The sequence below is a fragment of the Crocodylus siamensis genome, chromosome 11 (assembly GCF_052110815.1).
Source record: "Crocodylus siamensis isolate JL-2025a chromosome 11, ASM5211081v1, whole genome shotgun sequence".
Lineage (NCBI taxonomy): Eukaryota > Metazoa > Chordata > Crocodylia > Crocodylidae > Crocodylus > Crocodylus siamensis.
The window spans coordinates 41,537,496-42,690,928 of record NC_143405.1 but is presented as its reverse complement, the minus strand read 5'-3'; the positions used below and the strand labels follow the sequence as shown (position 1 = coordinate 42,690,928).

The following is a 1,153,433-nucleotide window of genomic DNA, read 5'->3' as shown; positions in this document are numbered from 1 at the left end:
CAACAGACTCTTTCTCTGTGTCTGTAGTGTAGCTGTTCTCCACAAAAATGAGGGCAGGAAGCAAAGCAGAGCAGCAGATCAAGCAGGGGAAGAGGATAAGAATGGCACTCCGGTGGGGTAGGGGCTGATTAGTGGAATACCATTGGTCCAAACCATACCTTGGGTTAAACAAAGTTTAAATATTGTAAAATGACTTTCACAGTTAGGGTCTGCCAACCCATACAGAAAGCGCTTCACACAAATCTACCAGCTTTCAGATTACTAGTAACATTTGAAAGACAGCTGAGGTTAGGTGAATGACTTATGGACCTTGCAAGTACATGGACAAAATTTAATCTCCCCATGCATTTTGGGAAGAGATTTATAGCTTCACTTTCAAATAATTAGAAGCCAGCCAAAAGTTTTTGTTTGTTTCAGTTTGATCTCCCCATGCATTTGATTTCCTTAAAAATCAAGACACACTCATCGCTTCTATAGACTGAATACACCCTTTTTTCAAAGATCTTAAGAAACCAAAATGTACAGTTGGCTCTATTTTCTGCTTATAAATATTACCCAAATCTGAAAAGAACATATTAAAGAAAAATCTTTTTTGTGCTTAGTATGAAGAGAAACTTTAATTCACATCATTCTTATTCAAAAAATCTTGACATCTGATCATTTCTTGGTTCAGTTTATGTAATATGAATAATCATTTAATCCCCTGTCATAGTATTGCTCCCTTTCACATTTAAGTATCTGTTTCAGTGCTGTGTCACAAAACCTGATGTGTTAGAAGCACTGATATGGCACTCGAGCAGAAACCTTGCATCTCCAGAGCATTGGTTTTGGGGAGGAGAGGAATGAGAAAAATCTATGCACATTCCATAAAAAGAATACAGGTTTACCTCACTTCATGCCATACATGCATTCCTGGAAAACAACATATAACTTGAATTTGCATAAAGGGAACCCACTTTACAATCTAACAAATAGGGATATGTTTCAAGACCTCGATTGTACTGACCCCAGACCCATTTCTACCACTTTTAAAAAACAGTTTTGGTATTCACCAACAGCAAACAGTATGCATACCCCACAGGGTAAGGTTGAATGTTATCATAATGGGGATGGCAACTACAGAAACACATGGTCGCAGTGAGCAAGGAACACAGATCCACATAGGAGACTATATTTTGGTGCGCATCACTCCCACAATGCACCACACAAAGCAGCTGACTGTAGCTTTCACCACACTAATTGTACTAGAGTGAATTTACCTTGCATATAATGCATTTTTGGTATAAAAAGGGTCATCGCGTAAGAGCGAATTTGCACATACAGAAAGACGGAAACCTGTATACAAATTGTAGGAAAAGCGCAGGCTCAGGGGTGATCTGATGGCCACCTATAAGTTTATCAGGGGTGACCACCAGGATCCGGGGGAACGTTTGTTCACCAGAGCGCCCCAAGGGATGACGAGGTCGAACGGTCACAAACTCCTGCAAGACCGTTTCAGGCTGGACATAAGGAAGAATTTCTTTACTGTCCGAGCCCCCAAGGTCTGGAACAGTCTGCCAGTGGAGGTGGTTCAAGCACCTACATTGAACACCTTCAAGAGTAAATTGGATGCTTATCTTGCTGGGATCCTATGACCCCAGCTGACTTCCTGCCCTTTGGGCAGGGGGCTGGACTCGATCTCCCGAGGTCCCTTCCAGTCCTGATGTCTATGAAATCTATGAATCTATGAACATACGGAATTTGAATACATTCAGTAAGAGATCAAAAATGAAGTCATTAAATATATTTTTATGTTTAACATTTCCCTTGGTTGCTTCTCTGTTAGAAGCTGAATATCCTTGAACTTCTTGAAATAAAAACACAACTGTCAGGCTGTCTTACTGATAGCTACTCACCCCAAATGTGTGTTGTATTAGCACCTAAAACATGTTCCAGTGAAGGATACAATAATTCCTACTATTTTCCTCTCAAAGATAAGTCATGAAGTTGCTGATTTTATAACAGTAGGTTACAACCAACCCACATTGCTCATACTCAGTACAAAGCTAGAGATTTTGACCAGAGTGTACCAATGCTCTGACTGGGACTAAAACTGGGATGTTCCTGGTTAGAGAGTTTTTTCCCTTCACTCAGAGTCAGACCAACTGCCACATTTGGGATCAGGAGGGAATTTTACCTCATTGGTCAGCCTGGTACAAACTGTTGGAGTTTTTGCCTTCCTCTGTAGCAGGGGGCATGGTCCTCTTCCTTAGACCTCTCAATTGCATTTGCAACTTGCGCAGGAGTGAAACTTTAATAGTTATCATCCCCCTGCTTTACCTGTGGAAGGTAGAGGTGTTTGCTGTGTTTTTGTGGAAATATAAAATAACTTTATATACAATATGTGCAAAATGTGAGGGAACTGAGGCACCAAGAGATTATACCATTTGATGAAGGAATGCATGTTGGAACTGAGCCTGGAGACGTTCTAAGATATCGCCACAAGATTAGCCCTTTGTATATTAACATGGTGAACTGTAAAGTGTTTATTGGTCCAAAATACTGTGATAAAAAAAAAACATTTGGTAGGATGGCACTCAGGATATGAACTCAGGACAGGAAAAAGGAGAGGAGTAAATCGCTGAGGTGCAATATATTGTAGGAAGAAACGAAACATGATAGGAACTCCTGCACAAAAGACACGAGTAGACAGCAGGGCAAGGCTAAGCCACAGCAATCAAGGGCCAACAGGTGTTGTGAACCCAGATGTCCATTAGGAGAAGACATAGACACCAGGTATTTTTTCCCTGAATAGATCAAACACAAGTTGTATTATTTCAACCATCTGTACCTCAGGTGGCATGACAGCAACTAACAAAAAAGCAAGAGAGAGAAAAAAAGAAGAGCAATAAGGGAACATAGTGTGGTACTTATTAATGTTCTAACACAGGCTGTTGTGGCTAACTGACAGGCAAAAGATATGGGTTCAAGGATTTGCGGAGCTGAATGAACAGCTCAGCAATTAAGAAAGATCAATCAAAATGTCAGAATGATTGAAGTTTAGTAATTTAATATTGAGAGAAGCAAGAGATACCTTGGTTAAGCTACTGTGTTTTTAATCTTAATAGTGAAAAATATGTTGCTGGTTCCCTGAGCCACACTCTGTAGGTGTGACAGACAGAAGGGAAAATACAAAACAAAACATTTTCCTTTCCTACCACCACAAGCAGAGACTGCTTTTTGCAAAGGTCTACTGGTCTTGCAAAGATGCAGGAGTAGGAACAGCAGCATTGGGCTCAGTAATAGAGAGAGGGCCCATTTCTGTGCTGCCTTGTACCTTGTATCAGCATTTATAAATATGCAAAATAGCTAAAAAGCATCTCCCTGTTCAGACAGTTTAGGATGCTTTATATCTCTTTTGCACAACTGTTAAGAGAGTAGACCAACATGCCTACAAGGGCTGAATGGTACATACACATTAAACCAAATTTTCCAAACTTCAATACTACTTGTACTTCCCATAGTTGTAAATGGAATTACATGGGACACAAAAATCGGAGCAGATATTTGTCTACCCACTTGTTTTCCTAGTGAAACAGGTAGAATGACAGGTCTTACCTTCATCTCCTGTACAAGTGCAGATGGTGCTTACGAGGAGGGTGATTAAAGGACATTTCTTCATGTCTGTCCTCCTCCACACTCCGGTCACTTATGAATGCTGGGGGGAGATGGGGCAGAGAAGGGGGGGAGGGAGGGAGGGGGCCAAAACCCACTGCCATTAGGCCTGTACGAAGCGGCAAGTATTCAATTTGGTTTCAGATTCATCTGATTCAGAGGGACAGTGATTTGAATCACTGTCTTGATTCAATTCGGCCAATTCAGAGGCAAGAGATTTGGCCACCAAAATCAGGCTGAATCTCCTCTGAATCAAATAGGCAGTGGTGGCAGTGTCAGCAGCAGGGGTGTGGCAGTGGCAAGCAGGGCCCCATCCCCCACCCGCTCCCCAAGCCCCCCAACCCCATGGCTGCCCTGCCCACCCCCATCATCTCAGCACTTAAAAAGAAAAAAAGACCAAAAAAAATAAAGAGACCTGTAATCACCGGCTGCAGCAGTGGCAATTAGGGCCTCTGGAAGATCATGGCAGAGCCCCCCCACACAGCATGGGGCAGTGGGGATCAGCCTCCCCCCATCTGGCACCCACGTGGCAGCTGTTGTATTGCATGGGTGCAGCATGGCTCAGCAGGGCATCGCTGGGCTCCATGTGCTGTCCAGGAGCTGGGGCCATTTGGGCTAAGTGTGGCTAGGCTCCGGGTGACTGCTAGAGCTGCCCCAGCTCTGGGACAGTGCGTGGTGCCCTGCCAAGCTGTGCTGCACTCATACAGTGCAACAGCTGTAGTGCAGGTGCCAGGTGGGGGGGGGGGGGCAATCCCCACTGCCCCACGCTGCATGGGGGGGGGCGGGCTTTGCCACAAGCTGCCAGAGACCCCAATTACTGCTGCTGCAGCTGGTGAGTGCAGGGTTTTTTTGTTTTGTTTTTAAAGCCGTGCACTCACCAGCAGCAGGAGTGGCAATTGGGGCCTCTGGGGGCTCATGGCAGAGCCGCCCCCACCCCTGTGCAGCACAGGGTGGCAGGGATCACCCCCTAGCACCCTTGCAGCAACTTTCACATCATGCAGGTGCAGCACAGCTTGGCAGGGCGCCACATGCTGTCTCACAGCTTGGGCAGCTCCAGCAGTCACCTGGACCCTGGCAGCGCTCAGCCCAAGTGGCCCCAGCTCCTGGACAGTGCACAGAGTCCCACTGAACCATACGGCACCCACATAATGTGACAGTGGTTGCATGGGTGCCAGGCAGAGAAGCAATCCCCACTGCCCTGCACTGCATGGGAGGTGGGGGAGGGAGGGCTCTGCCACAAGCTGCCAGAAGCCCTGATCACCACTGCTGGAGCCGGTGAGTGCAGGGCTTTTATTTTTTTTTATTTTTTTAAATAAAAAGTGTCAGGACTGAAGCCAGACAGCCCTGATAACCTCCCCCACCCAGGGCAGCTCACTAGCCTTGACTGTGCTCAGCTGCTCTAAGCGGTCAGCTGCAGAAATGGCGAGGGAAGGGAATGTCTACAGCTCTGTAGCCATCTCTCTTAATAAAATGTCCATAGGCAGGGGTGATGATCTGCAGAAAGAAGGATTGGACCCCTTGGAGCTCCAGCCAATGCCAGGCACTTGGCAGAAGGGCAGGCAGAGTGAGCTAGCAGTGGCTGCCCTTGTGCCACTGCTGCTAGCATTCAGCAAGTTTCAGGGCTTGGGGGGAGGGGGAGGAGTGGTGCATAGTGGGGTTCCTGGGAAGGGGGTAATAGTCACTGCTCTATGGGGAGAGTGGGGCTCTGGGCTCCCTCCATAGCTGCTGGAATCAGGCTCTGCCAGGTGGAAAGGGAGAGCACTAATGGGTATGTGGCTGAGGGATTGGGGAGGCTCCTTGCTCCCCCTTCCCTCCTGCTCAGGTGATTCCCCAGGGAAATGTGATGCCTCTGTTTTGGGGCCAGTCAGGTGGGGAGCAGCAGTTTAGGAAGGGTGTAGCAGCAGCCTCACCCGTTCTGTCTTGGATCCCTGGGTGGAAGGGACAGCCCTGGATCCCATCTCCAGTTAAGGCTTAGTGCAGCCTTTGTGGAGCAGCAGCAGCAGGAGAAAGCATGTGGGGGAGGGTGAGTGAGTAAATGCATGTGTGAGTGAGAGAGAGAGAGAGAGATGTGGAGCAGGGCTCCCTTTGGGAGTGGAGGGCAGACAGGAGGCTGTAGTGTGTGTACGCGCATGAGAGAGAGACGGAGAGAAGAGTGTGCAAGGGAGAAAAAAAAATGTTTTCAAAACCCCTTAATTTTTTTTTTCCTTTTGCTTCTCTCTAAAGCTCTTTGGACTGTGAAAGACACTGGCCAATGGAGATAGCTGTTTAGCTCAGTTGGTTAGCATATGGTGCTAAAGGATTTGTGTAGATGAAAGGGGTTTACCTCACCCTAAATTAAAGTGGTGGGTTTTTAAAAACACCATTTCAATTTAGAGCGAAGTAAACCTCTATGTCATGTACACCCGTGTCTTACCTGCCTCTCTGGTGGTTGGGAGGGGAGGGTGAGCTGCCAGTGGGTGGAGAGGTCCCTGAGCTATGGGGAGAGGAGGGGGGAGGCTGGTGCTTCCCTCCATGGTAGCAGTGAGGCCTCACCAGGAGGCACCTGCCAGCAGGCATCTGGTTCAAGTGGTCCTGGAAGGCACCAAAGACACATGGGGAAGGATCAGGTCACCTCACAGCTCATGCAGGCAAACAGGCTCAGGAGGGGGAGGATCAGGCTCACCACTTTTTTTTTTTTTTTTGGTGGAGCCTTCCTTCCTGGGCTGCTGCCAGCACAGCCCCTGAGTCACACAGAGCACAGTGCTTTGCTTCACAGCTGTAGAACAGCAAACTAAAACTCCTCAGAGGTGTTTTAGTTTGCTGTGCCCCAAAGTCATTTAAGGTGCATTATGCCACCAAATATGCTACACCACATGAAATTAATGCACAATACGCCACCAACATGTGCAAACACCAACACCATTAAAGGGGTGCAAAAACATTTAACCAGCTTTAAAGTGTCATGCACACATGCCCCATAACACCAAGGTTGCAAATTCAAACCCAGGTCAAACTAGAAGGCCTTTTGAGGTCCCTTCCAGACTGACTTCTCTATGCAAAGTTTCTATGAGATGCTGCTGCTGTTCCCTCACTGGGCAGTCAGGCTATGCTAGGCTTCTCCTTTCTTGTTAATTTTTCTCCCCTCCAGCTGGGGTCTCTTTTCACCACACTCGGCCTCTGCTCTTCTCCCCACACTGCAGTGCAGTGCGAGGGGCTGGGATGGTAGGACTAGGGGAGGGATGGGTGGGTCAATGCAAATGCATGTGTAGATGTGTGCGAGTTCCTCCATGCCTCCCATGAGCAGGGCTCAGAAATCCCTGGTAGCTGGGGGAAGCCACAGCTCACACTGGGAGGCATGCTCCATGGCCCCCCACCCCTCCAGGATGGCCTTGGCCATGGCAGGCATCTGTCTGCCTTTCCCAAATGAAAACTGAATACGAGTTCAACTCATTATGGGTTCCATCTATGCAGCTTAGAAATAACCGAGAAGATTAAATCGACGACTCCTCAAACTTTTTGACGGTCTTTACTTAGCCCTGATGACCTTCCTGTCTGTAGCAGAAAGCATATCTGATGAAGTGATCTCAAGCCTACAAAAGCTTATGCTATATTATATATAGCATATCTGATTTAGTCTATAAAATGCAAAACTACCCTGTCTTTCCCTCTTTACACATCTACTAATAGATGCAGAAGCATCCAGTTAGATGGTCTCTCTGGATGGAGACAAAATTGCATGCAAAACCATCACATAAAACAAAAAACTGCAGGCAAATGTAGTCTCAGCATTAGCAGGTGTCATTTGTAGAACATATATAGTATGTTGTTTCTTAGTTGAAGCCTTAGGCTAGTTTAAAAAAAAAAAAAAGAGCTTGGTGACTTTGTGTTAATTAAATTGTAAAATGGCAAACAGTAATACTAATAATGATTATATGCCTGTAGGTGGTGAATCAAATGCATCCGTCTCTGAGGAACAGGCTAGTAAACCTTCAAGAAAAGAAAACTAGTACTTAAATTGGCGCCAAATACATAGTAGCTTCTAGACTTGATTATCAAGTTGATTCACATGGGAATTCTAAAACAAGACTAACCTAAGAAAATAACCAAAACTTTTCAGGTATTAAAAAGACTATCCAAGGTGGCAGGGAGGGTAGGGGACCAGATTTTCACAACAATAATGTTCACACTTAATTACCAAAACTGAAGTGACAGTAGAAAGAGAAAAATATTACTCCTAAAAACTGCACATTTCTTAAGTCTTCTGCTGAAGAAATATTAATTTCTGGCAAAACTTCCAAGTACCTGGTACCAGTGCAATCAGCAAAACAGGCTAGATATAAAGTTGTCAAGATCTTCCCCCACTACTTTGCCAGCAACTTGAAGCAGACTAAAAAGATGCAGAGTCAAGACTGTATTACAACTGCCTGAGCATTTTTCTTTCAATGTTTGGCACACCATACCTGAATTTATCTAGAAAATGACTTCAGCAAAACCTGTTTCTGCTTTAATACTTACAAGAAAGTAGTACTGACTAACATCAAGTAAAATAAATACAAAATTACCTGGCCTGTGGATGTTGTCTATCTACCTCTATATATAAATTTACCTTTATAAAAATAATTGAAATCATAAAAGTTAAGCACTAGAAGGGACCTGGAAAGATCACCAAGTACAACCCCCCTGCTCTGGGCAGGAATACTGCTGAGATCAAACGATCCCAGCAAGGTGTCTATCCAGTCTCCTCTTAAAGACTTACAAGGTTGGGGACTGCACCACCTTCTTGGGAAGTCTGTTCCAGATTCTGGTCACCTTTACCATAAAGAAGTTTTTCCTTTCATCTAACCTGAAACCATCCTCTAACAGTTTATGGCTATTGCTCCTTGTCCTCCCTTGGGGTGCCTTAGTGAACAGTTTTTCTCTCAAACCCTTGATACTCACCCCTTACATACTTATAGTCAGCCACTAAGTCTCCCCTCAGTCTTCTCTTCCCCAGGCTGAACAGTCCCAAATCCCTTAGTCTTTCCTCATAAGGTTTGTCCTCCAAGCCCTTAATCATTCTTGTGGCCCTTTTCTAGACCCTTTCAAGATTCTCCACATCTTTTTGGAAGTACGACTCCCAGAACTGGACACAGTACTCCAGCTGGGGTCTCACCAACACCAGGTAGAGAGGAAGTATCACTTTCTTAGCCCTGCTCATGACGTGTTGGCTAACGTAACCCAGTATGCTATTAGCTTTGTTCACTATAGCATTGCACTGGCAGCTCACATTCATCTTGTGATCAACCATAACACTCGGGTCCCTTTCAGCCATTGGGCTGGCAGGATATCTCCTCCTAACCTGTATTCATGTCACTGGTTACTTCTCCACAGATGAAGCACTCTGCATTTACCCTTATTGAACTGTATCCTGCTCATCTCCGCCCACTGTTGCAGCTTGTGCAAGTCCGCTTGGATCCACATCCTATCCCCTAGCATGACCAATTTCCCCCATAACTTAGTATTAGCCACAAATTTGGCCAGTATTCTTTCCACATCCTCATCTAAATAATTGATAAAGATGTTGAACAGCATGGGGCCAAGAACTGAACCCTGAAAGAGACCATTGGCCACCTCCCACCAAGACAATACCGACCCATCCACTAACACTCCCTAGGTTCAACTCCCTAGCCACAATCCCCCAGGTTTGTTTGTTTTGGGGTTTTTTGTTTTTGTTTGTTTTTTTTTTTTTTTGGGGGGGGGGTTATAAGATCTTCGTGGAAGACCATATTGAAACATATTTATGTTACTTTAAAAAAAAAATACTGTGTGTATTTTACCCTTTCCCCTCAACTGTGAAATGTCTTCTCAAACTACAGTCCCTTCGGGTTGGGACCCCATGGAGTACATTCACAACAGGACATAGGTGTTGTGCTACTACACCTAACTTCCTGGAGTCAAATCCAGAAGCCTAAAGAAAGGGAAATAAATCCCCTATAAAACACTTGTGACAAATGAGATGCCTCAAAATGGGTCACAATAGCCAGGACATTGAGCAGGAAGCCACATAAAAGTGAGCCATCAGGTAGTTGTGTGCTATCAGCTTTTTGTAGTAGCTCAGGGATTGGTGTACTCAGAGATGCAGAAGACTTAGGGTGCTTACACAAGTTAGACTTTTTTGCACTATCATGCCTCTGAAAGTGCTCTATAGTCATGACTTAACACACGTGCATGGCTGCAGAGTGCTTTTAAAATGGCCAGTTGTGCAAAAAATTAACCCTGGTCAAATGAGATATTAGATTAGCACCTTAGGGAACTTCCATTCCCTCCAGGGTTAATGTCACATGGGGGCAGGGTAAGTTGCTGCTTGCACTGGTAAGCACCAGCCTAGCCCCACCTACCAGGCTGTCAGCAGGGGAAGGATAGGGAGGGGGAATGGTGACATGAAGCTGCTGGCTTCTTCGAATAACCAAACTTGAGGCGGGGGGGAAGGTAGAACAGAGCCCCTTTACCTTGAGGGCCCACCTGACTTGCCCCCCAATGCCCCACGCATGTAACTGAGAAGCCTGCTCCCCACCTCAGCTCTGGTCATTCAAAGCAGCTGGAAGCTCCATGCTACCACTCCTCCCTGCCCTGCTGACAGCCTTGGAGCAGGGGGAGGGGAGGGTGCTGAGGAGAGGGGCAGTTTAGCAGCCTTCTTTGGAGTTCAGCAACAAGGGCAGATGCAGGCAGGATCCAGCTCCCCCCAACCCAACAGGAGAATGTTCTGTTGTGTTTGGGGGGAAAAAGGGGAGGCCTCTAACTCATGGCACTTTATGTAAAAGTAGGCACCCTTAAGTTTAATGCCAGAGGGTATCAAACTCACATCTCAGCTAAGAGATACCAGCAGTTTCCACTCTTCTTGCTGATGCTGTCTCTTTACAGGGAAAAATAAGGTGCAGGGGGAAGGAAGAGAAATACTGACTTCTCCACTCCAAGGGCTACTTAGGCATTTTATAAGATCACCATATAACATTAACACCTCTCCCCACGCCCCCCCCCCAAAAAAAATCTGTCCCAGATGCCCTTCCTCCACATGCTTGTAAGTGCCTTGATCATAGCTTTGAGTCATACTCATTTTAGCTCCCTCTCTGGACCAAAAAAATCTTGAACATTGTCCAGTGGTACAATTTTTGCATGAGGCAGAGTGCTTCCTACCCTCACCTCAGAATGGATCAGCACAGTGATTAGAGTACTCTCTTGGAGTTGAATCCCTTCAGGTTGAGGAAATGAACCCAGGTGTGTCTCATCCTCAGAAAACACTTTAATATGCAGCTCTGAGGTAAGACAGGACCCATAGTTTCCATCTCCAACTGTTTTTTTTTTAATAAAACAAAGTGGCTTTAGCCCAATGGGTAGGCAATTATTGTGGCTGGAGGACTACTTAGGGAGTTTTGGTGAGCTGTTGTGGGCTGAATCAGCACCCTCCCCTATGCCCCTTGCAACAGCTCATCAAAACTCCCTGGGTGGCCTTCCAGCCCAAATAACTGCCCACCCCTGATCTAATGGCAGAGAGGAGAGTGGACAAAGAGGAACCTAAATTTTGTTCCCCACTTCTCCTGGCACCCCTTTTGCCACCATGAGTCCCCAGAAGGTGGCTGGGCTAGGCTAGTGCCATGCTGTGTTCCTATGTGCTGCCTTGGGTTACGTGGATGCAGCTGCCATGGCTTCTGCCTGACATGGCTGCATGCTGTGGATGTGGTGTTGGACAAGAGCTGGGGTCAGGAAGAGGCCATTTCAGGGTCAGGCATGGGCCATGCCAGCTGCTTCAGCCACACCCATATGGTGCAGCCCAAAGCAGCGCACAGGAAGACAGCATGGCATGATGCAAGCATCACCTGTGCCCCTACCAAGCTCTGTCCTGCCAGAGCCCGGATAACTTACTGTTCCTGGTCCTCTTCCCCATGCACCCTCTCCCCTACCAGTAGGGAGAACCCTGAGTTTTGATTTGCTGGAGGCCAGTCTGTCTGGTCTGTGAACAGCCACAGGGTCACAGCTATGCACAGACAGCCTTGCTGGGTACAAGCCTGGCCAGGAGCTCAGTGCCCCTTGCCTTGGAGCATATACTGAGGGCTTGGAGGAGGAACAGGGCAGCCTGGGTTGGGAAGGGAGTGGTGGGTGTTGCTGCTGCTGCAGCAGCAGCCAGCTGGCATAGGAAAGAAAGACGGGTAAGAGGCACCAAAAGCCAGGGCAGCCATGTCCTGGATACAATTCTCCTTCAGAGAAGCAGCTGTGGGCTGAACAGAAAAAAATTGTCAGGCCAGATACGTCCTGCAGGCCTTATTTTGCCCACTCCTGCTATAACCAGTGTTCTTAAAGTGGAGCTCACCCCTGTCCATAAGCATCAGGTATGCTCAAGCATGTCAACTAGAATGATCTCCTCAGAAGTTGCAAACGAGCATGTAGTCTGGAGAATTTAACTGGGCTTAGGAATGAGATAAATAGTTAATTACTCAGCCTTTCCTTGATGGCTGCTGGACTCTGGGTATCAGTAGAACTTTAGTGACACAACTCAAACACTTAGGGGTATGGGGCTGGGATTTCAGCAGCCTACACTTGGACCCAAGCTCCTAATGTGGATCTAACCTATGTTTTATGGGCAGACATTATTGAACACTTGTCATTTTGCTTCTAGTTATGAGAAGAAACCGTTTTTTCACTTTTGTTTTTATTTTATTGAGATTCCTTTGTGCTCTTTTGCCATGACTTGTTGTTACACACAGTTTTACCAGGAGGATTTGTTCAGTGGTCTTCCTTGGATCCTGGGCAGCTCTGCTGGTGCATCTTCTGTGGGGCTCATCCACCACTACACCCCTTTCCACTTATGTGGAAAGGATCAGCCTCAGTGGTGTCTGGGTGTTAAGAGGGTGTTATTCACTCCTGTGATGATGCCCAGATTCAAGGTTATCCTCAGGGGTATGGCTGTGGCTTTGCTAATTAACCAAAATAGTAAACAAACGGTATTTCAACAAAAACAACAGCTCAAATGATACATTGGCAGGACAATGATCCCCACTGCACCCAGTGCTCCATCTCATCACTTGGGGCTTCTGGAGGTACGTTTCTCCCAGTTTCCACATGGTCCCACGTTGCGGGTACCCCCAGGTTGAACCTGTGCCTTGGGCAAGTTAGTGCCTGGCCACATATCGTAGTGTCCTGCAAGTGTTCCTTCATGGTCTACGTGACATTCATGCCTGGGATACCTTCCAACTGGGAAGCTGTGTCCTCAGCTGCCAGGTGGGGCAGATGGGTTACTGGGATCCCAAATGGGGTCTTCCCTTCTGTAGGTTCTGGAGATGCCCACCAGGCTGCCTTCTTCTGACCACAGCTTCCCTGAGCACTTCTGCAGGTGTTGCCACTGGTCAATGACTTTAGGGTCTGACCTTAGTTTCTGGGTTTATCAGTTGCTGCTCCTTCAGTGCTGCCTGGGCTATCTCCCCCCAGCTACCTGGGTGGTGATGCAGTCCTTAGGCTTTGCAGCTGCTGGGGTGAATTCTGCCCTGAGAAGAGTCTCCGGCTCCCAGGCAGTAGGAGAGCACATTCTCAGGCTCTCTATGGGTGCTCTGGTGGCAGGATGAACTGGTGCTGTTGTTTCACTGGACAAACCCCTTCAGCAGGGATGTCCTGGCTTCCTGTCAGCAGTGGGGACAGCCTCCAGTTTTGCTGCCAGTGCTTCCCACTGTGGCCCAGCTCTTGGGCTCCTTTTATGCCTGGAGCCTCTAGGTGCTGGACATATTGGCTGGGCTCCTTCTGGCCATGTGGCAATGGCCAACCCCCCCCCCCCACAGACTGGCTGCTGGGACACTGGTGCCACAGTTTGGGAGGTGGGGATTGTTTGTTTTCTTCCTGCTGAACTACAACTGTTTTCTTGCCAACCTCTTGCAATATATATGGGACTGAAGTAACATACAGCATTTCAAATAAAACCAACAATGATAGCAAAAATGTTGCAATGTAAATTAGACCTTTCATCACAGCGTTACAAGAAGCATAGGGGAAAAATACTGATACATTAGTCTTAATCTTGTTAAGTGAATTCTCAGGATGACCTCAGCATTTTGATCACTAGATTTTTTAAAACATTTTTCAAAACACACAACCACTGACATGACCACAACTGGGGAAAGTTCACCCTGGGAAACAAGATAAAAAACAAACAAAAAAAACCTTCACCCCAAATAGAAAAGGTGGAGGACTATGCATGACTAAGCAGTACTTAAAATTGGAGCTCCATCCATATGGAATTTCCTAAAAAATTACATCAGCTGAAAGCAAACAAGCCCGCCCAATTTTCAAGCCCATCTTCCTCAATTTTTCCATACTATTTGGCTGTTCATTCATTTTATTTATTAAGTGGAGTGTGTAAAGCAATAAATAAAGGGGGGGAAAAAAGGAAAAGAAATACAGAGTATACTATTCTTACCTTTTTGTTCTGATGATTCTTTCCGAGTGCCTGCATAGTCACCACTTGATTGCAGAACCAGGGTGGGGGGATTACCCTTTGATCCATTAATAGTCCTTTTAAGCTAAGATTCCTTTGTGCCTTTCCTGCATGCTTTTACGTTCTTTACCATGTAATCTGGCACCTAACTATTTCACTTTTACCCCAGTTCTTTATTCCTGATATACTGACTCCAGATTTGTCTCTCTTCTGCTAAACTAATCTAGTCTTTTCAGGGCTAATTCCCACAAATTTTGAAAAAAAAATTAAACTTTTTTTGCTAGGTGTTATATTTTGCAAACACTTTGCCACCAACATTTTGTTAGTTTTTTTATGGGCAGTTCCACTTTCTTAAAAACACTTTCCCTCTAGATCTTCAAATGAAAAGGCTTTTCATGGCGGTGATAGGGATTTCTTCCAAAAATACATCAGCAAAGGAATTTAAGAAATCACAAACTATGCATTCCCTATGAAAACTACCTCATAACAAGTTGAGCATCTTGCACTCAGTCATACACAGATATATCCATAGAATATTCACAAATCAAGACAATGCCATAGCTGTTTTCATTTATGACATTCTCCCTGGACATGAAAACCAAATTATAAACAAGCAAGCAATCTATCTGAATAGAGGGAGGCATTTTTTAAAGAAGTAATTAAATCTAGTCCACGTATTCTCCACATATGCTGTACCCGTTTCTAAAATGGCACTTCTCAGGACTCAAAAAAAAAAGAAAGATTTAACTTGCTTTTCTCATGGAGTAAGGAAGAGATATTCTATGGCTTCTGTTAAAAATAACAACTGCAAGATTAAAGTCTGCCTCCTTCAAAATATCTGGCACCAGTAGTCAAAAGACACCTGGTTAAAGGGACCAAAATTCACATCTTCTGCACAGCCTGTGCATAATAAGATTGCCCAGACATTCCTGTAGTCTTGCAAACCATCAGTTTTGTATGAATCTTTATGTAAGAAGGTGCAAATCCACTGATGTTACACTCACAGCAGTGCTACGCTAGCCTCTTTGCATTATAGAATGCTTTATTAATAAACACTACCTACAACTAACCACTCCACAAGACAATGTATGATACAAGATCAAAATCTAGAGGAAATTTAAAATAGATAAACAAGAACCTATGTTACTACTAAGAAAACAGCTTTTCAGAACACTGAGGTAAAGAGCATTCAAATCAATTCAGAAGTTTGGAGATCACCCCTGGGGGGGGGGGAGGGTTAAGACCTGGAAGCACAGAACTTTACACAATCTAACTATCAGAGTCCTCTTCTGCTGCCATTTTTAATAATATGAAGGGCAGCAGGTTAGCACTTGTCAACATCTCAACTTGGAAATTAGTATCATCCAGAGGATTAGCTTTATTTTCATCTACAATTGCAAATGTAAAATGGTCCACCTTTGCTCCTCAAAATGCACCACTGAGATAATTAACTATAAATAATTACAGTGCACTTGACAAATTATAGCTTTGCCCTGTGTGAAAAGAACATGCTTTATTTTTACTTACTCCCTAGCAGGTCTCTGACTGAGATCTAAGCTCTAAGACTAAATTTTAAAGGTGAGCTGATGACATGGACCTTCATCATGTGACCAAAAGCAACTTTTGCATGCACACAGGTCATCCTCAAAATTACCATCTGTGAGTTTAACATTTTATTTTTTAATAGGTTTGCAATATAAAAAATCAACTAACAAATTTCTTGGCCAACTGAACAAAATTTTACATTAGAGTATGAAAACATAGATCGCTTCTCTGGCCAACCACTGAAACCGTCCTACAATTTCTTCCTACCGCTTCTGTGCAATTTAAAGATCAGACCATTAGAAATCAAGTACCTTTTCCCTTTTTTTGTCCTCCTCCATGTTCCTCCTCCATGTAAGAAACACTCTGCTGCTGTTGAAAAATTTTACACTTGAGGGGGGAAAAAACCCTACAATCTACCAAGTGGAATAAGGCTGAAATGAACGTTTGTGATAGACAATACAATGAAGAAGTGGGGAAAAAGCCCAGTGTATGGGTACTTCATCACATCATAATTACATATTACTTCTTTTTTACTGACATAAATGTTATCTTGAGGGACTTTTTAAAGCCCCAGTATATAGAATTGTTATACTTTTCAGCTTTCAGAATTCTGCAAGACTTAAACATTCACTCTTTTAGTTCACCAGCTTCTTTTTGGAAGTCCAATATTTCATTATCATGGTATGAGGTGTTACTAATGGCACAATGCAACACTGCAATTAAGAAATACATTCTGAGGACAAATTAAGGGATATTTTCATTCTTGTATGACACATTTAACAAAAAAAAGCTATATGCATAATTTTTCAAATCCCTGCTGTCCTGTACAAATAATAAAATAAATATGAAAAAGTGTGATTTTTCTTGATAACAGCAATTCTACTTATAAAAGTAGATTAAATATTTTTGAAAGACTAATAGCACATTTTAAATCCCTCTAGGTCAGCTAATTTTTACCACTGTGATGGCAATTTTAAGATAGACTCAGGAAAAACTACCACAGCTTCGTTTCACTAGTAAACTGCTATTACTTCACATTCAGTAATTACCTTTAAGTATAAAATTTACATCACATGGACTTTATTCCTCATAAGTAAACTGCTTATTTTACTATGCAGGGAGACAAAAAATGGGTGAATGGCTACCAAATATGGTTGGAAAATATCCTTAGCAGCTAGCCATGTGTGGTACTAGTTCACAGTCCTACCGTCAGAGAGGGTAGTTGGGCAGCCCTGTGGGATCCAGGTTTTAGCTACATGGGTTAAATTTATACTCTACTTCTGTTTTGTAATTTCTGGAGGCTGTGTTCTCACCCATGACAGAGAAAGCAAAATCAATCACTATGTGGTATAAGAAACTTGGACAATCTCTAGCAATAGGTGAGATACCAGTGCAGAGAAGAGGAGAAGCCACTAGAAGCACATGAATAATCCCCCTTTCTAGGACTGCTAAGGGTTTCTGCAGTAGGGTATAGCATTTCCCTATGCTAGTAATTAATAACTGGGTCCATGACTTTATTGCACACAACTACTAAGAACATCAGCTTTGCAATATCTAGAAAACTGTTGTAGAACCATCACACAGAACTACACCACTAACTTTGCTGAAATCTTTAGTAGTTCTACAGGGCTTGAAGATGGGAGGAAGAAAGATTAGCATGGAGCCAAAGAAGTGCCATGGAGTACATTCTATGGTAAAAGAACTGTTCATTAGGAATTTTTCATACTTTGTATGGTATTAGTAAAATTATCCTAGATACCAATGGCGTTCATTTTAGGGTAAGAGGGAGCAGTGGCATAATGAGAGGCAGTTAAGAGTAGCACCAGCCCTAGGCACCAAGACAGGAAGAGCACTAAAAGCACCACACACCCTTGTGGAGCCTGTGCCTTGGCAGCAAGAGCAGCCCCAAAGCATTGCTCTTGAACAGCAGTCAGTTCATAGACACCATGCTGTTGCTTCTGCTTTAAAAGTGAGAGTCAGGGCAAGCAGACAGCATGGCAGCATCAGGGGACTGTTTTAAGTAAGACTCCAGCCTCACCTCCCAGCTCTCAGAACCTGCACATACTCCCCTCCCTCCCCACTCTCCTTGCTTGTTATACTGGGAGTTTCCATACGCGATGCCTATTAGAAATGTGCTTCGACAGGACATAGTTGCTATCCCTTTTAAATATTTCTTTCAGGGAATACTGGGCAAGTTGCTTCGCTCCCTATTCATATAAACATTTTTACTAAGAGATATTAAGTGTGCTTGGGAAGAACCACTCAGTTCTTTTTGAAGAGATGCATGCAAGTGATCTGGCACAAAGGAGTAAAGTGGACTAACAATAAAAGAGTTGGCAAATCAAAGTCACCTACTTTTTTCATGGTGAAACCTCAGCTGGGCTGCCAAAGGCTAAGGCAGGTAACATACAGGGAGATGCTGAGAGACCAAGGAAGAGTGATTGTTCCACGTATTCCCAACAGTAACATGTTTGAAATGACTCTAAACAATTGGCAATGGTGTGTGTGGGCAATTGTTAACAAGAGCATTTGCTAGTTTTTTTATGGTTAGAAAGTTGGATTTAGAAACTGGCTAGTAGGAAGAATAAATACTGTAGTAGAACAACAGTCCAAAGCAACTGTCATAGCAGGGAGTACCCTGACAAATGGCACCAGGGTGACAAGACCCTGAGAGGTACTGCCACTGGTCCTTGAGGGTGGGGTGCAGGCACTTGAGCCCTCTGGGGCCTGGGACTTACTGGCAGGGCAAATGGTGGTGCAGACCAGAGAGCTCAAGACGCAGCATCCACCCCACTTTACCAGCTTGTGCCAAATACAGGTTGGCCAGCACATAGGGTAAGATATCAAAAGAACACTCCTTGTGCCAGCAGAAGGCAGAGGAGAGACCTGGGACCACAGCTGCAGGAGCGTGGAGCCCAGGTGGAGCTTGCCCTGCCAGAGGTGAAGTGAGCTGAGAAGAGCCTGCTCACCAGATTAGAAGTTCAGAGGATCCTCTAGCCCAAGGAACCCAGACCCCTATGAAGAAGAATGAATGACATAGTGTGTGAAGCCCAGAGAGATGTTGCCTTCCTCAGTGAAACAATGAGAGCAGCAACTGTGAGTCTGTTGTGGGAGGGGATCCAGGGTCCTGTCCTGACTGTAGTTTCAATTATCTTAGACATTAGGAATTAAGGGCACACCGGGCTGGCCCATTCAGGTGTAGTGATAGAAGCCTAATGAACTGTGATTGAGGATCAGAGACTTTCAATACTGAGCTACCAAGTCCTCAGGGGCTGAGGTGAAAAGGTGCAGAGTTTATAAGCAGACTCAGAGGCTAGAGAATAGGCTCAATATCTCCTGGCTGTACAAAAGGGGAGAAGAACTGAGGCTCCCTGCGCAGAGACCAGACATGGACAACTTGGCCAGCCAGATCCATAGATTGCCAAGACAAGATGGAGAGAGATGCTCCTAAACCTATTTGAGACTATTAACTGTGCCTGAGCCCAACTAATTGTGTGGTTTGCTTATGGTGCCATCCTTCCACCAGATGGCCAGAAGCCTGGCTATAAGATCTGGCTGGTGTAAGGATGGGATGTATGGGGAGGCAGAGCCCTGAGGCTCAATGACCAGAGATACTTGTGAAGGCAAGTGTAATCAATCAAGGATCCTGCCCTCTTACTAGAAAAATCAAGATGTAGCAGGCAAGATGAAGGGCGTGCCCTACCAACACAAATGAATGAAAGCTAAGCTGTCCAGCCCTAATAACTGGCACTCAACAGATGGGAGTGCCAGATCTCAACAGCAGAGTCAAGTCGGGCACATCCATCCACAATAATGGCAAGGGTCAACTGGTTTCTAAAATCTGTTTGTGGGGAAGATCCATGTTCTCAACATTTAAGCATCCAAGAGTCCAAGGCTGGCATAAAGACAGGCACATACATCCTGGGAAAATGGAATCATGCAGCAAGAAAATAACCACAATGTTCCCTTAAAACCCATAGCAAGATAGGAACATACAGATTTAGCATCAGGTCACAATGACCAGCTGTAACCTAGCGAAGAGCCCCTGATCCTTGAGTTTTGGTAGAATGACCAAGGTACTGGCAAATGACCAAATTAAGATGTCTGCACAGGTTGTGTTTTAAGAAACAAAGGATTTGGCTGATAGTGCAAAAAATGAACAGCATGACCACCACAGGAAAAGCAATCAATGGTATGTGGAAACAAAGAGTCATCAGGAAGAAGAGTATACAAAAGGGATTCTCCAAGCAACAAATTAAGACATTGGCCCCCAACCACCTAGTTTGCTGATGTGCTCACTGAGAGATTGTTTCAACCAGGAACAATGAGGTGGCATTTGTGTACTGGCCAGACATACCGTCTCCTTGTGAAACCCTAGGACTGGTAAATAAGTAGGACTGTATAGTCATTTTGCTTGTTTTGCTTGCATTAGTTTTATTTGCTATAACTATCAATAAAATTCTCCTATTATTGAAATGGAGGAGTCGTGGCTGGTCATTCAGAAAGGTTGTGTCCTGTCCACATCAAGGTATCAGGACCAGTTTGTAAATCCAGTGCCAACAGTTTTTTATTAATTGAAATCCAGTCCCTGGCTAAATAACCAAATTAAACTTCTGATGAAACTGGCCATAAGAAATATAACAATGCTTTTTAATTATAAAAATTCTACAAATCCTATGTAATCCTCACTATAGCTCCAGAAATTAATTCCTTGATCCAAAACAGGTTATGCAATTTTGTCTATATTTATTCTACTAAATATGTTGGAATATTCCAGCCACCTAGCCTTCTTGGGCCAGATTTTCAAATCTTAGGCACTTAGGATAATTTTTAAGAGCCCCAAGATGGTTAAATACCCAATTCCTGAATGAGTCAGTTAATGACAAGTCAAATGAAGTTGATTCACTTGAAAGATACCAGCCACTATTTTCTACAAAATAGTGTATAGCACACCGATCCAATCCATCAAAACATGTTAAACTAACACGCTATTAAGTCAATTCCTACTTTAGAAGCTATACTAACTGCTTTCACTTCCACCAATGCGAATTTGAAGCACACTTAAAGGGCAATAATACACAAACAATTATATAGATAACACTATAATCACATCCCAAAGCTTTATGGCTTTGGGGTACATAAATATATATCCTTTGAATCCAATGAAGTGAATTATTTGCTGAATTATAAATAAAAACCCTTTTATTAATAAAGCACATAACGTGGACTGAATCCCAATGAGTAGCAAAGTTAGCTAGCTTCAGTTATAATAAATTGCATCTAAAATGTTAATATGATCTTCCTTTAAGGTACTATTAAGATTTTGCTCTTGAACTCATACATTAGTTTTCATTTGAATTTGACTCATTGTGGAATAGCCAACATGAAAAAGATGGCTTGCAGTGGGACAATAGAAAGCAGTTATAGAAAACTAGAGAAACAAATACATTATGAATTCCATTGTTCTGCTTCAGAACCACAGTCTCGTTCTTCAGCGAGAAGGCAATAAAGCTGGGAACCAGCATAATTCTGTGGCGACCTCTATGTTCTACTCAACTCTTACAGTACTTACCTTTGATCATTTCTTACTATACTTTCAAATGTGACCAGAAGATAGTCCTTGGATAAACAAGTTATTCTTCAAGTATCTACTACGGAATTCCCTTACCCTTACTCTAGGCCACTATCCCTTATTAGATAAGTACAAATCTGCTAATTAAAAACCTCAACTGTATATGTGAGGTATGTGTGCATGCGAATGTGCAACTGCATTTTGGCCCTCCTGTTTCAGCCATCTAGTTCCATAAAAATGCTCAGTTGTTTCATACACCTATCGGAGAAAAGACAGATGCAACACCTACCAATTTCAATGAAGTTTAACTCAACCCACAACACAAGAGAGTTACGTGGATAACCTACAGCAGCCATCTAGTTCAAATATTTGTATTTAACCATCTAGGATACTCTTTAGAGGCAGGATTTTCACTGAAGACATACACAAGTTTCTAACCAGGGATATATTTAATGCCTATAAACAAAGATATTTAAGTAGGTAAAATGTTCATGCAGCTAACTGTGGCATAATTGATAACGTCCTTGTTCTTCACGAAACAAAACTAAATATGTAACGACTATCCACCTAGTACAAGTGTTTGATAGAATCTTACTAACACATTAACACTTTACCACTGATTTCTTTATATGCATAAACTTACAGAGATGAGCAACACATGTATTGCGATATTTATTTATTCATGGAGCCAGCCCATTTTAATTATATGCACAGAAAACATAACATGACTCTACAAAGCCACATTTTCCCTACTTTATGTTGTTTCATTTGATAAAAGGATCAAAGCATTAAATCATTTTTTTACCCCAACTCAATCTGGAAAGCAGCTCTTTGAAGTAAGCTCTTTCTCTCTTCTTAATGAAGAGTCTGCCTAAATACAAGCTGACATTCTAAGGTTTCATAAAGGTAATCTTACAACAGGTGTGACATGCATCTCAAAAAGCAGACCTCTTAATGGCTTATTTATGGACTTTGCTTCCTCCCCCCTGCTTGACAAGAGAGGCATGAACTATGCTTTAAATGTGCCCAGTATATGTTTATAAACTCAAAAGGCAAAATCCATTCATCAAAAAAATGGGTAAGACAACAGTTCAACTGAAAAAAAAAATCAGGGAATTTTGAAAAGGCATTTGTGGTTACAGCTTAAGGCTGTCTTGGAAAGAAATATATCAACATAAGTCCATTAATGATAACCTTAGAAGCACTGCAAAGCTGAAAGCTTGTTACTATGGTTCTTTTCTCTAGTGGGAATTCACATTGTGTAAAAGGAGGTGAATAAAAATAAAGTAAAAGCTAAATATAAAATGGTTCAATTAAGATGTCAGGAAACAACACATAGTGGATTACTGGGCAAAACAAACAAACAAACAAAAAACCAAAACAAAATCACACCCACACAGATCTCTTCTCCTGACCCATAATATGGCAAAGAAAACTAAACACTAGCCAAAGCAGCAGGAGCAAGAAGATTATCTCACTGATAATCTGTACTATTAAGGAACACTGAATGAGGTTCTGTTGTACTGTTACTGTGTTTTTTCTCAGTGTAGATTTTCTGTATGTAATATCACAGCATCATCATGGCAAAGAACAACAGGAAAAAGGTCACTATATTCACTGTATAAGCACAAACTATAATGCACCTGTAGCAGGCTGCATGTTTCAGGAGTTGCAGCCTAGCTGCAGGCGGAAAGAAAGTGCTTGCAGGCCTGCCTAGGAGGAGTGGGCCAGCTGATAAGGATAAATTGGCTGAACCACAGGAAGTTAAAAGCTCTAAGGGAAGACAAGAGAGAGACACAGAGAGGATAGAGGATGTAGCACTGAGCCAGGGCACTCTTTCAGGGTCTGGAATAATGCCACAGAGTTTGATTTAAGTCTTTATTTTTTGTACTTGATGTTTGATGGTTTATAGTTACTGTAGCAGGAATGAGGGTTAGCACCCTCAGGTGGCCGTGGTATTAACTTCCAGTCCTGCTCTCCATTCCCATCACCCCTCAATTCACCTGCCATGCCTTGGTCTTAGTAGTGGAACAGGGCAAAGGGGAACATACCTGGCCTCAACAGTAGCTTGTCACAAGGGAATTCCCTTCTGCATCTTCCAGAAGGGAATTAAGTCTTCAGTGAGAGACATCAAAGGTAGAATTCTGTTTCACTCTCTACATGTGTACTTTATGCACAGTTTGTGATCCTATTTCACTCACAGTGTGGATATGTTGGTGTCCATACAGCTACAGAACATGTGTACTGGGCTGTGTTCTGGTGAGACAGGTAGGCAGCTCCAATCAGTTGCAAATCTTCCTCATATGTGTGGATGAGCTCTACCCGACTCAAGAAGTCTATGGGCTGATGAGAGGCAAAGCGTTGTTGGACCCAGTACTGGCCAAAGGGCATGATACAATCAGCGACCTAAGAATCAATGGAAAGTTGGGCGATAGTGACCACAATCAGATCATCTTTACTATCTACTGCAAAGTTGGCAAGTCGGTCAGCAAAGCAGAAGTCCTCAACTTCAGGAAAGCTGACTTTGACAAGCTCAGGAGGCTCATTGTTGAGGCCCTAAGAGACCATGACAGGGACAGGCAGAGGAGTCCAAGAAATGTGGTTGCTCCTCAAGGGAGCAATCCTGACAGTGCATGGGATGGACATCCCATTTTGGAGGAAGGGTAGCAAGACAGCACAGCAACTCCCTTGGCTCAGCAGGGAAATTGAGGACCTCCTGCATCTCAAAAGAGAGACTTAAAGGACAGAAGGTTGGAATTACCTCCTAGGAGGATTACTCAGCACTGGTCCGTACCTGCAGGGAACATATCAGGAAAGCCAAGGCTGCAACTGAGCTCCATCTGGCTTCACATATCAAGGATAACAAAGTCTTTTCAGATATGTAGGGCAAGAAGCAAAAGTAACATTGGACCCCTGCTGAACCAAACGGGACAGCTGATAACTGACACCCAGGAAAAGGCCTGCTTAATGTAGGCCTGTACTTCACGTTGGTTGGTCTTTCATCAGTCCAATAGGACCATGCTGCCTAGCAAGACATGGGACAGCCAGAGTGAGGGCATATTTATACCCAGCATCAGTGATGATCTAGTAAAAGTATCACTTTGAGAGGCTGGACACCTTCAAGTCAACTGGTCCTGACAGACTACACCCTAGGGTGCTCAAGAAGCCGACCATAGCTCAACCATTGGCAAAAATATTTGAAAAATCATGGCTCTAAGGTGGAATACCTGAAGACTGGAAGAAGGCCAACGTGGTACCCATCTTCAAGAAAGGGCAGAAAGTAGATCCCAGGAATTACAGGCCAATCAGCTTGACCTCAATCCCTGTTAAGATTCTTGAGAAAATTAGCAAGGAGATCCTTCTGGACAAGCTGGCTAAGGGCAACATCCTGAGGGATAGCCAGCACGGATTTGTCATGGGTAGGTCTTGCTTGACCAATCTCATCTCCTTCTGTGACCAGGTGACATATCACCTGGACAAGGGAGAAGAGATTGATGTCATATACCTGGACTTTAAAAGCCTTTGATCTGGTGTCCCATGACCTCTTCATGGAAAAATTGGCCAAGTGTGGCCTTGGCTACACCACAGTCCAGTGGCTGGGAAATTGGCTCTGAGGTCAGACCCAGAGAGCAGTGGTTGATGGCAGTGAGTCATTATGGTGCTCCATAACCAGTGGAGTCCCCCAAGACTCTGTCCATGGATAAGTTCTCTTGAACATCTTGATCAATGATGTGGACATTGGTGTCAGAAGTGCACTGGCTAAGTTTGCTGATGACACTAAACTTTGGGGCACAACTTCCACACCTGATGACAGGCTAGTGATCTAGGATGATCTGGATAATCTTAGTAAGTGGGCAGACACAAACTTGATGACACATTCAGTATTGATAAGTGCAAAGTACTCCACCTCAGAAAAAAAACCCTTGGCATACTTATGGGCTCGGCAATACTACACTCGCTAGCACCACTGCTGAAAGAGACTTGGGAATCATGATTGACCAAAAGATGAACATGAGCCACCAATGTGATGTTACAGCTGGTAAAGCAAACAAAACCCTGGCTTGCATCTATAGTTGCTTCTCAGGTAAATCTCAGGATGTCATCCTCTGCTGTACTTGGCCTTGGTGAGGCCACAGCTGGAGTACTGCATCCAGTTCTGGGCTTTGCAATTCAAGAAGGACGTTGAGAAGCTTGAGAGAGTCCATAGGAGAGCCACACATGTGATCAGAGGGCAAGAGGACAGGCCCTATGAAGAGAAGCTGAGTGCCATGGAACTCTTCAGTTTGGAAAAAGTGCAGGCTCAGAAGGGACCTGGTGGCTACCTCTAAGTACACAAGGGGTGTTCATCAGGATCTGGAAGAATGTCTGTTCACCAGAATGCCCCAAGGAAAAACAAGGACAAATGGCCATAAACTCCTACAGGAGCATTTTAAGCTGGATATAAAAAATGTCTTTACTGTCCAAGCCCCCAAGACCTGCAATAGACTCCCTCCAGACGTGGTGCAGGCCCCTACTCTAGACTTATTCAAGAAATGCTTGGATGCTTATCTTGCTGGGGTCCCTTGGGCCTAGCTGACTTCCTGCCCCTTGGGCAGGGGGCTGGACTTAATGATCTTCAAGGTCCCTTCCAGCCCTAGCATCTATGAATCTATGGGGGGAAAAAAAAAAGAGTTAAATAGAGTCCTGTTGGGTGTCTGCGTGAGGCTTCTCTTCCCCTACTCCCCCCCCGCCAAACACATCTCTTCCAAAGGCGTGTGCCATTGCAGATATTGATAGCTCCTCTTTCAAAGTGATCTCCTTGGTCCCTCTTCTTTTTTTCTGGTATGGCCCCTTTATGATGCCAGGCCCTACTCCACAGCATTGCCATCACCACCCAAATAATAAATACTATTTGGGCTTGCCTTATTCACTCAGTGAGTCTTTCCCCATGAGGGGATAGTGGCCTTGGACCCTCAGATTCTCTCTCAGCTCCTCTCAAGGGTCCTGGACCCTGGGGTGCCCCTCTCAGCCCCTCACCAGGTTCCTAAGTGCTAATTAAATCCCTCACTACTGGATCTGTAGCTGCTTTCCACCTGTCAGCCACTGTGTCTCCTGTGTGATGGGTGAAGCAAGGGTCCTGGTAAGGCTCTGCTCCGCCATAGCTTCCCCAGTTCTCCCCTCACCATGCGCAGCCTCTACCTACTTCACACACAGCCCATGCAGCAAAACTGGGCATTTCCACCTGTCTCCTCTGACTGCCTTGGGCTGTTGCATGCCGAGTTTTCCCTGCTGTTCCCAGACTAACCCAGCTATCTTCTGGGTCTGCACCCCTGGATAGGTAGCCTGGGAGGGCTCTTCCATATGCTGCATTGTCTAGCGAGTGTCCCATGCCCAAGTTGCTTGCTACAGTTATATTGGGTTCTGTGGGGTAAAGAGAAAGAAAGACTGGTGTGCTACCTGACAACCCTGACTGTTGGGACTGGCTCTCCGGTGGAGATGTCACAGCCCTAAGAGCTGTTGACCCCCAGCAGACCCCCGAACTCCAGCACAGAGCCAAGAAGTAAGCAGGGACTGCAGCAGGTAATGAGAAGCAGTGGTAGGAGGTAGCTGAGGGTCACACCTTCCCCAGCTCCTACTTAGCTCAGCCTCCCAGGGAGCTACGTGACTGGAGCCGTGTGAACAGAGCACACAAACAGGCATGTTGTAGGCCTGGAGAATGAGTTAGTGCAGGAGTTGGCATAGAAGGGCATGTGGGATGGATATTGACAGGCACTCAGTCCCGAGTTGCTCCCTGTTTGTTCCACGAATGGCATGGCAAGACACCCCAGGCAAGCGAAACCCCCTCCCCCCATGCTGAGGAAAGTCCCCAGTGCTGGACATCAGGTAAAGGGGATGAGGGGCCAACCCTCCCCACCTCCAGGGAGGGACACAGGGACCCTGGGAATCCCCCGGCTGTTAGGGAAGCCAGGAAACTAGGGGATTCCCCTACACACAGCTGCTTGAGCCTACCTGCTAAGCTGCAACAGCAGCTGCTGAGGACCATATTGGAGGCAATAAACACCACCTGATCTCCTATTTATACAAATACTCATAGCAGTCACATGACCAGGGTTGCCCTGCAATGTATGCCACACCCCTACACTTCCTGGTCTGGATGGACCACGCCCCTCAGTACCTCAGAGGCCTCCACTCAGACAAAGCCTATGGTCCCAACCTCCAACCAGATGGAGCCCTTGACTCTGGGCTGTGGGGGCTGCCTGACATGTCTGCTGGATGCTGGGATCAGAAGCACGAGTGCTCCCACTTGTAGGATGTGCTCACTGCTGAAGACTCTAGAGGGCCAGGTGAGGGAGCTAAAGGAGGAGGTAGACAGGCTGTGGATCATGACAGAACACAAGGCAGAGATTGATGCCTATTGCCAGGCCCTACACCTGGAAAAGGACACCACGGAGACTGGACAAAAGAACAGGCCTAAACAAGATGCCCCAACTATTAGTGGGTGGAAATTGGTCACATCAGAACCAAAGCCATGACATACATCATTTGTCCCACCAATAACCCTGCCAACAGCTATGCAGCCCTCAGACCATCAGCAGATGACCTATCCACAGGGGATCAGCCAACCCCAGCAACGAAACAACATATAGGGTGATAATTGTGGGAGATTCCCTGCTGCAGAACACAGGAGCCATTTGTCATCCAGACCCTTTCCATGAGAGCTCTGCTACCTTCTAGGAGCTACAATTAGAGATGTTACAGCAAGAAGCCGTAAACTGGTCCACCCTACTGGCCCCTACCCCATGCTCCTTGCCCATATAGGCACCAACAACACAGCGACAAGCAGCCCTGGGAAAATCATGAGAAACTATAATACCATGGTGTTAGAGGTGGATTCCTGGCCTGGACTCCCCTATGAAGGGTGTAAGCGTGTACTAGGACTAGAGGGTTTATGAGCAAATGAAAGGGGGGGCAGGCAGGAGATGAGATAACCCCTGGATTTAAGGCCCATACTTACCTGAAGACACTGTCTTCTCATCTCATCTCAACTCTTAATTGGTAAAGTATCACCCTCTGTATCCTTGATATGCTGAATACCCTGAAAAGGGAAAGGATATAGAGGTCTTAAGAGCTGTTGTCACCTCAGTGTCAGAGAGTCACAGGGTAGGCCTTAACTGCACTATACTGCCATCTAGCAGGGTCTGAAGACATATTATGCATCTTACCATAGATAAGGTATCAAAGTACTATATATAGTTACTCATAGTTCATTGTTGTGGTCCAATACAGTTTCTTTTAAACTTAATTGGTCTCCACCTGTTTTATAAGGTTGGATGGGGCAGGGCTATAGGTGAATGTCCAACTAGTTGAACCCTAAAAATCCATCAACTGCAGAAACATTAATGAAAGGCCCCAAACTCTGAAGGAGGATTAATGACCATCTGCCCCCTTTTGTTATCATCATAAAGAGGCTTGGTGTCCAGGCATTGTCCTACCGTTCAATGGAGGTGAAGCTCAAGGATCTAGGAGCACAAGTAGTCTTCTCCGCAATCCTCCTGTTCAGAGGCCATGGCCATTGGAAGGAGGAGTGCATCAAGGAGATCAACCAAAGGCTTGAGATGGTGTCACGATGTGGGCTTTGGAGACCTCAACCTTTGTACACAGTTTAACTACAGTGGTCTACATGCAAGGGACGGTATTCATCTCACAACAGAGGGAAAAAGCTCTTCAGTATGAGAGTCACCAAATTGTTGATGAATCCACAGGAGGGTGTTAAAGCAATGGATGCCCAGATAACAACTACTAACATCTTGAGACAAGTGGCATGGCAAAAAACCTGAGCTGAGTAGGGGAGAGCTCAGGTGTCTTTATGGGAATGCCAGAAGCATAGGAAATAAAACAAGAAGAACTGGCGCTCCTAGTTGATGAGGATTTCAAATCTGATTGGGTCAACAGAGACCTGCTGGGATGACACACATGACTGAGCAATGAATATTGAGGGCTACAGGCTTTACAGGAAGGATTGTGCTGGGAAGAAGGCCGGGGGGGGAGGTATAGCCCTCTATGTGAAAGAGCAGTACCCCTCCCTGCCAGTCACGTTTAACAGCAGGGAAGGGTCCCATGAGAGCCTCTGGGTCAGGATACAAGGGGGATCAGGAAAGGGAGACCTGATGGTGGGAGTCTACTACAGGCCTCTCTCCCAAGAAGAGGAGAGCGATCAAGAGAACTGACTGAGGCAGCTAGCACTAGAGATAGGATTGTCATGGATAACTTCAACTACCCTGATATCTGTTGGGAGGATCACTTGGCCACCTCCAGCCAACTTCTTGGCAACAATAGATGATCCATTTCTGACACAGGTTGTGGAAGGGGTAAGGCCACTCTGGTTTTAGTGCTGATCAAAGAGGAGGACATCATAGGCCACCTGAGGGTTGGTGGGCAAAAGCGATCATGACCTGATAAACATTCACCATCCACTGTAAGACTGGGAAATCAGTCAGCAGAACAGATGTCCTAGATTTCAGGAAGGCAGATTTTGGCAAGCTCAAGAAGCTAGTTGGAGAGGCCCCATGCAACCTGCAACTGGATGATTTGGGAGTTCAAGAACAGTCATGCTTCCTTAAGGAGGCAATTGTCATGGCTCAAGAACAGGCCATCCCCACATGGGCAAAAAGTGGTAAAAAAGCCAATAGATCCACTTAGCTTAACAGTGATACTCGGAACTATTGAAAAAGAAAAAAAAGAAGCAGCAGCATATAAAGCAATAGAAGAATGGCTTAGCAACCAGAGAGAACTACACCTGTATCACCAGGGCCTGTGGCTATGACACAGAAAGCTAAGGCAGGCATGGAGATCAAGCTAGCAACTAGAATAAAAAGACTACAAAAAGTCCTTCCACAGATACACAGGGACCAAGAAAAAAAAAAGCAGGCTCCACTGTGGGACCCATACTGAAAACTCAGGGACAGCCCACAGTTGATGCCCATGAAAAAGCAGAACTCCTAAATACATACTTCATGTCTGTATTCCTGAAATCAGACGGGGGCTGTTCACCCGACCAGCAGTCCAGGGAAAATGGGGAAGACAACAGACTACATGAAATCAGTCCTGAACAGGCGAGGCATTTCCTACAACATTTGGATGTTTTCAAGTCTGGTGGGCCAGATGACCTGCACCCAAGACTCCGGAAAGAACTGACTGAGGTTACAGCAGCACCACAGGCCAAGTTGTTTGAAGAGTCATGAAACTCAAGAGTGGTCTCAGATGACAGGAAGACGACCAATGCGGTACCCACACCTTTAAGAAAGGGAAAAGGGATGGCTCTGCAAACTACAGACCAGTTAGTCTGAGCTCAATCCCAGGTAAAATCTTGAAAAATTTGTTAAGGAGGCCATCAGTTACAAGCTGGTAACCAACAGAGTGTTAAGAAGAAACCAGCATGGCTTTGTCAAGGGTAGATCATGCCTGACAAATCTTGTATCCTTCTCTGACCAGGTAAGTAGCCATCTGAACAAGCTTGACATGATTTACTTAGACTTCAGTAAAGCCTTTGATCCTGTTTTCCATGGGATTCTCTCAAACAAACTGGAGGGTACTGGGCTGAACCAGTCTAATGAGGTGGGTAGACAAGTGGCTTAGAGGCTGCTCCCAAAGGTGGCAATCAATGGGATGGCCTCATCCTGGAGGGCCATCTTCAGTGGTGTCCCCCAAGGATCGGTGCTTGGATCTGTGCTCTTTAATATATCTATTAATGACATGGATGAGGGGGTGGGAAGCTCCTTGATTAAGTTTGCAGATAATACCAATCTGTGGGGAAACACGGATACATCAGAGGATATGGTAAAGATCCAGGACAACCTTGACAGACTGGATACATGGGCAGAACAGAATCAGATGAGGTTTAACAGAGAGAAGTGCAAAGTCCTTTATCTGGGTAGGAAGACCCTTCACCATAACTACACAGTGGGTGGTGGTCCACTGTCTGCGACAGCATCGGAATGAGACCTGTCGGTCACAATTGACCAGAAGAGGAATATGTGCCAACAGTGTGATGAAGTTGCCAGAAAGGCAAATAGAACTCTGGTGTGCATCAGATGATGTGGCCAATAGATCCAAGGAGGTCTTCTTCCCTCTCTATTCAGCACCGGTGAGGCCTCAGCTGAAGTACCATATCCAGCTTTTGGCACCACACTTTAGGGAGGCTATGAGAGGGTACAAAGAAGGGCCACCCATATAGTTAACAGCATGGAGGGTATGCTCTAAGAGGTGAGACTCCGAAAACTGGGCCTGTTCAGTCTAAGCAAGAGAAGGCTGAGAGGTGACTTGATAGCCTCCTACAAGTACATCAGGGTGAGCATCAAGATCTAGGGGAGCAACTCTTCAGAAATGCACCTCAAGGGAGGATGAGGACCAATAGGCATAAGCTAATAGAGGGTAAATTCAGGCTAGATATAAAAAATGTTCTCTCTGTGAAGGTCACCAGAATCTGGTACACACTCCCATCAGAGGTGGTGCAGTCACAATCCTCGGAGGTGTTCAAGATGAGGCTGGACAGGTACCTTGTTGAGCTCGTCTGAGCCCAATAACTTCCTGCCTATGGCAGGGGACTAGACTTGATGATCTTACAGGTCCTTTCCAGTTCTATGATTCTATTATTCTAACCAGCTATACCACCACTTACTTATGCGTCTAAAATGACCCCAAACTTGGCATAAAATTTTAATTTGTATTTTAATGGATACAATCTACGTATAAAATATAATTGGAAGAAGTTCATACAAGTATTTGCATATAACTTCATATAGCAGCTTCAGTGGTAAAACACCAAATCTGATGCTCCCTGACAATTTACCCTACCTGCTATGCCCTCTGGCTTCTTGGATACTTCTCCTTTTATTCTGCCTGCCACATCATTCATGTTGACTGTTATGATTTGGAACTCTGCCTTCAGTCACTGCAGGGGCACATTAGGTGTTTTCTTTGCCCTTCTCATCATAGTGCTTCTGGTCTGGCCCAATCAGCACTCATCCAAAGGAACCTCACCAACAGCCTTCCAGGATTGATTCTCTCTTTCACTGTTCTGAGAGGGCTTAATCAACTGTGGCCCTCTTGACTTGTAACTTAGTCTCACCAGCACTGTCCAGCTTGCCTCTCAGTTCCTGGGGTCTTGACAAGCCCAAATAATCAGGCTCAGTCTTGGAGCTTCTTGTCCTCAGTCAGCTCCCAGGGCCACTGCCCCTATCAGGCTCTCTCACTTTTCTGTCTTGAGCCAGTCTCTCTAGGCTTACATATTTTACCTATGCAGGACCCTCCTCTGACTGTAGCCCTTGAGCTCAAGTACTCACAATTAGCTACCTGAACTTAAATCACCCATAAGCCACTTGCTCTGGGAAGTTCTCTCCTTAAGCTCTCAACTACCTCTATTAGAAGCTCTGTCCACAGAGTGTTTGGCACAGATTCAGCCCCCGTATCTTACTCTATGCCCTGGATGTGCTTACTTATACTCCACCTGTCCTGAACAGGCTACACCAGAATTCTCAGGAGTACCCTCTGATCAAGCTCCCTTTGTAATGCGATTGCCTGATGTCCACTGTCCCAGACAGAGCACACATACCATCCTCTCTAGGCACCCCTTGGGTCCTCATAGGGCTAACACCCCTTGGGCACCCTAAAGTGGCCTCCATACTCCCCTACTAGTCATCCCATCCCTCAAGGCTAACAAACAGAAACCATCAACCTTCAACCACAAAAAACCCCTCCACTGCTAGCTGGTTCACACCAGTTCCTCGGGGGACCTTGCTATCTGTGGACCAGACAATTTGCAGCATTGTCTGAGGGAGTCTCTCTCCACTAGCATGCTCTGGGCCAGAATGAGTCTCCAACCCAAAAGCCAACCTTGCATAGTTCTGGTCTTCATTCCCTTCTGGCCTTCTACTCCACTCCCCTTTATACAATTGGGCACAGGGTTTTTCCATTAGTATCATCATCAGGCCTAATGCTCTGCTGCAGCCAGTAGGTTGCACCAGCTCCCTACAGCTTTGTAGCTCCTGCTCTCGACTTCCTATCACTTCCAAAAATCTCACAGCTTATTTTCAATCAGCTGCCTGCAGCTACATAATGCTTCCTGCTCTCCATTTAATTAATAGGAATTAGGGGCCTCTGCTCCATTCTAGTTACCAGAGGTATAAGATAGGGCTGTACAAAGCTTCAGTCCCCAATTAGATTTAGTGGAGATTCAACCCAATTTGGTGGCTGAATTGAATCAGGAGACCCTTTAATCTCTCTGAATCAGATCAGGAGCCCTCCAAATTGATTCAGAGAGATTAAGAAAGATTTGGCAATTCAGACATAGACAGCTTTACATGTTTTTTCTATGTACCTCAAGGTAGCAATTTGTGAATGCTGAGATCCTGGGGTGGATGGAGCATCCCACAGGAGCATGGGAGGGGGTCCCCAGCACACATGGCAGCAGACCCGGAAGTGGACCAGAAGCACTTCCAGTTCACTTCTGGGTCCACAAGAGAGCATGTGGGGAGGAGGCCCAAGCCCCCCCAGCTCAGCAACTGGTGCCTCCTGGGTCAAGGGGGGCACCCAGGGTCTCTCAACAGCTGATCTTCAAGCCAGGAGGTGTGGGGGGAGGCCCCTGGCACCATCCCTGGTGAACCCAAAAGCAGGCCAGAAGTACTTCCAGTCCACTTCCAGGTTCACCACCAAGCACGTGGGCTGCTTCTCCACACTCCTGTGAGATGTTCCATCCACCCCAGCGTTGGAGCGTTCATGAGCCATACCTGGTACCTTGAGGTACGTAGAAAAAAACAGTTAAAGTTATAGCTGAATTGCTGATTCTCCAAATCAGCATTGAATCTTCAGATTCAGCAGAATCAAATCCAAATCAAATCACTGTCCCCAATTCAGACCAAATTCAAATCTGGACCAAATACAGCCTGTTTCTCATACCCCTAGTATAAGACAATACATTATGTTTGGCTGAATGTAGAACCGGAATTGCCCCCATGTGTACAACCACTACTAGGAATTTTATGCCACATGTTCCAGGCATCTTTTTTAAAAGGTCAAAAAATATTCAGAAACTTTGATGTGTCAAGTGCTTAAATGTTTTACTGGAACAAGCGTTAAACACATGTGTAACTTTAAGCACAAGAATAACCCAAATAACTTTAATCAGGATTGTTTGTACTTCTACAGGAGGAATTATCAGAGGATCTCCAAGCGCTTTCTAACATTGAGGAATTAAGCTTTCAACTCCCCTCCTTGTTCGGAAAGTAATTATTATAAACAGCTGTGAGGATTGAAGCAAAGAAAAATTAAATGATTTAGCCGAGATCATACAGGACAACACAAAAAGAACAGTCTTTGCAGAGCAAGGAATATAAATGCAATGTCCTCTGTCAAAATTAAAATTATATTGTACTGTACCTCTCCAAGTCTCTCTTTTTTTTTTTTAAGAAAAAAAAATACAACCTGATTTTTTTAAAGAATCCTAAAATAATTGGGAAGCCACAGGAAATGTAGATTTTGGTAATTGCCCTTTTCCATCAGATTACAGTGCAGTCAATTTGGTGTGCAAACTGAGATGCCACTGACAGAAAATTCCACCTATATAAAACCCAACTAAATTCAGAATTCAGTTCTATTTCATCTTGGTGGGGCAGGGAAAAACATCTTTCCTACCCTACAGTTTATTTTCAGACAGATGAACAAAAAAGGAAATTGGAAACTGTTATTGCAAAACCAGGCAGACATCCAATTTCTCATGCTTCATTTTATGCATCTACAATGGACCAATTTTTTCCCCGTGTGGATTCCATATTTTAATACCTTGAGATACAGGCTGGCAGTGAAATTTTTACTCAACTAAAGTCAATGGAATTTTACAAGATTTCACTCCAGGTAGCTCAAAAGCAATACATGGGTTTAAAATTAAATCCTTCTAAGTTGAGGTGTTCCTTCTCCTCTCTTCTATTGGGGAAAACAAGTTCTGATATCCCACATGTACAGTCCAGATAAATATGAAACAGATTTAATGGCACAGTTGTCTCACCTTAGAAGTAAAGCCCACTAGTTAGCTCAGCAACTTTAGGGAAGCAACTGAGTACTGGCCCTCTCATTGTTCCTCTTAATATTTGTGCCTTCTTACAAACATAAAAAAAACAAAACAGAAACAGAAAACAGTGCTTTACTTTCAACTCCATGCACCCCCGTGCTGAGCCTAGCACATACCTACAAGAGGCATTGCATTAGTTGGACCTGGCTCACCCAGTATTTGTACAGATTGGCACTTCAGCAGGGCTTTTGGTGCTTTTGTCTAGTAACTGACTGAATCAGCTTTAGACAACAATGCCAAAAACCCTCACCAAAGCGCACAGTCTATACAGAGCCAGGTCCAACTAATACACTGCCTCTTCCAGCAAAATGCTTTCCCCCCTCCCCACATACAGCCTATGATGCTGACTGTAAAGCGCTTCAGAATCTTATTTTAACCCATTTTAATGCCCTTTTGCTGGATACCCATCATCTGTTGTTTCTACTTGAAACAGCAATTCATATCAAACAAAGTCACAGATACTTCCTGAGCTATCATTTTGATAGTTAATTTCATAGGCAATAGAAAGACTGATCCCAGGGGCAGTCTTACATATATCACTAGCATGACAAAGTTCATAAACCAACAAATGGTGTACAAAAAGTTGGGGGGAAGGTACTCACTCTCTCTTAATGTAATCAGTGCAGGGAAATAGAATATTCAATAGAGAGGCAACAGATTTTAAACTGATAAAAGGAATTGCTTCCCCCCCACCCCGATATGCATCAGACAGTTATCCCATAAAACTCATTGCCACCAAATACCATTGGTGCATAGAATACAATAGGACTGAAAAAAGCCACTATTGGCCCCAAAACAAATAAAGACAGCACATGGAGCTACAATAATAAGGCTACAGACAAAACTAAAAGCTGGAATCTTCATGCTTCAGTGCATAAAATTACTAATTAATGGAAATTAGGAATACGTTTCCTCTATAAACAGCTTATTATTTAAACACCTACTGTATGCACTGAGAGAGATTTTTTGGGCCAATACCAATGGCTGATTTTTAATGATCCATATCAGCCAAACAATCTGATTACCTAATTGCAGCCCAGCAGCTTGAAGAGCAGCATCTGGCAGGTAAGTCTGTTGTGAGGGAAGGGGCATAGCAGGAGCAGACTGAGGCCCCTGCAGCGAGGGAAAGTGTGGGGCTGGGGGTGTCCAGCCAGGGTGGGGCAGAGGATGGAGCCATGAGCAGCTTATCCAGGGGGTGTCACTCCCATTGCTGTATGCACCCCAGGAGGGCATGGAGGGCCATGCCCCCCCCCCAGATCTGCATGTGAGATGAGGATGGGCTGCTGATGTGGGCTGGGGCTGTGCTGAGTTCTTCCTAGTCAGGGCTGTACTTGGGGTGGGAGGCATTGGTGCTGGAAGGGGAGGTGGGGGGGGGCTACAGTGAATTTTGGGGTGGCTGCAACCCCCTCCATAGCCCCCACTTCCAGTGCTGCTGCCCACATCCCAGCCCAGTCCCCCACCAGAAAGAGCCCAGTGTCACTCTGGCCCCAGCGCACTCTCACCCCAGTCACAGATCCAGGGGCACATGCCCGCCCGGAGTGCACACCAAGATGGGAGCCACCCCACCCATGACCCCCAGATGAGCCACAAACAGTTCTGTTCTGTGCCCCATGCTGCCCTGGGAGGGCAGCGCCTGCCCCAGCCCCAGCTCCAGCCCCACTCCCTCCCTCAAAAGGGCCTCAATCTGCCCCCACTACAACCCTTCCCTCCCCCCACCCTTTCTACCACAGCAGACTTAACAGTCAAACCCAGCTGCTCCCCATGCTGCTGGGCTGCACTCCTAGCCACCCTTGTGTTACACTATGGCTGTGCGCATGCACAGGGCATTTAATCAGTCACATTAATCAGCCACATCATCCAAAAAAAGCTGATTGCCAATACCGTCAATTTTCCTTATATTGGTGCTGATTCAATATGGGACGGATGCATCAGTGCACCTCTAGTAAGTTTTCTTGAACATCCCTCTAAAACATCTAGTCCTGTTCACTTGCAGAGAAAGCATGCAATACCAGCTGAATGATCAGGACCAACATGGCAATATCTATATTAAATTTGCTCAGAGAAGTTGATGACTTTAATGGTTACTATCTGCATTTAGGAAGGGCAAATACCTAAACTGCTGGGTGCTAGAAAATTTACAGGGGTTGATTTACAGGAGGTGCCTTGTTCAGGAGAGAGAGGAAAAAAAAGTATATTCCAAAATAGCTGAGGCTACTGAAATTTTTTTACACATTTATACACTTTGGTTCATGTTCATTAACATTTATCCCACCTTCATTCCTTCTTCTGTTCCACCCATTTCTCCTCCCATTTCAAGCTCCGCCTCTATTTACTGTTTGCCTATGGATTTTACTCATTTGCCTGCCTTTTTGCTATGAGTGCATGCCTAAGGCCATGAACTTACTTCTTTGGTCACTGGACAAACTTAACTTTGACTAAAGTTTAAGAAGTTTATATGTTTATTTCAGATTCTGTTACCAATTATGTGTTGCTTTTCACATTCCAATCTGCTTTTCTGTCCCATGTTGTACCGTCTTTCACATTCCTAAGGCTTCATCTCAGTCACAACACATAGACTCATTTGCTGCTTTCTCAGAAAATGGTTGATACAATTAAGGTTACTGTTCAAATTCACAGACGACACTAAGATGTGGGGAGAAGTGGGCATGCTAGAAGGGAGGACAAGGCTGCAAATCGGACCTAGACAGGTTACAGAGGTGGGCAGATGAGAACAGGATGGGTTTCAGCACTGACAAGTGCAAGGTGATGCACCTGGGGAAGAAGAACCAGCAGCATACCTACAGGCTGGGGAACTCCCTTCTCATCAGTGCAGAGGCAGAAAAGGATCTTGGAGTCATCATTGATGCCAAAATGAACATGGGCTGACAGTGTGGGGACGCAGTCAGGAAGGCCAACTGTACCTTGTCATGCAACCACAGATGCATCTCAAGCAGGCCCAAGGAGGTGATCCCTCCCCCTCTATGCGACACTGGTCAGGCCACAGTTGGAGTACTGCATCCAGTTTTGGGCACTGCACTTCAGGAGGGATGTGGACAACATGGAGAGGGTCCAGAGGAGAGCCACTCACATGATCGGGGGCAGCAGGGCAGGCCCTACGAGCAGAGGCTACGGGACCTGAATCTGTTCAGCCTCCACAAGAGAAGGTTGAGGGGGACCTAGTGGCCGTTTACAAACTAGTCAAGGGGGACCAGCAGGTATTGAGGGAGTCCCTGTTCCACTGAGCACTACCAGGAGTGACAAAAAATAATGGTCACAAGCTGGCAGAGGGTAGATTCAGGCTAGACAACAGGAGGCGCTACTTCACGGTCAGGGCGGCTAGGATCTGGAAACAACTTCCAAGGGAAGTGGTGCTGGCTTCTAACCTGGGGGTCTTTAAGAGAAGGCTAGATGAACACCTTGCCAGGGTCATTTGACCCTAGTACTCTTTTGTGCCATGGCAGGGGGTCAGACTTGATGATCTGCTCGGGTCCCTTCTGACCCTACAAACTATGGAAAAGCTTTGGAGCCACTTTGGAGATGCGGCCATAGGGTATAATGGGGAATCAAATATCTATAACTGCACCGATCTTCTTAAAACTTGTCAGGCTTCATGCTCTCAGCAGAGGCTACCGCTCCTCCAAGTTTCATCCAAATCAGACAAAAAGCCAACAATTTTATAAATATTTCATTGATTCCCCATTATACCCTACGAGCCGGATCTCCAACATGGCTCTGAAGCTGCTTCGGCCAGATCAAAGTGGAAACCCAGTCCAGAGCTCAAGATTGGATCCCTGGCATCTGAAGCAGCCATATCCAAAGCTGGATTGAATAGCTATCTACTCACACAGGCCTACCGGACACCTCAATTTCAGAAGTGTAGGAGCAAATGAAAAGAAATTTAGACATCAATAAAAATTAAAGAGACTTGGGGACTGACTTATGAGAGCAGATTAAAATTAAACATTCATTATTGCCAAAATGATGAACAAGGGGGAATATGAACCACCAACACCTAACTGAAGGATATAAATAACAGAAGAGGAAATAAATAGCGTTTTCCAGTGGGTATTTCTCAGAATTTTGGGAAGAAAGCAAAAAATATTTTATTTATGTCCTGCTCCTTCCAAAACACCTCAGAGAAGCTTACAATGAACACACAACCATAGATAAGATGTCACAGGGATAATACAGCAAAACTTGATGGACTATTGGACAAACTGCTGTAAAGGGGAGATCAAAAAGTCTAGAATAAGACCAGAAAAGAATTAATAAAATCCCTAAAATCTGAATTCCTTAAAACCAAACTACACAGAATGCTTTGAGGACATTCTTACTATGGCAGGGAAAAGTTTAGATAGAACAAATCCATCCTTTCAATGCTGAAGTTAACCTTCTAGAATGCTGAAGATTCTATAAATATGGACTCTCTATGAGGGAAGTCATGGGCAGCCTGCTGCATGTTTTTACTCTTTTCAGCCATCGCCTAAAAACGACTCCTTAACACTTAAAGCAGGAGTTGGCAATCTACAGCCCAAGGACCCACTGGAACTGGCCCACAGAGCCAATGGATCCAGCTACAACGGTAAGCGTCTTTCTCCCCATGCCACCACTTCTCTCTGTGGAAGCTCTTCTCATCCTACCACAGAGAGCAGAGGCAGTGACTGCTGTGTTTTAATGCCCATACTCCTGCTTCAGACTGAGCTGGATCATTCAGCCCACAACCTGAAGAGGTTGCTTACCACTGACTTCAAGCATGAGCAAGCCTGCACATAAAATTCAAGTTCCCACAATGTTAGGAGAGTAGAAGAAATTTAGAGACCACTACAAAATGAAAAGTACAGCTAGGGATTCACTACATTTAATGGAGACAAGGACTGCTCCGTTTCATTGAAAAGCATTCTCAAGGCTATCCATGGTCTCCCAAGTAGAGATGCCCTTATATTAGATAGGGACATCAAGCTTTTTTTAAAAAGCTTTGAAGGCAAGTGTGGCAGGGCAACCTCTAGGGATGCTGTGAACTCCCCTAGCGCCCCTACCTACCGTGCCAAATCGGGTCTAAATGCATTCTCTTTATCTCGGCCGCCACGTCTTGCTGGTAAATATCGTTAAAGGGAGGCTGCCTTCTTGATCTCCTCGGCACGGTGCCTTGATGTACCGGGGCTCTGTCTAGTTGCCCGCCTGTGCCCTCACGGGCACCTCTTGGTGTCTCCCCACGGCTCTTGCAGCCTGCCCTGGGGCCTTGCTCTTTATACCGTCACCCCCACCGGGGCCTGTCTCGCGCTCCCCACGCTCTCGCCCCCCCTGGGGCCTGTCTTGCCTCGCAATTCTCCGCCCACACTGGGGCCTTGCTCAATAGGGCTCAGGCAGCCTTGGCCTTACCTGGCCCCCAGACCGCCTTTCTGGGTCCTATGCCCCACTGGGGCTTCACACAATTGGGGCTCAGGTGGCCTGAGCCTTACCTGGCCCCCAGACCCTCTTTCCAGGTCCTACACCCCACTGGGCCTTCCTTCCTGCACCTACACTGGGCTCCTCCTGATATTGCCCAGACTGGGGCCGGGACACCCCAAAATGCAGTGCCACTCTCCGGAGCCAGAACCCCCCCCCCCCCACACACACACACACACACTACTGGGGAGCTCCTATGAGGCCTCCTCCAACCCCTACAGCCTCACTCAGTCCTCTGGTGTTACACAACAACAAAACAGAACACACAAAGCCCCTTGGCTACAACATAAATCCCAAACCAACCTGGCTATGCTTTATATGTATCCCTGCTAGGGTTTCCTCCACTCAGTATCCTTATGCCAACGCTGCTCAGGCCATCAGCCTTCTCTACCATGCCTGCCCTGCTTGCTCCAGCAGAGCTCCCAAGCCTCCTTGGCTACCAGAAAGGAACTGCCTTCCAGCCTCAGCCTGGCTGCTTATAAAGGCCAGGCCCTGCCCCCTTCCAGTCAGCTGACCAGACTGGTTGCCCTGGCAACGTACACCTGTGCTGCCCTGGTGACTGGCAGCCGAGCTCATACTACTATTGCCAGTAGTAGGCACCTTAGTGCCCTGCTACAGCAAGATACTGTATATTAAACTGCTTGGAACAGACTTAAACATTTCCTCATTGAGGTGCATTTAATGAACCCTGAATTGTGCCTTTTACAGTGCTGGAAACAATTCTACTGTAGTTATAAAATGGACCTGTATATAAATAATACCAGTACATAGTTGGGCCTCACAAAAGATAAAATTCTCATGATCAGGTCATAAGCCAGTCACTAACAGCCTGGGGTAGTTTGATGGTTTTTCTAGGAAACTCTTATTACAGAAATTGTCCCTAAAAAGCACCTTCCTCTAAATGATCTGATTTTGGCTGCAGGGTTAGTTATTAAGTTAGTTGAACAAAAGTTTTGACCAGGTGTGGCAATTTTTCTGCAGGCTTGTCTCGGGAAAAGCATTATAAAAGAGCTACCTTAAACTAAAATGGCTAAGTTTTGCTGCTAATTTAGGTCAACTAAAAGAAGAATTTGGCTCAAATCACTGTATCATGACATTTCATTATAACAGGATGAAACACGAGTAGTGACATCATTAGGAAATGTTGTGACAATATTTAATTCCATTTATCTTTTAAGTTACTGTTACAGAGGTAGCAACCTTAAATGTTTCACCTTTAGGCTTGGGACAGAAGTTACACATAAACCAGGTAAAAGTGATCAGAAACCAGTTTAAACCTGTAACAGAACATAACTTCAGCACACATAAACCACTTCTAAAATGGCTGAAACTGTTTTAAGATAAATCTGGTTGTATTTGATATCAGAACCGACTGATTTAGGTCAAACCCATTTATGGAATTTCTGTCCTAGACTTCTTCCTGGTTCAAGTTAAATTACAGTCCCCCAGTATCACAGGAAGCTTTGAAGCTCTCTGCTCCTGCAGAGGAAGGTTAGCCCCAGCCCTCTGGTCCCGAGCCAGAGTATTATCACTGCTCCAGGCAGCTATGAAAGGGGTAGTGAAAGGGATGGGGGTGGGAAACCCAGACCTGGACCACAGCCAGGGTCTAGGCTGACCACAGGCTAGGCTAGAAAATGAGGCAGACAGGGGGAAGGGACTTTAAGACCCTTCCTTCACTGGCATGGGACCCCCACTGGGGTCTGCCTGGCAGGGGCAGAACAGCCCCTGCCTGGTTTTTCCCAACTCACTGCTCAAGTGGAAGTGGCAGAGGCATGCCCAGACACTGAATGGGGCCAGTAAGCTGAGGGAAAGGGGAAGGAAAGGGGTTTAAACCTTCTCTCTAACCTGCACATGACCCCAGCTGGGATGTGCCTGGCAGTGGCTTTTCCTCACTTGCCATTCCAATGGAGGGGGCAGGGGGCATGGGCCAGATACTGGCCCTGGGCCAGCATGTTGAGTCAGAGAGCGGGAGGCTCCAGACTCCAGCTAGAGTTTATCTGGGGGGAAGCCCCTGCCAGGCTTTTGCCCCAACCCTTTCTATACCACGGCCCGCTTGAGCCCAGGGCTGGTAGGCTGACAGGGGAGTAGGGTTTAACACCCTGCTTCCTGGCTGCATGAGATGCCAGTCTGTGTCTGGGAGTAAGCCCCTGCCAGGCCTCCACCTCCCTTCCACTGGAGCAGACAGGGTGGGGTATGACACTGCCCCAGCCCAGGGCTTGCATCCTGGAGACAGGGAGGGAGGGGAATTTAAACCCCCTCCCCTTGCCCTGGGCTGCAGCCAGAGTTTGCCTAGGGGGTGCATCCCCTGTCGGGCTTTTGCCCCTCCCCCCCAAGGCTAGAAGGCTGAAGTGGGGGGAGGTTTAAACCCCCTCTGTGGCTGCATGGGACCCCAGGTAGGATCTGCAGGGGAGAGCTACAATGCTTCTGTCCCCCACTCCCTCGAGTGTGGGAACAGGGCAGCCCCTGTCAAGGTTTTCTCCCTCTCTCCTCACTGAAGCAGAGAGCAGGTGGAATGGCCATGCCCCAGTCCAGGGCTTGCATACTGGAGGTAGGGAGGGAGGGGGTTTAAACTCATTCCCTGGCCCAGACAGGACCCCAGACAGGTTCTGATAGTAAGGGATGCCCCTGCCAGGCTTTTATGCCTCCCCTGCTCAAGTCAGGGGAGTGGGGTACAGAAACCAGGAAGGGGCTGTCCTCCTTCCCCCATCCAAGGTCCTATGCCAGCATGGTACAGGATTTAAACCCTCCTTTCCCCACTCCCCCAGCATGCCAGCCCAGGGCCAGACCATGGGCACAACCCCACTCTCCACTCAAGTGGAGAAGAGGCAAAAGCCTGGCAGGGGCTGCCCTCCAACCCCTTGAGTAGGGAAAGGGCAGAAGCCTTGCAGGATCTTCCCCCTCCATCAGACTTTGGCTGGGGTCCCATGTGGGCTAAGGTATTTAAGCCCCACTCTCTCCCCACTTCAGCATGGGAGGGCCAGAGCATAACCACACCCTCCACTCTCTTCTCCAACAAGGAGAGAGAGAGCAGACCCTGGCAGAGGCTGCCCTCTCCCCCAGCTCAAGTAGCAGCAGAAACGTGGCAGCCTCCCACACAGACCCCAGCTGAAGTCCCATGAAGACACAGAGGCAGTTTAAACCCCTCTTCCTCCACCTCAGCCATCTGGCCCTGGGCTGGGGCACAGCCACATGCCTGCTCCACTCAGGAGGGGGGAGGGGCAAAAGTCTGGCTGGGGCTGCACACCAAGGCAACCTCTCACTGGGGTCCAGGGCTGAGGAGGGGTTCAAAACACCTCTCCCTCCCTATCTCAACATGCAAGCCCCAGGCCAAGGCATGGCCACACCCTGTGCTCTGCTTGAGCAGCAGGGGGCAGTGGACTGATGGGCTCCACCCCTTCAGGCTTGGGCTGGGGTCCCATGCAGCCAGAGGAAGAGATTAAATCCCCCTTCTGCCTCCCCAGCCTGCTGGCCCCAGGTCAGGCATGACCACAGACCCTGCTCTCCACTATCAGGAATCAAGGGAAACAAAACCTTGACAAGAGCTGTCTCTCTCCCCCCAAGTGGAGGTGGGGGGGCAAAGCCTGGCAGAGACTGCTACCCCAGGCAAGTCTGGGCTGGGGTCCCACACAGCCATGGAAGGGGTTTAAATCCCCCTCCCCTCCAGTCTGCTGGCTCAAGGCTAGGGCACAGCCATGGCCCCTCCTTTCACATGAGGTGGGGCAAAAGGCTGTCAGAAACTGTTCCCCAAGCAGGAAGAAGTGGGATAAAAGCCTGGCTGGGGCTATCCCACCAGACAGTCCCCAGCAGGGGTCCCTTGCATGCCAGGGATGGGATTTAAACCCCCCTCTCCTCCCTTAGCATGGTGGCACAGGCTGGAAGCAGAGGAGCAGATGGGATGGAAATAAGCCTGGCAGGGTGCTTTCTATTGCCCATGGCCAGCCCCAGGCTGGTGTCCCATGCAAGCCATAGAGCAGGGTTTAAATGCTCCTCCCCTCCCTGGCCTCAGCATGCTGGACCCAGGCTAGGGCCTGGCCATGCCCACTCTTGCTCTATCAGGGAAGGGGTAAAAGCCTTGAAGCTCCCACCCTTCCCTTTGGCAGTGAATGGCAGGCTTAGCACCTCCCAGCTTCTGGCCTGAGTCACTACAGGCATGTGGCTACATTTCCAGAATTGAAAGTGAATGTCTGTTCACTTGCTTCTCAATTCAAGCTATGCAGTTTACACTAACCTGCAAAGCCTGAATTGATTCAGACCAGGCTTTTTGAATGTCTCTACTTGGCCTTAGTGTCAGCTGCAGAAATGTCTAATAAGATTACTTCAAGGGTGTTTTCAGGAAGTTTCTACTTTTAACCAACTTATTATTTTAAGGTGGGGGGGGAGGAAATCAGAACTTGTGTGGTACATCAGGAAGCTGAAAAATTTTGATGTGCAAGTTAACAGTTGTAACATATGCAAAATTCTTCCTAGTCTTCCCCTGCCAAAGTATTTTCTAATCAAAATATGACTTTTCTTGATTAAAACATTGGTTTTAAGCCTGAAGAGAATGTGAAATCTTCCACTACTGCAAAAAGTCCCACAGTTCTACTGCAAGAGTTCAAGCTTACTAGTGAAGGTTTATATCACCAAACCTCATCAATTAATTTGCAGTTATTGCATTAATTTAGGGATCCTATATTGTAATACCTACTAATTATGTAAATTATAGTTATAATGATTTGGTCATGCAAATAAGTTTCACATAAGAAATAGGGGGAAAAATATGGGTAAATTGTGATTATGCCCTAATACCACAGCCATTTTCAGCAGCTGCTATTGCATTTGTGCCAAATTAACAGTCCACTTCACACATGGTACTTATGAACTAAAAATCCTCTTGTGTCTGTCTGCATTGCTCACTATTTGTTGTTCCTTCCAATTGAGGAACATCTGCAAATTCAGATAGCTTATTTTCACTGCCATAATTCTAAAAAGAGGGAATATAGAATATAAAATATTGAATTATTTCGCTGGCCATTTAACATCTACATATTTAGGTCCAACTTGCTTATCTAACTCATCTTTGGTAATTTTTAATACGGTTTTCCATTCAGATGTGCCAAATCTCAATTTGTCCATGACTGCATGTTTTCAGATATTAACCAATGATATGGAAGTCTACAAAAATCAATGCAAGTCAACTCATTGTATTTCTGTGTTCTGTGAGGCAAATACAGAGGCCCATTGCTGATAACAACATTTTATAATAAGGGATAATATGGGAAGTGCACAAATAGGAATAGATGAATCTTATAAACTTCATGTCAATGACTCAGTTTTGCTGGGAAATTAGAATATTATAACTATATAGCAATCGCAGGCCCTTGGGATATGGTGGCAGTTGTAACACAAACTGTTAACCATTTCTTTCTCCTTTTTCATTATAAATGCTCTAAGGTAGGTAGCCTAACTAGGATTAAACAGAATAGTTAGCTACACTGTGATACATGTAGGTCCACCAGGAGAAAACTTTAGACAGCCCTCTTTTTCTTGTATTGTCATCCAAGACTATATGCATATTTGAAGGTAACTGCATCTTTTCCTGCAATCCATAATTCTGTGCAATTATCTTCTTAGGCATATTTCACCTCTTACTCTTGTCAAAAAACTGAGACTCATTTTTTCTGAAGTGGTTCTTAAAATACAAAACAAAGCACACATGTATACAGCACCCTTCTTCCATCCCAAGAATTCTCATGGGTGCCTCTGGATTGGGGGGGTGGGAGGTCAACAGTAGGGATTACACCAAATCCTTTCATAGTAATCATTGTGTTCCACAGGAATCATTGTGCTCCATAGTAATCATGGAGGCCTCTGCTTCATCAAACATTCAGGCCTTGTACACAAAATAAAAATAAAGGCATTTGTATCTTTGATGAGGAAGGGACATACACATAGTAGTGCTACTTTCCAGCAATGTGATCATGAGGGGATTTTTAAATCATTTAGTGCTTTTGAAAGGACCAGCTGTACAGATTTTGATAAACCACTGCTTCACTTGGTCCACGGCTGTTCAAGTGGCAGCCTACAAGGGGTTGACTTACAGCCCCAGGCTCTCACCTGGACACTGCTCCCCTGTTGCTTCAGCTGTAAATGATCTAGTTTCCAGCTGCTTCATGCCCCCACCCCAGGAGGAAGGGCAGTGCAGCGTGGTGCATTGTGGGCACTGAGGGCAAGTCTGTACTGTGCAGGGGTGGAATTGCACCTGCAAGATGCAGCAGTGGGGAGAGGGAAGAGGAGCATGGGGCAGTGGTGGTGGAGGCGGCACCCACAAGGGGGCATGTTACAGCAGGAAAGGGGGGAATTTCACCCACAAGATGCAGCAGTGGGGGAAGAGGGCATAGAGGGCAGCACTGGGAGTGTATGGTGCAGCAGTGGAGTGGGTGCCCATGCAAGCATACAAAGTAGTGAGGTGTGGGGTGGGGGAACATCCATGTGCTGCACAATCTGGTGGCTTGTTGCTTGCCTGGTGTGGCCTGCACAGTGTGCACTCCTTTGATGCAACCCCTGGGAGCTTGGAAGTTAGACAGCCCTAGTCTAGGCTCATCTGGCCTATGCTGGGGAGCAAGACTTGACAATTCCCAGGTTTTTTAAATACTTTAAGTCTATGCCATTTGGTAAATGGAACTCCTTTCTCTAGGGCACTAGGATGCAGGTCTCAGAGCAATATTTCCTATTACTTCAGCAAGTTAGAACTACTCTCTCACCATCACACAGTAAGTATTGTTCTCATCTTCTGTCCCAATAATTCCAATTATTTTGCTGTTCAATTCAACCCCCGCCCCAACAGACAGTGCATGGAGCCACAAGCCAGTAGGAGGGAAGGAGTGAGGGCGGGGGCAAGTAGGGTGTTTAGCCTAGAGTGTCTGTGTAGCATGAATCAGAGACAATCCTGCCCTGGAGTGGTGTAACTTTAAGCTGCCTGATAGGGCTGTGTAAAGCTTCAGTCACAGATTCAATTTGGCAGAGGTTCAGCCTGATTCAGTGGCTGAATCTCCAAATCAAGTCAGGAGATGCTTCAATCTCTCCAAATTGAATCAAAACCCTCCAAATCAATTCAGAGAGATTCAATGATTTGGACGTAGACACAGCTTTAAATATTTTTCTACATACCTCAAGGTACCAGGCAGCTCATCAATGCCGAGATGGTGGGGTGGATGGAGTGTCCCACAGAAGCTTGGGGGCCCCCCTCAGCATGCTCAGCGGCTGACCCAGAAGTGGATTAGAAGCACTTCTAGTCCAATTCCAGGTCTGTCATGTGGAGCACGTGGGGGACCCCTTGCTTGACTCAGTGACTGGTGCCTCCTGGCTCTGGGGGAAGACACCTGGGGTCCCCCCGTGGCCGATTGCCGAGCTGGGGAGGCATGGGGGGGTGCATCTTCTGAATGCTTCTGTGGGAAGCCCCGTCCTCTCCACCACTGCAGCATTCACAAGTCATGCCTGGTACCTTGAGGTATGTAGGAAAAAAAAACATTTAAAGCTGTGTCTTTGGCCAAATAGTTGATTCTCCAAGTCAGCATCAAATCTTCAGATTTGGCCAAATCAAATTGGGATAGTGATCTGAATCAAAGAATCAAATAGCTGCCCCCAATTCAGGCTGAATCCAAATTGAATACAGCCCATTTCATACACCCTTACTGCCTAACAAGTGCTTAAAACTAGTTTCAGGTGTTAAATGTGCAGACAATCCAGGTGTTAAGAACTCCAGCAGCAGGCCAAAATGACCATGTAATAAGGCCATAATGCCCTAAGGTTCAGACAACCAAGGGAAACACTTGGTTCCACAACACTCTCACCCTGTATCATTCCAGTAACTTGGGGCTTTTCAATTTAACAGGTTTTGCCGCAGCTGGCAAGTCAGCTATAACTCAAATCCTTCTCCTTATTCTCATCTTCATCCTGCCACTAAGGTCACACTTTTGACAGAACTTGAGCATACAAAGTGTTTTTTAAGAACATTTTGATCTCCCAGTTAAGGCAACTGCAGAAATATTTTGAGCTGCACCTTTATCTGTCCCTTTAGGCTTACATTGAATAAAACAAAATGGGCCCAGTGTGCCTTAAAATTCTTTAAAACATCCTTTTAAGACTTTCAAAGCAACCAGTTTTGTGAAGAGGCTTTCCTTATGTAGGCGTATGAATGCAAGGTAAAAAAAAAAAAAAAAAAAAAAAAGGATAATTAATTATATCCAAATTCTTCCAGACATTAATTATTATCTGGGGAGAAAAAACAAAACAGTTATGACTGTGATATCAAAATTATTTTAAAATGTTTGCCAAAGTCTTTAGGGGTGCATCTACACATACAATTAATGCAATGCAATAAACTCTGGCACATATCACACCAGTTCATTGCTTCTGGACACCACATCTTCACATGCACCCAGAACTGCAGCAGGTTGAGCCAGGTCAGAGCAAACCCAGATGGCAGAGGGCCGTTGGGGGGGGGGGGAACCGGGCGAAAATCAGGGCTGTTTCAACTCAGCTCAGTGTGGAGAGGCTGCGTGGGGCACAAGGGTACTCCAGTTCAGGGCTAGCCAGCAGGCAGCCCCCACACTGTGCAGCACTTTGGTGCCCCAGCCAGCCTGGTCCCCATCTACACGTGCACTGCAGTGGAGTACTTTACTCTACTCCAGAATAGTACTTGTAAGTGAGTTTATTCCAGCCTAATAGCATCACATGTGTAGGTGCTGAGACTATACTGCAGAGCTAATTAGTCAGTTCAACGTATACATCTCACGTAGATGTGCCCTAAGTGTGGTAACAACAAAATATTGTGAAGATCAGGAAGATTAAAATTGGTTACAGAGAACATTGTTGTCCAACATCCTTTCCCTAGCCTTTTTCTCCTGACAGTTTTGCAAAGAATTTTTTTCAGCTATGTTTAACATGCATCCAAAGACTTTCATTTAAAAGAAAGATTGAAAGGTGCTTTATAGGGAGCAGAAAATTGGAAGTGATGGAATAAAGCAAGAAGATGATTTCTGCACCTGAAAAAGAATTACACTTCTCAATACATTAAATTCTGTATGAAAAAGTCAGGGAAATGGCATTATTACTGTGGATTTTATTTTATTTTTTTAAATATAGGGTACAGCCTGACAAGTTATAATTCACTATTCAGATTTCCTTAATCCTTTTTATGAAAAAAAAAAAAAAAAAAAAAATCGGAAATTCTTTCTGCAAGAGCACAGCTCACCACGCTTCTGAAAACAAGCAGCTATTCAAACCCAAGAATAGAACAAAAGTATCTTACTGCTTTATAACTGTGATGTCAATAACACCTGGGGTTTACTAGCATTTGCAGAATCATAAAGACTGGCGTTCTCTTTAAAAAGGGAACCTGATAAATCTTCCACTGAGTTTATCAAAAAAAAAAACAAAAACAAAAAAAAACAACCATGAATTTCAGTATCTAATCCTAGAAATAAATGTTTATGCTCTGCAAAACATTGGTCCATCTCAGACATTTTCAGGTAGCCACATCAGTAAAATTGTAGTTGATTGTGAAGTCAAACATTATAATTTTTCTTGACCTTTACATTTTCTATTCAGAAGGAAAATTCATGAAATAGTGTCTTAATACTGCATTTGCAACCTATGGTCCTTTTTGTCTACTGACCACAAAGTAAATTTTTTTGTTTGTCTTATCTGAACAGTCTTTTCCATCTCTACGAGGCTATGAATTCTAATAAGTAAGATATATCTATTTCTCTCTTCTTTGTTAAAAATACTGCAATGTTGAAGAAGGGAAAAAAAGTCAAATAGGTAACACATATCTTGACTCTGCCTCTCGGTATAGTTGGTGTTCACTAATACAATGCTGAAAGGCTTCTTCAGGTCAACCCATCATTAAAAGGGATCTCTCTGTCTTTCTCCCCTCCCCCGCTCCATTTATCAAGGCTATGCAAAGCTTGGGTGGCAATTCAATTCAGAGGAAATTTGGCCCAATTCAGTGGCCAAATCTCTGACTCAGAATCAAATGAGGGGACCAATTAAAATGTCTGAATCAATTTGAAGCTCTCCAAATCTTGCGAAAAGATTCAGACAGTCCCCACCTGCTGTAGCAGGGAGCTGCAACTAGACTCAGAGCTGGTAAGTAGGGGGCAGGGGACCATGGGGACCCCTGCCAGCCCCATCCCCTGCCTGCTTCCCCAGCCCCCCTGACCCCCACCCATGGCTGCCCCACCCACCTCAGCTCCCAGTGCTTTAAAACAAAAAAAAGCTCTGACTCGCCAGGTGCTGCCAGGCAGGGGGGACAATCCCCACTGCCCCCCACTGCATTGGGGGCTCTGCACAAGCCCCTGAACCTCCCCTTACTAGCCCCAACCCCTGCATGGCTGCCATGCCTGACCCAGCTCCAGCCCTTTAAGAAAAGGGGGGAAAAAAGCAAAATTGAGAAAAATCCCAGGACTTCAGGGGGTTCATGCAGAGTCCCCCACATGGCATGGGGCAGTGGGCAGCAGCAAGGATTGCCCCCCTCCAGCAGGAATGAGAAGTCCAGGGAGGTTTCTTTGTTTTTTTTTCTTAAAGGGCCAGACCTGTGGTGGGCAGGGCAGCCATGGGAGGGGTCCTGGGATGGGGGGGCCTCAGGAGGCTTGTGCAGAGCCCCCCATGCAGTGTGGGGCAGTTGGAGGGAAGCGGGGGGGGAAGCCCCCCCACCCAGCAGCACCTGCTGAGTCAGGGCTTCCCCCCCCCCCCCCAAATGCTAGGAGCTGGGGAGGGAGGGAGGTCAGTCACTGCCGGGCTGGGAAAGCAGGCAGGGGATGGGCCTGGGCGATTCGGAGATTCAGCAGCATCTGAGCTTCTGAATCAGATTCAGCCAAATCTAACTGGGACAGTAATTCGAATCACCAGATTGAATCACTGTCCCCCGAATTGTCCAAATCTGAATCAAATACTATCCATTTTGCACAGGCCTACTATCTACCTTTGTAGAACTTAGTCCTTCTGTCTGTCTGTCTTTCTGTCTGTAATGCTCTTGGGGGCATAGCTTCTGGCAGAGTGTTGCTCTAGCCAGTGCTGCTTCAAGAAGGCTCATCAAGATCATGGGCAAGACAGGGCTCCAGCAGAGTGGGCCAGGCAGACATGAAGCTGGGGGGGGGGGGGGGGGGGGGGGGGGCACATGGCACAGGGCTGGACAGACAGCAGGGGGGGCATGGCTGGTTGCAGAGCAGCAGCAGCAGCAGCAGCAGCAGCATGGGATGGTGGGTGGCAGTGATCTCCTCCGGCGCCGCTGGCCTCCTTCCCCCTCCTCGGAGGCACTGGTAGCATGGGATGGTGGGTGGTGGCACTCCATCCTCACCCTCCCCCCATCATTCTTGATGAGAAATTCACTAGTGTAAATATATCAATGGTATAACAAAGTAACTTGTGAATCTGGAGAGTCATATTAATGTTTCAGGGTGTCCTTTTTTTCAAGTGATTTCTGCTGTTGATTGGATAGAAGGGGGTATAACAACTGCTACACAATCACAACTCCAGAGAACAGGAAAGAAAGTTTACCACCCACCCACCCACCCACCCACCCACATGCATCTACGAAAGGAAAACAAATTCTTAAGTGCTCCAAACATGCAAGTTAATTTGAACCCAAGCAAAACATACCTTATGATGATTCAAAACAAACTGTTCACTTTTGTTTCTGATTTTTTTCATTTAAGCCCCCACTGCAAAATATCATTTGGGAACAAAGGTTTAGCTTTGATGTTAATTTCAGATGAGATTAAATATATTCAGACAGAAGTGCATCTCCCCACTGTAACTGAGAATGCTTTATAGGAAGCATCCTAAATTACAACAATCCCTTGGAAAAAACAGAAGTTCACTGTTGGTTCCAGGGGGAAAGGGGAATTTAGTTGCTGGCTGTGCCAGGCTCCCCTAGCAATGGCCCCTCCTCTCTACCAGCCTGTCCGTTTCAGAATGGGAGGGGGCAAAGGGAGCAGATAGAGCTTGCTTTAGAGGTTCCCCAGCTGGCTCTGGAAGGTGGGGTATGTAAAAAGGCGCCCCCCACCTCAGTTGGGCTCCAATCAGTGGTGACATGTAGGGGGTGCACATGCACCCCATATGAGCACCAGTGCACCCCCTAACAGCCACTTAGGAGTTGGCGGGGGGGCGGCAGGTGAGAGTGCTGGTGCCCCCCATGACAGTGCCAGCCAGGGAGTGGGAGCACCAGAAGTGCTCCCTGCAGTCCCCCTGTAGTCAATCACACTGACTGGGGAAGGGGTCCCCCACATCCAAATCACACCAACCTAAAAGGTTGCACCCCCCCCCCAGTCACTGATTGCTGGCCAACTCAGAAGGCAGTCACCCATGGCTCCAATTCAGCCCCCACTGGAGGGGGGTTGGGTATAAAACCTACAGACCCAACTCCCTTCACTTCCTTTCCTCATTCCCATCCTGAAGAGAGCTCAAGGGTGGGAGGCAGCACAGACAAGCTACAGAAAATGCTACATTTTGAAATGTCTTCATCTGACTCTTCATTCAATGAGGGGTCAGGTTTTCACCCAAACAGCCATTTTTTAAGTTGTCTGCAGCTGTGTACTTGTGTTTGGTCATGGCTATAAATTGCTTTCTGTGGTCAGATTCAAAGAAAATTGTCACTTCTGTGAGAGCCCCTTGATTTTGTTCAGCTGACTATCTTGCAAGACTGACAAGAATCCACACCTGAGTGCCTATCAAAAATATTCATCTTTTGATTAACTTATGTTAGTTCTGACCCATTTTGTCCATTTTGAATGACCATATGATACAATTAGTTATATCTTTGTAGATTTTAACTGATTATTACTTAAATCAATATATATTTTTCATTATGAAAACCCACTGTTGTTCATCATGGCTTAGGGTCCCCACCCAGCAGGGTTGGGTACTCCTTTTTGGATTTTAAATTCAAGAAAACAAATATCTAAATATCACCTCTCTCTTCTCCTGCCCAGCCAAACATATTTTTAAATATTTAATTTAGGGTTTATATCCATTTTGCTGATAATGAAATACATTTCAGTTTCTTCAAACTATAATATATGAACACTGATCATTTGATATGAAGATTTAAAATGTTCTGTAATCATAGTATTTCCATGTTCCATGACCATCCCATGATGCATTCATACAATTAGTAAGGTTAAAATCATTTGATAAGAAATAAAATACTTAAGTCAATAGAAAAGAAGGAACAAACATGTACACACAGCCTGACTGTTTTACTACAGTAGGAAAAAAAACAAAACAAAAAAAAAAAACAGCAACTTGTACATAAGAGCCACAAATAGTGTTAATTTAATATTATTGTCTTACAGTATTGTTTTTATCAGTAGCTCTACAAATGGTTTACAAAAGAGGTCAACATCAGCAAACATTTGTCAACATTTGTGCAAACAACGTATCGTGCAAAGGAAAAACAGAAAAAGTATGATTTTTCCAACCAGTTATGAAAGTGAACTCAGAGTATAGCCACAGAACAAATGACTGTCTGGATATCACTAGGGAAGAAGAATGCTACAGGAAGATTTCAACCATACTTCAGACAAAAGAACTAAAACAAAGAGTAGTATAAACTCATTGTAGATCTTTTTTGTTTCTTTTATCACAAGAAACTTTCTTTTTCAAGTACAAGAGGAACAGAGCATCACTTGACTGGGAAGGAACTAGCTGCTGAGAGCAGCTCTACATTTATATGCAACAGGGTCATTTGAAGGACCTAAAGCTGATATATTTAGACTTTGGTAGTCATCAGTGTCACAAACACTGAAAGTAATAGTTGGTATACCAAAAAAGCCCTGGTCTGCATATTGATTTTTTCTAGACTGCATGACAAATGCAGAATGTAAGCATGGCTGTAGCATGACCTGCAGTTTGATTATACGCAATTCTGAGTTCTGCAGTTCTCAGCCGTAGCAGTGTGGCACAGACCAGCAGTGTCAGAACTGCAGCAAGCACGTTGTGACCAGGGGCATTTGTATATGACACGGGGGTTTAATTCTCCCTAAATTGAAGCAGTGTACATCCATGTCCACCCGATCCTTACTTGCCTCTCCAGTGGCAGGGAGGGGAGAGTGACTGAAGGAGAGCAGAGCAGTCCCCAAGCTGCAGGGGAAGCAACAGGGGTGGAAGGATGGTACTTCCCTCCATGGCAGTGACAGCCCACAGGCACCCAGCTTGGGCAGTCCCAGAGGGCACCACAGACATGGAGAGAAGCACCGGGCCCCTGCACAGCTCAGACAGGCAGGCTCTGGGGTGGGTGCAGATCAGGCTCACTGATTTTTTTATTTTATTTTCCTTCTGTTGAAGCCTGCCTTCCTGGGCTGCTGCTGGGCTGCCTGCACAGCCCCTGAGCCACATGGAGCCCAGTGCTTCCCTCCATGGCTGTAGGGTAGGAAACAAAAACTTCCTTCCGAGGTGTTTTACTTCACAGCACCCCAAACTCATTTGCTGTGTCCCAAAGTCATTTAAGGTATATTATGATACAGAATGTGCTACAGTGGCTGGAATTAACATGCAATATGCCGTCAAATATGCAAACGGAAATACCATTAAAGCAATGCAAAAGGCATTTAACCTGCTTTAAAGTGTCATCTACAAACACCCTTGGTGCCAAAAAGAGCTGGTGGAGGGGGATGCCAAAGCTAACTCATATTTGCTTAAGCACTTGAAAAGAAAGCCCAGTGTAAGCAGACCAGCCACCTCCCTTTATTTTACATGCATTTCTCTGACTGTTATGTACCATTAAGCAAACAAATGACCCTTTGTTTAGAAGAAGCTACTATTAATACTATTACTGTCCACAGACTCAAGAAAAAAAACACCTGCGAATGTCAGGCCCATTGGGTCTATCCGCAACTGTGGTGTTTGTACACGTCAAGGGTTTTTTTGCCCTTTCTTGCACTGCAATGGCATGACTATTTGCACAAGCAGGTTTTCCAGGAGACTAAATAAAGTGCTGTTGAGCTAGTTGGTCCATGGAGCCCCACCCCACAAAGGAGTGAAAGACTTCTTTTGCATGGTGAGGACTGGAAACAGAATCACAGCTGCTGCTGCTTACCTAAAGAACGTAAGCAGTAGCAGGGTGAGCTGAATATTGTTGACAGTGGTAATTTGCAACAAGCAGGCACAACAATGGTATAACTTATTGCCATAAACAAAGAAAGAAACACTTTTGTGTTCTTTTTTGGAAAGATAGAAAGATAGAGGAGATAGAGGGAAAGCAGAGTTACACAGAGAGGATGTAAATTCTTCAAAGCCAGTGCAAGGTACAATGGTGTCACGTCTATGCTGCTAGACTGAAAGACTGCCAGTTGGCATGCACACACCACTACTATATGGCAACTGTACCACTTTATATTCTGGAAGTAGTACATGTAGAACATCTTATTATGATGCTGTTGGGAGACCTACTGGTAACTGAGCAGTAAAGATGTACTCCCAGTAAACTTGTTTTGTTCTGAGAACTAGAAAAAAAGTGATATTCCAGAACCAGACTAAGCCTCAAGAACAACATCCTAATCTCTAGCAGAGAGAGCAGCAGACAGCACAGGCCAGAATGATTCAGCTCTAACAGATGACAGTAACTAGAAATGCTGGGAAAAATAACAAAACAAAAAGCAGCATCCAGGCCACATCCAAAACTGCCTTCATTAATTTACTGGAACCTGGAATGACTTACAAAGAACTAGCACTGAAAGAAAATCAGTGTGGTCACCACAGAAGAGATGACATGAATTGGAACTTGAGAGTCTAGGGAGCTGGGAATCCAGTGATCTATTACACAGGTTTTCGACCTTTTTTAGTAAATCTACCCCCAGTGGCCAGCTGCGGAGCAAGGTGGGCGGGGGTAGCTCACAGCCAGACAGGGGGGTGGCATGCAGCTGGACCTGGACACACGGGAGCTTCTGGCCCCCCACCCCCCAACTCCACTTGCAGCTGGCCAGGTGGTGCCTCTGCAGCCTGCAGAGGGCCGCCACTACCCTCACCCTTAGCCCTGCCCCAGGTAGCACAGGGTGGTGGGTGGTAGTACTCTGTCCCCGGCCACCCACGTGTTCCTCCTAGGCCTTTCCCAGGGGTATGTCTAACCATGGTTGACAACCTCTGATCTATTAAGCAGGAGAGTGATTATTTGGGTAACATACATACAGCTTACAAAATCCAGTTTGACAGAGAGGACTCCATCTCCACAGGCTCAATCCCTGGAAAGATCTTGAGGAAAATAAATAAATAAAATCAAAGAAACCATTAATGATAACAGAAGGCAACATTCTGAGGGATAGACAACACAGCTTTGTTGCAGGTCGGTCTTGCCTGACCAACCTTATTTCCTTCTATGACCAGGTAACACATCACCTGGAAAAAGGAGAAGACATTGATATTATATATTTGGACTTTAAAAGCCTTTGACCTGGTGTCCCATGATGCCCTCGGGGCAAAATTGGGGAACTGCGGCCTCAGCAAGTCTACTGTCTGATGGCTAGAGAACTGGCTCCAAGATCAGACCCAGAGAGTGGTGGTTGATGGAACCAAATGAACATGGCACATAGTGACCAGTGGTGTCCCCCAAGGCTCCGTTCTCAGACCTGTACTCTTTAATGTATTTATAAATGATCTGGACTCTGGTGTCAGAAAAAGAATGGCTAAGTTCACTGATGACACCAAACTATGGGGAAGAGAGTCCACACTTAAGGATAGGCAGGAATCCAGGACAACCTCAACAGACTAACAAGGTAGGAAGATGAAAGCCCGATGTCATCCAATCCAGAGAAATGCGAGGTGCTTCTCCTCAGGAGAAAAAACTTACACCACACTTATAGGCTCTGCAGTACTACACTTGCTAGCACCATGACTGAAAGAAACTTGGAGGTCATGACTGACCACAAAATGAACACATGCCACCAATGCAATACTGCAGCTGGCAAAGCAAACAAAATTCTGCCTTGTATCTACCAATGCATCTCAAGTAAGACCCAGGAAGTCATCCTCCCTCTGTACTCGGCCTTGGTGAGGCCACAGCTGAAGTACTGCATCCAATTCTGAGCTCTACAATTTAGAAAGGATATGGAGAAGCTGGAAAGAGTCTGGAGGAGAGCCATGTGCATGATCAGAGGACAAGAGGGCAGGCCTTATGAAGAGAGGCTGAGAGCCATGGGACTCTTCAGCCTGGAGAAGCATAGGCTCAGGGTTGACTTGGTGGCAGCCTGTAAGTACATAAGGGGTATGCATCAGTATCTGAGGGAATGCCTGTTCAACAAAGCACCCCAAGGGATGACAAGTTCCAATGGTCACAAACTCCTAGAAGACCATTTTAGGCTGGAGATAAGGAAAAACTTCTTTACTGTCCAAGTCCCCACAGTCTGGAATAGACTCCACCGAGAGGTGGTGCAAGCACCTACTCTGGACACTTTCAAGAAACCTTTGACCCAAGTTGACTTCCTGCTCCTTGGGCAAGGGGCTGGACCTAATTATCTTGTGAGATACCTTCAAGCCCTAATGTCTATGAAAGGTAGGAAACCCATGTATTTTAACCGTAACAGCCTGGTGGAAATGGAGTCCCCTCTGTGAAACAGGATTTTGTAAGCTGTATGTACGTTACCCAAATAATCACTCTCCCGTTTCATAGACAGGGGTTGTCAACCATGGCAAGCTCACAAAGAGACTCTCATGGACCCAAAGGGACAGTTTTCCAGGAATGAATGCTGGGTTTTCACAAGACCCCAGACAGGTGATCATTCAAACTCCTTTTGAATTTGCCCAAGGTAGAAGCAAGGACCACTTCCCTGGGAAGTTGGTTCCAGATTTTGGCCACCCTTACTGTAAAATATTGCCTTCTGATCTCTAACCTAAACCTATTCTCCATCAGCTTTTTATTGTCCTTGACTCGTGTGGCCAGTTGGAGTGTGGCTACAGCTTTGGCTTTCCTAGTTCACTCTCTACAGGTGCGAACTAGCAGTGCCTTTGGTTGCTGTGCATAATGAGTTTCTTCTGTATTTACCTTTTCCTTCCTTTCCTTTTCTCCTCTGGCCTGGTGCTGAGGAGAAAACATGCAGCCTAGCTACATGGGCAAGATGGCTCCTGTTGTTATGACCATATACTCTCCACATGGAAAGCTGGGGCCTTGTATGTGCATAAGAGATGTAAAATCTTCTGGCTTGATTGGCCAGGGGTGACAAATATTTCTTAAGGCAAATTGGGGGAGAGAGAGAGAGAGAGAGAGAGAGAGAGAGAGAGAGAGAGAGAGAGAGAGAGAAAGAGGAGGAAGGAGAGAAGTGTGGCACTCCCTGTCTGGACAAGGCTAAGATGATGTCATGCTAAGAGATACAAGGTGAGCTATGCTGGTTTGGGGAGGAGTAGCAGGTGCTAGGGACTGCTCAAAAGCAAAGTCTCCTCTAAGAAGGAATACGCAGCTAGACAAAGGGAAAACTGAGGTAGAGGAGAGAGGGAGGGAGAGCTGTCCTAGTGTATGGGAACTCCTCTCTCCTCCTTTTCTTCCCCCTTTTCTGAGGTTTTAAGGGATTAGTACTGAGGAAGAGGGTATTGATTCCTTGGGTTGGCTGGCCAGGAATTGGGCCTGGCAGTTTTAGACAGGATTGAAACCTGGGAGTTTCTAATTCTGCCAACTCTGGGCTGGGGTTCAGGTCTGCAACTTTCTGCTCCCAGTGAAGCTGTGGACCTAAACTGCCTGCAGCCCAGGTCTAGAGGGTAGGTCTGGCTTTTCCCCTTTGTTTCTTTTGATAGTCCTTTGTTCCAGCCAAGCTGTTCGGTTGATCACTAGCTGCAGCTGACCCAACCTGGCTCCCTTTGGAGCTTAGCCTGCTGGAACAAAAACTGCAGGACATCTAAACCAGCCCAGAAGTTTTGGTTTGGTTTGGTTTTTGTTTTTTGGGTTTTTTTTTTTGGGGGGGGGGGGAGGGGTGTATGATGGCTAGAGCTGCAGACCCCACCTCCCACACAGCCTCTCCATCCGAGCAAAAAAATCAGCACTCCACCACTTCTCCAGGAGTGATGAGGGGCCCCTTGCACCACAACCAAACTACTGACCACAAGCAACTTCCCAATGTGTGGTGAACCCCAATATTAAGGCCACTCCAGTGTGGACCCTGGGACTAACCATCTGGGAAGCCCAAGCCCCAGACTGGCCTGGGCTGGGGTGAAGTCTCTGTAAAGAGGTTCAACCTATGAATTATAGCTGTAGAGATAGCGTTTATGTTGTTTTAAGAGGGGAGGTTTTGGGGGGGGAGAGTATTTGTTTTATTTGTATTTTGATAATAAAATTTGTATTCGTGGGTTTGTACTGGCTGCAAGAATGGGGTATTCCATACTGATAAATCCCCTGTCAAATTTAAAGTTCCCAGATTTCTGGGTGGGGGCTTGAGCCACTGGTATAATTCAGTGGGTACCCCAAAACATGAACCTGGCCCTTCTTGCTGTTAAGTGCCCAGCAAAGCAGAATGAACTATAGAAACAATTCTTTCTCCATTACAGAAGGTACCAAGTAAAATCCACTACAGTTAAGGTTACAGGCTTCTATTGCATTAACCTCTCTTTTCACATGCTAATGACATTCCAAAACATCTATACTTTGGACTATGTTTCTCACTCCTTATTCGGTCCCCAATGTAAAGTTTTTCACAATAAAATCTTAATCATTACAAGGGGCCCTAGTGCACCGTGGCATAGGGCTCTAGAACTGCTACAGCACCCAGGGAACAAAAGCCCCCACTTGCTTTTTGCTTAGGTGAGAAACTATTGCACAAACAAGGAAATATATGTAGGTTATGTCCTCTCCTGAGACATGACTACTTGGGTACTAGTAACTTGGAAGATTATAATCCTCCCAACTGAAACCTTGCTGGCTGCATTTTGACTGAAATGCAGAGACACTGTACACAATTTTAAAGTGAACAATCAAAAATGCACAAAACCTGAACACTTATATTTTAAGAAAAAACAAACATGCTTTAATCATTTTTAAAAAGTTATAGCAATGGGGGGAGGGAGGGGGGAGTTGAGACTACCTAGAATAACTATGCATCGGTGTTCTAAACCTCTCTTGTAAACCACCACCGTTCAGTTAAAAAAATACAAATAGCCTGTTATACTAATGTGGATCACCATTGTGTACAAGGACTGTACAGGGTTGTGAGAGGAGTACTCTGACAAATGTAATGAATAGACCACAGGGACCTCAGGGATTTCTGCTATGTGTGATAATGACAAAGCCAGAATCCATCTCATATGACTTCTTGAAATATTTTTTTTTTTCTGGCACATGAAAGCATTTGGGTAGAGACAGGTTACTCTATGGAGAAAAAAAAAAATGCTCAAAAAATCTGTTGTTTACCAGGAAAACTATTTGTTTTAGTGGTAGATACTTTTTAATAAGCCCCAAGAATGGGAATGAATTCAAATATCCCTTACTACCCACATTTTAAAAAAGGCTAGTTAGAAAATAGTTGCATTTCTGCTTGTAACCCCAAAAGAACTGAATAATGATATCCACTAAGAAAGTGTCTCCTGCTACTGTTGATCATATAAAAAGAAAATAAACCAACTTCCTTTTCTTAACCCAGAGGGATTAAGGAATAGACCTCTGAAAATGGGTTATGTGCAGTCACTTACACTAGAGGCAGAAAGCATCTGGTCTTAAATCTATGCTGTAATATGGGCTTGTTGTGTCCAGGGTAGACTGATTTAAATACAGATATTTAACTCTGGAAGTTAAAAGCCTCCATTTAGATTAGTTTTTCCCTCTTGTATTTCAATAGTTTTGTAAAGAAGGGTACACTCTCCTCAGTTAGCCATTAAAATATGAAGATGAACCAATAAATAGAACCTTACATCTATATTTGGTGCATCTTTATGCATCACATCAGTGTACATTTATCCAAATATAAAACTTTATATTTTCAGATTCTTAATAGTTATACATTTTTAGAAAGCAGTGACTGATATACTGCTTATGTACTAGATAATAAATTTTGCTTGTATGAAGCAGCTGGAATTTAATCCTGGTGGTATCATGGGGCCTCCTGCAGTCAGAGGCCTCGTCCTAATGCCGGTGATAGTTTTGCCAGATTCCCTTGCACTCGGGCAGCACACCCCTTGAGACACCCAAAAGATTAATCCCTTAATACAGTATGTGGCCCACTGTCACATTTTGATACAGCTTGGCTTTAAAAAGTTAGACTCAAATGAATACAGACTAGTTCAAACTTTCTGCCAGCAGCTTCTGGATTCAGCATATTTATTTTGTATCTAAATATTTCAAAATATTAGAAATTAAGGCCTTATTTTTTATTCAATTTCCATTTCATTTTAGCCTGTTTTTTAGTAAGAAGTTCCAAATTAAAAAGAAAACAAATTAAGAATTCTAATTTAAACCGAAGAATTAATGGTTTTATCCTAGTCCCCCATCCCTCTTTTAAAAAAACCAACCCTGCTTGTATTGCATGGAGACTTTCCAGTGGGGAGAATTTAAGGGTAAAAGTCTATGGTTCTCAAAAAGGCACCTTTATTCTTTTTACAATAAAGTTGTTTTTCTATGATTTAAAAAACACACCCTTTTTTTCCCTAGTATTTCAAGAAACAAAGCCAAGTTATAGTTAATCTGATTAATATGTCTCACAACTCACAAAATGAAAACTTTTGGTATGAACTTTGTAAAGCTACTTGAAAAAAAATTAAGTAAACCAAAAGGAAACAAAGGGCAATAAAAGAAAGGAGATGCAGGGCTGAAACAAAAAAAGGAAGCAGGAATTTAGATATATCTATAGATATATATAACTACATGTGTGTTATTGCTTTTGAAAAAGTTCCTTTGCTTCTTTTTTATTTGGTATCTTTCCTGAACACCTTCCCCATCAAGGCCACTCTTTAAGAATGTTCTATTATCTTAAAAAACTATCTCTTTAGAACAAATTGTGTCCCACTTTGTTTTTTTCTTTGAAAAAAATCCTTATAGTATTTTACTGTAATTCCAGAGATGCTCTCTCTCTCTTTAGAAGCAGCAGTCATTTGGAAAACCCTGTCTTGGAGACGTACTTAATACACAAGGTCCCATTATCATGAAAGGTAGAACAGAAGTCTTTTGGAGTATACGCACACTTCAGGTTATGTCCAATCTATGGCATCCAGTTGTGGCCAGGTCCAGGAAACTATTTCTTTTGTTCATAAAGTAGTCCATGACTCTTTCTATTAGCATAGCTTATAGGCTAAAAGAAAATTTGAACTCTCACTCCAGTGCCAGAGAACATCTCACACACACCCGGCCTTGTTCTTCTTCCTTTCCAGCAGCTCAGTTCTTAGCACCTTTACCCTCCTGGCCATCATCCCCCTTCCTGCCCCACTTTCACAGAGGCCTAAGTCTAACCTCTGCTCAGGGTTCCCATTAGCCAACACTGTATTACATTGCAGAGGACCATACCTTCCTATCCCTTACACCTTGCCTGGACTGCTTCCTACCTTCTTTGCTTAGCAGCTTCACATTTCCATGTTGTTTCTTCAACAGCTTCACTGAAGCTCCCAACCCCTCCACCTGCTACCCCCATTCTGCCTGAGCTGCCCTCTTTCCTAGCAGCTGTTCCTAATTGGCTTACTTGGTCACAGCTGGGGAAAATAATTAGGCTGTTTCAGGCTACTACCATGTGAGATGAGTCTACCCCATCATGCCGCCTTCATCTGGCATGATGTAGAACTTGTATAACAAAGACAGACCTATTGTACTGCTTTTTGCAGAGAAATAAACAGTCTATTTTAATAATGTATATAAAAAAAAGAAACACCTGAAGTTAGACTAGATTTTAACATCTGTATGAAATATACATCAAAACAGAGACTGCAGTGGGTTTCAGAACAAAAGGTCTGAGAGGACTGAGACAAATTGTTTTTTAAAATGATTAATTAACTAAAAGCTGGATGAGGAAAGCAGTGCATTTGACAAGGCCACTGACAAAAATATATATATAGCTAAGTTTTTACCTAATAAGACTATAGAAATCTGCAAAATCCTCTGAGAAAGACTATATAATAGTGATGCTTTAAAAAAGAAGATGCATACAATAACTACAGATCTAGAAAACCTAATGTCAATCTAATGAAATAATGGCAACATTAAAGACATCTCTTACCAAAAGATTTATAACTTTGTAATAGTTAATCAAATATAATGGGGATGGTTTTATTTATAAATATCAGTGTTGTTTCAATTTTTCTTTTTAATTGCTTCTCAGACGTGCGGTTTGTCTGCCCTGAGAAATGGAGAACTCCGTTTATCCACAGATCAAGAACGTTCATTCCCTATGCCCCCCGAAACAGGTACTCAGCTGTGTTCCCAGTTTTCCCTGATATAAACACCTGTCCAGAGAGCACAATTAACTATACACAAGAGTAAGAATTGCAGACTAATGGGTTTCCAAAACCACTAGAACCACTCAGAACAAATTAGTAACTTTCAGCTAAAGTTTTCTACCAAAGCCAGTGAGTGCCAACTAAATGGTAACCCTATTGTTAACTTTAGGCTACTGACAGAACTCTGATTAAAGCTAGGCGAAATATACACCATGAGAAAAAACACATTTCCCTGGGGACAAACAGCAGCACAATACTTGTCCCTGGGAAATGCCCATGCATGCACACTCTGACACATGGCGCATTGCCATGAGTGGGGTAGGGAAGGGTGGGACCAGCACCTGGGCTGGCCCAGCAGCCTTACCTGCAGTCCTGAGGACCTCTAGGGGCTGTAGCCATGGCAACCTGGCAGCACAGAGCCTGGCCGGCAACCCGAGCATGGCTCCAGACAGCCAGCTTCCAGTGACACACTGCTGTCACGTGTGTTGCCCTGCTTTTAAAGCATAGGGTTTTTTGACACCAAGATTTCCCAGTGTCAGATCCCGCCCCCTCACTGCAAATTAGCATCACAGGGAAGTCTGCAGCACTGCATACCACATAACTGTGCTTGTCTGGACATGCCCCAAGAGGTTTTTCCATTTAATATTTTAGAGTTTAAAGTTGGATAGCGAAGAAATGTAGTGAAAGTTTGCAGATTTGCAAACTCTTTTGATGATTTTTTTCCCCCAATAAATTTTCAATCATCATGATATCTATGATGGGCAGCTAGGATCTGAAACCATCTTCCAAGGGAAGTGGTGCTGGCTTCTACCTGGGGGGTCTTTAGGAGGAGGCTTGATAATTACCTAGCTGGGGTCACATAAGCCCAGTATTCTCTCCTGCCCAGGGCAGGAGGTTCGACTTGATGATCTACTTAGGTCCTTTTCGAACCTACATCTATATCAAAGGGATTAAAAGGAAGCACATCTGTATTTTTTGCCACTACATAATATGTATTGTACTGGATTGAGCATAAGGCCAAACATGAACTGCTTTATTCTACCTCCCATCACTGACTTTCCTCTATATGACTTTACATTTACTGTACATAGAACTTCACAGATATTACTTGGTTAAGAGTCTCAACACTCCTACAAAAGTTGCCACTCATTGGCTTCCTGGGAAGAAAACTTCAACTGAAAAAACCACTTGTTCTGAGTGGTTCTACTGGTTTTGGAAACCAGCTAATCTGCAATTCTTACTCTTCTGTATAGTTAACCGAAGCTCTCTAGAGAGGTGTTTATATCAGACAAAATGGAAGGTTACTTGCCCAAGGTCATACACCATAAGTCAACAGTAGAAACAGGTTTCAAACTAACTGGACCCATATGCTTTCATAAATCCACAAGCCCACACCAGAGTCCTGCATGAAAGATACAATTGTTTCCCATTCATAAAATAGAGATAATTTGGATCTCAGTTCATTTGAATCTTCCACAAATTCAGACAAACAGAGTAGGACTGTACAAAGCTTCAGTCGCCAATTTGATTTGGAGGAGATTTGGCCCGATTTGGCAGCCAAATCTCCTAATTGAATCAGGAGACCTATTAAAAGGTCTGAATTGAATCTGAAGCCTCCAAATCGATTCAGAAAAGATTTAGAGATTTGGATTGGCCAGAGAGAGGCTCCAGGTTTTCCTGCGGCTCCTCCAGCTGTGCCTGCCTGTTTCCGGGCAGGGGGAGCCATGGGAGAAGCCTCCATGGCTGCTCTGCCCAGCTCTAGCTTCCCAGAACTTAAAAAAACCCAAACAAAAATAGCCCTGCAATCACCAGTTGCAGCAGCAGGGATCACAGCCTCTGAGGGCTCATGGCAGAGCCCACCCTGTACAGCACAGGGCAGTGGGGGGTAGCAGGGATTGCCTCTCCAACTGGCACCCAAGTGGCAGCTGCCCCATGGCATGGGTGCAGCACAGCTCGGCAGGGTGCCACGTGCTGTCTGGGAGCTGGGGCAGCTCCAGCAGTCACCCAGGGCCTGGCAGCACTCAGCACTAGAATCACCAAATTGAATCACTGTCCTCCAAATCAGCTGAATCAGCCAAATCCAAATTGAATACTTCCATATTTGCACAGGCCTAATACAGAGGCCCTTTTAGCTTCTTGCAAAGATGGTACTTAGTCCATTAAGTTAAAAAACAATTCCGAAATCAAAGCTGTGCAGACAGTGGTCTGTTTTCAGCATTTGGCCACTACAGGAGTGTTTCCCAGCCTTTTCCAGCCCCAGGCACACTTACATTTATTTTAAAAAATTTGTGCCACACCTTTTAAGGCAGGGGTGGGCAAAATATGGCCTGTGGGCTGGATTCAGCCCATGAGGCCATTCTATCCAGCCCACGGGGCCCCTAAAATTTTTTGAAAATTAAAATTTATCTGTTCTTGGTTCCTGTCAAAAAATGGCAGAAACCAAGGGCAGTAGGATCCAGAGGAATCCTTGGTGGGTTCCTGCAACAGCAGGGCCCACCTGGCCTTGCCCCACAGCTGGAAGTCCCAGCAGGTACTTCTGGCCTGGGACCATATGGCTACCATGTGGTAAGCTCAGGTAAGGGGGGGAGGGAGGACAGGGAAGGAGCTGGTGCAGAATGAGGAGAAAAGCGGCCTGTCCCCAACCCCTTGGCCCACACTCCCTGCTGCAGCTGCTCACAGCCCATGCAGGGCTGTCCTGAGCAGGCACAGGCAGACCCACACAAGCTGTGAGTGGCTGTAGCACAGGATGCTAGCCATGGGGCAGGTGAAGGTCTGCTTTTCCCCCACACTCTGCACAAGCTTGCCACCACCATCTCTATGCTGCCCAGCGTGCAAGCTCCATGTGGGCAGCAGCAGCAAACACTGCCCAGCGCAGCAAGCTGGGGGCACAGCTGCTGCCACCGTGGTGCAGCCCCAATAGGGAGCCCGAAGCTGGCACAGAGCCCAGGCTAGCAGTGGGGGCAGGTTACAAGCTGGTGCTGAGCATGGGGGGGTGGGAACTGGCCCTTCCCCTGGCCCATGCCCATCACCCTGCACTGCAGCTGCTTACAGCCCATGTGGGGCTGCCTGTGCCTGCTCAGGATAGCCCTGCGCAGGCTGCAAGTGGCTGCAGCAGGGAACATCAGCCAATGGGTGGGCGAGAGGCTGCTTTTCCCCGAGCTCTGCACCAGCTCCTTCCCTACCTGCAGTGAGAAGGGGATTGGGGCTGTGCACTGCCCTCCACCTGTACTGCGGGGCTCAGGGGGCACTGGGTGTGAGCAGGTGTGGGAGCACAGGGCCCACACCAGTGTCCCAGGGTCAGTGCCAACAGGGCACAGATCAGGGTGGCAGGGAAACAGGGTCCTGGCCAGCAAAAGCTCTATGGAGCCAGGTCAGCTCCCCCCTCTCCCAGCTGGTGCAGCCCAGCCTGGCTCCAAAGACCCCTGCCAGCCTGCGCCCCGCTCTGGGACACACTGACACTGGCCCTGGGACATTGGTCCCAAGACATTGGAACACTGGTCCCAAGATGGTGACCAGGGGGTGGGGCACCTGTCAAAGGGCAGGGCTACCCATGCAGCCCTTGACAGTTTGCCAAAACTGGGTAAGTGGCCCTCCGCCCAAAGTAATTTCCCACCCCTGCACTAAGGCATTACCTATTCTCATACCTATTGTAGCTCATTGCGATGGTAAACTTCCACAGCATACCTGTTCATTTCTGATGGCACAGTTTTGTGCCTCAGCACAGTGGTTGGGAAACACTGCACTATAGCATTAACCTGTAGTCCCTGATCTGTACTAGCTGTTGACTTAGAAATGGTATTTAAAGGTTTGTTTTTGGGGAATTGGCTTATAGATATAAGTATATGCATTAAAAAGGGTTCAATATGGGCTGCAAGAGTTAACTGATTTCTAAAGAGCTTGGGTCTTGTACACAAATTATCTCATGGCCCTGAACGCAGACAGGTTTTCTAACACAACAAGGATACTAGTCTGAGAACCAAGGGAGTGCATACCATACTGCCCATACCATGAGATAAGTGGCACCAGCTAACAAGGCCCCAGAGTGGCTGGGTCTGAGTTCCAGTTTGAGGGGAACAGACCAAATTAGGAGAAAGCCCAGAAGGCCAACTGGACATGTGACCACAGAGACAACCAACCAGAGATAGCCACAGATGAAGAGTCATCAGGAAGGAAGAAAGGAGAATACAAAAACAGAGACTTGAGAGTAACAAGGGTTCCTCCTTTTTTCTCATCCCTCCCCATTCTGCTCCCTGAGTGGAGTTCTCATCCCCTGGGAAGGGTCCTCAAGGCTGCCATGGACAGAGGACATACCAGCAGTCCATTTCACACACCCCACTGGAAGGGGGAGGGTGGGCTTCGGCATCCCACCTCCGGACTGCTGACACCTATGAAAGAGAGCCCCAGAGTGAAGACTGTGTTGGCCAGATTTACTTTAGCCCTAGGATTTGGTAGATGTATAGAACAGCTTGATTATTTTTATTGCTTTTTTTTGTTATCAATGTGTATCAATAAATTTGCCTATTATTGAATGGGAAGGTCATGATCAGTCTGAGGGTGGGCACTGCCTCCCCCCAAAACTAGATCTCTGGGTCCTAAATCCAGAGCCAACATTAGCTTGCTGCCTGTGGACTGCTGGTTTTGACTTTTAGAACTCTAAGGGAGCATCCAGACATGCCTGCACATGCCTCTTGCCACATCTCAAAGCAGTTTGAGACACAGCAAGATGCACACTGGGAACAACAACAACAAATATTCCCTGAGCTGCATATTTGCAGTGGGGGCTCAAAATTTGATACCTGGATATCCAGGTATCAAAAAAAGAAAAGAAAAAAACCACATAAAAATAGTGGGGCACGGCACGGTCCAGAACTGTGCCCCGAGGCAACGGGAGGCTCGGGTCCTACAAAGAGATGCTCTGGTAGCCAGCCAGAGTGTCTCTACAGCTATCCTTGCCCTGGTGCTGAAGCATGCTTCCTCCAAATGTGGGGCAACCTGGACCGGTTCAGGCTGCATGGACCCCAGCTCTGTCAGAAATAAGTAAGGGACCAGTGAGGGGGGGGGGTGACTGTAGGTGTGGCAGGAGCTGCTCAGGAGGGATGGATCCCCTGCTTTCCCCCCACATGGCCCACAGCCCCCTCACTGCAGTATCAGCACTTGGGGCCCTCCTGGCAAAGCCCCCCCACCCCATGGTGAAAGGCAGCGCAGGTTGGCCCCAGCCACCTGGCACCAAGAAGCACTGCTTGTGGCAAATCGTGCAGACCTGACATGGTGCCATGCACATTTAGGCAGCTCCAGGACATTTGGGTTATCACTCAGGGCCCCGTGCCATTCGTGGGGACCACCTACCATGCTGGGCTGGGTCCTATATGCATGGGCCCCACCTGGACCGGTTCCACACACACAGGACCTAGCTTGGTAGAACAGGCAGTCCCCATGAGAGTTATCTCCCTCCCCCAAGTGACAGACCAAGTGGCCCAAACGTGCACAACACCATGCTGGGCCCATGCAATGTGGCACAGGTATCACCGGGTGCCAGGCCAAGCCAAGCTGCCCCATGCCACATGAGGGGGGGACTGTGCTAAGAGGCCCTGAGTGCTCCAATGGCACTGCTGCTGCAAGTGAGCTATGGGCTATGCAAGGGGGGGTGGGGGGAGGCTGGGACTCTGCAGTGGGGTATGTGGACCCTGTGGGGGCTCTGGGCCCTGCAGAAGAGACTGGGCCCTGTTGGGGGGGGGGCTGTATCCTGCATGTGGCAGGGGACCCACCCTTCTTGAGCAGCTCCCCCCACACCCACAGTTCCCCCCCAATCCACCCACAAACCCCACACCCCCAAGCCATCCCCACAAACCCCTCACCCATGTGCTGGCCCTGTGGGTCAGGAGTAAAGGGACTGGGGAAGGGGGTAGGCTGTGGGTTGAGACTGAGAGGCAAAGGCAGAGGCAAGACACTGGCATACCAGTGCTGCTCAATGTTGTCCATCCTGGTGAGAGAAGTGGGTAGGGGCAGCTCTGATTTTTCTATGACAAAAATACCAAAGGGTATAGATATTTAGAACTTATTTTATTATGATGACAGAGGCACTGGTAGGCTTCCAAATGTATTGATATATGTACAAGTTTAAAGCAAACTTTGTCCAACTGATCTCTCTATAGTGGCATTTCATTTTAATAGTGAAAGAAGACTATTTTGGGGTATTTTAATGAGGGAATTTGGGTTTCTTATCAGAGAATTTGCAATTTTTAAACAGGGAACTCCAGGATCTCTGCAAGTGAGACAAGTGGTGAGACCCAGGCACAAGAGCCTGTCTGGTACCACCATTAGGGACGCAGCTGGAGGGCAGACAAGGTGGCTGACCTGTTGGCCATTTGGAGCCAAGAGGATATACTTGGACAGTTCAAAGTGGGCCACTGCAAGGAGTACATCTTCTGGATGATAGTTGCCCAGATGGCAGAGTGGAGGTACCCCATCCAGGTCTGGCAGGTGTGCAGCTATGGGGCCACAGGGCCAAGGGTCCAGATGCTGTCGCAGGTTGCCTCGGGTCACTGCTGCAGTGGATAGAAGAGGCAGAGGCCACTCCAGGTCAGGGCCTTGGATGGGCCTCAGCAGCTCCGGGGAGGTTTTTATGTTACTGGAGTCAGCACAGGTACTGGCCCCAGGCTCTAGCTCCCCCTGGATGCAGATCTAAGAGGTGCTGGGCAGGGTTATTTTGCCCCAAGTGGTACAACTTGCCCCACACCAAAGTGCATGTCCAGGCATGTGCGCCAAGGCAAAAATCTCCAGCTCAAATTTGTGATGATCCTATCTGAGCTGCTGCAAGCGCACGTGTCTACATGTGTGGATGTGCCCCTAAATGGCCAAATATAATCTATGGAGCTCAGATACTGCCCTTCTTCATTCAGCCACATTTAAGATCAGTGGAGGCACTCTGGCTGGACTTCTGTTGCCATAAGTAAGACAGCATCCCACAGTACTGGAATTTGTTTACCCTTTGGGAATAAGCCCAAATATTACGAGTTTCAGAGTACAAGTCATCTTTTTCTCTCAGGGTAGTTTGAGGAATGTGAGGGATTAGAAAATTTAAGTGGGGATGGCTTCTCTGGCATGGGGTGAGAAAAACAGGGCTCCAAGTCAAGGCTACTTCTCCTGACCAGCTACTTCTTCTAGACCACAGGTGCAAGGGGAAGGTTGAGCCCTCTGGGGACACAAGGACATATAGTAGGGGGAAGATACTGCATATGGGCTTGATGAAAGGAAGGAGCCAGCCAGAAACTTAAGCTAGCAGGGGCAGCTGATACAGCAATTTAACAAAAAAAGAACCTTGTAACAGAAATTATGTCAAAGCATTTTCTACAGCTGACTGGACAGTCTCTCCCCACTTCTTATTGGCTTTTTGTTCCAACCTCCACTTTACACTGCACTTTTTATCTTCCTATCCTGACATTCCTGTATACCTCACCATCAGATTCCTCCATTCTTTCTCTTTTTTATTTAGCTCCCCTCCCAAATAAACTAAACCCACAACAAATAGCTGTAGATTTGCCCTCATGTTAGTTGATAGCTAACCCCTTAGGTCAAGTACAGACATTACACTTATACTGGTAAGTGATCAGAAACTGGTCTATACCCATAACAGAACAGAAGAAGTTCAACACACGTAGACTGATTTAAAAAGAGCAGAATTGGGGCTAAGATTGGCCCAACCAAACTTTCCCCCACAGACTAAAAGGCAAATGTGTTCTGTTTGCTACTGAACTATAAAGTACGCTACTTACAGAAAACTACGTAACTTGGATCAATTCCACCTCAGGATTTTTAAATGTCTGTACCTAGCCGTATTGTTTACTTTGCTTGTATATTATGCCCCTTTTTTCCTCCTCCTGTGCCTGTCTTTGTATTTAGATTGCAAGTTCATTAGGGCAGGGACAGTCTACTTTTCCATGTTGCCATGTGATTTGGTTGGGCCCTAGGCAGTACTGTCATAAGCAAGATTAACCAACCACTAGCGAGTCAGTTTAATAACTTGGATTAGTTTAAAATTGTACTTTCAAAATTGTGTCACAAGTGCCGAAGTATATGGATTGCTGCCCTATAAATCGTTATACAAGCTAATCAAATATATTAGGGGGGATGATTTTATTAATATCAGTGTTGATTTGACTTGGGTTTTTTTCCTCCTCGGGCATGCAATTTGACTTTTCTGAAAAAAGGAGAGACCTCTATTTATCCACAGGACACAAGAGAATTAATTTATTTTAAGTTGTGTTGCAAGTGCCTGAAGCATATGCTTTAGTGCCTTGTAAATCCTATAAGGCACCTATGAAGGAACAGATTTTGAGTTGCAAGTGTTTAGACTGAATCTTACTAATTTAGGTTGCCTACACCTGAACATGGAAATCTATATTTAGGTACCCAGTAAAATTGTTATAAGATTCCCCGTCTTCTATTCACTCAAATAAAAACTTTGGGTGCTCAACATACAGCAAATCAAGCCCCTTTTATCAGGTCCCTAAAGTTGGACTGAAATGCCTAATGTTTGGCCTAAATTATTTGTGGTTCTATCCTTATTATTACTGCATCACGATAATCTTTCCTTGTTGCATTAAAATAATGTTTTCGTTACAGCGCAAGTACTTGGTGATGTTCTGTGGTTTCCCAATTTGAAAGAAAAGCAAAAGGTGACTCTAATCCTGCAGATCTGGCAACAGGCAAGCCTAGCATGAGTAAGATGCATTAAATAAACCTCTGCTCAAAGCCATTGCCTTTACCCTCACTATACAAAGGATCCAGTTTTCCAAATTTAACTGCTAGAATAATCGAAGCAAGGGTTAAAATATCATAAAATTACTTGCTATGTACTCATTACTATACAGTTGAATATCAGCTTTCCTCACCCAGAGTTATTTGGAACTTATTCAAGCCTAAGATTGTTCCCCCTCCGGCTCTTAAAAAAATTAAGACATCTTGACAGCATTTGCTCTGGCCAATATAAATTATACTAATTTTATAACAGTAGTACATACCTTAAAACAATAATGAAGATATATTTTGTTTTGTATGCATCTTTGGTGAGAAAATAAAAGAAAGAAATCTAAACAGACACTTTTACAAGTTAATGAAAACACTGGTTGTTTTTATATTTACATACCATATAAAGTATACCCCCCAAAATCCTAGTGGGTGGACTGAACAGCTAAAAGCATTATTAGTATAACATAAAGCATTTACCTCTAAGGTTCTGACACTAAAAGTTTATTCATAACAGGAAACTGCTCCACACTGAAAAAAGGTATACTGAAGTCATAAAGCAGTTTGAGAAGGGTCAGTGTTAGTGGTTTAAACCCAGCCATACACACACTGACTCACTGTTGTCTCTATGTGGTGGTTGTTCAGAGGCTTATACTGTATACCAGCAACATAAAAGGTGGTTCTCTCAGTCCAAGTTCTGGAGAGTATATGTCCATATCATAATGGCCACATACAACTGTTAATTTCTAGTGGTGGGAAATTTCCATGGCTAGCAATGATTCCAGCAGAGAGAGCTATATGGGCATTCATCCTGCAACCACCGTTCTCCTTGCACCTTCTTCCTAAGATCAGGATGAAGAAAGCATGGGCTGCTCCAATCCCCCTGTTCACAGGGCGACTGAAGCAGCACAGCAAAGGCCCCTGCCCAATTGTTACCATGGAGACTCCCAGTTCCCCAAAGTTGTGTAGACTGAGCAGCAAGGCAAAGCCTCCTGCCTGCTTCTCACACCAGGGACTCCAGTCTGAGTAGCCAGCAGGGAGCAATTGGAAGGTGGTCCTCCTCCTTCCCTCGCAGTCTGCATATGAGGTGGGAGTAGGATGACACTGGTCTCCAGAAGCATGGTTGGATTTAGAACTTCGAGAAGGGCGATGCACATGGTGAAGTCCATCACCACATATGAAACACAGCTTTCTCCACTTCAAGCTAAACTAGAAGCTTTACTAATATTCTGAGAGCCCAAGTCTGCATTGAAGCAAAAGCCAATATAACTTCAATGAAATGAGTTAAAAACAATCTACTGGGCTGTGAACTAACAGTTACATTACCAGAACCAGCTAACAAACAGCAGGGCAAAGACCCGTTTGATTAGTGGACCATCAAGACTATACCTATGAAATGAGGAGTTTAGAAGAGATCAGGTAGATTATAAAAAGCCATGAAGCCAACTGACTCCCTCCACTCTACATGACTAGAAATGTTGCTGCCACTGCCAGGCAGCCAGCTTGGGTGGACCAGGAATCAAAGGATTCCTGGTACAAAGGTACAAGTGTTCCCCACCCCCCTGAGACCCACCCCTGTCCAGAAGGCACAGGGACCTTTCCCTGAAACTCCACCCCTCCTGGTAAAGCTGTAGGAAAGTGTGGTGGAAAGTTTCCCAGGAAAAACTCTTCTCAAGAGCAATTAATTCTCCCAGGAGGGATTTCTACATGGTTTAAGTCAGATTACTTTTCCCCACCCCCAAATTTGCATCAGGAAAAATGCTGGAATATCTATATAGTCATTGTTTCTACCACAAGAGTGGTGATTCTTCCAGTAGAAACTGAACATCTGTGTGTGTCCAAAGACTACAGCTACATTTGATACTGTTTAGCAACTTTCTTGGCATTCTCAGCCGAGTCCATTGAACAAAATCATATTCTCTTATCCAATGAGAGGGTCCCATCAAGTTAAGGTATATACACAATAATCTATTGGAAGCCTATACCATAAGTGATTATGTTGTATCCATTCTTTGGACAATGGTAAGTCAGACACTCTTAACCAGTACCAAATTAACAAAATCTCTAAAGAAAAAGGAACTTATCTTCAAATAAGCAAGGAAACCTACACCAAATATTAAAATGGCTGGAGGAATCTTGATTAACCACATTGTAGATATACTTCTCAGAGCTTGATTTAAAATTTGATCCAGAAGTCATTTTGTGCTTCTCTCAATTCCAAAAGACTTTGCATTAGACCCCAAACAACATTTAGAGTTGTCTGTAACAACTGGAATAATTACAAGTGACAATGCAAAATGGCATCCTGTTTAACAGTTCTGAAAGGACCATTTGTTTTGAAGAAGGTTTTTTTGGTAACAGTTTTGGCTGAATAAATGGCCTGAAAGTCTGAAGAGATAAGGCTAAGTCCAATGTTCATCTGAAGACAGTTTTACTCGCCCCAGCTGCCATCTTGATACTATCCAACATCAGCTTGTGTTAAGTATTTTACATGTAGTTACATTAGAGCTTGGTAAAAATTAATCTTCACAACTAATCTTTAAGTGCATTTTATGGTTTCAGGTTTTTTCAGGTTGTTCTTTTTTCTGCAATAAGTTGCTCTCTAGGTGACTAATCCAAAATCCACTGAGGTCAACTGGAAAACTGCCAAATTTTTCAGCTGGCTTTGGACCAAGACCCAACAGATTCCTCAGTGATCTGAGCATTCAACTCTGCTTGGTCCAAGAAGTAAGTCATGTGAGCAGCAGCTCAGGGTGCCAGGGGCAAGAGCCACTTTTTTTGCATGTACCAAAGTTCTAATATTACAGATAAATACTATAGGTAGGATACCTAGAATCACTTCTCTACCCATTTATCACCTTTTCTTTAAAATAAACAAACGCCTAATGTGTTTTTTGTAAAATAATCACTTATATAATTCACTAATCAGTGGGAAAAAAACATTTTTTAGGCCTTCTCCATTCAGGGATTGTTGAATGTGTTGTGTTATTTCTCTCTCCCTTCTTTTTTTTAGTTTTATTATGAATGGAGTATTTTCATATTTGTACAAGCTTTGAATTTTATCTTAGTGTTTTCAGTTTTGGCTTCAGCTAGTGCTTGCATCACAGGGAGCCATGAAGCTAAATTAATTAATGTTTATGAAATGTACCAAAATCCTTATACTATATAAGTGCAAAGCACTATTACTGTTTATTATTATGTATCAGCTGAGCTCAGAAACTCTATCCATATGGTTGTAGCTAATAGCAAGATTTTAACAGCAAGAAAGATATATATCTATATCTATATCTATATGCTAGCTTAGTATCATACTGGTGATCTCAAATCAACTCCACTCAAAAGACAACTATTTGTGTTTTTTCCTAGACACCTCTACTATATGTTGGACCATGAAGTCAGAGAATTATTAGTGAACAGAATAGGAATCACTGTGGAATATTCAGCATTAGGTGTGCATGCACATACATAGGTTGTGTGGGTCTGTGTACGTGTTCATGTCTGCACATACTATGCTTTTTGCAAAATTCCTCAAGGCAACACAAAGATGCACAGATGGACAGCATCTCTGAGCTACCTAATAGGCTAGAAAGAAAAATCCAATTAAATTGCAGTTAGCTTTGTCCACTTCTTAAACACAGAAGTCCTAAAATATCAGCAATGGCAACTTAAATGCAGTCCTTGTAAATTTAAAAATGATGAACTTAAAATATTTGCCTGGGATCACTGATAAGTGATAAGGTCAGGGTCTCAGGAACAGAGAATCTAAGGTTTTTTACACAACTGATTTGTATCTCATTTGCCTTATACATGTGAGCAGTCAGATTGATTTAAACGAGATCACTTGACAAGGAAAAGTGAAGGAGGTCTGGCACCTGCTCTTCAACCTCAGGCTCCTTTGATCCTCAAAAGGTATTTAGATACTGTAATACCTAACTCCAGGGCACATAGCAACATAGTGGAGAATTAAATCTTAATTCTCAGTCTTGATTCAAGCATTCAAGCTCTAAATACAAGGCAGGAAAAGAACTACAAACACAAAGAGGGCATCCTCAGAACCTCCTGAGAACAGAGCTGCCTAAATTGGCCAGAAGCAAAATGCATTGAAAAGGGATACAGTTCTAGCATCTAGCTTATGACTCAGCAAGACGTGCACAGCAGATGCCTTCCTCCAGTTGAGATCCTAAGCCATGACTCTTCTCCTGGAGCTGGGCACCAGGAACAGAAAAGTGACCACATAAACCCAGTATACCGATTCCCTACACCATCTGGTTTGGTGAAGAACTTGAACTGAGAATGCCTGACCAGCAGGCCATCTAGGCTGGATTGCAGTCTCTGCTGTTGGAATGATTCTTCCATTAGGATAATTAGGGCAGGAGCCCTGGGTGCTAACTTGAGGGGGACGACAGAAAAATAACATCTGCCACTGCAGCTATGTGTCCGTGCCAGCCACATTGGTAGCCAGAAGTCGCCTGTGTTCATCACGGTCCAGGGTGCCCAGCTGCTCTGCTATACTTCTAGATTCCAGCTGGTATAAATAAGTATCTGTTGAAACAAGGATCCAAACATGAGCCTCCCAAACACCGACAAGTACCTTCCCTAGTGGCTAAACTGTCACATATATGCTCGCTCCCTCTTTGTCTTAATCCATGTTTAACCTATACAAAGCACAACAGCCTTTGCTGGAAAGACAGAGAGACCCATTTCAGATTACACAATGACCGAGTGGTTTGGACCCTGGGTTATGCTTTCTGTTCTGGAAGGCCAGAATCAAGATCCTACTCCAAATCATACAAAAAAAGATATTTAATGCCAGTTCCCCACATCTCAACTGAGTGCCTTCACTAGACTGTACTAAGGTCTCTCTCTCATCACCCCCCCCACCACTGGTCCCCAGCAGGCTGAGAGCACACCAATTGGATTTCCTTCAACAGACAGGCAAATAGGCATCTATTTTGGGAATCAAGTGTCTTCTACCCACAGCTTCAGAAGTTAGACAGTACCTAAGCAATAGCTTTAAGGCAGTTGATGGAACCTGAATGCTGGGCTTAAGTCTATCCCTAAGTTTATATCCCAGTAAAATGAGTATAATAAAACATACCCACTGTGTTGATTGTGAGGTCTGTCCTTGGAAGAAGTATTATTTAGGTCCAAATAATTTTTGTTATTTTTTATATCATATTAGAACACAAAGGCCCAGTTAGCATCTATACTGTGCAAACATAGAAGACCTAGCTTCTCACCTGAAGAGCAAACATAGATATCAGCCATTTGTCCAGCTTGTCTATTTAAATAAATTCTCACCTACCACTGAAGTCAGTAAGAACTGCATCGGCACGTTTTAGGGTTTCATTCAAACCTTTTGAAAGCAGCAAAGTGATAGCAGGTGGAGCTAATCACAGAAACCCAGCTTGTATATTGCAAACACTTATTGACAAGGCTGCTTTTTATCAAATCCTTCTCATAATTATTAGGTGGAGCAGCTTTAAAAAGTCATTATGAGGCTCTATCAATATCCTTTGTGAGGTGTTCTCCCACTGATTTATCTTCCTTCATTTCATTGCAAAACCTTCCCTCTAGGCTTGAAGTGATTTTAGTCTTGCACACTGCTCCAGTGAACAGGATTTTAGAAATGCTTCAAGTTAAGTACCATTAAAAGGAGACATTTGACCTTGAGAAATCATTGTATTATAGTTTTGTTTGATCCCTCAGAGAGATTGTCTAGTTTCCTTACTGCTAATTTCTCAATATAGTGCATGCTTCTAAATTTAGACTCATAGAGTTATTGAACTTCCTCTGAAAAAGGTATCTGAAGTCCTGCCAGCACTGAGAGCTACTTATTTTCTTCCCTTGTCCCTGAGCTTTTTGACTAGTAAGAGACTGATATTCTTCATTTAAACTGACCTTGTTCTATTTCACTGCAAATAGCTGAATTTTATCAGTGTCATTCATTGTTTGGTGTAAGCCAAAAAAAGTAAAACAAAAGAAACAGCAGAGCAAGCAGGCACTTTGTAGGTATGGGACTGAGAACAGCAAAAGAGTTTCAGTATCTATGCTCAGTCCTAGTTCCTTAGGCAATTGATCCCACTTAAAAAAAACCCTACAAAATAACCCCCCTTTATCTTCAAAAGCCTTTCTTTTGTTGGATTTGGAAAAAGTCCACTGTTTAAAGGATTTATACACAAGAGTTAACATAGTTGTTATGATCTATCAAATGAGAAAAAAATGTGAAGCAGCAATCAAAAGCTATACTTAAGCTACCAACAAGCTCTAATAACCTTACACACTGTGAAGTGGCAGTTAACCTATCCATGGTTACAGCTGGAATTAAATTTCCATTATGAGCCCTCTTGAAATAAATTTTAAAAATTATACCGACCTCAATGTTAAGAAATTACCTCTGGGCCCAAGGTAAAATGTCTACATAGTATAAAGTCAATCAGACAAGGCATTCCTGATTTCCAAAGAGAGATGTTCAAAGTATCTTCTATTTTTCCACTTTCCGGCAAAGAAACAAAAAAGAAGAAATAACAAATTACTTTAACAGACTCCCTTAGGAGACTAATGTAGCCCAGAAACACACCTCATTATAATCAGATTTGTAAAATAATTGACATTTGCTTTAGTAATAGCTCTATGGGTCCTAAGAACCCATTTAACACCTGACAAGAAAAATAGCTATGGATTTAGGGTTGTAGAGACAGTTACACTCATATATGGGTCTACTGACTTCAAGTTTGCAGGTGCAAAGTTAGGCCTTGTTCCTGCAACTGTATTTCATGTCTGCATTGCAAATTATTTAGCTTAGGGTTTGTAACACTTCCATTTTGACATTATTTAAGACATACGTTGACACTTATATGGACTCATACTTCCAGTAAAATCATGGTTTTAACTGTAATGTAACTATTTCTATGGTAATAATAAACAGTAAATAGGTATGCCTAATTACTATTTTTTTAAATCAGAGAGGTAAGTAGGATTTGGCTTGCTGTCCTATTTATAAATTACTCCAATAGTAAATATTACAGGGTCAGCTATTTTACAGGAAGCAACATTATTTTGAAATGAGGGTAAATGTGATCATCATCATGAAAGAAAACTTACTGGCAAGAGCTAATGTATGAACTGACATTATCTGTATTGTTAGCAGTTAAGTCCTGAATTCACAAACAGCTTTGTGCATCACCAGCTTTTCTTCTAAATCTCAATCAATGAGAGTTCTGAGAAACAAAATTACTACTCCCATGAACAAAAACAGATGCTAACATTTAAGGTTCATCATTTTCTGACTTTGAATCCTCTTTAACTAGGCATCTTAAACATTTTCTTAATTTGGTTTTTGTCTAGAATTGACATAATAACATGGTATTAATGAAAGTTGCTCCTTTGAGACAATGTGGTTGAAATATACTCTCAAGGGAATTGTATTGTGTGATTTATAGTATCATAGGAAACCCTCAGGGCTGCTCTGCCTTGTGAACAGGGGTCTTCCTAGTTCTAGCAACTGCTGAACAGATGAGGCACAAGCTGCCTTCTTCCTGCGCTACTGCCTTTATCTAGCAAAGACTGTGCAGATTTCTGCCAATTCTCCTCAAGCTTCACTTGTACTATCCTCAATGATTCAAGTCCTACCCATCACCCCTTACATAAGATACTGTCATTCTGATCAGTGACACTCTAGCTATGCTGTACGTGGTTGCTCATCCTGAATTGGATCTAAGTGGGAACTAGAAAATGAGCAAACTTATTTTCACCCTTGACCTATATTTCTATTGAACCCATTCATTTATTTATGTTGAAATTCAGGAGAAAAATATGGTTACTATAGCAACTTCTTATAATTCTGCACAGATAGAAAGCACCTACTTAAGAGTTCCATACAATAAATGAGGTTCATTCACTCTTTCTAAATCAAATATTCAAGCTAGGTATGCTGTGGTGACAACATGATTTGTAAAGGATAACTCCTTCTTGTTTCAGATATTTCGTATCACACAGTATTTATATCTCACTTTCAGACTAGAACATGTTCAGCTTTGAAAAAATTGATTGTGTTTTAATAGCATGGCATTTGGAAAGAAATCACTAAAAATGTATAGGCATAGGATAGCGTTGACTACTGCCAGTCATTCCTGTTCCTCATTTAGAGGTCCTTCAGGAAACATTAGCAGCACTTTGGGTACATGATTATGCACAAAGTGTAGCTGTACATTGTTTTTGACCTACGTTTATAAGTAATTAGTAGGAACAACTATCAACCAATAGTATTGCTTTTAAGTGTCTTCCTAAGTTTTCCTATGTAGTTTGTTTTTTGTTTTTCTTGGTATCCCCAATATAGTCAGTCAACTCATGATCAAAATCCCAGCCCCTTCCCAAAGACAGTTTTGCAGGGAGGGAAGTATCTAATCTTCTCTACAAGAATGCACATACATTTCACAGAACTTGTTTTCCCTAAGAAGATTATTAAATCATGATGTTGTAGTCAAATGTGAATATTCTTCTATTATAACTAATTTTACATCACCATACATTGTGGCTATTAAAAGATTTAGCTTAATAATGAATGTTCACAGCATAAGCTCAGCAGATTGGCCAAAAACATGACAGGGTGCATTTACAAGCTTAATTTCTGATTCTATTTAACACTGTCCACCTTCTTATGTTTATGAAACAGCCTGGAAAAATCAGTGGCTGCATTTTTGTCTTTTCACTGATCACATGCAAAACAATGTCTTTCAAACAATTTTGTCATAAAAATAAAGTCAGTCTGTTTTTCCCATCTATTTACTGTTATAATGTATAAATCCCCCCCAGTGTCTAATGGGCTTAAGGTATCAATTAGTATGTATTTTTCCATTGCCATTTTATTTTTAAACATGCATTTTGCTTCAGTCTGCTCTCCAGCACTTTCATTTTTATTATTATTCCCTGTTTTTTTATATTTCATCGTTTGCTCTGTAGAGATATTACCTGCAAGGGGGAGACAGAAAGTACATTATCACTAATGTCAGCTATCTTTCTAGTTTTTCAGTGTTATTATTCACCATAGCTATTTCCTATAATGCTTTTCCTTAATGGATGGGGGAGCATGGGGGCCAGTACTGAAAAAAAATCTGTCAGTACATTTAATTGTTCCAAACTTTGGCTCTTCTCATTATGGGTCTCTTCACTGGGATGCAGTAAAAGCATCTGTGCTTGATAGGAAATAGTCTCAAAGCAGCTTTTACTCCCTGAAAAGTATTACTGTAGATGGGATTGTAAATAGGAGGGCTTGAAAGGCTCCCTACCCAAGAGAACTGTTAAGAACTCCTTTTTTCTTTCCTTTTGCTTTCTTTCACAACTTGAGAGAATGCTGTTAGGACAACATGTAATAAGCCCTGTACCAGTGTTTGCCTTGCTTTTCCATGCTAGGAGATGGGTTTACATGAGGTGCGTACCGTTTTGGACACCCACCTATTTTTAAATCGAACCCTTCTAAGAGGAACATCATATGGAGTGTGTAAGTATATTGGTTATGCTATCAGTCTGAGTTAGGTCTGAAGGGAAGAATTGCTCCAGAAACAATACAAACACTTCCCTGGACCAGTCAAACACCATTTCATCACAAGAGCAATAGAGGGCAAACTGGCAGGAATGCCTATACTTATGGCTATCTTGACATTTCCTGTTATCAAGGCCCAGCTTTCTATTGCTAATAAATTCATGAAATTAACTGATCAGCCTGGATTTTTTGATGCTAGGTATCTGTCCCAAACTAAGCCAGCATTCTTGTCCGGTTAGATTAATCTCCCACCAGCTGGTTCTTCATCCTAGTCCCAGTCTCCCTTCATCTCCACATGCTTTATCCCACTCTGTTAGCCTCTGCTGTCACATGCAGGCCTGGTTCTTATCCTATCTGCATTCATATCAAGAATCTTTCTCCTCCTCACTGACTGGGTGCCAGGAGAGACACTGAACACATGAGAGAAAATTGCAGTGGGCATCTATACACATGCTCCTCCCAAAGAAACAGCAATAAAGAAAATTCCTGAAATGAAAGCAATCCCTTTATCGAGTTTCACATTCCTGTTCTGATGCATGGGAGCTCCTAGAACTCTCACTAAGACATTTCTAAAAGAATTCAAAATGGCTAACATGACCCTTAGCAGGGTTGGTAGGCATATCTAAGCAAAAAGGAAACTGCGAAAAATGTTGAAGATGGCAGCCCATATTTCAAAATGTTGCTAGGTGGAAAGACATAAGGCTCTGCTAAGAAATCCATGAAAAACTGCTAGAGTAGAAGCTGTAGGCACACCTGAAGCATACAAGAACAATGTAGCCACCTTTACTAGCATACAATGTAATTACTACATTCCACATGCAATAAATCATATTGTTCAGAAGTCATGTATGCCCAGGCAATAGTCCTTATACTTCCTTCCAATCATGTTGGGACCAATGGCAACATTTCTCTTCTAAGCAGCAGCACATTTACAGATAATGAGAACAAGTATTCTTTCTTTCTGTCATGACCAAAATAATTTTCCTGGATTAGGTCAGTGAAGGACATGGGCTACCTATATGTTGTCCAACTTGCATATCAGCTGTTCCCATGGAGAATAGGTACTTGAGGAAAAATGAAGATCTGATAAGATGAAGATATGATAAGGAAGCAAGGTAACTTCCTGCAACCAAAATATTCACAATCTGACCTGGGCAAATTTTGTAAGCAAAGGTTTTAACATTCCTGAATTGAACACAGACCAAAAATTAATGTTATGCCTTCAACTGAAGAGCAAACATTAACAGCTTTGAATCCCTATTGATAGGCTGAATTTGAAATGAAGACAGAAATGAAAGGCTTTGTAAATCTACCTTGAGCTATCTAGTCCCTCAGTTGTCCTGCCTTATTTCTATATAGCAATTTACACCTACTAAATACCTTTCACATGATACTCCTAATGGAAATACTCAAGATTTACCAAAGCCAGCATTGCTAAAATATTTAAATTATCTTTCCCAGAGAATTAAACTTATAAAACTTAACAAACTACTTTAATATTTTAGTCTCCCATGGAGGGTAAATCAAAAAAGCATTGAACTATAAATGTATTACTTTGCCGTTTCCACTAGGGATGAGTTTGAATCTTTGAGTATAATTAATGTTGATTAAACTGTACAACATGAAGGAATATTCACATTTATTTATTACTTCAACTTCTATCCTCAGTAGCAACTTCTATCTAGGAGCCTGAGCATCACTGGGTCCCATTGTGCTATGCACAGTACAGACATATAGAAAGCGATAGTCACCGCCCAAAGAGCTTTGTCTTCAAAAACAAAACATGCATGCAGCAGTAATTCTAACTAAGCACTTGAATAATCATTATCAGGCGATAATTTACTCCTGGTTTTACAAGAGAAGTCAGTTTTGGGGAAGTCCTAGAAACAAAGACAGGTTGGTAGTGTTAGGGATTTTGGCTGGGAAGTCGTCTCATGCAAAAGGGACAGCATGAAAGGAAGCTTGAAGAAGCAGAAAAATCAGAGAAGAATGACATAATTGGCAGAAGTAATTTGTGTCCCTTCTTTAACAGGATAACCGTTATCTATTGCATAGGTGGAAGTCAAGGTCAGAGGTCTTCCCAAGCCTAGCAGCTTATGGAACTAGCATCGTTAAGGCACTCCAGGTCCTATAACCAACAGCACAAGAAGTGATGTGGCTAGCATCATCATCCCACTGCCTTTGACTTTTGCCCAAATGACCAGATGACCTTTAACAGCTAGTAAATTGGAGGCAGTTTTGGGTACTTATTTCTCTGGACCCATAGCAAGTCACCTTAACCACTCTGCCACTGCAGACCCATATGGGAAGTAGATGATATGATTTATTTTGACTTTAGTATGGCTTTTAATGCCTTACATGATATTTTCACATGCAAATTAGGAATGTATGATCTGGATGATAACAACATAAGGAAGATGCACCATTGCTTGACAACCTATGATCAAAGAGTAGTTGTATCTAATTTGATATCAAACTAGGAGGACATATCAAGTGGGGCTCTACAAAGGTTTGACCTGGATCAGTTACTACCCAAAATTTTTTTTAACAAATTGGATAATGTAATAGAGAATAAACATTTTATTTTTATAACGTGGATAACACTTAGCTTGGAGGGTTTACAAGAGCTCTGAAGGACAGAACAAGAATTCAAGTGATCTTGATAAACTGGAACCTGGTCTGAAATCAAAAGCATGACATTTAATGAAGGCAAATGCCTTGCAAAAAGGAAAACATAATACACAAATATAAAATGGAGAATAAATGGCCAGGCAACAGTACTGGAGAGGATCTTGGGATTATAGTGGATCACAGGCTCAACATGAATCAACATGTTGCTATTGTAAAATAAAAGGCAGATGAGAGATGCAAAATGAAAACTTTTCTAACTGTAAGGATGATAAGGTACTGGAATGAGCTACGGAGGCTGGACAATCCAGCATTGAAGGTTTTTGATAACATGTTAGACAGATACCTGTCAGATATGGTTCACTTCAGGGCTGTCTGACTGATAGCTCCCGGCCCCCAAGGGATTAACATGTCACAACTGGGCTCCCAGTATGGCTGCTGCTCCAACTGCTGCAGTCACTGCCACCAGAGTCTCTGGGCTCCCTCTCCCTCCTCTGGCTTCTGCTTCGTGTCCCTACTGCTGAGGGCAGCATGAGGGGAACCCACTCTGCACAGCTTTGGCAGGGCTAGAGATGGGTGCCCCATGTAGCACAAGACAGTCATCATGGTACACCAGGATCAAGCCCACCACATGATGCAGTAGGGGGGAGTATGTGGAACAGCTAAGTACAGACTTTCAAGAAGCCCTGCATGTCCTGCAGGCTCCCTGAGCTGCTGAAGACTTCCAAGCAGAGCCAAAAGACCGAGCCACTCCTATTGGCTAGTGAGGACATCACAGGTTCTCACCTGGACCTGATGCAGCAGCAGCTCATCATGGTATGCACCCTCAAGGCCACAAGCCACCGGCTAGCTGTCCCATGCATGGCCACCCAGCGCACTCTGTGCCTGCTAAGTATGTGTGTGTGTCAGACTTCTGGGTTGTGTGTGTGCGTGTGTATCCTGGATGCCTGTATTGGATGTATGTGTCTACATGTGCGGGTGTCCCAGGTGCTTGTATTCCCCCCTCCCTCCCACCTATGTTGGTGGCTCTGGCCCCACACAGTGGCAGGCTGTCTGGATCTGCAAAGCCCTGGCCAAGTAGCTCCTCAACTGTGTGGACCAGGAGTCCTCCCCAGATGAGTGGGGCCCACATCCTGGCACCAGGCTGTGTTTAACCAGCATGACATGGGGTGCCAACTTCAAAGTGCTCAGAACCACCACACTTGCCCCCGTAGATTACCATGCTCCTGTATGGTCCAGAAATTGTTGCACTAAAAAGCTAGACACTGTAATTAGCAGTGCACAGAGACTCATAACTGCACAACTGCACAACTTATACACACACACATGCATTCCTTGCATTGTAGGGCATTAGATCAAGTGACATAAGAAGACAGACCCTAACTGCTCTGCTGCTACCAGGTTTCTGGGCCCATGGAGAACCTGACAAGCTGGGTACTGTGGGCTTGTGTGTTGTCCAAATTTAAATAAGGGGTGGGGTGAATGGAAATGAAGTGATTTGTCAGACTAATCTGATCTGAAATCTATTCCTACACTGTTTTATAGCAACACCAAGCAAGTCCCCCATTGGGTACAACCTTGACAGAATCATGGGTCAAACTGAATGGGCTGAGATCTGGATATGGATACTTCAAAACAACACTGCACAAGGTGAATATCTTGGACAGCCCTTTGTAAATGCTGAGTCCAGCAAAAGCACAGCACTTAATTGAAAGCTGCAGTCATTACAAATGCCCAAACAGGTTAGATCAGAGGCAGGTAAAGTCCTTCCTATGAACCATATTGGGCCCATGGTGGACTCCATTTGTTAGAAGCCTCAGCCCACATTGCTACAGCCAGTTTCCATGGAGACCCCAGTAGCAATGGTGCTGTGACAATGTGGGGCCAAGGTTTCCATGGAGGCTGGCCCCAGCAGCAATGGCAGGACACATGGGTGGGGGGGAGCTGCTCTGGGGCCAGCACTGGGATCTTGCAGCAGTAACAGCATGGCCTGGAGCCAGGGCAGAGGTGCAATCCATTGCCTGCATGCCCCAGATCAGGGAGGGGCATACAGCCAGCAGATTGCAGCTTGATCCCAGCTCTAGACCATGATGTCACCGCTGCAAGATCCCAGCTCCGGCCCTGGAGCAGCTCCTCGCCCAGTTGTGCACCCTGCTTGCTCTGCTGGAGCTGGTCTCCATGGAAACCCTGGCCCCACGCTGTCACGATGCCGCTGCTACTGGGGTCTCCATGCAAACCAGGCATTTCCTAAGGAGCTGATGGGAAATGAAGTCCAGTTGCCAGCTGGAGCCATTTTGCCCACCCCTGCGCAGTGACGTACCATGGGTATCTGGTGCTTGGGGGCCAATACCTGCATTTGCACCCCCAAGAACAATTCAACCAGGATGCAGTGCCCCTCTCCCACCCCATGGCACTTCTGTGGAGCAATTAACATCACAGCACACTGGACACCAGGGGAGGGGTGGTGGCTGGTATTTCTAGCCAGAACAGGTAAAAAAACGTAGAACCCACTGGGCAGGTGGATAGGCCACACATCAAACATGAGAAGCACCATGGCCTCTCTGGCTGGCCTCCCCACCAAGCCAAGACCCAGGGGCCACGGCCTCCTCCTGCCCCCTCCTGCCCCCCTGTCAGTACTCCACTGCCCCTGGGTTAGATGGAATCCATATGCTAAGCAATAATACCAGACAGTGGCACACAGCTGACCAGAGGGAATAAGGGGAGGGGGGATTGAAAACAGGGGCTTTGCTTGACTCGTATCAGTGACAGTCCAGGGGCAGGGCTGGCCTGGCACTTGGGTAAAGAAGATGAGCTCTGCCCTAGGCTAGACTGCTACCCCGCAAGGGGGCGGTAAGCAGAGTGACTAGGGGGGACTGTGTATTAAACACAGAAGCTGATATTGCTAAAGAATGTGGGAGATTGTGAGAAGAGGAATGGTTAAACTCCCATTGACTTCAATAGTGCAGAATTAAATTCTCACCCAATCAAGCTTTATACTGGATATGACATAATGGATTAACACTTTTCAACTAGCATTTCTAAGAATTTTACTTATGAATAACAAAAACTGACCATATGAATAATATCTATAATAATTATTCATCCTTTCTGGTAGTTTTGCTATAGTGACTATCAAAATAGTCTAGGACCTTATTCACTTACTACTTCCACATTATTTTTAAAACCATCTTTTTCTATTTGTGCACTATTTTCTGATTTGTGCATCTAATTAAATTGCCTAGCACTTTCATCTTGTTTGAAAATGATCATTGTCTGCCACAAGTATATGATTAGCTTAAAAAACAATAAAGCATAAAGCTTTCACTAACTCATTCTCTGCCCACCAGGCATTTTCTCCAAGCAGCCAGCCATATTTTCTTTAAACTTGCAAAATGCTGCATCTATGGTTTTGCATAAAATCATATCTGGCTGCATCACCACAAAATCAGCTTATATACCCAGAATTTTTAGGCAGTGTATCACAGGCAAGAGCAATTTTCCCTGATGAAAAACTTACTATGAAAATGAATGACGATGGCAATAATAAACTAACTACTGAAAAGGCAAAGAAACTTGTCTAATATATTGTAGATTTTCAGAGAAGTTGCTTCTCAAACCCCTAAAATGTATTATGCATTCATCTACATATGCTACTTACGTGAAGAACCTCCATTTTCTCACAAGCTCTTTATGCCACTTGGCAAGGTTGCACTGACTGTACTGTATAATGTAACTGGAAGTAGAAATATGCCACCTCAGATAGAAGTATAAGTAGATTACTAGAATATGCATTAAAGGACTTTAAAATGAGCAGCAAAAAAAAACTTCTTTTGAAAACATAAGACAATCTCCATGTATTGGGTACCCCTCATGTAATATTTGTTAATGTGCTCCTTCATTTAATAATAGTATCTTCATATACTCTCCAAAAACATGAAAACCATGAAGATGTGTCAGAAGATAAATTCTTTGTCAGAAAGGGTCTATTCTATTTCTAATAGTATCGCCTGCATAAACCAGGAAGATAGGTAAAAAAAATATATTTCTCTAGAGTCACATACTATGGTGAAGAAGAAATATCTACTAAGGGCCCATAGGAACCTCTTCCTCATACTGGTGTATAGTTACTCATAAATTACTAAGACACTGATGACAGCCACACCACACATGCAAAGAATATCAAATATCAGAGAAGAACTATTTAAAATCTGGCTCTCATCTGTAAATACCCAGTTACTAGAACTTTTCCAAACATGGCACTGACACTCACCAGTACAGCATCTAACTGGACTAAACAAAACTTCCCTGTAAATAGAATGTACATACTTTAAAGCAATTACACCCAGCTTTTCTGTTAGTAAAATACTGGGCCACAAAAATAAGCAAGATTTTAGACATCTGTAATAGGGCTGTGCGAAGCTTCGGCCCGATTCGATTCGGTGGAGATTTGGCCTGATTTGGTGGCCAAATCTCTGAATCTGAATCAAATCAAGACACCCTTTTAATCTCTCCAAATTGAATCAGAACCCTCCGAATTGTTTCAGAGAGATTTGGAAAGATTTGGCAATTAGGACATAGACACACCTTTAGATATTTTTTCTACATACCTCAAGGTACCAGGTGGCTCGCGAATGCTGTGATGCTGGGGCAGATGAAGCATCCCACAGGAGCATGGGGGTCTCTCCGGCACGCTCGGCAGCAGACCCGGAAGTGGACCAGAAGCACTTCCGGTCCACTTACGGGTCTGCCGGGAAGTGCATAGGGGGCTGCTTCGTGCCCCCCTGGCTTGGTGACTGGTGCCTCACTGGTTCCCCCATGGCCGATCACTGAGCCAGGGAGGATGCAGGGGTGGCCCCCACATGCTCCCCAGGAGACCTGGAAGTATACCGGAAGTACTTTCAGTCCAGTTCTGGGTCCACTGCTGAGCACACGGGCCACACCCCCTCTGCATTCCTGTGATATGCTCCATCCACCCCAGCATTGCAGCACTCATGAGCCGTGCCTGGTACCTTGAGGTATGTAGAAAAAACATTTAAAGCTGTGTCTATGGCCGAATTGCTGATTCTTCAATTCAGCACTGAATCTTCAGATTCAGATTTGGTCATATCAAACTGGAGACAGTGATCCAAATCAACAGATCAAATCACTGTCCCCAGTTTGGGCCAAATCTGAATCAAATTCAGTTCATTTTGCACACCCCTAATCTGTAGTAATAGAAACAATTGTAAAATAATGAAAGTCAATTTTTTAAACATTTAGGATCCCACAGTTTACTTTCCATAGGAGAATGAATATTTTAACAGTATAGGCTTGTATGCAGAGCTGACCAAAATTTTAATTTTCTAGATTTTCAAAAATTCCCCTCTTGGAGCCAAATGTTCTGGGAGTTCAGGTTCCAGAGCAGCCCACTAAATTGTGTTTAGTTAGGAAAGTCATGGCCAGTTTAGTATGTTCACTCAGGTTGATGTGTTTTTTTTTTATCTTACATATCTCAGTTTAACATTTAGAATGTCCCCTAAATATCCAAAAAAAGTGGCATTCAAAGGTTAAAAAGCTAGTGTTAAAAAGCTGGTCCTTTTGAATGTGCCATTCTCATCATAAAATTCTTTAGAATATAAAAATAGTTAAGGTCTGCAGTTCAATAGAAGATGCAGTGGTGGATGTACCCAGAAACAGAGCTGGGCACATATATGGAGAGAGAGCATATGTTCTAGGAGTTCAAGCCAAAGGCTGACATCTTTCAAATATGAGTGTCTCAAGTCAACTACTAACATACATATTTAGACACCTCATTCTCAGGTGTGCAGATGCCTGTACTTCCTTATGACTAAGGGGTGCTCAGCACTTCTGAAAAATTAAACTGCTTATTTTCAGGTAGCCCAATATGGATTCCAGAATCTGACTGTAGGCATCCCATTTTGAAACACTTGGCTCATGTGTATTACTAAAATCCAACAGATTAATAAAAATTAACTGAAGTTTATCAATTCTGTATATTTTTAAATATTCTAAGAACACAAATAAATATTTTCCCAAATAATAATGAATTAACTGTATAGAAGGTAGAGCTTCCCTTCTGGCATTAACCATATAGGCATTCTAACCATAGATATAATTCTTCTGTATCAATTTAGCCAATTTGTAAATTTTAAAAGTTAAGAGAACAAAGAACAGGATAACAGCTAACAATTGGCCTATCCTTGTATACTGCAGCAGCAGAAGGAAACAGTGTCAAACAATGAAAAATGTATGCTCTGTCTTTGCAGAGGCAGACAGCTCTGATTCTTTGATTAGCCAAATCATGTTCAGGTAAGTCACAATAGCAAGAATCTCATCTCAAAGAATACAAATGTGATCAAGTAATGTTAGCATAGCACAGCTTCCTCAAGGGCCTCTTATTAATCTAATAAATCCTGAAGTAAAATTTTACAGTAAGCAAACAGTTCTGTTTTCCAAAAACATGCTATTATCAACACAGAAGGGGCATGTCTACACAAGATGCTAACTACACATTAATTTAGTACATGGTTAACCAAATACTAAACTTAATGTGTAATAACTACGGCACATTAATGAATGTGTAGACATGCCCAAAAATATGGTACATAATATCAGGAAAATTGTGTATCATGCAAACATATTATATTGTGTATTGTGCAAACATGAGACAAACATTAGGATTTAGTTATCAAACTAGACCTGTAGACCTAGTAATGCTCTGGGGTTTTGGCAGCATTGTACAGTCCAGTTGGTTACCTATATGAGAACACTGTATGTCTGGAGTTAGTATAAAACACAAAATAAGTGGATACCAATAGTGCCAGTATCTTAGCCTCTGAATACCTTAAAAAGTTACAGAGTCCTAGCACAGATCCAGGGCACCAGGAAGGTGTCTCTTAGGTCTAGCCTCCAACCTATTCTATTTACTGGAGAGAAGGAATTGGCAAAATATAGGATTATAATCATTCAAGACACTGTTTACATATGAGTCTCAGTAACTTCTAATGCTACGTAACATGTGATATATAGTGATATACATATATCCCAAGTTAGATTGTGCTAACTTAATTGCAAAATTAAGAATTATATTTTTAGGAGCTCATCTCTCATTGGTGTATACCTCCACCTAATACAACCTGCCATGTTTTTGCTTATGGTGCCTTTGTCTGCGCTTGCTGCTATTTCGTGAATTGTCAGTATGCCCCTGACTTTCCCGCCTGCCAGGTCTTTGATGTTATTATTATTAATATTAATTCTAGATATTATTAGTCAGGAGGGTTATTTTCTTTTAGCTTCCTCTTATTATAACCTTTTAATGGGGCCCATGTGCAAGATGTATGTATTATCCGATCCACTTATTTGTATACATGACTAAGCTCAAAGTTAAATATCCAACAGTCTGTTTAAAAGCATTGATTTTTTTCTTTATTTTTCTTTTACATTTGTTTAAGTTCCACACACTGTCAGACTGAGGATGTTCATTGTATCCCCTACAATATTAACTTTGTAACTCTTCTGACACAAAACAACTCTACTTTTTAACAGTTAACACACAAATGACCTGAACTTAGCATTAATGAACTGACTAAACTGACTCACTAATCATCCCTCTCTTTAACTTGTAATCTCAAACCCTCTTGGTGACCAAACCAGACCAGTCTTTAACATATATGGAGAGTTTTCAGTAAAAATCCTTTTTTTCCCCCTTACTACTGCTGATGGAGGTCCTGAGTCTCTCGGAGTCCTCCCGGGGATCCGCCCCTCATTCCATTTCTTTTCGCTCCAACAGTGAGCACTCCAACAGTGGTTTCTCCACTGATCCTCCAATGGTTCCTTCTTCATTCTCTTCTATTTTTTTTCTCCTTCTTTTCCCAGACCTCGGGCCTGAACACTCCTCGCTTCTCTTGGAGCTTCGATCCTAATAAGACAGCAGCTCCGGAAGCAGCGCTCTCTGCTCTCTCCCATTGCATCCCCACTCACTTTCACTCCTTCACACAACCAAACAAGCCTATGAGAGTTCTGGACAGATATAGGCCAAATATATGGGTGTATATATATATAGGATGTGTACACACAAAATTGTAAATGCAAATCTGGTTTATGTGCACATTGGGCGCATCTATATGACATGCTTTCCTAAGCAGTAGGCCTGTGAGAATAGGGAAGTATTTAATTCAGATTCAGCCAATTCAGATCACAGTGATTTGAGTCAGTGATTCAAATCACTGTCCCCATTCAATTCTGCTGAATCAGAATCAGAGATTTGGCACTGACTTGGAAATTCAAATTGGCCAGGGAGAGGCAGGCACAGCCGGGCAGCTGCAGGTTCTCCCACAACTCTTCCAGCTGTGCCTGCCTCTCCCTAGGTGGGGGGAGCTGTGGGAGAGGCCTCCATAGCTGCCCTACCCAGCCCCAGCCCCTGCCTGGCCTCAGCCTCCTAGCACTTGGGGGAAAAAAAAGTCCTGTACTCACCGGCTGAAGCAGCAGGGATCAGGGCCTCTGAGGGCTCATGGCAGAGCCCCCCCCACACAGCATGGGGCAATGGGGGGCAGCAGGGACCGTGGCTTGGCAGGGTGCTGCGCATTGTCTGGGAGCTGGGGCCACTGGGGCTGAGTGGTGGCAGGCTCTAGCTGACAGGTGGAACCACCCCAGCTCCAACACAGTGCATGGCACATTGCCAAGCTGAGCTGCACTGGTGGAATGGGGCAGCTTTGCCACAAGCCCTCAGATCCCTGCTGCTGCATCCAGTGAGTGTAGGGCTTTTTTTTTTTTTTTAAGTGCCAGAAGGCTGGCGCTAAGTGAGCGATGGGGCCAGGCAGGGAAGCCATGGGGGCTTCTCCCATAGCTCCCCCTGTCTGGGGAGAGGCAGGCACAGCTGCAGGAACTGTGGGAGAACATGCGGCTACCCAGCTGTGCCTGACTCTCCACAGCTGATCTGAATCTCTGAATCTCTCCGAATCTTTTCCAAATCAATTTGGAGGCTTCATATTTGATTCAGACCTTTTAATGGGTCTCCAGATTCGAGCTGGATTTGGAGATTCAACTGCTGAATCAGGCTGAATCTCCTCCAAACCGAATCAGTGACCAAAGCTTTGCACAGCCCTACAGCGGAATAGACCTAATTACTGCACAGTAGGTGTCCATGTCTACATGTGCAGACGATTACCACTCAGTAATTGGTTCTAATCAGGAGTAAATATTCTAACTGAAAATGCAAGTACAAAATTTTCTCAAGATATTTACTCAAGGTACCCAAAGCCAGCCCCATGACCATGGAGATAGCACTGGGAGATAAGGATCTCCCAGCCCAGGCCCTCCGACCATGGGGCTCGGGTTGGGAGATAAGAATTTCCCAGCCTGCATCCCATGATTGCAGGGCTCAGGTTGGGAGATAAGGATCTCCCAGCACCAGCCCCACAACCACAGATCTGGTGCTGGAAGATAAGGATCTCTCAGCTCGGGTCCCACAACCGTGGGGTTCAGGCTCAGAGATAAGGTTCTCCCAGCCCAGGCCCTGAGACTGTGGGACTTGGGCTGGAAGATACGGATCTCCCAGCCCTGGCCTAACAATGGTGGAGTGGGGCTGGGAGGTCCCAGCTGCCAGTGCAGGGGAACATTGTCCTAGCTGCCAGTGCAGGGGAACATTGTCCAGGCTCCAGTGGTAGAGTGCGCATCAGCAGTAGGCAGCTCCCAGGGCAGGGAGCAATGTTCCAGGTCCCACCAGGAGACAGTATAGGCTAGCACCCATGTGGAGCCTAGACTTCTCCTGGCTGCTGCAGGGGCCAGTTGCAGGGCTGCAGGGAGTGGGAGCAGTCTGCTATTAGGAATAGCAAATCTGTTCCCACATCCCTGCGTGTATAGGCATGCGCCTGGGAGTGTTTACTCTTGAATAAACTACTTGAGAGTAAAATGATCCCTGATCTTTTGCATGTGTAGACACACTGATTTTCACACATATTTTGGATTCCAGTAGCCCTAGTTAACCCCATTATTGGAAGCCAAAATGTACTGCCTAACAGCAGATAATGTGATACACAGACCTGGAGAATCAATTTTCATTTTTACAGAATTCTGATAATGTTGTATTGATAAGCATTTCAAATACTTTTTAGTAAGTGTGTACTGACTTACATACTTTGTATTGCAGGAAATTAGAGAAAAAACTCAGATGCTAATCATTATTGGTTTTGAAATGTGATCATTACATAGCCAAAATTAAAATCATGATATAAATGACACATGATCACTCACAAAAATTTGCATACTAATCTCTAATACAATACATGAGTCTTCCCTCCCATAGGTCTAAATCAGGGGTAAACTCTATAGAATTGGTGCCATGGAGAAGAGGCTTAAGCTCTTCCTTCCTAACCAGCTTTAATAGAGTCATCGTCACCTATGTAAAATTTGTCAAATGTTTTAATTCTGAGGATAGTTTTAAAAAAATATTAAATTCTCTTAAAAACACAGTAAAATTGTCATTGCAGGAATGCAGGCAGCATGGTTAGTCATCTCATGAACAACCCAATTTAAGCATGATACTAACTGAAGTTTTAGTAAACATAATTATAGATATCACGTATGAAGATATTGTATACCTAATGGAGTACCTGGGTTTATTGGTCTCTTATTTCTTTACTATGTAACTGGCTAGCCTGAACTATCTATTTTACATAACAATCAAGATGAAGAACTTGTTTGAACCAAATAAAACTGTGGCGGTCAGCAGTCCGGACCTGAGCGCTGGTGCTAGAAGACAAGCTCGGACGAACAGGCCGGGGCTAGCAGAGCAGAGATGGTACTGACCTGCAGTGGTTGCAATGCAGTTTTATTACTTACGCTTGTAGGGAGCGTAGGTTTCAGTTGTCAACTTTTAGTGACTTAGAACGACTGAACCCTAAGTTGAAAATAACAAACTGAATTAACAAAGCAAAACAAAGGAGAACAGAACAGAACAGAACAGAGTAAAATGGAGCAAAATGGAGCAGAACGACAGCTGATGAAAACGAGTCGACTGGTCTCAAGCATGCAGGGATGGGGTATGCCAGGAAACAATGGTAGCAGAGAGACAGTGTTCACAGGTGGCCGGCCCAAGGTATCTCTGAGCTGGTCTCTGGGCGGAAACTGTGTTGACTTAAATACTTCTCAAGTAGCCAATCATACGATTCCTTTTGTGGAATATTCTAGGCTGATTATGTAATAGCTACTTGCTTAGTGCGTGACTGGGCATGCGTGCTCTGCCAAATTGAATACCTCACTCCATCACACACTGGCCATGTGTGTGCCGCATGTTTGCACATGCAAACTTGTTTTAGGTACTTTCCACCTGCATGTTCGTACTCGTCCCTTTTAGCTCTGTGTCATCAGCACCTTCTGATTTTGGGCTCAGACAAAAACCAGGACCAGTTATTGGTCATTTTTGTGCAAACAAAACCTAAAATTTTACAGGGAACAAATGATGAGAGTGGTATTAATAGAAGAGTTGAAACAACATCCAAGAGCAATTTTTCGAAGTGTTGAAGCAACATGCTGCCCTCAAGAGGAGGAGACCAATTCTGCCCATGTTCTGCATCACCATGGGTTGTCAAAGACTAATCTATGATTAACAGTCACTCACTGGTACTGGCAACGGGGAATGACATGGTAGGGGACCTGCAGATCAGTGGTCACCTGGGGGACAGTGACCACCAAATAATAGAATTAACCATAAGGCGTAGAGTGGGAAAGGTAAGTAGTAGTGTGGTAGTACTAGACTTTAGGATGGCTGACTTCAGCGAGCTCAGGCATTTAGTCAATGATGCACTGCAGGGTAAGAGATTTGGTGTGATGGGAGTCCAGGAAGGGTGGCTGTGCCTTAAGGAAGAGATCCTTCGGGCACAGAGGGAGACAATCCTGATGCAGGGGGAAAGGGGGAAAGGGGCCAAGAGGCTTCCTTGGCTAACCAGAGAAATCCAGAGCAGCCTAATGGCAAAAAGGGGAGCATAAAAGCAGTGGAAACAGGGAGAAATTACTAAGGAGGAGTATGCCTCCTCAGCTCACAATTGTAGGGAGGCAGTTAGAAAGGCCAAAGCTACCATGGAGCTGAGGATGGCATCCCAAGTTAAGGATAACAAAAAATTGTTTTTCAGATATATAGGGAGTAAAAGGAAAGCCCAGGGTGGTGGGACCACTACTGAACGGGCAAAAGCAATTGGTGACAGACAGGGGGGACAAGGCTGAACTCCTCAATGAGTTCTTTGCCTCAGTGTTCCTAAACAAGGGACAAGACAAGTCTTACAATGGGATCATAGAGAGACAACAGCAGGGTGCCAGACCACCAAGCACTGACGCTGAGATACTGCAGACTCACTTGGAAGGATTGGATGTGTTTAAGTCAACAGGCCCAAATGAGCTCCATCCAAGGGTACTGAAGGCACTGGCTGATGTCATTGCACAGTCACTAGCAAGAATATTTGAGCACTTGTGGCGCATGGGCCAGGTCCCGGAGGACTGGAAAAGGGCCAGTGTGGTCCCTATTTTCAAGAAGGGAAGGAAGGAGGAGCGAAGCAACTACAGGCCAGTCAGTCTCACCTCCATCCTTGGTAAATTCTTGAAAAGATTATTAAGGCTCATATATGTGAGAGCCCATCAGGAAAAATTATGCTGAGGGGAAACCAGCATGGGTTCATAGCGAGTAGATCATGCCTGACTAATCTAGTCTCTTTTTATGACAAGGTTACAAAGCACCTGGATGCAGGAGTAGGGGTAGGTATTGTTTACTTAGACTTCAGGAAGGCCTTTGATACGGTATCCCACGCCATACTGGTGAACAAATTAAGAGGCTCTGACTTGGATAATTACACAATCTGGTGGGTGGCAAATTGGCTAGAGGGTTGTACCCAGAGAGTGGTGTTGGATGGGTAAGTATCGACCTGGAAGGACATAGGCAGTGGGGTCCCACAGGGCTTGGTCCTTGGACCGATACCCTTCAATGTCTTCATCAGTGACTTGGATGAGGGAGTGAAGTGTACTCTGTCCAAGTTTTCAGATGATACAAAACTGTGGGGACAAGTGGACACACCAGAGGGCAGGGAACAACTACCGGCAAACCTGGACAGGTTGGACAAATGGGCAGAAAACAATAGAATGCAATTTAACAAGGAGAAATGCAAAGTGCTGCACCTAGAGAGGAAAAATGTCCAGCACACCTACTGCCTAGGAAATGACCTGCTCGGCAGCACGGAAGTGGAAAGGGATCTCGGAGTCATAGTGGACTCCAAGATGAACACGAGTTGTCAGTGTGACGAAGCCATCAGCAAAGCTAACTGCACTTTATCATGCATCAGCAGATGCACGACAAATAGAACCAAGGAGGTGATACTTCCCCTCTATCGGGTGCTGGTCAGACCACATTTGGAATACTGCACCTAGTTTTGGGCACCACACTTCAAGAGGGATGTGGATAACCTGAAGAGGATCCAGAGAAGGGCCACTCATACGGTTAAGGGCTTGCAGGCCAAGCCCTATGAGGAAAGACTAGGGTACCTGGACCTCTTCAGCCTCCACAAGAGAAGGTTGAGAGGTGACCTTGTGGCTGCCTATAAATTCATCATGGGGGCGCAGAAGGGAATTGGTGAGGCCCTACTTAGCAAGGCGCCCCTGGAGGTTACAAGAAATAATGGCCATAAGCTAGCAGAGAGCAGATTTAGACTGAACATTAGAAAGAACTTCACGGTTAGAGTGGCCAAAATCTGGAATGGGCTCCCAAGGGAAGTGGTGCTCTCCCCTACCCTGGGGGTCTTCAACAGGAGGTTAGATAGATCTGGCTGGGGTCATCTGAACCCAGCACTCTTTCCTCCCTATGCAGCGGGTTGGACTCGATGCTCTATTGAGGTCCCTTCCAACTCTAACATCTATGAATCTATAAATCAGAAAAGATTGCTTTACAGTTTTACGAGCGCTAGTGGTGCTCGGGCCAGGTGCCAGATGACTGGAAGACAGCTAACACGGTCCCCATCTTCAAAAAAGGGAAGAGAGAGGACCCAGGCAACTATAGGCCCAGTCTTACCTCAATCCTAAGGAAACTCTTTGAGAAGATCCTCAAGGAGCACATCTGTGATGGGCCAGCTTCAGGGATGATGCTCAAGGGCAACCAGCACAGTTTCATTAGGGGTAGGTCATGTCAGACCAACCTGATTGCCTTTTATGATCAGGTCACAAAGGTAATGGATGCAGGTGTCGCCGTGGACATAGTCTTTCTAGACTTCAGCAAGGCCTTTGACACCGTCTCCCACCCCATCCTCATCAAAAAACTAGGCAACTATGGCATTGATGCCTACACAGTCAGATGGATTGCAGATTGGCTAAAGGGTCATACTCGGAGGTGGTGGTGGACAGGTCATATTCAACCTGGGGGGAAGTGGGCAGCGGCGTCCCCCAGGGCTCAGTTCTTGAGCCTGTGCTGTTCAATTTCTACATCAGCGATTTGGATGACGGGGTGAAATGCAACCTGTTTAAATTCGCTGATGATACCAAAATTTGGGGTGAGGTGAGCACGCTAGTACGGAGGGAAAGACTGCAGCAAGATCTGGATAGGTTACAGGGGTGGGCTGACATAAACAAGATGTGTTTCAATACTGGCAAGTGCTGCACTTAGGCAGTAGAAACCAGCAGCACACTTATAGAATGGGAAACTCCCTTCTTGAGAGCACGGAGGCAGAAAGGGATCTTGGAGTCATCATTGACTCCAAGATGACACGGGCCGACAACGCGAGGTCTCGGTTGGCAGGGCTAACCACACCTTGTCGTGCATCCACAGGTGCATCTCAAGTAGAGCCAGGGAGGTGATCCTCCCCCTCTGTGCAACGCTGGTCAGGCCACAGCTGGAGTACTGCGTTCAATTCTGTGCGCCCCATTTCAGGAGGGATGTGGACAACATTGAAAGGGTCCAGCGGAGGGCCACACACATGATCCGGGGACAATAGGGCAGACCCTACAATGAAAGGCTGCAGGACCTAAACCTGTTCAGCCTTTAAACAGGCCAGAATGGTTTTGATATCATGGCGCCACAGAACATTAGCCATGTTACATGTGCAAACACATACACAAGATTCAGAAGATAAACCAAGAGGCTGCATCCAGACGAGCACAGCCACTCTGGTATGTAGGGCTGCAGACATGTCATACCTCATGTTCAGTTGTTGTCCACACTGCAAGGGAGCAGTGTAGAGGGACAGAGGTCAAAGAAACCTTCTGAAAAAAGTGGAATGGCTCATGCAGAGGCAGCATGTCCCAGCCAGTCAGAGCCTGGCTAGCCAAAGCCACATTCCACTGCCAGTCAGGTTCCACGTGGCAGAAGCAACATGACTGTAGCCCCAGAAGGACACCAGGACCCCAGGTAAGGCTTCTGGGGCCATCCCAGTGCTTGCCCTAGACTCTCCTACCGCACCAAGGGTAACCCACCACATGCCAGACCACATGTGGCATGGGCGTTCATCAGAGACAACTAGTAGCGGCACAAGGTGCACTGCTACTAATTGGCCCTGGGGAATCAAACATCCTTGCATATCTAGACATGGCCAGAGATTTCATATAGGAAACCATGATATCAAAACCATTCTGACCTGTTGTGGTAGTCCTGAGATCTTTGCAAGAGAAGAATTGCTTTTACTTTTCCATAGTCAAAAAACAAGAGCTGGTATTTTCCAAGGTGTGCTTTGCATCTAACTAGAGTGACTTGAGAACCACTGCACTACAGCAGGGGTGGCTAACCTGTGGCACGTGCAGCTTCTGTGTGGCATGGAACAGACTGGGGAGGGGACTGGCAGCACAGTGGCAGATAGGATGGGAAACAGAAAGCAGATCATCAGATCAGTCAGGGAGCATGGGGAAAGGAGGAGAAAACAGAAAGTGAAGCACTAAGAGAAAGGGATCTAAGTGGCATTCAAGGACAGTGTGGGGCTAATTTGTGGCTCACCTACCAGAAATGTTGGCCCCCACTGCTTCAGAGTATAACTGAGATTTGTTCCCCCTGTCCCCACATAGCTAGAACTGCATACCATTTCCAGGGGAAATGCAGCCTAAAGTCTTGACTGGATTGAAAGGTGGACTCAGAAGTTTTGGAGGTTCATTTACAGTTTGGAAAAGGAGTTATAACTTCTATAATTATGTCTTATCTAGAAATCTGTAATTTTAATTACTTTTATTCAATGTATTGTATGGTACCTGAACTTTCTGTACTATTTACCCATGATACTTTAAAGGTTCACTATTCAAATAGCTTATTACAGGGTGATAGAGCAGAACAGTGAAAAGAAAATAAATGCTAAAAGTTCTCTTTTATCAGACTCACTTCTAGTTTTTACACATAGCTGAAGACAGCTTACCAGTATACCAGGAAATTGATCTATTCTTCATCTATCATGTAGAACCCTGTACAATTGAAGAAATAAATTAAGAATATTGTAATTATAGCATCACCTTAGTAATGCAATAATTAAATTTCATGAGAACACTTCTAATATGTATTCAGAAGTGATGTTTTTGCATTAAAAATGTTCTTTGATCTGAAATCTGGAAGACAAGTCAACAAAGAAAAGTTTGGTAACTTCTTGCTAAATGACTTAGTAATTTTTTTAATCTCAGACAAATGATTACTGTGATTTATGTCAGTTTGGTATTGCAGTTATAGGAAGAAAATCTCATTTTAATATGCCACGTCAGAAAGGGAGTAAAAATAAAGACTCTTACAGAGTGACTTCCAGTGCAAAGGTGATAAGTTGTTACACATTCTTCATCCTCAGTTGCAATAAAGATACTTAAGTGGTTCAGAGTCTGCATGATACTGTACGGGCCACTCCTGGAACAGGAAAGAAGATATCATAGGCACTATCACTTGGCCTAGGGACAGAAATTATACATAAACTGGTATAAGTGATAGGAAACTGGTTCAAATCTGTAACACAACAGAAGTTCAGTGCACTTGACAGCCAAAAGTGGTTTAAGATAAACCTGGATGCATATAGTATCAGACTTAACTGAATTAGGTTAAATCAGTTTATTGAATTTCTGTCCCAGATCCCCTCCAGATTCAAGTTAACTCACTGTCCCCTAGCATCCCAGCATGCTTTGCACCTCCCCTACATATCTCCCCTCACAGGGTGGGTGAGCTAGCCTTGGTCCAAACTGTCTGCTCCAGGCAAGCAAGGAGGTGTGCTCTTGTGCTCCTGGCTTCTGACCTGGGCCACTGCAGGCATGTGGCTGCATTTCTGGAATTAAAAGTGAATGCCTGTTCACTTGCTTATCAGTTCACTTTACACAGCTTAGACTAACCTTCGAAGATGGAATCAATTCAGTCTCGGGCTTTTTTACTGTCTGTACTTAGTCCTGGTGGGTATGGGGCTACTTTGAACAGTCCATTTCCTCTTTAACTGTATGAAAAAGGAAAGGGTTTCCTCACAAGCTTTGGTAACCAACCAGATTTCTTGCATTAAATGGTTTTGAGTGGGAGGGAGGAGAAGTGTATGTAAGCAAAAATGCTATAAATTAGGTATTTATTAGTTTTATTACAAATATTTTACATTTCAGAAACCACCATATTATCCAGCTGATTTCACACTTTTGTTATTAGTTAAAACCAACATATCATGTAAAGATCACATGTATTTATGCCAGTATAATTCATCTTCTTTGAATTTCAAACTTGTTTTAAAGGCAACTTGTAACTCCAGCTATCCTACCATGAAATCCACATGAGGTCTTATTTATATTTGCAAGTCTAAGTTAATCTGGAAATACTTGCAATTACCTGGAATTCAGAGCTGTATAATGCTCATTCTTTTTGACGTCTCCAATTAGAAAGGGCTGTGCAATATAGTAAGGGAATCTGCAGTTGCTTAATGCTTTGGATGATATAATGATGCTTAGAATTTAAGCTCTGCATTGTCTTTTCCCTCTATTCAAATTCCAGTGAAGAACAAACTGATATACAGGAAAATGAACACAAATAACATTACCATACGTAGCAAAAAACATTTCAATAAATAAAAACAACACTGTAAGTGATGCAGTCTGAAAATAAAGCAGAGTGTATTATTCAGCACAGAAAATTTCTAAAATTATAATGAGATGGTTCATGAACATTCTCATTATGTTAATCCAGATTCCTTCAGGAACATCCAAGATAAAAGCTGAAAATGACAGAACCTATTTGTGGCTAAGCAACAGTTTCTACACTCACATATCTGAAGTGCATGTTAGTTCTACAAAAATGCTTTGTTCCTAATCTTTTGAGCTGGTCTTCATTAGACATGTAAAGCTCGCTCTTGTATAATTTGTCTGGGTTGAAAAGGAAAAATGTAGTTTTTTGTATAAATGTACTTGGGAATATAACTGAAATATACTTCAGATAGGCAGAGAAAACTAAAGAAACTATGCACCCTTTCCAAGAAAATGTTAAGTTTATTAAATCTGCTATACATAACACATCATATATTATCATGACTTATGTGAAACTCATTATATGTATGTTATGCATAGTGAAAACTACTTATGTAATGTTAACAACTGATTCCTAAACAAAATACGAGTTAGGCTGCCAGGTAAATATAATTGTATGTATATAATTGTAAATATAATTATATTTAATATAATACATGTAATAATTTGAACACTTGTCCTTTTTTGTTGTATTCAGAGAGGTAACGGGTAGGTATTCCCTTGTAATTAACGCTGTCCTATTTATTTGGATAACAACAACACATTAAGTGGAATGTTTGAAGGTGGTTTTAGTGCTACATTTTGTAATCCTTACTCTATGCCACAGTAGAAGGAGAACTAGAGACTTAAATAGCCTTAAAATGGAGGGCACTTCAAAAGATTATTCTCTCCCTCTGTGATGCAAGTTACATCCTTGGAATTTCATTTTCTGCTTGGAGGTCTCATAAGCCTCAGTAGCACCCTCTATTTTCAAACACATTTGTAAGGAGACTCCAGTTTTGAGGGAAGATGCATGTACATTCTAAATCAGGTGGTCAGAAATATAGCATTTTTATGCCTGAAAAGTCAACACCCCTTGTGACAAAAAACAAGCTACATACCCCAATTAAAGGTCCAACTTCTGCTGTCACTCAGAAGCATGAGATCCCATCTAAGCTAAAAGAATATGGGGCAAGTTCCTAAGGATAAATACTACAGAGATCTTTTCTTCAAAAAAACAGATAGGAAGATACTGTTGATGCCTAATCAAATAATATTTAAAATATAACTAGAGTACTTTATATCAAAGCATGTGATAAACCACTGGCATTCACAAGACTGCAACTGACCATGTTTACAAGGAATGAAACAGCTATCCTGACTATTTAATATTTTACATAATTCCATGAAGATCAGCCTTTTGTATACATTCATTATTGGCTATTTAATCAGATTTTTGGATTTGAGGTTACAAGAAACAGCATTCTAGCATTTCTGTTTTACAAAACCTATCAACTAGATGCAAGTGCAGTGCTCATTATGTATCATTGTCATCAACAGAATCATAGAATCAATGAGTTGGAAGGGACCTGGACAGATCATCTAGTCCGACCCCCTGCCATGGGCGAGAAGGAGCACTGGGGGTGGCAGGGGTCAGAAGACCCCAGCCAGGTGCCTATCCAGTCTCCTCTTGAAGATTTCCAGGGAAAGTGAGAGCACCACCTCTCTGGGAAGCCTATTCCAGGCTCTGGCCACCCTTACAGTGAAGTAGTTCTTCCTAATAGCTACCCTAAACGTGTCCTCCCTCAGCTTGTGGCCATTGTTCCTGGTGACTCCAAGGGGGGACCTGGTGAATAGACTTTCCCCGAGTCCCTGCTGGTGGCCCCTGATAAGGTTGTAGGCAGCCACAAGTTCCCCCCTCAGTCTCCTCTTGCAAAGACTGAAGAGATTCAGGTCCCTCAGCCTCTCCTCATAGGGCTGGCCACAGAGACCCCCAACCATATGAGTGGCCCTCCTCTGGACCCTCTCCAGGTTCTCCACATCCCTCTTAAAGTGCGGCGCCCAGAACTGGACATAGTACTCCAGCTGCAGCCTGACCAGCGCCGCATAGAGGGGGAGCAAGACCCCTCTGGACCTGTTAGCGATGCCCCTGTTGATGCAGGACAGGGTGCGGTTGGCTCTGCCTATTGCTTTGTCGCATTGACGACTCATGTTCATCTTGGAGTCAATCATGACTCCAAGATCCCTCTCTGCCTCTGTGCTGCTGAGAGGGTCAGCCCCTAACCTATAACCATAACACTGGTCTCCTCTCCCCAGGTGCAGCACCCTGCACTTGTCCTTGTTGAACCGCATCCTGTTCAGATCCGCCCACTTCTCTAACCTATCCAGGTCTGCCTGGATGCGGTCCCTGCCTGCCGGTGTATTCACTTTACCCCACAGCTTGGTGTCATCACCAAACTTGAATAGGGCGCTCTCCACACCCTCATCCAGGTCCCTAATGAAGATGTTGAACAGCATTGGCCCAAGGACCAAGCCCTGGGGGACTCCACTGCTGACATCCTCCCAGGTCGACATCAACCTGTCCACCACCACCCTCTGGGTGCATCCCTGAAGCCAGTTTGCCACCCATGTGACTGTGCATTCATCAATGCCGCAGTCCCTCAGCTTGCTCACCAGAATTGGGTGGGGCACTGTGTCGAAGGCCTTCTGGAAGTCCAAGAAGATGACATCGACTTCCTCCTTCCCATCTAAGCTCTTTGTTACCTGGTCACAGAAAGAGACCAGGTTAGTGAGGCAGGATCGGCCTTGCATGAACCCATGCTGGTTACCTCTCAACATCACTTCCCCTGCAGGGCTCTCACAAATGTGGCCCTTGATAATTTTTTCAAAGATCTTCCCCAGGATAGAAGTGAGGCTGACTGGCCTGTAGTTCCCAGGCTCTTCCTTCCTCCCCTTCTTGAAAATAGGGACCACACTGGCCCTTTTCCAGTCCTCAGGGACTTGGCCCGAGCACCAGGAGTCCTCAAACAGCCGTGCCAATGGCTCCGCAATGACACCAGCCAATTCTCTCAGCATCCGCAGATAAAGGTCACCCGGGCCCACCCACTTGGACACATCTAAGCTCTCCAGGTAATCCTTAACTAGGTCTGAACTAACAGTCAGGGGACTCTCATCCTTCCCAGGCCTCTCTACGCTGTCACCCGAGAGCACCCCATTGTCAGCAGACAGGAACACAGAGGCAAAGAACTTGTTGAAGAGTTCTGCCTTCTCTTGCGCATCCATCACCAACTGCCTTGCCCTGTCCCGTAGTGGTCCAATGTTACCCCAAGACTTCTTCTTGCCACCTATATACTTGAAGAAGGACTTTTTGTTATCCCTATTCCCAGAAGCTAATCTAAGCTCCAGTGCTGCTTTAGCCTTCCTTACCAAGTCCCTACAAGCTCAGGTCAGGGAGGTGTGCTCCTTCTTTGTCCCTGCCCCCTGCTTCCCTCACTAGTATGCTTTTTTCTTTGCCTTCAGGCCAGCCTTGATATCTGCACTCAGCCATGAAGGTTTCTTGGACCCCTTTTCTGCCTTCCTGCGCAGAGGAATTGCGTCCTGCTGCACCCCAAGGATAACCTCCTTGAGGAAGGACCACCTTTCCTGGACACCCCATACTAGTTATCCCCTGGGCTCCGAGTGCCTCCCTGACTACTGCCCTGAGCACATCAAAGTTGGCTTTCCTAAAGTCAAACATTTGTGCTGTGCTAGTTACCCTCCCCACCTTTCTCTGAATAGCAAACTGGATCATTTCATGATCACTGTCCCCTAGCCTTCCTTGTACTAGCACCTCCCCCAGAAAAGACATTTAACATCAGATTCAGGAGCTAATAAAGACAGTGGTAAAAGAGGCAGCCCTGTAAATACACATGTTAAAGCAGCTCAAAATATATAGTGATTTTATAACTGAAATAAATTGGATCATTCATAGTTTCATAGTTGGTAGGGTTGGAAGGGACCTGAGTAGATCATCAAGTTTGACCCCCCGCCATGGCAGGAAAGAGTACTGGGGTCAAACGACCCTGGCAAGGTGTTCATCCAGCCTCTTGTTAAAGACCCCCAGGGTAGGAGCCTGCACCACTTCCCTTGGAAGTCGCTTCCAGATCCTCGCCACCCTGACCGTGAAGTAGCACCTCCTGATACCTAGCCTAAATCTACCCTCTGCCAGCTTGTGGCCGTTATTTCTTGTCACTCTTGGTAGTGCTTGGGGGCCCAAAGCCTGCTGGTCCCCCGACTAGTTTGTACACCAGGTCCCCCCTCAGCCTTCTGTTGTGGAGGCTGAACAGGCTCAGGTCCCTTAGCCTCTCCTCATAGGGCCTGCCCTGCTGCCCCCTGATCATGCAGGTGTGGCCCTCCTCTGGACCCTCTCCATGTTGTCCACATCTCTCTTGAAGTGCAGCACCCAGAACTGGATACAGTACTCCAACTGTGGCCTGACCAGTGTCGCATAGAGGGGGAGGATCGCCTCCTTGGACCTGCTTGAGATGCATCTGTGGATGCATGACAAGGTATGGTTGGCCTTCCTGACCACTTCCCCACACTGTCGGCCCATGTTCATTTTGGCATCAATAATGATTCTCTGCACTGATGAGAAGGCAGTTCCCCAGCCTGTAAGTCTGCCGCTGGTTCTTCCTCCCCAGGTGCAATACCTTGTACTTGTCAGTGCTGAAACCCATCCTGTTCTCATCCGCCCACCCCTGTAACCTGTCTAGGTCCAATTGCAGCCTTATCCTCCCTTCTAGCGTGCCTTCTCCCCACGTCTTAGTGTCGTCTGTGAATTTGAACAGGGTGCTTTTTACCCCCTCGTCCAAGTAGCTGATGAAGATGTTGAACAGTGCAGGCCCGAGGACGTAGCCCTGGGGAACCCCACTGCCCACATCCCTCCAGGTCAAAAATGACCCATCTACCACCACTCTCTGGGTGCAGCCCTCCAGCCAACTAGTGACCCATTTGACTGTGTAGGTGTCAGTGCCACAGTCCCCTAGTTTTCTAATAAGAATAGGGTTAGAGACAGTGTTGAAGGCCTTCCTAAAGTCCAGAAAGACTACGTCCACTGCTACACCTGCATCTAAGGATTTTGTTGGTCTGACAGGACCTGCTTCTAATGGACCCATGTTGGTTGCCCCTAAGCATAATCTCCCCTGCTGGCCCCTCGTGGACATGTACCAGGATAACTCTCTCAAAAAGCTTACCCAAAACTGAAGTAAGACTGACTGGCCTCTAGTTTCCTGGGTCCTCCTTCCTCCCTTTTTTGAAGATGGGAACCACACTGGCCCTTTTCCAGTCCTCTGGCACCATGCCAGAATGCCATGAGTGCTCATAAAGCCATGCCAGGGGTCCTGCAATGACTTCTACTAATTCCCTCAGCACTCTGGGGTGGAGATTGCCAGGACCTGCTGATTTAAATATGTCCAGTCCCTCCAGAAGTTTCCTGACTGACCCTAGCTCTGGGTGTGCCTTCCCATGGACCTACGAGGGTCTCACTGGGGGGGTGGGGATGACCTGGTCCCTGCTCAAAAAAGGGAGGCAAAGAAATTGTTAAATAGGTTAGCTTTGCTGTCTGGTGCAACAACCAGATTTCCTAGTGTGTCCTGCAGAGGCCCCATGTTACCTGGTACCTTCTTTTTACCCCCTATGTATTTAAAAAAGGACTTCTTGTTGTCCTTGATCTGGGTAGCTAGTCCCAGTTCCATCGCTGCCTTGGACTTCCTGACTGCCCTCCCACAGGCCCAAGCAACCGAGGTATAGTCCTCCCTGGTGATGGCTCCTCCCTTCCATTGGGTGTACCCCTCCTTTTTAGGATCATATTTTTTATTTCCTACTGTCCTGGGGAACCAGGATGGGACTTACCCACGGCGGCAGTGGAGCCCGAGCAGAACATCTGCCGCTTGTTTACACCGACGCAACCGGAAGTCAGCGTCGGTGCAGGCAAATGGACACCGGTGATAAAAGCAGCCGCGGAGAAAGGATGGCTGGGGGAAGGAGCTGGGGGCCTCACACCAGCCGAGGCAGAAGACCTCAGAGGGGAATGGGCCATGGACCCCTCAGTAGGAGGGACGGGAAGCCCCTGAGCACGATGAGCCGCCAACCGCTCAGCTCGAGGAGCAGAGAACTCCAGAGACAAGCAAACAGCTAACTCCCCAGAGGGAAGGACAGGGAACCTCAGCGGGGAGCCACAGCTTACCCAGACGGAGGGGAGGATACCAGCTCCGGCCAGCTGCAGGATGACGAGTGAGGAGCGGCAGACGAGCTTTGAGGACGAGGAATCCAGCGGTGGGAAATTTTGGGACTGCGAACCCGAGATGCGCGGGACTTGCAGGTCCAGAGTTGGGGCGCCGGTGCAGGAACGCAATGCCTCCAGAGACGGTCAGGACCCAGAAGAGTGCTGAGGAGGCGCAGTCAGGCGGAGGTCGCCACCAGCCAGCTGCGGCCATAGACTAAGATAGGGGTTGCCCAGAGGGGACCTAGGAAGGTCCGGGTAAGAGGCCCAGCCATTAGGGTTGTGGAGGCCTAGCTTTCAGTTCTTTTCAGGTTTGTTTTCCCATTAAAGGGATACCCCAGCTGAGGGGTATAGCCGGGGAGTTCGGGTCGGGGACCCCGTAGTGAAACCTTGCCTTGGCCATGACCCAGTCCCGGGTCAACCAAGATACGAGGAACCCGAAGACAAGGGTCGGTCAGACCGGTGAGGCAGTCGGCCCATCCGTAGGAAGCTGGGTCCCACATTAGAGGGGAGCACCAGAGGAGGTGTAAGGCTGGGATGCAGGGGTGGTGGAGCCCCGCAATGTGACCAGAGGGATCCCGGGCTGCGGAGTGCCCAGGAACCATCCTAACTGAACCTAAACAACAAGTCATGGCGAGCGAGAACTAGGGCGGGGAATGGACGCCATAAGACCTACTCCAAACCGGTAGCATTCCAGGGTGATCAGCGACGGTCTGCCTTCCACAGGCGACTACCCACGGGGAGAACCCCCACCCCCAGTCCAGCGGTCACAAGTGGTGCATTGGCTGGGAAACCTCATCCCATCCAGGGTGATTTGCTGATTCTGCAGTCAGCAGAAATGACAATGACAGACCTGCTGGCCCAGACGCTGCAGGCCATGACCCAGCTATTAGGGGCCCAGCAAAGAATGATGGCACAGCAGGGTCCCCCGATGGTCCGGATGCAAAAAAGGACAACCGAGGATGACCCGGAGGCCTTCCTGGAGGCTTTTGAGCAGCAGGCCATCACACTTGGACTCGAAAGGGCCTACTGGGCGAGCCAGCTAGGGTCAGTGGTAGTGGGTAAGGCTCAGGAGGCCTATAGAGCCTTATCACGAGGGGAGGCTCATGACTATGATGCGGTTAAAGCTGCCATCTTATATCGCCTCGAGATTAATCCAGAATACTACTGACGGCTCTTTCGAGCCAAGAAGGGACCCAAAGAGAGACGGCCCTGGTTGTTATTACGATGCCTCAGGGACCTATTCGGAAAATGGGTTAACCTACCCACATGCACTATGGCCGCCCTAGTGGACAAGATTATAATGGAGCAATTTGTAAACGACCTGGAAGTGCGGACACAGAGATGGGTTCGCCAGCACTCCCCCGAGTCCTGCGAGGCAGCCGTAAAGTTGGCAGAATCCTTCATGGCCGCCCAATGGCATTATCCGCGCGAGAGGCGAGGGCCAGGGTCTGCGACAATGAAAGAGGGGGAACGACGTAAACCTGGTTCTAAAGCCCCAGTTAGGGACATGGTGTGCTTTCATTGCGGCAAAATGGGGCATTTCGCCCGAGAATGTCCAGGATGGAGCACGGATAGATGGTGACCCCAGGGATACCCGCGTGGGCTGGTGGAAGGCCCCAAAGACCAGATCCAGGGAGAACCTATGGATTGTAGCTTTGGTACGGGGGGGCGAACCCCGAAGGGAGCGGCCTATTGTAAAAGCCTGAGTGGAGGGTCGCCCAGTCTGGGCAGTATTAGATTCAGGGTGCACTCTCCCGGGCATGGGAGTTCCAGCCTGGACAAAGGGTGTTGGTCTTATTACCTACCTCGACTGGCAAACTGCTAACCCAGTGGCAGGGGCCGTTCGAAATTACACGACGCGTGGGACCCGTCAACTACGAGGTATATCGCCCAGGACATCAGAGAACGAAACAAATTTACCATGTTAACCTCCTCCAGGAGTGGCATCAGCCAGAAGGATGGGTTACCTTCGGGGAGGAAGAATACAAGGATTTGAGACCGCGAGAACCAATGGGGAAAGGTGAAGCCCCATACCTATAAAGAACATAAAAATAAACAACGAATTGACCAAATCCCAAGCGAGGGAGGTGAGAAGACTCCTGGAAGAGTTTAGAAAGATCTTCTCGGAGGAACCTGTGTGTACAAAGGACATGTACCACTCGATTCCGACCCCTCCCAATGTTATCGTGTGGGATCAATGGTGGCCCATACCACACCATCTGACCCAAGAAGTGCACAAGCAGGTAGAGAAAATGCCGGCCCTGGGGGTGATCAGGCCGCCAAGGAGCCCGTGGAGAAGCTCCCTAGTGCCCGTGTGCAAACCCGATGGGAGTCTGCGACTATGTGTCGATTACCGGCGGTTAAATGAAGTGGCGACTTTTGACGCCTTTCCTATGCCCACTGTGACCAAGCTAGTAGAACGCATTGGAGCAGCGAAATTTATAACCACCCTGGACCTCGTGAAAGGGTATTGGCAAATACCGGTGCGGCCAGAGGACCGCCAGAAGATGGCTTTTGGGACCCCCTGGGGCTTCTACGAGTTCGTAAGGATGCCATTTGGCCTACATGGGGCAGCGGCCACCTTTCAACGCCTCATGAACCAACTCCTGGCGCCGCATACAGAGTACACAGCCGCGTACATTGACAACATCGTCATATTCATGCACTCCTGGGGCCAGCATTTATGGGCCCTCAAGACGGTATTAAGCAAGCTACGACGAGCCGGCCTGACAGCAAATCCCCGCAAGTGTGCGGTGGCCCAGAAGTACATGAAGTACTTGGGGTTTTTAGTGGGCCAAGGGACTATACGGCCATTAGAAGACAAAGTGTAGGCCATTCAAACTTTCCGGCCACCTCAAATGCTTAAGCAACTATGCTCCTTTTTGGGGTTAGTAAATTATTATCGGAGGTTCATGCCTCAATTCTCCGAATTGGCAGCACCACTGTCTGAGGCTCTAAAGGGGACACCACAGAAAGGGCTCAAATGGACCGAGCTAATGCTGCATAGTTTCCAAGCCTTGAAGAAGGCCTTATGTGACGAGGTGTTGATACATACACCTAACTTTATGAACTGTTTTACGTTGCAGACGGATGCCTCCGAGATCGCCATTGGAGCAGTCTTGACACGACAAGATGCAGGTGTCGATCGGCATCTTGTCGATGCAGGTAGCCTACACGAGTCGGGAGTTGCTTCCAGCTGAAACCAGGTACGCCACAATAGAATGAGAATGTTTAGCAATCCGGTGGGTGGTGGAACACTTTAGATATTACCTGATGGGGAGGGAGTTTACACTCGTCACGGATCATGCCCCTCTTAAATGGCTTAGCTCCACTAGAACCGATAATGCTCGGATCACGCGGTGGGCACTAGCCTTACAACCATTTCAATTCTGAATTGAATACTGTCCTGGGAAGGATAACATAACAGCCGACTTCCTATCTAGATGCCCCGAGCCTGAGGCTTCCAACGGGGGACCCGGAAAAAAAGGTGAGCCTCAATGCACTACCAAGCTAAAGGCAGAAAGTCCCCTCAGACTGTCACAAGGCAACTGGCGGGGGGGGGGTTATGTCCCGGGGAACCAGAACGGGACTTACCCATGGCGGCAGCGAAGCCCGAGTGGAACATCTGCCGCTTGTTTACACCAAAGCAACCAGAAGTCGGCGTCGGTGCCAGCAAACGGACACCGGTGATAAAAGCAGCCGCAGAGAAAGGATGGCCGGGGGAAAGAGCTGGGGGCCTCGCACCAGCTGAGGCAGAAGACCTCAGAGGGGAACAGGCCACGGACCCCTCAGTAGGAGGGACGGGAAGCCCCTGAGGAGGATGAACCACCAACCGCTCAGCTCAAGGAGCAGAGAACTCCAGAGACAAGCAAACAGCTAACTCCCCAGAGGGAAGGGCAGGGAACCTCAGCGGGGAGCCACAGCTTACCCAGACGGAGGGGAGGATACCAGCTCCGGCCAGCTGCAGGATGACGAGTGAGGAGCGGCAGACGAGCTTCAAGGACGAGGAATCCAGCGGTGGGGAATTTTGGGACTGTGAACCCGAGATGCACGGGACTTGCAGGTCCAGGGTTGGGGCACCAGTGCGGGAACGCAATGCCTCCAGAGAGGGTCGAGACCCGGAAGAGTGCTGAGGAGGTGCAGTCGGGCGGAGGTCGCCACCAGCCAGCTGCGGCCATAGACTAAGATAGGGGTTGCCCAGAGGGGACCTAGGAAGGTCCAGGTAAGAGGCCCAGCCATTAGGGCTGTGGAGGCCTAGCTTTCAGTTCTTTTCAGGTTTGTTTTCCCATTAAAGGGATACCCCAGCTGAGGGGTATAGCCGGGGAGTTCGGGTCGGGGACCCCATAGTGAAACCTTGCCTTGGCCATGACCCAGTCCTGGGTCAACCAAGATATGAGGAACCCGAAGACAAGGGTCGGTCAGACCGGTGAGGCAGTTGGCCCGTCCGTAGGAAGCCGGGTCCCACATGAGAGGGGAGCACCAGAGGAGGCGTAAGGCCAGGGTGCAGGGGTGGTGGAGCCCCGCAACGTGACCACCGAGGGATCCCGGGCTGCAGAGTGCCCAGGAACCGTCCTAACTGAACCTAAACAACAAGTTGTGGCGGGCGAGAACTAGGGCGGGGAATGGACGTCATAAGACCTACTCCAAACCGGTAGCATTCCAGGGTGATCAGCGACGGTCCTCCTTCCACAGGCGACTACCCACGGGGAGGACCCCCTCCCCCCCGCAGTCTGGCGGTCACACCTACCATTTTAATTTTTATTTCCTACCATTTTAATTTCAGGCTATAGTACGTTCCATAAATAAGATACAGACTTTTTTTTCAGCTGGAAACTATCACTAAATTAGGATCAGATTCGAAGAAGTGCTGAGTATACACTACTTCCAGTTAAGGCTTCAGGTAGTGAAAGTAATTGTTTCTCAGTGGATGTACTGAAGACTATGACAAATATTGATACTCAGCACTTTTCTGGATCAGGCCCTTTACCAGAACCACATGAATTTATGCAGTTATACCAAAGTACTTAGTCTCCAGGTTTTTTAATAAAAAACAGCTCTTCAGTATGTCTGCTTATAATATATGTGTCAAAAAGAAAAAAAGGGAGTCGGGGAGGGAATGAATATAAACCTGTACTCTCTGGAATAATAGCTAAGTTAATATCCATAATTACCTCAAATCTTAAGTAAATTTTGAAGCACTAGTGATTCAGAAAGAATAGCCTTCTCAAAGTACATCATTTTTTTGACAGGTGAGTAAATAAAACTGAGGAAGAGTGATGGATAATCAAACACCTTAACTAAAAATCAAAATGCCACTTGGTGGTTTAGGTTCTCTATCAGTATACTAGCCTTTTGTTCAGAAGCAATATTATATATCTCCAAGGAAGTGTGTGTTTGCATGTGCATGTGCATACACATGTTAGAACTGCAAGTTCGTGTTTACTTAGCTGTCCCATACCACTTAGGTGTAGTTTCTTTGTTTGCTTGGTATAGAAAAAAACAACAGCTACCATTTGAGGATCTAATTGCACTCCACAAACATTTATGAATTTAGTTTCACAAAATCCATGTGAAGAAGGTCAGCATCATCAACCACATTTCTAAATGGAAAAAACCTGAGGAACAGAGATTAAGGATAAAATTTAACACCAATAATATAAATAGAAGCCTAGAAACACTGACTTTTAAATAACTTTTTAAAATGGCACCTTGGCGCTTTTTAAAAAGCAGAAATGTTAGGACATAGGGGTCTTAGGCTTTTGTTTAAAGGATTTCAGGACTCATGATATTCCCCACATTGATAACCCTAATTAAGTCTTCCCTTTAGCCATAGAACTGGTATGCAGAGGCCACAGCTAATTACATATGGTATCCTTCAGAATCACTTCCAAAGAAGTCTTTGAAGCACCATGTAAAGCCACAGCTTCTCAGTGAATGAAATTTGCTTTGTGACCATTAAGGAGGTAAGCAGTCTAGCATTCTTTCTGTATTCCCTACTACTCCTGGGCACTCAAGTAGCATTGAGAGTTAGAAATGTCTTCTTCCACATTTGGCTGGCCAGGAAACTGCACCCCTTTATTATGATTATATAATCATGTTATGGTATGTTGACATGTTGCTGGTACCCCCGTGTAATGGACACTGTACAGGCTCAGCCGTTCAGCTCTGCAGATGCAAATCTAACTATAGTAATGCAATGTTCATCACCTTCATGCTCAATTTAGTGTAATGTGTGCTTTCAAGGATTGAAAGTGGCTGCCTTGAAGAAATTCCAGATGGTACAACATGCAGCAGCTCATCATCTAGACAACATGAGGGCACACATAATACCTTACTCTGCCATTCCATGCAATGTACTAGCTACTAGTCCAATTCTGGACCTAATGTAAAGTCTGATACTGTTTCTTCAAAACCATAAAAAGTTTGAGTTCCATTTTGTTAGGATCACAAATTTAAGATCTCTCATCAGCCTTGCCACAAGAACGTCTTAAAGATTGTTTAAAATATCAACAAACAACAACAGAAACAGGACATTCACATTCTTAATGTGTCACCAGGCAAGGAGGACAGAGTCTAAAGCCCAACTGTATCACTGTATCGAAATAAAAACAGAACTTTACACTGATACATATACCCATAGCCCTTCCAAAAAGTCTTCTCTCTTATTCTGGCAGGAGCATTCTAGCAGTAGAAAGGGAGTAAATTTTGAAAATTTCCAGGCATGGAGTTTCCACAGCTTCTCTAGGTAGCCTGTTCCAACAATTGACCACCCTCCTGGTTAGAAAGTTCCTCCAAATCTTGAACCTAAATTTCCCCTGTTGCAGCTTGAGGCCTGGTCCTGCTCCTGGTCCTGTCCCCAGAGCCCCAGAGGAAATCCCATCCACATCCTTTCTATAATCACCCTGTCAGTATTTGAAGACAATTATCAAATCCCATCTCTCTTCTCTTCTCCAGACTAAATAACTCTAGTTCTTTCAGTCTTTCCTCATAAGTCTTACTTTCCCAGACTCTAATAATTTTTGTTGCTCTCTGCTTGGACTCTTTGCAATCTGCCCACATCCTTTGTGAAGTAGGAGGCCTCAAACTGTATACAATACTCCAGGCAAGGCCTCACACATGCTGAATAAAACAGAGAATTCACTTCCCTTGATTTGTACATGACACTTCTGTGAGTAGAACCGAGTATGCTGTTGAATTTTTTTGCCATGAGAGCACACTGTTGGCTCATATTCAGTTATGGTCTTCTGTAACTCCCAGGTCCTTCTCTGCAGGACAGCAGCCTGGCCAGTCAGTTCCCCATATGCCTCTCTATCTTGATGTATTGTATAACTGTTTCATTGCTTGTGGTCTTTCACTCATAATTTGGTTTGTGTCAGTGTTTTAATCCCACCAATTTGATAATATTTTTGGTAATTTTTTTAGTTTAAATATGAACATCTGAAATATGACTCCTTGCTGTGGTAGCTCCAAAATCTGTAGCTATCAGTTATTCAGAGTTATAAAGACTGACAGTGAAATTAGTAATTACAGTATAGCCTTGTAAAATTTACCTTACTAATTTAACTGAGAAGGTAATTTTTTCCCAAACAGTTGAATAATATACACTTTTTAATTATAATCATTATTAGGGTATCAGGCAAATGAGCACAGTGAATACAGGGGCTAGTAAATTTTGAAACAATTATGAAAAACTGCATTGGCATACCTTAGACAACCCACTTATGATTTTTAAACTCATCTTAATGCCAAATTATACAGTTAAATCCCTACTACACAATTCTTAAGGGTGTAGAAGACTAAGCATGACATGGGGGCTAGTGGTCTTTATTCTTAAATTAAAACCTAATAACAGTATGCCATCTTTCAGAAACTATAAATTTCCACAGCCACATATCCCTTACAGTTTAATGGGGTGTCTTCAAAAGTGGGCATGGTTTAACAGTAAATTAAGATTAAGGAAAGATTTAGCTATATGCTACCATCGAAAACTAGTGACATTTCAGAACATACTTGGTAGACATAAATTGAATTGACCTTGGAAAAAATCATCTACACTCCTGAACCTCCTCATGTGTATAAACCAGCAAGGAGCTATCTATATGCAGTTTCACACCTCATGAACTTTTACACATTATTCATTTAAATCAGAGATCCAAACACAAAATCTGGCACACACAACATCATGTAGATTTCTCACATTCCTTGGAAAATGTAGGGCCCTGAAATCAGTGGTTAGATTACAATGATTCATAAATGTAATGTTCTTTGTTTTCATTTTTTATTCAAAATGCATACATATAGTATGGATAATCATCATTTTGGCTGTTTCAAAACATCACATTTGAGAGAGCACAACAGCATGGAAATTGATTATACAAAACATAGGAGGGGACTACAGTATTTCCTGGCATCTGGCATACTCCTCAGTGAAGAGCAGAGTTTGTCACATGCTGGCTTTTCAGCTGTGGCATGTCACCAAGGCTCTGCCATGCTACATTCTGGGTGACATGGCACAGCTGATATACCAATATGTGACATGCCTTTCATTTCACATGCTATGCATAACTGCAACCCCTGCTGTGAAATAGTGCAGTGCACATTTTTCAGGTATTGTTAGACTCTGCTGCTGGCCTAGTTGCTGCAATTTAAAAAGTCACAATTAGCATTTGAGATTAGAGGACAAATATTAGCCAAGCTGTTTGGATGCTGCATTTTAACAGGGGAATTGTTTTTATCTTTGCATAATACTAATCATTGTTGCTACAGTTGCCTAGTTTATGTCCATTAAATATTGGTATGTAGTAGAAATGAATATGAAGCTTTCACTGGACTGCAAAGAGGGCGTGTGGCAGATAGACTCAGAATTATTTATAATGACCTCTACATAGCCAGAGTTATAACACTTTCTGTATTTGACAGACTGTTGAAACAAAAATAAAATTGTGGAATACACTATATATTTCACATCTACAAATAAGATTCTTTTGAATTATGCATGCTTTATCAGCATCCCCAGCCACAAATGTCATGCTTCCGTACACAAACAGCAAAACACAGAGCCAGATGGGATGCGCTTACACATGTGTGTGGGGAAAGGAGTGAGTGAACCCCCCCCCGCCCTTCCATTCATAAGTCGAGGGCTGTCAGAGACTGCTCCCTTGGTGCACTTTCCAAGCAGGCAGGTTTGACCCTTTAAGGGAAGCAGGCAGCCCTGAAGTAGCAGCTCAGTTGTTCATGATTAGCTGGCAGTTACACACCCAGTGGGAGAAAGAGCAAAGAGCTTGAGCTTGAAAGACAGAGCAGTTTGTGGGTAAGGAGTTGACTGAAACCCAGCAAACCCCACAGGAAGGGCCAGAGCTGAAGGGACCTCTCCTGATGCCTAGAGAAAGGCTAAATGTTTGGTTTATGCATTGATTTGCTCATACCAAGGAGTATCGTTTTGTGTTATGAAGACTGGCTGAGGAGCTCCCAAGGAAGCACAGCCAGAAAGGAAGGCTGCAGACTCCCAGTCCTGCTTATGGACTATTGTTTGGGTGGTCTGAGGGACTTCTAAGGGGGCAAAACCTGCCAGCACAGCAGCAAGCACATCAACCTGCTCACAGCATGTAAAGCCTAAAGGAGATGGGGAGGAAGGAGCAAAGGTTCTGGTTATATTAGGGCTGTGTAAAACAGCACCATTTCATTTCAACTTCCATTTTGAAGTGACAGTGTTTTGTTTCGCTGTTTCAAAGCACTGTTCTGTTTCACTTAGTCAAAACTGTTTCTCTGTCTTGACACGTTTCAACGTTTTGCCCATAGGCTATAATGGGGAATCATGAAAATGCCCATAACTTTGTCATTTCTTGCCTGATTCAGATGCTAATTGCAGGGATGGTAGCTCCTTCTGCAGGCATGAATCCTGTCAAGTTTCAAGGAGATAGGGTGCAAGGGTTTCTGGAAGACTGCACATCAATCTGTTCAAAGCAAAACTTGTATCACTTGCCGGCAGCAGCAGCTTGCTGTCTTCCCGCGCACAGATCTGGGCGCCTGCACCCCCTGGGAAGACTGCAGGGCTGTGCCAGACTCTTCCTGGGGGCACGGGCCCCTGGATCTGCGTGTGAGATGACAGCAGGCTGCCACTGCCAGCTGGGGCCAGTGCCAGAACTGGGTTCTTCCCAGCGCTCAGCACGGGCTGCACCACGCAGACTCAGGTGCTGGCACTGGCCCCAGCCAGCAGCAGCAGCAGCATGTTGTCATCCTGTGCACAGATCCAAGGACCTGTGCCCCCCCAGGAGGAGCCTGGCACAGCCCTGCAGTCCTCCCAGGAGGGACAGGCCCCAAAATCTGCACATGGGATGACAGCATGCTGCCACTGCAAGCTGAGGCCAGCACCAGCACTGGGTTCTTCCCAGTGCTCAGCACGGGCTGTGCCAGGTAAACTCAGATGCTGACACTGCCCCAGCCAGTAGTGGCAGCATGCTATCATCCCACGCACAGATCCAGGGGCCCATGCCCCCTGGGAAGAGTCCGGCACAGCCCCACAGCCCTCCTGGGAGGTGCAGGCCCCTGGATCTGCATGTGGGGTTTCAGCAGGCTGCTGCTGCCGGCTGGGGAAATAGCCCAGAGCCGCAACCATCACCAGCTGGAAGTGGCAGCCTGCTGTCATCTCACATCATCCATGGGCCCACACCCCCTGGGAAGAGTGGGGGGCAGTGATCAGAGAGCTGGGGGAAAGATCAGGGAGCTGGGAAATCCATCTGGGAGCTGGAGGAATGTTCAGGGACCTGAACATTCCCCAGCCCCCGGTTCAGTCCCCAGTTCTCTGATTGCTTCCCAGCTCTTCCCAGGGGGTGCAGGCTCCCGGAGCTGTGTGTGGCTGGGGGTAGTGATTAGAGAGCTGGGGAATCAAACGGGGAGCTATATGTCAATATCAAAGTAGTCCTTCCCCATCCCTCTCCTTAGTTTCTATTTAGCTACAAGCAAGCCCAATTTCAAAACTTGAAATGTTTTGAGTGCCCTCATTTTGTTTCGAGCTGTTTTGAAGCCTTTTGTTTCATTTCTGTTTCACTGTTTTGAGCTCAAAGCACATCGAAACAGCTTTGAGATGAAACACCTATCAAAATTTCACACAGCCCTAGATATTACACTTTACTAACAGCATCAATTTCATAACTACATATACCATAAGATGTCAATGAAACACATAAATGCAAATTGTGTTCCACGTAAACTTTTATAAAGATAAATAAATAGAGGCTATGAATGTTGTGAAGTCCTTCTGCCATAAATTTTTTGTCAAAGACCTGAAGGAGGCTTTATTAATAATTTCTTTTAAGTGCTCTAAGCACGCGCGCACACACACACACACACACAAACTTAATGAGATGAACTCCATTAGGGTTTCAGTTTTCCCAGGGCTAATTATTTCCTTTTAGCTACAAGCCACATAAGGAGCTTCAGTGCTGCCAGCTTCATCTTGCCATGTGATAGTGGGTCTGCGTTTTTTAAACCGCCAACTTCTGGAGTCACATGGCACTCTCATTTTCATTTAAAGAAAAAAGAAAAATTAAGTTTTCGTCTTCGTGATTTGAAATAAATTTGAAACCGAGGGCCCTAAAGGCTCAAAAACCCAAAGGCAAAATTAGCCAAAATTTGTATTTGCCTTTTTTTTTATTCACACAATTTTTAACCCATTCACTCTTTTGGCTTGGAGGACTTGATTATGAGGACACAGAGCTGGCAATGCTTGTGAAGGAAAATGAATAAAACCAGCTTTTGATTGTGGAAATGGGGATATTTCACTGTTCTCCAGGGAAATAATCCACAGCTGTCTTTGATGCCCCAGTACTTTGAACTGGACATGCACTTTAGGATGAGGGATTCAGTGAAGTCAACCAATGTAACTTTCATTTGTTTCAAAAGGACAGCAGAGTGAACTAGCAGCTATAGGAGCTGCTGGCATCCTTCCTGCCAGCTTCTGCAGAGAATGAAATCCATAAAAACTCACTCCTCCCTTATACAAATTCTGGACATTTTTTAATTTTAAATTTTGCTTTATTAGTGAAAACAGCTGAACAGCTATTACACAATAGACAGGAAATTCTACGCTGGACACAAAGAAAGAAGCTTTCCTGAAAGCCAGTACATGTAATGACATACCAGAGCTCTTTTCTTCCCTTCTTCTCTTTTTCACTTGTTTCCTTTATTAACCTTTATGTTCCCACAATTGCCCTCCAACAGAGAAATAAGGCAATCAGCCACTGTCTTATTTTCTTCCTCCTTGCTGCCAGGTGACTGAAGCAGTCACGTTCTTTCTCCCCCAAATTTTCTCTTGTCTTGCCCTTTCTCCACTCTCAAGAGAAACGTGAATGGGGAGGAAATGCCAACTGTCTACCTGTAAGCCTGACACCACACAGAACCCTTACAGCAAGGACTTGTAACTGAAGGATCAACTATCCTGAGTAATGGTCCTGTGAGGTGGAGAGAGACAACAAATTTAACTACTTTGAACCCAGTGCCAGCTCTGTACTGCCATGACTGTTCTCTTATTGAAGAGGATCGATCACTGCCTCCCTCTAATTGGAGGGACCATTGCTGGCAATAATTAAGGTCTAGAAGTTTTGGGGTGGAAAAGGCCAAACATATTGGGCAAAACTCAATGCTATTGTAATAGAGCACAACTCTGCTGATAACGATTTCATTGCTAACTGCCAGGGTTGAATGTGGACAGTTATATTAAGCAAGAAAGATAAAGTCTTTTCAGTTTTAGCAAAGGAAGGAAGAACTCATAGGGTGAAATCTTGAAGAAAGTTACATATGGCATGCCCAAATGCACTGGAATGTGTGTGCTCTAGTAGGACCATGAAGGGAACTGCACGCAGCTAGAATAAGTTATTCAAATAGTCAACAATCCTATGATTCATTCAAAATTGTCTTCAGAGAAAGAGTATTTCCTTTATCAAAAAGGGTGCCTTTTATATGTGTATTTGAATCATTACCAAATTAAACCAATTAAACTATCAAGTAAATTGCAGGATCAGAGATAATGGGGTCAAAGCAAGTCTTTTTCTAGTGATGGGGAGTAGCTATTTGCTGGGCTACATAAAATCATGTTACCCTAGTATTAGCAAGTAACATAGAAACTTAAATGTATCTAAGTAAAATACATAAAAGAGCAAAAATAGAAGAGTAAACAAACATCAGGTAGACCACAGACAACAGATAAACTGCATAACTAGTATCACGTCATTCAAGCAATAGCATTTTTTCACAATAAGCCAATCAGCATAAATTGTAAAGCAAGATTAAAAACGCAGCTCTAACTGCATAGATAGTTCACAAGGGCTGCAATGGTGGTAATGATGGTCCAGGTGCACAGTTCTTGATAGGTCTCTTAATGAAGGGACAAAAGCAAATGCCTATGAACTGTTTTATAACACTGGAAATAAATGTTTCCTAAATAAAATGTTTCATTCTATCTCCTTTCCTTGCTACCCCAACTCACTTAGCAACAGACTCTTTATCTTTCCATTCAGTCTAGTCACTGCTCTTGCAATAATAATCACCTCAAACTTGTTTCTTTAATTTAAAAAATGTTGATTTTATTTTAGGGTTAGCAAATATGCATCGCCTGGGCCAGGACTTTCTACACTTCCATTTGGTCTAGCACCTCTGCATGCAAAAAGCAATCAGCTCTGTTTTGTCTTTATGAGATTTACAACTGTTACCCATCACCGCTTTTTATATTATTTTGCATTTTAGCCAACACAGGCACATGCACACAGCTCCAATTTTAAAAGGAAAACTGAAAAAAAAGGCAACTCAAAGCAATGCAATTGTAACTCATGGTAATGAAGACAATTGCCAGGCATGCCAGTGAGGGCAATAAAAAATTGAAAATTTCTCCAAAAACCAAGCATGATCATAGAAAAGCAGTTTATATATTTATGTATATATTATCAATATAATCTTTCCTTCTCTCAGTAATAAATGCACTTAAAAAAAAATAAAAGTGATACAAATACTGTTACAAGGTGCCTTGTTGGAAGCTCTGAAAGCTGAAGTTCTTGTTTCCTTCACAGAGCTGGTATAATACAAGAGGTTACAGCACTATAAGTTTCCATATCACCCTGCCAATGCATCTCAGTCACCATCTGGATATACCTATCCTAGAGTAATTCAGTCTCCATGCCTAATTAGTTCTTGGTCTTTCTGCTAAGATGACCAGTAACTGTGTCTACTCTGGAGGTAGCTTGGTGTCACAGATGGTTTGGACATCTGCTTACTAAAAAGTGGACTTAAAAAACGAACTTGTTTCTTATACAGTAGTCCAGTGAATGGGCATCTAACCTGGGAAATCTCAAAGCAGGTGATGTAGTGACAAGCTCTATATCTAATTACCATTTCAACAACTCTATTTTCTATTATTTTGACACTTGAGTAGTAGAGGAGCTAGCAAGTCTTTATTTTCTGGTATTTCATCTACTGTTCAAATCCTAGAGCACACCCAACCCCACTTTCTCATGTAGTCTTCTTTCTTTTGTAAATCTGATCTCTTAAATGCTTCACAAAGTTTTGACAATAAACCTGTAGGTCTTTTGATACTATTTGAAATTTTGTTACAATAAGTTGTCTATCCATTTTTAATTCTTTTTTGCTGTATAAAACGTCTCTTCTGATACAAATGATAGAGGTGTTTCAGGAGAACAATGCATTTCTTTGTATTTTTTTCCTTCAAAGCAGAAAATAAGTTCTATTTTAAAAAATGCTCAGAAAATTCTCTTCCTGCTTCCTTATTCCAAGGGGCCAGTTTGAACACCAATGGTCATTTACTTGCATTGTTATTCCACACAACTTCCTCTGACATATTTAATCCCAGATTTTCACACTCATCCCACTGGGTGCATCTACACGAGATGCTTTACTCTACATTAGATTAGCATTAGATAATTTAATGCACAGTAAAGCGTCATCATCTACATGTGCACGGGACTTATTGCACAGTAAATTAGTCTAATGTATGGTTTGCTAGTACCTGTAGATGCGGGTACTAGAGAAACTGCACATTGACTTCTGCACAGTAGCTCACATGTAGATGCATTCCTGGGCAAAGCTTATTGCACCTTATTTTATGGCACCATAAGCTTAATGTACATTAGTAGCATATGTAGACACACCTACTGTGTCCTGCCTATATTCTCAAGATTACCACGTCATCCCATAGAAGATTAACATCCAAGTGGAAACTTGTAAATAGTCATACAATCATAGAGGGGGAAGAGATTTGTAGTTCATCTAAATCTAATCCCCAGCATAGATATAGGATATGCTATACTTAAAACATCCTATATGTTTGTTTTCAAACGTCTCCATATTCTTGTTTTCCAAATAGATAAAATATATCCACATAAAATTACTCCTCTACTAATGCCATAAATTAGCATGCAGTATTGCAACATACTTGTACACTACAATTCCCTTACGTTAATTCCCTTAGGTCAAACTTTGGTGAAAAGATCAGACAGTTATTATAAGAATCTGAAGAAAAGTTTTTAAAAAAAAGGAAGTGTTCTCTTCAGATGAAGAGGGTATCTATGACACTAGTAGTATGCAATTGTTAGTTCTTCTGGATCATGGTCTGTGAGTGAGAGGTCACCAGGACCTTTGACGTATTTGCCTAGGCAGGAGTATGGAGGAGTGGAGTGACACTAAATCATCAGTAAAACCAATGTTAGTAGTCTGTAAACTATTGGTACTTTTTTGAAAAATAAGAGAGATCTGAAGACAAGATAAAAAGAAGATAATAAAGCTACTATTTCTATTTTGCTATGTCTACCTCACTGACTACTACAGTGAGGTTTTTTTTGCGGGGGAGGGGATCTGTTATATTTTGTTTTGTTTTTTGCTTTGTTTGAATATCTGTTTCTTTCTTCTCCCCCTCACTAAAACAATGGATGAATAGGGCATATGAATTGGAAAGGGAAATTACTGATAATTGTGAAATCTATGATGTCTCAAGTAGTTCTTACAGTTGTGTTGAAAGATGTGAGGGAAAAAAATGAATAATTTATGAAAGGTTATGAAATTAAAATGCTTCCAGCTCCCCTAACAACTTTAAGCAAATATCTTTACTGTATATCTATTGCTCTTCATCTCCTCCTAGCCCTTTTTAGTGGAATGGGGAGCACTCCACTGAGGGATATAGCTCACTAGAAATGAGCAGAGCACCAAAGTTAAAATCACAAACTGGCAAATTTCTATAGATGTGATAAAAGTGTTCATATTCTGGTGTATGCTTTTTCACAAATCACAGCTGAGTAGTAAAGGAATATGAATACACCAACAAATAATGCTTCTTGAAGATGTTAACTGAAAATAGAGTTTTGAACATCATGTATCCGCAGAACTGTATAAACACATACAATAGTGATTGCAGACCCTGAATCAATTGTTAAATTGCATGTGTACAGGAAGTGGACATTCCTATGTATTGGACTGATCTGTTCCCTAACTGTGCACTGGCCTATGTAAATCAGAGTGGCCAGAGTGGTTATCTGATTTGTACTGGTTGTTAATGGCCCCCAAAGACTCTCGAAGTAGCCAGGTTCGTCTGTAAGGAAGCCATACTTCTGTACTGGCTACAAGGGATGCTCTGTGCTCTCAGAGAACCTCTCTATGGTAAGCAGATCTTCCCATGCCCAGTTAGACTGGCTTTAGAATCACTTTGCATTGCTGGCATGGAGCTGAGAGGCTACAATGCAACTGAGAATCAGGGCCAAGGAGTTGTCAGTGCTGATCCTGACTCTGTGGAATGACCTCCTGGAGGAAGCTAAAATATGCTCTAGTCTGACCATTTTCAGATCCTGATGCAAAGTCACTGCACACACACTTTTTTTTAAGAGGGGTAAACCTCCTCACTGTAAAAATGGCACCTCCTAAAGCATTCTGACACAAACCTGTACTAGCTGCTACTGCCAGAAAGTCAAGAGCTGAACTCATTTTGGCTATGGATATTGAATATAGATGTCCCTAAGGGCATTCTTAGTCGGGGGGAGGGGGTTAGGAAATACTAACTTATTTTAAGTGTGACACGTGAAAACATTTGCAGTAAATGCTTTATTATAGAAAATACTTCAAAGCACATGTTCACTATAAATGCTGTGCAATTATTAAATATGTATCATGGAACAGTGTAGCATTTTTCTGCCACGCAATGACGACCACATATAAAATGCTGACTAACCTGCAGCAGCTGTAAAGGAACTTGCTTGTGTTGCAAACCAACCTTTCCCAGCAGTTCAGACTACAAGCTGATGACGAGGCTGAAATACTAGGAAGGGAGTAAATGGAGAAAATGAATAAAAGCTGGCAGCTGAATTTACAGTGCTTTCAGAAATCAACGTATTTAAAATCTAACGCCACAGTCGCTTGTAACTATAAGGCCATTATAAGAACATTATAAAAATTTGGAAGTACATTAAATGCACCCAAGGGAGCAGCCACTCAAACAGTAATGCAGACATTTCACATGGATTTAAACTACAGTTGTTACAAGACCAGTATTATGCACAGTTCCTTCAAACAAAAATAGTTTTTTATAAACTTTCAAAGCTCCTTTTTTCAAGGTAGTGTTTTGAACTGAAGCCCAGCTACCAGCAAGAAAGACTGTAGTACCTTATGTTACATTTTTTTATTATATATGACAAAATTCTCATTCACTTTATAGGAATAAGCTTAGGCTCAATACCAGCTGGTAACTTCTATAAGGAAATTGTAAGCATGTCGGTTACTCAAGACATTACATTTCAGACATTTTCTTTGAATCCCACTTTTGATCCAGATCTGGATTGTTGTTCGTCATGCTTTTCGTGCTGGTCCAACAACCCAAGATCCACTCAGTAGGACTGTGACAGTTTATACTGTGTGAGGATCTTCCCTGCCCTTGTGTTAACCTGAATTCTTAGTCACATTAAAAATAATTTTCATCTGTTGTCAGAAATAGGATTAAAATAACTTTGCTTTAATATATTTGAAACTGCAGGCCTTTTTCCAGCTATGTCATATATTCACTTTTGTTTGGTGAAGGATCATAGGTATAAGCAAAGATCAAGGCAGAAAATAACATTAGTAAGTGTACCTGTTCAAGGCAGTGGAACTCAAATCCAGATTACGTATTTTCCCTGAGAAGAAAGCAAACAGCCCAATAACTGCCAAGTTCCATATTTACATTTGGATTGTGCCCCTTCTTGAGTAAGAATGGGCATGGTGGCTCCATAGGCTAGAGAGAAAGCACTTTGCCCTTAAACAGTAACCCAGACAAGGTTTAGAAGCGTCTGGCAGAATGAACTGTGATTACCATACATATTTTAGAGATACATGTTAATAAACTAGACTCTGCATATAGAATAAGCACAAGAGTGCTTCAGTGCAAGCCTAGCTGACAGGAACCCCCACACCATAGCATCACTGTGCCCCAACCAGCCCAGTCAGCATCTACACATGCATTGCAGTGGAGGAACTAACTCTGCTATGAGATAGTACCTGTGCCTGGCAGTACTATCCTACGGCCGAGTTAATTAGCTTACTCTGTCCTAATAGCCCCACATGTAGATGGCGATGTTTTACTGCGGAGCTAACTAGTCAGCTCTACAGTAAATGTCTCATGTAGACACGCCCAGTGTGAGCTATTATCTCTTCTTTGGTCTCCCAGTGATTTGTGGGCTGTTGAGGAGGTCATTTAATGAATTTGTACTTGAGTTACCTGTTTAAAATGGAAATAATACAAAAATGTTTCAAGATGTAGTTTTTTTTAAATGTTGACAATTCTTGAATGAGGTATTACGTAAAAATGTATGCATTTTGATGTTAACAAATACTAACAGTGTTATTTATGCATTGTACTAAAAACCCTATGGGGACCCACTTTCAAAATGTCAACTTTAATTTTAACAATGAATACATTCATTTATTTCTCCTCACTGGCTTGCAACTCTGCCTCAGAAGAAAACCAAATTTATTTAGGTAGAGAGAGACCTAGAACAATATTTAAATTGTAGAATACAATCGTATGTAAATATTGCCAGAAATGCTTAGAAAGAAACTACCTATAACAGGATTTTGCTTCCTTGTGAATTCACTCAGCTTTCCATTTGTTTCTACTCATGAACTGCTCTGAAGTGGCTCAGGATAGGGGAGGGGTACATAAAAAAAACCTTAAAAGTCCATCTGGAGCCAAAAGGAGGCATGCAAATGGGCTTCAATGCGTGAAGCCCATTTGCTCTGAAACATTGCAATGTAGGATCACTAGCTGTTCTAAAAGCTAGGCAAAATTTAAAAATATAAAGAACTAGAAATATAGGTAGTTTTTGTCATTGGTAGGTAGATTTGCACAATATGGTGCCCAACATTTTAATGATTAAACTGGAAGAGCACAGCAGCAGAACAGTATGGAAGCAGGTGTGCTGCCTGCACTAAATGTTTTGCCCAGTAGGCCATAGCTTAATATGGGTACATCTATATAGCAATTAGTCACTGCAGCCTGAACTTCAGTTGCACTCTCTCATAAAGGGCACAGGTGCAGATTGTACTAAAACTAGCAATTATGCTCACACATGCCAATTCATAGCATGTAGAGAAAAGAATATCTTGTGATCCAATCATTAAAGGCTTTCCAAGAAGTCTTAATGCCACCACCAATTTTGTCTGTCGGTGTACATTTAATTAATGTACTGTATGTCTTCTAGGGGCAGAACAAAAAGTGTGCCAAGAAGAAAACTGTATTTTCTTGTAAGAATATTAATGAAGCAATGAGAACATGACTTGACATGAATGTAACCCACACCCCTGGGCTGCAAGGATTTAGGTAAAGAGTAGTTGAGGTCACTCTAAGCCCAGGAAAACCAGACTCAGGGAGCTGGGTTGAAACCCAGGCTGATTTAAGGGTTAGCAGGAGAGAGCTGCAGTGTAGGGGGCATCTTGCTCGGTCCCTGGCAGTTACAGTGTGAAAGAGGCCTTGCTACCCGATATGGTCCCAGAGCCACTAAAGGAGGCCTCAGGGAGAGGGTGGAGGAGCCTGGTCTGAGTACAGGTGGGGGAAGGATCAGCTTCCCCGAAGAGGAGACCCCAGCAGGGAGATGAGCTGACTGCTGCTACCTAGTGAGTAGCACTGAAAAGGCTGCAGAAGTGAGTGCAGTCAGTGCACTGTGAAAATCCTTGTGCCATCTGGGCCAACTTGGCCTGTACGTAAGTGAAGATTCTCATCCCAAAGGGTCCTTGTGAGACTGTTTGGATTTGGGGTTTTAAGTTGCACTGTTGAAAGGGATAATTTTGTTATCAGGTTTCCATGCTGGGTTAGTGCTTGCAGTTCTGATGCCTGTGGATATAAATGAATCTGTAGATGTAAATAATCTACCAAGGTACTGTTGGAGACACTGAGTCACCACTACCACCTACCCACACTCCCTTGCAAGAGGGGTTATACAGACAAGCATCTTTTCCTCTGCACTTTTTCTCCATCAACAGAGAAGGGAAACTATATTACTTCAACATCTTCATCAGTGACTTGGACGAGGGGGTAAAAAGCACCCTGTTCAAATTTGCTGATGACACTAAGATGTGGGGGGATGTGGGCACACTAGAAGGAAGCATCAGGCTACAATCAGACCTAGACAGGTTACAAGGGTGGGCAGATGTGAATAGGCTGGGATTCAACACTGACAAATGCAAGGTGATGCACCTGGGAGGAACAACCGGCACCATACCTACAGGTTGGGGAACTCCCCTCTTGTCAGCACGGAGGCGGAAAAGGATCTTGGAGTCATAATTGACTCCAAGATGAACATGGGTCGGCAGTGTGGGGAGGCAGTCAGGAAGGCCAACCACACCTTGGCATGCATCCACAGATGCATCTCGAGCAGGTCCAAACAGGTGATCCTCCCCCTCTATGCGACACTGGTCAGGCCGCAACTGGAGTACTGCGTGCAGTTCTGGGCACCGCACTTCAAGAGGGATGTGGACAACATGGAGAGGGTCCAGAGGAGGGCCACTCGCATGATCAGGGGACAGCAGGGCAGGCCCTATGAGGAGAGGCTACGGGACCTGAACCTGTTCAGCCTCCAAAACAGAAGGTTGAGGGGGGATCTAATGGCCTGTTATAAATTAGTCAGGGGGGATCAACAGGCATTGGGGGAGTCACTGTTCCCCTGAGCACCGCCAGGAGTGACCAGGAATAACGGTCACAAGCTGGCAGAGGGCAGGTTTAGGCTAGATATCAGGAGGCGCTACTTCACGGTCAGGGCGGCTAGGATCTGGAACCAACTTCCAAGAGAAGTGGTGCAGGCTCCTACCCTGGGGGGTTTTAAGAGGAGGTTGGATGAACATCTTGCTGGGGTCATTTGACCCCAGTATTATTTCCTGCCATGGCAGGGGGTCGGACTAGATGATCTACTCAGGTCCCTTTCGACCCTAGAAACTACGAAATTATGAAACTTCCTGGTCTAAATCTAACTAACAGAAAGGCAACTAAAACAATAACCAAATAAGTGAGAGTTGAACAAATGACTTACAAATTCTCACTCAGCCTGTCCAAAAAAAAATTACATCCATTAATTCTGCAGTGGAAAAAAATATGAAACATGAAAACCCTAATTCCCTTGCTTTTTTTCCAGTGTGGAAATGGGTTAACATTAGGTGTTGAGGCTCATTAACAGAACTTGAGGGGGTTTTAAGGTAGTAGGGCATGCTGGTCATTGAATGCTACTAAGTATGCACAGGAGAGGGATAATGTGCCACTCAGATGCAGAAGAGACCTACTTAATGGTGTTCTTCCTGGGCGAATGCTCACATCAAAGACTTGAAGTATCATCAAATATCAATGCAGAGATTTTAAAAAACAGCAATTTTTAAGGAAAAACAGGAATCAAGGGATGAATTTCACAGATACTACACTTCTGAACTGGCATTACTTCTGGCATTGCAGGACAGTGAATTTAATGATTTGGATATGCATGCAGAAATTCACCAGTTAACAAGCATCTTTCAAAGACATAACAATTACATAACAAACTAGTACTACTCAGCTTTGCTTGATTCCTTTCCATTTCGTGTAACAGCAGGCTAATAAGTAGTCAAATACAAAAGACTAGGCTCATGGGAAACTACAGGGAGGCAAAGGACTTTTCTAAATATTGGCTTGATCTATTTGTGCCTTTAGTGTTTTCCTTTGCATTAAAGATATTCAATTGTGTGTTGTGATGAGTCAAAGAAACTGTCACACAAATATGCATGTCTTCCTTTTAATCTTAATGTGAGGTATAGAGAATGAATGTTGGTGATGTGGAAAAACAAACTGTACCCAACCTTTTCTTCCAATCCCTTTTTGACACAGCCAGTAGAGGGGAAGAGTTGATTAACTTCAGGAATTTTTTTATAGGGATTTTTTTATGAAATAGCTCACTGAAGGGGGAATGAAAAAAGCTGAGGATCTGTTGCAAACAGGAGTGAAGGTGCATTATTAGGTTACAGCCAAAAGTGGTCATCCAGTCTGGAGTTGTATATAATATATACCAATATATACCATAGAATTTTATCCAGCTACTAAATACTATACTGCAAGGTATGGCTAGATAAAGCATTGGCTCACAGAAAGGTATCCAGCATTGACTGAAGTCTGAACTGGAATGACTTCAATTACTGGTAATTCATTAAAAGTACCAGTTAATAATGATTCTACGATCTCTATGAGTTAAGAAACAGAAGCTATGACTCTTCAGTTCAGGTTCCTAAGATCTCAAATCTTCACTAATATTCACACATTCTTTCTGTACTCAGTAATATACTTTCACATTTTTTCTGGGAAAATAAAGGACTTATTTTCCTTGCTATGTAGTCTGGAGACATCTAGTGGAAAAATAGAATAGTACAATAGCTAAGTAATAAAGTCTAAACTGCTAGGAAAAAGAGTTGCTTATGTTTTACATTAGTGTTGTCAACACCTGTCTCAGTCAGTGAGGAACAAGATTTTGCTTTTTCTGCCTTGGTTTCAGATTGTGAAACTGAGAAGGTCTCAGTCAGTGCTTTAAAAGGAAGATACTCTCACAATTTAAACCTTGTCTTCCTCAGAACAAACTCAGGGTCACCAGGTCTCTACTTTGCTCTGATTTCTGAGAGAGACATAAACATGTTTACCTGAACCAAAATTAGGTTTTGCAAGTCTGCTGTTTTTGAATACCAATCTCTTAATAATGTTCATAAACTCTATATTTTGAGATAAAGGCTTAGTTTGTATCCTACTTTAAAATCTACTATATTACTGTGGGAAAAAAGTTTAACTGGAAATGTGTGTGCACTGCAACCAGAGGAGAGGATCATGTTCATGCTCTTTCTTTTAGGTTTGGTGTGGTAAGCCATAGGTTTGGTTTAAAAAGGAGTGACCTTAAAACAAACCTAGAAAAACCTCCTTCCAAATGACTTTTTTAGCAAAGTCTTAGAAATCCAGGTATAACCTGTAATTTGTAGCCTGTACAGATTCGCCCAAAAACCCCCAGCCATATTGACAACTGCATGTCTCTACAAGAGTTTTCAAAGTTAAAATATTTGCTTTTCCTGGGCAAATGCTACTCAGGAAAAATAGGTCAGATGAGTGATATAAATCAATTTTCCATGTGCCTTGGGAGAGAGAGATTATCAAGGAAGGTAGTTTTGACTCCAAGATTGTGCAGGCCAGTCTGCCCAAATCCCAGCTTCACATTGCAGGAACGCACAGGAATATTTGCCAGGTGGATCATTACAGCAAAGCTATCTCTGCATTTGTGTCAGAGTGGTAGAAGTGTTTGAAGCAGAAGGCCAGCTCTCACACAAACTGTGAACCCGCTCGCATCCCTCCCCTTCTCCCCGCTTCCGAGAAAGAGAATTCTCAACTGGCAGGTTGCAGCATTGCTCAGGTTACACAGAGGAGTTAGATCAGTGTAGAGTATCATAGGCAATAGATGGTTGTTACCTGCATTGTATCTAATTCATCAGTTAAAATCATGGGAATGGATAGCAAAATAAAACTAAAGAACTGAAAGAAGTAAAACTTCTAATGTTATGCAAATTATCCACGTATTTATTCAATGAGGCCATTGTGAGTCTTTTGGCATTCAGACTATATTTCTAAATCCTCTCAATTCTAATTGCATTCTTTTTCAACTTGGTTATAAAGAAAACTTTCCCATCCTTTTAAAGACATGTGGTAGCCTGAAAATATTACTGGGTCTCTACAGCCAGTTACACCAGTGGAAATTCTTAAAGTTTCCATCCAATATAGTGGAGCAGCATGCAGAAACAGCTATTGATTCTATGTTCCTGCCAAATACATTAAGCGTTATTTAATCAGTACATACGTGCACATAATTGTATTTTTCCTTGTGTAATGCACTTAGCTTGGGTAGCTCAGCAGTTAATACTCCTAGTTTTTCTCCCCTCCACATGAGCATAAAGAGAAGCATGGAACTACATTTTCTGGATTATGTTTTTTGAAATGCCAGCAATCTAGTAGACTATGCCTATGTTCAAGTCAGCGGGTCCAGATGCTCTCCACCCCAGGGTGTTGAGGGAGCTAGCTGGGGTTATTGCAGGGCCCTTGGTACGGCTCTATGAGCGCTTGTGGTGCTCGGGCCAGGTGCCAGATGACTGGAAGATAGCTAATGTGGTCCCCATCTTCAAAAAAGGGAAGAGAGAGGACCCGGGAAACTATAGGCCCATCAGTCTTACCTCTATCCTTGGGAAACTCTTTGAGAAGATCCTCAAGGAGCGCATCTGTGATGGGCCGGCTTCAGGGATGATGCTCAAGGGCAGCCAGCACGGTTTCATTAGGGGCAGGTCTTGTCAGAGCAACCTGATTGCCTTTTATGATCAGGTCACAAAGGCAATGGATGCAGGTGTTGCCATGGACGTAGTCTTTATGGACTTCAGCAAGGCTTTTGACACCGTCTCCCACCCCATCCTCATTAAAAAACTAGGCGACTGTGGCATCGATGCCTACACAGTCAGATGGATTGCAGATTGGCTGAAGGGTCGCACTCAGAGGGTGGTGGTGGATGGGTCATATTCAACCTGGGGGAAAGTGGGCAGCGGAGTCCCCCCACGGCTCGGTCCTGGGGCCTGCGCTGTTCAATTTCTTCATCAGCGATTTGGATGAGGGGGTGAAATGCAACCTGTTTAAATTCGCTGATGATACCAAAATTTGGGGAGAGGTGAGCACACTAGTAGGGAGGGAAGGACTGCAACAAGACCTGGATAGGTTACAGGAGTGGGCTGACATAAACAAGATGTGTTTCAATACTGGCAAGTGCAGGGTGCTGCACTTAGGCAGTAGAAACCAGCAGCACACTTATAGAATGGGAAACTCCCTTCTTGAGAGCACGGAGGCAGAAAGGGATCTTGGAGTCATCATTGACTCCAAGATGAACATGGGCCGACAATATGAGGTCTCGGTTGGCAGGGCTAACTGGACCTTGTCGCGCATCCACAGGTGCATCTCAAGTAGAGCCAGGGAGGTGATCCTCCCCCTCCTTGCGACGCTGGTCAGGCCACAGCTAGAGTACTGTGTCCAGTTCTGTGCGCCCCACTTCAGGAGGGATGTGGACAACATTGAAAGGGTCCAGAGGAGGGCCACCTACATGATCTGGGGACAACAGGGCAGACCCTACAATGAAAGACTGCAGGACCTAAACCTGTTCAGCCTTCACAAGAGAAGGCTGAGGGGGGACCTGGTGACTGTCTATAAACTCACTAGAAGGACCAGAAGGGTTTAAGGGAGACACTGTTTCCCCTAGCACCCCCTGGCATGACAAGGAATAATGGACACAAGTTATTAGACAGTAGATTTAGATTAGACATCCGCAAGAACTACTTCACAGTTAGAGCGGCTAGGAGCTGGAACCAACTTCCTAGGGAAGTGGTGCTGGCTCCTACCCTGGGGATCTTTAAGAAGATGCCTACTTGCCTGGACTCATTTGAGTCCAGTTTTTTTCTCCCACCCAGGCAGGGGGTCGGGCTTGAAGACCTACAAGGTCCCTTCCGACCCTACTTCTATGATTCTATGCCCTGTATTCTTATGTAAAAAGATCACCACAAGATACTTTGTAAGCTGTTGGGTATCTCTGACATACCAAAACCTTAAGACCGGTTCTGAACAAATATCATTTCAACAACAGATTTTGTGGAAGAAAAAACCAAGTCAGAAAGTTTAGCATCACCTGTATAACTCTATCCATACAAATAGTGAACAACTGAAAGACCAAAGCCATATGGCCAAACAGGTTCAGTTTTGGATAGTACTCTGCACAGCAGGGGGAAGATGGAGGAATCGGGGGAAACCAGCTACTTATTGCTGAGGACACTAGCAACCCAATTCTTAGCTTAAAGGATCCACACATACATGGCTCTCTGCCTGTTGCCTGAGCTACATTCAGCCTAGGAATTGAGGATGGATGTAAAACTTGAGGATGAGGCAAAGATGACTCTATGTGGTCCCTAAAGACACCTTTTTACTTTCTTTAGTCACTGACTTTAGGTATGTACAGACATTTGCTGCACCCACTCTACAATCACATGGCTTGCTTGAAGTTGCATGATGGTAGTTCAGAAGTGGAGTGTGCAGACATTTGCCAGTGCTGGGAGTCACATTGGGAACCTAGTGTTAGTAACTCCAGATGAGGAGATGGGTGGAGAGGATTAGAGGGGTGGCTAGCAGGTTTGCAAGACAGGTTGGAGGGCTAAAAATAATCTGGTCATGGGGGAGTAGGAAGAGTGCAGCCCATGGGCTGGGGTGAGCAGTTAGGCTTTCCCAGCCCTGGGGCTACACTCCGAATGTGTGCAGATATTCAGTAGATCAGACTAATCTATTCCCGAGCTAACCTAGTTCAGGTCTTCAGATGAACTGATTTAGATTGAACCACCCATTTTTTACCTAATTTAACCTCCCTGAATGTCTGCATAGATCGGAACTATGTCTAGGTACAGACAGTCAAAAAGCCTGAGGTGGACTCAATCTAAGTTACACCATTTACTCTAAATGCCCTAGGTTACATAGGGAGCAAACAGAACACACATTAACCCTTGGGGGTGGGGGGCACTCAGGCTGCCTGCATTGGCTGATGCCAGCAGGCTGGGGCACTCCTGCATGTCTCCCAGTGGTCTCCCCAGGCTGATGAGCACAGCCAAGTCGCTGGGCCACCCCTAGTTGGCTGCCCAGTGGGCACACCTCTCCCCATTGCTGTATCATCTGTCAGCCACAGGCATCTTGCAGCTGCAGGGAACCAGCAGATGGAGGCATGCTCAACCTGCAGCCCAATTAGGCTCCAGCTCTGTGGGGTTGCCCCTGCTTATGGCATCATGACAGTTCCTGGGATTTGTCTGGGCTGGGGGGTGCAGGGGTCTGGCCCAGACAGCACAGAGGCAGTGGGGTTTGCAAGCTGCCAGGAGAGGCAGTGCCAACCATGCACTCGGTACTCCCAGCCCAGGTGGGGGGACACAGAATGTCCCACTCCTGTCCTGTTTCCATCTAACCCCAGGACCCACACGCTGGAGCAGCTCTGGGGAGAGTTCAGGAGATTCCTGCGTCCCTACCCCCTGAGCCAGCATTAAGTTTTTGGCTGAAGTCCCTTCCTCTGCAGCTGCAGGGCTCCAGTCCCTGGGAAGGGTGGAGGGGGACAGCCAGGGAGCTGGGGATGCTACTGTAGTAGCATCTTCAGGAGCAGAGTGGAAGGGGGCGAACAGCTGCCTAGAACTCAAGGCTGATGGAGAGTGGTGCTTGCCTGGCCCCTGCTGGGGTTTTGTCCTGTGATCCATTGATTCGCTCCATTCCCAGATACCACCATCGCAGAGGTCAGGGGAGGGGAGCTGCTGAGGCCGCTAATGAGAACATGCTGAAAATGGACCCCACTGAACTGAGCCAGCCCAGCTGGCAGCAGTCAGTGCTTCAGCTGCAGATGGGATTGGCTGAAGGCTCACCTGGCTTCCTGGACTGTGGTCCCTGTTCCTGCATTGGAATTGTCCATGGCTGCCCCCCCACCCCCCTCCCACCCTTCCCAGGGACCAAAGCCATGCAGCTGCAGGGGAAAGGGCTTCAGCCAGACCCTCAGCACTGGCTGTGGGACAGAAAAATCCTTTGAGCTCTTCCTGGAGTCGCTCCATCACATGGGTCCTGGGACTCAGACAGAAACAGGACAGGGGAGGGACACTCTGTGCCCTGCCAACCCAGGCCAGGAATGCAGGGTGTACTGCTGGCACTGAGTCCCCATCCCCATTCAGCAGCTTATGACCCCCACTCCCACCCACCCCCACTTCTGTCCTGCCTGGGGCTGACAGCTGGCCACAGGCAGGAGGTGGGGCTGGGGACAGAGGCTTTGCTGACTCTGCCCTGTGGCAGTCCAAAGGTGGGCCTCACTGGGCACTTGTCCACAGCAGCCAAGTCCAGGCCAAGTTCCAGCTCACCTCCCTGTGACTGGGGTCTAACTATGGCCCTCAAAGGAGCCTGGGATGCTGCAGGTAGCAACCTAACTTGACTTGATAGGAGATCTGGTATAGAAGTTCTATGCACCAGACTAACCTAATTCAAAAAGGGGAGGAAGGAGGACCCAGGAAACTATAGGCCATTTAGTCTTACCTCAATCCTAGGCAAGCTGTTTGAGAAAATTATGCTGGCACACATCCATAAGGGGCCAGCTGGGGACTGCATGCTTAGGGGCAACCAACACGGGTTCATCAGTGGCAGGTCCTGTCAGACCAACCCGGCAGCCTTCTATGATCAGATCACCAGATCATTAGATGCAGGGGTAGCAGTGGACATAGTCTTCCTGGACTTCCGGAAGGCATTCGACACCCCGTTCTCATTAAGAAACTGGGGGACTGTGGTGTTGATGCCCACACAGTCAATTGGGTCGCCAACTGGCTGGAGGGCCACACCCAGAGGGTGGTAGTGGATGGGTCCTTCTCAACCTGGAAGGACGTGGGCAGTGGGGTTCCACAGGGCTCGGTCCTCGGGCCCGCACTGTTCAACATCTTCATTAGTGATTTGGATGAGGGGGTTAACAGCACCCTGTTCAAATTTGCTAATGACACTAAGATGTGGGGGGATGTGGGCACACTAGACGGAAGCATCAGGCTTCAATCAGACCTAGACAGGTTACAAGGGTGGGCAGATGTGAATAGGCTGGGATTCAACACTGACAAGTGCAAGGTGATGCACCTGGGGAGGAACAACCGGCACCATACCTACAGGTTGGGGAACTCCCCTCTTGTCAGCACGGAGGCGGAAAAGGATCTTGGAGTCATAATTGACTCCAAGATGAACATGGGCCGGCAGTGTGGGGAGGCAGTCAGGAAGGCCAACCACACCTTGGCATGCATCCACAGATGCATCTCGAGCAGGTCCAAACAGGTGATCCTCCCCCTCTATGCGACACTGGTCAGGCCGCAACTGGAGTACTGCGTGCAGTTCTGGGCACCGCACTTCAAGAGGGATGTGGACAACATGGAGAGGGTCCAGAGGAGGGCCACTCGCATAATCAGGGGACAGCAGGGCAGGCCCTATGAGGAGAGGCTACGGGACCTGAACCTGTTCAGCCTCCAAAACAGAAGGTTGAGGGGGGATCTAATGGCCTGTTATAAATTAGTCAGGGGGGATCAACAGGCATTGGGGGAGTCACTGTTCCCCTGAGCACCGCCAGGAGTGACCAGGAATAATGGTCACAAGCTGGCAGAGGGTAGATTTAGGCTGGATATCAGGAGGTGCTATTTTACAGTCAGGGCGGCCAGGATCTGGAACCAACTTCCAAGAGAAGTGGTGCTGGCTCCTACCCTGGGGGGTTTTAAGAGGAGGTTGGATGAACATCTTGCCGGGGTCATTTGACCCCAGTATTATTTCCCGCCATGGCACGGGGTCGGGCTAGATGATCTACTCAGATCCCTTCTGACCCTAGAAACTATTAAACTAATTTGCATAAGTTTGAGTTTACAGTGATCCAGGAATATCTTAGACTGGGTTCTGCCATTTTTAGTCTGGTGCCCTGAACTTCTGTATGGTTATGCTTCCATTTCTGATCACTTAGCTCTGTTGAAAAACATCAACAGAACTGGTGACATCAGTGGAGCTGTGCTAACTAACACCAGTTGAAGATCTGGCCCAGTATACCTAAATTACTTTTTAAGGCAATAATCCCTTAATTATTTTCCTGATCAGTACTCAACAGCAGCCAAAGGCATGATTTATATAAATTTTAATTTTTATACTGTATGCATCTGAGAAAGCCAGACAAATCTAAATGCTAATACTTATAGTTTTCTCTTTCTGACAATCTGAGATAGAGGCAAAAAATGATGTAAGAGGCGTACTTTACCATAATTTCATTTAAATGCAGGTCTTCTTTCATTAAATTGGTACAAGTAATCACACATCCAGTAAAATGTTAAAATAGCCATTCAGAGTAAAATAATTCTACAAAAAGTATGCAGTCTTATTGTGCATGACTAAAATTCAACAGATTACACTAGCACCACAGCTTTACAGATGCTTCTCCAGACGCCCATTATATTTTGTGAGCTGTTTGTACTGTAGCTTTTGACATTAAAGGATTGACGGCATCCATTTCCTTTCAAATAAGGCCGTTTTCAATTTAGCAGCATTCAGCAACCTGCAAATCTGAGTCTGTGAGGCACTCTTAAGAATATCACTTTCAGACAACGGATGTTTTGCAGGTGGTTTTGCAGAAAACCATGAAATGCAGCTGCCACAAAATCTTTGATGAGACATAAGTAGAACAACATCAAAAGTATGCTTCCTTTTGAGCATATACATGAAAGTGCAAAACTAGCTGACAGTGTCACATCATGGAATTCATTTTAACTAGCAGACAGAAACTAAGAGGAAACAAGATTTCTATGGTCATAGGCTGAAATTCAGGCTGTAGAGGATAAAAACATAGAAGTATTTAAAAAAAAAACTATTACTTCATATTCCATCAAAGAGCAAACAAAATGTGTGCCTTTCAAGTAAAAACATATGAAAACACTGAGGTCAGAAACCACAATACTCACTACAATGAAATGAAATTTTATAGAATAGATGAAAGTCAAGGTGCCAACATAAAAATATCTATTTTACTAAATATGTCCTAATGTTTCACTTAGTCTATCTTTGTTGGTAATACCAACTAGACAGATGCACTTCAAAGCCAATCACATCATATCCCTTGTAAAAGGGAATACAAGTCAGATGGGCTTAGTCCCTGAGGCAAGAACAGGCGGACATACAGTTGTTCACCTAGTTTTGTAAAAAAACGGGGCAGACCATGTATTTGATTAAATTTATGTTTAAAAGAAACCCTTAGATTGTAATACAGATGCACAGTTTGCCATTTCCAGAGTCACTTCTATTAGAGGGGAATAATTGATCCTGACTTCTGTGTTATAAGATTAAGTTATCAGCTTAAATCATTTTACACCATTTGCAATTTTCTTAGAGGGGGAAGAAAACAAGCCTTTTCTGCTTTGCACATTTGGACTCTGGATTTTCCTAGTGATGTGTAGAAATGAAGCTAGATTATAATGAAGCTAGTACAGGCTTTTTGTATCTGTATTTTTACAGACTGTTGTTCAAAAAAATTCATAAGGACAGAAATATCAGTGGAGGTATACTATTGGGAACATATTTATTTGAGTAGTATGATACAGCTTTTTGATGGAACACATGTTTAAAATGAATACCTTAATTTGGTATCCTTGCCAGCAATAATTCACAAAATTTGAATTAATCTGGCTTTATTCTGATCAGCATCTGGGACTATTTTAATTTCTTTAGAGAGGAATTTGAAATTCATTTATTTGAATTCACACAAGAGTTTATTCTTATGTACAGAAAAACAAGAAAAGCATTTACTTACATGGGGCACAATAAGAGGAACAAACTTTAAAATTGTTGAAAGTGTATTTGTGGCCACAATAAACTCATCATTCAAATCTATTGTCCATGCCAAACCAGGCTTGTGAGAAAATCATTCACTTTAATCATTGTTTAGGAAGTATATTTTTATTTCTACAGTTAGGATCTGTCAGGATTTTCATTAAACCCCAATATTTATAAGAATTTATAAGTCAGCTGCAAAAAATGTACCCTAGGCTGAAATCTAGCTGTTATCTATTTTAGAAAGACTTTCCTTCTTTACCAGTGCTTTTCAAATTATTTTATTTATGGACAGTCAGAAGTAGCAAGCCTGAATCTGTATCTAGTGAAATCATCAGAGCTCTGCCATTGACTTCATTGGGAAGAGGTTCAGATTACAGTATGAAGTAGGGTTGTGCGAAACATTTTGACATTTCGATGGAACAGTGTTTCGTTTCAAGTTTTGTTTCATTTTGAAACCACTGTTCCATTTTGTTTTGTCGAAACTGTTTTGCTGTTTCAGCACTATTTCAATATTTCACCGATAATGTGGAAGCACGAAACTGCCTATAACTTTGTCATTTCTTGCCTGATTCAGGGATGGTAGCCGCTTCTGAGGCCATGAATCCTGCCAAATTTCAAGGAGATAGGTGCAGAGGTTTCTGGGAAACTGCACCTCAAAGTGGAAAACAAAACTCATATCACATGTGTGAGTGTTAAGGCACAGTGGGGTGAAAACTGCAGGCATGCTAGGCCCTGCTGAAGCCATGGACCGTGCCAGCTTTCAAGGAGATAGGTGCAGGGGTTTCTGGGAAACTGTACCTCAGGCTGCTGACAAGCAAAACTTGTGACATGGGTGACACTGTGTGTGTGTTAAGGCGCACCCTCACTGGTGCTGGGGCCTCTACACAACATGGTAGTGTGCCCCAATGAGGCCTCCTCCTCCTTTACAGTCCCAGGCTGGTCCACCACTTTCAATGACAACATGTAAAATAATAACGTAGTGAGCAGCAGCACAGTAGCACCGGCAGCATCTCAGGCAGCCAAACTGTGACAGAGCCTTTCTTTCCTCTCCTGCAGGAGCTTCTTCTCCAGCAGCTGCCAGAGAACTCTCCCTGCCAAGCCAAGCCCTGGGACTTAGATGTGCCCAGGGCCCTGGGTCCTTCTGGTCAGCTGACCAGGGACAGGTGCTAGAGGCGTTGGTCTAGGGACATGGCACTGGCAGAAAAGGTCCTTTGAGTCAATCTAATCTGGTATCTTTTAACAGATCAACTGAATAGTTACAGAAATATATCTTAGCAAGGTTTCAGGTTGAAAAACCCTTTGTCAGGCTGAGAAAGCACCTGTAGTTGGCGGGGGGAGGGGGGAGGGAGGGAGGGAGGTGTGTGTGTGTGTGTGTGTGTGTGTGTGTGTGTGTGTGTGTGTGTGTTGTTCCTGGATGGAAGGAATAGTAAACAAGCCAGAGGCTGGCACGCAATGTAGGCAAGAAAACCAGCCAGTAAAAATGGAAATGGAGGCATCAGGCATCCCTGATAATGAGGTGGAACGTGTGTGCCACAGAAGATGCCAACAAAATTGGCATCACGGACCACCTTTACCATATTGGCCCCATTGTTGGTGACCATTAACCTGCAGGTGAGCTCACCCTGCCCAATGAGCCACCCCTGCACCAAGCAGTTCATGGCCCCCATAATCCATGTTGCTATGTGGGACTAATCCATCACCTCAGTTTGAAGGAAAGCCCACCAAAGACATTACTGGTCACACCAGTGCCCAGTGAGGGAGAGGTAGGAGTGATCTCCACCCTGGCTGCCTCAGATCTCCAAGGTGAAGTATAAGGCCACCTGCAGATCTGCCTTGCACAGCTCCTCACTCAAGTACTCCCTGCATGCCTCAGACAGGGAAGGCACTGCTGTCCTGTTGAAGGTGGTGTGTGCGGGCACTTGGTAGGATGGGGCCACGAGCACCATGAGCTGCCTGAACTCTTGCCGCTGAACTAAGGAGAAGGACTGGTTATCGACAGCAAGCATCTCCCCACTGCTCTGGGCGATCTCGCTTGCCCTTTGCTCCCCCCTTTCTGTCCACCTTTCCCCCACCACTCCAGGGTGGCCTGCTTCTGCTTTGGGGGATGGGGGCTTTGGAGCAAGAGGGGGACTTCTGTTTGAGCACACTCCCACTAGTGCCAGGCTGAGGAGGAGCAAAGGCAAGGGGGTGTTGCCTGCGGAAATGCATCAGCATCTCCAGGGTGCTCATGTGTTTAATTCTCTTGCCCCAGCTGGTTTTGACTTCTCAGTGCAGGCAGATAGTGTATGTGGGATCATTTGCCAGCTCAAAATGATCCCAGACCACATAACCCGCTTGCTTCTGGGGCATAGGTGCATGTGTGGATGCTGCAATTTCCCCCTCCTCAGCAGGCAGAGGCACAACAACAGGAGGAGCAGACTCAGCTGAGCTGCTTGCCTCTGCAACCTCTACCTCAGCCTCCTCTGAAGTGCCTTCTGAAGAAGGAGACCTGGCTCTAGAGGAAAATTGAGGGGTATGGAGCACAAATTCAGCTGATTCCCCCCGCTTTCCCAGAATTTCCCTCGTTAGGGCACTCAGATCCAGCTCTTCCTCTGGCATTGGAAGGCTCAGCATGGGAAGTGAAATTGGTGCTGCTGCTGCTGCTTGTTGTCATTGCTGGTGCTCTTGGAGGGGATGCAGTCTCAGGCACAGACAGCGGCACTGGCACTGCTCCTCTCTCCTTGCTGCTTCTGGAAGCCTCATCCCTGCTAATTGTAGGAAAGAGGCTGCATCTCAGTTTGTGGGGGGGGAGAGGGACTTACACCTCTCCCTCTACCCCTCTTGTGCTCCTCCCTGAAGGCTTGCCAGCTGCCTTTCCACCATGCTTCATGATGTGTTTTATAGTGTCTTGTTTTTATAAAAATATATAAATGTATCTGCATTCCTATTTAAATTCTGTAATGTATGTATATGCTGCAAGATATAAATGTATAGAAATAAAATATAAGTGCATCTCCCTTCCTATTTACATTCTATAGTGTAATATCCAATATAATTATAAAATTAAAAAAAATAAATCAATGAATATAATAATAAAATAAAAGGATCTAGAAGAAAGCAAAAGGTATTGTCAAATCCCACTTGATAGGCTAGCAAGTAGGAAATCATTCAAATCAATGGTAATAGTAGTCTTCATTGTCTAACGCTCCTGAGCTGCTAGAAGACGGCTCAGTAACTGTCAGACGCCAATGCAGAAAGGAAGCCAGTTCAAACAATGCTGCCTTTTATGCAGTTTTTCTATCCCTCCCCCAGAGCACTGGGATTGTAAGGGACCTCAGGGAAGGATCACAGTCACTGGCCAGCTACACAATCAATAATGAGAGCAATCCTTCCCCCCACTTCCCCCTCCCTCTCCTTACTTTCTGTCTCCCTGCAGGCAAGCCCAGCTTGAGCTTTGAAACTCGAAACTTTTTGACTGCCCTCATTTTGTTTCGAGGCTATTTTGAAGCCCTTCATTTCATTTCAATTTCACTGTTTTGCACTTGAAATGAGTCAAAACATCTGGCAAAATTTCATACAGCCCTAGGAGGAAGATACTGTAAGGACTTAGTTGCTTTGCAAACACTGAAATTATCCTTAATTGCAACAGCACATTCTGCCATTCCAGTTTGGGATTTCCTGAAAGCACAGGCTACTAATGATATCAAACTGCATAGGCTGCTTGTGATTTTTCACAAGCTGATAATTTTTCTGCTCACAATGTAAAGTTGTCGTTGAAACCAAGAGGCTGATTTTCAGCTGTAGTAGTCCCAGTGACTTCAATAGCTATGACATTTTACGGTAGTAGATGGACTGCCCCCAGTTATTCATAAATGCAAGTCCATGACCTTTTGGTCCTTTCAGGAGGGGAGCTAACTTTTCCTTCAGCTAAAGGAGGAACTTACAGAAATAGCTTACTGAGGACTTTGGTTTGCTTATTGTATTGCTTATAGCTGATCCCCACAGCAGGTGGTATGACAGTCACTCTAATACAGGCTATTTATGGTAAGAGAAGTGATTGTCCAAGGGGGAGGGGAACCAAACTGTGTGTTCAGTCACATCTATGACTTCATTTTCTTCTTTAAAATAAAACACTTGACTTCTATCTCTGCAGTATCAAAACAACTCAATGCAGCAGGACAGATCCAGAGAGGGACTGCAGTTGCACTCCTCTTGGATTCTGTTCTACCCAAACTTTAAAACTAATCCCCTGACAGTGGTGGCAGCATTTCTATTCAGGCAGCACTAAGACAGTCAATTGACTTCATGGCTCATTATAATCTACCTGATTCTTGCTAATCTCTCTTCACTCCACAGGCATTAACAACCCTCTCTCCTTTTTAATGATCTTGATGTTCCAGTAACCAAGGTATTTCTTCTTCTGCAATATAGCTGTCCCCAAGCCATTTCTAGTAATCTCCTTATTCTGTGTCACAGCCCTGCAGACACCTTTTAGCTCTAGATAAAAACCTTAACTCAGCTGTGTCAATGTCTGACAGTGAAGTACTGAAGGCACTGTCAGACTCTCAAGAAGCCCAGATTTTGTTTTAAAAATCTGAATAAGAGATGTACACTTCAGTATAATGACTTTAGGACCAATGAAACATCTTTTGCCAATTTTTTCCTAGTTTGTTGGGTTTGGGGTTTTTTTTACTTCATATATACTCTACCAAATCAGTACATAGTCCCATAAAGATATATTTGTTTTGCTTTGATCTTAAGATGAATGATACAGTGCTAGCCTTCAAGCACATCAGTAAAGCTTCTAGTTTCCTAGAATGTGTTAGAAGAATGTGTTGTGTTATACGTGAACATGCATTGGGCCATCTGCAACCCTTTTCAAAATCCTAGGTCTGCAGGGGTGGCCAACGTGTAGCACGTTGGCAGAGAGCAGGAACAGGTCAGGCAGGGGAAAGAGGATGAGTCACACTCAAAGGGTACATCCAGACAAGCGCACACATGCCTGTTGCAGCATCTCAAAGCAATTTGAGACACCACAAAAGGCATGCTGGGAATGGAAAAGAACCATTTTTCCTTTTAACTACTTAAAAGTAGTTAAGGCCCATTATAACTACTGCCTGAGCAGGACTGCACCCTGGAAATCCAGGTTTAAAGAAAAAAAAAAGTAGAAAAAAAGCATTGTAGGGCACAGTCCAGGAACATGCCCTGAAGCAACCAGAGGCTGGGTCCTCCAGAGAGACTCTGACACAGGTGCTGGCTCCAGCCTTCAGCTCCCCCTGGCTGCAGATCTAGGAGGAGTTGGGCAGGGTCAGTTTGCCCCAGGTGCCACAACTCGTCCCACACCAAAGTGCATGTTCAGGCGTATGTGCTGAGGCACAAATCTGTGCTGCTCCTATTTGAGCTGCTGTAAGTGCACGTGTCTGCATGTGTGGATGTGCCTAAAGAGGGGATGGTGCTTAACTTGTGGCATACCTAAGCTGGCTCTCACTGATATTAGGTATTCCAGCTATTTTAAATTCCAGTCGTTAAGATATGATATAAAGAGTGGCACTAAAAAAGCCACTTTCAGTGAAGAACAATAACTTTTATTGGTCTAAGAAAACCATGCTTGCATATCTTTCAGAACCATTTACTGGCACATTACATATTAATTACCCATTAAGTTATTAAATATACAGACAACTTCTGTAGGTCACTCTTGTAAAAAATGTTCTTCCTGTAAAATTGGGATTGAATATTTTCAGTTGATAGTATATTTTTTTTAATGAGGTGGCAGCTTTATTATTCCCTTGCTTGCCATATTTTTACCAAGTCCATTCCTTCTATTATTGCTGTATGGCTTTATGAGCTTTCTATGTTAATCTGTTTTTCTGGCATTGTTTTGCTGTTCATGATGGTCAGTAATAGTGAAACTCCTTTTGCACCCATTGCTAGTTTTTAGTGTATCTGAAGGGGTCCAGTGCCCATCATTTGGATTTTCCGTTTTGTATGGCTGTCCTTTGTTCTCACAAAGCTCCCCACCCAAAGCCCCTACCCCCCAGGCTTGCTGCCCCTTCCCCTCACCCAAAGCCCCTGCCCCCCAGCCCTTCTGCCCCTGCCCCCCCAGCCTGGGCTTTGTGGCTGGCAGCAGCTACCCAGAGCTGGGGCCAGCTGTAGCTGGGAGGCTGCAAACAGCTGTGCCGGGCTCCAGATCCCAGGCATCAGCTTTGTACTGGCATGTTCACATGCATCTTGGAGCAGGCAGTGTGGCTGGTGCCTGAGGCAGCGCTACCCGGGTCTCTCCCCCATTCCTGGCACAGCACTGCTGACTGGGCTCCAGAGCCCGGCGCAGCTGTTTGTAGTCAGCCTGGGCTCTGGGCAACTGCAACAAGCAGCAGGCAGGCTGCAAACAGCTGTTCTGGGTTCCACAGCTCCGGCATCAGCTCCATGCTGGCAGCAACTGCACAGGCACCTTGGGGCAGGCTGCACTGCCCTGCTGTCTGCCCCGAGGTGCACATGCAGTCATGGCCAGCATGGAGCTGATGCTGGAGCTGTGGAGCCCGGCACAGCTATTTGCCTGCTGCAGCTGCCCAGAGCCTGAGCTAGCTACAAACAGCTGCACCAGGCTCCAGAGCCCAGTCATCAGCTCTGTGCTGGGAGTTGGGGAGAGACGTTCACCCCCCCCCACTGCCCACTCCAAGGCACGTATGCATGCACTGGTACGGAGCTGATGCCTGGGCTCCAGAGCTTGGCACAGCTGTTTGCAGCCTCCCAGATGCAGCCAGCCCTGGCTGTGGGTAGCTGCTGCCAGCTGGGAGCCTGGGCTTCTCCCAGCAGGCAGACGGGATGCTGCAAGCCCTGCTGCAAGAATCCCAGGCTCCAGCAGTTATCCAGAGCCAGGGCTGGCTGTGGCATGCGGAGCAAAATGGCCTTGCATGCCAGGCTTGCCAACCCCTGATATATTCTTCCTTTTTGTCTCTGTCATTGGGTGCTTGCTTCCTAGATATATACAGGTTATCCTGTCAGGAATTCATGGAGTTCTTTAGCACCCCAACCATAAAAACCATCTGGCCAGTCATTTATTTTAACAATGTTGGCTTCAAAAATGTTTTTGCTGTTTGGAGTAGAGCCCTTGTGTGGCACCTATGAGGCATTATTGAGGACTGCCACCTATACCTTCTCTTGGTATATTTCTTCAGTCCAGTGTTGCTGTGCATAAATCTTGGTATGACTTTTAGCAGTTTCTTGACAATTTTGAAAACTGTTTCTGCCATTAGGCAGGCTGTGATGCAGAGAGGATATGACATTCAAATTCTGCTGATGCAAACTCTGTAAATTCCCAAAGGCAAACTGAGGTCCATTACCTGCAATAATGGCTGCAGGGAGAATTTGGTGCTGTGGAAGCTGAGGTTTGCAACATTCAGTGATGAAGGCTTCATGTTTTTCATGGAAGGGATCTAATTCTCAATCAGAGAAGTCAACCAACTGCCATATGGTATATTTCCCAGTATACTTATAGCACACTTAACTTGTTTCTTTGTTGAACACAAGTCATGTATGTCAGAAGTGGTACTATTTGTTCATTTGCTTGAAATTTGTTGAAGATATTGAACTAGTATTATTGGAACTGAGGCTTAAAACTATATGCTCTCTAATAAGTTCATATAAAGCATGCAAAATTTGCATTAAGATGTTAAGGGTGTTTTTACATGTGCTCCAGAGGTGGGGGGGAGGGAGCATTTTAAGTAGAGCAACTCTTAGAACCACTCTAATTAAAGTGCTCACAATATCTTGTGTATCAGCATCCCCATGCTTCAAAATGGCAGTGGGGGTGCTTTACCTAAAGCTAGTTGAATGAGCTTTAGTTAAAAGCACCCCCACTGCCATTTTGAAGTGTGAGAAAGCTGATACACGAGATGTGGTGGCTGGATGGAGCATACTAATTAGCACACTCCAACAGACTTGATTAATCGAGTCTGCTCTGATGCGCTGTAATTACAGCAAGGAAGAACCTCTGAAATACTGCTTTTACTTTTACTCTTTTATAGTGATTTTATAGTTTGTCCGTGATGCCCTGAAGCAGCTCCAGTTTTTTGGAAGTATCTCAATGCATTTGTATCACAGGAGGGAGTGGAATGTTACTCACAGCCCTAGCTACAATGATTTGGTCACAAAAGAGAACTAATACAGTAACAATTATTTATTCTCACACCATGAGAAAAGCTGTGGAAAGTAAAATATCATCTTTTTGGTCTGAGAAAACCAATTAAGAATGCTGAATATACTTGACAACCAGATATTGGCAAATTATTGATACACATTCACCTAATTTTACATTTTACTTCCTTATCTCCCAGCCTAAGTCCTGCAGTCATGGGACCCAGGCTGACAGATCCTTATCTCCCATCACCAGCCCCATGATTGTGTGGCTGAGAATGGGCAATCCTTTTCTCCAAACACTGGCCCCATGATTGTAGAGCTGGCACTGAAAGATAAGGATCACCCAGCCCTGCGATTGCAGAGCTAGAGCTGGGAACTCCTTGCTGCTGAGGCAGGGGACATTGTCCCCACCCAGGATCTAGTGGCAGAGCCCACCCTGGCAGCAGGCAGCTCTTGGGGGTAGGGAGCAATCTCCCACCCTATGCTGCCAAGCTGACTGGGAGAAACATTTGTTCCCAGTCAGGCCTCTACATATGCACTACTGTGCAATTACTAATCACAAATAAATTTGCTGCTTTAATTTGCATGTAGCTGTCATGATACGGCCTCCCTAGGGATGGCTGTGATGTCCCCAAGGCCCTGTGGCCACGCCAGCTCTGCCCTATGGGTGCCTACAAATCTCGCCTGCCATGTCTTGCTGGTTTAAATTTAAATAGTGAATCAGGAAGCTGCCCTCAGTTTGCTGCTAGGTCACAGTCCTGACAGACTCCTCTATACCCTGTGGGTTGTTGGACCAGTTACTGGGTCCAGCACTCAGAAGGTGCCTTATGATACCCACCCAAGCCTTAAGGGCTAGACACATGGCTTCAAAACCTGCCCTTTACCATGCCCCATGCCTTGCAGATAGCAATTAAACATTGTCCCTTTTTATGAGGCCTCCATCTAGTTCAGCCTCCTGTCACCACACCCTCACTGGCACTGGGCTCTCCACACTGTAGTATGCCCCAGTGAGGCCTCCTCCTCAGTAGCCTCAGCCTGGTCCACCAGTTTAGGTAACAACAGAAAACACAAGCCCCTAAGCTACAACACAATGATAACAGAGAGTCCACGCTCTATCCCTTTTAATAAGGCAAGCTTTTCTCTCTGCTGCCAGGGAACTAACCCCTGCTGGCCTCAGCTGACCTGGTGCAGGTGCCGGCTAATACCCTCTTAAGCCTGCTGCCACAGCAACCTGCACCTGTGGGTGTTCTGCCTGGCTCCTAAGGCCCTCTCTCTAGGCAGTTTCTGCCCTTAAGGAGCAGGAACACCTTAGTGCCCTGTGACAGTAGCAAGTTTACTCATGATTTAGAGTCAATTATTGCACAATAAGCATCTGCACGTGTAGAAGTAGATGTTTACTGTGTAGTAATTAGCTCCACTGTGCAGTAAAACATCTCATGTAGACGCATCCACTTAGAATCTGAAAGTTAAGATGCAATTTGCCATGCTGGCAACAACAAGATTTATATTTGTGAAGTGAACACATTCACTATAGAGAGACGTTTCAAAAGATAAACATGGAACTCCATTCAGTAATGGTGAGTTTTGTATGTTTTCATTCCATTTTATAATGCAACTGTTTTAAACATCTTCATGGTTTATAAATTACTTTCATTTAAAGTTAGCTGACAGAAAAGCTTTTTGTTTTAGTAACTAACAGTGATGATGTGTAGAAACAGGAACTGAAGCACTGAATTTTAAATTTTTAAAAAGATTTTTGCTTAGTATTATATTTTGGTATATGCAGCTGCAATTTTTTAACATTAAGAGAAATGAAGTGTTACAGTGGCTGAGTATTAATGGTGATTTGAAACATGCATTTTGAGCAGAGAACAGCTTTTGACCTACCATGGTGATCATGAATTTGCTAAGGTTTGTGCAGTCAGTGAAACGAATGCATCAGTAATAAATTTGCATCTGGGTATTAGCCAGTAGACTCCCACAAACCTTTTGTCATGCCACAATGACCTTAGTAATATTGAATAATAGTGGCTGTCTCCAAGCAAAATTGACTGGTGTCCCAAAATGGCAGTGTTTAACTACAGAGAACACTCCCTAAGAGTCTGTGTAATGAATATTGAATACAACACTAATAATAAGAATAATTTAAATGTTCAAGGCCAACGAGTTATAATTAATCAGATTTGTTTTTTCCCCTTACATATATCTTTATAATAATGTCTTGAAACCTGGGAGATGAAATCCTGCTACCTTACAGAAATGCTTTCCTTGCATTGCAAATTGCCAAGACAAAAAAGCAAACAAACCCTGGTAACAGGAGACAGATTTTCACAAAAATGTGCATCTCAGACTTCACATTTCTTATCCGCAACAGTCTTGTTCATATTCTAATATATAATTGGCCAGGGCCTTATTAGGTTTAGGGTTTGGCTAGTTATGCAGCATTATAATTGTCAAATTGAATATTTTGGCAGCCATCTCACAAAGTCCTATAATTCTCCCTTTCTACACAATGCCACAAACCACAAAAGAAACCCATTTTGCTCACAAGTGTCTCTGTGGGATGCAGGCAAAATGGTCTGCGGCCTTCTCAATTTGGGAAGGGGCACAATACCTCTGGTCTCTGATGGCATCCTTAGAGCTGGGCAGCAGGTCCATTCTTCTGTTGTTCAAGTCTCTGGGTCTCCTCTTCCAGCTGCAATGGAACTTTACAAATGGATTCTCCATCTGAGGAGCTGAGAGCAGTAGGTAATCTTCTCATTTCCCTCAGCTTCCCAAGGAACCCCATCACCTTACAGCAGTGATCAGGTGAACAGACTGAGTGCATACACGCTACCTTCCATCCATCTTTTGCACCATGAAAGTAATGGCAGTTGTCATACCAGCCTACGTTTCAGAGGCTGTGGAGAACCTTAAACTTGCAACATTGGGAGGTGTGCATGTAGTTACACAGAATTGAGCAGCTCTGTGGGTGCTAATATTAAGATACAGCATTTAATATTGCAGTGCTAGGAAGGCAGAGTTGAACAGAGTTCAATACGTACTGCCTCTGAAATATAGGATCTGACCTGTTTCCTCTCTCTCTGCTCTGGTTTCTCACGCTGAGAGCCCAGATTAGCAACTGAAGTAGACAGAGTGGTGAAGGAACCAACCTTTACTTGCTAAGCTCTGCAGCATCCTGATCTTGTGCCTAAAAGTAGTTAAAGCAACTACCTAGATACTATCCAGGATGCTCAATGGTCAAAAATAACTTTAAACATAATGATCTCCACCAAATAACATGATTTGCAAGAGCAGGTGCATGTTACTCATCTGTTATCATTGCACGTGCTTTGTTAAGTTAATGATCTCTTTAAAATCCACTTGTTGTCTATCCTGAGCTAGTACAGAGAAACCTGGGCAACTTGGACACACAGAATCAGCATCTCTCTGACGTTTCTTCCTAAAAAAAAATCTGAGTCTTCCCAAAACAGAAAGATCATTTTCATCTTGCACAAAAATTCAGCAAAGCCCTACAGAGAACAGAGAACTATGAAGCATTTACAATTCATCTCCATTACTTACTGAATAAAAAAGGAATAATATCCTCACTGGATTTAGGAATGTCTCTGAAGGAATAAACTACTACATGACTCCCTGACTACATTCTTGATAGTTATGGAAGAAGGAAGGGTTGAGAGAGAATGTGGTATTTCTATGTTTTGGTGGTGGGGAAGAGGGGAAGGCTGTCCACAAGGGGTCTGACTTTGTGGTAACTGGTAAGAAAAGGGGATAATTTATTAAAAGGGAATTTTTGTAACCACTGCACAATGCCACTTGTATTAGATGGTTTTCAGCTTAACTGAAACAAATAAATATTACGTTTTTAAATCTCAGATCTTATAGGTATCTGAAAATACCTAAGTATGTTTCACTCACAGCGTGCCATTTGAAGGGGAAACACTTACACTCAGATTTCCCCTTCATACACAGATCTATTTCTTGAAAAGTATGCATACCAGGTCATGCAAACAGCTGATATCAAGTGAAGGTCATGACAAGCTGAGAATTTCAGCTGTCACACAGTGCAACATAAAGAACACTAAGCATATAGATCAGACTGTACAATCCAAAATCCATGACATCCATCTGGTTGGCACACAAGACAAACTCCATCTTAGTTGGTGTCTACAGTATCAGATGGTTCTACTGAACTGTGAAAATTCTCTCCATTTAATTCAAGATACAAATTACTGTAGACATATGCTTTTCTAAGCTGTCCTTAGGAACACTCAACGATTTGGGAACAGAGGGCCCATTAAAGGTAATTAAGTTTATGGTACACACCCAGGCTTGGAAGTGGAAAAAGCTAAACTCTAGCCAAAAACTACATCCATTTCTCCAGAATATACCTTATGAAATGATGCAGCTATGGGAGGAAAGGTAATTAACACAAGCTTCTTGGCCTACTCAAGACAAGCTGAATCTATTATATTCTTCACAATTCCATAGGGATAGTTGAATACTTGCTCTATTCTGACCCCTGCAAGTCAAATTATGAGGCACAAGCAAAAATGTTAGAAAATAAAATGAGAGAATGTATTAAAATCAAGAAGTAAGACCTAAGTTAAGCATTATTATTAAACTGTATACATTGCTGGTATACAAATTATAAAAAGTGTTCAACACTGTCCTACTCAGGCAAAGGCAAAGGCAAAGGCAATGTACTGCTTTGTGTCTTTCATGGCAATCTGTACATTAAAAAAAAACACATGTGAAAATAAGTTTTCTATAGTCAAATGTGCAGTTACAAGTCAGGGCTTCTCTGCACAAGAACACTCAGGAAAGTTAAGGAGAATTAACTAAATGTCAGAACTCACCGTACAAAGTTAAAGCATGTTGAACAGCAGTGTGGAGGTGATCTAAAGCTGGTTTGCACTTGAATGAGAGCCTCCACACCAGGCTAAGCATGCTCTAATTTATATACCTTCATTTCAAACTTTTAATTAATTTTCCTGAATTTTCATGAGCATCTCTGCGTAAGCAAGCAGTTAGAAACTTCAGCTCTCTCTGTGCAAAAATGAAATGTATTTCCTACCTATAGGGACTTTTACCATCTTGTACCCATCTATACTTTTCCAGAACATGACGAAGGAACTTTGATCCCAAAAGCTTGCAGAAAAGGACAATTTTCTTGTGATTTTTCCAGTTGGTCTAACAAAAAGTATCATTTTGGAACCAAGAGTTCTAGTTTTTTGTATGTAAGCATGGGTGTGAATTCATGAAGTGCTAACTACTCTGTTATCACGTGGACAAGACAGTCTGAAAGCATATTAAGTGCAAAATAGCTTACTCCATTTTCTAGAACTGGCTACAGGGAGTTAGCTAATGTACTGTAAATGAATAGCTGAGGTTACTGCATACCATCTTCATTTTGTAAATAATCCAAAGTCCACCCCCTCTGGGTTCATTCGCCAATAGCACTTAGCCCCTTAAGTTGCTTATGCTTTTGAAATTTCCCAACTCGCACACTATTGCTTCTGTAGGCAAAACATCACATATCCCAGGGATTTTTTCCCATCCTCCATTCTCTCTGCAAGCTACCCCTAAACATCATTTCCCTATGCCCATGGCTTTGTGGTCCCCCCTGATCTCCACTAACAAATGTCTCTGTACATCGCCCATGGCCTGCACTGCAGCCTCATTCTTTTCTTTTTGTCTCAGAAAAATGCCATTAATTTGGATGGAAGACCTCACTTCTTTTGGCCAAAACTACTAGTCTTACTTCAGCAGAGTCGTAGGTTATGTGCCTACTAAATCTAACTGGAAAAAAATGTACTACTTAGCTTCTAGGGGGCATTTCTGACATATTTTGGGGAGAGTATCTCTGACTCTGCTTATATGAACCTTAACAGTAAAACATGAAATGTGCAGATCAGGATGCAAATGTGCTGCTAGCAGAACAAATCTGCAAATGGCCTACAAGAAGTTTTTCCAGGAATGTCTTCATGTACAAAGACAAACAGGGAAGGACCCCATTGTGTGGTAGTAAATTTAGTCAGGCTTCTGGCCTACTTGACTAGGAAAACAGACAAAGACCAGAAGAGCTGATACTGCTTATTTCAGTTACATGTTCTGAGATAAGGAATCCTGCATGTCTTATTACCCTGTGCACAGATGTCCAATTAAGTAAACTTGTTTTAGTTTCCCCCAAGGTCATAGTTTTTTTCCCTCTTTATCTGTCTTAAGTATAACTATGCTTGAAAACTTATTGAGTAGGAGGATTCCTTTGAAACAGACAAGTGGGTGATTCTCCTTGCTGTATGAAATCCTCCCTGTGATCACAGCATAGCCCTAAATAAAAATAAGCTGGCTCTGTCAGTTCTGATTCAACCACAACGCAAAGTTTAATTTCTTCCACAATTTGGTGCCATGACTCAGATAGAGATGCCCAGAGTGATCAGTTGGGACACAGACATCTCTTCACTGAAGTCCTGGCACCAAACCAAGGACCTTTTGAAATCTCTATTGGGGCTTTTCAGCGAGAGGCTGTCTCTGTGTCTTCCTGATTCACTATTTGAGGCTCACCCCATCTGAACTTTTTTTATGCCAAAACTGTCAGACCCACTGTGTAAGTAGTAACTGTGAGTAGAAAGAGTCAAGGTTAAAGACTCTGTGCTGCTGTTGTCAATGAAAGTATTTCCCCGTGTGAATTGAGTTAAGTTCTGTAAAGAACTATGAGGTCCCTCTGAGGCCAGGAGTGGAAACCTTGTGCAGCCGTCCTGAAGACAACAGATTCGTTCTGTGTGCTCTTCAAAAGCAAGTGTGCAAGGTGGAAACTCTTAGAGCGTGAGTGTTTTCCACGATAAGCGTTGACCAAGGCTGAGACTAAAGAAATGCTCTTGAACCTCAGGCCTCAAAGCAGAAATTCCCTTGTGTGAATTGAGAGTATGAATTGAAAAACATGAACCACTGACCAGATCTGAGACTAAGGTTGGGTTCAGCTGCCCCAAGGCTGTCCAGAAGGGCAGTTTTGAATGCAAGGGGGCCCAACTGGAACCTCGTGACCCAGTGGACAGGTTTACCCTTTCCCCACCCTCATAAATGAGCTGTGTTTAACCATAAGTAACTGCATTGTATGCTGTTATTGCAGTGAAGTCTTGTCTTTGGACATTAGCCACAGCATCTCTGTGCCACTAGCAAATCTCACAACCTGACCGGACACCCTGAATAAGCCATTTCTATATGAAAGACCTGTGTGAATTGAGTTTAAAGATATGGGGAGCAGAAAGTCTAAAGACATACTGGCTCCACCAAAAGGGACTCCAGCACTGTACATGTACACACACTATGGCTATAAAAGTTGTAAGTTTCTAGAAAAATGGAATTGGTATACCAGAGATGATTTTAGCCGGCAGTTTCCCCTGGAGGAAACCTTTGATTTAAGTAAAATTGTTCATTTCCACAGAGACCTTGAGTTAAGAGGTAGTAATATACCACAGATTCAGTGGGACACATTTTTTGATTGGTATGAAGAAGCTTTCAAAAGATGTCAAAAATCTCAAGTTCAGAATCTTAAGGACTCCCAAGAGAAACTGAAATCTCAGGTAAAGAAATTAAAATAGAGAAGTGCACCAAAAGGGGCCCCCCCATCAATAGTACCATCAGCACCAAAACAACCTTATCGACAAATAACTGAGAATGAATCTGCAGAAGATATCATTGATTTTCTTAATGTGCCACCCCCATATCAGTCCCAGGCACAATCTGAACCTGAAGAAGTCCAAAGTACCCAAACAGGCTCTTCCAGCAGGATTAGCGCACCTCACCAGGAAACTAATTACTCAACAACCGTCACCTGCCCCCGGGGCATGCCCATGTCCACCGGAGGCATGGTGTCTGTCTCCTGAAATCTCAACCCCCCCGCTCTTGTTTAAGGTCTGGTACCCAGTATAGTCCAGCCCCTTCTTTAAAATCTAAAAAGGCTCAGCTTATGCCTTTACGCCAACTTCAAAGGCAAGGTCCAAATGGGGAAACTACAATCACAGTCCCTGTCCCCTGGACCCCAGAAGATCTCCTAAACCTTGTTAAACAATTTCCCAACATCAGGGAGGAACCCCAGAAATTTAGAAATGAATTGGTAACTGTAATCCATTGTTAAAATCCAACATGGACAGATTTGAACCAATTAATGAGAAATGTTCTGCCCTTTGAGGTCCACAACTGCCTCATCGGACAGGCTATTTGGCCTACTCAAGACCCCAAAATAGGAAATCACTTAAAAGAGGCCCAAAGATGCCTCCTTGAGGCTGTGTTTAAAATTTGCCCCAGAAAAACTGACTGGGCCAAAATACATAACTGTAAACATAATAATGAAGAATCCCCAGCAGACTACATGGACAGCTTGAAACTAGTATTTGAAAGACATTCTGGTATTGAAAATGCAGCTGAAACTGTCCCAAAAGCAGTTGCTTCTGCCTTTGTCCACAGACTTCTTTCTAAAGTCCAGGAACAGTTGTGCACAATTGCTGTAGGCTGGCAGACTAAGCCACATGCAGACTAATCACCACTGCAAATCATTGTACAACCTGCCAGGAAAAGAAAAAGGAATCCATGAAAACTACAGACTTTAAGCAGGGGCAGAAGCCGAAGTTTCCATCAAGGACAGTTCAGAGGCAGGGGATGTGATCGTGGGATGGGACGAGGAGAATTTCAGTCCCAAAATAAGGACAGTTGTCATTATTGTGGCCAACCAGGACACTGGAAGGCTCAATGTCCTCACCGGCCTGGCCAGCTGGGGATGACGTTTAACCCGCCACCACCTCCTGTCACTCAATTCTCTGTCCCGAATCAGGGAGCCTCCTGTTAGGCCAGCCTGAAGAATAGTAACATCAACACAGCCCCGCTTCTCCCACTTAATCAAGATGATCCCTTCGTTTCTTGTGTGATAAATGGCATCTCTACAAAATGTTTAGTAGACACTGGTGCAAGCCGCTCTCCTCTTCAAGCTGAAGAATTTTCCACAGCTCCCCTCTCCTCTGCTGTTGTAAACGCTGTAGGAATTTCAAATCAAATAGTTCCTCATCCTGTTTCCCAACCATTACATGTTTCTCTTGGTCCTGTTTCTAATCAACATGTCTTTCTCCTTAGTCCTTGCTCTCTTGTTAATTTGTTAGGCATAGATTTGCTTTGTAAACTCGGCTGTACTATCTATCGCTCTCCTAATGGTGTTTATTTAAATGTCCCCTGTGATAATGAAATGGCCGTACTTACTGCTTTAGCTAGCTCACCTCCTTAGCCTAAGTTCCCTGATCTTTCTGTGTTACAAAAAGAAATAATAAAAAATGTCCCTCCGTTTCTCTGGTCCCAGAATGCTAATGAAGTAGAACAAATCCATACTGCCCAGCCTGTAAAAATTAGATTAAACCCAGTTAAGCCTTTACCCAAAGTTGCTCAATACCCTTTATGTCCAGAAGCCGAAAAAGGAATACGCCCTGTTATAACTGCCCTCTTAAAGCAAGGTTTCATTGTCCCAACTAAAAGCCCTTGTAATACACCTTTTGAGTTTCTTTGACATGATCTATTAACATAGAATACTAGATCTGGGTTTTGCAAGGGGTTGTCCTTTCGATCAGTGTGGGGCATTGTTAGGTGAGCGGTAACAAAAATGCAATCATGGGGTTCACCATCTGAAGGGGCAGGTAACAGAGAAGCAGGGTTTAAAACAGGGCATTTAGTTAGGGTGACATTTTCAGCAGAGAGAAGCAAGATTTTATACTTAGTTAATTTAGCATTTGAAAGGTGTTAGATTTTTGTTTTTAGTAAAAAAGGGCTGCTACAGCATGTGGGACAGCAACAGTAAGGGGAGAACCTAATACAAGGGTAGAGGAAAGTTCAACAGTGACAGCGGCTGCAGCTACAGCAGGGAGACATGAAGGAAATCCAGTAATCTAGTATTCTATGTTAATAGATCATGTCAAAGAAACTCAAAAGGTTCCCTTGTTGCGGGATATGCAGTATGTTCCCAGTATGATGTTATAGAAAGCCATCACTTACCTAATGTGTATTCAGCTCAAGTTGTCGAGCTTGTAGCCCTCACCAGGGCTTGCACCCTAGCCTCTGGTGCCTCTGTTAATATTTATACTGATTCTCGCTATGCTTTTGGTATTGTACATGATTATGGTTAACTTTGAAAACAAAGAGGCTTCCTCACTTCAAGAGATGCCAAGATTAGTAATGGTCTTGTTTGAATGCTTTACAATTACCTTCTGCTGCTGCTATTATTAAATTCCAAGCCTTATGATAATGTTACATGTGGAAATGCTCTGGCAGATTCCGCTGCCAAAGCTGCGGCTATTTCCACTCTTCAGGCTATGCCTGTGTTTTTGTCTATTCCAACTGACCAGTCTCCATTGGCAAGTCTTCACGACGTTGCCCTCCTCCAAGATCAGGCTCCTGAACCAAAGAAACATACATGGAGACTGGCTGGGTGTTCGTTACACCCTTACCATTTGTGGCACTCCCTGGATGGCCGCCTGGTTGCCTCAATGGTCCTTCTTCTTCATCTTGCTCGCATACACCATGGCATGGCACATTAGCAAAGTGGGGATGATAAAAGCTGTTAAGCTTGATTGGTTTGCTCCAACTTTTTCATCTGTAGCGCAACAGTACAGGGCTTTCCTATAATGTGGGAAAGCCTGTAAAAACAAAAAAGACAGCATGTCCCCCACCTCGGAGAAATTTACAATTGGATTTTATTCAAATGGAGAAATGTTGTTCTTATGAATATGTTCTTGTTATTGTATGTATGTTTTCTGGATGGGTAGAAGCCTACCCATGTGCAAAAGCTGGCACCATCCCTGTAAGCAAAAAGTTGCTCAGAGGCTTTATTCCAAGGTTTGATATTCCTTTATCCCTCAACTCTGATAAAGGAACACATTTTACTGGACAGATAATGAAAGAAGTCTGCCAAGTCCTGCAGATCCAACAGAATTTTCATTGCCCATACCATCCACAGGCCTCGGGCCAAGTGGAACGCCAAAATGGCATTCTGAAAAATAAACTGGCCAAAATTTGTGCTGAAACTCACCTAAAATGCCCAGATGCACTTCCCATAGCCCATCAACCAGAAACAAAGTATATAATTTGCATGTTAAAATAGCAAAAAGTAAAAAAAAAGAAAAACTAAAAGTTAAAAGGCTAATGGCTATAAATATCTAACTTGTTTAAAAAACAAAAAACAAAACAAGCACACAAAAACAAAAATGAGAGAATGTGGTAGTAAATTTAATCAGGCTTCTTTAATTTAGTCAGGCTTCTGGCCTACTTGACTCAGACAAAGACCAGAAGGGCTGATACTGCTTATTTCAGTTACACATTCTGAGATTCTGCATGTCTTATTACCCTGTGTACAGATGTCCAATTAAGTAAACTTGTTTTAGTTTCTCCAAGGTCGTATTTTTTTCTCTCTTTATCTCTCTTAAATATAAATATGCTTGAAAACTTATAGAGGAGGAGAATTTCTTTGAAACAGACAAGTGGGTGATCACAGTATAGCCCTAAATAAAAAAAAAAGCTGTCTCTGTCAGTTCTGATTCAACCACAACGGAAAGTTTAATTTCTTCCACAATTGTATAAGTCTACCAGGACTTCATCCTCAACTCAAAGAGATGACCTCTTCCTCTAAAGCCATTCTTCCTTTACTAGCTCCTACATATGTGAAAAACATCAAGAATGGGATACAAAGTAATGCAAATTATGTGCTTGATAAACTAGTGCTGATGGGCTGTGAAAAAATGCATCATCTGATATGGTATAAGAAAAGCAATTAGAATCCATCTGCACTATTTATTGGTGTTAATGTAGCTCCTCTGCACACCATTGCTTTAAGGCCCCAGGCACAAACAGTCTAGCTTAGTGGTTAGGCTACTTGTAGAGGGCAGAAATCAAAAGTTACCAATTCCAAGAAGAAATCCAGGTGCAGAATCCAAAACACTGGTAAGGAAGTGTTCAGAAGTCAGGAAACAGAACCGCAATACAATCCTTTTTTTTTTCCAGCAGACCCTGCCACCCCTCCCATGGCTGGGGGCCATTAATATGTGCCATTAATCTGTCAGCTCACTCCCGGCCATGGGAGAGGCAGGCAGGCTCTGCAGAAGAAAAAGAAGGATCACGCCCCTCAACATTTCTGCCTTCAGCAGGCTCCTGCAGCTGGCAAGACATTTAGGGCCACCTAGGAATGGGCTGGCTTGCCACTGGGGCAGCATAGGGAGGTGGCAGGAGGGTGGCTGGGTCTACTGGAAGCCAGAGAAGACAGTGGGATGGGTGCTTGGGGAAGCTAGCAGCCCACCCAGACAGCGCTGTACACCATCCCTGATGCCTTCTCTGGCTGCCAGCACATCCAACCACTCTCCTGCTGCCTCCCCGCACTGCCCCAGGCAAACCGACCTGTTCCTGGATGACCCCAGGTATCCTGCTGGCCACAGGAGCCTGCTGAAAGCAAAAGCAGCGATGGGCCTGATCCTTTTTTTCTGTGGAGCCTGCTCACCTCTCCCGCAGCTGGGGGGAGAGCTGACTAATGCCTGCAATGTTCCAAGTTGCAACACTGCAAACTAAACTACATCAGGATGTAGTTTAGTTTGCAATGATGCAAACTCATTTAAAACCTCCAAATTTCATGTATGTATAATATGTGAGCCATTAAGTTAAACAAAGGGAAATTTTCATCATGTGTACGTTGTGAGTAACAGTGTCACATGCGCAAGCACCCCAAGCGTCCAGGACCAAAGTCGAACAGGGTTAGAAACCAGAGAACACAAGCTCAGAGCAGACCTTCAGAAGAGCTATTAGCTAACCAGCAGCCTGCTATCACAGGTGAAACAAAATGTGGAAGCTGTTCTCCTAAGATAGATGGTGGCTAGATGGTTCATTAGTTGGGGTAGGGCTGCCAGGCAAAGCCCCAGGCAGGTGTGATCAACCAGGCAATAAGTCCAGGCTAAGCTGCTTTCTAGGGTGCCTAACGAGTGTTAGGGTAATGATATGGATTTTAGAGAGCACTGAGTCTGCAGCTGAATGAAGGCTTTTTTTCTGTGTCTCAGCACAGCTGCTGGTCACAAGGCAGAATGATATATTAAGACTAACTTTGCAAATGCTTAGGCAAGCAATTTTATTACAAAGTCATAGTGTTAGAGCCCATTGTGTAAGAAGAACAAGATCCAGCCCACCAGCTATCGTCAAGAGATAAAGCAGAAGCAAGACCTTGGAGATGAAGAAAGAGTCAGTGAAAAACCAGAAAAAACCAGCAAGTGACCAAAAAAAGCAGAGGTCAAAGTCTTATGTATGCTCCTAGCAGAGGCATGTAAATGAATTAAATGCATAGGCAATTATATGCTAATGAAGTAAACAGTAAACGGAGGCAGAGTTTGAGATGGGAGGAGAAATGGGTAGAACAGAAGGAGGGACAGAGGTGGAACAAATGTTAATATGTACGAACCAAAGTGTATAAAATGTGAAAAGAACTATTATTCGGTGCAGGTCCCTGGTTTGTTGGTTTTTGGGACCTTTCCCCGAAGCTGTCTCCATTCTTAATAAAGCTGTTGTGAGCAATGTGTGCTGGCGTTTGCTCCCTGCTTGCTCTAGCTAATGAGTAACAGGATCCATGGGCAATTGGTTCGTCATCTCCCTAATCATTAGGTGCCGCATGGAGTCAAGGTCTAACAACAATTGCAAACCTAAAGTAATTACTTCGACACAAAAGTTTTTTCTCTACATTTACAGCAGTGTAATGCAAGTCAGAATCAATGAAGGTAAATTGTTGGTCACAATGCGGTTTCGCAAAGCCAACTGGGTTCCGGTATTGTTTGTACATTCTCCGAGCCATAGAAAATGTTTGTTTATCACAAAAAGTTTTCTAGATCTGCTTCCTCTCTTCTCACCTGCACGGTGGCTCCCAGAAGGCATCTAGATTCCCCTAGAACCAGCTCTGATGATTCTCTAGAAAATTCAACACCTGCTTGACATTCACCTTCTGATTCCTATAAACTGGACTGTGTCTCAAAATATTGAGTATGCACTCATTTATTTGATTGCAAAGTAGTAAATACAAGGTGCCTATGCATTTGTTCCTGGCACCTTTGTTATGTAGCTTAAAAATGCATTTATCAGTAGAAAATGTAAAAGCAATCATAATTCTATACTGGTACTTATAATGGCTACAGACCCTTCAAAATTAACTTTTACTTTAGTGGAAGTTTCAAATGTGCAAAGGATACAGGAGTGAGTGTTCCTTTGTTCTTGTTAGGTCAGTCCAATATTCTTCCTATTTCATGAAAGGGTTGATCTATTTATTAAAAATGAGAGATGCATTAATAGATCCTTTGTGTCAAGTGCATCACTAAGTATTAGCTTCTTTAAGTAAGGTAAATGCGATACAGAGAACATGCTGACAATGTTAAAGTTAATGACCCAGTGCATTAGTATTTAAAACTGATTTGATGTTAACATAATTATATTAATTGTAGTATTGGACAAGTTGAAGAACAATGAATACATTGTCCCTTAAAGCCCTGAAACATCATCTTGCCTATTACCTTGAGGGTGAAATGACATCCATGATCTTCAAGTAGCTGAAACTTTGAAACTACTCTGCCCCTCTGTATCATCTCACAGTGGATTATTCACTTCAAATTTGGAGCTAAGAGCAAGGTTTTCTTGAACCATTGTGCCTATACTATCCTATATGATTGTTTGAAACACACACTTCTGTTTTTTCTTTAGGTGGCATAACAATAAATACATCAGTGCCATAAAGTGTTACTAGGCACTCCAGCAAAGTAACCATGCACACATGGCAGTTCTGTAATGATCTATCCAGCTTTATGCAACTTATGTCCCTATTTTTTTAAAGTCCCTCCACCAGCTGAAAGCTTAATAGAAGTTTTCAACTAGTGATGTCTATCTCGCTTTAGACCAGTTTGCACTTTATGGGGCCCAAATCTTAGAGGAGTCACTCTTTTTACTTTGGTGTTAGTCTGTTAAGCTATCACCACTGTAATAAATAAATAAATAGATCAGGTGGTACCTCAGGGGTGCAAACAGAAGTGCAGCTTCCAGTTATAACTCAGAATGATTTCTCCAAAGTGCTCTGAGTTACAATGTTACCCCAGACTAAACAGAAGTTTGCTGTTGGTTCCAGCTAGCTACCCACTGGGAGCCTGCAGCTAGGGTCCCAGAGCAACCACCAGGCTCTCTGTCAGTTCTCACTGTTTTCAGAATGGGATGGGGTGGGGGGAAGGCTGAGGGATCTTGTTTTGGGGGCTCCCCAACCAGTGCTGAAGGGTGGGGTGAAAGAATTGGAGCCACCCCCCAACCTCGGAGGGGCTCGCACCCCTTGGGGGGGGGCCTGAAAAAAACCCAGACTGAATGCCCTCCACTCCCTTTCCCCCCTCCCATTCTGAAAACAGTGACAGGCTGGGAACTCTGCAGACACAAGTTACAGAAGATGCTACATTTTGTAATGTCTTTATATATCTTGTGCAATGAGGGGTCAGATTTTCACCCAATCAGTGATTTTTCTAGCTTTTTGTAGTTCTTGCACTTGTGCTTGGTCACAGTTATAAACTGCTTTCTTTGGCCAGATCAAGCAAAAATTGTCACTTCTACCTGCAGAAGTCTCAGAATTCTTCTACTTGACAAGGAAGCAAAGGAAAGGATGACAAAAATTTCTTCCCTTCTTTCCCAAAATAAGGTGGTAGGAAAGACAATTTTGCATTGAACTGAGGCAGAATTTCAAGATAAAAACAGTGTTTTTATTGGTTTTGTTTCATCAACACAACACAAGCAGATATGCAGGTCAGGACTTCATGGGCATTTATAGACGTGCTCTGGGAGCCATATGTTAGGAATTTGTGAATCTATCTACCCAAAAACTAACTGTTATTGTATCTATCAAAATGTTTAAAACTAGATTATTGACCAAAAAAAATAGAAATGTAATAAGATTTCCCTTGGTGCAGTGAAACAAACTCATATAAAAAATCTTATATTCATTTAAGATAGTCTAAATTAAATGACATCCTTACTGATGAAACAGATTATCTCATTAACACCACAATGTGCTGCTGAGAATAGAGATAATATTGAAAACTTTTTAATCAAATTAAGTCTCCCAGAAAGATAAAATTGCGACTCTGACTCTCTTTTAAAATGTTTACTGGTATTTCTAGTAGTACATAAACCAGTGATTCTCAACCAGTGTGCCTCAGTACCAAGGGGTGCTGTGAGATTTCTTGAAGGGTGCTACAAGGTGTGAGGAGATAAGCAGAGAAGTGTAGTTTCAGGCTTGTCCCTGCCTGGCCACTCCCTTACTACCACTACTTAGTCCCTCTGCAAGGAGGTAAGCACCATAATAAGCACCATAGGCCAGTTAGTCTTACCTCAATCCCGGGTAAGCTCTTTGAAAAAATTATCCTGGCACACATCCAGGAGGGCCTTGCGGGGGAATGCATGCTCAGGGGCAACCAACATGGGTTCATCAGTGGCAGGTCTTGTCAGACCAACCTGGTGGCCTTTTACGATCAGGTCACCAAATCATTAGACGCAGGGGTTGCTGTGGATGTAGTCTTTCTGGACTTCCGGAAGGCTTTCGACACTGTCTCTCACCCTGTCCTCATCAAAAAGCTGGGAGACTGTGGTGTCGATGCCCACACGGTCAAATGGGTCGCCAACTGGTTGGAGGGCCGCACCCAGAGGGTGGTAGCGGATGGGTTCTTCTCGACCTGGAAGGACGTGGGCAGTGGGGTTCCGCAGGGCTCGGTCCTCGGGCCCGCACTGTTCAACATCTTCATCAGTGACTTGGATGAGGGGGTAGAAAGCACCCTGTTCAAGTTTGCTGATGACACTAAGATGTGGGGGGATGTGGGTGCACTAGAAGGGTGCAATAGGCTACAAGCTGACCTTGACAGGTTGCAGCGGTGGGCGGATGAGAATAGGATGGGGTTTACCACTGATAAGTGCAAGGTGTTGCACATGGGGAGGAAGAACCGGCACCACACTTACAGGTTGGGGAACTCCCCTCTTGCCAGCACGGAGACGGAAAAGGATCTTGGAGTCGTCATTGACTCCACAATGAACATGGGCCGGCAGTGTGGGGAGGCAGTCAAGAAGGCCAACCGTACCCTGTCATGCATCCACAGATGCATCTCGAGCAGGTCCAGGGAGGTGATCCTCCCCCTCTATGAGGCACTGGTCAGGCCGCAGCTGGAGTACTGCGTCCAGTTCTGGGCGCCACACTTCAAGAGGGACGTGGACGATATGGAAAGAGTTCAGAGGAGGGCCACTCGTATGATCAAGGGTCAGCAGGGCAGGCCTTATGAGGAGAGGCTACGGGACCTGAACCTGTTTAGCCTCCACAAGAGAAGGTTAAGGGGGGACCTTGTGGCCTGCTACAAACTGGTCAGGGGGGATCAGCAGGTATTGGGGGAGTCCCTGTTCCCCCGTGCGCTCCCAGGAGTGACCAGGAATAAAGGTCACAAGCTGGCGGAGGGTAAGTTTAGATTAGATATTAGGAGGCGCTACTTCACAGTCAGGGCGGCTAGGGCCTGGAGCCAGCTTCCAGGGGAAGTGGTGCAGGCTCCTAGCCTGGGGATTTTTAAAAGGAAGTTAGATGAGCACCTTGCTGGGGTCATCTGACCCCGGTGCTCTTTCCTGCCAAGGCAGGGGGTCGGACTAGATGATCTACCTAGGTCCCTTCCGACTCTAGCTACTATGAAACTATGAAACTATAAATACATTAGTTTTTCAAATGGTGTGCTGCTCAACTGCCAACATTAGGCATGGGTGTCTTAAGTGTAGTAAGAGGTGCCTTGAGTCTAAAAAAGGTTGAGAACCAGTAACATGGACTCATAGCATCATAGAAAAATGGGGGTGGAAGGGGTCTCAGGAGGCCCTTGAGTTCAACAGCCCACCCAAGGCAGGATCATCTCTATCTAAACCATTCTATACAAGTGTTTGTCTAACCTAGTTTTAAAGACTGAGCAAACAAAACTCTTGCACAACCAAGTACAATGCCCAAGAACTAAATTACCACAAGTAAAGCAAGGAGACAAGGGTACTGTCAATGTACATGGAACATTCAATACAAAAAGATAAATGGAACGATTCTATTCTGTGTTTTAGGCACATAAGTGGAGTTAGGCACCTATACATGAGCCAGCAGGCTGCTTTGATGTGCTGTAATTACAGCATGTAGGAGCAGACTCAATTAATCGAGTCTGCTGTGCTCCAGCCAACCTCCACATTTCATAGTTTCATAGTTTCTAGGGTCGGAAGGGACCTGAGTAGATCATCTAGTCCGACCCCCTGCCATGGCAGGAAAGAGTACTGGGGTCAAACGACCCCAGCAAGGTGTTCATCTAGCCTCCTCTTAAACACCCCCAGGGTAGGAGCCAGCACCGCTTCTCTTGGAAGCTGGTTCCAGATCCTAGCCACCCTGACCGTGAAGTAGCGCCTCCTGATATCCAGCCTAAATCTACCCTCCGCCAGCTTGTGACCCTTATTCCTGGTCACTCCTGGCAGTGCTCGGGGGAACAAGGACTCCCCCAATGCCTGCTGGTCCCCTCTGACTAGTTTATAACAGGCCACTAGATCCCCCCTCAGCCTTTTCTTTTGGAGACTGAACAGGTTCAGGTCCCTTAGCCTCTCCTCATAGGGCCTGCCCTGCTGTCCCCTGATTATGCGAGTGACCCTCCCCCAGACTCTCTCCATGCTGTCCACATCCCTCTTGAAGTGCGGCGCCCAGAACTGGACGCAGTACTCCAGCTGCGGCCTGACCAGTGCCGCATAGAGGGGAGTATCACCTCCTTGGACCTGCTTGAGATGCATCTGTGGATGCATGACAAGGTACGGTTGGCCTTCCTGACTGCCTCCCCACACTGCCAGCCCACGTTCATCTTGGACCCAATGACGACTCCAAGATCCTTTTCCGCCTCTGTGCTGACAAGAGGGGAGTTCCCCAACCTGTAGGTATTTCATCTATCCGCAGCCTCACACTTCAAAATGGCAGTGGGGCCAGCGTGCAGGAACCGTGCCCAAGAAACTGTGTACTGGTTGTTCCATGCCAAATGCATCCCTTGCCTGCCCAGCAGGTGGCAAGAGGCACACATGGTGTTGCACAGCTCCTGGGGCAAAGGCAGCAGGACATAGATCAGTGGGCAGCTTGTCTCTGCCCTGTCCACAAATCTGGGGGGAACATGATGACCCCCATGCCTCCCCTGGGATGCGCACAGCAGCAGGGAACCGCACTCCCCCCATCCCCTGCACCTCTAAATAAGTTGCCTGCAGCTCTGTCTCATGACTTACCCTGACGCTAGTGTCCCATTCACTCCAGCCCCTGCTCCACTCCCACCCTCACTTAAGGGACTTTGATCTGCCCCCCACCCCTGCCCCCTGCCCCTTACCTCCACAGATTACCAGCTGGACCCTTTCTGTTTCTGTCTCTGTGTCTGTGTGCCTACCCCTCACTCCCAAGCCACAGCCCCCAGTGCCCTGCTGCTGCCCCTCACTCCTGACCCGCAGTACCCCAAATGCTGCCAGCAGAGACAACAGCAGCAGGGTATGGGGCCTGGGGCAAATAAACCTGTGCGGTGCCCAGATGCAGTGGTGGCAGTGGTGGTGCAGGAGTGGCAAGTGGCCAGATGCAAAGTCAGCCCGGCTCTGTGGAGCCCCCAAAGCATGGGGCCCAGGGCACTTGCCCTGATTAACCCCTGCCCCAGGGATGGCCCTGCCTGCCAGGATATGCAGGGACTCCCCACTCCCCAGGCTCCAAACCCCCACACAGCCCCTCAAACCTTCACAAATAACCACCCCCAAATACAAAAATAGTGATGTACATACCAAATCTGATTTTTATAGAGTTTGTCTCTTGAATTTATTTAGATGATCTACTCAGGTCCCTTCCGACCCTAGAAACTATGAAACTAACTATGAAACTATGAATTTTGATACAGTGGGGTTGTCAATACTGCAGACTCTATCCGGCCTGCAAGGATACTCTATCTACCCTGCTGGGCTACTAGTAGGCCAGGACATTTTAGGGCATGGCTAGGGACCGCAGGCAAGGCCAGCTGTGGAATCTGGGGCCCTATTTGACAAGGTGCCTGGCAGCAAGGGGGCAAATGAGGACTGTATCAACATAGGCCTGCTTGCTTTGCAGCTGTTTGGCTCACTTGCCCCACTGCCCACACCACTTGTGTAATTTGTGCTGAAGCATGTGCTACTTGGTCTGTGGCCCTTGCCCTGCCCCCTCCACTACTGGTCACACCCCAGCCATCACTGCCACATCTGCCACTTGCCCCTTGGATCCTGCCTACAAGGAGCCCTGCAGTCTGCATCTGGCCTGAGGCATGGGTGAGTTTGATATCCCTGGTTTACAGAACTCTAGTTCACTTTCCTTCTACCCTTGTAAAGAGTCTTGAAAGAAGGATGCTTTATTGACTACTTGAGAGACAGAGAGGAAGCCTTAGGAGATTGTTCTTCACACTGAAGTTCATAGGACTGACATGAAATCCAGTTCAGGGAGTTTTTTGTTTTATTTTCTGCTTATGCTAATGTATGGTTTCTTTTTCTTTTTTTTTAAGTTTATAAGCAATTATTCTTCAAGGAAAAGAACTTATGTCAGCAACTGTACTGTCTGCTCTGTTGTTCCACTAGCTTACAAAGACATTTTAACATACATTGTTTACAGAAAAATTTTATTACAAAATAATGTATCAGTGTTACCCACCAGACTTTTGGCAGTCTATCAGTAGATGGAGAATGGGAGTGATACTGAAAAAAATACTACCAGGAAGCAGTATGAGTTCCACAAGGCCATGGCATGCCAGGGAGACAGAGACCCTGTGATGATACTAAATTCAATATGCTGCCTATTGCCTAACCCTGAAGAAGGACTGAACTTTAAAGAAGGCTTGACTCTGAAGCTTAGCAACTCTGCAGAGATCTTGATGAAATTGGTTTCACTTAGGAATGTTGTGTAGTGGAAGAGTTAAAACTGGGTTTACAAATATAAGCTATTTATAAATCTAAGCTATGAAAACTGTGCAAAAGCTATATGCCATATAGGTAACAGAAAAGTATGTTGTATTTCAGTGATCTTCTGAGTCCAAACAAGCATGTTTTTCATCTGTCTCTCTTCCCATTTCCATAGTGAATACTACTGAGAAAAAATACTGCATACTTTATAAGTACAGATCCACAGACTGAGGAAAACCCATGTACCTATAAAGATTTTGCTTCCAGAAGGTCTGTTGACCTCAAAGGGCTCAGAATGAATGATTTAGTATAGCATCAAAGCATAATTTGCAGAACCTAATTATTTACTAATAATGATACATTTTTATGTATTAAACTTAATTATTAAACTTAACTGCTTAACTATTAGACTACAGGGAGTACCAAGGCAGCAAACCCCTCCCCACAAAACCCCAAAACCACTGCTTTGTATTTCCTTGCAAATGGGAGACCTTTAATGTGGAACCATTGTGATACAATAACAATGGAGCCCTTCAATCTCATTTTTACAAACTCACTCCTAGTACAAAATCATCTAAAATGTTAAAGTCTCTGTTCCAACAGTAGATAACTGGTAAGACTATTCAGAGTCAGTTTCATCACTAGCGGTACCATCTGCAAAGAGAAAGAGTTTGTGGGATGAAAGGGTGAGATTTGTAATCCCTGTTCTGTCCCTTTTCATTTCAGCTTTTCAGATGACATGAGGAACTGAGGTGGAAAAATATGCTCTGCATGCCTGCATGTGTGGCAGAGAGGAAAACCTAATTGATTGTTCTTATTAAGGAAACTGCTTTTGTCAAAAGCATTTAGTTTACCCAGGTTCATTCTTAAAATGGATTTTGCATTGTGCAGCTTCAGGAAATATAAAAAATATTTGTGTTCAAGAGAGATATTTTATCTTCATTTGAAATGTAGCTATGAGAGCATAAAATATACAGCTGATAGTTCTGAAGAGAGAAATGTTCTTAATTAGAAAATGAATTAAAAGGGGGCATCACGATCAAAGAAATATGGATCTAAGGAATTGCCTTAAATATTATATAATCTCTATAGTATCACTGCTTGTGCTTCTGAAAATACTGTGAAAAAGAGATGCTTCAAAGCTACTAAAACAATGGCTAGGCAAAGATGGTCAGATGTAACATCAAGTAAAAGCTTTAAGAAACAGAAGTATGTTTTAGATTTTCTTTTCAGTTTCCTCTCATGACAGCAAATAGGTCCTCTGCATTCCCACAATCAACATTATTTCTGGGAACAGGAATGCTGGATTTGTCTTGATCCCCAGCATTGGTTATATACCATGCTGGCAATTATGATAGCAGTACTGCGCACCATATTGGTTATCCTGAACAGAATAGTTTTTGTGCCATTTCTCAAGAGAAAACAGCTTTGTCAACCTATTGAGTATTTTCTTGTGAATTGAGACCCACTTGATCTTGGAGTGACTCTGCTGGAAGGATATTAACCAGATAAGCTTCATCATTACAGCTTCTTCTGGTATTTTTGCAAGTGCCAAGTGAGATCCAAGTGAACGTATTGCACATAATAATTAAAACCAAAACTATTGTTTCTATCTCACACTCAGCTGTAACTTCAGCTTTGCATTTATATTGGTCATTTAATTTTTCTATATCACAGTAAGTTCATGTGTTTGCACTTTTCAGTATAGACCATCTACCAAGCTTGTCTAATACAAGTTGTCAGTACTATAACAAAATTCTAATATAATACAAGCCTTAGTCCATCCGTCTGTCTGTAATGCTCCAGGCCAACAGCGAATGCATCCCTGTCACGGCAGGCAGTGATTAGATGGCCCGGCCCAGGCACAACTTTGCACCAGGGCTCAGGGGACGAGGCAGTCGGGGGCAAAGGGGCCACAGCACCATGCCCCCCCCCCCCCAACAATAGCTGGCAGGGAGGGGAGCAAGGAGTGGAGAGGTGAATGGGACTCCAGCTGGACCAGGTCCTGGGGCAATCAGAACCCAGCAGCTCCCCCAGAGGCACGATGCCTGGGAGCCACGGGGTGGGGGGCGGGGGCACATGGCTTCCTGGTTTGTGCACAGGGCAAAGGCGGGCTGCAGCCCCTGCTCCCTGCCTCATTGCCACTGCTTTGACAGTGGCACAGTGTGGCACCATGTAAGTCCCACTGCTGGGCAGGCCGGGCAGTGAGGCCCATGGCACTGTGCCAGGCCACTGTCAAAGCAGCAGCAGCGAAGCAGGGAGCAGAGGCTGCAGCCCGCCCTTACCCCATGCACAAACTGGGGAACTACATGCCTTCCCTTTGGCTCGCCGGTGCCGTGTTTCTGGCTCTGATTGCCCCATGACCCAGTCCAGCTGGGGTCCCATTCACCATGAACGGGGCCCCGGCCTGGCCAGGTTGCGAGGCGATCCCCACAGTGCAGGAGAGAGTGGGGCAAGGCAGAGCAGCAGAGGTGGGGGGCAGGGCTGAGCCTGGAGCAGCAGAGGAGGGGGAGCGGTGGAGGTAGGGGAGTGGGCCCAGGCCCGGCACAGCAGGGGCAACGGGTGTAGGCTGGTGTGGCGGGGGCAGCGGGCCTAGAGCTGTGGGGAGAGTAGGGGCAGGAATTGTGCTGTGGAGGGAGCGGGGCTGGGCCCAGAGCAGTGGGGGGAAGCAGGGCCAGACCCGAAGAGGCGGGGAGGGTGTGGGGCTGGACACAGGGAACCATCCCCGCTTGACCCCCGCCCCATCATTCTTGAGGAGGGATTTACTAGTGTTTTTATGAAAAAGCAATAAATGTATATTAGCATGTTGATGTTTAATAGTTAGAGTAGTGAAACAGGATCTGTGTCTGCCTGATTCTTTGTGTAACTGGTAGACAAGTTTGAAAGATCCATAAAAGGTTTTAAGTGCCAATAGGCAGCCAAGGTTCTTTGGCTAAATCTGCTATCTTTTATTAGACCAACTCAAATAGTTGGAAAAATTCTTCTTAGTAAGCTTTCAAATATAAATACCCTTTATCAGGGCAGTTGGTGTGTGCTCTTCCTGGATGGAATGAATAGTAAAAAAGCCAGAGGCTGGTATGCGTGCAAAAAAGTCAGTCAGTGAAGATGTAAATTGAGGAGCCAGGGGATGAGAGACAGGGTGGGGGCACGGGGTGGTGGGGAGGGTAATCAGGGTAGCCGGTAAATAGTGGAGAGGTGCCTGGGGAGTCAGATGTTAGGCAGATTATAATGTGTCATAAATCCAATGTCTATATTGACTGCATGATTTTTTGTATCCAGGAGGCTGATGAAGTGAAGTTCATAGGCTCATTTGTGAAAGGTGTTTTGTAAATTCTCTTTGTAAATTCCCTTAAATGCCAATGGCTCTTTAATGAAAAATGCATAAATAGCCCTTGAAGCAGATACCCACCTTTCCCAGGTGAGTACTGTAACCATTAGGTTAGAGCATTGCTGAAACTCCAGGCCCCCTTTGTACACAGCCCTGAGCACTAGACCAGGCTACAGGGTGGCATACAGCCCAATCACAGTGCAAAGCTGGGCAGGGATAGTGTGGTGCCTGATCCTGGGACACAGGACTGGCCAAGGGCACTCCAGGGCCTAGTTCTGGTGTTTGGAGCCTCATATGGCCCATGGATCAGCATTGCATCAAACCTGTCCTGAGGGGCCACAAGGTTGAACACCAGCATTTCAGGGCATGTCTGTGTTGTTCCATTATAATAGAAAGGAGTGGGGTACTGACATAACATGTCTACTTCACATGTACTATTTCTGAACAAAAAGTAGTACAGCCAGGTTAGTGCAATGCCAGGTACATGCTGACAAGTTCTGCCCATTAGGAGAGCTTCTGGTAAGCATATTGTTTATAATGAACTGTTCTGAACTGGGACAGCAGTGTCTGTATGCCCAATAATGACACCTTGGTAAGATTAAAACCAAACCTTTGTGTTATAGACACACTAGATATCTAATCTGATAGATATCTGGATCTGGGTTTTGCTTTTGTAACAGACGTACTGGATCAAAGATAGATTTCTCTAAGATACTCATGCTCTGCAGCTTGCTTACTCTTCCTGAACCTGATCCAACTCCCGCTGAAGCCAGTGGCAGATTTGCAGATTTCAAAGGAAGCTGAATCAGGCCTTCCACCATACTGAGCACACTTTCACTGAACCAAAGTGGAAGTAGCAAGCCAGCCTGTCGCTGAAGAACATTCATCTTTGAATAATGCTACCTATCGTATGCATGATACAAGAATAAACCTGTTAAGAGGATCTGTATATGCTGCATTTTTTAGAAATATAGCAACTTTCATTGATATGTTCTTCAGTTAGGACAATCTGCCTATTCAGGCGAATTTTCCAGTATGATAAGCAGGAATCCTGGTGGGGGGGTTGTTAAAAAAATCCAAAATTCTCCGATTAAAAACCCCCGAATTCACATTTTTCTACAATTAAAATGAAACACCACTATATATAGTTATCAGTTAAACACAATGTTTTATTGATGTATTTACTATTTGAAAGCAATTTGGAAGCCTACCAGTGTCTCAATCATTATAATAAAATAAATTCTAAATACCCATATATTTTGGCATTTGATTTTGGTTTTTTTATCATGGAAAAATCAGAGGTCCCCCTGCCCCCCTCTGCTTACCAGGATGTGGGTCCAGCTGCAGCTGTCTCCCCTCCTGCTATGTGATACTCAGCAGCCATGATATACCGGTGCCCCTCACTCCCAAGCCACAGCCTCTTCAGCCCTGCCAGTGCCCCTCACTCCCAACCCACAGTCCCTGCCTACACCCCACTTGCTCCCTCCCCCCCCCCAACCTCCCCAGCACCAGGACAAAGGTCCAACTGTACCTGTCTCCCTGCACTGCTTTCTGGTGCTAAGCAGCTCTGACATGCCAGTGCCCTGCCCCTGCCAGTGGCATTGTCCATCACTCCTAAGCCACAGCACCCACATGTCTCATCCCATCCTGTGATATAGATTCAGGGGCCACATCCCCCAGGGCTGTTGAGGCTCCAGGCTGGGCAGGGTGGCATGCAGACTGGCTATGCCACTCCTCTTCCTTCCTCATGCCCTGCTGTGTAACGTGCCTCACACCTGCCACCATCTCCAGTGCTAGCCCTGGTGGAGCCACCAGCAGCTGCTGCAGCTGCAGGCTGGGTTTGGCCAGCACTAGAGGGATGTGGTGTGGCAAGGCAGGAGTTGCCAGCGTGAAGGATGGGCATCTCCTAGCACAAGGTGCTTTGGGGCCAATGGCACAGCAGGATGCGCACGGCAACAGGTACCACTAGAGGACAGGGAGCAGCTTGTACCTGGACCCAGACCCTTGGCCCCAAGGGTAGATGGCACTGGTTCCACGTGTCTGCCCCACCCTGGGTGCATGCTCACCTCCAGCACCCTGGGTGTTCCAGCCCTGAGCACTGCACACTGCCTCAGCTGGGCAGCACCCCCTGCCACAGCCCCAGCTGCCAACTCTACCCCAAGGGCACCTGGCTTAGCGAGCAGGGGCACAGTGTGCACTCCCTTCTTCCCTCATCGTGTGGGCTCAGCACGAGCTGTTGCTGCTGCCACAAGTCTCAACACTGCATAGCATGGGACACAGAGCTGCAGTCCAGCTGAACCCAGTGCCCTGCAGCAGCACAGAGATATGGGCCCCACTGTGCCCCACCATGCATGGCCTATGCCCCCAGCATCCCTCAAAGACTTACCTGCAGACAGCTGCAGGAACTACTCCCAGCACCCTGCTTGGCTGTATTAACAGCCATGTATGTGCGCACACACACAGGTACGTGGTGCCATTTACCTCTGATCACCCTCTCCTCACTCTCCCCAGCCCCAATCAACTCATTGCAGGCTGGAACTCTGCCAGCCTGAAAGGGAAAATTCACAGTTTCTCCCTTCAAAGGGGAAAAGCCATATTTTTCCATAGGAAACAGAAAACCCACTTCCCTGGTGATAAAAGCATATTGAACCTGAGAACCTTGGTGAATTTAGAGTCTATATTTTTCAGGTTATATTTAGGTTAACAAGAAACATATATCCAAACACTCTGTCATGGGGAGAGACAGAGGGGAGGACCCGAGGAGCAGGGGGGAACCCCGGGGCCAGGAACCCGCCAAGGAAAACAAAAGTAAAAGAAAAGAAACAAAAAACTTCTTACCTACAACAGGATTCGTGGTGAAGCCGAAAATGGAGGCGGGACTGAGCAGCTCGTTAGCCGCGTCTTTATACAGCTGCAGCCAGTGGCTAACGTTGCTGGCAGGAGCTGGCCAGCAGATATAAAAGAAGCCACTACTGTGGAAGCGGGGAGGCTTCTCCTGGAGCCCCTATGAGGCGGAAAAGGGTGGGAAGCTGCCTTTCCCAGCACGGGTGAACGCAGCGAAGCCCGCCACGGGAACAGCGCTGCCGCGGCAGCACAGGGAGCAAGGAAGCTGTAGCACCTCGCTCAGACCGAGGACCTGGCCCTGAAGACCAGGAAGAGCAGAAGGAGCATGATGCCAGGGGCTACTACGGAGGAGCAGGAGGGAGCAGACCAGGAAAGATGCCAGACCAGGTGGGACCATCGTGGGCTCCAGAGGGCTTAAGGAGGCACCCCAGGCAGGGGATGAAGGGCATAAGCAGCGCAAGGGGCTGCAGAAGATGCGCCCCAGTGGCATACAGCCGCCCCGATGAGGGATGTGGGGGAGGTGTATGGATAAGGGCCACTGGGGGTCCAGTGAGCCCACAGGCTGGGTGAAGAGTGAAGAGGATGGCGCAGTAGCCTGCAGTCTAGCCCAGATCCAGTTTATGGCCAACTAGGGACCTTGGGTATCTAGGGCTTGGCAGTGGTGGGCAGGCCATGAGTGTAAATGGCAAGAGGGCAGAGCCCCCCCCCCCCCCTTTGTATATCTTCATATTTCTTTGTTGGTGATAATTTTTCTTTTGTTTCCCACTTTTGGAGGGGTTGCAGTGCAAGGCATCTAGAGCCCAAGTGTTGCTTAGGCCTAAAAGGAGTTACTATCCCCTGGGAGGCAAGGCAGTGGTTAGGCGCTGTGGGCAGAGGTAGGGTTAGGCCTGGCAGGCTGATAAAACCATCCCAGTGAGCATACACAGAGCCCCAACAGTCAGGAGGAACCGGCTGAAGGACACTGTAAACCCGTCAAGGCAGGGTGTAAGGGTAAGGTAGAGGGGAGGTGGAGCCTCGCAGATCACCATACAGTCGTCCCATAGTCAAGAGACCCCCAGTAGTCAGACACAAGATCCAGAGTCGTGGCAGGAGAGATTGGGGAGAGACTACATGGGAGAGAGACGTCCACTCAGTGGGACAGCGGGGATGGACAGACTAACACCCCCAAACTTCCAGGTCCACGTGGCACGTGACCGGATGTTTGAGACCAGATAGGCACACGCTCTTTTAAAATAATTACAGAGCTAATATCTTGAAATTCAAGTAGAAAGTACTATATTTTTTATGATGCCTAGACAGAGACATTTTACAAACAGAATGATTGCTTACCATAAAACTCTTGTTTAAAGACAAGGATACAAGGATATAAAGATATAAACTTACATGGATATAAATGACAGTGGAATTGGTGTCACCTGAAACTTTTGATCAACACCCCTCCAGAGACTATGGTGGGTAAGAGAACCTCAGAAAAGACATCTGAAATTTTCCACCAGCTGAAGTCTGATTGGCTACAAGGCTTAATCACTGAGATTACTTCGCTGGGCATTTTGTTCTACTATTAAACATAGTTGCATATTTGCATTTCCTTATACAGGTGTAAATCCAAGTTCAGTAACTTTGCTGGAGCTATTCCCAACTTACAACGGCCAAAATTAGTCTCAGAAAATGATCCACGCCCAGATTTGTAAAAACATTTAGTTATCTAAAAACACAGAGAGGAACCTATTCGGATTTTTCGAAAGAACTAAACCCTGGCATGGGTCACAAAAACTATTAGAACAAGTAACATGACTCAACATTCTCAACAAGGGCAAGCAAAGAGAGGAAATGAAAGTGTACTACTATCTCAGTTTGGTGACAGGTTGGATGAAGACTTCCATTACTGATGAATCAAAGGACCTGTCATGGTGGATCAGACCTGTTGATCACTCCAATATCCTGTTTGCACAAGTGGCAAATAGGAACTGCAGAAACTACTCCCAGCACCCTGCTTGGCTGTATTGCCAACAGCGGCAAATACCCAGTGCTTCAAAGAAAACTGCAAGAAATCTGACAGTAGACTGATACAGGATAATCTTCCCCCATTGAAATTCTCAGCCCAGTAACTGATAGAGATTAAAACACTCATCTCTCTTCCAATGCTTTGTTAGTATTCATTACAACAGATTTGTTTACAATTATCTATGTAACAAAACATCCAGTCCTTAATTAAATCTTTTTAAATTCTTTGTGCCAAACTGTTACTTAGACTGCACCTTTAATTGCCTCATCTCTCAGCCACGACAGTTTATTTAATTTTTTAAATTTTCCTTCACCCCTTCCAAAGGCCCACAGTTCCAAGGTAAAAATTCATATTGATAGCCCTTTAGATGTACAGAATTTCTATTATGAAAATAGAAAACCTAAAAGAAGTTTCCTGAATCAGTATTCAGGGAAGCAAAGTATATTGCTTGAAGGAACATACTGCTATGGCTTCTATCACCCAGTGCAAAAGAGGCCTTTTTAAGGAGAGTATATAGGTACTTAAGGGGTTTTACTCATGTTGAGTTACTTCTCACTAATTTCCATTCATGTCCCATACTTTTCCTATTATAGGTTAAAAAAGATACTTGGATTGACTGTGCTTAATCAATTTAAATATATATAAACTTCTCGCTCTCTCAATTCTCATTTATCTACGCAATGTATATTGATATTATACACCTGACTTTCCCCTCTTAAAAAAATACATTAAAGAACTATGTAAAATGGCAATAAAGATTTTTTATGATGCAGTAATTAGAACTCAACACATTATTCCATGGAAGAGCTTAACAAGAACTTTTATAATCTCATCATTTATTTGCAGTTCTACTCCATTGTTCTACATATGGAACTGGGCTTCATGCTGACTGCCCTTAGAGAACCCTAATTTTTACAGCGTTTATTGCAGAACAAAAAATAGCAGTTGCCTGAGCTCTTTATAGTCTAATTCTTTCTCAAGCATTAAAAAAGATGACAGTTCAATTGTGATTAAGCATCTACATAAAGAAGTTACCCAGGACGCTTTACTACCTGCTATGTTTGTTCTTTCTGAGTTTAAAACTACTTATTTGAGCAAGGTAGCAAAGAAAGGATTTATAAAATCAGACAGGCCAGACACATGGAGAACTAGAAGTATATTATCTGAGCTAATCTAATGGAGGTAGCTAAAAATATTTAATGTCTTTTACATTGAACTGTTCCTCTGACTAGCACTAGTTCTGTTCTTTGTAACCTAGGCATAAAAACAATATAGCTAATTCTCTTGATGATTTGAAATTATACTGTAGGTCAGGAGTGTCAAACATATTGGACCCTAGAAGCTGGATCCAGACTGCAGGGCTTCTTGAAACCCACATCCAGACTGCAGGGATTCCTGTCTACTGGATGACCCATAAGCACCAGTGAAGAGTGGGGAAAAAGAGAGGGCAGGCTCACCACAATAAAGCAGAGAACCCCACGAACCACTTCAGGCACCCACCCATGTTCTCAAACACACACAGAGGGTTGTTAAGCCTATATACCCTACCAGCCTCCCTATTAGATTCAAGGGACATCAAAGAGTTAAATCCTTCTGGAAACTGGCCTACTGCTCAGGCCCAACCAGATGTCCAAAATACCAAGCAAAACCCCACACGAATGTAAAGTTTAACAAGCGTATTAAGACAAGTGTAACTATTTTTTTTTCTCTGTATAACTGCCGCGCGGCACTCTCACATTTATGTAACCTTGAAGTCTTGACTGTTTATCAAAATGAGCGCTTTGTACTTTTCTCCGCTGGCATTAAGCTACACATGCGCATTCTGTAAATTTCATTTATCTAAAAGTGTCATTTCTGCAGAAACAAAACTTATGTAGAAAGTCTGCCTAGCAATTACTGTGTAAAAGATACTATCCTATCCCTGTAGGCCTGATCACCCTGCAGACCAGTTCCAAGCCTCCCCGCCTGGGTGTATCCCAGCGAAAACCAAGGCCTTGAAAACCCGACAATCGACAACAACTCACTGTGTTACAGTTTTGTATTCAACATCCCATTTATGAGCTGTTGACCAGTTCTGGGACTTAAGGAGCAGGCAGCCGCACCTAGCATTGGACTGGTTCCAGTGTTGGAACGCAAGGGCTTGCTCTGAAACCCCGTGAACCAACAGACCCCCTTTGTATGCGGCATACTGTAACTGAAGAAACATCGGAGACTCCACTTCTTGACTGCCTCTCATCGTAGCTTAGACAGCATATCTACGCTCTATATACTTATATTTACTGCAACTTCGTTCCAGCCGGCCTCCCCTCTTATTCGTAAGAGGGTGAGGCCAGGTGAGTTAATAAAACCTTTTGTTTTACCTTATATCTGCTCTGTAATAACTTCTACTACTAACATCCCATCTCAATGAGCCGTTGACCAGTTCTGGGACTTAAGGAGCCGGCAGCCGCACCTAGCATTGGACTGGTTCCAGTGTTGGAACGCAAGGGCTAGCTCCGGAACCTCGTGAACCAACAGACACCCTATAGACTTATTACAAAGAAACTAACAACTTACTCTAAGTCGTCTACTTGTGCCAGCTCGGCGAACCTTGAGGGCAGTTATAAAGCTACCTCCAATCCCGCCCCACAAGCCACGCGCTCGCCCGCTCCGCAAAGCCTGCGGCTCCCCAAGCGGTGCTGGAATCACAAGCCCAGCATTCTGCCACAACAAGAACCAACAAAACCAAACACAACAGTATACAGACACAGTATACAGCACTATAAACATGTAAACTATAGAACAGCTAAAGAACCTGATGCCAGTCTGTCACCCTCGGTGGCCGACTATTACCCTAGATTGCTGACAGGCAGGGAAGACCTGCTCTGCAGCCTCACACCCCTGTGGATTTCTCTGCTGTTCCCTCACACGCAGGTGGGTACTGAGCACCTTGGAAAAGGGATAGGTGATGCTTTCTTTACCTGACCAATGCAACATGGAGAAGCAGTTGAGTGGCTGGCAAATGCTCAGGACCTTCCTGTCATTGCTCCCAAACACTGTCTCCCACACACACTGTTCTCCCTTGCTCCACAGTCAATAAAGGATGGGTTCCACAAACACAAGTACTCAAATACAGTCATACCTCGGAGATATTGCGGGTTCGGTTCCAGACCACCGCAATTAAGCGAATATCGCAATAAAGCGAGTCACACAAATTTTTTGGTTTCCCAGTGCATATAAAAGTTATGTTTACACTATACTGTAGTCTATTAAGTGTGCAATAGCATTATGTCTAAAAAACAATGTACATACCTTAATTAAAAAATGCTTTATTGCTAAAAAATGCTAACCATCATCTGAGCCGAATGGCTCCGATGGAAAAATGGCGCCGATAGACTTGCTCGATGCAGGGTTGCCACACACCTTCAACTTGTAAAAGCGCAATATCTGCGAAGCGCAATAAAGCAAGCGCAATAAAACAAGGTATGCCTGTACTAAATCAGTTGCACATGCGCACACACCAGGCAAAAGAGAGAGAGAGTGCAAGACAGAGCAGGTCTCAGCGAGCTCTAACTCTGATGATGACGACCCCCAAAAGCCACCCCAGCCCCTACACTGGACAGGCTTTGTAATGCCCAAACCATGGCACCTGTCAATCACGTGCAGATCCAATCATTACTTTCTCAATCAGTGCCAACCAAAGTCAATCACAGCTAGGACCATACAGATCAAACTATGCCAACAACCCATAATAACTCATTAAAATAATGGTCCTAACTACCACAGTTCCCCTGGTTACCAAACAAACAACTAGGTACTGGTCAAACAACTCACTGCATGTGCTCAGCTTTCAGAAGTGGGTCATGACATCATTAAGGTTAGGAGTTCAAATGTTCTCAAATACGCCACCCTCTAGTCATCCTACGCATGCACCCGGACTCCACTGTCTACACTGGTAGCGTGAATCCCTGTGGCTGCTGGAGCTGCTGTTTCAGCAAGGCTCCAGAACCCAGGGAGTTAAGGCTGCTGCTTCTGCCCACTCTTCCTTTTCCCTTGCTGAGGCGACTAAAAACCCAGTTTCAGCTGCAGGTAGGCTGGTGAGGGGGGCATCAAGTAGGGGGGGAGGCAAGGGGACTAACTCCCATGGTTCTGAAGCTGCACAGAGACAATGGGGATTGACACTGCCACTGCAGAAGCTGCAGCATTCATGCTGACGTGCTCCGTGTGCCAAATTTGGCCCACAGAGGTGAGTGGTCCAGCCCGTGAGAAGTCCTACAGACTGGACAACCCACCTCCACAGTTTAGGTTTGAATTGCAAGACTTATGTTTGACCCTTTCCTGCTATAGACTGAGGGAATAATAGGTGTTATATGAACTCACATTCAGGCCACAGATGGCAGTTCTAACAAGTAATCATGTAACTCCTCTGTTATTTATAAGGTGAACCCTACCTTATTACAGGTTGTGCCAACTTGTTGCAGGGCTTGGAATTTCCTGCTGAAACTATTATTTTTCCAAATCCTCCAGGGTGAAGGAGCTGCTTTATGCATGGGTTATTTATGTCTGATGAATGTTACGGACCGTGGTTTGCCATCAATCAGCAATGGGCAACAGCGTCCATCAAGGTGGCTAAAGTGCTGATTCTTCCACCAATTAACTGTTAATTTCAGTTGCTAGTTTAAAGTCATAGGAACCATTTTAGTGAACTGTGTAGATTGCTTGCTAAGTTTAGTAAGCTTTGCGCAGTGGCAGTATTGTAGTCAATGAGGTTAATCCAAGGCGCGATTATTGCTAGTTGAAAACTTTTCCCTGAAATCTTTTTGCCTGGCTATGGAATTTCCTTTAATTAGAATAGGGTGAGCAAATCAAAATAGAATAGGGTGAGCAGTGGCAAGTGATTCACTCAAAACACAAAAAATGTAATGTTAAAAAGCAACTGGCCAGGTCTCTCTAGCCATGCAAACAGAAGGTCACCTTGGCAGGGGAGTCTACAAGTTCCTGAGAAAATGCAGTGCCTGATTTCTATTGCCTGCGCTTTTATTTATTTTTTTTCCTTTCACATTTCTTAGGCATAATACAGATGTAGAGTGCAAAAAGTGCATGCTTGCACTGATGACTGGATTGTAAAAGTCTCCTAGACAATCATCAGATCCCAGGGGCAGATCCATGGACAGTGTGAGGCTGAGGTCACAACTGCCTTTTGGCTGCATAGTGCATGCAGGGCTTATCTGTGTGGCTGCCAGAACCACTGCAGCGATAAGGCTCGGGAACCCAAGGACTGAATGCTGTTGCCTGCTTCTCAATGCCCCTCACCTCCCTGCCCGTCTTTCCCCACCCCCTTTGCCCACCGTTAAATTCAGGGGCTTTGGTTGCTGTTGGCAACAAAAATTGGTGGCAGGGGAAAAGGGAGTACAAGAAGTAATGATCACCTCCTGGGTTTGAAGTCATGCCAGTGCAGTGGCTCCAGGAGCGATAGTGACAAGCCACCAGCCTGCTGCCAGAGGTGGGTCGTCTGCCCCATGATCTGGATCTTGTCCAGGGGGCCAAATGAGTTAGACACTGCACCATCTGTACCCCGCTTTTTAAAAACCTAGATCTGTTCCAGTCGGTTTCACACCCTGCACTCTCTGAAATTACTGGTAGCGTACAGGAACAGGAACTAGAAGTCCTAGTGCCTCAGTCAGAAACAAGAGGGGCATCTCCAAGTTTTTGCTGGGGAAATTACCAGCTAAAACACGTCCCCCAGATTGTTACAGTTATGTAGGAAACATTAAGTAGCTGTTAGTGACCTCATTGACATTCGGTTTAGCAATTCGATTTATTACTACTTGATTTGTTATGGATACCTATAATGGCCTCTCCATCAGGTAACAAAACTGCTCAAACTATTTTAAAGCTAAATCTTTTAAATCCAGAATATTCTTTCCAGAGGAAAATTGGGAGCTGGTATGATTTGGTAATTTATGTTAATTAATTTCAGCAGAGCTAAGCTGATTTTACACCTGCTGATAATTTGGCCCAGTGCTCTTAATTCACAAGATCTTTCTTAATATGGTAAACCTATCTGAATTAAGAACATGTAGCACCTTCACCCTGCTGCACGAATATGTGCACATACAGATCTGGTTATAGATGAGCTAAACCAGATAATATAGTTTTGTAAAATCTGCACCAGAAGATAAGACAAACCTCACACATACTGTACATCTTTCACATTTGGGGGGCCATGAAACATGACAACATGGGGAACAGATTACAAGATGCCTTAGCACAATGAAGCATTCCTTGTATGCAGACAGTGACAAGATTAAGCTTATTTAGTTAAAGTTTGTTAAACATCCTGCATACAATTAGTTTAAGAATACCGGTGCTGATTTTGGTTTAGTTTTGGATCTGTAAAATGTACCAAATAAAAGAAGTGTTCACACCAATTTTACAATATTTTAACTTACTATATACACATTAGATCAGTTAGGCAGATGAGTCCTCAGAGGGACCTTGTTCAGCACTATTCAGTCTTACACTCAGTCCTTACCAACTCCACATGCAAATAGCCAACTGATAAATCTTGAATGCTGCCATGCAGAATGTGCCAGATGTTCAAGGTACAGCAACAACAGACTCTATTAATTTTAAATCTCTTTATGTCAAGGCATACACCAAGAAATGAGCAGGTCAGGAAACACAAGGTTATTTGTCTTCATTTCTAGGTCTCTCATCAACTCCCATTAATACTTCATGGTTACATAGAACTTTGCATGCTAGTAAAAGCAGGTCTCTGAGTAAGTCTCTGGCAGGAACTGAGGTACATAGATTGGGATATTTAAATTGCTAATTCTGCTATTACTGAAGTTGATTGGTAAAATTCCCATTAGTTTCAACAGGAGCATATGGGGACCAAAGCTTTAGCAAATTCCACCTGGAGAAGTAATGTGATTTTCCTGGGTGGTTTTTCTTCGCTATGTACCTGTTACTAAACATTACAGCCAGACTTCTGGAATCAGACTTTTTGCAGCTGCATGCATGCAGTTCTTGTTTAAAGAGCATAAATATATTGCTTACACTGCACAACTATTTTCAGCACAACTGCAGTATTCCTAGCTGTACACACAGGTACCACAACTGCACACATACAGTGTGCACACTATTTTTTTTCTGCACAATTATAAAAATATACAGTAGAATCTCTCTAATTATGTTACAGGTGGTCATGAAATGCTGTATGATCCAATTACTCCAAAAGTTGAAGAGTTGATTAAAATCAGACTGATCCGTCTTTAAAAAAAATCTAAGTTGCATGCAGCAGTTTTAATGCCTCACAAATTAACATATTTGATTAAAATGACTTTTCAACAGACAAGTAGTGATGTTACAACATCAGCATGTTCATGAATATTTATTAGACTCTTTGGAACGGTGCGCTAAGTTGTCATACTGCTGATTTGTTCACTAAAAGTGAACAAACCCATGTATCTGTTGTAACAATTAATCTTATATGCTATTTTGAATTAGATTGCTAAACTAGAGGTAACCAACACAGGTTCAAGCTCAGGTGTCATACACACACACACACACACACACACCATTGCTCATCTACATTTTTGTGAACAGGAAGTTACAAAGTATCTACAAGTTATCAGAAATAGAGATTTAAATAGGATTTGTCATGGCTTCTTCACACTAAATTTGGGGTCATAAAGACTAAACTTATACATGAATTATATGCATGTATGTCTATATGATGGAGGAAACACATCTCACCTACTCATACAGGGGCTGTGACCCTCCTGAGCACCACAGCTGAAGGTGAAGGCACTGTGCTTACCTGGGATGAGACAGGAGATGACAAAATGTCTCTCACAAAATCGACTGCAATAAGCCAAATGTGGAAGTATGCAGAACTATGCTCAAAATATAGCCAGTTTAATTAAAAACAAAAATATATTAACAAAAATGAGAAACCAATAACACAGGAGAAAAATGTTGCAAGTTAAAGTAACCCTCAAACTTCACTCTTGTGGAACCTCAAAATATACATCCCCCGAGCTGTATACCACTGAAAACAATCACCTTTATGATTGCATAGGGCCAACATAATAGCTTCTGAACTTCAATCCCTCTTCTCAGAGCTGATTCCAGCTCCCTTTCCCTACAACCATATTTTTAATCATATAGGCCAACCCTTTTCTCATGGGTATGCTCACAAGATTTAAAGACGGGAAAAAAAATCTCCCATGTATTCTGTCATTCTTTTCCAGTGCTCCCTGTTGCTCAACCCCTTCAGATACATTATAAACCATCCATGCTGCAAATACTCAAAAAGCATAACTAGGAAAAGGACATTTACATCACACAAATATACAAAACAAACTGGTCCTGAGATATTTTTCTAATTTAGTCTCACCTACGCAAGAGAAACTAGTGGGGTCTGGTGAAACTTATGACAAGGGATCTGACCATTTGCTGTGGTAAAGCAAGGATTTTCTCTCTTAAAGAAGAAAAACACAGGAAACCATGGGCTTCTCCTTGAAGGCTAGCAGAGTTCCAGCCTGCAAGGGCCTGCTTGGGAAGGGGTGAGCATTGCACAGGGAGCGCCATGTGAATGTGCAGGAGCACACATGCACATGGCAGCCAGGCAGTGTTGTGGAGAACAGCCAGCCCCTGTAGCTCCCTCCAGGTAAGTCTATGGGGGTAGAGAGGGGGCCACAGGCAATGCGGTGGGGGGGCATAGGTGGAGGAGACAGGGGCACAGGTGATGCGGTAGGGGGCACAGGCGATGAATCAGGGGTGGAGGGCACATGTCCCCCCAGATTTCTGCACTCACAGTGGGGCACAGGGTGCAAGGATGCAGCTAAGCCAGACCAGCTCTGGGCAGGAGCTGCCTCCACAGCCCACCGGGCAGGAACCTGTGCAGGAGGGACCCGGTGTGGGGGGTGCCACACTGCCAAGGTGAGGCACCCTCTTCCCACCTGGCAGCAGCAGGGGACTGCTCTAAATACTATGCACTGCTGCACCTCACCTCAGCAGTCATGGTGGCGTGGCACTCCCTCCCACATTGGGTCCCACCCACTGGGCCACAGAGGCAGCTTGTGCCTGGAGCTTGCCTGGCCCAGCTGCAACCCTGTGCCCTACTGTGGGTGCAGAAATCTGGGGCGGGGGGCGTGTGCCATCCTCCAACACATCACCTGTGCCTACATCCCCCCCTCCCCACATCACCATCCATTTCCTCGCACTTTGGGGCCTGGGGCTGGGGGCAGCACGTTGGGAGTGAGAAGCACCAGCAGAGCCAGGTGTGTATACATTGGGAGTGAGGGGCATTGGCAGGGCTGGGGGAACTGTGGCTTGGGAGTGAGGGCAACAGCATGGGTAGGGACAAGATACTGGCATATCAGGGTTGCTTAGCACCACAAAGCAGTGGGGAGGATAACCTCAGCTGGACCTGTGGCCTGGCGAGTTAAGGGAGCAAGAGGAACTCTGAATTTCCATGATAAAAAAAATCAAATGCAAGATATATAGGTATTTAGAATTTATTTTATTACCATGAATGAGGCACTGGCAAAGTTCCAAACTGCTTTAAAATTGTAAATATATCAATACAACATTTCGTTCAACTGATATCTATATATATAGTGGTGTTTTATTTTAATTGCAGAAAGGCACAGGTTTTGGGGGGCTTTAATCAGAAAATTTAGGATTTTTAAAACAGAGAAAATCAGGATCCCTGGTTATGCCTTATGAGGAGAGGTTGAGGGAACTGGGTTTATTTAGTCTAGAGAAGAGATGACTGAGAGGGGATTTAATAGCAGCCATGGGCGACTGGTGCCTCCCAAGTCTGGGGGACACTAGCAGGGCACGGCTGGGGGGGGGGCGGTCCCCCAGAGGCAGATCGTGGCAATCGGGAGGAATGGGGGGTGTCCCTCAGCAGTCACCAAGCATGCCAACTGCACAGTGGCAGCAGAAGTGCTGGCACTTCCACCACCGACATCCCGCCACCAGTTCCCATTTTGGGGGGCCACAAGCGCTCTCCGTGCCCCCCTTCCAGCCATAGCGCTTGCTCTCAGGTGGGACACCAGCACACTCAGAAGGGGCACATTCCCCCGGTGCCCCTCCTACATGTCGTCTATGATAGCAGCCTTCAACTACCTGAAGGGTGATTACAAAGAGGATGGAGCTGGACTGTTTTCAGTGCAAGGGAAGTTTAGGTTAGATATTAGGAAAAACTCTCTCGCTAAGACAATAGTAAAACACTGGAACAGGTTACCCAGAGAGGTGGTGGAATCTCCATCCTTGGAGGTTTTTAAGGCCTGGCTAAACAAAGCCTTGGGTGGGATGATCTAGTTGGGGATGGTCCTGCTTTGAGCAGGTGTTGGACTAGATGACCTCATGAGGTCCCTTCCATCCCTAATAGTCTATGAGACTATGAAATGAATAATCTACTCTAATTAAGATTTTGTCACTTACCTGTTGTGTACCCTTGGGAAAAATCGCTTCACACTTTTTTGTATCATCTTCCCTATCTATAATTACCCTCTCAGCATGTTTCAAATGTCAGTGTTATAAGTTAATGTAAGTGTGTGCAGTGCTTAAAACATATCAATCGCTGCATCTATTAAGTATTATTAGAGCACACATTTTTCCCCCAAATGCTGTCACCACGTATATTGTTGCTGGACTTTTTGTTGGATTTCAAAATCACCAGCTATGCCACTGGAGCACAGAGTAAATTAAACTGCAAGTCTTCTATACTCTCATAGACACCCTAACTTGTTCCCAAAGTCAGGTAAACCACAACTCAAAAATTCCAGTGGATCAAATTTCAACTGAAAAAGCCTTTTTTCATGTCAGGAGCTATTCTCCATGCTGACTGCAGTCCCAGTTCACGTGCAATGTGAACCATTAGTTTCACAGTTCCTTTTCCATCATCCAGCAAGTCACCCATGCCAATGTGTCATTGAATATAGTTACAGCTATCTTAACTTTACCTAGGATCATAGGCACGTTATCCTTTTCAGGTGCATATTCACAAAACCATGTGCATATAACACTCACTTTAAGATTGCACAACAAAACAATAAAACATACAGATAATACAGACAATAATACTGAAACAGGTAAAACAATAAACTCTTATTTCCCTGTTGCAGTAAACTCTTATTTCCCTGTTGGTAGTAAACTTGCAGCCAATCAAGATGAAGCTGATAGTGGTGTTTCACACTTTGCTGCCACCTGGTGGTAATTCAATATGACAATTAATATTTTTGTAGCATAATACAGGCAAGCATGGATCTTTCTCTGCTTTCTGGAAATACTTATTTCTCTAATTAAAATTCTTATTCTTAGGGACTATGCTTCTGACTAAAGAGAATATTCAGTTTAAGTATTATAAAACCTTATTTACTCTGGATACAGGAATTTAAAATAATTTCAGTACAAGAAGTCCTTTTATTAGTTTACAATCTATTGTTTGAGAAGGAAGTATGAGTTGCAACTAGGAATTTCCTTTGTTAAAGGCAGAAGTCCTTGAAAACTGAAAAATAAGGTACAAGTCTTGACATTTACTTTCTCTGACAATATGTTCTCATATTGCCTCACAATACATTCTCATATTGCCTTTTTGCCTGCAGAAATAGAAAACATTGGGGGAAAAAAGCTGCATTGTCAACTAAAGATCATAGAAATTGAAAAGACTTCCTAGATTATGGAGACTGTCCCTTTTAAACACAATATATAGTCTTGTTCCCTCCATATAGCATGCATTACATATTAAACTGATATTAGATGGCTTAATACTTGAGTCTTTAAATGGTGTATCAGAACACTTAACCTATTTGTCATCCTACCTGTAGTCCAATGGTCTTAGCACTAAAAAAGGGTTCTGAAGGACATACAGGTCAGTAACAGATTCTGTTTATGCAGCACCTGGTCTCTGTTCCACTTGGAAAAAATAAGAAAATATATATGACCAAGATGCACTTATTTTCTAATCCCAAATTTATTCACTACCTGGAACTGCTGACTGTACAGAATAGTTCTTCAAACTGAAGATGTACACCTGCATCTCCTTCCAGTATTCTAGACTGTGAACTGTCTGCAAGCAACTCTCTGCAATGGGATTTCACTGAACAATTTAAAATTGAGGTTTACTTTAAAAATCGTAATTCATAAAACAGTCAGCTAACATGAGATCGGGTGACTCAGAACCAACACAATTTGAATATCTATGTGTACATTACTTAAGTTACCTTACATTACATTTAATTATGGTACATTACTTTAGTTATGCAGTCTCAGGCTTGATGTGGTAGAGACGTTTGTGCGCTACCGATGACCTCAAGACAATGTCATTTAGGGTTTTGTACTCCTGGCAGGGTCACCCATGATTGCAAGGTCAAAAGTGAAGTTTCCAGATTAACAGTGATGCAAAAATGAATACGAAAGTCCTCAATGGAATAGTAAGCAGATGAAGCAAGACTACTTCACAATGGCTGCAAAATTGGATGAAGGCTGCAATGGAACAGAAACCTCTAGTCATCTAGGTCTTCCTTCCCTTCGGATTAAAGTTTCCTTCCCACGAAGTATCATGTGGTTACTGATTTACAAAAGCACTTTATGTTAAAGAAGTCCCATGCAGGTGTCTTTCATTAATAGCAAGTACCAAGGTGATGGACAAGCAGCGATGGGGTCCAGGTGTTATTGAAGCCCTTAAAGCCCCTAGTCACAGACCTACATGGAAGCAATGATCGTATGATGGTCATTTTGCATTTGGAACTGAGACGGGTATGGAATTCAGCAATGGTAGCCATGACTGAGCAGGCCTAATTTAGATCCACTCTGCTCACACCATAATGAGGAGAAGGTTAGAAAAGGTTCCCTAAAAATAGCTTGTCTCATTTCACCTGACTGGAAAACCATGTCCAGTCAGATCATTCTATCTGTGGTCCAAATCAAGTAATGAAGTTTACAGCCTGGAGCATCTGCACCCTGTTGGACAACCCTAACAGTGACTGGCAGAAGCAAAGGACAGCACTTGTGATTTGATTTGGACATTGTCCCATTTAGTGAGACCAGAAGTGCAGGAGAGTGGCAGCTTATGGAGCATGGTGGTGGCTACAGCCTCTTTTGGAAAGAAAAAGACAAAAGACAGACACATCTGTCACAGGCCAGCTCGGCACTGTGAGTGTATCAATTCAGTTGCAGGCTGACTGGGTGCTGCAACTGTATCAGCCACTGGGCTGTTTGGTTCGGGATCAAGGAGGCAGAGCTGGGAGTAAAGCAATGGCAAATTTATTATAGTTTACACACACACACACACACACAACAGTTAACAGAAAGATAAATGCAATAAGCAGATAATGCAGTATTAAAGAGCTAATGATAAATAATAACAACAGATAATAACAACAGATAGATGGATAAATCTGTCGCAAGCCAACTGGGCACTGCGATGGTATCAGCCACTGGGCTGTTTAAAACAACAGATAGACAGACATGGGTTGGCAATTTATCGATAGTCCCTCAATGCCAGGTGCGTGTCAAGTGATTCCAGTGAAGTCGAGCGAGGCTGTTGGAGGGATTACCGGGGAAGCTCCCTTGATCAGGATCCGATCTTCACGTACACTGGGAGTCTGGGTCCGGGCTTGGAAAAGTAATTACCGTACTGTTCCCTCCTTCCTGCTGGTCACCTGATGCACGCGCTTTTTGTACCTAGTCTTTGTGCTAATCTGTTGGCTTTAGAGCTACTCACAATCTTGCCCTATAGCTGTTACCCAATGGGATTAAAAGGTGTTAAGAATTATCATAAAAGGTTACTACCCAAACTTGGGTTTATCCAATAAGCAAATTACAGTGCAGCATCTTCAGGTTTGAAATTAACCTTATTCCGCCTAAATCCAACCCCTTTAGATCTCTCTGACTATGCTTTTTTGAGACGTGCTTTCCTGGAATGTGCTGGGTATGCCAGGCGGGTGAGTCCAGTTTTTATCATCAAGGCTAAATTCTGAGCAAAAACCATTAGGTCAGCTAACCTTACAGCTATAGCTTTTTTTCTGAGGCCTAGTCAGTATCACGAACAGTTACAAGTTACATTTGCGGGTCACAAACTTACAAGCTTTATATTAGACAAAAATTCCAAATGCCTCCAAGAAGCACATATTTATTGCTTATTAAGCTCTCTGGTTCTGGCCATCACACACATCCCTGGTGTTGGTTTTGTTATCAAGACCAAGATTGTATCAGATGCTGGAATGTTCAGTTGTCATCAACAAGCATCTCATCACGCTTTGTCTTCAACTAACCAACAAGCCAGCAACAGTCATCAGTGCATATGCCTCAACCCTTGATGTAGATGACAAAAGAAAAGAATTCTATTTTAAACTCAACCAAGTCCTGTCATCTGTCCCCAAAGAAGATAATTCTTCTGATAATTTCAATGCTAGAGTGGGCAGGGACTCCAAGCTATGGAAAGGAACACTTGGAAAGGAAAGGGTGGGAAAATCAATTCAAATGGAATTCTCTTGATCAAGCGTTCAGATCGTAATGTCATCATACCAAATTCATTCCACCAAAACAACAAATGGAAATCATCATAGATGCACCCCACCTTAACACACTGGCATCTCATTGACTACATCATAGTACATGCCCAGAACTGTCACAATGTCCATATCACCACAGCTACAAACACTGCAGATAACTGCTGGATTTGATACATTCTGTCATGTCCATTCATACTGCCCTAGAACAATATAAACAAAAGAAGCAACCAAAGAATAGGTTCAATATTGAGTGCTTGAAAAACCCTGCTAAAAGTGATCCTCTCCAGCAGTAAGAAACTCTCCGACCTCCCAGACAGTTTTGATACCATTGATCACTTGAGGGAGAGCCTCAAGAAAAGCACTGATGAGGTTGCAAAGAATTTCTAGGCTTCTCCACAAAAAATGTCAGGAATGGATCAGTGATAAGGAAATATAATCTACAGGAAGGAGGAGCCAGCCCTATTAGGACAGCAAAAATACATAGAGGTCTGCAATGAAGTCCAGATCATTAGCAGGCCAGAGCAGACTAGATTCAGGGGAGGTAGAAAAGCAGAGTATAGCAGGAGAATAGTCCTGACCATTGTCTCACTGGGATCGAGCCAAACTATGTAGCAATAATCTCACTGGGCTTCGAAGTGAATCAGCACAGCAGAACTTCCTGGAGCCAGGGCTCTGGGAGGCCCTAGTGGCTGCTGACTAAAATTTACATGAAACTTGTCCAACTGACAAGCCTATAACCGAATAGCAGCTGGGAACATAACTAACAACAGTTTGGAGTGAAGCTGTAGCCATGATAGTCCATCATGTGAGGGGCAAGGATTTTTGTGGGTGATCTCTCTTATGGGATAAACAATATAGTTGGGAGGATTACAGGTAAGCTTTTGGATACCATAGTACCTTCCCTCGGGTCTCCGAGCAACAGTTTGGTTTGGTTAAGTGAAAGTCATTAGCTTAATCTGTGGTTGATGACTGATGACATTGTGTTTTGCAGACAATTGCCAATGAAGTGTGCCCTTCAGAACTGCAAGTCTAAGAACAGAAGATTCTGGTTAAACCAACAGCTGGACAAGCTAAGTTACCTCCCCCAAACAGAGCCCAACCATGGACAGACCCTGTTCAGCCCTATCCACCTAGCACAGCATGTCTACTCCATCACCTACAACCCATACCACAGCTGGCCACTCAATGAGTGGAGCTCCAAGAGCCACTCTAATTAAAATACCATTCCCCATGACCCAGAGCACATGTGAAAGTGCCCAAATTGTGGGTTCCCATCAATCCCCACCCACCCCCTATAAGTTATTACTCTCCTTCTCAAGCATGTGGTGCTACCCAGTGTCAACGACAGAGATCCTTGGGGGGATCCATAGAGAAAGTCCTGCTCCTGTGATTCTAACCTAGGCCAAATTGGCTCTCAGCCAAAGCAATGATCTGGCTGTACGAAGCTACCGAGGTTAAAAATATAGCCCATTTCCCAGGAGGAGTCTTGCCTTTGACATCAGTGGTCTCTGCTTGGGCCCTACATAACTGGGCGGGGGGGGACGACTAAAAAACAATGTATAAAATCAATTTTCAGCTCAACACAGACAGGAGCTTGTTAAGGCCTGATCCTCAAAGTCCCTGCTCTTGCCCTAAATTTGTGGCATTATTCATTAATCGCCTGGTTTCCTTTTATATTTCTTGGATCCCCACTGTTCATACCAAAGGTATAGGTAGCTATTCTTTTTAATGTCAGCAGAGCTCTACTGTTTTCTCTGACTTGTATTTATCTTCTCTCTCTTCACTCTACCCAATCTCCAAACCTCACCAGGCTCTTCTGATCAGAAATGCTTGCACATGACAGTTATACTCAATGTAGCAAGAGTATTGTCTGACTTGGCTTCTCAGCTGAGATGAGCACTAGTACAATTTCATAAATGATAAAATATTTACTTATTTAAAAAACATACATATCATGCTGCACTGCTTATCCTTATGTCACTGAGCACATTTGAGCTGGGTATGGAGGCTTCTCAGACATGTGCCTCAATGCTGCAGGGTATTTTTAAATGTTAGTAGTAAACATTCAATCTAATGTCTCAATTCTCTTTCAGGTGCATCTGCAAGATCACTTACTAAACAGATACCAGCTTGGGTCTGGGAAAATCATGAAAAACTGGGTCTTGGTTGAAGAGTGTTCAACCAATTTTACTGTTCAGCATTTTACTCCTTGCCTCTTGCTATGTATCCCAGTAAAAAGAAATGTAAATGTCCTCTGTAAACACTTGCAGTTCTGAGTGCTTAACTCTAGCATGTGCATTTGTGTTTGTCATGTTTTTCAAATAGATAATCACTGTCTTTAAGTGTTGGTAAATATTTTCATGTTTTATATAAATGTATCTACCTTTTAATAGCAGTCCACCATTCTTCCAATCCAAACTTAGTTCCCACTGACATAAAATATTTTGCAATATCTTGGCCCTAGTGTGAAAATAGTTTGCAACTTTTTTCTTTTTTTACAAACTTTACTTTTTAATAGCAAATTTTGATTAATGTCTGGCTGCTTTAAAGTTTGCATTTCTGAATTTAGATTTGCTATATTGAAAGAGGTCAGATAAGTTTTAAAAATGCCTTCATAATAAACAAATACATAGATGACGAGTGAGAGTCAAAGGCCAGGGAGAAGCTATACAACTGATTTTAATTTACAATGCTGTCATCCTTTGAAGCATCTTATAATTTCAAAGGACCTCTTTATATGATCAATTTTACAAATGGAGAAAATGATATATAGAAAAGTCAACGCTCAGATTCTTCAAATATGCGGAGCACATGAAGCAGGCTAGATGGACCATCATGGGGCTAGGGACTGTGTGTCATGGAGTGACTCGTCCCAGGGACTGGAAACTCTTTGGGAAGGGTTTGGGTGGTGTTGGAGGGATGCAAAACATCCAGACAAAATGCCCAGTAAGGGCTGGAACCAATACTTACCTGATGCAGGTGCTCAAACAGTGATCGCAGGGTGGTAAGCTGCACCACCCACATGGTTTTTAAGTACCTGCTCGCTGAAGCTGGAGAGACACAGGAATATAACATCAGATGCTTGTGCCAGGAGACAGCCACAAGAGCCCTCACAGAGCAGATCCCAGCGAGAGAACAGGGACCAGCACTACTGCAGCAAGCTCCAATCAGTGTGACCAGCAAAGCATTGAGCTGGCTCTGCAGTAGAGATACCTGGGAGGGTATCTCAACCTTCCCAGTGCCAGGATCGCCTGGAAGAAGAATAATCTGGGACTCTGCATGTCAACACAGATGTGAAGGGGGACTGGCTGTAAACCAAATCCTTCACACAGGGAAGCAGACCGAGTGGAGAGAATGACTTTTCTAGAGCTGCTGTGCCTTTAAGATCAAAAAACCCAATGAGAGACAGTGTGGCATGCAGAGAGAGAGAGAAGTGAAAAATGGCTTTGAGGAAGAGAAACTGGGGAAAACTATTAGGATGGAGAAATCCCAGGAGCCAGTCCCATGTGCTGGAGAAGGCATGACCAGAGGACAATAAGCCGAGAGTCACTGTCAAAATAAGTCGACTCTTAAGGTACTCCACAAGGGAGAGGAACATCAGCAGAAACAGCGAGAAAAAAGGAACCGCGAATGCTCGTCAGGTTCAACAAAAGCTGAGTTTATTTTTCTTTTCTTTTCTTTTCTTTTTGACATTGATTGGGGCCAGTTGTGCTCTAGGGGTATTTGAGGGGAGAAGGAGCCCGAGTCACGGCTACTCCCCCACCCTTAAGAAAAGAAGCAGGAATGTCCCAAAGGACATAGATAAGATCTCACCGGGGGAAAAAAAAAAAGAAGAAAAAGACTGAAAGGAAAATTTCCTGTCATGTTTAAATGGTTCAGTAATCTTTACCTAATTGTATATTACTTAAAATAAGATTCAACAAAGTATTTCCGAAGGGAAAATTAAAAGTATATCAAACAGTTTGAAATAACCACAGTCCACCTGACTGTGAACTGGTTGTGGATGTAAGAAAAAAAAAAACAACAAAAAATAATAAAAAATAAAGAAAATTGTTTTTAACCCATGTAAGACTTGGATTCAATTGATGATGTAAATCTTGGGTGTTGTCCGAGATTCATGGGAGAGACTGTAACACAGATAAAAATCTAGGTAGACTGCCAGTGTTCTACAGCAGCAGTAACACCTCCCAACTAGTAACATCAAAATTAATCAAGACATGGCAGACGAGAGTCAGACTATACTGCAGGAGTCCCTAGATAGAGCAAATGGGGAAATAAGGGTTAAAATCAGACCCTCAAATATCAGTAGAAGCTTCACAATAGACAAATGGATGCATGAATCAAGTGGTAGTGTTGCTGCCTCTCTTTCCTTGTTCTCTGTTTTGCCTTTGTTTTGGTTCCACTCTGTTTTGTTATCCTTTGATTAAGTTAGCCACTGAAGGCCCAGGATTGGACAGGAGAGCCATTCCCCTGAATAGGGGTGTGTAACAGGGCAGAGTCCTGTTACTAGGGGTGAAAATGAAATAAGGAAATCAAAGCTGATGTATTCCCAAAAGGGGATGCCTGCAATAGAGAGAAAGAGTTTGAGTTGTCAGTGTTCTCAATGTTTGAGAAAGAGTCCTAATGTATGAGAGAGGAAGTTCTGTATGTGAATTGTGTGGACTGCAAACCAGATTCAGTTGATTTGTAGGTTCATTTTAGTTGTGTGGTCCTTGCTACACCTTTTGGTATATAGTAAACTCTCTGTTGTCTGGCATAAGTAGGAAATGGGGGGTGCTGGTTATCTAAAAATTCCAGTTATCTGAGAGTGGCGTACACACTCAGATAACCTGCGTGGGTACCCTCAGAGCAGCACAGCAGACAGGAAAGCTGCACAGTGCAGCGCTGTGCGCATCCTGCTACTTTCAGCAGCACAGCAGGAAGCAGAGCGGTGCCAAAATTCCAGTTAATAAGGTTAATAAGGTATTCCAGTTGGTGAATTACCAGATAACAGAGATTTTACTGTATATGATGTATATGGATTAGCCACTATGCATGAGAGAGAGTAAGTGTTTTTTGTTTGGTGAATGAGTATCTGAATTGATTTGTGGATTCCATTCACAGATACACAGAAGTTTAGTGCTGGAAGGGACCTCATGAGATCATCAGGTCCACCCCCTGTAGACCCCAGATGCTGGTCTGTGCTGAGTAATGTTCATCATAACATCTTGCGCACATGCGGGCATGACTAGAGGGCCTGAAATTTCCAGAACGCCTGAACTCCTACCCCCAAGGATGTCATGACCCAGCTACATACATTAAAATGTTTGGAGCATGCTGAGTATACCCCTGTGATGTAATCAGTGGCAGGGAAAATCTCTCTATATAAAAGCCTTCATCTGTCTGTCCGTAATGCTTTATTCACACTCTGATTGGCTAACTGAAGCAGCCAATCAGAATGCTCCAAGAGTGTTTGGACAGGACATGGTGGTGCAGTACAGCGCTGCCATGATGGCTGGGACAGAGGGGATGAGGCGGGGGTGGAGGTGAGACCATCAACACTAGCATGGCCCACACCCCCACACCCCTGCTCCCTGCAGGCGGCAGCGATGGAGATGGAGTGGAGGGGAAAAGGTCAGTACCACTTGCAGACAGCAGCAACGGAGCACAGGGCTGGATGCAGGGGGTGGGAAAGGGCACACGGATCCGGAGGTAGATCCTGCCTTACCACTGCATCACGGGGGGGGAAATGGGGCTGGACAAGAAGCGGGCCAGGGCCAGATGTGGGGCTCCATCCCCACCCTCCCACCCCCCATGATGGCGGGCACTAAGGTCCCAGAGTGGGGGGGTAAGGCTAGCCCCTGTGTTTTGGTGCATGGGGCTGGACATGGGGGGTGAGGGAAGGCGCACAGGGCTGGAGGTGGATCCAGCCTCACCATGGCATCCAGATACAAAAGAAAAATATAAAAAACTACAAGCACAAAGAAACACAACACTGGCCCTGGCCCTGCTCCTTGGAGGCAGAGGGGGATGGCCAGCTACGAAAAAGCAGCAGCCCCTCCATGGTCCCTGCCACCTCCTCAAGCCTCCTCATGCCTACTCCAACATCCCCCAGTACAATGGCACCCTCCATACCACCTCCACACGTTAGAAATAAATAATTTGAACTAAAGCAATTAGGAATCCTTTTTAGTCCTTTTTCAAATACATTGGGAGCAAGAAGAGGGCACCAGGCAAGATAGGGCCCCTGCAAGACACAAATGGTAATCTTGCGGCTATGCCAGACAAGAAAGCTGATATTTTTAACAGTTTCTTTGCCTCTGTTTTCTTGAACAGGGACCAGGATATCCCACCTACAAGAGGTAGGGACAATCTTGGGGATAGCTCTGTCAGTGCAGAAGTAGTTAGGGATCTTCTGGAAGGACTAGACATTTTTAAATCTACAGGTCCAGATGCCCTTCACCCAAGGGTGTTGAGGGAGCTGGGAGGGGTCATCATGAAGCCCTTGGCCCGGCTGTATGAGCATTCGTGGTCATCTGGCCAGGTGCTGGGGGATTGGAAACTGGCTAATGTGGTCCCAATTTTCAAGAAAGAGAGGAAGGAGGACCCAAATAACTATAGGCCTGTAAGCCTCACCTCGGTCCTCAGGAAGATCTTGGAGAAAATCATCAAGGAGCACATCTGTGGGGGGCCTGCAGGGCAGATCACGCTCAGGAGCAATCAGCATGGGTTCATCAAAGGCAGGTCCTGCCTGACCAACCTGATTACCTTTTATGCCCAAGTAACTAAATCCTTGGATGATGGTGTCACTGTGGACATAGTCTTTCTAGACTTTAAGAAGGCCTTTGACACTGTCTCTCACCCCATCCCCATCAATAAATGAAGTGACTGTGACATTGATGCCTGCACAATTGGATAGGTAAAATATTGGCTGAGGGGGCGCATCCAGAGAGTAGTGGTGGATGAGTTGTACTCTACCTAGCGAGACGTGAGCAGTGGGGTACCCCAAGGCTCGGTTCTCAGGCCTGCACTGTTTAACATCTTCATCAGCAACTTGGATGAGGGGATGGAAAGCATGCTGTCCAAGTTTGCTGATGACACTAAGATGTGGGGCAAGGTGGACACACTTGAAGGTAGAGAGAGGCTGCAAATAGATTTAGACAGACTACAAAAATGAGCAGATGAGAATAGGATGGGGTTCAACGTAGATAAATGCAGGGTGCTGCACCTTGGAAGAAGGAATCCACAGCATACATACAGGCTGGGGAGTTCCCTCCTTGAAAGCACAGAGGCGCAAAGGGATCTTGGAGTCATTATTGACTCCAAGATGAACATGAGCCACCAATGCCAGACCACATCCAAAGATGCATCTCAAGCCAGTCAAGAGAGGTGATACTCCCCCCCCTCTATACGATGCTGGTCAGGCCGCAATTGGAGTACTGCCTCCAATACTGGACGCCACACTTCAAAAGGGATGTGGCCAGCCTGGAGAGGGTTCAGAGGAGGGCCACCCACTTGGTGAGAGGGCAGCAGGACAGGCCCTACGAGAAGAGACTGAGGGACCTGAACCTGTTCAGCCTCAGCAAGAGGAGGCTGAGGGGAGACCTGGTGGCTGCCTACAAACTCATCAAGGGAGATAAACAGCAAATAGGTAGAGCCCTTTTCTCCCCAGCACCACCTGGGGTGACGAGGAACAATGGTAATAAGCTGATGGAGAATAGGTTTAGGTTAGAGATCAGAAGGTAATATTTTAGTTAGGGTGGCTAAAATCTGGAACTAGCTTCCCAGAGAAGTGGTCCTCGCCCCTACCTTGGGCAAATTCAAGAGGAGGTTGGATGTTCACCTGTCTGGGGTCTTGTGAACCCAGCATTCATTCCTGCCTGTGGCAGGGGGTCAGGCTAGATGATCTGTTCAGGACCCTCCTGACCCTAGCTACTATGAAACTATGAATCACAACTTAACAGCCACAGAACCACCTGAGAACAAGCAGAAGCCCTTCCGCTGGTGCTGCCGCCTCCTCAATGCTGTAGTCCAGGGCTCCCTCCACCCTTTTCTCATGCATTTGACATACATCAGTTAGGCTTTGCAATTAATTAGTGGTGGGAACAGCTGGAGAAAAGCAGCAACCCCTCCGTGATTCCTGACACTTCCTCAAGCCATCAGTGAGGCGGCTCCCTCCACCCCTTTTCCACACCTGAGAAATAAATTAATTGGGAATAGCAATTTATTAGCAGCAGGGCCACCCAATGACAAGACTGAGCTAAGTTTCCCGCTACTATAAGGGTACTGTGCGAGGACAATTGGATGCCCAAAACCATCAAAGAAGTTGGCACAAACTGCAAATGCTTTACTATGGGACACAAATGTCTTGCTAAGAGAAAGCATCACAATAAAAAGCATCAACAACGGTAGAGATAGAGCCACACTCTAGAACAACGTGCTGAACAATGGCAATTACATGCAAGTAGAAAAAGAGGTACACAAGACAATGAATCTGAGGCAAAGCTACATGAAGAAGGCAATTGGACTTGCAATGACATTGAGAGAGCCGTTCAAATGACTCCCAAGCAGAGGCTACTGTGCAAAGACAATTAGATGCATGCCATCAAGAACACTGTGCTGATAAGTCTTATGAAAAAGGCACTATGCAAAGACATTTAGATGCCGCATGACATCAAGAAAGCCAGGCAACTGAGTCCCAAGAACATGTTGCAGTGAGAAAACAGCCGGACTCTGTTCACTCTGCAAGAACATGACAAAGGCAATTCCTAAAAACAGACAGTCATTTCTTAACAGAGTCAGAAGTAGAAAGGCATTACTGCAGTAAATGGATGTCATTTGCCAATTTTGTCACTCTTTAAACTTTGCAGCTGAGCAGCCATCAGATGGAAAGTTTAAAAATTGCTGTCACAAAGGAAAAGTGAGGTTGTCTTACTGCCATGAATGTCCTCCATTACTGAAAGACGTCATGAGCAACCAACAGCATATGTTTTATGGCAACTTCCAGACCAACATTCAGTCATTTAATACTTCTTTAAGCTTTGCATCTTTGGGAGCAAAAATGCACCTGTTCCTGGACAGGGCCCGTATTGCTTTCGTGTCCATGGACAATTCTATCACCCAACATCTCATTTACAGCCTAGAGAAGGAGATGCAAGATCTTATGGTCAGCTTTATATTTTCAATCCCAATGAAGCAGCTGAAGAACGGTTGAATCATCCCCAAAATTGCCAGTGCAATCCCGCTTTAATGAAAGACTGGACACTTTACTGAGAAATAGCAATCCATTTTCAACCTCTTACAAAATATGTGTTAGGTGAAGTTGTAAGAGAAGAAGAGCAGAGTGGTTGAGAAAAATCGTTCAGCTGCAAATGTTAGTATGGTGTTCCATCATGATCGAGAAGCTGACAAAAGATATAATTTGCCAAACGATGAAATTACCATGATTTTCTGGAATGGTGACGGAGAACCGCCTTTTCATAAAGATATAAGAATTTACTCAGGATCCCACGGCTTTGAAAATATAAGTATTTTTGAATGCTAACTTAGATCCCATGCTTTATGTTGTGTTTTATCCATATGGTGAACCAAGTTGGCATCCAGCTTTGCAACTTCCTGGATATGAGACTTTAACATCAAAAAAAGTTTCCAGGTTACAAATCAAAGTTGCTCATACAGCAGTTTTTCAAAATGAATTTAATCCAATTTTACATGGAGGAAAATTGACTCAACAGTGGATTGTAGATTCACATTTACAAGTTGAGGCAAACAATTTAAATGACATTAGGCAACAACAAGGAAAACTCAGAGTAGCACAATATAGTGGTCTTATGGATTTCTTAACAGAAACTGCTGAAACCTCCAGTATGCAAGTAGGAAAAACTGTCATTTTACTGTCATCATTCCAAGGAGGACCAAAAAATATGTGAGAATGATATCACGACACTGTGGCAATAGTAAGCAATATGGACACCCAGATCTGTTTATTACGTTCACTGAAAATCAAAAAGGCCTGCTTTTCAAGAAAACGTATTTCCTGGACAAAAACCTTCAGATAGACCAGACTTGGTAGCCAGAGGTTTCAAAATTAAGCTGGCATCTTTAGTGAATGATATCATAAAAAATGACCTGTTTGGTCCAGTTATGACACTGACGAAGAATTCACAAAGGCAGAACAATGAATTAGAAATCTCAGTGCACAACAGAAATATGCCTTTGATCAAATTGTTGCTGCTATAAATGGAGACCTAGAGGATCTGGGAAAACTTACTTGTATAATACTTTAATGTTTTACATTAAAGGAACTGGACAAATTGTTCACCCTTTTGCAACAACGGGAATAGCTGCTCTTCTTTTAAAAGGAGGAAGAACAATACACATTGGCTTCCAATTACCCATCTCAACATTTGAAACATCTACTTCACGTATGAACTTACAGTCACCTGAAGCTGCCATAATGAAAAAGGCCACACTAATTATAATTGTTGAAGCCACTTTGATGCACACTCATGCACTTAGATGCACTGATTTATTGCTCAGAGAGATTATGCAAAATTAAATGTCATTTGGAGGGAAACTCCTTTTGTTAGGTGGAGACTTCAGGCAAACATTACCAGTCATAGTGTGATCTACAAGAACAGAGACGACTGAGGCATGCATAAAAAGTAATCTGTGGTCAAATTTTACCAAAATCAAATTATCACAAAACATGCGCACTGAAGGACAACATCATTAAATGAATGGACTCTCACAGTTGGTGAAGGAACTATGTCAAATGATTATAGGTTGCCACCAGATCGAATTGAAATACCAGAAGCCTTTATTGAGTCCATTGTCACAACAGTTTATGGGAACCACGCTGAAGTAGAAGACTTGGAGACCCTTTCAAAGGAAATTATTATAACTCCCAAAGATAAACACACCATGGAACTGAATACTAAAATTATAGCTTTGCTGTCTGGTGAAATGAAAATGTACTGCAGAACAGATTCTATGATCATGGATGATTCTGAAAATTATTTATCCCATTGAATTTGTAAATGCACAAACACCATCAGGACTCCTATCCCATGAATTGCAATTGAAAACTAGTGCTATTGTTATGTTACTCAGAAATATGAATCCAATGGGAATGAAGCCCAGGCCAGCAGCAAGTCTGGGCACCAGAACAACCCAGGCATGCCTAGGGGGACTTTTGAGCCCAGGTCAACCCCAGGCAAGCGAATAGGGCCTTGCAGCCTCCAGGTCAAACCTCATGGGATACCAAGTTAAAGGCTTTCCTAAAGTCCAAGTAAATGACGTCAACCTCATCTCCCTTATCCAGGTGGTGTATAACCTGGTCATAGAAGGAGATGAGGTTAGTCAGACATGACCTACCTGCAGCAAAACCTTGATGGTTGTGGTTCAGAATTTTGCCTTCTACTAGCTTATTACATATGGACTCCTTAAGATATTTTTCAAGGATTTGGGGTTGAAGTCCAGCTGATCGGCCTGTAGTTCCCTGCATTCAGCAGGCTAATCGCTCTTAGACTGGTGGAATACAGATGCAAAGTACTCATTCAGGAGTTCAGTATTCTCCTGATGCTGGTGATCAGATGTCCAGATGCATTGTGCAGTGGTCCTACGTTTCCACTGGTTTTCCTCCTGTTACTTACATACTTATAAAAGGACTTCTTATTGTCCTTGATTTTGGTTGCTAACCTGAATTCGGTCACCGCCTTTGCTTTTCTAATCTGCAGGTGTGGGCAAATCTTATATAGCTGGGACCTATTCCTAGCTTCTATCATTGGTAAAAGCCTCCCTTTTCTTTCTCAGATCTGTGACTTCCGTTAAACCAAGATGGCCTCCCAGCCCCGGTGCCACTTTTTCACATACAGGCAGTGGCAATGCATAGGGGGTGCACATGCACCCCCCGAGAGCACCAGTGCACCCCGGAATGGTTGTGCTCACTGCTTAGACAATGGGCAGAGGGGGCAGGTGGGATCACTGGTTCCCACTGCTGCAAGCACCAGCCGATCACTGCAGTTGCTTCCAGAACCAGCCACAGCCACTCCTGGAAGTAGCTGCAGCAATTGGCCATGGGGGAACTCCCCTGGGCAGCATGATCGGCTGCAGGGAGACTCCCCCCACACCCCGGCAGTGAGATCTGCCACAGGGGACCTTCCCTGCGGTCAGCAGGACTGGTCACAGGGGGGTACATGCCCCACCTGACTAAGGTGGCACCGGCTGCCCATGCATACAGGTATAGACAACTTTTGTACACCAAGGATGGTGTTCTTTAGGAACGGCCACACTTCATCCATACTCTTTCCCTGCGGTCCATGATCCCATAGGGCATTCATTACTCACTAAAGTCCTTAGCTTATTGAAGTCAGCTTTTTGAAGTCAAGAATGTGTACCTTATTGATAGATTTCCCAGCCTTATGACAGACAGTAAAAGTGATAGTGTCATGGTCACTGTTGCCTAGGTTACCCTCTATCATCAGATCACTTATCAGGTTGTCCCTGTGGCAGCAGAGCTTGATCAGCCACGGAAAAGCAGAAAACAGAATATGACAAAAAAACCCCAAGAACATAGGTTTCAAATTGGGGAAAAGGTGCTGGTGTTACTTCCGACCTCTACTAGTAAGTTGCTTACAAAATAGCCCTTCGAGACTGAGGCAGGCAGGGCCTCTGGACTATGAAGTCCACCGACCAGGATACAAGAAAGAAAAATGCAATCATGTGACCCTATTAAGAAAATGGCAAGAACCAGAAGGGTGGATGTTGAGCCACGAGGAAAGGCAGGAAGATTTGGGGCCAGAAACAGGGGAAGGTCCAGAAGGGCAAGAAATAGGATACCCAGAGAAGTTGAGGATGATTTAATTTTAGAATTACAAACGCCCATAGAGCAGGTGGTAGGGAGGTACCAGGATGTTTAGCAAAAAACCAGGCAAGGCCAGACATATCAAGCATAGAATAGATACGGCAAAGCGGGTGGTGGTGAGAGAAAAGTGGAGGTCCATTCCATAATGTTGTAATTATTTTGCACTTGTTATGTGTTATAACTTTTTGTATGCTTAATAGGTGGCCATGTTTACATATGCCAACTGGAGGCTTGCATAGTGTCTATGTAACAGGTGCTAAGTAAATTAGAGACTCTAAGGTTGCAACTGCAGAAGAAACATGGGGTCGGGATTTTCCACACGGGGTTTCCCAAAGGAAAATCCAGCATCTGTCAGTAATGTGACAGTCACCGCCCCGGGCCAATGAAGAAGTGCCACACGCGATCAGACCATCCTGCATCACTGAGGGTATAAAAGGCATTACACTACAAACTTTAGGGTCTTTTGTGTGCCCGACAGAACGTAGTCACGGATCGGTTCGGACTCAGAGGGACCTTCGGCCCGGCCAGCCAGAGGGGAGGACGCCAGACCTGCCTGATCCTGGCAACCAACCCTGGAAACACCTTACCAGAACACGACAGCAGTCTCACACATCGCTAAGGCGCGAGACGTCGGTGAGTGCGTGCTCACTGGTGGACATAACACCATTGATTAAGTCTGTTTTGTTTAACGTTTCATTAATAAAGTTAAGCCTGACCACCCATAACATCGTCAAATCGTGGTCTGCCATAAGCCCGACTAGAAAAAGATCCTGTAACATGGCGTCACGAACAGGATGGTCGGCTGCAGATCATGACAGGGATGATCAGTCCCGCTGTCAGGCATGTCCTTGGGCGTCCGGCTGCAGGCAGCTTGTGGACGCCGATGAACTTTGGCGCCATCTGCAATTCCATCAGGCTCCCAGCCACACCGATAATGACGGGACCCAACTGTTTTGTGTGTGGCTTGGGGAAGACCCCAGGAGACCTTGGGAAGCTCGTCTTATGGGCCGTGCTCTTGGCTGCATATTGAGAGATCCCACAGTCGCTTTTTCTATCCCGTCGGCCCAAGGGGACCAGGTCGCCATAGCCAGCAAGTTCCCCCTCCTCGAATGGGATGCCACCCCCTCCCAAGAGTGGGACGGTTGCGTGGAGGTGATCGCGGCACTTGCAGGTGACAAGGGGTGCTTGCAAGGAATCGCCCCGCCTTCGTTCACGATCCCCACTGAAGACCTCGGGGTATTGAAAGAAAGGAAAAGGAAGGGAAAGAAAGTTGCATGCTTGTGTGCTTGTCTTGAAACCCTCGTATCCACCCTTAACCGCTTGAATGATTATGAAGTGGCGGTCGTTACCATGAGCCGCACTAGCAAAGATGGCGCCCTTCAACAACAGCTGAGCGGCGGGGACAAACTGAAGCCCCCGCCCCCTACTTCCCCTACTCTGCCTACCGTCCCGCCACCATATTTAGGAGATGAGGCACCGCCTCTACCAGTGACGCCGCTATATCCGCCACTTCCTGAAGGGCGGGGCAAGACTCGCCCTCCTCTTCCAGCGCCAACTTCGTGCCAACCCCGCCCACTTCAGGTTCACCCCATTGAGATTGTGAAGACCCGCCAAGACAACGACAGCAACGTTATTATCGAGCAAACCACCAGAGACCGTGATCATGGCGAAATGAATGAACTTATAAGCAGAACAGCCCGCCAAAGCAATGAGACGCCAACCCAGTGGCTAGGACGTCTGGTCTTGGAATGTGGTCACGAAACACTCAGCCACCGGGAGGCTGTCGTTCTGACCACGCATGGAAGCTACAGCTTAGGACTCCTGCCCGGATCCAATGTCCTGGAAATTGCGCGCACTCCGTGGCCCATTTCGCTCCCTGCCCTAGTGGCAGAAGCCATTCACGAGAAGCTGCATCAAGCGCATGAGAGGGCCCAACCGACCCACGAGCCGCATTCACAGCCGTTCACCAACGCATTAGCTGGCGCAGTGTACTTCTCTATCCCGAGGAGGCGCCCCACGATTGATGCCGGCGTATCCGTTTTCACCCGATCAGGAAACAAGGGCAATAGCGACGACGGGGACGAACATCACTCCAACGATGACATACCTACCCTCTCCAGGCCACCGGATTCCACACTTACCGGACCAGGGGTATCACCCAATCGACCGACACAACCTCGTCATAGTTACGACTCATGGCCTCAGTGACATTGCAAGGACCCTCTCCAACTTCAGATTTCCCCGGCGATTCTACAAGCCGTGATTGACATCTATGCCGACAATCCAGAGCTCGCAGAGCTTCAAGCTAGCTCTCTTCACCATCAGCCACTTGCGGCATTGTACCGGTTCCAATACCGGCGACGACAACGACAGTATGAACATGCAGCACCGACACACTCCGCACAAACTCTGCGTCGGTATCCTGAACACACCCCGGAGGAACGTGCCCGTTTCGGGTTCCTCCTAAATCACGCCGGCATGAAGAAGGAGATACTCTGTAACCTAGATGAGAAAACTCAGAGACAGCTAGCGGTTAAGTGTGGCTTTCAGTTTACTCCCAAGGCAAAAAACGAGTATGGGTGGACGCTGATTCTGTGGATCCAAGCGCCCGCCGGTGCAGTAATATTAGTGATCTTCTGCAGCCACAAGACATCTGCAACTTGGAAAAGCCTTCTTACCAAGTACTTAACACCACCACCTCGGAGTCCCGCCCCTATGCAGTTGTACCAGTTGTTCACCCCATCACGGGACAACAACTGCCAATTCATTTCTTGTTGGATACCGGGGCAGAGATTACTGTCATCGACCCTGCCACCACCCCCTATACTCCCACTCAATGCACCATTCATGTTGCCAGCGTTAATGCCACCTCTACAGTCCCGCTAGCCAAGGTGCATCTCGGCAATCCAATAATAACTGTAGTCGCTGCATTGGGACATCAAAATCTGCTCGGCGTGTCAGAGTTACAAGCACTGCACATGAAGGATCTCATGTGCAGCGCCCTCCCAGTCACCGGAGCCGTACCCCGTCTGCCACCTCTGTTCACGCTGCGATTGAAAGACCTGACAGCCCCTCCGTGGCAGTTCACCCCTATCTGTACCAAACCTCATCTGATCCCATCGCTGCTTACTCTCCTCGACAACCTTACGGCAGAGGGAAAAAAATCGAGCCAGTGCAGTACAGCCATTATGTATCCCCTGGCTGGGGAATACCTAAACCGAAAAATCCCTCTGAAGCTCACCTCGTTGTCGACTACCGCCAAGCCAATAAATGCTCAGACCTAGTCCAGCTTGTTCCGGTCGTAACATTACCGGACCTCCAAGCGGAACTCTTAAAGGTTGTGGCCCAAAGCTCCTGGACTGCTACCACCATTGACCTGTCAAATATGTTCTTCAGCCTCCCTCTTCTTGATCCTGAGGGAGTCCTGTATATGGGCATTCAAGGTCATATATTCCGCTGAAGGGTTTCCCCTCAGGGCTACTGTAACTCACCTGCGCTTGCTACGGCTGCCATGAATAAATCCCTTCAGCGTTTTCCCAACTCCGGCTACAATGTTAAACTCTTTAACTATGTAGACGACATCTTGGTCATGGGAACTCCATCAGAACTCATTAAACATGTCACCGCCGACCTCGTTGACCACTTACGACAGGAAGGATGGGACATCAACATTGCCAAGTCCCAGCTGGAACCCTCCTCCAGCTGCGTATTCTTGGGCACTCAATATACTGCTCAGGGTCGCGTCGCATTGCCAGCTGCAGTGCCCACCCCACCATGGGATACGGCCTCTGACACAGGCCCCACACCAAAGCAAGCCCAACAATTCTTAGGCAGTATCAATTGGCTCCGCCATCACGTTGCACCCAAACACCTTGGTACACTTGCGACATTACAGCGTTGATTGCGAAAGAGGACGACAAATCATCAACCATGGACGTGGCGAGATAACCGCTGAGTCCACAACCTCATCCAAGCCGCCACTTCCACACCACTAGTGCCATTTAGCCCAACGACACTGCTTCGCGTTACCGTTGGTTGGACCCCTACACATCTTTGGGCCACAGCGCACACCTATAAGGGCCCCACCACATTTCTTAACCGGACCCTGCATAAGCAGCAACATTGTTATGGACACCTGGGCAAATTATTGCTCTGCTTATGTTTGGAGTCTGAACATCATCTTCACCATAGCGTTCATGACCTTTACAGCCCAGGTGCCACTCTACTCACACACCTCGATCCTACGTGACTGCCAGGAGACTTCCATGGGGCTCCTTCCACCTGGCACACACTGCTGACACACGCCCAATATGATTGGGCTGCGTGGGCGTGTCACGACAGTGCCACCATCACCCCGACTATTCTCTCCCGTCCTATCTTGTACGGGACTTCGCTTCCGGGAAACGTAGCCAGCGATGGTACGTCACAATTTGTGGCGGGTTTGCTTGGAAGTGTTCGTTATGTGCTGCCGGCCACATAGAATGGGCAAACCCCGACTGGCGCGACACACCAGACGCACCCTTTACGCATCAAGCGCAGGAGTTCGAGCTGCGGGGAGCCATCGGCGCACTTAAACACATCCCCATTGCACATGACTAGCCATTTACAACGGTGGTTCTTGTCCTGGATTCCCGCTGGGTCTGTGATGTCCTTACGGGAGTAGCCAAACCAGAATGTTTTCGGTCCCAATGGGATGACATCTTTGAAGTACTCCACCACACGAGTTATCTCCCATTGATCCGACATACTAACTCTCATGTGCTGAACACTGACCCGTTACATCAGACCGTCGATGACTGGCTAGCTCTAGGTCCAAAGACAACGTCACACGATTGCATTGATGACGTTATGCATCCAGCCGCGGCGGTGCATAGGTCACTAAAGCCGGTCTGCGACCCGTACCTTAAATGGCTTCATGACCTATGGGGCCATCCCGGTTCAGACACTACCATGCAGCGTTATCATAACGTAGGCGGCTGGCAATACACCACCCATAACGGCTTGCCCACACAACGTGATTGGCGACGTGTGCTTCGAGCCTGCCACCAGTGCGCCCAGATTAAACCTTTTAGAAAGAAATGTTTCCAGGGAGCTTATAACGCTGAGCAACACCAACCTGGGGCATTTTGGCAGGTTGATCTAATGGGCCCGCTTCCCAATGCGCGCCAGCATTCCAAGGCACTTGTCGTTGTCGACCTCGGTTCCCGTATGGTCGGTGTGGTTCCCATGATTAGAACCAACGGGCCTCGTTGTGCTCAAGCTCTGTTGCACCAATTTTCTCAGTGGCAGACTCCACGGGAAATACAATCTGATGGTGGGCCACCTTTCAACAGTCACCACATTCGCAAGTTTCTCACAACGCATAATATCCGTCATCACATACATCTACCGTATCACCCCCAGTTCAATGGCGTCGCCATTGGAGAATTAAAGCGTAAACTCTTATTGGAACTGAAACAAACCGATTTCAAGGGATGGTCGAAAGTGCTTTCACAAACCCTGCTCAACCTCAACAGTAGAAAAAAATCTCTGGGCAGTAGGACCTCTTCAGGCTCGAGAAGGATGGGACCCAGACTTTAAACCCGGAGATCCCATATGGGTTGCCTTCCCCACCTCGACACCAACCAAGTATCCATGCACATTTCCTGGCGTGGTCGTTGAACCCAGGGCTTTAGCCCATACCTACAAGCTCTGTTTAATCAACTCAGCTGATGATCGCGAGCATTTAGTACATTTCAACTGGCTAAAGCCTCACAGTGTTTTGTTAAGCTAACAATCGTTTATTTTCCAGGTCAGGTAACCCTTCGCGATGTCCGCCCATCGACAGGACGAGGAGGCTGATACCAAACCTCTTATCCGCCCATCCATCACGCTGCCACCGCGAAACCCACAGGCACTGCCCCTGTCATTCGTGGGGTTATGGGTGAGACTTGTGGGGAGACCAAGGGGATCAGGAGCAACCGCACCCCTATCGGGACCAGGTGTACCCCCACCCCAGTGTCGGAAACTTTGGTTACTCTTTTTGATTTTTTTTTTGTTATTAGCTAATATCATTGTAATGCATTCCTTATTCAATAACATCACAAAACGCGCAAAGCGGAATTTAGATTTATCCCCATCACCCATCGCGGACAACTTATTCCTCCGTACCTCACAGAAGTGGATGTTACTCACTGGACACACGTCAGGCTCGGTTTGTGCCCATGCACCCACCTCAGCTGCAGATAGCCCCTTTAGTATAGCTGTTATCCCTATTAATTACACAGAGTTATTTCTGAGTTTTACACGTAATTCCCCTGGTAATGAAACTACCCGTTAAAAATCTCACTTATGCGTGGAAGTGGAATGATACCCACCCGATTAACTGCACTGTCCAAGATGTGCCACAGGGTTGCTTTAATCTTACCCATGGGCCATCTTGGGGAGCGCCGCACTCCATCGTGCCCGACCCCAATAATGTTACTTTCTCTATCCCGTCACTTTCTCAAGCCGTTTTACGAACGGGAAAAGTTAAACTCTCTACCCTTGACACCCAGTGTTTTTGGCCGGGGTGTCACTCTATTCCATGTACCTTCAAAACGTCCACGTCAAGGAGGGCTTTTGAAGATGCTACAGCATTCCGTCTATTCTCCACAAAAGTTTTTATGACGATAGGGAGTAATTTCGGTTTATCTGCTCACCGCAAAGCATTTAAAACCTTTACCAACCAAGTTAGCCCAGACCTCAAGTCATTATTAGCCCCCTACAATACGAAACACCCCCCCATTAGTGGAGCTAATTCCAGCTCCCCACGACACCATGTTTTACTGCCAACTGGACGAAAACTCAACCCAGGCCATTTTATATAGTCATTTTCCACATCATTCGAACGTCTGCTGTATTTTGGCGCAGGTTACCCTACGCCCTTATCAGTTTTCCAATGTCACTCATTGGACCGCCCCGCTCACGCTCCCAAATAACGCTGGGAAACGCCACAGCGTCATTTCCACTGACCAAATCACAGGTGTCATGGGGGAATCAAAATTCTGGTCCAATATGACCCACACTGAGCGCGGAAAGTTTGCTACCGGGTGGACTCTATACGGTATGTTTGCTACTGGGTGGTGGAGGGAGGGGGTGGCGAGCACTGACCACGAGCTGGCAACCACCAGCAGTGAGCACTGACCACCCACAGGTGTTGGCCTTTTTGTAGGGGGCTGCATCGCCATGCTCAGGGGGTGCACATGCACCTGTGCGCACCCTCTATGCGTTGCCTCTGCCAGAAGCTCAAAATCATCATATTTGCTGAAAAACTCTCTTAGGCTTTAAAATATGCAAATAAGCATGCAACTAAGTCTTATTTACTTTACATTGCTCAGTGTAACAGGCCAGTGACCGAGTGAGAACTGGGCCATCAAACTTGAAGCGTTTCTTTGTTCAGAGGCAAGCAGCCATTGGAAAGCACTGACAGCAGGCCCGACGGTCAGTTGAGACTCCCCAGAGTGACAAGGTTTTGCACGTGCTGCCTCAAAAAGTAGTCGTACATTTTGGCCGCTTTTGTTATTATTGAACATACATCGCACAACGGTTGAAACTGTCATACAAATAGGACGACAGTAGTTCCGACAGCTGCGCCGCGCGGCAGACGCACGCTGACGCTTACAAGCAATGCGCCCCGCAAGCGTGAGGCACCGCCCCCGTGCACCTCGGGGAGGGCCAATTATTAGCCCCCCCTTCCCACAGCAGCCACGTCAACAAAACAGAGTAGACTGACGCACACACTCGCCCCTCCCCATCCTCCTTGCCCCGGCGCTCCCCTCCATTCACCACCCTCTACGCTTGCCGCTGCGCGCGCACATTCCGCCCCGCCCCACCCCCCCGCAAGCGGATGCGCGACGGGAGGGCAGCCGCGTCAACAGACACTACTGCGCATGCTCGGATCCGTGGCGCAGGCTCTGTAGCGGCGGCCGCAATGGTTTACATTTCCAACGGTGAGAGTGGGGATCGGGCTGGGGGTGTGTAGCGCTGCCAGGAGTGCCCGGTGTGATGGCGGGGAGGGGGCGCTTGCGCGTGGAGCTGCCGGTGCAGGAGCACGAACGCCAGGCCTAGTCCCGGTATAGTGATCGCTGGACACGGGCGTGGCCCAGGCCAGCAGGAGGCTGTTCTCCCGCCGCCTTCAAGGCAGGTTTCGCGCTGCGCAGGTGGCTCCTAGCTTGGATGGCCCCCTGGGCAGGATCCCTCGGGTCCCGTAGCGGAGCTCTAGTCTCCAGAGACAGAGACTCACCGCCTCCGTATTTGTGTCGCCTTCCTCTTCCCCTGTCACTTGACGTCTTGTTGTTTTCTGGAGCCACGTCTCCCCGCTGCCACCCCTACGGCCTGCCTGGCTGCCCGAATAACTTCAGCCTGTCTGCAGCTCTAACAGCCCCCCTCCAGCAGCCAGTGCAGGCTGTGCCACACCAACAGGGAAAGCAGAAGGGATGTCGAGATGTCCTAGAAGGAAACCTGCTGTTCTGGTTGCATTAAGCTTGGAAGGAAAGTAAAGGAGGGATGGCAGGCTGAATTGGAAACATACCTAGAATACACCTTCCAAGTAGCTTTGCTGGCACAAGCACCATGCTCATTTTACTGGTCTGATTTTGAACAGATGAAATGCTGTTCTTTTCATAAGATGTGGGATACAGGTTTCAAATGCTGTAAAGTTAGCGCTGGCCACCCACAGATATTTTATTTAACAAGCAACACTTGAATGATTCAAATTGCTGATTGGTGCTTATTTACACATATTTACTGTGTCTTGCATGTTCTAGGACAAGTGTTGGGTAACCAGAATCGGGCTCCTTGGAGTTTATCATCTATAACAGATTTCTTCTGGGCAATAGCAGATTTTGTGATCTTGTTGTAAGTATGAGTCTCATTTTTCTTGTGGCATTAAATGTAGCAACCGTTCAGTAGCCATAGCGAAATACAGTGCAGAGACATACCAAGGAGCAGTCCAACAATCCCAGCTTGACAATACTGTCCCACAACCAGAGCTTTCCATGTTGTTGTTGCCCCCCCGCCATTTTAAGTGATGAATTAGGTTAACTGCCCTTGAGACAAAAAAAAAGAAGAAAAAAAATACAACTGTACCCAATACAAGACTCTGTAGAGAAAAAAAAAATTCTAATTTATGAGGATTCTTACATGAAGCTTAATACACAGTAGCTGATACAATTTGAATATTGACTAGTTACTCATTCATAAGGACATAAACTTGAAGTAAGGAGTGTGTACTTTGTTGAAATGTTTCTGGCCATCCATTAAATCAGATTATTGATTAAAGTGTTGGACTAATACTCAAGTGTTAGAAGTGCTCATCACATGGGTGGCCACAACTCCCTTTAGTAGCTGCTCAGCCCCTGCTCTGCTCCCTTGGGTAGTTCACCCCTCTTAGCTCCTCCTGGGTATGTTCCTGGGGCCCTGACCCTAATGTTGCCTTTCTTGTGATACTGGACCCCTGGCCCCAACTCTGCCTTCCTCCGAGCTGCTTATCCCTGGCCCTGTCTGTCTTCTGCTGTGGCCCCTCCTTGACCTTTGACTCTTTCTGGGCCCTGGCCCCTCCTAGGCTAGTCAAGGTATCTGGGTTCCCTGACCCTGCACACCCCTCCTAAGCTATGAATCACTGACTCTTCCTCTTGCCCTTTGTGAGCTATGGATCCCTAGTCCTCCTTGTTCTCTAAACCCTTCAGCTGCAGCCCTGCTCCTTAGCCTTGGGACCTAGCCCCAGTCCCAAGCCAATAGAGAGCTCCTCCACCCCTTATCTCAATCCCTAAACCAGCAGACTGCTTACCCCCATGTAAGTGTTTGCCAGGAGCTTGGTTGCAGCCCTGCCATTCAGGAGTTCTTTACATCTTGGCTGTCAGGATCAGATGTCTGCCCCAGCTCAGGCTCTGGGCTTATATCCTGCAAGCCCAGCCCCCTTTTGGGTCCTGTGACTCCCGATTGCCTCCTGCAGCACCTGTGACTACTTTACCTGCAGTCTGCCTTCTCTTAAAGTAGAAGAAGCACTAAGCCTCCTGCTACACTGAGGTAGTTCCTAGCTAGATTCTAGATTGGTATCTAGATGAGTTAGGTGGTTTTATCACTTCAATTCCAGGTTTGAATCTTATGTACATCCTAGTTTCACAGAGTGCATGGTAAAAACACTTTAGAGCATCAACCTGGGTGCCCATATTTGTCAGGGTTATTATCTTAAATTTAATCTGGAATGATTTTAGCACACAAAAAAAGAGTTGGAGAACTGCTGGTTTTACTCAGCAGTAACAAGCACCTGAAAGTTAATCTTGGAACACAAGTTGTACTTTTGTGTCTAGTGTCTCTGTAGTCCAGCATGCAGAAACTATTAATTTTTACTGGTTAATCCATCTATCCTTTCTCCCATTATTTCTAGTTTCCAGAGTATTATTCAACCAGACTTGAGAAGGAAAGGGTACACATCTTCCTCATATTCAAGATACGATGATGGAAGAGGGTATTGTCTGTCTTCAGTTTTGCATTAGTTTAAGTAATATAGTTTAATGTAAATGTTAAAGTTGTGGTGCCCTACCTTAACTAAGAACAGGTAGAAAAAATCATGCCAGGAAATTAAGATGCACCTGACTTTCTCTAACAAAAGATCGCTTACTCTTTAATTTGTAAGAAATGGTACACTGTGTATTGAAATATGGTAATGCAAGACCAAAGGTTCAGGGTAACAGAATTTCCAGAACTTATGTAATAGGAAGTATTTTTCTGGTTTTATATAGTGTAGCGCCTTTGTCTTGTAGACTTGTAATTGTGGATCAAACCTGTGATCTGCATGTGGATCATCTCTCACTTTGTTAAAGTGGAGGGCTTATTGGCTTCTGAATCCTTATATCTTTTCAGCAGACTTTCTGGGAGACTTGGAACCAGTTGCTGCTAGACAGCCAAAGGATGCAAAACAGGATTTCCTCATGGATGACTTTTGCCTACAATAGATCCCTGGGGTCTTGCCTTTTTGTGGCAACTACTCATGAGAGGGGGTGGAAAAAAAATCAGAAGCACTCTTCACAAGGGCATTATTACAGGGATTTTTGTGCCAAAACTTCCTCCTGCAACTTTTCACATGGAGGGGACAATTTGGCTGCTCTTCAGCAGTCAACTATTGATGTACAAAAACTAAGTTGTTATAAGGGCCCATGAACAGTAGACTTATGCAGGTACAAACCATAATAATGGTTTGATATTATTATTTACCTGCCTTCCCGTGATAGTGACATTTTCTTCTGCTGTCTAATCAGGCCTCCAGGAAATCCTCGCCGTAGAATGGGTCGAATAAATCACTTTGGTGGAGGTCCCAGTCCACCACCCATGGCTGGAGGTGGATGAGGAAGGTAAACTTACAGTTTGTTATGTCTTCTTTAGGACCCATTTCAAAAGTAATAGGATGAAAATTAAACTTTTCGTTGGAATTTATATCAGTACAGAACACTTTTTACAAAAGTTACAAGAAGAAATTGAGGCAAAACAAATGGAACTGAAAACTTAATGAGGATGTAAAAAGGGAAATTTCATAAATTTGAGTTCTGGTTGATTGATCAGTAGAGACCAACAGCTTCTGTTATTTAATACTTTCCTGTTACCTTTTGTTGCCAGTCCTGTGCTTATTCTGTGGAGCTATAGGGGCTTTCTTTTTTCTATTTATGTTATGAAGTCATGTTTTAACTTGGTTTAAACACGTTTTTAGGCTGTAATGTTTTCTAACGTGCTCCTTTTTTTATGGTGACTCTGGCCAGAGGACATGGGGGCGGGAAAAACGTGCTCTGACTGGTAGCTCACTTTTTCTTTTAACTGACACACATAAAAATCCTGCATGTGTAGGGTTTCTGTATTCTATTAATACTCATTATTATTAAATTGCAGTACAAGTTTTAAAAGATAATATAGCATGAAAGATTTTTACAATTGTGTCTCAATTTTTGTGCTGTTATATAATTAAAATGATATTTCATAGATTTGATAGGCATTAGAGCTGGAAGGGACTGTGGAAAATTATCAAGTCCAGCCCCCCCACCCAAAGGCCAGGAAGTCAGCTGGGGTCATAGGATCCCAGCAAGATAAGCATCCAATTTGCTCTTGAAGGTGTTCAGTGTAGGTGCTTGAACCACCTCCGATGGCAGGCCGTTCCAGACCTTGGGGGCTCAGACAGTAAAGAAATTCTTCCTTATGTCCAGCCTGAAATGGTCTCGCGTAGTTTATAACCATTCGACCTCATCATCCCTTGAGGCACTCTGGTGAACAAATGTTCCCCGAGATCCTGGTGGTCACCCCTGATAAACTTATAGGTGGCCATCAGATCACCTCTGAGCCTGCGCTTTCCCCATAGCTCTCAGCCGGTTGTCGTAAGGTCTGTTTTCCTGACCTCTGATCATGCGCGTGGCTCTCCTCTGGACTCTCTCAAGCTTCTCCACATCTTTTTTGAATTGTGGAGCCCATAACATATCTTAACTCATTAGGTTAATACAGTGCATAGGTCTGATCTAGTCCTGTACTTATGGATTTGCTTTGTTTTCTTTTATTTTAGGTAAATGCCTGCTGTAAAAAGCAGGCAACTGGACTTACACATTTACAAGTTGGAGAGGAAGAAGTGTTGATGGTGGACCAAACGGGTTTGAAAGATGTGAATGTGTACGTCTAATTGGAAACTGTTCTGTGATAAAGCAGATTTGTGAAGTTGTGCTGGGAATTCCCTTTTCTGGGATCCAGTGCGACTGAAGTGCAGTTTTATTAAATGCACATGTTACTGGCTGTCTGAATTGGGTTTTTTGTATAGTTTATGAATATTTTATTGTAGTTGCAAAGTAATAAGTAAATATATTTGGCTTTGCAAAACACAGACTCCTGTGATCCTTACTAGGAAAAGATAAAACCATTCCATTTGCAATACACTGTTCATAACATTGCTTGAAAAGGAAAATGCTCTTACAAGGATTGTTTTAGAAACTGATGGAGAAGATTTGATGAATACATGCAGGGAACCTACACATCCTACCCCTTACAGCAACTGTTTTTGACGATCTCTTTTAGTGGACCAGCTTAAGCTGGGAGAGGTGCCACTCTTAGACACTGCTTCGCTCACCTGTGACAAGGGTCCAATAAAAGATACTGCCCAAAACCCCCTGAAATCCACCTTGCTTCTTGTATCTTTTCAAGATTGTGGCAGCTCCCTCACCTCACTGAAGTGCTTTTAACTTGAGCATGCCTTTCATCTAGTATTGCAACCTATTTCTCACAGCAGTTGAATACAAAACAATAGACTTGTCCTCTTAATTTCTTACTAACCAATAGCCTGGAAACGTGACCTTTCCCCACCACTAAGTATTTTCAATCTGGAAGAGGAAGCTGCCTTGGGGGGGGGGTCTTTCCCCAGGTCCCTACCTGCATCCACCTTCGCCCCGCTGGAAGCCGGGCTGGCAGCGCGCTGTCCTGGGGAAGGAGGTTTCTACTGACAGCGGTGCAGCTCTGGGCCAGGGCTCGCGCTCGTGCGGTGCCGCGCCGCTCCGCGCTCTCCCCTTCGCCCCGCCCGGCTGGTGTGGGGCGGGAGGCTTGCGGGGGACCTTTAAAGCCGCCGGAGGCCGGCGCAGCCCCGCCCTTTGTCCGCGGTCACGTGGTGTTGGCGGAGTGCGAGCGGGCTCGCGGCGGCCATGACGCAGGCGGAGAAGGGCGAGGTGGAGAACGGGCGGGACCGGGAGCGCGACAAGGAGCGGGAGCAGCGCGGGGCGAAACGGCCCATCGTGCCCGCCGCAGTTCCCGAGTCCCTGCAGGAGGTGAGGCCGGGCCTGGGGCCGGCGGCCGCGGGGCGCCCGGGGCCCCGGCGCGGCCCGGCGCGGTTCTGCCCCCGGCTGGCGCTGCGCGGTCGCCTCCCTGCTCCCACTGTCCCTAGCCCCGGCCCCGAGCCCAGCCGGGCTGCGACCCCTTCCCCGCGCAGAGCTGCCAGGTCTTGAATGTGAAATTGTAAAATTACCGCATTGGCCGAAGACTGTCGGGCACTGACAGACCGCAGATAAGACGTGGTGTTTATTTTTTATTGGTCGCTGTACTCGGCAGTGAGCGAGACCTGGGTCAGAGTGGAAGCGTTTCTTTATTTCAAGGCAAGCGGCCGTGAGAGAGCGCTGACACCAAACCCAAAAGTCAGTTAAGACTCCCTGAAAGTGACTTGCGTTTTGCATATGCTCATACTGTGTAAAAAATTATCCTACGTTTTGCACCCTTTTACTCCTATTGTATGTGGTACAAGAATTGAAATTACTGTACAAATATCATAATTATTATACACCTGGCAACACTGACCCCTGCTGCTCCCTTTTTGTCAGCCCCTTCCCTGGCCTTCACAATCCCGCTTCCCCCAGGTGGTTACCCCCACCGCCCTGGTGGTACTTCTGCCCCCAGTGTCGGATTGAGACCCCAGCTGTATACCGGCTGCAGACACTGCCGGTGCAGCCTGCCAGGCAGAAAGGTTGAGCACCAGGGGCATTGGCAACACGTAGGGCGTGCATGTGCACCCCCTGTGAAAAGCGCCACCGGTGCTGCCAGCTGTGCCTGTGGGCAGTTGCCACTTGCCACCATCCCCACCACCAGCGGCATCTGCAGGCAGTCCCTGATTGCTGCTGGTTGCTAAAATGTCCCTGCCACCTGCGGACAGTTGCTGTGCCCCCTCGGCCTCTGGGGGTATGTGGTGAGGGGCCTGATACACTTGTGTGTCTGTTTGAATGTTTCCAGCAAATACAAAGCAACTTCATTGTCGTGATCCACCCTGGGTCCACCACGTTGAGGCTAGGAAGAGCCACCGACACACTGCCTGTGAGCGTTCCCCACCTCATTGCGAGAAGACACAAGCAGCAAGGACAAGCCTCGTACAGGGATAGCTGGCTCCTCAGAGATGGACTCCATGTAAGGGAGCAAATGTTCTAGCAACACATTATGTTTGGATGCATGTTGTCTGCCATCCTCATAGTCTGACATTGTTCCTGCAGTGATTTCATACATTGTTCCTGCAGTGATTTCATGTTTTATTACCAGCTTCAGTATTATCAATGTTCAGATGTGCATGATCTCTCTTACTTTGCAAGAAATTTTATTAAGTTGCATGGGTTTGTTTGGTTTTTTCCTTTAGAAACCTGAAAGCACTGAGCAAAGACAAAATGGCCTTAAAATGGTGGACCAAGCAATATGGTCTAAAAAGATGTCCAATGGGGCAAGGCGTATACCAGTGTCACCTGATCAGGTAACTCTTTCATCATACTTTATTAAATTGTCCTGTTACACAGTAGTTCAGTTTGATTCCTCTTTGGGGTGAGAGTAGAGTTTATGCAGCAGTAAGCAGTAGTGCACTCAGTGCCAAAGTGTGCCTTGGCCAAATAGAAGAGGAAGAGGGAAGTGCACTCTTACATATGAACTTTGTGATTATCTTTCTTTTTCGTACGTAAGATGAAAAAGAAAGATAATTGTGATTGGCAAGATGTTTCTTAATACTATGCAACTTAATATGCATTTCAGGCCCGATCATACAACAGACAGATGCGGCCAGCTATTTTAGATCACAGCTCTGGGACCAAATGGACAAATACATCTCATCATCCTGAGTGTTTGGTTGGAGAAGAGGTAGGAATTCACTTTTCCACCACTGAAACAAAATTCTAATATAGTTCTTTAGTGCAAATATTTAATCCGATCACAATCCGATATGGTTATATTTCAAAAGGTGAGGTAAACTGAATATATTCAAACAGTAGATTATATGTTTCTACTTGGGAGGTGAAAAAGTGTTCACAAAAAGCTAAAAGACTATTCACGTGTTATTCAGGAGGACATGAAAAATTCCCTAACCTGAACAAATACTTACTTGTTAAACATTACAGAGTCACCTTAATAGGAACAATAAGCAGGGTATCATGTTGGTATAAACCAGCATTACTCCATGGCCACAATGAAAAGCCAACCCACTCCATCTAGTGCAGTGGTTTTCATCCTTTTTAGACACAAGCCAAGCCTCCATAATTTTTGTGAATTGAGTGACTTCCATTTTTAAAAACTAATTTCTATATTATAACATGTACCTCCTTGCAGAGGGGCTAGGCAGTATGGATGGAGAATCAGCCAGTCTGAGCTTGCGTTTGTCTCAAGAGTAGGCAATTATTTCGGGCAGAGGACCTCTTATCCATTTTTGGCAGGCTGTCAAGGGCTGCGTGGGTAGCCCCACCCCTTGACAGGTGCCCCACCCCTAAAGAGGTGCCCTGACCCCTGGTCACCAACTTGGGACCAGTGGCCCAAAGTGGGTCACAGGCTGGCAGGGGTCTGTGGAACTGGGCTGACCTGCACCAGCAGGGAGAGGCGGGAGCTGGCCTGGCTCCATAGAGCCCCTGCACTCCTGCCACCCTGCTCTGGGCCCCACTGGCACAGACCCCAGGGAACCGGTGCAGGCCCCGTACTCCCACTGGCTCCCCACACACTTGCACCCAGTGCCCCCCAGCCCTGCGGTACAGGCGGGGGTCAGTACACAGCCCTGACCTCCTGCTTGCCAGCAGGGAAGAAGCTAGTGCTGAGCGCAGGGAAAAGCAGCCATTCGCCCACCCCATGGCCGGGGCTTGCAGCCCATGCAAGGCTGTCTGGAGCAGGCGCAGGCAGTCCCAGGCAGGCTGTGAGCGCAGGGCACAGGCCACACAGCGAGCAAGGGGGCCGCTTTTCCCTGTGCTCAACACAAGCTTGTAACCCGGCCCTGCTGCCAGCCTGGGTCCTACGGCCTTTGGTTCCTGTCATTTTTGACAGGTAGCCAGGGGCAGAGAAATATTAATTTCCTACATTTTTACGGGGCCCCGCAGGCCAGATGGAATGACCTGCAGGCCGTATTTTGCCCACCCCGATTTATCTCCTTGCACCTTGAGCATTTATACATGTACCTTTTTGTCCTGTGATGCACCAGAGATTAATCGAGTCTGCTCCACACATGAGCTGATCTGCACTGCGGTGCATCACATGCAGTTGTATAAGTGGTGATACGTATTTTAGTTCAGAAGCATGCTGCTGCCATATTCTCAGCACCAACATGCATTTTGCTGCTTGTACAACTGTACGTGCTGCAGCCCTGGGTGCTTTTAAAAGCACCTGGGGCTGCAGTGCAAGTGTGTGTACAAATGCCTCTTGTGGCATCCTTCAAAGGATCTGGTGGCACCACATGATGCTATGGCACCCAGTTTGGGCATCACTGGTCTAATGTGTGGAAAAGGCAAGACACTGGCAACAAGAGGAGTGTGAAGCATTAGTCATCAAGTAATATATATGTCAGTTTCCTTTGAACAAGAAAGTGTTTTTAAAGGTTTATCATTACATATTAATTTCTGTTTCTCTCTCTAATCTGATTCAATGTTCAGAATATGTTACCTGCTCCTTTGATGGATTGCTATGGTCATGAATATTCAAGTAACTTTGAAAATAAGTTCTTTAACTACCACATGTGCTTCCTCCTTTATGTATTATGGTCCAGTCTTTCTTCTGCTATTGATGGAAGCCATTTATCTTCATTTCCCATTGAAAAGAAGTTATGTTTTAAAAAAATATATTGTTTTTGCAATAATAGCTTAGGCCATTTGTGTACCCTGCCCGTGAATCAAAATAGTTTTGAAGTTGCTTGCTGAAAGAGACTGAGGAAGACTATATATAGAACTTTCTTTTTTCTTTTCAGGCACTGTATGTAAATCCATTAGACTGCTATAATATTCACTGGCCTATCCGACGAGGACAGTTGAACATCCACCCAGGGCCTGGAGGCTCCCTAACTGCAGTGCTAGCAGATCTTGAAGTTATATGGTCTCATGCAATACAAAAATATTTAGAAATACCACTGAAAGATTTAAAGGTGAGATACTGGCAACTTTCTGCCCTATACCCACTGCTGCATTGTCCAGAGGGCTTTGGAGGGTATCAGCTAGGGAGCAGCCAGGTATCTTAGCCCTACTGCTGACATTGTTGCCTCTAAACCCTTTGTTGATGATTTTTTATGGCTGAATGTTGCCTTCTGGCTCATGCAGGTCCTATGAGCTTCACTTAGAGTTAATCCTGCCTACTTACCTGAGAGTAGGATTTGATATCAGAGTTTTTTAGGATATTAGATTTTTGAAAATTCAGCTTAACATTTCAAATCATTGTTTTGTGTTCATATGTTTACTTGAATTTGAAAGGACTGAGGACCAAATTCATAAAGCTTGTGTAATTTCTTTGCTTAGTATCTGATTTGTCTATAGCCTGAAATGTTTGTAAACCTCCCATAACATTTTGTATATACAATTTGATACTATTTTGAACTGATTTTTAAATCATATATATTTTTTAATTAGCTGCTTCTCTTTTTCAGTTATACTGGTTCTTGGTAGGTCCTCTGTATAGCTTACTATGCATGTACTATCTAGCTTCTAGTGTACACAGAAGAACTGTTTTGAACTCTGTTGCTTTGAAAAGTGGTCTTAATTTGCTGTTCTTGTGTTCAGTATTACAGATGCATTTTACTGATTCCAGACATCTATAATAAGCAGCATGTGAAGGAGTTGGTAAATATGATCCTAATGAAGATGGGCTTTTCAGGTAAATCAGCAAGTATTTAATATTCATTATTGGTATGGTGCAAAAAAATTGTTTTGAAAGGCATTTGGCTTCTGAGCTGGACCCACCTTCTGTTTCCAAAGAAAGTCCCTAACATGTTCCCACTTACTGTCTAAATCTTGTCTATTGGGGCAGGGTGTACTTGTCAGCAAATGTTGGGTAAGTTACCCATGTTTTTCTGTTACTTGTCACAAGACCAAGTTTATTGTCTCAGTTAAGGCTGGCATATAACAGTACCTTGAGAAGAAAAATAGCACAGCTGGTCTTGGCATTCAGTTTCTTGTATGGCTACAGATTGACATTTTACACTGGAGCAGGCACTGATTGACATTTTGCCACAGATGTTGTTGTATTTAAGTGGTGGGTTAAGTCCCTATGCAGACAGCCTGCAGAGCATTTTGAGATTCTTAGGATATGAAAATGCAAGGATACACTGTTCTCTTTCTCATGCACTATAGTAGAAGCTGGCTTACGGAAATAGTTACACTAAAATCAGGAGGACAGTAACAAAAATACAAATTGTCTTTTGGATAGTTTCTCTTGTTTTTCTGTATTTTGGTTACTATAGAAGTCTGTCCTTTTTCTATTTTAAAATAAGGGGAAACCTGAGCTATACCTGTAATATTTTTTTCTGGTTCATACAACTAAATATTTTTCTAGAAAATCTGACTTCTTTTAAATGGGCAAGACTTCTATCTTCTCAGAGAATCGCCATAGTAGTGACAGTAATGTGCCATATGAACAGTTCTCAGTTTTAAGCTTCTCAAACAATCCTTGAAGGAACCAGTAAGTCTATGTCTGTGTGAGGTATTTAAAGCTCTTTGCACAACGTGAAGTATTGAGAGAGAAGCTAAGAAAAGTGGAAAGGAATGATAAGCTGTGCATTAGGGGATACTGTAAACGATTAAGTTACGTGCAAGCAATTAAAGAACATAATGACTCCGCTGAGTTTTAATAAGTAATAAAAGCACAGTTCCTGAATGCTGCCACAGCAGCAAGTATATTTCCTCATCTTTGCTGATTTCAGAACTTGCTTTCCTGTATCTACACTTGACACAGAAAAAAACATAGGCAGGTGACATTTTCATTTGAAAGATGTAACTGGGGGAGGGGGAGGGACAGCTCACTTACTACATCCAGAGAGGTGTGTGTACATGCGCCCATACATACAAATAAAATACCACAAACGAGATCAATTTGTTTCTCCAAGTTAAGATCAACTACCAGGTTATGTCCCTGTACTCCAGCAATTGTTTCTAACTCTTATCTAATGCTTTTGAGAAGCGTTCTATTTTCATGCTTTGTCAGATGGTCTTGTTAGGGGTGCTCACATTAAATGAGAAGAATAGTGCCTTTTAATTCTACTTGTATGCATCTGCTTGATTCAAAAACATATAATAGGGCAAAAATAAAGATAATTGTTCTCAGCATGTCCACTTGAGGGTGCTGTTTCCTAAATATCAACTCATTAAAGAGCTGAGCCAATTATGGAATGTAACTCAACTCTCAGCTTCTTCCTCTTAAGTAACTTATTTTACAATACTGTTTTTTTCTACTAAACATTTACTCAACTGAGTGATCCTCTTCCTTCAAAGTTTGGAAAAGGTTTTGAAGCGAGTTGTTCTCTCGTGCTGTTTAGGTAGAAGAGTACATATTTGATGTAACTAGGAGTAGTTTGTTTGTGAGGTTTCGAAGAGGAATGGAGGGAGAAAGATGGATTCAAACCTGTCTTTTTTCTGTTTAAAAAATTATAGTGCACATTCTAAAGAAAATTGTACATTAATCAAGAAAATTGTACATTATTAAAACAGTGTTGAGTAAAATTACTTGTCTGCTCCTGATGATTGAAGCCTTGTTACAAATGATGATTGAATACCAGTTGCAAATCTAAGATTATTGTAAGATCCAAATTTTTAATTTTATTCTTGAAAGAATATTTGAACACAGCTTTTCACTCCACTCTTAAGTTATTTTTCTTCAACATTTAAGGGTCTTTTCATTGATGGAAAGTGTGAGTATCCTAGCAAATGGTGGCACTTTCTGTAGAATGTAATTTTTTTGTGCACTTTCAGGCCCCTAGTAAGTTAAAAAAATAATGTTACTGTAATGACAGAGATACATTTCAGGAGCTTGGTTTAAAACCAGATGTATATCTTATTGTTATGTTTCTAGGTATTGTCATACATCAGGAGTCTGTCTGTGCTACTTTTGGAAGTGGCTTAGGTAGTGCATGTATAGTGGATGTGGGCGATCAGAAGACCAGTGTTTGTTGTGTGGAGGATGGAGTTTCACATCGCAATACCCGGTAACTTTTTAATGTGCAAGATCATAAGTGAAAAATGTGGTAACAAATGTGGGTGTGTGTGTATTTAATATTACTGTACTTGTTTCTAAAGTCAAAGGCTTATATACTAGTCTGAGTTAAGGCAACACTGTAAGCATGTAGCAGGCTTGTTAAATAATTTAATCAAAATAATAGAATCCCATTACATGTATTTGGTTTATATGCTACCCTCCCTGTAAGTAGCTCAGGACATCTTATAAGAAAAAACAGACAATTTATGAAGACAGATAAAAATGCTGCAATGGAATAATATATAATAGAACAAACTGTCCAGACAGTGCCCCTAAACTTAAGCCTGCTTGCTGAAGACTTTCCCAAATAAAAAGGTTTTATAGCACTTCCAGGAGACCTGGCTTACGCTCTGACAGACTACAAGTGGTAGGGAATTCCAGAGCTGAAGAGTGACTACTGAGAATGACCTCCTACATGTTTTTACCAAACAGATGTGGTGCACAGATTGTATTTCAGGGGGTTGCTCTTGGCTGACCTTATGGACCATGGTGGAATTTAAGAGAGAAGGCAGTCCCTTAGGTGTGTAGGGCCCATACCATAATATGGGCCATATAGCTGAGGAATATATAGAGTAAGCAGGAACTAGCCCCATCTGCTGTGTAAATTATGTGGAGGTTGTAAGCACCTTGACTCTAAAATGTTCATGTTCCTTCTTATGCTGACACACAGTATCTTAGCAACAGGGAAAATGAATGAGCCAACTGTTTTGGTTTCTTTCTCTGTGTTTTAGGTTGTGCCTTGCATATGGAGGGTCTGATGTATCAAGGTGTTTTTACTGGCTTATGCAGCGAGCTGGATTTCCTTACAGAGATTGTCAATTAACTAACAAATTGGACTGCCTTCTCCTGCAGCACCTCAAAGAGACATTTTGTCATTTAGACCAGGTGAGGAAGGAAGTAGAGGGTTTTCAGCGTAACAAATTGTTCCAAGATGATTAGATGTGGTTTTACAGTGTAGTGCTGTTTACTGGGAAAAAAAAAAACGCATGACAGTTATGCATAAAATATAACAGCTGATTTGTACATTGCAATATAAAGAAAATATTTTTCAAACTATTCTGTTTTAGGGTAGAGGGGTGTATATAGAAATGGGTTGTATGAATATAGAAAACATAATGCATTCTAAACTGAACCATTATTTTGAGTAAAAGAAATATTAATCTCTAGAAACACACACTTTTAGGCATATAGAGATCATGTATAGGTTTTAAGGTATGATTTTTCCTCTTGCTCTTGGGTGATGATTTCAGCTGGAGTCGTATAGTTCCTACTTTAAGGCCTTATCCTACAGCAAGATCTGTGCACATGGACTTTGGTATCCAGACAAAGCTTTAGTTGTCACATGGAAAAGAGGCTGTACTAACAGATTCTGTTGCAGAACAGAGGCTTTAGAAAATGGAGGAATTTGGGGGATAACTGAAAACAAAATTCTGACTTGTTATGGCAGTTTCATTACCTTTTATCTTAGTGCTTAAAGGGTAGTGGAGTGATCTTATTAAGTTGTTCCAAATTGGTAATGTATGTTGGTATGTTTTACTGATACCAGGATATTTCTGGACTGCAAGACCATGAGTTCCAAATTCGCCATCCGGACTCTCCAGCCTTATTATACCAGTTCCGTTTAGGGGATGAAAAACTACAGGTAATTTCAAAATGTGTACCTAAAAGTAACATATTCGGTGTTTGTCTTGGTGTCTTTCATCCTACAGTATTTACCCCGTTGCCTACTGCACGGAACACTGGGTGGCTTGGTTGTCTCTTACCTCATTATTTTGGTTATGGATGGATATTAGCATTGTTTTATAAAAAATATCATTAACATTAATTTAAGTATAAGTGTCTATTGCAGGGGTGGCCACTAGGGCTGTGCTAAACAGCGCCGTTTCTTTTAGAGTTCCATTTTGAAGAGACAGTGTTTCATTTACCTGTTTTGAAGCACTATTCCATTTCATTTCATCAAAACTTTTGCTGTTTTGACGTTTCGCCCATAGGCTATAATGTGGAATCATGAAAATGCCAATAACTTTGTCATTTCGTACCTGATTTGGATGAAAATTGCAGGGATGGTAGCCCCTTCTGAGGGCATGAAGCCTGTCAGGTTTTAAGGAGGAGTTTCTAGAAAACTGCACCTCAAACTGTTCAAAGCAAAACTCATGTCAGTTGTCGGCAGCAGCAGCCTGCTGTCATCCTGTGCACATATCTGGGGGTGTGCGCCCTGGGAGGGCTGCAGGGCTGTGCCAGACTCTTCCCGGGGGTTGGGGGCCTCGGATCTGTGTGCAGGATGACAGCATGCTGCCGCTGCCAGCTGGCACAGCCCCGCAGCCCTCCTAGGGGGCGTGGGTCCCCAGATCTGTGCATAGGATGAGAGCATGCTGGAGCCAGCACCAGCACTGGGTTCCTCCTTGCACTTGGCAAGGGCTGTGCTGGGCAGACTAGTGTACTGGTGCTGGCTTCAGCTGGCAGCAGCAGCATGTTGTCATCCTGTGTGCAGATCCCGGGGCCCATACCCCCCAGGAGGAGTCTGGCACAGCCCTCTTGGGGGGTGCGGGCCCCTGGATCTGTGTGTGGTTCTTCAGCAGGCTGCTGCTGCCAGCTGGGGAAATAGCCCAGAGCTGCTGCTATTACCAGCTGGCAGCAGCAGCCTGCCGTCATCCCGCATCATCCGGGGGCCTGTGGGAAGTGATGAGAAAGCTGGGGAATTGAACAGGGAGCTAGCTATATGTCAATATCAGAGGAGTCCTTCCCCGCTCTTCCCCCTCCTTTCCCTTAGTTTCTGTTTAGCTGCAAGCAAGCTTGGCTTCGAAACTCAAAACATTTCAAAACATTGAAACATTTTGCATGCCTTCATTTAGTTTCAAAGCTGTTTCGAAGCCTTTTGTTTTGTGAAACAAAACAAATTGAAAATTTCACTGTTTTGAGCTCAAAGCACATCAAACTAGCTTCAAAACGAAACACCTGTGGAAATTTTGCACGTCCCTAGTGGCCACCTGCTGGCATGCACGGACAACTAGCGTGGGCAATGTCTGTGCGCCTGTATAGTGGATTACGGAAGGAGCAAGGAACACAGTGGCAGATAGAGTAGAAAGCAGAGCAACAAATTAGGCAAGGAAGAGGATCACAGTGGCACTTGGGTCCATTGCAGAGCTTACTTTGTGGCATGTCTGCCAAGGAGGTTAGCCCCCATTGGTTTGTTACATCACAATGACTGCATAAAACTCTGCAATTTGTAGGAGCAGGGATGCTAATTAAAGAAGGTAGTTTCATTTCTCACTACTATGATTCCTTATTTTGCAATATGCTGTCTAACAGCACTGATTTATGAACTCTGGTTTACCATCAGATGTCATGTTTTTTAAGTTAAATTTATAGGTAGATATATGATGTCCCTAGATGTCTCTTGCAATGGCTTGCAACTGAACAAACTCAGATATTTATGTTTATTTAAAAGCCTTCTTGAAACAAAATGGTCTTCCTTCGATTCTGAAGTGAGAGATGCTTAAAATTGTAAGTCCAGTAAAAATAAATCAGGGTACTTGTTAGAATAAATTTAATGTGTATCCATTAAACTAAAATTGTAGTGAAACTACAGTTTTTCATCTCTGTCTTTGTAGGCTCCAATGGCTTTGTTTTATCCAGCAACTTTTGGAATTGTGGGGCAAAAAATGACAGCTTTGCAACACCGATCACAAGGTGACGCTGAGGATCCCCATGATGAACACTATCTATTAGCTACGCAAAGTAAACAGGAGCAGGTATGTAAATGTTTGCTTAACTATTACTTAATCAGGAAATTATTGATATCTGTGTATAGCTTAGCAAAACTCTTCACCCTCCATTGAAATACAGCCACTGTATAACTGCCATCTCTTAGCCTTTTTGGATTAACAGCTTTTTAGAACAGGAATAGGGAAGTAAAGCCTAATTTCTCTAGTATAGGCAATTTAAGAAGCTCAGAATTTAACTACCCCCTTTAGAAGTTAACCGTAACACAGTGATTTGGGGATGAAAAACACCTTGCACTTGAAAGCTTGTCTAACTTTATCCCAACCATGCAGTTGGTGCAAGAAAGATATCACCCATGAAAATTCTTCCCTCATCCATAATTCTGGGACCATCAAGGCTACGATAGCACTCCCAACGCTGTCATAATACTAATGACACCCATTTAAGATCTTTGCCTTTCCATCTTGTGTAACAGGTCGCAGTACCTTTTAACGTGCAATAATTCTAAAATATCTTATAATTTATGTGCCTAATATCCCTGTTGGCCTCATTACTGTGGGGCATTCTCTGCATTTTTCCAGTCAATAAACTCTTATTTTCATTGTAAATGCATTGTAAAAAGCACCTGCAGCACTTTAAGCGTTGTTCAAGGGACTAATCCTAAATGTGTTCAAATCTAACTACCATAAAATTCTGGGTAAATAATTTAAGTCAGTTTTAATATACAGATGTGTAGGATTTATGAATTGAGTGCTGAGCTACACCCACTTTTTGAAGAGCAGTGAGTATATTAGAAACAAAGGAGAATAAGCTAAACAAGTATAATTGTATTCATGCTAGGAATGTAGTTGGATGGACTTGAAAAGTGAAGTTACTATACTTTCTTAAAGAAGAGTTTAGGGAAACTTACCTGGGTTTGGAAAAGCAGCATTCAGCAGGTCTCAGTAAGATAGAGTGAAGTAAAAGAAACAAATACAGTGTTTAAATTATTGTGGTCAAGCAGTGCATGAAGGAACATCTATTTTTTGTGTAAATAAAACTAACTTACCAATTTATCATCTTATTTTTAAGTCTGCCAAAGCTACAGCTGATCGAAAGTCCATGTCTAAGCCTGGTGGATTTGAGGGAGATCTACGTGGTCAGTCCTCAGACATTTCTGAGAGGATCTATCCTCAAGAAGTGGAACTAGGATCCTCTCAGGGTGATTGTCTAATAACAGGAAATGAGTCTGAGGAACCTCTAGCAGCACACATGTCCAGGAAGACAGCTATATCACAGTTTGAAGGGAAAGCGTTAGGACTTGACAAAGCCATTCTTCATAGTATTGACTGCTGTGGTAAGAACTGTATTTACATGATGTCAGAATACTTTGTTCCCAGTCATTTGGTTTAGCTCAAAGCAATTCTTAACAACTTTCATTACATCACAGGAAGTTCAGTTCTTTCCATTATGTTTGTCTCTTAGAAAATAACTATACTGCCATCACGTCGTATATGTGATGAAAGCCCATTTTAGTTGAATGTCTTTTGTGCTGTTAGTAATTGAGACACATCTGCTTTTAATATAAATTTAACAAAGTCATTTGACTGATTTTTTTTTTCCTTCATTGTCCAAGTGTACACAATGTTAGCACTTGTTTATGTTTTTAAATCATTCCAGCATCTGATGATACCAAGAAGAAGATGTACAGTTCCATCCTAGTAGTGGGGGGAGGTCTGATGTTTCATAAAGCTCAAGAATTTCTTCAACACCGGATTCTCAACAAAATGCCTCCTTCGTTTAGAAGAGTTGTTGAAAATGTGGAAGTCATTACAAGACCTAAGGTATGTTGATTGATAACGGAATAGTTGATGATGAGTTTATTGGTTGCTGGTTGGAATGTTAAAGGTTTAAAAATCTATTATGCATCACTGTTCATTTACATGTCTATTGGGAGAAGACTTTCAGATTGCTATGTTATAAGCTATGAGAGGTAAGGATCTTTTATTGGATCAGCTCTGTAGTTGGGGAGATGTTGGATGAGATTTCAGGCACAAAAGTGCCCTTAAACTGTCATTGTCTATCTGTATCTAAAAGTAGAAGAGATAATTATTGTGACATTATGCTTTCTTGCTGCTTTCAGATCAAGGAACTCAACCTACGGCAACAAAATTAGATTTAAGAACAAAGTAAAGTTTAAGAAAAAGGTTCAGTTGTCAGTAGATTGTATTAGCTTTCTGCTTGCATTCATTCAAGAAAAATAAGAGGAAGTATGGTTTTAAGAATGCAAATAACATAACTCAGAATTTTTTAAATGCAAAATCCTAGCAAGGGTAGACTTTTCCTGGTATGACTACCCTAATTAAAACAGACAATAAAAACTGGTGATTCTCGAGTTGCTTAATAAAACGGACACAAGGAGAAATAGTTTGGTTTTTGCAAATGCTTTCTTCCTGAATACATTTTTAGACTGATTTTTTTTTTTCCAGAATCTTATGTTCCACTGAATTAAGTGGGAGCTGAAATTATTGAGGACCTCTCTTCACACAAGATCTGGAATTTTTATCTAATCTTTCTTTTTATATTTAGGATATGGATCCATGTTTGATTGCATGGAAAGGGGGTGCAGTTTTGGCCTGCCTTGATACAACTCAAGAACTCTGGATATATCAGCGAGAATGGCAGCGATTTGGTGTACGGATGTTACGTGAGAGAGCTGCCTTTGTGTGGTGATCTAACAAGATAACTGACTCGTACTTTTCCAAAATGTCGTATTGTTCAGTGTAAGGTATTTCCCTTACTTATAGCTTATTTGTTTTTTTCTTTTTGTAATGTGTTAAAGTTTGTGCATGAGACCTTTCAGAAGGGCCTGAGATAGGAGCCAGAATCTTCCTGAGCAAGTTGGAATTAGATCCCCATCATGCCTAGGTACTTTTTGAAAACCACAGCATTAGACTTTATATGCATTGAACTCTGTACAGACTGCTCATTTTATCTGAATAATATACATTCAAATAACATAGGTTGCCTTGTATATTACAAGTCAAAATTAAAGCCATACACTGTTGTAACCCTGTACATAAAATACTAGTGTCTTATGTACATACATGTATCTGTAAAGAGCATTGTATTTTGACTTGAATTTAGAAGCAGTAACACTGAGATTTTTAAAGGAGAAAGTAAGTTGTGCATTTTAATAGAACTATTTAACATGTAGTAGATAATTATCCACCTCTTTAAGGTTTATTAAAGATCAAAACTCTGAGTAATAGTAATCCAAGTACCATGGACTATTTAGTGTTTTAGGAAGAAAGTAAATGTCTTAACACCGATTTTATTTCTTTCTGTATGATCTTCCTCAGTTTTATTTAATGCAGAATTGTTCGTTTCATACTTTATTCTGTCAAGAAAATTCCAGGTCAGTGGTTTTTGTCCATACAAAGAACAACAAATGTGCATATTTTTTTTTTTATTATTACAAACCTCTATTTGGACATGTCTAATAGAGAAAAATGTAAAACTACATGTTTAATAAAATGCTTAAGATTTTCCCTATTAAATATTTCAACATGATACTGTGAACCTAGTGCTTTCTTTTGAAATGGTAACAGATATTTCTGTTGCTGTTCCATAATGAACTGCAGCTTAAATTGAGTCACCAGTTAGTTTCTATGGATGGACATTGTACAAGTAGCACATGGCTATACATTTACAAATCTGTTTATATGTGCTTTAATGAGGCAAAGCAGTAGCTAATACAGGGGCGGGCAGAATGCGGCCCACTAAGCCATTCTGTCCAGCCCACAAGGTCCCTAAAAAATGTAGAAAATTAATATTTATCTGCCCCTGGCTTCCTGTCATGTGGCCCTTGATGGCTTGCCAAACTCAGTAAGTGGCCCTCCACCAGAAATAATTGCATGCCCCTGAGGCAAGAGGATGCTGCTGCTCCCTCTAGTCCAGTAAAGGAGCATACAGATAAACAGGGGTATGTGACGCTTCAGTTGCTGATTCGATTCAGAGGAGATTCATCCTGATTTGGTGGCCAAATGTCTGACTCCAGATCGAATTGTGGGAGACTAGTAAAAAGGTCCAAATCGACTCGAAGCCTCTGAATTTACTTGGATTCGGAGATTCGGGAGTCCATGCTCACTGCCACAGGGAGCTGCACCCGGGCTCCATGCTAGTAAGTAGGGGGCAGGAGAGCTGGAGGAGTGGGGCAGGGCCATGGGGGACCCCTGCCAGGCCCCATCCCCTGCCCGCTCCCCCAGGCCCCCTGAGCGCCCCCCCAACCCCCACCTGCTCTCCCAGCCCCGTCAATGACTGCCCCGCCCAGCCACAGTGTCCTGGCACTTTTTTTTTTAAAGCCCCACACTCACCGGCTGCTGCAGCAGCCATCGGGGCCTCTGGGAGCTCAGGGCAGAGTCCCCGCCACACAGCGTATGGCAGTGGGGATCACCCTCGACCTGGCTGGAGCCAATGAGTGCGGGGCTTTTTTTTTCCTTTTCAAAATGCCAGGACTCTGGGGCCAAGTGGGGCAGCCATTGATGGGGATGGGTTCTGTTCGATTTGGCCTGATTCAGCGGCGGCTGAATCTCTGCATCAGATTTGGCCGAACTGATTTGGGACACTGATTTGAATCAATGAATTGAATTGCTGTCCCCCAAATTGGCCAAATCCAAATCCGAAGTGAATACTAGTCATTTTGCACAGGCCTAATAAACAGTTGGGTGACCAGAACTCAAATTGCTGTTCCTTTTGTTGTTTTTCTTTTAGAATAAATGCCAGCATTCAGTAGGAAAAACTGTTTCTCAATGAAAACTTGAGCTTTGTCTCATTCTTGCCAGTTTTTACTATTCAGATCTTTGTAAGACAATTTATAAAACACACACATGCAGAGAATGGATCTGCTGTGGAGCCAGCATGCTTCACTGCTACCGCAGTAGCAGAAGGATTTCAGCTTGTGCCGGGGGACCGTCATGACAGCGTGTCAGTATCTAATTAACCATTTTGGAGACGCAAAACTATGTTTCTAGTCAAACTATTTTGTGCAATATTCAACTAAAAGTCATGAGCGATTTAGGATGCCTTCTGCAGAATACATACATATCTTTCATCGTTTGCCTCTTCATATACTGGTGATATAATTAAAGAACAAAGTCAGTATCTTTCTATGAGTAAAATATTGTTGGTCATTTTACTATAACAGAAGGGTCCACAATTCCATTTGTATAACATTTATTTTTTAATATCTGGTGGCTAGCCTGCAGTACAAAAGAAAAGTACATGGGTACGAATATCATGTTTGGGTTTGACAGTCTGCATGTGGTTCTGTACAATAAACATTACAAGATTTCACATGTTACACAGTGTCAAAGGGAGCTGATTTGTATATGGGTGCAGATGTTTTCATGATATATACATGGATATTGCAGGTACTATTCAGTACCTTCCTTCTGACGGTAAGGGTACATGGTATGAGTACATAGTAAACTGTGGTGTGAATTCACATCACAGTAGCTACTCTGCCCAAACTTCCTATGTTGGCTCTCTTAGCATACATAACTATAATTCAGCTTTGTAAATGCAGTAATCTATTATGCATTAATTTCTTCAAGTAGACGAGCCCTAAAATGAAAATCATCTCCATTAGCATGTAGTTTAAACATTAACCCAAGTCATTTCTCAAACTACATAGGGCCTTTTTGAAGTATATTTTTAGCTACAGTAAAAGCTCTGTTATCTGGCAGCCCACGGGAATGGGGGATGCCAGTTAATCAAATATTCCAGTTAATCAATCTGGTGCACTCCCCAGCATCAGTGTGCCAGGGGAGAGGGAGGGGGGCCGAAGAAGTGGCAAGAACTCTGCTCGCGGCAGTGGCAAAACCTGGAAGTGATCCTTCTGGTTGCACTTTTGCAACATCCCTTGGATGCCGGTTAATAGTTTTCAGGCTACTAAATTGCTGGTTAACACAGCTTTTGCTGTATATAAGTTTTTCATTACATAATATGATAGATTGTGATAGTGCAGAATTCTTTAATTTGGTACAGAACTGCTTTTCTTAGTTCTCAAAACTTTTACAATGAAATTACTATCTTTATTCCAGGAGAGTCAAACATCTGGCCTGCAGAGATGGGTCATCTGGACCACAGGGCATTTTATGGACTAGATCAGCATTTCCCAACCTTTTGGTTCTAACAGCACATTTACCAGGCCTCCCCCATCCCGCGGCCTACCAGCTGAACGGGGGTGGGGGGCAGCACAACTAAACACAGCACGTGAATGCAAATCACTGGCTGCTGTCTGTCTGTGCGGCAGCAGGCAGGGGGCTTGGCTCCAGCCCAAAATTCCAGGAACACCTGGACATGTCTCACTGCGCACAATTGTGCTGCAGCACTCTAGTTGGAAAACACTGGACTGGATGAGCCCTCGTCTGAGCTAAATAGGTTAGTGCTCTCTAAAATCCAGGGAGGGTTAATGCTATGGTCACTCCACATATATACTCAATTTGGGAGCTTTAGGTAGAGTTCAAGGTGCATTGCAGCTGCATTAATGCCTGGATTCTAATATTGTACAAGTACAGCAACTCCAGGGGCCCTGGGAATTAACTGTAGCACTTGCATGTCGTTTGGGCTGCAGAGACAAAAAAGCTTGACACTGTGGCTTTAAACTATTTTCCTAGTTGTTAGAATAACAAAATATCTTTGTAAGTTGGGCAGCTACCATTCCTATCCAAATTTTTAGCTTCTGTTCTCTCAGCTGAAGGGTTGTGAAGGGAAACCTGTGTTTAATTCAGAATTAATTTCACACAGGCACACTTACATTAAACCCATCAACAAACAGCCTTGTGGAATTACACTCTTCTTCTGCTGTTACCTTGCTTTTATCCTTTATTCCCATGCTGTATTCCTCAGTTGGTGTACATCTGATGCTAGATCGCCAGCCACTCACTTTTTTTGTACTTTTGCCATTGGTCTGGCTATGTTGAATAGAAAGATGTCTACAAAAATTGTCAATGTCTTTCATAAGATAATATTTTGGACAGATTTTCAGAGCAGTTGGTAGAGTATCTTTTGAATTTATTTCATTGAAAGAAACCACTAAGTATTTGTGCAGAGAAGACTGGTTTTTCAAATCGCTGCAGAAGAGGTTAAATGCAAGAGCGAACATACAGTCAGAGTTATCTTTGTGGTTTCTTATATTTTTATAACAGGACTCATCACACTCAGTACCAATATTGCTTGAACAGAGGAAAATTATCTTATCTGCAGTTTCTTTCTGAGCCGCCAGCCATTGTACTGGGCCCTTTTCAGCAATTTTTTGTTTTTGCCACATGTCTATAATAACATCAATCTGGCAAGAGTCATGCAGAAAATTGGCAAAAGTTAGGACAGTATGATGAAAACAGACTTCTTTTGGATATATAACTAGCACTTTAACAGATTGGTGTAGGTTTGCGTGATGAAAGAAAGTTTGCTTCATAATTGTTTCTGTTGATAAAATCAAACAATAGACATATTAGAATTCAGACATTTTAAGCAGTGAGTAAGATCAGCATTTGAATGACATCCTAAATTGGCTCCAGTGATACTGATTACATCTAAAAACAGGTTTAGATGCAAGTTTTTAAAAATGTACTACACAAGACAAAAATCATTACATGAAACTTTTGTCTCAACTCCAAACTCCCATTTACTCTTGGTAATTGACACATTTTATTACTCTAGCTAGCAATGTTTTCCTTGTGGAACATGAAACTAGTTTAGTAAGCAATTTCTCACTAGCACAGGACAGTACAGCTTTCATTATGCCTTGATCACCTTTCAGTAAGCGCTGAAACAGTTTTGCTCCAGATGCACATTAAATCAAAGGTATTCACTCTAGGATTCATTGCGGTTGCAATTTTCAGAGTACTGAAGGAATTAACTGAGGTAGTTTCAGAATGAATGGCAATTATCTTCGAGAACTTGTGGAGAATTGGAAAGGGCCCAGATGACTGGAAAGGGGCAATTATAGTACCTGCCTTTAAGAAAGGACAGAAAGAGGATCTGGGAAATTGCATAGCAATCAGTTTGACCTTGATACCCATAAAGCTCAGGTTATCAAAGAATCTATTTCTAAGCACCTGGAGAATCATGTGATCAGGAACAGCCAATATGGAAAACCCAATTTCTACACGAGTTGTATGGAGGAGGATGAGAGGTGGATGTGATGTACAGTATGTTGATTTTAGCAAGGCTTTTGATACAGTCTCCCATTAGATTCTAATTAGAAAGCTAAAGAAACATAGCCTAAGTGAAAATACTGTAAGGTGGATATATAAGTGGTTGGATCATTATATTCAAGAAGTAGTCATCAGTGACTTGATGTCTAGTTGGGAGAAGGTAACGGGTTCCCCTAGGGATTTATTCTAGGTATAGATGAACTAAGGTTCCTTCTAGCCCTACTTTTCTATTATTCTGTGACTCAGGATGCAAAAGATCAAAAATGTTATGGTTAACTTAGTTCCCCTTCCTGAGGAAATGGTTTAAATTTCCCTCCAACCAGGCAAGGCACTCTCTTTTTCTGAATCATAAATGATTCTTATAACTTATAAGGAAAAGAACAAAGGAGGTACAACAAAATGCAATATGATGAAATAAAGTGTGTGACTCCTTTCACAAGCCTCATCTAAGATGTCTGTCAGGAACTTGTCAAATGGTATAACCTCCAAACAAGACCAAAATAAAAAGGGGTCAGTTTAAAAATGTTTATGGCCTTCAATTTTCCCTACTTGTTAGAGAAGCATAAGCTATGGCATGAAAGCATAGAAGAGAAACTCAATGGGGCTAAGAAGGAAATTGGATAAACTGTCGCCATAACTGAAGCAAAGACTGGTTTTGTTCAAGTACCAGTGAGCTAAAGGAGCAACTGAGGAAAACTTAAATTATTTCTTCACGTAAATACAACAGAAAATATTGAGGAGATGGTACCTACTCTTTCCAGGTAACAGGCAAGGCATTCTCTAAAACTGTAGCATGAAAAGGATGTGGTGAGCAAACTGAAGAGCAAAGCAGTAAAATTTAATAGAACTAGGAGACGTTCATCAGGGAATTCGGAATGAATTCAAGAGTGAAAGGATTAACAAAAAATAGGCAGTAGGACCTAACTGAAAGACTGGAAGGCAGTTGATGTTATACCTGTTTTTTAACAGACTGTAAGATGGGTCATTGGAAATACAAAAAAAATTGAGCTTCAATCTGAAGTAAACTGGTTGAAACATTTAAGGTTATACAATACCTAAATTAGTATGAAATGATAGGAACAAACTAACCTGACTTCTGGATAAGAAAGTCAGAACACAATTTGAGAAATCCAGCAGGATTTCTGATATAAAAGAAAGCTGATAAAAAAGAAAGCTGATATAATCTATTTGAACTTTCAAAAAGCTTTGAACGTAATTAAGGTAGACCAGGTAGAAACCAGGTAGACATGGAGTGAGATGTAACATAATGGGCTGGAAACTATTTAAAAGGACAAGACAAAGAAGAATAAATGGCCAATTTTAAACACAGCAAAAAGCTGGGGAATAACAGAATTCTGTAGTGAGACTGCTGCTTACTCTATTAGCTAGCTGGAAAATGAGCCACAATGAAAAGGACAAAACCTGGCATATTAGTTAGTTAGGTTAGTCCAGCCATGTGAAAACTAATGAGTAACAGAGAGACCTAAAAAATCTGCCTGAACAGGTGGTACAATAGCTACTTAAAGTCCACGGAGACAAATGCAAAATAATATACATTGGAAAGAAGAAACTGGAGCAGCCTGAAGGGTCTACCTCAACTACTACACTGAGGACAAGGGACAAACGGTGGACAGCTCCATAAGAACCTCACCCTTTTCTCATGAAATGTGACATTGTAAAACTGGTACAATGATACTTTTAGCCATTTAATTATTAACATGTTGAATTCATTGGCATACACTATTGCTGAGGCAAGAGCTTAGATTTAAAATGATGATACAGTAACTTGCAATTTATTGCATATCAGTTATTTGCATATTTGGATTATGTATATACATTCTCATAGGACCAAACCATTTGCCAGCTATTCAATTAAGTTTCTTTCAAGTTGTTCAGGTATTAGCTTTTATCATATGTTGATTGATTGTGTAAGTTTAAACTAGAACAAGAAAGTCAAGGATTGACTAATCAAATAATGCAGTGACTAAGCAGTGCACAGAAACAGTTCTTAAAACAGACCATTTGGCATGATGCTTTGATCATAAAATATTTTTGTAACTTGGAGAATGATTCTATATGGCTTTCTGGGATGTTATATCAGTACACATATTTTATTTTATTGGGGGATACTTAAGAGGTTCCCTGTACACTGTACAAGATCATTCATTTAGTGGCCATTCATTTAGTGGCACATTGGTGATAAAGAGAATGAGGCTTGTTACTGCTAGGAACTGGTTACTCGTTTCTGCATATGCATATAGTTAAGTGGAAGGGCCTTAATGAAGCATAAAATGTGACTGACTGCAATGTAATAACTGTAAAGCAATTATCAGAAAATCTCTATGGGGACAAAAGCTGTATTTTTTCTGTTATATGCATTAGTTTGCTTACTTGCATAGTTTTTTTGGTTAAAAAAAAAAAAGTCTGTACAACCAACAAGAATCGACTGTATTTTTATAGAGAACACCTAGAGATTTATTATAAGGGGAAAGTTATATATGATAAGGTGTAAGCAGCCTTGTGCATCACAGCCTAAACCTAGTCAGTCACTTGCTACAGGGGACAAAGAGAAAACTTAATGAAGGTATGTTACAGATTGCATTGTCAGGGCCAAACTACTGGACAAGGCAATGCTGTAGTTCCTAAAGCAATGATTTTTAATCAAGGTGCCACAGCACACTGGGATGCTGTGAGATTCATAAGGGTGCTGTGGTATGCCACAAAATGGCAGCACTGTTAGGTATGCAAACACCTACATGTGATTCACAAAATGAACCCAAAGGCTGTGTCCAGACAAGCAGGGGCGTGCACCTGCAGCGGCACAAATAGTTAGTGGCATAAATTTGTGCCACTACTTTGTACCTCAGCACACACCTCTGCACATGAACTTTGTTGCAGCACAAATTGTCCCACCCTAGGCAAACTGTCCTTGCCCAGCTCCTCCTGGCTCCTGGCATGCTGGAGCAGCCAGGACACAAATGGAGCAGTAGAGATGCTTTGGCTGCTGGCCAGAGGTTCAAATAGGACTCCACAGTGTTAAAAACATTCTGACCCGATGCGGCCTTCCTGAGTTCTTTGCAACAAAAAAATTGCTTTATTATTTTTCCATAGTCAATAAACAAGTGACTAGGAGCTGATGTTTTCTAAGGGGTGCCTTGACTCCTAAAGTACCTAAGCTCTGTGTGGCTTCCACTTGTGACAGTCTTCCTTATCAGGTAAGAGATGCCATCTGAGATTTTTTAACTTCTGTTTCATAACTTAAAATGTAATAGTCTAATACTCTCTTTTCATTTGCTAATTCTCTCTCATTCCCCCTCTATCTGTTCAGTCGCACAATAGCAATAGACATGCATATAAAACATATAGTGAGTCTAGTAACCCTTACTAACTTTTGATTGTATTAAAATTGTGTTTTATGTAATTTTTTTAACTATTGGTTTTTACACAGATATTTAAATTAAATGTTTACACTGAAAAAAGCAAGAAAATGAAGGAAGGTCTAACTGTTTCCTAGCTAAAGGTGCTGCTTAATGCACTATTAGAGCACTATGATGGTTAGAAGAGCAATTTATGATAGAGATACTTTGCAGCGTCTTCAATATGATTGATCTCTGAGAGGAAGCAGGGAAAAAAATCAAAGAACATGAAACACAATAGCCTTGCAACGTTTTCAGAGGAGTGAGAAAAACTCTTACCGTGTTTTTTCATGAAACGTAGTACAGCAACAATCACACACAGAGTTATAAATATTGCAACAAGGATGAAACACATGTATCTTCCAATTGAATCAATTGTGTTGGCCCCTGAAACAGAAAAAAAGGAGCCTTTTAGAGAGAATAGAAGCCTTTTTCATAATTCACCCTAAAAATTGCCCCTGGTTACTTAACCACTATGCAACAGGGGCAATACGTTGGGTGATGAGCTTGTAAATAACTTATTAAACTGCTGACCCTTTTCCTTCTACTTTATTGACATCCTGACCCTTTAAATTTTCTCCCCCGTCTGCAAGAAACATACCTCCTTCTCCCAACAGGTTGACATCCTAGGAGCTGCTCTCCTGGTTGTCCTTTGTCTTTTTCAACATTGCTGCTTGCTATATGACATTGAAGCAATCATGAAAATCCAAATAGCTTGGAAGGAAATTGGCTAGCAAAATTTAGGTTTTAGACTCTGCAAATGATATGGTACGTGACCCAAGAGTACTTATCATCTGCTTAGATGGTGTTTGAAATTCAAAGCTCTTTTTACCAGAGATACTTTTCCAGATTATGCCAGTGGCTACTGGAAGATCGGTATGCAAAGTGACAGAGAGAACAAGCTATAATTCCTACTTCATGTGAAAACTGGGAAAATAATGATAAAGGCTTAACTAACCATCGCTGTAATTTTGAACGCACGTTGTCAAGGTTCCTGTGCGCCTTGGACAATCATATTGACATTTGGGAAAATAAGGAATTATCTGAAGAAAACAAGTAAAACAACAAATCCTCTTACACAGGTGAAACAAATACTGAAAAACAGCTTTATGATAGTTCATACTTTAGTATACTGTACTGACTACGAGTTTTTCCGAGGGATACTAGCATAAAAATACAGAAATTAGAAAACAGTTTCCTTACTAACTGTGAATGCCAAACCTGAAAAAAGCCTAGTTAGTTTTCTTTTTACCGTGTATCTTGGTTTACCTTATACATAAACCATGCTGCTACAATGTCTGGCTTGCAAACATTAATGGATATGTTTAAACAATACACTGCTCATTAAATAGTTTTAGAATGAATTTAAATTGAACCATTCTTTTGACTTACAGCAGTCTGTGCATCTTTCACTGAATAAAATCTAGATTCAGGCCTTAAACTGTCTGTGTCACTTTGGATGATTTCTCTGGCTATGGATGACATCTAGGGCTTTGCTTTTTAAGGTAAAAAGCAAAATACAGTGCAAGTGCTTACTCTTGATAAAGCTGTATTTTGTTAAAGGTGGCTCTTCAATTGATAAATTTATGTGAGAATTATTGGAGATGAATCTCAGTGGCCTCCATAATTGAGCCATAAATAAACCTGATTTTGAGTACTAATAGCTGTATGCAATGACCTTAAAGCTTATTCCTTCTCACATTGAAGATAGTGGGAAAATTTGCTTTGAATTCTATGGTACAGGTATGTGCCAGAGCTCAAGACCCCAATGTAAACATATTAAGCCAAGATTTGTCTTCAAATGTCTGATAAAGAAAAACTGTACTGAACAGTTTATATTAGCAGAAACAGGCCTGATGTCCAATAATTCATGTCTAGGAAGTCCATGTAATAAAATTAGAAAAGTAAAGATTAACTTGAAATCAAGTTATACACAGTACTACATCTACGAAGGGATGCACTGGGCATTAATCAGAACTGATGCAGCGCTTGCATACAACTAATTAATTTGAAAGAAACTAAGATTTCTACAACAAGTTCAATCAGAATTGTTACCTGTACAGTAATATTGTCGCTTCGATCTCTCACAGGTAGTTTAACAGATGTTCTAGTTTCATTAGTCTAATACAAATAGAAACCCAGGGGAGAAAAATGGAACAAGGAATCATTAAAAAAATAGTTGCAAGAGGGAAGTTTTACAAAATACCCAGTAAGTAAAAATGCATGCAGTGTAACAAACCAATTTATGGAAACTATTAAACATAGTATATACCAGCTGCTTTAGGTAATGATATGATCTTTAAATCTGATCTACTATCTAATATAACAAAAATTAGAATAGCTTGTTATGTAATCTTCTTTAAGAGTAAGTTTGAGATTAGTAAAACTCATCTAAATTTGACTGTCAGGCCTATCATTTTAATGTACAGAATTTTACAAACTGCTTCTCCCCGTGCATCATTTCAAAATTGACAGTATTACTTATCAAACATTTTTACAAATATTAAAAAAAGGCCACTGATGAGAAGTGACATCTCATGATAATAAAAGCCAGTATGTATGGCCAACCAGGAGCTAGCACCACCAGGAGAAAATGAAGTAATTCGTTCTCTCTTGACATGAGGCGCAACTATTGACAAGATCTTTTAGAAGAGGGATCACCAAGGTTTTGCTGATCTGGGTTGGAACTTCTAACCTGCCCCTGCCATTGGCCACAAATCTATGCCCTCTCCATGCACCTCTTTAGCACATGCAAACAAAAGCACAAGAGAGCAACTGGGCGAGCTATCAAGGGGGTCACTGCAGCAGATATAGATGGCTTGATGCAGCTATATGTAATAAAATTAATCCCCCATGCCATCCTGAGCTAGGTCAATCCTCCATGAGTCAGCCACAACTTGTTTGTGGGCTGTATCTGGACCATCAGCCATAGATTGCCAAATCCTGGTAAAGCACTAAGCCTGCATGACTGTCATGCAGTTCTTAACCCTTGAAATCTAAAGAAGACTGGACCATGCTCACTGGAGCATTGCTCTTCCTAAAGCATCTGTTTTGAAACCTACCACCCAGGCCAGCAGGAGGGCTCCACTTATTTGCCTGGGAAAAAAGAAAATCTACATCCCCTGTTACTTAGGTATCTTGTATCATATAAAGGAGAACAAAAATAGAAATTAGAGTTGTCATTATCAGGTAACTAGAAAACCACATATTTTCATATTATCTGTTATACCTCTTTCTTGATAGGTTCATTGCAGTCCTCAGTATCACAGAGGAATACAGTATATCTTGTCCCAAGGCTACTTGTGGTAAAATTCACTTCCACTTCTGCCTCCATTTTACATACAGTTATGTTTGGATCCCATAGACTTCCTGTGGGTTGAAAAGTCTACACTTTAAATGCGTAATTACTGCTTAGGGGCTAAAACACTTTCCATTGTGTCTGTACCGCTCATGAAAGTCACTAGGCTCACAGCTCTGCTTATCCATACACAATTCGCAACATGGATAGTGCAAAGCAAACTTCTACACAGTGTCCTAATCTGACTAAGAAGAACCCCAAGCAAAAATCTGCCCCATACAGATGCTGGCCTCTATGCTGAAATACCCCATAACGGTGCCTTGAAGTGGTTAGCCAGAATAGCAGTTGGTCAAAATAGGGATTTTTTTTTCAAACTAATATAGTTCATGTTCCGGGTCAAATCAGCCAAATCAGTTCCAAATCATATTGACTGAGCAGAACTCAATCATTCCAAAAACCATATTGATTGAGCAGGCAGAGCTCAATCGTTCGAAACACCATGTATGACGCTACAACTGGCGAGCATCTTCCATCCCAGCCTCTCACCTGGGGCTTCAGATACTCCCAAATCCACTGGCAAGCATCCTACGTGGAGGCCCAAGCCTGGAGGTCTTGGGATTCAGATGCCCTCAGAAACTACAGGCAAGCATCCTCTCCATCCCAGACTCTTTAGTCTGGTACTTCAGATACTTCCTACACTCAATCTTAGCCCACAAGAGGCCAAGAAGGGATAAGGAGACACTGATGGCATGTACTGCTATTTTAAAATGAAAGAAAGAATGTGTTTCCCATGTAATGCTGCTTTGCCTCCTCCCTGCCTTTTGGGAAGCAGTCACTTGTCAAAAGGTAAATTAACTAAATGTACCAGCTTTGGATAGGCTGGGGGTTGGCATGAATCAGATATGATACTATACATACCAGGTATCAGCATGATGTTATTGCATTTCTTAGTACAATAAATATATATTTGCAAAGACGCAGTTCTTCTCATATCCAAACTACAGAAGACAAGGTGGCCTCATTTGTGTACTTGCTTATTTTCATGGAAATCATGATTTTCATAAAATCATAGAATCACAGAAAATTAGGGTTGGAAGGGGCCTCAGGTCTAGTCCAACCCCCTGCTCAAAGCAAGAACATCCCCAACTGGATCATTCCAGCCAGGGCTTTGTCGAGCCAGATGTTAAAAACCTCCAAGGATGGAGATTCCACAACCCCTCTAGGTAACCCATTCCAGTGCTTAACCACCTTCCTACTGAGAGTTTTTTCCTAATATCCAACCTAAACTTCCCTTGCTGCAACTTGAGACCATTGCTCCTTGTTCTGTCATCTGCCACCACTGAAAACAGTCTAGCTCTATCTGCTTTGAAACCACTCTTCAGGTAGATAAAGGCTGCTATTAAATCCTGCCTCAGTCTTCTTTTCTGCAGACTAAACCCAGTTATCTCAGTCTCTCATCAGAAGTCATGTGCCCCAGCCCCGCTAACCATTCTCATTACCCTCTGCTAGACTTCCTCCAGCTTGTCCACATCCTTTCTGTAGCAGGAGGCCAAAAACTGGACACAGTACTTCAGATGTGGCCTCACCAGTGCTGAACAGAGGGGAAGAACCACTTCCCTTGATCTGCTGACAACACACCTACTAATGCAGCCCAGTATGCTGCTAGCTTTCTTGGCAACAAGGGCACACTGACTCACATTCAGCTTACTGTTCACTGTAACCCCCTGGTCCTTTTCTGCAGAGCTGCTGCTTAGCCACTCGGTCCCAAGCCTGTACAGGTACATGGGATGGTCCCTTCCTAAGTGCAGGATTTTGCATTTGTCCTTGTTGAACCTCACGAGATTTCTTTTGGTCCAGTCCTCCAATTTGTCTAGGTTGCTCTGAATCTTAGTCTTACCCTCCAGTGGATCTATTACTCCCCCTAGCTTGGTGTCATTTACAAACTTGCTTCAGATGCAATCCATCCCATCTTCCAGATCATTAATAAGGATATTGAACAAAACTGGCCCCAGGACTGATTTTGTCTATGTCCAAAAAGTGGATGGTCCCTTGTGAACCCACTCAATGTGATGATTGTGAAGAGTCAACAGCAGTTTTCACTTTCCTCTCTGGGTACAGAACACATGCATCCAGTGACTAAATTGGATATTAAGATATCTATCCTCTTTTTTCAGTATTTTAAAAAAATGATGAGATGGAAAATAAAAGTTAAGGTTGTCTACATCGCTATGTTTTGTGAAAATGACTTAAAGAATGCATATATTGAACTTACCTTCTTCTATGCAGCTTTTGCTATATTTCATTACATGATCGTTACAGCCTGTGAATTTAAATGGACATTATAAATGTTAGCATGCACTGAATGTCTTTGCACCTATGTTTTTTCACTAACACCAAGCAGCTATACATGTTAAATTATTTCTCTGCAACAATAAATAGGACTAGAGAAACACTTGTGTATTCTATGTAGCTCCCACAGGAATGAGTTTACTGAAAACACTCTTGTTTCTCTTATTTTTTCCAGCTTGAAAGTGTCACCAACTTTCTCCATCTTCTCAACCACAAAACTGTGGCTATCTGTGTGCATTAATGTACTGTAGCCTGGTAATAAATACACTGCAGGCACATGGTTGTATTAAGATAAAATGTTTTAAAAACTTCTCAGAGCAGACCAAAAACCATGTGCACCCTGTGATAGCATCAGAGACCTTGTCCATGTTTATTACCACAATTTACAAACAAAAAAAAATGCCTCTTTAACTGTTTTCTCTAATTCCTCCTCCACCTCCTAACAGTCCAAATCAAATAAAAAATAAACTGACATCATGCCTGTTTATAGGTATTGAAACTAAGGTGAATTCAGTGCCTTGTATAGGTGTCAGTTTGAAAATCCTGGTTTGTATGCGGGGAAAGGAATCAACCTCTTGTTTGTCAGGCAGCAATTGTGCTCTGACCCTGACCTGTAAGGTCCATATTTAGAGGTGAGAAAAATAAATGCAATCACCAAGGAGTCAACAGTCTTCTTCTGATTGCCAAGATAGATGCTAATTACAGTACATCCACAGTTACCAATCTCTGTTATTTGATCTCTCGGTTATCCAAAAAGCAACGGGTTTTTTAGTAACTTGTACTTACTGGTGTCACATAACAAACTGTTCTCTCTTCTATGCTTTCTTTAATACCAAACCACATCTCTACTCTTAAATTGGATACAGCATTGGAACTTGTAGCTATTGGTATTATACTGTTCTCTTTTAAGCTTCATTTAATACAATGCTGTATACCTACTGTTATATCTGATATGTAATTTAGAACAGTTTCACTTATCTGTATGGCCTTCTAGCAAGTGCTTTTGAAATAGGTTCAGATAGCCAAGGATGTGTATTTTTATTACACTTGTAGTAGTTCTTACTGTGTTACAGAAACCTTCACTAGGAAAGAGACAGTTCCTTTAAGAGTCACCAAACAAGGTGATCCAGATCATTTGGTCTCCCTTTTTGACACCACTTGCCCAGTTACTAAACTGCCTTATAATTTCAGAGAAAGCTTACCACAGTGGCCACAATTAATTCATAATTAAAAATAAACAGTGACATAAATGTATCCTTATTAATGTATTAGATTATTTATTAACAATCACTGGCGAAGCAAGATGTTGTCTACTTTTCACTGGCAGATAGAAAGCAAGGAAACGGGGAAGAAAATGAAAGAACTTGAAAATAAACAAACACCACTAGGCAAGTGAAGGCATATAGCTATCTTTATTTTGACAGTAATATTGCCATATTGTTGATACCATTTGTTTTTGTTCATTCTTATCTTTGTTCAGATCTTATCAAGGTGCTCTGTACAATCAACTCCAAAGGAAAAAAAACATAAAACCTTTGTATGAACTAAGTTTAATGGAGAATGTTTGATAGATTACCTGGTGAAATTAAAAAGAGAGTTTTGGAAGATGAATCCTCATATATATTTGCTGGAGGTAGGTTGTAAGCATGGATGTAATAGTTAGTGACTGGTTCTACAGGGAATCCAGTGTAATGGAACTGCCACTGAAGAAAAACAAAGAAAACGGCACACTTGAGTTCCAAATCACACTTTTGCAATGCAGGGAACTCCTGCACTGCTGCAATATAGTGGAGAATTCTCTTTTAAAATGATTAGCTGCTAAAGAGCGACTCACTGAAGAGGAAATACTGATTTTTAGCAAAAGAGAATGTCTAGGATTATATATTTTCCTGCAAGACTTGTAGGAGTCTTAAACTCTTGATACTGAAAATTATTCAGGAACCCAGTTCTTAACCTTTTGGACTTGAGGCACCCTCACTGGACTTGAGACACCCCTTCATAACTTTTGTGAATGAAATAGTACCCAATTACCTCCTTGCACAGAGGCTGGGCAGCAGGGCTGGGGGAACATTCAAGCAAGGACAAGCCTTAGCCTGTTCTTATCTACTTAGCTGATCTGCTTATATCCTCACACCTGGGGGCACCCTTCAAAGGATCTGGTAGGAAGGGGCAGGTGGGCGGAGGGATTGGGGTAGGTGCTGGCACTCTGGTTAACATAGACAACATAGAAGTGTTGACAGCTGGGGACACATCTCCACACCACTACCTCCCTCCCTGCTGCCAGGCCCTGGTTCTGGCCAAGTTGCATCCCCATGCCCTGCTGTTGGTACAGTAGTCTGGGGGCCACTTACCCCCCACGCCCTCTCCCTATGCATCATCTATGCTAGTTGAGGATCACTGCAGCAACTTCTATAGAAACAATGTATGTCCAGTAGAGGAACAGAATTATTTTTCACTACTATTCAGCTGGAAGAAAGAAAGACATCAAATATATATCCCAGTCCTTTATCTCTTCATTTAGTACTAAACCAAAAGGCCCAATTAAATACTTAAAGGCTGGCTGTTCCCTCCAGTTTCATGATCCACAAGTGCTGTTGCTTTCTCCATTCCCCGGAAACTCAAATTACTGTTGAGTCATTGGCTTGATCCTCCCCATGAGCTCTGGGAACAGGGCTGCTCTCTGCCCCGGGTCATGAAATGAAATGTAATGTCCAACCAGCCTCCCCTCTCTTACATGAGCTACACCGTGAGCCAAGCTCTGAGAATAATCACCACAGCACAAATCCTGGGGGAGACATGCTGCCATGAGAAAAGCTCTCCCATCCTCACCATAACTTTGCCTTCTGTTAGTGCCCAAGATATGCATGTTTGCAGGGCTAAACCCTTGATCCACTAAACCATGTGATTTACAGTTCAGCTTTTCCCTTGTTTTACAGCATTAGAAAACAAATTTGGTCCTACAATTTGGCATGACACTTCGTTCTTCTCTCTTCAGCTTCCCTATTCTTACCAAATGACAAACCAATCACTTATGAACATGTACTTACTCTTTGATTCCCTGCCGTAGTTTGACTTTGAAACTTTTCGGTGTAACTGCATCGAACACACTCAAAGTGTCTAACAGTTCCTTGACTGGTCACACATATCTTGGTGGCTGTCAATTCTCTGATGCTTGCTGGAAATAAAGGAGGAAACTGCGGTTCAGAGGTATAAATGTCTGCAGCTAATAAAAAAAAGTGAACTGATCCTCTGCCAGTTTAAACAAAGAATAATAGTCTGTCATACACTAATGAGAACAACATGTCATGGTTGCCATGGCAGTCTATCTTTTACCCCTATTTTATAAACCAGAGCCCTGGTTACGCATTTTAACCACTACATGAACAGGTAGGGACAAAAAATGGTGATGCAAATGTGTGTAAGGGATTCTGCACACACTACATAGAGTGTTATTATCCTGTTAAAGAAAAAGCCTGTGTGCTAACATAAGCCACTGGCTAGGATGGCACACAGTCAGCTGCTGTGGTTAAGAGCTGCATGTTTGTTATGCCCAGTGTCCAATTAGAGCCAACCATGTTATTAGTAAGTAGGGACCAACCAACAGGGCCGTCCCTGCAGGGGGCAAATCGGGGTCACTGCCCCAGACCCCACACTTTGGGGGGCTCTGCAGAGCCAGGCCAACTTTGAAAGACAGAGGCTGTAAACAAAGTCAGGCTTTACTAAAGACAATCTTGGGAAGTGGTACATAAGCTCTTACATTGACACTGAACAGCATATGTAGTGATCTGGCTGTTTGTATTAAAAATTAGAATTAAAAGTACCCAAAAATATTATGGTTAAGAACATAAAGTATGGCTTGCTTTTTTAAACTATATTTCTAATGCTCGTGACGTTTTTATTATGACTGTCCTTTGATTTTGCAGGTTCTTGTACATATGCTAAAAATTGCCTGAATGAAGGTCACCACAATGACAGTCAGAGCAAACTCCACAGTCCCCTGGCATCCTAAGATGTGAATCTGTTATTGCTGGCAGCTAAGGAAGAAAGGGGAAGTATAAAAGGAAGAAACAGTGACTGCTAACTTCATGAACTCCATGTGTCCCTGGAGGCTGGGGGAGACACGGCAAATGTCCACAGGCAGCAGCGGCAGTGTCAGCAGAGGGGGCTGGGGGGTGGGGAGTGGTGAGTGCCAACCAGTAGTCGGCAACCACCTACAGATGCCACCAGCAGCAGCAGCAGCAGTGGCCAACAGCAATTGAAGACCACCCGCAGATGCTGCCAGCGGTGTTGGCAGCAAGGGGGAGGGACTGGCGAGCAGCGACCGCCCGCAGCAGTGGTGGCACTTTTTGCAGGGGGTGCATCCACATGTACCCCCTACACGTCGCCGATGGCTAACTTTGTGGTCTGTTGATCAAAAAGGGTGGCTACAAGAGATTAACTGGAATCTACCACGTGTAATTAAGGTCTCAAGTGCACTTCCTTGCTGTGGGGTGTCCTCGTGAGATAGCTGATGTCCAATTTTCAATAACTGGCACCACCAGAATTTTCTGTAGTAAAGCCAAATGTCAGAAGGTCTAGTTTTAAAGATAAGCAGGTTGGCTTAACACGACCCCCACCCACTCCTCCCCCACCCACCCACCTCCTTCTCTCCCCCTTCCTTGTCTTTTGTATTCTTATTCCTCTCTCCTTAGACTCAACTTTTAGCACATCCTTTCATAGCATCTGATGAAGTGAGCTTCAGCGCATGATAGCTTGTGCTATATATAGATATACACACATCCATATATACTTTATGGTTAGTCAGTAAGGTAAACTACCCTGCCTTGTACTTGCTTTCAGATGACCATGGCTAACTATATTTCATGGCAGCTTAAAACAGCTTGAACTCCCTCAGTTCCTGTGTCATAAATAGAGGACAGGATTGTTAATGTAATATGCATCATTATTGCTAAAAAGTCATGTGAAAAGTCATCTCAAAAGTCATCTCAAAAGTTAGCTGGATAACTGAAGAACACTAACAACTGTAGGCTGAGGTTTCTAGAAAAGGCATGACAGATTTTCATCTTATAGACTAACCAAAGTGTGTGTGTGTGTGGGTGCATAGCACAAGCCTTCTGTGCTCTAGCATCAATACAGACAACATTATTGCTAGACCTAATAACACAGATTATAACATCAGAGGTTCATTCACTTGCAACTCTACCACTGCCATATATGCCATCACCTGCTCACAGTGCCCCTCTGCTGTCTACACTGGACAGATCCCTATGTGAAAGAATGAATGAATGCTGATCCAACATCAGATGCAGAAGGACATGCAGGCCTGTGACAGAACACTTTAACCTGCCTGGACACTCCATCACTGACCTGACGGTGGCTGTGTGCATGCAGCAAACTTTTAAAAACCAATCTGAACACAAAATTGCAGAATAAGAAATCATGCACAGGCTGGATTGTGTTAAATATGGTTTAAACAGGGATTTACCCCTTACCTGGATTAACTTTTGTGACCCCTTTGTTCCTATAGGTTTATTGATTGCTTGTTTGCCTCTCTCAGTGCTGCCACCCTCTCTCCTCCCCACCTCTCTTCCCCTCCCTTGTGCTTTTTGTATTCAAATGTTTCTCTCCTCTTTCCACTGTTTTGTGCATGTCCTTTCATAGCATTTGATGAAGTGAGCATCAGCCCATGAAAGCTTGTGCCGAAAAGGTACAAAGCTATCCCACCTTCTACTTGACTTCAGATTAATATGGCTAACTACATCTCTCTGGTTTTAAAAAGATCAATCTTTCATTTCATACCACAACACTGAAAGTAGAAGGTGCTTTAAACATTACTATACAGTTATTAGTCTTGCATTGTTAAAGCCTGCATAACTTTCATTCATCTGAATGTTAAACTTACCATCCATGCTGAGGGCCCAGCTTATATTTATAAGGTAGGACCTGAACTGTGTCTCCTTTTCATCTTCAGTGAACTTAGCACTGAGATTATAAAGATCTGCAGGTGTCAAGTTATATGACTGTCTCAACTCAGAAGCAGGACCTTGCAAAGAGGAGACATGAGTGAAAATCAGGGAAGTTGTGTGGCATTCCAAAGATGTATCCACCACTTAGTTTGTGGATTCTAATGATAATTTTCAGCTACTTTTTAAATAAGTGAAACAAGGTATCTCAGAAACAGTTTACAATTAACAAACCCACTGCTCTTCCATCCGCCGCAGGAAATTCTGCTTCTGACACTAATAGTTTATTTACAAGAATTCGATTGTTTCAGTGGTTCTGGTATCTAAATGATGGGTATTCATCTCATGTGATACAGTGTAAAGAGATAGACAAACTTCAAATCAGATATGATATGACCTGATAAAGCTGTAATCTGTATGTAAGCTTGGAAATCATGTATGTTTGCAGTATCATATCTGGTATAGAACAACTTTTCTTGTACCAAGAAACTGAACAATGATTAACTTTAAACCAGTGCTTCTGTGACAGCAAGCTGAAGCCACAGGCTGTACTGAGTGCATCTTTTATGAAGTACAAGTTTGGCAATTGAAGTAAACCTTCACACTTTGCTGCAAAAGTGACTGCAAGCAGCCATGCAATTTATTGCACCAGTGTTTCACCCAGATGAGAAATACTATAGCAAAGGTTTGGGAAGAAAGAAATTGAGAAGATAAAGACCCAGTGTATTGGAAAATGTCTCCAGAGAGACAAATCTTTTAAAAGAAGAAAATACAACCTAGTTATTGAAGTGGCATGAGCAAAAAATAGGTTGTTCATCTCATCTGGTAGCTTGGTACAACATACAACATTCTAGAGACAGAGGACCTGACAGAGATCAAGTATTTTAATAGCAGAAGACATCTATTTTATTTATACATACCTGTCTCTAAACCACACTCAGTAGACTGTAAGAGAAAAAAGCAATGTTAAAATAAAAATACATAAACTGAACAGACAGATCTATTCTAAAGAGGGAAATCTATAATTTCAGTGTTTCAAGTGCTTTAAAGAGAAAGAATCAGTACTCATGGTAGACATGATGTCTTTTTTTAGACCAACTAGATCTTTGCAACAAAAAAAATCTTTAATTGCAAGCTTTTGGGCACAAACACCCTGTCTTCAGGCACAGGAGAAAAGGTTGCAAAAGTTCTCTGAGAAAGAAGTAACTTGAATGACACTCCTGCTGAAAAACTCTGTAGGTATTGTAAGCACAAGCATCAAAGTTAGCAAAAAAAATCGATTAGAGAATAATCTTCCTTTCTATTTTTTTAAGTTTGCCTACTTTATACATCTGGCAAAATTGTTTAGTCTAATCAGCTCAACTGTGTAATCTGTTAGAAGGGTTTTTTTTCTTTAGTAAAAAGAAAGACTCAAAGAATCAACAGGGAACAAACTCCCTATATCCCTATATTTAAAGATTTTTTCCTAATTCAAGAAATGCTACGTAAAGTGAGCTTCCTCAGAAAATGACAGCACTATCCCTTTTAGTCATTGTAACTAATTCTAACTGTTATCTGGTCTGTTTGCTGATTTGTAGAATGAACTCTTGCTGTTTTATTCCTTTTCATTCTGCATTTTGCTTGTCCGTTTAATAGTAAAGTTGAAATGCTAAAGGGACTCTTTTGACTAGTGACATGTGGGCATACCAGAGACTTCATCTTCCAACTAAAAGTATTGATCCAGAAGACAAGTTCCTAAGTATATAAATGTTCCATACTATCAGAAAGATTTTTCCTTCGCATTGACATCTTTCAATACAGAGTCTATGTTCCACTCAGGTGGGTAGGAAAGGGGCACAGTTGTGACCCCACCTCCAGGTATTCAGTGACACCCACCCCCTTCTACTGCATAGAGAAGCAGCCTTTCTTGGTGTCCTCAGGCCATCATGCAAAACAATTCAACTCCATCTGATGGGGAATAAATAGGGTTAGAAGAGGGAAGAAGGGAGTAGATTACCCTCCTTCCTTGTACATTACCAGCTCGGCATATCCCCCAGCACCACAGCTGCTCAATACCAAGCTCAGCAGGACACAGGCTGCCAGAGTCATCTTCAGTGGCAGAAACAATGTGACCTCTGCAATCAAGTTGAAATTCCCCTCTGCTCCTTCCTGTCCTTTCTCAGAACAACTAACTGCAAGTCAGAGTCCTGCACACATTACTTTAATTTCCTCTTTGCCTTCCTCCTAGACAATTTATAACTCTGTCTTTCCCCACCCACTGCCCAAGACGCAGGCCTGAAAGCAGTGCAAGGGGAAAAAAAATGAGCTTTGGCTCAAAGCCAATAAATAATGTACATGCTGAAACCTAGAGGGCAAAGCAGTGTGAATGGTAAAGAATGATAGCCGGATGTCTCCCTCTGGGGATCATCCTTCACTAGAAGCAAGTACCCTTCCACTCTGAGAAATGGCTCATGTCAAGTAATGAGTTACATGGGACACCTGCATTTTTAGCTTTAAGCTTTGTCCCACCTTGCTATATGAAATTTAGAGCTGCTTGTATTCACAGAAGTAGAGTGAAGAAGTCAAAAATAGTAACCAAATCCTAAAACTTTAGTTTTGGCCAAGGGGGATGACCTGCTGAGTAATCTGATGATAGAGGGTAACCTAGGCAACAGTAACCATGACACTGTCACTTTCACTGTCCATCATCTGTCAGTAAGGTACACATTGTTGACTTTAAAAAAGCTGACTTTAATGAGCTAAGGACTTTAGTGAGTAATGCCCTATGGGATCATGGACCACAGGGAAAGAGTATGGATGAAGAATGGTCATTCCTCAAGGACATCATCCTCAGTGAACAAAAGTTGTCCATACCGGTATGCAAAAAAGGTGGCACAGAGGCCAGGAGCCCATCTTGGCTTAATAGGGAAGCTGCAGATCTTCTGAAAAAGAAAAGGGAGGCTTACAAATGATGGAAGCTAGGAATAGGCCCCAAGGAGAACTACATAAGCTTGGCCCACACCTGTAAGGGGAAGATTAGAAAAGCAAAGGCGGTGACTGAATTCAGGTTAGCAACCAAAATCAAGGACAATAAGAAGTCCTTCTATAGGTACATAGATAGCAGAAGGAAAACCAGCAGAAATGTGGGACCACTGCTTAATGCATCTGGACATCTGATCACTGACACCAAGGAGAAAACTCAACTTCTGAACAAGTACTTTGCATCTGTATTCCACCAGTCTAAGAGTGATAGCCTGCCGTATGCAAATATGACACAGAATATTCACAGTAGGGATGATCACCTACCAACAGGCAATGGAGAGCTGGTGAAAGAAGAGCTAGGAAGTCTGGATACTTATAAGTCAGCAGGACCAAATGAACTCCATCTGAGAGTACTGAATGAACTAGACAAAGTCATCACAGGACCGCTGAACTTTGAGAATCCATGGTGCACAGGCGAGGTCTCAGAAGACTGGAAAAGGGCCAATGTTGTGCTTCAAGAAAGGGAGGAGAAAGGACCCAGGGAACAATAGGCCAATCCGCCTAACCTCAACCCCAAATCTCGAAAAGTTTCTTATGGTGTCCGTATGCGATAAGGTAGCAGAAGGCAAAATTCTGAATGACAGCCATCACAGTTTTGTTGCGGGTAGGTTATGTCTGACTAACCTCATCTTCTACGACCAAGTTACTCACCACCTGGATAAGGGAGATGAGGTCAGTGTCATTTACTTGGACTTTAGGAAGGCCTTTGCCTTGGTGTCCCATGAGGCTGTCAAGGTAAAACTAGAGGACTATGGGCTCAACAATTCAACAGTCAGATGGGTGGGAAACTGGCTTTGGGGTTGGACCCAGACAGTACTAATAAACAGGTCTGTGTCAACCTGGAGGAAGGTAGCCAGTGAGGTCCCTCGTTCAGTACTTGGACCAGTGCTTTTCAACAACTTCATCAGTGATCTGGATATGGGGGTGAAAAGCACACTGGCAAAGTTCACCAATGATACTAATCTCTGGGGAAGTGCGGCCATGCATCAGGGTAGGCTGACAATCCAGGCGGACCTAGACAGATTAGTTAGATGGGCAGACCAAAACCAGATGCTGTTCAACTCTGAGAAGTGTAAAGTGCTCCATCTTGGGAGGAAAAATCCACAACAAACTTAGGGGCTTGGTGGTGCTACACTAGCTAGCACCACTTCTGAAAGGGACCTGGGGTCATAATTGACCATGAAATTAATATGAGCCACCTGTGTGATGCTACAATCCACTGGCATGCATCAGCTGATGCATCTCAAGCAGAACTATGGAAGTTATTCTCCCACTCTACTCTGCATTGGTGATGCCAGAGCTGGAGCACTGTGTCCAGTTCTGGGTGCTACATTTCAAGAAGGATGTAGAGAAGCTTGAGAGAGTCCAGAGAAGAGCCACTCATATGATTAGAGAGAGGCCTGCAGAGCAAGCCGTATGAGGAAAGGCTGACAGATACGGGACTGTTCAGCCTAGAAAAGAGAAGACTTTGGGGGATTTGGTGGCAGCTTACAAATATATCAGGGAGGGCATCAGGGGCTAGGCAAACAACTATTCACCAAAGCGCCCCAGGCAAAAACCAGGAGCAATGTTCATAAACTCCTAGAAAGTTACAAATGGGATAAGGAAAAACATCTTCACAGTTTATGTGACCAGACTCAGGAATAGACTCCCAGCAGGGATGGTGCAGGCACCTACCCTGGAGATCTTCAAAAGGAGACTGGACACACACCTTACTGCGGTTATTTGACTTCAGCAGTCTTTACTGCCGAGAGCAGGGGAGCTGGACCCGATGATCTCACAAGGTCACTTCTAGCCATAAACTTCTGTGAATCCTCTTTCACAACCACATTATGCACACAAAACTACCACTCCTAACAAAAAACTTAACATCAGGTCAAAATGGTTTTATTCCCCTATGGACACATAAAAGTAATTTTCACTAATATCAACAGTTTTATTTTTAGTAATACCACAATACAGGCAAGTGTACTCTGTCAGCCAGTGGCTCAGCTAGTCTAAATCAATAGGACTAATGAAGTCAACATACCTTTCTCTCTGAACTTATGAAACATTCACAGAAAATATGAATACACATGCCCAACAAATCTCTGTTTCTAAAGGGACTACTGCTAGACAGAGTTTGTCTGGACCTATGTGCAATATGTCAGTGAATAAGTCATAACAGTGCCTTTTGCATAAGAATGCAAGCTCACGATTGCGACTACCCAAAAATACAATATAGTAGCTAATCCCATCTCCAGCTTTTGGCACAGAGTACACCCCATATCTAACTACCCTAGATCAATTATGAATAGGTTTCCCTTTCAAAGTGATTGTCTCTCCTTTGTTACCACATTCCTCACTAATCTAGGCACCTATGCTAGTTGGCAAATATTGTGTGATCTGCCCTGCTGTAACAATGATCTATATAGTGCCTCACAATTCATGGTTTACGGTGTTTGATTTGATTAATAAAGCCCTACTGCAATTAATTAAATGGTAAACCTCTGGAATGATCAAGGGTTTTGTGCATGTCAATTTCACCAACAACTAGGTATGGACCTGAAAGGTTAATATCTACAATACAATCAAAGACAATGACTCTCCACCCTGTTGGCTTCTAGAATATCATAGGTGGTTAGATTTTATAGGTGAATGTTATGTAATTGCTTTTATAGTGCTGGTGACAGGGGGAGAGTCAGAGGCCACCCGCAACATTGGCCTGCCCACCTGTCTAGAGCAGTCTGCCCTGTGTCACCTGCCATGACTTGATATATACTGTAAATAACCAATGTAAAATACAGGAGGCTACCCATTTTATGCCCTGATGCCAGGGCCATTATACACAGCTCTGACCTCCATTATACCATGTCCCATGCCTTACAGATGGTATCCAGAGTAAAACTATGCCTCAGGCCTCCTCATACATATCTGGTCCTCCTGCACTCTCACTAGGGCCTCCAATCACACCCTTTCACTATGGCCTCCAGCTTATGCCCTCTCCATTAGGGCTTCACATTCATGCCCTTTTCACTAGGGCCTCAACTCCTGCTACTCCAGTCAGCCCATGTGCAGTCCTTCAGGCTCCCTCAGCCCTATTCTACATGGCTGCTGCCACTCCAGTCAGCCCATGTGCAGCCCTTCAGGCCCTATAAGGCCCTACTCTACATGGCCACCAGTTCCTACACTACCCCCTCACAGGGGCTATGGGGCCTTGCACTCCATGGGTCTCAGGTGTCCACAGATGTGCCTGTACCCCACTCATGGCCTAATGAACTACTCAGGCCTCAGGTGTCTGAAGACAACCTGGACCCTTCTCTAGGCCCCACACTATGGGCCTGGGTCCCACCTTATGCCCCACTCAGTGGGCCTGGGCCCCTGTGCTTTTCTCTCAGAGTGTGCTCCCCTAGCCTTTCTCCTCCAAGGGGTAACTCACAAGGCAGCGGGGGCTGAAGCTTTCTGGCACCCCATAGTCACCCTTCACTGGGGAGGTAGAGGTGTGGCATCTCCTTGAAGCTGCCCTGCCAGAAGTAGCCCCACCACATCATCCAGCCCCAGCAGGGTATAGTTTTAGGTCATTCTCCAGGACCAGGAACCTCATGCCATCCCCAAAGTTCCTGCCTTGTACAACACTTCCATTGATAGGCCTTTCTGCTAAATATCAACTGAAGTGTCATGTCAATCCTCTTAAAGCACTAAGTATCCCATTTCATATGCAACGAATACTTCGTGGGGGGGGCAGGGTTCAGCTCCATAAAAGCAATTACATAACAAAAATCATCTATAAAATCTAACCACATATGATATTTCAGTAACAATGTAAAATATTACTGAACATAAAGCATATTATGTTGGTGTCTATCAAACTAGGAATTTTTCATTAATTTCCTATTGTTTAAAATACAGCGGGGAAAAAACCCAAAACCAAACAAACCAACCCTTAAGCAGATCATCCATTTCTTATTAGCTAGTTCCTCTGTACCTCATCCTAGCTTCTTACCATCATCCTTCATAGTTATTATTTTTAATTAATCGGAACTTCATAGTGATGATGCAAAAGATTGTGGTTTGTTTCTTGGAGGCTCGCAAAGAATCTCAGACACACAGTCATTTAGCAGCACAAAAGGTGTATTTGCAAATAGGGTCAGAGCAGAGTCAAAAACTCAGATTACTCCGAATCCACCAAGGAATTTTTGCAGGCTGTATTTATCTTTTTCCTCCTGGGCACGTGTGCAGAAACAGGAACTCTTACAGCTCATTTCCGTTTCATACAAACATACATGTGATTACATCACTACATCCATCGCATGTATATTATAATTAACTACTTAAGTATGCAGGGCGGAGAGGTAAATATGCATCAGCTAATTGAGCATGCTCAGAGACTATTATAGGTCACCAAGAGTTTAAACCCCCCCCCCTTTCAAGGACACAGTCAGTTGAATTCCAGCTTCTGTAATCTGCATGAGAAAGGCTAGGGAGAAGCTGGGGGAGAGTCTGCAATTTAGTATGAGAAGAGCTGTGGCAAGGCTGGGCAAGGAGAAAAGTCCTTGGCAGTGTTTCTTTCTTATCAGGCGCAAGATGCAAGCTGTGCATTTCTAACAATACTCCATTTCTAACAGTGATAAGAAATATCACTTATTTTACAATTTTTCTTGCCATTTTTAGTTTATTTTTAATATTATCTTTCTGGTATTGTGCAAAACTAAGTTTTTCATAAAGATTTTCCCTTATAGTCATTGGTATGAAAAGTAAAAATTAGATTTTACAATACATAGAGGTCCTGGTTCTTTTCTCACATTACTGCAAAATCAGTTGTAATTCTTGTGAAACAAGTTATTTCAGTGGAAAACTGGTGACTCAGAAAACATTAGTTCCCGTTTCCACTTGAATGTTGCCCACAAGTTGGGTGTGACAGTTTGTTACATAACCACCATGATACAAAGTTTGCTAACTGCTCCGACTACTAAATCCAGTAGGTTATAAAGTAGACGATGGAAAATATAGTTTAAAATTTCTTCAAAGTCCACAGTTATCTGGTTTTGTAGTCTTATACTGTGGTAACCCCAGAAGTTCTATCTTCTGATGTATCATGTTTAAAAAAACCCAACAAAACAAACAAAAAAACCCAAGCCAGGCAGCAATTCAGACTATACAAGCTAAAAATCAGCACATTGCTAGGGAACTAATAGCAGCACTACTGTCCTGAGGTTGGGTCTAAAGCTAGTGTGGTAGCAGCTGCTATTATTTACAAATGTCGTCTCGCCTCTGTTTGCTTTAATGTGTACTTTGAAATGAATGGAGATTGCCACGCTTATTTTTACATGCAGAAATTCTCACAAATATTTAGGAAAAACTTCATGGGCTAAATTTGGATCCGTTATGCAGAAAGAAGTCTCCAAGATTGCATGTGGATTGATATATTTAATAAACCATGTTATTATTTTTATATATTTAAAGATGTTTCAAAATTAGCAGAGGTGTCTTCTGTCTTATACTTTATGTTTTTATGCATTTATCATACTGAAGAAAACAGAAGTGTTTAACTTTACAGGCAACATCAGGAAAACCCAGCCACTGCCAAGGGTTGGCAGCTGATAAATAAACAAGATACAGTTCACTACACAACAGTGGGTGCTCTACATATGTGCTTTATTGCAGAGTTCACTAACTAGCTCTGCAGTAATGTGTCACCATCTACAAAGGGCCCTTATTAGGGCGCAGTAAATTAACTAACTCTGCTGTAGGATAGTACTGTCTGGGACAAACACTATCCTACAGCAGAATTATTTAGTCCACGGAAACTCGTGTAGCTGCTGATGGGGCTGGCTGGGGTGCAAGGGTACTTCAGTGTGGGGGCTGCCTGCTGGGTACAGCACACATGCCCCAGCACACTGAGCTGCGGTGGAATAGCCTTGGGCTGCCAAGCTGACGCTCTGAACCCCTGCCAGCCAGAGCTGCTTCACCTGGCTCAACGTGCTGTGGTCCCGGGCACACATGTAAATACTGTGCCTGGGAGCAATAAACTCTGGTGTGAATTGTGCTGCAGTTTATTGCTACACACTAATTGCACATATAGATACACCCAGTGAATGACATTTCTTCTTGCCAGGATACCAGAAAAAAGAAGTATTATATGAAAATGTTGTGGGCTCTTTATTTATCTTGGAACTTACATGGCTAACAGTAGCTTTTGAGCAGCTTTCTAAGTTAAAGTTTTTTATTCTCATAACCAGGGATCCTGGTTTTCCCTGATAAAAATCACAAAGTCTCTGATAAAAAATCGCAAATTCTAAGATAAAGCCCCCCAAATCTGTGATTAAAATGAAAGGACCCTCACTCCCACCCCACAGCCCCCTGGCCCTGCTCATGTCCCTTTCCCCCCCCCCACAGCTCCCTGCCACCTTCACCCCATAGCTGCCAAGGGCTATGGGGCCAAGGACCCAGATCTACAGCCTCCTGCCCTCACAGGAGTGAAGCCTGGCTTCACCATCCTCCACTGCCTGCCTGCTGTGGGCTTGGGTGGGGGGTAGCTCCCCACTGCTGTGAGCACTCCTGGAGGTGCAGGGGAACCCATGCCCCCAAGATCTGTGTGTGGGGTGGGCTCTGGCTGCCACCCTGCAGCCCTTCCCTGGGGCCTCCACAGTGCAGTGGGTGCGGCCCAGTGCAGAAGGGAACATTGGAGCCATGCAGGAAAGCTGCTTGCTGCTGCGAGCTCTGCACTGGCCTGGCAACACATCCCCTGTACATGTGGCAGCAGTGAGGGGCACAACCCCATGCCGCTGCCCCTACTGCATGCAGGGGACACATCTCCAGAGTAGAGGGCAGTGTGGAGCTTGCAGCAGCAAGCAGCTTTCCTGCATGGCCCCACTCTGCCCTGCTGCACTGGGTTGCACTACCAGGCTGCAAAAGGCAGCAGGGCAGGAGCCCAAGCCCACAGTTGGCAGTGAGCCCCCACCCCTGCCCTACACACAGATCTGGGTGGCCTGGGTCCCCCGTGTTCCTCTGGGAGTGCAGCAGGAAGCCAGGCATACACATGCCTGATTGCCCTCAACGTGTTCCCTCCCAGCCTCTTTGCAGGCTGGGACTCTACCAGCCTGCAGAGAGCTCTTTGCAAAAGGGCAAATTCCATGGGTTTCTCTGCTAAAACAAGAAATCCATGTTTTGCTCTGGTAAATGGAAAAATCCATGTTTTTCTCCATTTTTCCATGGGAAACGGAAAACACAGATTCCTGCTCATAAAATTCCTGTAGGGTGTTTTTATTATCTTCAATGTGTAGATGAAGAACTGAGACTGAAAGAAACCATAAAGCTCAAACATAATGAAGAATGGGGTCCTAAGGCCTGATTTTCCATGATATTGAAGCTTGTTTTGTCACACAGTCCTCAATAAAGTAGGTAAAGAGTAAAAGAATAGTAGGAGTTTATATTTACATTGCACAAGCATAAATAACTGTACAAAGGGCAAAGATTCAGAGAATTAGGCACAAGATCTTAAACTGTACAGAAACTAACAAGGCCAACAGAAAAGTGCTTATGAAGTGCATTATTAGATATAAAGTCTGTATATATGTTTGTGCATGTCTGTGGACTTATTTTCTATGTAAGTATAATTTATAATTATACCACTTCTCACAACATTTTGTGACTCAGGCAATGTTAGGGTACTTTAAAAAAAAAATATCTCATGATAACACAAAAAAGTCTGAAGTTTCCCACATTCAAAATGGCTGCTATTTTCATTATTGTTAATAGGTCTGAACCCAGCAAAAAGAGTGCCAGTTCCATAAAGTCTGTCTGTATGTGAAAATAGAGTTGGTGGCCAACATCAAGTGTTCTTCTTGAGGCTAATATAATGCCTGCAGGCAAAATGGATGCCACTTTGTGGTTCAGGTGAAGCTAGACTGGACATAGGAACTACTATCAGGATAAATGGAGGTCAGGGTAGGAACTGTGGGGAAGATGGATGTTCCTAAGGACTCAGCGGTTCCTGAGGAAGTGGCTGTTGGCCTCAGGCTGAGGAGAAGCCATGTACACCTAAGCCTAGAGAAAACATAGGCCAGCCTAGGGAGGGGCTTAGAGTTTGTGGGCCTACTGAGGACCTATGCAAGCCCCTGCTTGGAACTGATGGTGAGGCCAGCAGCTCAGATGGAGTAAAGTGGAGTAAAGGGCTGATGGATATAAGATCGGTGGAGCACCAGTGTGAGCAGACAGTGAGAATGGACTGCTGTAATGCGGGGCCCAGAGATGAACTCCTGCTGAATAGGAAGGTCAGCTGCTGCTAGCCTGAGGCCATGGAATCTCGACTGGTTAAAGCAAGGGGGCCAGGGCTGATGGGTAAGTCAGCCCACTGAGAGGGGCAGGCCAGGTCTGTGGAGAGCTACTGACACCCTGACTGGCCTGGGGGTGGGGCCAGAGCCTAAAGGAGCCTGAGGGTCCTCTCAATGGGGGGGAGCATCACTGCCAAGAGAGATAGGCAGTCAGCTGGCCAGCACGTTGGAAAGACGGAGGATGGAGCCCACTCTCCTGATGGGTGGAATCCTATAAGGGGGTCTGGGAGAGATGGGGCCAGTGACTGAGGGCAGGCTATGAGATGGAGGCTACAACAGAATACCCAGAAGAGAGCAGTCCTGGAAGAACGTCAAGGAGCCCAGAGGGGTGAAGAAAGATCAGGGCAGGTAGGCCTGCAGTGATCCTGGGGAATGACCTAAAACTACACCCTGCTGGGACTGGATGGTGTGTTGGGTCCGCCTGTGGCAGGGCAGTCCCCAGGAAGTGCCACACCTTTGCCTCACAAGTGAAAGGCAAGTATGGGGCCCTGGAAAGCCTCAGTCCCTACTGCCTTGTAGATGACCCTGGGCTAGGAGAGCACACCCTAAGAGAAAAGCACCAGGCTTGGGCAACAGCATGGGTCCAGGAGGGCCCGAGGCCCAATGCCTCAGTGGCTGAGGCTAAGTGACAACACAGGGGCCAGGAGGGCCTGAGGCCTCATGGGAGGCCTGAAGGAGAGTAAGGTCTAGTGGAGGCCTGAAGGAGATTGAGGTCCAGGCATGTCGGAGACCTGGGTGCACCATAAGCTGACAGTGGGGTCCAGGCACATCAATAGACACCAAGGGGGCACAAGGCCCATAAGATAGGTCTTACTCGACCAATCTCATTTTCTTTTACAAGAGAAGAGCCACACACATGATCAAATGTCAAGAAAACGGACCTTATGATGACAGGCTGAGAGCCATAGGGCTCTTTAGTCTGGAAAAGCCCAGGCTCAGGGGTGATCTGATGGCTACCTATAAGTTTATTAGGGTGACCACCAGGATCTGGGGAATTGTTTGTTCACCAGAGCGCCCCAAGGGATGACAAGGTCAAATGGTTATAAACTACTGCAAGACCATTTCAGGCTGGATATAAAGAAGAATTTCTTTACTGTCCAAGCCCCCAAGGTCTGGAATAGCCTGCCATCAGAGGTGGTTCAAGCACCTACATTGAACACCTTCAAGAACAAATTGGATGCTTATCTTGCTGGGATCCTATGACCCCAGCTGACTTCCTGCCCTTTGGGTTGGGAGACTGGACTCGATGATCTTCCAAGTTCCCTTCCAGCCCTAATGTCTATGAAATCTATGAAATTCCCAGTGAGGGGGCGGAGTATTATCCAAGTGTAGCAGGTCAGAGGGTGAAGGGCTAGGAGCCTAATGAGAGGCCAGGAGCTCAGAGTGCATGTGTGAGTAGAGGCCCCAGTGAGGGGGCATGAGTAGAGGCCCCAGCAGAGGGCATGTGGCCAAGGTATGTCCAAGGACACCTGAGGCCACATTTGGGCCAGAGGCAGAGTGTGGCTCAGCAATGGGCCCAGGGGAGTAATAGTGGAAGTGAATGCCATCCGTGAGGCATGGGACATGGTAAAGGGAACGTCAGAGCCATGTATTATGCCCTCAGCAGCAGGGCAGTAAATGGGCAGCCTCCTACCTACAAACAGCTATTAAAATTATGACAAAGCGGAGGAAGGTAAGGAGCTTGCTGTCACCTTGGGGGTCCAGGAGGAGGTGAAAGATGGTGGTGTGAGGTGACTCCCTCCTGCAGGGGACTGAGGGACCCATCTGTTGTCCAGACCCCCAGCCTGTGAGGTCTTCTGCCTCCCAGGGGCACGCATCTGAGATATAGCAGAGAGGATCCCCAGGCTCATGCAGCCCTCCGACTACTACCCTCTGCTCCTCATTCATGTGGGAACTAATGACAGGGCCAGGAGTAATCCAGACCAGGTCATGAGCAACTACAGGGCTCTGGGGGCTGGGCTCAGGGGTTGGGGGCCCAGGTAGTCTTTTCTTCTGTGCTCCCTGTTTCAGGCCATGGTTCCAGTAGGAAAGGATGCATCAAGGAAGTGAACTGACAACTCCAACACCAATGCCACTGAAAAGGCTTTGGATTTCTTGATCATGGCATGCACCTTAGGGAGACAGGATTCCTGGGAAGGGATGGCATCCCTCATGAGGAAAGGTAAGTCCCTGTTCGCAGCCAGGATGGTCAATCTTCTGGACTGCTCTTTAAACTCAGATTGCTAGGAGACGGGGGATACACAAATTCAAACATGTCCTGGGACCAACATACAAGTAAGCCCTGCAGATAGGGACACTGGGAGAGCCACTTTGTGGGAGCTGAGGGAATAGTTCTCCATCAGCGAGACAGGAAGACTGTGGCCTCAGTAGGAGGACCTATATACTAATGCCAAGGGCATGGAGAACAAGCAGGAGGAGCTAGCCCTCCCACTCTCCGGTGTGCATTACAATCTTGTAGGGAAGATGGAGACCTGGTGGAACTCCTCACATAACTGGAGCATAGCTATAGAGGGCTATATCCTACATAGAAAGGGAAGAAAGGTGGAGGCATTTCTCTCTATGTGGAAAACCACTACGCCTCCTTGGAGGCTGACATCAGCTCCAAAAATGGACAGCTTGAAACCCTCTGGGTCAAGTTGCAAGGGGGGAGGGATGCAGCAAGAGAGACCCAACTGTAAGTGTATACTACAGACCACCAAACCAGGGGGAGGAATTCGATCTGGAGTTCACCTGAGAATTGGCTGAGGTCGCATGTGCACATGACATAGTCGTCATGGGCGATTTTAATTATCCAGACATCTCCTGGGAGGAAGACCCGGCCAAGTTGGATCGGTCATGTTCCTTCCTGACCTGTGTTGAAGAGCTCTTCCTGACTCAGGAGGTCCATGGGCCAACCAGAGGTGATGCTCTGCTAGACTTGGTCCTGGCCAAAGGAGACTACCTGGTGACCGACTTACATATAGAGGGAAGTCTGGGCAACAGTGTTGATGAAACCAGCATATTCACTGTCTGACTTAAGGCAGACAAATTGGATAGCAGGATTGAAGTCTTGGACTTCACAAATGCAAATTTCAACAAGCTTAGTTTACTACTAGGGCAAGTGCTGCAGGACTAGGAACTGAAGGTGAAAGATATGCATGAAGAATGGTTGTTCCTTAAGGACACGATCCTTGAAGCACAAAGGAAGTTCATTCCTATGCGGAGAAAAGGTAACAGAAGGGCCGGGAAGACTTCTGGCTAAACAGGGAAATCAGGGTCCTGTTAAGAAAGAAGAAAGAGGCTTATAAACAATGGGAGCTCGGGTCAGGCCCTAAGGAGGGCTACTCCACAACAGCCTACATTTGCAGGGAACAGATAAGACAGGCTAAAGCGGTAACCAAACTTAGATTAGCAATGAGAATCAAGAACAACAAAGTCCTTCTTTAGGTTCAAAGGGAACAGGAGGAAAACAAATGGGAGTGTGGGGCCATTGCTCAACAACTCAGGAGAGCTGGTTACCAGTAAGCAGGAGAAAGCTGAACTCCTGAATGACTACTTCCCCTCGGTCTTTCACCGGACCAAGGGGAAAACCACTTCAGGTAAAGTAGAGTATGAACACAGTAGGAATAATCACCTTCCTACTGCTGTAGAATTGGTGTATGACCAATTAAAAAATTTAGACATATACGAGTCAGCAGGACCAGATGATCTTCATCTGAGAGTGCTAAAGGAGTTGGCTGAAGTCCTTGTGGAACCCCTGGTGAAACTCTTCCACAACTCATGGCACTCTGGAGAAGTCCCTGAGGACTGGAAGAGGGCCAATGTTGTGCCCATCCACAAGAAGGGCAGGAGGGAGGACACAGGAACTATAAGCCAATCAGCCTAACTTCCATCCTAGGAAAAATCCTAGAAAATTTCATCAAAGAGTCTATCAGCAATAAGCTTGCAGAAGGTAAGATTCTGAATGGCAGCCAGCGTGGTTTCATTGCAGGCAAGTCTTGCCTTACCAAACTCATCTCCTTCTGTGACTAGGTAACTCACCACCTGGACAAGAGAGAGCAGGTTGAAATTGTATACCCTGACTCCCAAAAGGCCTTTGATCTAATATCCCACAATGTCCTCATAAGAAAATTAAAGGACTGTGTGCTTAACTCCAAGACTGGCTGCAAGATAGGACCCAGAAAGTCGTAGTGTGTCATCCTGGCGAGAAGTGGGCAGTGGTGTCCTGCAGGGGTTGGTGCTCAGTCCAGTACTTTTCAACATCTTTATTAATGATTTGGTTGTGGGGGTGAAGAGCTTACTGGCCAAGTTGGCAGATAAAACCAAGTTATGGGGGAGTGTGGTCACTCTTGAAGATAGGCTACAGATACAGGTGGACCTAGACAGGTTAGCAAGTTGGGCAGATTAGAACCTGATGAAGTTCAATGTCGAGAAATGTAAAGTGCTCCACCTCAGGATGAGAAACCCCCAACACACCTACAGGCTTCGCGGCACCAAACTGACTAGCACCACAAATGAAAGGGCCCTGGGGGTAATAATAGATCACAGTATGAATATGAGCCAGTAATGCAATGCTGTAGCCAATAGGCCAAATAATACTTTGGCATGCATCAATCAATGCATCTCCAGCAAAAACAAGAAGGTAATTCTCCCGCTGTACTCAGCACTGGTGAGACCACAGCTGGAGTTTTGAGCCCAGTTCTGGGCAACACACTTTAACAAGGATGTGGACAAGCTTCAGCGTCTAAAGAAGAGCCACCCGTATGCTCTTACACAGCAAACCATACGAGGAAAGGCTGAGGTATCTGGGATTCTTCAGCGTGAGAAAAAGAAGGCTGAGAGGGGACCTGGTAGCAGCTAACCATTACACTAGGAGAGTACATCAAGGGCTCGGTGAGCAACAGTTCACATGGGCACCCAAGGGGAAAACCAGGAGAAATGGCCACAAACTCCTGGAAGATTGATTCAGGCTCAACATTAGGAAAAACTTCTTCACAGTCAGGGTGTCCAGGAATTCTTAGGTCAGCTCACAGAGGCAGTGAGGGCTAAGGATGTGGTCATCATGGGGGACCTGAACTTCCCAGACATCTGCTGGGAAGAGCAGTCAGCCAAGTCTGATCGCTCACGTCGGTTCTTAGCCAGAGTGCAGGACCTCCATCTAACCCAGGAGGTGCACAGCCCCACCAGGGGAGACGCCTTGTTGGACCTGGTGCTGGCCACGGGTGACGACCTGGTGAGGGGCCTGCGGGTGATGGGCCACCTGGGAGACAGTGATCATCGCTTGCTGGAATTCACCATCCAGTGTAAGGTGGCAAAGGGCTGCAGCAAGGCAACAGCCCTAGACTTTAGGAGGGCTGACTTCAACAAGCTAAGGAGGATCGTTGGGGAAGCGCTGAGGACCCAGAGGGGAAGGGAGCCAGATGTCCAAGGTGAGTGGTTGCTCCTTAAGGAGACGATCCTCCATGCCCAAAGGGAGGTAATCCCAACAAGGGTCAAAGGGAGCAGGAGGGCACATAAACCCCCATGGCTCACTAGGAGCATCCGGGAATGTCTCCTTGCTAAAAGGGAGGCATACACCCAATGGAGGGATGGGGTCATCACCAAGAAGGACTATGTTACAGTCGCCCGAGGATGTAGGGGGGCAGTCAGGAAGGCCAAGGCAGAGATGGAGATAGGACTAGCTTCCCGGATTAAGGACAATAAGAAGTCCTTCTTCAAATACATAGGGGGTAAAAAGAGGGTCCCGGGTAATGTGGGGCCCCTGCAGGACACGATGGGCAACTTAGTCGTCACGCCAGATGACAAAGCTAACATATTTAACGATTTCTTTGCCTCTGTCTTCCTAAGTAGGGACCAGTTCAGCCACCTCCCTGCTGGGCCCCCCTCGGGCCCCGGGAGAGACACGCCTGGGCCAGGGGTTAGCGAGGAGTTAGTTAGGGTACTTCTGGAGAGGCTGGACGTGTTCAAGTCCGCTGGTCCGGACGATCTTCACCCTAGGGTTCTACAGGAACTGGCCGAGGTCATTGCGGGACCCCTGGCGCGGCTCTATGAGCACTCATGGTGCTCTGGTGAGGTGCCGGAGGACTGGAAGAGGGCCAATGTGGTCCCTATCTTCAAAAAGGGAAAAAAAGAGGACCCGGGAAATTACAGGCCAGTTAGTCTTACCTCAATCCCGGGTAAGCTCTTTGAAAAAATTATCCTGGCACACATCCAGGAGGGCCTTGCGGGGGAATGCATGCTCGGGGCAACCAACATGGGTTCATCAGTGGCAGGTCTTGTCAGACCAACCTGGTGGCCTTTTACGATCAGGTCACCAAATCATTAGACGCAGGGGTTGCTGTGGATGTAGTCTTTCTGGACTTCCGGAAGGCTTTCGACACTGTCTCTCACCCTGTCCTCATCAAAAAGCTGGGAGACTGTGGTGTCGATGCCCACACGGTCAAATGGGTCGCCAACTGGTTGGAGGGCCGCACCCAGAGGGTGGTAGTGGATGGGTTCTTCTCGACCTGGAAGGACGTGGGCAGTGGGGTTCCGCAGGGCTCGGTCCTCGGGCCCGCACTGTTCAACATCTTCATCAGTGACTTGGATGAGGGGGTAGAAAGCACCCTGTTCAAGTTTGCTGATGACACTAAGATGTGGGGGGATGTGGATGCACTAGAAGGGTGCAATAGGCTACAAGCTGACCTTGACAGGTTGCAACAGTGGGCGGATGAGAATAGGATGGGGTTTAACACTGATAAGTGCAAGGTGTTGCACATGGGGAGGAAGAACCGGCACCACACTTACAGGTTGGGGAACTCCCCTCTTGCCAGCACGGAGACGGAAAAGGATCTTGGAGTCGTCATTGACTCCACGATGAACATGGGCCGGCAGTGTGGGGAGGCAGTCAAGAAGGCCAACCGTACCCTGTCATGCATCCACAAATGCATCTCGAGCAGGTCCAGGGAGGTGATCCTCCCCCTCTATGCGGCACTGGTCAGGCCGCAGCTGGAGTACTGCGTCCAGTTCTGGGTGCCACACTTCAAGAGGGACGTGGACGATATGGAAAGAGTCCAGAGGAGGGCCACTCATATGATCAGGGGTCAGCAGGGCAGGTCTTATGAGGAGAGGCTACGGGACCTGAACCTGTTTAGCCTCCACAAGAGAAGGTTAAGGGGGGACCTTGTGGCCTGCTACAAACTGGTCAGGGGGGATCAGCAGGTATTGGGGGAGTCCCTGTTCCCCCGTGCGCTGCCAGGAGTGACCAGGAATAACAGTCACAAGCTGGCGGACGGTAGGTTTAGATTAGATATTAGGAGGCGCTACTTCACAGTCAGGGCAGCTAGGGCCTGGAACCGGCTTCCAGGGAAAGTGGTGCAGGCTCCTAGCCTGGGGATTTTTAAAAGGAAGTTAGATGAGCACCTTGCCGGGGTCATCTGACCCCGGTGCTCTTTCCTGCCAAGGCAGGGGGTCGGACTAGATGATCTACCTAGGTCCCTTCCGACTCTAGGTACTATGAAACTATGAAACTATGAAACTGTGGAATAAGCTCCCACCAGAGCAATCACCTACACTGGAAATCTTCAACAGACTGGACAGTCACCTTGCTGGGGTCACCTGATCCCCAGTTATCCTTCCTGCTTGGTGCTGGGGGCTGGACCTGGTGATCTTCTGAGGTCTCTTCTGGCCTTACAATCTATGAATCTATGTGCAAAGGTATGCCAGACAAGTCAGGTGGGCCGACTGCCCTAGATGGGAGGGCAGGCTGATATTCTACCTGACCCTGGGACTTCCCTGTCACAGGTATGCACAAACATTCAAGGAGGTTAGATCACGTTAAAAATGGCCGCTCAGTCGAAGGTAAGTCACGTTGGACGGGGTGGGGGTTAGCAGGGGCTTGTGGGGATTGGAGGCCTAGCAGGATCTGGGAGGTGTTCATGTAGTCTGGGTGGGTTTGGTGGGATCAGGTAGCTAGTGGGATATGGGGTTTGGAAGTGTTGGAGAGACTCTCCAATTCTGCCAAAACCTCCGGGACATCCCCAGTCCTCCTACTACCACCAAATTGCCCCCAGTTCCACAAACCACTCCCAGGGCCAGTTTTACCACTGTTTACTGGTCCTGTGAGCCTGCTTGAAGAAAGTTGGGTTGGGGCGAGGGGAGATGGATCAGGGGGAGCTGGCAACTCTTCAGGTTGAGGGGGTAGCAGGATTGGGGAGGCTCTCTCCTCCCCCAAGACCAGAAGCTATTTTTAGCCCTCCCCCTGGACAAACAATCTCCCTCTCCCCTCCAAAAAAACCCAAATTCCTCCTGATCCTTCTCATCCCTTCCCCCCCAACTCAATTTAAGCAGGCTCCTGGCACCAGTGAGTGCTAATAAAACTGGCACCAGGAGCAGTTTGCAGGATCAGGAGGTTTGCCAGGCTTAGGGAGTGAGGGTTATCTGTCTGGGGGTGGGAAAAAGGCCTAAAAATAGCCCAGTGCTGAGGGCTGGTAGGAAAAGAGCAGCCCCAGGGCTGGAACCAACAGCTGCTGGAACCTGGGGCTGCTCTGCAAATGTGTGCAGAAGTTCAGTTAGATTGGTTTTGCTAGACCTGGTCTAAGTTAGACTATCTCCAAGGTATGGTTAACTTAAATTGGGCGGCCATTTTTTACTGATCTAACCTACCTGGAACTTCTATATAGTTTGCATATAGATAGAACAAAGCCCAGCATGCAGTGGCAGCCACCTCACCCCATGCACAGATTGAGGGGGCACGTGGCCCCCCAGGCCTCCACCGGGATGTGTGCAGCAGCGGGAGACACCACCACACCTTGTCAAGCTGCCATGCTCTGACCCTCCCCCAGCCCAGCCCAGCCGGGGCCTCCCTCACCCAAGGGCAGGGGGTGCAGAGGGGGATAGTCCCACTCTCCTTGCCTGGCCCCAGAGCAGGAGGCACGGCTCAATCCAGCCACGTGCGTTCCACTGCTCGTACATCCTGCCATTCCTGGACTGCGTCCTGCTGCTCCCCATCGTGGAGCCTCTGACAGTCGATCTCAGTCTGGGGGGCTAGCCTGGGTGACTACTGCTACAAGGCTAATGAAACATCATTGTTTGATTATTTGTTGCCTAGTTGGTTGCGTTTTTATACACAATATATGATGTAGCAAATTAATGCAAATTCCGATATATGTTTTTGTTTCAAACTTAAACTGAATAATATAGCCTCTGGCCCCTAGCATATTAGTAAACCTTCTAGTTTCTTTTTAACTGGAGAAAATATATATTGTGTTACATGTGATGATGCACCACATTGTCTGCACCCATCTTTTCAAAATTGTAGATCTACCCATGCATGTGGGAAAGTAGTTTTGGAAAGTAAAGTTTAGATACATGCCAGTGAATGGTTTCTATATATGCTTAGCATCAATTCCACAATTTCACATGAACATAACATTACAACCAATAAGCATGTGTATACTTTGGGTGCTCTTGTAGGCAGCAGCTCCTAAGAAGCAGTATTATTTAAACAAGTTTCTCTCATCAAAAAGAATTCAAAGGGCTTTTTTAATCTAACCAATCTTATTCAAACAGTACGGATAGTGAAATCACACCGAGCTTCTTACTGTTAATCCATTTATTGTTTTACTGTCTTTTCTATGTGCTCGGCTAGATTTGATGTAATAATACCTATTAGTGGGAGCTGGGGAAAGTACAAAATGTGAACCCCAACTTGCTTTCTCTCTTCTCTCATGCCATGAAACAACCAAATAAGAAACAACAAGAGCAATAAGGTCCTAGATACCTCAGCAATGGAATTATCTAGGTCTGTGTTCCAAAACTTCTGATTTGCTGTCACTAGGGTTAATGAATATAAATATGAAGAGAATTTAACCTAGTAATTACAGGTTGTTTAATTTATGTGCAGAGCCCTATTGAAATTGATGGGTATCAAGACATTTAAAAACACACAGATTAAAGACACTCTTTGTAACTCTAGGAAATTGAAAATTATTATTAATTGCATGTATAGTGTGGTGCCTGTGAGCCTTAATTAAGAAGCAGGGTCTCACTGTGCTGTATAAATACAGAAAAAAGGATGGTTCCTGCCCCCAAAAGCTTGTATTATTAATTACCATATTCAATGATTCTTTAAAATTCTTCCAATGTAATTCATTTTTTTATAAATAAAAGGAAACTGAGTACAGTAAAAAAAACACATTTAGCACATGATTGCCTAGTTTCAAATACCTCCCATTACCATAAGATACAGCTTGGGAATGACTACCCATGTGGGACCTTTTCAGCAATGGCAGTAAAAGGTTCATGATTTGGCACTGAAGTCTTAGTAGGAAATGTCTTGCAATTACCTCATCTTTTCTAAGAACACTCATTTAAGAACAAAAAACTCAGCAAACTATCTGTTAATGCTTTAACGTGGAGTGAGGACTTGACAGTAAACATAGGAAAATAACTTGGAAGCAATCAGATCTAAACAGCATCTGAAACCAACATTGTACAGCTTTCCTCACAAGCCCTCTAAAAAAAATTAAAAGGAGAAAAGAACTGTGGATGTGCAACTATAATTCTTTGAAAATTGTGATAGACAAGGTGAGGTTTATAACCCAAACAGAGTATGGGAAGGAAAGGAATTATTCCTGATCAGCCACTTCACCACAGTAGATGGAGGGCTATATCTAAATATAGGAAAAAAAGAAGATTCTCCCAAGGTAGGGGTGACCAATCTGTGGCAGAAGCATGACAAGTGGAATGGGTAGCCTCTGCATGGCAGACTGGGTAGGGGACTGGGAACAGAGTGGCAGATAGGGCAGGGAGCAGAAGCAGAGCAGGCAGGGGAAACAGATTGGAGGCACTGCTCCTCAAAAGGTTCCCACTGCCCCAGACATGCTTTAAGCATGCTGGAAAAATGCCATTCAGCAATTGAATGAATAAGCTAAAGCAATAAACATAAAACCACTGTACACAAATATGACCTTAGATTAGGTAATAAACTATGAAGTAAATAAATTAAATCTTAGTTTTTGTTCAGTGGTTATTCAGAAAAATAAAATGGAATTATGACTCGTTTTTCAAAAACAGCACCAAAGTTGACGCCTGTTCACAGATGATACAACTTTCTGTATTTCTGTTTATTATCACCAAAAATAATCTGATATCTTCACAAAGATATCTTTGAGCATCATGTTTTTCATGAACCATGTATGAATGTGTGCAATGCAGCTGTAGACAAAATTCTTATTCTAAAATGTGCATAGATTTAAACATGATATATTGAAGGTAATTAAGATTATAAACCTAATGAGAATGTATGTTAGTTATAGAGGTTCCATAATGAGTGGACTACAGCTGATTATATTGCAGACAAAGGTTGAGAATTTCTACTTAAAATAAGATAGAAGTTCATTCAAATGTGCCTGTAGAAGAGCAACTTGTTTTTATTACCAAATTGATAGTCGTTTTTATCTGTACAAACAGGTTTGCCTTTGAAGTTTGAGATGCAGTTAATATTCCACCAGGTTCTAGAGTTGTAAATCATAACCGAATGTGAAGCATCACTTGTGATTACCAGGTCAACCAATGCATAGACTATATAAAGGTATTAAAACAAAACATGAGCAGCATCTGAGTTGCACCCAAGAACCAACACCAAAGTAACAGTGTGAGTGATCCCTGCCGCACTGAAATCAATGGGAAATTTCCAAATACAGATTCCTAACATTTCTTCCAGTTTGCTTTTAAAGTGTCCAAGCAATGAAGCTCTCTTTCCATTTCCCCTGGGAACTGCTCGGTGGATAAAACTGAGACAACCCTTTTCATCTGCGGTGCTGGCGCCTGATGCTGCAGGGGTTTGCTACAACCGTACCTATCCCTCACAGGGTGGAAACTGCTGAAACATTCCCAGGAAAAACAGTGCACATCCACCATTGGAGTACTCCTTACAGTGAACATTTCTCATACCCCTTCTTTTCAGTGCGAGCCGGTAGGGTCACCCTAACCGGGTAGACTGAGGTAGAGTCAGGTGTCAATCCCTTCAGCTGGGTTGTTTGAAAACGGGTTAGGAAACTTTGCCTGAACCCACAGGCCTTCAGGGGCTCACCACGGCGGAGATGGCCCAGCGCTCGCAATCCGCGCATACTTCTGCCACCGCCGCTCCCTGCCAGGCCTGAGGTGCGACCCGCGCTCGCTCGGGTAAGGAAGGAGCTGCCCGCTCGGGGCTGTGCTGGGCTGACAGAGGCAGCCCGGGGCTCGCCCTCCCCGGGGTGGGTCAGGGGCTTTTGTCCTGGCTCGGGGGGGGGGGGGGCTTCCAGAGTCAAAAAAAAGAGGGGCAAAGCTACGAGCCGGAGCTGGCGCTTTCCGAGTGCAGGAAGGGGCGGCCCGGAGCCCCGAGAAGCGCCGGGGAGGAGCGGGGACACCGGGGGGGCTTCAGGCCGCGTCTCTCCGGGTCTGCGGAGGGAGCAGGAGGCGGCTCCCAGCCCCTCCCTCGGCCCGGGGAAGGGTGCGGCGGTCGGGGTCGGGGTCCGACTCCGCCCCCCGGTTGCTCTGTCCGACGCCTCCGCCCGCTCACGCTGCCCGGCCCGGCCCGGCCCGGCCCGGCCCGGCAAGGCGCGCCTGGACCCGCGGCTGCGGCATGTGAGTGCGGCGAGGCCGGGCCGGGGCGGGCGCTGGGCGGCGGGAAGCGGCTGCGGCCAAGCTGCGGGCGCCCCGGGCAGGCGGCGGGGCCCGAGCGCGAGGCCGGCCCGTGCTGCGTTGCCAGGGGTTCAGTAGGTCAAAACGATCGTGTTTGTGGGGAAACGACCGTGCACTCAACAGTGTGCAAATAAGTCTTTTCTTCACTTTTTATTGCTTGCTGTGAGTGAGACGCAGGCCCTCCAAGTGGAAGCATTTCTCTGGAGGCAAGGAGCCGAAAGAAAGGACCGACACCAAACCCAAAAGTTGCCCTGAGAAAAACCTGGGTTTTGCACATGCTGCATTAAATTGCTGCCTCGAAAATGAGTGCATTTGGATTGAACGCTTTAAGGAGTGTTGATTATGCATTGTGCAACGGTCGAAATGATTGTGCGCATGAGGGACTGGTGCCTCCTCAATCTGGGGGGCACCCGCAGAGGCCCTGTCGGGGGGAACCAGCCCTGCCAACAGCATCCGTGTTGGCCATCGGAGGGGCAGGGTACACCCCCTACCAGTTGTCTGTGATCGTACAAATGTGGTAATTATCATACACCTGACAATGCTGGCCCATAGCACGGCAGGGTGATGCCCCTCCAGGACTGGGCAGGGAGGGGGCAACCTCCCGCCGCACCACGGCCGCTTGCCCCTAGAGGGCTGTCAGCAGGGGCTGGGCCAGGAGCTGCACCTGTGAGTTGCCCCATAGGGCTGGGCGCCAGGACAGGGGGTATGAGAAGGGCTGCGTGCAGCTCTGGGGGCAGGAAGGTCACACCCTAGGGCGGGAGGAGGAGTTGGCATGGGGCAAGAACCCCCACCCCAACCTCCACCTTCCTGGGCCTTAGCATTTGAGAGGGAGAAAGTTTGTCCATGCAGAAAAGGATGGGGGAGGGGACATTGCATCCTGGGATGCTGGAGGACTTGGGTGACTCCTCTGTGGGGAGCTGTCACAGTTAATGGAACAGGAACTGGGTTACAAGGATGGCAGAGGAACCTGTCCTGGAGTGGCGATATTTTAAAGTGGTGGCCTAAAGTGTGGTCAAAACTAGTTTTGGGTGTTAAAGTATGGACAATCCAGGGGTTAAAAGTGCTCAGAGCCACCTGAAATCAATGTGTAACAAAGGCAGACTGAAGTGAGGCAACCAGGCTGTGCCTGTGCCAGGTCAGGGTAGGCAAGTCATTCAGATCCCCTGGCATGGCCTTGCTGGCTGTTAATACTCTTAACCTTTCTGGGGTCATGGTCCATTTTCTGTCTCGGTATTCCCAACAGGGTTCGTATCCCTCATTCAACAATTTCCAGTTCTAGTATACAAAACCAAAGGATTTCCCTGATGCAGCACAGACAGGATGAGGAAGAACATGAGAAGTCTGTTGAAATTTAATCTCTGCTAAACCAATATTGTGACATTTGTTAATCTCTGCTTAGCTGATATTGTGACATTTGTATTGAAGCCTACCCCTGTTACTTAACCTTCTTTCCTAAAATGCTGCTCAGGCATGGGCATATCTGAGACGGAGGAGAAGCACTGGTGCCACTTCCACCCCTGTTTGATTCTGGCTCTACCCAAAGTTTAAAATCAACTGCCTGGCAGTGAGTGGCAGCACCATTTCTGTTCAGGCGCAAGTAAGCAAGTCTATTGACATTCAAAACTACCTGATTCCTTCTAAACTCTTCAAGCCTCAGGTGTTAACATCCCTCACCTTTTTAATCGTTATGATGTTCCACTAATCAAGCTAGTCTTTCTTCTGCAGTTCTGCTATCTGTTAGATGCTTCTGCTAATGTAGTTCCTATTTCATAGCCTAGCAGGCTGCTTTTAACTCATTAATAAAGTTATATTTGTTTGTCCTTCATTCTTAAATCCTAGGCCTCTAGCATATTTAGTAAAGCTTCTAGTTTCATTTTGCCTGGAAAAAATGTTTTCTGTTATATGGGGTGATACAGCACACCATCTGCACCTCCCTTTTCAGAATCCTGGATCCACCCATGCATGCGGATTCCTCTGTAAAATGAATATAGGTCTGCTCCATCTTTCACCAAGAAGTATCTTGATTCCAGGAGCATTACTTACTGATGGATTTTGTTCTGATGCAAAGAATCCAGAGATTTTTGTATTGGCCAAAAGTAAAACTTTGATGTATGGAAAGGAGTTTTGTCTTCTTCACTTCCTTTCAAGATGAAAGCCCCCAGGTTTCTCAGTAACAATTTACTATTAGACGAATGTGTTTAGCTTAATATGGCTTATTTCCTCAAAGGTCCTAGTTGTTGCTGTGCCCTATTTTGCACTTTCTAAAGATGACTTGCTGCCTAGTGACTCCTCACCTCAACAATAAACATTTTCAATGGGCCCAAGAAGGACTGACTAGATGTAGTGTAATGGGCAGTATACTCAATGCTCAGGGAGACCCAGTTCTGTCAACTGGAGCAACAGATGGAAACACAGTCTAGAATAGACCAGGGCCTGATACTCTGGATACATATCCGGGCTGTGGAAACCCCGCTATAAATATAGTTTGTACAGGTTCTATGCAGCACTTCTCCATCAGTGCCATTTCTAAACCTTATTTTTCTAGAGAACACCTTGTAAATGTGATGCTCTAGTTTTAGAGCTCTAGTTGTACTATTTATTGTCTTAGTTTCTAACTTACTATGCAACCTTTGATATTGCTTTATCTTACTTTCCCTTTATATGTAAAGTGCTTTACATCTTTTAAAATGTATTATATAACTGTTCAAAATAGACAGGCATGTTGAATAATGGAACTGCAAAATCTATAAAGCTCTATGCCACTCAAATGGCATTTAACTGCATGTCTAAAAGAGCATAAACAAGTGAGCATTACATTATTATGTTGGAATGACAGCTAGTCCTATTAGATAGCCTTGGAGACAGATGTAGATTTCCAGCTTTACCTGCAAAATGACACATCAGAATTTTAAACCATGTGCTATAATAGTCCACTATGATATAACTCTAAATAGTATTATACATTTTAATTAAGATAACTTTTTTTGTTCTAGGGGAAAATCTTTCATTCTATGCTTTAAGGGACAAGAAGTTCTGAAAAAAAGAGAAGACACATAAGAAAAGATGTCTCATTTATTCAAAGGAGTTAAAAAGTGTTCTAGTCTTTCTGTCAGTCAAATTCACAGAGTAACAGGATTTATATTTAAAACACAGATATTGAAAAACTTGCTCGGCCACATGGAACATCAATTAAAACTCTCACGCACATTTTCTAAACTTAGTTCTGACAATACTGGCTCCTTTAGTTACATCATTGTTGGAGCTGGATCAGCAGGTTGTGTATTAGCCAACCGGTTGACTGAAGATCCTCTCAGTACTGTACTCCTTTTGGAAGCAGGCCCTAAAGATACCCTTCTAGGTAGTAAAAGATTAATGTGGAAGATTCATATGCCTGCTGCATTAATCTATAATCTTTGTGATGATAAATATAACTGGTATTACCATACAACACCGCAAAAGCACATGGATAATCGAATTATGTATTGGCCAAGGGGTAGAGTGTGGGGTGGCTCTTCATCTCTCAATGCTATGGTATACATCCGTGGCCATGCAGAAGACTACAATCGATGGAACAGAGGAGGTGCTGTGGGATGGGATTATGAACATTGCTTGCCTTATTTTAAGAAAGCACAGGCACATGAACTAGGTCCTAACCAGTACAGAGGTGGGAGTGGACAACTGCATGTGTCAAGAGGAAGAACGAATCACCCGCTTCATCAAGCATTCCTGGATGCAGCCCAGGAAGCTGGGTATCCATTCACAGATGATATGAATGGTTACCAACAAGAAGGATTTGGCTGGATGGATATGACTATATACAAAGGTAAACCATTTTGAGTTACATGGATACACACACACACACACACACACAGAATATATACCGTATTTCTTTACATATACACTCACATTTCCCCAGAATTAGGCAACCAAAATTGGGGTAGGTGCCTTAAGTGGAAAAACTGATTTTCTGCCCTGAAGAGAAGCATGAAGCTATCAGATGACTAATACTTCTTTTTTTCTTCCCTCAGCAGCTGCACGGATGGAGGGGTAGAGTCGTTCAGGGGTAGATCCATGGTGGGTCCAGGGGTACAATTGTACCCTGCTTGGATTCTTGCCCCACACAAAGTTTAAAATCAGCTTCCTAGCAGCAGCAGTGGCATTTATATTTAGGCAGTACTGACAGAGTCACTTCACTTCATAACTTATTATAATCTACCAAATTCCTGCTCTTTGTTCTTCACTACGCAGGTGTTAACAACCCTCTCTCCTTTTTAATGGTCTTAATTCCACTATTCAAGTTACCCTTTCTTTGGCACTTTGCTGTCTGTTAACAATTCCTGGTCTCTGTCTCCTATTTCACAGTCCTGCCGACTGTTTTTAGCTCTTTTCAAAATCCTGGATACACCTTTGGAGTCCAGTCTTCAGCAACAGCTACAGTTTCAGATTTTCAGTTGAACAGCAAAGAGCTGCTAACAATTCACCCATGAAGAAGTTAAAACTGTCACTTTTGCCTGAGCAGGAAGGGGAGGATATGGCCATAACTCTGGAAAAGTCATTTTTTCTTCCTTCTGCTTTCCCAAAGCAATGTACTGCCTTATTTGGGGGTATGCGGTATATGAGAAAATACCAGGGAATGTGTACTATGCTCCTGTATACTGACATTTTATAAGACTTGCTTGTATTAAGGGAGGAAATAACCTGGAATAGCTACCACAGAATAGCTATTCTGCTTTAGCTGCTGGTTAGAACACATTTATTCATCACTGAAAACTGTTTGTGGTTCATTTGAATAAATAGCTATTACATTTAAATTTACACCCTAACCTATTTTCAGTAGGTGCACTGTGTAGACAAGCCCTAAGAAGATTGTAAGGTTGTCAGGTTCTGATCCTGTTGAACTTGGTGGGCATCTTCTCATTGTCTTCACTGGAAATTGGATCTAAGTCTCGTGCCAATACATGTCTGAATCTGAAAAAAAGGCTTTCACAATGCTAGTATACAGTCTGTTTACTTTTGTTCTTTTAGTTCTCAAATTTAAATGTTTTCCTTTGGTCTTTAAATAAGAAAACTTCCACTTTTAACTGTAATAAGGGAACAAAGGCAAGGAAAAAGTCTTGAGGGTGAATGAACACAGACTATTTTGATGCTAGAAAATATTAATGAAAACCTATATTTTGTAGGTCAAAGATGGAGCACAGCTAGTGCTTACCTTCACCCCGCCATATCACGCCCAAACTTGTCAGCCAAACACAGAACCCTGGTAACGAAAATTTTGTTTCAAGGGACCAAAGCTGTAGGGGTTGAGTATATCGAAAATAGGCAAACAAAAAAGGTAAGAATTTTTATTTCCTTGCCTGAAAGAAATTGGTGAAAGTAAAATAAGTCTTTACTGGATGATACATCACAATTTCACTTTTACAGTATTTTTAGGCTGAAGTCACTATCCATCTCTACAGTATGATTCTCTTTTTAGTGATTTTAGGGAGCATACTCTTTCCTTTGTATCAACTTGCATTATTATCAGTAGATACCCTGTACTGAAAGAGGGAGTGGATTAAAGCAGTAGCACCTAACCTTCTGGCCCTGTGGGCTAGATTAGACAAGGTCAACCTGGGGGCCAGACCCCATACAGGTGAGTGTGATCCAGTGTGCTGGCTCAGCTGTGCATGCTTGGATCTGGGTGGATGGTAGTGCATAGGGCCACATTATCCTGCCTGGGGAACTCCCTGTGGGTCTGGAAATTTGACAGTAGGGGATGCTCCTGCCCACAGCAGGGGGTCTGACTAGAAGATCTACAAGGTCCCTTCCAACCCTACATCTATGAATCTATGAATGCTGCCACTGGAGCCGGGAGCCCTAGCCTTGGAGAGGCGTTATTTACAGTCTCAGCGGGAGTGGTACCGAGAGCGCTAGAAGGCAGGGAAAGGAACCCTTAAAAAAGACTTTCAGCCCAAGGAAGGCCATATGGGAGACCCTGAAGAGACAAACACAGGGTGTGAGATGTATGGTCAAGTGGGGCAGAAACAAGGTTGAGCCAGGGACCTGGGAACCTGGTAGCCTGAGACTAGACAAAACCGAGAAGCAGGTGAGGCCAGATAATAGCACTGAGTGCACTCAGAAATGATGCATGATGCATGACATGGATGGAGCATGGGTGTGTCTGTAGGGGTGGAAGGAGACCACAAATTTAGCCCTTATGGCTCATAGAGTACAGTGGGAGTGAACCATGAGGAAGAAAGAGAGCACCTAGGCTCACCAGCTTCTGAAGGCAGCCTCCCTTCATCCAATTTTACAACAAGATGTAGCAGACAAGGGACCAGAGTGGGACCTTAGGAGGCGAGGGCAAGAGCCAAGTAGGGTTGAGGCAACCACAAGGGGGTGTTACGACAATCCCTGGTGCCTCACATGGTGCACTACTTCATGGCAGCGTGGTCCATGGATTTGTGAGCTTAATTCAACTGTGGAACAGGTGTTCACAGCAATCCTAGCAAGGAGTTTCCATGCCAGCGGTCAGCAGAGACACTAAAAACTGAATGGGATCCAAACAAAAATATCTATTGACAATAAGTAATTGTTCCTCTAGGTCAAGCTGGAGGAACATTAGCAAATCAATGTAGGGAAGCTTATATTGACATTGCCTCAATTTGGGTGGTCTGAAGATAAACAAAAAACTTTAGCCCCTGCTGCCCTCAGTCTCTCACCTTTCATAAACACTAAAATTTCTCAGATAACCTTTTCTTTGAATATTTTCTGATTTCTGAGGATCTAACAAGGAAATTCCTTAAGAATTCAGATATTATTTTATAATTCCACAATAATAGTTTAGTAACAGTGAAATATTGTAATAAGAATATATGTTAACAGTGGAGAGCACAAATACTGACAGTGAAGTACACTGCACCCACAGGACTCAGTATATGTGAAGGAACATCTGATAAGTGTTAAAAGATAATATAAACAAGCTGGTCTTTGATCTCCTAATATGTAGAACGTCTGTTCTTTTCTGAATCAATTAGAATTACTCTTTCCATTAATGACATATTGCAAAAATTATACAATGGGAGTTGTGTGTCTAAAGGAAGACATTGGTAAGAGAAAGTACGTTGCATTACTTTGCATATTTTTTCATTATTACAGTGTGTTTGGAGAGTAGGGTGATAGGACAAGTGTAATCCTGCTGATGTTGGCTCTCAAAATAGTGTACTAAATTTGGAGCTTTCAGTTTACAAGCTATAGAAATCGGTATAGTTAAGTTGGGCTAGTTTGAACAAATGCAGCTGAGGGGCTTTACAAGCCTGGATTCTGCTCCTATCTGCCACTGACTTCTTGGGTGATATTGGATGAATCAATCTGATCTTTTCTTCCTCAGTTCAGCATCTCTAAAATAAGAGATAATAAAGATTATTACATATATTTGTAAAAGTCTTTTAGCTTTCCAGACAGAGAGTGCATCAACATGAGATGCTACATTGCCCTAGTGATGAGCTACATTTCTGTAGCTCGTTGCTATGCTAAGGTAGGGTCAGTGTGCACGAACCATGACGCTGATGCTACGGTGCAGTAGCATGGGAAAAAACTCTAGCATGGGAAAAACCCCTTAGTGTTAGGACTGCTTAGTAATGCCAGTTATTGCCCAGTCATTTAGTACTTGCTTAAGTAACAATTTTGCATTCCGGTGTGGTAACAATTATGCAGTCTGGTACACATGTAGATGTGCAGTCCTGCACATGTGTAGATGTGCCCAGAATGTGGTAAGTAGCTGCAAGTAATTATTTTTCTCCGTCTTTCTGCCTGGACCATTAATGTATTAGGGACAAACATGCTGCTCAGTACTTTTTCATTCTTCTGCAAAGAGAACTCAGATTTCTGTTATTCTCTGACATTGTTTTCTACTGTTTCTAATTTCAGAGCAGGGAATCTAGGAAACTGCATCCATTTATTAAAGTTATAACAGGTGGGGTCTGTGTGACAATATTAGAGTTCAACTTTTAGTTTTCTTCTGCTAGAACTTAAAGCTCACAGAAGTATGTAAATACTGTATTTTCTTGCATACAACTTGTACCTTTCCCCCAAAAACTAGCTGCTGGAAATTAGAGTGTGGATTATTTGTGAGAAACGCAGTAAGAGTAAATTTTGCCACTTAGTGGGTGAAACCAAAAGTAAAATCCGCTAGGATCCACAGGGAACAGAATAATGTTCAGGCTTGAATCCCTGGATGCTGTAGCTGTGATACTTACTACAAAGAAAAATCTTTCTTCCTTCATTCTGTGTTTCAAACCTGAGGTGTGCATTGTATTCCAGGATATGGTGTGTGTGAGAAAATATGGTATGTACTCTGGTATTCATGATGACTTCTTAAGGAAAATGTTTTTTTTCTTCTGTCTTTCTGGTAGATATAAAAAACTTCACAGGTCTTTACCTCTCTCTTAATATTAGAAATTTAGTTCATTCCTACTTAGTTTTTTTCATGGGGAATTCTATGGAAGACAGGACAGGAAAACTTGAAGTTAAATAATATTGGAGAAATATGCAGGGGTGTGGCAGGGCATCTGCAGCGCCTGCCACTTTAAGGTTTCTAGTTGGCAGTGGAGCAGCTGGCAGGTGAGTGCTAGTCTCATCAAAGCTAGCACATGACCCTAGGAGGACCCTGGGACTGACTGAGGGGGTGGAACAGACTCCATTTTAACCCAGGCCATTAGAGAGAAGCAACAGTCTGAGCTGGGCAGGCAAGGAGGTAACATCAGGCTGAGCTGCTCTTAGAACATCTTGGAGGTAAGTGCTGGAGCTATGGGGATGGTTTGGAGGTTCCTGGTCCTGGGTATGACCTAAAACTGCACCCTGCTGGGGAAGGGTGGCTTGGTGGGACTTCCTCTGGCAAGGGAGCCCCCAGGAAATGCCAGGTCAGTTACCTCCCTGGTGAAAGGCGAGGGGGGCGCCTGAAAACCCCAACCCCTACCTATGGACAAGTTACCAACAAGGGAAGGGACCATGGTCAGGCAAGCGCAGAGGGGGACACCTGAGCCCTGTATAGTGGGGCCAGGCACAGTGGCCCCACTATACAGTGAGGCTACCCGAGTCCCACAGGATGCAAGACCCCAAGTGGCAGAGGGGCTGAGCGAATGAAGTGGCCCAGAGTGGGGCTGAGTGTGGCCCTAGTGAGGGGCAAAATACTGAAATGGGACTACAGAAATACCAGATGCGTCAATATGAAGTACTGGATATGCCAATATGGAATACTGGATAAAGGCTGGAAACCCCGCTGTGTGCCACCTAACTGGAGGCCAGGTGCTAGGCCAGATATGGAGGGCCCGGTGTGTGCACCAGAAGGGAGGCCAGGTGCTAGGCCAAGAAACATCTGTGAGGCATGGGACACATGTAAGGAGAGGCTGGAGCATGTACTACAGGCCCTTGGCATCAGGAGGGCAAGCAATGGGCAGCCTCCTGCCTTAGAAGCAGCAGTCATACTGTTTTTCATCAAGACAGGTCAGGTTAACGAGGTGGAGGTTTAGCCTTGAACAGGCAGGCAGCCAGCATTGAGATCCAACCCTAAAAGCCAGCCGGTTTCAAAGGGAAACTATATTACATTGAAATCAGAAGAGAATTTTTTAGATTTTTTAAAAATTGTGTGTGTTTTTTAATTTAACACCTACTTAATTCCAACACTTGGAGTAGGGGGAAAATTTCATTGTTAAAGATTCACTGGCATGATTCAGAACTCAATAAAGACACTGGAAAAATTCCTATTCACACCAGTGGACATTGGATCAAGCCCTAAGAAGTCACTGAATAAAATCAGGAAAGATCTGGGCAATCCTGCCATTTCTGAGATTTAAAAGAAAAAATAGGCAGAAAAGATGTATCTTCTAAATTAACAGCAACAATAAAAGGGAACCTTTTATTCTTCTGCAAGTTATCTTTCTGTGCAATATATGACTATATAGAATGTAACATATAAGCTGTGAATAAGTGAACGATTTGCCTTGGGTACAAATACAAATGCTTGTATGATTTGAACTAATGACCCGGAATAAATGTTGGGAGGACACAATTAAGAATAGCATTATGTAAATCAACCACATTTTTACTTGGAAATAAAATGAGGACACATTTCTAATATGTGACTCACTAAAGAGTCTCTGGAAGTATTTCTGTTTACATTGTGCAACATGCTTTAAAGATTTCACAATATGGTACAAAATATAACTTTAGGTATTGATTCAGCAGATCTGAATACTTAATAGATTATTTCTATTATATCACACCATGTCCAAGGAAGAAGAATATTAACAGGGAATAAAATGTCAGAGTTGGGTGTGCCTTCACTAACAGCAGGTGATTTAGGAGAAAACAGTTAATTAAAATCAAAAACACTTTCTAAGTTTTCTCTTATTTTACCATAAACAAACTTACCAACCATAATTTTCCTGAGGATGGACAAAGAGATAGGAACACTCCAAATAAATCCCACTGAAGATAGTAGCGACCAGATATTATAACTGCATCATGGCTGTTTTCTCCACATGGAATGGGCTTTGTGATCTCAGTCTATTTTCTTCAGAATAGGTGCTACATCACAGAAATCGTAGCAAGAGGTGCTGTCTGTAGTGAACCCTTCAAAAGGAGACAGTACTATAAAAAATAAATGGTACTTGCTATACTGGTATTTGATCACTCAGTGCCATTTCTAAACTTAAAGCAAGCAAGTGGCCACAGCCTAAATTCTATACAAATTAACAGTAGATTTTAAGTTTTAGCATTAACAGATAAGCAATGGAAAAGTTGCCACCTTGAGCTTTCTTTCATTCGTTGTACTTGGCAAGATGTTAAAATGATGAAGGGAACTCTAAAGGTATATCATTTGCAAGTTGCTCATCATATGCTTAGCCATAGTTGACACGTGTTGGGATAAAAAGAGCACAGGGTGCTGTTCCTTCTCCAGCGCTCTGTAGCTCTAAATGGCAAATGTTTAAAACTAAATGATAACTCTTTCTTGGTAATATTTAGTAAAGACACTATCAGCCAACTCTTCAGTGTATACAGTGCCTTATCAGGCCATGAAATCTCTCAAACCAAAGGACAAAATCCTTCCTTTGGTATAATGAGCACTTAAGAGTGTGGAATGAAGACAGCTGCATGTGATTCAGGGTGGCTGAATAGAAAACTGCTGTCATGTTCCCTTAAAAAATCCTGGGCTCCCCCACATCATCTACTGTCCAAGGCAGCATTTATAATTTTATATGGAGATCAGTCCACTAGGGCAGTGGATTTGAACTTTTTTCATCGCGCACCCTTATCAGTAAAAAATTTTTGAGCATGCACCCCCAATATATGTATATTTATATAAATATAAATAGAAGTTCTAATATTTTCTTCCCGCACCCCAATGGATCGTCTTGCGCACCCCTTGGGGTGGGCACACCCCACTTTGGAGACCACTGCACTAGGGCACAGCACATAGTTTGCTGTTGAACACATTAGTGACTTTTCTTATCTAACAGAGAGCTTTGAGCTTGAGTTCTTTAAATGATTCTCAACTATGGTGCTCTGGCACCCTGTGGTGCTGTGAGATCATTTTAAGGGTTCTGCAGAACTTTAGCACTGTCTTGTGTGCTAACACCTACAAGTGAATTACAAGATAAGGCCAGAGGTTTCAAATAGGATTGCATTGTACCTAAACCATTTTTAACCTATTGCAATCTCTTTGAGTTCTTTGCAACAGAGGAGTTGCTCTACTATTTTTTCTGTAGTCATAAAATGTGTGGAAGTTGAGGGCTAATATTTTATGAGGGGTGCCTTGAGTCTAAAAAGGTTAAAAATCTCTTGTCTAGTGGCTACAATGAGGAGGAAGATGAATGGCTACAGTAGTAAGGGAGTAGCAGCTTCCTAAATCACATGGCACAGTAAGATTTAGATCTAAAGCTGCAATGCTAATCTGTGTAAATGAAAGCAAGAAAATTTAGAATCTTTGATTCTTCTGGCCAGAAATATTGATGGAACAATATTGAAAATACTAGATCAACTCCTGGTAGAATAGGTGGGGGCTGGTGAGATGAAAATGTCAGTCTCTGAAGATCTCAGCTAATGTTTAGCAGTATAAGTAGCAACCGGTTGAAAGAAGCACATTCTTAAGGCAACTTGATGGAAAAACTGTCATATAAAACAGAAAGCATTTACATACTGTAGCAAATGGCTATATGAGGGTTTCAGCAAGACCCCAAAAGCTGGTGAAATGAAATATTAACATTTGTTGAATTAACAATGGAACAAAAACTCTTGACAAGAGAATGTGTTGTGCTAATATTTTACAAAGCACCTTAGAATTCAGAGTCTCTTATGATCCTTGGGTCAAACTTTTTACCTCTGCTTGTGTCTTCGAAAAATTTCTAATACAAAAGGTGGTTGGTCCTCCTCCCCCTTGCTTCTTTTTTTTGACAGTCTCAAGAATAAGATGACAGCATGGTACGAAGAAAAGATCAATTACTGGGTTTTTAGAGGCTCGAACAGAATGGAATAGGTTCATGCTTAAGTTTACCTAATAGGTGGAGTAGGACCTGGCTGTTTGCTTTTAATTTACACATTGTTACTAAAATGGAACAAGCTCTGTCTGTTCCATTGCTTAAAATCGCTGTAGATCTCAGTCCTGGCAAGAAGCATATGAATGTACTGCCAAATATGGTATCTGATAGACTGAATGTTTGTTAATGGATTATAAAACACTATTCAGTTCATATTTTGTTCCAAAGTGACAACCCAATTTTTCTTGTCCTCACAAGCTCTTAGAGAAAATATTGGTATAGAAAGGTATAGCTTATTTAGAAAGAGCAGGAAGAGAAAAAAAGGCAGTAGGAGCAGGTAGAAGTTTGCAGTATGCTGAAAATATCTGTATAGTTGTTTGCTCTGAAGTTCGGGAACAGCTGAGTGGCAGAGCTGTTTATATTTCTGGGTGAAAATGAAAGGGTAAAATAACAGGGGCAGTGTCATGGTAGGAAGTAATGGTGGACTGGGCTTTATGAGCCATTAACAGCAGCATTAAAAGATAGGTCCTGGTGGTAATGAGGGACTTTAACTGCCCAAATATCTGTTGCCAGGTCACAGTCCATTAGATTCTTGGAATGTGTTGAAAACAACTTTTGTATCTGAAGGTAGATTAGTAGGACAGCAGCTATTTTAGCTTAGCTTCTAATAGGTACGAATTGATTAAGATATTAAAAGGTAATTTAGAGAATAACATTCATGAAATGATGAAGTTCACCATTCCAAGGAAAAAAAGGTCTGAGGACAGTGGAATAAGAATAATGAACTTCTGAAAAACAGATTGCAATGAATTTAGGAAATGGTCGAGGTACAGTCTCTTGGGAAGACAAGTAAAGGGATAAAGATTTCATGAGAGTGGGCAGTGACTAAGAGTGACAATGTAAATGTACAGTGCCAAAGAAAAGCTAGAGGGCTATGTACATGTGGCACGGCAGGAGACGCCATTGTGTGGATTGTTGTCACAACTGGAGCAGCAAGGCCAGCAGTTAGCTGTTAGCAGCTAGGAAAAGAACACCACCCTGCTGGAGCTGCTGCTCATACCATCTTGGAGGTAAGGGCATGGGCATGGCTGGAGGCTCCTGGTCCTGGGACATGACCTAAAACTACACCCTGCTGGGGCTGGTTGTTGTATTGGGACTGCCAGTGGCGGGGAAGTCCCCAGGAAATGCCACACCTAGGGCCTCCCCAGTGAAGGGTAAGTATGGGGCGCCAGAAAGACTCAGCCCCCATTGCCTTGTGGGGGACCTCACAGAGGGAAAAGGCTAGGGGAGCAAATCTCAACGTCAAAGCAGGAGTCCGGGCTCATGGTTAGTCCTGAGACGAAACCCAGGTCAGGAAAGCCTGAGGCAGCCCCCAGACTCACTGTGAGCTCTGAGGTTGCATTAAGGAGCTGGGTGTGAGGTTCCCAGGGGTTGGGGCCCTAAGCCAAGGGAACTTGATGTAAGCCTCCTCAGGTAAAGGGAATAAGGGAATTTGTGAGACCCAGTGTAGGGCAGGAGATTGAGGCCCCAGTACTGGGGCATGAGGGGACCAAGAGGGTCCTGAGCCAGGCTTGGAGCCCTGAGTTGGTAGGAGCTTGGAGCCCTGAGTAGGCAGGGGCTGGGAACCTTGATGGATAGAAGGAAAGTCCAGTGTGAGGGCACAGCAACTGTGAGCTCCCACGTGAAACTCTGGACCATGGGTCCCAGTGTGAGGACACAGGTTTCTAGGCTGATATTAACTAAGGCATGGCAGGAAAAGTGGGTGGTTTGCCTAGAGACAAGTGTGTGGGTTAATAATTTGACTGGCCCCAGAATGCCCACTCATTACATTTGTGCATTAGCTATCATAGTGCTTTTACCTGCATGTGTAGAGAGGACCAAATATTAGGAAAAATTTTCTTTTAGGGAGGTGAAAGAGTAGAACAGCTTACCCATGGAGGTTGTGGAGTTTCCTGTTTTTTTGGAAGATTTTAGGAAGAGGTCAAACATAACTATTGGGGGTGATCTAATTAAACATGATCCTGTCTAAATAATAGTTTTGATTAGATAAGGGGCGGGCAATTATTTTGGGTGGAGGGCCGCTTAATGAGTTTTGGTGAACTGCCAAGAGCCGCAAAGGTATCACCCCCTAGTCATCATCTTGGGACTGGAAGTCCTGAGCCCTGACCTTTGCCATGAGAAGTTCCTCCCCTTGCCCCTAGAAGTACTTCTTTTGGAAAGGGGGTTTACATCTTGGAACTGGAAAAAAACAAATTATATACTAAAAATCAAACATTGACAACAACATTTTAATTTTATTTAAAAAAATATTTTGCCCTGATTTTTGTGTGGTGTACATAGAGGTGATTTCATAATAGCTCAAAATCAAGTATTACTCTTTTATATTGTGGGGGGCTATGGGGGCGTGTATGAGGGAGGGTGTGTTTGTGGGGATGTGTAAGTGGGTATGGGGATTGTGGGGGCTCTGGGGTGTGTGGGGGGTGGCTGGGGGGGATGTGGTGGGAGGGTGCATAGCAGTGAGTGGGGCTCCCCCCCAGAGGTGCATGGGTATGCATATGGGGGGCGTGCATGTGGGGAGGGGTGTGGGTGGGTTTGGCATTTGTGAGGTGTGTGATTAGGTGCAGGGGAGCATGTGGTTGTGCAATTTGTGGGTATGGTGGGGTGTACATGGGAGCCCCATTCTCACATTCCTTTGAGCTGGTCAGCCCCTGCTTGTGACCCACAACAGCCTGGAACCTGCACACTCTATGGCACCTCCCTGCCACTGGCAACAGCATGCAGCCCCAGCCCTGCCCCACTCCCACTCCTGACTCACCCCGGCTGGAGTGGATCAGCCAGAACCTTGGGCACAGCCCTGCCCCACACCTCCACACTGCTGGCCCATGGTGTGTCCTGCTGCCCCCTGCCCACACAGCAAGGCTGAGGCAGCTCCACAGCTGGACTGACTTTTTAAGCAGCCCAGGTGGCAGTGGCTCCTTCCAGCTATCGCCACCACAGGCCCCAGCCCCGCAGTACTGTCAGGGACCCATATATGTAGCCTCAGCCCAGCGCACCCTGCACTTGCTCCAAGCTTGCCCGCCCAGGCTCCGCAGTGGTAGTGTGGGACAGAAGCTGTTGCTTACTGTGTGGGGAAAAGCAGCCCCTCTCCCTTGCCACTTCTGGCAATCCTTGCTGCAGCTGCCTGGAGCCCACACTGGGCTGCCCTGTGTCTGCTCTGCGCTGCCCCCATGGCGCCACAGTGGAGGCAGTGGTGACAGTGGTGCAGATGCAAGGCAGCCTGGTGCAGGCTCCAGGCAGCTGCCGCAGGAACAGCCAGCAGCAGCAAGGGGGAAGGTCCGTTTTTCCCACACAGTGAGCAATAGCTTCTGTCCTGCGTTGCCGCTGCTGAGCCTGGGCAGGCGAGCCTGGAGCAGGTGAAAGGCACAGGGGGTCGGGGCTGTGCAGTGTAGGTCCCCACTGGTACAGCGGGGTTCAGGCCAGTGTTGGGGTGCAGCCAGAAGGAGTTACTGCCACCTGAGCTGCCTAGAAAGGTGGTTCAGCTGCGGAGCTGCCCCAGGCCCACTGCATATCCAGGGGGTAGTAGGACACACCACAGCTGGACAGTGCCTGGGCCAGGCAGGACCAAGGGACCTGACACAGGCTGTATTTCATAGATTTCATAGACATTTGGGCTGGAGGGACCTTGGAAGATCATCGAGTCCAACCCCCGCCCAAAGGGCAGGAAGTCAGCTGCGGTCATAGGATCCCAGCAAGATAAGCATCTAATTTTCTCTGGAAGGCATTCAGTGTAGGTGCTTGAACCACTTCCCATGGCAGGCTGCTCCAGACCTTGGGGGCTCGGACAGTAAAGAAATTCTTCCTTATGTCCAGCCTGAAACAGTCTCGCAGTAGTTTATGACCGTTTGACCTCATCATCTCTTGGGGCGCTCTGGTGAACAAACGTTCCCCCAGATACTGGTGGTCACCCCTGATAAACTTATAGGTGGCCATCAGATCACCCCTGAGCCTGCACTTTTCCAGGCTAAAGAGCCCCATGGCTCTCAGCCTGTCGTCGTAAGGTCTGTTTTCCTGACCTCTGATCATGCACATGGCTCTTCTCTGGACTCTCTCAAGCTTCTCCACATCCTTTTTGAATTCTGGAGCCCAAAACTGGATGTAGTACTCCAGCTGCAGCCTCACCAAGACTGAGTACAAGGGGAGAATGACGTCCCGGGATTTGCTTGAGAAGCATCTATGGATGCAAGCCAGCGTTTTGGTTGCTTTACTAGCTGCAGCATCGCATCTTGTTCATCTTGTGGTCATTGATGACCCCAAGTCTCTTTCTTCCGTAGTGCTAGCCAGCGTAGCACTGCTAAGCCTGTAAGGATGCTGCAGGTTTTTCTTCCCAAGGTGGAGAACCTTGCATTTTTCAGTGTTAAACACCATCAGGTTCTTGTCCGCCCATTTGCTGACCCTGTCCAGGTCAGCCTGGATTGCCCGCCTGTTTTCTGGCATGGATGCTTTTCCCCAAAGGTTGGTGTCATCGGCGAACTTGGCTAGTCCGCTCCTGACTTCAACGTCCACATCATTAATGAAGATGTTGAACAATATGGGTCCAAGGACAGAGCCTTGGGGGACCCCACTGGTCACAGGGTACCATGATGAGTGACTGCCATCTATTACTACCCTCTGGGTCCAACCACGGAGCCAATTTCCCAGCCAGTGGATCATGTTGGACCCAAGGCCACAATTGGCCAGTTTTGCCAAGAGGTGATCATGGGATACCAGATCAAAGGCTTTTTTGAAGTCAAGATATATGACATCAATCTCTTCTCCCTGGTCCAGGTGATAGGTCACCTGGTCGTAGAAGGAAATGAGATTGGTCAAGCAAGACCTACCCGCAACAAACCCGTGTTGGCTATCCCTTAGGATGTTGGCTTTGGCCAGTCCATTAAGGATGTCCTCTTTAATAAACTTTTCTAAGAACTTCCCAGGAATAGAAGTCAGGCTGATGGGCCTATAGATAGCTGAAGCCACTTTCCTCCCTCTCTTGAAGATAGGCACCACATTGGCCTTCTTCCAGTCTTCAGGTACTTCACCAGAGCGCCAGGAGTTTTCAAAGATCCATGCCAGGGGCTGGGCTATGATGCTCGCCAGTTCCTTGAGTACCCTGAGATGTAGATTGTCAGGGCCAGCTGACTTGAAGGTATCCAGCTTCTCAAGATGTTCCTTCACGAGGTCAACATTTATGGAGGGCAGGGGAGCTCTCTCACCTGGACCTCCCTGTCCCATAGCGGGCATGGGCATCCCATGGGACTGATGAAAGACCAACACAAAGTACCCATTTAATAGGTTGGCTTTTTCCTGGGCGTCAGTTGTCAGTTGTCCCATCTGGTTCAGCAGGGGTCCAATGTTGCCCTTGCTTTTCCTCCGGCTCCCCACATATCTGAAAAAGGACTTTTTATTGTCCTTGATGCTCAAAGCTAGTTGGAGTTCAGTTGAAGCCTTGGCTTTCCTGGTTTGCTCCCTGAAGGACCAGACTAGCGCAGAATAATCCTTCTTGGAAGTGAATCCCGTCCTCCATTCTTTGTAGGCTTTCCTTTTTAGCCTTAGGAGGTCTGCTAGGTCCCTGGAGAGCCAGGAGGGCTGCTGTGCCCTCTTGCTGCCTTTTCTCCGAGATGGAATAGACTTAGCTTGTGCGTTGAGGATCGCTCCCTTGAGGAGCAACCATTCTTCTTGACCTCCCCTCTCCCTGGGGTCATGGTCCCTTAGGGCCTGACTGACAAGCCTCCTGAGCTTGTCAAAGTCAGCTTTCCTGAAGTCAAGGACTTCCGTGTTGCTGACTGACTTGCCAGCTTTACGGTGGATGGTGAAGGTGATCAGCTCGTGGTCACTGTTACCCAACTTCTCATCAATCACTAGGTCGCCGATTAGGTCATCCCCTGTAGCCAGTATCAGGTCAAGCAGAGCTTTGCCTCTCGTTGACACATAGACTTCTTGAGTCAGGTAAGGTCATCCATTCACGGGAGGAAGCTTTGTGACCGCTCGGATTTTGCTGAGTGATCTTCCCACGAGATGTCCAGGTAATTGAAGTCGCCCATGACAACCATGGTCCTGGAGCAAGCGGCCTCAGCCAGTTGCCAGGAGAACTCCTGGTTAAGCTCAGGACTTTGGGTGGGAGGTCTGTAGTAGACTCCCACCGTTGTGTCCCCTGTGCCGTGTTCCCCACGGATTTTAACCCAGAGGTCACCTATATCAGCTTGCAGAAACATGTAGATTTCCTTAACATAGAGAGCTACACCTCTGCCCCTTTTATCTACATGATCCCTCCTGTACAGGGTATAGCCATCTATACCTGAGGTCCAGTCATGGGTGGAGTCCCACCAGGTCTCCGTTATCCCTATGACATTGTAATTATATGCATTGAGCAGGAGGATGAGTTCCTTCTGCTTATTCCCAAAGCTCCTGGCATTTGTGTACAGGCAGGCAAGGGGGGCTCTTGCCTTGCCCACAGATTTTACCAGGGCTGGGGCAAGGGTGGGCTCCCTTAAGTGCCTTGGCCTGCTGGCTTTGCAAGGGTTGCTCAGCAGGCCAGCAGTGGCGGTAGTCCCCCAACGAGCTTCGTTTAAAGCCTGGTGGAGCAGGTCAGCCAGTCTGGCTGAGAACAGCCTCCTTCCCAGCGGAGAGAGATGGAGGCCATCTCTTTCCAGGAGCGCGCTGCCTCTCTTGCCAAAGAGCGGGCTGTGGTCATGGAAGCCAAAGCCTTCCTGATGACACCAGCGCTGCAGTCTTTGGTTGACTACATGGATCCTCCTCTCCCTCCTCAGCCCATAGCCCGAGACTGGGAGGATTGACGAGAACACCACCTATGCCCCCAGACCCTTTTAGCCCACTCCCAAATACCTGTAGCACCTCATGACCCAGCTGGGAGCGCTCCAAGCTGTGACATTGGTGCCCACATGAATAAGGAGCATAGGATAGTTGTCTGTGGGCTGGAGGAGCTTTGGGATCTTCTCCACAATGTCCTGGATGCGGGCCCCTGGGAAGCAGCAGACCTCCCAGACTAAGGGGTCAGAGTGACAGATTGCCCCCTCAGTCCCCCTCAGGATGGAGTCTCCCACAACAAACACCTTACATTTTGTCTTGGGGAGAGTGGGGACGGTAGCTGCAGTTGAGCCTGTGTTGCCTGTGGGAGTGGGCAACTCAGGCTTTGCTGGAGTAGCAAGAGGTGTGTACCTGTAAGTTATGGCGGGGCAGGGGTCTTGGTGCAGCGGGCCTTAGGGCCCTTGACCACCTTGGTCCATGCCCCTGACTGGACAGACTGGACAGAGTGGGAGGTCCTGGAGTCCTCCTTTGTCCTGGAGGGAGACGGTGGTCTACCCTCTGGCTCCCAGGGGAGAAGGGCCTGGCAGAAGGAGTCGGTCTCCTGCTCACAGTCCCTGATGCCACATAGTCTCTGGACTGTGGCCTGGAGCTCCTCCAGCTGGTGCGCCAGAGACCCCAAAAGGGAGCAGACCACACACGGGGAGGTGGCCATGCTCCCGGGCCCCAGAGCCTGAAAAAGGGACAGGCAGCTTGTGCAGCCAAGAGCCAGAGGCTCCGTCTGCATGGAGCCCAGGACCATGGGCTCCGTCTGGGTGGCGGTCACTGAGGTGCCTGAGGTACCCGAGGCGGGGCCGTAGAGCCCAAGGGGACCCTCAGGGTGCGGCACGTGCCCGTCAATGTCATGCCTCTGGTAGGCTGGCTACGGCTGGGACTGTCTGCCCTAGGGTGTTCGTAGGCAGGGTCTCAGGCCCTCCTGCGCCCCCTCCTGCATGAACTCCATGCTAACTCACGCGCCAGCAGACAAGTGCGCCTGTTTGCACAGCCTATTCGTGCGGCTCCGGTCATGTGGCTCCCTGGGGGGCTGGGCCAAGTAGGGGTCTGGGCACGGTTTGACCCCCCCCACTCCACGCAGCCGCCTCCTCCTTCTCAGTGAGGGGTTAACCCCTTCCCACCACGGCCCTGCTTGCCTCCGGCTGTGTTGGGGTCGGCTGGGGGCTCCGCAGCTGCTGGGGGTCTCTGGTGGGCTTCAGGGGAGCGGGGGTGCAGCGGGCTTTCACCCGCACGTCTCTCACTACTCTGGAGCCTAACTGGGGATTTTTTTGCTGTTTGGCAGGCCCATTTAAACTGTGCGCATGCACAGTGGGCCTGCCACTGGGGAAAGCTGCTCTCGGGCAAGGGGGGGGCCCTGCCCGGGATTTTTGACCACCCCTAGATTAGATGATGTCTTGGGGTCCCTTCCAGTCTTGTTTTTCTATGTTTTTATGAGAAAACAAGCAACACATATGGAATAATAAAAACAGGAACAGATACGATCCCAGTAAAACATGCCTTTGAAAAACAACTCATGGACATATCAGGGTTTTTTAAAACTTAATTTAAACAATTTAAATTTATTTTTAATTTTCAGGTTCTTGCCAATAAAGAAGTGATTCTAAGTGGAGGTGCCATAAATTCTCCACAGCTGCTTATGTTATCTGGAGTTGGAAATGCAGCTGATCTCAAAAAAATAGGGATCCCTGTTGTGTGTCACCTTCCCGGTAAATATATTGTTTTTAATCTTTCATCTCCCTAAGAGCTTGGTTGAAAGCCCACTACAGTCATTGCACTGACTCCCACTAATTTAATTGGAGTTAGAACTAGTGTCTGTGGACTGAGAACAGCTACCATTAAAATCGGTTAAAAGACTCCCACTGATTTTAATGTGCCTTTCCATATAATGAGGTATGATACCCATGTTTATCACAACTATAGGAATAGATAAATAATAAAACCTCTTTATTGTAAAAGACATTTTAATTTAGAACTATGTATTCACTTTGATCCACAATCAGTTGGCTACAAAAGCTAAAAAACATTTTATACAAAGATGGAAAGTATAATGTAGACCTTAGCACCTTTGGTTGAAAAAGTTGCTACTGTGGCATGTGGCAGATGATATTTCTGCAGCTGTTTAGCTGACTATTTGCATTTGTTACCCTATTTTTGCTCACAGTTGTACAAACTGTGCAAAATAAATGCAGAATTGTAGACTTGTATTATTAGAAAAATGGTGTTCAAATTATCCCTATTAAGTCCAAGATTGGAAACATCTTGAAGCTAAACATGGGGATTTTCTTGTATCCTTCAGCAATCAAACACGGGTTGGATAAATACATCCAGTAGGGATGGGTGTGCCCTATGGGTCTTGTGTATTACATCATTGCCTCTTTTAGGGGTTATTTCCATTTCTTTTCAGACTAGTCTGTAACAGAAAATGTACTGCTCTATGTAAGTTTTACTGTTTGCTTGTATGCTTTTCTGTTTCATCAGGGGTAGGCCAGAACCTTCAAGATCATTTGGAAGTGTACATTCAGCAGAAGTGCATCAAACCAATTACTCTCTGTGAAGCCCAAAAGCCTATTAAAATGGCAAAGATTGGTATAGAATGGCTCTGGAAGTTTACAGGTATGTAAAACCAGCACAATTCAGTTCTATAGGATTACCAGAATTGGCTTGTATCTAAACTGCACATGCCAGAATGGTAGAGCCTTTCGCATGAAGCTTTATTATTAACTACTCTGCAGAAATTTAAGAATTTTAAAATTGGGTTTTATATGGGACAGATTATGTAGTTTCTTTAGCTTTAATCTGATTTATTTCTTCCAAATCAGAATTTTTTAACAGATAAAATATTTATAGTAACAAATTAGATTGAATTTTACAGTAATTTTGTTGCATTCGTTTTATAAAACTACTGTTGCATTCGGGGGGACTTTTTTGAACGTATGCCTTTGTGTGAATGTATGCTCTGTGAGCCTCTGAGAAAAGCTATTATCATAAATGAAGTTAGCTGACAGAGAAGACGTTGTCTAGCGAGCAGATATACCTGATTAAATTCATACTCTATAAAGTTACCTCACTCCACAGTCCAGATACTCCTAAAACATACTTGGAAGTTCTGAATGGCCTTTGTTATATAATGCACACGCTTTCTTAACAGGGTTTGGTCCCAAGTTACACTAAGGTGAATTGCCAAGATTAGTAAGTAAAATATCTGTGAATTTACATCCTGTGCATTGTCACTGTCTTAGCATGCTGGCCCAGTAATCTTATTTCATATGAATGGTTTATTTATCACTTCAAGTCAGTATTTGGCAAGGGCTGCATTGTGGCAGCATAGAAACCCAAGGAGAGTGCAATAAAGCGATGTGGGAGGATGACCCAGTTCTGTTGATCTTTTACTTTCTTTTGTACTTTCTTTTTCCTGTTGAATCCTTTTAGCTTGCATTATAGTTGCTTTTGTAGGCCTCTGGTTAATTAACTTGGCCTGACTTAATACAAGTGAGGGTAAGTATAAAAGGAACTGAGCCACAGGCAAGAGTCAGTTCTAAGAAAGGCTGGCTCAGAATTTGATTAGTGAAGATCAGAATGTCCCAGTTGGACCACAGTATGGCACAAGAATATTGCTTTTCTGATTGCATTTGTCCTGGTCTGATTAATAAATATTGTAGGCCTTTGTTTAAGGAAGGAGTTAAAAGGGGTCTCAGTGTTCTGAGATGTGTTCCTCTGATATCTTTTGCTGAGGTTCCTATCTCCAGACATAATGAAGTTCCAGCATCCCCTAGAATTAGCTTCTGAATTTGGGTAAGATCTCCCAAACAGGCTGGCCACATGTTAGAAATTTTTAGCAGTTTAAGATCTAGAGATGTTAAGAAGTAAGACTGCTTATTTTTGTTTGCCTCATAAAAATGTATGTAGATATGTATAGCTGTAGTTGTGCTATTATTTATTTGCTACCAATATTCATAATTTGAACATTTTAATAAAGTTTGCTTTTGCATTCACTTAATTGATGACGCATTTTGCTGAGAACAGGGGCTGTCAGAAGTAACCTTCAGACCTCTGAAACTCTTCCAGGGGTCAACACTTTGGATGGAAAAGGGTCTTCCCTGTGCATTCCATGCGTGTTCTACTGTAAAAACATTGGTGCAGCAAGAAGACATATGTATTGTATTAGGTATTAATCTGCAGAAATTACTCCCTCCTTAAACCAGCCAGGGACTCAGGAGTCACAATCTGACCATTTGAGCTACTTCATAGGCAGTGCAACAATGCCTTTTACAACAAAGATATTATAACATCCCATTCTAGCCAAAACTAACTGGGATTTGTCTGTTTTTTTGATGAACAAGAAGATAAAGATGTACACTGCATACATTTGCAGTCAGTTGCACATGGATTTACATTCCTTGCGGTTTCATTTTTTATCTGACATAATCATATGTATTGGACAAATGGAGAGGTGAATTGTTCATGGAGAAATGCTAAAGAAACAAGAATTTAATAGAAATGCTTTTGTTTTTCTTAGGATATTTTGGAATGTTCTTTCTTTTGTTCTCTCTCTAGGTGATGGAGCTACTGCCCACTTGGAATCTGGTGGTTTTATCAGAAGTCGACCAGGTGTTTCTCACCCAGACATTCAGTTCCATTTTCTTCCTTCTCAAGTGATTGATCATGGCCGTGTTCCTCCCATGGTGGAAGCTTACCAGGTGTGTGGTTCAAGGATGTAAGTGATAAACGACTAACCTGATTGTCTTCTGTGATGAGATGACTGGCTCTGTGGATGCAGGGAGAGCAGTGGATGTGATATACTTTGACTTCAGCAAGGCTTTTGATATGGTCTAGCACAACATTCTTGCAAGCAAGCTAAGGAAGTACGAGTTGGATAAATGGACTATAAGGTGGATAGAAAACTGGCTTAGGATACTAAGCAATGCCTTGATATCTAGTTGGCAGCCAGTATCAAGTGGAGTGCTCCAGAGTCAGTCTTGGGGCCGGTTTTGTTCAATGTCTTAAGTGACCTGGGAGATGGGATGGAGTGCCGCCTCAGCAGGTTTGCAGATGACATCAAGCTAGGGGGGTAGGGCTAGGATTCAGAGACCATGACAAATTGGAGGATTGGACCATAAGAAATCTCATGAGGTTCAAGAGGAAGAAGTGCAAAGTCCTGCACTTAGGGCAGAACAATCCCAAGCACTGGTACAGGCTGGGGACTGACTACCTAAGCAGCTATGAAGAAAAGGACCTGGGGGTTACAGTGGACAATAAGCTGAGTATGAGCCAACAGTATGCCCTTGTTGCAAAAAAAGCTAATGGCATATTGGGCTGCATTAGTAGGAGCGTTGCCAGCAGATTAAGGGAAGTGATTATTCCCTTCTGTTCAGCACTGGTGATGCCACATCTGGAGTATGTGTCCAGTTTTGGGCCCCCCACTACAAAAAGAAAATGGGTGAATTGGAGAGAGTCCAGTGGAGGACATTGAAAATGGTTAGTGGGCTGGGCCACGTGACTTATGAGGAAAGACTGATGTAACTGGGCTTATTTAGTTTGGAAAAATGAAGACTGGGGGGAAGGGCTTCAGGTGCTGAATCGATTTGGAGGAGATTCAGCCTGATTCGGTGGCCGAATCTCCAAATCCGAATCAAATCGGGCCCAGCAAAAAGGTCCAAATCCATTCAAAGAGCTTTGAAGATTCAGGCAGTCCCTGCCCATTGGAGCCGGACTCCATGCTGGTAAGTGGGGGGGGGGGAGGGAGGGGACCATGGAGGACCCCTGCCAGCCCCTATCCCCTGTCTGCTCCCCCAGTCCCCCCCCACATGGCTGCCCTGCCTGCCCCAGCTCCCAGCGCTTTAAAAAAAAGCCCGACTTATTGGGTGCTGCTGGGCAGAGGGGCAATCCCCACTGCCCCATGCTGCATGGGGGGTCCTCTGCACGAGCCACCTGAGCCCCCCCCCCCCCCCCCGAAAGTTGCCTTGTCTACCCCCACCCAGGCACTTTAAGAAAAAAAAAAACCCAAGAAAAACCCTGGGACTCACCACTCCTGCAGTGGCCTTCGGGGGGCTTGTGCAGAGCACCCCACGCAGCATGGGGCAATGGGGGGGGCAGCAAAGATCACCCCCCCCGCTGGCAGGCACTGGTGAGTCTGGGGGTCTTTCTCGGGTTTTTTCTTTAAAGGGCAGGAGCTGGGGTGGGCGGGGCAGCCATGTGGTGGGGGGGGGCTGGGACAGTAGAGGGGGGCCAAGGGGGCTCGTGCAGGGTCCCCCCATGCAGTGGGGGGCAGTGGGGATCGCCCCCCGCCTGGCAGCACCCAGTGAGTCCAGGGGGGGTGGTTTCCAAGTGCTGGGAGCTGGGGCAGGTGGGGCAGCCATTGCCAGGCTAGAAGAGGGGCTGGGGATGGGCCTGGGTGATTCGGAGATTCGACCAAATTGATTCAGGACAGTGATTCAAATCATTGAATCGAATCACTGTCCCCCCAATCACTAGCGAATACTAGCCGCTTCGCACAGGCCTAGTACCCAGGTTTATGAACCAAGACGTCACTATGCTGGACAGATATCCTTGGTTGTCATGGCTGATTGATTTTTTTCAACCAGTGTCACAGAACCAACAAAAGATGATGCTATTTTAAACTTAATTTTAGTAGGCAGTGAGGATCTTACAGAAGAGATGGTTATTGGATAACAGTCTTGTAAATTATTATATGATTACAATAATCATGTGGGCAAGACACACTAGCCAGGATGTAAGGATCTGTTTAGCTGTAAGGATTGGAATGGATTTGTTTCCTCTCAATGCATAGATAGGTGGGGGTTTTTAGTGTGCTCTGAACCAATCTCTAGGGTTAAGCTGGTCTCACAAGTTCAGGACTAAGCTGGCCATCACATTTGGGACCAGGAAGGAATTCCTCCCTCAAATCGGATGGACAAGGACCATTGAGGTTTTTTTTGTTTCTCAGTCTCTCATGGTTCACTTTTTGGGGCCAGGTTGGCATATTTTACTTAAGAAAATCTCTAGCATCATAGAGCCCTGATGTCTCTTGATCTCTTCTGTTCCTTTCATGTAGTGTACTATTTTTTATCTTTTGTACTATCTTAAGTTTGTTGTAGGCTGTTAAGGGCGTGTTGTGGCTTGTGTTGTGTGGGTGGGAGGCTGTCCCTGTGGATTCATGGAGTTTATAGCCTTTTATGTAGTAGCCTATAATTTCAGGGAACTGATCTTAATGACCCAGATGGCCTCCTCCAGACTTGTTTCTAACGATTTTATAATCTAAGTAATTATGGCTTGTGGGCCTGATCCTCAGCACATGTTAGTGGAGATAGGATTATGCCCTTGCTTGGCCTTGCTTGGAACAATATTGTCTCCATGTAATTTCTTTCCTAGTTATTCTTTATTCATGTTGTCTCAATATGCAGTGTGTGCCGAAAGACTATATTACACACCAGGAAACAGTCAGTATGCACATCTGCTTCTCCTGGCTGGTCTTTTCACTTCATGATGATAGTAATTTGGTCAAATAAATGCTCAGCTACTGATGCACTGGAATGGTGGCATTCCAAATGAAAAGAACAGGTGTTGTCTTAAAAATAATATTTTTCCCCTTTGCTTTGTATACAACCAGATAGTTTAACAGGGAAAATGTTCTTGCAGTGGCCTCTACTTTTTGTGCTCCCTGTTTAACATTTTACACATGGAAAATCTCTTGGGAGAGTCCATACTTTTCAAAATTGCATTGGCTTCTTAGACATGTCAGCTGACTTTTTGTCATGAAGTGTGCTGGGGCTGTTGCAGGTCCATGTTGGGCCCATGAGGAGCACAAGTGTGGGCTGGCTCAAGCTGAAAAGTGCAGACCCAAGGGACCATCCTATCATTGAACCTAACTACTTGTCAACAGGTAAGTGCACGATTCCTTTATTGAGCTGGTTTCATTCGGTTCTTTTCCTTATTCTTCCCATGCTCCAGGGAGAAGTAATCTGTTGCTTGCTTGTGGCAAAAGTTAATCCCTGCTCTGCACTGTGCTAGCTGCCTGTTGCTTACAGTAAGTGTGTATACTGTGGTAGTACCATCTACCCGAATCCCATCATACTAGGCACTGTATCAGCACAAGGCAAAAAGATGGTTCCTTTCCCGCGAAAAATTAGTCAAATTGAGTCATAATTCTTGCTTGTTCCCTGTAGGGAGGGTGAGTGGTAGCCACCATGAACATTGCTTGCCACCCCAAGCTCAGACTGAGGAGCATCCAGGTAGCCTGTGCAGAGGAATGAGGAGGAGAGGGGGGCTTTTTCTCACTGCTCCCCTGCTTAGGTGCACAGGACAAGTGACAACTTAGTCCATACTGAGGACACATACCTGAGTCTGAGAAAAAAGGTTGTTTGCTCTTTTCTTAACAGGACTGAGCCCTTATATTGTGCATGGATTTTTCCTTTTCTCAGCTTGGCGTTCTGCCTTGTACTAATATGACGCAATTTGGCTTTTGTTATGTGCAGGGAAGTGTTGCAACATGTTTCTGTATTTACAGTCATTTTGATTTCTCTCTATGCAGAAACAGATGCCTGGGAATTTCGTCAGTGTGTCAAGTTGTCCAGAGAGATTTTTGCACAAAAAGCTTTTGAAAAATTTCGTGGTCCTGAAATTCAGCCAGGTAGCAACATACAGTCTGATGAAGAAATAGACACTTTCATAAGGCAGAAGGCTGATAGTGCGTATCATCCTTCTTGCACGTGTAAAATGGGGCAGCCCTCTGATACTTGTGCTGTAGTTGATCCCCAGACTAAAGTAATTGGGATTGAAAACTTGAGAGTTGTAGATGCCTCCATAATGCCTAGTATTATCAGTGGGAATTTGAATGCACCAACCATCATGATTGCAGAGAAGGCTGCTGATATAATTAAAGGGCTCCCTTCACTTCATGAGAAAGATGTTCCTGTATATAAACATCACAATTTGGAAACTCAGCACTAAACAATATGCCCACCGTTTATTTTCTGTGTTTTTTTACTCATACATGCGAATTTTACCTTAGACTTCTCCAACAGAATAAATTTGCTATTGAAAAAAAAGAAAAAAAAATACGGAGGGTATTAATTCACTAACTTTCTGACTAGTTTTGAATACATACTTTTTAAATCAATATGTGCACGGAAACTATTCATTTATTTAAAATTTGTGTAAATGACCTGCTTTTAATGACAGTTATTCTGACAAGGGGCAATTCTACCATTTGAAACAGCCAATCATGGGGGAACAGCTAGATTTTCAGTACCTTTGTGGCTTAGCATGGGATGGAAAGGGTAGATATCAACCATTTTGCAGAGGACAGTAAAACGCCCAGAATTGCTTTTGATCCTTGACAATTTAGAGAGCAAGGAAGTTGAGGAAGGAAGGTTCAGTCAGGCCATAAGCCTAGCATGTGAAGTAAGTGTTATCTGTTTATTGGAGTAAGGTACATCAGCACGAAGCAAGGAGAGCAGTACCCCATACCAACAAATTTCACCACAGCTGTCAGTGTACGTGCAATTTATTTTATCTCATGTAATCTTTTGTAGTAATGTGGGTAGAGTCATATAGGGTACGATCACTGTTTCAACATGAAGGTGGAATTGTACTAAATGGGGGCATAAGTATTAACATAATGGTATAATTAAAAAGAAAAAGAGGACATATATATTTGACAACTACGGCATACTTCAGAGCCTCTATAATAAATGTAAAAATGGAGTTGATAGTTTAAAAATATATATAAGGGCAACTTTTAGAAACATTCTATTTTTTGGAATTAGCTTAACAGCAATCAATTCACAATTTAACCTTTTTTGGCTTGTGTTCATATGAATAAAGTCATAGAAGGGCATGGATTTTAGCTTAGGTGGCAAAGAGACTTCCAAAGTCTTGAGTTCCAAAGAATTGGTTTATTAAATAAAGTTCCAAGTTAATTTAGAGAGAGACCTCTTCCCAGATCAACTCTATATTCATTTGCTCAGTTAATTTGAAGATTTCTGGCTCATTTACCTTTATAAAAGAATAAAGGTATCTTGGCTCTTGGGTTTTGATCTAATTTGTTCTGATTCCCCCTCCCCCCCGAGAATTTTTTTTTTTTTTAAACAGAAACCTGTCAAGGAAACTTTCTTGAGCCACTGCCTAGTGACGTGTGATAGACTAAAAAAGTCAAATCAAGATCAAACCAGTGGAAATTACAGTCGCTTTCGCCCCTCACGGGTAGTAGCTGAGAAAGGAAGTCAGGCTATAATTTATAGTTAGGAGCTGATCCTGAAGTTTTTGCTGAGGAAAAATTCCCACACTTCTGACAGGAAGTGTTGCTTTAGAAAATGGGTGCAGTCTCAGTTCTATAGTTGTGCATTAGGGCTAGGTACTGACATTCAAAAAGCCTGAGGTAGAATCGATCTAAGTTAAGCAGTGTTCTGTACATGGCATAGTTTAGATCAGTAGCAAACAGAACACACATTCACCCTTTGTATGGGAAAGGCACAAATCTAAGACCAGGTCCTGACTTTTTTAAACCAGTCTGGGTGCTGAACTTCTCTGTTATGGGTTTAGGCCAGGTTTTCATGCCAAACGAGTATGGACCAGTTTCCGATAATTTATACTGCTAAAAGCGTAACGAATATCTGTCAACAATAATCTAGGTATAAAGTATCCTGCCTCATGCAGGGGAGCTAAGATAGATTATCTCCTGGGGTCACTTTTAGCTGTATGTATCAATGATTCAGTACATTTTAAAAAGTTATTTGAATCCGATTTTATATTTCCCAATACTTTGCTTGATGTTTATGATAAAGAAAAATGTGCATCATCTTTTGCATAATCCATCCTTATTACCATTACAATCCTTGGAATATTTTTCATATTAGTGCTTTAATTTGCATAATCAGACTAAAATGTGAAGCATTCAGAATTAATTTTGGTTATTAAACCAGGATATATCTATCTATATCCCTCTGTGTGCACAAGAGGAATGTATGTGTGTGTAGATCCACACGCACACATCTGTAACAGCAAAGTGGTCTGTTGAAATATTACATATAAGTATATACATTTAAATTCTGCTGTAATGTATATACTATAAAACACCTAGGATAAAGACTCCTGTGCTGTTATAAAAAAAATGAAGAACTGAGCTGCAGAGGTATTTGGATTTATTCTGTGAATTAAAGGAAATCTTACAAATGCAAGTAGAGTCAAATTTTAAAGCAAAGGCTCCTGTGGTTTAGACATCACAAAAATAGCGTTAGCATAAGTCAGAGACTGTTATCAGCCTGTGAAGGAAAAACATGCCTATTACATGCAGTAAGAGAACATTCTAATAGTAGTTCAGCAGAAAGCAGACATTAGAAATATATGAAAGGACAGTTAATGCAGAACTTGGGAGCTGCAAGTAAATAACTTCCCAACAGCCTGCTTAGGAGTTCCAGTGAAAAGAGGGATAAGTTTATTCCAGAAAAATGGAATTTTAAACCATTTGATTAGGTTATAAAACCTGCTGACTCAAAAGTTGGCTAGAGGGATAACTGCAGATGTTTTAGACAGATATTCATTCCTACCTAGTGGTGCTGCAAAGCAGAGATGGTGGAGCCCTGTTGTTAACTGAGGAAAGGACATGATTTGTCAGAATAACTGCATAAAGAGTAAACAGGGATACTGAAGGGAGAAGATGACAGCAATGGATACCGTTCCAGGAGTCAGATAACCCTTTCTGTATGATGTGTTCTTTTGCAATGAGGAAAGCAACAATAATATTTAAGGTAATAGATGATCTACTGTGCTTTTAAGTCAACCCATTTGAAGCAACTGTGCCTGTGTAGAGATGAATTATGTCCTTTGTGCCTTTGATTGTGTAATATCTTCACTTGGCACTGCTGCATTCAGGATTTTCAAGTTAAAGACATGAAGTAGGTATCTTAATAGCATTTAGAGTAACCAGTACCAAGATATAAAGAGTACTGTGTTTTGGACAGACTTGTCACAATACTCTGCAGTTGATGTACAAAACATTTTTAAGAAGCTGTGTGTTGGTGGAAGTCCTTTTATTTGAAGATTAATAGCGTAGTATATGCCAGGCTTGCATTTTTGGCATACAAGGCAGGAATTGTTGTTTATGTAACTGCAGAAGACTATCAGGCTATATCATTCTGTAATTATGACCATACACAGTTCCATCCTACATTGTGTTGAGTAATTACAGGTCAGGAAATGGCAAAGTTAAGTTAGTATGCACAGCTGCAACTGTCATTTTTATGAACGCATTGCTGCATAATGCTATCACAATTAGTTTTCACGATTCTTTCAACTCTTTCCCTGAAGCTGTGGATATACACACACATCTTAGGTTATTTTCCTTTCTTTTTTTCCCTTATCCATACTTACTCTAAGTGTTGTGAAGCTGCAGTTATTTTATTAATTTAGGCCCTCATCTTCAGAGGGCTAGGACTGAGTTATGTCATTTCTGTGATTCAAACCAGGTGTACAGCAGTGGATCGGTTCCTTGAGAATTCTGTCCATTGAACCAAATCCTCAGGTGGCAGTGGTGGCTCCTGTGCTACCCCTTTTCCAGTTTTGTGGGCTCCAGATTAAGTGGTTCTTATCTTGAGACATCTTCAGGGGGCTGTTGGCAGTTCATGCAAGATGTTCAAATATGGTATGACTAGGCTGGAGCCCACCACCCCAAGAGTGGGAGGATGCAGAAGCATGTTTAAAATTACCTTAACCTCACTTTGAGTTACAGCAAGCATTTTCTGGTGGGTCCAGAAAATCCAGCTTCTTAGACTCTTGTATAAAAATTTTCTTTTCATTGATGCTACGTTGCTGTAGCATCTGTGGGCGTCTGTGCTTGACCAGCAGCTATGTCATCATAGCGATGTGCTTCCTGGTATAGGAAGTACTAAATCAGGGTGCAGTAACAACGTCGCCCTAGTGACATGTGTACATGCGCCCATTTGGTTGTAATACAAATGATACTACAAGTCCATCTGTTTGCACTTTTCCCTAAAGTGAGCAGCAGAAACCTTCCTAAGAGTCTTCAGGATACTAATACAGTTAACAACAGTTGTTTGAGCTGGGATTTTTACTATTCTTGGTATGCCAGCATCTTACTGGTTCTGTGTGCCATATAGGAGTTTGCTCATTGTTTTTATCTACTGGAGCCTTTACTTGGTCTGTGCTAATGAGATCCCTGTCATTTCCTTGGCAGTAGATTTTTCTCTGCTCTCTCTCAGACATGAACTGAACTCCCTGATGATCAAGCTAGAGGAGATATTTATTCAACAACAGATATTTGGAATAGCAAAATGGAATAAAACAAAGATTGGCCTTAAGTATACTTTTTGTATGGATTTTCCCATATAATGTTTGTTTCAGCGTGAAAGATTGTTTTTAAAAACATAGGAAGTTAGCAGTATTTGTAAAACTGCCTTTTTCCTGTCTTCAAAGTTTCTGAAAGGTCACTCAAATGGGTCAGGTTGTAAAACTTACTTACAGAAAACCTAAACTTGCAGAAGAATTAATTCATTTACAAACTTTATTACAAAAATACATTTAAAATGAAGAGTTATTATTGATGAAAACCAGGCACATCTTAGATGATCCAAGCAATTTTTGAATGATGGGTCTCTTGTCTTTTGACTCCCAAAATATACTGTGCAAATTGTGGATGATATTATCCTTAGGAAAAATTGTATTTGACCATGTGTGTTCCAACAGCTATTAATGACTGGATGCTTTATTAATAGGTCAGTATGAGTGGAAAAGTATACATAGAGTGACCTACAAACGTGGCAGATGTGCTTAAATAGGGCAATCTATTGCTGTTATTTTCCATAATTAAAGGAATTACTGAATGCAAATCACAAGATTTTAAAGGGTAGACATTAAACAGACACTTGTACTGACTTACAGTATTACTGCTAAGTAGAAAGTTCTATGCATCTTTATTCTGTAACACATTTCCACCCCTGCTCTATTGTTGTAATAGTGAAGTATTGACCATTATAACCCATTTTTAAACTATAATTTTTAAAAGTCTGTATTTTCTTGTAAAAAAATGAATCTGCTCTAAATAAGGGGATATATTTTAAGTGAGTTGTGTGCATAAAGTCCTAAGGAAGTCGGTTAGTCTCTTTGCAAGTGTAAGAGTTGGGGATATTCTATTGTAGGACTGGGGCCTTAGTTTTAGAAATGTAACTTATGGCATCTATAGCATTTGGAATCTCTTATGAAGAATCACTATAGCAAGGAGATTTAAGTGAAATATTTCAAAAGCAGTAATTAATTTTTGTGTCTATTTTCTGACGTTAAAGGTGGTCTTTTAATCCAACTGAAGTCTCTACAGCTTCACGATTATATGCTTCCCAATTTAGAAAATCTCCACTGCCACTTTTATGCTAATCTCATCTGAGCTGGAACTATTATTTTGTAGACTTTCAAAGTGTTCTGTTTTTTGTAAGCTAGGAAAACACTTATAGTGATTAATGCTAAACAACCAGCTCGGCAAATCCTAGTCTGAAGTGGCATATATGCAAGACTCAAACTGATAGTCTGTAAGGGACAATTGAGTTAAAAATGTCTTATTCATTACAGAATAGGTTTTTTTAAATATATTTTTTCCAGGTTTGTTAATGTGTCCCATTATACACAAATCTCCTGTTCAGCATTAAGTAGCTGGAATTTTTTTATGCAGAAGAGCACTCATATAAAGGAAGTTAAGGACGTCAGTACTCTGGACTAAGGATCATATTTTCCAAATGAAAGGATGGACTTTCCCTCCAAACACTGCACTAAGAATTTAACTTTTAGAAATGCCATTCATGGAAAGGAGTCCAAAGTATAATAAAATTATTACACAGTTTTATTCTGAAGAACATTTTGCATTTGCTTTAATACAAAATGATGTAGGTCAAGAAATAATTTACAAATACTTAAGTTATTATCCTGGCATTTGAATAAGAATGATTCCAGAGGAGGTCTGTAAGGTATCCATAGGAAATTGACATTATGTACAAATTGTTTATTGACAGGTTTTAAACATCACATTTTAAAAATGTGAATTGAATTGCTACCTATCTTGTGAAGTGCAGGTAAATCCTGATAAGACAACTTGTCAGCAACAAGTCAATTTTATCCAGTGTTAAGAAAATAAACAGATTTTGAGATTTTTATTTTTTTTTTCCAAGCTGTACTAGTTTCAAAAATTTGTATCAGGGTTTTTACTGCATTGTGAACAATATCTAAGCCCTCTTTTGATTGCATAAAAATAAATCCTTTAAGTAGACCAGCAGAAAGGGTAGAGGCAACAAAGTACTATTTAGCTTCTCAGGAATCTTTTGATTCCGTAGAGTCACTTGATTAGATTTTTCATTATGAGAAGTGACACATACAAGGGATTCAGCAAGATTTTAATCCAGCTGCAAAGTTATTTCCAAACCAAATGCTATATACTGAGGCAAGCAACTTAGTTAAAATCATCATTTTTGTTAAAATTAATAATTGTCACAAGGTTAATAGTACCTTGGTATGGTCTCACCAATTTTCAAAATCAGTATGATCTATTTTGTGGGGTTATTAAAAGATAAAATCACAGTTTATTGTCAATCACAAATTTTAAAATAAGTTCATTTTTAACTTTTCATGTATAAGACTGCAAATAGTCAACTGTGCATCCCTTACGTAAAGAGAGATTTGTATCGACTCAAAATATTTTTTTAAAAAAATCTGTGTGTTGTCAAGTTTCCTTTAAAACTTGACATTATATCCAAAAAAGAGATTTACATTGAGAAGGTGGCTCTATTTAAATATTTATCCTATAGAACTATATAATCCAAGTAAAAATACTTATATCTAGAATTCTGTGGAGAATTACAATAATTAGGGTCCATAAATATTGCTGCAGTTCAATTACGGTACAATAATTACAAAATATAGAACATCTCTTTACAAATACAAATTATTGTATATTACAATTCATTTACAATAATTTCTACTATATAATTTTTAAACAAACTATCTTATCTAATTCTACTTTAACCTGGTTGCAAGTGCATTAGTAAGAATGCAATTATTCCAGTATATTTTGCCCTTAACATGACAGTCATAAAACAGACTATCTGAATGATATTTTCCTATGTAAACTGGTGTTACATATGACAGAAAGGTTTTCTGGTTTCTTTTTTTTAATGATCTCTAACAGGTAGAGCATGACACATTGTATCTTAGAATAATAGTAAAAAAACCAAACAAAACCAGGAGGCAAGTTTGAAAACAAAATCAAAATGGATATGCTGTGAATATTTGATATGCTATTGAATGCAGAGGTAATGACGCTTCTGATTGTCATCACCTGTCTCACATGGTCATCTTCTCCACATATTTTTGTGCTGGACTTTTACTGACACTGCTTTGACAAACTTCTGCTTCACTATGAAGGACAGTAGCACAAGAGTAAAAGACAGGCAAGATATTACACCTCAAAATCCTTCTCTAGCCCTCTGAAAATGGGATTGTCAGAATCTGGTTTGACATAACCCTATTCCTGCAAAGGAACTGAAGATTCTGTGGAAAAGTACTTGACAGACTGAAGCTTTGATCACATTTCAACAACCTAGAGACACTAATAAATAAATTATGGCTTCCTTGAGGTGTGACATCACTTGTACAAAACTAGTTTCATTATTACTTCCAACTAGTGCCTAGCATCTTTGAACTATGAGGCACTTTTTCTGTTATTGAAATCATTTTCTCCTTGCTAAATACTATAAAGTTGTAATGCATATCATTTCATCAGCTAAGTCCTCTTCATATCTACCAGTGTCCGGTTCTTCATCACTATAACCCGGACCAAAGTCTTGAAGTTCATAATCTTGCCTACTTAAAATGGGAAACATATCCCCATTGGTCCCATTGCTAATGTTTCCATTGAGAAGGTTACTTGCTGCACTTTCCATCTCATCAATAGTCATGTCACAAGCATCAGCAATCTCGTGTTTTGTTGCTGAAACAAATTTAGGGTCCTTTGCATATCGCCCAAGGCCTTCAGATATAAGTACCTGAAACAGAAATGGAGAAGTGTTCAGTTCACATTTTGAATAATAAATCATCAGTAAATAAATAGAAAGCCTCATATTCCTCCCAGATCACTCAAGGGCAAAATCCATGGAACTCTATGCTGAATACCTGCAGCAATGAGAGCAACAATGTAAAGAACTTAAGTGTCCAACACTCAAATGGTTCTGGCCAGAGTTTTAAAGTTTTCTAAACGTGTAACTGGTAATGCATAACATTGAAATTCTCCTTGGGAGATTTACGCCTTTGATAAACAGAAAACAGAATATAAGTAGAAGCTGGTTTATTTAGATGATAGTAAAATTCTTTGGGTTGTGGTCTGAACAGTGGGCTAAAAAATGAAGGTGGTGATCAAGACACTTCTGGAAATACAAAAGCATTCTATTGGTGATATTGTCAGCAAAGAACTTAAAGATTTAAAGTGTCGTCTAACCCACAGTTATGGAAGGGAAATGACAGCTGGAAGCAAGGACCTGAAAATTGTAAGTGGCAGCAGAACTGATAAAGCAAGAATACTACATTTTTACAGCTGAGAGAATTAAAATACTTAGCAGCTATAGAGACCACTTTGCCTTCACATCTTTGAAAATTAAATTATTCCTTGTACTCCTGAGAGCATATGCAAAGAAGCTACTGAGATGCCCCTTCAGGAAGCACTTCATTTTCATCAGCTTACTTCACCCGTCATCCCCATTTGCAAGGTCCTTGTGCTTTCAGGTCAGTGCAAGGACTGTGAAAGGCTTAAGCCCTCCACAGAGCTGCCCAGAGGGCTCCAGGTACCATTCCTTGCCTTTATGCCATTATAAAAAGGCAGGACATTATGTGATCCTAAGCATTTTGTGTTACCTGTGAAACTTTGTTTTGAACCACATACTTTAAACTGCTCACAGTTTAAATGCTCCCATCTTTTTTATTTTATTACTGATACATCGTTAATATACAACTTCCCAGGTTTTCAGCCTGCTTTCTCCCTGCCACACATTCTAGGACTAGACCCTCAGCTCAGTATTCAGTGGAGCTTTTTGATTTCAAGGTTTTGTTTCCCTTAACACCTGCCTTATCTAAACACCATGTGGAAGTTTTAATCTGAAATCTAGCATTTCCAGTGAAATATATAAAATCCAGTATATGTTGGCTGTAATTTAGGATGCATTTGGTCATGGATACTGCAAAATGAACACAAAACTGAACAGACAAGACACTCATGGCTACTTTTAAGGATTTATGTAGTACTTACTGCTTCTACCAAGCTGTCTGCACTTCTTTGTTTGTCACTCTGTTTATGCCTAAAGTCATTAGGTATGGTTAAACTGACTGGTGTGAATGTTCGGTAGGAGATATCGGGATCATCTGTGTACCAGGAGCTCCTGTGCAAAGAAGGCAGGCTGCCATTCATGTGTTCTGTAGATTCAGCCCTGTCAACTTGGATGAGCGGGGTGTAATATGGAGTACGGTCCCTGTTGGGAGGGGTGGCTGGTGGGGTGGCCCAGGAACGTGTTGAACGACTTGGTGAATGCTTATGTGCTTTACTGGAATCCAGACCTGCAACAGCCATGACCTGGTAAAAGGAAGAGGTTTAATAGTTAGTGGGCCTCAAATAATCCCCAGCAGGTTTATTCCTCATTTAAATCCAATCCAAACATTTAGACAGCTGCTATGAAGAGAGACATCTTTTGTAGCACTCAACAGTGTAGAAGAAAAGGAGGAAGTTAAGTAGTTGCATTTGCAGTCACACCACAAACTGATATCTCCATAAGTCACTTTTAGAATATCTGCCTAATATTTGCTTAATATATTCAACAGGTTAGATAAACCAAATATTGACACCAATTCTTGCTGCTACAACAGCATAAGGAGAGGTTAGCTTGAAGCTTAAAATAGTCGTTAAAGGTCTTGCATACTAGCTTCAAGGGGACCTGCCCAGATAGCACCATTTGGATGACTGCAAGAGCTTGTCCAGCTGACAAAACCTCTGGGCCTTCCACCATGCTGTCAGAGCAGTGAGACTCAGGCCACTCAGAGTTCATCTCATGATACAAAACAAAACTACATTAGTTGATCTGAATTAAGATCTTGTGGTAATATAAAGCTTATTGAAGTTCAATCAGAGTACAGAATGAAGCTTTAACTAACTAGCATTTGGGAAAGTAACACCAGATGCAAGCAGTTATGGCAAATTTATGCAAATAGTTTCATAGTTTCATAGTTGGTAGGGTCAGAAGGGACCTAAGCAGATCATCAAGTCCGACCCCCTGCCATGGGCAGGAAAGAGTACTGGGGTCCAATGACCCCGGCAAGGTGACTGTCTAGCCTCCTTTTGAAGATCCCCAGGGTAGAAGCAAGCACCACTTCCCTTGGAAATTGGTTCCAGATCCTAGCCACCCTGACAATGAAGTAGCACCTCCTGATATCTAGCCTAAAGCTACTCTCAGTCAACTTATGGCCATTATTCCTCATTGCTCCCAGTAGTGCTCGGTGGAACAGGGACTCTCCTGTGGCCTTCTGGTCCCCCTTGGCCAGTTTCTAGACAGCCACCAAATCCCCTCTCAGCCTTCTCTTGTGGAGGCTGAACAAGTTTAGGTCCCATAGCCTCTCCTCGTAGGGCCTGTCTTGCTGCCCCCTGCAAGTGGCCCTTCTCTGGACCCTCTTGATGCTGGCCACATCCCTCCTGACATGCAGCGCCCAGAACTGGACGCAGTACTCCAGCTGTGGCCTGACCAGTGTCGCATAGAGGGGGAGGATCACCTCCTTGGACCTGCTTGAGATGTGTCTATGGATGCATGACAAGGTGCGGTTGGCCTTCCTGACTGCATCCCCACACTGCCGGCCCATGTTCATCCTGGCATCAGTGATGACTCCAAGATCCTTTTCTGCCTCTGCACTGACAAGAAGGGAGTTCCCCAGCCCGTAGGTATGGTGCTGGTTCTTCCTCCCCAGGTGCATCACCTTGCATTTGTCAGTACTGAATCCCATCCTGTTCTCATGCACCCACCCCGTAACCTGTCTATAATCTAGTTGCAGCCTGTCCCTCTCCTCCAGCATGCCCACTTCTCCCCACGTCTTGGTGTCATCCACGAATTTGAACAGGGTGCTTTTCACCCCCTTGTCCAAGTCGCTGATGAAGATGTTGAACAGTGCAGGCCCGAGGACTGAGCCCTAGGGGACCCCACTGCCCACATCCTTCCAGATCAAAAATGACCTGTCCACCACCACTGTCTGGGTGCAGCCCTCTAGCCAATTTTCAACCCATCTAACTATGTAGGCTTCGACGCCACAGTCACCTAATTTTTTAATGAGAATGGGTTGAGAGACAGTGTCAAAGGCCTTCCTAAAGTCCAGAAAAACTACATCCACCACGATGAGCTACAGTTTTAGGAGGGAGCCAAGGTGAGGAGTAATATACTCATTCCCAATATATATATATTTTTAATTATTCCAGACAGTCTGCACCACCTTAGTATATTACTGGTAACCATCTACTACTACACATTTAAGGATACAGATATTAATGCACTTACAAATTCTCAGATTTATATATTAGTAGTCTAATGTGTAGTCATTTTAAATTACAAACAGTAGTATGTATCCACCAGAAAATGTTACAAGCCAAAAGAAGTGTTATATGCAGCTTAAGCATGCATCAATCCTGACCTGCCACGAGTTGCAAGACAATCACTACATGCAACCAGTACATTCTCCAATTTTTATAGTGGTGTAAGAGTGACGTAGCCGTGATGGTGCAGAACTTACGGAAGAGGCAAGGATTTCTTAGGGTGATACCTTTTATTGGTGCTACCTTGTATCGTAGTATATAATAATTACATAATATATTACTACTGAATTTTTTTATGCTACAGCAAATACAATCTTGCAATTGAATGAGAACTAAAGAGCTAATCCATGGGACCTTTATTCGGTTTTACTCAAGGCAAACTCACTGTAGCTAATGGGAGTTTGATTTACAGCTCTGTAGTGAACCATTTGTCCTAGTAAGCCCCAAGGCCTAGAAAGTGGCCATATCCACATTGTGCCTGCTTCTGCTCTTAGCGCTCATGCTACTAGATGTATAACTCATAACAGCATTTGGCCCTTGAGGCTTTGTAGAAACAATGCTGCTTTTGCAATGCTCACCTATCATATGGCATTTTCCTGCAAACATTTACATTTTTCAGCGTGCTTCATTTTAAATTATTGGTTAGAACGGAAAACCCAAACAACCCTGATCACAGACTGAAAGACAAAAAAGAGTGCTTTACTGCTTTGAAAGTAAAGTGAATAGTACCCTACAGTGCTTGTGCAATAAAGGACACTGTTGCAGAAGAAGAAGGCTCTGAAGGGGCTGTGGGATAGCCATATTCCCATGGCAGTTATTCCAATCAAATCTTGTATTAACAACCCTCACATGAAGCAAGCCCCAGAACTTGACAGTCTCCCTTAGGTTCTCTATTTTACTGTGAGCATATTACAGCAAGAACAAAATGTTTTTATAGTGTCCCAAATAAAACTGTCTTTGATTGGTATTGGATAGTACAACATATCTGAAATGCCATTTTGGATGGGACAGGATTGGGAGCATTGCTTCCAAGAGCAAGGTGGTGTTTGGAGATGTAGAGTCCACATGTATGGCTTACTGATTGAATTTTCAAATAACCACAAAGCCCAAGATAGAATAGTCATGTTGAAGTGTTTCAACTTAGTATTAATTAATTAAGATACTTGATTTACCTGTTGTTGCATTAAATGCAGTGGTAAAGCAGTGCGGTGGTGGAAAGTAGGAGAGAGCGTTATATCATCTTGACTACTTTGTCTGCGGAGGCATTCGAAGTTAAAGGAAGATCGACGATTTGCTATAACATAACAATAGTTGTTAAGACAGGATTGACTGTCTTTCATAAGATCAAACATTTCCATAATTCCAGTTGTCACCCCACATATTTAGCAGAGAGCATTCCTGATTGGAGGGGTCTATGCATGCTCTGAGGCCTTATGGAGCAGATATTTGGAGACGGAAGTGACTTGAGACAGAGGATTCAGGATGTGGACTAAATAATCCTGAGATAGGAACCATCAAACTAGCCAACCTCAGAGACAAGGTTTCAGCTGAACTGTTATGCACAGGTTAAAAAGGCATTTAAACATTAGAAATCCATTTTAAGGAATGCAGGTAGAATTAAAATAAACAATTGACTTATTTTCTCTTTTTTTTTAGTCATCACAGCTTTTAAGTTCCTTATGCCGAAGAACCATACTCTTAGAAACTACTGGAGATTGTTGTTTGATGAAATAAAAAGTGCAATACCAGACACACTACATGAATCAAAATTAATTGAATTACTTTTTCCTGATTCTTATTATGTCACTTATAATACCAGGCAGGCAATAAGCTACATTCTATACATGAACACTGAATATTCAGAAAAACATCTGAATGAGGAAAAAGCAACTCGGAACTAAATCAGAATTTTGTTGCTTGACCGATATAGCAACATATTGACTGGGTTTTGTAGATTCCTAGTAGTTACACATGGATAGAATTTCTATGCAACAGTCTCAGCAACAGCACAAAGAAAATTACTGTATTCAAGGTGCTAGCTGTACATGTGTTGATTTCACGAACACCTGGAGGTATCTTGTCCATGCAAAGCCACAGCAATATTTTAAAACCATCCTCAGCATCTCTTCTCATATAATAGTGCTTTGAAAACAGTGAGTAAGAAATAGCATTTAGCGCCTGGTTCTACAAAGTGTTGGATACTTCCAACTCCAAATACATATTTATTAAAAAAAAAGAATATCTCCTTGCCAAAGCAAAAACACTCCACTACATGCTCCATTTCTTTGGAAAGACGAGAACAAGCAGGTGACAGAATTGAGTTACACTGCTCAGTTCACTACTTAAAATTACAAACCTGGTAATTATTCTAACCTATATGGAACAGAATTCCAATGTGCAGCGTTCTATCTACAATACCCATCCAAGACATGGTGGACCACATTAGCTTGACTGGATTCAGTTGTGAGTAGAAATTCCCTAAGGTAGTGTGCATAGTGTATTCTTTACACATCCTATAGGCTACTTAGGAATAAAGTGTTTGTTTCAATTTTAAAATCTCCTGGGGAACTGAAGCACTAACATCTTCATATATATAAAATGTAGAATGTATGAACAATATTTTTACATAGTTTCCAGCACAGTAAAACTACTGGAGGGGTTGATTATGCTCTTTTATCATTACACTGGTGACAATCAACTGACTTCTCTCAAATTACCTTTACACTACACTAGTGCTATTTAGACTCATGTCCTAACAGCTCTCACCTTGTTCTTGTCTGAGAATAACTTAGGATTCCAGGCATTTTATTCATACTCTCCTGTAAAGATTTCTCAGTTTAATAATAGCTATGGCTGGGAAGACCATACAACCAAAAGTTAAATGGGACCCAAAGAATGCTGCTATATGGAAATCTCCTGTCCCACCTCTGCTAAGGGAAAGAGATCAGAAAATATAAGACTGCTCTTTACTGATGGAAGTTTGGAGTCTGTCCTCTGCACTAAGCTGAATCAGAAGGGCAAAGTACAGAGAGTCAAAAAGCCCAAGGCTGAATCGATTCAGTTTCTGCAGGTGAGTCTAAGCTGTGTAGACTGAACTCACAAGCAAGTGAACAGAGGTTTACTTTTGATTTCAGAAATGCAGCCACATGCTTGTAGTGGCTCATGCCAGAAGATGGGGGGCACTAGAGCATGCCTCCCTGCTTGGTTGGAGCAGACAGCTTGGGCTAAGTGTAGCCTGCCCACTCTGCAAGGGGAGGGTTGTAGGCGGGGTGCATGGCATTCTGGGATGCTGGGGGGCTGTAAGTTAACTTGAATCTGGAGGGAATCTGGGACAGAACTTCAATAAACCAATTTAACCTAAATCAGTTAAGTCTGATACCACATCCATCCAGGTTTATCTTAAAACCAGTTTTGGCCATTCTGAAAGCAGTTTATTTACATTGAACTTCTGTTGTGTTACAGATTTGAACTGGTTTCCAAAAATCAGGGATCTAGGTTTTCCATACACTGAGGAAGAACACACACACATGCACATGGCAGCCAGGCAGTGTGGAGAGCAGCTTGGAGACAGATAAGGGAGAGAGCGAGAGGTAAGGGAGAGAGCAAGAGGGAGGGAGGGAGAAAGAAGGAATAGGGCTGGGGGTTCTGCCCTGTCAGGGTAGTATGTGAAATCTAGGACAGAAATGTGCAGCCATGGGGCCTGGCTGGGGAGCAGGATGGAGTCACAGGCAGCATGTCTAGGGGGTGGTGAGGGAGCTGGCTCCCTCCTGCTGTGTGCACTACTGGGTAGAAGTGCATCGAGGAGCATGTGCCCTCCCTCCCCCTCCAATTTGTACATGGGGCTGGGACAGATGTGGGCTGCCCACTGTAGGGTCAGGGCTCCCAGCCCTGCTGCCCTCCCCCTAGGGCAGTGGTCTCCAACCTTTTAAAAGTGAAGATCATTTTTTGAAGGAACAGGCAACCCAGGATCTAGTGCCACCTTCCCCCACCCCTCCCTGCCCATCAGATCAGTTGGAGGGGAGGGCAGAGGTGGGTTAAGGTGTACTGGAGCCCTGGGCAAGCACAAAATTGGAGGCCCCCTGCACCCATGGAAGCTGGGCTGCAGGGGGGGTGGGCAAGAGGGGCCCTTTCCCTTCCTAGTGTTGGCGGGGGAGGCTGAATGGACCCCACCGCACTGGGGGGCACATGCCTTGTCTTCTCCCTGCTCCCTGCCCCTGTACACACACACATGCATACACACAGGTGCATTCACTCTACTCTCTGCACAAGGAAACAGACACATGCAGGTAGACACACATACACACAGGCAGACAGACACACATTTCCCCCCCACAGGACCTCCCCACTAACCTACTCTCAATCACATGGAGGCAGCTGTCTGACCCCCTTGCCCCCCTGCTGTGAGCTGCCTGTGACTCAGTCTTGCTCCCTATCCGGGCCCCATTACACTTACCCGCAGGTAGCTGCTGCCCAGCTGTCCCCATGCAGCCACACAGATGCAGAGAGCTGAGCTGGGCCAGGCCAGGAGCACTGTGCTGTGTCTATGCAGGTAGGTGGGTGGCAGCGGCACTGGGAGGGGTGGTTATGGGGGCCTAAGATTAATTTTGGCCTAAGGCCCTCCCAGCACTACTGCCCAAAAAGGTGCAGTGTGGTGCAGTGCTCCTGGCCCAACCTGGCCCCAACCTCACCCCCCCACCAGGTGGGACACAGCTCTCACAGCCCAGCTCGGCCTCCTCCCCTCAGGCGCAGCACCACCTGGTTCACACCCCTCCCCCAGGCATGGTGTCACCTGGCCTGTCCTCCTCCCTCAGATGCAGCATGGCTCTCCCTGCCCAGCCCCAACCCTGCCTTCACTCCCTCTAGCTCCGTTGGTGGAGGGGCCCTGCTTCCAGTTTCCAGGGAAGCAAATGTAAAAGCCACAGTTTTAAACTTGGCACCAAAAATGGGTGCTGAGTTTAAAACTGTGGCTTTCACTTCCCTGTGGATGAGGATCCTGGGGCCTGCCTGTTCATTAATCTGCCAAAGGGAAGGAGACAGATTCAGGCGCCTGTGATGAGGGAGGGAGCGGGGCAATGGCAGGGGCAAGTGCAGCCGCAGTCGGGCTGGGCAGGGCCAGGCCAGGGGAGGGTTGGAGCCCAGGCAACCTATCCAGGCATGTGGGGGGGCTCTCGCTGCTGTATGCAACCCAGTGGAGGCCCAGCGGGCACATGTCCCCCAGATCTGTGTGGGGAGTGAAGCAGCTGCTGCTGCATGCTGGGCTTTGCACCCCAATCCCTGCCTCAGCAGGGTTCATATAGCAAAGCCCAGTGTGCAGCAGCCTCATCCCATGCACAGATTGGGGGGCCATGTGCCCCCCAGGCCTCTGCCGGGGTGCATGCAACAGTAGAAGCTCCCCCACCCCACATACCTGGATGAGACATCTGAGCTCTAATTGTCCCCTGGCCAGGCCCAGCCAGGGCCCAACTCACCCAGAGGCAGGGAGCATGGAGGGGGACCATCCCCCTCCCCCAGCCCAGCTCCAGTGGCAGGAGGCATGACTCAGCCCAGGCATGTGTGTCCCGCCACTCTCAATCATGGAGTCTCTGACAGTCAATCTCAGTCTGGGGGGAGGGGAGGGGCTGGGCTCAGCTCCCGCCTACTGAGATTGACTCTCAGAGGCTCGCCAATCGACCAGTTGATCGCAATTGACCAGCTGGTGACCACTGCCTTAGGAGCTTCCATGGCCCAGTAGGCAGAACCTAACATGGGAGGGCAGAGCAGGGAGGGCAGGCTTGATGTTGCCGCCACCAGGTCCCAAAGGGTGCTGCTCCCTGCTTCATTTCCCCCACTGCTGCTGGGTGGGCAAAAGGCTATTGCCAGGCCTCTTGCCATGGCGGCATGGCTGGTGCAGGGTATCTGATGGTGGCACTAAGCCTGTCCACCCTGCTCTGCCCTCCCACAATGGGTCCCACTTGCTGGACCGTGGAGGCCCCCATGGTGAAGGCAGCAGAGTGGGGAGGCCCAAGTCTACAGTTGGCAGCTCACATCCTCCCCCATCATGGGCTCTGCTCCAGCTGTGCCACCCATGGGGAAGGATGGATAGGGGAGGCAGTTGTGCTCAATGCTCTCATGCTGCCACAACAGCTGCTGCCTTTCATGGGTGGCAGCTGGGGCTTAAGTGCTCCTGGGGAGGCAAGGGGCTGAGGGGCCTGGCCCTAGTTCCATAGCTGTGGCAGCTGGGGTCCCCCTCCAGAAGAGCTGGGGTGCGCAGAGGGCTGCTGGTCACGCTTGCGGGACACCAACACAGGCCATTTGGCCATTTGGCCTGAGAGTGAGGGGCACCAGCAGGGCCCAGGGGAGCTGTGACCTGGGAGTGAGGGCCACCAGCATATCAAGGCTGCTCAGCACCACAATGCAGCTGGGATGGGGCATCTGGAGCTGGACCCGCATCCTGGTGAGTGAAAGGGGCAGAAGGAGCTCTGATTTTCTATGATAAATAGCCAAAATCAAACACCAGAATCTATAGGTATTTAGAATTTACTATAATGATTGCAGCACTGGTAGGCTTCCAAATTGCTTTAAAATTGTAAACATATCAATAAAGCATTGCGTTCAACTGATACCTATGTATATAGTGGCAATTCACTGTAATCATGAAAAAACATGGATTTTGATTGTTTTAGTCAAAGAATTTGCCATTTTTAAAGAAAGAACACCAGGATCCTTGGTAACTACTTATACTGGTTTATGTAATTTCTGTCCCTAGACAAAGAGCTAAAGCTTTTTCTTGAGATCAAAGTCACCCCCTAAGCTCTTCCACAACTTTACCACCAGAGGGATTGATGGAAACATGTCCAATATACAACCGTTTCCAACAGCTGAAGGAAGATTCCTTTTTAAAAAGGTCTTTTCTTGGTGCCACTAACAGAAGGCCAGTAACTTTCTGGGAGTTTCACTTTCTGGTCAAATGAAGGAAGTGGTACGGACATTCAGGCAGTAAGATTTGCTTTCAGTAGTTTAATGGCCTACAAGGATTTTGTTCTGTACCTATTATCACTGCCATCAAGCCACCCCCGCAAAGAAACAAAAAGCCCACCTACCAAAAAGTTCTAGAAGCAAGAACACTGCATAGATAATGTCATTAAGGAACTTACTACATATAAATAATTTATGCATGTCCTTCTTGTGCCATTCAACATTGTCTTTAAAAGGCAGACAACTTTAACCTGGGCAAATAGAGCAGTGACCTTTAAAATTTCTTCTGAAACCTAATGTATTCCTGTCACACTTCTGACTCTTATCCTACTTGGGGGAGCTACATACATTTTACAAATTAAACTGCTTTTCTTTGTCACTTCCAACACGATGAGTTGCAGGACATCTTACACTTCACTAATAAAAGTAAACAACAAAAGTCAAGTATGCTTTAAGTCTAGCCTTACAGAGATACTGTTTGCTTCTCAAACTAAGCAACAAGCCAAAAGAAAAACCCAAGAGCCTGAAGTCTGATTCTTATGCCTCTGTCACTTTAATTTAAAAGGCACCACTGGATCAGATCCCTGATCCCAACAATCACATCTCCTGCCATGCCATATGTGCATGGCAAGAGGCAAAATTTTGGCACTGAGGATAGCATCCAAAATGTCCCTACAAGTTAGATGCCTGATGCCTGAGCTAGGGTCAGGGCCAACCACCATCCAATTGTTGGCACTGTCCAGGGAGTGCACTGCTACTCTCAAACTGCTACACATTCAGTTTATGATGCCACAGAAACATGCCACAAAAATGTTCTGCATTATTAGTATATGTTACATGATATGCAGAATATTTTTGTGGCTGGTTTGCCATTTGAGGGTGCCTTAAATTGGATGCACATGTAGCACCCTTGCCATTTAGGCCACAATTAACACATTATGTTAATGTAGTAGTAACATGGAGAGGGAGCCTTACATTCACCAGAATGCTGGCATTGCTAGTCCATACACTGTGGATTCATATAAGTAAAGACTGCATTGGTATTTGGAGGATGAAATTATGCTATTTAATGACAACAAACCGATTCATTGCATTATAAAAAAAATGAATGGAAAGAGAAAGCATAACTCTGACTAGTAGGAAAAATATATACTGAAAAAAATAGGGTTTTGAGTTAGAAAGCTGCTGGCAGCTTCTTGTACAAGTAGAGTGTTTGGTGGTTGGCTTATGAGGCAATACATTATACCAATTCAGTCTAGAGGTTGAAAATGTGAACTGGCCATTGCTGCAACTCTAGGAGAAAGCACCCACTGAATTCTAGCAATATTTCAGAGGTAACAGGAGGAAGATCTGGTGTGAATTTCAAATGATATCTGGATCAAGGACTGCAGCCTCATCTTTTCATTGGGACTTGAAAAAAAGAATCCAATTGAAACAATTCAAAAGTACTGGACTCATCTCTTGTGGCCAGATTAGCAAATAAAGACAAAAAACCTCTATCTTACCTCCACCTTTGTGTCTCAGTACTGCCCCTTCCCTCTATCCTTTGTTTTTAATTTATGTTATTCCTTTCTATTTAGTATCTCTGTTCTGCAAACATATTCATATTATCTGATGCAGGCTGTTGCCTATGAAGCTTTGGGTGCCTATACATGTGTTTGGGAGTTGGAAGGGGCTGTTTTAACTGGAGCAGTTCCTCAACATCCATTCTAATTAAAACAGCTCGCTGCCATGTGTATTAAGTCCCCCAAATTTTAAAATGGCCACAGGGATGCTTTAACTAAAACTAATTTCAACGAACTTTAATTAAAGTGCCCCTGAATCCATTTTAAAATGTGAGGCGTGAGAGTTAATACACATGATGGTAAGGTGATGCTGGAACATTTTAATTAAAACACAGAGCAGACTCGATTAATCAAGTCTGCTCTGATGCATTCTAATTAGAACACGAAGCAGCATGTCTATAGGCAGCCCTAATGCCTTTCTGGATGAGTTAATCCATTGCTGCCTTGCCTGCTCTCTGTCCAACTCTGGCATTTGCTAAGACAACAGGGACTAAGACCATCTCAATTATACTGTCCGAAGGAGAAGCACTGTGGAAGGCCTGTATTATAACTGGTAGGCACACCTTTCCAGAAATAAAAAGTCAAAGGAAAATGTGTTTGCTTCCATTAAAAAAGATGATCAAATTAAAATTATAAAAGCATTAGCCACTGTTGAGAGACACATGGAAAGTACCAGCAGGTGAGTCATTATAGTGACAATAGTTTTGTTTATACCAGCACAATACAGCTACTCATTAAAGGAAACAAAGGTTAATTCACATAACACGGAGAACAAACTTTAAAGAAACCATGGCTGAATGCTGATCTTTCACCCACTTGCTTCATTAAGTAATTAGATACCATTGACTTTTACCTCTTTGTAATATTAGTAACCTATTTATATTAATATCTTGTTAGTAAGGGGCTGGGAGGAGGGGGGAAATTAAAGAAAAGTAGAACAAGGGAAACATACATTATATGCTATCTGCAGATTCTGTGTGCTACACCTCAATACAGACACAAGTTTCGATTTTCTAAAAAGTTCATAAATATACTAATGAGAGAAGCTAACTCTCAAACAACACAAGATATAGCAGGGAGTGGGCTTACAAGGAGTTCCCTATGTTCAAGGGACAAATGAACATTCTCCCTTCTATCCAGCTTTCATGGCAGACTGAACATGTGCCCATAAACTACAATTCGAGATACTTAGAAACATTCTTAATGCACTCACGTGTTGGTGTGGGAGGTAGCAACCGTCTTCTAGGAGATCTTTTTGCATCATAACAGATCTGTGAATCATCTTCTTCAAAAAACCCATGCGGGTGATGGTAACCTTTTGGTCGCTCAAAATCAGAGTCATGACAGTGATATCTGTAGTTATAGTCGGATGTATGCCTGAATTTTAAAAAAAGGGTTAATGAGGGAAATTTCAAAGAATTGATCCACTTGCCTTTGTTTGCCAGGACAAATCACTTCTCCCATTGTTATTTACACTGATCCTTGCCTCAACCTTAAAATTAAAACAAAACATCATGAATGATATAACTCGGTATCAATGTGCCAATTCTGAATTGTGCATGGATTATGAGAGTGTGGGTATACTTGGATTTGTTTAGCACTAGTTACACATTAAACCTGTTTTAACAAAAAAAAAATCAGGAGGTATATTTGATCAAGATTAATATCATATCACAATTGAGTGGATGAAGAGAGGAAATGAAGGTAGACTTGGGACTCAGGCTTAGTTGTTCAATTTAATGGACCAATTCTGATTATTCTGTAAGAATTCAGCTCTAGAAATCAAAAGATTTTTTAAATTACTACTTCAAACTTTAGGGCCAGCCATTAGCCTGAGTTTTCCAGAGTCCAGAGTTGGGTATGCAGAAGAGGGGGGAGATTTCCCTTGACGCAGCACTAGATGAGATGCATGTGTCTGGCATATGTAGGTACCCACAGGCGTACGTAGGGCAAATAGGCACTAGATTCATTTAGTGATGCTCCCTTGGACCAGACTTTGCGAATTAAATCAGAAAGTGAAGGCTCATGACACTTCTGTGAAGTAGCTGAATTTGCTGAACTAGGACCTATCAGTAAGTAGCAGCTCAGCAGAAATGGTGCTTATCTATTTTAAGGAAGGTGGACAAGGAAGGTGGACACAATCTACCCGTGGTCCTGCAGAAATAAATCTGGAACTAATTCAGGATGAAAAAGGAGATTCTAAACTGGTGATATGAAAGATTTGTCAAAAGGGTATACTGAGTTCATGAAACAGGGAAGCTTCTCCTATTGCCAGACAAACAAGTAAGAGGCACTGCTCTTTAAATGGAAGTGTTTGCATTCCATGAAATATCACCAGTGTAAAAGGACTGGCTTCATAAAGTAAAATTGTTCCAAATGAAAGAGGGCATCCCAACTGTCCAGCCTTTGCCTTTAGCCCGAGTTAGGAACCTGGCAAAAGCCATGAGTAGATCCAGAGATTGGGTTATTGTTTATTTACTTAAAATCTCTAAAGTTAAGATGTTGACTGTGGGGGGTTGAGGGGAGAAGGTGGGTGGGGAGGGGAGAATCACAGAAACTGTGGATCGTGCTGAAGTTACGGATCAAACTGGAAACGTTTTCAAAAGTTCTCCCTGTGAATTTGATCGTAGTGATACTGAAGTTAAAATTTTGTCTTGGACATGCAAACAGTTTCTATACAGTTCAAAAGAGCTAAAATTCCTTTGTCCCTCCTGTTGAATTTTGTTAGAGAGCCTTGTGGGGGTCTCCATTTCACACCCAAACACATGGAGTTCTGAGCCACATTTTTTGCAGTTGTTCACTGCTGTTTTCCAGGAACAGTGTAATACTTACTTGGATGGATTTTTTGGTATGTGCATACTATATTAACAATTTTTCCAGGGAGGGCTAGTGAGCTCACCTGTTTCCTGACAACATGCTGTCTTCTTCATAATACTCTTCTCCACTGAAATATTCAGGCTCTCCAAAATAATGATCATCATTGCAATAATCTCGAACATCATGATCTTCACGGCAAATAGTGGGCAGATGCCCATCACCAGATTCTGACCTGCAATTGGAACACAGATTTGGAAATCCCAAAATAACATTTTCAAGATGGAATTCTACAGTATGAGAGAAACAACTTGCCAATGGACCAAAACACAAAGGAGCAGTCAGTGAATTTTTCCAAGCAAAGTCTGAAAACAGCTTTGCAAATCCAATTATTAAAAACCTGTCAGTGGTAGATCAAGAAATACTCCTCAAAAAGCAACAATGGTTACTACTTCTTGTACTGGTTATGCCAAGAAACTTATGCAGACACATAAATGGTTTCTTTTTCCCTTTCCCAGAAATATGTTTGGCTGTCATATAGTAACTTTTCAAATACTTGCAGCAATCCACACTATTTCCTTCAGCCTAAGCAAAAAAGGATGAAACCGCCTACTATTTAAATAGATCCTGAAATAAGCATCAACCCACTTGGCTTTTAACAGCAGTTCTCTTCGCATTTTGAACTCTACCTACAAAAGTAAGGTCAATTTAAAGTATAGACATGGTGCAAAATTTGTCTCAGTTGCTGTAATTTTGTAGCAATGTTATATTGTTTTTATTCAATATCTGCGTTGTTGTGAACCTAGGTCCAGTTACCTTGGAGTACTTTATTGCAGTTTTTTTCATTGTAAGAATAATTGAACCTTGGGACCCTCTGTGTTGTCTTAAGATTTAAATATATGTCTTAAAACAAATAACTTACCTAATGTAAGTTTCATAATAGCGTGTTCTATCCAGGAAAGCCATAAAATATGGAGAGAAACATTTTAAATCAGATAGATAAAATAATTTTAATAAATTCATTATCAATAGTGACCACAATCGCTCTGTATTTTGACTGTCCAATTAAACTGTTTTAAAGAAATACTTTTTATTTTCACAGTTCATTAAGAAAATGCAAAGGCAGATTACATAGTCTGGTTAGGTAAACAGAGTTATCCTTGTGGACATGAAATCAGTCATGTTAGTCATAATTATCTGTGTCAATGTATAATAGAAAATAAAAAGGAAAAAATCACCACCACTATTCTCATAACCTAGTATATTAATAAATATTAATTTTGAGATTACTATCCAATTTATTCTTTTGAATTATAATATCTGCTTCAGTATGCTTGTTTATTGTTTACACGCTTGTTTATGTTTAACTCAAATTCAACTTTACCTCTTGCTGCTTGATCTTCTATGTTTATCATGATCAACTCTCGAATATGAGTGATACCCGTTTTCAGATCTGTGCTCATGATTTCCAGTGTTTGGGTGCTTTCCATTAGCAACTTTGGACATGTTGGCATTATTGAGATTGGCATTTGTTGAATTCGGAACTTGCTTTCCTACTGAGTTGTGGTTATGATGATTGTGGAACACAGAATTTCCTGCATGAGCATACATGTTTTTCTCAGCATCACTTGCAGATGGAATTGAAGGCCTCTGGACATGCAGGGGACGATGTGTGGTATTGATCTGCTGAAACGAATCTCTTCTATCACTGCTTACATGGTTTATGTGATTTCCAAACAGGGCACCATTCCTCTGTTAAAAAAGAAAAGAAAAGAAAAGAAAAGAAAAAAAATACAAAGATTTCATGATGCTTTCTGTAGTTGTGTGTGACTGGTGATGATGTTCAGATCAGTCCAACTGATATATCTGTTACTGATAACACGAAGTGATCATTCAATTCCTTTGCTGCTACCTAGTGTGGTGCCCAAATTACCCACCGGTCTAGTAGTTTGTAGGGTACCCCAAATTACTCAAAGTAACTTTACCTATCCTGCATCTATTGTACGTACACACACACACACATACACACACACTTTGATGGACTTTGCTTCAGTTTTTTCTTGCATCAGCCACTTGCAACATATCCTTATCAGAAACAATAAGTGCCATGCAACCATCTACAGATTTGAGTGAAGTGGATAGCACTAACTTAAACCTCTGTCTGAGGAAAGAATGGAAAATGGATTTATGAGCCATAGCTCATCTGCCGTGGAAATTCTTCAGCATGCAATGGATAATAGTGAAAATAATGAAGTGATATCTACTTTATTGCCAAAAATATGAATGATATGCAGCTATCTTTTACATCTGATCCAGATGACAGTCTCCCTGTCTAGCCATGTCTGGGTCTTAGATGACAGCAGTCTATCTTGAAGCACAATCTAGAGAAGATAGAGGTAATGCTAGCTGACATCTAATGAGACAAGTTGTGGTGTTGTCTGACCCCACAGTGCTACACCATCCTTTTATAAAATATGGTGAACTGTAGGAATATTTGGCATAGTTAGTAGTTTCTAGTAATATGGTTATGAACAGAGTAGGCATTTTTCTTTGACTGATTAATTAAAAGTACTAGCTGTAAGCCAGATAGTTTGCTTAGGAATTGCTATACCTTATTCATAATGTACAACTAATCACCTAAGCTGCATCGCACTGTTCTCTTGCTGGCTATCCACAGTTTATTAAAAAAAAGAAGCTCATTTATACTTAAAACATTAAGAATAGCAATTGTTAAACTATTAATACATTATTCATAATAACCCTGCCCAAGGGATTTTGGATAAAAAATCATATGCTAAAATTTGCAAAAATGTTGAAGTTTGCAAACATTTAAACAAATACATAGTGGCTATCCAAAAATGCATGAATATTGAACAACATGAACCCACCAGTAGCAACTGATCTTGGCATTTCTAATTGTAAATTTTTACCAGCTTGCTTTTTAAAGGTATCTATACCTGCCTGTGACCTTGTGCTTGGATGTGGAATTTAAGCAAGCATCCCTTTTAGCCCTTCCACCTTAGACAGCTGCAGCACTCTCTGCTTGGACACCCTAAAGACTACTCAGAATATGTCACTAATGTGCAATGTAAATTTCCACTTTACTAGTGGCACCAACAGCATCTTACAGCTATCATCCCAAGCCTTTCAGCTAGCTTTTGTGCACTATTCGGTGTGCTCATTTTAAGCTTCTGGCCTCTGATTCTGACATTCACCCACATTGATCTAGCATGACTTCTGAGCTTGGTTATTTTTGGAATTATTACTTTATAGACATCTTCCTCTTCCTCTTGGTTATTTTCTTCTGGCTCATCATCTTGCAAGTCACAGGATATAGCTCGACGAATTTCAGGACCAATGTCATGAAGTGTCCTTAGTCCCGCCTAAATCAATAAAAATATCATAAAACATTAGGAAAATACCATGGTTTAATTTCCTGAAAGGAATCACAGGCAGATAACTTATACTGAAAGGACAGTCCATGTGTCAAAGTCAAGTCTAGACACCTTGATATAAATACATCCCCATTTTCAAGGTATCATAGAATCATAGAATCAATGAGTGGGAAGGGACCTGGACAGATCATCTACCCTGACCCCTGCCATGGGCAGGAAGGAGCACTGGGAGGTGGGAGGGGTCATAAGAACCCAGCCAGGTGCCTATCCAGTCTCCTCTTGAAGATCTCCAGGGAAGGTGAGAGCACCACCTCTCTGGGAAGCCTATTCCAGGCTCTGGCCACCCTTACAGTGAAGTAGTTCTTCCTAATATCCAACCTAAACCTATCCTCCCTCAGCTTGTGGCCATTGTTCCTGGTGACTCCAAGAAGGGCCCTGGTGAACGGACTTTCCCTGAGTCCCTGCTGGTGGCCCCTGATAAGGTTGTTGGCAGCCACAAGATCCCCCCTCAGTCTCCTCTTGTGGAGACTGAAGAGATTCAGGTCCCTCAGCCTCTCCCCATAGGGCTGGCCACAGAGACCCCCAACCATACGAGTGGCCTTCCTCTGGACTCTCTCCAGGTTCTCCACATCCTTCTTGAAGTGCGGCACCCAGAATTGAACACAGTACTCCAGCTGCATCACCTTACAGAACTGAATATTTATAGGTTTATTCTGCTCCCTTAAAGCCATCATGCTTATATTAGTATGACTCTGCTGAGCACAAAGCCTAACTGAAAACCCACTGAGGTCACTGGAAAGACTCTCAATGATTTTAAGTGCCTTTGAATCAACCTCTTGGTACAATATATTTATGGAAATAGCATCCTGCCAGAGACCACTGAAACACAAAAATGAATAATCTCCTTAAAATGTATTATTTCAATGAGAAGAATAAAAGATGAAGATGTCTGCCACCTTTCTTTTCCTACAGGAAGTAAAGGGACATCCCCAGTTACAGTAACAGGATTAAGGATGCTCTGAAAGATGATGAGGAAGAGAGAGGAATGTGGTAAAAAGCCAGTGCTGGTAAAGTAAACCTACAAGCCATGTAAGTCTCACCCTTTCAAATAGTCTGAGCTTGAATTGATTCAATCTTTGCAGGTTAGTCTAACCTGGCTACGCTAAACCAGTGTGTAATTGTACAGACATCCCCTCTGGACTGAAGAAATGCAGGCCTGCAGTGGCTCAGGCTAGATGCCGGGGGGTACTAGAACAGCGCTCCCTTCTCTGCTACAGTGCTGAGCAGAGGGTGGGGCATAGCCTGGCCAGATGCTCTGATTAGACATGCTCCCCACCACCACCCTTGCTGTTCCTGACCAGTGAGGGAGTGAGCAGGGAGTTAATAACAACATTTAGTTACACAGCAGGGAGTTACACGGGAGTTGACAGCATTTAGTACCATTTAGCACCCCAGGGAATTGACAGCATTTAGCAGTCAAACCACACAAAAGCCTCTCTCATTAGCTCAAGCTCTTCTTAAACAGCTTTTTCCAAGGAAGGAATGGGAGGGACATTACCAGCTACCTGTTGATTAGCTCCAAAAGCCCTAAGTGGACAAGGGTGCCTCCCATACCAACTGGCTAGAAGATGTCAAGAATTTCAGGGGCCAGGAAGGCTCCTGCTGCATCCTGCAGCCCAGTGCTGCAGCTGGGAACTACGTGGTGCTGAAGCAACTGGTGGTGGGTGGAGGGGAACAGTGGCAGCGGCAGGGAAATGGCTGCGGCGGGCAGGCGGAAGTGGTAGTGAATGGGCAGGAGTGCAGCGATAGCTGGACAGGAGTCCAGGGCCCACAGGGGGTGGCAGGAGTGCAGGGTGTGGGCTGGCAGAACTCTATGGAGCCACGCCGGGCTGTGCCAGCAGGGAGAGGGGGAGCCTGCCCAGCTCTAGAGCCCCTGCCAGCACAGCCCTGTGCTCCTGCCACTACACTCTGGGCCTCTGTTGGCCCTGGTGCACCAGCATGGACCCGGCATTTCTGCCCAGCTGTCACTGAGTTCCACATTCCTGCTTGCAGCCTCTTCCCCCTGCCTGCTGCCGTTTTCACAGCTTCCCTGCCTGCAGCTGCTGATGCTCCTGTCCAACCCCCTGGCTACTCCAGCACCATGAGGTTCTCAGCTGCAGTGCAGGACAGCAGAAGGCAGCTCAGCCTGACACTAAGGACTGGGGTGATTGCCTGTGGTCCTCCTCTGCCTACCCTCCCACTTATCTAAATTACCCTCTGGTGCAGGGAGGCAGGAACAGCCCCAGGGGCTCAGGCCAGAAGTTTCTGCTCGGCACAGGGCTTCTGGCTGTGGGTAGGGGGGTGGGGCCATGGGCCTTGTTTCTGTAGCTGCTTGATTCTGCTGGTGGCTTCCCCTGGGTCCTACTGCCCCTTGCTTCTGTCAACTTTGACAGGCAGCCAGGACCAGATAAATATTACTTTTCTAAAAATTTTAGGGGCCCTGCAGGCTAGATAGAATGGCCTGGCAGGCCGATCCAGCCCATGGGCCATATTTCACCTGCCTCTGAGCTAATCTGTGCTTTGCTAACATATACAAGGAGAAATATATTGTCTGCCCACCCCAAAACACATTTCTGTGCAAATGCTATATGAAATATAATCTGCATGTCAGTCTGAAGGATGTGCATTCAATCCTGGATACTATTATCTGAAGCTGAAATGAAACATTAACTTTCGCAACTCAACGCCTTTCTGCATGCCATCAAAAGTGTAGAAGACATGGAAGTTTTTCATGCCTGCTTAGCTCATTACAGTACCATTGGATTTCATTCTAACTATTATGTCCCGCAGTGCACTAGTTATATTGGTAAAAAAAAATTGGGACCACTGTATTTGCCTCATGGACAAACAAATTTGAAATTTGTTATCTTTGGACAAGTCTTCCCTCAGCATATTTTCCCAGTCTGGGTTAACATGTAGTCTTAGCTTTCATATAGCTAAAATGTAAATTACTTTTTCCAAACAGACATGTACTGCTATACAATGAAGGACAATACCTCTTCATTGTCTTTGCTTGCTTATTCACTGACATAAAGAAGTCAATAATTCACTTGAATTAATTTTCTTTACATGTTTATAATATGCAGCTGAAAAGAACAAGGGTGAATAAATATCTGTCAAAATTTGGCATGTCTTGGAAACATCTAAATTATGTGTCCAGGTAATGCAAATCAATAGCAATACAAGAACCAGTCAGAAAACCACATCTTAGATCATAACTTGGAACCAATTTTCCCATAGAAAATGTTACAAAAGGGGGGTTGGTGGAAGGGGAGATGGAAGGGAAGGGGCATAGGGTGGTGACAGATCAACATCCCCTGCAGTGAGGGAGGGACTGGGACTGAGGCAAGCACTGCCCAGCCAGGGCTGGGTGAGCACAGGGAGGAGGGGTTAGTAGCTCCCACTGCTGCTCACTGCTCATCTGGCAGCTCGACTGGCGGTTCCCACCACTGCTTCTAAAGCTACCACCGCTGCATGCCACTTATCTGGAGACAGTGCAGCACCTCCACCTTATGCCCATCCTGCCCCAGCTGGGCAAGCAGTGGGATGGCACGGGAGGACATGTGCCCCCAGATCAGGGTGGGGTGGGCAGTGGAGCGGGGACTATGGGGGCAACTGTAGTCACCTGAAAATTCACCATAGCCCCCACCACCTGCCCAGAACACAGCCCAGTGCAGCCCCATCCCGACCCACCCCATTTTGTGCAGATCCAGAGCACATGCCCCTCTACCCCTTGGCCAAATGGCCATGTGCTCAATCCAGCATGCAGAACTGGCCTCAATTTAGCTGTGAGAGGGAGGGGGTGGCTCCAATCCACCCACAAAGGGTGGCCATGATCAGGCAACAGAGGGGTGGGGGAAGGGGTGTGGAATGAGGGACATGTTGTCCTGGCTCCAATCTAACTGCCACTCCACAGCTACCAAATTTTCCAACCTGTGGAGAGCCCCCAGACAGACGCCATGGCTCTATGGACAAAACAGGTTAGGGCAGTGGTGCTCAACCTTTTTCCCTGACCAGCCAGATGGGCAGTGCCTGGTTTGACTAATCCAGTGCCCAGGGTTGATGTGACAGGCACCATCCAGCCACATGCAGGGAGTAGGTGCAGCCTGGCTTAAGCCCAGCCCCACAGCTGGGGGAGGGGGTGTCAGCCAGCCACATGGGCAGGGGAGGGGGAAGGGGCATAACCTGGCTTGGTGTGGGGTGAAGAGGGCATGGCTCAGCCCTGCAGGGGGAGGGGGCATATCTCAGCTCCAACCTGGCCCTGTGGAGTGGAATGGGGCGTGGCCTAGCCTCATGGCGGGCAGAGAAGGGGGTGCCCTGTGGGAAAGGAGGCATTGCTCTACCTCATGGGGGAAGTTGGGCATGGCCCAGCCCCAACCTGACCATGAAGGTGAAGAGGACCTAGCCTGGCTCTAATCAGGTGTACGGGGCTTGGGAATTTGGCAAGGGGGGAGGGTGACCGTATTAATGGCCATCACTCCCCTGACACCAAATTTCCTGACCAATCGGGTACCCCACAAGTCAAATGTGATACCATGGGCCAGAGGTTGAGCACTCCTGTGTTAGGGATTACTTACACAAGCTTTCAAGTCAGCAGGGTTGGATGAGATACAACCTAAGGTACTTAAGGAATTGGTTGAGGTAGTTTCAGAATCACTGGGTTCTAACCTCTTGAGATCTCACAGAGGTTCTGGATAACTGGAAAAGAGCAAACATAATTCCCATCCTTTTAAAAAAGGAAGAAGGAGGATCTAGGGAACCAATTAGCCCAACTTCTATACTCGGAAAGATCATGGAGCAGGTACTCAAGGAATCCACTGTGAAGCACTTTCAGGAGAAAAAAGGAACAGTCAGCAAAGATTCACTAGGAGCAGATCATGCCTGACCAACCTGATTTCTTTCTGTGATAAGGTGGCAGGCTCTATGGATGAAGGGAGAGCAATTAATGTGATATATTTTGACTTTGCCATGAAAAACTGTGTCAAAAGCCTTGCTATCCTCATTAGCAAGCTAAGAAAATACAAATTTGACAGAAGTACTGTAAGGTGGATACATAACTGGTTGGATCATCATGGTCAACAAGTAATCATTAACAGCTCAATGTCTACTTGGGAGGAGTATCAGGTGGGGCACCCTAGGGGTCTGTACTGGATCTGGCATTGTTTAATATCTTCATTAATCATTTGGATGATGGGACTGAGTGCATGCTTAGCAAATCTGTGGATGATACCAAGCTAGGTGGAATCGCAGATACTCTGGAAAGTAGGGCCAAAATGACCTGCATAGACTGGAGAAGTGGTCTGCAATCAGTCATATGAGATTCAACAAGAACAAGTGCAAAGTCCTGCACTTAAGATGGAATAATTGCATGCACAAATACAGACTGGAGGATGAATGACTAGGCTGCAGTGCTGTAACTGAGGGTTACTGGAGACCTTAAACTCAATTAGCCAACAGCTCAACCAGCATGCTGCTTCACTCTGGCGTGCTTTGAGATTCTTTCAGAGGTGCTGCAAAATGCCATGCTATAATAGCACTGTTAGGTGGGCAAGTATGATTCACAAGATAAATCCAGAGCTTTAAACTAGAAATCCATAGTGGTAAAAAGTATTATGACCTTTTTTGGCCTGAGTTCTTTGCAATAGAAAAATTGCTCTATTAATTTTCTGTAGTCAAAAATCAAGTGAAGACTAAAAGCTGACATTGTCCAAAGGATGTCTTCAGTCTAGCAGGGGTTCTTTGAGTCTGAAAATGTTGACAAGCACTGCCATGTTATATTTGAAGAATATTTCACGTCAGCAAGCCAGCTCCTGCTTCAGTGAGCCAATTCTTAAATAAAAGAGCAAAACTGTGGGCAAATATGTAGCAATAGAATATATATCTAAACTAAGAGTAGAACTAATTAGGTCTTAGGGAGGATATAATCCTCCTAATTCAAATTACACTTTGTTAGAGACACCCACACAGCCAGACCACAGTTAGTTTTACTATTTGGTATTGGTAGGAGCAGGAGATGCGAGCAGGAGATGCAGACTGCTGTTTTCCTCTTTGGGGTTAATCTTGTATATAATCTCACTGTCCCCTTCTGAAGCCTTTTCACACCACTAACTACACCCCTCCTGGTGAGCAATGCAAAAAGACACCACAAAAGGTATCACAGTGACCAGATTCTCTAAACCTCCAGGCAGTGGAAACACAAGATTTCAGGACTGGCAATTAGGCAGCAAAACTATTTCCTCTGGATGAGATTTTGGCAGGCCACTGCAGGTATATGCCCATCAAAAAGTATGCTAGTCAAGAAAAGGAGCATTCTTCTGTTAATAATGATTGAATCTAATCTCAGATACTTTTAATTTTATTTTCCACTGCTTTCCTGGAAGTTTGGAAATTGAAATGGAAAGGAAATTGAAAGTCTGGTCGTAACTGGAAAGACTGAAAAAAGGAGAAACCATGGAAGACAGCGGTTGACTTGTGTGAAGAGTCTATAAATGGATGAATTTATTGACACTGGATTCTGTATGCCTTAAAGAGATCTGTGGAAGATCATGGTCACCAAAGTCCTGTTTGGACATGATGCCTAGAGAGAGAGACTTCTTTCCTGAATTGTTTACTACTTGCTCTGGAGCAAATGACCATTTGGTTTTTCATTTCTCTAGCAATAATAATTTCCATGTAATGTATCTAACACAATGGAGCGGCAGCAGGGATCAAAGTGTGGACCACAGGATCTAACAGCATCATCTTTGTCTGAACCTAAAGTGCCAAGTCTATGACCCCCAAAGCTGGCAGCAGACTCAGAGGCCTCAGCTTGGACTAGAAGAGGGTCAGACAGACACGCTGTATAAGCCTGAATTAAAACATGTGGGTGGGAGTTGAAAGGATTTCCCCACAAAGTGAAATTTCCTCAAATTTAATTTTCCTGGAGCCACTACAGTTATCTCTCCACAATCACATTTATTGTCCCCTTCTGTCTAGAAGGATCAAAAGGAATGTTCTGAATAAAAATATCCCAAAATGGTATTAATAGAAACCAGAAGCCAGCATCTGCCATCACACACCCACATGCATCTCTCATGGGTGGTAACAGGTTCCATTTTCCCCTAGTTATAAAAGTCCACCCTCAGTGAAGGGGCACTAGTATCACTTAACAAAAGCTGAGATTTTTCCCAAGGGCAGGAATTTAATCCCACTGAAATATTGGTGTGACAAAGTCTTCACACATGGGACAGAGTGCAACCTCCCTGGAGACGGTCTGGTGAAGTCCGTGGGCACTTACGGGTAGCAGAAAAGTTGCAGGCTAGCCACTGTTACCTCTTACTGTAAACAGCTGTATACAAGTTTCTGTGGGTGAGTCTACATGTGCAGCCCTATTCAGCTTCAGGAAACTAAATAACTCTACATCAGGAAAATACAAATACAAAATAGAGTTTTTTCTCCACAGCACTGCACGTCTAGATGCTGAGGGCTAGCTGGGGCACAAGGGTCCTTCAGTGTCAGGGCTGCCTGCTGGCTAGTTCCACACTGGAGCACCCTCATGCCCCAGCCAGCTCCTCTGCAGCACACTGAGCCAGATCAAAGCAGCCCCGGGTTGGCAAGCTGAACCCCTGGCCCCTCACCAGCCACAGCTGTTCCAACTCGCTCCAGTCCTAGGTACACGTGTAAACCCAGTGCCCAGGAGCAATAAACACTGGCACAATATGTGTTCCAGTTTATTGCTGCATGCTAATAGCATTTGTAAACGTGCCATTATGTAATAAAGCTGTTTTACATGACAAATCTCCAGATATTAGTCAGTGTCTTCTGCAACAGTAGTTAAATTCTTTAGGAACCAGGGCTTGACTTAATACTGTGAGTCATAGCTTAAAAATTTCTAAGCAATCAAAGATCTGTAAACCAAAAACATTTTGCTATTAATTTGCCTGGAAGAAGCTTGCTGCCAATACAGACTTTCCAATATATGGTTATTCATTCTAGTCAATACTTGTTACAGAGCGAGGTACCATCTATTATATCATACAGAAGTAAGGCTGGAAGGAACCTCAAGAGATCATTTAGTCCAACCAGGGATCAAACCTGTGACTTTAGTATTATTTGCACTGTACTCTAACCAACTGAACTATATATATAGTTTTGTATTCCAGAAGAGTAATCCTTTTTTGTATACTTCACGGACTTTTTGCTTACAGATATAATTAAAACAAAGTGATATGAAGGGCACTAAATCATTTTGTATAGTACTTATTGCAGAGTAGCTAACTCACAGCATTTCCCTTGTAGCATCAAATAAGAGCTTGCTCTTCACACTGCCTCTGACAGGAAGTATATAGGATCATGATGAAATATGCTTAATGGGCCTGGGAGGACATACACATTTTAACCTCTATCATATAACCTAGTGACATTCACTACATGTAGCTACAATATCTTTTCCAAACATAGAATAGGTTACCTGAGGCGGCTTTGCACAGCTCTCTTCACAAATAGACCAATATATATCCATATGTTTTTGGGGATGCATACACAGATTTGGCCAATACACAGATTTGGCCATGTTTGCTGGCATGTGGTTCTAGAAGGCTATTTTTTATCTCAAATAAAAGCTATTTAAGATTGATTAGAAGTAGTTGTATAATACATACTGATGCACAAGGCTGAGTCACAGTCCTGCAAATCAAACCCTAAAAAAATGTAGTCCTGCAACAGTAGACTCGAACTCTAAATCGTATTTAGGGCTCACAGCACCAGTGTGCTCAGGCGTAGCTCATGAGAACTATACAAGGGACATGTCTACACATGCAATTAATGCACCTGAATTTTCTACACAGAAAATTCAGGTGCATTAAACTGCGCCCAGCATGCATCTGAATGTGTACCAATTGGGAGCAGTTCAATACAGAGATGATCCTGCCCTACTCTGCCCCCTGCAGCAGCCAGGGTGACCTCCAAGATCCCTTGGATGCCAGCCCTGGACTGACAAAGGTCACAGGGGAAAGGCATGGGCTTGAGGGGCAAGGAGCTGTCCTAGCTCCAGGGCAGCTCTCTCCCCAGCCATGCAGAGATCAGGGCCAGTCCCGATCTCTGCGTACCTGGGAGGGAGCTGTTCTGGAGCCAGAACAGCTCCCTCTGCCTGGTGGAGACCAGGGTTTAGCCAGGCAGCAGTTGTGGCCCCTGCTGCCTGGGCTGATCAGAAGCAAATTGCTCTTGGTCTAGGTCTGAAAGTGTGCTAGTACCTGTATGTACTGGTAATAGCAAATGGTGCATTAGACTAAATTTATCATGCAATAATTGAAATGCATGTATAGATGGTGATGCTTTACTATGTATTAGCTTAATCTAATATGCAGTAAAGGGTCTTGGGTAGATGCACCCCAGGAGCAGAACAAATGAATCAAACTTCCCTTTCTTCTTTTGCTCATCTGCAAGATAGTTGGAAGCTAAATGCTTTTCTAAATTGCTGTACCAGTCTGTGATACTGCTATAGGGGGCCATTTTGCCTATGAAGATTGCTGGGGGTGTCTGAGACCATAATATGTTTCTAGCCTTCACACCAGATTTACAGCCCCATAGCACTCCCATGTCAGGAGGTATCATTGCCTTAAAAGAAGCTTTAAGGGCACTTGTGTCATTCCAGCACCACAAATTGGCCCAAATGTGGCAAGATCCAGTTCTCAGGCTTTTTTCTATAGTGCTTTAGGAAAAACTCATTTTAAGTCATCAAGGTAAAAAAATAATTTGAAAAGAACTGAGGTTGATTCTATCATTACTTGAATTGGTTTGATATCCAAGTCACCTCATTGTTGTGTAATTTTTCCTAGTGTACACCAATGCTATGGAAGGCAGAGCATTATTGTTCTAATAGGGTATCAGTCAATCATTTTAAGATCATTCAGACTGTAAAATGATTTGGCTTTAATTTTCCTCTGCTTAACTTTTAAATCCAGCACAAATATTAGCATTTACCATATACAAAACTGCTATACCAAAGATGCAGAGTTCTCCATAGTTCTAAAAAAAGAATCCTTTTGTTCTAGTAGGGAACGTTCTAGTATTTATGCTGCAGTTACCTTATGCTTTTTAGCAAGATACACATTTCCATCACATGCTTTTATTTCAGGTGCTGCATAAATTCTTGGACAAAAGAATAGTTGAAAACTGATAATAAAACATGGGGAAGAGAATTTTAGAGACTTGCTATCATGTCACTATAGGGATAACAATATAATTAATCTAACTGCACCACTGAATTATTCATACTGTTGTGAAAGGGCAACATGCGTTACTTACTCCTGAGGGGTTGGGGCTTTTTTATTTGATTGTCTTACTACCTGGAGTTTTTGCTATAAAGTTGCAAAAAGGAAAGTTATTTATTCAGATTTCTGTCCTAAGTTTAATCCCGCAACTTCTTCTGATATAAGAAAGACCTGTTGGATCAATCTGCTCATTAGTTAGTAAATCAATGACATATATAATGTGATGAACAACATAATTACATAATAGGATCAGGATAACTCCTCTGTGGGTTTTTTAGTAATGCACAAGATCATGACTTCAAAAATGACATGCTAATTCAGTGCAGCTGTGCTTTATGAGGCGTAATAGTACCTACAGTTTTTCAAAAGATGGCAAAAGTAATTTATTCTCTAATGATGCCCCTCTTTAAATAAGCACTCAGATCAAACATATGTTCTTTTAAATGCTGAAATAAGCTAACCCTGCAGAGCCCATCAATAGAAAAAATGCCATATGACTAATATATCATTTGGGCTGTCTCCATATGAAAAAACATGTTCAAATATGCTTGAAAAAGAAACACAGCATACACCAGAAAACCAAATTGTTTTTTCAATCAGTGAATCTTTGAAATTAAAGAGGAACCTTTTATCAATTATCTTCATTATAAGGAAGAACTGGGTATTTTAATTAATTAAAAAATGTCAGCGATAAAGTAACCTAGGTTCAACCTCAAAAACTTACTCATATATTTAAAGGTATATTAGTCTACATATAGAATGTATTTAGGTTAGACTATGAAGGTATCAATATAGAATATACCTGCAAAATGCCAGAGCCAATGACATTTTCAAGAAATTCTATCCAAATGTAAATTTGGCTTTCATTAAAAACAAAACAAACAATGTCACTCCCTAACATGTTAGTACATTTTGAGTTATAATGTAATCTATGTAAGACACAATTTAAGTTTATTTTTAAACTGCTTCCAGAGCAAACATTCAAAATAATAATAAATACTTCACAGTTTTTTATCCATTTAAAAATCACAACCCCAGCACCCTTTGGGTATATAATTTACAGAGACATTATGAAAGTGCTAAAATATACCTTTAAGCTCTGCTTCTCAGATTTTAATGGGATGCTGGATCTTTGGACATATTGCTATGCAAGTCAAAAATACATCTGAATTACAACATAAATATTAGCTTTAAATTCTTAAGTTTTTCAAGGTCTTAAAGAATTGCAAGAACAAATATAAAACTGAGGATTTGTTCACAAAAACCATGAATTATATTTTTTTAAGCTTATGTACATGACTTTCTAACATACCAAAATGTTTTACAGCAAACCATATTGAACAGAAACTTGGAAAATGACACTGCTACTTTAACTTAAATAACCTAAGTTCATGCTAAATCAGACTCAGTACCCAAACAATTCAAATAACAAGTCATGCAGGAAAAAAAAAGGCTGAATGGACCTACACTATAGCAGTGAATGTAAGAGACATAGTAGTCAAGTCTTGATTCTCCCGAACTATTTGTCTTCATGGAGCCCATCTTATTTGTAGCACTGATGCTCAGTGTGCTGCACTATAGCTACACAAAGGCTCTGTGCTCTTGGTCAAATCCAGACTCCCTTCAGCTAAGCCTTACTGTGAATAGAATATGAGCTTGGCAGCCCAATTAAATAGAGGTTGAACAATGTATTAACCCCTCAGCTGATGCCCACTAGAGCTTTTTATAGGTTACCACAGCATTCGATAGTCCTTATAACAATTTCATGCAAAGTAGTATAGTTAGTTTAGCCTTGAAAGATGTCCCAGAGATTAAGTTCAGATCAATCAATCAATGTTTTGTGTACTTGTTTTATGTTATATAATAGCCCCACGCCATGTAATATTGTTTGCCTACAAAAAACACCATATATTTAAATACATATGGAGATATAAAATAAATACTTTCCCTTGGAAAATGTATTGAATTAATTAACCCAACTCTAAGTGTTAGATGTAAATAATTAAAATAATTCATGCTCCACTTAATGTTTATTTTAAAAGCAATGTTACTAGTGGCAAGCTCAACAGTAATTTCCATCACTACAAATGATGTTAAAATGAACTATATTACATCTCTCAAACTAATGTCACAGAGATAACTTTTGCCCAGCTTCAGGGTAACCTGTTTGCTGTTGTGCTGTGCAAATAGGAGGGTGCATGATACTATCAGAAAATAGAACAAAGAGTAGTTTCACCAAAACTCACTATAAAGAAACCAATATGAGGGGAATTAGTCTCACTTGTTTATTGCCTTAAAGCATTTTAGAAAGAATGAAAACATTCCCATAATGGTCACCCAGAAAAGGAACTGAACCTAACTACAATTTGTTTACCCACATTTTACCACCAATATAAAACTCTAGGTCTGTAGACTTAATTTAGGTTAATTGATGTGAAGTAACTTTTAGTTTCCACAGACAAAATTTGAAAAGTTACTGGTGGATGTGAGTTAGCCAGTATTATACTCCTGTATTTACAAATCAATTAGATGCCCAAGATACTGAAGAAAAGGTGATCTAATGAAAAAAAAGGAAATAATCTGATAAATCAATAGTAATTCACAGCTGAACTTTAAGGCTAAGTACAGACAGTCAAAAAGCCGGAGGCTGAAATGATTCAATCTTCACACGTTAGTCAAAGCTGCGTAGGTTGAACTGAGAAGCAAGTGAACAGACATTCACTTTTGATTCCAGAAATGCAGCCATGTGCCTGCAGTGGCTCAGGCCAGAAGCTGGAGGGGTTCTAAAGCATGCTTCCCTGCTTGGCTGGAAAAGACAGCTTGGGCGAAGGTCAGCCCACCCATCCTGCAATGGGGGGAGGGGGGGCGCGTTGCAGGGGAGGTGCAAGAAAACCTTGGATGCCTGGGGGAGTGGGAATTAATTTGAATCTAGAGCATGGGCAGATTAATGCATATGCAAACTAGGCATGTGCCTAGAGCCCCGAGTGTGGGGGGGGCCCAGTCCTTCCTTCTGCAGTGGCAGCATGAATGGACCCGTCTGCCTCCCTTCTCTTCTCTTCTCTTCCCTTCCCTTCTCTTCCCCTCCTCTCCCCTTTGCTAGCCTGCTGCTGCAGTGGCTGCTTCCTAGCAGCAGCTCTGAGCCCCACTCCCCACAGGCAGCAGCACCAGGGTGGGGAGGGAGGGGGTCTCAACCAGCCTGGGGCTCATGGGTTTGTCTGCCGAGGGCCCACTAAAGGGTTAATCCAGCCCTGATCTGGAGGGGATCTGGGACAGAATTTCAATAAACTGATTTAACCAGTTCAATCTGATACTACATCTGTCTAGGTTTATCTTAAACTGATTTTGGCTATTTTGAAAGCAATTTATGTGCACTGAACTTCCTGTTGTGTTACAGATTTGAATTGGTTTCTGCTCACTTATACCTGTCAATGTGTGATTTCTGTCCCTAGCCAAAGAATCCAAAGGGCTATGTGGTGTGACTGACTTTAGCTTCCTGACCTTCTCCTTCCTCTCACAGTCTGTGCACCCAGAAATAGCTGCTTGCCAGGAGAGGGCTTTTGCTCACATGAAGCATTTACTATGGACCTGTAAAAACAATAAACCAGCCCAAATTTCATCATGTGTTGTAGTGTTAAACAAGAGGAGCTACTGGCGGTCTCCTCCCATTTGAGCTCAAGCATCATTAAACCATGGCACAGAGCCCTACCTAATTCCCTCATTCAGCTTTAGCTCACTAAGAACTTCTTTCTTTCTCTCCCTCTGGACATTTCTTAACTCCAACCCTATGGGAGACTTTTCTCCCTGTATTCCAGTTGTGCTGTGGTTTATCATTATAAAAGGAGGCCCTCCATAATAAGTACAGTGAATGCAGGGCAGTTGCATCTTTTTGACACTACCCTTCACAAACACACAGTTTACTCAACAGATAAAGATCTCATACCTTTTCAAATACAAAGTGACCAATGTCTGCATTATAAAAACAATCTTTCAATTGCATTTGTTTGTTATTCAAAGGCAGTTGTGTGTGATCTGATTAAAAGGTTGCTGCACTACCTCTTTAAATGGCAGATATAACCTTCCATTACCCAGCCCAGCACTGAAAGATTAAATCGTAGCTCATTATGAAGACTAGCAAATCTTGGCTAGGGACAACCAGTATACACAAAATGGTTTAAGTGATCAGAAACTGGTTTAAACCTGTAACAGAACAGAAGTTCAGTGCACCTAAACCAGTTTGAAAATGGCTGAAACCAGTCTGAGATGAACCTGGTTGAATGTAATATCAGACTTAACTGATTTGGGTCAAATCAGTTTATGCAACATCTGTCCCAGATTCCTTCCTGTTTTAAATTAAATCAGAGTCCCCCAGAATCCCAGCATGCTTTTCAGCCCTGTCTGCCCCACCCCTCTGCTTCCTAGCTGGGGAAATGATGGCTGGCTCACGGCCCCCCCAGGCAAATCACAGCTGGGGTACGGGGCCAGGGAGAGGGCGTTAAATTCACCTTCCCCTAAGGACAGAACTGCCCTGCCAAAACTTAGTGCTGGCTGCAGCTTTGGACTATAAATCCCAGATGTACCTGGAAGCAGGAAAAGGAAGTGATGAGCAACCCTGAGAGTTCAGCATGCTCTCTGGGCTGGGCGGAGTTTTTAATTTCTAATGGGGGGGATAAAAGGAAAAGAAATAAAAAAGACAATTCAGAATCTGGAGAAAATATCCCACTGGTCACAAACAGACTTCAGGTTGGGGAGGACTGGGTTAGAGAGCTTCTGGAGTGGCTGGACATGTTCAAATCAGCAGGTCCAGATGCTCTTCACCCCAGGGTGTTGAGAGAGCTAGCAGGGGTTATTGCAGGGCCCTTGGCATGGCTTTACGAGCTCTCGTGGTGCTCAGGCCAGGTGCCAGATGATTGGAAGATAGCCGTGGTCCTCATCTTTAAAAAAGGGAGGAGGGAGGACCCAGGCAACTATAGGCCCATCAGTCTTACCTCAATCCTAGGGAAACTCTTTGAGAAGATCATCAAGGAGCACATCTGTGATGGGCTGGCTTCAGGGATGATGCTCAAGGGCAACCAGCACAGTTCATTAGGGGCAGGTCATGTCAGACCAACCTGATTGCCTTTTATGATCAGGTCACAAAAGCCTTGGATGTAGGTGTCGCCGTGGACGTAGTCTTTCTAGACTTTAGCAAGGCCTTTGACACCGTCTCCCACACCATCCTTATTAAAAAACTAGGCAACTGTGGCATTGATGCCTACACAGTCAGATGGATTGCAGATTGGCTGAAGGGTCGTACTCAGAGGGTGGTGGTGGACGGGTCATATTCGACCTGGGGGAAGTGGGCAGCAGAGTCCCCCAGGGCTCGGTCCTTGGGCCCACACTGTTCAATTTCTTTAACAGCGATTTGGACAACGGGGTGAAATGCAACCTGTTTAAATTTGCTGACGATACCAAAATTTGGGGTGAGGTGAGCACGCTAGTAGGGAGGGAAAGACTGCAGCAAGACCTGGATAGGTTACAGGGGTGGGCTGACATAAACAGGATGCGTTTCAATACTGACAAGTGCAGGGTGCTGCACTTGGGCAGTAGTAACCAGCAGCACACTTATAAGATGGGGAACTCCCTTCTTGAGAGCACCGAGGCAGAAAGGGATCTTGGAGTCATTATTGACTCCAAGATGAACGTAAGCCAACAATGCAAGGTCATGGTTGGCAGGTCTAACCAGACTTTGTCGTGCATCCACAGATGCATCTCAAGTAGGGCCAAGGAGGTGATCCTCTCCCTATACGCGACACTGGTCAGGCCACAGCTGGAGTACTGTGTCCAGTTCTGTGTGCCCCACTTCAGGAGGGATGTGGACAACATTGAGAGGGTCCAGAGGAGGGCCACTCGTATGATCCGGGGACAACACGGCAGACCCTACAATGAGAGACTGAGGGACCTGAACCTGTTCAGCCTTCACAAGGTAAGGCTGAGGGGGGACCTGGTGACAGTCTATAAACTCACTAGGGAGGACCAGAAGGGTTTGGGAGAGACCTTGTTTCCCCTAGCACCCCCGGCATAACAAGAAATAATGGCCACAAGTTGTTGGAGAGTAGGTTTAGATTAGACATCCGTAAGAACTACTTCACGGTCAGGTCGGCTAGGAGCTGGAACCAACTTCCAAGGGAAGTGGTGCTGCCTCCTACCCCGGGGGTCTTTAAGAAGAGGCTTGATGCCTACCTGGCAGGAGTCATCTGAGCCCAGTTTTTCTCCTGCTCGGGCAGGGGGTCAGACTTGAAGATCTACAAGGTGCCTTCTGACCCGACTTCTATGATTCTATGACTTTTATAGTATTTATCAGAAAGCGACATCTGAAGTGACATCTCTTTTTAGAAAAACAACACTAAGTGCTTTAACTAGAAAGTCCACAAGGGTACAACTGGTAGGTGTGTAGTACACAGGGGAACACAGATAGGTCCATTTGTTCAGAATTTGAAAACTGCCACATGAATTAGGATTATGTTTCTTCAATCTACTGATTCAGCCTGATCTGTGAAGCTGCTCTTTAATTATTGTATGAAACTATTTTAAAAGCCATAAACAGTCATTCTTTTCTTTATATGGCTTGCCATAGGACAGGAGATTATAAACACTTTGGCCTGCTTTTTGAGATTAAGCAATGGCTGGGCTAAATGACAATTACATTTTTGATACTACTCTGCCCTAGTCAAATGTATATAATTTTTTTCCTAACACTAATGTATAGGGTTATGTAATCCTTGCTTAAAATTACAGCAACAGAAAATACTGTTTTATAGATAAGAGATATGTTATCTACAAGGACTCAACGTGGGGTTTAGAAACTTTATTCAGATTCTAGCATAGTATCTGTAGATTTAAAAGATTCACATCTCTATTTCATGTAGATTAGTTGCTCGAGTTCTCTATAGTCTTATTTCACTATTTACAACTTCCCTTGGATACTCAGGGGGCTAACACAGGCTTTCTGTAGTTTCTTTGCCTTTTCCCTTAGTCTTTTCATGTCTGCCAGCTACTCTAATACTACAATATGACAATATAATCTTTGTAACTATACTGTCAAGGTCATATGCTTGACTAGCCTGGGTAAAACAAACATCCCGATTCAACAAGTCTTGCTGTATTCTTCTAACACAGTGACACCTCTATCCATCCAGAATACCAAGGGCTAAAAAGCCTGTTAGATATAGTATGAGGGAAGTTCACTCTCTCCCCCCACACCGTCTACTAACCTTTGTATGATAGAGGTCAAGTTGCGACCATGCAAAGGTGACACTGGCTGTTTGATAATACATCTAGTACCACAACAGTCAGCCTTCTTTGTTCCAGTTAAAACAAAAAAACGTAACACACACAAAGAAAGATTTTTTTTTTTGGTGAATTCTTAGTTGGTCTAATAAAAGGTATCATCTCTGTACCAAGATTTCTAGAGTTCTGCATTTATTTTTGTCTCAGACCAACACAGCTACCAGATACAACCCTAAAATACACCTTTGCATTCCTCCTTTAAAAAAAGCATCTATTTCTATGTTTTTCTGTGATGCTTAATATATATGCAAAAATGGCCCTTCCTCTTTTCTGACCTGCTTAGTCAGTCTGCCATCTTGAGACCCTGAGGTATATTCCCCTCAGTGAATATTCCTCTAAACAAATCATACGGCTTCTTAAGGAACACCTATCTCCACACGTTCAAATAGGATGCGCAACTAATGTATCTAATAGGAAACTTAATAGAATTCCCCTGAACTCAGAGAACTTGAGCCTTCTTTTTCTTACCACATTTCTCTTGAAATAAGAAATGATGCTGTATCCTTCCATACCAGTCCCTTACTTGCACGTTCTTCCTAGAATATGTTTTACTCTTGACTCCCTAGAGTAATATCCTTGCACTTCTATAGTGCTTCTTACCTCTTATCTTAAATCACTAACTAGTGACAAGACTAAATGTAATGATCCTATATACAGATGAGGAAACAAAAGCACAAAGACCTAAGAACGTTGTCCAGAAGTCCAACAAGATTTCAGTGACATGACAGGGAATACATATTGCAAAAGTTCTCAGTTAAATCTATGGTATCCAATGGAAAGCAGAAAATAATTACAGAGTAGTAAAAACACAAGCAATAGAAGCCTAATTCGAAAGACAGAGAAAAGCAGGGAAGCTGGGGCACTAGGAAGAACAATTAAGGCTGCAGGCAAGAGCTACCAATAAGAGCTTTACCTTTTTTTTTTTCTAAAAACATCTGGTTTTCTTAAAACCAAAAACCAGAGGTCCAGAGATAGAGACAGGAAGCCAAAATATTCCAACATCCCCATAAATCAAATGTTTTTTAGCCCCTATTTTGCCTTGTTATCAAAGTCTGGAAGATACCTCCTTACATTAAACAGATAATCACCATAAAAAGAAGCATTTACTAGTTAAGAAAAAGTAAAGAAGCTGCAGTAGAAAACATGACTAGACTTGCACTTTACAAGACTATGAGGCTGATGGTCTAGTGGACAAAACAGAGGCAATATCAGCCTGGGAGTTGTATAGCTTGCATAGTTTATTGGATTCCTAAAAAAGCAAGTCCTGCAGCGCTAATGTATTTGCATTTACCTACAGCTGTTCCAACAGATGTCAGGAGCAGCTTAAGATTACTTACTGCTAATCTTACTTCAGTACAGACTAGAAAGGATGGTGCTTTCTGTGTCGATGTGATTTTAAGGATTTTGCAGTGAGACAACTAGTGCTTCATAGGATGAAACCTTGAGAAATTTATGGCAGTTTCTCCAAGTGATTCTGTCTTTGGAGTGATGGCTTAGTTATTACAGGTCATAGATCAGAAATAAGGATCAGGAAACCTGATTTCTGTTTCCAGAGAGTCAGGCACTAACTTGCTGAATGTGATCACTTAAGTACTTTATGCCTTAGTTCTCCCATGTACAAAATGCCCCATCTATTGAGCCTTCATTTGTAAAGCATTTTGAAAAGCCTCAGCTGAAAGTTGTCATGTGAGCAAAAAAAAATCCATGTGACATGAAGTGGCTAGCAATATTTCAATGTTTAATGATTTCTTGCCAAAGGTAAAAACACAGTTGTTTGGCCTTCAGTTACTACAAATGCTAAAAAGGATTTAGAAGATCACAAGGACAACTAGTCTTTGCTGAGATGCTCTAAACACCTTGTAGCTATTTACAGATCCTCCTCCTAGTTCACTCAACTCTTAAAAAACCACACATCAGTACTTGTGACAAGTGTAATTCTATTCCTCCAGGTAAGCATGATATAGCTAAAAACCCAAAACTTAAACACCTGTGCATTTTCTACTGTTTTTCTGTTCTGATTGTCAATCTAGCCTCCTGCTTTACAAAAGCACTTCCACTTTTCTTTAATTATGTACTCAAATGTTGAAGACTGAACAGTAAGGAGCCTCCCTTGCTTAAAATCCAAGAGGCAGCTTCCCTAAGAACTTTTAACACACCTTAGATCTTCCTCTATATGGACAGCCTTTTCAGATAAAATCAAAATCATTTGATGCTTCTTTCTGAGCTTCTCCTCCTCCAGTTACTTTTAAAGAACTAAGCATTACACTTAAAGAAATGAATATCTTACCTGCCACACAAGCTAGATCTGTTAATTTTTAATGACTTGGCTCTAATGACATTCTAGGAAGATATTCCAATGTAGCATCACTGGTGCTCTCAAAAAAATCAGTAGTTTCTACTACACTTCTCTCTTATGGCAAGTTTAGTATGCAATATTCTCTTTGCTCAAATGTTTTCTTTTGGTAGTCATCATCAATTTTTATTTTACTTTATCCAGTATATAGAGAAAGATGGATGGCTTTGGGGTACCTATGAGTTACGTACCCCACTATTATTTTCCCTAGATGAGACGCAGGGCTTTCCAATACAAACTTTCCTTCCCAAAACTGTTTCTGGCAGTGAATATGCTACGGCTCCACTGCCTAGAAAACTTTTAGAAAAATCCAATAGCAGGCCTGCGTTCAGCACACTTATCTGGTGTGGCTTAGCATTTGTGGGGAAAACCCTCCTCTAAATACTTGATAGTAGTTAATACTCTGTTTCCCAAATACTGAAAGGATATGATAGAGAAGAGCCACCCATTGCAGATTAGACTGACAGAATTTCCTTCCTCCCTGCCCTCTCCTTAAAGAGGAAATGGGTGGAAAGGTTATAACAAGGCTGCATTCAGAGTGAAGTGCTCACAGGTCCAACTAATAGGCCAACTAGTAAGCATGAAAGAAAGCAACTAAGCTTGGAAGGATCTCCCAAACAGTTCTGAAAAGCTAGAGTTGCACTCTGTTAAGGAAAGACTGCTCTTACCATAACCTAAAAAAGCAGTTTTAAACTTAATTTAAACCACTTAAAGGAAAAAACAGCTCTGAATAAACATCAGGAAAAGTAACTTTCCCAGTAGAAAAAAGTGCTGTTCTTGTTCCCATCTGATAACTACCTATTTCGAGTTGCCTACAATTTGCTTATAATTTTACCTAAGTAAATGGAAACTTTTGAATTGCAGTTTCAGGGCTATCATTTAGGTAACGGAAATCTTCAAGTGTTTTAAACAGTCTCCCTACTAATGTTTCTTTATGCTCCCATCTCCATTCATATGATAGAAAACTCCCAATTTAAAACATTGTAAAGATAATTGAATTCAATGTTTCCCAGAACAGAGACTATAGCAGTATTCCCAAGTCTCTAATAATCAAACCAAGCAAGCTTTCTCCTTTAATAAAAAAAAAAATCCCCACTATCCTCTCCAAGTCTGAGAGAAGCTACCAGTGAATTCTCTGTTATTTTATAGCCAGTAAGTCTCCCAGAATTCTCCTTTTTAAAGGGAACATGCAGTTATTTTCCAATAAAAATAAGACCTTCTTCTCTTCCGCAATCTCTCTTTTTAAACAGACTTGTCTCTAAAAAAGGAGTCACACAGCACTCAAATTCTGCCTTGTCTTTTGTATACACTCCAGCCTACCTATAAATCTGTGAAATAACAAAGGTACAGGGCTGAAAACAGAGTGACTGTGTAAGAGGAAAAACATTTATCAGCAGGGATTCTGATTTTTTTCTGTTTAAAAATACAAAACTCTCTGCTAAATATCCCAAATCCTCTGATTAAAAAACCTAAAACCCATGTTTTTCTGCGATTAAAATGAAATGTCACTATATATATATAGAAGTATCAGTTGAACACAATGTTTTACTGATATATTTACAAATTTAAAGCAACTTGGAAGCCTATCAGTGCCTCAATCACTATAAAATAAATTCTAAATATCTATATATTTTGGCATTTGATTTTATTTTTATCATGGAAAATCAGGGCTCCCCCTGCCCCCTTCACTCACCAGGACACAGGTCTAGCTGTGACTGTCCCCCCACTGCTTTGTGGCACTAAGCAGCCCTGGTATGCTGGTGCCCCTCACTCCCAAACCACAGCCCCCTCAGTCCTGCCAGTGCCCTCACTCCCCCTCCCCCTCCCCACACACACCAGGACACAGATCCAACGGTTGCTGTCCCCACTGTTACTCTGTGGTGCTGAGCAGTCCAAACATGCCAGTGCCCCTCACTCCCAAGCCACAGTCCCCCCAGTCCTGCAGCGCCCCTCACTCCTACCCTGCAGCGCCCCTCACTCCTACCCTGCAGCCCCGTCCCCACCAGTGCCCCCACTCCTGACCCACAGCCCCTCATCCTTGGTGGTGACTCTCACTCCAAGCCACAGCTCCCCACCCCCAGCCTGCTAGTGCCCCTCACTCCTGACCTGCAGCACCCCCCTCCTCAGTCCCCCACTGTGTGGGGTGGGGGGAACTGAGGCAGAGCAGGGATGCATGGGGCAGGAGAGGAGCCCCACTAGATTTGTGCAGCCACATCAGGCATGAGGCTGCAGCCTGGCTGGAATGGCATGGTCAGGAGCCACCTCTGCAGCCCAGAGCCAATACAGGAGGGCAGAGTGGGGTGGCAAGACTTGTTGCCATCACCCCTGCTGAGACCCCCTTGCTAGCAGCACAAAGACTAACAGACCTGGGGAGGTGAGGACCATGCCTCACCTCCTCCTGCTGCCAGCTGCTTATGCACTGGGCTGCAGCTCTACCTTGTCACTATGGCCTGACCACCACCAATGCTGTTCTCCTCAGGCTTCCCATGCTGCCCTATACCCCATGCCCACTCTGGGGTAGAGCTGCAGGATGAGGGAAGAAGTGACAGGTGGGCCAAAGTGGCAGCGTAGAGCTGCAGCCCAGCATGCAAGCAGCTGGCAATGGTAAGAAGTGAGGGCAGTGTGGCCCCACCAGTCTCTTACTCCTTGCACTGCTGGCAGTGCAGCTCATGTGGGGGTCCCAGTGGCAGTGGTGGTGGCAACGAGTCTCGCTGCCCTGCTCTGCCTTCCTGTGCCAGGTCCTGCCGGCTCAGCTTTGGAGGCAGCTCCTGTCCATGCTGATCCAACCAGGCTCCAGCCCCATGCCTGCTGTGGCCACACAAATCTAGGGCACACAAATCTTGGGGTGCACGTACCCCCTATGCTCCGCCAATGCATCATTTATGCCCCACTCCCCCACCCCACCTATGACCTCCCCAGACTTACCTGCAGAGAGCTGCAGGAGCTGCTGTCCACTATGCTGCCTCTCTGCCATGTGCATGTGCAAATGCACGTGGTACCCCCCACCTGTGATCGCTCTCCTCCCACTTCCCCCAGCACTAAGCAGCCCTTTGAAGGCTGGAACTCTGCCAGCCTGCAAGGAGAAACCCATTGTTTCCTGCATTTTTCTCCTTTAAAGGAGAAAAATCTGCATTTTTCTGAAGCAAATGGAAAACTCGGATCCCTGGTTATGAGGGGTATTTCCTTTTTCAAAATCTTAAACATTTAAAAATACTGCAAATGCATTCTAGCCTCAGGGCTCAGCCACCTAGTCAGCCTCAGATTGGTGGTGTCACAGCAAAAGCATCATAATTCTGGCTGGAAGAGTCGATGTCACAAGCTGACAGATTTCTGTCACACAAGGAATGATGTGTAGCATCCAACAGTAAGCTTCCTGGATTTCAGCACAAATGAGTAATTGCGCAGACTTGACAATGTGGGTACAAAGGAGGAGAAAATAAGCAACACCACTGCCAGTGAGGATTTACTTATATCCAGACTCAGTAAGGCATATGTCATATTCAGAACAAACTGCTTCAGAGACCTATCCTGTCCCTAGTTTCAGCAATCCACCTCAGTGTTGTTCCCATGAATGAATAAGCTAGATTCCCAGTGTCCTCTTCCTCTGGGTTAAGTGCTGGAATGTCCTTTCAATTGTAGAGATAATGGAGCTGTTTATCAAAAGCAAGAGGTAGATTGATTAGATGTGCCCAATCAAGATTTTATAAAAGCTTTGATCAAAATTATTTTATGGAACACTGCCATCCTCCAAAGTAAACCTCACGGTTTAGAGTACCAGAGTAACTTTTGCCAAGTTGACTTTGTTTCCCTACAAGAATCTTGGTTCATGAAGATGTTTTATCTCCCGGACTTGGGGTTCTTTTTAGAAGAGGGCAGTAAGTATGCCAAGAGTGGTAGACTTGGAAGTGGTGTGGCTGTTCTTGTTTCTGTTAAATACTATTAATTCTCAAGTTACCATAAGCACAACTAATTATCATGCTAATTATCACCGAAAACTTTATTTTCTCTCCTTTGGCTCACTTTTTCATAATAGGTCTCTCTGGGTAGAATCTGAATCTCTCATTGATTTGCTTATGAAGATTTTATTTGATATTTGTTGTTGTGAAATCCACTTTTGGCTATGATGGCAGGACTTGGTCATGGAAGAAACTTGCAAGGGTTGGAATAAAGTTTAGGTTATTTTCTATTTCCAGAGCTCTTCATGGCCAAATAGTCGCCAGAGTTATGATAGGAAGGAAAATTAGATAACTAATCTGATTTCTGTTACAAAGATGTGCATCTGGCTCACTTTTTTTAAAAAAATGAATGAGGTTGTGACATTTTAGAGGGGAAGTATTACTCTGTCCTGAAGTTCTGATCTGACTGTCTTCTGGTATGCGGACAAATCCCTTTGAGTCTGAAGCATTTAACATATTTTAGAGTCTGACTAAAAATGATCAGATAATTAAAGTAATTGCTTAAATGCAATGTTGCATAAATGATGACTGATAACTTTTGAACAAACAACGTTGAATCTTGTTTTTACTGGTGTACTTGCTCTATATACAGGACTGAATGGGATAAACAGTAGACAAGGGTAAAGGGCAAGGACTGAGGTTCATGAAAAAGTGTTGCTTATTTCTGTTGGATCTTCTAGAGTTTCTCCTTAAATATTACATTGTGCAGAAACCTGGGGCTGGAACAGTCTTGGATAGTTAACTGTAGAGCAAAATACATATCTAAGGATAATGCTTGGTCTCCATAACCACACCCAAGCTACGTAAGGCAAAGATGAGTGAATGCTATATTTCAGTTAAAGCACAATGACTTCATAGTAATTATTGGTTATGAATTCAAAACATAAAATTACATCAGATATCAAGGTTATGTCTGAAGGAATAGTTTAATAAATCAAAACTTATAAAGATCTTCTACCTCTCTATTCATTACCATTTTTGCAGCCTGATAAACTTGGAAAAATTTGGCAAACTTACTGAAATTTCATCTGTTGTTACACTGTAAGGCTGCTATTTAGGACAACCCCTTTTTGAAGTATAGTTTCCACAAACTGATGTTGAGAAAGTGGATGGATAATGATGCTGGGCATGTAGAACAGCTTCTAGTAGGAAATCGTATTAAATCTTTTTCTGAATTATGTGATGAATCTGACCTGAAAACACTTGAAAGGCAATATATGCAGTTGTATAGAGTAGAAGAAACTTAATTTGGACCTGAGCCTTTAGGGGTAGCAAATACTCCAGATACATTATTTTTGCCTTTAAATCTGCTTCTCTTCCCCATTCTGTACCATCACTTTATGAATATATAATGTCACACAGTAGACCTGATGTACACTATTTGGTAGGACTGTGCGAAGACGCAAGTATTTGCTTCGCATTTGGATTCATCTGATTCAGAAGGACAGTGATTCAATTTGGTGATTCAAATCACTATCCCAATTTGATTCAGCCAATTCAGATCCAGAGATTCAGCACTGATTTGGAGATTTGGCCATAGACTAAACAGGCAGCAGTCCTCAACAACACTCGACACAGCTGTCCCATATATTCATTGATGTTAGGGTCAGAAGGGACCTCAATAGGTCATCAAATCTGACCCCCTGCCTTGGGAAGGAAAGAGCACTGAGGTCAGATAACCCCAGCTAGGTGCTTGTCCAGTCTCCTCTTGAAGGCCCCCAAGGTAGAGGAGAGCACCACCTCCCTTGGAAACCCATTCCAGATTCTGGCAACCCTCACTGTGAAGAAGTTCTTTCTAATGTCCAACCTAAATCTACTCTCCATCAGCTTGTGGCCATTGTTCCTAGTTACTCCAAGGGGTGCCCTAGTACACAGAGCATCTCCTATTCCCTGCTGCCCTCCCCTGATGAATTTATAGGCAGCCACAAGATCAACTCTCAGCCTTCTCTTACAAAGGCTGAAGAGATCTAGGTTCCTCAGTCTCTCCTTTATAAGGCCTTGCCTACAGACCTCTGACCATATGAGTGGCCTCCTCTGAACCTTCTCAAGCTTCTCCACATCCCTCCTGAAGTGCATCACCCAAAACCAGATGCAGTACTCCAATTGCAGCCTGACCAGTGTCATGTAGAGGGGAAGCATCCCTCCCTGGACCTGTTCATCATGCATCCGCTAATGCATGATAAAATGTGGTTAGCTTTATTGATCACTTCATCACACTGACGATTCATGTTCATCTTGGAGTCAACTATGACTCCAAGATCCCTTTCCACTGCTGTGCTGCTGAGAAGGTCATCCCCCAGCCTGTAAGTGTGTTGACGGTTCTTTTTGCCCAGGTGCAGCCTCCAGCTGGGAAGTCTGTTGTGGTGGGCGAAGTGGGGAGGGAAGGGGCACGTGGGGGGAGCAGATCAATGCCCCCACAGCAAGGGAGGGATTGGGGCTGGGACAATCTGCTGCCCAGCTGCGGTGGAGGGGTGCAGGACTCAGGTAGGAGGGCTCCAGCTACTGCGCACCACCATGCACTGCAGGACTGGAAGCTGCTCTTCCGGTGGCTCCTACAGCAGCTCTCACTGCCAGTCTGGGAGGGCATTGGAAGGGGAGTGTGCCCCCAGATCTGCACGGGGCATGCTGGGCAGGGCTGTGCTCCAGATGGGTGGCAGAAAGTGCTGAGAGTGGCAGCTATGCCCTCCCACCGCTTGCCCAGCCGGGGCAGGGAGGCACAGGATAGTGCCGCTGTGCTGCCTCAAACAAGTGGCATGAAGCAGCAGAAGCCACTCCAGCCTCCCTGCACCTCCTGGACAAACCATGGTTTTGCCCCACCCCACCCCAGCTGGGTGGGCAGGGGGCAGGCACATGCACCCAGACTGGGACGGGGCCAACGGCAGGGACTATGGGGAATTTTAGGGTGGCTGCATCCCCCCATTAATCCCTGCTCCATTGAGCTCTGTAGGGTGGGTGGAGCCAGGGCTGAGCTCCAAGTGGCAGGCCCCACTACCAGACTGTGCTTTGAGGGATGGGTGGAGCCAAGGCTGCACTCTGGGCTGTGGCTGGGGCTAGCCACCCGGAGTGCAGCCGTGACTCCACCTGCCCTGCCAAGAACAGCCTACTGGCAGGCAGCTGGGTCTAGCCTCCTGGAGCGCTGCGTGGCTCAGCCTGCTCAGCACAGATCCGGGGGCACATGCCTGCTCTCATGCCCTCTTGGTCTGGTGGCAAGAGCTGCTGGAGAAGCCACTAGAAGAGCAGCTCCCAGACCAGCGGTGTGCAGTGATGGGAGCCCCAATCCCTGAGTCCCATGCCCTCCCACCCTGGCTGGGCAGTTTGTCCCAGCCCCCTAGCCCCAATCCCTCCCTCACTGTGGGGGCATTGATCTGCCCCTTCCCTTCCCCCTCTGCCCACCTCAACAGACTTACCAGCTGGAGGCAGCTGTGTCCAGCATCACTGAGGACTGCTCCAAATCAATTCGGACCTTTTAATGGGTCTTCTGATTCAATTCAGATTCAGAGATTCGGCTGCTGAATCAGGCCAAATCTCCTCCGAATCAAATCGGCTACCAAAGCTTCGCACAGCTCTACTATTTGAGCACCTACACATGTGCCTGATGCCTGCACCAACCCACTCCAACAACCTTCGCATCATGTTTGTTCAACATCTCCACATTTGTGCCTGAACTTTTTAAGGAACTGTTTTTGACAAATACATCAATATACGTTAAGTAGTAATGTTATGTTACACTGATAATTGACTTATTTTGCCTAGTTGGTAGCAAACACACACACACACAAAAAAAAGAATTGTGTGAAATTGATACTCTTTATGGACTAGCCAGGTGAATTTATTCTTTACTTTTGTAATTTCATATTTATTCTCTAGGGTATTTTAACACCATAATTAGAAGCTACTTAAAGGGTTAAATCTCTTCTTTTTGATCTCTTGTATTGTGACATTTTAAAAAATGATACTTATTTTGCCGAGTACTATCATCACTGATATACTGGGTGCTCTTGTTGTTTTGGGACAATACATGTGGTAATTGTAAATCAGGATTGTGAAGTTCTAAGAATAGATTAGACAAAAAATTGCAAAAGATAGTTTGGATAGGAATGATCCTGCCTTGAGCAGGGGCATGGACACTAGATGACCTTCACAGGTCCCTTCCAGACCTACTTTACTATGATTCTATGATTCTGTATTTTGATTTGACAAAGGGCCAGAGTACTGGTGCAGAGGTTGTAAGAAAAGCAGACAGTTACACTTTCTTTCCTGATAACGTAAGTAAGACAAAACAAAACAGTAAGGAAGAGGTACAGATTCTACAAAACTTGTTCTGGCAGGAGTCTGCTGCTATAGGACCTAATCCTAGTTAGTGTTGAGCAACTGATACTGATGGTGCGGAACATCTTGCATAAAGAATTGTGCAGCCCACAGGTTCAGTCCCAAAGTTCTTTCCTCCTATTTGTTACGTAAAGTATAGCAAAGAGAAAGGGCCTGATCTGCTGTCATATACACTCATAAATGAGGAGTAACTTCTTCCATATCACTGCCATCTCCCCACTCCAAAAGTGGCCTAAGTGAAAGGAGTACATATCTAAAGAAAATGAGATGTGGTTGCCAGAGGTGTCAAAATTCCTCACTTTACATGTGCAGTTGCTAAGAATCATACAGAGCATAAAGTGAGTGAAGGGATAGTTCAGTGGTGGGGCTCATGGCATCAGACAATAGAGCAAGAGCTATTTAGGGCATGTCTTTTCATTTCCTTGCATGGTTAGTTGTGTAAAAACAAGTATTGACTAGAAAATAGACAATGATTCCTACAATCTCTGACCTTTGCTGTTGACTGTATATGGAAGTTACTAGCCCAAACAACTGCAGATATAGAGAGATCTTTCTTGTTAAGAGGAGAAGCAGGATGTTGTGACTTGTCGGAATCCAAAGAGATAACCCAACAAACACAGCTGACCTCTTAAGTATGGGCAAACACACCACAATAATTGGACCTGATTTGACCCCAAAATAATGTCTTGTCACTAGCCCCAATGCTGTCTTCTAAGGGATATTTATATGCAAGGTCCCCATCAGTCATAGAAAACCAATGAAAGAGGATGAATTATGAATGAAAGGTGGTCCCCTTTTTCTGTCCCACTAAGGAGCATCTCTTGCATGATGAACCACTTAAGGTTTTCATGCTGGAGTATTCTATCTTATATAATACAGTTTTATTATATTGATCTTCATATTTGCCTACACATGAAATACATGCTAAAGTTAAACCCTACACAAAATTCAGTTTGCAGCTACATGTTTCTGGAATGAGTCAAACTGTGCAAATTACATCCTCACATATGTGCACAGTGGATTCAAGGGTATAGAACAGGGATGGCCAAAGTCTAGCCTGTGGGCCAGATTCAGCCTGCAGCAGACTTCATTTCCCAGCAGCCCCTTCCCACCTCACTGTGGCCAGTTTCCATAGTGATACTATATTACAGGGATATCAAAAATACATCCCACCACCCAGATTCAGGTTGCAAAACCTTTTCCTTTAGCTCACAGGGCTGGATGAGTTTGACACCCCTACTATACTATGCTATGCAGTGCCTTTTAATAAAATATCTCCCAAAACTTCAAATACACAGGAATTACCACATCTATTCAAATTCAAGAGAAAGGGCCCCAATAATTAGATTCTATATCTGTCTCCACTACAGCCTTTCTGCCCAACTTTGTCACTGGCACCCCACATCCCCAGTTCCTTATACCCTCTGTCCCTCCCCTCCTACTCCCCACAGTCTTTGCCCATTCCCCAGCTACCCAGTCTCTGCCTCTTCCCCTCCCCCTGCCCCTTAGGCTGTATTCCCTCCCAGAGCACAGCACATGAAAATACAGCCCCTGCTAGCCATGCAGCCATGCTGGCACTGCTCAGTGGCCAGGCAGGAGGCAGTTTCCATCTGCTCTGTGCCCAGGAGGGAACTCAGCCTGAGCTTGAGTCAAACTGTACCTGACAGTAAGGGCGGGGGGAAGGACCAGGGAGGGCAGAAGCTTCAAAGGACAAGCACATTAGGGGCAGGAGGCTGCTATGGGTCTGACTCTGGCACTGGGCTCAGAGCCAGAGCTGCAGCAGCAACTGACCCCCCTCCTTTGCTTTGTATGTGAATTGAAGACGGGGGGGGGCGGTGTGGGGATGGGGGGAAGGGAGGAGGCTGTCAGCAGCGGGGCACCCAGGAAGCATGGAGAGAAGCTGCTGCAGGTAAGTAGGGAGGGGGACAGATTGAGGCCTCCATGGTGAGGGGGAGGGGGGGGAGGGAGGAAGCAAGAGTGGAAAGGAGGGTGTGGGGCAGGGCAGGGCAGGGGGCTCAGGGTGCTGCCCAGCCAAGGTGGTACATGGGGCCCATGGCAGCAATGTGTGGCCATGTGGCCTGGCCAGGCAGTGGGACAGAGCTACAGGCAGAATATCTGAAGGCCAGCAGGGAAATTGGGTCCCTACTGCTGCATGCACTCCTGGGTAGGGGTGCATGCAGGGACACATGCCCCTCAAATTTCTGCATGCGGCCCAGGTGGATGTGGGCTGCCCACTGTGGGCTCAGGGCTCCCTGCTCGGCTGCTATCCCAGGGGCCTCCACAGCCCAGTGGCCAGGACCTGGCATGGGAGGGCTGACCAGGGAGGGTAGGCTTGGTTCTGCCACTGGGTCCCACGTGCTGCTGCTCCCCTGCTGCTGTTGTGTGCCCCGCTGCTACCAGGTAGGAAGGGGGCTGTTGCCAGTTGGGCAGGGGACTCCTTGTCATGGTGGCATGAGCAGCATGGCTGGTATGGGGCTCCCAGAGGTGACACCAAACCTACCTGCCCTACTCTGCTCTCCTGTACTGGGGCCTGTCTACTGGGCCACAGAGAGAGGACAGGGGGAAGGCAGCTGGGCAGGGAGCCCCAAGCCTGCAGCAGACAGCCCACATCCTCCCTGCCTTTGTCCCACCATGGACTCTGCTCCATCCATGCCACCTGCAAGGGAAGAGTAGGGAGCAGAGGTCCCCCCACCCAGGGCAGAGGAGGGAGACAGGCTCTGTGCTCTGATCCTGCCACAGCAGCGGCTGCCTTCCACAAGTGACAGCTGGGGCTTGGGTGCTGATGTGGTGGGGCAGAGAACTGTGGGTCCTGGTCTCATAGTCCTATAAGCTAGGGGTCCTCTCTGGCAGGGCTGACATGGGTGGGGGTCTGCGAGTCATGAGTGAGGGGCACCAGAACGGCTGAGGGGGTAAGGGGCTCTGGGTGGGGAGCTAGGGGCACTAGCAGAGCCCAGGGGGCTGTGGCCTGGGAGTGTGGGGCGATGGCAGGGCCAAGGGGGATCTAACCTGGGATTGAGGGGCACCAGCATACCAGGGGTGCTCAGCATCACAAGCAGCCAGGAGCGGGGCAGCCATAGCTGGACCTGCATTCTGGTGAGTGAAGGGGGCAGGGAGAGTTCTGATTTCCTATGATAAAAAAGCCCAAATCAAATGCCAAAATATATAGGTATTTAGAATTGACTATAACAACTGAGGCACTGTTAGGTTTCCAAATTTTTTTAAAATCATAAATATATTAATAAAACATTGTGTTCAATTGATACCTATATAAATATATAAAATATATATAAATATATAAAAAAATATATATATATATAAAATACACACACACACACACACGCACACGCATACATATAGCAGCGTTTCATTTTAATCACGGAGAAATGTGGATTTGGGAGTTTTTAATCAGAGAATCTTGAATTTTTTTATCAGAGAAATTGCCATTTTTAAACAGAGAAACCAAGGCTCCCTGGTAATGAGTTATCCTGGTTTTCCCTTATAAAAAATTGCAAATTTTCTGATTAAAAATATAGCAAATTCTCTGATTAACCCCCCAAAATCCATAATTAAACTGAAAGCCCCACCCCGGCCCTCCTCACTACTCCCCACAACCCCCACCCATGCTAGTGCCCCTCATTCCCCCCACCCCACAGTCCTCTAGCCCTGCTGATGCCCATCACTCTCCTCCAGAACCAGCCCCCAGCCCTGCTGATGCCCCTCACGCCCCACCCACAGCCCCCTGCCCCCCCAGCCCTGCCGGAGGGAGCCCCCAGCTGCCAGAGCTATGTGGCCAGGGACCGAGTCCACAGCTCCCTGCCCACAGCAGAAGGCGGGGTCTGGTGGAGAGGAGTAGAGCCTGGTTCCCCACCCTGCTGCCTGGTGCTGCAGGCTCAGGTGGGGAGGAGAAGCCAGCTTCCAGCCACTGCATGCACTCTGGGAGGGGGGAGGGGCAGGAAGGACCTGTGCATCCCAGATATGTGCTCAGGTGGGGGTGGGGGCGGGCATGGCCTGCCGGCTGCAGGCTCCGGCTCCCAGCCTGCTGCCCTCTGCAACTCAATGGGTGTAATGGGTGTAAGCAGCTTTCCTAGCTCACCAGGGCAGCACAGAGCTGGCAGCGGCGAGCAGCTTTCCTGCATGGCCCCACTCTGCCCTGCAGCACTGGGTCACACCCACTGGGATGCAAAGGGCAGCACAGCAGAAGCCCAAGCCTGGAGCAAGGAGTCTGTGCCCAACCCCACCCCTGCCTTGCATACACATCTGGGCAGCACAAGTCCCCTCTGCCCGCTCCCTCCCAGGAGTGCACACAGCGGCAGGGAGGTGGCTCCACCCCCTGCCCTCTGGAAAAGCAGCCCGTGGCCCTGTCCCACTCCCTGTCAGCGCCATGTATTATGCCCCCAGGCCGCATGCCCTATTCACTGCCCAGCTGGGCAGCAGCGCCAGCTCCAGCCCTGTCCCACTTGCTCCATGCCTGTGGGGGCCTCAGTGCCACCCTCCACTTACCTGCGAGAGCTGCTATCCAGGCTGCCTGGCAACCATGTGCATGCACACATGGAGCCCTCTGCCTGACCGCTCTCCTTCCACTCCTTCCCAGCTCCCTGTAAGCTGGAACTTTCCTAAATGGCAGTAACAGAAAAAGCAATAGCAGGGCATAGGGCAGGTTAATGCCTCCCTCTGGGACAAAGGCTGGGTCTGATACACAGCACTGACTGATTTTACTGATGATCTAGTGATAACAGGCGGTCACCTACTTAGTACTACTGCTGTTACATCAGTTACTTTCTTCTGGCTGGCAGGCTACCAGCTCCCCCAGCAATAGATGGTTTTGCTCTTATGCTGTCGCTCTTCTTCAGTAAATGCTTTCTGTTAGAAATAAATCTTTTTGTACTGTACAGGTTTAGCAGAAGCTCATACTCTCTTTTGGCACGGGTAATTTCGGAAATGCAGGGCAAAATTTTGCTTTCATTTTGCTAAATCATGCTGCAAGGGCTATCTTGGTAATCTTTGTGAAAATATATGCAATGATACTATGAGAATAATTCAAAATGATTATCACTAGCAGGTGGTAACTCAACTTCTGTCCTCCATCCTTGCCACCCCACTGTGTCAATAAATTGGAAAGGCTGCCAAAACATGCAGAATTTGTCTATCTTAATTTTTAGACACACCTGCCTTGGGTGTAGGGCCAAGGGTCATGACACTAGTGGGAACCTGGAGAGGTGTACCCTTCTCTTCTGGAAGTTCAAGAAATGCAAAGAGAACATGACTGCCATCCCACACTTGGGATCAGGTCTAACTGACCTCAGTGTAATACCGAACTTTGATTACTGTGAAAGTTCAGTCATATCTTACGGAAATGCTTCCATTATTGTCAGTCCCTATGCAGATATGTAATTGGATTGGAAAGCCTCCTGCCCCCCTCTTCCTAGTTAAGCACACAGCATCTAGGCACAATCTTCTCACTGGATTTTCTGCTAGTCTTCTAAAAAATGCAGAGACAGCTGATATATCTGTTTTCCTGCATTCAACATCTACAAATAGAGAGTAAACAGAGTGTTGTTATACTGTTATATGATGTACTGATGGTTGGAAAGCCTTGATGGTGATAAGGAAGTGCTCCACAAGCTCTTTTAAAGTCTGCTCTATTACAGCTGTAGTGAACAAAAAGCCAGCAATAAAAATGATTTCAGCGACTTTTGGTGGTATTTTCACTTTTGGTCATCACAGAGTGCTACTGTCACCTCACTGCACTAGTACACATTTGCCATCTTTCAACACAGAGTAACAGCACTGCTGTAGAAGAATCCTGCTTGGTATATCTGATTATTTAGGAAGAAAATTGCAACATTTGTAGAGCCATTTGAATGAAAGTGATGCAAGACCATTAACCAGTAGTACATAAAGCATATCGGTAGTTTTCACGAAAGTGTGGTAAATGTTGACTCAGTATGTAAGAAAATTTCCCAAGGCAGTGCAGGCAAGTTGGGATGACACTGTACATTTCCCACTTTTACTATTTTTATTATTTTGCTAGAGAAACTCCCCAAGAAATCATTTCCTGGAGGTGCCATTTGTCAGAATAATTTTTAAAAGTATCTGCTTAATAAGCTACATATGTTCAAGTATGAGTCACAGTCCCAGAGCCATATATGCTTCACACTTCCTACTACACTTTTGCATAGTGCAAACAGGTTTCATGGCAGCAGTACCTTAAATAAATTATGCCATCTAAGAGACACTGGTTATGCATGCATTTTCTTTAAATGGTAGCATTAAAAAACAGTTGGAAAGGCAATCTGGGAAGAAAAGGGGGATCTGGAGAGAGAGGGAGTGAAACAGAATTCACTGAATTCACAGACTATGTGGGTGGAAGGACCACAGTAAAGTCTGGCTTCCTAGCATAGACCATAGATCTTTTCTGAATTAACTGTTACCATTCTAAAAGATACGCCCATCTTCATTTAAAAGTTGTCAGTACCACACAATCCTCCCCATATCCTTTGGTGACTTGTTCCAATGGTTAATCACCCTCACTTTTAAAATTTTACATCTTATGTGAAATTAATATTATGCAAGTCATGATGGTTCAACACCCGCAATCTTTTCCAGGTGCATAGGGTTGAGAAGGAGAGATGGGATCACAGGCTGATTTTTCAAATATGTAGCATTTTTAGAACTACTGATCAAAGCACCAGGAGGAGGTTATTTTTGCTTGTCTGACTGCTTTCTCCTTTCTTCTATCTCCACTATTTGTCATATTTTCTTTTGGGGAATTTTTCAGTTTAAGGGTATTTTTCCGTTTGGCTTAGAGAAGCAGAGTGGAGAACTGTGACACTATGACTTAAAATAATCCGCCCTGCCTCATGCTACCAAATGCCAAGGAACTAGAGAATATCCTATCCACAGAAGTCCATAAACTGTCTTTCCAATGAAAGAAAGAATGCAGAATAAAGAAACAACATTGTTTTGATGAGTGCATATGGATGGAATAAGGGCACACACATGGCAGAGAACAAGCACAATTCCTTGCAATACTTGTCAATTGAACAGCATGCCATTCTCTTCCTCGAAATCTGATAGATTTTTTTAGGATCCGCAGAAAATAAGTGATGTTTTATATACTTGGCTAGTTTGTGAGCCTGGTAATATTAAGATTTCCACTTGAAAGAATTACAGTATCTGAAACAGTCTTGAGGCCACCCCTAACAGGGGACAACAAGTAAGGAATGTTATTGTGTCTTCATGTTCACTGAAAGGAAGGTCTCTGTTTTGTAATCTAGAAATCTTACATGTGAACATTTCTTACTGCAGTGGTAAAAGAGAATCATTTTGCTAGTATCAGGATGCTTACCTTTCCCAGCAGGATAGGAAACGTTAGTGAACTGCAGCTACTGAATTGCATTGTACGGTTCAGTAAATGTGAATACTGGTCTTTCACTCAATAGTAGTTTGCCAGATGAAAGAAAGAGAACAGTGAAGACGTATGTATGGCAAGAAAAAAATTGTTCTGGAAAATATTATTTCATGTTAGTTCCCTTTCTTATCTTAATTCAGTAATGATAGCTGAGATATGAAATAGAGTGACTTATTTAAAGACAGCTGACAGGACTCCCACATTTGAGAGAAATGATCCTTCTCTCCTGTTTTGCATCTCTATAAAGCCCTTCTCTTTATATTAAGACAAATTCTCATCTGTCTCACACAACACCCACTCTCCTGAAGTCAGTGGGTTGCTGAGTATAAGACAGTTCTGAGTTTGGCAAATTTCTCATGATTCTTCTCCAAACACCTTCCTATTTTACCTTTACAATGCCTCCCTGATGTCTTTCACTCTCTGTCCACCCCTGTCCCTGCTGTTTTTATTGTTACTTTGTCTCCATCCCTCAGTGTTTCGTTTTTCTTATTGTATGCAACATGTGAAGTTATGTGATAGCAAATAGGAGGAGATTTCCTCAGTGATTATAAGTGGAAAAGGAAGAGGACAAGCAGCAGTGACAAGGAAGGTTATTCTATCAGATAATTTATCTATTAGAAGATCATATACACTATGAAAATATTTGAGAATTCCTGTGCTATAATACTAGACACAAAAATAACTAAATTGAGAGTTTAAAAAAAACCCTGTAGAGCAAAGATGAGTATTCCCAGCTCAAAAACACCACTTAATTCATCTGATTTTATACTGGCAGCTTTGGTCTCAGATTTCTGCGATCAATCTATTAACCATATGCTATGTAATTTTACCAGAACTTATTTTAGCCACACATGAAGAACATCATTTTGCACTTACCTTTTTATAGATAGAAACATAGAATTATTCTTCAATGAAGGGCCCAAAGTGTCTCAGCTAAATAAAATCCTGGTGATACTGCTCAATCATGAATAATCATCTACCTGCTATTTCAAATAAGCTTACAGAATGGTTAGTTAAAATGTAAAAACAAATTCACCTGTAGGGCAATCGTGGTGTTCTTCGCAGGATATTTCCCCACCAGTCCTTGTTCTTTGCGTTTCTTGAATTTCCTAAAGTAGTCCTGTATCAGGAAGGTGGCATAGAACTTCCCCACGGTTACCTCATCATCTAAATGAACAGACCAGACAGATCTCTCCCAAGTCAGCACATTTCATCAATAGCCTACATACTCACATCTGATTCAGGAAAAAAAAAATGTGATGGGTGCAATAGACACTAGTTCTAGCTTACAGTAAGGCAGCCTACATCTAGCACAAAGCAATTTTTTTAGCAAGCGATCTAGGCCCAAAATTAGAACTGATGAACTAAACTAGTCTTTAATATAGAAGAAAATAGAATATTTTACTAAGTTTCATGAAGGTACCTTTTTATTAAAACCAGAAGCTTGTTCGTAACTGCAAAGGACTAAACTACTGGCTTTGGCTACTTGAAACAAATGTATAAATGAAAGGTACTAGAACTGGCATGCACTTTGATCCAGAAGAGTGACTCACTAAAAAAAGATAATTTCCTGTCTCTAATTTATTCTCCCTCAGTGATTTCCTGTCAAACCAAACATAATTAGCTAACAAATCAAAATCAGGTTATTCCAATTGTACTTCAAACGGGCATGTCTACACATGCTAGCAATAAATTCCGGCACATACCGCACTGGAGTTTATTGCTCCCAGGTACACCATTTGAATGTGTACCTAGAACCTCAGCACGTTGAGCTGGGTCACAGCAGCCCCAGCTGTCAGGAGGTCCAGAGGGTCAGCCTGCCAGCCAATGGCTGCTCTTACCCAGCTCAGTGTGCTGTGGAGGGGCTGGTTGGGGTACAAGGGTGCTTCAGTGTAGGGCTAGCCAGCAGGCAGCCTCTGCACTGAGGCACCCTTGTGCCCCAACCAGCCAGGGCAGCATCTACACATGCGCTGCTGTGCTGTAAAAAACTCTGCTTTTATTAGCTTCCTGTGGCCTAAAAGCACCGCACGTGAAGACACAAGCTGTTTATTGCAGAGCTAATTAGTCTACTCTGCAGTAGACATCTCATGTAGATGTGCCCACTGGCATCTAATCTGTCTGTCTGTTTGTGTCATTCTTGTGTTGGTGCACCATCACCATAGCCTTGGAGTGCCTTAGCCTGAGTTATATATCTATTTACCAAATATTCATTCTGGGTTATGTGTGGTTCCTGCTTAGCCAGAACTGGGAGCAAATCCTGCACTCATCTCTACTTCAGAATTGATTAATTTCTATGAGAGTTTTGTTTCAGCAAGGATTCAGCTCTCAGCTAGCATCTGTACCAGTGATGATGGTGTATCAGGCAAAGCATACTACTTTCTCACAGTAACATCTTGACTCAGATTAGCTGATGGAAGTAAAGATAAGGTTTTAATTTTCTTTACTGAATTATCTATCATTCAAAAATATGCAGGCAAATGATAAGTAGAGTAAACATTAGGAAGTCTTATAGGGTCACTTTGGGGAATCAGCACACTTTACCAATTTCAAATACAAGTGCCTTGCTAAAATACCTAAATCCCATATCCAGGTTTCCAAATCAGCTCCTAATTTTGCACATCTCTTTTCAAAGGCCAGTTTGAGACCCCACTTGTAGAGATTTCATTATTTATTACAAAACTAGGATTTTCTTCTCTTTTTATTTCATATTCTTACTTTTCTGGAGTTACCTGGAGTGAAGTTTCTTGAATTTTTTTTTAATTTGCTACCTACTCCTTCCTTGATTATTTTTAACATACTGATGATGCTAATTACCACAGTGCTATATGTTAAAGGGAACTTTAACATGCTTTAACATATTGTTGGTACCAAAGTTTAGAATTAATTCTATTGTTAGTAGGTCCAATTCTGACAGATGCCACGCTCCTGTAATTTCTGCTGACCTCAGTGTGAAAGACAGGCTCTCTAGATCTGGGTTAATGTGTACAGTTGTGACTGTTGTCAGAGTAACTATAGGAATGTTAAATAACATATCCAGACACTGTGACATACTTAGGTAAAAGGTAAACTGCAAGATGTATAATATACACATTTTAAATACTTCTCTGCCTCTTTTTTAGTCAAGTGTCAACAGTTTTCTCCCTAAGCTAACATACTACCTGAAGTTACAAGATTTAATAATTGTTTATATATAAGCTATTTTGCACTACGATATTTCAGTCTCTAATCAGTTTAGCTAAGCAATATTTTTTCCTTTAAAAATTATTCCAAGCGTAAAGCCCATGCATGACATTTATAAGGGTTTATTGTTTATGTGTTAGTGACATAAATATACTTTCAAGGTATTTTGTGATATGATATACTTAACATTGTTTTAACTTGGTTAAAATGGATTTTCCTTTGACTTTGCTTTACATGTAATGATATGTCCAAGATATCTCACACATTTAACTGGCACTGCATAATTTTCAACATGAAATATTTTGCAACTTTAAGTTTAATTAATTTTCTTATTTTATGCTACTGTTACTGCATATAATATTACATTTTATGGGCCTTTTTTAGCTTCAGTAATAAGTACAGGAAATATTAATTCACTACAATGTTATTTTTAAGAAGCTTTAATTAAACCTACTTCTATTGTTATAACAGCTTCTGTTTCCAAATTACTTCCTTGAATTTTCGACAGATGGCACACAAGACATTAACTTCAGTCCAATACAGCAGACAAGAATCTGGCCTGACATTTTATTTTACATCAAAGGACACACACAAAAAAATATTTCAGTTAATTTGTTTAACGTAGCTCGGTTGGGAGCTCAGTCTGTTCGAGGAAGTCTCTTACACAGAAGCATCACTGAGGCTGCCTTTGCTATGTGCTGACACTCCTCAAAGGTGCTGGGTCCCCTCAACTCCCAATGGATGCAGCAGGAGAAGAGGGGAGCTCAGCATCAGAAAAGAGCTTGTTAGTATACAAGTTCAGTCCCCCAGGCAGAATTTCCCTTCACTGACTCCAACTCTCAACTTAGTTATCTAACCTTTCTGTGAGCCTTTCCTTTAATGTTGCATCTGTAATGTCTCTCAATGCCTATTCAATTGACCATCTGCTGTTTTTGCCACGGATGTTAGAAAGATTTACCATATAAAGTATTTGATCTAACCCTGCCCTCTTTAGCTTAATTAGGAGCATTACTTGGTGTTATATATACCCTTGATTAGCTCCTTAAATAAGTTTTTCCCCATCCTCTGCATTATTTCCTCTCTAATAACTGAACAAAGCTTGAAGGGGAAAAATTATAATGGCTATGGAGAAAACAAGTGAGTAGTTGTAACGCTGCATGGCCACTTCTGTAAGGCAATGGATTGTGCCTGTAAATATGGGTATGTATTCACTTTTTTATGGCAAAAGAGATGAATTCTCAGCTGCCTGATTTGCTTATATAAAAGTGTCTGTGTGTGCTCAGAACTTGAGGACTTGTGCTCCCACAGGCACAGTTATATGCACGGGCAGAAACATATACAACCTGAAGCTGGGCCAAAGGACTCTGCTTTTTAGAAACAAAGGCATAGCTAGAGATGTACAGCTCAGGAAGGTGCCAAGAAAAGTGACAGATTTGTAGTTCCAACCAAACTGAGAGCAAAAGATATCATTACAGGAGAAGAAAAATTTTAGACAAAGTCAAGAAGTATTAGAGAAGACAGAATGAGCTTGCATGCAGAGGATGGGTGGGAAAACTCCATTTTACAAGAAGAGATAAAATGTAGTGGATTTTGTGCATTCCTTTCCCTATACAATGTCCTGTGTAGAGTTAGCTGGCAGAGGGTCTGGGAGGTCAGCCTGTCAGCCCAGGGCTAGCCAGCAGGCTGCCCTACACCGCAGCACCCTTGTGCCCCAGCCAGCCTCGGTCACCATATATATATGTTGGGGTAGAAAAAATAACTCTACCACAGGATAGTACTTGTGTTGGGCAGTATTATCCTATGACAGAATTAATTAGTTTACTTTGGCCTAATAACACTGTATGTGTAGATGGCAGTGCTTTACTGTGGAGCTAATTAGTCAACTCCACAGTAAAGCTCATGTGTAGATGCCCCCACTGACATTCAGAGAATCAATTTGTTTTTAACGTACACCAGCAGCCTAGTATGAGGGTGAGTAAAGCTGTCCTTTCAACCGTCCTTACAGCAGCATTACCCTGGCTACTGTTGTCCCCTGCTTTACATATAGTAAGTTAGGGCAACAGTATAGGGGCACAGCTGGGCACCTGGGGCAGCATTGACATGCAGTTGTCTCTGTAATTGCAACTGCAATCACGTGGTTGCTGGCAGCAGACACTGAATTTTTGCACTCCTACTGTTCAAGTTGGCACCCAGGGTAGTTGACCCATTTAATACTTTCTAGTTTCACCACTGCGTTAGGGTGTTATGGTTTCTAGTTGTGTGTCAGGACTGACTGTGTAACTATACAGGTTAGACAAGGATCTGTATGAGATGATTTGGAGAGGGATGGTCCTGCTTCTTGCATGGGGTAGAAGTAGATGACCTTCAGGGGTCCCTAATCTCTATGAATCTATGACTCAGAATAAAAATAAAGAATAAAACTAGGGAAAATATAATACACTGGCCAATTCAATATTGCAGAGGTAACAGATTTTGAGATACTAAACTTATATTACTGTCACCTTTTACTATTCTATTGAATATTAAGGTTCTGTAAGAACTACTTTACACTGTATATCAACTACTTTACATTCATTTAGTATATACTAATATGCTTCATGAATGAAAAATATTTACTTCTTTCAGTAGGTTATGATATAATCAGTTACTTTCTTTCCCTTCTGGTGTAAGTTGTATCAACTAGATTTGATAAGGAAACAAATCAGTGGCAACTATAAGATGTGACTAATCTTGTTAAATAACTTGAAAAAGGACTTGCCCACCTGCTTTTCTTTATACTTTACTGAATTTCTCTAGTTTCAGTGATGGTCCAGATTTTCAGCCTCCTAACTGATTTGAAGAACTGAATTTTCAAAAGAAGTATTATGGAACTAGCGATGGATTTTAGTATAACTGAAAGTCAATATACAATTTATAGTCAGCAATGAAATGAGACTGAAGTTAAACAGTGAACTAAGGTGGAATTGTGTAAGATTAATTCTAAGAATATAATCTTTAAATGTTTTCTGTAAGATTAATTTAGGCAGGCACAGCTAGCTATTCTGAAGCATGCATCTGTATTTCAATAAAAAACATAGGGGAATAAAATTGGCAAGAGGCAACACTAATTCCATGCCACCACCCTAAAACAGAATTGCTTCAGAATATTCTGAAAGACTGATAGTTGAAAGGAACAGAGGCTGCAGAAAAAGCTCAAGCACATAGTTACAACAATTACAAAGCGATTCATCTATGCCATGCAAGCACTCAGGTGTAAGGCTAAAAGAACAAAGTAGAACACAAAAAGTTGTTTTAAATGTGCAGTATCAGTTCCCCTTTTGATAGTCAGATTGTTGAAATTTTTGTCATCATCCCCACTTTTAGCTGGCAGCCACTACACCAATAACAAGTGGCTCCCTCCAGCAACAAAGCTAATGCTGCTGCTTGGATCATGGTGAAGAGCAGTGCAGCCAACATGCTCTCTCTCTCCTAGAGACTGAGAACGTCACCTTCAGAGAGGGATCAGCCACCACCACCATCAGGCCTGGGTTCTTGAGTCTGCTTCCAAACCTAAGTCTGATCTGTCTTGAAAGCTGCAGTAACACTATAAAAGTACAATAAACTACAAAAAATACCGGACGATTACAATGGAACTGTGTGCTGGACGTCTGAATATATTATTGGTGTGGATGATATCGTGCGACAGATCCTGCACCTTTAAAACTTGAAAAAGCAAGAACAAACAGTCACCTGAATCTATGCTACAGTATATTACTTTATAGGTATATATTGAAAAAGAAAAGCAAAATATATATATATGATTATATATATATATATAGATATAAAATAGTAAAAGATTTGACAAGTCATTTTACAGTACGTAAGAACAAGTAATATATGTGCCTTGTAGTTCTTCCCAACGTACTGAATTCAGTAGAATTTAAAAATCTATATGCTTTGATCTGTAATCCCATCTCAGTTATTTAGGTGTAAATTTGGACTAACTCCACTAATCTGCAGACAGTGGAATTACTTGGGATTTACATTCATGTCACTGAGAGTAGAATTTAGTCTTTTGCCTTTACACATTTGGCAAAAAGTTATTTTTTAACCTGGAAACAGAAATTTTTTCATTCCCCCTCAAAAATATTTAAAGAATAAAAAATTAGAAACAAAAATCCAATGTTCAGTGTTAGCTTAATTAGTACAAAATATGCTATTTCTCTTGATAAGTCTATGGAAATCAATTTTATGGCTAAGATATATTTTGCAAGCAAGCAAATTAACATAAAAATATTAGTTGTATTTTTCCTTTTAATCAAAGAATACTTTTCTTATCTAGTTTTATATTATCTAACATAACAAACTCTAAAGTTCTGTATATTTATTTTGGCATTCAATTGTGCTCTCAGTTACATCAGAGTTCCAAAGTCTCACTCAATATTTCTATAAAACTTACTGTTTTCTTAACATGTGTAAAATCTAATGTGCAAAAATAGTTTATTGTAAATTTTATATTACTCACCACCAGCTGGAGGAACAACTTGATCAAGGAGTTTCATGCTGGTTTTCTTCCAGATTTTCTTTATAACTGCTCTAAGTTCTTCATTTGCTTGCTCTAGATTCCCTGCCGAGAGACAGGTACAATGATTATGTTATCTGAAACTTAGAAAAGCAGGAATGGGCAATTACATTTCAGTTAACATTGCAATGAAAGATTTTTTAGGTCTTACATTAAACTGCTTACTAAAAATAAAATAAAATAAAATAAAATAAAGAGGCACTCAAAGGTATAAAATTCTCTAGTTGGAATCCAGAAGAAAACAAAGAGGTGTAGCTATTTACTTTGATTTATGTAAAAGCAGGAAAAGAATGTACAGGGAAAAGGATATTTTATTGGCTAGCATAAATACTTATTACAGCTGCATGGGCTGGCTGGGGGAGCAGGATCATTACACTGGATCAAGAAAGAAGGGAGAAAAGGCTAAAGGGTTGTCTGTTTTTACGGACTTATGGAAGTTGGCTTCTAAGGCAGTTACCAAACTAGTACTTATTAAGGAGAGCAGAGAAGAGCAGTTGGATCCAACTTGCTTCTACTGCACAGTAGAAAGATCTCAGAAAGACCACAACAGATCAGAAAGTTTTTGACACTATGGATTCCTACTTGAAATCTTGCGGTTCATCTTGTAAATCATATTAACAATACTTATATTCAGCAATTCTCAAAGGTGGGAGGCACCTGGTTGAGGAACTTACTCAGTCTTATGAGAAGGGAAGAACCACCAGAGTGAAACAAGTAAAAATTAATAAAATAAGTAGAAAAAATGAGAAGAAATAAGAAGCCAGGAAACTTCAAGAACACAAAGTAATGTTGTTAAACACAAATCACTACACCTTCAAACTAATGTCTTCTTCTAATGCCAGCTAGTAAAAACCTGCTAAGCACATTTGGACTCAGCCTCCACAGCATATACCAAATACTTTTTTTCTCACCAACTATGGATCTGAAATTATCTCTAAGGTTTCATGAACCTCTGCCTCAACTTTATCTGCCTTCAGTCTCCCATTCAGTCTCAAATCCTCAAAACAAGAACAGAACACGAGGGCCACCCAGCTTAGGGAAAAGCAAGCTAAGTACAGGATCCATTTTGTGGTGTCTTGCAGAAGGAGTTATGTGAAATGTTATCCCTCTGCAACTTTCTTCTCACAACACATCTTAATTCATGCAGTAATATTTTCACAACATGATCTCACCTTCTGTTTTGATCTTCAGAGCTGTCCTCACCAAAGCAAATAATGTAGCATTGAACATGACTGTTCCATCGCTGTTTAGTGGCATGTTCATGGCTACTAACCTCTGTAAATGGAAAATAGAATCATTTATATTGTTTTTAATTCATTCTTGTGGAAAATATGCAGTGTGTCTTCATTTATCTCAAAAAGCTGACATGCATAAAGGAACAACACCTGACAAGGGACACAGAAAAAAAAATCACACCTGTTAGCTTACGCAAAGACTTTAAGAGAGCAAGTATATCTGAAATCAACAATATATTTCAACTACAAAAAATACGTATCTGATACATTTTGTATCTGATGTAACTAGATTCTTCCAGAAAGCTAAGACTGTTCAGTACTTTTCAAAATTTCTTTACAAAGTTTATTGTATTTACTGAATTCTAATATGAGGGTTTTTCCCCCCATTTAACATGGCAGGAAATGCCCTTCATCTTAGAATCAAATGGGGGGGTGGGGCACTGGTGGCCACTGTGGTTTGGGCTCCAATCCCTATCCAGGATTAGGGCCGTAGCCGCAGCTGCTGCATGCCTATTCCCTTCCCCAGCCCGGTCATCTCTGCACCTGCAGCCTCTGCTCCCCAACCCACCTCTCTCAACCTTTCCTTGCTTTCCTGCATTCCACACATTCAGGTATTTAAGTAAATTAGCCTAACTAGGCTACGATGTAGCAATTATCACTACTTTGATCCAGTAAATGCCACCTAATTCAACTGGCTCTGCTTTAGAGTAATCATCTAAAAACAGAGTCCCTGGCTCTGCTTTAGTGTAATCATCATTTAAATTTTTTAACAAGTAATCAGAGCAGTTCCATAGCGATCTCTCCTGATAACGGTATTTCATCTATCAGGATTCTTTTTCCTAATCTGAGGTCTCCTCTATTCTACTGCAAGACTGTGACATCTTATTACCTAATGCAAGTGGATTGAATGGGGGCGCAGCATTTTACCCTGGGTTCTATCACAGACCTGTCATGTGACATTGGACACTCCATTTGAGCACTTCAGCTTTGCCACCTGTGGAATGGGTGTGGGCTATTACACAGTCTTCAGGGATACTGTGAGGCTTATTTGCTTAAAGGAGTTGATCACATCCTTACTGACATCAGACTACCATTACCACCACTGTTACATAACCATTTCAAAACCCGCAAATAAAATTAAACTATCATAATTCTCCTTGTCTCTTTTGTGTTACTTGGTGTGCATTTGTACACAGGTGGCATATCCTTCATATAACAAATGCCTATACTTATACTCTATTATCTCGGCTGAGCCTCATATCATCTTTGTCACCTTTCTCTGAATTCCCCTGAATGCATTATGCTTATTGTTTATTATTATGTACCATACTGTACAGCGTTCAATACTTTCCGTTATTATTTCACATTTAGCCACATTCCTATGCTCTAGATGTGCTGTAACATCCCTGGAACTTGAATCTGAAGGATACTGTATTAAAATACATTTATGCAATAAAATATTTTGTCTCTGGACATGAAGAGCAACTAGGAAGGATCTGGAGCTCAGAAGTGTGTCATTACAACACATATCTCCCAGTGCTGTTGCTGGAGAGATGCATTTTATGAACCAATACTTGCTTCAAGCTGTTTCTAAAATAAGAGAACCCGACCCTGATGGTCAGTTAGGCTAGGGACAGAAGTTGCACATACACTGATATAAGTGATCGGAACTCAGTTCAGATGTATAACACAACAGAAGTTCGGTGCACATACACCACTTTCAAAATGGCCCAAGCCAGTTTAAAATAATCCTGAATGAAGTATCAGAATTAACTGATTTAGGTTCAATTGCTTTATTGAACTTCTGCCCCAGGTTCCTTCCAGATTCAAGTTAACTCACAGTCCCCCAGCAACCCAGGATGCTTTGAACTTCCCCCACAAACCCTCCCTGCCCAAGCTGACTGCTCCAGCTGAGAAGGGAGGCATGTTCCAGCATCCCTCCCGCCCCCTCCCCAGCTTCTGGCCTGGGTCACTGCAGGCATGTGGCTGCATTTCCAGAATCAAAAGTGAATGTCTGTTCACTTGCTTATTGGTCCAATCTACAACCTGCAAAGATTGAATCGATTCAGTCTTGAACTTTTTGACTACCTGTACCTCGCCTCAGACTTCACACTGGGTCCACATGACTGTTTCTATGCAAATATTAACAAATAAATTTTAAGAATCTCTGTGGGTTGAGAAGAATTCTATATAGAGAGGAAAAACCTGCTCCAGGGCAATTTTCCATTCCTTAATCAACAAACCAGTTTTTGCCTTTATATGTAGATCTGAGTGGAGGACTGAGTGCAGGATATCTGAGAAGTTTGCCTTATGATGTATTGTGAAGAGTGAGGCCATTGTTATCATGTGCAGAAACTTGAAATTTACCAAAATAATTCAGGTTTTTTGTAAATCTGATGTCTCTGTTCAGACAGAATATGAGGCATTACAGGAAGAGATTGTTGTAATATAAATATAAGGCTACTTGCAACCTCTGAGTTAAAAAATAAACTGTAAGTAGGTTAAATATTTTTCTCATTATTTTGGCAAGTGTCCTTTTAAGAAGACTATTAAAGTTCAAGAGACACCATCAAGTATGTAAAGTAAATGGTTAGGTATCCCAAATGACACAACTTAAGCTTTACTGAAAAAAAACATATTGGTATGCAGTTCTTTAGTAAAATTATGTCTTAACCAGCTTCTTGGAAATGCACATAAATATGGCAACATCAAATATGGCAACAATAATAACACTAATAATACATTTATACACCAACTTCTTTAACTGTGAACCCTATGAAGAGCTTTATATTCATGGAACATGATGGAAATAAATTTACCAAAACAACCAAAACTGACTGCAATGGGATGATTGACCTCTCACAAAACTGGAGTAACTCGGAGTTGAAGAAGAGCTCATATATAACATGATCTTTTCCCCTTTGCAACAGAATTGGACAGGGCTACCAAAGTAATACAGAGCAAGTCTTCAGAAACATAGCAAAAGTAAAGAAAAACTACAAAGGGAAGTAATGTGAAACCTACCTTGCATGCCACTCGATGGGGACATAACTTGCCAAAGCCAAGTGGAGGCTGAATACGACGCAACAATGTAACTACATCAAGATGCTTTATTCTGCCCCTAGAATAAATACACTTCTTTTGTCATCTCTGTATGTGTCTCTGAAGACAATGCCAAGTTTCACTTTTATTATTTATTAGGCATATTTAACAAGGAAATGGTGGGACTTACTTTGCTTCAGGATCATACTCAGACCATATCCTTTTGAATTCATCCAAATGATGAGGTCCCAGAATAGACCAGTCACGTGTCAAATAATCAAAATTGTCCATGATGACTGCCACAAACAAGTTGATAATCTAAAATGCAATTCAAAACATGTTTGCTTTCACTCTGCTGATATATAAACCTATATGAAAATAATTAACTTCAAGCAAGGTTAGAATTCAAACTGGTAGAATAATGTAAGTGGATGTTAGATTTGATAAATTGATTGTTTCATGGATATATTCATACACATATTCACACATACATATATATAAACATACATAAAAATATCTTATGACCATAAAAAATGAATAATTGGTAGTCTGAGGAATATTCATAAGGATGTGATGCTGACATTTGGTATTCAGGGTTTTTATCAAATACCACAATCACATAATTTTGGTTTGTTCCCCAAGTGAATGAACAGAGTTGTGCAGAGGCCATTAAAAAGTCAAATGCACATATTAATATAGAAAAGATATATACAACATAGATCTTAGCAAACAATTAATGTGATAATGCATCAAAATGATTGAAATTAAGAATACTGCACATATTCTGTTGACATAAATGATGATACAAAACAGAAAATGTTATTAGAAATCCATGCTGTTTGCAGTATATAGAGCTGTTAAGCCCCAAGATCAAGGGAACAGAGGATAAAACAAATCATTTTAATTCAGTGATCAACAAAGCAAAGATCTCTGTGTGCATGTCTACGCAAGATGCTATGTTGCCGCAGTGATGACCTACAGCAATGTAGCTTGTTGCTGTGGCGACGTAGTGTCAGTAGATACAAACAGTGATGCTGGTGCTACTGTGCAGTAGGGTCAGAAACAACCCGTGCAGAGCCAGGACTGCGCAGTACTGGCGGTTACTGCTAAAGCAAGTACTGAATGACTGCACAATTACAACTGCACAGTTGGGCGCATGTATAGATGACAGTATATTTCAAATATTTCAGAACAAGTCTGACATATGAAAGAAGATTACAGCTTATATTTTACACTTCACAATTTGAACACATCACTCAGACCACTATGGAAGATTTGGACAGCTGCCAAAATGTTAGTAGGTTTAAACAGATCCAAATTGGATCTTAGCCATAGTATTCATTAATATTTAGCAGTAGTATGCAATCACTTTTACTGAAATGGTAACTGAAGGCTGCAGTAAACCAAAAGCCTGTTCACTTTTGTAAAATTGTAAACATCATTATTGTACATATGATTAGACCAAAATCAGGGGTACACCAAGCTGGAGTAACTGTATGCACATGAGCAGCTCCTGGTGGAATTTAGTTTCTAGTTCAAACTACGGGATCTAGAACTACTTATGAAAAATGTACCTTTGAAAATGGACTATTGATCTGATAGTTTATTGTTAGTTTCTTGTCAAGTCAAAATGCTAAAACGTTTTTCTGTTTGTAAATACAAACTGAACTCACCAAAAATGCACAGAGCATATAAAAACTGATGAAATAAATAATGGCAAAATTGCTTCCACATGTGTATTCTTCCCCTGGATTATAATCAGATTCTGGATCACAGCGCTTTCCAGGTAGACAGGCCAGCATAATTTCCTGCCATGCTTCCCCAGTTGCACACCTTCATTAGAGCACAAATAAGACAAGATAAATCTATTATTATCAAAAATGAGTTCTTAAGACCTAAGATCTGACAATATACTTGGAGTTATACAGCCACAACAGTTGAAGGGACGTGGAAAAGTCTTCAAAACATGAACTAAAACAGGGGTGGGCAAAATACGGCCCGTGGGCTGGATGCGGCCCACCAGGCCATTTTATCCATCCCATGGGGCCCCTAAAAATTTAGAAAATTAATATTTATCTGCCTCTGGCTGCCTGTCAAAGATGATAGGAGCCAGGGGCAGTAGGACCCAAAGGAAGCCATGGCAAAAGCCTACAACAGCAAGGCCTACCTGGCCCAGTTCCTGCCTGCCTGCCTGCACCCAAGCAGGAGAGTTGGGTAAGGGGAGGGGAGGCAGGGGGCAATTGTCCCAGTCCTCAGGGCCAGGCCAGCTCTTGCTGAGTCTGGTCTGGCCATGCAGCCAGGAACCATCTAGTGCAGAGTGGCCAGTGGGCAAGCCACCCTGGCTCTCCCCTGCTTCCCGCCACCAGGCTACACTCTGAGTGGCTCTGCCAGCCCCACAGAGCTCATCCCAGTGGCAGAAAGCAGCAGGAGAGGCAGTGGCACAGCTGCTCCAAGCACAGCCCTGGCTCTAAGTGGAGCCCTGGCCAGTGGCTCTCCACTGCCTCCCACCACCAGCCTCAGCTCTGTGGGGCTGTGGAGCCTCCAGCTGCTGTGCTGTGCTCACTAGCGCTGTGCTCGGAGCCAGGGCTGTGCTCTAAGCAGCTCTGCCAGCCCCATGGAACTCTCAGCAGTGGGAAAGCTAGAGGCGGAGCCACTCGTAGCGCAGCCCTGGTGAGCACAGCCTGATGCTGGAGGCTCCACAGCCCCACAGAGCTAAACCTAGCAGTGGGAGGTGGCAGAAAGCCACTGGCCAGGGCTGCATTCGGAGCAGCTCCGCTACTGGCTCTCCTGTTGCCTTCTGCCACCAGGCAGAGCTCCATGGAGCTAGCAGAGCCACTTGGAGCACAGCCTGGCAGCTGGAAGTTCCACACCCCCAAGGAGCTGAATCTGGCAGCTGGAGGTGGCAGGAGGCAGGGGAGAGCCACTGGCCAGGGCTGTACTCGGACCCAGGGCTGTGCTTGGAGTGGCTCCGCTACTGTCTCTCCAGCACCTCCTGCCACCAGGCTCAGCTCCATGGGGCTGTGGAGCCTCCAGCTGCTGGGCTGTGCTCCCCAGGGCTGTGCTCCAAGCAGCTCTGCCAGCCCCATGAAACTCAGCCTGGCGGCAGGAGGCAGTGGGAGAACCAGTGGCAGAGACGCTCTGAGAGCAGCCCTGGCGGGTATAGCCCAGCGGTGGGATGCTCCGCAGCCCCACGGAGCTGAGTCTGGCAGTGGGAAGTGGTGGGAAGTGGCAGAGAGCCAGTGGCAGAGCCACTCAGAGTGCAGGCCTGGCTCGGAGCGCAGCCCTGGCTTTCTCCCACCTCCCGCCACCGAACTGCACTCAGAGCGGCTCCACCAGCCCCACAGAGCTAAGCCTAGTGGTGGGAGCAAGAGGGGAGCTACTGGCCATGGCTGCACTCAGAGCCAGGGCTTCACTCCGAGTGGCTCTGCCACTGGCTCTCTCCCCACCTCCCGCCGCTGGGCTGAGCTCCATGGGGCTGGCAGAGCCACTTGGAGTGCAGCCCTGGCTCTTCCCTGCCTCCCACCACGAGGCTGTTTCAAGACTTCATAATACTTCCTGCTGGGTATTTTTTGCAGGGACTTCCACAACAGATAAGAGGATTTTAGATTATTCTTATGCATCTCTCACACATTCCTAGGACTATTCGGTGCCAGTATACTGTAATCATATTTCAAAAAGGATTACATACTTATCATATTAAATAACCTCAGCCTTTCAAACAGCTGTTAAGCAAATCCACATGCACAAGCCGAAAGCATCTTCCATACATCAGTTTTGGAATCAGCGGGGATTAACAAGGGCAAATATTACAATACACTTACCTGAACAGCAGCAACACTGCCTGGGGGAAAGTCTGGAAATTGTTATTCCTGTTAATTTGATTATTGTCTCTCATGGCAACTTTCCCAAAAACCTGCAGGCAGAAATGGGTATCAAAGAATATTTCTGATTCCACCTGATATCATTTTGTCCAAATGTACAGTAGGCATAATTCCTGCAGTTCAAATTGCCCTCAATGCTTAAAAGAAGTCCACTTTCATATGAATAACAATTGCTTCAGATTGACCCTAGTAAGAAGGCAAATTTGACAAGATGCAGTAAGGATGGTGCATTTGCAGAATAGTTATTTAAGCATTTAGTGTGTCATTTTCTAAATCAGGTATGCATCCTCCCTTGTTCTACTTCAGATTTTATTATTTATCTCTATTATTTGTATTACCCAGTGTCTTGAGGCATCAGCTGAGGTTAAGTCCCCATCATGCTAGCTGTTGTATATATTTACAGTAAGAGATAATTCATGGCTTGGAGAACTTACAATCTAAATATACAAGACAGATTTTGACTTGTGTACTGAGGTACAAGGACTTTAAGTGACTTGCCCCATTACATAGGCAGTGGGAGGACTGAATCTATGTCTCTTCAGCTATAGTCCAATGCCTTAACTACAAGATCTTCCTTCCTTATACTCCCTGCATATACTTCCTTCTGTTCAAGGATGGAGGATGTTTGAGAACCAGAAAGCAAAGTCATTTTATGCAACATGTTCCCAACCATGCCCCTCAAACCATAGTTGAGTTTCCTCTGTGCTAAGTTGTTCCAAACTTTTATGTCTTTGGGGATGTAGGAAATCACTTAAGAACTTCTGCACATGGCAATGCTTTTATTAGTATGGACACAGCCACAATGCGTGATTGGAAAGAAGCGAAAGGCAGGCAGTGGGTATGCAGCATAACTACAGAATATATATATATATAAAGGGCTTAGTCCATCTGTCGGTGTGTCCATCTGTGTGCCTGTCCCTAATGCTCTTTGGGGGCATGGCTCCCAGTGGGGTGTGGCTCCAGCCAGTGCTACATCAAGAATGGCCGTCAAAAATGATGGGCAGGATGTGGCTCCAGCAAAGCAGGCCAGGTGGACATGGAGCAAGAGGAGATAGGGCGGGGGGGTGGCATGGAGCGGCACATGGCCAGATGCGAGTGGCAGCAGCACAGGGGGTGGGGGGTGGCAAGCGCAGAGCGCTGAGTGGCAGCAGTGGTGGCTGTGTGTAAGCTCCCCCCCCCGCACTCCTGGGAGGCAGCAGTGGCACAGGGTGGTGCTCTGTCCCCACCTGTTCCCCCTCCCCCTCCATCATTCTTGATGGGCAATTCTCTTGTAAGGTATAACTTCCTTGCAGAAAGTAGAGACCTGAAAAGAATGTTTCTTTCAGCACTTACAGCCTTGATGGCCCTCCAGCCTTACTACCCTCTTGAATTAAGGCACCTCCCTTTGAGCAGACTGATTCTTGGATGTGGCACATGCTCATAAGGAACATGCACTCAGACAGCAACCTGAGCCTGTATCCTAGCCCCTGTATCAGGGCACTTGTACACGTACTCCGGGGTAGTGCTTTAATTAGACTTAAACTAAAGCTCATTTGATGAGCTTTGATAAAGCACCCCCACCACCATTTTTAAGTGTGGGGACACTGATACACAAAATGCAGAAGGCTGCTGGAGTGCGCTAGTGGCCACACTCCAGCAGTCACAAATGGAGTCTGCTCCAATGAGCTGGAATTCAGTGTTTCCACGTGCTGCATTCTGAAGTCTGTACAGACTCTTTCTAAATGCCAACTCTATTCTTCAACAAGAAGTCAGATGGTAGCATGAAGTTATGGCAGAGTTTCCTGCCAGCTCTCCAGAGGTGGTGAGACCAGCTCCTCCTGTCTGACCTGTTAGCTCTACCTCACCTTCTCAGAGGTATGGCTGACCTATGCAGTTAACAGCTCTATACCAAGTTATATCATGAGTTACTACAGGAGACCCTCGATATTTGCAGATTTGGCATTCACAGTTTCAAACATTCACAGTGCACCAAATATTCCCCACACAGCATGATGACACTTTCTTACAGTGCCGGTGGTGTCTGCAGGAGGTCTGTACTTGCCACTGCTACCGTGCTCCTGCCACCGCCAGCACAGCCATGCCCCGCCCCCAGCCGCCAGGGACACACACCATTCGTGAATGCAGATAACGTTCATGAATGCAGTAGAGTATTCGCAGATTTTGCCATTCATGGGGATCTCTAGAACATATCCCCCGCGAATGGCAAGGGTCTCCTGTACTACCCTTTCTGTTTTCATACACCACCTAGACTTAGCACACCATTTGCCAAACTCCAATCTAAGATCCTTGCATGCTGTATTTTATTGTGTGACAGTTGGAATTACCTGCATTCCGATTACAGCATAGATGAAAAACAGCATAGCTATCAGAAGAGCAACATACGGCAGAGCCTAAAACAATGAAAAAGACCTTTATTATTTTTTGGTAATTTTGATATGGAGAATTTTTTTCCTGAATTCAGCTGCATCACACAGATTTATCTAATATTTCACTTCAGGAAAAAAGTTTTCAAGTCATTTGTCATTTTCAATACTCTTCCATGTACAGTGGGCTTGCAATTAGAGCTTATGGTCTAAATCTCTCCTGTGAGAGATTTGTTATGCACAGAACAAGTGGGCAGAGGCAATGAGGTAACAGTAACTAGGCACTGATTGCAAAGGCAGACCTGCTAAGGCCCTTGTCCCAGTGTAGTTTAGAGCAGTTTGGAAGCTGCTGTAACTTCTGCCAGTGAAACTTTCATTCTTATTCAATCATATGGCAGTTGCGAATTGAGCCAATGCAGTTGGGCTTCATACCCTCCTACTCTTGAGATACAGCTTTTCCCCCTGCTTTCAGAAGAGAGAGGCAGTTTATGCTAGATGAGAGCTTTCCTATACTAAAGAAATCCTAAACTGCCTGCCAGTTCTCTACTTGTGCATTTACAGACGTACCTTTGTCTGCTCCGATGCACCAGAAATCCAGCGCATCAGAGCAGACTTAATAATGAAGTCCATGGAGCATGCAAACTGATGCACCCGGCACTACTGCATCACATGCATTTGCATCAATGGCGAAATGCATGTCAGCACCAAGAAAACAGTGGTGGTGTGCTATGAAACTAAAACATCTTCAATGTGTTTTAATTCAAAAGTGCACCATGGTCCTTTTGTAAGCACTGATGTGCATTTTGCCATTTATACAAATGTGTGGGACACAGTACCAGACACTTTTAAAAATGCCCAGCACTGCACTGAATGCACGTGTACAAATGTCCAGACTTCACATTCATTACGGTTTGCATGATAAAGATCAATATGGGCACATCTACACATGCTGATTTAAGGCACTTTAGCCTGATTTAAGGTGCATTAAGGGCACATGTCTACACGTGTGTGCCCTTAATGCACCTAAAAGTGTCAATTTTAGATTATTTGTGACTAAATTTGATACCTGCAAAAGCAGATATCAAATAGAGTGCAAATAGCTAAAATGCATTAATGCATATGTAGATGCATTAAGGTGCATTAACTCTGTGTATGGACTGACATGGGACTAACTTTAGGCAGTCCATGGGACTAACTTTAGTCCCATGTCAGTCCGTGCACATAGCGTTAATGTGCTTTAACGCATGCATGTGTAGACATGAGTCAGTCACCTTAATGTGCATTAAGCTAATGTGCATTACATTTAGGCATGTGTTTAAAATGCACCTAAATGCATGTGTAGACACACCTTATATGGTTAAAATCTCTTTTACATAACCGTAACATTTGAAGATTCACAAGCCTTCTTCTAAGAATTTCTTTTTTCAACATGCCATCATCTGGCCTGTTTGCCAACATGTTTACTGTAGAAATATGATCTACATAAATATATCATTCTGTTCAGTTTACTGTGCAAGTGAACAGAAAAATATCTAATGCCACTTTTACACACTAGAACGTTTCTAATTGTCACCATAACAGACAAAATTGCAAGACTAAGGGTGAAATCTTGGACTTCAACATCAGCCACAAAACTTCTACCAATTTCAGTGGGAACAGGATTTTACCTAAGTCCTCTCATTTTCATGTAATTGCCGGTAAATCAATTGCAAGAGAACTATCTTTACTTTCAATTAAAAACAGATTTAAGGTGAGTTTACTGACCTGAAATGACTTAATAAATGTCCACAATAAAGTACGGATTCCTTCACCCCTACTGAGAAGCTTCACCAGTCGCATTACCCGGAAGAGACGGAAAAAAGTGATGGAGATTCTAGCGCTGTCTTCAGAGTTCTGAAGGGTATCATGGAGAAGTCAAATCAAATACAGAGCACGGCATGCAACACTTTCAGAAACAGCATCAAATGCAAAGTAAGAGAGGTAAGATTTGAAAAATGTATCTGTAGGGCCTTTTCATGTTTATAAGCACGATATGAAAGGAAAAATTACATGCTAAAAACACAGGACCTTTAGAAATGCCTCACACATCACATGCATTTCCAAGTTTTTCAAGTTTGTTAATAGGATCATGTTGGGTTTGTTTGTAGCAGAGTTCAATAGTACATTGACAATGAATGCAAACCACTGCATACACCTTTCAAGTAGGAGAGTTATGAAGAATACAGAAAAATCAGTGGAAGATATAGACATGGTAAAAGAATAAACTCAAGTAGAGATAAAACCACTGAGGTCACTTTACTAATCTTACCCCAGACTCATCAGTTGTGACTGTTTCAGTTGGCTTTGGCTTTAAAAAATTAAGAATATTACATATTAAAATAAAATTTAAAAAAAAGTCAGTGTTACCATAAAAAGGAGGAAGGCCTTTTTTTATTTCTAAACGTAAATTAAGCTTTTTTTTTTGTTGAAAAATATACTTCTTGGATATTCTTATTTAAAATGCCTTTCAGCATTTCATGTTGCATTGCTGATGGAATCATACACAAAGCATACTATGAAAAAGCTAAGACAAGTCACTGGAAAATAAAGAATAACTAGAATAGAGCCTGCTTCTACTCCTAAATCAGCCAATGAGAGCTTTGGCATTGACTTCCAGGAGAGAAAGATGCTTCACACTGTGGAAATAAGCAGTAAATAAAACTAGAGACAAAAGCTTTTGTCAAAGCTGGATTTCTCAGTCTCTTTTACACTACTCTTCTTTGAGGTTTAATTAATCATTCACTGGTTTGTCCAACCATATGCATATAATTAGACTTTGATAATATCATGTTAAAGTAAAGTGATTCACTGAGCTATTTAACCATATTATTCATTCCTCAATATTCTGCTTGGCAGTGCCTAACTACTCTGCTACAGAGATAAGCTATCATTCATAGCACAGTTGATATTTTAAGACTGCTTCTGTTTTAAGCTTTGATGCTGATGATAAAGAACTGTATTCTTATCCAGGCAGGTTTTAAGTTTGATTTTTAAATGGGTATGCTAGAACTTAAAGGAACAAGTGCTATCTGGAATAGCTCTAACAACTTACATGGGATCAAACACAGGTCTGAAAACCATGGGTAAAATTCAAGGCTAGACTGACTTCCATCTCTACAAGGAAGTGAAAAACCATGCAGAGATTTCACATGTGGAGCTTTCCCCAGACAGTTCCCTGAAATGTATAAAACTTTCCACGTGTCCCTCATTTTAGGCCTCCCTGGCAAAAATAAAAGTCAAAGCTTATTCCTGAAGATGAGCAGAAGTTTCACTTTTGGAACCCACAGATCCCTAGCAAATTCATGGACACTACTCACAGCTTCCCTGAAGACTGGGCATGCTGCTCTTCCTGGAGTTTTTAGGTAAGGAAGGATGCACTACAATAGAAGCTGCTACAAACTTTTTGAAGGCTCCCCTAATGAGTTTCCCTCATATGGCTCTATTTTTGTACTCGCCTCTCCACTTGTGGTTCCCAAAGCTACAGTGCTTACCAAAAAGAACGGTACAATTAATTTCTCCTGCAGCACAGGATCCTCTCTGCTTGCAGCTACTGGGCCCCAATCCACCCATCTGTTCACAATTACCCATGGACAATTTTGCTGATGTCAACAAGACATTTTGGGTCTGTCTGGTTTGCAGACAATGAGGTTAGATGGGATAAGGGAAAGCAGAATTTTCAGTACTATGTTCAAACCTTTTGTTGCACAGGTGAGGGACACATTCTGCCTAAAACTGATTTTGTAACCTTTACAAAGTGCATTTTTAGAACCCCTAATATATGGGACTTTTTATTCATAAGGCAAGATTCAGTTCTTAATATGCTTAGATGTGCTGGAGGGATGCATATGGGCCTCACTACAGTTGGATCCCCTGGAGGAATAGTGGTGGCTGTGTCCTAGATTCTTCTAGGAAACCATGTGCTGAAGCAGAACCGCTGGGAAAAGTGCAGGATGCTCCACAGTGCACTGTACACCTGATGCACCTCCTTTCAGTTGGTTGATATCCAAGAGGTCACCAGGAGGCATGCAACAGAAGAAGCCAGCCTACATGCATACCCTAGTCATCTACAGTGCTTTTGCATTAAGGCTGGTACAGAAAGGTGTGTCTCTGTATGAGCAAAGATTGCAGGTTTATCTGGAATAACACTGTATTATTCCAAACAAGCTGTATGGAGGACAGAGGCTCATGTAACCCCACTTTTTTTCACTAAGACAACTTCTGAGGCCCACAGAAAAGAATCCCAGTCTCCATTTTTCTCAGTATTTCCCAATCCTTTCCTTGCAGAAACAGCCTTGCATATTTAAATGGTCATAAGCCTACGTGAAACGATTCTTAGATCTGAATGCAACAGGCTTTCATTCTGCATCAGCAGGCCAAGCCACCCTCTCCCCACTCTCTCCCCACCTACTGGAAAAGTCCCTGGCTCCTACCCTGGGGGTCTTTAAGATAAGGCTTGACAATCACCTTGCTGGGGTCGTTTGACCCCAGTACTCTTTCCTGCCTTGACAGGGGGTCGGACTTGATGATCTGCTCAGGTCCCTTCTAACCCTAGAAACTATGAAATTATGAAACTATGAATTTAATAGAGATCAGAATAAGAGGGTCTGATAGACATTTGCTAAGAATCTACAGGTGGTTCACTAAAAATCTACTGCAAATTTAATAATCATCTGTATTGTGGCTGTAGCAGGGATCTAATAATTTATTACAATTGGAAGGAAGTCCAACAACCAGGAGAAATGTTTTCAAGTTCTATTAATTTCTCTAGGACTTTCCATAAAGACACATGCATTTTATATAAAATGAATCTATAAGTTCAGAGTGTCCTCTGAAGAATCATCAGAACAAATCTTGGTCTTCACTACAAAAACATTAAACTGACATAACTATGCCAGAGATCCTCCTGGTTGGGATGCATCTTATACCACCAAACTGGAGTGGTTTTGCTTGCACGAGTTATTCTAGTTCCCTGAACAAAATAAGCTACACTTACAAAGGCCTTTTTTTGTCAATATCTACAGGAGGCCTTTTGCTAATAGAAAAGTGTCATTAAAATGGCATCCAGAACCAGAAGAATACATTCCTATATACATGGCTGCTCTGTAGGGTTCTGGTAATTTCTGAAATCTAAAATATAGCACCCAAAACAAAGATTCTAGAGTATCTACAGGTTATTTAAAGGAATACTACCTAATTGCTACATGCTACATAAATGCTAATTGAGGACTAGATTCTGTCCTCAGATATCTGAACAAACATCATTAAATACAGCACTTTGTAAAATCAGATAGTGTCTACATGCTTTAAGCATTTGTAAAAAAACACAAGAAAAAGGTTAAAAGAACACTGATGCAAGATAACTACTGTATCAGAAGTTCACTGAACATTTTAAAAAGTAGAAGTGAACCATGCAAATATAAAACAATAAACAATCCAACAAAAATATCGTGAAGGATCATTGAATTCAGAAATAAATCAATAAAGTAACTTAAATCAACCACAAATCTATACTGACATGTGTGGCTCATCAAAATATCAGTTTGGTTGTTACTTATGGAAATAATGGCTTTCTTTGACAAAAGAGCCCTAGCACTATGCCAATTCATGCCACTTAGCTTTTTCACACAATGCTGCTTTTGCCTCCATTTAAATCGGTGGGGGATTTTCTACATGCTTCACTGGGAGCAGGACTGGGCTCCAAATATACAAGTAAAAGGATTAGGATATTAAAGTGCAATAGGAAATATAAACATTAGCTCTGGGGGGATTGTGTTTAATAACTTTTTAATACATTCAGTTATTGAAAATGATGTACAGGGAAGTAAGATACTTTTCAATATTGATTATTAAAGATACTATCCATGGCCACTGTATTGGAGAGTAGTTTTGAGAATCCACATTTTCTACATATTATCACTTCAATTACCACCCCTGAATGGCAAGACTGAGATTTTATTAGATTGTACAGTACTGCTGCAGGTATTCAGGAGGAGGTAGATATAAGATCCCTTAAGATTTTTTGTCCCATCTAAAAGTCAATGGATATATTTGTATATGCATACAACCACTTCTCATAATTTACCTTTTCACCAGTTTCCTTAGGATACATGATCTTTATCCTTTGTTTATGACAGCTAATCTACTACTGTTAGAGAGGATTATGATGTCATAGACAAGGGATTATGAATTGTAGATACTGGTGAGAACAAGTCAGGGTTAAAAGGGAAAAATATGTCTTTACAAATAATCACTAGTGTAGAGCTGGGGTCACTGAAATACACTTCTGCTGAAATGTTGTTTTTCACCTCATGGGGGCAAAAACCTTCAACTTCTGGCCCTCAGAGGCCAAGTACTTTCAATACCAAAGCTTTAAAGGAAGAGCCTTTTGTATCCAATCTCTCTCACACATTTGTAACGTCAGTTACTACATCATCTAGGTACCCACTCCAATTAATGGAACTATGCACAGCGTACTAAAGATACGTCTATAAGCAAGAAGTTCACTGAAAAACAAAGGTTTTGGGCAGGGCACAATGTGATTCTTTTAACCAGGGTGCAAGTTTGAAGGACTATTTCCTACAAGCACCCTGTTTGTTACAATGTGCATCAACTGTTCTGGTTTAACTAGTAGATTATAGTAATCCAACTTCCCAAGAACCATGAGCATTGCCTGCTATACTGCTGCTAGGTTTGGTAGGTTTTGTGTATTTGAAACTACCAACTGTACTAGATTACAGCAACATGTCCCCAAGGAGACAGGCACATATCTCCAGGGACTGCAATCCAAGATGACTGCACATAACTAAAACTTTCACTTCCTTTGAGGTTTGGTTTACCCGTATTACAACATCTGTTGAGCATAAGCCTGTGGAACAGGAAGTCTATTCAATGAGCCAGTTTTGCCTACACTGATTGCCCTATAGGCTCACTGGATTTATACAAGTATTCATGAGGGCCTAATATAGCTTTTCTATAAGTCATGATACAACTACAAAAGGGGCCTGAATTGGTGAAACACATAATTTTATACTTAATGTTGAACACAAATTTAAGTTCACCTGGGGATAATACTTTCTTAGAATGTGCTTACATTTTGAGTGACTCAGTATCCACTTCAGCAATTTTCTTCTTCAAGAAAGAGTAAATGATAACAAACCTTTCCTCTTGACTCACAAATCCAACCTGCTTTACAATCTGCTTAAATTAATACTTCAAGGTCAGGCATCTAGTTGTTGTATATAAGGAATTAAACATATTTCCCAAGATAACGCCTTATATTCTATATCAGGGTTTCTCAAAGTTTTGTTCAGGGAGGGCCATTTAATGGGTGAGATATGCTAGGGGACAGACATATCATAATATGCCTTCATATAAAAAGTTACAATAAGGGAATTCAGCATCATTGTTTAATTCAAGCTTGAGTGGAATTTACGCAGCTGACTTTTCTTGCTGATAATTTGAGGTAACCAAACTGCAACTCTTTATGTGCTGCAAACAAACACTTCACAAGCTGCACGTGGCCCAGACACCATGTTTTGGGAACCCCTATTCTACAATCCACATACTGCAGTGTAAGTAAAGCTTCAAATAAACATATTTTGGAAATGCATGTTTTAAGCTATAATATATCAAATTGCAAACAATGTACAACTGATTGAATCAGGCATTGGAATCAAACTGCAAGTCTGTGTTGAAAATAAAAAAATGTGGGGCTAGGCAGTGAATGTTAGTGCACAGTGGAGAACAAATGTTTCTTGTTATGGCCATATGCCAAAGGACACTACATCTATGCCAAGGCATGACATATTAGTTTACTGATAATTGCTAAAACAGCAGGAAACATCTGAGTTACAAATACATGGTGGCAATCATGCAGGTTAAAAAAGCATTCAGGTTGCTAAAACATCTTTTAAAACATGAAGGGTGACCTCAGTTTCTAATAAAAGTGTAATAGCAGTGATTATATCAAGTAGATTTTTTTCACAGTATTACAGATGCTGTCTATGCTCCACATTCAAAAACCACTCTGTCCTCAGCATTTCTTCTTAGTTTAAGAAGCTCCTTGGTAAGTGTACTGGCTGTTTTGGGTCCCATTTAGAGGAACCTAACTCTCTGCATCTCCTAAGCCAGGTGACTGGATTTCACTGTAGTGATCAAATGCCTAAAGGCTAGATACTGTCATGCTTAACCGTTAGGCTAAGTACAGACATTCAAAAAGCCCAAGCCTGAATTGATTCAATCTTTGCAGATTAGTCTAACCTGCACAGATTGAGCTGGCAAGCAAGTGACTAGACATTCACTTTTGATTCTGGAAATGCAGACACATGCCTGCAGTGGCCCAGGCTAGAAGCCAGGGCTCACTAGAGTGAGCCCTCCCTTCCCTTCTACAGTGGCCTGAAGGCTAGAAGGAAGCTGAGCTGGGGGGAAGGGAGGTACAGCCAGGCCCCAGGTGGTCTGACTATGATTGGGGAGGGGTTTAAATCTCAGGGTTTAAACCTCAAGCCTGAGTATGATTGGGGAGGGGTTTAAACAGCAGCCCCTGTCATGGTGTCCCAGGGAACGCAAGCCTCTTATCAGTGCAGGGCTGCACTATAGGTGGGAGCAGAGCAGGCACAGCTCCTACAGCCTGTACAGGTGAGTGGTGGTGGCAGTGGTGCTGGGAAGGGTAGCTACAGGGGCTAAGGTGAATTTTTGGGTGGCCATACCCCTCCAAGCTCCCCCTAGCACTGCCACCACTTTTAGCCTCTCATAGCCACCCCCCCAAGACCCACCACTGCCACACACCCTGCACAGGCTATAGCAGCTCTCCCTGCCCCACTCTCACCCACAGCACAGCCCCCAAACTGGGAAGAGGTTTGTGCTCTCCAGAACACCATTGGCTCCAGCAGCAGGGGTGGCATCATGGCCAGATGCTGGCTGGCATGGACTCCTGAGGCGAAGTGGGCAGGGAGGGGATTTATTTCTCTCTTCCTCCCCTCCCCCTGGACAGACCCTGGCTGGGGTACAGCAGCCTGTCAGGGGGCACTCAACTTGTTTATCCTCCCGTGGGGAATAAACCCCGTTCCTGCCTCCTTCACCACAGGGGGCCACGCTGGCCATTGTCTGGCCACACCCACACCCCTGTCACTGGAGTGGCGAGGAGGAGGGACCCTGACAGGGGCTGCTATGCCCTGGCCAGGCAGATACCAGCTGGGGTTCCCCAGGGGAAGATGGGAGGGATCTTGTGAACAATTCTCACCCCCTCACCCCTTTGCCTCAGGCAGCTGCCCAGGGCCCACTGGAGCAGCAACCAGGGTGAAATACCAGGTGGGGACCTGTGCAATTGGGAGATGGGAGGGAGGGGGGGATAATTCTCCCCTCACCCCTTCACTTCAGGCAGCTGCTCTGGGTCAGCATCTGGCCATGCCCCCCACCACTTGAGCAGCAAGGGTGGTTGGGGATGGAAAATGCCTGACAGGGGCTGCTTTGCCTCAGCCAGGCAGCCCCCATCTGGTGTCCCGTGGTGGGAGAGCGGAGGAAGGGGGGAATAAACCCCCATCCTGCCCCCTTTGCCTCAGGAGGCCATGGTAGGCCAGCATTTGCCCACGCCTCTGCCCTTGCTCTGGCTAGAGAGCAGATGAGCAGACAGCAAAGCCCAGCTCAGGGATGCACAACATGCTGGGATGCTGGGGGACTCTGATTTCACTTAAACCAGGAAGGGGTCTGGGACAAAAGTTCCGTAAACCAGTCTGACCTAAATCAGTTAAGTCTGATACTACATTCAACCAGGTTCATCTTAAACAAGTTTGGGCCATTTTGAAGCTGGTTTATGTACACTGAACTTCTGTGCTGTTACAGATTTAAAACCAATTTCTGATCACTTAAACCAATTTATGTGTACCTTCTGTCCCTAGCCTTAGGCACCTAATTCCTTTATTGGATCTCTCCAAATATCTAATATCTAATTGCAAATGGATAGATGCAAAGCACCTATTTGCATGAGCAATCATCTAAGGCCAGATTCTGCTACCTGCGGTCATACTGGGTTCATCTAAAAGTGCCCTTTACTGCAGAGTTGACTAATTCGCTCCACAGTAAAGTGTTACCATCTACACGTGCACCAGTATTAGAGTATAGTAAATTATTTAACTCCACTGTAAGATATTACTGTCAGTGACAGGGGGTGCCCAATGCTGCCACCCGGAGCCCAGGGCCTGCACTCCCAAGCCTGCTGCCAGCCCAGGGCTGCTTCACCTTGGCTCAAATTGCTGCTGCCCCAGATGCACATGTAGATGCTGCCCCCAGGAGCAGCTGACTCCAACTCATACTGCTCCAAAGTTGTTGCATCATGTTAATTTCATGTGTAGATGCATCCACTGAGTAGTAGCTTACTACACAGATGGTCTCACTCACCTCACTTGGATTACTGGAATTGACCATTTCCCAGGCAGTAAGGGTATGTAGACATTAAGGGAGGTTAGACTGAGTTAAAAATGGCCACCCAATCTAAAGTAATTAGGGATCAAGGGGAGCTAACGGGGGGAGGGGAGGGGTTTGGAGGGCAGCAAGCAGGCTCAGGGAGGATCAGGCGGCAGAGAGAGTTTGTGGGGAAGCCGTTGGGAGTTCCAGAGTCTACTGGTGTCTGCAAGGGGGATTTGGAGGAAAGCAGGAATCCATGGGGGGAGTTGGTGGGGTCTGGGAAGTTTTGGGGGGAGGATGGGGAGGATCTTTCCCCCACCCCTGGGACCAGGGGCTATTTTTGGCCTCCTGACCCCTACCTTCAGATGAACTATCCTTGCCATGCCACCTGCTCCTTCCCACAGCCCAGCTTACTTCCTCCTCTCCCAGCACTGGCAAACACCAGTAAAACCAGCACCTGCAGCAGCATGCAGAATGGGGGGTGGGCTCAGTGGGGTGGGGAGTAGCTGGTCCATGCTGGGGGCTGATCCATTTGAGAGTTGGGGGGAGAGGCCAGGAGGTTAAAATAGCAGTGCTGGGGGTGGGTAGGTAGGAAAAGCACAGCCCTGGGGCTAGGGCTAACAGCTAGGCTTTCTCAGCCCCAGGGCTGTGCTGGGAACTGTAGAGAAGTTCAGTTAAATCGTCTTGTTGGACCCAATCTAAGTTAGACTATCACAGAGGTACACTTAACTTAAACTGGGTCAGCCATTTTTAGAGCAATCTAATTGTCCTGAACTTCTGAACAGTTCGCACTTAGATCCATTTAACTAGGGATCTAAGCATAAGGTCCACACCTGAGTGGAATAAGTTAGATTGGGTTGGCTATTTTTAACATGATGTAACCTCCTTGAACATCTGTATGTACAGTAAAGGGTTCATAATCTAGCTCATTGGTACATGTGTTGATTGGAGGCTTCCTGGGCACAGCTGTCCAAGAATTTACAGATGTGAAAATGAGTGAATAATAACTAAAAGTCTGGGTCTCAAATAGCCATAAATCATGATGAATTCTGGTGAAGCCAGTGAGGAAAACCATGACTATATTTAAGTCAATGGAAACTTTATCACTATAATAAAATAAGTACAAATGAGGTCAGAATCAAAATCTAAACAGAAATCTACAGATCCCTTCTCTGTTCTGCTTGTCTTATAAAGAATTTGCAGTCTAAACTTACAGATATAAGTCACCACTATGCTACTGAAAGCCCTGAAATGATAAGAATGACAATTTTATGCCTACAGAACTGAGAGGAAAATTCTGTTCCTTTGATACATCTTTGTGGCTTGTCATATAGCTATGCTCCATGGCTGTCTGCAAGGGGAAACTGGAAAATCTGCCTTTTACAGAGTTCAAGATGAATGGCATTTAGTGGAAGAGTCAGAGTAGAGTTTATAGGTGCTCTCACTGTAGGCGCTTTATCAGTAAAGCCTTTAAGAAGTGCTAAACTTTAAGTATATGGGTTGTCCTACTGACACTGATAAAGGAGATACACATAAAACCAGGCAAGATAAACCTTCATTTTTTTCAACATTTTAGCAGCTGGTGAACAATCATATGTGACTATCAAACATTTTTTAAAATGCACGTGAATGAATAATTCTCATATTTGCTGGTAGGGACCTAAAGTGAGCATGCTTTCAAGTCATCCTCTGGTCATCCAAACTGTTTTTCCGCAAACAAATATGAAATATACAAGATCCTTTTTAGAACCATTAAATCCAAATGTTTCCAGCTGTTACATTTCAGGAATATTTATCCTTTATTATTTGTGATTTAATTACATATGTTCTAACTGCAGAATGAGGTGACCAGGTCTGATATCTCAGTCATTGCTCTGTGATTTTCTTTGTCAAGTGAAAAGGAACTTTTTAGATGACCAAAGATCTCTTGCATGTACCATACGAACACATGGGACACATGCGTGAACTTGGTGAATATAAAAGGTGGACAAAGACAAAAAATTATATGGCCTTTAGTAGTGGTTTTAATTTGTAAACTGCTACACTGTATAAATGTATATATTTATTTAAGTATACTTGCCTCTAAACATTTCTAAAAATAAAATGAATATGAAAACTAGTTAGGTGGCAGAAAAAAAGCATCAGTAAAAGGAAGGGGTGTTAAATGACAAAGTTAAACCAAGAAACAAAACTGTGAATTGCATAGTTCCAAAATATATGTTGCTCTGCAGCTACTGTATAACAAGATTCCTCATGGGTTTTCCCGGCCATAGGTTTGATGGTGCAGGCTGCTGAGCACTCTGAACTCCCAATGATTTCAACTGGAATTGACAGTGTTCAGTACTTTATAGGACTACAAAACAAAGTTTTCTTCTGGACATAGTGGGTGCATCTATACATGCATGTTAATGTGCAGTAGATTATTTTACTGAACATTAAAGTATCATGTAAAAACTGTGACATTACGCTAATGCGCTGTAAAGTAGTCTCCTGTGCATTAAGCATCACTAAAAAGCATGAAAACGTACCACTGTGCTTTAGCGCAGTCTAATGTGCATTAATTTAGTATTTCACATTGGAGGTAGTAAACTTAGTGCACATTAGAAAAGCCACAATAATAAATACATGTGTAGACACACTCACTTGTGACTAAGTTAAGAGGACCCCAAGAGCCACCTCATGGCATCATATATAATGTTATAACACCCTTAAATTAAAAGACAATAATGAAAAAGCAAAATAGAGAGATGACATCTAATATTACCATCTAGGTGACACTGAAATTAGAGACCTACCCACTCACTCATACAAGCTGGGCTAGATACAAATGTCGCACTGCTACAAACTGGGAGTTACTCCACTGACAGTCAGAGCTATTTGACTTTTAAACTGACACAGGTCAGAAAGTTGCCTCATTGCATCCATAGCATGAAACAATTTCTACGTGCATGTGTAAAGGAATGTGCAGCTGGTCCATGGGTCTGAATGACTTCACTACCTTGTAAGGTATGGAATATTTTTAAGTCTATGTCTATTCTGAGCCAGAACTATAATTGCCCCAGAGCAAACTCCTCACACAGATATGATTTACACTGCTGAAGAGCAACTGATACTGCTGCTGCAGCTTATTTATTCTATTTCTATATTGAGTTAAGCTACATGCCTCAGTGTAAATAATGTCTAACCTAGCGGCTTGTGCAGAAACTGTCACAATGGTGTCTGAAATCTCAATAAAGACATGGCCGATATACCACTATAGCTGAACTATAGATATTTTAGTATCTTTCTCGTTGTTAGACCAAAAAAACAGTGCTAAGAATGACACATTTAAGGTTGGCGTTTAACGGTATTAATAAAAGAATTCTGAAAATATTGACACTGAATATTAAAAGCGTTAATCAGTTGCATGACACTAACAAGGTAAAAATATCACAAACAATAGCCATATGAAAGCGGGGGGGGGGGGTTGGGGGGGTTATAAACAGTCTGTATTATCAAACATTTCATGTTGGAAATGGGAAATCAAGCCCAGAAATATATCAAAACAGCACCATAGCTTCAACTTTTACAAACAAACAAAGCATAGGAAAGGGTTGTAAAATTTAAAAGCTTACAGAGTTGAAACTGACAATATTTACTCCACAAATCAAACAGTCTGCTGTGCAGTAGTAAAGGATGCCACCAACAAGCATGTTTTGTAGCGAGTATAATAAGAAGATAATAAGAAATGGAAGTGCTAATACTCAAAATCGAAACACAGAATGCAGCATATACATAGAGTAGAGATCACTAGCTTTTTCTCTAGCAAGTTTTCCAGCCAATTGTGTGAATTAGTATAACGTGTAAGTGTTCATAACAAATGAAAGCTTAGCGGTAATAAACTCTACTCACAAGTAATGCTGTCAAAAAAATGTCAACACGGTATAAAACAAAGTGCTGCAATCAACTACAGCTAGCACACACAAACTATTTTTCACTACCGTTCACACTTGCACTTGGACCTTTCGGGGAAGCAGTTTTAGGTGGCCAATGTTTTGTGTACCCCGAAGAAGACACAGAATATACTGTGTGTACAAACTGGTTGACATGTAAGTGCCTGAGCTGAATATGCAATTAAAGTGTTGGATATGTAAATACCAGAAAAGGAGTTATTTGAGAACAAAATCTAGAGGCTGCATTTGAAAATCTGATTCTTGAACAGCAGTTATAATTTGAAAAGTGTCTCTGTAAAAATGATACAATGTTCACCATTAGCATTCACCAGCATTTGGCTCAGAGTTACAGTTTATTCAGTTTACTACCATATAGAAAGTTTTTTCTCTAATGGCCAGATGTGCAAGCTTAATCTGAAATGTGAGATTCAAATTGTGTTTTTCAGCTTTCTACACCATCATTATTGTAGCTTTTTACCCACTGATATGATACAGTAGTAGCTTGTCCTCACTATATATAATATTATTTAGTTAATCTATAAGGTTAAATATAGTCAAAAAGCTTGATTCTGAATCAATTCAATCATTGCAAGTTAGTCTAAACTATGTAGATTGAATTGATAAGCAAATGAACAGACATTCAGTTTTGATTCCAGAAATGCAGCCACATGCCTGTCATGGCTCAGGCAGAAGCCGGGGTGCTAGAGTATGCCTCCCTGCTCCGCGGAAGCAAATAGCTTAGGCTAAGGCTAATCCACCAGCCCTGAGTGTGGTAGTTTGCAGGGAAGGTGCAAAGCATCCTGGAATGCTGAGGGACTGTGAGTTAACTTGAATCTGAAGGGAACCTGGGACAGAAGTTCAATAAACCAATTTAACCTAAATCAGTTAAGTCTGATATTACATCCATCCAAGTTCATCTTAAATTGGTTTTGGCCATTCTGAAAGTGGTTTATGTACACTAAACTTCTGTTGTGCTACAGACCTGAACCAGTTTCCAATCACTTATACTGGTTTATGTATAATTTCTGTCCATAGTCTAAAGGTGCATATCTACCTTGCCTTCTGACTGACTTCAGACTAACACAGATAACTACCTCTCTCTGCTTACAGCAGTGAGTCATGAGTTGGGCCTATCATTTTAAATAATTCTACTAGTACAAATAAAATAAGGTAGGAATTTTTATTATGTAGTAGTCTTGGAATTATTTTGATCGTGGTTATTGGTCAGGTTTAATCTGCTATGTATTCATTTGAAACATCTGCTGCACTACAAAAATATTTCAAATTTTTAGCGAAAATTTGTAAAAACCTTCTGCTATGTTGATAGTTATTTAGGTATTGAAAAAAAATCTCACTGCATCCTGCTAAACAACACATTTATTTTTCATATCGGGTTTAAATTTGTTTATATGTTTAATTGCATGCCTATCACAGCACTTACCAAATAAACTAGAATCACAGAAGTTTCAAAACTATTCATATTATTGTCTGTTAACAACCACATTCTGAATGTTTAAGCAGCAATGCTGATAGGCTCTCAGCATACCAGAGCAAGACATTTGCTGCACTATTACATTTTTAATAATGTGGTTTACTTGGTCTGAGCATAAGATTTAGATCCAAAACTCCTGGGTACTTACAAGAAATGAGAGGTCATTAGCCATACTAATCTTAAGTCAGGAAGGGCACTGTTACACCTTAGAGACTAACTGGTTCACAGGCACAAACTTTCATAGGTAAAGGCCTACTTCATCAGATACTTTGTCATCCTGCTTTACGTAAATGAACTGAGCAATCCATTAATTCATAAAAATGATGTATTTGACAATTATGCCTGTTTTTTCTTTTCCAGGAATATTTAAAAGAGACTGTGATTATTTCAAATGTATCTGTTAGTCAAAATTATTTGACAAGTTCCATTTTTTTAAACACTGTGACTTGCTATTTAAAAGTCAAAGCACAAATTATTGTTTAAATAAAGCATATGAGTCTGTTTCTGTGATTGACGGGATGTGTGTGAGCCTAACAATCAGGTTTCTAGCGTGAAAATAAATTTACAATGTGCTTTCTATAAGCACATGTGCTAATAAAACTTGATTTCAATAATATCCAGAATACATGAAGCAAATGGAGTGGGTTTATGAGAGTTTTTAATTTAATATCAGTTCTCTAAATCATATTTAACTTTAACATTGAGGGCATTTTTACATGTGCCCTGGAGGTGACTCCAAGATACGCTCTAATTAAAACACCCACAGCATCTTATATAGCAGCGTCCCCATGCTTTAAAATGAGATTTAGTTTAGTTGCCCCTGCCACCATTTTGAAGTGCAGGGAGCTGATACACAAGATGCGGAGGCTGGTAGGAGTGTGCTAATTAGCATGCTCCAGCAGACTCAATTAATCGAGTCTGCTCCAATGTGCTGTAATTACAGCATGTGAGATGAGCCTCTCCACACCCCTACAGGCACCCTTAATGATGAAATTTATGTTTTATAGGAATGTAGTAATGCCACTGTGATATTTTCCCCCTTTTCCCTTAAACAAAAAACTAGAAGAATAGCTGCGCTTGGACACTGGCTCTGTCACTGGCCTTGGGTAAGTCATAACTTGAATCTCATTTTCAACATAATTAAAAGCAGGATAATATATGCCATTACTGTATGCACTACTGAATATTTGTTTAGTGCAGATGATGCAAACTGTGTATTTTCACAGGGAAACTAGAGGAGGTTTCGGCAAAGTGAATGACCTGACAAGAAAAAGACATCTCTGGCAAATAGTTTGCAAAAATTCAGGTAACAACAACAAAAATCCTGTAGAAAGCATCTGGGCCAGGCATTCCAGTACTTCTTGAAAAAAGAATAACAGGCAGCTCTTTGTATCTCTTACCATCTCTGGTTAGGCTGTGCTCTAAAACTATCAGAGAGTAACTGGGAGGGAGTGGGACATAGAGCTGCCGGAGTCTGCAGGAGCAGCCCTACCTGAGTCAGCCAGAATCTTTCTTTGGGAACCCCAAGAAAAACACAATGGTACAGCAGTTATACCATGCCTGGAAAACAGATTGGGATGGATCTTCAGCAGGCATAAACTGTAAATGCATACTGTATTACTCCTTAGGGACAGAAAGCTTTACTGTCTTTGCCTATCCTGCCTCCCACAACATGGAAGACATGTACATTCAGATCCCCTTCCAAGCCAGGTCTCTTGTGTGAAAGTGTGTGGTTTATTAAACCACTCAGCTATTAGGATTATTTACAATGCCTGATAGTCAGATCAAGTTATCTACCAAAAAATACCAGGTTTAAAACAATAATGTTCAGTAGCATAGGCCTAGAATTATGGTAATTCTGAAGTATATTACATAGCTTATGTGTAGAAAAAATATTTTCATTGTACTATTATTTTGTGTGAGAGTGTGCATGTATCTTGTTAAAGTTATTGAATAATATTTATTTCACTAGTCAAGTCTTCTATTTCAGGATGTAAATGAACTTAGTTCTAAAAAGGGATTTGTGGGACAAAGTTTACATTTTTGAATTTGTCCATGACAGCAATTAATTTTTAGTGCACAAACAATTGTTACTTACATTAACTTCTGTTATAGCAATATCAACGACGCTACCAACAACAATTAAGGCATCAAAAGTGTTCCATGCATCAGTGAAATAGTGCTGTTAGGACAAGCATTCAGCAGAAAGAGGGCAGGAGAAAACCACAAACAGAAAAAGAGAAGAAAAGGACAGTGTTATAACACAGAAACATTCTAGACTCATCTGATGTACCAGTAAACAATCTTTTCCTTTCAAGTCTGAGAAAATCAAAATTGCACATGGCTATTTATTTCCCATATCAACAGAACTGTGCTATGACTGGTCTGTATTCATAGCTTAGAAATATCAGATCAAAATCTGTGACTTGTCCAGATGATGGAAATAGTGGGGTGACCAGGAAAGAGAAGTAGAGACTGTGGAAAGTAAGCTGGGGTATACTCACATCGGCTTCACTGAGAACGACGTCTACTATGCTGCCAATAACGATGAGGGAGTCAAACGTGTTCCAGGCATCACTAAAATAGCCCTGAACAGAGCAGGCAGGGTGCAAATATTTGTGATTACACATGAAATGTCAAATATCTGCATACTTCTGTTTAGGTTTACATAAACAGAAATTACTCAAACAAAATCTGTGGTCTAATGAGAAAACAAAACAAAACAAACAATATTGCCTACTGAAGGAAAAGTAACATATGTGTGTATATGTGTATGTACATATGAATGTATGTACATGTGTTTATATATGTATGCACACACATACAGGCACACATGCACACATATATAATATACATGCACAGTACACATCATGTAAGCACAGCAATAGGAAATGAGCCATTAATTAGAACTCTGTTTATTGATTCTCAGTGATGTTTAACATTTCTCACATATGCATCTGAACAAATTAATCTTTGGCCATGTTGGGACCTCCTCAATGTAGTGACTTCCTAATAGTCTCTGCTAACTGACAGGCAGGATAACATTTTAAGGGTCATCTCTTAGAGTTGTGAATGTTAAATGGGCACAGAGGGCAGAAATTTTTCTTATATGGTAAACCAGGACAAAGAGCAAGGGTTTAACAACTCAAGATGACTTTGCACTTAGGGCCTGACTGCACCACTGAACTCAGTGGGACTTCTGAACCTGACTTTCACAGGAACTGAAGCAGGTCCTTAATGGTGGGGCCCCAGAGAAAAGGAATTTTTGTAAATCATTTAATTTGGCTTGCTTAGAACCTTCCTATCTTGAAATATGTCTTACACATTATTGATGCACTAATTCAACTGGTCACAATGCATTAACAAAGACTAAGCACTCATCCCATCACTGTCGTATGGGCCTTCACATTTAATTTATGCAAAGAGAGATTTTAAAATAAATGTTGGGGTGTTTCTCAGGTAAACCTAGGCTTAGCTCTGGATGCTGGTAAAAAAAATAACCTGATCCATTAGTTTACTCAATGTGACTCTGGAAAGGGAGATGTGTTGTTTTTTCTTTATTTAGATGTTATCTTCTTAGTGAGGCAATCCAGATGCATTGCAACAATTTAATCAGATCTAAACATAATGAAAACTACAGGATAACCAGATGTGTTCTGTTTTCCAATCCAGATACACTGACATATCAGCCAGTTACTGCTAATGAATCTAGAGTGGATACAAATGGACATTTTAGGAGAAATCCTTAAAAAAAAACAGATTTCCTAATGACTTCAATAGACTAGTACTCTGGATCAATATAAACACTAGGGAAATATCTACTTTGCCTTCACAGTACAAACACATTTGTAAAAGTATTAAATTTGGGGTGTAAGTTTAAAAAAATACTTAGCAAAACTTCTAAAAGAGCAAAAGGGCTAACCTTAATTTTCTGTTCAGATACTTTTAGCATCACACTACTTACTGAGATATCTACAGCAGCAGTGACTTTAGGCTGATATTACAGGACATGAAAATAGTAGACCACTAATCTATTTAACAGTAGAGCAAAGCAGAATTAGTGAAAAAATATCTAAAGCTGGGCAATATTTTTGATAATTTTTCCCTCAGAATTTTACATTTCCTATTTTGTTTTTCTGCCAAGATTCTAGGTTTAGAAATTATTAGTTGTAAAGCATATGGAATTCAAAAAGCCACTTTTACATGAACATTTGCTTTTTGGAATTTTGAAAGAGCTGCTCATAAAGGAGAAACAGTTCTATATATTAAACGCTGACACTTTGGAGTTAGGAGAACTTCAGTTTTGTTTGTTTTTATTTCTCTACCGTCTGTTCTTACAACACTGCACATATACAACACTTTAAAAACTGTATTTATTTATAATTTATAATGGCCAACCTACCACTCTGGAAAAAGATAAAAGTAATTACAGTTTATTTTAAGTGAAGAAAAAAGGTCAGTGTTTGGTCACCACTAGAGTCTTGCATTAATCAGCCCTATAACACTAGTCATCAGCTCCAGCATGGGGAAATTCATGTATTTGGCTTCTTAACCAATCAAGTCCAGTTCTCAAATTTTCTACCTAAACATCATTTCTCCCCTGTCATATTTTCTCCTTCCCTACCTCTTTCTAACAATAAGCAATTCTTATTCTTGCATTTTCTGTAAAACAGCATGTCAAACCAGCTTAACAGCACTGAAATGAAGAGAATCTGCAACATGCTGGCAGGTAGCGAATAAAACAGGGAAGTTGTCCTCAAAATATTCTCTTCGTTTTTTTATTTACTTGATTTCTCTTTTTTATTTTTAAAGTAAATGTCTTAATTGAATGTTGCAAAATTATATATAATGAAGAACAAACTATAGACAAGCAACAATCAAATACTCTGTCAAATTTCAGTGTGCTATCCCATGGCCCCCTCACAGAATGTCAGTTTTGACATTCAGTATATGCCTATACTGGGTGGGCAAAATGCAGCCTATGGGCCAGATGTGGCCCTCCAGGCCATTTATCCAGTCTGTGGGGCCCCTAAAAAATTTAGAAAATTAATATTTATCTGCCCCTGGCTGCCTGTCATGTGGCCCTCGATGGCTTGCCAAAACCTAGTAAATGGTAGGGCTGTGTGAAACGGGCCCTATTAGATTCAGATTCAGCCCGAACTGGGGACAGTGATTCAATCCATTGATTCAGATCACTGTCCCTGATTCAATTCAGCCGAATCCAAATCTGAAGATTTGATGCTGATTCAGCAAATCAGCTATTTGGACACAGGCACAGCTTTAAAAGTTTTTCTGCTTAACTCGAGGTACCAGTGTGGCTCGTGATCACTGTGGTGCTGGGGCACATGGAGCATCCCACAGGAGAACAGGAGGCTCCCCAACGTGCTCGGCAGTGAACCCAGAAGTGGACTGGAAGTACTTCCAGTCTACTTCCAGGTCTGCTGGGGAGCACGTTGGGGGGTCCCCCTGTGCCTTCATGGCTCAGCGATAGGCTGCAGAGGGACCACTGGGTGCTCCCCTTAGACCCAGGAGACACCAGTCACTGAGACAAGGGCGGGGGGTGTGCAACAAGGCCCCCCCTGGACGCTCTTTGGTGGACCAGGAAGTGGACTGGAAGTACTTCTGGTCCATTTCTGGGCCTGCTGCTAAGCACACTGGCAAGCCCCCCTCTGCTTCTGTAGGATGCTGCATCTGCAGTGTTTAGAGCCCCTGCTACCTAGAGATATGTAGAAACAACATTTAAAGCTGTATCTATGTCTGAATGGCCAAATCTGTCTGAATCTCTCCAAATCGATTTGGAGGGTTCCAAATTGATTCGGAGAGATGAAAGGGTGCTCTGATTCGATTTATATTCAGAGATTTGGCCCCAAATCAGACTGAATCTCCCCTGAATTAAATCAGGGACTGAAGCATCACACAGCCCTAGTAAGCGGCCCTCTGCCCAAAATAATTGCCCGCCCCTGGTTTATATGGTAGACAACTTATGTTCTGGTTCTCTGTAGAAAAGTTCATTTCCCTTATGGAAAATATTATTTTTTTTTAGACATTACTGTAATGTGGCACTTTAAATATGACAGTCACATTTTAATTTCATATTGTTAAATCACCTTTAGCCATTTGCTTATTTTCCCAAATCTTTTCCATCAGTACAGACAACTATTGTTCAAAGTAATTTGTAAAGCAAAAGCAAACAAAAATAAACCAAAGAAAATAAAGATGATTTTGGAAAAGGGAGGAATGGACAAGTCACAGCAAATAAACATCATGCAAAGTAGTAGTTTTGGGCACTGCAGTCATCCAAGATCAGTTCACTTACTAGCCATCTTTCCTTTTTTCTTACAAAAATCTGATATAAAATGGCACAGAAAATCATTACAAGTTCAAGCTGTGGTGGCTTTCATGAAGTTATGTATGTGGTATATACTGACATATCATTTTGGATTTCATAGAATTATGTTGTTTTGTATTAACCATACCAAGAAAACAAATTTTGGCATTTGCAAAGAACAAAGTCTGTCCTATTAACTGAGACTGTGAAAATTTAGTTCTTCAACAAATGCAGCAGAGTAAATTATAAATTCTGCAGAGTATCTAGACATAGAAAATTAAACACAAAACATGTTACTTCTGATCTGTTACTTAATATTTTAGTAATTATAATAAGCCATTACATATTTAGGGATCAATCCTGAAAAATATAGTCAAGAAGAGTCTAGGGTGGGCTTATATATGTGCTCTGGGAGTGGAGGGGAAGGATGTGTTTTAATTGAAGTGGCTCCAAGAGCCACTCTAATTAAAGCACCTGGAGTGTCACATGCATCAGCGTCCCTGCACTGATAAATGGCAGTAGGAGCGCTGTAAACAAGCTTTACTTAAAGTGCCCCCACCGTCATTTTTTAGTGCTAGGGCACTGATACACATGATGATGATGTCTGTTGGAGCATAATAATTACTACGCTCCAGCAGACCCCAATTAATTGAGTCTGCTCTGATGCACTATAATTACAGCGCATTGGAGCAGCCTCTCTGCACATGTATAGGTGCCCTATAGCACTGAGCTTCTGCTTTCAAATTAGGCCCTTAATATCTGACATTTAGTACAATATTTATATATTTCAGAATAGGGAAAGCAGTCTTCAGTACCTTGGCTTTACATACCACAATATTATGGCAGGAGTATCAGTAGATTGTAATGGCATTGCTTTGAATGAACATTGGAACAATTAAGCATATATTTTACAGTATTGCTCTCAGAGTATTAAGGGGACACTGTCAAGTAATTTAGGTGTAACGTTTATCAATTGATTGTTTGAATTAATTATTAATTAAGAGTGTTTACACATTACAATGATGGAATGACCATTTAATATTTTAAGCACATATTTAAATATTTTTAGAAGGCACAAAATAAACAAACTGCTTTCAGTTTCACCTGACTGAATCAAATAACCCAGTGACTAAACATGTCAGTTTGGTTTAAAACTGGTTTTTACAAATCCTAATAATACAATTTTTGAAGAAATCTATTTCTGCTTATGTTTGAACTAATAAAAGACACTTGCCCACTGCTGAAGCCTTTTAGTTCATTGACAAAAATGTAAAGCACGGTATACTGCCAACAAGTGGTTGTAAAAAGGACACTTTGCAATAAAAGGTAAAATCCTCAAGCAATAACAAAACCTGCATTCAAGATACATAATAGCCTGGTGCACTAATCAATCTCCAGCAAAATCCTGTCTAAATTGATGCTCCTTTCACCATACCCTGGTAGTTACAAAACTTGGGCCCTTGGGCACATATGGCAACCAAATTCTGAGTAGGGGTGCACCAATAAAGATTTTTGGGGCCAGTACCGATGGCTGATTATTAGCAAGCCATATCGGCTGATACCTATCTGATTGCCCATATGCAGCCTGGCAGCTTAGAGAGCAGCATCTGGCTGTTAAGTCTCTGAGGGAAGAGGGGCAGGGGGACGGCAGGGGCATGAAGGGAGCAGATTGAGGCCCCCACAGTAAGGGAAGGAGTGGAGGTGGGGTTGGGACAGAGGCAGATGCTGCCCAGCCAGGGCAGGATGGTGCATGGGACAGAGCCATGAATGGCTCATCCAGGGGCATGGCAACAGCTCTGGCCACTGGTACATCCCAGGGGAGGCAAGAAGGATCATGTGACCCTCGGATCTGTGCATGGGGCAAAGGTGGGCTGCCACTGCAGGCTGAGGTCAGGGGTGGTGCTGGATTCTTCTCAGCAGGGCACTGGGCCAGGCCTGCATGCGAGGTGGGCAGCGGTGGTGATGGGGGGTGGCACAGAGTGAGCTGTGGTCTCCCCAAAATTTCCCATAGCTCTCTCCTTTGAACCCATCCTTCCAGTACTGCTACCAACTGGCCTGCACATAGCTGCAACCTAGCTCCCTACGAAGAAGAGCCTGGTGCTGCCCCCGACCCCAGCCCACAGCAGCAGCTTGCCCTCACCCATACAGATCCAGGGGGCACGTACCCCTCTGTGTCTCCCCCAGGGTGCACCAGTGGTAGGACAGTGACCCCCCCTCACCATGCCCTGGATTGGCCGCTAGCAGCTCCATCCTGCACCTGCCCCGCCCCAGCTGGGCAGTGCCTGCCCCTTCCCCAGCCTCATCCTCACCCCCACTCCCTCCCTCACCGTAGACGCCTCAATCTGCCCCACCCCATTCCCCTGCCTCTTGTCCCCCCACAGGCTTACCAGCCGAATGCTGCTCTCCAAGCTGCCTGGCTGTGCACACACATGCAACATTTATCAGTGACATTATTAGCAACATCAGCCAAAAATAGCCAATTGCCAATAATGTAAATTTTGCTTTTATTGGTGCCGATATGAACCAATGTACTAGCGCACCGCTAGTTCTGAGGACTGTTCACTGAAACGTCCTTCTTTCAAGACCTGATATCTAAACTTAAAATGTACCAACACAAGTGACTCATCTGGGGAGACACATAATATCAGAGAGTTAGGATTCAGACTGTCTCGGATCCTGTAGATAAACTCTTCAAATAATATGTTTTAGTGAACAGGAAGCCTTTAAAGTCTGTTGAATATTGACATGTAATGTATTTCCATCATTAGGCAACCTTATTTTGCACTAGCTGCAACTTTAGAAGCAGCTTCATAGAAAGCCTGTAAAAGGAATCCCAGTCTGGAGATCACTCAAACACTGGAGACAATGTCAAGACTCACAGTCATTATGTCAAGCACTGGTGGTAAAAGGCACTTAGGCCAGTAAAACCATCTGAGACTTTATTATCAAAGCAGAACAGAGACCAGTGCAAAGATAGAATCAGCATAATAAAAGTATTGCCTCTTATACATCGTCATTAACTCCTCTGTGTAGTATTAATTTTGGTGCTGTGAAGGGCTTTGCATTTAAATGGGTGCATCTACACAAGACATTTACTGTGGAGCTGCCTAATTAACTGCACAGTAAACTTCTCACCATCTACACAATTAGGGCACACAAAATGAATAAACTCTGCAGCAGGGTAAGACTTATAAATACCCCACTGCAGAGTTTTCTCATGCACAGCAGTGCATGTGTAGATGCTGATTGGATGGCTGGGGTATGAGGGTGCTTCAGTGCCAGAGCTGCCTTCTGGCTAGCCCAAAAATGAAGTACTCTTGTGCCCCAGCCAACCCCTTCACAGCTCATTAAGTCTGCTGTGACCCAGCTCAATGTGTTGTGCTCCGGGCACATGTGCAGATGGATACCTGGGAGCTTCCCAGGAGAAATAAACTGCAGAACAATAAGCTCCACAGTTTATTGCTGCCCCTTAATGGCACATGTAGATGCACTCAAGTAGTGACATAAAAATAAAACAACTACATTAATTATGTAGACACTGAATGGAACAGAAAGCAGAACCCTGTAGACTTTTGCATGACAGGGTAGGAATATGCCCACTATGGCTAGGTACAGACATTCAAAAAGCCCAAGGTGGAATCAATCTAAATTATGTGGTTTTCTATAAGCAGTGTAGTTTAGATCAGTAGCAAATACAACACATATTTTACCTTTTGATGGGGAGAGCAAATTTTAGACCAGGTTCTGACATTTTTAAACCAGTCCATGTGTGCCAAACTTCTGTTACAAGTATAGACCAGTTTTGTGTGCCAAACTTCTGTTCAGTTAGGGGTATAGACTGGTTTCTGATCACTTATACCAGTAAAAGTGTAATGTCTGTACCCAACCTATGTGCTGCACTGGCAGTTCAGAAGGTATGTCCATATAGCAGTCACTGCAGTGAATGAAGTTTGTATAGAAAACCCCAAGCCAGCTTTCAAGGAACAAGCTGGGTAACTCCCAGCAGTGTAGCTGTGACAGCACAGAGCTCAGTCTGGGCTCCAAAATTCACCCAAGAAGTAAATGCTAAGGCAAGTAAAATAATGTGGGTTCTGGGCTGCCACAGGCTGCTCTGCTGGCAGAACTGAGTTTAAAACTAGTTCAGATTTGGAGTTTTATGTCAGTTACACAAGCAAATCTAGGGGCTTTAATCCATGAACAGATTATGATGCTGACAGCTTCATTATCTTGACATTAAGCCTTTTTAAAGATGTTTTCAGAAGGAATTGGAAAGAGGAAACTTACCAGACACAGATGAGGTCAGGAAAGTGAGACTGGCCTGTTTCCCTTTCTGTTTAGTCAGTAAACATGCTAAGTTATGCCAGTTTAATCCCCCAAGTAAATCAGACTTCATTGTAAATGACAGCAAAACTTGGCTTTTCTGTCTGGCTACTCTTCACTATCACAGATATAATGTGATAAGTGAATGACTAGATAGGTGATGACAATTACATTTGATTTTTACTGTTTTTTCTATTTTAATAATTTATTGTTAGTGTCACAGGATTTTTTTAAGTACATGTGCTGGCATTTAAAAATCTAAGAGCTATAACTTTGGGGGCATTGTATTTTGGGTACTTAGCTTGAACCACTGGGCCCTGAGATTCAGAGATGCTAAGCAATCACAACTCTAAATGTTCAACACCCCTGAAAATTGTCTTGAAGAGGATGCCCAGAAACTGAAGTACCCAAATTATGTCCCAAACTTCTCTGGAGATGTTTGCAGGAGGGCATCTGAGCTTATGTAGTTCCTGCTGACATGAGGGTCCCTGGTGACCCCTTTTTGTGAATAAGGGTCATAGCTGCACATGTCTCCTTACAAGATTGGGAATTCAATTTATTTTGAAAATCTGGCCTTGACAGTGTCCCTTTAAGGTAAGGAATCTCAAACACCTATTATAGGCTCAGCCTACAAACCCTGTTGCATGGGAGTAACCCTGTTAAAACCAAACGGACTACCTGATTAAGCCTGTGCAGCTTTGTAGGATCAGGCCTATAGCTACAGTTTATAAAAGAAAATACAACATAGCACATTGTTTGTTATCAAGGGTTATAGTTTAATTGTTTAAATTTGTCAGTATAGTGCCTCTGAACATTATATTTGGTAATGCTTGCAACAGGAAATGATACATCTGATTTAGAAAGGGGCCTTTTCATGACCTCAAAAATATTCCGTGTCTCATCTGTTACCTGGTAGTATTTTCTCACTGATCTCTATATCTGATTTCCTGTATATATACATATGTATAATCAGATTAACATTTCTATGACGATTTTACAGATAGCTTATCATGAGAAATACGTAGGTTTTCTCATTTTAATAATATATAGCAAGTGGGAAATTCAAGATATACTTATAGTCCCAGTGATAATCTAATTATGTATAAACGCTTACCTTGGGTTTGAATGCAATGACTTTCAAAACCATTTCAACGGTGAATACTCCCGTGAAAACCATATTCAAAATATCCATTGCATCATTAAAAAGCTTTGACTGTTCGTAGTGCTGTGAATAAAAATTAAAGTACGAAAGAATATTATGTGAAAACAGGCTGATATGGATCAACAGTTGGCATTTATAAAGTCCAGCAAAATGTATGTCCAATTAATAGCTCTGCTAAGAATTCTTCAGTGGAAGAATGTATTACTAATACAAAAAGGATTGGATGGCTTTTGTTTACAACTGAGTTCAGCTCAAATGTAAATGCTTACCACTGCATACCTCGAACAGTCCCTGAGAGACAGACTCAGAAATAAAACTGGTCTTTCAAATGATCAGTAACAATAAGAGTGGACAGGAAAAAGCTAGATAAGCAACGGCCATTTAGCATGCCTGATACAACTGTGTGACATACCACTAATATATCTATTTAGAACAGCTGATAGATTGTATTAAGACTAGAAGGGAAGGCATTCTAAAGCAGTGGGGGCCAAACCTCCAGGCAGGCATGTCACAAATTAGCCCTGCATTCTCTGAAACTGCCACTCCCTTTCCCCCGCCTGACCTATTGCTCTGCTTTCTGTTCTATCTGCTGCTGTGCTGCCTTTCCCCTCCCCGATTCACTGCACTGTACGCACAGAGGCTGTCTGTGCTACTTGTGGCACCTGTGCTGCAGGTTGGCCATCTCCGTTCTAAAGGATTTAGACAGCTTATATGAGTTTACTGATTTAAATTAAAAAAGCAAAAAACATACATAATCACATGTAGGCCATGTACAGGTTTGTCTGAGAGAATTGCTGCTCTCCTGGTAGAAACCATGGGTGCTTGCAAACATGGAAAATAAAAATAAAATAGTGCTGTACTTTCAGCTTAGCATGCCCCTGTGTTGAGCACAGCACATGCCCAGAAAAAGAACTGTCAACTTGACCCAGGTCACTTGAATCAGCTATTAGATAAAAGTGCCAAAAAGCCCTGTTGAAGTGTACAAGCTATACAGATGCTGGGCAAGCCAGGTTAAACTGACGCAATTCTTCTTCCCATAAAGCACTGTTTCTTTTTTCCTATGTTTGTTGAAACCACATGAACATACAAGCGTTAAGTCATTTTTTCCTGGGAGGGGTGGGAAACATGCTTCTTCCACAAGAAAGGTCTTCTAGGGCTAGGGACAGACATTCAAAAAGCCTGAGCTTTTGAATTCATTCAATCTTTGCAGGTAAATCTAACTTGCCTAGGCTGAATCAGTTTGTAACTGCACAGACATCCCCTCTGGACTGAAAAAATGCAGGCACATGCCTGTAGAGGCTCATGCTGGAAGCTGGAGGGGTGCTAGAGTAGCCCTCCCTTCCCTTTCATAGTGCTGAGCTGAGGGGAAAGTGTCCAGACCTTGGCAGGATGCTCTGATTAGGGAGGGATCCCCCATTTCACTGGTCAGCGAGGGAGCCAGTAGGGATTTACACAGCATTTAGTTACATAGCAGGGAGAATTTATTAGCCCATCAGCAAAAAAAAAAGGATCTCTCATTAGTTCAAGCTCTTCTTAAACAACTTGTTCCAAAGAAGGAATGGAGGGAATTACCCGCTACCTGTTGATTAGCTCCCAAAAGCCCCAAACAGTACAGCCTGCCTGTGTCCTGTCTCCTACATGGACCGTAACCAGCATGTGGTACCCTAGCTAATGCTGATAAGTGTCTGTGTAAGGCAGAGGGGAGGAGGGAATCCCAGCTTCAGCAGGGCATGGTGAGGGGGTAAGGGGAGAGCTGGAAGAAGCTAGGCAGACACTGTGTGCCTGCAAGTCGCTGCCAGAGCCACAGCCAGAGAGCAGAGGGGAGGGACCAGCTCAGCCCTCTGGAGCAGAGACTACTGCCCAGCCCAGAGACCACGCTGGGATGCTGGAGGGACTCTGATTTAACTTAAACCAGTAAGGGGACTGGAACAGACACTGCATAAATTGGTTTGACCCAAATCAGTTAAATTTGATATTACATTCAACCAGGTTTATCTCAAACCAGTTTCAGCCATTTTGAAACTCATTTATGTGAACTGAACTTCTGTTCTGTTACAGATTTAAACCAGTTTTTGATCATTTAAACCAGTTTGTGTTAACGTCTCTCCCTAGCCTAGGTGTCAACCTGGAAGATCTCACTTGCAATAGAAACTCTTTTGCAAGAGTAAAAGCTTGTACACTCTCATTAACTGGACTTTAATAATTCTTTCCATTTTGAAAATCTATTGTGTTGGTGAAGGAGAGTGAAAGAGTAGGGAAAGGAAGTAGAAAAAGAGGCAATTGCTGTAAAGTACAGGATGCTTAGAGAATAGTAAAATGCAGGAAAAAGCAAAGGGAAGGATTGAGTCAAAATAAACATGGAAAGAAAACGTATTCCAGTAACAGCCTTTCTTGATAGTTACATAAAAGAGGGACCGCCTAAAGAAGGACAGTATGATACATTAGAAAGCACAGGATCAAAGCAGATTGACCAAATTACTTGATGTGACATACAAGAGAAGCAGTGAAAGATTAAGTGAATATAAATGCACAGCAAATGTGTCAAGATAACATCACTTTCTCATTGATGGTCAGAGTACGATGTCTTCCTGTGCCATTTCAGATTCCAAAACACTTTCAAGTGAGATTTCACACCTAATATTTTCTTTTCCCCTATTTCATTCAGAATCAACATATTGATCATTGTCTACAGCTCTTCCCTTGCCCTGAGGATTAGCAGTTTTCATACATAAGCTCAAAGAGTCTGAAATAAAAATACTTTTATTAGTGCACTAAGAATGCCTGTACTTCCCAGACCAGTCCTTGTATTAACAAAAATCTTTATTGCTTAAACGTCAAAAAGAGAATGGCAGAAGCTGAAATAAGAATAAAAATGATGGCACAGAATACATATGAAATCAATACAGAACAGCTTTAAGAACAAAGAGGAGTTGAAATAATACCTGCATGCGTTTGGCAGGAAAACAGACACTCAAAAAAACACATAGCTAGCTAGAACAAACATTTATAAATAGTTTCCTATGTTCTTTCTAAATTGTATTGTGGATGAATGATTTTGGGAATGACCAAATGTTAAATAAATTAAAGTGTATTGCAGGTAGAAATTACCATACATGGAGCTCAGTTTGGACATAAATTACCACAGAGAGGACAGATGGACACTTATATTTGGGATTCAGACACTCCACTGAGTGTTTTAAAATATTAACCAATAAAAATGTTATTAACAGTAACTATCATTATTTGGACCTATGACTAGCACCAATTAATTAGAATATATAATTACAAATTACTATTGTTGTTGTTATTCCTAATGTATTAACTGTAAGACAATTCTCACAATACTCTGTAAGATAGTGTTACCGTACCCGTTTCACAAAGGAGGAGCTTCAGTACAGCATTGACCTGACTTGTCAAAAGTTAAGTCTGTGAAAGAGAAATTAGTTCTCCAGACTCTCCTCCCAATCTTATGCTTTAACCTGTAACTACACCTCCTCTTCTATCCACTGTTCATTTAAGAGTTACTTAACATCTTTCTCTCTCACAGGTAGAGGAAGGAAGTTTATATAAATAATACAATTGTGAAAAACACTTGTAACACCAAACAAAATACATGCCCTGTATGTTTAAGACAATCCTGTGTTCTCTGTCTTACCCTCGCTACAGTATAACTCAGAACAACACAGAATCATAGAAAGTCCAACCTCCTGTTCAAAATAGGACCATTCCCAACTAGATCATCCTGGCCAAACCTTTGTCTAGCCGGGGAAGGATGAAGCTCCTACAACCTCTCTGGATAACCTGTTTAAGTGTTTTACTACCCTCTTAGTGAGAAAGTTCTTCCTAATATCTAACCTAAACTTCCCTTGCTGCAACTTGAGACCATTGCTCCTTGTTCTGTCATCTGCCACCACTGAGAACAGTTTAGATCCATCCTCTTTGGAACCAGCCTTCAGGTAGTGAAGGCTGCTGTTAAATCCCCTCCTAGTCTTCTCTTCTCTAGACTAAATAAGCCCAGTTCCTTCAGTCTTTTCTTATAAGTCATGTCTCCCAGCCCCTTCCCATTTTTGTTGCCCTCTGCTGGACTCTCTCCAATTTGTCCACATCCTTTCTGTACTGCAGGGCCCAAAACTGGACACAGTAGTCCAGATGTGGCCTCACTAGTGCTGAATAGAGGGGAAGAATCACTTCCCTTGACCTACTGGCAGCATACCTACTAATGCAGCCCAGTATGCCATTAGCCCTCTTGGCAACAAGGGCACACTGCTAGCTCATATTCAGCTTTTTGTCTACTGTACTGCCCAGCCCTTTTCTGCAGAGCTGCTGCCCAGCCAGTCAGTCCTCAGCCTGTCCTGGTACATGGGATTGTTACATCCTAAGTGCAGGATTTTTCACTTGTCCTTATTGAACCTCATGAGATATCTTTGGGCCCAGTCCTCCAATTTGTCTAGGTCACTTTGAATCCTAGCCCCACACTCCAGCATATCTACTATTCCCCTCTGCTTGGTGTCATCTGCAAACTGGCTGAGGGTGCGCTCTATGCCATCCTTCAGGTCATTGATGAAGACATTGAACAAAACCGGCCTCATGACCAACCCCTGGGGCACTCCACTTGATACCGGCTATCAACTAGACATCGAGCCATTGATTACTGCTTTCTAAGCCCAATGCTCCAGCCACTTTTCTATTTACCTTACAGTGCATTCATCTAGCCCATACTTCTTTAGTTTGCCTCTGAGAATGCTGTGGGACAGTGTTTCCCAAACTTTTGCAGCCCAAGGCTCACTTACATTAATAAAAATTTTCCGTGGCACACCTAAGGCATTTCTCATCCTCATACCTACTATAGGTCATTGCCATGGCAAAATTCTGCAGCCCGCCTGTTCATTTCTGACGGCACACTTTTGTGCCACGGCAGACAGGTTGGGAAACACTGCTGTGGGAGACTGTATCAAAATCCTTGCTAAGATCAAGATATGCCACATCCACTGGTTTTCCCACGTCCACAGAGCCAGTCACCTTGTCATAGAAGGCAGTCAGGTTGGTGAGGCATGACTTGCCCCTCAAGAATCCATGCTGACTGTTCCTAATCACCTTTTTATCCTCCAAGTGCTTGGAAATGGTTTCCTTGAGGATCTGCTCCATGATTTTTCCAGGGGCTGAGGTGAGGCTGACTGGTCTGTAGTTCCCCAGATCTTCCTTTTTCCCTTTCTTAAATATGGCCACTATGTTTGCCCTTTTCCAATCATCTGGGATTTCTCCTGATCGCCATGAGTTTTCACAGATGATGGCCAATAGCTCTGGAATCACATCAGCCAATTCCCTCAGCATGCTCAGATGCATCCCATATGGCACCATGGACTTGTACGCGTCCAGCTTTTCTAAGTAGTCTCTAGCCTGTTCTTTCAGCACTGAGGGCTGCTCACCTCTTTCACAAACTGTACTGGTCAGTACAAGAGTCTGGGAGCTGACCTTGCCTGCGAAGACTGAGGCAAAAAAGACATTGAGCACTTCAGCCTTATCTGCTTCCTCTGTCACAAGCTTGCCTCCCCCATTCAGTAGGGGATCCACACTTTCCCTGATCCTCCTCTTGCTACTGACATAGAAACTCTTCTTGTTACCCCTCACATCCCTTGCTATCTGCAACTCCAGTTGCGTTTCGGCCTTCCTGACTTGTCCCTGCATGCCCAAGCAATACTCTTATATTCTTACTCTTATATTCTTGCCTAGTTATTTGTCAAGTTTCCACTTCACATAAGCTTCCTTTTTGTCATTTAGTTTACTGAAGAGTTCCCTGCTAAGACAAGCTGGTCTTCTGATATACTTGTTAGTCTCCCTGCACATAGGGATGGTTTGTTCCTGCACTCTCAGTAAGGCTTCTTTAAAGTACAGCCAGCTCCCCCGGACTCCTCTTCTCCTCAGACTGACTTCCCTGGGGATTCTGCCCACTAGTAGGAGCACACGCTGGACTCACATGACCCCAGACAGGTGTTCATCCAACCTCTTTTTGAATTTACCCAAGGTAGGAGCGAGGACCACTTCCCTAGGAAGTTGGTTCCAGATCCTAGCCACCCTAACAGTGAAATACTGCCTCCTAATCTCTAATCTGAACCTATTCTCCAGCAGCTTCTGGCCATTGTTCCTCATCATGCCAGGTGCTGCTGGGGGGAATAGGGCTCTTCCTATTTGCTGCTTATCTCTCCTAATGAGTTCGTAGGCAGCCATCAAATACCCCCTCAGCCTCCTCTTGCTGAGGCTGAACCGGTTCAGGTCCCTCAGCCTCTCCTCATAGGGCCTGCCCTGTTGCCCTCCAACCAAGTGGGTGGCCCTCCTATGAACCCTCTCAAGGCAGGCCACATCCTTCTTAAAGTGCAGCGCCCAGAACTGGATGCAATACTCCAACTGCAGCCTGACCAATGTTGCATAGAGGGGGAGTATCACCTCTCTGGACCAGCTTGAGATGCATCTTTGGGTTCATGACAAGGTGTGGTTGGCTTTGCTGGCTGCGGTCTGGCATTGACTGCTCATGTTCACCTTGGAGTCAATAATGACTCCAAGATCCCTTTCTGCCTCTGTGCTTATAAGCGGGGAACTCCCCAGCTTGTATGTATGCTGTGGATTCCTTCTCTCCAGGTGCAGCACCTTTCATTTATCTACATTGAACCCCATCCTGTTACCATTCACCCACTTTTGTAGTCTCTCTAAATCTAATTGCAGCCTCTCTCTCCCTTTGAGCATGCCTACCTCTTCCCACATCTTGGAATCATTGGCAAACTTGGACAACGTGTTTTCCACCCCCTCGTCCAAGTCGCTGATGAAGATGTTGAACAGTGTAGGCCCCAGGACCAAGCCCTGGAGGACCCCACTATTCACATCCTGCCAGGTCGAGTACAACCAGTCCACCACCACTCTCTGGGTGCACCCTATCAGCCAATTTTTGACCCATTCAACCATGTAGGCATCAATGCCACAGTCGCTCAATTTATTAATGAGAATGGGGTGAGAGAGTTGTCACCTACACGCTCCAAAATCTTCTTGGATTGCCTGTGCACTACTGTATTGACCTCTCAACAGATGTCAGGGTGACTGAAGTCCCCCCATTAGAACCAGGGCTTCTGATTGGGAAACTTCTGCTAGCTGTTTGAAGAAAGCCTCATTCACCACTTCCTTCTGGTCTGCTGGTATATAGCAGATGCCCACCATAACATCACCCTTGTTGCTCTCCCCTCTGACCTTAACCCAGAGTCTCTCAACGGGCCTATCTCCAGCTTCATACTGGAGCTCTGAGCAATCACATGGCTCTTTTACATAAAGTGCAACTCCTCCTCCTCTTCTCCCCACCTGTCCTTCTTGAACAGCTTGTACCCATCCATGACAGTTTTCCAGTCATGCAAACTCCCACCAAGTCTCTGTTACTCCAATCATGTCATAGTTCCATGTGTCTGTGGCAGAGCTATTTAAAGGTTTTGCTGTGTGGAGTTAGAAGGCCTGATTGTCATTTTCACTTTAACTTTCCCTGAAAGCAATGGCAGCAGGGCCTGGTTTTCAAGTATACAGGTGTACAAGTGCACACATAAATACATATATAACTGTGCAGTCTTTGTGCAAGAGCACTAAGGGAAATGGTAGGAAGACCTTTTTTCCCCTCTCCTCACCTTCCTGCATGGAGTTGGCAGCATCAAAGTGGAGGGATTCAGTTTCTGTGTAATTACTGGGAAGGCCTTATCTCAGTGTTGCTGCACAAGGGGTCTGTAGACAGGCATGAATGTGTTTGAGGGAAAAGGGAGAAGAAGAGAAGCCAGAGTACATTTTATGCTACTTCTCTCAGGTCTGCCACTCTCCCCTACCAGCCAGACCTTTATGAGTATATGCAAGGAATGGTCTTACAGTTTTATTGGAATGAAAACACATCCCAGAATGCATAACAGAAAGAAGTTTTTATCATTTAGTGAATTATTTTTAATTTGTCACTTGGCAAAAGAAGTCAGCTTGATAAAGTTCTCTGAAATCATATTAGCACCAAATCCCCTCTTCTTTCCCCAGGAGTCAAATCAAAGGCTTCATGCAGTAAATTGGGAACTTGCTTTATTCTTACCTGCATGGCCAAGCAAAGTGTGTTCAGCATGATGAGGACAAACATGATGTATTCAAACCCAGTGGAGTTCACCACATACCAGAACTTGTACTGATAAGGATTTTTTGGAATGTATCTACGCAGTGGACGTGCCTTCAAGGCATATTCTACACACTGGCGCTGTAAAAGCAGAAATGTAAAAAAAAACTGTTGTGAAAGATTCAGTGGGGGCTATTAAATGAGAATACCTAGCATTTCATGTCTGACTGCTGGTATTATAAATCCCTTTATTACACCTAAAACAATCAGTAGGGAATACAACTTACTCTAAGTGCCATGTTTCAATAGGAATGTTTATTATTAAACACAGTAATCAAGTTTAGTAGCTCCCATCTGATCTTTACAGCAGTATATTAATAATATATACTGATAAGTTATATAAGAAAAAGCAGTAAGATAATGATAAGGAAAATTCTAAGATGTTTAGCTCATATATGGTGTCTTGCATCATCAGAGGGATAACCAAAGAGCACTGATCCTGATAAAGCCCATTAAACTCATCCTAATTCAATCTCAACTAATAGACTTGATTTATTGATTGATAATGCAGATCTTGTCTGTTTTGGGTCTTTCGTCATCGGTGTAGCTAAAACAGTGCAAACCCATAGGGATAATACGACATGTACTGGTGCAATGTGAATCATATTGTTACAGTTTTGAAAGCTGGACTAACTGCACCAAAAAAAGTCATACTTCAGAGGTGTAAACTGTATCCAAGATGAGGGGTTTGTACCAGCCTAGGTCCACTGGTTGCTGATTCTTCATGCAGACTGGGCTTCAAAATGATCAGATTGTAACCATTTGAAGAATCTCAACATACCCATTTCAGAAAATACTACTGAGTTCTACAATCAGAGAATTTAAGCACATAAGAGAGGATAGATTATTTTTTTCTGAATGTGTAAATCACAGCATATGTCCACTAATTAATAGGAAACAATGGCAAAGTAATCTACTCTAAGCAAATTCCATGGTGTGGCTATTCCAGGATACTCTGTGTGTGTGTAAAATACATTTCATATCTCCATTTCTGGCATCAAGCCCAGTCTGTAACTGTTCTCTTTTCCTTAGTGTGCACTAGAATATTACGTATCCTAGGAAAAAGACCAAAATGTTCGGCTTTCCCAGAAAAGGGCCACAGAATAATTTTGACTTTGACGTTTAGAGAACCCAGTCTTTGTACTGTGTAATTTTTGTGTCTACTGCCCTCTTCTGACCCATAGAAGAATGCTGGTTTTGTGTATGGCATTACAAAAAGTAACTTTATAAGCAAAAAAAAAAAAATTTATATATTTTAACCTGATTTTTATCCAGCTCACAGTTCTTGTACTCTTGTTCTCCCTGTTCTTGGAAGGTAACAATGACAAAACCGACAAATATGTTCATCATAAAGAAAGCAATGATGATGATATATATGATAAAGAAGATGGAAATCTCCACTCTGTAGTTGTATATTGGGCCTACATTCTCCCCATTTGAGTCTATGGCTTTGTATAGTAATCTGAAAAACAAAACAGCAAAATATGTTAACTGCTGTTATAATGCTAAAGTCTGCAGATTGTAATTTCACTTAGCCACTGGATAGTTATTGAAAATCTGGTCTACCTTACTTGAAGCCATCTACCAAAATTTCACCAAATGGACAAAAGCTTATATAATAACCTTATAACATATAACAACATTTAAAAGGAGTAAAATGTCTCAGAGGATTATTTCTATTGTAGTTAAAGTTACTGAAAGAGCAGGCATTAACCAGTATAAGATTTCACTGATTTCAACAAAAACGAAAGTATGTGAAAAACAAGAAATCAATACTCAAACCATCAGTCATTTAGTGCTCTAAGGATCCAAGCTTGATTGATATCCAGCCTTGTGTCAACACTTTTAAAGCAAAATTCTCTTTGCCAACAAAGGAAAGCTCAATTATTTAGCAGTTCTGAAAACCAACCTGACTTCATGTGTATTGCAGATGGACTTGCAGTCACTGAGTTCTGCTTAGCAAAGTAAAGTCAGAAAATTAACAATTAGAACTGGAAGCCTGTTCGTGAGCAGGAAGCACCCACGGGTCCCTAAAAGGCTAAAAAGCCAGTAAATTGCTGATGGCAAAATGGCTGGAATATGCTGTCCAAAGATTACCCCAAACACACTTTACAATTAAAGTCCCTCCCTCACTAATTTTTGCTGCTCTGAATTGTAAATGACAAAACTTAGCTTCAGAAGCAAATACGTGAAGAAAAACAGAAGCTTACTATAGTCACTGACAAAGTAAAAGATGGAGTTGGAAGGGGAAGTGTTACAACCAGTATTATGGTATCAAAATCAGATTTATCAAAATGTCAGCAGCCTTGCCTTGCTCTCCCTTTCTTTAGTGGGAATGAGGCCTTTCCTCAGAGGAAAACTGATCCTGCAAGGTGCTGAGTGCCACAATTCCCCTTGGCACAGCTGGAAGTAAAGAAAACTCAGCAATTTCCAGGATCAGGTTGAGAATCTCCAGGGTCCACAGAGCACAGATGCTTGTGTATGGACAGTGCCAGGATGCAAAGCAGCCCTGAAAAAGTAATTTCAATGGTGTTATGGAAACATTCACAGTTCACTTACGCTGGCCAGCCTTCAAAGGTAGAAACAGTGAAAAGGGCCATCATGGCAGACAGCACATTGTCAAAGTTGAAATCACTATTTTGCCAAACCCTTTCTCTAACCACTGGATTATCAACATCTCCATCTTTATAAACAATGTATATCCCCCTGTGGAAAAAAAAAAAGAAATTGTGATATGGGAAGCATTAAACTATTCTCAGAATGATGCAGTTCTTTTCTTGAAATATCTGATCTTTGTTATCAGTTAATGAGTGCTAGTTTGCTTATGACACCAGAATCACAGCTGGATTTTAGGATGTTGATTCAGACTTACAAAAAACCTAAATGGCTTATGATCTGCCTATCTGTGTTAGTTACAATGCTCAGAGGTTTCTGGGCATGAATGAATTACAATCAAAATTATTATAATGAGGAGTAGTAGTAGTAAAATGTGATGTGTCAAATTAATAATAGAAAAAGAGTTCTCACCGGCACTCCTCTGGATTCTGCTTTGCTTCATCACTACACCGATAGAATTTTCCCTACGTATAAAACAAAAATGTAGGTAAACATAAAAGTTAACTTTAAGATCTTGCAACTGGCCTGTCAGGGGACCAAGTCATTTCCAATGCAGAACCCCACTGAAGTCAGTTTGGTTCTGTCAATGCATTCCCTGGTGCAGGATATGTTTTGGAAGAATGTGTTTATTTACCTTGAATAGCTGTACACCAATACAGGCGAACATGAACTGCAGCAGGGTTGTAACAATCATGATATTGCCAATAGTTCTAATAGCAACAAAGACACATTGAACAACGTGCTGTGAAGAAAAGGGGGGCAGGGGAAAAGAATGTTAACACAACTGAATGTTATTACTGAGTGTTATGAAAGTGTACAATGTATTATAACAATGTATTTCCATATATTTAGATAATTTCACTCCTAAAATTAACCAGTCATAAAACAGACTGAATGTTTCTGGTACTGCTTTAATGTTCTTACCATAAAGTAGAATGATTTCTGAATTTACCTGCAATATGTTGGATGTAGGTTACTTCATCTCTTAAAGTGACAGGCAGCACATATGCAGTGTACAAGTAAAATGAATAAATGGCAAAGATATATTTGCAAGCAGTATGGGCCTAAATCTAGCCTTAGTGAAGCTGATGTTCTTCCAGATTTAAATGGCTACAATACATGACAGAATTGATCCTAGAATGTCTAAGAACCCCAAACTGATTAAGGGTCTGGCTCTGTGTTCTTCTCCAGGCAAATTCCCCTTGGACTTCAGTAGGGGCTTTGCCTGCAGTAGGACTGCAGAATGAGGCCAACTGAAAAAGAACATATAAAAAAATATAAAAACCTTCAGTCCTTTTGCTCTGTTTATTGCCCTTAGGGGTCTCAAGACTCTTAAAACTCTCAGTATCTTCACAACTGAGATTGCACTGGACCTATGCAGAAAAGAAAAAAAATTAGTCTCTTACTTCTTCAGTTTATTATTTGTCTGTGATCTGATTTACTAAAATTACCTTTGCTCCTGCAGTTTCCCTGCACATGGAAAAAGTCTTAGCATTTTGTAAATTAGAATTTTGAAATACTCAGCTGCTTTATTACTACTAGGCCATGTCTACATGTGCATTAATGCACTGTAGTTACTTACTGTGGATTAAGTTTAATACCTGTAATAACAGGAACTAACTCAATTCTCAGTAATCAGCACTACCGAGCAGCAGCGCAGTGGACATCTTTTGAGTGATGCTAATGCACAGTAGACTAATTCTGCTGAGCATTAGCACAGCTTTCTCTATGTCGTGCTAATGCTCAGTAGAACTGGTTTATTGCTCGTTTAGTGTCTCAAGTAGATGCGCCCCCAGAGAATGCTGATTTAATCCCATAAATATAAAAAATATGATTTGGTTTCAGAAGCAGTGAGAATCATTAGTACATGAGCTGATCTTACAATGTGAACCAGATAAGTTTGGTCCCTGGGAAAAGATAGTAGCTAAAGTATTATTCAGTACTGTCCTTTGACAAACTAAGCACTCTATCCTGTGATTCATTAAGTGACTCCTGTGAAATAGTGAGTTCCCTCATTTTCAGCCCAGTGAATCAGGTACTCAGCACTATGCAAGAGATGCTCAACATTTCACATAACTAATATTTTGTTTTTCATAGGGAAGTAGAATAAAACATTTTAGCCAGTGTCAAGTAATAGCGTTTGTAGTTTCACATGGGGTGAAACTATCACCTGATCTTTTACATGATGTAATGTGATACTATCATGACCAGCCAAGAGCAAATATAGTAGTTGAATGAAAAATGGGGAAGAGTTGAGTGGTGCCCTGGCCTTGCTTCTTTCCAAGTCAAAGGGAAGTTTTAAATGGTGATTTGAGCTGCTGTAGAACTGCCCCCCCCAATGAAGCAGTTGGCAGCTAAAGGTTATTTTTGGACAGCTTTGCTCTGTCTGCCCAAAAAGGATAAAAACAGTCTCTTCACCACCAGTTACAATCCTCACTGTAGCATGTTCCTCTGCATATTCAAATGCTCAGCCTGTGGGCTGATGTAGAAAGGACAAATTCTAAGACCTAAATTTTACTTTCAGCAACAGCTCACAGTAACAGTAAGGACTGCTGTTCTATCTGTAGTGCAACAAAAGCCCTTGCGATTAACTCAAATGCAAATTCTAATCCCTTTTGAAGGACCTTGACTTTTAAATCTCTTACAAAGTCCTGTTTTCAGTCTAAAACCCCAAAGCAAGAATGAAACCACCTACACTTGATAGTAATACTTACTGAATCCCAAATGATACCAGAGAAACACCCACAACCAGCAAGTCCAGCAAATTGAAGTAATTCCTACAGAAAGAACCTTTATGAAGGAATGCTCCAAAAGTTGTCATCTAAAAAAAAAGGGGGGGGTGTTATACACTTATTCTCTATTTTAATGTATTTAAAACTCAAATTTAGGCTGTTTACAAGACACGTGTGGAGGGTGTGAAGTTTAATGAAATATTTTACCTTTTAGAACAATTAAGACACTGGAACACTGTATAAACACACACACACACACACACACACACACACACACACACACATACATATATAAATGGCTCTACGGTATATATATGGCTGTATAGTAAACAATTTGCATGGAAACTACATTACCAGATGTGTTAATTGCTCCTGATATCAGTACATTTTATGTGCTTGTGTATGCACAAAAGCTGAACTGCGTTTTGCAAAGCTGAATTTTGGAGGGCTAATTTTTTAGGAAATGGAGAGTGTGGCATGTAAATACAGTACTTATTTTGCTTATGATTTAAATGAAAAGCTGAAAGCAGGCCTTTATTATAACAGTGACTAGAGGAGTTACAAAAACTTTTGTGCTTACTAAATATGAAGGGCCAGATTTTGGCTTATGCTCCAGGATAGATGGAGCTTCAAAAGGGGTTTCAAAAGCCTGAAAAAAATATCTGGGGCAGATGCAGACACAATCTAGGACCATCATCTACAGCTCCATGCTACTGTCTCCTTTGAGGAATGAGGAGGCATATCAGAAGGACATGCCCCTAGGACAGAGGCCTATGGATTAAGAAACAACACATGTCCAAACCTTGATCAATGTGTTGATATAATACAATCCACACAAAATCAACAGCTATTTTCTTATATGAACACATCTCTTTGCCCATGCATTTATTTGATACTCATCACTTATGATCTGTGTGAGTAGCTACATAGGTTGTGTACTGCTGGAAAAACTCTCACACATAAAAAGTGTTAATCTCTTGCATGGCTGCCCTAATTTTATTAATTGTAAGTTCCATTTAAAGCCTCTGGACAAAACTTTTAGGTAAGAAAATAAGTCTGTTCTTTGAAAAGATTAAGGCTGAGAGCACTGCCTTGCAGTAGCTTAGATTTGTTCAAGTTTTCACTATTTTTGCTGCTCACTACTCATTGGAATCACAGCAGCTTCAGGCTGTTTCATAGATTCATAGATTTAAGGCCGGAGGGGACCTCAGAAGATCATCAGGTCCAGCCCCCAGCACCAAGCAGGAAAGATAACTGGCGGTCAGGTGACCCCAGTGAGGTGACTGTCTAGTCTACAGCTTTAAGCTCAGTGTGAGCTGCTGTCCTGCCTTCAACCCAAAATTATTCAAGAGTGCTGAGTGGCCAAAATGGACATGTCACTGGCAAAATTAAGGCAGGGTTAGAAGTCTAGGGCCAGTATTGGCCCTTCTCTTGTCCCTGTTGCATTGCTCCAGCAGTGCAAAGAGCATGAAAAAGTTGTTTTTTTTTAAATCTGAAGATTCCAAAGTGCCAAAGGTGTTTTGCAGCGGCTTCTCTGCTATTCAGGTCTGGTTCCCAAATGAGGACATGCCAGGCTGGAATCAGTTATTGCTGAAGTGGTTTGTAAAATGGCTCTTCCAGTTGATCCAAGTTCAACATGCATCAGAGTCTAAAACAGATCATGTTTCCCCAGTTAAGATTGGTTTGGGAACTTCCCCTAAGGCAGGGATTCAATCTTTTTGCAAATCTCTATCCAGTTCCTCAACACTGCAACACATATTGTTTGAGAGAAGAATGATTTTATCCAAAACTCTGCTTATAGTGTCATCACAGAAAAATGATGTGGTTATGATAAATGCATTGAAACAGCTGTGGTCCCACATTAGATAAAACTGCATTGAAAGAATTCTTCATTTCCCTCACCCTCATAGTGTTACTCATGGCAGTATTATCTGTTATTGGTTTTGTGCCTTAATTAGGCATTTCTATGCCTGAATGTGTTTGGATTCCTACTGAGTATTAAATTTAACCCTGAATTTTTATGGTTGTTATGTTTGTTTTTAAGATATCTGCACTATATCTTTGTTTAGAATATCATTGCAATGTGTTTTACCCTTTAAGTTGTTGATATTGCCTGGAGTAGTTATCTTTACTTCAATTTTGTATACCCTAGTTTCTCTCACAGAATACATCCCCAAATAAAACAGAGACCTTGATTTGGGAAGGCAGGATGAAGAAAAAAGGATGTTTCCACCATCATGGATGAATGCTTGCTGCAGGGGATCCTGATTGCAGCAGCTGTGGCTGTGAGAAGTTAATACTGGAGCTGTGTCCCTGAAGGGTGAACACCACTACCTCTCCCTGAGGCCGGCTGAGGAAGATGCATGGCAGCCATCTTACAGCATCACCATGCCTCTCTTCCATTCCAGGGCAGAAAATCAAGTTCGCCACTTGAAAAACACCCCCAGATTTTGGAAGGTTAATTTTTGGGGAAAGGGTAAGTGTGGTATGCATGTAAACACAGTATTTGCTTTGCCTGCAATTTAAATGAAATACACCTATAATAATATCTACTACCAGTCTAACCTTGAATGAACTCTTCTTAGAACTCGCTTAGCAGCATCACTTGTGCATTGTGGAAAGCAAAACACCAAACTCATCACAGTCAATATGGAGAGCATTGGCCATAAGCAAGCATAGGCAAAGTCTGAGGCATTGGCAACTGGTGGTGCACGTGCTCCTCCTGACAGGGCCGGTGCCCCCCCATGGCTGACACTGATGCTGCTGGTAGGGCTGGTGCCCCCCCGATAGGGCCGCTGCCATTGGCAGCTTCTGCGGGTGCCCCCCAGATTCAGGAGGCACCAGTCACTCATGGTCTGAGACACATTAATAAAGCAACACATTGCAATTATGCATATGTCATATTGGGTGCTCCTACACGAGATGCTTTACTATATAGCAGACTGATTTGCTACACAGTAAACCGCCACTGTCTACATGTACACAGCAATTAGAGGGCAGCAGGGTAATTTACTGCACTGCTGGATAGTCCCACAAGATACAATTGGTATCCGGCAGTGCAGTAAATTACTGCGCTTAAACACATATGTAGACAGTGATGTCAAGATTAGTTTACTCCAGCTCAAATAGAGTTGGAGTATATTCAATCACATTAATTGCACGTGTAGACACACCCATTTTATTTACCTACTACTACTCTTTAGAGCACGTTTTATTTTCCTAAGTACTTCTGGACTGAACTGCAAATACGGCTTGCTGGAGACCTAAGATTCTGTCCAGGGAACACAAAAATAATCCTCCATTTAGGGTCCAGTTGTCCACAAAAGAAAATAAAACAGAATAAACCAACCCTGTGGAGCCAGCAGATACTTTCTTATTATATTCAGCTCAAATAGGTAGGCATTTACCAACACAAAAATTATTTACTGTATAATATGCAGCTTATCTTGTAAACAGCCCAAATACTACTTGATTTAGTATTAATAGGTTGCACTGTGAAAAGAACACACACATATATGAATAAGGCTGAGAAAGAGTTTTTGTTAAGCTTAATAATCAACCTGAAATGCAAAGTTTATGTACAGATTCTTACTGCACCAGCACTTGTTGAGGGTTACCAACAAGTGGCCAATGTACAATGCATGAGGTTTTCAAGTAGCATCGAAAGGTATTAAATGTATATAACAATGATAAAATATTTTATATATTCTTAATTATTTTTTCATTTTCCTTCATCTCTAATGAGACCAGATAAATTTAGAACCAGAACTTTGCCAGAGTGTGCCTCATGCATCTAAATGTCAAATAGCACCTGTGGATTTCCTTAATAATCAGTAAGGAAACTGTACATTAAAATGCCTACTCTGAACTCATGCATGGGTAATACATTTAAGCAAAAGTATTTATGCCTTTCTTTGTATTTAAATGTATGTCCAAGATCAGATAAATTCTAAGTATCTTAGTATATAAATAAATTCAAGAGATCTTGCAATTTCTGTTGCAGAGTTAGAAAAGAAAATAGTTTTCTATTTTAGCTCTATGAATATATAGTTCAGCAAGAGAAATGAGAAATTACACGTTCCCTCTTTAAAAGATTATCTTTTTGAAAATGCCGGAAGAGGGAGCCTCATGCTCAGAAAATCATTTTTCCCTTTTCTGGCAAACTAAAAGTAAAAGAGGGTAAAAAAATGAATGACATATTGATATGATGATAACATTAGCTTTTACATGCATCCAATAGTTAAAAATAAGAAAACAAAACTATGCAAATTGCCAAAGAAAATATAATTTAAAAAAGTTTAGCTTTGATCATTTAGAGAAAAGGCGGAAAACACTTCAAGTGCCTTTTCTTGGTAGGTGACACACAAGGAAAATCCTTTTTTACAAACTTCCTTTATAAACCTGTTACCTTCAAAATGATCTCAAATGTAAACATACTAGTGAAGACATAATCTGCATACCCTAGGATCTGGAAGGTAAACAAAAAGTTACAAATATTATTGCTAAAACTGTTTTTGAGCTAACAAGGATCAATTAACAATTAATTACCTTTAACAGGATTTCAACAGTAAAGATGGCTGTGAAAGCATAGTCAAAGTAACCAAGTATCTGCAAGGTATAATACGTGCCACAAGTAAGAAATCCATCTATAAATAAATATTTACAATTTAGATCACATGCATACAAATACCTAGTTTAACCTAAGAATGCAGCTGGGAAATTGAGATAAATCCATTTAAACTTTCAGCTGCTGTGCAGCTATTTTTGTTTATTTTTAGGTTTATTAGTTTAAGCTTATTAAAAGCCACTTAATTTAGAACTCAGATTTCTACCGTTATCAAATGACAGGACCAAATATACAATATTTTCAATTTTTTTCAACTAATCATTCTCCTCCTACTTTTGTGGGTATTGTCTTCTGTCTCCAATACCATATAGAAAATCTTTCCCAAAGGGAAGCAGCTTATTAATATGCTACTTCTTCATCTCATTATTGTATTGAAAAATCAGACTTCAGAGCACTTTGTCATTCTTATCACACCATCCCACAAATGTCCATATATATTTTGCTGGCAAGGCAGGCTAAGCTATGACCTGAGGGTCGTACAGAAAAAGTAACTAAATATGCAAATCATCACAAATCTACTCACGCATTCTCTTTTTCTTCTGGCTTTTGGAAGACATACTGGGTGCCTCTACATGAAACACTTTACTACGTAGTCACGTAGTTTACTAAGCATGTGCGTCTACACGTGCACACGCTTACTGTGCTGTAAACCTTGCTAAACGATTACTTACTGCGCAGTAGCACTTGTGTAAATCTGCTCCCAGTCAACCAGCCACCGGGGGCAAAAGATTGTTCCCCACCACTGGGAGCAGCCCGTTGCCAGGTCGGTCTCCGCCACTGGAGCCTGGGCAGGGACTGTGTCCCCGTACCCTGGCAGCAGGGAGCTCTAAACCCCCTGCTCCGAGATTGCAATTGGGAGCGGGAGCTGGGAGATCCTCGTCTCCCAGCCCCAACTTCACCATCATTATCGGGGGGTTTGGAGATCCTTATCTCTCAGTGCCAGCTCCATGACTGCAGAGACAGCACTGGGAAATTCTTATCTCCCAGCGCCAGCTCCATGGTCACGGGGCTCAGGCTGGGAGATCCTTGTCTCCTAGTACCTACTCTGCCACTGCAGGGCCAGCGCTGGGAGACCCATATCCTGCTTCATGACCATGGGGCCAGCACTGGGAGACCCGTATCTCCCCACCTAAGCTCTGTAGCTGTGGGGCTCAGGCCAGGAGAGCCTTATCTCCCAGTGCCAGCTCCATGACAGTGGGGTCGGAGGAGGAAGATTTTTATCTCCCAGCCTGAGCTCTGGAGTCGTGGGGTCCGGGCTGAGAGATCTTTATTTCCCAGAACCAGCTCTGTGGTCATGGAGCTCAGGCTGGGACATATTTATTTCCTTGCACCAACTCTGTGACTATGGGGCTGGCACTGGGAGATTCTAATGTCCCAGTGTTGGCCCCATGGTTGTGGAGCTGGCGTTGGGAGTTCTGTGCTGGTGGGGGCTGGGGAACCTGTTCCCTGCCCAGCTCTGTGATCATGAAGCTGGGTGGGAAACAGGCTGGGAAGTCTCTTCCCTGCTCAGCTCCATGATCGCAAAGCTGGGTGGGGAACAGACAGGGGAACAGGGCTGAATAGGCAATAGCAAAGCAGGGTCCGGGAACTGTCACGTTCAGGATAGGTCCTAGCTTCATGCCCCAATCAGGGGATCAAGGCACAGGGCTTAGAAACAGCTGCAGGGTGAGGTAGGTCCCAGCTCCCTGCCCCAATCCACTGGTGGGGCTTCTAGTTGTCCCACTGGTGGATCAGGGCAGAGGGCTGGGTCCTGCCCCTCCCCTTCAGCTCTTTCCAAGTCACCTGCCCCCAATCAGGAAGCCAGGGTCGGGAGCTCATAATAGTTCATGAAGGAAAAAACAGTAGGATCAAAGATGGTGAGCAGAGTCTTTAAAAAGACCTTGGGTATATCCTGACTTCAGTAGTGTCAATGGGAACTTTGCCATATATCTCAACAGAACCATGATTTCACCCCTTCAAGGCAACAGTACACTTATATTTAGCAACCACTGGGCACATCTACATGGGACACTTACTACATAGCCAACTAATAAACTGCACAGTAAACATCTTGGCATCTACATGTGCACCCCTATTAGGCTGGAGTGATCTAATTTACTTCACAGCAGGATAGTACTTGCCCCAGCTATCTGGGGCACAAGGATGTTTCAATGCAGGGGCTGCCTCCTGGCTAGCCCCACAATGAAGTACCCTTGTGCTCCAGCCAGCCCTTCTGCAGCACAATGAGCTTAGGGCGTAACAGCTCTGGACTGGCAGGCTGACCCCTGCCAACCAGGCTGATCTGATCTGGCTCAACATACTGTAGTCCCAGGTGCACACCCAAACAGCAATAAACTCCAGAGTCTATTGCTCTTGAATTTATTGCTTCACATTAACCGCAAGTGTAGGCATGCCCTCTGAGGACTATCATGAAATGCAGCATTAAATTTAATTTTAAGGGAATTATCCTACTATCCACTTGTTCATTTGGCCATATGGTGCTGATGATACAACAGCTAATTGAATGGTAGAGAAAATTATATGACAGACAATGGGGAAAAGGACACTATGTTAATTTGGACAGAGAAGTATGTATTTTTCATGTTCAGTCAAGGGCCAGCTACTTCTGATCCATGTAGTGGCTGAAACCCCGCCCCCCACCCCATATATCGCAGACCCTAAAGCCTGAAAAGGAACCCATTCTGAATTAGCATGGCCATCACCTTGAATTGAATATTTCAGCACATTCAGAACATTCAGTGGTCCAAGCAAAAGCCCTGGGCACCTCCACTTGCTGTCATGAACAAATAGGCTCCTTTATATGCTGAGGTCAGACACTACTAAGAGACATGCCTTCCTGGGGCTAGATCTCAAGTTAGCCCAGCCACCTACATAGGGCATTCTGCCCTGACTCACCTGGCATGACTTTAATGTTACCATGATATATTAAGAGGGAGGCTGCCCATTCACTGCCCCAATGCCAGGGGGTGCTACCCATGGCCCCGTAACTCCCCTACACCATGGCCCATGCCTCACAGATGGCATCCACCTTGGTACTGCTCCCCAGTCTGAGGCTGGGACAAACTCAGTCCTTTGTTGGTCTCTTTCATACACACTTGCATACACTGCCCCTCTCTCACAGGGGCTTCTTGCATCCTGCCCCCCTCTCACAGAAGCCTTTAACATACTGCCCATTATTGGGCCACTCTCAACTGCCCTTGCTCTCCTTGAGCAACCCCTTTGGGTCTTCGGGCTTGGCTACTCTTTCTCTGACACTACCACACAGCAACTTTGGATCCCATGAGTTCACCTACTCTGCATGGTGTCACCCTGTGCCAATGCTGGGCTGCTTCTGCTCCAACCCACCAGGCAATTGGTTTCGCACACACACGCTTGGGGTTGGCCCATGTACCGCTTCAAGCCGCCCATGCGGCTGTACTCGGTGCACCCCTGGTGCAGTCCTTCAAGCTGTCCTCTGCAGCCCTACTCTGAACCCCACTAGCACAGTATTTCAGGTACCCCAGTTGCACCCTACTGTGAATGGACCCTCAAACTACACACAGCGAACTACCCCCCTGGGGCCTCCGGGATCTCATACCCCTGCCGGGCTCGGGTGCCTCGTTATTAGCACACCTGGCCCACACTGCTCCTACTGCTCTCATCACTACCCACCAGATGGTAGAGGCCAGGATTAAGGTGCCCCTACCCGCCTTTCACCAATTAGCCTGGCATTTCTTGAGGGCTGTCTCACGATGAACAGCCCCACCAGGCCACCCATCCCTGGCAGGGTGCAATTTCAGGTCATGCCCAGTACTAGGAGCCTTCAACCATCCCCATAGCTCCTGTCCTTACCTCCAAGATCTTCTAGCTCAGCCAGCTGATGTTACTGCCTTGGCAGCTGGTAGGAAACTGCTACCTCTGCCTGTCTTGCCAAAGTCTGAAAATGACTGCCTCAGTCAAGCACCTGCTAGCTGCCTGCCTCCAGCCCTTAATGTGGCAGGCACCCAAAGGTGCACTGCCACACATGTGCATTAAGTTTATTTATTACATGCTCCTGCCACATATTCAAATTAAAGCTGGATAGAAACCAGCTATAAAGTTATTTTACATTTTCAAGCACTTACTTTGTAGTGGTTGGCTTTTTATAGCTAGATGGATATTTTGAGGGCATGATAATTACTTTGCACGTGTAGCCAATTTAAATTTATTGTGCAATTAACCAGTTAATTGAATAATATATGAAACGTGGCAGGGCCACAAAGACACTTGTGGAGTGTTGCACAGGGCATTTCTGCAGCAAGTTCAAAGAGCACTCTTACTCCCACCTGCTTGTCAGTGCCTTCACAAGCAACCCCACTCAGGTGCTACATCTGCCTCTGTCTACCCTTCAAATATATTTTCCTTCTTGTATTCTGATTTTCTGGGTTAAGATTTTCTTTTTTACCATGGGGACTAGAAAACCCTTTCCTTAGAAAGGAAAGCTGAGATTCTAACACAGGGGTGGGCAATTATTTTGTCTGGAGAGCCATTTAAGTAAATCTTGGTGTCCTCTTGAGGGTCACATCTCTCTCTCTCTCCCCCCCTCTCCCTCTCCCTCCCCCCCCAACACACACCCAGAGCTATAGCACACCCCATTCCCCATCCTCTCTCTCTTTCTCTATCTCTGCCCTCCCTCCCCGGAGCTTCAGCATGCCCCCCATTCTCTCACTCTCTCTCCTCCCCTTTCCTGGAGTTGTAGCCAGCCTTCCCTGAAGTAACAGGATGCCCTGATTCTTATTCTCTCTCTCCCCACCCCTTCCCTCCTGCCCACCCACCTCCACTTCCACCTGGAGCTGTTGCACACTCCAACCCCATCTCCGACCCAGAACCTGCTGGCCCTATCTGCAGTTTACGCCAGCACTTACTAGTGGAAGCAGCCCTGGGCAGGTGCCAGTGTCAGCTATAGATGCAGCTGGCAGGTTCCAAGGGGACATAGGGGCATCTGCCCCAGTCCACAGCTGACACCACTGTGTCAGTGCTGGATAGAAACAGTCCCACCTGCCTGCCTAGTACCATGTGGCAGCCAGATCCCATGAGCTGGCAGGCACCTGCCTGTGGGCCAGATACAATCATTTGGCAGGTCAGCCCCAGCCCACAGACTATATTTTACCCACTCCGGTTTCAATATATTCTCATGGCTTGAGGAGCTGGTGCTTTACTACCAGATCTCAACTCCTGGGGTACATCTTTCTTATGCAGGACTAAAGAGGGTGCTGCATCCCCTAGAGATTAAGCTATACACAGGACAGAGTGGAATATAATGAAGGATGCCCAGTAACAACCCCCTCTCCCTACCAATTCACTACAGAATTTTACCTGGGTGCCTCTTTGCAATTATTTTACAAAATGACAAATTTTAGATCTATATACAGTATATGACAGAGAAAGCAAGCTGAAGGGCTTTTCTTCACATCACTACTAATCTCAGACACGTAGCAAAGTGAAAAGAGGGGGCTTAGTTTGCACTTTTCACTCCTTTCAAGCTAATCTGGAGTTTGAAGTATGTTATCCAAGTGCCACATTGGTCAACGCCCTGCTAATTTAAGGATTTAAAATGGTAGATATAGTACCTGTTCCAGTAGCAGAAACTCATTTTAGAGAGCGTTTGCTTACTTAACACATGAACTACATTTGTAGTTGAACTGCACAACCCATTGACATGCGGTAAACTTAAAGGTACCAAGATCATAATGGTTATTTTTACTCCTGTATGACATATTAATGTTTTTCTGCTCTACTGTCATTGGTTTCAAGTCAGTCTTAAAGGTAGATTGGCTATAATATAAATGTATGTGTGTGTGTGTCTGTAATTATATATGTATGTATATAAAACTGTGCCAAGGCACCTTCCAGGCCCAATACTAGTACGGCCCTGCCCTTGTCTCTGGGCAAACCAGCTGCCTTGCTTTCCTGCCATGCCTTGTTGATAAATGGTTATGATGTCAAATAGGCAGGAGGCTGCCCTTCATGTGCCCAAATGACCATGGGTGATACATACATGCTCCTACCATCTCTACACATGTGCTATGCCTTGCTGAGGTCTCACAGTATGCTCCATCTCCTGTTCTAAGCCAGGTCAAACTGAACACATAGTTGTGTCTCTTCCATGCTGCCTTCTCAGGCCACACGCACACCACCCCTCTCTCACCAGGGCCTCTTGCACTCCACTGGCTCTCACCCGGTCTCTGACTATCCAAGCCACACTCACTCCACTCTACTCAAGGAGATCCTCAGGCTTTTGTTTTCTTTTCACCTCTCCGTCAGCCCTGGCACAATCTTTTGGGCCTCTTTTGTGACCCTGACCCAAAGAGGACTGAGCGATTGCTCAACTACAGGCCTGCTTTGCCCCTGGCCCCTCACTGGACCCCCACTCTCTCAGGTCACAACTCCACCCCTTACATTAGGGCCTGGGGTCTTCCACCCCTTAGGACTTAGCCACTTCTTCCTGAGCTTAACTGGCCCACAACTCTGCCCTGCAACTCTCAGGGCCTGGGGTCTTACACCCCCTTGGGCTCAGGTGCTGCTCATTCAATGTGTCTGGCCCCCACTCCAGGGTTCAACAACCCATAGGACTCAGGTGCAGCTACTCTGAGTGCCTGCCCCCCCCAACTCTCCTAGTAACCCACCCAAAGGTGGGGGCAGGAGTTTAGATGCCCCAACCCACCTTACACTGGGGAGGCTCTCAGTCCTGGTATTTGCATGGCCCTGCTCCTCCACAGGCAGGACCAGCAGGCCTCCCTATCCCAGCAGGATGCAGTTTTACATCATGCCCAGGACAAATAAGGCCTCCTCCTTCCTCACCCTTACCTCCAAGCTGTTCCTGGAGCCAAAGCTCAGCAGGGTGATATTTCCCTCCAGCTGGCTGATCTCACACTGCTCTGCTCTTATAATAGAACTATCCAAAATGGCCACTCTCATCAACCACCTGGCAGCTTCATGCTCCAGCCCTTAAAGTGACAGACACCCCAAAAGGTTGTTTTGTCACAAAAACATATTCAACCTAACCACTTTAGACAATGTTAAACATGTAAGATAAATATAGTAAAAGTCACGTTAACTCTAATTCTTCCTTCTTGTTATTCTTTATGCTTCCCTGTATATACACATGTAAATCTTACAGCAAGACTTCACTTTGGTTTATCTAAAAAAATACTTTTCTAATGCATTTGAGTTATACGATCCTTCCCCTAGTTAGGTATTCTGAATTCTTTAGGAGGATGAAATAGTCTCCATGTTATAGGAAAGGTTTATTGGATGCAAATAAGCATATTTTTGTAAATATGCTTTAAAATTAGACATCATGATCCTGTCACAAATGGAAGGAAAGTTGTTGTTTTACATATACAAATTTCTTGTTCCCATGAACTCTTAATAAAAACCAGACATATAACTGAGTTGTATACAGTGGAACAGTAGTTTGAAACAAAAATGGAGTATGTTCAATTCATTAGTCATACAAATACTTAAATTTTGATGTGTTTTCTGTAGATGTGCTGAAAACAGTGAAAGTGAAATTACTTTTCTCATTATACATGCTGTAAAGGAATGTTATTACCTGTAAGTTTAGCAAATCAAGAGGAACTTTCTCTGTACTTAGTTATCTTGTAGGCCTATATTCTTGCACATTAAAGGAACTGGAATGTTCTTGTTCCAAAACTATTATATTATTTGGTGCTAGGTGACAAAAGTGATGGGGCAAAGGGGCTAGGATTTTTTTTTTTAAGTTACAAGCTTTATTCCATGACAGCAAGAAAAACTCTTTATAGCAAAAAGAGGTCTGAGGGTTTTCTCTTCTAAAAGCAATATCCCAAATAAACTCATGATGGAATTCCTAAAATAGTAGTCAGAAAAAAGATTCTGACAGTCAGCACGTTGCCCCTTGCCCTGTGCAGATATACATCACCATGGGCCAAATTCTGAAAAGGTAGTAGGATAGGCAGATGCATCAAAGTTCTCAGGAACTGTTTGTCACCTCGAGGAAATGTAAAGCTTTTAGAAAATTATGGTATCCAGCATTCTCATTCTTGCTATCTGCTAGAACTTGCTGATTTAATATTATGGAACAGAAAATAAAATTTATCTTAAGAGATCTAGATGTGTGAATGAAAAAATGCTCTTATTTCATCAGCAGGCATTAATGAGTTCTAAATATTTTGAGTCTGATAAGCCAGGAGTTTTTAAAACCATGGTGAAACCATAGGTAGAAGGACAAAATATTATTTGGGGGGGCTGACTGCATGCACATGTGCACCCCTATCCCTCGCCCAGCAGGTAAGTCTGTGCGGGAAGGGCCGGGGGGAGAGGGAAGGGCTGTGTGAAGGTGAAATAGGATCTAGCCCCACATGTCTATCAACTTGTCGGGGGGTGAAAACCCCCCTGAAGAGAGATTCAAAGAAAGAAAGTGTCTTAACCTGACAGCTGAGAATCAGTTGAAAATTTCAGACTGTATTATTTAACTATATTATTTTACTGATGTACATTTATCTTCAAACACAGAAGTGATGGCATGTCCAAATACCTTAGGATTCAACATAAAGACAATTCCTGCATTTATGAAAGAAACAAGCGAAGTACAGGCAAAACAAGATTTCTATTCACAAATTATTTGCCTTAGTGGGTGCGTCCACACGTTCAGTAATACACTGTAGTTACTGTGCATTAAATGTAGTGCTTGGATAACCAAGTATTAAATCAATGTAAAGAAACTGGTACTACTGTGCAGTAGTGCTGGTGCACAGGTTTTTACAGATGCAAACTGTGCAGTATCCTAATACTATTGTGCAGTAGCGTATGAGCATGGGTTTTATTCAGCACATACTGCGCCGTGTTATTAGGCTACTGTACAGTTAACATTTCATGTAGACACACCCACAGTGCAGCAGTCTACTATTCAAACTTTTACACATTTTACCTAGTGTTTTCCTCTCTCATTGTTAGGGAGCATAATTTTATATATTTCTAAGCTGAAAAAAGTGATTAAAGTCAGAGTCACATGAATTCTGTTTTTCATCATATAAACCTTAGTTGTTTGATTTTTTTTTTATTATTTACATGGGGCTTGAGCCTGCTCATATAACTGAATTAACAAAGGCTCTTCACACAAGAAAGGACCAGACCTCCACTGATAAACATTGATAAAGGATTAATTTCATTTTGATTAAAATTCTGCTGCATGTTCTATGTTTTGATATTCTAAAAAGTCTTCACTGTGTAATGTAGATTATGTTAAAAGTAAACTATCCTTTGTAAAACTGTAAAACACATATATATGCTTAGAGAGCAAAAGAAACAAATATATATAATATAAATATATATTGCATAGTGATAATGAGCTACAGTTGAACGTCTACACTACAAACAAGTGTATTCTAGCCATACTGATAATTTAAGAGTAAACAAGAAGGCATATTATTATGCAAACTTATCTACAGATTCAATTGTCTGCTTACATTATTTCTAAAAGAATGACTACGAATTGGGTCTTCTGCTGCTAAAGAAATGCTGCTCAGCATGATGAAGACAAGGATGAGATTGGTAAAAATATGGTGGTTGATAAGTCTGTGGCATCCTACTCGAATTCTGAAAAAGAGACACAAAAATACATCATGTGTAAATGAAATATGGGAGGTAAGGTCAACATACATCAGATTCCTTTGAAAAGAACTGAGGTAATCCAAAACTAGACTTAGATTTTGCTCTTAGTTAAGGCCAAAGTAAATGACGAGGAACTGCTTTGATTTAAAACAATGCAAATGGGTTCAGAACCTGGGCCACAGACTTTGAGTGCCTATACACGTGTGGGGGCGCTGCTCTGACGCACTGTAATTACAGTTCATCAAAGCAGACTTGATTAATCAAACCTGCTGGCATGTGATAATTAGTGCACTCTAGTTGCCTCTATATCTCATGTATTCAGCATCCCTGCACTCAAAATGACAGTGGGGGTGCTTTAATTAAAGCTTGTGGAATACAAGCCAGTCTGAACATATGTGATACTGAATACACATGACTCTGTAGGCACTTTAATTAGATCAGTTCTCGGAGCTGTTCTAATTAAAGTATTCCCTCCCACCCCCGGAGCACGTATAAAGACAGCCTTAAAGACTGGGATTTTCAAGGGACTCCAAGGAAATTAACCTGCCAACTCTCTTTGATTTTTAATAGGATGCAAGTACCTAATTCAGTGGATCTCAACCTTTGGAAATGCTAAGTGCCCTTCTTTAGATTCAAGCAGTCCTCAGAAAATGTCAGCTTTTAGTTTTCACTTGGGGTTTGGGTTTTTTTTTTTTGATTAACAAAAAATCATAGAGCAATTCTTCTGTTGCAAAGAACTCAGAAAGACCACAACCGATCCAAATGTTTCAGACACCATGGATTTCTATTTGATATCTATGGCTGCATCAACACAGGCACGGCTAGTTGTTTCCCCAGGAAGAAGAGGGGAATATGGTGCCACACACAATCTGGGATGTGTCAGGTTACCTCATGTAGGGTAGGGGAGGCTGGAGCCAGAAACAGTGCTGGCCCCAGAAGTCTTGCATGGGTCCCTGGGAAACTTGTGGGGCTGCAGCCATGGCACTCCTGCAGCTGGAAGCCTGACCAGCAGCTGGATCCTGGCTCTGGCAGGCTGGGCTCTGGTTTTGGGAGGCGCATACAGCAACCACATGTGTTGCCCTGTATTTTTTCCATTTGGGTGTTTTTGACCCTAGGAATCTCCTGGGGGCAGCATGGGTAATGCCTGAATGTGTGGCATGTGGCACCACAGACATGTTAGTGACACTACATACCGCATGGCCATGCTCATCTGGAGGCAGCCTCTCAGTTTATTTTGTGAATTGTAGGTGTTTGCATGCCTAACAGTGCTAATATTGAATGACACCCTGGAACACTCTTACAAGCATCTCACAGCACCCCAACTGGTGCCCTGATTGAGAGTCACTGGACTAAGTCCTCTAGGTTCTTTTAAAAATCCGAGTATTTCATCCTAATGTGCCCATGTGCAGAGGGCCATGCTAAGGAAGTGAAGTTCTACATTTAGGACTTAATTAGTAATTTTAGGATCAGAGTCTAATTCAGCTCTTGAATTCCCAAATTGCCTTGGTGGGAGCTTGATTGAGTTCAGTGTCTCAGTTATACATTCAGGGTTTTCTCTATGCAGTGCAAGTCAATGCTAAGCAGGGACAGCCAAGAAAGCTTTACATAAATTAGAACTTGAATAGCAGTAAAACCACAACAGTGCAGTGCTTCACCCAGACTAATTAGCCTGGCTGAGACAACAGCCTTCAAATGGTCACTGCGTCCACTGACTAATGAAATAGATTTCTTCACTACTGCACAGGGCTGGAACTAGAACTGAAAAATTCCATTTTCCAATTCCCTAAAATCATCCAGCTTTCATTGTTTTTATTTCTCATTTCTTTTATTTCTCTTTGCCTTTTACAGTCAGTTTGAACATTGAATATTGCCACCATTCAAAGAGTACTTTATTCTTTCTCTTTATGCTTTATCTTCTTTCCTCCTCTTTCAGTATTACTCCACCACTAGGTCAAAGTAATGCTTTTTGTGTCATATATATTATCTGAATTTTGAGTTCTCTATGGGTCAGGTCTTCAGTTGGCATAAATCAACGCAGGTCTTTGTTGCTTCCCACAGGAATTTTGTTAGTTAATCCATAACATAATACAAATATCTTACACTGAAATAATTCTCATTTTACCCTCATGCCTAATATTAAAAGATAAGTATTATACTGAAGACACACCACACATTAAGTCACGTTATTCAGAAACTGAATGACCAGCAACCCACACACACACACACACACACACAAAATATTGACTTTGATGAAGGTTTTGCAGAAGGGTGTATTTAAGCAAATTAATTTAATTATTAATTAGGGTCTAATTCTTCTCCTAATTAAGTCAATGGGATCCCTGCTCTTTACTTCCATGAGAGTGGACTGATTCCCCAGTGATGAAACCCCAGGCGCTATTTATGAAGGTGATATTTACGGATTGGTGCTGCTGAATATGAAAAAGGCACTCCCTTCAGGAATTGGTGTTATCTTCTCTTTCATGTTCAGTTCAGATATTCTTCGGGGCCGTGGACCAGCTGGTACCTCTGGTTCTTCTTCCTCCTCTTCCTCTTCTTCACCTACTTTAAATTAAACAATTTTTTTACTATAAAAAAACAAAGTTTTTGTTCATCACAGTATAAAGTTACTGCTTGTATTAGCATATACCTACACACAATAGAAGGTCTTAAAATCTATTAAGCAATATACAGACATTTCTATGATTATATTAGACAATTGCTTTAATTGCAGTCAGGGGACCCTGTTAAGAGATTTTTAAAGACAGCCATTTATATATCTCGATTATCTCCAATTGAAAGTCAGTGAAGGGATTCCAAGTTCTTGTCACATCTTCTTATAGTAAAGCTTTCCCATTGTAACCCCTGTCAAGTAATACCTAGTAACACCTGCCAATTCTGCTAACACTCCAGACTAAGATTTTGACCCTACAAATTGACCAGCTATAACCAATCATAATGTCTTGTTACTGAAGACACAAGCCCTTCTTAGGGCTCGAATTGACAGTACTGTCCGCAAACCTTGAAGAGGTTTCAACATCAAAAAAGAACTGACTGTAAATCTATTTAAGAAAGACGAGTGCGATGTCTTGGGCTTACAAGAGATGCACTGAGGGCCTCATAATAACTGTCTTTCAACATGTGAAATGACTATGGTGATTGAAAGACTACACAAGCAATTTGGAAGCACCATATTTGTTAAAACTGGAATGGTCATAATTTCTATAGCAAAGGCTGAAGAAAATAACAGTGAAATCCTGACTGTCGAACTCAACAGAATCAAAATCACTTCAGTCTACAAACCACTTCACATGAGTTTCACCTTTACAGATACACCAGGGATCACTCAAAATAAATCACAGTTGATCATTGGTGACTTTAACAGCCATAACAAGCAACGGGGCTACAAAGAGACCAATAAAGATAGCAAGGCAGTAGAAGCTTGGTCAGATGCCTACCAGATAAGTTTGTTCCATGACCAAGCTACCTAAATCATTCAACAGCGGCCGCTGGAAACAAGAATACAACTCAGACCTTATACTCACCAACAACACCATTGCTGGGCTAAGTAATAAAGCTAAGACCCTACCCCACATTCCTAGCAATTGACTAATTCAGATCAAAGCTTCAGTAATGCCTACAGCAGTGCCATTCTGCCAATGTTTCAACCTTAAAAAGACAAACTGGAAAGGCCTTTCAGAATACCTTGATGCCACAGTCAAAACCATCAAAACATTGCCTGAGAAAACTGACCAATCCATAAATTTGTGGAGAAATCTGCAAGAAAGAACATTCCATGGGGCTGCTGCCTCAATTACAACCCTGGCCTCACTCCACAACCACTGGCCTGTATGAAGTCTACAGTTGTTTTTGTAAACTCTACTGCTAGAGGCAAGAAACTCATGTTGGCCGTCACAGAAGAATACAGGAAATCTTTGCAGACAGACTGAGTCAACTGATATTATGCATAATAGTAAAAAGGCATGGGCGACAATACGTAAACTAAATGTCAAACCACAAAAGGTAGATCATAATGTTATTGTTAATCAAATTGTTCGCGAGATGCTTCTCAACAGAGAAAGCCCCCAAACCAAAACCAAACAAAAACCCCTCAGACTAGGAAGGTGCGAGTACCCCAAAGACCTGGGTTTTACAAGCCCCTTCTTAATGACAGAGCTGAATGCTGGTATTAACGCACTGAAGACTAGGAAAGCAGCCAGCCTTGACAACATACTTACCGAACAAATCCAGCAATTTGGACCATGGACTTCTGAATGGCTTCTCTAACTATAGAACTCACGTACAGTCAGTCAAAAAATTCCAAAGATATGGCAACAGGCTAGGTAGTGCACTTCTGAAGTCAGGAAAAGATCCATCTGACTCAAAGAGCTTCAGACCTATCTCTCTGCTATGCTACACATACAAATTATATGAATGACCTACTGAAACAGCTTGCCCCATACATGGGTAAAGACTTAATCCTTGAAAACAGCGGCTTTCACCCTGGAAAATCAACAATGAGGCCAGTTGTTCAATATAACTCATCTTATCGAAGCCGGTTTTGAAAGAGGCCAAATCACTGGAGCTACATCTGTAGACCTAATAGCTGCCTATGATACAGTTAACCACCAATGACTCCTCCACAAGACCCTGGAAATGACAAAAAATGTACACCCGACAAAGGTCATACAAACCCTGCTCAAAAACAGATGCTTTTTTGTCAAACTGGATGAGAAGTAAAGCATATGGAGGTGATAGATTAATGGCCTCCCCCAAGGAAGCATACTTGCACCACTGTTATATAACATCTATACAACTGACCAACTAATCGATTTAGAAACAAAATGTTCCATCTGTGTAAATGATATGTTCATAATAGCCCAAAATACTGGCTTTGACCATATTGAAAAGTCCCTAAGCAAGGAACTTATGGCCTAACCTCATACTACACTGAAAACTAACCCACTGAAAACACAAGTATGTGCCTTCTATCTGAAAAACCACAAGGCCAACCACCAGCTCAATATTACATGCTCTGGGATCGCACTTTCCCACTGTCCAAATCCAATTTACCTTGGAGTCACTCTCGATTGAACTCTCTCATGCAAAGAACACATCATGAAGACAAAAGCAAAGTTGAATATTTGGAACAACATTGTATATAAGTTCACCAGCTCGAAATGGGGAGCAAGCCCCTCAGCCATCCAAACCACTGCTCTGGCTCTCAGCTGCTCCTCTGCTGAGTGTGCGTGCCCTGTATGGGAGAGATCCATACACGCTAAGCACCTTGACCCTATATGATAGCTGCTGATGTATATCAGGATGCCTGAAGCCTATCAGCCTAAAGTGTGTACCTGCTGGCTGGCATCGCTCCACCTGACATCAGAAGTGCAGTGAGCAGCAGCATAGAATGATCAAGACAAACTGAAGATGAGAGAGACCCACTATACAACCATCCCACAGCACACAAATGCCAGAAGTCACACAGGAGTTGCCTCACCAGCACCCAATCTCTTGATGCCACACCCAGGGAGACAAAATTATAGATGTGAGGCCACTTAACAAGTTTTGTTGAGCTGTCGAGGGCTGCTTGGGTAGTCCAACCCCTTGACAGCTGGCACCAGAGGGGTGCAGCAGGGACAAGGGCTGAAGGGCCCAGTGACAGAAACAGATCAATTGGAGCTAGTCCCTTGGAGCCAGATCCGACACAGTGGACCAAGGCTAGAAGGACTAGCCAGATTAAAGGGCTGGAGGACAAGTAGGCTGAGGCCCCAGTACAGGGAACAACATCCGTGTAACACCTGCGAGGCATGGGGCATGGTAAAGGGGAGGTTTAGAGCCAAGCAATCAGCCCATAAGGCTTGAGGTGCCCCAAGAGGCACAGTACTAATGAGAGATCTGGCTGAGGGCTCAAGAACCAATGAGTTCTGGTGAGGTTCAGCAGACTGGAGCCACACAAAGGCCCAAGGGTAGCCTCCCAATTTATTTTACCAACAAGACATAGCAGGTGAGACAAGAGGGTGCCCTCAGGGCATCATTGGCATGGGCGCAGAGCCTCCAGGGGCATAAGAGTCACTCCTGGGGACACTGCCCCATGACATCCATATATGCTATCCAAATGGACTACAGAAAAAGCTCTAACATTGCATTACATTGGCTAATTTAACCAACTGTCTCAGAAGGTACAAACTTCATTGATTTTAAAGAAACTGTATCAGCACAGAGCAATGATATATTTGACGTATTTCAACAAATAGACATAAACATGTCTCTTGCCGGCATACCTGGTACATCACAGGGTGGATAAGGATCTTTATCTTCATCTTCTCCTTCTCCATATTCAGCAATTGTTACCTATGATAATGGCAGAGACATAGGTGCTGAGTACAGACAGTCAAAAAGCCAGAGGCTGAATCAATTCAGTCTTTGCAGGTTAATCTAAACTGCAGAGACTAAACTGAGAAACAACTACAAATACATTTATTTTTGATTCAGGAAATGCAGCCACATGCCTGTAGTGGCTTAGGCCAGAGGCCAGGGGGCACTAGAGCATGCCTCTCTGGCATGTAGCCAGCATGGGCAGTGTTCACCAGCTCGAAATGGGGAGCAAGCCCCTCAGCCATCCAAACCACTGCTCTGGTTGGGGAGGCAGGGACCCAGGCAAACTCTAGCTGGGGTCTGGCGCCAGAAAGGGAGGTTAAACTGGGGTCCCAGAGGCACCTGGAAGCAAGAAGAGGAAGTGATGAGCAAACCTGGTGAGTCCTGCTGTTGTAAGTCTGGACTGCAAATCCCAGAGACCTGGTGGCCGCCTATAAGTTCGTCGGGGGGCACAGAAGGGAATTGGTGAGTATTTATTCACCAAGGCGCCCCCGGGGGTTACAAGAAATAATGGCCACAAGCTAGAGGAGAGCAGATTTAGATTGGATATTAGGAGGAACTTCTTCACAGTTCGAGTGGCCAAGCTCTGGAACGGGCTCCCAAGGGAGGTGGTGCTCTCCCCTACCCTGGGGGTATTCAAGAGAAGGTTGGATGTGTATCTAGCTGGGGTAATGTAGGCCCAGCACTCTTTCCTGCTTATGCAGGGGGTCGGACTCGATGATCTATTGAGGTCCCTTCCGACCCTAGCATCTATGAATCTATGAATCTATGACCTCCCCAACCCTTCTCTGCTGTACCAGATCGCCCAGCCCAGGGCTGGAAAGCATGCCGGGATGCTGCTGGGAGACTGTGATTTAACTTGAACCAGGAAAGGGCCTGGGACAGAAGTTTCATAAACTGGTTTGATCCAAGTCAGTAAAGTCTGCTACTACATTCAACCGGGTTTATCTTAAACCAGTTTCAGCCATTTGGAAACTGATTTATGTGCCCTAAGCTTCTGTTCTGTTACAGGTTTATACCAGTTTCTGATGACTTGAACCAGTTCATGTATAACTTTTGTCCCTAGAGACATTACAGCTATGCATTTGGTTGAAGCAAATGTCAAACTGAAGCCAAGTATTCAGTGCCAAGGAAGTCAGGCATATGCTTACAGCTAGAGTGTTTCAAGATTCAGAGTGGCTCTTATGAGACTGGAAGTAGAGAAGGGAGACAGCTGATTTCTTAAAGTCTGTTTAAAATAACTTCATGTATTTTTATTGTGGTTATATACTTATGGATCTGTGGACTGAAACAGAGATAAAACCAACAGGCACCTGTAGAAATTGCATGGGGTGGTTAAATATTACTATATACTACCACAGTCCAGATGACTTTTAGCAGGAAATTCACAACGTGCCTAAGTTAATGCTGAAATGTGCCAAAGTTAACTTATTCCATGCTCTGAAACGCCTCACCCAGGGAGTTTGTAGGGGTTTGAGTGCTAGATGCTAGGAACTGTGAGCTTCTGTGTGGGCACATAAGGCCTTTGAGGGGCACTAAAACATCCTTAGATGAATGGCAGCTTCTGACAGAGATGTAGAGAGCTTCTTCAGGGCCTGGGCAGAGCAGACTTGGAGTAAAGTGACAAGAGCCAGAAACGTAATAGTAGGGTTTGTGCCCTGGGCAGCCATGGTGTCTGGCTGGTCCAGAACTCATGGGGGCAGAGGCAAGAGGACTCTAGAGTCCAAGTAGCTGTGGGCTCCAGCTGTGCAGGGGGTAGAGTCAGGGTTTCTCTAAGGTCCCAGCACGTAGAGAGAAAGGTGCCCTCCAGCCAAGAAGTTAAGCCTGTTGCAATGTGTCAATATAACCCCCTAATTCAGTGGCAGGGATGGATGCTTATAAGCACTTATCACCTTCTCCCATTATAAACAGTTGGAGCCAGTAGCTGTCAGAGTAGCAGCACAGCCACATCTGTTCTGGTACTCCCTTGCCCCCACTCTGGTGCCCCTCCTTAATCAGCACCTGGGGCTTGTGCCCCCTCACCTATCTCTAGTTATACTACTAGTTCCTGTATACCAGATATTGCATTGCTTCAGGTGTACAGGCTGAGCACAGAAAGTTTCCTTTCTCATCCAGGGGAAAAAACATCATGTAGACAACAATATGGAACTAAAAAAGAAATTCAATAGGAAAAAAACCCAAAACAGCGCTTTACCAGGAGAATAGCATCACTTTGACCCAGCTCCCCAACATCTCGCGGACTTCAGCAGCACCAAAAGCCCTGCTGATGCATGAGCTATACAGAAGCTGGGTGAGCCAGGTCAAACTGGGCATGTGCTGTGCTTGATGTGGGGGCACACTGAACTAAGTAAAGCTCCGTTTTGTTTTGTTTTTTCCCCATATGTGTAAGTACCCACAATGCATTTCTGAGCTGATTTAGTGGAAACAACAGAACCACTCTGTAACAAAATAAAAATATATCTAATAAAATAAACACCTTACTATCCTTGGACTTCTTCTGGTCACCTTCCGATTTGTCACCTTTTTTATTTTCCAGACTCTCTTTTCTACAAAAAACAAAAACAAATAAACCTGATCATGTAAAGACTGAAGGACTAGAAAAAGGAAGCTTTTTAATTGCTGCCACCCATTCTTCTGAGAGAAGAGATCATGCCTACAGAAATACAGGTACTCAGTTTGAAGTGGCATTTACAGAAGACATGACATATGAGCCACAAAATTAATAAAGCTTGTTTCATCACAATGTCCAGATCATTTCACAGATTTTCATTTTAAATATAAATCCAGAAGGTGATCCCTAAAAATATAATGCATTATCCTTAGCCCATTACTAATGGGTAAATTGTGCTCTTGGATACAATCCTATTGACTTCCACAGGGCTAACATGACTTTGTAGGGAGACATTTTCTTGCATATATAAGGCTTGTAGAACTGGCTCAAATGGGAGCTGCACACATACCTCTAGGGATACATACTTGTTCTAACTGCACAGTAAATCCTATTTTTCCCAGCATTTCAATATCAACTGGATTATGACCATCTTAAGTAACTTCATCTTTCCAATTTTTTGGCCAACTTCAAACTAAAATTACATCATCTTGGTATTAGTTTAAAGGGTATGGTATGCTCTTTCCTTTTTTCTAATTCTGAACTCTTTGTAGCTGTTTCCATGAATCAATATAAACTGTTTATGAATCAATACATTACAAAACAGGAGAATCCTGCACTCCCATCAAATGTGTTAGCATTCATTTACCTGGCATTCTTTTTCCTCTCCTTTTCTTCTGCTTCTTCTTTCTGAGCTGTATTCAGACTTTCAGCATCTGCCAAGTTATCCACAGCAATGGCCAAGAAGACATTTAGCAAGATATCTATTTCAAAACTGTTGTTAGGGCATTGTGCAGTACAACTTTGTGTTTAGTTTATTCCTTATTATTATGAAAAACAACAATGTGAGAGGCATGAAACTTATGCTTCCACGCTAAATCCAGAGATTTACAAACCAGATGTGTTGCTCATAACAGCATTTACTTTACTGGACCACATTAAACTCCAGTATAACTTAATAGTAGGCAACTGTGTTGTATTAATGATACATAAGATCCACTGATTCTACTGCAATAAAATATGAAGCACACTACTTTAAAAAAAAAACTAGACATCTCTTAAAAGTGAATTTAAAAAAATAAATAAATGTTTACATTGGCCTGGATAAGTTTCAAACCTTACATGCTGTCATTCAGATACTAGTTCAAGTACTTTTAAAAGTGAATTCTTACACTTCAGTATTTACTTTATGTGCTGCATTTCAGGCCAAGTCCAGTACTTCACATTGTAACAGTGAAGTATAAATTTCAATAGAAATACCATAAATGTATAATGTAAGGAATCTAATATTTGGTCCTGTTTATTGGCTCTTAGTTTCAGGAACTAACTAGCCACCTGGCTGAGCTGTAACTTAGTGAACAAAACAGTTTGCTCGCTGAGGACAAAAATGGGTCCTAGGAAGGTAAACCCTTTTGTGGCACTAGTCTCAAACAGCTCCACATTCCTAGGAATCAATTCCAGATGGTTGGGGCTCACTAATAGGACATACATGCCTCAATACTACAAGAGAAAAGAAGGGATGAAAAATCACTGGTATGGAGAACCAGATATTTCCATGTATCTTGGAAGGGAGAGTAACCAACATAAAATTACTATGCAGAACAAGATTGCTTTCCCATCAGGGGTGGGGGGAGAGGGGAATTCTGGTTCTTTTTAGTGTGGTTTACCAAGTCTGTAATATCCGGAATGAACATGCTGGGTCTCAGAAATTACATCCATTATACAAAAATCATGTATATGCCCTAAGTGTCATCATAATTCAGTCCCCCTTAATCTCTAGCCCATGGTTGTGGTCAAAAGCTGTTGCACTGAATGCCAATGTCACTTGGCAAAGTGAAAGGATACAGTTACCGCAAATGAAGAGGATAATGAAGTATATGCAGACTATCATGCCTGATGATGATGGACCACCATAAGCCATAATGCCATCATACATAACAGCATTCCAGTCTTCACCAGTTAGAATCTACAAAGCAAATACATTATTTGTAACTAGTGACTAGTAAAAGGGGATTCTGAATGCTCCATCCACAACATATTTAGCATTTTATTTTTATACAAAATAATTAACTGACCTTTTTACTTGGGAGGGTTGATGTGTTATAATAGCATGCTTATTATTATTACCGGAAGCTCAGGTTTATATCTACCAATTTTTATTTATATTAAACACTGATGCCAGTGAACTGCATTTCTAAAGACCTAATATGGCTTACAAGTATAAGCTTAGGTACACATTTTTAAGAATCTTAGCCACAAACTGTTTCCCAAAAGGTACATAACATCATGTACATATATACTTTGGGCAAGATTTAGAATCTGTTCGAATTGTGTAGAAGTCCTGAAAAAAACATCATGGTGATGTTCTCTATGGCTAAGTACAGACAGTCAAAAAGTCCAAGGCTGAATTGATTCAGTCTTCACAAGTTAGTTTAAGCTGCGTAGATTGAACTGAGAAAGAAGTGAACTGACATTCACTTTTGATTCCAGAAATGCAGCCACAAGGCTACAGTGACCCAGGGCAGTAGCTGGGGGGTGCTAGAGCATGCCTCTCTGCTCTGCTAGAGCAAACAGATTGGGATACCCCACCCAACGTGTGAAGGGGAGTTTGCAAGGTATCCTGGGATGCTGCGGGACAGTGAGTTAATTTGAACCTGGAGGGGATCTGGGACAGAAGTTCAGTAAAACAATTTAACCTAAATCAGATACATCTGATACTACATCCATGCAGGTTTATCTTAAACCGGTTTCAGCTATTTTGAAACTGATTTACGTGCACTGAACTTCTGTTGTGTTACAGACTTGAACTAGTTTCTGATCACTTATACCAGTTTATGTGTAATTTCTGTCCCTAGCCTATGGATAAGTGCAAGAAAGTCACACACATGAATGCCAACAGTCAATCTCCTGACTCTGTGTTCAGGTTCCTAAATTGTCTAGTTTTTAGAGATGCTGGGAATCCAGCAGCAAACTTTGGAGCTTGGAATGAAAATGAGGAGATCTGAGCACCTCTGTAAATCAGACTACTTACTTTATACAGACAAATATGAAAGTGAATGGAGACATTTTAGGCAACAAAGTTTTAAAATGTTGAACTAATTTTTTAAAGGGACCCTTCTGGGTTAGAAAAGATCAAAATATTTTTAGGAAATTTAAGATTAATGGAAATGTTTCCAATCTGAATTTTTTGATATTTAAATTCAGCAGAAAGAGTTATTTGGTTTACTTCAAGCAGTCATCACAGAGCTTCAATGAGGCAACAGGATTCTGACAGAAAACTTACTGACCAACTCCTAAGATTCCCTTCTGGTAGCACAAACTAAATGTTCCAGTACGGAGCTAATACCTCCAAGCCTGAATGTAAAAATGACTAGAAATTAAACTAAAACTGTCTAGCCTAATTTCAGTGCTCCAGCTGAGACAAATTAAAAAATAGAGAAAAGAGTAATTTACATTCTAAAAATCTGTTAGAAGTAACAAATATATATGTGTTAAATTGTATAGAGTTGTTAACCTGACAGTGTTCCTGTAAAGAAATCCAGCTTATTGTGATATTAAGTGATACGATTCACTTAAGTAGGTAATCTGAACATGTTTCTCAATTTATCCAGACAATAAAATTTAAGTAGCTAAATTTCAGAAATACACACATCTATCGTAAAACAATTAATGAACTTACAGGGAAAACATTAATTAAAATAAAATAACTTCCAACTTTATAACTAGTCATGCTTTTGATGGACAAAGAAGAATTAATGAAGTAACATGAAAGCTATGTTGCATAGATCGATCAAATAAGATATGAAACAAATGGCACAAATGGTGTAAAGTTACTAGAGTACTGAATTTAACGAGCAAAATGTTACTTAAAGTAAATAGAATAGATAGCATTTGTGATTTTTTTTGTAGGAGACAAGTTCACTTAAACAGCTTTGTTGTTTATCAAACGTAAAATGTTTTATAGGGGTGAAAAAAAGGTTACCTGGAATACAGTTAAAAGAGCTTGTGGAAAATTATCGAAGGTGCTCCGTTTTGTTTGAGTTTCATCAAAATTAAATTTGCCTCCAAACAGTTGCATTCCAAGCAATGAGAAGATTATGATGAAGAGGAAAAGCAGAAGCAACAGTGAAGCAATGGACTTCATTGAGTTTAACAAGGATGCTACCAAGTTGCTCAGGGATGTCCAGTGCCTATAAATTAAAATGCGTGTGTTAACACAAAAAAACTGTAAAAGAACAGTGCGTGATGAAATATTACAAAAGAGTTGCTGATCCACCACACAAGTACCCATCAAATTAGTAGCAAGAAAATGAGATAATCTTTAGTCTTACCTTGTTACTTTAAAAATACGTAGAAGACGGACACAGCGAAACACTGAGATTCCAAGAGGTGACATAATTTCCAACTCCACCAATATGGTTTCAACAATGCCACCACAAACAACGAAGCAATCAAAACGATTAAAGAGGGATACAAAATAGGCCTGTAGGCCCAAGCTGTACATTTTTACTAACATTTCACAGGTGAATAAAGCCAGAAGAACTTTGTTGGCAATATCTGGAATAAAACATTAAGAAAATGATATTTTAAATATTTCTCATTTATTTGACATACTTCATTTTTCACTTAGTTTATTGATATTCTATGCTAGATTGCAGCCTTTCAGTATAGAGGGAAATAAACACCACTTCCTTTACTTATAACACCATTTTTTCTCCACTTAGCAAGAGGCACGTAACTCTCTCCTTTCATCTCTAAATTTTACATTATTCCATCTTTTTGTGCTTTTTATCTTGATGATGGCTTGAACAGGGTAGCAAATCTAAAATTTAATGGCATCACTGTTTAAAAATTTGACATTGTAGTTTTGCCTCTGTACTGTGGAAATATGAGCTATTTGATCATTTCCTATATCATCTCTTTAACCTGGATGTTCTTAAAAGATAACAAATAAACTACCACATTTGCTTGAATATGTGATAACTGTGCTTATAAGATGACCCACCAAATAAACAGATTCTATATGTGGAAAATTCATAATTTTGATATAATTTGCCAGGTGCAGAATCTAATTATTGGAGGTTTGCCTTAGGTTTGTCCTCCTCCCACTGCTACAATAGGGAAAATAAATCTGGAGGGCCAGGTAGTGCCTTTGCTCCCCCCCCAACTTCTTCCTCTGCAACCTCTCCCCCTTCCTTAGTCAGACCCCACCCTCCCTGAGCACATGGACATGAAGAACAAATTTGAAAAACCTGACCTTGAAATAAACATACCTTTAGTAATTTGCATATAGTACCCATAGACTTAGTTCACCCAAAATTGATGCATTTTACCTTTTTTTCATACTAAACAATGTATTTGTGTTTTTGTTGTATGCAAATGTATGACAAGGACCACATGGTGATTGGGGGAATAAAAAAACGCTTTCTTGTATTTGAGTAAATGTGGTACAAAAAGGGTAAGTGCAAACATAGCCAATGGGAGTTTTCAGTTATCTGTAATCAAAACAGGAAAAATGGTCTTTGATTGTACCTTGGATCTGGGTCAACCAGTTAGGTTGATTATAATGCTCTGATGAGATAGTCAATGTGTTTAGAAAGACTAAGACAATAACCAGCCAATAAAATGAGACAGATTTTACTGCAGCTCTACATCTTCTTCGATTGAATCGGTTCCAGCGACGCCAGCGTCGACTAAAAATTGAAATAAGAAAATTCTGTGTTATACTACAGAAAAATATTACAGCATTTGTGCTTGAATAAGATTTCTATTTGGTGGGAGATCTGAAGGCATATGACTATGTTTGTGAACACATGAGAAGCCATGAAAGAAATATAACGTAGACAGTAGCAGCACCAGAATGATGGTATTTGTCCTACCTAACCCAATATCCCAGTGCCTAGGACACTCACTTTACATCATGGCATTTCAAGATATAAACAGGGGCCCAAGCATATTTAATCTGAGGTAAAGGTGACCCTAAGAGGCAGCTTCAGAGCAATATACAGACAAGGTTTACTGAAAAAATCAGCAATACTACAACATTAAAACACATCATCTCTAATTTTGAGTTCAACTAAGGCAGGTAGAATCATGCTCTGGCAAGGCTGCTAGCCTGGCACTCATGAGTTCTGGGTATTCTGCTAAGTGTCAGACCTCCTCTGAAATCATGGACAAGCCACTTAAATTTTCCCTGCCTCACTTACCTTTGGTGGGAGAGGCAGAGAAATAGAGTAGATATATGAAGAATATGATTTTTATGAAGCACTTAGATATTATAATAATGGTACCAAATGGTACCAAGTGACAAACAAAAACCACAGGTGTAGATCGGGCCTTCAATGGGCTGTACACATGCTGTGATCACTCTGTCCCCCAACACTCTTCCCTTCTCAGGAAGGAATGGGGCCCAGATCAGGCACCATCTCGGCCACCTGAATGGAAATAAACATACCCAGCCAGCCAGCAGGCCCTATAAACCCATCAGGCCTCCCTGAACATGTGCTTCCAAAAAGCAACACATAGAAGCGCCCTTGGCATTGCTGTTTAGTGGTGACTAAGGCAGAGACGAAGGTTCTCTCACTTTATTGTTAGGCTCCTTTTGAACTTAGCATTGTGTTTTTTGGGGAAAAGGGAGAAATTTAGTGTGTTTTATGTGTTGGAAGGGTATAGGAAATGGGCTGCAGGTTTGGAAGGGACCTTGGGAGGTAGTGGGGGGGAATTTCACCCTGGCGTAAGGCAGCATGAAAGGGGTGCTTGTGTGTGGAGTGGAGGGAGTAGAGTGAGGTTTCTTGCATCAAGATATTAGTGATAGCTCAGAAGCATGTTTGGGATTGGCAAAAGAGTTGCATGCTGGGGGTGGGGCTCAGCAGGGAAGTGGTGGTTAGTGGAGGAAAGAGTTGGAGTTCTCTGGTTTGGGGGTATTGTTTGTTTATTGCAAACTGCTCTGAGTCTTTTGGATAGAGCAAGAAAGAAATCTAACAAATAAATAAGTAAGCAAACATGTGGGATAGCAAATCTCAGCCTCCTGCACCAAGGGCTTAAAATCCGTGCAAGATTAATATCAGTGGGATCTGGAAACAGCTTCAAAATAAAAAAAATATGAATTTCAGTTTGTGAATCTGGACCTTCTCCATTATGATGTAATGCTTTTTAAAACTGAAATTTACAGGGGGTTGCTACTTTTCATTCTAAAAAATTCTATTTTTATTTATATTCTATGATACCTAAATTGCTACAAATAATTAGTTAAAAATAGCCTCTGTACTTATCATGTACACAGTAAAAGCCTCATTATCCAGCACTTAATTAACCAGCACACTCTATTAACTGGCATGCCGGACAACATCGGTCAATGCAGCGAAAGTGAAACCAGAAGTGGGACTTCCGGTTTCACTGAGTCCCACTTTGGGCCATGGCCCAGGGCAAAGCAGCCTCCATGGGGCCCCGCTCCTTGTCCCCTGGCACACTGACGCCAGGAAAGTGGTGAGAGGGGCAGTGCAGTGCCCATCCCCTGGCACACTGATGCACTAGATGTGGCGGAAGGGGTGTCTTTGTCCAACCAGGCAAAGACGCCTCAGATAACTAGATTATTTGGTTACCTGGCACCCCCATACCCTATGGGTGCCAGATAACAGAGCTTTTGCTGTCTATTGGAAAAGTTCTAATAGGCCTCAAGTAGAAAATCCAGTATATAACGGTTAATAAAAATAAATAGTCTTGGCAAAACACTCAAGCAGTGATTGAATTCCCTTCAGTCACCTTAAACTGGTGTTAATCATTATGGAAAATAGTATTAGTGCATTATGAAAATGTTTCATAGCCTATACCTAATAATAATCATATGAAGAAAAATCCCTTGCACTAAACTAACTTGATACTGTGAATGTTCTTGGCTTGCTAACTTCCTGCTAAACTGCATTATGTTCTTAACAATCATACTTGTACAATATAACCCAAACTTACATAACAGAAGTCAGTAAAAGGAGATGCCCCTAGAGCCTGACTGTGGCTTCATCTAGATGACGCTAACTGTGCAGTTGTTACTGTACAGTTATTTAGTACTTGTATATACAAGTAGTAAATGATACAAGTACTAAATGACTGTGGAGTAACCAGTAGGCCTGTGTGAAGAGGGAAGTATTTGATTTGGATTTGAATCTGGCAGATTCAGAGGACAGTGATTCAATTCAGAGATTTGGAGGATGCGGGTATGGCAGCACTGGGAGTAGGGGCTATGGCCCGCTGCCACTTGCCCAGCAGCATCTCATGTAGACTCAACCTGCTTGTGGGAGTTGGCAGCACTCACAGAGATAGTCCACTGAACACAACGAAAAGACTTCTGTTGACTTCAGTGACCTTTAATCAGGCCTAAACTCTTACATATTGAGGGTTTTAAAACCAATGACAGAATGGTATAGCTAAATCCCTGTGACAGTCTTTGAAAATACAGTCCAAGGGGTGTGCAATTTTAGGCTCCACATGTAAAGTCATTTACATTTTTCAGTGTTTGCACAATTTTTGTTGCTATAGTTTAAATAAGCCTTCAGCTTTCAAACAGTCTCACAGGAAGATAATAGCTGATATTTATCATCTTTGTTAAAATCTTCAGAACTACATGCATACATGCACGTACATCTACACACATACACAAAGAAACAGAATAAAGAAAAAGGGGGCATGACATTGAAATGTGATGCTCCGTTATATAGTATCGTCATGTAAAAACAATTTTTGCACCATTTTCTCTCATTTTGCAGCAAAAGAAATTCTAATATTGTATTTTTTTATTATACTGGATTTTTGTATACAAGCATCAAATGTAGGGTTTTTTTATCTGAAGTGAATCCATATATTGTACATATTCTTAATTACATGAAATGTTCCTGTTTTGAAATTATAAAGCCATGTTTCTTAGCGTTAATAACAGCTCTAAAGAAATATTAAACTCTTAGGGGATGCTTAATTGATATAATTTGCTACAGCTAGCCAAACTATAAAATGAGCTCTTTTGCACACAAATAATTTAACTTTTCATCTGTTCTATTTATGAAAAAATGATGGCTTTTACAAAAACTAATCCATAAGCAAGCCACAATTTGCATAGTCTACAGCTCTTCATTAATATAACTTTGGCTTCATAAGCACATTGAATAGGAGGGGTGACAAGACAGAATCCTACCAGCCAACACAGGAGTAAACCTTTACAGCAATTACCATCTTGAGCCTGTTGCTTAAAAAAACAAAACAATAGGGTCTATCCACATGTGCAAATCAGCAAAATCTCTTAGCCCCTTGCTTCAAAAAGAATACTCCAGTGCTGTCAGTAAAATTATGCAACAAAACCCAAAGCTAAAACTAGTTTCAGTAGGTCAAAAAGCCTGAACAAATCCACATGCTTTTTTGTTAGAACCTTAATTATCTTCTTGATTACCTCTGTTGTTCAGTGAATAATCTGTGTAAAGAATATTAAGGCTGTGGATTGTTTGCAGACTGGTTAAGAATATATTTACTATCCACAATTCAATACATGTGCTACATGATTTGTCTCGTCATTGTTTTTGTTTAATGACTGAACTAGGCTTTATAAGACTACATTTTCTGTTTGCAAATTTTATTTTTGGATGATGGAAACAAAGTCAAATAAAGAAACATTTTTTCAAGGACTGCAACAGAACATCCACCATGAACACACTCAGAATAGTACATATTCTTGCTTCTACTCACACCTCTTCCTTTCTGCAATCATTCTTGTAAATAAAAACTCATTTACCCGAATGTTTGACTGAGTGACAGAAAGCCACCACTACCAGTGAAATGAATCTGGGAGTTTTATTCCGAAGAATGTTTGTGAACACATTTCTACTGTATTCATCAACCTCTCAGTAACATTTTCACCCACCCAAATGAAAAACAGTAAATAATGATCACGTGTTGTCATCATGATGTATGGACCATCACAACAAAAAAAGCACTGGAAAACGAAAGGGAAATACTGACCTGAACTTGGATTTTGAGATAGTCTGACTAAAAGAAAAGGAAAACATTTTTAAAAAACAGACAGAAAAAATAATTTACACAATTCCTTCTCTTTAGTGTGATATAAAGGAAAATCAAAATACTGGAATTACTCAAAGTTTGTGCACAAAAATAAAATTTCAACATAAGGCTTCATGAATGCTGAAACACTACTGCTATTGTGTCATTGTTGTTTACTGATCCTTTTGCAAAATCCTCTATGACTATAGGAATTTTACATGAGAAAAAAAGAATCTCTTCAAATTAAGTCTTGACTCTGTAGGCTAGAAAATGTACATTTTGTGTAACCTAGTATGGAAGCTGCTTCAAAGTATGAGCACTACAATAATGAATAGTGAAACATGCTGTGTATAAAATGATACCACGTTTGTTTTACTACTGTATATTTTAGAGAACAAGTATTCACCAAGAAACAAGTTCTGGATATGCTTTGGAAACCTTCTGGAAGAATGAATAAATGCAATAAATTAAAGTCATTTTCACAATTATTATGATTAGGTTTTGTCTACCAAAAGGTGCAGTATTCAAAAAACAGCTAGAGAATGCTTTACTATTACCCAGTTTATGAAATAAGGATACTCTGTATCATGCTTCAACTACTGGAAGACACTAATCTTCATTGCAATTCTTAAGTTACTTCTCCCCTCTTTTTTTAGTGTTTTGAGGAAATAATTATAAACCCTTAAATCTGTGCAAATCTAAGGTTCAAATGAATAATCATTAATGAAATATAACTGTATTTACTGTGACTTCAGACTTTCACTATGCTCCAATTTTGTTCAGATAACATGACTTGGATTTTACATTAAGTGACTAAAAGCCAAAAACATTATTCATTAAACAAACCTTGAGTATTTCAAAGAGATAAAGTAGAGAAGAGAAAAGGCAGTAGAGAAAACAGGCTCTTTTCAGTTCTAGGACATTGGAAATACTTGCACATGTATCTTTGTATACTCACCACAGCTTTCCACAGCATATGGGGTTCTCTCCTTCTCCACTGACATTCTCTGTGTTCACAGACTCAGTTTCACTAGTAGGCATACTTGCTGTTATGAGATATTATAATAAGTGTTAGATATGCAGCCAAAGCCATTCAGTTACACATGATCTATTTTTATTTCTTGTTAAAAAAACACCTCTACTTTTTTCAGGTTTACCAAGTTCTACTGAAAAAGCTGAAGAATAGCAGCAGGAAGTTATGATGTGCCAAAATTTTCATTATCCCTCTTTTGATGTCAAAGGTAAATGCACAGGATACCATAATGTACTAAGGTTCCCTCTGCAATTTTAGCAATTAAACATTACTATGGAAATGTACAGTAACACACAGTGACGAGTAGTTTCATCTAGAAGATGCTATCCTGAAAAAAGGAATACACCCGACCTAGCTTCTGCAATTTCTTTTGTATGATGTATTCCAGCCTCACCTTTGAGGTGATTTTGGAGCCATACGTACCAGAAGAAAGGTCATGTAAAGGGCCAGAAAACATGCTTAAACAATTCCCAGAACTGCAATGAAGGTCCTTTCTTCAAGAGAAGTTATCAGACTCTGATACGTCTACCACAAGTGAGCACCCTTTATCTTTATTTTCAAATTTAAAAAATGTAAAACATCAAGGCAAAGAACTAGGAAATAATTCCATCTGAGAGTATAAGGAAATAAAAAACATGGAGAACAGTCCAATGGGTAGTAAGAAGAGTTAAGCGGACTTCCAATAACAAAAGGGACTGCTGAGTTTGTTATGTCAGTGACTTCTGCGCATATAGTGAAATAATTAACAACAGCTAGCTATTGCAGCTAATGGTTTGTTAGGCAAAAACATCAGCATGTTGATCATGGCCACTGATCTCCAACTTAGTAGAGGAAGGACATGCCTGCATGTATCAAAAGAAGTTGGAGAAGCAGAAACAAGGATATTTATCAGTAGTTCCTAGGCCTGAATGGTATTTCTTCAGCTGGTCAAGCTAGCCATTCTTGTTCTTAGCACACAGAACATGAAAGTTTATTCTTGACAACTTGATTTTCATAAATAGGGACAGCATCTACATTGGAAGACAAGAGAATGCTGAAGCCACGTTGAAGTTACTGTAGAATGGCAAGAGCGACTGTCATGTAGATTTCAGCAAATATTTCTAGAAACATTGTGGACAGTTTGTTTTTGACATTTACTCCTCAAACTGGTGATTCTAACTAAATGCTTTTTTAAGAAAGTACCTTTTTGTGATTTTTTTTTCTACTTGTGACCAGAGCTAGATGAAAGGCTTGGAAGAGAGAAGGACCAGATTCCCATTTGTACCAAGGCTCCTGTCCAACCCTCTGACAAAGTTATAAGCCCCTAACCGGGTATGAGAGTTGGGTACTTTATTTGTCCAGAGATCACATACAGAATTGGTAGTGACATTATAAGCTCCTCCACCTTACTGTCTTTCTAAATTGCCTTAGTCTCAGCTTAGCAAGACCCACCTCCAAGTGGTAAATGGTAGCTCTACTTTGCAGATCCATTCAGATCTAGATTTAATGATGAGACTACCAGCTCTATAAGGAGCCAGATCCCCTGTAAGCATTAGCAACAGCTTAGGATTTGGCTCTTCACACATGACATATACTTACATGGAATGCCACCCTACCTCATTGTAGCATTACAGAGAAAATAAACAAGATCCAAAATATTCATGCAGTTGTTAAGAAAAAAAGAAGAGAGCCCAGTCAGTAAGCACTGCAAACTCTTCTTTCACACAGTCGCTTTGTTTCAGATTGTTTTTTTAAATTAATGTAATCAATATATTTCTCCTTATTTTAAAACATATATATGCCTAATAAATGCATGCATAGGCCTCATTTACAAAATCATGTCACTCTGTATAAATCAGACATGGCATTAGAAAAATGACAAATCAATATGGTAAGTCTTGGATGAAAATTACAGTCTACAATTATAAAACAGATCTAAAGTGATATTATTTTAATGTTCAACACTAAAGCAAATAAGTAGAAATGATTTCCCAGGCAAAATTCCACTGTAGAATAGATCAGTGTTTAGTCTGGAAAAATCTATATTGAAGACTGACACTTCCTACAAAGTTTAAGGGGAAAAAATGTTAAACCTCTTTAGGATATTGTTTCACGGCTTCAGATGAAAAAATTGCCAAGTTTCCTATCCTTGGTAAGTACTGAAATATTTCAGTTGTGCTGTATGACTTTGTAGATAAAAACAATTTTTTATCCATGGGGAAAGAAAAAAACCCAAACCATTAAGCTTCTGTGACATGAGCTGATATTCTTGACTAATATTGAATATTAATATTCTCCCAACCAGGGAGAAGAGCTCGACCAGGAATTCTTAGGTCAGCTCACAGAGGCAGTGAGGGCTAAGGATGTGGTCATCATGGGGGACCTGAACTTCCCAGACATCTGCTGGGAAGAGCAGTCAGCCAAGTCTGATCGCTCACGTCGGTTCTTAGCCAGAGTGCAGGACCTCCATCTAACCCAGGAGGTGCACAGCCCCACCAGGGGAGACGCCTTGTTGGACCTGGTGCTGGCCACGGGTGACGACCTGGTGAGGGGCCTGCGGGTGATGGGCCACCTGGGAGACAGTGATCATCGCTTGCTGGAATTCACCATCCAGTGTAAGGTGGCAAAGGGCTGCAGCAAGGCAACAGCCCTAGACTTTAGGAGGGCTGACTTCAACAAGCTAAGGAGGATCGTTGGGGAAGCGCTGAGGACCCAGAGGGGAAGGGAGCCAGATGTCCAAGGTGAGTGGTTGCTCCTTAAGGAGACGATCCTCCATGCCCAAAGGGAGGTAATCCCAACAAGAGTCAAAGGGAGCAGGAGGGCACATAAACCCCCATGGCTCACTAGGAGCATCCGGGAATGTCTCCTTGCTAAAAGGGAGGCATACACCCAATGGAGGGATGGGGTCATCACCAAGAAGGACTATGTTACAGTCGCCCGAGGATGTAGGGGGGCAGTCAGGAAGGCCAAGGCAGAGATGGAGATAGGACTAGCTTCCCGGATTAAGGACAATAAGAAGTCCTTCTTCAAATACATAGGGGGTAAAAAGAGGGTCCCGGGTAATGTGGGGCCCCTGCAGGACACGATGGGCAACTTAGTCGTCACGCCAGATGACAAAGCTAACATATTTAACGATTTCTTTGCCTCTGTCTTCCTAAGTAGGGACCAGTTCAGCCACCTCCCTGCTGGGCCCCCCTCGGGCCCCGGGAGAGACACGCCTGGGCCAGGGGTTAGCGAGGAGTTAGTTAGGGTACTTCTGGAGAGGCTGGACGTGTTCAAGTCCACTGGTCCGGACGATCTTCACCCTAGGGTTCTACAGGAACTGGCCGAGGTCATTGCGGGACCCCTGGCGCGGCTCTATGAGCACTCGTGGTGCTCTGGTGAGGTGCCGGAGGACTGGAAGAGGGCCAATGTGGTCCCTATCTTCAAAAAGGGAAAAAAAGAGGACCCGGGAAATTACAGGCCAGTTAGTCTTACCTCAATCCCGGGTAAGCTCTTTGAAAAAATTATCCTGGCACACATCCAGGAGGGCCTTGCGGGGGAATGCATGCTCAGGGGCAACCAACATGGGTTCATCAGTGGCAGGTCTTGTCAGACCAACCTGGTGGCCTTTTACGATCAGGTCACCAAATCATTAGACGCAGGGGTTGCTGTGGATGTAGTCTTTCTGGACTTCCAGAAGGCTTTCGACACTGTCTCTCACCCTGTCCTCATCAAAAAGCTGGGAGACTGTGGTGTCGATGCCCACACGGTCAAATGGGTCGCCAACTGGTTGGAGGGCCGCACCCAGAGGGTGGTAGTGGATGGGTTCTTCTCGACCTGGAAGGACGTGGGCAGTGGGGTTCCGCAGGGCTCGGTTCTCGGGCCCGCACTGTTCAACATCTTCATCAGTGACTTGGATGAGGGGGTAGAAAGCACCCTGTTCAAGTTTGCTGATGACACTAAGATGTGGGGGGATGTGGGTGCACTGGAAGGGTGCAATAGGCTACAAGCTGACCTTGACAGGTTGCAATGGTGGGTGGATGAGAATAGGATGGGGTTTAACACTGATAAGTGCAAGGTGTTGCACATGGGGAGGAAGAACCGGCACCACACTTACAGGTTGGGGAACTCCCCTCTTGCCAGCACGGAGATGGAAAAGGATCTTGGAGTCGTCATTGACTCCACGATGAACATGGGCCGGCAGTGTGGGGAGGCAGTCAAGAAGGCCAACCGCACCTTGGCATGCATCCACAGATGCATCTCGAGCAGGTCCAGGGAGGTGATCCTCCCCCTCTATACGGCACTGGTCAGGCCGCAGCTGGAGTACTGCGTCCAGTTCTGGGTGCCACACTTCAAGAGGGACGTGGACGATATGGAAAGAGTCCAGAAGAGGGCCACTCATATGATCAGGGGTCAGCAGGGCAAGCCTTATGAGGAGAGGCTACGGGACCTGAACCTGTTTAGCCTCCACAAGAGAAGGTTAAGGGGGGACCTTGTGGCCTGCTACAAACTGGTCAGGGGGGATCAGCAGGTATTGGGGGAGTCCCTGTTCCCCCGTGCGCTGCCAGGAGTGACCAGGAATAATGGTCACAAGCTGGCGGAGGGTAGGGTTAGATTAGATATTAGGAGGCGCTACTTCACAGTCAGGGTGGCTAGGGCCTGGAACCGGCTTCCAGGGGAAGTGGTGCAGGCTCCTAGCCTGGGGATTTTTAAAAGGAAGTTAGATGAGCACCTTGCCAGGGTCATCTGACCCCGGTGCTCTTTCCTGCCAAGGCAGGGGGTCGGACTAGATGATCTTCCTAGGTCCCTTCCGACTCTAGCTACTATGAAACTATGAAACTATGAATAAAAATATTAATTAAATGTAACCTGTTTTAAATAGAAAACCACTAGTCTTTCTTGATGAAAGGTAATAAAACCATAAATGTTTTGAAAAGAAGTCTGAATCTTTAACAACAGCTTGGATTATTATAAAAATAACAAAACAGTATCAGGGCTTCTATTGAGATATTAATCAGTCAGTGTATTTCCCAAAGCCAGCAAAGTTATAGAACACCAGGACAATAGATCAGTTACGACTGCTTTCTATTGCTGATATTCTCTGACGCAGCAAATATCTATTATAATCCTCCATGTCCACTTCCCCATTATCTAGCCACATTTTCCAGGATTAAGAATATAAAAATATAAGATGTGTCATGCTGGGTCAGACCAATGGTCCATCTAACCCAGCAGCTTGTCTCTGAATGGCAAAAGTGGATGCTAGAGGAAAAGCGCTGAACCGGAGAGATCTAGTGTGATCTACTTCCTATCCATTATCCTTCCTGGCATTCATTATTCATCTAGAGATGACAGAGGAATTATATTCAACAACTATCAATAGATCTTTTATCCATGAATTTGTCTAGTCCTTTCTGGAACCTGGCTATTCTATCTGCCTCTACCACGTCTTGTGGCAATGAATTTCACAAATTAACAACGCATTGCATAAAAAATACTTTCTTTTGACAATTTTAAACCTGCCTGCTACTAATTTCAGTGGGTACCTCTAGTTCTAGTATTCTGCGATTTGGTGAACATTTCCCTGTTCACCTGGTCCACACCAACCATTCATAATTTTACAGACCTCTAATACACCTCGCCCTCCTCAGCCTTCTCTTTTCAAAACTGAAGCATTCTAGCCTCTTTTGTCTTTTTAGATAGGGCAATTATTCCATACCACTGATGACTTTGGCTGCTCTTCTGTGTACCTTTTCTAATTCTACACCTTTCTGAGATGCAGAAACCAGAACTGCACACAGTATTCAAGATGTGGGTACACCACAGATTTGTATAATGGCATGGCAATGTTCTCTGTTTTGTTTTCTGTTTCCTTCTTAATGATGCCCAACATTTTAATGCCTTCACTGGTGGTTCTTGCATATTGGGCGCATTTACACAAGATGCTTTACTTGAGATTAGAGCTAATTACTGTGTAGTAAGGATCACCATCTACATGTGCAGATGCATACTGAGCAGTGACCTGCTCTAATCACAAGGAAATTTGCTACCTACAAATGCAAGTGGCAAATTTGCTCTCAGTTACGTACTGCACAGTAGCACATGTATACACAGCTGACCAGGAGCAAATGTGCTCCCAGTCTGCTGAGCAGCAGAGAGCAGAAGATTGCTTACTGCCTCCGGGAGCTGCCTGCTGCCACACTGGGCTCCACCATTGGAGTCTGAGCAGGGACTATGTCCTCCTGCCCTGGCAGTGGGAAGCTTCCAGCCCCTGCTTCACAATTGGGAAGCAGGGGCTGAGAGATTCTTTGCAGGGCCAGCACTGGGAGATCCTTATCTCCCAGTGCCACAGGGCTGGTGCTGAGAGCTCCCTACTGAATCTCCCAGCACTGGCCCCACAATCGCAGAGCAGGAGCTGGGAGTTCCATGTTGCCAGGGCAGGGGGACATTGTCTCTGCCAGGGCTCCTCACTCCTCAGCCAGCCCTGGTACAGCCTTTTGGGTCTCTCCTGTGACCCTCATCTGAATGGTGGCTGGGCAATTAGCCAAGCTCTGGGCTGACTTTGCCCCTAGCCCCTTACCAGGCCACTTCACCCCTTTCTTGGGCCTACACTCTACCCCTATGCTGGGGCTCATGGTCTTACACCCCTGCAGACTCAAGTGCCTCTCAATAGGCATGCCTGGCTTCAACTCTGTTCTGTCACTACAGCCTGGGGTCTTAACACTCCTTTGGGCTCAAGTGCTTCTCTGTAAGCGTGCCTGGCCCCAACTCCTGAGTCTTACGCTGCTATGGGCTCACGTGCCTTTTAGTAGGCATGCCTGGCCCCACTGCTCCCACCAATAACCCACCATATGGTGGAGGTTGGGGTTAAGGAGCCCCTACCCACCTTTCACCAGGGAGGTAACTGGTCTGGCATTTCTTGGGGACTCCCTCACTACAAGAGGTCCCACCAGGCCACCCTAACCCAGCAGGGTGAAGTTTTCAGTATTACCCAGGACCAGGAGCCTCCTGCCATCCCCGTAGTTCCTGCCCTTACCTCCAAGATGTTCCAGGAGCAGTACCTCAGCCAAGTAATGTTGCTCTCTCAGCTCAAACTGCTGCCCCAGCACTGAGGTCTGGGCTCTAAAATAGCCAACTTAATCAAGCACCTGTCGGCTGCCTGCTGACCAGCTCTTGAAGTGACAGGCACCCAAAAGGCGCTCTGTCATACTATTAAAAAACTCCACCAGATTAATGAGGCAGGACTTTCCTTTACATCAGGGGCGGGCAATTATTTCAACGGGAGGGCTGCTTAATAAGTTTTGCTGAGCTGTCAAGGGACACAAGGGTAGCCCTGCCCCTTGGCAGGTGCCCCGCCCTCTGGTCACCATGTTGGGACTGGAAGTCCCACCCCTAATCTTTGCCACTGGAAGTCCCTCTGCTTGCCCCCAGAAGTATGTCCTTTGCGGGGACAGGGGGAATTGCCACCTTGGAACCAGAAGAAAAATAAATCATATACTAAAAATCAACATCTACCATACCATATTTTCATTCTATTTCAAAGGATATTTTTGTTATATATTCAATATGCTGTTAACCTAAATGGCAACAAGGGCACACTGTTGGCTCAGATTCACCTTATTGTCCACTGTAACCCCCAGGTCCTTTTCTGCAGAGCTGCTGTCTAGGCAGTCAGCCCCCAGCCTGTACTGGTGCATGGGATTATTCCGTCCTAAGTGCAGGACCTTGCACTTGTCCTGGCTGAACAGCATGAGATTTCTTTTGGTCCAATCCTCCAATTTATCTAGGTCTCTCTGAATCCTAACCCTACCCTCCAGCATATCTACTACTCCCCCAGCTTGATGTTATCTGCAAACTTGCTGAGGGTGCACTCTATGCCACCTTCTAGGTCGTTGATGAAGATATTGACTAAACAGCCCCCAGGACCAACCCCTAGGGCACTCCACTTGATACCAGCTGCTAGCCAAACATCAAGCCACTGATTACTACCCTGTGAGTCCGAAGCTCCAGCCACTTTTCTATTTACCCGACAGTCTATTCATCCAGCCCGTACTTCCTTAGCTTGCCTATGAGAATGTTGTGGGAGACCACATCAAAAGTCTTGCTAAAATCAAGGTATACCATATCCACTAGTCTCCCTGCATCCACAGAGCTAGTCATCTCACCATAGAAAGCAATCAAGTTGGTCAGGCATGACTTGCCCTTGGTGAATCCATGCTGACTGTTCCTAATCACCTTCTTCTCCAGATGCTTAGAAATGTATTCTCTTAGGATTTGCTCCATGATTTTTCCAGGAACTGAAGTGAGGCTGACTGTTCTGTAGTTTCCCTGGGTCTTCCTTTTTCCCTTTCTTAAATATGGGCACTATTTTTCCTTTTTCTAATCATCTAGGACCTCTCCTGATTGCTATGAGTTTTCAAAGATGATAATCAGCGGCTGTGCAGTCATATCAGCCAACTCCTTCAGGGCCCTTGGATGCATCCTGTCTGGCCCCATGGATTGTATATGTCCAGTTTTTCTAAATAGTCCCTAAACTATTCTTTTGCCACTGCTGGCTGCTCACCTCTTCCCCCAACTGCACTTCCATGTGCAGTAGTCTGGGAGCTGACTTTGCCTGTGAAGACTGAGGTGAAAAAGGCATTGAGTACTTCAGCCTTTTCTGTATCTTCTGTCACTAGGTTGCCTCCCCCATTCCGTAAGGGACCCACATTTTCCCTGATCTTCCTCTTGTTCTTCCCTTATGGTCCTAGTGACTTAGTATTTAACTCATCAATTTGTTCTAAAACTTCCTCTGTTGTCCCTTCAATGTAGTCTAACTCTTTAGACCCATCTACTAAAAAGAATAAACTGGCATAGGAATTTCCTTACTATCTTCTGTGGAAAACACTAATGCAAAGAATTTGTTTAGCTTCTCTGATATGGCCTTATCATCCTTGAATGTACCTTTTACACCCTGCTAATCTAATGGTCCTGCCATTTTATTACCTGGCTTCCTACTTGTTATGTATTTATATAAGTTCTTATTATCAACTTTAGCATCTATTGCTAGACACTTCTCAAATTCTTTCTTGGACTGCCTTATTTTGCTTTTACATTTGATCTGCTAGAGTTTGTGAGCTTTCCAGTTTTCCTCATCTGAGCATACCTTCCATTTTTTGACAAATGCTATTTTGCCTTGTACAGCCTCCTTAACTGTTATTAAACCATACAAGAGTTTTATTGAACTACTTGATTCCCTTTTTTGATTTGGGGTATACACTTTTCCTTAGCCTCTAATATGGTATTTTTAAACAGCTTCCAAGCTGCCTGTAGGACTTTTATATTTCTGACTGCTCCTTTTAACTTCTTTTAACTAACTTGCTCATTTTTGTTTAATTTCCCTTCCTAAAGTTGTATATTGGAGTGGTGAATTTTCTGTGGCTTTCTCCCTCCTGCTCAAATGTTGAATGTGATTATGTTATGGTTACTATTACGGAGTAGCTCACCTTCAACTATCTCTTGCACCAAGTCCTTAAGATTAGGTCTAGACTTGCTTCTCTTCTTGTGGAATCCAAGATGAGATGTTGTAGAAAGCAGTCATTTAGCACATCCAATTTCATCTCGACATCTCACCCTGATGAGGTGCTTACCCAGTCTAGGTGAAGATAGTTGAAGTGTCCCATTATTATTAGTTCCCACTTTAGCAGATGCTCTAAATTCCCTGAGCATTTCATAATCACCTTCACTTTCCTCATCAGGTGGTCAGTAGTACAATTCTAGTAGTATGTTATTATTATTTAAGGACAGAATTCCTATCTACAGAGATTCTGTGGTAATTTTCCTTAACCTCAGATAAGATTTTCATGCTTTTACTAGTCACATCTACATGTTCATTAATGCACAGTAGTTACTGTTCATTTAGTTTAGTACTTCCTTAATGAAGTACTACCTAAAAGCACAGTAACTACAGTTACTGCGCAGTAGTGCCAGTGCATGTTTCTTTGTGACAGTTACTGCACAGTAGCCAAATAACACTGTGTAGTAGCTTATCATCACGGTTTTTGACTGGCGTCATGTTGTGCAGTGTTATTAGGCTACTGCGCAGTAAGCATCTCATGTAGACACCCACTGTCTATAATACCTTTAATATACACTGCCACTGACACCTGCATGTCCTACTGTGTCATTCCTACATAGTTTGTAACCTGTTATAATAGTATCCCATTGATTATCTTCCTTCCACCAAGTCTCTGAGATGCCTATTATGTCAACGTCATCATTTAATACCAGGCATTCTAGTTCACCAATCTTATTTTTTAGATTTCTAGCATTCATGTAGAAGAAGGAATGTAGAAGAATTTCTTCTATCCTGTAGGGTCCCTTCCTTCAAAGGAGTATCCTTCGTGCAAGAGGACACTTTGACAACAGCTGGAAGGTGGGTACTATCTACGGCAGAGGTTCCCAAACTTTTTCTTATTGTGTATCCCCTTTCAGATTTACCAGATGCCAGCATACCCCTACCAGCATACATTTTATATTTTAACCCTTTAAATGCCAATTATTATTATAAAAAAAATTAAATTCACCATTACATAATTTCTCCTGCATACCTCTTGTGTACCCCCAGAGGTAAACCCCTGATCTAAAGGATAGTTTCCTTCCTTCCCAGCTTAATGCACTCCATCCCTGAGGCACTCCATCCCACTCAGCAGCATGGGGGCTGCTATAACATACAGGACTGCTCTACAATATCCCTGAAAGCCTCATCTATGAAACTTTCTGCCTTCCTTAGATGCTTCAGTTCTGCCACACTAGCCTCAAGAGAATATATCTGTTGTCTCAGAGCCAGGACCTTGCACTGTGTGCACAATATGAAACCTGCCCCTAGGGCAGATAATTACACATGCTGCACTCAGTTTAATAAATGGGGTAGACCCCATTCTCCCCCCCCTCCCCCACACACTACAGAACTTCTACTTGCATTTTTTTAAGTATTAAAATTCAGTTTCCTCTTAGGAAGGTTTTTATTTATGAGTTCCCTTAGATTCAAAACATGAACTTATGGATTGACCTTCTGTTTCACTTTACTGTGCGCTAACTGCAGCTAAATATTAAACAAGGAACTTAAGTACCGAAATGTAAAACAAGATCTAAACTTCATTACTTGAGTTAGATATCAAGGTTAGTTACTTTTAATTAAAAAAACAACTTTCCTGGTGTGGCCTCTTTCTCCTTCCGCTCACTCCATAATAAAGTATTGTGTTGGCCAAATGAAGAGATCTAATAATATGCTAAACCAATTCGATTTTGACAATATCAGCGTCACAGTATCAAGGGGATTGTCACACATTCCAATATCTGATGCAATCTCATTTCTCACTGACTGATTTCCCTATGAACTGAACATGAATCTTTAAGAAACATTTATAGTACCTCATCAGAAATGCCTGAATGGTCAGTGGTACAGACTACAGCCCCATTCATGGAAATGCTTTAGCTAGTTCTGAGCCGGATCTCTCTCTGATATACACCAGTCTATTCAGGGATTATGCCAGTGACGTCAGTGGTGCTTTGCTAGTATAAAACAGGTGTTAGATAAAAGAGAAGTTAGACCACCATTTCCAGACAGCCAAATATCTGCAGCCTGACCTGTAGTTCAGGTCTTGTAGCAGAGATCTACCAATTACATATCTTCCCACCTAAAAACATTGCTAGTATACAACTTCTCAGAAAGTGTCACTTGGTGATGCATTGTAGCTATTAATTTTAAAAATCATGAGTCCAAAGCTAGTCAAATTCTGTTATTGACCAATCCAATCAGAATTTCAGCCACTCTCCAGAAACTGACAGCATTAAAAAAAATAAAGATTCTTGTTAAAATATAACTCTCCATTGAAGTTCATGTGAGTTTTCCAATTGACTAACAAGGAGAACTTCGCCCTCCCCTCTAACAGAGTCATAGATTTAGTGCTATTGATGACTTCTCAGGTGTGGAAAAAAACATGGGGTAAAAAGGAATAATAACAGACAGTGAAGGGAAAGTCAGAAACCAACATGTATTAAACAATAACGACAACAGAGAGAGGCTCGGCAGTCATACTGCAAACAGCAGCATATGGAGATCTAGTTTCAGTGATATTGCATCTTTCAATCCCTAGACAGAGAAGCTCAGTAAAACAACATTGCATGAGCACACCCATGCTACCTAATCCAAGCTGGCACCAGCATCTGCTTTCAAATGGCTGGGCTATATGACCAGGGCCTTTTAACCTATATTTGCCCGAGCTAGTGTGACAAATAACTGAGTACAGAATGAAATCAGTGTAAAACCTTATGACCCTAATGAGACTGGCCTTCAGCCTTTCAGCTGAGGCTCAGGTATGCTGGGTGAGAAAGACATCTATATGCCAAGCAAAATGCTTATCTTCTTTATTAATTTGTCCCCATTTTATTGGTTTCTGTAGATTCCTAGAAAATATACTTTTATTTTAAATTATATAAATCAGTTTAACACAATACTGCTAAGCAATATAAATGGCCTCTGAACATTCAGCTTGATATTTTCCTAATTGTATACTAATTAGATCAAATACTACAGCGACTGCCAGGCTCTTAAATATTGTTTAACTAAATTGATTGTGCTTTGTTTCAGCAGGGGTAGCCACTTCAAGAATTTTGTCAAACGTGGGATTTTATATCACAAGAACCTCATTAACATCACTATGAGTTGAACAAACTGCTACTCCTGCAGTTTTCCCAAAATAAACTTCAGTATTTTTAAAGCCAAGCTTAATCTGTTTAAAGGACAAATATTTATTTGTTTATCTGCTGTACATCTGGGAAGAACATGAACTTTCTAAAGGTTGGCATTGGTATTTTAAAGGCTGCCCAGATGATTAAGAGAAAAGTTAAATAGCTTATAATTGAAAGGTTCCCAGGCTGCACTGAACCATAATTTGGGAATAATCCAGTGTGCACACATTTCCTACCTTCCAAAACAGTGTACTATTGGTGTTAAAGACACTGAAAAGTCAGATGAGATACCAATTTACTATACATATATTTTATATTGGAAGACTCATGAGGAAGCTCTTTAAAATTAATTATAGTTTTGTGCAAATAAGAAAAACAGAACTTGGCCTTGAATGTGACCTGGCAAATCTGAAGTTAAATGAGCTGGTTAATTTCAGCTCATCTCCCCAGAGGACACTATTCTCTTCCAGGCTCTGAGCTGATAGTAACACATATTATGGTTTCCAAATATTTCCCAATATAAGACCCTGTTTTCAATTTGTATCTTCAAAAAATTTATGTGTGTGTGTGTGTGTGTGTTTGTGTGTGTTTCAGCCAAAACTGGTCAGCCACTTCTGAGAAAAAAGTGAGGGAAAAATGTTATAGGACCTTTTGGAGAAGGGATGTGAAAAATGGCGAGTGAGGTGCATGGGAATGAACCCAAATTTAGACAAATTATTAGGCCTGTGCAAATAGGGAAGTATTCAATTCGGATGATTCAGAGGACAGTGATTCGATTCAATGATTCGAATGACTGTCCCCATTTGATTTGGCTGAATCAGAATTGGAGATTTGGCACTGATTCAGCGCTGATTCAGCAATTTGGATTGGCCAGGGAAAGGAAAGCACAGCAGAGCAGCTGCAGGTTCTTCTGTGCCTCCTCTGGCTGTGCTTGCCTCTCCCCAGGTGGGGGGAGCCATGGGAGAAGCCCCCATGGCTGCCCTGCCCAGCCCCATCCCCCACCAAGACCCAGCCGCCCGGCACGTCAAAAAAAAAAAAAAAAAGTACTCACTGGCTGCAGCAGCAGGGATCAGGGCCTCTGAGGGCCCGTGGCAGAGCCCCCCTGTGCAGCACAGGCCAGTGGGAGGCAGTGGGGATCACCCCCCCTGCCTGGCACTCATGCCTGCATCAGTGCTGGGAGCGGGGGCTCTTCCCTGCCGTCGCTTTCCAGCTGGTATGGGAGGGGTGCAGGATGCGGGCGCAGCAGCTCTGGGAGCAGGGGTTATGCCCTGCTGCCACTTGTCTCCTTCTGCCTGAAGCAAACCGCACCCGCATTGTGCCCCCCCATCCCCCACGGCTGGGCAAGTGGTAGCAGGACACAGCCCACTCCCAGCACTGTTGTGCCCACATCCTGTGCCCCCCAACCCACTCCCCAAGTAACACCCTCCCCACCTCAGGTGGGCAGTTTGTCCCAGTCCTAGCCCCAGTCCCAATCCCTCCATTCCACATGCCACTTCCCTCATCCCTCTCCCAACCCCAACAGACTTACCAGCTGGAGGCAGCTACGTCAGCTGTCTGTTTAGTCTATGGCTGAATCTCTAAAGCAGCTGAAACTTTCCAAATCGATCTGGATGCTTCAAATAGATTCAGATGTGCTTTTAATTGGTCTCCCGATTCAATTCAGAAATTTGGTCCCCAAATCAGGCCAAATTCCTCCAAACTGAATCGGCTACCAAAGCTTCACACATCCCTACAAATTGTATATATTTGCCAAATCACAGTTCATAAAGACTTCATATCTGACCACCAAAAATCTCTGAAGATTCCATCCTCATGGCCCAGTGTCTCTTATCTCCTACTACTGACCTGACTACACACCTGCCTTCCCGTAATAAAAGTAAGCATGCCCCAGGCCATGGCTACAAAGGCAGATGTTTGTGGAGTTGGCATCAGCAGTTACAGCAAGGAGACTGTCTCTTCCATGTTATCAGTGATCCCCCTGTTGGCCCCTAGGCAGTGTGGAGGAAGAAACCATTAAAGCAGTTTTGGGAAAATAGATTATATTCCTACTGATGACGCAAAACATGCAATACTAAGCAGGCTGCTTAAACCAAACTGTTCTGGGGTTGTCACTGATATATTCTTCACTTGTAGGGGGCTCAACTTGAGAACTTGAGGTCTGGTTCTGCAGAAGTACTGAACACACATCTGCAACTGAAGTCAACGGGGATTGTACTTGAAAGTATTATAAGCCTTTGAATGTTAAGTACTTTGAAAAATAACAATCAAAACTCAGCACCCAAAGTTAGTGAATATTTTGTATATTAATCTCTGTGCCTCAGGCAGGGGCAATGTTTAGGGGATGCACGTGCACCCCCTGAGCATGGCGGTGCACCCCCTACAAAAAGGCACCATCGACACTGTCAGCTGGCAGTCAGCAATCCCTGCTGGCTACCACCAACACTGCTGGCAGAGTCTACAGGTGGTCGCTGACCCCTGGTCAGCACTCACCACCCTGCCTTCCTCCACTGCCGACAGCATCGGCAGGAGCACCTGCTTACTGTTGCCATGCACCCGCCGTCACGCTCCCACTGCCACCGTTTCCCCCTAGCCGCCAGGGACAAATGTTGTTCATGGCCTCAGGTTCCTATTTTGGAAATAAAGATAGTATTTGGGTAATTTATGTAAGACTGTTAGGACACAGCAGCTGCATTCCCCCAGCCTCAGGGGTTTCACACCCCCAAGGCCAGAATATCATGGTATCTGCAATCTTCTTGCCGATACCGGGGGAGCCCTGGTTGGGATCAGATTCCCCTTGCACTGGCAATAAGATGCGATGGGATCTAATGCATGATCCCACAATCATGCTTCCTGCCATGAATGTATGGCAGGAAGGTGCTATTGTGTGGATCATACATTAGATCCCATCATGCCTTTACCTGAATGTGTAGAGGGGCCCTAAGCAATAGATTAACTGGTGAGAGGAACAAATCACCTGATGTGGCCAGCTGAAAGTCACCTGAAAAGTGGCCTGGAACTTATGAAAGAAAGACAGCCATCTGCTTTTATGGCTAGGGACAGAAGTTACATATAAGCTGATTTAAGTGATCAGAAACTGGTTTAAACCTGTAACAGAATAGAAGTTCAGCACACATAAAACAGTGTCAAAGTGGCCAAAACTAGTTTAAGATAAACCTGTTTGAATGCAGTATTAGACTTAACTGATTTAAGTCAAACCAGTTTATGGAACTTTTGTCCCAGACCCTCCTAGTTCAAATTAAATCACAGTCCCCCAGCATCCCAGCATGCTTTGCATGTCCGGGCTGGGCTTTGTTGTCTGCTGGAGCAAAGCAGGGTTGGCCCTGCCCCTCCGCTCTTTAGCTGGAGAAGTGATAGCTGGCTGACAAGAGAGTGGGTGTGCTGGGGACAGAGCCCAGTCTGCCTGATGGGGGCAGGGCAGCCCCTGCCACTTTTCCCCACTGGAGTGGAGGGGCAGGAGTGTGGGACAGCAGGAGCAGGCAAAGTGGGGATTAAACCCCCTGCCTCCCCTCTCCCACCAGCAGTGACCCCAGCCAGGGTCTGCCTGGCTTAAACCCCCTGCTTGTGGCTCAGTGCACACTACTCACTTCCCTTACCCAGCAGAGGTGGCAGCACAGCACAACCCTGTGTACCAGGCACTATTCACAGGGCACTACCCCTACAGCTATGCCACCACTGCTGTCAGAGGGCCCACCCTGGATGTACTTGTAGGTGCCTCCTGAACCTCCAAACTGCAGCTGGCCACTGGGCAGGCAGACAGCAGTGGCAAAGAAGCTGTAGGGGTAGCATCCCACACCTGGTGCCTGGTATATGAGGCTGTGCTGCATCACAGCCACTGCCACCAGCTAGGGAAAGTGAGCAGTGCACACCCAGATTGGCATCGGGCAGCCCAGGGGATCCAGGTAATAGTGCTTGGGGCTGAAAAGGCACGCCCATGCCATGCATGCTGCTGCAAGGGCCAGGGCCAGCCTGGGCACAGCTCTCTAGAGGGCAGAAGGGCCAGCCAGGCAGAAGCTGCTCCCCCAGCTGCATGATCATCTCAGCTTGGCTCTGACCTGAGCTAACTTGGACACCACCACCCCATCCCTACCCACACACACACACACACCAAGGTGCCTCTGCTCAGCAGGGCTCACGTCCAGGATGGAGCCACCACCACCGCGACCACCATGACCCCTCTGTGCATGTCCCCACCTGAGCTTGGGGGCATTTTGTTCCCCATCCTCTGATTCGGCCTTCACTCCTGGGCTGCCCCAAGCGAAACTCTGGCCCCAGCAGCTGGAAAGGTGCAGTGGGATCACCTCCTCATTGGGATGGGAGACTCTGGGGGTCCTGAGCTATGCTGAGCCACGAGCATGGGGGAAAAGCTAGACAGTCCATGGCTGGGGTCAATGCAGGTCAGGGTGGTGGTTCAAACCCCTCCCCAGTCATACTCATCCTGCTGGGGCCTGGCCATGCCCCTCCCCCTACTCCAGGTCAGCTTCCCTCCAGCCTGAAGGGAAGGGAGGACTCGCTCTAGGATCCCCGAGCCATTGCAGGGAGTCAAAAGTGAAGGTCTATTCACTTGCTTGTCAGTTCAATCTATGCATGTTAAACTAAAATGCAAAGATTAAATCAATTCAGGCTTGGGCTTTTTGAATGTCTGTACTTACCCTAATAATTAAGCATTATAGTATCCAGCCTTTAGGCATCTGATCCCTAGTGTGAAATCCAGTCACCTGGCCTAGGAGATACTGAATAATTCTTCACTATGACCAATATCTGTTCTTTAGAAATGGGTAACATATTTCAGTTCTGTGTTTTATGAACTAAAAATGAAAATTGGCTCAATCAAAGCTATTCACAAATTGCTATTAAATTCACCTAACCAATGAAAATGTCAAAGTGTTTCATAATGCCATTTTCTAAATAATATATTTCCAATTTTATATTTCTATTTTCCATTTAAAAGTGAGATTTCCAGACTAAGTTGAGGTAAATTTAATTTTAAAAACTGAAAAGGAAAACTGAGAACAATGCGAGACACTCTTCATTTTAGGTTAAATGAAATATTTTTTCCCCATTTTTCACTTTGACTTATGAACCAAAATGTCAATTACTTGAATTATTCTATCATTCTGTTCACTGAAAGAGAAACAAGTAGTGTGGGGAAAATAGCATGTGATTTTTTAACTAAACACTCAGATTCATTCACACAAGGAGGCAAATTGCAATTACACAAGCACAGCTAATTCTGACATTTCCTAGCTTTTGAACCCCTTACTTTGCAACTCAAACAATATTCTTTTAACATAGCTTTTGTTCATAATTCTATATCAGTTGTTGTACTAGACACTTTGTCTGAGTGCGTTCCAGTGCTACATTAAGCAATGTGACTAACATCTGTGACGTATAGTTTGTTCTTTTTCTCTTCCTTTCCCCAAGGGAAGAACTGTGTGTGCAGTTGAATATTCTATTTTAATAGGATGTGGCAGGGAGGAGGGGGACAACAAGGGGTTGCTTTTAATTTTACATACTACCCTGGGCTTATGTAAGAAAAAACAAATACCAAAAGTATGCCTTGTACTTGGAGCAAAAGGTGGGATGGCAAGATTTGCGATGGTCTTAGATCCTGTGGGAGCTATTCCAGTCTCAGACCTGCCCTCTAGAAGTCTTTGTCTTCTGCACAGATGAGCATACCTTTATCCCTGAGGAACAGTGTCATCAACCACAATCTTCTTTCTAGACCTTCAGGCTATAGAGCTTTGAAGATCAGGACAGAGTTCTTGAACTTGACTCAACATTCCATGGGACACCGATATCAAAAGCAGATGAGAAATTTGATTACTACATTTTAAGATGAAAAGGGCCCATTGTTATAATCAAATCTGACCTCCTGAATAATACAGGCTTTAGGCCTGTATTATTAATTCATATTTACATTATTTTCTTCTTCAGATCTAGCAACTGTTGTTGAAGTAGAGCAGGGGTAATCAACCTGCAGTACGTATGCCACAAGAGGCATAGGCAGCTTCTGTGTATGGCACATGGTATATCGGGAGTGGGCACGGAGCAGAAAGCAGAGCAGATAGGAGTGGCACTCAGGGAGGGCATGGACCTTAACTTGTAGCACTCCTACCAAAAAGGTTGGCCTCCACTCGACTACAGTATGTCTTTTAGAAAACATCCAGTCTTGATTTAAAGGTTTCCAGTGATGAAAACCCTTGATTGTGTTTGTAACATCTCATATTACCATGGAGCCTTCTGACATTAGTAGAATTTCCTAAGTGGGTGGTACGCTGTGGCCATGTCTACACAAGACACTGACTGCACAGTTGTTACTATGCAGTCATTTGGTACTTGTATAAAGTACTAATAACTTGTTTATACAAGTACTAAATGACTGTGCAGTAACTGTAGTTACCGTGCTATGGCATCACCAAATAGCTTTTTAAGTAACATTGACTATACAGTAGCTCATTACTACTGCACAGTAGCTTCGGATTATGCTTCCTGCCACGTTACACTACTGCACAGTAGTAACGAGCTACTGCACAGTCAGTATCTAGTGTAAACACTGCCTGCATTGCCATAGTCCAGGTGATGAAAGCATGTATAACAGAAGCCAGACCACTGTCGGTCAGGAGTGGATGAAGTTTGTCAACTGGCTGGAGATAGAAGCATTACCTGCAGGTATGAGAACTCTTATATGGGAGTTATTGTCCACAAGAAATGCAAAAGTCTGCCTAAACTACAGATCAAATTGATCAACTATGCTAGACCATACCACAGCCACCAGCTCTTCAAAGCACTTTCCTCTTCACATAAGCATAATCTCTATCTTGCTTTGAATTGTGTCAATCAGCTGTTCTTCATACACAGGCTGATCTTGTCCAAACATTTCTTTCATGCAAAGGTAAGCAGAGCTGCATGGCATGTATGCTGGGCTACATTGCAATGATTTGGAACACCTAACAATAGTTCCCTTAAGAGGTGCTGTAAGTCAAATTTAGACTCCACTGACAATTGTTCATGCCAAATGTCTGGTTTAGTCAGTAAGAAAAGGGTTTTTTTTCTGAATAACTCACTATTATTTCAAACTCACAAGAAAGCAGCACTCCTAAAGTGACTACACACACTGAAAAGACTAACACAGAAGTGGTACTGTATGCTTTCACTTGGAAGCTTCTCAGAGTACACTTCATGTATTTAGGAGGGCACGTTGCTCTACGTTGCCTCATAGCTATGGGATATATTTATCTGCTATAGACTCCTGCTATAGACTCAATATTGATCCTGTCAGCATTCATTCCTATTGATCCATTTGTGCTTGCAACTACTATGGAGGTCAGATATAGTTGGATGAGCTTTGCAAGTATGGTTCAGCTAGAAACAGTGGCCAGGTAGAGATGTTCAGTTTCTACTGACAGAATTGCCATTCTCCCTATAGAAACCAAAAGCGTTCACACATTCAGGCTTTTTCTCCTGGAACAAAAATGGCCACTCAGGAGATAAATAACCCAGCAACAACCAGGGTTAAATAGTTCCTGAGAGAGCTTCTCCTAGGAGACAGAATGTCTGTACACTTTCCCCTGGCTTAAGTCATCCTGGGGACAAGGAGTAGAGCAAGGCACAGATTCCTTGCCTTCTGGACAGTGAGGTCACCTCAGTCTTGAAGGGGCTTCCCCTCAACCCAAGTGGGGAAAAGTCTGGCAGGGGCTGCCCCGACCCACCAAGGCTACTCCCCCTCATCTTGTAGACCAGGAGCAGCAGCCACTGCTTCTTCCCTAAATTGGATAGTCCTAGGTTCAGGAAGAGCCACAAGCGCTTTATCAGCTCATAGGGCATGTCCACACATGCAAACACATGCGCTTGCAGCAGCTCAAATAGAAGCGGAGCAAACTTGAGCGGGGGCTTTTTGCCACAGTGCACGTGCTTGGACATGGACTTTGTTGTGGAGCAAATTGTGCTACTTGGGGCAAAATAATCCTGCCTGCCTCCTCCTGGATCTGCATCCAGGGGGAGCTAGAGCACAGGACCAGCACCTGTGCTGATGCCAGCAGTATAAAAAGCTGCCCTGTCCTGGCCCTATCAGTACAGAAAGTTGCCCTGGCAATTAGCTCAGGGCTACTCACTCTCAGGAGCTTCTGGGGCCCAGCCAATTAGTACCTGGGCATACTACCCCATGTGCCAGCTAGACTGCTGAAACAGCCCTGAGAGTTCCCTGAACCTTTTATCCACTGCAGCAGTCTGCCTGTAGGAGCTACTGCTTGGCTGTGACCTGCTGCGCACCTACCAGACCTTGATGGGGACTGCACAGCCAGTAGAGGCATCCTCCGGTGGGCTGTGGCTACAGGGTTGGCCTTTGTGCATAAATACTGCCATGTGTGCCCCTGCCCAGCCTTCTGAGCAGCTATGAACTCTCAGAGCATGTCCTCCTAGCCCCAACTGGCCAGGAGGTCAGCCACTTCCTGCTGGCTCCAAGGTGCCAGCTCTGAGCAGGCAGGGTCCTGCCCCTGGCCTCCCTAGAAGGAATTGTGGTGTTTCCTATTTGAAAACTGAAAAATCCCTGATAAAAAATCCCAAAATCACTGTGTAAAATACCCCAAAATCCATGCTTCTCCATGATTAAAACAAAAGACCACTATATATAGAGAGAGAAAGACAGAGCAAGAGACAGAGAGACAGTGATCAGTTGGGCAATGTTATATTGATATATCTACAGTGTTAAAGCAATTTGGAAGCCTAGCAGTGTCTCCATCATCATTATAAAATGAATTCTAAATTCCTATATGTTTTGCTGACCCCCACAGGGGCCACAGCCCTCCAACAGGGGTTACAGCCCCCCCACAGAAGCCAAAAGGCCCCCGCAGGGGCTACCACCCCCGCTACGGGGCCCACATCCCCCAACCCTCCAGTTTGCTGCCCTGCCTGGCCCCATTCCCCATTGGCTTCTGCAGCCCCCGCAATGGCTGCTCCATCCAGTCCCACCCTCCATTTCCCCAGACCCCCCAGTGGCTGCCCTGCCTGCCCCTTCCCCTCCTTGCACCCCCAGCCCCCTGATGGCTCCCCTCCACCCCAGCCTCCGGCACTTAAAAAAATTCCAAAAAACCTCCCCCTGTATTCACTGCAGGGGCTGTGGGGGCTCCAGGGCCGTCTAGCAGAGCCCTCACCCCCGGCAGCACAGGGCAGTGGAGAGCAGTGCGGCCCGAGCTGGGGCTGCTGGGGCTGTCGCCTGGCCCCGCTGTGCAGGTGGCGAGGGGGCCCAGTGACCCAGACAGGCAGCTGTATTGCCGGTGAGTGCCAGGGTGTTGGGGTTTTTTTAATTGTGGGGAGACTGGGGTCAGGCAGGGCAGGGATCAGAGGGGCTCGGGAGGCATGCGGGGGATGCGGCCAGGCAGGGCAGGGATTGGGCAGGGAAGGGACTGGGCGGGGCCTGGCTGGCAGGTGGGGGGTGGGGCTGGGCAGGGAAGGGATTGGAGGAGCTGGGGGGCAGGCAGAGGGTGGTGCCAGGTGGGGTAGGGATTGGAGGGACTTGGGGGTGGGCGGTAGGGCCGGGCAGAGCAGGGATCTGAGGGGCTGGGGGAGCAGGCGGGGCCAGCGGGGGTCCTCCCCTTGTCCCCTCCCCCCACCTCCAGCCCCCCAACTCCTTACTTACCAGCACTGGAGCCCAGGTCCAGCTCCCTGCAGCTAGCATCAGGACAAGGGCCAACCACAGAGATGGTCTGGCAGCCAGAGCATCTCTGTGGAGGGCCCAGCCTCTGGTTGCCACAGGACAATGTCCGGGACCCGCTTTTTTTCACTTCATTTTTTTTTTTACCCATATCCAGGGGCCTAATTTTGCCCCTGCGCTGCTGCAGGGGTTTGAGATGCTGCAAGAGGCACATGCAGGATTGTCTGGATGTGCCCATACTGGCTTTCCCTTATCGCTCTGCCCAGCTCAGTGACAAGTCAGTGATTTAAAAGCCAGCAGCTAGGAGTGGGGCTCCAATGAAGTTGCCCTCATCTGGGTTCCAGTGGCCACTGGATGAGCAGCTGGGCAATTTAAAAGCTGGTGGCTGAGAGTGTGGCTTGAGGAAGTTGCTTATAGCTACCAGCTTTTAAATCATTGCCCTGCCATTCAGTGGGCAGCACGGTAGCAAGAGGGAGCTGGGCTGAGAAAAGCCTATGCACACTCAGCTCCTGGCCCCTTTGGCTTTTAAACTCGTTCAGTTGAGTGGTGGACAAGCAAGGAAAAGCCAGAGAGGCTGGGAACTGGGCTCCCGCCTACTGATCTTTCAGCCTTCCCCTGCTGCCTGTGCTACCCAGCTAATCCAGATCAGAGCAGGGCAATCTGTGTCTCAGTGCTGTACCATGGTGGCAAGGCCCAGGAACCTTGTCACTGCAACCAAATGCCCCTGCTTCACTCCACGCTGCTTTGGGTTGGCCTAGAGCAGCACAAGGCAAGGAAGGATGCTATGCCGACATCACAAGGCTTCCAGAGCTTTTCTGCAGTGGCTGAGTGCTCCCCCCTGTCCTTGCACTGCTCCAGGTCAGCTAGGAGAAATGCAAGGAGCAGGAGCTGTTCTCCTGAAGAGGAGAACTGGGAGGGTCTCTATCATAGAAAAACGGACCCCCACCAATCAGGTGATTGGCAGGATGGGGAGTGCATTCTCACAGAGGTGGAACCCTCCTCAGCTGCCTGTGGGTGGTGCTGCTTCTCAGCAGCTGCCAAGTTCCATTTGATGGTCCGCCCCCTTTCCGAGCAAGCGAAAGGACAGGCTGTCAATTTATAGGCTCCCCTAAGGGTGCAAGTTACCCATGGACCAGCCCTCTAGTGACACCCGGCTAAAGAGTTTCCTGTGAAGCTCTCCAGCCACTGGCTGGAGGAATGTCTGTGCAGTCCAGCTCCTCAGCTATTTTTCTACCAGAAGAAATTTCTTCCAGTAGAAATGAATGCCTGTACACAGCTGGTGTCAATGCAGATATAACAGTATACCAACCCCCACCGCTATAGATTACCTGAAATCTTGAGAGACTGCATCATGAGTTTTGGGAAACTTGTATATTCAATAAAACAGCTGGAGAATATATTTTATCTGGAATCAGTAAAGGAAAGAGGACCTGGTACTGCAATTTTTCCATAAGACTTCTCTAAAAATAAATGCAGTATGGCTCAAGACAAATATTTATGACCTATGCCAGCTTAATTCTGCTCTTACTGATGTTAGTAGTAAATCCTCAAGAACATAAATGGAAGCAAAGTTTGGTCAAAGCCAAATGCTTTTGAAAATCATACTCTCAAATGTGTATGCCCACACTGCAGTCACTCCTGCAAAATTCAGCTGAGATACTGAGTAATGCCCTGACAGTTAGTCTGCACTGAGCTGCCATGGCCAGGCCACTACTTGTATTCAGCTATCCAATTTAATACTAACTCTGGTATCTCTACTCTACATCAGTCACAGCCACGATTAACATAGACCATATCCTATCCAGCGGTTCCTAATCTGTGGTACGGGTACCACCAGTGGTACACAGACAACCTGTCAGCGGTATGCATTAACAGATTTATTATAATTACTTTATATGATAAAATTTTGCTGGTGGCACCTAAGTTTGTATCATTTTAAATTGGTGGTGCGCAATCTGTCACAGTTTGGGAACAGCTCTCCTATACAAAAGGCCTAAATCCTAAAGTCCTTGCTTACCCATGAGTAGACTCATGGTTGAGCAGGTTCAACCAGTGAACTTCAACTACTGTGTATAACAAACTGCTAATACTGGAGGGTTTTTTCAAAATTCATAAGAAAGGAGAACTCCATCCTGTTATCTCAGTTACTATGAAAAGTTCAAGCAAGATAAATAATTTCAAGCAGTTTCAACAAGACTTTTAAAAATATACAGTAAGCATTTTCTTCAAGTTACAACGCAAATCTATGTATATCATATTCAATTAGCAGATACAGTTACGTGAAATATTACCTAATATCCAAATATTATTCTTGAATTTCCTGAGGTTCATCTTTTTTCTGAAAATGAACCTACATTATCCTAATCAACGTGCACGTTTCAGTTTGGCTTGATATTTTTCATTCTATAAAGTAACTGGGTCAAATAAGTCAGCTGCACTCGGGCTCTTAGCAGCTATTTAACAAAACTGATTGCCTCACCATAGTAAGCAAGCTATTTGCTCCAATAATTCAGTTGTAGGCAGGTTTTTAAACTAAATCGTCCTAATTGCTATCATTGTGATTTTGACAAATTGCTATGTTTGCCATTATTTAAAGGGAGTAGATTGGAAATTAACTGCTATATTGTAAAAGCCTTATCCGTTTCCACTGGGGGAGGGGGAAATGATAAACAAAACAAAAACCTAAGAAGGAAAGAAAAAGGTACATTCAATAAAAGCATTTTATTTAGTTTGCTGAGTTTTGCATTAATTGAAGAAAAAACTACCAGAATAATATAACTGTGCAACCTACCGTTCTAATCTTACACTATAATCAATTATGCAGCTTTTGAAATACCGTAGTAGGTTTTTCTATATCTGAATTTAAGAGATGCTTTTATATCTGGCGCACCTGCCTTTTCAAAAGGTAAGCCTATGCTTAGAACACTCTCAGACAAAGGCACACTTCACTGGAAATATAACTGGATAAAAACGAAGCTTTAGAAAGTTAAAGCACTGAAGCATCAATCCAAAGCATGCATTGGAAACAGCAGACCATTTACATGCATGAGGGGTATCTACATGCAAAAGACATTGATTTCTATGTTAAAAAATGTAGATATGCTTTCAAGAACCAACACATAAAATGCAGCATTTGCACACACAGAAGTTCAACTGTAAAACAGAACTTATATTACCATGTTTATTAGAAGAACCTTTAAAGCACTTAAATCTGCTTTTTTTCTTCTCTTCCATTAAGTCAGCCAATGTAACCCCTTGGTGTTAAATACATGTAATCCCATCATTTACACAGTAGATGGCAGCAGTCGCAATGCAAAAAAAAAAATATGTCCACATATACAACACAAGCAATGTTAGACAAAACATAAAATGAAATTATCAACAGCATAACTAACCACAGCATAAAGTCATCACATTTTATATGGATTTCTGCATTACCAAATCCTAATCCTTTTGTAGTTTATGGAAGTGTATTCATTTACTTTGAGGGAACCAGGATTTGGTTGATGATAAAAAATAACCCAAGGAACTATCTTAGCAATGTATTTGTTATCTTAATAGTTTGATCTATTCTGTTATTCAGCCAACAGTTAATACTCATTGGTTAACAGTAAAAATCCTTATAGAATAACATGGGCATGATATGAAATATTTAGATAAATGAAAACAGGGAAACAGGTTACATTTTTTTTAAATGCTTAGGTAACACAGGTTGCCTGACAATTTTATAAATTTTGCACAAAATCTATTTCTGCAGTTATTGCAGGAAAGTTTGGCCATTAAGCAAGGTTCAGTGCTCTGATAAACTTGAGGATCATAGGAAAGTAGGGTTGGTAGGGACCCCATGATCAGGGATCCTGGTTTTCTCTTAATTAAAAAAATCCCCAATTTTTGGTTAAAAAAATGTAACCCAAATGTAATCTACATTGTTCCATGATTAAAATGAAAAAAAACCCAACTAATGTAGATAGAGGTGTTTCATTTTAATCACAAAAAAGTAGATTTGGGGTTACATTTTTTAAACCAAAAATTGGAGATTTTTTTTTTAAATCAGAAAAAAACAGGATCCCCACTCATGATGTCATCTAGTTCGGCCTCTATTCAAGGCAGGATCATTCCTGACTAAATCATCCTAGTCATGTCTAACCTGTTGCCAGGTATGGAGTTTCCACAATATCTCTAGGAAGCACCTTCCAACTTTGTAAATACGAACAACATTCTAATATTATAAAAGCCTTAGTCTGTCTGTCTGCCCGTAACACTTTATTTGCACTCTGATTGGTTGCCTTGGCAGACAGTCACAATGCTTACTGAAACAACCAATCAGAGTGTTCTCCACAGACAGAAGCGCTGCCATGACAGTGGGGACTGAGGGGCTGGAGCAGAGGGGTGAGGACAGTGGTGCTGGCCTCGCTACCCCCGCACCCCTCAGTCCCTGCCGTCATGGCTGAGCCATCCCCTCTCCCCAGCCCTGCTCCTTGGAGGCAGAGGGAGAAGGAGGGGGTGGGAAAATGGACCCAGACCTGACATGGTGGGGGGAGGGGAGAGCAGGGGGAATGGGGCCAGACAAGAAGCAGGGGTGGAGCTGGAGGCAGGGCTCAGTCCCTGCTTGCCCCTCCCCCCCCGATGGAGGGAACTGAAGGATCAGAATGGGTGGATGAGGCCAGCAGCGCTGGCTCCTCTGGCCCCTCAGTCCCCACTGTCATGGTGGTGGGGACAGCCTGGGACAGTGGAGCACTGCTATGATGGCAGGGATGGAGTGGGAGGGCCAAGCCAGCACCACTGGCCTCGCTCCCCCCAGCCCTGATCCTTGGAGGTGGCAGCACAACGCTTGCCTTGTTCCCCAACTCCGGCCTCACCACCGCTGCTGCTGGGCCCTGAGTGGGGAGGGGGAAGTGGTTGGGAGGATGAGGGAAGGGAAGCAGGAAGTGGGGGCACAGTGGCAGTTGTGCCCCATTGCCACCACCACTGGGCCCTGAGAACAGCTCGGAGAGAGGGAAGGGAGCCAGGGGGAAAGGGGGTTCCGCATGGCCGGACATACATTGGCAGGAGCACAGGGTGCCCTCTCCCATGCCTGGGAGGTGGTGACGCTGCAGGGTGAAGCAGTTGGGGGGGGCCCATGGGGTCAGAGGCAGAGCAGTGGCAGCTCCATCCCTGCCTGTCCCCCTCTCCCCCGGTCATTGTTGATGGGCAATTGGCTAGTCCCACAATAAAAATTGTCATGAACGGAGCCAGCAGCTCTAAAATGAGTTTTTGCTTGAAAACCAGTTCTAGAAATTAGCCACTTGTATATCTGTATAACAGACAGCCCTGGGCTCTCACGTACTTTAAGATAAAGGCAGCCCAGCCAGGGAGCACTGCAGGGCAGGCAGGGTGCAGCACCTGCCAGTTGCCAGGGCAACAGGGCAAAATGAGGCAGTGAGCAAATACCTGCAAGCATTCAGCTGACCAGATGTACGCAGGGTCCTGAGAGCATATAAACCCAATGTTGGGGCTGACAGGGGCTTCTCTCCCTGGCTGTGACAGGGGAAGAAGCTCCTGTTCAGGGATGCTGGGCCTAGTGTTTTGCTGCCTACAGGAACAGGGAATTTCAGGGAACTTGTGAGGTACCCTGGCAGAGAGGCATGCTATACTCAGGGTAAAGGTTTGCCCTCATAAAGGGGCACAGGATTGCTTCCTTTGTTGTTGTTTATGTTACAACCCAGGGGCTTATGATTTACATTACTGTTTTGACTGGTGGTTTGGGATGAGGCTGGAAGAGGAGGTAAGGGAGGCCTCATTAGTGCCCAGGGAGCACTTGAGTGCCGTGAGCCCAGCCAGGGGCAGGGTCAAGCAGTTATTGAGCCCAGAGTGGGTAGAGAGAGAGGGTGCAGCCACACAGGAACAAATGGAGCTAGAGCCTCAAAGCCAGGTCCAATTCAGTGGGGCCCAGGCTAGAAGGCCTAGCCAAAGTAAAGGGGCAGAGGCCAAGAAAGCCAAAGCCTCACAGAGGGAACAATGTTACCATAATGCCTGAGAGGCATGGGACATGGTAAAGGGGAGGATTTGGAGCCACACAATTAACCCATAAGCTTTGGGTGTCCTGCCAGGGGACTGAGACCACAGAGGCCTAGCTAGGAAACTGAGACCAGTGAGCACTAGTAGAGTGCGGGGGCCCTAGTGGAGGTTCAATGGAAGCAGAGCTATGCAAAGGTCTGTGGGCAGACTTCCTATTTTATTTCCAACATGGTGTGGCAGGAAAGACAGGAGGGTGCCCTAGAGGTGGATTGGGGCATGGCTGTAGAGCCACCAGTGGGCATCACGGCCATCCCTGGAACCCCAACATGTTACAATCTGGAAGGTGAATCTAGACCAAATTTTTCTCTTAAGACTTTAAAGCTTTTTCCTAGACACTCACTACTGTGGTGCCAGTTATTTAAAGTTCACTCTGCACCTAACTTAGAAGTTCAACACCATGATGGGCACAAGTGCTGCTTCTTTCACTGAATGTGTCTATTGGATAGGTAACTAGAGATCCTTCCCTACAAAAAATATACCACAACACTTTGAATTAAAGAGCCATTTTTCAGGCTTCCATTTTTCATTTATATATGGTCACATTTCATCCTAAAAAGGTAGCTTCACTCTTCATATATAAAAGCACATACTCAAATCCAGTAGAACTTTAGGAGATTGTCTGTTCAGCAGAAATTTCCACTCAGAAAACATGTATAGGCTTCTTCAATGCCAAGACAACACTGGGTGATCATTAGCTTATTGCAAAACAAAAATGTGTGTGCTTGTGGAATGCATGTTATAAAACCTTTATGAGCCAGCTGAATCAAAATCTATTTTCACTATACAACTGAAAAGTGAGACTACAATGTAAAGACTGTCCTAAATACGTACTTATGCCCTGTTTGTTTTGTGGTACAAAACAAGTTCAAAGTATTTGGCAACCATAGCATCACCCAGATTTCACCCACAACTGAAAACCTACTTCACTGATGCTTTCACATCCTAATTTTTTATCTGTTTTTTTAAATTCATGTGAACAAAGCCAATGGCTCATCTGCAGGCCAAGATGAAACCAGAGAAGTACTGGGTAGACTTTCCAAAAGTGTCAAAGTGATTCACAGGAGTTTAAGTCCAATTTACAAAAATAACCTAGGCAGCAAGGAGCCTAATTAACACTGAAGTCCCACAGCCCTTCCCAACCTGTGTGTGCACCAGGTGTTTAAGCCAGTTTTATCTGGCAGTGGCAGCAACACTCATTTGAGAACCAATAAGATAAGGCAGTACAACAGTGATTCCCAACCAGGGTGCTGCTAAATTTAGAAAAGCCCTAACTTTAAATAGGTTGAGAACCACTGGTACAGAAGCTAAACATGTCCGTAGGAGATGTCAGTTCAACAACAATACAGTACCAATGGATTTTCAATAAGCTGTTAAAGCATACAGGTCCACTGTACTCTTCATGTTATTAAAATCTAATTGAAGTCTACTGGAATACTACTTACTTCCTTAGAGCCCTGTGATGACTGGGTCATTAACGTATAGAGTTTTTAAGACGCAACATGGTCCATGCTCAATGTTATATTTTCGCACTGTCTGAAGTAGTGCTCTCCTGTCATTTCTCACATATTTCTCGTTATAACTTTGGTTTTAGCATCAAATAAAATAGCCACCATGATCTGAATTTTAATTTCAAACTCCTGGCTTACCCTACATATTTTCTACCCACATCCTATTTCCTTATCTTATCCTGCAATAAAAATTTAGGGGCAAAACCAGCTGTACCCACTCTAGGCATTTTTCACCTGCAACGGGGACTTAGGCCACAGTACGTCATTCAAGTAACATTGTATCTTGCTGCAAGCAATACAGGTTCAGACATTATTGGCCATGAGAACAAAAAGTGTCTAAAACAGCAAAAACAGTAATAATGAATATGCATTGATGTAATACATGGAAACACTGTTCAGAATCTGTTTGTGACAAATTACTCAAGGCCACATTCCAGTACTTCTAGATAGACTGAGTGATATCTAATTTGGCAAATACCTCTCCTTCATTCATTTAGATTATTTCAAGAGAGAAAGCTACTGCTCAACATAAATAAGGATATTGAAAGCTAGCTCTCAGTCTCCAATATTGTGGTTAATGGTACAATATTATGACACCCTGCAAAATACATCCTAACTTTGCATGTCACTCACTTACTCCATCATATATTTTCTAGTAACATTTTAATCACTTCTTTGCATATATAAAGAAGTCTAAAAAAATTCTACCAGACTAGTGTTTTAAATGTCTTTGTCAGATAAACACACTTCAGTTGACAACTACAAACAATGGGCAGTTGATGCTAAGTCATAAATGTAATATATTAATTTCAGATTCTCTGCTGAAACTCTGGTTGGAAGCAGTAGAGGATTATCATGGTAGAAAACTGAAGGTGTTAAACATTCATAATCATGGTTGTCATTAGCACTGTGCCCTGTAATAAGTGAATAATAAGTATCCTACAATATAAGTTTTTAGATTTTGAATGGAATTCCACAAAGATTCCACCACAGGGTAATGCTACTAATAAAGATGACTTCAGCCATGTACAGATCTTCTGTTTCTACGAAGAGAATTGTCACTCTCCCAGTAGAAGCCACAAGTGTACAGACATTCCAGCTTTTTCTCTCAAAGCAAAATTTGTGGTTCTAGGAGAAAAATAGCCTGACTCCAACCAGTTAGAAGTTGCTCCTGGGAGAATGAATGTACACTTTCCCATGGCTTAACTCCTCCCAGGCACCAAGAGGACTGCAGTTGTGGGGAAAAGCTCCCATGCCTTCCAAAGATTCTACCCTGGACTGGAGAAGGTGCAAGGGGGCACCTGCTTCTTCGCCTCCTGTAGACTGGGAGGAAGGAGAAACCAAATGCTTCCTACAGGCTTCTCACACGCTGGAGTCCTCAGTATGTGAAGCAGATGGGAGGCTCTTCCATGCTGCTCCATCTGCTTGGGTCCTGGGCACTGGAGTTCCTGATGCGAGAAGTGGGCAGGGCTTTGCCCTGCAGCTCCAGTCTCCCTGAGATCACGCTTTCCCCAGACGGGATCACCCCAGTCTCAGGAATACACAAGGAGCAAGGGCTGCAGCCTGAATGTTTGTAGTGCTCCCTGTAACAGGGGGAAAGGGCTCCTGTTACTTTAAGAAAAACAAAGAAACAGAGCAAGACCTGCCATCTGGTGCAGACAGCTGAGCAAAAGCCAGCTGCTGGAAAGAAAACAGTTCCGAGGTGACAGGGCTACAAACTGCGACTGGCTATCCTGGAGTCAGCTGCCCTGCAACAAGCCACAAAGGGGCAAACCTCCAGGCAGTCAAATAAGTAAAGACTACAGAGCAGCTGGGGTGGATGCTACAGAGACAAGGAGGCTTATTAGTGGGCAAAGGAGAAATCCTTATGTCTGATTTGTCACCATCAGAAGATCAGATGACAAGAATAGGTGAAGCTCAGAGGAAGATAAGCTCTGCTCTTGAGCCACAGCAGGTAGTCTGGCCCTGACCTCTGAAGGAAGAGGAGCTCCTATGGAGTGGGGTTATTGGAGATAGTACAACAGGCACTCAAGGTACCATAGAGAGCTAGAAGGAGACAGGAAGCGGTAGGAGTAGGATAGGGACCCAGAGTGGGGTTTAAGTATTTTAGTTTGAAGCAGTTTGCTTGTGTGTCTGTTCCTGTTTCTGACTGGAGGCTTGAATTGTGGCTGCAGGGGCAGCAGGAGGCCACAGGTGGGATGCCTGGATGGCGCTCCATGCCATAAGGGGCTCAGGCCAAGATAGAGCCTGCAAGGGTCTGGGACCCAGTGGACTGCATGGGATAAAGTCAAGTGATTTGTAGGCTAGGAGGAAATGTGCAGCCCTGCAAAGGCAAGAGACCTGCTGGGCTGAAACTAAGATAAGGCCAGAGGTCCCGGTGGATGGAAACACTGAGACATGCCAGGCAGGGCATGGCTATGGAAAGGATGAAGGCCACAATTTATACTCCTCAGGCATGATTAGGGCCTTTCAGGCCACAATTAGGGCCCATAGGGCATAGGCAGTGGCAGCTGGAAGGAGAATAATTTTTATTAGTGGCCTGATGGTCCAGTGATGAGTAGAACCAAGGGTCCAGCTAAATAAGTTAAGTCAGACAAGAGGCAGCACTTCCAGGATCACTCCAGCACTCTGGGGCAGCTTCCCAACATAATATAATATTTATATCAAGGCATGGCAGGAGAAACAGCAAGCAGTATGCCAAGGAGCTGGAGCAGGGCAGCCCTAATGTGGCCATCAGGGGGTGCCACAGCCACACTCAGGGGCCAGTCCTGTTGCACTCCTGCTGGAATCACTTATAGTAGCAGAAATCTTCCATTACTAGAAATGATGGCTTGCATGTATCTTTATCAAGCATGGTTAATGACTAGGCAAAAGGAAAGTTGAGTATCAATTTTTTTACTTGCAGAATTCATAAAAATTGTTTTTCTTAACACAACCTAAAACTTTCACATGTAACCCTTTTTTTGTTCTCAGTGCCCTTTAACTTCTGGGTTTTGCAGGTGGGATTTAGAATGTACTGTTTAATGCACACATCCACTGACAATTCCTTTGGCTATGCCAACAAGAGTCTAGATCTGAAATGTCATTGAGTTGCGTACCATCTGTATGGCAACTGTCTTTTTAGGAAACAAAAACAAAACAGAAAAACCTTTTAAAAACAATGGTTTTCTTAAACCTCAGTAGCAGTTGTCAAAATAGCACAGCCCATTATTTCTACAAGGGTAACTCAGGTCACAATATAATGATATGCTTCCAACCTATCATTCATGACAGTAGGTATCTGAATATTAATAAAGATGTGGCTGTTCAACTAATACACATTTTTACACAACCTGAAATTAATGTAGTAATATTTGAGATGCTACATTTTCACTTTCACATAACTCTTTTTCTATGTAGATTAACTGTCTTTCACTAAGTGAAGTATAGAGCAAAGAATACATACTGTTGCGTTTGCCTTCTTCGTCACCCTCCTCATTCTCAGGGTCAATGTCTTCTGCCTGGGTAATCCAGTCTAAATATCCTTTCAGATCCTCTTCAAGCTGCTGTTTTTCACGTAGCTTTTGAAAGTCCCCACGGGCCTTGGCTTTTTCTCTTTCCTTGGAAAATTCTCTATTGAATTCAGATAAAACAGAACAAATATTGATTATGAGGCTGCCTGACATTCTGACCTAGAATTCTACACTGCAGAATAACATACCGATACAGCAAACAAACTACAGAAACTATATGGAAGATTTGACAATTTCTTTCAAAGCAAGACAGTGGTATCCAGAGTTGATATCTAAATTTCTTCCATATTACACTTTATAAAACTGGTGATAGTATTGTTTATAAAAGTCAGAATTATTATGATTTAATTAAAAGTTAAACATTATTCACAATTTCTTCAACTAATACTGCAGGCTTGGGCAATGTCCTCCCAACGACAGTCTGAACCACGCACTTATGAACTTAACTGAGTGTGCTAAGAGAAGACCCTACTTTAAAGACAATTGGGAGATGCTGGCCGACTATACCCAAGGTAAACTTAAGACAAAAAGGATCCCTCTAAAATTAGCTTTGTGTCTAGCTCAAAACTATCTATCTTTACACACTGCTTATGCATTGTAGCACAAATATTCCCTGAGATGCTTTTTCTTTTCCTTAGATTACATGCCAAAGCCAGTGTCTGTGAAGAATGTGAATGTTTTTCCCCTTTGCACTCTTGGATAGCCTCCCTGTACTCACATGATAATCATAGGATATGCTGTACTCATATCAGTGTTATGCCCTTTTACCTGTTGTCCACTTCTCAGGACAAATAATTTAGTTTGACTCTGTCTTTGATTCAGTTCATCCCCTCATTCGTCAAACTGTTTTAAATAAACCCTGACTTCAGCTGTACATGCCTTACTATGCTGCCTTTCAGGAGCAGTACTTGATTTTACTGAATCAGTTCTTGATTTTAGCAGTACTGGAGCAGTACTTGATTTCAGATGCAGTACTTGAGTTTGCTGCACTAGGTCTTTAACACTAGGTCTACAGAGGTTATCAAGGCACTCAGGGCAATACAGTGTATAAGCCTCATGTCTTCCTTTACTGGGTATTGAAACATATTTTGATTTGCTTATGTATCAATAGATATAATTGATTGTTCAAAAGCATGCTTTGCAAATGATATGGTACTGTCACTACAAGACTCATTAAAGGATGTGCCTTGTAGTAAATCTATTGTTGGGCTTAATTTTGCCCTCAGATAGCCAGGCAATTTGTCAAGTGATGTCAACAAGAATGGTGCCTTTCTTTCTGAAAAAGAAATGTCTCTCATTTGGAAACTAAAGTTTATTCCAGTGGAAATTTTCTAATCAGGTTCTCAATGAACAAAAAAGATTAACAAAGAAGTTAGGTTCTAGGAAGCTAAGAAATAACTATGCCAAATAGGCAGCCCACATATGGAAAGATGGGTATTCCAGATGAAGAAGCCCATCCTTCACCTTTCATTTTCATGAAATGCCCTTACATCTTGGGGAATGAGTGAATGAGTTTTCAGTTTGGTCATTCACTAAAACATTAATACAGCTTTATATTAGAAGTGAAATAAAATTGAGTAAAATGTTCCTATGCAGACCAGATGTCTGTACTTCAGCTGTGCTTGTAATCTAATTTCTAAAATCCAATAGTGGTTATTACCTTGCACAGAAGATGAAAAAATAGACATCCCTAGCAATACAACAATTGCAAAAGAAACTGCCAACAATTCTACACTGGGCGATTCTTTTCATTTCCTTCTTTCAACATTTTCTTGTGATTTGTATATTTTCAGCATGAGAGATGAAGAGCAGTGGCTACTAGTTGAAAAGATTATGAGCAAGTACTTTACACATTTCTTCACAGTGATCACAGAAGTATAGAAAATTATGGTTGGAAGGAACCCAGGAGGTCATCTAGTCCAACCCCACACTCAAAGCCGGACCATCCCCAACTAGATCATCCCACCCAAGGTTTTGTGTAGCCGGTCTTAAAAATTCTGAAGGTTGGAGATTCCACAAACTCTTTGGGTTACCTGTTCCAGCGCCTTACTACCCTCCTAATGAGAGTTTTCCCTCATATCTAACCTAAACTTCCCTTGCTGCAACTTGAAACCATGGCTCCTTGTTCTATCATCTGCCACCACTGCGAACAGTCTAGCTCCAACCTTCAGGTAGTTGAAGGCTGCTATCAAATAACAGAATAATAGAAAATTAGGTTTGGAAGAGACCTCAGGAGGTCATCTAGTCTGACCTCCTGCTCAAAGCAAGACCATCCCCAACTAGATCATCCCAGCCAAAGTTTTGTCTAGCAGTGTTTTGAAAACTTCCAAGGATGGAGCTTCTACCACCTCTCTGGATAACCTGTTTCAGTGTTTTACTAAATCCCCCCTCTATCTTCTCTTCTCCAGACTAAAGAAACCCACTTATCTCAGTTTCTCCTCCACAAGGCATGTGCCCCATCCCCCTAACCATTTTCACTGGCCTTCTCCAATTTGTCCACATCCTTTCTGTAGTGGGGGGGGCTCAAAACTGGACCCATGACTCCAGATCTAGCCTCACCAGTGCTGAATAGAGGGAAATAATCACTTCCCTTGTTCTGCTGGCAATGCTCCTACTAATGCAGCCCATTATGCTGTTAGCCTTCTTCACATATTCAGCTTACTGTGTCCACTGCAACCACCAGGTCCTTTTCTGCAGCACTGCTGTTTAGCCAGTCAGTCCCTGGTGTGTACTGGTGCATGGGGTTGTTCCGTCCTAAGTGCAAGACTTGCACTTGTCCTTGTTGAACATCATGAGATTTATTTTGGCCCAATTCTCTAATTTATCAAGGTCTCTCTGAATCCCAGCCCCACCACATATCTATTACTTCCCCCTGCTTGATGTCATCTGCAAACTTATTGAGGGTGCATTCCATCCCATCCTCCAGATTGTTAATGAAATTATTGAACAAAACAGGCCCCACGACCAACTTCTGGGGTAGTCCACTTGATGCTAGCAGCCTGCCAAACATCAATGATCCAGCAGCTTTCTATCCACCTTCCAGTCCATTCATCCAACCTATAGTTCTTAGCTTGCTTGCAAGAATGTTGTGGGAGACCGTATCAAAAGCCTTGCTGAAGTCAAGACATCCACTGCCTTCCCTGCATCCATAGACCCAGTCATCTCTTCATACAAGCCAATCAAGTTGGTCAGGCATGATTTGCCCTTGGTGAATCCATGCTGACTGGTTTTCCCAACTATCGGCACTGGATTTACGACCCAGATATCTTGTTCCAGGCAGATCCAAACCCTCAGACCAACCACAACCTCTCCATTCAATAATAGGCACATTTTATTGATACACAGTGATAGCAGATAAGAATAATGTAAACAATTCTATATCTGTATCTAAAGCTGTTACAGGGGAAAGGTATGTCTGGCCAGTACACAAGCTTCACCCTGAGGTTCTCTCTTGAATGTCAGGTGTCCGCAGCCTGGAGGTCAAGGGCTGAGCCCCACCCCAGTATGATCATTTCATAGATTCATAGATTCATAGATGTTAGGGTCGGAAGGGACCTCAATAGATCATCGAGTCCGACCCCCTGCATAAGCAGGAAAGAGTGCTGGGCCTACATTACCCCAGCTAGATACACATCCAACCTTCTCTTGAATACCCCCAGGGTAGGGGAGAGCACCACCTCCCTTGGGAGCCCGTTCCAGAGCTTGGCCACTCGAACTGTGAAGAAGTTCCTCCTAATATCTAATCTAAATCTGCTCTCCTCCAGCTTGTGGCCATTATTTCTTGTAACCCCCGGGGGCGCCTTGGTGAATAAATACTCACCAATTCCCTTCTGTGCCCCCCTGACGAACTTATAGGCAGCCACCAGGTCGCCTCTCAACCTTCTCTTGCGGAGGCTGAAAAGGTCCAGTTTCTCTAATCTCTCCTCATAGGGCTTGGCCTGCAGGCCCTTAACCATACGAGTGGCCCTTCTCTGGACCCTCTCCAGGTTATCCGCATCTTTCTTGAAGTGCGGCGCCCAGAATTGCACGCAGTACTCCAGCTGCGGTCTGACCAGCACCCGATAGAGGGGAAGTATCACCTCCTTGGACTTATTTGTCATGCATCTGCTGATGCACGATAAAGTGCCATTGGCTTTTCTGATGGTTTCGTCACACTGCTGACTCATGTTCATCTTGGAGTCTACTAGGACTCCAAGATCCCTTTCCACTTCCGTGCCACCCAGCAGGTCATTTCCTAGGCTGTAGGTGTGCTGGACATTTTTCCTCCCTAGATGCAGCACTTTGCATTTCTCCTTGTTGAACTGCATTCTGTTGTTTTCTGCCCACTTGTCTAACCTGTCCAGGTCTGCTTGCAGCTGTTCCCTGCCCTCCGGCGTGTCCACTTCGCCCCATAGCTTAGTGTCATCTGCAAACTTGGACAGAGTACATTTCACCCCCTCGTCCAAGTCGCTGATGAAGACATTAAAGAGTATCGGTCCAAGCACCGAGCCCTGCGGGACCCCACTGCCCACACTCTTCCAGGTCGAAACCGACCCATCCACCACAACTCTCTGGGTGCGACCCTCCAGCCAATTCTCCACCCACCGGACTGTGCAGTCATCCAAGTCACAGCCCCTTAACTTGTTCACCAGTATGGGGTGGGATACCGTGTCAAAGGCCTTCCTGAAGTCCAAGTATACGACATCCACCCCTCCTCCTGCGTCGAGGCGTTTTGTGACCTGGTCATAAAAAGAGACTAGATTGGTCAGGCACGATCTACCTGCCACGAACCCGTGCTGGTTTCCCCTCAGCATAATTTGTCCTGCCAGGCTCTCACAAATGTGAGCCTTGATGATTTTCTCAAAGATTTTGCCAAGGATGGAGGTGAGACTGACTGGCCTATAGTTACCCGGGTCCTCCTTCCTCCCCTTCTTGAAAATGGGAACCACATTGGCCCTTTTCCAGTCCTCCGGGACTTGACCCGTGTGCCATGAGCGTTCAAATATTCCCGCCAGTGGCTCTGCAATGATGTCGGCCAGTGCCTTCAGTACCCTCGGATGGAGCTCATCCGGGCCTGCCGACTTAAAGGCATCCAGTTCCTCCAAGTGACCCTGCACCACCTCAGGGTCCACGCATGGAAGTCTGGTGCCTTGCTGCTGCCTCCCTACACTCCCAGTGAGAGACTTGTCATGCCTCTCACTTAGGAACACTGAGGCGAAGAACTCGTTGAGGAGTTCAGCCTTGTCCCCTCTGTCCGTCACCAATTGTTTCTGCCCATTTAGCAGGGGTCCTATTCCTCCCTGGGCCTTCCTTTTACTCCCTATATATCTAAAAAACAATTTCTTATTGTCTTTTACTTGGGTTGCCATCCTCAGCTCCATGGTAGCTTTGGCCTGTCTAGCTGCCTCCCTACAAGCACGAGCAGAAGAGGTATATTCCTCTTTGGTGATCTCTCCCTGTTTCCACTTTTTATGTGCTCCCCTTTTGGCCCTTAGTCTCCCCAGGATTTCTCTGGTCAGCCAGGGAAGCCTCCTGGCCCCTTTCCCTCTTTTACCTCGCACGGGGATCGTCTCGCTTTGTGCGAGAAGGATAGCTTCCTTAAGGCACAGCCACCCTTCTTGGGCTCCCATCGTTTCAAAACTACTACTCTGCAGTGCATCCTTCACTAATCGCCTGAGTTTGCTGAAATCAGCTTTCCTAAAGTCCAGCACGTTCACCCTACTGGTTACCTTACCCACTCGACGCCTTATGTTGAATTGTACTTTTAGGTGATCACTGTCCCCCAGACGGCTACCGATCTGTAGGTCCCCTACTATGTCATCCCCCGTTGCCAATACCAGATCCAGTAAGGCATTCCCCCTAGTGGGACCATGTACCTCCTGCGTCAGGTGGAGGTCCTGTACACAGGTTAGAAACCTGCGTGAGCGGTGGGACTTTGCTGTCTGTGTCTCCCAGCAGATGTCCGGGTAGTTTAGGTCCCCCATGACCACCGCCTCTTTAGCTTTTATGGTCTCTGAGAGTTGCCTCAGGAGCCCCAAATCTATTTCTTCCGCTTGATGTGGGGGTCTGTAGCAGACCCCTACCACCAAATCCTTTTCTCCTTGCCCCCCATGTAGCCTAACCCACAGTCCTTCTACTTCCTCATCCTTTGATTCTGTCTTGATGAGGGTTGATGTATATTGCTCCTTAACATAGAGCGCAACCCCTCCCCCCCTTTTCCCCACTCTGTCCTTTCTGTACATTATAGTTGAATTTTTCCAATCATCCAGCACCTCCCCAGATTGCCATGAGTTTGATCTTCAAAGGCACTTCAGCCTTCATATTAGCCCAATCCTTAGGCTTTGAAACAGTTTTGCAACTGTATTATTTGACAATGTCATGAAATGAATAAATGCCTCTTTCTTTTGGGATTCACACGAAGATCTGAATCCAAGTTAGTGCATTCATACACTGACAGCCCTGTTCTTAGGTCCAAATTCAGTCCTTGATCAGACAAAATTTTCATTGATTTCATTAGCAAAGCAAGAACTTCATGTTTCTGACCCAATAGATCAGAAAGGAAACCTATGAGTGTCAAACTAAACTATCATATATTTAGGGCAAGAATCTTAGCCCTAAACTGGGCTAATATATTGAAACAAATAATTTATTTAACAAATTTCAAATCTTTTTCTCTTTGTGCTCAGACCGATTTTCTCAAATGTACATTTTAGAAATGTATATCATAGAGTTTTTCTCAGACTGTAAATCATTCAAGAGTTGTTCACTGCAAGTATTCAAAACCCAAACCATTGTGCTGAGACACACTTGTTAGCTGGCATATTTCTATGCATCCATTGGAGGAATTCAAGTCTTAGATCTGACTACTGACAATTTCAAATTCTACATTTTCTTTCCCAAAATATTATACAAACTTGCTTGAAATTGGCTGTCTGAATCACTGCTGCTCTGAAAAAAATGTATTTGCTAGGATACTGGTTGAAAGCAAACACAAGATAGGAGTGATAAGTCTACATAAATACTACCTGAAAAACTTTAAAAGTTTTTTCCCTTCACTGAATTTGCATAGGGCTCAGGAATGCAGGAAATCTCTAGACACTGGGGATTGCAGCTGCTGAAATCCCTAGGTCTTTGGGGGTTTTAAACTGGGCATGGTGCACCCCTGTGGCTGAGAGCCCTGTCAACTGATAGGGCTCCCAGTCACCAGGGAGACCCTGATACACATACAAATTAAAGCTCAATAGCTACCAGCTACACATTTAGTACACATTTTTGAGGTCTAACTTAATACCTGGTTGGAGCTTTTTATTGTGTGATAGCTACTTTGCACATGTGGCTGGTCTCCAGATAACTGCACTATTCACCAATTAATTGTGGAATACCTATAACTTGTAGAAGGGGCCTTAGACATCCAAATACCTATGGGTACCTGTGGACATACCAAGCTGGCCAGAAACCTTCAACTGGGTCTATCCATCCACCCACTCCCTACCACCAGAATGTCTGGTCAGGGTCAGCTGACCCTTCACTCCCTCCCATATAAACCCCTGACTCAGAAGAGGAAGTGTCTGGTCAACAGGGCTCAATTCCAATCCAGGCTGCTTTGATGTTTGACTCGGGAGCCAGGAGCAGGAAGGAGAGGAGGGATCCAGGCACATGTGTGTCCTGCACGCACATGTGCCCCCTTACCTGACCTGAGGTGGAGGCGGACGCAGCAGCAGCAGATCCCACTAAGGTAAGTGGGCAGAGGGACCGGACACAGCTGAGCCGGATCTGGAGGGGAAGCCCCCCGGGTCCCTCTTAGCTGACCCAGTAGGAAGCTGCGCTCCCAAGCCGCACTGCACAAACAGTGCATGCAAACAAAGGGTGGACTACGGGGGACTGTCCCCCCAAGCTAGGGAGCACCCCCCGGGGTTAATCATCAGGGAGCAGGCTCAGGAGGCACCAGATCCCCCCAGTGGGGTAGCATAGGGAGCGGGACCGCAGGCACTTCCAGGAAGACCGGAGCGCCTGATTGGCCGTTGGGGCAGCGGTGGGAAATTCAAACTGCGGCTTTTAAAAGCCACGGTTTGATGTAGCCCCTAGCACTTGGGAGCCAGGAGCAGGGAGGAGAGGAGGGATCCAGGCATACATGTGTCCCGCACACATGTGTGCTCCCTTACCTGACTCAAGGAGGAGGCTGATGCAGCAGCAGCGGAGCCAGCAGCGGGGGCAGCACCAGCTGATCCCCCTAAGGTAAGTGGGTAGAGGGACTGGACACAGCTGAGCCTGATATGGAGGGGAAGCCCCCCGGGTCCCTCTTAGCTGAGCTGGTAGGGAGCTGCGCTCCTGAGCCACGCTGTGCGAACAGAGCGCGCTGACATTTGCATCGGCATTCGCACTGGCGGGCAAGCAGGAAGGGCCAGGAAGGAGACTCCTGCTAGGGCAGGGCAAAGGCACTGCACTAAGCCATAAACAAGCAGCAACTCCTATGATGGTGTCAACATGCAGTGCTGCCAGGGCCTCTGCCCGGGAGGGCGCAGCCTACCCGGGGTTGTCTGAGGCCTCCACCCAGATAGAGCCCGTGGTGGGGGCAGGGATTGGGGACCTCCACATCTGTCCTGCAAGCTCCCGCCTTAGGGCCCTGGAGGCGCAGGTGAGGGAGCTCCAGGAGGTTAGCAGGCTGAGGGGAATCAGGGAGGCGGAAGATGAAAATGACAGCTATTTCCTTTCCCTGCAGGGCCACACACCCAAGAAAGAAGCACTTCGGGAAGCGCCCTCCACTGCAGAGTGGCAGACAGTCACCTCCAGAACCAGGGCTGCTTGCCACACAACAGTACCACTTCCTCCAGTCCAGCTGGAGAAGAGGTACGAGGCCCTGGCAACTCTGGAGGAGAAGGAAGAAGAGGAGGCAACTCCACACTCTCCATGCTCCGAGCAGGCTGAAGGAACTAAGCAGTCCGGAAGGAAAAAGCATCGAGTGATCATCATAGGCGACTCCATCCTGAGAGGTACAAAAGGCCCCATCTGTCGCCAGGACCCCTCGACACGCGAGGTCTACTGCCTACCTGGAGCAAAGATTCAGGACCTGAACGGGATGATCCAGACCATGATCCAGCCCACCGATTACTACCCCATGGACCTAATGTATGTGGGAACTAATGATGCAGCCAGGAGAAACCCTGATCACCTGATGGCAGACTACCACACTCTGGAGGGCATGCTGAAGGAGGTAGGTGCACAGGTGGTTTTATCTTCTGTCCTACCAGTGAACAGATGTAGAAGATGGCATGAGATGTGCATCACAGAGACCAACTGGTGGCTTTGGGAATGATGTCTTGAGGCGAGCTTTGGCTTCCTTGACAACAACCTGCACATCATGACAAAAGACATGCTCGGATGGGATGGGCTCCACCTTTCCCCTAAAGGTAAGTGTGTGTTTTCTTCTAGGTTGGCGGATGTCCTCCGGTGGGCTTTAAACTAGGCTCATTAGGGGAAGGGGTGAGACAAGGGCGGAGGAAGCCTTGGACTGCCAAACCAAGCAACACCCACAAGTACAGCCCAACCTAGACCAATGAGAGGAACATATACACAGGTAAGCAACAGAGACCAGGGCAATGCTGACAGTAGGGGGCCAGTGCACACATCCTCAGGAGGCCTCAAATGCCTCTACACAAATGCTCGCAGTATGGGGAACAAGCAAGAGGAACTTACCCTCCTGCTAGCTGACACCAACCCAGACATAGTGGGGTTCACTGAAACATGGTGGGACCCAACGCATGACTAGGCGGTGAATATCAAGGGCTATAGGCTGTACAGGAGGGACAGAACAGGGAGGAAAGGTGGGGGCGTGGTGCTCCACATTAAGGAGGAATACACATCCTCATCAATTAGCAAAGAATCAGAGGAGGGGCACTCTGAAGTGCTCTGGATTAGAATACAAGGCAGTTGAGGGGAAAGGGACTTCATGGTGGGGGTCTACTACAGACCACCCAACCAAGGGGAAGAGCTAGACCAGGAATTCTTAAGTCAGCTCACAGAGGTAGTTAGGTCAAAGGACGTGGTCATCATGGGGGACCTGAACTTTCCAGACATCTGCTGGGAAGAGCAGTCAGCCAGATCTGACCGCTCACGTAGGTTCTTAGCCAGAATGCAGGACCTCCATCTAACCCAGGAGGTGCACAGCCCCACCAGGGGAGACGCCTTGTTGGACCCAGTGCTGGCCACGGGAGACAACCTGGTGAGGGGCTGCGGGTGCTCGACCACCTGGGCAACAGTGATCATCGCCTGCTGGAATTCACCATCCAGCGCAAGGTGGCAAAGGCCTACAGCAAAGCAGCAGCCCTAGATTTCAGGAGGGCAGGCTTCAGTGAGCTAAGTAGAATAGCTGGCGAAGCACTGAGGACCCGGAGGGGAGGGGAGCCAGGTGTCCAAGAAGAGTAGTTGCTCTTTAAGGAGACGATCCTCCAAGCCCAAAGGAAGGTAATCCCAACATGGATCAAAGGGGGCAGGAGGGGGCAAAAGCCCCCATGGCTCACCAAAAGCATCTGGGAATGTCTCCTAGCTAAAAGGGAGCCACAAACCAAATGGAAGGGAGGGGCCATCACCAGGGGAGGACTATACTGCGGTTGCTCGGGGATGCACGGGGGTAGTCAGGAAGGCCAAGGCGGAGATGGAACTGGGACTAGCTTCCCAGATCAAGGACAACAGGAAATCCTTTTTTAAATAAGCAGAGGGCAAAAAGAAGGTTCCAGGTAACGTGGGGCCCCTGCAAGGGGCTAGGAAATTTGGTCATCACACCAGACAACAAAACTAACCTATTTAATTACTTCTTTGCCTCCATTTTCCTGAGCAGGGACCGGAACAGCCACCCCCCGGGCCCCGCTTAAGCCCCAGGGAAGGCGTATCTAGGCCAAGGGTTAGTGAGGAACTAGTTAGGGAACTTCTGGAGGGACTGGATGTATTCAGACCAGCTGGTCCAGATGATCTCCACCCCCGAGTACTGAGGGAATTAGCTGAGGTCATTGTGGGACCCCTGGCACAGCTTTACGAGCACTCGTGGTGCTCTGGTGTGGTGCCAGAGGACTGGAAGAGGGCCAATATGGTTCCCATCTTCAAAAAGGGGAGGAAGGAGGACCCGGGAAACTATAGGCCAGTTAGTCTTACCTCAATCCTAGGTAAGCTTTTTGAAAGAATTATTCTGGCACATGTCCACAAGGGGCCAGCAGGGGAGATTATGCTTAGGGGCAACCAACATGGGTTCATTAGAGGGAGGTCCTGTCAGACCAACCTGGTGGCCTTCTATGACCAGGTCACCAATTCCTTAGATGCAGGGGTAGCAGTGGACATAGTCTTCCTGAACTTTCAGAAGGCCTTCGCCACTGTCTCTCACCCTGTTCTCATTAAAAAAACTGGGGAACTGTGGTGCCGACACCTACACAGTCAAATGGGTCGCCAACTGGCTGGAGGGTCGCACCCAGAGAGTGGTGGTGGATGGGTCATTTTCGACCTGGAGGGATGTGGGCAGTGGAGTTCCGCAGGGCTCGGTCCTCGGGCCCGCACTGTTCAACGTCTTCATCAGTGACTTGGACAAGGGGGTAAAAAGCACCCTGTTCAAATTTGCTGATGACACTAAGATGTAGGGGGATGTGGGCATGCTAGAAGAAAGGAATAGGCTACAATCAAACCTAGACAGGTTACAGGGGTGGGCGGATGAGAATAGGATGGGATTCGACACCGACAAGTGCAAGGTGATGCATCTGGGGAGGAAGAGCCAGCACCATACATACAGGCTGGGGAACTCCCTTCTCATCAGTGCAGAGGCAGAAAAGGATTTTGGAGTCATCATTGATGCCAAGATGAACATGGGCCGGCAGTGTGGGGAGGCAGTCAGGAAGGCCAACCGCACCTTGTCATGCATCCACAGACGCATCTCAGGCAGGTCCAAAGAGGTGATCCTCCCCCTCTATAGCGACACTGGTCAGGCCGCAGCTGGAGTACTGCGTCCAGTTCTGGGCACCGCACTTCAGGAGGGATGTGGACAACATGGAGAGGGTCCAGAGGAGGGCCACTCACATGATCGGGGGCAGCAGGGCAGGCCCTACAAGGAGCGGCTATGGGATGTAAATCTATTCATCCTCCACAAGAGAAGGCTGAGGGGGGATCTAGTGGCCTGTTACAAACCAGTCAGAGGGGATCAGCAGGCACTGGGGGAGTCCCTGTTCCCCCAAGAACTACCAGGAGTGACTAGGAATAACAGTCACAAGCTGGCAGAGGGTAGATTTAGGCTAGATATCAGGAGGCGCTACTTCACAGTCAGGGCAGCTAGGATCTGGAACCAGCTTCCAAGAGAAGTGATGCAGGCTCCTACCCTGGGGGTGTTTAAGAGGAGGCTAGATGTACACCTTGCTGGGGTCGTTTGACCCCAGTACTCTTTCCTGCCATGGCAGGGGTTCAGACTTGATGATCTGCTCAGGTCCCTTCCAACCCTACTAACTATGAAATTATGTTCCTTATGTCTTGAGCTTCTGCCTGCCCTTTGGTTGATTTCCTGGATACCTGATCCAGCTTGTCTGCTTGATTGCATGGATCCCAATATGCAGGGACCTACCAAGTTCATGATTTCATGAAAATAGCAAATATCATAGGTCCCCCCATTAAAAAGACTGGTCACCACAAAAAAAGTGCAGGGACTATGAAAAAGCAGGAAAACAAGGCGGTGGGGGAGGGGAAGGTAGCTGAAAACTGAGGCAGGAAGCCCTGGTGTCCTGAAGCATGAGGGGAGGGAGGAGGGAATTCTGTGGTGGAATGCAGCAGCACCCCCACCCTGTCTCTGATTGGCTGAGGGGTCCCAGAAGTCCTGCCCCCCTGCCCCCCCCCTGAGATTGACAGATAGCCACCTATCAATCTCTGGGGACGGGTAGGATTTCCACAGCCCCTTAGCCAATCAGAAGTGCAAACTGGGGCGGGGAGCATCATGCTTCACTGTGAAAATAGTGCCGGATGCTGCACCTAGATCATGAAATCCAGAGGAAGTACTCAGGTAAATCCCTACCGATATGACCTGCCCTCTGACCCATGTTATGCCTGACCCTCCAGCATCTCAGCTTGTTCCCAGACTCAGTTCTTCGACTGACCTCCTAGCTTCCTGACCCAGCTCATACCTGGATTCTATTCACTCCTTTTGATCTCACTTGGCCCCCAAACCTGGCCACTCACAACCTGATACAATGATCCAAAGGCCCTGTAGGCCCTAGATTGCCAGCTCCTGAATTAGACTGTTCTATTACCTGGTGTGAATTCTGAGCAACATTGGAGTGGGAGCAATGTAATTAAAAGCAGAATTTAGTTCCACCCAGTAATTTAATTAATATTAATTTGGATAAGTATGATTCAATAAATGTATTGAATGTTAAAAAAATAATGATTTTCTGGAAGGACAGTAGCCAACTCAGTAGCTAGGACACTGCTTCCTAGCTTTGGCCCTTATAAAAGTGGACCGATGAGCTATTTGGCAGAGCGGAGGAAATACCTCCTTCTCAAACCAGAGCTATTATAACAACCCACCTCTTCTGCAGTGGCGGTTTCTATCTCTAAGTTCCTCTTAGGAGGGAAGCTTGTCAGCAGATTTGTGTAATTACAAGTCCAAAAACATAGATTCACCCATTTACTTTATTAAATAGAAAGTAACTGGGATCCTTGTTCCCTGAAGCATAGGATGTCTGGTATCCCCATTTGCTACAAGGCTGCATAAAGGCAGAAGTGTTGCAGGCACATGTGTAAAGCCCCATCTCCTGCAGTCAGGTGATGACCTTGGAATTTTAATTTCCTTCTCAAAAAGATTATTTTTCTAGTCCTCAGCATAAACAGGACCTACCTGATGTAATGCAGACTTATTCCATGTTTTGGGTCCTTTTCCCAAGAGAAACATAGTAATTGTTTAGTTTACTTCTTTTTTTTTTATCTTCAGTCTTCAAAGACTTTCTACTGTTCTGTCCTCCTGCCCTGGCATTAGTGTATCCAGGAGTTTGAGGTCTTCACATGCAATTAACTCCATTTTTGCCTTTCATTCTATGTTGAAGAAACTAAATCAGGAGGTGTTTACTACAGCTCAGGTTTTAGAACTTAATTAAACAAAAATTAGGCTTGGCATACACAGAACCTAATCCTGATTTGCCAAATGTCATTTTAATGAAACTGAAGAATGCCAGCGCTTGCTTTTTATCGCCAAACTCTGCCAAACACCCCAGGAAGAAATTTTTAAGAAGAACATCTCCATTTACAAAAAGGTTTACAAAAGAAAACGAGCTGACCAGACCTATGTGAGGTTAACTGCTTTATTAAAAAACTATAAAAGGTATAATGGTTTTAGCAGATAGGGTCACAGGCATTTAGAAAATCCTGTTTGCATGCTAGAAGGTTGGTCTGAATCCCATTTTGGATGCACAGGGTGGGAATAAAAGGGGCAATGCTCATTTCCATGATTTGCCCACTCCCTTGTTGTTCTGTTATTCCACAGACTCTCCCTTTCTGAGAAAATGGTGCAGTCAGAAACAGCAGTTTTTGTTGGCTGCTGCTAAATATACAGGTTTTCTGTATGAGAGTAAAGGATATATAGTGTTTGTAGGTAAAGCATTACTGAGAGCTGCCATTCTGGATTCATTAAAATCATTTAACGAGTGAAACAGCTGGCATAGCTGCTACTTCCAGCAGCACTTCACTCATGACTGAACCAGTGTTTACCTTTCACTTTTTAGTAAGCTAACTGCATGCAGGGAAATAAACACAGTCTTCTCCCTACACAGCTGTTTTTTTCTGTAAGAAGTCAGGCATTGTGGTAGAATGCTGCTGCAATTTATCAGTAGAGAGAGCTGTAACAGGATGCTTATGAGTTTTATTTTTATCTCTGAAAAGGTTGATTGTACATGGGGAAGTACAACTCCCCTGAGAAGTCTTTATTTACAACCATGCAACTTCCATGGAATTGAGCAGGTTTAACTGAATGTAGAATCTGGCCATATGGTATGTTTTCTGTCAAAGTAACAATGGGTAAAATCATCTCCTAGGTACAAAGAAGCAGACAGAAAGTAGCACGTGGATAAAAACCTTGTGTACTTATGTGAGAGTAGTACCTGGTTATATGTGATTTGCTTGTTGTCACCAATACTGGGCAAAATTAATTAATTCAGGTCAAATTAGACCAAATAGTGTCGGCCAAAAATGGGGTAGAGGGGAAAGAGAAGTAAAATGTTTAATTTTAAAATTATTTTTTAATTGATTTTTTGTTTCAAAACTTTTTGTTGTTTTGTAAGTGACATAACTGAAAAAGGGTCAAATAATACAAAAATAAAATAAAAATTATTGTTTGTGGCTAATAAAATGTTTCACAGTAATTCAAAACAAATTCCTTTATAATTTTTATGTTTAACTACTAAAGTGAAAATTCCATTATTTACAGGCTATTACCATAAGGGTCTCCAAATAGGTTTCCTCCCTTCAAATCTTCCCAAGCACTACTTTGCTCTCATATCTATGTAAATTGAAAACTGAACTTCAGTGGAGTTACTCTGAAGTTTATGCCAACATAGGAGAGATGGAACCAGGCTTACTGCTTGTAAAATCCCTGTTTAAAAATAAAGTTGTTTCAGGGAGCATTAAGAAAGCAAATGAGTCAACAAACTTCTATTTCAGTTTTGACTCCCACACTTTAAAAACAGCCAAACTGATTGTTACATATTTTTAAACACAATAAGCTCCCAAGCTAGTTGTTTGTAGGCCAGTAATGCCACCATGTCTAAAGATGGCTGTTGCAATCAAATCTAATGAAAAATGTTTTGATAAAGTCTTAGGAATAAGCATGTTTTTCTTTCAACATCTAGTATGAATTTCTGTATTTTCTTGCAAAGTACTATACTCCATCTGAATAGCTTCCTTTTGATTCCTTCAGATGGGCAGACTCTCCATCTAAACCAGATTTCTCCTTCACTCTAAACACAACTGAGTCAGGAGACTCAGCTGTAACAAGTTGATCCAATAAAACATGATTGTAATTGCAACAAGTCACAACTCTCCCATGGATGAACAATTCTACCCATCCAATGCTGGTCCCAAGCCTGGGCAAAGGATGAGGGTTAGCATCAGGAAGGGCATCCAGCTGTAAAAACCTCTGCCAAATCATCACGATGCGGATCCAAGGAACAAACCTAGCTAGGGCATACCCCATTGGTAATGCATAGGATCAACACCCAGATTCTGTGGGAAAGGGAAAGGATTACTCCAATAAGGATGGGGGCAGCCAAAGAAGCCCATTCAAAGAAAGGATTTGAGAGTTGCAACACTCAATGTGGGGAGTATGAAGGACAGAAGTGGAGAAGTGGCAGATACTGGAGAGGGATTTAAACTCTTCTATAGTGTTGGAGACAAAAGAAGAAATGGAGGCGAGGGGTCCCAATCCACCCACCCCCACTCTAGCACTGGCTGGGCAAACACCAGCTGAGCTCACTCCCCTCCCTTCATCCCCCTTCCATTCTGAGGTAGCACTGGAGCTGGGAGAGGCAGTGCTGGGCTAGGGGAAGAGGCTGCCAAAATGCAGCCTCTATTGCTGGATTGCCTCCAAATTGGAGCTCAATCCCCCACCCTCCCACCCCAACAGCTAATGTCTGCTGGGTCGGGAGGATAGGTCTAAGTCATGGCGCTTTCTGTGAAGCATCATGAGTTAAACTAGGGAGCTGCACTTCTGTCTATGTCTAGAGTAGAGAGCTGTATACAGATTCTCCTTCAAGAATCCAGTATCCTCAAGAATCCTGACTATCTGAACTGGGAGTTCTGTTTCCTGCTGACTGAAAATGGCTTTGTCTACTGGCAAAATGTGGACCTGAAGAAAGCCCTTGATCTGATGTATATGCAAGAAAAACAAGGGATACCAAGGAAAAAGCATACAAATTATAACAGTGGGAGTTCATGCTCTGGTACATTGGGGCAAGCACTTCATTATAGTTTTGGCTAAAGAAGCCTACTGGTGTAGACAAACAGAAGCTGTCTCTGTATATAGGGCCAGATTTTCTTCTCTGCCTGAGGTCTGCTTGACAGAGGAGTGTAGGGGAGGGGAGAGTGCTGTCTGGGATTTGATCACAGCTCCCAGTTTTTCTGCTTGGCTTAGTCCTCACTCAGTGTACACGTTACATATTCCTTAATGGACCACTTGTCAGATGCAAACAGCTGGAATGCAACTAAGCTCCCAATACATCCCCTCTGCCCTCCATACAGTGGGAATATAAAGACATAGGATATGCTACATTTTGATCAGGCAAAAACTCTTCCATGCTGGGGAAACTCTCAGCTAGCTAGACGTGCACTGATTATAGTTCATTGATGCTACAGAAGCAGCACAAAACAAAAAACAGAACACGGAAGAGAGCCAGGATCCAATGGCTCATTTAGCCCAGGACCCTGTCTCCAACAGTGGCAGAAATGGATGCCCTTCTCCTTTCCAAACTGAAAAGCACTTCAGATGGCATTCCTACTGCTCCCAATGGAGTTTTTCCAGGTTTGGTTGTTTAAGTCAGGAAGATGTTGATTGTCTTTGATGATAAACTCCCATTATTAATTCATTTTATACAGTTAGCAGTTGAGGAAATATAATTTGTATCCTTAGCCATGGCAGACTCAGTGTGGTTCCACAGCAAAAAGACATGTAGGTACAGGCAACAAAGTTGTAAAGGGAAAGTTATACAGTCTTGAATAGCATTCAGTGAGCTCAACATGAGGAACTGGTGTGTCAGCACAAAAGCAACAGAACACATCAGTTGACTCCTCAGCAGGCTCACTGTCCTAGGTGTCTACACATTTATCCTGAAAATAGACCTTTTTTAATCAAGACAAAACAAAGGAATGATACATTTGCTAAAGCAGATGCTTGTTATGTTCTGTGTCATCCTACTCCTCTCAGTAAATCTAATGTGCTGGGCACCATCAATGCTCATGAAGTTTTAGGAGCTGAGAATGCTCGGCACCTTTTCATAGATTTCATAGACATTTTCAGGAGCTGATCAGCACAGGGCTGGGCCCTAATTAGGGCATAAGCATAATTAGGAAGTGAATCTAAAACAGTATGTTTAATCCGGCTTCTATTAAAAACAACAGAACTACTCTTGAGAAGTAGTTCAGCAGAGGTGGTGATGGCTGAAAGTGTTTGCCAAATGTTTATTGTTGACATGTTTGATTTTTCTGTCCTTTTACCAAGTTTACATTTCCTTTTTTCTTAAACTTATGACTGAATCATATTTTTATTTCAAACAGCCAAGTGGTCACTTTCAAAACAATAAAAAATAAGGTTTAATTCCTAAAGCTGAATACAATTTCATATTTTTTTATTTAAACGTGGTCTATTTATTTATATAAGGGAGCAGCCATTTTATCCTTTTTGTTGCTTTTTTCCCCATTTAGCCTTCACTCTGCTGAGAAAAGAAACACTGCCAAAGCCTGTTCATTTTCTTCTTGCCAGTAGACTCTGGATGACAGTATACTGCCATTTTCTATTTCTGCATTGTTATTTAAATGTATTCTATGATTTTTCCATGTGTACTTTAGACCACAGGTCTTATATGTATAAGCTTACTTGTACCCGTGTATTTAATATTACATTAATAGATAAACACTGAGGGTGAGATTGGCACATATGAATACTGTGCTCTGAGCTTCTAAAATTATTTTATGCATATATTGCTGTATGAAGATAGTACTGGAGAAATGAAATGTAAAATGACTAGAATTCCTTTAGTAACCCGCAAGACTTTCATGTAGGAGGATGTATATAAGGACATGTCAAAGCATATGCTTTGGTATCCTGCCTTAAGTAAGGAAGCAAAGACAACTTATAGGAACTTATGAAAGTGTGTTTGAAAGATCTTATTTGTTCACAAGGCTACCCAAAGAAATACTAACACCTTCATCAAAAATGCCATCAACAGAAAACATCCTTGTAATGGGGCAGTCTGGCCCTTTCAGTGGGAGCAGATAGCCTGTGGTAAAAGCTCAGATGTGGGCAGTTGGATTTTTAAAACCCCTGAGAGAGAGTGTTAAAAACCCCAGAAAGAGTGCGGATGTGCTAGGAAGAAGTAGTCCACAAGCAGGACCGGGACTGGGACCAGGACTGGGATGCAAACTATCTTGCCACCAGGAAGAGGCCAGTTAGAGGGCCTCTGCAATGGCCCAGAGAAGGGCTACAAATTTAGATTTGCACATCTGCTTCTTTAGTTTGTAGGATAAAGGGCTGTATTTACATTGAAAAGATGGGTTGAAGGGCCCTGTTGGAGCAAAGGCAGCCTGTAAGGCAGCAGGCTCGCTAACCTGCTTACAATCCTGTCATAAGAGAGACCGTCTTAAGGAATAGATAGATGCTCATGCAGCATTAAAGCTGTGCCTCTTGATAAATAAATTATGAAGTCTTATCATTTATTATTTTCTTTGTTCATAGCAAAGCAGTTGACTGCTTGTTGAATTACTGACACAAATATTTTCACATTCAGAACACTTTAGAAGGTATGCATATACGAAACTCTCCACATTCCCACTGGATAATGTAATTTTGGGTTTTTTTGAAGTTGAAACATAAACAAGTGCAAACAGTTAGGGGTGTGCAAAACAGGACCTATTCGATTCGGATTCAGCCCAAATTGGGAACAGTGATTTGACTCACTGATTTGGATCTCTGTCCCTGATTCAATTCAGCTGAATCCAAATCTGAAGATCTGATTCTAATTCGGAGAATCAGCGATTCAGCCATAGACACAGCTTTAAATATTTTTTCTACATCCCTCGAGGTACTAGGCAAGGCTCATGAACGCTGCGATGCTGGTACAGATGGAGCATCCCACAGGAGCATGGGGGGGCCCCCCCGTGTGCTCAGCAGTGAACCTGGAAGTGGATCCACCGGGGATCGCACTTCTGGATCCACTTCTGGATCCGCTGGGGAGTACATGGGCCCCCCCTCCCCTGCACCTGGTTCAGCGATCCCCTCGCTTGGCCCTCCCAGACCCAGGAGGCACCAGTTGCTGAGCTGGGGGGGCACGGAGGCACCCCCCCACCCCATGCTCTCCCCAGCATACCCAGAAGTTGACTGGAAGTGTTTCTGGTCCACTTCTGGCTCTGCTGCTGAGCATGCTGGGGATCCTCCCATACTGCTGTGGGATGCTCCATCCACCCCAGCATTTCAGCATTCACAAGCTGCCTGCTACCTAGAGGTATGTAGAAAAAAACATTTAAAGCTGTGTCTATGTCCAAATCGCTGAATCTTTCTGAATCTCTCCAAACTGATTCGGAGGGTTCCAATTCGATTCGGGGAGATTAAAGGGTCCTCTAATATGATCTGGATTCAGAAATTCGGCCACTGAATCGAGCCGAATTTCAGAGAAATCAAATCTTTGCACAGCCCTACAAACAGGCCAATCTCTGTGTTCAGTTTGTGAGTTCAGAGTGCCTGGTTCCACAAGACTATAAGCTGCGGACTAGTTCTTCAGTTATCATCTTTGCCACAAATCTTCAATGCAAAGGTGCCCTAAATAGACCTTACCTAGTCCTGGGGCAATTTCGTGCCTGTCCTGAGATATCTTTGAGCAGAGTGGAGCCACAATAGTGGCTGCTATACTATACCTACATCCATGTGGCTGGCACTGTGGACATGACAAGCAAAAGGGAGTATGTCCAGAGGCCCCTGTGCCCTGGTCATTTCTGGACGCTAGAATCCGTAGCAGGCCTCAGGCTACAGGTGAATGTAAGTAAGTATTGGACTGTGTAGAAAAAAACTCTGTAGGAGCAACATGAATTTGAAAATGAGGCCCTTGCTATGAAGGATAAGCTGCTTCCCCATATCTCTGTTAGATTTCTGAAGAGGACATGTTTTGGCTGAGTTTCATGAAGGAGGAAGTTAATATAGAAAGCAAAAATGAGCTCAAGAAAAGCACCACCTATTTGCCAGCAATACTGCAGGTAGCTAAACATTTGGAGAAGTATGGGAGCCTCTCGTAGGGCCTTGTTACACCTTGTACTGTAAGCCACACAAATGTTGATTGACGTGGTGCTAACATTGAACCTGCAGCAGTCACACTTGAAGACTAAAAACTCTTTTTGGCAGTCTCCCACCTGCATAGCTGTGACTTGACATTAGGGCTAGGTACAGACAGTCAAAAAGCCCAAGGCTGAATTGAGTCAGTCTTTGAAAGTCAGTCTAAATTGTAGAGATTGAACTGATACACAAATGGACACATATTCACTCTTGATTCAGGAACTGTAGCCACAGGCCTGCAGTGGCTCAAGCCAGAAGCCAGGGGGCCCTAGAGCATGCCTGCCACCCACTGCCAAAGGGGAGGGAAGAGAGAAAACCCTGGTGGAGCAGAGGGGGCATTACCAGGGCCCATGCTCTGGGCTGGGGCTCATGCTCTGCCTGGGTCGGGGGGGGAGGAGAAGGTAATGGCATTGAATTCATAAAAGCTTGAACAAGAATAGTTCTTTCTCTGAAACACTACAAACTAAAGAGCTATAAACACAGCCGCAGCAGGACTTTCAGGGCTGCTCATCACTTCCTTTTCCTGCTTCCAGGTACCTCTGGGATTTGTAGTCCACAATCGCAGCCAGCACTAAGTTTTGACAGGGCAATTCTGTCCTTGGGAAAGGTGAGTTTAACCCCCCTCCCTGGCTCCATGCTCCAGGCCCCAGCTGGGGTTTGTCTGGGGGCCAGTGAGCCAGCCAGTGAGGCCAGCCATCACTGTCCCTGCTAAGGAGCAGAGGGGTGGGGCAAACAGCACATCCATGCCCTGGCCTTTAAAGCATGCTGGGATGCTGGGGGACTCTGATTTAACTTAAACCAGGAAGGTAGTGGTCTGGTAAGCAGGACTTGTAAGCCAAGACAGGCTTCTATCCCTGCTCTATGGGCAGGGATGTAAGAGATGGGGAGGGAGGGGGCAGTAGGAACATGTAACTGTCAATGTCACCTGCTTCCTTTGGAGCCTGGTGCGGGTAAAGTGGGTGTCCTGGTGGCTTCCAGAAGAGAAGAGCAGCTTTCAGCTGACAGGAGTCTGTTAAAACTCATTTATTAATCTAACTACAAGTGGCATAACTAGGAGAGGGCAATAGGGGCTCTGACTTCGGGGTGGAGGGTATGAAAAAAAGTGGCTACTACTGGCAGATGCCCCTTCACAGTCACAATCACAAGCCAGAAGTCATGGCTGTCACTTTGTCCCAGGCACCAGGGCACATCCCTACACTGCTGACTGCAGGTATGGATTCCAGAAGACCCCTGCTGAGCTAAGGTGCATGGCAGGGCACTTGTACGTATGTCAGAGGTTAAGCTCCCTAAATTGAAATGGTGGTTTTTAATTGTGGTGATTAAAAGGCCACCATTTCAATTTAGGGACTCCTATCATTCTTATGGTAATGGCCCCAATCCTTTTTTTTTTTTTTTTTTAATGTGAAACCTGCCCACCTCTCCTAAAGCTGTGGAACAAGCTGCCAGTGGGTAGAATGACCCCTGAGCTGCAGGGGCCCAGTCCTTCCCTCTACAGAGGCTGTGCTCCCAAGGCTACCCAGGCAGGCTGCTAGCAGGCCAGGGGCAGCCCCATCTCAGGAGCCACCCAATACAATGTTTCTCCAAGCCCACCTGGGCTTCCAGTGCACCATGCACCACCCCCACCAACTTCTCCGGCTGCCAGAATACCCAGCCACCCTCCTGCTGCCTCCCCACGCTGCCCCAGAGCAAGGCAGCCCATTCACAAGTGGTGGGAAGGTGGCAGGGACAGCGCACTGGGTGCTGCTCCCCAGGCAGGCTTGGTAAAGAACTGGATCTGGTGGGTGCTGGCACTGTCACCATGGAGGGAACTGGGGCCCCCCAGAGCTCACAGGCCACTTAGCCCACTGGCAGCTCACATGAGCAGGCTCTGTTGGAAAAGAAAAAAGTGGTGCGGGGCCCAATCAGGTTTTGTTTGTTTGTTTGTTTGTTTGGGTTTGTTTGTTTGTTTGTTTTCTGGGGGGGGTTGTGGATCCTGCCTGCAGCTGGGGGTAAGCTGCCGGCAGGCTGAGTGGCCTTTGAGCTGTGGGGGTTCTGGTCCTTCCCTCTATGGGGAGGTGTCACGGGGGCACTTGGGTGCCCCGTGCCTAAAAGGAAATGAAGAGAGCTGCCAATCACCAGGGCAGCCCAGGTGCCGGTTGCTGGGGCAACCAGGCAGGTCATGTGGCCAGAAGGGGGCAGGGCCGGGCCTTTACAAACAGCCCAGGCCGGAGCCTAGAGAGCAGTTCCCTTCTGGCAGGTGCAGGTGCAGGCGCAGGTGCAGGCGCAGGTGCAGGTGCAGGTGCAGGCGCAGGCGCAGGCTGAGTCGGGGGTTGCAGCCTGAACATGCTGACCAGATGCAATGATGCGGGAGAGTGCAAACCCTAAGGGAGGTACGGTTGGGAGCCAGGGTGGCTTGAAGTTTATGCTATAAGCCTGGAGGCTCCTTGTTGTTTATGCTGTAGCCGTTTGGCCCATGGTTGAGTTACTGTTATACCGGAGGACTGGGTGAGGCTGTAGGGGTGTGAGGAGGCCTCACGGGAGCTCCCCAGTTGCTTGGGGGTTCCTGGTGCCCAGTGCGGCACAGTGAGCGTTGCCGGGCAGGCACAGCTGTCCACGCTGGAGAGGTGCGGTGTGTGGGGTGTAGAGACCCCAGCCCGGGAGGGCGGGGTTTTGCCCAGTGGGGTGAACGACCCTGAGAAGGGTCAGGGGCTAGGCACGGCTACGGGCCACCTGAGCCCCAAGTGCGGGAAGCGCGCGAGCTAGGCCCGAGAAGGCGGGTCTGGGGGGGCCAGGTAAGGCTAAGGCCGCCTGAGCCCCGACCATGGGAAGCCCCCAGAGGGGGCAAAGAAGTGTGGCGTAGGCCCCAGAGGGGGCGAAGAAGCGCGGCGTAGGCCAGGGACCCCGATAGAGGGGCACAGGCTGTGTGACTAGCCCAAAGGGCGCCGATAAAGGGCCGTGGGTCATGTGGCAAGCCCAGAGGCGCTGGTAAGAGGGGCGTAAGTTGCATGAGCAGCCCAGGGGCGCCTGTGAAGGGGCGCCAGGCACATAATAAGTCTAGGAACGCCTGAGAGGGATGTCAGGGTGTGACCAGCCTAGGGGCGCCAGGTGTGTAGCGAGCCCAAGGGTGCCAGAGAGGGGCACCAGGGCGTGACGAGCCCAGGGGCCCCAGAGAGGGTGCTAGAGGGTGAGGGACCTAATAACGTCCAGGGACAACTGCAAGGCTTGGGGTGTGCTGGAGGGGAGGTAGGAGGCACGCATTGCCCATAAGGCTGGGGTTGTTGGAACACCCCATTGGGAACGGAGGTAACACCAGCGTGGTGTCTAAGGTGAAAGTAGGCAGCCTCCCATACTGAACTTAGAACATCAAAGACATGGCGGGCAAGTTGAGGGTGCTGGATCACCTTAATTGACACGGCAGGGGGCGCTAGCGAGCTCACGGCCGCTCTCAGGCCCCACTCCATGACAGGAGGCCACCTGGGGCCACCTGCATGGGCTGCTAGTAGGCTGGATGCTGCCCCAACTTGGAGGCAGCACCTGCCGGATCCAACTCCAAAAATGGGCAATTTTTGTCTCATGTACAAGCGCCCTTACAAGCAGCTGAGCAATCTCTCACTGACCTGGGGTATGTCTACACTACATCCACAGTGATCCTGAGGACACCTCCAAGAACCAAGCTTGACCATCTTCTATTCTATCACTATTCAGAAAAAGCTGCAAGTTAAAAATTATTGCCACCCAAGAGTCTGTCTTCACTAAAAAGTTTCTCCTGGTGATTGGCTCCCAGATCTGACTGCCTGTGAGCAGGGTCACACCATAACATTTTTAATGCCATTTAAACCTGAAACTTAACAGGCTTGTAAGGCTGTCTGCTAGTTTAAAGCCCCCTAGAATGGTTCAACAAGGTACTTGGAAAGTCGAGCACTATTTTGAACCAGTTCACCAAGTGTTCCATGACACAGGTCTAGTCAGTCCTGTAAGCATCCCATACTGCATCACTTCTCAATGCTCCCCCCTCCCTGCCACTACAGTTTGCTGTTCTGAAACACAGCCAGAACCTTACTGACCCTTTTGTTTCTCCCTTTGTTGGCACTTTTTATTAATGAGCTCCTTTGCACTGCTTGTTCAGTAAAAGTTATCTTTCTAACAATCAGCTGTGTCCTCATTCCCTACTGAACCACTGTCCCTCATCATGCACCCCTCAGCCATTGGGACTCCAAAGCCATTGGTCTGAGCACTCCCCCACCAACCCAAGCCAGGCAAGCATGGATATTCACTGCTGCCCTCTGGTGCTGGAGTCACAGTGCATCATACAACTGTGAACCAGTTTCTAGTCAATGACATTCAAGAGCGATTCAGTTGTTGTGTATGTCCACACCTGCATTAGCCATACCCAGGAGCAAGTATTCTATGGCCAAACCCTATCACTGTTATTGTTCCTACACTGTTTCAGTGTTCACCAATCTGTGAGGGTCTCAGGATACATTTACAGATCTCAGTGCAGAGAGAAACTGAGATAGCTCCCAAATTCCAAAACAGAAGAGCTACATTGTGCAATACTATATCCTGGGCACTCTGCTAGCTTTTGTATCTCTATGCTGCATTGCCTTGCACAATGCAGGCAGCCCTTAGGGATCTTTCCCATTCAGTTGTGTCAAATGCAGAAAAACTTGTCTTAGTGTATCACTGAGGAGGAATTGAGAAGAACTGGAAGACTATTATCACTCAAGTGAATTTTGCCTAGATCCTGACTGTGAAGTCATACTGGGTGCAGACCATGAGTGACTGGTGCCTCCTGAATCTTGGGGGGGGGTCACCCACCGAAGCCGCCGATGATGCCCTACCAACAGTATCAGTGTTGGCTGTCAGGTGGGGCACTGGCCCCATCGTTGGACGCATGTGAACCTCCGTGCACCCCCTACCAGTCTATGGTGCAGACAGAAGTTATAGTTATCGCACAATCGGCCCCCTGAAAATGCTCTACAGCTATGCCATGACATGCATGGTTGCAGAGCACTTTGAAAGTGGCCAATCACGCAACAAATTACAGTGGAGAGCCTTAAGGAATTTGTGTTCTCTAAGGTCAGTTTGTCAGCACGATTTGGGCTGGGCTGCATTAACCCAGCCCTGCCTCCAGTTCTGTCTGCAGGAAGAGTGAAAAGAGGAAAGAGGGGGTGCGGGAGTTGTGGGCTGGGGTTTGCCTACCCAGAGCTGGAGCAGGGGTGAGTGGATTGGAGTCCCCCACTCCTGCCTTGTGGCTCCCCTGCCCCACTCCTTCATTTCAGGCCAGACAAACCCTAACCCCCGGCTCCCCTCCATCCCCCTCCCTTCCTGCAGACAGCACTGGAGTTGGGAGCAGAAGCAAGGCTGCATGAGCCCAGCCCTAATCATGGGGCAGGAAGGGAGGCTCAATCCCCCACAACCTAACAGGCAAACTTCTAGAGGGGGTCTAAACTTTTAGAGGGGGGCACTCTAACTCATGGCATTTTATGCAAAGCACCATGAGTTAGAGTGGGGACCTGCACATCTGTCAGAGCCCTCTGGAACTCATGCTCTGATCCACAGCTGTAAGTCAAGTAAGTTAAGCCCTCAAAAATGGATTAAATTGGGTTTATGTGGATGCATCTACATATGTGCTTTATTGTGCAATAGACTAATTTACTGTGTGGTGAAGTGTCACTGTATATACATGCATGGCAGTTGGGCGAGTACAGCCTAATTTACAGCACTGTCATATAGTCCCATCAGATGCAGGTACTATCCAGTGATGTAGTAAATTACTGCACTTAAACACATATTTAGAAAGTGACATTGGGATTAGTTTACTCTTGCTCAACTTTCACCGGAGTTTATTCAATCACATTATTTGCATATGTAAACATGTCCTGTGTGATCATAGTGGGTTTTAGGCTAAAACTCTGTGTTATGTGTTATTTGTTATGTGCAGTATTGACATACCTCAGCCTAAAATAGTCTGGGTAGGAACCTAACTTACAGCCCTTTACATATCACATCTATAGTCAGCTCATAATTCACAGCAAACTAACTTGCATTCCTCTGCTTCTTTTTTCCTCATTCTAATTTCTGAATTCTAGAGCTGAGAAAATAGGTTCATTAGAGAAATTATTCATTGTGAATCATTTATCCACCCACAGGATATCTAGTGACAGATTGCAATTTCCTTGATTTTTGCCTGTTATTTGAAAATATTCTATGATTTTTGGTATTTTTTAGCTTATATGCATGAATAATAAAGCTTCCTCTTGCAGTATACAAGATGCTTTATATACCATTGAGGCTATTCACTGTAATTGGTCAGATAAATCACACAATTTGTTCCAGTTTCTTCTCGGACTGAAGGCTATATCCAAAAAAGGACTAAGTATCTGAAGTACAACCTAGGTAGAATTTAGGTGCAAACCACAAAATTCCTCCCTAGCCACTTGAGTATCTGATACCCTGCAGGTAACTACATTTCCAACTGTATAATCACTAAGGATCCTAAAGTTCTAGTGCCACACATGCTCAGAAGCACTGCATCTTGGCAGAGCTGAGCACCATGGCACCTAAATCCCTCCTAATGCCCCTTGGGTTCACAAATTAATTGTTCCTGACTCTAGGTACTCTTATGGGCTTAATCTTGTCAGTGTGTTCAGACCATGTGTAACACACACTAACAGTAATGAGCTGAGCACAGCAACCACTTCCATTTAAAAACTGGCTGAGAAATGAGATGAAAAGGGAGGGGTGCTGGTGCTTTCCTGTAATAAAGGAGTGGTTAGAACATTTGCCCAAGATGTAGGAGACCGGTTCAAGATTTTTCAGTCAGGTGATCAGTCACCTAACACGCTGGCATTGCAATGATCAGCTTTGTCACACCTGTACCCCTTTGTGGACCCGGGCCTGAGGATATCAGCTTTTGTAACATTGTGGCAAATGTCAAGTCCAAGTCTACAGCTGGTCTATACATACATGCATCCTTGGCATTTTCTTTCTGCAAAACTTGGAAGATTATGCTTGAGCACATAGTTAGTCATGTAAAGTAGACATCTAAGCAGCATAAACATGGCAGACATGAGATGGTTTAATAATGTTAGGCTATGTTCCTGGGGACTTGTATGTAGAATTTACCCAACTGTATTTCTTAATTTCTACTCCTGTGGCACCTTGGAGATTGGTACTGTTTATTCTTGCCCTGATTCACTGGTTAGATTCATTCTAACTGATGTATTTACACTGTAAAGCACATGCTTAAAAACCACCCAAATGCCCTTTGAAAGGTTGTTGTTTTCCATATGCTTACCAGAGGTGCTAGCTATACGGTAACAACATTTAATACATGCAAAATATACTGAACATAAGAAATAAACAATAGACTTCTCATGGGGACATTAGAAAAGAACTGCATAACTGAGTTATAAAACAACACACAATTTTGGGACTGTGGGTTCAGCCATCTGTTTTTGTCTTTGCTTTTTTTCTTGAAGCAAAATCTCACAGGATGGCAGAATCAGGACCTTTATTTTTTGGTTTTATAAGCATGTAAAGTGTCTTTAACTCCCAATCTTTACATCTATCCCTTTTCCTTATACTGTTATCATCATTGCTGGAAAATAAAATAAGATTTGGACAATCTGATCCTATTATCTGACTCAGACAGACAATATATTTAGGGTCAGATTTTGGCTTTAGTCTCTATCCTGTGATAGAGAGAATGCAAAATGTTACACTGCTATGAAAGCCAATGAAATAATTTTAACCATCTCAGGAAGAATTTTTCCTTGGACTACAAAAAAGTGAATGGCAGAATAGCAGCTCTATCACCCTAAGCATTTTCCCAAAAAAACCTGTTCTTCATCCATAGGCAGGAATGAGGGAGAAGAGATCCCTGTGTTTACCCAAATCCCTTATGCGTACATGGATGAGCATAAATCAGTCCTTATCTGTATTCGCTTGACACTGAAGCAGTCTTGTGCTTGACAATTGACTTTGTGAGAGACATGAATAGTACCAGTGTTTAAAAATGGTAATGCAAATGCAAGACTTTTGATTGGGTGTATTATTGGAAAAAGGTGTGTTCTTGTCTAACTTTTGACCATGAATTCTTTCTAAAGTTTACTACTTGAGGAAATATTTAGAACACATCCTCCACTGTCAGGTTGCATCCTAAAATTATTTTTTTTCCTAGGGATAAGTACCCCTATGTTAGTTCTCTATTTTAAAAATATCTATGAATTTAAAATGCTGAATCACATTTTAATCAATGACTTCTTAAATAGACACTATTTACATGGATCGTAAGGACATACTCACCTTCAGAAATGGCTAGATGTAAAATAAAAGATCTCCCCAATCATCAGTCCCATCCCCGGGTACAATATCTAAAAACATCAAACATGCAGTGCACAAGAGAGATGCAGTAGAGAAATACGACAGGGTAGATGGCCACAGAACCAGACAGGAGTGCAAAGAGAATGAATGAATATTTTAAAACATCAAACAGAGATCAAAACAGGAAATAAATCTAAATGTACACAGCATAACTCAACACTACAGGAAGCATCATCAATATAAGGACAAGGTATGTTAAGACATGAGTCAGAGTCAACCTCTAAAATCTGTGTGCACAGCCGTGTTTTTGAGTAAACTGGTGTTATATTTTGCACTGTTAGAGTTTGGTCAGACTTAGCATAATTTGATTAGTCTCCTTATAGGTTTATCTTGTTGCAGGTTTCATGTGGCATTTTGCAGAAGATAAAAGCAAAGCTGAGGACCTCTTTGATAAGAAGAAAAATATCCTGTCCTACATATGCCTGATTCAGAATGAAAAATATAAACTTTCCATCAATAAATCCATAGGATTTTGCAACCTGTACATGTTTTACATTCTTTTACACATAAAATCAGGCAGGCTTAAGGTGAACATATGACATGTTTAAAATAAAGGGACAATGCCACCTACTTGCAATCTCATTTTTCTTAAATACAGAAATCACAGACACATGGGAAGTAACACCTGTGTGCTTGGGGGTGAACCCTGCATCTGCCTCCAATGTCACTAAGACCTAACTGCTGCTGAGCCAATACAGTCACACACAGTGGAAAGAACTGAATTTGAGAAGGCTCACATCATGTTTGCTGCAGACGACCTAGGACTGCAAAAACAGAAGATGGCTGGGTAGGGGCTTGTGTGAGGAATGGATCAACCACTGGTTACTTCACCTCTGTGCAGTAGTGCAGACATGCCTGACACTTGGCTGCAGCTACAGAGCAGTTCTTTATCTCACCAAGCCCTCCTGCACCAAATCTGGCTAACTGGGCAAGCAGCACAGAATAATATTTAGTTGTCATGTGGGCTGAGACAAATGCAGTGCAACTGCAGAAAGCACAGTTAATTTTTTTTACTTTAGCTTCATTTTATCTGGTCTACCCACCAAAACTTTACCTAGCAAAGCAAAAACAAATTATATTAAGGGTCCCAATGTATTGGGAGCTTTATAAAATGTTTAAACCAATATTATTATTTCAAACCTTAGCTGTAAGTCTCAATCCTAGGCTTCATTAGGGGTAAAAAATGTGTGGGTCATAAGATAAAATGTAATATCACTTTTCAAATTAAAAAAAAAAATCACAAGAACTAGCAATTCATTTGAGTCCAGCAGCAGAAAAGGGGGAATATTTAATTACTTGCTCCCACAGCACAGTTTCACATAATAGGAAGAAAATTAATTGCAGCTAATGGTCTTTTAAAGGCCCAGGGGAGGAAAACACTGAAAGCCTGATCCTGCACTGACTTCAGTGCAAACTCTGGTGACACAGAAATGGTAGGTGATGGCATTGAAAGCTCTCATGTAAATTATACAGCAGCTTACCACCTCTTTCCCCTTCCTCCCTCCCATTTTTAATTCTTTTCTTCAGGGAGAGTGCAACATGAAAACTAAGTCTAGTCTTGCACAGACCTACATACTTGTCACTGGATAAATGTAGTCAAAGGACTATGGATAAATATTAAAGATTTGTAAGATGGCAGCCTGAGTCTGACAATCACCATCCTCTTCTTACTCTTTCTTTTCCTTTCTTCCCATTCGTCCTCCAAAAAGGATTGTCATAATGAAGGAAAGTAATCACTTTCCCCATTATCCTTAATGAACTGTGATTGTATAAACAAGCTTGTGATTTTTATAATTATATTTTAAAACCAATTAGGTTTTAAAACCCCAATAGGGCCTTACAAAATTGATTTTATGAAGGGCACTGGGATATTATTGCAATAAAATACTCCCTAATATTTCAAGTGTCTAAAGCACAACATTGGAGACTGGGAATAGGGTAGTGCACATAAGCAGCAGTTTGATGACACCACACTACCATTTTTTCCTAATGGTCTTGCTTCCATTAAGAGGAGTTTTGTCATTGGTACCATCTGGCTCATATTTACAAGGTTGGCATTGTTCCAAACCACAAAATATTGTTTAACTCTGAGTTAACGTTATATATGATTTGATATAATGCACATCGGTATCTAACTTTTCCAAACAGGTTCAAATATCTCTGGCATCTTTTCCTTTACTCTTGATGATAACTTATCTTTATCATAAGCCATATTCTTATAACTATACAGATAAAAGCAAACAGTTCTTGGCTAAAGTCTGTTTGGCTTAGAGACAACAAATTGCCTATGAGTAATTTACAACTGAAAGGTGTATTACACAGACAGCTGACTATAGATAAGTGCAGATTCTCAATCCTCCTGGTTGCCTTTAACTCCCATTTAAGTCAGTCAGAGCTACAGTTCACAGTGCTACAGGTTATCACATAATCCAGACATATTCTGTCTATGATCTAGAACCTGAAGCACACATTAAAACTCTTTGCAGTGCATGACCAGTAAATATAAAGCTGTGTTTAATTTAAACAAAAATACATTTAGACTTTCAGTGTGGGATATACCTTGGAGTGGGGGGTGTGGATTATAGGTGCATCTAACTCTGACTATGTGCAAAATAATGTATCCAACTACTGAAAATATTTTTACAATGAGGTGATTAGTGCCTCATTCAACTAGCAATTTTGGCAAGCACTCTAAAGACAGGATGTCACAGACAGATACAGGCACAGGATCACAAGAGTCAGTCACAAGAGCAAACATTGGTAGGGTGACATAAGAATTTCAAACGCATGCAAAGAAAGCTGTCAAGGAGATGCTGAGTAAATGCATAAGCCATCTTAGAAGCTGCAGTAGAATTCAACTGCCAGTGCTTACCCACTAAGTACACCAAGAACCAGGTTAAGTACGAAAAATGAGCCAAGGATGATAAGACTAACAAAATAGATCCATGGCCATTCACATCCTATTGCATCATTTACCTGTAAAATGTAAGGAAATAAGTTATGATCAGCCATTCATTAAACAGCAGAGTCCTTTTTTACAGCTGCCAGATCACGTAGGTGTTCATTATTTCAACACAGACTTTCCTTTTAGAACCTCATCTATAAAAATTAGCTTCTCTTCACCCTCTACCTTTTTTCTCATTCACCTATTAGGAAAAGAGAAAATAGTTACCTTCCTGAATGCTGAGAAATGTATAAAATCTGTTCAGCATTTGTCTTAGTTAATTTTTATGACAAGCAGACTCATATTTAATTTCTGTACTCATCCCATCAACCTACAGATCAGATTCTAAGTCCTATAACAGAAGATAAGCTTTAAACTGTCATCTTTATATGAATGGAAAGACATTTGTAAGTTTCATTATAACTAAACCTCAATTTAGTTATGAATAGGAAGAATATAGGCAGGTAATCCTTTTTTTTAAATAAATATTTGATTTTGATAACTGTACATTATTTTTCAGGGGCCATGTTTCAGCTGTTTTAAGCTGTTTCTGTTCCAACTTTATGGCATTTTTGCAGAGCAGAAAGAAAGAAAGCTTTTTAAACTATGTCAACACTTCATGATTGATATGTCACCTGCATAATCTAACCTGTGTGTTCATGGCAACTGAATTCAGGACTCTGCTTTCATGATGAAAAAGGTGTATGCTTACCCGCTCAATACACCAAGAACAAGATTTAGTACGAAAAATGACCCAAAGATGACGAGACTGACAAAATACACCCATGGCAATTCAAATCCCATAGCATCATTCATCTGTAAGAAATAAGATGATCTTATAGAAGTAGATTACTATAGTATGTAATAAGGAAGAATCAGAGAAAAAGAAATGCAAGTGAGATAGTGTTGTACACATTCCCCTTCACATTCATCAGAGACCAACAGGAAGAGGAGTAAGGCACTAACCACATTCACGTCACATTCCCAGCACACACTGAAAAGAAAGAGTGAATATTTCATAGCTTTTCAAATCAAAACTATGTTACCAAATATGTAAAGGTAGCAAGCAGTAATTTAGTTATTTAATGTTTAACATATGATTCCAATTTGCACATTATTTCTTCTAACTATAAAACATAATGAAACAAAGTAAAAATCTATTGAGAATATTTGGGATTTTTTTTGTCTTTAATGTCAGCATACTTCTTACCTATAGCTACTCACAAATTTCTTTAACAAAATACATACAAAAAGGCAAAACATATACATTTCAATAATATAATTTTCCCAATATTTTTTCTGTGGCAAGATTTTCCAATAAACTCCTACCACAATACTGAAATTATAGGAGGAGAATATTTTTATTTAATGCATTTTTTAAAAACAAATTTTCGGCCAGATTTAGAAGAATACTGGGAACATGGAAACATTTCTGAAAGGATTTTCAACAAAAATGGCATGAAACTCAACATTATAAAAGGCAAACAGTTGGGGGGGTTTAAACTAAGGTTACATTATTTGAATTCTGCATATCCTATTTATGTTCTTACATCCCCTTTTCCATCAACATTATTTTTCTTTCTGTATTTTTGGGAAACCTCATAACATCCATTTCAAAGATGGAATCAAGAAACTTATCCACTAAAATCCAGAAAGGCCTATTCCAAAGGGAAAAAAAGGACACACATAAACACAGGGAAATAGTTTGCACGCTAGGCATTAAGGAGCAAAAAAACCCATTCCTCACAATTTATCACCAGTCACTGCTGCTTATATTTCAAAAGAGGAAAATATGTTAAATTGTTTTGGCTTTCTTTTCATGTTGTAAGCTCACAATTCTGACCTTTTAGAATTAATTTCCACCCAGAAAAATCCCACCAGTATCAATGAGAATTTTGCTTCAACTATAGGACCAGACACTTCATGGTGAAACAAACATTAGGCAAGACTTTCTATCCTGTTATTGAAGGATGTGAGCTGTGCTGACTTCCCCTCCCAGGTTTGCTGATGCAGGGATGTACAACACACAGCCCCTAGGCCACATGCAGCACACCAGGATGATCACTGTGGTCTGCCATCATTCTTTATTAAATCACTTCATTAAGCACATAATGGATTTGAAAAGCAGAACAGCAAGCATGGTGAGGTGATTCATTAATCTGAGTCTACCTCTGCATGTACAATCCAGTTTCCCACTTGCAAATTAGCTTATTGTGGAGTGGATTTCACTTATGATAGTCCTCCAGTGAGAAGCATACCAATATAAATTGCTCCCAGTAAAGTTTGAGCTATGCAGCCCCGGGTTCAAGCACTCACATCTAGGCTTTAGTATCCCTGTCATAAAATACGGGAGTCTTTTTTAAACACAGAAACAAAACTATATCATATTTATTCCTTATTTTCTCCCTTTCTTTCTTTCTTTTTTGGTAGCTCCTTACCAAGTCTCCACTTCTTCAGGGTAAAAAGCTTGCTCAAACGTGGTTAGGGTTAAGGATGTGTGTAAGTCTTTGCAGGATTTGGTCCTTGGACAGTTTTCCTTGCTAATACTCAGTTGACTGGAACAAGGTCAGTCAATAGCTATTAATTTTTGTTTCTTGTAAAAAAAAAACAAACCCTAATTAACTTTACTTCCATTATGATTAAAATGGCAATATATGGCTTTATGTCTGGTATATCTTTCAGAAACAAGCTGACCATACATCATTTTGTGTTAAAAAATGTTTAATGTAACTGAACAGAACTTATGTAAAATCACTAGAAAAACTAAATGAAGGAAAACTTTTAAAAAGTATGTTTGGCTATTGAAATATTGTAATACAGCACTATTTTGGTTAACTAATCTATTCCTATGAACCTTGACAAAGTACCAAGGGACAAGTCATGCTCTGTTCTTGGTATTCCTTAGGAAAGAGAAAAGTAGTAGCTTTACAAGGGTGGAGTGACCAGGGAAGTAACCCTGGGTGCTGATTTTTGTAGGGGTCAGAATAAGAACAGACTCCACCACTGTTGGCTAGCCATACTGCCGCCAGTGCTGCCCAGGCACCAAGCTACCCTGTTATACCTCTGGAAAAAAGCAGTGTGCAAACCCAATTTTCAAACACAAAGGTAATCTCACATGCCCTTCTCATGAAGGAGGTGTGGTAGCCAAACTGAGAGACTCGTCCTCTTTTCTTCAAAGAAAAATCAGACAACAGGAAAGTAAGCCCTTTCAAACTCCTACCAGATGATTTACATGCTGTAGTTGCTCCCTGATGGCTGTTTAAGCAACATGTATTTCTGCTAACTTTTCTCTCAGTATCTGCCAGATACCTCTGGTCAGTAGGACTGGTGCTTCTTGACATGTCCTATGTTTTCTCACTTCTTGGACACATGACATTTGCTTGCTGGACAAGCATCCACTACATTTGATGAACCCTAACCACAAGGAAATCTTCACAGGTAAGTAAGAATAGAGTCCTGTATAGGCTTCATTCCTCCCCACCCCCATTTAGTTTGGTGCCCTTTTTCTTTTATTTTCTTTTATTTTTCTTTGGTGCCTTTTTTCTTTGGTTCTCTACCCTATGACATGCAGCTGGAAAAATCATCTGGCCTTCAAACTTCTAGGAAACCCCTTCATATTAGATGGATGTGATTTTAAAGCTCAGTATTTTGTAACCATCCAGAGCTAGCATCACTGTCATGGGAAAATTGGAAACTGCACCAATCCAGTGTTACATGCTTGTTTCTACATTTGGCAGGTGAAGGAATAACCCAAATTAAAAGTGTTCCTAGTACCTTTTGCATTTTGGTGCTGGTTTAAGACTAATATAATAAGCCATACAATTTCTACATATACTCCCTCAAAAGAACAGCTCCTGATGCAGTAATGCCAGTTGGACCTCATTGTCTGTGGGTTCAACCTGACAGTGAGGGTGGTCCAGATGACAGGGACAGTCATGGGGCCAGAAAGAGAACAAGGGAAAGGAAGTGTGACCTTGTGGCTAATGGGATGGACAGTGTCCTTGGAGGCAGTGAATCCTGGGTTCTAGCTCCTACTCACATTCATTTTATCCATGAGTTTGTACTGTATAGTACAGCAGTTCCCAATCTGTGGTACGCATACCATCAGTGGTACACCAACAACCTGTCAGTGGTACATGTTAACAGATTTATTATAATTACTTTATATGACAAAAATTTGCTGGAAGTACTTAAGGTTATATCATTTTAAATTGGTGGTGCACAATCTGTCAGAGTTCAGGAACCACTGGTATAATCAGTACAAGAAGCAAACTGAAAGGAGTGTGACTTCATAGCCTGATAGCTAGGGACACTCAACTATACAGTAGGGGTCCTGGATTCCAGTCCCAGCTGCCAGGAGTCCTCATGTGCTTGGCATCAAAGAGTTCTTGGATAAAATGGATAAGTAGCAATAGGAGGAGGGACCAGGACTCCCCCATTGTCTTCTGGTTCTATGACTTATCCATGACTGTATTCCTTTCAGCCTAGTGGCCCAACCTCCAAGTTCAGAAAGGAAAATGTTTGCAGCTCTACCAAACTCATAACCTGATGAATAGGGGATGGTTTTAGGAGGTAGATGTGGGTTGAAACCCCCTCAGGGTGAGAAAAACCTTGAGCCCAATTTTTCTTACTTCCTATGGAAGTACTTAAAAAACTGGGCTACATGAAAAAATTGTCCATGGTCCTTTGGGGGACTTTCACAGTTTATGTACTTTCCCAGATGGAAATAGATAAGGACAGTAAGTAGAATTAGATGTCCAGGTGGCTGCATTAGATTGCATCTGAACATGGTTAAGTCTAGTTGCACAAAGGATTTTTTAGGCTACAATTGAGGTACATAAGAAATCTAGACCCTCTTGTGGCATTTCTAATATTACATAGGGAGAAATAGGATGACATTTAGTAACTAAAGTAGCTAAAGACTATCTAAGTGTCTTGTGAGGTGAAATACAATTCAGGCTTCACCCTCCAGAAATAATGTTTTGCAATCCAAACTACTGCCTCAGCCAAAGTCCACAGCAAAGAAGGTTTCTAAGAATTCAAGTCCCAAATCACAGAATCACAGAAAATTAGGACTGGAAGAGACCTCAGGAGATCATTTAGTCCAGCCCTCTGCTCAAAGCAGGAATGTGTCAAATTAGATCATCCCAGCCAACACTTTGTCTACCCAGGTCTTAAAAACCTCCAAGGATGGAGAGTCCACCACCTCTGTGGGTAACTGTAACAGGGACCCTAAGAGACAGGGTGGTCCCTTTAAGTCCAGAACTTTCCAGTCACGGCCAGTCACTCAAGTAGAGGTTAAGGCTCGAGCCCTGCCAGCCAGTCAGGTGAAAGGAAAAGGAAGGCCAGGACTCTACAAATGGCAAGTGAAGAAGGTCAGAGGGGCAGCAGGGAGGTGGACTCCCAATAACCACAGTACCGCAGCTGCAGTCTCTGTCGGAAGACTACACCATGCCCTGAGCCATCCTCATGATCATCTAAAGTAAGCAGGCATGTTGCCGCTCTTGTTTTTCCATTATATGGCCTTAAAAGCCTATGTCCTAGTAACAAAGTTCTTCCTAATATCTAACCTAAACTTCCCTTGCTGCAACTTGAGACTGTTGCTCCTTGTTCTGTCATCTGCCACCACTGAGAACAGTCTAGCTCCATCCTCTTTGGTACCCCACTTCAGGTAGTTGAAAGCTGCTATTAAATCCCTGATCATCAGGAGTTGTAGCAAAGGAACATAAGAAGGCCTAATTCTCCCACAAAGACCACTATATATCAGAACCTGACTGCTCTGTTTCTTGGACCAAAGGTTAAGTACAGACAATCAAAAAGTCCAAGGATGAATCAATTCAATCTTTGCACGTTAGTCTAAGCAGCCTAGCTTGAACTGATAAGCAAGTGAACTAACGTTCGCTTTTAATTCTGAAAATGCAGCCACATACCTGCAGTAGCCCAGGCCAGAAGCTGGGGGACACTAAAGCACGCCGCCCTGCTCAGCTGGAGCAGATAGCTTGGGCCAAGTCTAGCCTGCCCACTGAAATGGGGGTTTTGTGGGGAAGTTGCAAAGCATCCTGGGATACTGGGGGACTGTAAGTTAACTTGAATCTGTAGGAGATCTGGGACAGAAGTTCAATAAACCAATTTAATCTAAATCAGTTAAGTCTGATACTACTTTCATGCACGTTTATTTTAAACTGGTTTTGACCATTTTGAAAATGGTTTATGTCACTGAACTTCTGTTGTGCTACAGATTTGAACCAGTTTCCAATAGCTTGCGCCAGTTCATGTGCAATTTCTGACCCTAGCCAAAAAGCCTTGTATGCTGCCATAATGGATTGTAAAGCCACCAGGTGGGTCACCACACAGATCTTTACAAAGCTGTAAAAAATAGATTTGCAACGTTTTTCCATTTTAGTTAAGAATTCTTCCGAGGTAGGCAAATCTTAATCTAATCTTTTTCATATGGATTATATAGGGGCTTCATAAGTACCTGTTACTTACTCTTCTTTTTTCCCCATCTCAGCTCAGGGAGATCTCATTGTGATTTATTTTCTGACAAAACTGGATCAGGGAACATTGAGAACAAAAGGAACATTGTTTCATACCAGTCAATTTTGTCTCATGCTAATAACAGATCTGTCAGGACAGGGCTGCATAATCTTTGTTTACATCAGTGCTTGTCAGCCATTACTCTTTTGGACATTGTTGCCACATTTTGGCTACACCCTGATATTTTCCTGCCATTCACATGGGTATGTAGTCCATTTTTACACAGTTTATTTATAAAGCTTTAAGTTGAATGATTTCTGGTGTCCTTTTCATGAAGAACATACCAATGCACAGACCAAAAGTCCTTATGAAGGGACCTGGCAAACAGTCCTAAATCAAGAGACATCCTATTTTAGAGAAATAAAACTGGTGGGTAAAAGACAATTTCCTTTGCAGATGAGTTTGAAATTATCTTTGAAGTCAACAGGTACAACAATGCATTTAAGAAAGAGATTACACCCCTTTTCTGATTACAGCCCTCCTCACCTAGTACTGCTATTAAGTGGGTTGGTATATGGGAAACATCTCATTGTCTAAGCTTGGATCGTGCTACACCCTAGAGCAGTGGTCTCCAAAGTGGGGTGCACGCACTCCATGGGGTGCGTGAAGAAAATATTAGAACTTGTATTTTTATTTATTTTTTATCTAAAATAATAAGAAATTAAGCTTTACTAATATTTAATATACAGATTGACACTGGCACCATCATTCAGTCCGTATGTCGGACGGTCATGTGTCATGTATGGTACATGAGGTATCCTGAGGGAAGAAGCGTTCGTTGGCTTTCAGCGCATTGCGACGTATTGCAGTTTACATGTGCCCAGTTAAGTGGATTTACAGATTATATTATCTAGTTTTAACTAAACTAACCCTCACAAAATGGACAAGTGGCTTAAAAAGATTCCTGCAAAGAAACCGCAGATTGAAGATAATACCAATAATATGAGCACAAGCGAACAACAAGAAAATGGCAGAGCTGACACTTCTCCTACTCCTAGTATGAGCTCTTCATCAGCCACATTACAAGGTAAAAACAATGGCGATTTAATTTCTATTTTTTGTGTGTGTTTTATAACATACATATTAGTACAGTAGTACATGTCTATAATTTATAAATAAATATACATATACTGGGGGTGCGTGCTCAAAAATGTTTACCTATAGGGGTGCGCGATCAAAAAAGTTTAGAGACCACTGCCCTAGAGCAGCAGGGAAACAATAGATTAGAAAGCAAAGGATGCTATTACGGCAGTAAGGTGCATCTCCACTGGGGTTCTAGAGGACAATGGGCTTCATACAAGATTTCAAAAAAGGAAGGAACAAATGCTACATTTTTTGCAGAGTACAAAGTATGCTCCCTTCTGTGCTGTTGCCCCATTATACAACTGTATAAAAAGGTGAGGATTAGACTGTAAACAGGTTCTTCATTAGGCTGAAAGAGGAGGTTCAGATGCTTTTTCCCTCTCCCTACAAACATACTGAATAACCTATAGCAGCAGGCATAATCTTCTACTGTTTAGTACTTCATTTTAGTGCCAAGTATCACCAGTTCACACTAAAGTCAATGGGATCTGCATTTGCTCAGCACCTATAAACATAAGGTCCTTGTTTCCTACTGAAGAACCCTAACATTGGACTCTCATATAAATACACAACTACATGAGGTATAACACTCAAAATGTTGCACCATTTGTAAACAATATGGTAACACTTTTCAGCATGTACTAAACAATTCAAATTTATTTAAAAGTTAATATTTAGTAAGTTATTACATACCAGTATTAAAATAATCCAGTATAGGCCAACAAATTAAATAACTTTACAAAACTGCAAGAGAGAAACTGTAGTATCTTAGGTATGATTCTACAGTAACTGCTGGTGACATAGGCCAAGACTGGCATGCAGACCTGGAGCCAAATTTGCTTGAAACATGGTACAGGTTTGCTGAGAAGAGTTGTGATCCTCTGCAAACTTGTTTGTGAATCTGGGCCTAGGGTCTGGGATAATTGTAAAATACTGTCGTCACATCTCTCATTTTTGCCTCTGCAATGCAGAATTAATAGAATGTCCCTGTGTCTTGGCTTCTTTCTCAAAATGAAGTGCTTCCCAAACTTTTCCTTAGCATGACTCCATTTATGACCCCATTTCCTCAGCATTGCCCTTCACTCCTAATCCGCAGCTCCCCAAGCCTGCCAGGTGCCCCTCATTCCCCACCTACAACCCCCTGGCCCTGCCAGGGTGACCAGGACCAGGGCCAGGACCCACAGCTCCATACCCCACCCCACCCCCAGGAATCCCCAAACCTAGAAACTTGAGAGAGTCCAGAGGAGAGCCTGACGATTAGAGGTCAACAGGCCTTATGAGGAGAAGCTGAGAGCCATGGGACTCTTCAGCCTGGAGACGTGAAGGCTCAGGGGTAACTTTGTGGCAGCCTATAAGTACATAAGGGGTGTGCATCAGGAACTGAGATAATGTCTGTTCACCAGGGCACCCCATGGGAAATCTAGGTCTAATGGTCACAAACTGCTGAAAGACTCTTTTAGGCTAGACATAAGGAAAAAATTTTACCATTCAAATCCCCAGAGCCTGGAATAGACTCCCTCCAGAAGTGGTGCAACTACCCTGGACACTTTTGAGAAACATTTGCCTGCTTATCTTGCTGGAATCATTTAACCCCAACTGACTTCCTGCCCCTTGAGCAGGGGGCTGGACCCAATGATCTTGTGAGGTCCCTTCCAGCCCTAACGTCTATGAAATCTATGAACCCCAGCTTCTGCCCATAGAAAGTGGCAACTACTGCAGCCAGAGTGGAGTGTGGAACCCGGCTCCCCCTTCCTCCCCTCCACATCCCCACATGAGCGGCAGGGCCAGAGTGCATCCCATGGTGCAGGGTGGAGGATGCAGGCTGCCTGCTGTGGGATCAGGGCTCCCCACCCTGCTGCCCTCCCAGTGGGGCCTCCACAGCAAAGCTGGGTGGGGAGGCTTGGTGCTGCTGCCAGGAGCTCCATGCTGGCCACCATGGTGAGGTGCCCCCTGCCCACCTGGCAGCAGTGGGGAGTACAACTCTGTGCTGCCACTGCTGCCAGGCAGGCAGGGGAGGCCTCACCATAACAGCACAGCTGACATGGGGCTCCTGGCAGCTAGAGGAAGGAGGGCAGCAGAGTGGGGAGCTGCAGAGGGCAGTCCACAACTGCCCCTGCCTCTGCCCTGCACACAAATCTAGGGGGCACGTGCCTCCCTCCCCAGGGGTGCACGGGCCCATTTTTTATTGTTGCAACCCCAAATAGGTTTGCAACCCCAAGATTGGAAACCACTGCCATAATGTTTCAAAACAATTCATTTCCAAAGGTTTTTTGGTGTGGCAGTTTGATGCTTTTCAATGTTGTATTCCTCCTTTCACTTGTATAACATTTTAACTAGCATTTACATTGATATATTAATTTATCAGTGCCTTGAACATCCTTGTTAGCACCTTAAAAATACTAATGAACTACAAACCCAATCCCTTGAAGGGCTTGGAAATCCCCCAGAGATCAGGACCGGTAAAGCTGGGTTGGCTGATCTTGCAAGCTTTGAAGTCTGCACTGCAGATTCACAAACCCCAGAGAACAGACTTCAAAGCTGGCTGGCAAGCTCCATTCATTTTAGAGGATGCCAGACAGCTTTTCAAAAGCCCACTGGCTTCAAAGGTTATGCTCTGGGATCCCCAATGCTGAAGTGGAGTTAACATAAAGCTGGCTTAAAAGGGGCTGTTCTTCAAGCATAGGAGCAACAATACACCACCCAGGTTTATGTTTGTTTTACTCTGGACCTTAAAACCACAACGCACATTTTCCTGCTTGACTGAACTCACATTCACTGTACTGTAGACAGTGGAAGGGCAGCATGCTGAGAAGCACATTGCAGCAATCTTAGCCTGGAGGCCATCACTCTTTTGAGAATTTCAGTTCACTGCTATTTGATCAAGTAAGACTGTAACTGGCATACTGATGAGAAAGTCGTCAAGATAGTCTCTCTAAGGAAGAAAGATTAAGGGAGGTTAATTTGGTGAAATGAGGGAGTAGAAGATGGTTATATTATCTTAGAGTCTCTTACAATTATAGAAAGTAACTCTGAATGTGATACTCAAAGTTTTACATGTAAAATGTGCTATAACATTGCTGCTATATGCCAAGATGACCCTTTCCAGTATGTTATCTTGCAAGAAATAACAACTCAAGTATTAATAATTTGCTGAGACTTCTCAAAATAGTCTATTTACTTTTCTAATTTATAACCATTGTTAGCCATTTATTTATGCTAATAAAGCATGTAAATTGTGTGTGTGTGTATGTATAGCATGTGTTCCTTAAATCTTTCTTCTCTTCATATTCTTTTTATATTATTTTATAATCTTTTCTTTTTTATAAATTTATTTTGGTATATAGATTTAAACTAAATTCAGATGGAAATGACTGTTTGCTAATCCAGCTGAAATTTCTATGGTACCCATCACTATTGTATCTAATGTATCTAATTATATCTAGTAGCTTATTATTTGTTTAAGAAAATAAAAGGTCATTTTTTCAAAGACAGCTTAGATGTTAAACTTGTGGTGGGCGTAGGGGAAGGGGGAGAGTATGGGCAGGGGTGTTGAATGAATATTCTTTCTTTCCCAAAAAACCTGCAGACAGCAGCCTACCTTAGTGGCACAGCAGAGCTGTACCTCAATAATGAGAGTTCTGGTAGGCTCTGACACATGGCTTTCTCATACACCAAGAAAATGAGCCCTATCTCAGCTTCTGAGAAACTCTAAGCCTGGAGTTAGAGTGCCCCCTCACTGTGATGAGTGTTCTACATTTTTATCTATGGTTTTTCCGTGCTAATATGGGACTCATCATTCAGTTTGTACATTAAATTTGTTAATTATACGAAAAGATTTTAGTCTTCTACACCAGTGAGCTCAAGAAAATTGTGTATTTATAACTAGTGATGTGTATTTATAACTAGTGAACTGAATGAGCAGGTAATATGAAAATGAGTCAATTAGGCTGAACTAAAATATCTAAAGTAATAATAACAAAGATGCTGCTAAATACAATTTTTTAAGGGAGCTTTAAGGACAGCTAATTCTGTATAAATGTTTACAACAAATGCATATTTTTATCATTTTCTGAGCAACAAAATGTAAAATATAAAAGATGATATAATGGCCTGTGCTATTTGGATGCAAAACAGGGTGTGACTTATATTTCAATTCACAGAGAAGCTGTGTGTACAAAGGTGCCACATACAAATGAGAGCTTTCTTTAATAATATGTGCCATCATCTGGCCCACAATATGATGCTTTGGTGGCATTCAGCAGCAGGGGACTTCAACTATGGGCACTTTCCCTGTGCTGCTGCAAGGAGAAGTGCTAGCTGTGGGCACTTTCCCCATGCCTCTACACAGAGAAGCAGCAGGTATGGGTGGGTTCTAGTGCCCACACGCCCATTCTCCTCTGAGCCAAGATGGGTCTTTCCAGCCCACAGCCAGAAAAGGTTTTCTACTAGCATTCTAAGAAACTGGCATTGTTTTAGGACTGCTTGTCTCTTATGACAAAGATTTTGGAGCAAGTCCGCAGGAGCTCTTAGCAGGTTCCTGGAATCAGACTTATTTCTTATCCAGTTTCTACCCGATTTATTAAAACTTTCTTAGGGAGGAGTAGAATGCTCTTTTGAGGATTTGCAGTGATTTGACAAGGGAGTAACTCCATGCTTCTGAAGTAGTATCTGTTAGCAGTCAGATAAACCTGAAATACTAGAAATCCTGTCAAAGTAAATCACCTTTGGTTTGGGGATATGTTTGTGGGATACTCCTGTAAAGTTCACAAGAATTCTCATGTAAAGTAGTTTAAAATCATCCTTCTCCAGATTGGTTCTTTGTGTTACACTCTTGATTGGAAATTGTTACATCAACTTACACCCCTCAGAGCATTATTCTAGACTTTTTAATATTTATATTATCCTGCTTGGTAGGACTGCTTGAAGGTCTATGTTTGATAATCATATTTATACAGATCTCCTCTCTTTTGTCAAAAAAGCTTTTAATTAGCTCACATCAACATCTGAAAGATTTTTTTTGACTGGATTCAGATTCAATTAGATACAACTGATTAATACTCAAGTTTAAAACCCCTGCATGCTATCCTTGTTTCTTAAACATCATCTATGAAGTATGTTAATATTGGCATCTAAAATTCCTGCCATTATATTTAGCAGGAGATCCCATGCTGGAATTCTTGGTACATAAGTCATCCAGTGCTGAGAGCACTGTGCAAGCAGCACAACTAATGCCTGTGGGGAGGAACAGTTCTGCTTCAGTTGCCAGACTTCCTCAGATGACCCAGGAATGGTATTCACTGACTCTATGGCCCTGTCCACATGAGCAGGGAATGCATTTGCAGCAACATAAACAGTAGCACAAATCTATGCTGCTACTTTGTGCTCCAGTGCATGGCCTTGCTCATGAAGTTTGCATTAGGATACACTGTCTCACCGCTCCATGTGCTGTAGTGGGGGCTAGCTAGGGCTGTCTCTGTATGCTGTGGAGCTGCCATGCTGAGGCACCCTGTGCCCCAGTCAACCGAGGGTGCCTCAGGAAGGGGGCTCCACAGCATGGAGACAGGGAAGCAGGCAGCCCTAAACTGCCTGCTCCCTCATTTCCACATGCTGCTCCCCAGCTGGCTGGGGCACAGGGTGCCTCAGGGTGGGGGTTCTGCAACATATGGAGATGGGGGAGCAGGTAGTCCTGGGCTGCACACAGCACTTTGGTGTGCTTTGGACCACTTTTTTTTCAGGTTTGTTTTTTAACACCGGAAAATTCTGCCCCCCACCCGGTCAGTGGTGCTGTTACAGGCAGATGCAGAGCAGTGTGGTGTGCCAGGCAGGTGGGTGGGCAGTGGTGTCTGCCTGCCTGCCGGGCATGCTGCACCACTCCACCTCCCCACCAGACTGTGCCCCGTGTTCCTACATTTCTGGGATGCTTATTTTAATTCTCACCAGCCTCCTGGGACTGGCCTCCAAAATCCAGAACTGTCCCAGCTAATCCAGGACATATGGTCACCCTAGTTAGGAATAGGGCACCCTGTGCCTGTGCAGAGGGTTGGATTAGATGATCTCAAGGTCGCTTCTAATGCTATGATTCTAGAAAGTGCTCCTTGAAAAATCTCTAGAAGTGTCTGAGGAACCTTCACAGTCTATGGCACATGGTCATTCCAACGGAGCTGAATATTTTCATATATATTTTGCTTTCTTGGAGGCTGTAAATTACACTTTATTGTTGGCTAGTGCTTAATGCATTTTCCCATCTATAGTTAGGAAGTTAATAATATCTTCCTATATCTTACTCCAGCTTGGAGTGGTTTTCATTTGTTTCTAGCTTATCATTCCACCAAACTTAAACAATTACTGTTCACAATGTCGTTATATCTTCACCAAGATAACACCTGCATCTCAAGTGGAATTTCTGGCTCACTTTTGCTCACTATTTGTTGGCTACATCATTTTGTGTGTCATCTAACAGTATACTTTGTACTTCATCTATGCAATTTTCTTGTGCATTAGATTTGCAGAATGTTTGGCTGTGCTTATGAGCAAAATCTAGACTGACTTGTTCGGCTGTTTATGTTTGCCTTGTCCAAGCTGTTTTATTATGCTTTGGGAAGGCTGCCCTCTGGGATTCTTTCACTAAGAGCATTATATAAAGTGAAGTGATTAACTGATTGTTTGGTTGGTTTCCTGGTTGCTTCACTGACATCCTGAGTAATCAATAGGCTGGTTTGTTTTATTGTTCCTGTGAGTCCCTCTGAAATCTTTCTTGTAAAATTTTTGTCTCTGTTTGTTTGTTTGTTTTGTTTGATCGATTGCTAGCCACTCTTTGAAATCTCCATTCTATGTTAAACCGTTTATGATTTCATCAATTTTTTCTATGGTCAAGAAGGAAAATCATCCTTCTACTTGTAACATGCTAATTAAAATATCAAGCTTTTTATCTATCTGAAGGGTAAGTCTAAAGAATTGTTGATGTTGTCTGGGAACTATAAACAAAAATTCTTGAGTATTCTTCAGCTGTAAAAATATGTGTGTTATTATCCACAGTACCCTTAAGGGGAGGATTGTATATGGATTGTATCTTGCGAAAAGATCAGCAATTAAGAACGGATGAAATTTCTTTCTAATATTGAAATATTGATATTAAAGGATATAGCTTTAAAATGTGTAATGTGTCACTGTGCCTACTGAGGGGGTCTTTGCCACTGGGTGCAAGGGAGTTAGGTATATCTCAGATGACATGAGCACTCCCATGAATGAATTTTATACCTCTAACAAGTATCCTTGATATGATTACATGCAAGTATCCTTATTGAAAAGTCATCATTTGCTAATCAGTATGCATGCACGTGACAGATTTTCCTTATATATAGCGTTCATTGTCACCGCAATATTAACCCATGGTATAATGTAAGTGCTGTACTGAACCTGACTCCTGTCCAAAAAAATCTCTTAAGTCAAGTGAACAGGTGCTTTAAACTTGAACTGGCTGGTTTATCAGGAACCATGGGTTGGAGCTGGAGTGCTGCTAGCATTTGAAAGAGTAGTGCAATAGTATGCAACTATAGGCAGCAAATTTATATTAGTATCAGTGGCTAATCCAGTCCCATCACTCTATGCTGCCAATCACTCCAACTAGCTTGACTGTTTCGAAGGGCTTTCATGAAGGGGACACTTGGGACATGTTAAATGCACTTAAAACAAGAGTGTCTGCACATTCAAGCAGTAACACATGCCTAATATAATAGAATGGTAGCAAAGTTAAGACTTTTTGGCAAGGTACTGACATTACCCTTTTACTGGTAAAAGTGATCAGAAGCTGGTCTATACCCATAACAGATCAGAAATTTGGTGCACAGACTGGTTTAAAAATAGCAGAATCTGATCTAAGATTTGCCCTCCTCCACGCAGGGCACACAAAGGGCAAATGTGTGTACTGTTCACTACTGACCTAAACTATGCCACTTACAGAAAACCACATAACTTAAATTGATTCTACCTCAGGCTTTTTGAATGTCTGTACCTAGCTTTTGTTTGAGAAATATCTCCAGACTGTATTAAGTAGAATCATAGAATTATAGAAAATTAGGGTTGGAAAGGGCCTCAAGAAGTCATCTAGTCCAACCTCCTGCTCAAAGCAGGACCATCCCCAACTAGATCCTCCCATCCAGGGCTTTGTCAACCCAGGCCTTAAAAACCTCCAAGGATGGAGATTCCACCACCTCTCTAGATAACTGTTAAAGTGCTTCACCACCCACCTAGGTAGAAAGTTTTTCCTAATATCCAACTTAAACTTCCTTTGCTGCAACTTGAGTACATTGCTCCTTGTTCCCTCTTTCATCACCACTAAGAAGAGTCTAGCTTCATCCTCTTTGGAGCCACCCTTCAGGTAGCTAAAGACTGCTATTAAATCCCTCCTCAGTTTTCTCCTCTGCCGACTAAATAAACATAATTCCCTCAGTCTCTTCTCATAAGTCATGTCCCCCAGCCCCTGAACTATTCTATTGCTCTCCACTGGACTCTCTCCAACTTGTCTACATCCTTTCTGTAGTGGGGGGCCCAAAACTGGACACAGTACTTCAGATGCGGCCTCAACAGTGCAGAATAGAGCGGCATAATTACTTCCCTCAATCTGCTGGCAACGCTCCTACTAATGCAGTCCAGTATGCTGTTAGCCTTCTTCATAACAAGGGCACACTGTAAAATGTGTTCAGCTACTGTTGAACCCCTCCATTAACATAAGCAATTTGTGGTCCTCACCCAGTCGTAACATCAGGCAAAGACTCCACTGCTGTACCAAGTCTCCACTGTCAATCGCAGCCCCAACACTGCACTGGACCACATTGGAGTCTTGAGTCTCAATGTGGTGATGGGGCTGGGATCAACAATTAGTGATCTGTGCAAATAAGAGATCATGCTAGAGATCACATCACTGTGCTACTGCTCAGAACCTGTTCTAACTTGCAGAGCACAGTAATGCTTATTACAATCTAAATAAAACATGCTAAGTGTAGCACGGGACAAGGTCCAAAATATAGCCACTGTTATGTGAGCTAAGTTAGCTTGAGTGGAGGTAATGCAAGTACAGTATTTGGAATTACCTGTTGTGGGGAAGGCAGGACAGAGAAATTACTATGATAACTATAATATCTTTTGACCAATTGTGGCCTTTTAAAGACAGGTCCCATAGCCTATTATTATTTCCAGTCCTACTTGTCAAATGAAAGTGCTGAAAATGAAATATAGCTTCTAAAAATAACATCAGCCATGAAAAAGTTAGATAGATTTATCTGATCTTCAAGGATCTAAAAGCATATCTAGTAGGCATATTTTGAGTGACTACACTGCATGCAATCAAGGTTTTAAACTGTGAGATCCCCAAGCACTTGCTAGAACAAAATCAAAACAAGGCAGAGAAAATGTAAACTCTTGAGTTTAGTATCTGAGTCAGAGTACTGAAAGCTTGAAATGGGGCACCTGTCATCTGGGCCAAGAATAAGAATTGAAGTGAGTTCCAGAACAAAAAGTATATGGGTGAGATGTTATTTCACCTTCACATACTGGTGGCATTTATGTAGCCCCTTAACTACAATTTTTAGCACTTACACACAGTTTGGAGTCTCCATGCACTCTGAACTTTCCTACTGAGCATAATCAGTACACTGCACTATGTTTATATAGGAAAACAGAATGGCCCAGACAAGTTGTGTAGTGTTTGGTAAATCCCACAACTTTAGTTGCAGAAAATCCATGATAGAGGAAGAGGAGGGATTTCCAACCTTTTAGGCCAGCAATCAGAGCACTTGCACAGAGAACAGGAGACTCAGGTGCTACATATTCAAACCCCTTCTTGGTAAGGACAGTATATTTCCTACTAAAGCACACAAACACCAGGCTATAGGCTAGGCATTACCCACACCCATCTCTAGCCCTTCTCTTGAAGCTAGCCAAATGGGTCGCCAGGGAATAAAGATATGTGAGGTTAAGAGAAAAAAGACAACAAGTGGCAGAGTGGTTCAGTGAGGTGTGTGCTGCCTTCTAACCTGGGCATCTGCCCCCAGTGGGGCAGAAACTACCTTGTTGAAGTTTATCCAATGAATAATAATACAAGATCCACTGAAGCAACTTGAAAAGGACAGGTGGTGATTAGACCACATTGATGGGGTACAGATTCAAATCCATCTGGATGAGGACGGCCTTGAAGCCAGGTCCCGTAAATAAATGCTCTGACCATAAAATAGGAGGGTCCTCCTTTGTTTCATATCTGGCAGGGTTGCGCACAGGTGATCCTATTCTGTCACAACTGGGAATAGAATCCAACTCCGTATAAGTTCTGTAAATTACTGTTATGTACACATGTAAGTGCCACGTAGGTGTATGACAGTGAAATAGGATTTAGCCCTAAAGCTACAGCTTAGGTTTAGAGCAAGACTTCATCTGTGGTCTATAACCAAAAACATATCACATAACACACACTGGTTACATATGTATACACACCTGAAGGTTCAGAGAGTAACCATACGAGTCAATGAGAAACAAATGGTGCTCAGGACTTGTAGGATCAGATCTTAAGTCAATTCTAAATTTGTACATGAGAAGATCATTATTCAACTTGGATAATTTTGCTGGGGAGTTAACTGTTAGCCAGGTGACAATGAACTGTGGTAGGGAGTGTTATTGGAAGCTGTCATTTTCAGCTGTCAGTCTTGCTAATAGAACTCTAAGCAACATGATGTAACATATTGCACACATTTCCCGATTCATCTTACACGTGGTGGCAAGATTAGCCTATGTAGATAGTTTTACTGTTCACATAGTGAACAGATAAGAACTAATCAGAACAGAGACTAATATTCATATTTTTATTTTTGCCACAACTTTTTAAATACTTCAGGAAAATACAAGTACAGCCACATTTAAAGGGAATCATTCTCATTATATTTCACTCTCTGAATTACTGAGATAGAAAGAAACCTGAAATGATGGTGTTTTGGCCCGATCAAGAACCCTCTCACACAAAAAATAAAAGTCCCACAAAACATAACTGGGAGTTCAAATGCCGAGCTAATGGGATCTCTGGGTTCTGTTAACAATCTTTCTCAAAACTAGTATGCTTCTGATTGAACAAGGTGTTTACACATCACTAAATGTCTTCCATTAATTAGCTAATAGCACTTAAATCTCCAACAGTAATCAATGAGGAAAATGTAACATTCCTCTACGTGGGCCATAGATGCCAGGTTGGCCACTGACAGATTTATAGAAAGTAAAGACCCAAAACCAGAGATTTAAATGTTAAATAAATGAGTTTTCAGGGCAAATTCATAGCAAATATTTGGCATATCTGGCAACATCATTTCACAGCTACTTGTGTAGCTGCAAGTATCTTCCACTTTCAGAAGACTGTGTCCCTAAAAAAACCTTTTTTTAGGGGGACATATTTGTGCCACTGCTAGTTGTCCCCAGGGAACACCGCTGCACGCGCAATCTGGCAAAGTTACTTTGGATGGGGTAAGGGAGGGTGGGTCCCAGCACCTGGGCTGGCCCCAGAAGAGGTCCTGGGGGCTTCCTGGGGCTCCAGAAGTAGCAATCTGGGCACATGGAGCCTGGCCAGCAACCAGAGCATGACTCTGGCTGGCCAGGCTCTGGTTTCAGGTGGTGCATACTGCTGCCACATGCACTGTTCCACTTTTTTCTGGCACAGGTTTTTTTGACACCAAGATCTCCTTGGGTAAAAAAACCTCACCACGCTACAAATTAGCAGCATGGTGAATGCCTGCATGTGTGGTTCATGTGGTTTGCAGCACCACAGACAGGTCTGCAGTGCTACAAACTGCCTGTGTGTGCTCATGGGGATGCACCCTTTCAATGCATCCTTCATTTTATATTTAAAACCTGATTTTGATTTAAAATAGCTCAAGTCAGACAACTCTTGGGGCACACTATAAAGCCTATTTGGTTTTTGGAGGTCTACAAGTACATATAGAGAGAGAGACAGAAAGAGTGAGAGAGAGAGAGCAAAAAACAGAGATGGAGGATGTCTATGCCATGCACTAATATAGACATCCTGGTATCAAAATAAAACATGCCAGAAAAAAGCTGCACAGGGCGCGCTCCTGGAAAGCAACTGGAGGCTGGATCCTCCAAAGAGACACTCTAGCACCCGGCCAGAGAGTCTCTATGCCTGCCATATGCCTCTGCTGCTCCAGCATACTGCCTCAGTGTGCTGGAGGAAATAGAAGCGGGGCACGGCTGGCAGTAGTGGCTTGGACCCAAGCCCTGTCCCCAGTAAGCAAGTAAGTGGGGGTGGTGGAGACTATGTGTAGGTAGGGGGACTGTGTGGGTGTGGGAAGACTGTGTGGGATGGGTGGGTTTCCTGCCGCCTTCTCCCAAAACACACAGCCTGCCACTGCAGCAGCCAGCAGCGGGCCCCCTGGCAGTGCATGGTGCTGCCTAAGACCCGGGGGCTACACATGGTTCATGGAGCCAGTCTGGCCTGCTAGCACTTACCTTTGGGCAGGACCAGGCCAGCTCCACCACAAAGGGCTCCTGTTACTGGAGGCAGTAGTTGCATGCCATCAAGCCAGCCCAGCTCCTGAATCCATGTGCCTGCCACATGCCCAGCCCGATGGTGCGTGGCTCCCGTGTGCAGTGCCAGGAGCCCCGGGTGGCAGCAGGAACTGGCCCAGTCCTGCTTGAAGGTGTGTGCCTGTGAGCCAGACCAGCTCTGTGCACTACATGTAGCCCCCAGGTGTCAGGTGTCAGGTGCCGCCACCCTCTGCCCACGGGTTCTATCTGCAGAGGGCCATGAGCGCACCAAGGGTCCACTGCTGGCTGCTGCTGCTGTGGGGGGTGGCTGTGCACCATGGGGGGGGTGATCAGGGGGCCCACCCCTCCCACACAGTCCCCCCATCCCCACAGTTCCCCCACAATCCACCCACAAACCCCACACCCCCCACAAGCCTCACACCGCCACCCACAACCACATCTCCCCACAAACCCCTCACCCACACCCCCCATATACCTACCCACAAACCCCACAGCCACAAACCACCCCCACAAACCTCCCACTCCCACCCACTTACCCACCCCTACACCCACCCACAACCACCCCCACCCACCCAAGCCTTTCCAGGACTGGCACTGTTTGAAGCTGTAAAGCAGCAGGTGGAACAGCTGCACCCATGTCCTGGTGCTGGGATGAAACTGCTGCCAAGAGAGAGTAAGTGGGGGCAGGCAGGGGCTCTGGATCAGGAGTGAGGGGTACTGGCAAGGCTATGAGTTGGGAGTGAGAGGCAAGGACATGGGCAGGGAACCGGCATATCAGCGTTGCTCAGTACCACAAAGCAGCTGCGGGTCCAACTGCAGCTGTCCCCATGTCCTGGTGACCAAAGTGGGCAGGGGCAGCTCTGTTTTTTCAATTATTAAAAAAACCAAAAGCATGTCAAAATGTATAGATATTTAGAATGTATTTTATTATGATGAAAGGCACTGGTAGGCTTCCAAGTTGCTATAAAACACTGCACAACTGATCTCTCGCTCTCTCTCTCTCCATATATATATATATATATATATATAAAAAAAATATATGTAAGTGGCATTTCATTTTAATCATGGAAGAATGAGGATTTGGGGCATTTTAATGAGAAAATATGGGGGAGATTATCACAGAATTTGCAGTTTTTAAACAGGGAACACCAGGATCCCTGCTGGTGAGGCAAGTGGCAGGACCCAGGCAGAGAAGTCTACCCAGGGCCAGCACCATGAGCTAGCTGGAGGGCAGATGAGGTGGCTGACTTCCTGGCCATCAGGGGCCAGGAGGACATGCATAGACAGTTCAAAGTGGGCCACCACAATGAGCATATCTTCCAGGCAATAGCTGCCCAGATGGCAGAGCTGGGGCACCAGAAAACATGACAGCAGTGCCATTCAAAAGCCAACTGTGCAGCCACGGTCCATTGGTAGCTGACCCAGAAGTGCAGGTAGCTCTGCTGTAATGCCCATACCACAGCCCAGGTGGCTGTGTGGTCCCTGTCTGGGTCTGACAGGCATGCAGCCATGGGGCCGCAGGTCACAGCCAGGCAACAGCCCCCACCAGGCAGACTGCTGCAGTAGGTAGAGGGGGAAGGGGCCACTCTAGGTTAGGGCTGCTTCAGCAGTCCAGCTGTCGCAAGGGGCTAGCGTCCCCAGATACCAACTGGCTGAGCCTCAGAAGCTCCTGAGGGCAAGTAGCCCTGAACTGCTCGCTAGGGCAGCTTTTTATACTTCTGGTGCCAGCACAGGTGCCGGCCTTAGCTTCTAGCTGCCCCCTGGTTGAAGATATGGGAGTAGCTGGGCAGAATCAGTTTGCTCCACATCAAAGTGCATGTTCAGGCCTGTGTGCTGAGGCACAAATCTCAAGCACAAATTTGTGCTGCTGCTACTTGAGCTGCTGGAAGTACATGTGCCTACTGTGTGGTTGTGCTCAAAGATTTCAAATAGTAATCCATAACGACAAAATCATTCTTACTTACCATGGTCTTTCTGAGTTCTTTGTCTATTATTTTTCTATTTATAGTAAAAAAAAAAATGAGTAAAAGGGAAAAGCTGGCAGTTTCTGAGTGGTCCCTTGAGTCTTATAAGGCGTACCCTGAGTCTAAAAATGTTGAAAACCACTGCTTTACATTATGCTGCATTTGTTAAACAATATGCAAAGTAGCCATACCCAAAGACAGACAGAGAGAGAGCGAGAGAGAGAAAGAGAGAGGGCGCATGTTCTTTTTGAACCCACTGCATCAAATTATACAAAGGGAAAAGGACACCTTATCTGAGTGATACTCCATTCTGGATCTGTGCCTGCATTTTGGGTGTGCTGGTAATGGAGAATTTGGCTCACTTTTGGAAGTCTAACAGTTCTTTTTCTGGTAGGCAGAGTCCACTGTTTTGCCAAGTTTTTATCTTGCAATCTTACAGATTGTTGGTTTGCCATTTTAATTATTTTGTAATTTGTGATATCACTTTAAAAATGTCTCCATGCAATTAAGCACCCCAGTATCACATTAGATAACCTCCAGAGTTTACACATGCTGAGACTGTATTTCATTTTTAGCTACAGTAGGCTTCATTTTGATTTGCAGCAAATGACCATAGGCTACATGACTGCTCACTCAATTGGATAATACCACCTCTTTAACTGTGTCTAACACATTACACAAGGATTGATATTAACAAATAATCCCACCTGACCACACTCAGAAATGAGGCAATCCAAACTAATTGTGGGGGTAGGGGGAGATGCTCCATATAGTTCTAGTAAGAAACATCTTTAGCTATTTCCATGATTTTAACAACTTCTTGACAATCTTTTCTTACATTAAGCATTTTCTTACTTCCTCCTAGATCCTCTTTTTATCTTCTATTTCCTAAGGTCCTAATTCTGCAAAGACTTATTGCTCAGTACAGAGAGCATTATGGAATAGTCCCGCTGGACCTATGAATTAACGCACTTAATCTTAGGACATCTGAGTTCACCTGCTGCCTCTTCATAGTCTTCCTGAGTGATATTGGACAAATCACATATGACCAGCTTTTTAAAAATATTAAGGGGACAAGTAGGTGTTCTCATTGACAGTAACAGGAGTTTGGCACCTTTAGGGTACAGAGAGATGCCTACTTTTCATTGATCGCAACTGGAGTTAGGCATCAGTGTGCTATATTTAGGTGGCATATTTAGGTACCATGACACTTTTTAAAATATGAACCTTTACTTCTTTATGTTGCAGTTCCTCATTTGTAACATGAGGATGGATATCACTCCTGTCTCCCACACTTTGTCCAACTTCTAAGAACTCTGGGACAAAGACTTTTCCTTTTAATATTCATGTGCATAATGTAAATAGAGCCCTGATCTCACTTGGAGCTACTGCAATTTAAAAAAATGTTATGCTCAATAACACAGTATGGGTTTGCACAACTAGATCCTAGTGCAGTGAGGGTAGCCTCTGAAATATCTTTTTGTGGTTTCTCTTGGGATATAGTTGGGTTTTTCAACTCCTGTGAACCTTGATAGTTAAGTTTTGGAATATTTAACAAATGGCCTGTAGTCCCCAAGGCAATGAAGACAGATGAGAGCTTGCATAGGTCTAATTTATGGTAATACTGTGAAAAGGCAAATCAGAACTCTAAAAACAAATCAGATAATCCTTAAAAAATATAGGCTTGTATAAAGAATGCAAGTCCAAGGGACATAAATGTAATATTAAATTTATCCAAATAAAATAAGCTTAAGAAATCAGCAGTGAATAAATTTGTTTCTGAAAGGGCTTTTTAGCCTGAGGAATTCCAGTGAGCAGTAACTGGAAGAAAAGTGCAGCTGTGCTCCTTTGCAGCAAAACTCACCAAGACTTCTTGTTCACAGTATCGTTAAACATAATTTGTTTCCCATCTGTATAGTGAATCTTGTTTAAGAGGAAGCAAAGTTCAGAGATTTCTGTATCTATCAGACTACTTACCCAGTATAACACATCAGTCCATCCTTCCATGGTTATACACTGGAACACAGTTAACATTGCAAAGGCAAAATTATCAAAGTTGGTTATGCCTCCATTTGGTCCAACCCAGCTGCCTTTACATTCAGTGCCATTCGTTGAACACTGACGTCCATTCCCTGAGAACGCACAAGGTGCTGGATCTTCTTCAACTAATATATCTGAAAATTGACCAAAACCATTTCAGAATTCTGAATTCTCCAAATCATTGTCAAATTAGTTACCCAGTGAAGAGATAAATCAATGTTGGTGAACTAGTGACAACATCACGTCAAGAGATAATGTATTCTGGTCTTGGTGCCTAGAAGAGCTGAGAAGGGGACTATATAGAAGATGCAAGCCCTTGGCATCTCTCAGGTCCAAGTCCCCATTGTGCAAGGATAGACACCGTCAAAACTAAATGAACAAAAAGTTCAAGTAATACAAGATGGAAAAAACACAAATGGACAGCTTGTGGTAATGTGAGGTATCTTGCTGGACTGACATTCACACTCTAATATTAGCTTTCTTTTGTTAAACTTCTCCCCATCCCAAATTTCTCTCTTCCCTTCTTCTCAACAGGCCTGCAAAAGTCCCTGCATTGAGTCTGGTCCATTTCATATTTGGCTGATGGAAATGTAATTCCAATCACTTAACAGAATTTCTCACTTGTGGCGCTCTTTCATTCCTCCTAAGCCTTCCCACATCAAATGCTTTTATTGCATCACTTAAACTATACCTGAATGGGGGAAGATTTGATTTCTCTATTACTCACTTTAGTGCAGTTCCTATGATTAGACTGCCCAAATTGCTGAAACAGAGAGACAGCAGGATCTGCCACAGGAGGATAAGTCTTCCCTATGATATAACTATGTTCTTTAGTAGCTTGGGATTCAGAACCCAATTACTGAGCTTCCCACTGTGGGCTGTCACTGCATCACTGTGTTGTCCCTTTGGCTACATTTTCTACTAACCAAGTTCAGTTCAAAGCAAGTATTACAGCTTCAGTCTTTAGTCAGCTTTTTTAAACTCAATATATTTGTTCAAAAATCATGAATCACTAGGGAGACTAAGATTTAGAACAGTGTTAGCATATAGGCCATATCTACAGAAGACCTATTGACTTAAAAGGGACTGGAATTAGGTCATTATGTTATTTAATACCTTTATGACTTACCTGTACCAATAAGAAAACATGATTTGTGCATTTTTCCAATAAAAAGTTCCAATCCTATGATAGCATAAATTATGATTACAAATAATACCAAAAGGGCAATATGGAGCAGAGGGACCATGGCTTTTATAATGGAGTTCAAGACAACTTGTAAACCTAAAAAAGAAAAAAAGAATACACAGATACTGAACCAGGCTTTCCATTGTTTTAGCTTTTCTACTTATGAAACCTGCAGTTACACATTATTAGACATTTATAACTAAGAAATCAAGGGCTGTAAATTTAAGATCTGGGCTGAACCTAGCATTTCCTCTCCAGAGCATAAACCTTGCTACATCAGCTCAGAGGAAGATTTCTGAAACTGCTCTGATTTAGAAGTCCAAACCTAGGGCTGCTTTAAAAAATGTTAATTACAAACCTCACTGGACATTGCTTGTATTTAGTGAGGCTCATATCACAGGAAGCAATGCTTGAGAGGCAGCAGTAAGAATTCATGCTTTTTAAATGTAGTACATTTAAAGTGGGAGCTAGGCTCTATATTACCAGAAGAAGCTTAACAATCCTGTGCCTAGACCCTGATTTTGCAAGAAGTGTGTTTCAGATGTGCCCAAGTGTCCAACAATACAGAGCTTGTTGAAGAACTGGCACTTGGTTTGGAAAGGTAATAGCACAGTTTGGGAGCACTGCACCTGTCTGGTAAATATCTTTTAAGCTGATTTTTGTACTAAGGAAAGCTTTAAAGAATGAAAACATTTGAACTCAGTCATTTGTCCTTCATGTATTTTTTTTCATTTTTTCCTTATTGTTCCTGCCATTTTTCCCTAAATGTATTTTGGCCAAGTTCTTCTCTGATAGCTAGTAAGTCCCAAATTAATGGAGTTAATATCATAGTCATGTTTTATCACAGAAAATTAGGGTTGGAAGGGATCTCAGGAGCTCATCTAGTCCATCAATAAGAGCAGAATAGGGCTCCATGGTATTAAAACAAAGGCTGTCTCTATTATGGCATTTATCCTCATACCGCTTGATTCCCCACTTAAGTTATTTTCCTAAGTCTGTATTAACACGATCACTTCCATGCAACAGATTATGACGTAATAAACATGACAGTTTGACGTTTCTGTTGAATCTAATATGAGAAGCTGAGCCATGAGTCAGAAACATATCATTCCACCCAAATATCTTCTATAATTAGAAATGAATGAAAAGGTAATAGGATTATTAAAAAGATCAATTGCTTTCTTTAAATAATATTGCTCTATTTTTTGAGTTTTCTAATTTTGGAAATCCTTCTTATTGGGATAAGCATCAGTGAGCTGCATTAACATCAAGAGAAGCCATTCATCTGCATGAGGGTCAGAAAAAAATGAAAGTGCTTATGAGCTGTGATATACATTTACCTGCATATAAACTACATTTGAGCTACCTCCATTTAAGTTCCCTGGATTTTGCTTTCAATAATGTAACTTTATTTTCCAGTGCATTTGCATTTTAACATGTAATTTAATTTATATTAAACTTCTAAAAATGAAATACGTTCCCTTGTCTGCTTAGTGAACTGTATAAGAAGATCATACACTGAATGATTTCACAATCCCTTACTGAACTTCAAATAGGATATTATACATCTTGAAGCACACTTTATCTGCATAACCAGATAACAGAAATCAACTTTATAGCCTGTCACATGTATTGTTTTCTCTAGAGCAAGAAGGTTAAATAAACTGAAAAAATAATACAGTAAAACAGATATTTTTTTCCAACAGAATTACACAGAAAAGGACTTACTGGGCACTCCTGATACGAGCCGGAGAGGTCGCAATACACGAAAGGCTCTTAGGGCTTTGACATCAAAGCCACCTGGTTTGCCACCTGAGTGGCTACCTCCTTCTGCTTCTTTGGTTAATTGTTCCAAAATTACACTAAATAATCTAGCAAATAAAAAGAAAAGAAAGGTCATCACCACCCATTTGCCATGTAATTAGAAAAATTAGGAAATTGCTGGAATTGTGGATAATTCTGAAAAACTGTTCAGCTGTTGAAATGAGGTGTATACTTATGTATTAAAACTTGACAGTGATAGTTATGAAGTGCAAGAGCTTCTAATCCCTCGAGAGAGATGATCACACAGTATCCACTGAATTAATTTTCCATTAGGATACAGTTATTGCTATTTTTAAACAAATGAAGCCACTTTATCACTGATTTTTGTTCAAACATTTCAGCTGTGAGGTCTGCAGAATTAGTCTCTGTAGAACATTAAATAGATAATTACAAGGAACTGTCATTTTTATATTTTGTGCAATATATGAACTCCAGTGACACTATGGTCCAGTATTCTAAACACAGGGAAAACAATCAGTAGTATCAGGTTTTTCATAAAGTCCAAACTATTTTGTTTCTTACTCATAATAAACTTTGAGTGCAAAAATACTCCCAGATGAGTCACTTATTGTACTGCATTTCTTAGCTGCAAAAACTGGTTGCTGTTTCACTAAAACAGTGATAGAAAAGGAGGCTTTCCAGGACCAATAACACTTCAAGCTGACAGTGGTGAAGGTCACAGGAGATGCCTATACGTGTGCAGCGAGGCTGCTCTGACACGCTATAATTACAGTACGTCAGAGCAGACTTGATTAATCGAGTCTGCTGGAGCGTGGTAATTAACACACTCCAGCAGCCCCCTGCATCTGGTGTAGCAGCATCCCTACATTAAAAATGATGGTGGGGGTGCTTAAAATAAAGCTCATTAAATGAGCCCGGGCTCCTGGAACTCCCACCCGGCCTGGCTCATTAAATGAGCTTTAGTTCAAATACCCCTGCCATCAGCATAGGGATGCTGACACATGAAATGCTGTGGCGCTTTAATTACAGCAGCTCTTGGAGCTGCTCTAAGTAAAGCACCCCTCTCCCCCACCCCCAGAGCACATGTAAAAGTGTCCTTGGGTATTCCTCCTACTCCTACAATATACCTAGCTTGGGTCACCCTTTCCCATTCCCAGTCTGTTCCACCTTCTCACCAGTGTGGATCCTAACCACAGGGGGTGTGGCCTGTCCCAGGGAATGTAAAACCTTTCAGTAAATTAAAGAATGCAAGCATGTAATTCTGTAGGCTCTGGTTCATCAGCATAATTAAATACAGGACTAATCTGAAGTAACCGAGCAGTCCTGTCGGCTTCAAGGAACTACTCATGTTCTTAACATTAAGCACAGACCTAAAATTGCTGAATCAAACTCAGAACCTTTATGGAGGATGCAGCTTCCAGTCACCCACTACAGGAATAACTAGCAAAATTAAGAGGTCCAAAGGGATGAAGTACTGTGTAATCCTCTGTACTTAGGACCTGATCTGGTCCTTTTTTCTCAAAGTTGTTGTTAAAATCAATGGTAACCTTTGCTCAAGTAAAGAAAGAAGTGTATAAGGAAATGGATTACTCTTAAGTGATCCATCCTCTGACTGAGTTCAGTGGTAGTTGACTAAGTCAGGGAAGAATAAGAAGTGCAGAGCAAGGCCTACAACTATGTCAATACTTATCAGCCCTGCCAAACCAGTAACTAAGCTATATAAAACTGGCAGGCCCCTGAGTTCATTAAAAACAGAACATTTATTATTCTGCGTGCTGTACCAAAGCCATATGGGATTAAAAAAAAACACTGCTTAAGTTATTTATGTTAGAAAATTTCCTGCATTTCTTTTCCTATTGAAACATATTTTGGAACAGTGATGATTTTGTCTTTGGAGCCACTGAAATTTCTGCTGACAGTAAGAGCATTTCATTTAACATATTTAATGTTGGATGCCTGTGGCAGTTCCTTTGAAGATATTAAAATGTCTAATGAAGTTCTATAATGAATCAGCTCCAAGAGAATCAGATCCAGAGGTGATTCAGTCTCCACAGAGGGTCAAATACCAAAATCAATTATTCACTGGGCTTTTTTACTTAAGGATGCAAATTAGTTATGTAACTGGCCCCATGCTTGCTTACTTGCTTATGTTCTGTCATTGATGATCTTAAAGTAAGCATGAAGAGCATGCCTCATCCTCTATGAGTGATGGACCCATGTTATGCAGCACCTTCCTTTGCCCTGTTGCAGTAGGTTGAACATACGACTACAATAACTGCACCTCATATAATAATTCTTCTCTTCTGGTTAGGTTCAGGGGCTTATATTTAGGTCTTAGGATGAGATTTTAAGTATACAGTGGGATACAGTTCAATTATCCAGTCTCAGTGATTTTCACCACTGATTAAGTGAAAATCTGACCCCCTCATTGCATGAGGTATCAGATAAAGATGCTACAAAATCTAGCATCTTTTGTAACTTGTGTCTGCAGAGCTCTCAGCCTGTCCCTGTTTGCAGAATGGGAGTGGGGAAAGGGAGCAGAGGGAGTTTAGTTTAGGGGGTTTTCAGCCCTGCTGATGTGGGGGGAGGGCTCCAATTCACCCACCGCACCCTTCAGCACCAGCTGGGGAGCCCCAAAAATGAGCTCCCTTTGCTGCCTTTCCCTCCTCCCATTCTGAAAATAGTGAGCACTGGCAGAGAGCCCTGGCGGTTGCTATAGGAACCTGGCTGTAGGCTCCCAGCCCATTCCCCTCCCCCTGGAACCAACAGTGAACTTCTGCTTGGTCTGGGGTAAGGTTGTAACTCAGAGCGCTTTGCAAAAATCCTTCTGGGTTAAAGCTGGGAGCTGCACTTCTGTCTGCACCAATTTAGCACAAAGCCATTTTATATAAGAGCTTGCTTTTCTCCTATTTTATCCATAGGCCAGAACCTGGTTGAATACCACCAGACCAGCACAATGAAAATCTTTTTGGTAATGTTGATTTTCTAAATATAATCTGAACAGAAAACATCTGAAGTGAAACCGCAAATACTTTCACTCATATTCTACATAGATTTTTATGGACTTAAATAGGACCTTCAGTATTAAAAAAGTCCCTTGTTTCAGTCTGATCACAACATTTGCATACTTAGAAGAAAGCAGAATATACACTTTAAGATTAACACCAGTGATGCTTGGAGGCAAGATCTTCCAAGTCAGCACATTAACACAAAGAAAATCAATACCAACAATGAGACTATTAAAGCTGCTGACATTAAAAGGCAAATGGTACATGGTTCTTACACAAACGGAGTCTCCCCACGCCCCTGTTCTTCATGTAGGGGCTGAACAGAAGGGTAGTCACTGTACCTGAGACAGTACAGGACATGCTCCCATCCCACACCCCTAGAATTGCACAATGCAGCTCACAGTTCCTCCATTCTGAACTGAAAGTCTTTCAGGGCTTGACCCCTCCCTCTAGTAGAGTTGATCCATTAGTTCTGCATGAGTAAAGGTTAGCAAATTTAGTCCTTCAGTTCCATCAGAACAAGTCATTCATGGATCTTTCTATAAAGACACTATATTTACAGGACAATGTTTTTAGAATGTTGTTTTTGCAAAGTATAAACTTACCCTACTATTACTATTACAAAATCCAGTAAATTCCATCCATTTCTAACATATGCGTTGGGGTGTAATAATAATCCATATGCTATAATCTTCAAAAATGTTTCAATAGTAAAAATTATCAGGAAGGCATATTCTACTTTTTCCTGTGTAAAAAGAGAAAAAACAAATGTCAGAACAAAAGACAAAGTAATTTAAGAGGTTATTCTTTAATTAAATTTTAATCCAAATGACTGAATAATTCTATTGGTCAGTATTAAGAAAAGATACTGACTCAAGAGAATTTCTCTCTTCGAATTTAAAAAACCCTTCTGTGGCAGCAGACATAGTATTTCGCCTGTTGAATGAAGTGATTATAATTAAATTGGAATCTTCTTGTTTCGCACTGTCTTAAAGTCAAAGGACCAAATTTCGGACACAATCCTGCAAACATTCACTGATTCCAATAAGACTAAATGCATGCATAGAGTTAAATATATTTTGCAGGACTAGGCCCTTGCAGTGCTGTTTAAAGAGAAATAACTTAGTTCCACTTGATTAATCTAAACTTAATTAGAATCTGCAAGGTCTAGTTATACCAGTTTACTGATGCTAAAAGAGTGTGATCATGCTAAGGAACTGCAAGGTGTATATTAAGGTGGATTCCACCCAAGTTTAATTTGATACCTTTTACAACTTCTTTTTGTTTCCTCAGCACATACGTTATACCAACTTAGAATTCTATGTCCCAATGCATTTTTAAGCATGTCTAATTTATTAACATTATTAAGCTCACATTTAAAATACAATTAGAGCTATCACCTGAAATTATTGTCATTGTTAATTGGGCATTTTTTATATTTGTGGCTTCCTCTTTCCCACATAAATCAAATATTAGTGTATTTGGGCTTGGGTACACTGTAAGATAGTGGTTTATCAAAATCAATCAACAACAACATTTGTTCTCTCCATGTTCTGAAATCCCTACTTCAAGAAGTTGAATAAGCTTTTTGTTTACTTGTCAGTTCCCACACAAATAGGAGAGCCAAGAATACAAGACCTGCAGAGAATGATTCACATTTTTATACTGAATAAGGAACTCACTGGAGACAGTTCATTATAATCTCATACAACACTACCAAACAGTTTAATTCTGAAAGCTTCTACTATCATATATTCATATATTACAGATAAAGACTATTAGGTATTTATTTACTAGGCTTGCCCAAAAACAAAAAGACAGCCCTTGCTCAAGCAATTTACAGCCAGAAGACAGACCTGGAAAGGACACGCAAAAGGAGGTCATCTTCATTCAGGGGGATTGGATTGCCCATCTAGTGGAAAAATTGCCTGAGGCTGGATTTACTAAGGAATTTTCTGAGATGTCCTTGAATTGTTCTCCTGAAATTGATCTGTCAGGAAAATGGGGATTATACGTCCTCCCAGCAAAATGAGAAGTGTGTTTTTCCTCCCAGTTCTCAAAGGCACTGGAGACAGGAGCTCTGGCAGGATGGGTCCAGGCTCTGCAGCATCAGTGCTTCCTCTGCTGCCTCAGGTACACAATGGAACATTACTTAAAGAGCGCTTTTGCATCTTGCACTGCATTTATGTTAGTGTGCCTACTGGGGAGAAAGTGTCTGAAGAGAATTAGGGTCTGGTTACACTTTGCACTTTGAGCTGTTCAAATGTTGATCAGTGTTAATGCTTCCTCGAATTTGGAGCAGTCACGTCTTAAGTCTAAAAACCAAAGCTATGCGAAGCTTCGTTTCCTGATTCAATTCATCAGAGATTTGGCCCGATTCAGTGTCCAAATCTCCAAATCTGAATTGAATCAGGAGACCCTTTAATCTCTCCAAATAGAATCAGAACCCTCCAAACTGATTTGGAAAGATTTGGAAAGATTTGGAGATTCAGACATAGATGCAGCTTTGAATGTTTTTTCTACATACCTCAAGGTGCCAGGTGGCTTGTGAATGCTGAGATGGTGGGGTGAATGGAGCATCCCACAGAAGCCCCCCACCCTATGCGCCCTTTAGCTTGGCGACTGGTGCCTCCTGGGTCTGGGAGGGCAGCCAATCGCCAAGCTGTGAGGAGGGGGGGTGGGCCCCCAGCATGCTCCCCAACAGACCCAGAAGTAGACCGGAGGTAGTTCCAGTCCACTTACGAGTTCACCACTGAGCACGTAGGCAATAAACTCTGGCACAGTTTGTGCCAGAGCTTATTTCTCCTGGGGGCACCTTTTACACATGCACCCAGGACTGCAGCACATTGAGCTGGGGCAGTGCAGCCCTGGCTGGCAGGGGGCCCTAGGCGTCAGCCTGCCAGTCCAGAGCCGCTTCCCCCCAGCTCAGCATACTGTAGTGGGGCTGGTTGGGTACTCCAGTGTGGAGCTAGTCAGCAGGCAGCCCCTACACTGTAGCAGACTTGTGACCCTGCCAACCCCAGTCACCAATATACATGTGCATTATGGCAGAGTAAATAACTCTGCCTTAGAATAGAACTTGTGTCTATCGTACAGTTGAGTTAATTAGTTCACGCTGGCCTAACAGAGGCACACATGTAGATGGTTATGCTTTACTGCAGAGCTAATTAGTCAACTGCAGTCAGGTGTCTCATGCAGATGCACCCAGTCTCATGTTTTAATTTGGGATTGGGCTGTAAGAGGTGCTGGTCATGCTTCCTGAGGTGTGAAGGAAGATGCTTTTTGGGGAGTTACTGCCCCTGCCCTGGGAAGGAACACCTAGCTCATAGTGACCCAATCTAGCCCCCTGCCTCGTTTCCCCTCATGCTCCCTACAGCCCACTACTTGACCCATCCATACCTTGCAACCTGACTAGCTGACATATACTCTGCAGACTGTTTGCACAGGGTTGTGCCTCTGGAGATGGGAAGGTCACATCCCTGAGGCTGTGAGGGTGTGTTGGCTTGGTGCCAGAACCCCCTTCCCCTTCTGGGCAGTAGAGTTTGGGGGAGAGGATTTTGTCCACGCAAAACAGGAGGAGGGGAAGGAACACAGCATCTGGGATGCTGGAGGACTACAACTTGGATGACTCCTCTGTGGGGAGGCCACACGTTAATGGAACATAGGATGGGTAACAAAAAATGGAGAGAATCCTGCCCTGGAATGGAATAACTTTAAGCTGCCCTGAAGTGTGTTTAAAACTAGTTTCAGATGTTAATGTATGGATAATCCAGGGGTTAAAAGCTCCAGAAGCTGCCTAAAATTGACAAGGGCCTTACAGGGCACTGAGGAAGAAGTAGTACTACAGAAAGACTCTGAATGGTTTTGCATAGAAGGTGATATGTAGGAAGGCCCAAAGACCCAGTGTTATAGGTTACGAGTATTCCTGAGAAATACTCTATAGAAATGTTGAAATAAAGGCAAGCCTCAATGTTTATACACAGTCTACAGGAACAGCTATTTCCATCTCACTATTGATAAGCAAGGGTCTGACTTGGACACAAAAAGATAAATAATATAAGACAACATAAAGAAAGCAAAATATATTATGGTTGGCATTTGCTACAGGCAACATACATAGTTGCCAGAGTATTAAGAGAGAAGTTTAAACAATAAGAGATGGGAAGCTTTGTCTGTGACAATTTGAATAGGTTTTTTTGGGATAGGAATACAAGACGTAGCACTTGCAAAGATCTCCTGGGTCATCAATCATGCTCCTGCGTGGCCCTCCCTCCCCACCATTGATTGGCAGAAGGGCCCCACCATTCCATAGTTTCATAGTTTCTAGGGTCGGAAGGACCTGAGTAGATCATCTAGTCCGACCCCCCGCCATGGCAGGAAGGAGTACTGGGGGTCAAACATCCCCAGCAAGGTGTTCATCTAGCCTCTTCTTAAAAACCCCCAGGGTAGGAGCCAGCACCACTTCTCTTGGAAGTTGGTTCCAGATCCTAGCCGCCCTGACCGTGAAGTAGTGCCTCCTGATATCCAGCCTAAATCTACCCTCCACCAGTTTGTGACCATTATTCCTGGTCACTCCTGGCAGTGCTTGGGGGAACAGTGACTCCCCCAATGCCTGCTGGTCCCCTCTGACTAGTTTATAACAGGTCACTAGATCCCCCCTCAGCCTTCTCTTCTGGAGACTGAACAGGTTCAGGTCCCTCAGCCTCTCCTCATAGGGCCTGCCCTGCTGTCCTCTGATCATGCGAGTGGCCCTTCTCTGGACCCTCTCCATGCTGTCTACATCCCTCTTGAAGTGCGGCACCCAGAACTGGACTCAGTACTCCAGCTGCGGCCTGACCAGTGCCGCATAGAGGGGGAGGATCACCTCCTTGGATCTGCTTGAGATGCACCTGTGGATGCATGACAAGGTGCGGTTGGCCTTCCTGACTGCCTCCCCACACTGCCGGCCCATGTTCATCTTGGAGTCAATGACGACTCCAAGATCCTTTTCTGCCTCTGTGCTGACAAAGAGGGGAGTTCCCCAACCTGTATGGTATGGTGCCAGTTGTTCCTCCCCAGGTGCATCACTCTGCACTTGTCTGTGTTGAATCCCATCCTATTCTCTCGTCCGCCCACCCTTGTAACCTGTCTAGGTCCGATTGTAGTCTGTTGCTTCCTTCTAGTGTGCCCACATCCCCCCACATCCTAGTGTCATCAGCAAATTTGAACAGGGTGTTTTTCACCCCCTCGTCCAAGTCACTGATGAAGATGTTGAACAGTGCGGGCCCGAGGACCGAGCCCTGCAGAACCCCACTGCCCACGTCCTTCCAGGGGGAACAGGGCTCCCTCCACTTTGAGCCAGGCTCCAGAGTGAGATGTACGGCCAGAAGCCCACTGCGCCCCCGTGAGCTCCAGGACCCCCAGAACAACCATGGCAGACCCCAACCTTTACCAGAACCACCATGGCAGACCCCAACTTTTACCTTGAGCACAGCTGGGAGGTAAGTGGGGCCCGCAGTGGGTGGAAGCTAGTCAGCTGCAGGGCAGCAGAGAGGAGCCAAGGAGAGTCCTGCCCTCCCGCCTCAGCTCCTACTTGGCTCAACCTCCCCAGGGAGCCACACAACCGGTGCTGCCCAGCCCATGAGACAACGGAAGAGGGGGCACTCACCTGTTCCCTTCTCTTGTGGGGAAGGGACCCCCAGCCCCTGAGAGTAATGCAGCACCAGCAGTGGACCCTTCTGCATATGCACAGAGTTTAAAAAGAGCCTGCCAATGGCAGAAGCTGCAGTTCGGGCCTAGCTATGGAGTGAGAAACACAGGCACAAGCCCATTGCACCCCTGTGAGCCCTGGGACCCCCAGAACCCCCACTGGTGGTCCTTCGAAGTCTAGGATGTTATCCTTCAGGTGACTGAGGAGGCCAATTCTGGATGCACACATCCTTTGGCAATGAGGGCATGTTGTTGCGCAGGGGAGTGGGATTCACAGCCCCAGGCTGCTCCCCTTCTCCTTCCTCCACTGCTGCCATTCTGTTTCAGTATTGAGTCATTGGGCCTCAAAGTGGCACATGCCTTGGTGGACCAGGTGGTGCCATGCCAAACAGTCAGCAGCTTGCTCCTCCCAGCCACTGGTGTCAATGCCTCCATGCTTGAGGACAACCTTGTACCATGAGATCTGCTGCGTCCCAGGAGCCTGTATTCAGGATGTAGCTGAGAGGATCCTGAAACTTATCTGGCCCTCCAACCATTACCCCATGCTCCTTATCCATGTGGAGCAATCCCAGCTGGGTCATGAATCCTGGAGTCCCAAACAGGACTCTGGGAGTGGGACTCAGAGGGTCTAGGACACAGGTGGTTTTTGCCTCAATCCTTCCAGTTACAGGTCATGGGCACAGGAGGGTGAGAAGAATTCAGTAAGTAAACAGAAGACTGCAGCGCTGGTGCCATCATGAAGGCTTCGGATTCTATGACCGCAGCCCACACTTCAAAGAGAGTGACAGTGAGTTATTGGGAAGAGACGGCCTCCACCTTACTCGTATGGGGAAGACGCTCTTCTTGGCTGGAATGGCTGACCTGCTTGACTGGGCTTTAAATGAAGTTTGCCAGGGGATGGGCAGATAATCACCAGTGCAAGCTCACCAAGCGTCAGCCATCAAATCAGTAAGTCAGGCTGTATAAGGGAACACAGTCCTACCCCACCCCAGAGATGGGGTCTTCTAGGAATGCAGAAAAGCCTAGGGCCTCCAATGGTAGGCTTACTTGCCTATATACAAATGCCAGGAGCCTAGGCAACAAAAAGAAGAGCTGGTCCTTCTGCTAAACAGAAATGACTACAATCTCATAGGGATAACGGAGGCCTGGTGGGACTCTACCTATGACTAGACCACAGCTATAGACATCTATACCCTGTACAGGAGAGACTGTGTTGTAAGAAAGTGTGTAAATGTAGCTCTCTTCTCCACCTGTTCCAATATGAATTCATTTTTCTTGAAGATTGGTGACCAGATGTGTACACAATAATCCAGATGTAGTCCCACAAATATTGCTTTACATAACAAAGTAGTTACCCGTATAGTTAGTAACTAGCAGTCGTTGCCTGTCAAGAGATTTTTTTTCCAACAAGATGTAGCCAGTGAAATAATAGTTCTCCTCCAATTACGTTCTGTAGTCTGATGATCACGGAGGAAAGAGCTCTCTGCCATCATCTGCTGGAAAATCAGGTTTAATTTATATGATTAACTGCCAGTGAGACATATTGGTTGTTTTGATTTGTTCTGCATGTAAAGTAGCAAAATGTTATCTTTGTGAGCTGAAAGGGCCATAGAACCATATTTAATATTTACTATGGGGAGGATTCTCCATAACTAAACCTCAGTTGAAAGATTGATTGACCTTAATTATATCTCTGATAGAATGAAGAGAGACAGGTACCCTATATAATTTTAAAAAAAATTAACAAGTTAACAGAGTATAATAATAAAACTAATAGAGTTTAATAATAAAATTGGACGCATCTACACAAGGCATTTACTGAGCTGAGTAATTAGCTCTGAACTAAACATCTCTGTGTCTGCATGTGCACCCCTTTTAGGACACAGGAAACTAATAAACACCACAATAGGGTAGTACTTTAAATACAAGTATTACCCTGCTGCAGAGTTTTTTTGTGCTCAGGAGTGCACGTGTAGACATTGACTCGGTTGGCTGGAGCATGAGGGTGCTTCAGTGTCGGGGCTACCTGCTGGCTAGATGCCCCAGACAGCCTCTCCGCAGCATACTGAGCTAAGTCAAAGCAGCCCGAGGCTGGCAGGCTGACCCCTTCCCACCTCTGGCCGACCAGCTGAAGCTGCTTCAACCTGGCTCAACTTGCTGCGGGGTCTGGGCACATGTAAATGGCATGCTCAGGAGATTCCCGGGAGCAATAAACTCCAGTGCAATAAGCTCCAGAGTTTATTGTTGTGCACTAATGGCACCCTCTGAGTAAATACCACTCAAAGACCCCCTTTTGCTTCAAAGAGCTGAAATCCACATAGCTGGATTAGGTAACAATGCCTGGGGATTGACTAATTGTTGCAGAAGCACAGGAGTGGAGAGAAGCAGAAGAAATAACACTGACATAAAACCCATGTCAGAGAGCAGGCTGCACTTATGTGTGGACTACACGTGGATCTATCTGAGTGCTCCCCAAGATACTTGGAGTTTGCTGACCTCTGACCAAAAACTATGAGTAGGGTGCAGCAGAGAAGGAAAAAGAAACACAGCATGTGAGAGACATAGTAGCAATGGAGAGGTTTTTGCATTATTCCTGTAAGCACACTGTTGATTTCCTGCTATCTTCTCTCAATTTCATGCTGTCCTCTTTGTTCCCCTGAAAACATTTTCTCTTGTTTTATACACAGATTAAGTGCTTGCTGTAGGGGGTGCTTACCGTTTATACACCCCCTACTGCAAGCACTTAAACTGTGTCCCTGCAACACCCACTCTAATCACAGCTCTGCCTCCTCCCTCTGGCAAACTGTAAACTGCAGCCTGGCTTGGGGCGGGGGCGGGGTGGGGAACTGAGTCTCTCTCCCCAGAACTGCCCCAGCCCTGTAGCATGTCACAGCCCAGCGGGTGGGTGAAGGCGGGTAGCATGGGGAAGGGGTCTGGGGCCTCTCTTCCCACAGATGCTCTAGCCCCATGATGCACTGCTACCCAGCCATGGGGCTTTGGGGAAAAGCAGTCTGGGTTCTGTGTCCCCACATCAGCTCTGGCCTTGCAGTATGCTGCTGCCTGGCCTGGGGGGTGGCAGGAACATAGAATGTGCCATAAGCGGAAGGAGAAAAAATTTGGGGGGGCTGAGCATGCATGCACATGTGTGCACGTTCCCCTCACCCCCAGGCAGGAAAGTCTGCAGGGGAAGGGGCAGGGGGAGGGTAACAGGCTGAGGCAGGATGGGAGGAAAGTGGGGCTGGGGCCTGGGGCCTGGGGCTGGGGCTGGGGCTGGGGCTGGGCAGGGATGAGGAAGGAGTCAAGCCAAGCCAAGCTGGGCCCAGGACTGGGGCCAGGGCCCGCTGCACCAATCCATTCCCATGCGCCTGGGGTTGTTGCCTGGCACCAACCCCCCCTCCCCCATCAATCCGCCACCCCCCAGCCCTGCACTGGCCCAGCTACCTCCCCACACTGGCCCTGGCCCCACACCACCCAGGGGGGCCCAGAGCTAGGGGCCAAAGTGGGGCCAGCCTCAGCTGTACCACCACGCCAGAGGGTATGGAGCCCCCAGGACACCTAGGCCCACCCCACCCTGCTCTGACTCATCCCCAGGAAGAGCCCAGTGCAACCCTGGCCCCAGCCCTAGTTGCAGTGGCAGCCTGCCCTCCCCATGCATATCCAGGGACACATGCCCCCCATGTCTCCAGGGGTGTACATAGCAGCAGGAGCCGTGCCCCACAGATGGGGGGGAAGTGTTGAGAGATATAAAGGCTATAAATGTATGGCTTGCATTTATGGAACTAAGCACTGCTTCCACATTGACTGAAGTTTAGACCACTGATGAAGGTGACTGCCAAGGCCTGACAAATGTGCAGAATATCAGGTTCAGAGTTCTGAGTTTGTCTTACAATAGTTGTTGGCTTCAATACCCCGCCCCGCCAGCTGTGCAGCACCTGCCCCTTCCCTAGCCCCAGACACACTCCCTCCCCACCCCCGCTGCAGCCGCCAGAAGCCCTCATGCTGGCTGCCTTGCGGCCCTACTGCTGCCCCACGTTTGGGGGAACTAAGACCCATTAGTCCCCCACTTCCGCTGCCCATGATCCAGACCCTTTTCCCCTGCAACCTCTCTGCCCGGTCAGGGGCACACCATAGCACTGGAGCTGCTGTGGGGAGAGAGACCCTGGACCCCATCCACTGCTGCCTGGCCTGGGGAGCTGCTGGGAAAGGGGTCAGGTGTCTCTCCCCCCCACACTGCTGACAGTCACCAGGCGGTTGGGGGGTCTGTGGAGAGAAGCCACTTTGGCAGCCTCATGGGAGGCATTCCAAAGCACTCCCAGTGGCCAGTGCACACAGGCCCCAAGTGCCACCCTGCTCCCCCAAACAGCCAACATCTCTTCAATTTGCTAATGCTCTACCTCATAGCACTTTAAGTAAAGTGTGCTAGTTAGAGCAATTCTGCCAGGGGCTCTCTTTTCCCCTACAGGAAGCAGTTGGATGGCTTATCTCTTTTTAATAAGTTATCTGTTGCTGTTTAATTTTTCTTTTTTTTTTCTTTTTTTAAAGAAAGCCCATCTCTGCATATCTTCAGAATGGAGTAGGGATGTGATGATGTTTAGAAACTGGATAAACGCAAGTTTCTTTGGTTGTTGTGTTATGTTCACTAAAGCTCTGGAGGTGTTGAGAGCTATAAAGGCTATAAATGTATGGCTTGCAAAGGGGAGATAAGCCAGGGGTGGGCAATTATTTCGGGCGGAGAGCTGCTTACTGAGTTTTGGCAAGCCATTGAGGGCAGCATAACAGGCAGCCTGGGGCAGATAAATATTAATTTCCTTAATTTTTTGGGGGGGGGGGGCCCACGGGCCAGATAGAAAGGCCTTGAGGGCCACATCTGGCCCCCGGGCTGCATTTTGCCCACCCCTGAGCTAAGCACTGCTTCCACATTGACTGAAGTTGAGACCACTGATGAAGGCGACTGCCAAGGCCTGACGAATGTGCAGAATATCAGGTTCAGAGTTCTGAGTCTGCCTTACAATAGTTGTTGGCTTCAAAAGTACTAAATGTTCTATAAAGAAAGCAGCTCCCTTCTTATATTATGTATTGAAATGGAGTTGCCTAGTTAAATAATTACTTTTCCCTTCCTGGAGTAAAGGGGGTTGGAGCTGATAAAAACAGGGGGAGGTGAAGAGAATGAGGAATGTTGCTTCAGCTGTATCATCCTCCCCTTGGCCCCACAATTCCTTGTTCAGGTTCTCACTTCTCAGGGACAATGGTGGCAGAATACAGCATGGCCACTAGAATGCTCAGTGGCCTTCTACTCTATTACCAGTGAATCCTCCATCAGTATCATTGACTCAGTTGTACATTTCTATCTGTCTCATGTATTCACTATGGGGCAGATACTCTTGTGGGGCAAATTGTAGGACCAGTGTGCATATGTGCTTTACAACCGAGACAGAAAGGTGGAAGGAATCTTCCACCAGACAACAGAAAACCCCTGCTTTTTTCTCTCAGCCAGATCCATCCCCCACCACCACGGAAACAAGTCTGGCTGTGTGGGGAAAAGGGGGCTTTGGAACCCCAACTTTCCTGCTAATAGAGAGGCATCTCAAGATTCCCTGGGATGCCTCTCTGTAAGCAGGAAAAGCAAGCAGGTGCTCCAGGGTCTTGAGGGGCCCTCAATCACTCAAGGCACCTGCCTGGGGTGGCTAGAGACTTCGAGGAACTCAGGCTGCCCATACTCTCCCACCCTAGAGCTAGCAGATGTCCTTCTTAATAAAGTGGCAGAGTCTATCACTACCTTTTGTCATGCCACAGATTTCCCTTTGACGGGTAGCAACAAAGGGTAGCAACATGTATAAAAAAATATTTATGGGGGCACAAATGAGACATCAGGCAAAAACCAATGAGACTGAACTGACTGTATGCTAGCTGAAGATAGCGGGAATGTGAGACATTGTAGCCACTCCCTGTCTTTGCCCCAGAAAACCTTGGGGATTAGGATGAGCAAAGGGAAGAACGGGTTTGTTATGTTGCTGCTATGACAGCTAAGGAGTCTTGCCCAGGAAAATCTCCAGCAGAAGTAGTTTCTGCTTCCACCTGTACAAACGGACATTTTGAGCCCTGCACTAAGGTGCGTGGAATGGCAGCAGAATGAGACCTAGCTTAATTCTGGGGGCCAAGCTTAGAGAGTTGGGGGCCCGGGTGGTCTTTTCGTCCCTCCTCCCGGTTAGTGGAGGCTGTCAGTGGCAGAGCGCCTGCATCCGTGAGGTGAACTGGCACCTCCGGAGTTGGTGTCATCACGCCGGATTTGGCTTCCTGGACCATGACCCGCACTTCAGAGCAGAGGGCGTCCTGGGCTGTGATGGTCTCCATCTCTCCCCCAAAGGTAAAAGTTTGTTTTCTTACAGGCTAGTTGACCTCCTCCAGCGGGCTTTAAACTAACTTCGTCGGCGGATGGGGATCCACAAGAGCAAGAGATAACTCAACCAGGTGTAGGACCTGCCCAGGTAAGAGCTCAGGTATATACCAAGGGACCAATTGTCTGTCAGGAAGGGGGGACGCCCAGGGCTCCCACAGGGGGATTAAGGTGTCTCTTCACTAATGCAAGAAGCATGGGGAACAAGCAGGAGGAGCTTGCTCTCCTGCTTGCAAGTAGTAAAATCGACCTGGTTGGCCTAGTGGAGACATGGTGGGATGAAACTTTTGACTGGGCAGTAGACATAGAGGGCTATAGGTTGTTTAGAAGAGATAGGAAGGGGAAAAAAGGGTGGGGGGGGGGGTTGTGCTCTATGTTAGGGAACAGTATACCAGTTCCACCTTCCAAATGAGACCAGAGGAAGGCTTAACTGAGACCCTGTGGGTCAAACTTCAAGGAGGGCGGGGGGAGAGGGATCTGGTGGTAGGGATTTACTACAGGCCACCACATCAGGAGGAAGAGCTGGATCTGGAATTCTCCAAGCAGCTGGGGGAGGCCGTGTGTGCAAAGGATGTTGTGGTCATGGGTGATATGAATTACCCTGACATCAACTGGGAGGAGCAGTTGGCCAGGTCTAGCCACTTACAAAGGTTCCTGATGTGTGTACAGGACCTACACCTCCTGCAGGAGGTACTTGTCCCTGTCATGGAAATTTTTTTAAGTGTGTGCTGCCAGTACAGAAGAGGTTAAACTGACATGCGCGGTTTGAAGCTGTGAGTGGAAATTTCCAAGGCTCACCCAGTCCTTGCCCCCTGGGTGACCTGCGGAGCTGTCAATCATTGCTGACCTACTTTCCCCACAGACACATGCTCAGACTGTGTCAGCTCCTGACTGAGAGCATGCTCAGTCAGAACCTGACATGAGGTAATCGGACTAGAAATTTCTCTGTGGAGAGCACATTGATTGGCTACCAAATTGATATAAAAGTTCTGTGAGCCCCTCCCTCAGGGGGAGATCGCGTGGACCAGAGACAGAGGCTGCTGCTGCAGGGACTGTTCTCTGAGTCAGGCTTCAAGGCCTATTGATCTCCTCCTTTGGCTCCGTGGCTTAGTTCTTCGTATTACTCGTTGTATTGCGGTTTTGACTACGTTCATCTGGCTTCCTGACTTACATTTTGAACTGATTAACGGCTTACGATTTCGGATCACCCTCTGGACTTTGTTTAACCCGGTTCTGGATCATCGACCTCGGCTTTCCTCACCAACTACGACTCTGCTCATCCCTCCAACTGACGTCTCCGCTGCTTCATCTTCTGGCTACTGATCTCGGCTTCCTCATTCGACTACCCGATTTGTCCATTGCTGTGGATTGGCGTCACGCGGTTCATCATCACCGTGTTACAGTTCGTTTTTGTTATTTGTGATCCCCATTTATGAGCTGTTGACCAGCCCTGGGACTAGGTCTTCGGACTGAACCTCGTGGGCCAACAGACCCCTTTGTTGTTAATTGTTAGTTTGTGTTTAAAACTGTAACTGAAGACCTTTCTGCCTACGCCTGAAGCGTAAGTCAAATAAATTCACCTGTTCTTTCTCAATCCGCTCCGAGTCCCTAACTCCAGACTCTACGCCGCTAATCCCACCTGTCCGTATCTAATTGCCACCCCGGCCCACCGTGACCTTGGGGCCCGATCCTTCGGTTTTCCCCGACAGTCCCCACTAGGGAAAATGCCATACTGGATCTGGTGTTAGCCTCTGGGGACGACCTGGTGGGGGAGGTGCTAGTACAAGGGAGGCTAGGGGACAGTGAACATGAAATGATCCAGTTTGCTATTCAGAGAAAGGTGGGAAGGGTAACTAGCACAGTGCAAATGCTTGACTTTAGGAAAGCCAACTTTGATGTGCTCACGGCAGTAGTCAGAGAGGCACTCGGAGCCTAGGAAGTCCAGGAAAGGTGGTCCTTCCTCAAGGAGGCTATCGTTGGGGCGGAGCAGGATGCAATTCCTCTGCGCAGGAAGGCGGGAAAGGGGTCCAAGAAACCTTCATGGCTGAGCGTGGATATCCAGGCCTTCAACACAGTGTCCCACCCAATTCTGGTGAACAACCAGACTGCGGCATTGATGAATGCATGGTCACATGGGTGGCAAACTGGCTCCTGGGGAAAACCCAGAGGGTGGTGGTGGACGGGTTGATGTCAACCTGGGAGGGTGTAGGCAGCAGAGTCCCCCAGGGCTCAGTCCTAGGGCCGGTGCTGTTCAACATCTTCATTAGCGACCTGGACGAGGGTGTGGACAGCACCCTGTTCAAGTTCACTGATGACACCAAGCTGTGGGGTAAAGTGAATACACTGGCAGGCAGGGACTGCATCCAGGCAGACCTGGATAGGTTGGAGAAGTGGGCGGATCTGAACAGGATGCGGTTCAACAAGGACAAGTGCAGGGTGCTGCACCTGGGGAGAGGGAACCAGCATTATGGTTATAGGTTAGGGGCTGACTATCTCAGCAACACAGAGGCAGAGAGGGATCTTGGAGTCATGACTGACTCCAGGATGAATATGAGTCGCCAAAGCAATAGGCAGAGCCAACCGCACCCTGTCCTGCATCAACAGGGGCATCGCTAACAGGTCCAGAGAGGTCTTGCTCCCCCTCTACGCAGTGCTGGTCAGGCTGCAGCTGGTGTACTTCGTCCAGTTCTGGGTGCCGCACTTCAAGAAGGAAGTGGAGAACCTGGAGAGGGTCCAGAGGAGGCCACTCATATGGTTGAGGGCCTCCATGGCCAGCCCTATGAGGAGAGGCTGAGGGACCTGACTCTCTTCAGTCACTGCAAGAGGAGACTGAGGAGGTATCTTGTGGCTGCCAATAACCTTATCAGGGGCCACCAGCAGGGACTCGGGGAAAGTCTGTTCACCAGGGCCCCCCTTGGAGTCACCAGGAACAATGGCCACAAGCTGAGGGAGGATAGGTTTAGGTTGGATATTAGGAAGAACTACTTCACTGTAAGGGTGGCCAGAGCCTGGAATAGGCTTCCCAGAGAGGTGGTGCTCTCACCTTCCCTGGAAATCTTCAAGAGGAGACTGGATAGGCACCTGGCTGGGGTCTTATGACCCCTGCTACCCCCAGTGCTCCTTCCTGCCCATGGCGGGGGGTCGGACTAGATGATCTGTCCAGGTCCCTTCCAACTCACTGATTCTATGATTCTATGATTCTGTGATAATTCATGATGGATGTACCAGATATTGTAAAAAGTACTATAACAGAAAGCATTTTAGTCTAATACCAAATCCATCAAGGGTTAACTCTGAGTGCAATCCACCTTTTTTAAAGTACTGAAAGACCTGCAAATGTCTGTTCAGTTATGGCTTTAGAGCACTTTCTGCACACTTAAAGCGTAATACGTATGACGTCTGTACCTAGGCCTATATAAAATTATCCTTTTGATCACTTGCTTTTGGTCTTGCTTGTATGACAAAATAATACCTGCACTATAAGACATGTAAGTGAAAGCATTTTAGAAATGTGAAAATAAATACAAAAACAATGGATGGACAACCTGTAGACCATCAGAAACCCTAAAAAAAGAGAAACTAGGTTCAACAAGAATTGAAAGGAGTTTTTTGGTCTATCTTTGCATCTACCATCACAAATGTAGGAGAACAAAAATTGATCCCTGTGATCAAAGAGCCCTGTGATAGATGAGAGTGACATTAGAGGAAGATGGCTGCAATACCACTAACTACAACAATTGCTGGGGCTAATGCTACATTTTTTACTCAAAAAAAATTTCTATTGACTTCACTTAAGAGTTTGCTTGTAAAAGAAATCCAAGGAAGAAGACAGATATTGGCTGCATGGATTTTGATCTACCTGATGCCCTAGAACAGGCAGTACCATATGGCCCATGTAGTGTTTGTCCAAAAAGTCTATAAAGGAACATTTTAACAGCGGCCATCCTTGACAGACCATCTGATCAACATGGATAGAGCCACTAACAGTTCAACTGGACTGACAAACCAAAGGAGCAGCTCTGTGATATCCCTTTTGTGTAACTTTTTATATGTAACGTGTATTATAGAATCAAAGAAAGTTAAGGTCGGAAGGCACCTCAGGAGGTCATCTAGTCCAACTCCCTATTCAAAGCAGGACCAGCCCCAACTAGATCATCCCAGCCAGGGCTTTGTTTAGGCAGATCTTAAAAATATCCAAGGCTGGAGATTCCACAACCTCTCTAGCTAAACTGTTCCAGTTTTTTACTATTCTCCTAGTGAGAACGTTTTTCCTAATGTCTAACCTACACTTCCTTTGCTGCAACTTGAGACCATTACTCCTTGTTCTGTTATCTACTACCACTGAAAACAGTCTAGATTCATCTTCTTTGGAATATCCTTCAGGTACTTGAAGGCTGTTATTAAATCCCACCTCAGACTTCTCTTCTACAGAATAAGTAAACCCCATTCCCTCAGCCTCTCCTCAGAAGTCATGTCCCTAAGCCCCCTCACCATTTTTTGTTGCTTTCCACTGGACTCTTTCCCCAATTTTTCCACATCCTTTCTGTAGTGGGGGGACCAAAACTAGACACGGGACTCCAGATGTGGCCTCACCAGTGGCAAATAGAGGGGAATAATCATTTCCCTTGATCTACTGGCAACAATCTTATCAATGTAACTTCTACCAATGTTAGCCTTCTTTGCAACAAGGGCACACTGTTGGCTCATACAGGTTTCCCTCTCTTTATGCAGGTTCTGTATGTGTGAATTCACTCTTATGCGATCCTTTTTATACCAAAAATTTGTTATATGTGAGGTAAATTCAGTCTTACGTGATTGGTGTGGTGCAAGCCTGCAGCCAGCTGCTTTGTGCAATGCATTGTGGGAGTGATGCACACCAAAATATAGTCTCCTGTGTGGATCTGTGCTCCTCGCTTGTTGTCTGTGACATGTGTTTCTGTAGTTGCCATCCCCATTATGGTAACATTCACCACCCCCCTGTGCTTGTGTGTACTGTCTGCTGTTGGAGATATTGGGACCAGAAGTCCTGCCTCCAACCCTTGGCCTTTGCCATCAGAAGTGCCCCCCCTTGCCCAAGAAGGACTCCTTCTGGGAGGAAGGGTGCTGCAATCTTGAAACCGGAAAAAAAACCCAAATCATATACAAAAAAATACAACATCTACTTTAACTTATTTTAATTTTATTCAAAAATATTCTTATACTGATTGAGGTATTTATGAAGTGTATCTAGAGGTGACTGCATAGTAGCTCAAAATACAGTCCTACTGTACGTTGTGCGTGGGAAGTAAGGGGGTGTATGTGGCGTGGTGTAGCTGAAGAGTGTGTGTGGTGGGGTGGGGTGTGGGTATGGTGGGTGGGACGGGTGAGAAAGAGAGAGACGGGGCTGGGCTCCATTAAATGAGGCTCTTGCAGACTTCATGAGAGCCTCATGCAATGCAGCCAGGCAGACCCCGCACCCAGGCTCCACACTCCTGCCGCCATACCCTAGGCCCCTGCCAGTCCCAAGCCACTGGCATGGGCTCCATGCCCACCCACCACCACTATTTCCCTGCTTTCCCTCCTGCACACTTGCCCACTATCACTGCTCCCTGCACTGCTTCCCATGGCCCCTGCTCTCACCATGACCACAACCCCTGCCACTCCCTACTGCTGCGGTCACAGCTGCCATGGCCACAGCCTCCTCTGCTCCCCACGGCCCCCACTGCTCCTTGCTGCTGCGGCCACAGCCCCTGCTGCTCCCCATAGCCACGGCGTCAGCTCTCACTGTTCACCACAACCCCCGCCGCTCCACACTGCCGTGGCCTCAATCCCCACCACTTGCCACGGCCCTCTCAGTTCCCTGCTGCTGCATCCATGGCCTCTGTCCCTCCCCATGCTGCTGTGGCCCCTTCCACTCCCCATGGCCGCTGCCCCTGTTGCTCCCTATGCCATGGCCACAGCCCCCACTGCTCCCTGCAGTCCCTGCCACTCCATGCACCACTTCCTGCATCCCCATCGCTCCCTGTGGCCCTCCTGCCACTGCCACTTCCCTCTGTCCACTGCTTCCTGCTCTGGCTCCAGGCTGGCCTGGCAAGCACCACAGGGCTCGTGGCAAGCACTTGGCTGCTGGGCTGTTCGCAGTGGTTTCCCCACATCCCTCCATCCAATCTTATCTTACTTTCCACTCGGATGGAGGGAGGCAGAGAACAGCTCCAGGGTCGCGTGGTCAGAAGCTGCAGAGGCTTCTGGCTGGGGGTGGGAGAGGGGTGGGGGACAGGGGGCAGGGTGGAGCCGGGTTGGCCTTGCTGCTCAGCCACTGCATCCTTCCACAGGCTCCCCTGGGTCCTGCTGGCTGCACGTCACCTTGACAGGCAGCCAGGGGCAGGTAAAAATTAATTTTCTTAAATTTTTAGGGGTCCCAAGGCCGTTCATTTCAGCAACAGGAGCAGCTTTTGTCTCTCTGCTTTTTATCCAGTAAGGATGTTTAGCATTTTTGCCAGACTTACTCAGTACATTGAAAGATCAATAGCATTGTTCAACAGCTAGAGGATAAAAAAAATAGATAATATTTTCCCATATTAGTACAGCTAATGCAGTACTGCGGATAAAATCTTTTAAATATGCATCTCTCTCTATCTTATGAACAGATTTTATAAAATAAATGGAATTAGAGACCTCAGGATAGCAATGTTGTGAGGCAGTGTGGTGCCTGGGGCAAAGTGAAAGTTATTACTTCTTGTTGCTATCCAGATCATGATTACGAACATGCAGCTGCTGGCAGCAGCCCCTTTTTTTTCCCATGCCCGTCAAGTCAGCAAAAGGGTCCGACTGCTTCAGGAGGAGAAAGAGCAAAACTGAACAATATCTCAGAGGCTTAAAGAAAATCAAAGCAACAGCTGAACAGGGCTGATCAAAAAACAGGAGAGACTAATATGCTCCACTTCGATATTAATTTATATTGACCATGAATAACAAAATAAAGGTTACCATTATACTTTTTAACCTTTAAGGATTTCAGTGAAGATATTAAAAATACATTTTCTTAGTAAAGAAAAATGTTTGCTTTTTCCTTTTAAGTAAATCAGCTTAGCAGAAACTCAGTTGTTCAGGAAGAAATCTTTTTTACCAGCCAGATGGTGCACATTAGTCATCATTTATTATCTTTATATTTTCAAAATCTGCAAAGAAAATATGCAAAGCTACTGCTATATGTAGTGAAATGATACACTGAAACTCAGCATTTAACTTAAGATGTTTCACAAAAAATGTTTCAAAATAAAAAACCATTAGTTTGCAAAATCTTAACTTATTAACTTATTTACGTTATGTATTTAGGAGTCTTCTCATATTAAATTCTCTGCTTCCAGGGCATCTAAGAACTGGATTATTTCTAAGGTGAGAAAAAAACTGCCTCTGCATTCATAGAGTGATACAAAGAACCTTACCTGCCTATGTCTTTAGACCAACAGAGCTACAGCCAACAACCCTGACTCACAGAGTGACATTTTTTGACATCTATGGGTGTTTGTATACGTGACAAAAATTGGCATTTTTGCAGTTTAATACAATTTAAATAAGTTTGCTACATTGCAAACTGTGGCAGGGCACTGGTAGTGCCTGCCACTTTAAAGACTGGACCAGGGAGGGGCAGGTGCCTGATGAGGACGGCCATTTTAAGGCCCAGCTTCCTGACCTGAGGGTAGCTCATGATCACCCAGCAGAGGAGAGACATCTTGATGGTGAGCTTGCCAGGAACACCGTGGAGGACAGGATGAGGCTATGGAGACAGAGGAGGCCTCATCTGTCCTGAGTATGACATGAAACTGCACCCTGCCAGAGAAGGGTGGGGGTTGGTGGGGCTCCCTGTGGCAGGGAAACCCACAAGAAATGCCAGGCCAATTGCCTTCCTGGTGAAAGGTGAGTGTGGGGTACCTTATAACCCCAGCCCCCAAATCCCTGCTGGGTTTAACCAGTACAGGGGGAGCCCAGGCTCATGGGAGTCCTGAGGCAGGGCCCAGCTTGGCAGAGGGACCTGAAGCCCAGGCTCTTCATGAGTCCTGTGGCTGCAGGGACCCTCAGAGGGGGCCAGGGAGGGCTATGGTCACCTGAGCCTCACAGGGTGTAATACCCCAGGGCAGAGGGGCAGGCAGGGCTGCAGCCACCTGAGCCGGATGGGGTGGTGGGCCCCAGTTGCGGGGGTGGTGTGTGGAGCCCCAGTGAAGGGACCGAGGGCTTGGAGCCCCTTATGTTTGTGTGTCTGTTTGTGTGCATGTGTTATGGAAGACCCAGTGTGAACCACTGGTGGATGTCATCTACATGGCTTGGGCCACAGTGTAGGGGTGGAACAGATCTGTGGATATCACCTAAACATTGGGGTTCAAAATGGGCAGCCTCCCACCTAAGTAACATGCTAATACTATTACATCAAAGTGTGGTAGGTGAGTGAGGTAAGCGGCTGGTCCATAGACAAGAGGCAGGCCGGTGCTTCCACTGGGCATGAAAGCATGCCCCTGTCACACAAGCTAAACCACATTTGCATGTAGTTTAATTTGGAATGTTGCTATTTGCAATGTTACAGCTTTGACAGATCGTTCCCTGTCCCCCAGCCATGGGAGAGGTGGGCTGAAGGCAGAAGTAGCAAAGGGGCCTGATTCTTTTCTTTTTTCCCCCATGGAACCTGCCTGTGTCTCCCATGGCTGAGGGGCAAGCTGCTGGGGGGCCAAGCAACCCCCTGAGCTGTGGAGGGGCCCAGTCCTTCTTTATGTGGTGGCAGCATGCCCTGGGGCCACCTGGGAGGGCTGCTAGCAGGCGGGTGCTGCCCCAGCTTGGGTTCAGGGAACAGTTGGATTGAGCTGGGTGCTGCCTGCAAGCTGGAGCAGCACCCACTCAGTAGCTGCTCACCTCAGTGGCCCTGGGGGGGCACCACTGCCATAGAAGGAAGGTCCGGGGTCCCCTGCAGCTCGGGGCCTGCTGGCAGCTCACCCCCTGGCCATGGGAGAGGTGGGCAGGCTCCAAAGAGGGAAGGGGGGGGGGGAAAAAGAGGATCAGGCCCCTCACTGGTTTTTGTTGTTGTTGTGTCCCCCCACCCCCAGGAGCCTGTCTGCACGAGCTGTGAAGCCCCTGAGCTGCAGGGGGCAGGGGGGTGCAGGGGCAGTCCTTTCCTTCACTGGTGGTGCCCCCTGGGGCTGCCCAAGCAGGGTACTAGCTGGGTGGATGCTGCCCCAGCTGGGTGGATGCTGCCCCAGCTGGGTGGATGCTGCCCCAGCTTTCAGGCAGCACTCACTGGATCCAACTCTTCCCTGAGCCCACATGGGGAGCAGCACCCAGCAGGTTTCCAGCATGCAGCCTTGGGAAAGAGTTGGATCTAACAGGTGCTGCCTGAGAGCTGGAGCAGCATCACCCTGCCCCCGCCCCCAGCTGTGGAAGATGCATGCAGGCTGTGCAAGCTAGTGGGGAGGGGGGAGAAAGGAACAGGCCCCTCACCGTAATGGTGATGGAAGCCCTTAAATTGAAATGGTGGGGTTTTAATTGTCATAATTAAAAACCACCATTTCAATTTAGGGGACTAAGCCCTCATCATGTATACAAGTGGCCTATGAATCAAAACTGGAATTGCTTATGTGATGAAATGACCTATTTAAGTAACTGCACTGTTCAACTTTTTACATTGCAAAAGAAAAACAAGGCAGGGAAAACAGATGCTGTGGTGTGCTTGATTTTTATTTTAATAAATCAGTCACATCCTAGCAAACAAAATCAGTGTCCTTCCAAGTGCCTTGACAATGTAAAAAGCCACTTACCTCTTGAACAAGACAGACCAAGTTTAAATTTTACTTTGTTTAGAAAACATGAGATTTACTACAGATGGCAAGATAATTGAAGTTTGAAACAAAAAATGTATTAAATGTCATCTAGTATGTTTGATGTGAACTTTTCATTCCTCCCAAAACTGTTCAAAAAGTACACCACAGTAATACTAAAAAAAAGAAGGAAAGGGAAAATAGGCATTTTCATATTTGAAAATGTAGAACGTTATTTTTTTACACACATAATGGACAAGAAAACTAATTCTCTCAAAAGCTGGTGACCAACATAGAAAGCTAAAGTAAATTAATTCATATTTGTGCTTTATATGTTTCCTGAAGATAAAAGTGCATTGCAGCTTAGGATCACAGGAAAGTAGCACTGTAAGGAACCTTGTAAGGTCATCTAGTCCAGGCCCCTGCTCGAGGCAGGATTATTTTTGACAACAGAGACCACAATTGCAAATTCCACTTTGTTTAAAAAAAATAAACTATTCCAGCCAAGTACCTGTCCAAACCATTCTTGAATACTTTCAAGGATGGAGATGCTACAGCTTCTCTAAGTGGCCTGCTCCTAGCCCATCTCCATACCCCCTGTAATTGCCTTCAGGTATTTGAAGACTGTTATCAAATCACCCCTCAGCTTTTTCTTCTCCAAACTAAATAACTCTAGTCTTTCAGCCTTTCTTCTTAAGTCTTACCTCACAGGCCCCTAATCATTTTTGTAGCTCTGCACTGGACTCTTCACAAACTGTTCATGTCCTTCTTGAAGTGTGGGAACCAAAAATGGACATGGTACTCCAGGTGAGGCCAACATAGCCTTGTTTCTTTAAGGCTGCTTGCAGACATTAAGGCTAGGGGCAGAAGTTACACACAAACTAGTTTAAGCGATCAGAAATTGCTTTAACCTGAAACAGAACAGAAGCTCAGTGCACCTAAACCAGCTTCAAAGTGGCCAAAACCAGTCTGAGATGAACCTGGTTGGATGTAGTATCAGACTTAACTGATTGAAGTCAAACCAGTTTATGGAACTTCTGTCCTAGACCCCTTCCTGGTTCAACTTAAATCAGAGGCCCCAGCATGCTCTGTGGCCCTGAGCTGGGCTAGGCTGGGCTGTTTGTTTCAGCCAAACAGGGTTGGCCCAAGCCCTCTCCTCCCTAGCGGGAGCATTATTACTGCTCTGGCTGGCTCAGAAGGGGGTGGAGGTGGAAAACCCGTCTCTGGAGTGCAGCTGAGTATGCCTCGCAGGGGGGCAGCAGCCCTTGCCGGGTATCCCCAGTCCCCCCCACGCCACTTTGCTGCTCTAGCAGCAGGAGCGTGGCCAGACCCCAGTAGCCTGAGGGGAAGCAGGGTGAGGTTTAATCCCCCCATTGCAGGTCGCACCACCACAGGCACTGACACAACACTGGCTCTCCCATGCTGAAGATCCCCTCAGGCATGGCCCATGCCACACCACCTAGGGCAAGTCCTTTGGAGGAGGTCACATCCCCCCTCCTCCACCCTCTACCTGTGGCTGGACCTGCCTTGGCATCAGGTGATGCTTGCTGCTCCTCCAAGGGACTTGGCCCAGGTGCTGCAGTGCAGGCCCTGCCTGAGGGGATCTTCAGCACAGGACAGATCCAGTACCATGGTGGTGCCTGCACCACTCCCCACTTCCCCTCAGACTACCCGCATTGAGCTGTGGTGGCCCCAGGTGCATGAGCAAAGCCTCCTGGTGCCTGCACCACCCCACCCTGCAATGGGGGGAATTAAACCCCCCCTTCCCCTCAGACTACTGGGGTCTAGCTGTGCTTTTGCTCCTGCCACTGGAGCAGTGAGTGAGTGAGCAGGGATGGGGGGATAGGGACCCCTCGCATGGGGCTGCTTTCACCCCCTCCTTCTCCCCACTCCAGACACACCCTGGCTGGGGTCCCTGCAGGCCAGGGTGTAGGTTTTAAACCCCTCTCCTTCATACTCAGGACTGCTGGAGCCTGGCCATGCCCCTCCCTCAGCACAGCTTCCCTGCAGCCCAGGGCTTTTTCTAGCACCCCCCAGCTTGTAACCAGAGCTACTGCAGGCATGTGCCTGCATTTCCAGAATCAAAAGTAAATGTCTGTTCACTTGCAAATTGGTCCAATCTATGCATGTTAGACTAACCTACAAAGATTGAATCAATTCAGGCTTGGGGTTTTTGAATGTCTGTCCCTAGCCATAACAAGCAAAAACCAGTGCTTTACTTTAAACTCCACACACTGCTGCACCAAACCCAGGGCATGCCCAGAAGAGGCAGAATGTTGGTTGAACCCAGCCTGCCCAATGTCTGTATAAATCAAGTGCTTTAGTGGGGCTTTTTTGACATTTTTATCTAATAGCTAACTGAATCAGCTTTAGCTAAAAGTGCCAAAAAGCCCCGCTGTAGCACCTACTCTATACAGATGCTTCAGAGGTGGGTCAAAGTAACGTGCTGTTTCTTCCAGTAAAGCATAAGGAGGTTCTTTTTTTTTTTTGGGGGGGGGGGGGGGCGGGATTGGATTTTTTTTGTTTTGTGTTTTGTTTGTTTTTTTTAAATGTCTGCAAAGCAACCTAAATGTGTTAAATACTTTATTTTAAGGTAATCAATTATTCTTCCTCTTTCAATATCCTATCTACATGGATTCCACTCTCTGAGACTAGCAAAACAGATTTATTTCCTTGGAGCTGAGCAGTAGGGTTCCTATTTAAACAATAACTTCAGGACTACTGGGGGAGGGAGGAGGAGATTCAGAGGTGGTGTGGAGGTGTGATTGCACTCCACTTTGGCTGTGTACCACATTCATAGTGAGTTCTCCTAGCTCACCCGCACATCAGTGTGGCTCTTGATGGGGGCTCTGTATGTGCTGTGAGCTCTGTGTAAGCTCTGCCCAGAGTCCCTTCTCCTGTTCACTCTTCTCCCTCCTTCCATCCCCTTGAATTCAGCAGCAGGGGAAAGGAAAGGAGGAACAGCAGTCAGCAATGCACAGCCCTGGCTTTCATGCAGCTTTGGAGGCTCTGAGCTGTCATTGCTCATCCCATTTTCCCCTTTACCTGCTGCTGAATCATGGGGAGGTGTTTGGGTCAGGGGGAGGGGAGAGAGGAAAGAGGAGCAGGCTCCAGCGCTGCTTGAAAGCAGAGACTGGCCAGACCCTGTGCTGGTGAGCCCAGTGACCCTATGCAGAGCTCCCAGAGCACGCATCCAGGATCACAGCTACATCCCCTTCAGCTGTCTGGCACATGTGTAAAGAGCTCTTTACTGCACATGTGCTCCATCCTTGATGGGGGTGTGGCCACATTCCCTACTGACACTGTCCTGGATACACTCGTGGGACTGCTTTAGCAAAAAGGATCTGGAAGTCTGCAAAGAATAGTGTTCTGGAAGAGTGCAGACTAAGCTCAAAGTTATCACTTTGATTATGGAGTTGAGGAAGAAACACTTGATATACCAAGTGAAAAACTCTGAGCTTGATGTTACGTATGCAGTATGCCATCACATACATGAAAGGTCTTTTCACCAGTTTGATAAGAAAAGGACTTCAAGGGGACCATGGCAATGATGTCCACATGATGTCTACTGGGCAATACAATACTTTCAATTACGCTTGCATGGTGTGTCAGTGAAGTCTTGCAAAATGCATCACAGAAATCCCTGAGTTAATGTATCCCAAAAATCTGGGACATGGTTTCTCTCGAACTAGTCGGAAATGCATAAAGAAATGGCTTCTAGTCAGAAAATACTGATCTATCAAAACTGAAACTTTTTACCTGAATATGTCAGTTCTGACTAAACTTTCGATGAGAGAGAGAGAGAAGTTTCTCAGGTCAAGGATGATACTTCAGGTCAGAAGAAACCTAAATCCCAAAATGACCAAGAGTCAATTGATCAGGGCACTCCGTGGATGCATGAGATCTACCTTCAAGTTCTCTCCCAGTCTCCCACACCCCAGTAAGTTTTTTAAACTTTTCCTGTTAGAGCTGTTCCACTTTGTATAAATAGCAAGTCAAAGAGAGAGAAAAACGAACTTTATATCCTGGTGTTTAAAGCTACTCTCCTGGAATATAGAACACCAGGTTCTGGTTCTTGTGCCAGGTGGCATCATTAGGAAAAGTCAGATACAGAGAACATAGAGTCAGAGGGCATGGAGTCAGTAAACAATGCTAACTTACAAAAACAATTTCTACAGCAAATATGAATGAAAATGTTAAACTATAGTAAAGCCTACTTAATTTGGTATCAGACAGTTCAAAGTGTTGGATGCCTCAAAGTTACTGTCACTTCCCAGCTGAAAGGATAAGTTTTTGTATACCTTACCATACAGATATTTTGAAATACATCTACACTGAAATTCAAAGCCATGTTCTCATCCCTTGAATCAAGAAAACCCTGTTAATTCAAAACAGGGAACCAAAAAATACCAACTTTGTAATACTGAAAATGGGTTCAAAATAAACATACCAGTAGTAATTTGCATTAATGGGTACACACAGATTTAGTAAAGTCTGCAAATGGGTAAGCTAACTGTTAAAAAAGAAGTGAGTAGTTGTTCCAGTGAGTAAGTAAGCAGATTTCATGGGATGTAGCACGAGTCCCTAATGTAGACCAGCAGCAATGATCTAATGCCCTTATTCTTCTGCTGAGATCAATCTTAAGTGCAGAACTGTCTCACCAACCTCTTCCCCCACCACCCACAATCCCACCAAACCCCCTGCAAACCTAACACCCCAAATCCTACAAAACTGCCCCCCATCCCACCAACCCCCAATCCTGCCCCTGATTGTGTATGTAGCTGAGGCTGCTGCCCCCACTTCCCTGCAGACTCCCCTGCACCCTGGAACTTGCATCCTGAGCCCCACCCGCCTTGTAGTATGAGGGTGAGGGATGGCCAGGCCAGCCAAGCACAAGGACCCACCTCTGCAGGCAGTGCATGATGGGTCTGGGGACCTGCCTGTCATGGGAATCCCTGGAAGCTGGGAGTTTCTGAAGGGGTGAGGGCATGTGAAGTGCCTGGGGCTCAGAACAGCAAGTTCCAGAATACAAGAGAGTCAGCAAGGGCAGGAGGTGGGGGAAGCAGCCCCAGCTACATGCAGAATTGGGGGCAGGATTGGGAGCTGGCAGGATTGAGGCAGTTTTGCAGGATTGGCGATCGTGGGTCTATGGGGGAGAGGGTGGGGGAAGGCAGTGGTAGGATCGCAGAGCTTGGCAGGACAGTTCCACATTTAGATTGATCTAAGCAAAAGAAAAAGGGCCCTTAGATCATTGTTGCTGGTCTACATTAGGAGGAACTCCTTGTGCTGCATCCCATGAAATTGGCTTAACTACTCACTGGGATAACTCCTCACTTTGTTCTTATCAGTTAGCAAGATTCACACATAAGTGAACTAAGTCTGTATGTACACATAGTAATTTGCATACATTCAAATTACTATTGGGACACTTATTTCAAGTCTATTTATTTTGAAGTCAGTATTTCTTGGCCTCCCGCATTCTGAATTGACAAGGTTTTACTACAGTCTGGTGTTGCAATCAGCAATGTAGGGCCCACAGGCTGGATCTCTCCCCTGAAAAGTTTGGACCAGGCTCACAAAGTTCTAATCCAGCCCACATTTTACCAACAGCATACACTCATTCCCTCCTGCCGCCCCAGCCTTCCCTGCTCTGTGTGGAGGACTGCTCTCTTGTCCTCCCACTGCAGCCTCTGCTTACAATCACTGCCAAATTAGCTGCTCCAAACTGTCATTCACCACAATTTTCAAAGGTACATTTTGGAAGAGGCTGCATTATAAGGGAGTTGAGCTAAGGTGGCAACAGGAGATCTCAGGCCTACAACAGCAGCACAGTGGTGAGCTGCAGCCTGCCATTAATGCTAGGTTGCTAACCCTTGGTCTAGGTTACTCTGATGTATATCTTCCATTAAAGCTAATGAAAGATGTGTCCAAATATCCTAGACTTCTTTGAAAAATATCAACTTATGAGAATATAATACGCAACTGAAAATTAGGAAGAGCTGTCATCATTCTGTACTCACTCATTATTCTCCAAGTACCAAAATAACTGTGTACACATAATTTCCCAACAATTCAAAAGCTGTGGATTCAGACAACCCCATTCAATTAACACTGCATCAGTATCCTCCCCCTCTATGCAACACTGGTCAGGCCACAGCTGGAGTACTGCTTCCAGTTCTGTGCGCCCCATTTCAGGAGGGATGTGGACCACATTGAAAGGGTCCAGAGGAGGGCCACCCGCATGATCTGGGGACAACAGGGCAGACCCTACTACAATGAAAGACTGCAGGACCTAAACCTGTTCAGCCTTCACAAGAGAAGGCTGAGGGGGGACCTGGTGACTGTCTATAAACTCACTAGGGGGGACTAGAAGGGTTTAGGGGAGACACTGTTTCCCCTAGCGCCCTCTGGCATGACAAGGAACAATGGACACAAATTATTAGAGAGTAGATTTAGATTAGACATCCGCAAGAACTACTTCACAGTTAGGGCGGCTAGGAGCTGGAACCAACTTCCAAGGGAAGTGGTGCTGGCTCCTACCCTGGGGATCTTTAAGAAGACGTTTGATGACTACCTGGCTGGACTCATTTGAGTCCAGTCTTTTCTCCCGCCCAGGTGGGGGGTTGGACTTGAAGATCTACAAGGTCCCTTCCGACCCTACTTCTATGATTCTATGAAAGCTTCTCTCCATTAGTTCAAGCTCTTCTTAAACAACTTTTTCCAAGGAAGAAATGGAAAGACGTTACCAGCTACCTGTTGATTAGCTCCAAAAAGCCTTATATGGACACAGTCCTGTCTGCCCTTGTCCGGTCTCCCACAACACAGACCGTAGCCAGCATGCAGTCTGCTAGCTAATGTTGAGAGGTGTGTGTGAGGGGATGGGGCAGGGAGAAGCAAGATAGATGCCTACAGTGTCTGCTGGAGCTCCACCCAGGGAACAGAGGGGAGGGGTCAGATTTAAACCAGTTTTTGATGACTTAAACCAGTATAATGTCTGTCCCTGGCCCAAAGGAGCATGTAAAACCAATAAAGTATTTCAAAATAATACTTATCCTGAAGAAGCTGTCAGATCTCTTATGTACTCTTATATTTTAAAGGGACCTTAGATGACATGACCACATGACCAGAGCGTTGGATAAATAAAGGCCCAATGAGACAATGTGTTGATAGGAGGGGGGTATTTGAATTAATGGAAGCTTCTGAAGATCTTCAAAAGCAACTACTCAAAAGTTAATTTTTATGTCAATCAAACGCCAGCAGTTTGCTTCCATTATTAACCTGCTTCGATGGTAAGGCAAGGGAGCAAACTGAGGCTGATTTTCCTGTTGTGTGTGACAAAATCCAAAAGTAAAGAAAAGAGCGCTACTTGTAAGTCTTTACTTTTCTTCTGTATGTCAAACAAATGCTCCTGGAAGTTTTCATTTTTTCACTACAGAAGGCAGCTATTATAATGAAGGATATATAATATGGTTAACTGGAAACCTTAACCAAATACAGGTATTAAACATTCTCACAATCCTTTACATGCAGGCAGACTTAAATTATGAAGATGGGTTAAAGATCATAAACTATGCTTTTTCATACCTATACAGTTATTGTGACCATTGAATCCTAGAACCAAATAACTGACAGCTCTGGGGCATTTGCAAAATGTAGAGGATCAGTTAGCCATAACCTGCACTTGCATGCTTGTAATTTGTACCCTGTATTTATACTTAATTCCTATTACATGTAAAAGAAAGAAAGAAGGTAAAACCACTGTGAAAAATTAGTTTAAAATAATTATTTCTGCTACACAAGACCAGCATTATGGTATTTATGACCTTTTAGAATGAGGCTGGGTAGTTCTGTAATTTGGTGTGTAGGAAATCATGTGCATGCAAAATGCATACAGTATATTGTTTCCATTCTGCAAGGTTATTTTTAAGATTCAGGGAGTTTATAGCCTTTAATATGATTTAAGTTCTAAGTACAATAGGTTTATATGAAGCCTTATTATGACTAGGCAACGGGTAGGAGAAGTACAGTATCTGAGATCAGCTGCCTTTGGCCATAATGCACATTTTTTCCAATAAAATGATTCTGTTATTCTGTGATTATTAAATGTATTCAGCTGTGAGTACATTTTCTGTATTTCTGTAAACAGTCATGGCACTGGTGGCCTGAAGGCAAGGCATCAGTTCCCACAGACTTCATAGGTGAACTTGGGGAAAGTTACTGAAACTTTCTACGCCTCACTTTTCCTCTCTTCAAGCTAAGATGAAAAATAATTACTCTACAGGAGTGCTTTCCACCAGGTCTTATGAAGTTTGCAAAGCATTACTTAAGATTATTTATATCTACTTCAAGACGAACTATAGCTTCTTTTTTATTTTAACCCTTCAAAATATTAATGAGAGCAAATATACCCTGTTTCATTGAGGGATGCAACTGTGGACACGTTGGGCAAAACTGCGTTTCACTTTGTGCCTAAATGACAGCTTTCCAGCCACACAAGTGACCTTTTTGGCAGATTGCTCATGATTCTATTAATTTTAGTATGTGGATGTGGAAGCATGCACAAGTATACTGGGCATGTATGCTAGGCTATAGTGACCAGGCAGGCATCCTCCAAGCTAAGACTCTGGGAACAAGGGCTTAATCAGAGCAAAGGGCCTCAGCTGTTGCCGTGGACCAGTGTGTAATTCACAAGAGAAGTAGTAGGGTCTCAGGAACAGGCTTATGCTCCCTGGATCATCAGGGCCCTGCCCCATCACCAGGTCCCTTAGGTGAGGCAGCAGAGAGCAGGGTTATTCCTCCCTCCCTCTTTGCCACTTGCCCTGTGCAGGGAGCAAGCAGCAGTTGGGGCAAGTAGACCCCAGCTGCAGTCCCCTGGGGGCAGCAGGGGTAGTCTCCACCTGCCAGTGGACAGGGATCTGAGTGGTTAGGTCACTTGACCACCCTGACTTTCCAGGATGATGCTGGTTTATGTGCACTGTGCTTCTGTTGTGTTATAGCTTTAAAGCAGTTTCTGATCACTTAAACCGGTTTATGTGTAATTTCTATCCCTAGCCCTATTGAGGCTAGAACCTGGGAGGGACTCTTCCTACCCCCCGTTAGCCCTAGGCTTTTGTTTGGCTATAATTTTGTGATTTATGCATCCACAATGAATGTAGACAGCCATGTGTCTGCCTGGCAGTGTACAGCCAGCCACACATGCTCAATATACACACATACTTATGCACCCCCACCCAAGGTAACAAAATCACACAAAAAATGTGCCCAAGTGGCACTTTTCCAGCTGTATAAGCATGAAAAACGCCACTTACACAGCTGGAAGAGTGCCATTTAGGGACACCAAATGAAATAGAATTCCAGTTCCACAGGTCTCCCTTAAGTGCCGATTCTGGATGTTGATAAACATTCCTAATCACTCAAGCAGTCTCTCAGTTGTGCCTTCTATTCAAACCACAATCCAAGAAAAATAACATCAAAAGGCAGAAAAATGAGTTATGAGGCAGAAAGCACAAGCAATCAGATATGGTACAAATATGAATTTTTAACTTTGCTTACTCAGAAATATTTTGCTTAAAAATTCTGTTATTGAATTTTTAACAAAAGAAATACAAATACTTTAAGAGGACAAATATCAGGAAAGTGAAAAAGATGCTGTAGTAAAGTCTCACTAATATACAGTTTGGCAACCAGCATGTCCAGAAATCTGCACTGACAGCATTTTTCCAAGTATGCAATTTAGTTAAGTAGCAATCATCAATGTCCTATAGGGAGTGATGAAGTAGAGCTTATGGCATAGTCACACTTTTTTGTAAGAGAACCAAAACTTTGTCTTGTAAGTCACAAGACAATGCTATTTATTGTACCACAAATGTTTTTCTTGTTCTTCCTATTTTTATTATTTTGGAGTCAAGGAGAATAAAATTAAATTCTTCCCTGTGATTTTTGATGAAGTGCAATCAACCTCCTGGATACTAAAAATCATGGACTAAATATAGACATTGGATTTATGACACATTATATAACCTGCCTGACATCTGACTCCCCAGGTATCTCTCCACTATTCATCCCCCTTCTCTCCCCCCAGCCTGTCTCTCACCCATTGACTCCTCAGTCTACATTTTCACTGACTACCTGTCTTGTATGCATACCAGACCAGCCTCTGGCTTCTTTACTTTTCATTCCATCTGGGAAGAGCACACACCAACTGCAGAAACTTCCTTAGCCTGATGAAGGGTTTTTGAACCTGAAAGCTTGCTTAATAATTGTTTTCCAACTATTTAAGTTGGTCTAATAAAAGATATCAGATTCACCCAAAGAACTTTGTCTGCCTTAGAATGGGAACGCATAACAGTAAACTGCTGTTTGCCAAGTGGCCTATGTTGTTCTTCTTCCCTTCATTTCCTGCTACCCCAAAAAAAGGATTTAAAAACTATATCTGAGAAACAGGAAGCAATGGGATAAACAACAAAGGACAGGAATATCATTTGTAATTTTAATCACTCATCTAGGCAAAATCAATTCTAATTCACTGCTATCAGATGTATTTGTGATCGCTGGTTTCACTCAATTCTGAGTGTGGGACAAGTAGTTTAAATGATTTGTCCAAGGTTGCTCAGATTAGAACTTGAAATGCAACATCTGTCAACTCAAATACAACATCTGTCTACATAGTGACCTCTGTGTGGTCTTACCCAGTTTTACAGCTGGGTGACTAAAGCACAAAAAAGGTAAAATCACTTAATGTCCTAGGTTATTTAAGGAATCATTATGTTAGCAAATTAGGATCCTTTACTTTTGGTTTCCCTACCATTTTATTCAAATCATTTCCCCATCCCTCGTAACTCTCCCAAGCCAGGCCATAACATGAAAACATGATGTAAATCTACTTTTAAAAGTATGGTCCTCTTTGAAGCTCATTTTATAATATCTTGGAGCAACGGTTTGAGTTTCTTAGATTCTTGTTGGAACCTTCAGGATTTCTTCATTTCTACTGTAGCTCTTCTCAAGCTTTTGTCCTCACTTCAAGAGAAAAACTGTTTGAATCACTTCCCAGTAGCATCACTCTTTAAGCAATGCAAAGTGTTTTGTCTTTAAGCATGAGCACTCTCCTTGTGCAGGTGTACATTGGTTACGTCATTACAAACAGAAGGCCATTTCAGCCCCCTCAACAAATATAAAGCTGGCACTTTTTGAACGGTTATACCCTTTTGAATTCATATTTGCCTTTTTGTGATTGGTATTTGCTAGTGCAGTGCGAAGCTTTGGTCCCTGATTCAATTTGGTGGAGATTCAGCCTGATTTGGTGGCTGAATCTCTGAATCGAATCAGAGGACACTTTAATCTCTCTGAATCAATTCAGAACCCTCTGAATCGATTCAGAGAGATTTGGATAGATCCAGCAATTTGGAAGTAGATACAGCTTTAAATGTCTTTTCTACATACCTCTAGGTGCTGGGGCAGATACAGTGTTCCGCAGGAGCACAGGGGGCTCCCAGTGCACTTGGCAGCAAACCAGGAAGTGGACCAGAAGCACTTCCGATCCACTTCTGGGTTTGCTGCCAAGCACGCTGGAGAGCCCCCCCCATGCTCCTGTGGGACGCTCCATGCACCCCAGCACCATAGCGATTACAAGCCATGCTGCTACCTCAAAGTATGTAGAAAAAAGACTTTTAAAGCTGTGCCAAATCAATGGATTGAATCACTGTTCCCAATTAGGACCAAATCCAAATCTGAATTGAATAGGGCACATTTTGCACAGCCCTAGTATTTGCCCACTCCATGTCAGAAGCCCAGTCTTTTGACCCAGTTGACTGTGTCTTGGTTGCTTACACTGAACCTGCAGAAATAATCTCTACCTTGTTGGGAGAAAATATGCAATGATACAAGTGTTACTTACTGAGCCTAAAAGTACCCTGTGGAATATCATCTAAAACTCCAAATATTTCCACATTCTTTTTCAAAACAAAAGCCTGCTTTATTTTAAGTGAAATAGTTGTAGCTGTATAATCAGTGGACTACCTTCATAAAAAAGGGAAATGTAATTTTCAGACAGATATTCTTTACTGCGTTTAACTAACACTGTCTGCAAATAATGGAAATGGTGAGAAGAAACAAGAAACTAGTCTACCTAGAATTATAAAATCGGTTCTATAAAGAAGGTGATTTGCTCTATAAAATTTTAAAAAACATGTTATTGGAAATAAATGTTTTCTATTTCAAAATAAACAGAAATAAAATAACAGGCAAGAAAGGTAACATACCTCCTTTGGATCTTTTATTTTTTAAGTACTACCTGCCCTAAATCTGTTTATCTGTCCTTCTCTAAAGTCCATCTTACATACCGACTACTTCAGTCTGCTTCCCCAACCTACTTCTTATTTAATTTAGAATATTATTTTATTTATTCCTTTGATTTTGTAGATACTCCAAGGTACTATTTCAGTGACTTTGGGAAATGAAATAAATAAATAATATACAAAATCTATTCTTTGATTAGTAAGATGTATAAGCACCAAATGAGAAGCTGGTTTCATTAAAAACAGAAATAGGCCTGATTTAGGTTTAGATTTAGATCAAAACGTCCACATAGTCTGGATGCAGGATTTTAGCTCAGTCACATCCTGCTTACTCAAGTGTGTTTGTCCAACAGCTTGGGTTGTTCCTCCTACTGGTCAAGTTGGCAGGGTGGGGGAGGAAGGGAATCAGGCTACAGAATCCATGAATTATCAGAAATCAATGAGGATACAGTGGGATGTTCTGGAGGTCAGGAACATCCTATTACAGGAGGATGACTAAGGAAAATCCACTCAGAGATAGGGACATGAATCTAGCCTCATTTGCTATCTAATGTTGCCATTACCAGAATACTATCTGACTTTCATCTAGAAGATATGAAATATTATACATGACAAGTATATGATGCTTGTTTAGGATCACAGAATGAAAAGTTCAGGAAATGCAGGACTAAATAACATGTTCTATTACTCCTAAATGAAAAACCTGTAGACATTCTGGGTGATGTCAAGTTACATTCTCTGCATAATGTCTTTGGAAGCATGTTTAATAAAACTGCTTCTATTTCAGTAGTTAGAAATACTTCAGCTTACCTCACTTTAAAACTCAGGTTTCTACCATTTGTTGACAGCTAATGATACAGACCCACACTTAAGAAAACCCCTTTTGATGCAAGTTTGGGATCACTGCAGTACTTACGAAAGGACGGCCAGCAGAGCATAAAAATCGTAAACTAGAAAACTATTGTCAACAGCAATTAAATGAACTTTTGACTAGGAGAGCAGTCAGCACAGAAAGCTGATTGCACTCAGGGTTTTAAACTAAGCAACATAAAGAAAAAAAATGAGTAAATCCAAAATGACGGGAAAAATGTCTGAAATATCTGTGGATATGGTACAGACAGTGCACTATCAGTTTTGTCTCCCACTATCATGGTTTATTTTACAAGCTCTTCCTAGTCCTATCTTCTACATTTTCTTCGTGAACCAATACAGACCAAATCTTCTACTCTATGAAGATTTTAACTTATCTGACTTCTACGTCAGTTCTAAACCTCTCATGTCAGATCCCACTATATGAAGATGCTCAGCAGGAAATCCTAATACGCAAAACCAAGCCTGGGTTAGAGTAACTTGCACCTCCCTACATCAGCATGAATTAATCCAGATAAACTTCCATTTCATGTGTCCAATCAAGAAATAAAGTAACTTCCTTAAATTGATTGAAGCTGAGTTATTTAATGGTCAAATCCTATTACCTTATTAACAACAAACTTTGGCCTTCAATGAAACTTTCTATAAAAAGAAAAGGATTTGGCCCTAAGCAGGTAAAAGAAAAGATTTAATTGTCAGAATCTAAATAAAAAATCCTCCTAGTGGGAAGGGGGGGGGGAAAAGCCGGGTAATCCTTTTGATTCAGGCAGCATGTGATCCTTAAAAATAACTAGGAATATCTATTTTAGTTTCAGTTTAGAAAGATAAAATCACTGCTGTTGTGCTTGAAAAAGAGCTGTTCAAATTCAGAATGAGAATAAGAATCCCCCGAAATGAAGCTTCCTTCATATTTTAACATTTCTCCTCATCACAAAAATGAGCTACCAATATGTGATCAGAGATTCATATACTACTGCTCTATAGTGCTCAAAGACATGACAACTATTATTGCTCCTGAAAGATTTGGTAGGTGACTGGAGCATTGGATTATGGAGGGGTCAGTCTGTGCGTGGTTGCCCCATGAAATATGTATATGTTTGTAGGAAAGCCAGAGTACAAGAAGAAACATAATACTACTGTCCAATATGTACTCCAGAAACAACTGTTGACTTTATGCTGTGCAAAGCACAGTATTTACTCCCTCTGCGCTCCCTGCCTGTGCACTTCATATGGAGAAAAGAATGGGGGAGAGAGGAAGGAGCCGAGGCAGAGTAGCTGCTAGCATACTTCCTCCTCCTCCTTTTAGGGAGCTCCAAGAGAAAACCAGTAAAGGACTGTGCTTAAATGGCATTACTGAGCCACATATCCATAACTAGTACTTCATAACAACCTATGGAGGGTACATGCAGAGGTTCCCAGGATGCAATCTACAATCATACAGTTTACCTTAAGCTGTGCAATTGTAGACTGGGTCTGCTTGTGCAGATGTTTGCTAGTGCTGGGAATTGTCCTGGGAACACAGTCTAAGAAAGTAGGGTATGGAGGACGGGCAGCGGGGATCGGAAGTCAGGTCGGTCCATGGAAGGGAGGGGAGGGCTGATGGGATTGGTGGGGAGGGGAGAGGTTTGGCAGGATCACTACGGGGAGCTTGCACATCCATTGGGGGGAGGTTGTCCATCCAGCTGGTAAAAATAACCCAGTCAGAATACGGGGATAGGAAGAGTACAGCCCAGGAACTGGGGTGAGGAGTTGGGCTCCAGGGCTGGGATGTGTACAAACATTTGGTAGACTGGGTTAACCTGTGCTGGATCTAACTTAGGGTACCTCCTCAGGTGAATTAAATTAGATCAGACCAGCCATTGTTGCCTGATCTAGCCTCCTAAAATGTATGTTTAGACTGGCACTTAGATTGATCTAACTCTAGTTATGTCATCTGCACATACCCTGACATAAACACTTTCATTTCAGTATGGTTCACATATTTAATGTTGGGTTTATTGTAATGTATAGTTATGCAAACTCAATTGTTGCGCTCCACTGATGTACAGCAACAGTGGTTCAAACTCATTAAAACTTACCCTTAAATTGTATTTTCACAAAATGAGGGCATAGTTCAATCACCCTCTATTGGTATACTAACTCTAAAGATCTATGAGTTATGTTAAATGAGTTGTAATGTCATTCAGGAGCTGGTAGTTATACATCCTTATAAGGAGTCAACGCTATCATCCTGTGATTAATTCCTTTAGTGTGGAGTACCGTATTAAAAAGACAGAACAGATACAATAATTCTGTAAATTACAAGAATACAAACAGCAAAGTCTGGCTTCTAATGCTTTCGTTACACAGCATGCTTTGCTGGTGTTTTTATTTTAACTCAGCATATCATTATAGAAACCAACGTAAACTAAAGTTCACAGTGAATAGGTGACATTGGAATGAGATCAGCACCTGAAACAATGCTGACAGACACTGCAGAAATAACAGAAATAAATATCATTTAGGTATTTCTATTAGAGTAAAAATTAAGAAATGCATAGCTCTGTTAATTAGTATCCTAATCGTATCTTCTTCTACCACTTTTGTGATTGAAAAAAAGTATTTACTGGAATTATTTAAATCAAAGCAAATATATTTAGAAACATCATACAAGGCTTTAAATTAGACTGGTTATAAAACAGCTACTATGGTTCCAAAGCTCTGAAGATCAAAACTTGGTGATGTAAATCCAGCTTCTAACAGAAAGTAAAATGTGAATCTGTTTGCCCTAAAGCTGAATTTCTTTCTTCTCTGTGGATGAGTCAGAACTCATATACATCTATCCCACAGAACATTACAAACATCAGTTAGTGTTCCTCCACTCACAGTTTCAGTTACAAGTTTACAGGTAAACCTTGCAAGTCATTACTCATGAAGTAATCATTACAGTAATCACAGAATCATAGAAAAATAGGGTCAGAAGGGACCTCAGGAGGTCATCTAGTCCAACCCCCTGCTCAAAGCAGGACCATCCTTAACTAGATCATTTCAGGCAGGGCTTTTTTGAGCCAGGCCTTAAAAACCTCCAAGGATGGAGATTCCACCACCTCTCTGGCAACCTGTTCCAGTGCTTCACCACTCTCCTAGCAAGAGAGTTTTTCCTAATATCTAACCTAAACTTCCCTGCTACAACTCGAAACCGTTGCTCCTTGTTCTGTCATCTGTCTCCAACAAGAACAGTCTAGCTCCATCCTTTTTAGAACCATCCATCAGTCAGTTAAAAGGCTGTTATCAAATCCCCCCCTCAGTCTTCTCTTCTCCAGACTAAACAAACCTAGTTCCCTCAGCCACTCATCATAAGTCATGTGCCCCAGCCCCCTAACCATTTCCATTGCCTCCCACTAGACTCTCTCCAAATTGTCCATAACCTTTCTGTAGTAGGGGCCCCAAAACTAGACATAGTACTCCAGATGTGGCCTCCCCAATGCAAAATAGAGGGGAATAATTACCTCACTCAATCGGCTGGCAACTCTCCAACTAATTCAGGCCAGTATGCTGTTAGCCTTCTTGGCAACAAAGGCACACTGTTGATTCATATCCAGCTTATTGTCCACTGTAACCCCCAGGTCCTAGTCTGCAGAGCTGCTGCTTAGCCAGTTGGTTCCAAGCCTGTAGTGGTACATGGGATTCTTCTGTCCTACGTGTAAAACTTTGCATTTTGTCCTTGTTGAACCTAATGAAATTTCTTTTGGTCCAATCCTCCAATTGGTCAAGGTCACTCTGGGCACATCTACACATTCATTAATGTGCCACAGTTACCATGCATTAAGTTTAGTACTTGGATAACCAAGTACTAAATCAATGCACAGTAACTTGTGCTACTATGCAGTAGTGACAGCACATGGGTTTTTAGGGATGGTTACTGTACAGTAGCCTAATATTACCGCACAGTAGCGTACTAGCTAGGGGTGTGCGAAATGGGCTGTATTCGGTTCGGATTCGGCCCAAATCAGGGACAGTGATTTGATTCATTGATTCGGATCACTGTCCGGATTCGATTTGGCCAAATCCAAATCTGAAGATTCAATGGTGATTCAGAGAAGCAGCGATTCAGCCATAGACACAGCTTTAAATGTTTTTCTACACACCTCGAGGTACCAGGCCTGGCTCGTGAATGCTGTGATGGATGAAGCGTCCCACATGAACGCGCCTCCTCACCCCCGCATGCTTGGCAGCAAACCCAGAAGTGGACTGGAAGTACTTCTGGTCTACTTCCAGGTCTGCCGCCAAGCATGCAGGGGACCCCCCTGTGCCTCCCTGGCTCAGTGATCAGCCGCAGCGGGACCCTGGGTGCCTCCACAGACCCAGGAGGTACCAGTCACTAAGCCAGCATCTCATTTAGATGCATCCTCTGAATCCTAGCTCTACTTTCCAGCATATCTACTACACTCCCCAGTATGGTGTCATCTGCAAACTTGCTGAAGGTGCACTTCATCCCATCTTCCAGATGGGTAATGAAAATATTGAACAAACCTGGCCCCAGAACCAACTCCTAGGGCACTCCACTAGATACTGGCTGCCAACTAGACATTGAGCCTGATGATCCAGCCTGATGACCCAGCCAACTTTCTATCTACCTGATGATCCAGCCAGCTTTCTATCCAGCCTGATGATCCAGCCACCTTTCTGTCTACCTTACAGTCCATTCATCTAACCCATACTTCCCTAACTTGCTTGCAAGAATGCTGTGGGAGATCATAACAACAGCTTTGCTAAAGTCAGCATATATCAGGGCCATTGCTTTCCCCACATTCACAGAGCCAGTCATTTCATCATAGAAAAAAATCGGGTTGGTCAGGCATGACCTGCCCTTGGTGAATCCATGATGACTGTTTCTGATCACTTTCTTGTCCAAGTGCTTAGAAATGGATTCCTTGAGGACCTGGAGACTGAGGTGAGGCTGACAGTTCTGTAGTTCCCTAGATCCTCCTTCTTCCCTTTCTTAAAGATAGGTACTATGTTTATCCCTTTCCAGTCATCTGGAACCTCCCCAAATCACCACAAGTTTCAGTAATACCACTGATGATAATGGACTATTCAGGCAAATGAAGGTACATAGGAACTGGGCAACAGAAACAAGCTCTTACCATTTTGTCATGTTTTCCACTTGTTTCTGATCACATGACCAGTAACAATACTAGAAAGCAGCAAGCATCACACAATGATCTGAAATACTTCTTCACTGTGCACCAGAGAAACCAATTACTAGCCTATCAATTACTAATGTTAAGGGATACATTATGCTTTTCTTTTTCCTCTTTCATTTCTATACCAGCTGTCTGCCCAGCAATTCTGTCTAGTATTTTTAGTTTCTCCTCCCATTTTTCCACTTTCCTTTGTAAAATAAAATTTTATGCACATGACAAATGGGAATTAAAACTTTCAAAATGAGTACTGCATAAGAACCTATTTATCTAATGACATCAGGTTAAGATCACATTTCTATTATCACATTTCTCAAATATGTACCGTACCACATTTATATACAACTCATATATTATATCTACATTTTCTATCACTAATACTTTCTATCTTTTGTATAGTTGTTTTTTTACTTAACTTTGTGTTAACTGCAGAAAAGGTATTTTTCTCTAAACAAAGAAAGTTCTTACCACAGTATATATTATAACTTATATCTTTCTGCCACAAATGTCCTTCCACAAATTAAATATATTTGGAGTTGTATAAGAGTTTTGTGCTATTATTTAATTTTTTTTTGTTTTATGCTAACTGTGATCTATGGGAATATGTTGAATCTGCATATGTGACTATAACGGGAATCTGTATGTGTGGCTGGTGTCATTTATTTATGAAGGCCTTGGGACAAACATATCAACAACTGTATTATTTCTCAAAGAAAACCCAGATGGGATGAAACACATATTTATAGTTAATGATTCCTTTAAAGAGTTAATGATTATTTAAAGATAATCTTTTATGTGAAATGGACTGCTTGTAAAGGATTAGGAACTTTTTCTTTCTGGTTTTGCAGTAATCCAAATGTATAAGGATATTCATATGCAAGTAGAAAATGTGACTGTGTGAATCTAACTTAGTCTCCATGGAACTGAGAGGATGCTCTGTAGGCAAAGTTGCTCAGTTCCAGATCTGTGAGAGAGCAACAGTTCAAATGATTTTCTAGTTGAAGTCACTGAAATTTAAGAATACAATTTCAAGTTTAAATAGGTATATTGTATTAGTTTACCAAACAATAGAAATCACATTTTTATCTTAACCATGCGTATTACAATAGCATGGTTAAAAACAGGTTTGTAATATACACAGAGTTTTGCTATTTGCTATTCATATATTTTAAAGTATTTTAAAAGTCCATCTCTATAATTAGCAGAAGAGCCAGGTAATTACTGCAATGATTGAATCTTAGTTCTTACTATGGGCTAAAAATCTAAAGAAATTTATGTAGAGTAGCATTACACCGAAATCTGTTTGCAACAAGCATGTACTACCTTTCTGTTTGTTTTTCCAAACTGAAGATTTTATGTTGCAGATTTTTAAGGTCTAATGCTGCAAGGTGCTAAGCATCTTTAAATCCCGTTGATTCTGAGAATGGAGGTCTCAGCTTTGCAACGGAGATGTTCAATACTTGGCATTATCACATCCTTAAAAAGCAACAAACTGCTTTAATTAAAGCTACTATTCTTCCTATTTCTAAATTATGATATGCCAAAGGCAGTGTTTTACTCATGTTTCAATGGAATACTTAGCACAGCATGAAATAGATGGCATCTCCTTTGTAGCAAAAGTGAAAGGTTGACTTCTGCCTTGGGCATCTTTTATTTTCAATTGAAAGCTTCAAGCTAGAAACTGAAGCACGATAATTGGACCTTGCAGGAAAAAGAAGTGACATTATAACAACTGTTTTCTCCAAGTAATAAGTATCCTATGCAGTAATGTATTTAATTTATAAGTATAAATGAATATTATTAATAAATAATTAAAGAAGCTAAGCCATGTTCCATGTGACATGCTGGAAGGTGGTACACATCACTCATCACAGTTCCACTAAAGGTGCCAGTTATTATCTAATGTAAATGGATAATGCATCTAATTTATAATATCTGCTTTTTAATTTCACTGAGTTCATATTTATTATACATGGCATATAAAAAAGGTAGTGCTGATATTCTCCACTGTTGAAGGCAGAAACCTAAATGTGCCAGTGGAAATCAGACAAAAGATGTAACAAAACTGTGTGAAACCTGAGGCAATAATGCATCATACTTGAAATCCAGTGGCCTTGGTTAAGTAACCCAGGCTTTTGCACTGAAAAATTCTGCCATTTTTTCTTTTGGTTAAGGCTATCAAAGCTGCAGTCTTCTAGTGACGTGTGTCAGAATTAATGTAGCTGAATGCAGTTCACCATAATTGAAAGTAATTCATGCTGTCACATTTACTGTAACGAGAGGTCACATCTCCAGGGCCATAAATGCTGCTCACATTAATCGTAACAGACACCTTCCCCTTTCAGGGAAATTCAGCTATGTTACATGGCTTAGTTCACAGTCTTGTTAAGCAACTGAACTTCCTTCTATTTTTTAAGGAAAATGAAAAATAGGAAAAATAAAAACAAAACAACAAAATGTGTACTGTACATGTAGTGCAACAGTCTAAGTAAAGCGTTATGTCAATGATTCTATTAAAATAATTATGTTAATCTTAAAGAATCTCAACCTTCTTTACAAACTGGGTTCATCTACATACACACTTTTATGTAGCCTCTTCTATTGAACATTGAAGCGGCACATAAAAAATCATGCTAATAGCTAATGCACGCTAGAATAGGCTACTGAGCATTAAGCATCACCTAATGTGCATTTATTTAATACCTCATATCCAGGGATCCTGGTTTTCTCTTATAAAAAAAATGGCAAATTCTCTGATAAAACCCCCAAAATCTGTGATTAAAACTAAAGGCCACTATATATATAGGTATCTGTTGAACACAATATTTTCTTGATAGATCTACAATTTTAAAGCAATGTGGAAGCCTACAAGTGCCTCAATCACTATAATAAAATCAATTCTAAATACCTACAAATTCTGATATTTGATTTTGGGTTTTTTATCATGAAAAATCAGAGCTCCCCCTGCCCCTTTATCTCACAGAATGCACATCCAGGCGCCTCACTCCCAAGCCACAGCCCCTGGCCCCATGAACATTGCATGCCCCTAGAGGCTGGGGGGGGTGGGCACGGCAAGGTCCTGTAGAGGGTGGTGGCACTGTCAGTGGCAGGAGCATGGTGGCAGCAAGTGGGGAGCTCCTACAGCAGTGTCGGCGGCGGGGGTGAGGGGACAAGTACCGACAGTGACCCCCCACAGACGCTGCTGGCACCAGCAGAGGCAGCCAGCGGCAATCGGGGACTGCCTGCAGATGCAGCCGGTGGTGTCGGTGGTGAGGGGGGTTGGTGGCGAGCGGCAACCACCCGCAGGTGCCGCTGGCAGCGCTTTTTGCAGGGGGTACACTTCCAAGCTCAGGGGGTGCATGTGTACCTGCATGCATCCCCTACACATCATCAATACCTGGTCCTGCTGGTGCCCCTCGCTGCCTCCCCCCACAGACCCCTGCCCTGCTGGTGCCTCTCAGAGTGCAGAGCCCAGCTCCCAGACTCCTGTTGCCTGCCTGATGCAGACTTGGATGGTGGGGGTGGGGCTGTCACTGAGCGATCTGAGGGCAGGGCAGGGCAGGGGGTGGGCAGCCTGCTGCAGGCTCAGGCTCCCTGCTGTGCTTCCTGCTCCCTGCTGCCCTCCCCCAGGGCCTCTGCAGTCCAGCAGGTGCAACCCAGTGCTGCAGGTCAGAGTAGGGCTGTGCAGGGAAGCTGCTTGCCACTGCAAGCTCTGCACTGCCCTGGAGAGGTGTCCCCTGCCCATGCGGCAGCAGCAGGGGACACAACTCTGCACTGATCTGGAGGGCATATTTCCCCCCTGCCCCTCCAGGAGTGCATGCGGTGGCAGGGAGCCAGCTCTACCTCCCTCTTGTCCCCTGGACAAGCCGCCCATGGCCCTGTCCCACTCCCTGCCAGGGCCCTGTGGCTGCACATTCTGACCCTGTCCCCAGGCCCCAATCACCACGCACTCCCCAGCTGGGCAGCAGCCTCAGTCCCACCCTAGCCCTGCTGAACCCACTCCCTCCTTCCCCACAGGGGCCTCAATCCCCACCCCATTAAACTTTCCTGAGGGAGCTGCTCATCCAGGCTGCCTGCACACAGTACCCCCTGACCCCTTGAAGGCTGGAACTGCCAGCCCACAGAGAACTTTTTGAAAAGCTGCAAAATCCATGGGTTTCTCCATTTAAATGAGAAATCCATGTTTTCCTCAGGTAAAGGGAGAATTCTACGCTTTTCTGTTTTTCTGTGGGAAACAGAAAACCTGGATCCTTGTTCATATTGAAGGTACTAAATTTAATGCTCATTAGTAAAAACACATTAATGGATGTGTAGACTCACCCATTATGAATCAAGCTATGCATGCAGGTGCACCTTTTGGGGAATACAATCAGGCCCTATAAATTATGTATATGCCGTACTGAAAGTTGGAGCAGTGAGGCAAGCAGCAAATTAGACCACCACAGGGGAGCTCACCAGCTGTAATCTCTTACTTCTAACAAGATATGCCACCATTTTGGGGAGCTCACTCATCAGACTTGCACAGTAAACTTACTGAAGCTCAATTTATTTAATTCACAGTATAAGACAACAGATGCCTTCTGCTACCAATTTGGATATAGCCATGTGGTTATTCACTAGAAGAGGCCAAAATCAAATTCTTTAAAGAGCTGAATGGATAAGCAGTCTGTGTATAATTAATACTGTTGTCAGCAAATGGCAGGCTTTAAATTTTTTTCTTACTATATCCAAGAAATATAGTGAAAGACAGACAGACACCAGAGTAAAAAACGACAAATACCCGCTAAGAAGAAGATGTGTACAGTGCCAGTTTAATTCTTAGCATTTCCTTTCTTGGTCTGTATTTCTGTAGAATCGAGGCAAGACGACACTTTTCTCTGTAGCAAACCTCACAGACTACACCAGCCATAGGTCCAAATGACATTAGTGTTCACTCATAGGTATCCCTACCATTGGTTCATTTATAAGCTTCTGTTGATTCTAGGATGAGTCTAGTTTTAAGTGAATGAAAATTAGCTTTCAGTTGATTTCAGGTATAAATTTTAAGTGTATCCACAACTCAAAAGCTCACTGGTCAGTACTAGAATTTAAGTGCAAACCTGGTGAGGCAGTAGGAACAGAAAGATGGAGATCACTTGAGAACTAACATATGTGAGTTAAATGAACCTTAGAAAATAATGTCAAATTAGCCCTAATTGGATCTTACTTTAAATGGCCATTAAATAAATAACCATAGCTGCTTTTACGTATTATGAGATGGATTCTCTTCTCCAATATCCTATGCAGTGGTTCTCAAATTTCTCTGGATTAGATACCATAGTAGGGCACTGGGAGAAACAATGCTTGCAGGGGGCAGAGGGGAGCTAATGATGGACTTACCTGACTGAAAGAAGGCTCAGGCCAGAGCTATATATAACCCAGAAAGTCTTTCTCTAGCCTTCCCAGCAGGCAGGAGGTCCTGGCTACAGGGCAGCCATGTCTCTGAAGGAACCTGATTTACGGAATGACTCCGCAGACCTGGGAATTGAGGCAAGTTCTCTGGGTTGAGAGAGAGTGGGCTTTTACAGCCAAGTGGCCTTGGTTTTGTTAACCACAGAGGGTTGAAGTACCTACTGGAAGGTCCAAGAGCCCAAGAGGGTAGATAATACAGGCTAAGAAATAGCCCTGGATAGGAAGATATGCCCATGAGGAGATAAAGGAAGTTTACCCTCTTAAAGTGGTAGAGAGAGCTGTTGTTGTATTTCTGTTATATCCCAGGGGCTTATAGTTTTGTTATTGTTTATTCTGGTCATTTGGGCCAGAACTGTAAGCGGTGGTCTTGGAGGTCCCATTAATACCTGTGAGGCATGCAATTGCCTTGAGCCTTTACCAGGGGTGGGCTCAAGGCCTAAGCCACTGTTGAACCCAGTGAGGGGCCAGTACTAGATTATGGAGCAAGCGGGGGCCAAGGGCCTGGTGCCCAAGAAGGGCAAAATGAGATGGGGGCCAAGAGCCCAATACCAGAGGAGTGCAGCCATAGTGGGTCAGGGGCATGGCAGAGAGAGGCCCAAAGCCCAGAGATTGAAGGCAATAGATTGAAGGTAGCCAGGCGAGCCTCGCTGCTCAGTTTCTGGGTCCTGCCGCTGGCCCCCCATGGGTCCTGCTACCACTGGCACCTGTCATCTTTGACAGGCAGCTAGGGGCAGATAAAAATTAATTTTCTAAAATTTTTAGGAACCCTGTGGGCCAGACAGAATTAACTGGTGGACCGGATCCAGCCCATGGGCCATATTTTGCCCACCCCTGAACTGGGAGGTGTCAAGGCCACCCCAGTGGGTTTGCAACCTGATACAGATACCCATTTTTAAGCTCATTGTATTGATGTGTAGTCAACAATTTTAAAAGTAACATGTTTTCACTGCAACTACACTAACCTCTCCAACAACTTAACACATAGTATAGAATTGTTCTTCATTTTTTCACTAACATTTTTTTCCCCTCCAGTTAGATTTTCTCTTTTCCCACACTTGGTTTCTCATTTCTTTCTCTTCTATAATCTCATTATTAATAAGTTTTCACTGACTAAAGGACTCACGGTATTAATTAACAGTCTTTGCTAGGTATTCTTATTGTATTTGCCTGAAATAAAAGCTGCAAGTGGCTTGAAAGTTTATCTAGCTTTGCTGCAGCTTCCATAAAGTCCTCACGTGAAAATAACTTTTTTACCTTCCCATATTTGTAGAGCTACAACAAAAACCCTTCATTCCCCACTATGCAGCTGGTCCAATAAAAGATACCATCAAAAAATAAAATAAACCCTTGCCTGGACCATCATACCCACAACACTCCAGTCCTCCAATGACTGTTGAAGTAAAAGGATCTATGTGTTCTGACTCCAGGGCCACATCCAGATCAGCGCAAACGTTTCGTTCCCGAAGGACAAAAAGCAGCAGCACAACTTGCCACGCACCTTCTGGCACATGGCAGCTTACACCAACTATGCTGGCCCAAGCAGCCTTACCTGGGTTCTGGTGGGTAGCAACTTGACACCTGGCCGGTAGCTGGAGCATGCCTCTGGCAGGTCAGGCTCCAGTTTTCAATGGTACATGCTGCAGCCACCTGTGCCATCCTGCTTTTTTTCTGCATGGATTTTTTGACCCGGGGATCTCGCAGAGTCAAAAAAACCACCTGTGCTACAAGGTAGCAAAGTGGGAAATACCTGAATGTACAGTGTGTGGCACCACAGGCTCATTTGCAGTACCACATACCACACAGCCACGCTCATCTGGACACAGCCCAGCAGTACAGCACACTAAAAATTACACCAACCTTTTTTAGTAGCAAAAAAATAGATGAATACCTGGATCAGCAACAATAACAAAGGGCCATAATCTTTCTATTGTTTTAGGTAATCTTAATATAATAAACTTTTTTAGAATGTCATCCAGTCCTTTCCTTTTTCAGAAACCTGCTTGAACTCAGATATGCATGTCTAAGGGCCAGGGAAGGAACAATGAACACCTCCTTTTCTTCTGAAAATTGATTTGCTACTCCTCAACTGAGTGTGAACACGTGAGCTGTTATGAATAATTGACTGGATAAGGTTCACACAGGTTTAACCTGGCTTTACATCTTTTATGATAAGGACAGGCAGTGTACCATTAACACAGAAGAAACTTACTCTAAAGCCTGGAAATAATAGAAATATGGTACTTCATAGCTACTGTATGCTGTCACAGCTATTGTATGCTGTCTGTGTCCTTGGACTAACACTGAAAGTTGAGAAATAAAACAAACAACTGAACTACAGCTCAGCACAGTAGACATGTATTTGGAAAAATACTACTTACAAAATAGAGCTGCCACAAGCTCTCCCATCCAACTCCAGCAAGGAAATAACTGTCAACATGAAGAGTGGCCCTCTGGATGACCAAAAACACGTTAAAATTCTACTATACAATTGGCAGCTATTTGCCTGATAGACAAAGCAAAAATACCAAGAACTCCAAAGTCAGCATGGATAGCAGCGAATAACAAAAAGACCTTTAGCTTGAACATCATTTGCATTCCAAGATGAATGTATACTGATGTCGGCCTTTGGTTTTAGAACACAGGAACACAGGACTGAAAGGGACCTCCCGGGGCATCAAGTTCAGTACCCTGCTACCACAAGCAGCTACGTTCTCTAATCCCTTTCACAAACTGATCAGGCTCCCTATTTAAACCAGTTAAGTTTCTTGACCCTTCCACCCCTACTAGAACACTGTTCCAAAACCTCACTCCTCTAAGGATTAGAAACCTTCTTCTAATTTCAAGCCTAAATTTATTCATGGCCAGTATAGATCCATTTGTTCTTGTGTCAACATCCTCCTTCAGCCATTGCCCTTTGAGCTTCAAGAGTTTTCCCTCCCTGGTGTTTACCCACCTAATGTATTTAAAAAGAGAAATATGCTAGTCTAAATAAGACAAGCTCTTTTAGTTTCCTTTCATAAAACAGGCTGTCCATGCTCCTGATCATACTAGTACATTTTCTCTGCACCTGTTCTAGTTTGTATGCATTGATTCAAAAGGCAGTAATGGGTATGTGGCCTGCTATCAGAGAGCAATTTTGACAGTACTGCAGATTGTGTGCACACATCTGCTTTTCTATTTTTATTTATTGCTTGAGATTTCAAAGGATCACTCTGTAACATTGGCTTCTTCTACACATGCAGGTAAAAACGCAATGGAACCTAATGCACAATTCACACAATTGTATTTCCTGCCATGCCACGTGCAGAGGTGATCCTCCCACCTTGGGCATGCTTCAGGGACCCAGCGTCTGCAGCTATGGGACTCTAGGTCCTGGCAGCTGAGGAGTGCTGCTAGAAGACAGAGTCCACAGCTGTTGGGACTATGAGAACCCAGCCTTTGTGATGTCACAGCCCCAGTCGGGCAAGATGCACCCTTGCATCTGGGAGCCCTTCTACATTTGCAAATGAAAGCTCAATAGCAACCAGCTATATACTAACTATGCATTTTTGAGGTCTAAGTTTATAACTGGTTGGAGGTTTTTATTGTGTGATAAGTATTTTGCATGTGTAGCTGGCTTCAAGGTATTTGGGAGCTGTAACATGTAGAGGGGGCCATTCTGTTTCCATAAGCTCCAATTCTAAAAGGTTCACCTTTAGGACAGAAGTTTCCATACTCCGACCAAAAAGTGAAGTATATATTTTTCTCTTTTTTTTTCTTTTAAACTTTGAGAAAAATCCTTTGAGTTTTTAGCATCATAGAAAATTAGGGCTGGAAGGGACCTCAGGAGGTCATCTAGTCCAACTGCCTGCTCAAGGCAGGACCAGCCCCAGTCAGATCGTCCCAGCAAAGGCTTTGTCTAACGAAGTCTTAAAAACCTCCAAGGGTGGAGATTCCACCGCCTCTCTAGGTAACCTGTTCCAGTGCTTCACTACCCTCCTAGTGAGAGTTTTTCCTCACATCTAACCTAAATCTTCCTTGCTGCAACTTGAGACCATTGCTCCTTGTTCTGTCACCGACCACCGCTGAGAACAATCTAGCTCCATTCCCTTTCGAACCCCCCTTCAGGTATTTGAAGGCTGTTATTAAATCCCCTCTCAGTCTTGTCTTCTCTAAACTAAATAAGCCCAGTTCCCTCAGCCTCTCCTCAGAAGTCATGTCCCTCAGCTCCATCAAATATTGTTGCTCCCCACTGGACTCTCTACAATTTGTCCACATCCTTTCTGTAGTGGGGGGCCCAAAGCTGGACAAAGGACTCCAGATGTGCCCTCACCAGTGCCTAATAGAAGGGAATCACTTTGCACGAACTGCTGGCATCACTCCTACTGAGGCAGCCCTTTATGCCATTAGCCTTCCACACAACAGGGCCACACTGCTGGCTCATATTCAGCTTCTTACAGGCCATTCATCCTGCAAGTTGCAGTCTTATCTGCGGTCCTGGGAGCCTCCCAGGGCTGCAACCACAGTGATTCTGCCACACAGAGCCTGTCCGGCAGCCGTGGCATAGCTTTAGGAAGCCCGGCTCTGTTTTTCAGCAGTTTGTGCAGCCTGAGTGTGCGTTGCACAATTTTTTTCTCCCTGAGGTTATTTTGATCCCTGGATATCAACAGGTCAAAAAAAGCCCAGCACAGCACACCCTCAGGCAGCATGCCCTTGCAGCATGGAGAACACTGGACTGTGCTGTATGTGCTGTTGCAAATGTATTTGCAGTGTCCCATACTACACAACCGCACTCGTCTGGAAGCACCCAAGTTTGCAGATGACACTAAGCTATGGGGCGAAGTGGACACGCCGGAGGGCAGGGAACAGCTGCAAGCAGACCTGGACAGGTTAGACAAGTGGGCAGAAAACAACAGAATGCAGTTCAACAAGGAGAAATGCAAAGTGCTGCATCTAGGGAGGAAAAATGTCCAGCACACCTACAGCCTAGGAAATGACCTGCTGGGTGGCACGGAAGTGGAAAGGGATCTTGGAGTCCTAGTGGACTCCAAGATGAACATGAGTCGGCAGTGTGACGAAACCATCAGAAAAGCCAATGGCACTTTATCGTGCATCAGTAGATGCATGACAAATAGGTCCAAGGAGGTGATACTTCCCCTCTATCGGGCGCTGGTCAGACCGCAGCTGGAGTACTGCGTGCAATTCTGGGCGCCGCACTTCAAGAAGGATGCGGATAACCTGGAGAGGGTCCAGAGAAGGGCCACTCGTATGGTTAAGGGCCTGCAGGCCAAGCCCTACGAGGAGAGATTAGACAAACTGGACCTTTTCAGCCTCCGCAAGAGAAGGTTGAGAGGCGACCTGGTGGCTGCCTATAAGTTCGTCAGGGGGGCACAGAAGGGAATTGGTGAGTATTTATTCACCAAGGCGCCCCCGGGGGTTACAAGAAATAATGGTCACAAGCTAGAAGAGAGCAGATTTAGATTGGATATTAGGAGGAACTTCTTCACAGTTCGAGTGGCCAAGGTCTGGAACGGGCTCCCAAGGGAGGTGGTGCTCTCCCCTACCCTGGGGGTATTCAAGAGAAGGTTGGATGTGTATTTAGCTGGGGTAATGTAGGCCCAGCACTCTTTCCTGCTTATGCAGGGGGTCAGACTCGATGATCTATTGAGGTCCCTTCCGACCCTAGCATCTATGAATCTATGAATCTATGAAAGTCCAAAAAATGGGACTTCTGTCATAAATTTGAAAAACTGGTCCTGGATCAGCTGACACCCCCAAAACATTGCCAGGGTACGTGGTAGTGTCTCACTGTGTTAGAAGTCACAACGGGACACTACCTGACACCATGGAATACTGCTGTACTATTGTGAGCTACTTCTCAAACTGGAAGCCACATTCAGTAAGCACTATGCCCTGGCTAAGTTGGTCCTCTCAAATATACTCCCAGTATAGCAGTATAGCAGAGCAATGGAGAGGAGCAAGGCTCTGCACCCCTCCCTTGGCCCAATCAGCTCCCTGCAGCAAAGCGAGGAACAGAGAAACTGCCAGCTGCCAAGCTGGGGAGAAAAACCAGCCCAGAGTGAAACCCAACCCCGCTGTGGTGGACACTTACCAAAAGACCAGCTGAGTGTCAGCTGGCAGAGAAGCCAGTGGATTGGCTGCTGGGAGCATGGGCATCGAAATAAAAAGCAGCTGCAGTGATCAGAAAAGAGAGAGAGCAATGGATCCCAGCTGTAACACTCCCAGACAGTTGTAAAAGGAGTGACGAATTCCTGTCTTTTTTGTTACTTGTTTCTGTTGAAGTCCAGTGGATGTGGAAGGAGTGCAGGGGTGGTGGAGCTTCCAGCCAACCATGCCCTGCTTTGAATATACAGGCCAAACCAAACCAACAAGTCTAGCCAGTCCTTAAAGGTTCCAGCTCTAATTCGGACTGTCCCCAATATTAATTTATAAGACACATTTGTTGGAGGCTGTGCTTTCTATCCAACATCCAGCACACCATCAGAGACAGGGTATCAATTTTAACAAACTATCCATATGTATATAATTCCTATAATGCTATTTTTCTGAAGAAATGTATTTTGCAGTTACCTTTGTCATTCAAAATATCTGATTAGATATCTGATTTCAAAACCTGACTATAGCCAAATACCAGGAGAAAACCTATAATTTAAAAAAATCACATTTATTACAAATGCCTTAAGTCCATGTCCCTTAATTGAGGGACACATTTTTCCAAAATACAGTAGCATATTTACATTATAGGAGCAAGATGGCATCAGTGGGCTAGAGAAGCTGATCAGGTATTGAGTACATCTTAGAATATGGGAAGGTTATATAGCTTTCAGAAGAAGCTGTACATGCAATACAAACCTATAAAAAGGGGATTGATTTTCATCTGCCTCTTAATCTATACAGAAGAATTTATTTTTAAGTAGTTTAGCAATGTGGTTCATTCTTTTTAATTTTTATTTCATACAAGTGACATTGTATGACTAGAAACAACTTGATGAAATACTATAATTAGTTGTTTTTGCATCTTTTGCATTAGTGTTCCTTCTCAATACAAATCTCAGAGGTGTGTTACCCAAGACAGAACAAAGACAATATAGGCAGAGCCATTCTCATCCTATTAACTGAGAGAAAAAATATGAAAAGCAGACTGCAGAATAAAAATGAAACTACAGTCTCATTTAAGAACAAGCAAAGTCACTGTAATACTAATATGCAATGTTCTATTTTCCATATAAGCTTGTTACATAAGCAAATACTATATGGAGACAGTACCAGAGCATATGGATGAGCAAACTGTAGGACACCTTTTTCCTCCAGTAAAAACTGTGCTTGCTGCTTTCAAGATATATCTCCCCTCAGGGCATGAGGATAAAGGCCTCAGAGGCCTTTGGCTGTTTAACTACAAAGAGCCCAAAGTTCCTGGACCCAGAGACAGTTCTTGGTACATACATCTAGTGCAATAGTGCACATCCACAAAAGAGGTCAGAAACGGAATCAGAACTTAATATAGCTTGCTGCAACATTAATTTTACTATGGTAATAAGCACAATTTAAGAACCTAAACAAAACAGAAATTTTGGTGGCTTTCCTAGAAAAGTGACTCTCAATCAGGGTGCCGTAGCACCCTGGGGTGCCTGGAGTTCCTTTCAAGGGTGCTGTGAAATGTTATGTTAAGGGTACAAACATGTTTCACAAGATAAGTCCAGAGATTTCAAATAGGAATCAATAGTGTAAATACTTTCTGACCTATTGTGGTCTTTCTTCCAAACTGGAGTCAAGGAAGTGTCATCACCCCAGATCTGTTCTCCATTTTTTTGACAGTGATCTCTGCTCTCGTTAAGGACCACCTTCCTTCTGGAATTGACATATGATACTGAATGGATGGAGGGCTCTTCAATCCAGGACATTTTCAGTCAAAGACGAAAGTCCACAACCATCCTTTACCTTAAATATGGCAATGATTGTGCTATCCTTGTGCATGCTGAGAAAAACCTTCAGACCACACTGGATCTTTTCAGAGAAACCTACCAAACTTCGGGCCTCTCTCTCAACACTATGGTGCTCTATCAGCCTTTCCTGGGCCATGAATGTGACTCCCTCTCCCCAAATTACCATGAAACGAAAGACTCAGTAAGTACCCCTCTCAGAGAGTGAGCATTGATGAGGAGATCCAGCAGAGGATCTGGTACGCAAGTGCCTCCTTTGGGAAATTGTTTCAGTTAATTTTATTTATTGTGATCTCTGGGAAAACACCAAGATCCAAGTCTACAATGCAGTCATCACCCCTACTGTTCTCTACAGATGACCTACTGTCATCATCTCAAGAGCCTGGGGAGGTATTACCAACAATTCCTCCGGAAATCTTAATTACTGGGCTAAGTTCTGTCTCCCTCTCCTATGCTATTTGTCTAGTTAAAATCAAGCAAAATTTGCACACAGGGCTATTCTGGGGGGGAGCAAGTCAGGGTTGCTGAGCTAGCCAGCTTTAAAACTGCCTCTGTATGTCTACTTGTCCTGCAATCACCATTCTGACTGTCATGTAGGCCCAAGCTGAATGCAGTGCAGTCTTTGGGTCTGACAAAAGGTAATCTCAGAATAGCTAGGGATGGCTAATGAACAGTAGACTCCCTGACATTAAGTGAAATCACCCTGACTGCCTATTTTCTAGGGGAACATTCTGGGAGTCAGGAGTCACCACAATATAGATGGGCTTGGCCACTTTCCAAAACTGGACAGAGAAACAGTGGAGCAAACTGTCATACTAAGAATCCAAGGTCTAGCTCAGAGCCACAGAGCTGAAATGCTGGGAGGGGGTTGCATGGTTTGCTAAACACTAATATCACTTGTATTTAATTTTGTCTTTGCTGCTTTTTATGAAAGCTTTAATAACATTATTTGAAACAGTATTACTGGTATGCCAGATTTCATAGATTTCATAGACATCAGGGCTGGAAGGGACCTCGGGAGATCATCAAGTCCAGCCCCCTGCCCAAAGGGCAGGAAGTCAGCTGGGGTCATAGGATCCCAGCAAGATAAGCATCCAATTTACTCCTGAAGGTGTTCAATGTAGGTGCTTGAACCACCTCCGCTGGCAGACTGTTCCAGACCTTGGTGGCTCGGACAGTAACGAAATTCTTCCTTATGTCCAGCCTGAAACGGTCTTACAGGAGTTTGTAACCGTTCGACCTCGTCATCCCTTGGGGCGCTCTGGTGAACAAACGTTCCCCCAGATCCTGGTGGTCACCCTGATAAACTTATAGGTGGCCATCAGATCACCCCTGAGCCTACGCTTTTCCAGGCTAAAGAGTCCCATGTCTCTCAGCCTATCATCGTAAGATCTGTTTTCCTGACTTCTGATCATGCGCGTGGCTCTCCTCTGGACTCTCTCAAGCTTCTCCACATCCTTTTTGAATTGTGGAGCCCAAAACTGGACGCAGTACTCCAGCTGCGGCCTCACCAAGGCTGAGTACAAGGGAAGAATGAGGTCCCGGGATTTGCTCGAGAAGCATCTATGGATGCAAGCCAGCGTTTTGGTTGCTTTATTAGCCGTAGCATCGCATTGGAGGCTCATGTTCGTCTTGTGGTCAATGATGACCCCCAAGTCTCTTTCTTCTGTAGTGCTAGCCAACGTAGCACTGCCGAGCCTATAAGGATGCTGCACGTTTTTCCTCCCAAGGTGGAGAACCTTGCATTTTACGGTGTTAAACATCATCAGGTTCTCGTCTGCCCATTTGCTGAGCTTGTCCAGGTCAGCCTGGATCACCCGCCTATCTTCTGGCGTGGATGCTTTGCCCCAAAGTTTGGTGTCATCGGCGAACTTGGCCAGTCCACTCCTGACTCCAATGTCCACATCATTAATGAAGATGTTGAACAGTATGGGTCCAAGGACAGAGCCTTGAGGGACCGCACTGGTCACAGGGCACCTTGATGAGTGACTGCCATCAATCCCAGCCCTCTGGGTCCGACCACGGAGCCAATTTCCCAGCCAGCGGATCGTGGTGGAGCCAAGGCCACAACTGGCCAGTTTGGCCAAGAGGCGATCATGGGATACCAGATCAAAAGCTTTTTTGAAGTCAAGATATATGACATCAATCTCTTCTCCCTCGTCCAGGTGATAGGTCACCTGGTCATAGAAGGAAATGAGATTGGTCAAACAAGACCTACCCGCAACAAACCCGTGCTGGCTATCCCTTAGGATGTTAGCCTGGGCCAGTCCATCAAGGATGGCCTCCTTAATAAACTTTTCTAAGATCTTCCCCAGGATAGAAGTCAGGCTAATGGGCCTGTAGTTAGCCGGATCCACTCTCCTCCCTTTCTTGAAGATCGGCACCACATTGGCCTTCTTCCAGTCTTTAAGCACTACACCAGAGCGCCAGGAGTTTTCAAAGATCCGTGCCAGGGGCTGGGCTATGACACTCACCAGCTCCTTGAGTACCCTGGGGTGCAGATTGTCAGGGCCGGCTGACTTGAAGGTATCCAGCTTCAAGTCAGCTTTCCAGATAATAGAAAGAAGCAAGTGCTTTTCCTTTGGGGATCTTTACAGATCTGCTAGGCTTGGTGTGGACAATGAATAAAACATTTTATAAACATTTAGTGATTCTCTGTAGAGAGCTCCTGATTAGTGGAAAAAGGAGGAGACTTCCATCCTCCCAAGCATTCCTGGTCATTTGGGTTTCTTCTGTAATGCATATAAAGGACAGTCCAAGGACAGCAAAGACATTCTTCCCCATTGGAAAAGAAAAAAAGTCAGTGTGGTTTAGTCATAGTTCTTAACATCTTTATGCACCATAAACTAATGCAGATACTTCAAAGGAGAGATTTTTTGTAAATATCCATCAAGGATAAATAATTGTTTTAAAGCCCTTGAATATCTGAGTATTTGATAGCATGTAAAACAACCATGGGTGAGAAAGTAAAAGCTATAAAAGGAATTTTGTATGTCCCTATCCAAATTCTAATTCATAGATTTCATAGACATTAGGGCTGGAAGGGACCTCGGAAGATCATCAAGTCCAGACCCCCGCCTGAGCGGCAGTAAGTCAGCTGGGGTCATAGGGTCCCAGCAAGATAAGCATCCAAATTTCTCTTGAAGGTGTTCAATGTAGGTGCTTGAACCACTTCCAATGGCAGGCTATTCCAGACCTTGGGGGCTTGGACAGTAAAGAAATTCTTCCTTCTATCCGGCCTGAAATGGTCTTGCAGTAGTTTATGACCGTTCAACCTCGTCATCCCTTGGGGCGCTCTGGTGAACAAATGTTCCCCCAGATACTGATGGTCACCCTGATAAACTTATAGGTGGCCATCAGATCACCCCTGAGCCTGTACTTTTCCAAAATAAAGAGCCCCATAGCTCTCAGCCTGCCATTGTAAGGTCTGTTTACCTGACCTCTGATCATGCATGTGACTCTTCTCTGGACTCTCTCAAGGTTCTCCACATCCCTTTTGAATTGTGGGTCCAAAAACTGGACGCAGTACTCCAGCTGTGGCCTCATCAAGGCCAAGTACAGCGGGAGAATGAGGTCCCGGTATTTGCTTGAGAAGCATCTATGTATGAAAGCCAGCATTTTGCTTGCTTTACTAGCCACAGCATCACATTGAAGGCTCATGTTCATCTTGTGGTCAATGACGATCCCCAAGTCACTTTCTTCCATAGTGCTAGCCAGTGTAGCACTGCCGATCCTATAAGGATGCTGCAGGTTTTTCCTCCCAAGGTGAAGAACCTTGCATTTTTCAGTGTTAAACACCATCAGGTTCTCGTCCGCCCATTCACTGAGCCTGTCCAGGTCAGCCTGGATCACCCACCTGTCTCTGGGTGTGGATGCTTTGACCCAGAGTTTGGTGTCATCAGTGAACTTGGCCAGTCCGCTCCTGACTCCAATGTCCACATCATTAATGGAGATGTTGAACAATATGGGTCCAAGGACAGAGTCTTGGGGGACCCCACTGGTCACAAGGCACCATGACGATTGACTTCCATCTATTACCACCTTCTGGGTCCAACCACAGAGTCAATTTCCCAGCCAATGAATCGTGGTGGAGCCAAGGCCACAGCTGGCCAGTTTCGCCAAGAGGCGATCATGGGATACCAGATCAAAAGCTTTTTTGAAGTCAAGATATATGACATCAATCTCTTCTCCCTTGTCCAGGTGATAGGTCACCTGGTTGTGAAAGGAAATGAGATTGGGCAAGCAAGACCTACCTGCAACAAACCTGTGCTGGCTATCCCTCAGGATGTTGGCATTGGCCAGTTCATTAAGGATGGCCTCTTTAATAAGCTTTTCTAAGACCTACCCCGGGATAGAGGTCAGGCTGTTGGGCCTGTAGCTTGCCGGATCCATGTTTCTCCCTTTCTTGAAGACAGGCGCCACATTGGCCTTCTTCCAGTCTTCGGGCACTTCACCCATGTGCCAGGAGTTCTCAAAGTTCCGTGTCAGGGCTATTATGCTCACCAACTCCTTGGGTACCCTGGGGTGTATACTGTCAGGGACAGCTGACTTGAAGGTATCCAGCCTGTCAGGATGTTCCTTCATGCAGTCAGCATTGATGTAGGGCAGGGGATCATCCTCACCCAGAACTCCCTGTCCCACAGTGGGCATGGGCTTCCCATGGGATGGATGAAAGACTGATGCAAAGTACCTATTTAATTGGTTGGCTTTTTCCTGGGTGTCGGTTGTCAGCTGTCCCATCTGGTTTAGCAGGGGTCCAATGTTGCCCTTGCTTTTCCTCCAGCTCCCCACATATCTGAAAAAGGACTTTTTATTGTCCTTGATACTCGAAGCTATTTGGAGTTGAGTTGCAGCCTTGGCTTTCCTGGTTTGCTCCCTGCAGGACAAGACCAGTGCAGAATAATCCTCCTTGGAGGTGAATCCCACCCTCCATACTTTGTAGGCCTTTCTTTTTAGCCTCAGGAGATCTGCTAGATCCCTGGAGAGCCTGCGGGGATGCTGTGCCCTCTTGCTGCCTTTCCTCTGAGATGGAATAGAATTAGCTTGTGCATTGAGGATCACTCCCTTGAGGAGCAACCACTCTTCCTGAACTCCCCTCCCCCTGGGATCGTGGTCCCTTAGGGCCTCGCTGGCAAGCCTCCTGAGCTTGTCAAAGTCGGCTTTCCTAAAGTCAAGGACTTCACTGTTGCTGACTGACTTGCCAGCTTTATGGCAGATGGTGAAGGTGATCACCGTGGTCGCTGTCACCCAGCTTCCCATCGATCAATTAATTGCTTAATTCTGACAGAAAAAATGCCTTTTTTGCTATGTCACATCAGCAGGAGGAGACAAATAAAGAGGCTTTAAATCAATATTTCCTTACTGTACCCATTATCATTTAAAAATGTACAGTATATTGAAGATATGGGGGGGAAGGAAAAAGATAACTGCTTTAATTATTTCCTCTTACCCCTGCTTCTACCTTTCAATTTCAGAAAAGGGGCAGACAGCAAATTTTAAGCCAGGTTTTTGTTTTTTCCTCTGTGAGACAATATTTGCTAAATATGGTAAATATGAAAACTACAATGGCACTTTGTTTCTTCAGAGCTTCCCCATTAATATTTGCCTTCAGATAGGAAAAGAGTATCAGATGAGCAACAGAAAATGGAAACAGGGGAGCAGCCTGCAAGTCTTTGCCGGAGCTTCAGCCAGGGAGCACAGGGGGCATGCTGCTGCGGAGCCCAGAGAGCATGCCAGGATGCTGGGGGAGTCTGGTTTATCTTAAACCAGCAAGGGCTCTGGGACAGACATTGCATAAACTGGTCTGAACCAAATCAGTTAAGTCTGATACTAAATTCAATCACGTTTATCTCAAACCAGTTTCACCCATTTTCAAACTGAACGTCTGTTCTGTTACAGGTTTAAACCAGTTCACTTAAACCGGTTTATGTGGCATGTCTGATCACTTAAACCAGTTTGTGTGTAATGTCTGTCCCTAGCCTCTGAAACCTAGCCCTACCCTCTAGCATAATCTACTACTCCACTCAGCCTTGTGTCATCTGCAAATGTGTTGAGGGTGCACTCTATACCATCTTTGAGGTTGTTACTGAAGATCCTGAAAAAAAATCAGTCTCAGGACTGAGCCCTGGAGCAGTCCACCTGATACAGGCTGCCAACTAGACACTGAGTCACTGATCACTACCATTTTTAGCTCAACAAAATTTGGGGGAGACTTGTTTAGACTATGTGTGAGGAAATTCCTACAGAAACAATGGGGTCTTTTCCCCACTCCCCAGCCAAAGGCAGAGGGGAGATTATTGTCCCTGTACTCCATTCTCTTCAGTATTTTAAACATTTGACTAGATGGTTTGTGTCTTTTGCTTTCTATGACTATTGTTTCCTTCCTTTCTGGCATTGTAATGTAAGACCTGTGTTTTTATGACTGCTTGTTTTTCAGATCAGGAAAAGATTTTTCCTGTTGGGACCACTATTAGCAGAGCTTTGAGCTTTTTTTTTTTTTTACTTTCCTCACAGGTAGATAGATGAAAGACTTAGGAAGTTAATATTCTGTAGTTTATAGGAAGTCTTGATTATGACTCCTGGCTGTGTTCACTACATGGACAGAAGGACAAAGGGCTCAATCCCTAAGAAAAGGAAACCTGAGAATTCAGTGAAGGGAAGAAATGTGTCTTGTTTGAAGGAAGTTACTTGGTTAGTGGCATTCAGAGTTAACTTGCAAGGGAATTTTATTACTATGGTATCATACACCTACACATGCACTACAAATATTTCAGTGTGCTAAAATCTTTATGTGTTAACTCATCTTAATTTACTGAGAAAAAGAGTACTTAAAATAAGCATAAAATATCATAGCAACATTGAGAAAATGTAAATAATTTAAGACTCCCATTACCTGTGCTGTAGAAGGTGAGTTAAAGTGCACAGTGAGACCATGCTCTTAAATTTCTGTAGGATGGAAGCTTTCACATCCCACTTATATTATACAATATCAACCAGCCTATGAAATTTCTTAGGTATCCCTGAAGATTTTTCCAGTTACCAACCTCCAGACAATTATAAGTACTAACCCACTCTATGTTCTGCAATCAAATATTATCATTGATACAGTAACTTTGATTCACTTGGAAATTACACATCATAGCACTGAACATTTTCCAGTGGCAGACACCAATTATAATAAACTATTTCTAATCAAATTGCCCTTTTAACCAAAATTGTAATCCCTTCTAAATAGAAACTTTGTTTTCACTTAATTTTAAGTATAGTATATTTCAAAAACATGGAAGGGCAAGTAGGGGAAGAAACAAAGGGAAAATCCCAGGCCTATGTGCCAAACATAAAAAAGACTGGAGTGAAGAACCCTTCAGGAAATGCTTTTAAAAATACCTATGTGCATGTGTTAAGATTATGCTTACTGTGATGGCTCTTGGAAATTGTGTGTAATCTATCTAAAAATGTGTTATTTTGGATTCCAATAATCCACAGTAACAAACAACGAAGGGTTTTTGCTAAAATTAATCATTTCTTTACAATTCCACCTGTTATTTGAAATAACGGCCAGACAAATTCTCTGCAGCCTGGCACCTTGTGTGTTGATTTGCACTTGTTTGAAGTGAGTGCAAAGTGAATGTAAATTACTACCATTTTCATCTACTACTCTTATTATACCCAGTTTGCGTAAGTGTAAATGATTACATATGATGCAGGAGAGTACACTGCCAGATTCTTCATCTGTGGATCGAGTCCTGCACTTTTTAAATTTGGCCTGTGATTTTTGTCCTTAGACTGTACATCTGTCAATACTGAAATGTTCGTGACCAGCTTACCCAATGGTCCAGACGGCTTTTGCTGTTCCAACTAAGCTTTACTACACCAGGTCTCTATGGGTTCAATCTTTTAAATTTTAAAGTAAAGGCGAATGACACCTAAATGTGTTTCAGATCCAAAATTACAACAGAAACCTATTTTTAAGAACACAGCATTGGAAAAAGGGTACAAATTCAAGAACATATTCAGAAAACAATTAAACGTTGGCACTACCAGAATTTTTTTCCAGTGAATGAGGGGGAAGAAACAGCAAATTAGAAGAAATCATTATCATAAGTTAAGGAACAGAATAGAGCACAGGAGCACCTAATAAGTCATAGCCTACTGGCTGAGATCTTTTTATAAGTTTCTTCATATAAGAAGATCCAAGCATCATATAATTTTATTCATTTAAAGAAATAACACACCTACTTGTTATGCATATCTCTTTTTCTACACAAAATCTTGCAACTACACCGAAGACATATAGATACTGACTAAGTGTAAATGCTAAATTCTGTGTTGTTTTTGTATGTACACATTTGTATTAGTAATAAATCTGTTATGGTAAACAAGTCTATATAAATGTAGACAGTAAGATTTTGAAGGGCTGCACTTGCTAATTTGGCATTATCTTTAAGATAGCTCTTCAAAGAAACTGAAAATGCTTAATTTTACATTACCTTCCTGTTACCTTAATCTGTTTATCAATCTCAACTCTCTGCTGTATCTTGTCATAACCTAGATTCCAAGCTTTTTATGATGGCCTGACAGTTGTGTTTCTGCACACAAGGACCCAGCTCCCAGCTCCTTACCGGGTACCCCTAACACTACTGAACTATAAATCCAAACCGATCATGCAAGTAAGTTTTTGGGCAAACCATTTTAATGGGACTCAGTGTAAAAATGCATGAGTCATACTTCGTAGCCTTCAGATCAGTACTGAAGAAAACTGCCTGTACAGGTAGCTGCTGGATGCTGATCTTGAAATGCCAGCCAGAGGAAGATCTTCTTTATTGTGCTGGGCTCTTTTGTAACCACAAGTGACTGTTGAACTAAGACTGGTGGGGCTCCTCTGCCTCCTCAAGTTGCCTGCTATCATTTTTATTAAAAATAAATTTGTTACACTAAACAATTCTATAGACATGTGGACAGCAACATTTTAGCATCTTGTACCTAGTAATGTGTCACTGTCTTCACGTTAACTGTTCAAGGAAATTGAAAATGGTTATTTTTACATTATTAATTGGCACTTACCAGTGCATAATTCACTTTAAAGAGCCACCAAAAATCAGTGGAACATGAAGTAAAAATGTGTGATGCCTGTAACTGTGTTCCTAGTTTTAAAAGTCCTGCTTTTGCCTGCAATCTTAGTTTGCAGATTAGCTTTAAGCGTAACATTAACCTGAAACCTGAAATGGCACAATACAGTTAGAGTAAAGTAAAGAATGCCACAAGAAAGCAGTCATAGGACAATAATTTTTCATTTTAACAAGAAAGAGTGTTCATCTCTATAAGTCTTTTCTCATGTGAATTACCCTTACATGGATTACACTGAATAAGGACTATAAAACAGTGTTTGCAGTATTATGCACTAGTAACAGTAAACCTTGGAAGCACCAAATAAAATGCTGAATAAACTGAGCACAACTCATTGAGCAGAATGTGTTAAGAGTATATGAAGCACAATCAATGAAATGCAAAAGACAAAACTAATAGAACTCCAAAAGATCAGTTTTGCTTTTCTATGTTATCCTCAAGACAACTGCTGATAACAGGGTGACTTGGTAGAGTAGCAGAAAATGTAAATGGGAGAGATCTCACAAAAATCAAATTTACTATGAAAAATATAAACCATGCAACCATTAAAAGACCTGTATTCTTGCAAAAAGGGCCAGATTCTGAGCTGGAATAAACTGACATAATTTCATTGAAATCAGTGGAACTAAACTCAGTGACACCAAAGGGTAAACCAAAAATGGAAAAAGATTAACTTAAGATGTGTTTACACCCATCTTGGTAACACTCAAACACAAAAACCTGGTAACTACAATTATCATAATTTCAAAATGGTCAATGTGTTTAGAATTTATATAAAGAGAAATACAATTAACACCATACCAATTGAAAATGGCAATCAATGTACAGGAAAAAAATTACTGTCCAGAACAATTCTATTAATATTGTTGAATGAGAACTACTCAAATAAACTCAAATGCATCATTCAAAATCAACAAAAAGTCCTCCAGTTGAAAACTAAATCTGAGATTTTGTTGGGGAAAAAGTAATAATAAGTAGTGTTTCATAGGCTAATCAAAAATCTTTCAACACTATTATATGTGGAGGTTGGTTTATCTTGCTAATCTGTCCTTGGTTCACCTAAATCTGATCACTTTAAAACTGAGTAACAATAGACAATAGGCAGTGTAAACAATATATGAGATAAATGACAAATGTGGGATCAGAAAGGTTTATATGCTGAGATAACAAGTAACGCAGCAAAGGTTAAAATCAGTACAAAAGCTACTAGCCAGACAGTGAAAGATAACAAGGCTATGACTTTTAAAATAAAGTTAAGTGAATAAACATATTAAGCAGAACAAACTAAGCCTAAATTAAACTAGGAGTTGGAAGAGACAAGGGGTCCTCCATAGAACTCAATTGTCTATGGGATCAATGAGTTTATCGCTGCTTTAGGGCTGCAGTAAACCTTGATTATTTTTGGGCACCTACAGATGTGCAGTGAGGCTGCTCTGATGCACTGTAATTATCGCATTCCACTAGACTGTGTCACGTGTATCACTGTCATGCTGAAAAATGGTGGCAGGAGCACTTTAACTATAGTTTGTTCAATGTTCCAGAAAGCACCCCCTTGCCCCCCCTGCTGGAGCATGTCTATAAATGCTCTTAGTGGCTGAAGAAAAAGGAATCTGGTCAGTAGCCTTAAATAAAAGAATACCATTTGTATTTTGGAAGCAGAAAAATGAGGAGGAGAGGGGCCTGTTGGGACAGAATCATAGGATTTTCCTCAACCATGTGCAGGGGAGAACAAGGATGGAAAGGTTTTTGAGACCTAACAGAAAAATTCAGATGAAAAAGATGTTGGACTCAAAAGTTATTTTTTTCTTGAAGTTCAATTTCCATTTTTTCAGACAGTTTTGGATTTTTAGTCTGAGAGTCATGGAGATAGATCCTGCCTAACAGACTTTGAAAGGCTAAGAAGATTATTCTATACCTGAGAATTAAGTTGGAAATGCACTGAGGATGTTCAGTGCCTCTCTGTGACATGCTCACAACCACTGTGTCAATCAATGGGCAGGTATTGATGCCTTGGCTATGTCACACCAGGGCTACTCACCCACCATGGCTTGTTACTCTGTGGAATTTACTTCCAGAGGTTCTGTTCAGTAGTTCTCCTGTGACTCTGTGTGACTCTGCTGGCATGTCTTCTGTGGGGCTCCTCCTTCCCTACCCCTCACCCCTTTCCACTTGGGGATTTCAGATCAGCTTGGATGATGCTCCTGATGTGGTGACAGGATCCTCCCCTCCTGTGCTGAGGCCCGGGACCAGATACAGCTGCTGGAGGTCTGGTTGTGACCCTAAAGATTTATGAAAACTGTGTGCTCCGGTGATGACTCTTGTAAGTATTGTGCAACATTATGAGGTCACAGCTGCCCAACTCATCGGCTGCCTCAATCCAGCTGGCATCTATGGCAGTATTCAGGTCTGCCAGGGCAATCTGGGCTTTGCCCCTCTTCCCAGGGACTTTGGCCCCGGGGAGAGTTACTGGCTCCCTGCCAGCACAGGGATCTGCCTCCGAGTGTTCCCTTGCCACCCTGTTGATGTCTTGAGTCCGCGCTGTTCCTCCTGGCTTGCTAGACTGGGACAGCAGTGCTGGGTCACTTCCAACCATGGGGAGAGCTTCCAGCTTCATTGCTGGTGTTCCCCCTCTCTCCTACAGGACTTTGCTTCTGGGCTTCTTTTAAGCCCAAAGCCTTTCAGCACTGGACCGAGTGGCATGCCTTTTGGCCACTTGGTGCTGGCCATCTCGCCCCCAACTCACACTGGAGGACATCTGCATAGTGCTAAGCAGGTCAGGGGCCTGTCACACTCTCCAAGGTCACACTTTAGTATGGAAGTGATTTCTGTTTTCTTTGTTTTTTTTAAGAATATAAAGGAAAGCAATCAAATTTAGCCCTCTGAAATGCACTGTGATTTCACCTCAAAAAAATACTACACAAGAACATTTAGTTGCAGCAAGTTTCTTAGAATGTGTGATGTAATCATCACACATTCCAAGAAATGTCTCAATGCTTTGAGAAATAACTTCTAATTCAGTTATTACTTAATGATTTCTCAAACCTACTGAAGACTGCATAACAGACGATTATATACATGATAAAGAATCTGAAGAAAGCCATATTAGAATACTGTGCCAAATTAACCTTAACTATTAATAATGCCACAACAATATTTATGTCAAATGCCCTTCATAGAGAACAGCTACTTCTACTGAGTGTGCAATACTGTTTCAACTATTTGAAAATGCATCCACCTTTATGCAATTTCCAAAATCTCTCCTATCTAGAACATTTAATGAAAAAGTGCTTTTTAACTTAAGGCAACAATTTTCAGTGAATCAACTGATCTTGGACTTAGAAAGAGGATCCAAAAATTGCAAGTGTGAGATGCCAAGCTTACCTTTCACTTCCACCTCCACACAGAAACTTTCCTCAATATTACATTTTCAATTTTGTTCGTACTTACAGTCTGGAGTGCCCATGTCTTAGACAACCAGAAAGACCTGCTAACATGTAAGGGTATGCAAACACATTGCAGAATACCTTCCTCAATCTATTTATTATAATGAAGAAATGCAAAATACACCAAGGAATTAACTGCCCCATCAAATCCTGTTTAGTGCCTGTTTTTTTTTTTGTAAGCCAAACTGCAGAGAGTAGGAAAGCAGTCTGGCAAGTACATAGCACATGTAAATCATTTTTCCTCCTCCCACAGACCACTAATCCTGATGCATCAGGATTTTTAATTCCCTATCTGGAGCCAAAGAATAATTTCTATCCAGGATGCTGGCAGAGTGTGAAAAGGTCATCAGCATCAAACTATTTATTGCTAAGTGGAGCCCCTGGTTTGGGAAAAGGAAAGTACCATGTTTGCAGCTGTGATCATAGTCCCCTCTAGGGAAGTAGTAGTGATAACATGATAGAAAGGCAGAATACTTAACAAGAATGTTGCGAAATCATTATCTATTGCATGCTTTACTAGTGTATTGCCTCTGTTTTTCAAAACTACTTCTTTCTGATTCTCAAATCTAAACACATTTTTACAATACTACTGAGATCAAAATCTTAAATATAAAAAGACCATAAATGGTACCCAGTGAAAATCACCGAAAATAAGCTGAATATTTTTTTCATCACCTGCTAAGATATGATCTTTAATTCCCAGCATGATGACAGGCTGGTGCAGAAAGGAGTTGCAATGTTTTGAAGAATGTAAGTACAGGTTGTACTTTGGATAAAAACCCTTTCAGGAAACAAGCTTATTTCTCTTGTAAGCAGAAAGTGAAGAGACAAAGTCAGAGCTCCAGGGTCCCCAAAAGTTGGCAATGTTTGGAGAGATGCTCTTTATTTCCTATGCTTAGGGAAAGCCTGTTAAACCATTATTCACAAAAGCCAGCCTGGATTCTTCTTAGTAATCCAAAAATTGACTCACCTATTATAATAGAATTTATATATCTGAATGATATGTTTCGCCCAGGTAATATTATGATTTAATAACTCTGATTTTTAACACACAACTGCCTATATAGTGTGGGAGGCAAGAATTTCTTAGGGTGATATCTTTTATTGGACCAACCATGTAGTTGGGATAAAGTTAAACAAGTTTTCAAATGCAAGACATTCTTCCACAGGCCTAAGGAATAGTTGTTCCATAAGAGATATCACTCTAAGAAACCCCAAGAAATTTGCAAAATAAACCCGCTGGAGGACAGGGAGCAGATTCAGGCAGATTTGGACAGGTTGGGAATGTGGACAGATGCATTTTAACAAGAATAAGTGGAAAGTGTTACACCTAGCGAGAAAGAATCACCAACACATCTACAGGCTGGGAAGTGACTGTCTAAGCAGCACAGCAGCAGAAAGGGATCTTGGAGTCATAGTTGACTCCAAAAAGAACATGAGTCACCAATGTGATGATGTGATAAGTAAAGCCAATCTCATTCTTTCATGCATTAGAAGATGCACTGCGAGGAGGTCTAAGGAAGTGATACTTCCCCTTTATGCAGCATTGGTAAGACCACAGCTAGAGTACTGTGTCCGGGCGCCGCGCTTCAAGAGGGAGGTAGATAACTTTGAGAGTCCAGAGGAGGGCTACTCGTATGGTTATGGGCCTACAGGTAAGATCCTACAAGGAGAGACTGAGGGACCTGAATCTCTTCAGCCTCCACAAAAGAAGTCTGAGAGGGGATCTTGTAGGCATCTACAAATTCATCAGGACAGGGTGCAGGGAGGGCAGCAAGGAATAGGGGATACTCTGTTTACCAGGGTGCTCCTGGGGGTTACTAGGAACAGCCAACAACTGACAGAGAGCAGATTTAGATTAGACATTAGGAAAAAATTCTTTATGGTGAGGGTTGCTAAAATCTGGAACTACAAAATCGCTCCCACATAGCCTCAGAGGTGTCTTGCATGCCCCCAGGGGTATGCATACCAGAGTTTGGAAACCCCTACTTTAAATTATTAACCCTTCAAGACATGGACTGTGCCTTTTCTGTACCTCTCAGAACATTAGGACCTAATTCTCAGTTAAAGACTTTGGCTAGCTTCTACTTCTCATTTACCTAACCATGTATCTGCAATTTTTGGAACTTACAGATTCTTTGGTTTCTATTTGCACTTGCATAGCTACACTTGCCCTATGCTTCTCTTCCGAGCATGACCTGAAGGCTGCATTTCCCACTTGGCACAAATGGAATGCAAATTAATCCTGAAACACCACAGCTCACAAATGTTTGCCACAAGAGGAGATGAAGGAAGATGGACTTTGAAACTTTACCCAATAGTCTAGTGTTAGCACTTGCCCAGAGACAAGGTTTGGCCTAGAAACCCCCAGAGTGGTGTCTGAACTCTGGGGGTAGAATACCCCCTGAAGTGGGATTCTCCCACTTCCCAGGAAAGTGCTCTAACCACCAGTATTAGCTCTGGTACTCTCCAGTCCTTCCCTTGAAGCTGACACAGAGGGCAGCCAAAAGAGGAGCGCACATGAGGCCAGGAAGATGAGAACAAGATACAGAAAAGTTCAGTGAGTTGGATACCGCACTAGGAGAAAGTTCCTACTGACTTTTTCTTGAATTAAATATGCATGGGATAACACCAGTGGGTAATTTTCTGTCCCCTGGGGCAAGAGACCAGGTCCAGAACCCAGGGCCTCCCGCATTCCAGGAAGCATCCCTCTGCCAAAACCACATTCCCACTGGCTTACTCTCCTCCTCCTGGCTCCACTTATCTTTCCCTGCTGGCTAGCCCATTACCAGCTTCCAGAGAAGATTTAAGACTACCTCAAGGGCACTTTGCTAGGAAGAGTAGGTTCAAACCTCATCTTGGTAAGATGGGGCTTAGAAGAGAAGTGCCTTAACTATTTAGGACTATTAAGGCTCAAATAGGTTAGGATTAAAGGTTCACCTAAACCTAGATGGTCCATCCACCTATGGTTAAGGCTCACTAGTCTTTGTAGTCAACAGCCCATAAAGAACTGATCATATCCATCCACTATTAAATCCTAAACCCAACGAACCAGGTACCACTTTACAACTAGGTCAACTGGGGATGGCTTCCAGCTCAAGTCTAGAGCAAGGCTCAATGTTATACTTCTAGATCCACAGCAAGACATCTTAACCACTCTATCACTAAATCCCAAACCTTTGGCTCTATGGTAACAACATTTATAATAACTAGAGGTGCACTGATTCATCGGTTCATATCGTATCGACACTGATAAAAAAAAAACTGCCATTATCAGTAATTGGCTTTTTTTGGCTATGTGGCTGATAATGTCACTGATAAATGTCATGTGTATGCATGCAACCACAGCATGCACAAGGCCTCTAGCGCATACCAGCAGCATGGATAGCAGCATCCAGCTGGTAAGTCTGTTGGGGGCAAGTGCTGGGGGAGGGAAGGAGTGGGGGGAGGGTCAGATCGAGGCCCCCACAGTGAGTGACAGAGTGGGGTTGGGACTGGGACAGAGACAGGTGCTGCCCAGCTGGGGTGGGGTGCAGGATGGAGCCATGAGCAGCTCATCCGTGGGGGCATGAGGGGTGGTCCTGCCTCTGTGCACACCTCCAAGGGAGACATGGGGGGGCACATGCACGCTGGATCTGTGTGCGGCATGAGGGCAGGCTGCCTACTGCAGGCTTGGGGCCAGGGCCAGTGCAGGGCTCTTCCCAGTGGGAGGGTTGGGATGGGGCTGCACTCAAGGTGGGCAGTAGCAGCAGTGCTGGGAGGAAGGCTATACGGTGGGCTACAGCTACCCCAAAATTTGCCATAGCCCCCTGTAGCCTACCCTCCCGGTGCCGCTGCCCCCACCCACCCCAAGCACAGCCAAAGCCCAACCACCCCATCAGGAAGAGCCCAGTGCCACTTCTGGACCCAACCCACAGTTGTGCGACTTATGGACTCACTGGGTGCATCTACATGTGCAACTAGGATAAAGCAATAAACTCCAGAGCAGTTTATGCTAGAGTTAACTGCTCCCAGACACAGCATCTAAATGTGTACCCAGGACAGCAGCACTTTGAGCTGGGGCAGAACAGGCCCAGGCTGGCAACAGGCTTGGGGGGCTCAGCCCCAGGTGCTAGGTTTCATAGTTTCATAGTTTGTAGGGTCGGAAGGGACCTGAGCAGATCATCTAGTCTGACCCCCTGCCATGGCAGGAAAGAATACTGGGGTCAAATGACCCCAGCAAGATGTTCATCTAACCTCCTCTTAAACACCCCCAGGGTAGGAGCCTGCACCACTTCTCTTGGAAGCTAGTTCCAGACCCTAGCCATCCTGACTGTGAAGTAGCGCCTCCTGATATCTAACCTAAATCTACCCTCTGCCAGCTTGTGACCGTTATTCCTGGTCACTCCTGGCGGTGCTCGGGGAAACAGTGACTTCCCCAATGCCTGCTGATCCCCCCTGACTAGTTTATAACAGGCCACAAGATCCCCCCTCAGCCTTCTCTTTTGGAGGCTGAACAGGTTCAGGTCCCGCAGCCTGTTCTCATATGGCCTGCCCTGTTGTCCCCTGATCATACGAGTGGCCCTGCTCTGGACCCTCTCGATGCCGTCGACATCCCTCTTGAAGTGCGGCGCCCAGAATTGGACTCAATACTCCAGCTGTGGCCTGACCAGTGCCGCATAGAGGGGGAGGATCACCTCCTTGGACCTGCTCGAGATGTATCTGTGGATGCATGCCAAGGTGCGGCTGGCCTTCCTGACTGCCTCTCCACACTGCCGGCCCATGTTCATCTTGGAGTTAATGATGACCCCCAGATCCCTTTCCGCCTCCGTGCTGATAAGAGGGGAGTTCCCTAACCTGTAGGTATGGTGCCGGTTGTTCCTCCTGAGGTGCATCACCTTGCACTTGTCTGTGTTGAAACCCATCCTATTCTCGTCCGCCCACCCTTGTAACCTGTCGAGGTCTGATTGTAGCCTGTTGCATCCTTCCAATGTACCCACGTCCCCCCACATCTTAGTGTCATCAGCAAATTTGAACAGGGTGCTTTTTACCCCCTCATCCAAATCACTGATGAAGATGTTGAACAGTGCGGGCCCGAGGACCGAGCCCTATGGAACCCCACTGCCCACGTCCTTCTAGGCTGAGAAGGACCCATCCACTACCACCCTCTGGGTGCGGCCCTCCAGCCAGTTGGTGACCCATTTGACTGTGTGGGTGTCTACACCACAGCCCCCCAGTTTCTTAATGAGAACAAGGTGAGAGACAGTGTCAAAAGCCTTCCGGAAGTCCAGGAAGATTATATCCACTGCTACCCCTGCGTCTAATGATCTGGTGATCTGATCGTAAAAGGCCACCAGGTTGGTCTGACAGGACCTGCCACTGATGAACCCATGTTGGTTGCCCCTAAGCATGCAGTCTCCTGCTGGCCCCTCCTGGATGTGTGCCAGCATAATTTTCTCAAACAGCTTGCCTAGGATCGAGGTGAGACTAACCAGCCTATAGTTTCCCGGGTCCTCCTTCCTGCCTTTTTTGAAGATGGGGACCATGTTGGTGGTGGTGTTGGGCAGTGTCAGGGCTAGCTAGGTCATGAGACTGCCTAACATGCAGAGCCATGTGGCTAGACAGTAGGCAGGGGTCTCGCCCCCTGCTGCCTGGCCTGACCATGTGTAATTTCTACCCATAGCCCCCGCCCACAAGTATTTGATTGCAATTTACTCCACTGTACAATAGTACTGTCCCTGACAGTGCTATCCTACAGCAGAGTTAATTAGTTTACTGCACCCTAATACCGGCGTATGTGTAAACCGTGATGCTTTATTGCAGAGCTAATCACTCTACTTTGCATAGTAGACTGTCTACACCCATCCTATACTGTGGAAGTAACTACCAGAAATAAAAGCACTTTGTGTTGGAAAGTACTGGTGTATAAAAGTCTATCAGCTGTAAGGGAACTTTTCATTAAATGAGTAGGGAACATATATTCAGTTTCAAAGCAGGGTGCTTCTTTGTAGAATGGAAAAGAGAGAATAGGACATTAATCCAACTACTACATCTAAAGAGAAACAGTTCATCTGTCTTCTCTGTGTTCATGAAGATACAAAACAATGGCCTAATGAATTCTTAGGCAAGATATGTGATCTGGTCTGAGACAAATCTGTATCCAAGTTAGCAAAGAATCCATCAGCAAATCATACCACATCCCAAACCTTCTCCAAAGAGTTATATGCCTCTCTGAAAAATATTTTGGGCAGTTCTTTGGTGGGCTGAATGCCTTCCAAATTCTATTGAAGGCAAAGGACAACAATGGTCCTTAGACCCTCAGATGATCAGACTCTCTTAAAGTAGAGACATGAATCACCAAAGTAAACTGATTCTCAGTACCCAGCACCAAGTTCTCAGACTGGTATTTAAAAAGTGTCTTTTTTTTTGCATTTTGCATTTTTCTACAAGTCCCAAAGGAAATTTCTGTGGTTTTAACTCTACTGGAACAAGCTTAAGCTTCTTCAATGAATGATGCAAACTTTCCAAGTCTTTCTATTTTTAGATAAGTGTTTCAAAATGTGCTTCCATATTTGATGCCTCGGTATCAATCACTTAAAACCAGCCACCACCATTTGATTTCAACCTTCACAGGAAGACTGCTGTCTAGTGTCTACCCAGTTCAGTGGGCAGAATGTTCACCTTTTCTCCAGGAATATATCACTTCCAAGAAAAATTCAATCCAAGAATCACTCACAAGACATTATTTACCAGTCATCTTATTTTAGATGTATGCAGGTTTCTCAGAACCCAGAAATCTTGATTCTACGTACAGTTCTCTAACTACTGTTGCCTCCTGGAGAGAGAAAAGATCAAAATCTTCAGGTTTCCAAGAAGGAACCAAAGTATAAGTTCATCTAAGTATATTATTAACTTTCAACTTATTAATAGTTTCTTGAGATCTCTGAACCTTTTCTTATTTAGAATAAAAATAATAAAAATGAATGTCAACTGTATATGCGGATCATCAGAAATATTTATGCATGTTTTCCCTTACAGTTTGTTATTCACAATATTTCAGTAGTTTCAGAACTATAAAATTTAGCGAAATGAAAATGCCTGTGTAACAATTTAAGGAAAGAGATCAAAGATTTCAACAAAAAATGTGAAAACAGTAAATAAATCATTAACTTGTTTACCACAGTATTTGTACTACAAAGGATTTTTTTTTTTTATCATTTTACGCCAATGGAAACATGAGCTGTCAGGATCTATTTATGTTGTTGTGAACTTAGTATGATAAAAAAATAGTGCTTTCTCTTTTGATCATGACGCTTCCTTGTTATTCACATCAGAAAAGTTTTTAGCAACCTAAATGATTTAAATGTCAAAGTTTTAATTGAAATTCAGAATAACTGAGGTAATAAATATAAAGCTTTAAAGTAGGCTGGCCTTCAATATGTTGGACTAGGTCCTCCGTTCAGTAAACCAGCTCCATTAACTTAATTGGAGTTTTGCTAAATTACCTGAACTGAGGATCTGGCCCATTATAACTACATGATTACTCAGGGTAAAACGGTTTGGACTTCATCTGCCTGTCAAACATACGTACATATGCTGAATATTTGATTTAATATACTATGGAGGTTTTACAATTCAATTTCTATTCATATATTTGAATAAGTTAATTTATTAATGCTGTTTTACTGACCTAGCCATAATCAGAGAAAATTCAATTCTTCGTAATTAAGTGGATGAAGAACAGTAAAGTAGGTGGTCCTAACTGAATACCAAGTGAAATTTATAAGCAAGGTGGAAAAAATCCCTGGCACCAACCACACATTATTATGAAAATATAGAAACATGAACAGATTCCCAATGACCTGAGAGATGCCAAAACCATCACCATATTCAAGAAAGGAGATACATGACATTGGAGAAATTATTGTAGTATTGCACTCCTGTTCATAACTGGGAAAATCCTAGTCTTCATTTTCCTCAACAGACACACTTTCCTCTTTGAGAAGATTCTACCTGAGCTTCAGCATGTTTTCAGACCACTCAGAGGTACAATAGATATGATCTTTGTTGCTAGATAGCTGTGAGAAAAGCCCCACAAGCAACACCAAGATCTTTATACAGCCTTCATTGACCTGATGGAGGCCTTTGATTCAACTAACAGAAAAGTCCTATTGAAGATTCTGATGAGATTTGCATGACTGACAGGAAGTTTGTTACGATTATATCAGATTTCTTCATAATGACATGACAGCAGCTATCCCAAGCAATGGCTCGGAAACAGACCCTTTCACTATTAGAACTAGAATCAAGCAAGAATATGTAAGTGCACCAACACTTTTTTCCATCTCTATTGCAACTGTTCCACATCTCATTGCTGATACATTTCCATCTGGAGCCAGCATCCAGCATTGCATGAACAGGAATCTCTTTAACATCAGCTGGTTCTGTTCCACATCCAAGATAATCAACGCATTCATTACTAATCTTCAATAAACTGATGATTGTGCCATGAGGGCCCATCAGTTGAAAAGCTCCAGGTCATTCTTGATTGCTTCAGTGAATCATATGAAATGCTTGGACTCACTGTCAAAGTAATGAAAACCAAGATCCTTCATGAACTCACCACAAACCAACCAGCTGCTCCTCCACATATTACAATTAGAAGGCAAACCAGAGAATGTTGTGCATTTCCCCCATCTGGGTAGCCACCTCTTACAAAAGTAAACATAGACAATGATATTCTACATTAGCTAAAATCTCCTAATGCTGCCTTTGGACATCTTCAAAATTGTGGCTTAGATAATCATGATCAAGACCAACCTGAAGAAATGTGATATTAACATCAATACCTGGGAGACTCAAGCACTGAATCATCCCCCATCAAGAAGGCATTGATTTTTTCAAGCAAACTTGCCTCACTATGAAGGCAGATAAACGAAAGGAACAAAAGGAATGAGCTATGACGCAACATCACCAAGATCTATATATTATGTTTTTTATTTTTAATTAGTCAAAATTTGATGTAAATGTTTACCCATTTCTGAGTTAAATACAGTAGCCCATATTTATCCTTGACACAGTGTTCTCCCTTTAGTGATTCAATCAGGTGCTTAACTCATTTGACTATAATCAAGACATTTTGTGTAGGTGGAAGCATAGAGAGAGATTTGTAAAATCTAGGGATAATAAGATCAATTCAAAGATTCAAACTTGCCCACTTGCCAATAGGCAACAATCAAACTTCATGTGATAAACCCCACTCTGTCAGGATGACTCCATCTGGGACACAACTGCAGCTAGCTACTTCTGAGAAACAAAGACTGAGCTATAATACCCATATCTGGCCAAGATTTAGTTTTTCAGCATACTACCAACAGGCATGGTCATTTGGAATGCAACAAAGACAAATTTAAAATAAAATCTTAGTAAGTTTTTAAAAAATAAAAGCACATATCCCGCAACAGGATCTCCATACAAGGAAGTGGCACTTATGCACAGTCACAGTACAAGGAATGAAGAAATGCTTATTAGCACACACAGCACATTATTGTGGCTAAGTACAGACATTCAAAAAGCCTGCAGCAGAATCAGTGCAAGTTACACTGTTTTCTGTAAGCAGCATAGGTTAGATCAGTAGCAAACAGAACACACGTTCGCCCCATGGTGGGGGGTGATAAGGGGCACACAAGCTACCTGCACTGGCTAAGGCAAGCAGGTTGCGGGTGCTTCTGCATGCCTCCCATGCCTCATGGGCTCCCCTGGCTGAGGGAGCCTGCCGAGTGCCTGAGCCACCTGTGACTGGCTGTCAGGCACAGCTGAGCATGCCCCTCTCCCACCACCATGTCAGTCTGTCAGCCACAGTGTCGCAGGGCACTAAGGTGCCTGCTCCTAGAAGAGCAGAAACTGCCTGGGGAGAGCCCAAAGAGGCAGACAGAAGCCCAGATGCAGGTTACCAGAGCTACAGGCTATAGAGCAAATTTGCCTGCAGCTGCACCTGGTATGGGTGAGGCTATTTGGGGAAGGAGAAGGCCTCATTAGGGGCCCACGGCAGCGTGGGGACCCCAGCACCAGAGAGGGTGCAGCATTTGGGGTGCAAAGACCCCAGCGCCAGAGAGGGTATGGCCTGAGGGATGTAGAGACAGAGACAGGGCTGCAGAGAACCCAGTGACAACCTGAGGCCAAGTAAAACCCAGGCCTCAGAGGGACGCGGTGCAAATACCATCTGCGAGGCTTGGGGTGTGGTAAAGGGACGGTTTGGAGCCACGCATACAGCCCATAAAGCTAGGGTGTCCCAAAACATCTATTTTGAAACAGGATCCACAAGGGGCCTGGGAACCCACAGGGTCCAGGGAAGTCCATCAGGACCGTGTCCAACCAGACGTGAAGGCAGCCTCCCTATATTATCTTTTCATCAAGACGTGGTGGGCAAGAAAAGAGGGTGCCTATCGGGCTGAACTGGCATGGTCAAGTGGCCTTAGATCATGGCCACCCTTGGTGACCCCATCCTGTGACACACAGGCATGTCAGCAGCAGGCAGGCAGCGCAGGGAGAAGGGAAGCATCTGTATTCTTGCATAAGCCCCACCCCAAAGCACCCAACAATATACACACAGAACTGATGCTGAGCCCAGGAGCACAGCATCATGGAGCCTGACCAGGCTGCTGGGCATGGACTAGTATTCTCCCCCCTGCACTGCCTGCTTGCTGCTGACGGATGCCTGTGGCTGGCAGATGACACAGCAGGGGAAGGGGGCATGCCTCCCCGCAAACAGGAGTAGTGGGGGGCTGCCAAGGAGCCTGAGATGTTGGTGGACAGTGATCTAACATTAGTCAAAAGGGGATCTCGTACGGAAGTTTGATTCACTGGTCTAACTTAAATTGATTAATTTTTAGTGCACATCCATCCAGATCTATCCTAGATGGGGTTCTGCCATTTTTAAACTAGTCTGTGAGCACTGAACTTCTGTTCTGCTATGGGTATAGACTAGTTTCTGGCACTTATACCAATAGAAGTATAATGTCTGTACCTAGCCTGTATGTGCCATTTTGGGCACCGAGTTACTCAGTTCTTTTCCTTTCCTAGATAAGCTCATGTTAAAGTAATCAAATACACTATGTGGGCAGAAGTGAAGGGAGCTTCTGAATTAAATAAGCAAACTCAGTCTTTGATGTACTGTAAAAATGAATAAAATAATCTAGGTGAGTGTAACAAGTGCTCATCCCAGGGGTAGCTGCAATGCCCCCCAGTGGTTATTTGGGGCTTCCCAAGTCTCATCTTATTCTCCTGACCACAGGTGTCCATAGCCATTGCCTTAAGGGTTAATTACGTGGGCTCCATCCTCCCCCAGCACCCACTCCCATGCCTCACAGATGTTGTGCTAACATGTGCCCTTCCTGGCCTATGGGCTTCCAGCCTCAGTTCTCACCCTATGGGCTCCTTGCCCACCTTGGTCTTCAGCTGTGGTCCCTAAACTTTGATCTCCCTAGACCCTGGCCCTGCTAAGCCAATTGAGATCTCCAGCCCCCGTCCCCAGCAGTCTTCAGCAGCGGTCCCTGACCTTTGGCACCTCTCGAGGCCTTGGCCAGTGAGACATTCAGGCTCCCAGGTCCTACCAGCAACCACTCCTCCTGGGCTACACACCTCTGGGCCCTAGGTCCTCTATTCCTTCTGGCCCCTCTCTCTCTCGGCGTCAGCTGGAACCTCCTTACCTCCCCTTAGTCCCTTCCACAGACCACCAATGCTGATACTCATCCTTCCTAGGCTCCATACCTCTGCCCTCTCTCAGGGCTTGGGCTCTGGCCTCACACACTGCCCTCTGTGCCCACCCACCCCTGTTCCCAAGGTCTGCATCTCCAGACTACAGGCTCATCCACTCTTCTCCAGACATTTCCAAGGCCTGCCTTTCCAGGCTATGTGTTCACCCAGCTCCATCCCCAGGCCTGCCCTGTTCGTAGGCTCTGTTTCTGCTTACTCTAGCCCAGCTGTTCTGCTAGGAGCCCTGCTGCCAAGAGCTCCTCTATCTCTGACTCCCAGGGCTAGAGTACTTAACCAGCTCAGGCCCTGGGCTTATATGCATCAAGCCCAACTCCTTTCTGGTCAGGTGACTCCCTAATCAGTCCCTGCCATACCTGCATGCTGCTCCTCCCACAGCCTTTCCTCTTAAATCAGCTGTTTAAATTTGCTGATGATACCAAAATTTGGGGTGAGGTGAGCATGCTAGTAGGGAGGGAAAGATTGCAACAAGATCTGGATAGGTTACAGGAGTGGGCTAACATAAACAGGATGTGTTTCAATACTGACAAGTGCAGGGTGCTGCACTTAGGCAGTAGAAACCAGCAGCACACTTATAAGATGGGAAACTCCCTTCTTGAGAGCACGGAGGCAGAAAGGGATCTCGGAGTCATTATTGACTCCAAGATGAACATGGGCCGACAATGCGAGCTCACGGTTGGCAGGGCTAACCGGACCTTGTCATGCATCCACAGGTGCATCCCAAGTAGAGCCAAGGAGGTGATCCTCCCCCTCTGTGCAATGCTGGTCAGGCCACAGCTGGAGTATTGCGTCCAGTTCTGTGCGCCCCATTTCAGGAGGGATGTGGACAACATTGAAAGGGTCCAGAGGAGGGCCACCCGCATGATCTGGGGACAACAGGGCAGACCCTACAGTGAAAGACTGCGGGACCTAAATTTGTTTGGTCTTCACAAGAGAAGGCTGAGGGGGGAGCTGGTGACTGTCTATAAACTCACTAGGGGGGACCAGAAGGGTGTGGGGGAGACACTGTTTCCCCTAGCGCCCCCTGGCATAATAAGGAATAATGGACACAAATTATTGGAGAATATGTTTAGATTAGACATCCGCAAGAACTACTTCACAGTTAGGGCAGCTAGGAGCTGGAACCAACTTCCAAGGGAAGTGGTGCTGGCTCCTACCCTGGGGATCTTTAAGAAGAGGCTTGATGCCTACCTGGTGCCACAGGGGTGCTCTGGTGCCCTGCTCCTATGAAGAGATACAGGTGCCGGTTGCCGGGGCAACCGCAGTTGGTCAGCTGACCAGGAGGGGGCAGGGCCTGGAGTATATAAACAGCCCAGGCTGAAGCCTAGGAGGCAGTTCCCCTCTGGCAGCGGAGGAAGGTAGAGCTTTGTGGAAGCAGGCAGAGTCGAGAATCCTGAGGGCCTGAGCAGCTTATGGGCAAGGATACCAGGTAGAGGAACCCCTGGCAGGGATGGAAACAATGATTAGCCAGAAGGCTTAGGGTTTGAGTTTTAGCCAGGAGGTTTGGTTTTTGTGTTATAGCCGTTTGCTTATGATGACTTTGTTATTAGACCAGAGGACTGGGTGAGGCTATAAGGGGTTGGAGGAGGCCTCATAGGAGCGCCCCAGCAGCGTTCCTGGTGCCAGAGAGGGCACAGCAGTCAGGTACCAGAGAGGGTACAACAGTTTGGATTAAGGGCCAGGTAAGGCTGAGGCCGCCTGAGCTGGATAAGGATCATAGACCTAAGAAGGGGTCTGGGGACCAGGTACGGCCAAAGCCACCTGAGCCCCAATTGTGAGAAGCACCAGAGTGGGCACCAGCAAGAAGCCCAGAGGGTGCTTGCGCTAAGCCCTAGGGAAGGCGTATAGGAATAGAAGCCCCAGGGAGGGCACACAGGAAGAGAAGCCCAATTGCGAGGCAAAGCCCCAGGGAGGGCGTGCGCAGGAGAAGCCCCAGTGTGGGCGGAGCCCCAGAGGGGGCACATAGGTGAGAAGCCCAGGGAGGGACGCACAGGCAAGAAGCCCAGAGAGGGCACGACATTTAGGGGGCACTGACCCCAGCCCGGGGGCGCCGGCTGCGTGACAAGCCCGGGGGCACCAGCGAGTGGGCTCCGGCTGCGTGACAAGCCCGGGGGCGCCAGTGAGTGGGCGCCGGCTGCGTGACAAGCCCGGGGGGATGCCAGTGTGGGTGCAGAAAGGAAAACTGACCAGATAACGTCCGGGACATCTGCGTCCCGGCTCCAGTGTGAGATGTGCGGGTGTAAGCCCACTGCACCCCCATGAGCCCAGGGACCCCAGCAGTGACCCCAGGACCCCTGACAAGCCCCAGCCTGCTGGCAGGTAAGCAGGGGCCTGTGGAGGGAGGGACCTAGCCAGCTGGGAGTGGGCTAAGTGGGCTGAGGAGGGTCATGCCCCCCCTGGCTCCTACTTTGCCCAGCCCCCCAGGGAGCCATGTGACCAGAGCCTCACAAACAGGCCGCGCAAACAGGTGCGCTCCTGGGCCCAGCATGCAAGTTAGCATGGGAGTTCACGCAGGAGGGCAAGTGGGAGGGCCCGAGGCCCTGCCTGTGAGTCCCCAGAGTAGACAGTCCCAGCCATAGCCAGCCCACCAGCGGCATGACACGGATGGGCATGTGCCACACCCCGAGGGTCCCCAGGGTCTGCGGCCCCCCCCCTGGCACCTCAGAGACGGCCACCCAGACAGAGCCCATGGTTCTGGGCTTCACACAGATGGAGCCTTTGGCTCTCAGCTGCGGGGGCTGCCTGTCCCTTTTTCAGGCTCTGGGGCCCGGGAGCATGGCCACCTCCCCTTGTGGGGTCTGCTCCCTACTGGGGTCTCTGGCGCCAGCTGGAGGAGCTCCAGGCCACAGTCCCAGAGAGACTGTGTGCCATCAGGGACTGTGAGCAGGAGATAGACTCCTACTGCCAGGCCCTTCTCCCCTGGGAGGCGGAGGGTAGACCACGGTCTCCCTCCAGGACAAGGGAGGACCCGGGGACCTCCCTTCTGTCCAGCCATGGGGTTGGACCAAGGTGGTCAAGGGCCCCAGGGCCTGCTGCACCAAGGCCCCTGCCCCTGCTGGAGCTTTGCAACAGGTATGAGCCTCTTGCAGCCCCAGCAGAGCCTGCTGAGTTGCCAGCTCCCTGCAGGCAACACAGAGGACACTGTAGCTACTGTCCCCACTCTCCCCAAGACCAAACACAAAGTGTTTGTCATGGGAGACTCCATCCTGAGGGGGACTGAGGGGGCAATCTGCCACCCCAACCCCTTAGCCCGGGAAGTTTGCTGCTTCCTGGGGGCCCACATCTGTGACATTGCGGAGAAGATCCCTAAACTCCTCCAGCCCACAGACCACTATCCCATGCTCCTCATCCATGTGGGCACCAATGACATGGCTCAGAGTGCTCCTAGCTGGGTCATGAGGTGCTACAGGGATTTGGGTGTGGGGCTAAAGGGTCTGGGGGCACAGGTGGTGTTTTCTTCAATCCTCCCAGTCTTGGGCTATGGGCTGAGGAGGGAGAGGAGGATCCAGGTAGTCAACCAAAGACTGCGGTGCTGGTGTCATCAGGAAGGCTTTGGCTTCCATGACCACAGTCTGCTCTTTGGAGAGAGAGGCAGCAAGCTGTTGGGAAGGGACGGCCTCCACCTCTCTCCATTGGGGAGGAGGCTCTTCTCAGCTAGACTGGCTGACCTGCTCCACCGGGCTTTAAACTAAGCCCTGCCTGGGGGATGGGGGAACTACTGCCACTGCTGGCCCACTGAGTGGCCCTTGCAAAGCCAGCAGGCCAAGGCACATAAGGGATCCCACCCCAGCCCCAGCCCTGGAACAAAATGTAGGCAAGGCAAGGGCCCCTAAGGGGACACTTGCGTGTCTATACACAAATGCCAGGAGCCTGGGGAATAAACAGGAGGAACTTGTTCTCCTGCTAAATGCAAATAACTATGATGTCATTGGGATAACGGAGACCTGGTGGGACTCCACCCATGACTGGACCATGGGTATAGATGGCTATACCCTGTACAGGAGGGATGAGTGGACAAAAGGGGCGGGGGCGTAGCTCTCTATGTCAAGGAAAGCTATGCGTCCCTGCAAGCTGACATTGGCACCCATGGTGGATGACTTGAGACCCTCTGGGTTAAAATCCATGGGGAACATGGCACAGGGGATACTATGGTGGGGGTCTACTACAGACCCCCTACCCAGAGTCAAGACCTTGACCAGGAGTTCACCAGGGAATTGGCTGAGGCCGCACAATCCTGGTGTATGGTTGTCATGGGAGACTTTAACTACCCAGACATCTCATGGGAGGAGCGCTCAGCCAAATCTGAGCAGTCGCAAAGCTTTCTCTCATGTGTGGATGACCTCTATCTGATGCAGGAAGTCTACGGGCTGACAAGAGGTAAAGTGCTGCTTGACCTCATACTGGCAACCGGGGATGACCTAATTCAGCAACCTAACAATTGAAGGGAAGCTGGGTGACAGTGATCATGAACTGATCACCTTCACCATCTGCTGTAAAGCTGGCAAGTCAGTCAGTAATACAGAAGTCCTTGACTTCAGGAAAGCTGACTTTGACAAGCTAAGGAGGCTTGTCAGAGAGGCCCTAAAAGGCCACAACCCAATGGAGAGGGGAGTTCAGGATGAGTGGTTGCTCCTCAAGGGAGCAATCCTGGATGCACAAGCAAAGTCCATCCCATCTCGGAGGAAAGGCAGCAAAAGGGCACAGCAGCCCCCTTGGCTCTCCAGGGAACTGGCAGACCTCCTGCATCTTAAAAGGAAGACCTATAAAGGATGGAGGACTGGAACCACCACCAAGGAGGAATACTCTGCTTTAGTCCGGACTTGCAGAGAGCAAATCAGGAAAGCCAAGGCTGTGATGGAACTCCAGCTAGCTACAAATATCAAGGAAAATAAAAAGTCCTTTTTTAGATATGTGGGGAGCTGGAGGAAAAGCAAGGGCAACATTGGACCCCTGCTAAACCAGATGGGGCAACTGACAACTGATGCCCAGGAAAAAGCAAACTTGCTAAATGGGTACTTTGCATCAGTTTTTCATCAGCCCCATGGGACGGCCCTGCCCACTATGGGTCAGGGAGGCCCAGGTGAGGGAGATTCCTTGCCCTCCATCGAAGCTGACCTTGTGAAGGAACACCTTGACAGGCTGGATACCTTCAAGTCAGCCGGCCCTGATGGGTTACACCCAAGGGTACTCAGGGAGCTGGCGAGCATCATAGCTCAGCCCCTGGCACGGATCTTTGAGAGCTCTTGGTGCTCTGGTGAAGTGCCCGATGATTGGAAGAGGGCCAATGTCATGCCTATCTTCAAGAAAGGGAGGAAAGTAGATCTGGCAAACTACAGGCCCATCAGCCTGACCTCTATCCTGGGGAAGGTCTTGGAAAAGATTATCAAGGAGGCCATCCTTAACAGACTAGCTGAAGGCAATATCCTGAGGGATACCCAGCATGGGTTTGTTGCGGGTAGGTCTTGCTTGACCAATCTCATTTCCTTTTATGACCAGGTGACTTATCACCTGGACAAGGGGGAAGAGATCGATGTTGTATACCTCAACTTTAAAAAAGCCTTTGATCTGGTATCCCACGATCACCTCTTGGCTAAACTGGCTAACTGTGGCCTTGACGTCACCACGATCTGCTGGCTGGGGAACTGGCTCCGCAGTAGGACCCAGAGGGTGGTGGTCGATGGGAGCCAATTGTCTTGGTGTGCTGTGACCAGTGGGGTCCCACAAGGCTCTGTCCTAGGGCCTATACTGTTTAACATCTTCATCAATGATGTGGACATTGGTGTCAGAAGCGGACTGGCCAAGTTCGCCAATGACACCAAACTCTGGGGTAAAGCATCCACACCTGAGGACAGGAGGGTGATCCAGGCAGATCTGGACAGACTCATGAAATGGGCGGATGAGAACCTGATGGTGTTCAACACCGAAAAATGCAAGGTTCTCCACCTTGGGAGGAAAAACCTGCACCATGCTTATAGGCTCGGCAGTGCTATGCTGGTTAGCACTACAGATGAAAGGGACTTGGGGGTCATGGTTGACCACAAGATGAACATGAGCCTTCAGTGTGATGCTGTGGCTAGTAAAGCAAGCAAAATGCTGGCTTGCATCCATAGATGCTTCTCAAGCAGATCCCAGGACGTCATTCTCCCGCTGTACTCAGCCTTGGTGAGGCCACAGCTGGAGTACTGCATCCAGTTTTGGGCTCCACAATTCAAAAGGATGTGGAGAAGCTTGAGAGGGTGCAGAGGAGAGCCACATGCATGATCAGAGGTCAGGAAAACAGACCTTATGATGAGAGGCTGAGAGCCATGGGGCTATTCAGCCTGGAAAAGTGCAGGCTCAGGGATGATCTGGTGGCCACCTATAAGTTTATCAGGGTGCTCATCAGGATCTGGGGGAACGACTGTTCACCAGAGCCCCCCAAGGGATGACAAGATCGAACAGTCACAAACTCCTGCTGTGACCAGTTCAGGCTGGACATAAGAAAGAACTTCTTCACTGTCCAAGCCCCCAAGGTTTGGAATAGACTGCCACCTGAGGTGGTTCAAGCACCCACTTTGAACACCTTCAAGACACATTTGGATGCTTATCTTGCTGGGATCCTATGATCCCTGCTGACTTCCTGCCCCTGGGGCAGGGGGCTGGACTCGATGATCCTCTGGGGTCCCTTCCAGCCCAAATGTCTATGAAATCTATATTTCTTTCTCAAATAAGCCATTGCAGTATATACCATAAAAGCAACTAGTCTAAAATAGTAAATAATTTTAAATGACTATAGCATCAGGACAGTTTCAAACAAAACTTGTGAGCAGTGTGACCAGCACCTTTCCCAGAGACACTTTACTGGCTCAACTATGCTACTATACCTATCTCTAGTGGAAAAGAGTGTGATGCCCAGAGGTTGCTGGCAAATCCAGGTCTTTGCCTACTGCTGAGCCAGAGGAATCTAAGGTTCTCTGAAACAGGCTATTTCAATGTACACTACTCTGCAAAACTCATGATTATAATTGGAATTCTGTTAATTGATTTGCAACGCCATTCACAATATACTTACACAAAAATAGCACACTCATTTTACTGTGCTGAACCGGTACTTAAGTGCTATGGTGCCTGCTATCTTCTAAACTGCTCAATTTTCCTGTTGAGATGTTTAATAATGCAACAGAACACTTCATTTCTCCATTTTCTTTTTAATTTAATGGAGCAAAAATAAAGAAACTGATTTTTCATAAGCTGAGGCTTGTAATTGAGAGGCTGTCTATACAGGATGAAGGAATCCACACAGATAACAGAGCTAACTGCGCACATTAGCTCAAAACCAAGAGCAGTACAGCTGAACTATGCTTAGAGGGTCTACTCAACTTGAGGCAGCTGGCCAATTGCATCAGCAGATTGTGAGGGCAGCTGCCATTTTCAAGGGCTTATTGTGGCTGGGGCCTCCCCATACTTTTGATTGGCCAAGAGGCACTGGTGGCCCCACTCCTCACTGCCGACAGGCTGCAAGGGCTGTCCATTGTATGAGCCCGCCCACCCACCATGGACTGGTTGTGAGGGCTGTCTGTCATGTGGCTCTGCCCCTCACCATCAATTGGTGGAGAGTAGCAAGACCACACAGCAGGCAGCCCTCTCAGCCAATCAGCCAGGCTGTAGTGCCATGAGGACTGATGGCTTCCTCTGGGCAGCCAGCACTTTATTTCCAGTAAGTTTTCTTTTTTGTTTTTTGAGGCAATGCCAGATTTCATGTTTTCCGTGAAATTCATGAAATCGCTATATCAGTAGGTCCCTAGCTATGCTGCTTCCATTTCAGGAGCTACCATCTGCACAGCTGTCTCAGGACTCTCTGGCACAGTGTTGACCTGCAGAGTAAAATGCTTAGAAAGTTGACAAAACCTGCCCGTGTAAGAAAGGCAGAAACGTACTCATGGGCAAACAAGGTTCTTTGGGTTAATCTGATATTTTTTATTAGTTGGTCTAATAAAAGATATCAGATTTACCCAAAGAACCTTGTCTGCCCATGTCCTGGGACCAACATGGCTACAACCAACACCCCTGACATGTATTTATTACATTTAAACATTTGTAAAGTTTAAAAAATTAATTACTACAAGTAAGAGAAAGAAAAATGTCTGAAAACAAAGCAGTAAAGTTGTATAATGCTATAAAGCTATAATGTGTTTTCATGCATACCCCAGACCAGATTTCTAACCTACAGGAACTTATACCCAAGAATGTCATTGGGAATAGCTGCACTGGAGATGCTATTCACCCTCTGAGAACTGGGAGCTTATAAATCCAGTCAGAACTTCACAGGAACTTTACTGCCAGGAAATGTTTTGTATATGAACATTAACCTAGAAACCCAAACAGAATGTTACTGGATGATAGTTTTGATCCTCTGAATGTATGATATACCAACATTTTCCAACAAAACCATAAGCAACAATATGCCTTGGCTGCTTTAGCTCTTTCTGAAGCAGTAGATATTAGTCAGAATGCACTGATCAGGTACCCTAACTCATAACCTCCTGGTTCTTTTGCATGTGCACGTATTACTTTCTCTTTCATTTTAATCCCTCGCATTCCCCTGACGCACAAGCATGCACATACATGTCCCTCCCACTCCCCCCTATATATACTTGAGTTCCCATTTTGGTACTCTTTAGTAGATCTGATGCAACCAGTAGGGGTTTTTTAAACTAAAATCTTAGTATTAATAGTCATTTTTTCCATTCTTCATAACAAAATATCCCTTTAAGAGGTAACGTCCTTGAAAGATTCTACAAAGAATTGCGCTCTTTAAAAATGGTGATTTTCTACCACTGTTCCCATTCAGAGTGACCCCAAGCTGCAATAAAGGAGTGAACTTGACTGGGAACAAGCATTTGATGTGCTACTCTATTGAAGAAAAAGTTTCCAGCAAGTTAGATACTTGTATGATAAAGTAGCCTCTTACAAAAATAGTAAGGTCTACAATTTGTCCTGAAGCTTAATACAGTATATTGTAACATGGTCTTATCATGGAAACTCTCAAATGAGAAAGAGTTAGCAGGATTAGCCCCCTGCATTTGTGGTGGGGTGGGACTGTGGCCTGGCACTTCTGCCTGGCACTCAATCTTTTGGATACATTATCAGATTTTAACAGTGTGTTTTATCTTTTCAGTCAGTGTTCCTAGTCTATTGGTACAAACAAGTTTTCCTCATGATTAGAAGGCATGATAGGGTTGTACACCTATATTGTGGATCTCAGCTTTTTACATCCATTTTTCCTTACTGCTGAAAGGGGCATTTCATGAGACGGAAGTCATTTAACTATGATTTTAATTCTCAGGAGTGGACTAGATCTGCCTCTCCTGCAGATAGATCCCAAGGAGGTCAGAGGAGGAAACTCTGAGAATCTACTCATAGAGTTTCCCTTGAATTTCATTCTGCAGGAGGACAGATTATATGGGTGATTGCTAAACCATGAGCAGGAGCACTGAAGAAACTTCCTTCAGTCTACAATTGAGCCAGTTAAACTCAATTAGAAGCCACATTAGAAGCTGTTACTCATTTGGAAGACGAAATGCACTCTATTAGCAATCTTATATTACAGGGAAAAAATAAAGGCACAGTTTAAAAGAGAGCATGTGACCTGTGGTGCAGTAAGAAGGGCGTTGGCTTATTGGAGTGGGTGACCAAGGTTTTAGGCCCTGGTCCCAAAGTTGTTTATGCAATGACTATTCTATGTAAAATGCATAAACAGCTTTAAGAGCATGGCATATAATTTCCAAAACAGCCACTGAAAAGTCTTAGAAGTGGATAAGGATTTGGGTACAATGTTTCCAACAGCTGTATTTCCTAATCAAGGATCCAATTTTTCCATTTGCCATGGAAAAATACAAATTATCTCCTTTTAATGGGAAAAACCTAGGAAACAGCAGGTTTCCCCTTGCAGCTGGCAGAGTTCCAGCCCACAAGGGGCTGCTTGGAGCTGGGGGAAGCAGTACACAGGGAGCAGGGGGCACCACGGGCACATGCACGTGGCAGCCAGGCAGTCTGGTAGAAAGCAACTCCCTCCAGGTAAGTCTGGCAGGGAGCAGTGGGGGACATGACGTTGGCAGGAGGAACAGGCAAATTGGGTGGGGCATGTTTCCCCCCAGATTTCTGCACCCACAGTGGAGCATGGGGCTGTAGTTTGGCAAGACCATCTCCAGGCAGGAGCCACCTCTGTGACCAGCAGATAGTACCCGGCGCAGGAGGGAGCGCCATGCTGCCATGGCCATCAAGGCGAGGTGCCCCCTGCTGCGGCCAGGCAGGCAGGGGGCACAACTCAGCAGTGTGGTGCTCCATCTTGTACTGGGTCCTGCCTACTGGCCTGTGCTGGTGGCTCCTGCTCAGAGCTGGTCTGGCCAGGCTGCAGGCCCAAGCCCCACTATGGGCCCAGAAATCTTGGCAGGCACATGCTTCCCCGCCCCACTGCATCGCCTGTGCCTCTCCACCCTCTACACATCTCCTGTACCCATATCCCCCTTCCCCACACACTCACTCCATTCCCCACACACCCACCCCTTCCTCACACACTAGGGGACTGAGGCCTAGGGGCAAGGGGCAACAGGTCAGGAGTGAGGGGCACCAGCAGGCTAGGAGGGCTGTGGATTGGGACAGAGGGGCAGACAGGGCCAGGGGCCTGTGGGCTGGAAGTGAGGGGCAACAGCAGGGGCAGGGCACTGACATAGCAGGGCTGCTCAGTGCTATAAAACAGAGTGGGGGGAAGCTGCACCCACAACCTGGTAAGTGAGGGGGGCAGGAGGAGCTCTAATTTTCCATGATAAAAATAATGAAATCAAACACCAAAATGTGTAGGAATTTTGAATTTATTTTATTATAATGATTGAGGCTCTAGTCGGTTTCCAAACTGCTTTAAACTTGTAAATATGTCACTGCAACATTATGTTCAACTGATACCTATATATATAGTGGAGTTTCATTTTAAGTGTGGAAAACCACAGATTTCAGGGTTTTTCATTAAAGAATTTGGGATTTTTAAACAGAGAAAAACAGGATCCTTGTTTATAAGGAATGCAACATCCTACTCTGCCTTCCTTTCATACAGGTCAACCTTTTTGAGGAGTAACAGAGTCTATTACCCTGATGAGTAATAGCCCCCTACCATGTCCCAAATTTACCAGTGTGGTCAGTGAAAGCTGAAGATACTCAGAAACACAGAAAAATCAGGTCAAAATCAGATACTCAGAGAAAAACCAGTTGGCAGAAGCTAAATTCACTAGAAGTATGTATCATTACTAGACCTTGCTATGTTTCATAAATGCATAAAAATAGCAGCAGCATCCAGGTCTTTTTTTTAAGGCAAGAGAGTGGAGCAAAGTCAACCCTCAAATGCGTGAAAGGTGGTTACAGATTTTTACAGTAACATACATGCAATAGTGCATGCAAGCTTAACTCATTGAACATGACAGGAATTGAAAATCTTTCCCTTAGTTTTTGTTAAACATACAGAAGACCACAATACTATTAGTGGCCTTCCAAACCTCTGACAAAAGTCAATAAACAGCATATGCTTATTGACACTTTATTTACAAAGCACAGCCTTTGGAAGACTGTCACAAAATATTTTGAATAAAACTGATTAATGTGTTCATTTATAGGACAGTGTATTAGGCTATATTGTTATATATCATCACTTTTCAAAACTAGGACTGAATTCCAAATGTTCACAGAATCACAGAAAATTAGGGTTGGAAGGGACCTCAGAAGGTCATCTAGTCCAATCCCCTGCTCAAAACAGAATTGTTGGTCTCAGTTTTACTAATGTAAATGCAGAGTAGCTACATTATTATCAGAACTGGTGAAATTGAAAGTATAATATACTGGCATATCTTTCTGTGCATCATGCAGTGTCAGGCATATTGTTCGTGCCCATATACCAGGTTTATAAGGCTGCCACATTCCACCTACTTACTTTATTGAGATACTTCCCCCATTTTATGACTGTGGCAGAAGATTCAAACTCCACCCCCGTATCTGTTGATATACAGGACCCTGTACTTTTCTCGACTCTCTTGTTGGCAACAGCTGCTCATCCCTTACAGGTGTAAATGACAGAAAATTACAATACTCTGATTTTCAACTTCACTAAATCCCATTATAAAGAGATACTATGTATTCATCTTTACAACTTTGAATGCCTGTGGTTATATATATCATAAAACATTAGATCTATGAAGTCCCACCATCTGTGTTCCTGAAACAACAGTGTATGGAAGCTTATACTGGTGCAAAGGAACAGCACTTTATTCTTCCCAAGAGCAACCACCTTCTTTGTCATGAAAATGACTAAGCCTCGCACCAGCATTTGAGACCAGAAAATCTACTGCACTGTCATTATAAATACTTAAAAGACAGAATGGAATATTCATGCCAGAACATAATTTCTGTACTAATACATGCTGATGTTTTAGCTCAGGGGCGGAAACCTATGACACAGATGCCACAAGTGGCATGGGTACGCTGCCTGCATAGCACACAGCTGACTAGGGAGGGGACAGGCAACAAAATGGCAGATAGAGCAGGGAGCAGAAAAAAGAGCATCAGATCAGGCAGGGAATACAGGGTACGAAGTAGGAAGCAGAAAGTAGGAATCTGTAGATTGGTCAGGGACCACAAGACAGGGCATGGAAAGCAGAGCAGCAGATCGGGCAGGGGAAGGGAACCAGAGTGACACCTGGAGAGGCTGCAGGGCTAATTTGTGGCATACCTGCCAAAAAGGCTGGCCCCCATGAAGATTTACAGCACCAATGATACCCAAGATCATCTTACAAGAAGTTGAAAATATTTTTGTTTGTACATCCTACAAAGAAATACCTTCTTCATTAACCAAACACAGAGGTAGTGCATTTTATTTTTTAAGGAATAACATTTCAGATTATATCAAATTAATCTTTCTGGGTTTATAATCTGAATATTGAAGAACATTATAGTCTGAGTCCCATTTGCTTCTCACTTTCCCCATACGTACTGTTGCCTAAAGTAGTTTTCAAATCTAATCAATCATAGTTTTTTCTTATTGCTATTATTATTTAAATTTATACTCTTGCATATCCAGAAAGGCTAAGGGCTATTGACAATAAAAGATGAACAATACACAAGATAAGAAAACAATAACTAAATCCTCAACCAACATCCTAAAACTTTAAGACAGCTTGCAGATTAAAAGAAAAAAGGCGCCTTATTTTAACTTGGTGCACTCCCACCTAGGATTAGTGTATTCTAGATGAAATACTGATTGATAGTATTCACTCTGCTGAACCATGCTGTTTATAATGGAAGACACAAAAAGGAAAAAAAAGGCATGAGGAAATGGAAAAATGAACTAGGCAGTCCAGAAAGCGCAAGCTGCCCTGACCTAAAGGGACTCATGCTTGGATTTTAATAAATCCACTATTACCTTCATAGTCCCCACTCTTTGTTCATTTGGCTATCCAGTATCAGGATTCTAAACATTTAACTGATTTATTTTTATGTCAAAAAGAATAATCTAAGGTAAAATAACACGACACCTTTAAAAGTTAACATAATCCATTAAAACATATACATTTTCTCATAATACTGCATTAGTTCTTTTGCTAGGGTAAAATTATAATCTTTGAGATGTATAATGTTCTCTTCCACAAATCTTAAAACACTGCTACTATATCTGAATGCTTTTCAATATGTATAGGATTTTCATTACAGCCTAAACTGTGTTAACAAATCTGAGAATTGATTCCATATTTGCCAGAACCCTGTGCTTAATATGCTTACTACATTGTGTGGAAAACTATTAGTATTTCAAAAACATTTTAGTTTTACAATGTGTGCCATGCACAGCTTGGTATACTACCCAGAACTGTACCTTGCGGTTTCTATTCCTGGGAGTTTTCACCTTAAATCAGGGGTCAGCAACATTTTTGGACAGAGCGCCAAGAAAACCTGCAACCTCAATTTGTAAGATGTTGGCATGCTGGGGCAGATGGTAGGGGAACCACGAGGGGCTCAATTCCTGTTGTAAAAGCGCAGCACCAGTCCCTTCACCGCTGTGCGCCAAGATGCATGTGCACCTGCCACCAGCAACAAGCTGGGCAGGAGCTCCACAGACCCCGGTGCAGCTGCTTGCAGCCTCCCCACCACCTGCTACGAGCAGGGTAGTAGAGGCCTGCCCAGAGCCCAAGTCGGCTCTGTCAGGCAGCTGAAAGGCTGCAATCAGCTGCACCAGGATCCATGGAGCCTCCACCCTGTTTACTGTTGGCAGCAGTTGCATGAATGCCTGGGGGTGGGCAGCAGAGAATGGGCTAGGACTGTGATGCCACAGCAAGGATCAGGCCCCTCCCAGCTCCCCACCATCCACCCCGAGGTGGACATGCCAAGCAAAAAGTCTTCACGTGACACTCCAGCACCCATACTGGGGGGTTATGGACCCGTGCTTTAGGGAGAAGCCTAAACTTCCTGTTCTATGTCACTCACAAACATTTACTACCCGAGCTGAGAAAACGTTGACATTACTTTTTGCAAGGCTTTCCTAGGCACAGCCATTTATAGGTTTAGGAGGAGGGAATCAGATAAGACATTAAAAGTAAAATGAAAGGACAACTCTGGTAATAATAGACACTGGTGGCCAAAATACTGGTGCTCTGTATGCAATAAGCCTAAATTATGGTTGCGAATAAGGAGTAAAATCCCAGAAAGACAGTCTACTTCCTGCTTGTGAAGGGCAATACATGGCTGAATAAGCACTGCATGTAAACTGACTAAAACCAGTGGAAATGGACAAAGATTAAGATCAAATGACTGAACAAGTTCAACTTTATGATCAAGTTATGAGGAATTCTATGACAATAAAGCTATAAGTAGTTAATATATAAATTTGACTTTCAAAATCTGTTTAATTTCTTGATGATAATATTGCAGTTTTGTATTGGTCAGTTCACAGTAGGGTAATATCTGTAATCTCCTTTAGATAATAAGCAACACATAGCAATAAAGGACTAAAAGTTTGCAGAAACTGTATCCAAATTTTCCCTGCATGAAACTGGAATAACTTTGAAGCACTTAAGTGGGAAGAGCTTCATGTTAGGCTTGCACCCTGCAGGTTGGTCAGTTCACAGGCATCCTACAGTGCTCTGCTTCCTACCAATCTTCCCACAGTCCTGAGGCAGCCCTTCTTTGATTCACTCCCAACTCCAGCATAGTATGAAGTGCATGAGCTGAGGAGCCTATACATTTGAATGGTACTGAAGCACTCCAAATTTGAAGTGCTTCACATCAGGGCAGAATTTGAAGCATTTCACAAGGATGTCTAAGGTTATGTCCAAAGTTCCTAATATTTAGATGTTCTGAGTACCTGCCTTTCCTTTACTCATATATTGAATCAGTTGTTCGTCCAAGTGCTGCTTTCAGTTAGGTGTTCACAATTCTAATCATCCGTTAGAGACCAAGGATTTAACAGTGAACACTGAAACAGTCTCGGTATTTCAGACATATACTCACCGATGACCTTTTAAATTCTTGAGATCAGTCATGTAACTAACTTTAGAAAAACAGATTAATGCACTTCCTGCATAAACTTCTTTTTAAGAGACCCTCATAGCTTACTATTAAGCTTTAGTTAAACATCCATTGTCACATCTTGAAGTAAAAAACACAAAATACAATTTCAATGATCCACAATTTTTTATTGGTTACAAACTTTCTGAAGCAACTAAAGAGGCCAGCATAGTCTGTTACACTATAGTCACAAAATAAACACAACTATCTTGACTTTGTACTAACTTAGTATTTAATAGGCCCTGACACTGCAAAATAGACATTTATGCAGCAGCTAGATTGAAATTGCTTCATGTGCCAGACTTGTGATAGAAAAACTAACCTCTCAGAAATACTCTGTTCTAAAACAAAAAGCCTGTATAAGTTTGCTAGGCAATTAGGTTTTTTTCTATATGCATTATATTTTAATGCATCTGATGCTGCTTTAAATTCAAAGCAAGATATCCAATGTGGAGTTTACTTATTTGTATTTTTTAAACCAACACAGGTTAATTTATAATATTAAAAGGTACATGGGTGCATTTTTTTCTGTAAATTGCTAAAGGCAGCTAAATTAACATAATTATGACAGCTAAGACAAACAAAAAACTACAGGACTCACTCTACTTTAGGTAATTCATTACCTTTGAGGTATGTCAGATTTGTATAACCAACTCCTTAATGCTAAATGAGAGTTATACTCAAACTCCCATACACGTGGAAGAAAGATTGGGTACCATTTTCTGCATTAAGCAATCAACTTGTTAATGATTCTGAAGTATTTTTCAGCAATGAGGGCAGCCTCCTATATTTCTTTGAAAGATTCTTTTTGGATTAAATTAAGAGGTAAGAAATGCTTTAGAGAATTCTGCACGAAACACAGTATGTTGCAATACTATGAAATTATGGTACCTTCCAACAGTCCACTAATCTATATTTTCTGGAGAAACAGAATTTACAATTTACAAAAATATTTACAAAAATTTACAAAAGTAATCCTCTTGAAAGCACACTAATTTGTGAATAATGAATATAATTTGCCCAATGTATGTAAACAGAAAACCACCAGAGAATACTTCTCTATACAACATATCTTCCATTTTCCACTTCAATATATAATTTCTGGTTGAAACAATGTAATAATTAATACACTGTGTATTCTACTGCAGTATTACTATATGCATTGATATCAGTTTGATTTTTTTCAAAATCTTCTCTCTCAATAATAATATTGCAGCTATGTGTTGGTCAGGTCACAGTATGGTAATATATGTAGCCTCCTTGAGGTAAAAAAAAAAGAGATTCATTTAGCTGGAATGAATAAAGGGACATTACTGAGGCTTTTGGCCCTAGAGAGACCATGTAATTATCCCTCACTCTTAAAACATCTCCTTAATTAATGGTTAGTACTATCTAGGCTAGTAAAGACATTCAAAGAGGTTACGGGGAGGTTAGATGGCATTAAAAATGGCCATCCAATCTAACTTAGTTCACAGAGGTACAGACTTAGACTGACCTAACTAGGGATCTAAGTGCAAATTACGGAAGTTCAAGAAGGCAAGATGGATCTGAAAATGGCCAATTTGATCCAAGTTAACTGCCTCCAAGATAGTCTAACTTAACTTCTGTGCAATTCCCAGCACAGCCCTGGGGCTACACATTTCTTACCTGCCCTTCCGGCCAGAGATGTAGGGCAAAAAATTTCCCAGTGCTTTCTTTTTCCATGGGAAATTTTCCATTTCTAAAAATTCATCATTTCATAAAATTCATTAGTAACAATGAATGGATGCTAACACAATATTAGGTAAGCTTGGCAGTTTCAAAGTTGTAATCAATGTTTTTCAGGTGATTATCCCTAGGAAATGTGTGAGACAATACATATATGTTTTATTGATTTGTAAACAGGATGGTAAATACATTCACATAATAATCCAAACCAAAAATCAAGTTAGGAATTCACATAATTAGCTGTGCAGGTCAAATCAAAACCAAAGCTAAAATTCTTATTTCATTTCAAACTGCAAGTGAAAGCAAAACCAAAACTAAAAACTGTGATTAATTTTTGTTTCACTTTCAGTTCAGCAAACACACAGAGCAGCATCTCATTTCTTTTCTTGTTTGGGGAAATTGAAATGTTTGTATAAAATGTTAGTTTTTTAGTGCTTTTGCTTTGAGGTAGTCATAATAATGCCTAATCACAAAAAAAACTAGTGTGTGGCATCATTATAGTGAAGTTCAAGCCACTAAAATAAGAAAGTTGGTAGATGTAAATATTGTGAGCAGGAGTATGCTAAATGCAACAAGAATGAAGAAACATTTAATAACATGTATAAACTGTCCTGAAAGAGTACAAGCCATATACAAAAAGCTAATACAACCCAAGTGGTGGAACAATATCATCTGACAAAAGTCTACTTCAGGAATCCGATGTAAGTAAACAAATTATTATATTAAACAACACACAGTATAGAAGAGCATCTATATTATTTTAAAATTTTATACTTTTAAAAGTTGTTCATGCAACTCTGGACTATTATTTCTTTATTCATTTAAAATATTTGTATCCTGGTTTTCTGCTTGCACTAAGCACCCAGAGTGGCTTTGGCTTAACAATATACATTTTTAATTCCATGATAGATAACTAGTTAACTATTTCAACCCAACAAAGCAAACTTAGTCCTCTGGCCAATGGCACAGGCCGACTATCCTTCCCTTTTGCTCTTCAATCCCAGGGCGACTGAGCAGCAAACTGAGCAGCAGAGTGTTTTTTCTGGCAGGGAGTGGGGAAGCAGGCTCCCTACTGCTTCTCCTCCTCCTTCTGATGGATGAGACCAGACTAGAATAGGCTAAAATAAAATTATTTTCCCCCTTTTGTTGCAGAAACTTGGTAACTCAAGTGAAACTGCAGATTTCCTGAAAATGGAAAATGAAAATGTTGAGCTGCCTGGTTTAGGGGATAGAAGAAGTAGGATCCTCGCTTTCAAGATCACTGTTGCCAGCTATGCAATCCACCGTGAGTAGCTGCTCAAGACAGTCAAGCTTTTTATCAAGCTTTGTGGACAAAATGTCAAAAGAAGATCAAGAAAAAGCAGATGAGACATTAGTTCGAGCTATATTTGCAAGTGGTACACCTCATATAAGTTACTGTCATGTTATCACTTACCACATTCTCTCTTAGACAGTCTGACAGAGTTCAAACAATGGTTATTCAAAGGAGTAGTCAAGCAGAATCACTTATTCTGATGTCAGATGGATGGGCTGATATACAAGAAAATCCTTTATTGAACATTATGTTAGCAACACCTGAACCAATATTCCTGAAAGCAATTGCTGCCAAATCTTCTCATCGTACAGGTGAATACATAGCCAAATTACTGAGTGAAGAGACTAGAAGTACAGGTTCCTCCAGAGTACAAGCCCTTGTAACTGATAATGCAAGTCACATGAAAACTGCATGGCAAATATTAAAGGCAAAGTATTCTTATTTAATAGTATTTGGCTGTCTTGCTCATGGGTTGAATCTTCTGGCAAAGCACACAGTAAGCTTGAATACTATAAAGACAATATTGGCAAACTGCAAAGCAATTGTGAAGGTATTCAACAATCATCATGTTGCTAATCAGACTGAAGAAGTTACAGAAAGAGAAGCAGGGGAAGGAAAGTGCACTTCTATCGCCAGGAGAAACTAGATGCAGCTCAGCTACAAAGTGGTTACATAGTTTGCTGTGCACAAAGAACTGTTTGCAGTGTTCTTCAATAGATGACACAGTATCCCAGATTATTCCCATGAACATTCAGAAGCAGATTCTTGACAGCTATGCGTTGTGGGACAGACCAAGCCTTTCATGTATTCCAGAGATATTCAGACAACTGAATGAAAATCTAATTGAGCTTTTTCCTTCTTCACCTCTATCCAAAAAAGAAGAAATAAAACAAATATTTACTAAGAGATCCAAGTTTTGCTCTCATCCAGTTCATCTGGCAGCAAACCTTCTGGATCCTCAACACAAGGGACAACATTTATCAGAAGATGATTTATCTACTGCTCTCGATACAATTATGAAAGTAGCTAAGAATGTCCCCAACATCAATGAAATAGCCATGATAACAGACATTGCTGAGTACCGCGCAAAAGAAAAACTTTAGAGCAAAGACATCATTTCATAGATTTCACAGACATTAGGGGCTGGAAAGGACCTCATCAGATCATCGGGTCTAGCCCCGCCGCCATAGGTGGAAAGTCAGCTGAAAATCAAGTGACTCCAGCAAGAAATATATCCACCTGTTTTTTGAAGGAGTCCAGAGTAGGTGCTTGCTCCACCTCTGGGAGGAGTTTGTTCCAAACCCTGGACACACACACCATAAAGAACTTTTTTCTTATGTCCAGTCTTAATCGGCCTTCCTGGAGTTTATGGATATTAGACCTGTTATCCCTTGGGGAGTTCTGGTGAACAGCTCCCAGGTCCTCATGTACCCCTCTTATGTAACTGTAGGCTGCCACCAAGTCCCCCTGAGCCTTCTCTTCTCCAGACTGAAGAGTCCCAAGTCCCTCAGCCCCTCCTCATATGGCCTTCCCCCCAGGCCTTGGATCATATGCGTGGCTCTCCTCTGGACTCTTCAAGCTTCTCCATATCCTTCCTGAAGTGGGGGGCCCAATACTAGATGCAGTACTCCAACTTAGGTCTCACCAGGGCCAAGTAAAGTGGGAGGATGACATCCTTGGTTTTGCTTGAGATGCATTGGTGAATGCACACCAGAGTTTGGTTAGCTTTGTCAGTCACAGTATCACACTGGTGGCTCATTCATCTTGTGGTCAATCAAGATCCTCAAGACCTTTTTGGTTGTGGTGCTAGCAAGCATAGCATTGCCTGTAAGTATGCTGGGGGTTCTTCCTACTGAGGTGCAGCACCTTGTACTTCTCTGCATTGAAGGTCATCAGGTTTTGGTCAGCCCACCTTGAGAATGTGTCCGAGTCGGCCTAAACCCCTAGCCTGTCCTGTGGTGTGACTGCCTTCCCCCATAATTTGGTATTGTCTGTGAACTTGGCCAGTTCACATCTGACTCCTGAATCCAGATCATTGATAAAGATGTTAAAGAGTACTGGGCCCAAGTACCAAGCCCTGAGGAACTCCACTGGTTACTCTGTGCCACATTGATTTGCTTCCTTCAACTAGTACTCTCTGGATCTGACCCTGTAGCCAGTTGCCTAGCCACTGGACCATATGATGATTAAGGCCACAGTTCCCCAGCTTAACCATGAGGACATCATGGGGAACTAGGTCAAAGGCCTTTCTGAAGTCCAGATATATGACATCCATGTCATCTCCCTTGTCCAGGGCACATGTTACTTGGTCATAGAAGGAGATAATGTTGGTCAGGCAAAATCTGCCAGTCACAAAGCCATGTTGGCTGGCATTCAGAAGCTTGCCTTCAGTTAGTCTGGCATTGATGGATCCCTTGACAATTTTCTCCAGGATTTTTCCAGGGACAGATGTCAGACTGATTGGTCTATAGTTCCCCGGGTCATCCCTCCTCCCTTTCTTGTAGACAGGGACCACATTGGCTCTTTTCCAGTCATCTGGGACCTTGCGGAGAGCCACAATTTTTCAAATACCACTGCCAAGGGGGATGCAATGATGTCTGCCAGCTCTTTCAAGACTCTTGGGTGCATTCTGTCTCGGCCCACGGAATTGTGAATGTCAGTTTCTCAAGGTATTCCCTCACCTGTTTCACATCCATATTGATCACCTGACACACATCAATTTTTGGGGGGATCATCTGATCCACATCTATCATTTGATGGGCATCAAAGAAGATGTCTCCTCTCACATGGTGGAAGGGATACAGTAACACCCAACTGCTGTCCAGGATTTCTCTAAGGATCCTACACATTCCACCAATAGCAACTTCTTATAAACGGAACTGGAAGGCTTTCAACTCAATCAAGATAAAAAAAGAGGAACAGACAAACAAATGAACATACTGCTAAGTTTGTTTCTATTTCTCAAAATCTCTTACTTCTGAAGAATCAGTCACAAGCACATTTAGTGGAGAAGATGCAGTGTGATGATAAGTTGCCCTTGCCCATAGACTCATTGGCAAAACCATCCTTTAGCAAAAGAGAATGTGGTTCAAGTAGTTCTGAATCAGATATGCCTCAATCTGATTCTGAAATGTAACTAATAAGTAGTGCAAGTGATTCTGCAGACAGTGACAGTGAAACTTGAGGTGCTGCAATGACCTCAGTGGAAGTGAGTTAAACTGTTGAAGTAGATAGATGAGTGGACAACCACAGTGTCACGGGGCAAGAGAAGGACCCAGACCTCGAAGGGTCAAGGAGGGACTCTGGGGGACAACACACCCCAGGGAAAACATAAGAGGAAGAAAAACAAACAAAAACGTCATACCTGCTGCAGGAACCGTGGCGGGATGGGAAGCGGCGGCGGGACCCGCGCGGCTCATTAGCCACGGTTTTTTAACGTGACAGCAGCTGGAGAGAAGGGGGAGGAGAGCCAGCACGGAAGGATAAAAAGGAGAGGCAGCAAGATGGAAGGGGAGGAGAGGTGGAGGAAGAGTGAAGAGAAGGTGGCTCCCGGACCCACTGAGGAGGAGGGGGAGCTGGAGAAAGCTGCCCTTAGGGCAGGAGAATGCCCAGACAAGCACCAGTCCACAGATACTGTTACTGGGCTTAGAAGGACTAAGGTATCCAGGCTGCATATCATTTTGAAGCCGCGAGGAGAGCATCCAGGAGGATCCTCAACAATGGAGGATAGCCCCAGTGGATCGCATAGGAGGAAGGTCAAGGGGCTAGCTGAGGCCAACTCGCCCGGGACGGAAGACCCAAGGGAACCCATCAGAGGAAGATTTCGTCTCCGAGGTGGAAGGGACGCCAAGGGCTGGATGTACATAGGATACACTGGCGGTAGGGAATAGGTGGTACATAGGAGCAGTCGGTGGTGGGGGGCACGCTGTAACTTAGAGGCTACAGAATAGTGACCTGTAGGCTACTGAGAGGCAGCAAGCAATGCGTTGCTAGCATCTCTTCCTTTTTCTTGTTAATTTTCCTTTTTCGTTATTGCCCGGGACGCCAAAGTAAAGTAAGGCAGAGGCCTACGGCAGGCTGGGGAGTTAGAGGGCCCAGTTTGACTCGGCCAAACAATTCAGGCTCAAACAAGACCCAAGGGAGAGTACTTGCATAAGGAGGGTGGCCATGGAAGACAACACCAGCACACCGTCAAGGCTGAGTAGAGGGTGAGGTACAGGGGAGGTTGGAGCCTCATGAAGATCATCATCCCTCGGCCTGGGACAACCAAAACCCAGATGGTTGGACTCCTCCACCACTGGTAGAATCATCAAAGTCGTGGCAGGCGGGATTAGGAGGGGATAAGACTGCCCAAGGTGAGAGCTCGCGGCCCCATTACCTTTGGGACGGAGCGAAAGACCTTCATCAAGATCCAGAGCCGAGCGGCGAGGGACCGGATGATCGAGGCCTGGCGGGTGCACACAGCATATCATGCACAGTTCTTTGGGTGTGCTAAAAGTAGTGTGTCAACAGTTTTCAGTGCCTTGGTTTATTTTCTTACATTTAAACAAATAATGTAAGGGAAGTACATGCTATTGTGTATTGTCTTTACATTTTACAAGTATTCCAATAAAAATATTTTTTTCCACATAAAGCTTTTAATGTATTTGAATATAACATTTAAACCACATTAAGTGTTGTATTTTTTTCTCCTAATCAAATATTTCAGTACAAATACTTGTGGCTACTGGGACGTAAAATTAACATGGGGGTACTTTTTTAGTTTTGTTTACTAAATATAAGTCAAATAAACATGCTAAATCAGATCATGCACTATTTAGGGCTTTGAAAAATTTCCCAGAAAATTTTGAATTGGAAAACCCACATCTCTGCCCCGGCACCAAACTATTTGTATACCCCTGGCCCCTTGTCCCACTCCCAGATGGACAACCCCCCCATGGACCAGCCAGCCCCCCTCAAAACCACCTGTTGCCTCCCTCGGGCACCTTGTGCCGGCAACACACCCAAACCCCCAATCCTGCAAGCCACTACCAGTGCCAGTTTTACCAGTGTTTGCTGGTGCTGGGAGCTGATCAAAGTAAGTCAGAGTTGGGGGAGGGGTGGACAGAATCTGGGACAGGGGTTGTTCATCTGGAAGTTGGGGAAGTTGGGGAACTAAAAAATACCCCCTTGTCTGTAGGGAGGGAGATCCCCTTCATCTCCCCTGTGAACCCTGCTTCTCCCCCATTCTCCTGATTCGTTCCCTCTGCAAAACCTACTAGCCCCACAATCCCTCCACAGACTCTGCTTGCCCCCACAATACTCCCACCCCTCATGCAGACCCCACTTGCTCCCCCTATGCCCCTAAACCTCCTCCACTAGATCCTCCCATCCTGATTTACCTTAGATCAGGTGGCCATTTGTAACTCAATCTAACCTCCCCCAGCCTCCCCAAATATCTGTACATATCCTTAGTCACCACACTGTCTTCTTCAGGTCACCACAGACTAGATAATCATTTAAGGCAGTGCTGACTAACATATAACATCTGATCAGAAAAAAACAGTGTGTACAACTAACACATTATTAATATTGAGAAAGAAATTGGGCGACTGTGGTGTCAATGCCTTCACAGTCAGATGGGTCGCAAAATGGTTGGAGGACCACACTCAGAGAGTGTTGGTGGACGGGTCACTTTCAACCCAGAGGGATGTGGGCAGTGGGGTCCCCCAGGGCTCAGTCCTTGGGCCCACACTGTTCAACACCTTCATCGGTGACTTGGACAAGGGAGTGAAAAGCACCCTGTTCAAATTTGCAGATGACACTAAGCTGTGGGGAGAAGTAGGCATGCTGGAGGAGAGGGGCAGGCTGCAACTAGTTCTAGACAGGTTACAGGGGTGGACAGATGAGAACAGGATGGGATTCAATACTGTAAAGTGCAAGGTAGTGCACCTATAGGGAGGAAGAACAAGCACCATACCTACAGGCTGGGGAACTCCCTTCTAGTCAGTACAGAGACAGAAAAGGATCTTGGTGTCATTATTAATTCCAAAATGAACGTGGGCCGCCAATGTGGGGACGCAGTCAGGAAGGCCAACTGCACCTTGACATGTATCCACAAATGCATCACGAGCAGGTCCAAGGAGGTGATCCTCCCCCTCTATGCGACACTGGTCAGGCCGCAGTTGGAGTACTGTGTCCAGTTCTGGCACCGCACTTCAGGAGGGATGTGGACAGCATCGAGAGGATCCAGAGGAGGGCCACTCACATGATCAGGGAGCAGCAAGGCAGGCCCTACGAGCAGAGGCTACAGGACCTGAATCTGTTCAGCCCCCACAAGAGAGGATGAGAGGGGATCTGATGGCCGTCTACAAATTGGCCAAGCGGGACCAGCAGGCTATGGGAGAGTCCCTGTTCCACCGAGCACTACCAGGAGTAACAAGGAATAACGGCCATAAGTTGACTGAAAGTAGATTCAGGCTAGATATCAGGAGGCACTACTTCACAGTCTGGGTGGCTAGGATCTGGAACCAACTTCCAAGTGAAGTGGTGCTTGCTCCTACCCTGGGGGTCTTCAAAAGGAGGCTAGACAATCACCTAGCTGGGGTCGTGTGACCCCAGCATCATTTCCTGCCCATGGCAGGGAGTCGGACTTAATGACCTGCTTAGGTCCCTTCTGACCCTACCAACTATGAAACTATTGCTATGCTTATTATTACATATTTCCATTAGACAACCAATGAGTTATTTTTCTTAGTTTTGTTAGTGCTTCCTCCTGAATACTGTTGGAGGGTGACTCCACATTTGAGACAGAACCACATATCAGGAAAGGGATGAAAACAGGAAAATATCCTGGCTGGCCTACCTGTAGGTATAGAAATTAGGACACTAATCAGCTGTCCAGGTTGGCCTATTTGTCTCAAATAAGCTGTTTTTAGATATTACTCTTTCTGTTGCTTCTGGCAAAAGAAGCATTAAGGACTGATAAGCTCTCATCTATATAACATTACACCTTTACCTTCAATGCACCTGCTCTGATCTGTATAACATTACACCTTCACCTTCACCTTTGAATAAGACTAGATTCAGGCTAGACATCAGGAGGTACTACTTCACAGTTAGGGTGGCTAGGAGCTGGAACCAACTTCCAAAAGAAGTGGTGCTCACCCCTACCCTGGGGGTCTTCAAAAGGAGGCTAGACAATCACCTAGCTAGTGTGACCCCAGCATCCTTTCCTGCCCATGGTAGGGGTCAGACTTGATAAACTACTTAGGTCCCTTCTGACCCTACCAACTATAAAACTATGAATGCAACAGTGCATATATGACCCCTAAAACGTATCAACTACCATGGGTGGATCTAGAATTTTGAAAAGAGGGGTGCAGATGGTGAAGTATATCATCACGTATAAAGCTACATATATTTTTCTACTAGCTGTACTAATATGCTGGGGGCCTAGGAATGCACTTAAGCCAAAACAAATATAACTTCTTTGAAATGAGTTAAAAATAGTCTGCAGGACTGTGAAACAGTAGCTTCATTACCAGGAGCAGTGAACAAACAGCAGAATTGCAGAACAAAGGATAGTTTGCTGATGGAACATCAAACCCATTAAAAAGAAGAGAGTTGTTAACATGTTTGGAATGAAATGTTTAGAAGGGATCAGGTAGATTATAATAAGCCATGAAGTCAACTGATTTGCTCGGCACTACCCGATTAGAAATGATGCTTCCACTGCCAGGCAGTTGATTTTCAACTTTGGGTGGACCAGGAATCAAAGGAAGCAGTCATGGGAAAAGTTTATGAAAAATGTAACTAGTTAAAATTAAAAGCTAGCAGCCTTTAAAATTAACTTAAGTTACAAGTGAAATATTTCCACTTTCAACTAGTTAAAAGGTAAGCTAAAAAGAAAGTAAGTAGTTAAGAGTTAAGTTGATTCATGAGAAATGCGTGAAACACAGTGAATTGCCTCTTAGCATCATTTTTTATTTTCAAATGCAGTAAGTGGGTTTCTTTTCCATAAGCCCACAGAAGCACACTAGTTTACTCGGAACTCACCCTGCTTTACCTGAAAACAATGTTATACTTGTCATACAGTTTTCAGAATAGCTACTTACCATTACCTACGTAATATTAGATTCTTCTTACCCTCTCCATGTGAAGTACTTTGTAAAAGTCAATGCATCATATAGGTATACCAGAATAATAGAAAGGACATATTCCCAGCCAGGTGGCAAATGAAAGCTGTTTCTGCAGAAAACCACTGTTGTTACAATTTTTATTGCTCAAAAGGTAACAAAAGGGTATGAAATACATCTGAATCAGAAATAATGTTGACCTCGTGAAGGTGAAGGCCCTGACAATCTACACCCCAAGGTACTCAAGGAGCTGGCTAGCATTGTAGCCCAGCCTCTGGCACGGATCTTTGACAACTTCTGGCTTTCTGGTGTAGTACCCAAAGACTGGAAGAAGGCCAATGTGGTGCCTATCTTCAAGAAAGGGAAGAAAGTGGATCCGGCTAACTATAGGCCCATCAGCCTGACTTCTATCCCAGGGAAGGTCTTAGAAAAGTTTATTAAAGAGGCCATCCTTAATGGACTGGCAGATGGCAACATCCTAAGGGATAGCCAGAACAGGTTTGTTGCGGGTAGGTCTTGCTTGATCAATCTCATTACCTTTTACAACCAGGTGACCTATCACCTGCACAAGGCAGAAGAGATTGATGTCATATAACCTGACTTCAAAAAAGCCTTCAATTTGGTATCCCAAGATCACCTCTTGGCAAAACTGGACAATTGTGGCCTTGGGTCCACCATGATCCGCTAGCTGGGAAATTGGCTCCGTGGTCAGACCCAGAGATTGGTAATTGATGGAAGTCAACTGTCATGGTGCCCTGTGACCAGTGGGATCCCCCAAGGCTCTGTCCTTGGACCCATATTGTTCAACGTCTTCATTAATGATGTGGACATTGGAGTCAGAAGCGGAGTAGCCAAGTTCATCGATGACACCAAACTTTGGGGAAAAGCATCCATACCTGAGGACAGGCGGGCGATTCAGGCTGACCTGGACAGGCTCAGAAAATGGGCAGACAAGAACCTGATGGTGTTTAACACTGAAAAATACAAGGTTCTCCACCTTGGGAGGAAAAACCTGCAGCATCCTTAAAGGCTCAGCAGTGCTACACTGGCTAGCACTATGGAAGAAAGAGACTTGGGGGTCATCACTGACCACAAGATGAACACGAGCCTCCAATGCGATGCTGCAGCTAGTAAAGCGACCAAAATGCTGGCTTGCATCCATAGACGCTTCTCAAGCAAATCCCGAGACGTCATTCTCCCCTTGTACTCTGCCTTGGTGAGGCCACAGCTGGAGTACTGCATCCAGTTTTGGGCTCCACAATTCAAAAAGGATGTGGAGAAGCTTGAGAGAGTCCAGAGAAGAGCCACATGCATGATCAGAGGTCAGGAAAAAAGACCTTACAACAACAGGCTGAGAGCCATGGGACTCTTCAGCCTGGAAAAGCGCAGGCTCGGGGGTGATCTGATGGCCACCTATAAGTTTATCAGGGATGACCACTAGGATCTGGGGGAACGTTTGTTCACCAGAGCGCCCCAAGGGATGACGAGGTCAAACAGTTATAAAGTACTGCAAGACCGTTTCAGGCTGGACATAAGGAAGAATTTCTTTACTGTCCAAGCCCCCGAGGTCTGGAACAGCCTGCCATCGGAGGTGGTTCAAGCACCCACATTGAACACCTTCAAGAGCAAATTGGATGCTTATCTTGCTGGGACCCTATGACCCCACCTGACTTCCTGCCCTTTGGGCAAGGGGCTGGACTCGATGATCTTCCGAGGTCCCTTCCAGCCCTAATGTCTATGAAATCTATAATGAAAGTTTCTGAAAATCAAAATTAGACTGAAATGCGAAAATCAGTTTAAATGAGAAAAAGAATGTTCAGTTGCATAGCAGAAACTGTTTAAACATGCTTATTCAACTTCAGCAAAAGCTGCATTTCAAAATTTACATCTGACAATTTTTCTCTTCCGTCTTGCAAAACTAAGCCCCCACTACTGAACAATCACTCTACATGGGCAGATGAGGGAATGCTTGTGTTATAACAAAGTTTGTTCACAGTAGGTGACAACTCAGATAAGTTTCTCACAGATGAGAAGTAATGCTCAACTCAGGGACAACGTGTAGGGGGTACACACAGTTGCATGTGCACCCCCTGCACATGGCAATGCATCCCCTGCAAGAAGGTGCCACCAACACTGCCGGCACTGCTGGTGACACCTGCGGATAGTCCACAATTGCCCCTGGCCACTGCCAATGCTGCCAGCAGCGCCTGTGGGTGGTCGCCAACCCTGATCAGCACTCACCTCCCCCTTCCTCTCCCCCTTCTCCTGCCACCAACAGTACCAGCGGCATCTGCGAGAGGTCCCCACACACCACCACCAGGCTGCTGCCACTACACTCCCACCACCACCGTGTCCCCCCAGCTGCCGGGGGCACATACAGTTCATGTCTCAAATTCTTGGGCCCCGGTTCAGATCTTCATTAGAATTTAAAAAGTGATCATCTGCTTCACCCTCACTACTTGCTCGCACTCTTCCTGGGATCAATGTCTCTGTTTGCTTGTGCTTGTTCCCGCTCCTGCAGCCAACTAGCTGCCCTGTTGACTTCTGCAAATGCACAGAAATGCCAGCATAAACTAAAGAACTCTGGGACTTGTAGTTCTTAAGGGACCATACCTAATAGGAAGGCACACTACTCGCCATCTCTCAAACAAGAAGTCCTAGATTTTCAATAAAGAAATATTGTTCCATATAAGTCCTAGAGAGCAGCTGTCAGGAAAAATTCTGGGAAAGCTGGATTTCATTTTTTTTTAACTTTTAACTTATAGTTTAAAAAAGTTAAAGTTAACCTTTTTTTTAGCTACTTAAAGTTGACAGCTGAAAAATTTATCTAGTTAAAGTTAAAAGTTAGCCACCTCTTTAACTTTTTAACTAGTTAATTAACTAGATAATTCCTGTGACAGAAAGGGAGTTTACAAATGTACCAGTGCACCCCCTCTGGATCCACCCCTGCAGAGAGTTCAAAAAAATCTTATCCCCTGAGAACTTCTCCACATACCAAATGAAACTGCCAAAGCCCTTTGGGTAAGAAAACATAAATCTGAACAGAATATAGGATTCATTCATCCTGCTCAAAGCTAATCTGAAATTCATCTGTCAGATATGGAGTTAGAAATGTTGGAGATTAAATTTTGACCAATTATTCAAAGAAAGTATATTTAGAACTCTTAAAGAAATACAATGTACCAAGAGATATTAAAATTCCATTGTTCCAATACCTGCAATTGAGATACTTTTCAACATATGGCTAAAAAAAGGTAAACCTCAGTATAAATTTGACAGAATTTAAGAGACTATTGGTTACATCTATGAAACACACAAGCCTATTGTCTGTGTTCTATAAAGCAATTATAAATATCCATAAAGAATAAAAAAAGCTTTGTTTATAACAACATGGGTTATTGACATCAGGTGAGAAATGAGTTTTGAAAAACAGACCATCTGGACCAACGGTCCTCAGACATACATCTGCATGATGAGAAAGGAAAATTATTTTAAAATCCTATATCGGTAGTATCTCACCCCATTTAAAATTAAATGTGTTTATGGTACAGGAGGAGGGACTGCAGCCAGTTGGGAAGATTTTACCACATATGATGGATGCGTCCCAAAATCAAACTGTTCCAAAAAAAGAAATGGTGAGGAAAACAACAGGATGCCAGCTATCAGATAACCCCTTAGGCTGGAAACAGAGTGTTCTTTCTATGTTTTCCTGAGAATTCTGCAACATAAGATTCATAAGGAATTCATTACTCATTTTATGCTGCAAGAATTACAGTTGAAAAAACCTGGAAGCCAAGAGACACCCCTAATAACAATGACTGGTTTCAAAAAGTTTGGAATATGTTAGTAATGGAAAAATGATCCTATCAAGTCAGTGTTCAATAGGGAAGAAAGAAACAAGATGCTTATCTAGAAATTTGGTGGAAATTCTTGGAACTTGCTGAAAAAGATTCTTATTCTGCCTCCAAACCAGAAAGTTTGAGAAACTTTTTTGAAATAGCGAAGGAAAATACAAGTTCTATAACAGTTAAGAATAAATGTAGAATAATTTGAAATCTAAAAGCAGATACAGAGAAAAGATAGTGAGTTTTATATTATCCAGAGTTCTGAGGACCAGAAAGGGTAAATTATTAACCAGTTTACACATAGGGATGAAGAAACACAAAAGCTTAACATCAACTGTACCATAAAGGAATTTTAAGAGACTGAAAGAGAAAAAATTAACACAAAACCCCTCTGTGAACACTCATCTAAGCTACAAGGACATTGCTGATAGAAGGCAGAAACTGTCTTTAGGTATATTTTAGGGGATCAGATACATCTTTCAATGTTAAATTTATTATCTGATAAGTTGTATTCATTAATAAACAAAGTTTAAAAAAATGTTAGAGGTTTTTCCTTAACTGTCCCATGGACTCCAAATGAGGGATCTTTTTAGGAATACTTGCCTAACATTTCACTCTCACTTCTTACTCTGATACCGTAGCAGGTCATTTGAAATACTGGATTACCCAATGGACACAGAATGCAACATAAAATATGCTCATGAAAAATGTGTATTTTATTCACAAGGTACTCCAGTCTGTTTTACTGAAGCCACAATCTGAGAGAAGTTTCACTGTCTAGGGCATTGACAGAGGATTTTTTTAGTAACCAGTGATGAATCCCTACCCCAAACCTACCTTGAGAGGAAAAAAAAACAAAGGGGGTTGCAGACAAGCTCCTGCTATGAGAATGAGCTGAAGCTCATAGTCCTGCAAGACAAACAGAATCTTAAGTTTTCAGTTCTGTAGTCTGAGTGACTTTGGAGTTGAATTTGACAGATGTTTAGGTACCATTGGGTATGAACAAGCATTCATGGGACCTGGATTAGATTTGCGAGGCCTTTCTACCCCTAGAGAGACATGCTTGACCATATTCTTCTTGAAAACTCTCAAAATAGCACTGGCTAAAGGCATGGGTGACTGGTGCTTCCTGAGACTGGGGGAACACAGTTTGTGGGTGTCAGCATCAGGGTGGTGAGTGGCAACTGCCCGCAGAAGTCGGTGGCGGCCAATCTCAGGGGAGGCACATGCCCCCTGTGGCAGAATACCATCTCTGTCTTTCCCCAAACTCTGCTATCTGACAATTTGGTTACCATGGTCACTGCAGAAGTCAAACCCCTCTGCCCCCTCTGCTTCAGGTAACCCTGAGTTGTAACCTGACCTGGATACATTCCTGAAGGAGTGGGGAAACCTGCTCCCTCTGCCTACGTGACTGGCATCACATACTTGGATGGGGACTTAAATTCCCTATTGTTCTAAGTAATGCCAGCATGACTGGGAGGGGGCTAAAGACCCTGCCAGGCTACCCGGCAACCAGTGATGCATTGCAAATGGGTTGCACTGCAACAGTTGCTGACCTTCATTGGATCAGGTAAATGAGGTCATAAGGGCTATTTAAGTGAAGGACTGCCCAGGAGGAGGAGCAGTAGCCATGATGAGAACTCAAAGAGAAGCTGGACCATCTGAAACTCTCTCTCTATATCTTGAAACTCATGATCAGTGAACTGCTTGCCTCCAGAAGGAATCTCCACCTGCCTCTGAATATCACTTGTGAGTAAGCTACTTGAGATCTAACTAGATATATAGCTTGCAGTAACTCAGATGCATGATCAAAGACTACCACACCACTGTTTGCTCTAAGGTACTTCTCTGATATTGCTCTACCCTGTACCCTATTCCAAACCTACTCCAAACCAATAAAGTTCTCCTGTGTACCTAGCATGGGAGACTTTTTTGGGAGAGGGCCTAGATTATACCTTAGGGTCCCCTTGGGGCTGACTAAGGGAGACCACTATTTGTGCTTCAGATTGAGAGAAGCATCCCAAGTTCTTGCAGTGGGTCAAGTACCCTCAAGAGCTAATAGGCCTGTGTTTCCCAAAGGGCATAGGTCCAGGATCAGTCCAGACTCTGGGTAGTGGCACGTTACCTCCAGGCTAGTGGGTATGCTCCAGGAAGGGGGTTGGCCAGATGTGAGGTGCCCCAGAGAGGCACATGGAGCCTGGAAGGTGGTGGGGCACAGTGAGGTGGGTGATTGAATGCAGGAGCACCTCCTACTAGCTTGCCACACACCCCCATACCTCCTCTACCAGTCGCCTATGCTAAAGGAGTGCAGCATAAGGATGCGGGTTGCTCCTCAAAAAAACCTTTCACTTTCCTGAGAAATGTTGTAACATATGAAATATCACATTCATAGAAAGTTATGTCCAACATAACAGGCCTTCAATTTTATTTTTTTTGAAGGCCAAAGTCGTTTGATGACTTTAGCTTTAGGAGCTGATTTTAGTACATCTCATTTCAGAAATATGAAGAAAAATGATTGTTTTCAGGTTCTCAGCTACGGACGTAAGAAAAAAGCTTGAACCTGTTCATGAAGCAATGGTGGAGCAAAGAAGTTTAAGGCCTCACAAGATATTGCAAGAATCTGACTTTTTTAGTGACCAAACTGAGGTGTTGGAGTTTTTAACAAAATAAAAATAAAAATACAGCTTGGCATGATTTCATTTTGCTAAGCCTGTATTGCCTACTGTTTAGCTACAATGTCTTATATTCCTCCAGGTGCTTATATGCTATTTAAATACCAAATTAGCCATTCACTAGGTACTGAAGATAATGCTAGTTGGTTTCAAATACCCAAACAGTTGATTTCCTATCAGCACCTGCTGCTTGGAAATGTTTATCAGTTTCATTCCAACTGTGTTTTCCTCCACAGAATTTTCTTTATTTGACATTGCCAATTTGTCTGAGTTTCTTCTAAGACACGGAAATCTGATGTGTGAAGCATTTAAGTTATATATGTATTATTTTTGCCATATGATAATGGAAAAAATCGCCTTTCTGGAAAAAAGGAGGAAGCTAGAGAGTAAATATAGCAGATCAATATTAGGCTAAAACACTGGGACAATAAAATTGTACAAAGGTTGTTATAAAATTATACCTATTTATATGCTTTCTAGTGTATAGATAAGTCTCCCTACACTTTATAACACAGCCCGTCATTGTTAGCCTTAAACCTTGTGTCATAAAAAGTCAGAAAATATCAATAGCTTTATCTTGCTACTGCAGTATAAAACATTTTTAATTTAACAGAGTGATTTTAGGTAGACACTTTAACCATCCCAATGTATTGTTTTGTGAAAAATCTTGTAGACATACCCTGGACTATAATAATTTACAGAGTTCTGAACCACACTGTGCATGAATCTTGTTTAGCCAAATTCATTGATGGGCTTTGTCGAGGAATAATTCATTAGCTTAGCCTATAATGAAAAGAACTGTAGGTACAAATACCTAATTACAAATACCCATGTGCTGGGAAGAAACTTTGTAGAAAACTTTATTAAAATGCTCCTTTGTGGTCTAAAACCAGAAATGTATCATGGACACATCTGCTATACCATTTAAACCCTTGCTATACCATTGAATCCTTTCTTCTCCTCCCGTAAGCAAAAAATATTGCTAGAGTTAAAAAGCTATAGAAAAAAGGAAACTAGGCCTCAATAACTTCTTGAGCAAATAACAGATGGCAACTGGCATTTTCAGTAGCAGTTGAGTCGTCTGGGTCCTGTATATTTTAAAACAACACCTCTCTCTTCATATAATGCTGCAGCAGTTCAATTAGCAGAGCTGCCTGTGCTAAAAGCCTTCTTGATTAAATGATAGATGGCTGGCAGCAAACAAAGGGTACTGACAGATGTGCACTCCCCACTGTAAATCATGGTGCTTGGCAGGAAGCACCATGAGTTACAGCCGTTCCCTGGACCCAACAGCCATTCGCTGTTGGGTCCAGGCGGGTTGGGGCATCAAGCTCCAGTTTTGAGTGGACGTGTGTTGAAGCTGCTGTCCCCTAGCCCTGTCCCTCCCGCACCCCCTCCCAGTTCCAGTGCTGTCTTCAGAATGGGAAGGAGTAAATGTAGTGGGGAGCTCGGTCTGGGGTTCCCCTCTTCCGCCCTCCCCACTCCAGCTCCAGTGCTGTCTTCAGAATGGGAAGGGGGAAAAGGGAACCAAGGGAGCTCAGTGTGAGGTTTACCCAGTCAGGGCTGGAGCATGGGGCAGGTTGATGGGAGCTCCCTCCCCCTTCCCTTCTGAAGACAGCACTGGGGGCCGGGCAGGTCTGGACTGCACTGGGACACACAGTTCTGGAGTGCCTTCATCTGAACTCTCATGTAATGGAAATGAGGAAAAGTAGCAGCTCAACAAAGGGCACCCAGGATTGAAAAGGAACAGACTGAAGGCAACAACCACTTTCAGGTACTCTGTGGTAAAACTACTGAGAAAGAGGCAGAGGAGAGGACACCTGCAAGAAAGAGGCAGAGGTGACAGCAGCCTAGAAAACAGGAAGTGCAAGCCCCAAGGACAGGGGCTCCAGATTGCTGCACCAAGAAGAAAGAGAAAAGTGGTGGTTGTTGGTGACTCCCTTCTGCAGTGGACAGAGGCATCAATTTTTTGTTCAGATTTAGGGGCCTGGGAGGTGTGCTGCCTGCCTAGAGCCCAAATTCAGGACATCAGAGAGAGTCTGCCAAAGTTCATCTATCCTTCGGACCACTACCCCTTCTTGTTTGTTTACGTAGGCACCAACCATATGGCCAGGTACTACACTGAGATCAGAGGTGACTAAGGCTCTTGGCAGGAGAATTAAGGAGCCTGGAATACAAGCAGTGCTCTCATTGATTTTTCCCATGGAAGGCAAGAGTCCAGGAGGAGACTGTCATATCCTGGAAGTGGACACATGGCTGAAATGGTGGTGTTGACCTGAAGGCTTCAGCTTCTTTGACAACAGGCAGATGTTCTTGGGAGGAGGACAAGAACAGGGAAGCATATCTTTGGGAGTCATCTTGCCAGCCTAGGAAGGAGGGCTTTAAACCAGGTTCCACAGCAGATGGTGATCAAAACCTTCAAGCGACAGAACACAGTCCAGAAGGGAAAGCAGAAGCAATTCAACTCTAGGAAAGGGCCAGAGAGCTACAGGACTGCAACAAATGGTGCAAAAGGGAAGCGAGAAAGTCAAAATGCAAAATATATCTGATGCATGTACAAAAATTTGAGAAGTACGGGGAACAACAAGATGAGTTGGAAGCTGTAGTCTACATAAAGAACTATGATCTGATTGGCGTCACTGAGACCTGGTGGGACAGGTCTTATGACTGGAATGTCAATATAGAGAGGTACACTGTTTCAGAAGGACAGTGTTGAGAGAAAAGGTGGTGGTGTTGCTTTGCATGCCAGAAACACCCATGCTTCTTCCCTGGTTCAGGAGGAAGAAGACAGCAAAACAAAATGCATTTGGGTAAAGATGAAAGGTGAAAGATGCTACATGGATATAATGGTGGGGATTTATTACAGGCTGCCTAATCAGGAGGAGCAGGCAGACAAGGCATTCTTCAAGCAGGTGACATATCTATCCAAAAGCTATTGGATGACAGTAATGGGAGACTTCATTTTTCCAGACATCTCCTAGAAGAACAATGCAGCCAAACATTAAATGTCAAGCTGGTTCCTAACTTATGTGGAGGAGAACTTTGTCTTCCAGAAAGTGCAGGATATAACTAAGGGGTCACCTATCATGGATTTTGTCCTGACCAACAGGGAAGAATTGGTGGAGGAAGTGAAAGTGATGGATAACTTTGGAGAAAGCGATCATGATGAAACAGGGAAAGCATGAGGTCAACAAAAGTAGGATGCTAGTTTTCAAAAAAGGTGGATTTTATCTGACTCAAGGAGCTAACAGTTGTGGTATCATGGAAGGACAGACTAAAGGATAAAGGTACCCAGGAGGAGTGGGAGCATCTAAGGGGTACAATATTGGAAGCCCAACAAGAAACTGTCCCAATGCAAGGGAAGCACAAGAAGAATGGCAAGAGAGCCATGTGGCTGTACAAAGAGCTTCTAAAATGCCTTAAATGCAAAAGGAAAGCATACAAGCAACGCAAGAATAGGAAGGTCACCAAGGAAGCACATTAGCCAGAGCCTGCAGGGACAAAATCAGGAAGGCAAAGATAAAGAATGAGCTGCCCCTGGCAAAGGAGGTTAAGGACAAGGAGAAGTTGTTCTATCAGTACGTTGGTCAGAAAAGAAGGACCAAGGAAGACGTGGGCCCCCTCTGTTAACAAGCCAGGGAAAACTCCTAACCAAAGGTGCAAAGAAGGTGAAGCTACTCAACAGCTACTTTTCTCAGTCTTCACAAAAAATTAAGCTACTGCTAGGCACCTAATAGGAATAGAGAATAAGGAAGGGGGCTAGCTGAGGGGGTCCCCCCACAGGAAGTAGCCGACCTTCCTTTGCTGCCCGCCAGTGACAGCTGCTTTCCCACCCCTTTCCAGTGTCCTGCAAGCCAGGCAGGCAGTACTGATTCTCCCCATCCCTCCAATCCCCCCACTTGCAGAGGGGCTGGGCTCAGCTAAGTCAAAGAGCAGGCAGGGGGAAAGCTGGGCAGCTCCTGCCCCAGTGCATGGGGCTCCAGCTCCAGCCCCTGGCTACCTTCCACCCACTCCACCTACCCAGCGTGATCAGAGATAACTGTGGGCAGGCAAGTGTGTGGAAGGCAGTCCCTTCAAGTGACTCCTCCAGGAACCCAACCCATCTCATACACCCCTACACCCAAACCCCAACCATACCCCCCCCACAAACACACCCACACCCCCACACAAACCCCACCATACACACTTTACAACACATACCCCACTACCCTCCACACAGTATACAAGAGTAAGACTTTATTTTAAGCTATATGCACTCCTAGGGAAGTTACTACAGGTACCCAAAGACTTACTTTATCCACAATTGATGCAGTCTACCTCTTTTGAAACTACTTAAAGTTTTAGCACAGGTTTACCATAAACATACTTTTAAGCAGCACTTCTTTCTGTACCTACTTCTATATAGTCTAAACTATGCATGATATTAGTCCAAAGTGAAAAACAATATGATTTACCATATAGTTCATTGGGTTTGGCCCTAGCAAAGACAACAGCATATGTGTATGTACTCCAGATACACCCCTCTCCCCAAAGGATCCATGTGTTAACCTCACTCGTGCGGGCCCGAGGACCGAGCCCTGCGGAACCCCACTGCCCATGTCCTTTCAGGTTGAGAAGGACCCATCCACTACCACCCTCTGGGTGCAGCCCTCCAGCCAGTTGGCGACCCATTTGACTGTGTGGGTGTCTACACCACAGCCCCCCAGTTTCTTAATGAGAACAAGGTGAGAGACAGTGTCAAAAGCCTTCCAGAAGTCCAGGAAGACTATATCCACTGCTACCCCTGCATCTAATGATCTGGTGATCTGATCGTAAAAGGCCACCAGGTTGATCTGACAGGACCTGCCACTGATGAACCCATGTTGGTTGCCCCTAAGCGTGCAGTCCCCTGCTGGCCCCTCCTGGATGTGTGCCAGCATAATTTTCTCGAACAGCTTGCCTAGGATCGAGGTAAGACTAACCGGCCTATAGTTTCCCGGGTCCTCCTTCCTGCCTTTTTTAAAGATGGGGACCACGTTGGTCCTCTTCCAGTCCTCCAGTACCTCACCAGAGCACCACAAGTGCTCGTAAAGTTGTGCCAGGGGACTTGCAATGACCTCAATCAGTTCCTTTAGAAATCTAGGGTGGAGATCATCTGGGCCGGCTGACTTGAATACGTCCAACCCCTCTCAGAAGTCTTGGGATTCTCCAAAAAATCATATGCAGATGAGGCACATGGCAACCTGATCTGGCTCCATCTCATGGAGGGTAAGGCCACACTAATCATATGTGACAGGCTGAGCAAAGGGGCAACAGAGGGATTCTGGTTACTGTTTGGGACACTGTTTGGTAATATTTGCTAGACATTTAAGGCTGGGTAAAAAACAGGAATCATAGGAAATGGGACAGAGCGGTGCAGCTCAGCTGTATGAATAAAGAGGAAGTCAAAATACATTCAATGTGGTGGCTTACCATGACTTCAAAAAGAGTCAGCACTGAGGGGAACTAAGCACAATGCACACTACCACATATCTTATTCAGGGTTACACTAACTATCCTTGTGGTAGGTTCCTCTCTGTATGTTTGTCATGTGGGGCCCATGTGTTTTCTAAGGGACAGTGGAAAGGGAGAGAGATGGAGAAGACATTTGGACTGGAGCATAGAATGCTGGGAAGACAACTAGGAAGGAATGGTGTTGCTACCAGTGCTTCTGTACACCACACTAGTCCTTCCCCTACCAAGCACATCACCCACAGAATCCAAAGGGCCATGAGTGTGTTCTTCTGGGGTTCCAGATGAAAAAAGGGCACCAGGAAGGCCTTGTATAAGGGCAAGTGGGCCAGGGGCAGGGGTATGCCAAGTATCCTTCTGTTCCTGTGGGCCAAGTACACGAGCCTGACCTGCAAGCTGGCAATGGGCACAGAATCCAAAACTGCCCGTCTGGTGAGATAATTTGCAGGGCACCTCCTGAGATACTGGGGGGTGTTCACCCCACCCAACAGAAGACAGTGGCGCATGGACCCACCCTGGTTCTATGAGATCCCGAACCAGTTCCGCAGCTTGTATGGCCTGCAGAACCCAGGCCTCATGACCATGGCCAACCACAAAAAGATCCAGGAGATGATGAGACTAAGACATGTTCATGTCACCCATGAACTTGCTCCCAGGTGCCTCCTGGGTCTGGGAGGAGACACTTCTGAGTGGGGGGGGGCATGCTCCCCAGCGGACCCAGAAGTGGACCACAAGTGCATCTGGTCTACTTCCGGGTCTGCTGCCAAGCGCACTGGGAATCCCTCTGCACTCCTGTGGGACACTCCATGTGCCCCAACACTGCAGCATTCACGAGCCTCCTGCTACCTAGAGGCATGTAGAAAAAACATTTAAAGTTATGTCTGTCTCCAAATTGATTTGGAGGGTTCCAATTTGATTGAGAGAAATTAAAAGGGTCCTCTGATTCGATCTGGAGTTGGAGGTTCAGCCACCGAATCGGGCTGGATCTCTGCTGAATTGAATCAGGGACTGAAGCTTCACATAGCCCTACTGACCAGCAGCCAGAAGACGGCTCTGAACCGCTAGGCTCTATTTCTGGCAGCACATGCTGCTGCTATGTGTGCTGTGCTGCATTTTTTTTACACTGGGATCTCTCAGTGTCAAATTGTGGCACCACACTGCAAATTAACAGCACAGCAAATACTTTCACATCCATCATGTGTGGCTTGTAGTGCCTCAGACAGCTTTGAGGCATCGCAGACCTCACATGCACACTCATCTGGACTCCTCTACTGAGTCATTAAGGAAAAGGACTCAAGTCTCCAACCCACAAGACCTGTATTCAGTTTACTGAAAAACAACTGTTTTATATATTAGCTTGTTACCAGCAGTATGGCATTTGATTTTTTTTTCCTTCTTAAAAACTGCATAGTTTTTAAAGAGGCATTGCAATACTACAGTATTTGTATTTAGATCTGTAAGTGCACCAATTAATTAATTCATCAGAAAAAAACCGTTAGCAAACATATGAAATACATTTCAGGGGATACCACTCAAGAGACCGCTTCCAGTCTAGACGATAGCCCTATCTCCCTGCTCTCGACTCCATTGCTTCATTTAGTTTCATTTCTAGTGGTTGGTACATGTGTCAAACAAGCTGGAAAGGAACTATTATAAGATGGTCCCCTCCTCCCCACATCAACGTGGGGGGAGGAGGAAGCCCCTCATCTTACATTTGCATACAAAGAAACCTCGCCTTTTACATTGTCTTTTATTAAAATGCTGTCAAAAGCAGTATGTGCTTAGTAATAGGAACCAACTATAAAGTTGATTAAAGTCCCACACTGAGAGAGGGACTATAAAACACTTTTTTTGGTAAAAAAAAAATGTCTAGATATATATACAGCAGCTTATATATATCTATCTATACTCCTAGTCACACACCAAAAAGAAAAACCATAAACCCATTACAATATATGCACCTGTACAAAGGCCCACTGGCCTCCCAAACCTGTTACAATACACACACCCACACACAAGTCCGCTGGTCTCTCAGACCTGACACCACAGTCTCTTCATCCCCACCTCAGTTATGGGGTTACAAATCTCAGTTGATTCACTGTCCATGTTGCTGTTGCTCCAGCTCCTGCTGGAGGACTCACTGCTCCTGTCATTGTCACTGTTGCTGTCCTCAGATCCAGTCATCTCTGCATCCTCTTCACTGTCACAGTCTGCTTCCCTGCTGTGGGGAGGTTGGAAGATCCTGTGCCAAGTGTCTCTCAGCCAGGTGGCTTTGGCCACATCCTCACCATCCTCTACTACTGACCTTTGGTAGTAGGTCTGGAGTTTGCTCAGAGCCATTTTAAATTGTCCACCACCTTGGACTGTCCATGTGCTTGTACATCAGGAGGTTCCTCATGTTCCACAGGAAACTCCTGGTGCAGGATGCAAGTTGGTCAAAACAGGCCAATGGGCTCCCCTGGTGTTTGGAGAGATGCCCATACAGCGCTGCCTCTCAAGGGAGCTGGATGACCCCGGTCACTGCTTTGCCAAACTGCGTTACCATTTTCCACACCTCTTTGGAAGTGTCCTCCAGGCTCTGTCCTAGGGTCTATACTATTTAACATCTTCATCAATCATGTAGACATTGGTGTCAGAAGCGGACTGGCCAAGTTTGCTGATGAAACCAAACTCTGAGGTAAAGCATCCACACATGAGGATAGGAGGGTGATCAAGGCAGATCTTGACAGGCTCATGAAATGGGTGGATGAGAACCTTATGGTGTTCAACACCGAAAAATGCAAGGTTCTCCACCTTGGAAGGAAAAACCTGCAGCATCCTTAAAGGCTTGGTAGTGCTACGCTGGCTAGCACTATGGAAGAAAGAGACTTGGGGGCCATCACTGACCACAAGATGAACATGAGCCTTGAATGTGATGCTGCAGCTAGTAAAATGAGCAAAATGCTGGCTTGCATCCACAGATGCTTCTCAAGCAAATCCCGGAATGTAATTTTCCCATTGTACTCGGCCTTGGTGAGGCCGCAGCTGGAGTACTGCGTCCAGTTTTGGGCTCCACTATTAAAAAGGATGTGGAGAAGCTTGAGAGAGTGTAGAGGAGAGCCACGCACATGATCAGAGGTCTGGAAAACAGACCTTAGGATGAGAGGCTGAGAGCCATGGGACTCTTCAGCCTAGAAAAGCACAGCCTCAGGGGTGATCTGGTGGCCACCTATAAGTTTATCAGGGGTACTCATCAGGATCTGGGGGAACACCTGTTCAGCAGAGCGCCCCAAGGGATGACAAGATTGAATGGTCACAAACTCCGCCATGACCAATTCAGGCTGGACAAGGAAGAACTTCTTTACTGTCCAAGCCCCCAAGGTTTGGAACAGTCTGGCACCAGAGGTGGTTCAAGCACCCACTTTGAACGCCTTCAAGACACATTTGGATGCTTATCTTGCTGGGATCCTATTATCCCTGCTGACTTACTACCCAGCCTCCGCAAGAGAAGGTTGAGAGGCGACCTGGTGGCTGCCTATAAGTTCATCAGGTGGGCACAGAAGGGAATTGGTGAGTATTTATTCACCAAGGCCCCCCCGGGAGTTACAAGAAATAATGGCCACAAGCTAGAAGAGAGCAGATTTAGATTGGATATTAGGAGGAACTTCTTCACAGTTCGAGTGGCCAAGGTCTGGAACGGGCTCCCAAGGGAGGTGGTGCTCTCCCCTACCCTGGGGGTCTTCAAGCGAAGGCTAGATGTGTATCTAGCTGGGGTAATGTAGGCCCAGCACTCTTTCCTGCTTGTGCAGGGGGTCGGACTCGATGATCTATTGAGGTCCCTTCCGGCCCTAGCATCTATGAATCTATGGGGCAGGGGGCTGGACTTGATGATCCTCTGGGGTCTCTTCCAGCTGGAATATCTAAGAAATCTATGAAAATCATGTATCACTGCTATCTGTGAGGCAGAAAGTGTGCGACCCTGCAAGTGTGTGCTCATCTGGACACACCCAACATGCCACTTTAGAAAACCCAATTCAACAAAGTACAACAGAGCTTGCTTAAGTCCATCCATATGCAGTAAAGTAATTAAGCAAGTAGTAAAGTACTTTACTGAATCTTGGCCTAGCTTTTGTGCTTCTCGGTTCCTTATTCTATAGATTTAAGATAACACCGTACTCATTGTTTAATAGTTCTTAGAGATCTCTAGGAAAAAGTCCCAAATAGATGTTGCTATTATTAAAACTGGGTGGTTCCTGGGTGGTGCAACACCAGCCTGTTGCAGACAAAGGGATATGCATTTTTTTAATGAAGAATGAAATGAAGACAAGGTTATTGGAAGAAAGTAGGAACAAAACGAGACATGCTTTATACCATATGATCCCTTCAAAACATGTTTGTTACTTTATTAAAACCATCTCAAACTAATACTGCTAGATATAGCACTTACCTTACTTACTCAAATAGATGACTCTGATTCTAAGATGACCCCCTAACAATTAGATTCTATACATGGAAAAATTATTAATTTGTTATAATTTTCCAGGTATAGAATCCAATTATTGGAGATTTGCCTTAAAATTATCCCCCTCCCACTGCTACAGCAGAGAAAATTAAATCTGGAGCATAAGATAGCTCTTTGCTTTCTGCTTTCCCCCAGCTTTTTCCTCTGGCATCCCCTTCCCCACCTCTCCCCTTCTGTCAGACCCTGCTCTCCCTGAGAATGTGGAAGTAAGGAGCAGATTTGAAAACAATAACCTCAAAATTAAACATGGCTGTAGGAATTTGCATATAACACCTATAGACTAGGGGCAGGCAATTATTTCGGGCAGAGGGCTGCTTCCTGACTTTTGGCAAGCCATCGAGGGACGCATAACAGGCAGCCAGGGGCAGATAAATATTGATTCTTCTAAAATTTTAAAGGCCCTGCAGGCCAGATAGAATTGCCTGGCAAGCCACATCTGGCCTGCAGGCCACATTTTGCCCATCCCTGCTACAGACTTAGTCCATCCAGAATTGATGTATGTTACCTTTTTTTAAACTGTTGCAAGTTTTAGCACAGGTGTTTCATAAACATAATTTTGAGCAATATTTTGGCAAACTAGGATTGGTTTTGTTTTTTTAAATATTTTGTTGCAAGGGGTAAATCAGTTCTAAATTCTCTTGGACAAATCCCTAGAGTCAAGTTCCAAAATTCAACTTAGCAAAGCTTAACTGTTCAAGCCTGTGTGATTTTACCACCAGTCAGGTATCCTCCCGCCCAGACACATCAGTCTGGGGCTTCAGATACTCTGCAAATCCATATGTATAAGCCCCAGGCCCAGACACCTTAGGGTTCAAATGCCCCCTAGTCTCACTTGCTCATAAACAAAGTACCAAGGAACACGTCAGGGGGAAAGCAAGAAAGCAGATCCCCACTGCCACAAAATTGTGCAGTCAAGTACACTTGATCTTAGGTCAAGAGGCTGAGAAGCGATGCCCTGGGAAAACCACTTTCTTGATCATCATATGTCCCCTGGCAATCTAGTCTAAGTTATGCTTAGTATTAGTCCAAAGCCAAAAAGCTCATGATCTACCACATAGTTCACTGGGCTGGGCCCCACCAGTCAACAACACTTCAAGCCATGGTGAGCCACAATACCACGTACAGTTCACCCAGAATCTCTGTTGTGCCCTCTCTCACCCTGGCACATATGAGTAGTGTGACCCTGCCACCACAGGTGATCCCACAGCTCAGCATTGCTCAGTATGCGTATACTCTATATACTTTCCCCTGACCCCTCAAAAAAGGATCCAAATGCTAATTTGTCCGCACTCATGACTGGACCTGGGGGGTCTTGTCACAAGTCCAGGGATGCTCCAAAAATATATGTGCAGATGAGGCACAGGACACCCTGGTACAGCTTTACCACATGGAGGGCAAGGCCACACTAATCATATGTGCACGGCTGAAAAAGGAATCTAACACAGAGATTCTGGGTATGCAATGCTGTGGCTCACCATAACTTGAAAAAGAGTCAGCAGTGAGGGGGAATGTGCTTAATGAGGACTACCCAATTTCTTATTTGGATGGGTTGTGTAGAAGAATTCTCTTCCAGCTGCCTGCTTTTAGGCTTTTTTCCCCCTTTTCTTTGTCTTGGTCTTCTCACTTGTCTGTCAATCTGGCTGTCCCACATTATGGTGTATGTAATCCGAGTCACACAGCCTCTATTGTTTTAAGCTATGGCCTCATGACCTGGGGCAGGGGCCTGAGTCCAGGTCAAGGTGTGATGCTTTTCTAATTGGTTTTTTGGCCTCAAACAACACTTGCCTCTGATTGGGTGAAAAAGGTGAGGTCAGGAGAGCTATTTAAGAGAGAGGCTTTCTAGGAAGAGGGAGAGCCATGTTGGGACCTTTACACAGCCACCTGAACCTCTGTAACTCTCACTCTCTTCCAAGATGATTAAGTGAGTAAATGACCAGAAACTTAACTAGAAAGGTAGCTTACAGTAATTTAGAAGCGTATTAAATGGATATCAGGTCAGTTCTGTTTTCTCAGGGTATTCTTTTGAGAATTCTCTCACTTGTACCCAAGCCTATCCTCTCTACCCAATAAAGCTATCTGCTATAACCAGCTTTGGGGTACATACTTGAGGAGGAATGGGCATGCCTTTTTATTCCCTTGGCTTGGCTGACTAAGGGAGGCAACTGTTTGTGCTTCAAGTTAAAGGGAAGTACCCTAAGATCTCGCAGTGGTTCCACCACAGGTAGGGGCAATCTTGGGGATAGCACTGCCAGTCCTCGGGTCTGTGCAGACATAGTTAGGGATCTTCTGGAAGGCCTGGATGTTTTTAAATCTGCAGGCCCTGATGCCCTCCACCCACAGATGTTGAGAGAGCTGGTGGGGGGTCATTGCCGTGCTCTTCACCCGGCTGTATGAGCGATCGTGGCCCATGGGCCAGGTGCCTGGAGATTGGAAACTAGCTAATGTGGTCCCCATTTATAAGAAAGGGAGAAAGAAGGACCCAAGAAACTATAGACCCGTAAGCTTCACATTGGTCTTAGGGAAAATCCTTGAAATAATTATCAAGGATCACATCTGTGAGAGGCCAGCAGGGGAGATCATGCCCAGGGGAAATCAACATGGGTTCATCAAAGGCAGGTCCTGCCAGACCAACCTGATGGCCTTTTATGACCAGGTAACTAAATCCCTGGATGATGGTGTCACTGTGGACTTTAAGAAGGCCTTTGACACTGTCTCTCATCCCATTCTCATTAATAAATTGAGTGACTGTGGCCTACACAGTTGGATGGGTCAAAAATTGGCTGATAGGGTGCACCCAGAGAGTGGTGGTGGACGGGTCGTACTCGACCTGGCAGGATGTGAATAGTGGGGCCCCCCAGAGCTTGGTCCTGGGGCCTACACTGTTCAATATCTTCATCAGCAACTTGGACGAGGGGGTGGAAAACACGTTGTCCAAGTTTGCCAATGACACCAAGATGTGGGGAGAGGTAGGCATACTCAAAGGGAGAGAGAGGCTGCAATTAGATTTAGACAGACTATAGAAGTGGGCGGATGGTAATAGGATGGGGTTCAATGTAGATAAATGCAGGGTGCTGCACCTGGGGAGAAGGAATCCACAGCATACATACAAGCTGAGGAGCTCCCCCCTTGTAAGCACAGAGGTGGAAAGGGATCTTGGAGTCATTATTGACTCCAAGATGAACATGAGCCACCAATGCCAGACCGCAGCCAACAAAGCCAACCGCACCGTGTTGTGCATCCAAAGATGCATCTCAAGCCAGTCCAGAGAGGTGATACTCCCCCTCTACATGACATTGGTCAGGCCACAATTGGAGTACTGCGTCCAGTTCTGGGCACTGCACTCTAAGAAGGATGTGGCCTGCCTTGAGAGGGTTCAGAGGAGGGCCACCTGCTTGGTTGGAGGGCAATAGAGCAGGCCCTATGAGGAGAGGCTGAGAGACCTAAACCTGTTCAGCCTCAGCAAGCAGAGGCTGAGAGGGGATTTGGTGGCTGCCTACGAACTCATTAGGGGAGATAAGCAGCAAATAGGAAGGGCCCTATTCCCCCCAGCAGCACCTAGGGTGACAAGGAACAATGGCCAGATGCTGCCGGAGAATAGGTTCACATTAGAGATTAGGAAGCAGTATTTCACTGTTAGGGTGGCTAGGATCTGGAACCAACTTCCTAGGGAAGTGGTCCTCACTCCTACCTTGGGTAAATTCAGAAAGAGGTTGGATGAACACCTGTCTGGGGTCATGTAATCCCAGCATGTGCTTCTGCCACTGGCGGGGGGTCAAACTAGATGATCTGTTCAGGTCCCTTCTGACCCAATCTACTATGAAACTATAAGTGCCATCAAGGTCTATAAGGTCTTTGTACCTCATGGGACACAGGGAACACAAGGCCCGAGCAATGACCAGACTCCAGGTGGTGGCGGCAGTTACCCCAGGCTTGAGGGTGTGCTCCAGGAAAGGGGTCAGTCAGTCATAGGCACCACAAGGGACATGCTCGGAGCTTGGTAGTTGGTTGAATACAGTGAGGTGGATGGCTCAGCATAGGAGCACCCACTACTGGCCCTCCACAGGTTGTACTCACCTATTCTTGTGGTAAGCTTTCATCAGTATATAACTTATTCAGATGGGCTGCACTAAGCTATCCTTGTGGTAGGTTCCCATCAGCATATTGCTTCTTGGCCTCTTGTGGGCTCAGATCAAGCGTGGCAGCCAAGCAGAAGCCTAGCTACTACCCTCTTGGTCAATGACCCAAGAGGCAGGAGCAAAGAACAGTGAGGTAGTGTTGGCCATGAATGCTGGTAAGCTGAAAGCAGATAATCACAGACTGGAGAAGGGAAGATATCACACAGAGTGGAGTTATGAACATAGAGATTTGGACTGAGAACTGGAATCTGATTGGCAGCTGGTGCAGTGATGCATGAATATGAAGGCAAAAGTGAAAGTAGCTAAAACTGTGCAGGGAAGAGGAAGCCAAAAGAAGAGCAACAGGAAGAATATGGAGAGCAGCCAGACTGGGGAAAGCAGCAGTAGGAACCAGACAGCTGAAGAAGAATGCAAAGGAGCCAGATGACAGAATACAGACTTTGACTTTTTAATTACTTTATTCAGGGGTTCAGGGATACAACAATGGTGGCCGCTTGCAAAGCGAAAGCACAAACAACTTACTACCAACCCAAAAACGAGATCGGACAAGTCTCTTTGTCCTCGGATCCAGAAACCAAATTGGGCAAGGGAGTTCGTTTTCCATATGGGAGCCACCCGCACCCATTTTAATGCCCACCAAAGTGCGTCCAACGCACATCAAATAACCAAAAGATCCGAGCCACAGACCATCCGCAAAAATGCGTCCCACACACACCAAATCCTGGGCCAAAAGAATCCCCGGAATAGCCAAACCACCAACACATCACACCGTGACACACCCCTTCGCTGCATTTCTCGTCGTGTCTCACAAGCTACGCGGTCGGCGTGCCGGCCACACAGTCCTAAACAATTCCGACCCTGCTCCATCCCATCATACACGTCACACAACCTTCAACTTCCACACAACAGAGAGCAAAAAAGCAGCCTGGCGAGGGCCCAGGACGCTGCAGAGCTGGAAGTTGCAGTTCGATACCGAGCCAGCCCGGTCGCCCAGACCGGTCATGACATCAGAACGCATATTTGAGACGGCCGTCCTCCACCCGGCACAGCGCGCCCTCAAGGGCCCAGTGCGCCTCAAAGGCGGGCACCGCCCACCGATGACAGAATACAGAAGAGGGAGGTGAACAGAGCTGGGACAATGGGGGCAAGGAGCCCAGAAAGACTTTGAGGCTTAGCGTATCAGTGACAATAACTAGGAAGAAGGCACATGAGAAATGGACCATGGAGGGGTATGACTTTTTCAATCAGATTTTGATCAGTATTTTTAAAGTGAACCCCAAGTACTTGCAATGCATGGTAGCCTACCCAGATGGGAGGTCATGGGGTTTTACCTTCTGGCACTGCCTATGAGCAGTTCTGAAGAAATGAAAAGGAAATGGAGGAGAAGGAAGAATTGCAAGGGCTGATTTTTGCTGCTGAACCAAGAGTCAAGGGAGCAAGTGACTGTTGTCAAACTTATTCAGACATCCTTGAGGAAATGGGATGTGGAGATGTGGTTCAAGGTGAGAGTTCAGAGAGTACTGTTTGTGGAAAAAAGTGAGATACAATATAAAGTATGGACTGGGGCATATCGGGCATGAGTGATTCTAAGGGAGAAGGAGGAGGGAAGCCTAGGAGAGGTGCAGCACCTGCTGTCAGTTATTCATGTAGGAGGGCATTGGGGCTACATCCTATACCATGGAAATTGAAAGTAGCAAAGGCGGGCAGAAAAGGTATTTGGCAGCCTATTGTAGCCTAACCATTTGCTACTAGTGTGGTGAGAGAGGGCATAAAGCCCATGTGTGCCAGGAAGGGCTGAAACATGGGATATGTCAGAAGGAAGGGTACATGCAAAACAGATTCACAGATTCTCTCTCTAACAGAGCAAAACCTAAAAGTGGGGGTGACTTCAATCAGGTGAGCAAGGAGGAGGACGAGGTGGGGGAGGTCAGGATGGATTTGGAGGAGGAAATGGTGGTGGAAGAAATACCAGAGGTGGAAAGGGGTGGAATGAGTGTTGTAGCAGCACAACTACAACCAGAGGAGGAGAAGAAGAGGAGGAGGGATAGGGAAGCACAAGCATGGAAACAGAAGTAGAGAAAAGAATCCCAGAGATTGACCAAAAAAAAGTTCTGCTTTAGAGAAAGGGAAAGGGATGGAGCCATAGGTAGCAAAAAGAAAGAAACAAACGCCATCATGGTTGTGAAAGAAGAAAGTGGGAAGACAGAAAGGGGGAGAAGAAAGAAGTGGAACTGGGGGGAACGATATGTTGGAAATGGAGACGGATAGGTCCACTGAACTGGAAGGAAGAAGTAGTTGTGGGGAGGGGATAGCAGTTGTCTCTCTCAATATAGAAGCTCTGGAGAACCTAGTGAGAGCAGTGGAGATGAGGAAGGGGAGGAAGGACAGAGTCACTGATCATCAGCAGTGTTGTGGACAACCTGTAAGGTAAGAGAGATGAGGACCACTGGCTTCCACCTTTTCTTTAGTGTGTTGTTATATGTTACAACTTTAAATGTGAGGTTTATTGACAAGGAAGAGGTGGGACAGAATGGCAGCAACTTTAAGATTTATCAACACAGACGTAGTATGTCTACAAGAGTGTAGAAACTGTAGGGAAACAAATATAAATATCTAGAGAAAATATGGGGTTTGGGTCGGTCATGATAGGCAGGGACAAATGGGAACGAGGCAGCAGGGATGGCAGTGTTAATGAAAAATCCAGGGCTTGAAGTCAAGCAAATGCAAGTGTTAGTAGAAGGAAGAATGCAGAGGGTGTTGTTGAAGACCAGAGATAGGAGGTAGAGTTGTTTACTGACACGAGTCAGTATACGCACCAGCGGAAATGGGGAGGATTGCTTTAGTCAACTGCATAATTGAGGAAGGAGATGGGGAGGTAGGGGGGAGTTAGATGGATCCCTGAAGATGTTAAAGAAAATTATCAAGGAAGAAGACTTCAGGGATGTGTGGGCAGGAAAGAAAGTACGTATGAGAGTGGAGCTAGGAGGAAGGAAAATTTTGAGGATCAGTTTTGTTTTAGTCTTGGAAGGAGTGGTGGTGCACAAGAAAGAAAGATGTAAGATGTGGGGTTTAGTGACCATTGAATGCTAGAAGTGGAGATAGGAATGGGGGGACAGAATTGGAAAGAAAGGCCTCTGGAAATTGAACATTAGGCAGCTTCAAGATGAAAAAGTATGTAAGGAGTGTACAGAGGACCTTAAAGAATTGTTATAAAAGCAAGTGGGAAAGGTGGTGTATGATTAAGAGAAGAACAAGCACATTTTTCATGAAAGTTGAGAAGTGAAGGGGGAGGGACAAGATGAGGGAGCTGAAAAGGAGGCAGGAGGGGGTACAGTGCTTGATTGTGGAAGCAAAAGGGGACAAAGGTGAAGTATAAACTGGGAAGGCAGAGTTGTAGGTGGAGGAATGGTTTAAAGAGATAAAAAGATATTCCTAGTGAAAGTGCCTTGGGTGGCAAGAGGGAAGAATGGAATTCATACTTTGCCCCATGAGTCAGGAAAGCAAAGGGAGAAGTGGAAAGACAGAAAAAGGGGAATGGAGACTGTGTGGAAGGCCAGGAGGAGGTACTCAACACTGGCAGACTTCTATGGGGATTTGTACAGAAAGTGAAAAATTGATAGCAGGTGGAAGAGGGTTTTTTTGGCAGACATCAAAGAGAAGGTGGAGGATGTAAGGAAGAATGAGTGGGGGGCAGGAAATGGATAACAGAGGTAGAAAAAAGTTTGAGAATTTTTAAAGGAAACAGGAAAGGATGGACTCTCAGCCAAATTTTATGTAAAATTCTGGCCGTAGATGGGAAAGGATTTGGTGGAAGTCTTCAGAGAGACAACAGAATAAAGGAAGATCGGGGAAGGTTTTCCAGATGGAGCAGTGGTGCTACTGTATAAGAAGGAAGATTAAGAATGCCTCAAGAACTGAAGGCTGATCACATTATTGAATACAGATTATAAAATCCTGGCAAAAGTCATAGCAATACAAATGAAAAAAGTGTTCTGGATTAAATTATACAAGAGGACCAAGTATGCAGTGGAAGGGAGAAGAATCATGGAAGCACACTGGTTGTTGAGAGACATGGTGACACACATGAAGGATAGAAAATGGAATACAGTGCTAGCAAATTTAGATCTTGACAAAGCGTATAACAGGGTAACACATGAGTGTTTGTTTGAGGTGCTGCTGAAAATGGGATTCCCAGAAAAGTTTGTATGCTGAGTGGAATTGTTGTATGGCACAGCACAGAGTCAAGTCCTGGTGAAGGGAAACTTGAGTTGGGCCTTTCAGAAAGAAACAGAGGTGAGACAAGGGTGCCCCTTGTCACCCAGGAGCTTTATATGCACCATGAAACCTCTGGAGCAGAGGATAAAGGAGGGATAAAATAATCAGTGGAATTAATATTCCAGGGCAGGGGGAAGAAAATGCTCACTGTAAATGGGTGACTTAACATGATGGTATGAGACAGTCTCATTGAGAGAATCCTGAAACATCTGGAAGACAATGGGGAAGCTTCAGGGGCAAAATTAAACAAGGCTAAGAGCAAGGTGTTAGGGATCCAAAATTGGGGAGCTCTAGGAAAGTCTGGCATAAGGGTGGTTAAGAACCAGATAAAAAATCTTAGGGGTGGTTCTTACTATAGAATGGAAAGGCACAAAAGCATGGGAATAGATAGGGTCACAGGTTAGGAAAATTTTAAGGTTTTGGAGCACAAAGGGTTTGTCATAGGCAGGAAAGGTAAAGCTGGTGAAACAGGTGTTACTACCCATTATGTTGTTTGTGGGTGTAGTATATCCTCCATCACAGGTTCAAAGCAGGAAAATCCTGAGACTGATTTCTGTGTTCTTCTGGGGTTCTAAAATGGAATGGATCCTCAGGAAGGAATTATATAAGGGACGAGAGTGCGGAGGATGGGAACTACCAGACAGAGTCATTTATCTATGCATACTATGTTAGAATGGTGATGAGGGAAGCTTTGGAAAGAAGCAGGAAAGTGGGAAACTTTGCAGATTTGGGGCAAAGAAATGGCTGCAGAGGATTGGCCAATATGGGACAGGGTGGAAGAGCAGTGGTTTTGGAAACTGCCAATATATATCATGGAAGAACAGAAAGTTTTATTAAAGTATGAGGGTTGGAAGAGCTAAGGATATAAGGTTTGAAAGGTAAAAGGGAAAGATTTTGAAGGAAATCAGAGGGAAAGACAAAGTAACTGAGGAGGATGAATTATCAGAGAAACAAGCAAGGCAAACGTGGAGAGGAGTAACAAGGGGAGATTTAAAGGGGAGTGTGCAGACCTAATATAGATAATGGTGAGGAGGGTTTTAACAGTAAGAGAGGTTCAATATAGGTGGGATTTGGGAAGAACAGCAAAATACCCACAAGAGACATTCAGGGAGGATGAGGGGGAAGAGGAGTGGGAATTAATGGTGTATGTATTTTGGGAATGCAACTTTGCATGGGAGGTTTGGAGGGTACAGATTTTTACAAATTTCAGAAGTGAATGGTAGTTTGAGACAGTGATGTATAGGTTCGTTAAGAAACGATAGGAAGAAGGGAAGTTATGGGCATGCGTGATAGGTGTTAATGAAACACTGTGGAAAGTGAAGAACTTGCTGATCTTGAAGGGAATTGATTTTACTACAAAGGAATGTTAACAGCTAGTCCTGTTTGAGCTCAAATATCACATGCAAAAGGATGATGAGAAGGAAGATGAGTGTAAGAGGGAGGAGATGTGGAAGAAAGATAAATGAAAGTATGTATTCACTTGAGGAGTGCCTGAGATAGTGGGGTGAGACAGAGGGTAGAAAAGGGGATACTTGTGGAACGAGATAATGTTGTTATAGTAAACTGCTAAAACATGAGGAGGAGGAGTTAATATGTTATGAGGCTTTGTTGGATGATATAATGTTTGATATTTGTAAACTAGCATAAGAGGTTTGGGGGATTTTTAATAAAACATTGAATTTAATTTTAAAAGATTCCCATCAGCATGTGAGCCTTTTAGCTAAGTTCAAGCATTTTCTGGCACCCAGGGGAGGGTGTTAGGGCTGGCTCTGGCTGGCCTGGTACTGCAGTACCTCCAGGCCCAGTGCCAATTCCCTGTGTAGAGAACATCCACCTGGAGGGTTGTTTGGTTGGTTTTTGTTTTTTAAGGGCCAAAACAAAAAAACTGGTTCCTAGCAGCATATTTGCCCAATGTAGGCCATGTGTTTTATGGTTAAGCTCAGTTTTGGCTTTATTTAAAATCAACTTTATAGTTGGTTTCCATTGCTGAACACATGCTGACTTAGCAGCAGTTTAATGATAGACAATGTATTTACTGAGATTTCCTTGTAATTATGCAGTCATAAGACGATGGGCTTCTTTCCCCATGTCCACTGGGTAAAAAACCTCTTGTTCTGTATTTGAGTAAATACAATACTTGTGGTACCCTGCCTATTTACCACTGCTGACACTTCCTGGCAGTTGACAGCTCAACAGCTATAGGGTTATAAACTGGTCAAAATTTCACACAAATCTGTCAAAAGTCAGTAAAGATGAGAGCATATGGGGTGAAATCTCCCTAGTAAAATTTCCAGAAGAATGTAAACTGTCATTACACAATTACTGTATTCAGTCTCAAAGCAAGTACATGGACCTTGCCACAGTTAAAGTAAAAGATGCAACTTCCTAGAAAAGCACAAATTACAGGAAGAGTTCTCAGCAATCACTGCAACCTGAGTATTTTTAGAAGCAGTTGACAGATCTAAAAGAATCTTTAACACCTCCTATCTAAGAGTCTAAAAAGCACCTTACAAAAATTAATATATCAACCTGACAATACTTCTGTGAAGTAGGTAAGTTGTCACATTTTACAGATATGTAAAGTAAGTTTCAAACATAAAAAATGAGTTGTCGAAAATAAGGACAAGGATACACAAATTCAAACATGTCCAGGGACCAACATACAAGTAAACCCTGTAGACAGGGACACTGGAAGAGCCATTCTTGCAGGAGCTGAGGGAATAGTTCTCCATCAATGGGACAGGAAGACAAGGGCCTCAGCAGGAGGACTCAGGTGCCTATATACTAATACCAGGAGAATAGGGAACAAGCAGGAGTTAGCCCTCCTACTCTCCAGTGTGCATCTAGGAAGGCTTATGGAGACCTGGTGGGACTCCTCACACAACTGGAGCATAGCTATAGAGGACTATACCCTGCATAGAAGGGACTGGGTGGGAAAGAAACGTGGAGGCTCTCTATGTGAAAGAGCAGTACGCCTCCTTGGAGGCTGATATCGGCTCCAAAAGTAGAGAGCTTGAAACCCTCTGGGTCAAGTTGCATGGGGTGGGGGCACAGCGAGAGAGACCTAACTGTAGGTGTGTTCTACAGACCACCATACCAGGGGGAGGAACTGTATCTGGAGTTCACCCGAGAATTGACTGAGGGCACACGTGCATGTGACATGGTCGTCATGGGTGATTTTAATTATCCAGACATCTTCAGAGTGGAACACTCAGCCAAGCTGGATTGGTCGCAATCTTTCATGACCTTTCTGACTCAAGAGGTGCATGGGCCAAGCAGTAATGATGCTCTGCTAGACTTGGTCTTGGCCAAAGGAGACGACCTGGTGACCGACTTAAATATAGTGGGAAGTCCGGGCAACAGCAACCATGAAACCATCATGTTCACTGTCTGACTTAAGGCAGACAAATCAGATAGCAGGATTGAAGCCTTGCACTTCAAAAATGCAAATTTCAACAAGCTTCAGTCACTAGTAAGGTAAGTGCTGCAGGACATGGGACTGAAGGAAAAAGGTGTGCACGAAGAGTGGTCATTCCTTAAGGACACAATTCTTCAAGCACAGAGGAAGTCTATTCCCATGCATAGAAAAGGTAACAGAAGGGCTGGGAAGCCTTCTTGGCTAAACAGGAAAATCGGAGTCCTATTAAGAAGAAAGAGGCTTATAAACAATGGAAGCTCAGGGCGGGCCCTAAGGAGGACTACTCCACAACAGCCCACATTTGCAGGGAACAGATAAGACAGGCTAAAGCAGCAACTGACCTTAGATTAGCAATGGGGATTGTCACGGGGTGGGGCCTGCGAGCGGCCGCGAGCTCGCTAGCGCCCTCTGTCGTGTCAATTAAGGTGATCCAGCACCCTCTTCTCGCCCGCCACATCTTTGATCTTATAAAGTTCAGTAAGGGAGGCTGCCTACTTTCACCTTGACACCGGTAATATGTTGGCACTATTCCCTGTCCCTTATAGGGTGACTCAGTGCACACCAGCCTTAAGGGCTATGCGTGCCTCCTACCTCCCCTCTAGCACGCCCCAAGCCTTGCAGCTGTTCCTGGACGTTTATCCTGTCCTTGCCCTCCGGCGCCCTGTCTGGCACCCCTTGGGCTCATCCTGTCCTGGTGCCCCTCTCTGGCACCCCCAGGCCTGTCACTCACCTGGCGCCCCCTGGGGCTTGTCATGCCCCGGCGCCCCTATCCAATCCTTCTGGGCCTATCATGCCCCTGGCACCCCTTTACCGGCACCCCTGGGCTGGTCACGCACCTGTCGCCCCTTAACCAGCGCCTCTGGGCCAGTTAAACAACCTGCACCCCGTTACCAGCACCTCTGTGCCAGTGCTGCAACCTGCACCCCGCTACCGGCGCCTCTGGGGCTTGCCGTGCCCAGGCCTTGCCCCACTGGGCCTGTCTTACGGTTTCCCCCTGCTCCTCGCCCTCTCTGGAGCCTCTCACCCCCTCTAGGGCCTTTTGCCGCGCTTCCTGCGCTTCTCGCCCCCTCTAGGGCCTTTGCCGCGCTTCCCGCGCACATTGCCCCTTCTGGGGTCCATGCCGCGCCTCTCGCACACGTTGCCCCTCTCTGGGGCCTATGCCGTGCATTTCCTGCGCTTGGGGCTCAGGTGGCCACAGCCGTGCCTGGCCCCCTGACCCTTTCCTGGGTCGCTTTCCCTACTGGGCAAAATACCGCCCTCACGGGCTGGGGTTTCAACCCCTATATGCCGAGCGCCTCTACGGCGCTCGCTCGCCCTGCCCACTGTGGCGCTAGAATCCCCAGCACTGTGGAGCCCTCTGGGACTCTCTCCTGATCCTACCCCAGTTGGGGCTCAGGTGGCCGCAGCTGTGCCTGGCCCCCAGGACCACCGTCTCAGTCCTTTGCCCTGACAGGGCTTCTCCCTAGCCTCGCCCCACAGGGTGGGGTCCACACCCCTCGATACGCGCGCCACTGGCGCAAACAGCTGTGCCCGCCCGGCACCGCTAGCTGTGCCCTACTGGGCACCAGAAACCCCCAGATTATTGGGGAGCTCCTGTGAGCCCTCCTCACACCCCTACAGCCTCACCTGGTCCTCCGGTTTAACCATAACAAAAACCATGAGCCAAGCAGCTGCAACATAAACAAGAAGCCTTCCAGCTTATAACCCAAAACTTGCACTCACTAGGCTCTTTAGTCATGGCCTCTTCTAGCGTTCTCTCCCCTGCATCATTGCAGCTGGTCTGCATGGTCAGGCAGCAACCCTGCACCCGGCCTACTCAGCTCTCCCGCAGAGCTCCTGCTCCTGCGGCTGCCAGAGGGGAACTGCCAGCTAGGCTTTGGCCTAGCTGTTTATAAGGGCCTGGCCCTGCCCCTTTTTGGTCATGTCACCAGCCTGGTTGCCCCAGCAACCCACATCTGGGAGCTTCAGCAGCCCTATTCCTACTGCTAGTAACAGGCACCCTGGTGCCCTGCTACAGGGATCAAGGACAACAAGAAGTCCTTCTTTAGGTAGATAGGGAACAGGAGGAAAACAAATGGGAATGTGGGGCCATTGCTCAACAACTCAGGAGAGCTCGTTGTCAGCACCCAGGAGAAAACTGAACCCCTGAATAACTACTTCACCTCAGTCTTTCACCGGACCAAGGGGAAAACCACGCCAGGTAGAGTAAAGGATGAGTATGGTAGGAATAATCACCTTCCTACTATTGCCGTAGTATTGGTGTATGACCAATTGAAAGAATTAGACATATATAAGTCAGCAGGACCAGATGATCTTCATCCGAGAGTACGGAAGGAGCTGGCCAAAGTCATTGCAGAACCCCTGGCAAAACTCTTCCACAACTCGTGACAACTGGAGAAGTCCCTGAAGACTGGAAGATGGCCAATGTTATGCACATCCACAAGAAGGGCAGGAGGGAGGACCTGGGTAAACTATCAGTCTAACTTCCATCCTAGGGAAAATCCTAGAAAAGTTCATCAAGGAATCTATCTGCAATAAGTTTGCAGAAAGTAAGATTCTAAACAACAGCCAGCATGGCTTTGTCATGGGCAGGTCATGCCTTACCAACCTCATCTCCTTCTATGACCAGGTAACTCGTCACCTGGACATGAGAGAGCAGGTTGACATTGTATACTTTGACTTCCAAAAGGCCTTTGATCTAGTATGCCACAATGTCCTCGCACGAAAATTGGAGGATTGTGGGCTTAACTCTTAGACAGTCAGGTGGAAGAGTCATAATGAATGAATCTGCGTCATCCTGGTGAGAAGTGGGCAGTGGCATCCTGCACGGGTTGGTGCTCAGTCCAGTACTTTTAAACATCTTTATTAATGATTTTCATGTGGGAGTGAAGAGCTCACTGGCCAAGTTGGCAGCCAGCACCAAGTTATGGGGGAGCATGGTCACTCTTGAAGATAACCTACAGTTACAGGCAGACCTAGACAGGCTGGCAAGATGGGTGGATTGGAATCCGATGAAGTTCAATGTCGAGAAATGTAAAGTGCTCCACCTTGGGACAAGCAACCCCCAACACACCTACAGACTTGGTGGCACCAAACTGACTAGCACCACAAATGAAAGGGCCCTGGGGGTAATAATAGATCACAGTATGAATATGAGCCAGCAGTGCAATGCTGTAGCCAGTAGGGCGAATAATACTCTGGCATGCATCAATCAATGCATCTCCAGCAAAAACGAGGAGGTGATTCTTCCGCTCTACTGAGCACTGGTGAGACTGCAGCTGGAGTACTGCATCCAGTTCTGGGCACCACACTTTAACAAGGATGTGGACAAGCTTCAGAGAGTCCAAAGAAGAGCCACCCATATGATCAGACTGTTACATGGCAAACCATATGAGGAAAGGCTGAGGGATTTGGGACTCTTCAGCCTGAGGAAAAGAAGGCTGAGAGGGGAGCTGGTAGCAGCTTACCGCTACACTTGGGGAGTACATCAAGGGTTCACTGAGCGACCGTTCTCACTGGGGCACCCAAGGGGAAAACCAGGAGAAATGGCCACAAACTCCTGGAAGATCAATTCAGGCTCAACGTTAGGAAAAACTACTTCACAGTCAGGGTGTCCAAACTGTGGAATAAGCTCTCTCCAGAGGTGGTGCAATCACCTACATTGGAAGTCTGCAACAGACTGGACAGTCACCTTGCTGGGGTCACCTGATCCCCAGTTATCCTTCCTGCTTGGTGCTGGGGGCTGGACCTGGTGATCTTCTGAGGTCCCTTCCGGCCTTACAATCTATGAATCTATGAAAATTGCACATTACAACTGTACTACAGCCATAAACAAAGTAAGCATCACCTGGTCAGAGATGCTTCAGTAAGGAGCTTTTTGTCTGCAGGCAATCTCAGCTTTCTAAAAAATATAGGAAGTATACCCAGTGTACCCAAACCTGGGACAAACTGCTTGCTGATATAAATGAATCTCTATTAAGATTCTTGTCAGCCTAAACATATAAATTACGGGCATGTTTTTCATAAATTAAATACTCAATTAATTTTATTTCATGAATACAATTTAAAGAAAATTTCAAAAGGAAATACAGAAATGTTGGAGGGACATTCCAAAATTGTTTTCATTTTGTAATTCATTGAAATTGACAATTCTAACACACAGGCATTTCAACAAAACCTGTATTTTATCTTTTTAAAAAATGAATAAAAAACTTCCAACTATTCCTGCTCCCAGCTCTCAGTCTTCACTTAACAATAAGCTTACTCCTTCTCCAGGGTGTGAGCAAAATTTTCTTTACTAAATTTTAATACAATTTAGCCATTTGCCAAGACTATTAGAAATAAGCCAATAATCATCTATTTAAGAATCCTTTTCAAATTACACAACTAAGGATAAATAGGAATTACTACTGTATGAGTTGTACAAACATTCTTTTGGGTTGTACTCTTTCTGGTTTTGTTTTCTTGTTGCTGACATTGAAATGTTAAGCAAGGATGACCTCTCAAGAATGCCTAAAGAAAGCAGCAGCAGCAGCATGGTTCATTGGCCTGAGCACAGGGACTAGAGTCAAGAAGCTCATTTAATTCTGAAAAAAGTAAATAGTGATTTAAGTTTAGAATTTTTAAACTGTCCTGAATGTTCAAGGTATTCTTATAAATAAGATGTTCTCAGGAGAGGAGATTACATGGATTGTCTTTTTGGACTAAAAGTATTTATAATTGTACAGTATTATGCTACTATAGCCATGATAATGAAGGGTTCAGCCTTTTAAGGTCAGTCTTTGCAAGCCTGTTGTATTTTCTTTCCAATGTACCCAAAGTTTCCCTTTTTCATGTATAAAGAAGAACACTATGACCTTTTGAGGCTGTCAAAAGAAAGAAAATTACTGCTCTGGTATGACAGTACTGGCATAAAGCTCTAGAAACAGAAATGTGAAACTTTACCCAACTCCAATAACTTGTTCTGCATTATCTAAAATAAAGAGGAAAAAGCCTCTTGCATCATTAGCAATATCTTATTAATTTATTATAAAGGAAGTGCTTTCCTTAAATTTCAACAAAATGTTCATTACTGTGCATATATATTTACACATGGCTGAGATTTCTGTGCAACAAGCCTAGCAGATTTCAAAGATGGTTAAATGATAACTATCCTTATTTTTACTAATCAGATATAGCTTCTACTTGCTATGGACATGAGAACACAGTGTGATTATTAACATACTATGTCCATATTTGTAAGCTTCAGATATAAACTAAAAAAGGCCTAATCCTACAGCCTTTACTTGGGCAACAGTCCCATGGCTTCAGGCCCGCAGTTTTATTAAACTCCTTAATGTTCTCTCTCTACCACTGGTAAAATAATAACTAAGGATGTATGAATATTCCCAATTTCAAATACTATTTTCACAGTCTTACTTCTGCATGCAGTTTGTTTCTAGTTAGAATCTGACTAATAAAGGGCCTGGTCCTGCATGACTTAAGTTTGCCTAAAGTAAACCTTGCACTCAGGGTAAAAAAATAGTTTGGCCAGTCACTCAATTTTCAATTATATGGTTGCCAAACTAATAAAACAGAATAAAGCTAACTGAAAAGATTTTAACAATTGCACTTTAGGCCTAATCTTATATGGCTATTTTGTATGGCTAATCAGATACAATGTTAAAACATCTGAATACAGCCAGTTTTTTATTCTGACAGTAAAGTTTGTCATTCCCATGAGCCATACAGTTTTCAACAATGCCAGGTTCATTTAGGGGAACAATCAAAATTGCAAGAAAAAATCTTGATAATTTAACTTCACCTACTAATTACAGTGTTAAATGTCACAAATTATTTTCAAAATATCTTTTTAGCCCTTTTTAGTCATGACTACTTATAGAATTTCCATAAAAACAATTTAATTTCCATAAAAACAATGTGGCAGCAGACCAGGAAGCACTAGCTTACTACAAATACAATGCTCTATTTTAAGCTGATATAGAAAGTATTTTAAAATAACAGCATAAGTATCACTAAGTGCTCAATTCTGCCCTTTGGAAGATCTTGTGAGTGTCCAAGCTGAAAAGGTCTCAAGTCACTATGCACAATTAGGATAGAAGAGCATAGGCCAGATATAGCCCTCTAAATAGAGTATGCCAAACCGCTTCTCTAATTTTTCTTACAATTCTTGCAAACCATGAAGGTTACTGAAAACTGTGTAGCCCAGATTTTATTACTAGTTGCCAGAGGTATCAAATTATGGGTAGCGGTTCTGTCCAATACTAATTAATATTTTCATCTACTTCATTAAAGTATAGTTCAAAAGGTACAAGGTATAGTTCAAATGTTACATCTTGCCTACTGATCACATACAAACCCTGATCTAACTAGGAATAAGAACTTTTCATTGAATACAAAAGGTTTTGAATCAAGCCCATTGTTTCAGCTTTAAAGACAGTTTAAAAGATCTAGTTGTATTAGTATCAGAAGAAAAATACATTTTAACCAAAAACAACAAAGTGTTCCAAAGTCCAATCATTTTGCCAGACAGTTTCTGAATACACTTACCCCTTAGTTCTAATTTACAAGTTAGGGAATGAACACATCCTTCCTTATTAACATAATGTTGTAATAAATAAGCCATATTCCCCAAAGTACATCAACAATATGATTCAGTTCAATAAACTAGAGGTCATAAATGCTCTTCAAGATAGAATATCTGAATGGATTCTATCTCCACACTCTTTTTGGTAAAATTCAGCATAATATTCGCCCTTACTTAAGGCTTATGAGTGGAGACATATCTGGATTTTTATTTTGAAAGAACCACCCTCTATCACTTTGAAGTAATGCAATACTTATCATCAGTATAGATTAGCCCCTAGAATACTATATAAAGTAGTATACAAACAATGACTACCCAGTAATGTAGCTACTTGCTGATAATAAAATCCACCTTGTACAGAGGTACTGAAAGTTAAAGCATCACTTAGGCCCTATTTGGAAAACTGACCAGAGAACTGATCTAATCTTACACTGGCCTCAGATCACTGCCCCGAATTGATTTGGCCAAATCGACTTCAGAAAATTTGGCGCCGCTGCACAGGGGTTCCTTAACTACCTATATTTTCCACAAGGAGCATGTTCCAACTGTGTTATAGTCTGCACTGGTTTCCAGCAAAGTAGGAGGAGCAACTGAAGGTACTAGTTTTGATTTACTAAATCCTATATGGATTAATTTCTAGGTACCTTTCCAACAACCAATTCTTTAAGCTTTTGCCTGTCACATGAGAAAAACTGAAATGCTTAATTTGGCAATGCCTGCATTCATTTTTTTTTTTCTGTTTAGGGCCCAGGCCTTCCTGATGAATGACTCTCAACCTTAAAAGTGACACTTCTCCTTGTATCTAACAAAAGCTGCATGTATTGATATTTAGGGCATCTTACATGGCTTTTCTCACATTCTTTTGTGGAAGGTGGGAGTTAAACTAGAGAATGAACTTATTCAAGAAGAACAGAGGAAGTCTCTAGCTTTGGTGGACTGAAAATCATTTATAGATTGACACTGATCTTAATATTTTTAACTGTTCTTAATGTACAAGGTCCTAAAATCTAAAATGGATTCACATTAAAGTGGGAAAGAGAAAAAAAGAACTGAAATCAACAAAATGCCACCAATACTACAAAGTTAAATATCAATAGGCTTATTTTTAGGAATATGAAAACAAGAAAAGGAGTTGTATTACCAGACTGTTTAGAAAGCCAAATCTAATATGCAATGTTTATATTCTTGCCCTTCCTTAAAAAGAGATTTTTAAAAACCCTTGAAATACTTATATTCTGCTCCATTTTAGGGTGTTGTGAAACTTGAGCCACTAAACCTATAAAGTATTGGAACAATTAAGTAAATATTCATCTGTCCTGTAGGAGCTAGGAATTTCCATGGAATCCATCATAAATATACAAGGACTACCATTTTATTTTGAGGGTGGCCAAACTGCTGTATTTTAAAGACAATTCTTAGTTTAAATCTATTTTCTGGTAGGGATGTGCAAAGCTTCAGTCCATGATTCAATTCAGAGAAGATTCAGCCCAATTCAGAGGCCGAATCACCAAATCCAAGTCGAACTGGGAGAAGAAAAAAACCCTCTGAATCAATTCAGGCCCTCCGGAATTATTCAGAAAAGATTTTGAGATTCGGAAGGCAGTCTTTCAGGGGAACAGAAACTGAGAAGGAGGGGCAGCAGGTGGGGGGGGTGGGAGGACTGACATCTCGAGCTGGCCAGTGATTGTGATCTTTCCCTGAGTCCCCTTCCAATCACAGTGCTCTTCAGGAGGGACATAGAAACAGCATATAAGCCTCTGTCTGCAGGCTTTCTGTGCCTTTTGTGAGCTGTTTCCACCTGAGCAACAGCATCTGAAAGGTACTGGACTGACTTGGCTTCCTACCTAGTCAGTCTCCTGCTACTTTCTGTTTTTGGAAAGGATTGGATATAGCTTACTAACTGAATCCTTCTACTTATCACTATCCAATCCATTTCTTTCAATTTATATTTGTTCTTGTTTGTTTTTTCCCCCACACTTTTTAAAAAGAAAGCTGTGTTTTCCCTGGCAGTGAAACCCCGGCACCTATCTCCTGGAAACTTAGCAGGCCTCATGAACTCAGAAGGGGCTACCATCCCTGCTGTTTTCATCCAAATCTGCCTTAACACACATGACATAAGTTTAGCTTTCAGCAGTTTGAGGTGGTTTCCCAGAAACCCCTGCACCTATCTCCTTGAAACTTGTCAGGCTTCATGCCCTCAAAAGGGACTATCATCCCTGCCATTTTTATCTGAATCATCCAAAAAATGACCAAGCAATAGGTATTTCAGTGATTCCCCATTATAGCCTATGGCTGAATCTCCAAATCGGTGCCAAATCTTCTGAAGCCAATTCAGCCAAATTGATTCAGGACAGTGATCTGAATCTCCAAATCAAATCACTGTCCTCTGAATCAGCCGAAACTGAATTGAATACTTCCCTATTCGCACAGGCCTATTTTCTGGAAATCACACTGACATTCTTGAATATTTCCTTCACACACTTCATAGAATTTTCCTTTTCCACTTCTGAGCTGACAAGGTTGTAAAAATCCATTCCTCATAAAGCATTCAATAATTTTAAATTACTACTATACTGGCAGGTTCTTAAAATGCTGAGGATCTTAAAAGCATCTTTAGTAAATGCAACTTTGTCTTCAATGTATATGCACATAGAGGAATCTTGACCCTTTAAAAAAAGAACATGTCTGAAAACAGATCAAGCATTTTCAATCACTTTACCTTGCTCTAAATTCAAGACACATGCACGTGATTCCCACCTATTCACTGCTAGTAAAAAGTATTCCATCACAAACCTAGGCATGCATGTGACCAAGTCAGAGCTCATTTTAGGGATTCTTTTTCCCAAATGCTCCACAACAGATATTACACACATCAGGAAAATAAATAAGTACAAGTGATATGGGGTTCACAGTGTAAACTGGCCTTTTCCAGCATCTGTGCTAAAATATATGGCTTATTTTAATGTACCTCCTGCCCCAAAATATTCTTGTACTAATGTATTGAAATCCCCTGGTGAAACAGCTCTGCAAATTTAAGAGGAAGTCATTGTTGGTAATCCCTCAATTCTAGGATGATCTCTACCATGGTTCTTTGAAGGGTCTTGAGGTGATGTAATAGTCCAATCCTTAGCCATAGACTCATCTGCAGGAGTTGCAGGTCTTTCTGCAGGGGAAGGTAGCCATAGGCTAGGGTTTCTCTCCTTTTCCTTCATTCATTCTCTCTTCTCTGCTTCACAGACAAGACACTTTACTTTGGAATGGGCTGCTGCTTAGTTGAAGCTGCAGCACCACTGGAGTCAGTAGACAGCCAGCTCCTCCCAGCTCTTGATGTTGGCATCCATTTTCTTGAAGTGTGCTTTCAACATGTACTTGTAGCATTTCCTCTGGCCACTGCAAGATCTCCGGCTATTAGTAAGCTGTAAATTGAGCGCTTGTTTGGGGAGTTGAGTTGGCCATCTCCACACACTGTCTGTCTAGTCCGGCAAAGTTGTTACTTGAGCATCATCAACTAAATGCTGGTGGCACTGGCTTCAGCAGGGATGCTAGCATTTGTTAAATGAACTTCCCATGTATGTGGCAAACTTCCAAAATTCCCAGAGGAGGTACTTGCACACCAGATCCTGTGCTGAATTTCTTCATCAATGCTCACTCTCTGAAAAAGGTAGCTACCAAGGGAGAGGAAGTGCTCAACTATTCCCAGGATCTTTTCCTCAGTGGTAATTTGGGAAAAGGGGTCACACTCATGGCCTAGGGAAGGCTGATAAAGCACTTGAGTCTTCCTGAGAAAGAGGCCAAAAATTCAGCAGGCTTCTCCAAAAAGATCCAGTATGATGTGGAGGTTTTCCTCAGCATGCACAAGGATAGCAGTCATTGGCACACTAAAGGGAAAGAATGGTTGTTTTAAGTACTTTGGTCTTTGACCGAAAACGTCCTAGAATAAAGAGCTCTCCATTTGTTTGGTACACTATGTCAATTCCAGAAGGAAAGCGGTCCTTAATGAGAACAACGATTACCATAAAAAAAAAATGGAGAACATACCTGGGATGATGATACATCCCTGCCTGACCCCAGGTCAGATGACAAAAAGATCTGTCTCTGAACCACTACCTAGGATAGTCACCATCACCTGGCAGTGAAGAAGCCTCAGGACCTTGATATACTTTTCAGGACATCCAAATCTGGCCAGTGTTTTTCCACAAGACTTTGTGACTAGTGGAATCAAAGGCCTCAGTGAGGTCAATGAAGGCCATATACAGGTCCTGATGCCATTATAACACTCCTCTTGCACCTGGCAGGAAACAAATAACATGTCAGTCTGAAATCATGCTGAGATTTTGGCAAGACTTCCTCAGCAAGAAGTAGAGAATGATTCAGGAGGATGCGAGCAAGGCTTTTCCCTGCTTTGGAAAGGAGGGAGATACCTTGACAGTTCTAACACACAGAATCACCTCCTTTATTGAACATAGTCACAATGTTGGCATTCCTCAGATCCCCAGATATCTCTTCGTTGTTCCAAAAGTGTAGAATAAATTCATGGCATCTCAGTACCAGTTCCTCACCTCCAACCTTATCTAATTTCAGCAGGTATGCCATCTGGTCCAGAAACCTTGTTATTCTTGGTTTCCTTGATTGTACACCAGACTTCTTCTAGGATAGGAGGGTTGGCAAGGGATCCCCTTTTCAGGGTGGTGGGTGATGTTCTCAATGGCGGTATCTTGCCACAGTCGACTCAGGAGTGTCCCAAAGTGTTCTTAGGATTGTTGGTTGTAGCCGTGTTGGTCTAAGGACACAAGCAGACAAGGTTTTTGGGTAGTGTGGGGAGGCAGTCAAGAAGGCCAACCGTACCCTGTCATGCATCCACAGATGCATCTCGAGCAGGTCCAGGGAGGTGATCCTCCCCATCTATACGGCACTGGTCAGGCCGCAGCTGGAGTACTGCGTCCAGTTCTGGGCGCCACACTTCAAGAGGGACTTGGACGATATGGAAAGAGTTCAGAGGAGGGCCACTAGTATGATCAAGGGTCAGCAGGGCAGGCCTTATGAGGAGAGGCTACGGGACCTGAACCTGTTTAGCCTCCACAAGAGAAGGTTAAGGGGGGACCTTGTGGCCTGCTACAAACTGGTCAGGGGGGATCAGCAGGTATTGGGGGAGTCCCTGTTCCCCCGTGCGCTGCCAGGAGTGACCAGGAATAACGGTCACAAGCTGGCGGAGGGTAAGTTTAGATTAGATATTAGGAGGTGCTACTTCACAGTCAGGGCGGCTAGGGCCTGGAACCAGCTTCCAGGGGAAGTGGTGCAGGCTTCTAGCCTGGGGATTTTTAAAAGGAAGTTAGATGAGCACCTTGCCGGGGTCATCTGACCCCGGTGCTCTTTCCTGCCAAGGCAGGGGGTCGGACTAGATGACCTACCTAGGTCCCTTCCGACTCTAGCTACTATGAAACTATGAAACTATGTGATATATTTTATTAGACTACCTAAATAGTTGGAAAAGTTGTTCTTTGCAAGCTTTTGGGCACAAACATCCTTCTTCAGGCATAGGGAGAGAGTTTGATGTTTTGTGTGCTCTCCTTCATAGAATAAAAGCCAACATCCAAAATGCAGGTCTGTGAAAATGCAAATGCATGACAGTGAGGTTCAGAGAGAATGGGAGACAATAGGTGTGAGACAGATGTTGTGGGGCAAAAGGGAGAATGTTGAACTGGTGATAGAATGTAGCTGGTAAAACGCAGACAGGTTACTTGGGGTTAGCAGATGGCAGGCAGGTTATAGTGTGTCATAAATCCAATGTCTTTATTTAGTCCATAATTTTTTGTATCCAGTAAATTTATGAAGTGAAGTCCATAGGGTTGTCTATGAAAAGTGTTTTGTAAATTCCCTTTGAGGATTAGAACTGAGAGATTGGAGAGAGAGTGGTTGTCTTGTGAGAAGTGTACACCCATCTTGCCACCTAACATGGACAGATGAATTGTCTTTGAGGAGCATCGAGCCATCCTACAATGGCAGAAAAGTAAGACTGTAGGAAATTGGGCCGTAGATGGCATTCATTGTTGGGAAAAAAGGTACACGCCATATTTGTCAGCATACAGCTAGATCTCTTTGGTTTTATCTTGTAACCACTGATTTTTGATTTCCTCAATCCCACTCTGAGCTTCAGCTTTGAGGAGCTGATACATCTCCTTTTTTGACAAGATGAGGTGCCATCTTGCCAAGCAGAATGAGCCTTCTCCTCCAGTCAAGGAGAACTTGGAACTCAGCATCACTCTTAGCAAACTAGTCTTGGTGTCGATGGGTGATATATCTAATAGATAAGACAGCACAGGCCATATGAATGGCACTTTTAAACCCCTTCCAAAATTCCTCAATGTTGCCTTCATTTGTGGACAGGGCAGAGAGCTTTCCATGGAGACACTGTTGGAGAGCCTTAGAGACCTTTGGGTCCTGAAAAGATTTAGTGTTAAGAGTCCTTTGCATTGCTTTTGGCATTTCAGAGCAAGTCAGATGTTCATAATGAACCTGACAAGATGGTGATCTGTCCAGCAGTCACTGGTTTCTCACATGGCTCGTGTGTTATGGACATCCATTTGATCATGGGCTCTAACAATAACACAGTCAAGGAGGTGCCAGTGCTTAGAGTGAAGGGGTTTCCATGTGTTCTTGTATTTGTCACTCCGAAGATAGTGTTTATGCTAAAAAGACCATGCTCCACACATTTGCTCAGGAGGAGGATGCCACTGGAGTTGGCTTTCCCTATAGCTTCCTTCCCAATGGTGCCTCCCCAGAGTTCCAGGTCACATCAAACTCTGGCACTGAAGTCACCAAGGAAAATAATTTTTGTTTTCTGTGGCTGCATCCAGACGAGCGTGGCTGTGCAGTATGTGGTACCACAGATGTGTCTGCAGTGCCACATACCACACATTCAGCTGTTCTCTGCACTGCAAGGGAGCAGCACAGAGGGTTTTTTTGACCCCTGGATATCCAAAAAAAGCAGGGCAGACCAAGTGGGGGCAGTGCACACTGCTCAAAACCAGAGCCTGGCTGGCTGAAGCCATGCTCTAGCTGCCAGCCAGGCCCCAAGTGGCAAGATCGCCACTACTGCAGCCCCAAGAGGCCCTCAAAAACCCAGGTAAGGCTGCTGGGGCCAGCCCAGTGCTAGCCCCACCATTTCCTACCCCACCCAGGGTAACCTGTTATGTGCCAGAAGGCATGTGACAGAGGCGTTCCCTGGGGATAACTAGCAGTGGCACAAGGTGTGCTGCCACTAGTTGCCCCTGGGGAAACAAATGTCCATGCTCATGTGGGTGCAGCCCTTGAGAGCATTAGTCAGAATGTGATCAAGGTTGGAGTAGAACTGTTCTTTGACATCATTGTCAGCATCAAGCTTTGTGGCATATGCACTGATGACGCTGCCATACTGGTTGTTGCAGAGTTAAAACGAAGGGTCATAAGATTTTCTTCAATGCCCAGAGGGAGTTCCGTAAGTTGACTGACAAGCTGACTCTTGCTGATAAAGTCAATGCCATAAACATGTCTGTCCTGGGCTGGTTTCCCCTTCCAAAAAGTGTAGTCTTCATACTCTGCCCTCATCCAGTCATCTCATCTCACTCAGAGCTGCAGTGTCAATGTTGTATCTCACTAGTTTCCCCAAGATGATGGCAGTTCTTTTTGGTTGTTTGTTGTCTTGGTTGCAAGGTGCAAGAATTCCACGCTGTGAAAATCACTGTCATCTTATGATGTTTTCAACCACAGGGAGAGTAAACCCTCTAAACACGGTTATCCAGCCAGAAGCAGATAAAACTGCCTGGATTTAGGGCCCCTTTTCTAACCCCTTTCCCATGTAGAGCGAGCAGAGGGGATCCTGAATAGGACTCCTCAGTCACGGTTGCACCTGCCAAACTGCACCCTTGTCTCAACCCAAGTGCAAGATAACCATCAGGCTACCACCTCCCGCATGCACATTCATGGCTGGCAACTGGCAGATTCACTAGTTCTGTCTCTGTCAGCACTGCTCAATTGCCACAGGGCATTTGGAGGTTAGTATAGAACAGCATATTGTTTCTTGTTGTAGAAGCCTGTACATGACTTTGTTTAATGTGAGGAAATCACAGCTGCTGGTGCACGGAAACAGCAACCACAGGATCTTGACAAGATGGAGATCAAACCCCAGTGGCAAGGAAGAACTCTAAGCGACCTCCTTGCTGCAGCCTTCTTCTGTTTCTACAGCCGCTGAGATCCTGACAATTTCTTCCACCCAATCCAGCACTGAGAACATGGAGTTGGACCATGGTTTGTCTGGAACATCTTCCCAGGCCTGCTCATCATAGGTGACCCTGCCAAGGAGTGTAATACTCCAGGTGACACAGCTCTTAAGGTCACTGGGACACACCAACCTTCCCACCACTAGAAGGTCTTGGTCCATGGAAAAGGAAAAAGACCAAGCAGAATAAGAAAGCAAGCACACTCCAACATATCCATCCTAGCTTCCTTTTTCCCCCCATAATTAGAAGGCGTTATGTAATTTACAGGATTTTAGAGTCAATTCTTCATCCTGCTCCCTTCTGAGCACTGATCCCAGCTGCAGTTGATCCCACCCTGCTATTTGCTCATTAAGGAGGATAAACCTCCTTAAGACAAATGACATCCCAGTCAGGTATCTGAAGTACCTGGTTTCTCCTTGGACTCTTGGGAATTACTTAGTAACAGCATGACATCAACATGACCCCTTTACTTTGCAGGAGAGAGACCAGCCAGATCTCCTCAGCTAAGTGTCAGCTGATTCAGTCATTCAAGAAACCATAACTACATTCAGACATACCAGGGAGATGGACAAAGCCATAGAAAAATTCCCCCACAAACCAAGCTCCCAAGAGGTAACAGGAATATTTTGACACAGTGAGGCACCAACACAGAGCCTCCAAACTCAGCCGCTTCTCTCCTTCTTGGTACCTTCAGGGTTGTCACTGCTGATCCAAGGCTCCAGCAGCCTCTGTGATTTCTTCACAAGACAGAAAAAATTAAAGAAGCAAAAGGGACAGTGAAGTAAGAGAGGGCTCATTTTTATGAATACCTGAATATAGTATGACTGATGTAGCTTTAAAGAAATTACATAAACCTCACTTCATAGTGATCATAGGCCAAAATTTGCCTATTAATGCCCAGTAGTTTGATATTTCATCATTTGAAAAAAAGGGACAATAATACAAAAAGTAGTTATGGGCACATGTTGTAAAGTGACCAGATACCATGCTTGTAATAACTTAAAGAATTTTTTTTATGGTTTCAGGTATGTTCCTTTTCTACATTAGGCAAAATAATCATATAAAATGTTCTACAGACCAACTAGTATCTTTGCTTATCTTCTCTAATACAGTATCAAGCTTTTATCAATATTATTTTTATCCTCTGGCATGCAACTGGGCATATAGAAAGCTATATCTTTCTTTTCCTTAATTCAGAGCCTGAGTTTAATTCTTAAACATCAATCCTGTAAAAAAGTCCAAATTCAAAGCTGAACTATACATAGTTTAAATGTAAAGCTGAAAAACTACTCTTGAATAAAGGGCGTTCAAATGTTTGATTCAGAATAATAAATCTGCCCTGTGCTACTGTGAAAGCAAAAGTGAAGCCATAATCAAGAGAGCCCTTTATACAATTACCATTTTAGCAAGTTACAGATACAAGCTGAAACAACATTACTGACTTTCTTTCTAAAATAAATATTAGTGAGGGACTAGAGATTAGCACTTGTAAAAGCAGAATCCTGCCATCAATGAAGTATGCTGCATGGATCATGCAATCATGCTTAATTTTTCAGCACCACCACCATCTGCAGAGACACATACATAGAACAAGTTGCCACTTTTGCAAGTATTACTGTATTTCTTAGTAATAAAATTGTACATTTATATTTGCAGATGTTGTATGAAGGGGAGCACTGTGCTGTACTCTTAGCAACCTAAAGGCACTACCATTTATTTAACCATTAAAACAACAGTTATTGGATAGATTAGAGAAGATGAGCAAAGATACTAGTTGGTCTACAGAAGCCCATGGGCTGAGAGAGATGCCTCAATCCATCTCTTTATTGTTCACATCTTCCCACATATCCTCAGACCAACCAAACACCTACCATTTTCTTAACTTGTTCCTAGTGAACAATCCACCTGGAGGCCATCTACTAGCACATTAATATTTTGTTTCCTTGCCACTTGCATAAAGGTTAGAAAGGCAATTCTAAAATGTTACACCACATATTACTGGAACATAACCCCTAGAATAGAATCCACTTCACCCACTGCACACGAGTGAGTGACAGCTCTCAAAAACTACCTGGAATATTTTTTGCACTGGAACTTAGTAAAGTACATTCAACACAGAACCATCCAAGATGTTATATCTTTACTCAAAGAAAGTATTAAGTTCATTCCATAGAAGCTCATTTGGAAGTGGTCTGCCTTGATTCTCTCTTAAATAAGATAGGCCAAACAACAATAAAACCAGTAACTCTGGGCACATCTACATGTACATTAATGTGCTTCTGCTATGTGCATTAAATTTACTACCTCTGGGTACCTGTACATGAGTGTGGAGGCTGCTCCGTTGCACTGTAATTCCAGTGTGTTAGTGCAGACTGGATGAATTGAGTCTTCTGGAGCATGGTAAGAACCATACTTCAGCAGCTTCCTGAGTCATGTATATCAGTGTCCCCACACCTACAAATAGCAGTGGGGGTGCTTAAACTAGAAGCTTGTTGAAAGAGCTTTAGTGCACATGCCCCCACTGCCACCATTTTTAACTGCAGGGATGCTGATGCTCAAGATGCTGCAGTGCTTTGGAGCAGCTCTCAGAGTCGCTCTAATTAAAGCACTGTCCCCTCACCCCTAGAGCACATGTAAAAGTGGCCTCTAATGTGACATACTAAATAAATACTCATTAGGCTGCCCTAATGCTCAGTAGTGAACGTGCGCACGTTTTTAGTGACACTTAATGTCAGGAGGGAGATCCAGGCAGACCTTGACAGGCTCAGGAAATGGGTGGACGAGAACCTGATGGTGTTTAACACCAAAAAATGCAAGGTACTCCACCTTAGGAAGAAAAACCTGTAGCATCCTTCTAGGCTTCGCAGTGCTACACTGGCTAGCACTACAAATGAAAGGGACCTGGGAGTCATGATTGACCACAAGATGACCATGAGCCTTCAATGTGATGCTATGGTGAGTAAAGCGAGCAAAACGCTGGCTTGCAGCCACAGATGCTTCTCAAGCAAATCCCAGGACATCATTCTCCCCTTGTACTCAGCCTTGGTGAGGCCGCAGCTGGAGTACTGCATCCAGTTTTGGGCTCCAGAATTCAAAAAGGATGTGGAGAAGCTTGAGAGAGTCCAGAGGAGAGCCATGTGCACAATCAGAGGTCAGGAAAACAGACCTTACGATGACAAATTGAGAGGTATGGGACTCTTGAGCCTGGAAAAGCACAGGCTCAGGGGTGATCTGGTGGCCACCTATAAGTTTATAAGGGGTGTTCACCAGGATCTGGGGGAATGTTTGTTCACCAGAGCACCCCAAGGGATGATGAGGTCTAATGGTTATAAACTCCTGCAAGACCGTTTCAGGCTGGACATAAGGAAGAATTTCTTTACTATCTGAGCCCCCAAGGTCTGGAATAGACTGCCATCGGAGGTGGTTCAAGAACCTACTTTGAACACCTTGAAGAGAAATTTGGATGTTTATCTTGCTGGGATCCTGTGACCCCAGTTGACTTCCTGCCCTGCGGGCGGGGGGCTGGACTTGATGATCTTCCAAGGTCCATTCCAGCCCTAATGTCTATGAAATCTATGAAATGTGCAGTAGCCTATTTTTACTGCGTATTAGCATATTAGCACTGTTTTTGATGCAACGCTTTAATGTGCAGTAAAATAGGCTACTGCACATTAAAGCACATATGTAAATGCACCCTCTGTGCAGCTGCTCTTTAAAATTGGGTATGTTTCTGTTAGCCAACTTAATGGCTGGGCTGTTCTTGTTGCCTTCTGAAACTGCCTCATTAACAGCATGAATGAGAATTTTTTTAAAAATTGGCAGAAAAATGCATAAAGTGCTTAACATTCAGATCCATGCCAGGGTTTGGATATGTTTATCTGACTGATTAAAATATTCAGATGTGCACTGCTTTTTGCATTAAATTCTAGGGTTGACAAGTCAGTCAACTGACTGGTCAAATATTGTCAACTGACTGGTCAATTGACTGCATAGATTCATAGATTGTAGAGTCGGAAGGGATCACAATGGATCATCGTGTCCGACCCCCTGCCCCTGGCAGGAAAGAGTATTGAGGTCAGATGGCACCAGCCAGATGACTATCAAGCCTCCTCTTGAAGACCTCCAAGTTAGGTGATAGTACTTCCTCTCTTGGAAGCCCATTCCAGATTCTGACCACCCCTACTGTAAAAAATGTCTTCGTAATGTCTAACCTTAATCTACTCTCCACTAGTTTGCACTCATTATGCCTAGTTATTCCCTGGTGCATTCTGGTAAATAGTGCATCACCAATTCCCTGTTGTCCTCCCTTGATAAACTTATAGGCAGCTACAAGGTCTCCCCTCAGACAGTTCTTGTGAAGGCTGAAGAGATCCAGATCTCTCAGCCTCTCCTCGTACGGTCTTTCACGGAGACAACTAATCATGCGAGTGGCCCTCCTCTGAAGCCTCTCCAGTTTCTCTGTGTTCCTCTTGAAGTGCAGCACCCAAAACTGGACACAGTACTCCAACTGTGGCCTGACCAACGCCACATAGAGGAGGAGCATCACCTCCCTCAATCTGTTGGTCATGCATCTCCTAATACATGACAAGGTGCGACTGGCCTTGTCCTCAACTATGACTCCAAGATCACTCTCAACCTCTGAGCTGCTGAGGAGGTCATCCCCCAACCTACAGGTGTGCTGGGCATTCCTCCTTCCTAGGTGGAGTACCTTATATTTATCTTTGTTGAACTGCATATTTCTTACAAAAAACTACTTTTTCTGTAGTTTTCTTAAAAGAAATCTGAATTTTTGTATTGGTTTTTGACACATTTCTTAAGGAAAAATTGTACTATTTCTGTGTATTATTTGGACCTATTGGCAATTTTTTACAATTTTGACCAATATTTGACTGGTCAAATACCCAACCCTATTAAATTCTTAATGAAGGGTATGAACTGAAGCCAACAGTTATTTTCTATTGTTGAGTCTATATCTTAAAAGAGATGAGGACAAATTCAGATTTAAACCCGTTTAAAGTTTTTGGAATATGGATTTTCTCCTCATCCAGCCAGGAGTAGTTTTGGAAGGGTAAAGGATGACAGCATATACATAGCAGTAGAATAGTAGGTTCTTGCTTTTTTAACAGGAATGCCCTTGAAGGTGATCTCATGCTTTTTTTAATACCATACAGTCTCATTTCGAAATTTAATCTGAATTAATTTGTTTGAATTTCAAGCAATTTAAACTGCATTAAATCCTTGTGTGGACACCTCTAATAAAAATAAACGTGGCCTTAATTCAATTTAGCTTTCTTCACATACAAAGTGAAATATCTGAATCAAATATAGGCCACTTTGATTCTAAATAGAAGTAAATAGAGAAGTTTAGTGCAGCTGAACTAATTAACTTTAAATTCACACAAAGTACTCCTATGTACATAGTAAGCCTTAAGATCTTATTTTACCGCATTTTTTAGTTATACTCATTTTCCTTTCTTATGTCTCATACCCTTTTTGTATCATTCTATTATGCTTCACACAAATAGTAAAAGCCATTCAAGCAGTGTTTCAGCACCTCATTATACATACTGTACACATCCAGAGGATCAAGTTCTGACCTTGGCCCCAGACCTGCAGTGAGCAGTGCGAAGGCAGACAGCTACAATGGAATAGTGCCTTAGTGGAGAAGTCCACCCATGTACCACACAATGCTAGATCAGGGATCTAGTTATGTCAGGCCAGGTTTAATAACATATGGAAACTGAGACATCTAACATTAGCTCCCCCCAAATTTCCCTTCCCGCTCCTGTTTACTCAGCTAGCACTCCTATTGCTAGGTCACTATAGCAAGTGTGGCTGTTATTTCTGCTGTTATATTCATAGATTCATAGACTGTAAGGCTGGAAGAGACCTCAGGAGATCATTGGGTCCAGCCCCCTGCACCAAGCAGGAAAGACAATGGGTCAGGTGACCCCAGAGAGGTGACCGTCCAATCTCCTCTTAAAGATTTCTAGGGTAGGTGATTGCACCACCTCTGGAGGGAGCCTGTTCCATAGTCTGGACACCCTAGCTGTGAAGAAGTTGTTCCTAATGTTGAGCCTAAATCAGTCTTCCAGAAGTTTGTGGCCATATTGCTGCTACCAGTCACCTTCACTTCACCAGATTCACTCCTAAAATGCTTTACATGCTACAAAATTAAAGTTAGTCTCTGATAATAAGCTGAATACTGAACTTCTGGTTTTTACTACCACATTAGTCAAACCTTTCACTATAAAGGGGCACTGTCAAGAGCAGCCATATATTTGGAGAGCTCATACTTAAAGGTGCTTATGTGACCTCTATTGCCACAGTACTTGGGTACCATCCAATCCTTTAACATATTTATCTTCACAAACCCCTGCAAGGTAGAGAAATGCTATTGCCTGCATTGTACAGCTGGTAAACTAAGGTGATAAAGTTCAATGACTTCCCAAGGTCACACCAGAAATCCATGGCAGAGCACAGAATTAAGTCCTGCTCTCCCAAACTCTAACCACTAAACTTTTCTTCAGCCACAGCACTGGTCCACAACCTTTCTTAATTACCCTTATTCAAAGTTATAGATCAGCTAGAGGGGAAAAAAGCTCCCTATTTCCCAGTAAAATAAACTTCTTTTCTGGTAACGATAATCAAAGTGTGTTTTGGGGAATGTGTCAATTAAATATAGCAACATTTCAATTATAACTAATGCAATTAGCTGTGTTACATAAACCAAACTGTATAGCAACTAGATCATCCAGGATAAATTGTTACAATGTGTTTGTCTTAGTGCTGCCCTAGAAAAGCTCTTCCAAGATGTGGCACGCAAAGAACCTAGGGACCCATCCTATGGGTGGGATGAAATAAATACCATGAAAGGAGAACACCTGCAATTTGTACATCCAACTTCCTTTTTGGTTCTAAGTGCAATTCAAGATACTGGCAGCAATCTTTAAAGTTTTGCAGTTTGGTATGCCACCACTGAGTAACCACTACCTATTCTACTTTATGTCCCAAGAGTTGAGGCCAACTGAGGCATTTTGACTATGGGTTTGTAGAGCTATCATCATTGCTTTAATTTAGGAAGGCAGCAACAGGGCCTTCTCATCTGAAAGTGCTCACTTTTGGAGCTTGTTTTCCTTAACACTCTACCAAGACACAGCTGCAGTGAGCTTGAACTAACACTGCAAGGCCTTTAAGTTCCTATGAACATAGACATGGAAGAGATATTCTAGGCCACAGAGTTAAGTACCCCTCTGTCATAATACCATGTTATATAAACCTTCCATAAGCTGACTGAGCTAGATATTAAAATCAATTAGGTTTCTTGTCCCCACAACTCTAATTGGGTGGCTAACCCAGAAATTGATTATTCTAATACTTTGGAACACTCTTCTAATTTCTAGTCTAACTTCATGGCCTGCTGATACCCACCTGATCTTGTACTAACATTATCTTTTAGCTTTAAATAGTTCTCTTCCCTCCCTGGTGTTTACCTCCCTATTTTATTTATAGGAGTATTCACTCTCAGCCTTCATTTTCCTAGGCTAAACAATTCAAACTCTTCTACTCTCCTCTTATAAAGTAAGTCATCATTTCCCCTGATCATTCCAGAAGCCTTTCTCTGCACCTGCTCCAACTTCAATCCCTCCTTTTTTGATCATGGGTGACCAGAATCATACACAGTATTCCAGAACAGGTCTTTCATAATGACACTAATTCTTTCCTATCTCTGCTGGATATCCCCCTTCTGATGTGTTCCAGGAACAAAAATTGGAGTTTTGGAGAAACCAAGTTCTGGGGGGCTAATGGGTTGGGTTGTTTTTTGGTTTTTTTGCTGCTGCATCACATGGTCAGCTTAGTTCATAGTCACCTTGTGATCAACTAGTATACCCAAGTGTTCCAACTTCAGTTATTTCCTGCTAACAGGTTCTCAGTGTGATCTTGCATTTTGTTCTATTGAATGCCATCCAATTTATATTACTCTTATTTCTCAAGGTCATCCTTTTCTTCTTGTACAAGATTTCAGCCCTCCTCTGTACTGATGATGCCTCCCTTCATCAGTAGACTCTTAGTATCAATGCCAAGGTCACTGTAATGGGGCCATCATGTTACTAGAAGGGGGAAGGGGGCCAGGCACCCCTGGACCATGCCCCACTCCTTCAACCTCCTTTTCCTTCTTGCATTTTTCCCTCCCCTACCTTTCTATGTGCTTGCTGGTATCTTTCCCTTGGTAGAGGTACCCCACTCATATCTGTCACCTTCTTCCACTTTGTCTTCATTCTCCACCTCTCTACTTCTCTGCCTGTGTCACAGCAGTGAACACAGGGATCAACCCACTGACAAGGGGGACCTGCAACAAGATGGCTACTGGGTCCAGGTATAGGCAGAGCTGGAGGACCCAGGCCAGGGAACTGGCAGTAAGATGGCCACAAAATCCAGGTATAGGCAACACCTGATGATCCAGAAGGGTAGGAGTCATGTGACCCAGAAAGCCCTGTAAAAGCCCATGCCTGGGGCCAGAAGAGCACTCTGGCTGTGCAAGGCTAGGGACAAAAGTTACACATAAACCAGTTTAAGTGATCAGAGACTGGTATAAACCTGTAACAGAACAGAAGCTCAGTGCACATAAACCAATTTCAAAATGGCTGAAACTGATTTAATACCTGGTTAAATGTAGTATCAGACTTAACTGATCTGGGTCAAACTGGTTTATGAAACTTCTGTCCCAGACTCCTTCCTGGTTCAAGTTAAATCACAGTCCCCCAGCAACACAGCATGCCTTCCAGCCCTGGGCTGGACTGGGCTATGTTGTCTTCTCCAGAGAGCAGGGCTGGCCCAGCCCCTCTGCTCCAGAGCTGGAGCACTGAGGGCTGGCTGACAAGAGGTTTGGGGGTTGTCAGGGGGAAGAGGGGAGGGGAGGACAGTGTGCAGTGAACCCTGTGTGTGATATTCTCTTGAACTTGGACTGATTCTTGCATTTTGTGGGTTTCATTCTCCCTACCTTATGCTTCCTTTTTTCCCCTGGAAGAACGGGCTGTGGCTGTAGGAGTGGAGGAGACCACAGAAAGGGGTGACCAGGGGGGCACCCCAAACTTGAGATTACCCTGTGTGTGGCTTAAAGCCATGGAGTGTGACTGGAGTGGGTTCTGGAACTATAGGAGGCACAGACTGAGAGCCAGTAAGCCCACAGCCTGAGAAGAGCAGGACTTGGACTTGGGGGCCAGAGGGCCCAGCACCCAGAGTAAAGTGGAGATAGGGCCAGGAGACTGGACAAGAATGAGTCCAGGAAGGCTCAGCAGCCCAAGAGGAGATAGAGATAAAAGGCCAGACCAGAAACTAGGAATCCTGAAGCTTGGTTAGCTCAGTGGACTAGAGCTGGAAGGCACAGCAAGAGAAAAAGGGTGGAGGCTGAGAAAGCTAAAGCCTGAGACAGGAACAACTGTAGGCTACGGGCAGCCTCCCTCCTTCCTAAACATTAACATCAAAGGTGTGGCAGGTGAGTAAAGGAGGTGAAAGCTCCTAGAGCTAGAGTGGGGCAGGAACTGCATGGCCACGAAGGGGTGTCACAAATGCCCCTGGGACGTAAGCCTGTCAGTCACTTCTAAAAAATATTAAACAAGACTAGTTCCAAGACTGATCCTTGAGGAACTCCAAAAGTGACCTCCTACAATCCTGATGTTTTCCTTTTCATTCCTCCTGCTGCCATCTTCTTTTCAGCCAGCTCTTTACCCATCTTAGAATTCCTCTACTAATCTCACTTTTCTTCATCTTAAGTAAGAATTTCCCCATGTCGCACTGTATCAGATGCTAGTAATACTGTCCAGATAGATGAGAGCTATCACATTTCCTTTGTCTAGAAAATCAGGTTATCTTTTCAAAGAAAGCAATTAAAATTAGTCTGACATAAAATGCAAATGGATTTTCCAAAGGTAGGTTATCACATTTCCCCTTTCCATCCATATCTTCAATTGTCCTTTCCTTCAAAATCTGGAAGTGCTACATATAACTGAGATAAGACTTTGTTTCCCTAATCATTTTCTTCCTTAAATACAAACACTACTACATTTGCTAATTTAGTCACATGACCCCAGTCACATGAAACCAGTCCAACTGCTTAGTACCAGGCTTGCAATTTCATGTTCCAGTTTTAAGAATATTGCAATGGAATTATCCAGTCCTCCTGACACAAGACCATTAAGCTTTTTCTCTTTTGCTCCCACATCACTTGTGCTTATTTCCATTTCTATATACTCATTTCTATTATCCCTTTTGCTTTTGCCACCAAAAATACCACCAATGTCCTTATTAAAATGCAAGCAAAATATTAAATTAATTATTGACAAACTTATCTTTAATCTCTAACCCATCCTCACCACAATATGGTCCCACTTCTTTCCTTGTTCCTTTCTTATTCATAGAGCTAAAGAACCTTTTGCTTGTTTTAGTATTCTTTTCAAAATCTAACTTAGCTTGGCATTTGGTTCAATTATCTTTGGTTTGAAAAGGGTTGTGCTTTTGTTTCTATTCTCATTTAATTTGTTTTTGCTTTGTTTGTGTTGAGCCGGGTAAAGGGTAGAACTGTCCTGAGAAATCTGAGATCTCTATTATTATAATAATAAATGTGTAGAAACTAAACAATTACATAAACAAGGAAACCCATCTGATCTGAATTTATTATAACAGCAACAACAAGCCTAAATCAAGCTGGGTTTTGAGTTGTTATGTCTCCTCTGGGTGGAGGCAATTATATCATTTACTTAAATGTCATTTCCAGCAGAATAAATAACTAACATTAAGCTAACCATCATCTGCATGCGTTTCAAATGATTATTTATTATTGTGGTATTTATTATAATTATTTTAAAAATATCAATAAAGAAAGTGGTGTAAAGCAACCCTAGCAAAACATCTGATAAATATAACAACACAGCTCTGGGATATTTGCTATTCAATTTCATGAAAGGACTGTATCTTTCTGATTAGCTGAGTGGCAGAAGATATCATCTTGCTGGAGGCTGCTGCACCACTAGAGAGCTATTCTAATCTTTGTCAACCAATCCTTTTAGCATTTGAGTTAGAAAAGTATAAGTATTAAGCTACTGAACCTTATTAATACACATTTTAAAATACAGTAGGACTTTCATTACTATATGCAATACATAAAAGGAATTGATTATGTGCGCCACACTTTAATATCCATTTCTGTACAAAATTCCCTACTGAAACCAAAAACTTAAATTTAAGTTAACTAAACATACAGTAAAAATATATCTTTCTAAAGAGCGTAGCCTGTTAAGATCCCTTAGCTCCTCCAGCCTACAGACCCATGCTCCTTATTCATGTGGGCACCAATGACATGGCTCAGAGCGCTCCCAGCCAAGTCATGAGGCACTACAAGGATTTGGGAGTGGGGCTCAAGGGTCTGGGGCACACATGGTGTTCTCTTCGATCCTCCCAGTCTCGGGCTATGGGCTGAGGAGGAAGAGGAGGATCCAGGTAGTTAACCAAAGACTGAGGCGCTGGTGTCATCGGGAAGGCTTTGGCTTCCATGACCACAGCCTGCTCTTTGGCGAGAGAGGCAGCAAGCTGCTGGGAAGAGATGGCCTCCACCTCTCTCCGCTGGGGAGGAGGCTCTTTTCAGCCAGACTGGCTGACCTGATCCACCAGGCTTTAAACTAAGCCTGCAGGGGGACAGGGGGACTACCACCACAGCTGGCCCGCTGAGCAACCCTTGCAAAGCCAGCAGGCCAAGTCACTTAAGGGAGCCCACCCCTGCCCCAGCCCTGGTACAATCTGTGGGCAAGGCAAGAGCCCCCATGGGGACACTTACCTGCCTGTACACAAACACCAGGAGCTTGGGGAATAAGCAGGAAGAGCTCGCCCTCCTGCTCAATGCAAATAATTATGATGTCATAGGAATAATGGAGACTGGGGGGACTCCACCCATGACTGGACCACAGGTATTGATAGCTATACCCTGTACAGGAGAGATTGTGTAGATAAAAGGGGCGGGGGTGTAGCTCTCTATGTTAAGGAAAGCTACATGTCCCTGCAAGCTGATGTTGGCGACCAGGGTTGACAACTGGAGACCCTCTGGGTTAAAATCTGTGGGGAACACGGCACAGGGGACACAACAGTGGGAGTCTACTACAGACCTCTCACCCAAAGTCAAGAGCTTGACCAGGAGTTCGCCTGGGAACTGGCTGAAGCCGCATGCTCTAGGACCATGGTCATCATGAGTGACTTCAACTACACAGACATCTCGTGGGAGGATCACTCAGCAAAATCCAAGCCGTCACAAAGCTTCCTATCGTGCGTGGATGTCCTCTACCTGAATCAAGAAGTCTACAGGCCAACAAGAGGTAAAGCGCTTCTTGACCCAGTACTCGGGATAACCTATTCGGCGACCTAGTAATCAATGGGAAGCTGGGTTACAGCGATCACAAGCTGATCACCTTCACCATCTGCTGTAAAGCTGGCAAGTCAGTCAACAACACGGAAGTCCTTGACTTCAGGAAAGCCAACTTTGACAATCTCAGGAGGGTTGTCAGTAAGGCCCTAAGGGACCATGACCCCAGGGGGAAGGAGTTCAGGATGAGTGGTTGCTCCTCAAGGGAGCAATCCTCAATGCACAACCTAATTCAATTTCATCTAGGAGGAAAGGCAGCAAGAGGGCTCTCCAAGAATCTAGCAGACCTTCTGAGGCTAAAAAGAAAGGCCTACAAAGGATGAAGGATGGGATTCACCTCCAAGGAGGATTATTCTGCACTGGTCCAGTCCTCCAGGGAGCAAACCAGGAAAGCCAAGGCTGCAACTGAACTCCAACTAGCTTCAAGCATCAAGGACAATAAAAAGTCCTTTTTCAGATATGTGGGGAGCTGGAGGAAAAGCAAGGGCAAAATTGGACCCCTGCTGAACCAGATGGGACAACTGAAGCCCAGGAAAAAGTCAACCTATTAAATGGGTACGTTGCATTGGTCCTATGGGACGCCCATGCCCGCTATGGAACAGGGAGGTCTGGGTGAGGGAGATCCCCTGCCCTCCATCAATGCTGACCTTGTGAAGCAACACCTTGAGAAACTGGATACCTTCAAGTCAGCTGGCCCTGACAATCTACACCCCAGCATACTCAAGGAGCTGGCAAGCAGCATAGCCCAGCCTCTGGCACGGATCTTTGAGAGCTCCTGGTGCTCTGGAGAAGTGCCCGAAGACTGGAAGCAGGCCAACGTGGTCCCTATATTCAGGAAAGGGAGGTAAGTGGATCCGGCAAACTACAGGCCCATCAGCCTGACCTCTATCCCAGGGAAGGTCTTAGAAAAGTTTATTAAAAAGACCATTCTTAACGGACTGACCGAAGCCAACATCCTGAGGGATAGCCAGTGCAGGTTTGTTGTGGGTAGGTCTTCCTTGACCAATCTCATTTACTTTTACAACCAGGTAACCTATCACCTGGACAAGGGAGAAGAGATTGATGTCATATATCCTGACTTCAAAAAAGCCTTCAACTTGGTATCCCATGATCACCTCTTGGCTAAACTGGCCAATTGTGGCCTTGGCTCCACCACGATCCACTGGCTGGAAAATTGGCTCCGTGGTCGGACCCAGAGGGTGGTAATTGATGGAAGTCAACTGTCATGGTGCCCTGTGACCAGTGGGGTCTCCCACGGCTCTGTCCTTGGACCCATATTGTTCAACGTCTTCATTAATGATGTGGACATTGGAGTCAGAAGCAGACTAGCCAAGTTCGCCGATGACACCAAACTCTGGGGCAAAGCATCCACACCTGAAGATAGGAGGGCAATCTAGGCTAACCTGGACAGGCTTGGGAAATGGGCGGACGCAAACCTGATGGTGTTTAACACTGAAAAGTGCAAGTTTCTCCACCTTGGGAGGAAAAACCTGCAGCATCCTCATAGGCTTGGCAGTGCTACACTGGCTAGCACTACGGAAGAAAGGGACTTGGGGGTCATCATTGACTACAAGATGAACATAAGCCTTCAATGCAATGCTGTGGCTAGTAAAGCAACCAAAACGCTGGCTTGCATCCATAGATGCTTCTCAAGCAAATCCCAGTACATCATTCTCCCCTTATACTCAGCCTTGGTGAGGCCGCAGCTGGAGTATTGCGTCCAGTTTTGGGCCCCACAATTCAAAAAGGATGTGGAGAAGCTTGAGAGAGTTCAAAGAAGACCCACATGCATGATCAGAGTTCAGGAAAACAGACCTTAAGACGACAGGCTGAGAGCCATGGGGCTCTTTAGCCGGGAAAAGCGCAGGCTCAGGGGTGACCATCAGTATCTGGGGGAACATTTGTTCACCAGAGCGCCCCAAGAGATGACAAGGTTGAACGGTTATAAACTCCTGCAAGACCGTTTCAGGCTGGACATAAGGAAGAATTTCTTTACTGTCCGAGCCCTGAAAGTCTGGAATAGCCTGCCATCGGAAGTGGTTCAAGCACCTACATTGAACACCTTCAAGAGTAAACTGGATGCTTATCTTGCTGGGATCCTATGACCCCAGCTGACTTCCTGCTCTTTGGGTGGCGGGCTAGACTCAGTGATCTTCCAACATCCCTTCCAGCCCTAATGTCTATGAAATCTATTCATTTAGATGTTTTCCGTGTCCAATATTAAAGCTTTAAAGCTACTGCTACAATGATAAACATCGGTTACAGTTTGTAGCCATGTTAATTATCATACTAGCAGCTGTCTATATTTGGATGTCTAATATTGCTGCATTATCATAAGGACCTAATTCTGCAAGCTGTTATTCCCTCAACTCATTATTATGAGAAGTGACTTTATTGAACTACTCCTGTAAGAAAAATTAATGTGACTTTTTTATGTTTTACTATTACATATGTAAGGAAAAATATTGATCAATGAACTTGTGTATAAAATATACCTCCTCAGAAGTCAACAGTATTCATTCTGGAATAAACTGGAATGTGACCTGAGTCAAATTGAATATGCAAATGAGCCATCTAAATTAGCAACACCAGTCTTATGATAAATACTGTTTTCATATATAACATTGAGCAAAAATCTAGAGATTAATAATGTTTCTGTAGCCCTGACTATAACCTGAACGTTGTGATTCCCACCCATGGTGATATGAGGCATGATCTTGGACCCACTGAAATCAACAGCAAAACTCTCATAAGCTTCAGTTGGGACATGCCAATCCTACCTACATCTCTTTGACAGAGAAAATGACTATGATTTTAAAGCAAATATTTATAACATTTAAATTTCAAAGGCTCATCTACTGTTAATTATGGAAGAAACCATATTCAATTTATTTCAGGGAGTGACAAAAATGTTTTAATATGAAGAAAAGTTTGATTTTATCTACAAAAAGAGAGCACCAAGTTCTGAGGAGAATCTGCAATAAATTTCACGCTTTACTTAAGGAATGCAACCTTAAAAAAGAAAGATCCCAAACAGTATTTTCTTTTACTATATGAATATGAATTGCAAAAATGTAAAGACCACTAATTATTCTGTTAACTGCCCACAGTATATTAGTGCCAGCAAGTTTATCTTCCTTAGAGTTGGGGTTATGGACAAATTATTTAGCCTTACAAAACAAGAAAAATAACATCAATTTTCTTTTGCAGGGAACCACACAATATCCAAAAAAGGCCAGCATTCAAAAGTTAAATCACTCCCAAGTAATTTTCTGTCACTACCACTACATATTAATTTATGCCTTACACCAGGGGCGAGCAATTATTTTGGGTGAAGGGCTGCTTACCCAGTTTTGGCAGGCTGTCGAGGGCCACATGGGTAGCCCCGCCCTTGGCAGGTGCCCCGCCCCCTGGTCACCATATTGGGACCAATGTCCCTATCTCTTGGAACCAATGTCTCAGGGCCAGCACCAGTGGGGCCCAAAGCGGGGCACAGGCTGGCAGGGGTCTGTGGAGCTGGGCTGGGCTGCACCAGCAGAGAGAGGGGTGAGCTGGCCCAGCTTCATAGAGCCCCTGCTGGCTGGGACACTGCACTCCTGCCACCCTGCTCTGGGCCCTACCAGCACTGCCTGGGATATTGATGCAGGCCCCGTGCTCCCACTGGTTCCCATACCCACTCACTCCCATTGCCTCCCAACCCTGTGGTACAGGTGGGGGGCAGTGTACAGCCCCAACCCCCTGCTCACTGACAGGGAAGGAGCTGGTGCTGAGCATGAGGAAAAGTGGCCCCTTGCCCACCCCATGGCTAGCACTCCCTGCTGCAGGCATTCGCAGCCAACACTGGGCTGTCTGGAGCAGGCACGGGCATCCCCACATGGGCTGCAAGTGGCTACAGCATGGGGTGCTGGCCTTGGGCTGAGGGGCTGCCAGGTGGACTGCAAGCAGCTGCAGCACAGGGTGCCGGTCATGGGGCAGGTAAAGGGCCACTTTCCCCCCACCTGCGCTCAGCTTTTCCCTGGGCCACTTTTCCCCAGGTTCCTGGGGTCCTCCCCTGCCCTTCCCCCCCCTCCCGCCCTTCCCCCTTACCTGAGGTTTCAGTGTGGGGCAGCCATGTGGTCCCAGATCAGAAGCCCCGGCAAGAGGGGTGGGGCTGAGGGGGCCCTGCTATTGTGGGAGCCCACTGGGCTTTCCCTGCATCCTACTGCTCTTGGTTCCTGTCATTTTTGACAGGAACCAAGGGCAGATGAATATTAATTTTCTAAATTTTTTAGGGGCCCCACAGGCCAGATAGAATGTCCTCGCAGGCCAGATCCGGCCCGTGGGCTGTATTTTGCCCACCCCTGCCTTACACACATCTTCCATCTCCCTATATTGCCTGGAAGCAAAGACAGGCTTTCAAGCTTTACATAAATGTAAACAAATTTAGCCTCTTACAAACCAAATGAAGAACTAAATCCCATAATCAAGTACCATCACTGAAAACAGCTTATTATCAAACACAACTTGGGCCTCAAAGAAGAATTTTAGTTGATCTTAACAGCGTCACTATCATACAATATCTCTCAGGTGATCAAAGTCTGCATGCCCAGACGAATTCTACTCCCATTTGGAAATCTCATCAAAGGTTCCAAACTCTGGCTTTAGTATCCCGAGCACTCTGATTTCTACCAGGAAACAAGCTGGAAGTTAATTCTGATCACTGAACATGACTGGCCTTGAGCATGGCCATTTGCAAGAAACATCCTTTAATAAACAGGCAGCCACATCCTCAACCAACTGACATTTGAGAGAGGGTTAAAGAGCAACCTCAAACAGAATAAATTACAATCTAATTCTGACATGGCACAGTGAAATTGGAATGTGAAGGAGTTCTCCTTCTCATATATATACATTTTGGATTGATAAATACCTGAGTGAATAAACCACAATAAGAATAGCTGTGATGGTCTAGAAATTATGCAAAAGGCACGGGTTTCTGAGGGTGATAACTTTATTGGACCAACTATGTAGCTCAGATAAAGTCAGACAAGCTTCTGAATGAAAGACATTTCCTCAGTTTAAAAATGCATTTTATACAGCACTTGTAAACACTGGTTTCCCATGGAATAAAATAGTGTGAACTGGTGTTCATGTCACATTTACCTGCCTGTAGGGAAAGCGTTAACTTCTCAAGCTGATACTAGGTATTAGGGGTACGCAAAACAAGATATATTCAATTCGGGTTTAGCCTGGATTGGGGGACAGCGATTCGATTCGTTGATTCAGATCACGGTCCCAATTCGATTCGGATGAATCTGAATCTGAAGATTTGATGCCAATTTAGAGAATCAGCAATTCTGCCATAGACACAGCTTTAAATGTTTTTTCTACATATCTCAAGGTACTGGGTATGGTTCACAAATACCGAGATGGTGGGGTGGATGGAGCATCCCACAGGGGGACCCCCTGCATGCTCGGAGGCAGGACCCCCCACACCAGCGCTCTCCTGGCTCAGCGATCAGCCATGGGGGGACCCCAGGTGCCTCCCCACACCCAGAAGGCACCAGTTGCTGAGCCGGGGGAGCACGGGGGGGTGGCCCTCTGCATGCTCCCCATTGGACCCAGAAGTGGAGCGGAAGTACTTCTGGTCCACTTCTGGGTCCTTTACCAAGTGCGCTGGAGGCCCCCCCCCGCCCATGCTCCCATAGGATGCTCCATCTGCCCAGCATCTCAGCATTCATAAGCCACCTGGTACCTTGAGGTATGCAGAAAAAAACATTAAAAGATGTGTCTACATCCAAATCATCAAATCTCTCCAAATCAATACGGAGGGTTCCAATTCGATTTGGAGAGATTAAAGGATCTCCTGATTCGATTCGGATTCAGAGATTCAGCCCCTAAATTGAGCTGAATCAAATCAGCGACTAAAGCTTTGCACAGCCCTACCAGGTATTCGCTTTGAATATTAAATCATAACAACTTTCATAGATTTCATAGACATTTGTGCTGGAAGGGACCCTGGAGAATCATCAAGTCCAGGCCCCTGCCCCAAAAGTAATTAACAGTGTTAAATGTCAACACTGTTAATTACTTTTAACCCACTGAAACAATAGCAAACACATAGGTTTATTTTATGTGGTCAAATACCTGATTTTATTATTAGACTTTTTTCTGTACTTAAAAGTTTTGCCGGCAGCATGGTGTGCAAAAATAAATAAATAAATAAATAAATAAATAACACACCCTCAACCAAGAACAGGGACAGAAGCAACAGGGTGGTGGGAGCATACTTTCTACCTCCCTACCTGGTCCACCAGGAGCAGACATAGGGAGAGGGACACTGTCCCCCTCCCCCCCCACACACACACCCCTCCTTGCTGCCACTGTCTGGTCCCTGTTCCCAGATAAGCCCAGCCAGAAGTGGCTCTGGAATTTTACCCACACACCAGTACCTCCAACTGCCCACAGGCCCAAGAGATCATTCCAGCAGCTAGGAATCTAAGACACACTCTCTTTTCTCCACTGAAGATCTCTTATCCCAGGGGCAGAAACAGAGATGGTACTTTTATCCCCTATGCCTCTGGAGAAAGAATGCTTACATGCCACTTAGGGCCTCCCTTTACACCAAAGGGAGGCAGTTAAACTGTGGCTAGGGACTAAAGTTGTACATAAACAGGTTTAAGTGATCAGAAACTGTTTTAAACCTGTAACAGAGCATAAGTTCTGTGCATATAAACCAGTTTGAAAATGACTGAAACTGGTTTGAGATAAACCTGTATCAGAGTTAACTGATTGAGGTCAAATGGCTTTATGGAATTTCTGTCCCAGGCCCCTTCCTTGTTTAAGTTAAATCAGAGTCCCCCAGTATCCCAGGATGTTCTGCAGCCCTGGGCTGAGCTGGGCTGGGCTATCTCTTCCAGCCAAGCAGGGTTGGCCCCACTGCTCTGGGGTGGGGGTGTGAAACCCTGCTCTGGAGTGCTGCCAGGTCTGCCTGGCAGAGGGGCAGCAGCCCTTGTCAGGCATCCCCAGCCTCTCTACCCCCATTGCTGCCCCAGGGACAGACCCCAGTAGCCTGAGAGGAAGGTAGGGTTTAATCCCCCATTGCAGGCAGCAGTGATGCAGGCCCTGACACGGCGCTGGCTCCATCCCACACTAAAGATCCTCTCAGGCAGGGCCTGTGCTGCAGCAAGGCAGGTCCAGCCGCAGGTAGGGGACAGGGGAGGGGAGATGTGACCTGGCTGCAGGTGCAGAGTGGGGGAGGGGAGAATCTGGGGCTAATCATGGAGCCCAACTCTTGCCATGGCAGCCCCGGGTGCCTGCACCGACCCCCCCAGCAATGGAGGGATTAAATCCCTCCTTTCCCTCAGGCTACTGGGGTCTGGTCATGCTCCTACTCCTACCACTGGAGCAGCGAATGAGTGAGTGGGGAAGGGGGTGTGGAGGACCCCTGCCAGGGGCTGCTTCCCCCTTCCCAACTAGGCACACCTGGGCTGGTGTCCCTGAAGGCCAGGGTGGTGGTTTAAACCCCTCCCCAATCGTACTTAGGCCTGCCGGGGCCTGGCCATGCCCCTCCCTCAGCACAGCTTCCCTGCAGCCCAAGGCTCACTCTAGCACCCCCCAGATTCTAGCCGGAGCCACTGCAGGCAGATGCCTGCATTTCTGGATTCAGAAGTGAATGTCTATTCACTTGCAAATTGGTTCAATCTTTGCAGGTTAGAATAATGTACAAAGATTGAATCAATTCAGGCTCGGGCGTTTTGAATGTCCATCCTTAGCCTAATGGTCTAACTGATTTTCACAACCAGTGTTATGCAGAATATACAGGATAGGATTAAGATTTAAGTACAGAATAAAGTGGGTGTAAAATGCTACAAACTCAGAATCTTCATCTATTTTGTGGAGGTGTAAATGACTATAGAAGGAAGAAGAAGAGCAGAAAGTAGAAAATCAGGCTGTATGTGATTTTTGTGGGTTTCTATAAACCTTGATCTAGACTGATAAAAATGAAAGATATTCATATTAAATACTTAGCATATATTGCTGAATAAGTCTTTGTACCTGCAACAATAATTTAAAACTGAAATACAAAGGTACAGCTTAGTACAATAGTAATTCTTTTTTTAAAAAACAGGCCACCTGCAGAAATTCCTCCAACTGAGAAATTCTTGCAACTTTGCTAATGCTTATTATCCCTGCTTACATCCATCAAATGGTGTTTTAACACTTCTTTTAGAAAAGGAAGTAAGTTTGTTCCAGTAATCAAACAGTTACTGAGTACTTTATTTGCATAAGAAAAGATGACAGAGTAATCTAGGTACTGGAGGAACAACAGCAACAAGAAAAACCTGATCAAAACTACTCATCCCCTGCAGAAGTTACAAGAAAAAACAAAGAACCCAAAATTGAGGAGGAGAGAATATAAAGCCTACTTCCTTTTAAGCTTGCTTTGAAAGAATGACAGCTGCCATCATTTGATTTTCAAAACTAAACCAGTGACATTCTCTCAGGCCCCTCTGTCTACACATACACTAAGCTATAAATACATTTTTACTGTCTTTAACTCTAATTGGTATGCAACTTGAATTTCAGGTTGGATATCAGCTGCAACTGTATATAATTTTTTCAGATTAAATGTACTGAAACTTTTCTCAATTTAAAATATTATTAGTTATTAGTCAACAATTACAATTTTGTTTTACAGTTTGGCTACGTTATAGGAGGATTAGAAACAACAAATAATATTTCAATTTCTGTGTTACCTTTATCTACATACTAAGTAACTCATACGATTTTCAGTAGAGTCCAATCAACCTTCTCCCTTTCCTGCAGGCTGATAATTTGCCTGTCTTTTATGCTATAGATTACATTAATTCTAAGGAGTGGCCATGAACTGAGAATATGAATGTACAAGTAGTGGGGGGAAAAAACCTAAACACTTATTTGGCCTAGAATAAGTGATAAGGAGCCACAGGCCACAGAGACACTTAATCCCAAGGGACAAGCATAATAGACAGTGTACACATACAGTACAATATTTTACAATCTGGCACAAATATTTAGCTATTAAAATGGCATCTTCAGGGGTCTGCTTATACGAATCTACTAAATGAGGATGGTATATACTGAAGGGTTCAGATTTATCAAAATTTCATTGTACAGATGTGATTTCAATCAAGTGCAAAGTAAATGTTTTTCAGTGGATATTTTCATTTCTAATGTGGCGTTGGTACAGAATAACTCATGGGATTGCAAATGAGATAAGGATATGAAGAATGACATTCAAGCCCAAGTTCATTCGGGACTACTGTGTCCTCTCCTGCATTCCAAGTTTATGTCCAGATTCCACTGTATGGTTGATTTTTCAACCACTGCACTAGAGAGTTGACTTGCCTACCAAAGGAGGCAACTCCTCCAAACCTACCGAAGAGGCAGTCTCTCTTCCACATAAAAAAAAAGAGAGAGGCAGTTGAGCCATTTCAGTAGAGGAATTTTCCACCGTGACTCTTCCATATTCCATAGGATGAGCAAACAGGAGAAAAAACTGCGTGTATAAAAGGCACTGCAGAGCAAGGGAAAGTACACCATCTTCTTTCCAGTGTTAGGGTAATTTTCTCAAAAAAGTAACACAGATTAGGAAGGTATTACCTTTTCCACATATCCCTGTTCTTCTAAAGCTATCTTAAAGGGCAGGTGTGATCAGAAATCAGGGCAAAGTTTGAGCTCATGCTTTTTTGCAGAGCCTGTGCTTTTTCACAGGGCCTGCCTGAAATCATAGTTTCCACAAAAATCACAATATTGTGATCTCAGTAAGTCCATATCCATGGGAATCTCTAATGACTCACAAGGTTCTTGATTCAGCCTTAAAGCCTGATGGAGGGCACAGCAATCCCAAAAATGAAACACTGTTGAGGTCTGATCACAAGAGAGGCAAGACTGATAAACTTAAGTCCAGATTCCATGCCCCTAGTTTTGAATGATTCAATAAGCAGCACTCTTCTCTCATTTTTCCTAACGCATCCCCATAAACAAGAAAAAATAAAATTGATCCTCAGTGAAACCCCTGAACTATTCTAAAAATTTTGACTGACTTTGTACCAGCCTGCCTGCCAATTGCAGATCAAGCACAGCAGTAATTAAAGGGAAACACTGCATCGAGAAAGTCCCATATAAAAGGCCCACAGGCCAATGGAAAAGATAACAAGACAACAAAAAGAATTGGGCTGTGATGCATAAAGAGAAACAAAAGAAAGAGCTATAAAGGGAAATGATCACACAAATAGGAAACAAAACTGAAAATAAGAGAAAGGAGAAACAGATGAAAGATACAGGCAAGAAATCCAACTACCCTGCCAGAAACTGCACTGCTAAAAACAAAAGCTAAGACATAGAAGAAGCTTGAACCACCTAAAACATCACAGGGAGGAAGAAAGAAATAATTTCAAATTTGAATGGAGTAGGAATTAATGTGTCCAAAGGTACAAGGGATAAATTAGTTTATCATTACTATAGCTAGGGACAGACCTGAGCCTGAATTGATTCAATCTTTGAAGGTTAGTCTAACCAGGTTAGGCTAAACCAGTTTGTAATCACAAAGACATCCCCTCTGGACTGAAAAAATGCAGGCACATGCCTGCAGTGGCTCAGGTTAGAAGCCAGGGAGTGATAGAGCAGCCCTCCCTTCCCTTCCCTTCCACGGTTCTGAGCTGAGGTGGGCGTGGCCAGGCCCTGGCAGGACACTCTGGTTAGGGAGGGGTTCCTCCCCTTCTGACCAATCCAGCAGGGAATTGATAACACAGTGTTTATCACCCGGACCCCATATTTATCACCCCATCAAGAAAACAAAAGAGGGACATTACTGCCTTTGTCCCATCTGCCACAGCACAGACCATAGCCAGCATATGGTCTACTAGCTAATGCTGAGAGGTATCTGTGTAAGGCAGAGGGGACAGGGAATCCATGCTTAGAGGGGAGGAGCAGAACAGAAGCCAGGCAGAGGCCTGCAGTCTCTGCCGGAGCTGTAGCCAGGAAGCAGAGGGGAAGGGCCAGCCCTGCTGTGGAGCAGAGAGCCCCACCCAGCCCAGAGAGCGTGCCGGGATGCCAGGGGAGTCTGATTTAACTTAAATCAGCAAGGGGTTTGGGACAGGCATTGCATAAATTGGTTTGACCCAAATCAGTTAGGTCTGATACTACATTCAACCAGGTTTATCTCAAACCAGTTTCAGCCACTTTCAAACTGGTTTATGTGCACTGAACATCTGTTCTGTTACAGGTTTAAACTAGTTTCTGATCACTTAAGCCAATTTATCTGTAATGTTTCTCCCTACACTATGAATTGTGACTGGGTTAGAATGAACTGAAAATTGCATAGACTTCAAAATTCAGTTCAATAACTATCTCCTTAACAACATCATGAATCAAAGATCTGCTTGAATCAGAGGCATAACTAGGAACTCTAGTGCTGTGGGCAGGGTAGGTGGTAAGCTGTGGAGAGTCTTAGCTGCCTGCACATGGACCAGTGATGCAGCGATGGTGATGCTGATACAGTGGCACAGGCTCCCAAGGGTCACCATTCTAGTATCCCCTCTAAACTGGTGCTTAGGGTTGGTGTCCTGCTTGCCGACTCCTAGTTACATGACTGATTCAAATTATATTCTAGGCAATTCACAGATTTCTAGTGCCGGAAGGGACCATCAAATCCAACCCACTGCTTTGGGCAGGAAAGAGTGCTGGGGTCAAGTGACCCCAGCCAGGTACTTGTCTAGTCTCCTCTTAAACACCTTCAAGGTAGGGGAAAGCACCACCTCCTTTGGAAGTCCATTCCATATTTTGGCAACCCTCCCCATAAAGAATTTCTTCCTTATGTCCAAGCTAAATCTACTTTCCTTCAGCTTATGGCCATTGTTTCTAGTAACCTCGAGGGGCGCCCTGGTAAACAGAGTATCCCCTATTTCCTGCTGACCCCTCGCCCCCCATGAGTCTGTAGACAGCCACAAGATCACCTCTCAGCCTTCTCTTGAAGAGGGTGAAGAGATTCAGGTCCCTCAGTCTGTCTTCATAGGATCTTACCTGCAGGCCCTTAACCATATAAGCAGCCTCCTCTGAACCCTTTCCAGGTTATATACTTCCCTCTTGAAGCATAGCACCCAAAACTGGATGCAGTACTACAGTTGCAGCCTCACTAATGCCGCATAGAGGGGAAGTATCACCTCCCTAGACCTACTCGTGATGCACCTACTAATGCAGGAAAGAATGCAGTTAGCCTTACTTACTACCTCGTCACACTGCTGACACATGTTCATTTTGTGTTGACTGTGACTCCAAGGTCCCTTTCTGCTGCTGTGCTACTTAGAATGGTACTTCCCAGTCTATAGGTGCATTGGTGATTCTTCCTCCCCAGGTGCAGCACTTTGTATTTATCTTCATTAAATTGCATGCTATTCTGATCCACCCACTTCCCCAGTTTGTCTAAATCTGCCTGAATTCACTCCCTACCCTCTAGTGTGTTCACTATACCCCATAGTTTGGTGTCATCTGCAAATGTGGACAGAGTGCTTTCTACACCCTCATCCAGATTGCTGATGAAAATATTGAACAGTACTGGTCCAAGGACAGAGCCTTGGGGGACATGACTGCCAACATCTCTTCAGGTAGAAACTGACTCATCCACTACCACTCTTTGGGCGCATCCCATAAGCCAGCTTTCCACCCACCTGACTGTGAAAAAATCCACATCTCAGCTACTTAGTTTACTTGTAAGAATTGGGTGTGACACTGTGTCAAAAGCCTTTTTAAAATCCAAGTAAATAACATCTACCTCTACTCCTGCATCTAAGTTGTGACCTGATCATAAAAAGAGATCAGGTTAGTCAGGCAGGATCTGCCTGCTATAAACCCAAGCTGGTTGCCCCTTAACACTGTATTACCCACTGGCCCCACACAAATGCGATACTTAATGGTTTTTTCTAAGGTCTTACCAAGAATAGAGGTGAGGCTATCCGGGTCCTCCTTCCTCCTCTTCTTGAAAATAGGGACTGCACTGGCTCTCTTCCAGTCATCTGGGAACTGTTCTGAGTGCCATGAGCTCTCAAATAGTTGTGCCACTGGTTTTGCTATAACACTGGCCAATTCCTTTAGTACCCTTGGGTGAATATCATCAGGGACTGCAACTTAAATATGCCCAACCCCTCCAAGTGTCCCTTCACCAGGTCAGCGCCAACCACTGGTTGATTGGTATCTCTCTCAAGCCAAACTAAAGTCTCATTGGGAGGCGTGTTTGTATGCGTGACCAGGAACACAGATGCAAAGAAATCATTTAGGAGCTCAGCTTTGTCCATCCTATCTGTTACGAGTTGTGCTAGTCCATCCTGTAGTAGCCCTATGTTACCCTGCACCACCTTCTTGCTTCCTATGTACTTAAAGGACTTTGTTATCCTTAATCTTAGTTGCCAGCCTGAGTTCTGTTTCTGTTTTGACCTGCCTCGCTGCTTCCCTGCAAGCACGAGCCAAGCAGTTATACTCCTCCTTCAGGCAAGCGCTGTTTCATTCAAGCAAGGAAAGAAGACTGCCCCACTGGCACACATCACAGTGGCTAAGTCTGAGGAATGGAGGCATAATGAGCACCTTTGTCACCCTGGGAAAAGCTCCCGGACAGCTGGGAGCAATCCCAGCACAAAGGGCTGCCCAGCCCCACAGAGAAACTCGTCCCCCTCATCCCCCTCCCCCACCACCAAGGGCAGGGGGCTCTGTTCAGTGCTGGGGGGCTCTTCCCACTCCTCCTCCTCCTCCTCCCCTACCACTGTGGGGTAGGGAGAGGGACACTGCAAGGCTGCTCAGTCCCAAAGGAGGACTCTTCCCCTCTGCTTCTCCACTACCACCAAGGGGTGGAGAAGGGGGCTTCATGAGACGCTGTCCAGCCACAGATGAGGACTCTTCCCCCCTCCCCTCCCAGAGGGTGGGGAGGGGGGCTCTGTTCCATGCTGGGGGTACTCTTCCCCCACCCCTACCACCGCAGGGCAGGGAGAGGAGGGAAGGGGAGGCTCTTGTGGTGCTCCCCGGCCTGACCTGGCCCAGCAGGGGCACAGGAAGCGGCTGTAATAGAGTTGCATCTGCAGGGGATGGCCCCAGTCCCAGGGCCCAGCCTGGTCTCACTCAGCTCCAGCTAAGGCAGCCACTTGGTGGGGCTGGGGCGGGCCACCCCTGGCGGGTGCAGCTCAGTGATGGGGAGGCAAGCGCAGTCAGGCAGCTACTATCCCTGTCAGTAAGCAGAGCCCAGCGTGTGTGGCCAGCAGCTGGCCAGGCAGTGCTCATCTGGGTCCACTTGGAGGCACTGCGGGGGCTCATGGGGCCTCAGTGAGCCACCATGTTTGGCAGCTGCTGGGCTCTGGGCCCACTGCGCCTCCAAGCGGGCCCAGATAAGCACTGCCCAGCCAGCCAGCCAGCCACACACACCAGGCTGTGCTCACTGACAGGGGAAGCAGCTGCCCAGCTGTGCTCACCTGCCCATCATTGAGATGCACCTGCTGGGGGTGGCCTTGCCCCTCCAGCCCAGCCTGGCCCGACCCCACCAAGCAGCTACCTTAGCTGGGGCTGAGTGAAGCCAGGCCAGACCAGGCTGCAGGGCCAGAGCCACTCCTGGCAACTGCAGCTGTTACAGCTGCTCCCTGTGACCCAGCTGGGCCAGACTGGGCCAGAGAGCACCGCAAGAGTCTCCCCTCCCTGTCCCACGGTGGCAGGGGACAGAAGGAGGAGGAGGAGGGGGGAAGTTTCCACCCCAGCACTGAACAGAGCCCCCCCCCACCCCCCCATGGAGGGGAAGTGTCTATGCAAGGTTGCCCAGCCCAGCCCCAGTGGGGGACTCTTTCCCCTGTTCCCCCCACAGGGTGAAGGGGGGGCTCTGTGCAGCAGTGCCTGGCCAGAGCACAGGGAGAGACTGTAGCTGAGCTGCAGTCACAGGGAGTGAAGAAGGGGGGAACTGTCCCCCTTCGGGGCCAGGCAGCCTCACATACAGCCCCCCTAGCCCTGCAGCAGCACTGGGGAGAGCGCGCAGGGGAGGAGTAGTCCCCCCCAGCACAAAACAGAGCCCCCCTCCCTGCTCTGCAAGACAACCATCCGAGCATGGCCCCGTTAAGGTGAAGGGGGCAGGGAGAACAGTTAATGCCTCCCTCCATTCCTTCTGGTCTCTTTTGCCCTGCGGCCACGGTCTGCCAGCCCCAGGGGCCACCACTGTAGCTCCCTCCCCTCTGCTCCCCAACTGACAGGCAGACCCTGGCTGCGGTGGTGGAACAGGGGAAGGAGGGAAGAATGAATACGCTCTTTGCCTACTTTACTTTAACGGGGCCATGCTGGCTGGTGTCTCGCCATATCCTATCCCTGCTCTGGCTAGAGAGCAGAGAAGCGGGGCCAGCCCAGAGAGCATGCTGGGCTGCAGGAAGAGTCTGGTTTAACTTAAACCAGCAAGTGGTCTGAGACAGACACTGCATAAACCAGTTTGAGCCAAATCAGTTAAGTCTGATACTGCATTCAACCAGGTTTATCTCAAGCCGGTTTCAGCCATTTTCAAGCTGGTTTATGTGCACTGAATGCCTGTTTTGCTGCAAGTTTAAACCAGCTTCTGATCATTTACACTAGTTTATGTGTAATGTCTGTCCCTAGCCCAAATGCCAAGCTGAATGAAGAAATAAAACCTCTAATTTGGTGGTAGGGGGGCACCCCCTGTCTTTCCCCCTTCTTCTTTCCTGAGCAGTGCTTATCTGCTGGGATCCAAAAGCCTGTTTGACATCACTGCCCAGCTCCAAGCCCACACAGCCCAAGCCTGTAGCATAGCTGATTTGATTCCAGTGCCCCACAGCTTCCGTCCCAGGGCCCCCTCTTAATCAATTCCCAGGGTTTATGCCCCTTTTCATCTACCGCTAGTTATGCTACTGCTGAGGAAGGATGGACTCTCAACAAGACTCAAAAAAGGGCTTACTTGCTGAACACAGGAATCTTAAATTGGTGAGCTGCCAAAGATTGCCCTCCCTGACAATTTAATTCTCAGATTCCTGCTATGCTTACAACACATTGTTCTATGTCATTTGGGCCTTGAAGATACTGACATACTAATATCTAGAGAGAGAGGAGATACCACCAAGGCAGCACATGGTGAAAAAAGTAGTCATCCTGCCCCTTCAGCCTTATCAGACAGGAATAAAACAGAGTGTGAAAGCCCTACTCCTCCAGCTCGGGAAACAAGGAAGAGAAATGTATACAAAGTAGCACATTGAGCCCAGCTCCACAGCCACAAAAAGAATGTTTACTAGACTTTGATTAACCAAAAAGATACACGAGATTGCACCTGCCCACAGTATTAGGAGAAAGAAACCTGGGCTTCCCTGCCCAATGGTTAGGCGGGGAGTGTATTACACGGAGAGTTACCAATACTGCACAACAGCCTTCCCTAATACTGATTCTGTTAGTTTTATCAACTTTGTTTCATGGTATGTTACTGGTTATGCCACAAAATCCACAACCACAACTGGCACTCTTGATGGCCATCTCAGCAAAGAGTATTAATTGAACACAGAGAAAATGAACAACCTTCATGCTAATATTTTTCTTAAGATATCCTACTATTGCAATGATAACAGCATAGATCCCTCTACAAATGAATCTCTTCAAGTTTGAGAATTGAATATTGACTCCTTCGTAAATTAGTACAAGTCTAAGACATGGGATATTTTGAAAGCGTGTTGTATGTATATGTGTGATTTATTACTTCTGTTTGTCATATCCATTTCTATTTTCCTGGCAATGTTTGTCATATTTTAAGCAAATTAATTTGTCACAAAATGCATTTTATAATTAATATTATGCTGTATAATAGATTATGCGCTGATCGTTTCCACTGGAGAATGAGTTGCATAAACCATTTTTGTGAGATAAAATGCTTTCTTTGTTACTTCCCCACTGGTGATCTTTCTTCATCAGAAAGGCTCAATGACAATTCAACCAATTTTATGATCTAATACTTTACTGACTAAGCTATAAGTAAAGATTTAGTTCAATAGCTTGCATCTTAGAAAGTCCACAGGAAAGAAGCTCTTCTATTTTGCACCATCAGAAACCCACAGGAGAATCTCTGCCCTGCATATGCAATGTGGATGGAATTCTCCACTGCACACTTCCTCAAGTCTGCAGCGAAATACTTTGCCTGTGCACTACGGCGTGCAGGAAGGGATGTGATCCTCTAACTTTTCTGTAAAACAAGAGTAAATTCTTGATTTGCAGGCTCCCACTAACCACTGTCCCACCTTCTCCTGCTTTCTAAGACCCTAATCAGGTTTAGAACATGTAAATTACAAGCACTTAATAGCCTTATGTTTGGGGTGTATATATTTTGCAGATGTAAAAATTATGAGCTAAATTCTCTGTTGGTATAAAGTTGTGTCATGATCTCTAAGTCCATTAATGAGTTACACCAGCTGAGAACCTAATCCTGTTTTACAAAAAGGTATCCATACAAATTTAAATGTCTAAAATGTAAGCATTTGAGATATCATTAAATTTTTAACGACTGCTTTATATTTAGTGAGACAAGGTTCTTTGGGTAAATCTTTTATTAGACCAACTCAAATAGTTGGAAAAAATCTTCACTGCAAGTTTTCGGGCACAAACACCCCTCATCAGGCTGTCTGTACTCTTCCTGGATGGAGTGAAAAAGGAGTTAGAGGTCAGTACACAGGCAAGAAAGCCAATCAGTTAAATGTAAATTGAGGTGGTCAGTAGATGAGAGACAGGTTGGGGGAGGGGAGAAGGGGGGATGAATGTAGCTGTAGTCAAAGGATGAGAGACAGGAGCGTGGGGGAAGGGAATGAGAACAGCTGCTAAAACATGGAGGCTTTACCTGGGGAGTCAGGTGTCAGGCAGGTTATAATGTGTCATAAATCCAATGCCTGTATTTAAGTTCATAGGCTCAATTGTGAAAGATATTTTGTACACATATTTGCCCTTTAGTGGGGAGGGCAAATCTCAGACTGGGTTCCTCCATTTTTAAACCTGTCAATATGTGCCAAATTTCTGTTCTGTTCTGTTATTTTGTAAATTCCCTTTGAATTTTTGTAATTGCTGTAATTTTGTAAATTCCCTTTGAATTTACAAAATACCTTTCACAGATGAGCCTATGAACTTCACTTAATCCATCTACTGGATACAAAAAATCATGGACTAAATATAGATATTGGATTTATGACACACAACCTGCCTAACATCTGACTCCCCAGGCAAACCCTCCAGTTTTTAACAGCTATTCTCATTCCCTTCCCCCACCCTCCTGTCTCTCATCCCTTGACTACAGCTACATTCTTTCCTCCTCCCTACCCACCACCTGTCTTTCATCTACTGACCACCTCAATTTACATTTTAACTGACTGGCTTTCTTACATAGGTACTGGCCTCTGGCTGTCTTACCACTACATCCAGGAAGAGCACAGAATCTGCAGATGCCTGATGAAGGGTATTTGTGCCCAAAAGCTTGCTAAGAATGATTTTCCCAACTATCTGAGTTGGTCTAAAAAAGATATCAGATTTACCCAAAGAAACTTGTCTGCCTATGTCCTTAGACCAACACGGCTATAACTTACACCCCTGAAACATGAATTATATTTAGTGTGGCAGTGAGAAGCCCCCACAGGCACTAGAAGGGGGTGGGGGAACCCCCGTGAACCCCACGCTGCCCAAACAACCCCCTCCCTCCCCTCGCCCAGGGAAACTTACCTCCTGGCACTCAATCAGACCTGGAGCAGGAGCCATGGTCACATGAGCTGGCACTATGCCGGCTCTTCAATCAGCTGTTCCCAGGGCGGAGAAACCCTGGGCCAATCGCGGTGGCCAGAGACACCACTGCAGGAAGACTGAAAAGCCCCACTGGAACCCAGAGGCAGGGAGGAAGAGGAGCAGGCTGGCAAGAAGCACCCCTGATGTGGGGAGGCTTCAGTGGCCGGCAGGAGCCTTGAAGCCAGCTCAGGGCTGGAGTCCAAAGCAGGGGAAGCGGTGCCCCTGCATTAGACTGGGAGGGAGGAGCCAGTTCCATCTCCACCCTCTGCCCAGCATCTAATTTCCAAGCAAATTCATCAGAGGAATTTCTCCCAGAAGCAAGGAGGAGGATGCCAGAGAGAAAAAAGAAAAGAAAAGAGGAGACAGAAGCCTAGCCCAGCCGCAATAAAGACTGGAATTCCAGCAGCCATAACATCTAGGCTAGCCCATAGGAATTTATGCCAACACTGGTCCCCTGGGAAATCGGGGTCTACCAGGCATGGCTGGACAACATAGGCTGCACCAATTGGTTGGCAAGTGGACAGGGTGTAGGGAAGACGGAGCCCCATGGAACATTGTGTCGAGACCACAAGTACCTCCGTCTCCGGGGTCCCTAGGAAGAGGATCACCACTGAACCCCTCCTTTTTCATCCAGTAACACCAAGGCATGGCAGGAGAGTTGAGGGAAGGGAGGTCCTGGTCAAGACAGACAGTACAGCACTCACATCACGCCTAGGTACTTCCAAATTTAGTGAGGAACAACTGTCTGTCTTCCATTTACTCTCGTCTTTCTTTTGTCTTACTAAACCAAAAACATGAAACAGACATTTGGGCTGCAGGTGACTTAATAGTCTCTTGGAATATCAAATTAACAAGAGTGAATGAGAAGAGAAGCTTTTGCACTCAGCTGCAATGGGAAAAGGACTTGTAATCAACCAGCTATATGATCTCTACTTCCTCCAAAATATAGCTGAAACTGCTCAGTCTCACTTCATTGAGCATGGGGTCCAAGAACAGCATGACGATCCCAAACAATAGTCCCCATTTCTAGCAGACACTCCTCTAAGCCTGAAGGATTTCCAAGCACATATCCATATCCATATGTTGCTCCCTCTCTATGTCTCTACCTACAGTGAGAGAGGGCTACAGCAGGCAGAATCAATGGCAGTGAGATTCCAAAGAGAGACATGGGACCAAAACACAGGTCAGTCCATTTCATAATGCAGAACTACTACCACAGAAACAGCTAGTCCAGTCTGATTCCAGTCACATACACAAAACATGTGGTTTTCCCCTTCATCTGGCTAATTCTGTCCCAGTATCTAAAATCTGCTGTGAAAATAAATTCCTCTCTTCCATTAAGCTCAACAGAATTACTCAGAATCTACACCAGTGTAAGAGAGGCTGAAAGTGGTCAACATGTGGAATTTATTGATTTATGGAAAAAATCCGGAAAGAGTCTCTCTAGTAAAAATATATGTGAATCTCTGAGATAAAAGAATGAAGTTTCCTTCTGCTTAAACCTATCTGTTCACATTATTAAAAGAGACTGGAAATAAAAGAAGAATAAGTATACAATTTAATCCTAAATATTAACACAGTGTAAAATTAGGTCAGATAAATTTGACTTCAGGCTTCATAAAACTAATGCTAAAAATGTTGCTATAAAATTATCAGCCTCCGACACAACCTAGTGGTTTACCATTTTCATATGATACTGGTTATTAACAGTGACCCGATGGATGGACAGCTATGGAGATTTGTGCCCTTAATTTTTCAGAGAAAAAGCAGACTGTTGATTGTCTCATTCAGACAGCTGCATAAATTGTTCTTCACATTGACCTGGATTAACCTGTTGTTTGCCAGCATTTTTTGCTGCCTATGTTTGGTTAATACTGCACACTTGGCAAATAAAAAACAGCATAAAATGGAGCTACGTATATAGAATCATCACCTCTGGGAAAATAAGTAAGTTTAACATTAGTAACCTGAACAAATATTCCTCTGATGTAAGACTATTTCATTATAAATTAAAATAATCCCACATTATCTTTTTACTAGTTTGAGGCCCAATATTTCATTCCTTGCAAAGGCAAAATCCTCATATATATTTTTAATAAGTTAAAACTGAACCGGACCTTTAACTGGTCCTCTCCTTAGTTTTTCAAATGATTCTTAATAAACATAAAGGATACTATTCAATATAAACAATGGAATTAATGTAGTCCCACCCAATATTAATACTGGATGCCATATATATTATACATAGTATTATAAAAGATTATTGCAATGAAACTACATTTTTTTCAATATAACATTAACCTATATTCCAAATGACAAGGAATAGCTCAAAATGTTAGAAAATTATTTTTGATACAAGACAACAGTGTTTCACATAATACATAGTACACATATAACTTTTTGGGGGGAACTCTGTTATAATAACATGAGTCTATTTAAAAACTCAATCTGAAACATTCAGATGCCTGTAGAATGTCTTCATTAAAAACATCACCACCACCTTATATCTCTCCATCCTTTTTCTTGACAACAGCATTCTAATTAGTTAACAGTACAACAAATTCATACTACAAATTCTTGTCATGGAACAGTTTCTATTAAAGTAAAAGCTCAACAACTGATACAAAGCCTAAAAATTTTTGAGAATTAAAATCTAAAAAAAAATGAGATACATTGGGAAGAACAGCCAAAATTCAAGAGGCATGGCACAGAAACTTAAAAAGCACAAAACTAAGATTTAATATGAACAGCTGTAACAGATGCATTTCATTACAGTTCTTATATATTCATCTCTTATATATATCTTATCTTCAGCATATAATGTATTTACATTGCCCTCCAAATTTGTCACTACTGTAAGCCTTCTTGCAGCAGAAGAGCATATGCTGAAAACCAAAGCAACAGAATATTTCAAAGAAGTTTTGTTAAATCCCTTCCTTTTCTAAAACTATTATTAATATCAACACAGTTCACAAACATTAGCAGCTAACTGGACAACTGTTGAGGTACATAATAAACCAAAAGAAATATAAAAAATAAATCCAAGAATACTTACCAAGTTATGATTAGTTGAATTAGAATCATCTTCTGGGAATGGGATGTAAACAGCTAAGGCCACACAATTGGCAAAAATAGCCAGTAGTATAAATATGTCAAATGGTCTGAAAATATCTTATTAAGGAATACATGGATGCTTAATTTCTCCTCATGTTTAGTCTAATTTTACTTTGGCTTTCTATACCTTGAATTCATAGCTTATATTTTCTGTTTGGTGACTGACAACCAGCATTAGGTGTATCACCACATAATATTGTTTTCCAGTCTTTCGCTGTCCGCTCCATTTCTGTGACAAGAAGCCTATCAACACTGATCCAGCCAGAATAGTGTATATTAAATTCTGAGAAAGAAATCTAATCACACAATATTAGATCAGTATGTTGTCCATCAGGTTGTATGGAATATTTAAAAATCTGTTCTCCCAACCTATGAATGCATACCTCCATTAACATTAGAAATTACAAATATGTATCATGGGAAAAATAAACCATACTGGATGAAGTCCACAGTAGGGGATAAGGAAGGTCCCCGGTAAAATAGAACTGCAACAGTTCTGCTGTGTGAGGGCCCAGAAACTCTGTAATGAGCTCACTAAAAGGTTCTGCACCCCTTTTTCAACTTGTAACAGCCATGCACCCCATCAGCTCTGCCTCAGCCAAAGCCAGGAGACAGGAGCTTAGGGCTTTGTACAGACATTCAAAAAGCAGGCAAGGCAGAATCAATCTAAATTACATGGTTTTCTGTATATATCCTAGTTTAAAGTGGTAGCAAACAGAACACATATTTGCCCTTTAGTCGGGAGGGCAAATCTTAGACTGGGTTCCTCCATTTTTAAACCTGTCGATATGTGCCAAATTTCTGTTCTGTTACAGGTATCAACTGATTTTATGTACTGAACTTCTGTTCTGTTACAGATACAGGCTGGTTTCTGATCACTTACATCAGTAAATGTGTAATGCCTGTACCTAGTCTAAGTGAGTAGGGGAAAGGCTAGACATGCGACTACTTGTCTAACAGAGCAGTGGTTTCAAGCTGTCATACAAAAGATAACAGGAACTATAGCCACTGTTCTAGCCCAAAGGCTGAATGACAGCAACAGGAAGCTAATTCAATTCCCTCCTCACCAAAAATTTCCCAAAAAACTCATGAGATTCATGCATACAAGCCCTTATACCTCATCTTGATGTGTGTATTTAGGGAGGGAGGCAGAGTATTTCATTTACTTCTCTTTAGAGACATAAACAATATGTCTCTAAATAGACAGACATACTGTCTGTATGATACACTGTCCTCAGTTGCATGCACAACTTCCATTGAATTCTATCTATGGGAGTTCTAGCCATGAATCTAGAGAAGTATACTGAATACAGTCTTATTTGACTTAGAGTCATATTCTCTTTGGATAAAATATTGTTCTGTGCCAAGTACTACTACAATGATTTAACATCTCCTGGGCCCACTTAAGTTCTATTTTGCTGGCCATCTTCACAGGACTATTTTGCTGGCCCTCTACTGGGCTTTATGAACTAACCTGAAACTGAGAGTTCAATTTACAGGAATTATTTTAGAATTGTACCAGTTTAAATTACAGCAGATTTTTTCCTATTGTACTTAATTTGTACTTAAATTATACTAAAAATAACTCAAAAGAGCGTCTTTATAAATATGCTAACCATTGCCAAAACATTTTACATGTATAACTCTCAGGCTGGGTGGTCTGTTTGAAGGAACACGTTTAGTTTTGTATTTAGCAAACTACTTGTTAAAATAGTCATCTGTTCCTAAAGAAGTGTTATCAAAGCTAACAGAACAAATTTTTACTCCATCTCCTTCAGCAAAATGACATTTTCTGTTTCTAAATGTTTCTGAAGTACTACACATATACATGTGTTTATATATATTATCAGCTTTTCAATTAAGTCTTAAAATCTTAGCTCTGATCCACAATGACTGAACCAAGAAAAAGCTACAAAGCAGAAAAAATGCAAGCTCTTGTGAATACAGGTTAATAACTCCAATCTCTCCTACTGCTGTACATGGAACGCATCCAGGTGTGTTTGGCTGTGGATGTCTCTCAAAAGTTCGTATGTATTATGCACTGAAGCCTGCTCATCTACGTTTGGAGTAAATCTCCAGCTTTTCTCCAAATCTCTTTGGCATCTAGGTAAACATTATTTTTAAAGGACTTCTTCATCCAGCTCATGAGGCCTAGTGGTAATGCAGCAAATTACCAAATGGAAGATCTACATTTCTGGCTTGTTCCTTAGGCTACAAAAGCTATATAAAAAAAAAAAAGCAGCAGTGATAGAAGAATGGTGAGGAAAGTGAGTAGCAATCTGTGAAAAAACCTACGTAGCAGCTGAGGAAAGGAAATGGCTATCTTGATCTCAAGATGGATCTGTCAGCCTGTGCCAGAATGAAAAAAAATGCTTCACAGTATATGCACAAATATCTAATGGATAACTAACTTTTGAATAATATTTTCTGCAGATAGCAAACACCATTCCTGAGTAATCCGAGAAGTTTTTTTTCTTTTTTTTAACAACAGAAAATAGGAGAGGAACACACCAACCCTGTTACTTTGCTGTTCTCTGTATATTTGTATTTCAAACATTTACTGCAACTGGTGAAATGAAATTCCATGGAATAATGACATAGATTAAGGGATATCATTTCATCTTGATGAGAAGGGATTTAAGTATCTACCATTAACATTAATGAGAATTACACACATATAAACAAGCACACTATGTTTTACCTCTCCAACAGTTAAAATTTCTGTTGCTAGCAAGTCAGTTGTTTTAATACATAATTTTCTAAATAAAAATGAAACCTGAAACATTACAATGTACTCCTTAAACCAATGGTATTTCTTATATCCGCACATGAAAAAATTAATTAAATATTTTTAAAAGAGATAAAACTGACTACATTAAACTCTGCAACAAATTCAAATCCAATGCCATATAATCTTACAACAGAAAAACTTAAATACTATTCCAAGACCTGCCATTGCTTTTTTATATGGTCTTAAAACAATCTCTTTGACACATTTGGGATAGTCAGAGGACAGATGGTAAAAACAAAACTGCATCAAAAGGATACTTCCATTCTACTATACTAATGCAGGCTCTTCGGATTGGGTTATTGAGGGACAAACAGAAAAGGGCACGGGGTGGCCGACTGTTAGACGTATTACCCTGTTTTTTGCTCTTGGCATATTGCTGGCGTTTTCTTTGGGACAGAGATCCTACAGGTTGGGCTGCTGTGGTGCTCATAGTTTGGGCAGCCTTGGCTTGTCTAGCAGCATCAATTGCAGCTTGCCAAGATAGAACAGTTTGCTTGGATGGTGCTGAACTGTTTGACTGAATAATTGGTCCGTCACCAGGGAGAGGAATTCTGGTGCTACTTGCATAGTTTCCCTCTGTGGATGAAAAAAAGTTGTTTACTTTTAAATTCCATTAAAATATGCCAGCTAAAATATTCTTGATAAAAAAGGAAAAACTTATTTGAAGCATTTCTGTTTCCTTTATATAATTATTAAGTAGCAGGTTTGTTTCCACAGTGACAAAAAGGTTCAGGACTCAGGACGTTCATCAGTTTAATAGAGCTGTCAAGATATGTGCTGACAAAGATACACTTTACAGATTGATCCTCCTTTATGTTGCATTTTTCCAAACTGGACGATGCCTCGTACAACAAATCTTACCTGTGTCTTTTTGACTGATTTTGCCAAAGCAGCGTAACAGTTACTCTTTGCCCCTTTTCCGATTAAAAAACATCTAATAACTCAATATCTGTAGCCATAGATTAAACATATAATTATAAAACACAATTTTAAACCCCCGAGAAACTACAAACGGTCTAACAAACAAGTCCAATCTTTCAGTAATCTGTATTACAAGAGGAAAATATACGGATGCTGTTTTCAAGAGAAAACCCGGTCACCTTTGGCAATGAACATGCTTGCAACAACATCTGTACCTTGTGCACAGCAAGTTACCAGAGGGGAAAAGACTGTGAGACCTTTACAAAGGAAAATCAACTACGAGTACAACAAAGCTGCTGAAATAATCTCCGTGTGGAAGGCCAACGGGAAGGCAAAACAACCTTATGAAGCCAGCACAGGCCTCTGGCTCGGGAGCCGCCCGGCTAACGCAACAGCCTGGTACGGAGGGCACCTGTAGGAAGGCAGTGCCCCTCAGCAAACTCCAAACTTCAAGATGTCTGGGTGGAAAAGGAAAAGATGGAGGGAGGCCTGGCACCACTGCGTGGGGGAACGGAGAGCCGAGAGGGATGCCAGGCGGCTCGCGCGGGCGGAGACGGAACCGCCGGCCCGGGGCGGGGGCTCAGCACACACCAGCCAGACCCGAGCCCCGCGCCCCACGCGCCGCCCGGCGCAGTGAATCCCGCGGCCGCGGGGACGAGCCGAGCAGGACCCGGGAGAGCTGCTGCGTGTGCACGTGCGCGCGTGTGCCCCTGCGAGTGTGCGTGCGCGAGTGCACATGTCCGCGGGGGTGCGTGTGCGCGCGTGTGACACGGAGCCGGGGGAGCGGGGCACACTAAGATGGCCCCCGGGGCCGCCGGCCGCTGCCCCCGCTCCCCTCGCGACCGAGGCGGCGGCGCATCCATCGCTGGTTCCCCCGCGCCGGCCCCCTCGCCCCCGCCCCGCGGCGGCACCGGGCATCCCGGCCCCGCTGCCCTCACCTGCTGGGCGCTGCTGCTGCTGCTGCTGCTGCTGCTGGTGGTGGTGGTGCTGGTGCTGGTGCATCCTCCCCCTCGCTCGCTCCCGGTGCCGGAGGAATGAACGCGAGAAGCCGCCGCCGCCGCGCTGCCCCGCGCCCCTGCCCGCTACCCGGCCCCCATGGCAGCGCCTAGCGAGACGCCAGGGGCCGCTCCGCCTCCGCCCGCCGCCGCCGCCGCTTCTCTGCTGCCGCCGCTGCCAAAGCCCTCCGAGCCGGGGCCAGCATGACACTCACATCCGGGTGACACGGAGCGCTCAGCCCTAGCAACCCGCCGCCGCCGCCACGGGGTTAACTCCCTCCTCCCCGCCGCCGCCGCCGCCACCTGCTGCCGCCGGCGCGAGGGGGAGGCCCCTTCAGCGACAGCCGCCGGGTCCCAAGCTCCCACCGCTTCCCCTTCCCCTCACCCCGGGCCCGACGCCTCGCTCCTCCTCGAGCGACTGGAGAGTTACCAGCCACAGCGCTTGACTTTGCCCCCATGCCCATGTGCCCTCTCACTGCCTTTTGCTATCTCCATCCCCAGCACCCACTCCTGTCAGGCTCCCTGTCTGGGAACGATCCTGTCACCCCTTCCCTGCCCGCAGACTTGCTCGTCTTTCCTGGCCCCGGCCTTCCAGGAAAGCCTGGCATGTTCCTGGTACAGGGCATGTTGGCATTTGTAACGCTATTTTCATTGGGATTCAGGGCAAACCCAAACATTTGTTTCAATACTGTGTGCAGTATTCTTGGCAGGAAAAAAAACCCAACAACTCTAGAAAATTTGGGGAGAAAGTTTCATTTTACAATGTCAACTCTTGGTTTTGGTTTTTGATGTTTGTGTTATTTCTATATTATTTTGCTGCAGGACCCTAGCTGTAATGCACAATCTGTTGTTTTGTTACAACAAGCAGGAGACACTTTTCTCTATAAAATAAAGATGTTTTGCATCAGTACCAAGTAACACCTTGCCCTATTTCAGCTATTATGTAATGTGGTACATGAAGTCCAGCAATCATGCAGGAATAATCCAAAAATGAAAAAAGATATCTTTCATCACACTATCAATCAAAAATGAAATGTGAAATTTTAGGTGAAAATACTCTTAAACAAAAACTTCTGGGTTTCAAAATATTTCTTCATCAGGGATTTTCCTGAAAATCAATATGCTTTTTAGGTAATGCTTCAGTTTCAACGAAAACACCATTTTCCTTCAAGAAAGCATTTATTATTTTTCTACCAGCCTCATTCTCAATTCATTATTCCTTTTCCCAGCTCCTTCCTTAGACCTGTCGGCATCCCCTCCCACATTCATTCTTCACTGACAAGTACCTTTATCTCAGCTAATAATAAATAACAACAATAACTAGGGACAGTCGAGTAGTTCGCAGAAGAGCGATAAAGCCCAAGTGCTGTGGGTTCAAAAAGGAAGAGTTTAGGGTCACTCACAGTGGATATATGTCCTCCATTCTGTTTCTGCAAAACTTGAATTCTACAAGTATTTAAGAGCAAACTGACACATAGCAGCCTAAATCTCTTCAAGACTCAATAAAATGTAGGCTTCTAGAGGCCAGATTTACAAGCTATTTAGGTGCCTAAAGATGCTGATAAGTATCTAGTGGGATTTCTGAAATCATCTAAACAGATTAGGTATCTAACTTCCTATGCCTCAAAAGGAAGTTAGGCATCTAACCTGATTATTGGGAGTTAGGTGCCTAACCTGCTTACGTACTTTTGTAAATATTAAGGCATGTCCTTAGGTACCTAAAAACCTTTGAAAATCTACATTTAAGTGTCTACATTATTTTTATTTGACTTATGCTATTTAATCTCTTCGGCATTTTAAATTTCCCCTGAAATGGTAAGTGAGGTCTGGATCCAAATAACAGATGTCCACTAAACCAAAGCTGTCCTTACCCCTTTCTCTGCAATTTTTTCATGAAATTGCTGGCCATCTGCCCTGCCAGCACTATTTTTTATTTCCTTGCCCCCAAGGTGGACCTAGTTCCCTCTAGCAGGGGATTCCCCATAGGAGACCTTCTCTCATTCATGCATTGGACCCATGAATCCTGATTTAATCCACCCTTTCCTCTAATACATGCCTATTCTTTTCACAGTGAGAGCCCAACCTTAGTGAAATAATCTCCCTGGCTTCAGTTGCATTGTTCTAGCCAATTTGGCCCCTGATCACAGACTAAAACATCCAGCTGCTATTTGCCTTCTATTATCCAAATCATGTTAAATTTCCAAATCACATTAAATTTAGTATATACAGTTAGAAATTAAATGCAAGCTCTTTTAATTAGTTTTGAGAAGATGCTTTATTTATTGCGTCTCAAAAGTATTCATGTTTATGTCATGTATCTGTATAATGACTTGTATAATAATAAACTCATTAATAAGATATATGAGAATTGTCAAATGAATAAAAGAATTCTGCTGAAGAGTTCATTCCCTTCTCTTTAATAGTTGGTCTGGTCTGGCTATTTCCCTTACACTGATTTATTTTCTCATTTTAACATTGTTTACAGACTCATGAATGAAGCAGCATTAAAATTATATTTTAGAATAGTTATTAGTTAATACAGTAAGTTATAAGATTTTGAAGAAGCAAGCCTACAATCAAAACATATGATATAATAATATATCAGTGTCTTCCTGTCTGAAATGCTGGATGCATTATATCACTCTGTCAATGAACTTGCCTTTTTATTTTAAAGGAATAAGGAGCAGAAAACCCTATCTATGCATTATTATTATTATTATTATTATTATTATTATTACACAATAAACTATGGAATTTGCTTCAGAAGTGTCACTGAGAATTAATACTATGAGTTGTAACAAAACCTCCCTCATGCCTGGCACCAATCACCATTGGACTTAACAACATCAGCAACTAAGTCAGGCAGCCAGGGATGAAGCCTGGCAAAGAGCAGCAGGGAAGCATGGGCTATACATGCAAGAGCTGGGATCTTTTATTTAGGACTAGATCACCTTCACTCTCAGAATCTGGTTAGCTGGAACACACACAAAATCTGTCACAGACAGACTGGCATCTAATGTCTTCCACAGATTCAGAAATACTTAAGCCACCCCCTCCCCTCCCTGCACAATTGTGCACAAGACAGGATCACACCACTTGTTAGGGATATCTGACCCCAGCAATCTTTCCTGCCCAAGTGCAGAAGGGCTGGACCTGATGATCTCAAGAGGTCCCTTCTAGCCCCTAACATCTATGAATCATTTAGTCATTTTTAAAATTACTGCCAAAACTTCAGTCACCCCTGAATTAATACACAATTCCTATTAAATGCTGCATACCAATACTATACTACAGTTTTTAAGCAAGAACAAGACAAATAACATATCCAGTTGATATCTGTATGGGAACTATGTAATTTCAGAATTTAATTTTTTAGCACAAGCAAAGCAGAAAATTGAGGTGTATCCTCCAAAATGAAATATTTCTTACCCATGAACTTGAGGTTACCTAGTTGAAATTAATGGCACTGGGCTATTCTTGTCAGTAAGAGATATTTCTCAGAGAAAGCCTCTTTGAGTAAAGACTGAGGATTTGACCTTTTGCTGGTATATGTTACCTATTTCAATCTAACTTTATGAACAGAATTCTAAATAGCATTTCAGACGGATATTCTGCTATTGCCTGAAGGCCTACTTTCATTACTCTAACCTGAAAGTGGTCCTGCAATTAGCACTGGGGAGCAGTTATGTCAAATATTCTTCTTAAAAGAAATCATAATTGAGGCTTAAATATAGCCATAATCTGTTCTGTTTGTGTCAGATCAGTAGATAACATGTTTTCTGATGGCAATACAATGAATGATGACTCCAAGAAAACTTAAAATAACACTTTTATTATGAAGATAGTTTATAAAGACAGCTATAAAGAACTGCTTATTTTTTAAATCCGTAACTGGACCTCTTAAAAGTAGATCAGAGAAAGGTATACATGGATTTAAAATGCATTGATTCACCATAGTGTAGAGCATAAGAAATTATGGTTCCAGTTTTTCAATCCTGTGCCACAGCATTCCTATCATACTGAAAACATACACTCAGATACATTAAAAAATGCCTCCAAAAAGAAAGATCTTTGGTTTGTTTTCTACAAGAACTACATAATGCATTATAAAAGATATATTTTGACACAGATGACCCTTTGCTAAATTTGTTTCAAGAGTGATTTGGTACTGGAATAAAATATTGTTTTTCTATTCTCACATTTACTATTTAGTAAAAATACTATGCAAAATGCCAGTAATCTAAAGAACTTAAGTCAATCATTATTCAGATAAAGTTACAAGAACTATATGTTTAAAATGAAGTTTAAATGAAGCAAGCTATGCTAATTAACACAAGCTAAACATCTGACCATAAGTATCCATTTTTTCTCATGAAAAGAATTGATATGAGGAAATGGGACACTTCATTAATAACAGTGGTTACATACTTTAGAAAGTATCAGTATACAAACTCTTGAAAATGTGCTCACCTTTGTTACTAAGTGCATGATTTTATATTAGTTTTATTCTCCCATAGTGTCCATTGACATTTCTGAGAGTTTAAAATATGCCAGAAATGCAAATCTGAGTTCTTAGTTTAACATAAGGAAACATCAATCAAATAAATAAATACAAGAAAGATTATGATCAAAGAAAAAAAATACAAGTTTTCTTTTGCCCTTGGAAGGAAATTTGGTCACTAAAACAAATGATCTAACTAATTAGCACATTTCCTAATAATATATAGGAACTTCAACAAGCACATACTCCAAAATGGAGAGCAACATTATTAACTTTAACATTGTTTTAAAACTTTATCATCCTATTTGGAGTTAGATTGTTTCTGTTTATATTTTTATTGATTCAGCTTACAAAAGCAATTGCTCAACCTGATGTTATTTCTTTGTAACAGTAATTTTTGACTACTCATTCTGATAAATTCCTATATTTCAAGGACATCTCCAGGCATTAGAATTTCTAAAATAAGAAATTTCAGAAGACTGAAAAGGAGGAAAATGGTGCCCCTTTCCTCTGCTTAGCAGAGTTAAAAATCCAAGCAGTTCTGCAATTGTTTATAAATTTTAAAACTTTCCAGCATAACACTACCTTTAAATTAGGCTCACCCATACTCCCAAATGAGTTTAGCAGCTTCATGCCCTGAATGATTTATCTTAGACAGAAAATAAAGACAAATTTTAATAAGTCTAGGCAGAAGGGGCATGAGAAGGGCAGAGGACATGGGAGTGTAGGATCAGGCTCTGGCACAAAACGGAAATCCGTAACTGGAGCTCTAAAAGTAGATCAGTACATGGCTTTAAGATGCATTAGTTGGGAGACTCTCACATGGGGGAAGAAGAACATACAGGGCACATCTACACGTGCATTAAGGAGCTTTTGCTAATGCACATTAAATTTAGTATCTCCAACATGAGGTACTAAAGAAATGCACATTAGGCTGCCTCAATGCACTGTAACAAGTGTGCATGGTTTTTAAGTGATGCTTAATGCACAGTAGCCTATTTTAATGCACATTTGTGTAGTTGCACAGTTTTTTATGTGATGCTTTACTGCACTGTAAAAATAAGCTATTGCATTTTAAAGTGCACATGTTGACACATCCACAGAGTCCCTACAATGGGGTGAAAAGAAAAAGGAATTTATGCATAGTCCCTTGTATAGCAGTGGGGGAATGCAGACTTCACAGAGAGGCTAGGACCCCAGAGCAGCAATGACTGGAAACAAACATCATAAACAAATATGTATTGTAAAAATCTCTCTGAAATTGGATTTTTTTTTCCATCAGATCTGTAGGTAACTGTAGAGAATACGACATGCTTTTGAATAAAAAGTCTGTTGTTTAACCCAAAATGTAAAACATTTTTTTTCCACAGCGAGACCGTAGCAAATTGAAGTCTCCCCATTAATTAGATTATTTAGCATACTGCAACATGAAAATGCATAAAAACTGGCTGGATAGGTCTCCCAGGATCTAGTCACTCAGCAGTAGGTTTGCATCTTTGCTTGGGAATTCCCACTTACATCAGCTTCCCTCAATCAGTTTCATGGTTTCCTACATATCTATTAACTCTAAAATCTGAGTAAAAACACAACTGCAGTGAAGTCAAGGTGAGTTAGGCCTTTCTGTCTTTACCTCCCAGCTTCTGTCTAAACACCTCTCTTTTGCATGCCCCTCTTCTCCACTGTCTTCAGCTTTTTCACATTTTGCTGCACTGATCCCTCCATTACTAGTAAATAACTATGTTCAACCCCATTCCCTTCTCCCCCTTCCAGAACACTTGACTCTGCTACATTCCAATGCCAATCCCAGTTGCCTGAAGTGCTTTTCAACGGAAGTCATCAGAAGTCCTTCCACTGACTTCCGTGGGCCCTAGATTAGGCTTCTAGCCAGAATGTATTTCCAGGTATATTCACCATGCCACTGAAATGATCTAAAGTGGTGCCAGCAGGACTACATCACCTTAAATTTAGAGAACCCAAACTCTTAAGTATACAGAATACTTAAATTGGTGTCTAGATGAATAAATTTCAAAGTGACGTTCAAGTAGTTTCAAAATTTACTCAAAACAGTTTCATCCCTATTTTAAGACTCCGTAGAGTGACGATTTCACAGATGGGCAACATAGCCAGCTACCAAAAAAGAACTCCACTACAGATAATTGTGCTTGAAAATGTCACAGTAAAATGGACGGATGACTCACAGTTTTGGCACATGTGCCTCATGCAAATAATGACTTTATGAAAACAAGTTATGCTTCAAATGATGTGGGACCTCCAAAATGGGGTTCAGCCAATATTTACTCTTTTTTTAATTAATGATGAAATCACTTGTATCAGCTTTTTATTTCCTGACACAACTTTGTATCCCAGATGACTGACAGATGGAATTTACCAAAATGAGAGTTTTGCAGATAATGACATTGTTTTAAATATATTTATTCAGAGCAACAATTATGTACAATATCTGCTTGTTCCATAATAAAAAAAACTTTCATATCAGTTTAAATAATTACTTTTAAATAATTAAAAGATGATTCTAACATGCAAACTTCAGATAATTGAATGGTATCTCAAACTCTGGGACCCTATTATTCAAAAGATTTAAAATAACTATAATTTTTAAAAATACATAATAAATTCTAAGTCCACCACCAGTTTTCTTCACAGTTATCACCTAGCTCTATCCCAGTTTTTCCTCATGCCATGTCCATCAACAAATGCATCTAATGCTCAGTTCTCTGTGCCTTTTGGAAAAGAGAGGTATATAGCATGTTTGTAAGGTTAACAAACTCAGTCTCTGCAAACCAAGAGGAAAGGTGCATTCCAGATAGAACCTTAGAGTAAATACTCTCTCAGCAGGTCTCCACTGATTTATCAACATACATCGTGGACACACTATAAAAAGTTCATTACACTTTTAGATGTATTCCATGGTCCATTGGTATTCTGTATTTTGAATATATGGATTATCACTTCAATTGATCAAACCTTTAAATAGGGATTATTTTCTTCAACAAAATCCACCATATTAACTCAGTTTTTTAGCCACCATGTTTCTGAGCATTAAGACGACAATTGAAAGTTAAATAAAAGCAAATACATTATCAAAAACTTATTTATGGATGCTTGCTGATGATTTATTCTTAAATCTTAATACATTGTTGTGATTATCAGTTTACATTTTTTAACATATGATAATATGTTAAAGAACATTCAATAGTATAATTGGATACCTTTGGATTAAATAAGAATATTTTGCACTTTTAAGCCTTCTTTCCCGTATTTCAAGGCTTCTCATTATTATATATCTTTACTCATGAATGTAAGTATCATTAGCTCAATTTTAAATATATAGAAACTGTTGCCCACAGAGACTAAGTGATTTGTTAAAAAGAAAATACACAGAGGAGTACATAAGAAAACCAAGGTCTCAGGTTTTCCTGTTCTTGCTCAAACCACTACACAATTCAGGACACATTAGGAAGCTTAGCTAGAATTTCTTCTTTTCCAACATAAAGGTCCAAAGTACTCAGCCAATGTCCCTGCATAACCTGTCCCAAAAATATTGATCAGTCAACTTTTAGATATATTCAATACAAAAAAACTACAGTAAAAGAAGGTTAAAGTTAAGGTTAAACTCTCAAAGGTCAAGAAAATCAAAGCCAAGTTTCCCATACAACCTTTGCTCTGCTTCCATAACTCTGCCATTTGCAGCTATATGATCTTTTTTTTTCTTTCACAGGACTTTCCTCATGCACTGTTCAAGATGCATTGCACCCCGTGAATGGGGCTAATGTTCAATATTAATATTTGTTATTTGTCTTCTGGGTTCAATTAAATTATCAGTGTTACAGTCAATGACTACCATGCAAACTGTATACAAAATATGGAATATTGTTGTAAGGGCAGACTCCTCCACAGTCATGCAAGGGTTTGTGGGATCTGGTAGACAGGGAGAAAGAAAGAAGGTTACAGCTTTGTAAGCTGAGTTCAACAATTCAGTGACTGCAGTGTCACATTATACATTTGGTGCTGGCATCCAACATTGAATAGGGCAAAAATTAACTTTACCGCTAGAGGAAAGAAGCAGCGTCCATATGACTTAAAGGCCCAGCTGAGCCACATTGGATCTGACTATCCATGTCCCTGCAGGCTATATAGTCATTTGCACTGTTGACTGAGAAGTAAATACAAAATGTTACCAAATTATAATGAAGGTCCTTCACCAAACCATCTAGAATATGTTCTAGGGACCTTTTACACACACAAACTGGTGTTCTGAAAAGCAGCACCACTCATTTACATTATCTACAGGAGCAAAGGACTGCAGGATCATTCTCCATATGATTTTTCAGCTGAAAATGTGCTATCATGTCAACAGTATGGGATATGAAGATAGTAACTTCTAATATGCCTGCAGTGGCAGTATGAGGAATAGCTTCATGAACAGACTCCAACTTCTTCTTGTCACAGGATTCTCTGCTGTTACATTTCAGATTATGTGCTTCATCCATGAGAAAGCTTTACAGATCTCACATTTGATTTTTAAAAAGAACATACAAAAATTAGGGCTGCCAATTAATTGCCATTAATGTATGCAATCAATCAGTTAATTGGTTCTTGCATTAATTTTTTTAATGTGTTAATTGCGCACATGGCTTTGGAGCCCACACTCGAGCGCTGCTGTAACACTGTCACTGCCACCTCCAGGTCACCCAGCGGGGCAGTGGTGTCGGTGCAGAGGACAGTGGGGCAGCCCGGGTGTGGGCTCCCAGCTGCTGCAGCAGGAAGGTGCGGGCAGGAGGGAGTGTACACATACAGACACAGATGAGTATCTGCAGCATGCAAGCAACCAGGAACACAATCTGGGGGCAAGTAGAGCAGTACCCAGCAAATAAGTCTGTGGAGGGAAAGGGGAAGGGGCAAGGGGGCAGATTGAGGCTGCATAATGAGGGAGGAAGTGGGGAAAGGGTAGGAGTAGGGGCAGGGGCAGGGGCAGGTTGTGGGATGGAGCTGTGCGCACTCCTGGGGGAGGTATGGAGGGGGATATGTGCCCCCCAAATAAGTGCATGGCATGGAGGTGGGCTGCCTGCTGTGGACTGGGGCTCTGTACCCTGCTGCCTTTGTCCTTGGAAATGTGCACTGGCCATGCAGCACGTCCCCTGCCCACCTGGTGGCAGAAAGCACAACATACCATTGCACAGCTCCTGGGGCAACACCAGCAGGGTGCAGAGCCCCAGCCCACAGCAGGCAGCCTGCCTCTGCCCCATATACAAATCTAGGGGGCACATGCCCCCCTATGCCTTCCCCAGGGGTGCACAGTATCAGGGACCAGCCCTCCCCCCACCATGCCCCTGGATGAGCATTCCATAGGTCCATTCCACGACCTACCCCAGCCCCAGCCTCAGGGCCCCTTTCACCCCAGCCCCGCCCCCCCCACACCCTCCCTCACCATGACAGCCTAAATCTGCCCCCTGCCTCCCTTTCCCCCTGCCCCTTCCCCTCCACAGAGTTACTTGCTGGGCACTGTCTGTGTCTGTGTGCCTATGCCTCACTCCCAAGCCACAGCCCTCCAGCCCTGCTGCTGCCCCTCACTCTGACCCACAATACCCTACATCCTGCCAGGACATGCAGGGACTCCCCCTCCCCAGGCCACACACACACACACACACACACACACTCCTCCCCCACTCTCACCCCCAACCATACAAAGTACCTGTATAATTTTGCATAATTTAGAGTTTTTCTGCCCATAATTTTTAGCTGTGCAATTAAAATTGTGATTAATTGTGACTAATTTTTTCAATTGTGCAACTTACTTTAAGATGGATGTAGATAACCTCAAGAGGGTCCAAAGGAGGGCCACTCATATGGTTAAGGGTTAACAGGCCAGGTGCTATGACGAGAGACTGAGGGACCTGGACCTCTTCAGCCTCTGCAAGAGAAGGCTGAGAGGTGATCTTGTGGCCACCTACAAATTCATTAGGGGGGCGCAGCAAGAAATCAGAGATGCTCTGTTCACCAGGGTGCCTCTTGGGGTAACAAGGAACAATGGTCACAAACTGACAGAGCAGATTTAGACTGGACATCAGGAAAAGCTTCTTCACCGTAAGGGTGGCCAAAACTTGGAATGGGCTTACAAGGGAGGTGGTGCTCTCTCCTACCTTCAGGGTCTTTAAGAGAAGGCTGGATAGGCACCTGACTGGGATCCTCTGACCCCAGCACTCTTTCCTGCCCAGGCAGGGGGTTGGACTCAATGATCTGTTGAGTTCCCTTCCAACCCTAGCACCTATGAATCTAGGAATCTATAAATCACAGTCAAGTTTTTTAATCATTTGACAGCCCTAATAAAAATCTACTCTCAACACTTGCCTGTAGTGCTCCATTAACACATGCTCATCTGCCCTTAGGAGAGCTAAATAGACTTCAGAGATGCCTTTTCTTCATTTCTAAATTCTGCAGGATGTCAACAGCTGCTCCTAAAGAGATACATACATGTCTCTCCATAGATCATTTGCTATTTTACACAACAATTTTGTTCCTCTGCTCTACATTTCAACCTAAAGTGAAGTTAGTCTGTCAGGTCAGAGCTCTGATAATTAGCACACTATGCTTGTACACATTTTAACCCAGGAGTAGCCAACCGTACACATACCACAAGTGGCACAAGCAGTCTTTGTGTGTGGCATGTGGCAGATCAGGGAAGGAGTAGGCAGCAGTGGCAGGAAGCAGAAAGCAGAGTACCAGATCAGGAAGGGGAAAGCAGTTGAAGTGGTACTCAGGAAGGCATAGGGCTCAATTTGTGGCTCACCTGCCAGAAGGTTTGGCCCCCAATGCTTTAGCCAAATTTCAAAGACCTAAAAATGAAAAAAAAAAAAAATATAAGGTAACAGGGAGCAGATTGTTCTTCCAATATTGATCGACTTCACTGGGCCACTGGCAGGACTATAAAGCCAAGCATGATGGTGTAAGGAAGCAAATCCCTTTAGAAGAGTACCTTGGAATGATGCCAGTAGCAGGTGAGGCACTTACTGAGGCAATAGAGAATCAGTTGCAGGCAGTACCCTAATAGTATTTGGCTGATAACAGTATTTTCTCGAGAGAGAGCTGCATTTCTTCTCATGATTTCCAGCTCTCTAATGCAGCCATCAATGTCTTTTACCCTGCCAGGGTATGGGTATTGGCATGCTTAAGCAATGATATACAAGATCCTATGAAATAACTGAAAAAATTCCAATTTACATCATAGTCATATTTTTGAAATAACTAACAGATCCCCTGTTATGCTTTTGCTTATCACAGCATGTCCTTGAAAATAATTGCAACCACTGATGGCAGCCAAATCTTAATATTCTAAAATCACCCACCTTATACAGTTGGATAGTTGGTGCGATTCAATTATAGTGTTGAGCCTATGTATGACACTATTTTCAGAAACCATGGAGTTTGCATCCCAATGTAGGGAGCCAGCTACCAAGGAAGGGGATGTATCCCAAGATGGATATCTACTTGATATAGTTGGCAGATCTGTCAACACACACTGCAATTTTAAATATAATGAAGCTCTTTATTATGCATGCAAAGTAAAAATTAGGTCTCAGGTACATTATATCTTGGGGCTTTTCCAGTTTGCTATTGTGGAGTGGTCTTTTCAAAGCATCTCTCTGTACAGAGACCTGGCTACAAAAAAATATTGGACATTAATATCTTTAGTCATTTAGTATGCATGCTGTAGTCTTGCCTGGGGTCTTTTCTTCCTGTCAACTAAAAGGATTGTCGTTCAAAATGACTCTCAGTACGCTCAGCAAAATTTTTATCCATTTCACTATCAGCAAGGACAGCATCATCAAATCAGAAACCAGAGATTGATTACGGCTATGAAAATGTAAATATGTAAAATACTGAAGCCATAACATTACAAAGATGTAATATGCCTCTGCTGTTGGATACAAGTACACAGTAATTTTTAAAAATCATGTTGTCATAGAGCATATTATCTAAAATGCATTTTCAGAATCTGGTCCATTTTGTCCATGTTTTCTGTATTGGTCTGTATTAAAGCCCCTGGTAAAAGCTATTTATGTCTGGATCTTAACTTTAAAAAAAAAGTACTAGCTTAGCTTCCTTTTCACTCATATATCAAAAATTTAGAGAGCAGTCAAAAATCAGATGAGTTTCATTTAAAAATCAATTCAGATGAGTTTATTTGGGGACATGGGTTCTCAGAGCTGGTATATATTTTCTCTATGTAATCTCCTATATATAAACATATGTATGTATGTGCAAGAAAGAGAGAGAGAGAACACACTGTATGCTAAAAGTACCTTCCTGAGGTGCAACAAAGGTATCTAGCAAATACATGCACATTGCCAATAAGTCTTGGTTGAAAATATGTCTAGAAAGTCCTATCTTAGGGAAGACCACAGAGCATATATTTGTGAGATACACAGGCCCTCAAGCACTCTAACACATAGAATGGGAACAAAGTCAAGATCTCAACAAAGTTGAACGGTTCCCTCTGTTACCAAGACCATTATTAAAACCTTCAGGCAGAAACTTATTCCTACTTATCCCTTGGAGCAAGTACAAAGCCAAGCCCTGAGGAGTCCAGGAGTAAGTTCTGGACCCTGCTGAGAAAACACTGCCTCAGTAGGAGGGCTGCAGCTCCAAGAGGTCAGAAGGGAGTGCAACATTGGAAGCAGTCTGGAGGTTTGGGTAGGAACTAAGGGGATGGAGGAGGTTCCTGGAGACCCAGTGTAGGGTCCAGAGCCCCGAGAAGGGGGCTGATTATCTGTGGGCCTATTGAGGGGCCAAACAAGACCTGAGAGATGGAGTGAGTGGTTAGGAAACTTACTGAAGTGTCTGGGGGCCTATTGAAGGATCCAGCTGAGCCCAGAGAAAGGAAAGGGCTGTAGTACTGAATATCTATGGAAGGCTCTGGGTGAGCTCAAAGAGAGTGAGTGTTTATAGAGGGGCCCTAGAGGGAATACCCACTGAGAAGAGAAGGCTGACAGCTGGAGGACTGACCTTGGGAGTCTCAACTAGCTTGTGTGGGGCCAGGGGCCAGAAGGGTAAAATAAAGCACAGCAGAGATGGCCAGGACCAAGAGAACCTGGAGTTCTCAATGGACCCAAGGTTGGACCAGGGCCTAGGAGAGGCCAAAGGTCCTTGTGTGGCCACAGCCAAGAGGAAGGGGTCAAGGGGCATACAGCCTGGGATGATGATGGCTGATGCTGGGCCATCTGAAGAGGAAAGATCAAGGAAAGGGGTCCAAGAGAGAGAGCCAGGGGCAAGAGATAGAGGGCCCAGATGTGAGATGAAGCTGGGGCTGGGGGGCACGGCAGCTGGCAGCCCAGGAGGGATGTAGACATCCAGGGGGAGCCCAAAGAGGGACGAACAAGATCAAGAATGCCTGAGGACCGGTCCTGGATAAGCCCTGAAACTGCATCCTACTGGGACTAGTTAGCATGGTGGGGCTGCCTGTGGTGGGGCAGCCTCCAGGAACTGCCATACATGGGCCACCCCAGGAAAAGATGAGTACAGGGTATCAGAAAGCCTCAGCTTCTACTGCCTTGTGGGTTACCCCCTGGAGGGGGAATACTAAAGGAGGACACCCCAACAAAAAAGGACCAGCCCAGCCTAGGAAAAGTGAGGCCCAGCAGCCCAGCGAGGAGCCAGGAATAGAATGCATCCCAGGAAAGGGGCTGGGAATAGAGTGCAGAACCAGACAGGTCCAAGGGGCTGGAGAACATCTGGGAAAGTGGAGGACTAAAAGGGTCCAGGGCGAGAGACCAAAGGGGCTGGCAGCCCAGAGAGAAGGGTTGGGAGAGGGACTGAGCGACCTGGTAGCCCAGAGAGTGGTTGTGCAAGACTGAGGGTTCTGAGGGGCCAGAGGGGGGCTGGAGGAGAGACCGAGGGGTCTAAAAACCCAAAAGGGGCCAAGAGGGAGAGAGTGAGGGGTCTGGCAGCCCAGGAAGGGGCTGTGAAGAGAGACCAAGGGGTTTGAGGGCCCTCAGTGGGGCTGAGAGAGGCCAAGGAGTCAGAAGGTCCAGAGAGGGGCTGCAGAAGCAATTGAAAGAACAATTGATCACCTGTGAACGGTGTGAGGCTGGTAGCAGCCCCAGCTGCACTGGGACTGGGTCTTCTCAGAGTCAGGTTGCTTGGGATTGCAGCCCAAAGTGGGTAGTAAACTTCATCTAAGACTAAATACCAGCATGAGACTGATAGTCAACAAGTACCATACGGAAAAGTTGAAAAGAGCTTTAAAACGAGAGAGTTCAAGAGCGTGTGAAACTGTTAAGACGCAAATGGGTGGGGTCCGTGCAGTTCTGGGGGGGAGGGGGCTTTCCCCCCACTACTGAATGTCCTTCCAAGAAGAAGGATTGCTGGGAAGAGATGGGATCCACCTGACAGAGAGGGAAGAGCATCTTCACAGACAGGCTTGCTAAACTAGTGAGGAGGGCTTTAAACTAGGTTCACCATGGGATGGAAACCAAAGCCCTGAGGTAAATGGGGAAGCAGGAAACATGGAGGAAGAGCAAGGAGGAAAGGGCAACGGAAGGTGCTCTCATACTTCCTGAGAAATCAGGCTAATCAACTAGTTACCTCAGGTGCCTGTACACAAATGTACGGAGCCTGGAAAACAATCAGGAAGAACTGGAAGTCCTTGCAGTCACGGTACTACGATATGACTGGAATAGCAGAGACTTGGTGGGAGCTTGCATGACTGGAGCACTGTCATGGATGGGTACAAATAGTTCAGGAAGGAAGGACAGGTAGGGGATGAGAGGAGGAGGAGTTGCACTTTATGTAAAAGAGCCATGTGTTTGCTCAGAGCTCCAGTATGAAGCTGGAGATGGGCCTGTTGAGAGTCTCTGGGTTAGGATCAAAGGGGAGAGCGACAAGGGTGATGTCACGGTGGGGGTCTGCTATAGACCACCAGATCAGGAGGAAGTGGTGGATGAGGCTTTCTTCAAACAGCTAGCAGAAGTTTCCCAATCAGGGGCCCTGGCTCTCATGAGGGTTTTCACCCTGACATGTGCTGGGAGGGCAGTATAGCAGTGCACAGGAAATCCAAGAAGTTTCTGGAGAGTGTTGGGCACAACTTCCTGGTGCAAGTGCTGGAGTGGTCAGTTAGGGGCCATGCTCTTCTTGACCTGCTGCTCACAAATGGGAAAGAATTGGTGGGGAAATGTAGTAGTGGATGGCAACTTGGGCAGCAGTGACCATGAGAAGATTGAGTTCAGGATCCTGAGGAAAGGAAGGATGGAGAGCAGCAGAGTAAGGACCCTGGACTTCAGAAAAGCAGACTTCGATTCACTTAAGGAACTCATGGCCAGGATCCCCTAGGAAGCCAGACTGAGGGGCAGAGGATTCTAGGAGAGTTGGCTGTACTTGAAAGAAGCCTTACTGAGAGCGCAGGAACAAGCCATCCTGATGTGTGGGAAGACTAGCAAGTATGGCAGAAGACCAGCTTGGCTTAGCAGGGAACTCTTTAGTCAACTAAATCACAGAAGGGAAGCTTACAAGAAGTGGAAACTTGGACAAATAACTTGGGAAGAATATAAGAGCATTGCTCAGGCATGCAGGGATGAGGTCAAAAAGGCCAAAGCGCGACTGGAGCTGCAGCTAGCAAAGGGATGCGAAGGGTAACAAGAAGGGTTTTTACAAGTCTGTTGGTAGCAAGAGGAGGATCAGGGGAAGTGTGTGTCCATTACTTAAATGGCGGAGGCAACCTAGTGACAGAGGATGCAAAAAAGGCTGAAGTGCTCAATGCCTTTTTTGCCTCAGTCTTCACAGGCAAGGTCAGTTTCCAGACTTCAGCAGCAGCACAGTTTGGGGAGGAGGTGAGCAGCCCTCAGTGCTGAAAGAACAGGTTAGGGACTACTTAGAAAGGCTGGATGTGTACAAGTCCATGGGGCCAGATGGGATGCACACAAGGGTGCTGAGGGAGTTGGTTGATGTGATTGCAGAGCCATTGGCCATCATCTTTCAAAAACTCATGGTGATCAGGAGAGGCCCCAGGATGACTGGAAAAGGCCAAGCATAGTCCCATATTTAAGAAAGGGAAAAAGGAGGATCCAGGGAACTACAGACCAGTCAGCCTCACCTCAGTCCTTGGAAAAATCATGGAGCGGATCCTCAAGGAATCCATTTCTAAGCTGCAGCAGTGTCGGCAGCAGAGTGGGGAAGGAGATGGCAGGCACTAACCAGCAGTCAGTGACCACCCACAGATGCCACCGGCAGTGTCAGTGGCAGCCAGCAGCGATCAGGGACTGGCCACAGATGCTGCTGGTAATGTCAGTGGAGGGGGTGGGGGTGGCAAACAGCGGCCACCTGCAGGGGAGAGAGGTTATTAGGAACAGTCAGCATGGATTCACCAAAGGCAAGTCATGCCTGACCAACCTGATTGCTTTCTATGATGAGATGACTGGCTCTGTGGATGCAAGGAGACTGGTGGATGTGATGTACTTTGATTTTAGCACTGTTTTGATATGATCTCCCACAGCATTCTCACAGGCAAGTTAAGGAAGTATGGGCTGGATGAATGGACTGTAAGGTGGATAGAAAACTGGCTGGAGCATCAGGCTTGAGAGTAGTAATCAATGGCTTGATGTCTAGTTGGCAGCTGGTATCAACTGGAGTACCCCAGGGATCAGTCCTGGGGCTGGTTTTGTTCAATGTTTTCATCAATGACCTGGAAGATGGCATAGAGTGCACTCTCAACAAATATGCAGATGACACCAGGCCAGGTGGAATAGTAGATACACTGGAGCGTAGGGCTAGGATTCAAAGTGTCTTAGACAAATTGGAGGATTGGACCAAAAGAAATCTTATGAGGTTCAACAAGGCCAAGTGCAGAGTCCCACACTTCGGATGGAATAATCCCATGCAATGGTTCAGGCTGGGGGCTGACTGGCTGGGCAGCAGCTCTGCGGAAAAAGACCTGTGGGTTACAGTGGACAATAAGCTGAATACAAGCCAAAGGTGTGCCCTTGTTGCCAAGAAGGCAAATGGCATACTAGGCTGCATTAGTAGGTGCATTGCCAGTAAGTCAAGAGAAGTGATTATCATAAATCTGCTGGAACCAAAACATCATGGACTCAATATAGACATTGGATTTATGATATGTTACATATGATTCACCAGGTACCTGCCAGACCTGACCTTTTACACTTTTCTTATACCCACCCCCACCTCCTTTTCTGCCCTTTGTCTTCCTAATTTCCAGCCATTTCCTTTTTCACAGACAGCCTTTTTTCTACCTTGAATTTCTTCCACTGTACAGTCTCCTTTACTCACCCTTGGCTTTTTTCCCTTCATTCCCTCCCCCCAACCTTCCCTTCTTTTTTCCAACTACTCAATTGGTCTAATAAAAGATATCACATCTACTCAAAGAACCATGCCTGCCTATTCCCCTCTATTCAGCACTGGCGATGCCACATCTGGAGTACTGTGTTCAGTTTTGGGCCCCCCCACTACTGAAAAGATGTGGACAAATTGAAGAGTCCAATGGAGGGTGACAAAAATGGTGAGGAGGTTGGGGGACATGACTTCTGAGGAAAGACTAAGGGGACTGGGCTTATTTAGTCTAGAGAATAGAATACTGAGGACAGATTTAATAGCAGCATGAACACCACATGCCCCTGGAGGCTGGGGGGGCACGGTGACTGCCCACAGGTGGCTGCAGCAGTGTTGGCAGCAGTGTGGGGAAGGAGATGGCAGGCACTAACCAGCAGTCAGTGACCACCCACAGATGCCACCGGCAGTGTCAGTGGCAGCCAGCAGCGATCAGGGACTGGCCACAGATGCTGCTGGTAGTGTCAGTGGAGGGGGTGGGGGTGGCGAACAGCGGCCACCTGCAGGCACCACCGGCAGGACTTTTTGCAGGGGGTGCACCACTAAGCTCAGAAGTGCACAGGCACCCGCATGCACCCCCCTACACATTGCCAATGAATAGCAGCCTTCAACTACCTGAAGGGTGGTTCCAAAGAGGATGGAGCTAAACTGTTCTCGTGGTGGCACATGAAAGAAGAAGTTGCAGCAAGGGAAGTTTAGGTTAGATATTAGGAAGAATGTTCTCACTAGGAGGGTAGTAAAGTACTGGAAGAGGGTACCCAGAGAGGTGGTGAAAGCTCCATCCTTGGAGGTTTTCACAACCCAGATAGAAAAAGCCTTTGCTAGGATGATCTAGTTGGGGATGGTCCTGCTTTGAGCAGGGGATTGGACTAGGTGACCTCCTGAGGTCCCTTCCAATCCTAATTTTCTATGATCCTATAATCTGTGGGGATGCCATCTATGAGACATGGGGCATGGTGTAGGGGGGTATGGAGCCATGCAATTGGCTCATAAGGACTTGACCAGTAAGACCAGAGCAGCCTCCCACACTCTTTATGATAACTAACATCCAGGTGTGGCAAGTGAGAGCCTGACACAAGTACTCTCCTATAGTGGAGTTATTTACTCTGCTGCAACATGTGTAGACACAGATGGGGCTGGCTGGGACATGAGAGTGCTTCAGTGTGGGGACTGTCTGCCCGCTAGCTCTGCACTGAAGCATCCTCTTGTCACAGCCAGCTATTCTGCAGCACATTGAGCTGGGGCAGACCAACCCTGGTAGAGTCTATTCAGCCACACTAATTTCACATGTATACACACCCACTAACTACATCACTGGGCCTGAAACTCCATTTTTTTTACTCAAAAGAAAACTTCTATTGATGTAATATAGAGTTTTGCTTGTAAAAGGAATGCAAGATTCAGGAAATGATTGCTCTTCACTGCAGCAAGGAAAAAGGTAGATATTGGCTACATGGATGTTAATTTACTTGATGGTCTAGAACAGGTGTTACCATGTGGCCCAGCATGTGAAGGAGCGCTCAACCCCTTGCCTGCTGGCCAAATGTGGCCCATAGAGCCATCACATCTGGGCCATAGGGCTCACCAGAAGTCAGAAAATTTGATCACCTTCCTCCTTGCCAAATTCCCAAACCCCATGTAGCCAAACACAGCTAGGTCAGAACAGGCCGTGACCCCTTCCCCTGCAGGCTAGGCCACACCTCCCCCAGCTTCTGGATTGAAGCTGACCCATAACCCCTTTGCTCTGTATGGGCCTGGGTTGGGATCTGACCATACCCCCTCCACCCCTGCATAGTGGGGCTATGCCTCCTTCCCTCTCCACAGGGCTGTGTTGGGGCCTGACCATGGCCCCTGCCCCTGCAAAGCTTAGCCATGCTCTCCCCCACCCCCACAAGTGGGGCTGGACCGTGTCCCCTTCCCCTGTGGGGCTGGGCAGGGGCCTGGCCATGCCCTCTCTCGTCTGCAGGGCTGGACCATACCCCCTTCTCTCCCTGCAGGGTGGGGTTGGGACCTGGCTTCCCTCTCTCCCTGCATGCCCACATTACTGAGCCATGTCCCTTTCCCTCTCCACAGGATCAAACTTCCTTCCCCTGTGGGGCTGCATTGGGGCCAGCCTGCCTCCCACCTCCCTCCATGCAGCCAGATGGTGCCCACTGTGCCTGCATGCCAGCTTGGGAACACCAGATGAATCCAGTCCATGAAAGGCCTGGGCACTGCCAATCTGGCCTGCCCGGCATAAAAAGTTGAGCACCACTGGTTTGGCCCTGTAACAGGATGGGGTCCTTGGGGTCGCCGTGATCTCCCCTAAGGCCCCCTTACTGTGTCAAGCTAGCCTAAAGGGAACCCTCAATTCCTCACCCACCATGTCTTTGATGGAAAAAATACATAATAGGGAGGCTGCCTTTCTGACACCTTGAACACGGTTTCTTGCTGTACACTGGCCCCAGGGCTCCTGAATCCCTTGAGGGCCCCGTTCTGTATTGGGTGTTTCAGGGCACCCTAGCCATATGGGCTATGCGTGGCTCCAACCACCCCTTTACCATGCCTCAATCCTCGCAGACAGAACTGACATTCTTCGGTCTCACTCTGCCCCCTCTCTGGGGCTTCTCACATCTCACACTGGATCTCACTAGATGCTCAGGCTTTCCACAGCCCTGTCTCACACTGCACTTCACTGGCATTCGGGCTCTCTGCAGCCCTGTCTCACTCTGCGCCTTCACTGGGGCTCGGGGTCTGTGCACCCCCAATGCTGCACCCTCTCTGGCATCAGGGTCAGTGCATACCCAATGCTGCACCCTCTCTGGTGCTGGGGTGCCCACATTGCTGGGGTCTCCTATGAGGCCTCCTCCATCCCCTAATAGCCTCATCCAAACCACTGGCAGACCAAAACACAAGCCTCTGGGCTGTAACATAAATTCTAGCCACCTGGCTATAACATTATTCCAGCCATACCTGGGGTGCTCCATCCTTCACTGGTGTCAGGGGCTGTACCTACAGTCAGGCCTCTCCCCTTTGCTTACTCTGGGAGTGATCCTTCCCCCTTGGCTGCTGGCAGGGAACTCCTCTCCTGGCCTCGGGCCTGGGTTTATATGGGCCTAGGGCCCTGCCTCCTCTGGCCAGCTGACCAGGTGCAGGTGCGGCCAATTCCCTCATTAACTAGTTGTCCCAGCAACCTGCACCTAGGTTCTTATCTCTACTCCAAGAGTAGCAGGCACCTTAGTGCCCTGCTACAGGCCCATAAAGTGTTTGTCCAGAAAGCCTGTAAAGGAATATTTTGACAGTGACCATCCTTGACAGAGCTGTTTGGGCAACAGTGTTGTAGTCACTGACAGTTCAGTAGGACAGACAAACTATAGCAGCAGCTCTGTGATAGCCCCTTTTTGTAACTTTATATACATAACGTGAATTATAGAATCATGGAAAATTAGGATTGGAAGGGACCTCAGGAGCTCATCTAGTCCAACCCCCGGCTCAAAGCAGGAACATCTCCAACTATATCATCCCAGCCAAGGCTGTGTCTACCTGGATCTTAAAAACCTCTAAGGGCAGAGGTTTCACAATCTCTCTGGTAGCCTGTTCCAGTGCTTTACCACCCTCCCAGTGGGTACTCTGTTTTTCCTAATATCTACCATAAACTTCTCTTGCTGCAACTTGAGATTAGCTGCAAATTGCCCCTTATTCTCTTATCTGCCACCACTGAGAACAGTCTAGCTCCATCCTGTTTGGAAGCACCCTTCAGGTAGCTGAAGGCTGCTATTGAATCCCACCCTCTTCCCCCCTCCCCAAGTCTTCTCTTCTCCTGACTAAATAAACCCAGTTTTTCCAGCATCTCCTCAGAAATCACGTGCCATCCCCCTAACCATTTTTGTTAGTGGACACGGTACTCCAGATATTTTCTCATGAGTGCCAGAGGGGAATAATCACATCCCTCAATCTGCTGGCAACACTGCTGTTCACTTTCTTTGCAACAAGGGCACACTGTTGGCTCATATTCAGCTTATTGTCCATTGTAAACCCCAGGTCCTTTGCTGCAAAGCTGCTGCTGCTTAGCCAGTCAGCTCCCAGCCTGTACCTGTACATGGGATTGTTCCATTCTAAGTGTAGGACTTTGCACTTGTCCTTATTGGACCACATGGTCCAATGCTCCAATTTGTCTAGGTCTCTTTGAATCCTAGCTCTACCTTCCATTGTATCTACTGCTCCCCCCAGCTTGGTGTCATCCACAAACATGATGAAAGTGCGCTGTATCCTATCATCCAGATCATTGATGAAGATACTGAACAAAACCAGCCCTAGGACCGACCCCTGATACCACTTGATACCAGCTGCCAACTAGATATTGAGCCATTGATTAGTATCCTTTGAGCCCAACAATCCAGCCAGTTTTCTATCCACCTTACAGTCCATTCATCCAAACCATACTTCCTTATGTTACATCTGTTGAATGTAATGTTATTGCATTGCAGGTTCATTTTGTTATCTGGCCCCCAGTATGAAGTCTGTTCCTTTTTGTGGCCTTCTGTGAACAAAAATTTGGGAAACCTGATCTAAAACCAACCAAACAGCAAGTACAACAGGAATATTAAGAAGGAATTTATTAATCCATTCTTGATAACATAAAGCCGGTGGTGCTCAACCTATAGTCAGAGCTGACCCCCAGGTGACTGGATCCATCCCACAGTATGCGGGATCAACAGCAGGCAGCTCAGCCTGGTGCATGCCCTTCCTACCCTGCATCATGACACTGATCACCTACACAGCCTTCCCTGTTATCTCCCTTTTCCCTCCCCTACAGCAGATACTGCTTATGCTTCTTTTCTCTCTCTCTTCCACTTTCTTATAGTAGGCACTCTTTACCAAAGATAAGTTCTTCTCCTTTCTCCCTTATCTAGATTACAGACAACTTTTTGTCTAGGCTACTGATAAAAGAGCCAGAAACAGGTCTACAGTCCAACTTTTTATTTGCTAGAACTTTGAAACATGAGAACCAGCAGTTACCCCAAAGTCTATTTGGCTACCTATGACAGCAAACCAGATTCTTACCTATACCAGCAGGGGAGACTCAAAAGGTGGGAGGAGGGTGGCACATATATTGGCAGCAGGTTTTCTTCAATTTGCAGAGTTCTCCAAATTTCCCTCCAGCTTATGCCCAATATTTATAGATGGCTGGTTTTAATATTCTAATAAATTACCTTTGGTCAGTTTTATTAACATTTCTTTGTTTCACTGAAACATTTGGAACTGGACTGAACCAGATCTTTTGTGAATTTGGAACATGTTGATTATTTGGGATTTATATCCTTTGGAAAGAGGAAGGGTTTCTTATCGCCTATGCTTTCCCATTGTGGAGTACTGTTTCCATTTCTTTACCTTACTTTATGGTCTTCTCTGACAAGCTGTTTTTGTTTTTACCAATTATCTAAACATTTTAACCAAAAAAAAAGATCTATTATAGGAGAATAACATTTAATACATTTGGTTACATTAATCACTATTATTACTACTACTTTAAGATAAACCCATGGTATAGTGTATATGGATTATTTAATGTATTGTTGTCTCTTATTTCCTTTTAGGCCTTGTGATTCAATTATGTTTGATGGTTTCCTTTACTTGCTGAGGCCAAGGTTCGCAACACCCTCCCCAGACCCTGCCCTGACTTTGGCAGTCACCTCCCCCCTTGTCTCTCTCTCTCTCTCCCCCAATCACTTTCCCACCGGAGGGGAGTGATAGCCCGCAATGCAGCTGGGTACAAGCACCCAAGCCCCACTCTCAGAGGTTGAGTTCTACTGTTACTAAACATAAGAGTAGAGAGGAGTTTTTAGGGGCTGTAGTGACTGGAGATATATGTAATCAGACAGACAGATACATGTATTTCTTGGTGGCCTGTGAAATTTCACAATATTTTACATAATTTATAAAACACACATACTATTGTCCAATGTGTCCATACTTTGATGACATTTCACTGCATCTTCAAATACTGTATTTACTTGAATATAAGATAAATGCTAATAATTAAATCTTATATATACAAAATTTATAAATTTGTTATATTTTTCCAGGTATTACATCTGCTTCTTGGAGGTTAGCCTTGAATTTGTCTCCTACTACTACATTAGGGAAAATAAATCTGGGGGTTCAAGTAGCCCCCTTGCCCTCTGCCTCCCTTCAACTTCTTCCCCTGCTTCCCCCTCTCCTTACTGTGAGACACTGCTTTCTCTGAGCACATAGAAGTAAGGAACATATTTTGAAAGCACGGAACTTGAAATTAAATATAGCTGTAGTAATTTATGTACAGTATCCATATATTTATTTCACCTAGAATTGATACATGTTCCTTTTGTGAAGCTGCTACAAGTTTTAGTACAGGTAAAACACACATAAACACACTTCTAAGTAGTGTTTTAGCACATACTTATATATAGTACAAACTATGCATGATATTAATCCAAAGCCAAAAGACTCATGATTTACCCTTTCACTGAGCTGGGCTCCACTATAGTCAACAGGATTTCAAGCCATGGTGACCCATGCTCAGTGTGTGTGTGTGCGTATGTGTGTGTGTGTGTGTGTGTGTGTGTTCTCCAAATATCCCCCACAAAGGATTCATGTGCTAATTAGCACCTCACTCATGACTGGAACCGGGCATTTTTGTCATGAGTCCTGGAATCCTTCTAAATTTATATGCAACCTGGTCTGGCTTCACCTCAGGGGGGGTGGAACCACACTAATCATATACAACAGGCTGAGAGAAGGAGTGACAGAGGAAATCAGGGTGAACTGTTTGGGGCCCCATTTGGTGATGTTTGCCAATCATTTAAGACTGGTAAAGAAACAGGAATCATTGGAAATAGGAAAGAAAAGCACAGCTGAACTGTGGGAGTGAAGAAGTAAAAATGTATGCAATGTTGTGGTTCACCATGACTTAAAAATATTGGCACTGAAGGGGACTGTACTTAATGGGTGCGATCATGTATTTTATTCACATGGGCTGGTGTTCTGCTTTCTTCTTCAGGAGACTTTCCTCTTTCTTTTAAGGACAACAAAAAAACTAAACAAAAAAGAAGGTTCTAGTCAGCAGTTTTGGTACCATGGGAGGGAGTCAGAGCTTGCTCCAACTTCTCAGAGTGCTCTCCTACCACTATAGTATCTCTAGGCCCAGTGCTTGTTTCCTCCTGGGGGGGCAACTGCCCCGCCCCCTTTAGAAGATACACACACACATTTTTGGCAGCAGTTTAATGATAGACAACATTTTTAATGAGATTTTCCTTGTATGTAACTGTAAAATATGGGGCTTTTTTCCTTATGCTGATTGAAAGAATAAACCTGATTTTGTAATGAATTAAATATGGTATATCACCTCAGAATTTTAGCTTAGACGTTACTGTCTAGTGGGTGATCCAGTTGTGTGGATATACAGTTTGATCCCATCTCCTGATAAATATAAAACCGCTCTGAAACCAAATCACATGTATGTAAGGTTCAGTAGCTGGTTTGACAAAATATGTCACAAGATGGCAAGATGCTGGAGGAGGGAGGTCCATTTCCAGAGATCTTCTGGTTTTCTAATAATGCAGCAAGTCATTGTCCGCTCACCATCATGCTAATGCAGTTATTTAACACTTTCTAACATCTCTTATTTCCTTTCCTGAAGCACCACTATTCAGATATGGTTTTGACTCCTGTCTCTCAAAATCTGTGTTTATCTAGTCTGGGCCTGTTGCATCAATGGCAACACCTACTCTGCTGTTCAAGTGAGCTAGTAATGCAGCAGTTGCTTAGGGGCAAGGACTGACTCAGAATCTCTGAAACTAATCATTGACACTTCTGCTAAATAAATAGAAAACTTAGTATCACTGACTCTAGTGAGAGCTTTGTGTTATTCTTCCAGTCGAACCATATATAGGGCAGAATAGTGAACACAGAACTCAGGACATGGAGGAAGTGAAAGTAGAGACAGTAAGTGAGAGAAAGAGAGAGAAATCAGCAATACTGTAATGAGAAAAGAGGGATAGGACTGATGTAGATGACTAAGAATGTCAGAAAAGCTCTCCGGGAAAAATACAAGCTTTATGACATGTATAAGAACACAAAATCGAAAGAGGCTAAAGAGGATTATGAAGTGATTTTGAAAAGGTGTAAAATAACCAGGATTAATATAGCCAAAACTGACAATATAAAAAAGATTACCCAGAAAGAGAAGGGAAAAAGTATTTGGGAGAGAAAGTAAGAAAAAATAAGTCACCACTGAGCCACTAATTAAACCTGCACAGGAGAGGACTTAATAGCAAAATAGCAGGATGTAGTTAGCAATGTAAATGCAATCTTCAACTAAGTATACACAAGGGGAAAGAAAAATGAAGTGCCAGCAAAGTATGCACAGTTGCCAGAGCAGACAGTGAAAAAAAGGTTTGATTAGCAATAAAATAGATAACAGTCTTTCTATAGTAAGGTAACTAACAAGGCAGAGAAAGCTGTAGGGCTAAAATTAACCCTTCATCGATCCTTGAAAAATAAACACAAATGTATATTGGCCTAGTAATAATAATTCTGCAGAGAGCTCAAGAATGATCTGATGGACAAAAAATAATTAAATGTAACTCTAGCCTTCAAAAAATTGGAGGAAGCAAGAAATCAGGGATGAGTAATTCTAAGCTGAACAGTGAAAATTGTCCTGATGACATTAATAAAGTATGAGTTAATAAAGTATATATGGAAATATAAGGAAATATAAACCACTCCAGATAGTTTCACTGAGAATATTTACAAATTTGATACAATTTCTTAAAGACAGAATACAAAAAGAGCAAGCAGAGGAGAAGATCTGTATACAGTCCCCTTGACTTTCAAAAAAAGGCATTTTGGAATAAATAATAAATTTGACAGATAATTAACATTAAGTAGGTAAGAGAATGGTGGCTCAGGGTACACTGTAAAATTAAATCAGAGTGGAACAGGAAAGACAGAACTGGGTGGAAAAGGAGAATTCATATCAAGCCCAAAGTAAACACTTTACTCTTGTGTGTGAATATGCATTTGCCAATAAAAAAGATAATAAGAATAAAAAATATTAAAAAGCATAAAATAGCAAAGCTTTGATTATCTACTCTGTCCCCACATACAAAATCATTATTTTTATTTATAAACATTTGTATTTGCAATACCAATAATTAACATGCCAGTAATTAAATCACTACTTTTTCTACAACAGGTTAAATAGCCAAGCCACTGTGTATTTGATACTTGCAATCCTACATTCTACTATTCTGAAATGAAGCTTGATAATTGTCCCTGACCACAGCAATAGCCCAATTTCACTGAATACTCTTATATATAATTTGCTAGATTTCTGGTGTATTCCTAGCTCTTTTTGCTGAGTAACAGTAATAACATTTAACACTCAACCCCTTTCTTCCTCTCTCTGAGTCTCATTTAGAGGATACATGAACAGAAGTTGCAAATCAGCACCTAGAATACAATAGGCACCTGCAGCACATCCTTCAGTTACCAGTGCATATACAGTTTCAACAGGTGAAGACAAACACCACCATTTCAAACTCCATCTGATGGTGCAAGGTCAATAGCCAGAAAGTCCTTTACTATCTGTAGATGTGTCTACACATGTATTAATGTGTTCTTCCTAATGCGAATTAAATCTAGTACCTCCCAGGTGAGGTACTAAATAAATGCACATTAAGCTGCCCAAATGTGCAATACTAAAAGCGCGTGTTTGTAAAGTGACACTTAATGTGCAGTACCCTATTTTACTGTGCATTAGCATAATTGCATGGTTTTTTATGTGACGCCTTAATGTGCAGGAAATAGGCTACTGAGCATTAAATTGCAAGTGTAGATGTACCCTGTGACTTCAAAATAAAAAAGAGACTTGTAATCTGCTCTGTATCATGGAAGCCAGTATAGATGGTTTCCATGGTACAAGTATATTATTAGCTTCAGTTGTTTCCTTCAGTATACTAGTAGATTCACTGAAGAAAATAAATGGAGAATTAGCAGCCAAATCCTAGTTAAGCCACACTAGAAGCATCCTGAAACAAGATATATACAACTACTGTATGAACTCAGAGAAGTCCACCATGCCTATCCTGCCAGTCTATGGATATTCAGAAAAAAAAAATTATCTTCTTGGAGAGTTCCTTGAGACACTATCTGACATGGTGATAAAGTTCCCAAGACTTGTTGCTGTGGAAAATTTCAACATCAATGTTGACATCTCTGAGGCAATGGCTCAAAATCTCCCCCTCATACTTTCTACTCTTGGTTTCTCACCAGTAATTACTGGATTTTCATACAGAGTGGCTCATTCCCAGGAGCAAATTTAAGAACTATTCAAGAGCAAATGTATCGACTTTATCATTGTCCTCGCAGAGTTAGCAAGACTTACTTCTATTAAAACCTGTTGAGAGATTTAAAAGAATCAACACAGATATTTTGGGAGCAATCCTGTTTCCTGCTTCAGTAGCATAAATAGGCCACAAGGCCAGTCATTTCGGGCACTCCCCTTGCATCCTACAGAAACATCCAACTAGATCTTTGCATGAAAAATCAGGCACCTCACACTTAATCACTGTGATGTGTAATAGCCATTGACCATAAATTCAGTAGCACTACTTGTTCACTGACATCCTGTGATTCCTAAAATAGTGTCAGGCAAAATAAAAAGACTTATTAAATCCTATACTTGGTTTAAAATGTTTGCACCAAATAAGTAAACTTTTTGCCTGTTATCTCCCTGCAAGCATAACAGATTTAGAAAAAAGATACAAAGGGGTTATAGATAAATTATATTTATAGATAAAGGGGTCAAGACCCTTAAAATTAAAGCTTCTTCTTTGGATCCTTCACACCCCACAGAAGCATAACAAGCAGTTTCTGAACCCTGGGCTGCAGTGGCAGCTGACATTTTTGCACCCCCTCAAACTCAGTGCCAGTGCTGGTGCCCTGGTCAAACACACCTATTTATGCTGTTGCACTCACACTAGGCAGCAACATTTTTCCCTTGCCCTAATCAACACTCCAGAGTATTGAAGTGATGTAGACAGCAATCTGAAGACCTGTCAAAACAGGCAACACAAGCCATTCTAACCGACAGTTCCCATTACTAAATACTAAATATCTCTACCCATAACTCACTTAAAACATAATCACAGTATCATAGAGAATGAGGGTTGGAAGGGACCACAAGAGGTCATCTAGTCCAACCTCCTGCTCAAAGCAGGACCATCCCCAGCTATACTATCCCAGCCAAGACTTTGTCCAGGCTTGATGATCATACCACAGAGCAGATTACCCTTACTCACCTAATAAATAATTAACCCATCTATCCTACCAGACACCCAAACAATTATGTGGGTTTCTCACCTCTGTAGTGCCATCTGGACTACTCACAAAACAATGTTAAGCTTCAATGCTTAGAAAAAGATTCTTACCTACATACTGATCTACATTGACCTTTTCTTTCAGTAAAATATTATACTATCCTGTGATTCAAATACTTCTTAAATTAATATGGCACTTTTACTTGATGACTTCAGCTTATAGAGACATACGCCAAAACATCTTTGGACACCACCATCATTGCTGATGTCAGCACAGCTTTTAGAACACTGCTAGTTAGCTAATTGCTGTACAGAACCATCAGAAGCAGCACAAAGCCTTGAGCCAAATTTACTGCTGGCATGAGCAGGCAGAATGCCACTGAGGACATTTATTCCATCAGGATGAAATTCACCACTATGCAGAGAGTCAGATTAAGGTCTGTGAATCACTTAAGTCTCACACAAGCTCTAAATTATGGCTTAAAAAGGCTTATATGATGCAGAGGCGTTGTGCTAGTCCTCTGAATATGGCAGTGAATATGTTCAGTTCTCTTTTGTGGACACCACAAAATAGTAGCAATTATTGTTTTATATGCATCTCATCAATATCAAAAAAAGGCAAGATGCTAGTATGAAATCATGTCCACATAAAAGCCAATCAGAGTTTTGCCATCAACTTCAGTGTTAGGGTTTCAGCCTTTAGGTTCAGAAAAATATGTAACAGACTAATGGGAAACCAAGTATTATGTTTTCATATGATAGAACAAATTCTTCAATCAGTTACAGTAGTGCAAATCATTGTAAATGGAACTGCTTCAGGGTAGGGGATACATATAACAAATTTGCCTTTCTTTGTGTAATGGAATTCATTTCCAAGATTTAACATTAAGTGCTTTGGAATGCTTAGTCAGTGATTTATTGTATTTTTTTTCCCAAAAAACATAAAGAAAAATACTAGGTTTTTTATTACATAATATTACACAAGCCAAATTCATGTCAACCCCAAAAACATAGTTACTAAATTTCTTATTATTTTATGGACATCAAGGTAAAAAACAAATTCCCAGAAATTAGCCCATCTGTGCCTATACATTTCTGTTAAATATAAGTTGTATTACTGATATACGTAAGACTATTATTTATAGCTCTATCTTTAAAATAAAGTCCATTGTTCAGGGCCAAAAAAGTGTCATAGTTACATTATTTAATTGGTATTCAAAGTATATAGGTTAAAACTGAAATAGATCAATTTTATATATTACTTACTTCAAGGAACTATGTCCAAAGATTATAGAGGGTCCGACAACAACACAACAGTATGCATTTACTTCTCTCAAATGAAAGCTATAATGATTGATTTCATCATCATAGATGCTCTTACAGAAACAGTCTGGATAACTCATGCTCAGTTACTAATACTTGTGTTCTATTTGAAAAATCTATTATTTTAAAACATTTTTAAAATAAATCAATGTCAATATGAATCTTTGTCCGTAAATAAAAGCATATTTTGCTTTCTGGAGGGTCAAAAAATCCTTTGTACTGATCTGGGAAATTCTATATTCTGTGCATTGGAACATATTGGGCATGACTACATGTTCATTAATGCCTGAGTTAGTGCGCATTTAGTTTAGTACCTGTAATAAAGAGGTACTAACTGAATGCACAATAACTAGTTACTGCTCAGTAGTGCTAGCTCATCTTTTTTAGTGATGCTTACTGTACTTACTGTACATTAGCCTAAAAACACTGTGCAGTAGGATATTAGCATGGTTAATAACTGCTATATTACTGTGCAGTATTATTAGGCTAATAGGCAGTAAGCATCTCATGTAGATGCACCCCCTAAGTAGCACAATTCCATTATAAATACAAATGTTCTAGACCAAGGTTTAGCAACCTATGGCCTATGGCTCAGATCCAGCCTGTGGAAGCTGAGCTTTGGTGGCATTTGCCAGTGTGGGGGGCTTCAGCAGCACTTTCCCCTTCCACCAGGGGGAGAAATGCTGGTTGCAGGTGCTCTACCCCCACCTCCTCTGGAAACTGTGGTGGCAGCAGCTAGGTCCTAGTGCCTGCCCTTCCATCTCTGACCCAAACTACCTTACTCTGGCTTACAGCCTACAAAGGTTGCCAACTCTTGTACTAAACTGGGTTATATGTTATGCAGTACAGTCATCATTAAGACTGACTTTGTAATCAAATACAATATGCTAAAAAGGATATCTGTTTAAAGGAAAATGATATATAATATTTTATTTAATATTAAAGATGTTTTCATGGGGAATTATAATGAAAAAGTCAAATATACAGCCTTGTGTTAGGGGATAATGAAGATCCTGGTCATAACACTTAATGCAGGTGTGGGCAAAATATGGCCCACAGGCCAGATCCAGCTTGCCAGGCCATTGTATCTTACCTGTGGGGCCCCCCAAAGTTTAGAAAATTAATATTTATCTGCCCCTGGCTGCCTGTCAAAGATGACAGGGGCCAGGGGCAGTAGGATCCAGGGGGAGTCAGTGGCAGAATTAAAAAGTTGCAGCAGCAAGTCAGGCTCACCCCGAGCTGGTTCCAGCCCTGCTCATCTTGAATCCCAGTCGGGAGCCTCTGCCTAGCAGAGGCTTCTGGAGGCTTCTGGCCTAGGACTGTTCCTGCCTCCCTGCACTGAGGGAAATACAGATAAAAAAGTGGGGGAGGGGCAAGGGAGGCAGGGGAGGACCATGGGTGATCACCCCAGGCCTCAGGGCCAGGCAGGCTGGCTCCTGCAGTCCCAGCATGGCAGCTGGGAACCATGTGGTACTGTCCAGCCAGCCAGCCAGCAGGTGGACAGGGGGTGAGCAGAGAAATGGCTGGAGCAGGTGGGGGCAAGGGGAAGTGAGTGGGCATGCCGAGTGCAGTGAAGCTGAGCGGGAGCACACGGTCCGTGCTGTTGCACCTGGGCCAGCGCTGGTGAGGCCAAGAGTCGGGTGGCAAGAGTGCAGGGCCTGGGCTAGCAGGGACTCTATGGAACTGGGCTGGTTCCCTCCTCTCCCTGCTTAAGCATCACAGCCTAGTTCCACAGCAGCCCCTGGCAGGCCAGACCCCACATTCCTCCTGCCCCACTCTGGACCTCGCCAATGCTGGCCCCAGTGCACACCCTCTCACTGCCCCTTCCCTGTGCCTGCCACAGCCATTTCTCCACTCCCTCCACAACACCCACTGTGCTCCAGCATCACGTGGTTCCCAGCTAAAGCACCAGGACCACAGAAGCAGCTGGGATGTGGTGCCAGAGTGGCCGGGGGGCAGGGCAAAGTGGCAGGAGAAAGGCAGCAGTGGCAGATGAGGGGCAAGTGGCAGTGAACAGGAGCACAGGGCCTGCACCAATGCCCTAAAGCCAGGAGCACAGAGCCTGGGATTGCAGGAGTGCTGGTGGAGGCTCTGCCTGACATGCAGGGGGCAGGCTGTCGGCAAATCCTCCCCCTCCATGCAACCCTCCCCAACCACCCTCCTCCCACACACTCACAGCCCCCCACAATCCTTATACCCACCCACACACATCCACACACCCACAAATCACACCCCACAAATCATATCCCCCACACTTATCCACCCCCCACAAATCTCTCTCTCTCTCATACACACACCTATACCCACCCTCCCATCATACCCTCCCACAATATACAAGAGTAAGACTTCATTTTAAGTTATTATACTATCACCTCTATGTACATTACACAAACACATGTAAATCAGGGGGAAATATTTTTTAAACGAAATTAATGAATGTTGATTTTAAAAATATAATTTGGCATTTTTTTGGTTCAGAGATGGCAAAACTCCTTCCTGTAAGGAGTACTTCTGGGGGCAAAGGGAAAGACTTCTGGTTGCAAAGGGGGTGGGACTTCCAGTCCCAAGATGGTGACCAGGGGGTGGTGCACCTGTTAAGGGGCAGGGCTACCTATGTGACCCTCAGTGGCTTGCCAAAATTTGGTAAGTGGCCTCTGCCCAAAATAATTTCCTGCCCCTCCCTGACTTAAGGTCTTTAAAATAGTTTAGAAATACTAAAATGTGAAGTACAATGCAGTAAATATATATGTAGCCAGATCTGTACAAATGCATGAAGGAATCTCATTCAATAATGTATTGAAACAAAAACCATAACTTTTTATGGGGAAATATCATTATATGATGGTTCTGTTCAAAGAAGTCATAGCCATGAAAAACACTCAGCTTCTAACCATCATATAGAATACTGTAGGAGGTATCAACCTACTAAAGGTGTTACAAAAATATAGGGAACTGCACATAGAAAACAACATTAGTAGATTAAAATTGAGTTCATGAAAACAAACCAAATCTAATCAAATATTTAAAGATTTTTTCCTTTTCTGTTTTTCAGTTTCTGGCTATATGATTGTACATGGCCGACAAGTTATACAAAGAAAACAGTTATTGTCTTTTATGTCCCGGTATATCTACTTTGAAGTATGAATGAATATGGATGCCATTCCGGAAAAGTCTTTAAGCATATATCTAAATCCCATAGACTTCAGAGACCTAAACTCTTGCTTACCGTGTAACCCAGATTAACTGCGAGCCACATCTCAACAGAAAAGTGTCTGCCATCTAGAGCATTAGAGGCAAAATATAGCCCACAGGCAAGATCTGGCCCACCAGGCACTTTCATCCAGCCTGTGACACCCACCAATGAATTGTACCGCACCCAGCCCTTCTACCCACAAGGGTGGGAGTGCGTCACTCACGTATACACACTCCCCCAACATAAATTATTGCACCTCGCTCCCACCCTCATGGGCAGAAGGGCCTGGCCCAGCCAGCAGCAGCTTCTGGGCATGGCTGCTTTTGCCACTGCTGTAGCCACCTGCTTGACTTCCCTGGTGTCCCAGTCCCTCCAGGCAGCAGGTAAGGAAGCAGTAGGGGCAGGGGCAGGGGCAGCATGGAGACAAAGCATGGAGCCCACACCCAGGGAGCCAGAGGCAGCATGGAGCTCAGGTGGGCAGCTTGTGGGTGTGAGGGAGGGTGGGGAGGTGTGGGGATCCCCCCACAGCCCTCCCTGATGTGCTGCCCTGGCAGGCAACAGCAGCAGCAGCAGGCAGGGGCACTCAGGGCACTCGTGCCTGGTGGAGGTGCTGGTGCCCAGCAGCATGCAGTTCTGGCCAGCTCTGCACATTGCAGCAAGGAGTGCAGCCCTCACCAAGCCATCTCTATCACTGGTGCTCCCCGCTGTGCATGTGCAGCCCCCACAATTATGTTGCACAGGAGGGAAGCCCCATGCACTTCGTGAATGTGGGGGCTGCACGTGCATGGCAGGGAGTGTCGATGATACAGACGGCCCAGCAGGGGCTATGGTTCTTGCCACAATGTGCAGTGCTGGCCAGAGCTGCACACTGCCAGGCACCAGAGCCAGCGCCAGGCACAAGTGCCACGAGTGCCCCTGCTGGCTGCTGTGCCATGGGGGAAGCATGGAGGGGGTCCCCACACCCCTCCCTTCCTCACACCCCACAAATGCCACACACCCACACCCTGCCTCAACAACCCCTGACATCTACATAATACTTCAACATAGCCCATGCCCCTCACACCCTCCACACCTCACCCTCCACACTTCCCCCCACATGCCACCCACAATATTATAAGACTAAGAATTTTTTGAGTTATTATACAATCACCTGTATATATGCCATGTAAATACAAATCATGACAAATATTTTTTGTAATAAAATGAAAATATGTTATAGTAGGTGTTTGACTTTTAGTGTATGATTTGTTTTTTTTTCTGGTTCTGGCAACCCCCACTTCCAAAAGGTGTATTTCTGGGGGACAAAGGGAGGGATTTCCAGTAGCAAAGGTCAGGGGCTAAGGGGTGGGACTTCTAGTCCCAAAATGGCAACCAGGGGGTGAGGCAACTGTCAAGGGGCAGGCCTACCCATGTGGTCCTGGAAAGGTCACCAAACCTCATTAAGCGGCCAGCCACCCAAAATAATTACCCAACCCTGATCTAAAGGTACTTCTTCTTCTTGAATAAGGGTCACAATAAATGTGCAATCAGCCATTGGTACATCATGATCCTGAATTCTGTTAATGATTCACTTGTCCACAATTAGTTAGTTAATAAACAGAAAGGATATTATGATACTTTGCCACTAGCCATATTTCTATTTTATCTTGTCATTAGTTGACCTCTAGATGAATAATTATTAATGCTTAAATTGTCATGCAGATCCTTTAGCCTTTTTATGTGCAGAACTCCCACTCTTGTCAGTGAGTTTCCTATCCCAAAGGGCCTGGAACTGCACCTTTTCTGTCCTCTACAGAAAAATTATTCAAATTCAGCTATATGATAAATGCTAATAACCAATAATAGTAAGTTGTACTCAAGTTATAAATTGTCCTCAAGTTTCATAGATTTTCCTGAAATAGGCATTTAAAAGTGAACTGAAATCTCTGTATAGTTAATCATAGGGAAACCCATGCCCTGGTGACATAAGCCAGGGGTCTCATAGTTCTACGAGTAAAATGTCCCTAGAATTAAAAAAATATACATTATAATTTCATTACTCCAACAGATGAACTTGATACTAGAGCTTATCATGATGGATAAAGGATAATCACACAGTTAAATGTACGTGTTTGCTTAGGTACAAGTGATCACAATTTGATTGCACTAGGTATTTGTAAACAGAATAAAGTCCAATCCTGTAATATATGTACTTGGAACTTTAAAGGAATTGTTTAACAAAGCTGAAAACAATCAACAGCCAAATCTGCTAACAGAAAATAATTTATACAAAACATTTTTAGATGACCAACAAATGATAATCCTACAATTAATAAAAGAAGACTATGCTGGTTAAAAAATATCCAGCCTATATAGGTTCTCATCAACTTACTCATTTCCATTTGTTTACATATGTATTGTACACCTCCAGGAGTAGGGTTACCATATTTCCAGGTCCAAAAAAGAGGACAGCTGTCATGGGGAGCTGAGGAGTGGGGGCGGGAGAAAAGGGGAACATGCTGGTGCCCTGCCCCTGCCCATTCTGTTGCCCTTCACTGAGAAGCCGCACCCCTCCAGCCCTTCTGCTGCCCCTCACTCTGGATCCACTGACCCCAGCACTGCCAGTGCCCCTCACTCCCAAACAGCGATACAATGCCCCCCATCCCTTGATGGTGCTCCTCACTCCCAACCCACAGCCACACCCAACCCAGTCAACCATCCCATCCCCCATGCCCCTCACTCCTAACCCACAGCCCTGTTCTCCCCACCCAGAGGGGGTGCCCCTTACTCCCTACTCACAGCCCCTGCCAGTGCCTCTCACTCCAGACCCACAGACCCCTGCATCCCCAACCTGCAGCCCCCCAGCAGTTCAGGCAGTGCCTCTCAACCCCCAATTTGCAGCCCCTGCCCCCCAACCTTGATAGGGATCCCCTGGTGGGATGAAGCTCGGGCAAACAAGCGTGGTTCCCACAGGGGGTGGACACAGTGCATTGACTGGCTCAGCTGATTGTCTGATTGGCCCTGGTGATTGGCCCAGGAAATTTGAAGCTGGGCTAATCGGCCAAGGCAGTTGTGCTGAGGACGCCGGAGGGAGCGCACGTGCCCCCGGTGTCCCCCGACCCTTGAGGCAGCAGTGGCAGCAGCAGCAGCAGCTCCAGCAACAGCAGCAGCAGACATCTGCAGCTGACGGACAGCTGCAGCAACAAGGAGGTAAGCCAGGGGAAGGGAGTGAGCGGGGCCAGGTGCAGGTGATCGAGCAGGGGATTCTTTCCCCGCCTGACCCTATTTAGCTGCACCGGGAGGGAGCTGTCCTCCCAAGCCTTGTGAACAGGGAGTCCAAACAGGCATGCTCTTTAGGGGCATGCCGGAGTTTGCGCTGGGGTTTGCACTGGGGTTCAAGCAGGGAGGCACGCGAGAGGCCGCAGGTAGTGGAAGAGCCAACGGCAGCAGCAGCCATCTCCAGGTAAATGAGTGGGGGTGAGACCATGGGAGTTGTAATGAGGTGGGCAGCCAGGGCTCCTGCCCCACGGCTGCCTCCTGGCCCGGGGACCAGTGAGGCTTCCACGTAGGTGGGGCCACCTGTCTGTGGGGGCTGCCTGGCTTGGTCCCTGGAGCCGGGGGGGACATGGGGGTGGGGGCTTCTCTCACCTGTCCCACCTGTGCCAGGATTGCAGTGCTGGAGGGGCAGGTGAGAGAGTTCCAGGCAGAGGTCAGCAGGCTGCAGGGGATCAGGGCCATGGAGGACGAGATTGACAGGTACTTTCTCTCACTGCAGGGCCCGTCTCCTCAGGCTGTCACCACTCAGGAGTCTGCAGGAGGTGAATGGAGGATGGTCACCTCCAGGGCCAGGTGGCGTTGCAGGCAGCGCGCAGCTGCATCAACTGTCACCTCAGTACAACTCAGGAACAGGTATGCAGCCCTGGCAGCACTGGAGGAGACTGGGCACGAGGAAGGAGGAAGGGAGGAAGCCACGCTCTCATCCAACAAACCGGAATCCGTACCAACTGAGCATCATCCAGTGACCCAGAGGAAGAGACGGCGGGTCATCATCATAGGGGACTCCCTCCTCAGAGGAATGGAGGGACCCATCCGCTGCACAGACCCCAACGTGAGAGAAGTGTACTGTCTCCCAGGAGCCAAGATTGGGGACATCACAGGGAAGATCACTGACCTCATCTGGCCTTCCGACTACTATCCTATGCTCCTCATCCATGTGGAAACCAATGATGTGGCCCGGAGTAGTCCAGCCCAGATCATGGATGACTACGTGGTTCTGGGAGCCAAGCTTAGAGAGTTGGGGGCCCAGGTGGTCTTTTTGTCTCTATTCCCAGTTAGTGGAGGCCATCAGTGGCAGAACGCCTGCATCCGTGAGGTGAACTGGTGCCTCCAGAGTTGGTGTCGCCACGCTGATTTGGCTTCCTGGACCATGACCCGCACTTCAGAGCAGAGGGCGTCCTGGGGCGTGATGGTCTCCATCTCTCCCCCAAAGGTAAAAGTTTGTTTTTAAACTAAGTTCGTCAGGGGATGGGGATCCACAAGAGCAAGAGATAACTCAACCAGGTGTAGGACCTGCCCAGGTAAGAGCTCACGTATATACCAAGGGACCATCTGTCTGTCAGAAAGGGGGGTGCCCAGGGCTCCCACAGGGGGATTAAGGTGTCTCTTCACTAATGCAAGAAGCATGGGGAACAAGTAGGACGAGCTTGCTCTCCTTCTTGCAAGTAGTAAAATCAACCTGGTTGGCCTAGTGGAGACATGGTGGGATGAAACTTTTGACTGGGCAGTAGACATAGAGGGCTATAGGTTGTTTAGAAGAGATAGGAAGGGGAAAAAAGGGGGGAGTTGCACTTTATGTTAGGGAACAGTATACCAGTTCTACCTTCCAAATGGGACCAGAGGAAGGCTTAACTGAGACCCCTGTGGGTCAAACTTCAAGGAGGGCAGGGGGAGAGGGATCTGGTGGTAGGGGTTTACTACAGGCCACCACATCAGGAGGAAGAGCTGGATCTGGAATTCTCCAAGCAGCTGGGGGAGGCCATGTGTGCAAAGGATGTTGTGGTCATGGGTGATATGAATTACCCTGACATGAACTGGGAGGAGCAGTTGGCCAGGTCTAGCCACTTACAAAGGTTCCTGATGTGTGTACAGGACCTACACCTCCTGCAGGAGGTACTTGTCCCCACTAGGGAAAACGCCATACTGGATCTGGTGTTAGCCTCTGGGGATGACCTGGTGGGGGAGGTGCTAGTACAAGGGAGGCTGGGGACAGTGATCATGAAATGATCCAGTTTGCTATTCAGAGAAAGGTGGGGAGGGTAACTAGCACAGCACAAATGCCTGACTTTAGGAAAGCCAACTCTGATGTGCTCAGGGCAGTAGTCAGGGAGGCACTCGGAGCCCAGGGGGTAGCTAGTATGGGGGTCCAGGAAAGGTGGTCCTTCCTCAAGGAGGCTATCCTTGGGGCACAGCAGGACGCAATTCCTCTGTGCAGGAAGGCGGGAAAAGGGTCCAAGAAACCTTCATGGCTGAGCGCAGATATCCAGGCTGGCCTGAGGGCAAAGAAAAAAGCATACTGGCAGTGGAAGCAGGGGGCAGGGACAAAGGAGGAGTACACCTCCCTGACCCGAGCTTGTAGGGATTTGGTGAGGAAGGTAAAAGCAGCACTGGAGCTTAGATTAGCTTCTGGGATTAAGGATAACAAAAAGTCCTTCTTCAAGTATATAGGTAGCAAGAAGACGTCTCAGGGTAACATTGGACCCCTACGAGGCAGGGCAGGGAAGTTGGTGAAAGATGTGCAAGAGAAGGCAAAACTCTTCAACAAGTTCTTTGCCTCTGTGCTCCTGTCTGCTGACAAAGGGGTGCTCTCAGGTGATAGCGTAGAGAGGCCCAGGAAGGATGCAAGTCCCCCAACAGTTAGTTCAGACCTAGTTAAGGATTACCTGGAGGGCTTAGGTGTTTCCAAGTCGGTGGGCCCGGATGACCTTCATCGGCGGGTGCTGAGGGAATTGGCTGGTGTCATTGCAGAGCCACTGGCACGGCTGTTTGAGGACTCCTGGTGCTTGGGCCAAGTCCCTGAGGACTGGAAAAGGGCCAGTGTGGTCCCTATTTTCAAGAAGGGGAGGAAGGAAGAGCCTGGCAAATACAGGCCAGTCAGCCTCATTTCTATCCTGGGGAAGGTCTTTGAAAAAATTATCAAGGGCCACATTTGTGAGAGCCCTGCAGGGGAAGTGATGTTGAGGGGTAGCCAACACAGGTTCATGCAAGGCCGATCCTGCCTGACTAACCTGGTCTCTTTCTATGACCAGGTAACAAAGAGCTTAGATGGGAAGGAGGAAGTCGATATCATCTTCTTGGACTTCCAGAAGGCTTCGACACAGTGTCCCACCCAATTCTGGTGGGCAAGCCGAGGGAATGCAGCACTGATGAATGCATGGTCACATGGGTGGCAAACTGGCTTCAGGGGTGAACCCAGAGGGTGATGGTAGACGGGTCGATGTTGACCTGGGAGGGTGTGGGCAGCAGAGTCCCCCAAGGCTCAGTCCTAGGGCCGGTGCTGTTCAACATCTTCATTAGGGACCTGGACGAGGGTGTGGAGAGCACCCTGTTCAAGTTTGCTGATGACACCAAGCTGTGGGGTAAAGTGAATACACCGGCAGGCAGGAACCGCATCCAGGCAGACCTGGATAGGTTAGAGAAGTGGGCGGATCTGAACAGGATGCGGTTCAACAAGGACAAGTGCAGGGTGCTGCACCTGGGGAGAGGGAACCAGCGTTATGGTTATAGGTTAGGAGCTGACCCTCTCAGCAGCACAGAGGCAGAGAGGGATCTTGGAGTCATGGTTGACTCCAGGATGAATATGAGTCGTCAATGCAACAAGGCAATAGGCAGAGCCAACCGCACCCTGTCCTGCATCAACAGGGGCATCAATAACAGGTCCAGAGAGGTCTTGCTCCCCCTCTATGTGGCACTGGTCAGGCTGCAGCTGGAGTACTATGTCCAGTTCTGGGTGCCGCACTTCAGGAAGGATGTGGAGAACCTGGAGAGGGTCCAGAGGAGGCCACTCATATGGTTGGGGGCCTCCGTGGCCAGCCCTATGAGAAGCTGAGGGACCTGAATCTCTTCAGTCTCCGCAAGAGGAGACTGAGGGGGGAACTTGTGGCTGCCTACAACCTTATCAGGGGCCACCAGCAGGGACTCGGGGAAAGTCTATTCACCAGGCCCCCCCTTGGAGTCACCAGGAACAATGGCCACAAGCTGAGGGAGGATAGGTTTAGGTTGGATATTAGGAAGAACTACTTCACTGTAAGGGTGGCCAGAGCCTGGAATAGGCTTCCCAGAGAGGTGGTGCTCTCACCTTCCCTGGAAATCTTCAAGAGGAGACTGGATAGGCACCTGGCTGGGGTCTTATGACCCCTGCTACCCACAGTGCTCCTTCCTGCCCACGGCATGGGGGCGGACTAGATGATCTGTCTGGGTCCTTTCCGACTCATTGATTCTATGATAGTGTCCCTCACTCCCCACCCACAGCCCCCCCTACCCAGTGATGCCTGCCGACCACAGCCCCCTGCCCCACAGCCCTGCCAGTGGCCCTCAATCCCAGCCCGCAGCACCGTGGCCCCCAGCCCTGCTACCCAAGCAGCTCCTGTGTTGCCCTCTCACTCTCCATCCATCCCTCCCTCCCTCTGGCTGTTTTTTGCTGTTCCTGTGCTCTACCAATCACAAGGTAATTGGCTACTGGGGTCACACAACCCCCAACAGACAGTCACCTTGCCTACCGCTCCCAGCTGTGAGCAACCAGCCCAGGAGGCTGGAGGAACACCAAAAAACCCCAGATATTTTGCTCTTATTTTAAAAACCCTTCCGGAGGCAGCACAGGGGGCCAAAAAGGAAAACATGTCCAGGAAAACCTGGGATATCCAGGTGTTTCGGCACAGAGTGCCTGCCCTTTGACACTTTTCCCCACTAGCCTCCTGGTTTCCATGGGCTCTCTTCCATCTATACTCTTTCCTGCCATGACTTGATGGAAGATGTAGACCAGGAAAAGCCTCTCACAGATGGGGAGACTTTTGGGCATCTGGTCTGTGTCTGGGCTGGGGCCCTCCTAACCTCAGCCTAATTTCACTCTAGCTATCCCTGCTATCCAAGATCCTACCAGTCAGGGTTGTGAACTTTCAGTCCCATCTGGTTTTTCCCTGCTGGGCACAGGGCTAACCTCACAGTCTCTGTACTCTGCCTTCCCAGTTACACTGAGGTTTGGGTTACTTCATGAGTGCCCACTTTCCATGGCCTAAGCCACAACCAGGCCACTGGGTCAAGGATCACCCACAATCATGGGTATTGGTGTGAGGGAGTGAAGGAGCGGGCAGGCTCCGAGGCTTCCTGCCCCGGTGCAACCACGCTAAATTCCCGCACTCAATCCCAGAACGCGGGGCACAAACTCACCTTTTCCAGGTGCGCGGAAGAAGGCGGGGCCCGGATGGCGAGGGCCAACATCAAGGAGACACCGGCGCCAGGAGGAGGGGGAGCAGAACCAGAAGAGAGCCACGGGGAAGCCGAGACCTGTGGGAGCACCTTCAGGCAGAGGTGTACCGTCCTGAGACACTGCAGAACCTGGTGGAGTAAGGATAAGCCCCAACAGGGCTTGGGAGTTGGGTCGACGGGCTCAGCGAAGCCGCGGACTGTTTGACGCTTCCGGGAGCGGCTGGACCCGGCAGGAGCCGGGAGCCATATATACCGTAGAGTAAGGGCACTCACAGAAGGTGAAGGGGCTTGCCGGTACTCGAGAGGACTAAGTGGCATTAGGAAGCCCTGGAGAGGGATGAAGAGCCCAGAGAGGGCTGCAGAAAAGGGTGCTAATGCCCACAGCAGATAGGGTAATAACAAGGAGGCCTGTGGAGGGCAAAGCAGCCTCCTTGCTCTAGAGAATCCCTGGCTGTAAACTTTTTGTTGACCTTATATTTCGTTTGCGGATGTTTTGAGTGACGTACTGATGGGTGACCTGCCTGGATAGGCAGTCACTTACTGGTGGCACGGGCGAGGGTGTAGGGGTGGCGGAGCCCTCATTGATGCGGGGCCCCAAGGGTCAAGGAGTCTCACTTTTGGACTGACTCGTGCCGGACAAACAACACTGAACCGAATTACAATCAAAGTCGTGGCAAGCGAACCGGACGCGTGCAGCCCTCAGGTGAGCGACTCTTAGCTACAGGGAAGCAGTCCCAACGTGGGGAGGCGGTGGGTACAGTGAAGCACGCACCCCCCCCTCCCACAATTGGCTCGACTCAAAACTAAAATCGTTTTGAGCTTCAGGTTTGTCTCACCCTGGGGTAGCATTCTCTAAGCCAAAACCAAAAGAGCAAACAAGTTCTGAAACACGTTTCCCAAATGCAACACTGCTGGTCTTCTATACCCAGCTGCTGCCCTGAGCCATTTCTTCCCTGTTCTGAGTTCAGTTCTTCTGCCTCTTCACAGGGAGCTCCTTTCTCTGAGACTCCTATGGCCCAACTGCCTCTCAAGCCTGATGCTTGCATTCATAAAGAGTAATGGAGGTCACCAGACTCCTCTACTTCTACCCTAGGTTCACCAAGGGCTGACAGCACCTAGAGCCAGCAACCATTTTGTTTCAAACTCCTTAACCTGCTAGTGAGCTGCAGTAGCACACAGAAAACATGAACAACAATAAACTAACACAGGAGGGTGGGATCAAGGAGAGGGAGTGAGAGCATGAGGGCAAGGAAGGGTTGGGAGAAGGGGGAGTGAACCACAAAGCAATCAGGTGGCACCCCAAAGGGAAGGAATGACCCAGCAAACCCAAGAGAGGGCAAGAAGGTAGGGGAAAGTGAAAGGGAATAGAAAGTGGTGAGGGGAGCCTAAGTACACTTGCCCCTCTAGTCACAGGGTATGGACCCCATTAGCTAAAGAGAGGGAAATAGAGAGAGAAACAGAGATTTGTATATATAACAAATGGAAAATACTAAGTTTATATGAGCCTTTTGGATGAAGAGCAGCATATAAATCTAATAAATAAATAATGACTATACATTACATTAGAAGCTAAGAATTGTAGAATGCTGATTAGTCAAAACAAAGGACATGGAGACAGCAGAGGAAGGGACAATTAGGCAGGCTTTTTCAAATAATTTTAGAGTAGGAGTTAGATTTTTTTTTATTAGCCAACTCAGAAAACTTACATCCAAGCATTTGAAGAGAGTTGGCCAAAGATATATCTAGAGTGTTATTGTTAATTTTGTCTTAGAATACTAAGAAACTTTCAGACAACTAGAAGAAAGTCAATGTTGTGCCCATACTTAAAAAGTATAATCAGGATGAGTCAGGTAGTTATAATCCTTTCACCCTGTTGTTGATCTGAGGCAAAACAATTGAATAGTAGATATGGGACTCCATTAATAAAGAGTTAAATAAGAGTATTATAAACAATGCCAACCAATATAGATTAACCATATTGCCATATGCCATGAATGTCATATGACAACCAAATGGAAAACAGATCTTGTCAAACTCATTTTCTCTTTTATGAGATTACAGATTTATTGATAAAAAATCATGTTGTTGTAATATACTTAAACTTTGGTAAAGCATTTAAGTTGGTACCAAATTACATTTTGATTAAGAAAATAAATTTACACAGAATCAACATGGTGCACCTTAAATGGATTAAATCTGACTCATGTGTCCCAAATGCAGTTGCAAACAGATATCTTCTAATGAGTTGAGGAATAAGAATCTGTTCTTATTCCTCAACTATTAACCATAGTCTGGAAGAAAACACAAAGTCATTGCTGATAAAGTCTGACAAAAAGACTGAGGAAAGGTAAATGATGAAGTTTACTTTTCTAAGTAAAGAAAGGAATAAGAGCAACAGAATAAGGATAATGAATTTATAAAATAAGACTTCAACAAACTCTGGAAACTGGTAGGTAGAATCTCCTGGGAAGATAATCTAAAGCAGAGGCGTGCAGGATAACTGGCAGGTACCGAAAGACACTGTATTAAAAGCATAATGGCAAAATAGTCTGATATGGCCAAAAGGCAGGAAGCATAATAACAAACCATTATGGCTGCACCAGGAGCTCATTAAGGACCTGAAATTCAAAAAGAAAAAAAATGGGGGCAAGGGGATGGAGTGGAGGGAACATGGAATCATAGCTAAGAATGAATGTAAAAAAGAAGCATAATCAAGTGGAGATAACAGTAGGAAGGCTATAGTGCAAATGAGTTACAATTAGCAAACAATATACAAGACAACAAATAAAGATTCTATATGTACATTAGAAGCAAAAATAAGACAGAGGAAATCACAGGTCAGCTACTTAATGGAAAAAAAAGCAAGTAACCCTAAAGAAGGGTGACGTATTCAATACTTTCTTCTGCTTTGCCAAAATAGGTTAACTGTAACCACGTGCTTAGCAAAATTTATTTATAAAAGGGGGCAAGAACACAAGCTAGAATAAGGAAAGAACAGGCTGAAGAATATTAAGATAATTTTGCTGTATTAAAGTCCCCAAGACCTGCTGATATACACAACTGAGTGCTAGCCAAAGTAACTACTGAGCCATTAGTGATTATCTTTGAGAAGTCACAGAGGACAGGTTGGAACATAGGCTGGAAATAGACTTTGCTTTTTGTCACCTTTGTACCATGGCGCAATAAAAATGTTTATAGTGACATGAAGCAAATAGACATCCATACCCTTTGTCATGTTGTCATGACAAAAGATAGTAATAATTTGTACCACTTTATTGTGGCAGACATCTATTTGCTTTATGGTTAGAAAGCACAGGCAGCCTGGAGCTGCCCCCAGTCTCCATCTGCTCTGAGTAGATACTCCAGGAGTTTGAAGCAACCAGTTCTGTCCATCCTGGGAATCCCCAGGTGTAAAGATCAAATTAGCATCTGTGCCACACGCGCTGTTACAAGCATGGTCAAGCCTGAGACCCCTCCCCGATCATGCACTGTGACATAATCAGACACGCGCTGATCATGCACTGGTCATGCAAACGATGCATGATTGCCTGGAAAGTTCCTTGAACGACGGCCTCTAATTGGCTCAGGAGAAATCCTGGCGGAATGGCAAGGTATTTAAGCCCCGCCCGGCAGTTGCTCGGGGAGACCGCCATTCCACTGCAACCTGAGCTGGCCTCATGGTGCTTTAGGGCTGATCACCCCCACTGTCTCCCGCCACCGTTCCCTCAGGCGTACCCCCATTTGTTCCAGACTGTCTCGTTTCCGATTCACAACGCGTAATGCAAGCGAATTCTGGTGTCCTCGCCTCCGTTGTCTGCCAACTACTGTTACAGGGGCATGAGTAAATAAACATTATTTGAAACCATTACGCATCTGAGCCTTCCTCATCCCGTAAATCCAGATCTGCCACGAACCAGAGGGTGCCACAAGGCCCCTCTCACAGTGCGGGACATGGCGTCACAAACAGGATCTGGTGGGGATGATGGAAAGATACAGCGTGACCTAGTCCACTGCTGCCCGTGGTCGAATGGCACACAGCTGTTAGTAAACCATGATGATTTATGGGCCCACATAGCATATCATCAAGCTAGCAGCCCCGCAGCAAGGGAAGAAATCTCCGGTTACCTATCACTCACAACCAGGGGAAAGGAGTGGAACATGACCTTGAGCCCCACTGCGTTCGGGTGTGTCATGAGCTCCCCGAACATTATGTTCTGGGCCCTTGAGACGTGTGGCGTGATAAGCCTCGCGAGAGTTAAGCCCGCAGATACAGTCAACCTGAACCCGGCGCAAGAATTCACCCGGTGCATGCGCCATGTAAGAGAAGGAGGGGAAAGCACCCCCATCGATAAGTTTAATTGCCTGGCCCTGAGGGAGGGGTCACGCGGACATGAGCTGCTCACTCAGTCCGTTAGAGCGCGGACACGGGCGCACCAACACCAAGTGGGGCGGACCGAAGTGGGACAAAGGGAAAATGCTAAACGTCCTGTTCTGTGAGTTCATGGGCCTCCTACGTGAAAACGCGGACCTGGGAGCACAAGTAGAGACGCTGGTTCGCCAGTGCCACGACAGGCTCCCAGGAGTGGGGGACGCAATGCCCTCGCCCACTGAATCAAATGGTGACCCACTCACAGAGGCGCTCAATCCTTCGCCATCCACGCCATCGCCGTTCTACCCGGAAGCCAAGGGGGAACTCTGGAAGATCTATCTGCCGCTCAACCCGCCCGCGGCCATGCCGGTGTTCGTCACCAAAACTGTGGTCAATGGAGCCAGAGTCCCTTGTACCACCACGTCGTGGCTCTCCCATAACCGCATGGAGATGCAGGAGCTGATGAAAGAAACTGTTATTAGGCCCTGCGAGTCGATAATCAGCTGGTTGGGCCGCATCATTCTTGAGTGCGGATTCGAAAGGGTCAGTTATGAAGAATGCTGCAATCTTATTCGCAGTGGCACCTGGAGCCGTGGCACCATCATCGATCCAGCTCGTTTAGTGGGTAAAACGGCATGGCCTATTCCGCTTGCAGCCACGATAACCAAGCCTTGGATAATAAAAGCCACCTGTGGCACAGCAGTGCGGAGCCTGGAAAATACAACCCTGACTTGCTTGTTTATGCCATCACTGGGATTTCATATTGCGTTTGGAACGCTGCCCTCTTCCCTCGGGGAGGCCTCACACAGGTGCAAGCCAATGGCCCATGGGCACATTGCTACAACCCAGACCCCGGAAACGTCCCAATCACTCCCACTGCTGTCAAAGCTGCCATTGAAGTATACAGAGGGGCACACCAAATCCCACTTCAGTTAATGCTTACGGGGATTGTGGGACAACCAGTGACATCTGTCCTCGCTCATTCGCACAAGCTACAAGCCCTGAAAGATATGAAGAGTGCAATCGCGCCGGTGCAAGCACTCACAGTTGCCCCGCAGCAGTCGAATCCTAAACCCGTGTCACACCTTCCACCAAGGCCCAATGTTGGATCTTCGCGACCACCAGATCACTTGCCCTGTGAACAGGCTATGTTCGGGTTCTTGCTGAACTACTCTGGGCTTACCAAGGGCGCTATCAGGAGGCTCAGTGATGAAGAGCAACAACTGCTAGCAGATCGCATGGGATTCGATTGGCAAGAAGGTGGTCTTCCAAAAAACTGACTGTCGCCATCAGATCTATGCCGTCCGACGATTTGTGACCTTACAGCCGCTTCACTGTTTGTCACCCCCAGCGGTTCCAATCTTCATGCGAAGTAAAATTTCTCTTGGACACTGGCGCCCAAGTTAACTTTATTTGCCCTGACGTCCCGCACATACCCACCAAAGCTACCATGTTCATCCAAGCTTAAAGGATAAGAAACAGACCAAGGTAGCGCACTTCTGGGTAGAAGAGAAAGACCAACCCCTCATGGCAGTCTTGGGAGACTTCAGTCTTCTTGGGATACCTGGTCTATGTCAGCTGCGACTCAAACATCAAGTGGTCACTGCACGACCCGTCACACAAGTGAATCCGCCACCATGGAAACCAGCGTACGAACCCAACACACTCGTTTGGGTGACAATACCAACCCACACTGAATCTCACCCGACGCCCGTACCAGGGCTCATTGTTCGTCCCGGAACTTATCCTAACACCTACGCTTGTAAATTAGATGGACGGCCAAATCCTCACTTAGTACATCATAACTGGCTTGCTAGGCACTCCAAACAGTTGTAGTAATGTTATTACCTTGATTTCAGTTACTTGCTGTTGTTGTTTTGTTACAGGTAACCCAGCAACTACCACCATGAACTCTCCCGTCAAACTTTTCCTCCCATTGGTAGTATGTTTCCCCGTTTTATCACTTCAAGGTGACAACAACACCTTTATCCAGCTCCTACAGCTCGTCGTTAGTGAGTGTCTCACAGCAGAAGGAAACGAGACGAATGTGAACGACACTACCTATCGCATCTGTTTTCCCTCGACTAGATGACGCCTTCGAGCTAAAATTATGGTTTACTGCTAGTCGCCCTGAGGTACCCTCGGAAACGCTCCAGGGCATTATGAGCACAAACTCTTGTCTGGTTGCCCAGCCATCTGCCCTCGAGGTTAAAATGAAACCCCTACCCACAGTTATGAATTTTACCCAAGACTGGCCTTATGTTTGTATGGGGAGCTCGTGTCCACCCCATATCCTGAATTGTTCTTCCTCATTGGAAGATTTGGTGCATGCTGTGGCTGTAAACATCTCCACCGTAAATGGTACACGGTGGACAAAAAGCTTAAAGGTCATCCTTAGAAACTTAAACAGCGAGAGACTTTTAATGATGGGCCGCATGCCAAAAAATATTCGTTTTCTAGTCTCATTCTTGTCTGGCGTGTGTGCGGTGTTCTCAAATGCCTCAATCTCAACTTCAACCACTGCTGCACTGTATTCCAACACATCCAACCGTACAACAAAGTTGCCCTTAAACCTCACTATCTCACAGCTGCTTAATTCCACCCACATAACCCCGTTTGGTACCACCAGCGGATATGTGTGTAATGCAGCTATAGACAAAGTCCAGGAAGATAAGTCGTATTTACCACCAGGCTGGCTGTGGCTTAACCTCAACACCTCGCTTGCTAGTCGCAGTCTAAATCTCTAATCCAATGTTACATACACTGTAGTCACCTCTTTATTAAATAGCAACCAAGTGTTAATGTATAACCACTCACGAACCACTGCTCCAGCGACTCATTTAAGTTGCCAGAAGTGTAGTGTAAACTCCACCAAAGATCCGAGGGATCGAGCATGGAAACTCATGACATGGTATGACAAATTGGCTTTGTGGTTCCCTGTCGGCACTGGGATGCCTCATGCTATGATTAAGATTGTTCTCTTAACCGAAGCTGTAGAAAACCTCGTGAACACTACCCAGTTAGGCTTTGAGAAAACGCAAGCTGCTATAACCATGTTGCAGTATGCGGTGTATTATAATCGTCTAGCATTAGACTATTTGTTAGCCAAAGAAGAAGGAGTTTGTAATATGTTCGACAACGCGATGCACTGTTGTCTTGAGTTTGAACCAGGGTCCTTTAACCTCTCCGACATCTATGAGGTGATACAAAAAGCCCATAATTTAGTCAATGATTCTAAAAGGGGTCCAGAAAGTCCAGAATGGTTTTTGTGGCTCACGAATTGGTTAGATTGGTTCGGACTAGGGGGGGCTGAAAAACGTGTTTAAAATGTTAATATTAGTCTTAGTAGCTATTATTATAGGGTTTAGTGTAATTTGTTGTTTATTACAGTTTTTAAAGAAAAGGTTGATGACATTGTCTGCTTTTGTATATACTCATTTACCTCTTGAATTATCTGATGATGAATCGAATAATGAAGACCCACAGAACTGAGTGCGCATGCAGCAAGGAGGCATGTAAAGATCAAATTGGCATTTGTGCCACACGCGCTGTTACGAGCATGGTCAAGCCTGAGACCACCCCGCCAATCATTTGCTGTAACATAATCAGACACGCGCTGATCACGCACTGCTCATGCGAACGATGCATGATTGCCTGGAAAGTTCCTTGAACGACGGCCTCTAATTGGCTCAGGAGAAATCCTGGCGGAATGGCGAGGTATTTAAGCCCCGCCCGGCAGTTGCTCGAAGAGACCGCCATTCCACTGCAACCTGAGCTGGCCTCATGGTTCTTTAGGGCTGATCACCCCCACTGTCTCCCGCCACCGTTCCCTCAGGCGTACCCCCTCTTGTTCCAGACCATCTCGTTTCCAATTCACAACGCGTAACGCAAGCGAATTCTGGTGTCCTCGCCTCCGTTGTCTGCCAACTACTGTTATAGGGGCGTGAGTAAATAAACACTTTTATTTAAAACCATTACGCATCCGAGCCTTCCTCATCCCATAAATCCAGATCTGCCACGAACCAGAGGGTGCCACAAGGCCCCTCTCACGGTGCGGGACACCAGGCAGGCTTTGTCCCCTCAAGCCCTGGGAGTACCTGCAAGGCTTTCCCCATTTATAGTGGCAGATCCCTTGGATCTCTGGGGCTTGCCTTAGTAAGTGGGGAGAGCCTGGCAAGTGCTTCCAAGATCGATGGGCCTAAACCTGTGCAGGAATTCCCTAAAAAACTGGAAAAGGATATCATGCTAATACATTCCAAAAGGGGAAAAAAGAAGACATGGAAAACTGTAGATGAAATTACTAGGAAATAGATGCACAACATCTTGAAAACCTATACTCAGAGGGCACATCCACACATGCAGGCACGTGTGTGTGCAGCACCTTAAATAGCTCAAATTTGAGCCGGGGCTTTTTCCTAAGTGCATGCGCCCAGATAAGCACTTTGGTGTGGTGCAAGTTGTGCCAGTTGGGGCAAAATAACCCTGCCTGGCTCCTCCGATCTGGAGCCAGGGGTAGCTAGAGCCTGGGGCCAGCACCTGTGATGCCCCCATCAGTACAAAAAGCTGCCCTGGCAAATAGCTCAGGGCTACTCGCTCTCAGGAGCTTTTGGGCCCAACCAATTGTTACCAGGGGGTACTACTCCTTGTGCCAACTGGACTGCTGAAGCAGCCCTGAGAGTTCCCTGCACGCTCTACCCACTGCAGCAGTCTGGCAGTGGGGGCTGCTGCCCGGCCGTGACCTGCTGTGACCTGCCAGACCCAGGTGGGACTGCATAGCCAGTAGTGGCATCTGCCCCTCTGGGCCAGCTGCCAGTGAGCTGTGGCTGCAGGGTTGGCCTTTGTGCAGCACTACTGCCATGTGTGTCCCTGCCTGGCCATCTGGGCAGCTACCACCTGGAAGGTGTTCCCAGTGTGGTGGGCCACTTTGAACTGGCAAAGCATGTCCTCCTGGGCCCAAATGGCCAGGAAGTCAGCCACCTCCAGTTGGTTGGAAGGTGCCAGCTCTGAGGAACCTCCTCTGCCTGGGTCCTGCCACTGGCCTCCCTAGCAGAAATTCTGGTGTTCCCTATTTGAAACTGAAACATCCCTGATAAAAAAAATCCCAAAGTCACTGTGTAAAATACCCCAAAATCCATGTTCCTCCATGATTAAAACAAAAGACCACTATAATGAGAGAGAGAGAGAGTGAGAGAGACAGAGAAACAGTGTTCAGTTGGGCAATGTTATATTGACACATCTATAGTGTTAAAGCAACTTGGAAGCCTACTAGTGTCTCAATCATCATAATAAAATGAATTCTAAAGACCTATATGTTTTGTTGTTTGCCTTTGGTTTTCTTACCATAGAGCAGTTAGAGCTCCCTCTGACCTTTTCACTAACCAGGATGTGGGGTCTGCTGCCCCTGCAGCCACAGCTCCTGCCAGCAGGTCTCATCCTGTCTGGCAGCTGGACATGCAGGGTGCATGCTGGGGGGGATGTGGGGCTTGCAGAATGGGGGTAGGAAGAGGGGTGGGGGATGTGTGTGGCTGTGGAGGAATGTGAGGGGCCATTGGGAGGGTAGTTGTGGGTGGATCACGGGGGGACTGTGGAGGGGGTTGCTCAGGAGGGGTGGGTCCCCTGCCCCTTGCAGGATGCAGTGCCCCTGCACAGCTCACAGACTGCCCCCCAACAGAGGCTACAGGCTACAGGCCCCCCAACAGGGCCCACATGCCCCACCCCCCACTTGCTCCCCGAGCCCCCCAGATTGCTGCCCTGCCAAGCCCCATTCCCCACTGGCTCCTGCAGCTCTCCCATGGATGCCCCACCCTGCCCCAAACCCCACTTGTACTCCCAGATCCCCAATGGCTGTCCCACCCGGCCCCATCCTCCACTTGCAACCCCCAGACCCTGATGGCTGCCCCACCCACCCCCAGCCTCACAGCACTTGAAAAAAAACAAAAAAACAGCCCCCACACTCGTGGCAGAGCCCCACACACAGCATGTGGCAGTGGGGGGCAGCCCCATTGTGCGGATGTGGCCTGGATCAGCAGGGCACCATGCAGCTCTGTGCGCTGTCAGGCAGCTGGGGCTGTGGCCGTGGCCACAGCTGCCCAACAGCATGCAGAGCCGTGCAGCACCCTGCCGACCCAAGCCATACCTGCGCAATGGGGCAGTGGCAGTGTGGGTGCCAGGAGGGCAGGGCCAGTCCCTGCTGCCCCCCACTACTCTGTGCTGTGCGGGGAGACTCTGCCACAAAGCCACAAGGCCCCTGACAGCAGCTGCTACGGCTGGTGAGTGTGGGGCTTTTTTTTTTTAATTGCCAGGATCCTGGGGCCAGGCAGGACAGCCATTGGGGTGGGGAGAGGGCTGCAGGAGACAGAGGGGGATGGGACAAGTTAAAGCAGGGGGTAGGTGGGGGATGGGGTTGGGTGGGGCAGCTATTGGAGAGGGTTCAGAGGCCACAGGCGGGGGATGAGGCCAGGCGGGGCAGCGATAAGGAGCATGGGTCCAACTCCCTGGCAGGCAGCGTACTTCAGCACCAGGGCTAGGGCCAACCAGAGCATCTCTGTGGAGGATTGAGCCTCTGGTTGCCTCACTTGTCTGTCCCACTTGTTTCTCCCAGGAAATAATTTTTTGTTCCCACACATGCCTCCTCTTGCAGCATCTCAAAGGGCTTTGAGATGCTGCAAGAGGCATGTGTGCACTCATCTGGATGCGCCCAGAGCACTTACAAATGCTTCACTGTTAAACTGGAAGGGCTTTTCAGACTGCATGGGGCTGAACTGAGACCAGTTCCATTCCACGCCTGCATTAATTCCTTGGGTGATGGACTCAAGAGTGCACTTCCACTGATACAAGTTGCTTATGCCACTAGTTGGGGGATGTACAAGCACTTTGGATGATCAGATCAGCATTCAAAATGATCTTGATAAATTGGAGAAATGGCCAAAAAACAAGATTATTTTCAATAAGGACAAGAGCTGAGTGCTACATGGAGGAAGCAGAAACCCAATGCACAATTTCCAAACAGGGATAACTGGTTAGGTAACAGAACTGCCAAAAAAAATCTGGAGGGTAGAATGAATAATTGTGATGTTGTTGCAAAAGAGGGCAAATCTCATTTAGTAGGAGTTTTATATGTAACCCTAGCCATGGTGCTACCCATGGCCATGTCTGAATTCAGTGTCCTGGGGTGTGAAAGAGCCTTAGTCAACCTCCCAGCCCCTAAGGGTGAGACCACCTCTCTGTGGAGTGCTTTCTTGTGATTTCCCCACATGCTGGAGTACATAAAGTCTAACTATTTACACAGTTTATTATTTACAAAACAGTCAACATATGAATGAGGTTAATAACAGAACAGGATATCAATAACTGAATTGTCAAAGGCAAGTATCAAAACACTCTGTACAAATAGAATCAAAGACACCCAGAGGCCAAATGTGTCTTTGAACGACTTCAAGACACATTTGGATGCTTATCTTGCTGGGATCCTATGATCCCTGCTGACTTCGTGCCCCTGGGGCAGGGGGCTGGACTCAATGATCCTCCCGGGTCCCTTCCAGCCCTAATGTCTATGAAATCTATTAAATCATTACAACTGCCCAGCTAAAACCTTGAGACTCCAGTGAGCAGGACCACACAGGGTTAACTAGACATCTGCTCTCCTTCACACTGGCAACACAATAACCATGGCTGGTGCTTCTGCTCCAGAAAGTCCTGCTCCCTGCTAAAGCCTCATGAGGAAGAGCACCTCTCCTCTGCTCCAACTGTCTGTAGTATCTGTAAAGAAACACACACTGTCCCCTCTCCCCAAAAGCACCTTTCTCCAATTCCCAGACAACCCCGTGTCCTGATAACTGAAACAACCCTGGCTTTATTGCCCACCCAGCCCCAGGCTGGTTCTCAGTTAACTCTCCCCAGAGCTTTCCCAGATCAACACTCTCCCCATCACTAAGAGCAGGTTCCCTTCACAGGCAGGCTGCAAGGTGGTTCCTCCCTGAGCAATGTGGTTCTGGGGTCCCTTCTTCTCTTCCCTGAGCCTGGCTGACTTCCCTCCCCTCCCCTGCCACAGGAGCCAACCAAAAACATGCATATGCTCTTGCAAGCAGCAACTTTCTGCAAACTTTCCCACTCTTCCTTTGCAGAGATCCTGAGCCCTGCTGCAAATTCAGCAGCAGCTGTTACACATATGTAAGACACGAGATAATTTTTCTGCTCTATTGACAAGGCCTAGAGAGGTTATTGGATTGGTTTCTAACAGCAAGTGAAACAAATGTCTGTCACGGAGGGTCTAAATAAAATTAGACCTCTTTAGGAAGCAGGATGGACTGGATGAGACCTAAGGTCCCTTCTAGCCACATTTTTTAATATTGTAAGAGAACAGGTCATTGACAGGGCACAATCTGAATCACTTGTATAGCTAAATGTAAGATCAGACATCTAGGAACAAAGAATTTAAGCCATACTTACAGGATGGAGGACTCTACACTGGGAAGCAGAACTCTGAAATAGACTTGGAGCCATAGCAGATAATCAGTTGAAAATGATCCTTCATTACAATATTTAGCCCAAAATAGCTAATGCAAAAAGTTGGGTGCATAAACAGGGAATTATCAGGCAGAAGAAGTAAGGTTATATTGCCTCTGAGTTTGACATTTATGTCAGTGCTGCTGGAATATGCCAGCTTTGATGTCCACAACTCCATTTTGAAAAGTCAGAGGTGGTTAGAGAAGAACCACCTGAGAGACTAAAGGTTGGGAAAATGTGCTGTAGAGTGTGACACTCAAGGAGCAATGTCATTTTGATTATCATAGAAAAGTCCATATTGATCTTAATCAATCAGTATCTCCATAAGGTACAGAAATTTGATAACAGATGACTCTTCAGTCTAACAGACAAAAGTATAATATGAGCCAATGACTAGAAGTTGAGGCTAAACTATAAATAAGGAACAGTTTTTAAATACTGAGAATAATTGACCATTGGAAAATACCAAGAACTGGAGTGGATTGTGTATCACTGGAAAACCTGAAATCTAACTCATCCACAGCTACTGCATGAAGCACAGATCAACCAATGGGAGGTCTATATGGCTCATGATACATAGCATTTCAAAAAAACTGGTCCTAGAATCTTTGAATCTATATGTTCTAGATTCGCATGCAGAACTCCCACGAAAGACAGGAAAAACACAGTTCATAAGTAAGGGTTGTCCCTTTACATTTTTGGCAGGCTAAAGTGGAGTAATTGGTATTTTCTCCCAGATCCATTAGATTACTATTGAAAGCAGGAAAAAGTTGCCAGGATATTTTATATACAAGGATGTGTCATTGCCTGAGTGTAGGTTATGTGATTTTACAAAATGGATACAGTTCTTTTTTTGATTGGAACAGGAATTGCTATGACTTTTACTTTTGCATCCCAGAGGAAAAATAATCCCAGTAAATGTCATGAGCTGAGGAAAAAAGATTAGGGACATTTTGTTTTGAACTGGCCTAAGTAGAACTTTTGGATAAACTCACAAACCTCCCATTTGTTTGACATTCAGACATTAAACAATCTGACAAATGTTTCCAGATTTCAGTAACAACCACATGCCTGAAAAAGCATTCATCTACTGAAAACACAACTTTTGGACAACATTCTGCGCTAGGACTTCATGGAAAATTTTCACTGACTTCAATGAAAACTCATTGTTTGAGACAAATGAGTGTGAAATCTGGACCCAGGGCACATCTACATGTTCATGAATGTGCTTTAGGTAATGCACATTAAATCTAGTACCTCCATTGTGAAGTACTAGAAAAATGAGCATTAGTGAAAGAGCACAGTTTTTTTGTGATGCTTTAATGCTCATTAAAATAAGCAAATCTGCATTAAAGCACACATTTAGACACGCCAGTGTCAGAAAACTAGAGTTCCTCCTAGAAAGCAGCACTAAAATATCAACCCTTGAATTAAGTTAATTCTTGCTTAATTTCATTCCTATTCACCATAGAAGCAATTAAGCATGTACTTCAGTGTCATGGGATACTTAGTGGGTCTTTGCTCAGTAGCCACTGACTGATGCATTTGGGCCTGAGATCAACAGTTAAACAGGCATTGAAAGAGAGATATAAAGATCTGTGACAAACTCTCTATGAGGATTGACTCAGATCCTGCATGTTACTCACAAATGCTGAGGATGCAAATTAATTATTCAGGTCTTGGCAATTAATTCTAATAATTTTTTGTGTTTTTAAACACTCCAATATGCAGTCCATGTTGTCCTCATATTTTTACTAAACACTTATTTTATAAAAAATGTAACTTTAGGGAAATGGATAGCTAAAACATAGATCCAGAATGTAAAAATTACCTGAAACAGCTTTCTACACAAAAGTGTGACATTATTTAAACTCCAGTATCTTGGAAACTACCACTGCTAGATGACAAGGCTTTATGTTTCACTGGAAAGATGAGAATCATCCCTTTTTAATGAGGGAGAAATGTATTTAAGTTCTGTTATTTTATGACCACTTGGAGGTACAAATGAGAGTAATATCTCCAAAGGGTCATAAAATAACAGAATTTAAACTGTACCATTCCCTATTCTCAAGTCCAGCCTTGAATATTGCTAGTGATTCGACATTTATAGGGAAAGTAGATGTTCCCCTACTGGCATCAAAAATCTAAAAGAAGAGCGGAAAACAATTATTTGTTCTTTTTTCTTTCAGAAATGCTGTTTAAAGCTGATGTATTAAGGTGACAGAACCTAAGAAATACTTTGGGTAGACATACACACACATATATATTAATGATTTATTTATCCAGCTACCTAGGAGGCTTTTGGTGAATATTTACTCATAAGGAGTTGTCCTTATGTCTGAAAGTTGTTCCATTAATACCAGTGGTCTTAGCCATATGTATAAGCATTGGTGAATTGGGTACAAGGGTTGAAGATTAAATCTGATCTAATTTCTGCAATTTTGTAGTTATTTTCCTTGTCTAAAATCATATGATTCTGATTCCTGTACAAAGCAGTTTAGTTAACCTAAATAAACACCATCATTGCTTCTTCTTAACTTCCACTCTTTAGATCTGTGAATTAATTTGAAACTATAGAGTTAAGATTCTTTATTGATTGTTAATTAACCTTTTGGGGATATTGCAGAAGTATGAAAAATGTTTCTATCGTAGGGTGCAGCTACACAAGACATTTATTGTGCAGTAGACTAATTAGTTGTGCAGTAAACATCATGTGTGCACCCCTATTAGGCTGGAGTTATTAACTCTGCACCAGGATACTATTTGTAAATACAAGTACTATCCTGCTGCAGAGTTCTTTACTGCCAGCCGCCCTGTGCTGAAACACCCTTGTGCCCCAGACAGCCCTTCTGCAGCACACTGAGGTGAGGGAAGAAGCCCCGGGCTGTCAAGTTGACCACCCCACCCCACTGACCTTTCTGCCGGCCAGGGCTGATCTGACCTGGCTCAACATGCTACACATGAATAAACTCCAGAGGAATAAGGTCTGGAGTTTATTCATGCATATTGATTGCATGTGTAGATACACCCCTAGAGTATTATTAAAATTTTTACCCTTTGTGTTGGTTTTCTCTCTGCTTCTCTTGACATATCTCACAGTAAGCAAAATTTCATAGATTTCATAGACATTAGGTCTGGAAGGGACCTTGTAAGATTGAGTCCAGCCCCCTGCCCAAGGGGTAGGAAGTCAGCTAGGGTCAACGGATCCCAGCAAGCATCCAAATGTTTCTTAAAAGTGTCCAGAGTAGGTGCTTGCACCTCCTCTGGTGGGGAGTCTGTTCCAGGTCTTGGGGGCTCAGACAGTAAAGAAGTTTCTCCTTATGTCCAGCCTAAAACAGTCCGGCAGGAGTTTGTGACCATTGGACCTTGTCATCCCTTAGGGTGCTCTGGTGAACAGACATTCCCCCAGATCCTGATGCACACCCCTTATGTACTTATAGGCTGCCACCAAGTCACCCCTGAGCCTGCTTCTTTTGCTTATGTGCATTTAACCCCATTGACTTCAAAGGACAGTGAGGAAGGAAAGAATCTGGGTTACAGTAGGCACATCTACACATGTGCCCCATGGCACAGTTGGTATTGCCTAGTCATTTAGTACTTGCTTTAACAAGTAGTAAATGGTTAGTGCCTGCTGACATTACGTCGCCATAGCTCATCACTATGGCAACATAGCAGCTCACGTAGTTGTGGCCAGTGTAACCCAAACTCTATGAGCCACATCTCAACAGAAAAGTGTCTGCCATGTAGAGGAACAGGGACAAACAGGCTGCTTGTCATCAGACCAAGAGCCTGGGAGCCACTCAATAACTGTCTTTCACTCTCTCTTTCCTGTCCATGCCTCCCTCGCTGCTTCTTTAACTACTGTGGCCCCTGCCATCCCAAACTCTGCTCAAATTAACTGTTTATCAGATTGCAGATGGAACAGCCAAAGCAGCTTACACACGAGACATTGATATTCAGTCAACACAAGACAGGATCAAATGTTGTGGTGGACAGACAATACGGAGCTTGATCCAATGACCCCAGAAGCTAGTGAGAACCTTTTCCTTTACTCCAGTAGATATTTGATTAGGCCCATAACAAAGTGTCTTCTTTGCATTTAAAAAGATTGCCAGAGATTGCCAAAGGTTTCAAGGCTGCATTCTAAACCTTTGTCTCTCCTTTTTTTTCTCTCTCTTTCTTTGTAAAATACTTCCCCTGTTGCTGCTGGCAGTGGGAAATGTAATATTTCAACTGGGCTGGGACTCTACATCAACCAGGTTTTTACCTCAAAGTCATCTTGACTTGTCCCTGACCCAATAGTTCTCAATATCTTCTATATATCCTAATTATTGTTTAGGAGCTAATCATGCTCAGGAGGAAGCTGCATTCTTAAAGAAATGTTCAATTACAGGAGGGTAATTCATCCCTGCACTCCAGCACTTCCATAACCAATCTCTTTGAAACAATGACATTCAGAAGTACACTTAACATGGGAAAGAGATAAGTAAGATAATCGCCTTTGAAGCAGGGTACTTACAGACTGTATTCCTATGGGCAGACCTCTGAGCATAGACTAATAAAAGCAGGTTCTAGAGAGTGGCAGCACCAGCAGAAATTAAAACCATGCAGAGCAGTAAGCACACATAGCTTGGCTAGATTTCTAATGTTAATATCCTTAGAAAAACATATATTGAAATGTATGGATGGAGATGTGGCTTTGAAACCTGGACTGTAACATGTACCTGAAATACTAAGTACAGCAGAGTCAGTTAATCCCAGCTGTTTCATGCTTCATTAACCAAACAATCTGATTTTATAAATTGGTTTTGGTCCCAATTAGTTTGGCTAATTGTCTCTGTACTGTATTCTATACTATGAAAAGTTAGTGTTAGGGCCTCTTGATTTGTTTTTCCCTTAGATGCACAAAGCATTAAGTATTTTATACACAATTGAAGGATTAAGGAAATTACTTTGCCTTGCCGCTGTAAATCTGAGTTTGAGTGTACATGCCATTTATATGAACCGCAGTGGGGTATGGCAGAGATCTAATGTGTAGTGCAAACTGAGGGCCTATCCACTGTAAGGACAGACAATCGTAACTATTTATTAGACACCCTTCTAACTATGGTAAGTGACAACTACATTGGATTAAACATAAGAGGGCATACAGACAAACAAGGGTTTTGTTTTACCCTGCAAAGTACTCAGCAGACTCAGCTTCTCTTAGCACCACCACCTAAATCTTCCAGGTGTGATGTTAATGGCAAATATGCTACCTGCCATGATACTGCACATTCTTTTTACAAAGAAAGGGGGCCTTGGGATCTAAAATCTAAAATCAAAGCAAATGAGATTTACATGAGGTAACAGAGAAAAATTCTGAAAGCAGGATTTTTCTGCAAAACTGTTTTTACACTGCAATGCATTTGAGGAAATATTTACTTATTTCAGCTCACTGTGTAGAGCCCAGAGCCATAGCATGATTTATATTTATTGAAATTAAATAGATTTTCTTTGTTGAATGCCAGGGGGCTTTATTCTGTCTTTCTGCATTGAAATGTGTGGGAGGAGTTTAGAAGGCTCATTTCTTGGAATTATTCCCTCAGAAGAGAGGGATTTTGAGGGGGGTTACCAAAGGCCCCTTGTAACATGGTGCATAGCTCAGGGGCTGGAGCCCAGCTGCAGGGGGTTAGAGGGCAATAGCCTGCCTGCCTAGGAGCACTGGGCCATCTGACAGGGATAACTGACTGGCCCTGGAGGAAGTTAAAAGCTCCCAGAGACATGATGCTGGGGAGGAGTAAAGCTGAGAAGAAAGGCAACACTGCAGCACTGTGGTGAAGTCCTTGCCTTGGATAGGAGAGGCAGGGGAGGATTTTGTTGATATCATAGAAAATTAGCATTGGAAGGGACCTCAGGTGGTCACCTAGTCCAACCTCCTGGTCAAAGCAGGACCATCCCCGACTAGATCATCCCAGCCAGGGCTTTCTCGAGCTTGTCCTTAAAAACTTCCAAAAACTTCCACCTCTCTAGGTAACCCATTCTAGTGCTTCACCAACCTCCTAGTAAGAATTTTTTTCCTAATATCCAACCTTGATTTCCCTCACTGCAACTTGGGACCATTGGTTCTTGTTCTCTCATCTGCTACCACTGAGAACATGTGTGTTATTCTGTTTAGTTTGAGGTGGGAAAGGAGTAAGGCTGGCTCCTGGGCCAGGCTAACTGTGGAACAACCCACTACACCCCCTATACAGGTTACAGGCATTTTGCAATGAACTGGTTAATTGCACAATTACCTATAGACCAGCTCAATGCAAGGTAGCTATCTTACCATGAAAAATCCAACCAGCTATAAAGTTAGACCTCAAAAAATGTGTTCTAGCTTTATAGTTGGTTGCTATTGAGCTTTAATTTGCATATGTAGCAGGGTCTCCCCTGCAGTTCAAAGCCCCATCAGCTGGCTCCCAGTCACAGGGTTGCACCATGCCCAGCATGAAACCCTCAGGCCTGCAGGATCATGGCTGCCCCCCAGGCCTTCCTCTGGAAACAAACTGCCATTGGTTCCCCCTGACCCCATAGCTTTGTAGACTCGTTTTTCTTGCCCCCCTGGTTGTGCTGCCAACCTAGTACCACAGGTTTTTTTTCTAATATTAGTGGAAAGGAACTTGTAAGCTGTAATTATTAGGGAATGATTCTGCCTCCGAAGGGGCATGGAATGGATTACCTGACAGATCTTTTCTTGCAGACGTGTATGGTTCTGTGTCTCAACTAGTGATCACAAAGCACTAATTTACGAATGGTTGAGCCACAAGTGAGTTACAGTACCAAAATAATGGTGTATGATCTGTGAACATAGGGGTAGCAAGGATGTTGAGCTCAGAGAATATATAATATGTTTATATATGAACTGATATTCAATTCAGAGAAAAATCTATACTAATGATGCAGCTGATGTCTTGCTAGAAAACAGTTGAGCTGTGACCTGACCAATTTTTCCTGACAAGAATTCCTATTCTGTATAAAAACAAGATGCTTACTCATTTGGAAAACAAGGACTAAATCAGTGATATAATTTGATTCAATGATAGAATTTCAAGGGTTTGGGTTATTTTCTTGTAAAGAAGAATTTTTTTAACAAGTTATTGAGCCAGTCTATTATTAACCCTCTTTATCCTCTGCTTCAAAGGAAGGAGTATAATGCTTAGAGGGCAACCAATGGAATACAACCTTTTTTTAGTCTTAGACTCAAAGCACACTTATCTTTGTATTGTCTGTGTTTGTGTGAGCATACTGACTGTGTGCTGGCTTGCACACCAACAAATATCATTGACAACTTTCAACCTCTTGCTGCACAATAAGGAAGGACTAATTTAGAAGAAAATGTAATGTGACAGACAGCTACATAAACTTCTCTCCCAGACTAGTCTTCTAGTCTTCCACAGAAAAACAGAGAAAAGTAATCCTTGAAAATAAAATGTACGTACTTGCTAGTCCCATGCTCCATAAATCTAAATGGGAAGAAGGAGGACAGGCTAATTTATTTTGGAAACGTTTTGGCAGCCTTTATTGATAGCTGACTAACTGCATACATAAATATTGGCCAGCCAGTGAGTGGGTCCCCAATGTAGAGATGTGGACAGGACTGGGAGCAATGGACTCAAGGTGCAGCAGGGGAAATTTAGGTTGGAGATTAGGAGGAACTTTCCAGCTATGAGGGTGGTCAAGCATTGGAACAGGCTACCTAGTTGTAGAATTTCCATCCCTGGAAATTTTCAAGAGTGGGTTAGATGGACACTTTGTTGGGATGGTTTAGTGAGGGCTGATCCTGCCTTAAGCAGGAGGCTGGAAAAGAAGCTCAGTAGGTCCCTTCCAGCCCTACTTTCCTATGATCCTATGTGGCTCAAGGAACTGCTCTGTCCAGTATGCGTCACTGTTCACAGCCCTGACAGAGTCCCTTTGAGTAGCAAAATCCTTGTTTCCTTTTAGTGTTCCTGTGGATACTAGCAGCCAAAAAGGATGCATGGTGGGGTTGTTTGAGAGCACAGCCACAGCCCTACCTTTCTTTGAACAAGGAGCATGAGACACAGAATGTAGACTATTACATCCTCTAAGGGACAGAACTACTACTCTGGCATTTGGGCTTACAAATTTCTGAGTCAGACTTCCTCCCCAGGGGTTCAACTGCAAGATTGCCTTTCAGCACTCTCTAGTCTGAGATCAAAGGTACAATTTTGCTTAATAATAAAAAATATTTAAATGCGTTTAGTGATTTTAATCTCTTAGGATTCCAAAGCAATTATCAACTGTAAAAAACAACACCGCTGGAAAAGAGTAAATGTGGGATAATTTTTGCAAAGGACCTACTTGGTAAATAAGTAGGGCAATACAGATAGCTTTGTTGTGGGTTATGAAATCCTATCCAGATGGGGACAGGGCACTTGTATCATTCAGTCCAGCTGCGTATGACTTCTAGGCAGTGATTTTCAGCCAGGATGCCATGCAATATTAGCATTGCTATGTATGCACACACCTACACATGATTCATAAGATAAACCCAGAGATTTCAAATAGGAATCCATCCATCAAAAGCATTCTAATGTGCTGCGGCCTTTCTGAATTCTTTGCAACAGAAGAATTGGTCGATTATTTTTCCATAGTGAAAAAAAAAGTGAAAGGTAAGAGTTGGCATTTTCTGAGGGGTGCCTTGAGTCTAAAAGGGTGTGAATCCTTGCCTTAAGGGAAGGCCAGGTATCAGTGTAGATATACCCAAAGAGACAGGGGTTATGCAAGTCACTGTAAGCTGCTGCCAAGACCTCTGTTTTTAAAATATGGTATATTTTGAGAGATGGAAAAGTAAACAAAGAAAACTTTATTTCTAAAATACAAAGCGAGTAATATGTATTTTTTTTTGTTAAAAAATGTTCCACTCATACTTACTTCTCTCCCTCAGTCTTTCTCTGTGTGAGAGAATATCTGTTTTATGTTGGTAAGAAACCCAGGAAACAGACCTATCAGTATTTTTCTGGTATGTGAGGATGGTATAATTTTATGTCACATATTATTTGCCTAATGTTTCAGTTATCCCACAAAATCAGTACATATATATTTTGATTTGTATTCTTTGGATAGGTATATTTTTGGCTGCATCTAAAACTTCCCTCATCTTCACACCTTTGATTTCTCACTTAACAAAAATAAGAGAACGTAGAACAAAATGTATGAGACAAAGAATATTATGTATATAATTATTTGTATTGCCTTTGAAATTTCTCTCATTAGACTCTCAAAATGTCACTTTTGTCTTGATAGCCAGGCCCAAGGTCACATCTGCAACACAAATAGTGGTGGCAGTAAAATCCAATACATTTGTACAGCATACTTGAGAGTTCAAATTTGTATTACTTTGTGCTCTCAACTGTTTATGCAAAAAAGCATTCTTTTTATATAATTACTGTGACTGCATGCATCTAAATCCGTACCAGTTTTAGCCCTATTTTGCACTGTCATGCAACTGAGTTTTGTGTTAAGTTCCATTTGAGGCTTGTGCGTGTTGTATTACTAGTAATGGACAGCAGAGAAATTGTACGGAGGGATTGTACTTGGACTTAATTAGTATTTTTGTATAGCATACAAAACTATCTCAGCTGGCAGTTCAGTGGACATATGCGTGCTTTTCCTCCAAATATTCCAAACTGATTAACAAATATGAATTAATATTTACAACACCCTTTTTAATTTTATCATTTTGCTTTTCCCACAAGCTTTCATGTGCATGTAAATTCTGTATTCCAACAAAATGCAATCAGTGAATACTTCTTCCATTTCCTAAAAAAGTGAAACCATGCTTGATCTAAACAATGGTAAAGAAGAAAAAGAGAGCACTGGTTACAGCCAGTTCTGTAACTCCTTCTCTCAAAGGCTTTGATGATTCTATTTAACTTCTTTAATTAAAACTGACTTAGAAAAGCATATCACCACTTCTGGTGCTGCTGTTCTTAACAGTATTAGTATTGTCCTCAGAAGAATAACTGTCTGTATTAACTGCCTGTTCAAAATCTGTTTTTTCTATTCATTTTTATAGACAGTGTTGCTGGTAGCTTGCTTTCTTTATGTTAGTAAATGCTTAAAAGACCAAGAAGTACTGCAGAAGAGATAAGAAGCTGACAACATTTTAAATGTGTCTTACAAACAGAACCATCACAGCATCATTCTCAGTGGCAGTCCACTGCTACACGATGCATTCCTAACCCCCTTTCACAACCTGTTCTGGAAAAACAAAGTAGATCCTGAGAATGGTAAATGCTGCTATTGTACATTCAAAATGAAGAGATAAAACTCAGGCAAGGGAAAGGATTGTTTTACTATGTGAAACAATTTTTTCTTCTCTGACATCAACAGTTTTCAAAACCATCTACAGTGATGCAACTGAGTGTAATGATTTCCGACAGAAGCAACTGAACTCAGGAGAAACAAGAATTCTGACTTTATGTTAGTGACCCTAGTAATAAAGAAAGAGAGAAGCATTGACCCTTTATGTGATAGAGAAGCTTAATAGACTGTGGAATGAATCAAAGTTTGCCACCAAAAGGTGCCTGCAGTTTTTTGGTTTTTTGATGAACAATGGACAAACTCTAGAACTTTCTACATATTCCCTTGTCATTATGAGTCTGTCTCTCTGGGTATTTGTAAACACTCACTCCAGTGATATTTGGGTCAAAATCAGAACTGAATGGTGCATGATTTCATTGATTTTAAACTTGTTTTTTTGGCCTCCTTGTTACCCATCCACGAGGAGGTTTCTCCTTCTGACTATATCTACACTGCTGAAATTAATAAAGCATTGGCTTAGGATCAGGCAATAATTTCTCAGATACCTTTTGAAGGCTGGGGGTCAAATATTCAACCCAAGGCTCAACTGAAATCAAAGGAGCTATGTCCTTTTACAGAAACTAAGGACCTAGCCCAAAATGCTGTCCTCTGTTCTTATCCTGTTCCCACTGAAATCAATTAAAAACTCCACGGAAATAGGCTCAGGCCTTCAGTTACTGTGTGCTACTGCACTGTAACTGCTGCATAGGTAATCTAGTACCTATATTTACACATACTAACTAAATACTCAGTAGATTAATTTACTGCACAGCAAATGCCACACGTGTAGATGGTGATGCTTTACAACAGATTAGTCTACTGCACAGTAAAGCATCTTGTGTAGATGTAACCAGTGTGTGTTACATGCCTCATTACACAGGAAGGGGGCCCCTAACTCAAGCTGTTTACTATGTATGTCAGCAGTCAGAAACCGTTTTTGGGTGGCAGACCAGAATGTCCCCAGGTCATGTCCAAGGAAGGCCAACACTAGGAGCCAGCTGCTAACGCTGCCACCACTGCTTCTACCCAATACCTGGCTGCAGAGAAGGTGAAGCCCTCCACTGCTGAGGCACCCAGCCACCAAACACAGCCAAAGCCCCTCACCACTGAACACAGCCAAGGCCCCCCAGCTCTATGGGCCGGTTCCAATGGTTCTACAGGCTGGATTCAGCCCAGAGGCGAAAGATTGCTAACCCTGGTCTAAATAGCTAATTCCTGTGCCAACTACTGATTCCTTATTCTGAGCTAAAATTTCCCACAAAGAAGGCCTCAGTCCCTTCCATTTTACACCATGAGGAGAAATTCCCTCTTTCTACTGTTTTAGAGAGTAGTGCCCTCCCCTACACTCTTTAGATAGAACAACATGCCACTCAAATGGTCATAGGAGCTGGAGTTGACAACAGCTGTGAAATATGGTAGGAAACATCTTACTAGGAATCTTTCTCCTGCACCCCCTGAACTTTTCTACATCACTAAAGTGAGGGGTCATGTAGCCTCCAGAAAGTAATCCTTATCCATTTCCATACAAGCTGCTCAACTATATAAATTTTAAGCCAAAAACAACTTGAGTGACCTTATTGTTCAATACACGATAAAAGAGGAAATAGCACTGAAGATATAAAGTAAAGAACAGTGCAGACTGAAATGATAGTTCTACCATTCACATCATTAGAGGTAAAGGTTTGTCAGCACTTTCATTATAATGCTCATTCCTCTGCTGTCACTCCAGGCTAAAAGTTGGCAGAGCATAAAACTCAAAGCACAGATAGACACAATAAGAACAGGGTGAAACAAAAAGCAGAAATGCCAAGAACGGTACCCAATAAGCCCTTCACAGGATGGAACAGTATATTTCAAAATATGAAATCGAGTTATTTTTGTGTATTGTAAGCTAAAAGGGCATGACTCTCCTCTCAGCTACACTGAGGTATGTCAAATGTAACTGAATTGAAGTAAATAGAGATATTATATGATAAAACTACTTCCTTCTTTTCATGTCCTTGGGACAAGGAATTTAACAGAATTTGCAGATTCACTGGAATCTGACGGGGGGCCATACTATGAGCAGGTAAAACTACTGAGAATGGAGTAATAAGCCCAAAGAGCTAAACATTAACATCAACTTTTGGTGATTTAAGTCCAATTTCTAAGTGACTGGGGCCACATGGGCCACACAAGCAGAGCCGCACCAATGGGGCCCATAGGTCCCAAGGGCCACACACTGCATGCCCCTCTACTGCTGCACTGTGCCTCCCCCCACTTCAGTGAGCCTAGGCCAAGAGTGGGCAAAATCTGGCCTGCAAACCAGATCCAGCCCATGGTGAGTACTTGGTCCCCCCTGGCCCAGGTGCTGTCCAGCCCATGATGCCAGCCATGACCCCAGGTATGTAGCAGGTCTGGGGCTGCTCTGCAGCTGGACTCCATTTCTAGGCAGTGCAGGCAGTAACAACTCCTTCTAGCTGCAGTCACTGCTGGCCCCAGCCCCATGGAGACTGGCAAAGACCTTTGTACACATCCCCAGCCCTGTCCTTGGCCCACCCCACCCCACTTGCCCTGGCCAGAGTGGACCAGCTCCAAATCAGCTAGGATTTACAAGCCCAGCCCCGACCCTGGCCCATCCCACATGCACTGCAGACCACCCACACCCAATGAGCAGTGGTGGCAGTGGTGGCAGCCAGGCAGAAGCTGTTGCTGGGCCCTCCTTGGTGCGGCTGTCTGGAGCCCAAGCCTGGGCTCCCCTGTGGCTCCTCTCCACCACCATCACCACCACCACCTTCAGGCTGCCCAGTGGGCAGCAGTGGCAGTGGAGAAAAACCACAGGGCAGCCACAGCAAGAAGGTCCTGGCAACAGCAAGGGGGGAATGGCTACTTTTCCCCTGCACCCAGAAGCAGGTTCTGCTCATCATGGGTGGGCAGTTTGGAGGGAACAGGAGGTGGGCATGTAGATCCTGGCTAATCCAGAGCTGGTCCATTCTGGCTGGGGTGAGTCCAGAGTGGGTGCAGGGTGGGCTAGGGCTGGGACTGTGTGCCTGGCTGCTGCTGGGCACTGGTGGCAGTGGCAGGGAGGAGCTGCAGAGCACACAGGCTCCAGGCTGTTGTGGGGGCTAGGTGCTGAGCAGCCCATAACAGCCCCCCAAAACGGCCTATGTGGCCCACAGACCCAAATAATTGCCCATCCCTGGCCTTGGCACACCCCTCTTCATTGCACCATGCACCTGTGAATCCTGCCTCACTGTAAGCTCTCTGGCTATGAGCTCCACTGCTGCATCACACCTCTTAGGCACCCCAGCCCATGGACTCCCCAGCTCTGCACTGCCCTGCCCCATTGGGATAGGGAAGGGAAAGCAAGAAGGAAAGGGAGCCTGGAAATCCTGGCTACTTCTACAGCTAGGGCAGTGTGGGGAGCGCCAGCTCAGTGGGAGCTGGCGGGGGAGCTAGTTGGGGCTGCAATTTAACCTCTCTCAGGCTGCATGTGGCCCACAGGCTGCCAGTTGGACAGTCTTGGTTTAAATTAAAGGCTAATAGAAGCCAGAAGTTTGGGGAAGAATAGTTCCAGACAGTACACACACATTCAAATACCAGCACCTTGATATTAGACTTTATGCCAAGGAGTATATGGGATTTTCTTTAGGACCTGCAATTTCCACTGGCTTAAAGGACTGCTCTTGAACAACATAGGGCATAAAACATCTTCCCTCCTGCTTTAAAAGTTAACAGTTCTACTTCAATAAATTCCCAGTCTATGGATGAGAAATGAGGCTAAGGAACAAAACAGTTCCCATCTTGAAACAGAATGTCTTACTTCATATTTTAAAACTAGTAACCATTTAAGGTCAATTATTTTTATAAAGAAAACTTTTAACAGTTGAAATAATGCAGTTAATATTAAAAAGTGTGTAAGAGTCTGTACAGCAGGCAGTGCAACATTGGACATCCTTACAATTGTTGATCAAGGGGAAGTGGATATTCTTATCAGATTGGAGTGCTTTGATGAATGCAAGACTATAGATGCACTATTTAACAGGCACATGCATACATTGAGAAAACAAATTGCACTTCAATTTGAATTGGTACCTGAGTAATTATCCTCATTGTGGTTAGTAATGATATTGCTGTTATTGTTAATATTATTTAACAATAAACTGGTTAAGGACTTTGTGTGTGTTAAAGTTATTGTTTAATTTTGTGGTATCCAGAAACATGGAGGGAATTGCTAATAAGCACAATGTTGCATCCCTTCTTGTGTTATTAGAGCATGGCATGCTGTTTGCTAGAGATACAAATCAAACATACCAGGCCACTTTCCTAGCACTCTTTGTCTGCTTTCTTTTTGCAAAATACTGATACTTTAGAGATGAAGTGATTTACTGTGTCATTGTGCTAATGTAACAGATGGCATATAAATGTACAATGAATGAATGAACAATGAAAGACTCACTTTTGGTTCTGTCAATATATGAGCTTTTAGTCACTCAGCTTCAGCAGATCTAACGTTTGGTCTTTCCTGATAAATTTGCTCTCTTTGTTTAACATCATCTGGTAAGTTATAAGTGAGGATCCTGGATTTCTCTGTTTAAAAATTATGAATTCTCTGATTTTAAACCCTCCCCCCATAAATTCTCTGATTAAAAACCCCAAATCCACATTTTTTTCACAATTTAAATGAAATGCCACTATATATACAAGTATCAGCTAACCACAATTTTTTATTGATATGTAACTCAAGTAGTACAAAGCTGGTACCCCCTCTTCAATTGAAGGGATGTCAGTGGGTGCACATATGCTGTGGGAGTGTGACTGCCTAGCTGTAGGCCAGCTCACCTCCTTTCCCTACAGAGCAGAGCAGAGCAGAGCAGAGACCAGGAACACCCAGTGATACTTAACCATTTACAGGTTTAATGGTGCAACATAATATAAAACTTGTAAGCATAAACTTATATACATATCTACATACATATGTTGTTCGGCCTTTGCAAGCGAAAATGACTGAATCGTGGGGGGGGTGAAGAGAGAAAGGAAGTGGGAAAGAAAAAGGGAGGGTGAAAAGAGAAGGGGACAAAGAGAGGAAAAAGGAGAAAGAAGAGAGAGGAAAGAGACAGGAGGGGGGTGGAGGCTAGGTCACATGGGTACATAGGTGACTTACAAGCCCAATCTTTGCCCTGAATAATCTGCTGCAGCAGGGGCAAGAGAGCAGTGAGGACAGGACATGAGAGGTTTTCATTTTCCTGGCCATGCATTTCCTTACTGCCTTTGCTGTGCACCGCTGCTTGAAGGCCAATGCTCTAGTCTGGACTGATAACCTCCAGGATGGATGGTTATGAAAGATTTGCTCCCACAACTCCAGGCTGATGCTGAAACTCTTTACAGACATCTTTAGGGTGTCCAGCCTTGACACATACATATACATATGTTATTCACAAATATAGGTTTACACAGACAATAACTCTCATTAACTCTGAACTCAGGCACAGGCCTTAATCCTCTGTGGCCTTCTAGTATGCAGCCCCTGCCCTTGATGGGACCCTCCAGGCAGCAGCCAAAGGAACGCTCAATGATAAAACACAGGTTAGGCAGTAAATCAACAAATGAAAATCTGGCAGTGATGGGACAATAATTGACAATACACAGCAAGATTACATGAAATGAGATACACATGCATAAAGATAACCAATACAATGGATTCAGATATAGAACAGCTTACAATCCTCTCATAATACATCTAATATTATAAAAGCCTTAATCTGTCTGTCTGTCTGTCCATAATGCTTTATTCGTGCTTTGATTGGCTGACAAAAAGCCAATCAGAGTGCAAAGAAGCATTCAGACAGGAGGTGGTGGCATGGTGGAGTGCTGTCATAGTGGCAGGGACACAAGGGACATGGGGGGAGTGAGCCCCCCCCCCCCCCCCCGCTCCCTGGAGGCAGCAGCAATGGAACAGACAGAATGGGGGATGGGGGTGGTGAGTCCAGCATTGCTGGCCTCACCCCCAGCCCCTGCCCTGCTTCATGCAGGTAGCGATGATGGAGCTGGGGGGGGGGGGGGGGCAAGGCCACCAAAGGTGGCCTCATGGCCCTCCCCCCTTGCTCCTTGGAGGTGATGACAGTGGTGGTAGCACAGGGGGGATTGGGGTCAGGATGCTGCGGCGGGGTGAAGCCACCATTAATGGTCATGGCCTGCCCCTCCCCGCTTTTGCTGTTGCCACCTGCAGGGCCAACGCGGGCCAACTTGGTGGCAATGGCAGGAGGAACAGGTGCGCTGTGGTGATGGCAGTGGTGGTGGGGATGGGGGGAAGGGTGAGCCCAAGCCAGAGGAGAAGCTGGCCCACCATGGCAGTGTGGGGGGCCTGGCCCAATGCAGCAGGCCATCGGGTCCAGGCCCACTCCTCCCCTCCCCTCCCCTCCCCTCTTCCCCCAGGTCGGGCCCAAGCCCGCTCATCCCATCCCCTCACCACCACCGGAAGCAGCCCAGGCCTGCTGTTCCCCACCCCGCTGCCATTGTGGTAAGGCTTTTCCCCACCCTTGGGCCTATTTCTCCCCCGCATCAGGCCTGGGTCTGCTCCTCCCCTCTTACCGCTGCTGCAGTGGGGAGGCGGAGAGCAGGCCCAGACCCCAAGCAGCAGGAGGGAAGGGGGTGTTGGGTCCAGATGGGAGGGTGGCATGGGGCTCTGTCCCTACCTGCTCCCCGTCCCATCATTCTTGATGGGCAATTGCTTATTTCAATAATAAGGATGTAAAATTACAACAAGAATCCCAACGACACAAGGAACCAGAACACAACAACGACACAGTAGCTGTGCCCAAAGAAGAAATGGTACCCAGGGAAGGATCTCATTACATAAAGGACACCACCACCCTCTCCTATGTTACCCAACTAGAAGGGGCCTGTAACCATGAAACCACCCTTAACAAACAGGGGCTCTAGCTTCCTCTCTACGCCCAAGAGTGAATTGCCCTCCTCCCCATTAGAGCTTCCCTTTGATCACCCGAAATGGGGAGGGCCCCTCTTCCCCTGTGAAAATCCCCTTCCCAGGTAAATCATGACTCCCAGCAGCTTTACAGGGCTAGGCTCATCTCTACCTGTGGGCTGGATGTGGGTCATCGTCTGCTGGAGTGGTCAACCTGACTGGTTGCCGCTTGTTGCAGGAAGACCCGAGCTGCCTCGTGCAGCCACTGGACCTGTCAGCCCTCTCTCAGCCCCATACACCACCCTATGCACCAATGAGGGCATGCCTGCCTCAAGCAGGGATGGGGACTGTCACAGAGCACGCAGGTGCCCTGCTCCTTAGAGCAGGAACAGCCAGGGAGAGAGCCCTACCAGTGAGTGGGGAGCCCAGCTGCTAGTTACCAGGGCAGCCAGGTTCACAGGTGCTGGTTGCTAGGGCAACCGCTGGGGAGTCAGCTGACAGGAAGGGGCAGGGCATGGCACATATAAACCCCAGGAGTGCAATGCTCTGCTGGCAGCCATGGGAGAAGGAGCTTTGCAGGGGCAAGCGGAGTGGAGAAGCCTGACAGACCGAGCAACTCCTGTTACAGGTGTTATGGGTGAAGAATTCCCTGGTAGGGCTTGAATCAGACTTTTCATTATAGTCCAGGAGCTTGAGTTTTTAGTTGTAGTTTCATAAGTCCAGAGAATCAAGTGAGGCTATTAGGGGTTGGAGGAGACCTCATAGGGGCTCCACGGTAGCGTGGGGATCCTGGTGCCAGAGAGGGCATGGCAATTTGGGGTGCACTGACCCCAGCCCCAGAGAAAGGGCCATGAGGAGCAAGACACCCCAGAGAGAGGGCCATGAGGAGCGAGAAGCCCCAGAGCGAGAGGGCAGCGAGAAGTCCCTGGGGGGGGGGTGGCAGGAAGCCTCACCAAGAGGGGGCAGCAGAGTGCCAGGAAGGCACAGGATGAGACAGGGTGGTGGAAACCCAGGGAAGTCAAGGAGAAGGCCAAATTACAGCAGGGCCCAGGTCAAAACCACGTCAGTACCATCTGCGAGGCTTGGGCTGTGGTGTAGGGGAGGAAAAGGAGCAGCAGATAGTGCCCCCTGGCACTGGGGCAAAAACAATGGACAGCCTCCTGCTAATTAATTAATTAAGATCAAGGCCTGGCAGGCGAGTAGGCAGGCAGTTGGCCCATAACAGGAGGGTAGAATCACCGATAGAAAGACACTAGTAGAGGTACTCCTCTCACAAGGACCCATGCTGCCTTGTGTGGCCACGGTGTCCCGTCAATTGCCACTTGCCTCTCTGCCTCATGCACCACCTGTGCACTGAAGGGGTGTCTGCCTCATGCAGGGATGGCCCATGGAGATCTCTTCAGCTCTCCAACCCTGTGCGCTGCTCTGTGTACTGAGGTCTCCTGCCTCATGCAAGGTTGGGGACCTGTGCTGCCTCATGCAGCTGCCAAGGTCCCATCTGCTCCCGGACCCTCTGTGCACTGATGCTGCAGCTCTTCCCACAGCAGGGCTGGGATGCAGCTACCTGCTGCTTCCCTCTCAGTGGAGGTGTCATTGGGCTGCTTCTGGGGCAACCACTCCGTCCCACTGTCAGCTCTACCAGCTCATCTGTAGACTGTCTTCATCATCCTTGGACCCATACTGTTCAACATCTTCATTAATGATGTGGACATTGGAGTCAGGAGTTGACTGGACAAGTTCGCCGATGACACCAAACTTTGGGGCAAAGCATCCATGCCAGAAGATAGGCGGGTGATCCAGGCTGACCTGGACAAGCTCAGCAAATGGGCGGACGAGAACCTGATGGTGTTTAACACCATAAAATGCAAGGTTCTCCACCTTGGGAGGAAAAACCTGAAGCTTCCTTATTAGCTCGGCAGTGCTACGTTGGATAGCACTACAGAAGAAAGAGACTTGGGGGTCATCATTGATCACAAGATGAACATGAGCCTGCAATGCGATGCTGTGGCTAGTAAAGCGACCAAAACGCTGGCGTGCATCCATAGATGCTTCTCAAGCAAATCCCGGGACGTCATTCTCCTGCTGTACTCAGCCTTGGTGAGGCCATAGCTGGAGTACTGCGTCCAGTTTTGGGCTCCACAATTCAAAAAGGATGTGGAGAAGCTTGAGAGAGTCCAGAGGAGAGCCACGCGCATGATCAGAGGTCAGGAAAACAGATCTTACGATGACAGGCTGAGAGCCATGGGACTCTTTAGCCTGGAAAAGCGTAGGCTCAGGGGTGATCTGATGGCCACCTATAAGTTTATCAAGGGTGACCACCAGGATCTGGGGGAACGTTTGTTCACCAGAGCGCCCCAAGGGATGACGAGGTCGAACGGTCACAAACTCCTGCAAGACCGTTTCAGGCTGGACATAAGGAAGAATTTCTTTACTGTCCGAGCCCCCAAGGTCTGGAACAGTCTGCCAGCGGAGGTGGTTCAAGCACCTACATTGAACACCTTCAAGAGTAAATTGGATGCTTATCTTGCTGGGATCCTATGACCCCCGCTGACTTCCTGCCCTTTGGGCAGGGGGCTGGACTCGATGATCTCCCGAGGTCCCTTCCAGCCCTAATGTCTATGAAATCTATGAAATCCCTCATTGAAGCCACCAGTGTGCTGGGCATGATGGCTTTTATTCCTTTTGGAGGCTCCACCCTGTGAGAGAGAGAAGGAGCCAGCAGGGTCCAAGGCTGCCAGGCTAATCCGAGGTTCAGCGGCCCCAGGTCCGCAGCCCCAAGGAGCCCAGCAGAAATTACCCTTACCCAGGTGTGTTGGGAAGGGAGGGGCCAATATTTCCCCTGCCAGTATAAAGAAGAGTCCGGGACCAGAAAGCGGCAACAACGCAGAACCAGAAAGAGGAGGAGGAGGAGGAGGAGGAGGTGGAGGTGGAGCACGCAGGCGCACGCTGCAGGGAATGCTGAAAGCAACGTTGAGCGCTGGTAGGAGCCTCTGGCAGAGAGAAAAACCCCAGAGGGGTTTTGGAACCCAGCTTACTGGCCCCTGCAGGGAGTAGAACTGTTTGTTTACCCACCAGGAGCTGGTGAGAAGGGTACCGTAATAAACCTAATAGAGGGGCACTATTGACTTTGGGGTACCGTAGTACATGGAATAGTGGCACGGGCCAATAGTATAGACTTAAGCGGTTAAGAGAAATCGTGGCAAGCTCTACAAGGGGTTCTCAGAGAAAGAGAGAGAGCCGATAAGAGAGACTGACTTGACGAAAGTCAGGTTTGGTTTCGAGTGTGGCTGCAGACAGCCGGAGTAGCGACACAGGCCAGGAAAGCCTTCTCTATTTTCGTGTTTTCTTTTTGACCGTTCTTTTGTTCATTGTTCAAGTGGGACTGAGGACACATGGCCGGACCAACTGGCTGGCCACCACCTGGTGGAAGGGGTGAGGGTGTAGGGATGGTGGAGCCCTCAGAAACTCGGGACCTCGCAGGACCCTGATGAGACTAATAATTGGACTACACATGAAGGTATCTGAACCAACTCCGTTAACATCAAGTTGTGGCAGAAGAAATATACGCATGTAAGAGCCCCAATTATAGCCGGTAACACCCGAAGCGGCGTCCGTCAGGTCCACAGGGGACAGTGAAACCCGACACACCTCCAGATTGGGAACACACCCATGGGAAATCCTGAGGTATTACTTCCCCCGCAGGTCCTCTTCTTCACCTTGCCCCTAGGTCATGGCAGGGCAAGCTTCTCTCCTACCTTCTCCTGATTGGTGTGGAAGGGGAATGCCCCCACCAATCAGTCTGAGCCTTCCGGCTCAAGCCGTCAAGCCGGGCTGCCACTGGCAAGCCTGCCACTGATATATTTACAATTTTAGAGCAATTTGGAAACCTACCAGTCACTATAGTAAAATAAATTCCAAACACTTCTAAACTTTGGGATTTGTTTTGGGTTTTTTATCATGGAAAATCAGAAATCCCCCTGCCCCTTCACTTAGCAGGATGCGGGTCCAGCTATGGCTGTCCCCCTCACTCCCCCACTGCTTTGTGGCACTGAGTAGACCTGATATGCTGGTGCCCTGTCCATGCCATTGCCCTTTACTCCCAAGCCACAAACCCCCAGCCCTGCCTGAACTAAGTCAAATGAACTAATCAAACTATTAAAACCACCGTAAGAAAGGTTGTGGAGCAACAAGGAAAGAGTTGAGATGTAAAGTTACATTTAATTTTGAAGGCCTTAAGAGGAACTGTAGAGACTCATGGAGTCTCTCCTTACAAGGCTATAACAGGACATGATATGAGATGCCTGGAACAATGGTGAGTGGCAAGATATTTTCCAGAGGGAAATATTTTGAATGTGGGGCCAGATCATGAACTTTTTATCACCCGGTGGGCCAGCCAAAGGACCACCCCCCACATTAGGAAGCTGCTGAAGGGCTGGGGGAGGGACAAGGGGTGGGAACGAAAGTAAACAGTGTTTATTTTTGTTTCCCATTGCAGCACCTCAGGCCACAGAAAACGGCTTGGCGGGCTGCCTGGCAGCCCACGGGCTGTATGTTGGACAAGCCTGAATGACTGCAACAAATGTTAGTAGCAGTTGCAGAAACCCACCAACAGGTGGCAATTGCATTGACAAAATGACAGAATCAAATGGATAAACTTCTGGGGCCCATAAGTCAGCTAATTGAATGGGAAGTGGGGGATTAAGTGATGTATGGGGCATAGTGGGAGAAAGTCCACTTGGCCCCAGTATGGGCAGACCTTGTAAGGATTATGAACAAAGCTAGCCCTGCCATTTATCAAGTGAACATCAGACAAAAAGGAACTGAGGGCAAGCTCAAGTGGTTGCATTCCTCACAAATAAAGGTTTCAAGAAGGGACAAAGCCCTTAATAACAACAACCAAATTCCTAGTGAGAGAACCCTCAAAAGTATCTTAATTTTGTTTTGAAGATTGAAAATGCATTTCCCATGGAACATTGACCAAGGGAGAACACAAGTCATTTTCACCATCATATTAGTGTGGACTGCTGTCATTGTTGCCTCCTAAGAATGGCCTTGGTCCCAAGCAAGGCACATCATGGCAGGCCAGTTTGGGCCAGGGCTTCCTCAAATCCCTAATTTTTTTAATAGTTATTCTTCTTCATGATGAAGATACCCCAAGGGTCATCATGCCTGATGAGTGGAAGACTGACAGTCACAGTCAACACACAGTTTATAGACACCTACATATGAATTTAAGTGTAGGTTGCCGCCCAAATAACAGCACAGCCCCATTGACCTAGGAATTAGTTTGACCAAGTGTGATTGTGATATGGATGGCAGTAAGCATTTCAGGATGGCTCAGAAATATTTTACTGATCCTTTCCCATGTTGGCTTAACTTTACTCTAAAAATGCCAGGAGTCATTAAAAGTTGGAACAGAAAGCATGGTGCATATGTCCAACACTTAATATGAATCTATAAACCCTCACTACCACCACCAGAAACAAAACTGGGCTGTGGATTGGTGAAGGTAGATGCCCCCGAGCATGTGCTACTAGGGTATGTGTTAAATATCTAGGTAATGTATAAAAGGGATAACGGTAGCAATCCAGACCCTTTCGATTGGTACTAATGTTGATCAATACCATGTAAGCATGAGTAACAGGACAAAAATTCAACCCTTCAACCTGAAACAGGGTACAGTATGTCTTGGGAACCTTGAGCTGTACTGCAAAAGAAAATACTGGCTAGTGGTCTGCTCCTTTTAATGTTTTCCTGATGGGTAACTAGACAATGAAAACATATAATGTGTCTGAAATTCAGTTTGAGGTCTGGCCAGTCTTTTACCCTAAGATAATCCAGAATGGACCTGTAAGTGCAAAAAAAGATCAAGTTCAAGAATGAATCATGGAGCCCAAAAGGTCACTAAAGGTTATACTAAGCTTAGAAACTGCGTCCAAGATAAATTTGAATTGTACTGTTTACTGACTGAATTGGAATGGGATGGTCTAAGTGGTTACATAACTAAACCACCTCTCCTCAAGCAGCTGCAAAAAGAAAGCAGGACATATCTAGTTTACTACAAGTGGGGGGGATCAGATTAGGGGTACTGAACTCCATAAATATGGAAGTGTTAGCAAATAAAATAGCCATAGTATTGAGCCAACTTCAAGAATTAGCTGTTCCATTACATTTCTTATTAACTCAATTAGGGATGGGGCAATGGTTTACTGCCAGTCTGTTACCTCAGTGGACAACACTCAACGAGTTGGACTATCAGTTAATTGTACAAGTACTGGGGGAACAGCAAGCAAATGTTTCCTTAGCACTGGCATGCATTCAGAGCCAAGCATATATTTAAACAATAGTAGGTGCCATCATTTGGGAAGGAGATAGTGGGATTCTACCCACAGAAATTTGGAAAACTGTGTGGGATGCAGCTTCCACTTGAGAATGCCAGCTGAAATGGCATGGTGGAAATTAGTTTCATCTTTAGTAAAGAGCAGAGTCCCATTGTGACCTATGTTCTAACAGTGGTGGAAGCAAGAGTTCAAGATATATCCACTTGTGCCCTTAGGAACATATATCAGTGGATCCATATTATTTCCTGTACTGTCTCAAATTAATAATCATTGGAAAATAGTTAGCTTGCATGTATGTGTAATAGAACACAGGCTACGATTTAAATATAAAGTTCATACTGTTTGACCCTACAGATGCTTGTTTAGACATGCATACTGAAACATGTGATTTCATACTTATGAATTAAATTCACCACAATTATTCCATGGTAGTTTTATGCAGACCAAGGATGTATCTGTATTCATACATTATATAGCTTTGTAGTTATTAGTGAAAAGTTTATTTCCCCCAGTAGCAGCTTTTGCATATGCAATGTAATCCAGATGTATTGATGTGATTTTAACTTTACTACTGCAGTGTTCACTGTCTATTTGTTGCTGCATAATTTTATTTTGTATGATAGCATTACCCTTGTCCCTATAGCAATAGTTACCAACCTTGGAGATCTTGGAGCCTCTTGCAGTAAATCTTGGAGACTCTTAGAGTCAATCCGAGGCTAGGGTTGGGGCTGAGTGCCTGCATGCATGCACAGGCATGCCCTAGCCCAGCAGGTCAGTCCATAGGGGAGGGAAGGGGCAGGGGCTAGATCGAGACCCCCATGGTGAGGGACAGTGCTGCAGAGGTACAAGCAGGAGTAAGTTGAGTGGGGCCCTGGCCAGGTGGGACTTACCTGCTGGGGAGGCATGCCCCCAAATAATTTTTTATCCTTCCCCCTCTCCCTCCCCCACAGATTTACCTGCTGGGTGGCAGTGGCAGCAGCGAGGGGACGACACCTCTACATGATACCTGCTGAACCAGTTGGAGGGCCCCTGCTGATGAAGACCACAAGCCTGGCCAGCTTCATTTCATGGCGGTTGAGACCCATCCCATAATATTATGCTTGCTACTAATCTGGTTTTGTCAATTAATCAATACAACTCTCACATTGGTTGGAATGACCCAAGGGTCCATTTGAACTCTTTTCACCCATCCACCCTGTTTAAAGTCTGCTAACAGTCAAATTTATCTGTTCAGTTGGAAGAAGCAAGTGGTTATTAAAATGTTCTCCTTACAAACAAATAAATTGATATCGGTCTGTTCAAGCTCAGATATAGGGAAGCCCTTTGAATTGTCTCATCTCCTTGTGTAGCTCAGAGTCAGTTTAAAAGTATATACCTTTTGTTCAGTGAGCAATAAGATAATTTTTGGAAAATAAGTAACTTTGGAAGAAACTAACTTGTGCAAGGCCTACCCCGGTCAGCTGTTTTAACAAGCAGGGGAAAAGCGCAGTGATAGTTGGTTTTGTTGTTATTTTTTTTTAAAGTAGATGTATGTTGTTAGGAAGGCACAGACAGAAGCACAATATTTTAGAGTAGTGGTCCAAAACGCTACAGATTCCATTCCCATTGACTTCAATGACAATAACTTTTGTCACTTCCAACTGTTATCCTGAATTATTCTGTTGAATGCTGTAAAAACCAGAGCAAGTACAAAGTCCTGCACTTGGGATGGAACAATTGCAAACACAAATACAGCCTAGCTAGCCAATACTGCAAAGAAGGACCTGGAGGTTTCAGGAGACCATAAACTGAATACGAGTCAACAGCGTGCTCTTGTTGCAAAATATCCGACAGCATTTTGGGTTGTATTAACACAAGTGCCACTTGCAAATTAAGGAAAATGATTCTTCCATTCTATTCAGCACCAGTGAAGCTTCACCGTGAGGACTGTGTCCTGTTTTGGGCCCCACACTTTAAGAAGGGTACAGCCCATGGGCTGTATTTTGCCGGCCCCTGGCCTATTACCACTTACTACTGAAAACAGCAGTAAGAGCAGAAGGAAATGAAGGAACCTGATTCGGAGCGAACAATAAGCTACAAAGAGATGCTTTGGATGAGAAAATTTTGCAAACTGGTTGAAGTCTTCTTCTGATAGGTACTTACTGGTATGTTAAACAGCCTGAGCAGAATTTAATGGCACCACTCATGGACAAACTGGTAAGTAAGACAAAGAGTAAATAAATGAATAAGTTGTATGCCATGGTAAAAGGGTGCTTCAGTAGGCAGAGCAATTCTTAAGCAAGAGAGAATAAGATTGAAATGAAGACGAAATGCCCCAGCCTTGCCCCACTCTGGCATCACAAAGCAGTTTTAAAGCTGGAGGATCTACTTCCAAATATTCTTCAAGCCCTGGGGGATTCTCAGGAGGTGCAGACCTACTGTATCAGCTTGTTTCCACCTTCCCGTAAGGCTCCTGAGCAGGACGGTCAGGAGAAGGAATGGACCTGTGGTGTCTCCAGACTTTAGTAATCCCCAGCTGCCAGAATGCCCCCTTGGGTAGTTGGTCATAAGATGAAGCACCTTCAGGCCATTCCCAGTATTATATAAACACAGCTAAAGCCATCTTTGAGGCTCCTTCACTCTGGCCTTGCACTGAGCATGGTTTGGTCAGATGAGAGCATCTAACCCAAATAATTAGATACAATGAAGGAAGTTACAGGATGACTTTGAACCAAATCAGTTCAGTGAAGGAAGAAAGGTGGTTTTGGCAGGTCTTTTTCATACACGCACAGCATTTTTGTCTCATAAAATAAAAGCGAGAAGATAACTCAGCACGCTATCATTAATGAATGAGAAACAGAAAGGCAAAGCCCAAATTGGAGTGCAACAAATAATGACAGCTTTGATGACTCCTTATTACAGAAGTTATAGGTGTACTTCTTACAGCGGCAGAAATAAAAAAGAGATAAAAGGTCCACTAAGCAAGAGACAAGTCTTAACTGACATATATAAGGAAACCATGGAAACTGCTCTTGCCACAATAATGAGCTTTGTAGATTCTGCTAAAACACATCAAAGTGTATATCAAGTTGATGTAAGCAAACCTACATGAAATTAAATTCCAAACAGTTCTACACAAACAAAACCAGCAGTACCAGCGGCACCTGAGGGACATGCACTGTAAGAGTATCTGCCCTGATAATGAACCAGAAGCCATCTTGACCCATGACAACTAGTCTTATATAACAGTGGGAAGAAAACCACAGCAGTAATTGACAGTTACCTATTTCATAATGTATTAATTTCAATTTTATATAGACTTGTATACAACTGCTTTAATTACAAACAAAACAAATAACCTGACAAAACCTTATCTCCACATGGAGAGATTTTTCAATAAAAACATCAAATAAAAATTAGGCTATGGTATATTTACTAAACTCCTCCTGTGAGGTCTCTGAAAGGACCACATCCCTTCAGAGTAAAAATAACTACATTCAAAGGGCAGTGGAGAGATCATATATCTACTTAACATTTATTTAAGTGGAGCAGATAAACTGTCAGTCACTAGAAGAAAACCACTGACAATCTGCCCCGCTGCTGACCACAATAACACTCTTTGAAATCTACTGCAAAAGAGCCAGATATGATGTTTATTTTTCTTTCCTTAATCTGTTTGGTGCTTGGCATACAGTAGTTTGCTTACATTGAACAAAAATTCCTTTCCTGCATACTTTATTCCTTTGATGTTGTAAAATATCATACAATATTGGGACCAAACAAAATGTAAAACTCCAGACACCATCACTCTCCCTAAAAGCACTTCCAAACAATATGCCTGTGTTATATATCCAGTCATGGAAGACAAGAATACTATTCTATACTATGAAACTTTGCTAATCCCATTTTGTTTAATTGTATATCAAATACATTTAATTAAAAATAAACACCAGTTCAGGGAACTCACTTCACTCCACATCAAAATGCGACAAAAGAGCAGTATTGTGAGGCTCTGTGCTACTTTAACTAGGTTTGCAAAAACACTGTGTGGCAATATAAAATAACAATTGTCAAACCTGGTACCTTGATTCTGAAATATGTGTTGGTTTATTCCAAAGTGATCCTGAGTACTTAATTATAAAAACAGGAAAACACCAGGTTGTTCAACATCTTTATTATCAGAAATGCATAACTGAGTGCATAAGAGAAATGATAATCACAATGAAGAAATCTATCTCTTGGGGCCATGGACAAATGGTGTCTCCTGATACTGGCGGGGGCACCAGCAGCTGATCCCCAACTGGGGGGTGGTCCCCCAGCAGCTGATTGCCGTCGCTGGAAGTGTCACCAGTGCTTCTCTTGGCGCCCCCACAATCTCGGGGGGGGGCACTGGCTCCCCAGCCAGCGAGGGCCAATCTCAGGGGTGGGAGGCACACACCTCTGCTATGCATCGCTTATGTTTAGGGCCCCTCTACATATGCAGGTAGAGGGGCAATGGCATCTAATGTGTGATCCACACAATCGCGCCTTCTGCCATACCACATGTGCATGGCAGGAGGTGCGATCATGAGATCACACATTTGATCCCACTGGTACAGGGGGAACCTGGGATCACTGGTTCCCCTGGCTGTGACCGCCACAAGCGATGGGACTTACAGCAGGGGCAGTGCTGCCTGCTCTATGAGCCCTGCAGTTGACATGGGCTGCAGGACTCACTACAGGGGCAACAGAGAGAACACTGCTCCTGCTGCTATGAGCCTCATGAGGTGCAGGGCTCACAGTGGCAGCAGCGTGCTCCCCACTGCGAGCCCCGCAGTTGATGAGGCTCACAATAGGGGCAGTGCCAGGAATGCGCCCACCGCTGCAAGTCTCGTCAGCTGCAAGGCTTAGCAGAGTGTGATGCAGCCCTCTGGCTGGGAGCCCTTCCCAGCCACAAGGGAGCACTTGGGCACACATTCAATTACTGGCATGATTAGAACAAGCTACAAAGGTATTATATGGTTTTTGTGGAATAACTTTGTATCTTACTGCTTTTTTAATCACACCATTAATTGGATGAATGTATAGCTGAGTCACAAGTTAAGGTGTGATTACTTGGTTCATCACACTTTAAGTGTAATGTGTAGAGGGGACCTCGGGCACACAAAACTCCCAGTGGTGTCAATGTAACTGGTGGTCTCCAGAGATGCAACACATACAGGATCAGACCCAACCCCTGACTTTCCCTAGCTTTATCTTTTTGAACAGAAACCTAACAATGTATAAATAACAATATGTTTAAGGAAATGAGAGCACAGGGAGCTTACACAGACACTGGCATTTCTTATACAGACACTGGCAGAATAGTTATCAGACTACTCCACTTTATCACTCTCTTACAAATTAATAGCTAGATATACCATGGGAGAAAGTAAAGAGAACTAGGATTTTTTGCTCTCTGAGGTGGTTTCAGCACATGAAGTAAATGGCAGACGACTTGTCAACTGCTGCCCTAAGACATACTTCTTTGTACTCTTCAGTAGCTTTTCTGTTTATTAAATATTGTACACTTTACTAAACCAGACTGATAGTGGGGTGCAGAAAAGGCATCTGCTTTTGACGTGATTAAGACCTGAGCTGACACTATGAGATACCAATCACATTTTAGCAAAGAATCTATACCAAATTCCCATCAGGCCAGTTACATCCTTTACAGCCCCACTGACTTCAGCATAACTCAGGAGACAGTATTAAGTCTCCTTTGCTCATAGTACTGATAGTTCTATAAATATTGAGCTCTGCCTCACCCTCTCACAGTTATCTTAATATATTCCCCAGAAAGCCTGCATTATCCACTTAGTGGCTGGCAAGGTGTCCATGAACATTTTAACATTCTACTGAAACCAATGGAATGTTAATGGACAACAGCAGCACAGTGGATGTGACAGAGAAACAGCAGTGAAAAGGTTATCAGACATTTCCACAATACGTGCCTGAAGCCTCCCAACTTTCTGCACAAACACTAGCACTTATCTGGAACTGAGTTGCACTATCATAAATACTAAAGTTACTTTGTACTCCTGAGTTGGCCACAACTGTAATAATGTTAGGAGATTGGAGTGGAGGGTATCCTAAGATTAGCAGTAATTTCTGAACACCAGAGACAAGTCTCTTAAGGGATGCATTTTTAAAAGTATTCATATGCCTACAGAATCACCCAGAGGTTTCAGTGGGAATTAAGTGATACTAATTAAAATCTGGGCTTGAATATCTATGTGCCTCAGTTTGCTCATCTGTAAATTGAGGGTAAATCAACATATGTTTTGAGCTCTTGGACAAAAGACCACTTGTAGCTGTGCAAAAGCAAGCGGCTATTACTATCATCTATCCCCTCCCAAGCAATGACTACATCTGTTCCATTATGTGCCTTATCTCCACCAATGCACAGAATGGAGGTCTTTAATAGTGCATGCACCTACTGGTATCAGTTTGGATCAGAAAAGTTTACTCACGTTGAGGGGCGGAATTATTCATACAAGCAGGGCCACTGAATCCAGCGAGTGTGCTTATATGAACTGGTGATAGCCAGCTGGTGAATAAGCAGCTTGCTCCGAGGCTTCAACGTTGTCCTAGCTTTGTGGCATTTTCATTTACAATCTCTGCTAAACATGATTTTGTTGTTATTTCATAGTAAAATGTTTTAGGAGTGTAGGAACTGGTTACATTTTAATACACACAGAATTCTTCTGTCTGGGATATTAAACAGTATGAGCCAGTTAACAAGTTTCTTTCAATGACAGTTATATACAGGGGATATTTCCTTTTCAGAATGTCCAGCCTAAACCAGATCTTCCAATGCTGTTTGGGACCTAGACCCTGATGAAAAATTCCCACCAAAATACAAGCACGCAAAGAGCCATCTTAACAGATGGGCATAAATGTAGGCAGCCAAAAGGTCTTCTATATACATCAGCGTGATGCAAGGATTTGCAAAGGGCAAAGATTTCTAGTCAGGAATGTCCGAACACCTGTGTATCCTCGGTTTAGGGACTCTGGACAGGAGATGTGTTATCATTAATCAACTCAGAGCTGGATTAAGTTTTAAAAATAAATAAAAGGTAGGTTTCCAAGCTATACAGGGAAACTTTTAGAATTCTCCATAATAGTCTACATGAAGTGTAACACAGAAAACACAGATAGAAGTGCAGGTTCAATAAGTTATTTTAAGTTTCAATTAAGTTATTTTTATTATCGCTCTGCTTAGTGTAATTGTTGTGGTTATGTTTGGCTGTTCCATTAATCTTGGTTCAGGCGACCACTGCAAATACACTATTCCTTGGTAACAATTTTACTTGGTAACTTTTTTTGTTTAAAAAAAATCAAAATCTGGACAAAAAAGCAATAAATTCAAAATATCCATTCATACAAAACTTAACAAGCATCCATTCATTCTGACTGTATTCATAACTCCTTAGATTCCCTTGTAATCAATTGGCATAGGAAAGTATTTACTCATAAGCATGTCCTTCCTTTCCTCTCATGTCTTTGTGACAAAGTATTTAGCAGAATTCACAGATTTCTTGGAATTTGACAGGGCTGCACCATGAGCGCTTCTGCTATGGCCTCAGGTATCCAGGTTTTAGCCATACTGGTCTAGAGGAAAAAGCAGTCAGGGCTCTTGGTAGAGGTGAAATCTTTGATGTTTGCAAAAAAAATCTTTAATTGCAAGCTTAGGGCACAAACACCCTCCATCGGAAAAAAGACTGTAAAAGTTCTGGGTAGAAATGAAAGTTCGTATTTTATAGGATTTCACAGAGCGCTGTCAACTTGTGTGCCTTAGCACGTGTACCACTCCAGCACGCATCAGCATGTCCTCAGAAGTACAAAACACCCTAAATGTCTTTGTAAATATGTTTTTGCAGGATTTTTTCTCTTGAAAAACTGAAACCCCTTGGTGGGTTTGGAAGCCATCCAAGAAACAATATCAGGTTGGTTTTGTGACTATTCATGCAGCCTGTAAATAATAACTAGAAAACACAAAGAAACCGTAGGCTGAGCTATGGGCAAACTATTAATTGTTACAAATGAATCTTACTGATTTCAAAAGTTAATTCAATTAGCAAATCTAGACCAAGTTCTAAACAAATAAGGGATAAACTCCTTCAAAAACGGTTCCCTATGAATAGCTCATGAAGCTCTGAAACAGCTAGACTGCAGAAATCCTTAGCTCCATAAGAGTAAGTGCATTTAGTTTAGGTTTTAAAGAACTGACTGGGAGTGAAAATAGTTAAGTGAGTGTTTCTTATCCTGTTTGCTCTGATTCATCATGCCCTTGTGTGGCAGCACAGAAAAATATTGTATTTATGTAATTCAGTTTAACCCAGGTTGAAATAAAGCCATTCTGAAATAAGTGGTCTAATGAAGTCCTCAGGTTGCCAGCCAGATGCACCTCTTGTCTGAATGGTAAAACTAATATTTTAATAACTGCCCTTCATTTCTCCTAGATTTTGGTAAACTGCCTTTGATAGCTTTTTTAAAAATGTAAACATTGCCTTTCACACATCTCAGCAGCTGGTGTGCTGCCAGGGGGCCAGGCAAAGTACTCTGTATTTCTGGGACCATTAAACAAAGAATAGAAGGTAGCCATGGCCTAAAAGGAGTTATTTGAATAACAACAAATCTGCAAAATCTAATATTATCACGTGCTTTAGTGTTTTTCCAAAAAAACACCCATGCAAATACATATTACAGCTTTTTAAAAAAGCCTTCTTTAGCAGTGTTTGCAACCCACTGCAGTATTAACTGGCTGCAATGTCATGAAAGTGAGGGTTCATGAATCACACACTAGCTTCTGGAGCACTAAATCTCAGCAGTTTACACAGTCTGTTTGGCCAGCACCCATTACAGCTGGAATTTATGATTAAGTGAGTCCACCAAAACAAAATAAAAGAGCCGACTATTTATAACTGGAGAATCCAGCTAAACATTTATGAAAAGGGAAAGCCCAAAATCACATGGGGCCCCTTCCTACATCTAAACAAGTCTTCTGTATTCCCCTTCAGCATTGTGAAAAAAAACCTACATGTTCTTCATGCACTGAGCACCTCCTTAAAACTGGTTTCCACTTTTTAAACTGGGGTTAAAAAATGACAGGAAAGCCATACAGCTTCTCTTCCTCAGCCTGGCTTGGGCAAGTAGTGCTGTCATACAGCTCCCCTTCAGATATAGCTGGTGACCTCCCAGGCAGACATTGTAGTTATCCCTGGACAAGTTGTGCCTGTTTGTCCCAGATCAGAAATATCCCGGGATTGGCATGTACATACATGACACTTCTAATCAAGGTTGAGTGAGTGGCTGAATGCACTACCATTTTCTTGCCATTGATTCAACGATGCAATACAGGACATGGACTCATGTCCACCTTAGTTGGGAGGGGGGGCATGTGCCCTCCCCGCAACCAGTCCTGCCAACTGCGGGGGGGGGGGTTCCCCCCATGGCCAATCTCGCTGCCCCAACCCTGTGGCCAATCACTGCAGACGCTTCTGGGAGTGGCTGCGGACATTTCTGGGAGCAGCTGCAGCAATCGGCTGGCACTTGCAGAGAGGGCACTGGGACTCCCGCCTGCCCTCCCTGCCCATTGCCTAACCGGTGTTCTTATGGGGTGCACGTGCACCCCTATGCACCTCCTACACATCGCCACTGATCCAGGATAACCATTCAGATGTACTTTACGATGAACTGGGAGAAAATGTTAGTGCTTCTTATCCCATGGACCTTTTTTAAGGATTTATCTTGGGACAACAGGTGTGGGCAGCTGAATGATTGCACTTAGTCCTGGAATAAAGTGATTTCTCCCAGGACAAATCTAATGCCTGTTTGTAGCCTAAAGACTTAACTCTTGGGTGCAATTACCTACATTTAAAAAGTTATGGGTAAAAGGAAAAGGTAACAGATAGAGCTACCCAGGAACTACCTATCTCAGAATAATTGACACAAAATTAATTGTTTATCAAAATATTTTATTCTAAAAATTTCAGGTTTTCATCAAAATATTACACAATGTTTAACAGTGTTCTAATGGGAATGAAAGAGTTCCACAGCAGTGTTTCTTGTGACATTAATATAGAAAAAATTGGGGAGTGAGGACACAGTGCCTACAAAATGCAGTGAAGCCTCTGCCCATGTCCTTGTCTGTGCAAGGAACGACAAATTAATATTCACGCAAATATGACATATCACTTTCAGAGACTAATTTTGTCCACAGTATAGACACATTTTAAAGCGTCATGACTAAGACATCATTCATAAACGGGCATAGTTCTACACTTAAAAACATTATCTGTCACAAACATGCCAGTACAATGAACTTTAGCTGATCCCTTTTAAAGATTAATCAGATTAAGGTAAAAAATGAAATCCTGGTTTCACTTCAATCAGTGTCACAACTCCCAAGATTTTATCCAAAATCTACAAATACTAAATAATGTTTGTAACACTCCACTAGAAACCCAAGTGACTTAACAAGGAATTTCATGCCAGAAACATCTGTAAAACAAAGGCGTGGGCATTTCATCAAGAGCCTAAGTATTTTATAGTATTTCATTAAGAGCCTAAGTATCTACACAAGACATTTATTGTGGGGCTGCCTAATTAGCTCCTCAGTGAAGTCTGCCTCTACATGACTGGCAATATAAGGTCACAGTAAACAAATAAACATTGCTGTAGGTTACTACTTGTAAATACAAGTAATATCCTGCAGTGGTGTTATTTACTGCACAGAAACACATGCGCAGATGCTGATGGAGCTTTCTGGGGCATAACGGTGCTTCAGTTGAGGGAGGATGCCTGCTGGCTAGCCCCACACTGAAGAACCCTTGTTCCCCAGCCAGCCCCTCTACAGCACGCTGAGCTGGGTCAAAGCAGCCCCAGGTTGGCAGGCTGACCCCAGAGGCCCCCTGCCAGCCAGGGCTGCTCCAACCTGGCTCAATGTGCTGTGGTTCCAGGCACACATTCAAACAGCACACCTGGGAGCAATAAACTCCAGTGCAACAGGCACTGGAGTTTATTGCTTTGCGTTAATGCCATGTGTAAATGCATCCAGTGTAGCCAAAAAAATGTAGGAAATAGGTAGTTTTAAACTACCTTTTGCTGCTCCCCAATCGAGAGCTAAGAGTTACCCTCAATTCCAGCAACCTATACTGTCTCTCAGTACAAGCCTACAATTCAGAATTAAGCTTGCTTTAGCCTGACTCCCTCCTCTTAAACCACTCACTTACTGCCCACTCACTACCCAGAGCCAGGGCTGCTATAGGGTAGGGGTAGGCAACGTTTTTTTGGATGGAGTGCTGAAAGAACCCACAATGTCTACCTTGGAAGGTGTCGGAGTGCCGGCATGCCAGAAAAACAAAACGGTGGGGGGGGCGGACATGGCAAGACATACTACATATTAGTATTTAATAATCATAAATGTTGCCTTTGTTGCTGTGTATTCCTTTTTTGTTAAGCATGTTGCAATGACAGAGATAAAAAAAGATTGAAATAAGAGAAAGAGGAGAAAGAAAAGAGAGAAAAAGAAAAAGGAGAGCAGAGAAAGAACCAGACACATACACATGCACACAGAGAAACAAACACAAACACACACACAGAACCACATGTCCACAAACGCAGAGAACCAGAACATACCCAGAACCAGACACATGTGCACACAGAACCAGAGGCAGACAAACACACAGAACCAGATGCGTGGACACACAAAGCCAGGCTGCTGGGCCACTGAACAAAGTCTAACCCAACGCTGCCCTGGCCCTGCAGGAGCCCCTGTGCTTCTCCAGTGAGCCAGCCCAGTCTGCAGTGCAGTCAGCCAAGGCCCCAGCCCGGAGCCTGCCCATCAGCCCAACCACCCACCTTGCACAGCTAAGCCCACAAAGGTGTGGCACTCCTGGCAAGGGGCAGAGCCAGCCTCATCCCAGTGTGGGGTCTGGGATCAGAGAGGGTGGGAGTCAGGCGGGCTCAGCTGCAAGCCCTGCTGCAAGCAGCCCGGGCTCCATGGTTGACAGCAGCTACCCAGAGCCAGGGCTGGCTGCAGCCAGGAGGCTGCAAACAGCTGCTCCTGGCTCCAGCATCAGCTCCATACCAGAAAGTGCATGCAGTCTCAGAGCAGACTGCGGAGGAGGGGCCTGAGGCAGTGCAACCCCAGCCTCTCCCCCGCTGCCAGCAGAGCTGATGACTGGGCTCCAGACCCCGGAGCAGCTGTTTGTAGCCAGTCTGGGCTCTGGGCAGCTGCAGCAGGCAGGATGCAAACAGCTGCACCGGGCTCCACAGCAGCAGCAGCAGCTCCATGCTGGCAGTGACTGCGCATGCACCTTGGAGCAAACACCAGGAAGGTTGTGACCCCTGCTATAGGGAGTGAGAAAGAACTGGCTGTGCTAGATCCTAGCTACAGAGTTCAAAGGAATCCTCAACTGCCTCTTCAAGTGTAGCATTAGAGTTCTTCCATAGTGTCAGAAAGGGACTTCCTCATGGGCCAGGACCAGTATTTAATGTATTTAATTGTAATATAATAAAGGGCTTAGTCTGTCTGTCTGTCTGTTCGTAATGCTCTTGGAGCACTCTGGTTACTGAAACAACCAATCAGAGTTCTCCAAGAGTGTTCTGGCCAGGAGGCGGGGGCAATGGTGTGGCAGAGTGCTGCCATGATGGCAGGGATGGAGGGGACAGAGGGGAAAGAGAGGCCAGCACTGATAACCTCACTGCTACCCCCCCTCCCCCACACCCCGCCCCCGCTCCCTGGAGGCAGCAGTGGCGTGGGGTGCTGGATGAGGGGGATGGAGGGGCAAGCTGCCCCTCCCCCCTGCTACTGGGAGGTGGGAGCAGTGTGGGTGGCAGCGCTCCATCCCTGCGTGTAAGTCCTGATGGGCAATTGGTAAGTCTTCACATAATATTATATATACAGACAACAATAGCAAATATTATAGCTGACATCCCATCCTTAGCTCTCTACTGCAATGAAGTACTGAAGAGGTCTAATTGTGCAATACTGCAGTGAAGACTGTACACACTGCCAACCCAACAGCACTACAATGTGTTATGAATGGAGTATGACAACCTTTCTGAGTTTAACCAAAAAGGGAAAAGGGCTGTGTACCTCTATTACAATAATAAGATGCATCCCTTTCAAGTGGGGATTTTCCCTAACTGCCCTATGGAGTGCAGGGGCCCTTCTATACAATGCAAATTATTTTTTTTTTTATCTTGGCTGACAATTCTGTTTTGGAAGAGGGATGCATGAACCCTTCAAACTACTTCTGGGCTATCTGACAATCAGTCAAGAAGTCTGACCCTACCTCCAGGTACATATGGAAAGGAAACTGGAAAGGCAGAAATCACACAGACCTGTCCAATGCAAGTTTCAGTACTCTGCTGTTGTCAGCCTGCGACTGCAGTCATGGGCATCTGTGCAAGAACTAAGTTTAGATCTTCATGGCTGCAGAGTTGAGCCATGCTGTCCAGCTCTGGAAGGCACTATGCCAGAAAGGGAGATACAGCCAAGATTTGGTGCTGAGGCTATTTTTCCATTATTTACACAGCAGCTCCATACATACATTCAATTTAAGTATTCTGGAAATGTCTCTCAGAGATTACCACTACGAATTTTGGAAATGAGAATTATTTATCTTATTGACCAGGTGGGTTATGAAGGTAGGAGGCAGCTTTTAAATATTTATTGTTGATTATTACAATCTATTGGCAAATTCTTACTAGTTCATCAGTGATTGACCTGACACATGGTATCATCACTATATAAGCTCCTTGGGTTCATCATTTCAGTACAGTCAGTCCACATGGTAAAAGTCATTTCAACATGAAATACAGGATAAATTACTCTGTGCAGGAAGAGGGTGGTTTTAAAGCTTAATATATTAGTCTGTTCTCTTTTCATTGTAAGCCACCTGATGTATGCATTAATTATTTACCATTTTTTATCTTTAAAGTGAAAGAGATGATACATATAGGTTTATAAAAAATTCATTTTGCATACTCATTGACTGTCATTTTAGCTTACTGTGTATAATTTAAAATTGATCCAAACTGTTAAAAACATCAGCACAATCAATTCATTCTCATTCTGATAATTTATCTGCTAGAATGCAACATAAGAGTGGATTCTCAAGGAAGAGGTTATAAAATGGTAGGCTGTTAGAGAAATTCAACGGTAGCATGGTGATTCCATTCAGAGAGAGATATTGCTAAAATCGCTATGACTCAAACCCAGTGAAAGATGCAATCAGCTCCATAATTTGTGGCAAGTATAAAATACATTCTACTCCATTGTCAGGATAAAAACCCTGGATAGAATAAAGTGTGTACTGCCATTTATTGGACTGTAAAATAAGAGTGTCCCCTCTGATTTTCAATTAAAGAAAATATTTTCTAAGTGCTGAACACTTCTGTTGCCTTGTTTTAATTCTAACAAGAAAGACATTACAGAAACCACTGCAATAAAAATAACACCTCTTATATGCATAGGGCCTGGTAGTAGTACTCCATGTTATCAAATGGGAAACTTGATTCCGACACCAATTCTCTCTCCTCCACTGTGCATTGGCCAGGAATCCTGCAAAGATTATTCACATTATTGAAGGGATCTTGTCTCCAAACTCTGACCACTGAATTATTATCAGAACTCCTGTTCATATGAACAGGGGCTGTAATAGACCCCAATTAGGGATTGGTATTAACAGACTGAAGAAAGCCCCATCCAGTTGTCCTTGGTTTGAAGGAAGAATACCGACTGAAAAGCCCGCAAGCCTGCAAGTATTAAAATGGTGATGTATTTCTGAGAAGATCACTGATCAACCCAACCTGCAAACAAAAAGTTCCCTAAAACCAGACAGTGAGATTGTAATTGTATGCTGAATATCTAAGGGCCCAAGGGCTGGGGAGCTATGATTCTATATGCTACCTTTTTGCTACCCACATGCTGGGGCCGTACCAGGACTGGAAAGGATCCCAACATAATTTAGACAGTACTGGGCCTTCTGCTCCACCTTATGTACCACGGTTTTGCCTAAAAACTCCACAGTACCGTTTGCCATGCCTCACTGTGGAAATACATCTTCTGCCCTGCCCCCAATTCTCCCCTAGACAGGATCCTCAGATGGTATCTTCTAGAGTAGGGGTTAACCTTTTTGGCAGGCATATCACAAATTAGCCCTGTACTCTCCTCAAGTGCCACTCTGATCCCCTTCCCCTGCCCAGTCTGCTGCTCTGCTTTCTGCTCCCTGCCCTATCCGCCATGTACCACAGACAGTCATTATCTGTGCCTCTTGTGGCATACATGTTACAGGCTGGGCACCCTGATGTAAAGTACCTGAACCAAAGGAATCCTCCAATATCCAAAATTGGGAATTTTAGAGTCCCTTTACATTACTCTGGCATTTTATATGGCAATAAAGAGGCCAGAATGTGAGTTAGTATCTCATCCGATGTATTAACTCTCTGATGTTGTGACTTTTCTATTTTGAGGTAAAAATGTAAATGTTTCCCTCTTTCAAATGTGATACTGCCTTCCACTGTCATTTACATCCTGTAGTAGCTGTAGCTTTTTCCAAACTAGACAACTAAGAGTTAGGAGCATATTGTATTCATGGCTGCAACTATTTGGGGCAAAATATATTCAGACAAGACAATTCTGTATCCAGTGCTAGTATATCATTGAATACAATGGAACAGCATAAATCCTGGGAAAGCTGGTAAAGTAACCAATAAAAGTTACATCTGCTCACGTTTGGAATGAATATACCACCTCCTCAGTGTCTAGCTATATACACTCCGGTTAACAGCCCACAGCATAGTTGGCAGGTGGGCACTGGAAATGAGGCATGTGACTAGGCAATCAGGGTGCTAATGGAATCTGCTCTGTTTGAACCAGAGAGCAACTGTGAAGCTGCTTCTTAGTCATTATTGCTGCTTTAGGATTATAGTAGCCTGTGCTGCTGCTGCCCTCCACTATAGAAAGGATTTTGTTCTTAGATCAGCATAGTGTTTAACCCATCAAGTCCTGTCCTGCTGTTCAATATGAATGGAATGAGTGGAAGGATCTCAATTCATGAGTCTGTTCAGACTTAATAATACACACAATTCAACAATTCTTTCCACCAAAAGATTTCAAAGCACTTTCTAATGATGGATAAGTGTCATCCTCACTTTACACACAGGGCAACTGAAATAGAGGGCTGAGATGACTTACTAATATATAAAATGCAGTGCTAGAGTTGGAACCCAGATTATGCTTCTTGATACTCACTTCTGTGCCTTTAGCACTGACTGATTCTGAGTAACACCAAAACCAGTCATCAGACCATTCTTGACTAAGTTATCTTCCCTCCATTCCAATCAGCTACGAAGGGTTCTAAAAGTTATTTAGTTTCTGAACAGACTTCATCTTATTTATGATTATTCCCAGATAAACTACTGAAAAATACAATTTTTTCTTGAAAGAAATTAACATTACTGACCTGTTTTTAAGGAATACATACATATTAAAGTGGTGCTAGCTAAATATATATATAAAGTACTCCTTTACAAACATTGCCTCTCAGTTTAACTAAGAACCATGCAAACATGGATTTGGAAACTTAAGTGATGGGTTCAAATTCTAAAAATCTACAGATGTACCAACAATGGTTAAAAATAGCTCAAGAACCATAAGGCAACATAAAAGGATCTTTGGAAGAAATGAATAATGTAAACAAACTATGATACTCTGACATGTTTGGTACTACTGCATCATATACTCTTGATAAAATTAGAAGACTGAAAGTATTCTATATGGACAGTTATTTCAAAACTGTTATGAGTTGCTTTAAGTATCTGCTGCCAATAGAGCAGTTGTAATATATTTTCTCAATCCTGCACATTGTACAACCTTGCAAATCTAATCCTCAATTTGCTAATCTCCATAATTTCTAATCCGTGTGACAAAATTGACAGTCTTTAATCTCTCTCTCAAAAAAATCTTTAGCATCACAGGCTACTGTGAGCTCAAATGTCAGAGAAAATCCATTGTTTTTACAAGTTTAATCTTATTTAGAAAATCTACATATTTGAGTAAATAATCAATGGGCGGCTCGTGATACTGTATCCGTGCTTTGCTACTGTACTATACTGTACACATTTGTAAGGTTCCAACATGTACAGCATAAATACTTGTGTATTCCACATTTATAGTTAGATATTGCATAAAGTATGTCAACATATAGATAAAAATAAGTGTGAATGTGCAGCTATCTTAAGTAATAAAAATAAAACCAGTATCCCAGATGGGCTTTTAGTCTTTTACTGTACTGTTAGAGACTAACAGCTCTGAAAGGATAATATACAAAAACAACTGTCTTGATATTTTTGACAACGTTAGTCTGCAAGACTGGCATATCTCTAAATATATGCAAAATATACAGAAAACAAAAAAGAAATACAAGTTATGATTTGTGCTAATGATAAAATGTTGTCATTACTATTTTCAGCAACATAGTGGAAGGGATACAATTTCTGAAGCAAAACCTTTGTGCATAGATGCAAAAGTTAGTTTTCCCTGTCTGATTCTACTACTTACCTTCTTCAGAAACGAGCTGTCATATTTTTGATGCAAATTCCAGAAATTTACATGTTTGAAGCTGACAGGCAGGCAGGAGCTTCCTAGAAAAGTTGCCACCCTAGCACAATCCCCAGATGAAATGGCACAGTGGGTTAGAAGAATACAGGAGATTGGATTACCTGTCTGCACCCGATCATTGTTTCTAGGAGATAATCCATAAATTATTAATCCTTCTAATGTTCCTGAGCAATGCAAGGAGGACTGCCTGTGACCTATTTCAACCTCTTGCGCTGTTGTTGTGGGAACAGCTTTATTGTAGGAGTTGAAACTGGCTACTTTTGTGTCTCTTAGTTTCATGAATTTTATTGTCTTTTCTGTAGATAATGCTTATTTAGCATCTGTTAGAAGGGCCATGACTGTTCATAACAGTAAGACCCCCACCTGCAGGGAACACACAGATGAATAAGTGTTCTTTTATGTAATTATACTTGTACTTTATTAAATTACATGGTTTCAAGAATTTATAGTCGTTTTAATGTTTCCTGCTCTACATCTGCCTAGAAAAAAATAATAGTCATGCACTTTGCTTTCAAAAAGTCAGAAATTCCTGTGTGTAAAAATTATGCCAGAGTCACCTGTAATACATAAATAAATCAATATGTTGCTGTTATGGGTCTTTATTAAAGGAGATCAGTATACTTTCTCAAGGTGACTACATATGATTTTCTCCAATTCTCCAAGGCACAGAAATAGTAAAACAACATACCCAAAATGCCTCACTGGTAGAGATGGAAGAGAGGTTCCTAAGTCACTAGACTCTATTGTAAGTATTAAACCATACAGCCTTCCAGAGAAGCACTGGTATGATGCCTATGTAGCCCATAAAAATAATATTGCACACTAATATTCTTTTGGACTAAATCTTGCCTATGTGCATATACAAAACTGAGCGAAGTCCTGGGACTCTAATTTACTACTCTCAGGGTATGCCTACTTGTGCATTTAGGCTCACCTAAATTTAATGCTCATTAGCTTAATGTGCATTAAAGCAATTTAGATTTGCATCTACACATGCACACATTAAAGTACATTAATGCCATGTGCACGCACTGATGTGGGACTAAAGTTAGTCCCAAATCAGTCCATATATAGTGTTAATGTCCCTTCATGTATCTACATGTGCACTGATGTGCTTTAGCTATTTGTGCCTAAATTTGATACCTCTTGCAGGTATCTAATTTAGGTGCAAATAGCCCCAAATTGCAATTTTTAAGGCACATTAAAGGTGTGCACGTGGATACACACCCTTAATGCACATTAACTTGGGCTAAAATGCCTTAAATTGGCTCATGCAGACACGCCCCCAGTCTCTTTAAGGTAACAATCCTGTAAATATATGACTAGCTTTACATCAGTTTAAATTTAATTGCACACATTATGTAAATTTAATTGTATACATTAGCACTTTTGTGTGACAGTCCAAGTGATTTTGTAGAGGTAATAAGTACATTTCATTTGACAAAACACTAAAATGAGAGTGTAACTTTTAGCAAGTCAGATAGGACAGAATCATCTATGACAAAATCATATACCACAGAAATTACTGTTGACTACCTCCTGAAAAGTTATTAGCCATACACCTGGAAGTGACAACAGAAAAGTGATTTATCTACAAAAACATTTGCTTGCTGTTGTAGGGCAAAAGGACAATAGGAGAAAAACAGGGTGAGCAAGGAACACAGCTGAATACCTGCAGTAATTTATTTTCAAAAGCTTTCAGTAAAAAACAGAATGCTGTTGCTTGTAACTGCTATGCCTGGTGAAGATATATGAAGTGAAAAAAAAAATTTCTCAGCTAAAAATAAGCATCTATGACCTAGAATACAGCATAAGCTCTGTGTGGGTGCAACGTCAGTCTGTGCTACGTTGCAGGTTTGAGACCTGAGAGAGGTTTGTGATTCACTGGGAATTCCTGTAAATAGAGTGCAGTAAAATTGTAAAGAAAGGTCACTTTGCTTTAATGCAATATAGAAATGTAACCTACTAGTGAACATGTGGTAAAAGTCCTTCTCTGTGCCTTATCACAGGGGGTTGTCTCATTACCTCAGACTGTAGTAGCTTTCGTTTTTACCAGTGCAGGTCCCTGGTTTCCTCCCCAGAATGTCTGCCAAGAGGGTAGCTATTACATAAAAAATAAATTGAATGCTGAAGAACAGAAAGAGTTAGAACAACAGGCAATGTCAACATTGCTGGAGCTAAAACATCAAAATGCACAGTTCACAGGGCATTCCACAATACAGCTGAAATCAACTTTAAAAGAAGCAGCAATTAACAATGTAAAAACAATTAATTTGTGACACTGCATCATGTCTAATTAAAATGCACGTTGCAGCAAAAATTGGCCCCCCATATTTGTTATTTTAAAGTGGACAAAATAATAGGAGATAGTGGCAACCCTCCTCAAAGAGTTATGTTCAGCTTTAGCAGTTTCGCTTATTAAATTTTTTTTTAAAGTCTTACATAGTTATAGGTCAAGAAGGCCACAGTCAGGTTAACTGGTCCACGACTGAGAGGGAATAGTTAGAATCTGCCTCCATATTTCTCACTGAATAATCAAAACCAGTTCTGCTGAAGTTATAAGAATGAAAAAACTAAAACATATATGGTAAATCAGTTGTCTAGTCAAGTAACAAAGGTACTGGCTGTTGTTCCAGAAGAAAGATAGCCCATATTAAGAAAGAGATTCATTGCAAGCAAAAAAACATCCGGGAGTGGTAGGATTTGTGACCATTATTTTAGATAGAAATGTGGAGAACACTCAGTATCTGTCATTCAAATTTGTCTCTGTGATTACTGGTCCCATTTTACTTGCCACTAACTAGCCCAGGGGTGGGCAAAATGTGGCCCAGAGGCCGAATGTGGTCCGCCAAGCCATTCTATCCAGCCCATTGGGGCCCCTAAAAAATTTAGAAAATTAATATTAATCTGCCCTGGGCTGCCTGTCATGTGGCCCTCGATGGCTTGCCGAAACTCAGTAAGCGGCCCTCTGCCCAAAATAATTACCCACTCCTGATTTAGCCCCATTTACTTTTCATATCCCACATAGAGCAGTGAGGCTTTTAAGCATGACATGAGATTTATTCACTGGGCGTGCTCAATTAATTTCTCTAACATCTTAAGAAAAACACTGAGTTCTCTGCTGCTGCTACTCAGTCAGCCAGGGGAAATATTAAAGGGCATCTATACAAGTGCTCTGGGGTGGGGGGAGGTGCTTTAATTAGAGCGGCTCTGAGATCCACTCTAATTAAAGCGCCTGCAGTGTCTGTGTATTCAATGTCCCATGCTTCAAAATGGCGGCAAAGGCACTTTAACTAAAGCTCGTTCAACAAGATTTAAAATGCCCCAGCCATAACTTTGAAATAGAGGGACGCTGACTACACCTGATGCAGAGGCTGCTGGAGCGTGCTAATTAGCATGCTCCAGCAGACTTGAGGCAGACTCAATTAACGGAGTCTGCTCCAACGTGTGCTAATTAACATCCATCGAAGCAGATCTCCGTCACATGTATAGGTGCCCAAAGTGACTACAAACTGAAGAATTTTCTTCCTGCCTGAAGTCTGAAGTGGAGTTGCCAGGCAAGCAAAAAACGTTGGAGGCTATTTAAATAATCTGTTCTGCAAAAGGTAGTGACAAGGGTGGGGGCAGGTAGAAGGAAAACTACATAGATGGAGCTCCATGTGGGTAAGTAGGCAAACAATGGAGAAAGCCTCCCCTGACAACAACAAGCCATTGATGGAAGAGATGAATCACTACCACTTGGCCTTTTTTAATGTTAATGTATGTAGAGTACATGCAGCGTAGCACTCAGTGTTCTTCTGTAGTATAAAATCACAACTGAATAACTGAAATGCAGAATGTAACTCATTTAATTTGCTGAAGCACAAATGAAGTCTGTCTAACTCAAATTGAAAATATCAAAAGGTCATTGTAAACATCGTACCACTTCAACAGGAGTGTCTTACTGCAAGAACCAGAAGTATACAATGAGAAGCGAACATTTTTCCTGCACTAACTGCTTCAAAATGCAAGAGAAAAAAAGGCATTTGCAATATACATCAGTCACTGAGCAAGCCTAGCACAAGAGAACTAACATTTAATTCACGCAAATGTCAAAGTTTGAGGCTATCCGCATGCTGTATACTTCAGGGGTCAGGAGGCATATGGGAGGTCATACCATTTATTTCTGAAATAATGAATCAGCAGCAGTGAATAAACAAGGAAAACAAACTCTCTGACAGTGGAACTGGAATTAGAGGATGGAGGAGGAAAACAAGTCATTAACAGAAACTGGCACTTGGTTTTGTTATCTCTTCACATTTTACTTTCAATTCAAAATGCAGCAAAGGAACTTTCACATTTGACAAGATCTGACACAGCAGAAACCTGCCCCTTTTCAAGATCAGTTCATTACATTTATCTAAAAGATTACATTTGCTTTAGAGGTTTATTTGAGCCTTTTGTGAAAAAGAAGAGCCTGTTTAGTGCAGCTATTAGAAACACCGCTTAGATGCAAAATCTAAAAGGATTTTGGAATGGTGTTTCTCTTTCCTTTAGTCTTAAATAAAGGACTTACTAACTTCTGTTTAAAATACAAAGGAGAGTCAATTATCCAAACTAATTGGACCCAAACACTGTTCATAAAATCCAATTGTTTGGCTAATGAAACACATACTGAATGAACACACATCAGTGCCATTATCTGAAGCAAGCCTGGCATCAGAATTGCCTTTCAATTTGTGGGTTATTTCAGTTTTTCCTGCCATTAAACAGTTTTCTTTCTATTCAATGCCATTATTCTCACTTGTACCATGCACCACAGAGGTTGGCAGCACAACATGCAGTTAGATAAATAGTGTGTGGAGAATTCACGTTCTTCTGAAATTTTTCAAATATTTTTGCTTTTTCATACTTGCATTTCTCATTCAGCATTTTATCTCATCATAGGTACCATTGGATGGACATGGGAAGCTCCTATTGAAGTTACTGCACTTAGACCTACACTGTGCCAGTTAAGCAAAAGGATGAAGAAAGAATACTGTGGTTCTAGGATGGGTGAGCCTGTTCCTGTCATGCTGCCTGTCCCTTCAACAAGCCACTGACTTTCACTTAAACTTTTTGAGAAATATAAGACTCCTGGAGCATCTGGAGAGAGAAGTTTCTTGTTCAGGTGGGCAGACACTACAGAAAAGGACCTGGGGGTTATAGTGGACAATAAGCTGAATATGAGCCAACAGTGTGCCCTTGTTGCCAAGAAGGCTAACAGCATACTGGGCTGCATTGGTAGATGTGTTGCCAGCAAATCAAGGGAAGTGATTCTTCCTCTCTATTCAGCACTGGTAAGGCCACATCTGGAATTTACTGTGTCCTGTTTTGGATCCCCCATTACAGAAAGAGTACAGACAAATTGGAGAGAATCTAGTGGAGGGCAACAAGAATGGTTAGGGGGCTGGGGTACATGACTTATGAGAAGAGACTAAGGGAATTGGGTTTGGAATTGGGCTTATTTTGTTTAGAGAAGAGAAGACTGGGCACGTCTACATGCACATTAATGTGCCACAGGTACGGTACATTAAGTTTAGTACCTATAATAACAGGTACTAACTGAATGCACAGTAACTGGCGTTACTACAGAGTAATGCCAGTGCACACCTTTTTAGTGATGCTAATGCACAGTACACTAATTCTGTCAGGGGGTGCACATGTACCCCCTACGTGTCACCAAGGAGTGGAGACCAACTACTGGTAAAGATTTTCCTGTGAACCAGTGGTATTCATCTGGCACAATTTTACTCAAGGTAAATCAGGTGAGGCTTCAGTTTCATGTCTGCTAGAGGCACTATCTACATATGGCAAATATTAATTAAAACAATAGCGTATTTTAGTACAAATAGTTACAACAGCTTTTACTTCAGCACGGTTCAGTGAGATGGATGATTTTATCCATGGCAGCATGAGAAGGAAAGACTGACAGGATGACCTGCACATCTCTTCAGTAGAACAGGCTCCAGGGAAGAGTCTGAGGGCAGAATAAAGAGGTGGACTTCACCTCCTGTGCCCTCATTCTGTCCATTCACTTTGCTGTTGACATGGCCCTGGGGCACCTACCTGCTGCCTCTTTCACCCTCACATTTCCATACTGGCTGTGCATCAGTTGGAAAGCAATTAACCTTGAAGAAGAAAACCCCTCCTTGCTGGAGCCACAACAGATCCTGCTGGACAGACAGAAGTGTCACTGCAGGGAAAACGAACAGAATCTGTAGTGCTGCTGATACTATGAGAGATTTCTGGTGGAGCTGGAATTTGAGAGAAAGACCCCATCTGTTACTATATTTTTTCTAATATTCAATATTGTAAAAAAATGGTGTCCAAAATGTTCAATACCCACCCAGATAGACCAAGTCCTATTAAACAACTATATCTGATCTAATGTAATAAAGCTGTGTAATAGGGACGTCCACTCTGCAATGACTTTAGCAGCAATAATCAGTTATGTGACCAGATAGGTAGATTATGTTCAATAACCAAGTGGTGTAAGTGGGACAGAGGTAGCTTGTCACTCATGGGCAGTATCTCAGCCCATAACAGTAATAAGAATAAGATACCAATGCATATGAGAATCCTGGGGGAAAGTAAAGCAATGGACCAGAGTTAGGCTACTGCTAATGAAAAACATGAATCAACTTTTACCTTCAGAAAGCAAAACAGGAATGAACTGGGATTTTACTGCATGGGAGTGTTCTCCTGTACTGTCAAACAGACCCCAGAACATGTCTCAAAATCCCTCGCTTTGCGAGCACGTACTAGTTTGCGGTGAGCTTTCAAAAAAAAAAAAAAAAAAAAGGCAGAAAGGAGAGAGATTCACTGAATTCTGATTTTGTGAGAGGAGAAAATTAAAGAGGTGAGGGGGACCAGAGGACCAAAACTGAATACCACCTTGTTGCCGGCACAAGGTGCCCGAGGGAGGCAACAATTCGGTTCGTTGCCCGGTGTGCATCGCGCCAAATAAACACACTGGGGGAGAAGCAGACAGAGTTTATTTGAGCTCAAGTAAAAGGCACAGGGAGACTGTATGGTCTCAAATCCTGCACACCTAACCCTGCAACAGCGGGATCTTTATACCCCGTCAGTTTCACTGTCAGTGATTTTTTCCACCAGCTGGCCCCCCTCTTTCTCCCCTTTCCCTCCTCCTTTCTCTCTCCGAGCGGTCCCCTTGCATTCCACAGATAACAGTTTTAGCTCGCCTGCTTTCCAGAAGGACAGGAGATTGCAGGCACCAAAGAAAGGGTTACAAAGGTTGGGCAAGGGGGGGGGTTGGCTCTTCTGAGCCTGGAGCAGAAGGACTTCCTCGACACTCGTGGTCTTCCATCCCTCTGAGTTACCCAGGGTTATGCCCAGTGACACCACAACCTGGTGTAGCAGTGTGACAACCTGGGGAGATGCTGCACGGGTTGTTTAAATCCGTACTAGTGCAGGGCTCCTCTTCCTCGTCCTTTCTCCCCTACGCTAGGAACGACCTCGGCCCTTGGCCAAGGAGATAGCAGGACCCCTTTGCCCTCGCTTCTCCGGGCTCCTCCTCGCTACCCACCAGATCCTTCTCACGAAGAAGTACCACGTTCAACAAGCCTGGGGCCCGGTGCGGAGATGTTCACCCCCCTTGGGCCGGGCTCTAATTCCCGCGGGACAGGCGCCGGGCTGGCCGTGGAGAAGCCCGAGGGGCCGGGCCGGCGGAACCAAGCTCGGCGGAACGGAAGGCGCGGGGCGCGCGCGCGGGGGACGGCGGGGACGGCTGCGCGGTGGCTCCGCGCTCAGCTCTCGCTGCCGCCCGCGGCTCCTCCCGCGATCCAAGATGGAGGCGCTGAGCCGAGCGGGGCAGGAGATGAGCCTGGCGGCCTTAAAGCAGCACGACCCCTACATCACCAGCATCGCCGACGTCACGGGCCAGGTCGCGCTCTACAGCTTCAGCCACAAGGCCAACGAGTGGGTACGTGCGGGCCCGGGCCGGGGGTCGCGTCGTGCCCGTCCTGCGTGGGGCCCTGCCTGACCAGCCTGGAGCTCCGGCGGCTCCCCCTGGGCCCACGCGGCGGGGACCTTCGTCTCGAGCGAAGCAGCCTTTCCTCGGGTGCCCGAGGGTGTGTGCCCGTGCAGCTGCCGCTGCTGACAGCCGCGGGGCTGGTGGCCGGCGGACGGCGTTGGAGAAACGTCTCTCCGCGGGGGAGGATCTCCCCCCAGGAAGGGTTTCCCGCTGCGGGGTGGGGGAGAAACTGTCGGTGCGTGCTGCGTTTCCCGAACAGAAATGAGTGATGTGAGCTGGCGCTAAGAGTTTCTACTGAAGTTACAGAGGCTCAAAGTTAGAGGCTGGAGCTGGCGGGCTTGTGCCTCTCTTCCTTTTCAGACCTCCTCACCCCTGCTCACCTCCTCTGAAGCAAGTGTGTAGCTTCATACAGCAAGCTCTCAGTTAGGAACAGGTTCCTGTGAAAGCCCTTCTTGTGCAGGGGGGCACCACAGTGAGGTTTTCTTTTCATTAACTTTTAGTGTTTAAAGCAGGGGTCGGTAGTGTTTTTGGGCAAAGTGCTCCAAACACCTGTAACCTCAGTGCATAAGATGTTGGTGTGCCAGGGGTCCAGTCCTTGTGGCTGTGCAGACCTGGCCTCTTTCCCACCCTTTGCCCAGAAACATGCTTGCCAAGCAAAATGCGTTCACGTGCTACACTCTGGCACCCGTCGGGGATTTCCTATCCCTGGCTTAAACAAAGTCACAGTGAATGAGTAGAATGGGATATCAGTGAATGATTTGGAGAGAACAAACGGTATGCTGACTTGACAGCAGTTATATGCCAATCGCCATTTAGGTCTTCTTACATGACAGGGTATATTCTTCTGGTTGTTTGCAGAATTAAATGTATTGTTGTCTGCCCCAAAATGGGATTTCCAAGGAAAACTTTGAATTTTTCCTTTGCTGGTTTGGTTTGCACACAAGGGAATTACAGGATACTACTTATTACTAACAAGGGAATAATATTGTTCATGCAGGCCAAATGATGTATATAACCACATTGCCTAATAGTTTTAGGAAAATATGTGAAATACAAGAGAATTATACTCATTCCACCTTCTCAAAAGGGACACAGTTTATCATGGTTTAGTCAGCAAACTGCATAACTGTAAGCAGACATATAGTTGAAATAAATCATTGCTGTCTGTTGTAGGAGAAGACTGACATAGAAGGTACCTTGTTCGTATACAGAAGGTAAGGTATTTTATGTAAAAATATTTATTTTTGTATATCACTGTTTTGCTGATCTTCAGTCACGTTTAACTTTCCAGCTGTACTAGTTTCTGTTGTCCAGAAAAAAAATAATCTCCAGCTAATTCTTTTTCAAAAAAGAAATGTAGCAACTAAGCACAATTCCTACAAAAAGAACAGAAGATTTTTCAGGGGAGTCTTAACACAATTACATAAAAGTGGAAGAATTTTAATTGGGCTGTTTTGGTAGTGCGTTATCATTCACCAGTAAATTCTTCTGTGCTGTAAGTGACTCTGTGGATGAGGCCTTCTCCCCTTCTTGTAGTTCAGAGATTCCAGATAAAAAATTATATAAATTATGCTAACATTTATCAAGTCCATACAATTTAAAAGCCACTAGTTTATGTATGAGCAGTTTTGGGTGTTTTTGATGAGGTTTTTGAGTGACCTTGAACAACATGGCCAAATACTTTATTTTTAGGAAGAGTTAATGTAAATATAACCAATGATTTAGACCTAGCCCAAATGCAAATCCGTAAGTTTGCAGCCTTTCATTGTTCCATTGTATGTAAGAAATGGGAATGAATCTACCCTTCCTGAGAGACAGCCACCATTTAGTATTTTATTTGATAATCATGTGGTCAAATGGTTTATATACTTAGTTTTTATAGACTTCACTTGCATCCCAATACTATGAGCACTCAAGCAAATTGAATAATTTTTTACTACTGGTTGCAGTCCTACATATTTTATTTGAAGCTATTTGTGATAGTAAAATAAGTACTGTGTATATTTAAATCTTGAGATGAGTATGTTTGGCCCTCTCAGGAAAGTTTGCATTTCACTTTCTTAAACTTTAACAGGATGTGGCCACAGTGCTATTGAAATGTTAACCTTTCAAACAGTTAATCACATCTGATAAGAATGGAGTAGATTTATGCTTGATTCCCAACCCCCCCCCCCCCCCCCCCCGAATGAATGACCCATAACGTGACCAAAAAAAGAGCTGTTCTAGCGCTACAGTGTTACTTGTACAATACGTTTTAACGGCACAGCTAAGCATGCTTATAGTGTTCATGTAATTAAGAAGTTCAAGGAGACAAAGATATAGCCTTTGTCTTGAGATTGTTTGCTTTTGTTTTCAAATTTGAGTCCAGAGCAAATCTTACACAGAATATCTTTTGTACTATTGGTTAAAGCAGTTTTTCTTTGTTTTTTAAGGAACTATACTCGGGGTTAGGGGAAATGTAACTCAAAAGGAAAAACTCTCCATTTACAGGTCTGCTCTGAACTCTTATTCTAGTTTTTAATGGAACTGCACCTGTTTAAGGTAGGGGTAAATTTAACTGAAAACATTGGGCCTTTTGATGTGACATTCTGCAACAGGGGCCAAAGCCCACCAAGTAGAGGTATAAGCCCCCCTTGATGAAGGGGGCCACTAAGGTCATATCACTGATTGCTTGGGACAAAACAGGGTTGGGAGTGAAAGTCATAGGTTTGAATTGAGTGCATGAAGGGAGGAAACCAAGCACAGTACACCAGCTGGCCCACTAGACCTCAAACGAGTCCAAGGAGCCAGTGGGCACTGCCCAGTGAAACTCTGCTGAAAGATGTGAATGGATGAGAGACAGGAAAACAGCTCTGCAGTCCCTGCGAGTCCTCCTGGCCAGAGCCTCCATCCTGGTTAGGTATGTTGCCAGCTTTGCTAACTGAAGACATTAGGAGACTGATGGGATTCAAGTTCCATCATGGACCATGAGACTGTTCAGGCTAGTGGTTGGACACTCCTGAGTTCTAATTGTGGCCTTAGCAAGATTTGCTGTATAGCCTCAGGCAAGTCACTTTATCCTTCTGCTTTGGTTTTCCCACCGCTAAAATTGGCACGTGATTTAAGTAGCCTTCTGGGGTTCTTGTGAAGATTAGCTGGGGTCTTTAAATTGTTTTCTAAACTTTAACTGCTGGTGCACTGATAAATTCTCTCTTTGGCAATGTCCAGATCCTCTGAGTGACCTGGTAAGTGCGGGAAACATGTAAGAGACTATTGCTTATTCCAGGAAAAGAGAGCCTGATTGAAAGTACAATGAAGTTGCTGCGTCTTTGTGTTGACTTCAGTGGACTTGGAATAAGGCCCTTAGCAATGAACTTGTCATGAAACTTACTAGTTTATGTCCCTGGTAGGACATACACCTTGCAAAGACTTAGACCCTTGCTTACTTTTACATGCTCTGTGGAGTTATACTTCTTGGAGTGCAAAAATCAAGTTCATTCATAATTATTTTCAGGATTGTAATTAAGCGTGCCCTAACTGATGATAAATCCTTTTCTGAATCCTTCATTAGCTCTTGACCTCAGTGATATCTTGAAGCACCATGCTCAACAACTTAAATATAAGCCTTGTATGTAAAACTATAATTAAAATTAACTATAATTAAAATGCAAAAAAAAAAGTGTCTTTTAATTTGAGTGAGTCGTCTTGAATTTCTTGTACTTAAGGGCTATATCTGGGTTACCTTGCCTATCTATTGTGCTCAACTGCAGTTATCTTTTTTAAAAAGACTTTTTTATGAAAATTAAAAATAGTTCTGACCTTTTTCCTATATTGCTTTGGAAACAAGTGTAATGTCATACATTTAAGGCTTCAGGTGTTTATTATATGCTCTTCTTTGTCAATTTTTTCAGTACATATTTGTTTAAAGCTATAACATTGTTTAAAGTGAATACGTTTGGTTGTCTTATGCAATAAGTTTTGCTTTGGGGTGTATATATATGTAGCATACTTTTATAACTAATATAAACTAGGTATGTTTATAAATGCAGCTGCCAATAAATGTATCTCTCTTTTGGAACAGACTTATCTGAAGGGAAGAATAGAGGTGTTATGCTTAGTTGAGCCACCTAAGTTTGTCTATAAATATATTGTGACGTGGGCTACCCTTACCATTATTAAGAACTGTACTATTAGTTTTTTTACTTTCATTGTTTGAAAGCATAGCACATCTCTGCTGCCTTGTTATCTCAGAGTATAACTTGAATGTTACCTTGAACATGACTCCTAACAGTACCCAAACCCCAGAGTGGAGTTGGTTAACTGGTATATAAAGCTTGGAGCTTGTGCCACTGAAGCATGAGGGTAGAAGGCACTGGGGACTTAACTAAAGATGGTTACAGTTTGTTTATTAAGTGGAAATATGATATGCACTGATCAAATTACTCTATTCTCAGTTACTTTCTTTTCATTGAAACAACAGGTCAGCTTCTCCCTACCATGGTTTTACAATTGTAAATCGACTGAATATGCACAACCTGGTTGAACCAGTAAATAAGGACTTGGAATTTCAACTCCATGAACCTTTTCTTCTTTACAGAAACGCTAGCTGTAAGTATGGCTGGTTTTAAAATCTATAATTTTAGAAGTTCAGATTCTGTAATGTACCTTGACAAGGTTTGATAAAATGTCTGTGACTGTATTTTCCTGTAATCACTGCTTGTTTGAATACAGTTATGTAGGTGTCCACTACAGTTCAGTCACTGTCTATTTTAATAGTTTTAAACCTTTTTTACAAATGTAGGGTACTGTACGTAGACTGAGATTTGTCCTATTATGAATCAACTTCGAGTTTCATATATGGTACATGATATGCGTGGTACTGAGTTGAGTCTTCCTATCCTGTATCTGTTTAAAAAATATGAGGATGCCATTTACTTTCAAATGTTGCCCCTAAAATGTCTAGGAGAACTGGAGAATAATTGATGAATTCTTGACTTAAATGGAAAACAAATGGGACTCTGCTTTGTGACTTTATATCCTTGTTGCTTGCTTACTTTGCTTGTTTGGTTTTGTTTAACTTTTTAATATTTTTCAAAAGGAAGCTTAGATTTTAATCATCTGCTCTATCAAGAAGTTGCCACTTGGTGTGGGGAGAATATTGCTTGCCCTAAGGGAAGAACTTTCCCTAGGTTCATGTCTACATAAGTCTGCTCAATTTTGCTTCAACAGTTCAGCATTTTAGCATGGTCATATTACATTAAGAATAGCACAGAATTTCCTTTTTCTGCTTTCTGAAATTAGTACTTATGGTTGTACTGTAGTAGCCCTAGAGGCATCCATCTATGTTCAGGACCCTATTGTGTTCTGCACAGTATGGGTGCACAGTTAGAAAGCCCTTCCTTACATACTCAAAGGCATCACAGAAGTAATGGAGCTCTAAAAACATAAGAGAAAAAGAAAATAGTGAATACTTCAAATTTATATTAGGTTGAGTAGATGTATTGATGCAAAAGGAGCATCAGTAGGCTGGAGAGATTCTTCAGAATGATCATTTTGCTTTCTTTTGTTAGTTCTAAATCTGTGAAATCAGTCTGTCTTGTCACTGTGGGGAGAAAACTACTTCCTGCTTACTACCACCTGTGCAGCTGACTGATCTAGGAGCCTTTGTTATTTTGTTTCCTACAGTAGCAGTACCTCTGTCCCCCAGCCTTTGCTATCCCATTCCATCTTCAGACGTTGGAAGGATGAGAGCCGACAATACTCCATAGTAGGGGTGAACCAAATAAAAATTTTCTTGGTCGATACGAATAGATGATGACAACTAACCAACCACATCAGCTGATGCCAATCCTATAACTGATATTTAGTAATAGTGCAAGGCTTTTTAAACTACTGACACAAATAAACCATTGTTTTGCATTTATATCTCACACATACACACACCTCCTGCCTGCTCTGACCTCATTCCCACACATCTCCCCCTCACCTGTGCTGCCATCCTGGGCCAGCAAGGCAAACCCTTGTGCAGACAATTGCACTGGGTCTGCTTTGGAGCATGCTACTACCTCAGTGCTGATGGGGCCTACGCAACTGAGCTCCCTTGGCCACTGCAAAGGAGCCACTTTTACGAAGGCACCTGGTGCCCAGTGGAGTGGAATGCCCTTGTGCTATGCCTTACTCTGTCCACACACAGCCCAGTGCCTACACGGCAGCCCCATTGCTCAGGCCTCTGCTGCGCATGTGGCATTGCCATGACAGTGGCAGCAGCAGTAGGAACCAGCAACAGTCCTTTGTTGCTGAGGGGTCTTGGTAGCGGCTTACCGCTATGTTAGAGGAGTGTATCAGGAGGTTGGTGAACATCTGTTTACTAGGGCACCCCCAGGGAAGACCAGAACTAATAGATACAAACTCCTGGAAGGCCACTTCAGGCTTAATACCAGGAAAAACTCCTTCACAGTCTGGGTGTCCAGACTGGAATAAACTCCATTGAAAGGTGGTGCAGTCACCTACCCTGGAGGTTTTCAAGAGAAGACTAGACGGTCACCTTGCTGGGGTCACCTAACCCCAGTTGTCTTCCTTCCTAGTGCGGGGTGGCTGGACCCAGTGATCTGCAAGGTCCCTTCCAGCCCCTTACAGTCTATGAACTTCAAGAAAGGCAAATGCAGCTGGTATAGTTTTGAATATCAGATTTGGCTGATTTTTTGTGGTTCATGGCAGCACTTCCTGGAGCACAGGCTTCAGTTTGTATTAAATCACTATACAGATATGAAAGTAGTGACTTGTGTTTTAAAGGACTGAAACAAAAAAAGAGGGTGGATTTCTCCTTTTTACCTAAACACGAGTATGTTTCCATTTCAGGTGCTCTAGGCTCAGTGTACTTAGAGTTTGAAGCTAAATCTCAGTGTGTGCTCAGTAAAGATTGAGACTTCTGAGCAACTACTTCCCTAACACATGCGGTCTCAAGAAAACAACAATACAACGTGTCATGTTTTAATGGAGTACTGATGTTTAATAGAAAGGGATTACATAGTTACTCTTTCTCAGAAAAATGGGCTGTATCTGAAGAGTACTTGCTATCAGACTAGGGAATTCAGTTTTAGAGGGAGATAATTTAATAACTAGTACACTAAAGATTTTCCTTTGTGAAAGTGAAGCTCCTTCTAGTCCATTTTCTTGTCTTTATGATAGTCTTTTCTTTACTTCCCACTAAATGCAATGTTAGGAACAGATATGCTCTCAACAAGTTTGCCCTCTCTCTCTCATGGTTACTGTTTAAAAAAAATTCTTCTACCACTTCAGTCATTATTCAGTATTAAATTGGAGATAATCCTTCGTTAGTACAAGTTATAGAGCTATGGAATGTAGAGCTTGCATATGTATTCGTTTCTCTGCATAGAGGAAAGCAGTTTAATGAGGATTTCATTGTTTTAAATAATATATGAGGGAAAACTTTGTCCTCTTTCTATTCATAGATCTTTCTCTTCCCTACATTTTTAACACCCTTTGATTTGCAGAGATCAGTGTTATTTTCTGTCCTTAATATTTGTAAAATTGCATAGATCAAAGAGGAGATATTCAGACATGCACTTTAAGTCAGTTATGTATGGTTGCTTGAAATTTAATAGATCTGCATTTTTTTGGTACTCCTTGAAACCTGGAGTGGCTTTAATTTCTATGTTCCCTTCCTTTTGGTGAAAAGAGCTGTTCACTGAATTAGATAACGTTTTCATACAACAAGAACATCATTTAACCTAAAGAAGGATATTTCAAAGTATACGAGGGAGACGGCCCATTTTTGAAGGCCTAGTTAACCACTTTGAGGTCCTAGTTAACAACTTTGTGCAATATAATGGGGAAAACCATTTACAGATTATTCTTCTTTGAGTCACCTGGCTCAGAGGAACTTATGTTCCTCAAAACCAACCCCTGAACCCCCAGCCCACATTATGGCTGCCAGTGCTGCTCTACAATTCTGATTGTAAGGAGTCTGTAGATTCACCTTGTTGTTTGTCCTGTTGTGAGGTGAGGTCTCTACCTCGTCGTAGGAAATAAGAGATGGTCAGTGAGGTTTTCTTATGGCTATCAGTAATACTTCTAGAATAGGGGTAGGCAATTTTTCCTGACTGCAGGTCGGAATGACCCACCGCAGATCACAGGCAGGTTGGTGAGCAGGCACTATGACACTGGTGCTGCTGGTGCTCATTCTCTTGGCAGGCTAGGGAGAGTGTCCACTGCTGAAGCTCCAAATCCATGGGCTAGAATCAGTGGCTCTGCAGGCCAGATATGGCTCGCAGGCAATGAGTTATTGACCTCAGTTCTAGAACAAAACAGGAGCAACATAGGAAGAAGTAATGCAGATTGCTTCATTTTGGTCTACCACTGTCTTGGCCTGGAGAAATCCAAAACCCATTATATATCGGTTTGGTCCATCCAGCCTCTGCTGAAACGGCATGCATGTGAACTGAGTGACTACAAATTGCACTCTGAACCAATGAGACATTTAATGTTGAATATCCCTCAGATAATGTGGTTTCTCCTCCCACCTGCTCCACAGCTAGAGGCTATTGTAAGAATGATTTACTTGTCATCTTACCTATTTTTAGTTTTATTTTGCTAGTGCATACCTTTCCCATATGATTTGATCGGTAGGCATTTATTTTTTTTTCCTGCAGCATAAATGTTATGAGTACTTTCCTGTACATAACACAGTAGATCTTGTAACAAAAACTTAAGACACTAAGTGGTGCTTACCAGTGATTTTAATATATTTTAGGATTGGACTAATAAGTTCACATTAAAACATTTTGCTTAGTAATTAGAATAGAGGGTCTGTTTCTTTAATGGTACAATTTGCGGTACTCTGCACATATAAAAAGCACTTTCATTTAGTACAAACTTAAGGTTTTAACCATAATATTTTCTTTCCTTGTGTGTACTATAATGGGGAAGGATCAGGTAACCTAGGATTTTTTCATTTCATCTTCTCCTGGCTAACTTTTATTATTCAGGCTTTCAGTTATCACTTTTACCTATCTGTGAATGTGTGTTAATTTTAATGAATTTTCCTTTTCCTTTAGATTTCTTTATCTATTTTAATGTTTTAAACAGTTGTTCTATGAAACTCCATTATTTCTTTGCCTCTTCCCAGTTCAAAAGGGGAAAAAAGGAAAATAAATGAGAGAACTTCCCCCTCTTAAAATGAATCTCAGCAGTATCTGTAGATTTATAGTGCAGTGCAGGGTGTCGATCAAAAATACTTTAATCATTGGTGAAGTAAGTCACCTATGTCAGCTTCAAAATCTGTATGTGACGCTGCTCTAAAATTCTGCCTTTTATTCATAATGTATCAGACTTCTGATCTGTATCAGTGACTTGTGGTGATTTTAAGATTTTATTTGAGGTTATACCAATTAAGGTGTTGTTCCTGTTGTCTAACCACCAGAAGAAATATTGAGGAAGTATGAAAATAGTCACAATATCAAAAGTGGAGTTTTTTGGTTTCTTTTGTTCTTTATAACCAGACGCATTTTGAATTTATAGATTTTCTAGGAGAGAATCACTTTATTTGCTTTAGCCTCGGTGCATAGCCACATAGTATATGAAAGGCTGAATAGTTCTTCTTACTGTACAAGACTTGCTGTATATATGAGAGCGAGAAGGGAGGTACAAGACTTGTTATCACATTGCTTAATCCAAAATACAGAGTTGATGCTTGTACCGTGGTTGCCTATGGATTTCTTCCTCTTCCTCTCCTTCTCAGAGTAGTTTCTGAAGTGCACCTCTACCCTGCCTTCTGCCTGTCTTTAGACTAACATGGCTATCTGAATCATATACATAAACTTTCATGAGCACAAGCATTATTTTGTCTATAAGGTGCATCTTTGCCCTGCCTTCTACGTAAGGGTGACTTGCATCTAAGGAGGCTTAGAACGTTTCCCTTAAGAAGGATTTATATCTCATTACTAATTTGGTTTTAGACCTCTAGAAATATGTCTTACAATCTTGGCTAAAATAGGACATGGTAAGTTTTTCATAAGGCTTTGTAGTCCTTTGTTAATGGTATGATAATACAGTAACAACAACAACATGCATTCTCTCTCTGAAAGACCTGCAGTGCATACTTGAATTCAATTTTATATAAAATAGAAATTGATTCCTTTATAACAGTACCCGTAGCAAATTTATAGTTTGCTTTATGGCAAAGGAAAACAAAAACCAAAAAGCTTAAGCAATGTTAAACTTACCTCTAACACTTTGCACGAAGTATTTTAAATCTGTAATTTTATAATTTTGCCTTTGTATCAGAGGTCTTTGTCTTGATGTAGAGAATTTTTAGTCAAAACTAGTTCTCTGATAAGGTGAAGAGAATTAATTTCCATGGTGCTGAAAGGCAGGTGCTGAGCATAAACTTTATATTAAAAGGAGAAGAAATATGTTGTTGGGTAGGGTTTTTTTTGTCTATTCCCAGTGCAAGGGAGAGTTAATACAGCAGATGGGTAGGAGAGGGGGTAGGGAAGGGGTTGCATTCAGAACTAAAGGCTTTTTTTGGTCATTTTATGGTTCCTATGGGGCGTATTCTATGCTGAGAAAAAACAAATGGGAAATAGGTTACCTCATTTTAAGTCCCTTTTAAGTGAAACAAACAAAAAAGTAGTCTAAGCTGTATATTCAACACTGGCAGAGTTGCCAGTGTGACATTGCTGTGAAGTGATCTATAGCAACTGCGTTATCTCAGCGTCTGGTCTGAGATGAGAAGGGAGTCTGTTTTTGCTACCTTCTTAAATAGAAAAGACATGGCAAACTTCAAACTTCAGAGTTGTGTCAGTAGCAAGAGGAGTATCAAGGAAAGTAGTGTGGGTCTCTTACTGAATGGTGGAGGCAACCTTGTGACAGAGGATGCAGAACAGTCTGAAGTGCTCAATGCCTTTTTTATCCCAGTCTTTACAGGCAAGGTCAGCTCCCAGCCTGCTGCACCTAGCAGCACTGTTTGGGAAGGAGGTGAGCAGCCAACAGTGGCCAAAGAACAGATTAGGGACTATTTAGAAAAGCTGGATGTATGCAAATCCATAGGGCTGGATGGGAAGCATCCAAGGGTGCTGAAGGAGTTGAAAGATGTGATTGCAGACCCACTGGCCATCATCTTTGAAAGCTCATGGCAATCGGGAGAGGTCCTGGGTGATTGGAAAAGGTCAAATGTAGTGCCAATATTTAAGAAAGGGAAAAAGGAGGATCCATGGGAACCTACAGACCAGTCGGCTTTACTTCTGTCCCTGGAAAAATCATGGTGCAGATGCTTGAGGAATCTATTTCTAAGCAGTTGGAAGAGAAGGTGGTGATGAGGAGCAGTCAGCAAGAACAAGTCATGCCTGACCAACCTGATTGCCTTCTACTATGAGATGGCTGGCTCTGTGAATGTGGGGAGACCAGTGGATGTGGTATACCTTGATTTTTAGCAAGGCTTTTGATACAGTCTCCCACAACATTCTTGCTGGCAAGCTAAGGAAGTATGGGCTGAATGAATGAACTGTAAGGTAGATAGAAAACTGTCTGGATCATTGGTTTCAGAGGGTAATGATCAATGGCTTGCTGGCTAGTTGACAGCCAGTATCAAGTGGAGTGCCCCGGGGGCTGGTCCTAGGGCCAGTTTTATTCAATGTCTTCATCAATTACAAGTTGCAGATGACACCGACCTGGTGGGGAGTAGTAGATATATGTAGGGCTAGGATTCAGAGTGACCTAGACAAATTGGAGGATTGTGGGCCAGAAGGAATCTCATGAGGTTCAACAAGAACAAGTGCAAAGTCCTGCACTTAGGAAGGAACAGTCCCATGCACTAGTACAGGCTGGGGACTGACTGACTGGCTGGGCAGCATCTCTGCTGAAAAGGACCTCAGGGTGCAGTGGACAATAAACTGAATATAAACCAACAGTGTGCCCTTGTTGCAAGGAAGGCTAATGGCATACTGGGCTGCATTGGTAGGTGTGTTGCCAGCAGGTCAAGGGAAGTGATTATTCCCGTTTATTCAGTACTGGTGAGGCCATGTCTGGAGTATGGTGTTCAGTTTTGGGCCCCCACTACAGAAAGCATATGGACAAATTGGAGAGTTTCCAGCAGAGGGCAACCAAAATGGTTAGGGGGCTGGGGGACATGACTTCTGAGGATAGGCTGAGGAAATTGGACTTACTTAGTCTAGAGAAGAGAAGACTGAGAGGGGATTTAATAGCAGCTTTCAACTACCTGAAAAGGGTTGGGGGAGGGGGTTGAAAGAGGATGGATCTAAACTGTTCTCAGTGATGGCAGATGACAGAATGAGGAGCAGTGGTCTCAAGTTGCAGCAAGAGAATTTTAGGTTAGATATTAGGAAGAATTTTCTCACTAGGACCTAGTGAAACACTAGAACAGATTACCCAGAGAGTTGGTGCCATCTCCATCTTTGGAGGTTTTTAATATGTGGGCTAGACAAAGCTTTGGCTGGAATGGTCTTTTTGGGGCTGGTCCTGCTTTGAGCATGGGGTTGGACTGGATGACCTCCTGAGGTCCCTTCCAACTCTAATTTTCTGTGGTTCTATGAAAGAGGATTGGAAATGGTTGAATAGGACTGTGAATATAAGGGTCAAAGTAGCGACTCAGCCCAGGATGTCACCATGGTGACTGCTTCAAGTTTCCCCAGGGTTTTCCTGGTGGGGGAAGAAGACCCAGATTATCTGGACAGGGGTTGCCTGGACCCTTGCTCCTGTGTTTCAAGGGAACTGGGTATTCCAGGGGCTGCCCAAGCAGTCTGCCTCAGGTTGCAGCTTTAAAGACTTTCCTAGAAAGCCACTTAATTACTATGTCTGCCCCCCAATTCCCCTCCATTTGTCATGATATGAGATGGCTGAGGAGGCCAGACTCACCAATGCCTACCATATTTACTGGAAAACTGTCAATCTGAGATCTGCGTGTTCAACTGCAGATGGCAAATAGTTCCAGGAGGAAGAAGTAGATGCTTGTGATGTAGGGCCACAGCTCTTTCCCTTTGCCCCTCCTGCCTGTTTCCATAGTGAGGTGACTTTGCTCAAAAAGACTGATGTTTTCTCGTACATTATAGTGCCAGTGGGAATGATTCGTTGCTTGAGTCTCCCAGGTGTTAACATTAGATTTCATAGATATTAGGGCTGGAAGGGACCTCAAGATCATCAAGTCCAGCCCCTTGCCCAAGGGGCAGGAAGTCAGCTAGGATTAAAGGATCGCAGCAAGATAAGCATCCAAATGTTTCTTGAATGAGTCCAGAGTAGGTGCCTGCACCACTTCTGGAGGGAGTCTATTTCAGGCCTTGGGGGCTCGGACAGTAACATTTTCCTTATGTCCAGCCTAAAACGGTCATGACTGAGGAGTTTATGACTTGGTCCTTGTTATCCCTTGGGGTGCTCTGGTGAACACGCGTTCCCCCAGATCCTGATGCACACCCTTTACGTACTTATAGGCAGCCACCAGGTCATCCCTGAGCCTGCACTTTTCTAGGCTGAAGAGTCCTGCGGTTCTCAGCGTCTCATCATAAGGTCTGTTTTCTTGTCCTCTGCTCATGCACGTGACTCTCCTCTGGACTCTCTCAAGCTTCTCAACATCCTTCTTGAATTGTGGAGCCCAGAATTGAATGCAGTACTCCATTGAAATGGCTGTGTTTCAGTTTGGTTTCAGATTTCGCCGTTTTGGAGGACAAGTGTTTTGTTTTGGTGTTTCGGATCACTGTCCTGTTTCATTTCGGCCGAACCTCCTCTGAATGGGCTGCAGGCTTCACACAGCCCTACTGCCCAGCTGGGTGGGACTTGGGGATGCAGGGTCCCCATGGGGAGCAGGACGGGGCTGTGGGTGGCTCATCTGGAGGAGGGGGAGGGCCGCTCCCTTCCGTGCAGGCAAAAAGACCTCCATACAGATCTCTGATCCCTGTCACACCGGGTCAGGGGGCAGGGAAGCAGCGCAGGGCAGCAAGCAAGCCTTCTGGACCTGGCTCCTCAGGGAGCAGAGATCTGTGCCGGGTGTCTCCTTACTGCCACTGCCTGCCCTGTGCAGCCCCGCGTTGCTGAGCCAGTGCGGGGTGGGCAGTGGCGGCGAGGAGACCCCTGGTGCAGATCCCTGCTCCCTGTGGAGCCGAGTTGTGCGGCAGGGCAGCAGCGTACAGCTGGTTCCCTGTAAGCCTGGCGTCTCTCAAACTCCAAAATTTTCCAAAACGTTTTGGATTCTTTGTTTCATTTCAGAGATGTTTTGGATCCTTCTGTTTTGATTCGGAGTTGGTGTTTCAGGTGCCAAAACAGCTCAAAATGCCTCCAAAATGAAACAGCTGCTGAAATTTCACGCAATCCTAGTGTTGGTTATCTTGGCTGTAGAACGTAACCAGCTGATGTTAAAGAGATTCCTGTTCATGCAATACTGGATGCTGACTCCAGATGGAAGGAAATCAACAACAGCTGGCATATTGCAATTGTTATGGGTAAAAAAGCTAAGAATGAATGAATGAAATGCAGCAAATCTGCTCCAAGACTAACATTCCTACACCCATGTTGTTTGAAAGGGTTTCTCCAAGGTTTCTTGGGTACACACAAAAGTGACAATTTTTACTCAATCTGGCTACAGAAAGCTGTTTATACCTGTGATCAAACACAAGCGCACAGCGGCAAACAGCTTCAAAAATGGCCAATTAGCTGAAAATCTGACCCCTTATTGCATGAGGTATCTAATAAACATATTTCAAAATGTAGTGTCTTCTGTAACTTGTGTCTGCAAAGCTCCCAGCCTGTTGCTTTTTCAAAATGGGAGGGGGCAAAGGGAGTGGAGAGAGTTCAGTCTGTTGGTTTCCAGGCTGCTCTGGAGAGTGGGGTGGGTGTACTGGAGCCCCTCTCCCTCTCCCCCCACCCCCAACATTGGGGGGGCTTCACTTCACCCACCTGACACTTCAATACCAGCTGGGGAGCCCCAAGAAGGAGCTCCCTCTGCTGCCTTTCCCCCCTCCTATTCTGAAGGTTGTGGGCGCTGGCAGAGCCTGGCTGTTCCTGTGGGAACCTGGCTGCAGGCTCTCCTCCACTTCTTTTTGTCTGGAGCAGGGATAGGCAACCCCTGGCATAGGTGCCAGAGTGTGGCACCCGAAGACATTTTGCTTGGCACGTGCATGCACCTCAAGGCAGAAGGCAGGGAAGGGACCAGGGCTGCACTGCCACAACAAGGATTAGGCCCTTTGTGGCTCCCCTGCCATCTGGCCGTGGCACCAGCATCTTACAAACTGAATTTGCAGGTATTTTTGGCATTCTGTCCAAAAATGATCCTGGTCCCAGGTCTGGAGAAGTGTTGCAACACAGAACACCTTGCAGATCTCGTTCTAAGTTACAGCAGGGAGTTGCACTTCTCTTTGCACCCCTTGTGTCCACACCGTGCAAGAGCTTGCTTTGTCACAGGTTCAAATTCATTAACATTTGCCTCAAGCAGACAGTGGGTTTATCTTGTGTAACTAGTAAATCTAAAACACAGCTCAGACTAAAAAACACTTTTATTGGTTAATTTTCTTGGTTTTTCTCTGAAATAACTGGTAGAAGTTTGGTTTGTTCCTTGATTACCTTCAGTTTGTTCTAATCAGCTGCCATGACGAAAGTAATGTTTCCTTTACTATCCCTGAGTATCTCCATTTGTGAGGTTAAAAAATTACTGAGCTAGCCACTAGAGATATATATATAAAAAACCCTATCAGATGACATGTAGATGGTTTCCAACACTTGATCTTAAGCATTCTTTTACATGACAAACTCTTGCTACTTTTTTCCTCGTGAAAATACTTTTTTTGTCCCCTAAGGCCTCATTCTGGATAAACTATTTTCATTTTCCACAGCAATTGCTATCAGTCACTAGAACTTGTATCGTTTTACTTTAAATGCATTTTACTATATAATATCCATAGTTCAGAAGGAATATAATAAAATAGCAATGGGGACAAAGTGCTGCATAGTAAATTTGTCCAGGCAGTTACTGTCCCAGAAAAACAACATTAAAGATAAGCAAATGTGTGCTCACAAACCAGGATTGGAATCAGTTGATATGTGGGTCATTTATGACACTGAGCACAGAGCGAGTATGCAAGGTACAAATCTAATGGAAGGACTTGGCTGCTGCTGATAAACAATGACAACAATTCTGTCCTAATACTAAAGATGTTGGTCAATATTCAGAAAATAAAAATAGAGGAAAGGCATTCATGCATCAATTAAACATTGAGTAACAGGATAGGTCCATCTTTTGTTAGGTTTTGGCTTGTTCAGTACCATTTGAACTGATTCACCGGCTCATCCTGTTTTGAATGAAACTAGACAGAAGGCAGGGCAGGGTGGCTTCTTTATAGAATGAGTTAATATGAGCGTAGCTTTCATAGGCTACCTTGTACGATGCTATGAATGGACTTGCAGAGAGGAAACATACTAAAGAGAAAGAAATAAAGTAATTTAAATACGAAGGATAGGGAGAGGAAAGCGGGGGGCACTGTAAGAGGCCAAAGTGAGCTGAAGAGATAAACAAAGTGGTTAACCCGTTGATGGACATAAGTGTTATAAAAACTAGTCCAGGTAATGTGGCAGACAGGTAAGGAGTTATGAACTTGGGGTATCACTGAATAATACTTTACCTGAACTATGTTGCATTTACAATAAATTGGGCTAACCCTAGCAAATTTGTTTTGTTTACTGTGAGGCTCAGGGCTCTTGTAGAAAGGAGCTTTTGCTGTTTTTTTTTCCCTTGGTTTGGCACATTTAGAAGTATGTAAAATTTAAAAAGAGGTGCACATTTGATTAGGTTTTTTTGCACCTAATAAAAATTGTTACCAAAAATCTTAGCTTTCATACCTAAAATATAGTATTTTAAATAGTGGACATGAAAATGTAATGATAGAGATTTTTTTTTTTTTGATTTAACTAAATAAAAAAATACGTTGTTCAAGCATTAAAAATTGCTCCTCTGGTAAAAGAGAGGCTGGTGAGCACCACAGTCTGTTTGTCAAGAACTAAAAATCAAACAGAATGCTTCTTAGTAAACATTGTAAATAGTTTGGTAATCTGTGTCCCCGTTAGGAGTGACTCTGACAGGTATATGGGGTAACTCTTTATGACTGCCAGTAGCACTGAATGAGCGAATTGATATGCTGGTAGTTGGAGCTGATTTTAAATGGATTTGATTTCTGGTCTTGTATAGATCTATTCTGGCAGAAATGTGTGACACTTCTCATTTTCCCCCATTAAGCTATCATTATAGATTCCTTATCTATTTCTTCAGGAAGCGTGCTTTTGTAGCTCTGTACCCCCACCCCCTCACAGTTCTTGGGAGTGGGAGAAGGAAAGGTGTTTTTGCTAGATTGTATCATGGGTAGTATGCCTTTAAGGAGGAAATAAACCTAAGGCCTCATGTGGATATTTAGTTTCTCTTGGGAGAGTTACTCTGCTCCCAAAAGGAACCATGCATGTACAGATGCTCAGGCTTTTTCTCCCAGAGTAAAAATGGCTACTCCAGGAAGAAAATAACCTGGGAACAACCAGGATTAAATCACTCCCGGGAAAGTTTCTCCTAGGAAAGTGAATGTTTAGACATTCAGAAGTAAACATAACTCAGCATTTTCCTGCACCCAGGGAGGCAGTGTGTTGCTTGCTGGGCTCTGCTACTTCAGCAGGAAGCAGAATACTGTGCCAGGTGCCTTGGGACAAGAGCTCAACAACAACCAACTGCATTTGCAAAGCTGCTGTTCCCAGTTGTCCCTATTGCACAGCATCTCCAGCATGGCCCTCATTGTGCAGCTCCTGCCGAATGTGCACCATGCAGCCCTATCCCGCTCATGCTCTCTGTCCCTGTGGCCTAGGGCCTTTGCTGTTCCCCACCTTGGCGGTGCCTCTGCTGCCTCCTGTGCCCCAACACACTGCCTAGTTCCTGCTTCCACTCAATATTTTGTTGCTATCCTCAGCTCCTAGCCATGCCTGGGGCTGCAAATGGTGCCTGTTTAGGTCTCTCTCCCAGTGCCATTCATACTGAGCTAATGCTGGGCTCAGCACAGAACCAGGAGTTGGGTTGTTTCATAGTAGCTAGGGTCAGGAGGGACCTGAACAGATCATCTAGCCTGACCCCCTACCACAAGTAGGAATGAATGCTGGGTTCACAAGACCCCAGACAGGTGATCATCCAACCTCTTTTTGAATTTGCCCAAGGTAGGGGCGAGGACCGCTTCCCTGGGAAGTTGGTTCCAGATTTTGGCCACCCTAACTGTAAAATACTGCATTCTGATCTCTACCCTAAACCTATTCTCCATCAGCTTATTACCATTGCTTCTCATCACCCCAGGTGGTGCTGGGGAGAAAAGGGCTCTACCTATTTGCTGTTGATCTCCCCTGATGAGTTTGTAGGCAGCCACCAGGTCCCCCCTCAACCTCCTCTTGCTGAGGCTGAACAGGTTCAGGTCCCTCAGTCTCTCCTCCATAGGGCCTGTCCTGCTGCCCTCTCACCAAATGGGTGGCCCTCCTCTGAACCCTCTCCAGCCTGGCCACATCCTTTTTAAAGTGTGGTGCCCAGTACTGGATGCAGTACTCCAATTGCAGCCTGACCAAAGTCGCATAGAGGGGGAGCATCACTTCTCTGGACCGGCTTGAGATGCATCTTTCGATGCATGAAAAGGTATGGCTGGCCTTGCTGGCTGCTGTCTGGCATTGGTGGCTCATGTTCATCTTGGAGTCAATAATGACTCTCAAGATCCCATTCTGCCTCTGCTTTCAAGAGGGGACATCCCCAGCCTGTATGTATGCTGTGGATTCCTTCTCCTAAGGTTCAGCACCCTGCATTTATCTACGTTGAACACCATCCTATTCTCTTCTGCCCACTTTTGTAGTCTGTCTAAATCTGTTTGCAGCCTCTCTCTCCCTTCAAGTGTGTCTACCTTGCCCCGCATCTTTCTGTCATCAGCAAACTTAGCATGCTTTCCACCCCCTTGTCCAAGTCGCTGATGAAGATGTTAAACAGTGCGGGTCCGAGGGACCAAGCCCTGGGGTACCCCACTGCTCACGTCTCGCCAGGTTTCATAGATTTTCATAGACATTAGGGCTGGAAGGGACCTCGGGAGATCGAGCCCAGCCCCCTGCCCAAAGGGCAGGAAGTCAGCTGGGGTCATAGGATCCCAGCAAGATAAGCATCCAATTTACTCCTGAATGTGTTCAATGTAGGTGCTTGAACCACCTCCGCTGGCAGACTGTTCCAGACCTTGGGGGCTCGGACAGTAACGAAATTCTTCCTTATGTCCAGCCTGAAACGGTCTTGCAGGAGTTTGTGACCGTTCGACCTCGTCATCCCTTGGGGCGCTCTGGTGAACAGACGTTCCCCCAGATCCTGGTGGTCACCCCTGATAAACTTATAGGTGGCCATCAGCTCACCCCTGAGCCTACGCTTTTCCAGGCTAAAGAGTGCCATGGCTCTCAGCCTGTCATCGTAAGATCTGTTTTCCTGACCTCTGATCATGTGCGTGGCTCTTCTCTGGACTCTCTCAAGCTTCTCCACATCCTTTTTGAATTGTGGAGCCCAAAACTGGACGCAGTACTCCAGCTGCGGCCTCACCAAGGCCGAGTACAAGGGGAGAATGACATCCCGGGATTTGCTCGAGAAGCATCTATGGATGCAAGCCAGCATTTTGGTCACTTTACTAGCTGCAGCATCGCATTGGAGGCTCATGTTCATCTTGTGGTCAATGATGACCCCCAAGTCTCTTTCTTCTGTAGTGCTATCCAACGTAGCACTGCCGAGCCTATAAGGATGCTGCAGGTTTTTCCTCCCAAGGTGGAGAACCTTGCATTTTTTGGTGTTAAACACCATCAGGTTCTCGTCCGCCCATTTACTGAGCTTGTCCAGGTCAGCCTGGATCACCCGCCTATCTTCTGGCATGGATGCTTTGCCCCAAAGTTTGGTGTCATCGGCGAACTTGTCCAGTGCACTCCTGACTCCAATGTCCACATCGTTAATGAAGATGTCAAACAGGATCTGTCCCAGGACAGAACCTTGAGGGACCCCACTGGTCACAGGGCACCACGATGAGTGACTGCCATCGATTAAAACCCTTTGGGTCCGACCACGGAGCCAGTTTCCCAGCCAGCGGATCATGGTGGAGCCAAGGCCACAACCGGCCAGTTTGGCCAAGAGGTGATTGTGGGATATCAGATCAAAGGCTTTTTTGAAGTCAAGATATATGACATCAATCTCTTCTCCCTTGTCCAGGTGATAGGTCACCTGGTCATAGAAGGAAATGAGATTGGTCAAACAAGACCTACCCGCAACAAACCCGTGCTGGCAATCCCTTAGGATGTTAGCCTGGGCCAGTTCATCAAGGATGGCCTCCTTAATAAACTTTTCTAAGATCTTCCCCAGGATAGAAGTCAGGCTAATGGGCCTGTAGTTAGCCGGATCCACTCTTCTCCCTTTCTTGAAGATCGGCACCACATTGGCCTTCTTCCAGTCTTCGGGCACTACACCAAAGCGCCAGGAGTTTTCAAAGATCCGTGCCAGGGGCTGGGCTATGACGCTCGCCAGGTCCTTGAGTACCCTGGGGTGCAGATTGTCAGGGCCGGCTGACTTGAAGGTGTCCAGCTTCTCAAGGTGTTCCTTCACAAGGTCAGCATTTATGGAGGGTAGGGGATCCCCATCACCCGGATCTCCCTGTCCCATAGCAGGCATGGGCGTCCCACGGGACTGATGAAAGACTGACGCAAAGTACCTATTTAATAGGTTGGCTTTTTCCTGGGCGTCAGTTGCCCCATCTGGTTTAGCAGGGGTCCAACATTGCCCTTGCTTTTCCTCCGGCTCCCCACATATCTGAAAAAGGACTTTTTGTTGTCCTTGATGCTTGAAGCTAGTTGGAATTCAGTTGCAGCCTTGGCTTTCCTGGTTTGCTCCCTGCAGGACCGGACCAGCACAGAATAATCCTCCTTGGAGGTGAATCCCATCCTCCATCCTTTGTAGGCTTTCCTTTTTTAGCTGCAGGAGGTCCGCTAGGTCCCTAGAGAGCCAGGAGGGCTGCTGTGCCTTCTTGCTGCCTTTCCTCCATGTTGGAATAGATTTAGCTTGTGCATTGAGGATCGCTTCCTTGAGAAGCAACCACTCTTCTTGAACTCCCATCTCCCTGGGGTCATGGTCCCTGAGGGCCTGACCGACAAGCCTCTTGAGCTTGTCAGAGTCGGCTTTTCTGAAGTCAAGGACTTCTGTGTTGCTGACTGACTTGCCAGCTTTACGGCGGATGGTGAAGGTGATCAGCTCGTGGTCGCTGTCACCCAGCTTCCCATCGATCACTAGGTCGCCAATTAGGTCGTCCCCCGTAGCCAGTACCAGGTCGAGCAGCGCTTTGCCTCTCGTTGGCCCATAGACTTCTTGAGTCAGGTAGAGGTCATCCGTGCACAAGAGAAAGCTTTGCGACCGCTCAGATTTTGCTGAGTGATCTTCCCAGGAGATGTCCGGGTAATTGAAGTTGCCCATGACAACCAAGGTCCTGGAGCAAGCAACCTAAGTCAGTTCCTGGGCAAACTCCTGGTCAAGCTCAGGACTTTGAGTAGGAGGTCTGTAGTAGACTCCCACCGTTGTGTCCCCTGTGCCGTTTTTCCCACGAATTTTTACCCAGAGGGTCTCTAGCTGTCCATGCCGGTCGCCAACATCAGCTTGCAGGGACATGTAGCTTTCCTTCACATAGAGAGCTACACCCCCGCCCCTTTTGTCCACTCGATCCCTCCTGTACAGGATATAGCAATCTATACCCATGGTCCAGTCATGGGTGGAGTCCCATCAGGTCTCCGTTATCCCAGTGACATCATAATTCTTTGCACTGAGCAGGAGGACAAGCTCCTCCTGCTAGTTACCCAGGCTCCTGCCATTAGTGTACAGGCAGGCAAGTGTGCCCTTAGGGGCTCTTGCCTTGCCCACAGATTGTGCCAGGGCTGGGGCAAGGGTGGGCTCCCTTAAGTGCCTTGGTCTGCTGGCTTTGCAAGGGTCGCTCAGCGGGCCAGCAGTGGCAGTAGTCCCCCCACCCCCCAGCGGGCTTAGTTCAAAGCCCGGTGGAGCAGGTCAGCCAGCCTGGCTGAGAAGAGCCTCCTCCCCAGGGGAGAGAGGTGGAGGCCATCTCTTCCCAGCAGCTCGCTGCCTCTCTCACCAAAGAGCGGGCTGTGGTCATGGAAGCCAAAGCCTTCCCGATGACACCAGCTCCGCAGTCTTTGGTTCACTGCGTGGATCCTCCTCTCCCTCCTCAGCCCATAGCCCGAGACTGGGAGGATCGACAAAAACACCACCTGAGCTCCCAGACCCCTTACCTCCGCTCCCAACTCCTTGTAGTGCCTCATGACCTGGCTGGCTGAGTACAACCTGTCCACCACTACTCTCTGGATGCGCCCTGTCAGCCAATTTTTTACCCATCCAACTGTGTAGGCATCAATGCCACAGTTGTTTAATTTATTGATGAGGGTGGGGTGAGAGACAGTGTCAAAGGCCTTCTTAAAGTCTAGAAAGACTACATCCACAACAACACCATCATCCAAGGACTTAGTTACTTGGTTATAAAAGGCAATCAGGTTGGTCAGGCAGGACCTGCCTTTGAACCTATGCTGATTGTTCAAAATAACAGCCAAGCTTCTGCTAGGACTGCAGACTTTGTGGGAGCCCCTTGCATTCTACTGGCTCACGGGCCCTTCAGCTCCCAGCACCCAGTCCCATCAGCCACAAAGCTGCTGCTTACCGTTTGGGTTCTGCAGGCTGCCACCGCTTAGCCAGGGATCCTAGCTCTGGCCCCACCCACCCATCCTGCTTCTGAATGCTGCTCCCTGCCCATTCATTGCCCATTCATATCCCAGCTGAGTGTGGAGTAGAGCCACAAGGCACTGCCTGCACACCCCTACAGTGGGTACCCGTTCTGTGGGCCTGGGGCAGAGCCATATTCCACTCCCTACACATCCCTGCTCATGGAGCCAGCACCCATCATGGTTGTGTAGGCAGCAGAACATGCCTGTGCACTGTGCTTGGCCAAGATGGAGCCGTGGAGAGGTGAGGAATGACATCTGGGCACAGGATCAGTGGGATCCCTGGCTAAGTGGCAGCAGCCTTCAGAACCCAAGCAGTATGTGGCAGCCAAGACCAGCATAAGCAGGATGTGCATCCAGGCCAAGGGGATCAGTTGCTTAGGGAGTTTTGGTGAGCTGTTATGGAGCCACCAGGGGTTGTGGGCATGCTGACCCAGCCCATGACAGCTCACCAAAACTTGTTATGTGGCCCACAAGCCTAAATAATTGCTCTTGCCTGCATTAGCAGCACCCAAACCAACTCCTGATAGTTTCAAGACTCCTAATGGCAACTCCTAATGAAGACCACTACTTCTTTGGTTTCTGGTGCCAGTTGATACACAGTTAATTGCAATTATGTTAATGTACAACTCGGTTACAAAGTAGATAGGTTGAAGGGTGCTATATTCTTAAATGATTTTTGTATTTAGCGGAATGGTAGATAACTTGGGATCTGCCAAACCTGAGGCGGCGGCCAGCCAAATTCATGGGCAGCTTGCACAGCCAGCTGCCATATTTGCAGGCTGAGCACAATGGGTTCCACCCATGCCTTTGGCTGAGAGGCCCTGGCAGTCCCACCCCTCTCTGCAGATTGCCACATGGCCCGAAACCATGGCTTAATTACTCTGATTAAGCCTGGGGAATCCATTCATAAACATGTTGTTAAACCTGGATTAATGGCTTCCCTGGGCTTAACCAAGGTAATTGCACCACAGTTTTGGGCCTTCCTCAAACAGGGCTCGCTGCAAGTAAATAAATAACCTTTCTGGCAAGAAGAGAAGTGCACGGAAAGCTCTGCAGTCTTGGAGCACAGGAGGGAAGGCGGAAAGGGGAGGGCAGAGAGGAGTGGGGGCAGGACGGGGCTGTCTCTAGGGTGGTGGGGTTATGCAAATAATGGAATGAGGAGGGAGGGAGGCAGAGAGTCCCAAAAGGGTGGAGGGGGGAATGGAATATGGGTGGGTTATGCAAATAATACATTGAGAAGCAGGGAAAAGAGTGGAAGGTGGGGTTGAAAGCAGGGTTATGGAAGGGAGGCATGGTTATGCAAAATGAAGGGAATAGAATGGGGGCTGAGTGAGGGTGTAGGCAGAGAGGCTAGAATATAGCTTTCTGTATGAGAATTATTCAACTTGTTGCATTTGGTAGTGTGGTACATCTAATTATGGCTCAAGATCAACAATATTGACCAACCAAATAAAAATCCGCCAGCGTAGGAAGCTGATCTTTGTTTTGCTTATTTGTTACCTGTTTGTATTCAATTTGTTGTCTTAGTCTGTTATGTAAGAATATAATAAATAGGACTAAGCCAGATGTCCACTCAGATGTGTTCCATTTTAAAAATTACAGTATACAAAAACTAAGCATATTCTATAAAGAAATAGTTCATGACAAGAATACAGAAATATTTATAAGAGTAAAAGACAAATGGGCAGATTAAGTAACTTTGTGCTGAGACTGTGGAAAATATCTTTTTCTCTTTGAAGAACCTTTTAATATTTGTGGTGCTGAACTTTACAATGGCTGCAGGATCTGATACTTTTTATTTCACCCAGAGTCATTTTCAGTGCATTGTAGTTGAATATGTTTTAGTTCCTGAATTTTACAAATGTTTTGAACGCTGTCATTTTCCAGCAGCATTATTGTTTTGTTTTGATCATCCCACTGCAAACTACTCCAGTTTATTAAGCCTGTCTTTCAGCTCGGAGTGATAGAAGACTTGATTCTGTCCAGTTCACTAGGACTGAACTCATCCGGAGCATTGTATACTTCACTTTCTTGCTAAATCGGACCCTTCATGTCCGTTTTATCCGTGTGCTTAATATTTAGGAGTAGAGTCTAGTATGGACCTAGCATTAATTAGCCCTGTTAAATGCAAGATTGAATTTCCAATCATAACAATACTACAGGTGGGTTTTCAGTGGAGAGTTTTGTGTAACTGAAAGTGCCCCGAAAAACTAAGACTGAATTGCCATGCTGGCACTAAAGTCTCATTTAGACAATTTTGCATCTGATTGTTCAGCTAATACCATATTTTCTCACAAGTAACCTGTACTTTTTCCCCCAAAACCAGCTGGGAAAAATTGGGTAGTGCATTATAAGTGAGGAGTAGGGCTTCCCAGAGGTGTGGAAATTTGAGGCAGGCAGGAAGGGTGGAGTGGTGGCACCATTAATCGCTAATTAATGATGCCACTGCTCCATCCTCTTCCTTGCTGCCAGATTTCCAGACTCATGGGGAGCCTCTCTTCCCCAGCCATGCTGACTTTGTAGTCTGGCTCTGGAGCCACATGCCAGGTCAAATACTCTGGGTCCAGGATTGCAGCCTCCACGTGTAGAGACCTCTGATCTCAAAGTACTTACCTGTACTCCAAGATGGGGGCGGGGTTTCTGTCTGGGGGCTTCCAAAATAGGGTGTCTGTTATGTGGGGGAGGGAAAGAAAATAATGGTGTTGACCTCTAAGTAAAGTAAAATTCACAGATTTTTTTCAAACATCAATCAGACTGGAACCAGATAGGGGAACAGATGTGCTTTCTTAATACCAAGTCTTTGAGCAGTTTAAGGGGTAGATGACCTTGATAGGTTGGTTATCATTGAGCGTCAACATGTGAGAGATTAATATTATCTACAGAATTAATTGTGTTGTGAATAAGCGCTTATTTCATTATGGCTTTTATGCGTGTTAATGTTTACTGGTCAATAGAATTACTTAGCCAAACTGAACTGATGTTGCTGTAATTACATGATGCCTTTGCACATGCTAGTATTTCTAATGATCTAATAAATGGTTCTCATTCATGTGTAACATAATTGAGTGGAGATTGATTGGAAAACAATTTATCTTGGTGTTAGTGGGCTACAGCATTCAGCTCTCTTGTTTACAAATAATTTTTGGCATTATGTCTTATGTTTTCTTTTTTTTTTTCCTTTTATATTTTTTTTCAAGTGTCGATTTACAGTATCTGGTTTTATGACAAGAATGACTGTCACCGAATAGCAAAACTCATGGCTAAGTAAGTACCGTGGTTTTGATTTCCCCTCCCCCCCCCTCAAATTGCCAAACATCTTACCTATATGTGATTCTTACCATAAAATATTCTTTTTATATTTAATTTTTTAAATAAAGAAAACCTGATGATTTCACTAACTTTATCACAGAAAAATCTTTCTTTCATGATCAAAACTTATAGGCTGAAGCTAGCAGTGTCAAAAATGCTTAGGTTCATGAAAATACTTTATCTAAAAAAGATATATGTCCTGCATTTGTTTAGATTTATTGTATATTGCTTTGCCATAAGCAAAATATCAGAGTTGTTTAGGTGGCAAAACATTTTCAGAAATGGGGAGGATTTCAGAAAACAAGAAGCTGAGATGGTAAGGACCTTAAAGTGATGATTGCATTTAATTGCCAAACAAAAAGAATAGGGGTTTTATGCTGGTTGTTAGTTCATTAGATTATTTTTTTTCTTTATTACTTCCTGCCTAGAAGTTGATGGGTAGAATCACTATTTATTTGCAAAATGTGTGATAGGTAAAATTATGCAGCAGTAAGTGGAAGAGAAAGGAGTTGGTGGTTACAACTTTATAAAGTGGGTTTGGTTAACATTTCATTTTCTGAAAAATGGAGTGGAAGGGAGCTGATTAACCATTGGATTAGATGCTAGTCTTGTTCTGCAACTTTTTGTCTTGCTTTTGAATTGACTGATAGTATTTTGGAGGAAGCAGAGTCCTATGAAAACTTCCGAAAACGATTGCAAACAGGTAGTCAGAGTTCAGTCAGTCAAAATAAGAACAGAACAGTTTGAAGGAGCAGTAAAAAGAATTGAATGAGACTAAGCAAAGCAGATAAATTCAGATATTCTTGAAAGTTAAATAGCAAAATAAAATCAAAACTTAGCTGGCTGATGAACAATACTCATAAAAAAGATTGCAATCAAGACTTTTTCTTCTATTTGTTTTGGTTTCATCAAAAATTCTTAAGTAAAGGGCTAAAAAGGCAAATAAATGGTAAAACTTAAGTTTTGTCTCTAAGAAAATAGATTAAGTCTATTTAGTTGGGTATTCAATTACTGTGAATCAGGAGCAGGGCCAGGGGGCTGGCTGTGGATCAAGAATATGGGGCAACAATATGAGCAGGGGTGAAGTACTGGTATACCAAGGCTGCTCAGTGCCACAAAGCAGTAGAGGGGACCGCCACAGCTGGACCAGCGTCCTGGTGAGTGAAGGGGATGCGGAGTTCTGATTTTCCATGATAAAACAAAATCAAGTGCCAAAATTTATAGATATTTAGAATTTATTTTATTATAATGATTGAGGCACTCATATACTTCCAAATTGCTTTAACATTGTAAATGTATCAATAGAGTATCATGTCCAGCTGATGCAGTAAAAGCTGTGTTATCCAGTGCTTCATTAACTGGCATGCTCTATTAACCGGCATGCCGGTTGACGTGGCAAAAGCAAAACTGGAAGTCCCACTTTTGGTTTCACAGAGTCCCATTTAGGGCCACGGCCTGGTCAAAACAGCCTATGCAGGGCCCCCCTCTACCTGTCCAACAGCACAATGATGCCAGGGAGTAAAAGCCTGGCGCACCAGATGCAGTGGGATAACAGCTTTTACCATGGGTAAAAAAAGCATAACCATGGGTGCCGGATAACAGCTTTTACTATAACTGCATATGGTGGTATTTCATGTTAAGTGTAGAAAAATGAGGATTTGGGGTTTTTAAACAGGAAACCAGGACTTCTGCTAAAGACCAAAAAGAAACTTCATCCCAGTGTTAAAAAAATAAAAGCGGATAGGAGGACTTTGCTGCCCCATTTGAAAATAGAGAGCATGAGGGCTCAGTCTTGGCACTCCATCTAGTGTCTGGTTGTTTAATGTGAGGTCGTATTGTATCTAATTTAATATTAATGGTGAAATACAGGGTTGACTTGTAATCAGAACAGTATAACAGATCTTGTTGAACTTATTCTTATAGTTTTAATGCACAATAAATTTACATTATGTACTCTAATTAAAGTTGTGCGATTTATATTATTATAAAAGCTATATTGGATAATTTACCTCTGACTATATTTTGTATTAAATATCTTTTCTGATTAGTTTTTTTAGTTACAGAAAAATTGAACGCTTCTAGTTTTGGATAGTCTTAAAACAGGGGTAGGCAAACTGCAGCCCAGGGGCAGCATCCAGCATGGGCAGGGACTTAGTCCAGACCATGGCAGGTGCCTCTGGTCCCGCCACCTCTGGGCTCACACAGTAGGCCTGTGGTAGCTCCGCAGCTGGACTCCATATCCCAGCAGCGGCAACTCCTTCTGGCTGCCACTGGCCCTGGCCCCATGGAGATGGGCTAGAACCTGTGCAGGCAGGTCCTGAGCTGAATGCACAGACCTGGCCCCAGCCCACCCTGCACATAGGTCCCTATAATGCTTACTCTGGACCTGCCTTCCTCAGCTGCGATGAGCAGTGGCAGTGGCTGGACAGAAGTTGCTGCTGGGCACAGGGGGGAAAAAGCACTTAGTGGCAGGTGCAGCCACCACCCTCTCACTGCTGTCAGGCCCTCCTTGCTGCTGCCACAAGACCTGTCTCTGGGCTGCCCCAAACCCCCATGCCTGGGGGTTGGAGGAGCTGCAAGGCAGCACTTGCTTAGGCTCTGGGTGGCAGTGAGAAGGGCCCAGCAACAGTGAGGGGAAGGCAGGCAACCACAGCTGCTGCCAAGTCCTGCTCTTCTTCCGCACCCAGAAGCAGTGTCTGCTTGGCTGCCACTGCCACTCACTGTGGTCAAGGGGGATGGGTCCAGAGTAGGTGCTGCAGAAACACTGACACCCTGCATAGGGTGGGCCAGGGCCATAGCTGGGACTGTGCATTCAGCCTGGGGCTGGGTAAAAGATTCTGCTGGGCACCAGGAAAAAGCAGGACCTGATGGCAGCTGCAGCCGTCTCCCCCTTGCTACTGCCGTGGCCTTGTTGCTGTGGCTGCCCAGAGTCCACACTAGGTCTGCACTGTGGCTCCTCCCTGCTGAGCACAGGAATCCAGGGCTGCCTAGAGGTGGCAGTGGTGGGGAAGGGAGCCCTGGCACAGGCTCTGGGCAACCACAGTGAGAAGACCACAGCAACGATAAGGAAGAGGTACCCGTGGCTACTGCCAGGTCCTGCTTTTTCCCGGATCCAAGCAGCAGCTTCTGCTCAGCCACCACCACCAGCTTCATGCTTGGGCTGCCGTCATTGCTTCAGTGTTCTGAAAAGACTTTTAGGGGGGGAGTTTTGTAAGGGCAATAGAAGATAGGCAGCAACTTCAGCCCCTCCTCAGGGTAGAAGGGCTGCCCAGAGGCTGGTGACGGCCCTGCTGAAGCTGCAACCCGCCCACACCACCTCCCTGTCTGTCCACAGCCCATCCTACATAGGGAGGTTTGGTGGACTGTCGTATGGGATTTGGGGGAGGGGGGCAAGGATGCTGACTTAGGGACTTTTGGGGAGCTGTTGCAGGCTATGTGGCTCACAGGTTCAAATAATTGCCCATCCCTGCCTTAAAAGGGGAGATCTATACTAAAAATGTTTGACTCTTTAAACATACATGTACATTTATAGGGATATGGAAATACATTTCTGGACACGTAACCTTTTAGAACGTTTGCTGGATATGCCAAATGCATTCCATTTGCTGTTTTTATTTGGTAGGTTTTTTAAATGCTTTAAATACTCTGAATCTAAATTGTTAGAAAATGAAGGGCCTCCTGGCCTTCTTCCATGCTGTGAAATGGGTAACCTAGGGTAATTATAAATTGAATTTTGTCTGAATACCTGGATTGAACCATTATATTTGCTTCCCTAATGACTGTCAGTTCTTCTGTAGAATTGAAGCATGCTTCCCCCCCACACACTCTTAAGTTGGCTGATTCTTTCAGTAGCTACGCCATGAAGGAGGTAGGACCTGCAAGGGCCAGTGTCCAGTCATACTAAAATAAGATAGATATCGTAACGTTCCTGCTGGAACTTTTATTTTTGTATAGTTAAGCTGGCTTTCCGTTACTATATTTAATTTACACTACTATACCTTTTTATGTTTAGTTCTTCTAGAAAAAAATGACTGTTAATTATGTTTTTGTGGTTCATTTATGCTTTGCAAAGCTTGCTCTTTATTGAGGCAGAAAATGAAGGTCTGCATCCTTCCTCCTGCTGTTCAGCTTGACAGTGTTGTGCCAGGCTAAATTAACAAGTCAGCAACACACAGATTTATGTTTTGGTAGCTTAGCTCTTCAAAAGAAAAAAAGTCTCATTATAAAGATAACTTAGATGTGTATTGTTGTCTCAAACAATTGCAGCCAGTCCAAAATCGCACAATATGCTTTCTTGTGCATTTGATGACATGGCAAATTTTATGAGGTTTTTGCTTTGTGTACTTCCACTGATATAGTTACAAGTTGTCTTGAACTAACTGTCACAAGAGCAGCTATTGTGCTTCTTAGACAGGGTTTTTAGAATATACAGTTCTCCCACTCTTTAAGGTCATGGATGCTCTAGGTATTGCTAGAAAAAAAAACTCTGCTGCCAATTGAGCATTCACAAAATTGATTTTTTGTTTTTGTTTTTTTTTTTATTTAAAATATGACTCTAGTTCACAAGTCACTACAACAATCACAAGTGACCAAACAAAATTTTGGGGAACTAAAGGTAGTCAGTCTCTGAATAAGACCAGGTATTGCAAATAACTTCCACAAAGCAGAACTTTTCAGAAAGGAACCAGGTTCTTTTCCTGGGGAATGCAGTGTTCAAAATAGTTTTTTGATTTTTTTGTTTTTGTTTTTTTTGTTCCTCTCCCTCCCTGCCCCGCCCCTCAACCCCTCTTCCCCCCCCCCCCCGCAATCTCAAGACAGAAGGAAATTATTCTGAAATTTCCCCCATAGCAAAACTCCAAAGAAAACTGTTTTGGATCTTTCTTTTTTTTTTTTTCCAATTTCACTATTTAAAATATATATATACATGTATACAAACTCTGAAGTAAAGGGAATTCAAACAAAATTCAAAAACATATAATTGTTCTGTTTCTTTATCAGTGTGAAAATGTCAAAATAGGGCATTATTGAAATCCTGTTTGTCAGCTTTTGTTTTGTTTTCTTTTTTCCTGAACACAAATTTGATGAAATAGGCATGCTTTTGCAAAATATTTCGCCTCAAGAAAGCTTGTCATTTTTATAGAAAAACTTTATTGGAAAATGCCCAACAAAATTTTTGTTGTAAATTATGAAGGGGCTTTGAATGATCTGCATCTTCATTTTGCCCTCAAGATAGCACAGGATTTTTGGATGTAAAACTTACTATTTACCAGAGGTTTCATTACTCTAGTATTTCATGAAGGACTTAGTGATTTCCTATTCTAGATTTTCCCTTGTCTTAGTCTTTATTTTCCCTGCTACTGAGATCTAACTAATAAAACCTACCTGTTCTGATAGCCAGATAAGTCATCTGTCATAAGTCAGCACTGTATCTCCTTGCAAAGTAGTAGACCTAACATTCTGTCACCCAGGCATTACCATAGAAACTGTTTTACACTATTAATTGCATTATCCTATTTACACTATTAATTTGCAAACTAGCAAATACTGCGATCATAAGGAAATGTCTTATGGAGAGAACATGGAAATGCAGATTGACATCCATATTCCAAGTTAAACCTTTAAATGATTGTCTGCTAATAGGGAAGGGGGGGAAATTATATTAAATAATATTGAACTTCAACAAACCCAGTGACTTCAGGGACAACTTTGTATGTACCTGTGTAATGAAGTACAGTCTGTTGTTGTGGGAAAGAGCTGGTTTTCCCTACTTTTTCTTGAACTGTACAACCCAACTGGGCTAAGTACAGACAGTCAAAAAGCCCAAGGCTGAATTGATTCAGTCTTTGGAGGTTAGTCTAAGTTGCAGAGATTAAATTGAAACAGAAGTAAATAGACATTTACTTTCGATTCAGGAATTGCAGCCTATAGTGTGCTCCAGCCAAAAGCCAGGGGTGCTGAAACATGGTTCTCTGTCTGTGTTTTCACTTCCTCTTCCTGCTGCCCCAGAGTTACAGCAGCAGGACTCTGCAGGGTTGCTTATCACTTCTTCCTGTTTCCAGGTGCCTCTGGGATTTGTAGTCCACAGTTACAGCCAGCAGTAAGTTTGAGCGGGGGTTAGCGTGTTTAACCCCCCTCCCTGGCCCCAGACCCCAGCCAGGGTTTGCCAAGGGGGGTGGGAAGGTAGTCCCCATCCTGTCCCATCCCCATCCCTGTAGACTGGGCTGCACCCCAGCGGGGCTTGCCCCTTCCTGTTCCGCCTTGTCAGCCAGCCCTTACTGTTCCAGCTAGGGAGCAGAGGGATGGGGCCAGCCCTGCTCTTTGGAGCAGACAGCACAGCATAGCACAGCCCAGGGCTGCAAAATGCTGGGGGACTATGATTTAACCTGAACCAGGAAGGGATCTGGGACAGAACTTTCATAAAGTGGTTTGACCCAAATCAGTTAAACCTGGTTGAATGTAGTTTCAGACTTATCTTAAGCCAGTTTCAGCCATTTTGAAACTGGCTTATGTGCACTGAGCTTGTGTTCTGTTACAGGTTTAAACCAGTTTCTGGTGACCTAAGCCGATATATGTGTAACTTCTGCCCCTAGCCCTGAAGTCCTAATATTACTAAGCACACAGCTGAAATCCAGTGCAACAAATGAGTTTAACTGTTAAACCTTTGCCCAGCAGGGGGAGGAGTGGGGGAATTGCAGGACTTCCTAACATTCTTCCATTAACAAAAAAAAAGAAGGAGGTATAAATACATAGCATAATGATTGGCTAATGTATAATTCAGAATTTATCCAGATCCCTTTATGACCTGAGGAAACTGAAGGGTTGAATGATTGACATTTTCTGTGATTGTTATGATGGCACTTTTTGGCTTTCCAGTCAGCCATTAGTTGCACAGCATGAAATTTGTGAAGTGACATCCAGCTCCAAAACTACCCTGTTTACAATGCTTGGCTTTTCTTTTAAGACCTGATTAATGCAGGCTTAAAAGAAGATTGGTGTATGTATTTACTTCAGGAGCATGAGCTGTAAAAGCATTTGCATAGAAGTATGTCATCTTGTATAGTACATGTAGATTTAGAGTAGAAGTGGATGGCACCTTTGCTGTCCTCCCATCACTGAAATACAAGTTGTGTGCCCTCCTTTACTGGCACAGTTCCTGAAATGTCATGACCTACATGTAGGTCTGGTGAATCTTAGGCTGTGTCTGCATCAGATTCACCAAACTCAGGGGCAGTGCCCTTACGCATACCATGGTGCTCCGGGTGGACTGCCTCTCCTAATTTGAACAAGTATAGCCACTTCCATGTGGGCAGGCTAATTTGCATGATCATTGAATTCACATGATCGTTGAACTTCCTTGCATTAGTAGTACTAATTAGCCAGATCTAAGCAATATGCAGAGTTGGCAGTGGCTACATTGCTTCTGATTCAGGAGGCAGCCCCACTCAGGTTATGTAACATGCTTGACTGTGTCACTGCTGTGAATGCTGTGTTTACTGTCTAGACCAGTGGAGGCTAGCCTTTCTGGCTAATTTGTGGCGGGCCACAGATTTAGCCCTGCACCCTCCCAAAATGCTTCTCCAATCCCTTTCTGTTATCTGATCTACTGCCATCATTTCTGCTTCCTGCCTAACTTGACGCTCAGCTTTCTGCTCCCTGCCCTATCTGCCACTGTGCTACTTTTTCCCCTCCCTAGCCTGCTGCATGCCTGACATGGAGGCTGCCTGTGACACTTGTGGCACTCATACCACAGGTTGGCCACCCCCAATCTAGACAATAGCCTCAGATACTGAAAATATATCTGAGGTAGAAAATATTTTAAACTGTATTGGACCTAAACTGTATATTTACTTTCTGTTTAATGGCAAATACCAGAATACTTATAGAAGAATCTTCGTTTAGAACAAGTCAGGGAAGCCCAAACCATCAGTCATTTTCACTAGTAGATGCAGTAAAATGTTTTCTTAGTGGCATTCTTTCACAGTCACAATGCCAACTGCACAGCCCCTTCATAAATTATAAAAATAACTCCCTTAAAATGTTGGTTTGTGAATTGCTGCTGTTTTCTTCAGAGGCATTGGCTGATCAGTGAAACACCAGTTTTCCCTGGTAACAGGAAGAAAAAGCATTTTTTTTTTTTAAATTATTTTCAGTTTCTGAGTACAGTTAAGTAAAAATTCTGTTTCAGCCGGAACAGCTTATATAACCTTGCTTACACGCATTCTTTAATCCCATTAAAGTGGCTGTTTAGGCCAAAAGAGTTCACCTTTTTCTCTCTCTCAAGTTAACTCTCAGGTTCTCTCTCTTCCAGTTAACAGACTCATGTCATGTTTTTGAGGCTTTTTAATGACCTATGGCTCTGACTCTTAGTCTGTGGCAGCCCTGTGTCTGTTCTTATGTCTGACTAGTAACTCAGCGCAGTTTTCTGTGCTTAAGCAAAGACTGATTGAGCTGTAGGGCATTTCCTGGGAATTAATGGCTGCATGGTAAAACTTGAGCACTCAAGGCAGAGCCTGTGGCCATTAATCCCAGAGAGCATCATGCACTGAAGTAATTATAGCTGTTTAAAGACTGATAGGATTTTATAGAATTATGTTAATAAAGCTGTTATTATAAAATTACTAAGGTAACATTTCAGTGGAGTAGTGGCTGCATATCCTGTCTCAATATTCCATCAGCTGCATTAAAATTGACAAATACTAGCAGAGGAGTGAGAATCAGTGGGACACCAGATGGGATTTTAAAAAAAATGAATGGAAGAACACGAAGAGAGAAGCAGCAGTCCACTCTTCTCTCCAGACTCTAGAGGAGAAACTGATGGCAGTCTGCTCTTGTGTCTCTGGGGCTAAAAGGTTTTTTAAGGAGGCCAACAGTGGCAGCCAGGTCCTTTCCCAGTGCATGTGGCAGGTCTCATCCTGAAAGAACATTAGACATGCTATTTTTTGCTGAGAATGTAGCTTGAATTCTCTAAATATAGAAGGGCTATGCCTTAGCCAGTTAAGATGAAGGAACCATTTTATCTAGTTTACAGTATAATGTTTATGCTCCATTGCATAATGTATGTTTAGATGTCTAGGTATTAGTTTTATTGTACAAATGTCTAAACATGACAGTTATGTAGACTCATTGTTTACTGGAGGCAAACTTTGTGGCTCACAGATCAGTGCAATCTGGGTTGGTGATAAATCATAAAATAGTCAAACTGTTAGATGTACTCTACAAATCTGGTAGGAAATCAGAACTCATACATAGCTTTAGTTAGCCATGTGTTTGGTTTTCTCCAAGCAGAACAAAATGTGTTTGTAAGGTAGTGCATCCATTTTTTTGTTGCTTTATGGCACATTAATTCCAAATAAAGTTTCTTTGAAACCCTATTTCCTTCTTCTTTTTCTTTCCTTTTGTAGAGTGGTAGAACAAGAAGCTCAAAGATCCCAGCAAGTTGCACATGACAGAAGGAGCCCTAGCAGGACTAACGGTTGTAGTGAAAATAGACCTATTGATATCCTGGAAATGCTCAGCAAAGCCAAGGATGAATATGAACGAGTAAGTGTTTGTGCACATTAACAGTATCTGTATTAATAATGTAATGTTAGTTTGAGTACTTTTCTCCTTTTGATTTAAGGGCTTTAGGACCTCAGGTTGCTGCTCCTCCTGAAAGCAAATGGAGCTTTGCTTTCTTCTTTAGTGCAGAAAGTAAAGCCCTTTTACAGGAAAACATTATAACATGCATCAGATCGCCTTGGTGAATCTTTACATTTTGAAGTTAATATATTTTATTTCCTGGAACAAATGAGTTCCTTTTTTTCCTCACACTTGCATCTTTAAAGTGAGAATCCTAATTTAACAACACTTGTGTTTAAATTGTGAATTAGGAGTGTACTGTGCATTTGAAGATAAAAATGTAATGTTGCAGCATTCTGGGTTTTGTTGTATTATTCCCTGAGTAGAGATGCTGTTAAACGTGATGCAGGATTAATCTGTCTGGTCTCATATTCTTTGATAATTTAGTTATGTTGTGGATAATCTAAGAGAAAAGAGCTTTGTAGACTTCTGTATTAAATAGTGACACAAGCTTGTATTACAAAAGTATTAACATTTTTAAGAGGTTCTATTTGGTAAATATTTCATTCTTTGCTGCAGTTGGTTTCTTTTTTTCCTTGTCCTCTATAATACCAAAGCTCACTGGAGGAGATTGACTGACTGAGCTGTGAATCATGGTTGGATGTGTATTGCAGTTACCTATTTAAGTGCTTCAGGGGATGTTGAATCACATGGCTAAGGGCTACCCCAGAACTACCTCAGAATTGTGATCTGCACATAGTAGTCTGCAGCCTGGAATGACTTCCTGACATTTAGAACAAATCTTTGTATTGAAAACTAAGACATTTCAAAACAATATAAGGAATCATGTGATGCTTGGTGCTGTACTTGTTAGATCAGTCTCTCCTTCTGTAATTGTTAGCTAATAATTTAACTTATTTTTACAGTTATTTTAATTTTTCAGTCGATTTTAAACAAATTTTGACATGTTTATCAACAATCTTATTAATAATTTTCTCAACATTAATATTAAATTGTAGTTAAATAGCTAGCTGAAACTATTGGCACTTCTTTGTTTTTCTACTTGTAACTTAATTGAGATATGTAATGAATTGCCTATGTCTAAGAGGCAGAGATTTCTTTTATTGAACCAACTATATGTAGTTGGAGTAAAGGTAGACAACCTTTCCAACACAAGACATTCTTTATCTGGTCCTGTTTATCAACAAAGAATGTCTTGTATTGGAAAGCTTATCTAACTCTATCCCAACTTCTCAGTCCAATAAAAGATATTATGCTAAGAAATGCTTGCATGGTTCAGAAACTATCATGGCTACAACATCACTGTTACACTACCATTTCTCAGAAAAATTGTCCTCCAGTTGAAGAAAATGGGCCAAGTAGTAGCTGTATGATGAATATCCAAATGTAGCTGGGTATTCTCTTGAGGCCTGGGGGGGGAAAAGGAAGGCTTGTCTCTACTTCTAGTATTCAGGGTGCTTAGTTAATCAAAATCAAATCCTATAATGTCTGTTTTTGAAGGCTCAAACTCATTTGAGCATTTTTTGTGCGCATGGAGAATGAAGGAAGGGGGGAATGCAGGGTTGAGATAAAATGGAGAGAGAGAGAGACTGCTCCATGTTCTTTGCAGATACCTTGCAGAATATTTTCTGTGTGTACTAATCCATTCGTGCTCAACCTTTCTGTCCAGTGAGCTGGATGGGCAGTACCCAGTCCCTCTGTGGGCTGGATTTGGCCATTGGATCCAATTGGGTGCTCAGGGCTTGCGCAGCAGAGCCCCATCTGGCCTTGTGGAGTGGGGCAAGAGGCAGTTTGGCCCTGATCCAGCTGTGTTGGAAAAAGGGCATGGCCTAACTCCAATCCAGCCTTGTGGGGCAGGGGGTTCATGACCCATCCACAGTCCAGCCCCATGGGAAAAGGGCACATGCCCTGTACCAACTTGGCCAGGTGGGAGGAAAGGAGGGTATAGTCCAGCCCTACAGTGGCAAGGGAGCATGGCCTGACCCTAAACTAGCTACATGGGGAGGGATGACATGGCCTGGCCCTGCAGGAGAAAAAGAGCCAGGCTCGAGTCCAACCTGACCAGGTGGAGAAAAGGGGGTATGGCTTGCTCCTGAACTGCACCCCCAAGAAGAAAGGATGTGGCCCAACCCTGGTCTGGTATAGGGCTTGGGAAATTTTGGCAGCAGAGTGGGGGGCAGTATTAACTGCCACTTCTCCCCTGCCATCAAATTTCCCAATCTTTGTAGAACCCTGAGGGCCATATTCTAGGGCTCCACTGGCCACATTTGGCTTATGGGCCAGTTTGAGCAGCCCTGCATTTTGCTAATTCTAATAGTGGGACTTTCACCTCTGACTTCTAAGACTGGGGTAAAAGTGCCATTGATCTTCATGTAGAAATAAGCTCTTTAGTGATGCTTTTGAAAAATTATACCCATACTCTGATCTCAAAGCAAGAAAAATTCCGTATTGTGTCCTATAATATATTTATAGTTCCATTTCTCCTAGTTAAGAAACCCCCTAGTTTGCCTCGGAGATGATTTTATTATAATTTAAAGTTTTCTGGTATAGTTAAACAGTTGCAAAATTAGGGAGGCTGGGAACCTCCCAGTTTAAAAGGGCCCGCCAACAGCAAGTTAGGCTCTGGAGCGGTGAGAGACGCGCGGGTGAAAGCCCACCGTGCCCCCACTCCCCCAAAGCCCCCCAGAGACCCACCAGCAGCCGCGGAGCCCCCTGCCGACCCACAGCACAAGCAGGGGCAAGCGGAGCCCGTGGTGGGAGGGGATTAACCCCTCACTGAGTAGGAGGAGGCGGCTGAGTGGAGCTGGGCCAGGTCAAGCTCCGCCCAGGCCCCTACTTTGCCCAGCCTCCCAGGGAGCCATGTGAGCAGGCCATGCAAACAGGCGCGCTCGTCTGCTGGCGTGTGAGTTCGCACGGGAGGGCCCGAGACCCTGCCTGCAAACCCCCCAGGGCAGACAGTCCCAGCCGTGGCCAGTCTCCTAGAGGCATGACACGGATGAGCATGCGTCACACCCCGAGGGTCCTCTCGGGCTCTGTGGCTCCCCTTCCCCCCGGCACCTTAGAGATGGCCACCCAGATGGAGCCCCTGGTTCTCAGCTGTGCAGGCTGCCTGTCCCTTTTTCAGGCTCTGGTGGCCGGGAGCATGGCCACCTCCCTGTGTGTGATCTGCTCCCTTTTGGGGTCTCTGGCATGCCAGCTGGAGGAGCTCCAGGCTACAGTCCAGAGACTGCGTGCCATCAGGGACTGTGAGCAGGAGATAGACTCCTACTGCCAGGCCATTCTCCCCTGGGAGCCAGAGGGTAGACCACTGTCTTCCTCCAGGACAAAGGAGGACTCTAGGACCTCCCACTCTGTCCAGTCAGGGGCATGGACCAAGGTGGTCAAGGGCCCTAAGGCCCACTGCACCAAGACACCTGCCCCGCTGTAGCTTAGCAACAGGTACACACCTCTTGCTGCTCCAGCAGAGCCTGCTGAGTTGCCAGCTAACCCAGGCTCAACTGCAGCTACTGCCCCTTTTCTCCCCAAGACAAAATGTAAGGTGTTTGTTGTGGGAGACTCCATACCGAGGGGGCAATCTGCTGCCCTGACCCCTTAGCCTGGAAGTCTGCTGCTTCCCAGGGGCCCGCATCCTGGACATTGCGGAGAAGATCCCAAAGCTCCTTCAACCCACAGACAACTATCCTGTGCTCCTTATTCATGTGGGCACCAATGACACGGCTCAGAGCGCTCCCAGCCGAGTCATGAGACGCTACAGGGATTTGGGAGTGGGGCTAAAGGGTCTGGGGGCACAGGTGGTGTTCTCGTCAATCCTCCCAGTCTCGGGCTATGGGCTGAGGAGGGAGAGGAGGATCCACGTAGTCAACCAAAGCCTGTGGCGCTGGTGTCATCGGGAAGGCTTTGGCTTCCATGACCACAGCCCACTCTTCAGCGAGAGAGGCAGTGAGCTGCTAGGAAGAGATGGCCTCCACCTCTCTCCGCTGGGGAGGAGGCTCTTCTCAGCCAGACTGGCTGACCTGCTCCACCGGGCTTTAAACTAAGCCCATTGGGGGACATGGAGACTACCGCCACTGCTGGCCCGCTGAGCAACCCTTGCAGCGGACCAAGGCACTTAAGGGAGCCCACCCTTGCCCCAGCCGTGGTACAATCTGTGGGCAAGGCAAGAGCCCCCATGGGGACACTTACCTGCCTGTACGCAAATGCCAGGAGCTTGGGGAATAAGCAGGAGGAGCTTGTCTTCCTGCTTAATGCAAATAATTATGGCGTCATAGGGAGAACAGAGACCTGGTGGGACTCCACCCATGACTGGACCACGGGTATAGAGGGCTATACCCTGTACAGGAGGGATCGAGTGGACAAAAGGGGCGGGGGTGTAGCTCTCTATGTTAAAGAAAGCTACATGTCCCTGCAAGCTGATATTGGCAACCAGGGTGGATGACCGGAGACCCTCTGGGTTACCATCTGTGGGGAACACGGCACGGGGGACACAACGGTGGGAGTCTACTACAGACCTCCCACCCAAGTCCTGAGCTTGACCAGAAGTTCGCCCAGGAACTGGCTGAGGCCGCATGCTACAGGACCATGGTTGTCATGGGTGACTTCAGTTACCCAGACATCTTCTGGGAGGATCACTTAGCAAAATCCAAGTGGTCGCAGAGCTTCCTCTCATGTGTGGTTGACCTCTACCTGACTCAAGAACTCTGTGGGCCAATGAGCAGCAAAGGACTGCTCAACATGGTACTGGCTACTGGGGATGACCTAATCGGCAACCTAGCTGGATGACAGTGACCACGAGCTGATCACCTTCACCATCCGCTGTAAAGCTGGCAAGTCAGTCAGAAACATGGAAGTCCTTGACTTCAGGAAAGCCAACTTTGACAAGCTCAGGAGGCTTGTCAGTCGGGCCCTAAGGGACCACGACCCAGGGAGAGGGGAGTTCAAGAAGAGTGGTTGCTCCTCAAGGGAGCGATCCTCAATGCACAAACTAAGTCTCTCAGAGGAAAGGCAGCAAGAGGGCACAGCAGCCCTTCTGGCTCTCCAGGGACCTAGTAGACCTCCTGAGGCTAAAAAGAAAGGCCTACAAAGCATGGAGGATGGGGTTTACCTCCAAGGAGAATTATTCTGCACTGGTCCGGTCCTGCAGGGAGCAAACCAGGAAAGCCAAGGCTGCACCTGAACTCCAACTAGCTTCAAGCATGAAGGACAAATCCTTTTTCAAAGTCCTTTTTCAGATATGTGGGGAGCCGGAGGAAAAGCAAGGGCAACATTGGAGCCCTGCTGAACCAGATGGGGCAACTGACAACTGACACCCAGGAAAAAGCCAACCTATTGAATGGGTACTTTGCGTCAGGCCCGCTACGGGACAGGGAGGTCTGGGTGAGGGAGATCCCCCGCCCTCCATTAATGCTGACCTTGTGAAGGAACATCTTGAGAAGCTGGATACCTTCAAGTCAGCTGGCCCTGACCATCTACACCCCAGGGTACTCAAGGAGCTGGCAAGCATAATAGCCCAGCCCCTGGCTTGGATCTTTGAAAACTCCTGGTGCTCTGGAGAAGTGCCCGAAGACTGGAAGCAGGCCAGTGTGGTCCCTGTCTTCAGGAAAGGGAGGTAAGTGGATCTGGCAAACTATAGGCCCATCAGCCTGACCTCTATCCCAGGGAAAGTCTTAGAAAAGTTTATTAAAGAGACCATTCTTAACGGACTGGCTGAAGCCAACATCCTGAGGGACAGCCAGTACAGGTTTGTTGCGAGTAGGTCTTGCTTGACCAATCTCATTTCCTTCTATGACCAGGTGACCCATCACCTGGACAAGGGAGAAGAGATTGATGTCATATATCTTGACTTCAAAAAAGCCTTCGATCTGGTATCCCATGATCACCTCTTGGCGAAACTGGCCAGTTGTGGCCTTGGGTCCGCCACGATCTGCTGGCTGGGAAATTGACTCTGGTCGGACCCAGAGGGTAGTAACTGACGGAAATCAATCGTCATGGTGCCCTGTGACCTGCCCTCTGACCAGTGGGGTCCCCCAAGGCTCTGTCCTTGGACCCATATTGTTCAACATCTTCATTAATGATGTGGACACTGGAGTCAGGAGCGGACTGGGGAAGTTCGCTGATGACACCATGCCAGAAGACAGGTGGGTGATCCAGGCTGACCGGGACAGGCTTAGCAAATGGGCGGACAAGAACCTGATGGTGTTTAACACCGAAAAATGCACGGTTCTCCACCTTGCGGGGCGGGGGGGAACCTGCAGCACCCTTATAGGCTCGGAAGTGCTGTGCTGGCTAGCACTACGGAAGAAAGAGACCTTGGGGTCATCGTTGACCACATGATGAACATGATCCTGCAATGCAGTGCTGCAGTTACTAAAGCAACCAAAACGTTGGCTTGCTTCCATAGATGCTTCTCAAGCAAATCCCAGGATGTCCTTTTCCCCCTGTACTCGGCCTTGGTGAGGCCGCAGCTGGAGTATTGCGTCCAGTTTTGGGCTCCAGAATTCAAAAAGGATTTGGAGAAGCTTGAGAGAGTCCAGAGAAGAGCCATGTGCATGATCAGAGGTCAGGAAAGCAGACCTTACAAGGACATGCTGAGAGCCATGGGGCTCTTTAGCCTGGAAAAGTGCAGGCTCAGGGGTGATCTGGTGGCCACCTATAAGTTTATCAGGGGTGACCACCAGTACCTGGGGGACCGTTTGTTCACCAGAGCGCCCCAAGGGATGACGAGGTCGAACGGTCATAAACTACTGCGAGACCATTTCAGGCTGGACATAAGGAAGAATTTCTTTACTGTCTGAGCCCCCAAGGTCTGGAACAGCCTGCCATCGGAGGTGGTTCAAGCACCTACATTGAACACCTTCAAGAGTAAATTGGATGCTTATCTTGCTGGGATCCTATGACCCCAGCTGACTTCCTGGCCTTTGGGTGGGGGTTGGACTCGATCTTCCAAAGTCCCTTGCAGCCCTAATGTTTATGAAATCTATGAAACTAAATTTCCAAGACACAACAGCATAAAAAGAGTGGTAAGGGATTCTGTCCTGAAAGGGATATTACAACTCAGCTTACGTCATTCTGTTTGATGAAAAGGCCTTGTTCAGGGCTCATTACTTTTTTAAAGAAAACCAAACAAACAAAAACTGTGCATTAATAGTATTGACACTTTGCAGAAGCTGCTAAATAAAAAAAAAAAAAAAAGAGGCCAGAGTTTGGATGAGCCATCCTTCTACCTCTAAAGGAGGTCAGCTTGGAAACAAAATGGTGACATTTTTCAAGGGAAGCTTACACTGGCCATCCTGTGTATTATGATTATTAATACTTGACTTGTTTCTGGGGATGTGAATCTAGCACCTTTTGTCAGGTCATTTTAAATACTTATTCTGGAAGATATTTTTTAAAGTTTAATTATATTACCCAATATGCTGGTAGGTCAGAGAATCAAATTTATACACATAGCCACAGTACCAAAGCAAACAGCAGCGGACAGCTGAATAGGAAAATTGCCTTCTCTTCACCATCTTCAAATATTGTTCTGCACCAGCCACTGTGGCTCTTGCTTCCATACTCTGGAACAGTAGGGAAGCTAGTCGGTCAAGGTAGTTGTATATTTATTAAGCCCATTCCCCAAAATCCATTGCATCATTTATGATCCACTCTGTGAAATCTGAGTTTTTGTGATACACGTGTGCAAATAACCACTTCTAATTTTATGAGTATTGACATTATTGAAAGAGCATATATGCCCAATAATAATGCCAGTATTTGGTTCAGAAAAATGAACCTTAACAAATAATACCTTTGAGAAAATGTACAAGAACTCACTGTTTAAACCTTGGGATGACTGCCTTATTTAAGGGGATGGGGCAGTTGTTTTAGGGTTATTTCCCCCCTTCCTTGCAGCATCAAACAACATTCCTTCCAACAGATGGTTCTTAGAAGTGATTTGGAAAGTTTATTCTAATCTACTACCTATTCCAACTGCAGTTCCGTCTTCATTGTTAGAGATCCTGCTGTCTATGAGACAGTACTGAAAACCTCCTGGGAATAATTGAAGTTCCTCAGTGTCTTGAGGGGGAGCTCTGCAGGCAGGTAGGAAGCTGGGCAACAGCAGTGGTGTAAAAATTCCAAAATAGCCAGTAAAATTCTGCTTCTCTTGTCAGGCAGTCCAGACAAGGGCTGAGCCTGAAATGGAGCAGCTATTCTAGATGCAGCTTATTTGCCTCTCTTCTTTGAAAGGTATTAGAAAGGAATTCAAATCCCAGTCTTTCTAGTTCTGTTGCCTTGTGTGATGTAAGTGTCAAGCTATCAAGCAAATCCAGAGCTAAAGGCAATGCTGTGAACTTTTCCCTCTTGACTTGTGATTCTGTAATATTTCCCCTAATTGAGCAACATCTATTCCAGAGGAAGAAATAACCAAGTGTGATCAAAAAAAATAAGCAAACCAACTTGATTAACAAATCTCATCAGAGATTGACTTTAATATTAAACATTTAATAATAGATTGTTTCTGTTTGGTGTATCCAAGTATTTTCTGTAATGAAGTTGTATTATTTGAATAAACATATTTGCTGTAAACATAGTTTTGTCAAATAAATTGCCTATTCTGTTCCTTTAAAGTTATTCTAGGGCACTGAAGTTAATAATTACACATGAATTTGTATTTTAGTGTTTAAGAGCAGAAAGTACTTATCTTCCTGGTACATTCCAGATGGATCATACAGTAATCCTTGCGTGCAGCCCACATGAGACTGGCAGAGAGTCAGCATGAGAAGAGGGCAGAGAGGGAAAGGGGGAGAGAACTGGAAAGAGATTGATAAAGGCCTGAGTGGTTTAATCTAGGCTTCTAAATCAGTTTAATCCTCCAAGCACTCCCTACATCAAGTCCATATGTGAAAATGAATGCACTGAGAGGGGCTTTTTTTATATATCAAGTGAGTGTTTTTTATGGTATTTCTGTTTAAGGAAGACAGTGCAGCATATTTCAGCCTGTACTTTGAAAGAAAAACAAATCAAGATGTAAGCCACAAAACTGTTGAGTATTTCAGGGCCAAGGCATGTTATTTCCTTAATATTAGAAGCGGATGTGAATGGATGGAAATTCCACTGAGTCTAAACAAGCAGTCTTGTTCTTGTGGCTCTTTATTTTAGCATTTATTATTGACTAAAACAAAAAATCATTGCATCTTGTGCGTCTTACTATGGGAAGAAATTAAAACCTCTGGCAGTGGTGTAGAATGTAATTTACTTAACTGGTGCAGCTGTAAATCTGGTAACAACATCTATTCCTAGGGTCTACTGAAGTCGAGGTGGCTGCTGTCTGATTTCATGGGCAGGCTCTGGGAGCTTTTTTTGCAGGTGGAGTACAGCAGGCCTCCCCATGCCTCTGATTAGCCAACAGGCCCCATTAGCCCTGTGCCTTGTCACTGACTGGCTGCGAGGGCTGTCTGTCATGTGACCCTGCCCCTCACCACTGATTGCCAAAGGGCAGGGCTATATGATGGACAGCCCTTGCAGTGGTGAGGGGCAGGGGTGCCAACCGTGTTGCCATGTCAGCAGCCACACTTCTCTGTCATGGGTTGTGTAACTGGGCCATAATGGCCACAAGGACTGCTGGCTTCCCAGAGGGAGCTAGCATTTTATTTTCAGTAGCGGGGCTTGGGATTTTGTTTTTTTTAACCAGGGAGTCTGCCAAAAGCACAGACGTGCACTTTTTTTGTGGGTCCTGCCCACAGCAAAATTGTGGTTTCTGTGAAAATCACTGAAATCATGATTTCAGTAGGTACCTACCTATTATTGTGTTGATGTAACTTGATGCTGGTGTTCAGAGATATTTTAGCATAAGCTGAAGTTCTAACAGTAAGTTTCCCTGTTGATTTCAGCTCTTCTTAATGGATGTCTCAAACAGTACTGAAGTGAAAAGTCTTTTGCATCTTGAAGCTGGCTCATTTTTCTTATGGCATACAGTTAATATGCTTGCTTGATCTGTAAATACCATGAGTTCTTCTATTTCAGATGGTTCTCTGTTTGCTTTGGTCATCTTACTTTGCACTGTTACAGTTTTAACTTGTTACTCCATAAATGCATGCACACAATTGAACCATGACAGTAGAGAAAACTGAGTCCAATGCATAGGTCATTTTTAGCTTAATTCTGCAGTATATAAGCAAAGTATTCTTATAGGTATTTAGTTAGAGTTCTTGCAATAACAGCGCGTAGCAAATTTTATCATTCACAGCTATGGTGTTTATAAAAAACATACAGGTTTCCCTTGATTTTTATGCGGTACGTGTGTTCCCAAAGAACAGCGCATAAATTGAATTCACATAAAGTGAACCCACTTTATAATGCAACAAATAGGGATAGGTTCCCATGGCAGTGAGGGAGGGAGGCTGGGACTAGGGAAGGGGTGGGGGGAAGGGTGCCACTCCCAGGGCTCCACAAGGAAGTAAAGCAGAGGGAACAGAGTGGCATTCACCCCAGCCCTGACTGCAGCAGTCTTGGGAGCTGCCAGCACCAGCTGCCTGCAGCTGCTGGGCTGCACCTTGCTCTGCCTGTCCCCCCCATGCCTGGGCTCCACCCCAGGAGCCGCCCACACCAGCTGCAGAGGGAACCGTCAACAGGTGCGGGTGGAGCAGGAGGAGGCACCTCTTGCTACTCTATGACTGATGGGAGAGCTGCAGGCTGGGAGCGGGGGTTGCCCCAGATCTGCACGCAGAACAACAGCAGGCTGCCACTGCGCCCCGCTGTCCCCAGCCTGCACTGGCAGCCTCCTGCTGTCCCTCGTGCAGATCTGGGTGCACATGTCCCCCAGAAAGAGCCTCTCAGCCTGCAGCCCTCCCACAGGGCACGGAGCAGTAAGAGGTGCACACCTCCCCAGCTGGCGCTGGCTACTCCCAGGGCCGCTGCAGTAGGGGCTGAGATGAGTACCGCACCCAGTGCAGCCCAGGGCTCAGCTTCTTCTCATTCACCCCAGCCCCTGCTGCAATGGCCCTCGGAGTAGCTGCCTGCACCAGGGAATGGCGCAGCTCAGGAGCTGGGGAGAGTGGGGACAGGAGGAGCACGGGCACAGGGGGACAGATGGAGCATGGTGCAGCCCGGTGGCTGCAGGCTGCTGACGCTGGCCGCTCCCAGGGCCGCTGCAGCAGGGACCGGGGTGAGTGGGGCCCCCGCACCACGGCCCTTTCCCCTCCCCCCCAGACAACTGCTTCAGGGGGTGACACCTATACCGATCACATAAGAGCGAATTTACCTCACGTCTAACGAATTATGGGCCTAAAAATGTTCATCTCAGAACAATGAATTTCCATATACAGAGCCTGCATAAATTAAGGGAAACATGTAATCCTGTAAACCCGCATCATTTTTATACATTGGATTTGTTTCTAAATGCAGATAATATGGAGCAAAATTTCTGTTATGTTTTTGATAATTAAACAGCAAGACACTTGTGAGCATGGCTAGTAGATTCCAGGTGGTGGATGTCTTAATATCGTGTTATAACCTAAAACTTAGACAAATCAACTTGCTGTTCATTGTTTACAAGACAAATGAAAAGCAAGTGCAGATGGAATTGTAGTAGTCACTGTGAAAAAATTGGAAATGGATATATTCATGCACTATGTCCCTTTTTTAGAATCAAATCAATGACATAAATATTATATCAAACTCTGGAATGCAACAAAATGCAAATCCTGCAAAGCTGGAAAACCTAGAGACTTCAGAACAAATGTCTTCAGTGTTACAAGTACAAGACCAGGTATGTTCAATCCAAACCTGAGCAATGTGCTGATTCTTTTGTGCAACTCTAACTTATTAATACTGTTTTGGGAATATGAATACAATAAGCTCTGTTTTTAATTCCAGTACTTTGCAGCATTATCTACAGAAAGTGTGTTTACTTTCTAGTTTAAAATAGTTTTTAAGTAGATGTGTCCCTAACCTCAATGTGACTATCTGTGTTTCTTTATTTCTCATCCCTCTAGTGCAGGGGCTTCTGGTGGCAAAGATCAGGGGTTAGGAGTGGGACTTCTAGTCCCAAGATGGTGACCAAGGGGCAGGGGCTACTCATGCCACCCTCAAAAGCTCACCAAACCTCATTAAGTGGGCTTCTAGCCAAAGTAATTGCCTGCCCCTGCGCTAGTGATATACAGCATAGCCTGGATTTTTCTAATGTTCAGCATGTTGGCTTTTGTCTAAAATTTTCAAAAGCATTTAAGTGGAAATAAGAGCATAAGTCTTCATCAGTGTCTTGAGTCCTTAGGAACCTAAGAATGAGTCTGTACTGCAGACTGCCATGCAGAGATAACCAAACTGGTGTTGATGTGCCAGTGTAGATACCAGACACAGCAGGGAACTCTTCATACCCTAATTTACCTTGCTGAGTAGTAGTCTAATGAGCAGGCTCATTAGATCCTATGACCCCAGCTGACTTCCTGCCCTTTGGGCAGGGGGCTGGACTCGATGATCTCCCGAGGTCCCTTCCAGCCCTAATGTCTATGAAATCTATGAAATCTAATGTTTGCACAGTAGATATAGCCCAAGACTCATTAAAAGTTAGGTACTTAGAAGCTTAATCTCGCAAGGGACTGTGATCAAAGGTGTGACTACAGCTCTGTAGACAGATGAGCTGTCTCAGGTACTGAGCAGGTTTGCCATAATGCAGATTCAGCAGGGACTAACTAGCTAAGCATCTACCCAGTTCTTGGGTTTGTTTTGTTGGCTGTGCTAAAATTTGTGCTGCTGTGCTTTTGGTACCCAGATTAGTTTGGGTATGACTGCATCTTTGCTGTTCATGCATATGTACCTTTAGATCAGTGATTCTCAACCAGGGTACTGTGAGATCCATTCAAGGGTGCCAGTGGATGTGGCACAATATTAGCATTATTAGCTGTGCAAACATTACATGATTCACAAAATAAAGCAAGACATTTCAAATAGAAATCAATAGTGTCAAAAACATTCTGATTTGTTGTGTTTTTTCTGAGTTCTTTGCAACAGTAGAGTTGCTCTGGGTTTTTTTTCTGTAATCAGAAACTGAGTGAAAGCTAAAAGCTGACATTTTCCAAATGATTTCTTGAGTCTAACAGCTGCTTTAGATGTTTCTGAAATAACCCCTTCTCTGTTAGGGAACATTTTCTCAGATTTCCTTGGTTTTTTCACACTAGTGGTATCAGTAATACAGACAAGGAGGTAGATCCTTAGCTGGTATAAATAATAATAGCTCTGTGCCCCCAGGAGTTTGAGTCCTCTTCTGAGCAGACCTAGAAGATGCAGTGATTAAAAGTCAGAAGCTCCATGGATATCTGCCTGTACCAGTATTCTACTGTAGCTTTTACCTATAGAGTTTAAATTATGGTGGCAATAGGTGAAAACTTGTGCAAAAAAAATCCTTAAATGCAGTCTCTGCCTTATTAACAGCTTCTCTCTTCTAACAGAAGTTTCCTGTGGTTCTAACAGGTTTCCTTTCCAATTTGGCTAGCAGCATCTTTATAGGCCTGGAGAGAGGTAGTTACCCATTTCAGCCTGAAGTTGAGCAGAAGGCAGGGCAGGGTGGCACCTTTTAATGACAACTGGTTCAGAGAGGCATGAGCTTTCATAGATAATAACATACTTCATCAGATGCTATGTACATTTTGAGAAACGGATGTTGGCAGAAGCTAGATAAATGGGAAAATATGGTCACTGGCATTTGTCCATCATAAAGGCAGGCAGCTCCCTACTTTTGAAAAAGATTTCGTCAAAACAATTCTAATAACACAATTAGAATCCATAGACTGTCAGTAACCTGTGCCTACTAACAATGCCACCTGGTGGAAGGAAAGAAGTAATGCATAAAAACTGGAAAGGTTAACTTCAGAAAATGTTCTTTAGCCATAAAGTGGAGTACTTTTTCTGATTAGAATTCCCCATCATGGTTATAGCCTTTTAATTCACAAGTGTATAATCTTGTGTATTTAAAAAATAGAATTCTAAATTAATTTTATTTAATTGTAATAATGACTTGGGTCTTTGAAGTTATGAGAGAACAAATACAGAAGCAAAAATGCATATACAGAGTGCCCTGAAGCAGATTTCTGAGGAAGTGACAATTTTATAGAGTATTTTGTTACTTGAAAAGGCTTTTTAAATCTTACTGTTGAATTGAGTGTATTTTATTGTAGAGAACTATTGTCAAATAGTGCAAAAGACCCTACTCATTTCACTGTAGGACATAACTGTTAGACATAGTTAAGGAGAAGTACAGATATTTAAACTACAACATTACATGAGCTATCTTTGTTTAATTTGACCTTCTTTCTTGCTTTAGCAAAGTACCTGCAGAAATGAAGGAAAGGTAAGGGACAGCTTAATTTCCCATGATTTAAAGTCTGTTTCAGTTGGAAAACAAATTCAGAAGGGCCATGACGATTGATCACCATATTCAAATTACAGCAACTAAATATTTACTACTTACATAAAAAAGAGGAACCTGAATGCTATACAAATAAACCATATCAGTCCACACATTCTTTTGATTTGGTTTTAAAAACATTGCCTGCTCTGTAAAACTTCAAAGTTTGTCAAATTTTTTATCTCAGCAGTTTAACAAAGAGCTCTGTTGTGGGGTTGAATGCTTCTGTGTCAGCAAATCAACAGAACTGCGTGGCTGCTTAAAGAAAAAAAGAAAGAAAACCCCTACTGGAATGAAGCTTTCATATTGCTTTTGAGTTTAGCACTCTTTAAAGTTTTTTCCCAATTAGAATGCTATTCAGTCTGGTTTCACTGCTGCTAGGTAACTGGCCTGTCTGTGCTCACCAAAGTTCATCTCTGTGCCTTTTTGTACTCTCCTTTTTCTTCTTCTTTTTTTTTTGGTAGGTGCAATTCATAACTCCAATTTTTGATCTCTTGCATGTTTAATAAATCTACCCTTTTCTATCCCTTTTAATGTTGCTGAGCTGACTTCAGTAAATGCATTGTGAAAAGGATTCAATGCTTTATGATCTTAGTGGCGGACAGGGTTGTTATCCCACCAAACGGGGTTGTATATCATAAAGATTTGGTAGACATCTTTGACATGCTATTTAGCCAGGGCTACAGGGTTAATGATGTCTCCAATTTTAAAGGGGCAGAGTTAACTTCAACTATAATATATATGGAAGATTTTTGTGGCTGATTGCCCATTTTACTGTGCCATGAACTATCTGAATGAGTGGCATGTTGCCATTTATTGCATGCTTAACACATTATTCATGCTGTAAATATAACATCTGCTAAGGCTCTAAGAGGAATGCTCATATACATATCTATTTATTTAGTTCTCTTAAAATATGGAATATCTTTGTGGCTGATTTGTGCGGTGTCTTAAGTGGAACGTGCAGTATGCCCCAGTCCCCAACCAGCTGATTGTCAGCATCAGGAGTGGGGCAGCCCTAGTCTGTTGGAAATACTAGGCTGTCTGGTCCCCATGCTGACAGTCAGCTAGCTCTCCCTGCTTGGCTAAGTCAAAGCTGCATACCTGGCAGGAGCCAGTTAGCTGCATGGTGCTTATCTTTCAACTTGCTGGTACATGTGAAGCCCAGGATTGTGATCCTGATAGCAGAGGCAGAATACACTGCAGCCTCAGCAAAACCTAGACTGTTAACTCTCTGAGGGCTGCTTCTGAAATAGCTTAGCCAAAATTACTGCTATCTTAGCAGCAGCTGTGAAAGAATTAATACCGTAGCTCTGGCCCTGACCAGTAAACTCCACCCATCCTTTCCTTGGGCCAGGCAGGCAGGGAGAGAAGTGCAGCTGTCATTACAACTGCCATCCATTCCTCCTTTCCATGTAGAAAACTAGCTTCCCTACTTAGGACGCACAGCCCAGTTCTGGAGAGGGGATTTGGGAGAGGTATATGTGGTATGCAAGTAAATAGTTTGTTACAGGCTACCTGGTGTCTTTAGTGGAATGACCGGCAGCCTGCTCATCACACACAACCTTTGCAGTCCATAAAGCAGAGTGAATTCTGAGTTTCATTGGGCTCGTGGTAGCCGTTTCTTAGATTTTTCCCAAGTAAATGAAAACCGTTTAAACAAATCTTTTCCGCTAATATAAATTTACAAGTTTTTAAAAATCTCTTACTGGGTCAGCCTCATGTTAGATGCAAGAGTGATTTTGGGCCTATTGCATGGCAGACAGTTTAGGATAATCTCTAGGAGTATTACTGTACAGAAGTGCTCCTCTTAAGAGAAGGGAGGATGTTGCATTTATTCCATCCTTCCCTTCTCCAGACGGGCATAGTTAATTATGAATGGCTCATGTTTCCCTTACATGTACATGAACGTGTTTTGAAAAAGCTTCAGAGATTGAAACTCCAAGTAGTTGTCCAATAGTAACCAAGTTTCTAACTGTTCTCACAGTTTCTGAATGTGTTACATGGTTTCACTTGATTGTCATGCATTTTACAAAATACTTCCTACTGCGACTTAATCCCTGACTTTAAAAAAAAAAATCTAAATCTATTAGAGCCATTGTTCATCTTTACCATTTTGTTTTATGGCACCAGGAGCAGGCTAAGTTTTCACCATCAAAACCTGATGTATAAAATTTTACTTGTCAACCTTTTTTGCAGAAGCTATCAGTTCTGCAAGAGGAGAGAGTAGCAATGCACTGTTCAAGGATATGCGTTAATTGCCCTTTAGGGCGTTTTTAACTTTTTTTGTGCCATGGACCCCTTTGGCAGTCTGGTGAAGCCTGTGGACCCCTTCTCAGAATAATGAATGTCTGTAGACAGGAAGACTGCAATCATGTGTGATTTAGCTGGAGGTCTAATAACTACAGTAATTTTGAAGTAGTGATGAGCGTAAATGATATTTCGAGATATCTGCAACAACTGTAATGTGATATGAAAATATCTGTGATTTCTATTGATGACAAAGTCACAGGTACTGCTAATGCTACTGTGGTTTGTTGCCTACATTCATAATTGAAGGAAATGCTAAATTTCAGTTAGAGGTTAGTGAAAATAAAGATGTAATTTTTTTCCCACCCAACTTCACGGACCCCCTGAAATCTATCCATGGACCCCAGGTTAAAAACCCCTGGTAGGCGCACTGTTACAGTTTGTTATATAGAGGTGAGGAGGTTGCTATGGGCTTACTGGTAGAGTTGAGATTTTTGGCTTGCATCATTAGGGCTATAACGATTAAGTAGGGCTGTGCGAAGCTTTGGTTGCTGATTCAAATCAGCGGCCAAATCTCCGAATCGGGAGACCAATAAGAAGGCCTGAATTGATCCGAAGCCTCTGAATCGATTCGGACGAGATTTGGGCAGTCCCTGCTCGCTGCTGCGGGGAGCTGGAACTGGACTTCGTGCCAGTAGGTAGGGGACGGGACAGCAGGGGTAGAGGACGGGGGAGGGGACCCCTGCCAAGCCCCATCCCCTGCCTGCTCTGTCAGCCCCCCTGAGTACCTCCAACACCCACCTGCTCTCCCAGCCTCATCAGTGGCTGCCCCACCCAGCTCCAGCATCCCAGCACTTTAAAAAAAAAAAAAAAAAAAAAAGCCTCACACTTGCCAGCAGCTGTCTGAGCTTCTGGGAATTTGTGGCAGAGTCCCCCACCCCTCCATGCAGTGCAGGGCAATGTGGGGCAGTGGGGATCACCCCCCTGCCTGGCAGGAGTCAGTGAGTGGGGGGGCTTTTTTTTAATGTGCCAGGATGCTGGGGCCAGGTGGGGCAGCCATTGATAGGGTTGGGAAAGCAGGCAGGGGATGGGGCCTGTTCCATTCAGCTGATTTTCGGCACTGGCCAGATCTCCAAATCAGATTTGGCTTAATCAATTTTTGGGACAGTGATTTGAATCGCCATATAGAATCACTGTCCCCCAAATCTGCCAAATCTGAAGCAAATACTAGCCACTTCGTATAGGCCTAGTATTAAGTATGTATATGTGACACCTTTCTGTCTTTTTTTTTTTTTTTAGCTAGACACTTGGAAACAGACACAGTAACTATTGTCTGGATGGGAGTAAAGTGATTTGAGTGTCTCTTCCAAATAAAACTTAAATTAAACTAATAGAATGAGACAAGCCTCTGGGGGGTATGATGCTGCAGCTGTCGTACAGTTTGAAGGGTATAGCTGAATCCTTAGTCACTGAATCCTTGGTCATGTATGGCATTTCAGGTGGCATTACTAGCCAAAAATGCTTTTTGCCTTCACATGTGGTAAGACAATTCTGAATATTGCCTTCTTGTGAACATGGCAAAGAAGCCAGGCCTTTTTTACTTCAACATTGGTTGATTGTAGCATGTGGTACAGGAACCTGGTTCTGAAAAGGAAAAAAAAACATCTGGAAACTACACTGTTAGCTCAGAGTACAGCTTTCTGCTTCCTTGGCAGTGGTAGTGACAGGGGTGTTTTGCACAGAGAAATTCAGCTGATAATTAATCTCTAAGTATTTGAATCCTGGACCTTGGGCTCTTTATTTTCTCTGACTTTTTTACAGTATTAACCATTTCTGAAGGCCTTTTTTTTTTTTCTTTTATTGATTCTAGGTAGTGTAACCTTCTGTCTTCTCCTGCCCCTACAATAATGTATAATGGCCTGGTGATAAAGATGATATGATGCATTGGCCCCTTTAATTAAAGTGCACTGAAGTGAACAATTCGTGTGTGTGTGTCTCGCTCTCTTTTTTGTTGTTGTTGTTGTTCTAATTAGTTAGCTGTTTAATTTTCTTTTGTTCCCCATCTTTTCCTTTTTATGGGGCAGTTAAAGAATGAGTGGTTGATTTCTTAATAACTAATTTTTTTAGGAGCTTTCTTCTTGTACCTATTCTTCAGTTTTAATAATCTATACTTTTTTCAGTATCCTTTAAAGTATTTAAGACAGGCATTTTGTTGTCTGTTTAAAGCACACAATGATAAACACGTTTGCCAAATAGAAAATAAATCTGTAGGGAATGTAGTGTTTTCCATATTCATAGTACTGGAGAATAAAAACAAACTATAAGGTAATTGACCATACCCTTCCTTTTTTACTAACGCAAAAATTTGGCTTTCTCTTGTTACAATATTTATTCTATGAGAAGAATTAAAAAAAGAAATGCAGAGCTGCAGAAATACATACAGCTTTTATTGACTGTCTTCTAACGTTTCTGCATTCTCACTCTTCCCCTCTCATCTACTGATCCATTGAATTTACTGATAGCCCTCACTTTTTGTCACATGACATTTATTGCCACTTTTTCTTGCAACGTACATGAAGTTGTGCTAATGCAGTGTCTGTAGGTTGTTTATTTTGTTTTTATTTCAAATGAAAATAATGTCTTGGAAAACTTTCAGATTATATGTACACAAATTATGATTAAGTCAATTGCATTGTTTATGTTTCAGTAAAACTTTTGATTTTTTTTTTTTTTAATTAGCAAAGAAAACTTCACTTACCACCCTTTGCAGGTAATGTGAAACTAGTGCTTAAGGTATAAAAATAATGCAATTTTGAACAGGTTTTTTTATTGTTTCTTTCCTACTTTTATTTTTTTCAGCTATTTCAATCAAGACACAAACATCTGACAGTAGAAGAATTATTTGGAACCTCCTTGCCAAAGGAGCAACCAATAATTCCATGTTCCAATCCAGACAAAATGGAGAAGTTGCCAGCTGATACGTCTGGCAAAGAACACAACTTGCTCCTACCTTTTTCCTTTGAGCAGTCATCAGTGTCACATCAACCACTGGGAAAAGGAGAGAGTTCAGGTGTCAAAACCAGTGCCAGTACCTTGACTTCGCAGGACTGTGTAGCACCTGTGCTCATTGCTCCAACTTCAGTTCCACAGCCTGACATAAAGAATGTTGCAAATTATACAGTTCGTTTAAGTCCCATTCTTAACTCGGTCTCTACAACAGAAGCTGCTACTCCGAAGATGCTTCACAACCTAAAATCAAACAATATCATGCAGGTTATGCAGCAAGCTTCCAAGCAGATACCCCCACTTATGAATCAACCACCATCTGATGCAAACCACACTCCACAAAATCTGATGGCTTGCCAAACCCAGTTTATAGCACCTTTGGCAACAACCAGTACAGGAAATACTTCTTCAAACACACCTCTTCCAAGTGTTGATCTTCTCCAGAAACTCAGGTTGACCCCACAGCATGACCAAATACCAACACAGTCTCTTAGCAAAATAACTATAACTCCAAACATCTCATGCACAGTAAGCCAACTCGCAACACCAGAAAGCTTCAAAGAATCCCATGCTAAACCAGCTACCTTGAATAGCAAAATAATTTCTCCTCTTCAGGTATTGTATGGATATAATACATTTGAATTTCTTTTAAAGTAGTGTAGGGCTACAACTGCTTTGTCTTCTTAAATGTGAGCTTTCTTAAATTAGCTTAATAAAAGATACTCAGAAATGCTGTAAGCCTTAAGCAACTCAGTAACATGCAGTTAGGTTAGAAGTTTGATTCTTTTGTTTCTCATTATTGTTGTGTTTGTGAGGGGGGTTATATAAATTGAAAATTGTTGAATTGGTTTAGGTGTTCCTAGCCTTCTAGGACCTATGTCAGTATAGTTCTGTACTGTATCAGCAGAATTTCTAGCTCTAAAATTAGTATGTATTTTTATTCATTGTATTTTTTTTTTAGTTCTGTTTTGGTTTTGAGCTGTATTTATTTACTGTGTATGTTTGAACGTGTTCACTGATGCTGACATAAGTTGCAAATTTTTATTTAGTGCTTTTAGATTCAGGTTTCTAATTCCCAAGTTCTCCCATGATGGGATGTGGCTATGCTAGTGCTTTGTGAATGGTTAAGAAACTATATTTTATTTTCAGCTGCTTGTAGGGTATAGTTAACAAGCTGAGAAAAAAATAGTTCCCCTGGGTAGAGCATAGCCTTATTTAATTTTCGTCTATCATTAATGATGGAGCTGTCTGTAGAAGAGCAGATAATCAAGCTGCTGCCACGTTGGATAAGTATACTATAGGGAATTTACCAGTGTCTCTGTTGCACTAAAACATTACTAAACAGTGATATGAATGTTTGATAGGTAGACTAAATATGTGATCTTCTATCTCCAGTTTCCTTTTTAGACACACTCTGCTTTTCAAGATTTGACTTTGATTCCTTGTTTGGGACTCTAGCTTTCTCTTAGAGGTGATCAGTTGTTCAGTTGAATGGGCAACTGTTTTATATAGGTGGCCATGTTTTACCTTGGTCTCATTTCCAAAATTATATTAATGAATTGTGTTTGTTTCTGAGACCCAGTTGAATAATAATAATAGCCCTGTCTCCCAGAATAACTGTAAGCATAAAACTTGTTTTGAGAGGAGGTGGTTGGAAGTGTCATACTGCTATTTGGGATTTGGTTTTCAGTTGTGGAACTGGGTACAGACTTGCCATTTTTCTACCGATCAGTGCTGCTGTATGCTCAAGGGTTGCCTGCCCTTATGGTAGAATGATCTATATAAACTATCATAGCTTGTTCTTTTAAAGAAGATGCACTATTTTTTCTTGCACCTACATTATGAAGAATTCCTTTTATTTTTTACTCCTTTTGTGGACTAAGCCAATGCATTTACAGTATACTTGGTATGTTCTGCTGTTTTCTTGTTGTTAATGCTCTTCATCAGACAACCCTTTAATTACTTTTAACTTCTACATAACCTAGCTGACCCCTTATAACAGTAGATTGTTACTGATTGTCACCTTACCCATTTTTAAGTTTCTAGTTTTTCAACATGTTTGCTGTTTATCTAAGGCCTTTCATTTTGTTGCAGCAGGATTTGCAAGTTTGGTAGCCTGTAGTGGTCAGGCTGAAACTGTCACTGCTTGTCACTAACAAAGTAGCACTGTTCTATTGATTCTGAATCCTACTGGGTTTTAGTTCCTCCAGTGTTTTTATCCTTCTAGGATAAAACCTGTATTTATTTTTAGCATGGATTAAAGAATAAATTGCAACTTTTAGTATGTTTCTCTCTTCTTGGAGACTGGTATTCTTGCCTCTTAAAAATGGCTTTCATTATGCCATCCTTCTAATGATCTTGTTCCTAGTCTCCTTATCTTTTATTTATCAAAGGTTTTAGAGAAGGTCATAACTGGCACATTATTGGTTTACCTTGTTGAAGATCACCTTTTTATGAAATTCTATGACTATACTTTCTGGCTCCAGTATAAAATTGATAATACCATTCTTTATTCAGTGTTTGAATAAATATTTGAAAACAGCAGTTTTTGACCAATATATTTTTGTATTGTTAAATGTTGTTATATAGCTTTTGACGCTCACAGTTGTGACATCTTTGAACCTGTAGAAAAGCTGATAATTCTTATTCAAAATTTGCCTTTGACTTACAAAGTCAAACCTTAACCTTAAACTGCGCTGTGCAGATACAGTTTTGATGCTTTCTTCCCCTCTAGATTTATCATGTCTATATATTTCCATTATGGATTTAAACATTTCATGTCTTTTGGACAGTATTTAAATGTGGTCTGTCACAAACTAGCAAAGGAATTTCTAGTTGTTACATTACATATATGAGTCTTAATGCTGGCAAGATCACATGGGTATCTTTTTCCACTAAGTTAGTTTTGTCTTTTGGTCCTTGTCTTTATTGCCATGTCTTGATCTCTGGCAGTGCAGATAGGTTTTGTTGTGCACATGGATTTGTTTTTCTGTCGGAGATCATGTTGCTAAGATAGTGGCAAGCTAAATATAGCAGGATGCCAAGGGTTTGTTGCAATACCTTCTGTTTATGTCTTCATCTTATATTGCTTTCTCTCTGGATGGTATCCAAGAGAGTCTGTGCACTACTTATGATTGTTGATCAGCAGGAATACTGTAAATCAATTAGTTTCCTATTTCAATTGAGATTAATAACATAATTTTTAGCAAAGTATTGAATAGAATCTCCTGTTAACTTATTGAATCTACTACAATGTAAGATCTTCATTTTGTTGCACTTCGCTTGTTCTCATTTTCCAGTGTATCTTAATATTTATGTTCCAGTATATTTTTAACTATTTATGGTATTTTTCCCTTTTTTTTAAGGTTGTAGATCTGTTTTTCCTGAAGTTTCTTTTTTGTATTTTCAGATGTAGATTCTTTTTTCTGACTTATTTTATGATAATGTTTGATTTCATGTATTGTTTTGCTCCACTTGTAATATTATATATACATTTAGTTTATAGAGCTATCTACTTAATAGAATATGTACGTATATAATATTACAAGTGGAGCAAAACAATACATGAAATCAAACATTATCATAAAATAAGTCAGAAAAAAGAATCTACATCTGAAGATACAAAATATTGCAGGAACAGCAAACCTGTATGTATAAACTTAAGTTTATATATGTCTAAATTTAATAAAAAAGGTATCTTGGCAGTCTTTTATTTTAGTAATTAACTAGGAGAAAAAAATGAAAGGTGTAGATAATGGAAGTTCAGAAACACTGAACTTATGGGGAGGTTTTTAAGTCCTTTTTTCATTTGCAGATTGTACAGCAAAACAAGGAACCGGAAGTATTTCCACAGCCCAAAACTTTGTCAAAAGCTAGCCAAGTAAGTGTATGAATTTTCCTTTAGTAAATAAATTACTATTCATGGTAACTTTTTTCTAAGAAAAATATTCTTTGTATCTTGACAACCTGAGTACAAGAACATGGTAATGTTGCCATTCCAACTGCTGGTGATGATGCAGGAACTAGAAAGAATATTTTACTCTGCATTCTCAGATTGAGTTTGCATCACAGCAGTTTGGAAAAACCTGTTTCTATATACTAAAATAAAAATAATTGAATAGCAAGCAATAAAGAACACTGATTCCATGATTTACTACTTAAGCTGGTTCTCAACCTTCTTTAGACTGAAGGCACCCTTCATTAGACTGAAGGTCATCCCTTGGAAAATGCCAGTTCTTAGTTTTCATTCACTCTGACTACAGGAAAAAAATACAGCAATTTTTCTGTTCCAAAGAACTCAAAAAGCCCACAACATGTCAGAATATTTTTAATGCTATAAATTCTTATTTGAAATGCTCGGGCTTATCTTGTGAATCATGTTTCCACACCTAACAGTGCTAAACCTGCAGTCCATTTGAAAGGATCTTAAGGCATCCCAGGGTGTCTTGCCACCCTGGTTGAGAATCACTGATAAAAGTGTGGTGATCTCTAGATGCCTCCATCAAAGGACACTTGGCACTGTACAGAAGTGGAAAGTAACAGTCCCTGGTTCCAAACCATTGATATTCTCAACAAGACAAGCATAACACCTGAGTGAGTCAAATGTGGTAAAAAAGTGAAGGATAGGATAAAGTAGGGACCTGGAAATCAACTCTCGCATACACCAGCTATGAGCATAGTTGGTAGTCAGTCTGTTGTAGTGACCACCATGATTGAAACTTTTGCCTTTATGGATTAAGTATTAAGATTATTAAAATCCCAACAGAAGAGGCTTTGAGCAGGTTAATAATCATATCAACTCAGAGTCAAGTCAACTTTGAGATTCCGATCAGAAAATTATTAGCTGTAACCAAAAAGCAAGGTCAGGCCTTTTAATAGAGTTTACCTCTAATGATTTTTATTTCATTGTGTATGTTAAAACATGATTTAAAAGTTGAAAGCACAACTTAATGTAGTCCTCTCTGGAGATCAGTAGCACCCAAACTGATCTGTTAAATCAGTATGTAATTGTTAGTTTAAAAAAACACCTACACGTGATTCACAAGATAAACCTAGAAATTTCCAAAAGAAATCCATAGCATTAAAATCACTGTGATCCTGTTGTGGCCTTTCTGAATTATTTGCAGCAGAAGAATTGCTGTATTATTATTTTCCTGTAGTCAAGAAATGAATGAAAGCTAAGACCTAACATTTCCCATGGGGTGCCCTTTGTCTAAAAAGATTGAGAATTACCGACAATAAGGTAGAAAGAGACAGACCAGTTGTATTAAAGGTGGAAGGGGACATTTGTATGCATCTGCTGTTCCATGGTAAGCATCAAGTCTCGCACTCTGCAGTAAGTGTAAGGTAAGTGGAAATGTTTTGTTTGTGACAAACTGCTCCACCTTAGTTTCCATTTATTACAGGATGTGTAATAGTTACAGCAGAATGGATGATGCACAGTAGGCTCCCCCTCCCCTTTAACTCACTATTAAATTATTTTGTCCCCACCCTTAGTGTGCTGATGCTGTAGCATGAGGTGACCTGAAAGTGTTGTGATTTTTTCAAATTTAAACTTTACCGGGAGCTTTCCATACTATATTGTTATTTACCCAAAACAAAACCAAGACAACTTTGAATTTAAAATAACCTCCCCCCAATAATTTGAGTTTATACTCTGTCCCAGAATATGAAGTGCATGTTGGCACTGGCCCCAACTGTCTCCAGGCAACAGCAGTGGTGTTGGCTTTACCCCTAAGCTTGCATCAGAGCCAGTCAGAGCTGCAGCAGGTCTCCTGCCACTGCAGTCTTCCCCCAGTGCTCCCTCTGAGCTTCATATGGCACAACCTTCCCCACCCCTGCACCTTATCTCCTGAACCATCCACCCCCTCCCCTGGTGCCTGAGCCACTGTTGAGCTGCCCTGGCTACAGCCATTCAGCAGTGGTGCTAACAGCTACATCCCTGGTTCAGGCAGGCATCTGCTGCAGCTCCAAGACCAGGCCTGGACTGGAGATGCCTGCCTTGGGCCAATACTCAAATCCAGAACAAGGCTACTTTCTTCCTCGCCCCACTCCACCGTGTTGAATGCAGGAAAAAAACAAACTTATCTTTTGATTTCAAGTAAATACAGTAATATTAATCTTGCAAGTTTTAATCCTTTTGATATGATTTAGCATAGTTTAACTTTTATTTTTAATAGGTTATTTTGAACTTTTGAAAGACACATTTTATTTAGGTATAAAAGCAGTTTATTTTTCACCATTTGTTTACAATGTTTTATCTATGGCTGCTTCATTTCTGTTGTTTATTCTTGGCTGAAACTGACAAAACTTTCAAAAAAAAATTTGGTCATTCAGGAGGCTTAAGCAAGAAAGGATGTTTGTTGAGTATATTCTGATGTGGCTTACAGGGAGTCAAGGGATAATAACCTGAGGTAGTAACTTAATTGTACAGATATAGCAGGGGTTGGCAACATTTTTTGGATTGAGTGCCAAAAACACCCACAACCTTGACTTGTAAGATATTGGCATACCAGGGGTGGATGGTAGGGGAGTCACGAGGTGCCTGATACTTGTTGTGGCAGCACAGCCCTGCCATCCATTCTGAGGCACATGTGCCAAGCAAAATGCATATACATGTCACACTTTACCACACATGCTGGGGATTGCCTTCCCCTGAGATATAGCCTTTCTGCACCTCTCCTCTCTTTTATACTTCAGTGGAAGGTTTTATTATTGTGAATTCTTCCTATTAGTTTCTCTAGAGAAGAAAAATCCATGAGAAGGCTGTGCCTCAACAGGCTCAAAAAAGAAAATAAAAATAATTGAAAGTTACGTTTTAAATTGTTATTAAAGTAACTAATGAAGACATTAACATATTCTATTAACTCTATTATCCGGTCCTTTAGTGCAAAAGAATACGTTCTTTTGTCAGGTCAGCAGATATGGAAAATTTAATCCAGGGCCTCTCTTCTGCATAGGTTTAGGATGAACAGAACAGTTTAAGGAATAACCTCTTGGACACTAAGTTGCCTAGTTGTTAACTTTATCTTCTTATCCTTCCCTCTTCTTTGCAGAATTAAGAACTGTGGGGGTAGAGACTACAAGAGGAAGAAAGGGCCTCAAAGAAAAGAATCCTCTGAGTTGTCTAATTTCAGCTGTTAAAATTTTAGACTTATAAAAACTAATCAATTTATTTCAGCCAGTTAAGGAATAAGCCACTTTGTTTTATGCACCAAAAGCTTTAAAGCTTTCTGCTTGTATCTGTGTTCATATGCAGTGCATTTCCACAAATACTATGTTTTAAAGGTGTTTGGTATGGTAATGAGCATCCTTAACTCCCACTGTTTGCAAAACTGCTAAGTATCCATTAGGTATCTGATGTCTCCCAGTGCTAGTTGAATCTCTTTTCTCCACCCTCTTGCCATAATATAAAATAGAAAGATTTAATGCATGTAATTTTTTTAAGACTAACTTATATTTTTTTCCTGTTGTACAGTTACCTGCCGTTTCATGTGTTAAAACTATATTGTGTGTAAGATAGGTAGAGCCACAGCACAAACACCACCAGTGAAATGACTCTTCTGGACTCTTAATCTGGTGAACCACTTATTTGCAACCTTACACGCACAAATCGGTATCTAAGGAGTGACGTATGGAGTTTTAGACATTTTATCCCTCTGTCTGTATTAAGTCTTGAATAGTAAACCACAGTACTGTCTATATGCACCTCATCTGTAGGAGTATTATAATAACAGTCCTTGCCAAGCACTGAACTGTATTCCTTTTCCTGGCAGGTTGCATCTCCCCAGTTTGTTACAGCTACAACTACAGTGGCACCTTCAATCCTCTTGTCTCCTAGTGTTTTCCAGTCAGCTACAAAATCCACTGAAGTGGAAAATAAAGCCACTCCTTCTTCCCCTCTAACACTTGGCGCAACAGAAATCCAGGCTATGCCACCTACTGTCCTCAGTCGGTCTCAGCTCCAAGAGACATTAATACACCTAATAAAGGTACCTTGCTTTTTCTTTGCTTTGGTGTTCTGCAGAAATACTATGAGATCCATGCCCTTGAAACTCCTGTTTCCTTTGATAGACACTATTGGACTTCAGCAATCTTGAAAGTTCTGATTACAAGCAACCCTCACTTAATGTGATTTTGCTTACAGTGGTTTCATTATAATGAACATTTAAAATACCTACCTAGTTTTGCTCAGCGCTGAGCACGTTTCACTATAACGCTCAGCGCGGGCATGGGGAGAAGCAGTGGTGGTGGCAAGGGAAGTGGTGAGTGGCAGCCAGCGGGAGCCCAGAGAGTGGTAGCAGGAGCCCGGGTTCCACTCCAGCACATGAGCTTGGCGCCCAGGTCAGTATGGCCCAGGACCACAGGGTCTGCTCCAGCACATGGTGCCTAAGTAGCCAGTGGGAGGGGAGGAGCAGCAGCAGCAGTGAGAAGGTGCTGATGGGGGGCATGAGTGCAGGGCCTGGGCCAGAGGGGCAGCAGGAGCCAGTGCAAGCTGAGCCCACAGAGCTCCCCCGCTCCCGAGCCTGCAGTGATTTGTTGGTGGTGGCTTGTCCCTGTACCAGGTGCCCTGGAGGTAGCCCCTTCTAGGCAAAGCAAGGGAACTTATCCCGCACCAGAGCCCCGACACAGGCCCCATGGATGGGGTGACTGGGGCCATGCATAGGTGCACTGGTGGCCGGCGGGTGCAGGCCAGCGGGAGCCATTGCATCAGGGGAACATTGAGGGTGGGAGGTGCTAATGCCTTCCCTGGCAGAGTCAGTGTGGTGCCTTGCTGGGAGCAGCCTGGCCAGGGCCGGCAGGGCCCAGAGTGTGGCTACAGGAGCGCGGGGTCTGGGTCAGCGGGTGGTGCGGAACCAGTTATCTTTATTTACACTAAATCCTATAGGGAAATGGGTTCCACTTAATGCTGTTTCACTTAGTGCTCGTTTTTTGCAAGAACCAATTAGGAGCACTAAGTGGGGGTTGCCTGTATTTAGTACAGACACCAGTTATAGTCGAGCTGTCTTTCTTTTACGCATGACATTATTTCATTTTTTGTAGTAAGGAGGGGGGATGGAAGGGAGATCTGCATTGGGCTTTCTTTCCATTCTATATAAAATCTGTAGAAAATGTGTTAACTCCAAGCTGTATTAACTTTCTTGTGGACCTTAAACTTCTCATGCTAGGGTAAATTGCTAGGGTAGCTTTGGGAGAAACTATCTTTGACAGCCAACAGATTTGCTTGGTCATGAAGCCAAGAAGAGCAGAAAGAAGCGAGCTCATGTTGCACAAATAACTTTAGCCTAGCAAATCCCAGGGCATCCACAGAGTTTGGGAGGGAGATACAATACATTGTAGGTAGAAGTGCACTGATACATCAGTCTGCTTTCAGATCGGCATAGATACAAAGAAAATTGATGATCAGAAATCAGCCTGATGTGGCCAATAATTTGGCCAATAAATGCCCATGCCTGTGCACAGCCACAGCGCAGCACGCAGGCAGCGAGTAGAGCCTGGCAGCTTGGAGAGCTGCCTGCAGCTGGTAATTCGGTTGTGGTGAATGAGGAGGGGGCAGAAAAGGGTGTTGGGGGTAGCAGATCAATGCCCCCCCACAGTGAAGGAGCAGTGGGGTTGGGGTAGGCGCTGCCTAGCTAGGGTGGGGCAGGCGTGGCATAGAGCCACGGCTTTTTCTGGGGGGTGCGGGGAGTGAGGCGGCAGCTCCTGCTGCTGCACAGCACTGATCTAGGAGCAACTCATCTGCTCATCCAGCGGCTCCCACCGCCACTGCTGCTGCTAGTCTCAAAGGGCAGGGTGGGGCATGTACCCCTAGATTTGCATGGGGCAGACTGCAGCTGGACTCGGGCCACTTGGAGAGGGCACCAGCAGCACTGGGAGCACATGGCCCCAGCCCTCCCCGTGTAGATTCGGGGCCACGCCTCTCCCCCATGCCTTCCTGGATGAGCAGCAGGAGCAGCAGTAGGAGCCGCTTATGGACCAGCGGTGTGCAGCAGCGGGAACCGCCTCCCCGCACCCCCGGACAAGCCATACTTGCCTTGCCCCGGCAGGGCAGCACCTGCCCCAGCCCCACTGCTCCCTCACCACGGGAAACATTGATCTGCTCCCCGCCCATGCCCTTTCCCTCCCCTTTTCAACACAACAGACTTACCAGCTGCACGCAGCTGTATCAGAAATCAAATCGATATCAGCCGATATGCCTCCTTAATAACCTGCTATCTATATCGGCCCCCAAAGTCTCTATCAGTGCACGCCTCATTGTAGAATATTTGTTGTTCCAACAGCAAGTCTCATGTAGAGGGAAGTAACATGGGGCGGGATTTTGCTACAGAAGTTGAAAAATCCGTGTGAATTCCACGTATATTGGAACTAAAGCCCAATTTTGGAAGAAAACAAACAACATCACCCCCTGCCCCTCCCACTGCCCCTCCTCCGAATCATGAAAAACCTGCAAGCTGGGCTCCACTGTCAGCACTCTTTATCTTCATCAGAGGCATTTTGCAATTATTTCTGCCCTGTGATCTTAAGAACACTCAAAAGTGTTCCTGCTCAAATGTTAGTTCTTACTCTCACTGTGTGGAGTTACGTATTTGTTCCCCCATTGGGGGCATTGCTTCTGATTGGCTGTCTTCTTCCCACTTTACATATGTGGGTACTGTAAACATTGATCAAAATTTGGCATTGCTTTCAGTAGGACTCAACGATCCCAGTGGAATGTAGAGGGGCAAAGAGTAACTACTGCAGAGGGAAAAGCAGAATATTTTCTCTGTGCTTATTGGGTTTTTTTGGTTTGTGTGTTTGTTTTTTGGTGTCTGCTTAGATGTGTTGCCAGGTGAAGCATTTGGATCCAAGACAACTAGAGTAGCTTTTAAGTACTGCATACAGTTCAGGGTGTCTAAAAATAATGATCTAGGATTTTATACAGAAGTATACACGGTGGATTATTTCTAGACTGACTTAAGAGGTATGTGACTGCAGAAATTCTTACCTATGATGTCAGGACCATTTGAAATATATGTACAGCATTGCCATGGCCTCACCTCTCACTGTCCCGGTCTGTCTGTAGATTGCCCTTGTGCAGCCATTCTGCCTTACTCTGCCAGCTCTCATCTTATGTGGAATTAAATAATAAAAAGATAGCATTACTTGTGTGTGTTTTCTAGCTAATGTACTGCCTATGCTTTTCCTTCTGCAGAATGATTCCAGTTTTCTCACCACTATTCATGATGTCTACTTGCAAGTCCTGACCAAGAATACTGACATTAATCTATAATTGAAATTAGTTCAATTCCACTGACAACACATCTGCTTCAGAAACAGTTATGTCTCATCTATAAAACTAATATTTTTTTAAAAAGAATATTTAGTTTTCAATGTCTTGAATTTGAGCCTCTTGGGAAAGACTATTCCTTAAAAATACTTCTAAAAGTAATGTTCTCAGAAGTGATCTAGGTTTCACTGTGATCATCACCAGCAAACCTGTGTTCTTTGGAAACATTGGGTAGTTGCAAATGAGCTTTCATTAGCATTAAGTGAGTGTGCAGATGTTTGAGTCACTGTCATTTCTAACTGTTTTCATTTTTAAGAGATAAGGGGGAACAATGCTATTTTTCAGCTATCAAGTGTATACCACACTTTGCAGACAACAGCAAATTGGGTTGCAAACCCCACTTCTATTTTTAAGGGCTGCATAAAGGCTGAAGCAGGTAATTTGTTATGATGAGTTGGCTATAGAAAGATGAGTCCACAGGAAAAGGTACTGTGCTCAGGCTTCAAGAGAGCTGCTGTTGGAGCTAAACATTTGATGTACAGGTTAAAAAAGATCTTTTGCCTGTTCCTGAGTAACCAGAAGCCTCTACCCAACACGCATCCATTTATTTTGTAAGTGCGTATGTTTAACTAGTTTCAGCATCTATGGCAATATGCTGGTTCCTCATTAAGTTATACCTGGTTGCTCTACAAAGGCAGAATCTAAGCATGCAAAATTTTAGGAAGGGGCAGTTGAATCTTCTTTTAAGTATCAGTTTAATTGTGGCATTTGGATTCTAGTTGTTACAGTTTTTAAAAATATATTTGGAGGAGAATACCCTATAAGCCTGTTGTTTCCCTGTTATGTGGAGTTCAATATGGATTTTTGGAACGCATTGTTTCCCTTTAGCCAAGGATGGACCAATACCATAGCTGAGTTTCATTCCTCAGTTGTGTTGGTACTGTAATGTTGAAAACTATGCAGATGGGGAAGAAATGTGAATTGTTCCCTTCTCTTCCACCCCCTCAGACTTTTTCATGCTTGTCACACAGCATTTATTTAAAAAAGTGATGCTTCTTATATATGGTTTAATGTTTCAGTATTTACTAGTGTAAGACTCTAACTACTTCTTCACATTTCCCCATGTAGAGTATACTAATCCTTAATGATATTTTGCTATGCTGCTATTGGTCTATCCATGACTTAAATTTATTTCTATATGGCATGCAAATGTAGTTAATAATACTTAAATGTAGATCTCAATTTATTCCAGCAATAGTCATTTTTAAAGGATCTTTTTGAGTAGCAAGGTCTTGGTTTATATGGTAAAGGATAATTTGTAGTAAATATAACCAGTTAAGATGTGCTGCTTATTTTTTTCAAGCACTATTGAAATGAAGAAGAAAGAACAAATTTCATTTGGCTCTACAAAACAGAATCTACTAAGGATGAGTTATAATAATGTGACATAGTCAAAATACAGGGTCATTTCATTGGAAATGATCAAATAAGCTTTAATTGTAAATTGATTACAGATCAGTGTGTTTTTCAGTCATAACAGAAAGTATGAGTTTTTATGCATCTAATATCTCTTAGTATAGACTTTGGTTTTTGAGTGAAAAAGTGTTTTGCTTTTTTTTCCTGCAAAATCTGCCTTCTAAAAAGCTCTTTAACAGCCATTGGGATTCAGTATTTCCAGGTGAAAATATATAGTATTTTATGTTAGAAAAATATGCAGAATTCAGGGAAATGTGTTAGCAATCGTGCAAGTTTACCAGGAAATGTATTGGCTTTAATGGTAGAATTTGAATTCAGCAATAGACTTTCTGGACCTTGCTAAGGAAGAACGGAGCTTTCTTACTCAAGTACTGCACAAATCACAAAAATATACTTCATTTATCTAACCTACAGACCTAATGCAAATCAAATTTGAGGTCCCCTTAGAAGGAGAGAGAACGGGGGGGGAAAAGGCCAAATCAGAGAGCAGTTCTCTCGGATATAGTTCTAGCCTAAACCAAATGTTACACTTGGTTTTCTCCAGCTTTAACAGACTGAGTCAGTATATTCTTGATTTTTTTTATTTTATTTTATTTTTATAAGGAGTTTTAGTACCTTGAAAAGGAGGTTGAATTACAGGAGATGTTCCCTAGTGTAGAGAGGAGATAGGGAACTACTGTAATCATACCAACCTTTTAGATATATTACAACTAAATACCGTCACATTTTCAAGTAATATCCAAAATGTCAAAATGATGGGACAGTTGAGGAGTTTCTTCATACCATTGTACTGCAATATGGAGTATAAGTTCTGGACAGCTGACAAAGGGAATACTGTTTTAAATAGCATCATTACAAGAAGTTACTCTCTAAAGCCCAAACTGTCCATGTTTCTATTAAATGTGTTTTGCATTATAACTGTCCAGAAACCTCAGCAAGCAGTAGGCAGATTCAATTTTTTTTCTTGTAGTGTAGTAATGCCAAAAAGTATGTTCTTCCCAGCTTGCAAACAAACTTCATTAGGTATAAAATGAAATAACTTTTTAGGTAAGCATTATAACTGATTTTTGTTCATGTTCATTTTTTTTTTCTGCACCTTTATTCCCCACTCCATAGAAGTAGCAGACACTGGGAGGGATGTTCTGCAATAAAACATAGCACGGTTATCCCCTGCAGTATATGCAAAGTGCCAGAATAGTGCTCTTTGTAATACATAAATGTTTAACAGATTAACCTCTTCAAGGAGAAATTGCTTTGTAAAACAAAAGTTCAACTGCAGCATAAAACATGAGATATTTTAAAATGTGGAAGCTATTTGACAGTTCTACTTTTGTCATTTTAACCTTTTGTAATAATGTAGAATTAATTAGCTTGTCTCTTTGTGAAGAGCTTGATTCATGTTAGATGCATTGTAGTAATAGCTAATGCATATAGCTAGTTACCAAGGGTCACCACAGCAACTGAACATGACCATTTAAAGTGACTTTTATTGTGGTAAAGCTGCCAGTAAATTGGATTTTACTCATTAGTTTTGAGAGTTCAAAGATTAGTTTACTTCCAGAATGAATTTTACTGTCTCAGCATGTTTCTTTGACCAGTGTTCAGTTACTTGGAAAATTACAATTTACTAATCACAGATTATTTTTAAAATTATAACTGCTTTATTAGTCACAAAATTAAGATAGTTTCTCAGTTCTGTAGTTGCATTATTAACATAATGGCAGTTATAATCTCCGAAGTTGTATGAAAGGTGCCTAGTAGCTATTAATTTGGAGGCAGTATACCTTGTCAAATTTACACAAGATTTGCAAAGCAGTTGAGGCAGAGTTTAACATTTAAAGTAATTGATTTCTAGTTTCATATAACAAATGCTTAATTCTCCAGATATTGATATTTTAATATTATATTTGAATGCTTGCTGTTGGACCCATTTCATTTCGCCCATATTTTGATTTGGCCTACCTTAAGTACCTTCTTGGAAACAATGCCCTGTGTGGTCCAGATGTAATCACTGAGAAACTTTTAAAAGCTAATAATTAATTTGGAACATTATTTTTAAAAATATTTTAGAGAAATCAGCCACTTTTTGCCAGTTATTGAGTTGCTTCTTGCTAACAACATATCTTAACAGGAGGAATGTGTGCAATATATTTCACCGTAGTGTTGTCTGACATCATTGTGAAAATGTTAAGATGCAATATCTTCCTTCCACTTTAAATTGGAAAAAAATGCAATATCTTTCTCTGGTGGTCTATTTTTTTTTTAATCTATTCACTGGGCACATGGCTTTTTTGTATTTTTTTTTTTTTAAATGTACAGTATGCATTTTTTAACAGTGTCTCATTTTTAACACTTTTTTCAGATGCACCAGTTACTACCCATTTGCATGTTCTTTCAGTGTGAAGAGCTTAAGACATTGGTATTTTTTAATAGTCATTCCTTGAAACTTACGTGAACAATATTTTAGAAATCCAGTAAAAGTAGATACTGCATCATTAACATTTCAATATGTTATGGACTTTATATCATCTATGTATGTTTGCAAATATTAAGTTATTGCATAAATGTTTAAGAATGAACATTTTTCATCCAAAATTTTGTATGTTTGCAAATATATTTTTGTAATAAAATTTCAAAAACAAATGTTTCAGCACCTCCTAAAATCTTCCACTCTTTGCTTTCATTTGTAGTGGCAGGAATTTGCTGAGTGTAAACTCAAAAAGTATACCTGGGGTAAGAATCTTGCAGTTTGGAGCCTTCGTGAAATCTTTGTGTTGCAAAATGAACCTAGTGGCACAAAGTGGAACCCAAAAAAGTTATAAGAAGAGAATACGTGGATGCTTAGAAGACAGCAGAACCTGAGCATTTAGCATCTCTTATTCTTGCTACTGTTACTTATCCTACTTAATGTCTTAAATTTGTATTTAGAGTCTGACGAATCAACCAATGCTCTTCATTTCTGAAAATCTGCAAGGTCAGTATTGCAAATCCTGCTGCACTAGTTTCAGTTGGCTTGGATCCCAGTCTTTAATTTTTGTAATACTCTTCTCATCTAAACTAATGGATGTTGTGTGACCAAATACTAGTCTTAGCTAAATGTGGACTTGGCAATTCTGTGAATTAATCCAGTTGCTGTTTGCTATATATTAATTAAGATTATTCTATGCCAGTGGTGCCCAGCTTTTCACATTGTTGACTGATGGGCCCAATCCAGCTACAGAGGGTTGCACAGACTGACCTTGATCCATCTGCTTGGGGCAAAGGTAGGGTAGAGTAGGCCTAATCTGGGCGTACATGTGAGGGGGCACAACCTGGTTGCAGTCCTAATCCAAACACACTGGGCAAGACAGTTCCGATGCAGACTCGTGATGGGGTGGGAAATGAAGCAGCTTTGGTCTGGAGGTGTGGGGGAGGGTATGGAAGTCCTGATCTGGATGCATGGTGGGAAGGGGAGAACACAAGCCTAACCCGAATCTGGATGTGTTGGGGGTAGAGTGGAGTGGTTCTGATCCAGACATGAAAATGGGTGAAGAGAGGGACCTGGGGAGCAGCCCAGCCCAGGCTGAACTGGACTGGCGGGCATTGGTGGGCCTGGACCTAATCCCACTTCATGGCAATCACCCAGACAAAGCTAGATCCAGCCACATGAAGCTTCCATGGCTCCCTGCTGCCAAGTTTTCCAACCCATTGGAGAGCCCTGGAGGCCAGATGTAATGACTCCACAGGATAGATTTGACCAGCAGGCTGGAGGTTGAGCCACTCCTCTATAGTATTTGCGCCAGCAAGTTCCTCTCCGATTGCCTTTTCTTGCAGGCTGCTAGAAGGCAAGAGTGATCATTTCTGTGGAATAGTCATGGAAACAAAATAGCAACAGACAAGGTCTGAATTCTGGCTTTGCTTGCCACACTGAATTTGTGCATGCTACCACCATTGTGGAAGAGGATGGAAAACTAAGAACACTGGGGTTTTTTGGTTGGGGTCTTTTTTACTTGAAGACACTGTTTTCATTGAATTTCATACATCGTTTAGAGATGGTTAGTCAGTATATAACTATAAAGACTTGATCCAGTCTTTTAAAGACTTGATCCCTTGCTTAACTAGAGTCCTGAGTGAGGGGGAGTTCACTTGAGGGTTGCCTGGAAACTCTCACCTTTCTTCATGTTAGCTTTATAAGAGGAAGCAGAAAAAAGGGAACCTTTTGGGACCAAGGAGCAGTGAACAAGCTAGCTTACAGGGGAGTCTGCTAAGGAAGGTCTCCTCAGAGAGGCAGCAGATTAAGACTTGCAGAGAAATGTCTGGAGGACGTCACAATGCCAGGGACACTGCTAGTTCTTCCTCTGCTTACATTTGTGAGGCATCTGTCCAGGCAGGATGGCTCACCATCAAGGCTTCCACCCAGGTCCTGGCTTCACACTGTGGATGCAAACAAAGGCTCCAAAGCGTTCTCCGCTGTGAAGACTTCATTGATTCACTGCTGAAGGAGACCTGTAGGACTGTGGAGAAAAGGACTGCCAGAGGCAGTGCTAGAGAAGGAAGGAGGATGTGGGCTCCCAGGAAGGTGGAAACTGGAAACCTGTGACCTCTGACAGCAAGCAGAGGCCTTTATCTCCAGCTGCAGTGGTTTGCTTGAAAAACAGATATGGAGACCTAGCAACAGAGTATGTTCTGTTGGTGGAAGAGACCTTGCCAGGCCTCGTGAAAGTTGGGAGGATCAAGACCACTGCCATCAAGAGGAAGTGACATGTGGTGGTGATTGGAGACTCCTCCCTTCTGTGGGGAGTCAGGTATCCATCTGCTGGCCTGCTGTTCTGTCCAGTGCCCAGGTCTGAGATGTCATGGAGGGATTACTGAGACTTATCTGGCCCTTTGGCTACTACTTTATGCTGCTCATCCTTGTGGGCACAGTGATACTGCCAGGAGTGACCCTAAGCAGATCAAAAGTAAGTAGAGGGCTTTGGGTGCAAGGGTGAAGGGCACAGGGGCTCAGGTGGTGTTCTCAATCTTTCTGGTCAGGGGGAAGGGCCTGGGCCAGAGTGGATGCATCCTGCTGATCAGTACATGGCTGTGCAGATGGCATCACTTTTAGGGCTTTGGCTTCTTCAACCATGGCATGTTTTTCCAAGAAGGATCACTAGAAAAAGATGGGATCCACCTGACCAAGAGAAGGAAGAGTATCTTTACCAACGGGCTCGCTAACGTAGTGAGAAGTGCTTTAGAGTTTGTTGTTAGGGAAGAGGAAAGCCTTGAGGTAAGTGGGGAAGTGGGTGACCTGGATGAAGCACAAGCAGGAGGGGGCAACAGGGGAGGCATTGTACTTCCTGAGAAAGTAGTGCAATCATCTAGTTACCTTAGATATCTATATATGCATGCTTGGAGCTTGGGAAACAAGCAGGAGGAATTGGAAGTTCTCAGACAAGGCGGTCCCAAACTATGATGTGATCGGTATAAGAAAGACTTGGTGCAGTAGCTCATATGACTAGAGCATTGTCATAGATGTGGTTATAGATGGGTATTAACTGTTCAGGAAGGACAGGCAGGGGAGAAGAGCAGAAGGAGTTGCACTTGATGTAAAAGCAATGTATGACTGCTCAGAGCTCCAGTATGAAATGTAGGATAGGCCTGTTGAAAGCCTTTGGTTTGGGTTGGAGGGGAGAGCAACAAAGGTGATGTGGTGGATGTCTGTCTGTTGTAGAACACCAGCCTGGGAGGATGAAGTTTTCTTCAAACAACTAGTGCACGTTTCCTGATCACAGGCTGTGGTTCTCATGGGGGCTTCAATCGCCCTGACTTCTGCTGAGAGGGCAATACATCAGTGCAAGTCAATTCAGGAAGTTTTTGGAGAGCATTAAAGACAACTTCCAGGTGCAAGTGTTGGAGAAGCCAACTAGGATCTGTGCTCTTCTTGACCTGATGACCAAAAAGGGAAGAACTGGTGGGGAATGTAGTAGTGGATGGCAACTTGGGCAGCAGCACCCAAGAGATTGAGTTCATGATCCTTAGAAAAGGAACAAAGAAGACCTGCAGAGTAAGGACTATGGACTTCAGAAAAGTAGATTTTGACTCCCTCAGGAACTGTTGGGCAGGATCCCCTGGGAGGCCAATCCAAGAAGAAAAGGAGTCCAGGAGAGCTGGTTGTTTTCTAAAGAAACCTTACTGAGGGCACAGGAATTGAACTATCCCAATATGTGGAAAGACTAGCAAGTATGGCAGAAGACCAGCTTGGCTTAGCAAGGAGCTCTTCAGTGAGCTAAAACACAACAAGGACAGTAAGTTTAAACTAGGACAAACAACTTAGGTAAGAGTATAAGAGTATCGCTTGGACATGCAGGTATGAAATCAGGAAGGCCAAAGAGTAATTGGAGTTGCAACTAGCAAGGATGTGGAAGGTAACAGGAAGGGTTTCTACAAACATGTCAGCAGCAAAAAGAAGATCAGGAAAAGTGCAGGTCCCTTATTGAATAGGGTAGGCAACCTTGTCACAAGTGATGCAGAAAAGGCTAAAGTACTTGATGCCTTTTTTACTTCAGTCTTCACAGGCATGGTGAACTCCCAGACTACACCACGTGGCAGCACAGTTTGAGGAGAAGGTGACAAGCCATCAGTGGTGAAAAAGCAAGTTAAGGACTATCTAGAAAAGCTGGACATATACAAATTCATACGGCTGGACACAGTGTATACCCGAGGGTGCTAAGGGAGTTGGCCAATGTGATTGCACAGCCGCTAGCCATTATCTTTGAAAACTCAGTTTGGCAATTGGGAGAAGTCTTGAGTGATTGGAAAAGGGCAAATGTAGTGTCCATCTTTAAGAAAGGGAAAAAGGAGGATCCAGAGAACTACATACAAGTCAGCCTCAGCTAAGTCTCTGGAAAAATGATGGACTAGGTCCTCAAGGAATCCATTTCTAAGCACTTGGAAGAGGGGAAAATGATTAGGAACAGTCAGTGTGGATTTGCCAAAGGCAAATCATGCCTGACCAACCTGATTGCCTTCTATGATGAGATGGCTGGCTCTGTGGATGTGGGAAGAGCAGTGGACATGATATACCTTGACTTTAGCAAGGCTCTTGATACGGTCTCCCAAAATAGTCTCACCAGCAAGATAAGGAAGTATGGGTTGGATGAATGGACAGTAAGGTGCAGATGACACCAAGCTGCGGGGAAGAATAGTAGGTACACTGAAGGAGGGTAGTACTAGGATTCAGAGAGACTTTGGACACATTGGAAGATTAGACCCAAAGAAATCTCGTGTGTCAATAAGGAGAAGTGCAAAGTCCTGCACTTCAGACAGAACTCCCATTCATCACTACAGGCTGGGGACCAACTGCCTAAGCAGCAGCTCTATAAAAAAGGGCATGAGGGTTACAGTGGATATGATGTGTGTATATACTGAGCCAACAGTTTGCCCTTGTTGCCAAGATGGCTAACAGCATGCTGGGTTGCATTACCAGGAATGTTGCCAGCACATCAAGGGAAGTAATTATTCTCCTCTATTTGGCTCTGCAGAAGCTATATCTGGAGCACTGTATCCAGTTTGGGCCCCCACTACAGAAAGGTTATAGACAAATTGGAGAGAATCCAGTGGAGAGCAGTGGAAATGGTTAGGAGGTTGGGACACATGACTTCTAAAAAGAAACTGAGAGAACTGGGCTTATTTAGTCTAGAAAAAAGAAGACTGAGAGGGGTTTTCAGCAGCCTTCAACTATGTGAAGGGTGGTTCCAAAGAGGATGGACCTAGACTGTTCTCAGTGCTGACAGATGAGAAACAAGGAGCAATGGTCTTAAGTTGCAGCAAGGAAGCTTAAGTTAGCTATGAGTAACAACTTTCTTATGAGGAAAGTGGTAAAGCACTGGAACAGGTTACTCAGAGAGGTTGTAGAATCTTCACCCTTGGAAGTTTTAAGACCCGGCTAGACAGAGCATTGGCTGAGTTGATCTAGTTGGGGATGGGCCTGCCTTGAGCAGGGGGTTTGACCTAGATGACCTCCTGAAGTCACAGATCTTCCAACCTTAATTATCTGTGATTCTATGATTATGCTTCATAGTGTACAAAATAGTTGAATTATGCTAGAGCAGGCCAATGCACTTGTCCTCTCAGCTGCAAATAACTTCAGTGATTTAACTGCATTGTTTAATACTGCTGAAATGGATTTTCCCCCCTTTTTATTTCCATTTGTGCATTTAAAAAATTATATATAAATATAATTTGGTATAACCATTTGTAGAGGTCCACCCATATATTAATGCCTTATCGGAATGGCAATTATAAAATTAAACTTAACATTATTGACTATCGGCTTTCTTTGTCTGATGTAGCCAATAATGTACTGATAAAAATACTGTGGCTTCTGACCGGGGACCTGGATGCCATGTGCATGCATGCAGCTGCAGCATGGACATGGCCAGGAATGCAGCCAGGCAGTGTGGAGAGCAGTGCCCTACAGGTAAGTCTGTGGAGGGGAAGTGGCATGGGGGAGGGAAGGGGGGGGCAGATTGAGGCCTCCGTGGTGAGGGGAGGGAGTGGGGCAGGGTTCTGGGAGCGCTGCCTATCCAGGGCAGTGCATGGGACCCTGGGGCTGGAGTGGAGAGTGGGATGGAGCTATGGGCAACTCATCCAGGAGGTTCGGGGGTGGAGGGAAGAAGCTCCCCACTGCTGCACACACCCCTGAGGGAGGCATATGGGGCATGTGTCCCCCCCCCGATTTTGTGTATGGGGCGAGGAGGGCTCTAAGCTACCTGCTGTGGGCTTGGGAGAGAGGATACCTCTCTGAGGATTGTTACCTTGTTGTGGTGGAGAGACTTGCATGTTCCAATGACCCTGAGAACAATGCCTTTTGGAGCTCATCCTCCTGGTAGGGCCACCCATAGCAGTAAGGTTGAGGGGGGAGGTTCCAGACAAAGAATGATCCAAGAAGTCCTCAGTGGTGGAGCAGGTGGAGGAAGGCTATGGCCTCAACGGCTGTGAAGGCGGAAGAAGGCTGCAATGGAGAAGTAGCCCCTTTAGGATACCCTTTGCTCACCCCAATGGGGAGGGGGGCTAGAAAGGGTGCCCCAAAAATAGGTTGTCCTATCTCTCCAGGCTGGGAAGCTGCACCCAGCGGGATCATCATTCCTGCAATCAAAATTTTAAAAAAGCTAAACTTCGGAACCTGAAATGTAACAGCACTCATCGGCAACCCAAAGAGCAATTGCCCAGAAAGACTAATTGCCATTGTGGCTCAGGAGTTAGCGAGGCATATCATCGACATTGCTGCTCTCAGCAAACCCGGCTTGCCGGGAAGGGACAATTGAGGAAGGTCAGTGGAGGGTACACCTTCTTCTGGAAAGGGAAACCAGATCGTGACCCACCCCCGTATCCATGCAGTCAGTTTCACCATCAGGAACAAGATTGCTCCCCGAACTCCCTTTGGGTGTCAATGAAAGGTTGATGACCCTTCGCTTGCACCTCGGCCGAAACCAACACACCACTGTCATCAGCGCATATGCTCCAACTCTGGATTCTGATGAGAAAGTCAAGGAAAGGTTCTACTCTGATCTCAACAATGCCCTTGCCTCCATCCCCAGGGACAACAAGGTCATTTTCCTGGGAGACTTCAACACCCAGACTGGACATGGCCATGACATCTGGAGTAGAACTATTGACAATAATGGCATGGGGAAGGCAAATGCCAATGGTATCCTGCTCCTGACCAAAGGCACCCAACTCAGCCTGATCATGACAGACACCATCTTCCACCAGAAAAACCAGCTAAAGATCACATGGAGGCATCTGAGGGTGGAGCGCTGGCACCTCTTGGACTACATCATCATCTGAGATGGAGACCTGAGGGACGTGTTCATCACGAGGGCCATGAAGGGATCTGAAGACTGCTGGATGAACCACCAACTTGTACACTTGGTGAAGAACATTCACCTGGCACCAAGACACTGGAAGACCCAGGAGGCCTCCCAGAGACGGTTGAATGTCGCAGCTCTGAAGGACCCTGGACAGTAGGAGCAGTTCCAGGCCCAGTTGTGTAGTGCAGTGGAGCAAGTCCCTACTGCTGATGACATCTCCATCCAGGCACACTGGGAGCATCTCAAGTCCGCTGTCCAAGATGCCTGCACCCAGACTACTGGGCACCAGGACTGGTTCGATGACAATGACACTCAGATTTGCAATCTCAAGTGGAAGCATGCAGCCTTCATCGCCTGGCAAAGCCCTCCCTGAACTCGGCAAAAGACAGCAGTGTACCACCAGCTGAAGGCTGAGGTCCAGCAATGCATCCGTGACATGAAGAACAACTGGTGAGTGGAGAAGGTGCGTGTGATCTAGGGCTACACCGACTAGCATGACATGCGTAACTTTTTCCAGGCTACCAAGGCAACCTGTGGACCCCACTCCATTGGACAAAAACCCCTCCGATCACAGGACAGCTTCCGGCTCCTCAAGGATGATTATGCCATCCATCTGTGTTGGAAGGAGCATTTTGAACTCCTCCCTAACTGGGAGTCTACTATATTGGAGGAGAGACCCTCCAAGCTATCCTACAGTGCCCTGTGGTGGATTCTTTTCGCAATCCACCAACCATCGGCGAGCTGAAATGGGCCATCCAACAGATGAAAACTAACAAAGTCTACAGACCAGATCATATACCTGCAGAGGTCTACCATGCTGGTGGCTTCCGGCTTGCGTCCCAAAGGTGGAGGATAAGCTGGTGAAGAGGACATCTCTGGGGATCTCAAGAATACAACCATTGTGACCATCTACAAAAAGGGGTCAAATCTGACTCTGGGAACTACAGAGGGATTTTCCTGTAGTTCCTGGCCCACATTCTCCTGAACCGCCTTCATCCTGTTGCTAAGGAGATCCTTCTGGAAACACAGTGCGGCTTCTGACCATCCCAGGGCACTGCAGACATGGTTTTCATTGCCACGCAGATCCAAGAAAAATGTTGGGAGTAAAATCAAGAACTGTTCCTTACCTTCATTGACCTGACCAAGGCATTGGATTCCTTAAATTGTGAAGCTCTGTGGAACATCCTCTAACACCTTGGCTGCCCACTGGAGTTTGTCACTATTGCTGAGACGCCTGCATGATAATACAACTGCCACTGTTCTGAGTGGAAGCTCTGAAACCGATGCCTTCCACATCTGGACTGGGGTCAAACAAGGTTGTGTGATCACCCTCACCCTGCCCACCATCTACCTGACCATCAGCATTCACCTCATCAGAGATGATTATGTACTATCTAATGTCAGTATCAACTGGACAGGAAGCTTTTCAATCTTGGGTGCTTACAGGGAAAAACCAAACTCGCCACCAAGGACATCCATCATCTTCAGTTTGCGGACAATTGCTGCATGATGGCTCACTCTGCACAGGATGTGCAAGCGACCCTAGATCTCTTCGATGCTTTGTATAAGAGCCTTAAACATCTCCAAGACGATGCTTCTCCACTGCTCCACCCCGCCCCCCCTCCAGGCCAGCTGAACATCCCTCGCGCTATCTACATAGATGGGGAGGCTCTGGAGTATGTGAGCACTTTCCATATCTCAGTAGCAACTTTCTCAACGGGCTACCATCAATAAAGAAGTCCAGCACTGAGTCAACTGCACCAGTGCCGTCGCCTTCAAGCTGCAACAACATGTCTTTGAAAATAGAGAACTTCGGAAGTCGACAAAGGTCCTGGTTTATAAGACTGTCATCCTGACCCCCCTCCTACTGCAATGAAGCCTGAACCATTTACTAACGCCACATTAAGACCCTTGAGAGCTTTCACTAGTAGTGCTTGCATTGAATCCTGGAGATCAAATGGAAGGACCACCAGACTAACATGAGCATCCTCCATGAAGCTGTGTCCACCAGCATCAAAGCCTTGCTCTTGAGAAATCAACTCCAGTGGACAGGCTGCTGTGTCCAGATGTCTGAGAACCGCCTCCCTCGCCAGATTCTTTTCTCCCACGTCTCCGTTGGTCAGCACTCAAAGGGCAGCCAAAGGAAATGGTACAAAGACGCACTCAAGGTTGCCCTCAAGCATGGAGGCATCAACACCAATGGCTGGGAGGAGCAACCTATCATTCAGCATGGCACCACCTGGTCCACCAACATGCACGCCACTTTGAGGCCCAATGACTTGATACTGAAGTGGAATGGTGACTGGAGGAAGGAGAAGGACACCAACCTGGGGCTGTGAATCCCACTCCCTTACGCAACAACTTGCCCCCATTGCTGAAGAACGTGCATCCAGAACCAGGCTCCTCAGCCACCTGAGGACCCATCAAACCTGTCAGACGTCATCCTCAACTTTTGAGTGACCACCGCAGATGATGTGGGCTTAGTGTTCTCTGCCCTGCTGCCTTTGCCCTGGGAGCCGTGTGCTTGCCACACATCCCCTGCTTGTCTGGCAGCATTAGCAGTAGTGAATTGTGCCTCCTGCTGTCGGACAGGCAGGGGACACGCAGCCAGTGTGCAGCTCCAGGGACAAAGGCAGCAGAGCAGAGATCCCTGAGTCCACAGCAGGCAGCCTGAATATGTCCTTGCTCCACTTGGCTCCAGTTAGAAGCATCCTCACACTTAAAAAATCGTGCGGGCGGCACTTGAACTAAAGCTCATTTGATGAACTTTAGTTCAAGTGCCTCCACCACCGTTTTTAAGCACAAGGGTGCTGATCCCCTGGATGAGCTGCCCACAGTTCCATCCCACTCTACCCCAGCCCCAAGGTCCCATTCATTACTTTGGCTGGACAACACCCCCAGCCCCTGCCCCACTCCCTCGCTGTGGAGTCCTCAATATGCTCCCCACACCCTTTCCTCTCCACTGACTTACTGGCAGAGTGCTGCTCTTCACACTGCTTGGCTGCATTCCTGTAAGTAGGTAAGGCCGATATGCCTGATGAATAATCAGCTATCGCAGGGACAGGCAATTATTTTTGGTGGAGGGCCATTCACCAAGTTTAGGCAAGCTGTTGAGGGCCACATGGGTAGCCCTGCCCCTTGATAAGTGCCCCGCCCCCTGGTTGCCATCCTGTAGTCAGAAGTTCTGCCCCCTAACCCCTGACTGTTGCCACCAGAAGGCCCTCCCCTTGCCCCTGGAAATAGGAGTTTTACCATCTTGGAACCAGAAAAATACCAAATTATAGTCTAAAAATCAAACTTCTACTACAACATTTATTAATTTGATTTCAAAAAAAATATTTTTGTCCTGATTTACATGTGTTTGTAGTGTACACAGAGGTGATTGCATACTAGTTTAAAATGAAGTCTTACTCTTGTATATTGTGGGGGGCATGGAGTGGTGGGTATAGGTTTGTGGGGGACTGTTGGTATGTGGGTCTGTGGTGTGTGGGTTTGGGGTGTGTGGGGTGAGGGAGCATTGGGTGTGTGTGGATATGTGGGGTGTGGTTGGGTATGGGGTTTATGGAAAACTGGGGGGGGAGGTGGCTGCGGTGTATGAGGGGATGTGGGCCTGCATATATGGCAGTGCAAAGTCGGGGGTATGGGTGCATGTGGGATGCACCCTACATTCTCTCTGTTTCTTTCTCTCTCTGTCTCTCATATATTCCGGGGGCACATACACACATGCACATGTACTCTCCTGCTCATAGCCCTGGGGTACCAGTGCATGCCATATGCTTCTGCAGTCTAATGATGCTGCCGGGAGCCACGTGGTGCTGGAGTGGCCAGTGGACATTCAAGGAACCAGTGAAAGCTGCTGCAGGCAGAAGCTTCCAGTTGATGGGGAAGGGTGGGACTGGGCTGGCCTTGCTACTGAGTTCTGCTGGCTTCCCTTGGGTCCTACTGCCCTTGGCTCCTGTCATATTTGACAGGCAGCCAGGAGCAGATAAATATAAATATTTATATTTATATAAATAAGGCTCTCCAGGCTGGATAGAATGGCCTGGCAGGCCATGTTTTGTCTTCCCCTCTGCTTTCAGTATCAGCCAAGAAAATCTTTATTGGTGCACCCCTTAAGTATTTTTCAAAGTAACTGATAAATTAGAAAAAAGAAAAATTCAACTTTTGAAGCAATTTTGAAATGCTTAGTAGTGAAACCGGAATTGAAGCTCTTTTGAAGTATTGAGAGATGCAGAAGGTGGCGTATGTGTGTATGCGCATCACCCCCTGTACCTCCCAATACTGAAAATGAGCTACCTGTGCCTCTGGATCTGCATGGGGAAGGCTGTAGCTGTGGGGTAGAGCTGGAGCCAGCACCGCGTGGGGCTGTTCTTGCTGGGGCTCGGCTCAGAGTGGGCTCTGGTGCTGGGAGGATGCAGTAGCCACCCCTAATTTTGCCACAGCTCTGCTCCCAGCCCCACACCACCGCCTGACACAGCCCTGGCTGAACATCCCACTTTCACCCAAGCACTGGAAAAAGCTGCGGTGGTGCGGGGCTGGGTGTGGAGCTGTGGCAAAATTTGGGGTGACTGCATCCTTCTCCCAGCTCCGCTGGAGCCTGCTCCAAGCCCAGCCCCTGGTGAGAAAAGCCCCACACAGCACCAGCTCCACCCTGTAGCTGCTGCCTTCCTGTGCCACATGGATCTGGGGAACACACCCCACCCTCCTGGGGTGCAAGCAGCAAAGGAGGCTGCTGCTCCATCCCATGCCCCACCTGCCCTGGCTAGGCAGTGCCTGCCCCTGCCCCATTCCCTCTCTCATTGCAGGGGGTGTTGATCTGTGCCCCCATACCCCTTCCCTCCCCTTCTGGCTTACCAGCTGGAGGCAGGTCTCCACGCTGCCAGCTCTGCTTCATGCTACACTGTGGCTGTGCAGCATGGCCATTTACTGGACAAATTGTCGGCCACATAGGGCTGATATCCAATATAGACCATTTTCTTCATATTGGTACCAATCCAATATTGGAATAATGTATCAGTGAATCTCTAATATATATTCACCGATACATTATTCCAATATCGGCTTGGTGCCAATATGAAGAAAATGGTCTATATTGGATATATACATATTAAGAGATTCACCGATATAGATAGACAGACAGACCTGTGTGTGTATTCTGTCCATGTAAGTGTTTTTACTGTACTTAAGGTATGTTCTGAGTAAACTTCTTCTGTGAAGTAGACACAATTCTAATATAATAAAAGCCTTAAGTCTGTCTGTCGGTCTGTAATGCTTTATTCACACTGATTGGTTGTCTTGGCAGCCAATCACAATGCTGACTAAAACAACCAATCAGAGTGCTCTGCACAGACACACACACGGCAGAATGCTGCCGTGACAGTGGGGAATGAGGGGCTGGAGCAGGGGGTGTGAGACCAGCAGTGCTGGCTTCGCTCTCCCCCCCGCCCTCCCAACTCATTGGAGGCAGAGAGGGATGACTGAGTGCCATCATGACAGAGGGCATGGGGCGGGGGTGGCGGGGCGAGGCCAGTGGTCTTGGCCTCATCCCCCCACCCTCCAGCTCTGCTCCTTGGAGGCGGCAGTGCAGGGTGCTGGTAGTGCAGCACTGGCCTTGCTCTCCTGCTCCACTCTGGCTTTGCCACTGCTCCCATCGGGCCCTGACAAAAGCCAATGGGAAGAAAGTGGGGAGGGGGGACACAGTGGTGGCACCCTGCCACTACTGCAGGGCCCTAAGAACAGCTGGGAGGGAGGGGTTTATGTGCAGCCAGATGCACAGCGGCGGCAGCACGGAGTGCTGGATGATGGCTGCAGCCGCCATGTGCACGCTTCGCCCCCTCCCCCACACCTGGGAGGCGGCAATGCTGCAGGGTAGCACAGCAGGGGGTGGGAGGGGGCACACAGGGCTGGAGGCAGAGCAGCGGCAGTGTGGGGCAGTAGTTGGCAGCACTCCCTCCACACCCACTCTCCCCCTCCCATCCCCTCCCTTCTTGATGGGCATTTGGCTAGTCGTTATAATAAATATTACAATACTCTGTGGGGCTCTTTCAAAGCTGAGTAGCCTAAGTTATTGCACAGAGATCAATCTTCTTGACTTTTTTTTTTTTTCCTTAGGCTCTAACTGTTATAGATATCGTTTTTTGTTTTTTTTTCCTTTCATTTGGCCTGACAAGCTTGCTTTCTACTTTAGACCAGTTTTGACATCTCCTGAGAACAGTTCTCCTGGGTTCTCTTTCTACTTCCACCCTGACTAACAGTAGAAAACTAAGAGTTCACTTTCATTTGTTCAGTTGATAAATTCTGAGGATCTGAAGTTTTGTGGGCTGGGCAAATAATTAATTATTCATACCAAACTGTTTGCCCGTTCCTAGTGGACATCTGATAGGCAAATAAAATTATTAGAACAAAACAGCTTTGCAATATTGAATTGCTGTTAAGGGTTTATTTTTTTTGGCAGATAAACATGAAATGGATTTTGTCAAATATCTGAGTTGGAAATTTATCTAAGAGTGGTAACTTTATTGATAGAAAGGGAATGGGTATGAGAAGTCATATTCTTTTCTGTTTTTCTAGCTTTATGCCTATGTCATTAAAATCCGATTTATGGTTCATTAAGTTAATCACCATTACTGTCGGGGGTGTTGGTTATAGTCATGTTGGTCTAAGGACATAAATAGACAAGGTTCTTTTGCAAGCTTTTTGGGACAAAAACCTTTCAGGCGCAAGGAGAGTCTACTGGTGTTCCTGTGCTCTCCTGATTTGGTATTTTCCATGTTTCAGGGGTACCTTGTCACCTAGTCCAACCCCTTATAAACTTCTAATTCGTTACGGTGAAATTCTTGTTTGTACAATGTCTGCTGTTTCTGGTTTTCTTGTGTTTTATATTAATTCTGAAGGTAGGACTCCCAAAAGAGCTCGTTAAGCACTGGGAAAGAAATGGAAGCTCTTCTGCTAATCTTGGCATGTTTTCAAAAGAACATTAGGAATAAGATAGGGCAAAAGGAGAGAGAACAATGAACAGAAGATTAATGAGAGGTAAGTGATAGAAAGGATGGTGTGAAGTGCAGCTGGGGAATGTGGAAGGAGGTGAGGTGATAAGAAGGGTTAAAATAGCCCATGAAAATATCTCACAGAATGCAAATATCAAAGACTTTCCTGTGAGTTGCTATTAGTCTGAGCTGCTGCATCCCATCTGTAGGCACTTCCAGACTTGATAGGAAAGCACCACATGAGGCTTGAGTCTACGAACCCAGAATATTTCCGTTTGCTGACGTGCTTTAGGCATAAACAACTTGCTCCAATCCCTGCTGGGGTACTACTGCACCATTTGCCAGGTTCATTTATTTTCAATGCTATAAGGTGTGGTTTCATGGCATATTTGACTTCTACCTCTGCTGATGGTTCTCACATTAGTGTCTAAGATCTACTGCTAAAAAAAGAGGCTGCTGCTTGTGCATTGGCTCTGTCTCATTATCTACAGCAAATCTCCTCTTTGGCAAGTTGATTGAATACAATTTTCCTTGGGCCTCACTTAATGCAATAATATAGTTGGGGACGGTACTGCTTTGAGCAAGGGGTTGGACTAGATAACCTCCTGAGGTCCCTTCCAACCCTCATTTTCTGTGATTAAGGCATGCAGGTACATTATGTATGTCTATTTCTTATGTAAGTCGAGATTCTGAAGGGGAAGATCCAACACTTCATTATTCTTTATAGAGAAGGGCTGTCCAACTTCTGAGTGGCTACACACCACAACGATCACAGGCCCTAGGATGCATACAACTGGGGCTACATGCCACAGAGCTTGCACGATACAATGGTTGTTCAACCCCATCCGCCCCAGCCATAGTTCCAGGGGCAACACAAGCCACCACCTTCCTCCCACACCTTGCCACACAGGTAACACAAGCCCTGCTTGTTAGGAGAAGGCCTAGTAGGTTGTCTAGCCTACCCCTTGCTTACATATGGTTGTGACCCACAGTATATTTTCCTAGTGCATTGTCCAGTCCACTTGTAAATCCCCAAGTCATAAGAATTCACATATCCTGGAAAGAGACTATTTTCCTATCTACTTTCCCTGTGAAAAAGGTTGTGGGTTGGTTTTGTTTTGTTTTTTTTCTTGATAGCTAAAGCTTTCTTTACCACATCCTCACCCCATTACTTTGCATGGTCTCATGCTCAAGTTTCCTGCATTGCCCAAAACGTGGAAGTAGGCATCTCACCTCCTTCCCAGATGCCATGTGCTCCTACTAAAAAAATGCCTATTTAGCTTCCTGATCAGTGCAGTGCTGTGATCACTTCATGCACAACAGCTTGCTGAATTGAAGGCTTATTTACTGCTCATAAATACATCTTATCTTCTGCTAGCCCCACTCCCAAAGAGCATTACCTTATGCTACTGTTTTCTAGGAAGAGAATAAAACAAAATCCTGTTACATTACAGAAATGGGAAAATCCCATTCTGTTTCCAAGGTAGAGAAAATGCTCATAAATATGGAGTGAAGTTGTCAGTTCACAAATGCCCATGCCCAATTTCCCACTGGTTTCAGTGTGGCCAGACTGTTTCAGTTCTTTGTGTTCTGTAAAAATGCAACATGATACTTAAACTGAAAGACTTACTCTCATTGTTTTTGCGTGCATGGTGGTGGTAGTGCCTGACATGTCCAGTCATGGACCAAGACCTCGTGCCAGGCCTTGCACAAGTACAAAGCAGAAAAGAACCGATCTCTGTGCCTATTGAGGATGCTTCTCCATTTCCTCCTCCTCTTATTTTTACGTTATACAGGTAAGCGTTGTATTTCCTTTTTTTAAAAAGTAGAGAGAAATGCTTTATCTGCACAGCAGAAACTGCTCTCTATTGAATGTTGTTTGCAAGTTAACGTCTTTTAAACAGTGGATCTTGTCATATTGCAGTCTATAATGACTAAGCAACTTTAATTAATCTGTTTGAAAGGAGCAAGGTGGGACTCCAGATTTTGTTTACAATGAGTCAAAAATCAGGAAGGCAGCCTATACAGTAAATCTAGTTGCTTCTAAAGTTGCACATACTGGGAATTTGCCAAAGAATATTTTTGTAGGTGTTCAGTCATTTTAGGTATCGATCTAGGTGAGCATATTTATATTTTTATAACAAGTATTAATTTAGAAGCATTTTGCTGTTAAAACATAATCTTGAGAGGATGCATTTTAAGGTAACAGGCACATGGAATAAGTGGGGGTAAGGGAGGTAAGGGATTACTTTAAATTAGCAGAAGTAAAAACCTCTTTAAGTAAGGCTGATGATAGAGATTTCTTGAATCAACCCTAGATCTAAACAGATCCACCTTTTTCTGTATTAGACTCTAGATGCAACTCAGTTTTCCAACGTGGAATGAACCTGCTGTTCCAGTGCTGTGTTGCGCTGCATGCACTGACTTCTCTGGGACTTGCTGCCCCATAGTGGCGGCAGCTCTGACTCCAGAGCTTTGCAAAACAGCCCCGCAGTGGCTCTGGCTTTAGAGCTGAGCAGAATAGCCTCATGGCAGCAGCAATTCCAGGGCCCGTACTGCACAGGCCCAGAGTAGCTGGAGTAGGAATACACTGCATGCAGCACCCACTCTGGGGCTGGTCTGTGGGTCCCAGCCAGTCTGCAGACTGTTCCCATGCCACTCATCTCATGCCCTGCGGGCTGAATGAGTTTAACACTTGTGACATAAACCTTTCCCAGCTTACCCATTTGGGAAGGGATTTACGCTTGTGCCCCATTGGTCAGGAGCCTTTTTTTCCTGGGATGTATAGGAATAAGAGGCATTTTACCAGTTTAGAAAAAACTTTCATAGAGCACACACCATGTTTAAATGGATGTAACTATTATTTTTGTCAAGAGGGCCTTGTTATGTGACTGTATTTTGAGATCATTGGTGAAAGACCAGCATTCATTTTGAGTCAAGGGAGAGACTTTGGGTTGCACCTCTAAGAAGCATATCACAAAACGAGCAGCCTTTGGGGGAAGTCATGATGTGACTGCTGCAAGCATACTTTGTGTGCAGCTCATCCTGGGATGTAGCTGGCCTTGTCAAAGACCCAGAACAACTTGCCCAGTGCTCCAGGACTGACTAAGTTAAAAAAGCATCTTGGGATTGATATGCGGCCCACAAGAGAGCCAGGAATTTCCCTAGTGCTACAAGTGGTAGCCACACATCTCATATTTCCTCTCTGGCCTGTTTACCCTTGCTTTGCTCCAGTGTGTATGGGTTTGATGTGAAAATTTTCATTTGACCACATGATTAGTATTAGGGCTGCACAGAATTTCACCGGCAGTTTCTTTTCAACGCTGTTTCAACTTGTTTCAAGCTTGAAACTGCAAAACTGAAATGAAACGGAGAGCTTCAAAACGAGGCAAATTGAAACGTTACAAAATTTTTTAAAAGTTTTGAGTTTCAAAGCTTAAACTGGGCTTGCCCGCAGGGAAACAGAAACCAAAGTAAGGGGGTGGGGAGGAGTGCTCTCATTATTGACTGTGTAGCTGGCCAGTGACTGTCATCCTTCCCTGAGGTCTCTTCCAATCCCAGTGCTCTGGGGGAGGGATAAAAAAACTGCATAAAAGGCAGCACTGTTTGAACTGCCCTGCTTTCTGCCTTGGTGTCAGTTACTGTGTGGTGTGTTCCAGGTTTGCCTGTCAGCAGCTAGAGGCGCAGGGCCCCAGAGCCCAGACTCCCTGCACCTATCTCCTTGACAGGCTTCGTGGCTGCAGCAGGGCCTAGCAGGCCTGCAGTTTTCACCCCGCTGTGCCCTAAGGCCGACACAGTCAGTTGCACAAACACCCATGTCATGAGTGTTGCCTGTCTGCAGCCAGAGGTGCAGCGCCCCAAAAGCCCCTGCACCTATCTCCTTGACAGCCCCGGCTTTGTGGCCTCAGCAGGGGCTAGCAGGCCTGCAGCTTTCACCCCGCTGCACCTTAACACACACAGTGTCACCCATGTCACGAGTTTTGCTTGTCTGCACCTTGAGGTGTAGTTTCCCCCAAAACCCCTGCACCTATCTCCCTGAAACTTGGCAGGCTTTGTGGCCTCAGCAGGGGCTAGTATGCCTGCAATTTTGACCCTGTTCTGGCTTAACACATACACATGACATAAGTTTTGCTTTCAAGAATTTGGGGTGCAGTTTCCACAAAACCTTTGCACCTATGTCCTTGAAACATGGCAGGCTTCATGCCCTCAGAAGGGGCTATCATTCCTGCAAGTTTCATCTGAATCAGGCCAGAAATTACAAAGTTATAGGCTGTTTTGAGCTTCCCCATTATAGCCTATGGGCAAAACGTCAAAACAGTGAACTCCGGTTTCACTGTTTCAATGCAACGCGACAGTATGGCGGTTTTGAATCTAAACAAAATTCTAAAAGAAACAGTGTTCTGTCAAAACGCAAGTTGAAACAGAATGGTGCCGGTTCATGCAGCCCTAATTAGCATTTGCTTTTGGCATTTGAGTTACAGCAAAGTACTAAAGCCAAAGTAAGCAAATTAACGATGTGGAGGTATCTTTAATTGTGCAGAACACCTGATTTCTCTCCAAAATCAATGGAGCTGCATCCAGTAATGTCAGCAGTGGATATCTTTAACATGGCAGTAAGCAACAGTCCCAGTTTGGCATCTTTGGTTCCACCAGCAAGAGGAAATGCTGAAAAATCATGCTCTCCCTTGCATGCATGTCAGCTGATTAACTTTCTCTCCCTTAAGCAGCTTGTACCGAGGCTAATGTCATGTGATGTGTATATATACTGAAGAACAGGCATTATGTACATGCACTTTATATTTTTGTGTAAATCCTTGCTTTAATTTTATTGTGTTTTGATTCTGGAGACTAGCACAAGAATGTGGAAGAAATGCTGGCTGTTGCACACAATGTATATGCTGACTTCAGCCATTTCCTTATGCTCTATCACACTTTGTCTGTTCAGTAGATCAAAGTATAAGGTGGAATTTCATCTTGCCTATACTTGACAAGCTGGCTTAACATTACAATACCATAAATAAGTACTCGGTGACACAGTATGGGGATTCAGGAAAGGAGGGGTAGTTGTGGGCAATAATCTCCATCTAACAGGTTCTTAATGCTTTTTACCATCCTGAGAAAACTGAAGGAAGTAGAACAAGTTGTGAGCCACATCATGCTCTTTATTTTCTAACTGAAGAAAGTAAAAGACCATATGGAATGTTCTACAGAGCAGCTGATAAGACTGCTGTTGCTAGTAAAGTGTTGGGGAACCAGATTGTTGTGAGCTATCATGTTCAATACATTAAAGGATCAAGAATGCAAGGTATGGCTCAACTAGATGCAATGAGCCTGGATCAATGTACTTAAATTCTTACCAGTAATCTAGCTAAGGGCATATTTAGATTAAAAGAGTCTAGGGAGAGAAATTTCACTGCTGATACTGTGGAGCAATCAGTGGCTAAATTCTAGTAAATTTCTTATTTACATATACACTGGGTGGTTCTCAGTTTGCTACAGCACATGTTATGTGCAGAGTAAAAACAGAGGCTGTCCAGGCTTGAAAACACCCATAACTGACACTTGATTGTAGTAATCTTGTTCAAATATTTATAATGCATGACAAATGAGATTAAGTCTCCTGTGTACCATACAAAAGTATTGTTTGCTGGCTCCTAGAGCCTTTTGGATGTATTCCAATAATTTTCCAATTTGCACACATGCCTGTGCGCTTCCTGTCTCTAGCCAGCAGATTCAGTTTGCAGAAAAATCAAGAATCTGTCTGATCTGTGTTCTGGTGAATCTGTTCTGCTTTTGGGAACTTGAGTTGTCATCGAAGGTCATACAGCCATGGTTTTCAAAGTGATTGCCAGCCAACATCAGTTCTTGTGGCCGTTTCTAACAGGCACATTTGAACGAGATTGTCCCATCCTCTCTTAGATTAGGAAATATCCCTCAAGAGAATCTAAAGGAGAGCCACGCAAATGAGTACAGGACAAGAGAGCAGGCCTTATGAGGAGAGACAGAGGGACATGGGACTCTTCAGCCTGGAAAAGCGTAGGCTTAGGGGTGTCTTCATGGCAGCCTATAACTACATAAGGCGTGTACACTAGGAACTGGGAGAACATCTGTTCACCAGAGCACCCCATGGGAAGATTAGATCCAACAGTCGTAAACTCTTGGAAGACTGTTTTAGGCTGGACATAAGGAAAAACTTCTTTGCTGTTTAAGTCCCCAGGGCCTGGAATAGATTCCCCCAGAGGTGGTGCAGGATTCCTTTCAAGAAAACACTTGGATGCCTATCTTGCTGGGATCATTTGACCCCTGTTGATTGCCTGTCCTTTGGGCAGCAGGCTGGACCAGATGATCTTGCGAGGTCCCTTTTAGCCCTAATGTCGATGAAATCTATGAAATATTCATTTATGTGCTATAGTTTTTGTCATTGGCGATCCCTCCCATGGGTCAAGTAAAGGGTTGTAAATGAGTCTATTAATGGCTAAGGAGGCTGATCCTAGACCTGCAAATTGTGTTATAGCGCAGTGATGCTTAGCCTATCCAGCCATGTGGGACAGATCTGTGGGAGCCAGCATGACCCTGAATGCTGGCTTTGGCCATGGTGCGACCCTGCACACTAGCTCAACCCCAAGCTGTGGCTGGTTTCAATGCATGGGGTCAGGCCAGTGCACAAGACAATGTCATCCAGACTACATGGCTCTCCAAGCCCTGCAAATTTGGTAGTACAGGAGTGGTAACAGCATTACTTGCCATGACACTAGGCACAATTTAACACTGCAATTGCTCCCCCAGCCACCAAATTTCCTGATGTGCGGGCGCCCTATGAGCTGGATGATGTGACCCTGTGGGCTGAATTTGGCCTGTGGGCCAGAGGTTGAGAACCACCATTTCAGCGTATTCCTAAATAGAATAGTAATAGTGTTGGTTCATTCATCTTGTTGTTTATATATTGAACTGTGCCAAACCAGTGTTCGCACAGATGCATATCACTCACTGAAGTAATACAGTGCCACAGTCATGTAGCTGACAGCTTAATTGAGCCACATGCTAGCAGCTTTCTAGTGAATGATGTTTAAATGGAGTGTTTGTTACAAAAGTCATAAGTAATTTTCCTGAGCCAAATGTCTAAAAATATTAGGCAGAGTAGGTCAGTGGATTAGGCCTACTGTGTGCCATAGCAGTTGAGTCTGTGCACACAGGCAAGATGTTTCACACAAGCAGCCACAGCAATGATCAAGTTAAAGATAGGCACAAAGTCTTTTCTCATGCAGGAGGCAGGAAACATTAAGTTCTGAATTTCTGTCTCCATGATGAAGACAAGGAGATTTCAAACCAACAGCTCACATGATTGGTGGAAGGCCCATGATTTTGCACAGCCCTTCTCCCTCTGGCAGCATGCATCCTGAAGGAGCTGCATGAGTTAGGAAGTCCAACCATCATTAGGGGCAGATGTTGGGGGAGTAGTAAGGAGGGTAATACACTTCTACCTCCCTTTGGCTGTGTGGCACAGGCAGGTCCTGCTAGAGCTCTGCAGACTGACTGAAGGAGATCAGTCACAGAGGTGAACTCCCTGGGTATGCTCAGCTTTGGCAGGAACTGTATTAATCAACCTGTGGTGGTCTCTCAGTTTACTGACCATGCAGCGCAGCGCAGCCAAAGTGAATGTAGTCTCCCTTCCCCTCCTGGATCCACCCATGAGCATCTTTAACACTTCACTGAATTTCAACTCTGAGGGAATCTGCTGTGGAGGGTGTGGGAGGTTGTGGAAAGATCAAAATGGTGAATAAATGATCTCCACACATTCCTGTGCAGGAACAGCTGGCAGAAGAACTGCCTTGGAATCGCAGAAAAGAGAAGATATTATCGAACAAGCATTTTCCTTTCTCTGTGACCCAACCAGGTGCTGTGTATTGCAATCTACTTGTCCTGAACTGCTAGATTAAGTGGCAGTGTTGTACAGAATTTCCAAACCTAATAGGGTTTATTATAGTGTTAGTCTCTGACATGTTTTGATACTGTTTGAGAGGTAAGCCAACCTTACCTTTGTGTTTTTAATTTCTTCTTTGAGGGGCCACATGCTTTTTTCACTTTCACTTTTTAACTTTTTTTTTCATAATGTATATGTTTTTGAGTGAGTGAGGGAGAGAGAGAGTGTGTTCATGTACCAGGCATTAACAATTTAAAAGGTTTGCCTATTGTTATGGAGCTTTGTTGCGCTGATGAGAGCTCCTGGTATTATGGGGGCTGTCTCTTCAAAATGTTTTAATTAGTTATGTAGGCTTGTCCACTCCCATGTCTTTTTTAGGCAGGGGGGAGGGGGGGGGCCGGGGAAGCGGGGAAGGTATTGATTCTACACAAAAGAAAGCAGTTGGCCTATCTAATCTATTTTATGTTTTGGGAGTGCCCATAATTGGAACACCAGATACGACACAGTATTCTCATAGTAGCTCTTTAATCCTGTAACTGTAGTATGTACTGGAGAGGTCAGAAAATCAGAACATATGAAAAAGATAGTGCAGGGAGATGTGACTTAATGATCAAGATTGTGTATATTTAAGGTAAAAAAAAAAAAGCTTTATTCTCCAGATATTGACATTTGAGGATACTTTTTACCACAGTTCAAAACTTCCTCTGTTAACTGAGTCAGCCAAATTTCACACATCTGTGATTAAACAGAACATTCAGACATGACAGACTGGTCAAATCTGTCACGCTTCAAATATTCCATTAAATATTGAGTGTAAATATGTCAATGGATGAATCTGTTCAGTGTACACAATATTACAGGGCCATGTTCAGATTTATATTAAGTAAATTTCAATTTCATCTTTTCTTTATTAATAACAATTGTCACTATCTGTTGATTAAAAAGGAGAAGCTGGTTAAACTTTCTGCAGCCTTAGTCTCTAAACTATCCCTTTTCTGGCTTTAAGTTCTCAAGACTCTCTCAAGGAATATATTCTTACTTATTTTATTCCTATTTTATGGTATGCTTTATCATTAATTAAACATAGTCATGATGACCCTGTTTAGCCAGATCTGTTGCTCTGACTAGTTTAGTTCCCATTAGCTTTTAAACCGCTAAGAAAAAAAATTAAAACGGACTCTGTCAAAACTGTGTCTGTAGTTTTCAAGTAGTTAGCGTATGTATAAGGGTAAGCTTAGTAATGTCGTACTGTAACAAGAAAAATCATACACTAGGTTTATATGTTTATCTGGACACTCTCTAAGAAACCAAAACTATTTTAGGAGGTTCTTATTATATGTTGTTGGATTAGTTGTATTTGTTAATCTTCAAAATAAAACAATAAACGGAACCTGGAAACTTTTATCAGTGTGACTCAAGAAAAAAATCAGTGAAAATAGTATGTAAAGATAACTATTTTCAAATCTGTGGAAACCTTGGAAACTTCCAGGTCCTTGGGTGGGGTTAGAATAATTAAGAGCAGATGAGTATCTGCCCATCAGTATTCTTCCCTCTCTATACCCTTTCATGGAAATCCAGTTCAAACCAAGTTCAGGTATGAGGCCATACCAGTAGAAATGATGCAGCAGAAATACCCAGTGTCGTCTTGTTTTGAATTATAGTTATTTAGCAAGTGAAAATGTGTTTCAGTAACTACACAAACCTGAACCTGAAAGGGGTTAGGCTGGGACCTGAGACGTCCTTGCTCCCTCACAGGTGTCCTAAGTAAGCTTAGACAAGTCATAATTAATCTCTCTTGCAATTTTCCTTTTCTGTAATAACAGCACTTCCCCATTTCTGATAACAGTACTTCTCTAGGATGGCTGTGAAGATAAATCTATTAAAGACTGTGATAAGTTCAAATATCATGGTAACAGGGCCATATAAAATACGTTAAGAATCATTGATAACTTTTCTGTCTACTTTTATTTAAGATTCAGACAACACCCTGGATCCAACACCTCGAGGGAGTTTGAACTTCAGTTGTCCAGCAAGTTTTGTCTCTGGCTTTTTTCCCCCCTAACTACAAAACTGGGAACTCTGGAGAAATGTGGATGCAGGTCAGAGCTTTGTGATAGAGATCTGAGAGTCAGCAAACTGATGATGTGCTGTATTTTTTTTTTTTTAAGTTTGACCCTATATTTTTTTAACTTGCTGGCCAGGCAGCGATTTGGAAAGGTTAGAAGTGATCGCCCAGAATACTTTGGTAGGCCAACTGCGGGTGGAACAGTGCAGTGTACTACAGATCCCCATGTGGTAATGCTCTGCAATAGCGAGCAGTGTAGCTAGGTAAGGGTATAAAAACTGTGTCTTTCTAGGCCAGGTGAGGTTCACTGGGTAGATGCGATATCTTTTATTAAACCAACTAAATAGTTGGAAAGAAGTTCTTTGCAAGCTTTCGGGCATCCTGACAAAGCCTGTTTGTGCCTGAAAGCTTGCAAAGAACTTCTTTCCAACTATTTAGTTGGTTTAATAAAAGATAACGTATCTACCCAAAGACCCTCACCTGCCTATGTCCTGAGACCAACACAGCTACAACTAACAATCCTCTTTCTAGGCCAGTGTTTCTCAACCCAGCACTGTGGCACCCTTCTGTCTTGAGATCCTTTCAAGAGTGCAGTGAGGGCCATGCAACATAAGCACTATTACATAGGCAAACATGATTCACAGGATACACCCAGAGATTTCAGTTAGGACAGTGGTTCCCAACCTTTTTAGACTACAGACCAGCAAATTGCACACCGGCAAACTGTGGACCAGCATACAGTAGATCGGAAGTGACTACTCAGTATAAAAAAAAGGTTGGTTGCTGGGCCGCAGCATGCCGGTCATTTCCAGACTCCCAATCTGGGAGTACTGGGCCATGGCCTGGGGATTGGGAATATCTGAACTCAGATACAGTGGTGCTAAAAACACAGGGCCCTGCTGGGGCCTTTTGAGTCCTCTGCAACAGCAGAACTGCTCTCTTATATTCATAGATTTGTAGGTGTTTGGGTTGGAAGGGACCTCTCAGTAGGTCATCAAGTCTGACCCCCTGCCCTGGGCATTAAAGAGTGCTGGGGTCAGATGACCCTAGCTAGGTGTTTGACCAGTCTCCTTTTGAAGACCCCCAGGACAGGGGAGAGCACCACCTGCCCTGGGAGCCTATTCCAGATTCTGGCCACCCTTACCGCGCAGTTCTTTCTAATGTCTATCTGCTCTCCATCAGTTTGGGGCCCTTGTTCCTAGTTACTCTGGGGATGCCCTAGTAAATGGAGCATCTCTTATTCCCTGCTGCTCTCCCTGATGAATTTATAGGCAGCCACAAGATCTCTCTGCCTTCTCTTGTGAAGGTTGAAGAGATCTAGGTTCCCCAGTCTCTCCTGGTAGGGCCTGCCCTGGAGGCCTCTGACGATGCGAGTGGCCCTCCTCTGAACACTCTCCCGAGTCTCCATTTCCCTCTTGAAGTGAGGCACCCAAAACCCGAGGCAGTGCTCCGACTAGTGCCTGTGGTCAAAACTTTCCGAGGGTCGCTCGAGTCTCGCAAGGCTGAGAAGGTCCGCCTGTGGTGAACAATAGGTTAGCCGGCGGCCCAGCCCCCACCAACGCGGGCGGAGGGGCGGGTGGAGGGAGGTGCCTGCCCGGCCCCGGCCCCGCCCCCGCGCTGCGTGCCCCGCCCCCCTCCCCTCTGGCCGCCTCAGCTCGTCCGCGCCGCCGCCATCGCCATCGTTTCCCTCGCCCTCCCTCCGCCGCCGCCATGGAGGACTACCACAAGCCCGACCAGCAGACGCTGCAGGCGCTGAAGGACACGGCCGCCCGCCTGCGCGTCAGCTCCATCCGCGCCACCACGGCCGCCGGCTCCGGGTGAGTTGGGGCGGGGCGGCCCCTTCGTGGCGGAGGTGGGGCGGCGCGTGCATGAGGCCGGCGGGCGCGTGTGCGGGGCGCAGCCCCCGGGCCGCTTTGTGCCGTGCGGGGATCGGTGGCGCCCTGACCGCCCGGCTGTGTCTGCCCGCGGCCCGGCCCGGCTGGGGAGGCAGAGCAAGGTCGGCCGGGAATGTGAAGCTGATGCAGAAGCAAAGAATTTGTGCCCACGGCCATGTGGTGCCCGTCACTGGAAGTAATTCTCTGCAGAATTTCCTCCCAGCCCCGTGGGATTATCTGTGCAATGCCGCGGTCTCAAGCGCCCAGTTTATTCAGGCCTCCGGGTAGGATTTAGTCGGCCTGATGTCTGCAAATTCCTGGGTTAGCCTTTCTTTTCATCCTGCTGGGCCTAGGGGAAAAGACTGTCCCGATTGATTTGTCCAAAATCACAGCCAGAGTGTTCTGTTGTGTGTGTGTGTGTGTGTGTGTGTGTGTGTTTAAAAATAAATCCTTGGGTAATGAGGAAGGTTAGTCTCTTACAGCACATTTTAAACCCATCCCTCTTAATTTCTGGATAGTTTACACGTGACTTCCTAACCAATCTACTTGCCCTGTCATGTTCCTGAGAACCATAAGTAGATGTTCCAAGAATGGGGCTTTTTCACATTGCTCCAAGAACGTGGCGAGTGAGGAGATGCTCATTTTATTCTTTCCTATTAAATGCCGACTTAAAGGTGAGCATGGTCAGGTTGTTGACTTTTTGAGCAGTGAGTGCAGGATGGCCACGGATTCCTCTTTAATTTGTTTTAAAGTCACAGCCTGCAGGGAAACGTTAACACGGGTCTGCATGATTATGAGTAACAAAAGTGGTATCAGACCCACTACAGAGGTGGAGCTTCAGTTTGAGGCATGTGCTCTGTATTTCATGTTGGCCACTTAGATACCTAGGCCTAAGCCCTACCAATTTTACACCAAGGAACTTGGCAGAAACATGGCTCCCTGTTCTGCTCGCTTGGCATTCAAAAGTAAAACTTGTACTGATTTCCAATGCAACAAGGTTGAGCTGCCTTAGTATTGGAATCATTTCTTCCTCATTCTTTTAACTACAAACAATGACGTGCTGAGTTTCCAGCTATGCCATTTTAGTACATTTGTAAAAGTAGCAGAAAGGGTTTTTTGAGAGAGATAAATACAAGGGACCTTTTTATCTCTTTTCCATAGGTATGAAGCCACTACTAAAACACCAGTGAAGTCACATGATCATTTACTAGAGCTTGTAAAAGATAAAGTGAAGAGCCTGAAATTATTTCACAGTCCAGAGAATGAGCAGGTTACGAACCATAGGAGTAGAGCAAAGATGAGCAAACAAGCAAGGTTTCCTTTAAATGAAGATTTATTTTCCAAGGTGGTAACACAACAGGGTATGCCTTTAATAGGAAGAAAAGAGAACAAAGTTTCAACACAGTCTGGTAGTATTAAAATGTTAAATCAGGTTTGGGCCACACTGGCCGTACATTGGGATTCTGCACATTTCAAACCAGGTTTGACCTTGAGGTGCACAGCATAAGAATGTGAACAGCCTTTAGGATGTGAAAAATGTAACCTTTAGGTGATATTTTGCTGGGTCCTCAGTGTTAATGAAAGACTATCTGAGTCATGGTTTGCATTAACTTTTTAAGGAAGTTCATGTTTGATAAAGAAGTGTGGTTTGTGATTCTTGGTTAAGAAGCAGTGCAGGAAAGGTTTGCAATAAAAGCCCTAAAAACAGAACTTAACCTGAAGGAAGTGTCTTTGTGGGCTGCCACCTGTGTTGCAAGAAAGGTTGTAAGATGGTGGCTACGTCATGCCACGTCTTGCAGTATTTAATGTGTAGTAGAGGGCATTAGAGCCTTGCCTGAATACAGACTTGAACACACAGAACAGGGTCTGTGAGGTCAGAGACCGAGCATATGAAATGTGTTTTCCTGCTGGTGATTTGGTATTTCTGTCCTTTAGTTTTCTGTAAGAGTTCATTCTGGAAGGTACTGTTTTGTTACAATTTCGCCAACATTGCTTCCATAAGGACATGGAACAACAAACCGTAGTCATGCATAGGATGCATGCATTTGTATCTCATCCAGTGCCCCAGGTAAATCTTGCTTCCTGTTTTTCATACCTACAGGAATGCCTGAAGTTAGAGAGAAGTCTGGGATTCTTTACCTCTTTTTCTTTCCCTTCCCACCCATTCTTGTGCTGTTGTAGTTATGGCAGCATCATTGCTTGGTAGTGACCACAGTGCAAGACTTGTGGATTGTGAAGGTTTTTCTAAATCTGGATCTAATATGGTCTACAGGCCAATTATATAATAACGAAAGAAGACTCTTCCCTACACACACATTTTTCATGGCCATATGTGCTTCTGCATAATTTTGCTTAGTTAACTACAACTGTCAAAAATTTATGGCGTTCTATTTTTGTTTAATTTAGAGCAGAGAAAAAATACTTTTTAAGAGGGTTTTGGCCAAATTCAGGATTTGAATCAGAATCAGTTCTTGATTTGGAAGGAGGGTGCTTAGGTTTAGGAAAAATAAAGAAGATGGCTTTCAGTAGCTCTTAAAGCTATGGTTTCTTTGCAAGACTAGATAAGGTTCTTAAAATGGAATTTGCAAGAATTTTCTTAGAAGCAGTTGAATTTCAATTTGAGGTCTGACCATAGCCTGTTACCCTAAAATTATTCTTTTTGTTCTGGTATTCATGCAATTTCAGTTTAATTAAATTCTTTTTTAACCTGAGTTTACAAACCACGCCACGATTTTTTAAATTCTAAATTGTTTTGCAACTATGAAAAGAACCTAAGAAAGAGTACAAGAAAAAGCAAAATAATTAACTGCTGCATATTGTCCTTAATAAGATTTCAAATATTACTTTTTCTCACAAGGGTGTGGATTTAATAAATAGTGCCTTTGGTCTTAATGTAACTTAGCCCACACAGATCTTGTAGTATGCTAATGATTATGAATGAAAATTAACAACAGGCATAACTGTACATTAGTCTGAAAATGATCCCTAGCATCTGATGTAGTTTTATTTTGTATTGTTTTCTGTCATGGAAAAATGTTTTATTAATCAGTAGTTTTAAAAGATTTTTTTTCAGTTTTTCAGTTAATTTATATTTTTATACTTATTTTTATATTTCCACATGCTCACCATTTTAGGTTGTTAAAAACTTTTTTTCCAAGACCAGGAGTGCATAGAAATGTGGTTAAGTATAAAGTTAATAAAATTAAAAGGAATGAAAACTTTAAACAAGCATGTAAGGCTTCTTCATTAACTGACATGTATACAAAAATTACTAATATGTTTGGACCATGGTTTAAACAAGTATTTTGGTTCCCTGTGTGTAAGTTTTTATACTAAGGGGCACTAACATTTACTTCCTGTGTTGCTCACAGTGTTTGCATGTGTCTAACTCTCATTTTAGTTTGAAATATTACTAGTGGTAAGGGGGGTATTGCCACTACCAAAACACTTGTTCTCTGATTTCAATTGAAGTGTAATATCTTAAATCCTAACATGCATGGAAAATAAAAATATTTTGTGACCCCCCCCCATTCTTCACAAACCTATTTTTGCTTTACAAAAAGGGTTCAGATTTAAAGAGAACATGCACTAAAGTGCAAATATTTATAGAGCCAAAACCCACCCTATAATTTGGAGACTGGAGTTTCCTCTCAGGCCCTATATGGATGGCTATAGCCATTGCTTGGACATTGTTCCTCATTCAGTATCACTTCCAACCAGTAGTAATTGCTGAGATCAGAAATGGCCTGGTTTCACACCGATAAATGGCCTGACCAGGTTGCTATTTTTGACATCCAGAAAGATTTCCCCCAAGCATTTGGTTGAATACAATTTCTGCTAATAAATGAATAGAGAATAGTTTCAAGCACACGCTGCACGTTCTTTCTGTATATTTTTGTATTACTGATTGTGATGACATTCTTCTAGTCTAAAGAGAAACAAGGAGCCCAGACAGAGATGTCTGTGCTCTATCAATAGAGCTTACATTTTAGCATCCACTTTGAACTAGATAAGAAGATGTCCGATGCTCTCAAAATATAGCTAATTGGCTTCAGGGTAATAGTAGATGGTATAGGTTATCAGAAACACTTAGAACTGCGTATCTTCACAGTAAGGGTTGTATTTTAATGATATAAATGTGAGCTGACACTAGGCAGTAGTGATAATTGTGAATCTGTTCTGATTTGTAGCCACCCAACATCATGTTGCAGTGCAGCAGAGATTATGTCTGTGCTCTTTTTCCATACTATGAGATACAAAGCGCAAGATCCCAAAAATGTCAACAATGACCGGTTTGTTCTTTCTAAGGTAAGGCAGCATAACTTGCTCTGTCATTCTTGCTTGTCTAATTAATTGTAAATGTACCTGTGTTCTTGACTGATATTTGCTCTTACTCTTTATGGTCCTTATCAGTATATATTCATGGGAATGGCAGTAAAGATCTGTTGGGAAGTGCAAGATAAGGAAAAATGCCAAGTAAAGCTTGTTGAACATAGAAATGGGTAGCACGAATATCGGAAAATAAGTGTCAAATGCATCACTGTATTGTTGTAATAACTCTAAATAGATTCTATATTAAATAAGGTTAATTATAAATTCTCTTTTGATATTCTTTGTAAAATCTGTCAAGATGCCAAGAAGCTTTAATATATATATTAGTCAAGGTTTATGTCCTCTCTCAGTTTGTAGTCCTGCTACTTTGACTGCAGTCTCTTCAGTTCTGAGTGTCAGGCCTGATTAGTGCTTTGCTGGAAGCTCTTCAGAGAACAGTGTTGAGTTTATTGGTGGTCCAGTGAATGATACTCCACCCCAGTAATTCTCAACCTTTTTTAGACTTGAGGTACCACTGGTTAGACTCAAAGCGTTCCTCAGAAAATACCAGCTCTTAGCTTTCACTGATTTTTTGACTACCAAAAAATAATTAAACAGTTCTGTTGAAAAGAACTCTGAAAGACCAGGTCAGACTGTTCTTGTTTTTGTCAGACCAAGACAGGTCAGACCGTTTTTGATGCTGTGGATTCCTATTTAAAACCTCTGATTTTTATCTTGCAAGTTGTGTGGGTATTTCTGTACCTAACGATGCTAATAGTAAGTGGTACCCTGCAGCACCCTAAAATGATCTCATGACACCCTGCTTGAGAATCACTGCTTTACATAGTGCGTGAGCATGGCATGAAAGGGGGTCTGTGTTTCTGGAGAAAGGAGGCATTCAGATAAGACACTAACACCTAGGTCCCAATAACATGCGGCTAGGAGTAACACTAGCCACATGACTCCTCTGCTGCTGTCAGCCTATGGAAATTGAGAGAGGTGGTTAGCCATGTTAACCTGAAATCAGACAGAAGGTAGGTCAGGGTAATACTTTAGAGATTAATTTGCTCCAAAATGCATAAGCTTTTGGCATGCCGTGATGGTGCTAGCCCAGTGGCTACTTCAGCTCAAGCAGGGTTTTGATTTGGTCATGATACTTTGGAAAGATGCTCTCTGTTCAGAATGTATGTTTCCTTCTAGGGTCATGCAGCACCAATTTTATATGCTGTTTGGGCAGAGGCTGGCTTCCTCCAAGAAGCAGAACTGTTAAACTTGAGGAAAATTGATTCTGTTTTGGAAGGACACCCCGTTCCAGTAAGTATTTGAGTAATAAACTTAATATACAACACAGGGAGGTCCTTTGTGTGAATTGGCACCTTTTTAGTAGCAAGTTCTAACTAGTTGCACAGTAAAGAAAGATTTAAAAAGATGAAAGAGGATAGTATCTGCTCTTTGAAAAATAGAAATGGGCATTTCAAAACAAGTGAACTCACAAAAAATGACTCTTCATATTTTCATAATGTACTTCCCCTTCCCTGTAGTTCTCAATACCCACAATGACTCTGTTCAAACCCATTTTTATCAAGTTCCAGCATGCCTTATCTTGCCCCATAGTAGACTGAAACAATATTTGCTCACTTCCAGGGGGAACTTTTGTGTGCTTGTCTTGATGGCTTTTTACCCCACCTCGCTTTCTCACCCCCACAGAAACAACATTTGTCGCCAGCAGCCTATGCTAGGGAAAACAGAGTACAAAGTGGCCTTTCAAACAAGCCTCATCAGAAAGCTATGGAAGCTCATGCTGTTCATTTCAGGGTGTCCTCCTGATCTGCTGCTTTAGGGCCTGTGGAACTGGATTAATTTATAGCTGCAAGGCAGTTAATAGCACTATGACCATTGCACCATTGGTATTGCCACAGAAGAATAGAGGGTGGAGGTGTGTGAAGGGAAGTTCTTTAAGGTAAACATGCTGAAAGCAACAGGGATGAATTGGGTTAGGACTGGAGCCATCTAAAGCTTTTTTTAAAGCAAGGCAGGAATCCTGCCCTGACAGCATTTACTAGAGTGAGTAAATTCCCCACCCCCACCTTCTGTGAGTCTTGTGAGTTTGGGCCCTGTATTTCTTCTTACTGCCAAGTAACTGTTGCCTTTTTATTTTCAGAAACAAGCATTTACTGATGTAGCTACTGGATCCCTTGGCCAAGGACTTGGTGCTGCCTGCGGAATGGCCTATACTGGCAAATACTTTGACAGAGCTAGGTAATTCCTTTGGCTGTTTAACCTTTGTAGATACTTACTGAAAAAAATTGCTGTGGAAATGTTGAATTCCTACCCACCTCAAAATTTCTTTATTTGTTGTTTTCAACATCTGGACCCAATTCAGAATGCAGTTTTGAAATGACAAAGCACAGGTTGGCCGGGGTCAGAGGCTAAAGGACTAACAGGAATCAATGCATGCATATCATATGCATCCTGAAGAGTAGAAAAGGTAGTGCTGGGGGAGTAGCATATGGAGAGTACTGTTAAACTGAAGGGATACATACAGATGGGATAAGTTACAATATAATCATTTCAGAGTAATTATGGTGGTAAAGGAAATAAGAGGGATAAGGAGTCTTGTAGGCAACCACTTAAGTTAAAGGGAAACTACTGGGTCATGAATTTGGGCTCAGAATATCAACTGAAGGCCATGCAGCTCAAATGAAACAGGAATGTCTATTTCTGTCACTTGCTAGCATGGTGAGTGAGGGAAGTAAGTGTCCAAAGGCAAATCTGTATGAAGAAGGAGGCAGTCTAATGGAGTTGATGTATCTTACATGACAGTTTTAGCACATTCAAATCCAGGTTGCTGAGTTAGGAAGAGTATTAAATCCTATACTTCACTGGCTTGAAATAATTTCTGTGAAAGATGATTTGCTGATTTTAATGCAGTTTAGCAGATGGTAGTTGCAGAAAGAATTTAACTAGTAATTACTGACAGCAAGTAGTGGTATTGTGTGCAGTCCTGGAGAGCAGCCTGCATATATGGGATTGTAATTTGGCTGAGTGAACTATCAAGTTCAGGCAAGCAAGTTGTGAAATAAATTTTAGTGGATAGTATTCACTCTGGGAGTATGACACAGCTTAATAGTTCTATAATTATTCATTAATCACTTTACTCAATTTTGTATTAAAGCTGATATTTGCAGGTATGTATATTTCTACTTTTGTGATCTCCAGCAGGCAGTGGACATGTTACACTGATCTTTTCAGCCATCTAAAAAAGACTGGCAACAGCAGATAAAGACTAGGAGCTAAGTTCATCAGTCCATACTGGGGCAGTGCTTGGTAAATAGCATCCAGTTCCGTGTCTGGGCCAGTAACCTGCACATAATATATAAAGCACTTTCATGTAATTCAGATTCCACTCAGAATTCATGGTTTCCTGTAATGAAAATGTAGGTATTCTCTCTAGGCAGTAATGATAAAATGGTTGTACTGTAATGAGGAAGCAAAAGCTGAAATAGTTTAATGCATTGTCAGTGCTCTTGCTGAGTCACAGTGAGTGTTCAACAGGCATATTTACTCCAGCTTTAAAATAAGATTCATTGTTGTAATTCCTTTTCAGATTTACTTTGTCTTATCTTGCAGCTGTGTTCAATCCCCTTGACAGTTGTCAGTAATCTAGTGTTCTCTCCTTGTGATTGTAATTATCAGTTTGTTTATAGGTGTTGTGGAGGTTTTTACGAGGAAATGATGTTTCTCCTTTAGATTTTTACCACACTTAACAGCTTTTTAATTTATACTCGACACAGTTTGCATGGAGGTGCACACATTGCCCAAGATCAAATAAATTTTCCTGAGACAGTTGCACATATAAAACTGGAGTGGTGTTAGGATTGAAATAATGGAAAATCTTGCTGTGTGCACTTAAAACAATTTCAGTTTGTTTTTTAAAGCAAACAGTGGCATAGTGCTGTCACTGACAGCAATCTGTTACTATTTTTAAAGATTATTGCATTTATTTTTCCAGGCTTTACCATATATTTCTTGCCATAACTTTTTTCATAATTAAAGTTTTTTTAAACTTTTTAATAAAGCAGTTACATTTTGAAACGTTTGCAGTTGGCACCTCTCTTTACTAGGTGTTTTGAAAATCCATTTATAAATTGTTATGATTACTTGATTCAGTAAAAATTGACAAAATTTCCAAAGTAATTGTTCTAATCTGTTCTTTCCTCCTCACAAAGCAGAGGAATCTTTTTTCCCTATAGCATGATTTTTATATTTTAAAGGGATAATGTCTACATAAAAAATATACGTATTACATTGTTTTCCTTAAGTGAATTATTAAAAGCACCTTAGATTATTAAAGCTAAATTAATATCATAAACAATTTGCACCACTTTTGTCCTATTTTGCTTTTCAGTCCTTTCCAGGTTCTCTCTCTCTAACAGGAGTTTGTGTATATATTTTTTTCCATTAGAATTAAAAACAAAAAAAAAAGTTTCCTTTTGATTTTAAGCTTTGTAGCTTATTCTGAAAGCTAAATTTGGCCAAATAAGGCATCTACATGGTTACCATTTGGCTTCTAAGTTAGCTATGTGGTTTGTATAAAATAGCAAAATTTGGAATATTCTGAGAGATCCATTGGTTAGTTCTTGTATTTCAGTTTCCTGCTCAGTGCCAGATGCTATAAACCTCAATAATTTACACAGTTTATACAGTCCTCTATCAAAGGAATCAGGGCTGTATGCTGCACTGGTTGCAGGCTCAAAGCTGGACAAAACATCCCAAGGGAGTTGCATACCCTGTAGCCTCTTAGACCCCCTGTTGCATAAGTAGTGTGAGCATTTCCACCACCACCCCCTTCTTCCCTCCCCACCCCCCTCCCGCAGTTGCTGTGTGTGAGCTCCTTTTGCCCTCCCCTGGCTGTAGCTGCACAGGCAATACAAGTCCACTCCCTTTTCTGCTGTATGGGCAGCTAGCTTACTAGGCACCCTCCAGCCATGCAGCCCTGCCCTAGAAACCTTGGGCACAGCAGTAGGATCAATGATGGGAGTGGCGGTTAGGCAGGAGCCCATGGGCCTACACATTAACCCCTTGCAGGCCCAATGCCATCTGTTGGCTGCTGATTGAACAGCCTGCTTTATCACATATAAACTGTATTGACCAGTTGGGGGGAACAAAACAAACCTGAGTGAGAAGGCAGTACACTAATACCCTTAATATATTACATTTTAGTTGCTTCTGTTTTCTGAGGTTTGTACTAGTTCCATGTTTATCTAATTGAATACTGTCCTAATTTTACAACATGCTTGAGGTTTTTTCGGTTTGTCTCCCTTTTTCAAGCTATCGTGTGTATTGTCTGCTTGGAGACGGGGAGGTATCTGAAGGCTCTGTTTGGGAAGCAATGGCCTTTGCTGGGTTTTACAAACTGGATAATCTGGTTGCCATATTTGATATCAACCGTCTTGGACAAAGTGACCCTGCCCCTCTGCAGCATCATGTTGAAATCTACCAGAAACGCTGTGAAGCTTTTGGGTATGTGGCTGAAAGTTTAGTGTTCTCTGTTTTAGGCTGTGTGTTGTATTCATTCTCAAGGATTTTTCAGAGATGCACAGAAGTGTGTTGATTTTTCAGTTGCACCATGAAGAATGTTTTCAGTACCTCACGGGATCGGATCTTTTTGTCAAGAACTGTGAAAACACTAAAAAACTGCAGATTTTAGGTTTTTGGATTTTTTTTTTTTAATTAAGGCATTTATCTATATTGGTTTATTAGAATAACTTATTTGGTACTCCAGACACTTTACACTGTTTGCAAAATTTAGTCAAGAATTACCCATAACTGTGCATTATAACTTTGAAATATATAGCACCTCTGTGAAGAACAGGAAGAAGAGTGTAAAACGTATTTAAAACAAAAATTTTGTTACTTCAGAGCTGTCAGCTGGTTTAGAGATTTATAATACATTTTACATGTGTGAAAATATATATGGAATAAAAATTACTTTTCAAAATACCTTAATAGAAGCTATAAATCAAACAGTAGTTTGGTCTATGTTACACCTACTTACTGTCTAATTTATCTCCAGTGTTAATTTTTTAGAAGTTAATTAATTTGTAATTAGAATTAGCTGACTTATGGAAAGAAATGCAGCAGAGTTGGTTAGCGTTAAGAGGTCTAGATGATTTCTTGGTTCCATTTCTGTTGAAGTTGCTGCTGTACTATGAACTTCAAGCTAGTGCCTAACCTGTCTTCCATATTTTTGTTATTTTAAAAAAGAATATATTTTTATGATCTCATGTGAATGTCAGTTTATAGTTTTGAAAGCCTTTGATAAAAAGGCATTGTATAGGGTCTGAGTTACCATATTTACTCTGTTAAAAGATGAAGTTTCCCCCCTAATCAGCATGGGGGGTGGAAAGCCATTTGTCTTATAATCACATCCAAGGAAACCTCATTCAGTACATTGGCAGCAGTTTAACAATAGACAAAAGCAGTGCGCGCTTACTCTCAGTCATGGGAACCAACTATTAAGTTGATTAAATGCAGCCAACACTGAGCATGGCTATAAAACGCATGGCCCATATGGGGAAACATACTGATGGGAACATACCACAAGGATGGGTTAGTGAAACTCACCTGAATAAGATGTATGGTAGTGGCTATTTTATGCAGTCCCCCTCTGCCAATTATTTTTCAAGTTATGGTGAGACACTACATTGAATATATTTTGGCTTCACTCCCATAGCTGAGCTGTGCCTTTCTTTCCTATTTCCAACTATGCCTGTTTCTTCACCAGCCTTAAATGCCTGGCAAACATTACCAAACAGGGTCCTAAGAAGTTCACCCAAAATCCATCTGTTAGCCCCCTCTCTCAGCCTGTTGTATGTGAATAGTATGACCCTGTCCTCTGTGAGGTAGAACCAGACCAAGTTGCCCCACACTTCATGTACATATAAATTTTTGGAGGATCCCAGGACTCTTGATATGAGCGCCCAGTTCAAGTCATGAGTGGGGAGCTAATCAGCATATGGATCATTTGTGAATGGTATCTGGATTACACAGACATACTAAGCAGTGCTGAGCTGTGGGGTCAAAGTGGCTTGAAATGAACTGTTGAGACAGTTCATTGGACGGGGTCCAGCAATCTGGTAAATCATATGCGTTTTGGCTTTGAACTGATACGATGCATAGTTTGTACAATATACAAGTAAGTACAGACGTTCTGTTTGGAAGTGTGCTTATGGAGTACCTGTGCTAAAACTTGCAGCAGTTTCAAAAGGGGTAAATTGCTTCAATTCAGGATGAAGTAAGAAGGCAGTGGGAATCTGTACTAATTATCCTATCTGGTAAATTATGTTTATTTCAAGGTCAGTGTTTTGGTCATTTCAAATTTGTTCCTCACTTCTATGTACTCAGGGAGAGCGGGGTCTGACAGTAATGGGGGAGTGGGCTACTTGGGAGGTGGACAAATTCAAGGTAAACCTCCAATAATTAGATTCTATACCTGGAAAATTGTTATAATTTTATAAAATTTTCATATGGAGAATCTAATTTGGGGGGGGTCATCTTATATTCAGCATCATCTTAGATTCAAGTAAATGTGGTAAGAGCTTCACGTTTTCACGTTTTAACTCTTTATAAACAAGCTGTCTGTTTGCATTTACAGTTGGCATGCTATCATAGTTGATGGGCACAGTGTGGAGGAACTTTGCAAAGCCTTTGGTCAGGCCAAACATCAACCAACTGCTATTATTGCAAAGACTTACAAAGGCAGGGGAATATCAGGTAACACAATAGCCATCCCTTCAATATAAATTCTTGCTTCTGTGTGGTTTACATAAAAGAGTGCTTCAAACACCTTCATTAAAATCTTAATATATGGATTAACTTTATCATTTGATTGCTTAGAAATAGTTCAAAAGCAGATGCAGCAACCTTTTGATTTACAAGATTCCATGCATTTGAAACCACTTCTGTAAATGTAGTTATTTCTTCGAACAAACTGGAAGAAAATTTTGACTAGTTCTATTCAATAGTAAATTTAGGGTTGTATATACCTCACTGAGTCCTTTTAAAAGTTTCCATCTTATGTATAGAAATCCCTAATATGAGTATGAGCTCTTCTCTTTGCTTCATCTCTATATTGCTATATATTAATCCCAAGGTCTGGATAGCTGTTTAAGGAAGCGTTTAACCTGCAGAAGTGTTGTTGGTTTGTTTGTTTTTTTAACTAAGTTATGAAAAACACACTTTTTTATGACTTGATTGTAAGATGTTTGTTCAAAAAGCTTAGAACAGCATTCTGTTATTAAGCTTCTCAGGCTTTTGCTTGAGAGACTAAAGAGGGATTGGATAAGAACTCTGGATAAAAAACTAGCTATGAATTAGGGATGTAAATATCCTTTTAAAAATATTCATTTAACCTCCTCTAATTATATCGGCTAAACAATTAGCTGATAACACAGCAACTGGGACAACTGCCACTGGAAGCTGCTCCCAGCTCTTGTGGCCCTTTGACTGGGGGAAGGAGGCAAGCCCAGCCAAACAACATATGAAGCCCACATGAGGTGCTGTCTGGGAGGAAGTTTAGAAGATGGGTCATTAGGCTGCTGGCTGTTTTCTTCTTAGGCTGTGGATGCTAGACCCCCTCCCACCTGGCCTGCTGCATTCTGAGTCCTACTGGGGCACCAAGCGGTTTTCCTTTCCTGCCAGACAGTGCCCTTGCTGCCCCCTCCCCCCCCCATTCAGTATAAACTATTGATTCTCAATCACGGTGCTGTGGAACCATAATGTGCTCTGAGATTCTTTTTAAAGGTGCTGCGAGACATCACATATTACCACTGTTAGGTGTGCAGACACCTACACATGGTTCACAAAACGAACCTAGAGATAGGAATTCACTGTGTCAAAAACATTCTGACCTGTTTTGACCTTTCTAAGTTGTTTGCAACAGAAGACTTGCTCTGTTCTTTTCCATAGTCAAGAAACAAGTGAAAGCTAAAAGTTGGCATTTTCAAGGAGCCCCTTGAGTCTAATGACAGATGCTTTCAGTCTGAAAAGGTTGAGAAATACCTATATTTCTTCATTGAATAAGCAAACGAATAATAAGTGTTTTGCTCAAGGTTTATAGTTTTTTTTCACTACTGTTAAGCGCACAAGATTAAAACTGTGTCAGACTTTATTATTCCCACAACATTCTAGGGCCTTGCTTACATGGGCACCAAAACTATCAGGTGGCTATTAGCTTTTTCAGGAGCTAATGCTGTTTGGCTACAGATTTAGTACTTGCTGAAATTGCATTTAAGATTTAAATGTTGCTATTCTTATGGGCCTGCTTTCCTAAGTGCTGCTCGTTCAACTCTGTTATTGCATTTTACTTGAAATGGGGCAATTTCTATGCTATTATGAATTTAAAATTGTCGTTTTGGTCAATGCAAACAATGCCATGGGTCTACCTCATAACTAGGGGTCTGCCCAACTCGAGGAGGCAGCTGGCCAATTTTGTGGGCAGATTACAGAGCCGGCTGCCATTTTCAAGGGCTTATCTTGGCCAGGGCCCCCCTGTGCCTCTGGCTGAGGGGCCCTGGTGGCCCTGCCTACTGCTGCTGATTGGTGCAGAGGACTGGACTGTCTGTTGTATAGTCGCACCCCTTGCTACTGATTGGCCAAGAGTTGTCTGTTATGTAGCCCTACCTCTTGCCACTGACTGGAGGAGGGTGGTGGGGCTGCTCAACAGGCAGCCCTTTCAGCCAATCAGCAGTGGGGGGCAGCAGCTGTCTTTCCTGCTTGCCTTTGTGCGGCAGTCTCTGTCCACCCTTCCCTTAGACAGGCTGCATGGCTGGGAGGCCAGCATTTTATTTTTCGAAAGGTTGTGTTCTCTCCCCCCACCCAACCACCTGCACGGATTTCTCAAGGATCACCCAATTTTGTGATTTCCACGAAATCCATGCAGTTGTGATTTGGGTAGGTCCCTAGTTATAACTGTTCACAATCAACATCATTATGAAGTTTTAACTTGAAGTGCAAGATTGATTTCTGTTTGCTAGAAGCGTCTAAATACATTAACCTTAATAAGGACTGTGAAACAAAGGGCCATTTCCTGTTCTTACATACATTATAATTTTAACAATACAGGTATTGAAGATAAGGAAAACTGGCATGGGAAGCCCCTTCCAAAAAACATGGCTGAACAAGTCATTCAGGAACTTGAAGACAAAATCCAAATCAAGAAAAAGCTTTCTCCTGCCCTTCCGGAAGAGGATGTGCCAATAACAAGTATTAAAAATGTTAAGATGCCATCCCCACCAAGTTATAAAGTAGGAGAGAAGGTACTGCCTTGTTTACCACAAAGTTATTCTCTGTCAGATATCTTTGCAGCATAAATGTGTTTTATGGATGAAAGGAAGGGCAGCAATGAAAATGTTTCTTGTCCTTACCTTTCTGTTGTGTGAAATGCAGTGTGTTTTACCTGATGAAGGAAACGAATTACAAGTTCCACCCATAAACCCTGCGGAAATAGAAACTGTGTTGAGCACAGTATTATTTCCTTTCCTCAGTGCCTTTCACTTGACTGCCAGAGGCTCCCCATTCACTTCTTGACTACTCACCTCTGCATTGTAACACACCCTTTCAAGATGATAGCATTTGGGAAATTACATACACAAGTGGGTGGGGTTTCCATGTAGAAAGGGTTACAGCAAACTCTTATTCGTATTGCTGGTTTGAGTTATCCAGTTTTACTCCTGAGGTCAATGGCGTAATGGAATCCTAAACAGCCAAACAATTGTATGACTGTGCAGATGGTAGAGGATAACAGTTATGTGTGTGTCTTGATCAAAAGAGTGACAAAGAGTCTGTATGTTCTGATGCAACTGAATAGACCTGACACTATAATGTTTTGTGTTTTTCCCTTCTTTTGTTGTTGTTGTTGATGTCTTTAACAAAAGACCACACCCCAGAGCAGATGCTAATAGCTTCTTTTTTTCTTCATAGATGGCTACCCGCAAAGCTTATGGATATGCACTTGTGAAACTGGGCCAAGCCAGTGACAGAGTGATTGCTTTAGATGGAGATACAAAGAATTCCACCTTCTCAGAGCTGTTCAAGAAAGACCATCCTAGCCGCTACATTGAGTGCTATATTGCTGAACAGAACATGGTAATTAGTTTCATTGCTGTAGGCAATACTGCTGTGTATTACATAGCAGAAGATGAGATGCTTTAGCCTATTTTGTCCGGATTATAAAGGTTTTAGCATTTGTGCTTTGCAGATGTTTTTATTGTTATTACACATTGACTTGCCCTTTACTTAGAACAAATTGCTGCTCACCACAATGGGAATGCTTCTGTAAGACTTAAAAAAAATCACATTATGTTTCTTTTAACAGACATATAAAAACAGAGAGTATAAGCAAGAGCATTGCATCCCACAGTATGATCTATAGGAAGTTAGCTACAGAAAAACTTGTTAGCTTTCTCTCTTGACTGCAAGTACAACACTAGAGTTTGATAATCAACAACTTTGGGGTAGCTGTAAAATGTGGGGATAGAAAGAAAACTATAAAGAGTTTTGAGTTCAAATATTATATCATTTATTACATTATGTATTTCTGAGGCAAGGTTTCACTGGCGGTTGTATAACCTCACTGTAGCAAATGGATTTGCGTGGGTATAAATTATGACAGTATTTGGCAATTTTGTTTTTAATTAACTTGTAATTTGAGAGAGCATCAGGTGTTCTCTCAGATTTTTCATTTTTGTTTCACTGGCTTTACTGCAATTCTTCTTGATTTGTATCAGTATAAATGAGAGAAGGAGGGCCACAAAGATTGGAATAATTTCTGTGACCATGGAATGAATGATTCTGCAGAGTATTTTGGGAGACTAGTAATAACCTGAATCAGGACCAAGTTCTCCTCACGAAAGGAAAACCTTTGTGATGTGCATCCTTTCAAAGGAAGGTGGACAGATGCATCCTTAGCTGGTAAACATACAGCTCTTCATGTAAAATACTTGACCCTCAATCTTGACTCTCAGAAGAAATGAGATTGGAGAACAATCAAACCCTGTGAGTCCATAGAATGGCTGTTGGGAAGGAGAACATGTATGGATAATAGGTAGAGAATCTGTAACAATAAGTAGAGACAGGAATTTAGGTTTGCCATGGCAGAAGGATTAATTTTTCTTGACAGAAAGCCTAGTTAATAGGAACAAGGTTGGAGGTGGTGAAAGAAGCTTTTGTATTATGGTACTTGCCATGGTGGAATAGGGGTTTCAGAGGGAGAATAGAATTCCTGTGGAGCATGTTACATGACATATCTTTTCTGCTATTAAAAAGGTGTCTGGTAAGTGTTTTGGCTTTGTCTCTAATTTAGGTTGACTTTTCTACTTCTTGCCTCCAGGTGAGTGTTGCTGTTGGCTGCGCCTCTCGTGACAGAACGATTGCTTTTGCCAGCACTTTTGCCACTTTTTTCACCAGGGCATTTGATCAGATCCGCATGGCTGCCATTTCTGAGAGTAACATCAATCTTTGTGGCTCTCATTGTGGTGTATCTATTGGTAAGTGAAACCTGTAGTGATCTCCTGGAAGATCCCAGTGGGTGTATTACTGACTGTAGAGTTTTGGGAAAACTGTAGAGACAGTAGTCCAGTGGGAAAGGTATTGGTTTGGGTGTAAGGAAAAATGATTCCATCCCTATCTCTTCTGCTGACCTGCTGTGCAGCTGTGAAAGAGGTTCACTTGCTCTCTGCTTCAGGGTTCCTATTGCTCATTTTGGAGGGGTAACAGTATTCACTTTTTGTAAAGAGTTTTGATACCTGGATGAAAGTGGCTACATAAATGTTGATGGTTGTTGTTATATTTTTGTTGTGTGGGAGGACACGATTTACTGCTTAAATGTGCCCATTTGATATAATTATTTTCATTTTTCACAATATATGTTTCTTATTGTAACAGTTAATACAAAGAAACCTCACTACAAATACAGATTTGCTTCAGAAACTCAAAGTAGGTGCACTGTTCACTTCAGTGCCTCTTTCAGTTACTGCTGGCTAGTTCATGTTTCTTCCTGTAGTTAAAAAAAAAAAAAAAAAAAAAAAAATCTCCTTGAATCCAGAACAGCTTCTCCAAGCAAGCGGGAAAAAGCCAATGACTTTCATGCTTGAACAACCACTAAATAGTTGTAGTGCAAAACAAAAAGGAGGATTGATGTGATCCTAGTGAATTAAAGCCTTTTCTAACTATATAGGGAGTTACTTCTACCAATTTATTTAATTTAATTGGGTTTTTTTGTTTTGTGGGTTTTTTTGGAAATGATCAAAGCATTACAACCATTAAGGTGGATGCAGTTATTCTGGTTTAAAGGTCCTCTGTAACTGTGTTTAGACTGGGTTTCACCCCTAGCTCAGTTAAACAGGTGTTTGACATGTTTTCATAGCAGAGTCTGTGACTGTCTCCACACTCATTATAGTGGATCAGGTTATGGCTTAAGTATATCATTAAGCGTTTTTCTTACAAATCACTTTTTCTTCAAAGACCAGTCCTGCTACCTTTTCACAACCTGTAGTTTAGTGTTCCCGCTTGAGCCTTTATGCAGGATTAAAAAAGAAAAGGACCTCTTTCCACTAGAGAAAATGTTGTTATCACCAGTCTGGAACAACGAAATGCTGTAGTGCCTTTGTGAGGATTTTGCTTTCTGGCTTCTTCACGACCATTATAATTTGGGATGTTTCACAGTGGAGTATGTTTTGTAATGACCCCATTATCACTTAAATTTTTTTACCTCACTTCTAACCCCATTCTCTCACCCCATTCTCATAAAAAAAAAAAAGCTAGGTGACTGTGGTATGGATGCCTACACATCAGATGGGTGGCTAATTGGCTGGATGGCTGCACACAGAGAGTAGTGGTGGACAGGTCGTTTTCAGCCTGGAGGGATGTGGGCAGTGGGGTTCCCCAGGGCTCAGTCCTTGGGCCCATAGTGTTCAACATCTTTATCGACGACTTGGACAAACGGGTGGAAAGCACATTGTCCAAGTTTGCTGATGACACCAAGATGTGGGGCGAGGTGAACACGCCACAAGGAAGGGACACAATCCAGCCAGATCTGGACAGGTTACAGAGATGGGCAAATGAGAATAGGATGGAATTCTATGTGGACAAGTGCAGGGTACTGCATGTAGGGAGAAGGAACCAGCAGCATACCTATAGGCTGAGGAGCACCCTTCTCGTCAGCACAGAGGCGGAAAGGGATCTTGGAGTCATTGTTGACACCAGGTTAAACATGAGCCACTAACTGCACTGTGTCATGCATCCACAGATACATCACAAGCAGGTCCAGGGAGGTGATTCTCCCCCTCTATGCAGCATTGGTCAGGCTGCAGTTGGAGTACTGCATCCAGTTGTGGGCACTGCACTTCAAGAGAGATGTGGCTAGCATTGAGAGTCCAGAGGAGGGCCACTCGCATGATCAGGGGGCAGCAGGGCAGGCCATACGAGGAGAGACTAGAGGGCCTGAACCTATTCGGCCTCCACAAGAGAAGACTATAATGATTGGGGGGGGGGGGGGGGGGGGTGTGTGTGTGTGTGTGTGTGTGTGTGTGTGTGTGTGTGTGTGTGTGTGTGTGTGTGTGTGTGTGTGTCAGTTGAACACAGTGTTTTATTGATATATTTACAATTTTAAAGCAATTTGGAAGACCACTAGTGCCACAATCATTATAGTAAAATAAATTCTAAATACCTATATATTTTGGCATTTGATTTTGGGTTTTTATCATAGAAAAATCAGAGCTCCCCCTGCCCCCTTCACTCACCAGGACATAGGTCCAGCTGCGGCTATCCCCCGCCACTGCTGTGTGGCACCAGGCAGCCCTGCTATACTGGTGCTCTGCACCTGCTGTTGCCCTTCACCCCTGAACCACAGAGCCCACCCACCCCAGCCCTGCTGGTGCCCCTCATTCCTGGCCCAGTCCCCCGTCCCCACTGATGTCTCTCACTCCCAGGCTACAATCCTGCCCTGCTACCCCGGCCTGCTGGTGCTCATTCACAGCCTCCTGGCCCCGCTGGTGCCCCTCACTCCTGACCTGCTGCCCCCCACCCCCAGGGCCCCAGCCCTCCTGTGTGTGAGGAAGGGAGTGTGGGGACATAGGTAATGTGTAGGGGAGGGGGTGAGGGAGGCACACTATATAGAGGCATTTCCTTTTAATCGTGGAATAACACGGATTTTGTGGGTTTAAACAGAGAATTATGGGTTTTTAAATGGAGAAAGCCAGGATCCCTGATGATAATGAAAGTGTGTTGTAAAAGTCTACATAAAAAAGTTTATGTAAGTGATGACAGTGAATGAAACTACCCAATATTGTCAGGGTTGTTTAATCTACTGCCTTTTTGCTTACCAATTTCACTTTTCTTCCACAAGAAGCACAGATCTTTCTGGGTCCATCTTTCAGATTTAGTGAAGAGAAATGCGTACAGAAGTCCAGTTTGTCTTAGGTGCATGCTTTTTTAAATATACAGATGTCAGTGAGAGGTGACCCCCACCCTACCCCCTTATGAAGACTGCATGATGAGACTGTTAACTCTTGGCTTGGCTCTCACTTTAAGTTCACAGAGAAGTTAAGGTTTGGTGCTTGCCTTCTTTGAAATTTTGAAAGTCTTGTGATCTCTCCACTCTTGTGTAACAGTAATAGCAAGCAGTAATTGGTGTTGCGGGCAGAGACATGATCGTAATCAAGAGTCTTTGCATGAGTATTCTGGAATATTGACATCCTGGAAATCTCATAAGGATATTTTATGTTATATTTTTATCTATAAAAAATCATGGCATCCAGTCCCTGGTTCTGACTTCAGATTCTCCTTTCCATAGCTGCACTTTATGCCCTAAAATACACTTAAACGAATACGTTTTCTCATTATTCATGCTTGTTTATGAAAATACATATCCTTGTATATTCTTTAAACAAACTCAGGTATCTGAAAATAACTATATCAGATGGGCTGTTGACTTTTGAATAAATCAGTGCAGTTTTTTCACATTTGCAGCAGTCTAAAAGTGTGACTGCAGTGAGCTAAATCCAGTTTGGTTCATGCCATTTCTATGTAGAAATATAAATCTGAAGATGCTCAGATGTGATCACTCCTCTTATGTCTGTGTATTTTCTGTTTTAGTTGTCTCTTTCTTTCATATCATATCATTAGTGCATTTTTTCATTTTTCTTTTGTAATCCTAGTTTCTCTTTCTTTTTAGTCACCTTCTGTCTTTATTTACTGTTTAGATGATTCCAAGTTTAAGGACAAGATGATTCTTTTCTCAAGCAGGTAGACTTGCATGCCCTGTGTGCCTGATGTATACATTTCTGTATTATTTTAAACCTCACTGCTGTGGTAAATACAAAGAGCAGACGTGTATTCACTGTTACCTGTGGTTTTAATTCTTTCAGGTGAGGATGGACCTTCTCAGATGGGGCTGGAAGATTTGTGCATGTTTCGTGCTGTTCCCAATTCAACTGTCTTTTATCCTAGTGATGCCGTAGCTACTGAAAAAGCAGTAGAAATAGCAGCCAACACGAAGGTATGTTCCACTCTTTCTGAAGTGTAGTGTTTACAAGATACAAAGATTTTGCTTTTTGTTACCAGTGCATCTTTTTGAAATGTGCCTCCATTCATTTAAGAGGCTTTAAGGCATTGCCATTGTTGGGAAATGCACTTCATCTAGAGAGGTGTAAAAGTATCCTGTCTTGATTACACAAATAAAAGATGTTAAGTAATATGGGCCAAATTTGTCAGAGAGATAAACGAGTAGTTAGTCATTGTCTAGTGGGTTCAGACCTTTGCAGGAATAGGAGCAGATTGTATAGTGTTAACTAGCTCTGTTTTTAATCATCAGCTTGTGTGCCAAAAGCAAAACTTAAAATAGGGTGGTGTTCTCTGGGGAGCAAATTCAACCCCAATGAACCAGACTAAGCATGACTTGAGGATGTTGAAAGAAAGTCAACAATGGTTTCTGGAGTACCTCTTGAGCTGGTATAAGTCAGTGTAGCTCTGTTGGATTTATGTTGATCTATAACAGCTAAGAGTCTGGCCCTTTATCTTGGACTCTTCTGTTGGTGAGCTTGTACATGTGCTTAAGAAACAGAACTGAGACTCAGATCAGGTTCTGTTGCTTGCTGTGCTACCAACTTCCCATCCACCTTTGGACAAGTCACTGTTCATGTGCTTCTATTGTTTCTGTAATAGAGACATCAGGAAAACTCTAATCCTGTGTCTGCTCACTTCAATGTGTGTGTGGCCAGCGGCAGCTAAGATTTATAGGGTTCCTACTCCAAAAAAAAAAAAAAATTGATTTTTAAACAGGAGTTTGAGTCAAGCAAGGATTGAATAATTTTAGCTACTGTCTTTATGCTTCTCCTAATACTCCTTTATGAGTTTGCTCTCTCTTATGAATTTGAGAGAGAATTTGCAGTATCAAGCATGGTTGGTTAAAGGAATTGTTACTTTTGAGGAGCATTTAAACATGATCTGAAAGAAATAATATTTGCCTCCTGGCTTTCAGTTGAGACTTTCTTCTTTTGGATAGTTTTTTTTTTTTTTTTTTTGTACCGGAAGCTAGGATTTTTGTTTCCCTAGCAGTTTAGAAAACTTTAAAAAATCTAATTAGGCAAGGTAGGATTTTCATTTCCAAAAGCTAAGATAGGTGAGCGAAGATGGCCTGTGGAAGACTAACTATGATAGAACACGGTAAAAAAATTAAAAAAATCTAGGGTGCTACAATGACCAAAAGTTGTAATTCAGAAAGCACTTATGAATTTGTTGAGAACTGATAGGGAAAGTTCACTCAGTAAAACCACAAATAGTAGAGAAGGGATTTAACAAATGAAAAATAATTTTTTTCTTCCATTTATGTATTGTTTATATATTTGAAAATCAGAATGTCTGTCATGGCTATTTTCATAAACCCATTCTGTGTTCATTTTGGAAACAGGGCATTTGTTTCATAAGGACCAGTCGTCCTGAAAATGCTGTCATTTATAGCAGCAATGAGGACTTCCATATTGGACAGGCCAAGGTAAGTACTGTCTAGAGGATCATGGAACTGAACAAACACGCCATGTTCGTGCTCAAAAAAACATTATTTCCAAAGAACCTAATATCAAAGATTCAATATTGTAAAGAACATTCGTGTGGTCTTACCTACTGAGGTTGATTAATTTATGTATTACAAACTAAACTAAGCAAATCCTCCTTTGTGTTTTTTTTTCTCTCTCTTAGGTGGTATTCAAGAGTAAGGATGACCAAGTAACTGTAATTGGAGCAGGAGTGACTCTTCATGAAGCGCTAGCTGCAGCAGAGCATCTGAAGAAAGGTGACTAGAGATTGGTTTTTATCTTTAAATAAACATAAAGAGAACAGTGCCAGTCAGCCTGACTGGAGCAAGCCTGACCTTCACACTGATGAGATTTTACATTTTTAAATTTATGAAACATCTGATCTTCTCTTAACTAAAATATGCAAGGTTCACCCTGTCCTGGCAGTCTTATAAAGAATAGTCCCTTTTTATCTGAGTAGCTGTTTCATTTAGTAGGGCTACTTACAAGAGTAACAGTCTCTCTGTATTTTTTGTTAAGCCAGTCTAATAATACTAATAGAATATACAGTGCAGCAGTGACCATCTGATTATCTCATTGAACTAAACTATGCCAACAGTTATGATCCACAATGATCAAATATATGTTAGATTACAAGTACCACCTTCTTTTGAAATATTTTCATTTAATTTGACTCTTAAATCTTACATTATGTTCTCATGTTCATACGTGATTAGGCCTTGTATGTTTGTTTGAAAACTGCATTGAGCTAGAGTGATTCAAGGACATCAGAACCAGTTGGTAGAATATTGTCATTATTATTGTACATACTATTATAATTAATAATATTGGTGGTGGTGGTGATGACTTTTTTTTTTCCCAGAATGTTTTAAGCCCTTAATATGAGGGTGAGGCATTGAGGAGACTTAACTGCGCTTCAGGCACCAGGATTAACCTGTGCATTTATGTTCTGCATGAATCATTTGCTGTATTGGGAAAGAGGGTAATTGTAATAGGATTTGATACATACAAAGCTTCATGCATAGGTACACTTCATTGGTCACTTGATTCTTTGATAAGTGCATCAGCACTTTACTAGACACAGAAAGCCAATGTGTTCTAATCCACTGACACTATCTCTTGGAGAAAATAAAAACCTTTCGCTGGAGTTACAACAAGTTGCAACTGACAAGAACACCTCTGAGTCAATGCTTACACACACAAAAGATAACCAGAGTGGAATGAAAATAAGGCTTCAGAGGCCTTAGTTCACATAAATACCATTGTGCACACAGTGACTGGTTGGAAAGAGATTTTACCATGGTCTTGAGCTCTGTAGGATGCAGGCCACTCTTGTAAGATTCTTAGACCCAGAACCTCCTTTGCACTACAGTTGCTTTTCATTTCATCACAGACTCTAAACATAATATAACCAGCTGTGGAGACATAACCCTACAGTAGGGACATCCTCTGACAGCAGAGAGCTGGCTTAGCAGTTGCGAAGCTGCCTCCTGACTGTCAGCGTAATGTAGAGGTTTTCCTATGTCTCAGTGAACCCTGGCTGTGTTGCATTGACCTTTTAAGGTAGCTGGTAGATGGCACAAATTAGACCAGACTTTATGGTATTCTGACATACTAGCCTAGCATCCAGCCAGCAGAAATTAAGATAGCTTGTCACATTGCACCCTTCCTCTGCCCTGTGCTCTGCTTTAGCAGATAGTCTGCATCTCAAACTCCAGGTTTATTGTAACATAAAGTTAGAGCTTATCAGCAGCCTCAGGAAACGTGTAGTGATTTCCGATGCATACGTAGCCACACTGGTCTTCAAGGGAGAGCTTATGTGAGAGTTTTCAGACTAAGGAGAGCTGAAATACTGCATGTAGATCTCTGGTGAGGTAAAAGCACTTGTGCCAGGAACAGGAGCAATCACCAGGAACAAGGAAGTGAGGGGAGAGCCTGTTTCACTTTAAGTTGAGAATAAAAACCCTGTGAGTAATACTTTGAAGAGGAAGGATAGTCTAGTGGTTAGGATGCCTCCCTGGGTGGTGGGCCCCCCCAGATTAAGTTCCTGGTTTGCCACAGAGGTGTTGTGAAAAGAAAAACATTAAAGAATGTGGACATTCGGGTGCTGTGGAAATAGGGTCATTTTTAAATGTCTTAGGTGGATACTCTAGTAATCATTAGAGCTGCTTTTTTAATAATTACTTAAGAGCCTTCTAGGTGTTCCCAGTCAGGTTTTCATTAAGTTAATACTTCTTGCATTCTCCAAGGCCATTTCACTCTTCTGAACAATCATTTTTACAATTTTACTTCTTCAGAAAAGATCTTCATCAGAGTGATTGATCCATTCACTATAAAACCCCTGGATAGGAAAACTATACTTGAAAATGCAAAAGCAACTAAAGGCAGAATTGTCACTGTGGAGGACCATTACCATGAAGGTAAGTTAGGTTCAGTGGGTGACAGCTCACCAAGTAGGGCTTTTGGAGTTGGAAGGGCCCCTGGCTTCCTTTTTTATTCAGGCTCAGAAAAGTCCTAAGCTGATTTTACAGATTGAATACCTTTTTAAAAAAAAGTTGCAAACCTACTTCATTGCAAATGTCTCCTTAAACATGGCAGCTAATTAGGAGGGTTCCTTACTTGGCCTTGTAAGGACAAGAGTCAGGTGAAGTCTTGAGCATGGTGATATAATATAAATCAAAGGGAGTGAATGTGGGGCTGTGGCCTCTCCCCCAGCCCAGTGGTCAGCAGAGAGCACACACAGCGTGGTAGAGTGTAGCAGAGTCAAGCTGCAGCAGGGGGCTTGATTCTGAGCTGCTTGACATGAGCCAGGTTCTGCAGCCTCAGCTCTCTTAATTGCCCTGGTGTAAGTTGCATCAGCTTGGTTCCCGAAGTTTGTTCACCACCACTGTGCAACAGCAGCTCAGGTAATCCGGGGTATGGACCTCTCGCCTGCATTCCCATTGCCCAACTTTCATTCCCTGCTGCAGCTGCTTACAGGGCTAGTATCTGGTTTCCGGGCTTATGGAGCACCATCAGTGTAAGGAGGATGTGAACATAACATAGATGCATAAAGAGTTTCTAAAGCTAATTCTTATATAATGAAGTGCTTAGTCCGTCTGTCCATAATGCTCTTAGGGCACTCTGGTTAATGAAACAACCAATCGGAGTGCAGAGCGCTGCCATGGCGGAGGGGATGGGGGGGGTGAGGCCAGCTGTGCTGGTCTCACCCCCCCCAGCTCCATCCCCACCATCATCGTGGTAGTATTCTGCAATCTGCTTATTTTAGTAACCAGTTGGAGTGCTCCAAGAGCATTATAGACAGACAGATGTATACAAAGTAGGGATATGAAAAGTTAAACAGCTGTTTAACCGATAAGTGCAGCGATAACTGGTTAACGTACTGGTTAGCTCAGGGGTGGGCAATTATTTCAGGCGGAGGGCTGCTTGCTGAGTTTTGGCAAGCTGTCAAGGGCCGCATGGGTAGCCCTGCCCCTTGACAGGTGCCCTGCCCCCTGGTCACCATCTTGGGACCAGAAGTCCCACCCCTTGCCTCTGACCTTTGCCACCAAAAGTCCCTCCCCTTGTGCCTAGAAGTACTCCTTTAGGGGAAGAGGGCTTGCCATCTTAAAACAGGGAAAAAAACCAAATTATATACAAACAACCATAATAATATATTTCAATTTAATTAAAAAATATATTTTTGTCCTGATTTGTGTGTGTTTGTGCTGTATATCTAGAAGTGATTGCATAATAGTGCAAAATGCAGTCTTACTCTTGTATAGTGTGTGGGGTGTGCAGGGGTGTCAGGGGGTGTATGGGTGAGTGGGTGTGGGGAGCTGTGGGTGTGGGGGGTTTGTGTAGGTATGGTATTTGTGAGATGTGCGATTGAGTGCTGGACTCACCGCCCCCCACCACTCAGTCCCCGCCATCATGGCAGTGCTCTACCGCCTCTGAGGAGCAGGTGTGGGAGTGATGAGGCCAGCAGCGCTGGAGATGGTGGTGGCAGCGTGGAGGGGACAGAGGGGACAGCAGGTCAAGTTCTCCCACCCTCCTTCCCCACCATGCTCCTGGGATGTGCTGATACTGTCCCCTCCTGCCCTCACCCCCAGTTGTTCTTGACAGGCAATTGGCTCATTCCTAATAAATCTGTAGAGTAAGAACACACCTCAGGAAAATCTTGCTGTCTCTGTATTGTGGATGTAAATATCATTTAAAAATACTCATTTAATCTTCTTTAATTATATTGGTTAAACAATTAACCTATAACACAGCAGCTTGGACATAGCTGTTGCTGGGAGCTGCTCCCACAGCCCTTGGATGGGGTGGGGAGGAAACAAACCCAGCTAGACAATACAGCCCACAATGCCCTGTGCTGGGAGGGAGGGAGCTCATGTAAAGAGCAGCTAATTGCTTAATTGATGAATCATTACTCTGTTCCCTGTTTTCCTCTTAGGCTATGGGTACTAGTTGCCCTTGTCCTCCCTCTCTCCCTCCTGCATGTCCTGTTGCCTTCTGATTCCTGCTGAGTCACCACACAGCTTCCCTTCCCTTCCCCCACCACTTTCTTGCCAGACTGTACACACTCTGAACTACAGGATAAGCTATGGCCCCCAGACTGGATCCAGCCCACCAGGCTGTTCTATCCAGTCCGTGAGGCCCCTAAAAAATTTAGAAAATTAATATTTATTACCTGCCCCCAGCTGCCTGTCAGAGATGACAGGAGCCAGTGGCAGTAGGACCCAAGGGAAGCCACAGCAGGACCCTGCAACAGCAAGGTCTGCCCAGCCCTGACCCACCCCAGGCAGAAGTTCCAGCCTAGCAGAGGCTTCTGGCCTGGGACCGTGGGGTTGTTCATGCGTTGAAGCGGGAAATTCAAGTAAGAAGATGGGGTAGGGAAGCAGGAGAGGACCATGAGCGATCATCCCAGTCCTCAGGGCTGGGCCAGCTCCTGCTGAGTCCTGCTGTTGTGGCCATGCAGCTGGGAGCCACGTGGTCCAGGAGTGGCCGGTAGGCAGGCAGGCAGGAAAGTGGGGAAAGCAGTGGGAAGCGGGAGTGGAAGCAAGCAGGTGTGTGGGAGCGTGGAGCCAGCACTGGCAGGGCCCAGTCTGGGTGGCAGGAGCATGAAGCACGGGCTGGCAGGAGTCTGGAGCTGGGCTGGGCTGGGCTGGACCATCAGAGAGAGATGGAGCTGGCCCGGCTTCATAGAGTCCCTGCCGGCCAGAACCCTAAGCTCCTGCCGTCCCACTGTGGGCCCCGCTGGTGCTTGCCCTGGGGCACTAGGGTGGGCCCCGCACTCCTGCTCGGCTGTCTCTGCACTCCCGCATGCCCACCTGCTCCCAGTCCCCTGCCACCCCAGCTCCATGGTACAGGTGGGGACCAGCGTGCGCAGCCCTGACCCCACATTCACCTGTCTGAGCTGAGCAGCGGCAGTGCGGGGCAGACTGCTACTCAGCATGGGGGGGAAAACAGCCCTTCCCCCTCCTGCTGTCAGCACTTCCTGGTGAAGCCACTTAAAGACCATGTGGGGTTGTCCTGCATCTCCACCATGTTGTCACCACCTCTGGGATGTCCCATAGCTGGGCAGAAACTGCTGTTCAGCTTGGGGGAAAGCAGCCCTCCTCCTCACCACTGCTAGGCAGTTTTTGATGTAGCTCCTTCACTGCTGCCTCTCGGCTGCCCAGTGAAGCAGCAATGACAGTGTGGAGCAGCCACAGGGCAGCTCACAGGCGGCAAAGGAGCCGCACCACAGCCTAGTACCGTGTGGGCTCTGGGCGGCTGCACCAAAAACCGCCCAGTGGGGGGGGGGGGCACTTTCCCCTGTGCCGAGAAGCAGTTTCTGCCCAGCTGCTGCTGCCACTGCTCGGCCCCAACAGGTAAGCCTGGAGCCGGCGCAGGGTTGTGGGTGCATGCACTGATCCCTGCCACTGCTGCTCCATGTGGCCGGGAAGAGCAGAGCAGGCATGGGGCACACTGAGGCTGTGCGCTGTTGGCACTGGCGGGGAAGCGCCACAGGCTGCTCGGGCTTTAGGCAGTTGCAGGGCAGGTGTTGACCAGCTTAGGGCTCCCATTAGTACCCTCCCCTCCCCCCCACTCCCATAAACCCAGCCACCCATGCCTCTGACATCCCTGCACACCCCACACACTATACAAGAATAAGACTGTGTTTTGCACTATTATGCAATCACTTCTATATATACAGCACAGATGCAAACAAATCAGGACAAAAAAATATATTTTAAATTAAAATATATTATTATGGGTGTTTGATTTTTAGTATATAATTTGTGTTTTTTTCCTGTTCTAAGACGGAAAACCCTCTTCCCCAAAGGAGTACTTCTAGGCACAAGGGGAGGGACTTTTGGTGGCAAAGGTCAGAGGCTAGGGGTGGGGCTTCTGGTCCCAAAATGGTGACCAGGGGGCATGCAGCCCTTGACAGCTTGCCAAAACTTGGTAAGTGGCCCTTCACCCAAAATAATTGCCTGCCCCTGAGCCAACCAGTAAGCTAACTAGTTATTGCTGCACTTATCAGTTAAACAGCTGTTTAACTTTTCACATCCCTACTCTATACATATCCCCATTACTGCACCAGCACAAAGTTAACCCTTGCCTGCTCCTGACAATCATTAGCTAATGCTGAAGAGTGTCACCTCCTCAGCTGATAAGTTGCTCAGATACTTTGCTGCCTTTTGCTATGTGACATCTCCTTTCTGTACAAGTCTTCAGTGGCTTGCTCCGTGCAGGCACATTCTGTAGTGATGATTCTTCATATCGCACAAAAGCAAACAGGTAGCAACTTCCACGTGTTACTTACTGAGCTTGTTCTATATTGGCAGTGCACTTGGAAAAAAAACTTGAGCAAAGGGGCTGACATAGAGCCTGGTATTGTTGCTGTCATTTTGCCTTAGAAGTGTGTTGTCCTGCTCAAACTTGAAGTAATCTATTTCTAGTTAATCATAGTGAGCTTTCCTGATTGTAAGCCCCATTTCATACATTCCATGTGTGTTCCAGGATACAGATGTTGATAGTTGCTGGCCTTTGCTCTAGGCAGACATTTATTACAGAGGTTTGCATGCTGGTTCAGTCTTCTCAGGGTGTGAAATTCACATCTTTCCTCCCCATGTACTCTCCAGGCACTGGTCTGGATGGCTACAGCTTCAGTGCTGAGTTAGCAGACATTTAAGTGGGCAAAGCAAATCTGTAAACTTTTTGATCTCCCAGATTTGTCTTTTTTTAATAGCTGGATGTAGTTGCATATGAAGAAAATTTCTGTTAGTCTGAACAATGTGGGCACTTCATGTCTGCTGTTTCTTGCAGGTGGCATTGGAGAAGCAGTGTCAGCTGCAGTCGTTGGGGAGCCTGGCATCACAGTCACTCGTCTGGCTGTAAATCGTGTGCCCAGAAGTGGGAAACCAGCTGAGCTCCTGAAGATGTTTGGCATTGACAAAGATGCCATTGTGCAAGCGGTTAAGGTGGCAGTGTCTAAATCAAGAAATACTGAATAGTGTGAAGTTTCTCATTTGTGTTACAGAGAAAGTGTTCAAAATGGATGTACTGCAACTTTCAGGCAAAGGTGCTTAAAATATATGCAGAGTTCTAATAAAAAGACAAGCTTCCAAAAAAAGTAGTGTCTTATAAGTTATTCTGCCTCACAGTTCTCATTTTCTGGAAAGAACTGGAATGAGTGGGGTCTGAATGAAAATACTGTGGTCTTTTGGGGGGTTTTGTCATTAAGGAGGACTTTTGTCATTATGGCTGGTTGATGTTGTCAGCTTTACATGCATCTGTTTCTCTTGTGGTGATGTGTTGAGTTGCCCTCCCTTAAGGACTTAGAGCCAAGCCACCACTGTATAGTTTTTATAGTCAGCAGAGAAGTCAGGTGTTCACTATATAAGGCTGAAAGAGTATCAGGAGAGAACTGGTCTTCTACAGTAGGCCCAGAAGCAGGAGACTAGAAAGGAAGGGGCCTCTGAGAGCAGTAACCTTGGGTGAACCTGCTTTCTTTGATCTTTTACCAGTTCGTGTTTAAGAATAAAGCTGTGTCCTGAAAAGACACTTGGGCAAGGCACTAGGTTTTTCCAGGCTGGTAAAGGTGCTAACTGGCTTGTTTATGGTACAAAATGTGGGCAGATGATTGACCCCTGGAACTGAACTGTAATGGAGGCAGCAGGAAAAAATTAAAAGAGCGAACATAGTCGGAGGAGTTTGGCTAATGGAGCTCCATTGGATTTTTGCTCCCATTAAAACAGAAAAGATAGAGGACAGTGTGTCTGGTGTTGCACAGCAAGCAGCACAAGAACAGCAGACTCAGGAAGTCCTGTGTCTCCTGGACAGCCAACAAACAGGAGCAGCAAGAGGCCCAACAGCAGAAATGGAAGAAATTTTGAAGCATTTTGAGGAGTTGGCTTCAAAAATCCTTGCTGATCTGGAGAGGGTAGCTCAGCCCAACCTGGTCCTGGGTTGGTGAAGTTAGGTGCAGCCAGTTAGCCTCATGCTTTCCTTCACAGCCTTCAGTGCGTACAGTGAGTATTGCTGGCAGAAGGGGCTAGTGGTAGCCAGACTGGCTCCATTGTAGACAGATGTGACAGGCAGTCTCAAGTGCAGAAACTGACAAATAGAAAGAAGTGGAGCGGTGATCTCCATTCAAATACATGCTTGATGGGAGAGCAAGGGATTCTGGGATCCTCATAGGAAGTGAATGAAGGAAAAGATGTTTTTGTTTTATAGCTTGTCATTCTCTCCCCCTATACAGACTCTGTGTTAAGCATCATATCCAAGTTCTTATGATAAAAGGTTTATAATAAAAAAAAAGTGAGTCTGTCCTGCAATGTTTCAGAAGAGCAGCACAGACTGTATACCTCACAGGGAGGTGGAGTGAAGGCTAAGGTGTCTTTCCATCCTCGCAGTCCTGGGCTCTGCCCCAAGGATTGAAGCAACTCCTGGTACAAACTGAGTGTGTCTGAAGGCCTATCTAATATCTATCCGCTGCATTTGGGAGCTGTGATTGTAGGACCCAACCTAGGTATCTGGGTAACAGTGCAGTGACTACATGGCAGCAGACTTCTGCATGGGTCTGCAAAAGTCTGCATGGAGCTTTGGCTAGCCAGGCTGCCTTGAGGCTCAGGCTGCTGTGACCCCATTATCATGGGTACCTGAGCCATCTAGATTTAAGTAGCATAGGCATGCTGCCTATCCCTCCCATTTGTAGCATAGTCTAAATTATGGCCACCTTTGGGGTTGCCCTGTGGATCATAGTGCTGCTAAGAATGCTGTAGTGCTGTGGTTGCATGTTCCCAACATATGCCTTCCACTTTTCTTCTTCTAGCATGTCCCTTACACCAACGCGGGCAAAGGTGTCCTCATGAAAACAGCCTTCTGCTTCTGTGGAATGCCTATGCTGTGCCATGTCCTCCTCCAGAGCTTGTTATGTCCTTTACAGTACTCCAGGCTTTTATTCAGCCTAAGGGATAAGGACGTTGCCCATGCTTATGTTTTACCAAAAAAACAGGCTGTTTCACATACAAGGACCCAGATGGCAGCTGTTTTCAAGTTTTACCCAGAAGCATTTTATGTGCTATTTGGCAATGTCTCCTGTTAGGAATTCCAGTTTGCTTTTTCTCACATAGTAATTCCAGCGTAGCATTAAAGATTAATATAAATATTGCACAAAAGAAAGTTGCAGTATCCCATCCTGTCATCTGTTAGACTGTGGGTTTTTATTTCAGTGTAGCTCTTCTTTTGCCATAGAAACCTAGCATAATATCAGTAATATTATTTATAATTATTATTTTTAAATTTGACTCATCTCTGAACCTCTTCACAAAGATTTAGGACTTGGAAGAAAACTTTATTTTTATCAACCTACTTTTCATATGTTGTTTGGAGATTTAAAATATTTATTTTTATTGCTTTAATTTTTAAGCATTCTGATTGTTTAAGAAAAAGAAATGTTTGAAAATCGAGCAAGGATAGTTCTGCCCAGATGTGAAGATAGCATTCTCTGGCAGAATTTCACCGTATTAAATACATATGGGGATATACTTCTCCCCAGCCCCTATCTAAGACTCCTCCAATAGCCTGAGTCATCTTTCAGGCCAAGACATGTCCCATGGAAGAATCTAAGACATTTCTCAACCTTGCTTTGAAAAAGCAGGATGACAATATTCATATTGTGCTATTCAGTTGTGCAATTCTGCAGCATCCATGCTGCCTTTGTCTGAATGGATTTTTATTTTCAAAGCAATGTTATCTAACATTTTATATGACAAAGGATTGTGCAACCGTGACACAGAAACTGTGTACATCGAGTAGCTGTAGCTAGGAGCATTTGAAAAATACTATTTTGGCTTAATTTACAACTTAACTCATTTTTCTACAGGCTAAAATAAAATTGGCAGTACCCCTTTAGAAATCAGTAAAACCAAATGAATAAAGAAAGATGCATATGTGCTTAAAAATTAATGCTTACAGCTTCTAGTTTTTTCAACAAGATTGCAAGTGACAGTTTGCTTATATTAAAAATAGGCCTGTTGGGTTCTTGTCCTCAAATCTGCCGCCTCAATTTTTCCACACTTGCTATCACCCTTTTTAATAGGTGTACCCCCACTGGCTGGGGAGGGGCGTGTGGGTGGACACCAATCAGGGGGGCTGGGTGCCACCATGTGCAAGCTCCCACCCCACGTCCCAGCCCCCTGTATCTCCCAGGGCCTTCCTTACCCCCAGTTGACATCCCCCCTGGTCTAGAGCTTTGCTGCCCTTATAGTCCAAAAAATGCATTCATAAACACTACCTACACAATGACAGAACCAATGTATTCACACTTTGCTATTTTATGGGAAAAAGATATCTTTTAAATAGTCATGTGTTTTTCCTCAAAGTGCTGTCAAAGGAAGAGAAACAACATTTGCTGTCCCTAATATTCACTTCTTTGTCTCTCTCACCTTGCTGCATGGACAAGCTCACACAGCTTTCAATTCAAATCATAAGCTCAGTTTAGTAAGTTGTGCCACAAATTATTCTGCTCGAAAGCTATTTGGACTGTTGGGCCACATCCGCACAAGTGCAGACGTTTGTTTCCCTAGGGACTGTTGCACCTCGTAACCGGTGTACCCTTGACCTGCGAGCCTGGGTTGGCACGACCGGCTTGGTGCAGAAGGGATCGATAACCAGACAGGTGGGGAGTGGTGGGGAGTAGCGGCGAGTAGGAGTCAGGCGGCTTGAAGCGTATTGGTTGTATGAAAGGTTTATTGTACTTACGCTACCTATGGTCGCAGCGTAGGCAGGATCACTGACTTGTTCAGTTACACTGCATAAAACAGAACGGTCTAAAAGGGTCTGTTGGTTCACGGGGTTCCTGAGCCGAGCCCTTGCTTTCTAACCCAGAGGCTAGGTGCGGCTGCCCAACTCAATAGTCCCAGAACTGGTCAACAGCTCATGCACAGGGAAAAATTATAATGCACTTTCAATCAGTAAACTTCCGAGAGTTCTTTGATGAGACGATCAGACGAACCAGTGAACAAGACACGCCAAATGAAGAATGGCTGGCAGGGAGAAGATGTCTGCAGGTGACCAATCTGCTGACTCTGTCTCCTTGGTGTGCTCGGAGTTCTCCACTTAATGGCGGGAATCTGCTCTTAGTTATAGTCAGCAGTGACCAATCACTTCATGCCAATTGTGAATAATTATTGATCACCAATTACATTTTTACACCAGTGACTCAGATACATTATTCATCTGGCTGCCCTTAGTGGGTTCAAAAGATCAACCTTGTGATTGGCACCTGCAATACTTATCATTGCAGACAACAAGCTTCTAAGTGTGGAGAACAACTTTTAACAAACTCCAACTGCAATGCTTCTTTTAGCAAAGAAATAAAGGCTACTAGTGCTGAGGGGTCTTTATGGCCTGTGTCCTTACTAAGTTGTTATGTTCTTTTGCTTTGCTGGCATCGGCACTCTAACCAACAGGTAAAACTCAGACATGACAGGGACAAGAACCAGTAGCACATCTGGTGTCGCTGCTTCTTGTCCCTGGGGTATGCCTGTGCCACGTGCCCTCTAGCATGCGGCAGGTTACCCCGTGTGGGGTAGGGGAGGCTGGGGCCAGCAAATGTGCTAGCCCCAGCAGCCTTACCTGGGATCCTGGGGGCCTCAAGGAGCTGCAGCCACATCACTCCTGCAGCTGGGAGCCTAGCCGGCATTCATAGCTCAGGTGGGTCAGGCTCCAATTTGGGGCGGTATGTGCTGCTGCCACGTGCCACCCCACTTTTTTTCCTGCATAGTTTTTCTTGACCCCAGGATCTCCCAGGGTCAAAAAACACACCCATACGGCAAGGTAAGAGTATAGAGAACACCTAAATGTGTGGTGTGTAGCGCTGCAGACAGGTCTGCGGCGCTACATACTGCCTGTCCACACTTGTCTGGACATGGCCTTGGTGTTCAACTGGGCAAGCAAGAAACGGATTTGCCCCTCTTGCAGTCTCATGAGCAGTGAAGGGCGAGGCTTTGTGAATGCCAGGGTGTTGTCTCCTTGAGGAAAAGGGTATGCTTGTTGCACGTTACTGTAGTAATTCAGGGCTCTGCTCATGGAAGAATATTCCCAAGTCACACTCGTGTAACAAGGAAGACCTTAGCAACATGACAAGTAAACCAGAGGTGAAATGTGTGAGAAGGAAAGAACCTCCTAAAAGCTACTTGAGCCCTTTTTCTAGTACTAATGGTCTTAACCATGAGCCCACTAAGGATGATATGAGCCCTACCATTTATTTCAGGCTTCAAGTGAGATCAACATGATTATTATTTATGGGGAAAATAACATGATGTGCTAAAACATCTGGCTTAGCATGAATTTATAACCTAACCCCAGTTTGCTTTACAGGTAGTTGCAATGAGCCACAAAGCACTTCAAAATGAAAAACAGAAGCAACATAGGTACAACTCTTCCCTAGTGCAGAGGATAATGCATCTTTGATGGTTAACACTTTTGATATATTAGTCATTAGATTTGTATGACTGCACCATAAAATAGTTTATTAACTTTAATACAGTAAATCCAGGAATTCAGGGACTTTTTGAATTCTCTAGGATTCTTCTGTTTAGTCAGCTTTGCCTGTATGATGAGAAGGAAAACAAAGAGCTGTCAGGAGTATGCTCTTCAAATTAAATCTCTTGTGTTGACTATTAGCTCCCCAATAACACAGTTTGGATGCATCTTATTTAGTATTTCAAGTACAAATAGATGCTAGCTGGTCTTTACTGAAGACCAAAAATAGGGCTTTGTCTGTTCACATTTTGAGTTGATCCATATAAGTCTCATTCAAACACTACCAAAGAAGTAATATTAGTTCCCTAGCTACCAAAGAAGTAATTTTAGTTCCCTAGCAGGAGCAATGTGTAGAGAATGTGAAAGCATTCTGCCATTTGGAGATAGCAGAGATAAATGAGCAGCAGTGGTCTGTACTACAGGACTTTTAAAACAAGTTAGACATTGTAACACTTTGGACTCAGAGAGACAGGAAATGTATTTAGAAACAGGAATGTTCCTACCTGTTGGTCTGAATCTCTGAATCAGAGGAATAAAGCCCTCAAGGACTCTGCGGATTCTGTGCACTGATTTGAAAACAAAACACAAGGATGTTTAGGTACTGCAAGAACAGAGCATGGAAGTGCAATAGAACAAGAGCGAGTCATGAACATTTTCTTCATGGTTCTGAAAACTCCTGGGTGCATTAATATGAGCCACAGAAAGGAGCTTTCCACTACTCTGATACATTGGAAAATCATAACTTTCTATCAGCTGCACTCTTCCCCAATGAGGTCTCTGAGGATCTCCAACTTTATTTCCTGTAGCAATGTTCTTCAATCTATTGAGCAACATCAATCGCCCTTCATCTCGACAGGAGCCGAGGTTGCTAGGCACTTTACTGAATCGGGCCAGGACCACTACTGCCTAGAAGTTAAGTTTCAATGACAGAAATATTTAACCTTTGCAGGAGAATAAGGATTCCTGTGTCCTCAGAGAACTTGTGAGTGGTAAGGAAAGACAATGAGTCAACAACTTGCTTGAACTCTCAGAAGCCAGGATGACAGTAAAGGTGATATGAAATGCTGAAATACTGCAGGGGAGGACTATATTTTATATAATTTCAGCCAACAGCATTTTTTTAAATCTGTTAAGTGATCATGAAAACTCCTGAATGTCCCAGGTGCTTTATATAAAAGTGCCAGTTTTAAGTGCTGTTAAACATGCTTACCTAAACCAAAGTAAATCCCCGTGGTTTCTAGGGAAGCAAAGGTGATTAAACCAATACCAAGAGAAATGGTCCAGTCTAAAAAAAATAAAAAAAATAAGCAATTGTTTTTGTTCTGTCTTCCAACATTCAACAGTTTGTCCTTCTGCTAAAATCCTGTCTCACCTTTGTAGTGGTGATAGCAAACCAGTAAGGCTCCAATGGCAAAGCAAAGAATGACAAAATGAAAGAATTCATCTGAGAGAGAGAGAAAGGACATTAAATCATTTCACTGCAATGATAACCCTTGATCATACAGCACTCATCAAAACGGATCATTTACTCTTCTGTATCAGACACACACAACTTGGCTGGTAAGCATGTGCGTAACTAAAAGCTTGAGTGGCTTGATTTAACTTCAAAGAGATTCATCACGTTTAAAGTTGAACGCATACTTAAGCACCTTGTTGAAGTGCAGCCAAAGACCTTATACCACATTTATCTTTGGCCCAACATTGTCTTGGTTTGGAAGCAGTTAGTTGACAGAGATGTTTCTTACCATCTTTCCGAATGCTCATCCACCACCTGGATCTCTGTTCACAGTGATCGTGGTGAGTCTCATATGCTAATGGGAAAGTGACAAGTGTTATTACAATAGTTACTTGAAAGTGGGGAAGCTTTGAGCATCTTTTCTTCTAATATCTAAAATTAACTTTGCTTTGACGATCAGCACAATAAATATTTTTGTTACAGGGAAGATCTAACTCTATAGTCCTTCCTTTCAGAAAAATCAGGCCACTGATTGTAGAAAAGTGTAAAAAAAAAACCCCAGACAAACCCCAAACAAAAAAAACACACCCAAAGCCCCCACTATTATTTTAACTGCTACTGGAGCATTGCATATAGCTATAGTGCATACAGGAATTAACAAAAACATAGTTCTCTTTAAAGCAGAATTTCTCTGTCCTTCAACACTACTCACAGCACCTCATACTTGAAGAAGTAGTCTCTGAACTGTACTGGAGAGACAGGAAATCAAGCCAGGATGCTTAAGCTAGTAAGGCATTTCAAATGAGTCTTAAGGATTAAATAAGCTTTCCAGGGCCACAGCTACTATCATGGAATAAAAAGCATTACTCATTATTATGCTTGTGTGGGCAGGACTAGTTTGCCAAGTTCCAATGATTAAGAATTTCTGTATGCCCAAAAGTGAGAGTTATATTTGGGGAGGAATAAAATAAGAACTGACAGAAATCTCTGATTCATATTTGAAACGCGCACACAGAATTTTAGCGAGGCCTGAAAAACCAAAATCAGCTGGAAGACAGAATTTCCTTGCTGCAGTGCCCACCAGAAACATCAGAAAAGGCTGAGAATTTGATCCTATTTCCAATCACATTTGTAGTTTTTAAGTAGACTTTTTTTCCTATTTGCTTGCTCACTTTTGATAAGACCTAAAGCAATGCCCTTGACATAGGCCTTTGGAGCTTAACTCAGCAAGAGCTATAGCTTTGCCATTGCTACTCACCCTGTGAAATTCATTTTATCCATAAAGCTAGTAAAACAGGGGTAAACTAGAAATTGTGCTTCACCTGGTTTGTGTGAGAACCCTAAATTTCATGTTGGGCCTTAGATTCAGATGAACCACAAAGCATGCTTGAGAAGGAACTGATAATTTTTGCATGCTGTAGTTTTAAACCAAATGAATCTCTATTTTGTTCTGCAGAAAACTTCAGCCCTAGGTTATTTGACTAACTCAGGTGTGTGATTTTTTTTTTGGCTTTGTGAAGACTTCGTATTTGTGGAGATCTTGGTCTAGGCCAAAATCAAAGTTATTTGGGTTTTAATATTTGGGAGGAAAAACCTGCAGCATCCTTATAGGCTCGGCAGTGCTACGTTGGTTAGCACTACAGAAGAAAAAGACTTGGGGGTCATCATTGACCACAAGATGAACATGAGCCTCCAATGCGATGCTGCGGCTAGTAAAGCGACCAAAATGCTGGCGTGCATCCATAGATGCTTCTCGAGCAAATCCCGGGACGTCATTCTCCCCTTGTACTCAGCCTTGGTGAGGCCGCAGCTGGAGTACTGCACCCAGTTTTGGGCTCCACAATTCAAAAAGGATGTGGAGAAGCTTGAGAGAGTCCAGAGAAGAGCCACGCACATGATCAGAGGTCAGGAAAACAGATCTTACGATGACAGGCTGAGAGCCATGGCACTCTTTAGCCTGGAAAAGCGTAGGCTCAGGGGTGAGCTGATGGCCACCTATAAGTTTATCAGGGGTGACCACCAGGATCTGGGGGAACGTCTGTTCACCAGAGCGCCCCAAGGGATGACGAGGTCGAACGGTCACAAACTCCTGCAAGACCGTTTCAGGCTGGACATAAGGAAGAATTTCTTTACTGTCCGAGCCCCCAAGGTCTGGAACAGTCTGCCAGCGGAGGTGGTTCAAGCCCCTACATTGAACACCTTCAAGAGTAAATTGGATGCTTATCTTGCTGGGATCCTATGACCCCCGCTGACTTCCTGCCCTTTGGGCAGGGGGCTGGACTCGATGATCTCCCGAGGTCCCTTCCAGCCCTAATGTCTATGAAATCTATGAAATTTAATGTTTTTCACAATTCTGATTTGCATAAACGTTCTTGGGGTTTCTTTCTACAGTTTAACACCTTTAACTGAGAAATTAACTTATGCAGGCTGAACATCTGGCCCTTTAACAGGTAGGGTGACTATTTTTTCTAAATAGGAAAAAAAGTGGGATACATGCCTGCCTCCTTCCTCCTCCCCTGCTGCCCATGGCAGCACAGCCAGAGCAGAGCTGAGTGGAGCCTGTGGGAGGCAGGGGAGGAATGCAGGCTGCCCGCTTGGGGCTCCCCACCCTGCTGCCCTCCGCCCCAGAAGCCTCCACAGGCCAGCAGGCAGGACCCAGTGTGGGAAGGCAGGGAGACTTGGTCCTGCTGCTGCTGCTGCCAGGAGCCCCACTCTGGCCACATTGCCATGACAAGGCACCCCCTCCCCTGGGGTGGGGTTGGCAGCATGGAGTTGTGCCCCTCGCTGTTGCCAGGCAGGCAGGGGGCACCTTGCCATGGCAGGGTGGCTGGTGCAGGGCTCCTGGTGGTGACAGCACCAAGCCTCTCTGCACCAACCCATGGTGGGTCCCGCACACTGGGCCCAAGGCAGCAGGGTGGGGAGCCCTGAACCCTGCAGCAGGCAACCTGCCCCTGCCCTGTGCATAAATTGGGGGGGGGCATGTGCCCCCCTGTGCCTCCCTCCCCAGGAGCGCACGCAGTGGCAGGGAGCCAATCCCTATCCCACTACCCTGAATGAGCCACTCATGGCTCTGTCCTGCTCCCCAGGTGGCCCCACCGTCTTCCCAGTCCCCATGTACTGTCCTGGCTGGGCAGCAACGCAGCCCCTGCCTCACTCCCTCCTTCACCGTGGGGGTCTCAAGCAGCCCCTTACAAGCTGGAACTCTGCCGGGCTGCAAGGGGAAACCTACTGTTTCCTCCGTTTTTCCACAGAGGACAGAAAACCCAGATCCTTGCACAATACTGGAAATCCAGGACAGATACTGTCCCAGAGTCATTCAGCCTAGGACCAGGACTTGATGTTCACATTTCAGGAACGTCCTGCCCAAGTAGGGAGGGGTGGTCACCCTAACAGCAGGCTATTTTCTAAATACAATGGGCCAAAGTCACCCCTGGTATAACTCCTGAAATCAGATAATTTTACACCATCTGTTCTATCAAGATGTTGTATTGCATCTTGGCAGTTTACATTGTTTTTATTCTTAAACTTTTCTGCCCTAAGCTTGTGTTGCACTATTGCACTTCCCCACTACACACAAATAATCACTGATCTGCACTACACCTGAGAGAAAAAGCACACATACTACAGGGACAAAACAGAGCTGCTCAGTTTGCTTTTTTATAATTACCATCTGCAACTGCATCTTCATGTCTTGCAATCTCTGAAAAGGAAGAAAATATGATCATTTGCTCTCTAGTAAGAAACCCACATGCATATTTGCAGTAGTTAACAAGAAACCTCCCTTTCGATAACAACCGCTTATTAAACCAAATGATTTCCCATGATCATCAACCATAGCCAATGATAAATATCATGTCACCTCCTAAGCCAGAGGGCAACAGATTTGGAATCTACCAAACCAGAGGAGGGAGTAAGGAGAGAAACAGGTCTTTCTGTGTCCTATTAATTCAGCATTAAACAGGCAGTAGGTAAACGTTGGTTGTGTATAACTGACTGCTGCCATCACTGAGCTAGCTGGGTCCAAGTAGATAGAGGACATTATAACTGTTCATTAATTGCAGGAAGCAAGATGCAGCACAATACAGACTGGTGGGAGTGTACACACACCTCCTAAATTTGCTCACAAGGGGAGCAGCAGGATTTTAGAGATTTGAGTGAAATATCAGTGGCCATCAGGTAAACCCCGAGCCAAGTAGACTGCACTGAAGTAGTTTGCTCTGAAAGCAGCAAAGGCATTGGGAGCTGTGCTGAGCGTAGCCACAACAGGGCAGCACCAGCTGATGGCAGTGGCACCCTACCCTCTCAGTTAAGATCTTGGTGCTGAGGACCATAACAGAGAATTAAGGGAGCCAACCAAGGATAGGAAAGGCACTGCAGGTCTCTACTTTCAGGTGGAGAATCCGGAGGTGTGTCAGGATGTGCCTGTCCCACTCACTCTGCCCTGGCATTGCGCTCAGCTTTGTCAACTGTGGATCATGCCCCATTCCCATCCCATCGTATCAAGGCCACAAAACCAGTCCTCTTGCTTGCTGCAGGTAGATTGTCTCTCTGGCTATGGACAGAAATTGCACATAAACCGGTTTAGGTGATCAGAAACAGGTTTAAACCTGTAACACAACCTAAGTTCAGTGCACATTAACCAGTTTCAAAATGGCTGAAACTGGTTTAAGATAAACCTGGTTGAATGTAGTCTCAGACTTAGCTGATTTGGGTCAAACCGGTTTATGAAGCTTCTGTCCCAGACCCCTTCCTGGTTCAGGTTAAATCACAATATCCCAGCATGCTTTCCAGCCCTGGGCTGGGCTGTCTGCTTCAGCAGAGAAGGGTTGTGGGGAGAAGCACGAACACCTCCCCACCCCCACCCCCAATCCTGGGAAGCCACATAGGTGAGTAAGGCAACCTGGCCATTGGAAATACGCAGTCCTTCCTGAAAGGGGTGACCGTGACAGAAGCAGTGTGAACAGAGTCTCTGGGAGGTCTGGAAAATGAATTGTTCCCACCTCATGAGCAGCTGTGGCCATCAAGCTAATAAAATCAGTGGGGATACCTGGCATCTGTAACAAAAGCTCTTGGTGCAGTTTTTACACTATGCCCCAGGCTAAAGCCTAGTAAAACCCCTAAAAAACCATGGTGTATTTACGTCCCATCTTTTCCAAGAGTAGGCTGTCAGCCAAACACAAAATTATCTTTCCAGCAGTGTGAGGGGATAATGTGGGAACATTTACCTGCTTCACTGTAGGGAACAGTCTCTGCTGATACACCTAGAATATTGAAAAAAGATGCACACAATTTGGATCTCTGTAATAAGACACATTAGGAAAAAGATTCTCCTATCAGTCACACCCTTCCACCCAAGCACAACTGACAGCAATTAGCATCTGAAGGAAAATAGCCACATAATAATTGAACTTTCTATATTTCCTTGTTATGTACCACATTTGTTTGATGCATCTGTTTGCAGGCACTATGAATGTAAGGAGACTGCTGCACTTGCTTGGTATTTTTTATTTCCAAAGGGAAGAAAAAATCTTCAGAATTAAAAAGCCACACATGGGCCTGATTTATAGTATAGATGATACTGCGGGCCAGCTCCACACTCTATAAATAATGCCTCGGATTGATATTGTCAGGATTGTTCAACTGCATTTCAGAAGTGACCGTCTCTCCGCAGGCACTGGGCAAGATACAAACTGCTACCACCAACCTGAGCTCTAGTGCTGGCTTCTCCCCGGGTTTGGGATGTTTGGAGCTCAAACTGTTCTCCAGGCTCATCTATGATACTAGCAATTAGTTATGCAAACTTCTCAAAAAGTAGAGAGAAGCATGTGCCTGTTAATATTGTAGGATCTTTGTCTCGTAGAAAATGCCTGCCTTCTCTACCGCCCAGGTCTGGCTGACATTTGTCTTTGTCGCAGGGTGTGGAAGTGCTCTAGCCTGGTGACCCAAACCCGTCCTACAGGCCCTGCACAACCCTTCAAACCACATTCCCTCCAGCTTGGGGACGTCTGCTGTTTGTACATGTCAGTATATAATCTCCAGGGACCTGGGCAAAATAAATTACTTTTGTTTCTGTCAGGAACAGTATGGTTGAGGGGGCTGTGGCCAAACAGAGCGCATTAACACTGCTTGACAAGCCAGGTGTGTGCTCCCGTGCATCTTGCCACTATCATCATTATTATTTCACACCACCTGCAAGTAACTGGGTTTCCATCTTTTCTGTCTCTAAGTCTTCCTGTTCAGCATCTGTGCAAAGAAAATCAGATTCTTAAAGAAAAATCTTTTAGGAACAACAGAAGAAGTAGTTCTTTTGCTTGAGCATAGCACAACCCTAACCATATGGGTGTGTGTCAAGAGAACTAGGCAGCAACCATTGTAAGTAACCAATACCTCACAGCTTTCTTAGAAGGATTGTGGGTAGGAAAAAAATTAGCAATCACTTTCTGACTACAGCAGCACTAAAGCCAAAGGTAGAGCTCTGATTTTGCATATTGGTTTATAAAGAGCATTACTAGCTATTTTTCTTTTTCACCTGTGAGATACAATTTATGTGGGCCTGGCTCCTACCCACAATGAGATTAGCCTCCTATGGAAAAGGAAGTCTTCGCTTCACATACCACTTTCATGTTGAGCATCCTTTTTGTGGTCTTCCTGACTTTCTTTGTGCAAAAGCGGTTTAACAGTTGCCACAGCGATGTTTGCTTTATCAGTGACATCTGCTAATAGGGAAAGAAACAACAGGGCGGTAATACAGAAGTAGCCACTAGTGCCGTACATTAAGATATTTTATTTCGGGACCCTAGTATGTGTTTCAACCCACACCATGAACCCTTTGAGTGCAAATGAGGAATGTGGGAAAAGTCACTGCTCTGTGTATTGAAAGGTGTATTTCTGCCAGGGATGGGCTTAACATATTTTTGAACTTTATTATTTTTTTTTAATCTCTAATTTCCTCAAGAGAACCATCCCCAGTGAGTCTTCAATCGTAGAAGGCATTTAGGGATTATTTTTTTGGAAGTGATCTGTGCACAGCTGGGAAATTTGTTGGTATTTGTATGATTTAAAATTGGACAAAAATATACGTTCCAAACAATTAAAAAGGCATCCTGCCTCCCAGCCTTGGCACATGGCCTAAGGTGTTCTCAGTACAATGTGCCCCTATTCCTACCATCCTAAGCTGGCCCATTTGCCTTCTGCCACCCGTATAGCAACATGGTGCATGTCTTCCATTGCTCTTGCTACTAACTTTGACACCCAAGGTGCAAGCTCCGGCCCGCCTGCTTTTCCTTCTCCCACAACCCCACCCCACTGCTAAACTCCTAGCTGCTTCCTATGTCCATAGTGCCATTTAGGATCCAGATACCAGATGTTGATTGCTGCTGTTTTGATTTTGCATAGAGCAGGGGTGTCAAAAGTACAGCCCATGGGCCAAATCTGGCCGGCAGAGCTACTCTATCTGGCCCAATGGGCCACCAGAAAGTTGAGGACATGGCCAGGGGAGTGGCTTTCCAAAGAATCCAGGGGTCTTGGTCCCCAGTGGACACAGAGATCAGCAGCAACAAGGCAAGTTAGGGCTGATACAGCCCCAGTCACCATCCAGTCATTTTGCCTGTTGCTGCTGTCATGATCTTACCTCTTCAGCTGCTGGTTCTGCAACCACCCCATTCTGGAGCTGCTGTCACTGTGTGCCTCGCACCGGAGCTGGGGCTGTTGCTGCAGCACAGGACATAAGGCAGTGGCAGCTGCTCCAGCTTTGGCGCAGGGCATGCAGTTGGAAATGGATTTTCTATATGCCGTGTGCCAGAGCCAGACCTGCTGCCACTGCTGCATGGCACGGATTGGAGCAGCCACCACCACCATCACCTCATGCCCCAGGCTAAAACCGCCCTGTGTCCTGGGTTGGATCCAGCCCAGAAGAAGCCCTGTGGTCTGGATCCGTCACAGGGCACAAGGTGAGTTTGACACCCCTGGCACAGAGGGTGTCAAACAGAGTTGTCTCAGAGCTCTGCTGAATCCCCACAGAACAAGCACACAGGGAGCAGACATAAGTGACAATTTTTTGCACAATCTGGCCACAGAAAGAAAGTCCATAGCCATGACCAAACACAGGTGCACAGCTGTAGACCACTTCAGAAATGTCTGAACGGGTAAAAATCTAAAACAGCAAAACAGTGTGTCTTCTGTCACTTGTGTCTGTGCTGCCTCCCAGCCTGTTGCTGTTTTCAAAATAGGAGCTGGGAAAGAAAAGGAGTTCAGTTTTGGGGGTTTTCAGCTCTTCCTGGAGGGTGGGCTGGGTGTATTGGAGCTTTCCTGAGGTGGGGGGGGACTCCAATACACCCACCCCACCCTCCAGCGCTGACTGGGGAACCCCTAGAATGAGCGCCGTCTGCTCCCTTTCCCTCCCTCCCATTCTGAAAGCAGCGCCGGCTGGAAAGGAGCGGGGGCCATTAGTAGGGGAAACCTGCTGCAGGCTCACAGCTAGCAGCTAGATGCCCCTTCCCCTGGAGCCAACAGTTTGGTTTGGTCCAGGGAATTGTTGTAACTTAGGGCACTTCCTGCAAAGTGATCTCAGTTACAGTGGGGAGTTGCACTTCTGTCTGCAGGCAGAGGCTCTTGTGTAAGTATCTTCTGATCATTTAGTAGGGATAAATGATTATTTTTCTTACATTAAATTTCAAGCAAAAGCCAAATGAAATATTCCTTTACCCTGTGAATCTCTGTCTTCAGACTCCTTGGATGAACATTCAGCCTTTCTTTTTTGCTGTGAAAGCATGAAACTCTTTTCCAGTCTCTCAAGTAGTTTCAGCTTTTCATCTGTTCAAATAGAGAAAATTAGATTTGAAACTGAAATCTGGGGTTTCCTTAATCTTCCACATTTATGTTCTTGACAATGGGGTTTCTACAGGGAAATTAAACCTTAGACTTCCTGCTGTTTGGCTTTCTAGTGCATGCCCAGCAGTGCAAGTAACACAAGCAAAAAGGTGATGAACAACTTAAGTATTCACAAACTTATAGCCCCAGTTTCAAGAAAATAGTCCAAAGTCCTTTTGGTGAGGAAGCTTAAGGCATCTAAGCATGGCTGCTCCTCACCACACTTCCTATGCCCATGAGAATTTAAATCACCCTGAGGCAATGTCAGACCAGAGAGGTTTTTGCTGGAGAGCACAGCTGTTCTCTAACCTCTGGACTCCCTTTTTTTCTTCTAACTTTGATCTCTCCTTGCTTCTCTCTAACTATGTTAGAGAAGCATCCTCTTGTGGCTGTGAGAACTCTGAAAGCTGCATGAGTTGAATCATCTGCCACTAAGAAATGGTGCACTAAGAATTGGCTGCAACCCTTTGAAAAAATGTTTCCAGAGACAATTTATCTGAGACGCTTATACATTGGTTCTGCACAGGCTCCCAGCAATGGGGAGGTTGTATGTAGGTACTAGTGGATCTACAGGCAATTCTGTATGGGTTTAAATCTAGCTTTACACAGAGAGCCTGAGCAAGGCCTATGCAGCCGATTATTACCAATAATTTGTGCTATTTTATTTAATTATGAATGTGATTTATATGCTGCCCCTCCAGCAAAAGTTCTGGGTGGCCTACAGAACAGAACAAAATAGCTTTTAAACAGGATGAATTATTAATGAACAAGAGAGCAAAATGACTTAAAAAGCAAATGAAGTATCAGAGTAAAACAGGAAATCCCTAAACAATTTCCAGCCTAGCCCTGCTTGCTAAATGCCTGCCTTCACCTTGCAGCACTTCTGGAAGATGTCCAGGCTAAGGCTCTGGCAGGCCTCAAGTGGGAGGAAGTTCCATGGCTGAGGAACAACAGCTGACAACCATTCTCCATGCATTTTTGCCAAGCAACCTGGTGCATTGATGGTTCATGGAAAAGGGTTGCTCTCAGCTGACTGTAGGGATTGTGATGGGGCATAAAGGAGACAGCAGGTAGCAGGTAGAGCCCAGACTGTTTAGGTCTTTGTAGGTCAAGACCAGCACCTTGACTTTTGCCCAGAAAGCTATTGGAAGATGGTGCAGACTTTGGAGGACTGGTATTATGTGCCTGTGGTAACCCAAACCATCAGTAGGAGGCACCAAGGCAGCAAGTGGGGACTGCTCATAGCCATCAGCTTCAGTGTCAGCAAGCATGGACTGCCTGCAGCCACTGGTGTCAGCAGCGGGGGAGGAGGGGTGGCGGGTGGGTACTGCCTTCAGCCACCATCGGCAGTGTCAGTGGCAGGGAAGCAGGGGGTGGTGAGCAAGGACCACCTGCAGCCCCTGGTGGCAGTGTTGATGGCAGGGGAGCAGGGATGGCAAGTGGGGACTGCTTGCAGATGCCGCTGGCTGCATCGGTAGCAACAGGGGGGTGGGTGGCAAGTGGCAACTGCCTGCAGAAGCCAGTGGCAGCTTTGGAGGCGGCCAATCTCGGGGGGGGCACATGCCCCACTCTGCCTCCCCAACGTGTTGCCTATGTTCCAAAGAAAACCCATCCTGCCTTGGAGTGGGATATACGTCAGCATAGGCCCTTTGCATAAGGGTAGGTTTCATACTAGTTCTTTGCCTAGAAATGATGTAATATTTCAACAATGTAAGAGCCAATGTCAACACAAAGCAAGTATATACCTACTCACTGTTGAAGATGTGGATAAACCTATCAAAAATGCAGCCCTCATGTACAAAACCACAATGACTTGCTCTTGTAGATGTTTTTAGGCAGAGGAAGCCTAGTGCCTGCTGCCCTCACCCGAGGTATTTGGGGAGGGAAGGGGTGGGGGGGCTGGGACTCAGACGTGAAGATCAGTGTCTTCCAGAGTGTATTTTCCTTGTTAAATTCCCCTTGCTTCCCAAGGGTTGGGGTAAAGCAGCCTCCACAGCTTAGACAAGAGAAGGACATCCTATTGTTAAAGGAACTCAAGTCAAAATGCTGGTATGAGGAGGGTTGTTTTTCAGCCTAATCAGACAGACAGTAGGGCCTGAGAGTGATGATTTGTATTTTCATAGCACTTGGGAGTGAGCCTCAGTCATGGACCAAGACTCCATTGTGCTTTGAACTGGACAAAAAACAAGTACGAGACAGCCCTGCATCCAACAGGATACAGTTTAAGTAGCAGAGGAATCCAGGCTCATCACAGGAGTTTCTTCATCTAGAAACAGCAAGGAAAGGCTAAAGCTGTACAAAATGAACCACTTCTTTTAGCACAGGATGGAGCAGTCCCATCCAAAGGTGAAACTTTTTGCTATCTGAGTTCTTCCACATCTCGTTACAGACCAGATGAGCTCACATCTCTCCCAAACTTGCCACATTTTGAGGAAACTGCCCCTCTTCCAAGGCAAATGAGTGCAATCAAATAAGATGTTCAGATATAAAGATCAGAATTACAAAACTCAAAATTAACTGGTTCATTGATAAATGAAATGCAAGGGGCACAGTGTCACCTAACAGAACATAGCCAACACCCGAGTGTGAAAGCTTGCTAAAATGTTCAGTATGTAGCAGTACCCAATACAGGAATTCAGTTTACCATACACTAGATTAAACACAATCTAAATCAAACACATTCTTTTTGCTACAATTAATCCAATTAGAAGGGAGAAAATTGAGCAGCTGGTGTAAACTGGTGCAGCTCTACTGGCATCACCACCAATTGTTCCCTAAAAATTGATGCCTTTTTCCCAAAGAAACCCTAAAACAATACAGTCTATATCTGTCTAAAGAATTGTTATTTAAAAGGCTCCCATCACCATAGTATCTAAGCAACGCGTCTTTATAAGGAATAGCTCTCCTCACCTTATAGTCACTCACTTCTATTCACTTCCCAGCATATTTCTGGGTTTTGAAATAAACCTCAAGACCTATTGTATCTATAATAATTTTCGACAAAGCAGATCAGTTAATCCATTGTCTACCTGCTATATTTGGTCTTGAAAGAAGGCAGCCAATTAATGCTCACCATTTCCCTTGGAGCTAGGCAACTGTCTGTAGCCAGAGGGATTGTTCACTTTCAGCAGCAGGTAAAGCACAACCATTGCATTAGCTCCTTTTTTTTCTATAGCCTGTAAGGCAGCTGCACGCTGATCAGAGTCTTTGCTTCTGTTAAGGACCTGAAGGAAAGAAAAGTAAAAATCAAATGGACTGTGTAAAAAATCCAAGCACTAAGCACCCCACAGTGTCTCTGAGAGAGATACAGAGACACTTTGTTTTAAAGAAGGGGAAATTGAGGCCAAATGTCCTGTCCAAGATCAAGGGTGGGATTAGAAATCTGAAGGTGCTGGCTTCCATTTTTAATCTATGCTTCTATCACTGAACAACCAAAGGAGCAACCACTATAGCTTACTTCATTAGCATCTAACATTTATTCTGCTTTATGGTAAATTCCTGGACTGGAGAAATAAAATACAAAGTTCTTAAATGAACCTACGATCACTTTAGTAGCTTACAAGACTACCTTCACCACTCTATTCTAATGGCACTATTAGTACTTCTCACTAGAGAGAATGCAGTTGAATAGATATGAAAGAGTACAATAGCAGCCAACTTTTTAAAACAGTTAATTTCTTCACATTGTCAACAGTAAACAGAAGAGGCTATGTGTTAAGATGTGTTAATTTCTGTTTAGTACACCCATGGGTGGACCCTCAGGAACTGGAGTGGACAGGTGACTAACTTACAGAAGACTTGCTAAGAAAAAATATCATTACAGTACCTCATCAGCAGGTGGCAGGAACTATATAATGGCCTGTTTTCAAATGGCTACTCTGATATATTTCTGGACACATGATGTTAATACTAGTGTAGGTTTTCCTGTTTTTTCCCAGACTGAAGCCAGCTAGAGCAATGTAGACCTGCAAGTCATAGGTCTTTTCCCTGTTTACTCTGGTGTAAAACACACATCATGCTGGTGTAACGTGTCAGAGCCCTAACTTAAAAATAGAGGCTTGGTTATCATTTATCTGAAGGCCCCTTGTGTCACTCTGGCAGTGTAGAGGGATCTCAGCATAAATGAGAATTTGCCCCCTTCTTTTATATTTTCAAAATAGAGTGGGCAAGCATATAGAAAGACATAGTATGTCATAAAAAAATTAAAACAAGTATTTCTTAGCAACTTACATTGTTTGTTTCTTCGGTGCTCAGAATGGCTGGTATAATTGTTCCTAAACATTTTATTAATGATTTCCAGAAGGGCTGGTTTATTTTCTCACATGTTTCAAAGTAATCAGCATCAGAAGTAAAAGCTTTCTGAAAAATGCCTGGAAGAAAAACCAAACATATAGTTAATGAAGGCACATACAAGATGATCTTTTAATGAGGATTTACTGGGTACAGCTACATGAGATGCTTTAGCAGAGTTGACTAATTATAGATTTCATAGACATTAGGGATCAAAGGGGCCTCAGAAGATTGAGTCCAGCCCCCTGTCCCAGGGGCAGGAAGTCAGCTAGGGTCAAAGGATCCCAGCAAAATAAGGGTCCAAACATTTCTTAAAAGTATCCAGAGTAGGTGCTTGTACCACCTCTGGAGGGAGTCTATTCCAGGCCTTGGAGGCTCAGACAGTCTCACAGTAAAGCATCACCATCTATGCATGCGCCCTTATTAGGCCAGAGTAAACAAATTAACTCCACTGTAGGATACAGCATTGCCTGGCACAAGTACTATCTTATGGCGGAGGCCAGGGACAAACGTAGATGGTGACCAGGGCTGGCTGGGACATGACAGTGCTGTAGTGCTGGGGCTGCCTGCCAGCTAGTCCTGTACTGTACCACCCTCATGCCCCTGCCTGCCACTCCACAGCATGTTGAGCTGTGGGGAGCAGCTCTGGGCTGGCAGGCTAACCCCCTGGGGGAGTTTGTTCCACGTGTAGATGCGCCCACAGTCATGTTGTTGTGTAGATCTGATTATAGACATGGGTCTCTGCCTCATATGCTCCTTTTAATAAAGGAAGAAGCATATTATCAACTGACATGAAAGCAGCCATGCCTGCCATAACCAAATGAGATCGTTTTGTTAGTTCATGACAGAATGCTAATCCTATGGCAATGCTATTGTTTTATGGGAGCAAGCTGGGGGACAGCATCTTCCTATCTTCCTATCTTATCTGCTCTACCAAGAATATCTAAGTTCTTCACAATCTTTAATGTATTCACTCTGACTACACCATTTGACAGATCAGCAACTGAGATGTGGAGAACCTAATGGTTTTTAAAGCTATTTAGGTATAAATAGGCTTTTTAGTGAATGACCAAAAGCACAGTAACAGATGGTGTATACAACTCAAGAGGCAAATCCCAGGCAATGCCTATCTGCATCTTCAGGCACATAAAAATACCCTTTTTTTGTAAGCAACTAGAATGGAAGGCCTATAGGTTGGGGAACTGAACACTAGTCTGTAAAGGCCCAGGTTAGTGACTTAACCTTGCCATCCTTTCTCTCTCTTAAACTAGAGGCTGTAGCAGAAGTGGGGCAGGGAGCAGGAAGATCATGAATTTGCCAGTCAGGGTGTACTAGGTGACTGCATCAGCCCACCTGGAGCCTGGAAGGCCCTGAGGTTGGAGTGCTGAAGGAGCAGAGTTTCACAGAGCTGCATGAATGGCATGAGCAGTAGGTGTGATTCTGTTTTCAAGTTACTGAATGTTTAGATGCTGGGAGTCTGCCTTCTTGTTTGCAAGGAGCTGTGGCTGATGGATGATCCCAGATGGAGATCGCTATAGAAAGAGGGACAACATATTCTTCATGTTGCTCACACAGAACTGATATCTGAATCTCTTTGTGAATGGAGAACACAAAGGGGCAGTTCACATGCTGGGCCTCATGGGGTCTGTCTGCACTGCATATGTAGCCTGGATGACTACTTGTGTAGGCTTCCTGAGTGATTGAGTTGTGCTTTATATAAAAAAGTTGTATGATTGCTCAAAGCTCCATATGAAACTAGAGATATGCCTGTTGAAAGTCTCTGGGTTAGGGTCAGAGGGGAGAACAACAAGGGTGACATTGTGGTGGGTGTCTGCAATAGACCACCAGACCAGAAGGATGTGGTGGGTGAAGCTTCTTTTAACACCTAGCAGAAGTTTCCTGATCACAGGCCCTGATTCTCATGGGGAACTTCAGTCGCACAGACATCTGCTTGGGAGGGCAATACAGCAGTGCACAGGCAATTCAGGAAGTTTTTGTAGGGTATTGGGAACAACTTCCAGGTGCAAATGTTGGAGTGGTCAACTAGGAGCTGTGCTCTTCTTGACATGCTGCTCACAAACAGGGAAGAACTGGCAGGGAATGTAGTAGTGGATGGCAACTTGGGCAGCAGTGACCACGAGGTGATTGAGTTCAGGATCCTTAGGAAATGAAGGAAGAAGAGCAGCAAAGAGCACCTTGGACTTCAGAAAAGCACATTTTGACTCACTCAGGGAACTGATGGACAGGATCCCCTAGAAAGACAGTGTGAGAGGAAAAGGAATCTAGGAAAACTGGTTGTATTTTAAAGAAACCTTGTGAGGGCACAGGAACAAAGAATACAGATGTGCAGGTAGACTGTCAAGTATGGCAGAAGACTAGCTTAGCTTAGCAGGAAACTCTTCAGTGAGCTAAAACACAACAAGGAAGCTTACAAGAAGTAGAACTTGGACAAACAATTAGGGAGAAGTATAAGAATATTGCTTGGGCATGCAGGGATGAAATGGAAAAGGTCAAAGCAAAACTGGAGTTGCAGCCAGCAAGAGACATGAAGGGTAACAAGAAGGATTTCTACAAGTATGTCAGCAACAAAAGGAAGATCAGGGAAAGTGTGAGAGTCCCTTACTGAATAGGAGAGGCAACCTAGTGACAGATGATATGGAAAAGACTGAAGTACTCAATGCCTTTTTCACCTCATTTGTCACCAGCAAGGTTAGCTCCCAGGCTACTACTCCTGGCACCCCAGTTTGGAGAGGAGGTGAGCAGCCAACAGAAACCAAAGAAGAGGTTAGGGACTATTTAGGAAAGCTGGATGCGTATAAGTCCATGGGGCCGGATGTTATGCACCCAAGGATTCTGGCTGATGTGATTGTAAAGCTGCTGGCCATTATCTTTGAAAACTTGTGGGAATTGGGAGAGGTCTTGGATGATTGGAAAAGGGCAAATATAGGGTACGTCTTTAAGAAAGGGAAGAAGGAGCATCTGGGGAACTACAGACCAGTCAGCCTCATCCACATCCCTGGAAAAATCATGGAGCAGGTCCTCAAGGAATCTATTTCTAAGCACTTGGAGGAGAAAAAGGTGATTAGGAACAGTCAGTATGGATTCACCAAAGGCAAATCATGCCTGACCAATCCGATTGCCTTGTATGATGAGATGACTGGCTTTGTGGGTGCAGGAAGAGCAGTGGACATGATATACCTTGACTTTAGCAAGGGTTTTGCTACGGCCCCTCACAACATTTTCACAAGCAAGCTAAGACAGTAGGGGTTGGATGAGCGGACTGTAAGAAGGACTGAAAACTGTCTGGATCATCAGACTCAGAGGGTAGTAATCATTGACTCAGTGTCTAGTGGGCAGCCACTATCAAGTTGAGGGCCTCAGGGATCAGTTTGGGGACTGGTTTTGTTCAATATCTTCATCAACAACCTAGAAGATGAGATGGAGTGCACCCTCAGCAAGTTTGCAGATGACATTGAGCTGGGGGGAGTAGTAGATACACTGGAGAGTAGGGCACTAGAATTCAGAGAAACCTCAACAAATTGCAGAAATGGACTAAAAAAAAATCCCATGAGGCTCAATAAGGAGAAATGAAAAGTCCTGCACTTAAGATGGAACAGTCCCATGCACTGGTACAAGCTGGGGACTGACTAGCTAAGCAGCAGCTATGCAGAAAAAGACTTAGGGGTTGCAGTGGACAATAAGCTGAATGTGAGCCAACATTGTGTCCTTGTTGTGAAGAAAGCTAATGGTATGCTGGGCTGCATTAGTGGAAGCATTTCCAGCAGATTGAGGGAAGTGATAATTCCCCTCTTTTCAGCACTGTTGAAGCTACATCTGGAGTACTGTGTCCAGTTTTGGGTCCCCCACTACAGACAGGATGTAGACAAATTGGAAAGAGTCCAGCAGAGGGCAACAAAAATGATTTGGGGGCTGAGGCACATGACTTCTGAGAAGAGGCTGAGGGAACTGGGCTTATTTAGCGTAGAGAAGAGAAGACTAGGAGGGGATTTAATAACAGCCGTCAACTACCTGAAGGCTGGTTCCAAAGAGGATGGAGCTGGACTGTTCTCAGTGGCGGCAGATGAGAGAATAAGGAGCAATGGTTTCAAGTTGCAGCAAGGAAAACTTAGGTTAGATATCAGGGAAAACTTTATGATGAGAAGGATAATAAAGCACAGGAACAGGTGACCCAGAGAAGCTATAAAATCTCCACTCTTGTATGTTTTTAAGACCTAGCTAGACAAAGCATTGGCTGGGATGACCTATTTGGAGATGGTCCTGCTTGAGCAGGGGGTTGGACTATGGCCTCCTGAGATCCCTTCCAACCCTAATTTTCTATTATTCTATGGTAAATCACAGCTTGGCTTTAACCCACTACCCCAGCTGTGTTCAAAATACAACGAAACATGTGCCTTAAGGCTAGGTATGTGGTTGCTGATTTGTGTGGCCAAAAACATGTAAGAGCATGTTGTGTAGACTTCCTCTTGATGTGACAGCACACACACAGAGGCATAATCCAATGGGTGGGAGGAGGGCAAAGATGATTTTAAGTCATCTTTGGGGTCCTGAAATTCTGTGTTGAAACAAACCCCAAAATAATGTAGGCAGTTCAGTGAGGATCACGGCAACCCAGAGACAGACAATATAGCTCAAGCTTCATCATAGCATTACCCTCTACTTGGGGCTTGTTAGTAGCTCTGTGGCATCCCCTGTGAGAAGGACATGCTCCTTCAGACAACGCAGGGGGACAGTTTACACCAGGGGTTTGGCAACCCAAGCACGGGCGCCAGAGCATGACACATGAAGGCATTTTGCTTGGCATGCATGCTTGGGGGTGAACAACAGGGAAGGGACCAGAGTACTACTGAATTGGGTCCCTCATGGCTCCCCAGCCATCTGCCTGGGGCACACCAACATCTTACAAGTTGAGATTTTGGGTGTTTTTGGCACTGCCCAAAAACGTTGATGATCCCTGGCTTACACTGTTGCAGTGCAGATGCTAAGACAAATCCCTCCCAACTGTTTTAGTGCTAACCCAGAGAGCTAAAAAAACAAGAGAAACCAAAATAAATCCAGAAGACAGCCTCACTTGCTCACGTGCCTGCTGCCTGAGCCTTATACATTTTACAGATGGGAATTAAGCACATTTTCAGAGGAAATAAGTTCCACACTAGCAGGGACTAACACAGCAAAACGTGTCATATGGATGGGAGTTTCCCCATGTTTCTGGTTACATTACCCTGTTGCTCACTGGTGAGAACTGGCAGTGCAAAGTCAGAGCTGTCCATTACTGGGTCTGTAAACATAGAAACAGAAGGTCTAAATCAGTTTGAGTTCTTTATACTCCCACAATGTACCTAGCTTTCCACTAGGGAGGCTACATATCTTTACAGTACTTAACCTTTTGAGGACACCCGGGTACAGCAATAGAAGTTTCACAGCACAATTAATTTAATTTCCTAGAACCAATGTGTGAAGTCATTGAGGAAAACCCTCCTGCAAGTTTCACCTGACGGATGCCTGCAGGACTGACCAATGGTTACGAAAGATCAAGGGGACTGTTCATTATGAGTAAAACAATAGGAAGTCTCACTCCTTCACATACATATTTTTTGCCGTTGTAATAGTACCTAATTACCTAGCTGTTGCAGAGTGAGTAATTGTAATGTAATTGCTCGTTCAGGAAATAGCATGATCTTCCTTTATTTGTAACATTCATTGTTCCTTGAAATATTCAGATCAAAGAGGATAATGAAAATGATATGAATATTAGATGAGCAAAGTTAAGAATATCTGTTGCACAGGAGATCCTGACATTTCCACATTTGTCTTATCACCAGTCGGAATAAAAAGTTGCATTTTCAACAGTCCTTTCCAGGGTGAAGATTCTGAAATGTTGACACTAAAATGCCAAAGTATTTCATTTTGGCCTTCTCAAAAAGTAAAATCTTTTTGGTTTCTTACTAAATTTTACTTTTGAGTAAATTCCATTTAAACATACTAAACTCCATTTTATTATTGTAACACATTGCCTATGGGATCTGTAGTTCAGGAATCTGATGCTTACGTTATTCCATGTGAACTAGGCTTTCTGGCTGAACTACATGTCCGATGAGATAGGTTAGTCTGAGGCAAATCCATATTACCTTTTGGGAGATGTAATCTTCTCAAGAGCCCAAACTATACAACAGAAAATAGGGCCTGAACTACAACCCTTATAAAGAAGTCAGGTTGCGTGGGGTGGTCCTTAGAAACTAACTGATTCAGAGAGGCATGAGCTTTCACAGGCAACAGCCTAAGGTGTCATCTTGTCCTACTATCTTTAGACTAACACAGCTAATCACCTCTCAACCTCATAACGTAATACAATGATAGAAACAAGCTGTGGAAAACTTTGTTAAACTCATTTGAAATACTTAATTCAGCCTAAGAAAACAAAATACTCTGATCTGATTTAAATATCTGAAGTAAAGTATTTAATTTTTATTTACCTGGTGGAAAAATTGATATCCTTTGGCAAAATCAATTCAGTGAAGAATTCTCAGCTAGCTCTGCTTAATGTGCTGAGAATGCTACTGTCAAAGACAAGAGATTAAATCTTATCGATATTGAAATAAACTAGCATTTAACTGTCCAGATCCTTAAAAAAAAGAATTTATTAAGAATCATAGGATCATAGGGACCTTACAAGGTCATCTAGTTCAGCCTCCTGCTCAAGGCAGAATCATCCCTGGCTAACTATCCCAGCCAAGTATCTGTCCAACCTGCTCTTGAAAATTTCCAGGCACGGAAATTTCACAGCTTCTGTAGGTAGCCTGCTCCAATGCTTGTTTACACTCATAGTCAGGAAGTTCCTCCTCATCTCCAACTTAAATTTCCTTTGCTGCAGCTTGAGTCTATTGCTTCTAGTCCTGTTGCCTACAGCCACGAAAAAGCCCATCTCCATCCTCCCTTTAATAGCCCTTGGGTATTTGAAGACTGTTATGACATGTCCACTCTGTTTTCTCTTCTCCAGAGTAAATATCCCTAGCACTTTCAGCCTTTCCTCGTAAATCATGCTTTCCAGGCCTCTAATAATTTTTGTTGCTCTCTGCTGGACTCTTTCCTATCTGTCTGAATCCTTCTTGAAGTCTGGGGCCCAACACTGGACACAGTCGTCCAGGTGAGGCCTCACCTATGCTGAACAGAGAGGAAGGATCACTTTCCTTGATTTGCAAGTGACACTCCTGTCAATAGAGCAAAGTATACTGCTGTTCTTTTTGGCTAGGTACAGACATTACACACAAACCAGTTTAAGTGATCAGAAACTGGTTTAAACCTGTAACAGAACAGATGTTCAACGCACATAAACCAGTTTCAAAATGGCCCAAACGGGTTTGAAATAAACCTGGTTCAATGCAGTATCAGACTTAACTGATTTGGCTCAAACTGGTTTACACAATGTCTGTCCCACACCTCTTTCTAGTTTAAGATAAACCAGACTCCCCCAGCATCCCAGCATGCTCTCTGGGCTCGGTGGGGCTCTCTGCTCCACAGCAGGGCTGACCCCTGCCTTCTGCTCTCTAGCCAGAGCAGGGCTCCCCCCCCCACAGCAAAGACAGTGGCTGGCACGGCCTGTTAAGGCAAAGTGGGCAGGGAGGGGGTTAATTCTTCCCTCCTTCCCCTCTTCCCCCACTGCAGCTGGGGTCAGCCTGTCTGCTGAGGAGGGGAGGGGGCTGCAGCAGTGGCCCCTGGGCCGCAGGGAAGGGACAGAGGCAGGAATTAACCCATCTCCCTGCCCTGTTCACCTTAACGGGGCCATGCTGGTTTGGTTGTCCTGCGGGGGTGGGGGGGCTCTGTTCTGTGCTGGGGGGACTCTTCCTCCTCCTCCTCCTCCTCCTCTCAGGGTGGGGAGGGGGACTCTGTGAGGTGCTGAATGAGGGCTCTTCCTCCTCTTCCCCTTTTTCCCAGCTGCCGCAGGGCTGGGAGGGGGGGGCTCCATGTGATGCTGCCCGGCCCCAGAAGGGGTTGAGGGGGCAGGAGCAGGCTCTGTACCATGCTGGGGGGAAATCTTCCCCCTTCTCCTTCTCTCTGCAGAGGGGCAGCAGGAGTGTGGAGCTCAGCTGGCAGGGTGTGGGTGTGTGGGGTGGTGAGAAAGGATGGGGAGTGTAGTGCAGGACTTCCCCTCCACGAGTGCAGAGCTGAAGGCATAGCACAGAGCTGTGATAAAGGCAGCCAGCACAATGCTGGGGGTGAGGAGAGCAGTCTGCCTAGCTGCTCCATGCTGTGCGCCTGCAGCTCTGCACTCACACAGGGGAAACCCCATGCTGGACTCCTCTGCAAAGCAGGGTCAGGGCTCCCTCCACTCCCAGCACAGTGAAAGGTGCACAGTAGGGAGCAGGGGAAGCAGCTGGCTCCAGTGCAGGGCTTCCCCCGCTGTGCCTGCTGGAGCTGCAGGTTCAGGGATAAGGCAGGCTCCACTCCCTCCCCCCACACAGCGCTGGCTGGAGCCGTGCCTGCACTGGACACGAGCACCCTGACCTCCTCATCTGCTGCTGCTGCCAGGCAGTGCGGGCTACATGCCATGGGGGTCATGTGTGGGGGTCCCTACACCCCCCACCTCAGACCCCACACACCCACACCCTACCCAGCTGAGCTCCATGATCCTGCTGCCCCTCTGGGAGGAGGAGGGGGAAGAGTTCGCCCCAGCATGGAACAGAGCTTCCCCCTGCCCTGGGAGGGGAGGAGTGGGGGAAAGAGTCCCCTTGGGCTGGGCAACATCCTATACAGCCCTACGTCCCCACCCCACAGCAATGGGGGAGAAGCAGGGGGAAGAGGCACCCTCAGGGGCCAGGAAGCCTCACAGAGCTCCCCACCCCACCCCACTGCAGGGGGGGAGGAGGAGGGAGAAGAGCCCCCGCCCAGCACCAAACAGGGACCTCCCAGCCCCACAGTGGTGGGGAAGAGAGGGGAGGAGGAAGAGTTCCCCCTGGTGCTGAGGAGGAGGAAGAGTCCCTCCCATGCCTCCCCCACCTCAGTTTCCCTGTGAAAGGGAGGGCTGCTCTAATGAACACTGTGTGCCCCCAGAGGTTAGGGAGGCACGGCTACTGCCCACAGGTGTCGGCGGCAGGGGCATGGAAGTGGCAAGTGAGCAGCTCCCACAGGCAGCCACAGCAGGGTGGGGATTGGTGAGCAGCAGTTGGCAATGGCAGTGGCAGCAGTGGCCAGAGGTGATTGGGGACCACCTGCAGATGCTCCCGGCGGTGTCCACGGCAAGTGGTGGGGTGAGTGACGACCACCTGCAGGCACCACTAGCAGTGTTGGCAGTGCTTTTTGCCTGGGATGCACTGCCAAACTCAAGGGGTGCATGTGCACCCTGCGTGCATGCCCTACGCATCAATGGCTGCTCTGGCACCCTGGGGCTTCTGACTTGAGCCACTGCAGGCATGTGCTGAACATCTATCCACTTGCAAACCAATTCACTCTGCAGGTTAGACTAACTTGCAAAGACTGAATCAATTCAGGCTCACACTTTTTGAATGTCTGTCTCTAGCCTTTTGCAACAAGAGCACACTGTTGGCTCCTATTCAGCTTAACTGTTTCCTGTAAACCCCAGGTCCTTTTCTGCGGTACTGCAGCCTAGCCAGACATTCCCCAGCCTGTATATATGCATACAGTTATTCCATCCTGAGTGCAGGATTTTGCAGTTGACCTTGTTGAATTTCATCTGGCTGACTGTAGACCATTAGTCCAGGCTGTCCAGGTCATTCTGGATCTTGGCCCTAAACTTTAGAGCAAGGGTGCTCAACTCCTGGCCTATGGGCCAAATCTGGCCCACGGAGCCGTAGCATTCAGCTTGCAGGGCTACCCACGGGTCATGATGTTTGGCAGCGGGGAAGCCATGGCAATTAATACTGCCACCCCTCCCATTCTGACTAATTCCCAAGCCTCACATGGCAGGATTGAGGCTGAGCCATGCCCCCTCCCTCCCATGTAGCTGGGCTGGGCCTGGGCCACGTCTCCTCCCCCTGCATGCCTGCGTTGGGGCCAAGCTGTCCCACAGCCCTCTTCTCATGGCCAGATAGGGCTCCGCCATGCCCACCAGATTGGGTCCACTATTTGTATCTGGCCCAAGGACAGACTTGGCCCTGCCTATCCCACCCACAGAGCAAAAAGGTTGAGCATCACTGCTCTAGTGTGTCAGCCCTCTGAAATATCTGAAAATTTGTCCTTTCCTTGGAACCAGAGTACAGGGTTATATTTTTATCCTATTTTCTGGGTTCTTTGTTTTCCCTAGATTAATGTAAAAGGCATTGGGGGTCATGAAGCCCTCAGTTTCAATTCCTAATTAGCCATTGGTTCACTTTTTAGCTTTGGTCAAATAATCTCTTTAACTTTGTTTAGGGGCTAAGTCTGAAACACTACTGAGGTATCTCATGGACGTGTTACGAGAAATACTTTAAGTTATTCCCTCCCCCCCATGCAGGAACAGTTCTGTCAGCTTGCAGGGCTACCCATGGATCATGAAGGGGATGATACTGTCAACATTTACTATAGTACAGAGAAGGCAGGACAAGCATTTCTCATTTGTTTTAGGGTTACAATGGCTACAGGCAAAATATTCACAGATTCATAGATGCTAGGGTCGGAAGGAACCTCATCAGACCATTGAGTCTGACCCCCAGTCCTGGGCAGGAAAGAGTGCTAGGGTCAGATGACCCCAGCCAGATGCCTATCCAGCTTTCTTTTGAAGACTCCCAAGGTAGGGGAGAGCACCACTTCCCTTGGGAGCCCATTCCAGATTCTGGCCACCCTTACCTTGAAGAAGTTTTTCCTGATGTGCAGCCTAAATCTGCTCTCTGTCAGGTTATGACCGTTGTTCCTTGTTACCCCAGGAAGGGCCCTGGTGAACAGAGCATCTCTGATTTCTTGCTGCACCTCCCTAATGAATTTGTAGGTGGCCACAAGATTACCTCTCAGCCTTCTCTTGCGGAGGCTGAGGAGATTCAGGTCCCCTAGTCTGTTTTCATAGGGCTTGACCTGCAAACCCTTAACCATTTGAGTGGCCCTTCTCTGGACCCTCTCTAGGCTATCTACATCCTTCTTAAAGTACAGCAACCAAAATTTGATGCAGTACTCCAACTGCAGTCTGACCAATGCCACATAGAAGGGACGTATACTCTCCTTGGATTTCTTCATCATGCACCTGCTAATGCATGATAAAGTGCAATTAGCTTTGCTTATGATTTTGTCACACTGACAACTCATGTTCATCTTGCAGTCCACTATGACTTGGAGATCCCTTTCTACTTCTGGGCTGCTGAGAGGGTCATTCCCCAACCAGTAGGTGTGCTGGATATTTTATGCCTTAGGTGCAGCACTCTGCATTTGTCCTTGTTGAACTGCATCCTATTGTGTTCAGCCCACGTTTCCAACCTGTCCAGGTCCATCGGCAGTTGTTCCCTACCCTCTGGTGTGTTCACTTCACCACACAATTTAGTGTCATCCACAAACTTGGACAGACTACACCTCACTCACACATCCAAGTTGCTGATGAGTGAATATGGAGCCTTGAACTTGGGCCCGGGCAGGTAAGTATTTTCACTTCACATTGTGACATCAATATTTAATTACAGTTCCCCAGTGATTTCAACACTGACACTTTCAGGAGCACTAGATTAGATAACAGCTAATCAACACATGCAGTCATTAATGTTTGAAATTAAAATAATGTTTTATGTACACAGGACTTGACTCCTTGCTTACAGCCAAGTGAATCAGGAGTGGGTGGAGAGACACTACAGTGAGACTAGTAAAAGAAGTATCAGGACTGGTATTTCTACAGCACTATGCTTTTAACATTCTTGTAACCTGGAATACTTTTCCTTTAAAGTAATCTCGTTTCTCTGGGGGGATATGTACCAGTCAGAATTGGATGCTATCTGCAGCTTTGAAAGCCTTAGGGCTAAAGGAATGAACTTAGTTGAAATAACCATGTTTCTATTCTGCCTGTGAGTTTGAAATTGCATACAGTGAGCAATACAAACAGTTAATTCATTATTGATGACTGACTGAATTCTGTACAACATTCACGGGCCATATTCTCTATCCTGCAAGGTTAGAGTCTGAAAGGAAGGCAGGAAGGTTTTGAACCCATGTATAAATCCTAGCAAACACAGAGGGCCAGGTTCACCCATAAGCTTATCTGCTTTGTGGCACTCCTGTAATGCAAAACAGCCATAACTCTTCATTTATGGCTGCTTGGTGGCATCTGAGAGGCACAAGGCAGCCAATGTGTATTAGTAAATCCATCTCATAGTGTAGAAATGGGACAGTATATACAACTTTAAAAGCAGAGGGGGCATCCTCAGCCTCCTTAGCTGTCAAGAGTTGATTTACCTTCACCCTTCCTTCATTTGTAGGCCTCGATAAGTGAACTGCTTCATTGTGGCTGATATGTTGGGGAGCTAACATGAAATACGTTTCTGGGACTGCTCCCTGTCAAAGGTATAGTGATGTATTCGCTGGGATTTCAGAACAGGAGCTTTAAAAGAACAGCACTGTGTCCCACCGTATTACACATGCCAGGGGAAGAGCTGAAGAGAGGGAAGGATGTGTTGTGGGTTCCCTTGACACACTCCTTAAAAAGCCTTTGGTTTAAGGCTGGGATTTTCGAAGGAGTTGAAGGGAGCTAGGCACTGAGCATCTGTGGGATTTGGGCAGATGACTCTTGGGCTTTGAAACAGCAACCAAAAGAGAGACATAACAGCCAGGGCCAGCCCACAAATTTTTGGGGCCCTCTGCCCCGAAGAAGCTGCTGCTGGCAGCACCGGGGTATGGACAGGCTGGTAAGCAGTTGGACGTGAAGCCAGTGGCAGCAGGGAGTGGAGAGGTGAGTGGCCACAGGTTTCACAGTATAGGATGGGCCAGCCCTGATAACAGGCGGACTGTACCCTGGGCAGTGGTGCAGCATAGTGTAGGAGTAGCAGTTTGCTGCTGCAGGGAAGGGGAAAGATATCTCCACCTTTTTTGCTGCTGATACACGTTGAGTATTCGAAAAACACCTATTCGGTGGCCAAAAAGGAGGTGACGTCTGCCTCACTGCAGCAGTGAACCTCTGCCTGCTGCCCCTACATTGTAGACTGTCACTGCTGCTCTGCTCTGCCCTCCCTGCTGCTGGAGCCACAGACAAAGCCACTTCAGGGAAGATGTAAGGTGCTTGTGTGGAGAAGGAAGAGGAGATAGGAGAGTGAGGAGCTCCCTCCCCCTTGTAGGCAGCACCCAGGCCTCTTGCCTCACACACCACCCATCATAACATAACAGCCTAAGCAAATGAAGACTACCTACATGCACCAATAATTATCCAAGTGATCTACATAATTTTCTACTGTACATGTTTGAAAGTCCTCTTAATAAATAATGACAAACTGATGGTAATGTACATTTCAACTGTGACATTTGTTCACTGGGGAATGACATGAATGATAGGCCTGCACTATCTTTCCCTGGAGTAAATCAGAATGTTATTGCAGCAAAGGCTTTCTTAAAATTATCTTAGAGTAACACTTGTGTGAATCAAACCTCTTATCTCATGTTAGTTTGTTCTAGGGCAGATGCAAACAGCTGTTTGAGGAAGGCATTTGCAGACTGTTTTTGTTTTAAAGGTGCGAGTTTTCCGTGAAATAGTTCATTTGCCAAAGCAACACAGGTTTTGTTTCAGCCAAACACAGGGAGGAAAGTCAGAAAATTCTAAATGTCTTGTTCTGATAGTTTCAAAAGTAACATTTTGACTTCGTATTTTGGGACCACGTGTGGCTGATTTAAATCAATATATGAAAAATGACCACTTGTACCTGGCTCTTAAAAACGATCAAACAAAAACCCCAACTAAAATAAATGAACCAGCCAGTTCCAGGTTGAAGGGAATGTTTTGTTCAACCCAAAATTCAATCTGGCCAGTGCAGGGGAAATGGCTTCAGCATGAAAACTGAAACAATTCCATTTCAGGACTCCTGAAATTAATTATTTTTATCTACTATTTTGGCTTTAATACCACAGCAAAAAACTTGTGACTCTTACAGATATACATAAACCATATAAAACCCAGGAATGATGGTAAATGTTTTTGAGTGCCAGCAACCCTAGCTATTAGCTATCTGTTTACAGGTGAACAAATACAGAGCACTCCTGTAGCAGTCTGCATACATCATCTTTTTTTGCATTGTATTTGTCTGAACTGTTGCTTTAAAAAGTCTAGAGAAAAAGTTTGTTTTAAATTAAGTAGATTTACCACAACCCATAAGAGATCATATTTACAACCTGAATGAAGCTAAGGTAAGGAACAGGCCTTTCACATTATACTTCTTCAGAAACATTGTGTCTTTGCAACAAGGAATAATTTAAAATAAAATATTCGAAGGATTCAGCTGATGAGACCAAAAGAACCAGCCCAATCCTTCTACCACTGTCTTATAAACCACAAATATTGCTGCTAAAGTAATTGCATTTTTAGAAGGTAATAAATAACCACAGGGTTCATATATCACAACCAGAAAAGTGCGTAACATCTGAAGAAAAGATCAGACCCAAAGACTCTATAATAATGTAACATGTTCTCTGCATAAGTGGCATTTACCTTCTCTTCCACTGGCACAGCTGCTTCAAAAATGAACAACCATCCTGTTGGAAAAGCAGGGAAGTGAGTGGGACAGAACAGGCAATGACAAGGTATCTGAGTGCATAAATCATGTGTCCTGTGCTGGTTGGATCATGGCAAGCCTTCATAGCCGCAACATTATTTACAAGTGGTTCAGCTCCCCCAGGCTGCCTGACTCACAGCAGAAGAAATTTCTTCCTCATATCTGAGTTAGCTCCTTATACTGAAGTTTTACCTCAAACAGAGCAGTCAGGTTGAAAGTTTCAGATGCAATCCGTCCTAGGGTCTTCTTATTCCATGGGAAGCTCCTGCGGTGCTCTGGGACCCTCGTTCAGCCAGACACGAATACAGAGCAACTTGCGGAGGAAGCAGCGTGAGATTGTTGTTTCCCTCATGGCCATTGTGATGCAATCTGAATTTTAGTTGAGCAACTTAAGCTACGAGGGAATCGTTGCCTTTGTGCAAGGAAGAAGGAGAGGAAGTTTACAAACCACCAGCCTGCAGTTAATGAGATAATGAATAGGAAATAACCAGGGATCTGGGTTTTCTGTTTCCCATGGAAAAATGGAATAAACCGCAAATTTTACCTTTTACCAGAGGCAACCGTGGATTTCTCATTTTACTGCAGAAACCTGCAGGTTTTGCCGTTTTGTGAGAAGCCCCCTGCAGGCTGGCAGAGTTCTGGCCTGCTGGGGGCTGGGAGGGAGAGGGGGAGGGCTCAGGCAGGGGCATCATGTGCATTTACATGCATGTGGCCACCAGGCAGCCTGGAGAGCATCTCCCACAGGTAAGTTGCGGGGGGGCAGGAGCTACTGCCCAGCTGGGCAGTGCCTGGGTCTTGGGGCCTTGGGTCTCAATGTGTGGCCACAGGACCCTGATGGGAAGCAGAATGGGGCTGTGGGCAGCTCATCTGGGGGGGGCAGGACCAGCTCCCCCCTGCTGTGCGCACTCCTGGGGGGCAGGGGGGACCTGCACCTCCCAGATCTGTGCATGGGGTGGGGGTAGGGCGGGTTGTCTGCTGCGGGCTCGGACAGGTGTGGCTGCTCCCTGCCACTGCACACATTCCCGGGGAGCAGGGGGGACCCATGCCTGCCTCCAGATCTGTGCATGGGGCAGGGGCTGCATACTACCCACAGCAGGCTCATGCCCCCTGGCCTGCTGCCCTCCCCAGGAGCCTCCACAGCCCAGCATGTGCAATCCGGTGCTGCTGGGAACAGTGGAGGCACTCAGGAATCTGCCTGCTGCTACAGGCTCCACACTGCCCACATCCCCTGCACACAACCCCGCACTGCCACCCCTGCTGCAGCTGCGGACACAGGGGATGCCTGCCAGGGCAGTGCAGAGCTCACAGAAGTAGGCAGCTTCCTGCGTGGTTCTGCTGTTCTTTGTAGTGCCAGTCGCACATGCTGGGCTGTGGAGGTGCTGGGAAAGGGCAGCAGGGCAGGAGCCTGCAGCGGGCAGTGCACAGATCCTGTCCCATGCACAGATCTCGGGGCACAGGTCCCCCTGCCCCCGAGGAGTGCACACCACAGCGGGGAGCACCCCCCTCCCCACCACCTGAGCCCAGAGCAGGCAGGCAGCAGGGAGGGAGCTGGACTCCTCTCTGCTGTAGGAGCCCCCAACTCCTGCCAGGGGCAGGGGGCTGTAGATCCAGGTCCCTGAACCCATAGCCCTGGCAGCTGGGGGCCCCCTCTGGCAGGGTTGGGGAAGCACAACCTGTGGGTGGGGGGTGAGGGGCACCAGCAGGTCTGAGGGGGTTGTGGAGGGGAGTGAGGACGAGGAGGAGGGCTCGGAAGTTGTCGGGGGAGTGAAGGATACCATCAGGACCGGGGGGGCAGCTGGGGGGGATGAGGGGCACCAGCAGGACTGGGGAAGTTGGGGGGAGGAGCACCAGCAGGGCCAGGGGGACTGTGGGGGGGGTCTTTCATTTTAATCATGGATTTGGGGGTTCTTATCAGAGAATTTGCAATTTTTATCAGCAAATTTGTGATTTTTTATCAGGGAAGAACAGGATCCCTGGAGATAATGAACACCCTCAAGCAGGCTTCAGGTGGGGTTGAAATGTCTTCTGGGGAATCATTATATAGGGTTTAAATTATGCTTACAGCAACTAATTGGGGATGATCCTGCTTTGAGCAGGGGGTTGGACTAGATGACTTCCTGAGGTCCCTTCCAACCCTAATTTTCTATGATGCTATGTTTCTATAACTAGTTAGGTGAGGTAGTCATGTTGTATCATGCCTGACCTACCAGCTTCCATAACTGGGAAGGTACCCAGTATCTGCATGACAGCCTCCATTCACAGTGATTTCTGATGAGGTGGCACAGGCCTGCTCTGCAAAGCTATGATTATGAGTTGGGCAGGGCACTTCTATGGACTGTTATCCCTTCCATTCTGGGATGTGAACACTAAAGGAGATTTGGCAAATGAAAAAACCCTTGGGCAGAAAAGAGCACAATACTCAGACAAAGGCAAGGGGCCATTTCCTGGTGAATTGACTTTCACTGGAGGGGACAATTACTAGAGGTGCACCGATACATCGGTCCCATATTAGATCAGATCAAACAGATATAAGGAACATAAATTGACAGTATTGGCAATCAGCTTTTTTTGCCTGATGTAGCCAATAATGTGGCTGATAAATGCCCCATGTATGTGCACAGCCACAGCATGCACATGGCCAGTGGCTGGGAGAGCAGCATCTGGCTGGTAAGTCTGTTGTGGGGGGAGTGGTGTGGGGAGGGAGAGGGCGTGCAGGAGATAGATCAAGGCCCCCGCAGTGAGGTAGGGAGTGGGCAGGCACAGGCACTGCTCAGCCAGGGTAAGGCAGAGGACAGGACTAAGCCATGAGTGGCTTGTCCAGGGGGTTACGTGCACCCTGGGAAGCATGAGGGGTGTGTGCCCCAGATCCACATGCAAGGTGAGGAAAGGCTGCTGCTGTGGGCTGGGGCCAGGGCAGCACCGGGTTCTTCCCACCAGGGGGTTGAGCCAGGCTGCACTCAGGGTGGGCATCAGCACTGAGAGAGGGGGTTGGGGGGGCTCTGGAAAATTTTGGAGTGCCTCCCATAGCCCCCCTCCCAGTGCCACCACCACTCACCCTGACTGCAGCCCTGGCCCAGCCCACCACCAGAAAGAGCCCAGCACCACCCTGGCCCCAGCCCATGGTGGCAGCCCACTCTTGCCCTGTGCTCAGATCTGGGGGTATGTGCCCCCATGCCCTCTCATGGTACATGCAGTGGCAGGAGCCTCCACACCCTTCATGCCTTCCAGACAAGCCACTTGCAGCTCCGTCCTGCACCCACTTCAGAACCAAGAGGAGAGAAGGCCAGGGGTTGACATGGGTGCTAGGCTTGGTGGAGGGGCTGGAGAAGATGCTGTTGTGGCACAGCAAGTTTTAACTTTTGGCCTAAGAGTGAGAGCAGCTGGAACTATGCTGGGAGCTGCTCAGAAGGGTTTGAACAAGAGTTTATGCACTTATCTGGGAGGTCCAGACTAACCCAGAAGCAACAGGGATGGATGATCCAGGCCACAGGACTCAGAGCCCAGGCGTCAGTGAACTCATAGCTTAAATGAGTGACAATAACTGTAGCAAAAGGATGGGCAAGAGTCTCTGAAATGATTAGTGGGGACACAGAGCTTTAATCTATATATTTGGCTGCTTGGAATTCGGGACTTTGTATTATTGCTGTGGAATGTGCATGTGTAGCTTCCCACAGGGATCTTCTACTCTTGCCCTGCTTGGATGAAAGTATGGCTTTGTTGTGGAAAACAGTGTTCGTACCAAGTGTTTCTATTTCCCTAAACAGGCTGGTGTGTGAGTGACAGATATCTGTCCCAAGCATGTGGACTAGAATCTGCAATGCCCACAAGCTGCTCACACTGTCCCCAGGGAGTATTTCACTCTGCTGAGGGCTGAGCAACCCAAGTGGGGATGAGGGTAGACAGTGTCTGAGACAGCCTGCTTTCCCCAGTCACTTCAGCCAGGATAGTGAGGAAATAAGGCCATTGCCTCCCCTGTGTCAGCCCATGCAACTGGGCACATGCTGGGTAGAGCAAACTGTGCTCAGACAGGTGGTGTTTCCCATGCATTCGCCTCATGTATCAAGTAGCTAAGGGATACTGCACAATCAGGAGGCACAAGTAAGCCTAGAGTCATTAGTAGCATAAGACAGCTCGATACCACACCCAGTGTGGCACAGCTTGTAAGTCCTATTGTCTGGCCTTGATCCTTAAAAGGTGTGTGTTGGTTTCAGGTAGAAACTTACTCAGTAAATTGAAGCAAACAGGTTTTACTGATTTAGAGAGCAAGAAATCCAGGGCAGTGGTGGACTGCCCTGGATAGTAGGAACTTTAACTGTGGGCACAGAAAGAAGTTACATTTGTCACACAATTGGCCCCCCTGAAAGTACTCTACAGCCATGCTATAACACACATGCATGGCTGCAGAGCACATTTAAAGTAGCAAATCCCGTGACAAATTAACCCTTATCAAATGAGGGGTCAGATGAAGGTGCGCCACTTTGAAGTACCTTATGGAGCTTGTGTTCCTTAGGGTTCTGTGACAGGAGTACCTCTACAAGAGTCTTTCTATCGGTGACGCTGCCCTCCTGTCGTGGGCCAACCGCCTGCCTTCTGTCCTGCCAAGCCTTGATCTTGGTTAATTCATGGGTGTTAGCGGGAGGCTGCCCATTTTATTTTTTTGCCCCGGTGCTAGGGGGCGCTATCTGTGGCTCCTTTCCTCCCCTACAGCCCAAGCCTCACAGATGGTACTGACGTGGTTTTGACCTGCACCTTGCTGTAACTTGGTCCCCTCTTTGGCTTCCCTGGGCTTCCACCACCTTGTCTCATCCTGTGCCTTCCTGGTGCTCTGCTGCCTCCTCTCAGTGAGGCTCCTCACCATCCCCTCTCTCTCTGGGGCTCCTCGCTGCCCTCTCTCCCTGGGGCTTCTTGCTGCCCCCTCTCTCTGGGGCTGGGGCCAGTGCACCCCAAAATGCCATGCCCTGTCTGCCGCCGGGGTCCCCACACTACCGTGGAGCCCCTATGAGGCCTCCTCCAACCCCAAATAGCCTCACCCGGTCCTCCAGTGTTATAAAACTACAAACAGAAAGCTCAATCCCCTGGGCTATAACATAAAATCTAAGCCGTTTGGCTAACCATCATTAACATCCCTACCAGGGAATTCTCCACCCCGTATCCGCAAACAGGAGCTGTTTATTCCGTCAGGCTTCTCTACTCTGCTTGCTCCGGCAGAGCTCCTTCTCCCTTGTCTACTAGTGGAGAACTGCCCTTCTGGCCTCACTCCTGGGGTTTATATGTGCCAGGCCCTGCCCCTTCCTGTCAGCTGACTCCCCAACAGTTGCCCTAGCAACCCACACCTGTGCCTCTGCACTGAGAGTAGCAGGCACCTTAGTGTCCTGCTACAGGTTCATTTGTAGCATAATCAGGGCTGGGCTGATGCAGGCCAGACCCACCCATGGAGCTATCATCAGGAAGGGAGTGGGGAAAAGGAGTGAAGTGCTGGCTGGAGTTTGCTTAGCCTGAACTAGAGGAGGGGCAGGTGACTTGGAGTTCCTGCACCTCACAACCCCAACCAGCCTCCCCACCTCCAGCTGAGACTGGGAAAACTCCCGCTGGCAGCTTGCTCCCCCTCCCCCTCTTCCTGCTGATAGCCATGGAGCTGGGCGAAGGGGGCATGGAACAGGGCTGGAGGAGAGTGGCAGCTCCTTGGCTTCAGGCAGTCTCCTTGGGCACCTGCATTCATGCATGATCCCACCCCGCCGACCCAACAAGCAAAACATTTGTTGGGTCAGGGAGGGCACTTTAACTCATGGTGCCTTACGTAAAGTGCCACGACTTAGAGCACGACTCTGTACGTCTGTCAGTGCCCTGTGAGTTAAAAAGGAATTTAAACTAGCTTCTCTCTGGCTGTCTCTTCCATTGCTGTGGTTTTCCTCATCAGTATCAGAGCTGATTTAGCCATGTCTTATACCAGCATGGGCAACTGCTGCTGCCTAATACTGGGGGGGGGGCACCAGTAGCTGATTGCCAACTGGGGGGATCCCCCAGGAGCCAAACATTGACCGGGGTGGGGCAGGGATCCCCCAGTGGCTGGTTGCCAAGTGGGGGAGGGGAGCAGAAGTGCCAGTGGCAAATACAGACATGCCAGCAGCACTTCTCTCAGAGGGGGCACAGCAAATCTCAGGAGATGCATGTGCACCCACATTCACCCCCTGCATGTCGCCAATGTATACCAGCCTACCTACAAGGCCTGACAAAAGAAAGAGAAGACTATGCTTGAGATTCTGAGATTCCCACTAGCAGAGAGACTATAGGGCAGCAATTCCCAAACTAGGATCTGGATCCCAAGTGGGATTACTTGACTTATAAAGAAGTTTTTCCTTATGTCTAGCCCAAAGCAATCCTCAATCAGCTTGTGCCCATTATTTCTTGTCCTCCCCTGGGGGGCCTTGGTGAACAGATGCTTCCTCAGGCTCCGATGGTATGCCCTTGATATACTTATAGACTGCCACCAAGTCCCCTCTGAGTCTTCTCTTCTCTAGGCTGAACAGTCCCAAGTCTTTCGGCCTCTCCTCATGTGACCTGGTCTCTAGGCCTCGAATCATGTGTGTGGCCCTCCTCTGGACTGTCTCGAGCTTCTCCACGCCCTTCCTGAAGTCCGGTGCCCAGAACTGGATGCAGGATTCCAGTTGCAGTCTCACTAAGGCTGAGTAGAGAGGGAGGATGACATCCTTAGCCTTGCTCGAGATGCCTCGGTAGATTCATGACAGTGTTTGATTATCTCTGCCGGGTACAGCATTGCATTGGTGGCTCATGTTCATTTTATTGTCTATCACAACACCCACATCTCATTTAGATGTGGTGCTGGCAAACTGCAGATTCCACTAGTCCAAGCCTGTAAGTGTGTTGTGAATTGTTTCTCCCCAGATAGAGCACTTTACATTTCTCCATATTAAACGGCATCAGGTTAAGGTCCACCCACCTCACAAGCATGTCCAGATTGGCCTGTGCTGCCAGCCTGTCTTTGAGCATAACCACGCTCCCTGATTTGGTGTTGTCAGTGAACTTTGCTAGTTCACTTTTAATACCCAAATCCAAATAATTGATGAATATGTTGAAAAGCAATGGTCCAAGTACCAAACCCTGAGGGATACTATTGGTCACCCTCCACTATGATGACTCAGCTCCATCAGTCAATACTGTCTGGGTCCTACCATGGAGCCAGTTACCTAGCCACCAGAAGGTAAAGTAGTCAAGTCTGCATTTTCCCTATTTTTTTCATGAGGACTTTGTTGGAGACCAGGTCAAATGCTGTTTTTAAGTCCAGGTATATGACATCAACCTCATTTCCAGGTGGTGAGTAACCTGATCATAGAAGGACATGTGGTTGGTCTGGCATGATCTGCCTATAATGAAGCCATGTTGGCTATCCTTCAGAATACTGCCTGCTGCTAGCCTTTCTGTAATGGATTCTTTGATCATTTTCTCTAGGATTTTACTAAGGATTGAGGTCAAACTGATTGGCTTGTAATTTCCCACATCCTCCTTTCTTCCTTTCTTAAAGATAAGCACAACATTGGCCTTCTTCCAGTCTGGGACCTCTCCTGAGCGCCACAAATCTTCAAATAACTTTGCCATCCATTGCACAATGACATTGGCCAGTTCTTTTAGCACCCTCAGCTGTAGTTCATCTGGTCCTGCTGACTTGTAGTTATTCAGCCTTTGTAGGTGCTCCCTCACAAGATCCACATTAACTTGTAGATGCAGGGGTCAGGGGTGGTCACCCCCCACCATGATCATCCTGTATCTTGTCAAGCAAGCTAACACCCTTGGACTAGTGGAATCCTGATTTGGAGTATTCATTCAACAGTTTGGTTTTGTCCTGAATGTTGGTTATCAGCCATCCCATTTCATTCATCAGGGGCCTTATGTTTCCCTTATTTTTCCCCTGACTTCCTAATATCTAAAGAAGTACTTTTTGTTGTCCTTGATTCCAGTTGCCAGTCTGTATTCTGTCTGTACTTCTGCTGTCCTGATCTTCTCCCTACAGGTGCGGGCTGTTGCCAGGTATTCCTCTTGGGCTGTTATTCCTGACTTCCAGTCTTTGTAGGCTTCTCATTTTAATTTCAGGAGGTCTATGACTTCCTTGTTGAGCCAAGGGGGTCTCCCAGCCCTTTAGATGCCTTTCTTACATAAGGGAATGGACATCCTTTGAGCTGCTAAATGACATTAATGGCTGCTCTCTTTTACTAAAACAAAGCTGCTATGTTAGCGCAGTGAATGTGGTCTGTTGTTTCTAGGTAGTCATTGGGTACAGTTGGGTGGAAAGTAATTTTAGGAGCTCAGTTTCTCATTTCCTCTTCATATCATCACTTCATTTTGGCCCACTGTCCATAAATCTAGTGACTCGTTATTGTCTCCAGTTCCCCATCAAGTTTTAGTCACTGGTAACATCAGGATTCAGGGTGAAATCTAGAATTTCAAACACTGTTTTTGTCCCAGAGTTTCCTTGACACTGTAGACCGCTTACTATTTGTCACCAGCTGGCCAAATTAATTCCTCTCAAGGAGCTACAGCTTCCTCATTCTAGGAAGAAAATCTGTTTCCACACTTATGTATTACATACTGACACTCCCACACAGACTTCCTGCCAGCTATCTACTTCACGACAGTGACTGCTGCGAAAACTGTTTTCTTTTATTGCTTGTCACCAACCTGCTCTTAGTAAGACACCCTGAATCCTTTGTGGCATTTTTTTATGTTTCCTTGGCTGCTATTAATTAAAGTTCCCTATCTTATTAGGTCTAGGTGTCCTTCAAAGTTTGAGGCATTTCCTCTGCATTTCATTTATTATTGAGGCCTTACTGCCCATTCTAGGGTTTTTCCCTGTTCTGTATTTTAGTGGGAGGGAACGGTCATAAACAGTCTCCTTGGCCATGTTCCCTCTCTCTTCCTACAAAAGCAAAAGGCAGCTTCTAAACAGAACAGGTGTAAAGAGGAAGGAGTATATATTTTTGGAGAAGAGGTGCAAGGTTGTTTGAATCCCAAGAAGATGATTTATCCCTGCAGAGGGAACAAGGAAGTGGTGCAGGGACGCCAGCATTGTACTCTAAGACTCTTTCTGATCCTTAGTCTTTAAGAACAAGTCCTACTAATACAGATAAAACACAGAATAATGGAGTAGGGTCGGTTGAAAACTGTATCTGCACTCCACCAAAAGTCTGGATGAGATCATAATTTATGGGGAATTTCAATTTTGTGGAAGTCCTACTTTACAGCCATTCTCAAAAACAAGAATTTCTAGTTTGCTGAGCTAGTCAACACCTCCTATTGCAAAGCTTCACTCTGTCAAATCTACTTAGTCACTCTGATGCTTCTCTGATTGCATATACTGCAAATGAGTAATGATAATTTTAATTTAATTTGGAGATCTTGAAACATTTACCAGAACAGTAACCAGTACCTGCCTATACCATGGTATGTACACACACACACACACACACATACACACACTGTTTATACTAAAGCATGGTGGCAGCAGCGTGTTCTTGTTCTTAAAGACAAAGGATTAGAAAGAGTCTGAGAGTACAATGCTGGCATCCCTGCACCACTTCCTTGTTCCCTCTGCAGCTGCCATGATCCTCAAGGCTCTGGGGGCAGGCCGTGAAACTGCCAGTTGTGGCATCTCTCAGTCCCAGGTGCATGTAGGCACAGCTAGGACTGGGAACCCTTCCGGTGTGGAGATGCTTGGTGCCAGCTGCTCATGCTATGTTCCCCATGGCTGGGAGCCACCTTCACCAAAGGTGGCAGCTGTGGGAGCCTGCTTCCTACCATTGCAGGGGGTGGAGCCCAGGATCAGGCTTCCCCTACACGGGCAATAAGGTGTGATTGGATCTAATGAGTGATCCCTCAGTGTACCAAGGGGGATCAGCATTCTCTACCTCTCTCTGGGGATTGTTCCCAGCTACAGGAACAATAAGACAAGTAGGGCATTATCACCCACTATAATTAATTAGTTAATGTTTGCTCATGTGGCCTAGCAGGAGGTGCAATTATGTGAATTGTGCATTAGATCTAGTCACACCTTTAACTGAACATGCAGTGGGGGCCTTTGAGGTGCAGAGATTGAGATCTAACCAAAACCAAGATTTTTACTGCGTGTAGGAACATGCCTACCTCCTCCTGCCGAAAAACCCATCCTGTCCCAGATCTTTGTAAATAGCTGCTTGGGGTTTTCTTGGTTCAGGGGACAGTCTGGCCCATGGTAGTAAACTTGGAATCTTATGTTTAAAGTGAAGCATAATTTGGCTCTCATTGAAGCTAGGGCAATAGTTTTGCCATTGGCTTGAATGAGAGCAGGATTGAGCAGGTGGAGAGAGTATTTCCGGCACAAGATAAGAAGGTCCCCTCCCCTCCCTTCACTGTACTGGATGTAGGGAGAGGCTGGGTAAAACTAACAGAATAATCCACTCTGCACATATACCCCATGCTTTGTTTTGCCTAGTATGACACATTTAATTAGTTCTAATGCTTAGCACTTAGAGCACATAGCACTTGAAGCTTCAAAGCACTGAGCAAACACTAACTAATTAATTATAATTGGTGATAATGCCCTACTTGCGTTATTGTTCCTGTAGCTGGGAACAATCCCCAGAGAGAGGTAGAGAATGCTGATCCCTCTTGGTACACTGAGGTCACATTAGTTTAGCCTCATCATGTTGTGTTGAAGTAAATGGATAACTCTTTGTGGTTCAGCCAACTCTTTAATATCTGTCACTAAATACTTTTGTTTAGGCCATGGTGATCAGTGACACATAGGCATGTAAGATGTGACCCTCAATTTTGACAAGGCTATGCATTGTACAGCCCAGGGAAAGAGAGCAAAGATGGCTTTTTGCCACCTATGCAGCAATTTAGTCTTGGCGTCTCTTCAGGCCCCAGTTCAGCTTGGATCAGCCTCCTGACTGCTCCAACGTGTCTGCTGGAGCATTCCCAGAAGAGGGAGCTCTGGGAGCCAGGTATTGCTAGAGCACAGTGACACTCGGAGTGTGCAACCCTTCCCCTCCGCAGTAGCCCCAACACTTGCCATGGGGCAGGGATCTGGGGGAATCAGGACTTTGAGATGGCCTTGCCAGCTCTACAGCACCTGGGAGTCCTCTTCACCTTGGGGAGTACAAGATTCTTGGCTACTTTTGAGCCACCACAGCCTGCTCATGCTTAAGTAGGAACCTAATACTTTGGTAGTCCTATTCATTACAAAAAGGGTTATGCATGGACTAAAGTAGCACTCAGCAGGACTAGAGGTGGTTGAAGGGTCGCATGCAGAGAGGAAGTAGGGCTTTGTGTTCTTCTGTAACCACTGTGTTGTTAGCTCTGATTGGTGGATGAATACCAAGGTACTCATGTACAACAAACATTCAGTAAACCATTTCTGAAGTTATTTAATGTGTTGGTAGGGAAGTGCAAGGCCATGTCTCTGTGTTTGCAGTAGGGTTGTCAAGCTGGTCAATTGACTGGTCAAATATTGTCAATTGTTCAGTCAATTGACTGCATATTTTTAACCAGTCAAACATCATAGCAATTTTTATTTTAAAAAAATACTTTTTTTTTGTAGTTTTCTTGATGGAAATATGTTTTGTTTGCATTGTTTTTAACACACATGTTAATGGAAAATTTGTGCTTTTCTGCGTATTATTTAGCCCTATGGTCTATTTTTTACTGATTATTTGACTGGTCAATTGACCAAATTTTATTTAACCAGTCAAATTTCATAGATTTCATAGATGTCATAGACATTAGAGATGGAAGGGACCTCAGAAGATCATCAAGTCCAACCCTCTGCCTGAAGGGCAGGAAGTCAGCTGGGGTCATAGGATCCCAGCAAGATAAGCATCCAATTTACTCTTGAAGGTGTTCAATGTAGGTGCTTGAACCACCTCCGCTGGCAGACTGTTCCAGACCTTGGGGGCTCAGACAGTAAAGAAATTCTTCCTTATGTCCAGCCTGAAATGGTCTCGCAGTAGTTTATGACCGTTTGACCTCGTCATCCCTTGGGGCGCTCTGGTGAACAAATGTCCCTCCAGATACTGGTGGTCACCCCTGATAAACTTATAGGTGGCCATCAGATCACCCCTGAGCCTGGGCTTTTCCAGGCTAAAGAGTGCCATGGATCTCAGCCTGTTGTCGTAAGGTTTGCTTTCCTGACCTCTGATCATGCGCGTGGCTCTTCTCTGCACTCTCTCAAGCTTCTCCACATCCCTTTTGAATTGTGGAGCCCAAAACTAGATGCAGTACTCCAGCTGCGGCCTCACCAAGGCCGAGTACAAGGGGAGAATGACGTCACAGGATTTGCTTGAGAAGCATCTATTGATACAAGCCAGCGTTTTGGTCGCGTTACTAGCCGCAGCATCACATTGGAGGCTCATGTTCATCTTGTGGTCAATGATCACCTCCAAGTCTCTTTCTTCCATAATGCTAACCAGCATAGCACTGCCAAGCTTATAAGGATGCTGCAGGTTTTTCTTCCCAAGGTGGAGAACCTTGCATTTTTCAGCGTTAAACACCCTCAGGTCCTCATCCTCCCATGTGCTGAGCCTGTCCAGATCAGCCTGGATCACCCGCCTGTCTTCTGGTGTGGATGCTTTGCCCCAAAGTTTGGTGTCATCGGTGAACTTGGCCAGTCCACTTCTGACTCAATATCCACATCATTAATGAAGACGTTGAACAATATGGGTCCAAGAACAGAGCCTTGGGAGACCCCACTGGTCACAGGGCACCATGATGTTTGACTTCCATTAATTACCACCCTCTGGGTCTGACTACGGAGCCAATTTCCCAGCCAGCGGATCGTGGTGGACCCAAGGCCATAGTTGGCCAGTTTCGCCAAGAGGTGATCATGGGATACCAGATCAAAGGCTTTTTTTAAGTCAAGATATATGACATCAGTCTCCTCTCCCCTGTCCAGGTGATAGATCACCTGGTCATAGAAGAAAATGAGATTGGTCAAGGAAGACCTACCCGCAACAAACCCGTGCTGGCTATCCCTCAGGATGTTGGCATCAGGCAGTCCATTAAGGATGGCCTCTTTAATAAACTTTTCTAAGAACTTCCCAAGGATAGAAGTCAGGCTGATGGGCCTATAGTTTGCTGGATCCACTTTCCTCCCTTTCTTGAAGATCGGCACCACATTGGCCACCTTCCAGTTGTTAGAAATATTGTTAGAACTGCACAGTTTGCATCTCGTACATGATAAGAAGAAACACTGCCAAGGACATTCCTCTCCCTTGGCCATTGGTAGCTTTTCTAATGCTAAATTACTCTCTACCCCTACACTCCCCCTGACTTTCACATGCAGATTACAGAAGCTGGAATTCAACTAACTGTGTCCTTGAAAGGGGGGGGATTTCAACCTTGGTGACCTAGAGAGCTTTCTGAGCGTGCGTAATTAGCTGATGCATATATGCCTATCCGCCCCGTATACTTAAGTAGTTAATTATAATATACATGCAATGGATGAAGTGACGTGATCACATATATGTTTGTATGAACCGGAAATGAGTTGTAAGAGTTCCTGTTTCTGCACACGTGCCCAGGACAGAGAGCATAAAATGCCTGCTGCGGCTTTCCTCAGGGGGCGGAGCAATCTGAGATTTTCTGTCTCTGCTCTGACCCTATTTGCAAATACACCTTTTGTGCTGCTAATAGTGTGTGCCTGAGATTTATTTGCGAGCCTCCAAAAGAAACGAACCGCAATATTTTGCATTACAGTCTTTGGGTACTACATCAGAGCGCCAGGAGTTCTCAAAGATCCATGCCAGGGGCTGGGCTGTGATGTTCACCAGCTCCTTGAGTACTCCTTGAGGGGTGTAGATTGTCAGGGCCAGCTGACTTGAAGGTATCCAAGGTGTTCCTTCATGAGGTCAGCATTAATGGAGGGCAGGGGATCTCCCTGACCCGGACTGCCCTGTCCCATAGCAGGCATGGGCGTCCCATGGAACTGATGAAAGACTGATGCAAAGTACCCATTTAATAGGTTGGCTTTTTCCTGGACGTTAGTTGTGAGTTACCCTATCTGGTTCAGCAGGGGTCCAGTGTTGCCCTTGTTTTTCCTCCAGCTCCCCACATATCTGAAAAAGGACTATTGCCCTTGATGCTCAAAGCTGGAGTTCAGTTGCAGCCTTGGCTTTACGGCAGATGATGAAGGTGATCAGCTCATGGTCGCTGTCACCCAGCTTCCCATTGATCACTAGGTTGCCAGTTAGGTCATCCCCAGTAGCTAGTACCAGGTCGAGCAGTGCATCCCTAGTTTGCAGTGAGAAAATGTTTGTCTGTGATTCTCGATCAGGGTTTTGTAAAATGATGAGGTGCTATAAGATCCTTTCAGGGGTACCACACAATGATATGCCACACAATTAGATATGCAAACATGATTCATAAGATATACCCAGAGATTTCAAATAGGAATTAATGGCATTAAAACTATTCTGCCTTTTGGTGGTCTTTCTGAGTTCTTTGCATCAGAAGAATGCTCTATTTTTCTGTAGTCAGAAAAACAAATGGAAGCTAAAAGCTGGCATTTTCCAAGGGGTGTTTTGAGTCTAAAAAGGCTGAGAACCACTGGTCTAAGACAGGTACTCAGTCCCCAGTTCACATTCCAGATCTGACCTCCAGCACCATGTCCATGGGCTGCAGACCTGCAGGCTAGATTGGGTGTCCAGGGACATGTGGGGCCCACTCCCAGGTTAAGGAACTGGGCTGTGGTGGTGTAGAGCCCAGAGGCCCAGTCCTAGTGGGGTTAGGTGAGGGGTGGCATGAGGCCTGATTCGGCCTGTAGACCTGCCTTGCACCATTCATCTGGCTTATGGGGCTAAAGCCTTGAGCTCTACTAGTCTAAGAGATGTCTTTACAGTGTAGTCTGTTTTTACCATGTGAAAAAGGTCACCATTTAAGATGAATTCTTCTTTCATCAATGAAGAATTGCTGCCATCTTGTGGCTTAGCATTTTGAATTTTCTGTGCTCCCAGTGCTTATGATCAGTGATAAGCAGAACTCAGTGCTCAAAAAAGGCCCTGAATATTTTGGAGCTGTTTTGCTCACATTGCAGTAAACTATGACCAGAGGGACAGTTCATCCTTATTACCAAATCTACAACCAATAGAATATATTGTATCTTTAAATGTGATAACTTCTCTTTAAATTAATTCTTGTGTACTGTATAGTGAACTGTTAAGTATGTAGAAAGAAAGACTCTCTCTAGCTTTTCAGTACCCATTTCACTCTGAGTACATGGTATCTGAGGTTTCAGGAATTTTAATCACCCATTCTCAGACTCATATCTGTGTCCAGGAAAATGCCTGTTTCATTGAACTGGTTCAGGGAAGAGTCACAATTTTACATTTCCCTCAGAAGATGTTGTTTGGGGTTGTTCAATGTTATTGGAAAACGGGAGCCTCAATTCCGGTTTTTTGTAAGTGAAAATTTTCATAAAGGAAGACTCCTATTATGCCCTAAAAAAAAAAGAAAAAAAAAAACCAACCTAAATCAAAAGCTCCCTTTTTTGAAAATTCAAGATTTTTCCTGAAAACTTTTTGTTTTTTAGTGTAGAGCAGCAACCTGAAGGCCACTCCCTATATGCCTCAAGATTAGAAGACTGTAACAGAGACTTAAAGTCACCTTTTGAACTCAGCTTCCCCAGCTTAGTCCAATCATAAGTGTAACTCAACTGCTATAAATAATGTAGCTCTAGAGAAGTATGATGTAGGATTTTTCTCTAAGCTCATCTTTACCCATTTTTACAGGTGGGACTTCAGATCTTCCATGTAAACCTTCCTCATGCATACAAGTTCTGTGTCTTGGATAAGACAGGACCAGGGCTGAATCAGTCTGCTTCTGGTTTTGCAAAACTAAAGCCTGGTTTGTATATAATGTATTGTATGTGTATAATGTGGTTGAGTCCAAGGATACTAATAAATAGGTTGGGTATCTATGGCTCTGGCTGTCTGGATTAGACCTTTCCCTTCCTTGGTTCTTTTTATGGAAGTATTTATTCATGTTTACACAAGAATACAACTCATCCATAGCAGATCAGACCCATGATCCACCTGAGCTAGTGATCAGTAGCAGATGTTTGGGGGTAAGGGGTGTTCATGAAACCCCAAACTGAACCTGAATGCCATGTATTTGCAACTAACCATGGTCTATGGGATATCAGAAAAGTGTGGTAATACATGCCTTATATGTACTTCAGATGACACTAATGTACCCTGAGGAAGAGTAAGATGGCTGGGTGATTCTGCCCTATTTGCTGTAGTCATCATTAAATGTAGAACTGGTACTGACATTGCTTTTCTGGGTCGGCTATAAAATGCCAGGCATGCTCTGATTTTTTTTTTCCCTTTCATATGCAGAGTTACAGATTTTGAAGCTAAGTTTTAATAAACACAGCAGAGGAAGAAAAGGAAACCTGACACACACTTGATCAAGCTACTCAGCAGTGAGCAGCTGAACTACCTCATAGTAATGTTGCTGCAGTCATATCAGATGAGCCTTGATCTTGAGGCCTGCCACTAACAAGCCATCCTTTTTGGTGATATTTTTTTGCCTCTGAGTGGGAAATGCTGTAAAGGCTCTGTGGATCTGTGACAGCTGCAGTCTCTGAGACTTCCCTACATATTAGAGCAGTTGTCTCACATGCGATTTTCATGGCTAATGAAGTCAATAGGGGCTGTTGAGTGTGTTTATATGAGCACAGCGCTGGGCTAATGCTGTGTGCATTGCTGTAGTGCTTTTCATTGCAGATCTCAAATCCATTTCCACACATTAGTTAACTAATCTCCCATATGGAAAAGGTGCAGTGGGGAATAATTATTCAGATTTTACAGGAGGAAAAACAAATGCTCTGGTTATACTGAGTCTAAGACAATTAAAAATGGAATTCTGGTGTTTAGTTCTCTATTTATAAACAACTCTGTCTTACAGTGGGCTCCTGTTATCTCTGTGTTTATTTCTTGTGGATGTCTATGTGGGTATAAGCACACAATGACAGCCCTTAGCTTCCCATGCCATGCAATCAGACAGCCACTTGAGTTTCTTTCTGTTGGGAAGCTGGGAAGTGAGAACCACTATCTGCCTAAAAGCAGCAACAAAAAGGCCCAAAATCTGGACGTAATTTAAACAGATGCTAAAAAAACACTGAAAGTAACTGCAATACTTGGAAGCACTATTGGATTGACAACACTGGAATATAAAGCCTTCTATTCGGAGTAGAAGTACAGTGTTACAAAGCTACCTATCCCATTATCAATCCTAGAGCCAGCTCTCCTGTCACAGTGCTGCCTAAAGCTAGAACCCCTTTCTCCTCTCTTGGGAACTGTATCTCCACTGAGTCTTCTCTGAAGAATGCTTCACAGGTGCTATGGCCTTGGCATGGGCAAAGACAGCAGTGCTAGTGTGACTTGCTGCCATGTGCATATAACCACACTAACTGACCCCACTTAGAGGACAGCTGGCCAATGCTGGTTAAAACATGAGCAGCTGGATTTCACTGGCACTCCCACTGAATCCAGCGCTGGTGCAGCTGTAGTGAGAGGTTTCTTAGTAGTGAGTAAATAGAGTGAGGTTCCTCTGTAGTGAGAAGCTCAGTAGGGGCAACACCATCAAGTGTTATTCCCTGAAATGCGAGTTGGCTCCAATTTTCTTTGTATGTGAAACTTGGTAAGAGGGAGCTGTAGTAAATTGGCCTCTTCTTGGGCAATTCCTCTGTCACTGGGTTCTTCAAGGAGATGTGCCAGTATCTGGTACACCCTGGAACAGAGTCTATCAGATTCCCTGTGTGTATGCATAAGGCATATTCATGAGTATTACAGACTACTTCCCCAAGTTTTCCTGGAACCATGATGATCTAAGTGGTGCCACGTTCCAGGCACAACCCCTTCCCTGCCCAAAGTGAGGGCCCAGTGCCATCCCTGTACACTAGGACAGGTCCCTGGTGGGGGGGCAGCACTACACCTGCCCAGCCCTTTGTGCTGGGATCAGCCACCTAGTCCAGCTTGCAGGGCCCAGGACTCTCCATGGGTCTAGAAATTTGGTGACTGGGGGAGTGGTGCCACCACTCACCCACCACCAAATTTCCAGACCTGTGGGGAGCCCCATGGGGTGGGAGACACAGGGCCACAGGCCAGATCTGACCTGTAGGCCAGGGGTTGAGCATCCCTTCTCTAGGCAATTTGTAGCTCCATATAGACAAGAGCTAGTGTCACCCCCCTCTTGGAGCAGGCAAGAGGCAGTCAGGGTTCCAGGCTTTTACGAGTGGCCTGCCATGGACTTGCTGTGTTATCCTCTCTGGGCTTTTGCTAAATTATTGTAAAAAAAGGTTTAAGAATACTTGCTTCTTATGGGTATGTTTCAGGAACTAGTGCATGGTGCTCTTATATACCAAGATAAATATGAGTGAAAGTCATTATGTAGTCTGCTGGTCAGTGTGTCTTATATTCACAGAGATTTTACAATAATTAATGCCCAGTTTTCCTTCTTCCTCTTCCCCTCGTCCAGTCTATAAAGACTTGACCTTCTATCTTTGGAGGTCACTGGGTTGGTCATGGTGTTACCTGAGAGAGTCTCTATCTTGTTAGCTGGGACTGTAGCCTAAAATCCTGCCTCCATTCTGTGAGTCATTTAATAGACTAGAGTTTTGAGATAACACTAGGCACGCTTACATGAGACACTATGTCACTGTAGCAACAAGCTATGGTGATGTAGCTAATCACTATGGCAACATAGCATTGGTGGGCACAAACTGTGAGGGTGACGCTATGTTGCCATAGCTAGTCACTATTCCACTGTAGTGTCTAAAATGAACCGTGTGCCACTGGGACTGCACAGTACAAATTGTGCAGTCCTGGTCATATGTAGATGTGCCCACTAACAGCAGGGCTTGGGAACATTCAAACTAATGAATACAGCTCTGAGTCCAATGTGGCAACCTGAGATTACAGTGTTTATTAAAACAATAAATCAAACCATGGTTTTCAAAAGCTGTCTCTGCTTCATCACAAGCTGCATCCCTCCATTTTATTTCTTTTAATTAACATAATGAAGGTCCATACTGCAATGCAACTGAAAGCCAACACACTCAGACAATCCATTTTCTTGCCTTGTCTTCTAAGCATATGTGATTCTTAATTCACATTTTCTGTGCACCAACTCCTTTTAAAGGCAGAAAAAGGTCAATAATTATTTGATCAAATTTCAGTTGATGAGCCAACAGAAGTCATTTTGCAAGAACTGATCTGAAACACGGGTGCATCCAAGCTGTTACATAATGAAATTATGCACTTGAATGAATTATTTCAAAGCACTCCCGTTTTCTTTAATGAGAATCCAGTTATCTTGACCTTCAGTCTATGTGTTAACATGAAGTGACTCGCCTGCAGGGCTTGGGCCAGGTTCTGACCCCTTTCAGTATAACTGGTCTGAAACACAAACAGAAAACCCAGCTCGACACCTCCCTCCTTCTTGAGTTCAAGGGGATAAAAGTCAGGTAGATGCTTGTACAGATGTGTAGGGTGAATGATTGATTATTTCTCATTCTGTTGCACTGCAGGACAAAGGCCCAAAGTTACTTAAGAAGGTGCCTTGTGCTCTGTTTTGATGAGGTCCTAGTTGTACTGATGCGCTGTCTCAACTGGCAACCAGCAATACTTCCTCCCACGGCTGGAATGGCCAAGATCTAGTTGGTGACATGGTAAGCAAATGAAGTGTATAAACAGGTATGACTTGTAGAAATTGACTTCATTCTCCACATGTCCCTCATCCTCTTGGTCAAGATGCCATGTACGGATAAATTGATTCCTTTATAGCACAATACACCCTCCTCAGGAGAACTGAAATAGATGCAAGACTTGTGAAAGGCATGGGTCTAAGTAAAGACATCCCAGTTTACTGGTTTATTTGTCATACAGATGCAGGATTGGCAGTGAGAATCTGAAATTGGGGTAATTGTAACCTTATTTCAAGTGAAGCAGGATTGGATCTTTGTATAGTACTGCTTACTCTGTAATGTAGATCTCTAGCCTGCTTTGTTTTGTCTCCTTGCAATGACTTAGAGAAATTGCCTGAACGGCGGGGAAATCACTTCCCCAGCTGGGTAATCATTAAAAGCAGTTTCAAGTATGCAAAAAATCTATGTTAAGGGAAAGAGGAGAGAGAGGACAACACAATCAGGGGTGAATGAAACCAACTAAGGCTTATCAGGTGAAGCTGCTGAGCTCTATACACCTGTAAAGAAAATAAGAGCCAGTTATATGTGTGGGTGTAAATTAGGAAGCAAATTCTTGTTTGAAGTATTTTAATAGCACTTGATTTTCTTCATCTGAAGGATTTTGTGGTGAGAAAAATAACCAGACAGTAAATTGTATTTCTTGTTTTCAGTTTATACAATCCATAATATCTACTCTGTCCATCTTGCATTCTGCAAAGTAATTTCAGATGCATCTGATGCAGTAAGAGGCTGCTTTCACTCAGAAGTATTCTGTAATGTCTTGATGCAAACAGTGTCTTGTTCAAACAAAGTCTGTGTTTGCCTGAGACTTAGGTTAGTTCTCAATTCTAAACCCAAACCCTCTGAACTTGCCTAGTTCATTCAGAAATCATTTTCACATAGAGAAGAGATAAAACCTTAAATATGAAATTTCAATTTGTGTGTGGGGGGACTGTGGATCTGAACCTGGTGTGTGGTTTTGGTTCCAACACTAGAATAGTTCTGTTTGTCTCTTCTTGAATGGTTATAGCTCCCAATGATTTCTCCTTATCTCTGTCTCAGACATCCTCCATAATCTTCTTTTTTTAAAGTCCCAATGCCCCCTTCATATCGCATCTGCCACCACAAGTCATCCCAACTTTCTACCTTGCTCAAGTTTATAAACTACATATCTAGATATATTTATTGTTTAAACATCAAAATAAATTCATAATAATGCAAAACAACCACTTGACAGAGTGTTGCCTTGCGACTCCTCACTTGTGACATCTATATTTATGTTGGAATCTTCTCAAAACAGGGACTTCGTGAAGTGCCATTAGGAATAGGGAAAGAAAAAGTAAAAATGAAAAAACCTAATAAAATTTGGCAAGTACTACCTGGGGTTGAAATTAATAACATCCCTCTAACCAAATCCATTACACTGAAGTCTTCCCTGTTTGTAAAAGTGTAAAGTAAGTGTGGCTGAGTTGGGCCCTAAATATTTGCCATCCATTTTTGTTAGAATTTTTTTCAGAGGGAAGGCTCCTGCCATGTCCTTCATTCTTATTCAGTGCAGATTGACTCCCCCTCTTCTTCCTCACTGATCAGATAGCTAGTAGATACTCCAGCTTGCACCTGTGAGGTTTCTGTCCAGGCAGGACCACTCACCATTGAGGCTTCCATTCAGGTCCAGGTTTGGCGCTGTGGGGACTGTGGCTTTGCAGGTTCCTTCCAGTGATGGTCAGGTCAGGGGATGCCTGTGGTATGAGCAGTGGCTCCTGGTGGTGCATCAGGGAACAGGCAAGAGAACTACAAAAGGAGGTGCCGCATGGGCGACTGGTGCCTCCCGAGTCTGGGGGGAACCAGAGGGGCATGACTGGGGGGGTCCCCCAGCAGCCAGCCAGTGACCGGGGGGGAGAGGGGGGGCAACATGGTGGCAGTGGAAGCGCCAGCACTTCTGCATGCAGCACGGTGGCAGAGCCAATTTTAGGGGGGGCACTAGCACTCTTGGGGGGGCACATGCCCCCCCTGTACACCTCTTATGCATAGTCTATGGGAGGTGGTGAAGCTCTGAAGCATCCTCCTCCATGAGGTACTCATCAAACTCCAAGACCGTGGAGAAAGAAATGCCAGAAGCAGTGCTAGAGAGGAAAGAGGACATAGACACCCAAGAGGGCTGAAGGCTTGTGAATTCTGGGAGCAAACAGAGATCTTCACCTCCACCTGCAGCAGTTCATCTGGAGAACAGAAATTCAGCCCTAGCAGCAGAGAGGGAGGAGCATGTTCAATTGGTGGAGGAGGATAGGCCAGGCCTCACCAAAGTGGGAAGGATCAAGAAAACCACCACCAAGAAGAAGCGATGGAAAACCACCACCAAGAAGAAGCGATGGGTGGCGGTGGTTGGAGACTCACTTCTGCAGCAGATGGAGGGAGCCATCTCCTGACCTGACCTGTTGTCTTGGGAGATAGCCCAGATCCTAGATGTCACAGAGGGACTACCAAGGCTCATCTGGCCCTCTGACTGCTACCCCATGCTGGGGGTTACAGTGGACAGTAAGCTGAATATAAGCCAGCAGTATGCCTTTGTTGCCAAGAGGGCTCATGGCATACTGGGCTGTATTGGTAGGTGTGTTGCCAGTAGGTCAAGGAAAGTGATTATTCCCTGCTATTCAGCACTGGTGAGGCCATATCTGGAGTACTGTGTCCAGTTTTGTCTGTCCCCTCCCCCCCCGACAGAAAGGATGTGGACAAATTGGAGAGAGTCCAGCAGAGGACAACAAAAATAGTGAGTGGGCTGGAGACCATGACTTATGAGGACAAGCTGAGGGAACTGGGCTTAGTCTAGAGAAGAGGAGACTGAGAGGGGATTTAATAACAGGCATCAACTACTTGAAGGGGGGGTTCGAGGGAGGATAGATCTAGATTATTCTCAGTGGCGGCAGATGACAGAAAAAGGAGCAACAGTCTCAAGTTGCAGCAAGGTAAGTTTAGGTTAGATATTAGAACAAACTTTCTGATAAGAAGGGTAATAAAGCACTGGAACAGGTTACCCAGAGAGTTGGAGGAAGCTTCATTCTTAGAGGTTTTCAGAACCCAGCTGGACAAAGCTTTGGCTGGGATGATCTAGTTGGGGGTGGTCCTGCTTTGAGCAGGGGGTTGGACTAGATGACCTCCTGAGTTCCCTTCCAACCCTAACTTTCTATGATTCTATGACTAGGTAGTTCAGTGTGTGAGGGATGTGGTTGTAGGGAGCACTGAACCTTCAAGCTGGAGCAAGCAGAGATCCTAAGGTACCACATGAGCTGTGGACCCTTGAATTTTACAGCCTGGGTGGGATGTGTGGTGTTGCAAGAATCATGGGGGATCAACACAAAACCTCTGGACAATTCAAGATTCTGGAGGTGACCCGAGCTGCCAAGCCCACCCTCCCTCCCTGCCACTCCTGGAAAGGGACACATGATGGAAGAATTCTTGCATTGCAACTGTTATGTCAGCCACTCAGCTCGTGCTACTAGGTTCCGCACCTGGAGCGGCTGGCAAGTGGCCCAACAGCACTTTTTCCACCCTCCTTCTGCCTCCAGTCCAATTCACAGGTGACATACAATGGAAGCTGACTGATTCAAATTCTCATAGTGTAGGCACTCATCACATTAACTCCTCAGGGCAACCCATCCCCCTTCCATGCTCACGGCCCCTTCTCAGCCCTAGACCTGACCCACCCACCCCTCCTACCTTCTGAAAGTTAAGCAACCCCTCACCTCATCTGCAAGCTCCACATCTGTGTGCAGAAGGCCAGCTCATGGTGGCCCGCATAGTGAGTCCAGGGTGGGCATCCATAAACCTGCTAAAAGAATGAAAGATATGTATACAAGGTGCTGGTGAAATGAAGAAGAGATGTTACAAGCTGTAGTCTCAGCCTCTGAGCTCAGGCCGTGCACCATGGACTCTTGTCATCAGAAGCTGTGAGACCAGCAAGTGGAATGTTTCAGATTGTGTACGGGAGAAATGGACAGGCCCAGAGATGCTTACACAGGGGCTGCTGAGTCGCAAGACCGGGGCTCCAGATGGCCACCCACTGTTTAGAGGAGACACTCCATAATGCAGCAAAGCTGAGAGAGTCACAACACCAAGATAGGGATTTAATGAACATGGTCCTTGGCTGCTAGCAGTCACCCTGTAGGAACAGGCCCCCCACTCAGTTCCAGGCCAATCCCAAAGGGATGCAGGGACACTCTTCGTTCTTTAAACTAATTTTCGATATACAAGAGTAAGAGCTTATTTTAAGCTCTTATCCCATTGCCTCTATAAACACTCCTCAAAAAACATAAATCAGGATAAAAATTATGTTTCGAAATAAAATTAAAATGTGTTACAGTAGATGTTTGATTTTTAGTATATGATTTGTTTTTATCTATAATTTGTTAAAATAATATCTTCACCATTAATTTTATGTGTGTGGCCCACAACAGCTCACCAAAACTTAAGTGGTCCTCTATCTGAAATAACTGCCCACCCCTATGCTAACATGGCTGTGTCCAGATGTGTGTGGACATTTGGCTCCCCAGGGACAGCTAGTGGTGGCGCACTTTGTGCCACCACTAGTTGTCCCCAGGGAACACCTGTGCCATGCACTCTACCTCATAGCAAGTTACCCCAAGTGGGGTAGGGGAGGTTGGGGCCAGCACTGGAGTAGCCCCAGCAGCCTTACCTGGGGTCCTGGGGGCCTCTCAGGGCAGTAGCAGTAGCAATCCTGCCACACAGAGCTTGACCAATAGCAGAGTGTAGCTCTGGCTCTGGGCAACATACGCAGCCACCATATGTACCAATCCACCTTTTTTTTTCCACAGGTGTTTTTGACCCCTCATGGGTCAAAAAACCCCTCTCCTGTGCTACCTTGCAGTGTGGAGAACAACTAAACATGTCTGCCCCACATACCGCACAGCCACGCTCATCCAGACATGACCATGATGTCCAAGTTATTAAATACTGTCTACACCAGTATTTAAAATGTGTTAGCTAAGCTCCCTTTTAAACAAAATCTATTTATCTACCCTAGTCATCAAAGACCAGCATGAGGCTAAACATCAGTCAATAAAGACAGAAAGCGTGGTTGAAACATTGGCTATGGAAATCAATGGGAGTTTTGACAGCGTGTTGCAACCAGAATCTTATCCTCTGGTTTTGTGTGGGGGTTTTGGGGCGGGGGGTTGTTTTATTTTGGTTTTGGCTTTTTGTTCTATCTCCTGTTTCCTGCTTTTATCTCTAAAGATATTTAACAAAGTAAAACCAGTAAAAACAGCTTTAAATAAGAAAAGGCTTCAAAGAACGTTTTTATATTAATGTTTTACAAGAAGTGAAGAAAGCAAATGCACCATGCTACCATAACACCCTGATAAAATAGTCATTTCAGGCCATGAAACACAGGCAAATAGGACTGAGAAAAAGGATGGGATTTTTAAAAGTACCTAAGTGACTTAGCAGCATAAATCTCATTGTTAGTGATATTTGTGCTTTTAAGTTATTTTGGTGCTTTTGGAAATCCTACACACATTTATCCCCATCCAGTTTTATCCCCACTTATTTCATGGTTAGTATTTTCTCCTGACTAGCTGTCTGTTGTCTTCCCTGAACTGGTCTTGAATTGAACAGAAGATTTAGAAGTTTACAAAAAATGTCATGAATATGCTGTAAAATTTACCAAATTTGCCATTATTCAGTTTTGAGGGTAGATGGTCTTTATAATATTAACAAGAATTATTTAGTTGGTAGATTTTTAATATGTAACATAACAATGTCTCTATGCTATCTGTGTTCACTGGTTTCTCAGGAAGATGCAGAATAAGTACAGAAGTGCTTGTTTAAGTCCTTGATTTTTAGGCCATACACCATACATTTAAAGAAAACAATACTTCAGTGGCCTATGGACATGTGCCAAACACCCAGATTATCTATTAACAAAAATGCTTAACAAAACCCAAAAGAGCCCTGGGATTTCCCTGGGAATTTAAGCAATTGGGAGCGGGGAATTCACAAGACTGATCTAAGTCTGTTTTAATATGAAGATAAGCCATGCCTCTACCACATAAAGGCAATCTTTTTTTATTTTATGCCTTGGTCCTGTGAGACAGAGAAACTTCTTACCTTTACTTGTTAATGTTGCTCATCCCTGTTCACTGCTCCCTTCTGTCATCGTCATGGAAGAAACCTGCCCACCTGAGGCTCACATTCTGCTTTGATGCATTTTCATAGATTTCATAGACATTTGGGCTGGAAGAGACCCCAGAGGATCATTGAGTCCAGCCCCCTGCCCCAGGTGCAGGAAATCAGCAGGGATCATAGGATCCCATCAAGATAAGCATCCAAATGTGTCTTGAAGGCGTTCAGAGTGGGTGCTTGAACTGCCTCCGGTGGCAGTCTATTCCAAACCTTGGGGGCTTGGACAGTGAAGAAGTTCTTTCTTATGTCCAGCCTGAATTGGTTGCAGTGGAGTTTGTGACCATTCGATCTTGTCATCCCTTGTGGGGCTCTGGTGAAGAGATGTTCTCCCAGATCCTGATGAGCACCCCTGATATATTTATAGGTGGCCACCAGATCACCCCTGAGCCTGCTCTTTTCCAGGCTGAAGAGCCCCATGGTTCTCAGCCTCTCATCATAACATCTGTTTTCCTGACCTCTGATCATGCGCGTGGCTCTCCTCTGCACTCTCTCAAGCTTTTTCACATCCCTTTTGAACTGCAGAGCCAAAACTGGATGCAGTACTCGAGCTGCAGCTTCACCAAGGCTGAGTACAAGGGGAGAATGAAGTCCCGGGATTTACTTGAGAAGCATCTATGGATGCAAGCTAGCGTTTTGGAGGCTTTACTAGCTGCAGCATCACACTGAAGGCTCATATTCATCTTGTAGTCAAGTCCCTTTCTTCTGTAGTGCTAACCAGCATAGCACTGCCGAGCCTATAAGGATGCTGCAGGTTTTTTCCTCCCAAGGTGAAGAACCTTGCATTTTTCAGTGTTAAACACCATCAGGTTCTCGTCTGCCCATTTCCTGAGCCTGTCCAGGTCAGCCTGGATTGAACTCCTGTCCTCAGGTGTGGATGCTTTACCCCAGAGTTTGGTGTCATTGGCAAACTTGGCCAGTCTGCTTTTGACACCAATGTCCATATCATTGATGTTAAACAGTATAGGCCCTAGGACAAAGCCTTGAGGGACCCCACTGGTCAGACCGCACCAAGATGATTGACTCTCGTCAACCACCATCCTCTGGGTCCTACCGCGGAGCCAGTTCCCCAGCCAGCAGATTGTGGTGAGGTCAAGGACACAGTTAGCCAGTTAGACAGTTCAGCCAAGAGGTGATCATGGGATACCAGATCAAAGGCTTTTTTAACGTCAAGGTATACAACGTCGATCTCTTCCCCCTTGTCCAGGTGATGTCGCCTGATCATAAAAGGAAATGAGGTTGGTCAGGCAAGACCTACCCGCAACAAACCCATGCTGGGTATCCCTCAGGATATTGCCTTCAGCTAGTCTGTTAAGGATGGCCTCCTTGATAATCTTTTCCAGGACCTTCCCCAGGATAGAGGTCAGGCTGATGGACCTGTAGTTTGCCGGATCTACTTTTCTCCCTTTCTTGAAGATAGGCACCACACTGGCCCTCTTCTAATCATCAGGCACTTCACCAGAGCGGCAAGAGCTCTTGAAGATCCATGCCAGGGGCTGAGCTATGATGCTTGCCAGCTCCCTGAGTACCCTTGGGTGTAACCCATCAGGGCTGGCTGACATTAAGGTATCTGGTCGGTCAAGGTGTTCCTTCACGAGATCAGCTTTGATGGAGGGCAAGGAATCTCTGTCACCTGGGCCTCCCTGACCCACAGTGGGCTGGGCCGTCCCATGGGGCTGGTGAAAAACTGACGCAAAGTACCCATTTAGCAAGTTCACTTTCTCCTGGGTGTCAGTTGTCAGTTGCCCCATCTGGTTCAGCAGGGGTCCAATGTTGCCTTTGCTTTTCCTCCGGCTCCCCACATATCTGAAAAGGCCTTTTTATTTTCCTTGATGTTTGTAGCTAGCTGGAGTTCCATCACAGCCTTGGCTTTCCTGGTTTGCTCTCTGCAGGTCTGGACCAGAACACAGTATTCCTTCTTGGTGGGGGTTCCAGTCCTCCTTCCTTTGTAGGTCTTGCATCTTGGCTTTCCTGAAGGAAACTTATTGTTCTTGGGGGTTTTTCCCCCCAGTGTAACACTAAGATGTCCCCATGCAAGAGTGCTGTTAGCTGTATTCTGTATACTAACAATCCCAGCTTCCTGATCCCTGTAAAGCAGGGTGCTCACGGTCATGCCAATACTGAGAAATTCATTCTGTGTCCCAGTAGGGTGGCAGTGAATATGCACAGTAAACTGTGGTGCGTTCATACAGTGTGTGGTGGTAATTTATGTGATTACATAGTTGTGATCTTTGTGCCTCCCACCCTTCCTAGACTAGAGGTAAGATTCAGATCATGAATAGATATAGATGTTTCCAGTCTGGGGCATTCAGAATGATGCTTTTGGTTTCAGGACCAGGCCTTCATTTTTTGAAATAGTGCTGAAAATAGCTTCATTTTTTCTACATATGCACTTTGCTGTGGGAGGAGAAATGGGAGCTATAGATTTGAATTGGATGAAAGGAATGATTTCAGGCAAATCACTCCAAAAAGAGTATCAGGATTTTTATGCTGTCCTCACAGGCTGTTTTTTCTAAGTTGGACTGTACAGCATACAGCCCATAGGCCCACGTAGCACACCAGGGTAATCCCAAGGGTCCATTGTTTTTCTTTATTAAACTGTTTGTTAGAATTTGATTGACCATGTTAGTGATTCAGCTAAATTCCTTTACTAAGTCTCAAAACCAGGAGCAGTTATACAGTTACCCTGAGTGGAGGTCCTAAAATACTGTAACAAGCGCTGTGTATCAGATGCCACTGTTATAGCACTTATTACTGACTGCACCCATATGGCAGGTACAGTTGCAGGCATTTAACCAAGATACTTACAAATTGGGGAAATTCTAACTGTCGCATGCTGGCTGGCTCCGCCACATTTTAGCTGACAGTAGCAAAACCCTTTCTCTCTTGTTCTTTTTTTCCCCCCTAGGTTCTCATTGAGTCATCATCCTCTGAGGTGTCTCTTCCAGAAACTGATTAAATCTAGCTTGAAACTTACCTACATACCTCTTATCTGTCCCCAGACAAAAAACCTTCTACTTCCCTTGTTTATCTTTAGTCCATTCTCATGGATTCAAGTGGCTGATGTGCTATGGTAAATCACCTTACCTTCTATGTTATCATATCTGTAGTACCTCCCTACCTTTGTCTAATTAACATATTCCTACATAACACTGTTAGTACATTAACTCTCTAAGTTACTCCTCTTTTTTAAGCCATTGATTCATGGAAATTTGTCCATGCTTGTGTATAAGAATAGAAAATCAAGCACACTAATACATTATATTTCCTTAGCATATTATAACATGATTCTCGCACCACTTTCTTAATTGAAAAAGGATTTGAGAAGTGGACCAGTGAGCCCTGAGTCCTTGCTGGGCAACAAGGATCATGGGGCTTGCTTGGCCACTGGACTCAGGGCCGGCCCGTCCTATCTTGCGGAACCTGCGACTGCCTGCGGCCGTGAGCGCTCCAAATCAGTGGCGGGGGGGGTGGCTGCCACCACTCTACATTCCCACTGCCACCGCCAGCTCCACGTCCAGCCGCATGCCACCCCCTTCCCCCGCTGCCACCACTGGCATCTTCAGCCACTGCCACCCCCCCACTCCACTGCCAACACTGCCGATTGCTTCTTTAGCTGCTCACCACCCCTCCCCCCCCAGCTGCTGCTGGCTTCTTTGTATCAGGGGGCCACAAAACAATATCTTGCAGGGGGCCCCAAAAATTTGTGGGCTGGCCCTGCCTGGACTGGATCCAGACACACCTCTGACAGCATGGCAAGTGGTGGCAGTGTTGAAATCAGCAGCAGGGGGGGAGCCCTGGGGATTAACACAGTTATCACTCACCTTGCTGCCACTGAAACATCCCCAACAGGACTCCGTACTCCAGACTTTGGTGGTGGGCCCTGCCCCCACTCACCACACCCCCAAACTCCTGGGTCTCCAGGAGCCCTGTGGGTTAGGTGATGTGGCTGTATCTTTGCCGCCTGTGCTGTACATCAATTTACTAACGTGTGTGTGCCTGTATGTATGGTCCAGTTTTCACTTGCAAATGAGCTAAGGGCTCTCATCCCATGAAAATGCATTCAACTTGCTGTAGCCATCCATGGGCAAGTGTCCCTTGCAAATGGCCCTCAGTGAAGTTGCGCACCTCTGGCCTAATGATTCTGTTTTTAGCCCTTTGAGACTGACCATTCTGAATACCCTAGCATTTTTTCAAATTAATATTCTGGCCTAAAGCACAGGCCTTTGGAGGAAAACACCATTCTAAATGGGTCTTATTTAGCTGGTACCTCAACTAATTGAGGTATTTCTAAGAACACCTAATATTCTTGGACTTTTGTTACGGAGTCTTGACAGCTGACAGACAGTTTCCCTGCTCATGCCTCTGCCTGTCTAGACACCTTCTTGGCACAAAGATTTGATCCTGACTAGACTGTTGAACACTGGGTGATACCTCCTTTTTAAAAGCTATAGGTGACAAAACGGAGGACAAAGGCAGACAAGTAGACATATTTTAGTAGAATATTCAAAAAGCCCATGACAAAGTCTCTCATAGGAGACTGCTGAAGAAACTAAGTAGTTTTGGGGAGATAGGTAAAGTTCTGTGATTGATTACAGACTTTCCTACATACAGAGAACCCAAGAGCAAGGGATAATGGGTCAGTTTTCAACAGAGAAAAAGTTAATGGTTGGACACCCTGAAATTTTCTGCTAGAGAGCAGTCTGTTTTACCTAGTCATGAGTGAGCAGGAAAGGGAGCAAAATGGGGTGAAAGGAGCTTCACAAATGATCCCTACATATCTAGGATTTGCCATTAAAATCTGAGTATCCCTGTGGTTTTTCTCAGCAAGTATCAATTTGTCCCAAAGCAACTGAAAGCCTGATGCAAATATCCCCGAAGTGTATGGGTGGGTGCTTGCACTGGGGTTTTGAATCTGGTTTACTTGTAGCTTATAAAATAGTAATGACCTTGGTAGAGGGCAACTCCTAGAGACTGACTGATGTTTCCTGGCCTGGCCATCAGTTCCTCCCAGATGGTCGTTAATCCACAGAATGTACTGTGTCCCCATTCTTATTGCTTATTTAACCCATTTGATGGCAACATCACTGTAATAATTCTAGCTTCTATGTCCCACCCTCTCAAACTCTATTCTAAAATAGCTGACTCTGCAAACAAGGGATTCATTTTCCAAGAGGCACAGCAGATAATAACATATCCATTACACCCCAATTACTGGAAATAAGATCCCTGTGTAGTATAAATATGTAAAATGAAATTTCATGCAGTCAAGGAAAGTATATTAACGGTTTTAAAAACTGCTGACCTCTGAATGGTTTGTACACTCCAGTCTGGTTTATGGATTTCTAGGGAACATTTTGATATTGCAAAGAAGAAGGTTTCACCTTCAGTTGCTTTTCTTGTGAGAACTCCTTCAGGTACTTTTCCTGGTTTACTCCATGTTTGAAAAAATCTTCGTTTCCATGAACCCATAAGAACACAAGGCCTCTAGAAAATGCATAGCATACCATTCACATTATATATCAACCCTGCATAAAAACAAACCCCATGTTTTCAGGTTCAATTTTAGGAAAAAAATACTTTATTTCCCTAGATATAACATCATAACTACAACTAAAGACCTTATAAAATCCCATGAGACTGTCAAATAACCAAGGAAGGGACACAAAGAGTTAAATCCACTTTAAAGATACTAAAATAAAAGCTGCGCTGAAAAAAATAAGATTTATTATATTTACTGCATGCAAGTACAAAATTCAAGATTGTCAGGGGCCCAATTGCAGGTTGACTGTGAGTATAAGTTGAGTGATTTTTTTAAATAGTTTTTTTGGAGAAAAGAAAAGGCTGACATAATTGGAACAATATGGTACATTACACACATGCACACACAAATCATTAAAAGATCATTATTAGGGTTGTGCAGGCAAGAACTGAAAAATTAGGAAATACCAAATTTAGGGTTGCCTTTGCACTCCTAATTTGCCTGTGGTGCATATGCATTATGATACAGTCTTTAATTTTATAATTACATACAATTGTTTCCCCATGAAGTCTGCCTCATTCAGTACATAGGATGGATGTTGCTAACTTAATGAGCAACTATTCAGTATTTTGTTTTTGCCTTGTATTTTGTTTTGCATGCATTATTGTATGCTGTTTGAATCCTATTCTACATACAGAATTGTTTGCTTCACAAACATTAATGGCATTATTTTTACCACAGTGCTTGAGATGAAGGGATATTGTTACTCCACATTTAGGGAAGAGAAGCCAAGGCACAGAGAAATTAAGGTCTAAAGTATCCATTAATTTTGAGTGTCTACTACTTAGGACTTGATTTTTTTCAGAGTTTCTTGGCATTATATAACCTTGCTGCATTGTTCCCCATGAGTCTTTACTTTACTTCATGTGAGGGAAACAACCACATAACCAATCTCCTCCTGCTGCTAAGACGGCCATTTATTGAACCAGTAGAAGGAAAATTGATGGAGGTTACTGAGCATAGCTCTAAGGCCTGTTCCAACGTCCATGTTATCACACATCTCCAGAGTGGGTTTCTCTTAACATCATCTACCTCAGGGGCAGGCAATTATTTCAGGCGGAAGGCCACTTACCCAGTTTTGGCAGGCTGTTAAGGGCCGCATGGGTAGCCCCGCCCCTTGACAGGTGCCCCGCACCCTGGTCACCATCTGTGTGGGGCTGTCCAGAGCAGGCACAGGCAGCCCCATGTGGGCTGTGAGTGGCTGCAGCATGGGGCGCCAGCCACGAAGTGCGGGAGGGTCCTCTTTTTCTCCCCCATGCTCAGCTTTTCCCCGGGCTCCTTCCCTGCCCGGAGTCCTCCCCTGCCCTTCTCCCCCTTCCCCTCCCTTTTCCCTTGTCTGAGGTTCCAGCGCAGGGCAGCCATGTGGTCCTGGGCCAGAAGCCCTTATGGCTTGGGGGTGTGGGGCAGGGCAGGCCCTGCTGTTGTGGGAGCCCGCTGGGCTTCCCCTGGGTCCTACTGTCCTTGGTTTCTGTCATTTTTGACAGGAACCAAAGGCAGATAACTACTAATATTCTAAATTTTTTAGGGGCCCCACAGGCTGGATAGAATGGCCTCATGGGCCAGATCCATTCCGCACACCATATTTTGCCCACCCCGATCTACCTCTTCCTAGCCCTCCTCATCTAGCAACAGTGGGTTCTCTTATCAATGTCACCCTGGGGTTCTTCCATTTTGAGCCTATAACACAGCGTTGGGCAATTATTTGGGCCCGCAGACCACATAGGGAGTTTTGGGGAGCTGTCATAGGCCAGATCAGCACTCTCCTCCACACAACTGCTCACTAAACCTCCCAATGTGAGATGGGGCACAGGCAACAGGGAAGGCTGGAATGGGTTCTGGTGGCAGCGGTGACAGAGAGGAGCTATGTGGCAGTCCTGATGTGAGCTCCAGGTCTTGCTTTTTTCCACTGCCACCACTCATCATGGCCAGGGCGGACAAGTCCAGAGCAGGTGCTACAGGGACCCCAACCCTCCTCATAGAATGAGCTGGGGCCAGGGCTGCACACTCAGTCTGGGGCTTGGGCCCTGCCTACACAGGCCCCTGAGGAGGAATTGGATCTGCTGACTGGCTTTGGCACCAGTGGACCAGGTGCAGAGGTGGCAGTGGTGGCTCCTTTCAGCTTCCACCACTGCCAGCCCCATGGAGATGCACCAAGACCCATATGGGCAGAGCCAGATCCCTGAGTTGAGTACACAGCCCTGCCCCCAGCCTGCTCCATGCTGGGGTCAGGATCCCTGAAGCACCCACTCTGGACCGGTCTGCCCTCACCACAGTAAACAGCAGCAGCAGGAATAAGTGGGATCTGGAGCCTGTGCCAGGGCTGCCCTGCAGCTCCTCCCCACCATCACCACAAGAACTGCCTCCAGGCCACCCCAGGTCCCCATACCTCGTCGGGTGATGGGGAGGAGCCACAAAACAGCCCCAGCACAGGCTCAGGGTCTTGGTTTTTCCTGCTATGGCCAGGACAAGCAGGTCTGGAGGGGGCACTGCAGGAACCCCGACCCCCAACATGGGGTGAGCCTAGCGCTGAGGCCAGGGCTGGGGTTGTGTGCTCAATCCAGGGCTCAGGCCCTGCCTGTGTGGGTCCTGCACAGTCTCCAGAAGGAGCCACCACTGCTGGGAAATGGAGTCTAGCTGCGGAGCAGCCGCAGCCCCAGCCCTGCTGTGTGCCCAAGTGCCTGGACCAGGCAGGACTGAGGGACCTGATGTGGCCCAGACAAAGTCCCTGGGGCCAGCTCTGGCCCATGGACCTTATTTTGCCCACCACTACTCTAACCTCACTCTTATTTCTGTTTTTTCTTTTTTTCTCCATAAGACTCAGTTAGGGCTTGGCTTTGTAAACCCTACCTTAATCTGAGGAGACAGTTCCTTCAGTTTGAAGGAAGGAGTGAGTCCTACCCATCCCAGAATTTTCTCCAAACCTTCCAACTTCTGTAACAAATGAGGCAGGGATCCTAGAGACAACAGCCTCCTTCTTTGGACAACTTTGATTTGCTCCCAGAACAACTCTATCCTATGCGCTGAATGCAACAGGGATCCTGTGGAGAACCCTATTGGGTGACTTAAGGTTCCACAAGATTTGTTTTCTGGTTCCTATTGCTGGTACATCCTGGAGCAGCCCAAAGCTGTGATTGCAGGGTTTTGCTCAGTCCCAGGCTGAAGGATGCTCAGTGCAGATAGAGTCTTTTCAGAATTCAGCGGCTAAAAGCTATGAAGATATGCCAGCCTCATTTTTAGAAGGTTAAAATTTAGCCCAATTTGGGCAGATTTGCATGGGGCAAAAGGCACGTCCCTGATACAAAGACCATCCCTCTTGCCAAATTACTAGTCTCTGCTATAACACATGGAGTTATGAGAACTTTTCAATGACAATATCCAACATCCATCCTTCCCTTTAACCTAGTTCTTGGAAACAATTGATCCTTTTTGTTATTTTCCAAGATACTTCAGCCCTAGGCAGACATCCAGCATGGAAACTTTCAGCTCACGTGATTAAACTTCTAAGCAAATATAAACATATGGAAACAGTCTTATATTAGAAGGTGCCAGAGAATGTTAATAATAGGTAATGCTACTGGACCTTATAATATATAAAAGTAAAAAGGATGATAATATCTATAGTGTGGGATGCTTTTGAAAATTTGGAGCCAGTAAACATGCTTAAAGGAAGCCAAGAAGCAGGACTGCTGCTTTACTGCTGCCAGTGACAGAAATGCAGTCAATTCGACATCAAGGCCTCAATTTTGTAAGTTAATCCATGCAAGCAAAACCCTTGTGCCCAAACAAATTAACCGCTTACCACCCTTTGCATTGCTGAATTTTTTTAGACCTATAAAGAATGTCTGAAAAGTATTTTAACATTAAAATAGCAGGTTGAACCAGAATCTTGCCTGGGAGGTAATGAAATGATGCTATTCAGGGAGTTCTATAGAGACAGAGCCCTTTATCTGCATACAGTTGGAGGTTTAGGGCCCAGGACAGTGAGATACTGAGTAGAAGAGGCTGTCTTTGCCGGATGGCTTAGTTTGGCTTTTGTAAACAACCATTTAATGTCAATAACCAATTCACATTTTGGATAAATGCACTCTCTATGAAAAATATAATACTTCCATTCCTCCAGTTAATGTGTCAGAGTTCAGACTAAACATGCCCTGAGTGTCACAGCACGGGGGCCTAGGGGTGGCTGTGATCTCCCCTAGCGCCCCCTACCATGCCAAGTTCATCTTAAACCACCCTTGTTCTCGCCCACCACATCTTGATCTTGTATATGTATAAGGGAGGCTGCCTTTTGTCCCTTGGACATGGTGCTCTGTTGAATCCTGGCCCCTGTTCTGTATTGTGTGACTCAGTGCACCCCAGCCTTATGGGCTATGCGTGGCTCCAGCTGCCCCTTTACCATGCCCCAAGCCTTGCTGATATCACCAAAGTTGTTTGGTCTGCCCAGGGGCTCCGCACGCCGCCCCCGTCTGCCTGGGGGTTCTGTGTGCTGCTCCCGTCTGCCTGGGGGCTTCTTGCCACCCCCTTTTGCCCTGGGGCTTCTCACCACCCCCTTTTGCCCCGGGGCATTTATCACACTGCCCCCTGCTTTGGGGTTACCACAGCCTTGGGGCTCAGGTGGCCATAGCCGTGCCTGGCCCCAAATCTCCTCCTCAGGGTCTCGAATCCCCTGCAGGGCTCAGGTGGCCTTGGCCTTACCTGGCCTCCGATTCTCAGCTCCCCTTCTCAGGGCTGGGGTTGATGCACCCCCAAATGCTGCACCCTTTCTGGCACCGGGGTCCCCAAGCTACCATGGAGTCCCTATGAGGCCTCCTCCAACCCCTAATAGCCTCACCAGGTCCTCCAGTTGTAAACAGTAAACCGTCAACACAAACTCAAACCCCTTGGCTGCAACACAAACTAAGCCATCCGGCTATAACAATATTCAAGCCTGTCACAGGGTTTCTTCCTTTCTCATTCTGTAACAACTGCCCATGCATCTTGGCCTCTTCCTTTTCCTCGCTCCAGCAGAGTTCCCACCCCTATGGCTGCTGGCAGGGAACTGCCTCTCTGGCCTCAGGCTGGGTTTATATATAGGTCAGGCCATGCCCCTTCCGGTCAACTGACTCACCGGTTCCCCGGGCAACCCATAGCTGTGCTTCTTTATTACTACTGTGGCTGCCCTAGTAACCAGCAGCTGAGCTCCCCACTCCCTGCTAGGGCCCTCTGACTAGCTGTTTCCACCCTAAGGAGCAGGGCACCTACGTGCTCTGCAACACACCTCTCCTCTTTATAGGAGCAGAGCACCTTGGTGCTCTGTGACACTGAGGTATTCAAGTCAATAAACTGGAGATAAAATGGTTGCTTTTTTTTTTCTTTTGCTTTCCTGATATTTTTTAAGACAAGTCAGAATTACGAGAAATCCTTACTGTCTCCCCCACAACAACTTTCAGGTCAATCTTTGTACATTATGAAGAACTCAAGAAAAGCCACCATTCTAGCTGGAAAGCAAAACTGTTGCCAGTACCATTTAATTCAGCAGTAACCCTTTTTAGTCATTGGCTGGGGATGGACCCAAAGAATGTTAACATGTACTTGGCTCAGTTTTGTAAGCTGGCAGCTGGAGTCTATCACTGTCACTCAGCCTAGTCACATGCAACATGTATAACCACATCCTGGCTCAGTTCCAGAAACAGAGCAGTCTCATGGCACACTGTTTTTTCTGGGGTTTAATGTAATTGCACTGTGCCACAATGTCACCTGTTCTAACCTTACCCCTTTGAAATGCAGTAATTTATAGGTGTCTACGTTAGTTCAGATGAGTGGTACGATGGCTTACTCAGTTGCTCTTCCTGGGCACATCTGCAAGTGCAGTTAATGCGGAGCAATAAATTTTGGCATTTATTGCACCAGAGTTTACTGCTTCCAGGCATGGAATTTGCAAGTGTGCCCAAAACCACAACACACTGAGTCGGGTCAGAGAAGCCCCAGCTGGCAGAGGGCCCCAGAGGTCAGCCTGATAGCCCAGGGCTACTGCAGCCTGGCTCAAAGTGCTGCAGAGGGGCTGTCTCGGGCATGAGACTGCTCCAGTGTGGGGCTGGCCTAGGGTGACCACCCATCCCTAGTTGGCCACGACTGTCCTGCAATGGGAAATTCAAGTTCTAGTCCTGGGCTGCGTGACTGCAGGACAGCATTTGTCTCATATTCACAGCCTCATGCAAGGATCCATGGGAAATGGTGGGTTTCCCCTTGCAGACTGGCAACATTCCAACCTGCAAAGGGCTACCAGGAGCAGGACACAGGGGATGCCATGTGCCATGAACGTCTACACACATGCATGTGTCCAGGAATACAGCCAGGCAGCCTGGAAAGCAGCTCCCTTCAGGTAAATCTATGAGGAGAGGGGGCATAGGGTGGGCAGAGGGGGAAGATTGAGGCCCCACAGTGAGGGAGGGAGTGGGGCAGAGGCTGGAGGAGTTGTCCAGCCAGGGCAATAGATGGGGTCAGGGCAGGAAAAGGGACAGAGCCATAGGTGGCTTGTCCAGAGGACAGGGGACATAGGGGGACACATGCCCACCAGATTTGTGTAGGGTGGGGGCAGATGTGGACTGCCCATATGGGTTCAGGGCTCTCTGCCCTGCTGCTCTGGCCCCGGGGGCCCTGTGCTGGCCATACCACCATGGTGAGGTACCCCCTGCTCACCCAGCAGCAGGGCCAGTGCAGAGTTTCATAGATTTCATACACATTAGGGCTGGAAGGGACCTCGGGAGATCATCGAGTCCAGCCCCCTGCCCAAAGGGCAGGAAGTCAGCTGGGGTCATAGGATCCCAGCAAGATAAGCATCCAATTTACTCTTGAAGGTGTTCAATGTAGGCGCTTGAACCACCTCTGCTGGCAGACTGTTCCAGACTTTGGGGGCTCGGACAGTAAAGAAATTCTTCCTTATGTCCAGCCTGAAACGGTCTTGCAGGAGTTTGTGACCGTTTGACCTCGTCATCCCATGGGCCGCTCTGGTGAACAGATGTTCCCCCAGATCCTGGTGGTCACCCCTGATAAACTTGTAGGTGGCCATCAGATCACCCCTGAGCCTGGGCTTTTCCAGGCTAAAGAGTCCCATGGTTCTCAGCCTGTCATCGTAAGATCTGTTTTCCTGACCTCTGATCATGCGCGTGGCTCTCCTCTGGACTCTCTCAAGCTTCTCCACATCCTTTTTGAATTGTGGAGCCCAAAACTGGACGCAGTACTCCAGCTGCGGCCTCACTAAGGCCGAGTACAAGGGGAGAATGACGTCCCGGGATTTGCTCGAGAAGCATCTATGGATGCACGCCAGCATTTTGGTCGCTTTACTAGCCGCAGCATCCCATTGGAGGCTCATGTTCATCTTGTGGTCAATGATGACCCCCAAGTCTTTTTCTTCTGTAGTGCTAACCAACGTAGCACTGCCGAGCCTATAAGGGTGCTGCAGGTTTTTCCTCCCAAGGTGGAGAACCTTGCATTTTTCGGTGTTAAACACCATGAGGTTCTCGTCTGCCCATTTGCTGAGCTTGTCCAGGTCAGCCTGGATCACCCGCCTATCTTCTGGTGTGGATGCTTTGCCCCAAAGTTCGGAGTCATCGGCGAACTTGGCCAGTCCACTCCTGACTCCAATGTCCACATCGTTAATGAAGATGTTGAACAGTATGGGTCCCAGGACAGAGCCTTGAGGGACCCCACTGGTCACAGGGCACCACGATGAGTGACTGCCATCAATCACAACCCTCTGGGTCCGACCACGAAGCCAATTTCCCAGCCAGCGGATCGTGGTGGAGCCAAAGCCACAACTGGCCAGTTTGTCCAAGAGGTGATCGTGGGATACCAGATCAAAAGCTTTTTTGAAGTCAAGATATATGACATCAATCTCTTCTCCCTTGTCCAGGTGATAGGTCACCTGGTCATAGAAGGAAATGAGATTGGTCAAACAAGACCTACCCGCAACAAACCCATGCTGGCTGTCCCTTAGAATGTTAGCCTGGGCCAGTCCCTCAAGGATGGCCTCCTTAATAAACTTTTCTAAGATCTTCCCCAGGATAGAAGTCAGGCTAATGGGCCTGTAGTTAGCCGGATCCACTCTCCTCCCTTTCTTGAAGATCGGCACCATATTGGCCTTCTTCCAGTCTTCGGGCACTACACCAGAGCGCCAGGAGTTTTCAAAGATCCGTGCCAGGGGCTGGACTATGACGCTCACCAGCTCCTTGAGTACCCTGGGGTACAGGTTGTCAGGGCCAGCTGACTTGAAGGTATCCAGCTTCTCAAGGTGTTCCTTCACGAGGTCAGCATTGATGGAGGGTAGGGGATCCCCCTCACCCAGATTTCCCTGTCCCATAGCAGGCATGGGCATCCCGTGTGACTGATGAAAGACTGACGCAAAGTACCTATTTAATAGGTTGGCTTTTTCCTGGGCGTCAGTTGTCAGTTGCCCCATCTGGTTTAGCAGGGGTCCAACATTGCCCTTGCTTTTCCTCCGGCTCCCCACATATCTGAAAAAGGACTTTTTGTTGTCCTTGATGCCTGAAGCTAGTTGGAGTTCAGTTGCAGCCTTGGCTTTCCTGGTTTGCTCCCTGCAGGACTGGACCAGCGTGGAGTAATCCTCCTTGAAGGTGAATCCCATCCTCCATCCTTTGTAGGCTTTCCTTTTTAGCCACAGTAGGTCCGCTAGGTCTCTGTTTGCTGCTGAGAGGGCAGGGAGTGGACAGAGGATGTGGGGCTCCTGGGGCAAAGGCAGAAGGGCAGGGAGCCCCAAGCCCACAGTGGGCAACCTGCATACACCCCTTGTTTGGTCTGGCTGTGGCAGCGGTGGAGGGGGGGGAAGGAAGGTGGGCATGTGTTGAGCATTCCCCTTTTGAAAAAGGTGGTCACCCTAGGCTAGCTGGCAGGCAACCCCCACACTGAAGCACCCTCATGCCCCAGCCAGCCAGGTTAGCATCTACACATGTGTTGCTGCATACAAAAAAAACTCTGCAGCAGGACAGTACTTGTATTTATGAGTACTGATTTGCTGTGGAGTTTACTAGTTTCCTGCAGCCTAATAGGCTCTCCCATGTAGATACTGGCTAGGGACAGACATTTAAAAAACCTGAGCCTGAATTAATTCAATTTTTTTTCAATTGCAGGTTCATCTAACCTGGCTAGGCTAAATTAGTTTGTAACTGCACAGACTTCCCAGACATGCAGGCATATGCCTGCAGTGGTTCAGGCTAGAAGCTGGGGAGGGGGTGCTAGAGCAGTCCTCTCTTCCCTTCCACAGTGCTGAGCTGAGGGAGGGCATGGCAGGATGCTCTGATTAGCTCAGCAGGGAATTGATAACAGTGTTTACCACCCCATTAAGGAAACAACAGAGGGACATTACCAGCTATCTGTTGATTCTGCCTTTGTCCCATCTGCCACAGCACAGACAGTAGCCAGCATGTGGTCTGCTAGCTAATACACAGATATCTCTCAGCAAGGCAGAGGGGAAGGGGGAATTCCTGCTTAGCAGAGAGTGGTGAGCAGGATGGGGGGAAGCAGCCTGCAGTCTCTGCCGAGGTCCAGCCAGGGAGCAGAAAGGAGGAGCCAGCTCTGCTGTGAAGCAGAGAGCCCCACCCAGCCCAGAGAACGTGCTGGGATGGTGAGGGTGCCTGGTTTTACTTAAACCAGCAATGGGTCTGGGACAGGCATTGCATAAACCAGTTTGATTCAAATCAGTTAAGTCTGATACTACATTCAACCAGGTTTATCTCAAACCAGTGTTAGACATTTTCAGACTGGTTTATGTGCATTGAATATTGGTTCTGTTACAGGTTTAAACCAGTTTCTGATCACTTAAACCAGTTTATGTGTAATGTCTGTCCCCAGCCACTGAGATGATTACTGTAGAGCTAATTAGGTAGCTCCACAGTAAAGGTCTCATGTAGACGTGCCTCCTGTGGATGAGAAGGGTGTGGTCTGAAAGCACCCTGCATATGGATCACATTATCAAAAAAAATGGGACTGGAGCCATGGTTATTTCCTGCTCTGACATCACTGGGAGCCTAATAAGACTGGAGTCCGCTGCAGCTTGTTGCAAGGAAGTTGCTTGAATTCTGATTTTAATGCACTGCCTCTCTCCTGAGGAAAGAAGAACCAGCATTTAAAACGACAGAGCTCAAAGCAACAGAGAGTGGCTGTTGCAGGCTACTCTAAACGATTTGAATATTAAGGGTATAAAGCTGAGATCTGAGTGGGCTTTGTGTTGGTTTTTTTTTTTAAAGCATAGTAATCTGAGCCCTTGGTGCTAATCCATGGACCCTTTGTTAGAAGTTTTCCTAACAGATGACTGAGGTCACTTTAAGTCAATTGGCAGCTTCACTTCTGATAAAAGCGTGTTTTGAAAGAGGAGGGATGGAGAAATAGGCCTCCTTCAGGAGCTTCACTTGAAAAATCTGTGTCAAGAAGCTCAAGATGCCTCACAGAGAAGCACGACAGAAATGCTTGTTATCCACGCCATAAATTTTTAAGTGGGAAATTTTATAGAGTCCATGTTGGGGGGAAAACAAAGCCTGTGAGTTGCAACCTTGTGACCAATTTGAAAGTGAGAGCATCCTACCAATCTGTTCTGTTACTGTAAGCAGCCACAAATTTCAGCGAGTTAACCGTGATTGTTGTATAGAGGAAGTGGGAAAAAATAAGCTTCCAGTGGGGGTTTTTTTGCGTGTTTGTTTTGGTTTCTTACAACATGGAAAATGCGTCTTCATCTGTGGAAAATGTTCTTAGAGCCCAGGGCCTAAAAATAGTTTTTAAATGCACATTCTATAAGATGATAAATAATTAATTTGCCCAGATTTTTGGGTGGTGTTTAAGGGTGAACTAGTCTGGATGTTATTGGAAAGTTGACTTGCAAATAAACTGGATGAAGTTTTAAAACTACTTGTTTGAACCCTGTAACCAAAACAATATGCTGGTTTTGTTGCAGAAGTACCTGTGTGGGAATACTATTGCACTGGCATATATGTGGGGAATTAGCTGAGGCCAACTTCTTAAAAATTGTCTTAATTTTTGTGGCTTATTTTTAAGTACCTGACTGAGGGCCTCAGTGGCTGGATTGTCAGTGGTGCTACATTTTGGAGGCTGCAAATTAGATTCTTTAGAAAAATTAATACATTCTGATCCAAATTTGTTCCCTCATTCCAAAGTGATTTTTCTTATCTCTTACACCAGTGTAAACTGGGAGTCAATTTATGACAGTCATTGACATTAAACTAGTGTAAGAGAAGAATCAGACTCCAGGGGTTCAAATGACGTTTTACAGAATGATGAAAAGGAAGTGAAAGAAATGCTAATAGAAGAAATGGACTGTCCGCTAGATGGAACTCTTATTCAATTTGAATTAAGTATATTATATAATGCCTTCCAATGGAGCAACAAAGGCAATGCTGTACAAATTTGCTGTGCAGAAAGATTACTTCTTCAGGTGGCAGGTTATCTATCCTTTTCCCGCCATTGCAGCTGTCAGTAACATGTCCAGGTTGAAGGCAGAAGCAGATTAGTGTATTGAAGTATAGTGTAACAAGAAGGTGGCCCAGGATTAGCTTGATGTTAAGGTTTTGCCAGTGCTCTATTACATGAAAAATATGATGAGGGCATCAAGAGAAAGGTGGAAATCCATCTGAAGTAGGAAAAGGGAAAAGAAAAGGACAAGGAAGACCATTGGAAATCTAATAGATGATTAGGAGGAATCCATCTTAATTTATGCAGGTTTTTCTTGTACACCCATAAACATAGTAAGCAAGCACTATGTGCCTTCTTTTGTTTCCCTCTTTCTTCCTTCTATCCACTTCTTTCTTCTCCCTCTTTATCTTCAAAATATTTGACAGTTGTGTAAACATTTTCATCTGCTTCCTACTGATGCACCCAGTCTCCATTCTGCTGAGTCAAGTAGTTCTTAACAACAGACAGGAAAGGCTGCTCCTTGAACATGGTGGAGATCAAATAGCTTTGTGGCAACATCTGTAACTTGCAGGAAGAGAGGCAGAAGGCAGGGCAGTGTGGCAGCTCTGAGCCCTGGCAGATGTTACAGTTATGGTGCCATTTAACCTGTTAATCATGCCACACATTGTAACATTCTACAAGTTCACCCCAATTTATGGCACATCAACAGGGCCAAATACTGACAAGGACTATATGCAGAACATCTTTATCTGGTTTGCATTGTGCCTTAAACTGAACATATGGCAGGCACCTACCAGACCCAAAGCTATCTCACGGGCATCTGAATGGATCAGCAGTGGGAGGCCCCAGGTCTTTAAACACCTGGGACAAGAAAGCCAAGATAGGGAGCAGCTCTCCAGTCACGGTTCCTGGCTCCATGGGCTTTTAAAACACCCTGCTTGTAGCCCACTGGTGTGACACGCAAGTGACTGAAATGCCCAAGTGCTGGGAACTGTGATCAGGGGGAGCCTCCTCTCTGACAGAGGTCTAGCAAGCTCATTGAGCACTAGGTGGGGGGATGCTGAACATGGTAGATAGGGGTCGGGGCAGCTGGCGGGGAGGTGTTGGGAAATCCTAACTGCCTAAGTGGTTTCTCCAGTGGCAGCACAACAGCTAGGCTTCCTGTGAGCATAATCTGGTGCTCTATTTACTCCTCCCCAGACACTTGCTCTGAAAAAGGCTCCTGGGGTGGGGGAGTACCCTTTTTCTAGCCCCACTCCACTTCTGCCCTGATACACTGCCTGACTCCTGTGGCTGGGCAGAAGCAGCACAGGGCTCCCCCTGCCACAGCAAAGGCTCTGAGTTGGGGGGTTCTGGTGTCCCCTCACAATCACTGCCTGGGGCAGGTATGCTGCTGCTCCCCAGGGAGGCTCTCCCCATCCCGGTCTCCTATGCCAGGCACTCCTACACACCCATATATGAAGGTTTAGCATTTCAGAGTTGGGACTCCCCCCACTCAGCATTTGCAGGCTCACATCCCAGGCTATCCCTGCAGATCTGTTCTACACAGGTTTAAAGCTGCTGATGGGCACAGAGTTGGGCGATCACCATCCCAGGCTCCAAACGTGCTGTGGAAAGCAAAGGCCAAGACCTGTCGTGGATGCTGGGCTCCCTGTGCTGGCAGTTGCATGATTGGAATCTGATTCCTGATCCCAACAGTCATATGTCCTGCCACATACATGTGGCATGGCATGGTAGGATGCATGATTGTTGGGATCAGCATAGGCAGATTAACACATGGGCCCAGGGGCCCCTGGGAGCCTGGGTTCCCTCAGGAAATAGCGGGTTTTCCCTTGCAGGTGGGCAGCATTCTAGCCTGCAAGGGGTCCTGCTTGGGACTGCCAGGAGCAAGATGCAGGGGTGCTGCGTGCATGTGCATGACTGCACTCATGCACATGGCCAGGAACTCAGCCGGGCAGTGTGGAGAGCATCTCCCTGCAGGTAAGTTCATGTAGGGGAAGAGGAATGGGGGAGGGAAGTGGTGTGAGGGGGTGCAGAGCAAGGCCCCCATAGTGATGGAGGGAGTGAGTCTGGGGCTAGGGCTGGGACAGGGCCTAGGGCTGGAAGCGCTGCCCTGCCAGGGCACTGCATGGGATCTGTTGCCAGGGTAGGCAGCAGGATGGACCCATAGGAGGCTCATCCAGGGGACCCGTGGGGGGAGGGAGGAAGTGAAGATGACTCCCTGCTGCTCTGTGCACCCTCCAGGGAGGCATGGGAGGCATATGCCCCCCCATATTTGTGCACAGGGAGGATGCGGACTGCTCACTGTGGGATTGGGGCTCTCTGCTCTGCTGCCTTTCCCTTGGGAACCCCATGCCGGCCACATGCTCCCTACCTGCCTGGCAGCAGTGGGGGCAGTGAGTTGTGCCCCCCACTGCCATGTGGTCAGGGGGCATATGGCTAGCACACAGCCCCTGGGGCAAAAGCAGCCAAGTGGAGAACCCCAAGCTCACAGTGGGCAGCCTGCACCTGCCCTCACCCCACTTGGCTCCACTCTGGCCGTGGCGGGGGAGAGGAGGGGTGGGAAGCAGGAAGGAGAGGTGAGCATGTGTCACCCCACCCCCAGCCCAGGAGGATCCACTCATGGGGCATGGAGATCCTTGGCAGCAGCAGCAGCACCAGGAGCAGAAGGGGCCCCTCCCCTAGCTGAAGTCCACTTTTTCATGTTTATAATCTGGGGAGCCTCCAATTTGTTTGCCCAGGGTCCCAATAAATCTTAATCTGCCACTGGGGATCAGGGATGAAATCCCATTGTGCCACTCACAGTGTATAAGGTACCTGGTAAATGTGCAAACTTAGCCACAGAGGCATGGCAACTGATGGAAGAGGCTGGAGCCTATAGAAGCTCATATCTCTCTGACCAAGTTAGTCCAAGGTTAGGCAGAGGGCAGAGCAGATGATACCTTATAAATTAACTTATTCACAAAAGCAGATGCTTTGAAAAACTGCAGTCTACTTCATAAGCTGCCCCCCTCTATGAACAAATTACTCAATAAGGCAGTGCTTCCTAACCTTTTCCAGCCCAAAGCATACTTACATTAATAAAAATTTTCCACAGCACCCCTGTTAAGGCATTCCCCATCCTCATACATATTGTAGTTCATAGTAGCTCATTGCCATGGCAAAATTCCACAGCACACCTGCTCATTTCTGATGGCGCACTTTTGTGCTGTGGCATACTGGTTGGGAAATATGACAATAAGGCGCCACTCTGCACCCGACCTGCCTTCTGCCTAACTTCAGACTAACATAGTTAACTACCTTTCTTCTCAGGAAGAAAGTCTGACTCAAAGAAAGGATAGGAGGAGGATAACTTCATGCTCCTGCTTCATTGCATTTTGGCATCTGTAATGCAGTTGTGTGATTTTAGCTTGGCACAGATCTTAGAGCAGGAGCAAGCGAGCTGATGCCTCACTTCGTCCAATTCTATCGTCTTGTAAAACAGTTGCCTACGACTATCTTTTGCCTTTACTGCTTCAGCCATCTCACAGAATTTGTCTCGTTCTAACATTTTGCCCTGCCCTTTCCTGAAGCAATCTGGATTCAGGTACTCCGCCTTACAATTCCTTTTTAAGTTCTCAGTTCTTTGAGCAGTTCTTCTTTCCTTTGTTTCTTCATTAGAAATTCCCACACCCTTTCTTTCCTCAACTGTCGTCTCATGTCTGGTCATGTCTAATTTCAACTGCAAATGCTTTCAGGCTAGGGAGTGTGCCTCATTCTGTGTATAAGAGGGATGATTAAATTACACTGCACTTTAGAAATGATATGTAATAATGTCTTTTGAGAAGGCAACCAGAGGCCTATTGACCTGATAATGCCAGACCTAAAGGAAAGAATTATTATTTCACAGTTTTACCTTTAGTAATACACTTTAATGAAGCTTATTTTCATTCCAGCTTTTGAACAAAAATTATCCCCCCTACAAGTGTGACATTTCATGCTGCATTTAGGCAAGGAAAGAAATCTATGACTGTGAAGTCAAAATGCCACACCAGGTCCCTTACCACAAAAGAACTTGCTGTGCAGTTAAAATGTACTTGAAACAGAATGAAACCCAAGCATCCTTGTAGAAGTGAATAGCAGGCTTAAGACATTTACTGCCTTTTTGACTGACACTTCTGCCTATCAAAAATCAATTTGCTATTACTGCTGCCTTTTCTTAGTTCTAGGCAGGTCAGTTGCAGGTTTCGACATCTTACAGAAGAGACTCAAGTGCTGACAAAAAATGTTTCCAGATGTTAAGTCTCACGTGGTACAGGAGGCAGAGGCTTGTCAACACTTGTAACCTGTTACAAGTTAGCTGGAATTAGTTTAGAGAGAGGTAGTTATAAAGGTGCCACCCTGCTTTGCCTTGTGCTTTAATTATTTTGTTTTAAAGTCCTTGGCATCCACAAATCCTTATTTATGTGCATGTGTGCATTGCTGCGTGCGTGTGTGTGTGAATCATTTTTCATGATAACACATGCTATTAAAACAAGCAGATTTAGTGAGATGAAGGATGTGTTTACTTATAACAAAATGGGTATGGGTGTATCCCTGTTCCAGACAGTTTTTCCACATCTCCCAAGTCTTTCCACCACTTGTACCCAAGTAGCTCTGCTGGCCACTGGAGTCACCCATCTGCTTACCTTTGTGTCCACTACTGCAACACAGTTAATTTGACTAAACATATTCTTCCTTTAAATGCCATTTGGTAATCCACATACCTCTGTTACATTCCTCATTGTTTAGAATTTAGCATGTCTTACACTGAGATCCTGGACTTAATGTCTTACTGCAGGTTGTCAATAGCTTTTGTTCATAATTATTAGCATTATGACTGTTGAATAATTTTTACTCCTTTCAACATTTAACTTATTGTATTCACTGCCTATTAAAATTGCAGGTAAAGTGTTTACATTCATAGTTGGAAATTCCCAGAATTGCTGTCATAAAACCCATGCTATTATGGGTGAGCTATACAAAACAGCCCATGAAGAAGTATGCTTTTCCATTAATGAACTCTGAAGTCTGGTGTGGGGGCACCAATACAATTTGGGATAGTCTTCTAGACAAACACAATAATAACCTGTGTGATCCTAGCCTTGTGACCCCAGATATTAGGACCTTCTCAACTGGTGGTAATTATGGATATTCAGACAGTGATGGCCACACTTCTCTCTGCTGAAGAGTGCTCTGCTGCTGCAGTTTCACAATCGGTCTGCTCAGGTTTCTGTGAACCAATTTCAGACTTCTTGGAGCTCTGCTGTCATTCTAAATCTGTGCAGCTTCTGCCTGTCTTGTTAGCAAATGCCAGTTGTCAGCATCCAGTTGCTCTGGTCCTCCTGAGTGAAGCTACTCCAGAAAAAGAACGAGGGAAAAGATATTGCTCAGTTTCAGCTTTGTCCTCATGTCCTATCCTGTCCCCCCTTTTTGTTGTTGTTTTTCTGAAGTAATTGCCTAACTTTTAGACATGTTTTCAGCTTCTTGTGAGAACATACTTATGTTGATTAATATAAACAGTGTTTGCCAGTACTTTCTTCATGTTGTCCGCTTGTGCTTTGAAAATGGTGCAGGTTGGCTCACACAAAAAATATGAATGATGGGATGAAAAAGGGAGGAACTAGAGTTTGACCTCCAATCCCTAAATCCCATTGCCTTCTGATAGGTCTTCCATAGCATTTAGTGTGAACAGCCCCAGAGTGTACCCAACATGAGAGTGAAGCGATGCACCACAAGAAGTCTTATTGAACTGTTAAGAGCTTATTTTGAAACATGGCATTGCTATAGACTGCAATGCCAGGAGGAGAAAGTATCTTAATGAATGGCTAAAAATGGGCATCTAAGCACTGCTTGGGCAGCAATTGTTGCAGATCACTTGACTTGAACACACAATAAGTTTAAAGCATAGATATTTATATAGCCTATTTAAGGTTCCAAAACATGGGCCAGAATGTAGCAATGAAATACTTTAAGTAGAGGAATGCAAACATCTAAGGCACAGAATCTCAGTAAAAGTCTCATGAAGAAACAGCTTTGTTGACCAAGCTGCAAAAAAGGAGCTGATGATCAGATATAACCACTTAACCTCAAGCAAGCAGGGCCAGCCCTTCCTATACTGCAAAACCTCCAGTCACAGGGGGCCCTGCAGCTAAGGGGACCCCTGCACATAAGCAGCAGAAGTGGGGGGGCTAATGGGGCTTAGCCCCCCCAACAAACACAGGGCAGCAGCAGGCATTGCCTTAGGGCAGCCTGGCCACAGGGTCCTACAGAAGGAGTGTGGGGGGCAGGCACGCTGAGCTATCCTGTGCACTGGCAGCCAGGATTGCAGTTGGCCCAGCCACAGTTTCTTTTAATCTGTTTTTTTTATTTCCATGTGCTTGTGGGGAGGGCAGATTGACACCCCCACAGTGCAGGAGAGAGTGGGTTAGGGAAAGGGTGAATCATTCACTCCTGTCCCTGGCCCACTCCCTCCTGCACTGTGGCAATTGTCCCACGACCTGGCCTAGCCCCCATTCACCAGGACTGGGGCCCTGGCCCAGCCGGGTCGTGGGACAATCAGAGCCCGGCTGCTCCTCCAGAGGAATGGTGCTGGATAGCTAAGTGGGGTGGAGGGCACATAGCCCCCGATCTTTGCACAGGTAAAGGTGGGCCGCAGCTGCAAACTAGGCTCAGTCTCTGTTGTGTGTCTCCATGCCTTACCACTGCTGCCGCTTCAAAAGTGCTGGGCACCACCACGTGTATCCCACTGCTGGGCAGGCTGGGCAGCGAGGCACATGATGGTGGCAAGGTGTGGAGACATGGAGCAGAGGCTGAGCCCAGCTCATAGCTGCGGCCCGCCCTTGCCTGTGCAAAGATTGGGGGCTATGTGCCCTCCCCCCCTTGGCTGCCCAGTGCCATGCCTCTGGAGGAGTCACTGGGCTCTTCCTGGAGACAATGCAGGGAGAGACAGGGCAAGTGTGGGGTCCCAGAGGCTCCATCCCCTCCAGCCCAGCAGTGTAGCTGAAGCTGGCCCTGCTCCAGGACCCAGCTCTGGGCGCCCCTGGCAGGTGCCGGGGCTAGGAGGTGGCTGAGGTTGGCATGGCCAGTGCTGGTGTGGCTGGGAGGCAGCCAGGGCCAGTGCAGCAGACGAGGTGGTGCAGCGCTGGGAGGCTGCTGGGGCTGGGACTGGCATGGCTGAGGCTGGGAGGCAGGCGGGGCTGGGCCTGGTGTGGCCAGAGCCAGGAGGCAGCTGCAGCCGGTGCAACATCCAGGGCTGGCATGGCCAGGGCCGGGGCCAGGGCCAGGGCTCGGAGGTGGCCGGGGTGGCACTGCACCAGACAATGCCCCTGCCCCCCTTGGCTTTTTCCCCTCCCCCCTCAGACTTTTCCATGGTGAGGGCATGTGTGCCCCACCAAATTTTGTTTTATTTCTCTGCCTATACCCCTGCATCTGGCCATGCACCCACCCCACCTTTGCTGGCATCACTGCTGCTGACTTTGTGGGGGCAGGGGCCCCCAAAACTATTTCTTGCAGGGGGGGCCAAAAAATGGTGGGCTGACCCTGAAAGCAAGTGAGGAGCTTGGTGGAAAAGAAGTTTACTAGGCAGACTCTTATGAATGGTGAACAGCATAAAGGAAACTATAACAGAAATTCAATACCCTTAAGTACAGCTCAGTTAAGCCACAATTTCACCCTGAGCACAATACGTCTGTCAGGAATGAAAAAGGGAGAAAAAAGAAGCAATTTGCTATTCATGCTTAGCTTCTCCAGGCTATGTAAATAATTCAGTAGAGGTTGGCCTCTTGAAGCAGAGGTAATTGTGAGGCAAAGGGGCACTCTTATTAAGATTGCTTTGAGAGGTACCTCACAAATTCCAGTGCATGCACTTTCTCTTTCTCTCTCTCTCTCTTTCCTCCTAGTCCATTGTGAGATTCTTCCATGAATCAAAGTCGTTTGAATGCGAGGGGAAAAAAGTTTAAAATAGTTTTGGCTGACTTTTTACATCAACATTTGGAAACATTTGAAATCTTCATTCAGTTCATTTGCAAGACTAAGCTGTTTCTTCTTCTTCAGTAATCCCTCACAGTCAAGGATGATTGTCTTCCATGATTGTCTTGTCTGTGTGTCCAAAAATGATCATGGAAGACAATCCTTGACTGCTCTGTGGGGCAGAGCTGTACTGCTACCCAGTGTGTTCCCAGGTACCAGATAGTTGAATGACCTTCATAGATTTCATAGATTTCATAGACATTAGGGCTGGAAGGGACCTCGGGAGATCATTGAGTCCAGCCCCCTGCCCAAAGGGCAGGAAGTCAGCTGGGGTCATAGGATCCCAGCAAGATAAGCATCCAATTTACTCTTGAAGGTGTTCAATGTAGGTGCTTGAACCACCTCCGATGGCAGACTGTTCCAGACCTTGGGGGCTCAGACAGTAAAGAAATTCTTCCTTATGTCCAGCCTGAAACGGTCTTGCAGGAGTTTGTGACCGTTCGACCTCGTCATCCCTTGGGGCGCTCTGGTGAACAAACGTTCCCCCAGATCCTGGTGGTCACCCTTGATAAACTTACAGGTGGCCATCAGATCACCCCTGAGCCTGCGCTTTTCCAGGCTAAAGAGTCCCATGGCTCTCAGCCTGTCATCGTAAGATCTGTTTTCCTGACCTCTGATCATGCGCGTGGCTCTCCTCTGGACTCTCTCAAGCTTCTCCACATCCTTTTTGAATTGTGGAGCCCAAAACTGGATGCAGTACTCCAGCTATGGCCTCACCAAGGCCGAGTACAGCAGGAGAATGACGTCCCGGGATTTGCTCGAGAAGCAGCTATGGAAGCAAGCCAGCGTTTTGGTCGCTTTATTAGCCGCAGCATCGCATTGCAGGTTCATGTTCATCAACGAACATTAGCTGTGAAATAAGCAGGGGTAACTCTGATAATAAGCAGTCAGGGACCAAGTGGCAGCAGCACCACCAGGATGTGGTGAAAACAGCAGATGGCAATGTTTTCTCTCCTGAAAAAACATATTCTTTGATGGTGCTGTGACGCAGTGAGTACAGGTCACCATTAAAATAAGCTTGCCTAGCCCCCAGCCATGGGTCTATAAGGCCTCAGTGGTGGAGCAAGCAGAAAAAGATGTTTGAATATCAATGGCTTTGAAGGCTGCAGCAGACAAGATCTCTAGTTGTCTTGATCTCCTTAGCTAGGGACAGGCATTCAAAAAGCCTGAGCCTAAATTGATTCAATCTTTGCAGGTTAGTCTAACTTGGCTAAGTTTGCAACTGCACACACATCCCAAAAATGCAAGCACATACCTGTAGTGGTTCAGGCTAGAAGCCAGGGGATGCTAGAGCAGCCCTCCCTTCCCTTCACAGTCCTGAGCTGAGGGGGGCATGATCAGGCCCCAGCAGGACCATCTGTTAGGTAGGGGTTCACTCCCCCTTCTGGGCAGCCCAACAATGAATTGATAACACAGTGTTTATCACCCCTAACTCAGTGTTTGTTACCCCATTAAGAAGAAGACAGAGGGACATTACCAGCTACCTGTTGATTCTGTCTTTGTCCTGTCTGCCACAGCATGGATGGTAACCAGCATGTGATCTGCTAACTAATGCTGTGTGTCTGTGTAAGGCACAGGGGACAAGTTTGTAAGTCATACAAGTTTGCTTGTATCCCCTGACAAGGTTGTCAGTAAACTTTCTGGTTTGGAGACAGAAAATTATTTTTTTGCGAATTCCAAAGAATTTCCACCAAAAGTAGTATATAGGCTCACGACTCTTCAACGCAAATGTGATAGGTGGGCGGGACCTGAAGTCCTGTCCCCTTAGTCCTGTCCCCTTTCCCTTATATGGTGTGATGTCACTAGCCCCATCCCCTGACCCCAGGGGGATTTTTCTGCAGAACACCAGCTCGAACTTTACCATACAGCTGGTTAAACCTCTGGATCTGCTGGGGAACTGGGAGCTGGGTTAGCAGAAATATAATACTCGCACAGCTGGAACAAAATCAACGAAGACACCCCTTTCAAAATCATTTCTGGGACTAAAAAATGGGAGTACCTCCTGCCTCAGGGGTATTATACAACCATCACAGAGTTACTGGATATTATGAACGATACAATTACCATCCACCCTACTCCACCCGGATTAGTTATGCACTATGATCAAGTGATGGGCAAAGTGAGACTTAAAGCCAAAGATAACTCGTATGCTTTTTATACACATGATGAGCTAGCCTTTATTTTGGGAATGCTACCTGGGTCCTCTGTTAAAAACCACCCTTCCCACCTGATATTACAGGTGGGTTCAATTCACTGTATGTCTACAGAGACATTGTGGAACATCAACTTGTTAGGGACTTTTCGGTTCCTTTCCTATGCTGCATTCCTGTCCGTAGGAGCAACAATGAGTTTGTCACCATTACATATGACAAGCCACATTATGTCTCCGTTTGTCAGCACCACATCGACACAATCAGCATGGAAATAAAGACAGATCAGAACAAACATGTCTCATTTTTGAAGCCTCTTTAGAAAAGCCGTTCCGCTTTTGAGATGGGGTCTGGAGATTATTAAGCCCCACGCTAAAAATACGGTACAAAACATAGTTTCATAGTTTCTAGGGTCAGCAGGGACCTGAGTAGATCATCTAGTCTGATCCCCTGCCATGGCAGGAAAGAGTACTGGCGTCAAACGACCCCAGCAAGGTATACATCTAGCCTCTTCTTAAAGACCCCCAGGGTAGGAGCCAGCACCACTTCTCTTGGAAATTGGTTCCAGATCCTAGCCGCCCTGACCATGAAGTAGCACCTCCTGATATCTAGCCTAACTCTACCCTCTGCCAGCTTGTGACCGTTATTCCTGGTCACTCCTGGCAGTGCTGGGGGGAACAGGGACTTCCCAAGTGCCTGCTGGTCCCCTCTGACTAGTTTGTAACAGGCCACTAGATCCCCCCTCAGCCTTCTCTTGTGGAGGCTGAACAGGTTCAGGTCCCGTAGCCTCTCCTCATAAGGCCTGCCCTGCTGCCCCCTGATCATGCGAATGGCCCTCCTCTGGACCCTCTCCATGCTGTCCACATCCCTCCTGAAGTGCAGTGCCCAGAACTGGATGCAGTACTCCAGCTGCAGCCTGACCAGAGCCGCATAGAGGGGGAGTATCACCTCCTTGGACCTGCTTGAGATGCATCTGTGGATGCATGACAAGGTGTGGTTGGCCTGCATCCCCACACTGCCGGCCCATGTTCATCTTGGAGTCAATGATGACTCCAAGATCCTTTTCCGCCTCTGCACTGACAAGAAGGGAGTTCCCCAGCCTGTAGGTATGGTGCCGGTTGTTCCTCCCCAGATGCATCACTTTGCACTTGTCGGTGTTGAATCCCATCCTATTGTCATCCGCCCACCCCTGTAACCTGTCTATGTCCAATTGCAGCCTATTCCTCCCTTTTAGCATGCCCACATCCCCCCACATCTTAGTGTCATCAGCAAATTTGAACAAGATGCTATTTACCCCCTCGTCCAAGTCGCTGATGAAGATGTTGAACAGTGAGGGCCCAAGGACCGAACCCTGGGGGACCCAACTGCCCACATCCCTCCAGGTCGAAAATGACCCAACCACCACCACTCTCTGGGTGCGGCCCTCCAGCCAGTTGGCGACCCAGTTGATTGTGTGGGTGTCAACACCACAGTCCCCCAGTTTCTTAATGAGAAGGGGGTGAGAGATGGTGTCAAAGGCCTTCCAAAAGTCCAGGAAGACTATGTCCACTGTTAGCCCTGCATCTAATGATTTGGTGAACTGATAGCCAAAGACATGATTGGTCATGTCTCCCGAGCTGTCCTGGATAAGTGGTCAAGCCAGCAAAGCAGGAGGGGTTCGGTCTCGTGTATATTCAAAGAAAGAGCTTTAAAAGAAAGAGAGACGTACCACACTCCAGACATGCAGGACCTCCTCAACCCCTTAAAAAGAAGAGGATAAGTCGATGGGGCAGCCATACACAAAAAACCAAGAAGCAGCTTGGGAGAAAGAAGGGGCGCTCTTCTGGAGGAAACAGAAATATATTTTAACCGCCATGGCCTTTGTTCAATGAGGGTCTGAAGAATGCACCAAATCCGAACTGGATGTGTTTCAAATTGCCCCTACACAGACCTGCATTGAGAAAAGCCTGTATTTTAAGATACCGCCACTCTCGAATTACGAAGTCCAGCCCCCTTGACTTTTTTGTAGTCAGGAATGGTGAAGATTACATGGATTTGAACAATACGCTGCTGTCCCTTTGCTGCAAAATCATAAAAGGCAATGGAACTGATCTTGATGCCAGGGCAGCAGTGGGTCTGGTGAAGTACACACTGGTCTCTGTCTTCAGTCAGCTGGATGTCACTCTGGGAGATCATCTCATAAGCTAGAGCAACAACTGTTACCGTTACCAAGCCTTCATCGACTCGGTTCTCAGCTACAGCAATGACACCCTCGCCACTCAATTTTCTGCCAGCCTGTTTTACAAAGATACCCCCAAACGTCATGAAACAGTTGCATGGGATGGTGATAATAATGGGTTTCAAAGATGGGCAAACCTGACAGACCCTAGCAAAAAGATAGAGCTGCTTGGTCATCTCCATAGTGATTTGTTTTTTCAAGAAAAACTGCTGCTGAATGGCGTGGATGTGAAAATTAAACTGACACGCAGCAAAGATGCCTTCTGCTTGATGGGCGCCACAGCAGCTGGCTAATGTAAACTAAAAATCACATCTGCCTCACTTTTTGTGAAAAAAGTGAAGGTAGCCCCAGCTGTCCGACTGGGCCACATGGAGGCCTTGCTTATGGCCAATGCTAAATACCCCATAGACTGCATGGGTACGAAAGAGTTTAGCATTCCTGCCAGAAGCCAAGTCAGCAACCAGGAGAATCTGTTTCTGGGGCAGTTGCCCAAACTCATAGTCTTTGGGTTCGTGGATAACGATGCCTTTAGTGGGAATTATGCTAAGAACCCCTTTAACTTCAAACATTACAATATTAATTTTGTGGCCCTCATTGTCAATGGAGAACAAATCATGACAAAGCCCCTACAGCCAGATTTTGAGAACGGTAACTGCATGAGAGAATATATGCAGCTGGTACAGACATCTGGTAAACATATGAAAAAATGGGCCTTGATAATCAACCGTGAGGAGTTTGCCCTGGGGTACACCTTGTTTGTATCCTGAACAAGAGTGTGCTGATCATTATTCGCTGATTAAAACTGGGAACCTGAGAGCAGAAATACACTCTGCTGCAGCTTTGCCCACCACGGATAATGTGACTGTGTACGAGGTCTTTGACAATGTCATAGAAATAAATCAGAGAAGAAACGTCCTGTTTGACTACATGTGAAGGTGGACACCGAACAGATCCACAGTGTTTGAGCCTCAGACCGTTATGCCAAAGAAACTTCCTTAGACGTTTTCCCCTGCAACTGGCTTCCTAAGACTCAACTGTCTCAAAGGCCCCTGAGCTTGGTGATCAACATGCACCCATATAATCATCCCAGAGACCACTGGTTGGCTGTTTACCGGGAGGATCGGAACCGTGGGGAATTTTTCAACTCGTACAGTCACCCCGCAAACAGTGCTCTCATTCCTGAAAGCATTATGTTCTTTTTAAACAAGAACACTACCAACACTGCTTTTCAGATTAAATGGTTACAAGACCCCCGATCTGTCACCTGCAGATACCACTGTGTGTTTTGTCTGCACCACCGTAGCAAGGGGCTATCATTTGAACAGATTTTAAAATTGTATTATTCCAACAATTTAACACATAATGATAGGGTGGTGATGCATTTTGTAAAAAGTAAATATAAAAATGTCTGTGTGGCCGGTCCTGCTCAAAACATGCTTCAACATGCCCAGACATGTATTTCTTGCTATGACTTTCACCTATGCGTTGTCTAAAGAAAACACTCAGCTGATGCGGTGTAAATAAAGCTGTTGCTGTTTAAATGTGTGTGTGTGTTTTCATTTAAAAAATCCTCTGTAGACAAAAATTGGACCAGTATAGAATATTTTAATTCAAAGTGTAAAACTTTACATGGAGAGCCAATGGCTTTTAGAGAGTTTTTTGCTTCTTAGGCGGTGCTGTTGGCGTTTCTTAGTTTAAAGCAGATACTTTCAGGCGTTCCAGATGATCATGATTCATGGCATTGCCCATAACAGAAGATGGTGCATTCAGCTCAGCCGTGGCTCTCATAAAGATGTCCCAGCCTTTAGGCCGATGTTTACTAGACACAGCGAGAGTCTGAAGGGTTCCCTGGACCAAGCTGAGCATGTTAGACTCCTTGATGAGCATCCCTTTGTGGACAAAAACCCCTTGATCATCCCAAGAAGCAATATCCTTGTGCTGGCTCAGCTTAGTGAGCAACACTTCAGCATTTTTCCTGTATTGGACATGCACGTTATTCAGTACTTCCTGAACAGCGGTGTCGGGGTTCGTGGGGGTTTTTAGGGGGGTTCCAGCTTCTATGGGGGTCTGTTCTGGCAGAAACAAGGTTAATTTCCCTCTGTCCAGATCACCCTGCTTTACATAGGTCAGGTATGTCTGAAGCACAAAGGCATACAGTTTAGCCTTATCATACTCTGCTAAACCCGGTCTTTGGAGAATATCCCTCATTTCAGCATCCAATAAGGGGGTTGCCTTGGTTCTGATATTTTCCTGAGGCGGTGGGGGAGCCCTTAATTGTTCCAGCTCAGGTTTGGGCACCAGGTATATTTTTTCTGTGTGCTCCATCACCAGCTAGCCAAAAGCCCCATAATCAGAGTGACAGCAAAACTTAACAGAGGGCCGATAAATTCCCCACACTGTTTCACCAGCTGTTTCTTTTTTTTTAAGGGGCAATCTTTTGTTACTTAGGTTTTTTATGATCCCATGTCTCCTTTTCAGTAAGTGAATTTGATGTGGTGTCAAAGAGATGTTTCCTTTTAAGGTGTTCAAAGCAATTTCTGAAATGGCCACTACTAAATTGTCAGAAGCTGAGCAGAGTATAGCTTTTCTCTCCTGTGGGGTGGATTGAAGCAGCAGTTTTAAAAGAAAGCCAAATTTCTTTTTAGACGGTTAGACATGTTTCCCTTCCACCGTCTTGAGAGCTAAGAAGAGGCCGCTGCTACACCCTCTCTTTTTATTCCCACCCACTGTTTTTTTTAAAGTGTAAGCAGCCGGTTGGTCAAGAAGAAAAAGCCCAGTTCTTAATCTAAAAGCATCCGGGGTAGAAGTGTTTCAATCAACCACCAAATATTAGTGGCATCCTTAAAAGCTTCTAGAAAGAACTGGGTCTTACCCGGGTACATCTGCCATGACACGGACACTATCTATAGCTTATCCCTGTGGTTTTTAAACAAAACCATCTATTTTGTGTTAAGGGCAATGGTGTGGTTCCTTTTTCCTTGACAGAAAACATTTTGAACTATATACATAATGCTCAGATTCTGATGATGCACGGACTTGGCAAAGGCTGTCTCGATTTCATGGCTGTCACAAGCAGAGTCCATCAAATCATCTACTATAATCATATTTATTTTATTAGGAGGAAAAAAACAGTCATTGTTGAGACTGTCCAGCAGACCCTCCACAAACTTGATAAAAGCATATTTGCAATGCAGTTCTTTGGAAATAAATTTCCAAGAATTAATGCACAAATTAGCTTGTGCATTGAGGATCGCTCCCTTGAGGAGCAATCATTCTTCTTGAACTCCCCTCTCCCTGGGTCGTGTTCCCTTAGGGTCTCACTGACAAGCCTCCTGAGCTTGTCAAAGTCAGCTTTCCTAAAGTCAAGGACTTCCGTGTTGCTGACTGACTAGCCAGCTTTATGGCGGATGGTGAAGGTGATCAACTTGTGGTCACTGTCACCCAGCTTCCCATCGATCACTAGGTTGCTGATTAGGTCATCCCCAGTAGCCAGTACCAGGTTGATCAGCGCTTTACCTGTCTTTGGCCCATAGACTTCAAGCTTCTAACAATCTATACCCCAGGGTACTCAAGGAGCTGGCGAGCATCAAAGCCCAGCCTCTGGCACTCCTGGCGCTCTGGAGAAGTGCCTGAAGACTGGAAGAAGGCCAATGTGGTGTCTATCTTCAAGCAAAGGAGGAAAGTGGATCTGGCAAACTATAGGCCCATCAGCCTGACTTCTATTCCGGGGAAGATCTTAGAAAAGTTTATTAAAGAGGCCATCCTTAATGGACTGGCTGATGTCAACATCCTAAAGGATAGCCAGCATGGGTTTGTTGCGGGTACGTCTTGCTTGACCAATCTCATTTCCTTCTATGACCAGGTGACCTATCACCTGGACAAGGCAGAAGAGATTGATGTCATATATCTTGACTTCAAAAATGCCTTCGATCTGGTATCCCATGATCACCTCTTGGCAAATCTGGCCAATTGTGGCCTTGGGTCCACCATGATCTGCTGGCTGGGAAACTGTCTCTGTGGTTGGACCCAGAGGGTAGTAATTGATGGAAGTCACTCATCATGGTGCCCTGTGACCAGTAGGGTCCCCCAAGGCTCTGTCCTTGGACCCATATTGTTCAACATCTTCATTAATGATGTAGACATTGAGTCAGAAGTGGACTGGCCAAGTTCACTGATGACACCAAACTTTGGGGCAAAGCATCCACGCCAGAAGATAGGCAGGTGATCCAGGCTGACCTGGACAGGCTCAGCAAATGGGCGGACGAGAACCTGATGGTGTTCAACACCAAAAAATGCAAGGTTCTCCACCTTGGGAGGCAAAACTTGCAGCATCCTTACAGGCTCGGCAGTGCTACGCTGGCTAGCACTGCAGAAGAAAGAGACTTGGGGGTCATCATTGACCACAAGATGAACATGAGCCTGCAATGTGATGCTGCAACTAGTAAAGTGACCAAAAAGCTGGCTTGCATCCACAGATGCTTCTCAAGCAAATCTTGGGACGTCATTCTCCCCTTGTACTCGGTCTTGGTGAGGCCGCAGCTGGAGTACTACATCCAGTTTTGGGCTCCACAATTCAAAATGGATGTGGAGAAGCTTGAGAGAGTCCAGAAAACAGAGCTTATGATGACAGGCTGAGAGCCATGGGGCTCTTTACCCTGGAAAAGCACAGGCTCAGGGGTGATCTGATGGCCACCTATAAGTTTATCGGGGTGACCACCAGTATCAGCTGACTTCCTGCCTTTTGGGTGGGGGGCTGGACTCAATGATCTTCCGAGGTCCCTTCCAGCCCTAATGTCTATGAAATCTATGAAATCTTGTATTACCCGAGAGCATGTAACACTCTTTGGCATGCTTCCAAGACACTTAGGCTGCCTCATCAGCAATAAAGTTGCAAGATGAAATTTCATAGGCAGGAGAAAAGAGGTAGCCAGAGAGTTCTTCGGGGTCTCTCACAATGCTGATGTTGGGCAAGTTGGTTCTCTGACTGAATTTACCCCACAAAGGATTTAGAAACAATTTTGCTATTTGGTGCTTTGCGGCATTGGGTTTGACCATCTGAGTGTAAGGTTACACCTTTTTTTTGCAAGAAATTGGCCACGTATTTCTCTTGTTTTTCTTGGTTGGTATGCCACGTGGGTTATCCTGAGGCTTCTTGCTTCTGTTAGAGGCGCATTTTTATGTACTGTGAAAAAAGGGTGCTAGACCTCTCAGCAAAATGCCATACTTCATAGATTTGAGCTACTCTGTACTCCTTGGGGATAGCTTTATTCAATTCTGGTGTGCACCATGTGCCCAGGAGGGCCCTCTCTTCATCAGCGTGGTCGCACTTTTGCTGTCTTGTTTCCATGCAGAGGTGGCACAGCATGAACATAAGTTTCCCGTTCACCCTGATGGGTAGCACAGGGGAAAAAAACATTTTGCAATGGGTACAGTTTCACCCTGGCTATTCCAAAATAGCTCAACAGGGGTTGGAAATTGTCGTGAATGATTTCAGGGTGTTTGGTTGGGTATTCCTTCATTTTGTTTCTGAAGGGGTAAAGACTGGTAAAATCGCAATAAAGTATTTGTTCACTGGGTTTAGTTTGGTAATACAGACAGATGGCATTAGTTCTTCCCCAAAAAATAGCATCCCTAGGCACCAGTGGAGAAGGCAGCGGGGCTCTGCTTAAAAAAATCTAATGGCTCCCCATCCGTTTCTAGGAGAGCCCTCCACTTATGCTCCCAAATGGCCCTAACGGTAAACCCCTCTCTCGAGATAATTCGTCTTGTGCAATGCCTGGTAATTCAGAAACCCAAAGATGGCCCCATCAATGGGTTCTGGTCTTTCTCATTGTACCAAGTGATACAACCGTGGCAAAAGATCCATTAAATTCAAATGCCGTCGGTTCCCCATCAATGTTGGCATAGCCATCTAAAAATAGGGGCCTACCTGAAATTCCCCACCCTGTAAGGCATGTGGAATTTGAATATTTTCTTCCTCTGAAATGTACATTAGCCACTGGACAGATCGGGTTGAAAACCTCTTTTTCTGTCTGCGATAGTTGTCCAGGGGGAGAAGCACTATTGTCTGCGGTTCCAAAAACAGAAACCTGTCCATGGCCATGCATATGGAGGCCAGTGTGGTGTATTGGAAAGGATCTATGCAGCATTCTACGTTTTGGAGTTCACTATCTACTTTCACTCTGTCGCGGGGCACTCCCACGCCCCGCCCCTAAGGAGGCAACCCCAGGAGGGGGAGATGTGTAGCTGGGCACTGGGGTGCCTACTACTGGCGTTGATAATAGGGCTTAGCTGTCAGTCATCAGGGCAGCACAGCCGGCAGTTGCCAAGGCAACAGATTGGGTCAGCTGACCGCCAGGGGGCTGGGCCTGGCCCATATAAACAGAAGAGACTGAGGCCAGAGCTAGTTCCCTTCTGGCAGCCTAAGGACCAGCAGCTCTGCTGCAGGGCAGAGCAGAGCAGGGCAGTTACCATCTAGCGGCCTGAGGAGCAAGAGCTTCGCTGCTGAGACGAGCCAAGTAGAACAGCCAGACCATCTGCCTGATGACACGAGCAGAGAGAACCCCTGGCAAGGAGGTATTGCAAGAGGGCCAGGGTAGCGCCGGATTTATGTTGTAGCCACAAGGCTCATTCTGGGGTTACAGCCCGGTTGGCTTAGAGTTGCGTTAGAGTCAGGAGTTGTGTTGGTGTTATAACCGGTTGGCTTATGGTTTATGTTTGTATTGTTAAACCGGAGGACCAGGTGAGGCTATAAGGGGACGGAGGAGGCCTCATTAGGAGCTCCCCAGTACAGTGGGGTGCTCCCAGCATGGTAGAGAGCGCTGCGTTTTGGGGTGGCCCGACCCCAGCCCAGTGGGGGGCGATTATGGGGACAGGCTCAGGATAGATCCCCAATAGCGTGGGGTTTTCCTGGGTGCCTGGAGAGGGCACAGCCTTCAGGGACCAGAGTGAAGGCACGGCAGTTGGCGCCAGGGGCACTGCGTTTGGGGTGTTGTGACCCCAGCCCCGGGTGGGGCAGTATCTAGCCCGGTGGGGCGTGCGACCCAGGAGGAGGGTCAGGGGGCCAGGCACGGCTACGGGCCACCTGAGCCTGAGCGCGGGAAGCGCGAGACAGGCCCCAGAGTGGGCGAGCAAGTGCGGGAAGCGCGAGACAGGCCCCAGAGCGGGCGATTAGATGAGTAGAAGCCTGAAGTAGGGCAGAGCACGTGGTTGGAGGCCCGAGGCAGGGCGAGCGCGCAACTAAGCCTGAAGTAGGGCGATCATACGAATAGGAGCCCGGAGAGGGCAGGGCGCATGGGACAGAGCCCGGAGAGGGCCTTCATCAAAGAGGTCCCTGTAAAGTGATGTGTACATAGAACGCACATAAGAACGTCTGGTACAACTGCGAGGCTTGGGGCGTGCTAAAGGGGAGGTTGGAGGCACGCGTAGCCCATAAGGCTGGGATGCACCAGATCATTGCATGGAGTAGGGCCAGTATGACAGCACCGTATAAAACTGTATATAAAACCAAGACGTGGCGGGCGAGAAAGAGGGTGCGTTTGAGACCCAACTTGGCATGGTAGGGGCGCCAGGGGAGATCACAGCCGCTCCTGCGCCCCGCCCCGTGACACATTCGGTCTACCCACTGTGTTATTTTCATAATCTCATCCCTATAGAGGCAGCAGGCCTCTTTCAAAGTGTTTACATCCTGCTGGCAATAATAGGCCAGCTCCTTTTGTATGTCAAAGGTCTTATCACGGTTATTCTGATACCATTCTAAAAACTGTCCTTTCTCACCAGACATCATATTTTCAAGGCTGTAGTACTCCACCTTTGGGAGAGGCCCCACATAATTTTGGTTTTCTGCTGCATTCAAAAATGTGGGGAATAACCTTTGCATCCTTCAAAACCCATCGCCTGTGAAAGCCTGCTAAGTTGCATTGGCAAAAAGTTTAAAGAATCTATGAAACGGATGCCTAGACTCGTCTCTTCAATGCACATGAGTTTACCGTCCTGGGTAATTAGTGTCACCTCCATTTTTTCCTTTAATAACTGGCTAACAATGAAGTAACCATCATAACCTATGGTGTTATGAGCTATGAAGGTGTAATCCTTGCACTTTTTATCCATAAAGACCTTATTAAAATCAGACAGACACACTTCGCCCTTAAATTCCCAAATACTATCTGGCTTTTTGGGCTTAGTTTTACAAGCCTTTTTGGGGTTTTTCCCTGCGGCTTTCTGAGGGTTTTTTTCCCCTGTCTTTAGCTCCATTGCAAAAATGTAGTTGGGCACATGCATCCCCATCTCCTGCACACATTCAAAATCATAAAAAATGTACCCCTTGCCTTCTTCAGGCTCTTTAATCTGGTGCATAAAGCACCAGTGCTTGTTTACATCCGTGATTTTCCCATAACACTGTTTGCACTGCCTCCCTTTGCATTCGTGCTTCTTGTTCACGTAAGGTTTACACTCATTGCACAGTTTTAGTCAGACATTCGATCCGCTTTTCAGAGGCCAGGGCCACGTGCCTTTCTAAGCACTCTTTGGAATGAAAGAACAGCTTACAATTAAGGCACCTCTGTGTCCTGCCCAGGTTTTCAGTGCAGTTCAGGCTGAGGCAAAAGATGACATCAGAACCTGCATGCATGGCTATGGCTGTACAATGTCTGACAAAGATTGCAATAATTTCTCATGCCAGACACCTTTTTCACATCCAAAATACTGTAATAATGTTCACCATGCAGCAGAAGAAAACAGGTGTCGGGGTATCTGGGTGCATCCTGTGTTTTAAATAAACTCCATCTATTTTTTTCCTTATGCATCACTATGTGAATGTTAACCTGTTCAAGGTCTTCAAACAAAGGTATTTAATGGAGCATAACCTTTTGATATATAGACATGCCTAATTTCCTATGCAGTTCTTTGGCACCATCTAGCAGTTCGGCATCTCTGGCCCCTCTACGTTTTGTAACAGCCAGTAGACTGCCTGCAAAGCACAGGTTAGTATCATAGGTATTCAAGTTGATTAAATACTTCCTCTTTTTAGCAATGATCTGGGAATAGGGGATACAGCCTATAACTCTACAGCTCTCACCACCCCGGCCTCTTACAACGACCACAACCAGTCGAAATCTCAAATTGGGCAATATTTCTCTCTGGCTTTGTAACAGGTTACTGAACCACTCTAAAAACAGCTCTGGGGTCATCTGGTTTAAATTAATAGATCAAGAGTATAAACAGTTTGTCATGCTATCAGCCTGAATACGTAACTGGGCATAGTCATTGCCAGTGAATCTCTGGCAGAGTTCTGCTACAATTTCTTCTACTCCTTGCTTATGGCTTCGTATATCACGTGTAATGACACATGCTCCAGATTCACAAAATGGAACTCCTCAGTGTACCTCACCCCCCCAAACCCGGCTACAGACCACTCTTGCCTTTTCACCTGCACCATAAGTATGTCCGGTAAAACATCCTCTGCTGACTCAGGAGACCAGGGGGTGCTTGAGGGGTCCTCTAAACTGTCTTCTACACCAGATTCACTATCCCAACTCTCTGACTCTTCAGGTCTTGGTGGTGGGTCAGGTCTGGGAGGCCGGGGAACATTTGGGATGCCCTCTAAAGGGCTTCCTAAAACATAGTCGCCATCTCCCCTCTCTGGCTCTGTGTGTCCTGGTGAAGGGTCAGGCCTGGGAGGCTGGGGTACATGTGAGGGGCCCTCTAAAGGGCTTCCTAAATCATATTCTCCACCCCCTCTCTCTGGCTCCATGGGCCCTGGTGGAGGGTCAGGCCTGGGAGGAAGGGAACCATTTGAGGGGCCTTCTAAAGCGCCGTTACTAGGGGATCTATTTGTTTTCAACCACTGTTTAGCCTTCTCCATGCTCCTCTTTAATCAGGCCCTTACTTTTCACCCTATGAGCCACTTGCTGGTTAGCCACCCATTCTTACCCCTGCATTTACCATGACTCCTCCTCTGATAATACAGGCCATGACTGCTGTCCGAGTTACACAGACTACCTCCTCTCTGAGGAGTGGTGAGTGGGCCTACAGGCATTGTGAAAGAATACATATTCGCCCCTGCTTGCCTTAGCATGGTCCCAGATAAACAGAGGGGTCGTTTGGGAAAGCAGCTAGACCTGGTGGTCTTCCAGCCTAAATCCCACCCCTATACTTGCTCCAATTGGTTCAGTGTCACTCTTGGGGAGGTCCAAGGCCTTTGAAACCACCGCCAATTGGTTGGGGATGGTGGGGTGGGTGTTGGACGGGTCATACCACCCCACTGCCACCCCATAGGTCATGCCTGTGCTCTGGGGACTAGAGCAGTCTGGGAGTTGATTGGTCATAACTGTACCATGTGGTCTAGGGCAGGTCTTGCAGCACGATGGGATGGGCTTTGGGGGTCTGCATGGGCTGTCCTGATGTCATGGACCATGTGGTGGTGGTGTTACACACCATGTGACTGGGGGTGGAGGCGGAGTTGCTGATGTCATATACCACATGACTGGGCCAGGGGGTGTGGTGGGGATGTCACACACCACGTGACTGGGGTCAGGAGGCGGGGCTGGTGACATCGTGTACCATGTGACTGGGGTCAGGGCTAGTGGCATCACACACCGTATAAGGGGAAAGGGATGGGGCTAAGGGGGGTGGGACATCTGGTCTCACCCACCTGTCACATTTGCATTGAAGGGTGGTGAGCCTATACTGACAAGTTTGTAAGGCATACAAGTTTGTTTGTATCCCCTGACAAGCTTGTCAGTAAACTTTCTGGTTTGGAGGCAGAAAATTCTTTTTTTGCAAATTCCAAAGCATTTCCACCAAATTTCTAAACAAGCATCTTGTTTCTTTCTCCCCTGTGGAATATTTTTTCCACTATTAAAACTTCTCAAATCTTTTAAAACCAGTCAGTGAATATAGAAGTGTCACTTCTCTTCCAGACTTTTACAATTCTTGGAATTATATGTATTACAGAGATCCCAGGAAGGTTCAATAAGAACACTAAGGAGTTATCTGATAGCTGGCGTCCTAAGGTTTCCCATCTTCTAGAACAGGTTGATTCTGGAACACACATCCACCACATGTAGACCTTCCAACTGACTATACTCCCGCCAACATGTCTGTTCCTGTACCAGCTAGGGTAGTTTTCTATTAGATACTTCTAGATGCACTATTGCATTTTTGTATCTTTTATTTTGCTAAGAAATGCATTTTAATTATCTAAAATACAGAAAAGTTCCTCCTTTCTACAGATTTTTTCAGAGAATGGATTGACCAAGTACCCCTATTTCAGTATTTTTATTATTTTTTAATTTTTTTTGCTTTAATTCACTAACAATAACTGGGGAGTTCAGCCACAACAAGGTGCACCTAGAGTTTTTTCAACCTCCTATCAGCCAGAAGGCAGAGCATTTTAGACTTAGTGAATAATTAGTTCAGAGAGGAATAGGTTTTCATATGACAGCTTACTTTGTCAGACGTCGTGAAACTGACAAAGTAGGCTGTTGCCTATGAAAGTTTATGCATCTCTGAATGGTCTCTAAGGTACCATCCTGCCCTGCCTTCTGCCTGATTTCAGACTAACAGGGTTAGCTACCTCTCCCAACTTCCCATTAGGCTGTATTCTGAAGGAAGCTGTGGAAAATGTGGGAGTACCTCAATTATTTTGTGTGGAAATGTATTTGTACCTGATTGATATTATTCTGTTAGACTGTGAAGAGAAAAACAGGAAATTAAACAATGACCAAGATAAGTTATCTTCAGGGGGAATATGGAGGGTCCTTAAGAGAACAATGAGTGAGTCATAGGGAAATTCCAACCTGCCTGTAGCTACCCAGGTTGACAAGACTACTTTTTCCCAAAGCAAGATCAGAAGATCAAAGTAAAATCAAGCCATTAAGCATACACAGAACTTCAGCCTTGAGAGAGAGAAAGCAGCTGGAGGGGAGAAAGAAGAACAATTCATCTTCTCCTGGCAGATACAGGCCAACCCTGCAGCAGGGTTGCAGAACTAAGGCAGAGGCTGGTAGGATGTGTCTGAGACAGTCAGGTTCACTTAAACTGTGGGGCCTATTGGACCGTAGGTAATGTTAACCAGGGATCCTGGTTCTCTCTGATTTAAAAAAGATCCCCAATATTTGGTTAAACAAAGTAACCCCGAATCCACAATTTTCAGTGATTTAAATGAAGCACCACTCCCTCTCTATATATAGATTTCATAGACAGGCTGGAAGAGACCTCGGAAGATCATCAAGTCCAGCCCCACCACCCAAAGGGCAGGAAGTCAGCTGGGGTCATAGGATCCCAGCAAGATAAGCATCCAGTTTACTCTTGAAGGTGTTCAATGTAGGTGCTTGAACCACCTCCGATGGCAGACTGTTCCAGACCTTGGGGGCTCGGACAGTAAAGAAATTCTTCCTTATGTCCAGCCTGAAACGGTCTTGCAGGAGTTTGTGACCGTTCGACCTCGTCATCTCTTGGGGCGCTCTGCTAAACAAACGTACCCCCAAATACTGGAGGTCACCCCGATAAACTTATAGGTGGCCATCAGATCACCCCTGAGCCTGCGCTTTTCCAGACTAAAGAGCCCCAGAGCTCTCAGCCTGTCGTCGTAAGGTCTGTTTTCCTGACCTCTGATCATGCACGTGGCTCTCCTCTGGACTCTTTTAAGTTTCTCCACATCCTTTTTGAATTGTGGAGCCCAAAACTGGATGTAGTACTCCAGCTGCGGCCTCACCAAGGCTGAGTACAAGGGGAGAATGACGTCCCAAGATTTGCTCGAGAATGATCTATGGATGCAAGCCAGCATTTTGGTCGCTTTACTAGCCACAGCATCACATTGCAGGCTCATGTTCATCTTGTGGTCAATGATGACCCCCAAGTCTCTTTTTTCCACAGTGCTAGCCAGAGTAGCCTGTAAGGGTGCTGCAGGTTTTGCCTCCCAAGGTGGAGAACCTTGCATTTTTCGGTGTTGAACACCATCAGGTTCTTGTCCGCCCATTTGCTGAACCTGTCCAGGTCAGCCTGGGTAGCCCTCCTGTTTTCTGGTGTGGATACTTTGCCCCAGAGTTTGGTGTTATCAGCGAACTTGGCCAGTCCACTTCTGACTCCAATGTCCACATCATTAATGAAGATGTTGAACAGTATGGGTCCAAGGACAGAGCCTTGAGGGACCCCACTGGTCACAGGGCACCCGACAATTGAATTCCGTCAACCACCACCCTCTGGGTCCGACCACGGAGCCAGTTCCCCAGCCAGCAGATCGTGGTGGACCCGAGGCCGCAGTTGGCCAGTTTTGCCAAGAGGTGATCATGGGATACCAGATCGAAGGCTTTTTTAAAGTCAAGATATATGACATCAATCTCCTCTCCCTTGTCCAGGTGATAGGTCACCTGGTCATAAAAGGTGATAAGATTGGTCAAGCAAGACCTACCCACAACAAACCCATGCTAGCTATCCCTCAGGATGCTGCCATCAGCCAGTCTGTTAAGAATGGCCTCTTTGATAATCTTTTCTAAGACCTTCCCCAGAATAGAGGTCAGGCTGATGGGCCTGTAGTTTGATGTATCCACTTTCCTCCCTTTCTTGAAGATAGGTAACACATTGACCTTCTTCTAGTTGTTGGGCACTACACCAGAGCACCAGGAGCTCTCAAAGATCCATGCCAGGGGCTGGGCTATGATGCTAGCCAGCTCCTTGAGTACCCTCGGGTATAAGCTGTCAGGGCTGCCTGACTTGAAAGTAGCCAGCCTCTCAAGGTGTTCCTTTACAAGGTCAGCATTGATGGAGGGTAAGGAATCACCCTCACCCAGCCGTTCCTGTAATGGGCAGGGGCACCCCTTGGGACTGCTGAAAAACTGATGCAAAGTACCCATTTAGCAAGTTGGCTTTGTCCTGGACATCGGTTGTCAGCTGTCCCATCTGGTTTAGCAGGGGTCCGATGTTGCTCTTGCTTTTCTTCTGGCTCTCCACATATCTGAAAAAGGACTTTTTATTGTCTTTGATGCTCATGGAAAACGTGCATTTGGGGTTACATCTTTTTAACCAAAAATTGGGGTTTTTTTTTAAATCAGAGAAAACCAGGATCCCTGGTGATACCCCTTCCCTCCCCTTGCTCTGTATCTTTCAGGCAAATAAGACATCTGATTGCAAGCAGCTGTTCTGAGTAATTTGAATCAGCCATTGTTCCCAGACACCCAGAGAGGAGTGCCTTGCAAATTCCTTCGTAATCTCGGTGTTGTCATTTAATATGGTTGGGAACCAGGGAGAGGAGATGCAAGAGGTTGTCACACTGAGATCCACTAAGACTGGTAGAGACGTGCAGGGCATACAATCTGTCACCCGAGGAATGCTCTGCAAGGGGCTAAAGACACCGCTTATATGATAACTAGTGGGACAGTGGGAGAAGGAAATATTGTGGCCTGGTAAGCGAGTCTGAAGTGAGCCGCCCTGGACATGGGAGAGACCCACTTTGAAAGAGGGGACTGTGGTTTCAAGAAGGTGTCTGCATGACAGATGAGGAACAGAGCCTGGGAGCAGCCAGTTCCTGAGCCACTGCAGAGGCTTTGTCCCAGAACCACACAGCCCTGCCATTGTCTCCCTTCTCCCATCTCGCTGATGTCTGTGTGGTTCTGTGAGAACTCTGCAGCCCTCACTGCTCCCTCAGTGCAGGGCATCTGTATTTGTTAAATGTGACACTCTGAGAGACAGTGCAAAGCTAATAGCTTGTTCACTGAATCCAAGCAGCAGTTAACCTCCATAGGAAATTACTGTCCCAGTACTTTCTTTTCTTCTTTGTACATAATGTCCAGAAGGAAATCAATTTAGCTACAGCTGCTGCTGTAATCCATTAACTTCCTTCTGTTTCACAGCTGGGTGCTATTTTCCTTAAGGGGGATGAGGGGTGACACAATAAAAATGCTTCAAATACTAAAAACTCTGCCTCATGGATGTTTTGGGGTTATGCTGTAAGAGGAGAATCCTAAGGACCCTGAGAAGCGTCTGGGGCCTGATAGCTCTTCAGTTGATTTACAGCACCTGAGGAGTTAGTGGGGGGTTTTCTGACCAGACCTTGGGCTTATAATTTACAATCTCCTGGATGCAAAGTTGAACAACAATGGAAAGAAGAATGCTAGCTCGGGACGTGGCATTAGAATTGCCATTTTTCACATGAGAAATCAAATTAAGTTTCTTCTGTCCATTGCTGGTGGAAATTAAAGGTCCCTTGGTAGCTTTCCGAAATAATGAAGAAGCTGATTTCATAACATGCATTTATAGGGCTTAACACACACCACCCTGGTTTTGTTTGGAGTCAGCCCATTTCACAATATAAATAACAACAGTTGGTAACTGCTGCTCTGAGCCCAGTTGAACAGTTGCTAATGTTACTGAGTGAGCAGTTGGTGAGCAGGCAGTGACTACTTTCTTACACTTGTTAGAAAGTTATTTACATAGGGCCAAAACTATGATGGTACAAAATACTTGCTACCTGGGGAACACATTGTGCTATACAGAAATAAAGCAACATATAGTTCCTGCCCCAAACAACTTATAAAACACAGCTAATAGGAAATATTTGAGGATATGTAATTTTGGAGAGAGGAGTGGGGTGTTTTGAACCCACATTCTCTCATAGTTTTCAACCTTGTTTTAATTATTAGTTGATAACTAATTTATTGGTGAGAAGAAGATCATCTAGGCTGTGTACAGACATTCAAAAAGCATGAGGCAGAAGTTATGCAGTTTTCTGTAAGCAGCGTAGTTTAGATTGGGAAGAATGATGTATGACTTCCAGGTTCTCTTCCCAGTTCTGCTGTTGAAGTTCAGTGACTGAAGTAAGTCACTACCAGCCAGACCTTCAGGAATGGTCCATCAGTGTTAAGACACACTTCATATTGTTTGGATCTGGTAAAGGGAGAGCAAGAGCTGCAGCTCCTATTGACTTCTGCACTTTTGAAAATGAGACACAAACTGACACCCCACACTTGAGGCCCCTATAAATCAGTGGCCCATTAGAGACCCGCTGTGATTGGCTGTGCATCTCCTGGAAGCGCCAGCCATGAAACCAGAAGTTCTGCTGGAAGTGCACTTTTGGTTTCACCGCTGGCTCGGTGATCGGCCACTGGGGGACTCCCTCCATTGGCAATCTGGTGCCCCCCCCCGGCCATTCCTGAAAAGAAAAATTAATGTAGTAAAATAGTTGCAGATAAGTGTGGTGTAACCTCAATATCCTTAGATGAGAAGTGCTACACATGTGTAAAGTGTTCTTACTGCTGAATCATTTCTTTCCCAAACCTTTTCCACTTTCAGGATTGTCATTCCCTGAGTCAGACACCAGAAAGCAGAATTCTGGCTCTTTTCCACAGCAGACAGTCTTGAAACATGGTTAATAACAGCATATAAAAATGATTCCTTCAATAGGTCAGAGAAGGCAGCTTTGTACTTCTTGAGAGAGAAACTCACATGAACTGTTAAAATATGTTAGCATTATACAATAAACTATACTTCAAGGGCTGTCAAATACACATGGTAGACAAGAAAAGAACCTTGTCTTTGAGCTTAAGATCCTTAGCTGAGAGGTGCTACACATGTGTAAGGTGTTCTTACTGCTGAATCATTTCTCTTCTAAACCCTTTTGACCTTCAAATTGTCATTCCCTGAGTCAGACACCAGAAAGCAGAATCCTTTCTCCAAGGCTAGGGACAGAAATTACAAATAAACCAGTTTAAGTGGTAAGAAACTGGTTTAAAGCTGTAACAGAATAAAAGCTCAGAGCATATAAACCAGTTTCAAAATAGCTGAAACTGGTTTAAGACAAACCTCATTGAATATAATATCAGACTTAACTGATTTGGGTCAAACAGGTTTTTGAAACTTCTGTCAAAGACCTCTTCCTGTTTCAAGTAAAATCACAGTCCTCCAGCATTTTGCAGCCCTGGGTTGGGCTGGGCTTTCTGCTTGAGCAGAGCAGGGTTGGCCGCACCCCTCTGAGCCCTAACTGGAGCAGTGAGGGCTGGCTGCCAGTGGGGAGGGGGAAAAAGCCTAATGGGAGGGAGGGCAAGGCCAGCTGGGGATCTTGGGGTCTGGAACTTGGGAGGGAAGGGGGTGGAGTGTTAAACACCCCTTCCCCTACTCAAACTCACTGCTGGCTGCAACTGTGGACTACAAATCCGAGATGCACTTGGAAGCAGGAAGAGAAAGTGATGAGCAACCCTGCAGAGTGATGCTGTTATAAGTGTGGACTGCAAATCCTAGAGACCTTGTGTATGGCAGGAAGAGGAAGTGAACTTACAGCCAGCAAGGTATGCTCTAGTGCCCCCCAGCTTCTGGCCTGAGCCAATGCAGGCATGTGGCTACATTTCCTGAATCAAAGGTAAATATCTGTTCACTTATGTTTCAATTTAATCTGTTCAGTTTAAATTACTGCAAAGACTGAATCGATTCAGCCCTGGGCTTTTTGACTGTCTGTACCTAGCCCAGAGTTTTGTCTGCCTAGTGGCTCTGATCTTGCACTCACATTCATTTTAGCTATTCCATGTAATAAAAGGATATTTCCATATCCTGTAACTTTTAAGTTGGTGTGTCTTTAAGTTAAATGCAAAGCCATCTGGAAAAGGACTTGTTTCTGATAGTGTCAGAGTGGTAAGTAGTGGCTCTAGCTTCCTGGGGGCCAGGAATAATACAGCTCCTATAAAGTGAGGATCCTAATATGCAGCCTGATCTACAAATGCTTACATGAGATATCTTAGTAGCCCCTTTGAAGTTATTTGTAGGTCTAATGGTTTGAAGGGATTGGCTATGGCTCAGCTAACTACTATGGAGAGTTAAGCACTTTTGGATCTTGCAAATGTAGTCTCATAAATCCCCCTTTTCCTGTTCCCAGCTACCTACTATCTACCCTATCTAAGCAAAAACACATTGTGATAGCATAAGTTGGCCACCCAAACTGTTAGAAACTGTTTTACTGATGTATTTTTAAATCGATAATGAAGACTCCATTGCCATTGTCCTAATGACAGAAAAGAGCAGCTGGATTAGCTAGATAAATAAAGCATGTTGTTTATTCAGAAAAAAATACATTTTCCCACCTGACATAGACAAGCTGACCTTGTCTCCTCAGGGCAAATACTAGGACTAGAATGGTAATGTGGGGGTACACATGGAAGTGACAAGCAGACTCCAGTATTCTGATCATGAATACCAAAGCTATTGTGGGACTTCATGAACAACAGGTAGAAAATGGGTAAGCTTGTTATCTAAGGGCAGGAGCCTGCAATAGCTACAACCAAAAACCTAACTGCAGTGGGACAAGGAGTTTATAAGAGCCACATGTTTATAATTGCTTGTAACAGACAGAGGCAAAGCTGACAGGCCTACAATAATCAGAAGATGTAGCTTCAGGCTGCATCCCATGAAGTGGAACATTAATTTTGATGGTGGAATGGGCTCCATGCCACTGTACTTAATTTTACATGCATGAAAGAGCTTTACAGGTTAAAATGACACACGCTGTAATGCTTCTCTACATTAATGAGATGAGAGAAGGGAGGTTGTTTGTGTGGAGAAGAAAGGGAAAATATTAATTGTGTTCCACCTGCTCAACCCCTCAGAAGACAGAACTGAGACATTTACAAGTGATTACTTCTTAGTGACTTTGGGTGTTCAACTGACCAGCTCCCCTTTGATAGTCAGGGTGACTATCTTTAGTAATTTTTTTTTAAATCATGGTTTGATATCTTGGAGTGATGTTGGTCTTTAGCTACCACTGTGCCAGATACCTGACAGCATCTTGGGAGATGTTCCAAAAAGAATTGCAGATCATTAGTTTTGGCTGCCATTTATCCACAGTGGTAAAAGCTGCATTCCTTGTCCCCCACCTCACATCCCTCCCTGTTCCACCTCAGCTGCTATTTTTATGTATGACTGGTATTGCACAAGCATGCTGAACCCCACTGTGGCACAAGGGGCCGTTCGAGCTCCTGGAGGCTAAGTTCCAATTTGGTCCCCAGAAGTGAGTCACACCACGAGCCACAGAGATAAGGCCATTATTGCTTGCAAGCAGGTAGGCTTGGAGTCATGAGACTCAGATCAAAGCTGACCCCTAGTTCTGGTTCTTCATTACTTGTATATCCTGTTACAGAGTACTGGAATCTTCCTTTAGCGCGTGTGTACTTTAGGCCAACATAGTTACGAGACTTGGGACTTTCTAACTATAAGTTAGCAGGGCGGGAGAGAAACAAGTTAGCGGATGCCTCTTAAGATATGGCCAGGTAAGAGAAACAAGTTAGCAGATGCCTCTTAAGATATGGCAGGGTAAGAGAAACAAGTTGCTGATGCTTCTCCAGATCTGCTCTTGTGGAATGACTAAGCGTAAAAGCAAACAGTTTTCGCCCCTGCTTTTTCTACACCACCATCATGGAGCAGTGGCCCACTGGACTATATTCTACACAAGCAGAGAACAAAGATACAGTTCCTTTTGAAAAGACCTTACAACATGACAGGAACCTGACTTGTGCTTTTTTGCTGAAGTTTAGCACTTAACAACACTATCAAAAAGAGCTGAGGTAAATGAAGAAGAAACCAGGTCTTGAAACAGTAAAACACTATGGCCTTTAGTAAAGTATTCGCAAATGCTACATGCTTCACAATACTCATAATGGCTTTGTGGAAAGGCACCAACAAAATGGAATTGGTGAACTAATGAATTTATCCTGTGTCTTTCAAATAGAATTATCTGTCTGAGCTGGTCTACATGAGGAATATTTGTTTCATAGGTATATTTAGAATAGGAAGGATGCTAATGACTGACTATGTTCTGGGCATCACACATGACATGCAGGTTTGCACTTATTATAATACTTTCTGTCTCTGAGCCCTTCTATTGTAATAATGGGCTATAATTTCCATATAATTTGCAGTCATTATCTGCTACAAGAATAGTAGCCATTCCAACCAGAAAAGGAACCTTTAACACTTTTTGTCCCGTTACATACTGAATGACATTGGCCGTATAATCACGTGTGCCTGGTTCATGACAGCTTTCGTAGTTTTGTGCTGTGTTAAACTTACAGCGGTGCAATATCCACGACACCTAGGGAAATAGCATGATTGCTGATGGCAGCTTACCAGATCATGTCCTGCCAAAAAAAATACTATCACCAAAAACTCCCCAAAACCTCTATTCTGGGGATGGGAAATTATTTCAGGCAGAGGGCCACTTACTGAGTTTTGACAAGCCATCGAGGGCCGCATGACAGGCAGCCAGGGGCAGATAAACACTAACTTTCTAAAATTTTGGGGGGCCCTGTGGGCCAGATAGAATGGCCTGGAGGGTCACATCCAGCTTGCGGGCTGCATTTTGCCCACCCCTGCTTTATTCAAATAAATATCTGGACGTGGCCAAGTTATAGCATCTTGTCTTCTCACAACTCTTAAGCTATAGCCATTCTGTTTCTAGATGTTTAAAGAAATGTTGTTGCACTCGAGATAATTGAAGGGCACATTTTTTTGCAACATTTATCTTTCTACTGTAGCTGTAGTGTTTCTTTGCAAAGACTGGCAATTTTCTTTTATAAGACATTTGCATTTGAGGTCTAATTGCTTGATAAATTGCACTCCTAAATGTGGCAAGCTGTCAATACTATGCTTTTTCACATGGCACAATGAATACAGCTTATTTGGTGCTTTATGCTCTCAGCTGGCATTAGGAAATGTTTCCCAGGCTCTATCGTTGTGTGTTGCCATTCAATAAAAATATAAGGGATTCAATTTCATTTTTTAGAATGCAAAGTTAACTAATTTGTCAGATATTTTTATTGTTTATATGGCCAATGGAGTTGTAGGCCAATATATGTCCACAAGGAAGACTTTCTGATATATGGCCAATAAGACTGTGCAAAACAGCATCATTCTGCTTTGACTCCCGTTTAGATGAAACAAACCTCGAAATGAAACACTTCCATTTCGAAAGCACTGTTCCATTTTGTTTAGTCAAAACTGTTTTGCTGTTTCCATGTTTTGCCCACCCAGCACTGGGAGCTGGCAGCACCAACCTCCTGTCATCTAGCAGGCAGATTGGGACCCACACCCCTGGGAGGATTCCAGCACAGCCTCCGCAGCCCTCCCGGGGGTGTGGGTGAGCCCCCAATCTGCCTGCCAGATAACAGGAGGCTGGCGCTGCCAGTTGGGGCCAGTGGCAGCACTGATCTTCCCCACATGGGCTACACCCAGTCAGCAGCGCCAGCCTCCTGTCATCTGGCAGGCAGATCAGAGCCCCCCCCACCCCTGGGAGGAGTCAGCAGAGCCCCGCTGATCCCAGGGCGGGGGTGGGTCTCCACATGAGCTGATATGCCCCAGGTCCCCTACTGGAGCTGGCCTGAGGAGGGGGCAGGGCCCAGGGCAAATCGGTTTGTGTGGGAACCCATCCATGCCCTGGGATCGGGGAGGCGGTGCATCCCTGCACGAGCTGATATGCCCTGGGCCCCATACTGGAGCTGGTCCAGGGCACAGGGCGCGGTGCAAATCAGCTTGTGTGGGAGCCCGCCCCTGCCTCAATCCTGGGGCAGGGGCAGGTCCACACACAAGCTGATTTACCATGGGCCCGCCTGCTGCTGGCCCCAGACAACAGCACCTGCCTCCTGTGATCTGGGAGGCAGATTGAGAGCTTGCACCCCCAGCAGCAGTCTGGCACAGCCCCCACAGCCCTCCCAGGGGTGCAGGCAGGCCCAATATGCCTGCTGGATGACAGGAGGCTGGTGCTGTTGGCTGGGGCCAGTGGCAGCACCAATCTTCCTGGTGCTGGGTGCAGGTCGTGCCCAGCGCCATCCCAGGTGGCAGGAGCAGGGTCCTGTGATCCAGCAGGCCAATGGGGCCCCTGCACCCTCAGAAGGGCTGTGGGGCTCTGCCAACTCCTCCCAGGGGTGCAGGTGAGCCCCCAATCTGCCTGCTGGATGGCAGGAGGCGGTGCTGCCGGCTGGGTGCAGCCCATGCCAGGAAGATTGGCAACGTCAGCCTCCTGTCTGGCAGGCAGATCAGGGACTCACCTGCACCCCCAGGAGAGCTACAGGGGCTGTGCCAGACTCCTTCCAGGGATGTGGGTCCCTGATTTGCCTGCCGGATGACAGGAAGTTAGTGCTGCCAGCTGGGTGTAGCCTGTGCTGGGAAGATTGGTGCTGCTGCTGGCCCCAGGCAGCTGGGACCGGCACTGTAGCCAAGTAAGCCTGACTTCAAAACTCAGAACATTTCGTGTGCCCTTGTTTTGTTTCAAAGCTGTTTCAAAGGCTTTTGTTTCATTTTGGTTTTGCTGTTTTGAGCTCGAAACATATTGAAACAGCTTTGAAACAAAACACGGGGTGAAATTTCACACAGCCCTAATGGGCAAGCCTTTTTTAGCATGGATAAGTTTATTAATTTGGTTTAATTAAATGTTCTTCTTAATGTTCTTAAGCTACATTTCAACAAACCACTTTTACATTGAAAAATGAGTGTGACTACAATATTATATACCAGCTTAAAAATATTGATTTTAAATCTATGCCTGAAGTTGTATTGGATGAATCTATAATAACCTTATGTGTTGCCCTATTCATTTCTGTGAGGAGTTAGGAGTTTTACTGAATCCTGATTGTGCCAGGCTCATGGCAGATTCACTGCAGAACCAGTGTCCAGGTGGCAGAAATTGGGCAGCACCATGTAGCCAGGAAGGGGCCTGAGGAGTGGCCTGGCCCTGGGAGGCTCCTAGGATAAAAGGAGTGCCTTAGCTGTAGTTCAGTGGAGGGAGAAAGAGGGAACACCAGAAATACTACCTGATACCCTCCCCACACCCAGAGTGGAACCAGTGAGCCCCTGCAGGAGCTGGCCACAGGATAATGCTGCCAGATCCCAGTTCACAGGGGGAAACCCTTTGCGGGGCCTGGGAACACACATTCCAGCCGTAGTAGAGCCAGGGATCCTTCCTGAAGCAGGAGCCCCTGCCAAACCAGAAGAAGCCACAGACAGCCAGAAATCAAGAGATTTCAAGCAGGTATCAGCACAGGAGCTGTGACTGGTGAGGCGGGGAATGCATGTGCTTGATCAAGCAACTGCCCGCTCATCACGACACCGACAAGTATTCTGAGGGTAGCTGGGATGGGAGGCAGGCTGTGTGAGAAGGACTTGTGGGACCCACTGAGAGAGGAAACTTGTCAGATGCACCCATGGCTCTGTGCATCACGTATGAGTGAGCCTGGAGTCAGACATTACTTCCAAGGGCAGTGTCATCCTTGCAGAGACCAAGCAAGCATGGGGAAACATCTCATGAAGAAGTGGAGTATGTGACCAGGTACTAACAGGCCTTACCTGGAGCATACCTGTAAATACATGCCTAGAGCTTAGGACTGAAGTGACTAGAGGCAGGTAGCATCAATGCCCTGCTCACCCGCAATGTCAGAGCATCTTGTGTTCAGTTATAGTTAAGTTGTACATTCATTAAGGCAGGAGAATCTAGCCCTACTCCTGCAAAGAACAGTGTGGGCAGGAGTTCCTTGGGAACACACAGCACCACTACTGTTCCAGAGCTGATCAACCTGAAGCAGACTACCTGAGTGGAAAGAGGTGAGGTGCAGGGGAGGAGGAGCTTCAGAAGAAATACTGGCAGAGACTCTGGGGTCAAAGAAAAGAAACACTGAACAACACCTCCAAGTAACCTTAAACAACACCAAGCTGTGGCAGGAAAGTAGGCCCCAGGGTAGTGCCTAGGTGGGCAGGACACGCGAGTGGTGGCGCTGAGGGTGTGGACCTGCCACACTGATATATCTGGAAATGCTTTCTTTCGGTTGGGCTCCCGATTGTCTGTGTTATCTAATAAAGGAAAATAATGGTCCAAAGCACTAGAGATGGCTGCACAGAACTGAGCTGTTGTATCTAATGTCCTCTAGGTTTGTATCACCTTAAGCACGCATTTATGTCATTCCATCCCAGATTAGAACAATGGTATCTTACCACAAACAGTAACCTATGCCTGATGTTTCCAATGAAAGTGAACTTTGCTGCCATGTAACTTCAGTTAATTTTCTTTTTCTTTATTCATGGTCATGTTATTAATGAAAGTACTTGTCAACACTATGAAGAGAAGTTTAATTTACAAAGAATGCAAACACATGATCTACATATGCTTTTCCCACAGCAGATGACAGTGGCCAAAGTTACTCTCAAGAGCATGTGGGATTGAGAGCAATCCCAAATATATCATGGAAATAGCAGAGACATACCCTCCAGTACTAATACAGTTTTTCATGTTCCTTTTGGTATCTGAGGCCATTTTCACCATCACATGACACAGTTAATAATTATTAGCAGTTAAAAATTGTTTTTCACCAAAAGGCCTTTAAAATAATGTTTTCCCATGGTACATGTCAAGAAGCTGAGGCGCATATAAATTAAGTATCTTGCTCAGGGTCTAACAAAGTCAAGATACAGGAAAAATAAAATCCTTTCATTTAGTTGGGCAGTTTCGTTGAGGCCCACTGCCTGAAGCCTTCAACACATACAATGAAGTTAAAGAGACTACAGTGAGGAGAGATCACGTCAGTCTTTCATGCCATGTGATTCAGGCTGACTTTTCTGTCAAAGAATTTGAACTATAGGATAAACTACACCCTAACTTTAACTCTAATTGGGCGCATCCACGTCACCCTACGGTGATGTTACAATGAGCTACGTTGCCATATGGCATGGTACGGCAATGTAGCAATCACCTGAGCACCAGGTACGTCACCGTAGTGGTGCACTCCCCCAGTATAGCATGATGCTACTACAGTGATGTATTTGGGAAATTTAGAGTAACAGCCCGTACATACTGTGCCATGCTTTAGTACTTCCTTAAGTACCCATTGAATATTAAAGTTAACTAAGGCTGTGAAGGAGAAATCCAACATTATCTAGGACAAAGATAAAAACAAACCGCAGTGTACATGTATGGAGGAAACTATGCCAGCTGCTGTTGTAGCCACATGCAATAAGGACCAGATCCTGTTCTGCTGAGATATGTGAAAGTTATTGACATTTTCTGAGATTATAGAGCTGAGAGTCGCAGAGAAAGAGAAGAAAGGAACAGAAAGGATGAATTGGAAGACAGTGTAATTCAAAAAGGATTAAAATAAGAACAGAAGACCACAGATCTGAACATAAAAAAAGGACTAGCCTTTCTGGCTCAGAATTTACCTTCTTTCTCTTTTTTTATTTACTTCCCATTCCTTTATGCTTCCTTTCATAAACTTCCCTGTGGTTTTCCACTGCAGCTGCCCTAGAAAGGCATCTTTCACTAGAACTGAATCCCTCCAACTATGTCAGATGGACTTTCATGTTCTGCTGACAGGCCAGCCTTGCATGAAGAACCCAGCTCAGCTGCCTGGAGAAATGTGGAACTTGCAAATAAAAATATGCACTTCCTCTCTTGACATATTGCAATTAAGGCTTCTTGTATTTTGCTTTAACACAACTTGAAGCAAATAACAATGAAAACAGACTCGAAGTGTGGTGTAAGTGTGGTGTTTAGTAGAATAGCTTTTTAATTAATAGAATTAACTGCACTAATTCTTCTTTAATCTGATCAAGAGAGCTGGCAATGGTGTGCTAAGAATATGACAAAAGCAGTAGAGAAAGGACAGCAGACACTTCACACCTCATCAAGCTGCCTAGCAGTTTAATGGACCTTGGAGTGTATGAGACAGAGATGTAATTCACAGTAGTTTCTCTAAAAGAAAGAAAATGCCTATGCTAAGGTTATGTCTTACCCACTCAATGACAATACAGGAGTATGTGCGGAAGGCACAGCTGTTGCACTGCATACATGGGCTATGCGGCGCCGCGCCCGCCTTGTCCAGGCCCTGCAGCAGTGATGGCTGCTCGGCGCTGAAGCCCAGCAATTTCAACTATACGCGATTTCAACTAGACGCACTGACTTCAGAACGTAACTCCCACGTAAGATGCGACTGTACTGTAATTCACTCAAAATGGGCCAGATTCTAGTCCAGATCCTGGGCTGCATTAGAGGAATGTTAAAATGGAGCTGAATGGACATGACAAAAGTAACTTTAAACTACCTTCAGTGGCATAACTAAGGTGGGTGACTGGGGCACACACCTTTTGTGCCACCTCAGGGGGGCACAAAAAACAATTGTTGTACAATTGCTATCATGGCAGTGGCAGCAACAGCAACAAGAATTTGCTGCTGCCTGTGTATGTTGGCTGCCTTGAGCACCCAGCTTCATGGTTATACCTCTGCTACTTTCTACATAATCCTAATTCAGAATTTAGCTGATGTCTGACCTAATCCCCAGTGCCAAGTACATCATCCCCAGGCATGCTTCATATCTAACTGCTGCCCCATGGAGATGGTCTGATAGCAAGTGATCTCCTAGATGTAGAGGCAACCCCAATCCATATCACATGCTGGAAGGGAAGTGGTAGGAAGTGCTACTGTGGCCCTGTGTCAGAGTCTGCCATGACATGAGGAGCCTTTAGAACTGTGTTTAAGGCTGCTTTACACTGCAGTGTGGTTCAAATCATCTTCAACGGGGCCAAAACATCTGACCCTTTCATTTTAGTCACACTATGTAAACTAGAAGCAACTCCCCCCCACACCCCCTGAGTTACTCCAGTTCACACCATTGTCACTAAAATCAGAATCTAGCCACATCAATCTAGTTTCAAAATTTGTTTGAAAAAAGAGGCAGAATTTCTTGATTCTATTATCATGGTTTTTCATTTATACCAGCGAGGAAAAAAATCGGCACCTATTGGTAGACATCTTGCATTTCTGTTAAATTCACAAGCCTGCATTTATTTTACTTGTTTTCATAAAACTGACCTTCCCTGCAAGTGAGCCTCTTTTTACTATTTCATAGGGAAAAGAGCGTTGTGATAACCTATTTTGTTAGACTAACCCCAGGGTAGACTTATTGGGCGCCTATACATGAACAGCAAGGCTGCTCTGATGCACTGTAATTACAGTGTGTTAGAGCAGACTTGATTAATTGAGTCTGCTGGAGCATGGAAATTACTGCACTCCAGGGCTAGGGACAGAAGTTATGCATAAATCGGTTTAAGTGATCAGAAACTGATTTAAACCTGTAACACAACAGAAGTTCAGTGCACATACCACTTACAAAGTGGCTGACACTGGTTTAAGATAAACCTGGTTGAATCTGCCCCTATCAGACTTAACTGATTTAGGTCAAACTGGTTTAAGGAACTTCCGTCTCAGACCCCTTCCTGATTTGAGTTAACTCATAACCTTCCAGCATCCCAGGATACTTTGCAGCCCTGTGCTAGGCTAGGATGTGCTGTCTGCTCCCCTCCCTCTCCAGGCACACCCTGGCTGGGGACCGTGCAGGCCAGGGTAGGGGTTTAAATCTCTCCCCCATCATACTCAGCAGCCTGCCATGGCCTGATCATGCCCTGCCACCCCTCAGCTCAAGCAGGGAGGGAGAAAAAGCCTGGAGGGCTTCTCTCCCAGCTTCCCTCCAGCCTTCTTGCCACTGCTGCAGGGAAGGAAGGGCTTCCTCTAGAGCCCTCCAGCTTCTGGCCTGAGCCACTGCAGGCATGTGTCTTCCAGAATCAAAAGTGAATGTCTATTCACTTGCTTCTCAGTTCAATCTATGCAGTTTAGATTAACCTGCAAAGACTGAATCAGTTCAAGCTCAGGGTTTTTGAATGTGTGTACTTAGCCCAGCAGACTCCAGCACCTTGTATATCAGCATCCTCATGCAGAAAATGGCGGCCAGGGTGCTTTAATGAACGCTTATTCAATGAGCTTTCTTTAAAGTGCCCCAGCTGCCATTTTTCAGCATGAGGACACTGATACACAAGATGCTCCAGGCACTTTAATTAAAAGTGTAGCACACTCCCAGAGCACATGTATAAATGCTCACTCTTATTTCAGAATGGCTTGTTTCAGTTTAGCTTAAACTTGTACCCAATCAATTTAAGAAAAAGTGAAATAAACTGAAATAAAAGTGCTTGTTCAAATTTCTGCCCTGATTTCACTGCAGCTGGCTTAAAAATAACAACTTCAACTATAATGGGGCAACTTTCTCAGGTAGACAAGGCCTAGGAAGAATGATAACCAAAGCTTTAGGAACACATTGAAACTCTACCTGGCTTTACCTGAAAGAAAGAGGTCTGTTTCCAGTACAGGGGCAACAGATGTGAACAAAGAAATAGCTAATAAAAATGTCCCACTCCCACCCTACTCATTCCACCCTGGCTGAGCAGGGAGCCTGCTTCTCATTGGGTAAGCATGCTGAGCATCTGGTCCGTGCTCCATGCATGGCAGATGGTGTGTCAGACATGCTGTTATTTGGGGGTTGTAGTCGTTTTCATGTCTCTACCTCTGGAAATGAGCCAAGCAATTATCAGGATGGATATCTACCCAGTGGGTCAGTAGGTAACCCCATGTGTACCATATGGTCCCAGACTTCATCCTACCAAGTCTCAGGAGTTTAACTTTCCTTGCCTGTTAGCAAACATCTTAAGAATTCAATTTTTAACTAAATAGTATTTGTCCTGACAAACTTACCAAATGTAGAGTTTGCCACTGGCAACTTCCTGGCACCAAACATTTCCCTGCACAGTAGCAATAATGAATATCTAAAGTTCTCACTTGATACTCTCAAAGCATTTGCGATTATTACCCTTTGTCTACTTTACAAAGTTCTGTCAACAGAGGTTTGTTGGCTAGGAGTGTGAAAAGATCACATAGAGATTTATTATTTACTGTCTCTCACATACAAGAAATAGGGGTCACAAAATGAAACTAGTAGGTAGTAAGTTCAAAACTAAAAGGAAGTTCTTTTGCACACAGTGGGCACTTCTACATGAGATGCTACGTCACTATAGTGACAAGCTACAGCAATGTAGCTTCTTGCTACAGTGACATAAAATTGGGCACAAACTGTGATGCCACTACTACTGCACTCATTGCTACTGTGCAGTAGGTTCAGAAATAAGCCTTATACTGCTGGGACTGTGCAGTACCAGCAGTTACTGCACAGTCATTTAGTATTTGATAAAGCAACTAATAAATGACTGCACAGTAACAACCGCACAGTCAAGAGTATGTGTAGATACACCCAATGTGTAATTGTGGAAGCTGATGGCTTAGCCAGATTCAAAAAAAGATTGGGCAAATTCTTGAAGGAAAGGTGCAACAGTAGCTATTGAGTCTGGGAGTTAAGAGGACAGCCTCTGAGCCAGAATTTCCCAGACCTTAAATTGGGGTTGGCAACATTTTTGGTCGGAGTGCCAAAAAAACTTCAACCTTGACTCACGCCTCAACTTGGCGTGCCAGAGGCAGATGGTGGAGGAGCTGTGAGGGACCTAATCCTCATTGTTGGTGGTGGGGGGCATATGCATCTCTGGGAACATGGTGGGGGGAGCGCCAGGGTGGCGCTGCTCTGGCCCCTTCCCCACTGCATCCCCCAAGTCACGCATGCAGCTGCCAGTGGCCTCAGAACCCGGGCTGCTCATGGCAGGCAGGCTGCAAACAGCTGAACTGGGGTCTGGAGCCCTGGCCCAGCACTGCGGCTGGTGGCAGCTGCACAAGCACCTTGGAGCACATAGTGGGGAAGGGGAAAGGGCAGCACAACCCCAGCCTTTGCCCCAGCATCTACCCAATAGTGCATGTGCACTCACCCCCAGCAATGAGCCAGGTGGGGGCTCCTCAGACCTCAGCAGCTTGTGGCTTCCCGCCCATCTGCCACAGCTGGCCCATGCTTTGGGCAGGCCCCTGCCACCTGCCCTGGAGCCCAAGCTGCTTGTAGCAGGCGGCAAGAGGGCTGCAAACAGCTGCACCAAGGTCTATGGAGCCCTGTCCCAGCTCATTGCCAGCAGTGGGTGCACGTACGTTTCTGGGCAAACGGCAAGGGAGGGGCCAGGGTTGCCCTGCCCTGCCCTCTTCCCTACTGTGCGGCTCAAGGCATGTGCACCTCCGCCACTGGCCATGGAGCCATGTTGCACCAGCTGAACCACTTGCACTCTCTCAGCTGCCTGCCACAGCTGGCCTGGGCTCTGGGCAACTGCTGCCTGCCTTGGGGTCTGGGCTGCTTGCAGCAAGGCTTGCAGGCTCATGCTGTGGGCAGCCTGGGCTCCGTGGCTGGTGACAGCTACCCAGAACCCGTGGCATACTAAGCCAAATAGCCTCATGTGCCATGCTCTGTCTGGCATGTGTGCCAGGGGTTTACAATCACTGTCTTAAATGCTGGAGGCTGCAAGTGGGAAACAAACAGACGAAAAAACCCTGGTCATACTCAGTTCACTGTCTCTTTCAGCATCCTGTGACACAGGATACTGGGCAAGATGGACATATGGTTTGACCCAGTAAATGGCAGTTGTTACTTTCTTATGTACATGCCACAGCTGATATAGCTCTGTAGGCAAGATCTCTGATGTGGACATATCTCTTCTGGCAGAAGGTGACTTCTGTCAGTAAAGCTTCCATTTTTGGGGGCAGATGTGGCAACCTTGTCAGCAGTAAAACTCCTGTCAGCAGAGTTGTATCCACACCCGGGGCTTGATTGTGTGGTTCTGTCATTGTAGTTGAAGTGGCAGCGGCCTCCAGTGGCAACCATGACTATCCAACCTCTGGATATTTATTTATTTATTTTAAATTTTGTTTCCAGGGCCAAATCAGTTCCAAATTAAATTCCAAATTTCAACTGAGCAGAGCTCAATCGTTCAAGTCTGTGTGGTGCTACCACCAGCAAGTATCTTCCCTCCCAGACTCATCAGCTTTGGGCTTCAGATATTTTCAAATCTGTGGCAGGCATCCCATGTGCAAGACCCAAACCCTGAGGTGTTGGAGTTCAGATGTCCCATCATTTTGCTTGCCCCTAGCCAAAAGGCTGAAGGAGCAAGGTAGGGGGAAAGTTTGAGAGCAATTCCCTATCACCATAAATTGTGTAGCCAAGATCCTTGCATTTGGAGGGATTTGTAAACTGTCAAAGGGGTCAGCCTGCCTGCAGTGCAAGGGACAGGCCTTTACCCTCAATCACACTGAGTCATTCAAAGTTGAGAAGATAACGAGGGGTTGTATACCCTGCAGGCCCCAGACACCCACTGGGGTCCCCCCCACCTATGGATTTCCCCCCACCCCAGTTGCATGGGAAGCCTGGCTTTGTCAGCTGTGTGAACAGCCTGAACATCTCAGCTCTCCCTTGTAAGGTGGACAGTGCGAGCAGCCCACTCCTGTCCACTGCACCAGCAGCAGAACGTCCCTCCTTGCTACATCCACAATACGGACAAACCAGGCCTCCTCTTGCCAGGCAGGCAGCCCAGATCTCCTCTGCTGCCACACACGCACAGCACTCTCCTGCTGCCTGGCCCTGCCCTGTCCCCAGGAGTGGGGCAGGAAGCAGAAGCAGGAGGAGGGAGGAAAAGCCTGGAGGTTCCAACTGCTGCAGTTATTTTTTGTTGTTATTTGAGGGCTGGCCTCAATACACATCAATCACAAAGTCACAATCAAGCCAGCAGAATAAATCTTGTGTTAGGAAATATGTGGCATGTTTTCACAAACCCAAAGACGGGGGGCAAATTGTGACAGACCTTTTCCATAGGCCTCTACAAGAATAATCTATACTCACAGTAGGAATATGCAGTGGAAATTGGTTTCTCTTATTCTCCCTCTTTGGGATTTCATAATGGGCCCCTCCCTCAGCCCCTCCACAACAGAAGATACATAATAAGCTGTCAAATAATAAGCTCTGCCTTTTTATATCTGTTACCATAACTCTATTCTTACAATGGCCCTTCTGCACCTACTTGGGCAGAGATTGTTAGTTCCCTTTAGCACACAGGGATTACGAGTGTTTTTTGCTAGAATGTAGATTTGCAGCAGTGTTGGGTTTTACAGAGTATGCCAAGTCCAGTCATAAGAGGGCTGTTTTTGTGCCATAGTTTATTACAGATGAACTTTATACATCAGGGATGCTCAACCTCTGGCCTGTGGGCCACATCCAGCCCATGAAGCCATGTCATCAGGCCTGTGGTACTCCCCACAGATCCAAAAATTTGGTGACGGGGAATGGTGGCAGCATTACCTTTAGCTCCCCTGCTGCCAAATTTCCAGACCTCTGGGGAGCCCTGTGGACAGGATGACATTGTCCTGTGTTCTAGATCATGCTGGCAGGTGGGGTCAAACTACTGTATCACTGGATCTGGCATGTGGGGTTAGGTCAGCATGTGGCAGGATCCAGCTGTGGAGTCAGGCTGGCAAGTGGCTGGATCTTACATAAGATTGGACCACACAGGGTGTTATGCTGACGCACGAGGCAGAGCCACCACTTTACACAGAAACACCTTAAGTAGGTGTATGATGCACACTGGGAATGGTATAACATTAACCTATTTTGATGCAGTTAAATGAGTCTGAACTGAGACATAGCAGTTTCTGCTTTCGTGCCTCTGATGTCCTCATTTGACCTTTCATGGCTGATCATATGCATAGTTTCATAGTAGATAGGGTCAGAAGGGTCCTAAGCAGATCATCAAGTCTGACCCCCTGCCACAGGCAGAAAAGAATACTGGGGTGAAATGACCCTGGCTAGGTGACTGTCTAGCCTCCTTCTAAAGACCCCCAGGGTAAGAGTGAGCACCACTTCCCTTGGAAGTTGGTTCCAGCTCCTAGCCGCCCTGACAGTGAAGTAGCGCCTCCTGATGTCTAGTCTAAATCTACTCTCAGTCAACTTATGGCTGTTATTTCTCATTACTCCCGGTAGTGCTTGGGGGAACAGGGACTCTTCCATAGCCTGCTGATCCTCCCTTGGCCAGTTTGTAGATGGCCAGCAGATCCCCTCTGAGCCTTGTCTTGTGGAGGCTGAACAGGTTCAGGTCCCATAGCCTCTGCTCGTAGGGCCTGCCCTGCTGCCCCCTGATCATGCGAGTGGCCTCCTCTGGACCCTCTTGATGCTGTCCACATCCCTCCTGAAGTGCGGTGCCCAGAACTGGACACAGTACTCCAGCTGCGGCCTGACCAGTGCCGCATAGAGGGGGAGGATCACCTCTTTGGACCTGCTCGAGATGCATCTGTGGATCTTCATGCAGCAAGGATCATCACAGAAATTCAGGCTTGGTCAGAGCTGATCTTGCCTGTAGCTCCTTGAAAACCCTGAAGGGCCTTGAATTACAGTGCCCCCTTTTCACTGTTAAAAAAGCTGCATTTTAGAGCTGGGATAATTAACAGGGTGGGTGAGAGGACAGAAGCATAGGCCTAACCTTGATGAATACCTCATAGTAAAACTAAAGGGTCTTGTCTTCATTGCATTTTTACCTCTGGATATCTCACATATGTTATTTACCCTAAGATAAAGACCATAGCCTTTTTCAGCAATAAAGATAAGCAGTGTGAGATTCCCTGAGGAGACAGTCAGTGGGTTAACATTTAATTCTTCTGAACAAAAGAGTATGAGTGTCCTTTTTCTTTCCAGTCATATGGTCTGAGCCAGTTGTGCAGTAAATGGTGATCCTCCAGCTGATCACGACACCTAGAGTCAGATCAGTAACAGGGCTTTGTGTGCTGTGCAGCGTGGAGACAGCAGGAGACTGCTTGAAATGGGAGATCAAGCTCTCCACAGCAGTGTCTTCTGATAGTGCAGATGCGCAAGTTGTGGACATATGCCAGACTGTACATATTGCAGGCATTACCAGCATTTATTATGCTAACTCTTTTCTCTCAAATTAGCATTCAGGCTCTAGTTTTGGCAACCCATTCTTTTCCAAAAATGTCCAGAAATACCTCTGAGATAGCAGTTGCTATGTTAACAATTGCTGCTAAACCCTTTCATTTGTTCTTCAGGCAAGATCCTTAGCAAGCTGGGGCAAAATGGGAACATATAATGAAACTTAACAGCTTCATGAGCTATGCAGAACATAAATAGTTAACAAATGAAGTGGGCTGATCTGTGACAAGCCAATTAGCTGACTTGTCACAGCTAAAGCTGGACCAGTGTTTCTAGTTCTCACGATTTTATCATGCAATATTCCGGGTCTTTCTTAAAACTTCTGAAAGCAGGTGATTAAGGGCAAATCTTGGATTTCAATTAGTAAAACAAACGAAGTTTCTAGCCCTCATGCTTGCAAAGAAAAAAACGTTACCACGCATATATCAAAGGCTCAGACACTAGAAGCAAAGAAAAACAGCCAAACATTTATTTTTTTAAAATTTCCTGGGATTTTTATATCTCATTTCTGATGCTCTTGCATTTGACTGTAAAGGCTTAGAACCTTAATCACAGTTCTGACAAAAAAAAGGAGTGGATTCACCAAAAATATTTTGAATTGTTTGCCCCTCTTGTTAAGGCCTTTGAAATCTCACACTGTACAATGTTGAGCAGTTCTAGTTACTCCTGTGATGCCACAACACACACTCAGGCCATCTCACTCCTCTTCTCATGGAAATTATGCTCCCACTTATGTCAGAAATGCTAAGCCATAGGGATATAGTTTTCGAAGTAACCTGAAGGCCCTGTAAACAGAGGAGATTATTTCATTACTTTTAAATATCTTTGTTTAGAACTGTTTCTGCCAATTATAGAAGTGATAAGCAATGTAGATGTCATATTCAGTGAGACTGCCTCAGCATTATTTACAACAGAGGCGGGCAATTATTTTGGGCAGAGGGCCGTTTACTGAGTTTTGGCAAGCCATCGAGGGCTGCATGACAGGCAGCACAGGGCAGATTAATATTAATTTTCTAAATTTTTTAGGGGTCCTGTGGGCCAGATAGAAGGGCCCGGTGAGCCGCATCTGGCCCCCAGGCTGCATTTTGCCCACCCGATTTACAGCCACGCTACTGATGCTTGAAGTTTTCTGAACTGACCTGATGGACACACCAAAGAACTATAAGGTCTTACACCTCATCACACCTCCTGGCATCTCTACAAATAGGTTATGCTATGTTAAGCTCTCTTAATTTAAAGAATAGAAATAACTCTAATGTAGTTTCACTGAGCGTGAGGAAATCTAAATTTCATATCACCTTTTGTCCCTTTCTACCTCCTATACTTTTGTTCTTCATAAGTTGAAAATTCTTCCACTTTTCCATGCTGTTGCATGGAAAAATGCACCCTGGGTAGTCATCTCTCACCTTTCCTGTCCCCTTTCTTCCTCCCTTCTTGATTGCAGATTCAGAAATAGAGCAGGGGACCTGGCAGTGTACAAGGCATTCTGAAAACTTTTCTCTAGACTGTCAGTGGATTTTCTTGCTGCCAGAAGGAAGGGGTGAGGAATCTGGCAATGTATTATACAGGCTGGCAGCTGGCAGACAGCAGGGAGGCAAGAAGTAGCCCTTGGATGAGGTATCTCCCTCCCCCTGTTCTTCCAGCATCCCTCCATTTACGTGGTTCCCACAGCATGTGCCCCACTCATCAACCCCATATAACAGTCCTATTGCTGACACAATATAGGAGTTCTTACCTCTAAATCAAGTCTGAAAAATCAATTTCAAGATAACTGCCCTATTCTAATTAACCCCCATTTGGGGTGTAAGGTTACAGATGCCAATGGAACGTTGTCATCATCATCTTCTACCTTTGCTTGTCGCATCTAAATGGGGTCACTGTTGTGGATCCTGGCTTTTCACTGGCAATTTCTTTTATCTTGGATCCACATCATGATGATTTGGCAGAGGTTTTTATAGCCAGATGACCTTCCTGATGCTAACCCCTTATCCGGGCTTGGGACTAGTATTGGATGAGTAGAATCACTCATCCATGGCTGAGTTTTCTGATGAAAGCTAGTAAGCGCACAGTTCACACTTCAGGGAGAGATGACTCCTGGGAAGGGACGGCATCCACCTCATGTGGAGGGGTAGGTCCCTGTTCTTGGCCGGGATGGCCGATCTTTTAGATAGGGCTTTAAACTAAGATCACTGGGGGATGGGGAAAGGCTGACTGGAGTATGCCCAGGGACTGGCACACAAGAAAGCTCTGAAACTGGGGACACTAGGAGAGCCACTCTTGCAAGAGCTGAGGGAATGGTTCTCCCTCAGCATGACAGGAAATTGAGAGTCTCAATAGGAGGACTCAGGTACCTGTACACTAGTACCAGGAACATGGGGAACAAGCAGGAGGAGCTAGTCCTCCTACTCTCCAGTGGGCATTACGATCTAGTAGGAATTACGGAGACCTGGTTGGACTCCTCACATTATTGGAAAGTAACCATAGAGGGCTACACTCTGCACAGAAGGGACTGAATAGGGAAGAAAGGTAGAAGTATAGCTCTCTATATGAGGGAGGAATACACCTCCTTGGAGGCCGACATTGGCTCCAAAGAAGAGCAGCTCGAAAAACTCTGAGTCAAACTATAGGAGGGGGCAGGGGGGTGCAGTAAGAGAGACCTAACTATAGGTGTATACTACAGACCACCAAACCAGGGGGAGGAGCTCAATCTGGAGTTCTCTTGAGAACTGGCAGAGGCTGCACACAGGACATGGTTGTCATGGATGACTTTAATTACCCAGACATCTCTTGGGAGGAACACTTGGCCTAGTCGGATCAGTTGCATTGCTTCCTGACCTGTATTGAAGAGCTCTACCTGACTCAGGAAGTACACGGGCCAACCAGAGGTAACGCTCTCCCAGACTTAGTCTTGGCCAAAGGAGACAATCTGGTGAGTGACTTGAATATGAAGGGTAGCCTGGGCAACAGTGACCTCGAAACCATCACATTCACTCTCTGTCGCAAGGCAGGCAAATCAGCTAGCAGGATTGAAGTTTTGGACTTAAAAAACCAAATTTCAACAGGCTCAGGGCAATAGTAGGACAAGTGCTGAGAGACTAGGGACCAAAGGTGAAAGGAGTGCATGAAGAGTGGTTGTTCCTCAAAGACACAATCCTCAAAGCACAAAAGAAGTCCATTCCCACATGGAGGAAAGGTAGCAGAAGGGCTGGTAAACCCTCTTGACTTAATAGGGATATCATGGTCCTCTTGAAAAAAAAGAAAGAGGCATACAACAATGGAAGCTTGGGACAGTCCCCAAGGAGGACTATTCAACAACTGCCCACACTTGTGGGGAGTGACTAGAAAGGCTAAGGTGGTGACTGAATTTAAACTAGCAACAGAAATCAAGGACAATAAGAAGTCCTTCTTTAGGTACGATGTAGGGAACAAGAGGAAAACAAATGGAAGTGCGGGGCCTTTACTTAACAACTCAGGACATCTGGTTACCGACACTCGGGAGAAAACTGAACTCCTGACTGACTACTTTGGTTCAGTATTTCACCAGATTAAGGGGAAAATCATACTAGATAAGATTCAGAATGGGGATGGTAGAAATAACCACCTTCCTACTGTTGATGTTAAGCTGGTGCATGATAAGTTAGAAAAGTTAGATATTTATAAGTCAGCAGGACTGGATGAACTTAATCTGAGAGTGCTGAAGGAACTGGTCAAAGTCATTGCGGAACCTTTGGTGAAACTCTTCCAAAACGTGTGGTGCCTGGGGGAGGTCCCATCTAATGTTGTGCCCATCTTCAAGAAGGGGAGGAGAGAGGACCAGGGCAACTATAGGCCAATTAGCTTAACTTCTATCCCAGGGAAAATACTGAAAAAATTCATCAAGGAGTCTATGTGCAATACACTCCCAAAAAGTAGGATTCTGAACGACAGTCAGCATGGCTTTATCACAGGCAGGTCTTGTCTTACCAATCTCATCTCCTTCTATGACCAGGTAAGTTGCCACTTGGATAAGAGAGAGGAGGTTGACACAATATACCTAGACTTCCAAAAGGCCTTTGACCTGGTATCCTATGATGTTTTCACGGGAAAAGTGGAGGATTGCAGGCTTAACTACTGGACAGTTATGTGGCTGGCTGCGGGGTAGAGAGTTCTAATGAATGTGTTGTCCTGGTGAGAAGTGGCCAGCAGCATCCCGCAGGAGATGGTGCTTGGTCCAGTGCTTTTCAACATCTTTATCAATCAATAGGCTTTCTGGACTTTCAGAAGGCCTTCAACACTGTCTCTCACCCCATTCTCATTAAAAAACTGGGGGACTGTGGAGTTGGCACCTACACAGTCAAATGGGTCACCAACTGGCTGGAGGGTCGCACCCAGAGAGTGGTGGTGGATGGGTCATTTTCAACCTGAAGGGATGTGGGCAGTGGGGCTCCGCAGGGCTTGGTCCTTGGGCCCGCACTGTTCAACATCTTTATCAGTGACTTGGATGAGGGGGTAAAAAGCACCCTGTTCAAATTTGCTGATGACACTAAGATGTGGGGGGATGTGAGCATGCTGGAAGGGAGGAATAGGCTGCAATTGGACCTAGACAGGTCCAATACAGGGATGGGCGGATGAGAATAGGATGGGATTCAGCACTGACAAGTGCAAGGTGATGCACGTGGGGAGGAAGAACCAGCACCATACCTACGGGCTGGGGAACTCCCTTCTCATTAGTGCAGAGGCAGAAAAGGATATTGGAGTCATCATTGATGCCAGGATGAACATGGGCTGACAGTGTGGGGATGCAGTCAGGAAGCACCTTGTCATGCATCCACAGATTCATCTCAAGCAGGTCAAAGGAGGTGATACTCCCCCTCTATGCAGCACTGGTCAGGCCGCAGCTAGAGTACTGTGTCCGGTTCTGGGCACTGCACTTCAGGAGGGATGTGGACAACATGGAGAGGGTCCAGATCAAGGGGCAGCAGGGCAGGCCCTATAAGAAGAGGCTATGGGACCAGCAGGCATTGGGGTCCCCCAAGCACTGCCAGGAGTGGCTAGAAATAACTGTCACAAGCTGGCAGAGGGTAAATTCAGACTAGACATCAGGAGGCTCTACTTCACAGTCAGGGCAGCTAGGATCTGGAATCAACTTCCAAGCAAAGTGGTGCTGGCTCCTATCTTGGAGGTCAAGGGGTCGTTTGACCCCAGTACTCTTTCCTGCCATGGCAGGGGGTTGAACTTGGTGATCTGCTCAGGTCCCTTCTGACCCTACTAACTATGAAACTATGAATTTGGATGTTGGGGTGAAGAGCTCACTGGCCAAGTTCACAGATGATACCAGGTTATGGGGAAGTGTAGTCACACTTAAAATAGGCTGAAGATACAGGCAGACTAGACAGGCTGGCAAGTTGGGCAGATTGGAACCAGATGAAGTTCAACACTGAGAAGTGTGAAGTCCTCCATCTGGGCATGAACAATCCCCAGCATACTTACAGGCTTGGTAGCACCAAACTGATTAGCACCACAACTGAAAGGGACTTAGGGGTAATAACAGACCATAGTATGAACATGAGCCATCAGTGCAATGCTGGAACCAGTAACGCAAACAATACTCTGGCATGCATCAACTGATGCATCTCAAGCAAAACCAAGGAAGTGATTCTTCCACTTTACTCAGCATTGGTGAGACCACAACTGGAGTACTGCACCCAGTTCTGGGCACTGAATTTCAACCAGGATGTGGAAAACCTTTAGAGAGTCCAGAGAAGAGTCACCTGTATGATCAGAGACTTGCAAGGCAAGCCACACGAGGAAAGGCTGAGGGTCTTGGGCCTTTTCAGCCTAAAAAGGAGAAGGCTGAGAGAAGACTTGGTAGCAGCTTACTGCTATATCATGGGAATGCACCAAAGGCTTGATGAACAACTGTTCGCCAGGGCACCCTTGGGGAAAACCAGGAGCAATGGCCACAAACTCCTGGAAGACTGTTTCAGGCTTAACACTAGGAAAAACTTTTTCACAGTTAGGGACTAGGGACAGACATTACACACAAACCAGTTTAAGTGATCAGAAACTGGTTTAAACCTGTAACAGAAAAGAAGTTCAGTGCATATAAACCAGTTTCAAAATGGCCAAAACTGGTTTAAGATAAACCTGGTTGAACATAGTATCAGACTTAACTGATTTGGGCCAAACTGGTTTATGGAACTTCTGTCCCAGACCCTTTCCTGGCTTAAGTTAAATCAGAGTCCTCCTGGCATCCCAACATGCTTTTCAACCCTGGGCTGGGCTGTCTGTTCCAGAGAGCAGGGCTGGCCCTATCCTTCTTCTCCCTGGCCAGAGCTCCGAATGACCCGAGAAGGAGGTGAGGGACTGCAGGCACAGCAGTGTTTGCCTGGCTTCCCCCTGCCCCATCCTCCCCTGATTCACTGATCAAGCAGGGATCCCCCCTCTCCCACAGCAGGGACCCCAGCTGGCTTCTGGCTACATCAGCCCCCTGCTAGCTAATGCTAAGAGGTGTCTGTGTGTGCATCTCCAGTTTCTCTGGAACAACAGATGCATGAAGTCCTCCCTCCCCACACTCCTGCTTTGCTTCAGAGTGCTAGATGGGGGCCAGGGTCTGGCAACACTCCTGCCCCTTGGACAGCAAGGGGAGGGGAACCTGGTAAGGACTGCTTCTCCCCCACCCCCTCCAGGCACATCCTGCAGGCAGGGTGGTGGTTTAAACCATATCATCCAGGGTTAAATCATATCATCTTGCTGGGGCCTGGCCATGCCCCCCTCTCAGCTCTGTAGAAGGGAAGGGAGGGCTTGCTCTAGTGCTCCGTGGCTTCTAGCCTGAGCCACTGCAGGCATGTGCCTGCATTTCTTGATTCAAAAGTGAATGTCTGTCCACTTGCAAATCAGTTAAGTCTCTGGAAATTAGACTAACCTGCAGAGACTGAATCAATTCAGGCTTGGGCTTTTTGAATATCTGTCCCTAGCCAGAGTGTCCAGACTGTGGAATAAACCCCCTCCAGAGATGGTGCAATCATCTAACCTGGAAATCTTCAAGAGGAGACTGGATAGTCACCTCCCTGGGGTCACCTGACTCCAGTTGTTTTTCTTGCCTAGTGCAGGGGGGCTGTACCCAATGATCTTACGAGGTCTCTTCTAGCCCCTACAACCTGTGAATCTAAGTACAGGAAAAACCCTGTGTTCCTCAGGGCAGTAAGTGTGCACTTACCACCTTGGCCATTTTTGCCTTTGATTCCCTGCTGGACAGGTGAAAAGCAGAGCTGTTTGTCAGTGAGGAGCTGTGCATGCTGCTTCTGGAATTGCCAGCTTGTGTAGTTTGAGAGGGAATGTAGACCAGGAGAGGAAAAATGGTAAGTAGTATGGTTTGCAAACAGATGCATGTTTAATGTGTGTGTGACAGTGCAGGACCTTCATATTCAGTGCGCCACAGCCTAATCTCACAGGGCACTTATACATGTGGTCTGGAGGGGGGCGCTTTAATTAGAGTGGCTCCAAGAGCTGCTGTAATTAAAGTGCCTGCAGTGTCAAGTATATCAGCATCCCCGTGCTGAAAAATGGTGGTGGGGAAGCTTTAACTAAAGCATGTTGAACAAGCAGACTCCATTAAGTCTGCTCTGACGTGCTGTAATTACAGCATGTTGGAGCAGCCTCCCTGCATGTGTTTAGGTGCCCATAGTGGTATAACTCTAGAATGACTATTGAAGTCAATAGAGCTAATTAGACCAATGTAAATCTTGGGTGAGATCAGAAACTGGCCCACTTAGTTTGGCTAGAGAATGGCTATGGGATTTTGGCCATTCTCTGTAGGATATGTGGAACTCATTTGGAGGAAAAACATAACTGGCAATATATATAAATCTTGAAATGTTCAATGTATCAGATGAGTCAATGTTTTCTGGCTTAGGCCAAACTGGAACAGATACACCTCTAACAACATTCTTGCAACATTTTTAAATTAAAAACAAAAGAAACTTAGGTTAATTGCAGTAGGCTGATTACATCACTTTTTATTTTTCAGATCCAGGCAAGTTTGTTAAAGGGAAGAGGATTAGGGTGATACATCAGAATTCACATGACAAAATACAGCCTTTCCATGTGAGCCCTGTGGAGTCTGGGGTTGGCACATGATCCCTAACAAAATACTAGCCAAGGCTGCCTAATGACTGTGAGGCTAAATTCACAGACATTAAAGACTTTATTAAAGGGATCTATATGTTCTCATACATACCAAAGTGGATCAGGATGACTATAGATTGGTAGAAGATAAAAGTGCTTGAATAGGCCCTGCAGCTGTAAGCAAAGCCATTGTTTTATGTTCTAATCCTCCCATGTGCTCAAACAGGTAATTGTTTTTACTGTTCGGGTTTTACCTAGCAATTTAGTACCAATTATTTCTGATGGAGTTGAAATACTGAGCTTCAGCAAAGGAGGGTGAAGCAGTGACCAAGCTGGACAAGCTCTCCAAGTGACTTTGAGAGGGCTGAGCTGTGCTCCTAGTTAAAGTTGTGGAGAGTTGGAGTAACTCCACTGACTACAGTAGAGATACGCACTCACACTGGTGCAACTGAGAGCAGAGTTTGGCTCAGACTGTTTATCCCTTCATTGTGTCTTATACGTTAATTAATTCTAATTGGGAGAGTAATTACCTCATTACTGGGTCTGTTTACTGTTTTTTGGTAACATTCAGCCTTTCATTGTAAGGGACCTTGCCACATTAGTTGACTACATTTCCCCACTGCAAAGTGCTGCCTTTTTCAAGTGGTATTAACATGGTAAGGAGGCTGCTTGTGCAGCATTGTGTACTTCCCTCTGCATGAGCCTATCAAGCCTTACGCAAAAATCTATATTAGGTGCAGAGAAGCCCCCATTTTTGTAGTACCTGTGGGCCTCAGTCTGGAGTGCTAATGCCCCACTAGAACCCTAGGAAGGAGGAAAATACTTTTATTCCCAAATTATAGCTGGAGAACGCTATGCAGCCACTGAGTTGTGGATTTGAAATACTAGAAAAAAGAAGGGGTTTTAGTATTCCTGTCAGCATGTAGAAGACTTACTGGGCACACACAAGCACTCACACACATTCTATAGCTAGTGAGTAAAATTATGATAATAGGTTTGCTGTCATAAACAAATTTACTTGCTAACTTCTTTTTAAGGTAGCTTTTGTAAAATGATATGCATCCTTTCCAGCTGTCTGTCCAGGAATGACCATGACTCACTTCTGCATAAGCAGTGGTATGATTCTTCATCTAGCTCTTGTAAGATAATCATTTCTGGTGATCTGTTCTACAAGAACCAGACAATCAGAACGCAGAGCTGCAAGTACAGTAGGAATAGTGATTTTTCTCCACCATAGATCAGTTAAATGAATAAATATGAGAACCAAATCTGATAGTCTGACTGGCAGGTTGGGTTTGCAAGTGTGGTTTGCAACCCTTTGAAGTCCAGAGCCACATGCCCAGCTGCATAGGTCCAGGAGTACTATTGCTATTCTGAAATGCTAATCATGAACTGTCTCCTGTATTTTAAAACATAATACCTTGCAGTGAAGATCTGCTACAGAAACCTACCCATGTTTCTATTGCTTGACATGTTGTTTTTTCCCCCCTTTCCCCATTCTAGTCATTTGCAGGCTTGTTCTCAATTACAGCTTACATAGAGTCAACACATCTGAGCATGTGCACAACTTTAAATAGATGAGTTCTGTTGAACTGAGTGGGACTACTCATGTGATTATAGTTATGCATGTGCTTTAAATGTTTTTCCACCAGATCAAGGTCTTAAAAGGCAACATGAATTTTTGTTACCTATTTGTGGGAGTACTTCCATCTCGCTTACTGTTATTAATCACCTTTGCCCCTTGTGTCTATACCTATTCTGAAAAAATTAAAAAATGTAAAAATCAGAGAAAACAAACAAGACCAAACAAATAGCTTTTCCATACACTGTTTACATTTCTTCATATTGTTGTCCCCAATTGTCTCCCATGCAAAGCCTCCCGCAATTTCCTTTTATATACTCTGTCCCTGTAACTCTGTAACCACCCTGGAAGCAAGAACCTCATCTTTTTACTTCCCTGCTTATCCACTTCAGAGACAGATGAGATCAGTGACAGAAGAATTAATTATATTAAAAGTAGTAATATAGCAATCACCTTCTAAGATATAAGAGTCTCAGCCGAGACAATTCAGGGATGTTTTTTTAAATTTAAAATAGTCACATTAGTAAATAAGTACTCTGAGTGAGCAAAAGTTAAAAATGTGTGAAGCTTTGCAGTACATAACTAACAGAGTGGGTAGTTAACTATTTAGTCTAAAGTCAGGCAGAAGGCAGGGCAGGGTGGCACCTTACAGACTGATTCATTCAGAGAAACATAAGCTTCCACAGGCAAAATGCCTATTTCATCAGATGCTATGAAAGCATCATTTAAGTAGGTTGTCACCTATGAAAGTGTCTCTGGGGGCCACACCCTGCCTTCTGTCAGTGCAATAACTGTGATTGATTCTTGTAACCAAGTAATTCTATCATGATGCAATATAACAGCTTTCATTTTGAAACAAACAAAAACAGAACTCTCAAGAAGCATGCACACCTTGAAAAGCAAATGCACTTTCTCATCTTGGCTATCTTGGTTTTCCTTTCCCTTTCTGGCCTTCTTCCCTTCTGTTTTCACTGGAATTATTTGACCCCAGCAGTCTTTCCTGCTCAGAGCAGGGGGTGCTTGACTCAGTGATCTCACAAGGTCCTTTCCAGCCCTCAACTGTGAATCTCTGCCCATCCCACTTTCTAGCTCAATCTTTAAACCCTTATTAATGTGCCTGGTATTCACCTCCATAGCAGTCACCTTGATTTCAACAGTTACACATCTGAATAAGTGCTTGAAAGTTCATATTGGCCCCTTAATCCACAAAGACCAATGCCCACTAGTAGCCCCACAGGAGCAAGCAGTTACATGGGGACAGTTTGCTTTTAGAAACCCGTGTCCATCTTTGCAGGGGCCAGACTCTGGAGGTGGGGCAGTACCTTTTATTGATGGCATGCTTGGGATAAGCCAGACAAGTTTCTGAATGCAAATCATTCTTCATGGAGGGGTCTTCCTGTGACTGTAGTCTTCAGAAAACATTTTTCTTGTTTGTGTATAAAATGGCCATGCTTGCTAGTCTTCATGAATAAAGAAATCAGCCAGAGTAACTATGTGCTTAGCCTGACAAGCACTTCTTCAGGCTGGAGGTACGCCACTGGTGCTCACTGAGTAGGCAGGCATGTCCACTTGGCATAGCGGGAGCCCCCACCATGACTAACTCCCCTCATCCCCACGATTTCTAGCAGTGTCAGAGCCTGGAGCAAGAGGGGGAGCGGCCCTGATACGGTCCAGGGCCTTGCTCCACGTGGTGACTCCTAGAGAAGCCGCCGCGGCCGGACCCTTGAGCCGGGGCCAACGCAGCCACCACCGCCGCCACGCCCCTCCCCTCCCCTCCCCTCCCCGCCGGGAGACCCCGAACGCTGCGGGGGCGCGGTGCATTGTGGGGCGGGGCGGGGCTTGGCTGGACTACAATCCCCAGCAACACGCGCGGCGGCGGCCGCCGTTTGAATGACTGCGTTGAGCTCCGCGGCGGCGGCGGCCGCGGGCACCGGGCGGCTGCGTGAGGGGCGAGCCCAGCCCATGGCAGCCCCGCGGCGGTGAGCGCTGCCCCCGTGATGGCGCTGGCCATGGAGGAGGACGAGTACGCGCGGCTCGTGATGGAGTCGGAGCCCGAGTGGCTGCGGGGCGAGATCAAGCGGCTCTTCCAGGAGCTGGGCGAGACGACGCGCGAGAAGATCCAGGCGGCCGAGTACGGGCTGGCCGTGCTGGAGGAGAAGCAGCAGCTGAAGCAGCAGTACGAGGAGCTGGAGCTGGAGTACGAGACCGTGCGCACCGAGATGGAGCAGCTCAAGGAGGTGGGCGCCGCGCCCTCACCCGCCGGGAGCCGGGGCAGGACGGGCGAGGTTCGCAGCCTTGTTCTGCGACGGGGGGAGGCCGGGGTGGCGAGCTCCGCCGGGCTTGGCACCTCTGCGAGGTCCTTGGTTAAAAACCAACCCTCTCCCCCCGAAGGGCGCGGGGCCGGGGCCGGAAAACGCCCGCGACCGCCGGTGACAGCCCGGCCCCGCGGGGAGGCTGCAGGCATTTCGCTGCCGTCACACCGGGCTGTAGCCAGGCAGCTCCTCGGGACCCCGGGCCGCTCGGGTCCCATTTTGTTTGGTTCCGCTGGTTTTCAGCTCACATCCGTTTTTAAAAACAAACTCAAAATGAGCCCCGTTCAGACCGAAACAGCTGAGCACGCAGGGCCCTGGCCTGCTTCCCGTGAACCTCTGAGTAAACCATTTCTCTTCCTCTTGCCTAGACTGACTGATGAATGATTAGGGATTAGCATTTCGTTACGTTGAGGTGTTGGTAGCAGGCAAGGACTGTGGCGGGGGGTGCCTTTCATTCGGCCAACTGGATGCAGATGAGCTTTCATCCCGGCCCTCCCAACGGTCCATTCCTCTCGCATAACTCCTGGACCATCGTGGTTACAACATCATTCAAACGTTATCTAATGCTGGTAGTAAGAAGCCCTAGATACATAACCTGGGTAGGTTTAAAGTTAAATGTGTTTTGCACTGGGAGTTTGTACAGCTGTCCCTGAGCTGATTTCAAGTTTAGCTGGTACAAGTTTTCCTATATAGGGAGCAGCCCTCAAAGAATGCAAGTTTGATAAAGAGGTGAGGGAGCCACTAAGGAGCCTCATAAAAATGGATTAATTCTGATCTTTTCTTTGTTCCCTTGTAGCTTTTTCCCATCCTTGCAGAATAACCATACCTAGCCCTTACATAGTCCTTTATATCAGTAGTCAGAGGAGACATCTTTGCTGTCGCTTTACGGATTGGGTGGGGAAGCCAAGGCACGGAGCAGTGAAGGGACTCCCACAAGGTCACCCAGCAGGCTGTGGGGGAGTTGGCAGTAGGACCTGCCTCCTGAGTTCTGTCTGCACTAGAGCAAACCTGCTGGGTTGGGCTGTGGGGGGGGTGCTGTAGGATTCAGGTTAAAAAAGACTGGCTAAAGAATTGCAGCATATTGTTGAAATCTTCAGGAGCAGAGACAAAAATCATGGTTGCCTAGTCACTCCTCTTGCGTCTGATTTTTTGGAGGATTTTCGTATGTGTGTCTGTCCATGTGTCTATCCTGTGGTAATTATCTCAAGACCTAACATGCAGGCAGTCCCAGGAACAGCTCAAGGACCCTGCTGGTCAGGGGAAAATGTAGTTGCTGTAGTTTTCTTGTGTTGTGAAGCTGGAATCTGGAATTTGTTAGGACGTACTAACTCTCCAGCAGATGCACGTGGAGCAGTCTTGGAAGGGGATTTTGTTTTGTTTATGTAACTTTGTTTTCCCAGGCTTAACTAGAAGTGTTTTACACATCAGATCTGCCACATGGCAAGCTTGAATTTAGAGGAAATTAATCTTTGGGTTATGTAAGCTTGCATCAGAGGAAAGCAGGGTTTTGGGAGATGGAAAGATGACCCACTTTTTGAGGCCTACATTCATCTCCTGCTCTAAATGCACCTTCACACTCACTTCCATAACACATCAAATCAATGGTATTTTTCTATAATTACTTTTGACAGGAGCCCTCAGAGATTATGGGGCTCCTGGCTTTGTGCTAGATGATGTTTCAGTGCATAGCTAGACAAGGTCCCAGCCCTGAAGGGGTGACTTTCATCTACTTGCAATTTTTTTGAGTGTGGTAGTGTTCCTCATGATGACAGCTCACAGCACAAGTAAATGGGGTGTGTGCAGCCTTCTGAGGAATGGTCTGCCCAAGGTACAAGCTATTCTGATGCTGTTCCTGGAGGTTTGATAACCTGTGTGGCCAGTATGTTCCCAATGCATAGGGTGTTACTAATAGAGCTGCATGGTTGCTTCTTTAGTTTTATCCCTAACTTGTATACAACTGCTAAGGTGTTTTACTTCCAGAACTGTACTTCAGAGTATTCAGGTGGTGCAGACATTTGGGATTTGCACTTCAATCCTTCCCTTCAAGGCATCATCCTTCCTTTCCCATTTATAGTGAGGGCTAGAGCCCTGGGTGAACTTTCATCAACGTAGTTTTGAGTGTGGTGATATATAACCTGTTCCTATATGCAAATTTGTTCTGCATTTCTCTTTTGCTCCACTTTGATTTATTGTTCTATAAAAAGTTAGAGAGATTACTGACTGAAATGAACTTTAGGGGTAAGATCACAGTTTCTGTGAACTGCAATCCATTTAATGCTTTTCTGGGACAGTTACAGCTGTGTGTGAGACCAAGAATCATTTCCCAACCAACTAATATGGTATAGTCTTCCTTGTATGCAAAGCCAGCCTTAGTTTTTTTCTAATGCTTTCCCTTTATCTACCAAGTTATAATTGCCTTTTCAGTGGTGTATCAGTAATATGTCCCTGAAATGTTTAAAGCTCAGTTAATAAAATTCAGATCTGTGATGAAGGAGCTTAGCTGCATGCAAATGATGTTGTATATAGAGGACAGGCAAATGCATTACAAAAATAAAACATTTTTGAAAGCACCTTGCTGTATCAAAATCTGCATGGAAGTATAATAAATCATTTGTATTAGGAAGACAAGAAAGGGTAAATGGAGAAACAAATCCTCATTGAAATTCAAGATCTAGTTGAAAATAACAGGAAAACCCTTTCTGTTTTTATAAAGCAGCTTGTTTTGCGTTCCCTCCTGTGTTCTCTGTGCTGTGAACTGCCTGGCTAAATTGAACCACATAATCAAAAATCTGTTCTTGGACAAATTCATCTACTTAGTTTTCCCCCCAACAATTTAAATCATATAGAAACCTAGATAGGCACAGTATATTGGCATCAAGGTAAAGCAGGATGTGGTTTTGTACATAACGTGTGCCTTGAGCATTTGAAGATCAGGCTGCATGTTGCAAGATATACTTCATGTGTGTTTGCCACATCTTGCTCTGTCTCAGTATGATTGTTCATATAACTCTTGTCTGGTTTGTATAATGGATTTGGCTATGTAGTACTGGTATTTATTTGGAGATGGAACTTAATCCATGTTGTTTTAACATTTTGATCAATTGTAAATTCAGAAAGGCAATGAGATTGCTCCAATTTCAATAAGTATGTTTCAGTTAGTAAGGGGAATAAAGTAGTTTCTGAAATACTGCTACTAAGAAGGGTGTTCAGCATATTAATAATAGTGATTTTTTTTTTTCCCCACATGTCAGTGGCAGAGTACTTTATCAAGGATGTCACTATTCTTTTCTGAGCCATGGGGGAAATGAAGTGAATTGCCCAAGGTCATCTGGGAAACTGGTGGCAGAACTGGGAATAAAACTGGGTCCCAGCCCAATGAGCAGGTGTTTGCAGCCTCCCAGTTACAGCTGGCCCATGGAAGCAGGGCTTGCAGCCTCCTAGCTGCCTGGCCTTAGAGCGCTGGCTGGCAGTGGTGCTTCAAGCAAAATGGCCTTGTGTGCCATGCTCGGCACATGTGCCAGGGATTGCTGACCACTGCTCTAGCTCATATTTAAATATGTTCAATATGGACCATGTCATTGAATATGAATAATTATATCCTACAGTCTCCCCTTTTAAGAGACTGCATGCTCCTTCTCCCAAACAGTGTATGCAGACTAATGCATATTTAGTTGGTGCCAGATACATGAAGAGAAAGCAAAGAATTAATTTACCTGTATAATATTGTTCAAGCCTCAGGGAATTGTGTAATAATGGAGAAATTTTCTGCTGATTACTGAAATAGTTGGCCCGTTGAAATGGTATATGAGCAAAGATCAGATTGTGTATGGTGTTTTTTGCTTGTTTGTTTTGGGTTACACAGACCAGACTGAAAACTATAGTTTTCCACTGAGAAACGCAGCACATGGCTCCAAATACAGTGACAGTGTTTATACTTTTGTACACATTTTATTTATAGATCTAGTGATCTGTACCTTGTTTCTCTCTGAAATGACTGGTATGTTTATAGCATCAGGAAAGACTAGAATCTTGGTCTCTATGAAGTGTTAAATTGGCAGTGTGTTCTGGAAAAACATAAAACCAGTTTTCATTTTTTAAAGCAAATAACCAGTTAACTGAAAGAAAATTGCTTACTGTAGGTCTGATGTGACATGTTTGTAACTGAATGGACAACTGCGTTGTCATGATTGATTTAGAAAAACTGCTTCTCTTGCATGTCTTTATTCCTGGAGAAAGAGAATCCTGTAGGGCTGAAGGTAGCAACCAGTTTGGCAGCATGCTGCCAAAACTTAAGTTCCTATACTAACATTCTGTAGATCTGTGTCACAACTCAGGTTGAGAAACGCTGAAGTGGGTTATATATGAAAAGGTCATGGACAAACTTTAAAAAATGGTTTCTTGTTTAAAGGAGAAAAGCATGGGAAACAGTGTGTTTCCCCATGCGGGCTAGCAGAGTTCCAGCCTGCAAAGGGCTGCTTGGGGCTGGAGGGAGCGGGTGGAGGGTGGTCAGGCAGAGGGTACTACATGCATGTTAATGTGGCAGCCAGGCAGTGTGCAGAACAGCTTCCGCAGCTTCCTTCAGATAAGTCTGTGGGAGGGGGGGTAGGGTGGCATAGATGATGTTGGGAGGGGGCACACAGGTGACACTGCCTGCTATCCCACTTCCTCTCTGGGGTAGAGCTGAGGCCTGAGGGGAGTGGCTGTGGTGTCTGGGCCATGGAGGCAGGGTAGCGCTGCGGCCTGGCATACAAGTAGCTGGCAGCGGGAGCAAGTAAGGGCAGTGCCGCCTCCCTTCCCCCCAGGTCCAGTGAATCTTGCTGCCCTGCTTTGCCCTTTCATGCTGAGTCCTGCTCACTGGGCCACAGAGGCAGCTCCTGCCTGTGCCAGTCCAGTCAATCTACAGTCTCATACCTGCTGTTGGTACACAAATCTGAGGGGACACGTGCTCCCCCCTGCCCCACACGGTGGGGGCTAGGGCCTGGGAGCGGGGAGTAGCAGGTTACGAGTGGGGGGTACCAGCAGGGGTAGGGGGCTGTGGGTTGGGAGTGAGGGACACTGGCAGGGCTGAGGGTCTGTTTTCTACTCTGTTTACTGGGACTGGTCATTGATGTTACAAATGGGTCCTGGTACAGAAAAGTTTGAGAACCACTGCTCTAGATTAACCTCTTGAAAATATTTTTATGGTAAACAAGATAGATGTAGAACCCTTCATCATATTCCTATTGCTCAGCAATTCTAATATTATAAAAGCCTAAGCCTGTCTGTCATGCTTTATTTTCACTCTGATTGGCTGACGGAAGCAGCCAGTCAAATTGCTCCAAGTGTGGGGGAGCGCTGCCATGGTTCTGAAGTGGCACCGAGGACCGGACAGAGAGTGGGGGAGCCAGGGCCAGCAGTGGTGGCCTCAGCTCCCCCACCCTGCTCCCTGCAAGAGGCAGAACAGTGGCAGCATGGGGCGTTAGGTGGTGGCACTCCATCCCAGTGTGCACCCCCCCCCCCCCGGTCATTCTTGATGGGCAATTGGCTAGTTCATCCATAAAATTGATGTTGAAAATATTTGGCTCTGTAGAAAGGACCTTTGGGAGGAGCTGAGCTGTGGGGGGTAGGGTGGTGGAGCATTAAGAGTGACCCAAGGCCAAGAACATTATCTTAGTCTTACCTGAAAGTTTTCATTTAATGCAGTACAGAGACATTGGACAAATTGGAATATGTTTTCCACTCAAAACAAAGTCTATATTCTAGCGTTAATCCAAGAGCATATGGACGTATTAGGATAAAATCTTGTCTGTGGGCATATTTGAGTAAGGAGAGTAGGGTTCCTTGCACTTGGTTGCTAGATTTGCTCATGGGCTGCATGTTATCCAGATACCTTGACAGGTGAACAATAGCTAACATTTCTGTTAATGCAACATTTATTGTAACATTACTGTAGCAGCCAGAAGTTCTGCACAGTACTGGGTTCCTGGGTATGCTAGGAACATACTGGTCTCTGGCCTGAGGCTTTGCCAACAAATCCACATAAGGATACTTAATAGTAACAAATTCTGGATTGTGGCTTGGCAAAAAGCTCCCTGTGTAGCTGTATATAGGGTTGACTAGGGTTGAAACAAATATCTGCTGCATGCTTAAGTTTTCTTAGGGAGAGTAATTGGGGTACCCAGGTGTGAATAGGGAAGGCTCCCTTGGAAGCAGTAGGGGCTTGGCTGAACCAGGCTGAAACAATGAGGGGTAGGGATGTTCCCACATATATTATCTTGCTATTGTTTCTTGGACCTCTGTGTTTTAGAGCTTGGAATTGCCTCTGATTGGTTGAACTCCCTAGTAGTTCAATGCTGGGATGCCTATAAGCAAAGGGGTATAGGCATGTTCTCCTCCTTGGTTTGCTGTTGTGTATTTGTTGATTTGTTTGTTTGTTTTTGTGGACAGGATATAATGGAGCCTTTAGCTCATTCACTTTCAAGCTTCAATTCATATTTTTGAATCTACTGTTCTGAAAAATACTAAACCAAGCACATTGGCTTTGTAACTGCTGATTTCCAGGGCATCGTGTTGGGTTGAATTTGTCCCAGTGAATATATGAGCCTCTAATTTTCATTTAGACGGAAATCATCATGGAAGGAAATGCCCCCTTTCTTTTTTTAAATGTGTTGCTGGGGCAGAGGAGCAGTGCAGTGCAAAGGAGTTAATAGGTTCACCATTTCCCCTTTCTCCCCACAGTATGTGAGGTTATGAGTAATCAGTTCCTCTGCAATGCCATAAGATGACTTCCAGTGGGTGATTCATCCTCCAGGCATTCGTTTGCTTTCTTTCTCCACTTTTGGCAGAATGCAGAGAATTGTTTGTTCAGTGCTGGTAACCGAGCAACAGAGGAATATAGCATGGATTTGAAATATGATCTATAAAACTTTAGCAGAGGGAAGTGACATAAATAAACTTTGTCATCCAAATGAGTGTTGGGACCTGGTCTGATCCAGTCAGAAAATAGCCCTGGCACAGTGTGTAACTGTTGATATTTTTCCTGCCTTCATTTCTTTTCTTTTCTTCCTCTTCCTCCTCCCCACCCTCAGGCTTCGTTTTCCCTTCTCAAGGAGAAATGTATAATATGCAGCAGATTATGTCCTTACATCCTTATTCGATCCAGGCTGACCTTGAAGTTAGAAGTCAGAGTTTGGGGTGGGAGGCAGCAATTATTTGAATAGCCTGCCAAAGAGCAGAAATGTTAAGTAGGGGCCTGACAGAAGGGAATTAGGTGGGCTCTAAATTCTACTCAACCTTTGAAATGGAAATTGGTGTGTTCTGGCTCTAAGGTCCAAATGCTTGGAGAGGGGGCTAAGTCTACAGCTCTGGATCCAGGGCCAGCCAAAGTTCAGCATGGGCTACATTGGCTTAGTGCCATAGTTGCTTTTTGCTTTGCATTGTACCCAGGTACCCTAGGTTGGCATCCAGTCATGCTGTCCTTCGGCATGCATAACTCCTAGTTAAAAAGACTGGAACATTTTGCTTGTACATTGCATGTGTTGTGCAGGGTAAGGCCTCTGCTCTCCCACAGTGCTTTGCCCTATGAGTTCCTGCTCTTGCATCTTTCCCTGGAAAAAAAATCTTCGCATTCAGTTTCATCTTTTGCACTTCACTAGTTTCTTAAGTGTCAGAGATGATTCTTGCAACATCACCAATATTTCAGTAATTTTCAGGTGTTGTTTCCCACCTTCCCCACTACCAGTTCTACCTTCTAACACTTGAAAGCAATCTCTAGTGTAGTTTGACTGACTTGGCAGAGGTTTTCCATACAAAGGAATCTATAGACTTAGTGGATGGATGAGTTTATTTCCCCAATAATACCACAGAATAAATGGGTATGTTTTATACTGCCCCTTCACCTGTGAGCATGAATCCATAGTCATTGATTCCTAGGCACCTGAGGTGTTTGTTACATTGGATAGTCCTAGTTCAAGGTCAGAATCCTTACCATTCTTGGTGACTGCTGGGCTGCTCTGTATTGATGAGTATAACTACTTTTTTTTTTTTAATGGGAGTAGATTTTAAATGAGGCTCTTCCTGAATGTTGTTTGTGTTTTCAGTGAGATTCTAAAAAAAATAAAACCTTAAGACAAATGCGGGAGCAAAGCTTGTGTATGTTGTCCTTGATATATTTGGACAGAGGGAAACCACTTTGTAAATTTCCTCTTTCTGATCTGCGGCCCTTTTTTGTTAAAGGAGACTGCAGGTGAAGTTGGGACTTACTCAAGACTCCCATGTTCTGTTCTCAGCTCTGCCAAAGACCTCCATCTCAGACAAGTCACTTATCTCCCTTTGTTCTTGACAACAGTTGTCTTTAAGATGGGGATTACATTCAGAAGCTAGAATCTTTTCATTTGAGTTGGAAAAGGGCTTGGAAAAGCTTATGATTGGCTGTAAGGAAATTCTTGTACTAAAAAGTAACTGCAAAATATTACTGGCTTAACGTTGTCACTGAATGTTCTCTCTTAGCTCCCATGGTAAGTCTCATGATGTGCTGAAAGCTTGTGGTGAGGAAAGACTTTGGATTGCAATTACCGGAGGAGAAATTCTGTTCTGGTAGAACCCTTGAATGCTTAACTTGTGGCTGTGGAGTCACATGTGGCTCGGGTTCTGTGGTAGTTCTTTGGGGTTGGAATTAATTCTGTTCTTCATGATGCATAAAAAGGCTTGTATGGCACTGAATTAGTAGACAGGCTGCCTGGGATTCCTCTACATAGCAAAGCTGGCAGAAAAAAGCTGGTGGTTACCTGTTTCATTATATAACTTGTGAAGGTAAAGGGTTATTTTGCCAGATTTCACTTATGTAAATTCACTTATGTCAAAACTGTTCAACTTGCATAGCAAGATTTATGATACCCCGTATCTGGTGTGAGTTTTCCACCTCTCTGTGGCATGCTCTTGTTTGTTCTTTGAGCTTTAATAAACTGTACAGGCTCTTATACACGTGCAGGGAGCCTGCTCCAACACACTGTAATTCCAGTGCATTGGAGCAGATTTGATCAAGTCTGCTGAAGCGTGGAAATTAATGCCCTCCAGTGTCATGTGTATTAATGTCCCCCTTCAACAACCTTTAATTCAAAGTGTCCTGCTGCCATTTTTCAGCAAGGGGACACTAATGCACGTAATGCTCCAGGTGCTTTTAATTAGCATGGCTCGGAGCTGTGTTAATTAAAGCGCTCCCCGTGCACATTACTTGGGTTCTGGCACATAGGTTGCTTTGCCCCATGGCTGTGCAAGCAAACTTATTCTGACCACTTTATGGATATTTTATAAAGTACAATACAAATTAAAACATTAAAGCCAAATAGCCATCTCTTTCAAATGGTATGTGAGACTGGATTCATTATTTGGAAGCAAGTGATAGGAACTGAATTATCTCAACTATACTGCAATAAAAAGTACATCCTTAATTTCAAATACAGGTTTTCTTCTGTTTTGACATGGATATATTTCTGACATTTCTGATGCTGAATTCAAGCTGTGAAATTAAACTGTAAGAGCTAATTCTGTTTGGTAGGGAATTCCCCCATAATCTCAAATATTGTGGCCCTCTTTTGTGGTATCAGTTTCTCATTGTACAAACCCATGTTTTACCAAAAAATGTGTTGGCTCTTCTGCTGTCAGTCAACTAGATGGTATATTCTACAGCTGCAGTTGCAGCCTTCCCCCATGCCTACATAAGTATTTGCATCTTGAATACGGCAACATGTTTAGTGTGACTAAACATATAAGAAAATGAAAACCTTTTGTCTACCTTTTGAAATGCCTGTGCCCATGGGGTAGGCTTTGTACTGTCCTTGTTCTCTAGTAAAATACTGTGTTGATTTTTCCATTATATTAGAATGATAAGCTTTGTGATCTTAAACAAATCTGACTGCTCTAGCTTTTGTCAGCCGGGTTTCTGGTCTCCGATAACAATATGGATATTTAATTTGAATGGATGCTTGGTTTTCAAGATGAATAAGATCCTGTCATGTAAAAGTTTGTCTTGTGTATACTTCAAAAGTAATCTTAATGACAAAGCATACTTGATAGCCACACAAGACCTGCATTTAAATAATGTTAGTGAGTTAACTAAACTTTCTGGTTTTCATGTGGTTTGAGGTGAAGTTTGACAACTGCCCTGATACAGTAGGGCTGTTTACTGTGGTGTGTCATTGTGGGGTTTTCCTTTGGCACACAGTAGATTGTACTACAGCTAAAACATTATTACTATTAATTAAACTTGCCTCTAAATTACTTGGCTTCTGTTTTCTTTATGAGCATTTCTTAAAGAAAAAGAAGCATCAATGCTTAGATTCTCTCTATACTCCAATAGACTAGACTAGGAGCCCAATCCCTTCCATTCACTTCGGTGGCAGAACGCATATGGACTGTACTGGGGTGTAGGGGTCAGCCCTGAGTAACTGTAAAGAAAGGTCTCTAACTTCTGATTATACATTTGCATACGGCAGGGACTTCAATGGGAACATAACTGGACCCAGAAACATTTCTTACTTCATGAATTGCAAACAATTGAATTCAGTGAGACCCGCGTGGTGTCATAATTTTTGTAGCAGTATATTCAGTAGTGGCATCTGGGGTCTATCTGAGTACTGTTCTTGTGTATAGGAAAACTGTGAGCTTATTTATAGTTTGTGGGAAACTCATGAAGAAACACATACTTGATAATTGCTGCTGAAGCAAGGGGGCTCAGTTATGCACAAGCAAAACCTTGATTGTGTGTGGAGTGGTTTGGCAATATTGCCAATCCCAGGTGGTCAAAATACATGAGTTGGGACCTAAGAAATCTGAGGATTTTTTATTTTTGTGTTCTAGCTCTCATGGTTGTGGAGAAGAACTTGAAGAAGAAATGAAAGAATTCCATGACTCCAAGAGCTGCTTTTACAGAAGAATCACAGACACAGGGATCTTAATGATAAAATCAGTAGGCATTGATGCATTTGCCCATAGAAATGTGCTTGAACAACTAAATTTACAGATACATTTCATATTCCTGAAGTAGTTGTATAAACATGCATATGCGAAATCCTGCCCTTTTCCTCGTGCTCATTTATGTTACGGTCACACTTTTAAAGCTCCTTTGTCACAACTTGTCTAGAAACAGGGGAAAAAAAAGTGAAGTCTACATTGAGCACTAATTACTTACAACATGGGAGATTTAATGGGAACAGAGACAGATCCTGAAATCTAATGACTTGTATAGCTGTTGCCTTTCCCCCTCTTTCATTACTCCATGGCAATACAAAGATTCTGTATTAAGATTCTCTTGGAATAGTGCCTTGGCATTCACTGGGGAAAGCTAGAGCTGTTTGGATGTTTCATGAGATATTATTACTGATGTCTGGGTTCTTCTCTGCTTCTTGCAGCAATAATTTTTTGTCTTTATTTCCCCCTCTCTTTCTATTTCAAAGGAGTTGGGAATATTTTATAGGCAACGTTTAAAAATAGCTGTCTGTGAACACAGCTGGTTTAAATAAAATCTAACCAGTGCAGTGGGTGGAACTCCCACATATGAATGAAGGCTAAAAGAACTTGGACTGGTTCTGATGACTATAGGACTTTAGATCATTTGCTTGTTACAAAAACATCTTTGAAAGAATCTTGTATCTTTCATTTATAATAAATTAATAGAGTTGTTCTGTTGTTTCACTGAGAATATTAAGGCTGTTTCCTTCATTAAATTTGTAAGAGTATAAATTGAGGGAAAGAGATTTTCATGCATCTGACGTGGTACTGGATTTTAATCCTGGATTAAAAATCATTCATTTAGGTCTGTGTTGAGATTGTGTCTTTTGGAATTACAAATTCACAGGAAGAGCATTGTACTTGGAAATTCCAAAAAAATATATTCAAAGCCAAACTCTAATCAAGAATTGCATAAGTATCATTCTGACTCCTTGAAATGCAGTCTGTTAGATTAGCCATGTTGTCTTTTACATTTGTGGTACTGTGCAGGCAGTTAAGGCCTGAGTGGATGGATAGGCTTAGTTTGTTTAATGTGACCTTGGTGAACTGCACTGGGTTGTCTCTTTGAACAGATCAAACCTAATCATTTTAAGCATGACTTTTTCTCTCTCAAACAAACATTATATGCGATTTAAAAATCTATTGAATGCTGTCAGGATACAGGTGTACACTGAATAATTTTGAGCTTGTATTTCAGTCATTCACCTACTTGCTATATCTGTGCGGATTTTTTTTAGCTCTGTTCTGAGTATTGACAGACAGCCTACCAGACTTGAGTTCTGTTTATATTTTTTTCATGTGTGTTGTATATACAAAGAAAGAAAAGGGCCGTCATCAGTAGAAAACACATTTGAAGAAGGTATTTTTTTTAAAGCTTTTCATAAGAACTCGTTTTTAAGATTTAGAAATCAATCTCTTTTTGTAGAGGCTTTCTGCACCCTCTTGGGAGTGGATGTAGGGAAAAGAAGGAAGGCTGTTTTTATTAATGTTTTTGCTCGCTGTGCATCATAACAGGATCTCTTAACTGCTTCTAGACTTGGCCAGTCTATGTTGCTATCAGTGCAACTCCCATCTGGCCTGCTTAAACTTTTCTCATTGGAGCTATAAAGGTGAGGGATGGGTTGGAAAACGGCCTTTTCTGCAACATGGAATTTTTTTTTTTTTTAAAGATGTTTTTAAAGCAGCTGTTTCAATTTTTATTTACTCGTTTCTGAATGATTATTTTTTTTCTTGCAAGTTAACTTATGAATCAAACTTTCCAAAGCATCTGTGCTTAGAAATGAGTGTCTTTCTGGAGCTCAATCATAACTTTTTGGTGGTTCTCCAGTTATGTTTTGTCCCTTAAAGCAGCACTACTCTGTACTGTAATGTCTGAATTCAGTGTTTAACACTTAGCTTCTTCATAGGCCAACTGAATTTTCTATTTTCTTTGCATAAAAATATTAAAGAATTATTTAAGAAAATTAAAAAAAAGAGTGTATGGATGTGGCGAGGGTGATGGTGGGGAAATCCTTAAAATCCTTCTCTCTTTTTATTTCCATACCTCCTGCTCTCCCCTCACTGCCACTGAACTGTCATGTCCTACAAACTCCAAGGAGGGAAGAGGGATTTAGGGTAATAAGAATGGGGAGCAAAGCTCGGGGGTGGGAAAGTGAGAGAGAGAGAGACATTGGTTGAAGGTCTGGGAATGCTGAGCAGAAAGGAGCCTACATTTGACTTTGACCAGCTAACATTTTGAAAAGTAGAACTACCTTGTCCATACAAGACTTTTACTATAAGAGAGATGGTGAATAGTAAAAGGCACTTTATCCCTTTCCCAATGTGCATATGGCCGTAGATAAACACAGGGTGCTTTGTTTGAGCTTCTGTTCTAATTGAATTTAAAAGATTAAATCTTATTTTTATTTCATTCTAAACCTCCAGCTCTTTCTTTCTTTTATTGCTGTGCAATAATACACAAGCTGGGGGGAAACAGAACATGTAATTAAGATAGATATGCATAGTATCAAGGGGCTTTCTGATGCAGGATTGCTTCCTTTATGAGATTATTTGAAGAAAGGGAACAACAGCTTCATTTTGTCTTTTCCCTGCTTGCTGCTTCATCTGCAATATGTTTCCAGTCCCAATTGTTAAAAAATGAGTCAGCCCTAATTTTAATTTAAGAACTTAGATTTTTTATTTGTTTTCTATTCTTTGAGCTGTGTTTTTAAAAGCTTTCTCCTTAACTATGAAATCTGGAGACACTTTTTTTTCTTCAGTAGAAGCAAAGGTTTTTTACCTTTAGCTCAAAACCCAATAATTTGAAAACAAATAGAAAATACTACCACATTTGGTGATTAAAATATGAGGTTTAGCAACAGTGAAAACTTCTGTTTCAGTTGCCAGATGCTTTTCCTAGTTTTTAGGTAGCTTCCATGTTCATAATTTTGCTGTTGTTGTGAACATACAGACAGTTGAAAACCACACTTTAGTTTACATGTCTAATTATACTATAGCTATAGGGTCCTTTTCCCTGTTCATTACAATTAATCTAGCAATGTAAGTATATGAGTCACTTTGCAGTTATGGAGAGAAAAGGGGAAATCGAGTTTAATTTAGGTTCTCCGTCTCTCAAAGTACTTGCAATTCAAAGTATAAGTGAGGGGTAAAGAGTGGCCTATTGCCGTGAAGCAGCAAAATCAGGAGGTAAAAAAATCTTCCTCTCTGATTTGTGGCATACGTGCCACGAGTTGACCACCCCTTTCAAGGTAGAAGGCAGGCATGGGGGCACTTTGTAGACTTTGTTCAGAGAGGCATGAGCTTTTGTAGGCTACAGCCTACATCCTCAGGTGACAAGTAGGCTTGTACAATTCAGAGGCTTCTCCCAGACTTGTACAATTTAGGTGCTAAAACATTTGAGTAATTCTAAGGAAGTGAGATGGCTCCTATGTAGGTGCATTTTTAAATGATTTGTTGAATTACTATCCAGAATAAAGGTGGTCAACTTGTGGCACGTATGCCACAAATCAGACAGGCAGCTTTTGCAGGTGGCATGTGGTAATGGAGCAGGCAGGGAAAGGGCACTGGAGTGTCACTTGGGGATTTGCTCGATGGCATAGCTGCCAAAAAGGTTGATTCCCACTGATCTAGATTAAGTATGTTGAAAGTAATTTTATGTGGAGTCTTCTTCCAGTATCCTTTTAGGATAATGGAAATGCTCTGTACTTAATATATACAACTGTAAGAGCGCACACAGTCTTGGGTCAATGGGCTTGTCAGTTATTTTGAATTCAGAGATTGACTGTTACCTCCCCGTTGTGTCTGTATTCTTACAGAACAGTCCATCAAACAGACTATATATACCACAGCGCAAACATAAGTTACCACAAAGCAAACAGACCTCATTTAACTTCTTTTTTTTTTCCCTGTGTAGCTGCTTACATTGTTTATATATCCTGGACTTTATATTGTGCTTCGTAGCCACAAGCTGTGCTGTGGAGATTCTTCCTTTTACTTTTAGGCAAAATGAGTATTTGATGAAGGCTTAAGTGTCTGGGTTCTAGGTTTAACCAAACCTAGTACATGAGTTGTGCAGTTTTTCAGTTTTGGAGTGATTGGTGGAATGTAGACTCTCACTGCTGTGATACTTTTATCATTGTCTTGTACAAAGAGTCTGGGAATGGGTCTTAAATTAGCTGCTCCTTCACTAAAGTTTCTTTTACTTCTACCAGCCTACTTTTCTCTTCTTGGTGGTTTTGAACTGCTTCCCATATGTTTTGCTGTTCTTTCTCCACATAGTTGAGGATAAATGGATTGTTAGCAAAGCTCAAGATCCTTAGAAGGATTCCAGAAAAGCTGTAAATGAATACAAATTTGTTCACTCTCCCTTTACCCTTACAGGCTTGTTAGTTAATTTTAGGATTATGTCAGTTGGGTAACAACTAAGTCTAAGATGTTAGGTAACCCTAGGGTTTAGGTCCTGCAGTGGGCAAGAGGGTGTAGGGCTCAGTACCAGAAGACTTGGGGATAAAGTGGGACTGCCACAAGTCTTGCCTTATTCACTATCTTCCTGCTGCTAGGACTCACTCTGTCAAACTAAAGATCAACATTGTAGTTGGATAGTGGTAGCAAACCCAGTGGCTTATAAAGGGCTAGAGAACTAAAGTCTGGAATGTGTCCTTACTCTCTGTCTCAAGTCCTTATATAAAAGGCAGGAGAGAGAACATGAGAGCAAGGATGCATGTTTTCTGTTGAAGCCCCAAGGAAAATAGATTTGAATGGTGACAAGCAGAGCTGACTTGGGTGAGTGAAATCATTATCAAATGCAGCATTCACATTTTTCATTCTGTTGGTTAGTGTTCCCAGGATACTTGCTGTGTATAGGGAGGAGCAGAAATGGACTTGAAAACATTACAGTAAAAGCTGTGTTAACTGGCATTTTAGTAACTAGAAGACTCTACTAACTGGAATTTCTGTCCGGGGGGCAGGCGGAGTTTGCACGTGGCGACTGCCACCAATAGCCCTGCACTGCCACTGCTCAATATGCAGCCACTGCCACCCGTGCTCTGCCCTGCCCTCTGCTCTGTGTGCAGCCACCACCACCATCCTTCCCTCTCCCCTCCCCCCCCCCATCTGGCCAAAAACTCCTGCTTCAAGTAACTGGCATTTTTAGATTACTGGCACCCCCTATTCCCCACTCATGCTGGATAACAGAGCTTTTACTGTAGTATCCTGTACCATGATCCCACAGATATCCGATGATTTTTATTGCTCTGTGGAGAAAGGAAAGAGAGGCATTGCCTCTTAAGGATTCATAGTTACCTACAGAATCAAAATTGTGGCCACCTTTGTGTTCAGGAGAAGGATATACACCACACTTGGACAATGTTTCATAACTTAAATGTAATAGTTGTAGCTTGTAAGGTGCTGAGCCATCCTGACAACTGCATGTAAATATGGTTTGCCTAACTGTTTACTGTTCGAGGTCATTTGTTATCTACACTTAGCCTGGGAGGCCAGATGCTCTAAAACATAAATGAGTTATTGGAGGTTCAAGCAAATGGACTTTTCATTTGCAACGCAAAGCCTGTTAACATAAAAATTGGTGTGATGTTCCCTCTGACCTTCCCATTGTTACAGATTGCAGGGAACATAGTAAGGCTTTCAGTCCTTTCATTCCCATCAGTGTGTTAGACTGCAGCTGGAGAATGCGTCTTGGAATTTTGCTGTTCCAGCATGGCTTTCTCCCTGCTAAAGCTGTTACAGCACTTTAATAGATTTTAAGGTTCTTAGCTACTGGAATTGTGGGAACCAGTTTGTAAAGAGCATTTATTGACCCTGTGGTTTACTGTGCCTATTCTACTTGAGTATGGTCCTTTATCCCACTCTTTTCAACCTAGCCTATCCTATATTTTCTCACAGTAGGTATGGGATACTGTTAAGGTTGACATTGTATTTAGAGTGTGCTTCAAAAAGAATATATTTTCTCATTTTATTTTCATTGTTCTCAAGTGTAGCAAGGTCAGCTGTTAGAATGTGGCATTTCTGACTGGCGTGCTTCTCTTGCCCTAAGCTCCTTGCTTGCTGCACAGTGCCATGCTGTGTTAGTTGCGTATTAGCTTTGTGGTACTGTACATAATGTTAGGCTTTGTCTGAAAAGTATGTAGCATTGTATTATAGTAGGCACTGAATGTGAAAGGGAATACAGCCTCTAGAAGATGTGGAGACCATCCAGATTTTCAGTTCTGTTCCATTACGTCTCTGTTAGAGTCCCCTTTTCCTTGTAAAAAGATTTCCAAAGCTAATCAAAAGAGGCAAAAGCTTATTGTTTGTCTACTTGTGAAAGCCCTCCAGTCTGCAGTATCAAATTGTTTAACTCTTCCTATGGTGTTCTTAAAATAAGCCCTGTTTCCCAAAGTGATACTGCAGAATACAGCCTGGTGGTATCACATTCAATGTAGTGTTAAGATCTTACTTCACAAAATTGAAGTATCATCGCTATAGGTAAATTGTATGCATTAGTATTCTTAAAACAGTATCGGACTGAAAACAATAGAAGGGCTACAGCAAGGAGATCACAGAGCTGTGGATGTAAGGGCAGCTAGAATCAGAGATGACCCTAGCAGGGTGCAGGGCCCAGGGCAAATCAGCCTGAGGCAGCAGGACACAAGGAGCTGGCTAGGGTGGGGTGGGGAGTGGCTGGATATGAATCAAGTGGTGGCGGTGCAGAGTCACCAGGACTAGGTGGCCCTGAAGGAGGGGCTGTGGCAGCTCCACAAGGTGGGAGCAGTCACCTGATTCTCCCCGTCCTGGCTAGAATGCACCCCCCACAACCATATTTCTCTTAATTTTGAGGTTTCCATGCATCTTAAAATGTTTTCTTTGAGTAATGCAATAAATACAGCAATGCTGATAGCTTTGTGCCATTTCCAGCTGTAAAATTCCAGCTCCCCTTATATAGGCAAAAAAGAGTCCTCATACTTTTTTTTTTTTCTTTTTAATATCTGCTCACACAAGTGCTTCAGTCTAATATAGGACTCCCTTGTGCTCTTGCTTGTGTTTACAGCTCAACTTCAAGATGTAACATTTTGTATTTATTTGGAAGGAGTGGTATTACACATCTCACTCCTGTTCAAACTCTAAGAGTGTTTCTTCCCTTCATGACTTGAGTGTTATGGAGTAATTGAAAGCTTTATTGCTCTTTTCTAAAAGTAACTGTGGAATGACCATTTGAAACCATGCTCTTTCTATATGTACAAGTGAAATCCCCAATGCTATGGCCGAGGGTACCCTGATGTCAGCAACAGCACTATCTGCAAAGAACCTGAAGCAAATTCAGAGGTGATAAATCATACAGGTCGCACACCAGTCCGGGTCCTAAAAGGAGTTTATTTTGGGATAAGCGCAGCTTCAGCATAACACTAAGCTCACAGTATAAGCTATTGTCACACCACTTAAAGTAGCACTGAATTTAAGCTTATATACTATACCATTGCAGCAAGGCTGCATTAGGGGTTGAAATTCCCTTGGCACAGACACGGCTTCAGACTCCTTGATGCATGTCAATAAATAAGTAATGTACACCACTGGGCATACAACCTCAGAACTTGGGTAGATGCTAGGCCTGTGCAAAGTGGCAAGTATTTGCTTCGGATTCATCCGATTCGGAGGGACAGTGATTCGACTTGGCTGAATCAGATGTGAAGATTTGGTGTCACTTTGGAGATTTGGCCATAGACATAGGTAGCAATCTTCACCATGCTGGACATAGCTGCCTCTAGCTGGTAAGTCTATAGCGGTGGGCGGAGGGGGGAGGGAAGGGGCATAGGGTAGGACTATGCAAAATGGCACTGTTTCATTTCAACTTCTGTTTTGCTGTTTCAAAGGGACAGTTTCATTTTGCTGTTTCTAAGCACTGTTCCATTTCGTTGAAAGTGTTGAAACAGTTTCAGTGCATTTTGATGTTTCGCCTATAGGCTATAATGGGGAATCACAAAAATGCCTATAACTTTGTCATTTTTTTGCCTGATTTGGATGAACATTCAGGGATGGTAGCCTCTTCTGACTGCATGAAGCCTGCCAAGTGTCAAGGAGATGGGTGCAAGGTTGTTTGTGAAATTGCACCTCAAACTGTTCAAAGCAAAAGTAATATCACTTGCCAGCGGGAGGAGTCTGGCACAGCCCTGCAGCCCTCTCAGGGGGCACGGGCTCCTGGATCTGCATGCAGCATGACAGCAGGCTGTCACTGCTGGCTGGGGCTGGGGTTAGGGCCAGCACCATCACTGGGTACTTCCAGGCACTCAGCGCAGGCTTGCGAGGCAGACTCAGGTGCTGATGCTGGTTCCAGCTGGCAGCGACAGCATGCTGTCATCTGCGTACTCCACAGCTGGTGAACGCAGAGCTTTAAAAAATAAATAAATAAAAAAGCCCCACACTCACTGGTTGCAGCATCGGCGATGGAGGTTTCTGAAGGTTTGTGGCAGAGCCCCCCCCTTGTGCAGTGGGGGGTAGCTGTTCAGCAGCTGCACCATAGTGTGGGCGCAGCACAGCTTGGCAGGGTGCCACTTGCTGTCCCAGAGCTGGGGTGGGTCCATCTGTCAGCCGGAGCTCCTGGCTTGATTCCCCAGCTCTTTCTGGGGGGTGTAGCCCCTAAATCTGCATGCAGGGTTTCAGAGCCCAGAGCTGCTGCCTTCCCCAGCTGACAGCAGCAGCCTGCTGTCATCTCGCATCATCCAGGAACCTGTGTCCTCCAGGAAGACCTGGGGGAAAGATTGGGGAGCTGGGGAATCGAGCCAGGAACTGGGGGAAGGACCTGGACACTTCCCCATCCCCTGGGTTGATTCTCCCAGCTCTTCCGGGGGGGGTGTGGGCCCCTGGATCTGTGTGCCGGGTTTCAGCAGCTACAGGCCGGGGTCAGCAGCAGAGCTGAGTACCCCTCCCCCCCCAGGAAGAGCTGGGGGAAATGATCAGAGAGCTGGGGAATCCAACCGAGAGCTAGATGTCAATATCAGAGCAGTCCTTTCCTTCTCTTACCCCTCTCTCTCCTTAGTTTCTGTTTAGCTGCAAGCAAGCCAGCTTCGAAACTTGTTTTGTAGCCGTTTTGAAGCCTTTCATTTTGTTTCGATTTTCCCGTTTCAAGCTTGGAGGGAGAAGGGAAGGGGCATGGGAGAGGGAGGGATTGGGGCTGGGACAAGCTGGCTAGCTGGAGTGGGTGGGGAGGGGAGCGCAGGATGCAGGCGTGGCAGCACTGGGAGTGGGGGCTATGCCCTGCTGCTCCTTGCCCCCTTCTGTCTGGAGTGAGTCTCGCCTGCATCGCTCCCCCTGCCCCGGCTGGGCAAGCAGCGACAGGGCATAGCCCCTGGATCTGCATGTGGTGGGTTGGTTGCCGCTGCAGGCTGGGGCTGAGGCTGTACCAGGTTCTTTCCTGTGGGGGCTGGGGCAGGTGATGGCAGTGTTGGGAGGGGAATTATGGGGGGGGGGGGGCTGCCACCCACCCTGAGTGTAGCCTGGCCCAGCCCCCACCAGGAAGAGCCCAGCACAGCCTCAGCCCGCAGCTGCAGCCCGTCTTGCACAGATCTGGCAGGCATATGCTTGCCGTTCCGGGGTGTGTGGCAGGAGCTCTCCCCACTGGACCAGCCACGGCTCTATCCCATGCCCTTCCCCACCCCACCGCCCTGGCTGGGCAGCCCCAGCCCCACTCCCTCCTTAACTGTGGGGGCCTTGATCTGCTGTCCTTGTCCCCAGAGTTGCTAGGTGGGATAGGAGGATAAAGATTGGTGAGGGTAGGTGCTTCAGACGTTTTCTAGATGTACAGATATCACTGCTTGCTTTTTAAAAACAGATTCAGTTAACTGATGCATTCACTCATGGGCTACTGCAATTGCCTGGGCATACATTTAAGACACCACAAGTTTTCAAAATGTATTTAAAAAAACTGTTTAAACAACAATTTTAGGTTAAACTGGTACAACTTCTAGGTAAGGTCTTAAAACAGCCTATGGGCTGCTCCAAATCACATGGACTTGCTGTGAACTTCCAAGGTAGGTGGGAATGCACAGCATATATTTTGGCCTCGCCTCCTCCTGGGGAGTGCTGTGGATCTGAATGCTTTGCTGCCTCTTTTGGGAAGTATTATAGCTCTGGAATGTCAGAGGATTGCAGAGTGCCATAGAGCAAGCATGTGGAGCCTGATGGTGTATGCCCTAATGAAAGAGACATCACTCAGGGTTGTAGTCTTTGCAAATTACGTAAAGGCTTTAAATAAAGTTCACCGTCAAGATGTACCTGAAGTCTCTGCTTTAATATATCTTTGTTATAGACCAGCCATTAGTAAGGTAACTATTATCCTAAACCATAGGCTGACAATCTCATGTTGAAATGGGAGAATGAGGATTTCCCCATAAATAGTATCTCTGTAGAAAAAATAGGAGCCTTGTGTTGAGCAAAAATCCTGTTTTGTTTACATGTGAAGTCTTTGGAAGACTGGGGGCTCCTCCCTCTGTATTGTGGCAGTTTCTGTGGCCCTCAGCACCCCAGCTCTCTGATTTGCATGTGGATGAATAAGGGGCTTGTGTCTTTCCTTGGGGTTGTGTTGAATATGCAAAAGAGCCAGCAGCTGCAGCTAAAGAATCTTTGCTGCCCCTCCCCTTTCCTGGCCCAGGAGGCGGCTTCCCTGCTAGGCCTGAACTCGGAATCCAGTTCCAGCTGACAGACCAGTTTGTGGTTAGTTCAGTTGGTGTCTCTTCACTGCTGACTACGTAGCTGTCTGTAGTCACTGAGAGATTTACTGGACAAAAGCTTTTCATCACTGTCCATGTCTGCCAGCTCCTGTTGCAATTAAGGGGTAATCTTTTCTAAATGGTGCTAAATTAAGTCTAAATCCCTCCCTCATGCCACATAAGAGGATGAAACCCTAGTTTCCTAAAAACAGCTTATTGTTTGGGACAGTGTCCAATCTAGGAGTACAGTAATAGTCTGGATAACTTGTCTGGTGAGAGAACTCCAAACTTTGTTTGGTGGAAAATATATATAGAAAGGCCCAGAGTTCCAAACATAGAGAAGAAAAAATAGATTCAATCTTTTCCACCTCTTTAATTTGCTTTCCGCTTTGGTTCTGAACCTTTGAAAATCTTGTCCTGTCTAAAGCCCATTATCTCTGAAATTTAGGCCCTGGCTCCTAGTCTGAAGTATTTTGCTATGTTAAAAAGGCTTTTAGTTCCTAGTAATGCATACTTAAACTTTCCTTTTATGACATGTACTCTGTCCTGATAAATAATAGGAGGTTGCCCTATCATCATATCAAACACATTTTGCGGTAATAGATCCTGCAGCAGGCTCTGTAATCAAGAAAATCTCTCCTATCCAGGGTCAGCCTAACATGCAGATGTCTTTATTTGCAGTAAACCTGCTATAGCATAAATCACTGCTACAGCATCTGATTCTGACCATGCTCAGTAGGGGGTTGGCAACTTATGTTAATGAAGACGATGTAGAGGCAATTAATTTTGCTATCTGGGCAGGGGGACCTTCATTTTTCCTTTTTGATTGATCACTTGCCCGAACCATAGAAACCTTTACTGATCAGAGTTTTCTTCCCTCCCCCCTATGCCCCCAACCCTCTGTTTGTTGCATAGGAGTCTTTTTTAACAACAGATTGTTTATAACAATAAAATGGGGAGAAAGGCTGGGAATTTTCAGAGGGAGCGGGAGAAAACATTCACAGACGTAGTGGTGCCGGATATATCAATCTGTGAGTTCTAAAACCCATATGGTAGCTTGCTTTAATTTTTAGTAGTGTTTTGGTGTTTATGGAACTACATTTCTTAATACGAACTGAATGCTATTTTTTAAACAAAAATGTAAAACACCAAAATATCTTTTCAGTGAAAGCAAACAGGATGAGATTTCTGATGAGATTTTGAGTGTTTTTGAGATTTTTCCTAGTTTTCTGCTTTAGAATGATGGGAGCAAATTCCGTCCTCCCCCACTGTGTTATGCCAAGTTTATGTGCATCTCTGATGCTGCCAGTAAGAGTAAACGAGCCTTTCAGTTTTCTAGGTGTGCATATAGTCTCCAGGTCTGCATACCTTATCAAATAATGTGGCCTCAAAGAAGTACGTGTCAGTGTGCTGGCATGCTGGCATTCAGTTCTTATTAAACTTGTAGTTCCACAAACCAACATGCCCTCACTAGAATTCTGAAATCATGGGTGAATTTAATTATAAGACTTTTCAGTTTAGAGCTGCTATCTGCAGAGTATATTCAGGAGGCAGGCTGTGTCCGCATGACTCACCTGCAGTTGGAGATAATGCGCTAACAATCTCTAACAAACATCCTCTGCATTTTTTTTAATCTGAAAAGCTGACTAAACAACTGCTCTGATGAAACTCAGGTATCAAATGCGGTTCATCAAAGTCCATGAAAAGCAGAGTAAATGAACCGTAAGCCCCAAGAAGATCATTAGTTTAGCTTATTTAGAGTTTTTCTCAGTTCTGAAAACACTATTTTTAAACTACTGTTTGCTAATCCTTTGTTTTAACTCTGTTTTTAAGTCTGTTTAAAACTGGACTGCCTGCTCCATCTCCCCTCCCACCCCCCCAGGGCAAAAAAAGAGCTACTTAAGATCTCCTGTGTGACTTCAGTTTTTTCCAGTTCAGGTTCTTAGAAGTGATAGTCCTCTGCAGTACAACCCATGGACTCATTTACATGCATTTTGAAGTGTAAATTAGTGATTCTTAACTGAGAAATGAGGAGGTAAATGCTTTCCCCCCTCCAGCTGCCCCTCTTCCAGCTGCTCCCATATTCCCAGCAGCATGCTCTGCTGCTGGTGGCTGAGTGGACATGAGGCTGGAGTTTTGCTTTCTAGCTTGGCTTGTTCCCTCCTCTCCTTGCACTATCCCAGGACTGGTAAGTGTTTGAGAGACCCCAGGAGGGCTGTCTTTGCTTCCTCAGGTACAGACTGGGAGCAGGGAGGGGGCAGATCATAGAAAGAGGAGGCACGACAGGGTTAGGTGCTGCCCTTGTGCCCTTACTTGGCACCAGTTAGATGAGTGGCTCTCCACTTCTTTAGCCCCAAGGCTACAAAAGATTCTTTAGCCCCAAGGCTCCACATCTTTTCTGAATAGAGATTATAGCTCAGTGATTCTGAATTCCACAGCATTCCAATTGAGAAGTTATCTTTATGTTAAAGCCAAAGAAGTTGGCTTTATATGCCACTGGGCGGAAGCCCCGTGCTATGGAGCCAGCAAAGGCATGCTCTGCCACCATAAAGACATGCCCTGCCCCTGGGAAGCCCCACCCCTACTTCCTGGAAGAGTCCCAGGAGCTGCACATGGCAGCTGGAGTGAGGCCAGGCCACCAGCTCCATTGTGCAGGGCTTCCCCTTGATGGCACACAAGTCCCAGGATCTGCACATGAGCTGCAGGGAGCCCTGTGTAATAGAGGCGGGCTGGCATGGCTCCATTCCCTTTCACTGTGTGCAGCTGTGAGAACTGGCTGGAGCTGGACATTTAGGTATAGGCGCAGCCACCCATATGTGGGCCTTGGGTGCCCCAAGGGCCTGCCTACTGCTGCTGCTGGTGGCAGGGGTTGTACACCATGGGGTGGGGGGGAGGGTCTCCAGCCCCCTCACCCACCCTCATACCCCACAAACCCCACATCCTGCCCACACAGCCTCCCCATGTACACCCCCCACACCCTCAACATATAGTACACCACCCCATACACACAGCCACACACGCTCATAACTCCTCCCCCATGCACACCCCCACATACACCCACCTCAGCCACGCCCCGCACACTCCCCCACACAGCACCCACACACAATATACGAGTAAAAGCTTATTTTTGCGCTATTATGCAGTCACCTATATATATACACTATGCAAACACCCATGAATCAGGACTTTTAAAAAAAATAAAACTAAAATATGTTGTAGTAGATGGTTAACTTCTAGTATATGATTTGTTTTTTTTAAATCCAGTTCCAAGGTGGCACATCCCCCTTTCCAAAAGGAGTATTTCCAAAGGTAAGGGGAGGGAATTCCAGTGGCAAAGGTCAGGGGTTAGGGCGGGACATCTGGTTCCAAGATGGCGGTCAGGGGCTGGGTACCTGTCAAAGAGTGGGGCTACCATTGCGGAGCTTAACAGCTCACCAAAACTCATTCAGTGGCCCTCCCCCCAAAATAACTGTCTACCCAAGTGCAGTGCATCACATCCAACTTTAAGTTCTCCTCCTCCTCAGATACTTTGTAGTGCACCTGGAAGATTGTGAAAAGATGCTTGTTGGTTTGAGAGTGTGCATCTGTTGTCCATCAACATTTTAAATTACTTTAGTTTTGCTAAGTGTTCTGTTCTTAAGGAGTGAAGTAACAGAAGGGGCCAGTAAAGGCTTAGTTCACCTCTTACAGAATTTGAGAACTGTGATCCTGTACAGTCCTATTTTTGCAGTCATGCATTTTATATAAAGCCTATAATTCTGTCTAAGCATCTTTTGCAGTCCTTTTCTACATTTTTTTTTATAGACTGCTGTAATTTCAAGTTTATGCCACTCAAAACTGCGCCCAGTTTTTTCAAGCAGTTTGTCAAAACATCATTTGGTAAAATGTCACAATGACCGTCTGTATTTACTGTCCATTTTTGACTGCAGTTAAGCATCCTGGAGCCACCTCTGGTGATTCCAGATTCTTTTTGCAGAGGATCCTGCAAGCTTCCAGCCTATCAATATGTATGTAAAGTTCACATTCTTTTTGTTAATGTTTATTGCTATATTATCCACTTCATTTGCCAATGTGTTGCCTGATCCTACCAGTACATTTAAAATACATGTCGGATTGGATTTTTGTCTTCCTTCTCGATAGACTTTAGCTAACTAAAACAAGAGGGCATCATCAAAAATCAGAAGGTTGCTTGCTGCTTCATGCTCCAAAATAATGAATTTTAAATAATTCTGGTCTCAGTTCAACCTCTGGGATATCATACAATTACATTATCTCTAGTCTGAAGGGCAGACATTCAGTAAATCTATTTACTGTTGCTCTTGGGCTGATTACAGACCTGAAAAACAACAAAAAATAGTGCTTTACTTTAAGCTTGGTGCGCCCCTGTGCCAAGTGCAGCACGTGCCAAGAAGAGGCATCATGACAGTTTGACCTGGCTTGCCCAGTGTCTGTATAGATTGTGCGCTTTTTGATGCTTGTGGAGTTTTTTGACACTTTTATCTAAGAACTGACTGAATCCGCTTTAGATAAAAGCGACAAAAAGCCCTGCGGAGGTGTGCGATCTATACAGATGCTGGGGACCTGGGTCAAACTAACATGTTTCCTCTTCCGGTAAAGTGCTGTTATTCATCAAACTAATTGAACAGCAGTGGTTTTAATGTGAAGTTGTTTGGGGTTGGTTGGTTAGTTAGTTTTTCCCATGCGTCTCAGCAGTGTCAGTGTTCAGTTCATGACAAAATTTTGCTCCTGATCCTTGTAATTGATTTTCTTGAAGAGCTGGTGTGCTTTCTTTTTTCTTTATGGGATCTTACCTATGGTTGCTTATTCCCCTATTTAACCTATGTTCATAGGTAACCTTTTAGTTTTTCTTAGACCTCAGACAGATGTCACATTTGTAAGTTATATGCAAGTATCATGGAACAAATTGTAGTGTGCGAGATGTTAAACTAGCTTTTCATAGTTGGTAGGGTCAGAAGGGACCTGAACAGATCATCAGATCTGACCCCCTGCCATGGCAAGAAAGAGTACTGGGGTCAAACAACCCCGGCAAGGTGTTCATCTGGCCTCTTCTTAAAGACCCCCAGGGTAGGAGCCAGCACCACTTGTCCTGAAAGTTGGTTCCAGATCCTAACCACCCTGACAGTGAAGTAGCGCCTCCTGATGTCTAGTCTGAATCTACCCTCTGCCAGCTTGTGACTGTTATTCCTGGTCACTCCTGGTAGTGCATGGGGGAACAGGAACTCCCCCAGTGCCTGCTGGTCCCCTCTGACTAGCTTGTAAACAGCCACTAGATCCCCCCCTCAGCCTTCCCTTGTCTCTTGTGGAGGCTGAACAGGTTCAGGTACCTTAGCCTCTCCTCGTAGGGCCTGCCATGCTGTCCCCAGTCACGTGAGTGGCCCTCCTCTGGACCCCCTCCATGTTGTCCACATCCCTCTTGAAGTGCGGCGCCCAGAACTGGACACAATAGTCCAGCTGCGGCCTGACCAGTGTCACAGAGGGGTAGGATCATCTCCTTTGACCTGCTTGAGTTGCATCTGTGGATGCATGACAATGTACGGTTGGCCTTCCTGACAGTGTCCCCACACTGTTGGCCCATGTTCATTTTGGCATCAATCATCCCTAGATTAAAAATGGCAGATCAGCCAAAAAGAAGTTACTCAAACTCATGGAACAGCAGCAGAAGTATCTTTGTAATGTGAATTTGAAATACCTAGTTTTCAGCTTTGCATTTTAGAAAAGATGCATCTTAAGCCTTGTGTGCATTTCATTTATGCAGCTTTCTCTAGTTTTTAACTTTTCCTTACGGGTAAGACTGTATTACCCTTTCAGTCTGCTTCTGACCATTTCTCTCGTGTGCAATCTTCTCTCTTAGAATTAACCAGCACCATATTTGGGGGCCAAACGCCCATAGAAGGGTCAAGTGAAAATTTTCCATTGGGTGTTTGTAGGTAAAGTTGGGTATTTGAATATTTTGTGGGTAATAGCTGCATCTGAATAATTTCATTTGAGAACTATAATTTTTCTGTTTTTACATAAAATTTATATTGTCTAACCTGGTATAATTATGAAAGTAAATTCAGTTGAGGGTGTTCATGTTGCCATCTGGAGTTTTAGCTGCTGCCTCCAGTATCAAGTTTTCTTCTTTATTTAAGGCTTCTTTGTAGGCATCAAAGCAAGGAGCTTTAAAAAGGGGCTAACTAGCATATATTCTGGAGACATCTCCACCCTGTAATGACTGTAAGAGTCTCAGGCATGGCTTGCTCTTCGTAATGCATTTCCTGCCCTCGTGATCTAATCTTTGTAGCCTCTCAAGGGACTGCCAAAAGTTAAGGACTGTATTTTTAATTTTTCCCCTCGTTTGAATCCTAGTGGGTGTCTGTCTCCCTTCCAGTTAAGCCATTGGAGCAAAAAATTTGTAGTCTTGATATTAATGTGCTTATGCTTTGGCTCATTGCTAGGGATGCACTTAAATGGCAGATTCATAGATTGCAAAGTTGGAAGGGACCTTGGAAGATCATTGGGTCCATCCCCCTGCACCAAGCAGGAAAGACAACGGGTCAGGTGACCCCAGCAAGGTGCCTGTCCAGTCTCCTCTTGAAGATTTCCAGGGTAGGCAATTGTACCCCGTCTGGAGGGAGCTTATTCCACAGTCTGGACACCCTGAGTGTGAAGAAGCTTTTCCTAAAGTTGAGCCTGAATCACACTTCCAGGATTTTGTGGCCATTACTCCTGGTTTTCCCTTTGGGTGCCATGGTGAGCAGAGGCCAAATTTTGTGGGCTTGCCATGGGCCCGAACTCTACTTTTGTAGGCAGATCACAGCTGTCCTCCCCTGTGCCTTTGGCTGGGGTGACCTGCACACATGGGCTGCCACTGCCTCAGTGCCCCCTGGCCTGGCCCTGTTCCTTACCTGACATGCATGGGGAGAAAAAAATAAACCCTGCGTGGGTGAAGGGACCGTCTGCCACCACCCCACTGCCAGGCCACACTGCCCCCCCACACCCCCAACCTGGCTCTATTTCCCCCAGCTCAGCCCTGCTCCCCCCACCCCTCCCTGGCTCCACATGGGCGTGGGGACGGGTGGCCACAGCCCTGCTGACCCCTGGCCAGGCCCTGCTTCCCCCACCTCTCCCTGGCCTGACCCCACACCCCACAGCCTGGCCCTGTCCTTCCTTCACCCTCTGCAACACCCGTTTACTGTGGGATGGGCGCAGCCAGGCTGAGCAGCTGTGGTTGTGAAGAAAAAAGCAGGGCTGGGCCTGTCCCTGTGTGCCCGGCTGCGGCTGCATGAGGGCAGCCCTCTTGCCCAGTGAGCAGCTAGGGGTGAGGGTAGCAGTCATGGGGACTCCTGCCCGAAGTGGAAAAGAAAAGCCTTTTGTTTTTTCCATGGAGCCCTGCTTCTCTTGCGGGCCTCCTTTTTTGTGGATTTCTCTGATTTGCAGAAAATGCCTGATTTCTCATTTTTCGAAAAATCATAATTTTGGTACATTCCTACTTATTGCTGACATCTTCGCATTGCATGGCTACATGACCAGGTTACTTATGTTGCCTTATTCTTATAAATACCAATTCAGCACTTGCTAAGAAAGTCCTTCTGATTTGTCCCCTTCATGGCACACTATATTTATCTATTATTAACTTTAACCTAAAATCTCAGTTTTGCCCAGCCCTCGCCTACATACCATAATTCTCCCTACTCCAATCCCTTCTCATTGCTGGCTGACTTGTTTCTTTCTGACTAGACAGACTATGGAAGACAGCAATAAGCTTTAGTGTCTAGATGTAATCTGTTTAGATCCCTGATGTGTCATTGTATTGTCTTGAGGAGGTCATGTAGCAATAGTGAGGCTACCTTCAGGCTAAATCTGTATGTTGAGCTCACTGCAGACAATGTGAAGACTCCTATTACAGGCTTCCCGTGTGCAGGGCGCATAGTTTGGACATTATCTTTGGCAGATGACTTTGCATTGCACTGCATCAATTTTGCCTTCACAACGAGCGTTGTTCTGGCAATGGCTTTACTGCGTTTACAACAGCAAAATAATTTATATCAAACTAAAGCAATGAGAAAGGAAACTGTTTGTTTATTAGGGATAATTAGTATGTGGAGAGCAGGGATGAGAAGTTGAACTGTGGTGTAAGTAGGCACAAACTTAGAGGGGCAGAAAAAAATGGCTGCTGCTGCAGCCACATCGTTATGCCAGTGGTACACTGGCAACTATGTCTGGCAGATGCTGCCTTGTTATGCCTCTGGTAGAACTGACTAAGGAAAAAACTGTTGGTCAAGCATTTTCATCTTGCATAAAGTGAGAACATTTCAGTAAACTTGGTAGTTGTCGCTTCAAGCACTCTCCCCAGCTAAACATTTTGGATTGGGATAATAAACACCAGTAGGGTCTCTGCCTCCACAGCAGTCATTTTTTATATGTAATGTTTCTGTGGCAGGGGAAACTAGTTAAGAATGAAAGATATGAAGAAGGAAGCCTTTTCTTTATTCTAATGAACAAATTATTCTTTGATATGCCTATGATTTAAATAAGCATCTGCATTGGACATGCAGCAGACTTTCTAGGCTGCTAACAGAGGCCAGCAGCTTTTAGGTGTTTTTTGCTCCTTTGCAAGCCCACAGTTGAAAACCTCCAAGTCCCAGCGTTGCAGATTATCTAAGTGCTGAGCACTCAGAACTCCACCGAAGTCAGCAGGCGCTGTGGGTACTTAACATCTCTGTAAATTTGCTACCCTGACCTGTTTTCACCTCCTACAGGCCAACTTTTGTTCCCCTTGCATTGGTCAAAATATTGATGAGAGCCTGCTCTTTCCCTGAGGTAACAGCAAGTGGAATTTAGTCCTTTTGGTGCAAGACTTAGAACCACTAATTCATTGAAAGGATTTGATTCTGAAGCAGAATATCCTGCTCAGTATTATGGCTGCCATTGCCAGGAAGGGTGTTTGTTAATAGCTAACAGAAGGAACCTTTGAATATTTCCAGGGCATCTCTAGATACGCTCAACAGGCAGAAAAAATGCATTTCCCTCATGCCCCGACACAATTAATTAATGTGTGGCTTCAAGAGCTGTTAAATATTACACACAGAGTGAAGTCCATTCATGCTTTAAAATGTTTCAGGTTTTGCTCATGAAAGCAAATTAAGTCTGTGAGCACTTTTGTTTTGGCTTCACGATCGGGTTTTTGGCTGCCTTTCAAAACCTGCACACACTTTTTTGGGTGGTGTCAAGGTGCTGTAGTTTGGATGTCAGGTGAACAAAGCTGAAAATTGGTTTGAGCATAACATTGATTATAATGACTAATGAGCCTTGTGTGGGGCATGTCGATACCACTCACTTTGTGTATATGGAAACACAGCAGCGGTTCCATGTATGCTGCCTATTGGAAGCAGTGTAGCTGTGTTGATGCAGTGTTGTGCCTGAGCTCATGAGCGGAGCTGAATAGCTACACTCAGAGCTGCACTGCTTCTCCTTCAGGAAACAGAACATGCAGAATTCTTTCCACGTAATGCAACTGCTTACAGTGACTGAGTGTGGTAGAAGGCCCTTGGTGTTCTCATTCAGTTTCCTAGGATACCGATCCGTACAGTTCAGTCACATGTTTGACAGCCATCATTCTGAAGTTTGGAAGTGATTTTTTTTTTTTCTTTGCAATTAAATGTTTGGCACTGAGCATGCTACAACATTTTGATTATGGGATGTCAAGTTGAGAGCATGAGAAGTTATTTTGTCATGGACTTCAGTTGAAATGGGATCAGATCCAAAATAACGGTATGCAGAAGGAATAGGCATTTCATTACCATTTCTTGGTTAATTACCATGTAGACATAAAATCTTATTTAGCCACAAAACTGAGAACATTTTAAGGCATTTGAAATTGTAGGCTAATGAAATTTCTCTTTGTCTATGCAGAGACATTGAGATTCCATGCCTTTTTTAAGGACCTGATTCTGTCTACACCTATGGCAGCCAGGAATCTTTCTATTGACATAAGTGGAAGCCAGTCCTTTCTGATTAATGACATTTGAGGCCAACTAGCTCATGGCAAGTAATCTATGGAATAATCCATGGCATGGCCCATTTTGCTATTTCAGAGGCTCTTTACAGTAGACTTGAATGTACAGGTGATACTTTAAGTTGTTTCAGTGAGATTTTTTTTTGCAAATATATACTTCTATACATCTGTCTCCTGACCAATACAGTTTACTTGACAGTCCAAAAGACACCTTTACAGTTGCACCATTCTCCTTCCTGTTAAAATAACTGCACTCATGCACCCACATGCTCGCATATTCCTGTGCCTGTGACCATCACCTTTAACAGTCACAATCATGCAAAGAACTGTCTCAGCGCCCCCCTCTGTCCGCCCTCCTCAAAGGTTTCATAGTTTCATAGTTTGTAGGGTCGGAAGGGACCTGAGCAGATCATCGAGTCCAACCCCCTGCCATGGCAGGATAGAGTACTGGGGTCAAACGACCCCAGCAAGGTGTACATCTAGCCTCCTCTTAAAGACTCCCAGGGTAGGAGCCAGCACCACTTCACTTGGAATTTGGTTCCAGACCCTAGCCGCCCTGACCGTGAAGTAGCGCCTCCTGATATCTAACCTAAATCTACCCTCTGCCAGCTTGTGACCGTTATTCCTGGTCAATCCTAGTAGTGCTCGGGGGAGCAGGGACTTTCCCAATGCCTGCTGGTCACCTCTGACTAGTTTGTAACAGGCCACTAGATTCCCCCTCAGCCTTCTCGTGTGGAGGCTGAACAGGTTCAGGTCCCATAGCCCCTCCTCGTAGGGCCTGCCTCTGGACCCTCTCCATGTTGTCCACGTCCCTTCTGAAGTGCGGTGCCCAGAACTGGACGCAGTACTCCAGCTGCGACCTGATCAGCGCCACATAGAAGGGGAGTATCACCTCCTTGGAGCTGCTCGAGATGCATCTGTGGATGCATGACAAGGTGCGGTTGGCCTTCCTGACTGCCTCCCCACACTACTGGCCCATGTTCATCTTGGAGTCAGTGATGACTCCAAGATCCTTTTCTGGCTCTGAACTGATGAGAAGGGAGTTCCCCAGCCTGCAGGTATGGTGCTGGTTCTTCCTCACCACGTGCATCACTTCGCACTTGTCAGTACTGAATCCCATCCTATTCTCATCCGCCCATCCCTGTAACCTGTCTAGGTCTAATTGTAGCTTATTCCTTCCTTCTAGCATGCCCACATCCCCCTACATCTTGGTGTCATCAGCAAATTTGAACAGGGTGCTTTTTACCCCCTCGTCCAAGTCGCTGATGAAGATGTTGAACAGTGCAGGCCTGAGGACAGCCCTGGGAGACCCCACTGCCCACATCCCTCCAGGTCGAAAATGACCCATCCACCACCACTCTCTGGGTGCGGCCCTCCAGCCAGTCGGCGACCCATTTGACTGCGTAGGTGTTGACACTACAGTTCCCCAGTTTCTTAATGAGAAGGGGGTGAGAGATGGTGTCGAAGGCCTTCTGAAAGTCCAGGAAGACTATGTCCACTGCTATACTTGCATCTAAGGATTTGGTGACCTGGTCATAGAAGGCCACCAGGTTGGTCTGACAGGACCTGCCGCTAATGAACCCATGTTGGTTGCCTCTAAGCATGATCTCCTGTGCTGGCCCCTCGTGGACATGTGCCAGAATAATTCTCTCAAAAAGCTTGCCCAGGATCGAGGTAAGACTAAGTGGCCTATGGTTTCCTGGGTCCTCCTTCCTCCCCTTTCTGAAGATGGAAACCACACTGGCCCTCTTCCAGTCCTCTGGCCCCACACCAGAGCACCACAAGAGCTCGTAAAGCCATGCCAAGGGTCCTGCAACAACCTCAGCGAATTCCCTCAGTACTCGGGTGTGGAGATCATCCAGACCAGCTGATTTGAATACATTCAGTCCTTCCAGAAGTTCCCTGACTAGTTCCTCACTAACCCTTGCCCTAGGTGCACCTCCCCTGGGGTCTAAGGGGGGCCCAGAAGGGGGGTGGCTGTTCTGGTCCCTGCTCAGGAAAATGGAGGCAAAGAAACCGTTAAATATGTTGGCTTTGTCATCTGGTGTGAGGACCAAATTTCCTAGCGTGTTCTGCAGGGGCCCCACATTACCCGGAACCTTCTTTTTGCCCCCTGTGTATTTAAAAAAGGACTTCTTGTTGTCCTTGATCCAGGAAGCTAGTCCCAGTCCCATCTCTGCCTTGGCCTTCGTGACTGCTCCCCTGCATCCCCAAGCAACCTCAGTATAATCCTCCCTGGTGATGGCCCCTTCCTTCCATTGGGTGTACGCCTCCCTTTTAGTTAGGAGACATTCAGAGGTTGAAAACCATTGATGTACAGAAAAAGTAGCTCCCTCTGGAAACAGCGTATGTTGCACTTAATTTTATTTTTACAGTCATTCAGCTATTAAATCGGAAGTGACTGCTTTTCCTGTTCTTTGGTTACAACATTATTGCCCAGGCAATATAAAAATAGCTGCCATCTATTCTGTAGCATCATGTGACCTTTCTGCTTCATCCTGACCTTGTGTGATTTGTATTGAGGAACTCATGGGGCGGGGGGTGAAAATAAAGATAGGTTCTTCCTGTTTTTTGGTTGGTTTGTTTTTTTTCCATTATGTAATGAATTCATTGGAACTGCTTCTCAGAGCTTGGATGATAAAAAAATCCCTCCTAGAGGCTTCCATGGTAAACAGAAAAATAAAAGAAAAAATGAGAATTTTTCAAGTGTTCCTTGACTCGGTGACTGATATCACCAGCAGCTAGGCTAGTTGACACAGCTCTGAGCATCCCAAGAGCAGCTATGAAGCTGTATCTGGCATTGATGTCAGCTGTGTGTTCTAGATTAAATGGTGCACACTGATTTTCATTTTGTACACTTGTCTCAGTACTGTAGTCACTTTAGAATGCCCATTTTGGTCACTGTCCTTCTTTTTACAGTGTACTTTGTCTTCCTTTTTTTCCACACTCGTTTTTCTCTTGAAATGTAGATATAGAGATGCACAATTTCATTTATCTTGACATGATGCCCACTGAAGTGACAGGCAGCAGCAAACTGATAAACCTTGGCTTGTTGTAAGGACTAGACTTTTTCAGGTGTGCTGCCATAAAAAGAAAGAAATCAAGAACCTGTGAGGAAACTACTCTGAACACAGTATGGGCTTGACAGAAAAATTTATGGGAATTCAACCAATCCGAAATACCCAGTTACTAATGTCCTCCCTTCCTTAGATTCCAATTAAAAAAATGCAGTTTATTGTACATCACTTTCTTAAAGCTATTTCAGAACATTAATGAACTTCTTTTGTGCAAAAAATAGCTTGTAATAAATTCTAACTCCAAAAGTAGTGACTGCGCAATCTCTGTAAGCATCTGTGAGTGTGAAGAACAGTTAATGTTTGACAAGTTTCTTATTATAATGCCCTCTGTATAAAGTGCAAGGGGGCTGAATCTAATTCAGTTATGCAAGGTTATAACTTGCACTAAATGCTAACTTTAGTAAATGTAGCATCAGTCTCACTCTTCCTTCATTAACCACACATTAGTAGTAAGAGTTGTTTAGCTTTGTTAGCCAGAAGGCAGGGTAGTGCAGCACTTTCAAGACTAGCTGGTTTTCTCTGCTTCATCAGATGAAGTACGTTGTTGCCCACAAAAGCTCATAACTCTCTGAACTAATCTCTTTAAGGTGCCACCCTGCCTCCTGCTGCATAAGTAGGTGTGTTAGACACTTAGTTTTCAGGTTCCCCCCCGCCAGACCTGACCAGATGCCCATTTCCCAGTAAATAATAGTAGTATAGTAGAAATGAAGTGTTCAAATCCCCCTAAGCAGCTTTATGTAAGGCACAAGGTAGGGCAGACTGGCACCTTGGAGGTGAACTAACCACCTTTCTAAATAGCTGTAAAAATCTGGGTATTTATATGCTGCCATCTAAAGCTAATATTGGTTCAGAAGCTTCCCTTTCCTCTCTCAGTACATGACTTTGTTGAGGGAAAGACTTTGTTACTCTTTGTTGGCACCCAACAAAGCCTGGGTTAGAGCTGTTAAATTCATGTATATCTGTGGACTTCTACCTTTTGTTAGTATAAATGCCATTCTATATACATACAACCAGGGGTGTTTATTAACCTCCAGCCTATGGGCCAATTGCAGCCTTCAGAGCCCTGGAATCTGACCCATGGGGCTCCCCCAGGTTTGGGAAATCTGGCAGGGGGGGAAGCAGTGGTGGTTAGTACTGTCCTGATCCCATGCTACCAAAATCCCAACCCAGGTTATAACCCCACCTTCCCCCGCCCTGAACACAGCTAGATTGGGGATGGCCCACATTCCCTTTTCCCTGCAGGTCTAGGCCATGCCTTGTTCCTTCTACCTGGTCAGGTTGGGACTGGACCATTTCCCCTTCCCCTGTGGGGCTGGGTCATGCCCCCTCTTCCTGCACAGCTACTTTGATGCTAGACCACGCTTCCTCCCCTCCACAGGGCTGGGCTGCGCCCCCTTTCCTGCTGCCTGGCTATGTTTGAGCCTGGCCATGCCACCTCCCTCTGCAGGGCTGGGTCATGCACCTTCCTCCTGCCTGCTGTACTGAACTGGGGCTGGGACATGTCACTTCCCCCACATGGCTGGATTGGGGCCGGGCTGCCCCCTGCCCCCTCCCTGTAACCAGATGGGGTCCTGCTGCATCCACCTAGGGTGCCAGATTGGGTTCACTGGCTGGATCAGGCTGGCAGAGGGACTACCCACTGCTCATTTGGCCTACTGGGGAGAAAGTGTGAGGAACACTGCTTTACACAAATATAAAGTTTACATGGGCAGTTTTGCTCAAAGAAGATATTCATTTTATTGAAAAAAAAAGTGCTGAGGCTCATAACTATTCATCTGTTGCCATTTGCAGTTCATTACCCTGTTGCTTAAAAAGGTTGTCTTGTAGTCTCCTAGCAGAAATTCCAGGTGAAGTAGGCTGACCCAATCAATGCCGCAAATAAAGAACAAATAGTCAAAGTGCAACCCAGCCGTAAAAGAATAACGCATGTTCTGAAATACGTAAAATGAAGAAATCCTTTACAGAAATCTCAATCTATTTGGAAACCAAGAAAGGGGTAAAATATAAAATTATTTGGTCTTAATGCCGCCGCCTCTTTCCCCTACCTCTTTGGGTCCTTCTTGTGACTTTCCAGGAAACTTTGCACTTCTGGTTCTCTCAGGATTCTTGAGTATCTCTGCAAATCAAATAGATTTTTTTGTGACTGTCACTTTGTCTTGAATATGCACTTGATATGCCCAATCAGATACCCAGTCAGAGGGCCTTTCCCACAGTAATCTACCTAAAATTGCTTGGTAACAGCAGTGCAGATTGCCTTCACAAACTGTTTGTCTTGTTTAAGTGTCAGGAAATCTTATTAAAGCATCCTCCTAAAATTGACAGCTCATGCCTTGTGTTTGCATGACTGTATTCCTCACCCCTTGTAAAACAGGGAAGGTTTATTCATAATTTTTTAATTATAGTTATGCTCATGGCCGTTACTTATACTTAATAAATGCTAAAGTTATATGAGCTCATTACTAGAGAAGATTTGTAGAAAATGCTGGGTTTCTTTTTGGAGTTCTTTTGACTGGTTAGTGCCTGCTTAATGGACAGGTATTAATCTTAATTGATTCCAACATGACAAAATATTTCTGTTACTCAGTTAAACAAGAAGCTTGCTGCAGCGTTACTGTAGGTTGCTCTAATAAATACATTTCAAGGGGTTTTGTATTGGGCTGAGAGTCATTGGCATGACTTTTTTTTTTTCTTTCTTTCCTTAGAGGTGTTGAAATCAGTAGGTACTACAGGTTGTCAGGTAGCATAGTTCTCAACTTTGATAGACTCAAGGCAGCCTGGGAAAATGCCAGCTCTTAGCTTTTACTTGTTTTGATTATGGAAAAATGATGGAGGAATTTTTCTGCTGCAGAGACCTGAAAGAAGCCACAACAGAGCAGAAAGTTTTATGCTCTGGACTTCTATTTGACATCTCCAGATTTATCATCTGAATCTTGTGTAGGTGTTTGCACACCTAACTGTTAATATTGTGTGGCACCCTTAAAACCATCTCATGGCACCCCAGGCTACCTTGACACCCTAGTTGAGAATTACTGGGCTACAGATACTAAAATACAAGCCTTTAACTGTTACTGCCCAAAACGTTCTGCCCTTCTTGCTGAGAGATATACGTCAGGGTTTTTTGGTAGTGAAACTAAACCATTCATTCCACTTAAAACATATAGATTGCTCTACTTCCTAACTTTCATGCCATGTCACTATGCTATTGCATTTAGAGTCACCATGCTGTGGAAAAAATAAAAAGCAGTATTTAAATAATTTACTGAATCTATAAAATCCAGACAAATATAAATCATGGTCTGAATGGAATGCTTCTTATAAAGACCTCATTATTAAGTAAAACTTAATTTTCTGGCTCAAGGGCCAGATTATTTTAAAAGATTTTTCAGGCAGTTGCATGGAATTAAAAAAAAAACAAAAAACCAAAACATCCCCCAAAACAACAAACAAAAAATCAAAAGGCAAAAGTTACATTACCCTAACTTATGTAGGCATCTCTGCTTTTTTAGGTACCTAAAATATATTGGAAAATCTGATTGAAGTTGATGGCATTTGGGTTAATTGAAAAAAAAAAAATCCCCAAACAAACAACCCCCTCCAAAAAACAAAACACCAAAACAAACCCAAACAACTAGTAATCTTTTTATCCCCTGTAGTACGAGATGTAGTTTAGTATTTATGGGCCCTGTTGACCTCAGTGTACAGTTGGAAATCCTTGTAGGGAAGGACTAGCCAGTAATTGTAAAGAGGAATCTGTGCATTGTGCTAATGCCTACATAAACTGGCCAATTTTATTTTTGAAAAACTTCACGGAGAGAAGCCAGGGACATCCACTTGGCAACATGTTCCAGGACTGAGGGAAACAGAGATTAGTCCAACAGAAAAAAACAAGAACATGCCTAAATTATAAACCTTTGCAAGTAAAGCTTTAAATAAAAGCTACATGTAAGAAATACCAGTGTCACATCAGCATTGCAAATACATCAGTTGTTATGTGTTGCTGGAGCTATAGAGAGAACTGTGTAATTGGAGGTTTATTAATTTGGAAATGCATGGTTTAGTATATTTTCATTTCCTAGATTAAAGGCCACTAATCAGAGCATGTGGTTCAGCCTTGTTATTAAAAGGGGCAGGACAGGACTCTTCCTTAACTGTAACACATCTTAACAATCCCCGGTTCATGTATAATTGAGCAGGCAAAAGTTTTACCACTCTTATGTGCCCGAATCTTCCCCTGGCTTAAGTGAAAAGGAGTTTTGTCAGTACTGTAATGATGAATGTAGGATTGGGGAAGAGGATGTGAGAGAGGTTACGTTGCTTTTCTCCAAAGCAGTTGCTGTACAAGAGACCAGGGCCCCCAACTGTCAGCTTGGCTGACCTTGTTATACTCTTCAGTTTAATACTGATTGCATTAGTGAGAGCGTTCATAGCTAATAGCTAATCCTACTGGTTATAGTAATGAGATATTGTAGCTGCCCTATTTCTGTCATGTATTTTTAAAATACATAATTCTTAGTATTTTTAGTTACAGCCTGTGATTACTGATCACTCTGTTGAATTTGGTGCTATTTGTCTGGGGGGGGAACCCAGAAGTGCACATTGCTCTTTTGGGGAGTGTACTTCAGTTTATAGCATCACATCCTTAGTTTTATAGTATTAGACTGTTTCGTTATTTGATAACATTTCCTTTCCTTGGTTTACTTACTACAGTAAGCTCAGTGGGAGGTTGCAGTTACTTTTTGTGTCAGGAAGATTAATGATCCTCAGGTTTTTTTTATTCATTTTGGTATTACTAGGGCCCATACCTCAGTTATAAGCAATTGTTTCCTGGATCATCTTTCTATTCCTCTTCTGTTCTGAATCACAGCAGGAAATTTTTAAACAAAAATCTACCAAGTCGATCTTAGGATGTATGTAAAGCTTGAAATATGATCATATGCTATATAATAACCAGTGGAATGTTCTATAACTATTACAGGTCTCACAAGGCTCCTAAATGGGGATTGGTACCTCTATTTTACAAATGTGGGATACCCAAGGCAGGGTCAGATTGGGTTGCTGAGGCATGGTCCTAAGTAAAGGCTGAAAGGGAAGTGACCGTAGGTTCAGTCCCAGAACATAAACATAGTTCACGGAGAGTAAAGTTATTGTACCACCTCCTCAAGACTGGTTCAGGGTGTGGCAGGATATGATGAATTATATGGCTTAAGTCTTTGTCCTGTCTCAAGTGTCAGATCAAAATTTCATTGATGTTCCAAGTCCTCCCCCAGACTTCAGTAAACTAGTAGCCCTGAGCTGCCTTTCCATTTGGGATGGGACTTTAACACAGAGGCAGGTCCCTTTTCATGGCCCCTTTTCTCTCTACTAGCTTCTGTGCCACAGTGGCTGTTTTCTGCTATTGAGTAGCTTGCTCAAGGCTCTGTAGAAAGCTGGTGTTTAAGATGGATTTGTAACGCAGATATTTTCAGGCAGCAACAGTATAGCATAGGCCACACTTAGCTCACGTGGGGCCACACACATGATTATTACATAGATAACTTAAGTAAAAAAGAAATGTGTGGAGTTTTTCTGGTACTGATAGGACAGCTTAGATTCTTATTTCAGCTTCGCATTGTTTACAATTTACGGTATATTAGGTCACAGTGAGTTGAGTTGTCTGTGTTGAACAGACAACTGAGTCCTTCTAGGAATTTATAATTGCACATCACATTCAGAGATGCAAGCTCTTTGTTTAATGCTGAACTAATTTATATATTAATATCCATCCAATCCTAGTCTGGTATTTAATGCTACAATTCTAAAGGATTGTATAAAAAGACACTAGAACAAGGATGGTAAGAAAGACTTTTGTTTCCTGTGATAGTTGAATGTTGCTTTTTGTCCAGCTGGAAACTTACACTGCATTGGTGGGTTGAAGGCAAAGAGGAAGGATGTAGGTGTAGGAAGCAGGGTCAAGATTCTTCATTGCTGTGGGAAAGATGGCACAAGGCATTCTATTAGCAGTGAGATACAGGGTAGTTTCTCCATGTAGCCACTGGAACTCCATGTAGTACCTTCTCCCAGTATCTATGCATCTTATATAAAATATTAATAGATATTGGGTTGATTGATTATGCTGGTAACAGCATTCAGTGGCATGGGCACATTTTCCTTTCTGTAGATTCCCCAGACCCTTATACCAGGGTACACTCTGAATGAAGTTATAGCTCTACTTGTGGAGACTGTGCTGACCAGAGGGTCTGACTGAATTCTTTCATCTTCTTGCCTTGGTCACACTTTCTTCCCAGTCAGTACTACTCTTGCCTACTTACAGAGCGGGGGTTGTCTTGGATCATTAGAGTTCACTTTGGAACTCCTGGAAGATGTTTGTCTTGGGTTATACCATTGGAAAATGATGTAAAATAGGGGTGAGCTAGACCTCTGCAAAAAATGAATGGGTTGTTCAATATAAGATCTGTCCTAATGAGGAACTGGCCTCTACTAAGCCTGGTCTAAGGGTGCTTGTATGTGCCAAGAGGTTTGTGTGAGCCCTGACTTCCCTCTTGGTTGTCTTTACAGCAGTTGCTTCTTATAGCAGCTTCTAGGAGGTTGCTACTTCTGTTTAATCCAGCATCTTTGAATAAATCACTATGCTCAATTTTCATCTTGACAAGGTCCCACAGTTGTCCCATTGCCCCCATGGTTTATCACACCAGAAGCATTAGTAGCATCTGGATCCAGGCCACTTGAGGAGGTTGCTGGGATGGCTTTTTGAATTAGGGTTTTTAGGAATCTGAGCACATTTCTAATTCAGATTTGGGATTAGAGAATAGAAGAGAAAACTAGGTTTTTGAGAAACCATAGCTTTAGGTTATAATATCCTACCTGTAGTTCAGTACAGGAAAAAAAAGTAAAACCGAACAATAATATATGATCAGACATTCATTGCACCAGGCTGTTGTATCCAGAGAGAATATTGTACAGGCAACAAATATATGGATCTGAAAGTTATTAGTTACAAGATATTAGATAGTCGTTTGAAGTGCTCTAGCAAGAATTTGCTCTACTCGGCACTGGTGAAGTCACATCTGGAGTACTTTGTCCAGTTTTGGGCCTCCCACTACAGAAAGGATGTGGACAAGTTGGAGAGAGTCCAGTGGAAGGTGATGAAAATGGTTCAGGGGCTGGGGCACATGATTTATGAGGAGAGAATGAGGGAACTGGGTTTATTTAGTCTGCAGAAGAGAAGATTGAGGAGGGATTAGATAGCAGCCTTTAACTACCTGAAGGGTGGTTCCACAAAGGACAGAGCTAGGCTGTTTTCAGTGGTGGCAAGTGACAGAAAAAGGAGC

The 1,153,433-nt window shown here is 44.3% G+C and overlaps 9 protein-coding genes and 1 pseudogene across 23 annotated transcripts in view; 7 read left to right on the top strand and 3 right to left on the bottom strand.

Moving 5' to 3' along the window:
* Window positions 1-183,191: 183,191 nt before the first annotated feature.
* Window positions 183,192-183,308, top strand: LOC149855780 (U4 spliceosomal RNA; annotated as a pseudogene).
* Window positions 183,309-213,663: 30,355 nt separating this feature from the next.
* Window positions 213,664-218,621, top strand: SELENOK (selenoprotein K). 2 transcript variants are annotated; one of them, XM_090022626.1, is made up of 5 exons: window positions 213,666-213,805; window positions 214,622-214,712; window positions 216,244-216,324; window positions 217,115-217,207; window positions 218,398-218,621. In XM_090022626.1, the coding sequence occupies exons 1-5, from the start codon at window positions 213,703-213,705 to the stop codon at window positions 218,399-218,401; spliced, it is 372 nt and encodes a 123-aa protein (XP_089878752.1). In that variant the 5' UTR covers window positions 213,666-213,702; the 3' UTR covers window positions 218,402-218,621. The 2 variants fall into 2 exon arrangements, with proteins under 2 accessions (XP_089878753.1, XP_089878752.1); XM_090022627.1 differs by lacking the exon at window positions 218,398-218,621 and having other exon boundaries at window positions 213,664-213,805; window positions 217,115-217,211.
* Window positions 218,622-219,481: 860 nt separating this feature from the next.
* ACTR8 (actin related protein 8) lies at window positions 219,482-234,095 on the top strand. Its single transcript, XM_090021796.1, has 13 exons — window positions 219,482-219,640; window positions 220,593-220,763; window positions 220,987-221,097; window positions 221,370-221,474; window positions 223,552-223,725; window positions 224,354-224,447; window positions 226,638-226,770; window positions 227,552-227,705; window positions 228,367-228,462; window positions 230,432-230,572; window positions 231,615-231,879; window positions 232,203-232,366; window positions 233,112-234,095. The coding sequence occupies exons 1-13, from the start codon at window positions 219,518-219,520 to the stop codon at window positions 233,253-233,255; spliced, it is 1,875 nt and encodes a 624-aa protein (XP_089877922.1). The 5' UTR covers window positions 219,482-219,517; the 3' UTR covers window positions 233,256-234,095.
* A 141-nt stretch (window positions 234,096-234,236) lies between these two features.
* Window positions 234,237-255,990, bottom strand: IL17RB (interleukin 17 receptor B). The gene is made up of 11 exons (XM_090021797.1): window positions 255,787-255,990; window positions 254,691-254,715; window positions 253,710-253,850; window positions 250,855-250,982; window positions 249,384-249,510; window positions 247,731-247,778; window positions 245,390-245,529; window positions 244,216-244,281; window positions 243,119-243,203; window positions 242,440-242,547; window positions 234,237-238,010 (listed from the first exon to the last, which is right to left on the bottom strand). The coding sequence occupies exons 1-11, from the start codon at window positions 255,856-255,858 to the stop codon at window positions 237,325-237,327; spliced, it is 1,626 nt and encodes a 541-aa protein (XP_089877923.1). The 5' UTR covers window positions 255,859-255,990; the 3' UTR covers window positions 234,237-237,324.
* Window positions 255,991-276,907: 20,917 nt separating this feature from the next.
* CHDH (choline dehydrogenase) lies at window positions 276,908-306,230 on the top strand. 2 transcript variants are annotated; one of them, XM_090022499.1, is made up of 9 exons: window positions 276,908-277,247; window positions 279,214-279,342; window positions 280,739-281,568; window positions 282,926-283,077; window positions 298,692-298,821; window positions 299,594-299,728; window positions 301,670-301,812; window positions 304,892-304,994; window positions 305,643-306,230. In XM_090022499.1, the coding sequence occupies exons 3-9, from the start codon at window positions 280,809-280,811 to the stop codon at window positions 306,059-306,061; spliced, it is 1,842 nt and encodes a 613-aa protein (XP_089878625.1). In that variant the 5' UTR covers window positions 276,908-277,247; window positions 279,214-279,342; window positions 280,739-280,808; the 3' UTR covers window positions 306,062-306,230. The 2 variants fall into 2 exon arrangements, with proteins under 2 accessions (XP_089878625.1, XP_089878624.1); XM_090022498.1 differs by lacking the exon at window positions 276,908-277,247 and adding an exon at window positions 277,456-277,688.
* A 5,704-nt stretch (window positions 306,231-311,934) lies between these two features.
* CACNA1D (calcium voltage-gated channel subunit alpha1 D) lies at window positions 311,935-744,738 on the bottom strand. Its single transcript, XM_090022496.1, has 49 exons — window positions 744,543-744,738; window positions 742,941-743,259; window positions 739,834-739,939; window positions 558,375-558,514; window positions 554,705-554,847; window positions 552,920-553,072; window positions 551,728-551,924; window positions 528,342-528,445; window positions 495,233-495,399; window positions 461,785-461,872; window positions 460,788-460,814; window positions 456,321-456,481; window positions 455,120-455,345; window positions 454,771-454,978; window positions 452,634-452,754; window positions 451,438-451,552; window positions 450,657-450,726; window positions 448,087-448,156; window positions 444,223-444,367; window positions 441,661-441,790; window positions 432,115-432,174; window positions 427,549-427,655; window positions 426,120-426,207; window positions 425,469-425,576; window positions 425,246-425,298; window positions 424,778-424,924; window positions 423,479-423,680; window positions 422,141-422,299; window positions 413,998-414,108; window positions 408,552-408,581; window positions 404,740-404,823; window positions 388,683-388,721; window positions 388,139-388,267; window positions 386,336-386,401; window positions 383,952-384,043; window positions 381,804-381,963; window positions 380,321-380,448; window positions 380,113-380,209; window positions 377,026-377,128; window positions 375,797-375,898; window positions 369,149-369,279; window positions 332,320-332,436; window positions 330,438-330,805; window positions 329,976-330,002; window positions 329,139-329,288; window positions 327,453-327,616; window positions 318,893-319,014; window positions 315,405-315,725; window positions 311,935-314,151 (listed from the first exon to the last, which is right to left on the bottom strand). Exons 1-49 carry the CDS (start codon window positions 744,604-744,606, stop codon window positions 313,858-313,860), a joined length of 6,513 nt encoding a protein of 2,170 aa, XP_089878622.1. The 5' UTR covers window positions 744,607-744,738; the 3' UTR covers window positions 311,935-313,857.
* A 103,652-nt stretch (window positions 744,739-848,390) lies between these two features.
* DCP1A (decapping mRNA 1A) lies at window positions 848,391-919,756 on the top strand. Of its 4 annotated transcripts, XM_090021566.1 has the most exons (12): window positions 848,569-848,832; window positions 850,057-850,097; window positions 853,343-853,470; window positions 874,872-874,938; window positions 884,385-884,523; window positions 896,186-896,308; window positions 898,859-898,885; window positions 904,052-904,813; window positions 908,013-908,078; window positions 911,974-912,189; window positions 915,390-915,513; window positions 919,631-919,756. In XM_090021566.1, the coding sequence occupies exons 1-11, from the start codon at window positions 848,698-848,700 to the stop codon at window positions 915,465-915,467; spliced, it is 1,782 nt and encodes a 593-aa protein (XP_089877692.1). In that variant the 5' UTR covers window positions 848,569-848,697; the 3' UTR covers window positions 915,468-915,513; window positions 919,631-919,756. The 4 variants fall into 4 exon arrangements, with proteins under 4 accessions (XP_089877696.1, XP_089877692.1, XP_089877695.1 ...); XM_090021570.1 differs by lacking the exon at window positions 919,631-919,756 and having other exon boundaries at window positions 848,391-848,832; window positions 915,390-919,603; XM_090021567.1 differs by lacking the exons at window positions 898,859-898,885; window positions 919,631-919,756 and having other exon boundaries at window positions 848,570-848,832; window positions 915,390-919,603.
* A 25,610-nt stretch (window positions 919,757-945,366) lies between these two features.
* TKT (transketolase) lies at window positions 945,367-975,625 on the top strand. Of its 2 annotated transcripts, none has more exons than XM_090021487.1 (14): window positions 945,367-945,562; window positions 949,810-949,927; window positions 951,131-951,244; window positions 952,092-952,189; window positions 955,262-955,453; window positions 957,588-957,706; window positions 960,056-960,249; window positions 960,914-961,078; window positions 962,322-962,478; window positions 966,358-966,488; window positions 967,899-967,982; window positions 968,186-968,279; window positions 970,320-970,442; window positions 975,319-975,625. In XM_090021487.1, the coding sequence occupies exons 1-14, from the start codon at window positions 945,456-945,458 to the stop codon at window positions 975,504-975,506; spliced, it is 1,884 nt and encodes a 627-aa protein (XP_089877613.1). In that variant the 5' UTR covers window positions 945,367-945,455; the 3' UTR covers window positions 975,507-975,625. The 2 variants fall into 2 exon arrangements, with proteins under 2 accessions (XP_089877613.1, XP_089877614.1); XM_090021488.1 differs by lacking the exon at window positions 945,367-945,562 and adding an exon at window positions 948,748-948,799.
* A 5,407-nt stretch (window positions 975,626-981,032) lies between these two features.
* Window positions 981,033-1,010,670, bottom strand: TMEM40 (transmembrane protein 40). 5 transcript variants are annotated; one of them, XM_090022014.1, is made up of 15 exons: window positions 1,010,527-1,010,670; window positions 1,010,271-1,010,314; window positions 1,000,896-1,000,952; window positions 995,597-995,736; window positions 994,440-994,590; window positions 991,202-991,309; window positions 989,113-989,214; window positions 988,688-988,741; window positions 987,724-987,759; window positions 986,166-986,198; window positions 982,788-982,853; window positions 982,415-982,486; window positions 982,253-982,327; window positions 981,546-981,608; window positions 981,033-981,108 (listed from the first exon to the last, which is right to left on the bottom strand). In XM_090022014.1, exons 3-15 carry the CDS (start codon window positions 1,000,942-1,000,944, stop codon window positions 981,095-981,097), a joined length of 963 nt encoding a protein of 320 aa, XP_089878140.1. In that variant the 5' UTR covers window positions 1,000,945-1,000,952; window positions 1,010,271-1,010,314; window positions 1,010,527-1,010,670; the 3' UTR covers window positions 981,033-981,094. The 5 variants fall into 5 exon arrangements, with proteins under 5 accessions (XP_089878140.1, XP_089878144.1, XP_089878145.1 ...); XM_090022018.1 differs by having other exon boundaries at window positions 989,113-989,211; XM_090022019.1 differs by lacking the exon at window positions 988,688-988,741.
* A 100,189-nt stretch (window positions 1,010,671-1,110,859) lies between these two features.
* BICD2 (BICD cargo adaptor 2) overlaps window positions 1,110,860-1,153,433 on the top strand; it is a 159,184-nt gene continuing 116,610 nt past the window's right edge. For 4 of the 5 annotated variants that reach the window (XM_090021341.1, XM_090021343.1, XM_090021342.1 and 1 more), the window contains exon 1: window positions 1,110,860-1,111,252. In XM_090021341.1, the coding sequence (XP_089877467.1) occupies window positions 1,111,013-1,111,252 (240 nt within the window). In that variant the 5' untranslated portion in view covers window positions 1,110,860-1,111,012. Of the gene's footprint in view, window positions 1,111,253-1,122,163; window positions 1,122,273-1,153,433 lie in introns of all 5 variants that reach the window. The other variant, XM_090021344.1, reaches the window with a different exon arrangement.

Bases quoted from the DNA above. Each gene is read 5' to 3' on its own strand.
- TMEM40 (XM_090022014.1), bottom strand. From the start codon at position 1,000,944: ATGGACAGCTCTGACTTTGCACTGCCAGTTCTCACCAGTGAGCAACAG. The intron at 988,742-989,112 runs GTATGTGAAGCG...TTCTTTGCACAG, and splicing joins GGATGCTCAACATGAAAGTG to ATGCTGAACAGGAAGACTTA. The intron at 986,199-987,723 runs GTAAATGTTCCC...CTTCCTTTTCAG, and splicing joins TGTTCCCTACAGTGAAGCAG to AGATTGCAAGACATGAAGAT.
- DCP1A (XM_090021566.1), top strand. From the start codon at position 848,698: ATGGAGGCGCTGAGCCGAGCGGGGCAGGAGATGAGCCTGGCGGCCTTA. The intron at 874,939-884,384 runs GTAAGTACCGTG...TTCCTTTTGTAG, and splicing joins ATAGCAAAACTCATGGCTAA to AGTGGTAGAACAAGAAGCTC. The intron at 908,079-911,973 runs GTAAGTGTATGA...TTTTCCTGGCAG, and splicing joins CTTTGTCAAAAGCTAGCCAA to GTTGCATCTCCCCAGTTTGT.
- CACNA1D (XM_090022496.1), bottom strand. From the start codon at position 744,606: ATGCACCAGCACCAGCACCACCACCACCAGCAGCAGCAGCAGCAGCAG. The intron at 554,848-558,374 runs GTAAGTTTATAC...TTTATTTGCTAG, and splicing joins TTTGTAATAGTAATAGTAGG to ATTATTTAGTGTAATTTTGG. The intron at 380,449-381,803 runs GTGAGTTCAGTT...ATTGCATTTTAG, and splicing joins ATATGCTCTGTGCATTTTTG to ATTATCAACTTGTTTGTGGC.
- CHDH (XM_090022499.1), top strand. From the start codon at position 280,809: ATGTCTCATTTATTCAAAGGAGTTAAAAAGTGTTCTAGTCTTTCTGTC. The intron at 281,569-282,925 runs GTAAACCATTTT...TATATTTTGTAG, and splicing joins GGATATGACTATATACAAAG to GTCAAAGATGGAGCACAGCT. The intron at 298,822-299,593 runs GTAAATATATTG...CTGTTTCATCAG, and splicing joins TGTTGTGTGTCACCTTCCCG to GGGTAGGCCAGAACCTTCAA.
- TKT (XM_090021487.1), top strand. From the start codon at position 945,456: ATGGAGGACTACCACAAGCCCGACCAGCAGACGCTGCAGGCGCTGAAG. The intron at 957,707-960,055 runs GTAACACAATAG...TTAACAATACAG, and splicing joins CAAAGGCAGGGGAATATCAG to GTATTGAAGATAAGGAAAAC. The intron at 961,079-962,321 runs GTAATTAGTTTC...TCTTGCCTCCAG, and splicing joins ATATTGCTGAACAGAACATG to GTGAGTGTTGCTGTTGGCTG.
- IL17RB (XM_090021797.1), bottom strand. From the start codon at position 255,858: ATGACTCTGGCAGCCTGTGTCCTGCTGAGCTTGGTATTGAGCAGCTGT. The intron at 249,511-250,854 runs GTAAGTACATGT...GTTTTTCTTCAG, and splicing joins CTACGGCAGGGAATCAAAGA to TGGCAGTTCCATTACACTGG. The intron at 245,530-247,730 runs GTAAGTTCAATA...TTCAACCCACAG, and splicing joins CAAAAGCTGCATAGAAGAAG to GAAGTCTATGGGATCCAAAC.
- ACTR8 (XM_090021796.1), top strand. From the start codon at position 219,518: ATGACGCAGGCGGAGAAGGGCGAGGTGGAGAACGGGCGGGACCGGGAG. The intron at 220,764-220,986 runs GTAAGGGAGCAA...TTTTTCCTTTAG, and splicing joins TCCTCAGAGATGGACTCCAT to AAACCTGAAAGCACTGAGCA. The intron at 221,098-221,369 runs GTAACTCTTTCA...TATGCATTTCAG, and splicing joins TACCAGTGTCACCTGATCAG to GCCCGATCATACAACAGACA.